Genomic DNA, 1,148,980 nt, shown 5'->3' with positions numbered 1-1,148,980 from the left:
ACAAGCTTTTTTAACACGTAACTTTAAGAAGTATATAAGTATCTTTTTTTCAATACTAATGAAGCGGTACTGGACTTTAGAGAAAGATGGAGTGGGTCATGAAAGGCTTTGCTAAAATCACAATTTTCCTGGAGGACTATATAGGATGGCAATGGGGGAGGGCTAGGAAACGTAGCCTTCCTTCAAGACCTTGCCCTTAAACACAATCTCCGTAGGCCTCAAGTGAGAGGTTCTTCTACTTAATCACAAGACATTCAACGGCTCTTCCCGCCCCCCACCCCCATTGGTTCCTGTTTAAGCTTGGGGTTTTTTGTTTTTTTGCCTGGAAGTAGCTCTTAAACCTTAGTTTGCATAAGAATAACTTGAGAAGCTTAATGAAAAGCAGGTGCTTGGGCCTCTTCTGTATTCAGTTATTCAATTTTGATAGCATCTCAAGTGATTCTGACCTGGGTGGGTCCAGAAACAGAAGTCTGTCCCACATGTCTTCACCCACTTACAAATCCCTCCATGATTTCGTCCCTATATGCCTCTCAAGCTGCAGTCGCCGCGACTCTCATGCTTCATGCTGCAGCAATTGTAAGGCCACCCTGCTTTGTACACGCTGTTCCTTTTAGTTCCTTCAAAATTCTGACTTATCTGTTATCCCCTAAAGCCACCCCAAAGTTGAACACTCCTTCCCCAGAATTCAAACCGTATTGTATACTTTTGAAGCTGCACCTTGAAAACATTCACATAACAGGAATGGAATTTTGTATTCAAAAATCAACTCCCTTAATATGCTCAAAATTCATTACATAGGTGGTATACAGGATTCAAGCCTACTAAAGACAAGTCCCTCTTATTCCCCAGATGATGGTGGTAGAGAAGGAAAACTGAGAGGTAAAATTGAGTAGACTGGTTTTGAAAGAATTCCATGTAATTTGATCAAACCCACTAGCTTAAAGTTTTTCAAATCACCATGGTTTTACAGAAAATTATCTTCCGTCATTTTAGCCTTCCTAATTTCACATGAGTGAAACAATCGTACATTGCACTTTGTTCACATATATGGGACTTCAAGTCCAGAAAATGAATTTACTGTTTGTTTTTCTAATCATGTGATTTCTTTATTTGGATATTGTTGCCCTACAAAGTGTGTTCAAATATATTTCACAAATATCCACACTACCAATAGATTACTCTTCCGTAATTACAGTTCTCATCCTATGTCCCTCCCTTGTCCCATAATTTTCTGTGGCTCTCCACTGCATCGAAAGCTCTCCACAATTTTATTCCCATCTGATCTTCCTGCCTGATGTTACTGCTTTGCCATATCCATCCTATGCTTCCGCCTAATTGGATGACGCGCTGTTTCTTAACTGCACCACTACCACCACCTATGAGAGAGGAGATCAAAGCCGTCTGAACTGGAAGAGAAGGGCATCGGCAAGGAGAATAAGTGCATTAGATGCTGGCCGGGCGCGGTGGCTCACACCTGTAATCCCAGCACTTTGGGAGGCCAAGGCAGGCGAATCAGCTGAGGTCGGGAGTTCAAGACCAGCTTGACCAACATGGAGAAACCCTGTCTCTACTAAAAACGTTAAATTAGCCAGGCATGGTGTTGCATGCCTGTGATCCCAGCTACTCGGGAGACTGAGGCAGGAGAATTGCTTGAACCTAGGAGGCAGAGGTTGCAGTGAGCCAAGATCGTGCCATTGCACTCCAGCCTGGGCAACAAGAGCTAAACTCCGTCTCAAAAAAAAAGCATTAGATGCTAGTAAGATTTCTCATCCCACCCCTCAAAAGGTGCTAGTGGGTGGAAATTCTAGAACTTCCAGAGACACTTAAGAAAATCATTTTTCGGCCGGGCACAGTGGCTCAGGCCTGTGATCCCAGCACTTTGGGAGGCTGAGGTGGGTGGATCACGAGGTCAGGAGATCGAGATCATCCTGGCTAACATGGTGAAACCCCCTCTCCACTAAAAAGACAAAAAAATTAGCAGGGTGTGGTGGCGGGCGCCTGTAGTCCCAGCTACTCGGGAGGCTGAGGCAAGAGAATGGCGTGAACCCGGGAGATGGAGCTTGCAGTGAGCCGAAATCGTGCCACTGCACTCCAGCCTGGGTGACAGAGCAAGACTCCATCTCAAAAAAAAAAAGAAAAAGAAAATCACTTTTTCAGGACTGGGTGCCATGGCTCACGCCTGTAATCCCAGTACTTTGGAATGCCAAGGTGAGTAGATCACCTGAAGTCGGGAGTTCGAGACCAGCCTGACCAACATACAGAAACCCCATCTCTACTAAAAATACAAAATTATCCAGGCTTGGTGGTGCATGCCTGTAATCCCAGCTACTCAGGAGGCTGAGGCAAGATAATCACTTGAACCCGGGAGGTAGAGGTTGCAGTGAGCTGAGATCGCGTCATTGCACTCCAGCCTGGGCAACAAGAGTGAAACTTCATCCCCCCCCCGCCAAAAAAAAAGAAAGAAAAAAGAAAATCATTTTTCAGTAGAACTCTGATTGTGAGGCGTGTTTAGACATACAGGGTCTGAACTAACCCCTTCACCCAATTTCTTATAGATTTAGAGGAAGAAGGAAAAGATCCTCAGACTTTCAGAAGTAGCTGAGAGGCCTGGATGACTTGAGTCAGGATAAGGAGAATGCAATGACTAGGCACCAAAGGCCATCTCAGACTATCTCAGTGGGGTCCATGGGGAGGCCCACAGTCAAAAGCCAATGGAAGCCAAGCACAGGGGTGCACTGCTGTAATCCTCACTTCTCAGGAAGCTGAGGTGGGAGGATCACTTGAGACCAGGAGTCTCAGGCCACAGTGCACTATAACCATGCCTGTGAATAGTCACTGCACTCCAGCCTGGGCAACATAGCAAGATTCAGTCTTTAAAAAAAACAAAAACAAAACCTGTATTGTTAGCCGGGTAGGGTGACCTGTGCCTGCAATACCCCCTACTCCGGAGGCAGAGGAGGGATGATCACTCAATCTCAGGAGTTTGAGGTCTGCCTTGGCCACATAGCAAGACTCAGTTTCTTAAAAACAACAAAAAATATTTGCAGATGTTTTATTGTGGGAGGCGGGGAAATGGAGGCAAGTCACACTCTACATAAGCCATGGTAAACCAAGAATGCCTCCCAAAATCTGATGTGTTTCCCCACATATGCCATGGCCCTCTTAAACCCTTGGACCTTCAAATCAGCGATAGATAAAAGGGAGAATGAATATGGTATTGATTGAGTTTAAAACTTAAATGACCAAAAGCAAAACAAACAAAAGCAAATTATCTCAAATATGACTACATCAAATTTTCTACCATCAGGAAGATAAAAAATTTAGATAATTTTTAAAAAATTTTGTAGTCAAGGCTGGGCGCGGTGGCTCATGCCTGTAATCCCAGCACTTTGGGAGGCCGAGGCGGGCAGATCACAAGGTCAGGAGATCGAGACCATCCTGGCTAACACGGTGAAACCCCATCTCTACTGAAGAATACAAAAAAATTAGCCGGGCATGGTGGCGGGTGCCTGTAGTCCCAGCTACTCGGGAGGCTGAGGCAGGAGAATGGCGTGAACCAGGGAGGCGGAGCTTGCAGTGAGCCGAGATCGCGCCACTGCACTCCAGCCTGGGCGACAGAGCGAGACTCTGTCTCAAAAAAACAAACAAACAAAAAAAACTGTAGTCAACATAACACACTTCTTGGGTGTGCAATAAAGGGTTAACTTAGCAAGCTTAGGTCACTCAAATTGTGCACATTCCAAAGAGAGGATTGACCCTTGACTCGCTCCTGGGGGGTTACCTCTGCCCTTTTGGAATATCCTGCCTGATAAGAGGAGAGCTTGAGAGTTTGGGCCATGCTGTATCAATTTAACCAGAGAGTTTATGCTTGGGATGTGACCTATGGCTCACACCTGTTTTATATACCTGAGGCCCTTGGCCACTATATGTCAGTTTGATCTCTGGGAAGCTGGAAAGTGAGTAGCCAAGACCAGTCACATAGGTGCTGCATGCCTACAGGACCTCCAATAAAAAACCTGGAATCCAAGGCTTGGGTGCATTTCCCTGGTTGGCAAGACTTCATATGTCTTGTTATACATTATTGCTGGGAGAATGAAGCACTATCTGTGGGACTGTGCTGGAGCGAGCAACTGGAAGCTTGCTCATGGCTTCTCCTGGAATGGTCTGTGCACCTTTTCCCTTTGCTAATTCTATCCTGTATCCTGTTTTTTTTTTTTTTTTTGAGACGGAGTCTTGCTCTGTTGCCCAGGCTTTAGTGCGGTGGTGTGATCTTGGCTCGCTGCAACCTCCCCCTCCTGAGTTCAAGCAATACTCCTGCCTCAGCCTCTGGAATAGCTGGGACTACAGGTGTGCACCACCACACCCGGCTAATTTTTGTATTTTTAATGGAGACAGGGTTTCTGCCATGTTGGCCAGGCTGGTCCTGAACTACTGGCCTCAAGTGATTCACCTGCCTCAACCTCCCAAAGTGCTGGGATTATAGGCATAAGCCACCGTGCGTGGCTTCAGGTACAGTTTATTACAGCAAAAGGATACAGATTAGGCCTGGTGCAGTGGTTCATGCCTGTAATCCCAGCACTTTGGGAGGCCGAAGAGGATGGATTACCTGAAGTCAGGAGTCCAAGACCAGCTTGGCCAATATGGTAGAAACCTCATTTCTACTAAAAATACAAAAATTAGCCAGGTGTGGTGGCAGGCGCCTGTAATCACAGCTACATAGGAGGCTGAGGCAGGAGTATCACTTGAACCCAGGGGGTGGGGTTTGCAGTAAGCTGAGACCTTGCCATTGCACTGCAGCCTGGGTGATGAGCAAAACTCCATCTTAAAAAAAAAAAAACGAAAACAACAACAACAACAACAACAACAAAAAATTGTACCTTAGAGTATAGCAACTTTTCCTGAATCTTTTGAGTCCTTTTAGCAAATTGTGGAAACTAAGGATGATCCTGGGAACCCCCTACATAAAGGGCATGTAGTTTCTCCTACTAGATTGCAATTCATTTAGACTAAGAACCATTTATGCTCCTATTTCTTTTTTCTTTTTCTTTTTTTTTTTTTTTGAGACGAAGTCTCGCTCTGTCACCCAGGCTGGAGTGCAGTGGCGCGATCTCGGCTCACTGCAAACTCCGCCTCCCTGGTTCGCGCCATTCTCCTGCCTCAGCCTCCCTCGTAGCTGGGACTACAGGTGCCTGCCACCGCGCCCAGCTAATTTTTTGTATTTTTTTAGTAGAGACGGGGTTTCACCATGTTAGCCAGCATGGTCTCGATCTCCTGACCTCGTGATCCACCCACCTCAGCCTCCCAAAGTGCTGGGATTACAGGCGTGAGCCACTGCACCCGGCCTATTTCTTTTTTTTTTTTTTTTGAGATGGAGTCTCACTCTGTCACCCAGGCTGGAGTGCAGTGACACGATCTCGGCTCACTGCAAGCTCCGCCTCCTGGGTTCACGCCATTCTCCTGCCTCAGCCTCTCCGAGTAGCTGGGACTACAGGCGCCCGCCACCACGCCTGGCTAATTTTTTTGTATTTTTAGTAGAGACGGGGTTTCACCGTGGTCTCGATCTCCTGACCTCGTGATCCACCCGCCTCAGCCTCCCAAAGTGCTGGGATTACAAGCGTGAGCCACCGCGCCCGGCCCGGCCTGGCCTATTTCTTTAATGTCTCAGAAATATCATGGAAACCAAACAGCTATAACTTTCTTCCTCATGCTTTGGTCCTCTCACCCTCTGTGGTATTCTCAGTATTCGCCTCAATTATATCTTCTTTCCTCAAGTATTTAGCTCTTTTGAACCTTCTACTGAGATGGAAGAGCCAGGTGCGGTGGCTCACGCCTGTAATCCCAACACTTTGGGAGGCTGAGGCAGGCAGATCACTTGAGGTCAGGAATTCAAGACCAGCCTGGCCAACATGGTGAAACCCGATCTCTACTAAAAATACAAAAATTAGCTGGACGTGGTGGTGGGTGCCTGTAATCCCAGCTACTCGGGAGGCTGAGGCACGAGAATCGCTTGAACCTGGGAGGCAGAGGTTGCAGTGAGCCGAGATCGTGCCATTGCGCTCCAATTTGGGCGACAGGGCAAGACTCTGTCTCAAAAAAAAAAAAAGAGAGAGAGAGAGAGAGAGATAGAAGGCTCAGGACAGATAATTATAGGAGATATTTCTTTCCCTCACTGCTTCCCCTACCCAGTCTTCCCCTCCCCAGGTAAATAATGTCTTCTGAACATTTAGTGTGGAGGAAAAGAGCCAGGGAGTGGCAGTGGGGGGTGGGGGTGGGAGTGGAGGTAGGGCAAGAGAGGGGCATAGCTATTCCCCTCTCTGAAGAACAGAAGTAATGGAGTGGGCTGTAACTGAATATTGACTAATGGGATTCTGGTCAACTTACCGACTCTATGGATGGGCAATCACCAGAAGGGCTGGGGCTAGACTCAAGCACCACTGTTCTGGGAATATCGGGGCAGAGTGAACCCCTACATGTTAACGTTCTGCCTTTCCTGTGGAAGCACTTTTTACCAGGTTTTATTATGAGGATAGGGATTGCAGAGATGAAAAAGAGGAAAAAGACAATGGAAAACTCAATAAAGAGTAAGCCGATAAGAGGATCAAGAGAAGGAAAAGAGGGTGAGAATGAGGAAGACAATGAGAACAAATGAAGGAAAACAAATGGAGTAAAATAATGGTTGCAGATAACATAAGAAGAAAAGAAAAGGAAAAACAGAGCAACTAGGAGCTGGAAAATGAGGACATGCATCACACTCTATAAGGGACAAATAGTGAAGAGAGCCAGGAGGTGAGATGGATGAGTGGACCAAAGTGGGAGATTGAAAGGACTCAATGAAAATGATGACATGGTTTATTCACAAGAAATAATTTCTAAGCCAAGTATCCTAGCACAACTCAACATAAAGTGCAGCAATAGCAGAAGCAATTTCTCCTTTTAAAGAAATATTTTCCTTGGAGGTAGAATTCATTGTATGCATTTGTACTTTTGAAAGTGACACTCTTGGCCAGGCAGGGTGGCTCACACCTGTAATCCCAGCACTTTGGAAGGCCAAGGCGGGTGGATCATCTGAGGTCAGGTGTTCGAAACCAGCCCGGCCAACATGATGAAACCCCGTCTCTACTAAAAATTCAAAAAAAATTAGCCAGGCTTAGTGGTGGGTGCCTGTAATCCCAGCTGCTCAGGAGGCTGAGGCAGGAGAATTGCTTGAGCCCAGAAGGGGGTGGTGGTGGGAGTGGGACAGAGGTTGCAGTGAGCCGAGATCACACCACTGCACTGCAGCCTGGATGACAGAGCAAGACTCCATCTCAAAAAAAAAAAAAAAGGAAATGACATTCTTTTGCATTTTTGAAACATATAAGTTTACTTATATGAGACAAATCTTCATTTGTTACATAACTTTTGTTTGTTTTCATGGTGGTGATATATAGCAACTTTTATTTTATTTTTATTTTTTATTTATTTATTTTTTTAGATGGAGTCTTGCTGCGTCACCCAGGCTGGAGTGTAGTGGGCATGATCTCGGCTCACTGCAACCTCCGACTCCTGGGTTCAAGCGATTCTCGAGCCTCAGCCTCCTGAGTAGCTGGGATTACAGGCGTCCGCCACCACGCCCAACTAATTTTTGTATTTTTAGTAGAGATGGGGTTTCACCATGTTGGCCAGGCTAGTCTTGAACTCCTGAGCTCTAGCAATTTGCCCAAACACTGCCTCCCAAAGTGCTGGGATTACAGGCGTGAGCCACCACGCCTGGCCTATGAACTTTTATTTATGCCTGCTTTTCTACTTCTCTGTTCTATAATTTGTTCTTTTCTATTTTGAGACAGGGTCTTGCTCTGTTGCCCAGGATAGAGTGCAGTGACACAATCACACTCACTGTAGCCTTGACTTCCCTGGTTAAGTGATCCTATTACCTCAGCCTCCCAAGTATCTGGGACTACATGCATTTGCCACCACACATAGCTATTTTTATTTTTTGTAGAGACAGGGTTTTGCTATGTTGCCCAGACTTGTCTTGAGCTCCTGGCCTCAAGCCATCCTCCCACCTCGGCCTCTGACAGTGGTGGGATTACAGGTGTGAGCCACCTCACCGGCCTATAACTTATTCTTAATATAGACAACCAAGAGTCCCAAAGACGCCTGTCACTGCATCCCTAAATCTTACTACCACAGTTCATTTTCACTTGGGGAGCATCTTTTTAGAATCTATGTAACTATACTCTATACATATACACCTGCAATACATCATTGGAATTACAATACATATAATTTTAGTAAGCTTTTAACCCAAAGGTTTGGACCAAATTGTGCCCATTCCCCCTCCCACCCACCACCACCAACACCACCACCAAATTTATATATAGAAGCCCTAATCCCCAATGCAACTGTATTTAGGTCTTTAGGGGTAAAGTTAAATGAGGTCATCAGAGTGGGGCTGTAAAAGGAAACCACTTTTCTTCTATATTCACAACAGTTCTGGGCACCAGATGTGTGGGTTTTACACACCAAGGAATTCTCCAATTTTCTGCAAACACCAACTGGGTGTCTAAAGATTCAATTCAATTCTGGCATTAACTAGCCAGAGTTAATGTCAGAATCCACAGGCTAAAGGTTCAGTATGAAAAGACTGCCCCTCACTTTATTTTTTCTTTCTTTTTTTTATTTTTAGTAGAGATAGGCTCTCACTGTTTCCTAGGCTGGTCTCAAACTCCTGGCCTCAAGCCATCCTCCTGCTTCAGCTGCCCAAAGAACTGGGATTACAGGCCACTGCACCCAGCCTGCCTCCCACTTTAGATGCCAAATGCAAGTCCCTGGCGTCTAGTGCTTCCAATCAACTTGGTTACAAATTGAGGGCTCTCACAGCCCCTTACTCAGGTTCGATAAATTGCTAGAACAGCTCACGGAACTCAGGAATGTACTTTACTTATGTTTATTGGTTTATTATAAAGGATAAAACTCAGGAACAGCCAAATGGGAGAGATGTGCTGTGTAGGGCAAGGGATGGGGGTGGGGAGGAGATGCAGAGAGTTTCCGTGTCCTTCTGGGGGCACCACATTCCCAGGACCTCCATGTGTTCATCAACCTGGAAGCCCTCCAAATCCCATCGTTTAGGGTTTTTATGGATGCCTCATTTCACAGGCATAACTGATAAAATCATTGATTAGTGGTGATTAGGTCAATCTCCAGCCCCTCTCCATTTCTCAGAGGTCGGGGTGTGGGGCTGCAAGTTCCATCTGTCCAGTCAAGTTGTTAAATATGAGTTATAAATTTCTCTTCAAAGAATTAATATGTCAGTATGTTCAATTCTTTGCCTTCTACTTTTAAACTTAACTTCCTGGTAAAGCAATCTTTCTGATTACCTACTCCACCCTGACTCATTCCGATTACCTACTCTGTCAAAACCATTTTTCCCACCAAACCACTCACCCCGTCACTCTCTTTAAATTAGCCAATCAGGGCCGGGCGCAGTGGCTCACGCCTGTAATCCCAGCACTTTGGGAGGCCGAGGCAGGCGGATCACCAGGTCAGGAGATCGAGACCATCCTGGCTAACACGGTGAAACCCCGTCCCTACTAAAAACACAAAAAATTAGCCGGGCTGGTCGCCTGTAGTCCCAGCTACTCGGGAGGCTGAGGCAGGAGAATGGCATGAACCCAGGAGACGGAGCTTGCAGTGAGCCGAGATTGCACCACTGCACTCCAGCCTGGGCAACAGAGCAAGACTCCATCTCAAAAAAAAAAAAAAAAAAAAAATCCAATCGGAATTAGTTTAGCCTGTGCAGTCTAACCCTAGCCAATAAGGGAAGGACACCACGGCAGGGGCCATGTGCGTCAGGGATAAAAAACCCTTCCCCTCCCTTGTCCAAGTGTGCGCTCACCGTTGCTCCATCTGTAAGGGTGAACCCTTCTATAGACGTAACTTGCCTTGCTGAGAATTAAAAAGAAAATTTTACATTTGAGTTATATTTCTTTTGTGGCACCGAAACTTTATTTATAACAATTTGGGGGCTTGCCCGTGATTACATTCTCCTCTGTGGGTGGTCTCTGGTTCTCTCTTGTGAGGAGGCATGCCCCACCCTCTTGTGGCAGCCTGGGGGGTGAGAAATCAAGACCCACTCAGTGTGAGGAATAACTCCAGCTCTCAGCAACGCGGAAAGAAACTGGCCAGCAACCTATCTTAAAGGATCTTCCATAATGACCATGCAAGTCTGTGCATGGACCAAGGAAAAGACACCATGGGAGCTGGTAAAGTATTTCCTTGGTCAGGACCAAGGTAAGAAAGCTGCAAGGGGGCGGTGAAGTACTCCTTGGTCAGGGTGGCTTAGAGGTTAAAAAGAGGCAAGACATCCCCAGTTGGGGGGATTGAACCTCACACAAACCTCCAGTAGTAGAAAAGGCAAGATATTTCCGGTGGAGGAAATTGAGCCTCACCCAAAAGGCAAGAAATTTCCAATGGGGGAAATTGAGCCTCGCCCAAAAGGCAAGATAGATATTTCCAGTGGGGGAAATTGAGCCTCACTCAAAAGGCAAGAAATTTCCAGTGTGGAAAATTGAGCCTCACCCAAAAGGCAAGAAATTTCCAGTAAGGGAAATCGAACCTTGAACTTTACCCCCAAACCATCAAGATGGGAAATACCCCAAGCAAGACAGGGAGCAAGGGGGATAAAGATGGTAACAAAGATATCCCCACCGGATAGCCCCCTAGGTCTCATGCTAAAACACTGGAAGGATAATGAAAGGACTAAACATAGGAAAAAGCCACAAACGATAAAATATCGCTGTTTTATTTGGACTCAGGGACCCATCCTCAAACCCTCAATCTTCTGGCCAAAGTTTGGGTCAAATGAGGATGTAATGTGTCAGCTGTTAATACAATATGTTAATGCTAAAAGTCCAATGTCTCAAGAAGAACTAGGCTATGCCCTTTGTTGGAGGCAAGGACCTGCCCTCCTCTTTCCCTTAAAAACAAATAGAGAAGAACCCAATCTGGCACCTCAAAATGAAAAGTCAGAGGAGCCAGCTCTCATGCCTAAAGACTACAGCACATGGGATCCCCTAGACTATCTTTCCCCGTTCAGTGTCCCCAGTCTTTCCCCTCAGACAGCCACTGCCGCCTCAGATCCTGTTCCAAATCCCCACTCTACTCACGTTATCCCTCCTCCTTATAACCCTGATTCTTGGGAATTACCATTCCACCAGCCTATTTCCTCCCAACTTAAATACCCCTCTCTAAAAGGACTTCAGCATGAGGTAGAACAATGTAAAAAAGATATTCAGAATTTCCCGTTTCCCTCTGTACCTAAGAGGTTGACCCCAACCCTCTTCCCTTTGAAAGAGGTACCACAAGGAGTAGGGGGCCATTAGTTTTGTAAATGCTCCCTTAACCAGTTCAGAAGGCTGGAATTTTAAAAAGGAGCTTAAACTGCTACTAGATGACCCTTACGGAGTGGCAGACCAAATTGACCATTTCTTAGGACCTCAGTTATACACTTGGGTCCAGTTAATGTCCATCATGGGCATCCTGTTTTCAGGGGAAGAAAGGAGTATGATTTGTAGGGCTGCTATGGTAGTTTAGGAACGTGAGCATCCTCCCTGTGAAAACGTTCCTACGACGGACCAGAAATTCAGTACCTGAGACCCCCAGTGGGGCAATAACAATGCAGATTACCGGGAAAATATGCAGGACCTAAGGGAGATGATAATTAAAGGAATTTGGGGATCAGTACCCCAAACCCAAAATCTTTCTAAAGCATTTGATATACAACTGGAAAAGGAGGAAGGGCCTATGAGATTCCTAGACAGACTGAGGGAGCAAATGAGGCAATATGCAGGCCTCAATTTGGATGATCCCCTTGGGCAAGGAATGTTGAAACTCCAATTTGTCACTAAAATTTGGCCAGACATTTCAAAAAAGTTACAAAAGATAGACAATTGGGAAGACCGTCCCCTAAGTGAGCTTCTCGAGGAAGTTCAGAAATTATACATGAAAAGGGACAAAGAAAAACAGAAACAAAAGACAAAACTTATGTTTTCCACCTTCCAACAGATGGCTCCAAACCCAGGTACTTCTAGACAAAGTTTCCAGGGAGCCAGAAACTATAAAGGGTCCGAACCCTGTTTTGAAGGACCCCAGCCTCCATCTGGAGGACCAAGGTCCTCGTCTACCATGCCCCCTAAAGAGTATGGGGGAGCAGGGTTAAAGAATCCCAGAACTAAGAGGGAGGAAGGACAAAATAGGTGCTATAGATGTGGAAGAACAGGCCACTTCAAGAGAGGATGTCCTGAACTAAGAAAGGAGAAAGAAGCCCTTCCACTCATGACTTTCGAGGAAGAATAGGGGGGTCAGGGGCTCTGTCTCTTTTATCTTGAGTCTCACCAGGAGCCCTTGATAAATTTGGAGGTGGGGCCTAAACATGAGCTTATCACCTTCTTAGTCGATTCAGGGGCTGTTCGCTCCTCTGTTTTTTTCCCCCATCTAATCTTGTCTCCTCCTCAGAGGAACTTTTAGTCTCCAGGGTAAAAGGGGAAGGATTTACAGCAAAAATTTTAGAAAGCACAGAAATTAGATACCAGGATTGCTCAGCTCATATTCAGTTCTTGTTAATCCCTGAAGCAGGAACTAATTTACTGGGGAGAGATTTAATGTTAAAGTTGGCCATAGGTCTACAAGTCAGCCCAAAAGGATTCCTCACCTCATTAAACTTACTCACCACCGCAGATGAAAAATATATTAATCCTAATGTCTTGTCCAAAGATGGAAACTGAGGGAAACTCCAAGTCCCTCTAATCCACATCAAGCTAAAAACCCCGGGAGAAGCAGTAAGAAGGAAGCAATACCCTATTCCCCTAGAAGGTAGGATAGGGTTGAAACCTATAATCAAAGGCCTCATTAAGGATGGGCTTCTTGAGCCCTGTATGTCCCCCTTATAACACCCCAATACTGCCAGTCAAGAAATCAGATGGGTCATACTGGCTAGTACAGACCTTAGAGCTATCAACCAAATAGTCCAGACTACCCACCCTATTGTCCCCGATCCTTTCACTATTCTTAGCAAGATTCCATATAATCATCAGTGGTTTATGCTTTTTGGGCATGTGCCCTGGCTGAAGATAGCCGAGATATATTTGCTTTTGAGTGGGAAGATCCCCACTCAGGGCAGAAACAACAATATCGATGGACAGTCTTGCCCCAAGGGTTCACAGACTCCCCTAATCTTTTTGGCTAAATTTTAGAACAAGTACTAGAAAAAGTTGTCATCCCAGAGCAAATATGCCTTCTTCAGTACATGGACGACATTCTTATATCTGGTGAAGATATAGAGAAGGGCAAGTGACTGCCCTACACATATTCCTAAACATCTGCAGTTTGAGGGGCTACAGTCTCAAAAAGAAAGCTTCAGTATGTAGAGCCCAAAGTTAAATATTTAGGCCACTTAATAAGTGCAGGCAAGTGAAGAATAGGGCCCGAATGAATCGAGGGAATCGTGTCCCTACCCTTGCCTCAAACTAAACAATAAGTCAGGAAATGTTTAGGGTTAGTCGGATACTGCCACTTATGGATTGACTCATATGCACTACACAGTAAACTGTTATATCAAAAACTTGCTCAGGAGAAGCCTAACCATCTCCTGTGGACTTCTGAAGAAGTTGATCAAGTCAAGAAGCTGAAGGAAAGGCTCATAACTGCCCCTGTTTTAGCCTTACCCTCCCTAGAAAAGCCATTCCACCTTTTTGTTAATGTGGACAGTGGGGTAACTTTAGGAGTACTGACTCAAGAACACAGAGGCTGCAGGCACCCCGTAGCCTTCCTATCAAAGGTCTTAGACCCAGTCACTTGTGGATGGCCCCAGTGCATCCAGTCCATCATGGCTACGGCAATACTAGTCGAGGAGAGCAGGAAGTTAACCTTTGGAGGAAAATTAACAGTAAGCACTCCTCACCAAGTTAGAACTATCTTAAACCAGAGAGCAGGGAGATGGCTTACTGACTCGAGAATCTTAAAGTACGAGGCCATTCTGTTAGAAAAGGATGATTTAACATTGACCACTGATAATTCACTCAACCCAGCAGGTTTCCTAACAGGGAATCCAAATCTAAGGAAGGAACATACATGTTTAGATTTAATTGATTACCATACAAAGGTTCGACCAGACCTAGGAGAAACCCCCTTCCGGACTGGATGGTACTTATTCATAGATGGTTCCTCCTGGGTGATTGAGGAAAAAAGACACGATGTGTATTCAGTGACTGATGGAGAAACTCTTGTAGAAATAGAGTCAGGAAAATTGCCCAACAGTTGGTCTGTTCAAATGTATGAGCTGTTGGCACTCAGCCAAGCCTTAAAGTACTTGCAGAACCAGGAAGGAACCATCTATAGTGATTCCAGGTATGCCTTTGGAGTGGCCCATACGTTTGGGAAAATTTGTGCCGAACGAGGTCTCATTCATAGTAAAGGTCAAGACCTTGTTCGCAAGGAGCTGATCACCCAACTATTGAATAATCTTCAGTTGCCAGAAGAAATAGCTATTGTCCATGTTCCTGGACACCAGAAAAGCCTTTCTTTTGAAAGTCGAGGAAATAACCTAGAAGATCAGGTAGCCAAGCAGGCTGCTGTGTCTTCTGAAATGTGTATTTTTCACTTAACTCCCTGCCTCCCTCCTCCTACCATAATCCCCATTTTCTCTTCTACTGAAAAAGAAAAACTAATAAAAATAGGCGCTAAAGAGAATTCAGAAGGAAAATGGATACTGCCAGACTAGAGAGCAGTTCTCAGAGTTTATGATTGTATAGGAATTTATACCCTGGCCAAACAGGTTACAGGTAGTTGCTTGGTATTTAAGAAAACGAATAAACATACTATAAAAAGATTACCTCTCGGGGGAAGGAATCCAGGCTTAAGGCCATTCCAAAGTATCCAAGTTGATTACACAGAAATGCTTCCAATAGGTCATCTAAAATATTTACTAGTGATAGTAGACTACCTCACTCACTGGGTCGAAGCTACCCCCTTTTCAAATGCAACAGCCAATAATGTAGTTAAGGTCCTAATTGAAAATATAGTACCCAGGTTTGGACTAATAGAAAATATTGACTCAGACAATGGAACTCATTTCACCACACACGTTATTAAAAAGCTATCCTAAACATTAGACATTAGATGGGAACACCATACTCCCTGGCACACCCCCTCATCAGGGAGAGTAGAAAGGATGAATCAGACTCTAAAGAACCACTTAACCAAATTAGTCTTAGAGACTCGATTGCCATGGACCAAGTGTCTTCCTATCGCCCTGCTGAGAATTCAAACTGTACCACGGAAAGATATTGGTCTTTCTCCATATGAGTTGCTCTACGGATTACCTTATTTGCACTCCACTGCTGATATTCCTACCTTTGAAACAGAAGATCAATTCCTTACAAATTATATACTTGGTCTATCTTCTATTTTCTCTTATCTTAAAACTAAAGGTCTATTAGCACAGGTGCCGCCCTTGCAGTTCCCGGTGCATCAGCATCAGCCTGGGGGTCACGTCCTCATCAAGAACTGGAAAGAGGAGAAGCTCGAGCCAGCCTGGGAAGGTCCTTACTTAGTGCTCCTAACTACTGAAACCGCAGTCCGCACAGCAGAGAGAGGATGACTCACCACACCAGTCAAGAAAGCACCGCCTGGGACTATGGTCATGGGCCATAGTCCCAGGGGAAAACCCTACCAAACCAAAGCTAAGAAACACTTAACTCTCTTTCATTTATTCTATTACTCTTTCTTCTTTCCTCGCTCTATTGCTGACCATCTAGTTATTAACATAACCAAGTCCATTTTGCCTCAAACTATTGCATTTGATGCTTGCCTTATTATACCCTGTGGGGACTTGTTAAGTCAAAGACAGCCCTCTACTTTAGAAAAGTACCTCTGTGCCTCCTGGCTCTTCTCAGACTGGGCATTAGTGAATTGGACCATTTAATCCGGGGAGATTTCGATAAAGACCCCAGTGGCAACCAGGAGTCTTGCCGCCTCGATGTAGAGCTTTTGTGCTGTAGTTGGTCCAACGTTCTGTGGACCACAAGAGAGCAAGGATGGACTGCCCCAACCAGTTTTTGTAGTTTCCTAAAACCATACATTCATTTTACTAAAGGGACAGCGCCCCCAACTGTCAGCTAAACCAGTGCAATCCTATACAGGTTATTATCTCAAGCTCCCAAAGTTCTTCCCCTTTTCTAAATCGGTTCCCTTCTTTTTTTTTTTTTTTTTGAGACGGAGTCTTGCTCTGTCGCCCAGGCTGGAGTGCAGTGGCGCAATCTCGGCTCACTGCAAGCTCCGCCTCCCGGGTTCACGCCATTCTCCTGCCTCAGCCTCTCCGAGTAGCTGAGACTACAGGCGCCCGCCACCACGCCCGGCTAATTTTTTGTATTTTTAGTAGAGACGGGGTTTCACCGTGGTCTCGATCTCCTGACCTCGTGATTCGCCTGCCTCAGCCTCCAAAAGTGCTGGTATTACAAGCTTGAGCCACCGCGCCCGGCCTAAATTGGTTCCCTTCTATAAGCCGGTTTTACTGTATGGAGGCTGAGGTTTCAGGGACAGACCCTATTGGATTGTTTGAAATGCATTTCTTTGGGCCGGGCGTGGTGGCTCACGCTTGTAATCCCAGCACTTTGGGAGGCCGAGGCGGGCGGATCAGGAGGTCAGGAGATAGAGATCACGGTGAAACCCCGTCTCTACTAAAAATACAAAAAATTAGCCGGGCGTGGTGGTGGGCACCTGTAGTCCCAGCTACTCGGAGAGGCTGAGGCAGGAGAATGGCGTGAACCCGGGAGGCGGAGCTTGCAGTGAGCCGAGATCGCACCACTGCACTCCAGCCTGGGCAACACAGCGAGACTCTGTCTCAAAAAAAAAAAAAAAAAAAAGAAATGCATTTCTTTGATCCCCCACTGCCTGCACCTTCCTCTAAGCCTTTTTCCAAAACCTCACAGTGGAACCATTGTTCTTCTATCTAACAACAAGGCCAAGATAGTGATGGTAGAAGTTAAAGACGTAAAACAAGCTTTGGCAATTGAGACAGGATACCAAGACATAAATGCCTGGTTGTAATGGATCAAATATTCCGTCCACACGTTAAACAAAAGCAACTGTTATGCTTGTGCGCACGGCAGGCCAGAAGCCTAGATTGTCCCCTTTCCACTAGGGTGGTCCTCCAGTCGACCGGGCATGGGTTGCATGGTAGCTCTTTTCCAGGATTCTACAGCCTGGGGTAACAAGTCGTGCCAAGCTCTCTCTCTGCTATATCCTGAAGTCTGATACCCTGCAGGACAGCCCCTGAGGGCCATCCAGCTTCTGTTTCCCAACACTAAGTTCACTTCATGTCTCTCACGACAGGGAGGAAACTTAGTGTTCCTTGGAGACCTGAAGGGATGCAGTGAGCTTAAGAATTTTCTTTCTTTCTTTCTTTGTTTTTTTTGAGAGCTGCTTGATTTATTCTGATTATTTAATACACAATGACGCAACTGTGATCCCAGAGTGTGCAAAGTTAAAGCCTTCAACTGCAGCTGAGGAGAGGGCAGAAACGGTACACCCAGGGACGGTGGTGAGTCAGGAATGACAGGCAGGTGGCCATGACCAGGGCAGCCTCCTCCCCAGGAGCAGGGAAGTGGCCTGAGGAGCAAGACCCAAGGGTAGTCCAGGGCCGGGGAAGGGGGCAGAGACCCCCCCTTGGCCTAGGTCAGGAGCTCAGAAGTGCCACATGGCTGAGGGGGCAGCGGCCTGGGAAGGGCCAGAGGCAGGGCCAGGAGAGCACCATTTCCTGGGGGGCTGGGGGCAGGGAGGTGCCCTTCAGGAGAAGCCAGGAGGGGCCACCAGCCCCTAGGGCTGGGGCCAGGCTGGAGCAGGCTGCAGCAAGAAAGGCCTGAGTGCCCTGGCTCCCCAGCGAGGGGCCACGGACCCCTCTGGACCCCTCCTCTCTCCCTGGAAAGGAGCTGGGGAACCCATACTGCAAATCTGTGGACCACTCAGTTATGGAGGGAGGCTGTGCCCAAAGGTGGACACTGGAGTGCGCCTCCTCCACCACCTCAGCCTCCACCCCTGTCCTCAGTTTAGCCACTTCTTATAAGAGAGCAGGCCTTGGACGCCACCTCTGATCTGGGCCAACATGGTCCACTTCTCAAACTTTGAGCTCTCCTGAGTACAAAATGGACTAAAGGACAGACAGGCTGCGGGCCCCGGTATCCTGACAGCCATGCTGGATGCCTGCTATGAGGTAGGGCACAAACTACTGAACGGACCCTTTGTCCTGGATGGAGCTGGAGACACCGTTCGCAATCTTCACCTTATACCCCTCGATGAAGTATTGTTTCTGGCTGCTGCTGCTCTTCTCCAGGGCATCCAGTGAGCCCATGCCCTGGTACTTCTTGAGCCACACCCCGTCTGAGAAGAAGTACTCACTGGGGACCTCTGTGGTGGCGGCCAGCAGGGAGCCCATCATCACTGTGGAGGCTCCAAGGGCCAGGGCCTTGACCACGTGCCCCATAGCCTGGATGCCGCCATCGGCTATGATAGGCACACCAAAGCGCCGGGCATACTCGGCCACTTTGTACACAGCAGTGCCCTGGGGCCGACCATAGGCCATCACTTCCTGGGTGATGCAGATGGAGCTGCAGCCCATGCCCACATGCAGCCCTTCCACACAAGGGTCAGTCAGGTTCTTGGCCTGGGCTGGTGTCACCTTGTTGCCCCCAATCACCTGGAGGTGGGGGTACTTCTGTTTGATGTAATGCACCATGGCGATCTGATACGATGAGTTCCCTTGGGACAAGCCCAAGACTATGATGTTGACACCCACCTGGGTGAGCAGGTCCAGGTGGTATTTGTCATCCTCACACATGCCCACAGCTGCCCTGCATAGCAGCTGCCTGTGGGAATCCTTGGAGGCCAGAGGGTAGTCTCAGTTCTTCTTCGTGTTGGTGTGGGCGATGATGGCCACCAGCTCATTGCGATCACTGATGATAGGCAGTTTCCCTTTCTTGCTACGGCTGCAGGATCTCATTTGACACTTTCAACATCACACCCGCTGGAGCCACCACCAGCTCAATCCTTGGTGTCATCAACTCACTGAGGAGGGTGATGTGGTCCTTCTCAGCAAGAAAGTTGACGTCTCGGGAGGTGACAATGTCCACCAGCTTGCTGCCCATGGTGCCTCTCTCAGTGATGGGGATGCCAGAGAAGCCATGCTGCATCTTGGCCTCCAGCACATCACCCACAGTGTGCGAGGGGCTCAGTACCACGGGGTCCATGATGAAGCTCCGTTAAACTTCTTGACCTTCCACACCTCCTTGGCCTGGAACTCTGGGGTGCAGTTGTGGTGAATGAAACCAATACCTCCCATCAGAGCCATCGCGATGCCCATGTCAGCTTCTGTCACAGTGTCCATGGGGGAGGAGATCAGTGGCATCTCCAGCGTGATCTTCCAGTTTAGGGCTGAGGTCAGGTCCACCTCATCAGCTATGAAGTCTATGAATCCTGGGAGAATCAGGAAGTTGTTGTAGGTGAGGCCGTCGCGAGCTGCTGCACCAGCAAAGAGCTGCTGCGCCATGAGCCCGTCCTCGGGCATGTAGCCGGTGCCGCCTCTGATCAGGTAGTCCACCATGCCGCCGTGAGACCCCGCAACCTGACATAAACACCTGCGTGGCTGCCAGCCGCTGCTGCTGCCGCTGCTGCTGATGCCATGCCGTGGCCATGCTGTCACCGCAGGCTGGGCAGGCTCGAGCTTAAGAATTTTCAAGAGCTTACCAATCAGTCAGCCCTTGTTCATCCCCAAATGGATGTGTGGTATTGTGGTGGACCTTTACTGGACACTGCCAAATAACTGGAGTGGCACTTGTGCTTTAGTCCAATTGGCTATCCCTTTCACCCTGGCATTTCATCAACCAGAGGAAGGAAAAATAAGACATCATAAAGTGAGAGAAGCCCCTTATGGGTCTTTCGACTCCACATCTATTTAGACGCAATTGGAGTCCCACGGGGAATACCAGATCGATTTAAAGCCCGAAATGAAATAACTGCAGGATTTGAGTCAATATTTTGGTGGGTGACAATTAATAAAAATGTAGATTGGATAAACTACATCTATTACAACAAACAGCGATTTATTAAGTACACTAGAGATGCTGTAAAAGGAATAGCTAAGCAGTTAGAGGCTACTAGCCAGATGGCTTGAGAAAATAGGATAGGCTTAGACATATTAGCAGAAAGAGGAGGAGTTTGCGTCATGATTAAAACTCAATGTTGCACCTTCAACACCGCCCCTGATGGAAGTATAACAAAGGCATTGCAAGGACTGACTGCTCTATCCAATGAGTTAGCCAGCAGCTCGTGGGTAAATGATCCCTTTACAGGATGGCTAGAAAAGTGGTTCGGTAAATGGAAAGGAGTAATAATAGCCTCGATTCTTACCTCCCTCGTAGCCGTAATAGGGGTACCTAATCTTGTCGGGTGCTGTGTCATATCATGCATCTGTGGGTTGGTGCCGAGGCTCATAGAAATGATACTTGCTAAGACCTCCCTTAACTATTCTCCACCTTAACCAGAGAAGCTCCTTCTTTTGGAAAATCAAGCAGAACAATTAAGCCAAGACATGTTAAAGGAGTTTGAAGAAAAAGCTGAAAGGAAAAATGCAAGAAGAGGAAGTTGTTAAATATGAGTTATAAATTTATCTTCTTCTTTTTCTTTTTTTTTTTTTTTTTGAGGCAGAGTCTCACTCTGTCACCCAGGCTGGAGTGTAGTGGCGTGATCTTGGCTCACTGCAACCTCCACCTCCCAGGTTCTTGCCATTCTCCTGCCTCAGCCTCCCGAGTAGCTGAGACTACAGGCGCCCGCCAGCACGCCCGGCTAATTTTTTGTATTTTTAGTAGAGATGAGGTTTCACCGTGTTAGCCAGGATGGTCTCGATCTCCTGACCTCGTGATCCGCCCGCCTCGGCCTCCCAAAGTGCTGGGATTACAGGTGTGAACCACCACGCCCAGCTATAAATTTCTCTTCAAAGAATTAATATGTCAGTATGTTCAATTCTTTGCCTTCTACTTTTAAACTTAACTTCCACGTAAAGCAACCTTTTCCGATTACCTACTCCACCGTGACTCATTCTCTGCCCTGACTCATTCTGATTTCCTACTCCACCCTGACTCATTCCTATTACCTGCTCTGTCATAATCATTTTTCCTGCCAAACCACTCTCCCCATCACTCTCTTTAAATTAGCCAATCGGAATTCGTTTAGCCTGTGTGGTCTAACAACAGCCAATAGCAGAACGATACAGCAGCAAGGGCCACATGTGTCAGGGATAACAACCCCTTCCCCTCCCTTGTCCAAGTGTGTGCTCACCATTGCTCCATCTATAAGGGCGCACCCTTCTATAGAAGTAACTTGCCTTGCTGAGAATTAAAAAGAAAATTTTATATTCGAGTGCTATTTCTTTTGCAGCAACAAAATTTTATTTATAACAAAGTGTTGGGTTTTTTTGTTTGTTTGTTTTGTTTTTTGAGATGGAGTCTCGCTCTGTCACCCAGGCTAGAGTGCAGTGGCATGATCTCAGCTCATTGCAACCTCTGCTTCCCGGGTTCAAGCAATTCTATGCCTCAGGTTCCCAAGTAGATGGGATTACAGGTGCCCACCACCATACCTGGCTCATTTTTGTATTTTTAGTAGAGACAGTTTCACCATCTTGGTCAGGCTGGTCTTGAACTCCTGACCTCCACCCGCCTCGGCCTCCCATAGTGCTGGGTTTATAGGTGTGAGCCACTGTGCCCGGCCAAGTGTTGGTCTTTCTGGTTACCAGATTCCACCTTGCAAGAGTCACATCCTTACCACAAATCTTCTATGGTTAAAAGGTGCTTATTATGAATAACAAAAGACACTGCCCTTCCCCATTCCCCATCCCTGAGGAAATTCCAAGAGTTTTAGAAGTTCTTGTGTCTGCAAGCAGGGTCAAAGACCAAATATTGGAACAAAAGGTACTCCTAGCACCCTTATCACTCAGGAAATTACAAGAACTTTAGGGGTTCTGTGTCAGAAACTGGGACAAAGATCAAATATATATTTATTTTATCACAAGCCCCGATCCGATAGAATTGGTATCCTCACAAGAACAGAAAGAGCTATGGTCTGTCTTCCACAGGCACACACTAAATAAATAAATAAATAAATAATAAGGCCATGTAACAGCCTAGGGAGAAGACAGCTGTCCGCAAGCCAGGAAGTGTCTTCCCCAGGAATGGAATTGGCTAGAACCTGGGACTTCCCAGCCTTCAGAACAGAGAAATTTCTGTTGTTTAAGTCCCCCAGTCTATGGTACTTTGTTATAGCACCTCAAGTAGATAAAGGCGCCCAGTAATACATATGGACATCTGTAGATTCATAAAATCTATTTGAATGCTTGTTTATTATTCTATAACATAATTGGTTGGAGAGGAGCTGTATTAAGAGACATTCAGCTGGTGCAGTGGCTCATGCCTCCAATCCCAGCAGTTTGGGAGGCCAAGGCAAGTGGATCACCTGAGGCCAGGAGTTCGAGACCAGCCTGGCCAACATGGTGAAACCTTTTCTCTACTAAAACTACAAAAATTAGCCAGGTGTGGTGGCATACACCTGTAGTCCAGGCTACACGGGAGGCTGAGTCATGAGCATCACTTGAACTAAGGAGTTGGAGGTTGCAATGAGCTGAGATTGCGCCACTGCACTCCAACATGGGCCCCAGAGTAAGACCCTCTCTCAAAAAAAAAAAAAAAAAAAAAAAAAAAAGAAGAAGAAGAAGAGACATTTAAGCCTCTATTAGTTTAGTTATGAGTTAGGCTGATATGACAATTTCAGTGGCTCAAATAAAGTTTATTTCTCTGTCATATAACATAGACCTGAGTGGGGCCACAGCTCCACTTCTCCATTATTCAAGGCAACCGGAACACCTCGCATACCCAGAGATTATACAAGTATTCATCTTTAAGATTTTCTAATGTATATATTTTAATAGTTAACACATTCTTATGGTTTAAAAATTAAAATACAACAAGAAAGCTAGACAGTGAAGAATCTTGCTACTTCCCGTAGTCCCATCTATCTCATTAACTTCCTGACCCTCTTTCTCTCCTGGAAAGTTTACTGTAAACTCATTAAAGAATGGGAGGAAAATACAGATAACATATCAGTATTATTTTAAAAATAGTTTTGACCTCACAGACCCCCTGAAATGGCATCAGGGACCATTAGAGTTTCTCACACCACATTTTGAGAACCACTGCCCCAGCCCAAGACTAGCAGGTAGAAAACTTTTCCAAAAAGCTAGTCGAGAGCCAGGCAGGGTGACAGGTACCTGTTTGTTGATGTGGGAGGATCCCTTGAGCCCAGTAGTCCTTGACCAGTCTAGGCAACATAGCAAAACCTGCATCTTTAAGAAAAAACATTTTTTATCATGCAATTCTAAGACTTCTAGAAAATAAAAAGAAAAAAAGGAAAAACATTTTTTAATTAAAAAAAGCCAATTGAACTGATTGATTTATTAAATAACCACATATTTGTTTAGAGATTTACAATTTCTATAATACTTTCCGTGTGACTGTTCACAGTATTATTTATTTTTAAATTTAACCATGGCCGGGCACGGTGGCTCACGCTTGTAATCCCAGCACTTTGGGAGGCTGAGGCGGGCGGATCACGAGGTCAGGAGATCGAGACCACGGTGAAACCCCGTCTCTACCAAAAATACAAAAAATTAGCCGGGCGTGGTGGCGGGCGCCTGTAGTCCCAGCTACTCGGGAGGCTGAGGCAGGAGAATGGCGTGAACCCAGGAGGTGGAGCTTGCAGTGAGCCGAGATCGCGCCACTGCACTCCAGCCTGGGTGACAGAGCAAGACTCTGTCTCAAAAAAAAGAAAAAAAAAATTAACTGCTATGGAAGCTTGGAATAAAGAATAGTGGCTCCCAGCCAGGTGCAGTGGCTCACACCTGTAATCCCAACACTTTGGGAGGCTGAGATGGGTGCATCTCCTGAAATCAGGTGTTCGAGACCATCCTGGCTAACACAGTGAAATCCCGTTTCTACTAAAAATATAAAAAATTAGCCAGGCATGGTAGCACGTGCCTGTAATCCCAGCTACTGGAGAGTCTGAGGCAGGAGAATCGCTTGAACCAGGGAGGCGGAGGCTGTAGTGAGCCGAGATCATGCTATTGTACTCCAGCCTGGGCAACAAGAGCAAAACTCTGTCTAAAATAAAATTTAATAATAATAATAATAATAATAATAATAATAATGGCTCCCACAGCTCTACCTAGCTCTTACTCTCCTCCTCATGGTAACCATGGTAACAGTTGTTGTACATACTTCCAGGGTATTTTTCTCTGCATATGTATTCATATACACATGTGCACTTGGGGCCTGGGGTTTGTCTTCCCCAAGCCAACACACACACGTAGAATTGTGCTATATATATTTTTTCTGTGACTTACCCCTTTTACTTTACAGTCTGAAGATCTCTTCATATTTTTACACATAAATATACCTTATTCTTTTGCACAATCATGTAATATAGTAACAACTCTGTGACATGAACATTTTATTATTTCTGAAGGTGGGGAAGGGAAGGAAAACCAAATTCGTTCTTACTTTCATATAGATGACCAGTGGCACCAACCACATTCATTAAATGGCTCATCTGTTTCTCTCTAATTTGAAATGACACCTGTAGCTTATATCAGATTTCCATATATGCATGTGTCTCCCTTTTATTTATTGATTTGTCTGTTCTTAAATATACTTCTAATTTATGCATCTTTATTATATAGTATTTCAGTCTAACAGGCTACATCTACTCTGTTGTATTTCTCTTTTCAGATTATTTAGACTAGACTTGAATGTTTACTATTCCAAATACACTTTGCAATTAGTTTATCAAGTTCTATTAAAAAAACCTAATTGTGATTTTTAAAAATGAAATTATATATTTTTGAATAGAGATACATAGACTTAATGCAAAATTCCAAGTGTATACAGCATACCATTGTTAGATATGAGTTCTAAATTTCTCTTTAAAGAATCAATGTCAGTATGTTCAATTCTTTGCCTTCTACTTTTAAACTAACTTCCTTGTAAAGCAACCTTTTTCCATCACCTGCTCCACCCTGACTCATTGCAATTACCTGCTTCACCCTGACTCATTCCGATTACCTGCTTATCCTCCACCCCAACTCATTTCTATTTCCTGCTCTGCCATAACCATTTTTCCTGCCATACCACTCACCCTGTCACCCTCTTTAAATTAGCCAATCGGAATTAGTTTAGCCTGTGCAGTCTAACCCTAGCCAATAGGGGAACAACACAGCAGCAGGGGCCATGTGCATCAGGAATAAGACCCCCTTCCCCTCCCTTGTCCAGGTGTGCGCTCACCATTGCTCCATCTGTGAGGGCACACCCTTCTATAGAAGTACATTGCCTTGCTGAGCAGAAAAATTTTATATTTGAGTGCTATTTCTTTTGCGGCACAGAAACTTTATTTATAACACCTGTTTACTGAATATGTGCATACTATTGAGAAAGCAGTCATGGCAGGTGGCATGCAGATGCCAATGGTTGTTAAAAAATTAACTCATGATTTGATGTCACTAGTCTGGGTCATTACCATTAATTCTACCTTTGAGGACCTATAGAATTAGGTTGTAACTGTATTTTGGCTCATTCTTATTTTTATTATAGTTAATTGTATATACAGTTGTATCTGTCTCCCCAACACAAGTATGCGCTTCCCAGAGACAGCATTTGTGTTGCTTTCTCTTTGTATTCTAGTGCCAAGGATGTAGACCAGAGCCTTGGGATGGTATTAAGGAGAGAAAAAGAGTTGGTTTTGATGTGTTGAGAGGGTGAACTGTATTAAGACTGGGCTCCGCCAAGAGTAGACACTGAAAATAGAAAACAATTGTCATTTAAAATATGCAAACAAGTCTCAGCCTCCTAGAGGGAAAGCCTTGATTTACATGGAGGTCAACCATCTCTGAATTCTAAGAAAACCATTCTCATTTTGCTTTAGTTGTGCAAATGTGAATGAAGACACTTTCTAAAGTGAAGGTGTGGTCTAAGGGCTAAAGTGCTCTTCAGGGTTCTATAACTTTTGTCTTAATGCAGACAGAATTGTGTATCTAAATATTCTTCCGTTGAGACTCTCATGTAGAGAAACGCTTATTTCCTAGACTCAGATTCCCCATGCAATTGCTTCTGCTTACTCTTGGGCGTTGTCCATAGTTAAATCCTTTATTGTGTTGGTTACTCACAGAAAATCAGTGACACCGAACATTGCTGAAATGATGTTCAGGCCTGGTCATCCCTTCATGCTGGAGGAAAAACTGCCAGAAAAGCACTACACTTGTCACCGGTGGCAGGTGTCCAGGTTCTCGGTGTCTTGAACAAAGAATTGGACAAAACACACAAACGAAGCAAGGAAGAAATGAAGGGATTTAATGAATATGAAAGTACACTCCACAGTGTGGGAGTGGGCCAAGCACAGGGGCTCAAGGGTCTTGTTACAGAATTTTTGGCGTTTAAATACCCTGTACTTGGAGTATGCCTTATGTAAATGAAGAGAATGACAAAGTTATTTACTCAGCCTACACCCTATGGAGAGGATATTTCCTGTCATAGCTGAAGTGGGAATTGGCCTTATATTTCCTGCCTCCAGACGCTATTTTCCTGCCTCACACTGATCGTCCTACATGACATACACTGGATTGTTGACAGCACATTATTTAATTCAACACTGACTATCCCATACTTTGATAACAACAACAACAAAAAGATTAGCGTCAAGTGAACTTGGTAATAATTTCTTCTTTCTTTAGATTGAAACTAGAGGAAGCTCTTTTTGGGGATATGATCAATTTCCCACAATATATAACCAATTCAGAATCAATCCATCCTTCCCTTCCTCCGTCCTTCTCTCCCTCCTTCCCTTCTTCCCTTCCTCCCTCCCTCCCTTTCTCCCTTCCTCCCTTTCTTCTTTCTTTCCTCCCTCCCTCCCTTCCTCCCTTCTTTCCTTCCTTTCTTTTTTTGAAATAGTGTCTCACTCTGTTGCCCAGGCTGGGGTGCAATGGTTGAATAACGACTCACTGTAGCCTTGCGTTCCCCTGCCCCAGGCGATCCTTCCACCTGAGTAGCTGGGACCACAGGCATGTGCCACCGTGCCCAGCAAATTTTTGGTGTTTTTTTTGTTTGTTTGTTTGTTTGTTTTTTGTAGAGATGGGGTTTCACCATGTTGCCCAGGCTGTTCTCCAACTTTTGGGATCAGGCAATCCTTTTACCTTGGCCTCCCAAAATGCTGGGATTACACGCTCATTGTGAGCCACTGTGCCGGTCCCAGAATTTTTCTTTCTCTTCTTGTAATTTTCAAAAACTATCATACACAATACAGTGAGCTCTCCTTAAAAACATTCAGTATACTCTATTCTTATTCCCTTTTCATTTTCTTTATCTCATTCCTCTTAGTTTAATGGTTAGTTTTCTTCCCTCTGGACCTGTTTTTTTTTTTTTTTTTTTTTTTCCTCGCCAGTACTTCTACCTTTTGGACATTCATAGCTATTTTGCATTTGAACTGCTTTTTAAATAAAACTATAACACAAAAAAAACTTTGGGACAAATGAAGGCTAAACACAAGAAGACCTTAAAACAACTTGAAGAATCTCTATCACTTAATGCACGTAGAAACATTGACAAAACAAAAGTCAAATATAGCATACAATTCAAATGTACTGCAGGCAATATTCTCTAACTAGAAACTGTCATGCCAAGGTCATCAGTGAGTGGGTCTTCGAAACCATAAGGTCAAAATATTCTCATAGGATATTTAGTTAGTATATTTTTGAGTGAAAAGTCATTGTTTTTAAGGAGTTAGAAAAGGAGCATTTTGGCCATTATGGTAAAAAGTTAGTCGAATAGTTGCTGTGGGTTAAGAATGATAAAAACCAAAAAAATGAAGTCCGATGTCTTAAAATTTTATTCTGAAATCATCAAGTATTTATTAAAGTCTTGTTAAATGTTTCAGTGAGGCTTAGTGCTGTGGCTCACGCCTCTAATCCTAGCACTTTGGGGGGCTGAGGAAAGAGGGTCACTTGAACCTGGGAGGTGGAAGCCACAGTGATCTGTGATCCTGCTACTTCACCCCAGTTGGGGTGACAGAGGAGCACCTGTCTCTAAAAAAAAGAAAAAAAAGATAAAGAAAAACAAAGCGTTTCCACCAAGTCTTAGCTATCATTGGGAAAGGAAGGAAATGTGCACACCTGCAGTTGGGACTAGGCAGCAAGAGAGAAGGGAAAGCTGTTAAGAACCCATGGAATAAGAAGGCACCCTAAAACCTTCTGCTTCTTTTTTTTTTTTTTTTTTTTTGATACAGGGTCTCACTCTGTTGCCTAAGGGTGTGATCTCAGCAGTGATCAGCTCACTGCAACCTTCACTTCCTGGACTCAAGCCATCCCACCTCAGCCTCCTAAGTAGTTGGGACCACAAGAGCATGACACCGTGCCTGTTTTTTTTGTTTTGTTTTGTTTTTTATAGACAAGATAGACAGGGTCTTGCTCTGTCACACAGGCTGGAGTGCAGTGGCATGATCATAGCTCACTGCAGCCTCAAACTCCAGGGTTCAAGCACTCCTCTTGCCTCCGCCTCCCAAAAGTACCAAGATTACAGGCACAAACCACCATGCTGGGCCAATTCTAAAAGCTTCTAAAGGAAGGAAAAACAAACAAACAAACCAGGTCATAGATATAGAACTAAGAATCAGAATGCAATCAGACTTCTGAACAGCCACACAGAAAGCTAGAGACAATGGGGAAAAGCCTTCAGAATTAGGAGAAAAAATCATTACCAACCCTGAACATTTTTCTGTGTTATTCAAATGATTTTTAAAGAGCTAATACCAGTGCATAGCTCTATGATCATATTGAGAGACGAGAAAGGAATAAACCGGTCAGGTAGGCAGTTAGGGTGGGTCCTCAGCTGAATTCTTTCAAACAAAAGAACAGCCTGAAAAATCAAGCAGCAGGCACAGATAAGGGAACTTGCACGGGGTGGGGGCGGCGGGGGGGCTTGCCTAAGACATGCCCACAGCCACACAGATAAGAAAGACTACACAGCTGACTTGCCTAGACATGTCTGCAATGGAAAATTCTGTCTGCTGACACATGCACAGTAAGGGGAACAAAGCAATATGGAGCAACTCAAGCTAAGGGCCCACATGGGCATTAGGAGGATGGGGTGGAGCTACCAGAAATTCGCATCTTATGCAAATGAGATGCCCCTCCCTCATCAGTTTCTGATAAAAGCCTTTGCATTCAACTGTAAAAATGGCAACCCTCTTTTGGGCTCCCTCTCCACTGCAGAGAGGCTTCTTCTTTTGCTTATTAAACTTTTGCTCCAACCTCACCCTTTGTGTTCAAGCTCCTTAATTCTCTTGCTTGTGAGACAAAGAACTCCAGGTGATACCTCTCCAGGAGAGACTGCTCCATTGCAGTGCATTGGCAAGACTCTAACAATATGTATTTCTATTTCTTTTTGCTACATTGTGGTGTATTGGCAAGACTGTAACAATATGTATTTCTACTCTTCTTTAGCCTGAAAAGTGATCTTGTGAGAATACTGTCTCTTTGCTATATAAATGTATAAATATATATTTTTTTTGAGGGGGAGGGGTCTCACTATGTTGCCCAGACTGGTCTCAAGCTCCCGGATCAAGTGATCCTCTTGTTTCAGTCTTCCAAGTAGCCAAGATTACAGGTGCACGCCACTGCACCCTGCTTCTCTGCTACCACTCGCTCTCTGTCTTTCCATATATATATATATTTGTTTGTTTTTGAGACAGCATCTCACTCTGTTGCCCGGGCTGGAGTGCAGTGGTGCTATATAACAGCTCACTACAGCATGGATCTTTCAGGCTCAAGCAATCCTCCCACCTTGGCTTCCTGAGGAGCTGAGACTACAAGCATGGGCCATCACATCGGGCTAATTTTGTTTATTTTTTGTAGAGATGTAGAGACTGAGGTCTCACTATGTTTCCCAGTCTGGTCTTGAGCTCCTAGGTTCAAGTGATCCTCCTGTGTCAGCCTCCCAAAGTGTTGGGATTACAGGCATGAGCCACTGTGCCCAACTGCCATATTTTTAACATTATAATCATAGTAAAGCATTACCTGTTACAGACTTTAATAACTAGATGTACTAGAAGTTTGTATTAGTCCATTCTCCTGCTGCTAATAAAGACATACCTGATACTGGGTAATTTATAAAGGAAAGAAGTTTATTTGACTCACAGTGCAGCATGACTTGGAGGCCTCAGGAAACTTATGATCATGGTGGAAGGGGAAGCAAACATGTCCTTCTTCACATGGCATCAGGGAGAAGAAGAATGAGTGCCCAGTGAAGGAGAAAGCCCTTTATAAAAACATCAGATCTCTTGTGAACTCACTATCACGAGAACAGGATGGGGGAAACTGCCCCCTTGGTTCAATTATCTACAGCTGGTGCCTTCCACAACATGTGGGGATTATAGGAACTACAATTCAAGATGAGATTTGGGTGAGGACACACAGTCAAACCATATCAAAGTTGTAGGGTGTTTCTGAAGTAGCCTCACCACCTCTCCTAACTTGACTTCCCAAAAGAATTGGAATCCTCCTTATTAGGTACAGTGAGTTCCTCCTCAAAGAATCAGCTTGTTCAGCTTCCTTCTTCTTTGTTCTCTATTTTCAGAGCCTAACTTCCTCATTCTTTGTGCCTCCTTGTCCCTAGTTATGGTAAACAACATTCCTGCCAGTCCTAATCTGATTCACACCTGTTCCCTTGGTTACCCGCCCTGTAACTGTCCTTGCCACCAAAAGTATTCTTCCCACAAAACTGCTCACCCCACCGCTGTAACCCACACCCCTGCTCCATTTAAAATAGCCAGCCGGGATTAGTTTAGATTGTTCAGTCGAGCCCCAGCCAATGAGAGCAGGACACAGCAACAGGGACTAACTGCATTAGAGATAACAATCCCTTCCCTTCTTTGTTCGGTGTGCTCTTGGGCTTGTGACTGATGCAGGCAGCATCCTTCTGCAGAAGTAAATTTGCCTTGCTGAGAAATCCTTGGTCTGAGTGTTCATTCTCTCTGTGGCTCCAAGCTCTTATTTCCAACATCCTTTTCAGAATTCCAATGTAACTTACATTGTATTATGATCAATGGTCTCCTCATTAGACTGTTAGGGTGACCATCTCAGTCTCCTCAGCTTACTACACCCACTAGCCTCTCGCAGGGCCTTGAATATGGTAGGAGCTCCATGGCCTCATGCTGATAGTTGCTATACTTTGCAGAATCTCCTATCTTTGGAAATCTTTTCAAAAATGTCTTCATAGGGTAGGCACAGTGGCTCAGGCCTATAATCCTAGCACTTTGGGAGGCTGAGGTGGGAGGATGACTTGAGCCCAGGAGTTCAAGACCAGCCTGGGCAACACGGCAAGACTCTGTTTTTTTTTTTTTGTTTGTTTGTTTTGAGATGGAATCTCACTCTGTCAGCCAGGCTGGAGTGCAGTGGGGTATCTTGGCTCACTGCAACCTCCGCCCCCACCCCAGGTTCAAGCAATTCTCCTGCCTCAGCCTCCCAAGTAGCTGGGATTATAGGCACCTGCCACCACTCCTGGCTTATTTTTGTATTTTTAGTAGAGGTGGGGTTTCACCATCTTGGCCAGGCTGGTCTTGGACTCCTAACCTCATGATCTACCTGCCTCAACCTCCCAAAGTGCTGGTATTACAGGTGTGGGCCACTGCGCCCAGCCAAGACTCTGTTTTATTAAAATAAAATAAAATAAAATAAATGTTTTTATTACTTCAAACTCCTTCCCCAACACCAGTTCTACCTCAAAGTAAAAAGATAAGTTATTTTATTTTATTTATTTATTTTTTTAACTTTCAGGTTCAGGTGTGCATGTGCAGTTTTGTTATATAGGTAAACTCGTGTCAGGGGTTTGGTGCACAGGTTATTTCATCACCCAGGTACTAAACATAGTACCCGATAGGTATGTTTTCTGATCCTCTCTCTCTCCTTCCACCTTGAAGTTATTTTAAAACCATGATTTTCCACAACTTATTCCATAAGGGTCAAAATTCATATTGAGATCATGAGATCCAATCACACTTTACCTCTTGAACATTTTTCTTCTTTCATATAAGTATCAATCATTGAGAGAAATAACTAGTTATTACACTCAATTCATTATTCATTGCTCATAAATATTTGAGTTGAATCACTCCAGATGAGATTTGACAGTAAAATATGCAATTTGAAGCCTTGCTTTCTACTGGAATAATGGATTTCAGAACTTTTTAGAGCTTCAGGTATATATATATTTTCTAAATTATACAATGAATGAATCCAGTTTGTCTCTTACACTGGTGAGCACCCATTCCTTGGAAATGGAAAATGATATCCACTTAGCCTTAGCCTCTCTAGAAGCCATTAGCTGTATGACTGGTAGTTTCTGCCTCTAATTACTTTTTTTTTTTTTTTTTTTTTTTAGAGAGAGTCTTGCTCTGTTGCTCAGGCTGGAGAACAGTGGTGCAATCTAGGCTCACTGAAACCTCTGCCTTCTGGGCTCAAGAGATTCTCCCACTTCAGCCTCCCTAGTACCTTGGATTACAGGTGTGCACCACCATGCCTGGCTAATTCTTGTATTTTTGTAGAGACAGGGTCTCATCATGTTGACTAGGCTAGTTTTGAACTCCTGGCCTCAAGTGATCTGCCCAACTTGGCCTCCCAAAGTACTGGGATTATAAGTGTGAGCCACTATGCCTGGCCCTTGTATTACTTTTTATAAAAGCATAGTGTTACAAAAGTATTAGTGCACAAGTATAAGTCAGTTCAGTTTGAAAGGTATAACAAAGCTCTAAATTACTTTCATATATTTGACCCAAAATTCTGCTGTAAGGATTTTGTTTTTGGGAAAAAGTATGCACCAATGTATAGGAGGGTTTGTTTGTTTGTTTGTTTGTTTGTTTGTTTTTTGAGATGAAGTCTTGCTCTGTCGCCCAGGCTGGAGTGCAGTGGCATGATCTCGGCTCACTGCAAGCTCCACCTTCCGGGTTCACACCATTCTCCTGCCTCAGCCTCCCGAGTAGCTGGGACTACAGGCACCTGCCACTGTGCCCAGCTAATTTTTTGTACTTTTAGTAGAGATGGAGTTTCACTGTGGTCTCCATCTCCTGACCTTGTGATCTGCCCACCTCAGCCTCCCAAAGTGCTGGGATTACAGGCGTGAGCCACCCCGCCCAGCCCCGTTTGTTTGTTTTTTGAGATGGAGTGTTGCTCTGTGGCCAGGCTGGAGTGAGTGGTGCAATCTTGACTCACTGCAACCTCCACCTCCCAGGTTCAAACGATTCTCCTGCCTCAGCCTCCTGAGTAGCTGGGATTACAGGCGTGTGCCACCACGCTCAGCTAATTTTTGTATTTTTAGTAGAGACAGGGTTTCACCATGTTGGCCAGGATGGTCTGGATCTCTTGACCTCGTGATCCATCCACCTTGGCCTTCCAAAGTTCTGGGACTACAGGTGTGAGCCACTGCACCTGGCCAGCATGTATAGAGGGTTTTTAAAAAATTACAGCAATAGTCTTAATAGCCAAAAAGCTAGAAACAATCAATAAATCACTACTGAGAGTTTGCTTAAATAGTTACATCTATGAATTGAAATGCTACATAGCCTTTAAGAACTCTCCTGTTGGAACACAATATAGGATATATAGGACACAATATAGGACAATATAGGATATGTCCCAGATAAAGAGGTGAAGAACTAACTTATGAAAAAAAAAAAAAGAAGCAAGGAGGGAAGCAAGGAAGGAAGCAAGGATGGAAAGAAAGACCTAGAAGTGTATATATGAAAATGTTTCTGTGGTTTTTCCCTTAGTGATATACAGGTGATTTTGTTTTCTTCTATGCATTTTTCTGCTTTTCCAATAAACAGCTCTTTTTTTTAATTAAGCAAAATACTTTAATAAATAAAATGTCAAAGCAACCAAGAATGAACTGTAATATAAACTATGAACTTTGGGTGATAATAACATGTCAACGTAAGTTCATCAAATGTACCATGATGGTGTGGGATGTTGATATAGGGGAAGCTATACATGTGTAGGGGTAGGGAGTATATGGGAAATCTCTGAAATTTTCACCAATTTTGCTGTGAATCTAAAACTGCCCTTAAAAACTGAAGTATTTTAAAATCAATCAATAAAAAAGAAGGAAGTGGGGAGCCAAAGCATTAGTCCAGATGCTGGGCAAAAAAATGGGTTCTGTATCTAATCCCCAAAATGTGTTAATAAGCTCTGTCCTGCTTCTCACTCCTTACTTTAGGACTATTTCTAAATATAATAAGCATAAATTTTGTACAGCTCTTTAATTAATTTGTAAAATAGCTTACTCCATGAGAAGTAACATTGTCTCAAGTTTGAGAAAAAAAGGGTTTAGAGCAGAACTGTTGCTTATTTATTTATTTATTTTTATAGAGACAAGGTCTTGCCACATTGCCCAGGCTGGTCTCAAACTCCTGGGCTCAAGTAATGTGCCCACTTTGGCCTCCAAAGTGCTTGGGTTACAGGTGTGACCTTTTCTTTTCTTTTTTTTTTGGAGATGGAGTCTCACTCTGTCACCCGGCTGGAGTACTGTGGCACGATCTTGGCTCACTACAACCTTTGCCTCCCAGGTTCAAGTGATTCTCCTGCCTCAGCCTCCTGAGTAGCTGGGACTACAGGCATGTGCCACCACGCCCGACTAATTTTTGTAGTTTTTTTTAATAGAGACGGGGTTTCGCCATGTTGGCCAGGCCGGTCTTGAACTCCTGACCTCAGGTGATCCACCCGTCTCAGCCTCCCAAAGTGCTGGGATTACAGGTGTGAGCCACCATGCCTGGCCTTGAGCTTTTCTTTTTTTCTTTTTTTTTTTGAGACGGAGTCTCACTCTGTCACCCAGGCTGGAGTGCAGTGGCTCGATCTCAGCTCACTGCAAGCTCTGCCTCCCAGGTTCACACCTTTCTCCTGCCTCAGCCTCCTGAGTAGCTGAGACTACAGGCACCTACCACCACGCTTGGCTAATTTTTTGTATTTTTAGTGGAGATCGGGTTTCACCATGTTAGCCAGGATGGTCTCAATCTCCTGACCTCATGATCTGCCTGCCTTGGCCTCCCAAAGTGCTGGGATCACAGGTGTAAGCCACCATGCCCAGCCCCAAGCTTTTCTTATGTGGTGTAATTAAACCTTCTTCTGTGAAGTATCCAGCATTTCTAAGAAAATGTTTTGAGCAATTTTCAGATAGACTTTTATTCTGACATAGGAAAAACCAGTGCTTTTCCTATTCTTTTGTTAGCGTAGACAGCTAGGCAGACATGAGCAAGGCAGAGAGGAATGTTGGGCAACCATCAGGTGATGGTCAGGTGGTTGTTAAACCAGCTAGCTAAAATAATAATTGGTTACAGCTGGTGCCAGGGAAAGATGGTCTCCCAGTAGATAGAAAACACCTGAAGCTGGTGACCAGCAGCTTCCTGATAAGATCTCAGGAGCTGGATGAGCAGGCTCAAGCATGAGCACTAAGAGGCAAAATGGCAGAGTTTTACCAGTATGCGACCTTCCTCAAGGAATGCTCCACTGATAAGGGAAAAAAAGTCCCAAGTGAGCACACACACATCTTCAGTAAACATACTGAGCATGCGGCCCTTCCCAAGTGCTGGCAGGCCACCACACATGCGGACAGCCCACCCTAAGGGAAGAATCAAGGGAGAAGAAATGCAAACCCCAGAAGCCAGGCCAATGTATAAAACCCCAAGTCAAAGGCCAAACAGGGCAGTTGGGTCTTTCAAGTCGCCAGCTTGGCCCTCTTGCAAGTGTACTTTGCTTCCTTTCGTTCCTGCTCTAAAACTTTTAAATAAACGTTCACTCCTGCTCTAAAATTTGTCTCAGTCTCTCTCTCTGCCTTCTGCCCCTTGGCTGAATTCTTTCCTCCAAGGAGGCAACAACTGAGTTTGCTGCAGACCTGTAAGATTTGCTGCTGGTAACACTTTCACTCAACAATCAACAAAGAATGCTTCTGTGACCCCTGACATGTGTGGGGTTTTACTCCCCATGCAACAAGCAAGCAATCAGTTCTCCCGATTCTGCTGTGGATACAAACTGGGTTTCCCTAATTCAACTCAACCCTGACACTGTTTTTTGTTTTTTTTGTTGTTGTTGTTTTCTTTTTTGAGACAGAATCTCGCTCTGTCGCCCAGGCTAGAGTGCAGTGGCGCGATCTCGGCTCACTGCAAGCTCCGCCTCCCGGGTTCATGCCATTCTCCTGCCTCAGCCTCCCAAGTAGCTGGGACTACAGGCGCCCACCACCACGCCCGGCTAATTTTTTGTATTTTTAGTGGAGACGGGGTTTCACCGTGTTAGCCAGGATGGTCTTGATCTCCTGACCTTGTGATCCGTCTGCCTCGGCCTCCCAAAGTGCTGGGATTACAGGCATGAGCCACCGCGCCCAGCCTGACACTGTCTTTTTGTTTTTTCTTTCTTACAATCCATAGACCTTATTCAGATTTCAGAGTCTGATACCATCTATCTATCTGGAGAGAGCTTCAGATCCCAAAGGTTGAGGGCTCAGCCCTACAAGGCTGTTCCCACTTCAGATGCCAGTAGCAAGCACAGTTTGTGGCCTGAGTTTCTGGCTGACTAGCTATAAATTTGGGCTCCTACAATCCTCTCCTTGGGTTTAATTAATTTGCTAGATGAGGCCAGGCATGGTGGCTCATGCCTGTAATCCTAGCACTTTGTGGGGCCAAGGCAGGCTGATCACTTGAGGCCAGGAGTTTGAGACCAACCTGGCCAACATGGTGAAATGCTGTCTCTACTAAAAATACAAAAATTAGCTGGGTGTGGTGATGTGCACCTGTAATCTTAGCTATCCAGGAGGCTGAGGTGTGAGAATTGCTTGAACCTGGGAGGTGGAGGTTTCAGTAAGCCAAGATCGCACCACTGCACTCTAGCCTGGGTAATAGAGTGAGACTCCATCTCAAAAAATAATAATAAATAATAATAATAATAATACGACCAGGTGTGGTGGCTCACGCCTGTAATCCCAGCACTTTGGGAGGCCAAGGTGGGTGGATCACCTGAGGTCAGGAGTTTGAGACGAGTGTGACCAACATGATGAAACCCCGTCTCTATTAAAAGATACAAAAATTAGCCAGGCATGGTGGCGGGCACATGTAATCCCAGCTACTTGGGAGGCTGAGGCAGGAGAATTGCTTGAACCCAGGAGGTGGAGGTTGCGGTGAGCCGAGATCGCACCATTGCACTCCAGCCTGGGCAACAGAGCAAGACTCTGTCTCAATAATAATAATAACAATAAATTTGCTTGAGCAATTCACAGTACTCAGGGAAATACTTCATTTACTCTTACCTTTTTATACTAGAAGATATTACAAAGAATACAGATGAACAGGGAGATGGGAGAGATGCACAGGGCAAAGTATGTGGGAAGGGGCACGGAGCGCCCATGCCCTCTTCAGGAGCACCATTCTCCAGAAATCTTCATGTGTTCAGTTATTTGAAGCCCTCAGAACTCAGTCTTTTTAGGTTTTTATGGATGCTTCATTACACAGGCATGATTGATTCAATCGTTAACCATTCATGAGCAATTCAGTCTTCAGCCCCACTCCTTTCCCTGGAGGTTGGGAGGTGGTACTGAAAGTTTCAACCCTCTGATCACGCCTTGGTTTTTCTGGTGACCAGCTCCCATCCTGAAGCTATGTAGGGGTCACATGAGCATACAAAAGATAATTCTTTGTTTTATTTATTTATTTATTTTACACTTTTCAACAGTGTCACTTCTCAAACAAAAGAGTCTTTTTTTTTTTTTTTTTTTTTTTTTGAGAGGGAGTCTCGCTCTGTCACCAGGCTGGAGTGCAGTGGCATGATCTCGGCTCACTGCAACCTCCGCCTCCCGGGTTCAAGCAATTCTCCTGCCTCAGCCTCCTGAGTAGCTGGGACTACAGGCACATGCCACCATGCCTGGCTAATTTTTGTATTTTTAGTAGAGATGGAATTTTGCCATGTTGGCCAGGCTGGTCTTGAACTCCTGACCTCAAGTGATCCACCTGCCTCGGCCTCCCAAAGTGCTGGGATTATAGATGCAAACCACCATGCTGGTCTGTTAGTGTTTTTTTGTTATGTTAAAGAGAGAGGGAGAGAACATCTTAGAAGTATAAACTCAAGTATCTGTTGGGAAAGAAAATTTTCCTCTATCTTCTTAGGTCTCTGGCTTAATTTTCAAAATAAACTTACAAGAGAAAGATCAACAGGAGAAAAGTCACACAAATGGATTTGATGTTAAAAGTTTTCCATGGTGGCCGGGTGCCGTGTCTCATGCTTGTAATCCGAGCACTTAGGGAGGCCTAGGTGGGCAGATCACAAGGTCAGGAGTTCAAGACCAGCCTGGCCAGCATGGGGAAACCCTGTCTCTACTAAAGATACAAAAAGTTAGCCAGGTGTGGTGGCGCGTGCCTATAATCCCAGCTACTCAGGAGGCTGAGGGAGGAGAATCGAATGAACCCAGGAGGTGGAGGTTGCAGTGAGCCGAGATCGTGCCATTGCACTCCAGCCTTGGCGACAGGGCGAGACTCCATCTCAAAAAAAAAAAAAAAAAAGAAGTTTTCTATGGTGGGGGTGGGAAGTGCTTCATGGAGAGAAGAGTAAAAACCTCCAAAGAAAAAACTAAGCTTGGAGGCTTTTATATCATTCAGGCAAAAGAGAATACATTTGAAGAGAAGTGATAAAATGAAAGAAAGGGTCTTTGCATTTCAAGAGGTGGCAAATTATAGGAAGGCAAATACATGGGGAAACTGATGGAAGGTAAGGGTTAGTGAGGTTTGTGTAGGCCCTTTCTTGGTGACTTCTTGTCTCATGTGTTAAGGTGCTTATTCCCTCCCTGGTATGGGAAGTTGCCGAGGGTGCCCTTCACAGGGGGATTTTATGATCTGCTTTCAGGCATACAGGGGCTGGCAGAGAGCTCTTCCTATGTTTGCTCTTCCTCAATTGCTGTCAGCTCAAAATAATCTTTATCCCAGAGTGGCATATTTGGAGGTGGTGTGTTCTAATCTCCTACATATCTATAGGTGAAATTTGCAATTTGCTTTAAAATAATCCATTTGGGGTGGTGGAATAGATAGGAGTATACATCAATAAGATTGGTTATGTGTTGATAACCTTTGAAGAAAGGTGACAGGTACAGGCTATTATGTTGCTGGATGCCAGGGGTTTGGTGTAGGTCTGGTTGTTCACCTTACAGAAAGCCAATCCCTGTGACAACAAACATTGATGGGGAGAAAGGCTTTATTTTGGGTGACATCAGCCTAAAGATAGGAGACAAGTCTCAAATCTATCTCCTAACCAACTAAAGTTTGGGGTTTATGTAGTGAGGAAGGAAAATAGGAATTAGGAAGGGATGAGGAAGAGGAGTTGGCCAGCAGGTAGCAGGTGTGTCTCATTGTCTTGGTATGATGATCTGGAACGCTTCAGTTCCTTGATCCTATCTGAAAGCCCTGACAGTTTCCTGAGAAAGGAACTCAGTTAAGACAAATGTAAGTTTCTCAAGCTTTAGTTCTATGGGAAAACTGGGCCAGGTTTTTTTTTGTTTTTTTTTTTGAGACGGAGTCTTGCTGTGTCGCCCAAACTGGAATGCAGTGGTGCAATCTTGGCTCACTGCAAGCTCCGCCTCCCAGTTCAAGCGATTCTCCTACCTCAGCCTCCTGAGTAGCTGGGATTACAGGCACCCGCCATCACACCTGGCTAATTTTTGTGTTTTTACCAGAGACAGGGTTTCACCACTTTGGCCAGGCTAGTCTTGAACTCCTGATCTCGTGATCCACCTGCCTTGGCCTCCCAAAGTGCTGGGATTACAGGTGTGAGCCACCGCACCCGGCCTGTGGCTTAATTTTATACAAAATTAGAAAGGTAGTGTAATTGAAACTGGCCCGGGCCAGGCGTGGTGGCTCATGCCTGTAATCCCAGCACTTTGGGAGGCCGAGGCAGGCGGATCACAAGGTCAGGAGTTCAAGACCAGCCTGGCCAATTGGGTGAAACCCCGTCTCTAGTAAAAATACAAAAATTAGCCGGAGATGGAGACTCCATCTCAACAACAACAAAAAATTGAACCACAATACAATGTCTTATAATAGGTTCTTCATAGGTTGTTAGATCTCCACACACAGTTTTGTAAAGAGTAACTTGCTGGAATACTATGCAGCCATAAAAAAGGATGAATTCATGTCCTTTTTAGGGACATGGATGAAGCTGGAAACCATCACTCTGAGCAAACTATCGCAAGGACAGAAAACCAAACACCACATATTCTCACTCATAGGTGGGAACTGAACAATGAGAACACCTGGACACAGGGTGGGGAAGATCACACACCGGGGCCTGTCGTGGAGTGGGGAGAGGGGGAGGGATAGCATTAGGAGGAATACCTAATGTAAATGACGAGTTAATGGGTGCAGCACAGCAACATGGCACATGTATACATATGTAACAAACCCGCACATTGTGCACATGTACCCCAGAACTTGAAGTATAATGATAAAAAAACAGTAACTTGCACATGAAGAGCCCAATAACCAAGATAGTTTTCCTTGTACTTAGTCTAAAAATGTTATCTAGCTACCCATGAGTATCAGACAAAGTGTCTATGAAAGAAATCTATGAACTTTCTTCAAGTTCCCTCGAGCAAGATTGAAGTAAACTTTGACTCTGCTTATAATAAATTGTTACCTTAACAATTATTTGAACAACACTGAGAGATAAGTAATGTAAATATTGGTATGCTCACTCTTTAGATAAGGAAACTGAGATTCAGAAAAGTTCACTTTTCCAAGGACAAAGAGCTCTAGTTGAATAATTGGAAGAACATTAGTAGAATCTAGATCATGTAATGCTAAGCTGTGTTCTGTTTGCTCTGCACCAGCTGCTTCTCCACAACCTTTGTTTCCTTACTAGGTGATAGAAATGTCAATGATTTCAACCCCACAGAAACCAAAGTCTCTGTGCATTGTGTAGTAGACACTGTCTTACCTTGATATTGTTCTTTTAACTTGAGATATGCACAGTGAAGGAAAAACTATTTGTTCCTCACTCTTACCCTTTGTGGGTCATTCTAGTATACGGTTATTGTATTAGAATATCACACTACTGGAGGCTTACTATGGGCAAACTCAGTTCACGTATGAGAAGCTATTTTAAGACCACTTAATGGTATTCACTTAGGGGGAAGGAAATTTATCAGACTGGATACAAAAGGCATATGAAACCCTGGCTTGCAAGATAGGATAGCTCTTCTTTGTGAGCCAGACCACTGATATGTCTCGTATTCTATGTACATTTCTGTTTTACCATTCAATAAAGTATTTTTAAAATTTTTGGTCTGTTTCAACTCCATCTGAGGGAAGCCAGAAAAAGGCTTTTGTGCATTCTTGCTCTAGAGAGTTAACCTGGAAGCAGGTTAACCCTGTAGTCAGGATGGTGATAGGTGTAATGAAAGTCACAAGCAGAGTGTAACCCAAAGGGAAGTTGACATGCCGGTTAATTTGGTGACATCAAGTTATTAACTAGCACATGAGATGACATGTGGGTTGAGAGCTGGCTTTCTCAGTGAGCTCTAGCTTGGTAAGACTCATACCATTAATGTAAAACAACAGTAAAAGAGCTTTTGATTCATTAAGAAAAATTTGGGTCAGGTGCGGTGGCGCGTGCCTGTAATCCCAGCACTTTGGGAGGCCGAGACAGGTGGATCACTTGAGGCTGGGAGTTTGAGACCAGCCTGGCCAACATGGCAAAACCTTGTTTCTGCTAAAAATACAAAAATTAGCCAGGCATAGTGGTGCATGCCTGTAATCCCCGCTACTTAGGAGGCTGAGGGAGGCTGAGGCATGAGAATTACTTGAACCCAGGAGACAGAGGTTGCAGTGAGCAGAGATGGTGCCACTGCACTCCAGCCTGGGTGAAAGAGTGAGACTGCATCTCCAATAAATAAATAAATAAATAAAATAATTAATTAATTTATTGGAAGAGTGACAGTATTAGTTAGGTCAGCACTCTGAAACTGGACCTCTAGAAACTGGAGAGAAGCATATTAGATGAGAAGCACAGTAATACGCCAGATTGCAATGGGCTGATTGACAAAAGGAAAGGCCAAGAAAGATAATCAAGAAAGGGGCCACTTCAGCAAGAAATTAAAAATCACTTCTCCACGATCAATGCAACCAGATTCTCTTCCAAATTTCAGTGCAGCAATTCTGACAAGATTCATTTGGTTAGATACTGATGAGTTTGAAGCTGAAACAATGGGAGAATTAGAACAACTCAGGAGACCTCCAAATGAGTTAAAGAGTAGTTGAAAAGACTAATGAATTGAGAAGGTGAGAGAGAGGAGAGAGTGGTAACAGAGCCCCAAATCCTCAGTTATCACTGCTGAAATCAATAGGTAATTGACTAAAATTGATAGATGACAAAATAATAATATAATGAAAATAGTAATAACCAATCTATATTAAGTATTAATGTGTCAAGAGCAGTTCTAAGTTCTTGACAGGTATTGGCTCGTTCTCTCTTTTTTTTTTTTTTTGAGACAGAGTCTCACTCTGTTGCCCAGGCTGGAGTGCAGTGGTGCGATCTCAGCTCACTGCAACCCCTGCCTCCCGGGTTCAAGCGATTCACCTGCCTCAGCCTCCCAAATAGCTGGGATCACAGTCATGTGCCACCACGCCCTGCTAATTTTTGTATTTTTAGTAGAGATGGGGTTTTGACATATTGGCCAGGCTGGTCTTGAACTCCTGGCCTCAAGTGATCCACCTGCCTCGGCCTTCCAAATTGCTGGGATTACGGGCGTGAGCCACTGTGCTTGGCTTAGTTCATTTACTTCTCTCAATAAGTCCTAGGAGTTGGGTATTATTATTATCTCCTTAAGTATGTTATTTAGATTGATGGAGATAACTACTAAGAGTTAAAAACTGGCTCCCAGTTGGACATGGTGGCATGCACCTGCTGTCCCAGCTACTTGGGGGAGGCTGAAGTAGAGGATGCCTTGAGTTTAGCAGTTTGAACCTAGACTGGGCAACATAATGAGACTTCTCTAAAAACTTTTTTTTTAAGTGATTTCCTCTGGAAATGGAACTAAGAGGTCAAGAAGTGTAGGGAAGCATTCTACTGTTTTTAATTAACATGTTTCTGGATTGTATGATTTTTATTTTTATTTATTTAGCCAGTCAAATTTAGCAGGGGGGATTATCTACCAACTTTAGTTACACTAATGTTAATAAGTTCTGATAACCCACTATCATTGGACCAGCCATGATTTTTGAAAAATCACTCTGGTAATTCATTATCTTGTAAAAATGTGAACATTGCCAACAAAGCTAAGGGCTAAAATACTAAAATCCACCAATATGATCTTCTACCGCCAGCAATAGTAACTATTTTATCAGTTAGGTGTATTTTTTGTTGTTGTTGTTGTTTGTTTTTGGAGACAGGGTCTTGCTCTGCCACCATGCGGGAGTGCAGTGGCACAATCATAGCTTACTGTAGCCTCTAACTCCTGGGCTCAAGCGGTGCTCCCACTGTGAGCCACTGAGCCTGGTTAGCTGTGTATTTTTCTAAATATTTCCATCTGTCTTTATATATGTACATACAAACTCTTGAAAATATGTGAGGCTGGGCATGGTGGCTTATGCCCATAATCCCAGCACTTTGGGAGACCAAGGCAGGTGGATTGCTTGAGCCCAGGAGTTTGAGACCAACCTGGGCAACAGAGTGAAACCCCATCTCTATACACACACACACACACACACACACACACACAAATTTAGCTAGCACACACACAAATCCAAAAATTTCAGCTAGCGCGCACACACACACACACAAATACAAAAACTTTAGCTAGACAAAGTAGCGCACACCTGTAGTCCCAGGTACTTGGGAGAACGAGGTGGCCAAATTGCTTGAGCCTAGAGGTAGAGGTTGCAGCAGGCCAAGATTGAGCCATTGCACTCCAGCCTGGGTGACAGAGACCTTGCCTTAAAAAAAAAGAAAAGATATGGTATTTTTTTTCCATATATGGTATACCATTTGTTATGGGATGAATTGTGTCTCTCCCAAAAAAGATACGTTGAAGTCCTAATCCCCAGTACATCAGAATGTGACTTTATTTGGAAATAGGGTCTTTACAGATAATGAAGGTTGTTAGGATGGGCCCTAATCCAGTATGACTGGTGTCCTTTTTTTTTTTTTTTTTTTTTTTTTGAGACAGAGTCTCGCTCTGTTGCCCAGTTTGGTGTACAGTGGTGTGATCTTGGCTCACGGCAACCTCCACCTCCCAGGTTAAAGCAATTCTCTTGCCTCAGCCTCCCAAGTAGCTGAAATTATAGGCACCTGCCACTACGCTGGGCTAATTTTTGTATTTTTAGTAGAGACAAGTTTTCGCTATGTTGGCCAGGCTGGTCTCGAACTCTTGACCTCAAGTGATCTGCCCACCTTGGCCTCCCAAAGTGCTGGGATTACAGGCATGAGCCACTGTGCCCGGCCAGTGGTGTCCTTTTAGAAAGGAGGAATCTGGACACAGAAACAGACATGCACAGAGGAAAGGTGATGAGAAGACACAGAGGGAGAATGCCACGTGAAAAAGGAGCATTGGAGTTGTGCTGTCACAAGCCAAGGAACACCCAGGGCCACCAAAAGCCAGGAAGATTCAGCTCCGACTTTTAGCCTCTAGAACAGTGAGATCATATATAAGTTTATGTTAGCCAGCCATGTCCAACTCTTTGAATGAAAAGACTTTTTTGCTTACCTATAGTGGCAGATATCACGAAAATTATGTGCGGACCTTTTTGATTTTCTTTAGCTCATCAGCTATTGTTAGTGTATTTTATGTGTGGCCCAAGACAATTCTTCTTCCAAAGTGGCCCAGGGAAGCCAAAGGTCAGGCACCCATGTCTAGTTTGTGGTGGCTTGTTAAGGAAGCCCTAGGAGACTGATACACTAGTCTATGTATCTTTAGGTTTCCTGCTTTATTTTTCTTTCCTTTTTTTTTTTTTTTTTTTTTTTGAGACAGTCTTGCTCCACCACCCAGGCTGGAGTGCAGTAGCGCAATCTCAGCTCACTACAACCTCTGCCTCCCGGGTTCAAGCAATTCTCCTGTGTCAGCCTCCTGAGTAACTGGGATTACAGGTGCCTGCCACCACACCTGGCTAATTTTTGTATTTTTAGTAGACACAGGGTTTCCCATCTTGGCCAGACTGGTCTTGAACTCCAGACCTCAGGTGATCTGCCTGCCTCGGCCTCCCAAAGTGCTGGGATTACAGGCATGAACCACCGTGCCCAGCACTACCTCCTTTATTTATTTATTTATTTAAGGCACAGTTTCACTCTTGTTGCCCAGGCTAGAGTGCAATGGCGTGATCTTGGCTAACTGCAAACTCCACCTCCTGGTTTCAAGTGATTCTCCTGCCTCATCCTCACAGGTAGCTGGGATTACAGGCGTACACCATCAAGCCTGGCTAATTTTGTATTTTTAATAGAGACGGGGTTTCACTGTGTTGGCCAGGCTGGTCTTGAACCCCTGAACTCAGGCGATCTGCCTGCCTTGGCCTCCCAAAGTGCTGGGATTACAGACATGAGCCACGGCACCTAGCACTACCTCCTTTTTAAATGTTGCATAATATTGCGTAATATAGCTACAGTTTATGTAGCCATTCCTCTTCTCCGGATGCTGGTTGTTTCTAATGTTTCATGATAAAAATGAGTCAATGAGCCTTTGCATGAGTTTTCTTGCATGTATCTGTTAGTGCCTCTTTAGCATAGATACAAAGATGGGGAACTGCTGGTTCATAAGGTATATGCATTTTGAAAAGTACTAGATATTGCCAAATTGCCCCCAAAGTGGTTTTACTAATTATACTCTTACCAGCACTGTAAGAGACCATCATTTTCTTATAACCTCACCAATATGGATATTAGCAAACTTTTAAATCTTTACCAATATATTGGTTGACAGGTGGCATTTCATTCTTGTTTCAGCATTCATTTCGCTGATTACCAGTGAGGGTTGTTATCTTCTCATATGTTTATTGACTGTTTATATTTTTCCTCCTATAAATTGCTCATTCATACAATTTGCTTTTCTATTGAGTTATTTGTCTTTTTCTTATTGATATAAAGGAGGCTTAAATATAGATTATCTACAAATAAAAGTACATAAACATTCTGGCTTATAACCCTTTGCCTGTTATATGTATTGCAAATATTTACTATCATCTATGCGTTTTCTTTAATTTTGTTCATGGCATATTTCTGTCGTACAGAAATTTTAAAGTTTTCATGTAGTCAAATTTATCAATATTTTAACCTTTTTGTCCTTTGCTTTCGGTATCTTATCAAAGAAGATCTTCCTTGCAGGGTGCAGTAGCTCACACCTGTAATCCTAGCACTTTGGGAGGCCAAGGAGGGAGGATTGCTTGAAGCCAGGAGTTGGAGACCAGCCTGGGCAACATAGCAAGACTCTGCCTCTACAAAAAAATTAGCCAGGCATGATGGCACACATGTAGTTCCTGCTACTTGGGAGGCTGAGGCAGGAGGACCGCTGGAGCCCAGGAGGCCAAGGCTGCAGTGAACCATTATCATGCTACTGCACTCCATCCTGGGTCACAGAGTGAGACCCTGTCTCAAAAAATAAATAATAAAATAAATAAGAATTAAAAAAAAAAACAGAAAGTTGCATGATTTAAAAAGAAACAATGACATAAAAAAACTTAGATTTTGAAATACTATGATAAAAAAGGAATATTTGGAATAAGAAAGAGAGGAAAAATGTACAAATATTTAATATAAATTAATTTTTAGTTTTCACTTGCTGTGTTGCCCAGACTGGTCTTGAACTCCTGGGCTCAAGTGAGCCTCCCACCTCAGCCTCCTCCCTAAGTGCTGGGATTATAGGCATGAGCCACTGTGCCCAACCAATATAAACTGATGGACACAAAATTTAACTGGTAAAAAAGTCCTATAGTTAGTAAATATATTTGGAGGAAAAGATAGTTTATAAATAATATAAATATAAAATAAAATTATAAAATTCTACAGCTTACTTTAAGGCCATTATAACAAAAGTTTGTCCATTTTAAACATGGATAAAATTCTAATGGAAGACAGCTGGATGCTTATCTTACACCATACACAAAAGTCAGCTCAAAATGGGTTAATTGAGCTGGGAGCGATGGCTCACGCTTGCAATCCCAGCACTTTGGGAGGCCCAGGCGGGTGGATGACCTAAGGTCAGGAGTTCCAGACCAGCCTGGCCAACATGGCAAAACCCTGTCTCTATTAAAAATACAAAAATTAGCCAGGCCTGGCGGCACATGCCTGTAATCCCAGCTACTTGGGAGGCTGAGGCAGAAGAATTGCTTGAACCCAGGAGGTGGAGGTTACAGTGAGCTGAGATCGCACCACTGCACTCCAGCCTGGGTGGCAGAGGAAGACTCTATCTCAAAAAAAAAAAAAAAAAAAAAGGGTTAGTGACTTAAATATAAGAACTGAAAACATAAAATTCCTTAGAAGAAAATGCAGGAAAAAGAATCTTGACATTGACTTTGGTGATGATTTTTGATATGACACCAAAAGTACAGGTTAAAAGAAAGTAAAAATAGACTAGTGGGAAGTGGGAATACAACAAACTAAAAACTTTCTGCACAGCAAAGGAAACAACACAATGAAAAGGAAACATGCAGAATGGGTGAAAATGTTTGCAAAACCATAGATCTGATAGGGATTAAGATCCAAAATACATAAGAAGCTCCTACAACTCAATAGCAAACAAATTAACAAACAAGAAACCCCAAAGAAATATCCTGATTTAAAAATAAGCAAACAGAATGGACACTTCTCCAAAAAAGACATACAAATGGCCGGCAGGTATATGAGAAGGTGCTCAACATGGCTTACCATTAGGGAAACGCAAATCAAAACTGCTGAGATATCACTTCACATCTGTTAGGATGGCTATTATCAAAAAAAGACAAAAGATAACAAGTATTGGTGATGACATGGAGAAAAGGGAACCCTTGCACACTGTTGTTGGGAAAATATATTGGTGCACCCATTCATATGGCAATTCCTCCCAAAAAAAGTGCTAATGGAAGACAGACACAGTTGTGCCATATGTATGTATGTATGTATGTATGTATGTATTTATTTATTTATTTTTGAGACAGAGTCTCACTCTGTCACCCAGGCTGGAGTGCAGTGGCACAATCTCGGCTCACTGCAACCTCTGCAAACTCATCTACAAGGGATAGCATCTTTATTCACATAGACATACAATTTACTTGAGAGTGTATTTTTTTTAATTGTATGTGTTTGAAGGAATTTAGTTGCCTCCTGGGTTCAAGGGATTCTCCTGCCTCAGCTTCCCGACTAGCTGGGACTCCAGGTGTGGGCCACCATGCCTGGCTAATCTTTGTATTTTTAGTAGAAATGGGGTTTCACCATGTTGGCCAGGCTGGTCTCGAACCCCTGACCTCAAGTGATCTGCCTGCCTTGGTCTCCCAAAGTGTTGGGATTACATGCATGAGCCACCATGCCTGGCCAGTTGTGCCTTATGATGGCAATGTGAACACATGGAAGGGAGCCACAGCATAAGCCTTTTGGGAAAAGCCTACGCATTGAACATGGCAAGAAATCCTTGTAGCCACCAACACTGAGGAGCACAAAGACTTTATACTATAAGCGTTCTTTCTACAGAAAGTAGAAATTTTATTTGCAAAGGATTCCACAAGAGAATTTGTGATCCAATACATATGTAACAAACCTGCACATTGTGCACATGTACCCTAAAACCTAAAGTATAATAATAAAAATAAAAATAAAAATAAAAAAAGAATTTGTGATCCAAGAAAAAAATTAAGGTATCCAGGGGGCCTAATTGAACAAGAATAATGAAGAGATGAAACTAAGGTAAAATAGGCTGGGCATGGTGGCTCACACCTATAATCCCAGCACTTTGGGAAGCTGAGGTGGGCAGATCACCTGAGGTCAGGAGTTTGAGACGAGTCTGACCAACGTGGAGAAATCCTGTCTCTACTAAAAATACAAAATTAGCTGGGCGTGGTGTCATATGCCTGTAATCCCAGGTACTCGTAAAGCTGAGGCAGGAGAATCGCTTGAGCCTGAGATGCAGAGGTTGCAGTGAGCCAAGACTGTACCATTGCACCCCAGTCTGGGCAAAAGAGCGAAACTCCATCTCAAAAAAAAAAAAAAAAAAAAGAAAGAAAGAAAAGAAAAGAAAAAGAAAATAAGGTAAAATGTAGCCAGGAGAACATCTCTAAGTATTTCAGTCTCACAAACATTACAGAAGCACCCTAGGTAGGAACGTTATAGTCAGGAGTAATAAAATTCATTCACTGTGAAGTTTTTCTACCAGCCTTCGTGAAGACTTTGAAAACCATCAGTGGTTCGTTGGCATCACAACATGGTTAAATTTAAATTTAAATTTATATTCGGTTTGGAGCTCCAGCTTTCCATAGTTTAACTTGAAAAATGGACTTGCCCCCAAAGAAAAGCCTATCTTTTATTACAAGAATAAATTAAGGATTTAAAATATTCATCTGGAATAGTACTACAGAATAAAATCCTAGATAACTAAAGAATCAAAAAAAGCAATGCCCAGTGGTCATGTTATAAGAGATATACAAACATCTGTCTGAGCACTAATAAATTGAATAAATTTAGAATCAATTCCCTGTGAGAATCATGAAGAGAAAAATCTGCATGTTATAGAAAGAGCATGAACGCTTAAGGGTCTGAAAAAATGGTTTTAATGCACTTCTAGCTGGGCAGATCTTGTGGGAATATGATTCTTAGGCAATCACTGAGACTGAGTTTTTTTATTTACCTTGAGAAAATGAAATATTGTTCAGCTCTCAAAATCAATGATTCTAGTTGTTTTGAAAAGATTGCATTTGATGTTTAATTTAGAGTATGAAAAAAAGAGGTACTCTATCTTTATTAAAGCAGTTAGATGAATAGACTATTAAAATAAGGGTTAGATTATGTGCACAAATTCTTCAAAATATTGAACAATTATAAAGTCTTTATAGCTGATGAATAATTAGTGAGGGCTTTACTTCAATAAGAAATAAAAAAAAGCCTAAATCTTTTCATTTGTAGCTGCAAAGGAATGCAGAGTACAGAGTATATAATTTATGATACATAATAATCTCATGGACAGCTGGGAAACAAAACTCATCTACAAGGGATTGCATTTTTATTCACATAGACATGCAATTTACTTGAGAGTGGATTATTTTTTAATTGTATGTGTTTGAAGGAATTTAGTTGTATCAAAAGAGATGAAACAATAACATATGCTTTACTCTGCAAGCTTTTAAAAAATACAGCAGACAATAGGATGCTGGATTGTAGGCTTAACAGTTCTCTTTTTGTAATGCCCCATAACCATCTGTCCTATATTTTCTGGGATAGACCTGGTTTCAATATCCTTTTCAATCACCCCCATAAACTTTCACAGTTCTCTAGAAATTCAAATATTTAGGAAATGAATTAATCAAGTTAGTATCCATTCAAATAAAAACATACATATATTTTTCAAAAGACAGGAAGTTACAAGTGACAGAGAATTATAGGTTTAAGAAATAGCTTGATCGTTTACAGGAGCTCATGCATGCCAGTTCAGTATCCACATATAGCATCATTATAGATCCAGGAGCTGTGGGGAATAAGCACAGATTCTGTTCAACCCCCAAATCTCAGAATACACTTTCTCAAATAAACATGGCTCCACCTCTGTCAGTTGCTCAGTTTCCGCCCATCTGTTCTGAGAATTGCTTTTCCTTCCTCGTTATAGTTTCCTGTGTCTGGACAGGCTTATCCTGTTTCCTCTGGATGATGTTTTTGTTTGGAATGAGTTCCTGATTCCTCTTCCTTTTCCGTTTTATCCACTCCGTTTAGTCTCTCATTTGCACAATAGACTCCTTACATGGTACATTCTAAACATGATTCCAGTAATAATCTCTAACATTTATGTATGATGGCTGGAATACCCTGGCATTTGAGTTTAATATCATATTTTTTGTAGCATTATACACACAGAGCTTTAAGAATTTGGGAAGAACGTGGTGAATGGTCGGGGGGAGGAAATGGCTAAGTGCTTTAAACATATTGTGATACCTAAGTTGTATGGCTACATATAGACAAAAATAATTGATAAAATTCTACTAGAAAAGTCGCAAAACATGAGAGACCATTTAGTTATATGTTGGTTTGGGGGCAATGCAATGGGTAGGGTATATTTCTCTAAAGTGCCCAGTATAAATCTGCAAATTAGAAAAGAAGGAATCAAACCTGGGAGAAGATCATTAGCAAACATCCAGCTTGCTCACAGGAAAAAAAGGGGCTCATTTATAGCTATAGGAGTGAGAGGGAAGAGTCACCATAAAGGACCAAGTCCATATGGAGGCTGTTGAGAGACAATTCTCCAAGAATTTCTTGGATTTCTGCACATTCTGCAACCAGGGCACTGACTGCCTTTTGTTCTAATCTATCTTTAGAGGACATTTATACAGCAAACTGTCTTGAAGGATAGAGACAGTGTCCCCCTTCATAGCAAAAGAACAAGTTTGCTTACTATCCGGTGTAGTAAAATAATCTTTCCTTCTAGGGCTAAGGACAAATGTGCTATATAGCCCATTATAATAGGATTCTTTTTCCAAGCTCAGGGTGCTTTTCCTGTAACAGAACTCACTGCCTGTGCAGACATCAACTGGCGCTTGTGTCACCCTGTGGAAACTGAGGCTTGGGGAACTGGTGCCGAAATGCTGTTACTTTGGCTATTGCTATTGTTGTGAGTAATAAACTATTACTGAACTCTCGCTTCTTTTTAATCCCCTGCATTGGATCATCCGCGTGCCCCCCTATGTCAGAGGCAGCCGTAGACACCAGCTCCGAAATCACCACCAAGGACTTACAGGAGAAGAAGGAAGTTGTGGAAGAGGCAGAAAATGGAAGAGAAGCCCCTGCTAACGGGAATGCTAATGAGGAAAACGGGAAGCGGAGGCTGACAATGAGGTAGATGAACAAGAGGAAGAAGGTGGGGAGGAAGAGGAGGAGGAAGAAGAAGGTGATGGTGAGGAAGAGGACGGAGGCGAAGACGAGGAAGCTGAGTCAGCTACAGGCAAGCGGGCAGCTGAAGATGATGAGGATGACGATGTTGATACCAAGAAGCAGAAGACCCACAAGGATGACTAGACAGCAAAAAAGCAAAAGTTAAACTAAAAAAAAAAAAGACCGCCGTCACCTATTCACCCTCCACTTCCCGTCTCAGAATCTAAACATGGTCACCTTTGAGTAGAGAGGCTCCCCCCACTGCCCACTGCCCACCACCCACTGCGGGCAGTGCCACCCGCGGATGACACACGCGCTCCACCACCCAACCCAAACCATGAGAATTTGCAACAGGGGACGAAAAAGGAACCAAAACTTCCAAGGCCCTGCTTTTCTTCTTAAATGTACTTTAAAAAGGAAATTTGTTTGTATTTTTAATTTACATTTTATATTTTTGTACATATTGTTAGGGTCAGCTATTTTTAATGATCTTGGATGACCAAACCAGCCTTCAGAGCGTTCTCTGTCCTACTTCTGACTTTACTTGTGGTGTGACCATGTTCATTATAATCTCAAAGGAGAAAAAAAAAAAAAACTCGTAAAAAAAGCAAAAACGGCCGGGCGCGATGACTCACGCTTGTAATCCCAGCACTTTGGGAGGCCGAGGCGGGCGGATCACGAGGTCAGAAGATCGAGACCACGGTGAAACCCCGTCTCTACTAAAAATACAAAAAATTAGCCGGGCGTGGTGGCGGGCGCCTGCAGTCCCAGCTACTCGGAGAGGCTGAGACAGGAGAATGGCGTGAACCCGGGAGGCGGAGCTTTCAGTGAGCCGAGATCGCGCCGCTGCACTCCAGCCTGGGTGACAGAGTGAGACTCCGTCTCAAAAAAAAAAAACAAAAAAAACCCGACAACAGAAAAACAATCTTATTCCAAGTGTTATAAAGTTTCAGTGTCGCAAAAGGAATAGCACTGAAATATAAAATTTTCTTTTTAATTCTCAGCAAGGCAAGTTACTTCTATATAGAAGGGTGTGCCCTTACAGATGGAGCAATGGTGAGCGCACACTTGGACAAGGGAGGGGAAGGGGTTGTTATCCCTGACACATGTGACCCCTGCTGCTGTGTCGTTCCCCTATTGGCTAGGGTTGGACCGCACAGGCTAAACTAATTCCGATTGGCTAATTCAAAGAGAATGACGGGGTGAGTGCTTTGGCGGGAGTCAGGGCAGAGCAGGTAGCAGGTAATTGAAATGAGTTAGGGTGGAGCAGGTGGTTGGAATGTAGGGTGGAGCAGGTGATCACAATGAGTCAGGGCGGAGTAGGTAATTGGAATGAGTTAGGATGGAGTAGGCAATCGAAAAAAGGTTGCTTTACCAGGAAGTTAAGTTTAAAAGTAGAAGGCAAAGAATTGAACATACTGATATAGTAATTATTTGAAAAGAAATTTAGAACCCATATCTAACACGAGCATTCCAGTAACTTTTTTGTGTATGTACTTAGCTGTACCACAAGTAGTTGGTTTGTATGAGATGGTTAAAAAGGCCAAAGATAAAAGGTTTCTTTTTTTTCCCTTTTTTGTCTATGAAGTTGCTGTTTATTATTTTTTTTTGGCCTGTTTGATGTATGTATAAAACAATGTTGTCCAAAAAGAAACAGGAATTTTATTTTGCGGAGTTGCTCTAATAACAAAAATTCTTCCTTTCCTTTCTTTTCCCCTCCCCTCCCCTCTCCCTCCCCTCCCCTCCATTCCCCTCCATTCCCCTCCCCTCCTCTCCATTCCCCTCCCCTCCCCTCCATTCCCCTCCCCTCCCCTTTGAGAGAGTCTTGCCATGTTACCCAGGCTGACCTCCTCGAACTGGGCTCAAGCGGTAGTCCCACCTTGGCCTCTCAAAGTGCTGGTATTTCAGGCATGAGCCACCATGCCTGGCCAAATTTCTTATTGTAGCTAAATGCATTGGTGTTTGTCTTAGTCTGTTCAGGCTGGTATAACAAAATACCTTAAAACTCGGTGGCTTATAAACAATGAAATTTATTACTCACAGTTCCAGAGCCTGGGAAGTCTGAGATCAAGGCAGTGGCAGGCTCTGTGTGTGATGAAGGCCAGCTTTCTCACGGATGTTATCTTTATGCTGCATCCTCACATGGTAGAAGGGACTGAGCTTCCTGAGTCCTATTTTATATAAGGGCATTAATTCCATCCATGAGGGCTCTGCCCTCCTGACTTAATCACTCCTAAATGGCCCTTCCTCTTAATAACATCACCTTGAGGGTTAGGTTTCAACACATGAGTTTTGGGAAACACAAATATTCAGACCATAGCAGTATTGTTGTTTACATGTCAGTCTTCTGTTACTTTAGTGAGAGCCTGTGCTCTTCGCAAATTGACAAACGTAATTCAAATGAAGACCTACCACAAAAATGATGACTTCAACAAGGCAAATGTCACCTTGACAAGCCAGACAATAGTCAATATTCTTCACCGTGTGTCTCCTTTTAGTATTGACATTAGGCTTTATTCAGGCAATGGATGAACCACTAAAACCTTGTATGCAGGAAGTTTATATGATTGACTCTTAATCTGGAGATAGTTTGAAAGAAGAGATGACTGGGGATAGACTGGTGGGGGTGGGGAAAGGAAGGAAAGTAAGGAAAGAAACGACAAAGGAGATGATTAAAAAATTCCATCTTATTTGGTTCTGATATTTACATGAAACACGAAAGAGTCTTTCAACTCAGTCTAGTGATAGAGAACGTAGGACTACTTCACATGTATGTACCCTTCGACTCATCCAATTGTCAAGGAGTGTGAAGACAGAATGAAAGGTAATCTTTTTCATATGTGGTGAGATTGCCCAAGAACAGATAAGATTTAGAAGGGCATACTTTAATTATGAGGAACATTTGCTTACAGATATTTGATTACTATTAAATACATTCCATAAGATCAATGTTTAATTTCAAACTGAAAGTTTGCTTTTTAATTTTAATAGCTGCAAAATTCTGCTAAAAAAGAAATCGTAAGAATCTACTCAAATGCAAGCTTGAGTAAATATGATATGGAAATATAAGATGCAAGAAAGACTTTTCATAAATTAAAACACATTTGTAACTCAAACATAAGTCATTTTTGTTTTTAGAATATAGGATGACTTTTATAAAAGACCAAAATTTTAAAGGCAACTGTAAAATAGGCTATAAAAACCAAAGGATGATTTGTAAACATGGTGATATGCCATAGAATAAAATGAGCTATAAATATGTGGATTAGTAGCTAAGCAAAAAGTAGTTGTTGGAGACATTTATGTAAAGCAACCAACAATGCATGCTTTTTTGTTGCTAAAAAATGTTTTATAACAGAGAGATCTAAAAACTGCTTATTGATTACCTTCACTATGTAAAGGACTATTTTATTTTATTTTATTTTTCCCATTTCCTCAAAAGGTCTATTTTAGGGGAATTTGAACACTCATTACATTAGGACATAGTCTTTCACTCAAGCTTGGATTCCAGTTGAGGAAGAAAAGGAATACATAAAAACCTAATAAGTTTTACACAATACTTGACAAATAAAAGCAATAAAAACAATATTAATAAATTTTTAGTTCTTAAAACATTTGTATGTAAAGAAGATTATTTAACAATTTTTAAAAATCAAGAAATGTCAGGGAGAAAAAAGCTTTGCCTCCGTCTTCTTAATTTCTGTAACTGGAGGTATGTGAGTTAAACTGACAAAAGACAGATTAACAGGAGAAAGTACCCAATCCACGTTAGTATTTATGTGTACACGAGTTCAGAGGAAAGAAGTGAAACTCAAAGAAGAGATTAGACTCAGGGATTCATATATCCTGTTAATAATGGAAAGAGGGTTTGGACTTAAAGGATGATCATTTGTGGGGAAAAGACTAGGAAATATCTGGGGGAACTAACGGAAGATAAGGGCTACTTGAGTAAGACCTGTTTATGCAAACTCATCTTGGCGTCAACTCCCCGTCTTGAGGATGAGTGGCTCTTCTCTCCCTGGTCTGGTTGAGGGGTTAGGGGGAATGTGTGTGTGTCTGTGTGTGTGTGTGTGTGTGTGTGTGTGTCTGTGACACTTTCATTAAAGAAAAATTTATGGCCTGCTTTCAGGCAGATGGTGAGAACAAAACTCTTCCTGAATTTGTTGATTCTCAATTGCCTTTAGCACAAAACAATCCTTATGCCAGAGTGGCACGTGGCATATTCTGCATTGCTTCAGCCCAATATAGCCTACCCTGATGGCCATGTTCAACAGTTGTGATAGCAATGTTGAGAAAGAAGATTGCTCTGTGGTTTGGGTGTGATGGCCCATGCCTATAATCCCAGCGCTTTGGGAGGCTGAGGCAGGAAGCCTGCTTTAGGCCAAGAGCTCTAGAGCAGCCTGGGCAACATAGTGAAACCCTGCCTCCACAAAAAACTTTTAAAAAATTAGCTAGGCATGGTGGTATGTGCCTGTAGTCCTAGCTACTCAGGAGGCTGAGGTGGGAGGATCACTTGAAGCCAGGAGTCCAAGGCTGCAGTGAGCTATGATCACGCCACTGCACTCCAGCCTTGGTGACAGTGAGATGCTGTCTGAAAGAAAAAAAAAAGATTGCTCTGTGGACTTCACAGATACCTAACACTGTTTCTCAGAAAGCGATGACAAATTCTGCTATCTCCTATTATAAAATTTTGAAATTTTTTTTTTTTATGTTTTTTTTTTCTTTTTTTTTTTTTTTATTATACTTTAGGGTTTTAGGGTACATGTGCACAATGTGCAGGTTTGTTACATATGTATCCATGTGCCATGTTGATTTCCTGCACCCATCAACTCGTCATTTAGCATTAGGTGTATCTCCTAATGCTGTCCCTCCCCCCTCCCCCCACCCCACAACAGTCCCCGGAGTGTGATGTTCCCCTTCCTGTGTCCATGAGTTCTCATTGTTCAATTCCCACCTATGAGTGAGAACATTTTGTCCTTGCGATAGTTTACTGAGAATGATGGTTTCCAGTTTCATCCATGTCCCTACAAAGGACACGAACTCATCATTTTTTATGGCTGCATAGTATTCCATGGTGTATATGTGCCACATTTTCTTAATCCAGTCTATTGTTGTTGGACATTTGGGTTGGTTCCAACTCTTTGCTATTGTGAATAGTGCCACAATAAACATACGTGTGCATGTGTCTTTATAGCAGCATGATTTATAGTCCTTTGGGTATATACCCAGTAATGGGATGGCTGGGTCAAATGGTATTTCTAGTTCTAGATCCCTGAGGAATCGCCACACTGACTTCCACAATGGTTGAACTAGTTTACAGTCCCACCAACAGTGTAAAAGTGTTCCTATTTCTCCACATCCTCTCCAGCACCTGTTGTTTCCTGATTTTTTAATGATGGCCATTCTAACTGGTGTGAGATGGTATCTCACTGTGGTTTTGATGCATTTCTCTGATGGCCAGTGATGATGAGCATTTCTTCATGTGTTTTTTGGCTGCATAAATGTCTTCTTTTGAGAAGTGTCTGTTCATGTCCTTTGCCCACTTTTTGATGGGATTGTTTGTTTTTTTCTTGTAAATTTGTTTGAGTTCATTGTAGATTCTGGATATTAGCCCTTTGTCAGATGAGTAGGTTGCAAAAATTTTCTCCCATTCTGTAGGTTGCCTGTTCACTCTGATGGTAGTTTCTTTTGCTGTGCAGAAGCTCTTTAGTTTAATGAGATCCCATTTGTCAATTTTGGCTTTTGTTGCCATTGCTTTTGGTGTTTTAGACATGAAGTCCTTGCCCACGCCTATGTCCTGAATGGTATTGCCTAGGTTTTCTTGTAGGATTTTAATGGTTTTAGGTCTAACATATAAGTCTTTAATCCATCTTGAATTAATTTTTGTATAAGGTGTAAGGAAGGGATCCAGTTGCAGCTTTCTACATATGGCTAGCCAGTTTTCCCAGCACCACTTATCAAATAGGGAATCCTTTCCCCATTTCTTGTTTTTGTCAGGTTTGTCAAAGATCAGATAGTTGTAGATATGCGGCATCATTTCTGAGGGCTCTGTTGTGTTCCATTGATCTATGTCTCTGTTGTGGTACCAGTACCATGCTGTTTTGGTTACTGTAGCCTTGTAGTATAGTTTGAAGTCAGGTAGCGTGATGCCTCCAGCTTTGTTCTTTTGGCTTAGGATTGACTTGGCGATGCGGGCTCTTTTTTGGTTCCATATGAACTTTAAAGTAGTTTTTTCCAATTCTGGGAAGAAAGTCATTGGTAGCTTGATGGGGATGGCATTGAATCTATAAATTACCTTGGGCAGTATGGCCATTTTCACGATATTGATTCTTCCAACTCATAAGCATGGAATGTTCTTCCATTTGTTTGTATCCTCTTTTATTTCATTGAGCAGTGGTTTGTAGTTCTCCTTGAAGAGGTCCTTCACATCCCTTGTAAGTTGGATTCCTAGGTATTTTATTCTCCTTGAAGCAATTGTGAATGGGATTTCACTCATGATTTGGCTCTCTGTTTGTCTGTTATTGGTGTACAAGAATGCTTGTGATTTTTGTACATTAATTTTGTATCCTGAGACTTTGCTGAAGTTGCTAATCAGCTTAAGGAGATTTTGGGCTGAGACAATGGGGTTTTCTAGATATACAATCATGTCATCTGCAAACAGGGACAATTTGACTTCCTCTTTTCCTAATTGAATACCCTTTATTTCCTTCTCCTGCCTGATTGCTCTGGCCAGAACTTCCAGCACTATGTTGAATAGGAGCGGTGAGAGAGGGCATCCCTGTCTTGTGCCAGTTTTCAGAGGGAATGCTTCCAGTTTTTGCCCATTCAGTATGATATTGGCTGTGGGTTTGTCGTAGATAGCTCTTATTATTTTGAGATACGTCCCATCAATACCTAATTTATTGAGAGTTTTTAGCATGAAGGGTTGTTGAATTTTGTCAAAGGCCTTTTCTGCATCTATTGAGATAATCATGTGGTTTTTGTCTTTGGTTCTGTTTATATGCTGGATTACATTTATTGATTTGCGTATGTTGAACCAGCCTTGCATCCCAGGGATGAAGCCCACTTGATCATGGTGGATAAGCTTTTTGATGTGCTGCTGGATTCGGTTTGCCAGTATTTTATTGAGGATTTTTGCATCAATGTTCATCAAGGATATTGGTCTGAAATTCTCTTTTTTGGTTATGTCTCTGCCAGGCTTTGGTATCAGGACGACGCTGGCTTCGTAAAATGTGTTAGGGAGGATTCCCTCTTTTTCTATCGATTGGAATAGTTTCAGAAGGAATGGTACCAGTTCCTCCTTGTACCTCTGGTAGAATTCAGCTGTGAATCCATCAGGTCCTGGACTCTTTTTGGTTGGTAAGCTATTGATTATTGCCACAATTTCAGAACCTGTTATTGGTCTATTCAGAGATTCAACTTCTTCCTGGTTTAGTCTTGGGAGGGTGTATTTGTCGAGGAATTTATCCATTTCTTCTAGATTTTCTAGTTTATTTGCATAGAGGTGTTTGTAGTATTCTCTGATGGTAGATTGTATTTCTGTGGGATCGGTGGTGATATCCCCTTTTTCGTTTTTTATTGCATCTGTTTGATTCTTCTCTCTTTTCTTCTTTATTAGTCTTGCTAGCGGTCTATCAATTTTGTTGATCTTTTCAAAAAACCAGCTCCTGGATTCATTAATTTTTTGAAAGGTTTTTTGTGTCTCTATTTCCTTCAGTTCTGCTCTGATTTTAGTTATTTCTAGCCTTCTGCTAGCTTTTGAATGTGTTTGCTCTTGCTTTTCTAGTTCTTTTAATTGTGATGTTAGGGTGTCAATTTTGGATCTTTCCTGCTTTCTCTTGTGGGCATTTAGTGCTATAAATTTCCCTCTACACACTGCTTTGAACGTGTCCCAGAGATTCTGGTATGTTGTGTCTTTGTTCTCGTTGGTTTCAAAGAACATCTTTATTTCTGCTTTCATTTCATTATGTACCCAATAGTCATTCAGGAGCAGGTTGTTCAGTTTCCATGTAGTTGAGCGGTTTTGAGTGAGTTTCTTAATCCTGAGTTCTAGTTTGATTGCACTGTGGTCTGAGAGACAGTTTGTTATAATTTCTGTTCTTTTACATTTGCTGAGGAGAGCTTTACTTCCAACTATGTGGTCAATTTTGGAATAGGTGTGGTGTGGTGCTGAAAAAAATGTATATTCTGTTGATTTGGGGTGGAGAGTTCTGTAGATGTCTATTAGGTCCACTTTATGTAGAGCTGAGTTCAATTCCTGGATATCCTTGTTAACTTTCTGTCTCGTTGATCTGTCTAATGTTGACAGTGGGGTGTTAAAATCTCCCATTATTATTGTGTGGGAGTTTAAGTCCCTTTGTAGGTCACTGAGGACTTGCTTTATGAATCTGGGTGCTCCTGTGTTGGGTGCATATATATTTAGGATAGTTAGCTCTTCTTGTTGAATTGATCCCTTTACCATTATGTAATGGCCTTCTTTGTCTCTTTTGATCTTTGTTGGTTTAAAGTCTATTTTATCAGAGACTAGGATTGCAACCCCTGCCTTTTTTTGTTTTCCAGTTGCTTGATAGATCTTCCTCCATCCCTTTATTTGGAGTCTATGTGTGTCTCTGCACGTGAGATGGGTTTCCTGAATACAGCACACTGATGGGTCCTGACTCCTTATCCAGTTTGCCAGTCTGTATCTTTCGATTGGAGCATTTAGCCCATTTACATTTAACGTGAATATTGTTATGTTTGAATCTGATCCTGTCATTATGATGTTAGTTGGTTATTTTGTTCGTTAGTTGCTATAGTTTCTTCCTAGCCTCGATGGTCTTTACAATTTGGCATGTTTTTGCAGGGGCTGGTACCGGTTGTTCCTTTCCATGTTTAGTGCTTCCTTCAGGAGCTCTTTTAGGGCAGGCCTGGTGGTGACAAAATCACTCAGCATTTGCTTGTCTGTAAAGTATTTTATTTCTCCTTCACTTATGAAGCTTAGTTTGGCGGGATAGGAAATTCTGGGTTGAAAATTCTTTTCTTTAAGAATGTTGAATATCGGCCCCCACTCTCTTCTGGCTTGTAGAGTTTCTGCTGAGAGATCAGCTGTTAGTCTGATGGGCTTCCCTTTGTGGGTAACCCGACCTTTCTCTCTGGCTGCCCTTAACATTTTTTCCTTCATTTCAAGTTTGGTGAATCTGACAATTATGTGTCTTGGAGTTGCTCTTCTCGAGGAGTATCTTTGTGGCGTTCTCTGTATTTCCTGAATCTGAATGCTGGCCTGCCTTGCTAGATTGGGGAAGTTCTCCTGGATAATATCTTGCAGAGTGTTTTCCAACTTGGTTCCATTCTCCCCATCATTTTCAGGTACACCAATCAGACGTAGGTTTGGTCTTTTCACATAGTCCCAAATTTCTTGGAGGCTTTGTTCATTTCTTTTTATTCTTTTTTCTCTAAACTTCCCTTCTCTCTTCATTTCATTCATTTCATCTTCCATCAGCGATACCCTTTCTTCCAGTTGATCGCATCTGCTACTGAGGCTTCTGCAATCTTCGCGTAGTTCTCGAAACTTGGCTTTCAGCTCCATCAGCTCCTTTAAGCCCTTCTCTCCATTGGTTATTCTAGTTATCCATTCTTCTAATTTTTTTTCAAAGTTTTTAACTTCTTTGCTATTGTTTTGAATTTCCTCTCGTAGCTCAGAGTAGTTTGATCATCTGAAGCCTTCTTCTCTCAACTCGTCAAAGTCATCCTCCATCCAGCTTTGTTCCGTTGCTGGTGAGGAACTGCATTCCTTTGGAGGAGGAGAGGTGCTCTGTTTTTTAGAGTTTCCAGTTTTTTTGGTCTGTTTTTTCCCCATCTTTGTGGTTTTATCTACTTTTTGTCTTTGATGATGGTGATGTACAGATGGGTTTTTGGTGTGGATGTCCTTTCTGTTTGTTAGTTTTCCTTCTACCAGACAAGACCCTCAGCTGCAGGTCTGTTGGAGTTTACTAGAGGTCCACTCCAGACCCTGTTTGGCTGGGTGTCAGCAGCGGTGGCTGCAGAACAGTGGATTTTCGTGAGACAACAAATTCAGCTGACTGATAGTTCCTCTGAAAGTTTTGTCTCAGAGGAGTACCCGGCTGAATGAGGTGTCAGTCTGTCCCTACTGGGGGGGTGCCTCCCAGTTAGGCTGCTCAGGGGTGAGGGACCCACTTTAGGAGGCAGTCTGTCCGTTCTCAGATCTCCAGCTGCGTGCTTGGGAGAACCACTACTCTCTTCAAAGCTGTCAGTCAGACAGGGACATTTAAGTCTGTGGAGGTTCTTGCTGAGTTTTTGTTTGTCTGTGCCCTGCCCCCAGAGGTGGAGCCTACAGAGGCAGGCAGGCCTCCTTGAGCTGTGGTGGGCTCCACCCAGTTCGAGCTTCCTGGCTGCTTTGTTTACCTAAGCAAGCCTGGGCAATGGCGGGTGCCCCTCCCCCAGCCTCGCTGCCGCCTTGCAGCGTGATCTCAGACTGCTGTGCTAGCAGTCAGCAAGACTCGGTGGGCATACGACCCTCCGAGCCAGATGCGGGACACAATCTCCTAGTGTGCCGTTTTCCAGGCCCGTTGGAAAAGCGCAGTATTAGGATGGGACTGACCCGATATTCCAGGTGCCGTCTGTTTCCCCTTTCTTTGACCAAGAAAGGGAACTCCCTGACCCCTTGTGCTTCCCGAGTGAGGCAATGCCTCGCCCTGCTTTGGCTCGCACACAGTGCGCTTCACCGACTGTCCTGCACCCACTGTTAGGCACTCCCTAGTGAGATGAAACCGGTACCTCAAGCAGAAATGCAGAAATCACCAGTCTTCTGTGTCGCTGGGGCTGGGAGCTGGAGACCGGAGCTGTTCCTATTCAGCCATCTTCAAAATTTTGAAATTTTATAATAATTTTATTGAAGGCTTAAAAATATTCATTAGATTATATTTACTTGTTTTAGGCCCCCAGGACCCAAGGGATAATACATTATGAATATTAATTAATCACTGCTACCACACTGCTCCCCAGTAAACAGGAGTATACCTTTTTATTTTAAAGATAATTTTTTTTACTGATTATAAACTAATACACGCTGTTCAAAGTTAGGAAAGTTCAGGATAAAAGTCCCACCATCCAGAGAGACTATCACTGTGAATATTTTTCCATATTACTTTCTAATCATTTTTTATTTTTTAGCATATTTAAGAACATGTAGCTGGAATGGCAAAACAATATATCTTGAATGCCAAGTCTGATTAGTATGTAGTGAAGCATGGAATGGAGAAGGCTCCTAAAGCTCCATCTAGTTTGTGCATTTTGGTATCGAAAAATGCATAAAATTTGTCAATTTGCCAAGTCCCTGTTTGCTATGGTTTGAATGTGTCCTGCAAAATTCATGTGGGCTGGGAGCAGTGGCTCCACACCTGTAATCCCAGCACTTTGGGAGGCTAAGGCAGGAGGATCGCTTGAAGCCAAGCATTGGAGAGCAGCCTAGGCAACACGGAGAGACCCCATCTCTACAAAAAAAAAATTAAAAATTAGCCAGGTGTGGTTTCATGTGCCTGTATCAGCTACTTGAGGGGCTGAAGCAGGAGGATCACTTGAGCTCAGGAGTTGGAGGCTGCAATGAGCTATAATCATGCCATTGTACTCTAACCTCGTCAAGATAGTGAGATACTGTCTCAAAAAAAAAAAAAAAATTCACATATTGTAACTTAATCTCCAATGCAATAGCATTAAGAGATAATGCCTTTTGGAAGTGACTAAGTCCTGGGGAATAAGTCATCCAGGCTGGAGTGCAGTAGCATGATCATAGCTCACTGCAGCCTTGGACTCCTGGGTTCAAACAATCCTCCCACCTCAGCCTCCTGAGTAGTTAGGACTAGAAACACATGCCAACATGCCTGGCTAATTTTTTTTTTTTTTTAATTTTTGTAGAGATGGGGTTTCACTATGTTGCCCAGTCTGTTCTCAAGCCCCATAAGTGGGATTAACAACCTTTAAAAGGACTGGAGGGAACAACATAGGCCTTTGCCTCACCCTCCTTTCTGCCATATGAGGACACAGCATTTAAGGTGCCATCTTGGAAACAGAGACAGAGCCATCACCAGACACTGAACCTGCCAGTGCCCTGATCTTGGACTTCTCAGCCTCTGAAACTGTAAGGAATAAATTTATTCCTTAAATTTATTTAATTAAATAAATTACCCAGTCACAGGTATTTTGTTATTGCAGCACAAATGGACTAAGACAGTGTTTTAGATGATTGCTGAGAACAGAGTGGCAGTTGGCTTTCACTCTTTATTAGAAATACCTCGATTACATTTTAACAACTTTATTCAGATGAAATTGACATACCATACAATTTACCCATTTAAAATAAACAATTCAAAATTTTTAGTGTATTTACAGAGTTGTGCAACCAACACTACAATCTAAGTTTAGAACCTTTTTATCAAACCCAAAAGAAACCCCCCACACCCTTCCACAGCCATTCCGTTTGTCTCTAGTCCCACCAACCCTAGACTGTCATGAATCTATTTTTTGTCCCTATAGATTTGCCTATTCTAGACATTTCATATAAATGGAATCTTACAATATGTAATCTTATATGATTTGCTTCTTTTACTTAGCATTTGATGTTTTCAAGGTTCAATGTAGCACATATCAGTAGTATTTAATTTATTTTTATTGTGAAATAATTTTTTTATTATATGGATAGACCATATTTTACTTATCTGTTCATCAGCTAATGCACATTTAGGTTGTTTCATTTTCTGCTATCATTCATATTGCTGCTATAAACATTTGTGTACAAGCTTTGTGTGGGTATACACTCTTAGTTCTCCTGGGTCTCTACTTAACAGTAAAATTGTGTGGTCCTATGGTAAGTTTATGTTTATGGCTTTGAGGAATTGCCAGACTATTTTCCAAAACACATCCCACCAGCAATGTATTAGGGTTCCGGTTTCTTATATCCTCTCCAACACTTGTTACTATTTGTCTTTTTTATTATAGGCCATCTTTCCTAGTGGATGTGAAGTAGCATCTCATTGTGGTTTTCATGTGCATTTTCCTGATAGCTAATGATGTTGAATATCTTTTCATGTGCTTATTGGCCATTTCTTTAGAAAAATGTCTTTTAGATCCTTTGCCCATTTTTAAATTTGATTGTCTTTTGATTATCAAATCATAAAGTTTCTTGTATATAGTCTGTATATGAGGTCCTTATCAGATATGTGATTTACAAATATATTCTCCCAATCTGTGGATGAACTTTTTCTTTCTTTTCTTTTCTTTTTTTCTTTCTTTTTTTTTAGATGGAGTCTCACTCTCACCCAGGCTGGAGTGCAGTGGCACAATCTTGGTTCGCTGCAACCTCCGTGTTCTGGGTTCAAGTGATTCTCCTGCTCTTAGCTGGGATTACACGCACCTGCCACTACGCCTGGCTAATTTTTGTATTTTTAGTAGAGACAGGGTGTCTCCATGTGGCCAGGCTAGTCTCGAACTCCTGATCTCAAGCGATCCACTCACCTTGGCCTCTCGAAGTACTGGGATTACAGGTGTAAATCACCACACCCCGCTGATAGGGTCTCACTCCTACTCAGGCTGGAATGCAGTAGCATGATCATAGCTCACTGCAGCCTTAAACTCCTAGACTCAAATAAGCTTCCTGCCTTAATCTCCTGAGCAGCTGGAACTACAGCTATGCACAACCATGCCCTGCTAAGTTTTTTTTATTATTAATTTTTTTGTAGACATGGGGTTCACTATGTTGCCCAGGCTGATCTCCAACTCCTGGCACCAATCAATCCTCCTTCCTCAGCCTCCCCAGTATCTTGGACTACAGATGCATCCGACTGCACCTGGCTACAATGAATATTTTTCATTATGATACATTTCACTTTGGACCGGTCACATTTGAAATTCTTGATGGTCATGTATGGCCATGGCTATTACCTTGGAGAGTGCAGGTTAGAGGATTAGATGGCATAGATTGAAACTATGGAGGTCAGACACTGGATTTCACTCTTATATTTGTAGAACCCATCAGAGTGCCCAGGATATAGGAAATGTTCAAGAAATATTAGTTGGTTAATAAGTTATTAATAATTACACTAGCAGGTTGGGCTGTAATCACATGAAGCCCTGTGCCTGTGCTGTGCCTTTGGCTCAAGAAAATGCCCCAGGTGTTTCTGGGGTGATCAAAATCTGCTAGGCCAGTTAATAGGTAATCTTTAGTATTCTATTCAGAATCACTTCAAAGGCTGGGAAGGAGGAGGGGCTCACTTCAAAGGCTTTAGGAGAGAGAGATAGAGCAAGTTAGTAAAGCCGGTTGCCAGGACAACCTTCTCAGCGATGAAAGCGGACAAGCGGACAATCACAGGTTGTAGACCTAGGCTGGGTATAGCTGTGATCTCTGCTTTTGTAATATACTCTCCTTTTGCTTGGCTCTAAGAAAGAGCAGTTTTTAAATGGCAATTTAAGAGTGTAATTTGGAGCCAGGAAGCTATATGGTGCTAAAAGTGTTTAAGTGCAAAGGGAAGGAAAATGGGCAGAACATTGATTGGAAGGGAACCACCTGAGGTGAAGCACAATCACTTATAAGGTTCTAGTTCAAGAGGAACTTTTAACCTTCCCTTGCAGATAGACCTCACTTAATGGGAACCCAAGAATCGGGAGCAAAATCAGTTTTTTCTTTGGCCTTAGAATGTCATTAGATTAGGCAGTTTAAGAGTTAAGAAAGTAATTATTTGATACTTAGTTTTTTCTTAAGTTTTATTCTCAATTTGTTATTTAAATATTTATACAGATGTTAGTCTGTAATTAATTTTTTTTTTTGAGACAAGGTCTTGCTCTGTTGCCCAGGCTGGAGTGCAGTGGTGTGATAATGGCTCACTGCAGCTTCAATCTCCTGAGTTCAAGTGATTCTCCCACTTCAGCCTCCCAAGTAGCTAGGACCACAGGCATGTGCCTCCATGCCCGGCTAATTATTTTTATTTTTTGTAGAAAGGGGTCTAAATTTTTAAATAAATAAAATTAAATAAACTTTTGTGGGGACTATTACTGTATGCCTGGCACTTTACTAAATGCTTTTTATGTATTTAATTTTCAGAAAAAAAAATTTGCCTACATTTTATAGATTTTTGTTTGTTTGATTTTTTAGCAACTCTTCTATGACTTGAATCAGACTTTTTAAAAATTGAAGTTTTGGCCAGGCGCAGTGGCCCATACCTGTAATCCCAGCATTTTGGCAGGCTGAGGTGGGAGGCTCACTGGAGTTTCAGAGCAGCCTAGGCAACATACGAAGACCATGTCTCTAAAGAAATAAGAAATTTATTTATTTTTTTTAAATTTAAGTTTTGAGAGATTAAGTGCCTTGTTCGAGAATTGTTATGGCTGGGCATGGTGGTTCACACCTGTAATCCCAGCACTGATTCAGGAGGCTGAGGTGGGTGGATTGCTTGAGCTCAGGAGTTCAAGACCAGCCTGGGCAACATGGTGAAACCCTATCTCTAGGAAACAAACAAACAAAAAATTAGCCAGGTGCGGTGGTGGGCACCTGGGGTCCCAGCTACTTGAGAGACTGAGGTGGGAGGATCATTTGAGCCTGGGAAGTCCAGGCAGTGCACGCCATTCTGGGTGACAGAGTGAGACCCTGTCTCAAAAAAAAAAAAAAAAAGAAGAAGAAGAAAAACAATTGTTTCTATAGAAATAGTATAACTGTGGATAACTTCTATATTTCCATTATTTTTTATTTAAAAACTTTTAAATTTACATATAGCTGTACATATCTGTTTAGTACACTGTGATGCTTTGTTTTATATATACACACGCATACGTTGTGTGATGATTACATCAGAGTAATTAAGCATATCTCTCCCCTCTGACATTATCATTTCTTTATAGTGAGAACATTCAAAATTTTCTCTTCCAGCTGTTTTGAAATATGCAATACATTATCGGTAACTATAGTCACTCTATGTGCAGGACACCACAACTTTTTCTTCCTAATCACAACTTCCTACTTGTTGACCATTCTCTTCCTGTTACTGAACCGAACTGGGGTCTGTTTGCTGGGTGTGCTAAGGCCAAACATCCACACTGAAATTTTGCAGTGGGAGAAAGGAGGGCGTTTATTTGCAGAGCGCCAAAGAGAATCAGGCAGCTCAGGCTTAAGGCCTGACCTCTCCAAAGGCTTACAAACAAGGGTTTTGCTTGTTTGTTCGAGACATAGTCTCGCTCTGTCATCCAGTCTGGAGTACAGTGGTGCCATCTCGGTTCACTGCAACCTCTGCCTCCCAGGTTCAAGCGATTCTCCTGCCTCAGCCTCCCAAGTAGCTGGAATTACAAGCATGCGCCACCACGCCCGGCTAATTTTTGTATTTTTAGTAGAGATGGGGTTTCGCAATGTTGGCCAGCCTGGTCTCGAACTCCTGACCTCAGGTGATCCACCCACCTCAGCCTCCCAAAGTGCCAGGATTACAGGGATGAGCCACCGCGCCATAGGTACACGCAAGGGTTTTTAATGGTGGGGTACAGATCAGGAAAGCAGAAGTTACAGGCAAAATTGTAAATCAATGCATGGAGGTTATATTTTGGCCTAAAGTGGTGGGATATCTTAAAGGCGGGTGTATTAGTCCATTGTTGCACTGCTATAAAGAAGTACCTGGGACTGGGTAATTTATAAAGAAAAGAGGATTAATTGGTTCACAGCCTGCAGGCTGTACAGGAAGCATGGCTGGGGAGGCCTCAGGAAACTTAGAATCATGGCAAAGGCAAAGGGGAAGCAGGCAGCACGTCTTCACATGGCCAGAGCTGGGGGAAGTGGGTGGAGGAGGTGCTGTACGCTTTTAAACAACCAGATCTCATGATAATTCACTATCATAAGAACAGCACCAAAAGGGAAATCTGCCCCCACGATCCAATCACCTCCCACCAGGCCCCATCTCCAACATTGGGATTACAATTTGACATGAGATTTAGTTGGGGACACAGACCCAAACCATATGGCAGGGGTGGGGTGGGGAGGCTACTTATAGGTCATAGGGAGATTCAAAGATTGTTCCATTTGCAACTGGTTAACGAAGGAAGGAAGGAAAGGAAGCTTTGTTTAAAGCCTTGGGGTCCTCAGAAAAGAATCTTAGATGTAGCCTGTGGGTTTGACTTCCTCCAGGTCACTCAGGAAGAAGTTCAGAAAGAACTTCTGTACTTCTGGTGAGGGTCTGGGTTTCTGAAAAACAACTCAATGACAAATGTTAAGATGTTGTCTTTAAATTTTATTTGGAATCAATCATTTCGTGACTTGAACTTTCTTGGCTATTGCTTTAAGCTACTATTACGTTCTTGCTTATCCAGTTCATTTACTTCTCAAGGCTAGCTGGGTGCCTGGAATTTCCCTTGAAGAAACTCAAGATTTTCCTTTATTTCCATGCTTGGGGGGTGTCCAACAGGCCCCTAAGAGGAGTCCCTGCTTCATCTCATTCTTACTCTCCCCAGCCCCTCCCTTCCCCAGTCTTTGGCAAACACTGTTGTATTCTCTACTTCTACAAGAACAAATTTTTAGATTTCACATATGAGTGAGATCATATGGTATTTATCTTTCTGTGCCTGGCTTATTTTAGTTAACATAAGCTCTCTAGGCTCATCCATGTCATCTAAGATGACAGGATTTCATTCCTTTTCATAGCTGAATTGTACTCCATCATGTATAGATACCACATTTTCTTTATTAATTTATCTGTTGATGGAAACTTAGGTTGATTATTTATCTTGGCTATTGTGAATTGTGCTGCAACAAACCTGAGAGTCAGATATCTCTTCGACATACTGATTTCATTTCCTTTGGATATATACCCAGTATTGGGATTGGTAGATCATATGGTAGTTTTATTTCTAATTTTTGGAAGAGCCTCCATACTGATTTCCATAATGGCTGTACTAATTTACATTCCCACCAACAGTGTGTAAGGGCTCCCTTTTCTCCACATCCTCTTCAACACTTGTTATCTTTTGTTTTTTCGATGATAGCCATTATTCCCCTCCATTTAAAACAATTGGCACTAATTGTACGTATTCATGGGATACATAGTGATGTTTTGATACATATAATGTATAGTGACCAGATCAGGATAATTAGCATATTCATCATCTCAAATATGTATCATTTCTGTGTTGGGAACATTCAATAGCCTCCTTATAGCTATTTGAAATGATATGATACAAATGTATCAATAGTTATTGTTAACTATACATATTGATACATATTGTTAACTATACATATTGATACATATTGTTAACTATATGGATGTTTCCAACACAGAAATGATACATATTGTTAACAAATAGCTATAAGGAGGCTATTGAATGTTCCCAACACAGAAATGATACATATTGTTTGTTGTTGTTTTTGAGACACCCACACCCAGCTAATTTGTGTATTTTTAGTAGAGATGGGGTTTCCCCATGTTGGCCAGGATGGTCTGCATCTCTTGACCTTGTGATCCACCCGCCTTGGCCTCCCAAAGTGCTGGGATTACAAACGTGAGCCACCATGCCTGGCCGCATATTGTTAACTATATATCATTTCTGTGTTAGGAACATTCAATAGCCACCTTATAGCTATTTGAAACTATATGATACATTATTGTTAACTATAGTCATTCTACAGTGATTTAGAACACTTACTATCTAGACTTTTTTTTGTTTTTTTTTTTTAGTGATAGGTTCTCACTTTGCTGCCCAGGCTGGAGTGCAGTGGTGCAATCATACTCACTGTCACCTCAACCTCCTGGACTCAAGCAATCCTCCCACCTCTGCCCCCTGCACAGCTAGGACTACAGGAGTGTGCCACCATGCCTGGCTGTTTTAAAAGAAAATTTTGTAGAAACGGAGTCTCACTAAGTTCCCTGGGCTGGTCTAGAACTCCTGAGCTCAAGCAATCCTCCTGCCTTGGCCTCCCAAAGTGCTGGGATTATAGGAGTGAGCCATGGTGCTCAGCTTGGCTAATTAAAAAAATTTTGGTGGGAGGCTGGCTGCAGTGGCTCACATCTGTAATCCCAGCACTTTGGGAGGCCAAGGCAGGCAGGTCACCTGAGATCAGGAGTTCGAGACCAGACTGGCCAACGTGGTGAAACCCTGTCTCTATTAAAAATACAAAACACTAGCCAGGCGTGGTGGTGCATGCCTGTGATCCCAGCTACTTGGGAGGCTGAGGCAGGAGAATTGCTGGAACCCAGAAGGCAGAGGTTGCACTGACCTGAGATTGTACCACCGTACTCCAGCCTGGGAAACAGAGTGAGATTCCATCTGAAAACAAAACAAAAAGAATTATTTTTATTTTTATTTTATTTTATTTTATTTTATTTTTAGAAACAGAGTTCTGCTATGCTGCCCAGGCTGGTCTTTTTTTTTTTTTTTTTTTTTTGAAACATAGTCTTGCTTTGTTGCCTAGGCTGGAGTGCAGTGGTGTGATCTCGGCCCACTGCAACCTCCGCCTCCCAGGTTCAAGCTATTCTCATGCCTCAGCCTCCCCAATAGCTGGGATTACAGGCATGCACCACCACACCTAGGTAATTTTTGTGTTTTTAGTAGAGATGGTGTTTCGCCATGTTGGCCAGGCTGATCTCGAACTCCTGACCTCAAGTGATCCACCCACTTCAGCCTCCCAAAGTGCTGGGAATACAGGCGTGAGCCACTGCGCCTGGCGCTATGCTGCCCAGGCTGGTCTTGAACTCATGGCCTCAATCGATCCTTCTGCCTTTGCCTGTCAAAATGCTGGGGTTAAAGACATGAGCCAACATATCCAGCCTATTTCTACTTTCAGAAAATACTTGTGAATATTATCCCTCATAATAGCCTTAACTAACTTGTAAAATTCCAAGTAAATGATAATATGATGCTAAATGGATAGGGCCTTCAAGAGACTGAAGGGATGAACATAGATTACAATTGCAGATTCATATAATGAAAGTGACATTTGAGGAACACATTGCCCTAAAAATTAGAAAACATTTAAAGAAGCAGATTGGAGGCAAATGCAATGTCTAGAAATATTTTGTGATAATCCCAGGAGGAGGTGAAAGGGGCCTAGAATAAAATGTTATACACAAGAAAGGAAGGCACTGGTGATGCTCCTTGGTGACTGATCTCAATCAATCTAACTTTCTCTTGCCTTTATTTCCTACAGGGTCTTCTATTCTAACCAGCCCAGTATGAGTATTAGTTCTATACCATTCATTGACTCATGGATTTTTTTTTTTTTGAGACCGAGTCTCACTCTGTCGCCTAGGCTGGAGTGCAGTGGCGCAATCTCAGTTGAGCAACCTCCGGCTCCTGGGTTCAAGCAATTCTCCTGCCTTGGCCTCCCGAGTAGCTAGGACTACAGGCGCATATCACCGTGCCCAGCTAATTTTTGTATTTTTAGTGGAGACAGGGTTTCACCATGTTGGCCAGGCTGATCTCGAACCCCTGACCTCAAGTGATGCACCCACCTTGGCCTCCCAAAGTGCTGGGGTTACAGGGAAATGAGCCACTATGCCCAGACTGACTCATTGATACTAAATAATGCATTTCTGTGCCTGATATGCCTTCCTTGCACTCTTTGTTGAGAAGGAATTCTTGACCAAAGAACAAATTGATTCTTTTTTTTTTTTTTTTGAGATGGAGTTTCACTCTGGTTGCTCAGGCTGGAGTGCAATGGCACGATCTCAGCTCACCACAACCTCCGCCTTCTGGGTTCAAGTGATTCTCCTGCCTCAGCCTCCCAAGTAGCTGGGATTACAGGCATGCACCACCACACCCGGCTGATTTTTTTGTATTTTAGAGATGGGGTTTCTCCATGTTGGTCGGGCTAGTCTCAAACTCCTGACCTCAGGTGATCCACCCGCCTTGGCCTCCCAAAGTGCTGGGATTATAGGCATGAGCCACCGCATCCAGCCCAGATTGATGCTACTCCCTTGCCAAGCACTACATTAATTGGTTCATTTGAGAAAATAATGCAAAAAACATTTAGAATTCATGGAAGTATAAAGTGTCACAAAGATTTTTCAATATTATTTGTAAACTTAATATGAATCCATTATCCCAAGTTGACTGCACTTGTTCCTCAACCCTCTTTGAGGTTGAGGTCTGTTCTTTTTATTCAAAAATTCTAATAGCAAAGTCAATCATTACTACCTTTCCTCCCTGGTCCCCCACCCCCATATAAGGAGAAGCAGATAAATAAAACTACACAGATAAGACACTGAATTCTCTAACTCCCTTTTCTAGCCTAAATGATTGGCAGTGATGCTGAAACTGCCTTTGCAAAATTATGACAGCAAGACATCTGACCCAGTTGACTCCATTTTGCTTCTGACCTCCAAGCTGTCTTTGATCATTTTTGGGTATAGGCCAAGCTAACTTTGGGAGGAATTTAGTTTATAGTTTAACCTTAAAGCAAACATCTTTGCTTTAACAGCTCTTCCCAAAATCAAACTGCCTTTGTAAAACTAATGAAAGGCCACAAGATTAGGATTATGAGAGGTGCCTGAATTCTGATAAGATAGGCATAGTTTCTATAATTTTTACTAGCTCAGGAGTCATGGGGCTGGAGGTCACAAGATTTTTGACTTGCCCAATTGCTCCTGTAGATAACATCAGGATTGGATAACCTAAGATTGGTCTTTCGAAATGTTTTTTCAGACTTTTGCATTCTGGCCACTGACTAACCCCACCTAGACCCATGACTCATGATGGACTCAGCTCACAAGGACTTCTTCCACACCTGCATAATTTCTTTTTTTTTTTTTTTTGAGATGGAGTCTAGCTCTGTTGCCCAGGCTGGAGTGCAGTGGCTCGATCTCAGCTCACCGCAACCTCCGCCTCCTGGGTTCAAGCAATTCTCCTACCTCAGCCTCCCAAGTGGCTGGGATTACAGGCACCCGTTGCCATGCCCAGCTAATTTTTGTATTTTTAGTAGAGACAGGGTTTCACTGTGTTGGCCAGGTTGGTCTTGAACTCCTAACCTCGTGATCCACCTGCCTCGGCCTATCGAAGTGCTGGGATTACAAGCGTGAGCCACTGCTCCCGACCTCACACCTGAATAATTTCACCTCCAACCTATCAGCAGCACCCATTCCCTAGCTCTCTGCCTGCCAAATTATCCAGAAAAACCCCAGCCTCTGAGTTCTCCAGAAAGCTGATTTGAGTAATAATAAAACTCCCATCCTACTGTTTGGCTGGCCTTGCCTTAATTACATTCTTTCTTTACTGCAATACTGTAGTTGTATCGGTGAATTGGTTTTGTCTGCGCAGCAGGCAGGACGAACCCATCAGACAATGATAGGTATCCTGTGGTAGTCACTACTGCCATTCAGTATATGTTTTGTTAAGCCCTTTCAGGCATATAAAATTGTGCTTGCTGGCCCCTTGTGTTTGTGTGGGGTCTAGCTGCTAGTCCTGACAAATGAGTTGTGAGCAGAAGTGACCCGTAATTGCTGATGTGAGAACCTCAAAGGCTTTGTTTCATTTTTGCACAGATTGGCATTATTCCAGGTAATGACTGCTCTATCATTATGGGTTCTGAGTGACACAGCAGAGCCCCATAAACTCTCAGTAGAAGTGTAGCATCAGTGGCTGGGTGTGGTGGCTCACGCCTGTAATTCCAGCACTTTGGGAGGCTGAGGCAGGCAGATCCCCTGAGGTCAAGAGTTTGAGACCAACTTGGCCAACATGGTGAAACCCCATCTCTACTAAAAATACAAAAATTAGCCAGGCGTGGTGGTACACGTCTGTAGTCCCAGCTACTTGGGAGTCTGAGGCAGGAGAATCGTTTGAACCCAGGAGGCGGAGGTTGCAGTGAACCAAGATCCTGCCACTGCACTCCAGCCTGGGTGACAGAGTGAGACTCTGTTTCAAAAAAATAAATAAAATTGGGAAAAAAATAAGTATAGCGTTAATGAGGAATAAATTTTTGTTGTATTAAGCTCACTACCATTCTGTAGTGGGTGGTGAGGACTTCTTTCTCATTGATTTGTGGATTTGATGTCTGCATGTGCAACAGCTAGGTTAGTATTCTTCCGGTGTATGTTAGTATATTAAAACTGGTTTTGTTACAGCCCATTCACATTCTGCTTGTTCAATGTCTATGCACTGCTGCTTATTAAAATATGTTGAATATCATCCCTCTGGCTGGACAAAAATACTAGAAAGTATACAGCACAATATTGTAATAAATACTTTGAATATGGAGAATATTTCTTTATTCATTTGAACAAATTTAACTCATGGATTACATCATTGGTGTAAAATCCCAAAAGAAGGTACATTATCTCGCATTACCACAATTAAGTGATTTAGATAAAACCTGGGCTGAGAGTATGGACATCCTAGGACTCTATAATATGAGGGATATTTAAGGCTGTTTTGTTATTTTATTTTTATAATTACTGTTTCTTTTTTTCTCTGTAAAAATAAACGACTAAAACATACTTTTTTTTTTTTTAAAGGAACATTTGAGGCTTTTGATGTGAGAATTGCAATCCAAGTTTTTCCCTGTCCCTTTATTAAACAGTACTGGGAGCAGGAATATTTTCTTTTCCCCAAGTTAAACAATTCTGGGACCAAACATACTTCCTGTCCCAGAGCTAAATAATTCTAGGGTGAAGCATGCACGCTTCTCCCTGCTAAACAATATTGAGGCCAAGCATGGTGGCTCATGCCTGTAATCCCAGCACTTTGGGAGGTTGAGGCAAGCTGGTCACTTGAGGTCAGGAGTTCGAGACCAGCCTGGCCAACATGGTGAAACTGAAAACAAAATTAGCTGGGCGTGGTAGCAGGTGCCTATAATCTCAGCTACTTTGGAGGCAGAGGCAGCAGAATCGCTTGAACCTGGGAGGTAGAGGTTACAGTGAGCCGAGATCACGCTGCTGCACTCTGGGCTGGGTGACAGAGCAAAACTCTGTCTCAAAATGAGTAAATAAATAAATAAATAATTGAGAACAGTAGGCCAGGGGCTGTGGCTCATACCTGAAATCCCAGGAGGATCACTTGAGCCCAGGAGTTTGACACCAGCCTCAGCAATATAGTGAGACCTCATTTCTTTTTCTTTTTTTTTTTTTTGGAGATGAAGTTTCGCTCTTGTCCAGCCTGGAATGCAATGGTGCCATCTCGTCTCACTGCAGCCTTTGCCTCCCGGGTTCAAGAGATTCTCCTGCTGCAGCCTTCCGAGTAGCTGGGATTACAGGCATGCGCCACCATGCCTGGCTAATTTTGTATTTTTAGTAGAGATGGGGTTTCACCATGTTGGCCAGGCTGGTCTTGAACTCTTGACCTCAGGGGAGATACCCATCTCAGCCTCCCAAAGTGCTGAGATTACAGGCCAGAGCCACCGTGCCCAGCCTCATTTCTTAAAGAAAAAAAAAAAAAGCAGGGCAGGTGGTACACATCTGTGGTCCCAGATACTCAGGAGGCTGAGGTTGGGGAATTGCTCGAGCTCAGGCAGTTGAGGCTGTAGTGAGCCCTGATCCCACCACTGCACTTCAACCTGGTGGACAGAGCAAGACCCTGTGTCAAAAACAAAACAAAACTGAGAACAAGTAAAAGCAAGTCAGGTGCTCACTGCAGGAAATATCTTATGAATCAAGAAATTAGTTTACTTATTAAGACTCATACCTGCAAATCAAGACTCTGCTGCCACACTGTACTCACCAATTCAAAGTTATGCCATAAACTATACTCAATCCCCAACAGTCCTCCATTTTGTAAGGCTTCTTTAAACATCACCCAACCCAGGCAATGAAACCCTAAAAACATTCTGTCCTAATTTCCCATTCTGAGAAACGACTGGATTCTGGCAAGATCATGTTCTTCCTTACCGCAGTACATCTAATAAACTTGCCTTTCCTTGATCAACAGGCTTTTCTAATTCATTTTAAAGGAAATCAATTCGCCAAATTGCTTTTTTTTTTCTTGAGACAGAATCTTGCTCTGTTGCCCAGGCTGGAGTGCAATGGTGTGTTCTCTGCTCACTGCAACGTCCACCTCCCGGGTTCAAGCGATTCTCCTGCCACAGCTTCCCAAGTAGCTGGGATTACAGGCAGGTGCCACCACGCCCAGCTAATTTTTTTGTATTTTTAGTAGAGACGGGGTTTCACTGTGTTGGCCAGGCTGGTCTTGAACTCCTGACCTCAGGTGATCCACCCGCCTTGGCCTCCCAAAGTGCTGGGATTACAGGTGTGAGCCACTGCACCCAGCACCAAGTTGCTTTCTTAAATGTGAAATTTTCACCAGCATGCATGAGGGGGATGGTATCCCTTTATCTATGCTAGCATTAAATGTGATTGTGTTAGGAAACCTTTGCTTATTTGAGAGAAAAAAAGTAGTACTTTATTGTGTTAATTTTATCTTCGATTATTATTTTCCCCCTTTTTAAATAGAGACAGGGTCTTTCCTGCCTTGTTGCCCAGGCTGGAGTACAGTGGCTATTCGTAGGTGCATTTATCACACACTACAGCCTTGAACTCCTGGGCTCAAGTGATCCTCCTGCCTTAGCCTCCCAAGTAGCTGAGCCTATAGGCCTGTGTCACTGTGCTAGCTTAGATATTTTATTTTATTTTTTGTTTGTTTGTTTTTGAGACAAGATCTGGCTCTGTCACCCAGGTTGGAGTGCAGTGGCACGATCTTGGCTCACTACAACCTCCACCTCCCATACTCAAGCCATTCTCCAGCCTCAGCCTCCTGAGTATCTGGGACTATAGGCAGGTGCCATCATGCCCAGCTAATTTTTATATTTTTTGTAGAAACAGGGTTTTGCCATGTTGCCCAGGCTGATCTCCAACTCCTGAGATCAAGCAGTCTACCTCCATGGCCTCACAAAGTGCTGGGATTACAGACGTGAACCACCATGCCTGGCCACATATTTATTTAGTTAATTTAATTAATTAATTTATTTATTTTTTGTGACAGGGTCTCACTCTGTTGGCCAAGCTGGAGTGCAGTGGTGTGATTATAGCTCACTGTAACATCGATCTCCTGGGTTCAAGTGATCCTCCCATCTTAGCCTCCTGAGTAGCTAGAACTATCAGTGCACACCACCATGCCCAGCTAATTAAAAAAAAAAATCTGTAGAGATGGAATCTCCCTATGTTGCCCAGGCTAGTCTTGAATTCACTCCTAGGTTCAAGCGATCCTCCTGCCTTGGCCTCCCAAAGTGTTGAGATTACAAGTGTGAGCCACTGCACCTGGCCTAGGTGTCTTAATTTTATGTTGTCAAATTGATAAAATCTTTTCCCTCCTGATTGTTTCTGTTGCCTTTACTCTTATAATTCTTCCCCTTTAGAAATTTGGTAAGTATTAAGTTATTTTTGTATATAAGTTATTTTTTATTTGAACAGAAATACATGCACATATGTTACATGTTTATGAAAAAAAAGTCAAATTGTACTTCTTCCCAACCCAGATCTCCAGAAATTCTAACGGGTCTGTTCTTTCATCAATTCATACCCACACATATAGCCTTTAAGCAATGATAACCTGTTTCAAACTCTCTTCTGCTCTTTTTCTCTTTTACTTACTGGTATACCTGTGATATCTTTCTAGATTAGTATGTGTATATATATCCCATTTAAAAAAAATAGCTGCACAATTTTCTACTGAATAGCTCAGGAAGATAAACAGCGATGGCTCTTAGTCTACTATGCTTCATATAATGCTGCAATGAACCGTTTTGTAAATATGTCTGTGTACATAGGCAGAAATATCAACGGTTGAATTTTCAAAACTGGCATTGCTGAGTCAAAGCAATTGTTTACTAAGACTCTCCAATTTCAAGAAAATTAGTACTATGCCTATATGTTTTATTTTTTCCCCTATTTTGTTATTTAAGTTTGTTTGTGGTACTTTTGGCCATACAGAAAATTTTAAATATTTATGTAGTCCATTTACGAATCTTTTCCTTTATAGTTTCTGGGATTTGCATCTTATTTAGACACATACCATAATTAATTTATGTTTTTGTCTACTACTTTTAAGATTTCAGTTTTACATTTAAAATTTTGAGTCATGTGAAGTTTATTTTGGCAAAAGGAATGAGGAAGGGAGCCAAGTTCATTTCTTTCCAGATGGCTTCCCAGCATCCCAACACCACTGATCACAAATCTGCTTTTTCCCTACAGTTTTTATATGTTGCCTTTATCCTCTACTAACTTTCCATGTACATTTGGATCTCTTTCTATAGTTTATATTTTGTTCCACTGATCTGTTTGTTTATTCATGCATCAGAACCAAGGCTTTTAAATTATTATTATTTTTTTCTTTTTTTTTTTTCTTGAGACGGGGTCTCACTCTCTCACCCAGCCTCCAGGGCAGTGGTGCGATCTTGGCTCACTGCAACCTCTGCCTCCCAGGCTCAAGCGATCCTCCCATCTCAGCCTCCCAAGTAGCTGGGATTACAGGCACACACCACCATGCCCAGCTAATTTTTTGTATTTTTGGTAGAGATGGGGTTTCGCCATGTTGCTCAGGCTGGTCTCAAACTCCTGAGCTTGAGCGATCTGCCCTCCTTGGCCTTCCAGAGTGTTGGGATTACAGGCATGAGCCACCACAACTGACCTAAATTACTATTCTTTATAACACATTCTATACATTAATTTTTATTTTACCTGGAATTGATTTTGTTATGCAATGTCATGTGAGAATCTAAATGCCAGATAAAGTCACACTGTAGACAAAAACAAGAAAGTTAAAGAAAATGGAAGTGGTGGATACTGAGCTCTCAGAGCTTGTTTGTATAATTAGTTCGTGAAAGGTGGGAAGAGAGAAAGAATATCTTATGGTGATGGTATTTTTGTTATGTTATTACTAAAAAGAGATTATGGTATTCATTATTATTAAAAATATAATAAATGAATATTGGTCTTAAATACATTACTTTGATCACAGATTCCCATCTCTATAGTTCTTCTTTAAAATTATTAACAAATTTTACTATCTGAATTAATTATGGGAAGCTATATCTTGTTATCACACTATCCTAACCTTCTATCTTTATAGTTTAGTCTTTCTTGTTTTTATAATTTTTATTTAAGAAACTATGAATTACAAAACATAACATTTGAATTTTGTCACAGGGCTCCAAAGAGGAGTCGTTTCATGATGTGACAGAAATATGTGGTGCTGAACCCAGAATCTTTGTCCAACAGATTAAACTTGCCTATAATTGTATTAGCTTCCTTCTAGTAAAATTTATTTTAGTATTATTATTTTTTGAGATGGAGTCTCACTCTGTCACCCAGGCTGAAGTGCAGTGGTGTGATCTTGGCTCACTGCAACCTCCACCTCCCAGGTTTAAGCGCTTCTCTAGCCTCAGCCTCCTGAGTAGGTGGGATTACAGGCGCCTTCCACTATGCCTGGCTAATTTTTGTAATTTTAGTAGAGACGGGTTTCACCATGTTGGCCAGGCTGGTCTCAAACTCCTAACTTAAAGTGATCCACCCGCCTTTGCCTCCCAATGTGCTGGGATTACAGGTGTGAGCCACCACATCTGACCTCCTTCTAGTAAAACTTAAAATGAACTACATCTCTAAAGAAATCAGGCCAGGCAAGGTGGCTAGCACCTGTAATTCCAGCAGTTTGGGAGGCCAAGGTGAGAGGATCGCTTGAGGTTAGGAGTTTGAGACCACCCTGGGCAACATATCGAGACCCCATCTCTCAAAAAAAAAGTAGGCCGGGTGAAGCGGCTCCTAACTGTAATCCAACCACTTTGGAAGGCTGAGACAGGAATATTGCTTAAGCTCAGGAGTTCAAGACCAGCCTGCTGATCAACATACTGAGACCTCATCTCTACAAAAAATAAACAAAAATGGCCGGGCGCGGTGGCTCACGCTTGTAATCCCAGCACTTTGGGAGGCCGAGGCGGGCGGATCACGAGTTCAGGAGATCGAGACCACGGTGAAACCCCGTCTCTACTAAAAATACAAAAAAATTAGCCGGGCGTGGTGGCGGGCGCTTGTAGTCCCAGCTACTCGGAGAGGCTGAGACAGGAGAATGGTGCAAACCCGGGAGGCGGAGCTTGCAGTGAGCCGAGATCGCGCCACTGCACTCCAGCCTGGGCGACAGAGCGAGACTCCGTCTCAAAAAAAAAAAAAAAAAATTAGCTGGGTATGGGTACATGCCTGTAGTCCTAGCTACTTGGCGGGCTTAAGTGGGAGGATCTTTGAGCCCAGGAGGTCAAGGCTGCAGTGAACCGAGATCTTGCCACGGTACTCCAGCTTGGGCGGCAGAATGAGGGTTTGTTTCAAAAACAAAAAACAAAACAAAATAAAAAGACAAAAAAAGTATACAAATAAAATAAAATAAAAAGTGAACAGATGCTTTCAGTACTAGGAGAGTTTAAGCATAAGATTACAAAATAAAATGATGCCAGATTGCTTCCTCCTCTATGTGTGTTCCAGAAAGACCTTAATTCTCCAAGGAACACAACGGTTTAGGGTTGATTTCACCTGCAATTTTGTGGTAGACACAGTTCGTGGTGATCTCTACCACAAAGACTGGGAAAGCCTAGAATACTGACCATTTCTTTTTTTGAGATGAGTCTCGCTCTGTCTCCCAGGCTGGAGTGTAGTAGCGAGATCTCGGCTTGCTGCAAACTCTGCCTCCCGAGTTCCAGTGATTCTCCTGCCTCAGCCTCCAGAGTAGCTGGGATTATAGGCATGTGACACCACTCCTGGCTAATTTTTGTATTTTTAGTAGAGATGGGGTTTCACCATGTTGGCCAGGCCAGTCTTGAACTCTTGACCTCAAATGATCCACCGCCTCAGCCTCCCAAATACTGACCTTCTTAATCTTATTTGTAGGCAATTCTGGCTGCTGGTACATAAACAGAAGACTGTTGGTGCATAGTGGGAAAGACTTTTATTTCCTCATGAAAGAGGCAGATGTGGCCAACACCATCTCTTCTGTTTTTTCTTTTTCCTCTCTTGAAAACAGACTTAATGTCCAGAGCTCTGGCAGCTATTTTTAGTCATGAAGTATATGCAAAGAGCATCTCAGAACCTTTGGCCTGGACCTTGATGCCAGTATTCCCTATCTACAAACTCCTTGTATGAATAAAAACAAAACAAAACTTCATTTTTCTGAGTCACTGCTAGTTAAGTTTTCTATAACGTGCAGACAAGAGTTGTGGACAGTATAGCAATATATATGCACCAATTATAAAAATACAGATCAAATAATTAAAGAGTTTCTTGCCTATATAATTTTTTATCATTTATTTATGTATTTATTTTTGAGATGGAGTCTTGCTCTGACACCCAGGCTGGAGTGCAGTGGGGTGATCTTGGCTCACTGCAACCTCCATCTCCCAGGTTTAAGCGATTCTCCTGCCTCAGCCTCCCGAATAGCTGGGATTACAGGCACCTGCAACCATGCCCAGCTAATTTTGTTCTTCTAGTAGAGACAGGATTTATTCATGTTGGCCAGGCTGGTCTCAAACTACTGATCTCAGGTGATCCACCTGCCGCGGCCTCCCAAAGTGCTGGGATTACAGGTGTGAGCCATTGCGTTCAGCCAGAGATGGGGCTCTTAAGAGGTGATTAGGCCATAAAGCCATTCCTCCCTCGTGATTGGAATTAAGGCCCTTATAAAATCAGCTTCAGGCGGCTTTCTGCTCTTTAGTCCTTCCGCCTTCTGCCTTGTGAGGGGGCACAGCACTTCTTCCCTCCTCTGGATGGAGCAACATGGCACCGTGTTGGAAGCAGAGAGCAGCCCTCACCAGACACTAAACTTGCTGGTGCCTTCACCTTGAACTTCCCCGCCTCCAGAACTGTGAGACAGTAACTTTCTATTCTTTATAAATTACCCAGTCTCATGTATTTTGTTGTAGCAGCACAAAATGGGCTACAGTTTGCAGATTCGGATTATACGTGAGGGGCAGTAACTGGAGCAATTTTCTCTATTGGCTTGCTCTCTGCAGATGAGCCTGTATGTAAAAGTCACTGTGAAAAACGGGAAGAAGATCTGAATAGAGAAGTTCCCCGTGTATTTTCTGAGCCCACTTGAGGTTAGAGACCATAAATCCAGAAAGTGAACATTCAGCAGTTTTGGTATTGAGAAGGCAGCTAGTCTGGTTGATCCAGTGGTTGGGGTTTTGCCAGGTGGATGGGACGGAAGAAAAATGTTGCAAAGAAGTTGCTGATATCCTACATGAGTGATTGATGCACTTGATATTATCTGGATCGAGAGGAAAGTGACAACAGCTGAGACGTATGAGGAGAAAGTAGTGTTTGAAGAATGGAGGAGATTAGTCAGGTAAAAATATAGTTGATGTGGGAGTGAGTGAGCTAGCATAGTGGACTGATAAAAGATTGGGTCAGAAAATTTTAGATTTAAAGAGAAAATTCAACTTTACATTTTTTTCCATAAATATTTTAATTAAAGAATCATCTGATGGGCCAGGTGCAGTTGCTCACACTGTGATCCCAGCACTTTAGGAGGCTGAGGCTGGTGGATCACCTGAGGTCAGGAGTTTGAGACCAGCCTGGCCAACATGATGAAACATCGTCTCTACCAAAATACAAAATAATAAAATACTAAAAATACAAAGATTAGCTGCGCGTGGTGGTGCATGCCTGTAATCCCAGCTACTCAGGAGGCTGAGGCTGGAGAATCATCTTGAACCCGGGAGGCGGAGGTTATAGTGAGCTGAGATCGCGCCATTGCACTCTGGCCTGGGCAACAGAGCAAGACTCTGTCTCAAAAAAAAAAAAAAAAAAAGTCATCTAATTCAGGCACACAAAAGTTAAAGAAGTAGATAATTCCCAATCTCACCACATAGAGATAACTTGTAAATATGCTGCTGAATTTTTTCCAATTATTTATATATTTAATAAAACTTCTTATTATGGAAATCTTAAGTATATTTTAAAGTGGAGGGGATAACATAGCACAGAACTATGTAGCCATCACGTATTTGCAAAAATTATCAATTTTGAGAAATCTTTTGATGTATGCTCCTTGATATGGTTTGGCTGTGTCCCCACCCAGATATCATCTTGTATGGTAATTCCTGCATTCCCACGTGTCATGGGAGGAACCTGGTGGAATGTAATTGAATTTGGGGGGCGGGTCTTTCCCATGCTGTTCTTGTGATAGTGAATAAATCTCACCAGATTTGATGGTTTTTTAAAAAAGGAGTTTCCCTGCATAAGCTCTCTTCTCTTGTCTGCTGCCATGTGAGACGTGCCTTTTACCTTCTGTCATGATTGTGAGGCCTCTTCAGCCATGTGGAACTGTAAATCCAATAAACCTTTCTCACTTACAAATTGCCCGGTCTCAGGTATGTGTTCATCAGCAGCATGAAAATGGACTAATACACTCCTCTACTTTCTTTATTTGCTTATTATTTCATATTAAATTGTAGCATTTCACCTATAAATACTTCTGTATATATCCCCAATGGATAAAGACATTAAAAAAATATATATCATCACACCTGACCAAAAAAAAGTGTTAATTTCTTAACATCTTCTAATACCCAGCTTGTGTTCCAACATTTTTGTTTGTTTGGTTGGTTGGTTTTAAGATGGATTTCACTCTTGTTGCCCAGGCTGGAGTGCAGTGGCATGATCTCAGCTCACTGCAACCTCTGCCTTCTGGGTTCAAGCAATTCTCCTGACTCAGCCTTCCAAGTAACTAGGACTACAGGCATGCACCATCACGCCCAGCTAATTTTGTATTTTTATTAGAGATGGGGTTTCACCATGTTGGTCAGGCTGGTCTCAAACTCCTGACCTCAGGTGATTCACCTGCCTCAGCCTCCCAAAGTGCTGGGATTACAGGCATGAGCCACTGCACCAGACCTGTGTTCCAATGTTTGAATCACAATCCAAACAGGTCTGCACATTGCATTTGTTTGATTTATCTCACAAATTTAATAAAAAAACAGATCTTTCCTCCCTTTTATAACAATTCCATTTAGTTATTGAATTTTCTACACTCTGAATTTAGATAGTATCATTTATCGTGCTCCTCTTGTCCTTAAATTTCTGGTAAAACTGGAAGTTAGATCTAGTGGTTTGATTGGGTTCAGGTTTAATTTTTTTTTTGCTAGAATATTTTATAGATTTAATGTAGATTGTCATATTTTTCTAGCTATAGGACATATATGCACATATATAAAAAATGCTTATTTGTATACTATATACTAGTGTGATATATTGTATCCTGCATTTTAACCTAACAATACTACATAGAGCTCTGTTCATATCAATAGTACAGATATGTATCCTTATTTTAAAAATGGCTGGTCAAGTATTTAGTTTTAGAATGAACAATAGTTCTACTGATTTCCTATTGATGGACAATTGGGCTTTAAAAATGATCTAAAATTATAATTAGCACTATGATAAAGTTCCTTATAAATAAATCTTTATATCTTGTTTGATTTCTTCTTTATTTTCTTCTTCTTTTTTTTTTTTTTTGAGATGAAGTTTTGTTCTTGTTGCCCAGGCTGGAGTGCAATGGTGTGATCTCGGCTCACTGCAATCCCCACCTCCTGGGTTTAAGTGACTCTCCTGCCTAGGCCTCTGGAGTAGCCGGGATTACTGGCATGTGCCACCACACCTGGCTAATTTTGTATTTTTAGTAGAGATGGGGTTTCTCCATGTTGGTCAGGCTGTTCTCGAACTTCCAACCTCAGGTGATCCACCCGCCTCAGCCTCCCAAAGTGCTGGGATTATAGGCGTAAGCCATCATGCCTGGCTCTTTTTTTTTTTTTTTTTTTTTTTTTTGAGACAGAGCCATGCTCTGTTGCCTGGGCTGAAGTGCAGTGGTGCAGACTTGGCTTACTGAGGCCTTGACCTCCATGGCTCAAGTGATCTGCCCATCTCAGCCTCCCAATTAGCTGGAACTACAGGTGTATGCCACCATGCCCAGCTAATATTTTTATTTTTTGTAGAGATGGGGTCTGGTTATATTGCCCATGCTTGTCTTAAACTTCTGGCTCAAGTGATCTTCCTTCCTCAGCCTCCCAAAGTGCTAGGGATTATAGGCATGAGCCACCATGCCCAGCCAATTTTTTTGTTAGGAAAAACTTACAGGAGTGAAATTGCTGGTTCAGAGAACATGCATTTTCAACTTTTTGATAAACATTGGGAATGATAGTAAAAGAAAAAATTTTAATTTTATTTATTTTTTATTAAGATGGAGTCTTGCTCTATCGCCCAGGCTGGAGTGTAGTGGCGTGATATCAGTTCACTGCAACTTCCACATCTCTGGTTCAAGTGATTCTCTTTTCAGCTTCATGAGTAGCTGGGATTATAGGCGCCTGCCACCATGCCTGGCTAATTTTTGTATTTTTAGTAGAGATGGGGTTTCACCATGTTGGCCAGGATGGTTTCAAACTCCTGGCCTCAGATGATCCAACTGCCTTGGCCTCCCAAAGTTCTGAGATTGCAGTCGTGAGCCACTGTGCTTGGTAGAAAAAAAAATTTTTAAATAAAATTGCTAAACTGTTTCGTTCCTGAAACTTTATCTGAAATCACATCAGTGCTTCTTTGTATGCCTATTTTCCATAGCTTCATCAAATATTTGTAGAATATTTTAAATCTCATCCAAACTCATGGATGAGAAATGTTTTGAGAATACTTTACTATATATTTGCTCAAATGTGTGTTCGAGAGAATAAACATTTTTGAACATTTTTGGCTATTTTCATTATTAAAAATTGCCAGTTTAAGTCGTTTTGTAACCAAACTCAGGTCTGGCTGCTGAGCACTTGGAAGTCAAAAAACAAAGTGCCATGTGGTAAAAGGAAAGCAATTTTATTCAAATGCTAGCAGTTGAAGAGAATGGCTGGGCTCAGGTCTCAAAGAATCATATCAAATTTTTAGGCAGAGTGAAGGGGTTTAAGAAGGGAGACCTGGGACAGGTGTGGTGGCTTATGCCTGTAATCCTAGCACTTTGGAAGGTCAAGGTGGGCAGATCACCTGAGGTCAGGAGTTCAAGACCAGCCTAATATGGTGAAATACAAAAAATACAAAAATACAAAAATTATCTAAAAATAAAAAAATTAACTGGGCGTAGTGGCACGTGCCTGTAATCTCAGCTACTCAGGAAGCTGAGACAGGAGAATCACTTGAGCCCAGGAGGTGGAGGTTGCAATGAGCTGAGATTGTGCCATTGCTCTCCAGCCTGGGCAACAGACTGAGACTCTGTCTCAAAAAATAAAAAATAAAATAAATAAGTAAATAAAATTAAAAATTAAAAAAAAAAGGGAGCCTTGGTCTGGGAGATACATGGGAGTGGTATAGGGGTGCAGGGTCTGTGTGTCTTGTTGCAATGGCTGTCTTGAGTTACTGTTCACCTGGAGTGTGGGCTGGTGCCATCCTATCTTGACAATGGCCAGGTTGTAGATTAACTTCCTGAGGTCATCTCTAGGTGGGAGAGAACTGCAAAACTGGGTCTCCGTGCCTGGTTTCTTTCAAGATTAGCCCCTGGAAATTCTAAGGAAGCACATAATTAGATAAATGAGCACAGGCAAGGAAGTGCCTGGTGGGAAAGAGAGGAAAAGAAAGGATTTTAAAGTACATTTCAAGGCTACATTCTGAGATTAAAAAAAAAAATCTAAGATGCATTTTAAAGCTAAGGTACTCGGTTACACTTTGTTAATTTTTTTCTTTGATTTTCTTATCTTTTTATTATTAATTATTTAAATAATTTTGTATCATAAAAGTCACACATACTGGCTGGGTACAGTGGCTCATGCCAGTAATCCTAACACTTTGGGAGGCCAAGGATGGCAGATCACGAGGTTAGGAGTTCGAGATCAGCCTGACCAGCATGGTGATCTCTCGTCTCTACTAAAAATACAAAAAATTAGCCAACCATGGTGGTGTGCGCCCGTAGTCCCAGCCACTCGGGAGGCTGAGGCAGGAGAATTGCTTGAACCTGGCAGGCGGAGGTTGCAGTGAGCTGAGGTCACACCACTGCACTCCAGCCCGGGCTGGAGCAAGACTCTGTCCAAAAAAAAAAAAAGTCTTAGATACTGAAAAATTCATATAGTACAGGAAGTTATAATAAAAAATGGATTTTAGTTCCCTTCCTCGAGTGCCATTCTGTAGCTTTCTGGAGAGAATTATCTTAATAACTTCTAATGTGTCCTTTAAGAAACTGATGAACTTTTAAACTGTAATTATTTGCTTTTTTTACTCGAAAGGGGTCATACTATATAACTCTCTATAACTTTGCTTTTATTTTTTTTTCTCAGTAACATGTCATAGATATCTTTTCATTTAGCACACATAGCTACACTTCATTCTTTACTTTGGTTATATTAAATGCCATCATTTGGATGAACAATGATTTATTCTACCACTCACCTGTGAATGGATATATACAGATATTTGTTATTAAAATGTTCTAATAAATTCTCCATTCTTTTTGGGTGTGGTGGCTCACGCCTGTAATCTCAGCACCTTGGGAGGCTGAGGCAGGCAGATCACCTGAGATCAGGAGTTCGAGACCAGCCTGGCCAACATGGTGAAACCCCGTCTCTACTGAAAAAAACAAAAATTAGCAGAGCATGGTGGCAGGCACCTGTAGTCTCAGCTGCTTGGGAGGCTGAGGCAGGGGAATCACTTGAACCTGGGAGGTGGAGGGTAAACTGAGGTGAGATCACATCCCTGTGCTCTAGCCTGGATGACAAGAGCGATAATTCTGTCTCAAATAAACAAATAAATAAATTCTCCATTCTCAGTGTCTATATGGCTGTATATGATTATATCCATAGGATAAATTCCTAGAAAATAGAATTGCTGAGTCAAAGGTAATGTATTAATACATTAAAAAATTTGATAGACATCCCTGTAATCCCCTCTGAAGAGACTTAACACTCCCACTAATAGTGTAATGGGAACCTGCTTCCCTGGTACTTTTCAAACTGATCTGAGAATAATGATATTTTATAATTTAAACATACAGTTATTTATATAAGTCTATCTATTCATATCATTAGTGGCCATTCTTGTAAAATGTCTGTTCGTGTCCCCTGCACATTTTTTCACCAGGCTGTTTGACTTTTTTTCTTTTTGATTTGTATTCTCTTCTTTATTTTATATTTTAAGGATTTTAGGATTTTAATATATTTTTATATTTAAGGATTTTATATATTACATTTCTATTTTCTTGATTTTGTAGTTTAAGGATATTGACACATTGCTTGTCACATATGTTGCAAATATTTTTCCTTTCTGTAATTTGTTTGTCCACCTTGTTTTGTGATTGATGTCTAGACTTTTTTTTTTCTTTTTGAGACGACGTATCGCTCTGTCACCCAGGCTGGAGTGCAATGGCGTGATCTCGGCTCACTGCAACCTCCGCCTCCCGGTTCAAGCTATTCTCCTGCCTCAGCCTCCCGAGTAGCTGGGATTACAGGCGCCTGCCACCAAGCCCAGCTAATTTTTATATTTTTAATAGAGACGGGGTTTCACCATGTTGGCCAGGATGGTCTCGATCTCTTGAACTCGTGATCCGCCTGCCTCGGCCTTCCAAAGTGCTGGGATTACAGGCGTGAGCCAGTGCACCCAGCCGATATCTAGACATTTTAATTCTTATGTAAGTAACAGATAATTTTCTTCATTGTTTTGAACTGGTTTCAAGTTTTAAAAGTTCTTCATTGCAAGTGCATTTCTTAGATGATATTGGTTTAAAATCCCTCTCAGATAATTCCAATATCTGATTCATCTCATTACTGTGACTGTTGATAGTCTTTTCTCATTTCAATTTGTGATGTTCCTGGTTCTTGGTATAACAAGTGATTCTCTGTTGCATCCTAGACATTTCTGATATTATGTTAGGAGGCTGAAATCTATTTAAATCTTGTTTTAGCAGGTAATTACCCGTATAGGTTTAATGTGTGGGTCTTGGCTTACCTTTTTGGGCTGTGGGCCCCAGGACAATTTCGTTTTCAGAGCTCTCATAGTGCTATTCTGGTCTGCTTGGTTCACCTGGGGCTTTAGGGGCACCTGCTTAGGCAGAATATACTTCTCAGGTCCTGGTGTTGCTAGGTGGGCATGAGAGATATCAGTGCTACAGGGAAGATAGCACAATTATGAGCTTGCCCAGTGCTGGTAGGGCTCCCCTCAATCCCTGCTGGTGCCATGTGTGGTGGTAAAAACACTTGCTGGACCTACTGGTGCTGCTAGGTGGGAGTGGGAGATGCTGGTGACCAAAGGACCAAGACTGTTTCTTAGTTCTTCCAGGTGTCAGTGAGTTTCCAATCTCTGTCGGGAGCCTCAGGTGTGGGAGGAAAGGAGATTGGGAAATGTCAGGCCTGGGCTGCCTCCTGCTGCTGCATGGAAGGCAATGCCAATATATTTAGGGGTGACCTTTCAAAATGTCTGTAACTAACATTCAAGCAAACAAACTCCATAAACCGATATCGTTCATGAATACAAATCTTTAACATATTAGTACATTGGATCCAGCAGAAGGTAAGTTGAAAATGTGAAGTTTGTATAAGGAATGCAGGATTGGTTCAGTATTTGAAAATCAATCAGCATAGTCCATGGTAAAGAGAAATTACATGAGACCAGGCATAGTGGCTCATGCCCTGAATCCCAGCACTTTGGGAGGCCAAGGTGGGTGTATTGCTTGAGCCCAGGGATTCGAGACCAGGTTAGGCAACATGGCAAAACCCCATCTGTATAAAAAATACAAAAATTAGCCAAGCATGGTGATGAATGCCAGTGGTCCCAGCTTTTCAGGAGGATGAAGTGGGAGGATGACCTCACTGAGCTGGGGAGGTCGAGGCTGCAGTGAGCTGTGTTTATGCCACTGCACTCCAGCCTGGGCAACAGAGTGAGTGAGATCCTATCTCAAAAAAGAAAAAGAAGGTTGGGCGTGGTGGCTCATGCCTGTAATCCCAGCACTTTGGGAGGCCAAGGGGGGGGTGGATCACCTGAGGTCAGAGGTTCAAGACCAGCCTGGCCAACATGGTAAAACCTCCATTTCTACAAAAATACGAAAATTAGCCAGGCATGATGGTGGGTGCCTGTAATCCCAGCTACTCAGGAGGCTGAGGTGGGAGAATCGCTTGAACCTGAGAGGCGGAGATTGCAGTGAGCTGAGATTGCGCCATTGCACTCCAGCCCAGCCTGGGTGACAGAACAAGACACTGTCTCAAAAAAAAAAAAGAAAAGAAAAGAAAAAAAGAAAAACTATATGAGCATTACAATAGATACAGAAACAGCATTTGATAAAATTCAACATCCATTCTTAGCAAACTAAGAATAGTGGAGAATTTCCCCAACTTTATAAAGGACATCTGTGAAACACCTAGGATAATATCGGACTTGAAAAATGAAAGACTAAGTACTTTCCTGTTAAGATCAGAGAAAACGATGTTAGCTCTCGTCACTTCTATTTGACATTGTACTGAAGATCTTAGCCAGTGCAATCACCCGATAAAAACATATATTTTGCAAAAGAAAGAAAACTGTCATTATTTGTACACAACATAATTGTCTATTAGAAAAACTTAGAGTCTATTAAAAAAGCTATGACGGGCTGGGCATGGTGGCTCACACCTGTTATCCCAGCACTTTAAGAGGCCAAGGCAGGCAGATTGCTTGAGGTCAGGAGTTTGAGACCAGCCTGGCCAACCTGGCAAAACCCTGTCTCTGCTAAAAATACAAAAATTTGCCAGGCATGGAGGTACACACATATAATCCCAGCTACTCAGGAGGCTGAGGCATGAGAACTGCTTGAACCCGGGAGGTGGAGGTTGCAGTGAGCCAAGATTGTGCCACTGCACTCCAGCCTCTGGATGACAGAGTGAGATTCCATCTCAAAAAAAAAAAAAAAAAAAAGGAAAAAATCTATGAGGACTAATAAGTGAGATTAACAAGGTTGCATGACATAAGATATAAGGTCAGTTGAGAAAAATCAATTGTATTTCTCTATACTAGCAATGACAATTTGAAATAAAAATAAAACAAAACAGGCCGGGCACAGTGGCTCATACCTGTAATCCCAGCACTTTGGGAGGCCGAGGTGGGCTGATCACCTGAGGTCAAGAGTTTGAGACCAGCCTGGTCAACATGGTGAAACCTTTTCTCTACTAAAAATACAAAAATTAGCCAGGCATGGTGGCCTGTAGTCCCTTCTACTTGGGAGGCTGAGGCAAGAGAATTGCTTGAACCCTGGAGGCAGAGGTTGCAGTGAGCCAAGATTGCACCATTGCACTCCTGCCTGGGCGACTACAGCAAAATTCTATCTGGAAAAAAGTTTATAACACTTCTATTTAATAAATGAAGTACAGATCTAAAATGGAGAGGGGGCAGTGAAAAAAAAAAAAGAGACATATGCTGTATTGATGGATTAAAATACTGAGACTTAAGATGTCAATTTTCACAGGGCATGGTGGCTCACACCTATAATCCCAGCACTTTGGGAGGCCAAGGCAGGCAGATCACCTGAGGTCAGTAGTTCAAGACCACCCTGATCAACATGGAGAAACCCTATCTCTACTAAAAATGCAAAATTAGCCAGGTGTGGTGGTGTATGCCTGTAATCCCAGCTACTTGGGAGGCTGAGGCAGGAGAATTGCTTGAATCTGGGAGGCAGAGGTTGTGGTGAGCCAAGATCATGCCATTGCACTCCAGCCTGGGCAACAAGAGCAAAACTCCATCTCAAAAAAAAAAAAAAATCAATTTCTCAGAAATTTATCTGTGAACAAATCCTCATCAAAATCTCATCAGAGGTTTTTGATAAAACCTCACAAACATTATAAAATGTATATGAAAGTGCAACCACCTCACGAGTTCTCCTTGTCTGCTGCCCAGATAAAGCCAATTCATAGAGACAGGGGGATTGCAATAGAGAAAGGGTTTAATATATTCAGAGCTGGTTAAAAAGGAGACCAGAGTTTTATTATTCAAATCAGTCTTCCTAGAAATTTGGAGATTGGGGATTTAAAAAAATTTAGTGGGCAAGGTGGCCAGGGAATGGGGAGTGCTGATTGGTTGGATTTGAGATGAAATCATAGAGGGTCGAAGTGGGTTCTTCTTGCTGTCTTCTGTTCCTGGGTGGGATCACAGAACTGGTTGTACCAGATTACTGGTCTGGGTGGCATCAGCTGGTCCATCAAAAGACAGAGTCTAAGAATATTTCAGGCCAGGCGCAGTGGCTCATGCCTGTAATCCCAGCTCTTTGGGAGGCTGAGACAGGAGGATCACTTGAGGTCAGTAGTTCAAGGTCCACCATTGTACTTCAGCCTAGGTGACAGTGTAAGACCCAGTCTCCAAAAAAAAAAAAGAAAGAAAAATACCTTGAACACCAATCTTAGCTTTTACAATAGTGATGTTATCCATAGGCACAATTGAAGAGGTTAGAAATCTTGTGGCCTCTGGGTGCATGACTTATAAACCATAATTTCTGATCATGCAGCTAAGTTGTCTTTCAAAGGTGGTCTGGTCCCCAGGCAAGAAAGGAGTTTGTTTGGTGAAAGAGCTGTTATCATCTTTGTTTCAAGGTTAAACTGTAAACAAATTTCTCATACAGTTAGCTTGGCCTATGCCTAGGAATGAATGAGAACAGTTTGGAGGTTAATGGCAAGAGGGCAATCAGATCTCTTTCACTGTCATAATTTTCTCACTGTTATAAGTTTTGCAAAGGCAATTTCAAAAAGCAAATGGACTACAATAGCCAAAACAATTTTGCAAAGAAAGACAAAGTTGGTGGATTCATACTACTTGATTTTAAGACTTACTGTAAATGTCCTGTAATCAAGACAGTGTGGTATCAGCAAGAGACCAATGGAACAATAAATAATCCATTAAATAAGGCAATTTAATGGAGGAAGAGTAGTCTTTTCAACAAACAGTGCTGAAACAATTGGCCACCCATATGCAAAAGCAAGAACTCCACCCATAGTTTCTTTTTTTGTTGTTTTGAGATGTGTCTCACTATGTTGCCCGGGCTGGAGTGCTGTGGTGCCATCTCAGCTGACTGCAACCTCCACCTCCCGGGTTCAAGTGATTCTCCTGCCTCAGCCTCCTGAGTAGCTGGGATTACAGGCATATGCCACCATGCCTGGCTAATTTTTGTATTTTTAGTAGAGATGGAATTTTGCCATGTTGGCCAGGCTGGTCTTGAACTCCTGACCTCAAGTGATCCACCTGCCTTGGCCTCCCAAAGTGCTGGGATTATAGGCGTGAGCCACCATGCCCAGCCTCAACCTATAATTTCTAAGAAAAAAAAAAAAAAACAACAGGAGAAAAACTTAATGACATTAGATTAGGCAAAGATTTCTTAGAACCCAAAAGCAGAACTTTAAAAAAAAATTAATAAATTGAACTTTTTTTTTTTTTGATATGGAGTCTCACTCTGTCGCCTAGTCTAGAGTACAGTGGCATGATCTCAGCTGACTGCAACCTCCATCTCTCTGGCTCAAGCGATTCTTCTGCCTCAACCACCTGAGTAGCTGGGATTACAGGCACATGCCACCACATCCAGCTAAGTTTTGTATTTTTAATAGAGATAGGGTTTCACCATATTGGCCAGGCTGGTCTTGAATTCCTGACTGTCTCACATGTCCATGTGAAGAGACCACCAAACAGGCTTTGTGTGGGCAACAAGGCTGTTTATTTCACCTGGGTGCAGGCAGGCTGAGTCCAAAAAGAGAATCAGCAAAGGATGGTGGGTTATCATTAGTTCTTATAGGTTTTGGGATAGGTGGTGGACTTAGGAGGAATGTTTTGCAGGCAGGGGGTGGATCTCACAAAGTACATTCTCAAGGGTGGGGAGAATTACAAAGAACCTTCTTAAGGGTTGGGGAGATTACAAAGTACATTGATCAGTTAGGGTGGGGCAGAAACAAATCACAATGGTGGAATGTCATCAGTTAAGGGTATTTTCACATCTTTTGTGGATCTTCAGTTGCTTCAGGCCATCTGGATGTATATATACATGCAGGTCACAGGGGATATGATGGCTTAGCTTGGGCTCAGAGGCCTGATATTCCTGTCTTCTTATATTAATAAGAAAAATAAAACAAAATAGTGTTGAAGTGTTGGGGTAGTGAAAATTTTTGGGAGTGGTATGGAGAGATAATGGGTGATGTTTCTCAGGGCTGCTTCGAGTGGGATTAGGGGCGGTGTGGGAACCTACAGTGGGAGAGATTAAGCTGAAGGAAGATTTTGTGGTAAGGGGTGATATTGTGGGGTTAGAAGAAACATTTGTCATATAGAATGACTGGTGATGGCCTGGATACAGTTTTGGATGAATTGAGAAACTAAACGGAAGCCACAAGGTCTGAATAAGAGAAGGAGAAAAACAGGTATTAAAGGATTGGGAGGACCCAGGACATCCAATTAGAGAGTGCCTAAGGGGGTTCAGCTTGGTTGGTGAGTTTTGGGGCTCTATCCTTGACAGAGTCCTCTTTTTGAAATTGGAGGCTGAGCTTGGTGAGGTGTGTTTGTAAAAGACCATTAGTCCATTCTACCTTTCCTGAAGATTGAGGACGGTAAGGAGTATGAAGCTTTCACTGAATACCAAGAGCCTGAGAAACTGCTTGGGTGATTTGACTAGTAAAGGCTGGTCTGTTATTGGATGATATAGAGGTGGGAAGGCCAAATTGAGGAATTATGTCTGACAGAAGGGAAGAAATGACCTCAGTGGCCTTCTCAGACCCTGTAGGAAAGGCTTCTATCCATCCAGTGAAACTGTCTACCCAGACCACAAGGTATTTTAGTTTCCTGACTTGAGGCATGTGAGTAAAGTCAATTTGCCAGTCCTGGGTGGGGGCAAATCCCCAAGCTTGATGTGTAGGGAAGGGAGGGGGCCTGAACACTCCCTGAGGAGTAGTAGAATAGCAGATGGGACACTGAGAAGTGATTTCCTTGAGGATAGATTTCCACAATGGAAAGAAAATGAGAGGTTCTAAGAGGCAGGCTAGCAGCTTGTAACTTACGTGGAAGAGGTTATGAAATGACAAAAGAATAGAATGGGTCTGTGAGGCTGGAAGGAGATATTTTCCTCAGTCCAGGAACCATTTGCCTTGGGTGGGAAGAGATTGATAGGTAGAAACTTCAGTAGGAGAGTAAATAGGAGTGACCAATGAGAAAGAGAAAAACTGGCCGTGAGGGACAGAAGTTGGAATGCTAGCTGCTTCTTTAGCTACCTTATCAGCATAAGCATTGCCCCGAGCGATGGGATCTGATGCCTTTTGATGGCCTTTGCAGTGAATGACTCCAGCTTCCTTTGGAAGTAAAGCAGATTTTAGAAGAGTTTTTATTAAAGAGGCATTAATGATGGAGGACCCTTGTGTAGTGAGGAAATTTCTTTCTGCCTATATAACAGCATGGTGGTGCAGGATATTGAAGGCATATTTAGAGTCAGTAAAAATATGACGCATAATTCCTTTGCAAAAGTGAGGGCTCGAGTTAAGGCAATGAGTTTGGCTTGCTGAGAGGTAGTGGAGGGGAGCAGAGCAGTAGCCTCAATGATAGATGTATAAGATACTGTAGCATAGCCTGCCTTTGCTGGTGAGTGGCGATTAGGCCTGGTAGAACTGCCATCAATAAACCAAGTGTGATCAGGGTGAGGAACAAGAAGGAAATATGGGGAAATGGAGTGAATATCAGGTATATCAGAGAGATACAGTCATGGGGGTCAGGTGTGTTATCCGAAATAATGTGGGAGGCGGGATTGAAGTCCGGGCCAGGAACAATGGTAATGGTGGGAGACTCAACAAAGAGTGAGTATAGCTGAAGGATCCAGGGAACAGAAAGTATATGTGTCAGGTATGAGGAAGAAAATAGATTTTAGAAGTTACGAGAACTGTAAAGAGTGAGTTGAGCATAGCTTGTGATTTTGAGGGCCTCTAAAAGTATTAAAGCAGCAGCAGCCGCCACACCCAGACATGACGGCTAGGCTAAAAGTGTAAGGTCAAGTTGTTTGGACAGAAAGGCTACAGGGGTGTGGTCCTGGCTCTTGTGTAAGAATTCCAACCACACAGCCCTGCACTTTGGCTGTGTATAATGAAAAAGGTTGGGATGAGTTAGGGAGAGCTAGTGTGGGAGCAGCTTTTAGGGCTGTTTTTTAAGGAATGGAAAAGGAAGTGGAGAAAGGATTTAGGATCTATGGGGTCAGCTAGGTTTCCTTTTGTGAGTTTATATAATGGTTTTGTTAGGATGGCAAAACGAGATATCCAAAGACAAAAGTATCCAACCATGCCCAGGAAGGAAAGGAGTTGTTTTGTAGAAGGGGTTGGGGTTTGAGAGATCAGTCGGACACGATCAGCAGGGAGAGCATTGTGTTTTCATGAAGAATTATGCCGAGATAGGTAATGGATGAGGAATAAATTTGGGCTTGACTGAAGTAATGGGAGATGTCTTTGAAGCCAGTACAGCCCAGGTAATTTGCTGAGCCTAATGGGTGTCAGGATCAGTCCAAGTGAAAGCGAAGAGAGGCTTTGTGATGAAGGGTGCAAAGGAATAGTAAAGAAAGCATGTTTGAGATTCAGAACAGAATAATGGGTTATGGAGTGGTTTTGGAGGGAGGTATTGAGGATAGGAGAGTATATGGGTTTGGCACCATGGGGTGAATAGGCAAGACAATTGGTTGACAAGGCACAGATCCTGAACTAACCTGTAAGGCTTGTCTGGTTTTTGGACAGGTAAAGTGGGGGAATTGTAAGGAAAGTTTATAGGCTTTAAAAGGCCATGCTGTAACAGGTGAGTGATAACGTGGCAGGGTAAGTGTGATTAGTTTTTAATACGATGGTAAGGGGTGCATGATCGGTCTCCAAGAAGGGAGTAGAGGTGTCCTATACTTGTAGATTAAGGTGGGGAGATACAAGGGGAGGATGTGAACGAGGCTTTGAAGTGGGGAAAAGGGCAGCAATGAGGTGTGGCTGTAGCCTAGGAGTAGTCAGGGAATCAGATAATTTAGTCAAAATGTCTCGACCTAATAAGGCAGCTGGGCAGGTGGGGATAACTAAAAAGGAGTGCATAAAAGAATGTTGTCCAAGTTGGCACCAGAGTTGGGGAGTTTTAAGAGGTTTAGAAGCCTGGCCATCAATACCCACAATAGTTATGGAGGCAAGGGAAACAGGCCCTTGAAAAGAAGGTAATGTGGAGAGGGTAGCCTCCGTATTGACTAAGAAGGGGACGGACTTACCCTCCACTGTAAGAGTTACCGAAAGTATCTGTGATAGTCCAAGAGGCTTCCAAGGCAATCGGGCAGTGTCAGTCTTCAGCTGTTAAGCCGAGAAGATCTGGGAAGGAGTCAATCAGGGAGCCTTGGGCCAGAGTTCCAGGGGCTCTGAGAGTGGCTGCCGGGTGAGTTAGACAGTCTGATTTCCAGTGGGGTCCTGCACAGATGGGACCTGGCTTAGGAGGAATCCTGGGCTGCGGGCATTCCTTGGCCTAGTGGCCAGATTTCTGGCACTTGAAGCAAGATCCTGGGGGAGGCAGTCCTGGAGGAATGCCTGGCCACTGCTGTTCAGACATTTTGAAGTTCTTGTGTGCTGGAGATGTGGCTGGGGTTTCTCTCACGGTGGAGGCAAGTAATTTGCAACTCAGAAATATGTTACTTGGCTGCTTCTACTCTATTATTGTACACCTTGAAGGCAAGGTTAATTAGGTCCTGTTGTGGGGTCTGAGGGCTGGAATCAAATTTTTCGAGCTTTTTCTAATGTCGGGAGTGGATTGGGTAATAAATGCATATTGAGAATAAGACGGCCTTCCTCTGGGGTCTAGGATAGTAAAGCGTCTAAGGGTTGTTGCCAAGCGGGCCATGAACTGGGCTGGGTTTTTATATTTGATGAAAAAGAGCCTCAATGCTAACTGATTTGGGAGAGGTCGGATAAAGAAAAAGGAGCATTAACCTTGACTATGCCTTCAGCTACAGCCACCACTTTAAGAGGAAATTGTTGGGCAGGTGGGGGAGGGCTAGTCACAGGATGAAACTGTAAGCCAGACTGGGTGTGAGGAGGGGAGATGATGGAAAGATTATAGGGTGGGAGAGTAGAGGCTGAGGAAGAATTGGGACCTGGCTCGGCCTGGTAAGGAGCAGCCTGGGGAGAAGGGGAGAGGTCAGATGAGTCTGTAGAAAAGGAGGATTCAAAGGACTTAGAGCTTGGGGTGGAGACTGACAGAATAGACAGGAGACGAAGAAGAAAGATTTGGGATGAGTCTCATTGGGAGCAGAGACTAGGGAGGGACAAATGTGTAAAGAATACCTGGACGTCAGGCACCGCAGACCATTTGCCCATTTTTTGACGAAAATTATCTAGATCTTGTAGGATAGACAAATCAAAAGTGCCATTCTCTGGCCACTTGGAACTACTGTCGAGTTTGTATTGGGGCCAAGTGGTATTGCAGAAGAAAATAAGATGCTTAGATTTTAGGTCAGGCAAGAGTTGAAGAGGTTTTAAGTTCTTGAGAACACAGGCTAAGGGAGAAGGAGGAATGGAGGGTGGAAGGTTGCCCATAGTGAAGGAGGCAAGTTTAAAGAGAAAGGTAGAGACACGGAGAAGGGTGTGGGGAGCAGCCCTGGGCTGCAATGTGGGTGAGCAGCCAAAGCAGGCATCCTTGCAATTGACTTGCCACCAAGGGAATGTGGGTGAATGACCAAGGCAGGTGTCCCTGCAGTGATCAGACACCAATGGACCATGGGTGAATAATCAAACAGGCGTCTCCGCGATGATTAAACACCAAGGGAAGACTGTTTTCCTGAGTCCGTGACTGTCACCGGAGTTTTGGGTCCACGGATAAAACGTGTCTCCTTTGTCTCTACTAGAAAGGAAAAAGAACTGGAATTGGAAGGACAGGGAGATTGAAGGGTAGCGAGAGAGGCTGGAGAAGAGAGTGAAAAGACTACTTACCTGATTTGAAATTGGTGAGATGTTCCTTGGGCTGGTTGGTCTGAGGACCTGAGGTTGTAGGTGGATCTCTTCACGGAGTGAGGGTGAGGACAGGGGACTGGTCTCCCGAAGAAGTCCCTCTGACCTGGGTCTTCGGCACCAAATGTCTCACACATCCGTGTGAAGAGGGGATGGATCTCAAAAAGTACATTCTCAAGGGTGGGGAGAATTACAAAGAACCTTCTTAAGGGTGGGGAGAATTACAAAGAACTTTCTTAAGAGTGGGGGAGATTACAAAGTACATTGATTGGGTAGAGTGGGGCAGAAACAAATCACAATGGTGGAATGTCATCAGTTAAGGCTATTTTCACTTCTTTTGTGGCTCTTTAGTTGCTTTGGGCCATCTGGATGTATACATTCAGGTCACAGGGGATATGATGGCTTAGCTTGGGCTCAGAGGCCTGACACTGACCTCATGATCCACCTGCCTCAGCCTCCCAAAGTGCTGGGATTGCAGTAGTGAGCCACTGCGCCTGACTAATAAATTGAACTTTATTAAAAACAAACAAACTGTTTTCAGCTCTTTGAAAGCCATTGTTAAAAAAGATGAAAGGATAAGTCACTGGCTGGGATAAAGCACATTCCTGATAAAAGATTTATATGTAGGCTATAAAAAGAATGTTCACAACTAGTAATAAAACAATCCAATTACAAAGTAAGCAGCCTGGGCACAGTGGCTCACACCTATCATACCAGCACTTTGGGAGGCTGAGGCAGGAGGATGGCTTAAGTCCAGAAGTTCAAGACCAGCCTAAGCAACATAGTGAGACTCCATCTCTGCAAAAATAGGAAAATTAGCTGGGCATGGTGGCATATGCCTGTAGTCTCAACTACTTGGGAGGCTGAGCCAGGAGGGTTGATTGAGCCTGGGAGGGGATGCTGCAGTGAGTTGTGATCATGCCACTGCACTCCAGTCTGGGAGACAGAGTGAGACTCTGTCTCAAAAAACAGCAACAAAAAAGTGAGCGAAAGATTTAAGTACTTTACCAAAGAAGAAATAAAAATGGCAAAAAAGCACATAAAAATGCTCAACATAGGGCTGGCACAGTGGTTCATGCCTGTAAACCCAGCACTTTGGGAGGCCAAGGCAGGCAGATCACTTGAGGTCAGGAATTTGAGATCAGGTTGGCCAACATGGCAAAACCCAGTGTCTATTAAAAATACAAAAATTAGCTGGGCATGGTGGTGTATGCCTGTAATTCCAGCTAGTTGGGAGGCTGAGGCATGAGAAGTGCTCAAACCCAGGAGTCAGGAGCTGTACTGAGCTGATATCACACCACTGCACTCCAGCCTGTGTTACAGAGCAAGATTCTGTCTCAAAAACAAAAGCAAAAAAACTCAACATTATGAGTCATTAGGGAGATACAAGTTAAAACTGCAATGAGATATCCCTATATACCTATTAGAATGAATAAAACTCCCTAACTCTGACAATACCAAGTACCGCCAAAGATGGGATGAAACTGTGACTCCTTTACATTGCTAGTAGTGTCGACTGAAAGATTAAATAGCAGACCCTATGACTTAAAGATTTTTTGTTTTTGAGAGAGAGAGACTCTGTCTCAATAATAACAATAATAATAACAATAATAGAATTGCTAAACATAAAAAGTACCTGGGCAGCTGTTGGCACTTATGGCCTATGAAAAAAAACATCGGGTATTATACAGATTCAGTTATAGGGGATTAATGAAAAGACTGCTTAGTTAAGCGAGTCGACTCTTTACCTCATTCTTTGAGCTATTCGATTTTAGGTGGTTTGGTTTATGGGAACACTGGGTAAGGCGCATACTCCAAACTCTTGGTATTATCCTCCCGATAGTCATAATAGTAGTCTGGTGTACTGTATTCTCTCAAAGGTTTTAAGCGTTTGCATGCAGCCATCTCTAGAATGTCAAATGGTCTCTCTCCAACTGGAATGACAAAAGCTGAAAGAAGTGTGTGACCCTGAGGACACCTTAACTTATGGATGATATGCTGAGGCCAGAAACCCAAAATGATGGTAACTGAGAGTTACCTAAGCCCCTAAGTTTTGGACACACTCTCACCTAAATGAGAACCTGACTAAAAATTTTAAACAAAATTATGAGAGGCCATTGTTTTGGACTGAGCTCACACAATAGGCCCCAACAGACCAAACTAAACCAAAATGGAGTCAGTCGTGCTAAATGTGACATAATCAAACTAAGACTTTAAGGAAACACATAGGTCCTAGAACAGACCGGGTTTTGTTTTTCTCTTGTAAACAGGATGTTCCAGCATAAGGAGGTACCCTCTGCTCTAGCCCTTGTTCCTACCTTGCAAAACCCACTGTTCTACTGTTTCCCAGTAAGTTTCAAGACCCAGTAAATGCATTTTTGATGGTGACTAAAGTTTTGGTTAATCTCTCAAAATTGAGAAAATGGCCAAAAGGAGGGAGTTGTTAAAACGAATAAAATATGGCCTGAGAAGGACTCCGTACTTCCATATTTGAGTCCATATGGATGAACTGCAACCTAACTTAGTAGGTAGACAAGATTGAAAACCTAACCTAGGAGTATGCGCCTGTAACAGTCGCTGAGTCCTGGCCAAACCCAGCAGCCTTACTTCAACCACTCATACACTGCTGAGTGTTCAAATAAGGCAAATGCCAACCTGTATCCAATCTAGCTGTTTTTGTACCTCACTTACAATTTCTGTACGTCATTTTACTTTTTTGTCTATAAATTTACTCTGACCACGAGGCACCCCTGGAGTCTGTCTGAATTTGCTGTGATTCTGGGGGCTGCCCAATTCGCGAATTGTTCATTGCTCAATTATACTCCTTTAAATTTAATTCAGCGGATGTTTTTCTTTTAACAATGTGTATACAAAGGAGCCGTCAGAATAAAGACCCAACTTCCCAATGAGTTACAGAAATTTATATACCATTTAGAGTTTACAGAAAGAATGGGGGCTTGGATTCCGGCAAAACGGTTTGTGGAAAGGGGGAAAAAAAGTGGCTTGGCTAGCAAAGGTGGTCTTCTTGTTATATAGATGAAGCCTCTCTCAGAGAGAACAGATGGTAAATGTTTCCTTTCAGACTTTTAAAGGTGTCAGACGCTCAGTCTCTACTGGATCTGGGAAAGAGATAGAAATGGAGAGGTCATGGCTGCATTAGCAGGGATTTCTTATAGATCCAAATTTTCTCCACTGAAGACAATTTAGCAAGGCCACTTCTGTTTACTAGCCAAGCAGCAGCCATTTCAAAATATGTCAAAGAAATATATTTTGGGATAAAATATTTTAATTTTTGTTTTTATTTTTTGAGACAGAGTTTTGATCTGTCACCCGGACTGGAGTGCAATGACAAGATCCTGATTCATTGCAACGTCTGCCTCCCAGGTTCAAGTGATTTTCATGCCTCAGCCTCCTGAGTAGCTAGGATTACAGGTGCCCCCCACCATGACCAGCTAGTTTTTTTTTTTTTTTTTTTTTGAGACGTAGTCTCACTCTGTCACCAGGCTGGAGTGCAATGGTACGATCTTGAGTCACTGCAACCTCTGCCTCCTGGGTTCAAGCAATTCCCCTGCTTAGTCCCGAGTAGCTGGGACTAAGGTGCGTGCCACTACACCCGGCTAATTTTTTGTATTTTAGTAGAGATGGGGTTTCAACATGCTGGTCAGGATGGTCTTGATCTCCTGATGCTGTGATCCACCCACCTCAGCCTCCCAAAGTGCTGGGATTACAGGCGTGAGCCACCGTGTATTTGTATTTTAAGTAGAGATGGGGTTTCACCATGTTGCCCAGGCTAGTCTTGAACTCCTGACCTCAGGTGATCCACCTCCCTCAGCCTCCCATAGTACTGGGATTACAGGTGTGATCCACTGCGCCTGGACAAAATATTTTAATTTTCTTCACTGTCAAAAAACAACTCCTGAATTTAGGTAAGGAAATACAGTAGTTCCCCCCGCTTATCTGCATGTGTCCCAGGACCCCTAGTGGATGCCTGAAACTGCAGATATACACAATCTTATGTATAATGTTCTCTCAATCTGATACCCCAGACAGCTACTAAGTGATTTTTGGGTGGGCAGTGTATACAACATGGATCCACTGGACAAATGGCTGATCCACTTCCCAGGTGGAATGGTGTGGGATTTGATCACGCTGCTCAGAACAGTGTGCAATTTAAAACTCATGAATTGTTTATTTATGGACTTTTCCATTTATTAAGATACTACTTTCAGATCGAGATTGACCCCGGGTAACTGGAACCTCGGAAAGCAAAACAGTGTATAAGCCAGGGCAGGGCAACAGTACTTTGAAAGCATAATTGGTAGAGAAGGAGGAAAAGAGACTATTTCTAATGGGAAGAATGCTCTTGCCCTAAGATCTCCAAGTGTCCCAAAGGTTGGGCAGAAAGAGCTTTTCTATTGTAGGGAAAAGTAAACAAGGCTAGAAAGGTGTGGGGAAGTGGGGTGAAAGGATGGAGGTAGTCTGATGGAAAGCAAATGTTTTAGACTGAGGTCAGCTTATTCTTGGGTGGGTTCTGCAAGGAAGGGTTGTATACTGGCTCAGGCTGAGGGTAGATTAAAGTTCAAGAGCCTGGAAAGTAGAAGAGAAACTCAAAGTCTGGTTAAAAGCACTTGCTTTGGCCAGGTGCAATGGCCAAACTTTGGGAGGCCGAGGCAGGAAGGCTGCTTGAGCCGAGGAGTTCAAGACCAGCCTGGGTAAAATGATGAGACCCCAATTCTACCAAAAAAAAAAAAAAAAAGTTTAAAGTTAGCCAGGTGTGGTGAGGCATGCCTATAGTCAGCTACTTGAGAGGTTGAGGTGGAATGATGGCTTAAGCCCAGGAGTTCAAGGCTGCAATGAGCTGTGATGGTGCCACTGCACTCTAGTCTGGGTAATACTTAGGATCCAGCAAACTTCTTATGCAAAAACGAAGCTTAAGCGGAAGCTGAGTCCTTGAACACCCTCTTCCAAATGAATAGCTGTTACTACCATTACCTGTCAACCAGATCCCCAGGGAAAGGTAAATGGCCTCACGCGTCTTCCAAGGGCTGCCCCCACAGATCGTTCATGAGAAATTCTTTGCTAGCCCCCCATAAACCTGGACACGCCAATTGTAAATCAAGTCAACAATCTAAGTCTAGCTCCTAAAACCGATCATGTCTATTAACCAGCTTGTTAAAGTCAAGAATCATTTCCTCCACCTACCCAGCAATATCTTCATAATTGACTTCTTTACTTCCTCTTCCTGTTGAAACTTTCACCTTATCTTACGTAAAATGTAGAATTACTGGGCACTAACTAAAGTCTCACGGGAATGCGATTGCTTGTCTTACTGCCTACCCTATATGTCTCCCCAGCTCTTAAGGAAATATATAAATACTAAACCTCCTCAAAACCTCTTCCAAAAAACAGCCACAAGTGTGTCTATGGCTTATGTTTTTTCCTAGACACACCTTAAAACTGGCTTGATAAACCTTGATGATTGAGACCTATGCCTCAGTCATTCATTTCAGTTGTCCAACTAATCCTTTAGGAGGCAATACATGGGAATTTGGAGGGTGTGTGTCTGGTTTTGTTATGGGTAAACAAGGGAGATATCTGAGTCTCTTGGGGAAGGGTCCTTCTCTGCAATCAGTTGTTTCCTGGAACATAAAAGTTTGGGAGATTTCATCATCACTGTTATCTGAGTTCACAGGGCTTAGGCAAAACTCAACATTGTTATTACACAACTTTTTTGCTTGTCAAAATTCAGATCTATATACCTTAAAAGAATGTATTTTATTCCACCATGATGAGAAAGAAAAGAAACTTTTTCTCTGAGAAATCTGAGCCCCATTTAATGATCAGACCCAGAGAGGCACTGAAATGCAACAGCAGTCACGTCTCACTCCCTGCTTAGGCTAAGTAATTACCCCTTGAAGCCACTTGGTATGTGGGCTCCAGACTGACAGACGCCAAGTAGCCATAAAATGCCACATGCTGGACACCATAACCCATACCCTGTAGTTCAACAACGTATAGCCAATCACAAACCAATGCTATTTCTGTAAACCAGTAAGAATTCCTGTGAGACAAGTTTGGACCAGCCCATTCCTGGTCCCCATTGTCTTTAAAATCCTGCTGTAACAAAGGCTGAATGGTGGACTTTTCAAGGAAACTTGGAAGTGTGTCCTGGGCTGCAGTCCTCAACATTGCCTCAGATTTTGCCTCAGATTCTTATTGAGGTTGATAATAACTATACCTCAATACATCTGATTCTTTTATAATTTTCTTTTTTTTTTTGGTAGAGACAGGGTCTCGTTCTGTTGCCCATGCTGGAGTACAGTGGTGCCATCTTAGTGTTACTGGAAAGAGGTCCTGATCCAGACCCCAAGAAAGGGTTCTTGGGTCACACGCAAGAAAGAATTTGAGGCAAATCCATAGAGCAAAAGTTAAAACAAAAATCAAAACAGAAATGAAATAAAACAAATCCACAGAACAAGGTGAAAGCAAGTTTATTAAGAAAGTAAAGGAATAAAAGAATGGCTACTCCATAGGCAGAGCAGCAGCACAGGCTGTTGGTTGGTTTTTTTGTTCGTTTGTTTGTTTTGAGATGGAGTCTTGCTCTGTCACCCAGGCTGAAGTGCAGTGGCGTGATCTCAGCTCACTACAAACTCTGCCTCCTGGGTTCAACCAATTCTCCTGTCTCAGCCTCCTGAGTAGCTGGGATTACAGGCATGAGCCACCGCATCCGACCTGGTTGGCTATTTTTATGGTCATTTTTTGAGCACATGCTAAACAAGGAGTGAATTATTCATGATTTTTCCAGGAAAGGGGTGGGGATTTCCCAGAACTGAGGGTTCCTTCCCTTTTTAGACTATATAGGGTAACTTCTGGACATTGCCATGGCATTCATACACTGTCATGGTGCTGGTATGAGTGTCTTTTAGCATGCTGATGCATTGTAATTAGCAGATAATGAGCAGTGAGGACTACCAGAGGTCACTCTCACTGCCATCTTGGTTTTGGCCAGCTTCTTTACCCCATCCTGTTTTATCAGCAGGGTCTTTATGACCTGTATCTTGTCCTGCCAACCTCCCATCTCATCAGGTGACTACGAATACCTAACCTATCGGGAATGTGGCCCAGCAGGTCTCAGCCTCATTTTATAGCCCCTGTTTAAGATGGAGTCCTTTTGGTTTGAATCCCTCTAACAATAGCTCACAGAAGCCTTGAATTTCTGAGCTCAAGTGATCCTCCCACCTCAGCCTCCCAAGTAGCTGGAACTACCAGCGCCTGCCACCATGCCTGGCCAATTTTAAAATTTTTTTGTAGAGACAGCATCTTGCTATATTCCCCAGGCTGGTCTTGAACTCCTGGGCTCAAGTGACCCTCCAACCTTGGCTTCTCCAAGTGCTGGGATTACAGGTTGAGCCACCACACCTGGCCTTTTAAAATTAAATTAAATTAAAACTTTTTCTCAAGGCAGGTTAGTTTAATTTTATAGAAGAAATACTTTCAAACAATACAAATGACACAATTAGAGAGAACAGTTACAAAACAAGGAGACGAATACTGATTATAACTTTTTCTCACAACAGAGGGCTGCTTACTTCTGCGATTATTCACCGAAGCTTGACAATTCAGAGATTAGATAAAATGAAAGCCAAATTCCGTTTTACATTTAGTACTGTCTCAAAAGAACACTGATGGCAGAATTCTGATCATTTTGAGACAGAACTGCACCTAAAACTTGGCAGAATTTTCTTTATTGCAAGGCTCAGGAGATGAACGAATTTAAACATCAGGTGAAAACACCCAGCCAGGCATGGTGGCTCACGCCTGTAATCCTAGCACTTTGGCAGGCCGAGGCGGGTGGATCACCTGAGGACAGGAGTTCGAGACCAGCCTGGCCAACATGGTGAAACCCTGTCTCTACTAAAAATACAAAAATTGGCCGGGCGCAGTGGCTCAAGCCTGTAATCCCAGCACTTTGGGAGGCCGAGGCGGGCAGATCACGAGGTCAGGAGATCGAGACCATCCTGGCTAACACGGTGAAACCCCATCTCTACTAAAAATACAAAAAATTAGCCGGGCGTGTTGGCGGGCGCCTGTAGTCCCAGCTACTTGGGAGGCTGAGGCTGGAGAAAGGCGTGAACCCGGGAGGCGGAGGTTGCAGTGAGCCGAGATTGCGCCACTGCACTCCAGCCTGGGGGACAGAGAAAGACTCCGTCTCAGAAAAAAAAAAAAAAAAAAAAAAAAAAAAAAAAAAAAAATTAGCCAGATGTAGTGGCAGGTGCCTGTAGTCCCAGTTACTTGGGAGGCTGAGGCAGGAGAATTGCTTGAACCCAGGAGACAGAGGTTGCAGCGAACCGGGATTGTCCCACTGCACTCCAGCCTGGGTAACACAGCGAGACTCTGTCTCAAAAAAAAAAAACGAAAACACCCTTTAAGCTGATAGGACTTCATTCTTCTGGTATGTGAGACATTTTCTGGGGGTGGCAGTATTAACTAATCAAGAAGCTGCAAAACCACATCATGAATGGCCGGGCGCGGTGGCTCACGCTTGTAATCCCAGCACTTTGGGAGGCCGAGGCGGGCGGATCACGAGGTCAGGAGATCGAGACCACGGTGAAACCCCGTCTCTATTAAAAATACAAAAGATTAGCTGGGCGTGTTGGCGGGCGCCTGTAGTCCCAGCTACTCGGGAGGCTGAGGCAGGAGAATTGCTTGAACCCAGGAGACAGAGGTTGCAGTGAACCAGGATTGTCCCACTGCACTCCAGCCTGGGCGACAGAGCAAGACTCCGTCTCGAAAAAAAAAAACAACACATCATGAATGAGACGCAAAGTAGGGTGTTTCTCGCCCTCCCGCCTGCTCTGGCCAGCCTCTAATGCCTGCATTTGTACAGAGCTGGCGGATCTCCCACCTTTATTTGTCTTGATTTTTTTTTTCCTTGCAAAGGACACAGGTAGGGAGGCAGGGAGGGGCAAAAAGGAGAGGTGGCAAACAGGACCACTCCTTGGACTGGTACTGAAGCAGGCGCTGCGTTTGTTTCTTGTGGGGCATCGGTTGATTCTTTTGTTAAAAAAAAAACCTAGCCGGGCACCCTTGCTCATTCCTGGAATCCTAGCTCTTTGGGAGGCCTAGGTGGGCGGATCACTTGAGCTAAGGAGTTTGAGACCAGCCCGGGCAATATGGTGAAACCCCGTCTCTAAAAAAACTACAAAAATTAGCTGGACTTGGTGGCGAGCACCTATAGTCTCAGCTCTGAGTGAGGCTGAAGTGGGAGGATGGCTTGAGCCTGGGAGATTGAGATCGAGATCGCAGTGAGCTGTGATCACCACAGCCCTCACCCTGGGCAAAAGAGAGACCCTGTCAAAAAAAAAAAAAAAAAAAAAAAAGCCCCAGCCAGGGCTAGGCACAGTGGCTCATGCCTGTAATCCCAGCAATTTGGGAGGCTGAGACTGGAGGATTGCTCAAGCCCAAGATTCCAGACCAGTCTGGGTAGCATAAGAAGACCTCATCTCTCCAAAAATTAGCTGGGCTTGGTGGCGTGCACCTGTAGTCCCAGCTGCTCAGGAGGCTAAGGTGGGAGGATTGCTTGAGCCCAGGAGGTGGAGGCTGAAGTGAACTAGGATCCTGCCACTGCACTCTAGCCTGAGTGACAGAGCAAGACCCTGTCTCTAAAAAAAAAAAAAAAAAAAAGACAAACGACAAAACAAACTCCTTGAGAGTGAGAGTTCAGGTAGGAGTGGGAAAGAAGCACTCCATATGGAAATTCTGATCGATAAACTCGGCAGTGAAATTTATTTGCAAACTCTTGTATGGAGGCTTCCTCTACTGGCACAGTGGGTTTTCCTCACATTAGTTCTTAATAGGGATTGCCAGAAAGCCGTCTGTATTGCCCTTGAAAGTTTCAACAGCTGAGGCCTAGAGACGGGGCCTGCTCAGCAATGCTGTCTGCAGCTGACAGTGCTGCTAAGGACCCGTTGTACTCTTTTAATTAATTAACACATTTAATATTTATTTATGTACTTTTTATTAGCAGACCTGTGTAGTATCCAAATCACACTGTCTCTACTTCTGTTGTGGGCACATATAAAAAACAAATGGAGGTCAGGCGCGGTCGTCCACGCCTGTAATCCCAGCACTTTGGGAGGCCTAGGTGGGTGGATTACCTAAGGCCAGGAGTTCGAGACCAGCCTGGTCAACATGGCAAAACCCCATCTCTACTAAAAATGCAAAAATTAGCTGGGCTTGGTGACACATGCCTCTAATCCCAGCTACTTGGGAGGCTGAGACAGGAGAATTGCTTGAATCCGGAGGCAGAGGTTGCAGTGAGCCGAGATCATGCCACTGCACTCCAGCCTGGGCAGCAGAGTGAGACTCCGTCTCAAAAGAAAAGAAAATGTTCTAAATATAGATTGTGGATAGTTGTACAACTTCTTAGATGTATTAAAAACTCTTGTGCTCTTTAGACAGGTGAGTTTAATGATATGTATGTTATATCTCAAGTTGTTAAAAATGTGACAAAACCCTTTAAATAAAAGAAAAGAAACACACACACATAGATGGGCTGACTTTAAACTTTATAGATCTTCACTTGCATAGGATCTGTCCACATTCCTCTGAGGAGTCCTAGGAAGGTATTGCATTTTTGTAAAAATCACAAAAGTAGAATTTTACACCATTATGTTAAGACTATTTTCTCTTTTCACTGTAGCTTCTCATGGTGGTAGCATTGCAGTGGTTATAGGCATTTTTGAAATTGAGCAAGAGGGAAGACGAATTGGGGCTATATTTAAGCCTGATTTAATGGAATATATTTACATGTTTTGTAGTTAGTTTGATAAATAATAATGATCTGTGATCCTAATGTCTCAAAATGGAGTTACTCATGTTAGGTGGAATTAACACCACCGTAAAATTGCTCTTCTTTACTTTTTTTTTTCTTTGAAATGGGGTCTCACTCTATTGCCCAGCTAGAGTGCAGTGGTGCAATCATGGCTTAGCTCAGTGTAGCCTCGAACTGCTGGGCTCAAGCCATCCTCCTGCCTCAGCCTCCCCAGTAGCTGGGACTACAGGTGCACGCCTCTGCACCCAGCTATTATTTTGATTTTGTTGTTGTTGTTCTGAGATGGAGTTTACTCTTGTTGCCCAGGCTGGAATGCAGTGGTGCAATCTCGGCTCACTGCAACCTCTGCTTCCTGAGTTCAAGTGATTCTCCTGCCTCAGCCTCCCAAGTAGCTGGGATTTTTTTTTTTTTTTTTAAACTGCTTTTTATACAGTAATTGTATTGTGGGCCTGGCGTGGTGGCTTACACCTGTAATTCCAACACTTTGGAGGCTGAGGAGGGAGGATTGCTTGACTAGCCTGGGAAATATAGTAAGACCTCATCTCTACAAAAAATTAGTTGGGCATGGGGGCACACCTGTAGTCCCAGCTACTCAGGAGGCTGAGGAGGATTGCTTGAGCCTCGGATACCAAGGCTGCAGTGATCTATAATCGCACCACTGCACTCTAGCCTGGCAACAGAGTGAGACCTTGTCTTAAAAACAAAAACAAAAACAAACTGGCCAGGTGCGGTGGCTCATGTCTGTAATCCGAGCACTTTAAGAGGCCGAGGTGGGTGGATTACTTAAGGTCAGGAGTTTGAGACCAGCCTGACCAACATGGTAAAACCCCATATCTACTAAAAATACAAAAATTAACCAGGCATGGTGGCATGTGCCTGTAGTCCCAGCTACTTGGGAGGCTGAGATGGGAGAATCACTTGAACCTGGGAGGCGGAGGTTACAGTGAGCCGAGATCGTGCCACTGCCCTCCAGCCTGGGCAACAGAGTGAGACTCCATTTCAAGAATCAATCAATCAATAAATAAATGATTAGCTGGGTGTGGTGGTGTACACCTGTAGTCCCAGCTACTTGAGAAGCCAAGGTGGGAGGATCACTTTAGCCCTGGATTTGAGGTTGCATTAAGCCATGATCACACCACTGTACACCAGCCTGAGTGACAGAGCAAAACCCGTTAGAAAAAAAAAAAAGCTGGCTAGGTGTGGTGACTTAGGCCTGTAATCCCAGCACTTTGGGAGGCTGAGGTGGGTGGATCACTTGTGCTCAGGAGTTCAAGACAACCCTGGGCAACATAGTGAGATACCCATCTCTACAAAAAAATACAACAAATTAGCTGGGCGTAGTGGCAAGTGCCTGTAGTCCGAACTACTTGGGAGGCTGAGGTGGGAGCAAGGTTGCACCTGGGAGGTGGAGGTTGCAGTGAGCTATGATCTTGCCACTGTACTCCAGCCTGGGTGATTGTGTCTCAAAGAAAAACTAAAAAGCGAATGCTACCTGTTTTAGGTTTTGGATACAGCAGCACTTCGTTGTATGGTAACAAAGTTTGTTCTTTGTTATTTTTTGTGTGAAACAATTGTGGACTGCAAAAACTGGCTCACACCCATAATCTTAGCACTTTGGGAGGCCGAGGTGGGAGGATTGCTTGAGTTCAGGAGTTCCTGGGAAACACAGCAAGACCCCATCTCTGCTAAAAATAAAATCAAAAATAAAAATTAGCCAGGCATAGTGGTGCATGCTTGTAGTTCTAGCTACTTCAGAGGCTGAGATGAGAGGATCGCTTGAGCCTAGATGGAGGCTACAGTGAGCCATGGTCATGCCACTGCAATCCAGCCTGAGTGACAGAGCAAGACGCTGCCTCATAACATAAAATAAAATAAAACAAAATAGAGTTGTGAAAAAGTCTCCATAAGAAGAAACACTCAATTCAACCTCCACATTAAGAGACTTAACTAATCTCCAGTAGGGCTTCTAGTGGCCAAAGGCCATGTCCCTGGGATAACCCAGTCCCCCTTACATTTCTGCCTGTAAAAACTTAAGGTTGCCAAAAGAATTTACTGTTTGTTTCAGCCAAAACCTGATGATAGACCCCTGACCTCCTTTGTCTTGGAGCATTTACCTTTGAAATATTGCAATTGTAAATACTTTCTCTGTCTTTTTGAGGTGTATATCTATTTTCTTCAACTGTGGAATATGTTTTTCAAGGACCTGGGAGCCATTCCTTTGAAATATCATTAGGAAGGATAAGGCCCCTGTCTTCCAGTCTCTGTGGAAGCGTAGGAGCCTAACTTTGATAAACACCAGTTGGTGGACAGAGATGGCCTGATCGTGTCCCTTAAGGCCCTTCAGTACTTTTCCTTTAGGACACACCTGGTTTGTGTGGGTGAGGGGGAGGGCTTTGCTGCAAGAGGGCTTGCCTGGGTGGGTCTGTCTTGGGGTCCTTCCTGAGGTTGCTGTCAGAGAATGGCTGGGGCTGCAAGAGCATGGGGCTAGAGCCACTGGGGCTGGCACTCCACTCTCTCACTGTCTGGCCTCTCCAGGTCTCACCATGCGACTGGGTTGGGCTACTCTGGGCCTCAGCGTAGTTGCACTACTTATCTGGCAGTTGCAGATTTCAACAGTGAGTATTCTAGTGAGCAGGGTGGAAGCTGCAATGCCTTGTCTGATCTAGCCTTGAAAGGCAATGAGTCACAAGTCAGCCTGGGGTAAAGGGGAGGAAAGTAGACCCCATTTCATCATAGGAAGAGTGTGAAGGCCACATTGCAGAAGAGTACAAAGGATGGGAGATAACGCTGTGACCATCTTTGGGGAATGCAGCTGGCCACGAGCATCTACTTGGCCAGCATTCAGATTTAATATGTTATATATAGTCTTTTATAGCCATAAATAGAAATACTTCTTTGCCTCTCCATTTTCTTTTGGAATATTAGGTTTTCTCCCTTATTTGTGGGAGTTTACAAAATTTTAGGCATTTGTCCAGGGCCTATAAAGCTGGGAGAAATAGGCTGGGTGTGGTTGCTCACGCCTGTAATCCCAGCACTTTGGGAGGCTGAGGTGCGCAGATCACCTGAGGTTAGGAGTTCTAGACCAGCCTGGCCAATATGGTGAAACCCATCTCTACTAAAAAATACAAAAATTAGCTGGGAGTGGTGAGGGGTGCCTGTAGTCCCAGCTACTTGGGAGGCTGAGGCAGGAGAATCACTTGAACCCGGGAGGCAGAGGTTGCAGTGAGCCAAGATCGAGCCACTGTACTCCAGGCTGGGCAACAGAGTGAGACTCCATCTCAAAAAAAAAAAAAAATGCTGGGAGAAATAGAGAAATAGGCTATCTATATACACTGATATAAATCTGTGTGTTTGAGATCTTTCTTACTGAATTCATGCTCTGGGCCACTATGACTGCCAAATTATCTTCATTATTAGATCTAGCATTTAAGCCCAGGGACTTCATATGACTCTTAGCAGTGAATAAAACAAAACAACAACGACAAAAAAAAAAAAAAAAAAAAATCCAGGGACACCAGCCACTTGAGATTTTTATATTTGCCATTTTAAAAGTAATGTCATTAAAAAATAAATTGTTAATAAGATATGAAAATTAAGAACATCAATTTTTCTCTCTTTGAAAATAATTACATAGAGATTACATTAAAAAAGAGAAGATGACCGGGTGCAGTGGCCCACGCCTGTGATCTTAGCACTTTGGGAGCCTGAAGCAGGTGGATCACTTGAGGCCAGGAGTTTGAGACCAGCCTGGCCATCTTGGTGAAACCCCATCTCTACTAAAAATAGAAAAATTAGTTCGGTGTTGTGGTTCACACCCATAGCCCCAGCTACTTGGGAGGCTGAAGCAGAAGAATCACTTGAACCCGGGAGGCAGAGGTTGCAGTGAGCCAAGATTGTGCCACGGTACTCCAGCCTGGGCAACAGAGCGAGACTGTTTCAAAAAAATAAAAATTTAAAAATTTAAAAATAACATAAAAAGGAGAAGGTGAAATTAGTAGTGTCAAGTTTGAATTTTGAAAACTCTAATAAGAATCTCAATAATTTCTTGATAACAGGCAATATTCACCCCATAAGTCTATTTAGAGAAACATAATCATGCAAAGGTCGGGTTGTTTTCAAAGATTTCAAAATTCACACCCTCTCCCACTTGTAATTATTCAGAGAATATCAATAAGAGAGACAAAGAGATCCACCTCCACCCAGGCAAAATGCCAAATCTGAGTCTAAGAGAGTTTTGGAGACTCCTAAGTCTTACAGGACTGGCAGATTTGTTTGCCTGTGTATAGCAATAGACCATTACACTGAGACAGTGGGGTTTGCAGCAGAGAAGGAGCTTAATAATCCCAAGGTCACTGAGTGAGGAGAAAGATGGAATCCTCAAGTCTCAAATCCATCTCTCCAAGGAGTTCTGGGGAAAGGTTTTTAAGTGGATCATGGATGATGAGGGGCTGGAAAATTGGGGTCATTGATTGGTCAGGGTAAAGAGGATGAGATCATTAGGTAGAAACTGCAATCTTCCATGAGTCACCTCCTTGCTAGGTCCTTCAGAACAGCTGACGTCAGTAGTTTTATCAGTGAGCAGAACTTAAAAGAGAAATTCAAATGGAAAGCTTACTTCACAATGTCTTAGATTTTATCTATAGAACAGAAAAGGAACAGAGTCTTGTGACAAGGGCTACATTATCCTGGGGTAGTAAGCAGCGACGAGCTACAAGGAAGTGGGCCAAAGGGCAAGCTGGCTGAATGATTACTGCTGATTGTGCTGTAAGCCTAGTTGAATTTTATTTTTTTTCCCTTAATCAGTTTTATAAAATTTCCTTGGGGATGGTTTCATGGCAGATGAGTATAGCTGGAAGAGTGTTGCCCAGGCTGGAGTGCAGTGGCACGATCTCAGCTCACTGCAACCTCCACCCACCAAGGTTCAAGCCATTTTCCTGCCTCTGCCTCCCGAGTAGCTTGGATTACAGGTGTGAGCCACTGTGCCCAGCTAATTTTTGTATTTTTAGTTAAGATGAGGTTTCACCATGTTGGCCAGGCTGGTCTTGAACTCATGACCTCAGGTGATGCACCTGCCTCGGCCTCCCAAAGTGCTGGGATTATAAGCCTGAGTCGCTGCTCCTGGCCTTGGAAAAGTGTTCTTATGGAATCCTCAGGAAAATCAGTCTGTGAAGCAGTTCCATTTGATCAGAATCAGAATGTGGGATGCTTGAGGGTTTTTTTTTTTTTTTTTAATCTCCTTGAGTGTGATTTATGTGTACTGCAATGAATGAAAGCCTAGACTATCTGTTGCAGCTATTGGATGCTCACATCGATGGAGGTCCTGTCTTTCCCCATCTCCAATCCATCTGTGCAATTCTCTGGACAGAGAGGGTACACTTGACAGAGGGTTTTCACTTGGCACTATACTCATGTTCTCTTTTGGTGCATTTTCAGTCCTAGACTCAGGCTTATATTTTTTGGCAAGTGTGTTTTTCTCTAATCATTTTAGTGTTGTCTGTCACAGAGCTGAATTTGTACCATATATAATCTCTATATTTTGACTGACAGAGTTTTCTACTCTAATTTTTACACATATCAATCCATATGCATAAATAGTCTCTGTACAGTATTTCTGAGAGTCTTTCTCAAGGTAGAGTCACTGTTGAATATTGAAGGTAAAAACTTTGAGGCCTTCAGAGAATGAATAAAGTTTCTGAAATAATTTTCTACTACAATTCTCAACTCCATCTACAAACATAACTATTGTCAACACTTGGCTCTGTATTTTTCCAGTCATTTATTTCTCAGAAAATAGATGCAATTTTCTTTTTAGATAATTGAGGTTATATTGAATATACTACTTTGTAAGTATCTCTTGCCTATGTTATTATATATGTTTTTATTTTTTTCTCGTAAGAAATTCACAAGGCCGGTCGCGGTGGCTCACGCTTGTAATCCCAGCACTTTGGGAGGCTGAGGTGGGCGGATCACGAGGTCAGGAGATCAAGACCACGGTGAAACCCCGTCTCTACTAAAAATACAAAAAAATTAGCCAGGCGTGGTGGCGGGTGCCTGTAGTCCTAGCTACTCAGAGAGGCTGAGGCAGGAGAATGGCGTGAACCCGGGAGGCGGAGCTTGCAGTGAGCCGAGATCACGCCACTGCACTCCAGCCTGGGTGACAGAGCCAGACTCTGTCTCAAAAAAAAAAAAAAAAAGAAACTCACAGTTCTTTTTTTGTCAATAGCTTATTTATGTCATTTGCCTGTGTAAAAATTTTAAAAATGAATTATTGTTGAGTTGCTTTTGGTATGTTTCATTTGACATACTGTTTTCCTAATCTTTTCTTTTCTTTTTTTTTTTCCTTTTGAGAAGGAGTTTCACTCTTGTTGCCCAGGCTGGAGTGCCATGGCGTGATCTCAGCTCACTGCAACTTCTACCTCTCAAGTTCAAGTGATTCTCCTGTCTCAGCCTCCTGAGTAGCTGGGATTACAGGCATGTGCCACCAAACTCAGCTAATTTTGTATTTTTAGTAGAAAGAGGGTTTCACCATGTTGGCCAGGCTGGTCTTGAACTCCTGACCTGAGGTGATCCAACCACCTCTACCTCCCAAAGTACTGGGATTACAGGCGCCAGCCACCACGCCTGGTGTTGTTTTCCTAATCTGTTTAGATTTTTTGTATCCATTAGCTTTTCCTGCATAACAAATCATCCAAAAACTTAGTGGCTTAAAATAAGGAATATTTGTTATTTCTCAGGGCTCTGTGGGTTTGGCTGGGAAGAGTTCTGGTCTGGACTGGTTTGGCAGATCTTTAAGGTCAGCTGGCAGATCTCTAAAGTCAGCTTTCAGCTCAGCTGGGGCCATGGTCTAGGGTTGGCTGCACACAAAAGAGAAGGCAGGGGCCAGGTGCAGTGGCTCACGCCTGTAATCCCAGCACTTTGGGAGGCCGAAGCGGGTGGATCACCTGAGGTCAGGAGTTGGAGGCCAGTCTGGCCAACATGGTGAAACCCTGTGTCTACTAAAAATAAAATAATATAAAATAAAAAATCAGCCAGGTGTGGTGGCACACGCCTGTAATCCCAGCTACCTGGGAGGCGGAGGTTGCAGTGTGCCAAGATCGTGCCACTGCACTCCAGCCTGGGCGACAGAGCAAGACTCCCCTCAAAAAAAAAAAAAAAAACCAAACAAACAAACACAAAAAAAGTGAAGTCAGGTGTCTGAGGACTCATTATGGCTATTTTGCAAAACATTTTGGAAACGCTGGCATTTTGCAAACGATCTGCCATGCTTTTTTCCTCCCTCTCTTTGTCTTCCTCCATCCCTTTTTTTTTTTTTTTTAAATGGAGATGGAGTTTCACCATGTTGCCCAGGCTGGTCTTGAATTCCTGGGCTCAAACATTCCACCCACCTTGGCATCCCAAAGTGCTGGGATTACAGGCGTGAGCTACCAATACTGATCTTCCTCACCCTCTTCATTCATTGCTTCTGGATATTTCTTACTGAAACTGAGAACTGGAAGATTGACATTGTATTTGCCTTAACATGAAATAGGAGCGGCCTGGCAATACTCTGCTAGTAGGAGGTATAGGGAAAAATTCTTGTCAGAGTTTGCTGAAACAAAGCATCTGAAGTTCTGTGGGACCAAAAAGTTATTTTATAAATTTAGAGAGCCCCTTTTGCCATCTCAGTTTGTTTTGCAGCTTAAATTAGACTTAGAGTAAGGATGAAGCTTACGTGGTCATTTTTGTGTGTGTGTGAAGACCTCAGGTATTCATTTAAATTATGAGAGTAAGAAAAGAATAGCCTTCAGGTAATCTACACATGAATCTCTAGTTAGAAAACATAAAGTTTTCTGTCCATTTGTTCTAAAGGAATCACTTGACAGCATTAGTAAGTTCTGGTGGGTTATGTTTATGGATACATTTGGCTGGAGATTTTTCCATTTTGATGGATTCAGCTATTTCTTTTTATTTGTTTGTTTTTGAAATGGAGTCTCACTCTGTTGCTCAGGCTGGAGTGCAGTGGCGCAATCTCGGCTCACTGCAACCTCTGCCTCCCGGTTCAAGTGATTCTCTTGCCTCAGCCTCCTGAGTAGCTGGGACTACAGGAGCACACCACCACGTCCAGTTAATTTTTGTATTTTTAGTAGAGAGGGGGTTTCACCATGTTGGCCAGGCTGGTCTCAAACTCCTGACCTCAGGTGATCCACCCACCTCAGCCTCCCAAAGTGCTGGGATTACAGGCGTGAGCCACTGCAGCGGGTGGGTTCAGCTATTTCTAACTTGGCATTTCTCAACATGTATTCAGAACAATATTAAGTATATAACAATTCATGCTGCTTGTAATAAAAGTCAATACATTTTGAAAAGTTGTATGAAACAGTCCCCATTTGAAGATTCATGCGTCTTCTTTAATATCCTATATCAAAGTTTTTTTTTGTTTTTTTTTTTTTTTTTTGAGACGGAGTCTTGCTCTCTTGCCCAGGCTGGAGTGCAGTGGCGCAGTCTTTGCTCACTGCAAGCTCTGCCTCCCAGGTTCACACCATTCTCCTGCCTCAGCCTCTCCAAGTAGCTGGGACTACAGGCGCCCGCCACCACGCCTGGCTAATTTTTTGTATTATTTTTTTTTTAGTAGAGACGGGGTTTCACCATGGTCTCAATCTCCTGACCTCGTCATCCACCCGCCTCAGCCTCCCAAAGTGCTGGGATTACAAGCGTGAGCCACCGCGCCTGGCCCATCAAAGTTTTGAGAAGTCTTGATGTAAATATTCCTGCTTAACTCTGCTTTATTTAGTGTTGCACAAACTTGTTTTTCAAGTCACACTTAACAGTGTTCTTCAGAATACAATTTAGCACATATGTCCCTAGAAGAATGGCCCTTGGACAAGCAGTATTTCTTCTAAAATTAAGAATCGAGACCAGTCTGGCCATCACGGTGAAGCTTCATCTCTACTAAAAACACAAACATTAGCTGGGCATGGTGGCGTGTAGCACCTGTAATCTCTGCTACTCGGGAGGCTGAGGCAGGGGAATCGCTTGAGCCTGGAAGGCAGAGGTTGCAGTGAGCCAAGATCGTGCCATTGCACTCCTGCCTGGGCAACAGGGCAAGACTCTGTCAAAAAAAAAAAAAAAAAAAGTAGAGACTTAGTAACATCATTGCCCATGTAAGGATTGAGATCTCCAGAAATATTAGTCATCAGAGTTTAGAACACTTAAAAATGAAGAAAAAATGTCTTAATAATCAGTGCATAGCTTGGCAAGAAGTATTTATTTAACAAGACACACCATATCCTTTACAAACAAACCAAATGAGAATGGAGAGAAATTAGGTCTTGTTGATTAAGCAAGGAAAATTTTTAAAAGTTTTCCCTCAATTAAGAGAGTTAAACATGTCTGGTTCTTGCTTTCTTCTAACATTTTTTTTTTTCTCTACGCAGTTGGCAAATAAAAGAATAAAAGTTTTAGAAATGGGCCAGGCTAAACCTAGGAGGCAGAGGTTTGTGGTGAGCCAAGATTGCGCCATTGCACTCTAGCCTGGGCAAAAAGGGCGAAACTCCGTCTCAAAAAAAAAAGAGAGAGAAAAGAAAAAAAGAAATGGGTCAGGCATGGTGGCTCATGCCTGTCATCCCAGCACGTTGGGAGACTAAGGTGGTAGGATTACTTGAGTCCAGGAATTTGAAACCAGCCTGGGCAATGTAGAAAGATCCTGTCTCTACAAAAAATAAAAATAATTAGCTGGCCATGGTGGCGTGCACCTCAAGTTCCAGCTACTTGCAGGGCTGAAGTGGAAAGATTGCTTAAGCCCAGGAGGCTGAGACTGCAGTGAGCTGTGATCACGCCACTGCACTCCAGCCTGGGTGACAGAACAAGACCCTGTCACACACACACAAAGAAAGCTTTAGAAGTTAGTGAATTAATGTTCTAAAAATCTAGCTCTCTTAAGGCAGAAATGTTTATGTCTCATGAGGTTGAGTTCTTTTCATTTAGAAGCTCCCCTCCCTATGCTATATTTCTGAAAAATATTATAATCTGGAAAAATATAATGTCACATTTTGTAGTTCACTGTTACATGCTGCTTGGGGGTATCAACATGGTTGAACAGGTATCAGAATAAGACAGTCTGTGGGGCATTGGCAGCTTCTGAAATGTTCTTTGGGGATGAAATTGAGAGAGGAAGAAGAGACAATCGTGGAAAAATGTAGTTCATCCAAGGTAGTTTTCTCTGAGGGAGAAGGGGCGGAAGGGACGGGGTAGCAGGCAATAGATAGCTCTCATGGGATAGGATGTTGATGAAAAAAAGAACAATTTCTATACAGTGAGGAAGACATTTAAAGATTTATTTTGTGGTAGTGGTGGTAAGGAATTCTTGTTGGCCTTGTGCAGTTGTAGTCTGTGTATATTTATTGTTTTCTGAATTTTTCCTTTGGCTCACTCTATTATGGTATTGAGATACATGGCTGCAGTTGCTATATTTGGAGCTATCTATTGCATTAGCAACAGCTATTGACATATTCTTCTTCCAGCCCATGAATGATGTGAAAATATACATCAGTTTTTTATTTCTCTACTCTATTTAATATCCATTGACTGCAAAGTGTGGGACCCATCAATTTTAGATGATATGTTCCTCATGGAGGGACGAAATGGTTCATGATGGGAACATCATTCTCTGGTAAAGCTATGTAGTCACTGCACAAGTCTTAAAATACACACACACACACACACACACACACACAAACACATATATTATCGAGACCAGGTCTCTCTCTGTCGCCCAAGCTGGAGTGCAGTGCCATAATCTCAGCTCACTGCAGCCTCAAATTCCTGGGCTCAAGCAATCCTCCCACTTCAGTCTCTCGAGTAGCTGCTATTACAGGCACACACCATCACGCCTGGCTAAGTTTTGTATTTTTTGTAGAGACAAGGTTTCACCACGTTGCCTGGGCATAAAAGTCTCATTGTTACAATAGATGATTCCTTTGGCCATACCTGTGTGTGTGCATGTGAAATGACATCACATTACATTAATAAAAAGGTATTGTTTCTCTGAGTCTCTTCTTATTTGCTGATGATTTCTAAATTCTCTCCCACTGTTCAGGAGTTCTCTAGGGTATGCCTAGTGTGTACATGGGAATGCAATCCTCCCAGCTTCTGTTTCCTCCAGGATGTCCTCAGAGGCACATTCTCTCAGTTCTAATATGGTAGTCTCCATTTGTTGTCTCCTTGCTCTGGCTGCTGCTGTGAGATTCCCTGCTGATGCTTCTCAAGTCAAAACATACACTCTTCTGGCTCATTGCTCAGGTAGAAGTTATGTTCTACATTTCAATATGCACACAGCACTGAATGGGAGCATCGTCAATTAAAGATGGTCATAATTTCTTTGCTTCTTCTCTCGTTGAAAGGTAGAGTCTAAGTCCCCCAATTTTTGAATCTGGCTGGCTCTAGTGGCTTACTTGACCAATAAAATGTGGCAGAAGTGACATTCTAGGACTTACTAGTCTAGGTCATAAGTTTGTACCTTTCAAGTGTGCATCTTGAAATGCTTGCTTTGGGGTAAGCTAGCTACTGCAGAAGTCCATCTTACCTGTGATGACCATGTTGTGAGGAAGCCCAGGCCAGCCTTGTAAGAGGCTGCAAGGAGAGAGAGCTCCTTCCATGCTCTTACTGTTCCATCCACACCAGCATGCTCACCAGATATAAGAGTGAAGGAGCCATCCTGGTCATTCAGTGTTGGGCTGATCAAACCCAACACCAGGTTGTGGGGGTGACAAAGTCTGGCTGAGTCAAAGGAATGAGAAAAAGTTTGAGAGAGGAAGTGGGACCAGGGGGCCTTTGTGAGTGTGGAGGCTGCAAAGGCTCTGAGCTCTGGTAGCCCATGCTATTTATTGGTGCTCAAACAAAGAAACAGGTGGTAAGGATGTGGGGGTTGAAAGGAAACAGTGTATCAAGTGAATGACAAACATATGGCTACTTGAGATAATGGGAGTGCTAGAAGCAAGGAGCCAGCAAGTCTAGCAGACATGCAAGCCCTGCCTCAGCTTCTCTCCCAACACTTAGCTTTTCTCCCAACATGCCCCCCTTCTTTTTTGTAAAAACCACCACGGCTATCATTATTACTGCATAAGGTGGCCTCTTTTTTAAATTAATTGAGCAAGGTGATTGCAGGCTGTGCAGCCCTTAACTGCCGATTGGTGATCCAGCTTCATTTTTCTTAGCCCTTATTCAAAATGGAGTCACTGTGGTTTGAATGCTTCCTACATATCTCCCCTTTCCCTTTTACAAGAGGACCCTTAATCCTAGGGGTTGCAGAAGGATGAAGGTCCGTCTTCTGTAATAGCTGAATAGGGGTGATGATACTCCTGCCTACCTATTACGGTCTCTTGTAAATTCAGGGTAGAGAGGAGTTAAGTCAGAAAGCATTGGTCCGTTAAGCATCTATAAGTAAAACCCTGGTGATCCAGCAGTTTCTCAGCATGGCTTGTACTGGGGGAACCGGGTCCATGGTTGGGATCCATGGGCCCTTCCAGTCTCCTGTTCCATGGTCATACACATATTGAGGGCACCTACACAGTTTGTTCATCTCCAGCAAAACACAAGCATACCCTCACCCCCACGTTAGTAAATCTACTGAAACAGAAGCAAAAACTTTTGTGGCTGTAGCCGGGAGGCATGCCATTGCTGAAGCATTTGTAACTCAGCTTCTGCCTCTTTGATTAATTACTGCAGGGGGCAAAACTTACCATTGATAATGAGAAGCAGGACCCTTCTAACAGAAGGCACAGAGAAAGCAAATTGAGGCTTAAAAGCAATCCTTAAACCTTCCATTTGCACTGTGTAGGTGTGTCCACTAGATGCTGTGGCTCATGATAGATCTTCAGATGTTTGGTGGGCACCCACACAGGCACCTGATTGTCACCTGGAGAGACACAAGCAAATCCTCTTCCCCATAAAATTATCTTTCCTTTTTCCCAGCTCTTTGTATGTGCGTCCCTCCACCATATATCTTGTCCAGCCTTTTTATTTTCCTTTTATCCTGTCAGGTGTTGTTCAGCTGCAGTCATGAGTTGATCTTTTTGTAAATTTTTAAAATCTAATGTTAATAAAGCTAAATGCAATTGCATATGTGGTATCTTATATTCCTGGTCCCCTCCCTTTTGCTTTTGTATTTGAGTTTTTAAAGTACAATTAGCTCTTTCCACTATTGCTTGTCCTTGTAAGTTATATGGAATACCCGTAGTATGGGTAATATTCCATTGTTGAAAAAATGTAGCCATGGCTTTACTACTGTATCCTGGGCCAATATCAGTTTTGATTTTTTTCTGGGATTCCCATAACTGAAAAGCAAGATAAAAGATGGCTTTTAACATGAGCTTCAGCTTCCCCTGTTTGACATATGGCCCAAATAAAATGTGAATATGTATCTACTGAAACATGAACAAACGACAATTTTCCAAAAGCAGGAATATGTGTTACATCCATCAGCCAGATGGAATTTGGAGATAAATCTCTAGGGTTAACTCCTGTTCCTTAATGTGGCAGATGCAGGACTTGCAGGCAGAACAGTGTTGCACAATTTCTTTAGCTTGTTTCCATGATAGACCATATCTTTTTCTAAGGCCTGCGGCATTAAGATGGGTTAAAGAATGAAATGTGGCTGGGTGCAGTGGCTCACGCCTGTAATCCCAGCACTTTGGGAGGCTGAGGTGGGCAAATCATGAGGTCAGGAGATTGAGACCATCCTGGCTAACACAGTGAAACCCCGTCTCTACTAAAAACACAAAAAATATGGGCATGGTGGCAGGCGCCTGTAGTCCCGGCTACTCCGGAGGCTGAGGCAGGAGAATGGTGTGAACCCAGGAGGTGGAGCTTGCAGTGAGCTGAGATCGTGCCACCGCACTCCAGCCTGGGTGACAGAGCAAGACTCTTGTTTCGAAAAAAAAAAAAAAAAGAATGAAATGTTTGTGCATCAGCAAAGACCACAGGCACCAATGCATCCACCCTTTGATTAAGTTTAGTTAAAGGGCCAGGGAGGTTAGTATGTGCTCTCATATGAGTGATATAGAAAGGTGAATGCCTTTGTTGTACTGCTTGCTGTAAAGAATGAAATAAAAAATTAAGTTGTTCATCAGTCACATTTTGAATTAAGGCACATTCAATATTTTGCATGGCTTGATTTTAGACTTAGGATAATGATTATCAAGAATGCCAACAAAACTGGCCAAATTAACTTGCCATTCTTGGGAATTAATATAGGCTTGTTGAATTTGTTGTTTGGTAATGGAACTATAATCTGATTTGGATCATATCCCGTTAACTTTGTTGTGCGCAGCCTCACTTATCCTACTAGCACAGCAATTTGATCTAAGTACAGAGTGAGCATTTTTATTGTATTGTGAGGTAGAAAAAGCCACTCAACCAGATCGTCCTGTTAAACTATAACTCCTGTAGGTGAATGCTTAGTAGGAAAAACTAAAAACTGTAATGGCTGTATTGGATTAACCTGTTCTACTTGTGCTTGCTGAATTTTGTCCTGAATTAATTGACATTCCTCCAATGCTGCTTTTTTTTTTTTTTTTTTTTTTTTTGAGACGGAGTCTCGCTCTGTGGCCCAGGCTGGATTGCAGTGGCGTGATCTCGGCTCACTGCAAGCTCCGCCTCCCGGGTTCATGCCATTCTCCTGCCTCAGCCTCTCTGAGTAGCTGGGACTACAGGTGCCCACCACCACGCCCGGCTAATTTTTTTGTATTTTTTTTAGTAGAGACGGGGTTTCACCGTGGTTTCGATCTCCTGACCTCGTGATCTGCCCACCTCGGCCTCCCAAAGTGCTGGAATTACAAGCGTGAGCCACCGCGCCCGGCCTCCTCCAATGCTTCTTTGGGCAGGGAGCATTTACTGTTAAGGTTAGAATCACCTCATAAGTAGAAAAGAGGTGAGACATAGCATAGGTAGGAATGCCTAAAGTTGGATGAATCCAATTAATGTCTCCTAATAATTTTTGGAAATCACATAAGGTTTCTAAATTATCTCTTCAAATTTGAACCTTTTGAGGCTTAATAGCACTTTGCTCTACCTTCATTCCTAGATATTGAAAGGGAGTAGAAGTTTAGATTTTATCAGGGGCTCTAATTAACCTGCTGCATTTACAGCCTTTTCTGTTTGTAGCACAACATCAATTCTTCCCTAGTTTCAGCTGCACACAGAATATCATCCATGTAATGGATAATATAACATTTTTTGAACTCTTCTCTAACTGGCTTAATAGCTTTCCTGACATAAGCTTGACAAACAGGCTATTTAGCATGTCTTGTGGTAGTACTTTCCAGTGGTATCTGTCTGCTGGTTCTTTACTATTTATGGTGGGAACAGTAAAAGCAAATTTTTCATAATCTTGGGCAGCTAAAGGAATGGTTAAAAAAAAAAAAGCAATACTTTAGATCTATCACTATGAGAGGCCAGTATTTTGGGATCATTGTTGGGGAGGGCAGCCCTGGTTATAGCACGCCCATGGGTTGAATCACAGCATTAACAGCCCTTAAATCTGTTAACATTCTCCATTTCCCTGATTTTTTCTTAATCACAAATACAGGAGAATTCCAAGGGGAGAAAGTAGGCTCTATATGTCCCTTTTGCAATTGTTCCTGCACCAATTTAAAGCCTCCAGTTTTTCCTGTTTCAGTGGCCATTGCTCCACCCAAACCAGTTTGGCAGTTAGCCAAACAAGAGGAATGGGAGCCAGAGGCTCAATAATGGCCACTTCTAAAAATGACACCCCAATCCGGTCCAATCTGTTTGCCCTTTGAATTCTAAAGTTATGATTGGCCATTTTTATCTTTTCCTAGTCCTTTTCCTAGGCAGTATCTCATATTTTTCATCATTTGTCTACTATTATTACTATATTGACCCATAGGAATAGATATTTCAGCATCCCATTGTTGCAATAAGTCTCTACCCCATAAATGGACAGGAATAGGTATAATGATAGGCTGAATTGTCCCTTCCTGACCATGTGGCCCTTGACATGGTAAAATCAAAGAACTTTGAAAAACTTCCGTGGCACATCCTACTCCAGCAATACCAATGGATGCCTTTTGCTTAGGCCAGTGCTGGGGCCATTGATTTATAGCAATAATAGAGACATCAGCTCCAGTATCTACTAGTCCTTCAAAATCTTTTCCCTGAATAGTTACTGTGCAAATAGGTCTTTTGTCAGACACTTGATTAACCTAACACACAGCCTTTCCTGCTGGATTAGTATTACCAAAGCCTGCTGTTCTTTTTACTGTGCTGCTTCCTAGTTTATGTAAGGTAACAGCAACAACTGAGCAATTCTTTCTCCTGGGGAGGCAGACCACGGAGTGAACTAATAACTAATTGAATTTCTCTGGTTATGATCAGAGTCAATTACTCCCGTATGTACAGTAACACCTTTTAAATTTAGATTAGACCTTCCAAGTAATAGACTGACTGTTCCTGAGGGTAAGGGTCCCCTAACTCCCATGGGGGCCTTCTTTGGTGGCTCCCCAGGAAGTAAGAACATGGGATTTGTGCTGTAGAGGTCTTTGGCAGAACTGCCTGCTGATGTGGGGAACAATTGTTATACTTTGTAAGGGCACTGGCTGTGCTGGGTATGCCTTGGTTTGTTGAGGGGCTCAAGGCAGGCCTCTCTTCCCATTTCCCAAAAGAGGTTGTCCAACTTTGATAAATTTAGAATGACACTGACTTGCCCAGTGATTGTCTTTCTTACTCTGGGGACATACACCGGGATTTTTCTGTTGATTGATAGTAGTAGTGTTTGCCTTTTGATTTTCTTTTCTACATTCCTTTCTTGTGTGTCCAAATTGCCCACAATTAAAGCAAGAGCCTGAGAAATGGGGCATATTATTTCCTACTCTTAATCCAGCCATAGCCTGAGCTAAAAGGGTAGCCTTATGTAAGTTACCTCCAATGACATCGTAAGCCTTAATATATTCAGCTAAATGAGCCTTCCCTCTCAGGGGTCTAATAGCAGTTTGACACTCTGCATTAGCATTATGGTATAAAGAAGCTGTATTACAACATCCTGCACCATTTTATCAGTTATGGCTTTATACACAGCCTCTTGGAGCCAAGCAATAAAATCAATATATGATTCTTTAGGTCCTTGTTGGACAGAACTGAAAGAAGGATATTTTTCTCCTGTAACATTGATCCTTTCCCATGCGTGTAAGCACACAAAGCACAGCTGAACAATGGCAACATCCTCCATTACTGCTTGATTCTCTAATCAACCCCAATTAAGGCCAACTCTCATTAACTGTTCAAAGGAAACAGGCACATGTGGCTGTGCATGTGTGTTTTCCTTTGCCTGAATTTGAGCTTTATCAGCCTACCAGGTTTTAAACTGCAAGTACTGAGATGGAGTGAGAAGAGATTTTGTCAAAGCATCCCAATCATATGGTATTAATCTATTATCAACAGCCATATTTTTTAATAAAGTTGGCACAAAAGGAGAGTTTGGCCCATATTGACAAATGGCTTGCTTAAATTCATTTAGTAACTTAAAAGGAAAAGCGGCCCAATTAGCTATATTCTGTCCTCCCTGCTAGATTATAGTAATGAGAAATTGCCATGTTTCAAGGTCTCCCTCAGCTCTAGCTTTTTGAATAGAATTTTGTATAGCACCACCGATTGCCGCAAGTTTTAATGTTGCAACTACAGGAGCAGTAAGTTTTTCAGCTAATTTATTTTCTCATCCTCTAAGGGGAGAGAGAGGAGGTGGCCATTCACTTAATTCAGCAGGTGAAGCCAATGGGCTAGGAAAACATACTTTTTTTTAGTTTTCCTTTCTTTTTTTTAATCTCCTCCGGTAGCTGTTCCTCACATTCAGAATCTGAAGTTAGTTTTTTACACTCGTCCTCCTCTTCTTCATCTGAATCTGCCTCATCATCTGTTTGAAATGGCTCCAGAGCTGCCTTTATTAGCCCCCACATTGACCAAATGGAAACTGGAATTTTTGCTCTATCTTTTACACCTTTTTAAAATCTCTGCCAATTCTCTCCCATTCATTCAACTCCATGATCCCTTGTTCCAGAAATCATGGGCAAAACTGCTTTACTGTACTAAAGAGTGATAACAAATTCTGAGTATTAACTTTCACTCCCCCTCTTCATAATAAATGCCTTCAGAAATTTAAATAAGCAGAATGCCTGCTTTCACTTTGTCCCATTTTTACCCTGGTTCTTCCGAGTGCTCAGCTTTCCTGCCGAACCTCTTTTAGACGTCCTTGGGTGTCCTTTGATGATGTGTCCTCCGCTTTCACACACTCTAGCATTTCTTCACTGGGGCCTTCATCGCCCCATGTTGGGAAGCCAGGAATGTTGGGGTCATCAGACCCAACACTAGGTCATAGGAGCGACAAAGTCCGGTGGAGTCAAAGGAATGAGAAAAAGACAGTTTGAGAGAGAAAGTGGGACCAGGGGGCCATCGCGAGTGTGGAGGCTGCAAAGTCTCCGAGCTCTGGGAGCCCATGCTATTTATTGGCGCTGAAAAAAAGAAACAGGGGTGAGGATACGGGGGTTGAAAGGAAACAGTGTATCAAGTGAATGAGAAACATATGGCTACTTGGATAATGGGAGTGCTAGAAGCAAGGACCCAGCAAGTCTAGCAGACATGCAAGCCCTGCCTCAGCTTCTCTCCCAACAATTCAGTTTCAGCAGGCATTGCATGGAGAAGAATCGAGAAACCAGTTGACAGTCAAAACTGGAGTCCTTGGCTGGGGATGATGGCTTATGCCTGTAATCCTAGCACTTTGGGAGGCCAAGGCTGGCAGATCACCAGAGGTCAGGAGTTTGAGACCAGCCTTGCCAACACGGCAAAAACCTATCTCTACTAAAAATACAAAAAATTATCCAGGTGTGGTGGCCTACACCTATAGTCCTGGATACTTGGGAGGCTGAGGCAGGAGAATCGCTTGAACCTGGGATGTAGAGGTTGCAGTGAACCAAGACCACACCATTGCACTCCAGCCTGGGTGACAGATTGAGACTCAGTCTCAAAAAAAAAAAAAAAAACAAAAAACAAAAAACTGGAGCCCTAGACGTATAACACCACCCTACCCTAGCTCTTCCTGGCCACTTGAGACACCTGAGGTCCCAGTCATATGGAACAGAGGTTAGCTATTCCTACTTGATCTGCTTGCATTACTGATCTGCAAAGTCATGAACATAATAAAAAGATGTTTCCTAATGCCACTAAGTTCTGAGTGGTTTGTTACACAGCAATAGATGACTGGAACAGGGAGAACATTGGCTTCTTTCAACTTATGCCATCCAGCGTTACAGAGGCTAATGAGTGTTCCCTGCACTCTATTGCTGTATAGAGATTTTAGGATAAAAGCTTTCCTCGGACCTCTGGCATGAGTCCCTGGGCTGGAGGCCAAGAAAAATTGGCTGGAGAAGATATGAACAGCACACATCCTGCTTTATTCAAAATTGTTCATCTAGAAAATTATCCCAAACAATGGGGAATAAGAAAATCTCTGGAGAGAATAAACAAGTCAGTTACAAAGAAATGGGAATTAGAATGTCCTCAGTCTTTTCAACAATACTAATGGAAGCTTGAAGATAATACAATGCTTGCAAAATTTTGAGTGAAAATTATTTTCAACCTAGAATTCTATATACCCTCCAGACTATCAGTGAAGCATGAAGATAGAATAAAAACATTTTCAAAATAGAAAGATCAGGGAAAAAAGATATCTATCATGTAAATGTTTTAAGGAAAATGCTAAAAGGTGCTCCGAAAGACAAACAACAAAAAAGATACAGGCTGTAAGAAACAAGAGATTCAGTGCAGAAAAGGCATATGGAAGGTTTTTTTAAGACAGAGTCTCAGTCTGTTGCCTGGGCTGGAGTGCAGTGATGTGATCCCAGCTCACTGCAACCTCTGCCTCATGGGTTTAAGTGATTCTCCTGCCTCAGCCTCCTGAGTAGCTGGGATTACAGGTGTCTGCCACCATGCCCGGCTAATTTTTGTATTTTTACTAGAGACAGGGTTTCGCCATGTTGGCCAGGCTGGTCTCAAACTCCTGACCTCAGGCGATCTGCCTGCATCGGCCTCCCAAAGTGCTGGGATTACAGGCATGAGCCACTGTGACTGGCCCTTTTTTTCTTTTTTGAAAGTATTCTTGAGAAAGGGAAATCTTAAGACGGTGGCTGTGCATCATATCTAGAGTACACTCTTGATTTGAGTTACACCTTTAAAAAAAAAAAACTGATAAACTTTCTGACATGTTTAATCATAGGGGGGACATGGGGGGAATATATTTAAAGTATGTCATAGAACTATTGGAAATTATAGGAAGACTTAAATATTCACAAAAAATGCAGCAGATTAACTCCAGATAAAGTAGTAAATTACACAAGAAAGAAAATATAATCTTAATATATCTCTAACTCACAGGGAACAATATTTACACAGTCACAGTCACAATAAGGAAAAAATGAAATGAGGGTCAAAATTATAAACAGTTAACTTGGGGGAGGAAAAAAATAATTAGAAGTGAGCGACATCTTTATTTACCATAATATGAAGTTATAGATATTGTTAAAAATAGATGACTCAAGAGGTTATATGTACTTTATTTAGAAATATGAATATAAGTATTTGAAGAAAAATCAGTTGAGTTGAGAATGGCTTGTTCTGGGGAATGAGATGAGAGGAGGAAGGCAGTGGGGAAAAAGGAAATGCCTGTTTGTGGTGGAAGCCTTTTAGTGCTGTATGAATTTTTTAACTATTTACATGTAATACTTAAAAAACTATAAAAAATATTATTTGGAGGCCAGGTGCAATGGCTCACCCCTGTAATCACAGCACTTTGGAAGGTGGATTACCTGAAGTCAGGAGTTTGAGACCAGCCTGGCCAACATGGCGAAACCCCGTCTCTACTGAAAATACAAAAATTAGCCAGGCTTGGTGGCACGCACCTGTAGTCCCAGCTCCTCGGGAGGCTGAGGCAGGGGAATCGCTTGAACCCAGGAGGTGAAGGTTGCAGTGAGCTGAGATGGCACCACTGCATGACAGCCTGGGCCACAGAGTCAGCAAGTGTATAGATACTAAAAGTAAAATTAGAGAATCTTAAAAATAAGAAAGTACATTTTGTGTTTGATTATAGAAGAAGTATGTTGCTGAACAAAATACAAAATACAAAAATACCTGATTAAGAAAATAATCTGTATATATGACCCTTGAGCAACGTGGGTGTTAGCAGCACCAACCCCCAATGCAGTAAAAAAAAGCCATAGATAACTTTTGATTCCTCCCCAAATTTAACTATTAACAGCCTACTCTTAACTGGAAGCCTGACCGATTACATAAACAGTTGATTAACACATATTTTATATGTTATATGTATTAAATACTGCATTCTTACAGTCAAGTAAACTAGAGAAAATAAAATGTTGCTAAGAAATTCATAAGGAAGAGAAAGTATATTTACCATTCATTAAGTGGAAGTGAGTTATCATAAAGGTCTTCATCCTTGGTGTGTGCACATTGAGGTGGAGGAAGAGGAGAGGAGAGGGGTTGGTCTTGCTCTCTCAGGGGTGGCAGAGGAGGAAGAGGTGGAAGGCTTAGAAGGGGAGGCAGGGGAGAAGGCACACTTTGTGCAACTTATGGAAATGCATAGTAATTTCTGTCTGACTTTTCTGTTTTTTAATTTCTGTAAAAATATTTCTATATGAGGCCAGGCGTAGTGGCTCATGCCTGTAATCCCAGCACTTTGAGAGGCCAAGGTGGGTGGATCACGAGGTCAGGAGATCAAGACCATCCTGGCTAACACGGTGAAACCCCGTCTCTACTAAAAATACAAAAAAATTGGCTGGGCATGTTTGTGGGCACCTGTAGTCCCAGCTACTGGGGAGGCTGAGGCAGGAGAATGGCGTGAACCTGGGAGGCAGAGCTTGCAATGAGCCAAGATCGCACCACTGCATTCCAGCCTGGGCGACAGAGCGAAACTCCATCTCACAATAAATAAATAAATAAATAAATAATTAATTAATTAATTAATTAATTAATTTCTATATGGTACCAATCCACTCCTTCTTCCACCAGTTGCTTTAGTTTTAGTGTCATAGAAAGGTCTATGTTGTCTGGAGCTGGCTTAGAAGCACTCACTTCCATCAAGTTGTCTGTTCATTCCTCTGGTGTGGTGTCTATTAGCTCTTAAATTTCGTCAAGATCCATATCTTGAAACCCTTCACCCTTCAATCTTTTTTTGTGCCATATCCCTGATCTTCGTCATGGTTTCCATGATTGGCTCTGTCATAACTCCTATGAACTCCAGCCTGGGTGACAGAGTGAGAGCTTGTCTCAAAAAAACAAAACAAAGACCAGTTGTGGTGACTCACGCCTGTAATCCCAGGACTTTGGGAGGCTGAGGCAGGTGGTTCACTCAAGGCCAGGAGTTCAAGACCAGCCTGGCCAACATGGAGAAACCTCATCTCTACAAAATACAAAAATACAAAAACTCCATCTCTACAAAATACAAAAATTAGCTGGGCGTGGTGGCACATACCTGTAGTCCAGCTACTTGGGAGGCTAAAGCATGAGAATTGCTTGAATCCAGGAGGTGGAGGTTGCAGTGAGCCCAGATTGTTCTACTGCACTCCAGCCTGGGTGACAGAGTAAGAGTCTTTCTCATAAAAAAAAAAAGTTTGGTCAGGGCTGGGCAGAATGTCTCATACCTGCAATTCCAGCACTTTGGGAAGCTGAGGAGGAAGGATTGTTTGAGCCAAGAGTTCAAGATCAGCCTGGGCTACAAAGCAAGACCCTATCACTAACAACAACAACAAAAAATTTAGTTGGGCATGGTGGTGTGCACCTGTGGTCCTGCTACTCAGGAGGCTGAGGTGGAAGGATTGCTTGAGCCCAGGAATTTGAGATTGCAGTAAGCTATGATCACACCATTGCACTCCAGTCTGGGTAATAGAAAGAGACCTTGTCTCAAAAACAAAAAACCTGTTCAGGCAGATATCCTTTCTCCTCAATAATTTTCTTAAATGTATCTGAGAACTTGTCTGCTGCTTCTTGGTTAGCAGAATCTGCTTCTCCTGTTATCTTGGCATTTTTAAGCCAAACCTCTTTCTAAAATTATCAAACCGTCCTTTGCTGGCATTAAATTCTGCAGCTTTAGATCCTTTACCTTTTGCTTTAAGTTGTTTTATAATGACTTTGCTTTTTTTCAAATCATATTAAAGTCCATAACTACACCTGCCTTATAGAAATCTTTCACCCACAGAAAAGCTGCATTTTCAATATGAAACAAAAAGGTATTTCAAAAAAGTCCAAGATTTTTTGCACCTGCTGGCTTAGCTGCAGCAATGGCTTGATGAATTTCTTTTTCCTTTTTTATAAAGGTCTTTATTGTTTCACGCGTCTGTGTGAACAGTCTACCAAACAGGCTTTGTGTGAGCAACAAGGCTGTTTATTTCACCTGGGTGCAGGCGGGCTGAGTCCAAAAAGAGAGTCAGCAAAGCGTGGTGGATTATCATTAGTTCTTATAGGTTTTGGGATAAGCGGTGGAGTTAGGAGCAATGTTTTGCGGGCAGGGGATGGATCTCACAAAGTACATTCTCAAGGGTGGGGAGAATTAAGGGTGGGGGAGATTATAAAGAACATTCTTAAGGGTGGGGGAGATTACAAAGTACATTGATCAGTTAGGGTGGGGCAGAAACAAATCACAATGGTGGAATGTCATCAGTTAAGGCTATTTTCCCTTCTTTTGTGGATCTTCAGTTGCTTCAGGCCATCTGGATGTATACGTGCAGGTCACAGGGGATACAATGGTGTAGCTTGGGCTCAGAGGCCTGACACTTATGCTGGATTCATTTATCTTGAAATGGTTGCAACCACAGTTGCGGACCTCAATCTATGGTACATATCAAGCAATTTAGCTGTTTCTTGTAATGTCAAGACTTTGCTTCTTGGGAGCACTTCCAGCATCACTAGTGGCACTTTGTATGGGTCCAATGGTGCTATTCAAGGTTTATGGCATTACACTAAATAAAATGAAAATATACAACAACTTCAAGAGTTTTTTTTTTTTTTTTTTTTTTTGAGACAGAGTTTCACTCTTGTTGCCCAGGCTTGACTACAATGGCGTGATCTTGGCTCATCACAACCTCTGCCTCCTGGGTTCAAGCGATTCTCCTGCCTCAACCTCCCGAGTAGCTGGGATTACAGGCATGTGGCACCATGCCCCACTAATTTTTTTAATTAAAAATTCAAAAAAAAAAGTAAGAAAAATGTTACTATGTTTCTCTTAATTACTAAGTTTACTAATTTTTTTTTTTTTTTTTTTTTTTTTTTTTTTTTTTTTTTTTTGAGATGGAGTCTCACCCTGTTGCCTAGGCTGGAGTGCAGTGGTGTGATCTCGGATCACTGCAACCTCCAGCTCCTGGGTTCAGGTGATTCTCCTGCCTCAGTCTACTGAGTAACTGGGACTACAGGCATGTGCCACCATGCCCAGCTAATTTTTGTATTTTTAGTAGAGACGGGGTTTCACTATATTGGTCAGGCTGGTCTCAAAACTCATGACCTTGTGATCCAGCTGCTTCAGCCTCCCAAAGTGCTGGAATTACAGGCGTGAGCCACCATGCCCAGCCTACTAATTTTTTTTTTTTTTTTTTTTTTTGAGATGGAGTCTGGCTCTGTCGCCCAGGCTGGAGTGCAGTGACACAATCTCGGCTCATGGCAAGCTCTGCCTCCCGGGTTCATGCCATTCTCCTGCCTCAGCCTCTCGAGTAGCTGGGACTACAGGTGCCTGCCACCACGCCTGGCTAATTTTTTGTATTTTTAGTAGAGACAGGGTTTCACCGTGTTATAATAAAGAGTTAATGTCATTGTCATCTCCAGTGGTGCCAAATAAGGTTTTTATGTGTTTGTTTTGTTTTGATTTGATCTGTTTTGGTTTAATCTGCACTTTGGCTCTCTCTTTTTTGAGTATGTTGATCAACTCACAGGTTTTTCACATGCTCTATACATTTCCATCAGTTAGAGTGCAAAAGCAAAGCTGCTCAGAGCAGCCTGAGGAATGTGAGGTATGCAAAACTTATCAGCCCCAGAGAGACATGAGCATGAGACTGCAGTCACATTCCTAGCACCCAGGCCCCGGGCAATTGTTTACAGGTATTTTGTTTCTTCTTTCTTTCCCTGTAGTTTCCGGATAGCTGATAAACTACCTGAAATGTTACTAAAAGTTGCACAATGTGACCCTCACCCATTATTCTGGGATTTGTGATACTGGGACAAGGCACAGCCAGTCAATAGCTTATGTTATTGTAATGAACCAATGTAAATTCTTGGTAAACTTACAAATGTTCTCCTAAGTTCTTTTTATTCTTTAAAAACCCACTTGGAGCATCTATTCAGGGCAACAGTTCTAGGACTCCTGGGCTCTAGCTCTCAATCTTGACCCGAATAAACCCTCTACTTAATTTTGCCTCAGTTTCTTCTTAGGTCAACAAGAGTCATGCAAAAATTGTTTCAGCTTTGACCAGAGACAGCTCTGTTTTGTTTTGTTTTGTTTTTTGTTTGTTTGTTTTTTCTTTTTTTTTTTTTTTTTTTTTGAGATGGAGTCTTGCTCTTTCGCCCAGGCTGGAGTGCAGTGGCGCAATCTCGGCTCACTGCAAGCTCCGCGTCCCGGGTTCATGCCATTCTCCTGCCTCAGCCTCTCCGAGTAGCTGGGACTACAGGCGCCCGCCACCACGCCTGGCTAATTTTTTGTATTTTTTAGTAGAGACGGGGTTTCACCGTGGTCTCGATCTCCTGACCTTGTGATCCGCCCGCCTCGGCCTCCCAAAGTGCTGGGATTACAAGCGTGAGCCACCGCGCCCGGCCTGTTTGTTTTTTCTGAGACAGAGTCTTGCTCTGTCACCTAGGCTGGAGTGCAATGGTGACATCTCAGCTCATTGCAACCTCTGCCTCCCAGTTCAAGTGATTCTCCTGCCCCAGCCTCCCAAATAGCTGCGATTACAGGCGTGTGCCACCACACCCAGCTAACTTTTGTATTTTTAGTGGAGATAGGGTTTCACCTTGTTGGCCAGGTTGGTCTCGATTTCCTGACCTCGTGATCCGCCTGCCTTGGCCTCCCAGAGTGCTGAGATTACAGACATGAGCCACCACACCTGGCTGCCACAAGTGTTTTTCTAAAACACAAACCTTGCTACTCCTTGTTTAAAAGACTCGAACAGGCCGGGCGCGGTGGCTCATGCTTGTAATCCCAGCACTTTGGGAGGCCGAGGCGGGTGGATCACGAGGTCAGGAGATCGAGACCACGGTGAAACCCCATCTCTACTAAAAATACAAAAACTTAGCTGGGCGTGGTGGCGGGCGCCTGTAGTCCCAGCTACTCAGAGAGGCTGAGGCAGGAGAATGGCATGAACCCGGGAGGCGGAGCTTGCAGTGAGCCGAGACTGCGCCACTGCACTCCAGCCTGGGCGACAGAGCAAGACTCCGTCTCAAAAAAAAAAAAAAAAAAAAGACTCGAACAGACTTTCTCTGCCTTCAGGAGAGTCAACTCCTTGTACATATTCCAAGGCCTTTCACATCCAAGACTTCTTTTTTTAGAGATGAATGCCCACCTAACCCCCGAACCACTGCCTTCCAGAATTATGGATTTCATGGAAGAATATATTTTCAAATGGCACCAGATATATTTAGTATACCCAACCCTCCTGGTCTTTAGGCAACAGATCCCCTTTCGGTCCATCCTTATTTTTTCTCAGCCCTAAGGCTCATTTCATGCATGACTCTAAATTAATTATATGTAGAAGACAGACCTAGCTCAGAATCTGACTTGTGCATGAAAAGTTTGTCCCCAAATTTAGACCTATTATTTCACTTCTTACTAAATCTGGAGATGATTAAATAGTTTTCTTGCAGTTAATCTTTTATAGTGTCTCTATCCAATAAGAAAGGAAGTGATGGAAGTGTATGGGACAGGTAAGTGCAGCTTGCAGGTTTGTTGTTTGTGAGTACATCAGTATTTAAAGTTTACAAATTTGGGGCTCATACTCTTGAATGTAAGTCTTTGCCTTCTCATAGAGCCTGTGTATTTGCTCATGCAGTATTAAATTCCAGGAAAACAACCTTCCCTACTCTCCTGGGGAACTCCTGACAGCTTTTTCAAATCCTATTCAATTATAATCTCTTGCATAATCATTCCTTCATAGTGGTCTTCTCCTCCTACTTATTTGCAATTAATAGAACCTCTTCTGCTTTCTCACGCTACTCTGATTGTACCTCTATCATAACATATCACCTTGTATGAGCTGTTCATCTCAGCTTTCACCCACTGCATTAGACATGAGCTTCTTGAAGGCAGGGACTATATCTTTTTCATCTCTTTTCCTCTTCCCCTGAGAATTGTTTTCAAGGGTAGCCTAGTAGGAAACAATGCAGATTGTGAAGTGTTGAAAGTATTTCTAGAGGCTGTAGAAGGAAACCACCCTTGTAGCTCATCTTACACTGCCTGTTACCTATTAAGAATATGTCAGGATGAGCTGAGCACAGTGGCTCACGCCTGTAATCCCAGCAATTTGAAAGGCCGAGGTGGGCGGATCACAAGGTCAGGAGATCAAGACCATCCTGGCTAACAAGGTGAAACCCGGTCTCTACTAAAAATTCAAAAAAGTAGCCGGCATGGTGGCAGGCACCTGTAGTCCCAGCTACTCAGGAGGCTGAGGCAGGAGAATGGCGTGAACCCGGGAGGCAGAGCTTGCAGTGAACCGAGATTGTGCCACTGCACTCTAGCCTGGGCAACAGTGCAAGACTGTCTAAAAAAAAAAAGAAAAAAGAAAGAATATGTCAAGATGGCCAGGTGTGGTGGCTCACGCCTGTAATCCCAGCACTTTGGGAGGCTGAGGCAGGTGGATCACGAGGTCAGGAGTTCGAGACCAGCCTGGCCAACATGGTGAAACCCCATCTCTACTAAAAGTACAAAATTAGCTGGGCATGGTGGTGGGCGCCTGTAATCCTAGCTACTCAGGAGGCTGAGGCAAAAGAATTGCTTGTTGCACTCCAGCCTGGGCAACAAGAGTGAAAGTCTGTCTCAAAAAAAAAAGTCAGGAGAGTACAGTCAAGCGTGGCCTAACGATGGGGATAAGTTCTTGGAAACATGTCCTCAGGTGATTTTGTGGCTGTGGCTGTGCGAACATCGTAGAGTGCCCGTATACAAACCTAGATGGTAGAGCTTACTATTCGAAACCTTGGCTGTGTGGTACGGCCTGTTGCTCCTCGGCTACAAACCTGTACAGCAGTTTACTCTACTGAATACTGTGGCAATTGTAACACAGTGGTAAGTATTTGTGTATCTAAACATATCTAAACATAGAGAAATTACAGTAAAAATATGGTATTACAGAGTTGCCTATATATATATATATATATATATATATATAGTAGTATAATTTCATGGAATCACTGTTGTATATGCGGTCATTACAGTGCATGACTTTATTTTTATTTTTATTTTTGAGATGGAGTCTCGCTCTGTCCCCCAGGCTGGAGTGCAGTGGCGCCATCTCGGCTCACTGCAAGCTCCGCCTCCCGGGTTCACGCCATTCTCCTGCCTCAGCCTCTCTGAGTAGCTGGGACTACAGGCGCACGCCACCACGCCTGGCTAATTTTTTGTATTTTTAGTAGAGAGGGGGTTTCACCATGTTAGCCAGGATGGTCTCGATCTCCTGACCTCGTGATCCGCCCACCTCAGCCTCCCAAAGTGCTGGGATTACAGGCTTGAGCCACCGCGCCCGGCCCATGATTTTATTTACATAAAGCTATCCTGTGCACGTGCCAAGGCTGTCCATGGCTGCACTGCTGACACATGACACCCAGGTTTACTCAGACTTGAGCTAAAATCTCCACTACAGAATGAGCAATGGAACAAATAAATTATGGGTTTTCTGCAACAGCTGGTGTAGCCTGGCCTACATATGCCTCTTGCCAAGAGCTCACTCATGCCCAGGGGAAGAGCTTGGGATCCAGGCAGTTGGCTGTGTGGGGCAGAAAGAGGTAGTGCAGAGTTTGTAGCAGGAGTGGGCCCCTGTCCTTCCTGTCTCCAACAGTTGGATCTGTCAGGTTGTGTGTGGTCACTCTCTTGCTTGGGAAGACAGCATAGTTCTCTGCAGAGATTGACAGAGTAACCATGGCTAATTCCCAGGCATTAGTTAGCATTGGATACACCTGCTTAATAGTTCTCTCTCTGTCACTTATAAGTTCACCTGCTTATAAGTTCTCTCTGCCACTCTATTAATCTTTTAAAGTGTTTATCTATAAAAATGGGATTAAATAAAAATTTCTTGGCACAGAGCTTGTTGTATTTTAAACTGCCATTGTGTTTTAGTTCTCATTCTTGCTATTTCTCTAATTGGTAGATGATAATCACTTAAAATATGTTTGTGGATTGAAGAATTAAAACTTGTTAATAGATATTATCAAGCAAAGTAGAAATATACATCAATTTAAAAGTGGGGGATCTGTTTTCTTTTTTTTTTTTTGATATGGAGTCTTGCTCTGTCACACAGGCTGGAGTACAGTGGTGGGATCTCAGCTCACTCCAACCTCCGCCTCCTGGGTTCAAGTGATTCTTGTGCCTCAGCCTCCCTGAGTAGCTGGGATTACAGGCACATGCCACCACACCCGGCTAATTTTTGTATTTTTAGTAGAGATGGTGTTTCACTATGTTGGCCAGGCTGGTCTCGAACTCCTGACCTCAAGTGATGTGCCTGCTTCAGCCTCCCAAAGTGCTGGGATTACAGGCGTGAGCCACCACACACGGCCAAAGGGGGAGATCTTTGATGAAACATGAGAGGAGATTCAAGCTACCACTTGATAATGAACTAACTGATTATTTTATAACAATGACAAAAATTTAAAAGAAAATTCAGTCTGCCATTAATGGCAAAAATAGTTCATGAAGGATTTGAAATCAATTAGGAATAAATGTGAATGTTTTATATTTATATTTACTTTTATTTGATTGAAACACCCCTTAAACTAATATTACTGTGTTTGTAAAATCTGTAGGAATGAATGCCTCTGCTATAATTACCAAGAGGAAAATTTAGAATGAGAGGGTTTTGTAAAGAAATTTAAAACACTGATTAATTTTATGAAGAGAAAGAAAGGTATTTTGTTAATCTTGTGTTGATACATTCAAATAATACTTCCCTAGAAAGGACAGTTAATGATGGATCTCCCTGTATTTATTTTGCAGCTTCATTGAGGTATGATTGACAAGTAAAATTGTATAAATTTAAGGTGTACAATGTGATGATTCGATATATGTGTATAACGTAAAATAATTAGCATAATTAGGTTAGTTAGCACATCCATCACCTCACACAGCTGTGTGTGTGTGGTAAGAGCGTTTAAGATCTACTCTCAGGAAAGTGCAAGTATGTGATGCAGTATTGTTAACTATAGTCAGAATGCGCTGCATTAGATCCCCAGAACTTACAGCTGAAACTTTGTACCCATTAACCAACATCTCTCCTTTTCTGCTTTCCCACAACCCCGACAACTACCATTCTCCTGTTACTGGAGTTTGAGTTTTTTAGATTCCATATTTAAATGAGATCATACAATATTTGTCTTTCTCTGTCTGATTTATTTCATTTAGCATAATGCCCTTAAGGCTCATCCAGGTTCTCACAAATGACAGGATTTTCTTTCCTTTCCCTCCCTCCCTCCTTCCCTCCCTCCCTCCTTCCCTCCCTTCTTTATTTCTTTCTTTCATTTTATTATTCTTTTTTTGAGATGGAGTATCACTCTGTTGCCCAGGCTGCAGTGCAATGGCGTGATCGCAGTGCACTACAACGTCTGCCTCCCGGGTTCAAGCGATTCTCCTGCCTCAGCCTCCTGAGTAGCTGGGACTACAGGCGTGCACCACCACGCCCGGCTAATTTTTGTATTTTTAGTAGAGATGGGGTTTCACCATATTGGCCAGGCTGGTCTCGAACTCCTGACCTTGTGATCTGCCTGCCTCAGCCTTTCAAAGTGCTGGGATTACAGGTGTGAGCCACCGCACCTGGCCCAATTTTCTTCTTTATTATGGCTGAGTAATAGTCCATTTTGTGTGTGTGTGCATGTGTGTATGTGTGTATCCATTCATCTATTGATAGACACTTAGGTTGTTTCCCTTTCTTGGCTATTATAAATGATGCCACAACAAACAGGAGTTCAGATCTTCCCTTTGAGACATTGATTTTATATCCTTCAGCTATATACCCAGAAGTGGGATTGCTAGATCATAGAATAGCTCTATTTTTTTTTTTTTGAGGAAACTCCATTTTCTATAATAGCTGTACCAATTTACATTTTCACTAACAATGTACAAGGGTTCCCCTTTCTCCACATCCTCAATAATGCTTGTTATCTCTAGTTTTGTTTTGTTTTGTTTTTTTTTTTTTTTTTGATAAGCATCATCTTAACAGGTGTGAGGTGCTATCTTATTGTGGTTTTGGTTGCATTTCCTGATGGCTCGTAATGTTGAGCTCCTTTTCGTGTACCTGTTGGCTATTTGTATGTCTTTTTTGGGAAAATGTCTTTTCTTTGCCCATTGGATTATTTGTGGGTTTTTTTGCTATTGAGTTTATGAGTTCCTTATATATTTTGGATATTCACTCCTTGTCATACATATGGTTTGCAAATATTTTCTCACATTCCATAGGCTGCCTTTTCCTTATGTTGATTGTTTCTTTTGCTGTACAGTAGCTTTTCAGTTTGATATGTTTATTTTTGCTTTAGATGCCTGTGCTTTCGGTGTCATATAAAAAAATTGTTCCAGCTGGGCTTGGTGGCTCACGCCTGTAATCCCAGCACTTGGGGAGGCCAAGGCTGGTGGATTATGAAGTCAGGAGTTCAAGACCAGCCTGGCCAAGATGGTGAAACGCCATCTCTACTAAAAATACAAAAATTAGCCGAGCGTGATGGCAGATGCCTGTAATCCCAGCTACTCAGGAGGCTGAGGCAGAGAATCGTTTGAACCAGGGAGGTGGAGTTTGCAGTGAACCGAGATTGCACCACTGCACCCCAGCCTGGGCGACAGAGCAAGACTGTCTCAAAAAAAAAAAAAAAAAAATTTCCGAGACCAATATCAAGGAATTTTTCTCTTATGTTTTCTTCCAGAAATTTTATGCCTTCCAGACTGATATTTAAGTTTTTCATCCATTTTGAGTTGATATTTGTGAGTGATGTACGATAGGGGTCCAATTTCCTTCTTTTGCATGTAGGTATTCAGTTTTCCCACCACCGTTTTTTGAAGAGGCTATCCTTTCCCCATAGTGCATTATTGGCACCCTTGTCAAATATTAGCTGAAAGTTCTTCTCTGGCCGGGTGCAGTGGCTCACGCTTGTAACCCCAGTACTTTGGGAAGCCCAGGTGGGTGGATCACTTGAGGTCAGGAGTTTGAGTGAGACCCCATCTCTACTAAAAAATATAATGTTGTCTTATTGATAGAACATGGAAATAATTTAGAATAGAATAACAAGTACAACAGATTAGTTGAATCCAAACAACTAATTAGCAACCTTGGTGGAAGCTGCAGACAAACCTGAACTAGTCTTTTTTTCTTTTAACAAAGTTTCACTCTGTTGTCCAAGTTGGAGTGCAGTGGCACCATCTCAGCTCACTGCAACCTCTGCCTCCCAGGTTCAAGTGATCCTCCTGCCTCAACCTCCCAAGTAGCTGGGACTACAGGCATGCGCCACCATGTCTGGCTGGTTTTTGTATTTTTAGTAGAGATGGGGTTTCACCGTGTTGGCCAGGCTGGTCTTGAACTCCTGGCTTCAAGTGATGTACCTGCCTTGGCCTCCCAAAGTGCTGGGATTACAGGTGTGAGCCATCGTGCCCGGCGTGAGCTGATCTTTAAGTAATGTAAGTAAGTGAAGCTGGATCCTGGTGAGACAGCCAGGTGGGAAGGGCTCCCTGGTACAGCCTTCAACTGACCTGCGCACTGTGAGGAATGTACACTGAGAGGCATATGCACTGGGGTGGAGCCACAGAAGTTTGCCACGTGTTTGCAGCAGGGAGGAGCCTGGCCCCTGCTGGGTAGAAGCTGGAATTCAATCTGTGAGGTGAGAAGCCTACACTAGCAGGAAATCTGGCCGTTTAGAGAGTTCCTGTTCCCTGCCCCTCCCCTGCCTTTGTTTGTTTGTTTGTTTGTTACCTTTAAGTTCCAGGATACAAGTGCAGAACGTGTAGGTTTGTTACATAGGTATACGTGTGCCATGGTAGTTTGCTGCACTTATCAACCCATCAGCTAGGTTTTAAGCCCTGCATGCATTAGGTATTTGTCCTAATTCTCCCCCTCCCCTTGGCCCCCACCCCTGACAGGCCCTGGTGTGCGTTGTTCCCCTCCCTGCATCCATATGTTCTCATCATTCAACTCCCACTTATGAGTGAGAACAGGCGGTGGTTGGTTTTATATGCCTGTGTTAATTTGCTGAGGATGATGGCTTGCAGCTTCATCCATATCCCTGCGAAGGATATGATCTCATTCCTTTTTATGGCTGCACAGTATTCCATAGTGTGTATGTACCACGTTTTCTTTATCCAGTCTATCATTGATGGGCATTTGGGTTGGTTCTATGTCTTTGCTATTGTAAATAGTGCTGCAATAAACGTATGTGTGCATGTGTCTTTATAGTAGAATGATTTATATTCCTTTGGATATATACTCAGTAATGGAATTGCTGGGTCAAATGTACTTCTGGTTCTAGATCCTTCAGGAATCACCGCACTGTCTTCCACAATGGTTGAACTAATTTATATTCCCAACAACAGTATAAAAGTATCCTATTTCTCCACAGCTTCACCAGCATCTATTGTTTACTGATTTTTTAATAATTGCCATCCTTTGCCCACTTTTTGATGGGGTTGTTTGTTTCTTGTAAATTTGTTTAAGTTCCGTGTAGATTCTGGATATTAGGCCTTTGTCAGATGAGTAGATTGCAAAAATTTTCTCCCGTTATGTGGGTTGCCTATTCACTCTGATGATAGTTTCTTTTGCTGTACAGAAGCTCTTTAATTTAATTAGATCACATTTGTCAATTTTGGCTTTTTTTTAAATACTTTAAGTTTTAGGGTACATGTGCACAACGTGCAGGTTTGTTACATATGTATACATGTGCCATGTTGGTGTGCTGCACCCATGAACTCGTCATTTAACATTAGGTATATCTCCTAACGCTATCCCTCCCCCCTTCCCCCACCCCACAACAGGCCCTGGTGTGTGATATTCCCCTTCCTGTGTCCATGTGTTCTCATCGTTCAATTCCCACCTATGAGTGAGAACATGCGGTGTTTGGTTTTTTGTCCTTGCAATAGTTTGCTGAGAATGATGGTTTCCAGTTTCATCCATGTCCCTACAAAGGACATGAACTCATCATTTTTATGGCTGCATAGTATTCCATGGTGTATATGTGCCACATTTTCTTAATCCAGTCTATCACTGTTAGACATTTGAGTTGGTTCCAACTCTTTGCTATTGTGAATACTGCTGCAATAAACATACGTGTGCATGTGTCTTTATAACAGCATGATTTATAATCCTTTGGGTATATACTCAGTAATGGGATGGCTGGGTCAAATGGTATTTCTAGTTCTAGATCCTTGAGGAATCACCACACTGACTTCCACAATGGTTGAACTAGTTTACAGTCCCACCAACAGTGTAAAAGTGTTCCTATTTCTCCACATCCTCTCCAGCACCTGTTGTTTCCTGACTTTTTTTTTTTTTTTATTATACTTTAGGGTTTTAGGGTACATGTGCACAATGTGCAGGTTTGTTACATATGTATCCATGTGCCATGTTGATTTCCTGCACCCATTTCAACCATTGTGGAAGTCAGTGTGGCAATTCCTCAGGGATCTAGAACTAGAAATACCGTTTCCTGACTTTTTAATGATGGCCATTCTAACTGGTGTGAGATGGTATCTCATTGTGGTTTTGATTTGCATTTCTCTGATGGCCAGTGATGATGAGCATTTTTTCATGTGTCTTTTGGACACATAAATGTCTTCTTTTGAGAATTGTCTGTTCATATCCTTCGCCCACTCGTTGATGGGGTTGTTTGTTTTTTTCTTGTAAATTTGTTTGAGTTCATTGTAGATTCTGGATATTAGCCCTTTGTCAGATGAGTAGATTGCAAAACTTTTCTCCCATTCTGTAGGTTGCCTGTTCACTCTGATGGTAGTTTCTTTTGCTGTGCAGAAGCTCTTTAGTTTAATTAGATCCCATTTGTCAATTTTGGCTTTTGTTGCCATTGTTTTTGGTGTTTTAGACATGAAGTCCTTGCCCATGCCTATGTCCTGAATGGTATTGCCTAGGTTTTCTTCTAGGGTTTTTATGGTTTTAGGTCTAACATTTAAGTCTTTAATCCATCTTGAATTAATTTTTGTATAAGGTGTAAGGAAGGGATCCAGTTTCAGATTTCCATATATGGCTAGCCAGTTTTCCCAGCACCATTTATTAAATACAGAATCCTTTCCCCATTTCTTGTTTTTGTCAGGTTTGTCAAAGATCAGATAGCTGTAGAATTTTTGGCTTTTGTTGCAATTGCTTTTGGCATTTTCATCATGAAGTCTTTGTCTATGCCTATGTCCTGAATGGTATTGCCTAGGTTTTCTTCTAGGGTTTCTATAGTTTTGGGTTTTACATTTAACTCTTTAATCCATCTTGAGTTAATCTTTGTATAAGGTGTAAGGAAGGGGTCCAGTTTTAGTTTTCTGCATATGGCTAGCCAGTTTTCCCAGCACCATTTATTAAATAGGGAATCCTTTCCCCATTGCTTGTTTTTGTCAGGTTTGTTGAAGATCAGATGGTTGTAGGTGTGTAGTCTTATTTCTGAGGTCTCTGTTTTGTTCATTGGTCTATATGTCTGTTTTGGTACCAGTACCATGCTGTTTTACTATAGCCTCGTAGTATAGTTTGAAGTCAGATAGCATGATGTCTCCAGCTTTGTTCTTTTTGCTTAGGGTTGTCTTAGCTATACGGGCTCTTTTTTTGGTTCCATATGAAATTTAAAGTGTTTTTTTCTAATTCTGTGAAGAATGTCAATGGTAGTTTAATGAGAATAGCACTGAATCTCTAAATTACTTTGGGCAGTATGACCATTTTCAAGATATTGATTCTTCCTATCCACGAGGCTGGAATGTTTTTCCATTTGTGTCCTCTCTTATTTCCTTGAGCAGTGATTTGTAGTTCTCCTTGGAGAGGTCCTTCACGTCCCTTATTATCTGTATTCCTAGGTATCTTATTCTCTTTGTAGCAATTGTGAATGGGAGTTCATTGATGACTTGGCTCTCTGCTTGTCTACTGTTAGTGTATACGAATGCTTGTGATTTTTGCACATTGATTTTGTATCCTGAGACTTTGCTGAAGTTGCTTATCAGCTTAAGGAGTTTTTGGGATGAGATGATGGGGTTTTCTAAATATGGAATTATGTCATCTGCAAAAAGAGGCAATTTGACCTCCTCTCTTCCTACTTGAATGCGCTTTATTTCTTTCTCTTGTCTGATTGCTCTGGCCAGAACTTCCAAAACTATGTTGAATAGGAGTGGTGAGAGAGGGTTTTTTCCCAATAAATCCCATTATTCTCACACTTAAAATCATCTGTGAGGCTAATTTTTCATGGCCGTGTGGTAAGGACCTGCCTCTCAGCTGAACTAAGGAAAAAGTCCCACAACACTGGACTGTGACATTACTCCGTCTAAATGACATGCATTTAAGACTACTGACTCAGAGGCTGTAGAAAAGGACTCAATACTGCATTCTATATTGTGCAAAAATTTGACCTGGTGTTTGCAGCTCTGCATCTCATGTTCAATTAAATCTATAATTGATATACATTCTTAGCCAACCAAGAAGTTAACACCAAATCCAACGAAGAAGTTAACACCAAATGTGTCTTATTAGTGTGTGCTGACTTAATACCATGAAGACTTAGAATTGAATACAGAGAGAAGCAAGTAAGTCGAACCAATACAATTAATATTTTGGCATCAAATTTAGAAATAACCTATGCATGTTTATTTGGCGTTTTAGAAGGTAATTGGACATATCAGCTGTCCATGTTAAATGACAAGATTCAGAAAATATGATTAATTGTAGAGTTTATTCAAGCACAAATCTTGTGGGATAGCCGTCCTGGAAGTACAGATTCCAAAGAATGGAAGTATGTGTTCGGAAGCATAGATGTCTAGGGTTGTTTATATAGACAAGGGAAGTTTAACGGAATTTCACCATCTTTCTATATAAGGCTTAATGCATAGTTACAATGATCCCATTGGTTGAGGTGGTATTTTTCTTTCAGGAAAAGTATATTTAACATTCCATACTGAAGATGTAATAGTCATGGGGTCTTTTGCACCATCTGGTCTAAGTTAACAAAACTCAGATCAAAAAAGGAGGAGGTTAATCTACAACAAAGGTCAGTGATTAGGAGAATAGGTCTGGTCTCTTGTCTCTCCTAGTCATTTACAGAACAAGGAGAAAGAGAGTTAATATATAATCTGAGAAACAGAAGTTGCAACTACGTACTACCTAACTCAGATCACAGTCCCATCTCTTTCAAGACTTAAAGCATTTTGAGTTCCAACAACTTTAATGCTTTCTTCATTTCTACACAGCCTTGGGATTATAATTTAAAATGTGTAACTGAGGCCAGGCGGGGTGGCTCATCTCTGTAATCCTAGCACTTTGGGAGGCTGAGGTGGGAGGAATCCTTGAGCCCAGGAGTTCAAGACCAGCTTGGGAAACATAGTGAACCCAGGAGTTTCGAGACCTGTCTGTCTTTATTTTTGTTTAAGTGTAATTGAGTAACTTCTGCTCGTTATATTTAATGTACTTTAAGATTCACATTCCACACATGTAAAAATTTAACACATTAGGTTTATAAATTATAGAAGTGATTGGGAAAATTTGTTTTTATTAGACAATTGAAATGCTTAAAAAAGAAATTATAGTATATTGACATGATAGTTAAGATTATTACAATATTAATTGCATAAAAAATCCTTAAGTGTTAAATTTTTAAATTCATGAATAGCATAAGATTTACAAATTTAATTTATATCTAAATTTAATTTATATCTAAGAAAGAACAAAGTTTTCACATTTTTAACCTTGCTAAAATAAATACTGAATTGTAAAACAAAAGTGACCCCTGAAATTATCTTTTTTTCTTTTTTTTTTTTTTTTTATTATACTTTAGGGTTTTAGGGTACATGTGCACAACGTGCAGGTTTGTTACATATGTATCCATGTGCCATGTTGATTTCCTGCACCCATTAACTCGTCATTTAGCATTAGGTGTATCTCCTAATGCTGTCCCTCCCCCCTCCCCCCACCCCACAACAGTCCCCGGAGCGTGATGTTCCCCTTCCTGTGTCCATGAGTTCTCATTGTTCAATTCCCACCTATGAGTGAGAACATGCGGTGTTTGGTTTTTTGTCCTTGCGATAGTTTACTGAGAATGATGTTTTCCAGTTTCATCCATGTCCCTACAAAGGACACGAACTCATCATTTTTTATGGCTGCATAGTATTCCATGGTGTATATGTGCCACATTTTCTTAATCCAGTCTATCGTTGTTGGACATTTGGGTTGGTTCCAACTCTTTGCTATTGTGAATAGTGCCGCAATAAACATACGTGTGCATGTGTCTTTATAGCAGCATGATTTATAGTCCTTTGGGTATATACCCAGTAATGGGATGGCTGGGTCAAATGGTATTTCTAGTTCTAGATCCCTGAGGAATCGCCACACTGACTTCCACAATGGTTGAACTAGTTTACAGTCCCACCAACAGTGTAAAAGTGTTCCTATTTCTCCACATCCTCTCCAGCACCTGTTGTTTCCTGATTTTTTAATGATGGCCATTCTAACTGGTGTGAGATGGTATCTCACTGTGGTTTTGATTTGCATTTCTCTGATGGCCAGTGATGATGAGCATTTCTTCATGTGTTTTTTGGCTGCATAAATGTCTTCTTTTGAGAAGTGTCTGTTCATGTCCTCTGCCCACTTTTTGATGGGGTTGTTTGTTTTTTTCTTGTAAATTTGTTTGAGTTCATTGTAGATTCTGGATATTAGCCCTTTGTCAGATGAGTAGGTTGCAAAAATTTTCTCCCATTCTGTAGGTTGCCTGTTCACTCTGATGATAGTTTCTTTTGCTGTGCAGAAGCTCTTTAGTTTAATGAGATCCCATTTGTTGATTTTGGCTTTTGTTGCCATTGCTTTTGGTGTTTTAGACATGAAGTCCTTGCCCACGCCTATGTCCTGAATGGTATTGCCTAGGTTTTCTTGTAGGATTTTAATGGTTTTAGGTCTAACATATAAGTCTTTAATCCATCTTGAATTAATTTTTGTATAAGGTGTAAGGAAGGGATCCAGTTGCAGCTTTCTACATATGGCTAGCCAGTTTTCCCAGCACCATTTATTAAATAGGGAATCCTTTCCCCATTTCTTGTTTTTGTCAGGTTTGTCAAAGATCAGATAGTTGTAGTTATGCGGCATCATTTCTGAGGGCTCTGTTCTGTTCCATTGATCTATGTCTCTGTTGTGGTACCAGTACCATGCTGTTTTGGTTACTGTAGCCTTGTAGTATAGTTTAAAGTCAGGTAGCGTGATGCCTCCAGCTTTGTTCTTTTGGCTTAGGATTGACTTGGCGATGCGGGCTCTTTTTTGGTTCCATATGAACTTTAAAGTAGTTTTTTCCAATTCTGTGAAGAAAGTCATTGGTAGCTTGATGGGGATGGCATTGAATCTATAAATTACCTTGGGCAGTATGGCCATTTTCACGATATTGATTCTTCCAACCCATGAGCACGGAATGTTCTTCCATTTGTTTGTATCCTCTTTTATTTCATTGAGCAGTGGTTTGTAGTTCTCCTTGAAGAGGTCCTTCACATCCCTTGTAAGTTGGATTCCTAGGTATTTGATTCTCTTTGAAGCAATTGTGAATGGGAGTTCACTCATGATTTGGCTCTCTGTTTGTCTGTTATTGGTGTACAAGAATGCTTGTGATTTTTGTACATTAATTTTGTATCCTGAGGCTTTGCTGAAGTTGCTAATCAGCTTAAGGAGATTTTGGGCTGAGACAATGGGGTTTTCTAGATATACAATCATGTCATCTGCAAACAGGGACAATTTGACTTCCTCTTTTCCTAATTGAATACCCTTTATTTCCTTCTCCTGCCTGATTGCTCTGGCCAGAACTTCCAGCACTATGTTGAATAGGAGCGGTGAGAGAGGGCATCCCTGTCTTGTGCCAGTTTTCAGAGGGAATGCTTCCAGTTTTTGCCCATTCAGTATGATATTGGCTGTGGGTTTGTCGTAGATAGCTCTTATTATTTTGAGATACGTCCCATCAATACCTAATTTATTGAGAGTTTTTAGCATGAAGGGTTGTTGAATTTTGTCAAAGGCCTTTTCTGCATCTATTGAGATAATCATGTGGTTTTTGTCTTTGGTTCTGTTTATATGCTGGATTACATTTATTGATTTGCGTATGTTGAACCAGCCTTGCATCCCAGGGATGAAGCCCACTTGATCATGGTGGATAAGCTTTTTGATGTGCTGCTGGATTCGGTTTGCCAGTATTTTATTGAGGATTTTTGCATCAATGTTCATCAAGGATATTGGTCTGAAATTCTCTTTTTTGGTTATGTCTCTGCCAGGTTTTGGTATCAGGACGATGCTGGCTTCGTAAAATGTGTTAGGGAGGATTCCCTCTTTTTCTATCGATTGGAATAGTTTCAGAAGGAATGGTACCAGTTCCTCCTTGTACCTCTGGTAGAATTCAGCTGTGAATCCATCAGGTCCTGGACTCTTTTTGGTTGGTAAGCTATTGATTATTGCCACAATTTCAGAACCTGTTATTGGTCTATTCAGAGATTCAATTTCTTCCTGGTTTAGTCTTGGGAGGGTGTATTTGTCGAGGAATTTATCCATTTCTTCTAGATTTTCTAGTTTATTTGCATAGAGGTGTTTGTAGTATTCTCTGATGGTAGATTGTATTTCTGTGGGATCGGTGGTGATATCCCCTTTTTCGTTTTTTATTGCATCTATTTGATTCTTCTCTCTTTTCTTCTTTATTAGTCTTGCTAGCGGTCCATCAATTTTGTTGATCTTTTCAAAAAACCAGCTTCTGGATTCATTAATTTTTTGAAGGGTTTTTTGTGTCTCTATTTCCTTCAGTTCTGCTCTGATTTTAGTTATTTCTAGCCTTCTGCTAGCTTTTGAATGTGTTTGCTCTTGCTTTTCTAGTTCTTTTAATTGTGATGTTAGGGTGTCAATTTTGGATCTTTCCTGCTTTCTCTTGTGGGCATTTAGTGCTATAAATTTCCCTCTACACACTGCTTTGAACGTGTCCCAGAGATTCTGGTATGTTGTGTCTTTGTTCTCGTTGGTTTCAAAGAACATCTTTATTTCTGCCTTCATTTCATTATGTACCCAATAGTCATTCAGGAGCAGGTTGTTCAGTTTCCATGTAGTTGAGCGGTTTTGACTGAGTTTCTTAATCCTGAGTTCTAGTTTGATTGCACTGTGGTCTGAGAGACAGTTTGTTATAATCTCTGTTCTTTTACATTTGCTGAGAAGAGCTTTACTTCCAACTATGTGGTCAATTTTGGAATAGGTGTGGTGTGGTGCTGAAGAAAATGTATATTCTGTTGATTTGGGGTGGAGAGTTCTGTAGATGTCTATTAGGTCCACTTTATGTAGAGCTGAGTTCAATTCCTGGATATCCTTGTTAACTTTCTGTCTCGTTGATCTGTCTAATGCTGACAGTGGGGTGTTAAAATCTCCCATTATTATTGTGTGGGAGTTTAAGTCCCTTTGTAGGTCACTGAGGACTTGCTTTATGAATCTGGGTGCTCCTGTGTTGGGTGCATATATATTTAGGATAGTTAGCTCTTCTTGTTGAATTGATCCCTTTACCATTATGTAATGGCCTTCTTTGTCTCTTTTGATCTTTGTTGGTTTAAAGTCTATTTTATCAGAGACTAGGATTGCAACCCCTGCCTTTTTTGTTTTCCAGTTGCTTGATAGATCTTCCTCCATCCCTTTATTTGGAGTCTATGTGTGTCTCTGCACGTGAGATGGGTTTCCTGAATACAGCACACTGATGGGTCCTGACTCCTTATCCAGTTTGCCAGTCTGTGTCTTTTGATTGGAGCATTTAGCCCATTCACATTTAACGTGAATATTGTTATGTGTGAATCTGATCCTGTCATTATGATGTTAGTTGGTTATTTTGCTCGTTAGTTGCTATAGTTTCTTCCTAGCCTTGATGGTCTTTACAATTTGGCATGTTTTTGCAGGGGCTGGTACCGGTTGTTCCTTTCCATGTTTAGTGCTTCCTTCAGGAGCTCTTTTAGGGCAGGCCTGGTGGTGACAAAATCACTCAGCGTTTGCTTGTCTGTAAAGTATTTTATTTCTCCTTCACTTATGAAGCTTAGTTTGTCGGGATAGGAAATTCTGGGTTGAAAATTCTTTTCTTTAAGAATGTTGAATATCGGCCCCCACTCTCTTCTGGCTTGTAGAGTTTCTGCTGAGAGATCAGCTGTTAGTCTGATGGGCTTCCCTTTGTGGGTAACCCGACCTTTCTCTCTGGCTGCCCTTACCATTTTTTCCTTCATTTCAACTTTGGTGAATCTGACAATTATGTGTCTTGGAGTTGCTCTTCTCGAGGAGTATCTTTGTGGCGTTCTCTGTATTTCCTGAATCTGAATGCTGGCCTGCCTTGCTAGATTGGGGAAGTTCTCCTGGATAATATCTTGCAGAGTGTTTTCCAACTTGGTTCCATTCTCCCCATCATTTTCAGGTACACCAATCAGACGTAGGTTTGGTCTTTTCACATAGTCCCAAATTTCTTGGAGGCTTTGTTCATTTCTTTTTATTCTTTTTTCTCTAAACTTCCCTTCTCTCTTCATTTCATTCATTTCATCCTCTATCAGCGATACCCTTTCTTCCAGTTGATCGCATCTGCTACTGAGGCTTCTGCATTCTTCGCGTAGTTCTCGAAACTTGGCTTTCAGCTCCATCATCTCCTTTAAGCCCTTCTCTCCATTGGTTATTCTAGTTATCCATTCTTCTAATTTTTTTTCAAAGTTTTTAACTTCTTTGCTATTGTTTTGAATTTCCTCTCGTAGCTCAGAGTAGTTTGATCGTCTGAAGCCTTCTTCTCTCAGCTCATCAAAGTCATCCTCCATCCAGCTTTGTTCCGTTGCTGGTGAGGAACTGCGTTCCTTTGGAGGAGGAAAGGTGCTCTGTTTTTTAGAGTTTCCAGTTTTTTTGGTCTGTTTTCTCCCCATCTTTGTGGTTTTGTCTACTTTTTGTCTTTGATGATGGTGATGTACAGATGGGTTTTTGGTGTGGATGTCCTTTCTGTTTGTTAATTTTCCTTCTACCAGACAAGACCCTCAGCTGCGGGTCTGTTGGAGTTTACTAGAGGTCCACTCCAGACCCTGTTTGGCTGGGTGTCAGCAGTGGTGGCTGCAGAACAGCGGATTTTCGTGAGACCACAAATTCAGCTGTCTGATAGTTCCTCTGAAAGTTTTGTCTCAGAGGAGTACCCGGCTGAATGAGGTGTCAGTCTGTTCCTACTTGGGGGGTGCCTCCCAGTTAGGCTGCTCAGGGGTGAGGGACCCACTTTAGGAGGCAGTCTGTCCGTTCTCAGATCTCCAGCTGCGTGCTAGGAGAACCACTACTCTCTTCAAAGCTGTCAGTCAGACAGGGACATTTAAGGCTGTGGAGGTTCTCGCTGAGTTTTTGGTTGTCTGTGCCCTGCCCCCAGAGGTGGAGCCTACAGAGGCAGGCAGGCCTCCTTGAGCTGTGGTGGGCTCCACCCAGTTCGAGCTTCCTGGCTGCTTTGTTTACCTAAGCAAGTCTGGGCAATGGCGGGCGCCCCTCCCCCAGCCTCGTTGCCACCTTGCAGCGTGATCTCAGACTGCTGTGCTAGGAATCAGCAAGACTCTGTGGGCATAGGACCCTCCGAGCCAGGTGCGGGACACAATCTCCTAGTTGGCCGTTTTCCAGGCCCGTTGGAAAAGCGCAGTATTAGGGTGGGACTGACCTGATATTCCAGGTGCCGTCTGTTTCCCCTTTCTTTGACTAGGAAAGGGAACTCCCTGACCCCTTGCGCTTCCCGAGTGAGGCAATGCCTCGCCCTGCTTCGGCTCGCGCACAGTGCGCTTCACTGACTGTCCTGAACCCACTGTTAGGCACTCCCTAGTGAGATGAAACCGGTACCTCAAGCAGAAATGCAGAAATCACCCGTCTTCTGTGTCGCTGGGGCTGGGAGCTGGAGACTGGAGCTGTTCCTATTCGGCCATCTTGGCTCCACCTCCAATTATCTTTTTTTCGCATAAAAGTTACCTTCAAGGGCACCAAAAGCTCACATTGACTTTTTATTGAAGATATTATCTTATCTTCTTACAGAAATTCTTCTCAGTTTCTCTAACATGTTGTCAGAAAGATGAAGATTAAGATCATTTTATGTTATTCCGTTATCTAGAAGCCCGATCTTTAGTTTCCATCAAAAATCTCAATTTCTGGCTGGGTGCAGTGGCTCACACCTGTGATCCCAGCACTTTGGGAGGCCAAGCTGGGCAAATCACTTGAGATCAGGAGTTCGAGACCAGCCTGACCAACATGGTGATACCCCATCTCTACTAAAACTTACAAAAATTAGCCGGGTGTGGTGGAGCATGCTTGTTGTTTCAGCTGAGGCAGGAGAATTGCTTGAACCTGGGAAGCAGAGATTGTAGTGAGCCTAGATTGTGCCTCTGCACTCTAGCCTGGGTGACAGAGCGAGACTCAGTCTCAAAGAAAAAAAATTTCAATTTCTAGGAGCTTCCAGATAGCTGCACACCTGGAGGTTCTTGGAGGGTGGTACACCTGGGGATGGCATGGAATCTTGGAACCTCTTCCCCTCTACTCTGCTCTGTGCACTTCTTCATCTGTTTCCATGTCAATATCCTTTATAATAAACTTGCAAATGTAAATAAATAGTTCCTTGAGTTCTATGAGCCATTCCAGAAAACTAATGGAGCCCCAGGAGGGGAGCATGGGAATCCCAATTTATAGCCAGTGAGTGAGAAGCACAGGCCACTATCTGTGCTTGCAATTGGCATTGGAAGTATGGGGGCAGTCTTGTGGGACTGAGCCCTCACTCCATCTCCAGGTAGATAGTGTCGGAATTGGACTGAATTGAAGGGCACCCAGCTGGTGTCTACTGCAGAATTGATTGCTTGCTGGTGTGGGGAAAACCCACATATTTGGTTATAGAAGTCTTCTGTGCTGGCTGTTGGGGTGCGAGAATGGTGAAAAAACAATGTGTGTTTTTTTAGTTTTTGAGACGATCTCATTCTGTTGCTCAGGCTGGACTGCAGTACGCTGATCACAGCTCAGTGCAGCCTCTGGGGCTCAAGTGATCCTCCTGCCTCAGCCTCCCAAGTAGCTGGGACTACAGGCATGTGTCTGGCTAATTGTCTTTAATTTTTAATAAAGAAGAGGTCTTGCTATGTTGTCCAGGCTGGTCTCGGAACTTCTAGCCTCAAGCAATCCTCCCACATTGGCCTCCCAAAGCTCTAGGATTATAGGTGTGAGTCACCATCCCTGGCCTTAGCTTGTTTTTTTTTTTTCCTACTCAGAATTGGTATCAGTAAAGTGGCATTTGCTGGAAAAGTCCTGGCTCATGGAAACTTTTGGTTTGGAAAGAGAAAGGATAATAGGGTGGGGGAGAGGAATATTTGATCTCTGGGGAGCTCCCTAGTCACCCATAGTATGAAACTACAGCTGCACTGGGTTCAGTAACTAAAGGTCAAATTTAGCAGTGGAATTTAGAGATTATGGTAGACCTAACTCCTCAGGAGTTGGCCCATTGGATATGTATGGAAATGCAAAATAATAAGAAGAATGATGAACACACAATCCCTTGGTTGTTGTTATCTGTACTAACTAAAACGAAAGTAAAAGAAAGTATTGGGTTGGGCCTTGAGGCTGGACAAAAGGTCGTCTGTCTGATCTCAGGCAACTTAGCCTCAAAGCCACTCTCAAAGGGGAAAATTCTGCCAGGGCAACAGAAGTTATCTCTAAGATTTCTGTTCACCAAGAAGGTAGTCAGTGTGGGGAGACAGCTGGGTGCGGCGGCTCATGCCTGGAATCCCGGCACTTTAGGAGGCTGATGCAGGAGGATCACTTGAGCCTGGGAGTTTGAGACCAGACTGGGCAATATAATGAAATTGCTTTTGCAAAATTGTGACTGAGACAGTGAAAGAGATCTAACCGAACTGACTCCATCCTGCTTCTAACCTTTAAGCTGTCCTTGTTCCTTCCTGGGCACAGGCTGAACTAACTTTGAGAGGAACTTAGTTTATAGTTTATAGTTTATTTTTATTTTTGAGATGGAGGCTCACTGTTGCCAAGGCTGGGATGCAGTGGTGTGATCTCGGGTCACTGCAACCTCTGCCTCTCAGGTTCAAGAGACTCTCCTGCCTCAGCCTCCCGAGTAGCTGGGATTACAGGCGTGTGCCACCACGTCTGGCTAATTTTTGTATTTTTAGTAGAGACGGGGTTTCACCATGTTGGCCAGGGTTGTCTCGAACTCCTGACCTCAGGTGATCCACCCACTTCCACCTTCCAAAGTGCTGGGATTACAAGCATGAGCCACCATGCCCAGTCTATAGTTTATAGTTTAAAACAAAGTTGATAACAGCCCTTTTCCCAAACAAATCTCCTTCTTGTCTGGGGAATAGACTGCCTTTGTAGGACTAACAAATTAGCCACAAGATTAGAAATTATCATTTAGGGGTCATGCAACTGGGGGCTACAAGTTTCTAACCCTCCCTAAAGTGCTCCTAAGATCAGTGCTTGAGATATTTTGCAGACCCAGCACTTGATGGATCAGCTGGCACCACCCAGATCAATAAACTGGCTCATCTGATCTTGTGGTCCTCACCCAGAAACTGACTCAGCATAAGAGAATACCTTCAATTCCCTGTGATCTCATCTGCTACCTAACCAATCCACACTCCTTGGCTCATAGGCTTCCCCCCACCCACCAAGTTGTCCTTAAAAACTCTGATCCCTGCCGGGCGCGGTGGCTCACGCTTGTAGTCTCAGCACTTTGGGAGGCCGAGGAGGGCGGATCACGAGGTCAGGAGATCGAGACCACGGTGAAACCCCGTCTCTATTAAAAATACACAAAATTAGCCGGGCTTGGTGGCGGGCGCCTGTAGTCCCAGCTACTCGGAGAGGCTGAGGCAGGAGAATGGCGTGAACCCGGGAGGCGGAGCTTGCAGTGAGCCGAGATCGCGCCACTGCACTCCAGCCTGGGTGACAGAGTGAGACTCTGTCTCAAAAAAAAAAAAAAAAAAACTCTGATCCCTGAGGCTGGGCATGGTGGCTCACGCCTGTAATCCCAGCACTTTGAGAGGCCAAGGCAGGCGGATCACGAGGTCAGGCACTCCGGCCTGGGTGACAGAGTGAGACTCCATCTCAGAAAAAAAAAAAAAACTCTGATCTCTGAATACTCTGGAAGACTGATTTGAGTAATAATAAAACTCTGGTCTCCCACACAGCCGGCTCTGTGTGAATTATATTTCTCTATTACTATTCCCTTGTCTTGATAAATCAGCTCTATCTAGGTACTGGGCAAGGTGAACCCATTGGGCAGTTACAATAATGAGACCTGGTCTCTACAGAAAATAAAAAATTAGCCAGCTGTGGTGGTGCATGCCTGTAGTCCCAGCTACTCAGTAGGCTGAGGTGTAAGGATTGCTTGAGCCTGGGAGGTTGAGGCTGCAGAAAGCTGTGACTGAGCCATTGAATGCCAGTGAGAACTAAGCTCTGTTTTTTTCTTACCTTGCTCAAATTCCTATCTAAGGAGTCTGGAAAGTCATGCCCTACAAATCAAATTCTCATCAGATGAGTTTTATTTAACCCTATATATCATGACTTACTTTCCAGTGACTCTGGCATAACATTACCTGACAAAGAAGAAAATCAAACTATTTTACCCTAAAACATGTTCCTTTGCCATATGTATTTGAGACGGAGTCTTGCTCTGTCCCTCAGGCTGGAGTGCAGTGGCATGATCTTGGCTCTCTGCAACCTCCATCTCCTGCGTTCAAGTGATTCTCCTGCCTTAGCCTCCCGAGTAGCTGGGATTACAGGCATGTGCCATGATGCCTGGCTAATTTTTGTATTTTTAGTACAAAAATACATGTTGGCCATGACTCTCTCATTTCTCTCTCTCTCTCTTTCCTTGGCTACTTACAAGATTGGGTCAAAACACAGGTGTTAATACAACACTATAAAAGGCTAGGTGGACCAAAGGGAGCCCCTCTTAATAATTAAGGGGTTCCAAATAGGTTTGTTGTATTTACCTCAATTTGGAGAAATTTAGAGTCTGAAGGCAGAGATTACAATGAGAAATTTGGTCTGATATTGCATAGGGCACTAGTTAGGAAAATTAATTAAGATAAAGATTGATAAAAGGGCTCAAGGAAACACAAAGTCTTTTGCATGAGAGAGGGGAAAATGGTCAAGGGACAGAGAAGTTCCTGAGATTAGAACATAAAATGAGAGTGTTGATAGGATTTTTCTTTAATTTGTCTAGGGGAACATTCCTTTAACTAGTATAATAAAGCCAAAACCTGTTGATAACATCCATTGGGAACTACAGTTAGGAAAGTAAGGGTTGATGGATTTAAGATAAAAGTTCATAGGGGAGTTGTAATATTTGAACACACTTCATGTGAAGTGGATGCCTCTCTTTTACCTGATTGTATGATGGGGATGGACATTGTATCTAACTGGGAAATGTCTTGTACTTCCCTCATTGGTTTCTTTTTTTTTTTTTTGGGACGAAGTCTTGCTCTGTCACCCAGGCTGGAGTGCAGTGGCGTGATCTCGGCTCACTGCAATCTCCACCTCCTGGGTTCAAGCAATTCTCCTGCCTCAGCCTCCTGAGTAGCTGGGACTACAGGCACATGCCACCATGCCTGGCTAATTTTTGTGTTTTTAGTAAAGACTGGGTTTTGCCATGTTGGCCAGGCTGGTCTCAAAACTCCTGACCTCAGGTGATCTGCCCGCTTCAGCCTCCCAAAGTGCTAGAATTACAGGCATGAGCCACCGCAAGAGGCCCACTGGTTTCTTATAAAAGCATTTGCATTCAGCTGTAAAAATGGCAACCCTCTTTTGGGCCCCCTCTAACAGCAGAGAGGTTTCTTCTTATGGTTATTAAACTTTTGCTCCAATCTCACCCTTGGTGTCCACGCTCCTTAATTTTCATGGTTGTGAGACAAAGAACTTCCAGCCATACCTCAAACAACGAGAGACTGCTACATTGTAGTGCATTGGCGAGACTGTAACACTAACGGGAACCCCAGTCAGAGTGCCTAAGCCTACACAATGCAGAGTAGAAGCTGGAGTGCTGGTTGGGCAAATTCTCCATTTGTTATCCTGTGTGGAACATTTACTGGGTCTTACAGAAAAAGTCTATGAGTGCCTTCCAATAATAACTACTGGGGCTCTGGACTAGAGAATTTCCATGGGCGTGCCCTTACTTCCTTGTTATGTGACATTAATTGGAACTACCCCTGCCACTGAAGGACATAAAATGACCTCGAAACCTGAAATACCTATAATGTCTAGGATGTCAGAGAAACACTCTGATGGGATGACAGTGCCCAGAAGGCCTCCATAATAAAAACGAGTGTTTTATATAAGATCACGTGATCTAGTGAGTGCAGGTAAGAAACACTCATGATCAGGGAGCCTCTTTCCCCTAGGACTAACTCTGGAACTGTGAGACTGGGTGAGGAGCTGCTGGATTCTACAATGCCTAATAAACAGCTCTTAACCAACTGAGAAAGAGCTGCTTGACTTATGGATGGCAGTTTCAAGGTGAATAGACAACATCCTATTTGGAAGGATGCCACTTTGATTGAAGAAGGTAGCAATGGACCAGCTTGATGGGCTGAATTGCATGCTGAAGAATGGAACAGTGGTAAAAGCTCCTGTATTTGGGTCTGTTGGCTCATGGGCATTGGCCAATGGCTGGGCCACATAGGCAGGAGAGCAATGGAACCGTGGTCTATTAAAAGAATGCTCATGTGGGTCATGGTCCTATGGAAATTTGAGGAGTGCATTTAAGCAGGACCCATTGATGACCATTAGAAGAGCTAATGGTTCCAGGTTTAGAAGGTGACTAGAATTGACAGCACATATCCCTGTCCGCTTCCTTGAGGTGGACACCTGAGTTCATGAAATGAGTAGACATGTTTTATAATAATAATAAAAACAGAACAGAAGATATTGCATGCATTTGGACGACCAAAAATCATTTATTCAGACCAAAGAACATACTGTACATAATGCCCAAGAATGGGCAGAGATATCCTCCTCAGAGTAGCGGTTTGATAGAGAAGTGAAATAGGCAATTAATGCATTGGTTGTCAACACACACCTGATCCTATTGGAGGGTGGAGGGGGAGAAGAGGAAGAGGATCAAGCAAAATAACTAATGGGCACTAGGCTTAATATCTGGGTTTTGAAATAATCTGTACAACAAACCCCTATGACACGTTTATTTATATAACAAACCTGCACATATACGTCTGAACTTAAAAGTTAAATTAAAAAAAAAAAAGACTCTGGACACCATGGCTCACCCCTGTAATCTCAGCATTGTAGGAGGCTGAGGTGGGCAGATTGCTTGAGCCCAGGAGCCTGGACAACATGGCAAAACCTCATCTCTACAAAAAAATACAAAAAATTAGCTAGGCATGGTGGTGTGTACCTATAGTCCCAGTTATTCAGGAGGCTGAGATAGGAGGATAGCTTGAGTCCAAGAGGCAGAGGTTGCAGTAAGATTGCACTACTGCATTCCAACGTGGATGACAGAATGAGACTACATCTCAAAAAAAAAAAAAAAAAGGGAGAGAGATGTGAACACAGCACACTCAGCACCCCTGCCACGTGATGCCCTACAGCACCTCAGAGCTCTGCAGAGAATCTCCACCAGCAGGAAGGCCCTCCCCAGATGCAGCTCCTAGACCTTGGACTTCTCAGCTTCCCAAACTGTAAGAAATAAATTCCTTTTCTTTATTAAAACAACAATAACTAACATTGGTTATCTCTCTGGTGGTCTAGTTGTTAAAAAAAAAACAAAAAACATTGGTTGTCTAAAACAAGGGTGAGGAGTGATAGAAGCCTGAGGGATGGTGTGTGCACCTTCATGAGTCTGTGTTCACATGCACGATGGGTAGGACTAAAGCTGTGTCCCCACTAGATTTTCCTGTGTGTGTGTGTGGTTTTTTTTTTTTTTTGTGTGTGTGTGTGTGTGTGTATGTGTGGATCTGGGAAAGGGGGTCAGTAGGATGCATATGACTATGCAATTCTTGCCGAAGGAGGAGTACGTTGGTATAACAACTATCATTTTTTTTCTTCTCTATATCACTTCAATTTTCTTTTCTTTTTGTACCTGACACAGTGGGTCTAGGACCAGAATTGCAACTGCCACCCTTTGAGACAGGGTCTCGCTCTGTCACCCAGGCTTGAGTGCAGTATTGCAATCTTGGCTCACTGTAGTCTCAACCTCCCAGGCTCAAGTGATCCTCCCACCTCAGCCTCCTGAGTAGCTTCACCACCATGCCCAACTTATTCTTGCATTTTTTTGTAGAGATGGGGTTTTGCCATGATGCCCAAGCTGGTCTTAAAATCCTGGGCTCAAGCAATGCACCCACCTCAGCCTCCGAAAATTTTGGGATTACAGGTGTGAGCTGCCACACCCAACCAGGTATAAGTTCTAAGCAAGAAACTGTAACTATGTTTTAAGATTTTATGTTATAATTCCTAAGGGCCTAATGGGGGTGGGTTGTGCCCTCCCCACCACGCTCCCCCTCCCCTAGCAAAATTAGAGTTTAACAGTTGTCAACCTGAGGTAATCAAAAGGGTCAGAATCCTGTTTGGAAGGTTTATTCAAGTGAAAAGCTGGGATTAACAATTCCAGAACACACACTCCAGAGAAGTGGGCTCAGTGCTCTGAAGTTAAAAGCTAAGCTCTTGTTTTTATAAGAATACAAAGAAATGTAACAGAATTACAACATTTTCTATACAAGGCTGGTTTACAAGTTTTACAGCAAATTAGCTACAGTTTGATTTCTTTTCTGAGTGGCTGGTTTACTTTTATTTATAGCTAGTTTTCATTTCCTTTCCACTTTATTTTTTATTTATTTATTTTGTTGAGACGGAGTTTTGTTCTTGTCGCCCAGGCTGGTGTGCAATGGCATGGTCTCAGCTCCCTGCAACCTCTACCTCCTAGGTTCAAGCGATTCTCCTGCCTCAGCCTCTCAAACAGCCAGGATTACAGGTGCCTGCCACCATGCCTGGCTAAAACACAAACAAACACAGGTACCTACCACCATGCCTGGCTAAAACAAAACAACACAGGTAAGGGAAAAAGCTTAATCTGTAAGTACAGGAACAAAGGCTTACAGCTTCCTAGGTTACAGCTGCCTGTCACGTGACCCAGACCCCATAATTCACATTCAGTTTCAAAATAATTTAAGACTTCCGATGGCTTAGATTGGGATTACTTATTTTCATATAGTTAATGCAGCTATATTGCCTGGTGATAACAATAGCCCGCTAGTTCTGCACCTTACCCTGTATGAATGGAAGTGGACTGAGTGGGAGGTCCTTTTGAGACTAGTGTTGCTGCCTATAAGCTGGTCCAGCACAGCAGCTGGTCTATATTGTAATGTCAGCTTCCAAAGGTGATAACGTTTGGGTATTAATGGAAAGAAAAAAATGGTAGGAACTGAGGGTAAATAAATGAATAAATGGATTAAGAATTGAGGGAGATCCAGTATCACATTAACACCTTGAAAGAGACTCAGAGCAAGAGGTGACATTGTCTCTTAGCTCAGTTATACTAGATGCATGAAAGGGGGATGCTATATGTTTGCTGAGACCACTCCTGCTTTTGGGACTTAACAAAATTAGTGGAAACCTGCAAACCTCAGTGACCTCGCACCAGGCCTGGCTTAGGAGACATATTCATACAATAGGATGGCAAAATGGATTATTATTATTTTTTTTTTTTCGAGACAGGGTCTTACTCTGTCACCTAGGCTGGAGTACAGTGGTGGGATCATAGCTCACTGCAACTTCAAACTCCCAGTCTCAAGCAATCCTCCCACTTCAGCCTCCCAAGTAGCTAGGACTATAGGCACACACCACCACAGCTGGCTAATTATTTTTTTTTTTAATTTTGAGATGAAGTCTCGCTCTGTCACCAGGCTAGAGTGCAGTGGCGTGGTCTTGGCTCACTGCAACCTACGCCCCCCTGGTTCAAGCGATTCTCCTACCTCAGCCTCCTGAGTAGCTGGGATTACAGTTGCCCACCACTATGCTTGGCTAATTTTTGTATTTTTAGTAGAGATGGGGTTTCACCATGTTGGCCAGGATGGTCTCAATCTCTTGACCTCATGATCCACCTGCCTCGGCCTCCCAAAGTGCTGGGATTACAGGAATGAGCCACTGTGCCTGGCCCACCTCTGGCTAATTTTTAAATTTTTAGTAAACGTGAGGTCTTGTTATGTTGCCCAGGCTGGTCTTGAACTCCTGGGCTCAAGTGATCCTCCCACATTTGTGTCCCAAAGTGCTGGGATTGCAGGCATGAGCCACTGCACCTGGCCTGGACTAACTATTAATGACTGAATGGTATTCTAAGAATGTGCCAGTCTCCTTGTGCCGCAAGGGATCTGTGTTTGAAGACTGGGGGTGGACTGTGAGATTGTGAAATATATATTTGGTCTACATACCCATCTCCTAGCCTGCAACTCCTAAAATCCTTGGAATCTGTGATAAGTGTCTTTTTGTATGCCTATGAGTTGACTAATCCTGGCAATTCCTAGGTAGCTTCAGGATGAGGGCTGGTTATCAAAAACACTAAAGCAGGATTAGAGGGTTGGAAGTTTCAGCCCCATCCCCCTATTCTGGGGAGGGAAGGGGGCAGAAAATTAAGTTGATTACCAATGGCCAATGGTTTAATCAATCATGCCTACATAATGAAGCCTTCATAAAAACCCAAAAGGGCAGGGTTCAGGGAGCATCTGAATAGCAGAACACATGATGGTTCCTGGAGGGTGGCACTACTGGGTAGGGCAAGGAAGCTCTGAGGCCTTCCCCTGTACCTTGCCCTATGCATCTCTTCACTCATATCTTTTGTAATATATATATATTTTTGAGATGGAGTCTCACTTTGTCATCCAGGCTGGAGTGCAGTGGTGCAATCTTGGCTCACTGCAACCTCCAGCCCCTGGGTTCAAGCGATTCTCCTGCCTCAGCCTCCCAAGTAGCTGGGACCATAGGCGCGTGCCACCACGTCTGGGTAATTTTTGTATTTTTAGTAGAGATGGGGTTTTGTCATGTTGGCCAGGCTGATCTCAAACTCCTGACCTCAGGTGATCCACCCGCCTCTGCCTCCCAAAGTGCTGGGATTACAGGCATGAGCCACTGTGCCCAGCCATATATATATATTTTTTGAAACAGGGTCTCACTCTGTCTCCCAGGCTGGATTGTGGTGGATCATGGCTCACTGCAGCTTCAACCTGTTAGGCTTAAGTGATCCTCTCACCTCAGCCTCCTGAGTGGCTGGGATCACAGGTGCGTGCCACCACACCTGGCTGTTTTTTTATTTTTCATAGAGACAGAGTCTTACTGTGTTGCCCAGGCTGGTCTCAAACTCCTAGGCTCAAGTGATCCACCCACCAGGCCTCCCAAAGTGCTACGATTATAAGCATAAGTCACTGCACCTGGCTGCCATTGTAATTCTTATCACTGCTGATGGGAGTGTAACTTGGTAAAGCCTTTTGTTAAAACTGGCAGTATATACTAACTTGCACATATGCAAATCTATGCAGTCGCACTTCTAGATATGTACACTCAGAGAAAGGCATACTATGTTCAGCAAATGAAATGTACAAGAAAGTTTATAGCAGCACTGTTCAAACTTCAACCTGGAAACTAAATATTCATGATTCATAGAATGTATAAATGGTGGGTTCATGTAATGGTGCACTATATACAGCAATTAGAATGAGGAAATTACAAAAATATACAATAATTATAAACCTTACAGATATAATACTGGGCCAAGGAAGTCAGACATTAAAAAGTACATATTATATTTTTCTAAAATATAAACATAGGTGAAGTAATTTATGGCCTTAGAAGGATAGCCTTAGCAGAGGTGGGACTGGAAGAGACAAGCCAGGAGTTTCTGTGATATTATTCTCAATATGTTGTCCAGGCTGTAGTACTGTGGCTGTTCATAGGCATGATCAACGCACAGTGCAGCCTTGAATTCCTGGGCTCCAGTGATTCTTTCACCTCAGCCTCTGAAGTATCTGGGATTATAGGCAAGTGCTCTTGTACCCAGCTGGCTTCTGAACTTCTGATTGAATGTTGTGGTTCTTGATCTGGGTGGTAATTACATGGGCATGTTTTCACTTTGTGAAAACTTATTAAGCTGTAGACTCAAGATTTTATTTATTTACTTATTTACTTACTTATTTATTTATTTATTTATTTATTTTGAGACGGAGTTTTGCTCTGTCGCCCAGGCTGGAATGCAGTGGCATGATCTTGGCTCTCTGCAACCTTCGCCTCCTGGGTTCAAGCGATTCTCCAGCCTCAGCCTCCCAAGTAGCTGGGATTACAGGTGCCCACCACTATGCCTGGCTAATTTTTGTATTTTTAGTAGTGATGGGGTTTCACCATGTTGCCCAGGCTGGTCTCGAACTTCTGACCTCAGGTGATCAGCCCACCTTGGCCTCCCAAAGTGCTGGGATTACAGGTGTGAGCCACCGCACCAGGCCAGTAGACTTAAGATTTTGTATTCTTCCATAGGTATTTTATACTTCATAAACAAGTATAAGAACAGCAAAAACATAGAAGGAATTCAATGCAGGCAATTGACTACGTAAATGACGGAAGAGTTGAGAAACCAAACAAAGGCTGGTGAGGCAACGCAGAAATTATGAAGAGCATAAAGCAACTACCAACAGCATAAACAACTCCAGTGCTGGAGGAACAAGGGCAATGTTACTGGGACTCTCCTCTTAACTAGGCCTCAAGCTTGGTTTTACATGTTCTTAGCTTACTGAGCCCAGTTTTTCAAGAATCTTGTTAAGGCAGTTTAGCAAGAATCCTTTCCTCTTTGATATCTGATCAAATTCCTCATCCCTCAATTTCAATATCTAAATGTTTGGTCTGCTTTTAGTAAAAATCCTGTTAAACTGGTTTAACAGAAATCCCCTACTCTTGATGGTGAATTGAGTTCCTGTTAGTAATTTTCCATTTAGTGGCCTCTTCACCCATCTAGTAGGCTAGAAATTCCCAGCTGTCTTTGCCATACTCAGAGTTGAGTTCTGCTCTTTACTGAGATCTCTCTTCCCTACTGTAGTAGCTCGAATAAAATCTATCTTACCGTTTACAAATATTTATTTATTTATTTATTTGTTGAGACAGGGTCTTGCTCTGTTGCCCAGGCTGTAATACAGGGGTGCGGTCATGGCTCACTGCAGCCTCAACCTCCCGGGCTCAAGTGATCACCCCATCTCAGCCTCCTGAGTAGCTGAGATAACAGACCTGCTGCCGTGCCTGGCTATTTTTTTTTTATTTTTGTAGAGACAAAGTCTTGCTATGTTATCAGGGCTGGTCTTGAACTCTTGGGCTCAAGGGATCCTCCTGCCTCAGCCTCCCAAAGTGCTGGAATTACATGCATGAGCCACTGTGCCTGGGCTGTATTTCCATTTTTACAAGTGTCCAGTGTATAATTTTTCTTTTACACTAGGAAATGGGGTCATCCTGCAGAAACTGAAGCCACAGCAGCCATTTTGGAGACACAGAGGAAGTGAATCCACTGCCAGAGTCACTGTGGGAGGCAGAGGGAACACAGGGGAAATACTCTAGCTTCTCCCTCCCTCCCAATTTCTGTCCTCCAGTCTCCTGTCAGTATCTCCTATTGGCAGAACCTGGTTTCAAAGTTCATATCTCTTCTCATGTTTAGTCTATTGTAATTTGTCTGAGATCTGTTACTAATTCTACCATGAAGACTAGTAGTACATGGCTACCGTATGCTGCCTGAGAAATCAAATCATTTCTCCATAGAAGGTTTAAAGCCTAAAGATTTCTGAAGCTTTGATAAATGCTAAGATAAAGAAAATTTTGACTATGAAGGTAGAAATCAATCTCTTCTTTGGTTTTGTTGGTTGATGACAAAAGAGATTAATGACAAAGTGTGTAGATAGGAAGAAATGTGAGTTCAATTTCTGTTTTCTGCAAAGAATATTTATGGATTTTTAAAAGACAGAATAACTTGTAAGAGAAATGTGAAAATGAAGGTGGGTAAAGAGATTGTAAGAGAAAATCTTAATAATCTAAAATGAGTTTTAAGACCCAACTCAGATAAATTATATTTTGAGCTCTTAGGAACTTGTAAATGAAATGGAAAAGAACATCTAAGATGAGAGAATGTTTAAATGTTCATAAGAAAGAGGATGGATCCTGTGCATTGTATATTACTAAGCAGCATATTTCAATTAACCCCAACGAGATTTTCCAACCACTTATTAAAGAAGTTATCAAACAAAAAAAGGTAGTCATTTGGGCCAGACATAAAATGCTTAAAAATATATCAGCCTAATCAAATACTTTACCTTAACCAGCTTACTGACATGGTTATAGAGAAATGAAGAATTTATTTATGGACTTCACCTTGATTACAAGGCATTCCACTTTTCCTTGTGGATGACTTAGAGTAGTACTATCTGAACGCTGATACATTTAGGCAGAATTGAAATTGGTTGATCAACAATACCAATAATTTATTGATTACTGGATATCAATTTAGAGTTTTATTAGGATGAAGCGGGGTCCTTCCCCAGGCCTTGTAATTGGGATTTCCTTTTTAAAATAGATCGTTGTATAAATAAAAGGATGATGAGATTATCGACTATTTGAATGACACCAAACTGAAACAGAAGATGAGTATGTTTTTGGTTTTTTTTTTTTTGGGACGGAGTTTCGCTCTTGTTGCCCAGGCTGGAGTGCAATGGCGCAATCTTGGCTCACCGCAACCTCCACCTCCCAGGTTCAAGCAATTTTCCTGCCTCAGCATCCTGAGTAGCTGATCTACCACCAGGCCCGGCTAATTTTCTATTTTTAGTAGAAACGGGGTTTCTCCATGTTGGTCAGGCTGGTCTCAAACCCCTGACCTCAGGTGATCCTCCCATCTCGGCCTCCCAAAGTGCTGGGATTACAGGTGTGAGGCACTGCGCCTGGCCAGAAGATGAATATGTTGATTCCCAAAATTAGAATTTAAAATATATTCTCAGTGGCTCACGTGTGTAATCTCAACACTTTGGGAGGCCAAGGGGAGAGGGTTGCTTGAGCCCAGGAGTTTGAGACCAGCATGGACAACATAGCAAGACCTTGTCTGTATTAAAAATAAAAAAAATTTAGCTAGGCTTGGTGGTACATGCCTGTAGCTCTGGCTACTTGGGAGTCTGAGGAAGGAGGTTCTTTAGAGCTCAGGAGGTCAAGGCTGCAGTGAGCTGCGATTATGCCACTGAACTTCAGCCTGGGTGATAGAGTGAGCACCTGTCTCATAAATGAATAAATTTAAAAAATTTTTAAAATTTTATTTTCAGAATGACATCAGCAAGATGGGAGAATAGGAGTTTTTGGCCCTGATGCTCCTATAGAAACAGCAATTTAACAACCATCTATAGATGAAAATACCTTCACAAGAGTAACATGAACACATATGCAATAAATTTCACTGACAATAATAAACAAATGGACAAATATAGAATAATGAAATACTGTAATAGTAGTGTATAAGTCACTTTTAGCTGTAGTATTAAAGTTAATAGACAAAAATATGGAGAATAATGATAACCACAAAAATTGGTTAATGGATACACAAAATAAAAAGAAATAAATCCTGACATGAATAACAGAGTTTGAGGGGGAGGAAATAGAAGTATAGGGTTTTTATGTGCACTTGAGGGTAAGTTTTTACTAGCTCGAAATAGACTGGTATAATGATTAGAAGTTTTATGTAAGCCTTATGATCACACACACACACACACCTGTAGTAGATACAAAAAAAGATAAAAAGAATCAAAGTATATTACTACAAGAGAACTACAGAGTAGAAAACAATTAACAAAATAGGAACAGTAAAGTGCTCACCTATCAATAATTACTTAAGGGCAAACAGATTAAATTAACCAATGAGACAATGAGGGCCGGGCACGTGGCTCACTCCTGTAATCTCAGTACTTCGGGAGGTGGAGGCAAGTGGATCACCTGAGGTTGGGAGTTCAAGATCAGCTTGACCAACATGGTAAACCTCATCTCTACTAAATACAAAAAAGTCGCCAGGAGTGCTGGTGTATGCCTGTAATCCCAGCTACTTGGGAGGCTGAGGCAGGAGAATCGCTTGAACCCGGGAGGCAGTGGTTGAAGTGAGCTGAGATTGCACCATTGTACTCCAGCCTGGGCAACAAGAGCGAAACTCCGTCTCGAAAAAAAAAAAAATTAACCAATGAAAAGAGAGAGTGGCTAAGTAAAACAGAAAGTAGGATCCAACTATATGCTGTGTACAGGATCCTCACTTGGGATTTAAGGACACAAAAAGATAAAAGTGAGGGATGAAAAAAGGTATTCCATGACAATGGTAACTGAAAGAGGGCAGAGGTGGCTATACTTATGTGATACAAAATAGACTGTAAGTAAAAAACTGTCACAAGTAATAAAGAAAGTCATATAATTATAATAGGATTAATTCAGTAGAAAGAAGTAACAGTTACAAATACATATTCACCCAACAGCAAGCCATCTAAATATATAAAGCAAAAATTGATAGATCTAAAGGGAAAATAGAAATAAATAATAGCAGGAGACACAAATATTCTACTTACAAAGATAGACAGATCATCCAGACAGAAAATCAATACAGAGGCTGGGCGTGGTGACTCACGCCTGTAATCCCAGCACTTTGGGAGGCTGAGGCGGGCAGATCACCTGAGGTTGGGAGTTTGAGACCAGCCTGACCAACATGGAGAAACGCCATCTCTACTAAAAATACAAAATTAGCCAGGCATGGTGGTGCATGCCTGTAATCCCAGCTACTCAGGAGGCTGAGGCAGGAGAATTGCTTGAACCCGGAAGGCGGAGGTTGTAGTTAGCCAAGATCGTGCCGTTGCACTCCAGCCTGGGCAACAAGAGTGAAATTCTGTCTCAAAAAAAAAAAAAAAAAGAAAGAAAATCAATACAGAAACAGCAGATTTGCATAGCATATAGACCAAATGGACCTAAGAGATATATACACTATTCCACCCAATTTTTGCAGAATATACATTTTTCTAAGTAAAAAAACATAAGGAACTAAAATTACAAATTATATGCCAACAAATTGGATGACCTAGAAGAAATGAATACATTCTACCAAGACTGAATTAAGAAGAAATAGCCTAAACAGACCAATAACAAATAAGAAGATTGTCAGTAATCAAACCCTTCAACAAGAAGCACAGAAACAGATGGCCTCATAGGTGAATTCTACCAAACTTCGAAAGAAAAATTAATATTAATCCTTCTAAAACTCCTTCATAAGCTAGAAGAGGGAACACTTTCAGACTCTCTTTATGAGGCTATAATTATCCTGACACTAAAGCCAGACGAAGACATCACAAGAAAAGAAAACTATAGGCCAATATCCAGATGAACATGGATACAAAAATTTTCAACTAAATATTAGCAAACAAAACTCAAAAGCACAATAAAAGGATTATACACCATGATCAAATAGGGTTTATTGCTGGGAAGCAAGGATGGTTCTACATACACAAATCAATCAATGTGATATGCCACATTAACAGAACAAAGAAGAAACAGCACATAATCATCTCAGCAAATGCAGAAAAAGCACTTGACAAAATTAAATACCTTTCATGACCAAAAAAAACTCTCAACAAATTAGTCATAGAAGGAATTTAACGTAATACAAACCACAAAAGATAAGTCCGTAGCTAACATCATACTCAATGGTGAAAAAGCATTTCCTCTAAGATTTGGAACAAGGCACAGATGCCCATTCTCACAACTTCTATTCAACATGATACTAGAAGTTTTACATAGAGCAGTTAGGCAAATATATAAATAAATAAGACATTCAAATAAAAAGAAATAAGTTAAATTTTCTGTTTGCAGATGACATAATCTTTTATGTAGAAAACCCTATAGACTCCACCAAGAAACTGTTAGAACTAAGAAAAAAATGCAACAAAGTTATAGGATACAAGTTCAATATATTGAAATCAGCTGTGCTTCTATATATGCCAATGAATTATGCAAAAAGAAGATTAAGAGAATCCCATTTATAATAACATAAAAAAGAAAAATACTTTAGAAATAAACTTTCTTTTTTTTTTTTTTTTTTTTTTTTTTTTTTTTTTTTAAGACAGGGTCTCACTCTATCACCCAGGCTGGAGTGCAGTGGCTCAATCGTAGCTCACTGCAGCCTCAGTCTCCTGGGCTCAAGTGATCCTCCCACCTCAGCCTCCTGAGTAGCTGGGACTTTAGTCACATGCCACTATACTGGGCTAATTTTTGTGTTTTTTGTAGAGAGAGGCTTTTGCCATGTTGCCCAGGCTGGTCTCAAACTCCTGGGCTCAAGCTATCTTCCTGCCTCAGCCTCCCCAACTGCTGGGATTACAGTTGTAAGTCACTCCAGCCGACACTTTGTGATTTCAAAATATATTATACTCTTTTACCAAGTACCCGCCAATATGGGCCGCATTTGTACTAAAATCCTGAAGAAGGTGGCCTGGGTCATCATTGAGAAGTACTACATCTACCTGGGCAATGACTTCTACATGAACAAGTATGTGTGCAAGGAGATCACCATTACTTCCAGCAAGGAGCTCTGCAGCAAGATAGCAAGCTATGTCACACATCTGATGAAGGAGATCAGAGGCCCAGGTTCACAGGTCTCCATCAAGCTGCAGGAGGAGGAGGAGAGAGAGAAGTAATTATGTTCCTGAGGTCTCAGTCCCGGATCAGGAAATCACTGAAGTAGATGCTGACACTAAGGAAATGCTGAAGCTTCTGGGTTTTGGTAGTGTGTCCAACTCCAGGTCACCCAGCCTGTAATTGGGATGAATTCTAAAACACCATGTGGAGCCATATGAATCTTTCTGTTGTGCTATTAGGTTGGTGCAAAGTAATTGTGGTTTTTGCCATTACTTTTAATTATGTAAATTGTTAAATTGTTGCCATTACTTTTACACTTGATCTTAGCCAAAAGGCCGAGAAGCAATGCCATTAATTTTAATGGCAAAAACTGTGATCATTTTTGCACCAACACAATATGATATTTTCCTTAAATTTGGAGACTGAGTGCAGTGGCTCATGCCTGTAATACCAGCTACTCAGGAGTCTGAGGCAGGAGGATCTCTTGAGCCAAGGAATGTGACGATATAGTGAGCTATGATCGCACAACTACTCTCTAGCCTAGGCAACAGAGTGAGACCTTGTCTCTAAAATCAATTAATCTGGGACAACGGCCAAATACACACACACATATGTGTGTGCATATGTATATTTGGATTGGAAGAATAAATATTGTTAAAATATCCATGCTACCTAAAATGATGTAACAATTTAATTTAATTCCTAAGTCTCAATGGCATTTTTCACAGAACTAGAAAAAATGCTAAAATTCATATAGAACCACAAAGGACCTTAAATAGCCAAAGCATTTTTGAGCTTGTTCTCTCTCTCTCCACACACACACACACACACACACACACACTGCAAAGTTACAGCAATCGAGTATAATACTGGCATAAAAACAGACATATAGACCAATAGAATAGAATAGATAGTCCAGAAGTAAACTCACACAAATATGGTAATTGATCTTTGATAAAGGTGCCAAGAATGCCAAATGGGGAAAGGATAGTCTCCCTATAAATGGGGCTAGGGAAACTGTATATCCACATGCAAAAGAATGAAAATGGACCCTTATTTTATACCATACACAAAAATTAGGATTAAAGACTTAAACATGGCCAGGTGCAGTGGCTCATGCCTGTAATCTCAGCACTTTGGGAGGCCGACACAGGCAGATTGCTTGAGCCTAAGAGTTCGAGACCAGCCTGGGCAACATGGCGAAACCCTTTCTCTACACAAAATACAAAAATTAGCTGGGCAAGGTGGCATGTGCCTATAGCCCTAGCTATTTGTGAGACTGATGTGGGAGGATCACTTGAACCCAGCAGGCTGAGGTTGCAATGAGCCGTGATCGACCCACCGCACTGCAGCCTGGGCAGCAGAGCAAGACCTTGTCTCATTTAAAAAAAGAAAAAAAAAAAGACTTAAACATAAGACTTGACACCATAAAATTCCTAGAAGAAACATAGGAAAAAATCTTCTTAACATTGACCTTGGCAATCATTTCTTAGTTATAACAACCAAAACACAGGTAACAAAACAAAAGAAAAATTAGACAAGTGGGATTACACTAAACTAAAAAAACTTCCCCACAACAAAAGAAACAGTCAAGATAATGAAAAGGAAACCAACCACTTATCTGATAAAGGGTTATTTTATTTATTTATTTTGAGACAGAGTTTCGCTCTTGTTGCCCAGGCTAGAGTGCAATGGCTTGATCTCGGCTCACTGCAACTTCTGTCTCCTGGATTCAAGTGATTCACCTGCCTAAGCCTCCCGAGTAGCTGTGATTACAGGCTCCCACCACCATGCCTGGCTAATTTTTTGTATTTTTAGTAGAGACAGGGTCTCACCATGTTGGCCAGGGTGGCCTCGAACTCCTGACCTCAGGTGATCCACCTGGCTTGGCCTCCCAAAGTGCTGGGATTATAGGCGTGAGCCACCGCTCCCAGCCTGATAAATGAGTTGTTGACCAGAATATATAAAGAACTCCTAGAACTTAATAGCAAGGAAACAAATACACTGATTTTATTTATTTAGTTAGTTATTGAGACAGGGTCTGGCTCTATCGCCCAAGCTAAAGTGCAATGCTGCCAGCCATCATAACTCACTGCAACCTCTGCCTTCTGGTCTCAAGCTATCCTCAGCCTCCTGAGTAGCTGGGACTATGGGCACATGCCACCTCATCCAGATAATTTTTGTATTTTTTTGTCAGAGACAGAGTTTTGCCATGTTGCTCAGGCTGGTCTTGAACTCTTGGGCTTGAGGGATCCACTAGCCTTGACCTCCCAAAGTGCTGGGATTACAGATGTGAACCACTGCATCCAGCCATAACCTGATTTTATTATTATTATTTGAGATGGAGTCTCACTCTGCCACCCAGGCTGGAGTGCAGTGGTGTGATCTCAGCTCACTACAACCTCTGGCTCCCGGGTTCAAGTGATTTTCCTGCCTCAGCCTCCTGAGTAGCTGGGACTACAGGTGCACGCCACCATGCCCAGCTAATTTTTTTATTTTTAATAGAGTAGTTCCACCATGTTGGCCAGGCCAGTCTTGAACCCCTGACCTCAGGTGATCTGCCTGCCTTGGTCTCCTGAAGTGCTGGCATTACAGGCATGAGCCATCATGCCTGGCCCATAAACTGATTTTAAACGGGCAAAGGATCTGAAGAGACATTTCTCCAAAGAAGACATACAAAATGGCCAGCAGGTGTAAGAAAATGTGCTCAACATCAATATTTATTAGTGATATGCAAATCAAAATCGCAATGATATATAATCTCACACTTGTTAGAATAGCTATTATAAGGAACAAAACCAAACCAAAACCAAAACCAAGATAACAAGCTGTATTAGTTCATTCTCATGCTGCTGTGAAGAAATACCCCATACTGGGTAACTTAAAAAGGAAAGAGATTTAATTGACTCTTTCCTTTTTATAGTTACCAATACAGGCACACCTCATTTTATTGTGCCTTGCTTTATTGAACTTTGCTTGTAATTGTGTTTTTCACAGATTGAAGCTCTGTGGCAACGCTATGTCAAGCAAGTGTATCAGGACCACCTTTCCAACAGCATGTGCTCACAGTTCAGCATGGCTGGGGAGGCCTCAGGAAACTTACAATCACATTGGAAGGCACCTCTTTACAGGGCGGCAGGAGAGACAATGAGAACCGAGCAAAGGGAGAAGCCCCTTATAAGACCATCAGATCTCATGAGAACTCACTATCATGAGAACCGTATGAGGGAACTGCTCCCAGGATTCAATAATCTCCACTTGGCCCCTCCCATGACACGCAGGGATTATGGGAACTACAATTCAAGGTGAGATTTGGATGGAGACACCGCCAAACCATATCACAAGTGTAGCTAAGGAGGTGGAGAAAAGTGAACCCTGTACAATGCTGGTGGGAATGCAAATTGGTGCAGCCAATATAGAAAACAGGAAGTTTCTCAAAAAATTAAAAATAGAACTAAGAGATGGTTCAGCAATCCCACTTCTGGGAATGTATCCAAAATAAATAAAATCAGTATCTGGAAGAGATAGCTGCAGTCCCATGTTTGCTGCAGCATTATTTACAGTAGCAAAAACATTTAAACAACTTAAATGTCCGTGGACAAATGAATGAATAAAGAAAATGTGGGCCAGGCGTGGTGGCTCACGCCTGTAATCCCAGCACTTTGGGAGGCTGAGGCGGGCGGATCACGAGGTCAGGAGATCGAGACCATCCTGGCTAACACAGTGAAACCCCGTCTCTACTAAAAATACAAAAAATTAGCCGGGCGAGGTGGCGGGCGCCTGCAGTCCCAGCTACTCGGGAGGCTGAGGCAGGAGAATGGCATGAACCCCAGGGGGTGGAGCCTGCAGTGAGCCAAGATCGTGCCACTGCACTCCAGCCTGGGCGACAGCGAGACTCTGTCTCAAAAAAAAAAAAAGAAAAAGAAAAAGAAAATGTGGTATATAAAGACAATGAAATGTTATTCAGCCTAAAGAAAGAAATCCTGCATCTGGGACAAGTATGAACCTGCAGGGTATTATGCTAAGTTAAATAAGCCAGACAGAGAAGGACAAATATTGCCAGGTAGGCTTGGTGGCTCATTCCTATAATCCCAGCACTTTGGGAGGCTGGCACAGGAGGATCACTTGAGCTCAGGAGTTTGAGACCAGCCTAAGCAATATAGTGAGACCTCGTCTCTACTAAAAATAAAAGACAATTAGCTGGGCATGGTGGTGCACACCCGTAGTCCCAGCTACTCAGGAGGCTGAGGCAGGAGAATCGCTTGAGTCCAGGAGGTCAAGGTTGCAGTGAGCTATGATCATAGCACTGCACTCCAGCCTGGGTGATAGAGTGAGACCTTGACTCAAAAACAAACAAACAAAAGGCTGAGTGCGGTGGCTCACACCTGTAATTCCAACACTTTGGGAAGCTGAAGCAGGAGGATGGCTTGAGCCCTGGAGTTTGAGATCAGCCTTGAAAACAAAGTGAGACCCTGTCACTATTTAAGAAAAAAAAAGGCGTCTAGGCACGGTGGCTCACACCTGTAATCCCCACACTTTGAGAGGCCGAGGTGGGTGGATAAGCTGAGGTCAGGAGTTCGAGACCAGCCTGACCAACATGGTGAAACTCCATCTCTACTAAAAATACAAAAGTTATCTGGATGTAGTGGCGGGTGCCTGTAATCCCAGCTACTTGGGGGGCTGAGGCGGGAGAATTGCTTGAGCCCAGGAGGCGGAGGTTGCAATGAGACAAGATCGTGCCATTGTACTCCAGCCTGGGCAACAAGAGCGAAGCTCCATCTCAAAAAATAAATAAATAAATAAAAATAAAAAAAATTTAAAGTCACATGACACTTATATGAAAAATTTAAAATAGTCAAACTCATAGAAGCAGAGAGTGAAATGGTGGTTGCCCAGGGCTGGAGTTAGGAGCAGTGGAAACAGGAAAATGTCGGTAAAAGGGTACAAAGTTTTGATTATACAAGATTTGTAAGTCCTACACATCTGTACAACATCATGCTTATAGTTACCAATACAGGCACATCTCATTTTATTGTGCCTTGCTTTATTGAACTTCGCTTGTAATTGTGTTTTTTACAGATTGAAGCTCTGTGGCAACCCTATGTCAAGCAAGTGTATCAGTACCACCTTTCCAGCAGCATGTGCTTACTTTGTGTCTCTGGGTCACATTTTGGTAATTGTCACAATATTTCAAACTTTTTCCTGATTACTGTATGTGTTATGGTGATCTATGATCTTTGATGTTACTACAGTAATTATTTTGGGGCACCACAAAGACAGCAAACTTAAATGATAAATGTTGTGTGTGTTCTGCCTGCTCCAACGACTGGCTGTTGCCCCGTCTCGCTCCATCTCTTTAGGCTTCCCTATTCCCTGAGACACAACAGTATTGAAAAGAGGCCAATTAATAATCCTACAATGGCCTCTTTGTGTTCAGGTAAAAGTAAGAGTCACACATCTCTCATTTTAAATCAAAAGCTAGAAATGATTAAACTTAGGAAGGGACGTTGAAAGCTGAGACAGGCAGAAAGCTAGGCCTCTTGTGCCAAACACTTAGCCACATTGTGAATGTAGAGGAAAAGTTATTGAAAGAAATTAAAATTTCTACTCCAGTGAACACATAAATGATTAGAAAGCATAGCAGCCTTATTGCTGATGTGGAGAAAGTCTGAGTGGTCTGGATAGAAGATCAAACCAGGCACAACATTCCCTTAAGCCAAAGCCTAATCCCGAAGAAGAGAGTGAAAGGACTCCTCTTCAATCCCATGAAGGCTGAGAGAGATGAAGAAGCTGCTGGGGAAAAGTTAGAAGTTAGCAAGGCTGGTTTATGAAGCTTAAGAAAAGACACCAATCTCCACAAAATAAAAATGCAAGGTAAAGCAGCAGGTGCTGATGTAGAAGCTGCAGCAAGTTTTCCAGAAGATGTAGCTAAGATATCTGATGAAGGTGGCTACACTAAACAACAGACGTTCAAGGTAGATAGCACAGCCTTCTATTGGAAGAAGATGCCAGCTAGTACTTTCATAGCTAGAGGGGAGAAGTCAATGCCTGGCTTCAAAGCTTCAAAGGAGAGGCTTGCTCTCTTGTTAGGGACTAATATAGCTAGTGAATTTAAGTTGAAGTCAGTGCTCATTGACCATTCTGAAAATGCTATGGCCCTTAAGATTTACGCTAAATCTACTCTGCCTGTTCTCTATACATGAAACAACACAGCTTGAACGACTGCACACCTGTTTACCTCATGGTTTACTGACTATTTTAAGTCCACGATTGAGACCTACTGCTCAGAAAAAAAAAAGCTTCCTTTCAAAATCTGACTGCTCATTGACAGCGTACCTAGCCCCCCAAGAGCTCTGATGGAGATGTACAAGATTTATGTTTTTATGCCTGCAACACAGTATTCGTTCTGTAGCCCAAGGATTGAGGAGTTATTTTGAGTTGTTTTTGTTTGTTTGTTTGTTTTGTTTTGTTTTTTGGTTTTTTTTTTTTTTGAGATGGAGTCTCACTCTGTTGCCCAGACTGGAGTGCAGTGGCACGGTCTTGACTCACTGCAACCTCCATCTCCCAAGTTCAAGTGATTCTCCTGCCTCAGCCTGCAGAGTAGCTAGGATTAGAGTCGTGCGCCACCATACCTGGGTAATTTTTGTATTTTTAATAGAGACAGGGTTTCACAATGTTGGCTAGGCTGGTCTCAGACTCCTGACCTCAAGTGATCTGCCTGTCTCGGACTCCCAAAGTGCTGGTATTACAGGTGTGAGCCATGTGCCCAGCCTATTTTGAGGATTTTAAGTCTTACTATTTAAGAAATAGTTAAGGCGATAGGTGTCATAAATAGTGATTCCTCTGATGGATCTGGGCAAAGTCAATTGAAAACCTTCTGGAAAGAATTCACCATTCTAGATGGCATTAATAAGATTTGTGATTCATGAGAGGAGATCAGAATATCAATAGTAACAGGAAGAAGTTGATGTCAACCCTCACAGATGACTCTGGGAGGTTCAAGACTTCTGTGGAGCATGTCAGTATAGATGAGGTTGGAAATAGTAAGAGAACTAAATTAGAAGTGGAGCCTGAAGATGTGACTGATTTGCTTCAGTCTCATGATCAGACTTGAAAGGATGAAGAATTGGTTCTTATGGATAAGCAAAAAAAGTAGTGTCTTGAGATGGAATCTACTCTTGGTGAAGATGCCATGAGCATTGTTGAAATGACATCAAAGGATTTAGAATATTACATCACCCTAGTTGATAAAGCAATGGCAGAATATGAGAGGAATGCCTCCAATTTTGAAGGAAGTTCTACTGTGGATAAAATGTTATCAAACATCACTGCATATTACAGAGGAGTCTTTTGTGAAAGGAAGTCAACTGATGCTGCAAACTTTATTGTTGTCTTATTTTAAGGAACTGCCATAGCCACCACAACCTTCAGCAACCACCACCCTGATCAGTCAGCAGTCAACAACATCAAGGCAAGACCCTCCACCGACAAAAAGGTTAAGACTGGCTGAAGGTTTAGATGATAGTTAGCAGTCTTTAGTAATAAAGCATTTTTAGGTTGGGCATGGTGGCTCATGTCTGCAATCCTGGTACTTTGGGAGGCTAAGGAGGATGGATTGCTTGAGCTCAGGATTTCAAAGCCAGCCTGGGTAACATGACAAAACCCTATGCCTACAAAAAATACAAAAATTAGCCAGGTGTGGTGATGTGCACTTGTAATCCCAGCTACTCAGGAGGCTGAGGTGGGAGGATTGCTCAGCTGCAGTGAGCCAAAATCAGGCTTTGAGCCCAGGAGTTCTAGACCAGCCCGGGCAACATGGTGAAACTCTATCTCTACAAAAAATACAAAAAATTAGCCAGGCATGGTGATGTCCCTGTAAGATCACGTGAGCCTGAGAGGCAGAGGTTGTAGTGAACCGAGGTTGCGCCACTGCACTCCAGCCTGAGCCATAGGGTGAGACCCCATCTCAAAAAAAATGTAAAATTAAAATATGTACTTTTTTTTTAGACATAATGCTATTGCACACTTAGGAGACTTCAGTATAGTGTAAACATAACTTTTATATGCACTAGGAAGCTAGGCTGAGGTGGGTGGATTGCTTCAGTCCAGCATGGGCAACATGGAGAAACCCTGTCTCCACTAAAAACACAAAAATTAGCCAAGTATGGTGGTGCACGCCTGTAATCCCAGCTATTTGGTAGGCCAAGGCATGAGAATCACTTGATCTCAGGAGGCAGAGGTTGCAGTGAGCTGAAATTGCACCACTGCCCTCCAGCCTGGGTGACAGAGCGAGACTCAGGGGCTTGGTCTCAAAAAATAAACAGAAAAAATAGAATAGAAAAGGCTTGGAGTTCAGAATGCCCCAGGGGTATGATGTGATCATTAACAATCTATAAAGTTGTTGGAAGTAAATGCTTGGTGTCGCCAAGTGAAAATAATACTCAGGCAAAAGTTTTCTCAGCAAGGCAATTTACTTCTATAGAAGGGTGTGTCTCGTGGATGGAGCAATGGCGAGAGCACACGGGACAAGCGAGGGGAAGGGGGTCTTATTCCTAACACAGCTAGTCCCTACTGCTGTGTCTTTCCCCTATTGGCTAAGGTTGAACCGCACAGTCCAAGCTAATTCTGACTGGCTATTTTAAAGAGAGTGAGGGTACGAACCAGAGTGGTAGGGTGAGTAGTTTTGGCAGGAGGGACAGTTACAAAGTAGGTGACTAAGGATGACTAAGGACAGAGCAGGTGATAGAAGCGAGGAGGGGGTTGTTTACTGAAAGTAGGGGCAAGGAGATGTAAAGAATGAGGAAGTCAAACTTTAAAACAGAGAACAAGGAACAGGGAAGCTGAACATACTGACACATTGGTTCTTTGGAGAGGGACTCAGAACTCATTGTACTTAACAATTTTCTCCCTCTCAAATTTTAAAGGAAGTTAACAGGCTAAACTTTGAAGAGGAATTTACTATATCCTACAAAGTGTTCTTAGTCTTTGGGGAGTCCTCCTAATTAGGGAAAAGGAGTCAGGCTGGCAGGACCTAGGGAAAGCAAAAAGAGAAAGCAGGGAAGTTAAAAGTCGGCCTTTCTTCATGGTCCAGGACACATACCCACCCTGTGCTGACAACTCACAACCTTTCTGTGCCTAGCTATCACCAGATACCTGCAAGTTAGCTCACTGCAGCCTTGGCATTATCGGGACTGCAGGTAGCACTCTTTAGATAAGCACTATTCTATAAAATCCCCAGCAAGCCTTTATTTCCTTGTAGTCAGCTCCTCTCTGGCTGGTCTGCCCATTGCAACTTTGCAATGTATTTTCATACTTTCTCTAATAAATCTGCCTTTCTTTATTTACAACTGTCTTGGTAAATTCTTTTACCTCCATGCCACTGACCCAGATATTCACCGCTCACCTGAGACAGTCTGCAGCAATTAAGGTACAAGATCTCTGTTGGGTGGAAAGTTTTGTTCTGCTCTGTACTGGGTAGGTACAACAGAAATACCATACTTAATTCTCTGTGTTCCATTTGCAGAGATATCTAGGCAAGCATGGAGAATAACTGTGATAGCAAAGGGATTTCCAATTCTTCACAGTGCTAATGGACTGATTAAAATAGATCATTTCTTCATTTGCATCACAAAGAATCTAAATGACAGATATAATTTACTCCTGTTTACTGAGGTTATATCTGCACTATCAGGGTTGTTGAGTCCATTTTGTTTACTTTTACAATTACAGATTTAAATGTATTAGTTGTGCACATAAAGACTTCTTTGAAGGGGCCAGGTGTGGTGGCTCATGCCTGTAATCCCAGCATTTTGGGAGGCCAAGGCGGGTGGATTGCCTGAGCTCGGGAGTTCAAGACCAGCCTGACCAACATGGAGAAACCCCATCTCTACTAAAAATACAAAATTAGCCGGGTGTGGTGGTGTACGCCTGTAATCCCAGCTGCTTGGGAGGCTGAGGCAGGAGAATTACTTGAACCCGGGAGGCGGAGGTTGCGGTGAGCCGAGATTGCACCATTGCACTCCAGCCTGGGCAACAAGAGTGAAACTCTGTCTCAAAAAAAAGAAAAAAAAAGTCTTCTTTGAAGGACCAGATTTGTAATAATTCTAGTTATTTCAGTTAGCAGTTTAAAAAAAATAAAGAAATTATTCTACATGCTTACCTTCTACTTAAGAATTATGTTTGAGATACATTCTGATGTACAAAGTCTTCTTAGAAAAATACACAATATATTGGCAAAACTACATAAATATACTGGTGTGAAAAAACTGGAATTAGACATAATCAGACTTTGGAAATGTGGAAAGAAGTTTTTACCTCAAAGGATACTATGCAGTTTGTCCACCTGGCTTTTTGTATATGTGTAATTGCACCAATATATGTGAACAGAATTTCTTTCTATAATATTGATTGTTATCAAGGATAGTATGAGGTCAAAATGAATGGGGATAGCTTTAATTCAGGCAAAAGATGAATTTGACTGGCTGTAATCTTCAAAAGATCAAGAAAAGATAAAACAGTTCCAGTTTTAAATTTAACCATAATAAACTGTTAATATGTGAATAAAATTTTCATGTTGTTTAAACAAGAAGCATCCTTTCAGATAATTTGCTCCAAGCATGTGTCAAAGCTGTATTTTAAACTTGCACAAATGAAGAAACCTAAGCAGACGAATTAATTGTTTTTTCTCTTGATAGAGGAAATCAGAGAAAGGGAATAGGTGATTAGATAATTAAGAAAAGAATGCCAGCTGGGCACAGTGTAATCCCAACAGTTTGGGAGGCTGACATGAGAGGATTGCTTGAGGCCAGGAGTCTGAGACCAGCCTGGACAACATAGTGAGACCCCATCTCTACAAAAAAATGTTTAGCGAATAGCCATCCTAGCTACTTGGGAGGCTGAGGTGGGAGGATGGTTTCAGTCCAGGAGTTTGAGGCTGCAGTGAAGTATGATCATGCCACTGCACTCCAGCCTGGGTGACACAGCCAGACCCTGTCTTTTCTAAAAATGAGAAAAAAAAAGAAATAGAAAAGAATGTCTGATTATATATTATTAGATCCTTGACTAAGAATAAATTGAAAGGCAGATAGCTAATTTTAAGAACAGTTCTTTTCAGTTCATTAAAATTTACCCGAAAATAGCTTTAGCAATTTATTAATTATAGTAATTTCTGCCAGGTGTGGTGGCTCATCTCTGTAATCTCAGCCATTTGGAAGGCCGAGTTGGGTGGATTGCTCGAGCCCAGGAGTTTGAGACCAGCCTAGGTAGGCAACATAATGAGACCTTGTCTGTGTAAAAAAGAAAAAAGAAATTAGCTGGACATGGTGGCATACACCTGTAATCTCAGCTACTTAGGAGGGTGATTGGGGAGAATTGTTTGAGCCCAGGAGATCAAAGCTGCAGTGAGCCGTGATCACAGCACTGCACTCCAGCAAGAGTGAAAAAGCAAGATGCTGTCTCAAAAACAATAATAATAATAATTTCTTCCCTGAAAGAAATTGCAAATTGCATCATACAAAAAGAGTTCTGTCCCCTGGCTAACACAGTGAAACCCCGTCTCTACTAAAAATACAAAAAAATTAGCCGGGCGTGGTGGCGGGCACCTGTAGTCCCAGCTACTCGGGAGGCTGAGGCAGGAGAATGGCGTGAACCCGGGAGGCGGAGCTTGCAGTGAGCCAAGATCGTGCCACTGCACTCCAACCTGGGCGACAAAGCAAGACTCCGTCTCAAAAACAAACAAACAAACAAAAAAGTTCTGTCCCAAACTCAGTATTTGCCTAAGGCAATCTTTAAATATTGTCTGTCCCATTGTATTTTGTTGTGAAATCATAATGTGAAGGTGATTAGTTAATAGTTTTTGCATTTCTTACATATAGTGAAAATTAAGAATAGACTTAATTTATACAATACATACTACACAAATCATGTTTACTATCAGTATTCGTATATACATTGAAATTGTTCCTTTTAATCAGTTTTCTACTTTAAGGAAGATTTCCACACAAAATCCTATGTTTATTCTATTTAGTACTAGCTATTTCACGACCTTTTATATTGTATATGTTCTATTCCATTTAGCTGGTTTTATTTACATAGCAAAACATGTGATGAATAGTAAACAAAACTATGGCCATAAGACATAAAATTCAAAATGTTGACTTTGTTTGCAGCGTTTGTAAAGAAACTGCTCAATTATCGAACGAATGAATGAATGAATAAATGTCTCCTCATTGTATTCAGTTTTCCAAAGCAAGACTTTGTTTAGGATACTTTCCCTCATGATGGTGGAGAACAGGAAAATATTTGCATTCCTGGATTCTGAAAAAGAGTACACATGTGGATATTATTGTCTGAATTTGATCTCTGCTCCATACTATGAAATACACAATGTTTTGCCTTGGCCTCCCAAAGTGTTGGGATTATAGGCATGAGCCATCATTCTTGGCCTCACAATTCGATTTTTATCATTTTGCTTCTTCCAACTTCTTGTTTTGCTTATCTTAAATTAGTAATATACTTTTACCAAGTCATCTGCTTCTAGACCATAATAGTCCTGGAAATCCTCATGATGGTAATGTCATTAATTAAGATGGTAATGACAATAATGTCAGTTAAATTGACAATTATACCCATCCCTTCAGTTTTTAGCAGTCAAGTCGTTCCCATAAAGCTCTGAAGCTACTTTTTTTTTTAAGATGGAGTCTCGCACTGTCACCAGGCTGGAGTGCAGTGGTATGATCTTGGCTTGCTGCAACCTCCACCTCCCAGATTCAAGAGATTCTCCTGCCTCACCTCCTGAGTAGCTGGGACTACAGGTGTGTGCCACCATGCCCAGCTAATTTTTGTATTTTTAGTAGAGACGGAGTTTCACCATGTTGGCCAGGATGGTCTCGATCTCTTGACCTTGAAGATACTTCTTGATGTTTCTTCAAGAAAACCCAATATCTGGCCTGTGGCTTATACAATGCCATCAGGCAACTCTCAGGTGAGAAACAGACACTACTTGTTGATAACAAGACTTGAGTTAATATTTTAGACTAAATTACAATATCAGAATGGAGAACAGGGGAATCACTGTCAAAGTAAAGTATATATGTACACAGGCTTGCCTAAATGTTTCATAAGTACTTAGGCCTATGATGGCCATGGACAATGAAGATATTCACAAATATCCAGGACATTACCATAAATTCTATAAAGTGTGTATCATGATCTATAATAAATGATAAAGGCATTTAAAATCTAAAAGTGAATCTTTTCCGAAGTAATTTTGTTCATAGTTCTTGAACATAGTAAGCCACTACCATCCTGAAAGGACATACAATTACTAAAACATATTCATGTTAACAACAAATTGCCTTAGTTCATTTGGTCTGCTCTAAACAAACACCATAAACTGCACAGCTTAACAACAGCAGAAATTTATTTCTCCCAGTTCTGGAGCCTAGGAAGTTCAAGGTCAAGGCACTGGCAGATGTAGTATCTGGCAAGGGTTTGCTTTCTGATTCATAGAGCACTTTTTGCTATGTCCTTACAGGGTGGAAGGGATAAGCTAGTTATCTGAAGTCTCTCTTTTAAATTTTTTATTTATTTAGTTTTAAAATTTATTGTTATTTTTTTAGATGAACTCTTGCTGTGTTACCCAGGCTAGAATGCAGTGGCACAATCACAGCTCACTGCAGCGTTGACCTCCTGGGCTCAAATGATCCTCCCATATTAGTCTTTCAAGTAGCTGGGACCACAATTATGTGCCACCACACTTGGCTAATTTTATTTTTTTGTAGAGAGGGGATTTCACTGTGTTCCTCAGGCTGGTCTCGAACTCCTGGGCTCAAGCAATCCTCCTGCTTTGGCCTCCCAAAATGCTGGGATTACAGGCATGAGCCACCAAGTCAAGCCAGTCTCTCTCTCTCAAAAAAAAAGAAAAAAAATTACTTTTGTTATTTAGAGATGGGATCTTGCTTTTGCCCAATCTGGTCTCTAACTTCTGAGCTCAAGTGATGCTCCCAACTGAGGCTCCTGAGTAGCTAGAACTGAAGGCATGTGCCATAGAGCCCAACTTCTGGGGTCTCTTTTATAGGCTCACTAGTCCCAACTATGAGGGCTCTGCCCTTCATAACCTAATCATTTCCTGAAGGCCCCACCTCCTAATACCATCACCGTGGGGGTTAGGATTTCAACATATGAATTTTGGGGGGAACTCAAGATTCAGAGCATAGCACAAATTATCTGTACAAAATTAACCCCTTGAGAACCCCTTTTTTTCTGATAGCTTTCTCCACACTGTGGCCCCCAAAAACAGGATGGCTCTGTTAATCCAGTTGAGCTAATTTAGAAAATATGGACCATACTTGAATCATGTAGGTGGACATTCACATGTGAATGTTTTGTTCACCAGATATTCTTTGTGTGTGTGTGTGTGCAAGCTCAAGTGATCTTCCCACCTCAGCCTCCCAAGTAGTTGGAACTACAGGTGCATGCCATCACATCTGGCTAATTTCTGTATTTTTTGTAGAGACAGGGTCTCACAGTGTTGCCCAGGCTGGCCTTGAGCTGCTGGGTTCAAGCAATCTTCCAGCCTCAGCCTCCCAATGTGTTGAGATTACAAGCATGAACCGCTGAATCTGGCCCCATCAGATATTCTTAACATTGACATTGTTTGGATCTTTTTTTATTTTGTTTTTTTTTTTTTTTGAGATGGAGTCTTGGTCTGTTGTTGCCCTGGCTGGAGTGCAGTGGCGTGATCTCAGCTCACTGCAACCTCCGCCTCCTGGGTTCAAGCGATTCTCCTGCCTCAGCCTCCCAAGTAGCTGGGATTACAGGCATGAGTCACTGTGCCTGGCCTTGTTTGGATCTTTGATTTGAGAAAGTTGGTCATCTTATTTGCTGTATTATTAAACTTCATTATCACATAGATATGATTAAGTGTACTGAAATCATTATCAGAGTCTCTATACCTCACTAAGCTACCAAAGGCTCTGAACTTCTATTTCCAGAGAATATCTATAATAGCCAGATATAGAGAAAATAAAATATGTCATGACAAAAGATACTGAACGCTAGGGTAATGGGGTAAGGTAGAATTTTATATCTTTTTTTTTTTTTTTTCTCCTGAGACAAGGTCTTGTTCTGTTGCCCAGGCTAGAGTGCAGTGGCATGATCCTAGCTCACTGCAGCCTTGAACTCCTGGGCTCAAGCAATCCTCCCATCTCAGCTATATATATGTGTGTGTGTGTGTGTGTGTGTGTGTCTGTGTGTGTGTGTGTGTGTGTGTGTGTGTGTATAGTTTTTGTAAAGATGGGGTTTCACTATGTTGCCTAGGCTGGTCTCAAAATCTTGGCCTCAAGCTATCCTCCCCACCTATAACCTCCCTGCCGCCACCCTCCGGCCTCCCAGAGTGCTGGGATTATAGACATGAGTCACTGTGTCCAGCCAAGTTTGTCTATCTGTGAAATTAAATGCATTATATTTGAAAAATAAACACGCTCAAAATGCCTAGTCTGCTTGTGTATTGTAAGCAGATACTTTAACATTTCCCTGGGGAAGACGTGTGTGGGAGAAAACTATGTCAGCAAAAATTGCAAATAGTTTGGTGTAGTTGAGGATATTCTCTGGATACTTTTTAGATGAGGAAGAGTTGATCCTGGAGAAGAAGGTAAATGCTGGAGCATAATGGGAATGATAAGGTCATACCAAAAATTCTTGAGCACTGGGAACTGTGCTCTCTATTTTCCATTCTTATAGCCCCAGAACTTAGTTCATTGCTTGGTACATACCTCTGTTGGTTTGTTTTTACACTGCTGATAAAGACATACCCAAGACTGGATAATTTATACAGGAAAAATTTTTAATAGACTAAAAGTTCCACATGGCTGGGGAAGCCTCACAATCATGGTGGAAGGCAAGGAGGAACAAGTCACGTCTTACGTGGATAGCAGCAGGTAAAGAGAGAAAGCTTGTGCAGGGGAACTCCTCTTTATAAAACCATCAGATCTCATGAGACTTATTCACTATCTTGAGAATAGCATGGGAAAGACTTACTCCCATGATTTAATTACATCCCACCTGTCCCTCCCATGACACATGAGAATTCAAGATGAGATTTGGGTGGGGACACAGCCAAACCATATCAATACCTAATAAATACTTGTCAAAAGACAATTTTTAAAAGTTAAAAACATGACTCTCATACAAATATAGAACGAACACATGGCAAAGATATGTTAACTTAATGAGAGAACCAGTAAGATGGCAAACTTGGATAAAAGAACACTTTGTGGAACTGGGCACTTACAGGCATTTTGGAAGGACTGTTAGAATAAGATTGCTAGGTAAGATACAAAATTGGTTAACACATACAAGGCAATAAAATGATAACCTAGTCATAATAAATGTAGAACCAAAGACAAAGAGAAAAGTCTTTAGAGAAGCAAGAGAAAATGTACATGCAACTTTCGAAGGAGCAACCACAAGACTGACAGCAGTTTTTGACACACAAGGGAAACCAGCAAGAGCTAGAATGGAGAATATCTTCAAACTATTGTAGAATGTAAGTTCCAAATAGAATTCCACAGGTAGCAAAAATCTACTTAAGCATATAACCAAAACAAAGGCATTTTGAGATAAAGAGAATGAAAGTAGTAAATATATGGATAAATGTAAAGAAAGATTGATTTCACCTGGGTGTAGTGTCTCTTGCCTGTAGTCTCAGCATTTTGGGAGGCTGAGGTGGGTGAATCGCTTGAGCTCAGCAGTTCGAGACCAGCTTTGGCAACATAGTGAGATCCCGTCCCTATTTTTAAAAAAATAAAAATTAAAAAAATTGATTTTTTTTTGTTTTTTTTTTGAGACAGAGTCTTGCTCTGTCACCCAGGCTGGAGTGCAATGGCATGATCTTGGCTCACTGCAACCTCTGTCTCCCAGGTTCAAATGATTCTTCCACCTCAGCCTCCTGAGTAGCTGAGACTACAGGCACCTGCCATCATGCCCGGCTAATTTTTGTATTTTTGTAGAGACTGGGTTTCACTGTGTTGGCCAGGCTGGTCTGGAACTCCTGACCTCAGGTGCCACCTGCCTCTGCCTCCTGAAGTGCTGGGATTAGAGGCGTGAGCCACGGCGCCCGGCCAAAACATTGATTTTTTAAAACACTAATAATAATGTCTTGCGGTATGTTCAAATATAGAATAAAAACATTTGTTAAAGTATGTGTGGCAACTGGCATAAATGAAACGAATGGGATTTGAGAGCTTTATATTGAACAGGAAGAAGATAAAAGTATTGATTAAAACTAGGCTTTGATAATTGAAGAATGCATATTGGCATTCTAGGGAAAACATGAAAATAATAATGGTGTGTAGAGGGAAAAGGGACTTATAAAAATTGGTCAAACCTCAAACCAAAAGAAGTCAAGAAAAAAGAGAAAATAAACATAGAACTAATGGAAAAATAGAACTCGCAGAATAAGAATGTAGGTCTAACCCCAGATATGTTAGTATTATAATTATACTAAAATAAAATGGACTTTTTTGTTTTTAATAAGTTTTTAAGCCATCATACTTTGGAATTAAAAAAATAGTACATATTTGTGTTTTGGGGGAAGGGAGTTAATATTTATTTAATCATTTTATTAGGCTAAATTAATACTGATCCCAAAACTTGAAAATGACAATACAGGAAAGGAAAAAAATTATAACAAATCTTATTTTTCAAAACGTTTAATTTTGAAATAATTAGCATAAGAAGTTTTAAAGGCATATACAGGGAAGTTCTGTGCACCCGTCACCCAGGATCTTCCAGTTATAATATCTGTCATAACTATAGCACAATATCAAAACCAGAAAGTTGACATTGGTACTCTGATGAAAAAATTAATATTTGAGATAAGAAAAAAACAAAGTGGGCTGGGTATGGTGGTTCATGCCTGTAATCCAAGCACTTTGTGAGGCCAAAGTGGGCGGATCACCTGAGGTTGGGAGTTCAAGACCAGCCTGACCAACATGGAGAAACCCTATCTCTACTAAAAACACAAAAAATTAGCCGGGCGCAGTGGCGCATGCCTGTAAACCCAACTACTCGGGAGGCTGAGGAAGGAGAATCACTTGAACCCAGGAAGCAGAGGTTGCCGTGAGCCAAGATCATGCCATTGCACTCCAGCCGGGGCAACAAGAGCAAAACTCTGTTTCAAAAAAAAAAACAAAAACTGTTTTTTCTACTTGTACACTCAGTACAACACTTAACACTGAACACTTCTTATACCGGATACATGGGGGATTTTCCCCACACACCAAGCAATTCTCCAGTGGGCACCAGCTGAACGTCCTACAGTGTAACTCAATTCTGACACTAATTCCCTGGAGTTAGAGTCACAGTCCACAGGTTAAGAAAAACTGCTTCCACTTCACACACCAATTCCAGACCCTAGGTTGTGACCTGTCTGTTCTTCTGACCAACCAGCTAAAATTGGAGGTTCACATGATCCCCTCCTTGGGTTCAGTTAGTTTGTGATAGTGGTTCACAGAACTCAGAGAAGTACTTACATTAATCAGTTTATTATAAATAAATAATATAGTAAAGGACAAGATGAACAGCCAGATGGGAGAGATGCACAAGGCAAAGCAAGTGGGAAGGAACACAGAGGTTCCACACTCTCTCCGGAGGCACCACCCTCCAGGCACTGCCATATGTTCAACAATCTGGAACCTCTTCAGACTCTGTCCTTTTGGGATTTTATGGAGGATTCATGACCTAGGCACGGTTGATTAAATCATTGGCCATTGGTGATCACCTCCATCTTCAGCCCCTCTTTTCTCTTGAGGTCAGGAGGTGAGGCTGAAATTTCCAACCCTCTAATCCTGTGGTTGGTTCCTCTGGCAACCAGCCCCCATCTTGAGGCTGTCCAGGAGCCCACCAGGAGTCATCTCATTAAAACAAAAGATGCTCCTGTCAGCCAAGAAATTCCAAAGGATTTAGAAGCTCTGAGACAGACACTTTTTTTTTTTTTTTTTGAGACAGTCTCTTCTTTGTCACACAGCCTGGAGTGCAATGGCACAATCTCGGCTCACTGCAACCTCTGCCTCCCCGGGTTCAGGCGATTCTCTTGCCTCAGCCTCCAGAATAGCTGGGATTACAGGCGCCTGTCACCACGCCCGGCTAATTTTTGTATTTTTAGTAGAGACGGGGTTTCACCATGTTGGCCAGGCTGGTCTCGAGCTCCTGACCTCAGGTGATCTGCCTGCCTCTGCCTCCAAAGTGCTAGGATTACAGGCGTGAGCCACTGCATCTGGCCTAGACATTTGTAATTTCCTGAGTGATAAAAGTGTCTGTGGCCCAGCGTGGTGGCTCATGCCTGTAATCCCAACACTTTGGGAGGCCGAAGTAGGCGGATCACATGAAGTTGGGAGTTCAAGACCAGCCTGGCCAACATGGTGAAACCCCATCGCTACTAAAAATACAAAAATTAGCCGGGCGTGGTGGCTCTTGCCTGTAATCCCAGCTACTCGGGAGGCTGAGGCAGGGGAATTGCTTGATCCCAGGAGGCGGAGGTTGCAGTAAGCCAAGATTGCAACAGAGCACCACTCCAGCCTCGGTGACAGAGTGAGACTCCATCTCAAAAAAAAATTACAAAGGTCTTAGGAGCTCTGTGTCAGGAACCAGAGTCAAAGACCAAATATTAGAATAAAAGAGTCTCCTAGCATCCCTATCTACAAGGGTGTTTTTTTTGTTTATTTGTGTGTGTGTGTGTTGTTTTTTTTTTTTGAGACAGAGTCTCGCTCTGTCCCCCAGGCTGGAGTGCTGTGCCTGTCTACAAGGGTTTCAGGAGCTCTGTCTGAGGAAAGGGGTCAGAGACCAAATATATCTTTCTTATTTTATCACAATACCACAGGTTGATACCACAGAGCTTATTCAGATTTCCCTCAACATGTATGAACTCATTTGTGTGTATGTATGACTCAATGCAATTTTATTATGTGTCCCTTCCTGTAACAAACATCACAATCAAGATACTTAACTGTGCCATCACAGAGTTCCTTGTGCCAGTCCCTCATAGAGCCACACACCCTCCTTTCCCTGTCCCTGACATTCAGCAACTACTAATCCATTTTTCATTCTATAATTTTATAATTTAAAGAATATTATAGGCCGGGTGTGGTGGCTCATGCCTATAATCCCAGCACTTTGGGAGGCCAAGCGGACAGATCACGAGGTCAGGAGTTCAAGACCAGCCTGGCCAACATAGTGAAACCTCATCTCTACTAAAAATACAAAAATTAGCTGGGCATGGTGGTACACACCTGTAATCCCAGCTACTCGGGAGGCTGAGGCAGGAGAATCGCTTGAACCCAGGAGGCGGAGGTTGCAGTGAGCCCAGATTGCACCACCGCACTCCAGCCTGGGCGACAAAGCGACACTCCATCTAAAAAAAAAAGAATATTATATAGGCCGGGCATGGTGGCTCATGCCTGTAATGTCAGCAGTTTGAGAGGCTGAGGTGGGAGACTACTTTGAGCCTAGGAGTTCAAGACCAGTCTGGGCAACATAGGGAGACCTTGTCTTTACAAAAGTAAAAAAAAGTTAACTGGGCGTGGTGGCATGTGCCTATGGTACCAGCCACCCGGGAGGCTGACGTGGGAGGATTGCTTGAGCCCAGAAGGTTGAGGCTGCAATGAGCCATGATCATGCTACTGCACTCCAGCCTGGGTGACAGAGTAAGACCCTGTCTCAAAGAAAAACCACAAAATAAAAATAAAAAAAGAATGTTATATATCAATGGAATCATAAAGTATACTACCTTTTGGATTTGGCTTCCTTCCTTCCAGATAACTTTAAAATTCATCTAAGTTGTGGGTATCAATAGTTTGTTGCTTTTTGTTGCTGAATAATATTCCATGGTATGGAAGTATCACAGTTGTTTAACCATTCACCAATTGTAGGACATTCCAGTTGTTTTAGTTTTTGACTATTATAAATAAATCTGCTGTGAATAGTTGCATAGAGAATTTAGTGTGAACATAAGCTTTTATTTCTCTGGGATAAATGCCCAGATTACAATTACTGGGTCATTTAGTTTTAAAAGAAAAATCCAAAATTTTTTCAAGAGTTGTGGTATCATTCTGTCTTGCCAGCAATGTATGAATGAATACAACTTTTCTGCATTCGTATCAGCATTTATTATCACTATATTTTTATTTTAGCCATTCTGATAGGTGAATAGCGATTCTCATTGTGATTTTAGTTTATAATTCTCTAATGACTAATGATGTTGAACATCTTTTCATGTATTGATTGCTATCTGTATAGTCTCTTTTTTTTTTTTTTTTTTTTTTTTTTTTTTTGAGACGGAGTCTTGCTTTTTCACCCAGGCTGGAGTGCAGTGGCGCGATCTTGGCTCACTGCAAGCTCCGCCTCCTGGGTTCACGCCATTCTCCTGCCTCAGCCTCTCCCAGTAGCTGGGACTACAGGCGCCCGCCACCACGCCCGGCTAATTTTTTGTGTTTTTAGTAGAGACGGGGTTTCACCGTGGTCTCGATCTCCTGACCTCGTGATCCGCCCGCCTCGGCCTCCCAAAGTGCTGGGATTACAAGCGTGAGCCACCGCGCCCGGCCTAGTCTCTTAAATGAAATATTTGTTCATGTCTTTGTCCATTTTAGATTTCTTTCTTTTGCTTTTTACTGTTAAATTTTGAGAGTTCTTTATATATTAATGATGTTAGTCCTCTGTTGATTACATGATTTGCAAAAATTTTCTTCCAGTCTGTAATTAGTATTTTCGTCATCTTAACAGGGTCTTTTGCAGAGTAAAAGTTTTTATTTTTAATAAGGTCCATGAAAGGCTTGGATTTGTGTCCCTGCCCACATCTCATGTTGAATTATAATCCCTGGTTTTGGAGGAGGGGCCTGGTAGAAAGTAGTTGGATCATGGGGGCAGAGTTCTCCCTTGTTCTCGTGATAGTGAGTGAGTTCTCATGAGATCTGGTTTTCTAAAAGTGTGTAGCACCTCCCCCTTCTCTCTCTTTCTCCTGCTTCCACCATGTAAGATGTGCCTGCTTCCCCTTTGACTTCTACCAAGATTGAAAGTTTCTTGAGGTCTTCTCAGCCATGCTACCTGTACAGCCTGTGGAACTGTGAGCCAATTAAACCTCTTTTCTTCATAAATTACCCAGTCTCAGGTAGTTCTTTATACAATGAGAGAATGGACTAATACAGTACAAGTTATCTTTTTATTTTTTATTGATCGTGATTTTGGTGTTATTCTAAAATCTCTTTGCTTAGGTCCCAAAGATTTTCTTCTATGTTTTCTCATAAAAGGTTTATAGTTTTATTTGTTTGTTTGTTGGTTTGTCTGTTTGAGACGGAGTCTCGCTCTGTTGCCAGGCTGGAGGCAGTGGTGCCATCTCGGCTCACTGCAGCCTCCACCTCCCGGGTTCAAGTGATTCTCCTGCCTCAGCCTCCCAAGTAGCTGGGACTACAGGCATGTGCCAACACACTCAGCTAATTTTTGTATTTTTAGTAGAGATGGAGTTTCACCATGTTGGCCAGGATGGTCTCGATCTCTTGACCTTGTGATCAGCCCACCTCAGCCTCCCAAAGTGCTAGGATTACAGGTGTGAGCCACTGTGCCCAGCCAGGTTTATAGTCTTATATTTTAAATTTATGTCATGATCCATATTGAGTAAACTTTTGTATAATGTGTGAAGTTTAGGTCAAACTTCTTTTTTGTTTTTTCTTTGACTAGGATACCCAGTTGCTCCAACACGATTTGTTGAAAAGAGCATTTCGTCCATTGACTTTCCTTTGCATCTTTTTCAAAAAGCAGTGCACTATACTTGTCTGGGGCTATTTCTGGATTCTTTATTCTGTGTCTCTCCTTCTGCTGATACCACACAGTTTTGACTACTGTAGCTATTGAAGTCTTAAATTGGACAGAGTGGTTCTACCATCTTACTTTTTAAAATACTAATTTAGCTATTCTTGTTTTTCCATATACATTTTACAATAACCTTGTCTTTATCTACAAAAAAAGGTTGCTAGAATTCTTATAGGAGTTGTGACAAGGCTATAGATCAATTTAGGGAGAGTTAATTGCTTTACTTTACTATGATGAGTCTTTGTATTCATGAACATAGTATATGTCTCCAAGTATTTGATTCTTCTTTAATTTTTTTCAATCAGCATTTGTAATTTTTATCATAAATAAATGACACTGCTGGGTGTGGTGGCTCACGCCTGTAATCCCAGCACTTTGGGAGGCCGAGGCAGGTGGATCACAAGGTCAGGAGTTCAAGACCAGCCTGGCCAAGATGGTGAAACCCCGTCTCTACTAAAAATACAAAAATTAGCCAGGCATGGTGGCAGGTGCCTATAATCCCAGCTACTCGGGAGGCTGAGGCAGAGAATCACATGAACCCAGGAGGCAGAAGTTGCAGAGAGCCAAGATTGTGCCACTGCACTCCAGCCTGGGTGACAGAGCAAGACTCCATCTCAAAAATAAATAAATAAATAAATAAGGCCGGGCGCGGTGGCTCACGCCTGTAATCCCAGCACTTTGGGAGGCCGAGGTGGGTGGATCACAAGGTCAGGAGATCGAGACCATCCTGGCTAACACAGTGAAACCCCGTCTCTACTAAAAAATACAAAAAATTAGCCTGGCATTGTGGCGGGCGCCTGTAGTCCCAGCTACGCGGGAGGCTGAGGCAGGAGAATGGCGTGAACCCGGGAGGCGGAGCTTGCAGTGAGCCAAGATCGCGCCACTGCACTCCAGCCTGGGCGACAGAGCGAGACTCCGTCTCAAAAAATAATAATAAAAATAAACAAAAATAAAAAATAAATAAATAAATAAATAAAAATAAATAAATGACAGTTTTTTTATTTCAGTTTCTCCTTGATTCTTTTTTTTCTTTTTTTTTTTTTTTTTTTGAGATGGAGTCTCGCTCTGTTGCCCAGGCTGGAGTGCAGTGGCGCAATCTGGGTTCACTGCAATCTCTGCCTACCGGGTTCAAGCAATTCTCCTGCCTCAGCCACCTGAGTAGCTGGGATTACAGTTACCCACTACCATGCCCAGCTAATTTTTTTTGAATTTTTAGTTGGGGTTTCACCATGTTGGCCAGGCTGGTCTTTAACTCCTAACCACAAGTGATCCACCCACCTTGGCCTCCCAAAGTGTTGGGATTACAGGCATGAGTCACCACAGCCGGCCTGTTTATTTTCAATATAGAGGAGTGCAATTGGGTCAGGTGTGGTGGCTCACACTTGTAATCCCAGCACTTTGGGAGGCTAAGGCAGGAAGATTGCTTGAGGCCAGAAGTTTGACATTGGTCTCGTCAACATAATGAGGCCCCATCTCAACAATTTTTTTTTTTAAAGAAATGCAATTGATTTTTGTGTGTCAATTTTGTATCCTGCAAGCTTACTGAACTCATTTATTAGCTCTAGGAGGCTTTTCTTGTTTTTTTTTTCTTTTTTTTTTTTTTTGAGACGGAGTCTCGCTCTGTTGCCCAGGCTGGAGTGCAGTGGCGCAATCTCGGCTCACTGCAAGCTCCGCCTCCCGGGTTCATGCCATTCTCCTGCCTCAGCCTCTCCGAGTAGCTGGGACTACAGGCTCCCACCACCACGCCCGGCTAATTTTTTGTATTTTTAGTAGAGACGGGGTTTCACCGTGGTCTCGATCTCCTGACCTCGTGATCCGCCCGCCTCAGCCTCCCAAAGTGCTGGGATTACAAGCGTGAGCCACTGCGCCCGGCCTGGCTCCTTGGTATTTTCTACATAGGCAATAATATTGTCTGCAAATAGAGACAGCTTTATTTCCTCCTTCCCAATCTGTATGCTTCTTGTTTCTTTTTCTTCCCTATTGTTATGAAAAAAAAAAAAACTCCAATACTGTTGAATGAGAGTGATGAGAGTGGACCTCTTTTTCTTCTTCCCAATCTTAGGGAAAGAAACCCCCAGTCTTTCACAATTAATTATGTTAACTGTAGGTATTCTGTAAAGGCTCCTTATAATGTTGAGAAAATTTTCCTCTAGTTCTATGTGTTAGGAGTTTTTATCGTGAATGGGTGTTGAGTTTTGTGAAATTTTCCACATCAATTGATATGATATAATGTAATTTTTCTTCTTTAGCCTGTTGATATAATAGATTACATTAATTTCCAAGTATTGAATAAGCCATGCATACCTAGGACAGATCCTCCTTGCTTGTAGTGTATTATTCTTTTTATACACTGTTGTACTTCCTTTGCTAATGTTGAGAATTTTTTCACCTATGCTAATGAGTGATATAGGTCTTTAGTTTTCTTTTTTTGTGCTGTCTTTGTCTGGTGTTATCAGGATAATACAAGCCCATAAAACACTTGAGAAATGTTTCTATCTTTTCTGGTTTTTTTGGACAGTTTGTGCAAAATTGATATTGCTTCTTTTTTGAATGCTTGGTAAAGTTTTCCAGTGAAACTGTCTAGGCATTGAGATTTCTTTTCTAAGAGCTTTTAAATTATAAAATCAATTTCTGTAAGAGCTGTAGGACTACTAAGGTTTTTTTTTTTTATTTTTTCGTAGATTATTGGGGTACAGGTGGTATTTGGTTACACGAGTGAGTTCTTTGGTGGTGATATTTGAGATCCTGGTGCACCCATCACCCAAGCAGTATGCACTGCACCATATTTGTAGTCTTTTATCCCTCGCCCCACTCCCATCCTTCTCCCCAAGTCCCCAAAGTCCATTGTATCATTCTTATGGCTTTGCATTCTCATAATTTACCTCCCACATATCAGTGAGAACATACGATGTTTGGTTTTCCATTCCTGAGTTATTTCACTTAGAGTAATAGTCTCCAATCTCATCCAGGTCACTGCGAATGCCATTAATTCATTTCTTTTTATGGCTGAGTAGTAGTCCGTCATATACATACACACACACACACACACACACACACACACACTTTACAGTTTCTTTATCCATGTGTTGATTGACGGGCATTTGGGATGGTTCTACAATTTTCCAGTTGCCAATTGTGCTGCTATAAACATGCAAGTTCAAGTATATTTTTCGTATAATGACTTATTTTCCTCTACGTAAATACCCAGTAGTGGGATTGCTAGATCAAATGGTAGTTCTATTTTTAGTTCTTTAAGGAATCTCCTCACTGTTTTCCATAGTGGCTGTACTAGTTTACATTCCCACCAGCAGTGCGGAAGTATTCCCTGATTGCTGAATCCACGCCAACATCTACCATTTATTGAATTTTTGATTATGGCCATTCTTGCGGGAGTAAGTTGGTGTGGCACTGTGGTTTTGGTTTGCATTTCTCTGATCATTAGTGTTGTTGAGCATTTTTTCATATATTTCTTGGCCATTTGTATATCTTCTTTTGAGAATTGTCTATTCATGTCCTTGGCCCACTTTTTGATGGGATTGTTTGTCTTTTTCTTGCTGGTTTGTTTGAGTTCGTTGTACATTCTGCATATGAATCCTTGGTCAGATGTATAGATTGTGAAGATTTTCTCCCACTCTGAGGGTTGTCTGTTTACTCTGCTGACTCCTTTTGCTGTGCAAAAGCTCTTTAGTTTAATTAAGTCCCAGTTATTTGTATTTATTTATAGATTGATTTACTTATTGAGACAGAATCTCGCTCTGTCACCCAGGCTGGAGTGCAGTGGTGCGATCTCGGCTCACTGCAACCTCCACTTCCCAGGTTCAGGCAATTCTCCTGTCTCAGCCTCCCAAGTAGCTGGGATTACAGGCATGCGACACCACGCCTGGCTAATTTTTGAATTTTTAGTAGAGACGGCATTTCACTATGTTGGTCAGGCTGGTCTCGAACTCCTGACCTCATGATCCGCCTCCTGCTTCCCAAAGTACTGGGATTACAGTCATGAGCCACAGCGCCCAGCTATTTTTGTTTTTATTGCATTTGCTTTTGGGTTCTTGGTCATGAAATCCTTGCCTAAGCCAATGTCTGTCTAGTAGGGTTTTTCCAATCTTATCTTCTAGAATTTTTATAGTTTCAGGTCTTAGATTTAAGTCCTTAATCCACCTTGAGTTGATTTTTGTGTAAGGTGAGAGATGAGGATCCAGTTTTGTTCTCCTACATGTGGCTAGCCAATTATCTCAGCACAATTTGTTGAAAAGGGTTTAGGACTAGTAAGGTTATCTATTTCAGATAGCTAAGTGATGTGATTTGGATCTGTGTCCCTGCCCAAATCTCATGTTGAATTGTAATCACCAGTGTTGAAGATGGGACCTGGTGGGGGTTTCTCAAGAATGGCTTAATATTATACCCTTGGTGCTGTTCTCATGATGTTGAATGAGTTCTCATGAGATCTGGTTGTTTAAAAATGTGTAGCACCTCTCCACTCTCTTCCTCCTGCTCCAGCCATGGAAAGTGCCTCACTCCCCCTTTGCCTTCTGTCATGATCAGAAGCTTCCTGAGGACTCCCCAGAAGCAGAAGCAACTGTGCTTACTGTACAGCCTGCAGAGCTGTGAGCCAATTAAACCTCTTTTCTTTATAAAGTACCCAAGCTCATGTATTTCTTTATAGCAGTGCAAGGATGAACTAATAGACTAAGTTTTGGCAGTTCATGTTTTTCAAAGTTTGGTCCAGTGTTTTCTAGATTTTCAGATTTATAAGCATAACTTTCTTTTTCTTTTTTCTTTTTTTATTGAGACAGGGTTTTATTCTTTCACATAGGCTGGAGTGCAGCAACACAATCTTGGCTCACTGCAACCTCCGCTTCCTGGGCTCATGTGATCCTCCTACCTAAATCTCCCAAGTAGCTGAGACTACAGGTGCATGCCACCATGCCTGGCTAATTTTTGTGTTTTTGTAGAGATGAGATCTTGCCATGTTGATCAGGCTGGTCTCAAACTCCTGGGCTCAAGTGATCAGCCCACCTCGGCCTCCCAAAGTCCTAAGGTTACAGGTGTGAGCCACTAAGCCTGGCCAAGCATAACTTTCTTCATAGTGTCCCTTATTATTCTTTTAATGGCTGCAGAATCTGTTGTGATAGCATGTTTCATTCCTGATTGCTTCAGTTTATATTTGTCAGTCTTAAGAGAAGTTTATCAACTTTTTTTTTTATTTTTTTTGAAACAGGGTCTCACTGTGTTGCCCAGGCTGGAGTGCAGTGGTGAGATCATAGTTTATTGCAACCTCAAACTCCTGGGCTCAAGCAATTCTCCCACCTCAGCTTCCCAAGTAGCTGGGAGTACAGGCATGCGCCACTGTGCCTGGCTACTTTTTCACAATTTTTTGTAGACATGGAATCTCCCTATGTTTCCTAGACTGGCGTCAAACCCCTGGGCGCAAGATATCCTCCCACTTCATCCTCCCAAAGTATTGAAATTACAGGCAGGGGGAGGGATAGCATTAGGAGATATACCTAATGCTAAATGACGAGTTAATGGGTGCAGCACACCAACATGGCACATGTATACATATGTAACAAACCTGCACGTTGTGCACATGTACGCTAAAACTTAAAGTATAATAATAAAAAAAAAAAAAAATTACAGGCTTGAGCCACTGTACCTGGCCAATCTTATTCATTTTTCAAACAGTTGAGTTTGTGCACCTGTAGTCCCAGCTACTCAGGAGGATGAGGTGGGAGGATTGCTTGAGGCCAGGAGTTCCTGGCTGCAGTGAGCCATTGCACTCCAGATTAGGTGACAGGGCAAAACCCCATCCCTAAAAAAAATTTTAAAATAAAAATAAAAGAACCGTTTTTTCTTTCATTAAATTTCCTGTTGTTTTCCTGGTTTTAATTTCATTGATTAATTTCTACTTATGTCTATATTTCTTTCCTTCTGCTTGCTTTGGGCTTATTTTGCTATTATTTTTCTCAAGCTAGGAAAACTTATATTACTGATCTGAAATCTCTTTTCTGATATGAGCATGTCAGTGCTATAAATTTCCTTCTCAGAACGGCTTTAGCTGCATCTCACAATTTTTTTCCTTTTTGTAATTATTTATTTAATTTTAAAATAAAAATTATTAAATTTTCAGCCATTATTTTTTCAAAAAAAATTTTTTTTTGAGATAGTTTCACTCTATCTCTCAGGCTGGAGTGCCGCGGTGCAATCTCAGCTTACTGCAACCTCTGCCTCCTGGGCTCAAGTGTACCTCCTGCTGGCATGCCCCACCATGCTTGGCTAATTTTGTAAGTTTTTTTTTTTTTTGTGGAGACGAGGTCCCACCATATTGCCCAGGCTGGTCTCGAACTCCCAGGCTCAAGCAGTCCTCCTGCCTCATCCTCTCAAAGTGCTGGGATTATAGGCATAAGGCACTGTGCCCAGCCAAGCATCTCGTGAGTTTTGACATGTATTTTTATTTTCATTCAGTCTATATTTTTTTTATATATTCTTCGAGACTTTCTCTTTTACTGATGGGGTTATTTAGAAGTATGTTGTGGCTGAGCCCAGTGACTCACACCGGTAATCCCAGCATTTTGGGAGGCCAAGGTGGGAGAATTGCTTGAGCCCAGGAGTTCGAGACCAGCCTGGGCAATGTAGAGAGACTGCAAGTCAAGAAAGAAGGAAGGAAGGAAGGAAGGAAGGAAGGAAGGAAGGAAGGAAGATTAGGCAGGGCGGGTGCTGTGGCTCACGCCTGTAATCCCAGCACTTTGGGAGGCTGAGGCAGGCGGATCACGAGGTCAGGAGATCAAGATCATCCTGGCCAACATGGTGAAACCCCGTCTCTACTAAAAATACAAAAAAAATTAGCCAGGTGTGGTGGCGGGCACCTGTAGTCCCAGCCACTCAGGAGGCTGAGGCAGGAGAATGACGTGAACCCAGGAGGTGGAGCTTGCAGTGAGCTGAGATCGCACCACTGTACTCCAGCCTGGGCGACAGAGCAAGACTCCATCTCAAAAAATAAATAAATAAATAAAAATTAGGCAGACATAGTGGCATGTGCCTGTAGTTCCACCTATTCAGGAGGTGGGAGTATTGGTTGAGCCCAGAAAGTTGAGGTTGCAGTGAGCTGAGATCATGCCACTGTACTGTATCCTGGGAGAGGGTGAGACCTTGTCTCAAAAAAAAAAAAAAAAAAAAATGTGTTGTTTAATTTCCAAGTGTTAAAATAATTTCCTGGTTTTTTTTCTTTTGGTTATGATTTCTAGTTTGATTCCTTCATGGTCAGAGGACATATTCTGTATAACTTTAATTCTTATAAATTAGTTCAGGTATGTCTGCTATTTAAAACTTTGTTTTCTGTTTTTCCTTCAGTTTCCCATTCCTTTTTCTGTTTTCTTTCCTTTCTGAGGGTTACTTCAACACATTTTAGTGCCCCATTCTGACTTCTTTATAATTTTTTTTTTGGAGATAGAGTCTCGCTCTGTCACCCAGGGTGGAGTGCAGTGGTGTGATCTCAGTTCACTGCAACCTCTGCCTCCCAGGTGCAAGCAATTATCTTGCGTCAGCCTCCTGAGTAGCTGGGACTACAGGCACAGGCCGCCACACCAAGCTAATGTTTTGTATTTTAGTAGGACGGGGTTTCACCATGTTGCCCAGGCTGCTCTCGAACTCCTGAACTCCGGCAATCCGCCCGCCTCAGCTTCCCAAAGTGCTAGGATTACAGGCGTAAGCCACCGTGCCTGGCCTCTTTATAATAATTTTGAGTTTATCATTATGTATGGTTTTTTTTTTTTCTTCTGATGGAGTCTCACTCTGTCAGCCAGCCTGGAGTGCAATGGCGCAACCTCGGCTCACTGCAACCTCCACCTCCCGGGTTCAATTCAAGCAATTCTCCTACCTCAGCCTCCCAACTGGCTGGGACTACAGTCATGCACCACCACGCCCAGCTAATTTTTGTATTTTTAGTAGAGACGGGGTTTCACCATGTTGGCCAGGCTGGTCTAAATCTTGACCTCGTGATCAGCCCACCTTGGCCTCCCAAAGTGCTGGGGTTACAGGCGTGAGCCACCGTGCCCCGCCTATGTATAGATTTTTTAGTGGCTTCTCTAGGTGTTACCATATGTGGATAAAACTTGTTTCAGCCTACTCATGTTAATGCTCTACCACTTGCAGAGAAATGTAAAAATATTTTTTCCACTTGTGTGCCTTTATCCTCCTTACTTTTAAAATATGGTTGTCCAGTCTTTATTTCTTTCATTCCAGACCCATTTTTATTCTTCTCTCCTTTTGAGATTATGATGATACAAAGATTAGATTTTTTCCCCCATAATTCCCTGAAGCTGTTCACTTTTTCCCCAATCTATTCTCTGTTTGTTGTTCAGATTGAGTAAATTGTATTAATGTATCTTCACACTCACTGATTCTTTCCTCAGTCATCTCTCCTATTGAAACTATCTAAAGAGTTTTTTTCAATTATTGTATTTTTAGTTTTATAATTTACATTTGCTTTTTTTATAACTTCTATTTCTTTGCTGAGTTTTTCTATTTTTTCATATATTTCAAGAGAATTTATAATTAATTGTTGAAGTATTTGTATGATTCTTGCTTGAAAATCTTTATTGGATAATGCCAACAGCTACTTCATCTAGTTGCATGAACTCAAAGTAGAATGATGTCACTTGATTTCCCTTCCATGTTTAAATTGTATGTTTTCTGGTCCTTGGTCTGAAAAGTTGTTGGTTGTATTCTGCATATTTCAGCTATTATATTAGGGGACTCTGGGTCCTATTTAAGTCTTCTGTTTTGGCAGGCAGTTGCTCTGTTAAGGTTTTGCCTGTAGGTTCTGGCCTAGTTTTGTGGGGTTTAGGTTTTTTGTTATTGCTGCTGTTGTTTATTTTTAGACAGGAGGCCTTGCTCTGTCGCCCAGGCTGGAGTGCAGTGGTGGTGTAGCCTCAAACTCCCGGGCTCAAGCAATCCTCCCTCCTCAGCCTCCCAAATTGCTGGGATTACAGGCATAAAGCTACCACGTCCTGCCATGGGTTTTATTTTTAGTGTCAGTTTAATTTTCAGAGCCCTTGCAATGCTATTCTGATCTGCTTCATCTTTCTAGTACTTCTGGGACTCCCACTTAACCCTTGCTGGTGCCATTTGTGGAGGTGAAATCATGTCCTTCCCTAGATGGTTCGGTATTGCTGGGCCACCATTCTGCCCAGGAGTCTGGAGGGAGAGGAAGAATACAGAGCAGACTCAGAGCCACTGGGCTGAGGTTTCTTCTTGCCACTGGATGGAGGGCATGGGGAAGCAGTGCTCTGCCGATGCTGCCCCTGTAGGTGGATTGGCCTGCCTGTCGCGTCACAGGTATGAAGCAGGTATAGAGTCAGTGTGCCTGGGCTTCTCTGCTGCTGCTCTGGGCATGCTGTCTGCCTGCCTGCGCCCAGCTGGATTGGGGACTAAGATGGCCCAGAGCTTCGGTGTTGCTGTTGTTACTGGCTAATTGGACTTTGTGGTGCTCCATTTGTGGGTAAGGGGTTGGGACAGTTGGGGCTTTACTACCACTGTTAAAGACAGATTGGACTACCTGCTGGTGTCTGGTGGTAGAGCTGGGGCTGGCATGACTAGGGGCTTTGTTGCTGTTAGTGCAGGCTAATCGGACCACCCATCAATACCCTCGTAGGGGGAATAGGGGCTGGGACTCTCCACTAGTTCTCTGCTGGGTTTCCCCTTTCCTGGTCTTTGGCCAGAGAGAGCATGCTTTACTCGGACCCTCTCTGGTCAATGCATGTTAAGGGTGGGTTGTAGGTTTGTTTGGTGTCTAGTCCTGAGTGCATGGGGGATTAAGAAAAAATAAAACCTAACCTAGTGAATTTACTGTGTTGTCATTCCGCATGTCCTGAGGTACCCAGCCAATCTACTTTCCTTTTTTTTTTTTTTTTTTTTTGAGACAGGGTCTTGCTCTGTTGCCCAGGCTGGAATGCAGTGGCACAATTACAGCTCACTGTAGCTTAGACCTCCTGGGCTCAAGCGATCCTCCCATCTTAGCCTCCTGAGTAGCTGGGACCACAGGCCAGGTGTGCATGCCCAGCTAGTTTTTTTTTTTTTTTTCTTCATAGAGAGAGGGTTTTGCTATGGTGCCCATGCTGGTCTTGAATTCCTGGACTTAAGTGATCCTCGAGCCTCGGCCTCTCAAAATTTTGGGATTACAGGCAGGAGCCACCACACCCAGCAGATGGAACCAATCTACCTTCTTTTTAGCTTTCAACGTTCTTTTTATCATTGTCTGTTGAATAATTTCCAGGTATTTAAGTTGTATTTAGCAAAGAATAGCAGGGAAAAGTGAGTTTCTACTATCTTGTTCTGGAGCCAGAAACACAAATCTTATTTTGAATGAATATGCGAGTATTCTTTTTTTTTTTTGAGACGGAGTCTCGCTCTGTCGCCCAGGCTGGAGTGCAGTGGCGCAATCTCGGCTCACTGCAAGCTCCGCCTCCCGGGTTCACGCCATTCTCCTGCCTCAGCCTCTCTGAGTAGCTGGGACTACAGGCGCCTGCCACCAAGCCCGGCTATCTTTTTGTATTTTTAGTAGAGACGGGGTTTCACCGTGGTCTCGATCTCCTGACCACGTGATCCACCCGCCTCAGCCTCCCAAAGTGCTGGGATTACAAGCGTGAGCCACCGCGCCCGGCCTCAATGTGAGTATTCTTAACAAAATATTAATAAATCAGATATAGAAATGTGTAAGTTATATGTTGGGTATAATCTCAAGAATGTAGTGTTGTTTTAATGTTAGAAAATTCGTTGATGTAATTCACCATATTAATAAATTCAAAGAGAAAATTCATGATCTCAATCAAAATAGAGAATATGACAAATCTGAGAACATTTACCAATCTTTCTGTTTAAAAACACTTAACAAACCAGGCCAGGCACAGTGGCTCACACCTGTAATCCCAGCACTTCGGGAGGCTGAGGCGGGTGGATCACCTGAGGTCAGGACCAGCTACTTGGGAGGCTGAGGCAGGAGAACTGCTTGAACCTGGGAGGCAGAGGTTGCAGTGAGCCAAGATTGTGCCATTGCACTCCAGCCTGGGAGACAGAGTGAGACTCTGTCTCAAAAAAACAAACAAACAAACAAACAAACAAAAACACTTAACAAACCAGACCATTCTTATTCTGTTAAGGGAATATATCTGCAAAAAAATCTACAACAGTCATACTTTATTTTTCTTTGGAGACAGGGCCTCACTCTGTCACCCAGGCTGGAGTGCAGTGGCTCACAGCTCACTGCAGCCTCAAACTCCTCGGCTGAAGCAATCCTCCCACCTCAGCCTCCTAGGTAGCTGGGACCACAGGTGTGCGTGCAACCATGCCTGGCTAATCTTTATTTTTTTGCAGAAACGAGGTCTCATTATGTTGCCCAGGCTGGTCTCAAGCTCTTGTTTTCAAGCAGTCCTTCAGTCTTGTTCTTCCAAAGTGTTGGGATTACAGGTGTGAGCCACCACACCCCACCAACAGTCTTATTTAATAATTGAATATTGAAAGCTTTCCCTTTGAAATCAGGACAAAAGCCAAAAGCCCATTATCAACCCTTTTATTAAATACTAATAGTTCTAGCCGGTAAAATAAGGCAAGATAAAAAGTAAAAGGCATAACAGGAGAAGATAGTTTTCAAATCTACAGAAAAAAATTACAATTAATAAGAGGGTTTACCAAGACTGCTGAAGACAAAATCATAAACAAATATTAGTTGTATTTATTTTTTTCTTTTTTCTGAGACAGAGTCTTGCTCTGTCACCCAGGCTGGAGTGCAGTGGCACAATCTCAGCTCACTTGTAAATCAGATGTAGAAATATACAAGTTATATGTTGGGTATAATCTTAAGAATGTAACCACGGGAATGACCATGAGAATAAGACTTTTTTTTTTTTTTGAGACGGAGTTTCGATCTTGTTGCCTAGGCTGGAGTACAATGGTGCAATCTTGGCTCACCACAACCTCTGGCTTCCTGGGTTCAAGCGAATCTCCTGCCTCAGCCCCCGCCAGTAGCTGGGATTACAGGCACCTGCCCCCATGCCCAGCTATTTTTTTTTTGTATTTTTTAGTAGAGATGGGGTTTCTCCATGTTGGTCAGGCTGGTCTCAAACTCCTATCTGCCTCGTCCTCCCAAAGTGCTGGGATTACAGGCGTGAGCCACCGCACCCAGGCGTATAAAACTTTATTGAGGGACATTAAATAAACCTATTTGAATGAAGAGCTATGTCATGCTCATGACTTAAAATAATATTACAAAAACCTTAATTTCCCTTAAATTGATCTATAGATTCAATGCAATTTGTGTGTACACTGACAATCTGATTCTAAAATTATTTAAAGGCTGGGCATGGTGGCTCATGCCTGTAATCCCAGCACTTTGGAAAGCCGAGGTGGGTGGATCACCTGAGGTCAGAAATTCAAGACCAGCCTGGCTAACGTGGTGAAACCCCGTGTCTACTAAAAATACAAAAATTAGCTGGGCATGGTGGCGGGCGCCTGTAATCCCAGCTACTTGGGAGGCTGAGGCAGGAGATGCGCTTGAACCGGGATGTGGAGGTTGCAGTGAGCCAAGACTACACCATTGCACTATAGCCTGGGCAACAAGAGCGAAACTCTGTCTCAAAATAAAATAAAATAATCTAAAATGCAAGGACTAAGAACAGCTAAGGCTGTTTTGAAGAACAATGTATAAGTCTTACTTTGCATTTATAATAAGTATTTTGACTTATTAGAAGTCTTATATTAACTGTGGTCCTCATGATAGTGTGATATTGCTGTAATGGTAGAGAACTTGAGAAATGAAGTAGAATAGGAAATCCAGAAACAGACTCCTGCCTATATGGGCACTTGGTTTATGCCACCCAGCATAATAGGTCTGTTTAATAAACAGTGCTGGATCAATTAGATATCTATTTCTTAAAAATAAAAAAAGCCAGCCGGGTGCGGTGGCTCACGCCTGTAATCCCAGGACTTTGGGAGGCTGAGGCAGGCGGATCACAAGGTCAGGAGATCGAGACCATCCTGGCTAACATGGTGAAACCCCGTCTCTACTAAAAATACAAAAAATTAGCCGGGCGTGGTGGCGGGTGCCTGTAGTCCCGGCTACTTGGGAGGCTGAGGCAGGAGAATGGCGCGAACCTGGGAGGCGGAGCTTGCAGTGAGCCAAGATCACACCACTGCACTCCATCCAGCCTGGGCAACAGAGCGAGACTCCATCTCAAAAATAAATAAATAAATAAATAAAAATAAAAAAAGCCCTATATGGCAACATACCGAAATTTAATTCTAGGTTGATTATCGACCCAAATACGACTAACGAAACTGGAAAGCTTTTAGAAGGCAATATAAGAGTAAATCTTGGCCAGGCATGGTGGTTCACGCCTGTAATCCCAGTACTTTGGGAGGCTAAGGCAGGCAGATCACTTGAGCCCAAGATTTCCAGACCAGCCTAGGCAACATGACAAAACCCCATTTCTACAAAAAATACAAAAATCAGCCAGGTGTGGTGGCGTGCACCTGTAGTCCCAGCACTCAGGAGGCTGAGACACAAGACTCGTTTGAACCCAAGAGGCGGAGGTTGCAGTGAGCTGAGATCACACCACTGCACTCCAGCCTGGGTGACAGAGCGAGACCCTATCTAAAAAATAAAAATAAAAAAGAAGTCTCTGGTTCCTGGCTTCTCAATGTCAGAATTAAAAAATAAATAAATAAGTTTTAAAAAATAAATCTTCATGACTGCATTGCGAAAAGTCTCTTAAAAAGAAACACTAACCATAAACAATAAAATTGATAAGCTGCATTAAAATGAACAATTTCTGTTCATCAATCACATTATAAAGACAGTAAAAAAAAAAAAGGCCACAAAATTAAAGAAAATATTTGAAGACTTATAACCGACAAAGGAATGCTATCTAGATGATATAATGGCTTTCTAAACATTGATAAGGAAAAGACAAACCAGATAAAAAATGGGCTATTTCAACAGTCCCTTCACAAAGAAGAAATGCAAATGACCAACAACATGAAAAGATACTCAGACTCATTACTAATCAGGAAAATGCAAATTTAAATCACAAGAAGATATCATTGTATACCTACTAGATTGACAAAAATTAAAAATCTGGGCCGGGTGCAGTGGCTCATGCCTATAATCCCAGCACTGTTGGAGGCCAAGATGGGCGGTTCACCTGAGGTCAGGAATTCCAGACCAGGAGTTTGAGACCAGCCTGACCAACATGGTAAAACTCTGTCTCTACTTAAAATACAAAAATTAGCCAGATGTGGTGGTGCATGCCTGTAATCTCAGCTACTTGGGAGACTGAGGCACAAAAATGGCTTGAACTTGGGAGGCAGAGGTTGCAGTGAGCCAGGATCACACCACTGCACTCCAGCCTGGGTGACAGAGTGAGACTCTGTCTCAAAAAAGCCAAAAAAAAACAAAAAAACAAAAACCAACCAACCAAACAAACACACAAAAAAACAGAAATCCACAGAGGCTGTCTGTGTGGGCAGTTTGCAGGAGGAGAACTTAGAGTTGGAGTCTTGTTTGTCTTCAGAAGGGCAGTTGTATTTCTGTGACAATTGTACTTTTCCAATAATACTCTTAATATGTTCTTGGCCACCGGTTGGAATGTGAATTCAAATTTTTCGAAAAGGCATCCAATATGCAGTCTGGGTCCTCATACTCCTGACCTCAGGTGATCCACCTGCCTTGGCCTCCCAAGGTGCTGGGATTACAGGCGTGAGCCAGCCTCTGGGGATTTCTTTCCCCACATCACACAAGAAGAGGGCTTTAACAAGATTATTTAGAAAGATTAGGGGTGCTTACAAAAAAAAGAAATAGACATTTCTCTCCCCTGCTGAGTGTGTAATGAACTGCAAAAACTCATGGGCCCATCCTAGAGAAGTCACTGGAGTATACCATGGTGAGAGGATTCTTGGGAAAGTTTGGTATGTGTGCTCTGTAGTCTAGGAGTGTCCATGAGTCTAGAAATTGGTGCTGCCTTCTCTGGAAGACAGAAGGTAATGGGGGGCTGGCTGCCTATATATCCGTCATCTTTCACTGCAACTTTATATGTGTTTCTTGTTAGTTAATTGGACAAGGAATGATGTCTGGGTTTTTGGTAATCTTATAAGTAGACTATCCCAGAGGGGAGCCTGCTAGAGTGAGAGGACCTCAGAAATAGGAGATGGTGAGTCACACCATCAGAGGCAGCTGCCAGGGTTGGGGGAAGGGCATTATAAGCATACAGCCAGACAGTACATTGCCCATGCCAGGGTTCAAGCAAGAACTTCTCAAAGAGGCCAGGCACAGTGGCTCATGCCTTTAATCCCAGCACTTTGGGAGGCCGAGGCAAGTGGATCACTTGAGGCCAGGAGTCCGAGACCAGCCTGGCCAACGCGGCAAAACCCCATCTCTGCTAAAAAAAAAAAAAAAAAAAAAAAAAATACAAAAATTAGCCGGGCATGGTGGCATGCGCCTGTAGTGCGGTGACTCAGGAGGCTGGGGGCAGAGGTTGCAGTGAGCCAAGATCGTGCCACTGCACTCCAGCCCAGGCGACAGAGCAAGACTGTCTCAAAAAACAAAAAACAAAAAAGAACCTCTCAGAGAACTTGTAACTTGCATCTCAGTGAGAGAGCCAGTATTTGGAATGCACCACCAACAGGATTATAATGGCACTGATTAAGTAAGTTCTTAGTTCTATCTTCTCTAATTCTTTCCCCTCTACCTAGACCCTGAAGAAAGCGGAGGTAGCAAAGGGAATGCGTGGGTGTATTGATTATCTGTTGCTGCAACTTGCAACAGCAATAAACATTTGTTATCTCACACAGTGTTTGTGAATCAGAAATTTGAGAGTGGCTTAGGTGGGTGCTACAGGCTCAGGATCTCTTGTGACATGACAGTCTAGATTTGGCTGGGATGCAGTCATCTGAAGGCTTGACTGAGGCTGGAGAATCTGCCTCCAAGGAGGCTCACTCATGTGCTTGGTGAGCTGATGCTGGCTACCTGCAGAAGGCTTCAGCTCTTTATCACATGCACATGGAACTCATAAGGCTGCCTGAGTATATCCCAGGTGTGTCTTCTGGTATCGCCAGAGCAAGTGATCCAGGAAACAGCAAGTCAGAAGCCAAAATATCTTTTATGACTTAGTCTTGAAAGACACATTCCTCATATAGGTCATTCTATCATTATCCTTATATAGGTCTCTCTTTGTATAGACAATATCCTTTTATAGGTCAGCCATAGTATGTGTGGGAGAGGATTACAATTACGCAAGGGTGTGAATACTGAGACCTGTCTGCTACGTGATTATTGCCTGGATAGGCAATGTGGAGACTGAGGATGAGAAGGTCCCATGAGAACTGAGAACCAGCTAATGAAAGAAAGGACTATTCAGCAACCACAAGTTGGCAGCAAAGTAGGAAATTAAGAAGTTAATTGTCTAAGCCTAATGTAGATTATAACCTAGCAGCTGGACAATTGCTTAGCCCTCAGCTTGTGCTAGGCCTGCTGGTTATACTTCCATTGGTATCTTGGTGCTCTTTTTCTCCAAGCCTCAGAGACACACAGACTCCAACGAAACAGCCTTCATTATTTAACCTCTCCATCTAAAGAACAAAATGGAGACATTTGCCTTACATTTGCGTAATTACAGCAAATACATCAGCAAATCTATTTGTCTCCACCGTTGAAGTAAATGAAGTTGAAGTAGATGAAGATCCAATAGCTTCACATCTCTTCTCCACTCCCACCCACGATGTGCTACCATCTTCCTGCTAGGACTACAGGAACAGATCTGGCAGCTTGCCCTCTTGCTCCCAGAGTCTCATCTTCACACAAAGCCAGAGAGGTCCTTTTAAAACATTACCCAGATCACCTCACTGCCCTGGTCAAACTCCCCAGTGGCTTTCCTTCTCACTTAGTAAAATCTAAACTTTAAAATACCATTCTCTAGCCAGAAAAAAAGGTATTCTTTCTTACTAAGCATCCCCACTATTCAAGCCTCTGCTGAAATCTTTTAAGAGGCAAACTGTTTAAAAGAAAATAGTTTGTTAACATGTGGTTTCCTATTTTTTTACTTAAAAAAAAAATTTTTTTTAAGAGCCAGGGGTCTGACTCTATTGCCCAGTCTGGACTTGGACTGCAGTGGTGCAATCAACATGTGGCTTATGGCTGGGTGTGGTGGCTCACGCCTGTAATCCCAGCACTTTGGGAGGCTGAGGTGGGTGGATCACTTGGGGTCAGGAGTTTGAGACCAGCCTGGCCAACATGATGAATCCTGGTCTCTACAAAAATCCAAAAAATTAGCTGGGCATGATGGTGGGTGCCCATAATCCCAGCCACTTGGGAGGCTGAGGTGGGAGAATCGCTGGAACCCGGGAGGCAGAGATTGTAGTGAGCTGAGATTGCACCATTGCACTCCAGCCTGGGCAACAAGAGTAAAACTCCATCTCAAAAATAAATAAATAAATAAATAAATAAAAAAAGAAATGCAAAAACCTGAAAAGACACCTCGAAAGGCCAGTCTTAGGTTCTATAATAGCGATGTTATCTGCAAGAGTAATTGGGGAAGTTGCAAATCTTATGACCTCCAGAATAATGGCTGGTAATTATTGAGAATTCAAGCCCCTCTCATTAACTTGGTAGCCTTTCGTTAGTTTCACAAGAACAGTTTAGTTTTTGGTAAGGGCTAATGTTATTTAAACTGTAAACTAAATTTCTCTAAAAGTTAGCTTGACCCACACCCAGGAATGAGCAAAGACAGCCAGCCTGTGAGGCTAGAAGCAAGATGGAGTCAGCCACGTCCGATTTCTCTCACTGTTGTAATTTTGGAAGGGCAGTTTCAAAGGGTCCTCAAGCTCTGAAAATACAACTCAAGTTGATTTAGAGCCAGTTGTTTTATAATGTTGTCAAGTTACAGGCTATCATGTAGAAAATTGGTAAGGTAAAGCATTCTTCTTTTCTGTTTACATCAAAGTTCTGCCTCCCTCCTATAAGGAAAGTTGTGATTCCATTTGGCCCACACCAATAATTCAGGATAATCTTCCTAACTCAAGATCTTTAATCAATGGCATCTGCAACATCCCTTTGCACTATAAGGTGACGCTTAGAGTTTCTGGGGATTAGTATGTAGACACTGTAGGGATGAAAAGGTGTAATACATTTTCTTCACTCATTTCAAGGTCCTGTAGTGTTCTTTCTCTTGGCCAGTTCCCCTTTCCCCATTTCTTTTCCCCTCCCTCTTCATCTACTCCCTTCTACCCTCTTATCAACTTTACACTCTTTGCTCACTCTTTGTTCTCAAAATAAAAACTCGCTTCCCTACTTTTCTTTCATAGTAGCCCTCAGGAAGAGCCTAAATCTTTAACATAAAAAATAGATTGACTTTTCTCCAGGGCAGGGAGAATTCAACCAATTTCTGTAATGCACCTAAAGAGAAAGCGAGGCTGCCTTTCCATCCTGGAAAATAGTCTTCTCCTCTTCTCCGTCCTTCCTCCACGTGGACTCAAAGATTCTGAAACAAAAAAACAAAGCAATGTTTTTCATACTTAAACAAACAAACCAACAGAACAACCTGAAGTGTAATTGTAACCGCCCAACGGGTTCACCTTGCCTGCTTCCTAGACAGAGCCGATTTGTCAAGACAGGTGAATTGTGATAAAGAATAATTCACACAGAGCTGGCTGTGTGGGCACTGAAGTTTTGTTACTATTCAAATCAATCTCCCTGAGAATTTGAGGACAGAAGTTTCTTGTTTTCTTTTGTTTTTGAGATGGAGTTTCGCTCTTGTTGCCCAGGCTGGAGTGCAATGGCGCAATCTTGACTCACCGCAACCTCTGCCTCCCAGATTCAAGCGATTCTCCTGCCTCAGCCTCCTGAGTAGCTGGGATTACAGGCGTGCGCCACCACGCCCGGCTAATTTTGTATTTTTAGTAGCGACGGGGTTTCTCCATGTTGGTCAGGCTGGTCTCAAACTCCCGACCTCAGGTGATCCGCCCGCTTCAGCCTCCCAAAGTGCTGGGATTACAGACATGAGCCACCATGCCCAGCCGAGGATAGGAGTTTTTAATGATAATTTGGTGGGTGGGTGGGTGGGGGGCAGTGAATCCAAGGTTCTGATTACTCAGGTTAGAGATGAAATCGTAGAAGTCGAAGCTGTCCTCTTGCACTGAGTCAGTTCCTGGGAAGGGGCCACAAGACCAGATGAGTGGGTTTATCTGTCTGGGTGGTGCCAGCTGATCCATCAAGTGCAGGGGCTGCAAAATATCTGAAGCACTGATCTTAGGTTTTACAGTAGTGGTGCTATCCCCAGGAGCAATTTTGGTAGGTTTAGAATCTTTCAGCCTCCAGCTGTATGACTCCTAAATCATAATTTCTTCTCTTGTGGCTAATTTGTTCTGCCAAGGCAGTCTAGTCCCCAGACAAGAAGGGAGTTTGTTTTGGGAAACGGCTGTTATCACTTTTGTTTCAAAGCTAAACCATGAACTAAATTCTTCCCAAAGTTAGTTTGGCCTACCCCCAAGAATAGACAAGGACAGCTTGGAGGTTAGGGGCAGGATGGAGTCAGTTAGGTCAGATCTCTTTCACTGTAATCATTGTCTCAGTTACAACATTTTCCGAAGGCAGTTTCATAATCTTGCAAACTCATGCAGGAGGAAGCATGATGAAAGAGTTTTTGATGACTTTTGAGTCATGTTAAACATGGTCATTTTGAGGGAAGGGAGAGAAAGGAACTGGTTAGGCAAATAGTTAGGACAAGTCCCCTGGTAGAAGTCCTTTTATCAAAAGAGCAACCTGGAAGAAATCAAGCTGTAAGTGCAGATAAGGAAGCAAGATCCAACATCTTTATCTCTTGTGCAACCAGCTAGCTCCAGTTATACACGATGGGTTTCATTGAGCACATTCCTTTCCTTTTTGGGCATACTCAGATAAGGGAGCTCGCACAAGGGGGCTTTCCTAAGACAGGCCTGCAGCTATATAGATAAAAATGTTACATAGAACCAGACACTTCCGCGGTGGAAAATTCCATCTCCTGACACGTGCACAGTAAGGGAAATGAAAGAATATGGAGTCACTCAGGCTTAGGACCCACATGCACACTAGAGGGATAGGGTGGAACTAACAAGAATTTATGCCTTATCCAACCAGCCCTAACTAGTTTTTCTTACCCTATGCAGATGAAACACCCTGCCCAATTAACTTGTTTATTTTTTATTTTGTTTTAATTATTTATTTATTTTGAGATGGAGTCTTGCTCTGTCGCCCAGGCTGGAGTGCAGTGGTGCGATCTTGGCTCACTGCAAGCTCTGCCTCCTGGGTTCACGCCATTCTCCTGCCTCAGCCTCCCGGGTAGCTGGGACTATAGGCACTTGCCACCATGCCTAGCTGATTTTTTTTTTTTTTTTTTGTATTTTTTAGTAGAGATGGGGTTTCATCGTGTTAGCCAGGATGGTCTCAATCTCCTGACCTCGTGATCCGCCCTCCTCAGTCTCCCAAAGTGCTGGGATTACAGGCATGAGCCACTGCACCCGACCAACTTGTTTTTTGGTTTTTTTTTTAAATTATTTTATTTGAGAGATGGAGTCTTTCTCTGTCACCCAGGCTGGAGTGCAGTGGTGCAATCTCAGCTCACTGCAACCTCTGCCTCCCAGGTTCAAGTAATTTTCCTGTCTCAGCTTCCCAAGTGCTGGGACTATAGGCATACGCCACCATGACCAGCTAATTTTTGTGTTTTTTAGTAGAGATGGCATTTCACTATATGTTGGCCAGGCTGGTCTCGAACTCCTGGCCTCAGGTGATCCATCTGCCTCCACCTCCCAAAGTGCTGGGATTACAGGTGTGAGCCACAGTGCCTGGCCCCAATTAGCTTGTTTGTAAAAGCATTTACATTCAACTATGAAACGACAACCCTCTTGGGCCACCTCTCTGCTGCAGAGAGCTTTCCTCTTTCGCTTATTAAACTTTTGCTCCAACCTCACCCTTGGTGTCTGTGCTCTTTAATTTTCTTGGTCGTGAGACAAAGAATTCTGGGTAGTACATCAAGCAACAAGACTGCTCCGGTAAGCCCAGACTGCTTCAATTTAGATGAAGGAAATTTTGCCAGTGTGTTTCTGACATTTGAATAGCATAAAATACTGATAATTCTCAATTTTGTCTCCAGAGTTCCAGTCCCACATATCCAACATCTTATTGAACATTTATGCTTTATAAGGATAAGATGCTGAAATTTTCTTTGAGGGGGGAAGTAGTTGTCACCCGATCCTCCTTTCCTTAGTGTGTCTTCTTGAAAACATAATAGACCCAATGTGAGGCCCCACCTTTGGCTTTTATGCTGCTAAGTCATGAGCCATCTGGTCCTTGCAATCATAAACATCTACCTCTGAAATTAATTAAGAAATCCCAGGGACGGGCGTGATGGCTCATGCCTGTAATCCCAGCACTTTGGGAGGCCAAGGCGGGCGGATCACAAGGTCAAGAGATCAAGACCATCCTGGCTAACATGGTGAAACCCCGTCTATACTAAAAATACAAAAAAATTATCCCGGTGTGGTGGCAGGCACCTGTAGCCCCAGCTACTCAGGAGACTGAGGCAGGAGAATGGCATGAACCCGGGAGGCAGAGCTTGCAGTGAGCCAAGATCACACCACTGCACTCCAGCCTGGACAACAGAGCGAGACTCTGCCTCAAAAAAAAAAAAAAAAAAAAGAAATCCCTCAGAAGAGAGAGAGGAGATAATTGGAGATAATTATAAGGCATGTCCATGTATCTGTCAAGGAGCTAAGACACAGGGTCTGTATTAATCAGGGTTGTCTAGAGGGACAGAACTAATGGAATATATATATATGTGTGTATATATATATGAAGGGGAGTTTATTAAGTAGCATTAACTCATATGATCACAAGGTCCCATAATAGGCCATCTGTAAGCTGAAGAGCAAGGAAGCCAGTATGAGTCCCAAAGCTGAAGAACTTGGAGTCCTGTGTTTGAGGGCAGGAAGCATTCAGCATGGGAGAAAGATGTAGGCTTGCAGGCTAAACCAGTCTGGCCTTTTCACGTTTTTCTGCCTGCTTTATATTCTGCCTGCACTGGCAGCTGATTAGATGGTGCCCACCCAGATTAAGGGTGGGTCTGCCTTTCCCAGCCCACTGACTCAAATGTTAATCTCCTTCAGCCACATCCTCACAGACACACCCAGGATCAATACTTTGCATCCTTCAATACAATCAAGTTGACACAATATTAGCCATCACAAGTCCACCCCTTGTCAACTGGAACCCATACACATCTCCTGAGATCGTACATAATCTTCAAATAAAGACAATAATAAGGTCATAATTACACCTAACATAATACAACTGTCCTTCATACAACCAGAAATGCACCAATCCTCAACCCAAATGCTATTACATAAAGTTAACAATACTTAAATACTGATATGAAGTCAATAAATCTTATGTCACATGATAAAGGAAAAAGGAAATAAAATGAAGATATTTTCATAGTACAAGTGTATACATGCACAACCATGTTTTTAACAAAGGAAGAAGGAAATACCCATGACAATTACAGTCCCCCTTTCTGCAACTGGTCACATAGTCATAGCTGGTATTGATGACTACCTTCTTCACTACCCATTCTGTATTCCCTTTGCCTTCAGCAAGCACCTCAGCAGGTTGTGTTTTTTTCCTGGTGGAATGACCAAACTTTCATTCCTGAAGGGTCTGGGCCATTTGCAGTTCTGCCTGGATTGGGCTGTTGTATAGTTTCCCATTGACCTTAATCACAGGGCATGGTAATACTAAGAGATGCGCTAGTGGATCTCCCGTATTCTGTGCATACCCTTCCTTACCTCCACTGTGGAGTAGTAGACGGACTTCATCTTGATAGCTCAGGTCAATCACTCCAGCCAATACTGTAACTCCCTTTTTAGCCTGTTGACTTAAAGATAGGAGGAACCCAAAGTGTCCACGTGGCAATCTTTGTTGTGTCTCTTGGTGGCAGCATTTCTCCCTCTGGAACTGTGACCTCTAGGCTAGTAGATGTAATGTCGCGGGAATAAGAAGCAAAAATTTTGCTAGTGGATCACTAGGGGTGATGGTGAGTGGTGCCACTTCCATTTCCACCCCTTGATTCCTGGACCTGTGAATCCTGGCTATGGGAGAAACAGTACCACGTATTGGATGCTGATTCAGAGCATACATGGCCTTCTAGGGAACTTTGCCCCAGACTTGAAAAATATTGTCACCTAGTTGGCATTGTAATTGTGACTTCAAAAGGCTATTCCACCGTTCTATCAATCCAGCTGCTTCAGGATGATGGGGAACATGGTAAGACCAGGGAATTCCATGAGCATAAGCCCACTGCGGCACTTCCTTAGCCGTAAAGTGAGTGCCTTGATCAGAGGCAATGCTGTGTGGAATACCATGATGATGGATAAGGATGTGAGTCCACGGATGGTAGTCTTGGCAGAAGCATTGCATGCAGGATAGGCAAATCCATATGCAGAGTAAGTGTCTATTCCAGTGAGGACAAACCTCTGCCCGTTCCATGATGGAACAGGTCCAATATAATCAACCTGCCACCAGGTAGCTGGCTGATCCCCCCTAGGAATGGTGCCATATTGAGGGTTCAGTATTGGTCTCTGCTGCTGGCAAATTGGACACTCACCAGTGGCTGTAGCCAGGTCAGTCTTGGTTAGTGGAAGTCCATGTTGCTGAGCCCATGCATAACCTCCATTCCTGCCACCATGGCCACTTTGTTCATGGGCCCATTGGGTGATGACAGGGGTGACTGGGGAAAGAGGCTGGGTGTTGTCCACAGAACGAATCATCCTATCCACTTGATTATTAAAATCCTCCTCTGCTGAAGTCACCCTTCGGTGAGCACTCACATGGGATATAAATAACTTCACAGTTTTTGACCACTCAGAGATGTCCATCCACATACCTCTTCCCCAAACTTCTTTGTCACCAATTTTCCAATCATCCTTCTTCCAAGTCCCTGACCATCCAGCCAAACCCTTGACTGCAGCCTATGAATTAGTATATAATCGCACATCTGGCCATCCTCCTTCTATGCAATGTGCACAACCAGGTGCACTGCTCGAAGTTATGCCCACTGGGAAGATTCTCCTTCACTGTTGTCCTTCAGGGATGTCCTAGAAAGGGACTGTAGTGCTGCAGCTGTCTGCTTTCTGGTGGTGCCTGCATATCGTGCAGAACCATCTGTGAACCAAGCTCTAGTCTTCTTTTCCTCTTTCAACTGATCATAGGGAGCTCTCCATGAGGCCGTTGGTGCAGGCTAGGGGAGAGAAGGCAGGGTGGCAGGAGTGAAGACCATCAGTATTTGAGCCACTTCTTCATGTAACTTACTTGTGCCTTCAGGACGTGCTCGAACCCAATCGTGTATATACCACTTCCATTTGATGTTGGAACGCTGCCGTGCACCATTCACTTTATGGCTAGATGGGTCAGAAAGCACCCAATTCATGATAGGCAGTTCAGGTCGCATGGTGACTTGATGACCCATTGTCAAACGTTCAGTTTCCACCAAAACCCAGTAACAGGCTAAGAGCTGCCTCTCAAAAGGAGAATAGTTATCTGCAGAAGACAGGAGAGCCTTGCTCCAAAATCCTAGAGGCCTCAGCTGTGATTCACCAATGGGGGCCTTCCAAAGGCTCCAAATAGCATCCCTATCTGCCACTGACACCTCAAGCACCATTGGATCTGCTGGGTCATATGGCCCAAATGGCAGAGCAGCTTGCACAGCAGGCTGAACCTGTTGCAGAGCCTTCTTTTGGACCACACTCAAAACTGGCAGCTTTTCAGATTACTCAATAAATGAGCTGGAGTAACACACCCAAATGAGGAATGTGTTGCCTCCAAAATCCAAATAGGCCCACTAGGCATTGTGTCTCTTTCTTGGTTGTAGGAGGGGCCAAATGCAGCAACTTATCGTTCACCTTAGAAGGCCTATCTCCACAGTCCCCACACCATTAAACCCCTGGAAATTTTACTGAGGTAGAAGGTCCCTGAATTTTAGTCAGATTTATTTCCCATCCTCTGGCATGCAAATGTCTTACCATTAAGTCCAATGTGTTTGCTCAATGGATCCAATCAGCATAATGTCATCAATGTAATGGACACTGTGATATCTTGCAGCAGCAAAAAGTAATCAAGGTCTGTCCGAATAAGATTATGACACAAAGCCAGAGAGTTGAAATGCCCTGAGGTAGGACACTAAAGGCATACTGCTGACCTTGCCAGCTGAAGGCAAATGGCTTCTGGTGGGCCTTATGGATGCGAATGGAGAAAAAGGCATTTGCCAAGTCAATGGCTGCATACCAGGTACCAGCAGATGTGTTGATTTGCTCAAGCAATGAACCACATCTGGTACAGCAGCTGCAATTGGAGTCACCACTTGGTTAAGCTTACGTTAATCCACTGTCATTCTCCAAGATCCATCTGTCTTCTGCACAGGCCAAATGGGAGAGTTGAATGGGGATGTGGTGGGAGTCACCGCCCCTGTGTCTTTCAAGTCCTTGATGGTGGCACTAATTTCCACAATCCCTCCAAGGATGTGGTGTTGTTTCTGATTTACTATTTTTCTAGGTAGAGGCAGCTCTAATGGCTTCCATTTGGCCTTTCCCACCATAATAGCCCTCACCCTACCAGTCAGGGAGCCAATGTGGGGGTTCTGCCAGCTGCTAAGTATGTCTATGCCAATTACGCATTCTGGCACTGAGGAAGTGACCACAGGATGAGCCTGGGGACCCACTGGACCCACTGTAAGTTGAACCTGAGCTAAAACTCTATTAATTACCTGACCCCGCCTAAGCCCCTACTTTAACTGGAGGACCACAATGACGTTTTGGGTCCTCTGGAATCAGCGTCAGCTCAGAGCCAGTGTCCAGTAATCCTCAAAATGTCTGATCATTTCCCTTTCCCCAATGCACAGTTACCCTAGTAAAAGGCCAGAGGTCTCCGTGGAGACAGATGGGAGAAAGATTAACAGCATAAATTGGGCTGAGTGTGGTGGCTCATACCTGTAATCCCAGCACTTTGGGAGGCCAAGGTGGGTGGATCACCTGAGGTCAGGTGAATTCAAGACCAGCCTGGCCAACATGGTGAAACCCCATCTCACTAAAAAGACAAAAATTAGCTGGGCATAGTGGCACATGCCTGTAATCCCAGCCACTTGGGAGGCTGAGGCAGGAGAATCAATTGAACCTGGGAGGCAGAGGTTGCAGTGAGCAGAGATCATGCCTCTGCACTACAGCCTGGGCGACAGAGTGAAGCTCCATCTCAAAAAAAAAAAAAAAAAAAAAAAAGATTAGCAGCATAAATTGTCAGTAGTGTAATAATGGGGTCCTTCCTCAAGGGGACCCAGCCTCCCCTTCATTCAAAGGGTTCTGGGTCTGTAAACTGGCTCAAGTCTGGAAATTGATTGAGGGACCATGATTCTGTTTTTATAATTTGAATTAGTCTTTTGTCCATTCGACCTGGAAGTTTTCTGCTTATATAAGTTAAGTAGGAATGCAGATGGCTTCCTATCAATTTCACTTCTAGGAACACCGTGATTAATTAGCCAATGCCAGAGCTCTACGTGAGTCAGACTATTTTGATTGCTGCTTTGTCTCTGCTGTCCGTTACAGTAGCTACGCCCACCTTGCCTTTGATGGTTGAGTGCTGCCACTTGGCCTCTGCCACCTCAGGATTCGATTATTCCCCATTACATTTAAATCTTGTAGTTGAGTAAATGCAGTTCCCACTGTTAGATCTGACATACAGAGAAGAGCAATTACAGAGCTCTTTAAAGATGCAGGTGCTGCCTTCACAAATCTATTTTGCAAGGCGTTGAACAAGGGTGTATCTTCTGGACCCTCTCAGCTGGGATGAGTAGATCTAAAGTCATTAATCCATTCCACCATCCCAATCTCCCTAAGCTTTTGGATCCCTTCCTCTACATTAAACCAGGGAGATCAGGCATTTCCAGCTCACTCACAGTGGACCATCTTTTAATCCATATTTCAACTAACAAAGCAAATAAACTATTAGAACCTTTTTTAACTCTCTGAGCTGCAACATTAAATGCAGAATCCCTACTTAGTGGGTCCAAATCAATAAATTCAGTCTGATCCAACTCTATGTTCCTTCCATTATCATCCCACACCCTTAGTATCCATTCCCATGTCTGTTCTCTGCTTATATAAATTAGAAAACTCAAGCAGTTCTTTTTTGAGTGTAGTGTACCTCCTCATGGGTCACACTCTGAACCTCACCTCTGGCGGCCCACTGGGCCTTTAGTCTAGTTATAGGTCTAGAAGCAAACTGGGGTGTTGGAGGTGGCTCCTGAGGGGAATCAACATTATCTTGCCTGGCAACTGCCTCAGGGGAGGCCATCACTGTTGCCTCAGGCAGCACAGGGTTTATCTTCTCAGACAAAGGTGGAAAGTCTGATGGCAGCATGGGTTGGGGAGGGGATGTTGCCACTACTGAGGATAGGGAAGCTGTTACTTCTAGCAAAAAAAGGTTCATTAGAGTTACAAGCTTAGTGTCCCCTGCTTCATCAGGCTCCTCCCACACAACCCACATATAGTCAAAGGTATTATGTATAGAGTCACTAAACTCCTTGCCTCTCATGAGCAGTGGTAAATCAGGAGTGTCAAATGCATTTATTCTGCATAACTCTCTAAACAGGACTGTCGGTGTTCTCTATAATATTAAAAGTAGAGTCTTTAGCATTTTGTGGTCTAATCATTAAGCAGCCAACTCCAGAAGCCCCAAAATCAATGAAAAAACTCCATCCTTAATATTCTGTTTCTCTAGAACCACTTCTGGTACTAAAATCTGTATTAGTCAAGGTTCTCTAGAGGGACAGAACTAATAGGATATATATATATTATATATTTATATATAATATAAAATATATAGAGATTATAGATATATATTTATATATAATATATAATATAGAGATTATAGATATATGTATATCCTATTAGTTCTGTCCCTCTAGAGAACCCTAATACAGATATAAATAGATAGATATAGATATATATATAAAACAATAGAATAACATGATCTGATACATGTTTTATAAGGGATTCCTGAATCTATTTTCACACTAATCAGAGTTGTCTTTCTTATTTTTGCTCCCTGTTACTCTTTTTGAGACAGAGTCTTGCTCTGTCACCTTGGCTGGAGTGCTGTGGCATAACCATGGCTCACTGCAGCCTCAACCTCCCAGGCTCAGGCAATCCCCCCACCTCAGCCTCCTGAATAGCTGGGACCCCAGCTGTGTACCACCATGCCTGGCTAATTTTCAACCATTTTTTATAGAGATGGGAGTCTCACTATGTTGCCCAGGCTGGTCTTGAGCTCCTAGGCTCAAGCAATCCTCCGGCCTTGACCTCCCAAAGTGCTGTTATTATAGGTGTGAGTCATTGCACCCAGCCCTCCTCTTCTTTTTTTCTCTTCTTCCTGTTTTGTCTTAACGAAAATAGCTTTACTGATTTTTCTGATTGTAAAAATTTTATACACGTTGGGAGAAATCAAAGAGAATAGAAAAGTTATTCTTTTTCTTTCTTTCTTTCTTTCTTAGTAAAAGTTGAGTGAAATTCCTTCAGTAACATTTGGTACATTTAACTAATATTTTGGATTATTGAAGTGAAAATATGCTCAGTCTATTTCTTGAATTTGAAACCATCCTCATGAAATTAATAAAACAAAATTGCTAGATTTTAACAAAATTATAAGCTTGAATAGAAGCATAGCCAAGCATGAACCAGCTAGCTTTTTAGCCCACTTCCTTACAGTTGCTGAATGCTTAGAAGTCACATAGCCCCTGTCATGAGGTCCTAAGTTCCCTTGTTTCTATAGATAACATTTTTAATATTAAGAAAACTCAAGTTTTAAAATTTGAGATGTTTTCCATATCCTGCATTCTGAGGATGCCTGCGAGACTGAAAACCCTTCCGAGGAACTGACTCAGCACAGAATGCAGCTTCTACATTGTTATGACTTCATCCTCCACCCCCTAACTAATCAGTGATCACAGCACCTTATCCCTCTTCCCACCAAAACTCTCTTAAAAACCCATCCAAAACTCTTCAGGCAGGCAGATTTGAGGTTCCTCCCATCACCTGGTTTGGCTGCCCTACGATTATTGAACTCTTTCTCTGCTGTAACCCCTGCTGTTTTGGTATATCGGTCTGTTACCATACAATGGGCTATTGAACCTGGAGTCCTATAACAAATTGAATCCCTTTAATATCTTTCCATTGCTTTTCTGATGAAGTTCACTTGCTCTACTTTTAGCTTTTTCTCTTCTTCATTCTCTACCTTCAGCCTCTTGTTACTTCCCTTTCCTGCCTCTGCATAGATCCAGTACCTCACCTGGAGGCATTCTCCTCTACCTGGCTAACCCTTCTCCTGAAGGTTCTGAGTCCCTCCGCACCAGCCTTTGTCCCGCTATTTAGTAGCGCCTCTCTCTCTCACTGTGGACTGTAGGCTCTTTGAGGGCAGTCAGGGAAATTTTCCCTTGGCCCTGTTGACCTAATGAAAAGAAGTGGAGACAAGATTAATATAAGAGTTCCAATAGCAAAGACTTGGAACCAACCCAAATGTCCAACAACGATAGACTGGATTAAGAAAATGTGGCACATATACACCATGGAATACTATGCAGCCATAAAAAATGATGAGTTCATGTCCTTTGTAGGGACATGGATGAAACTGGAAAACATCATACTAAGTAAACTATCGCAAGGACAAAAAACCAAACACCGCATGTTCTCACTCATAGGTGGGAATTGAACAATGAGAACTCATGGACACAGGAAGGGGAACATCACACTCCGGGGACTGTTGTGGGGTGGGGGGAGGGGGGAGGGACAGCATTAGGAGATATACCTAATGCTAAATGATGAGTTAATGAGTGCAGCAAACCAACATGGCACATGGATACATATGTAACAAACCTGCACATTGTGCACATGTACCCTAAAACCTAAAGTATAATAATAAAATAAATAAAAAATAAATAAATTAATTACTTAAAAAAAAAAAAAGAGTTCCAGGATTGCAACCTGGAACCATAGATTCAAATTGCTCTGATTACACACTCTGATTAACAGCAGTTACAAGTGAATTTTTAAAGGGAAAGAAGAGGCAGTTCCTGAGTTGTTTACCAAGAATTTATATAAAAATAACAAGCTATTGAATGGCTATACATTGTTCTTTGTATCACAAATTCCAGGAACATGAAGACAATGAGTGAGACAGCAAGTCAGGAACAAAAATGACTTTAAACAATTGCCCCCAGGCATGAATGGGAGGGAAAGGGGGCATAACTGAAGGCCCCTATACTCATGTCTCTCTGGGCCTGCATACCTTACATAGCTCAGACCACTCTAAGCTTTTTTTATTTTCTCAGCCCTCTAAAGTGTCACTGAAAAAATCAACTGACAAAAGGCAGATTAATAGAAGAAAAGGCATACAAATTTATTAACGTGCATGGGGGGAGAACCACAGAGTGATTATCCCAACCCCCTAGTGGGGTACAGAAGCCTATTTACCCCTTTTCCAGGGGGAAGGAGGAGATGGGGAATATAGGCAATTCTTTTCAGGGGCAGTACATTATTTTAAGGGAGAATGAATGGACTAGAAAGACATAAATTAACTTGTAAATGATTCTCATGACGCTGAGAGGCAGGTTTATCTTGTGAAAAAAATATAAGATCTCAAAGAAAGGAAAAATGGCTGATGGTTTTTTATACCATCTTGAGGTTACAGAAAGAATAGGAGCTTAGGTCATGGCAAAACGGGTTATGGTGGCAAAACAGATTATGAGAGGCACAGAAGAAGAGGCCCAGCTAGCAAAGGTCATCTTGTTATAAAGATGAAACTGTGCAGGTAGCCACCCTCAGAGAGAATAGATGGTAAATGTTTCTTTGAGACTTGAAGGCGTCAGACTTTCTGTTAATCTTTCCTAGATCTAGACAAGGGAGGGCCGCAGAGAAAGCCTGGCTGCGTCAATGTTGATTCTCTACAGATGCAAATCTCCCTCACAAAAGGCAGCTTTTCAGCTATTCTTGCATTTCCAGCCCCTCTCTCTGGACAGCCATCTTGAAACATGTCAAGAAAATATATTTGGGGATGAAATATTTTGGTTTTATTTGCCTGGGCATCCAGGTACCTAGTCCAGTTCCTGGTAATTTAGAGGCACTCAATGACTATTTTTGAATAAATGCACGAGAGAGCTTTGATTCTAGATAATCCATCAGGAGGTGCTTATTAAATATCTACTGGCTACCAGATTCAACTGGGCTCCCCTCCCTCAAGTTGATCACAGTCTCCTGCTGCTTCTTCAGAGGGAAATATCCTGAACTAGAGACAGATAGTCCTACAGGCTGTGTCAGCTTGGTATCAACATGCTTTAAAGAGACCACCCTTTATCCTTCTGGGATTCCAAGCATTCTTATGATCTGCTGTTTTGTCTATTGTCCATTTAGAAAAGATAAATCAGCGCCCTTTTCCCGCATTTAAAGAAGTGTGATAAAACATACATAAGTTTTGCCTTTTTTTATTTTGTGTACAATTTAGTTGTGCTAAAATACATTCACAATGTTGTGCAATCATCACCACTATCCATTTCCAGAATGTTTTCATCACTCCAAACAGAGACTCTGTACTCATTAAGCAATACTCTCCAGCGCACCTACCCCCAGTCTCTCATGTACTTGCTGCCTCTATATATTTGCCTATCCAGATATTTCATTTAAGTGGAATCATATGATATTTGTCCTTTGGTGTCTGGCTTATTTCACTCAGCATAATGCTTTCAAGGTTGCAATGAGCCTTTTTATTTTCATTTTTATTTTTTAAAAAAAATATGGGAAATAAATGTTTGGTCTACTACCCATTTAGAGATAAATCAGTGCAACAATGTATTTTATTTTCATTTTTTACTTGATTTTTTTTTAATAAAAGGCAATACATGCTTAACATCCTTATTTATTTTTTTCTCCTTTCTTTAGAGAAACTAATTGCTTTTGGCTCACATATTTACGGTGTGTTCTTTCTATAGGAGCTTTATTACAGCTCCCAATCCCACTCCACAATTTCTCCCACTCCACAGTTTCTCCCACTCCTGTGGGTGTTTGCTTACACTAACCATAGTAACAAGAATTCTGACCCTGGATCTGGGCAAACAGATGACATTGCTCGTGAGATATCCTGCTCCTGCCTTCCACAACGGGGGATCTCCAGCAATATCTCCAAGTTAGGACTAGGAGAAAATGTGGAGCTGCCTGCTGTTGACTGACCTCTAGTTTCATTTCACTTTTCCATCACAATTTTTCTATCAACAGTCAAGACTGAGATTGTGATCATCCTTTCAAGGTCTTTAGTTCTTTTGAAGTGTTTTGTTGTGTCAGTTTTCATCAGTTTGGCCACACCTGGCTAGTGTAGCCATGGCTAAGGTTCCTCGGCAACTCCTTCCAATCCTCATCCCGTTTCCCCTCATATCTGCTCTTTTTCTGTCTTTTAGCGACATCAACAAAGTAATAAACCAAAGTTTTATGGTGCTTTATATTTCCACTGTGATTTCCTCTATGCCCATTAAATTTTATCCTCAAAACAATCTTTCCAAGGAGGTAGAGTGGGTTTTATTTTTCTCCCTTTACAAATGAGGAGACCTTAGATATCAAGAATTTCAGTGATTTCACAAATTCATCCAGCTGGTAAGTGGCAGAGCCTGAACTGCAACCAAGATTTGTTATCAGTTGCTAGGCCCAGTCTTGGCTAGACAATGCAAGAACTCAATAAATATTTGTTGAACGAATTAGTGATGTGTTTTGTGTTTGCTCTTGTCTGATTGACCATTCCGCAGGCAGCATTTTTTTGAGTAAGTGGAGCTTTTCTAGGTGTCTTGGTAATGCTGACTGTTGTTTGGACAAACTTTTCTATGGATAGTTGACGTTATCCAAGTAGCAGAATATCTTAAATTTCTAAAAATTGTCAGGAAATTGTAATAAACATGTAAGAAAGTTAAGAGGACTGGCCAGGCGTGGTGGATCACGCCTGTAATCCCAGCACTTTGGGAGGCCAAGGCGGGTGGGTGGATCACCTGAGGTCAGGAGTTTGAGACCAGCCTGGCCAACATGGTGAAACCTCATCTCTACTAAAAATACAAAAGTTAGCCGGGTGTGGTGGCGGGTGCCTGCTATTCGGGAGGCTACTTGGGAAGCTGAGGCAGGAGAATTGCTTGAACCCAGGAGCCGGAGGTTGCAGTGAGCTGAGATTGCACCACTGCACTCTAGCCTGGGCTGCAAAAAAACACTCCATCTCAAAAAAAAAAAAAAAGAAAGAAAAAGAAAAAAGAAAAGAAAGTTAAGAGGACTTAGTTGACTATTCATTCCTAAAACATATGTATATTTAAGAACATTTGCCAGCATGTTAGAATGGGAAGGAGGAAGGGAGTGGGAGTTGACTTTGGGTCTAAAGGAGGAAATATTTTTATAATTAAACAGAAGAAAAGACAGCTTTCATTGGTCTATGGTGATAATAAACTATTAACTGAAGAATCTGATAAACTCTTTGCCCCTTGAGATCCAAAAAGAAAAAGCACATTCTATGTATTTCTTTCACCCCTCTTCTCCATGTGATAACGAAGAAAACCAAACACAAAACACAAAAAACCTAAGCCCACCTAAAGAGATGTAGTTTTTGAATTTCACTTTTATTTGATTTTGTACCATCCTTTTGGAGAAGTGCGATGTCCAAAGAGAGAGAATTCTTTACAGAGCTGCAGTCCTAGAGCGGAAGCCATTTTTGCCGGGTGCCTGCAGATCGCTTCTACCACCTAGAGAGTTGCTCTCAATCCTGTTGACTTTCTGTGACCTTCCTTTCTCATGCAAACCAAGGCAGTCAAACTGACTGAGCTGGGTCCTCCCCAGTCCTCAGCAGATGGTCATTACTCACAGCCAGTGAATGGTAGGATTATGGCAAGGCTTGGCTCCCCCTACAACTCAGTAAACTGGTTCAACGTCCCAAGATTAGACAGACATTTGCAGTGGCTGATATCCTTCCATTCACTCTGGAGTGATTTCCTCATTTCAATGCTTTAAATGTTTCCAAATCACAGGTAAGAACTGGTCTAAAATGTTACTTAGGAATTGATTCAAATTCTTAAATCATTTATAGGTAACAGAAACAAGTAGTAATGCAAACATAGACAAAAATAAAACAAACTTTTTCATTTTGTTTTTTGTTGCTGTTGTTTTCTTTATTTTCCTTTAATCCTCTCCTGTCCAGGAGACAAATTTGTTAATAAAAAGATCCTTATCGTGAAAGCTTTTTTCTTTTAAATGAAAAACCATTTTTAACTTAAAGTTTTCTAATTTCAAAGTATCTTCAAGTTAGAAAAACTGGAAAACAGAAGGTACAAGAAAATAATTTACATCTGAGAATCACATCACCCAGAGATGAGAAAAATAACTGTTGGTTGAATTGTGTTTCTTTCCAATTGCATCTGTATACTTTTATTTTATGTGAGAATGTATTAAATATACATTTTTCATTTTTATCTTATTTCACTGAATATTAGTGATCATTATCATTTTTATGTCACTAATGGCTCTATCAAAGTGTTTTTGAGAGATGCCTTATATTTTATTATTTGGTATGCCATTAAAAAAGAAAGATCACGTTATAGGCCAAGCGCGGTGGCTCACGCTTGTAATCCCAGCACTTTGGGAGGCCGAGGTGGGCTGATCACTTGAGGTCAGGAATTCGAGGCCAGCCTGGCCAACATAGTGAAACCTCTTCTCTACTAAATAGTAAAAAAATTAGCTGGGCATGGTGGTGCAAACTTGTAATCCCAGCTACTCAGGAGCCTGAGGCGGAATTGCTTGAACCCGGGAGGCGGAGTTTGCAGTGAGCCGAGATCACACCATTGCACTCCAGACTAGGCAACAAGAGCAAAACTCCATCTGAAAAAAAAAAAAATCACAGGCCGGGTGCGGTGGCTCACATGTGTAATCGCAGCACTCTGGGAGGCCGAGACGGGTAGATCACAAGGTCAGGAGTTCGAGACCAGCCTGGCCAACATAGTGAAACCCTGTCTCCACTAAAAATACAAAAAATTAGCCGGGTGTAGTGGTGCATGCCTGTAATCCCAGCTACTCAGGAGGCTGAGACAGGAGAATCGCTTGAACCCGGGAGGCAGAGGTTGCAGTGAGCCCAGATCATGCCATTGCACTCCAGCCCGGGTGACAGAGACTCTGTCTCAAAATAAATAAATAAATAAATTTAAAAATCACCTTATAAAGGAAACTTCTGGATCCCTTTAAGGGGTTTGCAGCTTGATGATGTTGCATCTTTATTATGTCTAATTTCAAGAATTATGACTTTATAGCTGGGGCTTTAGTGACACACACCTGTAGTTCCAGCTACTCAGGAGGCTGAGGCAGCAACTTGGGAGCCTGGGAGGAGGAGGTTGCAGTGAGCCAAGATTGCACCACTGTACTCCAGCCTGGGCAACACAGTGAGACTCTGTCTCAAAAAAAAAAAAAAAATGACTTTAGTTATCATTTTTCTTTTTACATTTAAATTAAAATTGTTTTTGGGCTGGGCGCGGTGGCTCACGCTTGTAATCCCAGCACTTTGGGAGGCCGAGGCGGGCGGATCACGAGGTCAGGAAATCGAGACCACGGTGAAACCCCGTCTCTACTAAAAATACAAAAAAATTAGCTGGGCGTGGTGGCGGGCGCCTGTAGTCCCAGCTACTCGGAGAGGCTGAGACAGGAGAATGGCATGAACCCGGGAGGCGGAGCTTGCAGTGAGCCGAGATTGTGCCACTGCACTCCAGCCTGGGCGACAGAGCGAGACTCCGTCTCAAAAAAAAAAAAAAATTGTTTTTGTAGAGATGGGATCTCACTGCATTGAATTCCTGACCCCAAGTGATCCTTCCACTGTGGCTTCCCAAAATGCTGAGATTAGAGGCAGGAGCCACTGTGCCTTGCCAGTTTTCATTCTTCTTTTCTTTTATTTTTTTTCTCAAATAGAGTACAGAAATATAAAATATAAAACAAATATCTTTACATCAAAAATAGAACAAATATCTTTGTATTCATCAGTCAAAATTAACCAATGACACTGTTTTGTTGCTTTTCTCCAAAAGTTTTAATAATAAAAATGGGATATTACATATAAAGTTGAATCCTACTTTATTCTCTCCCACATCACTCCATCATAAATCTGATGTGGATTCAACCCATCTTTTTATACATGTATATACTTTAAATTACATAGGCACTATCATTCTATGGATATGATTCTACAATTTTCTTTTTTTTTGAGACAGAGTCTCGCTCTGTCGCCCAGGCTGGAGTGCAGTGGCGCAATCTCAGCTCACTGCAAGCTCCGCCTCCCGGGTTCACGCCATTCTCCTGCCTCAGCCTCCCGAGTAGCTGGGACTACAGGCTCCTGCCACCACGGCTGGCTAATTTTTTTGTATTTTTTAGTAGAGATGGGGTTTCACCGTGGTCTCGATCTCCTGACCTTGTGATCTGCCCGCCTCGGCCTCCCAATTCTACAATTTTCATACATTGCACAGCACTGCCTTTTTCCAGACCTATTGATACATATAGATTGATTCTTTCATTGAAACTATCACCCACATAGTATTCTACTTTGTAAATATGCCAACATTTATTTATCAATCTCTCAACTGATAATGAGTTGTTTGAGAATATTTTTTCTTGTTACAAACAATTCAGCATATTTGTTATATGTTTCCTTGTATTCTTGTATACAAATGCCACAAAAGTGAAATTTTTGGGTCACAGGGTATGCTAATTTGAACAGTTATAGGATAAACTTAGGCAGATAAAAGCTTTCCAAAAATAAATTTATTTTGTAAAGACCGAGTCTCACCATGTTGCCCAGGCTGGTCTCAAACTCCTAGGCTCAAGCAGTCCTCTCGCCTTGACCTCCGAAAGTGCTGGGATTATAAGTGTGAGTCCCTGTGCCTGGCCTATTTTTTATTATTTTATATATACATATATATTTTATATAAAAATATACATATACATGTATTATCTTTTTATATATGTGTATATAAAAATATATATGTATATTATATACATTTTAATCAGGATGGGGTATTACTTTGTTTTCTGGACTGGTCTTGAATGCCTGGGCTCAAGCGATCCTCCCGCTTTGGCCTTCCAAAGTGCTGGGATTGCATTTGTGGTGTGAGCCACCATGACTGGCCTCTGTTTATATTCCGAATACTAATCATTTTTGGTTTGTCTTTAAACAATAATCATAGCATGGATTTTGTTTGAAAATGTTCATCTTGATGTACCAAAATTTATATATTTTATCTTTATAATTTCTGCTTTTAAAAAATTAGTTTTGTTGTTAAATTCTTCACTACTCCAAAGGTACAAAAATATTATCCTATATTTTTCTTTGAAGTTTTAAATAATTATTTTTGCAATGAAGTTTGTAATCCTTCTGGTATTTTCTCCTCCCCATCATGTGAAATAGAAATAGATTTCTTATTGTTATGGTTCTCATATGGTAATCCAGTGACTCAGCACCATTTATTGATTTGTCCATTATTTTTCTAGTGGTTTGTGTTGACATCTCTCTAGTACATTAAAGTCTCATATGTGGTTGGGTGTGTTTATTGGTTCCTATATTGTACTGTCTTCATTTATATGGTTCCATGATAACTTCGGATATTATCTTTTTTTATTATTTAGTAATGAAATTTCATTTTTATGTAAATTTTTCAAACCATTGATGAGTTTAAAGATGTCTTTTATTCCTACTTGGCTGAGAACATTTATCATAAGTGAATATTGAGTTTTACTGATGCTTTTATCTCAATCTATTGAGAAGATTACATTGATTTTCTCTTTCTAAAATCTGTTAATGAAACTGCCTTTGCAAAGATGATGACAGTGAGAGAAGTCTAGTGTGGCTGACTCCATCTTCCTTCTGGCCGCACAGGCTGGCTGTCATTGCTCATTCCTTGATATGGACCAAGGTAATCATGGGAGGAATTTAATTTATGTTTTAACTTTTTTTTTCTTTTTTTTTTTTTGGAGACAGGGTCTTGTCCTGTCACCCAGGCTGGAGTGCAGTGGTGCAATCTCAGCTCACTGAAACCTCTGCCTCCTGGGTTCAAGCAATTCTGTTGTCTCACTTTACCAAACAGTAGAGACTACAGGCGCACGCCACCACGCCTGGCTAATTTTTTGTATCTTTAGTATAGACAGTGTTTCGCCATGTTGCCTAGGCTGGTCTTGAACTCCTGACCTCAAGTGATCTGCCTGCCTCGGCCTCCCAAAGTGCTGGAATTACAGGCATGAGCCACCATGCCCTGCCCATAGTTTAACTTGAAAGCAAGGATGGTAATAGTCCCTCCCTAAAACTAAGCCCCTCCTTGCTCAAGAATGGAAACCTGACTTTGTAAGACTAATGAAAGGCCACAAGATTAGGATTATGGGAGAGGTCTGAACTCTGCTAAAATTTAACAGTAGCTTCTATAACTGCTCGGGAGTCATGTGGCCAGAGGTCACAAGATTTGTGGCTTTCTCAATTGCTCCTGTAATAACATCACTATTGTGAAATTTAAGATTGATCTTTTGAGATTTTTTTTAGACTTGCATTCTAGCAACTGACATACCACATCCAGCCTCCTGATTCTGACTCAGCTCATTCTGTGGCCCCACCCAGAGGCTGATTTAGCACAGGAGGATAGTTTTCACACTCTTATGATTTCATCTCCAACCAATCAGCAGCAACCATTCCCTAGACCCTCCTGCCTACCAATTGCCCATAAAACTCCTAGCCTCCAAGATTTCAGAGATTTTTTTTTTTTTTTTTTTGAGACAGAGTCTCACTCTGTTACCCAGACTGGAGTGCAGTGGCAATCTTGGCTCACTGCAAGCTCCGCCTCCTGGGTTCATGCCATTCTCCTGCCTCAGCCTCCCAAGTAGCTGGGACTACAGGAGCCTGCCACCACACCCAGCTAATTTTTTCTATTTTTAGTAGAGACGGGGTTTCATCATGTTAGCCAGGATGGCCTTGATCTCCTGACTTCGTGATCTGCCCCCCTCAGCCTCCCAAAGTGCTGGGATTACAGGTGTGAGCCACCGTGCCTGGCCGATTTCAGAGATTTAAGTAACATCTCCAACTCCTGCATGGCCAGTCTCAAGTCAATTAAGCTCTTTCTTTAATATAATGCCACAGTCTCAGTGAATTGATTTTGATTGCTCAGCAAGCAGGGAGAACCTATTGGGCAACTACATTAACATGGTAATTATGTTGAAAGTTTTATGTTGACTATCCTTGCATCCATGAGAGAAGCTTTACTTGACTATGATATATTCTGTATGCACTCACACACACATTTGTACTACACATACAGTCAATTCTCATTATTCACAGTAGTTATGCTGCTTTGAATACTGAATCAGCAAATACTGAACTATTGCTCCCAGAGGAAATACACAGTTAGGTTCCTGAAAGCCTCTGGTCACAACATTTTAGTCAACCAATTAATACATAACTTTGTTTTATTTGGGTTTTCTGTCTAAAGACACCTTATTTTGACCGGGCATGGTGGCTCAAGCCTATAATCCCAGCACTTTGGGAGGCGAAGGCAGGCAGACCATTTGAGGTCAGGAGTTTGAGACCAGCCTTGCTAACATGGTAAAACCCTGTCTCTACTGAAAATACAAAAATTAGCAGGACACGTTGGTGCACACCTATAGTCCAGCTACTCGGGAGGCAGAGGCACAAGATTTGCTTGAACCTGGGAGGCGGAGGTTGCAGTGAGCTGAGATTGCACCACTGCACTCCAGCCTGGGCAACAGAGTGAGACTCTGTCTCAAAAAATAAATAAATAAATAAAGCCACCTTATTTTATATTGCTGATTCATTAGCATGCAGCTCATGGCCAGTACCACTACATAACGCATGCCCGTGCAAAGCTGACCTAATGCACATATTTTCTCTACAGGTCACATCACAGCCTTTTTGTGCTTAGGGGCAGTACACAGCACTTCAGTCCTACACTTGGGGACCATTCCAAACAGTAAATTACCAACAATAAGCACAAAATTGTGAAAAATATGGCGCTAAATAGGCTGCAAAAAGGACACCTTTTACTGAATAGGCACTGAAACAAGAAAGGAGAGTGTCACCATTTTTGACTTCAGCTAGGAATGTGTGAGTTGGGTAACTCAAAGTTTTCGCAACTCTGTGTATGTCTGTAAATAACTGTGAAAGTGCTGTGAGTATTGATTTTGGGGTTACAAAAACATTTAGCAAGTAGGCAAACTCACAGATACAGAATGTGCCCATAATGAGGATTGGCTGTACTATAGAATTTGATTTGTTATTTCTAAAATGTAGCATTTTGGACGTATGTTCGTAAGTAAGGTTATATTGTTTTTGTTCTATTTGACATCAAGGTAAATTGAATTTGGTGGCTTTTCCTCCTTTTATTCTCCGAAATATTTTATATGAAATAGGGATTATGCATTTCCTGGAGGCTTGATAAAACCTATATTTTAACATCTTGAAAAAGTGTCCTTTGGAGCAAGAAAGGGAATTACTATCTTTTAAATTTCTTTAGTGTTTATTAGTTCAGTGAGCTTTTGAAAAAAATCAAATTTGGTAAGGTGTACTTTTTAAAAAGATATGTGGTAGCTAAGCTATGAGGATGCAAAGGCATAAGAATGATGCAATGGACTTTGGGGACTTGGGGGGAAGAGTGAGAGTAGGGTAAGGAATAAAATACTGCAAATATGGTGCAGTGTATACTGCTCAGGTGATGGGTGCACCAAAACCTCACAAATCACCACTAAAAAATTTACTCGTGTAACCAAATACTATCTGTGCCCCAATAACTGATGGAAAAAATATTGTCCATTTTATCTAAGGTTTAAAATTTACTTGATAAATTTTTCCTTTAAAGAACTGTGTTCCCATGTTATATTTATTACTGCAACCTCCTCCTCCCAGGTTCAAGTGAGTCTCCTGCCTCAGCCTCCCAAATAGCTGGGATTACACATGCCCACCACCATGCCTGGCTAATTTTGTTTCTTTGTTTGTTTTTGTTTTTGAGATGGAGTCTCCCTCTTTCACCAGGCTGGAGTGCAGTGGTATGATCTCGGCTCACTGCGACCTCTACCTGCCAGGTTCAATCAATTCTCCTGCCTCAGCCTCCTGAGTAGCTGGGATTACAGGTGCCTGCCACCATGCCTGGCTAATTTTTGTATTTTTAGTAGACACAGGGTTTCTCCATGTTGGTCAGGCTAGTCTTGAACTCCTGATCTCAGGTGATCTGCCTGCCTCAGCCTCCCAAAATGCTGGGATTACAGGTGTGAGCCACCGCACCCAGCCAAAAGTAATTACTTTTAATGGCAAAAACCACAATAGCTTTTGCACCAGCCTAATATAACCCAAGGAATAAAGTAAAAATCTATGAGTTCCTGCTGATACAAATAAACAAAGAAATAGATAAATGGGGGAAAAGGGAAAGGTCTTCCTCACCTAAAAATATCAATGAATACATGTAGAACACATGACTCAATTAAAAAATCAACATTTGGCAACCACCACAGAATAACTGTTTTAGGGAACAATCATTAATGGATACTATATCCAATGAGTGAAAATTCGATGACAAATAGGATATTTACAGTCTCAAAGTATCTCTTTATAAGATACTTACTAATTTCAAGGGAAAGATAGTAACTCTACAGTGGAGAAACTTGGCAAACACCCACTTAACCAAGTGATCCAGCTAAGTTCATCAGAAATAGCATAAATTACTCACACCTGTAATCCCAGCACTTTGGGAGGCCGAGGCAGGTGGATCACGAGGTCAGGAGATTGAGACCATCCTGGCTAACACTGTGAAACCCCATCTCTACTAAAAATACAAAAAATTAGCCGGGCATGGTGGCAGGCGCCTGTAGTCCCAGCTACTCAGGAGGCTGAGGCAGGAGAAAGGCACGAACCCGGGAGGCGGAGGTTGCAGTGAGCAGAGATCCCGCCACTGCACCCCAGCCTGGGCAGCAGAGTGAGACTCCATCTCAAAAAAATAAATAAATAAATAAAATAAAAACAGGATACTTTTTTTTTTTTTTAGAGATAGAATCTTACTATGTTACCCAATCTGGTCTCAAACAAACATCACCAGATATTGCAGTCAAAACATAGGTGGGCAACACCACAGTTTATTCAGTTTCCCTAAGGGAAAAAAGACCTTCCCAACCTCTTCAGCTGCAATATATTTTTTCAGTACATGCCCAGATTCTCCTACACAAGCACACCAGCAAATAGGTGTGATTACACTGTGTCCAGCTCAGAATTTATTTTTAGTAAAGTTTATGCAGCATTTCTACATGTGTTGGGAGCTGAAAAGGCCAAAGGGATTGTGACCAACTCAGCATTCCACTGGAGGCTACATGATCAAACAGCAAACTGTTTATCATGAATGCAGGATGTGGGCAAACTCACACCGCGCCTGCCACCCAAAGGTTTGCTGAGGGCCATCACTCCCTGGCACCAGGCTCCTTGAAGTTATCTACTGGGAAATCTAGCTCCTATTGTTCAAAGGATGCAGTCTCGCAAGCCTGCTGTGAACCAAACGGCCAACTGACAATTACCCAACAACCACCCGCTCCTTCTCACTATCTCTTTTGCCTAATAAATAAGGAGGGCTGTGCAAAGCTCAAGGCCCTTGTCCACTAAACGCAAGATGCCCCCTGACCCCTTCTTCCAAATATACTCTCTGGTCTTTGTCTTTTATTCCCGTGTTTGCCCCCTTTTTTTCAGTCCACCAGGGATCATGGCAGGTTACATACATGTGCAGTCTTTTTTTTTTTTTTTTCTGAGATGGAGTCTCACTCTGTCACCCTAGCTGGAGTCCAGTGGCACGATCTCAGCTCACCACAACCTCCGCCTCCCAGGTTCAAGCGATTCTCATGCCTCAGCCTCCCAAGTAGCTGGGATTACAGGTGTGAGCCACTGTGCCCAGCCCATGTGCAGTCTTGATGACAGGCGGGAGAAACTTTTCACAGAAACCTTACCTTTCATGTTGATTAAGTAATTGTAATTTATTTCCCTTGTAACATTGTAAAGAAAAACCAGGTATATCTGAAAGTAACAAATTTTAGGGGGGGAATTAGCAGAAATATCTACAGAATAATTTTTTTAAGTTTTTGCCTAACGTGATATATGATGAGAAGTTTCCTCAATGTATCCTTCTAAATTGTCAGTAAAATATTCTCTTTTCATCATTGTCTGAACTTGGACAAAGGCTGCTCATAGAATCCACTCAGGTTACAATTTGGTGTTCCAATTCCACTTTTTCCCTTAGTAGCTGTGTGACCTTGGACTAACTATACAACTTCTCAGGGTCTTAGTTTACTCATCTTGTTAATCAGGATAACAAACATGCACCGTGTAACTGTGGTGTTAAATGAGGAAGGTCATGTGCATGCCTTTCTTTTCTCTTCCTCCTGTGGAAAAGCAAAGAGTAAGATGGAAAGATGATAGTGAAGGGCTAAATCATTACTAACTAGCTCTGCAATATGGTGTAAGTTCCTCAGGCTCAATCTACCTCAGTGTTACCATATATGAAATAGTCTCTGAGGTTTCTTCCAGATTAACAATCCCATGTTTCAAGGGTTTGGGACTGAGTTTAAGATAAAAACTTGATAAGGCTCCTGTGCAGTTCAGTTTTTCTTTGCAAATATTTATTTATACAGGTTGAGCATTCCTATTCTGAAAGTCCAAAATCCAAAATGCTCCCAAATCTGAAACTTTTTTTTTTCTGAGACAGGATCTTCCTCTGTTGCCTAGGATGGACTGCAGTGGCACCACCATAGCTCACTGCAACCTTAAACTCCTGAACTCAAGTGGCCCTCCTGCTTGAGCCTCCCAGTAGCTGGGACCACAGGTGTGCACCAACACATCAGGCAAATTTTTATTTTTTCTTTTTCCGAGATGGAGTTTTGCTCCGTCGCCCAGGCTGGAGGGCAGTGGCATGATCCCGGCTCACTGAAACCTCCGCCTCCTGGGTTCAAGTGATTCTCCTTCTTCAGCCTCCTGAGTAGCTGGGATTACAGGCGTGCGCCATCACACCTGGCTAATTTTTGTATTTTCAGTAGAGATGGAGTTTCACCATATTGGCCAACCTGGTCTGGAACTCCTGACCTCAAGTGATCTGCTCACCTTGGCCTCCGAAAGTACTGGAATTACAGGTATGAACCACCACACCTGGCCTCAATAGGCTCATTTAAAAAATTTTTTTATAAAGACAGGGTCTCACCATTTTACCCAGGCTGGTTTCAAACTCCTGGACTCAAGTAATTCTCCTGATTTGGCTTCCGAAAGTGCTGGGATTATAAGCATGAGCCACCACACCCAGCGTCTGAAACTTTTTGAGCACCGACATGACACCGCAAGTGGAAAATCCCACACCTGGTTTTATATGGTGGGTTGCAGTCCAAACATAGGTACACAACATGCAGTTTATTCAGCATACCTACTGGAAAAAAAGACCCTCTCAGTCCTCTTCAGCTTCAATGTATCTTTTCCATACATGCCCAGATTCCACCACGTAGGCACACCGACAACTGACAAACTGTAATAAAATGGAACACGTACAAGCTGAATGCACCAATGGCAGGTTCCCCATGATGCCCCACCTGGGGCCAATACCTATGTGCATTACTCACTGTGTTTTTGTGCTTATTCTCGGCTCTGTTGTGTAAAGATACTCTTGAAAATGTCAAAAAGGCCTGCAGATACCATTATTGGTTAACAGTGATAAGAAAAAGAGTAAGCATGTATGTCTATAGCACAGAAAGTCAAGCTGCTAGAGAAACTGGACAGTGGTGTCAGTGTGAAACATCTTACAGAAGAGTGTGGTGTTGGAATGAACACCATATAAGACCTGAAGAGCTGGGTGCAATGGTTCACCCCTGTAATCCCAGCACTTTGGGAAGCTGAAGCAGGCGGATCACTTGAGGCCAGGAATTCGAGACCAGCCTGGCCAACATAGTGAAACCCCGACTCTACTAAAAATTACAAAAATTAGCCAGATGTGGTAGCGCATGCCTGTGATCCCAGCTACTGGAGTGGCTGAGGCATGAGATTCGCTTGAACCTGGGAGACAGAGGTTGCAGTGAGCTGAGATCATGTCACTGCACTCCAACCTGGGTGACAGAGTGAGACCCTGTTTCAACAAAAGAAACAGGAAAAAATAATTAAAAATTAAAAAAAAAAAAAACACCTGAAGAAATATAAGGGTAAAATGTTGAAGTTGTATTCTGAAAGGGATGAACAGAATTTAATGATACTAAGAAAAACACTGGCCGGGCGCGGTGGCTCATGCTTGTAATCCCGGCACTTTGGGAGGCCGAGGCGGGTGGATCACAAGGTCAGGAGATCGAGACCACGGTGAAACCCCATCTCTACTAAAAATACAAAAAAATTAGCTGGGCGTGGTGGCGGGCGCCTGTAGTCCCAGCTACTCGGAGAGGCTGAGGCAGGAGAATGGCGTGAACCCGAGAGGCGGAGCTAGCAGTGAGCCGAAATCGCGCCACTGCACTCCAGCCTGGGCGACAGAGCGAGACTCTGTCTCAAAAAAAAAAAAAAAAAAAAAAAGAAAAGAAAAACACTGCATGAAGCTAAAAGTGAAGATCTCCATTATGTTTTAAAATAATGGATCTGTCAGTGTCACAGTGAACACATGCCACTTAATGGTAAGCTCATCATGAAACAAGCAAAGATCTATCATGATGAACTGGAAATTGAAGGGAACAGAGATTATTCAACAGGCTGGATGCAGAAATTTAAGAAAAAGCACAGCATTAAATTTTTAAAGATTTGTGGCAATAAAGTGTCTGCTGATCATGAATCAGCAGAGAAATCATTGATGAGTTTGCCAAGGTTGTCAGTGATGAAAATCTGACACCAGCACAAATCCATAATGCTCATGAACCATCACTGTTTTGGCATTATTGCCCCAGAAAGACATTGACTGTAACTGATGAAACAGCCCTACAGGAATTAAAAAGGCCAAGGACAGAATAACTGCTGAGATGTGCTAATGCAGCAGGCACACTTACATGTAAGCTTGCTGTGAAGGCAAAAGCTTGCGTCCTCACTGTTTTAAAGGACTGATTTTCTTACCAGTCCATTATTATGCCAACAAAAAGGCATGGATCACCAAGGACATCTTTTCTGGTTGATTTCACAAAGATTTTATACCAGTGGCTTGTACTCACTGCAGGGAAGCTGGGCTGGATGGCAACTGCAAGATGTGTTATTCCTTGACCAATGTTCTGCTCATCCTCCAGCTGAATTTTTCTTTCTTTCTTTCTTTCTTTCTTTCTTTCTTTCTTTCTTTCTTTCTTTCTTTCTTTCTTTCTTTCTTTTTCTTTCTTTCTTTCTTTCTTTCTTTCTTTCTTTCTTTCTTTCTTTCTTTCTTTCTTTCTTTTTCTTTCTCTCTCTCTCTCTCTCTCTCTCCTTCCTTCCTTCCTTCGAGATGGAGTTTTGTTCTGTCACCAGGCTGGAGTGTAATGGCGTGACCTCAGTTCACCAAAACCTCTGACTCCTGGGTTCAAGTGATTCTCCTGCCTCAGCCTCCTGAGTAGCTGGGATTACAGGCATGCGCCATCACGCCTGGCTAATTTTGTATTTTTAATAGAGAGGGGATTTCTCCATGTTGGTCAGGCTGGTCTACTCCTGACCTCAGGTGATCCACCTGCCTCAGCCTTCCAAAGTGCTGGGATTACAGACGTGAGGCACGGCACCTGGCTGAGCTGAAATTCTTATAAAAAACAATGTCTATGCCATATACTTTCTTCAAAAATGTGACTTCATTAATTCAGTCATGTGATCAGGACATCCTCGGATTAATGAATAGTAAATATAAAAACTCTTTCTTTAGCAGCATGCTAGCAGTAGTGAACAGAAGCATAAGTGTGAAAGATTTTCTTTATTTTTTTTTTTTAGATGAGGTCTCACTCTGTTACTCAGGCTGGAGTGCAGTGGTGCAATCTTGGCTCACTGCAACCTCTGCCTTCCAGGCTCAAGTGATTCTCTCACCTCAGCCCCCCAAGTAGCTGGGACCACAGGTGTTGTCACCATGCCTGGCTAATTTTTTGGATTTTTGGTAGAGATGGGGTTTTACCATGTTGCCCAGACTGGTCTAGAACTCCTGGACTCAGGCAATTTGCCTGCTTTGGCCTCCCAAAATGCTGGGTTTACAAGTGTGAGCCACCATGCCCAGCCCTGAAAGGTTTTTTCTTTCTTTCTTTTTTTTTGAGACAGAGTCTCGCTCTGTCGCCCAGGCTGGAGTGCAGTAGCGTGATCTTGGCTCACTGCAACTTCTGCCTCCCAGGCTCAAGTGATTCTCCTGCCTCAGCCTTCTGAGTAGCTGGGATTTCAGGTGCCCACTACCATGCCTGACTAATTTTTATATTTAGTAGAGATGGGGTTTCACCATGTTGGCCAGCCAGTCTGGAACTCCTCACCTCAAGTGATCTGCCTGCCTCAGCCTCCCAAATTTCTGGGATTACAGGCCTGAGCCACTGCACCTGGCCAGCCCTGAAAGGTTTTCGAAAGGGGTTTAGCATGAAGGATGCTGTTGTGTCAGTGCTTGGAACACAGTAACTAAAGGCACAACTGGCCGGGTGCAGTGGCTCAAGCCTGTAATCCCAGCACTTTGGGAGGCCGAGGCGGGTGGATCATGAGGTCAGGAGATCGAGACCATCCTGGCTAACACGGTGAAACCCTGTCTCTAATAAAAATACAAAAAAAAATTAGCCGGGCGTGTTGGCGGGCGCCTGTAGTCCCAGCTACTCAGGAGGCTGAGGCAGGAGAATGGCGTGAACCTGGGAGGCGGAGCTTGCAGTGAGCCGAGATCGCGCCACTGCACTCCAGCCTGGGGGACAGAGCAAGACTCCGTCTCAAAAAAATAAAAAAAAATAAAAAAAAAATAAAGACACAACTGTACATGTCTGGTACAACCTCCAACCTGAGACTGTTCAATGATGATAACGAAGAAGGCGGTGACTTTGAAGAATTCCATATGTCAAGTGAGAAAAAAATATGATCCCTGACCTCCTTACATATGCAAACAGTATACCTTCAGATTCTGCCAGTATCCTGGAAGAAGTGAATGTCGAAGAAGTTTTTAACATCTATAATGGGACTATAATTGTCATTCATTGACTGATAGTGAAATAGCTGAAATGGTTCTGAATCAAGGAGGTTGTGATAATGGTGATGCTGAAGTATTAACACTGCAGAAAAAGGGCCTATAGACAACGTGGTGAAAATGTGTGATAGGTTTATTGCTGGAATCGAGCAGCGCGTATTCATATAAAATCAAAGAGAGACTTCTGAGACAAAAACTGTAGTTACTGAGGCAGAGGACTCCGGAGGAAATGTTTTTAAAAACCACCCAGGCCAGGCGCGGTGACTCTCGCCTGTAATCCCAGCACTTGGGAAGGCCTAGGCGGGTGGATCACAGAGTCAGGAGATCGAGACCATCCTGGCCAACATGGTGAAATCCCGTCTCTACTAAAAACACGAAAATTAGCCAGGCATGGTGGCATGCCCTGTAGTCCCAGCTACTCAGGCTGCTGAGGCAGGAGAATCACTTGAACCTGGGAGGCGGAAGTTGCAATGAGTGAAGATTGTGCCACTGTACTCCAGCCTGGGTGACAGAGCAAGACTCTGTCTCTAAATAAATAAATTAAATAAATAAAATAAAAAGTAAAAAAAGCCACCAAGCAGAATGCCTCCTCATCTCTAGATGATCCACTTCTTGTTTCCCTCAACTGCTTCAGATGTTTTTTGTCACCTAAAGATTAAAATACTGTGCAACGTAACCCCTTAACCAAAAGCACAATATCGTAGGTAGAGACAGTGCCTGCTGTTGGCTGTTGTTGCAGTTTAGTGGCTGATACAGGTTTTCTGGGGATGCTACTATGCTGCTTAGTTACCCTGAACACATGATTTTTGCACTGTATTAATCATATGTCATTTTTTTTACTGTTAAGTACTTATGTGTGAATAAGTGGAAGAAAATGACAGCTTATTGATATATAAATCAGCATCAGGAATGATGATGTCAAACAACCACAGACAGTCCACATGGGTGGCTGAGATAGTGACAGCTTTGCTTTCTTTTTTTTTTTTTTTTTTTTGAGACGGAGTCTCGCTCTGTCGCCCAGGCTGGAGTGCAGTGGCGCAATCTCGGCTCACTGCAAGCTCCGCCTCCTGGGTTCACGCCATTCTCCTGCCTCAGCCTCTCCTTGTAGCTGGGACTACAGGCGCCCGCCACCACGCCCGGCTAATTTTTTGTATTTTTTAGTAGAGACGGGGTTTCACCGTGGTCTCGATCTCCTGACCTCGTGATCCGCCCACCTCGGCCTCCCAAAGTGCTGGGATTACAAGCGTGAGCCACCGCGCCCGGCCAGCTTTGCTTTCTGATGGTTCAATGTACACCATCTTTGTTTTATGCACAAAATTATTTAAAATATTGTATAAAATTTCCTTCAGGCTATGTGCATAAGATATAGGCAACATAAATACATTTTGTGTTTAGACTTGCATCCCAGCTCTAAGATATCTCATTATGTATAAGCAAACATTCCAAAATCTGAAAAAGTCTTCAATTTGAGACACTTCTGGTCCTAAGCATTTCAGATAAGGGATATTTACCTGTATTCATAAATTTACGAAGTGAAGAAGATAATTTGATTTAGGAGTTAAACATCTCACATGGTAGTAGAGTGTATTGCTTAAGTTCTCTGCTTTATTCCTATACATGGGTGTGTTGTAATCAACTGCAAGAGGTGTGTCAAATGATTTATTTCTAAAATTATGAATTGAAGTGTTAAGTCTGATGGAAGAAAAAAGGAGAGCAGGGAGGAGGTTCAGAAATACTGAAGATACTGGCCAGGTGCAGTGGCTTGCACGTGTAATCCCAGCACTTGGGATTACAGGCCGAGGTGGGCAGATTGCTTGAGCCCAGGAATTTGAGATCAGCCTGGGAAACATGGCAAGACCCCATCTCTACAAAAGATTTAAAAAATTAGCCAGGTATGGTGGTGCGTGCCTGTGGTCCCAGGTACTCGGGAGGCTGAGGCAGTAGTATTGCTTGAGCCCAAGAGTTTGAGGCTGCAGTGAGCTATGCTGGTGCCTCTGCACTCCAGCCTGGGTGACAGAGTGAGACCCTGTCTCACAAAAAAGAAAAAAGAAAAGAACAAGAAATACTGGAGATATGTTGGGGAAGGCACTGACTAAAATCTTCATTGACTTTGTTTGAAAGTGTATTTTTGGCTGGGCGTGGTGGCTCACGCCTATAATCCCAGCACTTTGGGAGGCCGAGGCCGGTGGATCATGAGGTCAGGAGATCGAGACCATCCTGGTTATCATGGTAAAACCCCATCTCTACTAAAAAAATACAAAAAATTAGCCAGGCGTGGCACGCGCCTGCAGTCCCAGCTACTCAGGAGGCTGAGGCAGGCGAATGGCGTGAACCCGGGAGGCGGAGCTTACAGTGAGCCGAGATCGCGCCACTGCACTCCAGCCTCGGCGACAGAGTGAGATTCCGTCTCAGACAAAAAAAAAAAAAAAAAAGTGTATTTAAACACTTGTTTCTAACGAAAAATGTTGAGACTAATTTAAATTTTCTGGTGTGACTTTGCTTAATTCGATGATCTTGTGAAAGTCTAGTTACCAGTAGAAACCAATTTTTCCTTCTAGTTCAAAATGACAAAGAATCAAGAGAAACAGAACTAATAAGGGCTCCCTGTGCTTATATTTTTACTGTTTTACGAGTCATCCATCTTCAATGAAATTTTTTTTCTTACAGGTAATCTAAATTGTTCTATGATAATTGGAAAATAACAGGATATTCTTAGATAACTGTGAGCAGGAGGCTCAAAACTAGTTCCTGTTGGAAACAGTTGCAGAGCGTGCAAGAAATACCCACATGTATACACACAAAGGGGCCTCTCCCTCAACAACGAAGGAGCAGCTAAACCGCATAGCTGCAGAAGGCCATCGATCACATTTATTACATTGCAGACAGCAGCAATTTTAAGTGAGGCTGGGCTTCCCAAATGAATTCCAATAATTCAAGTTATGATTCCTAAACTGTGTGTCAGACCAATTCAATATTACTTTTAGGGAAAAAAAGTTGAAATTATTAGTTCCATTATACAAGTAACAGAACCTGGTTTTGTTACTTTAATCATTAATAAAGACATTACAATCCACTTGGTGATTTTTTTTCAAATAAAAGAATGAGAGAAATTGTGCAAATCCTACTTACTGCATTATAGTTGCATAAATGCATAAATGGTCATGCGTTTTTTTGTTTTGTGTTTTGTTTTCTTACATCAGAAATAGATTTATTTTGGTGTCTATTTTGGATTTTGGAGACTACTTTTTTGGTTTTTGTTTTTTTCCAAAATGGAAATCTTTCTTGTTGTTTTTGCTGATTATAAATGTAATTTGTGATCATGAAAAAGAAAAGAATACCGAAGAATATAAGGTATGTATACAAGAATAAAGTGAAATTGCCCCCAGATAATACCTTTTGGGGATATGTGGTTAAAACAAAACAAAACTAAACTAAAAGTAATTGATGTTATTTTCCAGAGCTTTTTCCATCCATCCATCCATCCATCCATCCATCCATCCATCCATCCATCCATGCCATCTTTCCATATTGAAGAGCAGAAAGTTTGGGAAAGGCAGAAAGGAATGAATTCTTCTGAGAGAGAGGAGGACTCACACACAGTCCGTCATCAGAGCACTGTTCAGGCTGGCCTGGGAGCCGAGGATGGAAGCCCTGTTGTGTGGTGTCTGCAGAGCTGTGTGCTGGGAGTTTGGATCTCCACACTCTCGTTTCAGCCAGGTTTCTAACTCATGTGAGACAATGGGCAAGTCATGCAACCTCATCTATGAAATGTGTGTCCTTTGCATGCTAGTACACATTGAATTTTTGTTTGTTTGTTTTGAGACAGGGTCTCGCTCTGTCACCCAGGCTGGAATGCAGTGGTGCAATCTCAGCCCACTGCAACCTCCACCTCCCGGGCTCAAACAGTGCTCCCACCTCAGCCTCCTGAGTAGCTGAGACTGCAGGTGCACGCCACCATGCCTGGCTAAGAAAGGGATTATTAATTTCTTTCCTTTCCTTTTTTTTTTTTTTGTTTGTTTGTTTGTTTGAGACAGAGTCTTGCTCTGTCTCCCAGGCTGGAGTGCAGCGGCGTGATCTTAGCTCACTGCAACCTCCGCCTCCCGGGTTCAAGCGATTCTGCCTGCCTCAGCCTCCTGAGTAGCTGGCATTATAGGCATGCGCCACCAGGCCCGGCTATTTTTTTTTTTTGTATTTTTAGTAGAGCTGGGGTTTCACCGTGTTGGTCAGGCTGGTCTCGAACTCCTGACCTCAAGTAATCTGCCTGCCTTGGCCTCCCAGGATGCTGGGATTACAGGAGTGAGCCACCTCGCCCAGCCGGGATCATTAATTTTTGATGTTATTTTTATTTACAAGAGCATCCAGTTGGTGCAGTACTACGACCTATGCCCTGAAATACTCTAACCAACATTTGACATGGTGTCTTTTTTCTTTTTTCTTTTTTTCAGTCCCATAATGGCTACTTAACTCGGTTCCTTTAGGCTAAACTTAAAATACTTAATGTTATTGAGGAATAGAGGCAAAACAGATGTCTGTGTTAACTCTGAGAAAATGCTTCAAAAATTGATCATGTCTTGTCATTGATAAAATGATAGTAGCACTGGCATCAGTAACACAGACAAGGGTTTGGGAGTGGTTGTCTATGCACGCTGAATTTCAAATATGTGGTTCTCAGAAATACAGGGGGTTTTGTATGGAGCTGAATGAACCTTCCATAGTCTGAAAGCCCATCTTTGGGAAACAAATATCCGGTTGCCATGGAGACACTCAAGGTGGATGAAGGATGGATTAATCAAAATACAGTAAATCCTTTTTACGAGCTCCCTAAGAAATCTAGTGTGAAGAGAACCCTCTGCTCTGTCTTCAATTTTTCTCCCCTCCATCACACAGGAAATCCACCATGGATGTACAATGAACATATTTATTGTACTGAGTTCTGTGTATGTGCTAGTGAATGATGCTCTCTCTTGCCTGAAAGATACAGTCAGTCATATCAGCACAAGGGTCCCCAAACATTATTTTTACAACCATTTTTGAAATTTAAGAAAAAAAATCATATATTCTTTGCAACGAAAAGAAAAAACAATAGTTAGAAACAACCGCTAAATAAAAATTGTGATTATTTATTAACTGAGCTACATTCTCTGGGGAATAAAGGATATGAAATCATTTTCACTGAGATAGTAGCTGCATTCAGCCTGAGTCTCAATGCACAATGAATCTGATCATTTTAACTGTTCAATTTAGTCAAAAAAACAAGTCATCTCAGTCACAGTATCAATTAAATAAATAAATGAATGCATCTAAATAAATTATTCAGTTGAATAAATTAAGTGAATAAATAAATTAAATGGCTATTCCTCTCCTTCCTAACAAACTGACGGGTCAAATTAATCAAAATAGTTAATCCAGTTGTGGGAGACATTTCCAGAAGCCTCCAGTAAATCATTCTTGGGCAGCCAATTCAATTTTAACTCCTGGTCTTGAATAGCCATGGGCTCAGGCTGCCTGGATGAGCTAGCATACAGAATCAAGCGGATGTAAGTAGGTTTTGGACACCCTCCAAGGACAGATAAAGGTTCACAGTGAGGATGTTGGTTACTGCAGGCGAGGGGCCTACAGGAAGTCCAGGAGGACCAAACAGAGGCCACAGGCAGGAGGTTTTCAGGGCCTACACTCGTGTTCTCACAGACTGAGGGAAACACAGAGGATGGGAATTCCACAGGAGTTCAGCATAGAGTGGAACAGTGGTTCTCAACTGGGGCTGATTTTGTTATCATTGGGGAAAAGTGTGTATGTGGTTGCTACTTGCATCAAGTTAATGGATTCTAAGTAGCACAAAATGCTGCTAAACATCCTACAATGCACAGGCAGCCTCCTGCACAAAAGAAAAATGTCAGTAGCGCTGAGAATGAGAAATCCTGGAGGAAGAGAATAATAGTTATTTTTTATTTATTTTTTTTTGAGACAGTCTCACTCTGTTGCCCAGGCTGGAGTGCAGCGGCACCGTCTCAGCTCACTGAAACCTCTGTCTCCTGGGTTCAAGCAATTCTTCTGCCTCAGCCTCCCGAGTAGCTGGGATTACAGGCGCCCACCACCACACTAGGCTAATTTTTGTATTTTTTAGTAGAGATGTGGTTTCACCATGTTGGCCAGGCTGGTCTCAATCTCCTGACCTCGTGATTCACCCACCTCAGCCTCCCAAAGTGCTGGGATTACAGGCATGAGCCACCGTGCCTGGCCCTAGTTGATTATTTCTAAGTAGCATTTTAGATTGAGCACCAATTCATAGATTTACTAACAGAACAGGGGGTTATAACCTCTGATCTCAGCTATAAGAAATCAGCTCCCGATTTGGAATTTGAAGCCCTGGGTCTCGACCCGAGCCTTGCTTTTTATTATGACTGGCAAGACGGCAGCCTCTTTGAGCTCAGCTGCTTAATTTGTTACATGGTGATAGTAATAGCTGCCTACCTTATAGTAAATGCTATAACAGATATGAAAACATGGAACAGTATCAGTGGTCCTAAAATAATGATTGGAAATTAATAAGCCTGTTTATCTTATCCATATATATATTTTTTTTTCTTGAGGCAAAATGGCTTACTTCTTACCAGTGGTGACATTAAGAAGAGCAAAAATAATTGATTTGGAATTGAGCACTCATTTTGGATCTTCATTTGTAAAATGCCCATTTATTGCTTTGGGTTGGGGGGTACCAGGTGTGAGGATGCAAGCTTGAAGAAGGTATATTTCTTTGCACTAGGAAAAAAAAATAGAATAGGTAGAGAAAGAATTGGGGAGGGCCAAGGGGGAAGCAATGTAGCTAAGACAACAAGCATGATAAGCAAAGGATCTAAGTTTTGCTGTGAGAGATACAGTGTAACTCTCTCTTCTATCTCACTGTAAAGTCTTTAGTAAAATCTTCACTCCACTATGCCTTATGAGTTCAAACTGGTTTTATTTCATTTTGTTTTTTACACAATCAAGTACTGAGTCCTGCTTTGCTATGAATATGCGGGGCTACCACTAGCCCATGTTAAGGAACATTATTGAAAACTTGGACATAAGGCGAAAGGTGATTAATGTCATTCTAAGAACATTTCTAGCAAGCCCACTCAAGGATCATCTGACTCAGGAAATTTAAGCTTGTTGGCATAATTCATTAGAACCCAGAGACTTTGCAATTCTGTAAAGTTGATCTGGTGCAACGACTTTCTTTTTTGTTTAGTGGGAAAGGTAAAGCAGAAGGTTATGATTTTTTAAAATAATTTTTTTCATTGAGGCAGAGTCTGGCTCTGTTACCCAGGTGGGAGTGCAGTGGTGTGACCTCCCGGGCTCAAGTCATCCTCCTGCCCTATTTTTTTATTTTTTTTTCTAGAGACAAGGTCTCACTATGTTGTCCAGGCTGGTTTCAAACTCCTGGCCTCAAGCAAGAAGTGTTATGGTCTTATTATTCCTGTACGATTATTATTTTTTAAAAATTTAGAGACAGGGGCCGGGCGCGGTGGCTCACGCTTGTTGGAAGGCTCCTACCAGTTCCTTCCTCTCTCTTCTCTCAATCCTCCCACCTCAGCCTCCCAAAGTGCTGGGATTATAGGAGTGAATGGCACCTGGCCCCCTTAGGGTTTTAATCATCATATAACTTTATCTAATTTAACAACTTTATTTCAGCATTACTGCCCCCTCTCCATTTATCATAAAAATCTAGTTTCTTAAATTCTCTTTTGAACTGGGCTTTTCATCCTTCTGGGTTCCTTATTAATGAGTTTAATAAATATTTGACATGAACTCGCTATTTGTATTAGAATTATGTTTTTAACATTTTGAGAGCTATGCCTTGGCACCTGTAGCCAGCTTCTGTGAGATTTAGGAAAAAGGTATCCCTTCCTTGAGTATAATTAGTTTTCTTTTCCTTAAGCACAATTTTTAGAAGGTATTATAATTTTTCTTCCTTTATTTATTCTCTTTAAAATAGAGACAAGGTCTCCCTATGTTACGTAGGCTGGTCTTGAATCCTGGGCTCAAGAGATTCTCCTGCCTTGGCTTCCCAAAATGCTAGGATTACAAGCATGAGCCATCATACCTGACTATATTTATTTCTTAATAAAAATTATAGCAAGAATGAAGTCATTCTATACAAATTCTACAAATTGAATGATTAAATAAATAGGAAGCACAAATATTTAATCACACTAAGAACTCACTAGAATAATTAAGAAATCATTAGGAATTAATAATTTGTTAGAAGGTAGTTATATGCATCTTACTTTCAGAGACAAAACATTTTAATGACAGTTTTGAGGCAGGAGAATAAGGTCTCGGAGCAGGAAACCTAAGGCCTTCCTAGAACTAAATCAAACAGAAAAATTCCAACTTTCTTAGACCAAGTAAATAACTTTGTATCTCTACTTCAGCTATGACAGGAAACATCCTCTTAATTTGCATAAGGTGTACACCAAGTAAATAACTTTGTAACATCATTTTATCCTCTTTATTTGCATAGTGTGTAGCCAAGTAAATAACTTTGTAACTTCACTTCAGCCTTTTCATTTACAAAGGGCTTATACCAAGTAATCAATGGGAAACATCTAGAGGGTTTTTCACCCTAGAGAATTCTGTAACTGGGCTAGGCACTTGCTGGAGCCGCTCCCACCCTTTGGAGTGTGCTTTTGCTTCAGTAAATCTGTGCTTTTATTGCTTCATTCCTTTCTTGCTTTGTTCGTGCATTTTGTCTAATTTTTTGTTTAAAATGCTGAGAACCTGGACACCTCAACCGGTAACATATTTTGGCAAGCCAGTCAGGAGGTAAGCCCAAAGTTTGGGGTTTATTTTTCTCATTTTCCTTTCTGTTCCATACAGTGGAATCCGTCTCTCTCTCTCTCTCTCTCTCTCTTTTCCTTTCCAACTGTGGACCCTTGGTGGACAGTGCCTAAACAGGAAGGTAACTGCAGGATTCTGGCTGGGGCCACTCTCCAGTGTTTCCTGAATGCAAGGATTGAATGGGGGTAGTTGCCCTGCCTGGAAAGGGGTAAGATTCTTTTCCGTCTTTTCTGGTTGTGATCTCTGATCCCTACATGTGCACAGCTCCTCTGGGGCAAACTCACATGCCTTTCAGGCAACTTATACCTTCTTTTCTTATGAAAAATTCTTCCCTTCCCCTACTCTTCTGGCTAAGGACAAAAGAAACCTACCCAGCCTCCTATCATTACAGTTTGTATCAGTCTATTTTCACGCTGCTGATAAAGACATACCCAAGAATGGGTAATTTATACAGGAAAAGGGGTTTAATGGACTAACAGTTCCACATGGCTGGGGAGGCCTCACAATCATGGTAGAAGGCAAGGAGGAGCAAGTCATGTCTTACATGGATGGCAGCAGGCAAAGAGAGAGAGCTTGTGCAGGGTAACTCCTCTTTTTAAAGCCATCAGATCTCACGAGACTTATTTTGTATCACAAGAACAACATTGGAAAGGTTTGCCCCCATGATTCAATTACCTCCCACTTAGTCTTGATTAAAGTAAAATAAATATTGTAAAGAAATGCATCAGAAGTTTGGTAATTCTTTTTTAAATGTAGTTAAGCATGAAGCTGGATTTCGTGTGGAGCCAAATTTCACCTACATGCTTGCATTGCTTCACACTATGTTTACTGTTTTGTATGGATAGTGCTGGCACTGGAGTACTTGTTGGTCATGTGCCTACAGTGAATTTCTTCTTTCTTTCTTTCTTTCTTTCTTTCTTTCTTTCTTTCTTTCTTTCTTTCTTTCTTTGGAGATGGTGTTTCACTCTTGTCCCCCAGGCTGGAGTGCAGTGGTGCAATCTCGGCTCACTGCAACCTCCGCCTCCAGAGTTCAAGCGATTCTCCTGCCTCACCCTCCTAAGTAGTTGGGATTACAGGTGTACACCACCATGCCCAGCTAACTTTTGTATTATTAGTAGAAATGAGGTTTTACCATGTTGGCAAGGCTGGTCTCGAACTCCTAACCTCAGGTGATCCACCCGCCTCAGCCTCCCAAAGTGCTGGGATTACAGGCGTGAGCCATTGTGCCCAGCCTAGAGTGAATTTATTGATTGCACAGGATGTATGGTGATATTGGTGGACTTAAGGATATTGAATTGTGTATCAGGAATAAAATATTTATTATGTGGGTTTTTGGGGGCCCTGGGTAACAATGTAGCCTCCAGGGTAGATTGGGTAGAAAAAATTTAGGGTTGGTTTCCTGTTTCTATGTTTTTGCTTTTAATTTTTATTAACTTGCTCTTTATTCTCCTCTGGGCTTTGCTTGTGTATGCATATATATAAAACCATGATTTTTTTTTTTTTAGTTTCTAGTGGAAAGCTTTTATTTGGTTCTGCGAATAGTTATTTCATTTCCTATGACTTTCTAGCAAGTCATCATTTGTTCCATTAATCTGGAATTCCTAGACTACCTTTGTCAGGCCCCCAGGAATTGATGGGGTGCACCAGCTTTTTAAACTTTAACTTTTTGGATGTTAGTCTCCCTGATACTTTAAATGTATTGAGTATACTTTCGTAAATAGAATTTGAGTCATTTTTCTCTCTGTCTGCCTAATTTCTCCAAAATTTGTAAACTATTTGTGAATGTTCTTAATTCATGGCAATGTATTTTTTTTTTTTGCCTACAGTTGAGTAGGGTCGCTAGGGCTGCATAGGGAAGGAGAACCCAGAAACCTGACATGCCAGCAAAAGGGTAAGAATTTCTTACCAGTTGGACTTCTGACCTCTCTCTGTGCAAACCAATTGAATGAATGGTAAAAATCACTGTTTATCTCCTTTGTAAAGTTTTGGTTAATGTGAAAAGAAATTCTGAGGCTACTCATAAGCTGTAGCAAATCTGGGTTATTTTGTGCTATGAATTTTTCTTTCTGTATTGTACTGTCATGAAGAGGTATACCTTAGGATAGAACATGGGCTTAGGACTCCATAAGCTCACTGCTCATGACAACCCAGTAGGCTGGTCAGTAACAAACTTTGCTGCAGGTCCCTGAAACAAACAAAACAACTGGATGAGGTCTCTATCTTGTTTTATGTCCCTAGGAGGTCATAGTTAACTCTAAAAATTGTCTTAAGTAGTTGGAAGTCTTTGCAAGCTCAAAATGAGCTACTCTAGGCTCCTTCTGGAAGGAACAGTGTAGACTGTCCAATGCTGTGGCTCAGCAGCTGGGGTTTTGCCATTTTACAGTGGTGGCCTGCGTTCAGTCCTGGCTTGGGAAATGATTCCTTTCTGGTTTGATATCTGTGTAACCTTTACCATTTGTTGGTTCTCTTCTCCTCTGTGAACCATCTTGAATTTTTCTTCTCTGAGCATTTGGGATGTTACCTTTGGTAAGGCTGAAAAGCCAGAAATATTGGCCACTTGGTGTGGCTAAAATTGGGTAATATGAGATTTTAAAGGATTTTTTTTTTTAAAGAATGTTATGGTTAAGTCAGTTTAATTAAAAGTGGATTCTGGCCGGGCGCGGTGGCTCAAGCCTGTAATCCCAGCACTTTGGGAGGCCGAGGCGGGCGGATCACAAGGTCAAGAGATTGAGACCATCCTGGCTAACACAGTGAAACCCCGTCTCTACTAAAATTACAAAAATTAGCCGGGCGTGGTGGCGGGCGCCTGTAGTCCCAGCTACTTGGGAGGCTGAGGCAGGAGAATGGTGTGAACCCGGGAGGCGGAGCTTGCAGTGAGCCGAGATCGCGCCACTGCACTCCAGCCTGGGCGACAGAGTGAGACTCCGCCTCAAAAAAAAAAAAAAAAAAAAAAAAAAGTGGATTCTAACTATAGGTATATTTAAAAGGCCTTCATGTTGTGTTTTTTTCTCTTCTTGGATCTTGTTTTTCTGGAAGAAGGTTTTTTCTTCTCGGTCGACTGAATGATTTTTATGGGAGTCCTAAAATTCTAGTATATTCTATCAATCTTAATTATTATGTTGTTACTGTAGACCACAGAAATAACCAAACTTCCTTGTCAATAGTGTTTTTAACTACCATTATTTAAAGTCATTTGAACTCCATGGTCTTAAGTCAAATGACCTATTATAACCCAGTAGTTATCAGTGCTATGCCCCTAAGTTGGAGAAACAACTGGTATTCAAGAGGTCATAAGTCCAGTGTTAAGCATGGACTCATGGAGAACTAGGATAGCCACCTTGTCCTTCCTGAGTCCTTAAAGCTTTTGTTATTAAAGGTTATGCATTCTATGACTCATCATGGAAGAGATAAAATGATCCAAATTAAATTTATACTGGAGTGCTGACTTATAAATTGCTAAAGTAGTTTATAACCAATATTTGATTCGTCAAATCCATATTCCTGGGAAGACAATCAAAGCTTCAGATACATTTGGCTACCTGATGGGTCATTTAAACATTTCAATTGTCATTTTCAATGCATGTTTTCTGGCTGTATAAAAACTTTCCCATGCAAGAGGGCTGATGTTATAACAGTAGATTATTATGCTACAGTGTATTTTCACCAGGTAAAGAAAGCTTTTTATGGTTCACTGAGTGAGGACAATCAACCCCTTCACAGTCTAGAACCGGAAGATTGTATCTTCTGAGAACATCAGAGAAAGACTGTCCTTGCTATCCACACTACAGCAAAACTTCGGGACCTTGAACTTTGAGTTCATAATCTCACAGATGAAAAGGGTCCCTCCACACTTTTGGAATTGTACACCCACTGGAACCCTTAAGGTAAAGCTAATCAGGGAAGTTTCTCCCCAGAAAAAGATGGCATCCTTGATGTGAACAACTTTTCCCAACATCGTGGATCAAAACTTCTCCACTATCACGAGACTCTTTGAATATTTTTTCCTTGTTTATGCCTCTATGAACAGTAGAAATGGAAAAGAGGTTCGTTGTGTGTACTTATTGGGCATACTTTTATTTGTGAAGGATTTTGCAGCCAGCCTTATACATGGATAACCTTATACTTTGGTAGATAAAAGATGAAAGCCTGATGTAGGTGAGTAAGTTTTTTGTTTTTTTTTTTTTTTTTTGAGACGGAGTCTTTCTCTGTCCCCCAGGCTGGAGTGCAGTGGCGCGATCTCGGCTCACTGCAAGCTCCGCCTCCTGGGTTCACGCCATTCTCCTGCCTTAGCCTCCCGAGTAGCTGGGACTACAGGCGCCCGCCAACACGCCCGGCTAATTTTTTGTATTTTTAGTAGAGACAGGGTTTCACCGTGTTAGCCAGGATGGTCTCGATCTCCTGACCTCGTGATCCGTCCGCCTCGGCCTCCCAAAGTGCTGGGATTACAGGCTTGAGCCACCGCGCCCGGCCTTTTTTTTTTTTTTTTTTTTGAGATGGAGTCTCGCTTTTTTGCCCAGGCTGGAGTGCACTGGTGCAATCTCGGCTCACTGCAAGCTTCACCTCCCTGGTTCACCCGATTCTCCCCCCTCAGCCTCCCGAGTTGCTGGGACTACAGGCACCCACCATAACGCCCGGCTAATTTTTGTATTTTTAGTAGGGATGGGGTTTTACCATGTTAGCCAGGATGGTCTCGGTCTCCTGACCTCGTGATCTGCCCGCCTCGGCCTCCCAAAGTGCTGGGATTACAGGCATGAACCACCGCGCCTGGCCTGTAGGTAAGAAACTTTAATGGTACATATGTTGCTTCATAATCAGTCAGAAATGGAACATTGTTTCACTCCTTTTAATCCACATCATGGGTTAAAGAGAACATTGCCAGGAGGCCTTCACTCTTCTAGAAGGGCGTCATTTGTTAGGTCCTTTTTCCATAGTTTGGAGTAAAAGCAATGATTAGAAATTTATCCCTCATGATAGGCTCTACAGCGGATTCTACTGTACAGGCTATAGTTACACAACAGACTTTAAAGACTTTAAATTCTTTTGTAAAGGTTATGATAGAATTGGCTGAACAGAAGTATCTGTGCAGCTGCTGGTACTGTGACCTATGGAGAAATACATCAAATGAAGATTATAGAGATTCAATGGTAGGGGATTAATGAAGAGATTGCTTATTTAGGTGAGTAGACTGTTTAGCTCATTCTTTGATCTATTTGATTTTATGTGGTTTGGTTTATGGGAACCCTGGGTAAGGAGTACACTCCAAGGTCTTGGTATTATCCTTCTGATAGTCATAATAATAGTCTCCCTGGTGTGCTGCATTATCTCAAAGGTTTTAAGTGTTTGCATGCAGCCATCTCTAGAATGTCAAATGGTTTCTCTTTAACTTGAATGACAAGAGCTGAAAGAAATATGCCAGGCCGGGCGCGGTGGCTCACGCTTGTAATCCCAGCACTTTGGGAGGCCGAGGCGGGCGGATCACAAGGTCAGGAGATCGAGACCACGGTGAAACCCCGTCTCTACTAAAAATCCAAAAAAAAAAAATTAGCTGGGCGTGGTGACGGGCGCCTGTAGTCCCAGCTACTCAGAGAGGCTGAGGCAGGAGAATGGCATGAACCCGGGAGGCGGAGCTTGCAGTGAGCCGAGATTGCGCCACTGCACTCCAGCCTGGGCGACAGAGCGAGACTCCATCTCAAAAAAAAAAAAAAAAAAAAAAAAAAAGAAAGAAATATGCCACCATGAGGACACCGTAACTTATCAATGATGTGCTGAGACCAGAAACCCAACATTATGGTAACTGAGAGTGGCAGTAACGCCTTAAGTTTTGGTCACACTCTCACCTAAGTGAGAACCTGACCAAAAAGGGGGAATTTTTTAGAACAAAATTATGGGAGGTCATTGTTTTGGACTAAGCTCATGTGCTAGGCCCCAACAGACAAAACCAAACCAAAATGGATTCACTCATGCTAAGGCTTTAAGGAAACATATAGATCTTAGAACAGACCAGGTTTTGTTTTTCTCCTACAAATCTCCATAACAAACATTCCTGACAGCACAGGTATCCACCCCCTGAAGTTCCCATTAAATCTTTTAACCAAATGCATTTCCTGTCACCTAGAGACCATCAAGCTTCAGATGATCATGCAACAAGGTTTCTAGTCAGTTCCAGGTGAAGACACCCCCCACCTCTCTGGCCATCAAGAAGCTACCCCGCCTCCATTAGACAGTTCCATGATCCCCAATAGGTAGAGACTACACCCCAAGCCAGCATGAAGGAGTTGCAGAAGAAAGACCATCAGTCCCTCTGATTCCCATAAAGATTTATGAGGATCATGTCTGTCATGGGGGAGATGAGGCAGGAGAATAGGGTCTGGGGCAGGGAACCTAAGGACTTCCTAGTACTAAATCAAACAGAAAAAACCCAACTTTCTAAGACAAAGTAAATAACTTTGTAACTCTACTTCAGCTATGACAGGAAACATTCTCTTCATTTGCACAAGGTATACACCAAATACATAACTTTGTAGCTCCACTTCATCCCCTTCATCTACATAGGGTGTTCACCAAGTAACATTGTAACTTCACTTCAGACTCTCCATTTAAATAGGGTGTACACCAGGTAACCAATAGAAACCTCTAGAGGGTATTTAAACCCCAGAGAATTCTGTAACTGGGCCCTTGAGCCACTTGCTCAGGCCACTCCCACCCCGTGGAGTGTGCTTTCATTTCAATAAATCTGTGTTTTTGTCACTTCACTCTTTGTTTGTGCGTTTTGTCCAATTATTTGTTCAAAATGCCAAGAACCTGGACACCCTCAACTGGCAACAGTTTCAATGCCTACTTGCTCATGTCTTATTTTCTAAAGAAATACAAAGCTTTTCTTATGCCATCATATACCTTTAATAAACCTTAGTTTGGTGAAGCTATAAAATTTTCCATTGGCAGTTACTGCCACAAAGTTAACTTTATGCTTAGAGCTACCAAAGTTATAGGGCATGTGTACAGCAAATTATTGTGGCAAATATATTACAATACCTTAACTAGAGAAATGGAGGTGTTGATTTTAGAAATCAACTAAAAGTTTTAGTTTCATATACATTGAAGTGAAGTCTTGTCAGTGTCATTTTTCTTACTATGTTCACCAGTCAATTTCAATAGTTAGTGCTTACATAGTTGTAGTAGTTTATATTTCTTAGAATTCTTTAAATTACGTTTGTCATCTAGAACACAGAAAGACCATGATTTTCTTTCAGTATTTTAAAACTTTCCTTTAAAGATGATATTGTTGTATCTAGCATAGAAAAAAAATTGAATTTGAAATTTAGTTTTGGATCATAGATTGGATTTTCAGTTAAATTGAAATATCTTGGTCCTTTTTCAGTCTTGCCTATATCAGTTTGTCAATGCCAAGAGACTTTGCAACTTTTTTAGTATCAATATATTTTTCCTAAGCATTATTGCTCTGTCTTCAAAAAAGTTATTAATTCCTTTAATGCTTTTAAGTGCATTATGTACATTGAATTTTTGCTCCTGCATCATTTTGCATATAACATCAATTTTACTGAAGCTATTACACCAAATTGGTGCTGAGCAAATATATTTAAAATTGGTTATTTTCAAAATTATAACTTTGGCTTGTGTTGCAGAAAAATATAACAATTAAACTCACAATAATGTCTGAGTATTGCATTCTTACTTTGAGTTTCTAGGGTCATGATAGCTTTGACTGGATTTTATCTTTTTTTTTTTTCAAAAATGGCTTCAAAATTTTCTCTTCTAAAATTATTTTCAAGTATCTCCAACTCTGATGCCAAAGACATTGTTGCATGTTTTCTGTAAAGTTTAAAGAATGTGCAAAACAAGGAACACAGGCTGTGTTATATACATTTTTCCAGGGATTTACTGGACTTTTTTTTTTTTTTCTTTTTCTCTGAGACAGAGTCTTACTCTGCCATCCAGGCTGGAGTGCAGTAGCATAATCTCAGCTCACTGCAATCTCTACCTCCCAGGTTCAAGTGATTCTCCTGACTCAGCCTCCCTAGTAGCTGGGACTACAGGTGCCCACCACCAAGCCTGGCTAATTTTTGTATTTGTAGTAGATACAGGGTTTCACCATGTTGGCCAGGCTGCTCTCGAACTCCTGGCCTCAAGTGATCCGCTCACCTCAGCCTCACAAAGTGTTGGGATTACAGGCGTGAGCCACCGCGCCTGGCCAAGGGATTTGTTGTTCTGTCCCTTACGTTTTCCGTGTGTATTTGTAGGATTGTTATATTCCTGGCCATCTAAATTATTTCATCTAGATTCAGTTTTTATAAGCATTCTACTGAGAATTGATATTATCTCTGTCAATATAGCTCAACCATTTTTCCCCCAGCAAATTATAGCCCCAGAAAATAAGACTGCAGACTAATAAGTAAGTAACTTTGTCATTCGCTTTAGGAAATTCCTGCAAACTAATTTATTAAGGCAAACAGTTGCCTGGTTGTGGCAACAACTAGTCTTATCAAGAGTACCTTGTGCTCACCTGGAGAAACAGCTGGTCTTATCAAGACAATAGTTTCGATTCTCCAGGCTTGTTTAAAGACTTGCTGTGACCACTAATCCTGAACTATTATGTCACGAACTTTCTTTCCAAATCCCCACCAGTCCCTGCCTCGGAGGACCTGCCTGCATCACCAGACCCCAAAACCTTCCCCTGCCAAGACACCGCGGAGGCTTTCCGAAGATGCTGCTCTCCCTTGCTGCCGTAAGTCAAATATATTGTCTTTGCTTGAGTAACAGGTTATTCTGGCAGTTTCTGCAGAGGAATCAACAATCAACATTATTAAAAACACATATAGTCATTTTCGTCTTTTTTCTTTTTTTTTTTTTTTTTGAGACGGAGTCTCGCTCTGTCGCCCAGGCTGGAGTGCAGTGGCGCAATCTCGGCTCACTGCAAGCTCCGTCTCCCGGGTTCACGCCATTCTCCTGCCTCAGCCTCCTGATTAGCTGGGACTACAGGCGCCCGCCACCACGCCCGGCTAATTTTTTTTGTATTTTTAGTAGAGACGGGGTTTCACCGTGTTAGCCAGGACGATCTCGATCTCCTGATCTCGTGATCCGCCGGCCTCGGCCTCCCAAAGTGCTGGGATTACAGGCTTGAGCCACGGCGCCCGGCCCATATAGTCATTTTCTAGTCATGTCATTTATGGAACAAACTGCCACAAAATTTTCACCCACAGACATATTTACCTTTTCAACATCCAGAAATCTGGTAATAATTACTATCCATTCTATATAGCTCATATCAGGGGCTATATCTAAAATGGCTAAGTAATATTTAGAACTTCTTGCCCTATCCAAGTTTATATGTGATTTGATGTTAGTGTTTGTAGTCTAAAAAATGGTTCTGTGTTTAACATTAAAATTTGCTGTGGTTTCTGCCAAATGAGGAAAATTTTTCATTATTATGTTTACAAAGTTCTTAGATGGCCTTCTGAATGCTAACATTGTCCACCAAAAATGAATCATCTACATTCTGTCCTTCACAATAGTGCACTTTGTATTTTATCTTATTTTCATATAGTTAATGTTTTGTAGCATTAATAATTATAGCTATACATATAATTATTTTATTTTTAAAATATTTTTCCCTTTTTTCACAGATGAAGTAAGTGTAACTATATTTTAAAATCACATTTCAATTTTAAATGCTTAACACTGTTGTTATCTGTTTAATTTTCTTCATGTTTATTAAGAAAGGGCATGTGATAAATGCTGCCAACATTTGTTCTATTTTCAATTTTTTGTTGATTTTTTTTTTCTATTCTTGAAGATTTTCACATAGAGACAGAATACACATTATTTTGAAGTATAAAAGACTAGTAATTTTTTTTGTGACCTAGGAGAATTTGTGTGTAATGTTTTTAAAAACTTATTACCTGTAGCTTCAGGTAGATAATTACCAACTAGAGTTTCCTTTAAAGATTCAAATTACATGAATGTGTACTAGGATCCACAGAAAGTATACTGGGCTTAATGGAGCCTTGTTTTTTTCTCTTCTGCTTTTTCTGGAAATGTGTCAGTTATAATGAACATGGAGATGAAAAGTAAATTCATATTCTGTCCAAGTAGTGACACGTAAGTGCTATATTGTGCTCACACCAATAACTATTCCTTTTTTCTCCCTGCATTTAATCTATTTCCTCCACAAATGTGTTCAATTATCCAAATATATTTCTGTCATTTACTGTTTTCTTTTTTGTTGTTGTTGCTTTTACTTTTTTGCGGTTGTTTTTTCTTTATATACATATATAAAAATTATATATGCTTTATATATTATATATAATAAAATATGTATACTTTATATATTATATATAATAATATATATATACTTTATATATTATATATAATAAAATGTATATACTTTATATATTATATGTAATAAAATATATATACTTTATATATTAAATGTAATATAATATATATACTTTATATATATTATATATATGATAAAATATTATATTTTTTTATTTAATAGAAACATGATCTTATTATATTGCCCAGGCTGGTCTCTAACTCCTGAGCTCCAGCAATCCTCCCACCTAAGTCTCCCCAAATGCTGGCATTACAGGTGTGAGCCACCACATCCAGCCCATTTCCTGTTTTCTTTTCTTTTGTTTTTGAGACGAAGTCTTGCTCTGTCACCCAGGCTGTAGTGCAGTGGCATGATCTCGGCTCACTGCAACCTCTGCCTTCCAGGTTCAAGTGATTCTCCTGCCTCAGCCTCCTGAATACCTGGGACTACAAGCGTGCACCACCATCCCTGGCTAATTTTTGTATTTTTAGTAGAGATGGGATTTCACCATGTTGGCCAGGCTGGTCTTGAACTCCTGACCTCATGATCTGCCCACCTCGGCCTCCCAAAGTGCTGGGATTACAGGCGTGAGTCACTGTGACTGGCCCATTTTCTGTTTTCTTATACTGGTAGTTAGAAAAAAGTTCTTTTTGATATCAGGAAAAAGTTATGTAATAGCTTAATATTTTAACTTAGAATCTGAAACATTAAAAAATAATAGGTTTGGGGAAGACAGCTTTACAGTGGAGATACCTGGCCAATATCACCTTAGCCAAATGACCGAAGTTAACATACTAGTAATATAACCTATCAACATCATGTGCCTCCTGATATGATGCACTGAGAAGGACTCAAAATCACTTCTGTGGTATTTTTACCAAAAATATATAATCTGAATTTGTCATAAGGAGGCCTCAGTTAAGCCTGTCTGTCATTTTCCAACACTAATGCAATAACATCAGCTGGGTGTCCTACAATTTAATTTAACCTTGATGGTAACTACCTGGAGTTAGCACAGACCCTACCTGTTAAGAGGCTCAAACTGCCTCATTTCAGACACCAGCTGCAATTTTCAGGTGTCCTCAAGGCACCCACATTTCTTCCTACCAACCACATTGATATGGTTTGACTCTGTGTCCCCACCCAAATCTTATCTTAAACTGTAATCCCCATGTGTCGAGGGAGGGAAGTTGATTGGATGATGAGAGCGGTTTCCTCCATGCTGTTCTTGTGGTAGTGAGTGAGTTCTCATGAGATCTGATGGTTTTATAAGTGTTTGGATGTTACTCCTTTTCTCTTCTCTCTCCTGACACCTTGTGAAGAAGGTCCTTGCTTCCCCTTTGCCTTACATCATAATTGTGATAGGGACAGGAGGCAGGGAAATTCTGGGCAGAAGAGGGCATGTCCCCAGTAAGGGTCCCACCCTCAAGCTTGGAACCGCAACCCAAAGTGAGAACATACATTCCTGTTGTCCCGCTTGAATGTTGCCTTTTCTAAAACCATCCGTGGCTGTCCCTGTCCTCTATCCTGTGCCCATAAAAACTCCAGGCTCAACCAGAGTGGAGAAGGAGCTGGACATCAGAGACTATGCTTGGATGTTGGAGAGAAGGCAGCTTAACTTCAGAGGGATGGCTCGATAGTGTAACTTTGGAGAGGAGTCTGGTTGGAGATGGCTAGACTCTGGGGGAAGATCACCTTCCTGCTCCATCCCGTTTCCACTAAGAGCCACTTTCATTGGCAATACAATCCTCTGGATTCACCGCCCTTCAATTTGTTCTTGTGACTTGATTTTTCCTGGACACTGAACAAGGGCTTCAGTACCACGGGTGAGGATGCAAAAGGCTGTCACACTGAACATCTGCCCTTGCTGGCAGAAAGCAGCCACCTCAACTCAAAAGGGCAGAGGGCTCACTGAGCTGTTTAAAACTTAAGCTGTCCATGGACAACAGAGCTAAGAGAGCACTGTAACACACTCCCTCTGGGCTTCAGGGGTTGTGGGCACCCGCTAGACACTGCCATGGGGTTTGCTCTGGCTGGGACCCAAAAGCACTCGCCCCGGCCCCGGCTCCTGCACCTGCTCACCTGCATGCTCCCTCCCACGAAGGGTGAAGCACAGCAGGGCCAAGTGAGTGGAGTTTGCCCCTGCTGGCACTGAAGCAGTCAGCTACATCCAGTGCTCATGTGCTCCAGTTCCTGCCCACGAAGGGGTCAGGGAAATTTCCTGCTTCAATTGTAAGTTTCCCGAGGCCTCCCCAGCCATGTGGAACTGTGAGTCAATTAAACCTATTTCTCTTATTAATTACCCAGTCTTGGGTATTTTTTTTTTATCACCGTGTAAAAATGGACTAATACACACATATTTGGGGGTTCTCCTGACCTGCCTCCTCTGAGGTTTGACAATTCTCTAAAATGAATCACAGAACTCAGTAAAGTGCTGTACTTACAATTGAAGTCTTATAAAGGATACAATACAGGAATGGCCAGATGCAAGCGATGTCTCGAACAAGGTATTGGTGCAGCGTGAGTTCAGAGTTCCCATGCCCTCTCCAGGTATATCACCCTCTCAGCACAGCAATGTGTTCAACTTGGAAGCTCCTAGGGCCTTGTTGTTTAAGGGCTTTTATCAAAGGGCTTTATTATGTAAGCACGGTTGTTTAAATCATTGGCCATTGGTGGTTGGACTAAATCTCCAGCTCTCTGCTTCCCTGGAGGTTAGGGAATAGGGCTGAAACTTCTAACATTCTTCTCACAAGATTAGTTTTTCTGGCAGCTGGCCCCTATTCTAAAGCTACCTAGGGTTAGGATTAACCTCATTAGTATAACAAAGACACTCTCCTCACTCTGGAAATTCCAAGAGTTTTAGGAACTCTGTGCTAGGAACTGTGGACAAAGACCAAAAATATTTTATATTATGCCACAAGCCCAAATTGTGGAACTGAAACTGCCACTGCAAAATTATAGCTGAGACAATAGCTGACCTAGCCGACTCCATCTTGCTTCTAACCTCCAAGCTGTCCTTGTTCATTTCTGGGTGTAGGCTGAACTAACTTTGGGAGGAACCTAGTTTATAGTTTATAGTTCAGAACAAAGATGATGACAGCCCTCTCCCAAGGTGGTCCCCTTCTTTCTTGGGGACTAGATTGCCTTTGTAGGACTAATTAGCCAAAAGATGAGAAATTATGGTTTAGGAGTCATGCAGCTGGAGGCTACAAGATTCTAACCCTCCCCAGATTGCTCCTGGGGATAACATCATTATTGTAAAGCCTAAGATCTGTGCTTGAGATATTTTGCAGACCCTGCACTTAATGGATCAGCTGGCACCACCCAGATTGATAAACTGGCTCATCTGATCTTGTGGCCCCCACCCTAGGAACTGACTCAGTGCAGGACAGCTATGCCTCCTTATGATTTCATCTCCAACCCAAACAATCAGTACTCCCAACTCACTGGCTGCCCCCACCCACCAAATTATCCTTAAAAACTCTGACCTTTGCCGGGCGCGGTGGCTCACGCTTGTAATCCCAGCACTTTGGGAGGCCGAGGCGGGCGGATCACGAGGTCATGAGATCGAGACCACGGTGAAACCCCGTCTCTACTAAAAATACAAAAAAAATTAGCCGGGCGTGGTGGCGGGCGCCTGTAGTCCCAGCTACTCGGAGAGGCTGAGGCAGGAGAATGGCGTGAACCCGGGAGGCGGAGCTTGCAGTGAGCGGAGATCGCGCCACTGCACTCCAGCCTGGGTGACAGAGCGAGACTCCGTCTCAAAAAAAAAAAAAAAAAAAAAAAAAACTCTGACCTTCGAATGCCTGGGGAGACTGATTTGAGTAATAATAAAACTCCAGTCTCCCGCACAGCCAGCTCTGCATGTATTACTCTTTCACTGTTGTGATTCCTCTGTCTTGATAAGTCGGCTCTGTCTAAGCAGCAGGCAAGGTGAACCTGTTGGGCAGTTAAAGAACATTCCACAAAATAACCAGCTAATGCTCTTCAAAATTGTCAAAGTCAGATTGTCAAAGTCAGAAAAAAAGAAAAAAAAAAAACACCCCAAAACCCAAGCTGTCCTAGATTGGAAGAGACTAAGGATACATGAAGATTAAATGCAACACAGAACCCTGGATTGGATTCTGGGTCAGAAAAAGAACATCAGTGGGACAACTGGTAATATTTGAGTAAGGCTTTGAGATTAGTTAATAATATTGTATCAATATTAGTTTGCTGTTTTTGATCATTGTATGATGGTTATATAAGATGTTAAGGCTGGGCATGGTGGCTCACACCTGTAATCCTAGCAGTTTGGGAGGCAGAGGTGGTAGGATTGCTTGAGCCCAGGAGTTTGAGACCAGCCTGGGCAGTATAGTGAGACCCTGCCTCTACCAAAAAAAAAAAAAAAAAAAAGTTAACATTAAGGAAAACTGAGTGAAGTGTATAGTCTACAGAAAATTTTTATGCCATTTTTGCAACTTTGTAATAAGTCTGATATCATTTAAAAATAAAAAATTGAAAACTAAAAATAAATGAAAAATAGTATGCATGTTACTCTAAATATTTATTTTTATTTTTATTTTTATTTTTTAGAGAAGTCTCGCTCTTGTCTCCCAGGCTTGAGTGCAATGGCTTGATCTCGGCTCACTGCAACCTTTGCCTCCTGGGTTCAAACGATTCTCCTGCCTCTGCCTCCCAAGTAGCTGCAATTAAGGTACCTGCCACCACACCCAGCTAATTTTGTTATATTTTAGTAGAGATGGGGTTTCACCATGTTGGCTGGGCTGGTCTCGAATTCCTGACCTCAGGTGATCCACCCGCCTAGGCCTCCCAAAGTGCTGGGATTATAGGTGTGAGCCACCACGCTTGGCTTCTAAATCTTAATAGTAGTTATTTTTATATTGATGAAATTGCCATAATTAAAAAATTGCTATTTTTAAAAGTAGATTAATAGCAATCTCAACTATCGCAGGGACAAAAAACCAAACACCGCATGTTCTCACTCATAGGTGGGAATTGAACAATGAGAACACTTGGACACAGGAAGGGGAACATCACACACTGGGGCCTGTCGTGGGCTGGGGGGAAGGGGGAGGGATAGTATTAGGAGATATACCTAATGTAAATGAGGAGTTGGCCGGGCGCGGTGGCTCACGCTTGTAATCCCAGCACTTTGGGAGGCCGAGGCGGGCGGATCACGAGGTCAGGAGATCGAGACCACGGTGAAACTCCGTCTCTACTAAAAATACAAAAAAATTAGCCGGGCGTGGTGGCGGGCGCCTGTAGTCCCAGCTACTTGGAGAGGCTGAGGCAGGAGAATGGCGTGAACCCGGGAGGCGGAGCTTGCAGTGAGCCGAGATCGCACCACTGCACTCCAACCTGGGTGACACAGACAGACTCCGTCTCAAAAAAAAAAAAAAAAATGAGGAGTTAATGGGTGCAGCACACCAACATGGCACATGTATACATATGTAACAAACCTGCACGTTGTGCACATGTACCCTAGAACTTAAAGTATAATAATAAAAAAATTGTTAAAAATCAAAAAGACAATAATACTACCAAATTTGTAATAAAAAAAATTTAGTAATCTCTATGCAATATTTCTTTGTAAATTTTTAGTGGTAAATAAAGATTAGTTATTATGTAGGGAATCATGTGGAGCCAAGGGGCTTGTCCTCCTAAAGGTTTGCTGAAAAATCACTGAAATGAGGCAGATTGATAAATAGGAGAAAAGACATACAAATGTATTTAATGTATATACATGTGAGCCTTCAGAATGAAGACCCAACCCCTCAGTGAGGTACAAAAACTTGTATAACATCTTGAGGTTACAGAAAGGATGTGGGCTCAGAGTATGGCCAAAAAAAATAATAATCATCAGTTATAGCGGTAAGTCAGGTTTTAGTGGCAAGGCAGATTACAGGAGGGAGAAAGGAAGAGGCTTGGCTAACAAATGCGGTCTTGTTATGGAGATGAAACCTCACAGGTAGGAGCCCTTAGAGAGAATAGATGGTAAATGTTCCTTTTCAGACCTTTAACTCTCAGTTAATCTTTCCTGGATCCAGCGAAGGGCTGGCTGTATTAATGCAGATTCTCTACAGATGGACATATGCAAATTTCTCCCACAAAAAACATCCTTGCGGGTCACTTCAAAGTATGTCAAAGAAATATATTTTGGGGTAAAATGTTTTTATTTCCTTCACATGTTATAATCAAAAGACTCAGAGATACTCGACAGTATCTTTCCAATATAATAAATAAGTAGGTGATAATATGAACTATTATATGATATACTAAGTGCCCTAAGACCAACAAATAATTTTGCTTCAAATGTTACGGTGTTCCCTAAACAGTATTTTAGTTGAAAAGCATTTCCTTGTGTAGAAGGACAGATTTGTTTCAGATGCTTTTGGATCCTCGAGATCTTTATATTATTGTACTTATTCCTCCTGTTTAAATTGAAACCGAATTATTCATATTGAAACAGTTAGATAAACCATTTACTTTCATTATTCAGACAATGGTAATACGCAGATTTTATTAGCAAGAGACATTTTACTGCCATCTGCCAAAAACTGTCATAGCATCAATTTTTAGAGCCAATAAAATTATAAATACAAATATTCACAAAAATAGAAAATTATAACGATGCCTATGAGTTGGGCACAGTGACTCATGCCTGTAATCCTAGCACTTTAGGGTGCCAAGGCAGCAGGATCACTTGAGCCTAGGAGACTGATGCTGCTTGAGTGATCTATGATTGGGCAGAGGGAGATGCTGTCTCTCAAAAAAAAAAAAAAGAAAGATAGGAATGACATCCTTGGCTGGGCACGGTGGCTCATGCCTATAATCCCAGAACTTTGGGAGGCTGAGGAGGGTGGATCACAAGGTCAGGGGTTCGAGACCAGCCTGACCAACATGGTGAAACCCCGTGTCTACTGACAATACAAAAAAATTAGCTGGGCGTGGTGGCAGGCGCTAATCCCAGGCGTGGTGGCAGGTACTGTAATCCCAGCTACTCAGGAGGCTGAGGCAGGAGAATTGCTTGAACCTGGGAGGCAGAGGTTGCAGTGAGCCGAGATCGCGCCACTGCACTCCAGCCTGGGTGACAGAGCAAGACTCTGTCTCAAAAAAAAAAAAAAAAAAAGAATGACATCCTTTAAGCCCTTGTGGTTCACAATCTGAACAGCTTGTCTTGGAGTTACTGAAAATGGAAAAGGTCAGTTTTCCAAGGGAGACCAGCCATATAAAATCTCTAGTCTAGATGTTCTTGGATTCCTTCCAGAAAGAATAATTGAGATGTGCTTCTTTTTCATATTTTCTTTGCTGTGCAAGCCAAGTCATCATAAGGTAATAATCTGCTTAAAGCAAGTGGACATTCAAGCACATATACTTTTTCTTGCTTGTTTCTGTCAATCTGAAATAATCAAAAGGACCAGAATCCAGTTTAGAGTTTATTCAAGCAAAAAGCTGGGAATAGCCATCTGAGGGACAAAGACTCTAGAGAAATGGGGTCAGTGTTCCTAAACTAAAAGCTAAGTTCTTACTTATATAGAAAGATAACAAAGACATTTAGTAGGATTATAACATTGTCTATAAAAGACTGGTTTATGAGTTACAACAATGTAATTTGTTGCAGTTTTGTTTTCTTTTCCATAAGACTTGTTTTCTTTTCTTTATAGCTGGTTTTTATTTCCTTTCCAATTGAAAAGAATGTATTTAACATCCCATCTTAAGACAATGTGATAGCCGTGAAGTTTTTGTGTGAGAAAGGTAAGAGGAATGTTAATCTATAAGTGAAGAGGGAAGGGGTCTTCCTTGGGGCTCTTTAATAATTTGCAACATTTTACAAAACAATATAGGCAACGAAAAAGGCTAATCTAGAAACAGAGAAACAAAGTTTACAGTTGCCTAGGTTACAGCTGTCTTTCACGTGACTCAGGTGCCATCATCACATTCATTTATTTTATTTTATTTTATATTTTATTTTATTTTATTTTTTGCTTGTAAAAATTTACAAGGTACAAGTGCAATTTTGTTACATGCATGGATTGCATAGTGCTCAAGTCAGGGCTTTTAGAGTACCTATCACCTGGATAACATACATTTTGCCCTTTAAGTAATTTATCTTCATGTACCCTTGCAACCCTCTTACCCTTCTGAGTCTGCGTGTTCTGTCATTCCACTCTCTACATTCATATGTATACATTTTTTTGAGTTCCCACTTATGAAAAGATGAGATATTTGTCTTTGTGTGTCTAACTTGCTTTACCTAAGGTTTTTTTTTTGTTTGTTTTTGTTTTTTTTTTTTAAACAGAGTATCACTCTGTCACCCAGGCTGGAGTGCAATGGCATGATCTCCGCTCACTGCAACCTCCACCTCGTGGGTTCAAGCAATTCTCCTGCCTCAGCCCCCTGAGTAGATGGGATTACAAGTGCACGGCACTATACCTGGCTAAGTTTTGTAGTTTTGGTAGAGATGGGGTTTCACCATGTTGGCCAGGCTGGTCTTGAACTCCTGACCTCAGGTGATCCGCCCACGTTGGCCTTCCAAAGAGCTGGGATTATAGGTGTGAGCCACCGTGCCTGGCTTTTACCTAAGATATTGACCTCTAGTTTCATCCATGTTGCTGCTAAAGACATGATTTCGTTCTTTTTTATAGCTGATTATGTGTATATATGCCGCATTTTCTTTATCGAATCATCCATGGATGAACACTTAGGTTGATTCCACATCTTTGCTATTGTAAATAGTGCTTTAATAAACGTACAAGTGCAGGTGTCTTTTTGATATATTGATTTCCTTTGGGTAGGTATTCAGTAGTGAGATTCCTGGATTGAATTGTAGTTCTATTTTTACTTCTTTGAGAAATCTCCAAACTGTTTTCCGTAGAGGGTTTACTAACTTACATTCCCACCAACATTGTGTAAGAGTTCTCTTTTCTCCACATCCTTGCCAATTGTTGTTATTTTTTTGACTTTTAAGTGATAGCTGTTCTGACTGGGATAAAATAATATTTAATTTTTTTTGTTTGTTTGGTTTTGAGACAGGGTCTTACCCTGTTGCCCAGGCTGGAGTGCAGCGGTGCAGTCACAGCTCACTGCAGCCTCGGACTCCTAGGCTCAGGTGATCCTCTCACCTCAGCCTCTCGAGTAGCTGAGACTATGGGTGTGCACCACCATGCCTGGCTAATGTTTGTATTTTTTGACAGGTGGTTTCTCTCTATATTGTCCAGGCTGGTGTCAAACTCCTGGGCTCAGGTGATCTTGCTGTCTTGGCCTCCCAAAGCGCTGGGATTACAGGCATGGGTCACCATGCCTGGCTTAGATGATATTTCATTGTGGTTTTAATTTATGTTTCACTGATAATTAGTGATGTTGAGCATTTTTTCACATAACTGTTGGCCATTTTTATGTCTTCTTTTGACAAATGTTGGGCCAGACGTGGTGGCTCATGCCTGTAATCCCAGCACTTTGGGAGGCTGAGGCGGGCAGATCACCTGAGGTCAGAAGTTTGAGACCAGCCTGGCCAACATGGTGAAGCCCCATCTCTATTAAAAATATAAACAATTGGCAGGGCATGGTGGTGGGTGCCTGTAATCCAGCTACTCAGGAGGCTGAGTCTGGAGAAATGCTTGAACCAGGGAGGTGGAGGTTGCAGTGAGTGAAGATCGCGGCATTACACTCCAGCCTGGCTGACAAGAGCGAAAACTCCATCAAAAAAAAAAAAAAAAAGAAAAAGAAAAATGTCTACTCATGTCCTTTGCCCACGTTTTTTTTTTTTTTTTAACAGATAGATATGACTGTGTCTCAATAAAGGTTTATTCACTAAAATGAAATTTGAATTTCATGATTTTCACATAATGAAATATTGTATTTTTTATTTATTTTTTTTTTTGTTCTGTCGCCCAGGCTGGAATACAATGACATGATCTCAGCTCACTGCAACCTCGGTCTCCCAGGTTCAGGCAATTCTCCTGCCTCAGCCTCCTGAGTAGCTGGGGCTACAGGCATGCACCACTATACCTGGCTAATTTTTTTGTATTTTTAGTAGAGACGGGGTTTCACCTTGTTGGCCAGGCTGGTCTCGAACTCCTGACCTCATGTGATCTCCTGCTTCTGCCTTCCAAAGTGCTGGGATTACAGGCGTGAGCCACTGTGCCTGGCCTGATTTTCACATAATAAAATATTTTTAAAACTTGTCTTCAACCATTAAAAAATGTGAAAATCAGGATGGGTGTGGTGGCTCATGCTTACAATCCCAACACTTTGGGAGGCTGAGCAAGCCAGGAGTATTGCTTGAACTCAAGAGTTTGAGACCAGTCTGGGCAACACAGTGAGACCTCTCCTCTGCTAAAAATAAAAAAAAATTACCCAGATGTGGTGGCACATATCTGCAGTCCCAGCTACTCAGGAGGCTGAGGCGGAAAGTTTGCTTGAGCCCAGGAGTTTGAGGCTGCAGTGAGCTATGATCATGTCACTTCATTCCAGCCTGGGTGACAGAGTAAGACTGTCTAAAAAAATAAAATAATAAAATAAAATAAAATAAGATAAAAATGTAAAAAACAGATACAGACCATATGTTAGTAGGCAGTGGGCAGGATTCAGTCCAGCGGCCAGACTTTGCTGACCCCTGTCTTAAGTGAAGATATTGACAAGACCCAAACCTGAATCTCTCCTAAAATCAAGACTTCAAAGCAGATTATTAATGAGAAATGCCCTGTGCCAGATGCCCCTGTGGTATGAACAAGGTCAGGTTCCTCATACAGGACAATGGACTGGCACTTGCCCACTTTTTAATGGTATTATTATTTTTTTTGTTGAGTTGTTTGAGTTCCTTGTATGTATACTCTGGATATCAGTCCCCTGTCAGATGCATAGTTTGCAAATATTTTCTCCCATTCTGCAGGTTGTCTGTTCCTCTATTGATTATTTATTTTGCTGTGCAGAAGCTTTTAGTTTAATTAAGTCTAATTGGTCTATTTTTGTTTTTTGTTGCCTGTGCTTTTGAGGTCTTAGTCGTAAATTCTTTCCCTAGACCAATGTCCAGAAGAGTTTTTTCCAGATTTTCTTCCAGTTTTTTTTTTTTTTTTTTTTTTTTGAGACGGAGTTTCACTTTTTTTGCCCAGTCTGGAGCGTAGTGGTGTGATCTCGGTGATCTCGGCTCACTGCATCCTTCTCCTCCTGGGTTCAAGCGATTCTCCTGCCTCAGCCTCCCTAGTAGCTGGGATTGCAGGCTTGCACCACCTTGCCCGGCTAATTTTTGTATTTTTAGTAGAGACAGGGTTTCACCATGTTGGTCAGGCTAGTCTCCAACTCCTGACCTCAGGTGATCCACCCACCTCGGCCTCCCAAAGTGCTGGGATTACAGGTGTGAGCCACCACGCCGGGCCTTCTCCCAGTATTTTTATAGCCACAGGTCTTACATGCAAGTCTTTAGTCTATCTTGAGTTGATATTAGTATATGATGAGAGACAGGGGTCCAGATTCATTTTTCTGCATATGGCATTCTAGTTTTCCCAGCAGCATTTATTGAAAAGGGTGTCCCTTTCCCAATGTATGTTCTTATTGACTTCGTCAAAGATCAGTTGGCTATACATATGTGGCTTCATTTCTGGGTTCTCTATTCTGTTTCATTGATCTTTTTGTCTAATTTTATACCAGTATCATTCTGTTTTTGGTTACTATAGATTCAGACTCTAATTTGAAGTCAGGTAATGCAATGTCTCCAGCTTCAATCCTTTGCTTAGAATTGCTTTGGTTATTTGGACCCTTTTTTTGGTTCTGCATGAATTTTAGAATTTTTTTTATAGTTCTGTGAAAAATAATGTTGGCATTTTGATGGGGATAGCACTGAATTTGTACATTGCTTTGGGTAGTATGGTCATTTTAGTAATATTAATTCTTCCAATCCATGAACTGGGAGGTTTTTTTTCATTTGTTTGTAGCATCTCTGATTTCTTTCATCAGTGTTCTGTAGTTTTCCTTGTAGAGATCTTTTACCTCCTTGGTTAAATATAGTCCACGGTACTTCATTATTCTTTAATATTATAACTATTTCAAGTAGGATGTCTTCTTGATTTCACTCTCAGCTATATTGCTAATTGGTGTACAGACACACTCCTGATATTTGTATATTAATTTTGTATCCTGCAACTTTACTAAATTCATTTATCAAATGTAAGAGTTTTTTGGTGGAACCTTTAGATTTTTTCAGATATAAGATCATGTCAGGCCGGGCGCGGTGGCTCACGCTTGTAATCCCAGCACTTTGGGAGGCCAAGGCGGGCGGATCACGAGGTCAGGAGATCGAGACCACGGTGAAACCCCGTCTCTACTAAAAATACAAAAAATTAGCCAGGCGTGGTGGCGGGCACCTGTAGTCCCAGCTACTCGGAGAGGCTGAGGCAGGAGAATGGCGTGAACCCGGGAGGCGGAGGTTGCAGTGAGCTGAGATCGCGCCACTGCACTCCAGCCTGGGTGACAGAGCGAGACTCCGTCTCAAAAAAAAAAAAAAAAAAAGATCCTGTCATCATCAGAGATACTTTGACTTTCTATTTTTCAATTTGGATGCCTTTTTCTTCTTTCTCTTGCTCGATTGCTCTGGCTACGAGTTCCAGTATTTCATTGAATAGTGGTGGTGGATTGCTGTTCATAACACAGGCCAGCAGAAAGATGTAAATGTTATTATTTGGATTGATTATTACAGAATATATTTTTAATATATATATATGTATTGCCCTCTGTAAGTCCCCATTCAGCATCTGGTACAGCATCTGCTACTAATTAGTAAAAGAGACTTAAAGCTTTCAATTCCCATGAAATAGCCTGTTGACCCTCATTAATTGGGCAGTCCTTTTGACATAGTTTGGGGTTCTAGGCACACATGGTTTGTTATTTGTAGAACTATGACTAGTTTGCCTCTTTTCCCAAAATAGGAAGAGAAGCCAGCTTTTGGGAACCTGAGATGACCAAAACATTTTTTACAACAGCCATGCCAGCATTATGTAGACAAGAGTGTGCCGTATGTCTTTCTGAACTAACACTTACCACACAACTGATTAAAGGCCTAGGATTTAGGACTGAAGGATATGTGAAAAAAATTCAGAATCTAAGCTGTTGGGGATCTAAATTATTTTGAGCCTTAAAAGAATGTGACCTAAAAAAGAAAACTATGGACCAATATCCCTGATGAACATACATGCAAAATTCCTCAACAACATACTAGTAAGCCAATTCAAACAGCACATCAGACAGCACACATCATGACCAAGGATGGAATGCAAGGATGGTTCAACATATGCAAATTAATAAATGTAATACATCATATAAAGAGAATTATAGAAAAAAACCATATAATTATCTTAATAGATGTGAAAAAAGCATTTGATAAAATTCAGCATCCCTTTGTGATAAAAACCCTCAACAAACTAAGCATAAAAGTAATATACATACCTCAAGCTAATAAAAGCCATGTATGACAAACCCACAGCCAACATCATACAGAATGGGGAAAGGTTGAAAGCATTCCCCCAACAAACTGGAATAAGACAAGAATATTCTTTTATAATCAACTATATTCATTATGCTTAATATTTTATTTCCTCCATGGCATAATTTAAATCATCACTTCCAAACTATTTGTTTTCCAATTACCAGGTATAATGCAGTTTTTCTGTTATCAGGTCTATGTAGCTTTCCCCAAGGGCAAACCAGCTATTTAAATAAATTTTCCAGTGGCCCTGGGTCACTAAATTATCCAGAATAGAGCTCTTTGGTAAGGCAAATTAAGTGGTGGCAAACTTGGCTGGACACTGAAGCAGTCTCTGAGGATGCAGGATTGTGACGTAACAAACTCCTGGAGGCCCAGTGCAGTGGCTCATGCCTGTAATCCCAGCACTTTGGGAGGCCGAGGCGGGCAGATCACGAGGTCAGGAGATTGAGACCATCCTGGCTAACACGGTGAAATCCTGTCTCTACTAAAAATACAAAAAATTACTGGGCGCGGTGGCAGGTGCCTGTAGTTCCAGCTACTCGGGAGGCTGAGGTGGGAAAACTGCGTGAACCCAGGAGGTGGAGCTGGCAGTGAGCCGAGATCACACCACTGCACTCCAGTCTGGGCAACAGAGCGAGACTCCATCTCAAAAAATATATAAATAAATAAAATAAAAAGAAAAAATAAAAAACTCCTGGAAAGTGTTGGGGACTGAGGTTAAGGGTTAATGCAACCAGGAAATCTGGAGCCTGTCTTCAGAGCTGCTAGGAGAGGTTTATGGCAAGGATTTATTTCTTCCTTTTCCTTTTCCTTCCTTCCTTCCTTCCTTCCTTCCTTCCTTCCTTCCTTCCTCTTTCTTTCTTTCTTTTCTTTCTTTCTCTCTCTTTCCTTCTTTCTTTCTCTCTCTCTTCCTCTCTTTCTCCTCTTTCTTTCTCTCTCTCTCTCTTCCTCTCTTTTTCTTTCTTGCCCTTTCCCATGGTACCAATATGGCAGGGAGTTCCCTAAAAATTGCCAGATGTCTTCTAGCTCCTGCAAAAGCAGCTAGAATGGGCTTGCTCTTCCTCACACCCTAGCCACACTCTGAATCTAAGGGCCCCTGTGTTCAGGGTCACTCCCCAGTGACAAGCTGCCTTCTAGTGTGGTCAGTAGGTGAATGGGAGAGCTTGGGCTGGGGAACAGGACCATCAAGGGGCTCAGTTTCTTCCTCCTCACTGTTTTTGTTGTCCTGGCCTAGTTTGGGTCTTTGGTGCCAGGGATCCTGATAGAGCTCTTTTTAGTTTGTCTGGACAATGTCTGGGGTGAATACCAAGAGCCAGAGTGAAATAAGACTCCACATGTCTTGAGATGAGCTATTGGCTGAAACCCAGAGAGGGGACCAAGGCTTCTTGGAAGTTCTATGAGATCGAATGCCCTATTTAGTAGAAGGCTCAGTGTTAAAATATGAATGTAATAGTGTTGAAATGTAAACTGTGCCCAGCCAAGGAGGAAATGAAAACACTGAGGACTGTAAGTCAAAAACTTTGGTTCTGTCTTTCTGTCTTTACTATTCCACATAGTAGACAAGTGGCAACAGGGATAGTAGACAAGTGGCAACAGGCAGATCACTAAATCTCCCTGTGGCTTGGCTTCCTCTCAGTAATACAGTAAAGGGTTATGGTGAGGGTCACTGAGACAGCATATGTGGAAACAAACAAATACATGCAAAGGTGTTCACCATTATTAGTATTTTCTGTCTCATAGACACTTTAAAGATTGGAAAAAAGAAAAGAGCTTCTCTGAAGAAGTTAGTCCAATACAAACCATTTAAAATCACTGACCAGTAGAGCCTGATTTCCCACATTTTCCAAATTCTAAACTAAGTGGTCAATGTTGGTTTTGGGGGCTGTATTAGTCAGGGTTCTCTGGAGGGACAGAACAAATAGGATAGATGTATATATAAAGGGGAGTTTATCAAGGAGTATCGACTCACACAATCACAAGGTCCCACAATAGGCCATCTGCAAGCTGAGGAGCAAGGAAGCCAGTGCGAGTCCCAAAGCTGAGGAACTTGGAGTCTGATGTTTAAGGGCAGGAAGCATCCAGCATGGGAGAAAGGTGTAGACTGGGAGGCTAAACCAGTCTAATCTTTCCACATTCTTCTGCCTGCTTTTATTCTGGCCACACTGGCAGCTGATTAGATTGTGCTCGCCCAGATTGAGGGTGAGTCTGCCTTTCCCAGACAACCGACCCAAATGTTAATCTCCTTTGGCAACACCCTCACAGACACACCCAGGAGCAGTACTTTGCATCCTTCAATCCAATCGAGTTGACACAATATTAACCATTACGGAGCATTTCAGCAACACCATCAATCCCCATAGATACACCACCAGATTTTATCTCCCCCTTAGTTTTTTGCTATACAGATTGGCATGACTGTTTTTCTTCTTCCTCTTCTTCTTCTTCTTCTTCTTCTTCTTCTTCTTCTTCTTCTTCTTCTTCTTCTTCTTCTTCTTCTTCTTCTTCTTCTTCTTCCTCTTCCTCTTCTTCTTCTTCTTCTTCTTCTTTCTTCTTCTTCTTCTTCCTCCCCCCTGCCCCCAGGCTGGAGTACAGTGGTGCCATCTCACTGCAACCTCCGCCTCCTGAATCCAAACAATTCTCCTGCCTCAGCCTCCCAAGTAGCTGGGATTACAGGTGTGCACCACCACACCCAGCTAATTTTTGTATTTTTAGTAGAGACAGGGTTTCACCATGTTGGCCAGGCTAGTCTCCAACTCCTGACCTCGTGATCCACCCACCTCGGCCTCTCGAAGTGCTGGGATTATAGGCATTATCCACCATGCCCAGCCAGCATGACCATTTTAAACATTTTTAACACTGAGGAATGGAATACATATGTAGAAAAGGGAATAAAACAGCCGAGCGCTGTGGCTCATGCCTGTAATCCCAGCATTCTGGGAGGCCGAGGTGGGTGGATCATCTGAGGTCAGGAGTTCGAGACCAGCCTGACCAAAATGGTGAAACCCCGTCTCTACTAAAAACACAAAAAATTAGCCAGGTGTGGTGGTGAACGCCTGTACCAGCTACTCGGGAGGCTGAGGCAGGAGAATCTCTTGAACCCAGGGAGGTGGAGGTTGTAGTGAGCCAAGATCATGCCATTGCATTCCAGCCTGGGCAACAAGAGCAAAACTCCGTCTCAGAAAAAAAAAAAAAAAAAAAAAAAAAAGGGAATAAAACATAATTTTGCTAGCTTGGGGTCCTTCGAGAAGCAGAGGCCAAGAAGGGATTAAATGTGCAATGATTTTATTAAGATAAATACCTTTGGGAAAGTAAATAGGAAGGGAATCGGAGAGGCTTTGGGGAAAGGCTAGGGCAGCAATTGTTCCCCTGCAAGTCTGACCAGAGTGAAAGAGAGAGAGATAGATTTGTCCTAAATTGACTTGAAGCCTAGGGAAGGTTTGGCAAGGCTGTTGGGGAGCCCCTCAGCGGAAGTTGGTGGTTGCAAGCCTCCTGTATCTCCCAGGATCTGTTCTGCCCTGCTCTACCTGTCAATCTCAGCCATGAGTGGAGCAGCCTCAGGGCCAACCCCATTGTTGTGGGGGTGGGGTTGGCCTGGCCACAATGCTGCAGTGGGGTTCTGAATGCATCTAAGCCTTCAGTCAAGTAATACTCCTTGTAATAGGAGGGCTGGGTGGTGCTTTCTCGTAGCCTCCACAGTAAATGTTTATAAGGCAAACAGTAAATATTTATAAGGCAAACACTTATCTAATTATCAGCTAGATCAAGACAGGAAATTTCAGAATATCCCTGTGTTTTGAAACAACATCCGGCTCAAACCCCTCCTTTTCCATGGAGGAACCACTATTCTGCTTTTTATGAATGTTGGTTACTTCTTTTGGTCACTTGTCATTCTTTGGTGTTTTGCCAATTATGTATGTATTCCTAAACAATAATTTAGTTTTGCTTATTTTTGAACTGCATATAAATGGAATTAGTGTGTATGCTTTTGTGTCTTGCATTTTTGCATGATATTAATTTTAAGATTCATTTATATTATCGTGCATATCTCTAGTCTGTTTACTTTTATTGCCGTGTGTATTTCATTGTACGAACATCTCACAATTTATCTATTCCAGTGTTTTTCCTGAATGGGCTATTGCAAACAATTTTGAGTATATAAGACCATCAGGATACATGTACGATGTCAAATGTTTTTGTGAGAGAAAGGTCCAAAGGCAGCCAGTGTTCCCAAGAAGAACCCTGTGCTTGGTACCGGAGGTGCTGACCAGCTCCCTAAGCACATTGCATGCAAGAGCTCAGAGCACACCAGACTGTACCTGTTCCCTCTGTACTGAGCACAAGTAAACCTTTCTCAAAACTGCTTAACAGGCTGGGCGCGGTGGCTCATGCCTGTAATCCCAGCACTTTCGGAGGCAGAGGAGGGTGGATTACCTGAGGTCAGGAGTTGGAGACCAGCCTGGCCAACATGGTGAAACCCCGTCTCTACTAAAAATACAAAAATTAGCTGGGCACAGTGGTGGGCGCCTGTAATCCCAGCTACTCAGGAAGCAGAGTCAGGAGAATCGCTGGAACCTGGGAGGCAGACGTTGCAGTGAGCCAAGATCATGCCACTGCACTCCAGCCTGGGCGACAGGAATAAAACTCCATCTCAAAAACAAACAAACAAAAAAAACAAATAAAAACCGGACTACTTAGCCATGCATGTGTCGGGCATGCCCCCAGCTTTTTGTATTTCAGACCTCATGGGGCAAGGGTCTGGGCCTAGCAGACCACAGCCCAGAAAGGGCTATATGTGTCCATGCTGCCTGGATTGGATATGAAGTGCGTCTGCTAGTTGTGGGGACCGATGTCTTGCAAGGGACTGGATTTTGTATTCTCACTCGTCTTGCTGTAAATAGATGCTTGACCCTGGTGTGCATGTTGTCTGTTCTCAGTGACCTTGACTCATGCTCTGGTCTTCTCTTCCTTGGGCAGCACTTACCTGCTTCTTGAACTTGGCCACACTCATGTCATATTTTATCCCGTGGCACCATCTGACCACCTGGTAAAACAGTTCCTCTATAAAGATCCTGGTGCAGATGCACATAATTTTCTCAGGGAATATGTCCCTGGGTCACTGCATGAATCTCTGCTATTTACATATTTATTTTTCACTCTAATAGTTAAATGTGAAGAGCTTAGCATGATTTTGGTGGATTTTTGACACAGAATTAAACAAGTAGAAAAAAAATTAATTTTCTTCCTTTAAAACCACGAAGATAAATGAGAGGAAGGATTAAGATTCATAACAGTCGATGAGAGAAAGAGGGAAGGGTAGCGGAGAGTGGTGAACGAGTAGGTTGGAGACCTGTGTGCTTACTCAGGGTGACCCTGCTGTGTCCCTGGACCTCAGTATCTTCATCTTTTAAGTCCCCTTCCAGTTTAAACATTCTAAGATTGAGATAAGATAACTAGCAGCAATTTCTATCCCTTTCAACCTTATTCTAAAGGTATCCTAATCAGTTCTTGAATGTTAAATTTTTTTTTAAGGGAGTCTCACTCTGTCACCCAGTCTGGAGTGCAGTGGTGCGATTTTGGCTTACTGCAACCTCCACCTCCCAGGTTCAAGCAATTCTCCTGCTTCAGCCTCCCGGGTAGCTGTGACTATAGGCGCTCGCCACCATGTCTGGCTGAGTTTTGTATTTTTAGTAGAGACGGGGTTTCACCATGTTGGCCAGGCTGGTCTTGAACTCCTGACCTCAAGTGATCAGCCTGCCTCAGCCTCGCAAAGTACTGGAATTACAAGTGTGAGCTACTGTGCCTGGCCTTACATATTAGAATTTTTAAATGCTTGTCCTGGTGCAGCTCGTGTGCTCCTTGGGTGTGGACGTGGTCTCCCCTTTGTGAATTGACAGCTGAGGAGACTGGTACTCACCCAGCCCCAGGAAAAGCCCAGGGAAGAAGAATGGTGATCCCATTAGTTTGAAGATGGCAGCACAGGACAATTCTTTGGTGCAGTGGGAGATTAAGAAGCACACAAGGATGGTTTGAGCTTAGGAGTTTGCGGCTGCAGTATGCCATGATCACGTCTGTGAATAGCCACTGCACTCTAGCCTGGGCAACATAGCCAGGCCCCTCTGTCTAAAGTAAAAAAAAAAAAAAAAAAACATACACCACGAAGTAAATTAGTTAACATGAGCTGGGGATACACAGTTTATGAGGAGGCTTGGTGGGAGCCATCAATGTATAGGACACACCCATACAGCTGGGAATGGCAGATGGAGAGAAACTGTGTCATGGCAGCAGGTAGGAGGTGCCTACTACAAAGAGAGCCTCTACTCTACTCCAGAGCTCCTCCCTTAGACTACATACGCTCACTTAGCAAATTCAGCATTTCCTACCTGCCCTTTCCATTCTTTTTTTTTTTTTTTTTTTTTTGAGACAGTCTTGCTCTGTAGCCCAGGCTGGAGTGCAATGGCATGATCTCGGCTCACTGCAACCTCCGCCTTCCGGGTTCAAGCGATTCTCCTGCCTCAGCCTCCCGAGTAATTGGGATTACAGGCCCGTGCCACCACACCCGACTAATTTTTGTATTTTTAATAGAGACGGGGTTTCACCAGGTTGGCCAGGCTGGTCTTGAACTCCTGACCTTGTGATCTGCCGGCCTTGGCCTCCCAAAGTGCTGGGATTACAGGCGTGAGCCACTGTGCCTGGCAATTACATTCCTATTACATTCTGACTTCCCCAGACTAATTCTCTTTAGTCTTTCCTTGTGGCACGCTGCATTCTTTCAATATACCTAAGGAAACTGGTGCTCGCCACCATGCCTGGCTAATTTTTGTATTTTTAGTAGAGACGGCGTTTCACCATGTTGGCCTGGAAACTGGGAAAGGCATGGCACCTCCTACCCACTCCCCTTTTTCTTTTTAGTTAAATCAAGATGTTGGACATGTGTGGGAAAAACACCGACCCTTAATAGAACAATACGCTCAGCATCCCGCGTTTTCCATTTATGGTATCTCACTTCACTTTTAACTTTATATGATGAGTTATTTTGTAATCACTGTTTAACAAAACAATGTCAGCCATGTATGGTGGCTCAGGCCTATAATCCCAGCACTTAGGGAGGCACAGATGGGAGGATCACTTGAACCCAGTAGTTCAAGACCAGCCTGGGCAACACAATGAGAAAAAAAATTTTTTTAATTAGCTGGGCATGCTAGAGTGTGCCTACAGTCCCAGCTACTTAAGAGGCTGAGGCTGGAGGATCCCTTGAGCCCAGGAATTCAAGGCTGCAGTGAACTAGGATTGTACCACTGCACTCCAGCCTGGGCAACAGAGTAAGACCCTGTCTCTAAAAAAAAAAAAAAGAAAACAACAAACAACAAAACAATACCAGCAACAATCCTTGTCAACCTTGTTTGATTGGTGAATGCTGTGAAAGGAAATTAAATTTTGAGACCCCCACACTCATTTAGCCAAAGGGAAAAGTCAAGCTGGGAACTGGGTCATGCAAACCTGCCTGCCCTATTTGGTTCTTAAATAAGATGGCTACAAGAGGAAAGGCTACATGCCTCCCCCATGTTTTGTCCATAGGAAATTCCTGTGAGCTGTTAAAACTTTACCATGGCAATGCAAATTGATAGCTTATCTTTTTTTTGAGACGGAGTTTCACTCTTGTTGCCCAGGCTGGAGTGCAATGGTGCGATCTTGGCTCACTGCAACCTTCACCTCCCAGGTTCAAGTGATTCTCCTGCCTCAGCCTCCCAAGTAGCTGGGATTCAGGCATGCGCCACCAAGCCCAGCTAATTTTGTGTTTTTAGTAGACAAGGTTTCTCCATGTTGGTGAGGCTGGTCTCGAACTCCCAACCTCAGGTGATCCACCCACCTCATCCTCCCAAAGTGCTGGGAGGCTCACAAGTGTGAGCCACCTCATCTGATCCAGAGTTTATCTTTATAGGTGCAGTCACCCCGACCTGCCAGTCACAAATGCATATCTGATTGTTCCCCTACCCCATTCTGTCTGTATTATTGTAACTGCCCAAGGAGTTCACCTTGCCCACTGCCTAGACAGAACCGATTCATCAAGACAGGTGAACTGCAATGGAGAAAGAATAATTCATGCAGAGCCAGCTGTGTGGGAGACCGGAGTTTTATTACTCAAATCAGTCTCCCCATGCATTCAGGGAGCAGAGTTTTTAAGGATAACGTGATGGGTAGGGAGGAAGCCAGTGAGCCAAGAGTGCTGATTGGTCAGGGATGAAATCCTACGGAATCATAGCTGTCTTCTTGCACTGAGTCAGTTCCTGGGTGGGGGCCACAGGATCAGATGAGCCAGTTTATTGATCTGGGTGGCGCCAGCTGATCCATCAACTGCAGGGTCTGCAAAATATCTCAAGCACTGACCTTAGGAGCAGTTTAGGGAGGGTCAGAGCCTTGTAGCTTCCAGCCGCATGACTCCTAAACTATAATTTCTAATCTTGTGGCTAATGTTAGCCCTACAAAGGCAATCTAGTCCCTAAGCAAGAAAGAGGTCTGCTTTGAGAAAGGGCTGTTAGCATCTTTGCTTAAACTATAAACTAGGTTTCTCCCTGTCAGGCCCCTGAGCCCAAGCCAAGCCATCGCATCCCCTGTGACTTGCACGTATACATCCAGATGGCCTGAAGTAACTGAAGATCCACAAAAGAAGTAAAAATAGCCTTAACTGATGACATTCCACCATTGTGATTTGTTCCTGCCCCACCCTGACTGTAATCTCCCCCACCCTTAAGAATGTACTTTGTAATCTCCCCCACCCTTAAGAATGTACTTTGTAATCTCCCCCACCCTTAAGAATGTACTTTGTAATCTCCCCCACCCTTAAGAAGGTATTTTGTAATCTCCCCCACCCTTAAGAAGGTTCTTTGTAATTCTCCCTACCCTTGAGAATGTACTTTGAGAGATCCACCCCCTGCCCCCCAAAACATTGCTCCTAACTCCACCGCCTATCCCAAAACCTGTAAAAACTAATGATAATCCACCACCCTTTGCTGACTCTCTTTTCGGACTCAGCCTGCCTGCACCCAGGTGAAATAAACAGCCATGTTGCTCACACAAAGCCTGTTTGGTGGTCTCTTCACACGGACGCGCATGAAACTCCCCAGGTTAGTTCAGCCTATCACCAGGAATGAACAAGGATAGCTTGGAGGTTAGAAGCAAGATGGAGTCGGTTAAGTTAGATCTCTTTCACTCTCTCAGTCATAATTTTGCAAAGGCGGTTTCATTATCTTATGTAAAATGCAGATTCCCACATTTTTCCTCTGCCCTCTTTTGTTGATGCGAAAATTCTGTGCTTCTCAATATCCTGCCCTTTTCTCTTTAAATTTGGAGCCCTCGGCCGGGCGCGGTGGCTCACGCTTGTAATCCCAGCACTCTGGGAGGCCGAGGCGGGCGGATCACGAGGTCAGGAGATCGAGACCACGGTGAAACCCTGTCTCTACTAAAAATACAAAAAAAATTAGCCGGGCGTGGTGGCGGGCACCTGTAGTCCCAGCTACTTGGAGAGGCTGAGGCAGGAGAATGGCGTGAACCCGGGAGGTGGAGCTTGCAGTGAGCCGAGATCGCGCCACTGCACTCCAGCCTGGGTGACAGAGCGAGACTGCGTCTCAAAAAAAAAAATAAATAAAAAATAAATTTGGAGCCCTCAAATCATCTTCGGAGAAAGACATAGACCTGTCTCCCGGGCACGTCCTTAACTTTGGCAAATAAGTCTCCAAAAATGATGGAGACTTTTCTCATCATTTTCTTTGATTGACAATGTAAATACTTTTTATTGATTATTATAAAACGAAAGACGATGTTTTTATTTCTTTTTAACAGGTAGCTGCTGTATGTGGCGCGATCTGCCTTTTGAGGCGGAGACGTTTCCTTAAAAGGAAGGGAACCTGCATAAGTTTCTCTTTAGGGCATTTGCCTTGTAATTTAATTACATTTCTGGTCTAAACAATTTCTTATGAAGAAACAGTTAAAGGCCAGGCGCGATGGCTGACGTCTGTAATCTCAGTACTTTGGGAGGCCAAGGCAGGCGGATCACGAAGTCAGGAGTTTGAGACCAGCCTGGCCAACATGGAGAAACCTTGCCTCTACTAATAATACAAAAATATTAGCCAGGCATGGTGGCGTGAGCCTGTAATCCCAGCTACTTGGGAGGCTGAGGCAGGAGAATCGCTTGAACCCAGGAGGCAGAGATTGCAGTGAGACAAGATCCAGGCTGGGTGACAGAGCAAGACTCAGTCTCCAAAAAAAAAAATGGAAACAATTAAAATATATTAATTGGCTGGGTGCAGTGGTTCATGCTTGTAATCCCAGAACTTTAAGAGGCCCAGGCAGGCAGATCACTTGAGCTTAGGGGTTCAAGCCTGGGCAACATGGTGAAACCTCATCTGTACCAAAAAAATACAAAAATCAGCTGGGCATGGTGGCGTGTGCTTGTAGTCCCAGCTACTCAGGAGGCTGAGGTGGTAGGATGGCTTGAGCTCTGGATGTGGAAGTTTCAGTGAGCTGGGCAACAGAGTGATACCCTGTCACAAAAAAACAAACAATAACAACAAAAACAAAAATGAATTGATATTGTTAAAACTAAATCTTCCTTAAAGTTAAGGTTTATGAGTTTCCAGAAAGATTTCCATTTTTGTAATTTGATATTTGAATGGAAAGAAGCCACAGTTAATCTTATTCAGTGTTAGGTACAGTAAGTTCCTCTTCAAAGAGTTGGCTTGTTCAGCTTCCTTGTTCTTTGTTCTCTATTTTCTTTTTTTTTTTTTTTTCTGAGACAGAATCTCACTCTGTCACTCTGTCACCCAGGCTGGAGTGCAGTGACGTGATCTTGGCTCACTGCAAGCTCCACCTCCCGGGTTCACACCATTCTCCTGCCTCAGGCTCCCAAGTAGCTGGGACTACAGGTGCCCGCCACCACTCCCGTCTAATTTTTTTGTGTTTTTAGTAGAGATGGGGTTTCACCGTGTTAGCCAGGATGGTCTCGGTCTTGATCTCCTGACCTCATGATCCGCCTGCCTCGGCCTCCCAAAGTGCTGGGATTACAGGCGTGAGCCACAGCGCCCAGACTGTTCCTTGTTCTCTATTTTCATGCCTAACTTCCTCGTTCTTTGTACCTCTACTTGCCCCTAGTTACAGTAAATAACCTTCCTGCCAACCTTAATCTGTAACTCACATCTATTTCCCTGATTACTTGCTCTGCAATTGCCCTTCCTGCCGAAACTACCCCCCAGCCTTTGCTGCTCCCTAACATGCCCGGACATGCCTTGTATTGTAACAAACAACCTCTCCCTTCCTGCCTAGTTAGCCCTATTCAATTTTAAACAGTAGCCAATCGAGTCAGCTTAGATTGTGCAGTCGGACTCCAGCCAATGGGGAAAGGACAAAGCTACAGGAGCTGCTGCGTTAGGGATAAAAACCACTGCCCTACCCCACTCAGTGTGCTATCACCATGGCCAGGAGTGTGAGCAGCACCTTCTGCAGAAGTAAATTTGCCTTACTGAGAAATCTTTTGTTCGAGTGCTGGTTTTCTTTATGACTTTGAGCTCTTATTTCTAACATTCAGTAACAACTGCTAAGCAATAACCTAATTGCCCTTTTCTCTTATCCCCAGTCTCTCACCTGAGGTCCCTTGAAGTAAAAAAATCTGAGGAGAAATAATTACCTGTCAAATATGAGTGACAAATTCAAACTGTAACTGGTAGGAACTGAGTCCTTAGCTCAGTGCCAGTTTGGGCCTGGATTGGTTGTTTCAGAAGCTGAAATCTTGTAAGTTTCAGCCTCAAAGATTTGTGGTGTTAGCCTCCTGGTGCTCAGCACAGGATGTGTTCTTACCCCAACCAAATAGAAAGAGTAGGCTGAATTAACCTATCCCATATACACCTCAACCCAGGCCCTGTGACTCCTCTGTATTGTCAATGGAGGGACATGGAGGGGAATTAAAAAAAAAAAAAAGAAAGAAAGGCCGAGCATGATGGCTCATGCCTGTAATCCCAGCACTTTGGGAGGCTGAGGTGGATGGATCACCTGAGGTCAGGAGTTCAACACCAGCCTGGCCAACATGGTGAAACCCTGTCTCTACTAAAAATACGAAAATATTAGCTGGGTGTGGTGGCATGTGCCTATAATCCCAGCTCTTTGGGAGGCTGAGGCAGGAGAATCACTTGAACCTGCGAGGCAGAGGTTCCAGTGAGCCGAGATTGTGCCACTGCACTCCAACCTGGGCGACAGAGCAAGACTCTGTCTCAAAAAAAAAAAAAGAAAGAAAGAAAAAAATGATTGATGGCACCACTCACCGCCTGCAGTGGTTTGATCAGAAAGTATACCACTTGCATGAATAATTTTAGATGCAATTTTTGAAGCCTATGTATTTATTGAATAATTATGACAGATGGAGGAAAAATGACATGTAGTAAGTTAAATTCTTGTCTAAAATTGTTGTTCAAAACATGTGAAGCACAATTAAATTATTCTGAAGCAAGATTTTTTTAAAAAGCAGGATTTTCTTTTGGTGTGATTAGGCTTTGTTAATTACTCTCTTATTCTATGTTTAGAATGAAAAGGTGGGCGTCATTACCCAGTGCAGCTGGATTAACAATAACAGCCCGCCCACAAAAAAAGGGGAGGACTTGTCTTAGACCCTATTAGGATCAGAAGGCCTTTGTAAGTATGCCGATCAGACTTCCTTGAACCTTGGAGACATCTCTGAGAAATACATGTTCTGTCACTCTGAAAGCATTCCTGAGGTGGGTCAAGCATGACCTAATCATAACACAATGGATTCCTTTTATGACCAACAGGAGAAAACACTCTATGGTAAAATGAATGCCTTGCACTATCTACGCCTATTTAAATTTGAAAGCCTGGGAAATTCACTATTCGGCATGGATGACTCACCCACTAACGAAAATAGCATGAAATACACGCTGGTAACTGCCAGTGACTTCTTTCCATTCATCTGTAGGGAAGCTCCAAGAGACAGTTTCCTTTTGGGACTTTTTGTCTGTGTATCTGCTTAAAAATTGTTAAAAGAGATTTTCTGGAAATTGTATTTTGCAATTTCCTCCTGTCTTTCTCCTTTTCCTTCTCCTTCTTTTGCTCCTCCTTTCCTCCTCTTTATTCTCTTCTTTTCCTTCTCCTTGGGTGTTTCCATTTAAATTTAGGTGCAGTATTCGGTGCAATCTAGGACCATTCTTGGTATGGGAATTGAATTTGGGTCACAGGTGGAGCCTTTAGCCTTACGATGATGAAAAGAATATTGTACTAGCATTTAGAAGAACTAGATTGGTTCTGTTTTAAGTATCAGCACCGGAATTGCAACTCAGGTTTTCTGATTTCAAACGCAGTACTCTTTCAAACACACCATTATTTCTTCTGTTCATTTTTGTCCTGAGATCATTATATCATTTGGATATCAAATTTTTAAAATTAATTAATTTTTTTGAGACTGAGTCTCACTGTCACCCAGGCTGGAGTGCAGTGGCATGATCTTGGCTCACTGCAACCTCCGCCTCCCAGGTTCAAGCAATTCTCCTGTCTCAGCCTCCCAAGTAGCTGGGACTACTACCAGGCACATGCTACCACACCCAGCTAATTTTTGTATTTTTAGTAGAGATGGGGTTTCACCATATTGATCAGGCTGGTCTCAAACTTTTGACCTCAGGTAATCCACCCACCTCAGCCTCCTGAAGTGCTGGGATTACAGGTGTGAGCCACTGCATCCATGTCTCCATCCATCTGTAATCCTAGATTACTGGATATCAAATTTAATAGGCAACTACTAAATATTGTGGGGTTTCCTACTTGGAGAAAGTAGATTAGGATAACAGGATATACAATTTTCCTGGGACAGGTGGGTCTGGGTTGGGGTATATTCAGAATAGGTATTCCCTGAATCAGTTTTATTACTCAGAAAAGCCTATTTTGGATTCACAGAAGGAAGGCAAAGGTGAAGTCTGGAGGGAAAGAGAAGAAAAAAATATATTAGAATAAACAAAATGACTAGCTGGGAAGGTGTGTGATTTGAATGTCCCTGAAAGAGGTATGTTGAAGTCCTAACCTCTGGTACCTATGAATGTGATCTTGTTTGGAAATAGGATCTTTGCAGATGTGATCACGATAAAATGAGGTTGTACTGGAGAAGGGTGGACTCTATTCCAATGACTGGTGTTCTTATAAAAAGAAGGAAATTTAGACATGGAGAAACCGCCATGTGATGATGGAGGCTTGGGGTGATGTGTCTACAAGTTAAGGAACAACAAACAAGGAACTACCCAGGCTGGGCGCAGTGGCTCATGCCTGTAATCACAGCACTTTAGGAGGCCAAGGTAAGAGGTTAGCTTGAGGTCAAGAGTTGGAGAACAGCCAGGACAACACAGTGAGACCATGTCTCTATAAAAAATAAAAATAAACTAACTGGACAAGGTGGCACACGTCTGCAGTCCTAGCTACTTGAGAGGCTGAGGTGGGAGGATCGCTTGAGCCCAGGTTGAGGCTGCAGTGAGCCGTGACTGCACCACTGCTCTCCAGCCTGAGTGACAGAGCATGACCCTGTCTCAAACAACAACAACAAAAAAAACAAAACCAAGCAATAAACTATCAAAAGCTAGCAACAGGTGAGGAAGGATGGAAGGATCACAGGATCCTCGCTTAGAGCCTTCAGGGAGAGCATGGCTTGCTGACGCTTTAATTTAAAACTTGTAATTTCCAGAACTGTAAGACAGTGAGTTTCTGTTGTTTTAGGCTACCTAGTTTATGGTACTTAGTTACAGTAGCTCTAGGAAATTAATACAGAGAACTAGAAATGCAAGTTGAAAAAAATCCATGGAATCGGTTGAATGAAGTGACTCAAAACTATGAAAGAATCTTGCTGTTTTTATACTTAGATCTCTCAGATTCATTTCTTTATTGACTTGCATTTTGCAATGCTACAGGAAGAAAACACCCAGATTAGCGTTCTGAGGTTTTTTGATAGCAGGGAAATCTTCCTTCTCAGTAACTATCAGCAAACATAGGAAGAGAATCTTGTATCTAAGAAAATGGAATATGCAAACATTAATTTTTTTTTTTTTTGAGACAGAGTCTTGCTCTGTTGCCCAGGCTGGAGTGTGCAGTGGCGCAGTCTTGGCTCACTGCAAGCTCTGCCTCCTGGGTTCACGCCATTCTCCTGCCTCAGCCTCCCGAGTAGCTGGGACTACAAGTGTCTGCCACCATGCCGGCTAATTTTTTGTATTTTTAGTAGAGACAGGGTTTCACCGTGTTAGCCAGGATGGTCTTGATATCCTGACCTTGTGATCCGCCTGTCTCAGCCTCCCAAAGTGCTGGGATTACAGGTGTGAGGTCCCCCCACCATGCCCAGCCTAATTTTTTTAAAAATACATATTTCTGAGACAAGGTCTCACTCTGTTGCCCATGCTAGAGTGCAGTGGCATGATCATGGCTCACTGCAGCCTTAAACTCCTAAGTTCAAGTGACCTTCTTGTCTCAGCCTCCCAAGTAGCTGGGACTACAGGCATGTGTCACCACTCAGCTATTTAAAATTTTTAAATTTTTTGTAGAGATGGAATCTCACTATGTTCCCCAAGCTAGGCTTGAACTTCAGGCCCCAAGTGATCCTTCCACCTCAGTCTCCTAAAGTGCTGGGATTACAGGCATGAGCCACGGAGTTTGTCTAATGCTATTTCTTGACTTCAGTTTTAGCTATTATTTATTGTCATCCCCCTATTGTGGAAAAAGAGGCTTTGGCTCTTTTAACCATAATACCTTTGTCTTCTTTCTCTATTCTCAATACTATTACTTAGTTTCCAAACTCATAGTCAGAAGTATAGATCTTTTCTCAATACATTTGCGCACACACACATACACACACACAGAAATTGGTGAGAAAAAGTGACCTGATAGAATAAGAGTGGAAGACATGAAAAGACATTTCACAAAAAAGAAATACGAATGTTAAAACATTTATGAAAAGACGTTAAATCCAATTCATAATTAGATGAATGCAAATTAAACTGAATATACCATTTTTCACTTCTCAGATTAGCAAAATCTAAAAGTTTTACAATGCATTCTTGGCAAAGCTGTAGAGAAACAGGCTCTTTCATACACTGCTGTTGTGATTGCACATGTTATAATAGAATCTTTACGTAGGGCAATTTGGCAATATCCCCCAAATTACAAATGCATTTATTCTGTGACCTGAAACTCCTACTGATGAGCATTTATCCTAGAGATATACATATATAATGTCAGGAGTATATCAAATTATTTGTCACATTAAGGAACATTAAAAAGAAAATAGTAGGCCGGGTGCGGTGGCTCACGCCTGTAATCCCAGCACTTTGGGAGGCTGAGGCAGGTGGATCACGAGGTCAGGAGATCGAGACCGTCCTGGCTAACACGGTGAAACCCTTTCTCTACTAAAAATACAAAAAATTAGCCAGGCGTGGTGCTGGTGCCTGTAGTCCCAGCTACTCGGGAGGCTGAGGCAGGAGAATGGCATGAACCCGGGAGGTGGAGCTTGCAGTGAGCCGAGATCGCACCACTGCACTCCAGTCTGGGTGACAGAGTGAGACTCCGTCTCAAAAAACAAACAAACAAACAACAAAGAAAATAGTAAATAATGATGTGTGTGTGTGGAAGATGGTGGTCAGGATGGATGGAGACATGGATGAAAACAGATATTTTATGTTTTTAAAAACTATATGAATGTACTGCCTATTGTAATTCATACATAATGCATTTGTATGCAAATGAAGAGCTTATCTGTTAAAATAAAAGTTGATAAATATCAATTAGTCTTCTCTCTCTCTCTCCATACCCATCCATCCATCCATCCATCCATCCCTCCATCCAGTTTGAGACACTGCTGATATTTGTTCTGGATTTCATGTCCTCCTTCCTCCCTCTCCATTCGGGATGACTTGTCTTCTAGTCTTGTTTTATAGTTGTTGTTTTAAAGAGTCTGTCCAGTTACAGTGTCTCATACCTGTAATCCTAGTGCTTTGGGAGTCCAAGGCAGGAGGATCGCTTGAGGCCAGGAGTTCAAGTATAGTCTGAACAACATAGTGAGTCCCTGTCTCTACAAAAAAAATATAAAAATTAGCTGTTGTGGTGTGTGCCTGTAATCCTAGCTCCTCAGGAGGCTGAGGTGGGAAGATTGCTTGGTCACAGGAGTTTGAGGCTGCAGTGAGCTATGATCACACCATTGCATTCCAGACTCCAGCCTGGGTGACGGAGAAAGTTCTCCTAACCATCATTTTCAGAATTTCCATTATCTCTCCTCTGTGCTAGACTCTCTGTTTATTAAATCCTATGTCTTATTTTCCTTACTATTCTCCCTTGTTTGGGTAGGGGCTGTGTTCCAGTGCTTATAGAGATTTGGCAGGTAAAGAAAAAAGTTTGTATTCTGTCCTCACATTGGATTAATATATATATATATTTTTGTCTGTAGGCTGCAAATGATTTCTGCTATGAATTCTGAAGTCATTGCTTCATCGTTTTCTAGATTTCAGTGTTGCCATTGAAATTTGATGCCAGCCTGATTCCTGATTCTTTGTACTTGCTGTGTTTTTTTTACCCTTCTCTGCAAGTTCTAAGGGTCTTCTTTTTGTCCCTGGTATTCTGAAACGTCATTGCAATGAGCCTTGGTGTAGTTTCCCTCTTATTTGTAGTGCTTGTTTCTGGGGGACTCCTTTTGATCTGGAAATTGGCTTTCCTTAGTTGGAAACAATTGTTGCTGTTACGTCTAGCATCACTTTCTCATGTTAAAACTTAGTTTCCTTTCTCTGGAATTCCTATTACTTGGCTTAAATCCTAAATTGATCTTTTAATATTTGTTATTTGTTCTGTGTTCATATCTTTGCCTTTTGCTCTACAGTATGGGAGATTTCTATGGCATTATGTTTCAACCTTTCTATTGAAGTATTTACTTCCACTTCCATATTTTTAATTTCTTTTTCTTTCTTTTTTTTTTTTTTTTTGAGACGGAGTCTTGCTCTGTCGCCCAGGCTGGAGTGCAGTGGCGCGATCTCGGCTCACTGCAAGCTCTACCCCTGGGTTCACGCCATTCTCCTGCCTCAGCCTCCGGAGTAGCTGGGACTACAGGCGCCCGCCACCACGCCTGGCTAATTTTTTGTATTTGTAGTAGAGACGGAGTTTCACCGTGGTCTCGATCTCCTGACCTCGTGATCCACCCGCCTCGGCCTCCCAAAGTGCTGGGATTACAGGCGTGAGCCACCGCGCCCGGCCCATATTTTTAATTTCTAAGAGCTTTCTGAATGTTTCTTTTTATACCTTCTGGGAAGAAAAGGATTAGCAACTGGTTTGTAACACTCTACTTGACTTGGAAATGCCAGGAAAAAAAAAGTAGAAAGCAATAAGTCAAATCTTGCAAACTAGCTAATGGGATAGCATCTACAAGCAGAAAGAGGTCTCATTTCTGGAATGCTTTTACCAGGATGTACCTGGTCTGGCCAGGTTGCTCTTGTTGTGCAATTCTGGAATCCATGCATACATGGAGGCATGGCCCACTTGAAAATGTCAGTGTCTGCTATGTGACTTTAAGAGTATAAAAAGAAGATTTTTGTCAATAAAATAACTCTACTTGTGTAATAGATGCCTTATATATGCTACTTAGAACCTTACATGTTAACTCTGGGCTAGAGAATGTTATAAAATGGCAAGGAAGGACTGGGGATCCGCGCTGGTCATTTCAGACTTTTCCAGGTTTTGCCTACGTGTCATGATCACCTGTATCCTTTGAATAATTAGGTTTTTTGTTGGTTTATTTGTTTGTTTTGAGACAGAGTCTAGATCTGTTGCCCAGGCTTGAGTGTGTGGCACAAACGTGGCCCATTACAGCCTCCACCTCCCTGGCTCAAGTGACCCTCCCATCTCAGCCTTCTGAGTAGCTGGGACCATAGGCACATGCCACCACACCTGGTAATTTATTTATTTATTTATTTATTTTTTTTTTTTTGAGACGGAGTCTTGCTCTTTCGCCCAGGCTGGAGTGCAGTGGCGCAATCTCGGCTCACTGCAAGCTCCGCGTCCCGGGTTCACGCCATTCTCCTGCCTCAGCCTCTCCGAGTAGCTGGGACTACAGGCGCCCGCCACCACGCCCGGCTAATTTTTTGTATTTTTTAGTAGAGACGGGGTTTCACCGTGGTCTCGATCTCCTGACCTTGTGATCCGCCCGCCTCGGCCTCCCAAAGTGCTGGGATTACAAGCGTGAGCCACCGCGCCCGGCCTATTTTTATTTTTTGTAGAGATGAAATTTCACTATATTGCCCAGACTGGTCTTGAACTCCTGGGCTCAAGTGATCCTCCTGCCTGGGCCTCCTAAAGTCCTGGGATTACAGGCATGAGCCACTGCACCTGGCCCAATTAGTAAATTTTGATACTGGCTAAGATTCTGATTCTTATGAGTTCGATTTGATAATCTCATCCTTGGGGTTACCTCAGCATCCCATTTCATAGATTCAATATCTTCTCTTTTCTCTTTGAGGATATCAATTATGGTTTTTATTCTTTATTTAATTTTTATTGTTTTAGAGATGAGCCTTACTCTGTTTTCCAGGTTGGAGTCCAGTGACATGATCATAACTCACTGTAGCTTCAAACTCTCAGCCTCAGGCCATCCTCCCATCTCAGCTTGCTGATTAGTTGGGATAACAGGCATAAGCCACTACAGCTACCCTCAATTATGTTTTTAAAGTCATTTTTCACCGGCATTGTCTCTTTTTCCATCCAATTCCTTCCCTGTGTTCGCTGGGATCTCTTTGATGTCAAAAGCTTTTTCCAAGTGTTGACTGATCCTTAGGTGTTCATTTATATTTCAGATTTAGACACTGTGTGGCTGAGTGTAGTTTTTAAAAAGGAGATTTCACTATAGGATGATCAGGGAGGGTCATTGGCTATTTTCCAGGAGACTCCAGGTGCCAATATTGATCTGTATGAATTTCCTGTGGACTGGTCAGTGTTGAAGGTGAGGAAGCCTATATTTTCTGGATTGGGGGCTGTGTAAGTTCTCTGTTGCTACTGTAACAAATGACCATAAGTGTATCGCTTAACACAGTAAAAATGTATTATCCTACAGTCCTGAGGTGAGAGGTTGGATGCAAGTCTCACTGGGCTAAAATCAAGGGGTTGCAGGACTGTGTTCCTCCCTGGAGGCTCTAGGAAGCATCTGTTTTCTTGCCTTTTCCAGCTAAAGGTTGCTCCACATTTCTTGTCTGTGGTCCCCTTCCATCTTCAAAGACAGCAATGGCCAGTGGAGTCTTTCTCATGTTCTATACTCCTTCTGTCACTTATTAGGACCTTTGTGATCACATTGGACGCATTCAGATCATCCAGGGTTTATTAGCAACCTTCATTTCACCTTACCATGTAACATAACACGTTCACAGGTCCTGTGGATTAGTATGTGGACATCCTTGTGGGGCCATTATTCTGTCTACTGAAGGGGTATATTCCTGGTTACTATTATTCTGAAAGACAAGTAGGAGAAGGAGGCTGGGAGATGGTACCAAATATGTGGTATGTGGAATATTACTTAGTTCCCCTTATTCAGCTAGCATCCTCAACTCTGCCTGGTGTCTGAGTTCAGAGTGCAAAGCAATGTCTTCAGAGAGTTAATTTTCAGTCTTCTTCAAGGGTAGGGGCAGAGTACTGTCCTAACTTTCTCAGGATGGGAGGACATTTAATGCTGTTTCAGTTTCATTTAATTCAAAATACTTCAAAATTTCTCTTAAGACTTTCTTTGACTCATTTGTTATTTAGAAGTGTGTGCCTTAATATCCAAATATTTCAGGATTTTTCAGCTACCTTTCTGTTATTTTTTTAAGAGAGGGAGTCTTGCTATATTGCCCAGGCTGGGCTTGAATACTTGGGCTTGAGCAATACTCCCACCTCAGCCTCTAGAATAGCTGGTACTACAGGTGCATATCACCATACCTAGCTTTATCTTTCCGTTATGGATTTCTAGTTTAATTCCAGTGTGGTCTCACAGCATACTCTCTCTGTTTTCTATCCTTTTAAGTTTGTTGAGATCTGTTTTATAGCCCAGAATGTGGTCTATATTTGTGAATGTTCCATGTGACCTTGAGAAAATGTGTTTTCTGTTGTTGTTGGATGACATATTTCATACATGTCAATTAGATCCAGTTGATTCGTGGTGCTCTTCACTTCAGGTATATCTTTACTAATTTTCTACCTGCTGGATTTGTCAGTTACTGATAAGGGGGTGTTGAAGTCTCCAATTACAATAGAGGTGGATTTGTCTATTTCTCCTTGCAGTGCTATCAGATTTTGCTTCAAGGATATTGATTCTGTTGTTTGGTGCATACACATTGAGGATTATTATTCTTCTTAAAGAATTGAGTCTTCCATTGTTAGGTAATACTCCTGTTTATTCTTGATAAATTTTCTTATTCTGAAGTCTTTTATCTGAAATTAATATAGTTACTCTACTTTTCTTTTGGTTAGTGTTAGCATGGTATATCTTTCTCTTTTTACTCTTAATCTATGTCTTTATTTTTAAAGTGAGTTTCTTGCACACAACATATAATTGGATCTTGTTTTTTGATCCACTCTGTCTGTCTTTTCATTGATATATTTAGACCATTCACATTTAAAGTGATTATTGAAATATTTGGATTAATATCTACCATATTTATAACTGTTTTATACTTGTTGCACTTTGTCTTTTTCTTCGTCTTCCCTCTTTTACTACCTGCTTGGTTTTAATGGAATATTTTATATGATTCTATTTTCTATTCTCTCTTAGCATAATATTACACTTTTACATTTTTTTCACTGGTTGCCCTAGAATTTACACTGTACATTTACAACTAATCTAAGTCCACCGTTAATTAATACTATGCCACTTCACAGGTAGTGCAGATGCATTATAATAAAGTATTCCTAGTTCCTTTCTTCCTTCCCTTAAAACATTGCTATCACTCATTTCACTTATCCATACATAATAATCAAATTATTATCAAATTGCTATTATTATTTTGAACAATAATTATTAGATCAATAAGAGTATGAAAACTTAAAGATTTTATCTTTCATTTATTCCTTCTCTGATGGCTTTTCCATTCTTTATGTGAACCTGAGTTTCTGTCCTAAATAATTTCCCTTGTCTCTGAAAAACTTTAAAAATATATTTCATATAAGATAGATCTACAGACATCAAATTCTTTTATTGTTTAGCTGAGACAGTGTTTATTTCTCTTTCCATTTTTGAAGGATAATATTACTGGATACAGAATTTTAGATTATTGGTTTTGTGCTTTCACCATTTTATTTATTTTTAAGTTTACATATATATATATATATATACTTTTTTTTTTGAGATGGAGTCTCGCTCTGTTGCCCAGGCTGGAGTACAGTGGCACGATCTTGGCTCACTACAACCTCCACCTTCCGGGTTCAAGTGATTCTCCTGTCTCAGCCTCTCGAGTAGGTGGGCTACAGGTGTCCACCACCATGCCCGGCTAATTTTTGTATTTTTAGTAGAGACCTCAGGTGATCCACCCACCTTGGCCCCCCAAAGTGCTGGGATTACAGCCGTGAGCCACCGCACCCATCCATGTTTTTAAAATTGTAAATGGACAAATTATAGTTGTATCAACACTTTAAATATTTCACTCCACTCCTTCCTTCCTTCCTTCCTTCCTTCCTTCCTTCCTTCCTTCCTTCCTTCCTTCCTTCCTTCCTTCTTCCCTCCCTCCCTCCCTCCTTCCTTCCTTCCTTCTTTTCTCAGAGTCTCGCTCTGTCACCCGGGATGGAGTGAAGTGGCATGATCTCGGCTGACAGCAACTTCTGCCTTGCGGGTTCAACCAATTCTCCTGCCTCACCCTGTTGAGTAGCTGGGATTACAGATGTGTGCCACCATGCCCAGCTACTTTTTGTGTTTTTAGTAGAGATGGGCTTTCGCCATGTTTGCCAGGCTGGTCTCAAACTCCTGACCTCAGGTGATCTGCCCGCCTTGGCCTCCCAAAGTGCTGGGATTACAGGCATGAGCCACCACACCCAGCCATGTGGTTTCTCTTCGCTACTCTTCTCCTCTCCTTTCCTCTCCTCTCCTCTCCTCTCCTCTCCTCTCCTCTCCTCTCCTCTCCTCTCCTCTTCTCTTCTTCTCTTCTCTCTCTTCTCGTCTCTCTCTTCTTCAATTTGGAGACAAGGTTTCATTCTGTTGCCCAGACTGGAGTACAGTGATGCAGTCATAGCTCACTACAGCCTTGAACTCTTGGACTTAAGTGATCCAAACAATCCTCCTGCCTCAGCCTCCAGAGTAGATGGAACTACAGGCATGTGCCACCATACCCAGCCTTGCTTTTGTGGTTTCTGAAAGAAAGTCTAACATAATCTTTATCTTTGTTCCTCTATAGGTAAGGAATTGTTTTCCTTTGGCTTTTTTAGTTGTCTTGTTTCCTGCAGGTACAGATTTTTGCTATTTATCTTGCTTGGTGTTCTCTGTGGCTTGGTGTCTATCATTAATTCCAGACATTTCTCAGCCATTAGTACTTTAAATATTTCTTTTAGGCTAGGTGTGGTGGCTCACGCCTGTAATCCTTGCACTCTGGGAGGCTGAGGCAGGCAGATTGCTTGAGTCCAGGAGTTTGAGACTAGCCTAGACAATGTGGCAAAACCCCATCTCTACAAAAAATACACAAATTGTCAGGGCGTGGTGGCACAGGCCTGTCCAGCTACTTGGGGACTGAGGTGGGAGGATTGCTAAAGCCTGGGAGGTGGAGGCTGCAGTGAGCCATGATCATGCCACTGAACTCCAGCTTGGGCAACAGAGTGAGATCCTGTGTCAAAAAAGAAAAAAAAGAGGCCTCTGTACATATTTTGCTTCTTTCTCTTCTCCTTCTAGTGTTCCCATTTTGCGTGTTACACCTTTTGTAATTGTCCCACAGTTCTTGAATATTTGGGGTTTTATCTATTTATTTATTTTACTCTTTGCATTTCAGTTTTGGAAGGTTGTATCAGTATCTTCAACCTCATTGATTCTTTGGCTGTGTCCGGTCCAACAATGAACCCATCAAAAGCATTCTTCATGTTTGTTACAATGTTTTATATTTATTTTTCCCTTTTCATTTCTGTCAGTTAATGTGCTGACTTTGCAGCGAGGGTTGAGGGAGGCACATCTCACAGATCCAAGTGAAAGCCCAATCATCAAGTGTGAGAGCCAAATCAACCATCATGCTTAGGAATTACAGAAAGATTACCGTGTTTTTTTTATCTCTAACATTTCCTTTTGATTCTTTCTTAGGGGTTTCATCTTTCTGCCTAGTTTATCCATCTATTTTTGTTTGTTTTCCCCAAATTGAATTTTCTTTTTCTTTTTCTTTTCACTCTTGTTGCCCAGGCTGGAGCACAATGGCGCTATCTCGGCTCACTGCAACCTCCACCTCTTGGGTGCAAGTGATTCTTCTGCCTTAGCCTCCCGAGTAGTTGGGATTACAGGCATGTGCCACCACGCCCAGCTAATTTTGTATTTTTTAGTAGAGTCGGGGTTTCTGCATGTGGATCAGGCTGATGGCGAACTCCCGACCTCAGGTGATCCACCCACCTCAGCCTCCAAAAGTGCTGGGATTATAGGCATGAGCCACCGTGCTCAGCTTGAATTTTCTTATTTATTTATTTATTGAGACAGGTCTTACTTTCACCCAGGCTGGAGTGCAGTAGTGCCATCTCAGATCACTATAGCCTTGACCTCCCAAGTTGAAGCAATACTCCTGCCTCAGCCTTCCCCAAGTAGCGGGGACTACAGGCGTGCACCACTACGCCTGGCAAATTTTTTTAAAATTTTTGGTAGAGACGGGGTTTCACCATGTTTCCCAGGCTGACCTCAAACTCCTGAGCCCAAGCCATCCACCTGCCTCCGTCTCCCAAAGCGTTATGATTACAGGTATGAGCCATCTTGCCTGGCCTTGAATTTTCTTTATTTTCTGTCTCCCTTTCTCTCTCTCTTCTTCCTTCCTTTCTCCTTTCCTCCATCTCTTTCTTCCTTCCTTTTTTCTTTTTTACATGAAAAATTTTTGTTTCAATTGTTTGTAGAGACAGTCTCACTCTATTGCTCAGGCTAGTTCTCAAACTGCTGGCCTCAAGTGATCCTCCTGCCTCAACCTCCAAAGTGCTTGGATTACAGGTGTGAGCTACCACACCCAGCTTCCTTTCTTTTCTTCTCATCCATCTTTTTTTTAAATTATTTTTTTTTTTTTTTTTTTTGAGACGGAGTCTCGTTCTTTCACCCAGGCTGGGGTGCAGTGGCGCGATCTCGGCTCACTGCAGGCTCCGCCCCCTGGGGTTCACGCCATTCTCCTGCCTCAGCCTCCTGCGTAGCTGGGACTACAGGCGCCTGCCACCTCGCCTGGCTAATTTTTTTGTATTTTTAGTAGAGACGGGGTTTCACCGTGTTAGCCAGGATGGTCTCGATCTCCTGACCTCGTGATCCGCCCGCCTCGGCCTCCCAAAGTGCTGGGATTACAGGCGTGAGCCACCGCGCCCAGCACAAAGTAGTTTCTTTTGAGAGAAGGCTTTTGTTATGGAGAACAGAAGTTTCTGGGCTTATTTAAAAGTGGTTACTTCTTCTCTCTGCCTGCCCTACACATGTGGAGATTTTTCTGTTTTCTTCATTATAAGAACCTAAAGGGACTTCCGGAGGAAAACTCATGAAAGTATCCAGGGCGGGAGGGCGGCGGGGGGTGGTGGTGCGCCTGAGATTGAGCCCATTATAGTTTTTAACTCGCAGACTGGTCCACACTCAACCTCCAGCACTTAGTTACAGTTTAAATGTTCCCACAGGCTTCATCTCTGTCAGCTTCTGCTCCTAGTAAGCTGTGATTCACCTGTCTCTCCAGCTTTTGATGTGGGAGTTTGCTCTGTGACCTAAGTTCTCTGATGGTTCTGAGAAGAATTGCTGAATTTTAGTCTGTACAGCATCTTTTCTTGTTTTAAGGATGGGAGTGATGACTTCCAAACTCTTTACATATTTGTTTGAAAAACTCAAATCATTTTTCCTCACACCACCACCACCACAACAGAGAAGACTTCTGTGACTAAATGTGTGTGGGTTTTCCCCCATACCCTAAGAAACAGACACCAGCTGAGTGTCTTTTAATTCAAGTCGCTTTTGGTGCTATCTTCCCGGAGATGGTTTCAGATCCCACACGTTGAGGGCTCAGTCCCACAAGACTGTGTGCCCCCACCCTGACTTTCTTCAGACACCAGTTGCAAGTTCAGGCCTCCGGAAAATTCTGACCCATCAGCTTCAAGTTGGGGTTTCTGCAGCCCCCTCTTCGGGTTCATTTAATTTGCTAGAGCAGTTCACAGAACTCAGGGAAACATTTACAGGTACTGGTGTATTATGGAGGTTCTTTTTTTTTTTTTTTTTTTTTTTTTTTTTTTGAGACGGAGTCTCGCTCTTTCACCCAGGCTGGAGTGCAGTGGCGCGATCTCGGCTCACTGCAAGCTCCCCGCCTCCCGGGTTCACGCCATTCTCCTGCCTCAGCCTCTCCGAGTAGCTGGGACTACAGGCGCCCGCCACCACGCCTGGCTAATTTTTTGTATTTTTAGTAGAGACGGGGTTTCACTGTGGTCTCGATCTCCTGACCTCGTGATCCGCCCGCCTCGGCCTCCCAAAGTGCTGGGATTACAAACGTGAGCCACCGCGCCCGGCCATATTATGGAGGTTCTTACAAAGGGTACAGATGGAGAGATGAATAGGGAAAGGCATGTGAGAAGGGGTGCAGAACTTCCAGGCTTCCCTGGGTTCATCACCCTCTAGGAACCTCCATATTTTCAGGTATCTGGAGGTTCTCCGAACACAGTCCTCTTGGGCCTTTTATGAAGACTTCATTGGATACGTATGATTGACAGCCATGTAGAGATGTGATTGAATAACAGGGTATGATCCAAACCCAATAAGGCCTGTCTGTTCAGATTCTTCTTGGCCTCTATGGGCAGTATTCCTTCTTCCAGAGCACAGGGCAGAACCCCTTCTGAAATGAGGGTCTCATGACCCATAGTCACATGAGAGTTCTGCCTTGGGCAGGTGCAAAGAGGTCAGGAGAAGGTCAGAGAGCAAGATTCTGGCTTTTTTTTTTTTTCTTTGGTGAGACACAGGTTTACTCTTGTTGCCAGGCTGGAGTGCAATGGTGCAATCTCGGCTCACCGCATCCTCCGCCTCCCAGGTTCAAGCAATTCTCCTGCCTCAGCCACCCGAGTAGCTGGGATTACAGGCATGTGCCACTACGCCCGGCTAATTTTGTATTTTTAGTAGAGACAGGGTTTCACCGTGTTACCCAGGTTGATCTCAAACTCCTGACCTCAGGTAATCTGCCCGCCTTGGCCTCCCAAAGTGCTGGGATTATAGGCGTGAGCCACTGCGCCCGGCTAGAGAGCAAGATTGTTTACTGAAACAAAGGTTCTGGGAGTTATGAGCCAGGACCTATAGGCAGAAACCTAATATCACACTATCGGAATGAAAATCTGACAGGCCTGCGTGTTTCTGGTCATAATATCTTCCTATTGATTTCATTTTGGGGTCACCCTATGCAGGACTCAGGCTCAGCCGAGGTCTAAGGGTGACTTTCCAAGTTCCACCATCTTCAGGTGACTCAGAATAGGAGTTTGGGGCTCTTTCCATCTCTGAGTCACTCTCTGCCAGGTAGCTCTGAGCCATGGCTATGCAGTGGCTCCCATGCAGGCCAGCTCTGTACACAAGAATCATCGTTGTTTTGGCTCTGGCCTTCCTGCTTCATCCCACTACTTTACAAACAGACTCTAGCAATTCTCCTGTTTTTTTTTGACCCACCTGCACCCCATCTATGGGGTGTCCTGGGGCCTCAAATTCCCAGAATTTCTGAGCTTCAGCATTGTGAATCCGTTGTCATTAACTCCCTCTTGCTTCCACATACCCACCTGGACTCCTTTTAGGCACTTTGATTTCAGAAATGTTAAAAGATAAACTGAGGCAGATTAAAATTTTATTTTATTTTATTTTATTTTATTTTATTTTAGACAGAGTCGCACTCTGTCACCCAGGCTGGAGTGCAGTGGTGCCATCTCGGCTCACTGCAACCTCCTGGGTTCAAGTGATTCTCCTGCCTCAGCCTCCTGAATAGCTGGGATTACAGGCTTGCACCACCATGCCTGGCCAATTTTTGTATTTTTAGTAGAGACGAGGTTTCACCATTTGGCCAGGCTGGTTTCGAACTCCTGACTTCAGGTGATCCACCCTCCTTTGCCTCCCAAAGTGCTGGGATTACAGGCATGAGCCACTGTGCTCGGCTGTCACATTAGAATTTTAAAGAGTTTACTTGAACAAACAGCAGTGCGTGGGTTGGACAGCTCCAGACCACAGCGCTGGACAGAAGATGCAGGAGTGAAAGGCTTTTATAAGGTAAATGTGGAACCAGGGCAAGAAAATATTTGGTAGGTGAAAGTGGAGCAGTAGCCATATTTGGATCATTCCAGTGGAAAGTAGTTCGAGTTTGAGGTTAGATGGCAGTTTCAGAGTGGTTAAGCTTCAGTTTCATTTTCCTTTAAGCTAGTCACTTACAAAAGAGAGCCCAGTGCAGTGGCTTATGCCGGTAGTCCTGGCTACTTGGGAGGCTGAATTGGGAGGATCACTTGAGTCCAGGAGTTCAAGACCAGCTTGGGGAACATACTGAGACTCTGTCTCTATTTAAACAAATAAACACACAGACAAACAAACACACAAACAGATGTATTTGGGTTAGGTTTTGGTTTGCTCATGTAGGAACCTAGGACTTCAGAGCCACCCCTGTCTAACTGCCCCCTATTAAATTATTTTAACAGTGCTCTACTGGTCTGTTACACCAGTTGCCAATCTTTCCTCTTCATTCCAGCTCCCAATTTTGGGTTGATGCCTTTTGTCCTCCGCGCTCCTATTCTCTTTGGCCTTTTGGGCTTATGAGTCTTACTACTTTACTATTATTCTTAGTGAAATTTGTAGATAAGCAGCGGCAAACATATATATTCAATTGGAAACATTTTTGTCTTGCCTGGTTCTTTTTTAATGACATGATTATCACCAGAAGGCAAATGTTCTCTAGCCAACTCTCAATTGCACTGAGAAAGAGAATGGCCAGCCCAGTATTTTGAATTTCATCAAGCTTCTTATTAAATACAAGTGTAACTTACATGTCTATCGGTATTGTCAGCCTGATGAAATCAAAGCTAATACTTCCTGATTTTCACAGAATTCTGTCGTTATCTGGTGTTTCCTGAAGCCTGAAGCTCTCCTTTTATAATGTGTTTGATGGCTGTGCTTGAGGGAGGTAGGATAGTTTTCAGGCAAAGGTGGCACTGTTATTAGGTGCTAGATGAAGGGGCTAAGAGAACCTCATAAATTCTTCAATAGAAAGCTGCTGGCTTATTCACATCTGCAGGGTCCCTGCTGCCTTTGTGTTTGGAATTTAAAACTATTCCCAAGGTATGTGTGAGCACTGTTCTTTGTTCATGTCCCCCTCCCCCACAGTATGGTGATCTTTCACAATCCATTATCTGTTTTCTTTTGATAGGATTTCTTTTTGGCGGGGGTATGATAACTTTGATTTTGCTTCTGTTCCATTTGTTCTGATTTCCTTGGTAATGCTTGCTTTCCTTTCATCTTTGTCATCTCTTCATTTTATCTGTTTTAGTTCAGTTACAGTGAGTTTTGTCATATTATTTCTCTTAGGAAAGTCTATTCTGGTTTAACAAAGAAAAGTAATGCTTTCCTTTACCTCACTGAGAATAAAGCACATATATATTTTGCTACAGAAAAAATCTATGCTTTATGGAGAAACTCTTATTAGGGGTGGGGTGGGCTGAGATTTTCGCTTGAGCCTTTACTACATTGCCCTTCTTTTGTTTGTAATAGGGAGTTAATTTTTAAAATCCTATGTCTTGTTTGTTTATTTTTGTTAAAATTATCTGATTTTTGTTTTTTAAACTGCAGGAGAAGAGTGCTGGTTTTAAGATTGGTGACTTAAAACCTGATTGATTGTAAAGAGAACTATCCAGAGACAATGTTAAAATAAACTTGGCCCTGAAAATGTTGCTTTTTGGTTTCCATTTACGTTGGAGGTTTCCTGGAGTAGAGGAGAGATTACAGAATGGAGCGCCTCCACAGTCTTCTGTGGGAGTGTTAGTCATTCAATATTTCTTAGTTCTCTTTGTAGATGCAAATTATCGGTTCAAATCATCTAAGCAAAGGAGAGAAAAAAAGACCTCTCCAAGTCTAATCTGAGAAGAAAATCTCCTCAGGAATAAAGTCTCAGTTCAGCGAACAAAGGAAGAATAGACCAAAGGCTTATTTACCTTTGACTGCTTCGGGGGATTCGGAGGCCACCAAGCATACAGATGCAAAAGAAAGCTTAGGGCTAGACATTCCTTTCTCTACTCTTTCTTTCTTCTTCTTTTGTGCAATGCAATAGACAGACCTGCCCAGAGGCAAGGGAGCTAAGGAGTTTCTAAACTTGAGGTAGGGGGGCAATGCAGTAGTAGTATTATAAAAGCCTTTGTTACTGATTAAGGTCAACAGGGTGAGAAAATACAGAAGAAATCCTTATGGGAATGCAATCTAAGAATGCTACATTTGGGAAGATGACTAGTAATTTTTCCTCCTAGGAGAAAGAACAGGAGAGGTCTTTCCCTTTAGAAGATTCTGATAAGCCAACAAATAAGCCAAACTGAGAGAGGCAGCTTTCTCAACATCCAGCCTCCCCATGGGAATCACAGACTGTTGAGAAGAGGGTGTTTGTTATTCACAATGGCAGAGGCTAAGACAAAAGTGGATTTATGCTCCTGTAGCAATCCCCAGGCCTTAATCAAATGTTTTTTTTTTTTTTTTGAGATGGAGTCTCGCTCTGTCACCCAGGCTGGAGTGCAGTGGCACGATCTTGGCTCACTGCAACCTCCACCTCCCAGATTCAAGAGATTCTCCTGCCTCAGCCTCCAGAGTAGCTGGGATTACAGACATGCACCACCACACCCGCCTAATTGTTATATTTTTAGTAGAGACAGGGTTTCACAATGTTGGCCAGGCTGTTCTTGAACTCCTGACCTCAGGCGATCCACCCGCCTTGGCCTCCCAAAGCTTTGGGATTACAGGCATGAGCCACCGTGCCCAGCCTCAAATGTTCCTCTTAAAGTCAAGTAGTGAGTCTTACCTTTTATAATTACAGAAATACAGATGTTGCCACAAGTCAGACAGGGAAATATGAAACAATATCCCAGAGAAATCACCATGAGAAAAATGAAGGTGTCTGTACAGTAGATTATCTTTATGTTTACTTTAAAATGCTTCAGCATGGATAGTGTGGTATGATGTGTTCTAGTTACTTTCATTCTTTACTTATGAATAGTTAGTTGGGCATTTGAAGAGCCCTGACTGAAACTGGCTTTGCAAAAGTATGACAGAGAAATCGGACGTGGCTGACTGCATCTTGCTTCTAGCCTCACAGGCTGGCTGTCTTTGCTCATTCGTGGGTGTGGGCCAAGATAACTTTGGGAGAAACTTAGTTTATAGTTTAAATGATAATAACCTTCCCCCAAAACTAAACGATTCTTGTAAAACTAATGAAAGGCCATGAAGTTAGGAGGACGAGAGGGGCTTAAATTCTGAATAATTACCAGCCATTATTATGGAGGTCGTAAGATTTGCAACTTCCGCAATTACTCTTGCAGATAACATCACTATTGTAGAAACTAAGACTGGCCTTTTGAGATGTCTTTTCAGGTTTTTGCATTTCTAACAATGGATGGCCCCACCTGGACCTGCCAACCAGGCCCCAACCCAGGAACTGACCCAGCATAAGGGGGCAGCTTTGATTCCCTATGATTTCATCTCTGACCCAACCAATCAGTATGCCCCTACCCTAGGCCCCTGCTCATCAAAAGATCTTGGGCAAAACCCTAACCTTTGAGTCTTTGGGGAGATAGAGTTGAGTGATAATAGTCTCCTGTGTGGTGTGGCCAGCCTTGTGACAATCAAACTCTTTTCTTTACTGCAATGGCATGGTCTCAGTGAGTTGATTTTGTGTGTGCAGCAGGCAAGGAGAACCCATCAAGGAGTTACATAATTGGGATATATGGGTGAAGGAAGTCCTCTCCTCCATTCTGAAGATTTGAGGCTGAAAGTCTGGTGAAATAAGCTGGCAATAGACAGATTAAAAGGAGAAAAAAAAATATATATATACATTTTATTAACAAGCAGAAAGGCATCACATGGAAGATAAGAAACTACTGAATAACTCAATGAGACCTAAAAGCTTTTATATTCCCTTCATAGGAGAGAGGGAAGGGGAGTATGTAGGCAACCTAGGGAGAGTAAATGATTATGAAAAATACGAATCAGCCTTCAGAAGAATAGGTTATATCCTGTCTGTAGGAGGTGCTAACCTCCAGCTTTTTCTAGGTTTGACTTCTGTTGTGTGTTAATCTTCACGGATAGATAAAAATCCCCAGGAAGCATTTCATGACAATTGGCTTTCTTCTGGAGAATCTGCACTTAGTCAGATAAGGGAAATTCAGGAAAACTCCCTCTGTGCATTTGGCATTTCCCAAATGACTTCAGTTTGAAGTAATCAGCATACCAATACTGCATATTTTGGGGTGATATTTCTGAACTCCCTCAGGAAAAATATACTGCTGGATGGTAGGATAATATTTGAAATTGTCAATTCAGGCTGGGCTTGGTGGCTCACGCAGGTAATCCCAGGACTTTGCGAGGCCAAGGCGGGTGTGGATCACTTGAAGTCAGGAGTTCAAGACCAGCCTGGCCAACATGGCAAAACCTCGTCTCTACTAAAACTTCAAAAAAAAAATTAGCTAGGCATTGGGTTCATGTCTGTAATTTCAGCTACTTGAGGGGCTGAAGCAGGAGAATCGCTTGAAACTGGGAGGCAGAGATTGCAGTGAGCCGGGATCGTGCCACTGCACTCCAGCCCCAGCAACAAAGTGAGGCTTCATCTCACACACACAAAAAGAAGTTCTCAATTCAGAAGCCACATTCCAGAAGGATTACATTATGGCTCCAGTCGTCTTTATCTCATATCAATCCCAGGGGCTTTGTTAATTAGCATAAGGGATGTTAGAAATGATTTTTTACTGGTAAAATGAATTCAATTTTATGTGGATTGGATAAAAATGTCTTATGGATACTCTTACCTTTGCATAAATGAGGTGTAAAAGTCCAGCTAGCCTGTCTATTCATTTTGAATTATGTCTCCAGGCTTGAAATTCTAGACTGTTTGAATTATCTCTCCAGGCTTGAAATTCTAGACTGTAGTGAGATAATTTTTCACCTGACTCTCATTTGAGAGTTAGTTAATCCTGCCCCAAAGCTGGAACATGGTCCTCCTGTCTCTGATGCTCATAAGGTTCTGTGGGAACACTGAAAGGTCAGAGAGCTAAGACTTCATCAAGCTTACAAAACGGGTTGTATGACTATTTGGAGGGCCTGATCGCTAATACATATTTATACCCGTGGCTGAATGAGGTCTGAAATTTGCTTTCATTATAACATACCATCTGGAATTGAAGTCTCTATGGTTGTCACCAACCTCTAACTACTGGAAGCTTTGGATATCTAATCATAAAGCAACTAATAAGTGTGTATGACCAAATTGGCTTAAGTATCTTGAAAACAGCATTGAAGCTACTTTTGTTTTTTTTTGAGATGGAGTTTTGCTGTTTCACCCAGGCTAGAGTGCAGTGGCACGATCTCAGCTCACTGCAACCTCCATCCCCCAGCAATTCTCCTCAGCCTCCCAAGTAGCTGGGATTATAGGCACCCACCACCATGCCCAGCTAATGTTTGCATTTTTAGTAAAGACAGGGTGGCCGGGCGCGGTGGCTCACGCTTGTAATCCCAGCACTTTGGGAGGCCGAGGCGGGCGGATCACGAGGTCAGGAGATCGAGACCATGGTGAAACCCCGTCTCTACTAAAAATACAAAAAAAAAAAAATTAGCCGGGCGTGGTGGCGGGCGCCTGTAGTCCCAGCTACTCGGAGAGGCTGAGGCAGGAGAATGGCGTGAACCTGGGAGGCGGAGCTTGCAGTGAGCCGAGATTGCGCCACTGCACTCCAGCCTGGGCGACAGAGCAAGACTCCGTCTCAAAAAAAAAAAAAAAAAAAAAAAAAAGACAGGGTTTCACCATGTTGGCCAAGCTGGTCTTGAACTCCTGACCTCAGGTAATCCGCCCCCACCTTGGCCTCCAAAGTGCTAGGATTACAGGCATGAGCTACCATGCCTGGCTGCACCTACTTCTTTATATGATTCATGGCTTTTGGCCACAAATGCATGCATGTAACTAGAGGAATACGTATATTATTTGCATGTGTATTAAAATTATTTCTTCTTTTTCAAATTATTCCTTCTTTGCATCAGCTAGAATTTAAATATATCTACCTCATTCAGAGCATTTGGCAGAGATATTAGAGATGGAACAAGATCCAGAGAGGGTCTAATAAAATAATAATTGTGGTGGCACATGCCTGTAGTCCCAGCTACTTGGCAAGCTGAGTTTGGAGGATTACTTGAACCTGGGAGGCGGAGGTTGCAGTGAGCCCAGATTGCACCACTACACTCTAGCCTGGGTGACAGAGTGAGACCCTATCTCAAAAAAGGAAAAAAAAAATAAAAGAAAGGAAAAAGAAAAAACCTTAATAATAATTATCATTATAGTAAAAATAGCAAGTAGCTTTTTCCTTTTTGCAAAATTAATTCTACCTTTCAGCATGTACAAAAGTACATTCTGGAAAAGATTAAAGAAATAGATACACCATAAAAATCATGGAAGAAACAGATAATATTTTAATCTTGGGGATAAGAAAATCATCTCAAGCAAGAAACACTTGAGAAAAAAATACTTTTTGCTCACTAATCTCTAGGTTCATGGCTGAGGCCCCTATAACAAAATACAGATTCACAAGAGAAAATCATACACATATTATTTATATGTGGTATGGAAGCCTTCATAAGGAAAGGAAGATCTCCCCCAAATGCATAAATTTGTATATTCTTTATGCTAGGTTTGATGAAGAAATACAATTGAACAAAGGGAGAATGATGTCATTGAGAGAGGAGGGAGGAAGAAACCAGTCAGGCAGGCAGTTATGGTGGGTCCTTGGTTGAATCCTTTCAAACAAAGGAACAGCCAGAAAAATCAAACTGCAGGCACAGATAAGGGAACTTGCACAGTGGGGCTTGCCTAAGACATGCCCACAGCCACACAGATAAGAAAGGCTACACAGGTGACTTGCCCAGACATGCCCGTAATGGAAAATTCCATCCCCTGACACATGTGCAGTAAGGGCAACAAAGCAATATGGAGTAACTCAAACTAAGGGCCTACATGCACATTAGAAGGATGGGGTGGAGCTACCAGAAATTTGCATCTCATGCAAATGAGATACCCAGCTCTAACTGGTTTCTTATAAAAGCCTTTGCGTTCAACTGTAAAAATGGCAACCCTCTTTTGGGCCCCTTTCTGTGGTGGAGAACTTTCTTATTTTGCTTATTAAACTTCCTAGGAAGGATTTCCTGACCGTCCCCTCAAGTAGGTCTTATGACCCTCATGTGAGAGGTGCCCTCCCTATACCTAGAAGATAGGAACATCCTCATTTCTGAAGATACAGGGACAAAGAGAAGAGTTTGAACAAACAGGGCTTCCTAAGTTCTCCCCAGTTTATTACCATTATGTTACAGTCTCACCAATGCACCACAATGTAGCTCACTCACCCTTGGTGATCATGTTCCTTAATTGTCACGGTTGTGAGACAGAGAACTCAGGGTGATACCTCAAACAATGAGAGACTGCTACATTGTGGTGCATTGGTGAGACTCTAACATAATGGTAATAAACTGGGGAGAACTTAGGAAGCCCTGTTTGTTCAAACTCTTCTCTTTGTCCCTGTATCTTCAGAAATGAGGATGTTCCTATCTTCTGGGTATAGGGAGGGCACCTCTCACATGAGGGTCATAAGACCTACTTGAGGGGACGGTCAGGAAATCCTTCCTAGGTTTTATGATCTGTTTCAGGGGAGTAGAGCATTGTAGGGGAGGTAGTGAGCGTGACCTTCCTGCTTCTGCTGTCTTCTCAAATGCCAAGGTTTCACATTTTGGGGTAGCATGTCGTGAATTCCTTCAACACAAAACTCAGAGTTAGAAAAAGAAAAGATTGAGCAACTTAATTGGATAAAAGCAAAATATTAAGCAATGACAAAAGATATCATTAAAAATGTTGTTAAAAAGGAAAAAAAGAAAACAAACAAAATGTTAAAAAGTCACAATTTGGCTGGGTGCAGTGGCTTGCACCTGTAATCCCAGCGCTTTGAGAAGCCAAGGCGGGAGGATCTCTTGAGTCCAGGAGCTCAAGACCAGCCTGGGCAACACAGTGAGACCCCTATCTCTACAACCCCCCCATCCCACTTCCCAATGCACACAAACAACAACTTGGCAGAAAATATTTGCAATGTGTAAGAAAAAATCAGAAAATACTTACACTTGAGCTAATTAATTGATGACAGAGATGATGGTTCTTAATCATTGAGAACCTCATTGAGGGTTTGTCATCTATCTCAGTATCATAATTTTTCTCACACATAATGACATAATTTGAACATGTTTTCATATTATTAAGTATGTTTCTAGAACATAATTCTTAATAGCCCCACAGAAATTCACTATGCTGAGTGTGGTGTTGAATGCTGGGGTCACCACAGTGGAGCCGCCCTGGAGGAGAGTGAGTAGGGTGCTTTCACCAGTGACCTTCCTCCATCCTTTCCAGTCTGTGACACAGGCTCTTGTCAATCAACAATGGATAATCATTTATAAAGTGTCCCAGATGATTAGCTTGCATGGGTTACCTGTGTCTGCTGTTCCAGAACTGATTCAATTTCCTCAAATCCTTTTCTCCTCCTCCTCCTCCTTCTCTGCTTCCTCCTCCTCCTTTTCCCCTTCCTCCTCCTCCTCCTCTTCTTTCCCTTTTTAAAGCTAAAGATGGAAAAGAGAGGCAGGAGGAAAACATGTGGTAGTACGAAACCAGTAAATGTGTGAAAACTCCATGACTAATTTTCTCAAATTATAAGCAGCTTTCTCAATGGATATATATCTATCAGTATCTATATCTATATATAAAGATATAAAATCCCTCATGTTAATAGATATTTTTATAAAATAACCGGAAACTGGGTTTGACTGGAAGTTAAATATAATACTTCCTTTCTGATACCTTTAAATAATACTTTAATTCACAGGGAATATCAAATAAAAACTGTTTTAATAGTAGTTTCTTATTTATAGATTTTGAAAAAGTTTTCTTCCTATTAGAGCAAGCATATTGCAATTTATTTAACAATTAAATGAATTAAAATATTTTGTTTGAGAAGTTCGTGATTTCAAATGATTCTTTCAAATAAAATGCTAAATGTTTTACATTTGTAACATGATCAGTGAAAAGCAATGAAATTGCTATAGGAAAATTAAAACACAGTCTAAAATACAATATTTTAATGTTTTCATAGTTTATGACCTAGTAATAAGTTCTGATTAAGAATTAGAAAGCCCTTAAATGTGGAAAGAGGAAAAAAAATCCATTCAAAGCCTCACAGTTTTTAATATTCATTGTATTTGTTTTCAGTCATTTTTCCAAGCAGAAGTTCTTCTCTTTCATCTTTCATTATTATTATGTTACATATACAATGTGAATTTTTCATTTTTCATGTGACATAATATAATGGGTTTTTAACAGAATTGTTATTCTATGAGAAAGATCTTTCATCTAAAGAATGCACATTTATGATATAGTCCCTGTAACAGTGAGCAAAAACACCAGGCTTAAATAGATGTGTTTATAAATGAGTCCCGCTTCAAGTCCAAAGACTTTTTGGAATTTAGGGAAGTTTGGATAACATTACTCATTTTAGCTTTCTTCCCAGTAGCAAAGAAAATGGCTTTTGGCAGCTGGGTGTGTGATATAATGCCAATCACCAGGGGCAATGCCTGACGATTAACTTAGAAAATCTCATTACTTTTGACTGATAAAAATGGAAATGGCTAGTTTCCAATTTATAAATATTTGGTTTATTATTGCATGGCAGACACAAAACAGATTTTGTGAGAAGGTACTATTTATGTCAACTACATCTTCCCATTGGGTTGGTGAACAGATATCTTCGTCTATAGATCAGTGATATTTCTAGCAGACATCCCTTAGGGTACAGGCAAATCTCAGGGTCATTGTACCTACAACCAATTCAAGCACTGAGCTGGGCACTCATATTTGTTCTTAATCTTGGTCAGGAGAGGACTCATTCACTCCATCATTCATTTCCCTTCAGTGAAGTATAGCCTCCCTAGAGAAAGCCTGCTGTGAAAGGTGTGGCCTCTCAAGTATCACTTTGCAGATGACTTTATGTAGACACAATAAATAATGCACAGAAAATAAAATGAATGCTACTGACCTGAAGTATTTATCTATCTCTGGCACCTGAATTCCCTGCCCAGAAGTAGGAACCCTGACTGTATGAAGAATGAACAGCACACAGCACCACCATTTCAAAGCAAAACCCCCAGCGTGCACAGAACACTGCTTTGGATAAAAGATGGCAGCTGCGGAGCTGGAAGGGTAGCTGGTTGCCATGGTTACCGAGGCTCTGATTCAGCCACCATATGCCACCTGGTGTTCTCAGCCTGAAAAAGCAGGTCTGGGTGTCCTAGATTGGCGATAGAGCTATGGCCATAGCTCTTTCGAATCAGTACTGGGTTTGAATGTGCCGCAATGTTTGCGTTGTTTTATTCATCTATAGAAGATTTTGGGGCTTACACCCTCATGACTTAAGGTAGAGGTTCATCTGGGGAAAGGAAAGAGAAACACTTTTAAAACAATCATTCTAATTCTTCCATGGAAACACTGCTATATGGATTTTCATTTTCAAAGATCCATCTTTTGTTCTCTTTTCAGGACAAATTTGTTATCCCAATCTGATAGGTCATACAATATTGCAACAGCAACTAACTCAAAATGCTGGGCATGATGATTGCAGAACATGATATATCAATTATCAGCCATCTATGATCTTTAGAACATTTTGTCTTCTTCTAAAAGTGCTGTATGGCAAATAACAGTGGTATGACCTTATTTTAATGTTGAATTGTGTCCAATTTTTTTGCTTATATATAAATAATATGTATATATATATTTAAAGATGTATATATGACATTCTATAAAATTGCTAAATGGAAAGAAAACTGTTATAAATTTGTAATAATAAGGCAGAGATTGAACAGCCATTTGAGACTCCTTGAGAGTATTCCACAGTGAATGGGTAGTTGTTACACAGTAGTGACTAAATATACAATATGCTATATTATGATAATATAAGAATTTTGGCCCTTATTGTATGTTTTGTGAACTTCATGTTTGATTTTTATATTTATGACAAAAATATCAACTAGTGTTGGATATTGCTGGTGATTCAACTCTGAGATAAACATTTCAGGTTATCCTTTTCTCCAATTCCTACAGCTATTAAAAAGCTGATTACTGATTTTTTTTTTTTTTTTTTTTTGAGATGGAGCCTTGCTCTGTTGCCAGGCTGGAGTGCAGTGGCATGATCTCAGCTCACTGCAACCTCCACCTCCCAGGTTGAAGCAATTCTCCTGCTTGAGCCTCCCGAGTAGCTGGGACTACAGGCGCGTGCCACCACACCCAACTAATTTTTGTATTTTTAGTAGAGACAGGGTTTCACCATGTTGGCCAGGATGGTCTTGATCTCTCACCTGGTGTTCTGCCCATCTCAGCCTCCCGAAGTGCTGGGATTACAGGCGTGAGCCACTGTGCTCAGCCTGATTACTGGTTTTATATTAATGATCTGAGCTTGCAAAATTGTTATTTTGATGTCATTTTTACCACTGCTGGGGAAACAATTACCAACATAATAAATAAGTAAAATGGTTTTAAATATAAGAAAAAAATAGCTTTTACTCTTTACAACTGTTCCTGAATATTGTCAGAATTTTTAGTACTGTGCAATTAAAAAAAGAGAAAAAGAAAAAATTTGCCGGGCATGGTGGCATGCACTTGTAGTCCCAGCTACTTGGGGCCTGAAGTGAGAGGGTTACTTGAGCCCAGGAAGTCAAGGCTGCAGTAAGCTGAGATCGTGCCACTGTACTCCAGCCTGGGTGACAGAACAAGACTCTGTCTCTAAAAAATAAAAGGTTAAAAAAAAAAAAATGGCTGGGTGTGGTGACTTACACCAGTAATCCCAGCACTTTGAGAGGCCAACATGGGCTGATCACCTGAGGTCAGAAGTTTGAGACCAGCCTGGCCAACATGGTGAAACCCCATCTCTACTAATAATACAAAACTTAGCCGGGTGTGGTGGTGGGTGCCTGTAATCCCAGCTACTCGGGAGGCTGAGGCAGGAGACTCGCTTGAACCTGAGAGGCGGAGGTTGCAGTGAGCCGAGATCACGCCATTGCTCTCCAGCCTGGGTGACAAGAACAAAACTCCATCTCAAAAAAAAATAAAAATAAAAAAAATAAAAATAAATAAATAAATAAATAAATTTGCTCTAGAGGTTGCTATAACATTCAGTACCATTTTTAATTTTGGCGTTCATCAAAACAGCCTCATTATTCTAATTAACTGACTTTGTGATAAGTTGTAAATATATAAATTTGAATTTAAAATATGCATTATGTCAATTGAGAATAGTTTTTTTTTTCTTTATTATTGGGGTCCCAAATACAATTCTTTTTCTTTCAAAATGGGTTCTGTTGCTATAAAGTCTGAAAATCACTAGACTTGATCATGTCAGGGACGTAGTCAAATAACTCTTTTATTATCTTTTGTCAAGACGAGGTCTCTCTATGTTGCCCAGGGTGGTCTCAAAGTCCTGCGCTCAGGGCATCCTCCTGCCCTGGCCTCCCAAAGTGCTGGGATTATAGGCATGAGCCACTGCACCTGGCCTCAAATACCTTTTTGAAGATAATTGACCCAGTCTCAGTAGACAAATCAGTGCAGGGAATGTCAGGGACTCTGGCCTCCCTCTGTCGAGGTGGAAATACCATTAGCTGCCACTACACACATACAGAATTCACAGAATATGCATGAGATAGAATGAGCTGGCACATATAAAGAAACTTCATCCTTCAAGAACAAAATCCTGTGATAGGCCAGGATCCCTTTAGGCCTTGAGATGAGGATGCTGACTGGCAAGAGAAATCACGTGTGCTGGTGGAAGCAGCCTCAGGTGCAGCTTCGTTCTCCTGGAGAAAGATCGGCTTTGCTTCCTGCACACTTGCCTATTTTTTCTGTTTCTTCATTCCTGAATGCATCCTAGGGACTGTGACCTCCTCTGTCTTATTTTTTATATTTGTTTTGTTTGCTTGGTGATCTCCTGAATACATTCCTAGTTTTGTCCCCTGACCTAACCACTTGACATTTGGCCCTTGTCTCTTTAATGACTAACTCACCCATGATTGCCAAAAATACGATTATTCCCACCACCTGAACCATGGCTGCTCCTCTTCTCACATCTCTACCATTTATTGAGCCTCTATTATGAGGGAGGTACTATGCCAGCTGCTTTGCTCTAATTTTCCCGATTTTTACAGAAACTCTTTGAGGTAGGTATTCTTCCCATTTTACCAGGGGGAAAGCTGAAGCTCAGAGACAGAGAGGTAAATTAAGTAGTGCAAAAGGTCACATGGTTGATGAATTTTAGAACAGATTCAAATCCAAGTTGGCCTGTGTAAAGGACTCCAAATTCTTTTTCTTTTAAGTTAGTTCCTGCAAGCAGAATTTTGTTTTCTCTTTCTGCCTGCCGGACTTGGTCTGCATAGGTGCCAGCTACATTCTGGCATAGGTTGCTTCCAGAATCTACCCAAGCTCTGAATGCCATCCTGTTTTAAGATGGAGTGTTTTTAGCCTGAAAATAACCAGAGACCCTGATATAAAATTTGTATTTACAGCTTTTAAATAGAATGGCTCTGTCTCTCTCTCTCTGTGTGTGTGTGTGTGTATGTATGTATGTTTATATGTATGTATAATCAATGTCAAGTGGAATTTCAATATGTGTAGGATAACTCTTTACAGCATGGTTTCAAATCATTTCATTTGGGGAGCTGAGAAAGAAAGAGTAAGTGCCTAGTATATTTAGGAACTGCAGGTCCTGTGATAACAGAGCAAACACAACAATATTAAACTGCATTCCAGGGAACACTTTAGAATTTGTTGTATAGGTACAATGTTGCAATCAACTTTTTTCACTTAACATTATACTATATGCATCTTTTCCATGTTTTAATTTTTATAGTTTTTGGGTTTTTTTTTTTTGTTTGTTTGTTTGTTTTTTGAGATAGGGTCTAACTCTGTTGCCCAGGCTGGAGTGCAGTGGCACAATCTCGGCTCATGGCAGCCTCCACCTCCTGGGCTCAAACAATCCTCCCACCCCAGCCTCCCAAGTAGCTGGGACTATAGGTGGGCACTACCACATCTGGCAAATTTTTAGTAGAGATGGGGTTTTGCCATGTTGTCCAAGCTGATCTCCAACTCCTGGCCTCAAGTCATCCAGCCACCTCGGTCTCCCAAAGTGCTGGGATTACAGTCATGAACCACTGTGCCTGGCCTTAATCTTTATAGTTATAATTTCTAATGGTAATCATATAATTTCTGTGTTTCACTGAGATGATTTATCGTAATTAATTATTTTTTTTCTTCAGCATTGAATAGCTTCCTAAGATGTTATCTGCCTTCCCTCCCATGAACATTTAAACTAAATGGGCAATAAGATTTTTTAAATGCCAACTTTATCAAGATACAATTCATATGCTATATAAATCACCCATTTAAGGTGTACAATTCAATGATTTTTAGTTGCACAGAGCTGTGTGGCCATCATCATTATACATTTTAGAACATTTTAATCACTTCTCAAACTCATACTAATTAGCAGTCACTCCCTATTTCCCTGAATCTCTCCACACTAGGCTACCACTAATCTACTTTCTGTCTTTATGGATTTGCCTGTTCTGAATATTTCATGTTAATGGAATCATACAATGTGTAGTCTTTGTGACTGGTATCTTAGCATGTTTTCAAGTTTCATCTATATCGTAGTATGTATCCAACTTCATTCCATTTTATGGCTAATTAATATTTTTTTGTATGACTATACCATATTTTGTTTATCCATTTATCCATCTAGGGACACTTGGGTTGTGTTATGGTCACCGTGCACCTGTTCTTCCATTCACACACAGGCAGCAAAGCATGTAGTTGTGTTGCTTCTTTGTCTCCTGGTGATAAACCCACACAATATTCCACAAAAGTGAACAATTGAAATAGGGACTTGGTCAGTAAAGATGAATGCAGAAAAAAAAAACCAAATGAATGATAATGCTAGATGTGAAATTTGGGTCCAACATAAATGGAATATTATAGATGAAATCGTTCACAGAATGTTGAATACCTGACTACACAGGCAGTCAGGGGCATTTGGTGAAGGGGACTTTATTGACATATTGAAGAAAAATATTTGTGAGAAAAGGGATGAAGATCTTCCAGAGGAAGTGACAGCAGCAAAAAAACTTTGCATTAAAGGAATTCTCAGAGAGATTTTTTTTTTTTTTGAGATGGAGTCTCGCTCTGTCGCCCAGGCTGGAGTGCAGTGGCGCGATCTCGGCTCACTGCAAGCTCGGCCTCCCGGGTTCACGCCATTCTCCTGCCTCAGCCTCTCCCAGTAGCTGGGACTACAGGCGCCCGCCACCACGCCCGGCTAATTTTTTGTGTTTTTTGTAGAGACGGGGTTTCACCGTGGTCTCGATCTCCTGACCTCGTGATCCGCCCGCCTTGGCCTCCCAAAGTGCTGGGATTACAAGCGTGAGCCACCACACCCGGCCGGTTCTCAGAGATATTTTATGACATTGAAAGCATGAAGGATAAAATGTTGGTATCTGATTCAAACTTAGAAAAGAGTATGACAGTTCTCCAAAGCATAGAAAAGATGTTTGTATTGTATCATAAATTATATGAGAAAAAGGCAAAAACTTTTCAGACTACTCTTGATATATTTTTTACAAGGAAATAAAGCAGTTTGATTTTCAATGTTTCTAAAATTTTATAGTATGTGGATTAAATATTAGTTGTACTTTTTTCCCATTTCACTATACATTTATAATCAAGAGTAAGAAAGTTTTTAATGTTTCAACAAAAATTTAAACATCACAGACAGTTGTAACTTTCCCCATTGATTATTATGACTGTTTTGCATGGTTTTAGCTTGCGGTCTTTTTTTGCAGTCCCACACTATCATGCAAAGGGATGATTGCCTGTAGTTGATATAATGTTGCTTATTGATATAAATTTATGTACATTTATCTTATTTAACATAATTTAATTTTTTAATTTGTGTGTGTGTGTGTAGAGGTGGGGTCTCACTATGTTACCAGAGCTGGTCTCAAACTCTCGACCTCAAGAGATCCTCCTGCCTTGGCCTCCCAAAGTGCTGGGATTACAAGCATGAGCCACTGTGCCTAGTCAATTTAAAATTATTAACCCTTTTCTTATCAAAAATTTTTTTTTTTTTTTTTTTTTTTGAGACGGAGTCTTGCTCTGTCACCCAGGCTGGAGTGCAGTGGTGCAATCTTGGCTCACTGCAAGCTCCACCTCCTGGGTTCACACCATTCTCCTGCCTCAGCCTCCTGAGTAGCTGGGACTACAGGCGCCCGCCACCACGCCTGGCTAATTTTTTGTATTTTTAGTAGAGACGGGGTTTCACTGTGTTAGCCAAGATAGTCTCGATCTCCTGACCTCGTGATCCACCCATCTCAGCCTCCCAAAGTGCTGGGATTACAGGCAGCAGCCACCGTGCCCGGCCTTTCTTATCAAATTTTAAGCTCCTATGTTGTGCCTGGTCCATAGAACCTGCTTAATTTATATATATATATAATTTTTTCCCTGAATACCTCCTTTCATTGTGTTTATATTTGTTTACATTTGCTTCTGGATACAGCCTTGACCTTATACATCAGTAAAGTAAATTTTTAACATTTTTCCAATTTTTAAACAATACTGTAAACATTCTGCTCACTGTGTGTGTGTGTAAAATAAAATAAGAATAGTTTGAATCTAAATTTCCTTTTTTTCTCTGATAGTCTTGTCAACTAAAGAAAAATCAGACTTTTAAAGAATTAAAGTTACAGTTGTATTTAGAGTTACTGAGCATTGCAACCTGGGAGAGTCTTTCAGACTTTCTGTTAGACTGCTCAAAGCTGTATTTCAGTCCGCAGCTTATATATCAAGTGGTAGAGGTTCTGCATGTGCTCACAAATGAAGTCAAATGTGCTTAGAAGTTACATTACAGCAACATCTCAGCAAAGTTTGGGTGCAAGAGTACATCTGGTTATAGATGACAGAGGCATAATCATTAATCCTGTCAGATGTTATCTTATGAACAGGCTAGTGCTAGGATTATTGAACTTTTCTAAAAATGCAGTGAATTCAGGCAAGAGACCTGGGAACCTGTGCTCTGTCCTGCTTATTGTCTCCAAGGTATTCTTCTGGGGGGCTGCACACAGTCCCGGAGTCAGGGGTTTATGAAATGTTGCAGACAGGCAGGATGAGCAAACATGGGCTGACCTCAGGACAAGGGCTGACTATGTGGCTGGCCAGAGGCAGACATTTCCTTGATTAGTTCTAATTGTTTGGCCTTTTGTTTTTAAATTTAGACCTTTAATTCATCTGAAAATATTTTTGCATCTGCCATACAATATAGTCATAACTATTTTATTTTATTTTATTTTATTTTAATTTAATTTAATTTTATTTTATTTTTATTTTATTTTATGACAGAGTCTTGCTCTGTCACCCAGGCTGGGATGCGATGGCATGATCTCGGCTCACTGCAACCTGCGCCTCCCAGGTTCAAGCCATCCATACCTAAGCCTCCTGAGTAGCTGGGATATAGGTGCGCACCACCACGCCAGGCTATTTTTTTGTGTGTTTTTAGTAGAGACAGGGTTTCACCATGTTGCCAAGGCTGCCCTCAAACTCCTGACCCCAGGTGATCCACCCGCCATGGCCTCCTAAAGTGCTGGGATTGCAGGTGGGAGCCACTGTGCCCAGGGTACTTTATATTTTTTTAAAATGGAGATCCAGTTGTCCCAATGCCATTTTCATTCAAGTGGCCATCCTTTCCTCACTGACTGTAAGTGCCCCAATTATCATACATTTCTCTCCCATTTGTACATGGGTCTATTTCCAACTCTGGAAGGAAAACAATGACGAATCACCTATCACTGTCTGATAATTGAAAATTCAGGATACTCAGATTTAAAAAAAAACTATTACATATAAAAAAGCAATTTAGAATGATCTCTAGCTACAAGGTGAATAGAAAAAGATCAACAGCTTTTCTTTATAATAGCATCCCCGTTAGATATAGAAATTTAAAAAATTTACAGCAGCAACAAATCTATAAATTACCCAAAGCTAAATCAAGCAAGAAAGGCAGAACACTTACGTGAAGAAAACTTTGCAATTTTACTGAAGGACATAAAACAAGAGCTGAACACAGATACATACCATGTTTCTAGATGGAAAGATTTACTATAAAAAATCTGTTAACGTTTCTCAAAATAATGTATTAATTTTATGCAATTCCAAAGAGAATTCCCATGCAGCATTTGGGAGGGGATCTTGAAAAGTTTCCGTTTTCATCTGAAGGGAAAAAAAATGTGGTAATTATACCAACAATGTTTTGAAAAAGAATAGTAGGGAGGGAGGACCTAACAGATACTAAACTATATGCTAAAGCAGCACTAATTAGTATTTTTGGCAGGGGAATGTGTCAAATTTATCAGAGGAATCAAAATAACCCAGAAATAGACCTATGTACAAATGGGAGTGAAATGTATGATAAATGGGCCATTTACAATTAGTGAGGAAAGGATGGCCCCTTGAGTAAAAACGGTATTGGGGCCGGGCACGTGGCTCATGCCTGTGATCCCAGCACTTCGGGAGGGCGAGTTGGGTGGATCACCTGAGGTCAGGAGTTTGAGACCAGCCTGGCCAACATGGTGAAACCCTGTCTGTACTAAAAATACAAAAATTAGCTGGGCATGGTGGCACATGCCTGTAATCCCAGCTACTCGGGAGGCTGAGACAGGAGAATCGCTTGAACCCGGGAGGTGGAGGTTGCAGTGAGCCAAGATCACGCCACTGCACTCCAGCCTGGACAACAAGAGCGAAATTCTGTCTTAAAAGAAAAAAAATGGCATTGGGACAGCTGGATCTCTATTTAAAAAATATAGTTATGACTATATTGCATAGCAGATGCAAAAATATTTTCAGATGAATTAAGGGTCTAAATTTAAAAACAAAAAGCCAAACAATTAGAACTAATCAGAAAAAATAGAGGCCATATATATAATTTTAGAATAGCACAGAAAAGCCAGAATGTCTAAAAAAAGCCTCTAACAGATCTGACTAGATAATATTCTATTATGTATATATATTTCTTGGTTGGACTTCATGTACAGAGGGCTGAGTTAATCATATGCTTTAGTTTGTGTCACATTATTATCGTTATTTTGGTACTTTTGGCATTTTAATTTTATTTTTAGAGACAGTGTCTCACCCTGTTACCCAGGCTGGAATGCAGTGGTGTGATCATATCTCACTGCAGCCTTGAACACTTGGGCTCAAGGAATCCTCCTGTCTTAGCCTCCTGAGTAGCTGGGACTACAGGCGTGTGACTACACCCAGCTAACTTAAAAAAAAATTTTGTTGTTGAGGTTTCACTATATTTTCCTAGCTGGTCTTGAGTTCCTGGCCTCAAGTGATCCTCCTGCCTCAGCCTCCCAAAAGTGCTGGGATTACAAGTGGGATTACTTTTGGGTTAAGTAAATATTTTTGTGATCCCATGTATCTCCACCATTGACTTATTAGCTATACTTGTTTTTTGAAAAAAATGACTGTGGTTAGGTATAATGGCTCACGCCTGTAATCTCAGCTCTTTGGGAGCCAAAGCAGGAAGATTGAGCCCCAGGAGTTTGAGAGCAGCCTGGGAAACATAGTGAGACCTCTTGTCTACCAAAAAAAAAAAAATTAGGTGTGGTAGAACGTGCCTCTAGTCCCAGAAACTCAGGAGATGAGGTGGGAGGATTGTTTGAGCTCAGAGGTCAAGGCTGCAGTGAGTTGTGATCATTCCACTGCACTAAAAGATTGTTCAAGAGTTTCCCCTGTGCATATTTAACTTAAAACAGGCTATCATCAAATAACTTCACATTCAATGTTAAAAATCTTATTACAATATACTTCTACTTCTCCATTTGGAAAGCTAGTTGGCAGCTAGTAGAGGGGTCAGCCTGGACATTCTGTCCTTGAGAAGGCTGACCTGTAGTCAGAATTTCATTAGTTTGTGGCTTTTCCACATGGCTTTGGGAATTTTACTTGTGGTGTGCATGCCATGTGGTCTCTAGTATAACGTCTGTCAGGTCCTTCTGTGAGCACCTCTTCCTCAGCTGGGCCAGGGCTGTACCACTTTCCTCATAGGAATTTCTCAACTCCTGCATTTTGGTCAAACAAGCTCCAAATGGAACAGGTTTGGCCATGAGGAGTCAGCCTCTTCCTTTTTTTTTTTTTTTTTTTTTTGAGATGGAATCTCGCTCTGTCTCCCAGGCTGGAGTGCAGTGGCATGATCTTGCCTCACAGCAAGCTCCATCTCCCAGGTTCAAGTGATTCTCCTACCTCAGCCTCCTGGGTAACTGGGACTACAGGCCCCTGCCACCATGCCCGGCTAATTTTTGTATTCTTAGTAGAGACTGAGTTTTGCCATGTTGGCCAGGCTGGTCTCAAACTCCTGACCTCAAGTGATCTGCCCGCCTTGGCCTCCCAAAGTGCTGAGATTACAGGTGTGAGCCACTGCACCCGGCCTAATCTCTTCTTGACACAGCCTTGACACAGTTTTATCAATTGTCAATTTCATCAATCGTCAATGGTGTGTGTAGCAACATGTTAGCACCTGGCTCTTAGGCAATGGACGAGGGAGCAAATATTATGAGAAACATTGGGAACTTATGGCTTAACAAAGAGAGTAGTTTCCCCAAGTTTAGTTCAATAAGCTGCCGTGTGTGTGTGTGTGTGTGTGTGTCTTAATTGAGTATTTTAACTGTTATTTGTTTGATCAGAGGTAAATGATGGGTCATACATTCTGGTTTTGAAACAGCTCGCCAGAGTAGAATCTTTCTTAGAAACCAGTGAAATCTAGCATCTTAGCTCCCTTTTGACAACCTTTGACATCAGGCTTTATTTTAAATACTTCAAAAGTCTAGAAAACAAATTCAACAGTTGGGAATGGATAGTGGTTCAGATGCCAGAAGTGGTTCAGATGAAAAGAAAAATGGAAAAAAAAAAAAGAAGATGCAATAAATAGTAAGACCTGAGTTCAAGTGTAAATCCCTTATCCTGATCATAAATCTTGATTCAAAGACCTTGGCAGGACTTTGTCTACACTGGATGTCATCTTGAATCACACGATCTTAAATCACAGAATTCACAGGAGGTTGTCTGCATTGGCAGTGGTCTGTTTCTGGGGCTTTTAAGTGGGTTCCAGGGTCAGATTTCCAGCAAGTTTGTATGTGAAAGTTACAGAACTTTTTTCTTTTTATTATTTTTCTTCCAGACTAACCTCTTGGTAGATACAAGGTTGTAGAATCTTAAGTTCTTCTCCTCTTCCTCCTCCCTGCCTGCCTCTTCCTCCTCCTTCTCTTCTTCTTATAAAATATATACAACATGAAATTTATTGTTTGTTTTGTTTTGTTTTGAGACGAAGTCTTGCTCTGTCGCCAGGCTGGAGTGCAGTGATGTGATCTCAGTTCACCGCTACCTCCACCTCCCAGATTCAAGCGATTTTCCTGCCTCAGTCTCCTGAGTAGCTGGGACTACAGACACGCGCCACCATGCCCAGCTACTTTTTGTATTTTTAGTAGAGACGGGTTTCACTATGTTGGCCAGGATGGTCTTGATCTCTTCACCTTGTGATCTGCCCCCCTCAGCCTCCCAAAGTGCTGGGATTACAGGCGTGAGCCACCATACCTGGCCGAAATTTATTGTTTTAACCTTTTATCAGCATAAGTTCAGTGGCATTAAGTACATTCACATTGTTGTGCAACCATATCACCATTCATTTCTAGAACATTTTCATCTTCCCTAACTGAAACATCATACGCATTGAACAATAACTCATTCCTTCTTCCCTCCAGTCCTTGGCAACCAACATTCTACTTCCTGTTTCTATGAATTTGACTGCCCTGGGAACCTCCAATCAGTAGAATCCTATAGTGTTTGCCTTTTGGGGACTGGTTTATTTCACTTAATGTCTTCAAGTTTCATCCAGACTGAAGTCTTCTCACATATAATTAAGTATATATGAGTTAAATAATATGATAACCGATGAGGTCAGAATGTACAAGGCAGAATCTTTCACTACAAGTCTTAAGCCAAATCTTCAGGGAATTTTAGTAACAATTTCATATAGGGAGGGTTTACAGAGATAGGGTAAAGATCTCCTTATCATTCAGGCTCGTGGTAAACACTTTAAGCCAAGGAAAAGTAAGCTCCTTTAGAAGCTGGTAGTATTGACTGTAAAATATCATTAGCTTACCTTTTTCGTAGAGCTTTAAGGATAATGTGGACAAAATGTTTCAAATTAATGTGAATACTTTGCATACATTAAAAAAAAATTTTGCTGGTAAAGTGAGCTTTCATTATTATTGATGATTGAAGATATTTCCAGACAGGAAAATAAAATCTGTATGTTTTTGTATCAGCCTGTTAGTCTTTGGCAAGGGGTTGTTTCAATTTGGCCAGACAATTTTTTTTTTTTTTTTTTTTTTTTGAGACAGAGTCTCGCTCTGTCGCCCAGGCTGGAGTGCAGTGGCGCAATCTCGGCTCACTGCAAGCTCCGCCTTAAGGGTTCACGCCATTCTCCTGCCTCAGCCTCTCCGAGTAGCTGGGACTACAGGCGCCCACTACCACACCCGGCTAATTTTTTGTATTTTTTTTTTTTTAGTAGAGACGGGGTTTCACCGTGGTCTCGATCTCCTGACCTCGTGATCCGCCCGCCTCGGCCTCCCAAAGTGCTGGGATTACAAGCGCGAGCCACCGCGCCCGGCCCAGACTATTTTTTAAAATAAATAATTATTAAGGCTGGGAGTGGTGACTCATGCCTGTAATCCCAGCACTTTAGGAGACGGAGGTGGGAGGATCTCTTGAGGACAGGAGTTTGAGACTAGCCTGGCCAACATGGCAAAACCCCATCTCTACTAAAAATACAAAAATTAGCCAGGCGTAGGAGCACACACCTGTAGTCCCAGCTACTTGGAAGGCTGAGACAGGAGAATCGCTTGAACCTGGGAGGTGGAGGTTGCAGTGAGCCGAGACAGTGCTACTGCACTCTAGCCTGGGCGACAGAGTGAGAGTCTGTCTAAAAGAAACAACAACAACAAAACACCAACAGTTAATACATATTGAGTGCTTACATGCATCGTCTCAGTCCTCTCAAGAGCCTTATGAAGTATTAGACACTGCACCTGGCCTATTCTGTAATTTTTGTAAAAATATGAGACAAATATAAATTAAAATGATGTTCAGTGGCCAATGTTTTATATCTTTATCTTAAAAATTTTCCAGGGGCCGGGTGCAGTGGCTCATGCCTGTAATCCCAGCACTTTGGGAGGCCAAGGGGGATGGATCACTTGAGGCCAAGAGTTCAAGACCAGCCTGGCCAACATGGCAAAAACCCATTTCTACTAAAATACAAAAATTAGCTGGGTGTGGTGGTGCGGGTCTATAGTCCTGGCTACTCGGGAGGCTGAGGCAAGAGAATCGCTTGAACCCAGGAGGCAGAGGTTGCAGTGAGCTGAGATCATGCCACTGCACTCCAGTCTGGGCAACAGCGAGATTCTGTATGAAAAAAAATTCACGTATATGAAGATAATTCACAGTTAATTTAATATCAGCTTAAGGTCTAAAAACTAAGGACTTGGAAATTACAATCTATGCTGACACATTAAATCTGTATGATTTAAAGCCTTGTAATAATCTCTTTGATAAAGAATTATGTATTATAATTTAATTTAGTTTGACACATAATTTTAATATTTTATAATCTCATCTGAATTAGCTTATTTGACAAGCAAAATCAGTAGAGGAAATTCATAAAACTCAAATTAATTAGCCTTTATATTAGAAAATAAACCCAAGACTTGTTAAAATAAGAAATTATGGTAAATAATTTTATACTGGTAAAATCTGAGAAAAGACAGCTATTTCTAAGCTAAAAGTATTAAGCCAGTTTAATTTACTAAGGAATCCTCTTGATTAGGATTATTATATAAAACTTTTCCCATTATAACTATATATATATATATATATATATATATATATTTTTTTTTTTTTTTTTTTTTTTTTTTTTTTGAGACGGAGTCTTGCTCTCTCCCCCAGGCTGGAGTGCAGTGGCGCGATCTCGGCTCACTGCAAGCTCCGCCTCCCGGGTTCACGCCATTCTCCTGCCTCAGCCTCCCGAGTAGCTGGGAATACAGGCACCCGCCACGGCACCCGGCTAATTTTTTGTATTTTTTTAGTAGAGACGGGGTTTCACCGTGTTAGCCAGGATGGTCTCGATCTCCTGACCTTGTGATCCGCCCGCCTCGGCCTCCCAAAGTGCTGGGATTACAGGCTTGAGCCACCACGCCCGGCCTATAACTATATATTAGTTATTACAATTTTTAAGTTGTTTAGACAATTTGGCTCATGCCTGTAGTCCTAGCATTTTGGGAGGCTGAGGCAGGAGAATTTCTTGAGGCCAGGAGTTTGAGGCCAGCCTGGGCAACATAGTGACATCTCTATTAAAAAAAAAATTGTTGCTGTTATCACATTTCCTAGTAACCAAGGCCATTGGTTAAACTTACAGCTAACTTTTTAAAAACATTTTTTTCTGTTACCACCTTAGTAAGATTTTTTTTTCTTAGAGATACCTTTAAAGTACAAAAAGAAAGAAAGAAACTCTAGAAATCTTTGAGTTCCTCTTCATATTTATATTAACATTTGATGTATTAACACCATGTCTATTGGATAATTGGAATAAGAACTTGCTTCATTAAATTTTAAAAAAATCTTACAATCTGGTTTATTAATTTTCGTAGAGGTAGATAAGGTATATATGTTTGCTTAAAAAACTATAAAATGGAACATTTTACCAACTCTTGTGCAAGCTGGAATTGCAATGGCCCTGAAGCAGAGACTAACGTGGCAGCAGAGATGTCAGGATCTATGAGGAATATGGATCAGTTAAAGTAAGGGGTCCCCAGCCCCGGGGCCAAAGACCGGTATTGGTTAGGAGCTGGGCTGCACAGGAGTGAAGCGTCATCTGTATTTAGTTGTTCCCTATCGCTCTCACTACCGCCTGAACTCCGCCTCTTGTCAGATCAGCAGTAGCATTAGATTCTCATAGGAGCACGAACCCTGTTGTGAACTGCACATTCAAGAGATCTCTGTTGCATGCTCCTTATGAGCATCTAATGCCTGAGGATCTGTCACTGCCTCCCATTGTGTCCGGAATTGGTGGGTTCTTGGTCTCACTGACTTAATGAAGCTGCGGACCCTCGCGGCGAGTGTTACAGTTCTTAAAGGCAGCGTGTCCGGAGTTTGTTCCTTCTGATGTTCGGATGTGTTCGGAGTTTATTCCTTCTGGTGGGTTCGTGGTCTCACTGGCTCAGGAGTGAAGCTGTGGACCTTCGCGGTGAGTGTAACAGCTCTTAAGGTGGCGCGTCTGGAGTTGTTCGTTCCTCCCAGTGGGTTTGTGGTCTCCGCTGGCTTCAGGAGTGAAACTGCAGATCTTCGCGGTGAGTGTTACAGCTCATAAAGGCAGTGTGGACCCAAAGAGTGAGCAGCAGCAAGATTTATTGCAAAGAGCGAAAGAACAAAGCTTCCACGGTGTGGAAGGGGACCCAAGCGGGTTGCCACTCCTGGCTCAGGCAGCCTGCTTTTATTCTCTTATCTGGCCCCATCCACATCCTGCTGATTGGTAGAGCCCAGTGGTCTGTTTTGGCAGGGCACTGATTGGTGTGTTTACAATCCCTGAGCTAGACACAAAGGTCCTCCAGGTTCCCACCAGATTAGCTAGATACAGAGTGTGGACACAAAGGTTCTCCAAGTCCCCACCAGAGTAGCTAGATACAGAGTGTTGCATGGTGCACTCACAAATCTTGAGCTAGACACAGGGTGCTGATTGGTGTGTTTACAATCCCTTAGCTAGACATAAAGGTTCTCCAAGTTCCCACTAGACTCAGGAGCCCAGCTGGCTTCACCCAGTGGATCTTGCACTGGGGCTGCAGGTGGAGCTGCCTGCCAGTCCCACGCCATGTGCCCACACTCTTCAGCCCTTGGGTGGTCGATGGGACTGGGCACCGTGGAGCAGGGGGCGACGCTCGTCGGGGAGGCTTGAGCTGCACAAGAGCCCACGGAGGCCGGGGGAGGCTCAGGCAGGGCGGGCTGCAGGTCCCGAGCCCTGCCCCGCGGGAAGGCAGCTAAGGCCCGGCGAGAAATTGAGCACAGCAGCTGCTGGCCCAGGTGCTAAGCCCCTCACTGCCCGGGGCCGGTGGTGCCGGCCAGCCGGCCGCTCCGAGTGTGGGATCCGCCAAGCCCACGCCCACCCGGAACTCACGCTGGCCCGCAAGCGCGGTGCGCAGCCCCGGTTCCCGCCTGCACCTCTCCCTCCACACCTCCCAGCAAGCTGAGGGAGCCGGCTCCGGCCTTGGCCAGCTCAGAAAGGGGCTCCCACAGTGCAACGGCAGGCTAAAGGGCTCTTCAAGTGCCACCAAAGTGGGAGCCCAGGCAGAAGAGGCGCCTAGAGCGAGGGAGGGCTGTGAGGACTGCCAGCATGCTGTCACCTCTCCTCTCACCATCACCCGCCGGATGAAACTGTCTAGTTGCAGGAACACAAGCTCAGGGCTCCCACTGATTCTACATTATGGTGAGTTGTGTAATTATTTCATTATATAGTACAATGTAATAATAGAGATAAAGTGCACAATCCATGTAATGTGCTTGAATCATCCCGAAACCAGCCTCCACGCCCCCCTCCACCAGCCTCCGCTTCACCCCCGTCCATGGAAACATTGTCTTCTAAGAAACCAGTCCCTGGTGCCAAAAAGGTTGCGGGCCACTGAATTAAAGAAACAAAGATGGCCGGCGCGGTGGCTCACACCTGTAATTCCAGCACTTTGGGAGACTGACGCGGGCGGATCCCTTGAGTTCAAGACCAGCCTGGCAACATGGCGAAACCTCGTCTCTACTATAAATACAAAAATTAGCTGGGCATGGTGGTGGGCGCCTATAATTCCAGCTACTCGGGAGGCTGAGGCAGGACAATCGCCTGAACCCGGAAGGCAGAGGTTGCAAGGAGCTGAGATCTCGCCACTGCACTCCAGCCTGGGAGACAGAGTGAGACTCTATCTCCAAAAAAAAAAAAAAGAAAAAAAGACATAATTATGAACCACTAGGACCCTTGGGGGAATCATTATTAACATCTAAGTAATTTATTATTTCCTTCCAAATATAGTAGCATAATCTCTGTTTCTCTCTCTTTTTCTGTTTCCATGCCTCTTATAATAAGACAGTCTCCTGTGTTTACTCCCTTGGGTAGGGCAACACTAAAAGAAAATGGCCCAGATGATTGCAACGTGAATAATGGTATGCTCTGTTGCTGGGGAGCTACTGCTATGCTACTGCTTAGCTATGTTACAGCTCCGCAGCTGTTACCCCATTAGGTAACAGAAAGACTCAAACAAACCTCCTGAGAAACTGGGAGATGAGAAATTGCCTCATTACAGCCTCCTTGGCAAATAGAAAAGTGAGTGAGAATGGCCCCAAGCATCTCCTCAAAAGCCTCCCATGTGCTCAAGGTTCAGAAGGATGCAGAATGTTTGGCCGAGGCTCAGATTAGCTGCAGTTCAAGCTTGGCTCATGTGGTCTATGGATATATGCAAGGTCACCACGAGCCAACAAGGAGCCATTATTTTACATTACGTAAAAGTCTGTCTTCAGGAGCTTACTCCGAAGGATATATGTGTGAGGCATTCCAAAGACTGGTGTCTAACACCAGTCTCCAGTTCAAAGAGCATAGAAATAGAGGTGGAAATTGATGGTGCTAATTATCAGGTACAGCTTTGACCGATGACACCTGTGCATAAGGGTCAGCCTTTCATGCCACACATCTGTGAAGAATGATCCTAGAATTTTTTGGTTGTGATCAGTGATTTTTTTTTTTTAAATGGAGTCTTGCTCTGTTGCCCAGGCTAGAGTGCAGTGGTGTGATCTTGGCTCACTGCAACCTCTGCCTCCCAGGTTCAAGTGATTCTCCTGCCTCAGCCTCCCAAGTAGCTAGGATTATAGGCATGCACCACCACACCTGGCTAATTTTTGTATTTTTAGTAGAGACGGGGTTTCACCATGTTGGCCAGGCTGGTCTTGAACTCCTGACCTCGGGTGATTACACCCCCCTCGACCTCCCAGAGTGCTGGGATTACAGGCATGAGCCACTACGCCTGGCCATGATCAGTGTATTTGGAGCCTTGTTATTTTCTGTTCTGCCTTTTGGACTCTTAGTCGCCCAAGGCCATTTTGGGCAAAACTCTGTTGTGATCTTCTTTGCAGTTGGCTGGTGTAACCTATGTGCTGCAATTGTTTCTCAGCTTTCCACAGTTGACTCTGGTGTTTAACATTTCCTTTCAGAGCCTCCTTGCCCAGAAGGCAGGTGGACTTAGCAAGAGGAAATAACTAGTTTTAGGGTTTCCAGGACAATTGTTGGGCTGTTCATGTCGTTGGCTTCTTTGCCTTACTCAGGGAGATGTTAGGAGGTAATATTTATACATAACACAATCATAATGTATCTGACCTTACATAACCCAAGAGATCCTTTTAATACTGATATGCCTTCCTGTTTCCTCCTTCCATTGTCTCATCTCTCCCCCATCCCCAGCTTCATCCTGGAAGTAAATGCCAGAATCAGCTTTACTCTTTCCTTTTTACCTCCTGCCTTTTGTGTGATGTTTATTATTTATTTATTTATTTATTTATTTATTTATTTATTTATTTACTGGAGACAGAGTCTGACTCTGTCACCCAGGCTGGAAGTGCAGTGGCACGATCACAGCTCCCTGCAGCCTCAAACTCCTCTGCTCAAGTGATCCTCCTGCCTCGGCCTTCCAAAGCCCTGGGATTATAGGTGTGCGCCATTGAGCCTGGCTTGTGTGGTTCTTTGAAGTCACCTCAGGCAGTGTTTTGCTTCTCTCTCTAGTCTCAATACTTGTGTTACCTGCCCTTTTCAGGTACAATATTCACTTTGATTAGAAAGAAGTGGATTCCAACCAGAAGAATAAATGTGGCTATTAGTAGACCCTTGGAACTCTGTGTGTATAGCAAGGAATAGCGCTGGTGGAATGTGAGGTCAATTGGTGTAACTTTTTAAAGTGCAGGTCTTTAATGAATTATCTGCTGATTCCCTAAAAGCTTCTGCTTTTTAAATTTTTAATTGACTCCAAGGTTGGAACATGTCTAAAATTGCTCTTGTCTTTGCAGAAGCTGTTTACTGCAAGTGCTTTGGATTGCAGTTTACTCTTATTTTGTTGTCAATCCAATCTCTTGTGCTTTCTGTTTTTGAGAGTTTTAAGTTCACTGATAGTATGCTTTCTTTATTCTAAAGGTGGTATGAATTTGGTCTTTTAAATTGACTTTCTGCATAGTTATTTTTAAAAATTGGGAACAGGAAGGAAAGTAGATAACCAGCTTAATCTGATGTCTTATTGCTTCCATCTTAATAGCAGTCTGTTATTTATCAGAGCAATTTTCTCTTGGCTTATACTGAAGATGTAATTTATAATTTGTAATTTCTGTTTCCTGCATGAACTCATTTTCATTGGGACTCATTTGTCCATGTTTCAAATGCAAACACTGAAAGCATGAAATCCATTATCAGTTTAATAATCTGAGAACAGATAAAATGCATAAAAATAGGTGAATTATAATGGATGGGCTGTTTACTTTAAGTGCTATAGAAATGAACCTAAAAGGATTAGTTTTCAGTTGTGTGCAATGGGCTGAAAGCATGGCATTAGGAACCAGTACCCTTTAGCATCTATCAAGAAAGACTCTTGTGTTAACAGGCTTCCTCAGCCCCAGTTCTATTGACATTTGAGGCCAGATAATTCTTTGCTATGGGAAGTTATCCTGTGCATTGTAGGATGTTTAACAGTATCCCTGTCCTCTACCTATTAGATACTAATGCCACCTCTGTGTCCCCCACCCTAGTTGTGACAACCAAAAATATGTGTAGACATTGCCAAACGTCCCCTGTGGGATCGTGGGACAAAATTAACCACAGTTAAAAATGTGGCCAGGCGCAGTGGCTCACACCTGTAATCCCAGCACTTTGGGAGGCTGAGGCGGGCAGATCACCTGAGGTCAGGAGTTTGAGACCAGCCTGGCCAACATAGTGAAACTCCATCTCTACTAGAAATACAAAAATTAGCCGGGTGTGGTGGTGCATGCCTGTAATCCCAGCTACCCGGGAGGCTGAGGCAGGAGAATCTCTTGAACCAGGGAGGTGGAGGTTGCAGTGGGCTAAGATTGTACCACTGCACTCCAGCCTGGGTGACGGGGCAAGATTCTGTCTCAAAAAATAATAATAATAATAATAAAACAAAAAAAAATCACTATGGTAAAGGAAAGAAACCACTCACTCGAAACAGCTTTTCCAATATTAGATGATAAAAATCTATAACACATGACTGTATGTCCATTACATCTAACCCAGTACTTTAGAATAATCTTGTCACAATCTTATGAAATATTAAAAACATTGATGATATTATCTGAGCTCAGCATGATTAAAAATAAAATATACAAGATAGAAGATAAAGCTCTACATCAGAAATTAAATAAGAACTCTCGTGAACAACTGTTAATCAAAGAAGAAACCAAAATCAAATTTCAGAATATCTAGAAAATAACAAAATTGAAAACATTACATTCATAAGATCTTAACCAAAACAGTACGTAGAGAAACATTTATTGTATTCAAGTTTATATTACTAAACGAGAAGAAAAACCAAAAAAAGAATGAAATAGGTATTCAACCTAAGAAGTTAGAAATTTATCGACAAGCTAAGAAAAACCAACAAAAGATATCAGTAAAAGAAGACAGAAAACAAACAAACAAAAAACAGTAGAACAAAGGCATCAATACATTTTCTTTTCCTTTGGGAAATTTGCTCTAAGTAAAATCCAGAAAAGAAGCAAAACTAACTTGATACACCACTAATTGATTAGTAGAAAAAGGAACAAAACCATAAATACGTATATCACTCATCTGTCACTTATATCTTCAACACAAAGGTTAAAAGAAAAGAACATTAAAAATAACTATAATGCTGAGCATGGTGGCTCACACCTGTGATCCCAGAGCTTTGGGAGACTGAGGCAGGAGGATCTCTTGAGGCCAGGAGTTCAAGGTTACAGTGAGCTATGATTGAATCACTGCAGTCCAGCCTGAATGACAGCAAGACCCTGTCTCTAAAAAAATAAAAAATAAAGAAAACAAAAAAACTGTAACTACAATAATTTGTTAATAGATTCACAATATAAAAAGATGTATCAAGGCTGGGTGCAGGGGCTCACGCCTGTAATCTCAGCACTTTGGGAGGCCGAGGTGGGCAGATTGCTTGAGCTCAGGAGTTCGAGACCAGCCTGGGAAACATGGCGAAACCCCATCTCTACAAAAAATACAAAAATTAGCTGGGCATGGTGGTGGGTGCCAGTAGTCCCAGCTACTCAGGAGACTGAGGTAGGAGGATGGATTAAGCTCAGGAGGCAAAGGTTGTAGTGAGCCGAGGTCGCACCACTGCACTGCAGACTGGGCGACAGAGCCAGATCCTGTCTCGAAAAAAAAAAAAAGTATCAAAACATCATGTCATGCACTATAAATATATATAATTTTTATTTGTCAATTAAAAATAAATTTAAAAAATTACAGACATATGTATTTATTTTTCATTTGTTCAGGCATTCCACAACCAAGTATTACATTTCTACTCTGTTTACATAAGTGTTGCTGAAAAAAAACACAGAATCTCCATTTTTACAAGTGAAAAATTGGTATATTACTTGCCCTTCGTATTGTGTAATGTGATTAAAAGTGCTCTGTAAAACATGGTCAAACATAATGTAGATTTTTTGAATGGATAAATAGGTATGTTCTGGGTATGGTGGCTCATCCCTGTAATCTCAGCACTTTGAGAGGCCAAAACAGGAAGATCCCTTGAGACCAGGAGTTTGAGACCACCCTGGTCAATAGAGTGAGACTCTATATCTACAAAAAATTTAAAAATTTGCCAGATATTGGCTGGGCACGGTGGCTCAGACTTATAATCCCTGCACTTTGGGAGGCCGAGGAGGGCAGATCGCCTGAGGTCAGGAGTTCAAGACCAGCCTGGCCAACATGGTGAAACCCTGTCTCTACTAAAAAATACAAAAATTAGCAGGGCATGGTAGGAGGCACCTGTAATCCCAGCTATTTGGGAGGCTGAGGCAGGAGAATCACTTGAACCCGGGTGGCGGAGATTGCAGCGAGCCGAGATCATGCCATTGCACTCCAGCCTGGGCAATAAGAGCGAGACTTTGTTCCCGCCCCTCCGCCCTCAAAAAAAAAATTAGCCAGATATTGTGGTGTGTAACTGAAGTCCTGCTATTTGGGCTGCTGAGGCAGGAGGATTGTGTAAGCCCAGGAATTCAAGGCTGCAGTGAGCTGTAATCATGCCACTGCACTCCAGCCTGGGTGACACTGTGAGACCCCTTCTCTAAAATAAATAAATAACCAAAATTTTATATGGATCCTTTTAGTTGAGAAGATGAAAAGTGTTGCAAATTGTGTGTGTATCTGCACCTCTGTGTTCCATATCTTGAATTTATTAGAATGATTAAGGTAGATTATTAGTGTCTTGATATCTAGACACAGATTATATAAATTGAAGAAATCCATCTTCTGTCTCTTATTTTAATACTTCCCTTGTTTATTGTAAATGGCAGGTGTTTATGTAACAGAAGAAAGCTCTCTTAGTATGTACTTTTGATGACTTTGCACCAAGAAAAATGCATTTAATATATATAAACCTGTGCAAAATGTATTCCTTAGAGTTAGAACTCAAAATGAGTTTGAGATGTTGTATTGCCTATTTTAGTATTATTCCCTCGTCTAAATTGCTTCAGTGACTTTCTATATCCTTCTAGGAAAAACAAGACTAAAGTTCTGTCATGTCCTATTTACCTATTTAGGCTTATCTCAAACCATCACTTGTCTGAGTCAGTTCTTAGCATAGATGAATATGCAAATTGTGACATCAAAAATACAGAATGTGGCCAGACAGAGTGGTTCACACCTGTAATCCCAGTACACTGGGAGGCCAACGCAGTCAGATCACTCGAGGCCAGGAGTTCGAGACCAGCCTGGCCAACATGGTGAAACCCCATCTCTACTAAAAATACAAAAATTACCAGGGTGTGGTTCCATGCACCTGTAATCCCAGCTACTCAAGAGGCTGAGGTTGGAGAGCTGCTTGAACCCAGGAGGTGGACATTGTAGTGAGTCAAGATCACGCCATTGCACTCCAGCCTGGGTAACAGAGTAAGACTTTGTGTGTATGTGTGTATGTATGTATGTATGTATATATATATATATAAAAAATATATTTTTTTCAAGTTTCTTCAAATGTCATAATTAAAATATATAGAGAGAATGTTGGGGAGGGGATCAAATTTAAATTACTGTAAGCTTAAAATAGTATAACTATAAGGTGTTATATGTAAGCCTCATGGTAATCACAAAGAAAAGACCTATCATAGACACATAAAAGATAAAGAGAAATGAATGAAAGCATATCTAGTTATAGTTTAAATATGGTTTGTCTACATTAAACCTCATGTTGAATTTTTAAAAAATTTTAAACTTCAGTAGCTTCAGAGGCACTAGTGTTTTTTGGTTACATGGATGAATTGGATAGTGGTGAAGTCTAGGATTTTAGTGCATCTGTCACCTGAGTAGTGCACATTGTACCCAATTGGTAGTTTTTCATCCCTCAGCCACCTCTCACCCTCTTCTCTTCTGAGTCTCTAGTGCCCATTATACCATTCTGTATGCCTTTGTGTGCCCATAGCTTAGCTACCACTTATAAATGAGAACATGTGGTATTTGGACTCATGTGGAAATTTGATTTTCAGTGTTGGAGGGGGGGCGTAATGTGAGATGTTTGGATTATGGGGGCAGATCTCTCATGAGTAAGTTAATGCCCTCCATTGGGGGTGACTGTGTTCTCACTCTGTTAGTTCCCATGAGGGGTAATTGTTAAACAGAGTCTGGCACCTCCCCCTCTGGCTTCTTCTCTTGCCATGAGATCTCTGCATATTCCAGCTCCCCTTCATCTCCTACCATAAATGGAAGCCTTCACCAGATGCCCGATTTTGAACTTTTCCAAACATCAGAATTGTAGCCAAAGAAACCTTTTTTCTTTAAAAATTACTCAGCCTCGGATATCCCTTCATAGCAATACAAAACAGAATAGGACAATACCATTACAGAAAATCATCATATCACAAAGAAAGACAGCAAGAGAGGAAGAAAGAAACAAAGGATCTACCAAACAGCCAGAAAACAATGAACAAAATGGAAATAATCAGTCCTTACTTTCAGTAATTATTTTACATTAAATAAATTAAACTCACTGATCAAAAGACGTGGAATGGCTGAAAGGATAGAAAAAAGACTTAACTCTATGCTGCTTACAAAAGAATCACCAGCTTCAAGAATAAACATGAATTGAAAGTAAAGAGATGTAAAAAGACATCCCATACAAAAGGAAACCAAAAGAGAGGAGGAGCAGGCATACTTATGTCAGACAAATAGACTTTAAGTCAAAAACTGTGAAAAGAGACATATGGTGCCATTATATAGTGATAAAGAGGTCAATTCATCAAGATGATAGAACAATATGTAATATGGAACAATATATAATACACACACACACACACACTATTCTGTACCCAACATTGGAGAACATAAATTAAGAAAATATTAATAGATTTGAAGGGAGAAGTAGACAGCAAGACAGTAATAGTAGGAGACTTCAACATTGCACTTTCAACAATGGATAGATTTTCCAGACAGAAAATCAATAAGAAAACATTGGACTTGAACTATACTTTAGACTAAATGGACCTAACAGACACATACATACAGAACATTCCTTCCAACAGCAGCAGGATACACATTCTTCTGGAGCACACATAAAACATTCTCTAAGATTATATTAGGCCACAAAACAAGTCTTAACAAATTTCAAAAATTGAAACAATGTGGTCAGGAGTGGTGGGTCTTATCTGTAATTCTAGCGCTTTGGGAGGCTGAGATGGGAGGATCGCATGAAGCCAGGAGTTTGAGACCAGCCTGGTCAACGTATCAAGACTCTATTTATGTATATTTTAATATATTTATTATAAAAATCTATTATATGTATCTATGTATATTTTTGCATATTTTATAAAAATTAAAAAAATTGAAACTATGTCAACTATCTTTTCCAACAACAATGGTATGAAACTAGAAATAAATAATAGAAGGAAAACTGGAAACTCACAAATATATGGAAATTAAACATCATGCTCCTGAACAACCAGTGGGGTCAAACAAGAAATTGAAGGAGAAATAAAAAAAAAAACACTGAGAGGAACAAAAATGGAAACCGTACATAACAAAATGTATGGAATGCAGTAAAAACAGTTCCAACAAGGAAGTTTAAAGCAATAAATACCTACATTAAAAAAGAAGAAGTATCTCAAACAAGTAATCTAACATTATTCCTTAAGGAACTCAAAAAAGAAGAACAAACTAAACCCAATGTTAGCAGAAGAAATGAAATAATACGGATCAGAGCAGGAAAAAAAAAAGAAACTAGGAAAAGAATAGAAAAGATCAACAAAACTTTTTTGAAGACATAAACAAAATTGACAAAACTTCAGCTAAACTAAGAACAAAAGAGAGATGACTCAAATAAAATTAGAAACCAAAGAGGAGCCATTACAGCAGATAACACAGAAATACAAAGGATTGGCTGAGCACAGTGGCCCAGGCCGAGGTGGGTGGATCACTTAAGGTCAGGAGTTCGAGATCAGCCTGGCCAACATGGCAAAACTCCGTCTCTGCTAAAAATACAAAAATTATCTGGGCATAGTGGTGTGCGCCTGTTGTCCCAGCTACTCAGGAGGCTAAGGCACGAGAATCATCTGAACTTAAGAGGCGGAGGGTGCAGTGAGCTGAGATCGTGCCACTGCATTCCAGCCTGGGCAACAGGGTAAGACTCTGTCAAAAAAAAAAAAAAAGAAAGAAAGAAATACAAGGATCATAGGAGACTACTATGAATAATTATATAACAACAAATTGGATAACCTAGAATAAACAGATAAATTCCTAGAAATATACAACCTAACAAGACTGAATCATGAAGAAATAGAAAATTCGGACAGATCAGTAAGGAGATTAAATATTAAATCACTAATAAGCCAATGTGGTGGCTCACACCTGTAATCCCAGCACTTGGGAAGCCGAGGGGGGCCGATTGTGAGGTCAGGAGTTTGACAGCAGCCTGACTAACATGGTGAAACCCCGCGTCTACTAAAAATACAAAAATTAGCCAAGTGTGGTGGTGGGCACCTGTAATCCTAGCTACTTGGTATACTGAGGCAGGAGAATTGCTTGAAACTGGAAGGCAGAGGTTGGAGTGAGCCGAGCTCGCATCACTGCACTCCAGCCTGGGTGAAAGAGTGAAACCCCATCTCAAAAAGAAAAAGGAAAAAAAGCCTAAGACCTGATGGCTTCATTGCTGAATTGTACTAACATTTAAGGAAGCATTAGTACTAGTACTTCTCAAACTCCTGAAAAAATTAAAGAGGAAGGAACACTTTCCACCTCAATTTGTGAGGCCAACATTATCCTGACATGAAAGCTAGGCAATAACACTACAAAAAAAAAAAAAAATTACAGCCCAATATTCCTGAGGAACATAGACACAAAAATCTTCAACGATAGACTCGCAAACCAAACTCAATTGTGTATTAAAAGGATCACTCACCATGATCAGCTTGGATTTATGCCTGGGATGCAAGGATGGCTCAACATATGCAAATCAATAAATGTTATACATTGTATTAACAAAGTGAAGGACAAAAATCATCTCATCTCAATAGATGCATAAAAAGCATTTGACAAAATTCAGCATCCTTTAATGATTAAAACTCTGAACAAATTAGGTATAAAAGGAATGTTCCTCAGCACAATAAAGGCCATATATTACCAGCCCACAGCTAACATCATACACAATGGTGAAAAGATGAAAACCTTTTCTCTAAGATTGGGAACAAGAGAAGGATGTCCACTATTAAGAGATGGGAAACACCAAATGTTTTTCCTAATCCCACATACCCCTCAGCATAACACTTCTAATGCAAAATGTGTAGGGGCTCTTCACCAGACTTCCAAGCCATTCTCCAGCAGGCACCAATTGGGTGTCCTACAACTTAACTCAATTCTGATACCACCTACCTAGAGATAGAGTCAGATCCCACAGGTTAAGGACTCATCCCCTTGAGACTGTCCCCCTTTTCAGATGTCAATGGTAAGCCTCAGGTTGTGACCTGTGCTTCTGACCAGTCAGCTCTAAATTGGGGTTCTCAAGACCCCCTCCTTGGGTTCTATTAATTTGCTAGAGTGGCTCACAAAACTCAGGGAAATACTTTACTTACATCTACTTATTTATTACAAAGGATATTTTAAAGAGTACAAATGAACAGCCAGATGAAGAGATACATAGGGTGGAGTCTGGAAGGGTCCTGAGCATAGGAGCTTTCATCCCTATGGAGTTGGAGTACACTACCCTTCCAGTATGTGAATGTGTTCACCAGCCAGAAAGCTCTCCAAAACCTGTCTCTTTAGGTTTTGTTGTTGTTGTTGTTGTTGTTTTAGACAGAGTTCCTTCTCTGTTGCCCAGGCTGGTGTGCAGTGGTGTGATCTCAGCTCACTGCAACCTCCGCCTCTTGGGTTCAAGCAATTCTCCTGCCTCAGCCTCCCAAGTAGCTGGGACTACAGGCATGCACCACAACGCCCAGCTAATTTTTGTATTTTTAGTAGAGATGGGGTTTCACCATGTTGGCCAGGCTGGTCTTAAACTCCTGACCTTAGGTGATCTGCCCGCCTCAGCCCCCCAAAGTGCTGGGATTACAGGCGTGAACCACTGCACCCAGCCATCTTTAGGTTTTTAATGGAGACTTCATTAGGTAGGTCTGATTGGCCTTTGATGACCAAATCAACCTTCAACCCCTCTCCCCTCCCTAGAGGTTGGGGGTGGGGCTGAAAATTTCAACCCTCAAATCACATGGTTGGCACCCCTGGCAACTATCCTGTGGTTATGTAGGAGTACTCAGTGATCAGCCATCTCATTAGCATACAAAAAGACATATCACTTTGCAGATTTCAAGGATTTTAGCAGCTTTATGCCTGGAACCAGGGACAGAGACCAAGTATATATTTTTTATTATATCACAGTATTACACTGACTCTCACCACTTTGTTTTTTCAACATAGTACTGAAGTCCTAGCCAAAGGAATTGGGCAAGATAAAGAAATAAAAGTAATCCAAATCAGAAAAGAAGTTAAAATGTCTCTCTTTGCTGATTACATGATTTTATATATAGAACAACCTACCAGGCATGGTGGCTCATGCCTGTAATCCCAGCACTTTGGGAGGCCGAGGCAGGCAGATCATGAGGTCAGGAGATCGAGACCATCCTGGCTAAAACGGTGAAACCCCGTCTCTACTAAAAATACAAAAAATTAGCCAGGCATGGTGGAGGGCGCCTGTAGTCCCAGCTACTTGGGAGGCTGAGACAGGAGAATGGTGTGAACCCGGGAAGTGGAGCTTGTGGTGAGCCCAGATAGTGCCACTGCACTCTGGCCTGGTCGAAAGAGTGAGACTCCGTCTCAAAAAAAAAAGAACAACCTAAAGATTCTACCCAAAAGTGTTAGAATTAATAAATGAATTCAGTTGAGTTTTAGGATGCAGCATCTACATATAAAAATCACTTGTGTTTCTATACTTTAGCAATAAACTATCTGAACAAGAAATTTTTTAAAAAGTCACATTTATAATAGCATCAATGGGAATAAAATAATTAGGAATAAATGTAACCAAAAAGGTGAAATATCTGTATACTGAAAACTATGAAACATTAATGAATTAATGAATAAAATTGAAGAAGACACAAATAGATATTTCATGTTTATGGATCAGAAGAATCAATATTGGAAACTTGTCTATATTACTGAAAGTGATCAATATATTTAATGCAATTCCTATGAAAATGCCAATGTCATTTTTCATGGAAATAGAAAAAAAACATAACATTTATATGGCACCTCAAGAGACCCTGAATAGATAAAGCAATCTTGATCAAGAAGAACAAAGCTGGAGGCTTTGTGTTCTGATTTCAAATTTCATTACAAAGTGATAGTAACCAAAGCAATATGATACTAGCATAAAAACAAATACACATAAACCAATGGGATGTAATAAGAAACCAATAAATAAACTAATACATATATGATCAAGTGATCTTCAACAAAGATGCCAAGAATATACAATGCAGAGAGAATAGTCTCTTCAGTGAATGATGTTGGGAAAATTGGATATCCACGTTCAAAAGCAAACAAAAAAATGAAATTGGATTCTTATCTTACACCATGCACAAAAATCAACTCAAACTTGATTAAAGATTTAAATGTAAGATCTGAAACCGTAAAATTCCTTAAAGAAAATATAGGAGAAAAGCTCTATGACAGAGGTCTTGTCAATGACACCAAAAGCACAAGCAACAAAAGCAAAAATAAGCAGGCAGGATTATATCAAAGTAAAAAGTTTCTGCAAAGCAAAGGAAGCAATCAGCAAAACGAAAAGTCAGCCCACAGAATGAGAGATAATATGCACAAACCATAGATCCTATAAGGAGTTTATATCCAAAATATATAAGGAACTCTTACAACTCAGTAGTAGAAAAACAGCCTGGTTTTAAAATGAGCAAAGAACCTGAACAGACATTTTTCCAAGGAAGACATACAAATACTCAACAGAAAAAGGCAATAAATGGCAATTATCAAAACCATGAAAGATGTCAAGTATTGGCAAGAATGTGGAGAAACTGGAACTCTTGTACACTATTGGTGGGAATGTGAAATGGTGCAGCCACTATGGGAAACTGTATAAAGGGTGCTCAAAAAATTAAAAATAAAACTACCACATGATGCAGCAATCCCACTTTTGGGTATATCCAAAAGAACCGAAATCAGGATCTTGAAAAGGTGGATATCTGGACTCCCATGTTCATTGCAGCAGCATTATTCACACTAGCCAAGATACAGAAACAATTTAAGTGTCTGTCAGTGGGTGAATGGACAAGGAAATTATACATATATATGTATAATACACACATACTTCATTAGGTAGGTATGATTGGTCTTTGATGACCAAATCAAACTTCAACCCCTCTCCCCTTCCTAGAGGTGGGGGTGGGGCTGAAAGTTTCAACCCTCCAATCACATGGTTGGCACCCCTGGCAACTATCCTGTGGTTATCCAGGAGTACTCAGTGATCAGCCATCTCATTAGCATATAAAAACACATATCACTTTGTAGATTCCAAGCATTTTAGCAGCTGTGTGCCAGGAACCAGGGACAGAGACCAAATATATATTTATACTTGATACATATATCAAGTATACATACACACATATTATAACAAACTGTTATTCAGCCTGAACAAAGAAAGAAATCCTACCTTTTGCAACAACATGGATGAATCCGGAGGAGATTTGCTAATTAAATGTCAGATATAAGAAAATGAATACTTCCATGTGGAATCTAAAATAGTTGAACCCATAGAATCAAAGAATAGAAGGGTAGTAACAGGGTTGAGGTAGGGGAGAAATGAGGAGATGTTGGTCAAAGGACACAACCTTGCAGTTAGAAGATGAATAAGTTCTGGAGACCTAATGTATGGCATGGTGACTGTGGTCAATAATACTGTATTGTATACTTGAAATTTGCTAAGATAGATCTTGAGTATTCTCACCACACACACACACACACACACAAAAGAAAAATCAAAGGAAAAGGTAACTATGTGAGATGATGGATATGTTAATTAGCTTAATTGTGTAAATCATTTCACAATGTATAGGTATATCAAAATATCACATTGTATACCTTGAGCATATACAATTTTTATATGTCAGTTATACCTGAAGAAAGCTAAAAATATAGGAAAAAAAGCCACCTATGGATTCTAAGCCACACATGAATAATGCTAGGCAGAGATTTCTGAAACGGAGAAAATCTCCAATAGGAACTGAAGAAAAAAAAAAAATACTTAAAAAATTATTTGAGATATAGCCAAGTTTAGTGATGAAATCAAGGTTAGATGAACAAAAAGATTACATAACTGTACCTAGGGAATTGTATGTCTGTAGTTTCCAGTTTTTGTTTATTATTTATAAACATAGTAATTATGAATTTTGGTCTAAATCTTTAGTAAATAAGTTTTTAGACAAAAGGCAACAAAGAAACAAAACATCCAAACAAAGTCTCAGATTCTTCTTCTTTTGTGTAGGTGAGATCTTACAATGTTGTGCTGGCCTTGAACTCCTGGCCTCACGTGGTGCTCCTGCCTCGGCCTCCCAAAGTGTTGGGATTACAGGCATGAACATCATGTCTGGCCCTTTTCTTCTGATATATATTATAAAAATAAAACAAAAATACGTTACTTGTATAAAAGCATGACTAAGCTCAAATTATTTTTGCATAAAGAAGTCTACAAATAACAGAATCTAGCCCTCATGTTGTTTGTTTTCCAATAATCTTCAGTGTATGCAACTTTGCAATCACTAGGAACTAAACAAAGCTGAAGTTTCTTTGCTAAGAAAGTTAGTAAATGCCACAAATAAGAGAGGTCATAATACTGGTTTCTCTGGAAGGAGGATATGAATTGAGAAGCAGTTGAGAACCTCCTGGAGTGCTGGAAATATTTTATCTCTTGATATGGGTGTCAGTGGCATGGGTGTTGGTACAGTTTGGATCTGTGTCCCCCTGCAAATCTCATGTCTAATTGTAATCCCCAATGTTAAAGGGGAGACCTGGTAAGAGGTGATTGGATCATGAAGGGGTGGATCCTTCATGAATGGCTTAGTACCACCCCCATGGTGCTGTTTTAGTGATAGAGTTCTCATGAAATCTTGTTGTTTAAAAGTATGTAGCACCTCTCTCCTGCCCTCTCTTGTTCCTGCTCTGGCTGTATAAGATGAGCCTGTTTCTCCTTTGTGTTTTGCCATGATTGTAAGTCTCCTGAGGCCTCCCTAGAAGCCGAGCAGATAGCCTGCATCATGTTTCCTGTACAGCATCTGGAACCATGAGCCAATTAAACCTCTTTTCTTTAAAAATTAACAGTCTCAGGTATTTCTTCATAAGAGTGCAGGAATGAACTAATACAAAAATTGGTACTGAAGAGTGGGGCATTGCTATAAAGATACCTGAAAATGTGGAAGTGACTTTGGAACTGGGTAGTGGGCAGAGGTTGGAAGAGTGTGGAGGGCTTAGAAGAAGACAGGAAGATGAGGAAAGATTTGGCATTTCCTAGAGACTTGTTAAATTTTTGTGACCAAAAGGCTGATAGTGATATGAACAATGAAGTCCAGGCTGAGGAGGTCTCATATGGAACTGAAGAATGTACTGGGAAGTGGGGTAATGGTCACTTTTGCTAAGCAAAAAGTCTGGCTGCATTGTGTCCCTGCTCTAGGGGTCTGTGGAACTTTGAACTTGAGAGTGATGATTTAGGGTATCTGCTGGAAGAAATTTCTAAGCAGCAAAGTATTCAAGATGTGGTTTGGCTGTGTGTGTATTTATATATACTCATATATATGTATAACAACATAAATAAATTACAAATAGTTTAATATGAAGGCAAAATTCTTTATCAAGGGATGTGAATTCAGTATTGCTCAGTGTGCACAGTCATCTGTTTTCTGTGGGCATCAGGGTGATTCATACAGTTTTCAATATACTTTGTTACCACAAATTTGTAGAGTAGGTAAGGGCCTATCATGACATTAAAGGTATTATTGTATTCCTGCCACAACTCATTAAAGTATCAAACTTTGTATTTTCTCTAACATACATTAAGAAAAATTATCTAAAATTTGAAAGTGGATGAAAAAAATGAGTGTCGACTTTCAGTGTTGTTGTGGGGATTGTCTAGCAGGCTTCCTCAAGGACTGATTTCCCCCAGGGGAAACTTTGTAACTTTTTTTGATTTGCTGTTAATTATTTGTGGTATGAGGTTCCTAAGACCACCCTCAGGTTCAATAATTTGTTAGAAGGAACCACAGAACTCAGAAAAGCTGTTCTACTCATAGTTACGGTTTATTAGAGAAAAAGAATTTAGATTTATTATCCAAGGTAAAAGGAGAATATGGCAGAGTCCGAGAGAGACCAGGCACAAATTTCTACTTGTTCTCTCTCAGTGGAGTTGTATGGATAGTGCTTAACTTTTCCAGCAGTGATGTGTGACAACACATAAGTAGTATTGTCAACCAGGGAAACTTATCTAAACTTTGAGATCCAGGGATTTTTGTTGTTGTTGTTGTTTTTTTTTTTTTTTTGAGACGGAGTCTCGCTGTGTCGCCCAGACTGGAGTGCAGTGGCGCGATCTCGGCTCACTGAAAGCTCTGCCTCCCAGGTTCACACCATTCTCCTGCTTCAGACTCCTGAGTAGCTGGGACTACAGGCGCCCACCACCACACCTGGCTAATTTTTTGTATTTTTAGTAGAGACAGGGTTTCACCGTGTTAGCCGGGATGGTCTCGATCTCCTGACCTCATGATCTGCCCGCCTCAGCCTCCCAAAGTGCTGGGATTACTGGTGGGAGCCACCGTGCCCGGCCCTAGATCCAGGGTTTTTATTGGGGGTCAGTCATATAGGCTTGGAGTGCCCACATAGCTGACCTTAGTTACTCAGTCTCCAGCCCTTTGGAGTCAAACTGACATCGTGTAGCCACCTCCCTCCCCACCCCCCTTAATAAATCACATTGTTAGCATAAACTGTCTAGTGTGGCCCAAAGCCCCAGATAAGCAAAGACATTCTTCTCAGGAATGACATTCCAAGGGCTTAGAGGTTATCTCCCAATAAGTGGTTAATGGCCAGACCTTTCCTTGGAAGGTGCAGGGTTTGGATTTCCCAGATCAGCTGAGTGAATGGTTTAATAGGGTAATTTACAATTTTGTAAGAGTAGTTGTTAACTAATAGAAACCTGGTAGTGATGAAAATGATTCTTGTCCAATAACAATGCAAATGGATCTTTTATTGTAGAGACGTAAATTATTAAATCCAGTAGAAAAGATAAACTCAAAAGTTATATAGTTGTATTGCCTTTCAGAAGGCTAAACTGGTTTGGAGCTAAATGAGCAATTTGATCCAAGCATCCTTTCTTTCAGCTGCTGAAATATTTTACTTTCTCCAATTATCTTGGTAGTTCTCTTACCATTTTTCTGTTTCCATCATTAATGAGATAATTAAATCACTGGTATGTACTCATTTTGTATTTACATAAGAATCATATTTTTGTTTTTCTGTTTTTTTTTTTGAGATGGAGCTTCGTGCTTGTTGCCCAGGCTAGAGTGCAATGGCACAATCTCGGCTCACCACAACCTCCGCCTCCCAGGTTGAAGTAATTCTCCTGCCTCAGCCTTCCTGAGTAGCTGGGATTATAGGCATGCGCCACCACACCTGGATAATTTTGTATTTTTAGTAGAAACGAGGTTTCTCCATGTTGGTCAGGCTGGTCTCAAACTCCCAACCTCAGGTGATCTGCCCGCCTTGGCCTCCCAAAGTGCTGGGATTACAGGCGTGAGCCACTGTGCCCGGCCTGATTTTTAAAAAATTATGCTTTGACAGTTTCTCATTTACACCCTCTGATCGGCAGCAACCTTCTTAATTTTCAGTGCTGATGGAGATTTCTACTATATCATTTTTTTTGGAATCTGAAGTGAGGGAAGCAGGAAGCTAAAACCTAGTACTCCAAAACTCCTATCAACCTAAAATAATCAAAAGGTTCAGAATCTAATTTAAAGAGAGTTCATTCAAGCTCAAAGAGTGAGGATGGACCACCCAGAAACACCAGTTCCAAAGGAATGGAGTCAGCAGTTTGAAGTAGGGAATTAAGATTTCATTTATTTAGACAGAAACAGAGATTTTAGTGGGATTACAACACTATTTACACAAGGTTGGTGCATAGTTACAGCAATTTGATTGGTTATAGGCAGTGTTTCCTTTTGGGAAGGGGACATTTAACATTTTTTACAGAGGGTGTAATAGGCATGCGTTTTTTGTCATCTGGTTTAAGCAAAGTGAGGCAGCAAAGGGGAAGTGAATCTATGACCAGGGCCATTAATGAAGAAGGCAGGAGGCATTTATCTGTGGTGTAGTTGAATTCTCTCTAGTCATTGTGCAGAACAAGAAAAATAAGAAAGTGAGTTAATCTATCTGAGAACAGAAGTTGTAACCATGTGTGACTCAGATCATAGTCACATCTCACTCAGGGCTTAATGTGTTCTGGGGGGTTCCAGTAGCTTTTAAATTTTATTTATCTCCACGCCCTGAAAGTCCCTGTTGTAGACATCTCTTATTTTTTCTGCTTCTTGGGGCAACCTATTCCTGGTGATTCAGGCAGGATTGTAGTTCCTTATGATTCCTTTCTCCTTAGTGCTCCTCTTGTTCCACTCGCTCCTACTCTCTTGCCTTTCCTTCCCCCTTCCACTGTCTCTCTGATTCCTCTTTCTTCTTCTCTGCACAGGGATGAGTTTATGTCTCAGGCCCTTCCATTCAGTCTGCCCCAGGCCATCACCATTGGTTCCAGCATGATGCATGTTGGCCAATCAGAGTTCTTCCCAGGATTACTTCCTTGACAGAGCTATTACCAAAGACTCGCACCCTCTTTTGGGTTCCTGATCTGGTTGAAGGAGAGTGTTGCTGAGAGCTATCATGTCTGCCGTCTGGAGACAGCTAGTCCAAGCGAGGGGGAAAAACAGTCACAAGTTGTAAACACACTGTTTGAGCCCTAGTTCTAGCTGCTTACAGCCACTTTACCCCTGCACTTCTTTGTTTCCAGTTCTGTGACAAAGTGAATTCACTATTTTTGCTTAAACTAGTCTGAACTGCATTTCTGTTACTAGGAACTAATAACATCCTGATGGAAAAATCGCTATATGGAAGTGGGGCATAACAAGTGAATACTCCTGAAAGTTAGAATCGACTGAGTTAATTTGGGTGAAGCATAATGGGAAACACAGTCCTCACTGGGAGTCTGGATATCTTTTCCACTGTTTTATAAGAGCTCATATTTTTTAAATATGAGGTTCAACTCATTTTTTTCCAAATATGAGCAAATATTTTAATTAAACATGAAGAGAAAAAAACAGACTTTTAAAAGTATGCAGAAAAGGATAATTAACATTGGATCCCTTGTAAAAATGGAACCTCAGGGAGTCTAACAAAAATGCACCTTTGGCTAACTTTTGCTTTTTAAAATTCCTTGTTTGACTTCACCTCCCAGTGCACAGGAAATGACAGCTTCTGGGAGATGCATGGAGTTGCAGGAGTCCCCAGGAGCATCAAAGGGTTCAGGGGTTGTATTCTAGCAGTTTCTTTCTTTTCTTTTTTCTTTTTTTTTTTTTGGAGTTGGAGTTTCACTCTTATTGCCCAAACTGGAGTGCAATGGCATGATCTCGGCTCACCGCAACCTCCACCTCCCGGGTTCAAGTGATTCTCCTGCCTCAGCCTCCCGATTAGCTGGGATTACAGGCATGTGCCACCACAGCCCAGCTATTTGTTTGTATTTTTAGTAGAAATGGGGTTTCACCATGTTAGCCAGGCTGGTCTCGAACTCCTGACCTCAGATGATCCACCTGCCTCGGCCTCCCAAAGTGTTGGGATTACAGGTGAGCCACCGCAACCGGCTCTAGCAGTTTCTTGATCTTCTCTTTCCTGGTCTCACTTTCATCTTGCGCTATCACCAAGGAGTGTGAGTAGCTTATGGAGACCTGCTTTGAAAAGATGCCATCCAGAGTCTTCACCTCTTGGGCTGCAGTAGAAGACTTGGGCTCATGGTCCCTGTATCCCAATTACCTAAAGGTTGGTTATGGCCCCCAGCTGATGGTGCTCTCATTGGCGGCCACAATGATGCTGCTCTTCCCACAAGCCAGGCTCCGGATTCTAAAGCTGCAGAGGTCCTGCACGGCTTTCAGGTACATGGAAGATTCACGGGAGATATTGGGATCCCCAGAAAAAGAGACTACCAACTTCACAGACAGCAAAGGAACAGGTGTAACCAACATGGAGCTGGGATGCCCCACACCCAAGGAAGTCAGACTCCAACTTCACCAAGTGGGGACCATCTCATCGTTCTGCTCCGAGTGGCCCAGCCAACTATAGCCACCAAAGCCCCAGGAGAAGACTCATTTCTTGGAGTCCAGAATCAATGTGTGGTTAGCATCACAGGCCACGTCTTACACAACTGTTACTGGCTGATGGGTTCTTGACCCTTAGTAAATAGAAATAGACCAAGAATCTGAGATGCACCCCCCAGCACTCCCCACCAGACCAAGGCTCCAGCCCATTCACCAGATTCACTTAAAGTGTAACTTATATTTTGGAACTTGGACCATGTGTCTGCCAAGGCTCAGGCTTTGGTGCTGGTTTAGAAGATTGTGCTGGATGCTTCCTGTGGCCTTCGATGGAGTCCTTCATAAAGGAACCAAGTTTTGGTTCAAGCCTGGAGTGCAGAAGGCAACAAAGGAAGAGAATGTGGCCTTATTAAGAAAGTTTGATCTGCTTTGAGCTGAATCAGGCAAGCACGTGCTGTGCAAAAGGAGAATTTTGCCTCAAGCTAGGCAATTAGTACATCCAGGGAGGGCAGCCGGAGCTCAAGCTGAGATTCCGAAGAATCCAAACAGGGAAGCCAGGGGGACAGTTCCTGCCAGAGGAGATATGACCCACCAGAAAAAGCCTTTTACGAAAATGCCCCTTAGATGAGAGAGTAAGCCTATTAGTTGGACATCACCCTCTCATCCTGTTTCTCATGAATGGGAGGCAGAGACTAGGGTGGAAGAAGCTAAAGTGAGAATTTGAGGATTTCGTGTGTAGAGACAGAAACATTAAGGCTACTATTCAGGTTCAGGGAGGATTCTGATTCAAGAAGAAGGCATTGAAGTTAGCAGAAGCCTGAAATTTTGAGAGTTCCGAGAAATATCAAGTCTTAGAAATATGAGTTTGTTCATCTTTGTCAGTCCCTATGACTGTGGCCTCAGAGTGCACACACCTCAAAGTGTTGAAGGCTGAAGACAGGGGATCATTGCCTATGCCCCTCTAATGGCCTCTCCTGGTGCTGTGTCATTACTGTGGACAGAATGACAGTGCCTGAAGGAGGCCCTCTTGGAGAACTGTCAGGGATAAGAAACATTTTTTTCATGTCATATGGGTAATGTGCTGATGTTATAACAAGGTTTAAGGGTGGCACATCTCACACATGCACATGAACACTCAGTCATCACGCTCATGAACTACAAAAAGATCAAGAAACATTCCTTTTTTTTTTTGAGGTGGAGTTTCACTGTGTTGCCCAGGCTGGAGTGCAATGGCACAATATCGGCTCACTGCAACCTCCACCTCCCAGGTTCAAATGATTCTTCTGCCTCAGCCTCCCAAGTAGCTAGGATTACAGGGATGTGCCACCATGCCTGGCTGATTTTTTTTTTTTTGTACTTAGTAGAGACAGGGTTTCACCATGTTGGTCAGGCTGGTCTCGAACTCCTGACCTCACATGATCCACAGCTTCAGCCTCCCAAAGTGCTGGGATTAAAGGTGTGAGCCATCGCACCCGGCCAAGAAACATTGTTATCAAGAAACACTGCAGATCCAGAAACATTCTGTGCACTGGGGCAGGATGTCCTTGCCGCTCCAGCCCGGTATGTTTCTGTGGACCAGTGAGCATGGCATGCCATGGGTCTCCTCTCATTTTTCAGGCAGGTTGCATCACTATTGATGGATCTTTCTACATAGCTGATCAGAGGCCATTGATAAGAAAAATTGATTTGGGTTAACAAACATCTCTTTGGGGTTGCTTACGTCCCTAAAAGATCAAGATTATTGGTTGTCAATACTTGGGCTCAGCAAAGCATTGATTTGGCAAGGCCATTTTTATAGCCGATGTTAACTGGAGAGACAGGAAATCTTTACTGAGGTGAGGGATGGTGTGTTCGTTTGTAAAACTGCTATAACTAAGTACCACAAACTGGGTGGCTTAAAGGACAGAACTGTAGTGTTTCACAGTCCTGAAGGCTAGAGTCTGAGATAGAGGTGTTGGCAATGTTGATTCTCTCTGAGGGCTGAGGTGAAACTGTTCCATGCCTTTTGCCTAGTTTCTTATAGCTGTTGGCAATCTTTGTCATTTCTTACCTTGTAGAAGCATCACCCTGAACTCTGTTTTCGTCTTCACATGACATTCACCCTGTGTGTTGTCTGTGTCCAAATTTCCCTTTTTTATGAAGACACAGTCTCATTGGTTTAGGGTTCACCTTACTCCACCCTACCCCAGTATGATCTCATCTTAATTAATTACGTATGCAGTGACCCTATTTTATTTATTTTTAAGAGATGAGGTCTTGCTTTGTCACCCACGCTAGAGTGCAGTAGCATGATCATAGCTCACTTCAGCCTCAAACTTCTGGGCTCATGCAGTCCTCCTGCCTCAGCCACCCAAGTAGCTGGGTGCTATGTGTGTGCACAACCAGCCATGTGTACACAACTATATCCAGCTAATTTTAAAATTTTTGTAGAGATAAGGTCTCACCCTGTTGACCAGGGTTGTCTCGAACTCCTGGCCTCAAGTGATCCTTCCACCTTAGCCTCTCAAATAGCTGACATTACAGGCATGAGCCACCACACCTGGCCCTATTTTTATAAGATCACATTCTGAGGTACTGGGGTCTGGGCTTTAACATATGAATTTTGAGAGGATACAGTTCGACCCATAACAGATGGGAAGCTTGAGAGTGGTGACAGTGGAGGGAGAAGGAACATGCAGAAGCTTCATTCAGACTGTTGTTCTTTCCTGACCTTCCTACTTTCTGTCTCCAGATCTTTTTCCTCCATCTCTGTTATGACTAAGAGAGGATTTCTCTCCCCCAATTTTTAGAAATACCTTTTCACTGACAAATGATGGGACTCTTTTCCAATGCCTGTCTTAAAAATGCTTTGGTAGGTGTTGTTTCCATTCTCACCTCTACACTAATACCCTCAAAGTGTTTTGAAGGACTTTGACAACAGGGACCAGGACTCAAGTTTCTGCTCTTTCATAATGGTACCCCCTTTTTCTTCTTCCTTCCTTCCTTCTTTCTTTCCCTCCTTCTTTTTCTTTTTTGTTGAGACAGAGTCTCGCTCTGTCGCCCAGGATGGAGTGCAGTGGCACGATCTCGGCTCACTGCAATCTCCGCCTCCTGAGTTCGCGCCATTCTCCTGCCTCAGCTTCCCGAGTAGCTGGGACTATAGGCGCCTGCTACTATGCCCGGCTAATTTTTTGTATTTTTAGTAGAGACGGGGTTTCACCGTGTTAGCCAGGATGGCCTCGATCTCCTGACCTCGTGATCTACCCGCCTCAGCCTCCCAAAGTGCTGGGATTACAGGCGTGAGCCACCGTGCCCGGCTCCCTCCTTCTTTTTCTTTCCCCTTCTTTCCTTCCTTCCTTCCTTCCTTTCTTCCCTCCCTCCCTCCCTCCCTCCCTCCCTCCCTCCTTCCTTCCTTCCTTCCTTCCTTCCTCCCTTCCTTTCCTCCCTCCCTCCCTCCCTCCCTCCCTCCCTCCTTCCTTCCTTCCTTCCTTCCTTCCTTCCTTCCTTCCTTCCTTCCCTTTTTCTTTTCCCTCCCTCCCTCCCTTCCTTCCTTCTTTCCTTTTCCCGTTCCTTCCTTCCTTCTTTCCTTTTTTTTTGAGACAGAATCTCACTCTGTCACCCAGGCTCCAGTGCAGTGGCACAATCTTGGCTTACTGCAACCTCTGCCTCCCTAACCCAAGTGATCCTCCCACAGCAGCCTCCTGAGTAGCTGGGACTACAGGTGTGTGCCACCATTCCTGGCTAATTTTTGTATTTTTTTTTTTTTGGCAGAGATGGGGTTTCGTGATGTTGTTCCAGGCTGGTCTTGAACTCCTGGGCTCACTCCATCCACCCGCCTTGGCCTCTCAAATTGCTAGGATTATAGGCATGAGCCACCACACCCCCTTTTCTTTCCTCTCTTCCCAGTGCTAAATGTACAGCAAGAATTAAATCAAAGGCCTTTTAATTTAACTGGCTTCAGATGATTCTTCCCCTGCCCCAACCTTAGAAAACAGAATGGAGATTCATGTGATGCAACAAGTCATTATACTTTATTATTTCTTGTAAACAAAATATTTTCCAGAGGTCAGTGTTGTAAGTAATAACATTGGAATCAGTGAAAACAATCAGTATAGACCAAAAATTTTTTTTTTTTTTTGAGATGGAGTTTCACTCTTGTTGTCCAGGCTGGAGTGCAATGGTGAGATCTCGGCTCACTGCAACCTCTGACTCCCAGGTTCAAGCGATTCTCCTGCCTCAACCTCCCTAGTAGCTGGGATTACAGGCATGTGCCATCATGCCCGGCTAATTTTGTATTTTTAGTAGAGCTGGGGTTTCTCCATATTGGTCAGGCTGGTCTCAAACTCCCGACCTCATGTGATCTGCCCGCCTCGGCCTCCCAAAGTGCTGGGATTACAGACATGAGCCACCGCGCCTGGCCTCCAAATTTTTTAAAATGATAATTTCTCAAAAATATATGTCTTGAGGTCATTGAACATTATCTATAAGCAACTGATCTTGGGAAAACATAATTTTTGAAGAACTCTCTCCTATGACAGTGACCTAATGTGAATGAATAAAATATATTTCTTTTTTTTTTTGAGATGGAGTCTCGCTCTTTCTCCCAGGCCGGACTGCAGTGGCGCTATCTCGGCTCACTGCAAGCTCTGCCTCCCGGGTTCATGCCATTCTCCTGCCTCAGCCTCCTGAGTAGCTGGGATGACAGGCACCCGCCACCGTGCCCGGCTAATTTTTTGTATTTTTAGTAGAGACAGGGTTTCACCGTGTTAGCCAAGATGGTCTCGATCTCCTGACCTCCTGATCCGCCCGCCTCGGCCTCCCAAAGTGCTAGGATTACAGGCGTGAGCCACCGCGCCCGGCCAATAAAATATATTTCTGTAGTTGAATTGAAAATAGATATATCTCTATTGCTGAATTCTAATAATCTTATTCACTCTTTAAATTGTACATACGGGAAAATTACCAGAGTTCTTTTGAACTTGCTTTCTCAAAATTCATACAAAATTCTCAAAATTCATATAAGCTATCCAAGTAACACTATTAAAGTCTTAAGTACAATAATCTTACAAAGCACCTTATTTCAATTTATCTCCCAAGTTAAGAAGAGAAGCCAATATATGGTTTCTCTTTTACTATTTTACAAGGCAGGGTTTTTATTTGTGTATGTTGGTTGTTTCAAGCCTTTTTACATAATAGTGGTTCTATAATCAATGTAGGCAAGATTGATGGTAAGATGTGTAAGTATGGATCAGCAGCCATGTTGAGACTCAGGCCCTTTAAGGATGCAAGAGAGATCCAGTTAACTTTTCATTCTTCAAGTTGGATAAAAACTAAACAAACATACATTGGATGAAAACAAACACCAACATCGTGATGGCTTTGTTGACCACTGTGGTGTTTAGCTCTATTTTAAGACTTTTCTACATGTAGCCCTCTCAACTCAAGGTGCAGCAAATCACTTCCTTGTTAATAATGTGTGTGTGGATCTTATCTTGGCTATGTCTGTTTTATAACCAATGGTCCAAAGCCTCAAGGCCACTGCCAGCACACTGCCATACGTACTTTGTTGTCCTGTTGACACTTAAAGAACTCAGATTACCAATGCTACTACCCAGATTCATGAATTACTTGTTGTCATATGTTGCCTTTGATGTCTTTTCCAAAGTCTAATTTTTTTCTGCTTGGAACCTAGAAGATACTGATATGAAAAAATTAGTCGATAATTTCCTAAGAGTTATTTCAACAGATTTTAATAGTTTTACTTCAATGTGACTAAGTCAAAGTCACTTACACTACACAAACATTAAACACATTTCCATCATTATTTCTTCTCAGGATGGTAAAACCCTCTTCATTTTCACATCCAGGGGACTACCCATCGCACCGTCTTGGCACTCATGGGAGTGAAAAATCTGTTCAGGAACTCCCTGCAGTCAGTATTCATCATGAAATGGGTATTCAGGATGATCGCGCCACCTGCCAAAACAATTCCCCCACAGAAAAAAGTTCACTTAAAAATTGCACAGCTGTATGTTTCAATAGCATCCTTTGAGAATTTCACTGACCACTACCCCTCTCTCCTATTCATTCCTCTGCTGTTTCTTACCTACTCTCCTATTCTGTTTTCTCTCAAGCCAGCACCTTTTCCTGAAGCTCTGGACAGCCTCCTGAATGTGAGTGTGTTGAGGGAAGGTTGGTGGCCACCTTATCAACATTTTACTCAGAACAGAGTCCCCCAGAGGTGAATCATGGCTTAGGCATGTCATGGGCGCATGCCTCTTCCCTACTCCTTCCCCCTTTCTGTTCCCTTGATGCTGGCTGCCTCCTTCTCCAATCCACTACATGGGCATTTCTCTTCAAAACTCTTATTACAAGTGTCACCCTCTGCTGATCAGCATTTTTTTCTTCTTTTTTTTTACAGATGGAATCTCGCTCTGTCACTCAGGTTGGAGTGCAGTGGCATGATCATAGCTCACTGCAGCCTCAAACTCCTGGGCTCCCAAGCAAGCCTCCTGCCTCAGCCTCCCAAGTAGCTGGGATTATAGGTATGTGCCACCACGGTTGCCCAAGCTGAACTCCTGGGCTGAAGCAGTCCCTCTGTCTCGGCCTCCCAAAGTGCTGGGACTACAGGTGTGAGCCACCACACCCAGTCTCATTAGCATTTTTACTTGCCCCTCTCACTAGACCTCCTGCGTGTTGACAGTTTGAGATCTAGAAAGGTGATGAGTAGCAAAATAAGTTTCCTGGATGGTTATGAGGATGATGATGATGGCAGTGAATTTAGCTCTTAAATAACAATGATGAAATGGTCTGTAAAATGTCTGGAATGTGTGTGTTCCTGATTTAGTTTTCTGCATGTACTGTAAATTAAAATGGAAAATATTAAGATTTTCAAATGTGAAAACTCAACTTGATAAAAGCCGAAAAAAATCATGGTCCAGTATCTCTAAATGATACAGTATTTGTGATTAATGGGGCCTAATTCTTGTTTCACCTTGCTGATTTGTCTAGTTATTTCTGGTAAGAGTTATTTTTTTCCCCTAAGTTGCTAGAATTGCTTTTAAATATGTCAGATGTCAAACTGAATAATGTCACCAGCTATCTGTAAAACAATTAGCACATGGGTGGATTGATTATACTGTTTTTGTTTGTTTGTTTTTTGTTTTGCTTTCAGACAGGGCCTCACTCTGTCTACCAGGCTGGAGTGTAGTCATAGCTCACTCAAAGTCTTGGGTTCAAGTGATCCTCCCACCTCAGCCTCCTGAGTAGTTAGTACTACAGGTGCGTGCCACCACAATGGCTTATTTTTAAATTTTTTGTAGAGATGAGGTCTTGCTATGTTGTCCAGGCTGGTGTCGAACTCCTGGCCCCAAGTGATTCTCCTATCTTAGGCTCCCAGAGTGCTGGAATTACAAGTGTGAGATACTGCACCTGGCTTCTCTTCTTAACTTAATGATACACTCTCGATTCAATAGAAGTCATTTATCTTCAAGAGCTATTAATTAACCTATAACTGTTAGTTCTGGGAAAGTGTTATTTATGTGTTTATGTTTACTCTTTTGTTACTCTTTTGTTCTTGAGGCTGGGTGGTGGTGCCTTTTGATGTCAAACAATTTTCCCCCTGACAAATTTCCATTAGGAAGCTGTTTTATTAATTCAGAAATTCAATATTAATCCAGTCAGTGTACTTTCTGACCCATGAAAAACAGTGGGATCAATAAAGTAAGCGTCCAAACTATGTGAATCATCTTAGCATTTTCTGAATGTTCACTTAAAGATTCAAGACAAAGATGACTATTCAGGTGATTTGAAGAACTGGAAAGATTAATAGAGAATGATTAAGAAGAAAAAAATGCATGTGTGTGTATATGAGTATATATGTGTATATGTGTGTGTATATTTATACACACACATATAGAAACTATATTCTTTTTTTTTTGAGATGGAGTTTTGCTTTCGTTGCCCAGGCTGGAGTGCAGTGGCGTGATCTCGGCTCACTGCAACCTCTGCCTCCTGGGTTCAAGTGATTCTCCTGCATCAGCCTCCTGAGTAGCTGGGATTACAGGCATGTGCCACCACACCCAGCTAATTTTTGTATTTTTAGTAGAGACGGATTTTCTCCATGTTGGCCAGGCTGGTCTCTAAACTCCCAACCTCAGGTGATCCGCCCACCTCGGCCTCCCAAAGTGTTGGGATTACAGGCGTGAGCCACCACACCTGGCCAAAACTATATTCTTTTTTAAAGGGCCTGTAATATTTAGAGAATAAAGAGCTACTTCAGTTGGTTAGCTGGACTTGACATTTTGAAGGAGTATATGGAATTTTGCTTGTAGGAAGTCAGCTAATAGGTAGAGGTAGAAACTAAAATCTTATAGGCAAGAAAGTATCTAAAAGTCTAAGTTCTTGGTTTTCAATCTAGTGCTCTTTCTTCAACATTATCATGCCTCTCAGAAATTTTTTTTTATAACTTTGCTTTAATTTGTGCATCACTTTGATTTTTAGGAATAAATAAATAAGTTGTTTCAACATTTGTGCTGCTGTTGTTTTAGCATATGTACATGGTGAATTAATTCTCCTCACGTTCCTTAGCCTGCATGCCTTCACCTGAGTCACGGAATGTCACAGATGTCAGGACTCTTCTTTTCAGCGAGAGTGTAGGGTTGTGGAAGGCCATGTAGTGGATGTATTTCCCTCAGGCATGTTAACATTCAGAATATGCGGCCCACCATGCTTTGCCCTGGTGCTATGGACATAGGTCAGGGTTCATATGAGCCTTGTTGCTTGACACATGACCATTCAATACCACTGGCCAGTACCCATTAATGATCCCCAGAACTTACATGAGCAATTGTACAAAGCGGACATTTTTATTCAAGGCTTCAATGTCCTTCATTTCTTCTTCAGTGAGAGAAAAGTCAAAGATCTGAAATAATGGAAATAATAGAACATTTTTGAAGGTCAAACTTGGGATCAGAAAGTGGGGCCACCAATGGGAGCCTTTCAAAGATACATGAATATCTCTGCAAATGTCTAAGAGGAGTCAGGCTGGTGTTGGGGGGCTACCCACTGAGGTGGAGCTGGATACTCTGTTCTGCCCTTTGTTTTTGAGACAGTCTTTCTGGGGATATCTTACAAGAAATTCCAAATGCTCTGAAACCACAAATGTTAATAAAATCCCCTACAATTTCAAATGTGAAGAATTCTTATTTCTGTATGAAATGCTGGGCTTTTGATTCTGAACTATGGTCTTACACTTAAAAAATTCTGAGTCTCTAAATATGATTTTTTTTTTTTTTTTGAGACAGGGTCTTACTCTGTCACCCAGGCTGGAGTGCTGTGGCATCATCTTGGCTTACTGCAACCTCCACCTCCTGGGTTCAAGCTATTCTCATGCCTCAGTTTCCCAAGCAGCTGGGACTACAGACACATTTCACCATGCCTGGCTAATTTTTGCATTTTTTTGTAGAGATGGGGTTTCACCATGCTGCCCAGGCTGGTCTCAAACTCCTGAACTCAAGCGATCCTCCCACCTTGGCCTCCCAAAGTGCTGCAATTACAGGCATGAGCCTCACCACGCCCGGCCTAAATTTGCTTTTTTAAAAAACTTTTAATTTGCTTTGTTTTTAACTTTTAATTTGCTATGTTGAAATCCTTTCTCTCATCATTTTTGATGTCTCTTCCACCTTTCTATTCTAATTACATTTTCAGTGTTTTATTTTTCTTAGATTTTATACTTTATTTATATTCTGGTTTTATAATTGTCCCTTATTAACATTTATATATTTTATTTTCACTTCCTTTTATTTTTAACATTTGGGTTATCTGTATATAACCTATCTTCTCTTTATTGTTTTATCTTTCTATCCTTTAACTTTGATTTTAATATATTTAATGATTAATAGATTTTAATTATATAAGTAGTACATAAATATATGCTCTTTGCAAAGAAATGAAACACTGTAGAAGTACATAGACCTATACAGAATAAATAATGAAAATCTTGTCACTCATCACCCCATTCTTATTTCCCTTCCCAGATATTCCTCCCAAATACTACACACATTAAGAGGAAAATGCAGTAATTGGACCATATCTTTATGATTCTACAACTTTCCTTTATTCACATAATATCTTAGTGACCCCGGTGATAGTTCTATCAGAATACGCAACCCGACTTTATTCATTTAGCCGTGGTATTCATTGTGTAGATGGAACACGATTTACTTAATTATCCCTCCATGGATTCTTTCCAAGTACTCTTTTCAGGGGACCATTTTCTTTTATGATTTATTATCCAATTATTGGCCTTTATGAGATTACATGAGGAATCAAAAATTTGCACAGTATAAAAATGAATGAATTGCCTATAAAATGAATCCTTACCCACATTTCTTTTTTGCTAAACACTAGTCCTGTCCTTTAAGTCTTGGTGGGTCAGCCTCTTATCCAGTAAATATATGGCATAATCTAATGGCAAAGTGAGGCTGCAAATCTTGCAAAGATGCAGGATTTTATGAAATCGAAGAAAGTGATCTTGGAGATTTGTTCTAATTATAGGTATGATCTTTTTCAAAGAAGAATCCTGCACAGTTAAAAATCTACTTTGATAGATACGTCAAAAGAGTGTGACTTGAAAAAAAAATTAAAGAATTAAAAGTCTCCTTCAGATAAAGCCCTCCAAAATTTTTATGAGAATTATTCTCTTTATGAACATTCTGCAAAACTTTTGTGAAATAGAAGATGTCATGTTGTGTTATGTAATTTTGTCAAGCATATTTTAAAAAAATCAACACTGATTCACTGTTTCTTCTGAGTTAATAAACATGCAATTGTAACCTACATTGTGTTGAGAATAAAAGTAAACTTACTTTCATAAACTTTGGTTTCGATCTTAATATAAGCTTTCAAATTCACCCTCTTTACATTATTTCTATGTCATGTTTTTTCTTGTTGTATGCAGATTGACTTTCGGTGGTCTTTTTTTTTCTCCCATGGCACAAATTATCCTAAGTGAATGAGGATCTCATATTATAAAACTGAGCTCCTGATAGTTCCTCTCAAACTGCCTCCCTTACAGTTTTCCCTCTCAGTAAATGTTTGAAGAAGGAGATATTGTTAACTGTATCAGATGTGGTCGAAAGACCAACTGGGACAAGGATTGAGAATTACTGGATCTAGCAGTGTGGAGGTAATTTTGACAAGGGCTGTTCCAGTGGGATGGTCAGGGTAAAAGTTTGGTTTGAATGGCTTCAGGAGATAGTGGGGGAAGGGAATGGGAAGCAGCAAGAACAACTTCTCTTTCAAGATGTTTGAAACAGAAAGAGAGAAGTGGATAATACTTGTAGCACAAAGTGAGTCTAGATTGGATTTTATTTTTTAAGATAGGAGGTTACTACATATGTGATTGTTGGTGGGAGTTAGTAGAGAGGAACAGTTGCTAGTGTAGGAAAGAGAGGGGGATGTTTGAAATTGAGGCTATGGAGGATTTATTAGGAAGTTGTTATTGCAATTTCCAAGGGATAGCCATGGGAATTAGTGGCTGAAATATATAGGACAAGATTCTTATGGGAGAGGAAGTCGAAGAGCTGTCAGGTAAGGGCGGAGAACGACTGGTGTGGATGTTGAATTCACTAAGAATTATGAGAGGAAGAGTATTGGAGAAAGTGAAAGTGAGCCCAGAGGTAACATCTTCAAAGAATGGAGGCCAATGGATGATGGCAACAAAGCTGGACCACACCTGGTATAATTTCATTTTTTTATTTTATTAACTTTTAAAATATCCTGGCTCCATATTAGCTTTCTTCATTTTTACCTTTAATTTTATCTAGTTTTTAAACTCATGGTTTTTTGTTTGTTTGTTCTGAGACAAAGTTTCGCCCTTGTCATCCAGGCTGGAGTGCTATGGTGCGATCTCAGCTTACTGCAACTTCCGCCTCCCTGGTTCAAGCGATTCTCCTGCCTCAGCCTCTTGAGTAGCTGGGATTACAGGCGCCCATGACCGTGCCCGGCTAATTTTTATATTTTTAGTAGAGATGGGGTTTTGCCATGTTGGCCAAGCTGGTCTCAAACTCCAGACCTCAGGTGATCCACCTGCCTCAGCCTCCCAAGGTGCTAAGATTAGAGGAGTGAGCCACCGTGCCCAGTTTAAACTGATCGTTTAACTTAACTTTTTTTATTTTAAAGCAATGGGATCTTGCTTTGTTGCCCAGGCTGCTCTCAAACTCCTGGCCTCAAGCAATCTTCCTGCCTCGGCCTCCCCAAGTGCTGGGATTACAGGCGTGAACCACTGTGCCCAGTCTTAACTTTTTATTACATAATTTTTATTTTCTTTTGCTCTTCTTTTTTCATCAAAATATTTATTTTTCCCTTTATTCTGTATGTTTTATTGATCTTTGCCAGTCTTTTAAAATATTTCTAACAGTTTATTTTACCTTCATTCTAAGAGAGCATAATTTTTTATTTTGATGCTTCTTGCTTTCATACCCAGCAAAATTCATGGTTATTGGGTGAGTCTGTTGCCTAAAGAGTGAGAATTGGCTGTGATTTTCATTCTCATTTTCCTTCTAAATCTATATCCGTTTTATATTTTCTTGGAGTATGTGACCTCTGAGTTCCATTCTTTTATTATCAAGGCTATGGAAACATATGGAATGTAACACAATTAGTTACAATGAAAATTTCAAGGAGAGTGGCATTTTCTCTGGTAAAAGATTGCGATTTGCTAGATGCTATAAAGTCCAAATGCTTTCCATTGCAAAGGTCACTTGTAACACTCTCATAATTTTTGAACAGCAAAATTTTCAGTCCTCAAAAAGTCCATCAAAATGTGTTTTAATCTTCAACGAACCTACACATTAGTCATGCAGTTGATCTCTTTCTAAGATTGTGGAAAAGAGTGTCAACCACTTTTTAGCATGAGGCATTTTGGCAAATGTTATTGTCAGGAGCTGATGTAACTATTTAGCATCTTTGCGCCTTTTTTCTTTTTATGAACTTTCCTTCCCCCTTCTAGTGGAGCTGCCTGTTAACTTCTTCAGCACAGGAATAGGGATATAGCCCTGGGGGCCAATCAGGGTATCCTACTCAGTGGCCACAGTGGGTAATATGAGGGTGACCTACAAGAGCTAATCAGGGATTGACAGAGACCCTGATAGAAGACTTTGTTTCTGATCATCTTCACTCTTCACTGAGTATGAGTAATTGATTATCCTGGAGCTGTTAGGAATTGTCTGTGCCGCCATGTGGGTGGAGAGAAAGGAGGAAGAGAGAGAGAGAGAGAACTAAATCTCTTTATAAATCATTTGAGTACCTATGTCTAGCCATTTCTGATCTACTCATGGACTTTCCAGTTATGCAAGCCAATAAATTATCTTTTATTTTTTGCTAAAGTTTGAGTTGCATTCTATCATGTAGCAAAAAACTCTGAAGATGTAATTGTCTAATATTGTGGATATCCTCCTTTGTCAGTACTTGTATTTTTTAAATGGCTATATGATATTTCAATGTACAAATATGTCATAGCTTGTTTTATAAAATCCTGTTGAAGATTGTTTTGAGTTTTTAAAAAATTACAAAGAATTCTATAATAAACATCTGTCTGTGTGTGTGTGCATCCATGTATATATGTGCAAATACATCTATAGGATAAGATTGCTGAGTCAATGGATATGTGTATTTGAATTTATTCAATCTGACAGATAACATTGTATGTTTTTATCATATACAACATGATGTTTTGACATACATATAAATTGTGGAGTGGTTAAATCTAGCTAATTAACAAATGCATTACCTCATATAGTTATCATTTTTGTGGTAAGAGCACATAAGATGCACTCTCTTTATGTTTTTCAAGAATACACTATATCATCATCAACTATAGACACCTTTTTGTACAGTAGATCTCTTGACATTTATTCCTCCTAACTGTAATCATGCATTTTTTGACCAACATCTCCTCATAGCACCCTGCCTTCAATAATCTCAGCCTCCGGTAACCACTATTCTACTCCCTACTTTTATGTGATTAACTTTTTTAGGTTCCACATATAAATAAATCATGTAATATGTGCATTTGAATTTTGATGGACATGAAATAATTTAACCTACTCTTCCATGTCTCATATAAATTAATGTTTCTGACAATAGTGTGTCAAAGTGCCTGTTTCCCCAAATATTACCAAATATTTTGATTATTTTCTGATATGAAGGGACAACTAGTATCTTTTTATTTATCTTTAATTATGAGTAGGGCTAAACAGGCAATTTACTTTTGAAATGTAAATTAACTAATGGGTAATTAATTAATTTTATATGGCACTTTTCTATGGTTGTATTTACCTAACAGTTTAGTCTTTAGTAGTAGTGGAATAAATGAATTACCCCTTGGACTAGTTCTTTTTTCACCTGGAAGTTACAATGTAAGTCATAGATTACTTATAGAGGGAAATAAAGGCAATTAGCATTCATGAAGTCTAAATGGTCCTCTTCAATAATTTTCACATTTGTCCTCAACTTTTACCAGAGCCATTAGGAAGGTGGAAAGTTGACTGTTATGAATTCCAAATTTTGTTCACTCAATTTTTGTTGTGCTGGTAGAGAAGTGAGTAGGTAGTGTCAAGAGTCAATAGATAAGGGAAGAGGTTGGGTACAGTGGCTCACGCCTGTAATCCCAGAACTTTGGGAGGTCAAGGTGGAAGGATCGCTTGAAGACAGGAGTTCCAGACTAGCCTGGGCAATATAGCAAGACCCTGTCTCTATAAAAAAAAAAATTAAAAAAAGAAATAAAAAATAGATAAGGAAAGAGAAAATGTAAGGGATCTGGATAGTGTACAAGTAGCAAAGCAATGTCTGAAGTACTAGCAATTGTCTCAAATTGAGTGAAAATTAAACCTAGATATGGGCTACGGGTCAAGGAGCTGGTATAAAATAAAATATGAGAGCGTTACAGGTTTCCTATTAAGCTGAACACATTCTATAAAAGCTAAAACAGCAAACATGCCCATCTTTTCACATTTCCAAAAGCAGTTCTCTTACCTGAAAATTTTCTTTGATCCTTTCAAGATTAAAGCTTTTAGGAATGACAACCACCCCTCGCTGGATGTTGAAACGCAAAACAATTTGAGCTGCTGTCTTATTGTACCTTTTCCCCAATGAGTTTAGAAGTGCATCCTTTAACAAAGGTGGAGAAGAAATATTCACCCTTAAAAATATCAAAACATGCATCATAATTAGTTTGCATAATGGGAACCAAGGTTAATAAACCATCCTCCTCCTCTGTCTTCCCATTCACCCAGTCACCTACCAGGACACTGCAGGTCACCTGTAACCAGTTTCTCTGAGTGCAGAGTATGCACTGAGTGGAGAGTTACTCTTAGTATGGGAAGATAAAGCAAGGCAAGTTTTATGGAGCTGCCTCCTTCAGAGGGTAAATAATATTTTTTGATGAGTCTTATAGAGAGAGCTGGCATGTAGGGAAAGGCAGGAGGACTGAAGTGGAAGAAATAGAGACACAACTTCTGGAATCATCTTAAAGTAGAAAAATTTCTAAAGTTTGTGGAACACATCATAGTAGAAGTATCACTATTGAATACAGAGATCAAAAAATTTAAAATTTGCAAAACATGGCCATAGAAACTCCTTTGTCAAATAATCATTAAATTAACTTTTACTGAGCATTCCTATATATCGGCACTGATAGGCAATTTCATACCTATAATGTAATCAATTTTACAACAGCTCAGTCAGGAAAGTATGAAAAGTTCTAATTCATATATACAGATAATGACTTGAAGAGGCTGCACAGGCAAACCAAAAGGCATATCAATCAAATACAGTAGTTCACATGAGCCTCACGCTACACACCAAAGGAAATACTTCCTAAAGTTTTACTTACCAGGTTGGATTCCTACTGGTCCCCAAAGGGCTATATGCAATAATGACAATGTCATGTTGTTGGCAAAATTTCAAGAGTTTTGGCTGGGTGAAATACGGATGGCATTCAACCTATGTGGTTGCATTGGAGAGCAGAGCACAAAATCAAGACTACGTTGTTGAATACAATTTTACAGTTAAAAAAATTCTTCAATAAAATCCATTTCATTAATAGAATCTCCTTCATACTGTATATATTTTGTGTCCTAGTCCGTCCCTTCATATCTTGTTCATTTTGCTTCCTTAAAATGGATTCAAGAACATCTTTTGTTAAGATTTTACATAATATGAATGTCTTGTAACTTATTTAATCATCCCCTTAATTTTTTGTATTATGTCGCTTCCATTTTTTTCCATTATGAACAATGTTGTAGTAAACACACATCAGTCTATTTAGGCATTCTGATTTTTTTTATTTTTTTTATTATAGATTACTAGAAATAAAAGACTGTGAACATTTTTTAAGGCCCTTGATACATATTGACAAATTGTTTTTTTAGTAAGGCTGAACCAATTTGCACTCACTAGCATTTAATCACTTGCCTACATGGGGGCATTATATTTAAAAATATTAATAAGACAAAAACTTTGCTAATTTGATGTGCAATAGAAAAATCACACTTCAATTTAAGTTTCTCTAATTAATTGTGAGTTTAACATTTTTCATATGTACCAGTCTTGCAATTTGTCTTTTGTGAATTTCTGTTCATTTCTTTTACTCCTTTTTCTGTTGAGCCTTAGTGTTTTTTCTCATTTTTTTTTTAATGATTTTCATTAGATTCTTTTTTTTTTTTTTTGAGATGGAGTCTCGCTCTGTCGCCCAGGCTGGAGTGCAGTGGTGCAATCTCGGCTCACTGCAACCTCCGCCTCCCGGGTTCAAGCAATTCTCCTGCCTCAGCCTTTGAGTAGCTAGGATTACAGGCATGTGCCACCATGCCCAGCTAATTTTTGTATTTTTAGTAGAGACGGGGTTTCACCATGTTGGTCAGGCTGGTCTCAAACTCCCGACCTCGTGATCACCCACCTTGGCCTCCCAAAGTGCTGGGATTACAAGCGTGAGCCACCGCGCCCGGCCCCGTTTTTTTAAGTGACACTAATAGAAAGAAGTCTAAAGACTTGCACAGGGTTCCATGATGAGATTTAGGTGGAGCAATCACGAGCCTTCCCAACTCCCAGCTGAGGCTTCTTCGTGTCGTGTAAATCCTGCCCCCATTCCCCACACCCCAGTGGAAACTATTAGGCTGTACCTGGTTGCTGACCGGCTTGTGTTTGAGTCCTGGCTTGTTCAGGATGAGCTCCAGCTGCCTGCGGTTAAAATTGGACACTCCCAGGGATTTCACCAAGCCAGCATCTTTGCAAGCTTCCATCGCCTGTAGAGTAAATGTCAAAAGGTCAACGAACAAGCCTCACAAGAAGCAAGAATGAATGTTTATAAGGGTGACTGTGAATTCTTTAAAAAGGAAAGTTCCTGGGTATGTTAATAAGCATCTTGCAAAAAAAAATAAAAGAAGGATGGTGGGAAAAGGCAGTAATTCTGTGATTGAATTTGGAAAATATGTGTATGCCATATCTTCCGCTTGTATTTTCTCAGGGTATTTACCACACTTTAGTGATCCCAGGTAGGGTGCGATGGCTCACACCTGTAATCCCAGCACTTTGGGAGGCCAAGGCAGGAGGATCACTTGAGGTCAGGAGTTCAAGACCAGCCTCGGCAACAGAGTGAGACTTCATCTCTAATAAAAATCAAGAATTAACTAGGCATGGTGGCGCATGCCTGTAGTCACAGTTACTTAGGAGGCTGCAGTAGGAGGATCCACTTGAGCTGGGGAAATTGAGGCTGCAGTGAGTTATAACTGTGACACTACACTCCAGCCTGAGCAACAGAGTGAGACCCTATCTCAATTAAAAACATGTTTTTTAAATGATCCTACTTCTTGAAATTTTTGGATACTTTCTTTATGGCATAGTACCTGGGTACTTTTTTTTTTTTTTCCTAGATGGAGTTTTGCTTTTGTTGCCCAGGCTAGAGTGCAATGGCGTGATCTCGGCTCACTGCAAACTCCTCCTTGCGGCTTCAAGCAGCCCGAGTAGCTGGGATTACAGGCATGCACCATCATGCCCAGCTAATTTTGTATTTTTTGTAGAGATGGGGTTTCACCATGTTGGTCAGGCTGGTCTTGAACTCCTGACCTCAGGTGATCCACCTGCCTCAGTCTCCCAAAGTGCTGGGATTATAGGCATGAGCCACTGCACCCGGCTGGCAATTTTTATAAACATTCTGGTATATGTGAAATAGATTACGTTCTCCCACTTTTGGATGTAACACTCTGTCTCTCCTCTCTCTCTCAAACATATATGTATTTAAATATACATACACACATGTTGTATATAAAATTAGGTCTAGCTCTTCTTGGCTTCTCAGTAACTGAAATTAATATGTCAAAATTAACAGAAGGAATATGTCAAAAAACTGAAAGGAAAATGTCAAAAATCTCTTACTATACTGGTGATTTATTAATGTTCTTTTGTATTTTTTTTTTTTTGAAACAGTATCTTGCTCTGTCACCTAGGCTGGAGTGCTGTGATGGGATCTTTGCTCACTGCAGCCTTGACTTCTGGGCTCAAGAGATCCTCCCTCTTTAGCCTCTTGAGTAGCTGGACTACAAGCATGTGCAACCACACTGGCTAAATTTTGTTTTTAAAATATTTTTTGGAGATGAGGGGGTCTCACTATGTTGCCCAGGTTGATTTCAAACTCCTGGCCTCAAGCGATCCTCCTACCTTGGCCTCCCAAAGTGCTGGGATTATTGGCATGAGCCAATGTCCTCCTGTATTCTGTCAATTTTTTGTTTTATATATTTTGAAGATACTTTATTTGGTATATATGTGCTTAAAATTAGTATATCTTTTTGGTAAATTCAATCTTTCATCTTTATGTACAACTCTTTTTATCCCTAATAATGCTTTTAATTTTTAAGTCTGTCTTATATGATATTAATATAGTAATACCAACTTTTTCTGGTATTTGACTGGTGCGTGTATGTGTTTTTTTTTAACTGTAAAGTTTTAACTTTCACATTTCTTTTGGCTTAGGTGTCTCCTTTTAAATTGTCAATCTGTCTAGGTGAGTTTATTTTATCTACATTTATTGCAACCATACATATATTTGAACTGTTTCTGCCATCTTGATTTATTTCAGTTTATCCCACTTATCCTGTTTCTTCTTAACTCTTTATTACTTTTAAGAAGTTTGCTAATAAAGACAATAACTTAGCATGTTTACACGGTATTTATCTACCCTCAACATCTGTGATGCTAATAGTATGTATATCAACTTTAATTGTAGCGTATTATGGGTTCATTTTCCTTTTATTATTTGATATTAATATTTTTATAGATAATACACACTTTAAGTTTAATCTGATCACTTTTGCTTTATGCATTTTTTTTGGAGCATCTGTTAGATTTTTGTTCCTTTTACTTAGTACATCAATCAGACCTAATGATTACCAGTGTGGGTCTTTACCTGGCAAAATTTCTGAGCATGTGTAGATGTGGAACTTTTTATCATGCATCATTTTTGCCTTATAGTTTGGTGAGTTATAACTGATGTACAATAAACTACACATTTTTGAAGTGTACATTTTGAGGAATTTTAATGTATGCATACACCTGTAAAATCATCATCACAATCAAGATCATGAACACCTCCAGTGGAATACTGATAAATGTTTAACAACCAGCTATCCAGGAAGAAAAAAGCTCTCCAGTTTGTAGTATTTGTCAATGTCTGTGATGTGACTATTCACACCGGGCTATTCAAGCTAACCACCTGACATCACTGAATGTGGAGTTAGGAAGAGGTTTGCACAACAGGTTCCTGCAAGCTGGTAGGGGCCAGTTTTAGTACAAGATTACCCTTCCCCATTGAATTGCGTTGGCATTTCTGTTGAAAATCAACTGACCATATATGTGTATGGGTCTATTTTAACATTCTCTATTATGTTTTATTGATCTATATGTTCCTCTTTATGCTAATTTGGCACTGTCATGATTATAATAGTTGCATAATAATTCTTGAAATTAGTATAAGCCTTCCAAACTATTGCTTTTTATTTTTGAGATGGAGTCTTGCTCTGTCACTGAGGCTGGGTTGCAGTGGTATAGCTCACTGCAGCCTCAACCTACCAGGTCAAGTGATCCTCCTACCTCAGCCTCCTGAGTAGCTGGGACTACAGGCACATGCAACCCCCGTGCACGGCTAATTGTTTTATGTTTTTGTAGAGACAGGGTCTCACTGTTCCCCATGCTGGTCTCGAACTCCTAGGCTCAAGTAATTCTCCCCGCTCAGCCTCTCAAAGTGCTGGGATTATGGGTATGAGCCACCGTGCTTGGCTATTGCTCTTTTTCAAAAAGTTGTTGTGGCTATTATAGGTTATATGTACTTCCATATACATTTTATTTTGTTTATTTTTTTTGAGACAGAATCTCACTCTGTCACCCAGGCTGGAGTGCAGTGGTGGGATCTCGGCTCACTGCAACTTCCGCCTCTCAGGTTCGAGCAATTCTCATGCCTCAGCCTTCCAAGTAGCTGGGATTATAGATGGGCACCACCATGCCTGGCTAATTTTTGTGTTTTTAGTAGAGACAAGGTTTTGCCATGTTGCCCAGGCTGGTCTCGAACTCCTGGCCTCATGTGATCCACCTGCCTTGGCCTCCCAAGGTGCTGGAATTTATAGGCATAAGCCACTGCTCTGGGCCCCATATAAATTTTAGAAGTAGGTTTTCCATTTGTATTGAGATTTTGACTGGGATTACATTGAATCTACAGATGAATTTGGGGAGAATTAACATCTTGATATTCAGATCAAGGAACATGGTTTATGTCTCCATTGAATTTTGGATCATCTTTTATTTCTTTCAGTAATAAGTTGTTTTTACTGTATAGCTCTTGCACAGATTTTTTTAGATCTCTAAATATTTAATGTTTAGTACTGTTTTAAAAAATAATTTCCAATCGTGTGTTGCTAATATATAAATTACACCTAGATAAAGATTTTAATTTTTTTAGATCTTATGGGTTATTTACATGTGTGCCTCTCGTTTGGTCAGACAGCATACCTTGCATAATTAAAATACTTGAAGAATTACTGAGATTTATGTTATGGCTCAAAGAATGGCCTATGTTGCCAGGCGCGGTGGCTCACATCTGTAATCCCAGCACTTTGAAAGGCCAAGGCGTGTGGATCACGAGGTCAGGAGTTCGAGACAAGCCTGACCAACATGGTGAAACCGCATCTCTACTAAAAATACAAAAATTATCTGGGCATGGTGGTGCGAGCCTGTAATCGCAGCTGCTTAGGAGGCTGAGGCAGGAGAATCGCTTGAACCCGAGAGGTGGAGGTTGCAGTGAGCCGAGATTGTGCCACTGCATTCCAGCCTGGGCGACAGAGCAAGACTCGAGGAAGGAAGGAAGGAAGGGAGGGAGGGAGGGAGGGAGGGAAAGAAAGAAAGCACTCTGTTATATTTTGGTGAAGTGTTCTATAAATGTCAGGTTAATCTCCTATATCCTATAGATCTTTCTGTATACTTATCATTTTAGTATGATATCATTTTAATAGAATCTCTGACTATAGGCCAGGCGCGGTGGCTCACGCCTGTAATCCCAGCACTTTGAGAGGCTGAGGCAGGTGGATCACGAAGTCTGGAGATCGAGACCATCCTGGGTAACACAGTGAAACCCCGTCTCTACTAAAAATACAAAAAATTAGCCAGGCATGGTGGTGGGCGCCTGTAGTCCCAGCTACTTGGGAGGCTGAGGCAAGAGAATGGCATGAACCTGGGCGGTGGAGCTTGCAGTGAGCCGAGATCGTGCCACTGCACTCCAGCCTGGGCGACAGAGCGAGATCCATCTCAAAAAAAAAAAAAAAAATCTCTGACTATAAATGTGGATTATTCTCTTTCTCTGTTCGGTTCTCTTAGATTATGCTTCATGTATTTTGAAGCCCTGTTATTAGGGGCATAGATGTTTAGGATTGACTCTTTTATCATTATATAATAATCTTCTTAATCCCATGTAATACTCGTTGCTCTGAAGTATTTGTTGATATTAAAATAGCAACTGCAGCTTTATTTTTACTAGTGTTAGCCTAATATATCTTTTTCTATCCTTTTGCTTTTTGAAAGACTTTTGCTTTTAACCTGTTGGTGACTTTTTACTTAGGATGGATTTCTTGTGTATAATATATAGTGGGATTTGGTTTATATCCATTCTGATAATCTATGCCTTTTAATTGGGGTACTTAGACCATTTATATATACTGCAATTATTGATATTACTGAGTTTAAATCTCCCATCTTGCCCTTTGCTATTTTTCTCATCTGTTTATTGCCCCTCTTCTTTCTTTTTCTGCTTTGTCTTGGATTGGTTATTTTTATTATTCCATTTTCCTTCTTTATTGGATTATTTATTATGCTCTGGAGGTTTTAACATTTTCTCTTTATGTTTGATTTTTTTTTTTTTTTTTTTTTGAGATGAAATCTCGCTATACTGCCCAGGTTAGAGTTCAGTGGCTATTCAAAGGCACGACTATAGCACACTGTGGCCTTGAACTCTTGGCCTCAAGTGGTCCTCCCACCTCAGAATTCCAAGTAGCTGGGATTACAGGTGTATGTCACTTCACGCATGATGTTCCTCATCTTTCCTCTTTTGTGCTCCATGGTCCCTTTAAGATCTTCGTGTTTTTTTTTCTTTAACTATTACCCCCCCTTTTTTTTCTTTTTTGTAGAGATGGGGGGGTCTCACTATGTTTGCCAGGATGGTCTTGAACTCCTGTGCTCAAGTGATCCTCCAGCCTCGGCCTCCCAAAGCATTGGGATTACAGGCATGAGCCACTATGCCCACCTTCTTGTTTCCTTTTATTTTTTCTTCTTTCTTTTTTCTTAGAGTCCAGTTGTGTGCATATTGGAATTTCTAATTTTATTCTTTGAATTCCTTAGCTTTTCTTTCATATTTTAAAAAATTCTTGTCCTTTTCATCTTCATATTGAGAGATTTCCTCATTCTGATTATCTCAATTTGACCATTTTCTTCTATTTATCCCAACCTATTACAGTTTTTATTTTTTAATTTTTATTTTAGCTTGTTTTTTAAAATGTTGTTTGTTCACGTTTCATATTGCTAATATCTTTTCTTATGTTCTCTAATATATTAATTGGTTAATTTAGGAGTTCCTGGTTCTCTGTTCTGTTTACATTGGGATCAGTATTTGAGATGTATTGTCTTCTTGTGAAATAAAAGCCTTATTACTTTGGGCTGTGAAATCATTTTTTGCTGGGGATGCTGGCTGTCCTGTTAGGCAGTCCTTTAGAAGAGAATGTTCAAAATGTCCAACTGTCCGAACCTGATTCACTCCAATGAGGTCGGGAGTGACTGTGTGTTCTTTTGGACAGAGCCCCGGGCACTGGGAAATAAATCATTCCTCCTCACCCCTCTAAACAACTTCACAGCTCAGACCTTCAGCTGTTGCCTCAGAGGCAAGTATATAGAAAAAGGTACTTACCAGAGTGTAATTTCCAAACTTTTGGAGTTTGGAATCACATCGGTGGGAAAAAAAGATGCCAGAGGTCAGTGGGCAACTTACGTTTTTCTTCAGTTTTTCACAAGTTTAGAATTTCAAGGCTGCTCTACAGCTGAGTCCTGAGTTTCCGCCTGTGTGGCAATATTTGTTCCCAGGCTATGGCAGGGGTGAAGGAAGTGCAAAAGGACCAACCGTTCCTCTCCTGTATTATCTTCTTCCTGCTTGTTGGGTTGACTTCTACTCTAGGTTGGAGCTGCCACACCACCTCTAAGCAAACAAGTTCAAAATATCCCTCCCCACCATGAATCCATAAGGGTTTATTTATTATTTTCCTACAGTTGTGTACTCTTGTGATCTTGGGAAAGAGCCAGCAGCTTGCCCAGAAATGAAAAACAGAATTGCTTTTCAGGTTTTTCTTGTTGTTGTTTTTGAGATGGCATCTTGCTCTGTCGCCCAGGCTGGAGTGCAGTGGCATGATCTCGGCTCACTGCAACCTCTGCCTCCCAGGTTCAAGCAATTCTCCTGCCTCAGCCTCCTGAGTAGCCAGGATTATAGGCGCCCACCACCACGCCTGGCTAATTTTTGTATTTTTAATAGAGACAAGAGTTTCACCATGTTAGCCAGGCTGGTTTCGAACTCCTAACCTCAGATGATCCGCCCACCTTGACCTTCCAAAGTGCTGGGATTACAAGTGTGATCCACTGCAACTGGCCTGTTTTTCAGTATTTTTATGTATCATTTTAAGTTTGTTTCTTGTAGGCATCATATTAACAACTTAATATATATTTTTTTAATTTGTGAATTTATCTTATTCATATATTTTAATTACTTTTATATTAGAATATATTTTGTTTACACTGTTTTTCCTTCCACCCCTCTCTCTTTTCTTTGGCATTCCAGCAAAACAAAAGTAAGAATTATTTAGTACCCAGAAGTGGAGATTTCATATACCTGTACTTACGGTTAGGAATGCCTGTTCTGACTGTTGCTGTTCATTGGAAGTAAAGGGTGCATCTCTCTCCATAAATATGACAGGAATAATCAGATCACAGTTTAAAAAATATTGTCTTTTAAAATAAGAAGCATATTTGAACTTACCTCCCAAGTGGCACACAGATTTGACTTGTGATATAACCATTTGCCATTCTCATCTCTAGGGTATATTTCATCTCCTGGCTGAAAAAAAAAAAAGAATAAATGTAATTCATTTTATTTATATCTGGGAATTAAAATAATAGAATTTAGACTTCCCAGTCTTCATAATAGTGAGCAATATCAATGTCTATTGTTTCTAAATCACCCAGTCTAAAGTATTTTGTCGTAGTGGCCCAGCTGGATTAAGACACCTGCCCATGCTCCCTGGGATGCCAGTACCCGTCTTGTGTGCACTGTCCTTTCACTCTGTACAGCTGACACCTGCGTCTGTTAGAGGACAGACCTCAGGCTACCGGGACTTGTGTATCTTTCTACTCACTTATATGTGCCCAGGAATTTACACCCTGCTCCCCCTGCTGGGACAGCCTTTGAACTAAAGTTACAAGTATCAATATTTGTTTCTTTGCCCTGTGACTGTGTAATTCTGAGATGTGAACAACTTTGTCTCCAGAGCTTTCTGTGACATTTAGCCTAAGTTGCTCTCTGTAGGACTCTGCTTTCTACCTCACATCTGCTTAACCTCTTATTTTTCAGCCACATTTCCCCACTCCCTTAACAGTACTTCAAAATAAATCACTCTTGTATGCATTCTCTTCATCTCAGGGTCTGCTTCTGCGGAACTCAACCTAACGGGCTATATGCAATAGGGGAGAGCTGATGGTGCCTGGGACTGGGGCAACTGCAGTAGAGAGGAAAAGAAGGGAACAGATTAGCACATGAACGAGTAGTAGAGCCAGCATGCCTTAATGTTGACTTGGAAATGAGGTGGGGTGGTGGGAATGAGGGAGAGGGAGAAATCAAAGATGATTCCCAGATGCCTTGGGTGGTTGGTGGTAACCATTTCTTGAGGTTGGGGCTAGGAATCCGGAATATCATTTTGGATATTTTGACTTTGAAATGGTCACTAGATATTCAAGTGGATATTGAGGGACGCGGTTGAACAGAGAAGTCAGGAGCTTAGAGAGAGGTCATGGCTACAGATAAAATTTGGAGTCATTAGCATGTAAAATGGTATTAAATCCATATGATTGGATTAAGTCACCTATAGAGAGAGTGTAGCTAGTAAGACAAGAATATTGAGGGTAGACAACTGGGCATAACAATATTTGGAAGCTGGCAGAGAAGCAGCTGCCAAAGACCATGAGAGGGTCATGAGATGTCATGAACACCATGAGAAGAAAATGTTTACAGAAGGAGGTGATAGTCAACTGTATTGAAAGAGATCAAATAATAGGAGGACAAAATGTCTATTGAATTTGGCAGGATGAAAGTCTTTGTTGACTTTGGTAATAGGGATTTTCTTATTGGGAATTGCTGTGGTTTAAATGTGTCCCCCCGAATTCATGTGTTGGAAACTTAATCTCCAATGCAACTGTGTTGGGAGGTGGGGCCTAATGGGAGTTGTTCAGTCGTGGATTAATGCCATTGTAAAAAGGGCTCAGATGAGGAAGGGTGCTTTCTTATGCTCTTTGCCCTTCCTTGTTCCAGCATGTGATGACATAGCAAGAAGGCTCTAGTGAGGTGCTGGTACTTTGGTCTTGAACTCTCCACCTTCTAGAACTCTGAGCCAATACATTTCTGTTTATTATCTATTAGCCAGTGTCAGGCATTCTTTTTTTTTCTTTTAAAGGAAATGTTTCTGAATCATAACATTCTTTTTCCGTTGTTGTTTTTTGTTTGTTTGTTTTTGAGACAAGGTCTTACTCTGCTGCCCAGGCTGGAGTGCGGTGGCATGATTATGGCTCACTGCAGCCTCAGTGTCCCCAGGCTCAGGTGATCCTCCCATCTCAACCTCCTGAGCAGCTGGGACTATAAGTGTGCACCACCATGCCTAGCTAATTCTTTTGTATATTTTTTTGTAGAGACGGGGTTTCACCATGCTGTCCAGGCTGGTCTCGAACTCCTAGGCTCAAGTGATCCACCTGCCTCGGCCTCCCAAATTGCTGGGAATACAGGTATGAGCCACTGCACCCAGCCTCAGGTATGCTTTTATAGCAGCACAAAACAGACTGAGAAGGGAATCAAGCAACTGGACAAAACCCATTATGCTCTTAAATTTGTCCCTAATTTGGCCAGGCGCAGTGGCTCACACCTATAATCCCAGTATTTTGGGAGGCTGAGGTGGGCCGATCAGCTGAGGTCAGGAGTTCGAGACCAGCCTGGCCAACATGGCAAAACCCTGTCTCTACTAAAAATACAAAAATTAGTCAGGCGTGGTGGCGGGTGCCTGTAATCCCAGCTACTCAGCAGGCTGAGGCAAGAGAATCGCTTGAACCTGGGAGGTGGAGGTGGCAGTAAGCCAAGATCATGCCACTGCACTCCAGTCTGGGCAACAAGAGCAAGACTCCATCTCAAAAAAAAAAAAAAAAATTATTTTTCCCTCTAGCATTTCACCTTTGTGAAACTCAGCTTTCCTTTCGTGAAAACATTTTCCCCATTGTCTGCTTTAGGGAAAGACAATGTCTTTTCAACTTCCTCCCATCTCCCTGAGAGCAGAGAACAGTCCCTTTTCTCTTTGATGCCACATTATTACTCATGTTAATTAGCCATTCTGTCTCTGGTTTCTAAGCACTTTGACTTTCTCAACACTTATGACTCACATTTCTGCTCCATATTTCTTGCCTTGTGTTTCCTAATTTTACTTACCTTCTGAATGGCCTTATGCCTCCATCATGAATTCTGTTACATGATTTTTACTTTCTCAGATTCTAATCAAGTTGTTATCAAGCCTGAACCCACATTAGATACCTCTAGGTGTTTCCCTTGACCTTCCATTGTGCCTATTTTACTCATCCTTTCATCCTGATAAGCCTCTTTGTCTCTTTCCTTCATTCCTCTTCCTCACAGTCAGGTATTATTGGAAGAATAACCCAACCCTCTAAAAATCTATGCTATTGACTCTCATTCTTGTTCATTTATCTTTTAAACATGTCATGATTTTTAATATTTTGTTGGCTAAAATTCTGCTTGACACTTAAAAAATAATAAAGTGCTAAAAATATTTTAGCAAGAAAGGTTTTTTGTTTAAAAAAACTTAAGATTCAAAAAGCATGTGAAGTCAGGTATGGTGGCTCATGCCTGTAATCCCAGCACTTTGGGAGGCTGAAGTGGGAGGATGGCTTGAGGCCAGGAGTTCCAGACCAGCATGGTCAACATAGCGAGACCCTGTCTCTACAAAAGAAAAATTGAAAAATTAGGTGAGTGTGGTGGCACACACCTGTAGTCTCAGCTACTTGGGAGGCTAAGGCAGGAGGATTGCTTGAGCCTAGGAGCTCAAGGCTACAGTGAGCCACACACCACTGCAGTCCAGCCTGGGTGACAGAGCAAGACCCTCTCTCTCTTTCTCTTTCTCTGTCTCTTTTTTCTTTTTTTTCCAAGACAGGGTCTTGCTCTGTCACCCAGGCTGGAGTGCAGTGGTGCAATCTCGGCTCACTGCACCCTCCACCTCCCCAGCTCAAGTGATCCTCCCACCTTAGTCTCCCAAGTAGCTGAGACCACAGGCACATGCCACCAAGCCTGGCTAATTTTTGTATTTTTTGTAGAGATGGGGTTTTGTCATGTTGCCCAGGCTTGTCTCAAACTCCTGGACTCAAGTGATCTGCCAGCCTTAGCCTCCCAAATTACTGGGACTACGGGTGTGAGCCACTGTGCCCGGCTGACCCTACCTTAAGCAAATAAACAAACAAACACCAAAAAGCATGTCATACTTAAGCTTCAAATATTGATTTCCCAATTATAGGTTCAGTTGGGAGGTAATGTCACTATATTGTGTCATTTCTCACTGTTAAAATTTTACCTTTTGTGCCCATGAACCCATCAAAAGTAAGAATAGAAATTATCTATCGTCTCCAAAAAGATGTAAATGTCTTTAGTTAGTCACAGAGAAGTACATTTTATTTTCTCACTTTTAAATAGAGTCATGTGCTGCATAATCACATTTTGGTCAATGGTGGACTGCATGTATGATGGTGGCCCATAAGATTATAATAGAGTTTAAAATTCCTATCACCTAGTGACATCATGTTTGTGGTGTTGCTGGTGTAAAAAACCAACTGTACTGCCAGGTATATAAAAGTAGAACACACATAATCATGTACAGTATATAATACTTGATAATGATAGTAAACAATTTCTGTTTTTACTATGGCTACAACTTCTGTATTTGCTCTACTATACTTTATCATGATTTAAAATATTCTCCTTCTACTTTTAAAAAATGTTAACTGTAAAAAAGCCCCAGGCAGGTCTTTCAGGAGGGATTCCAGAAGAAGACACTGTTGTCACAGGAGATGGCAGCTCCATGCGTGTTATTGCTCCGGAAGAACCTCCAGTGGGACAAGATGTGGACGTGGAAGACACTGATATTGATGATGCTGACTCTGTGTAGGCCTAGACTAATGTGTGTGCTTGTGTCTTAGTTTTTAACAAAAAAGTTAAAAAAAAATTTAATAGACAAGAGCTTATACAATAAGAATACAAAGAAAGAATATTTTTATAGAGCTGTACAACATGTTTGTGTTTTATTCATGTTATTAAAAAAGTAATTAATCCCAATACTTTGGGAGGCCGAGGTGGGTGGATCACGAGGTCAGGAGATGGAGACCATCCTGGCCAACATGGTGAAACCCTGTCTCTACTAAAAATACAAAACTTGGCTGGGCGTGGTGGCACGTGCCTGTAGTCCCAGCTACTCGGGAGGCTGAGGCAGGAGAATTGCTTGAACCTGGGAGGCGGAGGTTGCAGTGAGCCGAGATCACACCACTGCACTCCAGCCTGGCAACAGAGCGAGACTCTGTCTCAAAAAAAAAAAAAAAAAAAAGTAGTTAGTACTAGTGTTATTACTAAGTATTATTACAAAGAATCAAAAAGTTTAAAAATTAAAACATTTATAAGGTTAAAAACAGTTACAATAAGCTAATGTTAATTTATTATTGAAGAAAAAATATTATTTGATTCATTGTGTACTCTAAGTGTGCAGTGTTTATAAAGTCTCCAGTCATGTGCAGTAATGACCTAGGCCTTCACATTCACTCACTACTCACCCCCTGACTCACCCAATTTTTATCCTGCAAGCTCCATTCATGGTGAGTGCCAGGTATAGGTGTATCTTATCTTTTATGCCATACTTTTACTGTACCTTTTCTATGTTATGTTTATATACACAAATATTTACCATTGTGTTACCATTGTCTACAGTATTCGGAATAGTAACATGCTGTGCAGGTTTATAGCCTAGGAGCAATCAGCTGGGCTATCTAGCCTAAGTCTGTAATAGGCTATACCGTCTAGGCACAACGTGTTTGTGTTTTATGCATGTTATTACAAAAGTAATGCCGCCTACCATGGTAAGTAAAACCTTACCACCTCGGTTTGTGTAAGTACACTCTATATGATGTTTGCAGAACAACAAAGTCGCCTCATGACACATTTCTCAGAATGTACCCCATTGCTAAGCAACACATAATCGTACACTGGGTCTTTCCAAATTTTTAAGACTTAGGTTAGAAATCTGACAAGAGTCAACATTAACAAAGTGAGGATGAGGGTGGAGATTGTGACTGTGTGAGTAGGAAGAAGGGTGTGCGTCTCAATGCTGGGCTACAGTTAGGGGACTACGTGTTGGTTTGATGCAGAGAGCTTAAACTATAGTTGTAAAAACATGGTATAATAGAAATTGCATTGAATTAAAAAATCAAGAAACTTGGAAACCAAGCCTGAGTCTGCTAACATAATCTTCTTGGGTATTTGTCAGACTAGGTCAGTACTCTCTGATCTGTGGTAACAAAACACCACAATATTCTGTGGTGCTAAGTAATTAGCTAGCTTCATGCACATAGCTATTGGCTCATGGTTGCCAGGGTGCAGAGACCTGACCTTTAGGCATCTGAACTCACCTTAAAGGCCATGGGTACTTCAATGATGTAAAGATCCACATAATCTAGCTGGAGGACCCTGAGTGTCCTCTCCAGGGTTGGGCGGACCATATCTGGGACATGATTTGTAGCCCACAGCTGAAAGAATCAAAGAGGGATAATTAATTAACGTCCACACACTATTTACGATAATGCAGCCCCCTTTTCTTTGTAAAGCACTCATACACACTTCTTTTTTTTTTTTGAGATGGGGGTCTCACTATGTTGCCCAGGCTGGTCTTTAACTCCTGGGCTCAAACGATCTGCCCACTTCAGCCTCCCAAAGTGCTGGGATTATAAGCATCAGCCACTGTGCCTGGCCCCTTGTACACATTTTATTCACACATTTCATTTCACAAAAATATGTTTATGATGCAGTGTCATCTGAGTATAGGATGAGCTGATAAAACTCTTGACACTCAGAGCCTAGCTTGAGAGCTTGTTTGGAGGTTCTAGTAGGGGAGTGCAGCTACTCATATACCCTTGACCTAAAAACCCTCCTCCTTCATCGGGGAAAGCCGTCCTCTTCCACTGAAAGTGCAGCTTCAAGAGGTACAACTGCCTAGACAGCCAGATCAGCTGAATTAGCCCTGGTGACCAATGGGGTGACATATGTTGCAGCCAGATCACCCTCACATCTCCAGACATCATTTTATGCAAATCTACCACAAGAGACTTACAGATCCTCCTTGACCACAGAGTATCTAATTTGATGGCAGTCTTCCCCATTTCCGGGCGAATTTCCTGATGCTTAGTTCTTGCATTTTTCCTCATTGTATAACTAGGGTTACACAATGTTCTAGATGTCCTGACCTAGCCTGATACTTTATTGTCATGCCACTCTGATAAAATGAGCAAGGAATATGGTTATGTGTGTGGCTTCACTGGGTCCTTCACATTGTGACAGGTGGTGTGAAAGCCTGGTGAAATTTTAAATTAGTGCATAGATTTAGATTTGCTTTCACTGATGTTTTGTTCTTGTTTGGCCCTACTTAGACCCCAGAGCAATTAAATTACTCTTTCACTAAGGCATTACATAATGAAGGATCAAGGTTTGGTTGATCCTACTGGAGCATATGTACCCTTAGGTGTCTGAGACATACAGTGCCAAGGTTGCTATATCCACAGGACAAATTAGTACATCTTTTGGAATATCAGTTTTGCTCACAGATTTTTGGGGGGGATATAAGTTTATAATCATACTTTCCTTTTTTCTTTCTTTTTTTTTGAGACGGGGTCTTGATGTGTTGCTGAGACTGGAGTGCAGTGGCTTGATCTTGGCTTACTGCAACCTCTGCCTCCCGGGTTCAAGATTTCTCCTGCCTCAGCCTCCCAAGTAGCTGGGATTACAGGCACCTGCTACCACGCCTGGCTAATTTTTGTATTTTTAGTAGAGACGGGGTTTCGCCATGTTGGCCAGTCTGATCTCGAACTTCTGACCTCAAGTGATCCTTCCTCCTCTGCCTGCCAAAGTGCTGGGATTACAGGCTTGAGCCACTGCACCCGGCCTGAATCATACTTTTTTTGCTTACAAGAAAGAGCAAGCAAAATTGGTAAAATCTGATTTTTTCCTCTGTTGGACAATGATTTTTTTCTTTCCTTAAAAACACAGAGAAAATTTAACATGAAGAGAGTAGTGGAAAAATGTGTTACGTGTGTTTTGATTGCTACTTTGGGTCCCTTTGGTGTTACTATTGCAATCCCATCTAAGTGGAAATTCTGTTCGATATTTATTTTATTTTCTTTTTCATTCCTGGGCATAGGCTGATGATATTTTAATTTACTTTTATTCAACAAACATACATAGTATTAGCTTTGTGCCAGGTTCTGTGTGAGTGCTTTGTAAATGTGAACTCATAACAACTTTATGAAATAGTTGACATTATTATCCCCATTTTATAGAGAAAAAAAACTGAGGTCCAGAAATGCTAGGCAACTCAGCCAATAGTGACAGATCTGGGCCTCTGACCTGGGCAACTTTGCCCCAGTCTAGGCACTTAATCACCCCCACATTGCCTCTCAGGTGCTGCTGAGCTGCAGTGAAGACAGTCCTGATGAGGCAATAGCAATGGCACATTACATGAACTCAGCTGCACACACTGTTTCTGTTTACTTAAGTAAACACCAATATTTTGCCCAAGTATGCTTTATTACATACAGCCCATATTGACATTGTATATGTATGAATATTGCTTTCTATTCACAACTGCACTTTTTGGACAATTTAAAGGATTAAAGTTAAAGGACAATTTAAAGCATGTTTTGACCACCTTTTCCTTGTATGCTAACTTTAGCCCCTATCATAGTAAGAAATGACTCCTATAATATGAGTCATTAAGCAAAAGGCTTGCATAATGTGCCTGCCCAGGAAGCTCACATAGCTGGCTTTTGGACTGGTGACCTTATGAGCTTGTTTTTTTTTTTTTTAAATTTACGTTTGTTTGCTTTTATTAAACAAAATCTGAATACCATTTCTGAGTTAATTACATTTGCTCAAATGCTTTTTTTTTTTTTTTTTGAGAGAGGGTCTCGCTGTTTCACTCAGGTTGGAGTGCAGTGATGTGAACGTGACTCATTGCAGCTTCAACCTCCTTGGCTCAAGCCATCCTCCTGCCTCAGCCTCCCAAGTAGCTGGGACTACAGGTGCAAGCTACCATGCCTGGCTAATTTTTGTATTTTTTTTTGTAGAGACAAGGTTTTGCCATGTTACCCAGGTTGGTCTTGAACACCTAAGCTCAAGCAAAACACCTGCCTCAGCCTCCCAAAGTGCGGATTAGAGGCGTGAGTCACCACACCCAGCCAAATACTTTTTTAAAACCTTCTTTCTCTCCCCCAAATTCTACTCTGCTTACTTCTCCCAAACAAATAATTCGTTAATATGATACAAGAATGTTGAAAATCCTATTTTGCATGATTTTGGTCTCATTTGAACATTTATCTTTTAAACAAACAAACCCAAACTGTTATTAAGTACTGCATACTCATGAGTGCAATTACACACACACACACACGGAAGATGAATAATAAAATGAACACCTGAAACCTTCTCACTGCCCCCAGTGGAGGCTGAAGGCAAGATCTCACCTTTCCACAGTAGAAGATATCTTCCCTCCGCACCTTTCCTTCTGCTATCTTCTCCCTGATGGCCTCCCCAACTTCGTGTTCGTTTTGGTAGATGTAGGCCCCATCAATATGTCGGTACCCTGTGTCAATAGCAACCTTCACTGATGTTGCACAGGCTCCCTTAGGGGTCTGAAGTGACAAAGAGGTTGGGTTTGGGGAAAAGAGAAATGGACTTTCCTTTAATCATCATTAATCAGGACATTTTGCGTGTACATACCTTTACAGCTAAAACGACACATTCCCGATTCCTCGCTATTGTGATTGGAAAATGGTGTTCAGCAGCAGAAGAAACTGACCTCCCAGGGGCCTCTCCCCTCCCTCAGTGGGAGAGAACATCTGTCCCAGGTCTGCCCTCAGCTTTGTGGCATCAAAAATGTGATTTGATCAATATTTCCTGTGACAAGGGAATTCATGGAAGCCTTTTTATAGTAGGGCACAAGCTGATTGAAGAAGGCTAAATTATAAATCAAAAGGTTGGGTAAGCAAATTGAGATGTATCCACAGAATGGAATACTCCTCAGTAATAAAAAGGAATGAGGTGGGCCTGGTGCGGTGGCTCACACCTGTAATCCCAGGACTTTGGGAGGCTGAGGCAGGAGGATTGCTTGAGGCCAGGAGTTTGAGACCAGCCTGGGCAACATAGGGAGACCCCATCTGTACAAAAAGTAAAGTAATTAGCTGGGTGTGGTGGCATGCACCTGTGGTCCCAGTTACTCAGGAGGGTAAGGTAGGGGGATTGCTTGAGCCTGGGAGTTCAAGGCTGCAGTGAGCCATGATCATGCCACTGCACTCCAGCCTAGGCAACAGAGACAGACCCTGTCTCAAAAAAAAAAGAAAGAAAAAGAAATGTAGCATTGATGACAACACATAGTATGGATGAATCTCAAAATAATTATACTGAGTGAAAGAGGACAGACCAAAAAGAATAAATACTTTAGTTTTTCTCTTCTAGCATTTTATATAAATGGAATCATAGTCTGTGGTGACAGACATAGATGAGTGATTGCCTGGGGTCGGGAGTGGAAGGAAGTATGGGTGGAAGGAGGGATTACAAAGTGGTATGAGGAAGCTTACAGAGTTGATAGATATGTTCATTATTTTGGTTGTACTGATGGCCTCACAGATGTATATATGTCAAACTCTTCAAATTGTATACTTTAAATATGGGCAGTTTATTTATTTATTTATTTATTTATTTATTTATTTATTTATTTTTTGTTTTGAGACAGAGTCTCGCTGTCGCCCAGGCTGGAGTGCAGTGGCGTGATCTCGGCTCACTGCAGGCTCCACCCCCCAGGGTTCACGCCATTCTCCTGCCTCAGCCTCCCGAGTAGCTGGGACTACAGGCGCCCGCCACCTCGCCTGGCTAATTTTTTTTGTATTTTTAGTAGAGACGGGGTTTCACCATGTTAGCCAGGATGGTCTCCATCTCCTGACCTCGTGATCCGCCCTTCTCAGCCTCCCAAAGTGCTGGGATTACAGGCGTGAGCCACCGTGCCCGGCCTGGGCAGTTTATTATATGTCAGTTATATCTCAATAAAACTGAGGAAAAAATATTGTTGAGGAAGATTTTATGTTTTAGGATATATTTTAATAAAATTTGGTAGCTACATCTTTGTTCATTTTATTAACTCACATTAAACAGAAGAATGAGCATATCCTGTCCCCTGAACCTGATTTTTCATTTGCTATGGTTTGATTATTTTTGTCCCCTCCAAAACTCATGTTGAAACTTAATCTCCAATGTAACAAACAGTGTTGGGAGGTAGGGCCTAATGGGAGGTGTTTAGGATTAATGCCACCATAAAAAGTGCTGTGAGAGTGGGTTCTCCCTCTTCTGTCATGTGAGAAATAGTGTTTCTCCTCTCCAGAGAATGCAGCATTCAAGGTACACCCTTGGAAGCGAGAGACTGGGCCCTAACCTGCTGGCATCTTAATCTTGGACTTTCCAGCCTCTAGAACTGTAAGAGAATAAACTTCTGTTCTTTATCAGTTACCCAGTCTCAGGCATTCTGTTACAGCAGCACAAAATAGAGTAAGACACCATTTTTCAGATTCCACATAAATCTCTATGCCTCAATTATGATGGCATTTAAATATACAAATGTATTTCATTTTAGTTACATTTTTTCTTAATGAGAAACAGCAATGAGATTTCCCTGAAGACAAACATCTAGTCTCATCAAATATAATTTTCAAAGCATCTTTTAGAGAGTGTGTGTGTGTGAGAGGGTTAATTCTATTTTCTGATTTGTGCTGACTTCATATCGAAGGGTGATTGTTCTGATCTTGCTCAACAAATGTTGGTTAACTACTTTTGCTTTCTTTAGTGTTCTAACCAAATGCTGAACAAATCACATCAGACATGTGAACTCTGGTCCACACCTATTGATTTTTGTAGGCTGAGCGAGAGAATAAATCTGAAATGTATTTCTAGTGATTTTATAGTCCTGGGCAGGAAATAGAAAGCCTTGGGGACATATATTGTATTTTTTTCCCCCTGCTACAGTTGAAAGTCATCACTATAGAAAAGATAAGAGGATACAAAAAATGAACAAACTGGCTACATAGATGATATTATAAGATTCATAGTCACAAATATCAAATAGCTGGGAAAAGGAGACACACGTTTCAGCAACATTAGAAATATTTGTTTGGTTAATTAATTAACAACATGATTAATAGGACTTGGACAGTAATTGAGTCAAAAGGCCAGAAAAAGCCTGTAAAATGAGATGTTATGAATGACAAGTGTGACAACCAAAGTACAATGGGAAGGGGAGGTGAGGCGTGGTGTCCAGAAATTTACAGGGAAGAAAAGAAACATCTACTTTCATTCTCAAGTATCTACATTATTATCATCATTATTATTATTATTATTAGAGATAGGGTCTCCGTCACCCAGGCTGGAGTGCAATGGCACGATTATGGCTCACTGTAGCCTCGGCCTCCTAGGTTCAAGCGATTCTTCCACCTCAGCCTCCCGAGTAAGTGGGACTACAGGCGTGTGCTACCATGCCTGGCAAACATTTTTGTAGAGATGGGGTTTTGCCATGTTGCCCTTGCTGGTCTCAAACTCTTGGGCTCAAGTGATCCTCCTTCCTTGACCTCCCTCTACATATTATTAATATATGAAGCTTAATACTAGATGGTAAATAGAATCTCAGAAACATCACTGAGATTTTATGGGCTGGAACTGATCATTTAAATGAAGAGCTAAAGTACACAATGAAGGGAGCCCCAGACAAATGCATATTGAAGTAGGTGCTTGTATTTTCAAAGATTAACCCAAAAAATGAAGTACAGAGGAGAGCATTTAGGATAAAGAAAGTACGGCCAGGGATGGTGGCTCACGCCTATAATCCCAGCACTTTGAGAGGCCCAGGCGGGCAGATCACCTGAGGTCAGGAGTTCAAGACCAGCCTGGCCAACATGGTGAAACCCTGTTTCTACTAAAAAGTACAAAATGTAGCCAGGCGTGGTGGCAGACACCTGTAATCCCAGCTACTTGGGAGGCTGAGGCAGGGGAATCTCTTGAACCTGGGAGGCAGAGGTTGCAGTGAGCTGAGATCATGCCACTGCACTCCAGCCTGGGTGACTGACAGAGTGAGACTCTGTCTCAAAAAAAAAAAAAAGAAAGAAAGAAAAGAAAAGAAAAAGAAAGTGGTAAAGGCAAGGGCTAAGGTAGGAGTGTAGTCCACTGCTGCATATTTGGATGATGACTCATTTAACAAGGATTATGGCACAGAAGCAAGTTATAGTAGTGAAAATCTTCAATTATTCAGCTATCACCAGGGAGTGTCTTCTAAAAGCTGGGTATTTACTTACTGGATATTTTACTATTTACTTATTTATTTATATGTTTATATTTATATACTTGCTGAAAAATATTGTCCCTCAGAAGGCAGAAGCAGCAGTGAGATGTCTTACTGTTTTGTACTTAATTCTCATCAATATGGAAGAACTAGTTGGGACTGTGGACATGAGGACCACACTTTGAAATTCTTTTTTTTTTTGAGACGAAGTCTCACTTTGTCACCAGGCTGGAGTGCAGTGGTGTGATCTTGGCTTGCTGCAACCTCCGCCTCCCGGGTTCAAGCTATTCTCCTGCCTCAGCCTCCCGAGCAGCTGGGACTACAGGTGTGCGCCACCACGCCCAGCTAATTTTTGTATTTTCAGTAGAGACAGGGTTTCACCATGTTGGGCAGGATGGTCTCAATCTCTTGACCTTGTGATCTGCCCGCCTCGGCCTCCCAAAGTGCTGGGATTACAGGCATGAGCCACTGCACCCGGCCCACACTTTGTAATTCTTAAATGTGGCACAAAGAAATTCTACATAAATTCTGACACATTTTTTAGGAAAACCAGTTTTGAAAAAAATCAGAAAGATCAAATAGGATACCACATAAATGATATGATAGGAGAATCTAAAATATAAAAATTTGATTCCACAATTAAGGACGATCTCACTGAACGGTAAAACAAAAAATCTGTTTTCCTAAAGTGGCTGACAGCATCTCCTTCTACTTAAGAAAATTAAAAATGCTGGATTATGCTGGCATGGTGGCACACGTCTGTAATCCCAGCGCTTTGGGAGGCTGAGGTGGGAGGATCGCTTGAGCCCAGGAGTTTGAGAACAGCCTGGGCAACATGGAAAAACACCATCTCTATAAAAAATACAGAAATTAGCTGGGTCTTGTGACTCGCTTGACCCTGGGAGGCAGAATTTGCAGGGAGCTGTGATCATGCCACTGAGCCTCAGCCTGGGTGATGGAGCAAGACCCAGTCTCAAAAAAAAAAAAAAAAAACAAAGCTAGATTAAAACTTTTAAAAAGATTACCATAAAAGTGCTGAAAAGACAGTAGGCATTTATTAATTCAAACTAAATTTTATGGGAAAGTCTGAATGCAGAAATGAGAGGTGTAGGAGATGAAAAAGGAAAGTAAAAACACTCCCTAAAAGGCTGTGGCCACCTCCAGTCCCTGGGAGAATTCATAACCTCTGTAGCCGGAGTCTGCTGACCAGTTTAATGTGGTCACTGGGTAGCAGTGCCTCCAGGGAACCTGGAGCAAACACACACAAATGCTGTCTGAAAGAAAATACTTGTTTTTCACCCTTGATGCTCGCTCACAAATACTTTTTTAAAAGTAGTATTAGCCTGCACACAGTTGAAGAATTCAGGTACCCCAGAAAACAAAGTTCCATAAAGGAAGACTGGCAGAAACAACCAAGAGCCTAAACAGAACCATAGATCCTAATATTGGAACTATCATCAGAGTGAAATTGGACCTGTATCTTACACCATACACAAAAAGTCAACTCAAAATGGATCAAAGATTTTTAAGACCAGAAACTGTAAAGCTCCTAGAAGAAAACATAAGGGAAAAAGCGTCACAACATTGGAGTAGGTGATGATTTCTTGGATATGACACCAAAAGCACAAGAAACAAAAGCAAAAATAGGTTGTTGGTACTAAATCAAGGTAAAAAGCCTCTGCACAGAAAAGGAAACACTTAACAGAGTTAAAAGGCAACCTATGGAATAGGAGAAAATATTTGCAAACCGTATATCTCACAAGGGGTTAATATCCAAGATATAATTAAAAAGAACTTCTACAACTCAATAGCAAAGAAACAAAAACAAAAAACAAAACAAAACAAAAAACCCCAAAGAAAAACCTAACCTGATTAAAAAGTGGCAAAGAACTTGAGTAGACATTTCTCCAAAGAAGACATACAAATGGCCAATAGGTATATAAATATCAGTATCGCTATCCATCTGGGAAATGCAGATCAAAACTACAATGAAATAACACCTCACACCCATTAGGATGACTATTATCAAAAAACTGAAAGGTAACAATTATTGGTGAGGATGTAGAGAAATTAGAACTCTTGTACACTGCTGGTGAAAATGTAAAATGGTGCAACTACTGTGGAAAACAGTATGGAGGTTCCTAAAAAAATTAAAGATATATTAGAACATGTTGGTCAAGAAAAACAATTAAAAATAGAACTACCATATGATCCAGCAATCCTACTTCAGGGTATATATCCAAAGGAAATAAAATCACTATCTTGAGGAAATATTTGCACTTCCATGTTCACTGTAGCATTATTCACAATAGCTAACATATGGAAACAACCTAAATATTCACTGACAGATGAGCAGGTAAAGAAAATGTGGTACATAAACAATGTAATATTATTCAGCCTCAAAAAAGAAGGAAATTCTGCAGTACACAACAATATGGATGAACCTGGAGGACATTATACTAAGTGAAATAATTCAGTCACAGAGTAATACCACAATAAAAAATTGGAATTATTAGTCAAAATTTAAAATAACTATGATTGTTTTGATTAAAGAAATAAGCTGGAGGCTGGGCATGGTGGCTCATGCCTATAATCTCAGCACTTTGGAAGGCTGATGCAGAATTGCTTGATGCTAGGGGTTTGAGACTGGCCTGGGCAACATAGTAAGACCCTGTCTTACAATAAAATCATAAAATAAAATAAAAACAAAAATTAAAAAATTATCCAGGCATGGTGATGTACACCTGTCTGTAGTCCTGGCTACTTGAGAGGCAGAGGCAGGAGGATTGCTTGAGCCCAGGAGTTGAGATCTTCAGTGAGCTACGATTGCACCACTGCAGTCCAGCCTGGGTGACAGAAGAAGACCCCCATCTTTATTAAAAAAAAAAAAAGAAAAGAAAATTAAATTTAAAAACAAAGAAATAAACTTGAAAATCTCTATAGAGGACAGGAAACTATGAAAAATGCCCTAGAAGATTTAGGAAAGAACCAAACACAGCAATTCTGTAAACAAAACAAACAAACAAAAATCTGATAAGACATCTGAAATTAAATGGACGCATCAGTAGCATATCGGACATAGCAAGAAGGAATTAGGTAGAAGGAAGAAGGTAAATCAGCAGAAATGATCCAGCACTGCTCCTCCATGTTAATGTCCAGCATTCCCTGTGTCCTTTGAAAACGACGCAGAAGCGGCTGCCTTGGAACACGTGCTCCAGGCAGGATCTACCTGCATATTGCCTCCTAGTCACCAGACCAATAATTAGTTGTTCCAAGAGGGGGCTTCCAGTGAATATCACTTGGTAGGGAGACTAATTTCACAGCCGTGGAGTCTCATTAGAATATATGCTTCTAAATATAAAAGGTAGGAGTTCTTGGCTGGGCTTGTTGGCTCATGCCTGTAATCCCAGCACTTTGGGAGGCTGAGGCAGGTGAATTACCTGAGGTTGGCAGTTCGAGACCAGCCTGATCAACAGGGAGAAACCCCGTCTCTACTAAAAATACAGAATTAGCTGGGCATGGCCATCTTGGTGAAACCCCATCTCTACTAAAAATACAAAAATTAGCTGGGTGTTGTGGTGCACATCTGTAGTCCCAGCTACTCAGGAGGCTGAGGCAGGAGAATTGCTTGAACCCGAGAGGTGGAGGTTTTGGTGAGCGGAGATCGATCGTGCCATTGCACTCCAGCCTGGGCAACAAGAGCGAAAGTCTGTCTCAAAAAAAAGGTAGGAGTTCCTTTTATATTTTGGATATTATCCCTTATGAGATCTCCTGGCTGGATAAAAGAAGAAAGAGACTGATACACTGAGGGAGCTGCACACTGCGACACCATGCGATGGAGGTGCAGAGCATGTGTGAGAGTGGATCTTGGGGTGCAGCATCAAGAGGAAGGTGGAATTTCAAGTTGGATAAAGGAGAGTTTATTGGTATGGAAACACCATCTTCTGATACGTGACTTAACACCTCAGGAAACAGTGCTAACACACTGCCAGCATAACTCTTGAAATCTTGGAAAAAGTGAGATCCACATACATGAAGTAGACATTCCAGAAATACCACGGCAGACGGTCAAAAGAGGGCTCAGGAAGCTCAGAGAAGGGAGCCCACTATAGTAGATACACTACGTAAGGCCGGAAACCCACGGATGATCTATGTTTTACAGCAGGGCCCAGAGAACACTCCTTTTATCAAAGAGACAGCAATGCTTTAGCAACAAAAACGCCAGAGTTGGTGAGCTCAATTACAGCTGTCCTCTGTAGACTGTGGGAGATGTTGAAAAACTAGGTTTACTAAAAAATCAGGGGCCAGGTGTGGTGGCTCAGACCTCTAACATCAGCACTTCAGGAGACCAAGACAGGAGGATTGCTTGAGCCTAGGAGTTCAAGACCAGCCTGGGCAACATAGTGAGATCCTGTCCTTATTTTAAAAACTAAGAATGATGGAATTTTAAAATAATAGAGGCTACATGGCAGTACTAACTTCAGAAGTGAAGTGAGCACCGTTATCAAAATGAGTGGTATCCAAAGAGCATGACCCGCAGAGATGCTTTGCAGAGATGGTTAATTAGACATGAAATCCCTGGAGTTTTCAGGCAACATACAGGATGCTCGGTTACATTTGAAATTCAAATGGGCAAGACTTTTTGTATATGCATATTCCAAATATTAAGTGGGATGGAACATACTTATATTTAAAAATTATTCATTGTTCATCTGAAGTTCAAATTTACCTGGACATCTTATATTTTTACTTGCTAAATCTGGCAACCCTACCCTAAAGGCAAGTTAGATAGGCAGCCAACAAGTGCATTGTGTAATTTAAAGAAACCAAAGCAGTCAGCATGGATTATTGGGCTGGGCATGGTGGCTCATGCCTATAATCCCAGCAATTTTGAAGGCCAAGGTGGTAGAGTTGCTTGAGTCCAGGAGTTTCAGACCATCCTGGACAACATAGAGATACCTTGTCTCTATTAAGAATTAAAAAAAAAATGGATTATTGGAAGGCTGATGGAAGTTCTTTCAAGATAAAGTCATAGGTATGGCTGTATACTAGGAAAAGCATTAAGAAGAAAGCACACTACCCAAAAGGCACCCTGAGGCTCCAGAGGCAGCATATTCCATACTTGCAGTACTATTCCTACCCATTTACTGTGTGACATGAATACACCAGGTTTCAGTAGGCCCAGAATGGGGAGGGGCTCAGCAGAACTCCAGACTTTACCACAAGCATCCCTGCCACTTGGGCCATATGACCCAGCAGGCCCTATTGTTTACATGTGGCATGGAGTTTATGGCAAGCCCCAGTTGGAGAATTACAAGGTAAGCCTGTAGGGTTCTGGAGCAAGTCACGCCATCTACATTGTTGACATTGCTGCTGAGTCCTGTAGAGATAGTATCTCTGACCATGGGACATGATGTGACTGTGTGGCCAGAGCTGCCCATTATGAGCTGGCTTATATAAAATCCACTACAACATAAGTTTGGGTGGGTCAGTGGAAATCCATTGTAAGATGTAATTGGCACATTTGTGATTGGACACAAGTTGGACAAGACAGCATGCCATCCAGATGTCATCCAAAATCTGAATGAGTTGTTGTTGCTTACAAATTAATAATTACAGCATTCTCCAAAAAGTGTTAGAAGACTGGCCAACAACTGGATTATTATTCATGATGATTGGCTGTACTGGAGGACAAGCTGCCACCCTCTTGTAGTGTGATGTCTATTATATCCTCAATAATAGTCCCCCAAGTGTTAGTTGCTTGTGTTTTTTCTTTTTTCTTGTAGAAATAAAGAGGAAAATAAGGCATTGCTTGCACTCATGTCTAGTATCAGAATGGGGAAGTAGGACAAAATGAAGAAATAGACTTAACTCTCTGAAACCACTCATTTATGTTTTCTGCCTAGCCCCTGGTCCCCTTAGGTAGAGCTTATGAGACCTTCACCCTGTCCTCAGCTTAAAACTAGATCTGAAAAAATTACTTGGTATAAGAGCAAGGCTTTGCTGTCCCCAGGTGAGAGAAAGTTCCCTGGGTGATCAAAAAAAAGGGGAATTAAATGGGCATTGGAGAGAAGGTAAGGAATGTTTAGGGCCGGGTGTCATGGCTCATGCGTGTAATCTGAGCATTTTGGGAGGCTGGAGCAGGTGGATCACTTGAGCCCAGGAGTTCGAGACCAGCCTGGGCAACACGGTAAAAACCTGCCTCTAATAAAAATAAAATAAATAAAATAAAAGGAATGTTTAAAGGATGGCACATTCCTGAGAAATGGGTTCTGAGCCCTGCACCCCCACCTCCCTCTGCTCAGGAGCAAAATGTAGTGGGTGTTTTAGGCTTCTCCTGGGTACTCACTAAGAGCTTGGACTGCACTTCTCCTTTGCCCCATGGGTCATTCAGATTCTGAAAACTTGCTGCAACTACAGCAGTCTCAACCAGAGCCAGTCAGGAAGGAATATTCCCCCATCTAACTTTCTAGGCCATGCCTTCTCCATAGCTTGTACCCCATAATTAGACTTGCTCATCATTTCTTTTATCTTTGAACAATAGTTATCTCCTGTAAGGGACTTACATGGGGGAGATATAACAAACAATAGAGAATATAGCTTCGAGAATCTCTTCATATATGTGGTTGGAGCCAAGATTATGAATGAGATCATAAAGAAACATTGTGCAAAGAAAGAAGAGAAAGGGGCCAAGGATCAAACTCATATAATTGTTCCAAGAGTAATTTTCAATTGCATTACCAAAAACAAGGGAGGTGGGCAATTGAAGTGGAATGTGGGATTGTGATCCAAGTCTTAACTACTCTTGCTATGGGTAGTTTATTTCTCCTCATCCGCCTTCCGTTCTCCATGCTACAACCTGAGTTTTATCTTTCAAAAATACAGATCCAGTGATGCTCTTTCTTCGCTTCTAAACTTTAGATGATGTCTCATTACTATAGAATGAAGTTCCAACTCCTGGCTGAGCATAGTGGCTCATGCCTATAGTTTCAGCACTTTGGGAGGCTGAGGCGGGCGGATCGCTTGAACCCAGGAGTTCAAGACCAGCCTGGGCAATATGATGAAACCCCTTCTCTACAAAAAATACAAAAATTAGCTGGGCATGGTGGCGCCTGCCTGTGGTCCCTGCTACTCAGGAGGTTGAGTCAGGATGATTGCTTGAGTCTGGGAGCAGAGGTTGCAGTGAGCCAAGATTGCATCATTGCACTCCAGCCTGGGTGACAGAGTAAGACCCTGCCTCAAACAAACAAGCAAAGTTCCAACTCCTTAGCATGGTGTTCAAGGTCCTTGGTAATCCCTGTCTTAATCTGCATTTTCAGATTCAGCTGCCATCACCATTAACTCCTTGTGCCAGGCACTATGGGCTTGGCATTCACTGGATATATCATATATCCTTCTCTGTCTAACTAAAATGTCTCTATACTTCTTATTGCCAAAATGTCCTGCTTTAGCTGTGCTTCTCTGTCTGGTACATTCATGCTCAGCTTCAAATAGTTCATTCATACATGACCACTCAAATTTCAGTAGCATTTCTACACATGTCACTGTTTGTTCTCGTAATCAGCATTAAATGTTGAACTGCAACAAGGAACAGATATTCTCATAAGCTGAAACTTTACTATGTTTTAAAGGAAGCCCATTTCAATCTTCATGGTCAAATTTAATTATTTCCATTTCTATGCTGATATGGTTTGGCTGTGTCCCCTCCCAAATCTCATCTTGAATTGTAGTTCCCATTATCCCCACATGTTGTGGGAGGGACCCAGGGAGAGGTAATTGAATCATGGGAGAGGTTACTTCCATGCTGTTCTCAGGATAGTGAGTGAGTTCTCATGACATTTGATGGTTTTATAAGGGGCTTTTCCCCTTTGGCTCAGCATTTCTCCTTGCTGCCATCTTATGAAGAAGGATGTGTTTTCTTTCCCTTCTGCCATGATTGTAAGTTTCTTGAGGCATCCCCAGCCATGTGAACTCTGAGTCAAACCTCTTTCCTTTATAAATTAACCAGTCTCTAGGGTATGTCTTTAATAGCAGCATGAGAATGGACCAATACATATGTTTTCAGAGACTATTTACAGAGAGTTCTAGAATAGCATTGATCCTTATCTTTGTCATTCTACAATTAGTTGTCAAGAATCTGCCCCCTCTATTTGATTTTTAATCCCTAGATAACAGAGACATTGTTTTCCTCATATATGACACTTCTATCACCTAGTGCTTAGTGCATGGCAAGTATTCACTATGTGTTTTTTAGACTGAACTAAAAATTATCTAATATAAAAAAAAGTCATAAACATATGAATTTCATGTGGCTCAGTTCACTCTAGGAATCAACATTTAGCTAAATTTCAGTAAAGGCAGCAGAAAGCTCTCCTTCTCTAATCCAAACTAATTTTTAATCATGAATTGATTTAATGTAACCTTTGGCTCAATACCTATTCAGTAAATAGTAGTCCTTTCATTATTACAAATTGAGGTTGCTTCCATTACTACAAACAGTAAGTCAATGAGATCTGCTTAAAATAAATTGCATATTATGCTATAGGCAAATGTTAAAAGAAACAAGCAAGCAAAGAGAGAAAAGATAAGCTTACCGATTTAGGTTCTGAGTAGGTACCAAGTCCGATGATGGGAATGCTGTTTCCATCACTTAGAGGTATGCGGTGACTTGCAGCACTGAGATCCATTGTGGAGAATCTGATTGTAGGAGTGATTCTGAACACCACAGGGAATCTTTTTAAAAAGGTGTCCTAGGGCCTATTCAATCAAAGAAAGGAAGGCCAGAGGGAGGAGCAGAGGGAAGGGAGATTAACACACCTATTTCTCAACCTGTTTTTTTTCCAGGTTGTCCTGGAAATCCTAAGCATGGTTGTCCTTTGAACTTCATCAGAGGCTTGTAAAACATAACCTATTGAGAGCTTATGCTTACTTCTTCGCAACAAAAGATTGAAAAAACAAAAAGAAACAAATTTATCTGACCTCTATCAGTTAGTATGCTTTTGTTGGCAAATAAGAGACTGACACAGTTTGGCTGCATCCCCAACCAAATCTTATCTTGAATTGTAGCTCCCATAATCCCCAACATCATGGGAGGGACTTAGTGGGAGGTAATTGAATCATGGGGGTGTTTTTTTTCCCATGCTGCTCTTGTGATAGTGAATAAGTCTCACAAGATCTGATGGTTTTATGAAGGATAGTTCCCCTGCACATGCTCTCTTACCTCCTGCCATGTAAGACATGCCTTTGCTCCTCTTTCACCTTCTGCCATGATTGTGAGGCCTCCCCAGCCATGTGGAACTGTGAGTCCATTAAATCTCTTTTTCTTTATTAATTACCCAGTCTCGGTTGTCTCTATTAGCAGTGTGAGAATGAACTAATACACAGTTCTATCTTAAATTCTCTTAAACTATAATGGAAATTTATTGGTTCATATTCCTCAAATTCTGGCAGTAGGGCTAGCTTCAGGGGAGACTAGACATTTTCTAGGACTTCCCGGGAGATATGGATGTAGCAGAACTGGAAAGGGATCTAGGATCTTTATCACAAGTTAAGCTTATCACCAGTTACACTGGACTAGAGGAACAATAACATGGCCAGGACCAATTTCTCACTTCTCATTCATCTCTCTGCCTTCTTGTTCTCTCAGGAAACTCTCTCTCTCTCAGTTCCCTTAACATTGAAAAGTATTTACTGACTGTCCTTGGAGTGACAAGGTTTCAAGCTCAAACAACAAAAAAGAGATTTTACTTTTTCAATAGCTCAAACAGTAGTCCTGAAATTGAAACTTGTTGGCCTTGATTGCCTTTCTTGGTTCATGGATCCATCATGAAATCAATCACAGTGGCCAAAGGAAATAAAAGACATTTCCTTAAAAAAATTAGAAGACATTTCTAAATTTGGAGCTGGGGGTTGAAGGAGGCAGGAAATTCCACCCCAACATATGGCTCCCTGGTATAATGAAGATTTTGAAGTAAAGACCCTTAGAGATCAACGGGCTCTGGAAAAGACTTTCCCCTGTCTACGTAAGGATAGGATGGACCCACCAAGGAGGACAATTGTTCTTTTTCCCCTCCCTGTTATCTCATGATCCTTTACAAAAAAAGAAGACCAAGAATGTGTTGGGAGTCAGAAACTGATACCCCAAAATATGGCACTTTGACATACTGAACTGGAAAAGCCTCAAGGTCTCTCTGACCTCTACTCCCTACCACCTCTCCCAAAGTGAAGTTCCTTTATCTGCCTAAGATCCAGACCCACCAAAAGGAACAATTCTTTTTTCTTCCTCTCCCTGTAAGACTAAGAATGTAACCCCTCCTGAACAAACCCTTTCACAAGGTAATGTACAAGGTAATCTCTACTCCCTGATCCATTCATTCTCCCTAGTGATCCCCCCAACAGAATTCCTCTTTTCCCCTCTCCCATAACCTGATTTGCCAGTAAATAAGCTTCTAAACCCCGTTGTGGGTGGGTAATCACTCTGTGGTTCTCCCTGTGTAAACATATAGTTAAATAAAATTGAATACCTTTTCTCCAATTAATCTGCCTTTTGTGAGTTGATTTTTCAGTGAAACTACAGAAGGCAAAGAGGAAGTTTCCCCAGCCTGTACACTTCACAGGTCACTGAGTCCACAATGGTTAAAATGTCCTGAAGTTGAAACTGGCCAAATTGTCCCATATTTATGGATTTTTGAATAAACATAGAAATGGGCCCTCTGTTTTAAAACTTGAAACTTATGTCTTAACTGAGTTTTTTCCTCAGGAAACTGACCCTCAGGCAAGGGACTGAAACTCACTAGATCACCACATCCAGATATTGAGATACCAAATACCTGATTCATCAGGATTGCTTCTTTATCCCTCCCTAATTTCTTTTCACACCTTTCCTGCTATGTAAACAGACCAATTTTGGTCAGTCAGGGAGATAGATTTGAGACTGAACTCCCACTTTCCTTGGCTGCAGGACTAGATTAAAGCCTTCTTCTCTGGCAATCCTTGTTGACTTAGTGATTGCCATTCTGTGCAGGGAGCATCACAATCTTGACTGAACTCCAAGTATTTCAGCAATAAAGTTTGTCTATAATTGACCTGCCCTCCCTCCAACAGTCATTCTTGCTTATGTACACATTAACACATAACGTATATATAACATGTTCAGTATTCAACTAGACACAGTAATTTAAACTAGGCTGTGGCAATGTGGAACACGGCAATAATGGTCTTCAATATCATTTTTAAATTGATACAACAAATGCTTACTGTGCACCTTTGTGTGCTAAAATGTTGATTAGCATGTGTTTGTTATTTTTATTATTACTGATTTTTTGCTATTTAGTTCTATGTATTTTAACACATATATAGATTTTTGTAACCACCACCACAATTGGGATACTGAAAAGTGCTATAACCCAAAGAACTCTATCCTATCACACCCCCAACCCTTAATCCATAGAAATTACTGTTTTCAACCACCATAGTTTTATTTTTTGAAATTATCATAAAAATTGAATTACACAATATAAACTTTTTTGAGATTGGCTTCTTTCACTCAGCATAATGCCTTTGAAATTCATCCAGATTGTTGCTGGTGTCAACAGTTTATTATTTTTTTTAGTGCTGAGTAGTAATCTATTACATATGTGCACTGTAGTTTGTTTCTCTATTCTCCAACTGAAGGATGTTTAGTTTGTTTTCAGTTTTTGGTGATTTTGAATAGGGCTGCTCTAAACACTTATGTACAGGGTTTTGTATGAACATTAAATGTTCATTTCTGTATGGTAAATACCCAGGAGTAAGATTATCGGGTAATGTGGCAAATGTATGTTTTGCTTTGTAAGAAACCACCAAATGGCCATTCAGAATGACTACCATTTTGCCTCTCCAGTAGCAATGCACATGAGTTGCAGTTGTTCTGTATCCTGACAGCACTTAGTATTTTTTATTTTAGCCTTCTAGTAAATTTGTTGTGTTATTTCATTGTTATTTTAATTTGCATTTCCCATGTAGCTGATGATGTTGAACACATTTTTCTTTTTTCCTTTTTTTTTGGTTTTTAGAGAGAAAGGGTTTCGCTCCATCCCCCAGGCTGGGGTACAGTGGCATGATTATAGCTAGCTCACTGTAGCCTCTACCTCCTGGGCTCAAGTGATTCCTCCTGCTTTACCCACTTGAGCAGCTGGGACTATCAGTGTGTACCACCATGCATGGCTGGTTTTTAAAAATTTTTTTGTAGAGACAGGGGTCTTACTATGTTGCTCAGGCTGGTCTTGAACTCCTGGGCTCAAGTGATCCTCTTCCCATCTCAGCCTCCCAAATTGCTGGGATTACAAGCATGAGTCACCACGCCTGGCCTACCTTTTCTTATGCTTATTTGCCATCTGTATATCCTCTTGGTGAAGTGCCTATTTAAATCTCCTGCTCATTTTTAAAATTGAATTGTCTTCTTAGTGTTGAAATTTTAGATTTCTTGGTAAATTCCTGACGTGTGTTTTTTACTGGATATGTGGTTTGCAAATATTTTTTCTCAGTCTGTAGCTTGTCTTTTCATTCTCTTAACTGTATATTTCATAGAACAAAATATTTTAATTTTGGTAATGTTCATTTGTCATTTTCTTTGTATTGTGCTTTAAGTATCTAACTCCAGGTCACAAAAATTTAATTCTGTGTTTTTTTCTGAAAGTTATATAGTTTAATATTTTCTGTTTAGACGTATGGTTCATTGTGAATAAATTTTTGTATAATTGAAGAGATTTAGTTGTTTTGTTTTGAGTAAGGATGGCTTATTGTTTCAATTACATCTGTTGAAATATCTATGCTTTCTTCACTGAATTTGTTTTGCACCATTGTTAAAAATAAAAGGCCATATATTGGTGGGTCTATGACTTTCTACTTTGTTTCATTGATTTTTTTTTTTTTGCTTTATTTCTGTGAACTCCACATAGAAATAGGTTTCACTGATCTATTTGTCTCTTCTTTCTTTGATACCACACTGTCTTGATTTTTGTAGCTTTATAATAAACCTTAAAACCATATAGTATAATTTTCAGACTTTAGTTTTCTTGCACAAAATTATTTTAGCTATTCTTTTTCTTTTACTTTCGATATATGTTTTAGAATCAGTTTGTGTGTTTAAAATTCCTGCAGGATTACTTTGTATATTTAAATTGTTTTCTGGGTGTCTTAGTTTGGGCTGCCATAATAAAATATGATAGATCGGGTGGTTTAAACAACAGCCATTTATTTCGCACAGTTCTGGAAGCTGTGAAGTCCAAGATCAAGGGGCCAGCCAATTCAGTTTCTGTTAAGAGCTCTCTTCCTGGCTTGCTGATGACTGTCTTGCTGTGTTCTCACAGTGTGTTGGGGGCTGGGGAGGTGGGGAAGAGGAGAAACAGAGAGGAAGCGAGCTCTGTGGTCTCTTTTTAAAAGGACACCAAGCCCATCATGAGGAACCCACCCTCATGACCTGATCTAAACCTAATTACCTCTCAAAGTCCCCATCTCAAGATACCATCACACTGGGAATTCAAGTTTCAGCCTATGAAATCTAGGGGGACACTATTCAGTCCATAGCACTGGAGTTACCCTGGGGATTACGATTAGCATCTTAACTTTGTAACAATCAAGTTTGAATTAATACTAACCCAGTTTTAATAGTATTCAAACATTTTGATCCTTTAAAAACTCCATCAACCTACTCCTTTATGTTATTATTGTTACATAGATTTTGTTTTCAGGTTTTGACAATTTGACAGTAATGTGTCTTTCAGTGGATCTCTGGCTGTGTCCTTCTTGAAGTTCACTGAGCTTCTTGGATGTGTAGTGTCATGATTTGCACCTAATTTGGAAAGTTTCTTGGCCATTATTTCTTCAAAAAATAGTGTTGTTTTTTTTCTCTCCTCTTTCTTGTACTGCTATTATGTATATGTTTGTATGACTGATGGTGTCCTACAGGTCTCTTAGGCTTAGTCATCTTTCCACTCTGGTGAGTTTTAAATGTCAGATATTATGTTTTTCATTTGTGAAATTTCCATTTAGTTATTTCAAGTATGCTTTATTTCTTTCCTTAGACTCTCTACATTTGCACTGGCTTCAAGAGTGTTCTTGATTGTTTCCTGGGGAACTTCTGTAATAGCTGCCTTAAAGTTTTCACCATGTAAGTATGTACAACATCTATGACATCTTGGCTTTGGTGTCTTTTGGTTTTTGAGAACTTTTTGAATGTTAGGTTATGAGATCCTGGGTCCTGATTTTGTTTGTTTGTTTCTTGTTATTGTTTGTTTGCTTTTGAGACAGGATCTTGGTCTGTTTTCCAGGATGGAGTGCAGTAGTGCAGTCACAGCTCACTGCAGCCTCAATCTCCCTGGGTGCTGTTTAAATGGCATAGAATATTAATGTTCTCATTGTGGAAAGCAGGTTTAGAGTTGTATTCAGTGGGAGACTCCATCTTATTTGGAACTAGAATCCTCACATGTTTCTTAATTTTTAATGTATTATACATCCTTACTAAATTGATGGGAATCTAAATATTACATTTGCTTTTCTCATCAGAAATGTTTCAAGTTACTCTTTATATATTAATATTTTCTAAATAAATTGACCGAAAACAACTCCTATTTTCATTCACAAAAAAATTGCTTGTGAATTATACTTTCTTTGTGGCCATAAATCCATAAAAATTATATTGACAGAAATAATAAGATTAAGTTTGGTATTTACTATGTACTTTACATGGCTTCTTTAATTTTCACAACAATCTTATGCGGTGAATATACTGGGTCATTTAGTGTCTCCCCAAACTCAGGTCTACCTGAAACCTCAGAATGTGACCTTATTTAGAAATAGGATCTTTGCAGATATAATTAGATAAGTTACTATTGGATTTCGGTAAACCCAAATCCAATGACTGGTGTTCTTATAAGATGAGAAAACAGAGACATAGAGGCTTAGGGAAGAATGACATGTGATGATGGAGACAGAAATTGAAGTAATGCATATACAAGCCGAAGAATGCCAATGATCGCTGGCAACCACTAGAAGAAAGGAAGAGGCAAAGAAGCATTCTTCCTTAGAAACTTCAGAGGGAGCATGGCCTTGCTGATGTCTTCATTTCAAACTCCTAGCGTCCAGAAATGTGCTAGAATAATTTTTGTTTGTTTGTTTTAAGCCACCTAGTTTGTGGTAATTTGTTATGGCAGCCCTTAGAAAGGAATGCAGTGGGTAATATTATTATTCCTGTTTTATAGGAAGAGTCTTGAGGTCCAAAAGTTTTTTGTCAAAAATTGCTTAGTAACTGGAACAACTGCCAGGCTGTCTGACTCCAGAGCCCATGCTCTTAGTCACTACACTCTACTCCCTCCAATAAAGTGATAACAGAGCAGATACATTGATCAATGACAACATATTTAAAGGGACTGCAAAAATGACTAATCCAAACTAGTCATAATTAAATGAAAATAAATTGAAACCTTCATATATAATATGCTCACAGTATTAAATACTCTTATCTCTGTAGATCTGATGGTAGAAAAATGTTTGCGTTACTGTATCAGAGAGGAAAATTGATTTGACATGTTTACTGGAGAGCTATTATCAATAATAAATTTTACTACATTATTAGTATTATTTATTATTACTATTAGCATAATTAATTATTACCATTAATAAAAAGGATAATAAAAATGTCTAGAGTATATCTTAAGTCAGATACTTTAGATGACATTTTAGCGCCATTTAGTCAATCACGTGTTGAAGCCATCAGTCCAGGACCATTAGAAAAATACATGTAACCAGTGAAGTTAGTTTTATAAACTCCCTGCAGCAAGAAAGACTGCACTCTACGTAGAAGCATGGAGTCTTACTAAGAGGGAGATGGGAAGAGCTCATTGTAGAAACTGGGCTTATCTTAGGTGATTTGGGGAAAGATTCCAGGACACAGGTATATTTTGTGTGTGTACGTGTGCCCTCTTATCACTGGGCCAATGACAGTGATTGGATATCTTAATAATTTATTTCTAGAAGGTTGAATAAATAGAGCATAGCTAGCATTGCCATTGGAGAAAAAGTAGCAGTCACCCATGTTGGCTGAAGATGGGATATTTGGTTATTCTTGTGGTTGCATAGTATCTCTGCTCAGGTATAATTACAGAATGGACTTAATTTTTTCTCATTCCATCATGGTCATGAAGAGTCCTCATGTAATATTGATATTCTATGAAATTATTTATGTTTAGCAGGGAAGGAACATCATAGCCTAGTGGTAGAAATTAGGCCACTGTCCACTGACAGATATCAGGAAAGACGAAGTCAGACTGTAGGACAATAATCTTTGATGTTCAAGACCTTCGCATTGTCAGGATCCTGCTGATCAGATTATCTGGGAAAGGTTGCCTCTAGACTGGACAAGTGTCAGTTCCTTCTGAGCCTTCTAAGGTTGGTGCAAAAGTAACTGTGGTTTTTGCCATTACTTTTATATGGGGAAAACCACAACTACTTTTGCACCAACCAAATATTATAGAATGAGTGTTTGCATCATGTAATGTAAAAGTGGTTACACAGTAACACTTAAGAATCTAGACAGGATGCGTTGAACAACTGTGATACAGGCACTTGCCAGAAAAAGAAATTATTATGACTTTGGTAAAAGACTGTTCATCCAGTGGACTAGATAACCAAACCCAGATCTCAAAAATGCGCTAAAAAATCCAGCGGAGTCTATTCTTGTACATGTGTATTTGCACCAAGATATGCAAATACATATATACATATGTATGTTTGTTCTGGCATAAACCTCCTCTTGGATAGTGAAGAGGAAATCAAGATGAAATATGTTATTATCCATTCAGACCCTGCGTAATGAATTTAAACTGTTTGATGGGTTTCCAGTGGTAGTGTACACATAAGAAATGGTATTTTGGTACGGCATGGACTCAAAGGACAGTACAAACATTACATATCTTCAAAACAGAACTAATCATTGGTCCCTAATGCTGGACATATTTTCTGAGTGAAGTTAAATAATTCCTGCAGGATACAGTGACTCTGAAGAGAGCAACTGACCATTGCAGAGAGCGGAGCGGAGTTCCTGGGTTTAGTTAATGATCTAATAAGACATATTTTGTAATGTGGAGGTAAAGTCCAATTTTTACAAGGTTGAAGGTTGAGACTCATAATGTGAGAGACATTTCAGTACTAGAAGAAATTTGTATAAGAACATCTATCTTGACAATATTTAAAGAAACATCTATGACATATGTTTCCCCCAGTGGGGTCAAATGGATATTGATCCACCAATCAGATTTACAGCAGTAACTAAGGTCTGAGAAAAATGTATAAGAATGTTTTCTTTCTCTTGAAATGCCACAAAAAAAAAAGACCATAGAGGCTTAGAAATTTAAAAAAAAATGTATAGGAGAACAGACTGAGAACTCTTGACCCAGTCACTGGAGAGCTTCAACATAAGCTATTAGGCAAGATCCATAGTAAAAAAAAAATCAAAAGGAAAAGTGTATTAAATTATCTTAAAATTAATCTTGTTCCAGAGATTTTAGTAAAAGCTATCTAGTTTACATAATCATTAGCTTCAGTGGAGGGTTTTGAATCAACTGTTACTTTAAGGGATTGTCTGCTTCTGGTAGAGTTCAAAGAATTCTCAGCTTGAGGTCTACCAGTGAAATGGAAGTCCCCTGATCTAGGAAAAAGGACGTATGTCTTTTGAACTGAAAATATGAATGCAGGGATTACTATCTCAGAGTTTCACCACAGTGTTAATTAGTAACAGTACCTGATACAGTCCTGTTAGTCGAAGCTCAAGGCAAATCTTCCTTTGCTTTCTCTTCCAGAAGACAAAATCTCCAGGTTTCAGGCTCAAAGATTGTGTAAATGGTTACTTTGAAAAGGCAGCTTGTATCCGTTTAATGATAAGATGTAGTATTTAGTTATGTCAACTTGCAGTGGGGCAAAGACTAGGATCAGAGCAGAATTCTGAAATGCATGGCATGGTCTGTTATTAACTCTTAAGGGGAGAGCCTATGTCATGAAGGTAAATGGAATACTGTAGGAACTTACATGTAAGTTCCAGTGACTCTTAGAACTTTGACAATTTTTAGTTTTAGTAATCCTTTATTTTCTCTACATTTTCCTGAAGACTGGGTATAAGAACAATAAAGTTTTTGAGTAAAAGGAAAAGCATTCAAAGTCTTTAATGATGGTCTGGCAAGAAAAAGTCTCAATCCATCCTAAAAATAAGTAAAGAATGACCAAAGCTTACTGGGAAATATTGATTGGACCAATAATTGCTCCTTCATTTTATGCTAACTGGCAGATCCAGTTGAGGTTAGTTAACTCAGTTATCTGAATCAACTGACTTTTGAGAAAGGCTCATATGCCAAGAGTGAATTCGAATCAGTAATAGCATAGCTTGCTTGACAATCTCCAGCTTTTATGTTTAAGTATGAACTACTAGTGAACATCATTCAGTTAGGGTTATCAAAAGGTGCATTAATTATTTTGATCAAGTGTTTGATTCCTGAAGGGATCCATAGGACCCAGTTTGTACTTTATTACAGGCAACAAATACAGCAATAGCAGGAGAAGAAAATGCATTGGGAGTGTCTAGAGATCTCAGGTGAAGACTTCCTTACTTTCACACCACATGGTTGTTCTGATTATGCTTTGTCTTCAGGTATTAAAACACCAGTGACCTGTGTGAGCACCTTGGCACCAGAAAGCCCAGAGCCTGCTCAAGGAGGGTGTCTCTTACAGTGAGCTAGTTGCATAGACATATTCCAATATGTGACCAGACTTAGTCCTTCAAGCTCCACCAAAACCAGTGGAAATTATAAATGCAATTATTAATACTAAATATTGCTGACAGGCTGGTACATGCTACCCTGAAAACAACTCACAGATCCATGGTTATATAACATCATTTACCTTTAATTAATACATATTTAGTTAATACATTCCCTAGTATGGACAAGAGTCGAAGTCATTCTCTAGGCAGTTCTGGAGATAAGCATTTGTCCTTATCTCCAAATAAGAAGGTCAATAGAGGTTAACTCATGCCATACAAAGGGAATATACAAAGGTCTGTATAGGACACTGATAATTTCCTAATACAGGTTAAATAATCAAGGCATTTTTCTTGCTTGAGTAGGGAAGGAGAGTTGTTGAGTCCAAGGTATTAAAGCTGTGGATAGTTATATATGAAGGAGAGACAAACAATGATGCCATAATCTATCTCCAAGGCATTTAATTTATCCCATAAAGTGCATTGTAATTGTTTACAAGTGACAAGAATATTTACATCTAAAATACTGGGAAAAAAGTCTTTTAATAGTTATTTTGGCAGTTATTATTATATAACTATTATTAATAACTATTATTATATAACCATTATATACCTATTTAAACATAGGTATATTTCTTTTAACCTGAAAAGTACAAAACTGATGGGTACATATTTGTATTAATGTATTTTACTTATACATAATTAATCTGGAAAGATAAACTGTTGCTGTGATTTATCAAGCTACCCCTCTTTCATCTTAAATTTTGCACCATAGTTTCAAATTGGTGAAAATTTGGAGGATGACAAATCTGATTATTTTTACTTATTTTTAAAATAAATCTTTGTGGTACCTAGTGAACCCTTCGAGAAATTTAATGATAGCTTAGTCATAAAAAGACATCTTGACTGAAAAGATTTTCCAGGCTGAGACATCTATGAGTACTCACCAGTCTCCAGCGTATGGTGATGCAATGCTGTGATTTACAGAGGAGAGACAGAGTACAGCAGAAGAGTTCAGCCAAGCATTAGGGGTCAGAGAGATGGCATCCCAGGCTAAGCTTCCCAGCATCTGTATTCACATGCAGCACACCGAGTTTCCAGGTTGAACCGCCAAGATCTGTGTGAGGAATACATTAGCTTAGGCTAGAACTCAAAACCAAGCTTCCCAGCAGGAATTTTTCTCTCTTGAACCACATAATCAAGCCTAGCTAACTCAGCTGGTTTGACCTGTTGCACATCATCAGTAAAGAAACTGACCTTGGGGGTGCGGGATCACCAGGGGGAGCTTTACCCTTTAACCAGCATATCATAAAACTGCCCTTATCTTGTCTGAGTGTCAAAATGTCATCCAGGAGACCTAGAGACAAATAGTTTACAGGTGGAAAGTCCAGCTGTAAATTAACTCCATTGTCCATATCCTCTTATTTTTCTGAATTTGGGGCCTAAATTTGGGGAATGCAAAATGAAGAGTTTTCAGAGAAGAGATATAAAACATAAGACAGTCTCTGGAGGCAGGTAATAGTTACCCAAATGTTTGTTCTCTCCAGGCAATATTTGAAAACACACCATAACAAGAAACAATAATTAGTAGAAACTTTTAATTCTTTTAAGCTGTGAGGTTTTTTTTGTTTTGTTTTGTTAAAATAATTTAAAAGCATGTCCAAAGGAATGAGGGCTAATAGAATATTATAGTGCTAAAAAAGGTACATCTGTGACCAAAAAAACTGAGTAATTTTACAGAAAAACACAAATTATAATTTTTTCCTTTTGGTTCACTATTCACGTAACAAATTGTAGTAAATAATTTACTAATATTGCTCTATGTGTAAGAATTTAGACATAGAGAGATACATAAATATACAAATAGATGATAAACATAAAGGTCTTAACTTTAGTCTTAATATATAATTTTATAAATATATTAAATAAAATAATGCTTATGATATTGAATTTACCATTTTAATCTTCTACAACAATTTCCTGAATAGAGAAATCATTTTTTATATCATCTATGTATTTATATATTTTACATATTTTTGTATCTATTATACCATTTACATTAATTGCCATATTTAACAAAAATAATTCTATTGCCTTCAGATAGAAAAGAAAATTAAAGAACATGAAGCCAAGAATTGTCTTATCTTTTTTTTCCAGTGAATACACATGTTAGATTATTAACTCAAATATAAAGTGGCAAAAATAAATATATGACATTATTCTAAAAGCATTTACACAAACTTTTAATTTAGCCATTTTAAGAAGTAATGGCAAATTAAAACTATGTTTAGTGATTAAATTTCTGTATCTTTTTCTTACTAATATACTTTTTGGGCATTCAATGATAACTTATTAATGAGCTAAATTTAACTTTTATCTAAGGTATCAAAGCTAATTAAGGATCTGGAAATTACAATTTTAGCCAGCACATTAAGCCTTTATGATTTGTAGCAGTATAAAAATTTCACAATATTAAACCCTTTAAAAAGACATCTGCTATTACCATTTCAATTAATTGAATACAATTTTATATTTTTGTCAACTTATATTTACTTGACCAACGAAAGGAACTTCAAAAATTTTAATCCTGAGAAACTTCAGTCTTGCGCAAACTAAAATATTGTGCTAACGAAATTCTCATATGACAAAACTTGGGGAAAGACAGTGTTATCTCCCAATCAATATTATTTGTCTCTAAACCAATATTAACTCTAATTTGTTGGAGTTAATATTGACTCAGTCTGAGATTTACCTTTTTAACCAAGAATATTACATAAACCTTTAAAATATAATTTATAAACATCTGCATTAATAACTGAAGTTGAAAGACTCTTTAAATTATGCCAAAAGTTCTGTATAGTCAACTTGTTAAATCTCGTAACCCTAAGCAATGACATTAGCTTAAATCACAATTAAATCTCTCATTATTTCCTTTAAACTCCGAGCTTTTAGCAAGATGAAATTGTAAAAGACAACACATTTTACAAGTTTAATGTTTTTGCTTTTCCTTTTAGTTAGGATAGGACTGTTAATTTTCCCATAACGTCTTTGTTTAAAATATTGACAGGTCTCTTTGTTGAAAAAAATTATTAAATTTCCCTTAAAAATTCATTAATTTGTAAATCCTTCTCATGATTAAGCTAATTATTTTTTTCACCAAGTTTTTGTATCTTCTGATCTTATCAAAATATAATTGCTAGTGGTCATGAACAGGTCTGAATTCTTCAATATACCTTTTCCTGTCCATTCTGGGGTTTGAGAAGTCTTCTATTGATATTCATATATGGCATAGGGATATGAATATGATCAAGGTTTAAAATGCACACACCGGTCAAAATCTGGAGAGAAAAAGGAAAGATACAAACAAGAACGAGGGGAATAGGATTCAGATGGAGACACACGTGAACCTGCTTTAAGTTCTCAAACTTTTCAGTGGACTTAAAGGGTGTTTTAGAGAGGTAGTTTTAAAGGGCAAATTGCACTTGGAAGCCTCCTCATCTTAATTAAAGAAAGCAGACCAGTTGGCGCTGGGAGCAAAAAAGAAGAAAAAAAGAAAGCAGACCATTGGACAGTTAAAATTGTGTTTTGCTTTCCTAAAGGGCATCTCAAATGAACAATCTTATTTATACCAAAGATTTCTAAAAGTGGCCACTATAATCCCGGGTTGTCTTTGTAAATTGTGCCAGTTGGAAGAATAGGTGCGTGAACATCATGCTGTATACTATAAATAATACCATTTTTATTTGTCACTTAAAATCGATAAATAAAGATCCATTTTACCCTTGCCCTAAAAAAAAGAAAGAAAAGAAAAAGAAGGAATGATAGTTGTATGAATTGACTCTGAAGCAAGACAGCATTAAGAAAGGTAGGTAGTTGGCCTAGAGGAGGCAGAATTTTAGAGTCAGGAGACTTCTGAGACTGATTAGAGTGGTGCTCGTGAAACTACATGTCTCCCAAACCTGGCCAAAGACAAGTCATCACCAGTGAAGCCTCTGGGGAAATGAAACAAAATAAAGACATTTTCAGAGATACAAAGACAAGATTGAGGAAACAATCCTTGAAGAGTTTTGGAAAAGAGATCTGAGGCAAAGTTTATGTAAAGGGCACTGGTCTAATGAGACCCTTGGAACTCTTCAGCCACCTGGAAGATGGACTCACTGGGCCTATGCTCATCCTCTCTCCATAGACTGTTCTTGTTACAGAAAAATGAGACTCAAGATACTGGATAATCACCCAGAAAAACAGAAGCGAGTTTTAGAAGACTGGACATCTTTATATCAAAGAACAATAAACTTATGACCAGACAACCCAAAACTTTCTGGAGATATTATTTCTAGGAACACAAGAAAAATCTTACATTGAATGGCTTCAATCAAATAATCTGAGTTCAGACTCAGATTCAACTCAACACACACATTGCAGTGTCAGGCGGGTGGTGGGGGGGTACTAGCAGATAAAGACAAAAAGGATCTCAGATAATGCATGTACATTCTTACTGGGTTAAAGATCTGTTTATAGCAGAGAGAGTCTCAGGTTTATCTTGATAAGGTCTTCCACATCTATTAATACTCACACACCATCAAAGACTACCATGAATACATCTTGTAGTTAAGGTTACGTTTGTTGAGCTTGGTGCAGCCAGGGAGACCGTACTCTGAGGAAATAGGGAGTGTCTTGGCAAGAGGGAGTGAAAAGATGCTCCTTGTAAAATTTAGTCTTTACGTTAATGTTATTTTTATTTTATATTTTTTAAAAATTTAAGACAGGGTCTCACTCTGTCACCCAGGCTGGAGTGGTCACTGCAGCCTTGACTTCTCTGGGTTCCAGTGATCCTCCCACCTCAGCCTCCCAAGTAGCCGGTACTACAGGCACATGCCGCTATGCCTGGCTAATATTTGAGGTCTTTTTTGTAGAGATGAGATCACACTACGTTGCCCGGGCTAGTCTCAAACTCCTGGGCTCAAGTGATCTTCCTGCCTCGGCTTCCCAAAGTGCTGGATTACAGGCATGAGCCACCAGGCCTGGCCTAAGGTTATTTTTGAGAGAGTTCAAGAATCAGAGGTTTGATCAGGATTGAGCACTGTCAGAAAGTAGGGACAATCCAATGATTTAGTATCATAATTTTTATCGATGAAACAAGAGGAATGGAAAGGGGTTAAAACTGTCAGTGGAGATGCAGCAGCAACTCATTTATACCAGGTGTGGGGTATGTTTTGTTTGTGTGTGTGTGTGTGTGTGTGTGTGTAGTTGCATAGTGCCTTAGTTTCTTTTTTTCTTTTTTCCAATTGAATTAGTCTCTTTTTATTTTCTTGGCAATCTCTTCCAGAGTTACTACTTTTGTTTTAGGCGATAAAATGGATAAGGCTCCATTTCCAATGCTGTCACTGCTATGAGCATGGTCTTTCTCTTTACTGCAACTAGGAATTAAAACTTTTGATTCTTGTTTTTTAGACCAGGCCATGGTGGCTCATGCCTGTAATCCCAACACTTTGGGAAGCCAAAGCAGGAGGATCACTTGAGTCTAAGAGTTCAAGACCAGCCTTGGCAACATAGGGAGACCCCTGTCTCTACAATAAATAAAAAAAGATTCTTGTTTTTTATATTCTAGCCCCAGAAGTAGTTTCCACTGTAGAAGTTATCTGATGACAGTATTATGCTTTCTTGTAGTGGCCTACAGCCAGGTGTCTTCAGGAAGAAGCAGCTACAGGATGGATTTAGTTTAAATATTAACGTGTTAAACTAAGAGGTATTCTCTCAAATGAGTTTAAATGCATTCTATTTTTAGACAACCTACATAACGTGTAATTTCCTTAAAAACAATACCTGTACTTCAAATACATGAAAATAAATGAAAAGCTCAAGATGACTTCAGTTCCGTTTGTCTTAAGTCCTGGTGTTGTGTGGATGACAAGCACCAACCAATTATGATGACAGGTGATAGATCCAAAATAATTGCCAAATTAGTTAACATTTTTCCATCTCTAAACCATCCCTAAAGAAAATCATATATAGGGGTCATACCACCCTCAGGGTAATCCAGTAGAGCAACCATGTCATCTGGAATCATGTGTCACCAATAAAGAACTGGTAGTTTTTGAAATTAGCAAGGATATGTTTGATTTGTTCTGCAGCCCCTGCCATAAAAGTTTTACTTTATCTGGCCTCTGTTCAAGTTTGCCTTTGATTAATTTCATGTACTTTTTTTTTTTTTTTTTGTCTTGAGATGGAATCTCACTTTGTCACCCAGGCTGGAGTGCAGTGGAACCATCTCAGCTCACTGTAACCTCTGCCTCCCAGGTTCAAGCGATTCTCCTGCCTCAGCCTCCCAAGTAGCTGGGACTACAGGCCCCACCACCACATCTGGCTAATTTTTGTATTTTTAGTAGAGATGGGGTTTCACCATATTGGCCAGGCTGGTCTTGAACTCTTGACCTTGTGATCCACCCACCTCAGCCTCCCAAAGTGCTGGGATTACAGGCATGAGCCACTGTGCCCAGCCTATAGTTTCTTTCTTTCTTTTTTTTTTTTTTTTAGAGATAGGGTCTCGCCGTGTCACCCAGGCTAGAGTGCAGTGGTGCAATCATAGCCCACTACAGCCTTGGACTCCTGGGCTCAAGTGATCCTCCTGCCTCAGCCTGTTGAGTAGCTGGGACCACAGGTGCACACCACCATGCTGGATAAAATTTTAAAGGGTCTTGCTTTGTTGCCCAGGGTGGTCTTGAACTCCTGGGCTTGAGCAATCCTCCTGCCTCAGTCTCCCAAATTGCTAGGATTATAGGAACAAGCTGCTGTGTCTGACCCAGGATTATTTAATTCTTTAGTATCCTTTACTAGTTGATAAAAATCTTCTTTTTGAATTTACGTGTAAACTTGTAGATTTTGTCTGGTAGCAAAGATAACCCCAAAATTATATTGTATTACCCTATGGGGCAATAATCAGTTTTATATCCAACCCAGCAATTTTTTCTCTAAATTTTTGAGAGGCCATTCCTGATGGATTACTTAAACCCTTGTTACTAGAATCCTCTTGGAACTAGCTTTACCCTCTCTTCTTTTCTCTCCTTATTAATAAGTTAAATAGACCTTTGGCATCTTTTCATATTATATATATACTTTTGGAGACAGGGTCTTGCTCTGTTGCCCAGGCTGGTGTGCAGTGGCACAAGCATGGCTCGCTGCAGCCTTGACCTTCTGGGCTCAAGTGATCGTCCCACCTCAACCTTCTGAGTAGCAGAGACTATAGGTGTGCACCACTATATCTGGCTAATTTTTGTTTTTGTTTTTTTTTTCCTGGTAGAGTTGAGGTTTTATCATGTTGCCCAGGTCTCAAATTCCTGGGCTGAAGAGATCCTCCTGCCTTGACTTCCCAAAGTACTTGGATTGAAGGTGTGAGCCACTGGGCCTGGCCTCTTTGACCATTCATATTTTCAATCCTTTGAAAATTATAGTTTGACAGAGGAGGGGTGCCAAGGCGTAAGTTCCCCTTGGTCCTCCGAAGGTTTGCTGAAAAAAATCACTGGCAATATGCATATTCATAGGAGAAAAGGCACACAAATTTATTTAATGCACATACATGGGCAGAATCAGAGTGATTACCCATCCCCCAATGGGGTGCAGAAGCTTATACACCATCCTGGCAAAACAAATTATGGGAGGGCAGAGAAGAGGAATTCTGTTGATAAAATTACTAGGGAGAATGAATGGATCGGGGAGCAGAGATTAACTTGTACATTATCTTGTGAAAGTGTCTGTTCAGGTGGGGTTACTCTATTGGTTTTATGCAGAGAAGAGGAAAAAGTGGTGGGTCTGGATGTCAGACAGATGAAGGCCTTGGGAGAGACGGCAGGGGCCGTAGTGGGTAGGGGGGCAGGTCAGAGAAATCTTGAGGCCTCTCCAGTTCAGCATGTCAAAGAACCATATCTTGGGTTACTGGTTTGTGAGCCCCAACAACAGGATAATTGTGGAGAGTAGCCTTGTCCTTAAATAAGGTACCAAACTTTCAGGGTGAGGATGAATTCATTGTCAGCAATGCAGCCCAGGTGATGACTCATTATGTAACTCAGGTCTCTGAACATTGGAAGGACTCCCTTAGCCACTTTGCTTAAGATTTTATAAGAGATCTCTAGAAACACCATGATTATGGTGGCAGAAGAGTTTCTGAATTTCCCCAAATGTCTTTATATAAGAGAGAGGGGAACGAGGAGGGCAGAAGAAAAAAGATGGCAGACATCTTCAACACAACTGGGAACAAAGAAACCTTCATGAAACCCTAAACACCAACAGGTAGGGCTAAATGGCCTCAGAAAAAGCAGGATCCTATAGAACTCACTTACATTTAAATCTATGTAAATCTATGCAGAAGTAGTGGATGGAAGGGACAGAGGAATTCTGATCTCCAGAGAAACCTGGAACACAGACATTCCCCCCAAACTTACTTTCCTTCCTTCCTTCCTTCCTTCCTTCCTTCCTTCCTTCCTTCCTTCCTCCCTCCCTCCCTCCCTCCCTCCCTCCCTTCCTTCCTTCCTTCCTTCCTTCCTTCTTCTCTTTTGAGACAGAGTCCAGCTCTGTTGACCACGCTGGAGTGTAGTGGCGCAATCTTCGCTCACTGCAACCTCCACCTCCTGGGTTCGAGTGATTCTCCTGATTCAGCCTCCCAAGTAGCTGGGATTACAGGTACATGCCATGATGCGCAGATAATTTTTGTGTTGTTGTTGTTTTATATATATATATATATATATATATATATATATATATATAGAGAGAGAGAGAGAGAGAGAGAGAGAGAGAGAGAGAGAGAGATGGGATTTGGCCATCCTGGCCAGGCTGGTCTCGAACTCCTGGCCTCATGTGATTTGCCTGCCTCTGTGAGCTGGGATTACATGTGTGTGCCATTGTACCTGCCCCTACCCCCCACCCCAAACTCTTGAGTCATCAAAGAGAAGAAATATGTCTGAGTGGAATCCTCGGACAGCAGATGTGAATGAAAGTATCAGTGAGCAAAATCAACGTGCAAAAATCACAAGCATTCCTATACACCAATAACAGACAAACAGAGAGCCAAATCATGAGTGAACGCCCATTCACAATTGCTACAAAGAGAATAAAATACCTAGGAACCCAACTTACAAGGGATGTGAAGGACCTCTTCAAGGAGAAGTACAAACCACTGCTCAACAAAATAAAAGAGGACACAAACAAATGGAAGAATATTCTGTGCTCATGGATAGGAAGAATCAATATCGTGAAAATGGCCATACTGCCCATGGTAATTTATAGATTCAATGCCATCCCCATCAAGCTACCAATGACTTTCTTCACAGAATTGGAAAAAACTACTTTAAACTTCATATGGAACCAAAAAAGAGCCCACATTGCCAAGTCAATCCTAAGCCAAAAGAACAAAGCTGGAGGCATCACGCTACCTGACTTCAAACTATACTACAAGGCTACAGTAACCAAAACAGCATGGTACTGGTACAAAAACAGAGAGATAGACCTTTGGAACAGAATAGAGCCCTCAGAAATAATACTACACATCTACAACCATCTGATCTTTGACAAACCTGACAAAAACAAGAAATGGGGAAAGGATTCCCTATTTAATAAATGGTGCTGGGAACACTGGCTAGCCATATGTAGAAACCTGAAACTGGATCCCTTCCTTATACCTTATACAAAAATTAATTCAAGATGGATTAAAGACCTAAATGTTAGACCTAAAACCATAAAAACCCTAGAAGAAAACCTAGGCAATACCATTCAGGACATAAGTTTGGGCAAGGACTTCATGACTGAAACACCAAAAGCAATGGCAACAAAAGCCAAAATAGACAAATGGGATCTAATTAAAGAGATTCTGCACAGCAAAAGAAACTGCCATCAGAGTGAACAGGCAACCTACAGAATGGGAGAAAATTTTTACAGTCTACCCATCTGACAAAGGGCTAATATCTAGAATCTACAAAGAACTTAAACAAATTTACAAGAAAAAAACAACCCCATCAAAACGTGGGTGAAGGATATGAACAGACATTTCTCAAAAGAAGACATTTATGCAGCCAACAGACACATGAAAAAATGCTCATCATCACTGGCCATCAGAGAAATGCAAATCAAAACCACAATGAGATACCATCTCACACCAGTTAGAATGGTGATCATTAAAAAGTCAGGAAACAACAGGTGCTGGAGAGGATGTGGAGAAATAGGAACACTTTTACACTGTTGGTGGGACTGTAAACGAGTTCAACCGTTGTGGAAGACAGTGTGGTGATTCCTCAGAGATCTAGAACTAGAAATACCATTTGACCCAGCCATCCCATTACTGGGTATATACCCAAAGGATTATAAATCATGCTGCTATAAAGACACATGCACACGTATGTTTATTGCAGCACTATTCACAATAGCAAAGACTTGGAACCAACCCAAATGTCCATCAGTGATAGACTGGATTAAGAAAATGTGGCACATATACACCATGGAATACTATGCAGCCATAAAAAGGATGAGTTCATGTCCTTTGTAGGGAGATGGATGAAGCTGGAAACCATCATTCTGAGCAAACTATCACAAGGACAGAAAACCAAACACCGCGTGTTCTCACTCATAGGTGGGAATTGAACAATGAGAACACTTGGACACAGGGCTAGGAACATCACACACCGGGGCCTGTCATGGGGTGGGTGGCGGGGGGAGGGATAGCATTAGGAGATACCTAATGTAAATGACAAGTTAATGGGTGCAGCACACCAACATGGCACATGTATACATATGTAACAAACCTGCATGTTGTGCACATGTACCCTAGAACTTAAAGTATAATTAAAAAAAAATCAGCAAATAATAACAGGCAATTTATAGAAAGTAACTGCAAATGGCTCCTTAAACCTATTTAAACATGACCAAGTTCACTCATAAGAGAAAAGCAAATTAAACTAAATGGGTTACTGTTTTTCTACCTCTCAGCTAACAAGAACACATTGTACTAGTGGAATTGTGAATTGGCAGAACTTTCTAGGGAGTACAGTTTGGCAATATGTAACCAAAATTTAAAGTGCATATACCCTTTGATCTAATGACTCTAATTTCAGAAACCTATCCTATAAAAATATTCACGTTCGAAATGACACAATTGCATGGTTATTTATTGAGACTTTGCTTACAATCCCAAACTATGGAAAATAATTTAAATGTCTATCAATAGGTGAAATAAATTAATGTGCAGCCTGCAAGATACCATGCATCTCTAGAAAAAAAAGAGGCAGCTTTTCATGTATAGATATGGAAGGATCTCCAACATATGTCAAGTATGAAAAAGTAGAATAAGCATAGAATACATGCTCACTTTGTTGCCCAGGCTGCCTTGCTCCTTCAACAAATGATCACAAGATCATTTGACTATATATTGTGCGTCTATTTTGGGGCTGTGCATTTTGTTTCATTGAATTATTGAACTATTTGCCTGTTATTTTCACCAATATCACATTGTCACTGTAGTGATTACCCATAGACTTTTTTTTTTTTTTTTTTGAGACAGAGTCTCACTCTGTTGCCCAGGCTGCAGTGTGGTGGTGCAATCTCAGCTCACTGCAACCTCCACCTCCCAGGTTCAAGTGATTCTCATGCCTCAGCCTCATAAGTAGCTGGGATTACGAGCATGTGCCACCACACCCACCTAATTTTTGTATTTTTTTAGTAGAGACGGGGTTTCACCATGTTGGCCAGGCTGGTCTCGAACTCCTAACCTCAAATAATACCATTTTTTTTAAAAAAGATCTATATGGAGTTCTTTGCATAGACTATCTTTAGAAAAAATACAGAGGAAACTGGTAGTAGTGGTTGCCTTTGAGAACGGTAACTTTCACAAATATAATTAATATTGAAATATGAGCTTATGAATTCAATTTAGAGAAAAATGAGTATACATAGAAAAATCTGAAAGAATATAAACAACATTACAGGGATTTTTCACTTTTAAGTTATATATTTCTGTAATGTTTAATAGTAGATAGATGGTAATTTTAAAAAAATATGATGGAGATAAAAGAGAGCAAAAGTTGGCCGGGTGCAGTGGCTCACACCTGTAATCCCAGCACTTTGGGAGGCTGAAGCAGGTGGATCACCTGAGGTCAGGAGTTCAAGACCAGCCTGGACAACATGGTGAAACCCTGTCTCTACTAAAAATACAAAAATTAGCCAGATGTGGAGGCAGGCACCTGTAATCCCAGCTACTCAGGAGGCTGAGGCAGGAGAATCCCTTGAATCCAGGAGGCGAAGGTTGCAGTGAGCACAACTGCACTCCAACCTGGGTGACAGAGCAAGACTCCATCTCGAAAAAACAAAAACAAAAACAAAAACAAAAGTTAGCATGAGCTTTCATTCAGAGATATGGGTAATAGAACTTACTATGACAGCTACTAAAACTATCAAATCATCTAACAAATGTAATCTGGCTTCATGTGTGACATTATTCTATGCAAATGGTACTCTCTGATGTACTCTGTTTTACCTTATAGGAATTCAAAAGCACGTGGCCATACATAAGTTCCATTAAAGTGGATAAAAGTTTATTTCACCTGATGCTGCTATTATCTAAATCTTTGGCACAACAAAAATGCAATGAGGTCCTAATGAGTTATTTCAGCTATCGTTTTGATTACATTTATTAACAGGTGTTTTACGAAATTTAAAAATATCCTTTCTGTTTAAGAAAAGTTGTCCAACTTCTTTCTCTGTCTATCAAAACACAAAAGTGGCTCCTAAGGACGCTAGAGGAAGACCATGACACTCTGAGTAATGGTAGCTGTTTTCTTAAGCACAGGACAGCCACCCAGTTTCCCTGTAAATAAATGCCAGGCATTTCTTGATTTTGAGTTGGGTCTGTTGTTTTGCATCCTCAAGTTAACATCAGTCCACAGATCAAGACATAAATCCTATATAGTGGCCTGTCTTTGTATTTTCCAGAATCCAGTTGGGTTTGGTGCCAGCCCAGAAGGTTTTGTGTATTTGAAGTCATTTCTCATATGAAAGACCAGGGTTCCGAGGCAATATTGGGATTGGAGTGAGGGCTTTGAGGGCTCATCAAGTGTGCTGGCAATACCCGGAACAGATATTTCTTGGCATGGATCCATCTATGTTATCCAATACAATAGCCACTGGCCATGAAATGTGGCAAGACAAATTGAGATGTGCTGCAAGAATAAAATACAGACTGGATTTTGAAGATTGGGGGAATAAAAGGTAAAATATCTCACTAACAATGTTTTATATTGACTACATGTTGAAAATAATTTTGTGATGTATTGGGTTAAACAAAATATATTAATAAAATTAATTTCATCTGTTTCAAAAAAAAAAAAGAAAGTATCAGTGAGTTGGAAGGAGGATCCAATATGTAGGTGAGCACTAAAAGTCCATGAGTACTCTCTAAGAGGCTGTAGGAGATCAGCAAGTCCTGAGGCAGCCTCATTCAAGGAACTCGGAAATATCCAGGAAAAACTCATTTAAATTGCACAGAAACATATTTTATGGAAAAGGCTGCCTAGAGCACAACAGAAAATAAGGGAGTACTTAGGAGCAGAAAGGGAGAGTGAGAGAGAAAAATGTTTCAACTGCTGGTGGAATGAGTCCAGAGGAAGCAGATCTCAAAATTGTGGAAATGGCTTTATGGGGAGCCCACATTTTTGGATTCTTGGTGGTAACAACAGAGGAGGAGCCTCCAGCATCGGAGTTAAGGCAGCTATTCTGGCTTATTTCCATCCCTTGCAGAAATACTAAATACAAAAATACTTCTCTGATTAACAATACAGGAAGACACATCTCATTTAAAGATGAACAACAGAAAAGAATTACATTCAAGTCCCATATAAATATGCTGAAAGGAAAACAAGGCAAGATGAAAAGGAAGTGAATCACATACAACATATGGAAAAGTCTCATTAGAAAAAAATTTAGAAAATTAGCACAGAGCCAAGCACGGTGGCTCACGCCTGTAATCTCAGCACTTTTGAGAGGTGACCCAGGGGTTCGAGACCAGCCTGGGCAACATGGTGAAACTTGGTCTCTACAAAAGATACAGAAATTAGCCAGGTGTGGTGATGGGCACCTGTAGTTCCAGCTATTTGGGAGGCTGAGGTGGGAGAATTGCTTGAGCCCAGTAGGTCGAGGTTGCAGTGAGCTGTGATTGTGCCACTGCCCTCATCCTAGGCAACAGAGTGAGAAACTGTCTCTAAGTAAATAAATGAATAAATGAACTAAAAGATTGTGTTTCAAATTTTGTGTCTTTTAAAACTTGTGTTTGATTATTTGTAGTTTTTCTCTGTGAACCACCTGCTCACCAAAATGTATTGAGAGGTGAAGCCAGCTGGACTTCCTGGGTCGAGTGGGGACTTGGAGAACTTTTCTGTCTAGCTAGAGGGTTGTAAATGCACCAATCAGCACTCTGTAAAAATGCACCAATCAGCACTCTGTGTCTAGCTAGAGGATTGTAAATGAACCAATCAGCAGTCTGTAAAAACACACCAATCAGTGCTCTGTGTCTAGCTGAAGGATTGTAAATGCACCAATCAGTACTCTGTAAAAATGCACCAATCAGCACTCTGTGTCTAGCTAAAGGATTGTAAACACACCAATCAGTACTCTATAAAAAACTCACCAGTCAGCACTCTGTGTCTAGCTAAAGGCTTGTAAATGCACCAATCAGCACTCTGTAAAATGGACCAATCGGCACTCTGTAAAATGGACCAATCAGCAGGACATGGGCAAGGCCAAATAAGGGAATAAAAGCTGGCCACCCGAGCCAGCAGCAGCAATCCACTCGGGTCCCCTTCCACGCTGTGGAAGCTTTGTTCTTTTGCTCCTCACAATAAATCTCGCTGCTGCTTACTCTTTGGGTCTGCACTACCTTTATGAGCTGTAACACTCACCATGAGGGTCTGTGGCTTCATTCCTGAAGTCAGCAAGACCATGAACCCACTGGAAGGAAGAAACTCTGGACACATCTGAACATCTGAAGGAACAAACTCTGGACACACCATCTTTAAGAACTGTAACACTCACCGCGAGGGTCCGCGGCTTCATTCTTGAAGTCAGCGAGACCAAGAACCTACCAGAAGGAACCAATTCCAGACGCAGTATGTCCACACAACGATTTGTACACTGATGTTTGTAACAGATTTCTTTGTGAGTCCCAAACTGGAAGCAACACAAAAGTCCATCAACAGGTCAATGGAGAAACAAACCGTGGCATATACAAACAAGCAAATGCTACCAGGGAGTAAGAAGGAGTATAAACTACTTGTATGTGCAACAACATGGAGGAATCTCAAAATCATTAGGCTGAGTGAGAAAGACAGGCACAAAACATACATAAATTGAAATTCCATTTATTTATTTATTTAAAGTCGAGGTCTCACTTTGTTGCCCAGGCTGCCTTGCTCCTTCAACAAAGATCACTATATTTGTGGGTCTATTTTTGGGTTATGCATTTTGTTTTATTGAACTATTTGCCTGTGATTTTCACCAATATCACATTGTCACTGTACTGATTACCTATGGACTTTTTTTTTTTTTTTTTTTGAGACAGACTCTCACTCTATTGCCCTGGCTGCAGTGCGGTGGTGCAATCTCAGCTCACTGCAACCTCCACCTCCCAGGTTCAAGTGATTCTCATGCCTCAGCCTCACAAGTAGCTGGGATTACGAGCATGTGCCACCACACCCACCTAATTTTTGTATTTTTTTAGTAGAGATGGGGTTTCACCATGTTGGCCAGGCTGATCTCAGACTCCTGACCTCAAGTGATCCACCCACCTCAGCTTCCCAAAGTGCTGGGAGTACAGGCGTGAGCCACCAAGCCCAGCCTCCATGCACTTTTGATATGTAGCAATCTCTTCAGTTTTGGCTTACCAAAGGATTGCTACAATCCTTACGAAAGAGGATTGAATTAACCCTCTGCCTTTGATTTTTCTAAGGTACAGTTAGTTTAGAGATCAGACAAAAATTGTTAGATTTTATATCATATATCACATGAATTAGTGATTTTAGTAGGTATGTACTGGTATCTCAATGTTTTAATTTGAAATTCTTTAATGATATATGATATTGAGCATCTTTTCATATGCTTATTTACCATCTGTGTATCTTTTTTGGTGAGGTGTCTGTTCAGATCTTTTGCCCATTTTAAAATTGGGTTGTTTTCTTATTGTTTAGTTTAAGAGTTCTGCATATATTTTAGATACCAGTCCTTTATCAGATATGTTTTGCAAATATTTTATGCCAGTTTGTGTTTTTTCAGTCTCTTAACAGTATCTTTCTTGAAGCAGAAGTTTTAAATTTTACTGAAGTTCTACTTATTAATTTTTTCATTTCATGGGCCATGCTTTTGGTGTTGTATCAAAAAATTCACTGCCAAACCCAAGGTCACCTAGATTTTCTCTTATTTTATAATCTAGAAGTTTTATAATTTTGTGTTTTACATTTACAGTTCTATGATCCATTTTGAGTTAATTTTTATGAAAGGTGTAAAGTCCATGTGCAGATCCAGTTTTGTTTTGTTTTGTTTGTTTTGTTTTAAGAGATAAGGTTTCACCCTGTTACCCAGGCTAGAGTTCAGTGGCATGAACATAGTTCGCTGCAGCTTCCAACTCCTGGGCTCAAGTGATCCTTCCATCTCAGGCTCTTGAGTAACTAGGGCTATAGTACTTTTTGTTTGTTTGTTTTTGGATTAGTACTTTTGGTTTGTTTGTTTGTTTTTGGATGTCTGGTTGTTCTAGCACCAATAATCGAAAAGACTGTCTTTTCCCCATTGAAATGCCTTTGCTCCCTTATCAAAGATCAGTTGACTATATTTATATAGATCTGTTCCTGGTCTGTTGATTCTGTTCTACTGATCTATTTGTTTTTTCACCAATACCACACTGTCTTCTTTACAATAGCTTTATAGTAAATCCTGAAGTTAGATAATGTCAGTTGGCTATTCTAGGTCTTCAGCTTTTTATATAAACTTTAGGATTAGTTTGTCAATTTTCACAAAATGTGTTGAGATTTTGATTGAGATTGTGTTGAATGTATAAAGTTGGGAAGAACTTACATCTTGACATTATTGAGTTCCTATTCATGTGCATGGAATATATCTCCATTTATTTAAATCTCCTTCAATTTTTCTTTATCGAGTTTAGGAAATTTTGAAACTGACCCAATTGTCCCACAGAACTGATGTTCATGCTTTCTTTTGAATAAATGCAGAAACTGTACCTCTCAGTTTTGAAACTTGAGAAAGTTACATTTGTCTTATCTGAGCTCCCTTCTCAGGAAATTAATCATCAGGCCTCCCATATAATATCAAGGAACTGAAACTCACCAGGTCACTGCATTTGGACAATGAATTGTCAGACCCCTAACCCATCATGATTGTCCAACCAACCACCAGCTTCCCATCGACTAACTTCTCTTCCTCACCCCTCCATAATTCTTGTTTTCCTGCATGTAGTTATATTTCTACTATATAAACCCCTAATTTTCGTTGGTCAGGAAGATAGATTTGAGACTGATCCTCCATCTCCTTGGCTGCAGAGCCAAAATAAAGGCTTCATCTCTGGCAATACTTGTTGTTTCAGTGATTGACTTTCTGTGCAGCAAGCAGCAGGAGTACACCCAACCCCTAGGTCATTTTGGTAACGGTTTTCCCTATTCCTAGTTTGCAGAGTTGTTTTTGTTGTTCTTACCATGAGTAGGTGTCATAGTTTGTTTGTCAAATGCTTTTTCTGCATCTATTCATATGACTGACCATATGCCTTTTCTTCTTTAGCCTGTTGATGTGATGGATTACATTAAATGATTTTCAAATATTGAATCAGCCTTGCATACCTGGAATAAATCTCACTTATTTGTGGTGTATTTTTTTAATACATTGTTGGATTTGATTTGCTAATGTTTTACTGAGGATATTTGCATTTATGTTCATGAGACATATTGGTCTGTAGTTCTTACTTGTAGTGTCACTCTCTGGTATTAGGGTAATGTGACTTCATAGAATGAATCAGGAAGTTTTCTCTCTGGTTCTATTTACTGCAAGAAATTGTAGATAACCAATACAATTTTTTTTTTTAATATTTGGTAGAATCCACCAGTGAAATCATCTTGGTCTGTATTTCCTGTTTTGGAAGGTTAATTACTGATTCAATTTTTAAAATAAATATAGGCCTTTTCAGATTATCTACTTTATATATGTTAGTTTGGGTTGTGTCCTTTTTTTTCTTTCTTTCTTTTTTTTTTTTTGCAGTGAGAGAAAAGTGGAATTCAGTTTTATTTTGTCCTCTCTGAAACTTCCATTTATACCATGTCCTCATCTATCAAAGAAGAGGAAGAAAAAGCCCTGCCTTATACCATAGAATGCAGGTACTCATATACTTGTTAGAGGTGGCAGGATGTTTGTTGCTCCAGTTTTTTGGCTTCAAGACATTACACTTTCAGTACCAGTGTGGTGAGAAACCACTGACAAACTGCTAGAAATGTCTTCTGGATTTGTCAGTGTATCATTTCATAAAGTGCTCCTGGAATTAAAATCTGCCAGGCTGTCAAAAGTGTCCACACTTTTGCAACAAAGGATAAAAGAATCCCAATAGGTATCACTGGGTCCTTCTCAGCTGGGTCTCATTATTGGCACTGCTGCTTTAACCTTTGAGGCGCGGGCCCTCACCCCAGGTGAAACCTTCTGGCCGTTCTTCAGGTGTGGATTGTAATTTGGATCCTCATCTGGTGTATCAAAAATCACTTTCAAAATAGATGGTGTTTTCAGAATTCTTATCCACCAGACTGACCAGGAAACAGATCTTCCAAGAAAAAATATATGTATCCAATTGCAATGCCTGGTTAAAAGTTCCTCTGACATGCTCATCCTGTTCAACCTCTAGGCTTGGAAAGTTGTCACAGAAAATGTGCTGTAAAATAAATGACAATGCCCTGAAGTGAAAATCTGGAGGTCTACTTTCACCTGTTCGGACTATCTAGCGAATCGTGGGAGACAGATGAACAGCTTTAGGAAGAGACAGGGTGTTCTTTAACATTTTCCTGTATGTGTTCTATTTGTTGAAGGATACCGTCATTAAGAATCCACCAGAAAGGACAGTCTGCTGTCCAACCTTGGAAACAGCCTTCTAGCATTTGACAGTAACGATAGAAAAATTATGTTAAATAAAAAACGGAATCCAACTGCCCCTCAAAATAGGAACTTTGTTATTAATCTCCATATTCGAAAGTGTTTAAAGATTAATTAAGGAATTGAAGTATAACTGAAAAGGTGTGATCACTTCCAACTGCTGACCCCTCATGAAACAGCACTCCCTTCTCGGGTCATTGGAGAAGCATTCTTGATGCCAGCTCGAACCCTAGAGTAATTTATTTATTTATTTGTTTTATTTATTTATTTATTTTTGAGATGGAGTTTCACTCTTGTTGCTCAGGCTGGGGTGCAATGGCATGATCTTGGCTCACCGCAACCTCTGCCTCCCGGGTTCCAGCAATTCTCCTGCCTCAGCCTCCCAAGTAGCTGGGATTACAGGTATGCACCACTGTGCCTGGCTAATTTTGTATTTTTAGTAGAGACGGGGTTTCTCCACGTTGGTCAGGCTGGTCTCAAACTCTCAACCTCAGGTGATCCACCCACCTTGGCCTCCCAAAGTGCTGGGATTACAGGCGTGAGCTACTGCACCCGGCCACCCCAGAGTAATCTTCGTATGCCCCCACCAACCCTGTGACCAGGGCCTCTGGGCATCCCCGAGGCTCAATCCCCAGTTTCCTGAAGACTCAATTATATCCAGCCAGGATAATGAGAAGGTGGCACTGCAGCTGCTCACCACAGCAGTGGTGGTGAGAACTCGGGCGGTTGTGTAGGCATGGCTGACTGGCAGGATCTAGGTTGTGCCATTCAAGGAACTGGTCTATTTTATCTAGGTTTTCAAATAGATGGACATAGATTATTCATTGATTTTTTTTTAATGTCCGTGGAATTAGTAGTGATGGCCCCTCTTTAATTTCTGATATTGGTAACTGTTGTGAGAAAGCTGGTTGACCACCTCAATCTCACTTTTTCTAGTGTAGAAACTGTCGGTTGAGGAAAGATTTTTCACATGTAGGTTGCTGGGCGGAATGAGGAGATGCAGCATCAGGTATATGAAAGTCTGATTCTCCTACTATCAGTTTGGAATTTTTTACTTTTTTGTGGATCTGGTATCTCTCTCATCTTCATGTTTGAGTTCTGAATTGTTGCTGGTAAAAATCTCAATGCTCTCTCTATATATTTTGGTTTTCTGTAGGAGGGCAGTGAAGCCAGCTTGCTTCTACACTGCCATTTTAAAATCAGAAGTCTTGCTTCTTTTCTGGTGTACACATTCAATGCTATCAATGCCATACATTCCTGTAAAAGTATTGCTTTCACTGTATCCTACGCATTTTGATGTTGTATTTTCATTTTAATTTATTTCAAAATACTTTAAAATTTATCTAGAGATTTCTTTAACCTATGTTTATTTAAAATTGGATTGTTTAAACTCAAGTATTTTGAGGGTTTTGGGGGTTTTCCAGCTATCTTTCTGATTTGATTTCTGGTTTAATTCCATTGTAATCTGAGAGGATTGTATAATTTCTGATTGCTAAGGTGTGTTTTGTGGCCCAAAATGTGGTCTTAATCATAGTGAATGTTGTGTGTGAACTTGAGAAGAATATGGATTCCTCTGTTGCTAGATGACGTATTCTATAGATGTCAATTAGATCCCGTTGTTTGGTGGTGCTGTTCAGCTCAACTATGTCCTTACTGATTTTCAGCCCACAGGATCCATTAGTTACTCCAAAGGGGCATGGAAGTATTCACATATAATAGTGGATTCATCTGTTTCTCTTTGCAGTTTATCAGTTTTTGCCTTGTATATTTTGACGCTTTGTTGCTAGGTGCACACAACTTAGAAACTGTCTTCTTGAAGAACTGACTCCTCTATTACTCTGTAATGTCCTTCTTTATTCTGGGTCATTTTCCTTGTTCTGAGGTTGGCTTTGTCTGAAATTAATAACTACTTGACACATCTCATTTAAAGATGAACAACAACAACAACAACAAATAAAATAAAGATGAACAACAGAAAAGAATTACATCAAGCCCCATATAAAGATGCTGAAAGGAAAACAAGGCAAGATGAAAAGGAAGTGAATCACATACAACATATGGAAAAGTCTCATTAGAAAAAAATTTAGAAAATTAGCACAGGGCCAAGCACGGTGGCTCACGCCTGTAATCCCAGCACTTTTGGGAGGCCACTCAGGAGTTCAAGACCAGCCAGTACAAAAAATAAAGTAATTAGCTGGGTGTGGTAGTGCATACCTGTAACCCAGCTACTTGGGAGACTGAGGTAGGAGGATTGCTTGAGACCAGGAGTTTGAGTTTACAGTGGCCTATGATCATGACACTGCACTCCAGCCTGGGGGACAGAGGAAGATAAGTGACTTGTAGTATATTTTACACAATGGAATAGTACACCTCAGTGAAAATGAGTAAACAACAGTTTCACAGAACAACATGCACAAATCACAGGAATGCAATATAGAGTTTAAAAAATGGAGTCCAGAAAAGAACAAGTAGTAAGATATCCTTTCTCTGAAGTTCAAAGCCATTAGAACTGAAAGGTTTGAGAGGCTGAGTTGGGAGGATTGCTTGCAGCCAGGCTGGGTAACATAGCAAGATCTCATCTTTACAAAAAGTAAAACAATTAGCCTGGTGTGGTGGTGAGTGCCTATAGTGATATTGGTACTGTAATTTTGAAACTTTTTTTTTTTTTCTCAACCTAAGATCATCAGGGCAGAATTTTGAAAATGTTTTATCTTTGTTGTAAGATAAAGCAAGTAAATAAATAAATAAATAAATACCTTAAAGTTATTAGGAATCAAGATTTAAAGTGTCAAAGAGCTATAAACATAAAATCATGCCATGTCATATCAAATTTGAGTTGGATATATCAATATAAAATCAAGTTAAGAAGATATTCATATATTCTTCACACTGAAGCCACCTAAAAATAATGATAGCTTAGTAGTGAGCCCTCCTAGAGCTCAGATCTCAGTGTTTAAATACCTTTCTCTATTCCAGGAAATTAAGTCTCTTTAGATATATCACTGGATATGGACTGGGACAGAGAAAGGGTAGGGTGAACTTGCCTTTCTGGATGTACCAAAGGGAAGAAAGTGCTCAAAGACTACTGAAATGACATCAAAAGGACACAGAGGTCAGTTTGCTGGAGCTCTTGCTAGTCCAATTTGGGACAATTTAATTATTTTAAAACTAGTGATTATAAAACTTTGAGTAAATAAAATTCATGAGTCTAGAATTATTGTTTATTTATTTATAGACAGGTTCTCATTCTGTTGCCCAGGCTGGAGCGCAGTGGTGTGATCATAGTTCACTGTAGCTTCGAACTCCTAGGCTCAAGTGATCCTCCTGCCTCAGCCTCTTGAGTAGCTAGGTCTGCAGGTACATGCCCACCACGCCCAGCTAATACAATTATTTTTTAAAAATTAAGAACTGAAAGAAAAAAGAAAAAAAAACCCTTCACAGACTACCACTGCAGGCAATTATTACGTCTACTCCCATTCCAAAAACTGATAGTTAAGTACGAATGATTACATCTTCATCCTGAGTTTTGTAACACAGTTTATTTACACTTGGTGAGGAAAGACTCTTATTTTCTGAAGAATGCAACTGATAAATGTAAGAATTATGATATCACCATTTTGCAATTACCAATAGATAAATTAAGGTAAATATCATAGTCGTTGTGAAAATGTCTATTTTCAAGTATATTGGGCAACAAGATTTGCACTCTGCTAGAATATCACTGAAACGAGAAAAACACACCTGGAAATGAAAATATCTACTTAAAAAAAAAATAAATTCAGGTCAACAACAAGAAAACTGATATAATTCTAATATTTTTAAAAATCAGTTTTTATTCAAAAGAAAAATACAGGATTTCATACTATTCTCTCTGGGATCACTGTCTTTCATTGTCTAATATTCAGCATCTTAAAAAAATGTTTTTATATATTTTGTCTGGTTTGTTAGATTGTTACAGGGAGAAGGTTAACTATAGTCCGTTATTATATCTTGGCCAGAAGCGGAAGTCCAAGCATTAGTTCAGTAGGACCAACTTATTTGTAAAGTAAGTTTTAGTCCTGTTACATTTGGCTTAATTATTTGCATAAAGTAGGTCGGGCGCAGTGGCTCACGCCTGTAATCTCAGCACTTTGGGAGGCCGAGGCGGGCGGATCACGAGGTCAGGAGATCGAGACCATCCTGGTTAACACAGGGAAACCCCGTCTCTACTAAAAATACAAAAAATTAGCCGGGCGCAGTGGCGGGCGCCTGTAGTCCCAGCTACTCGGGAGGCTGAGGCAGGAGAATGGTGTGAACCCGGGAGGCGGAGCTTGCAGTGAGCCGAGATCACGCCACTGCACTCCGGGCTGGGCGAAAGAGCGAGACTCCGTCTCAAAAAAAAAAAAAAAAAAAAAAATTATTTGCATAAAGTGCAGCAAGAATAATCATTTGCCATATAGGCCCTCTGTCTCTCTTTTTTACATTTCTTTTTTTAACCTTAAAGACTTTTGTCCCTAATCCTTTTTAAACAATTTGCTTTGCTAGAACCTTTTTCAAGAGGAATCTAAGATTAGACCTTTTTAAAAGCCTGGAGCCTAGCCAAGGATTTACCTGTGCCTGCAAATGCCTGTGTGAATTGGGTGAATTCCTCTTTTTAAGGTCCCAAGAAAACTTAGGGTTCCTGGGCCTTTCAGAAAGTGTCATTCTTTTTTTTTCTTTAATCGGCTTCAGAAAAGGAAGAAAGTGACATTCTTTGCATATCCACAGGTCAGGACCCTGTAAAGGACAAAATATCAGGCCAATTTTTCCGAGGGTGTTTTATTGGCTCTATAGATCAGCCTCATTTTCTCAAGGCAATCTGAAAATGTCATCCCAGTCAAAGCCTTGGTAAAATAATCAGTGACTCAAATTATGCCCTGTTATAAAAGAAAACAGACTGTTATTAAAATTATGCAAATAACTATATTACCACATATTAAGAATATTAACTTAATAGTTCCAAAATTTGTAGAAATTCAGTGAGAGAAAGGAATTATGTTTTAAATTTTGCTCATAAGAGTATACTTTACTCAATTGTTAAGAGCTGTAAATAGCTTAAAAGAAGAAAAATTTCTCTTAACTGAAAAACAAGAGAATAAGCAAATGTTTTAAACAAAAAAATCAAAAAACATTATTTTAGTTTTCTATTAGTTCAGCCCATGCAATTAACTCCTGTTCTTCCTGATATTGGATTAGCAAACCTCATGAATTCATCAGCTCTCCATGAAAGTCCTGTAAGTTTTCCTCTTTATTTCAATGGAACAATCTAAAGTTATCAGAAATCTATATTTAAGAGTACTCCTCAGAGTTCTATAGCTGATTATAAACTGCCTTATGAAAGTAGCAGAGTAAAACAACAATTATGAATGACAAAAATCTTAGAACAGCTATGGTTAAAGATACAATTGACAAAGAAATTTGGTTACTTCTGTGGCATACAACAATTTTACATAATAATCATAATTAGTACTAATACATACACTAAGACATATCAGAATCACAGGAATATCACACAAAAGTACATATTTTGGAACACATACTTTTTTTTTAAATTATACTTTAAGTTCTAGGGTACATGTGCACAACGCGCAGGTTTGTTACATAGATATACATGTGCCATGTTGGTTTGCTGCACCCATTAACTTGTCATTGACATTAGGTATTTCTCTTAATGCTATCCCTCCCCCTGTCCCCCAACCCATGACAGGCCCCAGTATGTGATGTTCCCTGCCCTGTGTCCAAGTGTTCTCATTGTTCCATTCCCACCTATAAGTGAGAACATGCGGTGTTTGGTTTTCTGTCCTTGTGATAGCTTGCTCAGAATGATGGTTTCCAGCTTCATCCATGTCCCTACAAAGGACATGAACTCATCCTTTTTTATGGCTGCGTAGTATTCCATGGTGTATATGTGCCACATTTTCTTAATACAGTCTATCATTGATGGACATTTGGTTGGTTCCAAGTCTTTACTATTGTGAATAGTGCTGCAATAAACATACGTGTGCATGTATCTTTGTAGCAGCATGATTTATAATCCTTTGGGTATATACCCAGTAATGGGATGGCTGGGTCAAATGGTATTTCGAGTTCTAGATCCTTGAGGAATCGCCACACTGTCTTCCACAATGGTTGAACTAGTTTACAGTCCCACCAACAGTGTAAAAGTGTTCCTATTTCTCCACATCCTCTCCAGCACCTGTTGTTTCCTGACTTTTTAATGATCACCATTCTAACTGGTGTGAGATGGTATCTCATTGTGGTTTTGATTTGCATTTCTCTGATGGCCAGTGATGATGAGCATTTTTTCATGTGTTTTTTGGCTGCATAAATGTCTTCTTTTGAGAAGCATCTGTTCATATCCTTTGCCCAGTTCTTGATGGGTTGTTTGTTTTTCTCTTGTAAATTTGTTTAAGTTCTTTATAGATTCTAGATATTAGCCCTTTGTCAGATGGGTAGATTGTAAAAATTTTCTCCCATTCTGTAGGTTGCCTGTTCACTCTGATGGCAGTTTCTTTTGCTATGCAGAAGCTCTTCAGTTTAATTAGATCCCATTTGTCTATTTTGGCTTTTGTTGCCATTGCTTTTGGTGTTTTAGTCATGAAGTCCTTGCCATGCCTGTGTCCTGAATGGTATTGCCTAGGTTTTCTTCTAGGGTTTTTATGGTTTTAGGTCTAACATTTAAGTCTTTAATCCATCTTGAATTAATTTTTGTATAAGGTATAAGGAAGGGATCCAGTTTCAGGTTTCTACATATGGCTAGCCAGTGTTCCCAGCACCATTTATTAAATAGGGAATCCTTTCCTCATTTCTTGTTTTTGTCAGGTTTGTCAAAGATCAGATGGTTGTAGATGTGTCGTGTTATTTCTGACACCTCTATTCTGTTCCATTGGTCTATCTCTCTGTTTTTGTACCAGTACCATGCTGTTTTGGTTACTATAGTCTTGTAGTATAGTTTGAAGTCAGGTAGAGTGATGCCTCCAGCTTTGTTGTTTTTGCTTAGGATTGTCTTGGCAATGTGGGCTCTTTTTTGGTTCCATATGAAGTTTAAAGTAGTTTTTTCCAATTCTGTGAAGAAAGTCATTGGTAGCTTGATGGGGATGGCATTGAATCTATAAATTACCATGGGCAGTATGACCATTTTCACGATATTGATTCTTCACATCCATGAGCGTGGAGTGTTCTTGCATTTGTCTGTGTCCTCTTTTATTTCGTTGAGCAGTGGTTTGTACTTCTCCTTGAAGAGGTCCTTCACATCCCTTGTAAGTTGGGTTCCTAGGTATTTTATTCTCTTTGTAGCAATTGTGAATGGGCGTTCACTCATGATTTGGCTCTCTGTTTGTCTGTTATTGGTGTATAGGAATGCTTGTGATTTTTGCACATTGATTTTGTATCCTGAGACTTTGCTGAAGTTGCTTATCAGCTTAAGGAGATTTGGGGCTGAGACAATGGGGTTTTCTAAATATACAATCATGTCATCTGCAAACAGAGACAATTTGACTTCCTCTTTTCCTAATTGAATACCCTTTATTTCTTTCTCTTGCCTGATTGCCTTGGCCAGAACTTCCAACACTATGTTGAATAGGAGTGGTGAGAGAGGGCATCATTGTCTTGTGCCAGTTTTCAAAGGGAATGCTTCCCGTTTTTGCCCATTCAGTATGATATTGGCTGTGGGTTTGTCATAAACAGCCCTTATTATTTTGAGATATGTTCTATCAATACCCAGCTTATTGAGAGTTTTTAGCATGAAGAGCTGTTGAATTTTGTCGAAGGCCTTTTCTGCATCTATTGAGATAATCATGTGGTTTTTTTGTAATCCCAGCACTTTGGGTGGCCGAGGCAGGCGGATCACGAGGTCAGGAGATCGAGACCACGGTGAAACCCCGTCTCTACTAAAAACACAAAAAAATTAGCCAGGTGTAGTGGCGGGTGCCTGTAGTCCCAGCTACTCAGAGAGGCTGAGGCAGGAGAATGGCGTGAACCCGGGAGGCGGAGCTTGCAGTGAGCCGAGATTGTGCCACTGCACTCCAGCCTGGGTGACAGAGCGAGACTCCGTCTCAAAAAAAAAAAAATCATGTGGTTTTTGTCATTGGTTCTGTTTATGCGATGGATTATATTTATTGATTTGCATATGTTGAACCAGCCTTGCATCCCAGGGATGAAGCCGACTTGATCGTGATGGATAAGCTTTTTGATGTGCTGCAGGATTCGGTTTGCCAGTATTTTATTGAGGACATTTGCGTTGATGTTCATCAGGGATATTGGTCTAAAATTCTCTTTTTTTGTTGTGTCTCTGCCAGGCTTTGGTATCAAGATGATGCCGGCCTCATAAAATGAGTTAGGGAGGATTCCCTCTTTTTCTATTGATTGGAATAGTTTCAGAAGGAATGGTACCAGTTCCTCGTTGTACCTCTGGTAGAATTTGTCTGTGAATCCATCTGGTCCTGGATTTTTTTTGGTTGGTAGGCTATTAACTATTGCCTCAATTTCAGAGCCTGTTATTGGTCTATTCAGAGATTCAACTTCTTCCTGGTTTAGTCTTGGAAGGGTTGATTTGTCCAGGAACTTATCCATTTCTTCTAGATTTTCTAGTTTATTTGCATAGAGGTGTTTATAGTATTTTCTGATGGTAGTATGTATTTCTGTGGGATCAGTGGTGATATCCCCTTTATCATTTTTTATTGCATCTATTTGATTCTTCTCTCTTTTCTTCTTTATTAGTCTTGCTAGCGGTCTATCAATTTTGTTGATCTTTTCAAAAAACCAGCTCCTGGATTCACTGATTTTTTTGAAGGGTTTTTTATGTCTCTATCTCCTTCAGTTCTGCTCTGATCTTAGTTATTTCTTGCCTTCTGCTAGCTTTTGAATGTGTTTGCTCTTGCTTCTCTAGTTCTTTTAATTGTGGTGTTAGGGTGTCAGTTTTAGATCTTTCCTGCTTCCTCTTGTGGGCATTTAGTGCTATAAATTTCCTTCTACACACTGCTTTAAATGTGCCCCAGAGATTCTGGTACGTTGTGTTCTTGTTCTCATTGGTTTCAGAGAACATCTTTATTTTTGCCTTTGTTTCATTATTTACCCAGTAGTCATTCAGGAGCAGGTTGTTCAGTTTCCATGTAGTTGTGTGGTTTTGAGTAAGTTTCTTAATCCTGAGTTCTAATTTGATTGCACTGTGGTCTGAGAGACAGTTTGTTGTGATTTCTGTTCTTTTACATTTGCTGAGGAGTGCTTTACTTCCAACAATGTGGTCAATTTTGGAATAAGTGCGATGTGGTGCTGAGAAGAATGTATATTCTATTGATTTGGAGTGGAGAGTTCTGTAGATGTCTTTTAGGTCTGCTTGGTGCAGAGTTGAGTTCAAGTCCTGGATATCCCTATTAATCTTGTGTCTCATTGATCTGGCTAATATTGACAGTGGGGGGAACACATACTTTTAACACATTTATATAAATATAATCCAAAGAAGGTTAAACGTCAATTCATATTTGACAATGCTTCCTGTATGATTTTATTATACCAAGTAAGCCAAATATGTCTCTTTTGGACTTCGGGGGACTTAATATCAAACAAATTAAATGAGGTCAAAAGGACTGAATTTAGAATATGATTTTGGAAACTTTGACAAATATCAAAAGTTTGAAACTCTTGATATCACTAAATAGGATCACAGGTCATTGTAAAATAAGTCATTCATTTGACCAAAGTGATAACTCAAATATTTTTTTAAAGCAAAAACCTTTATTCTTTCAGAGAGGAGACTTAATTTCCCAAACAGTAAGCAAGTCCTAATAAAGATGGCATGAAGCCAGTCAAGTCTGTCTTTCTTATGTTATAAACAAATCTATTAAATTGTAATTATCTTGATCATAAGATATAAATTCCATAAACCTTTTTTTTTTTTTTTTTTTTTTTTAGACAAAGTCTCGCTCTGTTGCCCAGGCTGGAGTGCAGTGGCACAATCTTGGCATACTGTAAGCTCTGCCTCCCAGGTTCATACCATTCTCCTGCCTCAGCCTCCCAAGTAGCTGGGACTATAGGCGCCCACCACCACACCAGGCTAATTTTTTATATTTTTAGTAGAGACGGGGGGTTTCACTGTGTTAGCCACGATGGTCTCGATTTCCTGACCTCGTGATCCGCCCACCTCGGCCTCCCAAAGTGCTGGGATTACAGGCATGAGCCACCACGCCTGGGCTCCATAAACCTTTTTTATAACATTTTATAATTTATTTAAATTAAAAAGTGGGTTAATGCTCCAAGAAAACCTTGTTAATTTGACAAGGTCTAGTAGAATCAATGTGCCTTTGATATTAATGTTTAATTTACAGAGAAAATCTGAGTTAATTTTATCTCTCAGGAAGTGTCTCACCTTTACAATCTCATATATCCACCTCTTCCATGATAGTCCCTGGGCTTAGAGGGGTTGAATAGTTTTAATTTCTGGCCCTGGGTCTCATGAACACAGTTTATTTTGATTGTCATCTTTTCCCAGGTTTGAAGATGAGGCTTTAACTGCCATCAGTGTTTAAGATTTAGCAGGACTTGGTATCCTTTTTAGACCCAAGAGATGCAGCCCTGTAACTTAATGGCATAAGGACTATAAAAGCAATACAGAAAGTTACATGGGTGTAATGATCTTAAATTTTAAAAGTTTAATTTCAGGTTTCCTAAGCAAATCAAAACTGAATAACAATGTCATAGGAATTATTTTGAAAAAACAAAAATCTGTTTGTGAGACCAGTTACCAAAAGGCAAAAAAAATAGAATGCATTTGCAGTGTGATTGTTTTTCCCTATGGGGAGTCCATTTAGATAACCTGGAAGTCAAAACTCACGAAAAGTGTACTTGAATTAGTTAGACATAGGAATAGTGTGTCCTGGGTCATAAGTGAACATTTTAAGTTTCATAGAAGAATTTAAAGCTAAGAGCACAGAATCTTGTCTTAGAAGACAACATTTCCTTTAAACTGTTAAAGAAAAACATTTTTACCATCAGGCCACAACAGCAGTTAGTACCTGAGGAAAAAAGTTACAAGAGCTGATGAAAAACTTGGAGAAGAGAGAGTAATTATCTAAAGCCTTCTCAAAATGAAGAGAAAGCTAAAAACAGTGAGATGCAGTAAAAGTTGAAGTTTTGGGTTAAAGAAATAAAAATCTCAGCTGGGCGTGGTGGCTCACACCTGTAATCCCAGTACTTTGGGAAGCTGAGGCAGGCAGATCATGGGGTCAGGAGTTCGAGACCAGGCTAGCTAACATGATGAAACCCCGTCTCTATCAAAAATACAAAAAATTAGCTGAGTGTGGTGGCACACACCTGTCATCCCAACTACTTGGGAGACTGAGGCAGGAGAATTGCTTGAACTCGGGAGGCAGAGGTTGCGGTGAGCAGAAGTCACACCACTGCACTCCAGCCTGGGCAACAGAGTGAGACTCTGTCTCAAAAAAATAAATAAAAATAAAAATAAAAAATCTCTTGTAATTTTATTAGGAGAAAATTAATACTTTAAGAAAATGTTGTTCTAACTAATTCTTTAGTGTATTCGTGGATTTTTTCATATTAAAGCCCTATTTTTAGAAACACTATCATAAATAATTTTCTTTTAATTCTAGCCAACTTGATTACATGAAGTTTTTTTTCTCATAAATCCTCTTTTTACAAACCTTATTACTAGTTACACAAAACATTTATGACATGCTTGGGCTTCCTGTTTTGTCCTAAACATAGCTCTTTCTTAAATAACTAGTCATTGTAGGACAGAAAATTTACCATACAAGATTTTTTCTCATATAAAATTATTTTCCTTTTAAGCTTTCTTACCAAAAAGTGTCTCTTTATAACTATAACTGTCTTTACATCTCTCTTATTTTCACCATGTTGGCCAGACTTCTCTTGAACTCCTGACCTCATGTGATCCTCCTGCCTTGGCCTCCCAAAGTGCTGGGATTACAAGCATGAGCCACTGTACCCAGCCTTACCTGATTTTTTTTTTTTTTTTTTTTTTTTTGCTAAAATAGTTATTACAACAGGGATACTCTTGGGTCTTTAACATGAGAAAGGGTATGTTAGTCTGTTTTCATGATGCTCATAAAGACATACCAGAGACTGGGAAGAAAAAGTAGTTTAATTGGACTTAAAGTTCCATATGGCTGGAGAGGCCTCAGAATCACGGCAGGAGGTGAAAGGCCCCTCTTACATGGTGGTGGCAAGAGATAATGAGGAAGATGCAACAGTGGAAATCCCTGATAAAACCATCAGATTTTGTGAGGCTTATTCACTACCACGAAAACAGTATGGGAGAAACCATCCCCATGATTCAAGTTCCTTTTACCTTGTTTCATAAATAACCTTTGAATTAGACAAAAATTATTTTCCTTTAAATAAGAACACATTTGGTGTGTATGTGTGTGTGAGTGAGTGTCTGTGTGTATGACAGCCAGACCCTGTCTGTCCTCCACAGGCTGGAGTGCACTAGTACCATCTCAGATCACTGCAACCTCCACCTCCTAGGTTTGACTGGTCCTCCCGCCTAGGCCTCCTGTATAGCTGGGACTACAGGTTCATGCCACCACACCTGGCTAATTTTTGCATTTTTCGTAGAGACAGGGTTTCACCAACTTGGCCAGACTGGTCTTGAACTCCTAAGCCTAAGTGATCCCCCATCTTGGCTTCCCAAAATGCTGGGATTGTAGGCATGAGCCACCAAACCCAGCCAAGAGCACAATTTTTTAGAAAAATATTTTCCTATAATTTTTCTAAAAAAAATTGGAAATGACTCAGACATGTAATGAATATTATTTAATCCAATGTAATTTTAGATTCTAAATGCTATGACAAGTTTATTTATAAGAATTTACTCCATTTGCCTAATTATTATTATTATTATTATTTGAGATGGAGTTTTGCTCTCATTGCCCAGGCTGGAGTGCAGTGGCGCGATCTCGGCTCACTGCAACTTCCGCCTCCTGTGTGCAAGTGATTTTCCTGTCTCAGCCTCCTCCATTTTGGAGCTTTAGAATTTGACTGCCCCACTGGATTTTGGACCTGCATGGGCCCTGTAACCCCTATGTTTTGGCCAATTTCTCCCATTTGGAATGGCTGTATTTACCAAATACCTGTACCCCCATTGTATGTAGAAAGTAACTAGCTTGCTTTTGATCTTACAGACTCATAGGTAGGAGGGACTTGCCTTGTCTCAGATGAGACTTTGGACTGTGGACTTTTGGGTTAATGTTGAAATGAGACAAGACATTGGGGGACTGCTAGGAAGGCGTGATTGAAATGTGAGGACAAGAGATTTGGAGGGCCCAGGGGTGGAATGACATAGTTTGGCTCTGTGTCTCCACCCAAATCTCATCTTGAATTGTGCTCCTATAATTCCTACATGTTATGGGAGAGACCCAGTGGGAGATAACTTGAATCATGGGGATGGTTTCTCCCATACTGTTTTCGTGGTAGTGAATAAGCCTCACAAAATCTGATGGTTTTATCAGGGATTTCCACTGTTGCATCTTCCTCATTATCTCTTGCCACCACCACGTAAGAAGGGGCTTTCACCTCCTGCCGTGATTCTGAGGCCTCTCCAGCCATATGGAACTTTAAGTCCAATTAAACTACTTTTTCTTCCCAGTCTCTGGTATGTCTTTATGAGCATCATGAAAACAGACTAACATACCCTTTCTCATGTTAAAGACCCAAGAGTATCCCTGTTGTAATAACTATTTTAGCAAAAAAAAAAAAAAAAAAAAAAAAAATCAGGTAAGGCTGGGTACAGTGGCTCATGCTTGTAATCCCAGCACTTTGGGAGGCCAAGGCAGGAGGATCACATGAGGTCAGGAGTTCAAGAGAAGTCTGGCCAACATGGTGAAACCCTGTCTCTATTTAAAAAATACAAAAATTAGCTGGGTGTACTGGCTGGGCGCGGTGGCTCACGCTTGTAATCCCAGCACTTTGGGAGGCCGAGGCGGATGGATCACAAGGTCAGGAGATCGAGACCACGGTGAAACCCCGTCTCTACTAAAAATACAAAAAAATTAGCCGGGAGTGGTGGCGGGGCCTGTAGTCCCAGCTACTCGGAGAGGCTGAGGCAGGAGAATGGCGTGAACCCGGGAGGCGGAGCTTGCAGTGAGCCGAGATTGCGCCACTGCACTCCAGCCTGGGCAACAGAGCGAGACTCCATCTCAAAAAAAAAAAAAAAAATTAGCTGGGTGTGGCAGTGCATGCCTGTAATCCTTGCTATTCAGGAGGGTGAGGTGGGAGAATTTCTTGAACCCGGAAGGAGGAGGAGGTTGCAGTGAGCCAAGATCGTGCCGTTGCACTCCATCCTAAGCAACAGAGTGAGACTCTGTCTCAAAAAAAAGAAAAAAAAATTCAGGTAACACAATACAAAAGCAAGCAGATTATGATATGAGAGGACTTTGTCTGTTTAAACTCTTAGGGTCATAAAAAAAACAGAGGTTTTGCCCCAAAAAGGAGTCTAGCACCTTCTGTTTTCTTCAAGGAAGCCCAGGCTATTAGAAATTATTTTAGTTCGGCTGGGCACGGTGGCTAACGCCTGTAATCCCAACACTTTGGGAGGCCAAGGCAGTCAGGAGTTCGAGACCAGCCTGGCCAACGTGGTGAAACCCTGTTTCTACTAAAAATACAAAGAAATTGGCCAGGTGTGGTGGCAGGCACTTGTAATCCCAGCTACTTGGGAGGCTGAGTCAGGAGAACTGCTTGAACCCAGGAAGCAGAGGTTGCAGTGAGCTGAGATCGCACCATTGCACTCCAGCCTGGGCAACTATAGCAAGACTCCATCTCGAAAAAAAAAGAAATTATTTTAGTTCCCTCATGCAGCAGAGGGAGGCAAGAGGAAGGACAGACAGGTAGAAGTAAATGGAGAAAACATAATTCAGTCAACTAAGAAGAAAAAAACCTTTTTCTCAAAAAACAAGATCCTAGAGAGAAAGAAAACATAAAGGCCTTTTAAATGTATATATACATTATACATATTCTATTATGAATTTTATATTATAGATAATATATAAATATGAATTACATATTATATAGGTAATATATAAATATGAAAATGCACACAGAGACACATTTACATCTTGAATATTAGCTTTTAATTTAGCTGACTTTTAACCTTTGAGCTCTTAAAAAATCCTTTTAAATCTCAATACCATTTTTTAGCTGGGACAAACTACTAATATTTCAAAAGTAACAGAAATGTCAAGCCAGAGAGGACCTGATTTAGGAACCAACCCAGGCTGCCATGGTGAAAAAAAGGGTAGAATCTTAGCTACTGATTACAATGTGAAGTCATTGCTCTATCAGTTTGGCTTGGCTAGCAAAAGGTGACCTAGTTATGCAAATACAGTCCCTCAAGTAGTAAGAATCTTTTTTTTTTTTTTTTGCTGGCCGTTCCCCCCGCCGCCCCACCCGGCTATGGGAATTTAGCCAATTCAGAGGCTTTGTTCCCCATAATTTGGAACTTTTTTTCGGACTTGATCAAGTTGGGTAGAGTTGGTCAAACCCAATGGAAAAAGATCAAAACAACAACAAAAACAGAAACAAACAAAAAACAGTTAGCAAAACAAGCAATTGCATAATTTATACAATAACTGAATGCTTGAATGGTAAGGAAAAATTAAGATAGCTGGTTGTTAATGTTAACTTTGGTCATTAAGGAGAATTTCCAAGACAAAACCCAAATTCAGCTACTTAACTAGGAATGGGGCCCAGGCTGAAGACTGCTCTCTACCATCTTAGAAGCAGGAAAAATCTCAAACATTCATTCCCTGTTGGAAGTGAGCTGAAACTCCAGGAATGAGTTGCCTGCTCTCCATCGTCATGGAAGCAAAAAAGCTGGCCTTCTTGTTGGAAGTGAGTAACACTCCAGAAAAAGGAGTTGTACTGCGAAATAAACCTTAGATCGCAACCAAATTTGGGGAGATCAAGGATCCTCTGGAAGGGAGTAGCTCCCAGACCTCAGCAAAATGTCCTATTGGTTTGAGCAATAAAGATATTCATTCAAGCTGGTACCAAGCACCAATAGGAGATTTGTCAAAGGTAAGGGACACCTCCACTCAGAGCCCCTTACCTGGGTTGCCAATTTATAAACCAAAAAGTATTCAAGAGAGGTCTCAATTGATTAGAAGTTTATTTTGCCAAAGTGAAGGATATGTGCCTGGGAGAGAGGCCTGTTTCTTTCTCCAAAGATCATTTTTGAGGGCTTCAGTACTTAAAGGGGAAAAGCAGGCTGGAGGAGAAAGAGGGAGGATATGGTCACAGTACTGAATCCACATGTTGTAAGAGAAAAAAAGTACGTAGGGGAGTAGTCAATTATGTATTCATCCTGTGCTCACTATACCATAAGGCGACCACAGAATGGCTAATTGTGGAGATATTTAACTTATCTGTAGCTTGCTGCTTAGTAGCAAAATGGAAAGTAGCTTCTTGCATGACTCAGTTTTCAGGTTAATTTTTTTTTCTTTTGGAAGAGTGAGCTGGGGTCCCAACTTTCTACTTTCCTTTCACAGATCATATATTTAAAAGTGAACAGTAAAAATATGAAGCTGTTTGGGGCTCAGAAACCAATACCTCCAAGTATGGCATTTTGACTGGCTGAACTGAAAAAGCCTCAAGGTCTCTTTGACCTTCCGCTATCCTCCACTACCTCTCCCAAAGAAGCTGAAGTTGCTTTATCTGCCCAGGATCCGGACCCAGCAAGGAGGACAGTTGTTCTTTCTTCCGCTCCCTATTATCTCATTATCAATTGCAGAAAAGAATACCCAGACGTGACCATACCTGAGAAGACGGTATAATGACTCTCTCCAAGCATCATCTAAATTCCAAAGAAAATGATTTGCAAGTTGATCTGTGCTCTCCAATCTAATCATTCTCCTTATCAATTATTTATTGCCCCTCAATGGAATTCCTCTTCTACCTGCTGCCATAATCTATATTACCAGGGTACAAGCCCCTATTCTTTGTATAACTTCAAGATAATATATAAGTTTCTATAACTCAAAAAGTTTCTGTTACTCACTGGGAAGTTGGGTCTTCATTCTGAAGGCTCCTGTGTAACACATTGAATTAATTTGTATGTCTTTTCTCCTCTTAATCAGTCTGCTTCATGCCAGTGATTTTTCAATGAACCTTTAGTGGGTGAATGGCCATAGCCTCCACAATACGGCAGTGTGAGCAGGATGGTCAAAGCTATGCTTCTGTCCTGGAAGCTGCATTGAAGAGAACCCAGGAACCTGGGTAAAGGGTTCCTTTACCCGGAACCCGGAAGCAAAGGGGTAATAATTTCTTAGTGGCCAGGGGGCCTCTCTCCCTCTGTGCACTCCAGCTGATGAGATGGTACAAATCACTGGTTGTCTCCTCTACACGGTTTTGATCAATGGGAAAAAAGAATTTGTGTGACGAGTCTTGGGTTGTAGTGACTCTGGTGTACACTTGGTACTTGTGTTATGAATATTCATACTGTTTGACCCACTTCCCTCTCAAAAATAGTTTTTTTTGTTGCTTTTTTCCTTTGTCTTTTTCTTTCTGTGTTGTTCTGTCATAAAGAGGGGTACCATAGGGGAGAACATGAACCTAGAACCCCTTTAAACCCACTGTTCAAGGCCCTGCAGACTGATCAGTTTTCACAGTTCTATGTTGGCATCTGTAAAGACAAACTTTGCTGTAGGTCCCAGAAATAAAAATCAGATGAGAGTCCCCTCTCATCTTGTTTTATGGCCTTGAGAGCTTGACCTTGTGACTAGATGGGGGTACCCTCTCTTGGTCTCTGCCATCTGGACTGCATGAATTTTTTAAAAAATTTTAACTTTTATTTCTGACACAAGATCTCATTCTGTCATCCAGGCTGGAGTGCATTGGTATGATCATGACTCCCTACAGCTTTGATCTCATCAGCTCCAGTGATCCTTCCACCTCAGCTCCCCAAGTAGTTTGGACTATGGGCACGTGCCACAATGCCTGGCTAATTTTTTTGATTTTGTGTAGAGATGGTATCTCATTATGTTGCCCAGGCTGGTCTCAAACTCCTGGGCTCAATGTTGGAGGTGGGGCCTGATGGGAGGTGACTGGATCCTGCCTCAGCCTCCCAAAGTGCTGGGATTATAGGCATTACACTGTGTCCAGGAAGAGGGCATGAATTTTTGGGTTCATATCAGGGGACCAGTCTGAAAGGACAGGGAGTCCAAGATGTAATATTTTAAGCAGCACACTCTTCATCTCAAGTGTGTCAAGCTCTTAGGGGAGTTTTGTCTTAAAAGGTCCCGTCTCTATGGGGCTTCTGTTGTGTAAACCAAAAAGTATCTGAGACAGGTCTCAATCAATTTAGAAGTTTATTTTGCCAAGGTTAAGGACATCCTTGGAAGAAATAAACATGGAATCACAGAAACAGTCTGTGGTCTGTGCCTTTCTCTAGCTGTGATTTTGAGGGCTTCAGTTTTTAAAGGGGAAAAGTGGGCTGGAGGGGAAAGAGGGAGGGTACGGTAATCCACATGTTGCAAGAGAAAAGCAGCAGGTAGGGGAATTTATGTTTTCAATTTATGTATACAATTATGTATTTATCTCATGATCAGTAAATCAGCACTTTACATAAGATAAGGTGAACATAGAGTAGCTGCCTGTGGAGATGATTAACCTTTTATCTGCAGCTATCTGCTTAGGAACAAAAGGCAAGGCAACATCTTACATGACTCAGCTTTCAGGATAGTTTTTTTTCTTTTGGCATAATGAATTAGGGCCCCAAGTATTTATTCTCCTTTCACATTGTCTTTTGTTATTTTAAGTCTATTTCTGAGAGTAAGTTTTTTTTTTTTTTGAGACAGAGTCTCGCTCTGTCACCCAGGCTGGAGTGCAGTGGCGCGATCTCGGCTCACTGCAAGCTCCGCCTCCCAGGTTCACGCCATTCTGCCTCAGCCTCTCCGAGTAGCTGGGACTACAGGCGCCCACCACCACGCCCGGCTAATTTTTTGTATTTTTAGTAGAGACGGGGTTTCACCATGGTCTCGATCTCCTGACCTCGTGATCCGCCTGCCTCGGCCTCCCAAAGTGCTGGGATTACAAGCGTGAGCCACCGTGCCCGGCCTCTGAGAGTGAGTTTTTAATGATCATGGGGATTGCCTCCTCGATGCCCTCCCCAGGAATACCTCTTGCTTATGCAGAAAAAAACCTGGAAAATTACTACCTGGGCTTTCAAGAGGCTTTTGCATTGAGTTACTATTGGAACTAAGTACACCACTGAAAATAAAAAAGATTTTATACATTTCTTATTCTAAATAATTAATGGGAAAATCAAAAATTTTAAAAGGACATAGACTAGTATCATGGCTAGCCTTAGAAATTCTCTTGATAGGCCGGGCGCGGTGGCTCACGCTTGTAATCCCAGCACTTTGGGAGGCCGAGGCGGGCGGATCACGAGGTCAGGAGATCGAGACCACGGTGAAACCCCATCTCTACTGAAAAAAAATACAAAAAATTAGCCGGGCGTGGTGGCGGGCGCCTGTAGTCCCAGCTACTCGGAGAGGCTGAGGCAGGAGAATGGCGTGAACCTGGGAGGCGGGGCTTGCAGTGAGCCGAGATCACGCCACTGCACTCCAGCCTGGGTGACAGAGCGAGACTCCATCTCAAAAAAAAAAAAAAAAAGAATTCTCTTGATAAAATTAAAAGAAAAAGTTTTGACCTGAAAGTTAAAATCTTTTGCAAGTTCAAAACTGCCTGCTCTAGATTCCTTCCGGGAAGATCAGTGGAGACCACCTGATATGGTTTGGATGTTTGTCCCCTCCAAGTCTCACCTTGAATGTGATTCTCAGTGTTGGAGGTGGGACCTGCGCGGGTGGTGATTGGATTATAGGAGCAGATCCCTCATGAAGAGTTTAGCACCATTCTCTTGGTGATAAGTGAGTTCTTAGTTCATGCAAGATCTGGTTGTTTAAAAGAGTCTAGGATCTCTCTTCTTTCTCTCTCTCTCTCACTCACTCTTGGCATGTGACATGCTGGCTCCCTATCACCTTCTATCATCATTGTAAGTTTCTTGAGGCCTCACCAGAAATAGATGCCAGCAGCATGCTTCCTTTAAAGCCCGCAGAGCCATGAGCCAATCAAACCTCTTTTCTTCATAAATGACCCAGCCTCAGGTATTTCTTTACAGCAATGCAAATACAGGTTAACACACCACCCCATGCCGTAGTACAGTAGCTAAGGTTCTCCCATTTGACTAATGCTGCATGGGTTCAATACCCAGCCAGGGAATTAGTCTTTTCTGGTTTGATATTTGTGTGACTTTTGCCATTTATTGACCCTTTTTCCTTCCATGGACAGTTTCCGATTTCTTGTCCTGCGTTTTCCTTTCTCTGAGCTATCTCTAGGATGATTCTGGATCGTGTAAAAATTGTTTGCCACCTCTTTGGAGAAAACTCGTGTACCCATGATTAAGTCGTAATTTTGAATTGAGACCCTTAGAAAGATACCTTTGGTAAAGAAACTCAAAAGCCAAAAATATCAGCTGTTGTCCTGGCTAAAAATCAGCTTAATAAAAAGCTGATATTCAGGTGTTCTCTCTCTCTGTCTCATTCTCTCTATATAAATATAGACACACACGTATATATATATATACACGTGTGTGTGTGTGTGTGTGTGTGTGTGTATGTATTTAAAAGGCCTTATAGTTTTCTTCCCTTTTTTTGATTCTATTTTTGGGAATTTTTTTTTTTCAGATGACTGAAACCTTTTTAAAGAACTCATGTGTTTGGTTTCTATGTTCACTTCCTTTTCTTAAAAATTGTTCTTCAAGTTAGTTTTATTTCACCCTATTCTTCATATACTGTAAATTCTAATAGCCCGAGAACCCTTAAGAAAAACAGGAAAAGGTGCCACAGACTCCTTTTTGGGAGCAACTGCTTTTTTTCCTCATGGAATCCCAAGTTGTAAATGGACATAGTCCTTTCAGATCTAAAACTGTTCTTTCTGTATAGTGTTATGTGGTCTTTTTGGCTTTTTGGGGTACCAGAAATTACTTTGCATTGTGCAAAAATAACCTTGGTGTGTGTGATAGTTAAGTAAGAGATACACTCTTAGAGATGGCTAGTGGTAGTTACTTATAGTGAGTGGTTATTACTCCAAGGTGCTACTTATTTTGTGGCACATTTGGAGGGGAAAAGGTGCTTTTGGGTATTTAAAAGCTATGTAAATACCCCCACTCCCCAGTAAGGGATAAGACTCCTATGGGGGATGTGCTGATCACACAGTGGGCTGATTAGTGTTGAGTTGTCCACCAATCTTGGGAGAATGTTGCTGCAGCGGAGTATATTGTAAAAGCTTTGCACTGTCACATTCCATTGTATTCCCCTCTTTTTGGGGACCCAAGATTCAATGTAAAATGGGATCCTTGATTTTGGGGCATCTGTGTTCTGCCTTCCAGCTTTGCCTACTTGTTGCATATTTAAATATTAAAGGTGCATGCTTTCCTGGCCCTTTCCTTACCGAAAACCAGTTATCTACATAGGGAATAAGTTAAGTTAAAAAGCCAAAATAGAGGCAGAGCCCAGTGGCTCACATCTGTAATCCCAGCACTTTGGGAGGTCAAGGTGGGAGAGTCACATGAAGCCAGGTGTTTGAGACCACCCTGGGCAACATAGTGAGACCCCACCTCTACCAAAAAAATTTAAAAATTAGCTGGGCATGGTGGCATGCCCTGTAGTCTTATAACCAAAATGGAGGCTCAGCTGCTCACTGCCAACAGAGTCCATTTAATAAGAGTGAGATCTGGTATAAAGAAAGTGATATTTTATTCCAAAGCTAGCTTAGGGGAAGAAGTTATAACGCTTCCTGCCTAAGGGTACCACTTTTCTTTTGGATCAGAAAGGAAGCACTTTTAAAGGGGGCTTAGCATTAATGGCACAAGGGGTGGGGGGAAGTGAGCAGGTGAGGGGTTGGCATGTTAGCTTAGTGCCATATCTACCAGGTGATCAAGCTGGTGACTGCTGGTGTCTCCATGGGCAGGCATACTTTGGGTTGTAAATGGACTGTTATCTCTGGAGGCAACCTCCTGGTGGGTGAGATTTCCTTTCTGGAGCTCCTAAGCATATAGTTAGGTGAATTTGCTCTGTAGGGAATGTCTGGTGAAGGGGAGGTAAAAGGCTATTAAAATTTAGAAATCTGCATTTCTAAAGGACTAAGTAAAAAGTGGGGAAAGGAGGAAAAAGAAAAGAAGAGAGAGAGAGAAAAAAATAAACTATTGCTTAGGAAAATGGGAGTATTTGGTTACAATTCCCCACTACCAAGTTCCCTTCCATCTCTGTGAAATTGGGGTACTGTATTTATTCTGGCTACTTCCTGCTGAAAGACGGTGTAGTTACTGGGTGTTGGTATGGAATTGATCTGTTTGGATTTGGAAATATTCACGAATACCTGGACTTTACAGATGATATTTGTTGGACCATTATGGTGCAAGGTCTGGAAAGTCTCTGGGGAAAGCCCGTCTTGCATTCCCATATATATGGAGAGTGCAGCAGCAGTAAACTCCACAACAGAGGGATATGCCTATCCTTGAAATCAGGGCCAATATTACAGCCAGCTTTTGCTACCAGGATGGTACTGACCTGAGTCAGGACAATAATCATTGGTCTAGTGACAATGTGGAGTCAGACAAAGCTTTGATTTGTTGGTATGTATCTTGCAGGGCTATCTGAGACATTTCCCAAATTTACTGGGATGTATACACAGCAGTTAGTCTTAATTATCATACAGGTTGCCCACTGCCCATCATAACTGGATATAATGACAGGTTGGCTAAATATGTATTTAACAGGTTACAGGAAGGGCTATGAATACTCATGAACATTGTCACAAGTACTATCTAGTTCTTGAGAATGGATCAGTTTAGTTAAATATCTGCGTCCCATCCAGGAAGTGGCATTGCGGATGGGCTAGGCCTCTACATGTGATGAAGGCAAACAGATTATTAATAAGAGGCATTTCTGTGGAGACAGTAGAAAAACAAAGGTTAACACTGAGCACAATTTATTCAGATGTTAGACTCAAAGCATCTTCAGTTACAGAGGAGGAAGGCTGTGGTAGTCTGACACGTCTTTCTCATCTATATTACAAGGAATGATGTAGTAGTAATTTCACTGATTCCAAGTCAGAAAAATTTGCAAGCAATAATTTGGGGCTTGAAGCTGGGATGGAATTCAGGGTTCAGTCCTAATAGCTGAAAATAAAAACTCACAAACAGTGAACACAACTAAACTCTAACAACAGGTGTACTATGGTTTTTTTCTAAAACATATTTTTTCTCTCTAGTTATTTTTACTAAAGACAAGTCATTGTAGAACCAATTTATTTGCATAATAAATTTCAGTCTTATGTGTGGCCTGAACATTTGCATAAAGTATAGCAAAGAATAATTACTTGCCACATAGACTCTTTCTAAAATTGACTTTGCTGGTAGTGTTTGATTCCTTTATTCCATAAGGAATCTCAGATTAGATTTTTAAAGCCTTGAGCCCAGTCATGGATTTATCTGTACGTGCAAATACCTGTACGAGTTGGGGGAATTCCTCTCCTTAAGGCCCCAAGATAATCTGGGGCTCCTGGACCTGTCAGGTGACATTCTTTACTTACCACAGGTGAGGAACTCTATACAAGGACCGTGTAGACAAGGTATGAGGCCAGTTTTCCCAAGGGGCTTTTATTGGCTCTGTAAGTCAAATGTGATTCCTTAAAGCAGTCTGTTTATACCTGAAAGTATGCCACTCTAGTCAAACCTTGGTAAAATAACCAGGGTCTCCAATGGTGTCTCGTTACAAAAGAAAAAAGATTCTTACTGAACTTGTACAAACAACTATACTGCCATAAATTAAGTACACTTACAAATAGTTTTCAAATTCTGAGGAAACAAGGTGGACAGAAAGAAATACCCTCTAAATTTTGCTCTCAAGAGTGTACTTTACCCAGTTGCTAAAAGCTGCAAACAGTACAAAAGATGAAAGGTTTTCTGAACTCTGTAAAACAAAAGAATTAGCAATGTTTCAAACAAAAAGTCCTAAAAAGACTATTTTGGTCTTCCATTAGTTCAGTCTATGTAATTAACTCCTGTCCTGCTTGACATTTATGAACACATTAACTCTCTATGGGAGTCTTGGAAGTTTTTTTTTTTTTTTTTGAAACGGAGTCTTGCTCTGTCACCCAGGCTGGAGTGCAGTGGCGCTATCTCGGCTCACTGCTAGCTCCGCCTCCCGGGTTCACGCCATTCTCCTGCCTCAGCCTCTCCGAGTAGCTGGGACTACAGGCGCCCGCCACCACGCCCGGCTAATTTTTTGTATTTTTAGTAGAGACGGGGTTTCACCGTGGTCTCAATCTCCTGACCTCGTGATCCGCCCGCCTCGGCCTCCCAAAGTGCTGGGATTACAAGCGTGAGCCACCGCGCCCGGCCCTGGAAGTTTTTCCCTCTATTCTAATGTCACAATTTTCAAAGTTATCAGAAACCTAGATTCCAGGGCAACTTTCAGAGTCCTATAGCTGATTATAAAGCTGCCTATGAAAAGAATCAGAGTGAAATAACAATTGGCAACTGCATACAGAGGGGTTTGAGGCTCCCTTTCCTCTGGGGATTGCCAACTCTCTCCCCCAGCCTAACAAATAACTCCGCTCACCGCCACTCAGGCCTGCAAAGTGAACGCCAGGCCACCGGGGCATGAAGAGTACTAGGGCAAGGGGGCTGCTCATGGCAGGATCAGGGGAGGGGCTGCCCAGGCTGAGTGAGGGGCTAAAGTCTCAGAATAGCTATGGTTAAAGTCTGATCACCTTATGGAACAAAACAATTTAACATAATTATAATTGTTACTGATAATATATAGACATATCAGAATTATAGGACATAACAGAATTATGGGAATCCTATACAATTTTGGAACACATGCTAATAATATATTTATATGAATATAACCCAAAGAAAGTTTAAACACCATTTTATATTTGGCAATATCTTTCGTATGGTTTTAGTATGCCAAATAAGCCAAATATGTCTCTTTTGGACTTTAGGGCACCTAATATCTAAAAGGGTTAGCCAGATCAAAGAAAAAGCTTAATTTAGAATTTGACTTTGGAAAGTTTGTCAGATATCAAAGGTTTAAACACTTGCTATTACAAAATAGAATCCCAGGTCACTATAAGTCATTTATTTAGCCAAAATGATATCCCTCCTTCTCAGGATGAAGATATATTCCTATCTTATGAAAACATTCAAGTAACACCCTGGACATTTTCATGTTACTCTCTTTTTTAGTACCTGGTGATTGGCTTTGGTTAGATTTTCTATTTTAACCAATGCTTCTTCCTGTTCTTTCATTTTTAGCTTCTCTTTCAGTTTCTCTGCTTTGAACAGTTAGGTACAGTCATTAAATAGCTTTTGTGTCATCTGCATGAAGAGCTTCAGTGTGTTGGATATCAAGCCATGTATTGTCCTGTTCCAATGGGTCTTTGAATTGCAGTACAAGTATGGAAACATGATCAGCAGAATCTTTGCTGTGCTATTACTGATCAAGCTCATAATGTATTCATTATTCCAGTAACAGAGTGCCTGCTCTGCCACCTGGAAGTGTGAGCCGGAGACACATTTGGCTAGCTGCCAGAAGAGAGGCTCCGTGATCTTCCAAATTCCAATGGTTCAATTATATCTAAAATTTCTTCTAATTTGTTTAAGAAAATTACTTCTTTTGGACTGTAAAACTCTGGCCCATATTTGAGAAGTGCCATCACCATTGATACAGTGAGGGTGCTATCCTTTTCTAAAAACTGTACTACACAATATGCCAGCTGGGGATGGTAGACACTCAGAGATTTCACTTTGTGCAAAGGTATAGCACCTTGAATAAGAAAATCTTCTTTTAGTGGTAAAACAAATCCATTAATCATATTTCCCAACATATCTAGTAACTCGGCTATGCCATCATGATGCTCTGTTTCATAAATAAACCTATAAAATATATTATTTATCTGTTTTCTGATATAAGCTCTCAAGCCTAAGAATTTCCCATAGATTCTGCAAAGGCTGATTTTAGGAAAAGCTCTCTCCCAGGCCAGGTATCTGGCTTACACCTGTAATCTCAGCACTTTGGGAGAGTGAGGTGGGTGGATCACTTGAGGCCAAGTGTTCAAGACCAGCCTGAGCAACATGGCGAAACCCCGTCTCTATAAAAAAATACAAAAATTAGCCAGGTGTGGTGGCACGTGCCTGTAGTCCCAGTTACTCAGGAGGCTGAGGTGGGAGAATTGCTTTAACCTGGGAAGCGGAGGTTGCAGTCAGTGAACCATAATTGTGCCACTGCACTCCAGCCTGGGTGAGAGAGCAAAACTCTGTCTCAAAACAAACAAACAAAAAACTAAACAACAACAAAAAACTCTTCCCTGAGGATCTTCACTGTCAAAGCACTCTAAAAGCTGCAATACAAACTTCTGATCAATATATTTCTTTGCTGTATTAGGTTGGAAATCTGGAGACTCTAAAAATCTATTTTTTTTTTTTTTTTTTTGAGATGGAGTCTTGCTCTGTCGCCCAGGCTGGATTGCAGTGGCGTGATCTCGGCTCACTGCAAGCTCCGCCTCCCAGGTTCACGCCATTCTCCTGCCTCAGCCTCCTGAGTAGCTGGGACTACAGGTGCCCACCACCATGCCCGGCTAATTTTTTGTATTTTTAGTAGAGACAGGGTTTCACCGTGTTAGCCAGGATGGTCTCAACCTCCTGATCTTGTGATCCATCCACATTGGCCTCCCAAAGTGCTGGGATTACAGGTGTGAGCCACTGTGCCCGACCTCTAAAAATCTGAAGAAAAATTCATAAACAAGCTGTAAATGGGGCCAGGTTGCTTCTAACATTGGTTTGTTTTTCTCTGGGCCAAATTCAGCTCCTGGACGATAGAAGGTGGTAATGTTTGAAACATGTCAACTTCAAACATATGGACTACTTCTGGGTAAACAGGCTCTGTGATCCTATTCCAATGATGGGTGATAAATTCTTCCATTTCACTTAAAGTAGCTCATTGTTCTTCCTTCCACTTTAGGTCATTTTGTGGATCAGAAGCAAAGTCAAAGAGGACACAACACTGATGTAACTTCCAAATAAAAAGTGTCTCTTGATCAGCAGGAAGAACATCATTTGAAGATGGTAGTGTTTGAAGTTCTTTGTTATTGCCTGTGCTAAACCTTGACGAATTTTGCTGTTTTTGTCTTTCTTCATTATGGGCTGAGAGATTGGTACATTTATTTTAGCAGATACTGTAGATAGGACTGCAACAAGGCTATTTTTTCTGAAAGAAATTTGCTCTGATCTTACTGTGTCTTGTCCTTCTTTTAAACTTTTTCCACTTTTCCCTGCTTTTGGTGATTCTTTTTCTTTTTATTCACGTGCCACCCCCCAAAACCCTGCCCTGTCCCCACCCCCACCGCCACCCCTACCACGCCACCCCACCATTGCCTGCTCCTCGCAGCAGCAGCGCCCCCACCTTGTCATCATGTCTCCCTGGCCACAACCACCACTGCCATCAGGGGACTGAGTCATTCACTGTTCTCCTTCCCCTTTTCTAGGCTCCCAAAGGCTGCGGTAGCTGTGGTGGAAGCTCAGAAATTTTTAAAAAGCAAAAATGTTACTTGTTGATAGAGGGTAAACTCAACTTTCCACACGAGACCCAATAAAGACAGCATGAGGCCAACCCAAATCTGACTTTTCTCTTTCTCCCTTCTCTCTCTTTTTTTTTGGTTGTTTATTTAAAAGGCAAAACAAACAAACGAAAAAACCAAAAAAAAACTTTCATTATCTTTTAGTAATTACATGAAAATCTTGTTCAAAAGAGAAAGCCAAATTGCATCTTTGCATTAGTGTACTATTCTTAATAAAAGGCCAGGGGTGGTGGCTCACACCTGTAATCTCAGCACTTTGGGAGGCTGAGGTGTGGATTGCTTGAACCCAGGAGTTCAAGACCAGCCTGGGCAACATGATGAAATACAAAAAAATACAAAAAAAGTAGCCAACCATGGTAGTGCATGCCTGTGGTCCCAGCTACTTGGGAGGCTGAGGTGGGAGGATCACCTAAGCCCGGGTGGTTGAAGTTGCAGTGAGCTGTGATTTCACCACTTCACTTAGCCTAGGCAACAGAGGAAGACCCTGTCTCAAAGAAAAAAAAAAGGAGGCCCAGTGTGGTGGCTCATGTCTGTAATCCCAGCACTTTGGGAGATTGAGGTGGGTGGATTTCTTGAGCTCAGGAGTTTGAGACCAGTCTGGGCAAACATGGTGAAGTCCTATCTCCACCAAAAAATACGAAAATTAGGTGGGTGTGGTGATTTGTGCCTTTAGTTCCAGCTACTCAGGAGGCTGAGGTGCGAGGATTGCTTGAGCTCAGGAGGTGGAGATTGCAGTGATCCAAGATTGTACCACTGCACTGCAGCCTGGGTGACAGAGGGAGACACTGTCAAAAAAAAAAAAAAAAGCTTCATTAAACCTTATAAAAAAATCTATCCAATTTTAATTAGCTGACCATAAGGTAAAATTCCCATAAACCTTTTATAATCCTTTACAATATTTTGTTAAAGAACAAATCAATGCTCCAGGAATACCCTGTTATCCAGACCCATGGGCCCAGATTCTGGCCCTGAATTAGGTGTGGCTTTATTTTAATATTGAATTTACAGAAGAATTGAAAAATATCCTTCAAATTTTAGCCAACTTGCTCATACCCACAGAACTTCCTTTATAAGATCAATCTTTCACAATTTACAGCTTATTTAAACCTTCAGTTTTTCCCCGTTACTCTTTTAGGTTAGGACAATCCTTAAAAACTTCTGAATTAGACAAAATTACATTGGCCAGGTACAGTGGCTCACACCTGTAATCCCAGCAATTTGGGAGGCCAAGGTGGGAGGATTGCTTGAGGCTAGGAGTTCCAGACAAGCCTGGGCAACATAGGGAGACCTCATCTCTACAAAAAATTTTAAAAAATTAGCCAGATGTGGTGGCACACGTCTGTAGTCCTAGTTGCACATGGAGCTGAGGTTGGAGGATGGCTTGAGCCAGGGAGATCGAGACTGCAGTGAGCCGTGATCATGCCACTGCACTCCAGCCTGGGTAACAAAGTGAGATCCTGTCTCAAGAAAAATAAAACCAATAAAACCCCTAACCGTTCCCTTTAACAAAGGCCATACTTCCATGCCTTCTTATAACCTCTTACCAAAAGTACGCTCTACTTTCCTTATACACCTTGTGTGTTAAACTCTTTCTCTAGTAGTTTCAAGTACATGTCATAGTGTTAACTCTTTGCAACTTTTATTTTTGGCAAAAGACCTGGTAAGTAAGTAAGTAAGTAACTGTGTAAGGGATTGTAGAGCTCAGGAGTAAGACAGAGCTGCAGACAGTGTCTGACTCTTCCCAGCCTAAATCCTTTCTAAAATCTGTTACCTGTAAAGCGGACAAGTCAAATGATTATCAAAAATGTCGGCCGGGCGTGGTGGCTCACGCCTGTAATCCCAGCACTTTGGGAGGCTGAGGCAGGCAGATCACCTGAGGTCAGAGTTCGAGGCCAGCCTGACCAAGATGGAGAAACCCTGTCTTCACTAAAACTACAAAATTAGCCAGGCGTGGTGGCACATGCCTGTAATCCCAGCTACTTGGGAGGCTGAGGCAGGAGATTCACTCGAAGCCGGGAGGTGGAGGCTGTGGTGAGCCAAGATCATGCCCATTGCACTCCATCCTGGGCAACAAGAGTGAAACTCTGTCACAAAAGAAAAAAAAAATGTCATAGAAGCAGTTTATGACATTAAAGCATCTAACAGACAGTATCTGATCTGCCTAATTTAGACCAAATGTATAAATTTTGAAGACATCTTTCATTTTACCAATAATCTTGAAAACTATATTTATTTACCAAAGACTACTAAAGTCACGTGAACTAAAAGGCATTAAAGTGCCTATTCTACTGACAAAATATTTGATTAAAGCACTTGTTTTTCTTTAAGTCAAATAATTAGAGCTCTTTTATATTAACTTCATATACACAATACATATAAATACACAGACAGACAGAAGATGATCTGGTAGTTTGAAGACTTTTCATTTGCCAGATTTTAAGTTTCTTCATTGGATTACTGGCTTCAGGGTGGAGCCCTTTGAGGAACAGGGCCGAGAAAGCATGGAGTTTCTAGGGCCTAACATTTAATCGTGTGAAAAACAGGCATCACTGGAAAGCAGAACAGATTTCCAAAAACCAAGGATTCCATTTTTACACCGAATCCTGAGTCCCCCAAAATTGAAGGAAATCATACAGGAAAAGACAGTACAATGGTTTCACTGGTGCATTTCACTTCGAGGACATTCTCCAGAGGCTGACGGGCAAACGAAAGCCAATCAGCCCATTTTATAATCTGCCCATCCCCCATTCCATGCCTTTTAGCTGCCAATAGAGCATGTTTTTCTTCTCATTTAAATGCAAGAAGAAAGAAGTACCAGCCTGTAATAATGCCCACTCACTGTAAGCAACTGCCATTAGCCATCCCTAAAAATATATTTGTTACCTAGCTATTACACACCAAGGCTAAAAGTTCTACTGTAATGCAGAGTAATTTCTGATGCCCCTAAAAGTCAAAAAGTTCAGGTAACATAATGCAAAACAGAACAGAGCCTTAAGATTTTGATAGGGATCTTTCTACTAACAATTCTTGGAGTTCCATGAGGAAAACAGAGGTTTCCCCTGAAACGGTGTCTGTAGTGCCTTCTCTGTTTCTCCCAAGGAGTCCCAGGGTATCAGAAATTACCTTAGGCCCTCTCATGTGAGCATTGAGGGTAGCATGAAGGCAGACAGAGTTCAGTTGACTGAATATATGAATATATCATATATAAATTATTATATCATATAAAAATATAAAAATTATATATGTTATATTATATGATTGTATATTATATATACTTATATAATATGTATATAATATATATCAGCATTTAGTTAGGCTGACTTTTAATGATAGAGCTTTTTTTTCTAAAAAAAAAAAAACAAACGAAAATCTTTTAAAATCTCTTATTACCAGATTCCAGGTGGGAAAAACAGCTGACACCTCTGGCCTTTAGGTTTTTGTTTGTTTGTTTGTTTTTTGTTTTCCAAAGATATTCTCCCAAGTGAAACCAATAAGCTTTAATTAAGGTTACAACTTAACCATGGATGTATGAGGTATCTCCAAAAAGATGGCAAGCAGTTTTCACAAGATCTAGAATTCCCAGTAGGGTAGCTCAGAGAAAAGATAATTCAAGACAGGAAACCAGAAGCTGTCCTTGGAGGGGGAAAAGAATCAACAAATGGTAAGTCCCATGACTATCAACTAGAAAGGACTTACTTCAAAGGCAAGAGTTGAACCTAGACTGCCAATGTGAAAGAGCAAAGCCTTAGCTGCTGAGTTAGCACAAGGTGATTGCTATTGCTTTTTCCAGGAGTCTAGAGCAGTTACTGTTGAGCTTGCAAAGGATTTTAACTATTCAAGAGAATTAAGGCTAGACATGACCTTATCATGTGTCCTTTTTAGAGCTAAGGAGTCAAAGCCCTATAACTTAACAGCAGAAGTACTTTAAAGGTAATACAGAAAGTTACATGGATGTAATAACCTTTTCAAATCCATAATTTGAATTAGCTTTTAGATAACTTTTGAATTAGATGAAAGTATTCTTTTTCTCAATAAGAACACATCTTCTTTGGCACATTTTATATAAACCTGGGAAGCAATAAATCCTGAACTGCCTATCAGATATTAGAATTTCATAGATGCAATATTAGCATTTTATAGTTCACAATTCTGGAACATATTTCCCATATAATAAAACTTTCTTAAGTGGAAATGATCCAAATATTCAACAAGCATCCAAAAAGGGGTAGGCGTGGTGGCTCACGCCTGTCATCCCAGCACTTTGGGAGGCCAAGGCAGACAGATTGCTTGAGCTCAGGAGTTTGAGACCAGACTGGGCAACATGGCAAGACCTTGTCTCTTCCAAAAATACAAAAAAAAGCGGGGTATGGTGGTATGCGCCTGTAGTCTCAGTTACTCGGGAGGCTGAGGCAGAAGAATCACTTGAGCTTGGGAAACAGATGTTGCAGTGAACAGAGATCACACCACTGCACCCCAGCCTGGGTGACAGAGCAAGGCCCTGTCTCAAAAAAAAAAAAGATTTAAGATTTTAAATTATACAAAAAGTTTATTTTTTCTAAGCATTTGTCTCATTTATAGGTACTCCATTTTCTCATTTTTAACCATTTATTTAGATTACTTCTGAAAACTAGGTTATGACACAAAGGTGGTCATTATTTAAAGTTATTTCTCTATTAACCACTTTTAAAGCTTGTGAACATCAGGTGTTTATTTAAGAACCTTATAGTCAAACACATGGACGTTTTGTTGACAACTTAGAACAGGGGTCCCCAACCCTTAGGCCATGGACCAGTCCATAGCCTGTTAGGAGCCAGACTGCACACCAGGAGGTAAGCAGCAGGCAAGCGAGTGAAACTTCATCTGTATTTATAGCCACTCTCCATTGCTTGCATTACTGCCTGAGCTCCGCCTCCTGTCAGATCAGCAGTGGCATTAGATTCTCATAGGAGTATGTACCCTATTGTGAACTGTGCATGCGAGGGATCTAGGGTGTGTGCTTCTTATAAGACTCTAATGCCTAATGATCTGTCACTATCTTCCATCATCCCCAGATGGGACAGTCTAGTTACAGGAAAACAAGCTCAGGGCTCCCACTGAATCTATATTGTGGTGTGTTATAGAATTATTTCATTATATATACAATGTAATAATAATAGAAATAAAGTGCACAATGTATGCAATGTGCTTGAATCATCCCCAAACCATTACCCTCTTCCCAGGGTCCATGGAAAAATTGTCTTCCACGAAACCGGTCCCCGGTGCCAAAAATGTTGGGGACTGCTGACTTAGAAGATTTAGCTGTTTCTATTAAACAACAATTAAATGTCCTATTTATCAAAAATTACACAAAGATCATTCTTTTTGGGGCTAGGTTTATAGTTTTTTAACTTTTCTGCCAAATTTTGATGCCTTATAATATCTGGCAGAGATAAATATGAAACCACTTCATCAATAAATCTGAACAAAAATGTATATTGACAATTCGTAAGGTATTTCTAATATTATTTTACCAATAATTTTAAAGCCAGCTTATTTATTCAAGATTTTTCTTAAGTCTCATGAGTACTCCTTAACTTTAAGTCAACTTGGTACCTTGTAGCAGCAACATATAACAAAATACATGTGTGTACACATAAACACACATATACACACTCATATAAACAAAGATCCTATAGCTTTTATTTTTGAACTCTAGCCGAGAGATATCAATGTAAACTCATCAGTTTATTAAAAAACAGTTGAATCCAAATGGTGGTTTTTATCTTAACACCAGTAAAGTAACAGCAGATTTAAAGCAGGCAGGCAGAAAAGAAAATAGAGGAAGATATAGTCTGGCCAGCCTCTGCATAGGAACCAGGTTTTACAAGCAGGGCATGAGAAACAGGAAAAGGAAATAAAAAGAAGAAACAGTAAGGCTGGGCACGGTGGCTCACGCTTGTAATCCCAGCACTTTGGGAGGCCGAGGCGGGCGGATCACGAGGTCAGGAGATCGAGACCACGGTGAAACCCGGTCTCTACTAAAAATAAAAAAAATTAGCCGGGCGTGGTGGCAGGCGCCTGTAGTCCCAGCTACTCGGAGAGGCTGAGGCAGGAGAATGGCGTGAACCCGGGAGGCGGAGCTTGCAGTGAGCCGAGATCGCGCCACTGCACTCCAGCCTGGGTGACAGAGCGAGACTCTGACTAAAGTGATAGAAAGGGAGCTCGCAAGCTTCCAGCTACTACACGGCACAGGGTTGATACTCCCATCACCCTTGTTTATCTCCCATTCAGGAGAGCCTCAGCATCCCAGGTCCACATGATATGGGATGGGACCCTCCCACCTTCACAAGTCACTGGTCAAGATGAGCTGTTTCCAGTCATAGGGAGCTAGGGGAGCCTGCAGTTGAGGGGACTAAGGCTGTAGGTGGCTCTCTGAAGATAGTTAGAAGAGTGAGATTGGAGGTAGAGAGTGAAGAAAGAAATCAGGGCCCATTCACAAAGTACATGCAAACAAACAGCATACTTCCAAATGAGTCTCCAATCAAGGAGGCTGAATCTGCAATCAAGGAGATCCTGAATGCCCCTCCCCAGGTCCAAATGGTTCCATAGGCCCAGCAAAGCTCCCATGGTGCTGCACTTACAAAGAGAAACACCTAAAATACTCAAATGATGTCACGAGCAGCCAAGTCTTAGGTAGAACAAGGCCCCAGTGACACCCCAAAAGAAGCAGAGGGTGATTAGGTGCACTTCCAGCTAACTCAGCCACTTCCAAAGTTTGCTGGGTTTTACAGAGGTCACTTTCTTTGTACCAGCGGAGAGTTGAAGGCAGCAGATGTGCTGTGAGGCGAAAGGGAGGCTCCCCCAAAACAAAAGCAGTTTTGGCAGCTGCTGAGAAGTTCCCTAATGTTCCTGTCATGAGAAGTTCCCTAATGTTCCTGTCATGAGATGTTCCCGAATGTTCCTGTCATGAGATCTGCTAGCGATGAGCAGCTGGTGCTCACAGGTGACCCCAAACCTTGCCCGGTAGCAAAACCCAGCTGTCAGGCACAGACTCACCCAGAGCATGCAGCACTTCCCCTATATGGGCCACCAAAATTGTAACTGAAATGCAGGTTCAGCTATTTGCTGCTTGCAGAGTCCAATTAACAAGAGTGAGTTCTGGTATAAAGAAAGTTGTTTTTTTGTTTTTTTTTTTTTAATTATTCCAAAGCTAGCTGAAGGGAACAAGTACAGGCTTCCTGCCTAAGGGTATCACTTTGCTTTTGGAGCAGAAAGTGAGCACTTTTAAAGGGGGCTTAACATGAACGGCACATGGGGTCGGGAGAAGTAAGCCAGTGCGGCATCTACATGTTAGCTTGGTATCTTATCTACTAGGTGGTCAAGGTGGTGACTGCCTGTGTCTTTGTGGGCGTGTGTACTTTGGGTTGTAAATTGACTGTTATCTCTCAAGGCAACCTCCTGGTGGGTGAGATTTCCTTTCTGGAGCTCCTAAGCAGATAGTTAAATGAACTTACCCTGTAGGGAATGTCTGGTGAAGGGGAGGTTAAAGGCTATATTTGCATTTCTAAAGGACTAACTAGAAAGTGGGAAAAGGAGGAGAGAAGAAAGAAGATAGAAAAAATAAATTATCTCTTAGAAAAATGGGGATAGTTGGTTACAGTTCCAGCTACTTGGGAAGCTGAAGCAGGAGGATTGCTTGAGCCTGGGAGGTCAAGGCTGCAGTGAACCATGATCACACCACTGCATTCCAGCCTGGGTGACACAGTGAGACCCTGTCTCAAAAATGAAAAGTGATACGGTTTTGCTCTGTGTCCCCACCCAAATCTCATCTCGAATTGTAATTTCCATGTGCTGAGGAAGGGACCGGTAGTCCCCATGTGTCGAGAAAGGGAGATGATTGGATGATGGGGGCAGTTTCCTACATGCTGTTCTCGTGATAGTGAGTGAGTTTTCATGAGATCTGATGGTTTTATAAGTGTTTGGAAGTTCTTCCTTCTCTTTTCTGTCCCTCTCACCTGCTGCCATGTGAGACCTGCCTGCTTCCCTTTCCGCCATAATTGTAAGTTTCCTGAGGCCTGCCAACCATGAAGAACTGTGAGTCAATTAAACTTCTTTCCTGGGCCGGGCGCGGTGGCTCACGCTTGTAATCCCAGCACTTTGGGAGGCTGAGGTGGGCGGATCACGAAGTCAGGAGATCGAGACCACGGTGAAACCCCGTCCCTACTAAAAATACAAAAAATTAGCCGGGCGTGGTGGCGGGCGCCTGTAGTCCCAGCTACTCGGAGAGGCTGAGGCAGGAGAATGGCGTGAACCCGGGAGGCGGAGCTTGCAGTGAGCCGAGATTGCGCCACTGCACTCCAGCCTGGGTGACAGAGCAAGACTCCGTCTCAAAAAAAAAAAAAAAAAAAAACTTCTTTCCTTTATAAATTACCCAGTCTCAGGTATTTCTTTACAGCAGTGTGAAAACAGACTAATACAAAAAGAAAGAGAGGGAGAGAGAGACAGAGAAGCAGAGAGAAAGAAAGAGCAAGCAAGCAGGCAAGCTTTTCCTGGCCATCTTAACTGAACTTATGCCATTTTTTCCTTGGTTTGAGCAAATGATGGTACAATATATAGGACTAATATCTTAGCTCTGTGCTTTTGAAATATACATTTTCTATCTCATTTCACCTAAGAATGTTCCTTTATAAAGACAAATATAGGGTTATCTAGATAATAATTTCCTAGGGCAATAAAATAGGCAGTTGGAAGAGTGTATGGGGAAAAAAAAACTATTTAAAAACTGGCTAATGAGACTTGTATAAACCTGTAAGATCTGCTTCTATCTGTGTATCTGTGTCATGTGTATGATGTTTCACTACCAAAATATATAATAGAGCTCCAATTAATTGACTTAAAAAAAAAGTAAGTGCTTAAATCAAATACTTTATCAAAAAAACAGAAACTTTAACTCAAATGTCTTTTCGTTCACATGACCTTAATAATCTTTAGTAAAAGATAATTTTATAATTATTGGTGAAATAAAATAGAAACGTCTTCAGGATTTAATGTAGACATTTGATCTGAATTAGGTAGGTCAGATGCTATCTTTGCTAGAGGTTTTAAGGTTATAAACTGCTTCTGGAATATTTTTGATGCTTGTTTGACTTGCCAGTCTTAGCACCTTTAGATTCTAGGCTCTAAAAAATAGCATGATAAGGCCTGGGGACATGTGGAGTTCTCTCTGGCCCAACTATGCCTCCTCGCTGTGGTGGGAAGGGTCATGTATTATCTGCAGCTCTCTCCATTTGTCCTGGGCTACACATCTGATACATAACTTAAATTGCTTACCTCCTAGGTTTTTCATTTAAAAATTATGAAGAGTTAACATTGTAATTAATATATGTAATTAAAACCACTAGATAGAAGAGAAAAATTCTATATGTAAAGTATATAAGGAAAGTAGGATGTGTTTTTGGTAAAAGGTCAGAGAAATGTAGTGTTTTTTTTTTAAGGGAAAGTGATTTTTCCTAGCTTGGAGGTTTTTAAGTTGTTTTAAATGGAAGGAAAAATGATAGATAAAATGAAATGGATATAGAAAATTGGGAAAGTAAATTTTTGTCCTAAGATAAAATGATAAGATAAAACTGAAGATTTAAGTAAGATTGTAGTGAATTGATCTTATGAAAGGAATTTTTTGTGTGATCAAGTTGGCTACAATTTAAAGGGTATTATTTAGTTTTTCTGCAAATTAAACATTAATATCAAGAGCACACCATGCAGGGCCAGAGTCAGAAACCCTGTGTTGGAATAAAAGGGTTTTCTTAGAGCTCTGATCTGTTCTTTACTAGAAAATTCTAAATGGTCAGAGTGACTGAGATTGAATGGATTTGTTTATAAGGTTTTATTAAAAATTAACTTCAGTGTTAATATACTATGCAAAGGCAAAATTTGGTTTTCTCTTTTAAACAAGATTTTCATGTAATAATTAAGAGACAATAAAATATGTTTGCTTACTTTTTGAGTAAACTGCCAAAAAAAAAAAAAAAAAAGAGGAAAGAAAAGAGACAGATTCAGTTGGCTGCAGGCTGTTTTTATTAGGTCTTATTGTTTGGGAAACTGAATCTCCTCTCTATCAAAGAGTAAGGATTTTTTTTTTTTCTTTTTGGAAATATTTGAGTTATCACTCTTGGCTAAATGAATAACCTGTGATCCTATTTTGTGATCTCAAGTGTTTTAAACTTTTGATATTTGACAAACTTTCCAAAATCAAAATTTCAGGTTTGAAATTTAGTCCTTTTGACCTTATTAACTTTTTTAGATATTAGGTCCCCTGAAGTCCAAAAGAGATTTTGGACTTATTTGCCTTACTTGGTGTGTTAAAATCATAAAGGAAGCATTGTCAAATATCAAATTAACTTTGAGTTAAATAAATATTAGTATGTGTTCCAAAATCATATGAGATTCCTGTAATCCTGATATGTCTTAGTATATATTTTATTATCAGTAATAATTATGATTCTGATGTAAATTGCATGTCACAGAAATAAGCAAATTTTCTTGTCAGTTGTATCTTTAACCATGACTGTTGGTTTTTTTTTTTTTTTAGATAGGAGTCTCACTCTGTCACCCAGGCTGAAGTGCAGTGGCATGGTCTCGGCTCGCTGAGCAACCTCTGCTTCCCAGGCTCAAGTGATCCATCCACCTCAGCACCCCCGTAGTTGGGACTACAGGCTCATGCCACCACACCCAGCTAATTTACTTTACTTTTTGTACAGATAGGGTCTCCCTGTGTTGTCCAGGCTGGTCTTGAGCTCCTGGACTCAAGTGATCCACCTGCTCAGCCTCCTAAAATGCTGCGATTACAGGTATGAGCCACTGCACCTGGCCTGTCCTAAGACTTCTATCATCCATGCACAGTTCTTGTTTTACTTTGATTCTTCTCAGAAAGTAGTTTATGATCAGCTACAGTTCAAAAGTTACTTCTTCTTTAGGGAAGTTCATGGAAAGGACTCTGATGGGTGCTCTTGAATACAGGTTTCTAAGTTTGGAGGCTGTGTCATTGGACGAGAGAGAAAATTGCCAGATCTTTCATTGAAGAGCTGACATGTTCATGAGGATTGCTGGCCCAATCTTGGACGGAACAAAGGTTAATTACATGGGACCGAACTAATATATAACTGAAATAATTTTTTATACCTTTTTTGTTTGAAACATTGCTGATACTTTTTTGTTTTGTTTTTCAGAGTTAAGAAAACTTTTTTTCTTTTCCTTTTTTGGGGGATGGGTTCTTGCTCTGTTGCCCAGGCTGGAGTGCAGTGGCATGATCTCAGCTCACAGAAACCTTGACTGCACAGGTTCAAGCAATCCTCCTACCTCAGCCTCTTGAGTAGCTGGGACTACAGGTGTGCACCACCACACTAAGATAATTTTTTGTATTATTATTTGTAGAGATGAGGTCTCACTATGTTTCCCTGGCTGGTCTTGAACTCCTAGGCTCAAGCTACTCTCCCACCTTAACCTCCCAAAGTACTAGGATTACAGGCATGAACGACTGTGCCCAGCTGAAAACTTTTTTTGAGTTATTTATAGCTTTTAACAATTGAGTATACTCTTGTGAGTAAAATTTCTCTGTACCTGATTTCTCCAGGATTTGGAAACTATTTGAGTATTTTTAATTTATGGCAACACAGTTATTGGGCATAGGTTCAATAAGAATCTGTTTTTGTTTTTGTTTAGTAACAGGTCACAAGTGGAGACACTGGGTATTTTACCAAGGCTTTGACTAGAATGGCATATTTTCAGATATGAGAAGACTGCTTTGAGGAATTGAGATTGACTTTATAGAGCTCATAGCCCATCGGAAAAACTGGCATGGTGGTGTGTGCCTGTAGTCCCACCTACTTGGGAGGCTGAAATGGGAGGATTGCTTGAGCCGGGGAGGTTGAGGCTGCAGTGAGCCATGATCCTGCCACTGCACTCCAGTCTCGGTGACACAGTGACAGCCTGTCACAACAACAACAACAACAACAAACTCCACAGACCAAAGTACAGATACAGTTGATCTTTATTTATGGATTCTGTATTTGAGACTTTGTCTACTTGCTAATATTTATTTGTAACCCTAAAATACTCATGGTATTCTTATGATCCATATTTTGGACCTGCATAGAACAGTGAGAAATTTGAATCTCCTGGTGTGCCCCACTGCACCCAAAATTTGAGTTATCCCAGTGAGGTCAAACAAGACCAAGTTCTGCCTTCTTGTTCTGGCTGTAATACGGTAAAACAGGTGTCATTTTTGTGGTCAATTTAGTGCTAAACATAGCATTAAATTCATTTTTGTGGTGCTTTGTTGGTGATTTCGCTGTTTAAAATGGCCCCAAGCAGCCGGGCGCGGTGGCTCACGCCTGTAATCCCAGCACTTTGAGAGGCTGAGGCGGGCAGATCACGAGGTTAGGAGATGGAGACCATCCTGGCTAACACAGTGAAACCCCGTCTCTACTAAAAATACAAAAAAATCAGCCGGGTATGGTGGTGGGTGCCTGTAGTCCCAGCTACTCAGGAGGCTGAGGCAGGAGAATGGTGTGAACCCGGGAGGCGGAGCTTGCAGTGAGCTGAGATTGTGCCACTGCATTGCAGCCTGGGTGACAGAGTGAGACTCTATCTCAAAAAAAAAAAAAAAAAAAAAAAAAAAGAAATGGCCCCAAGCATAAGGGTAAAGTGCTGTCTAATGTTCCTAAGTGCAAGAAGGCTGTGATGTGTTTTTTATGTAAAATACACATGGATAAGTTTTGTTCAGTCATGAATTACAGTGCCGTTGGCCATGAGTTCAATGTTAATGAATCACCAATATTTATTTAACAAGGTGTCTTTAAACAGAAACACACATAAAACCAGGTTGCTTCTATTTTGTTTCTGCATATTTATCAGTTGATACACGTTAAACATAGATTGATACATTTGTTTCTTTATATGTACTGATTGCTTGATGAAATTGTCGTGAGCAGAGTCTCCCAGGAACCTAACCCCTATTTTCCCTATGAGCAATGGTTCTGTGATGATTTTATAGAACAGAGCTACTGCAAATAATGAGAATAGGCTGTACATGCAACAGCATGGACCCATCTCACAGACGCGTGAGTCAGACAAGGAGTATATGCAGTAAAATTCTATTTGCATCATGCTCAAGACCAGGCAAATCTGATCTATGGAAGCCAGAAAGGCAATGACCTCTGGAGGAGCACTGACTAGCAGACAGCATGAGGGCACTCTTTGGGTTGATGGAAATGTTCTCTCTCTCCACCTGAGGGTTGCAAATTAATCTGGAACGTGAGATGTGGTTTTATTTTACCACTGCTGGGGCCAGGAGTGGCGGCTCACACCTGTAATCCAGTACTTTGGGAGTCTGAGGCTGGAGGTTCGCTTGAGCCCAGGAGCTCGAAACCAGCCTGGGCAACATAATGAGATTCTGTCTCCACTAAAAATACAAAAAATTAGCCAGCCATGGTGGTTTTATTTTACGACTGCCCAGCTCTTGCAATCTTTCCCTTTGGGTTTGCTAGTTGCATTGTTCCTCTATAGCCACTTGGTGGCACTGTTGGAGAAGTGACCAAAACGGCTGAAATTGAAGTTCCCGTCCTTTCTAGTTCAACTAAAGGGCTGTGTCCTCCGTCCTCCTTTAAGGAACCTCTTGTCTCCACCAACCTCTCTTGTGACACGATGCCAACAATGTTAGCCAGGCCTGGTGGCATACGCCTGTAATCCCAGCTACTCAGGAGGCTGAGGCAGGAGAATTGCTTGAATCCAGTAGGTGGAGGTTGCAGTGAGCTGAAATGGCACCACTGCACTCCAGCCTGGACAACACAGCCAGACTCTGTCTCAAAAAAAAAAAAAAAAATTCAACACCCTGAGCCTGATCTTCTATCACTGGGAGAAGGTCACATACCAGGAAATTCAGACGTGCAAAGCATATGATCCCCGTGTCATACAATTGATGTTTCTAGAAGTAAAACCTGTTTATCAACATGAAAAATGCTTCATCCTTTTCCAGTCAGCTGCTAACAAGAATGCATTAAATCCACACTGGAGGACGGGGGATTTTCAAGATATCTTATTAAGTGATAAGAGCAAACTGCAGAGAAATGTGCATAATAAAACAATGACCGAACTTCTCTCTGTCTCTGTGTATTTGTATATGATTATATGAGCATAAAGGAAGTATGGAACAATATGTACGAGGCTGTTACCACTGTGTTCTTGGGATAGGATGGCCATGAGCAGATAAACAATGGAAAAAAAAAACCTTCACTGCAAAATGACTCATGTGAACAGCAACATGTATAACATTTTAATCTTATTTATTTAATTACAGGTTAGATGTATATCTCTGTATGGCTATGTGGGTGCATACATAGACACACAGACATATATACTTATGTATAAATTAATTTTTTCCTATATATTTTCTGCCTTTTACATTATGCCTAGACCTTGGTCACACCAAAATTATACAAGTATTTTATCTCTGGTTTCTCTGGATGGCTTTGTTTTATTTTACGCTAATATCCTTAGTCCATCTGAAGCTTTTTTTCATATAAGTTGTAAGGTAGGGGTTTAATATAATAAAGTTTTATTTTCAAATTTTCTACAATCTTTAAAGAAGCTGTAGTGTATTAGCAGCCTCCACACAGTGGCAAGTTAGTACAAGTATAAATTCAGCATGTAATTGTGAAGCCGAGGGGTGGCCCTGGGACGGTGGAGTTCAAGATCTCCTGAGGTCAGCAGAGGTGGAGAAGGAACAACGTATGTGATTCTGGCTGCTCGTACCTGTAGCTGTTCCTGTTGTCCTGGGGACTTTGGCCATTTCTGAATTTGCCAAGATGGGAAGAGGTCTGTTTCCAAGGGTAACCTGCTTTCTAGGTTTTCAGAGTCCCCCCCTGCTCCCCCCTTTCAGAAACCGAGAGGCAGAGAGACGTGTTTCCTTGGCTTCAGGCAGAATGGTTCCATCCAGCACCCCCATCAGGGGCTATTCTCTATCAATAAGCAATCTGCAGCCAACTGAAGTCAAGGCACCTGTGCCATCCCTTTTCAGCTCATTTTCTACCCCAGGTGGACTTCTCAGCGGTGGGGAGCAGCTCTCCTTCTCCCCTCCTCTGTCTGACTCTTTATCCCAGTACTCAAGAGTTCTCATTACCAATTTATTTCACATTCCTGAGGCTTATCCTGATTTCCTGGATTCCCTAGGAAGGTATTAGATTCTTGCAGACATCTTCTCTCCTGTTTGTTCTATATACACTAAAGAGGCCAGGTGCAATGGCTCATGCCTGTAATCCCAGCACTTTGGGAAGCTGAGGTGGGAGGACAGCTTGAGCCCAGGAGTTCGAGACCAGCCTGGGCAATGAAGCAGAAAACCCGTCTCTATACAAAATAAAAAATTAGCTGGACATGGTGGCATACACCTGTAGTCCCAGCTACTCAGGAGGCTGAGGTGGGAGGTTCACTTGAGCCTGGGAGGTTGAGGCTGCAGTGAGCCATGATCACACCACTGCACACCAGCCTGGGTTGTAGAGCGAGACCTTGTCTCCAAATAAATAAATAAATAAGAAATAGACATTGAAAGAAAATCCTCAAAGCTGGGAAATTTCTATTATACTGAATACTGTTAGAACAGGAAGAATTAAACAAAGGAAGTCCAGAGGGTAGTAAAAGTTTGCTCCCATTCCAAACTGGAATAGAATGATAGAACATGTTAAAATAAAAAGAAAAATCTCAACAGATGGTAGAAAGTCAAGAGCATGAAGGAGTAAAATAAATACATCTTCAGAATTTATTAAAACAATGTCAGGCCGGGTGCAGTGGCTCACGCCTGTAATCCCAGCACTTTGGGAGGCCGAGGGGGGTGGATCAGGAGGTCAGGAGATCGAGACCACGGTGAAACCCCGTCTCTACTAAAAATAGAAAAAATTAGCCAGGCGCGGTGGCGGGCGCCTGTAGTCCCAGCTACTTGGGAGGCTGAGGCAGGAGAATGGCGTGAACCCGGGAGGCGGAGCTTGCAGTGAGCCGCGATCATGCCACTGCGCTCCAGCCTGGGCGACAGAGCGAGACTTCGTCTCAAAACAAAACAAAAAAAACAATGTCAGAGATGAAATGGGCAGGATTCCATAGTTTGTGGTATTATTAAAAAAAAAAAAAACTGCCCGAGAGGAATGAGATGATCTGAGAAATGCAACTCTGACTGAGTAATCCCAAATGGTTTCAGTAACGACGGCAAGGGGGCTGTACTTGGAGAACTCAGTGTGTTGGTTGGGGAAGGGCTGAGATTAGCTCTTGAATGGACAGGTACAAAGGAAAGAGAGGAGGCAGAGAACATTAGAGGGTGACATACACCTTGGAGAGTCATTGCTGTTGTTTAGAGCCTCCCAGGCTGTTGTACTTTGTGATGGCAGCCTTGGGAAACCAATAGAGTATGTCTTCCTCTCCCCTTCACATAATCCTCACCATTCGGTGAGGGAGACCTTGATAAGCCAACTGCTGTCTACCCCACACACATTCTTTGGCCAACAATTTCACTTGAGAAGCCCAAGTCTTCACAGCTTGTGTCATGTGCAGGTGTCAGGATGTGGCACCATGGATGCCTTTGCACAGCCTTTTCACGTTGGCTTAGTCAGACTTTCTCAGGCTGGAGTGCAGTGGGGTAATTATAGCTTGCTGCAACTTTGACCTCCTCGGCTCAAACCATCCTCCTGCCTCAGCCTCCCAAATAACCAGGACTACAAGCGTGTGCCACCACATCCAGCTAAGTTTTAAAACTTTTTGTAGAGATAGCTTGCTATAGTGTCCAGGCTGGTCTCAAACTCCTGACATCAAAGAGTCCTCCCAACTCGGCCTCCCAAAGTGCTGGGATTACAGGAATGAGACACCGTGCCCGGCCCCATTTCTTTTTTTAACAGAGTTTTAAACCTGGAAAAATGTATACACAATGGTGTCTAGAATTTAGCAGGTACTTAACAGTTTTCCCTGTGGATAAACTGAAAAAGTACAAGACACAAAAAAGGAAAATTCAATAGATTAATTTTTATTGAGTAGTCAAATAAAAAGCATGCTGATGAGTGGGGCCATGAGAACTTGGAAGGTGGATTCTATTTTCATGATGTGAGGGATCTGTCAAGTGCCCAATTCTAGATACGATTTATCTTAATAATTGAGATGAAGGTATAGAAAGCACATAGAACAAATTTGTAAATAGACTGACACATGGAAACATAGCAAATAATATCAGAAAAAAATCAGAGAAATGTCTTGTTGGCTAATGTATCTGATTTTCATTTTGGGAAAGTATGACTTCCAGTCATGCAAGTGCCATGAATCTATTAATAACAGACAGCAGAACAAGGATGCCAGCGAGCAGCTGGAAGGAGAGTCAACTACATTGCTAAGTTCTAAGAAGGAGATGAAAAGGGAAAGAATTTCATTTTCAAAATGCAAAACAGGAAGACAGGCTGGTAAGAAGTTGTGTGTACATTTAACAGAGAAGTATACGCGAAACAAAGGAGGCTGGAGAAACCCACCACGAGGGATTGTGATGCTATTATTAGAGTACAGGTAAGTTTAACCAAACCATTTAGGGTGCCAATGATCATAATACATATTTCACAAAGGAAAAACCTAGTGGCTTAAAACAGCATACATTTATTACCTGACAGGTCAGGAAGTTGAGTGTGGCTTAGCTGGGTCCTCTGGCTTAGGGGATCTCACAAGGCTGCAGTCAAAGTCTTGACTGGGTCTGTGGACATATGAAGGCTCGCCTGGGGAAGGATCCACTTCTGTGTTCACTTACATGGTTATTAGCAAAATTCAGTTGCTCATGGGCTGTTGGTCTGAGGGCCTCAGATCCTCACTGGCTGTTGGCTGGCCACATCCTTGCTACATTGGCCTATTCACATTGCAGTTCATGGCACGGCAGCTGGCTTCTCTTAAAGCAGGCAAGCAAGAGAGGAAGAGGAAACAAGCAAGTCAGGAGCCATGATCTTTTTGACATCTTTTCGCTTTTGGCATATTCTTTCTGTTAGAAGAAAGTCCTCAGGTCTAGCCCAGACTCAAGAGGAGGGAATTACACAAGAGCGTGAGCACCAGGAAGTGGGATCACTAGATGCCATCTTGGAAACTGGCTACTACGTGGGGTATAAGCAGGATTAGACTTTGTCAAAAGCAGAAATGCTTCACAGATAAATGTTTGTATTCCTACATTAAGGAAGATGTACAGATGGTTCCTGACTTATGACTTATGATTTCCTGACTTTATGATGGTGTGAAAGAGATATGCATTCAGTAGAAGCTGTACTTTGAGTTTTGAATTTTGATCTTTTCCCAGGCTAGCAATACGCGATATTGTATTCTCTCCAGGTGCAAGGGAGCCATAGCTCCCAGTCAGCCACACAATCATGACAGTAAACAACCAGTACTGTGTTGCCAGATGATTTGGTCCAACTGTAGGCTCATATAGGTGTTCTGAGCACATCTAGGGTAGGCTAGGCTAAGCTCTAATGTTTGATAGGTTAGGTATATTAGATGCATTTTTGACTTATGATATTTTCAATTTATGATGGGTTTATGTGGATGTAATCCCATTGTACATGGAGTGCCAGATTAAAAAAATAAGAAAGGCCTTTAAACATGGAAAGAGCGATCTATGGAAAGAATGTGGTGAAGTGGATACCAGGCTGGAAAAGAAAAACCAAGAACCTAAGAGAAAAATGAGAAAACTATTATATAAGGAAGGTGTGTGCCCATAAACTAGAGCTTCTATTTAAGCATTAAAATAATCTCAAAAGCTGGGCGTGGTGGCTCATGCCTTAAATCTCAGCACTCTGAGAGACTCAGGAGAGAGGATTGCTTGAGCCCAGAAGTTTGAGGCCAGCCTGGGCAACAAAGTGAGATCTTGCCTCTACAAAAAATTTAAAAATTAGCCGAGTGTGGTGGTGCACATCTGTGGTCCAAGCTACACGGGAGGCTGAGGCAGGAGAACTGCTTGAGCTCAAGAGGTGGAGGCTGCAGTGAACTGAGATCGTGCCACTGCACTCTAGCCTGGGTGACTGAGTGAGACTCTGACTCAAAAAAAAAAAAAAAAATCTCAAAAGTCCCCCAGAAGATAGGACCAGACAAATGGAATAGTTAATATGATAAACTGCTGCTTTAAAGACAACATAGAGTTCAAAGACATTTGTCCCCACCCGCCAAAAAATACTTGCCAAGGAGACAACACAATAGCTAATACCTGAATGTGCCATTGTAAGAAACTTCTAGAGCTAACTGGCAAAGACCTACTTTTATATTTAAGATAGGTAAACTATATTTTTAAGGGCTTCTTTTTTTTTTTTGGAATTAAAAAGGAGGAAGAAGAATCACAGTGTTGGGGGAATTCCTTTAGAACAGGCTATTCTAGGAGGCAGGCCTGGTGCTCTGCTCCTGGCTCACCTTTCCGGCCTTTCTCACCCCTCCCTGCCAAGCACCGCTGCTGCAGCCACACTGGCCCCTCCCAGCAGTCACGGGAACACCAGCTTCTCCCGAAATCTCATTTCCTTTAGGAAGAACTTCCCTGATCAACACGTAAAATAGCATCGATCTTGACGCATCCTGTTTTCCTGCGTTTATTTTTCTTTATAGCAATTTCCACTTTCTGAATTTAAATGTTTATTTCTTTGTTTATTGCCTGACTCCTCTGAGATAAAAGCTCTATGAATTCAAGGACTGGGCTCACTTCTGTAGGACCTGGAAAAGCATGCCATTGACTCTTATCAAGCAGATGAAAGAAAAAAATACAATAAGTGAAGTCCATAAAAAATACAAGAACCCAACAGAAAATGGGCGAAAAAGGTGAAGAACAATGACAATTTGCTAGGGCTGCACTAATATAAATGCATGTGCATGAGGAATGTTTGTATTTTTGTATAATATGTAATCCATTAAAAAAATTCCGAGAGATTCAAATGAACTAAAGTACTTGAAAATGTTTAAGTCCCCCGCGCAACAACTCTCGCGCCCCCTGTCGGCGCGCTGGCTAATTTCTGAGGATTCTCTGCAAGAGGCCTGAGCTCACCCTCCCTCTTTTACAAAATGTATTCTTGTCGCTATTTCATTGGCTGTACCTTTCAGACGTCCCTTTCACATTAGTCAAGCCTCCAGTCCATCACTTCCGGACCCAAGTCTTCTATTGGTCCGCTGTAGGCGACAGCCGTCAGCGAGCCGCGCTCAGACAGGAGGAGTTCCTCGGTGACGTCACAGATTCTCGCCGGCTACATTCCAAGGCGTGGGCGGAGACTTCCCGAGGCCTCTGCCTTTGGGGGCGGGACAAGACCGAGAGTGAGACTCCTGATTGGGTCTTCTGGGCAAGGCGGATATCCGATTGGTCAAGCCTTGGAGGGAGGTGGGGCCGCAGCTGGGTCCTGGAGCAGAGCCGAGGAGCCCTGGGGTGTCTCAAAGTTTGTGTCTGGAGCGGTAGTGGCAAGTGGACTTGCGGCTAAGAGATTTTCCTGGGATGAGAGCGGGTCCTCTGCCTTCATTTTGGATGCACATCCCGCTTTAGCCCCGGCAGCCTTTGGTCCGGCTCGTGCCCCTGGGGATTCTCGGATCTCCGAGGACACCGGACGGGAGCGCTTGGCCATCCTCTCTCCGGCAGAGGAGCAGACTTTTGCTTTCCAAGTGCAAAACTACACACACGCGCGCGCACACACGCACGCACACGCGGAGAGAGAGGAACCTCGCCGGTCCGAGGCAGCTCTGCGCGTCCCCTCCTGCGCTTAGCATCCTCGGCCCAGCGCGGCCCGCACCGCCATGGAGGTGCTGGAGAGCGGGGAGCAGGGCGTGCTGCAGTGGGACCGCAAGCTGAGCGAGCTGTCAGAGCCCGGGGACGGCGAGGCCCTCATGTACCACACGGTGAGGACCCGGCGGGCGGGGCAGGAGGGCTTTCAAAGCGGGGAAGTGTTGTCACGCGAGGAGCAGCTGGAGTCCTGGGACCCGGGAAGGCAGAGTTTGGGGCAGGGCATGGTCAGAATCAAGAGGTCCTGGGCGAGGTGTACTTTAATGTCTGAGCAGATGAAGGCGGGCAGCTGGCCCCTTTGCATTTCTCATGAGAGTAATGCCGCTTTGTATTCCTGTAACAATTCATGCTTTTTTTCCCTGAGGCTTTTTCCATCTGTAATATCATTTGCTGTTGTTAACAGTACTGTAATGCGGGAGAGGGAGTGTGTATTTTGAGAATAGCATGTCTCCGCCTAGTTTGCTATTGATTTTTTTTTTGAGGTTTTCAAAAACTGGACAAGATTAAGTAGAATTTCCTTTTCATCCGTCTCGTATTCTGTCTTCCTCTCTCCCTCCCTTCCTCTTCCTTCATATTTATATTTTAAAAAGTACACGTGTGTGTGTGTGTGTGTGTGTGTGTGTGTGTGTGTGTGTGTTGAAAGGGGTCCTCTACGTTAAGGAGAAAGGCGGCTTTATTTGCCTTCTTAAACTGTACGACCAAGAAGTCTCCTTCCTCCCTCTTCAGAGGAAAAACCAGCAGAGGCGTATGGAAAATCTGAGACAGTTGCATATTTAAGAAAGGCTCTGGGGAAGGTGGGACAGCTCACCAGTTGCTTGTTCAGTCTTATACTAATGCCTCAGAGATCTCTTTGGGGATTCAACTGTCCCAGAGTACGCACATTTCTTTTAAAGTTTTTAATGTCAACTTTTTGGTATTAAGTTTGCAAAATGAAATTTTGTTTTCAATAGCCAGCACTGATCATAGGACTTTATGCAAGATCTCTTTGTTTGATTCTTATCCATGCAGATGTTTGTAATGGGGGTGGGGCTGGGGTGAGGGGGGACACTAATGAGAAAACCACTGGAGGCTTGGCTGCTTCCCCTTCAGGCTTTTTTAATGGGGTCAGTACCAAGATATTTGAAACTTTTGCAAAATGGCCTGCAGGCTCCACCTCTTTGGCCTTTGCCTCTGGCTGACGTTATTTTGGGACAAGGAATGAGGGCCTCCCTGCTGATTCCCACCGAAGTATTTGTGGTGGCTGAGAGTGGCTTGTTTAAAAAAAACGCAGAGTGCAGGGCTGAGAGGGAGTGGTAGTTCATGCTGGGGCAAAAGCCAGATGTTCAGTGTGATCTTCTGGGCTTTGCTTGCTGAGCCTGTCCTGGGGACACCGTGTGGGCAGCACGGGGGTTGGGGTCCCAGATGTGCTTCCTGTCGTCAGTAAAGAACTTGGAGTATGTTGGTCCTCAAATATCTTTTGATGATTGGGTGCTCCAGGAGTTTCTACTGACAGGCTACGTTTTACCCATATGCAGAGGGGCAGCCCTTCTCTTTTGTTCTTGAAGTATTCTTTGGCCGTAACAGTGTCTCATCCAGCAGCTGCAATGCCACAGCTAGGGGATTGTCTTTCAGCTGGGATGAATGTCTTTCAGGTGGGATGAATTACGCACAGGCATCTATCTACCTTGCTGTTCCTTGGCCCTGTGGCTTGCATTTGTGAGTTCACAGGGAAGGGTGCGAGATGCTACCTGTGACTGTGGCATTCACTCAGGGAAGAACTGCTTGGACTGGCTCTAACTAACACCTTATGCACAGTTTCAGGGAGTAGAGGCCTTACATTTGCTTTGATATTAACAGCCCAGTTTTTCTGTCATTGTGATAAAATAGGAATGTGTGATTATTTTTCTTTTAATTCTATTTTTAAAAAATGCTTATTATGTCCTCTACTTAAGTACATGTCTGTTGTGAACAGCACATTCCTATAAAATGCTGCTCATCATTGCTGCAAGTCAGTGCAACAAACTGTGCATATGAATTACTGTTGAAAGAGGTATTGGTTTAGCAGCACAGATGATTGGGTTATATTTCTCTCAAACTAAGGGACATTTGGGAGAGGTGGGGAGATAACTTTCCCATCTGTTTCCTGAACTCTGTTAGATATCCAGGGGCAGAGCTGTTTGTTACTCTAGCTGAATCTTTATGTAGAAAAAGGATGGCCTGAGATTATTCATTGAGTCAGAGAGATATTCGTTCTTTCGATTAATATTTGTGGAATATATAAAGCACTTGGAAACATGAGTGAACAAAAGCAGACAAAAATCCCTGACCTCGAGAAGCTCATATTCGTGTGTGTGTGTGTGTATGTGTGTGTGAGTGTGTGTAGGGGAACATAATAAACATAATAAAGAAGTGATTATGTTGGATGAAATAAGTGCTATGGAAAACGTGTAAGTAGAACAAGGTGAGGGGGATAGACAATACAAGGTGGAAGAAGAGCAAACTATGGGATTGAACTGAGTGATCAGAGCAAGCTTCCCACAGAAAATGGATCTGAACAAAGACTGGAAGGAGGTAAGAGTGTTAGCTCAGCAGGATGAAAAACTAGAGCAAAGGCCTAAGGTAGGTGTGCATTTTCATGAGCCAGTGTTAATATCATGTATTTCAGATTACCCATTTTGGTGAGTTATTTGTCTTATAAACTCTGGGTGCTTCTGAGACACCAGTGCCTGTTTTGGGAATGATTTAGTAAAACTTTCCAAGTTGAAGAGAGCCTGAGGGGAGGGTAAGGTGCAAATATGAGTTGTGAGGGTGGTAAGAGATGATGACAGCTACCATCTATTGAGTGTTTATCATCCGAAAGGCAGGGCTGACCACATGGCCTGCCACCCATGCAGGGCCGCGGGGTCCACACTTGGTTTGATGCTGTGCTGTCACCATCTTGAAAATCTTAATTCTTTTTGAACAGGGGACCTTACATTTTCATTTTGCACTGGGTTTCACAAATCACATAGCTGGTCCTGCAGAAAGACATTGTGTCTAGTGCTTTACAAAAATTATGCCATTTAACCCTTGTAATGACCCAATGAAATGAGCCGTTTTTATTACTTTTATTTTACATATAAGAAAAATGAGGCTTAGTGAGTTTAAGCCACTTGGCTCAGTTCCCACAGCTATTTAGTGATAGAACCAGGATTCAAACCCATGTCTGCCTGCCTACAAGTACTTGCCTATCAGGCTGTCTGGGTGAAGAATCCTGACTTAAAGAAAAGGAACTGTCATAGAGGTTGGGAGAGAATGATTGGAATATAGGAACTGCTGAGCCTGAAAGCAGCTAATGTTTAAATGAGGCTGACAGTGGCAGCCACCAAGCCTTCCTAGTGAGATCACTTTTGTTGCTCTTACTAGGGATTTAGTTACTACATGCATGATTGCCAATGCTTTGTTTTAGCAAACCTGTCACATACTTGATTTAAACAATTTAGAATGTTCAAGTTACCCAAGGCTGAGATTATAATGTTTCTCAGGAGCCTTCTGTTAACCATTAGGAGCAATGTTTTTTTTTCATTTGGTTAGTTATGAACACATCTTGGTCTACAAGGACAAAGGCAGACAGATTCAAAGTCTACAAAATAATGAAGCATATGGATAGGGCAAAGATGGATTGATCATTAGATCCTGAATTGCTAAAGCTCTGGGCTTCCTCTTGAAGCTTAAAAAATTGTTTCCATACAGATGATGAAATGTTATTTTAATTCAGTGAGTACTGGTTTTAGGAAAGCTGTTGCTTCAAGATGGAATACAGGCTAAAATTGGTTCAGAAAAGGTGGCAGATCTAAAAATCAGGAGAATATCTCTTGGGGTTCGGTACCACCATGAGAAGAAACCTTGCCTCTTTCCCCAAACCTGCCTGTATGTTGGACATTTCTGCCATTTGTATTGTATTCCTGTAAGATTCTCTGAAAATTACTTTCTGGGAATTATCTGTGCTTTTGTAATTTATATTTCATTTTATTCTAGTCTGCACCCAGACTAGAGTGCAGTTGCGCAGTCATGGCTCACTGCAGGCTTAACCTTCCAGGCTCAAGTGATCCTCCCACCTCAGCCTCTAGAGTAGCTGGGAGTATCAGTGTGTGCCACCATGCCTGGCTATTTTTTTTTTTTTTCTTTTTTTTGGTAGAAACAAGATCTCAGTATGTTGCCCAGGCTGGTCTCCCAACTCCTGGGTTTAAGGGACCCTCTTGCCTTGGCCTCCCAAAGTGCTGGGATTACAGGTGTGAGCCACTGTGCTCAGCCCTCTTTTGCAATTTAAAGAGCAAAATAATCTATAAAATTTAAAATGTATTTTATATATATATAAACTGTATCTGGAAGGATGCTCAAGAAATGGATAATTTTTGGGAAAGCGGCTTGGGGAAGTGGAAGTCAAGAGATGAAGGGAAGCATGTCTACACACTATACCTGTTGGTACTATTCAGATTTTTACCTCTTGACTATGTCTAGAAAATGGAAGAAATACAACTTATAGGCACCATGTAAAACTGGACTAGAGGTAATTTTCAACCAAGTGTTCTTGGGGGAAAAAGGGAGCTTCAGTACTATATAGAAACTCAACATCACTCAAGGTCAGTGGAGGCCTTGGATGAAGAACAGGGGAAGTGGGAAGGCCCTGTGGAAAGAGACTTTAGGGGGAGAGGTTGGCAGGGCGTTTGCCTATGATAAACATCAAGATCTTGATAATGTTCTCCTTTCTTCTATTTCAGTTTAGCCATCTGGAAAATAAAACAATTTTTGCAATTTTCGCCATGATTATATCCTTTTAAAAAAGTGTATAATAAAAACTAAGTCTTTGTGAAAGTAACAACAGAAGTTCTGCTTCTTTAAAATGCAGAATTCCTATAAAGCCAAGTTATTTGTAAAATCAGTTGGTGGTTATGCTACTACAGTTTTATATCTGGTTGGTTCTTCAAGTGAAACTACTGGTCCCAGACAGTGGTAGGTAGGGAGTTGGGGGAATATTTGACCTGCCTGGTGTCCAGATGGAAAGGCCATCTGGCTTCCATGTCTTACTGAGTGCTGAAAAGGAGTTGGCGGATCTCACAGACGGTGTGGTTTCCTCTTCCTCCTGCCTGGCCCGGAGAGTGATATGATTTCAATGCGATATTGAAGCTTTTGGTTTGATGTTCCACTTTGGAGTCAACTCCTAGGGTTGGCCCCAGGCCAGGTTCTGAAGGGGGACCCGGGTCCTCACTGGCTGAGAATGTTATTACTTATGGTCACATGACCTCCACAAGCTGAATAAATGTAATGAGTTCTAATGGGAGACAGAATTGGGAAGTAAGTATAATTTTTGCAGACCCTTGTAGTACCTTTCAACATTCTCACCCCTTTTGTGTTCCCCTCCTTTCTCAGACATCAAATGTTTACTGTAATGTTCTCTTTCCAATTTCTTCTCTTCAAATTTTGCCGTCAGGAAAGATTTGATAAGCTTACACTAGAAATTTCAGTGTTAGTAAGATTTAACATGTTACCCCTAAATGGGCATTTATATTTAACAATAATTACTTCAGGTCAAAAGGATGAATCTCTACTTGGAGAACCTAGGGCGAAAGCCAGGTAGTAGTGGGGGAATATTTGGGGAATGGGAGAGGAACCCTCACTGCCCCTCTATTATTTCATAATGTGGCTCTTATTCATAAGGCAGCCTTGTTCATATGTTGCTAATTTGTCTATGATCTAAAGGATTTCCCTTGGCTTAGCAAAAAATCTTTGACAGATTATTTTATTGTGTCTGAAATTGTTCTCATGATAGTAACATTGGTTGGGAGGTGGTAGACATAGGCACAGTCCTGAAAGATGAGAGGGCAGTACAGAGTTTTATATTTGCCCTTCTTCTCGAATGATCCCTGAGTTATAGTGTTCATGGGAAACAGGGATATGTGATGTGACATTGCTTTGGAAGGAGTTATAAGGTATAGCATCTAGATTAATAATTGAATTAATTACAGTGCTTGCAGCTAGAAGTAACTGAAAATGAATTCAGATCGGCTCATACGGTAAGTAAATTATCTCATGTTGCAAGAGGTTTTGAAATTGAGCCCCTGGCCGGGCGCAGTGGCTGACGCCTGTAATCCCAGCACTTTGGGAGGCCAAGGCAGGTGGATCACAAGGTCAGGAGTTCAAGAGCAGCCTGGCCAAGATGGTGAAACCCTGTCTCTACTAAAAATACAAAAATTAGCCGGGCGTGGTGGCGGGCGCCTGTAATCCCAGCTACTCGGGAGGTTGAGGCAGGAGAATCGCTTGAACCTGGGGGGTGGAGGTTGCAGTGAGCCGAGATCATGCCACTGCACTCCAGCCTCGGTGACGGACTGAGATTCTGTCTCAAAAATAAAAAATAAAAAAAGAGAAAAAAAAGAAATAGAGCTCCTTGTTTGGCTGATTCAGCAGTTCCTCAGTGTCCCCATGGACCTTGGTTCTGCCCATGTGCAGCTTTCATCCTCAGGCTGGATGTGTGATGGACATAGGAGTTACAGGTGTTACATTCAAAATGACAACATCCACAGGAAGAAGAGAAGTTGTCTCTTTCTCGTGTCCCTTTTTTAGAATGGAAGAAAGTTTTCTTAGTAGCCCACTAGCCCATTTTTCTTAAAGCTTTATTGGTAAGGATTGGGCCATATGACCATTCTTAAGCCAGTGGCTGGAAAGGAGAATGGGATTTATATTATCAGTTTAGATTAATCATATGGGGATGGAGATCAACCAGCATGACCATTGGGATCATTAGTAAAATAGTCTGAGTTAACAATTCTTTCCTTAGTCAAAAGGTATGTTTCTTTTCTCATGAACATGGGCTAGCAACTAGAAAATTTAAAATTCACAGTAATTTGCCCTGGGCGCAAAACAGTAAACCCAAGTACTGTGCCACTCGCAGAGTTCTTTTGTTTTTCGTTTTTAAATAGAGACAGAGTCTCCTTATGTTGCCTAGGCTGGTCTTGAACTTCTGGGCTCAAGGGATCCTCTGCCTCGGCCTCCCAAAGTGCTAGGATTACAGGCATGAGCTATCACGTCCGGCCCAGCAAAGTTCTAAGAACATTATTTAGCTGTGCTACCAATGCCCAGTGAAAGAAGACTATAGATGTAGAAATAGCCTCTTGAAAGTGCAGGGAAAGGCTAGGGAGGGGTGGGAGCCAGGAGGAGATTATGGCTTTGTCTTGACTCACTAACTGGGAGATGGAGAATTAACTGTATTATCTGGACTCTTGGCATCAGAGTAGAATAGCAGGGCTGGAGGTAGCTGGCTGAGCCTGTAATCATGCTTACCATGCAGGACAAGAATGATTTGTTCTGTTTGGGATCGACAGCAGGTGGAAAGCTAAATGCCATTTTTCAAAGAAGCTATTTTTCCAGTTGCATATGGCTGTTCAAATATTGATGAGGCCACATGTGCCTGTCTGCAGCTAAAACTGCCGGCCTCAGCCTGACATGGCTCTACGCTGTCTGGTGACTCTCTTGGGGCAAGCCTTAAGCCTTAGCTGGGCATTTGGTAGGGTTGAGGCCTATGGTTGCAGGGCATCTGAATTGTCCCAAGTGAGTGATCTTACGAATGAGGGAGTGCTGCCCTTGTTTTCTGCCCCTGTGGAATCAGGATGGAAAGGAAATGATGAGACCCACTGTCTCTGGATCAACCTTGAGCCTATTTCTCCTTTTCCCTGCTCAGTAGATGCTCTCTGGCCCTTCTAAATGAAGTGCTAAGGGATCTTGATTTTTCCTTGAATCGAATTGTGTAGGTTATTCATGAGGCACATGGGAGAAGATGGGCCATTTTATCTATGGGGAATGTGAGACATAGACCAGTAGAGAGATTTGCTCAGCACAAGTTCCTTGAGGACAGGAGACATGACTGTCTCTTCTGTACCCTCAGGTCCTTAGTCAAGTGCAGGATGCCCAGAGAATCGTAAGTGCTTGATGCATAGTTAAGTAGAGTGAGGCAGTCCTGGAAAATGGATAAGCTGGGTGGCTTTGGCCTGTTTTTATATATTTTTAAAACTCTGGGCAGTACGTGGTGGCCCATGCTTGTAATCCCAGCACTTTCAGAGGCTGAGGCAGGAGGATCGCTTGAGCCCAGGAGGTTGAGTTTACAGTGAGCTGTGATTACGCCACTACACTCCGGACTGGGCAACAGAGTGAGACCCTGTCTCAAAATAAATAAATAAATGAGCAAACAAACAAATAAACTCTGGATTCTTGTAAATGGTTTTGCAAATGTGAAAATTCAGTATAATAGTGACTTGGGTAATTCAGTGTCAGTATCTTTTCTTGTTTTGATTAGAGAACAAGATGGGCGTGGGGTGATTGAGTGACAGTCCCTGTTTCCAGTGGGAGTGGAGTTGATGGCGTGGTGGAAAGGGTGGGCTCTCAAGGCAGGCCATTTTGCTGTTGAGGGACACAGGCTCTCTGGTGACCTTGGGTACATTACTTCACCTATTTGGATTTCAGTTTCTTTGCATGTCACTGCCTGACCCGTAATAGAAGTACTTTTCCAACCTATCCCCTAAGTCAAATGTCTTCTCTTTGAGAACGAGGTGTTCCAACCTTAGGAGTCTGACATCATTCAGAAAGTGGAGAGAGCCTGTCATTATTCTCTCTCATGCATCTTTATTTCCTCTCCTCTCCAGCTCTTACCTTCTGCTGTAAACACAAGCCTCTGCCTTGAACACATGTTTGCCAGATGCTCCCTCTTACTCATTCCATTTCTCTTGTTTACTGCCAGGTTTTCTCAAGTGCGTGGTCACCAGCCATGGCCTCCATTTCCTTAGTCTCTACCCTGTATCTTCTGCCCCCTGGGTCCTACTGCTCAACCTCTCCCTGGCTGCTAAATCCAATAGTCTTTTCTCTGTCCTTACCTGCAGGGCCTCATGGGAATATTTGGCAATACTGACCACAGGATTGTCTCATAACTTGTTTTTGCTTTGGCTTCCATGACACGCTGGCAAGCTTAGTTCTTCCTCCTTTTCTGGCTTCCATACCACCTGTTAAATGTGAGTATTTGGTACTTGGCCTTCTCTTCTCTCTGTATGTTCCCCTGGGCTGCACTGTAAACTTCAGTGCAGCTGGTTCTCAGTTTTTTATACTTGTCATTTGTCTTTTGATGAAAAGCAGATCTTTGGAGTTTGACTCAAGCCTGCTAGGTCCACCTGAGCCGCGGAACAGCTCTGGCTGGGTAACCCTTGAATTTTCATGTGTTTCTTGATGTGTTTCAAAGAAGAGCTGGGACGTTGATCCCTCTTATCACTGCTCCCATTTATCTCAGGGAATGTTTAGTGACTCAGCTCTCTTGCAGTATAAACCCAAGAGGAGCTCATGGGTCATTCCTGGGATTCAGCTGCTTCTACAGTCCGTGTCACTCATTAGAGGCAGGCTGTGTTTTGCCTAGACTTTTGCTTGTACTTTGGCTTGGGAAACCCTCTGTGGCATCCTGTGGGGATAGGTCTAATCTTTTCGACTGTGTGGAGGGTCATTTCAAAAGTGAGACATAACTTCTTAGATCATGTACCATATTTTCCTCTTGTATGTACAGCTGCTGTGGGTTGTATTGCCTGCTTTTGAGTTGCTCTGTTCTGATGTAGGTGTAATCTATTTACGTGAACTTTACTGATATTATGAAGAGCTTTGGGGATTTTTTTTTAAAGAATTGAGATGGGTTATTCTGAACCATCCATATTTTAATGCCTGATTCTTGTTAGAATTATTAACGGTAGTTCTTGGAAGAGGGTTTTTCTTTGGAGGATAAAGCTTTTTTTTTTTTTTGAGGCAGAGTCTCGCTCTGTTGCCCAGGCTGGAGGGCAATGGCGTGATCTTGGCTCACTGTAACCTTTATGTCCCGGGATCAAGTGATTCTTGTGCCTCAGCCTCCCGAGTAGCTGGGATTATAGGTGCCCACCACCTGGCTAATTTTTTGTATTTTTAGTAGAGACAAAGAGTTTCGCTGTGTTGGCCAGGCTGGTCTCAAACTCCTAGCCTCAAGTGATCCACCTGCCTTGGCCTCCTAAAATGCTGGGATTACAGGCATGAGCCACTGTGCTCAGCCGTGCCTTCTGATCTGTGAACTCATCACGGTACAATTTACTTCACATTTTTAGTGATCACTTTGTAAATTCTACATTTTTATTACATGATATCAAAATCCCAATGGCATTACATGTGTTACGCCCCTACCACTGAAGAATCTTTAAAAAATAAGCTATTTAAGGCCGGGCACAGTGGCTTACGCCTGTAATCCCAGCAGTTTGGGAGGCTGAGGTGGGTGGATCATGAGGTCAGGAGATTGAGACCATCTTGGCTAACACGGTGAAATCCCGTCTCTACTAAAAATACAAAAAAATTAGCCAGGTGTGGTGGCGGGCGCCTGTAGTTCCAGCTACTCAGGAGGCTGAGGCAGGAGAATGGCATGAACCCGGGAGGCAAAGCTTGCAGTGAGCCGAGATCATGCCACTGCACTCTAGCCTGGCCAACAGAGTGAGACTCCGTCTCCAAAAAAAAAAAAAAACTAAAAAACTATTTAAAACAACAACAGCCACGATGACAGTAGCACCAGCAGCATTCAGTCGATTGTGTATTTCATTTGGGCAATTCAATTGGCAGGTGTAGTTTTGCATTTTGTAGTCTGTTTTCTGACTTAAAACTTTGGTTAAGTGAAACCCAGACAAAATAAAGAATGGAAAAACAGAGAGACCCAGAGGTAGGAAACTTTTTTTAACATTAGAAAAAAAAGTCCCTTCAGACTCCTTGGCAAATAAAAGGAGTCTGGGGCAAAAAAATCTGCAAACAGTTTCCTAGTTGTCTGAGTGGAAAATCCTGGTTTTTCACATTTCATATCTTGGAAATGTCTGAATAGTTTTTGTTTAAAGGGAAATTCCTTTTGGCTGAGAAAGAGCTTGCAGGATTCAAACTGATAGGGTGAGGTTTTTAGAAAACTTGGAGGAAATAGGATTTGTGATGAAAATGCTTTCTCAGTGGCCAATTGTGTTAAACCAAAATTTAAATCCAAGGTTACCAATCATAGAGTTTTAAAGGTTCAGCCATCAACTCCTTCCTTCCCCTCGCATCCTGTCTGCATGCATCCTGGGGAAACCTCTCACATAGCTGGTCCTTCCTCCAATTCGAGGAACTTAACAAGCTGCTTGTCTAAGCATGTGCCTGTTCTAGGCAGGAGATAAACATTCTTGACCTGTGGCTTTCCAAGTAGAGTAGGAAGGAAGATGTGTCATTAAATTATAAGTCATTAAATGCCTGATACATGTTTTGCAGGAGAGCTGTGTTCAAAGTATTTCTGTAGCAAAGTGGATGGAATGACAAATCTGAAAGGGGTAAAGAGTTGGGGAACACTTCATGGAGGAGCAAGTGATATTTGCAATGGGTGCTGAAGTATACATAGGAGTTCACCAGGCAGTGGGAACAGCAGGTACAGAATAGGAACGTGTAAAAAGTCATGACTGATCCTGGGAATCCCAAGTCATTTTATGTAGTTTGAGAGTAGAGTGCTCTGTGGGGAGTCTTGGGAGATACCACAAGATCATGAGAGGTTTGTGTGCTTGGCAAATGACTTGGACATTCTTTTGTAAGCAGGAAGGTGGGAGGCTTTTAACGAGAGACCGGACAGGAGCAGACATGTATTTTAGAAAGGATGGACTGGATGGCAGAATTGACAGTGGCAAGTTGATCTTCTGGCTGGCTATTTCATCCATGAAGTAGAACAAGATGCCATGAGGGCCTGAACCCAACAGTGAGGAGTAGATGAATTCAAGAGAGGATAGGGGAGGCTAGACTAGAGATGTGATTACAGGGCATGAGGGCTATGGGAGACTTCTTGTTTTCTGGCTTGGCAGGCTGAGTTGACGGTGTTGCCATTGACCTTGAATGGGAATATTTGGAGGAGGATGAGTTTGGCGGGGAAGATAATGAGTTCACTTTCAGGCACAGTAATTCCGATTTACTTGCAGAACATTCACAGGAGCGACACCTAAAGGGCATTTGGAAACTTGGGTCTGGAGTTCTGGAGAAAGATCTGGACTGGAGATGTAGATTTGGGTGTTAGGATCCTGGTGAGGGATTAGTGAAGCCAATAATCCATATAAGATAGTCCAGAAAGGTTAGAGTGAGAGGGAAGAGTGTGAGAGAAGGGCTGAGTGTGGAGCCCTGGGGGCACCGGAAGGATTGGCCAGGGAGAAGCCCCTACAGATAGAACCCAGAAAGAATCATCAAAAAAAAAAAAAAAAAAAAATGTGGAGAAAAGCCAGGAAAATTCCATCATAGGCTCCAAAATCGGGGAGAGTCACTACAGAGTGGTCAGTACGAATAAGGGTTGAGTGTGCTATTCAGCTGACCGCCGAGTCCCCCGAGGACTTACTAGCATGTTAGCTCAGGGTGGTGTCTGTGTCTCTGCAGCCTCAGGTCTTCTCTGTAGCAGACCTGTGTGCATGGGATGTGGCATTCTGCTGGGAAGGAGAGGCCTGGTTTCCAGGCGAGAGCACGAACTGCAGAAGGCCAGGAACTCAGAGTAAATGGACAAAGTGTAGAACACAGCGCTGCCTCTTTTGATTTTTTTTGGAAAAAGATTAATATCAGTCCTCAAAATTGGCATTGGAGACCATCACTGGCTCATTGGTGCTTGTGTAGTTTCATGAGGGTCCTTTCTTTCTTTTCTTTTTTCTTTCTTTCTTTTCCGTCCTTCCTTCCTTCCTTCCTTCCTTCCTTCCTTCCTTCCTTACTTCCTTCCTTCCTTCCTTCTGTCTCTCTTTCTCTTGCTTTCTTGCTATGTTGCCCAGGCTGATCTTGAACTCCTGATCTCAAGCCATCCTGCCCTCTCCACCTCTCAAAGTGCTGGGATTGCAGGCGTGAGCCACTGAGCCTGGCCTCTGAGGGTCCTTTTGTCATTCTTCTCTCCAGATAAGTCCATCTGTCTCTGGATGTCCTTCCTATTGGCTGGATGGAGTTTGTGCACGTGTCTGTTTTGTGACTGTGTCATTTGCAATTCTTAGTTTTGGGGCTTTGCAAAAGGATAGGCTTTGTACTCATTATACCTGTTCAAGAGTGTTGGGATTCACCACATGACTCCAAGGTGAGTCTTTTCCTCTCTTTATTCTTCTGACTCTTCCACTAAGGAAGTATCAGGTGGATCCACTGAATGCCGAAAATGAGTTTGATCACAGAGGCATCAACAATATTCAAGTGGTAGAAACATAGAAACAAGCCCTAATTGGTTCCATTTTTGTATGACATAATAATAAGGACAGGTGAGGACAAATCGCTTTGTAATAAGAATATGAGCCTGCAGAAGGAACATTAAGTAAATAATTGTAGCTTCAAAGAAAATGAGCAGCTGCTAGCAATGCCCAGGTTTCAGGACCTGCAAAGGTGCTCTGGCCAGACACATCCCTGCTCCCCTCTTGTGCCTCCCATGTGCCTTGGCTGGATTCTGGGTTCTGCCCTTGCTCTCTGTTTCACTGAATCTCTGTTCCTGTCATGGCCCTCAGGCCTCCCAGGGGCATGAGGAACAGGGGTGGGAGGAGGAAGCCCTTCAGCTGGGCCTGAGGTCTGGCACGTGAGTACTGAGGACAGAGGTGGGTGCAGAGGAAGGAGAATTCTGCCTCAGACTGCACAGGGAGGAAAGGGCCACCCTCCACAGCCCAGAGCAGAGCAGGCTCTTTGAAGGAGACACAGAGTTTAGGATTCACTCCACAGTTTAGCTGTGTGGTGAATTAAATGGGTTTCTGAGGCCTGACTGGGAAACAGATGACTTTTTATCACATTATGTCAATAACAAAATGTCTTGTGAGTTTGAACCACCCGTGTTACAGACCTTTAAAAAAGGTAGCGAAAGGTGTGGTGGCTTATGCCTATAGTCCCAGCTACTTGCAGGAGGCCGGGGTGGGAGGATCGCCTGAGCCCAGGAGGTTGAGGCTGCAGTGAGCCATGATTGTGCCACTGTACACCACCCTGGGCAACAGAGCCAGATCCTGTCTCTCCAAAAACAGAAAGCATTTTAGAGCAGTTTTATGTTCACAGCAAAATTGAGCAGAAATACAAAAAGTTCCCATATACCTCTTGTCCCCCCAGCACACAAAACCTGTCCCACCATCAACATCCTGCTATTACAGACTTTTGGCATATGGATTCATAAGCTGGGGTCACCTGTGGCAGCTTTTGATTTAAACTTAATTTTTAGAGATTAGTCACAGATAAGCCTCCCTTTGTAGTCCAGCAAAGAAGCCAGATTGGCCACAAAAGCCTTGAACACCGAAGACGGTATCCTGTTTTTTGTTTTTTTGCTACTAAAAACTTATTCAAACGACTAGGCACAGACCTGTAGATTTCAGTACCATTAAAAAGTCATTTCCCTCCCTCTTTCCATTTACAGATGACTTAGGCAGTAGATGTTATCCTTTGGAAAGTGATGGGATCTAGTGAGGAAACAGTATATATTTTTTTGTAACCAAAGAACCTGACTCCGATCTTTGTAGTTTTGACTTTTTACTTCCTACCCCCAAATGGTATTCATTTCTGAGGCACTGCCAGGAATTGTTTTTCTGGTTCCACTCTGGGTTTGCAAGCTTTCTCTCCAGGCTCTCCTGCAGCCCAAGACCCACGTTGGAGCCGCTGGGAGAGCTGGGGCAGTGGGCTGAGGAGGCCAAGGCCCAAACCAGCTGCAGGCGAACAGCTGCAGCACAGCTATGATGTTATCTGCATGGTGCAGTGGGGCCGCCCTTGGGTTTGGAGCATCATGTTCTAAGGCAGTCTTCACAGACACGTTTTCTTGTGTGGTAAGAGAGGGGCAGAAACATAGCTGCCAAAAAACCATTTGGTTTCTCAGCTGTGTTTACAAGCTGAGGAACATGAGGCACATTGAAACCCAGTGTTTCCTTTTGACTGAAATACAGACTTGTAGGAGGACACTGAAATGAGGGTGGGATGGCTGGGTAGATGGAGCATGAGGAAGTTTCAGCTTCTTATTCCTACCTTCTCAGTTTCAGTGGTGGGATTCGGAATGTCCTCTTGTCTGCAGATTGCTCAACCACTGGAAAAGGCAGTTGGTAGGAGGAGCAGGGATTTTGCAGTCAGCACGACTTCATAGCCCTTATCACCACTGGCAAATGATTTCTTTAGTGTCCCCGAGCCCTGCTGTCATGGCACTCATGGAAAATGATGATATCCACATGGTGCTGTGTGTCAAAGTAACAGATGAGGCTAATCATAGTGGGTGGAATCCATCTCAGGGGTGCAGTCGCTCCAGCCTCTGCTGCCAACTTGCCCTCCTTCCCAGTCCCATGGAGCTGGGGCACTCCCTGGCATACCTGTTGGGAAGCCCTGATAAGTGTGCTTGTCTGTTTTCTCCTCTAATAAAGTGGAAACACCATGAAAACAGAGAGACTTTGTTTTATTCGCTGCTGTTTATCCCCAGCTAACAGAACAGTGCTGAGCGCATGGTAGGCGCCCAGTAAAATGTTTGGTGAATGACTGGATGAACAAATGAATGAGTCTAGGCTTACAGTCTGGTTCTGGCTGTCCCTACTGTGAGCACCTTTCTGAGACTGTTTCACAATGCCGTGGTGGAAGAAGATAAATGACACGACATAAGTAAAGTGTCACCATGTCTGATATGTGGCCATTAGATGGGTGATATTAGGTTCCTTTCCTTTATTTATTTATTTTTTGCTCCAATAATTCCTGAGAGGCCTAGGAAGAAAACTTTTGCTGCATTCTGAACTCATGGAGAAAATGAGTAAATAGAATAAGACCTCTGAATTGTGGCCTGATTGTGAAAAGGTATTTAGGGAAAAAGACCCGAAATATTTCTTCAATTCTTACCTGAATCCTCTTAGGTTCGATGCCTGGTATTGATTTGCATGACTGAATTAACACTTCAAATTTTCAGGCACCTGCTTCTGAGGAACTGAAATGTTTGTGTCAGTTTTGAGGGGGTTGGCTGGTAGCAGGTGTTAGCACTCTTTAAGTTACAAGAGGGAAGACAAGAAGGGGACGGCTTGTTCCGTGCGCCTGCCATTTCCTGAAACACCATCTATCACTGGACATTGAGGTCACTTACGTTATTTTTTCCTAATGAAAATAATTTTTCTGGGGCTGACTGTGACCTGTTTAGGGGTCTGTTAACAGCAGGAAAGTGAGTAAGGGACAGCAGGATGCCACTGAGCAGCCCTGGTAGGGCTGCTGCCTGCAGTGTCAGGGACAAGCTGAAGGGCTTTCCATCCGTGAGGCCTGGGGCTTCCTGGCAGAGCACCTTTGGAGTGCTGTTGATACGCTGCAGCAAAGGCGTTTAAGCCACATCCTCCCTCCGACCCCTGGCCTGAACTGTATCTAGCCTTGGCTGTTCCCAAGCAGTTGATGTACATATTGTTGAGCGAGAGAAACTCTCTGAGTCCTGCTTTCTTGAGAATCAGGTTCTAAGTTGCTCTCCTGTGCCTTCCTTTTATCTGGGCCAACCAGCATTTTATCAAACAGAGCTTATATGAAGATTCTGGCGTGTGAAGGGCCCCCTTCCGCCTTTCCATAATGTCTTACTATTGCTTTGGCAATTTCAGTAGGTCTTTGAAGAGGGAGCTGACTGAAAACTGTGCCCAAATCTCAATCTCTCTTGGAAGTTAAGTTGCACATTTTTATTTTAAGTAAAAGCAAAAGAAAACAAACAAAACCCCCAACTCTCCACAAAACTCATTGCTGATAATGGAGTTCAATGAGAAAGAAAGAAAATCTTAGCTATTGAGGCTGACAAGCTTTAATGAGCTACCTGATGATTCTTCTCTATTGGGCTACGTTACTGTAAAAGAGTTTGCAATTTGGGAGACTTTGAGACCTTTGATCTTTCATGAAACGCAGACTCCTTTCATGGAGAAGTTTATTATTTGGTATTTGCCAACTGAAAGAAAAATATCCTGGTAGGTAGATTTTTTTTTCCCCATAGCGTTTTTTGAGGAACTATTAGTTGACCCAAGTTTGCTTTTAGAAAAACCAAATAAAAAGCTGCAGCAGCAACAAAATAACAAGAATAAAAGTGTGAAGATGACAAGCTTATCTGTCACTTGGCTTGAGCATTTGGTAATTTAAACATGTAAGGGCCTATTTATCTCGTGAACCAAGCAGTCCTGAGCTAGGCCCTCCAGGGCTAATGTAGTGCTTGATCAGGGCCAACGGGGCCCCTCCTGTGAGGCTGTTTGTCACCTTTGTCCTCATGACTACAAGATGACTGCTTCACTTCCAGCCTAACATCAGCCTCACTGGTGGAAGAAAGTGGCAGGGCAAAGCAGAAAGGGTGGTACCTATATTAGGACAAGCCAGGGCTTTCTCTGAGGCCTCCAGCAGAATTCCCCTTAGGTTTCACTGGCCATCCCTAGCTGCAAAAGAGGGCAGGAAGGTGTGAGTGTGTTAGCTTAATACTTGCCACCCTGAATAAAATTGGTGTCTGATAGTAAGGAGGACAGGTAGGATGGTTACTGAGTGGTCAAGCAGCAGTGTCCACCACATCCCAAAATAACATTTTCCCAAATTTATAGAATCCAAGGTCTGGTTGGGACCTGTGAGATGGCTGAGAATGGCGCCTGCATCTCACAGATAAAGGAGCTACTTTATTTCCTTCTACTTCTATTCAGCGTGCCAAAAACCTCAGTGGCACTTTTTGGCACTTCTGGGTGTGGCTGCTCATCACCTAATCCCCAAACTGTGCCTGGAATGTGAGTGGGCCGAGAAGTTCCTTCACTGGAGAGCAGAGTGGCAGGGAGCAGGCAGTGTGTGGATGGGAATCAAAAGGCCTGATTGTGCTTTCTCAGGAAAAGCAGCTGGCCAACAATAATGACTGGGCCGCCCCTGAGTGCAGAACCTGGAATCCAGCCTTCTGGAATGAAAAAGCCATACAAGACTCAGTCCCTGCCCATAAGGAGTGAAGGCCTAGTAGGGCGGATGGAACAACCATAGGGGAGAGGTAAAGCAGAGAGGTATGTGAACAATGAAGAAAGGCCATAGCAAACGGAGTGGCCAGGCCGGGAAGGTGGCTTGGAGGAGTTGGCTTTGATCAGGGATTTGTAAAGATCTGTTATTTGGTGGCTCACAATGGTGTGTAAAAATACTAATTGAGAGTCAGCAGCTTTGCCTGGTTGGAGCAATTTAACAACACCTGCCTGAAGCCTGCTGTGTTTTCTTTAGAAGAACAGCCTGAGTCAACAGTGCTTATGGACTCCTTGATGGATGCAGAGGGAGTATTAAGTTAGCCAGATTTATTGGAACATGTCTAAAAGACCACTAGCTCTGTACCAACGTTTCCTCTGAAGTTTCAGTCTCCATCCTCTCTTCCCTTCCCCACTGCCTGGTAGCTCTGATGTTGCATTTCTGCCCTTGCTTCTCCTGTTTAAGATTCCTTCTTCGAGGGCCCAGCCAGTCTCCCCAGTCCTGGGGCTGTGTGGTAGATAGTCCTCTGGAAGGCATTCACCGCCTTGTCATAGGGCCATGTGGTTGGTGGAGGAAGCAGAAATGAGGGGACTAGTGTTTCAGAGGCTCTTATGGCACACATGGGAACAGGTAGACTGTATTTTGGCATTGAGAGTATCTGGGTGTATTAGTCTGCTCAGGCTGCTATAACAAAATACTACAGATGGGTGATTTAAACAACAGGTATTTATTTCTTATAGTTCTGGAGACTGGGAAGTTCAGGATCAAGGTGCTGGCTAATTCTGTTCCTGGTTAGGGCTCTCTTCCTGGCTTGCAGATGGCCACCTTCTCACTATGTCCTCCTGTGGTAGAGATAGCATCTTTCTTCCTTTTTGCTGTGTCCTCTTCCAGTGAAGTTGCTAATCCCACCATGAGGGCAACATCCTTTCAGCCCGTTTAACCCTCAGGCCCAGTCTCCAGATACTGTCACATTGGAGGTTAGGGCTTCAGCATATGAATTTGCAGGTGTATTAGTCCGTTCTCATGCTGCTAATAAAGACATACCTAGGACTGGGTAATTTATAAAGGAAAGAGGTTTAATTGACTCACAGTTCCACATGGCTGGGGAGGCCTCACGATCTTGGTGGAAGGCGAAAGGCACATCTTACATGGTGGCAGGCAAGAGAGAGCTTGTGCAAGGGAACTCCTTTTTATAAAACCATCAGATCTTGTGAGACTTACTCACTATCATGAGAACGATACAGGAAAGACCCACCCCCATGATTCAATGACTTCCCACCGGGTCCCTCCCATGACACGTGGGAACTGTGGGAGCTACAATTCAAGATGAGATTTGGGTGGGGACACAGCCAAATCACATCAGCAGGGAACACAATTCAACCCATAGCACTGAGGGTTCACCAGAGTTTCATAAGTTTCCCAAGGACTCATGGCGGTGACCAGAGCAGTGTGTTTTCTACTGAAAGAAACCTGTGGAAGTTGAAAACCTACAGACTGAAGGTTCTTAAGCTGAGTTTATGGCCTCAAGTGGGTCTGGGAACTTCTGGAAATGCTCTTCAGGATATCGTATGTGCAGCACATATGTGCATCTTTCATCGCGTTTTCAAAAGGTTTGCTGACCTAACAGTGGTAAAAGCTACTGTCCCAGAGACTGTACCTCTAAAGTAGAGGCTGAGAAGGAACAGGTCTGTGCACAGTGGTGTCCACCACCAGCATCGCGTGTGCACGGGCCAGGACCCCCCACCTCATTGTGCAGCCCCATCCCCCTGGAGCATTCCAGAGAAGCTCTGCTCCCTCTCGCTGCTGGGCACTAATTAGACCCTGACTGCTGGCAGGTGAGCTTACTGCCCAAGAACTAAAGAGAGAGAGCTCTTCCCCCAAAAGCTGCCCAGTGCCTCTGTACTCGGAACCTAACCCTTTGTTGAGTTCTTTTACTTTTTATTTTTGGAGCAAACTTTATTTTTGGAGAATACATGAAACGAGTGGCTGTCTTACATCATAAACCAGAAAAACCACTGTGCTTATTAAAGACATTTCAGAGTATTCTCAAGATTTGGACTCAAAGCAGACAACAGTAGAAGCTGGCTTTTCTGCCTCTAAATGGAGGGCTCTGGCCCCCACATTCATTCATCCCTCCTTGAGCTAAACCACTGCCTGCCCGGCTAATTGATCTCAAGAGCAGGGCTGGGACTCATGGGTATATATTTTTTGTCTGTGACTTTTTTCCTAGTTAATTTCTGTGGAGTCTGGACTGTTTTCTAGCCCTATACTTATTATTTTTTCTCGTTCTCTACTTCCTGGTTCTCCCACATGACTAATCCTTCTCTACACCCATGCTGAATTTTATTTGACCTCATTTGATATGTTTTCTCTAAGTCACTTCAGTCCTTTTTAAAACCTGGTAAACATGAATCCATTTTAAAAGCACGGGCCCTCATAGAATCTGGGTTTATCCTCAGGCTAGGTCACTGCTACCCCTGGCCAGTCCCCAAAGAATGCAGGAGGCCTTTGCCATGCTCCACCTTCCTCTTCTCCACCCAGGCTCCCTTTTCCTCCTCTCCTTTCTCTCCTTCTCTTTCCCTTTTTGTCTCCTTTGCTCTCCTCTTTCTTTCATTCATGCAGGCCATCCCCTCCTCCTCTGGGCTTTAACTCTGCCAGTGTTTCTAGAGCTTTGCTCAGTCCTGACAGGTGTGAGGACCTGAACTCAGGGCTTGGGATCTTGTCTCAGGTTCTCCTGCTTTATTGCAAGGATTTGGGGTCCTCAGCAGATCTTGGCATTCTGGAGGGTGTCGCATTATTGGTGTGCATCGTTAAGGGTCTTTGGAGGGGATTTCTGTCTGGCATTTGGAAATTGCAGAATTGACTTTCTAAATGTATGGAGTAGCTGGCGACAAAGGGGGGTCACATTGTGGTGGAATAGGGGCCGGTGCATCAATAAAGAGCAGGAGAGGCAAAGAGAGGAGCTGGTCACTCTTAGAAATTAATGAGGAATTTTGTTGATGGCCAGTGGAAAATTGTTTCCTAGTTTACCTTTCCCACCTCCTCCCTCTCAGTTGAAATCCTGAGGACCTTCAGCCTATAGCTCTATCAGCTTTGGAGCCTGTATGGAGAAATCCCATGTCATGTATTTTAGGAGCCTGGGCCACTGGTTGGGGAAGTCTGAAAGTAGGCCTGCTTTTTACAGGTGTCTGCAATGCTTGGGGTAAGCCCTGGGCACCAGCAAGTCTTCTCTTCCCCTTTCTCTGGTTGTGTTTGTCCAGGCCTGGGGTTGCCCCCCACCAGTTTGGAACCTTTTTAACTGAGCCTGTGGTCACTCGCGCAACTCAGCCTGGGTGACCACTCCCCTGAGCTGCCCCAGGCCAGGTGAACCCACTGGAACGATGAAGCTCCTGCTCTGCCCATCCCCACGGTCTAGAGCAAAGAGTCTCAGTCTTGGCTGCACATCACACTTACCTGGGAGCTTAAACAACTTTGATGCCTGGGTCCCAGCCCAAGAGATTCTGATTTAATTGGTTCTGGGATGAGGCCTGGGCATCAGGCATTTTAAAAGCTCTCCTAGTGCTTCCAAAGTGAAACCAAGGTGAGAACTGCTGGCTTGGAGTATGACTACTCAAAGCATGGTCCATGATCTGGCAACATTCATCTCCTGGGAGTTTGTCACAAATTCAGAATCTGAGGCCCTACTCTAGACTTTCTGAATTATAATCTGAAGATCCCCAGATGATCCATGTGCATGTAAAATTTGAGAACTGCTGGCTAGAATATTCTGCTGCCCCTCCCATGAGGCTGATTGGACTCACCCATCATCCGCACGCACCAGGTACTGATGCCAGATCAAGCTAGATGGAGCCCAAGAAACTGATGTGGCCTCCCCAGGATCCCTTCTTGGGGATCCGTTCTACATCTGAGTTAGGCTCCCTGCTGTCTCCATTTCTGACTGATCCCTTTTATACCTGTCCACTCAGAAGTCCCAGCATGTCTCAAGGCCAGAGATCGAAAGAGCCAGGCAGTGTTCTTTGTTGTTGTTGTTGTTGTTTTTGAGACGGAGTCTCACTCTGTCGCCCAGGCCGGAGTGCAATGGCGCGATCTCGGCTCACTGCAAGCTCTGCCTCTCGGGTTCATGCCATTCTCCTGCCTCAGCCTCCCGAGTAGCTGGGACTACAGGCGCCCACCACCATGCCTGGCTAATTTTTTTGTATTTTTAGTAGAGATGGGGTTTCACCATGTTAGCCAGGATGGTCTCGATCTCCTGACCTCGTGATCCGCCCGCCTCGGCCTCCCAAAGTGCTGGGATTAAGGTGTAAGCCACTGCGCCCGGCCGGCAGCATTCTTATATTAAAATAAGGGCTGGTAGGACCAGTTGCAGCCTGTGCTTTTTGATGTCTTGGCCTGATGACCCGCCCTTGCTGTGCTTTATTTGGTCAGCCTGGCAGAGCCTGCCATCCTGACCCTGGAGGGTAGGAACAGGAAAATCAGGCTAAAAGGAAAAGTTTCATGAAAGAAAATGGGTACAATATGCTAGAGCTGGGATCAATTAGAACAGAGATGACAGACACAAAGCACTCATGTTCTTCCCTCCCTGTGTGTCCTGAACATGCTTGTTTTTCAACACAGATCTTTCCCCTACTGAGCTCAGACTTGACACTAGTTCCTCTGTCAGTAGGGCACACCAGGCAGATATGGTCAATTACTTAAGATGCAACTATTTTGAAATTTCTTTTTCCCAGAGTAGCATCATTTACCGCTCTCGTTGTGAGTCTTGAGTTTTGTCCCACAGCTTCCAAGTTCTCAGATCACATCTCTGAGATGCCATCAGACCTTCGCCTCATCCCACCATGCATGGGGCCACTCTCTAGGCCCTCACAGGCAGTTGGTGAAATGAGTATGTGTTTCTCCTTGAGGTTTTCATCCACGGCTGTCTTCCACAGATGTTTCCTGAGCAGCACTCTGTGCCCAGTGCTGCAGTGGGCTAGGAGTTGGAAGAACACAAACTTAGTGGGGACTCAGCTGCCTGCCTCAGCTGCGTCACTTACTGCCCTAGTCAGGACAGCCCCCCTTCTTCTCATTCACCCAAGGGGAATGACAGCACACTGAGTCACTCAACTTCTTGACCCCTGTGTCACTGCCTGACCAGTGTCTTACGTTCTTTTCCCACTCACCATTATTTGAAAACACTATGACATGACTTCCTAACCTTTACATCGTACCAGGCCTGCCATTGCCACCTTCCAGAACCACCTGCCGTCTCGGTTGATTTGAGCTCAGGAGTCAGGCACGTGAAGGAGTGAAGCTGGTCAGAGACATCATAGGGAGGAGGAGGGACTGAGGGAATAGGAAAGTTCAGGACCTGCTTAAAGGAAGCAGCTGCCACTCAGCTCCAAAAGACCCTTAGCATATAGGAATTTGGACCCAGTGTTTGCAGATGATCTGACTTCAAAAGATGTTAGAAATACAGATTTTATATGTGTGTAAAATCTCTTGCTTTATATATGACAGATAATCTCTAGAGATATATATAGAGAGTTATCTCTGTATATCTCTGTATAGAGAGTATATCTCCGTAAAGTTGTCCAGAAGTCAGGATACTTGCATTTTTGGGCTCCTTGTGCGCCATGGTCTCTGATTTGTTTTTATTTATCTTGGTCTCTTCTGCTTCATTTGTAAGGTGAAATGATAACACCTATTGATTTCACAAAGCTGATATCATGACTAAGATTGTGAGGAATCTCTTTGGAAAAGGCTAATTGTAAGGCATCAAGTTTGAACTGTAAGGCACTGTTGGAAACTGCTTCTACCTTCCTTCCCTTCCCTCCCCTCCCCTCCCCTCCCCTCCCCTCCCCTCCCTTTCCTTTCCTTTTCTTTCTTAGTCTCACTTTCTTGCCCAGGCTGAAGTGCAGTGGCATGATCTTGGTTCACTGCAACCTCTACCTCCCAGGTTCAAGCGATTCTCATGCCTCAGCCTCCCGAGTAACTGGGACTACAGGTGTGCGCCACCACACCCAGCCAATTTTTCTATTTTTAGTAGAGTCAAGGTTTCACCATGTTGACCAGGCTGGCCTCGAACTCCTGACTTCAAGGGATCTGCCTGCCTCAGCCTCCCAGAGTGCTGGGCTTACAGGCATGAGCCACCATGCCCAGCCCTACATTTCTTTTTAAACAAAACAAGATTTGTGGTTACATATGGTTATCTGTCTGTCTGTCTGTCTGTCTATCTATCTATCTATCTATCTATCTATCTATCTATCTATCATTTATTGCCTTCAAAATGAAATTAATTTTCAAGGTTTGTTGGAAATGGCTACTAATGATGTAGTTAGATGCCCAGTGGATTATACCAAGATTCTTTCCTGAGTCACTATTTGTCATTCCTTTTTCCAAACCCTTGTAAGTATTAACTGTCCCCACAGTCTTATTTTATAATCGTTCTGTTGTTGCATAACCATTTCACTCGTGTGCTTTGGGTCTCTTAGAGGACAGACATGGAGATACTGCTAACCGGTAGTTGCTGCCACCTCGGCACTTTGGTTTTGGACTGTCTGGACTAGAAAATCTAGGCAGGGTTTATTGCTAATCCCACTTTCTTCCTTTTGCTGGATTTTGAGAAGCCCTACAACCCTATTTCCATGCAGACTTCCACTGTGGTTGGGAGGCAGAATAACGGGGGAGGAACCTGGGAAGGATGGTGGGAGGTACAGGGGCAGGGGCCGTGTTTAAGTGTGGAAGCTCAGGGGGTGTCTGTCTTTAGACCTGAATTTCGCCTTCTGCAGCCTCATTTCTAAAGGAATAAAGGGAATTTTCTCTTTCCACCTCCCACCCCATTCCTTGGCCTTTGCTTCATTTGTCAATGGTTGGTGTTGTGTGTGAGTGTGTACGTGCAAGAAGATGGCAGGCTGCTGGCTGCATAGCCTGTATAGCTTATGGTGTTCCTCAGGCTCCACCCACTGGCCTCTCACACTCTCTCTGGGCAGGGCTCAAGGGAGGCAGAAGCATTCTCCCCTATCCCTTTGGTTGCACATTTGAATTACTTGGGGAGATTTTAAAAAAATACTAATGCCTTAACCCCCCCTCAAAACTGACTAAATTAAAATTTCTGGAGATGGGACATAAGATTTTTAAAAATAGTCTCCAGATTGGATTTGTATTTATACTGAGGTCTGCAATTTACTCTGCAATGCATAAAAAATAGGCCGGGCGCGGTGGCTCAAGCTTGTAATCCCAGCACTTTGGGAGGCCGAGGCGGGCGGATCACGAGGTCAGGAGATCGAGACCACGGTGAAACCCCGTCTCTACTAAAAATACAAAAAATTAGCTGGGCGTGGTGGCGGGCGCCTGTAGTCCCAGCTACTCGGAGAGGCTGAGGCAGGAGAATGGCGTGAACCCGGGAGGCGGAGCTTGCAGTGAGCCGAGATTGCGCCACTGCACTCCAGCCTGGGCGACAGAGCGAGACTCTGTCTCAAAAAAAAAAAATAAAAATAAAAATAAATAAAAATAAAGTGGGGTGATGGATGAATATATATCAACAGGTAGGTTTGTGATAAGCAGGAACAATGAAATATTAATGGTGTTATTTAGGCAGTAGGCATATGGTATTCATTATAAAATTCTTTCAACTTTGCTCTGATTTGCATGTTTTAAATTAGAATGCTGGGAAAAAACAAACATAACCACTTCTCCAGATGATTGTAATATGCAGCCAGGTTTGAGGATCACTGGACTAAAGGATAAATTAGCGAGTGGCCACTGCATTGAGGTGCTTAGGGCAGGAAATTTGGGGCTGATGCCACCCAAGGCTTGAGTGTGGAGGTCAGTGGAGAGGGACTACATTAGTTCTCTGGGTAAAGGGTGTTGAGTAAGCAGATTTTGGCACATGCCTGGTGGCTGGGTGGCCATATATTTAGGAAAGGGACCCCAAGGAGGTCCAACTGAGAAGGTAAGTAAGAGCAGACTCCTGGCTGATAAAATATCCATGTTGAACCCAATACTTGGTTTATCAGAGTTCTGAGGGCCATTGGGCCACATTATTAGCAAAGAGAAAGAGCTGTTTTTGAAAGATGCTGATTCCCTAATTGGAGATGATGTCTGTGGAACATCTGGTTCTTACTTACGGGATCAGACTCTTGGAGCAGAGAAACACTGAGGGTCATCTGGCTCAGCCTCCCACTCAGTGTCTTTCCCAGTGGCCTGAGCTGAATTGTATTGGATTTATGCAGCTGGATGGAATGATTCTAAGGTCAACCTTTTAAGGGCGAATCTACTTTGAATTCCAGAGAATGAATATAGTTTAAAACCGTTTTCCTAAAAGAAAAATAAAAGCTGTTTTATGCTTTTTTGTCTCTCTCTTTCCTGTTGTTTAATTAATTTATTGACTTCTTTTCTTTTTTAATTTTTAAATTTAGTTTTGGGCTCTAACTGAATCTTTCTTGCTATTTTACAATTGGATGTTGAGGTGCTGGAAGATGCAGAGAGCGTCTAGGAGAAGTATGTCGTGTGCTACTTGTGTTTTACTTCCCATGGAGTCATGGGTCCTGGTCCTCCCCGAAGTGTGCAGAATGAAGTCCCTTTCTAATGCTTTTAAGAAGTACAGAAGCAAAGGCTGTTCTGTCCTGCCTGTGAGGCTGGGGAACAAAGGACAAAGGCCCTTTAAAAAAGAGAGAAGGGGCGAGAGTCCTGCAGATGTGAGGTTGCAGTGTGTGTCAGCCTGCCTGGGAGCTGCAGCCAACTGATTGCAGAGGCCCAAATATGGGACTCATCTGTGGGTTCTGCAAGAAGAAATAGCCTGCTGGTTATGAGTAACCCTAAGTCCCCTTCTGAGAGCCTCTTGGGCTCACAGCAAATTCAATCTGTTCTCCTGGACTTTTGGAGCTTTGTTATGGATTAAACTCCTCCTGAGTTCTATACAACTGATGGCCTTGTTGAGTTTGATCTATAGCTTTTAATGTCAGAGAAATATTAATTTCCATGCCCTTTCATCTTTTAGAGTAACTAATATTTTTATAATGCTTTATGGTTTATAAAAGATATTCATATGCCTTATCTTCCTTGATTCATGGAACTTTCTAAAAGGTCTAAGTATTTCAAGGCTTGATGCTGAAATGTCATCTCTTCTCATTCTGTAACTTTTTCTTGGGCAACACTCCAGTTGGCATCTCTATCATGATGGGCCCATAATTTATATCTTTAGCCTGGATCTGTCTCTAAGACCTGATTATTCAGTTGCCAGCTTGTCTCTCCACTGGACTATCTCAAAGGTTCCTCAGCTTTCACAGGCTCTACCCCAAACCTGTTCCCTATCTCCAGCAAATGGTGCAGTCAAACATTCACTGGGGCAGGCCAGGCACCTAGGAGCTATCCTTGATGTCGTTCTTTCTCTCCTAACTTGTATCCCATCTGTCATTCAGTCCTGTGGCTCTTCCCTCTTGAATAGCTTGACTCCATTCACTTCTTTCCATCTCCTTGGTCACCTCATTAGAACTGAGCTCTCCCTGTCTTTTGCCAGGACTATTGCAGTAGCCTATTAACAACTTTTCTCATATCTGTTCTCCCTTCTCTCTCTTTCCTATCATCCCCAAGTTTAAGAGAAATCTTTTCAAAATGCAAATCTGATTATGTCACTGTCATTCCTTAAACCCATCAATGGCTTTATATTGCTGTTATGATAAAACCACAATTCCTAATAAGGCCTACACCTCCCTCTATGGTGTGACCCTTATAGCTCTTCCCTGACAATCCGTGCTCCATCGATGAGTCCCCTTCCCCTTTTTAAGATCTTTAAATACATTTCTTCCTGCCATGGGGCCTTTGTACATGCCGGTTGGTCCTGGTTGGAACACTCTTTTCACCCTTTTCCCTTTGCCTGGTGCTTAGCTTTCAGATGGTGCTCAAACCTTAAGGAAACTCTTCCTGCTTTTAGAGATCTGTATTCCTTTATTTCAGAGGGATTATAGTATTTCATATTTTTGATTCATTATTTTGATTGTTTCACCTTTTCTCTCCCATTATTGTAAGTTCCAATAGAGCAAGGGTCTATTTGCTTTTCATCACCATTGTACCTCAGTACCCAGCTCTCAGGAATATTTGTTCAATGAATGAGACCAATGGGGTAGGTAGGACAAGTATTTTTATTCATTTTCTTTTTACACAAGGAGGTTGATTTTTTTTTAAAGAGCAGATTCTTAGCATTATTTTATTCCTAATTTTATAATATGGATATTTCTGCTTCTGATAGTTTCCCTGTGTCATCATTTCTCAGTCTTGGCTCTTTCCAGATTCACTTCAGCAGAGACAATGATGAGCAGTTATTGGTTTGGAAATACTCCCCAGAACATGCAATGCCAGCTCATAAAATGTTTTCAGGTTGTTGGAAATCTTGTGAAAACGTGCATAGTTAACTATTGGAGAATTTAACTGTGAATGTGAATGGGGGAGCCATTCATCAGAAGCCCTGTCTGAATAATTGATTAAACAATGCCAGGAGGTTTGTAAGAGGAGGATTTGAAGACTGAATTGTAAAGCTGTGGCTGACTAAGGTCCCTCTTGGCAGTCTCACTTTTTTGCCTCGTGGCATCAGGCATTAGTGTCTCAGATCCATCATATTAAGTCTCTGGGCTTACTAACTGATCTCGTGTCAGATGGGCCCTATGCTGCTACCTTCTTGACTTTAGGACATCTCTTGTTACCTTTTTGCTGCTTGCTCCCACCGAGGAACACAGTAGACTCCAACTCACTCTAGGTGAGCTTTCCTCTAGCTCCCGAGGGTCATGTGCCTCTCCATTGTGTTCAAAGAGAATAGGCACTGGTGGGCCATTGTCTGGGAAACTGTGTTCCTTGGTGCAGTACTAAACCTATTTAGTTAAATTTGATCAACTTTAGCACACCCTCACCATGAGTATATGGATTCCCCTTAGGACCCAAGTCTTCCATACAAGGCAAACAAGTTGGAATAGGGATTTCTATGATTAAGGTCATCGTTAGTTGAAGAATTTCAAACCATTTTAGTTTTTCATGATACGCTATTTCTTCAATTTCTCATGTGGATTTGGGGTGTGTGTGTGTGTGTGTCCTCTCATGTGTAAATATTTTCATAGAGGCCCTGAAGCTTCTTTCCTATATAGGGATTTGGGGACATTCCCCCAAGCAAGAGGACTTTGTTACCAGGGTGTCCATCTGGGGCCTTGCTGGTATGAAAATGATCCCTGGGTTGATCCACAATGTATTTATTCATGAATGTTAGAGATGCCTTAGAGTTTAGTTCCCTTAGGTGACTGTGGAATTTAAAATAAGAAATCAACCTTTATCCTAGGTTTATTCTTTTTCTTTTATATATATATATATATATATTTTTTTTTTTTTTAGAGACAGGGATCTCACTGTGTTGCTCAGGCTGGTCTCAAACTCCTGTCCTCAAACTATCCTCCCACCTAGGCCTTCTAATTAGCTGGGATTATAGATGTGAGCCACCAAACCTGGCTTCCTTTTACTTATCAAGAAAAAGATACTGTTCTTATTGTTCATTACAAAAGGAGTATTACCTCATTAAAGAAACTAAAAAACAAGCAAAAAAGACATCTCTCTCTCTTTTTTTTTTTGTTTTGTTTGAGATGGAGTCTTGCTCTGTCACCCAGGCTGGAATGCAGTGGCATGATCTTGGCTCACTGCAACCTCCGCCTCCTGAGTTCAAGCAATTCTCCTGCCTCAGCCTCCCAAGTAGCTGGGATTATAGGTGTGCACCCCACTCCCGGCTAATTTTTGTATTTTTAGTAAAGACAGGGTTTCACCGTGTTAGCCAGGCTGGTCTCGAACTCCTGACCTTGTGATCTGCCCGCCTCAGCTTCCTAAAGTGCTGGGATTACAGGCCTCCCAAAGTGTTGGGATTACAGGCATGAGCCACTGTGCCCAGCCAAGACATCTTTCAAAAGCTCATTATGCACTCCCCAAACTGCTGTTCATTTCTCTTGTGTTAGAGTTCGGATTTTTTTTTATGAATACTTCTTTTACATAGCTATTAATAAAACATATTCATGTAACTATTGTGCCATGCTCTTTTGTATTTAATAATGGACATTTTCCTATTTTAATACTTAGCCATTACTTTTTTTTTTAAGGAAGTGAATAAATGAAAGAATGGCTACTCCATAGACAGAGCAGCCTATCTATCACTTTTTAATGGCCGTGTATTATTCATTGAGTGTATGTTTTGTAGGTTCTTAAGTGACATCCAGTTATTAGGATTTTAGGTTATTTCCCATTTTTGCCTCTTTTAAATAGGTTGGCTTAATGTTTAACTAATAGTTTTAGAAAAATGGAAAGAGCAAGAATATACATTAGAAACAGTCCATGGCTTTTTTTTTTTTTTTTTTTGGGCCATCCAGAGAAGTTAATAATTAGAACTTATGATAAGGTTCTTTACAATGGGGAAAGAGATTCAGGGGATTAGGGTTGCAGAGAGTAAGGACCAGTGTTTTGTATGCAGTCACACATCACAGCATAGCCGCAAAAAGATTGAGTTCTGCGGTGTCTGCAGTGTGCCTTAGTGTCCTTCATAACAACTTGTATGTCTCCCCTGATCCATTTTTTTTTTTTTTTTTTTTTTTTGAGATGGAGTCTTGCTCTGTCTCCCAGGCTGGAGTGCAGTGGCGGGATCTCGGTTCACTGCAAGCTCCGCCTCCTGGGTTCACGCCATTCTCCTGCCTCAGCCTCCCGAGCAGCTGGGACTACAGGCACCCACCACCACACCTGGCTAATTTTTTGTATTTTTAGTAGAGACGGGGTTTCACCGTGTTAGTCAGGATGGTCTCCATCTCCTGACCTCCTGGTCTGCCCTTCTCGGCCTCCCAAAGTGCTGGAATTACAGGCGTGAGCCACTGCGCCCGGCCCCAATTTTTTTTTAAACATAATTCTGACTCTGGAAATAAATAGGTACCTTTAAACTCTGTGTAGACTTGATTTTGTTTTTTCTTTAAGTTTGTGTATATCTCTTAATATGTGTGCTAACTTAATTTAGGGACTAGGTTCATACTGATGTTGGAAGCATGCCATTCTCCAAGCTTTTTAAAAATATGGATATTCTTAAGTATCTCACACTGAGGCACCCAGCTATAAAGTAACTGTAGTGTAGGTAGGTGTACACTGCATAAACACTTCTTCTATAAGCTGGAGAAATAGCTGGAGGAGAAATCTGTTCTTAGAACAAGGCACATGCTGTTGGTTCCAGACATTCTTTTTACTGGAGGATACAAAAGTGTGTTTAACGGTTGCTGGCCCCATGCCCATTCTCCAGCCCTATGGAATGTGCTCTGTCTGGGCCACACTCCCAGTCATCAAGGCAGTTACTGTGGGGAAGGAAGAAGCCAGCTCTTCAGTTCCTTGACCTGAGCTTTTCCTGCCAAAAGAAGGAATCTGTTTTGAAGATTAGGTTTCCCACCTGGACCCTGCCCACCCCACCCACCCCCTTCTGTGAACTGTCCGGCTTATTGAAGAAGACCCATTTCTCCTTCTTACAGTTGCTGTTTCTTCATTGCAAGTGATTTACCCTGAACGTAAAGTTAAGAAACAGAGTTTATAAGGAACTTTATTTGGTAGAGAAATGTCACCCCATTCTCTCATTAAAAGATATGATATCTGGATTGATTCCAATATCAGTGGTTTTTGGCACACGCCATCTTTCTGAAATTGCTTCTCTGTGTTTTATGTAAGAGGAAGAAAGAAAAAGAGGCCGGGCCCGGGAGGCTGAGGCAGGAGAATGGCGTGAACCCCGGGGGGCGGAGCCTGCAGTGAGCCGAGGTCGCGCCACTGCACTCCAGCCTGGGCGACAGCGACAATCTGTCTCAAAAAAAAAAAAAAAAAAGAAAAAGAAAGTTCTAAAACAAACTGGTCAGCTTATTCTTTGGAATTCTATTTGGGCAGTTTAAGTGAGGATAGTACTATACATCCTGTCTTTTCTCATATCAATAATAATAATAACTTCTGTGACTTATTACATTTAACTCTCATAATCAACCCTTTGTATTCAATACCGTTTTGGGCGCCATTTTACAGATGAGGAGACTGAGGCTTGAAGAGGTTAAGAAACTTTCTCTTTAGATGGTATTCCAGTGTAGGCAGCCTGACTCCAGAGCTGGATGATCTTCTAACCCCCCATAACAGTGCTTTCAAGTCAGCTGGAAGAACTTATTATGCAAATTAAAATACCCTGGGCATCTGGGAAACATTTGTTTCTTAGGTTGTGGCTATTTTATAATTTCTTTTCTTTTTTATTTTGAAAAAGTTCAAATCTGAGAAAAGTTGTAAAAATAATAGTCAAGACATATATCATTTGACTAAGTCCATCAGTTGCTAATATTTTACCATATTAACTTATTTTTCTGTCTTTCTGCGTATGTGTATGTTGTGTGTGTGTGTATGTGTGTGTGTATGTGTGTGTGTGTTTGATGACCCTTGAAAGTTAGTTGAGACATTATGACATTTCATCTCTAAATATTTTAGCTGGTATCTTTGGGAAAAAAAAACCATTCTGCTAAACAACCTCAATGAAAATCACAGGCTGGGTGCGGTGGCTCACGCCTGCAATCCCAGCACTTTGGGAGGCCGAAGCGGGCGGATCATGAGGTCAGGAGATCGAGACCACCCTGGCTAACATGGTGAAATCCCGTCTCTACTAAAAAATATTAAAAAAATTAGCCAGGCCTGATGGTGGGCGCCTGTAGTCCCAGCTACTCAGGAGGCTGAGGCAGGAGAATGGCGTGAACCCAGGAGGTGGAGCTTGCAGTGAGCCGAGTTCATGCCACTGCACTCCAGCCTGGGTGACAGAGCAAGACTCTGTCTCAAAAAAAAAAAAAAAAAGAAAATCATAATGCTCAAAAAAATTTTACATTAATACACTGCTATTATCTAAGGCATTCATGTTCAAATTGCCCTAGTTTTCCCCAAAATGTCCTTTATAGCCACCTCTTTTTCTGATCCAGTTTATCAAAAAGCAAACTTTGCTTTTGTGATTTGTAATCTTGATATCATCATGCACATTCTCTTCTCAGACTAGGAACAGTTTTCTTTGGCTTAACTAGGAGACCAGGGATCTTGCTGGAGTTCCAGATTTGAGCTCTCTGCCTCTCCTGACTAAGCAGCCCCACAGTGTCCTCACTTGACACATGCTGTTTTACGGGGCGCCACGTCTTCTTTGTTCCTACTCTCTTCTCTGATCCACTTTTCTCCTTGACCCTATTCTTCTCCTTCCTTTCTCTTTTTTCTCTCTCAATTTCTTTTTGCCCCTTCTCACCTTTCTTCCTTCTTTTCTCTGACCCCCCAGGACATACACAAGACTTGTTCTTATGTGCTGTAATTGGAAGTTGGAAATCAATGTGGTTGCAGGTAGGAGCCACCAAATTGGATTCATTTATGGGTTGGGATACAGACTTGGTGGCGGGCCTGAGCTGGTGGTATACTGGGGACTGATCCAGCTGTACCGCCCCCGTTGGAGGAGGTTCAGCTGGCTTGAAACAGTGTGAGGCTGAGAGGATACAAGAGTGGCCAGCTCCACTATTCACAGTAGCAAAGACTTGGAACCAACCCAAATGTCCATCAGTGATAGACTGGATTAAGAAAATGTGGCACATATACACCATGGAATACTATGCAGCCATAAAGAAGGATGAGTTCATGTCCTTTGCAGGGACATGCATGAAGCTGGAAACCATCATTCTCAGTAAAATATCACAAGGACAGAAAACCAAACACTGCATGTTCTCACTCGTAAGTGAGTTGAACATTGAGAACACATGGACAAAGGGAGGGGAACATCACATACTGGGGCCTGTTGGGGAGTCTGGGGCTGGGGGAGGGATAGCATTAGGAGAAATACCTAATGTAAATGACAAGTTGATGGGTGCAGCAAACCCACATGGCACATGTATACCTATGTAACAAACCTGCACGTTGTGCACATGTACCCTAGAACTTAAAGTATAATTAAAAAAAAAAAAAAGAGTAGCCAGCTCCAGTCCAGGGCAACATCAGCTGTGGAGGACAAGGAAGGGATGGGGTATGCCAAAATGGGGTAGAAACGACAGTGTGTTCTATTGGAAAGAAAATAGACTTTAAAGTCAGACAGAAAGGTGAAAATAGCAAGCTTTTACTGACTGGCTGTGTGATCTTGGGAAAGTTATTTAACTCTCTAAGTCTTGTGTGCTTCAACCACAAATGGGAAGAGTATAACCTACCTTGCAGCATTGTGTTGAGGATTAGGGATAATGCGTATTAAAGCAGAGATCCTGGCACACGGTGGTGCTCAGTCAACAGTAGCTGTTAGGTATTTACATGGTGTCCCAGCAAGTGGATGGGGCGTCAAAGCGAGGGGAGGTGATGGTTGGAAGTTCATGCAGGTGGCCAACATGAGGCTGAGCTGCCAGTGGTTAGAAGGATCTTAGGAATGCAGTGTAAGGCAGGCTTCCTGTTCCTGGGAAGGAAACTCGTGAGTCAGTTTCCAGTCATCAGGAGCAGGGGCCACAGGAACACTCCAGTTCAAAGGCATGGGGCTTGGTGTCTGGGAGAGAATCGAAGAGCCAGAACCAAACTGTCCGATCAAGTTCAAATCAATAGCAAGGGCACTTGTGGCTGAGTCATCTGGAGTATCTCTTGTTTTGGGTTAGCATTAGGGAGAAGCTAGGGTTGGGGATTGACTGTGGGAGGAGGGCTAGGACTCAAGCTAAGCCTAGTGTTTGTTCTCCTTTTACATCTGCTAGTAGTGTGGTCACCATGATAACATTCCAGAGGCTCTTTTCTTCCTGAGTCCTTGGCCCAAAGTTAGGTAAATTGTCTCTAGGTAGATAATGATGTCCTGATTACGAGCTCAGAGTCCAAACTGCTGGGCTGATCGAGATTCACTCCCCTTTTGCCTTGGTCTGCTCAGGCTGCCTTAACAAAGTACCATAGACTGGGTGGCTTAAACAGCAGACGTTTATTTCTTACAGCTCTGGAGACTGAAAGTCTGAGATCAGTGTGCCAGCATAGTTGAGCTCTGGTGAGCGCCCGCTTCCTGACTTGCAGACAGCTGCCTTCTTTCTGTGTCCTCACAGGGCAAAGAGGAGAGGGAAGGAGAGGAAGGGAGAAAGAGAGAAGACGGAGAGAGAGAAGAAAGGGAGAAGAGAGCAAGCTCTCTGGGCTGTTCTTATAAGGGCACTAATCCCTTCATGGGAACCCGACCTCATGTAAACCTCCCAGAGGCCCATCTCCAAATACTGTCACATTGGGGGTTAGGGATTCAATATATGAATTTTAGGGAGACACACTTTCAGTTCATAAAACCCTCCTTCCATGCCCTCATTCCCAGACACTTGAGAATCCATATGTAATGAGAGTGTTACCTTGAGGAGTATACGGCTCCTGCGTATTATATGGAGACAGAGACAGGATTCAGAAGCACAGTTCTAGCAGCTTGTCAGTAAGCCACTGTGGGGGAGCTTTGATGGACTCTCATATGGCATAGGTCCTTCCTTTCTACCTACAATTTTTATTTTTGTAATTTCCTTATTATTTTTATTTGAGAGGCATGAAAATGAGGCAAAATATGTTATTTCCTGTTCTCTGTAAAATCTCCAAATTGAGCTATCTGTAGTCAAAAGTGAGGTAGTCTTCTTCTTTTATCCAAAAGATTAACTTATTCTGAGCTTTCCTTCTATCTGAGTCATGGCTAGGATCAACATACACTTCTTAAATATTCCAATTCCATATCAAGGATAGCGCTCCTCCTTCTCCCTGAGCCACTGGAGGGAGCACCAATGTATTAACAGTTTTCTTTGTTGACTGAATTTGCTTTTTTTAACCTGCTTTCTGAAAGTGCATCACATTATCATCCAAACTTATTGGACATAATTTTTTAAAGTATGTAAGCAAGTAACATATACTCTATTTTACAAATTATGCAGTAAGACATAGTAGGATATAACTTAAGAAGATGCAACTAGCCCTTATTTTTCCACTTTCTGGAAGAATTTCATGACTTTTCACATGTTTGCACCTCCTGTCTCTGATCTGTATCTTCTTTGGCTCCTCTGTCTTGATGCCCCTCCCAACTTCTGTTCCCCTAAGTCCTTGATGCCATCAGTGAACATCAGATTCCTTCCTTGGAGACCAGTGGTTCTCAGAGTGTGCAAAGCATACGAGAACTTGTTAGAAAGACATATTCTTGGGCTCCACTGCAGACCCACTGAATTAGAAACTCTAGGGTGAGATGCACCCATCTGTGTTTTAATAAACTCTCCAGGTGATTGTGATACACCCTCAGGTTTAAGCATTCCTGCCCTAGACGAGGCTAGATTCAGTAGGTGTTTCTCCCAGTTGCCCATTTTAGCATAAATAATAGCACTTTGTTTTGCTCCTCCTCAGGCATAGAATCCCATAGTTTTAAGTGGAGTGGGATTTTGAGTGGACATCACCCTGGTCAACTCACTTTACCATAGAAGAGAGAGCTTTGCAGATAGTTGCAGTGTTTGGCTGGAGAACCCAGGGCTTTCTATCTCCTTGCTTATAACATGGGCTGTGTCACTTCCCTGAAACTTTAATCAGTGCTTCCTGAGACCAGGGTTCTTTGTGAAATAACTTGAGGAAATATTCCAGAAGAACCAATAGCATTGGTCTACTCACCTGTGGGTTCTCTTAACATTTTAATATTAACAATATTCTGATATTTCAGATGTAGATTGCAAAGCCTCACAATCAAGGGGCTTTTGTCATTGATTTGATTTAATTATCCTAAGGGAAAAAATGGAATGCTTAAACTAGCAAAAGTTCTCGTTTCTGTCTTTTTGGCCACGTTTTCCTCAACAAGTGTAAATATATTTGTGCTCATGTGTGTTGATACTGCATGTTTGAAGGACAGAAGGAGACAGATTAAATTTTTGTTTATAGAAAAATTGTAAGTAATCTGAGGAAGCAGTAATTACTGGAGTTGGCAACAGTTTGAGCACTATCCTGTCCCTTGCTCTAACTCTGGCTTTAGAGATAGCTGAATCTAGAATGTTACCTTATGGGCAGTTTCTTTATCTATTTTGTTTCCTCTATTGGACAATCTCTGTAGTATAACTAGAGTTTAGTCACTACTTGTATTAGTCTGTTCTCACGCTGCTGATAAAGACATACCTGAGTCTGGGTAATTTATAGAGAAAAAGAGGTTTCATGGACTCACAATTCCACGTGGTTGGCAGAAGGCAAAAGGCACGTCTTACGTGGTGGCAGACAAGAGATAATTGAGAGCCAAGCAAAAGAGATTTCCCCTTATAAAACCGTCAGATCTCGTGAGACGTATTCACTACCATGAGAACAGTATGGGGGAAACCACCTCCATCATTCAATTATCTCCTTCCAGGTCCCTCCCACAACATGTGGGAATTATGGGAGCTACAATTCAAGGTGAGATTTGGGTGGGACACAGCCGAACCATATCACTACTGGATTATGACTCTCTATAATTTGAAAAGAATGGTAGAAATTGAAGAATTTGAAAGCAGTCTATCTAGATAGTTCAATATCAGTTTACCTTGCATATCACGCTTGTCCCCTCCCCATCTTTGTGGGAGTGCAGGGTGCACAAAGAAAGCCTTTAACTGAATGATATGGTTTTTCTAGATGGATTAACATTTTTGTATTTGATGGGTCAATAGCGTTGGGTGCTTTAGTCTAGATGCTGAGTGCTCAAAAGGCTAAACACTGAGGAAAACATTCCCCTGTCGAAACACATAATTGATTTGGTAGTGACAAGTGTTTTGGGAGCCAGAGACATGCTGGTGGGTTAAGCATGGGTTTTCTTTGTTTGTTTGTTTGTTTGTTTTGTTTTGTTTGTTTTGAGACGAAGTCTTGCTCTTGTCCCCCAGGCTGGAGTGCGATGGCATGATCTTGGCTCATTGCAACCTCCGTCTCCCAGGTTCAAGTGATTCTCCTGCCTTAGCCTCCCAAGTAGCTGGGATTGCAGGCTCCTGCCACCACACCTGGCTAATTTTTGTATATTTAGTAGAGACAGGGTTTCATCATGTTGGCCAGGCTGGTCTACGAACTCCTCACCTCAGGTGATCCACCCGCCTCGACCTCCCAAAGTGCTGGGATTACAGGCGTGAGCCATCGCGCCTGGCCACAAGGGTTTCTTAAACATGGCCATCTTAAAAGGGATAAAGGATCTTCTAGGAATTTATTTCAGCTGAAAACAGATTGTGATACATTCTTACTTTGGTGTTGTCATCATTTGTTCATTTCTATTTTTTCTTTCTTTCTTCAACAGATATGTCAAATACTATCCTAACATTGAACAAAATAAGTCGTTTTTTTAATCACCAAAATAAAAAGGGCAATAACTATTATTATTATTATTTTTTTGAGATGGAGTCTCGCTCTGTCACCCAGGCTGGAGTGCAGTGGCGCGATCTCGGCTCACTGCAAGCTCCACCTCCCGGGTTCACGCCATTCTCCTGCCTCAGCCTCTCTGAGTAGCTGGGACTACAGGCGCCCGCCACCACACCCAGCTAATTTTTTTGTATTTTTAGTTGAGACGGGGTTTCACCATGGTCTCGATCTCCTGACCTCGTGATCCGCCCGCCTCGGCCTCCCAAAGTGCTGGGATTACAAGCGTGAGCCACCGCGCCCGGCCGGCAATAGCTATTTTTAAGCTTATAAAAACAAATCAAGTTTGGCTTGACATAATTATCCCTGGACATAATTATTGCTGCTTCGGCAATTTAGGGAGGAGGATTTCAAGATTTCAAAAGATCCTGGGGGAAAATTAGGTAAACTCCATGGCCAGAGACTCTAATATAAATACAGTTCGTGAAGGAGGAAGTTAGAAAAACATTTAAATTTGATCCAGTAAAAATGAACAATAAAAACAAAGATGGGAGGGGTAGATCATGATAGCACAGAGTAACTAGAGACATTTCACTCAGAATTTAAAATAATGTATCCAGAAGATAGAAAGATTGATGTTTACCTTAGGATAAATATAAAATGGCATGAATTAGAAATCAGTTTAAGGACTAACAAAGTCAAGTATGAGGTGCCTGAAAACTAGAAAGAAGTGAATACCTTACTAGTTTTTGAAAAGGGAAAAGCTTGACATTAATACCTGGAAAACTGGTAGAGCTGGTTATTAAACAGATCCTTTGTGAATAGGAAGAAAGCAGTGCTGACTAAGTGGGAACATGGATTTGCCAAGAGGTCCTGAAGAGCAGGTAAATTCTGGCTTAGAGCCTCTGGAGAGGGGGATCTTTAAATGTGCTCTGTTTGCTCAGCCTTTTTATCAGCATATCTGAGGATGACATAGACCATAACCCTTATCTAGACTTTCCGGGCGTTACGTTGCAGGCTTGGGATCCGGAAGGAACGTGAAGGAGGGGGGCTGGTGTGAGTGAGATGAAGAAGAAGGGAGACATCTTTATGAAGATCCAAGGGCCCCAAAACTGAGAGGGACTGCTGGGATGTCAGATGTCAGATCAGTATCCAAAATCACCTTGCTGTTTAGGAAAGCTGGATATGCAAGCCAGTGAATGCAGAGAGAAAGCAAAGAGGTTTGTGTGTGCTGGGGGATGAGTACGAGGATGGAAAGGAGTGGGAATTCATTTATTGATGTATGTGTACAGAGCACTGCACCCACTTTGTGCCAGGTACTGTGTTCTGGGTGCTGTTGTAGCAGTGAATCAAGTAGAAAAACGCTCGGCCCCCATGGAACTCATGTAGTGCAAGAGATCGGAAACAAACATACATGTAATTTCTTAGGGAGTGATTCATGTTATGGAGAACAATAAACCACAATGGGGTAAGAGAATGCTGGTGGGAGGTGGGAGGCTGTGACTGGCTTACACAGGGTGGTGGGGAGTCCTGCCTGATGTTGTGGTATTTGAGTCTGAGGGCAGTGAAGGTGCAATCAGCCCAGATGGCTGGGAAAAGTGGTTCCCCAGGGTGTGTGCTAGAGCTGGGAGAGCCAAGTGTGTCTGCAGCAGAGAGCCCTCAGGGAAGGGAAAAGAGGATGGTGCAGGAAGAAGCTCAAGGTGAGAGGGCAGAGAAAGGGGGCCTAGAAACCCGCTGTTCATCCTGATGTGATTCAGGACTTGAGTAGAGGAGGGACAAGATCTGGGAATACATACTCAGGGTCCTTCTTGATGACAGCCTTCCAATGCTTAAAGGGAACAGTTCCAAAGTCAGAGCCATGGCCATCTAGTGAAGGGTACCAAGAGAGAGCTTTCAGTTCAGTGTATGGCAGCTTTAGAATTCAAGTCGCCAAAGCAATAGTCTGTGCTGCTTCATGAGTTTAGTGTCCCTGGGTTTGAGCTTAAAAACCACCAGGGTCCATTTCAATGTGAACATTCACTGAGTCTTCCCCCTTGTTCTACAAGTGTTTCCTGACATTGGTCCTGACTTTGGTGGGGTCGCAGATGGGGAAGAGCAGAGCAGGCGCGTGGAGGTGCAGGGGATGCTAGGAGAGGAAGTGGAGGCTGGGTTCATGGAGACACGGGGGAGCAGTGTGAGTTCCTAGAAGAACTTCCTAGAAGTTCCCATGGTTCAGAAAAGTGAGGGGGCCTGCCACGGAGAGACTGAACATTGGACATGAAGAGGGCATGGGTCATGAGATCGTGGAGGAGAGGCCTGGGGTAGGCTAGAGGTCTTTCAGGAAGCAGCAAAGGATGAATGGAAGAATTGCCAAGGACAGAGCTTAGAGCGGAGTGACCAAGGTGACGATCAGAGTTTTGTGAGGTGTGCCCCCGGGTGGGAAAAGGAAAGCTTTTGTTTCCTAGGGACCACAGGTACCTGAGAGAAAGATAGAGGACTGTCTGGCATAGAAATGGGGAGGGGAGGACAAGAGATGCCACAGGGGAGGGACCCCCAAAATGACAGGAAGAGTTGAGGCCTAGAGATTGGATCCACAGAAGACGCATTCTGTCTGTATCCTGTGATGAAACAAAGGTGGGATAAAGGGCCTCTGCCTGAGAGGGTGAAGTAGGAGAAAGCCTGAGATTCTTCCACGTTTGGGTTGCCTGGGTGTGGGGAGCAACAGCTGACTCAAGGAAAGACAGCCTGACTCAGCTCGTGCTTTGACTGTGCAGGGGGAGGGCCCACATGATGTTCCTTCCCCAATTTCAATTCAGAGACATACACACTTTCCTCCAAACTGCCACTTAATTATATGCTGGATTGATTGCAAAGACACTGAGCAAATTCATTTACATTGAGAAAATTGGGGACAAATGAAAAATTTTAATGTTCTCATCTCCCCCACCCCCCACCCCCCAGTTTATAATTTGGAGGAAGGAAGTAAATTTAATGCAGAATATAAACATTTAACAATTTAAGCTTCTTCCTAAAATAATAGATTGGCTTTTTAAGCCCACATTTCTTTCTGAGTGAAAGAAATAATTATTGGGAGGCCAAGGTGGGTGGATCGCCTGAGGTCAGGAGTTCAAGACCAGCCTGGCCAACGTAGTGAAACCCCGTCTCTACTAACAATACAAAAAATTAGCTGGGTGTGGTGGCATGCACCTCTAATCCCAGCTACTCGGGAGGCTGAGGTAGGAGAATCGCTTGAACCCGGGAGGTGGAGGTTGCAGTGAGCTGAGATCGTGCCATTGCACTCCAGCCTGGGCAACAAGAGTGAAACTCCGTCTCAAAAAAAAAAAAAAAAGGAAATAATTTAGTTTTAAGTTTAAAATAATTGGTAAATAAGATTATGTTTATTTGTTAATTTAAATGAAATAAAACACATGCTTCTGTAGTGGTTGTATTATGGCAAAACTATTCAAAATATGCACAATTAATTAATTGAATTTCAGATGGTTCCCCTGTGGATGTCTTTACAGGTGTATGCTTTAGAGCCAGAGGTAATTGATCCAATGCTGTCTTTTATTAGATACTTCCAGGCTAATATGCCACTGACCGTAACTGTTATATATTCCTGATTCTCTCTCTAAGCCTTGGAAAGGCTTTGGACAAAATCACTAATATTCTAACTCTTTTGATGGAATTTCAGTTTTCACCATTACTTCTTTCTGTCTTTCATTTTCTCTCTCCACCCCCACCCCCGTGTGTGTGTGCATGTGTATATGTGTAAACACACACATATGTATTTATTTTGCATTTACTTATAGTCACTGTATTTTAAGCTTGCATTCTCATGGGCAGTCTATGTTATGAACTTAGCACTTATTCCTCAGAGGCAGTGTTAGATAATGGAAAATTCATGAGCTACGTAACCAGACAGATGGTGGTTTAAATTTTGGCTCCAGCACATGCAAACCACATGTTCTTGGCAAGTTACTTAACCTCTCTGAGCCTTGGTTTACTGCCCTATAAAATGGGTCTAATTACTACTTATCTAATGGTTTAGTTATGATAATTCACTATGTAATGATAATTATATATTTTTTGCTAGATGTTAAAAGCATCTAGTAAAGTGCCTCCATTAGTGGAAGCTACTGCTGCTTCTGTTTTTGCTAGAGGACTACAATGGGGATATGAAGCAATGAAAATTCTAAAAACTAGGGAATGGGAACATGGAAAGTAGACCTCTGAGAAATAAAGAGAAGAGAGTGAAAGTGAAAAGTTACTGAGGTAAATAAGTATTTTATCCCTCAACTTTCTGTTGTACTGGTGAACCAGTAATTACGTTACCTTACATTTTCTAAATATTGCACGTACTTTCCTTGCCGGATGGCAAAGGATGCAGTTTACTTAGGATAATTTAATTTGGTTATTATACTTTGATTCTCATCATGCTTTCTTTTTTTTTGTTGTTCTTATTTTTAATTTTTTGCACACAAAACAATAAACATTTTCTAAAAGTACATACAAACAAAAAGATGCATATCAAACATATTAGGAAGGTTGCACATGGGAAGGCAGGGAATAGAAATGGGGGGTGGGAATTAAAGAAAATAAATGAGAGAGGGACTTTGTATGGGTCAATGATAATAACTCAATCCTCTATTTGACAAAAAAGAAGGAGAAGGAAGAGGAAGAAAAAGAAAGTGGGACAAAGGATCAGAAAGGGAGGAAAATAGAAAAAATTAGAGTATGACTCCAGGGTAGACTTGTTTTGTTGTCGCTTGGTTGGTTGGTTGGTTTGTCAGTTGTATTTTTCATATGTTTCGCCATGTTGGCCAGGCTGGTCTCGAACTCCTAGCCTCAAGTGATCAACCCGCCTCGGCCTTCCAGAGTACTGGGACGACAGGTGTGAGCCACCATGTCCAGCCCCCACATTGCTTCTGGCCTCTGTGGTAGACCTCCCAGACAAGGCGGCCGGGCAGAGGCGCTCCCCACGTCCCAGACGGGGCGGCCGGGCAGAGGCGCTCCTCACTTCCCAGACGGGGCGGCCGGGCAGAGGCATCTTGCTTTCTTTCACCCTAGTTTGTAGAATATTTGAGAAATCATTGATCGGGCTCCCTGTCTTCACAGAGTTGAATGTCTTTTCAACATATGGTCATGTCTTCCCTCCCAAAACGTTTTTGGGAATGGTGTTTGAGGTTTTGCTGCATAACAAATCACCATACAACTTAGTGGCTTAAAACCACCATCATTTATTTAGCCTGCAATTCTGTGAATCAGCAATTTGGACTGGGCTCAGATGGACTTTTCTTCTGCTGGTCTCAGCTGGGTTCACCTATGAGTCTGTGGTCAGGTGCTGGTCAGCCAGCTCTGCTTCTAGGGGATGGGTGGTGATCAGCTGGGGTGACAGAAAAAGGGAATGGTGGGGAATATGGACCTTGGGGGTCACTCATTACCCAGAGACTAGTCCTGTCTCGTTCAGATGGCAGCTCAAGGTTCCAGGAGGGAGACTGGAAGTGCCAAAGACTCTTGCGGCCCAGTTTCAGAACTTGGACAGTTATACTTTACTTCATTGTGTTGGCCAAAGCAACTCGAAATGCCATTGCAGAATCAAAGAGCAGAGAAATAGACATCACCTCTTCATGGGAGGACCTGCCAAGCATTGAGGCCATTTTCACAATCCTCCTTAGGTGGGGACCCTACAGTCCTCATTAACAAGTCAATTCTGGTCTCTTGGAGTCAATAGGTTCCTTCTCAGACATGAGGCAGACATATGCACATACTGTAGTAACTTCTGCTTTAATGTTAGTCTCTTAAAAAATGACTTGCCATTTTGAGGACTGAAAAGAAGTACTTAAGTTTTTACATCCCTTATGTTGCAGACAGATCTCAAGTGTGTAAAGTGTTGGCGCCAGAGGATTGACCCTGACTGCACTGAACCTTCCTTGGATTTAATCCTGACCAGATCCACTCACCTGTGTCTAAGCAGTGGTCAGGCAGAATGAGGAAGTGTCAGCTGGTGACCTCACTAGAGGCTCTTCAGGTGGCCCTGGATCAAGAGCACTTATTCATTGTCTTTGATGCAGAAAGTGAGACATGGGAGAAAGGGCCTGCCCTTAACTCACTGGATTTCTTAAAACATTTAAACATTGCATTGTACCAAATGCCAAGCAGATAAGTGAGTTCCTCAAATACAGCTTTTTAAAACTCTTATCACCCATCAGATATCTCAAGCTGTTTGGCTTGTTTGAAGCAGCCAAGGATTTCTTTTCTTTCTTTCTTCTTTTTTTTTTTTTTAAACAGGCAGGGTCTCACTATGTTGCCCAGTCTGGTCTCGAACTCCTGAGCTCAAGTGATCCTCCTGCCCTGGCCTCCCAGGGTGTTGGGATTATAGGTGTGAACCACTGTGCCTGGCCAAAGGTTTATTTTCTGATCATTTTGAGGGAAAATAAATTCTAATATTTCTCCCAAGACAGTAGACTTAGGATCTCTGTGGTTTGTCTCCAAGTCACAAACTTAAGGGGTTCTTTTTTAACATGAATTTTACCTGAGTTCTAACTTGTGTTAGGCCATCAAGTTTGTTATGCATAGCCTTGGGCTTGTGTGCCTTGGTAATGTGAACTGTTTGAATTGACTTCTGGCCTGTAAACTCTACTCTCTTCCCACTGAGGACTGACCCCAGGGAATTGCATGAGTCAGGGAGCTGCCTGTTTCCCTTGGCGACCATGGAAATTAGGAACAGTGATGACCTGGATTTAGGAGAAAACTAGAAAGTGACTGATTCAGTTGAACAGCTCCTGGGACTTCAGTGGGCCAAGCCTAGGACAGAACACGCCAGACACAATGTTCCTGCCTTCTGGGAGGAGGTCCTATATTGTAGCCTTTATTCCCTTGGGACCAAACAGTCTTCCATTCTGTGATACAGCAAAAATTAGTAAGAAGGCATCTGAAGTGTTTTTGCTTATTGATGAATTAATACTTAGGCAGAGGAAAGAGATAAATGTCATTGCATTTACCACTCTTCTTATACAGCCAGTCTTCTTTCTTACAGGTGCGTTCTTTGAAGAAAACTTGTGAAGCCTGTGAATTGTATGGAAGGAGTAGGAATTATCTGGGTTATTAAAATATTCTTCACTTTCTAAAAATCAAAAAAAATTATCCATCTTCTCAAGTGTAAGAGTTCTTTACTAGTTGAGGGGCTGGGCCTAGTTGTTGAGTTTGGAGTTACTGTATTTTTTTCTGATGCGAAGTAGTCTGGGCCCAGTGGAGATTCCAGGGTGAAGGAAGACTTGGGGTTGTATAATTAGGCACCCCTGTGGACAGTCAGGATGCTATACAGACGGTGGGGAAAGGAATGAGGTTGTGACGTTAATGGATTTCTCAAGTGTTTATTTAGCTTCTGTTATGTCTAGGCATTGTAGATTCCTGTAGTCACATCCTTGAAGAGAGAGAAATAGGTTAAAAAAAAAAAAAGGCAAAAAGTAAGTGGTAAATGTGTTAAGAGAAGGAAATATATGAGTCTTTGGGTGCACTTTGGGTGCCTAGTGACATGATTTCCTGGGTGAGTGGAAAAAGGCTAGATCGTGGAAGTAGCAGTTTTCCAGGTGGAGAAGGGAGGGAAGTGGAATTCCAGGCTGTAGGAACCTGTGTTCAAGATGGGGAGGAGTGATGAGCGCTGTGTTCAGGGAACTCCACATCATCATTACATCTGACCAGACCAGAGTGGGAACCGAGTGGAGTGGAGAGGAAGAAGAAGAAAAGACAAAACATTTTATGAATTTCAATGTACACTGGGGGGTGGGGGGCATTGGATTAAATCCACACACACTGCTTTTCTAAAAGGCCTCTGTTTGACAAAAGGAAATGCCGTTCGGCTCTAAAAGTAGCTCTTCACTACTGGGTTAATTGAATTTGCCTACTTTCCTGTAAGTGACAAATCCCTTTTTCTAGAAAAAGGTGAACAGATCCACCTAGCTCTGTGCGGAATGTTGTTTCACCTGTCTGAATGGTCTAACTCTTTTAGGTGGGGCCTTATGCTGTATGCTAGCAATCGCAAATCTTTGCCCAACTCAAAGAATTCAGAACCTGGATTGTGAAATACAAGTTAAAGTAAAATAACTATCATTGTTAAATTGTGCTGTTTCAATATGGCTTACCTGGGCTGCTGGCTTCTCGAGAAATATTCGGCATGGCTGTCCGTGTGAAGGATTGCCAGGACCCAAAAGATGGAAGGTAGAGAGCGCAATGGCAATTTGAAAGCAGCTCAGGTGGGCTTAGGAGCTTTTTTGAATAAGAGAGAGCTCAGATTTGATTTAGAGGAAATTGACTTCAAAATTAATTCTGTTACTGGAAACTTGCACTGGGGAGGAAACCTGGGTATTACTGTCCACTGTTAACACTGCGAAACGATTTTCTTCTGGCAAGGGTGGTAGTTGGAATTTAAACCAGACACTGACCTGAGATGCTCTCTAAAGTAAATTGACTAAACACTTATTTGAAAATGGTCTGTAATGAAAATGTTCAATTAGATTGAAATTGTATTCTACTCCTTATAGCTTATTCATCTCACTCAGTTTGTGCTTTTTAATTTTATTTCCACTTGTAAGTGGGAAACAACTGTTTATAAATAATTAGAAGGCCTTTGGGTCTTCTCTGATTCAAAGTCTTACATTCCTGAGGCAAACTGATGGTTCCGTCTTGCCACCAAATACCTGGTGCCTAGTAACACAAGTGGCAGCAAAATCTGAGACCTGAAATTAAGTGCCTTAGCTAGTGTTTTAAACATCAAAGTATGAGTGATTGCAAGTGGACTGAAAGGTACCCAGTGAGAGAAATTTTACTTGCAGCAAGGAAGACTAGGACTTGAATGTGTCCAATGACTGTCCCCATACATCCTGGGGGAAGTTATTTAACCCATTTATGCCTTAGGTTGTAATTTTTTGAATTTTTGCATGAATGAAACATCAGACCTTGGCGATGACCTTGAGCAGTAGGATATAAATAACTCCTGCATGTGTAGTGTTCCAATAATGGAACACGAGGCATATTAATCTTTCCGAGCTTCTGTTTCTGCCTTTATAAAAAGGAGATGATGGTGCTCAGATCTGCCTCTTTGAGGTGGGTTTTAGTTTTATTGGTAATATTTCAGTTCTTTTTCAAAAATTTGAGGGCAAGATCGCTGATTTACATTTGAAAAGTCTAGGTGGTGGATTTCAGGGGTACCTGTTAAATTATTTTCTGAGTTATGTTTGTTTCAGATTATTTTCCAATTAGAATAGAAATTTAATCACAAATTAGAAGTGAAAATGCCAGGTGCCCTCACACATATTTCTAGACTCCATGAGTATTTTTGAACCGGACATGTATGTTTGGCTTGTGGGGATTAAGGGGAGAGGAGTGAGGTGGCCGTGCTGAAGAACTAATCCTAAGACTGCCATCTTCACCCTCCCCCATCCTGTGGTGCTTACCAAACCAGGATGCGACCAGCTTCAATCCACCAGGGCTTTGCTGCTTGCTCCTTAGAGAAGCTCTCTGTGAACACGTGCTTTTCCTATACCTGTTGGATGGGTTCTTACTGTACTCATTGAAGATGGAATTGGGCAAGGATTTCCAGGAGTTTCTAATGATGGAGTAGTAGCGTATCTGTAACCACTTACGAAAGGTCAGCCTGGTGAGAATTAGGGGTCAGGAGAGTGATTGGTTTATCATGGCCATTCATTATTTACTTTTAAATGTAGGTTAACGTGGTGGGGGAATGGTGTCTCTACCAGTGGCTCTGTCCAGGGAACTTTAGAGTTTTATGTTAAATAAGAACCCAGACTCTGGCAGTTATAGGGCCTGGTTTCTTGGGTCTGGGTTCTCAGTCACTGGGAGTCTTGAGTGACTAATTACACTTGTGCTTAGGCAACGTTTGTAGTCTTCTTTCTATTCCTTTGTAGGTTGGGCAGTTGTTCCGGCTTCTCTGGGACTGAGAGGTATCCCAGGATGTGGAACTTTACAACCAGAAAAGTCTGAGGCAACTGGGGCAGCTGGACTTCTTACTTTCTAGCCTCCATGCCTTCCTCTTCTCCTCTTGCCTCCTCTCTCATGGCCAGACAATTCCATGAGCATTCCAAACTCTTTAGGTTGCTGTTACAGATAAACTTGACATGTGGTGGACCTGGGGAGTTTGGCAACACAAAGTTATTCATTTTAAAAAGTAGGAGTGCTCTTAGGGTAGTTTGGACGCAAGCATGAGCTGCCTTTATAGAGCTTAAATGTGTGCTGCCTGCAGTGCTCCTGATGATTTCTTTGCGGTTCTTTCCTTTTTGCTGAAAGTTTTCTGAAAATAGAAAGCTGTGGCCATTACAGTTAGAACAGGGAGCAAACAGACACCTCTGAGATGGCCCCTAGCCCCCTGCCCCCTGCCTGGGTCCACCCCTACTTCTGGGTAGCTATCTGCTGTTGCCACCTGCAAGAGCAGAAGTATTTGTAAGCTGTGGACTATGTCCCTAGGATTACTAGTCTTTCTTTTTCAGGAAAAATAATACACAATTCAAGCCAAATGTAAACAAGCACTAAGATCCTACACTTTTGTTCCCAGTGATCATTAAATGCTGTGGGTCATTTCACAATTTCAGTTGTCATTTCAGTTATCCCTCATGCACAGACAGGACAGGTACAACTTGTATCTCAAGGTCAAAGGGCAGGACTCTACTTATGTTTGTGGAACTTCAGAATACCAGACAGAAACCCATGCAGAGAGGTAGCCTCTCAAGATTTTGATCTTGTCTCCTCTGTGAAGAATGACACGAAGAATTTCTCTTTCCTTATGATTCATCAGGAGAGTGCTGTTTATTCTTCCAGGTTTACAGCTCACATACCCCTGCTGCTTTTTCCTCCTGGAGAGCTTACAGGACCTTGTGATCTTACTGGGCTGTGTGAAAAACCCATGATGATGCCTTTCCCTTCTGCAGATCTTTGTTTGACCGTCTGTTTTAAGTGCCCCTTTTTCTCTTGGTTATCTAGCTGCCAGCTATTTACAAACTAGTTTGCATCAAGTGGTTGCCTAGAAACCATCATGAAAACAGGATTAGGTAAAGCATTTTTCTATATTACAGCTGCTTTCTGATGAAGGCTTGGTGTTAGAAAGAGCTCAGTTTCTACCCCTTCCCAGCCTTAAAACACAATGCAAATGAAACAAGGACTTTCCAACAGAGATGAAATGATTTCTCTATAGTCACATTCTGAGGCGGTCATCACCCACCCAACTCTCCCCTCCTCTGCAAACCCGCATACCTTTCCCTTTCAGGAGAGCCGTGTGTTGGGGATGGTTGACACTTTTTAAAGAACATTTAACATAAACCAACAGCAGGTCTCAGATACTGTTATTTATCCATCCATTCCTCGGGCCTCAGCTAGACGGGAGTGGGTGCAGAGAAGTTAGAAGGCTCTGGCACTAATTTGGTCATAAAGAAGGAATGTGTTATATGGAGTAGCAGTTAATCAACTAAGCGGTAAGCAGGTTTTCAGTGAAACACCACCAGGAGCTAATCCCGCTTAACATCAACTACAGTGACTTAGAGGGAACAGACTCTCTAACCCTGAGCTCTCTTTTCTCCCAGGAAATAAATCAGGATGAAGTCAAGAGACATCAAGGAGTTTACATTAAAAGGTCTTACCAGGTGATTGAAATATTCTTAAACTGGCTGGGCAGAGTGGCTCATGCCTGTCATCCCAGTACTTTGGGAGGTCGAGGCAGGCAGATCACTTGAGGTCACGAGATCGAGACCAGCCTGGCCAACATGGTGAAACCCTGTTTCTACAAAAAATACAAAAATTAGCCAGGCGTGGTGGCAGGCGCCTGTAATCCCAGCTATGTTAGAGGCTGAGGCAGGAGAATCGCTGGAACCCGGGAGGCGGAGGTTGTAGTGAGCCAAGATCACGCCACTGTACTCCAGCCTGGTTGTCAAGAGTGAGAGAGTGAGACCCCGTCTTAAAAAACAAAAACAAAAACAGTTATTCTTAAACTCCTCCTGGAATAGGATAGATAGGTAAATAAGTGATTATATCTGGATTTGGGGTCAAAGGAGAAAGAGGAATCAGGAAAAACTTAGAGTTAGTAAATCAGCAAATACCGAGCACTTCCTTCCAGGTGTGGTAGAGTGGGGGTGGGGTAGGTAGGGTGGCTGTCAAACACTGATCAAGACAGACAGTCCCTGTATATTCCAGTGCAAAGGCGGGAAAGCAGGGGCCAGATAATAAAAACTGGAACAGATAAATCAATAAGCTAATTTCACATACTGGCAAATGCAGTGAAGATGACAAAATGGGACCTGTGGCTACGGTAGGGGTCATGGACACTGCTTTTCTAAGGTGACATTTGAGTTGAAAGGCTGAGAGCCTGAGGGCTGGGCGGGGATATCCTCTCAGCCATGGGGAGGCTGGGAAGGAGGCTGAGTATGTGGAAGAGATAGTTAATAGGAATCAAACACAACGAGAACCTTCAAAGTCAGATGATAAATCAGGTCCATACTAGGAAGATCTTTTCCAAGTTTCCCAGAAAAGTAAATCAAACCTCACCAGGCCTCCAGATGGTTTTAATTACCGTTTTTTAGGGCTGCGGAACAGGGTATGAGTCATATACTTGACAATAAGGACTTGTGGATTTTTCTCAGAGATATTAATGGATGGGAGTAAATTTGCATTTGAAATTTTATTTTTAAATTACAAAAATAACATATTACTGAAGTTAGAGAAATAAGAAAAGAAAAATCTCTTATGTTCCCACTATCCTAACAGCCCTATTATCTATTTTGTATATTTCTTTTTCTTTTTCTTTCTTTTTTTTTTTTTTTTTCGAAGACTAGGTCTCACTCTGTCACCCAGGTTATAGTGCAGTGGCGTGATCCTGACTCATTAGAGCCTCCACCTCCTGGGCTTAAGTGATCCTCCCACCTCAGCCTCCTAAGTAGCTGGGACTGCAGCTGTGCGCCACTACGCCTAGCTAATTAAAACATTTTTTTTGGTAGAGACAGAGTCTCCCTATGTTGCCCAGACTGGTCTCAAACTCCTGGATTCAAGCAGTCCTTCTGCCTCACCTCCCAGAGTGCAGGGGTTACAGGCATGAGCCACCATGTGTGGCCTGTTTTGTGTGTTTCTTACAGTCTTTTTCATGTATATGATTTTAGATCGTTAATACATTGCCCTTTGAATGCATGACAGACATTTCCCCAATCCTTAATAAGTACAGTCAATTCTTGTTATTTGCAGTGGTTACGGTCTGTTAAGTCATTGTGAACAATGAACTAGCAAATACTAAACCTTTGCTGCCAAGGGAAATAGAGGATTAGGTTCCTGCGGGTGTCTGATTACATTTTTATCACTAATCAGTATATAACCTTGTTTTATGTGTGCTTCTATTTAAAGACACCGTACTTAATGTATTAATATATTGTTGGCTTATTAACATTGAACTACAACCAAGAGTGCTATCACCCATACCTGAACAAAGCTTATCGAACACGTGGTTTTTTTCCTGTGAGGCACATCACAGCCGTCTTGTACTTAGGACAATAGATAGCACTTCAGCACTGTGCTTGGGAGGTGTTTTAGACAGCAACGTCACCAACAAAAAGCACAAAGATATGAAAAACATGGCACTAAATAGACCATGAAAAGGAACCTGAGTAATAGCCTGAGAGCTAGAGGAAGAAGGCAGAGTGTGACCTTTTTCAACCTTAGATGGGCACGTGCATGTCAGTGACTCAAATTTTTTGCCACTCTACACGGATTCTCAAATGACCATGAAAGTGCCACAAGTATTGATTTTTGAGGTTACAAATACATTTTATCAATTAGACGCAATTCTTAAATATGTAATCTGTGAATAGTGAGGATCAGTGTATTATTCTTCACACTGTACCATGGCTGTACCATGAAACTAGGGATCTTGAAACTAGGGAAAGCCTCCCCAAGCCTTTGAATTACTGGAGTGGAGAAATAAAAAGGTTCCCTTTCTCCTGATAATATTGCAATTAAATGAGAATATGTGAGTCCTTTATAAAGTGTGTTTTGAGATTTAGCTTACACCTTACAATGACACAGTTTCTGATATGTCCTTTTTTTTTGTTTTACTATGAAACTAAATCATAAATGGCTCACCTTCGGATGCATACACAGACACACTGCTATACTCTGGTGTTTGTGGAGCCTTTGTAATACCTCCTCACTCCCCACCCCAAATGAACCAAATCCTGAAAAAAGCACTACTACGGAGTAGCTCAGAAGCATGGGGTAGGGGAGAAACAGCCCTTTGTGTCTCAGTAGGGAACAGTGGTGATAATATCACCTTACATTTATGAGGGGCTTTAGCATTTGTGAGCTTCTTTGATGTAGTCCAGTTTCCCCAAAAAAAGACAAATGTGAACTGATGGTAATCATACCTGACCTTACCTGAAATGACTATCAGACGTTTTGCCCTCTGGAGAAATCCAGGGTGTGAGTCTTGATCCTTTCTTTGACCATTGCCTGTTTGGTGAGAATAGCTATCCCATTGGAAAACACTGTACCCCTCATCCACTGTACCCACCAATCCACGGCAAAACCATCCACATTTTCACCATCGAAGATCAAGAAGCATATGGTGTATTGGAAAGAGTGTGGCTTTTCTAGTCAGAGGAACTGCTTTTGATTTCCTAGTTCTACCCCTTCCTCAGCTGTGCAACTTTGGGTAAGTTGTAAAGCCTCTCTGAGCTTGCATTTTCTCATTGGTCTAATGGGGATAATTATGACCCCACTCATATGTCTGTTGTGAAGATTAAATAAAATAATATACTTAGCCACTTTCCTTATTATACTTCTGACCGTTCCTCTGTTGACAAGGAGCTTATCAATAGATCCTTAGAGAAAATCAGTGAGTCATCTTGACAGTGACCTTTGCTTCCCAGCAACTCGGCCTGGAGGTGATCACTTTCAATAACACTATTATCAAATAACCAGTGTGGATTGGGTTTTGCATCCATGAGTGTCTAAGCAAATGTCACTATTTAATTTTATTCTTCCAAAACATGTTATTTTTCCCTGGTGTGAGAAACACAAATGTTCCAAAGTAAACATTCATGAAATATCCCTTAGATTTTTTTTCTAACCTTGATTGGGGTGTTGACAAGCTTTATGTCTGTGTTAGCTGTTGAATAAAGCCATAGAAGAGGTTTGCTGAATATAACAGACCCAGGACAAAGGGGTGTGGGAAGAGGCTAGTGCAACACTGGTGTCCATTTAATCCATGGGAAAAGCAAAATACAAGGAAGTAACTTGCACAGAAGGATCTTGAAACTAAGGAAGTCTTCCCCAAGCCTTTGAATTACTGGAGAAACAAAAAGATTCCCTGTCTCCTGATAATTTTGCAATTAAATGAGAATATGTGAGTCCTTTATAAAGTGTGTTTTGAGATCTGGCTTACACCTTACAACGACACAGTTTCTGACATGTCCTTTTTTAAACGTCTGTGGGAAGTTAGCAAGTGAATCCCAACTGCTAGATTGCCCATCACAGGTCAGTATCAGCCTCACTATGGCAGAGATAATGGGGTCAGCAGTTTGAATGCCGAACTCCAGGTCCAAGTGGCTATTTCCTTTTGCACTTTGATAGCTGGCATTTGCCTAAGAGAAAACGATACTTCTTTGGGCTGACTTGGCCTTTGAGATTGCCGTGAGACCAGTGATCTCTGTACCCTGATGTGAGGTATAGACTTATTTCTCAACTAGGAAGAGGGACAACTTCATGTAAACATGTTTGGAACTTTGTTCCATTCTTGTGTGAATGTCTTTTATATTTCTGATGACTCCTGTGGTGTAAGTTGGTAACAGACAGCCATCCTTAAGCCCGGGATAGTCACAAAACTGATGATCCTGCTGGTTTTCATCGTCATCACTGAAACTCATTTGAATGGCCAGTTATTCATTATGTTGTGCAGGTCACAGAACAAGGACAACAAAATTTGTCCGATATACCTTCTTGGAGCTTGCAGTCTATAACAGATAACTGGATAGGAATGGTCAATTCGTTTTCATGAGGCTGTTCTTCAGTTATGTACTAATACTCATGCTGTGGATTCAGTAGGAAAATTGAAACTAGAGAAGTCTTATGGTGAGCCCAGCACACTTTTGAATAGCCAAGATGATCCTCTTAAATGCTAATATTTACCTTGGCCAAGGTAAATCAGTATCCTGTTTCCTTCTGTTAACTTGCAGTGGCTTTCTGCAAATAAGTAAACAGTCTAATAGTGAGAAATTTAGTAGGGACATGGAACTGAGACACCAAAATTCCAATACATTTGTTTTATTCCAACTTTATAGAGTTGGAGAGTTGGAGGAAATGGAGAAGCTACGGGTAAGTTTTGGTTCCTACCATAATGTCCCCCTGGCTACTAGCAAGATGAAGCTTAGGCACTAGTTGAGAAAAAGTTTAATCGTGAATTGAGTTTCAGCATGGTGTAATACCAGCTTCAATAATGAACTAGTGAGCATGTTTTAGGTAGTCCTAGTAGGCTTTGAGCTGCAAGACAGCATGTGTGCATCTCCAGAATTTAGCACAATTGACTGACACATTATAAATTCTGAATATATCTTAGCTGAATAGAAGCCAAGGTGGTAGACACAAGAGCAAAGAGGCCTGGAGACAGGGAGTCATGGGAAAGCACTGTCTTGTGAGGTCCTCAGTATTAGATCCAGGTGAGGAATTGTTGAGGTCAGGTATGGAAGTACCTTGTTCAACCAGGGAGCCAGACAGAGCAGGAGGACTTGGTGGGGTAGCTGCAGAGTGGCAGGGCCCGAGGCTCCAGGCTAGTGAGGGAGCCAACTCAAATGAAGGTCAGGCCGGAGGAGGCCTGGCACAGTTATAAACCTCCTGCAAAGACAGGACAGGGGAAGGAAGTGGATGTAGAGGTGGATATTCCAGGCATGACACCAGCCAAGCCAGGCTGTGACTGGTCTTCAGTTAAGAAATGTGTCTTATATAAATGTGTCTACTTTGAGCATTTCAAAAATTCTTCTTCCTCCCTCCCCTCAGTTTTCCTGTAAAAGTTTCTTTAAAAAACTCAACTTGGTCTTGGCTAGACCATCAGGAATAAAGAGATTTACCTAAACTTAGGCCAAGGCAGAACAACTGACCTGTGATCTGGGAGCCCAGGTATGAAGTCACAGGCGCCATCTTAGTCTGACTTCCTTTTCTAAAGGAGTGAGCCAAGAGGGGCAAATGGCGGGATCAAGACACAGGTGTGGAGAGGCTCAGGGGAGCCCAGGAGGGCACAAGCCAGGGCCACACTCCCAGTTTGAGGCTGACTGAAAGTGTCACAGGTTCTCCAGCTCTCGTGTTTCTCTTCAGGATTCATTTTTCCTCCTCATGAATGTCTTCAGATAGTAGACACAGAGAAGCGAGGGTGTAGGTGAGGGAGTGGACAGAGATGTAGCCAGTCAGTGGGTATATTAATTTTCTCTTGCTACGGGTATTGATCGGGTGTGGCTGCCATAACAAAATACCGCAACTGGGTGCAGAAATGTATGTCTCATTATTCTGGAGGCTGGGAAGTCTGAGATCAGGGTGCCAGCATGGTTGGTTTCTGGTGAGGGCTCTCTTCCTGGCTTGTAAACAGCCACCTTCTTGCTATGTCCTTACTGGGTAGAGTGGAGGGAAGAGAGAGAGAGAGAGAGAGCGCTAGGGCTTCAACAGTTGGATTTTGGCAGGACTCAGTTCAATCCATAGCACTACACCTAACAAATTACCACAAACATAGTGGCTTAAAACAACCACATTTATTATCTCACATTTTCCATGGGTCAGGAGTCTGGGCATGGCTTAGCTTGGTCCTGTCCTCAGTGGCTCACCAACCTGCAGTTAGGTGTCAGCTGGAGCTGCAGTCTCATTTGAGGCTCAAGGTCCTCTTTCGGGATCATATGGTTGTAGACAGAATTCAGGGTTTTTTTTGTTGTTTTTTGTTTTTTCTGTGTTTGTACATCTTTAGTGGTTTGCCTCTTCCAGGCCAGCAGGAGGAAAATTTTTCTCATTTCTAGACCTTCTTTTAAAGGGGATCACCTTATTAGATCAGACCCACTCAGGATAATCTCCGTTTTGATGAACTCAGAGTCAACTGAATTGGGACCTTCATGACACCTACAAAATTGCCTTCACCATTGTAACCCGGCACTCACAGGACTGCCATCTGTCATAATCACATGTTGCACAGGCCACACTCAAGGGAAGGGGGTTATACCGAGCATGTTACAGCAGGGAGCAGGAATCTTGGGAGTCATCTTAGAATTTCAGCCTATTACAGTGGGCAGGAGGGAGTGTGTGGCCAGTGCCTGTTTATTCTTTCCATAAAAGCAGAGGGATTTAACAGACTGTAATTTGGGGGAGGGTGCATTTGGAGAGCAGGATCAAAAATATTATTTTAAGTATTTGTGGCTGGTGGCTCAAGTCATGAGAGAACAGAAACGGCCACTAAATACAATCTAAAGATAAAAGCTTAATTGTAGCGGCTCAGGGTGGAAATTTGGATTTATGAAAGAAAAAGCATTTCGATAGGGCAATGTGTTAGGAGTCATTTCGGAGCCCACCCTCATGAGGAGGCCGGTGAATAAAGAGGAGCTCCTTTTCAGCGTTTGAAGTTCTAATACAAAACCTGCGTGTTCACCTGTAGGTAGCCATGCTTGTTGGAGAAAGGCCCAGTTCTTCTTAGTCCAGATGGCTGTCAACACGGAGGGCAAAAATTAGAGAGCAGATTTCTGTCTATGTAACATTTAAAGTGTCAGAGGAAAAAGTATCTGTGATTTGGGTTATTATTGTCCTACAGAAGAGTCTGTCTTTTAGGTCTGTGCCTGCCAATGGGTTTGTTTGTTTGTTTTTTAACATGCATAAAATATAGAATATCTATCTTTTGGGCAGAAAATGCTGTCTCTAGTCAGTTGTCCTCCCTGGTTTTTGTTCCTTGAGGACTATTGAAATCAGTTCTCACTTAATTCAGTTAAACAGAGTCTGTTTTGAAAAAGCAAATGCTTTTTTCCTCCCATTGTAAACTAGAGGTCTTCGTTGTCAGAAATATAGATAAGAAGAATTAAAAAACCCTGTTAACACTACACAGAAGTGCATCAACATTTTGCTATAAGGCTGTGCATATATTTTTGTATTCTAGCACTTATAGATAATTTCTACTTTCAATTAAAGGTTATAAATTCGGCTGGGTGTGGTGGCTCACGCCTGTAATCCCAGCACTTTGGGAAGCCAAGGAGGGCGGATTACCTGAGGTCAGAAGCTCGAGACCAGCCTGGCCGACATGGTGAAACCCCATCTCTACTAAAAATACAAAAATTAGCCAGGCATGGTGGCACATGCCCATAAGCCCAGCTACTCAGGAGGCTGAGGCAGGAGAATTGCTTGAGCCCGAGGAACAGGTTGCAGTGAGTCGAGATCATGCCACTGCACTCCAGCCTGGCCGACAGAGCAAGACTCTGTCTCAAAAAAAAATAATAATAATAAAAAAATAAAAGTTATGAATTCTAAAATTATAAATTTGATTATACATTTATGAAATAGATAAAAATACATTGATATATAAAGTATGTAACAAATATATAAAGACAATTATAAATTAAGGAATTCAGTTTTCACAATATATTTTTCATTTAGATATATGATGTGGACATTTCTGTATATTAACAGATAGTTTTCTACAGTAGCAGTTTGTTTTCACAGCCACTTAGATATACCTTAATTTATTTAAATACTCTTATGTGGGCTATTTTAAATTTCACAGATTGATGGATCACAATTCAGGGATATCTACCTTTGATCAGTAAGCTGTTCTTTCTGATTGTGATCTTGTTGCCTTTACTCATTTGACCATTTGGTCTAATGTTCGTTGATTCAGTGCTTGCTGCTTGCAAAGGCAAAACTTGTGCTTTAGGTTTACTTTTTCCATGGTCGGTTCCCAAGGCTACACGCAGAGTTTAAAATACCTCTTTTGTGAACTAGAAGACCTAATAAACAAACCACTTTGTTGAGACTGGGAATATTAGCATTGGCACAATTTCTTAATTTTACTGCGCGTTTGCAGACATCATGAGGCAGAGAGGTGGTTCAGCTGCACCTTCGTTCCACACACGGACTCTGTGTACAGCTTTGTGAATTGCTATTTTTCTTTCCCTTTCCCTTCTAAATGGGCTCCTGGTGGCAAAAATCTGTTTAAACAAAGGTAAGCAAAAGATCAGTTTAAAGCCCAAACTTCAAAAGTTAGAGGTTTAACCTATTAGACACCCAGACTTTGCAAATGTGCAGAGTATTCAGATTAATGGGGAAAGGGGCGCTTGGATATTGGTGGGTCTTTAGACAGTGAAGCGAATACAATTTCATGCCAGAGACAGTCACAAAGAGAAGTTTTTGACACAGTGCTGCATTTTGCATGAATGCTGAAAACAGACCCATGGAAAGAACCTAAATCAACGTTATGGATCCCTCTTAGTTGTGTCTACATTTTGAAAGCTCCTTTTTTGACTTTTGGAAATACATGGCGGCATTTTGGGTTGTTGTTATAATGGGAAAGGGGGATGTTACCAGCACTGAGTGCCCAGGGGCCCTGGAATGTACAGGAAAATCCTGATTAATGAAGAATCATCTTATCGACAATATCAGCATGGCCTGGCTGAACCTCTCTAACCACTTCAGAAATTGTTAGTTTCTTCTGAGGAATAGGGCAGAAAACATGAAGCTATGACCCTGAATTTTTTTCCAGGCTTCCTAGAAATGGTCTAGTGCCATTTCCCTCCCCCGTTTCTCATGGAGGTTCTGCATAACTGAGGCTGGAAGATATGGGTAGATGGAAAGAGGTTTGGTTCAGGGGAAAGTAGTACAGTAGTTTTAAGTCTGATACTGCTCTCCATCTCTGCTTGGCCTCCACAAGTTGAGTCATTTTTTCTGATAAAGCCTGTCTGGTTGTTTGTCTCAGAGACCAGCTGTTGAAAGGGCAGAAATCACCCAGTACTGCCCAGCTGTTAGCTCAGCCATCCTCAAGGGAACCCATTCTTTGCCAAAGGAGTCTCAGAAAAGGCCAGAGAGGGGGAGTTGCAGGGAACATTGACTCAGGCTGAAGATTTATTTTCAGGCTGTTTTACTCCTTTAGGTGTGAGTGGAAGCAGAAGCTACCTACGTCATAGTTGGTCTCAGAATACCAGAGCTGCAGGGGGCCTGGGAGACTGCCTGGTCCCACCTCTTATTTTATTTCCTAAGAAAAGAGACCCAGAGCAGTTCAGTGACTTGTCCAAGGTCACAGAACCAAGTAGTGACAGAGCTAGGTCTAAAACCCAAGCGTTTTGATTCCAAACAAGGCATTCTTTCTGCTATGCCAGCAACTACCCCTTTGACTTCTTACTTCTGAATGAAGCTGTGCTGACTTTCTTTCTAGAATATCTCCCCCACCCCCGAGGCATTGCATCATTATTACATTCAAACCTTGTGTACTTTCTGATACCATTGACTTTATAGGTAACAGAAAATAAAACAATCTTTTGTGACTAGAAGGCAAATGTGTCCTATTCATGATCCAATAAGCAACTATCCACCATTGTTCAACCACGAACAAATATTCAGAAGCATTGCTCTACCTCGTCTTTTGGGAGAAAAATCCTCAAACTGTTTGGGAATAACTTTTAACATATGGTGGTTGCATGTGTTTTCCAGTAGGACTGCAGAATATCTCTGTTTGTTTGTTCTCATAATAACCTGCTGAGATCACTAGATTCTATTTATGGTCTTTCTTAGAAAGAGAATATTATGGCCTCATGTTTTGTTTTGTTTTGTTTTTCCTTCTTAGAAATTCTTCAACTCTACCAAGTTGAAGAACTGAAGCAAACCCCGTCTCTACTAAAAATACAAAAAATTAGCCAGGCGAGGTGGCGGGTGCCTGTAGTCCCAGCTACGTGGGAGGCTGAGGCAGGAGAATGGTGTGAACCTGGGAGGTGGAGCCTGCAGTGAGCCCAGATTGCGCCACTGCACTCCAGCCTGGGTGAAAGAGCAAGACTCCGTCCGTCTCAAAAAAAAAAAAAAAAAAAAAAAAAAAGAACCTGAACCTGAAGTTAAGGTACACTAAACCACTACCACTATCCCAAAAGAAGCAGAGTTTGATGTTTCCCTTTTCTATTCCAAAAGGTATGACAGGACTGTGGCTCAATGACAGGGGAGATCCGCCTGAGGGCAGAAGGATGTAGAGGGATACTTTTAGGAGAACCTGGACCCCATTTCCAGAGAAAGATTTGAGAACCTGAAAATATTCATCTGGTTTTCGTCAGTGCCACCAAAGCGGGGAACTTGATAGTGCAGTTCAGCTTTAAACAGTTCCTTCATAAAAGTTTGAATGAGAGGTTTGCCTAAAAATTATAATTGCTGGTTAAGATGGAAGGACACTAAAGAAGCTTATGGATGTGAGCACAGTGTGGCTGGTTATCTGTGGAGAAATTGCAGGGAATGAGAGAGATGCTTTGAGACTGGAGATATGGGCCTAGTTTTCCAAAAGGGGAAAGGAAGATCAATCAATCAATTATGAATTGATGAACTGAAAATGAGCCCCCTGGTAAGCAAATGGGCAAACTAGAATCTACCGAGTTCACTAAAGAAAAATGATGTTTTATGACCCTCATCATTTTTTATGGTGTTAATAGACTGATTAAGTCAGAGAAATACTTAATAATTTTGTCCCAGTTTTAGCGAGGCACGTAATACAAACAACAATAAAACAGCTAACATTTATTAAGCTCTTATTATTCAAAAGTAACTCTTGTAAATGAATAGAGAGACATCAAACTCTGCTTCTTTGGGGTAGTGGTTTAGTGTACCTTAACTTCAGGTTCTTCATTTAAAATACTGGAACTTGCCTTTCTGATCCCTCTTGTTTCTAGAAATGTGATTGGAATGAATAACCTGGCTGGGGCAAGCAATGTGGGATAACAGAAAGCCAACTGGGGCCCGTTACTTCCCACTGCTCCAGGATAGTCTGTCCTGAGCAGGCCTCAAAGCTCTTGGATTCTGGTAGCACTTAGAGATAGAAGAGGGTTCATTGCCTCAGCTGGTTGAGGTTCATGAGAGGAAGGAACATGCAGGAGCAGACAGCCAATGGCTGCTGCGCTCCCAGTAACTGCGGTTGCTAACTGGCTGGCCACGATGGAGATAAGAACTCTGTGGATGTCTGGGAAGTCACTTTCGTGTTCATAGCCTGCACCTGGTTTTCTTAGCCAGTTTTCACTTACCATAGCACCATCTTGTATCTGGATTAGACTTGTATCGATGAATTCATTTTTATCTTCACTACAGTTTTGAAAGGCAGATTGGATTTCTCATTTTCTAGTGGTGTAGAGAGAACGAGTGATTTGACCCAAGGTTATTGCTAGGATCTACAGAGCTGATGTAGACTATATGCCTTCTGTCTCATGAGTCCAGTGCATAACACAAGGGTTCCAAAGGCTAAGATCCCCTGGTATGTCTCAACACGTGTCATTCCAGAGAGGTGGGGCATACATGTGAGGTCTCACAGAGCAGGAGCCAAAGTGGCTAGAAGCCAGAACCTTCCTGGTCTCCCATTTGCTGACCTGTGGGATACCCTTAGCTCTTATCTTGGGGTGGAGGGGTACCTCCTGGCAGAGTCATGCCTGAGTATTTAAACAACACAAACAGTACTTTGTACCTCTCAAGCACTTTCCCTTTTCCCCAATGTGGCCCTCTAGGGATGAGATTATCTCAGTAATGCTTATGACATATTTGGCTCATAAATAAAGCATAGGTTTCTAGGAAGCATGCATACCATTCATTTTTTCCCACAAACTTCATCGCCTGTTAGTGTTTCATACCTGATGTTTTTGGCATTGGATCTTGACTTGGAGACGGAATTGTTCCATTGCAACATGCACGTTCTGTTCAGAGAATTCTGTGGGGGTCGTCTGTGGAACCCTTTTCAGTCACCCATTTGGTGATCTTTATGTCTGGTCATCGTTTCTCTTGTTAAAGAGTCTGTAGTATAGATTTCAGTTCTCAACTCTTTGATTTCATGTGCCATTTTGGACCTCAGTTTTCTCAAATTAGAGTGACCAGGTCAGGCCAGATGACATCCAGTGTTTTCTCAAGCTTCACTAGTCTGTGATTTGGAGCCTGCTGTAATCCAAATTTTTTCTGGAATGAATGGCAAAGTACCAGATTGTATTCTTTTAGGGTAAGATGCAAGAGTGTAGGAATAATAAATACCTTAGCTTGTGCCTTCACTGAAGGATATGAGGGAATGCCCTGGGTGTCCCCTGGTGAGGTAAAGACTGAAATGTTGGAGATGGAAAGTGTGTACTATGGGAGAGGGAATGGGGATGCCTTCTGTTTAAGAGAGTGGAAGATACCAGAGAGGAGAAGCTTATGACTGCAGAGAGGGCAAGAGACCTCATTAGAACAGTCTGACCAAAAAACCCTCCAAATTTCCATATATAATGAGCATGTAAAAGGGTTGAAAACTGCAAGTTGAAGGATAAGGGACAGAAGGAGGGATATCAACAACACCAATTAGGAAGAGTATCTAGAGAATTTAACTGGGTAGTAAGAAATTTAAATCTACTTTAACTCTCACTGTGGGGAATTTGGACATAGATTGAGTTATGTAGGAGGCTCTTAAGTGTGGGAGGGTTAAAAGCAAACATTTTTTGGCCTTGGCATGTGGGATAGATGAGGTGAAAAGCCCTGCTGGGCCTCCAGCACTGCCGTCCAATATTGCTGGGGTAGAGTCTAGACTCGGGGATAGAAGTGGAGAAAAGGGAGAGGGAAGAATTGGTGGTCCTGATGGTAGCTGCTCTCAGCATCCCAGTCTCTGTGGCTTCCCCACTATGGATGACGAGAACAGAATCACAGGTTCTATACTGCCTCAGCCTTGAACAGTTGACTTGATCATGGCTTTGATGGTCTTTCACTTGTTGGTGAGATTCAGCTTTCTGTTGTGGCAGAAGGAAGGGGCAAGAGGACTCGGGAATGGTTTGAGTTTCTTGAAGCATATCAGAGGACTTCTCTACCTGATACGGGTATTTCTGGAACAGCTCTGTCTGCTCTAAAAGGATCCTGAGGATTTCCTCCATTGACATGAGGAGATTGCCCTTCTCTCAGGCCCAAGTTACAATTCAAAAAGCATTTTTGGGGAACAATTAGAAATCTGAGCTCCAAGTTCTCTGTGTTAGTGATTGAGAGGCAGCAGGGACTATGCCGAATGTGCCTGGGAAGAGGGGAGCAAAAAAGGGTCCTGCCCTACTCCAGGCTGCCCCACTGTCTCCACCCTCGGGATAATTCTCCATCTTGTGAGGATCAGATACAGTCATGGTGTGCAAGTGTTTTGTCATATGTAAATACTATGCATTGAACATGGAAGGTGCTATTATTATTAAATTTTCTTCACATTATTTTTATTCCTGTTGGTACTTGTTGGATATTCTTGGGCCATGGAAGGACAGGCCCTACTAGGCTACAGGCTAATTTGGGTTCAGAAAGAATGAAGAAGTGCATTTTGGGAGTATTTGCAGCTATATGTGTAAATAAGCCAAGAAGTAGGCAGATTGAATTTTTGTGTGCTAGCTAATTCTGAATCTCGCAGCTCTCCTTTGTTATCAGGAGCCACCTGTGGGGTATTTCTCCCTTCATCTCATTAATTGATTTATTTGTAATGTGGGCAGATGCTCTTAAAATGAAACAGTGGATTTTTTTTTTCCACATCAAATTCTAATAACTGCTATAGGCCATTCAGGATTGGCATGCATTTGGGAAAGTGGATCATTACTTGTTTTAATAATGAAAAATTATGTAGTTTGAAAGGAATTAGTATGGTGCATGACCCTTGAAGCAAATATCATATGTAAAAATTCATTTTTACTTAATATATACATTAGGAATTAGTTTTAAAAAATAAACCATTTCTGGCTGGGCGCAGTGGCTCACACCTGTAATCCCAGCACTTTGGGTGGCCGAGGTGGGCGGATCACAAGGTCAGGAGTTTGAGACCAGCCTGACCAACATGGTGAAACCCCGTCTCTACTAAAAATACAAAAATTAGCCGGGCGTGGTGGCAGGAACCTGTAATCCCAGCTACTCAGGAGACTGAGGCAAGAGAATCGCTTGAACCCGGGAGGTGGAGGTTGCAGTGGGCTGAGCTCGCGCCACTGTATCCCAGCCTGGGCGACAGAGCGAGACTCTGTCTCAAAAAACAAACAAACAAAAAGCCCATTTCTGAGAGCAGTTTGAGGTTCAGAGCAAAATCGAACAGAAGGTACAAAGATTTCCCATATGCCCTCTGCCCCACACATTCATAGCCTCCCCCATTGTCAACATCTGCCATCATATTGGTAGACATGACGGTAGATACATTGACACATTGTTATCACTCAAAGTCCATAGTTCACATTAGGGTTCACTCTTGTACATTCTATAGATTTGGACAAATGTGTAAAGACGTGTCTCCACCATTATAGTATCCATGTCAGAATTCCACTGCCCTAAAAATCATCTGTGGTCCACCTGTTTATTCCTCCTTCTCCCAGGGTGACTCCTTTTACAAAATATTGAATATGCCCTACCAATGGATTTATCGTAGGTTTCCTTTAAATATCATCTCTCAATGCCTTTATTGCTTAATCTATTTCACATACTTCATTTACAAAAAAAAAGGTTCATCTGGATACCACCAAGCAAGGTGTATATATATTTATTTATTTTTTTTTTTATTTTGTTTTTGGTAATAAGGCTCTTTAAAATACAGCTTTTGTTACTGCTAGTGAAATTTCAGTAAAGCAAATATCATTTCAGAACAAAACACCCTCCCCAAAATAACCCCCACCGCAAACCTCCAAACCTCTGGTGTAATAAAGAGTTCCAAGCTCAGCCCCCATTTTTTAAAAATTAAATATGTAATGTACCTATATTTTTGTACTAGAAAAGAATTGGGTATCCTTGAAATTTCACTGTAATGGGGTTTGATTTGTGAGCCATTTTTTTTCTTGGGACTTTGACAAGGTCACCTTTTTCCTCCTGGTTGGCATCTGGCCCTTTTCTGTGTGTTGTGTGCAGGGTACTTGTGTGAGAGCCACTCAAGGTGCACTGGTTTTGAAGGCAGGTCCCTTCTCTCCCTGCAAGGGGAGGAGAGAGGGTGGCCTAGGGGATGCCAGGAGCCCAGGGCAGCTCCTCCCTGCCTGAGCAATACGGTCCAACTATGTTTTGCTGGAAGGAGGCCTTGGTTTCTAATGTGAATTTGAGGTGTGTCCTCTGAATCATTTATGGAGAGGATTGGCTTGCTCCTGCCACACTCCCTACTTCCATGGCTCCAGTCTTTGGGAGGCATTCTGTGCTCTAGGTAAGGCTCCTAGCCACGATTTTTAAGTACAAAGGCTTCTTTTCCTGCCTGCGGGAGAACTATCTTTTCAGCCAGAGACTGGCTGCAAGGCATCCCTGTTTCCCAGAGGGCAGGGCTGGGAATTGGATGCTTGGGGAGCTCAGATGGACCCAGGCAGGCCTTGGGCCTCTTGCTGCCAGCCCAGGTTCTGCTTTCTGAATCCTATTACCTGCCTTGCCCACCTGCTTCACTGCCCATGGGCTGGCATTACAGGGGCAAATCTAAACAAACCTGTGAGGCAGAAAGAGAGTGTTCTCTGTCCTCCTTTTCCCAAGTTGAAAAACCTTCTTAGCTCCATTTTATGTTGCCTGCAACATTTTAGAAAATGATAGGGTAGTAGAGCTGAATAGGTTGTTAGCAATGACTTATAAATATCCCTGTGTTATTACTACTTTCTCTGCTGGGAGGGTTTAACCCGGGATCCATGGAATCCCCCTGCCATCTGCAGACAGACTTCAGGGGCGGGTCAGCCTCCTGAAATGCTGGGCTGTGTTTGTGTGTATGTGGCTGTGAGCATTTCTCAGGCAAGACTGTCATTAGATTCCCAAAAGGAGCATTAGATTCTCAGGCAGGAGCATTCATTAGATTCCCAAAAGGGTCCAAGAGTTAAAAAAAGGTGACAAACTACTGATCAGGTTTAAGGCCCACCGCCATCCCCAGTACACATAACGCTCACACTCACACGCACACACACACAGAGGTTTACAGGTAAGGTAACTGAGTCTAGAAGAGGCAGACTGACCACCATTGAAGTGCAAGGCTGGGACTAGAACTCCTGTCCCTAACTGGCCCGGTGCAGCGCTCTTCTGTTATCCTGTGCACAAAAGAGGCCTGTTGGGCTGACTATGGGATGACAAAACTGCTTTAGAACACGCTCTACAAGTTATCTGGACAGTGGGGCACAGGACATACATTCTGGCTAACTCATTTTGCACCTTGGGACAATCGTGTCTTTATAAGACTGACCTTTATTCATCTTTCTGCCCATGCTCCCACTGTATTTGTTGAGTGGGCGAACCTCAGTGGAGAGTACTGTACAGAAGACAAGTTGGTAGCTTTATGCAGCCAGTTGTTTGAACTAAAGAATTATGAATCCTTCCTTTTCCTTCCACTTTGTTCCCCTTTCCTCACCCTCGTGACCTCCGATCTTAGGGCAGTTGTTAGTAGCAGGAGGTGGCCCAGATCATAAACCACTCCTTCCTTGCAAGCTACTTTGGCAGTTCATTAGTGACCTGAAAACTCAAAGCGTAAATGCTTCAGAGCCAAGGTAATTTTTTATAAAATAAGTAATTCTTATAAGGATAAAAATTTCTCCTAATTTATCTGATTTGTAAATTTGAATATACATTTTAAATGTTTGAAGGCACTTATTTATAACTGTTGGGAGATCTAGCCCTAATTTGGATTTATCTTCTATTTCGTTAGGATGTTATAGAATGATAGTAGATGCAAATGAGATAGTTGTTGAATGCAGCAACTATCTACGATCTATGATCTCTGATCTGGGCTAGGTCCAGAGAGAGGGGTGGGTAAACGGTTTACATCTGGGCGGTAGAGTTTGGAAGGCCTAGTGATAAGATATTTAAGTAACTTGGCAATGAAAGGAACATCAAAGAAAAGGAAAAATGTGTCAAATTAAGAGATACTTAAAGGGCGTTACTTGTTTAGGGAAATGAAAGATCAATTCAAGGTGTATCTGTCTAGGGATGACTTTCTAAAAGAAGTACATTTGTTCCCTCTTAGGTAGTTTCCTGATTGGTAAAGATGAAAATGAAAGCATATTCTAGGAAGAACAATGTGAGAAGCTGGTGTGTGCAAGTAGAAAATGCTAACATTTTATTATTTTAATTATGTTAGTTTTTTAAAAGAGCTTTTTAAAAGATTGCTATGCAGTGGAGTGTTAGGTGTATTACATGCATTATTTAGTTTAATTCTCATGACACCAGGCCGGAACTATTGTTAATTTCACTTTACCGGCATTATTGTTAACCTCATAAACCAAGGTTTGGAGTATGGAAATATCTGGCTCAGGCTTGCACAGCCAGGATGCAAATTTAGGGCTGACTGACTCCAAAGCTATATTGCCACAGTGCCATACTGTGACTATTAGGATTGGAATGAAGGTGTTGTGTTTATAAGAATAAAGGGAGACAAAACTTTATGGGATAGTTAGAGGATGTTTAATGCAGAATATTTAGATAATGGGGAGATAAAACCTGAAACAAATGGAGGAGATAAAACTTGACACAAATTTTTAAGAGAAGTTGTCATGTGTATTCTCTGAGCTGGGTGAAGAACATTTATATTGTGAGGCAGGGGTTCGATCCTGTTAGGATATTTCTTCCAACTCAGAGATTCTGTGATGTTGCTTGAACCCTTTGGCAGAAACATGCATTAAAGTCGAATAACCATCTCCATCCTTATTGCTGATGTATCATAGCAAGTGATACCAGGGGCCTCTCCTTCTAACAAACTCTTGGCATGTTTCTACAGGTTTAGTGCAGGAGACCATGTGTTCATAGCGGATGACCGTCTGTGAGCCTATCTTTATCTAGCTTTAGAGGCAGACGCAAATGAGGAAGCATGCTGTAGTAGAAAGTGCCTGGGATTTGGAACTGGCTGAACATGGGATGGAATGTCAGTTTTACCTTTCATCAGCTGTGCATCTCAAGGCAAAATAGCTAATTATCCTGAGCCCCAGTTTTCTCATCTGTAAATGGGGACATGTTTTCATTTTCTGAAAATCGAATATGTCAAGTACTGAGTCCATCAGACAAGTCTAGCACCTAATCCTGACATCATCATCCATGATCATCACCATCATGGTTTTACTCTTGTTAGAACCTCTCCATACAGTTGTATTGTGAGGCTCAAATATCTCTTTCCTAGGAGAAACAATAAGGAAAAAATTCAGTCAATTTGACTTGAGTACCCTAGTTCAAGGTCTCTCAGTAGGGGACAGAGATCTTGGACAGTGGACTAAAAGCCAACTTACAGGATTGTCATGAGTATTGAGTGAGGAAAAGGCTATGAAATTACAAATAAAGTTTGATTCAAATATTAGACAGAATGGTAAAATGTTATTATGCCATTGCCTTTGAAGGAATTAAACTAAAATCCTATAACCCTTGGGTTCACAGGGGTAGTACTTTGCTAAAGCGTTTGCAGGATCCAGAAAGTCTTCCTCTTTGAGGCTCACTTTGCTCCTTTCTCTGGTTTTTGGCCTTCGGGACCATAAGGCCCCTCTCCAACTGGCTGGCATTAAAGATGGGCCCACTCTGGCCCGATCCCGGCACCAGCAATGGGATGTTGACCTGTCTGCTCAGTCTTGGAGCCCACCGCTGCCACGGAGACCCAGCTGGAGCTAATTTGCTGGGCTGAGTCATAGCATCTGGTTGGAACCGGTTTCTTTTCCATCACAAGGATCTCCCTGAACCTACTGAGAGCTCACCACTTTGCTAAATTCCTGGGTGTGGGTGGGTGTTTAGGCACAGTTAGACTTCTGAGGAGGATCCTTTTCTAGAGGGGAGGTTATGATAATACACTTGATAACAACTGTGAATGCTTCAAAACTGTCTATCATTAGTGCTAAATGGTTTGTAACATGAGAATTACTGCATAATCCAAAGTAGGGGGAGTTCAGGGAAAGTTAGCAGAGTTAGAGAATGTTTATTATTGGTTATCCAGGGGATGTTCATGAAAACATTCATTAGTGCTGCTCAGAAGAAAGAAAACAGAGTGTCAGCAGAGCGCGCCAACCTGGGCAACTTCCATGGGAAAGCCTGGCCAATCAAAGACAGCCTTGCCTCGGGATAGAATGGGATTCCAGAGCTTTAGTGGCCAGCACAGCAGATCAGGACTTGACCTTGTAGTTCAGGGAACAAAACTGTGGCTTGGAAATGCAGGGACTGTGGGTTTACCTCTTGCATTTGCGTGTTACATTCTGTTATTTATTTTCTCTTTTTGTTACCTTAGTTTTGTCTTGAAAGGATCTCTGTCAAACAGTTGCAGAATAATCACCATCAGGCAACCAGGAGATTTGTCCTTGGGGAGCTACTTAGGCAATCAGATGCTGACTTAGATTATTGTATAATCAGGAAGTCTGGTTCTAATCTTAGCCTTGCCACTGTTCTGCTCCTTGCTGCCCAGAGTGTGGTCTGTGGAGTCACAGCATTACCTGGGTGCTGATTAAAAATGCAGAATCTCTGGCCTGCTTAGACCTGTGAATCAGAAGCGATGGCTTAGGAGCCCCAGGTAATTTATCTGCGCATAAAACTTTGAGCACTGACCTAAGTGGTAAACTCTGGTAGGGCATGGGCATTTTCTAGTTTCTTACTTATTATTTTGTATCCCCAGTGTCTGTCTGAAGTTTAACACACAGTAGCTGCAAAATCCTTGAATCTTCCTCTTACCTTGGGCATATTTGAACTAGGAGCTTTGTAAGCTTCTAGGGACTTAACTGTAAAGTGGCGTAGGGAGAGGACTGTTGAGTGGAAATGAAGCCAGTGATTGAGAAACTGAGGTGAGCGTAGAAGGACTGGTGGTGTGTTTTTGTTGTTGTTGTTTATTTTTTGTAGAGATGGGGTCTTGCCATGTTGCCCAGGCTGGCCCTGAACTCCTAGGCTCAAGCCATTTGCCTACCTCTGCCTCCCAAAGTGTGGGGATCACAGGTGTGAGCCACCGCACCTGGCCTAAGTGGTAGTTTTAATACAGATGTGTTTAACCTACTAGGTCAAAGTCTGTGAGGGTGGATCATCAAACTTGTATGTTTTTATTTATTTATGCCTTTTAACCACATTCTGAAAACAAAACTTATGTGTTTTTTAAAGTTCCCTTCATGTTAAGGAATATTTTTTACAATATTACATACAATAAAAATGTAAGAGTTCCTCAAGAGGAAATGGAGAAATACAATAGAATAGAATTCAGATGTTTAAATCAATGAAATAGGGCTACATGTATAAACATGAATAAACCTAAAAAAATTTTTTTGATAAAAGAAAATTGCAGAGGATATGTGAGATATGGTACCATTTACTTAACATTTTAAAGAATCCTATGTGTAATGGATACATGCATATGTAGTAAAAGGATAAAGACCTGGATGGGAAAGATAAACACTAAGTCTGGCTAATGGTTAACTTTGAGAGAGATGAAGGGAATGGATGGGAGCTTTAACAGTCCTTCATGTTTTATTTCTTGAGGAAAAGAAAGAAAAAGCAAAAAAAGATTACAGCAGCAACCATGTAAAAGTAAGATTTTTAAATTTTGTATTTAAATTTTTTAATTGTATTTATTTATTTATTTATTTATTTATTTATTTATTTATTTATTTTTAAGACAGAGTCTCACTCTGTTACCCAGGCTGGAGTGCAGTAGCATGATCTTGGCTCACTGCAACCTCTGCCTTCTAGGTTCTAGTGATTCTCCTGCCTCAGCCTCCTGAGTAGCTCGGACTATAGGTGTGCAGCACCATCCCCAGCTAAGTTTTGTATTTTTAGTAGAGATGGAGTTTCACCATGTTGGCCAGGCCAGCCTCGAACTCCTGACCTCAAGTGATCTGCCTTCCTCGGCCTCCCAAAGTTCTGGGATTACAGACATGAGCCACCAAGCAAGCCTGGCCAATTTTTTTTTTTTTTTTTTTTTTTTTTGAGACGGAGTCTCGCTCTGTCACCCAAGCTGGAGTGCAGCGTCGTGATCCTGGCTCACTGCAAGCTCCGCCTCCCAGGTTCACCCCATTCTGCTGCCTCAGCCTCCTGAGTAGCTGGGACTACAGGCGCCTGCCACCACACCTGGCTAATTTTTTGTATTTTTAGCAGAGATAGGGTTTCACCATGTTAGCCAGGATGGTCTCGATCTCCTGACCTCATGATCCACCCGTCTCAGCCTCCCAAAGTGCTGGGATTACAGGCGAGAGCCACCGCGCTTGGCCTTTTCTTTAAAGACAGGTTCTCACTCCATCGCCTGGGCTGGAGTGCAGTGGTACAATCATGGTTCACTATAGTCTTGACCTCCTGGGCTCAAGGAGTCCTCCTGCCTCACCCTCCTGAGTAGCTAGGACTAGAGGCGTGCACTACCATGCCTGGCTAATTTTTGTATTTTTTGTAGAGACTGTGTCTCACTATGTTGCCCAGGCTGGTTTAGAATTCCTGGGCTCAATGAGCCACCTTGCCCAGCCCAGTTTTTTGTTGTTGTTTTTTTAAAGGAATGACTACATAATTGTTCATGATATGTATAATCTTTCTGAATACTTACAATATTTCATTATGAAATGACTAACCCAAACTTCCCTGGTAATTGTGATTCTGGCAGTTGGCATGTGGCCTTAAATACTCCTAAGGACCTTCCAGTTTGAAATGTATTTGTACTCAGAGAGCTCTCTCCCTGACCCTCTCTCTTGTTCTCGTAGACAATCATGCCTGTTCGGATATGCCCAAGTTCTGTAGCTTCCCTGCATTCTGTCCTGATGAAATGCCGTGTCCCGTGTTTGTGATGTCAGTGAATTTCACTGTTCTAACTCTTTAGGGACCAAGCCTGCAGAGGCTTCCTCTCTGCTGTTCGCTTTTCTTCTTTATTAAAGGAAGCATCTTGTTCTACAACTACCCTGATCTTAGAGCTCCAGCTCTAGGGACTTCTCCCACCTTCCCTTCTGGTGTTCATTTTCGTAACGCCTTCATTGACACTTCAGTTTAGTGGTGAGACTTAGGTGTCCGTGTGAATCCCAAGAATTGTATTGCCTACCCCAAGCCTCATTATTTGCAATCATTCTCTTATTGCTGTGTCTGCTTTCTTAACTTCCTTTCTATACTAGAAGTGTCCCTAAAGTTTAATCAGTAAGGATGACACCCATTGGTCTATGATTCAGAGAATGTTAAGAAGGCAGAAATCTCTAATAGCTGGTGCCAAAGTGGGCTTTAAAATTTCATTTTATTGGCCGGGCACGGTGGCTCATGCCTGTAATCCCAGCACTTTGGGAGGCCAAGACAGGCGGATCACAAGGTCAGGAGATTGAGACCATCCTGGCTAACATGGTGAAAGCCTGTCTGTACTAAAAATACAAAAAAAATTAGCCAGGCATGGTGGTGGGTGCCTGTAGTCCCAGCTACTCGGGAGGCTGAGGCAGGAGAATGGTGTGAACCCCGGGGGGTGGAGCCTGCAGTGAGCCGAGATCGCGCCACTGCATTCCAGGCTGGGCGACAGCCAGACTCCGTCTCAAAAAAAAAAAAAAGGGAGAGTGGACGGAGCTGCAGCTCCTTTAGAGTGGGACAGTGTGACAGGGGATATGGGAATCCCAGGGAATTTATATGGGCTAGTCCTATATTATGTCCAAACGTGGTGGGGGCTGGAAAATTCATGGTAATAGAGATGAAGGCTGGGAGCATATTAAGGAAAAACCAGAGAGGAACAAAGTCCAGCCCATGGGGAGACTGGAGAGAAGCCACCTCTATTGTTTTTGAGCATGGGATGTTAGTGTGAACTGCACCTGTATGCTATAGAAATAGAGGATCGCTTATTTAAACAGACTGATATTATCAATGCAGAATGTGGTAGGCCACGACAGCAAGGACCCCCAGTGAATCATGCCCCCCGCACCATCCACACTCGTCTGCATTGTGACTCTGCCCTTCCTCTCATCAAGCAGTGGGAGTCTGTTTTCCTGCCCCACGGGTGTGAGCTGGCCTTGTCCTTTGCCTTGACCAAAAGAATGTGGAGGGTGTAATGGTACGTGATGTCTGGGGCCACTCAGCTTTGGTTTTTCTCCTTCATGGAAGATTTCTGCCATCATGGGAGGAAGCCCAGCCTGATCTTTCCTTTCCAGAAAGAGGCCCAGGTGTCCAGGGGTCCCAACCCAGCGCACTCCCAGCCAGCCTTCCCACTAATGTGCTGTGTCAGGGAACCCAGATGAAATCAGCCCACCCACCCAGCCCAACCCACTGAGGAGCGAGAAGTAATATATTAATATTATGGTTACCTTCAGCCACTAAACACTGGGGTGGTTTGCTACACAGCACGAGCTAACTGGACACTGTGTGTGAAGAAGGGACTTCGTATCAAGCAGTGGATGAGGTATTTGGTATGTGCGTAGGGTAACTATCACATCATGGTTAAGAGAAACTGAGTTCTTCCTCCTTTGTTTCTTGTAGCACTTCTCAGAACTTCTGGATGAGTTTTCCCAGAACGTCTTGGGTCAGCTCCTGAATGACCCTTTCCTCTCAGAGAAGAGTGTGTCAATGGAGGTGGAACCTTCCCCGACGTCCCCGGCGCCTCTCATCCAGGCTGAGCACAGCTACTCCCTGTGCGAGGAGCCTCGGGCCCAGTCGCCCTTCACCCACATTACCACCAGTGACAGCTTCAATGACGGTAAACTCAGAGGAGGAGGAAGACCTGGACCTTAGTGCCTTTGGTTCTGAGCTCTTGAGGGTGTGGAGTGTGTATTACATTAAAGAGGGTGTCAGCACCCTCGTTAGTGAGATACCTACAGTGTGTAAGGCCTTGTGCTTGGGCTGTGGGGAAAAGCAAAGAGGCACAGGACCCATTTCTCTGGGAACTTGCTGTAACTGAAGGATGGTCATTACTCTCTTTCACCCTGTGGCTTCAGCAGCAGAGCAGCCTTTTGCAAATCAGGCCAGCCTATCTGGCTGGTCATTCCTGCCAGTACAGTAAGTCCATTGTTTCAAGAGGTCATGCCATTTTTTTTTTTTTTTTTTCTGAGAAAGAACCATTCCTCTATAGAAGCTTCTTGGGCTTCCTCTTAACCCAATTCCATCATGTTCTATTGACCTCATGTCCCCCACCCCAGATCTTAGTGGACATTCCTAGACTTTCTTGTTGATTACCCTTTCATGCCCGTCATCAGTGCCATGAGTGTGGTATTTGTTGAAGGTCTAGTTTTTCTGGCCTTGGAGATGTTAAGATGTTTTGACCATTACTCTACAGCCCTTAATTGGTAAAAGCTGTATCTTGTTCCAAACTCTCCAAGGCATATATATCTTTTAAGTGTAATTTTCTTTTCTTTTCTTTCTTCTTCCTTTTCTCTCTCCCTTCCTCCTTCCCTTCCTCCCCTTCCTTTCCCTCCCTTCCTTCCTCCTTCCTTCCTTCTCTCTTTCTTTTCTTTCTTCTTTTTCTCTCTCCCTTCCTCCTTCCCTCCCTCTCGCTCCCTCCCTGCCTCCCTTCCCCTCCCACCCTTCCTTCCTTCCTTCCGTCCTTCCTTCCTTCCTCTTTCCTGTCCTGTCCTGTCCTCTCCTCTCCTCTCCTTTCCATTCCCTCCCTTCCTTCCTTCTTTCTTTATTTTCTCTCCTTCCTCCCTTTCCTTCCTTCTTCACTTCCTTCTTTCCTTCTTTCTTTTTTAGACAGGGTCTCGCTGTGTCATCCAGGCTAGAGTGCAGTGGTATGGTCTCAGCTCACTGTAGCCTTGACCTCCTGGGCTCTCATGTAGTCATTCAGCCTCAGCCTCCCAAGTAGCTGGGACTACAGGCATGTGCCACCATACCTGGCTAATTTTTTTATTTTTATTTTTTTGTAGAAATGGGGATCTTACTATGTTGCCTAGGCTGGTTTCGAACTCCTGGGCTGAAGTGGTCTTTCCTCCACAGCCTCCCCAAGTGCTAGGATGATAGGCATGAGCCACCATGTCCAGCTTTAAATTTAATTTTCTATGTTTTGTTTTCCTAGAGGGATAGCCAGCTATTTTAGTTCTTTAAATTTTAAAAACTCGATTTCCTATTCCCAGTCCAGCATATGCCTTCTTCTTTACAGGAGGATGACATGGTGAGGAATACTCACTAACTTGACCTTCTTGATGTTAGTGTTCACCTCTTGTTCTTATACCACTGTACATATGGCAGCATCTTTTGAAGGTGGCTGCACCTGTCAACCCATAATTTAGGGATTTGTCCTAACGCTGTCCCTCCCCTTGCCCCTCACCCCCCGACAAGCCCTGATGTGTGATGTTCCCCTCCCTGTGTCCATGTGTTCTCATTGTTCAACTCCCACTTATGAGTGAGAGCATGCGGGTCCTTTTCTGTTCCTGTGTTAGTTTGCTGAGGATGGTAGTTTCCAGCGTCATCCATGTCCCTGCAAAGGACGTGACCTCATTCTTTTTTTATGGCTGTATAGTATTCCATGGTGTACATTTGTTACATTTCCTTATTCCAGTCTATCATTGGTGGGCATTTGGGTTGGTTCCAAGTCTTTGCTATTGTAAATAGTGCTGCAATAAACATACATGTGCATGTGTCTTTATAGTAGAATGATTTATAATCCTTTGGGTATATACCCAGTAATGGGATTGCTGGGTCAAATGGTATTTCTGGTTCTAGATCCTTAAGGAATTGCCACTCTGTCTTCCACAATGGTTGAACTAATTTACACTCCCACCAACAGTGTAAAAATGTTCCTGTTTCTCTGCATCCTCACCAGCATCTGTTGTTTCCAGACTTTTTAATTATCGCCATTCTAAATGGCATGAGATGCCCTTTAATTGTGAGGCCAAAGCATTCACCATTCAGTTCCCCCAGCTGGGGCTTTGTTCTATTTATAGCTCTTAGGCTGTGACAGGCCATGCTGGTAATTTGCTGAGAACAGGTACAGTGGGTCAGATATATTTTGCAAAGGGTTTCAGATCCACAGTTCAGCTTTTTTGAAGTACCAGTGTCTCATCTGAGTAAAAGTCACTTTCCTAGGCCAGCAAAAGCACTTTTCTGAGACAACAAACACGGGATACTAGTCATTTAAGATGTGTGAAATCAGAGTGAGGCAGTGTGGGTGAGTGGATGGGGAACTTGTTCAGCAAAGCTTTGTCTGGATCTATTTTTCTGAGTTGTGTGGATGGGCAGATGTTTGGGAACAGAATTATTTTATTCATGTGAACCCCAGTTTGCATCCCCCTTAAGGTGGCAATCTGTAGGGTGGGGGAATCAATCCACAAGTATTCCTTCCAAATCCAAGTGCTCTGTTAGAGCAGATAACCACCCTGATGGAGAAGGATGGTTATTTTTAGGCAACATGTAAATATGTAGCATGTATAGACAGCTATATACATTACATTTTATATTCTTTATCTGCTCCATGGTGATAATAGCTTAAGCAAAACTAGGAGTCCTTTTGTTCAGTGATGGATGGGAAATTAATGTTTCATTATACCTGGGAAAGCCAGTGAGTCAGCTCTCCCTGTCCAATTGTACTTACATTAAATACAGTTCTTCTGCAGTTGCTTCTAAGTCTGGAAAAAGAGTGATGACACACAGTTAAGTGGAAACTCCCTCCTAATTTATTAGAGTTTTTCTTATTTTTTCTCCCTCTGCCTCCTGCTTCCTCTCTCTCCTTCTCCTTCCCACTAGAACTCTTATTTTTCCCTCTTCCTCCTTTGCCCTTTTCCTCCTAACTTTCCCTTCCTCCCTCCATCCTCCACCTGAACCCCAGGGCAACTAAAAAGGGCACATGCAGATGTTCTTATCCTATCATTCTATCACGGACTTCAGATGGACAGTGGACCCCTAAAACTGTATACAAAAATGTGGGCTATCTACATTTGTTAATTTTTTGAGAGTTATTAGATCATTTCTTAGATTCTCAAAAGAGTTTGTGACCAAAAAAAGTTAAAAATAACTGTTCTAAGATTCCACAGGAATCATCTGTCTCAGGGGGACTTTGTAGACTTCTGAAACACTAGAGCTAAGGAACTTCACGTGGCCCAGCAACCACAGGAGCCAACCCTAGAAATGTAGGTGCAGCCTTCAAAACCATCAGAAAGACATCCTACATCCGGCTCAGCCATTTCTCCCTGTGATTAAGGCTGTGAACCAGATGCTAAGGAGGGTTTTCTGTTCTACAAAAAAGGCAACAACAACAAGAAAACACCAAAAAAAAAGGAAGAAGGAGAAAGAAAAAAAACATGTAATGAGGTTAAGAGAGAAAAGCAGAAGCATCCCAGCAAAATATTTGTGATACTTTTATGCTTTGAGAAACAAAAGCTTATATTTGAATGACCAAGTCTTGTACCTCACCACATGGAGGTTGTCTTTATGAGTTACTATATTTCAGTCATGTTCCTTTGTGTAATTCAGTTGGGATGCTAGGTATGCATTTGCATTGTCCTTTAATTTTGGTGTTCTTCCTAAAGAAGAAAGTGTAATGCTGGATGAGGGCTGTTCAGAGAGAACCAGAGATGGCCCCTATCCTCTAAGGTGATACAAGAACAGAGCTAAAGATTATATAGACTATCAACAGACCTTAGCATAAAATAGGCTAATACGGAAGTGGTCTAATACTACCTTTGCATCACAAATGTAGTCAAGGGTGGAACAAAGCACCGTAACTATGGCTGTCCCAGGTCTACAGAGGGTGGGCCAGGAGCATGGATAAGAATGATCTTCCTCCTGATGAATTTAGTAGGGCTCTCGGTGTCAAGGGATGTCTGGGTAGGCTGGTTCACTATGGATACCTTAAATTTATGGAGCTGTGTTCTCAGGTGGGAATGAACACAGTAGTCTGTGAGGTAAAGGTGAGCAGATATTGCTGGAGCAAAGTCACATGGGGTTAAGTGGGACAGCCCGCAGGAGGAGGAGGGCAAGGACTAGGGTTTTATCTCTGCCTGATGGGAAGCAGGGACTGAGAAACATAGGATGACGTTTTTTGGAGCTTAGACGAAACACAGAAGATCTTATGGCTGCCATGTGAGAACAGGGAAGGTGTGCACAGATATAGTTATCCAGGGAGAAGTGGAAAGATATATAACATGATGGCAAAGAAAAAATGGGTTTTGAAATGATTTGATGAAACCTGCAGCAGGAAAAGCACAGGATCGAATATGCTGAGGAAGGGGCAGAGGTGAGTCAGAGATGACTTAGGTTTTTGCTTTGCAGTGTTGAAGAGATCTTGATGTTGATGACATGGTCCATAGAAGTGAGACTTGAAAATCACAGAAATGAGTTGCATTGTGGTGTCTTCATCACATGTAGTGTGAGCTGATGACAAGAACATCAGTGAATCATCGTAGAGTAGCTAGACTCAGGGGTAGAAGAGGAAGGTGTGTGTATCTACTGAGAGAGTCACCGGGTCCTCCGTCATGCACGGCCAAAGAGAGAACCTGACGGTGATTGGGGAGGACAGGCAGAGGAACAGTTGACCTCTTCCATCTGAAGCTTGGGTTTGTAATACACGCTATTTTGCTATTCCTCCGCTTTTTTGGTGTTACCTTTTACTTTTTTCTAAACAGATAAAAACAATAATGATGTTTCCCCTTTTTATTTTTTGAAAAAAGTAAAATAATGACTTCTCTGCCTAGCCATTGCAGTGCTAGATTAGTGTAAGAAAGCAATGTTCCCATTAATCCAGAGATTACAGTTACTTTGGATATTCATACATGAGAGTCATAACTTCTTCACGGAAGAAAAAAGATGTAGTAAATATTTTCTGTTCTTACTATTATCACCACCTCTTCATGCCGTTCAATACTGCAAGTTATTTCAGGGTTAAGTTACTCAGGACCGGGGCCAGGGGGAGATAGGCCTCTAACTTCCATTGGAGCATGTAGTGGGCTGTAGTTTAATATGATTCTGACACATTTAACTGAATTCTTGCCCCTTTCCCCAGCTTCCAGAGCCCAGCCATTATATTTTTCCTTCAAGAGATTTTTACATAAAAAAAATTGGTCAGGATTTGCCAACTCCTTTGAAAAATTTCAAAGGGCAAACAAATGAAATGCTAAAGGCTTTAGACGAGGCATATTTATTTAATTTATAAAATTTTCTTTTCACTTTAGATATGTTACATAAATAGTAAATGGATGTATGGTCAGCCCTCCCCGTACTTGGGTTTTGCATCCTATGAACACTGTATTTTCAATCCATGTTTATTTGAAAAAAATCTGCTTGTGAGTGGACCCGCATGGTTCAAACCTGTGTTGTTCAAGGGCCAACTGCGTATGTGTTTTTCTCATGTAAGTGGTAGTACGTCATCTGATTTCTCTTTTTAAGAATAAATGCCCATTCTCTCTATGTTCACATGTATATATATATATATATATATATATATATATAGTGTGTGTGTGTATATATATAGTGTGTGTGTATATATATATATTGTAAACCAAAAAGTATCTGATACAGGTCTCAATCAATTTAGGAGTTTATTTTGCCAAGGTTAAAGACATAGCCAGAACAAATAAACACAGAATCACAGAAAAAATCTGTGGTCTGTGCCTGTCTTCAAAGATGACTTTGAGGACTTCAGTATTTAAAGGAAAAGTGGCTGAATGGAAAAGAGGGAGGGTATGGTAATCCATATGTTGCAAGAGAGAAAAGGAGCAGGTAGGGGAACAGTCCATTATGCATTCATCCCATGCTCAGTAAATCAACACTTTTCATAAGATAAGATGAATGTTGAGCTGGGTGCTCATGACTGTGATTCCAGCACTTCGGGTCGCTGAGGCAGGAGGATTACTGGAGCCCAGGAGTTTGAGACCAGCCTGGGCAGCAACACAGTGAGACCTCATCTCTACAGAAAAAAAAAAAAAAAAGAAAAATTAGCTGGGTGGGGTGATGCATGCCTGTAGTCCCAACTTCTTGGGAGGCTGAGGCGGCAGGATTGCTTGGGCCTGGGAGGTCAAGGCCGCAGTGACAGAGCAAGAAAAGAAAAGCCGGGCGCGGTGGCTCACGCTTGTAATCCCAGCACTTTGGGAGGCCGAGGCGGGCGGATCATGAGGTCAGGAGATCAAGACCATGGTGAAACCCTGTCTCTACTAAAAAATAGAAAAAATTAGCCGGGCGTGGTGGCGGGCGCCTGTAGTCCCAGCTACTCGGAGAGGCTGAGGCAGGAGAATGGCGTGAACCCGGGAGGGGGAGCTTGCAGTGAGCTGAGATTGCGCCACTGCACTCCAGCCTGGGCGACAGAGCGAGACTCCGTCTCAAAAAAAAAGAAAAGAAAAAGGTGAACATAGAGTGCCTACCTGTGGAGATCTTTCATATATAACTGTGCTTAGGAATAAAAGGAAAGGCAGTTTCTTGGATGACTCGGCTTTCAGATTGATTTTTCCCTTCGGCATGGTGGATTGGGGTCGTGAATGTTTATTTTCCTTTCATTATATATCAAGATAATGCCAACTCCCAATTTAGGGTTTTTTTTTTTCTTTCCTAGGAATCAGTATCCATTCAATGCGCTTGTCTACGTGGCACATATGGAAATGATGGAAGATCTGCATTTTGATGTTGCTATTACCTTGGCTTTGAGTTCATGTTTTTTTCAGTCTCTTTGATGATTTGCCTATCTTGATGATTTGACAACTTGGCATCTAGCCCCGTTGCTCATGGCTGCTCCATTTTGTCTTTGTATGTAAAGGACTTGCTTCTCACCACGATCAGTGGTTTGTTTTTATTTTCTTGCTGATAGCTAAGTGGTGAAGCTGAGGAAATGTGCCAGTTTGACCTTTGACAGGAAGCTGTTTAAATCAGCTGATACGGAGTTTGTTCTTCTTACTCTCCACACTGTGGACTGCTAAACTTTACCAGGGATGTTTTTCGTCTGAAATGACACTTAAAAGACGTATAAACACAGTGCAGAAAGAACATTTTTATTTTTTCCACTCGGTATCTCAGCTTCAAGTTTTAGAAATTAGAGGGTGTGGAGTGTCTACTGACTCTTATGTTTGTAGTTTAGCCAATAACTAAGACATCCAAGGATAATTCCAGTTCTAAGCCAGGGTGGTCCTACTGATCTTTTTGCCAATAAAGTAAAACTACAAAAATAAGGACATGGAGAAACATTATGATACACATTCTGCTCCTTCTCCTCTACTCTGTCCTTCCTTAACCCTCACTTCATAGATTACATTTGTCATTTTGTTTTCTGTGATTTGATATTTATTTCCATTGAGTAAGAGAGTACAAGCCAACCTCCAGTAGTTCAGAATGAAAGCTGTTTTCTTTCATTTCAGCTACCACTGGAATGCTGTTCTCACCAAACTACTTACTGGCTGACTTTCTTCATGTGAAGTCATTTCATATTTTATGATGTAACTAGTAGGTCTGATCAGCCAATCTACAAACATTTATTGATATGATCCATAGTTGATGGTTTAGAGGAATTCTTTTGGAAATGAATTTAGTAATTTCATTGTAATAGATTCTAATGGGTTTAATTTATTTTTCATACATTCGGCTATATTGTATCAGCTAGCTCTGTTGCGGCATAACAGACCACCCCCAAACTCAGTCACTCAGTCATTTATTATCATAATCCACCTGTCTGTTTCTGTGTGGGGGCCAGCAGAGCGGTTCTGCTAGTTTCAGCTAGATTCACTGGCATCTCTAAGGTCAGCTGATAGTTGGCTGGTCTTGACTAAGCTCCTCTGGGGGTGACTGTTCTATGTGGCTGTCATCCTTCTGAGATCACTAGATTATCCTAGCTCATTCTTCTCACGCTGATGGCAAAACTACAGCAACATTAGTTCCATCCTGCAAGCACATTCCAAAACTCCGCTTGTATTAAAAAGCTCACATACCAGTGGTACATCAAGCCACAGGTCCAAGCTGTGGGTGGGGATCAGCCCACGGTGGGAGGTCACTGCAAAATTCTAAGGCAAAAGACATGGATGGAGGGAGGAGGAAGACCTGGAGCCAGGAATGCAACTTATTTACATAATAAGGGACTCATTGACTCTTACTGAGTCAAGGGCTTTTAAATGGCCCCATGGGCAGTTACAGCCTCTACCCAATAATTACCATCCTAAGCCATGAAGTGGAGCAGGCCATGTCCCTGTGTGTTCATCCAAAGACAATAGTGTCCCAAGATTGGAAATCTAGAAGTACTATAAAATTTAAAGAAAAAGTCATGCATGTTCTGAACGATTATCCAGAGACGCTTACTATTTGGCGTATTTCTTTTGATTCTTTTCTATAACTTTCTTCTTTAATAGTATATAAATTTATATCTAGAGTTTTTGTCTTAATATTTCCTTATAAGTGTTTTCTTTGTAATTAAAAAGGCTGTATACATGTAATATTAATGTCTGCATAAATATTCCATTGTATGGATGCACCATAATTGACTTAACCTTTCTCTTGCTTTTTAATGTTTTGGTGATTTTCAGTGTTTTGTCATCATAAACAATGCCCTAGTGAGCATTATTTATGCATAATCTTTATCCACATAGAAAGTTTTCTTGTTAATGGGAAGATTACTGGCCAGAGTGCAGAGATCTGGGTTATGCCACTAATTTGCCATGCAACCTAGGCCCAGGTGTCATTTTCCTCATCTAGAAATGATAGGCTGGGCTTGGTGGCTTACACCTGTAATTCCAGCACTTTGGGAGGCTGAGGTGGATGGGTCACCTGAGGTCAGGAGTTCGAGACCAGCATAGCCAACATGGTGAAACCCCATCTCTACTGAAAATACAAAACTTAGTCAGGTTTGGTGGCACACGCCTGTACTCTCAGCTACTTGGGAGGCTGAGGCAGGAGAATCGCTTGAACCCAGGAGGCGGAGTTTGCAGTGAGCCAAGATTGTGCCACTGCACTCCAGCCTGGGTGACGGAACAAGACTCCATCTCAAAAAAAAAAAAAAAAAAAAGATATCTTTGAGCTTGATGGCCTTAAAACTCTTTATAACTCCGAAGCATCTTTCAGGATCAAGGACTAAATTGCTGTATTGGAGTGGAAGCATGAAAGCAACGCCAGTTGTTTGTCCTCAAAAAAGCTCAGGGGAGGAGAGGCTGCTTCCTTGGGCTTCTCTCTCTTGGAAATGTACATTTGTCCTTGAGAGAGAAGGTTTCCTTTTATAGTTCAAGTACCATCGCTTGCCCTGTGGTTTCCATTCCCTGAGGCAGCACTGATGATATCTGTACGTTTGTAAAGAGGGCTATAGGACACTGGGCATTAAGAATATAAATGGTCTTGGCTTGTTTTACGAATGTGCACACTTTGAGAATGGCCTCGCTAGATTGGAAGAACTGATTCTATCACCCATCTTCATTTTGTCTTATAACTTTTTGCATTCACTTTTTTTTTTTCTCTACTTTTGCCTCTTCTTTTGTTCGCCTTGTGAATTAAGTTTCATCACAGTTGCCTTCACTGCACAGTCAAGGGATCTGGCCTTATCTCACAATGTCCTGGTAATTGTGTGTGACCTTTTTCTCAGGGATGCCTCCTTACCGTCCATTTCGGCCTGTACTGAGGCTATATTTCATCTTACCTTCTTTCTTCCAGCCTCTGCCAGGGATAAATATTGCTCAGTGTGGGCAGGCTTTAAGTGTTGACTTCAAAAAGCAAAAGCATGGCTGTGCATGGTGGCTCACGCCTGTAATCCCAGTACTTTGGGAGGCCCATCACCTGAGGTCAGGAGTTCAAGACCAGCCTGGCCAACATGGCAAAACCCCGTCCCTACTAAAAACACAAAAATTAGCTGGGCGTCATGGCGTGCTCCTGTAATTCCAGCTACTCAGAAGGCTGACAGGAGAGTCGCTTGAATCCGGGAGGTGGAGTTTGCAGCGAGCTGAGATGGCGCCACTGCACTCTAGCCTGGGTGACAGAGCAAGAATTTCTCAAAACAAAACAAAACAAAACAAAGCAAAAAGCAAAAGCATCACCATGTCATTGCTGAATGGAAAAAATGGGATCTATGCTGTCTCTGTCTCTCCAACCCTTCCCTGACTGTCCTACGTGGGTATTCTTTGCAGCGGACAGTGTCTTCTAGCTCCTAAGCTCCTTTGGGGAGAGTCAACGGAATCTTTTGGCTGGTGGTCCGGTTGCTTCATCTCTGGGCTGAGCTGGGGCACAGTCTGAGTCCAGTACAGAGTGGTCTCCCTCCTCTGGCCGCCATCAGAGGGCCCTTTGTTCCCCCGCCCTCCCCTTCCACCAGGATGTGGCCTACACCCCACGAAGGATGGAAATCCCCGTCACACCATAGCACTCAGCAGCCCCACTCTGAAAGCAAAACATCTTCCACCACCAGAAGGCCTGCCCATCCTGTCTTTATTTCACCTTGGGAAATAAATTGAGGCTGGGATAATTCATCAATTATAAACTGGATTTAGGGGGGAGATTATTTTCCTCAAATATGAACCTAACTTTTTTTGTGCTTTAAAGAAGTTGCTTATGAAACATAATTTTAATAATTGTAGATTTTTAGTTCTTAGCTTCTGTGTCTGCCCTTCCCTTCTTCTTAGTAGTTCTAAATGATTGTACCTTTTCATAAGAAAACTGGAGTCACATTCTTGAATATAAAATAAATTTATAATGTGAATGACTTTGCTCTCCTGACGGTAATGGGTCACTGAGTATGTGAAATGTGCTGTATGTGTGTAAGCATTTTGAGAAAGCAAAGGAGCATGTGTTTGCTTTATTTTAGCCTCATTTTAGTAAAACTGGTATCAGCTAAGGAATGTGGCCTTTGGCTTGCTTTGTCTTGTCTGTTTCCAGCCCTCTGGTCTTTTCCTTTCCTTCCCTCCTCCCTGCTTTTCCAGGCAGTGCTGAGGCGCTAGCTCCAAAGTAACTTGTTAAGAAATACAAATTCTTATTCTCTTAGGCTCTGAGAAGAATGTGCATTAAGTGGCAGAAGCACTCTGTCTTGTCTCTCGGTTGTTAGCTATCTCCAGGCCTGGTGATAATCAGGAAAGACAAGACAAGACCCAGACTCACCAAGATGCAGCCGTTTTCTCAGGAAGAGTATTTAGTCCATTTCAGCAAAGGGCAGATGGTTATTACAAACCAAAGTCTCCCAAAGGGCTGAGCAGAGTCTCTGGAAGTCTAAGTTAGGTTTAAGGCCTAGATGGGATCACAGTGAAAACAGAAGAGAACAAAAACAAACAAAAAAATGGAGTGAGAAGAAAAAAATATCAAAAAACCAAATAACTTTCCTTTGGAGAGAAGGAGAGAGACCTACTCACCATGTTCTCTCATCTTCTCCCATTGGTTACCAACCATTTGCTTGCTTCTCTCTCTCTCTCTCTAGCTCTCGCTCTCACTGTCACTCTCACTCTTGCTCTCTCTCGCTCCCCCTCCCCCTCCCTTCCCTTTCTCTCTCTTTCTTTCTTGACAGGGTCTCACTCTGTTGCCCAGGCTCTGGAGTACAATGACGTGATCATAGCTCACTGAAGCCTCGACTTCCTGGTTTAAGCAATCCTCCTGCCTCAGCCTCCCAAGTAGCTGGGACCACAGATGCTCACCATCACACCTATCTAGTTAAAATTTTTTTTTTTGTCGAGACAGAGTCTTGCATTGTAGCCCAGGCTGGTGTTGAACTCATGGGCTCAAGCAATTCTCTTGCCTCGGCATCCCAAAGTGCTGGGATTACTTGCGTGAGCCACTGTGCCTGGCTGCTTCTTTCTTTCGTGTTTTTAAATGTGCTTATTTATCTGTTTTTTTTTTTTTGGAGACGAAGTCTTGCTCTGTCACCCAGGCTAGAGTGCAGTGGCGCGATCTCGGCTCACTGCAAGCTCTGCCTCTTGGGTTCACGCCATTCTCCTGCCTCAGCCTCCTGAGTAGCTGGGACTACAGGCGTCCACCACCACGCCCAGCTATTTTTTTTGTATTTTTGTTAGAGAGGGGGTTTCACTGTGTTAGCCAGGATGGTCTCGATCTCCTGACTTTGTGATCCGCCTGCCTCGGCCTCCCAAAGTGCTGGGATTACAGGCATGAGCCACCGTGCCCGGCCTTCTGTTTTTGTATAGATAACACATTTACATGATTTGACAACCAAAAAGAGTAGCTCATTACATACTCAAAATTCTCCCTCCTATTCTATTCCCCATCAACCCAGGTTTCTTCCTGCCTTTCTCAGGAAACCAAGTTTCTTTCTTTTCTATGGATTCCTTCCAGAGTTTCTTTAGGCATACTCACATGCAAGCGAATACAAGTATAGATTCTTTCTTTTCTGTTCATATCTATCCATCTTTTCTCTCACATATTTCATTTTCTGTTATTCCACTTTCCATCATCCTTCACTGAGCTTTTTTGGGGAGAAAGACCAGTGGTTGCTTGTTTTGCTTATGCCTGATGCTCTGAACAAGTTCACATGTGTGCTTGTCTTTTTCCTGCAGATGAGGTGGAAAGTGAGAAATGGTACCTGTCTGCAGACTTCCCTTCAACAACCATCAAGACAGAGCCAATTACAGACGAACCACCCCCAGGACTCGTTCCATCTGTCACTCTGACCATCACAGCCATCTCCACCCCGTTTGAAAAGGAGGAACCTCCTCTGGAAATGAATACTGGGGTATGCTCAGTTTTCTTCTGTGTAAACAGGTTGGATTAAAAGATACAGATAGATCCTCATTCTCCAATAGGGTGTTTAATCTTTTTGGAGTTAGTGGCTGTGTACATTTAAGGACATGCAACTTTTTATGTGTGTATATACATATGTATACATTTAATAAGAGTATGTTGATTTGGTGCCAACTTCTTTTAAAGCCATTGTTCGGAAAAAATTAGTAGCTAAGCTGATTTCATTCTCTCTTTGATTACTGTTAAAAAATAAAAAACACAGAAAATATCTATGGTAACAAAAAATTCTCTATGGCACTGGTTTTTAAGCAGTGGAAAGGGAGTGACTGAGGTGGTGACGTAATCCATGGCTTACAGTGCATGGCTACTGGGAATGTGAGCTCCTGTGTAATATTTCACTTTCCTAGTGGGACGCTGAGTTGTCCTTACTCAAGTCAGGAATGTCTCACGTATCGATAATATGAATAATATTAACAATATTAATAACATAATAATAGTAATAGTAATAATAACACCTATTATTGTGTTACCCGTGGAAAGCATAAGAAATCAGGATTTTTTTCCTTACTAGATTCCATGCCTACCGCAAATATAATTTAATTCTACTCTACCTTTTTTCTGGATATTTCCAGTGTCTGGCCATGGACCAGCATCGTATTTGTACATCTTCTTGCAAGTGTTGGAAGCCTGTCTTAGCTTCCCTTAAGTTCAAAGCCTCAGGTTATAAGCAACAACTTCATTAACATTCCTTAAGTCAGATTTCTTGTGAGCAAGATAGAGTGTCTATCTGCAGCTGGGCACGGTGGCTCACACCTATAATCCCAGCACTGTGGGAGGCGGAAGCTGCAGAGAGCTGAGAGGAGCCACTGCTCTCCAGCTTGGGTGACAGAGCAAGACTCCGTCTCAAAAAAAAAAAAAAAAAAAAAAAAAAGAAGCAAAGAAAAAATATATAGCGTTTACCTGTTCGGAATAAGGTAACACAGAATCAGTAGACTCATCAAAGTGTCACTGCATACTCCCTTGTCAGTCCATCTGTGTGATGTGAAGGGTTGTAGATAGAGGCCTCTGCAAGTGTGCTAGGATTCCTTTCTCAGTAGCTACCTGAGTCTCTTTAGTAGGCTGGGCTCTCTGGGTCTATATTAGTCTCCTTGATCCACAGAATTTTAGTTACTTTATTTTATGTATTACTTTTTTTTTTTTTTGAGACAGAAGTCTCACTCTGTCGCCCAAGCTGGAGTGCAGTGGCTTGATCTCAGCTCACTGCAACCCCTGCCTCCCAGGTTCAGTGATTCTTGTGCCTCAGCCTCCCGGGTAGCTGGGATTACAGGCGCCAGCCACCATGCCTGGCTAATTTTTGTATTTTTAGTAGAGATGGGGTTTTACCATGTTGGCCACGCTGGTCTCGAACTCCTGACCTCAAGTGATCCACCCACCTCAGCCTCCCAAAGTGTTGGGATTACAGGCGTGAGCCACACGCCCGGTCTAGTTGACTTATTGTAAAGTATGTAACTAGCAAAGCTCAGAGGCATGGCCTTGCTCCTGTGTATGGGCCAGATAACTTTTCTCCTTTCCCTACCAGGCATTTCATGATTAGATACCATCAGTCATTAGGAAGCCTTAATAATAACATCATTAATATTAATTATTAATAATTATATTAATTGTATTATAACATTAATTATTAATATTAATAAAGTTATATATAAGAGAAAGGATGTGGCTTGGTGCACAGTCCCTACCCCAGGGCAAGCTGGTGGAGGCCTGTGACTCTTTAAAATTTAGTTCCCATTTTCCATGGTGATTGACTCAATTTAAGTGCATTGTGGCTATATGTAATTTACAGGCTGCTTTACATTGCAGGCAGGGAAAACTCCCAGGCTGGTGTGAGGCTGAACTGGGATAAGAGACCCCCTGGCCCCTCCTCATTCTGCTAAGGTCACCACCTCTTAGAAGGCCTCTTATTTTCTTTCAGCGATCAAATGTATGGTTACGCTCTACAAGTAAATTCTGCAGTCTTGGGAATCCTTACCAATATAAGTTGCTTTTTAAAGCCTCCAAAGTGGCGTGAGGATAGGGGGAGTGGAAGCATTGTTTGGTTCTTACTTTACCCAAACTGTGTATTAAGAATAAAGTTAGCAGAATGATGCCACCCAAAAAAAGTACCAGAATATTTTGTAATAAAATGCCTTTATAGTACTATAAAAAAATAGAAAAGAATATTAATACAGTCTTGGGCTTGAGCCTTTGGCTTTCAACTTTAGAGTTCTGAGTGTTTTTTCTTTTTCTTTTTTTTTTTTTTTTTTTGAGATAGAGTCTCACTCTGTTACCTAGGCTGGAGTGCAATGGTATGATCACAGCTCGCTGCAGCCTCAAATTCCTGGGCTCAAGTGATTCTCCTGCCTCAGCCTCCCAAGTAGCTGGGACTACTTAGGTGCACGCCATCACAACTTGCTAATTTTTGTATTTTTGGGGGAGATGGTGTCTCACTGTGTTACCCAGGGTGGTCTCAAGTAAGTTTGGAGGGTCCTGTCAGCTGTAATGCCAAGTTTGGCGATGAGAAAAAGGTTAAGAACTAAAATGACTCCCTGTCAGGGAAGCTGCCTACACTCAGCTATTCTCCAGGATAGGCAAGGCTGTCCCGAGAGGAAGACACAGGTGACAAATAGCTCTCCTGCGTGTGTCTTCAAGGCTGTGATTGGTTTTTAAAAATTGTGTTTGAAATTCTTCCTCCAGGTTGATTCCTCGTGCCAGACCATTATTCCTAAAATTAAGCTGGAGCCTCATGAAGTGGATCAGTTTCTAAACTTCTCTCCTAAAGAAGGTCTGTCTGCCCTCCCTGTGTCCCTTTGGGTTATACATATGGTCTCTGAGTCTACAGAGAGGGAATATGGCGAGAGAGCTGGGATGAGTTTGTACCACAGATGTAGCTGGCTTTATGAAATAGCTCTGTTCTTAAAAAATACAAATTTTGCTTCCAAATAAAAATTTTGCAAGCTAATTATTATTTTCCCATGTATGCACATGATTAAGTTTCAGCTAAGTGTTACCATACTTTTACTTCTAGCCAGGGTGATATTTTTCAAAACTTTTATGGACTGCTACTACAAACACTATCGAACAAGAGAACTGCAGCCTTTATTCATCCAGGTGTGAACCCTATATAGCCCCGCAAATCAACAACCATCTACAAAGGCACCTTGCTTATTTCAAACAACTCTAGTTTCAACTCTTTGTGAAGTAAATTCACAGTTAATTATGTGGCCAATTCATTGTTTGTAAACATTGACTTTGGATGACAACTATTGCAAGGAGCCCCCTCTCTATTTGATCGTGTTCATGGTTCACAATTGTGCATATTTTTGGGCTTCTTGGCATCCATCCATTTAGAATTAACACATGCTTGAGGTGGTAATAGTTTTGTTTTGTTTTGTTTTGTTTTGTTTTGTTTTGTTTTTTGAGACAGAGTCTCACTCTGTTACCGTGCTGGAGTGCAGTGGCACCATCTTGGCTCACTGCAACCTCTGCCTCCCAGGTTCAAGCGATTCTTGTGCCTCAGCCTCCTGAGAAGTTGGGATTACAGGCGTGCGCCACCACACCCAGCTGATTTTGGTATTTTTAGTAGAGATGAGGTTTCGCCACATTGGTCAGGCTAGTCTTGAACTCCCAGCCTTAGGCAATCTGCCCGCTTCAGCCTCCTGAAGTCCTGGGATTACAGGCATAAGCCACCTCGCCTGGCCCAGGTTGTTATATTTCTATATTTATCTTTCTCTATGTCAGTTTCTTTCTGAGTTTCTCCCTCTTTGTTCTCCTGTGAAGCCCATAGTTAGGAATCCTGGATGCAGACCCCTGAGCCTCGCCTCATAAGGTCTAATGAAGCTCTCTCTGCCTTGCATGTGCAGATTCTCCTGCATACATCCTGCTCTTCTCACTTCTGTGCTTTCAGTCATGCCATCACTTCCCTTTTCATTCATACTTTTTATTTATTTATTTTTTGTGTGTGAAACAGGGTCTTACTCTGTTGCTCAGGCTGGAGTGTAGTAGTGCCATCATGGCTCATGGCAACCTCAACCTCATGTGTTCAAGCGATTCTCCCACCTCAGCCTCCCAAGTAGTGGGGACTACAGGCATGCACCACCATGCCCAGCTAAATCGTGTATTTTTTGTAGAGATAGGGTTTCACCATGTTGCCCAGGCTGGTCTGAAACTCCTGAGCTCAAGTGATCCTCCAATTGTGGCCTCCCAAAGTGTTAGGATTAAAGGCATGTGCCACCTCACCCAGTCCCATTCATACTTTCAGTACAAATTTCAAAGTACAGTTCATTACTGTGGTCAACAATAAGAAATTGGCTTATACAGTTGTCACCGAAAAGGTATATTTGCTACGGTATATAAATGTGAGGATGTTTACATATGAGCACTTCTCATGAAAATATCATCTATCTTCATTCCGTTAGAAACTAACTCAGGATTTGGTTTGTAACAATGTAATCAGGGTTGGCCCTTTATTTGCCTTTATTATCAATAAAGAAAGGATTACATTTTTAAAGTTAATAATACTGAGTAGAATCCATATTGAGACACTATGTCTTTGCACTGAGTGACAGACAGTAGTGCCTTTCAGCTTTATATACTGCTTCAAAGTAATTGCTTTCATTTGTATAACACCAGTTATTACTATCAAATAAATCTTACTCTTTTAATTTATGCTGTGATGTGGTTCAGAAGTGTCATCACCATAACAATGAATCCCATAGTGGCTTCTGAATCCAGGGTTATTGGAGGAGAAATGTTTCAAGAATGAAGTTAAGGACAACCCTTCCTCATTATCCTGGATAAACTGAGATAAGGAAATTCAATATCCTTGACTGCATCAGTTTCTACGCAAAGTAGCTTGTTGTCCCCCAGACCTTGCAGTAACCCAAAAGCGGCATTTCAAATGATATTTAGAAATCTGATCCTGAGGTGCCTCTGGCCAGCTCTGTAGCTCTTAATAGGTAGGAAGGACAAGATTTTACTTGCTTCACTTGCTTTTCTTGTCATTCTCTTTCTGTCTTTTGTGGGGTGCCCTCTGCTTGGACGGGAAAACAGTATTAGAATAATTTGGCCCCTACCAAGTGAAAGGGACAGGGTGGCTCTAGGTACTCCAGGCTGGTTCTTGGGAATGTAACAGCACAGAAGCCCCTATTAGGTTCGTCTGCTTCCCGTTTATTTATTTATTTTTTTAAACCATGAAGTGCCATAATATTCATGGCTTTTGAGAAACCTTAGGACTCCTCCCTCTTAGCCAAGCACCTGCATATTTTCTCTTCCTGGGCTGCCTGCACCTGTGGCAGGAGTAGTGGGAATAGTGCAACTAGGATTATTTTAGCATATTCTTTAGCTTTAAGAGTGCCCACAGAGACTAAAAAGCCCAGGGACCTCTTTGGCAAGACTGGCAGAGAAAAAGGGAAAGAGGAAACATCTAGAGAAAAGCTGTATGTGGCAGAAAGAGAAAGAAAGGATGGGAGAGAGGGAATCGCAATGAGAGAGAGAGAAGAAAAAAAGTATGCCAGGGCCGGGGGGACCAGGGTTGGCTGAGGGGGCATTGCCTGTTGTGGCCTCGGCTATTCAGGTATTCCTGCAGGAGAGAGATGCTGATTGCTGCTCATCCTCTCTGAGGGCAGTGTATTAGTCTGTTTTCATGCTGCTGATAAAGTACGCGAGACTGGGCAATTTATGAAGAAAAAGGTTTAATGGACTCACAGTTCCACGTGGATAGGGGGGCCTCACAATCATGGCAGAAAGCAAAAGGCACATTTTACAAGGTGGCAGGCAAGAGAGAAAAGGAGAACCAAGCAAAAAGGGGTTTCCCTTATAAAACCATCAGATCTCATGAGGCTTATTCACTACCACAGGAACAGTATGGGGGAAACTATATGGGGGAAACCATGATTCAGTGATCTCCCACTGGGTCCCTCCCACCACACGTGAGAATTATGGGAGCTATGATTCAAGATGAGATTTGGGTGGGGACAAAGCCAAACCATATCAGACAGCTATGGGTAAGGTCATCTTTTTTGGGTCAGTTGTTGTGTCTCAGGAGGGCCCTTCCCATCCATAGCATGTTGGGTGGTCTCCATTGGAAGAAGGGACGAGGAGGTGATGTGCTGAGGCTTCCCATGGCCTTCAGCAGTTAGTTCTCTGGCCGAGCAGAACCAGCTGTGTGGGCCATGCCCACTGTGGGCTGCCATACAGAGGACTCCATTGTCCTGGGGGCTCCAGGAGTTAAGTGTTTACCTGCAGTTACCTCCCTTGGCTCAGTAGCAGTGGCTGGTACAACAGAAATGTGCACTGTTTAGAAAGAACAGTGAGACCCAAGAGTGCTTTCATTCACGTTGAAGCCTGGTTGGATTCCTCCTTCAGAAGCCCATCTCTGCTGCCCTGGAGATGCCTGATGGATGCTAACCAAGGCTCCATAGGCCCTGGCAGAGAGGGTGTCGTGCCTCCCTGAGGAAGGGCGAAGGAGACTTTGGAGGAGAAAGTCCCCCCACTGCACTCTCACTTATTTTTCCTGTGCTCACTCCCGTATCTGAAGATGGATTTCATGTTTTCTGAATGAAGAATGCCTGGCGTCTTGCCTACGGGCATGACCACGCACATTGCTCCAGAAACAAACCTGCTTTTCTCAAAGCAGCCACTCTGGCTTTTCGAGATGGATTCTCGCTCTGTCACCCAGGCTGGAGGGCAGTGGTGTGATCTTGGCTCACTGCAACCTCCGCCTCCTGGGTTCAAGCAATTCTCCTGCCTCAGCCTCCCAAGTAGCTGGGACTACAGGCGTGCGCCACCACACCCGGCTAATTTTTTTTGTATTTTAGCGTGATCTCGGCTCACTGCAATCTCTGCCTCTCGGGTTCAAGTGATTCTCCTGCCTCAGCCTCCTGAGTAGCTGGGATTATGGGCATGTGCCACCACACCAGGCTAATTTTGTATTTTTAGTAGAGACAGGGTTTCGCCATGTTGGTCAGGCTGGTCACAAACTCCTGACCTCAGGTGATCTGCCCACCTCAGCCTCTCAAAGTGCTGAGATTACAGCCATGCGCCACCTTGCCTGGTCCCTGGTCGCACGTTTATTGGTTTCTTGTATACACTTCCAGTGTTTCTTTTTGCCAATATAAGCAAATGTGGGTCTATATCCTCTTTCTCTCCTTTTTCATACGAAAGGAGGACTCCCGTATCCACCCTCTGCACCTTGGAGATCTGTCCGGGTCAGCTCATGGAGGCCCCTTGCACTTTAGTTCGCTCTGCCACAAATCAGTTGTGTCCTTATTTGTGGCTCTGGGATGGATGAGATGTGCTTCCTTTTTTGCAGCCCCAGTGGACCACCTGCATTTGCCGCCCACCCCCCCGAGCAGTCACGGCAGTGACTCAGAGGGCAGCCTGAGTCCCAACCCACGCCTGCACCCCTTCGGCCTGCCTCAGACCCACAGCCCCTCCAGAGCTGCACCCCGGGCCCCCTCCGCCCTCTCCAGCTCCCCTCTCCTCACGGCTCCTCATGTAAGTATGCAGCCGGCATTCCTGGACCAAAGGGAACCCTCTCCATTCATTCCCATGGGGCTGTATCCAGAGCAGGACCACTCAAGGCTGTTTGGTTTTTCCTTTTGTCAAGAAGTTTCTGTTTAATGGCGAAAGCAGAGTGATGTCAACCCGAAAGAACACTTTCTAAGAACTGCCCGCACATCTCACCTTTTACTACCACAATTCTCATCTTTTTCACATGCACACTTCCAGTTTTCATTCATATGTTTATTTTACAGAGCTATAGGCATGAGGAATAAAAATTTGGGGTTTTTCTCTTCAAAGTTCTATCATAAATATTTGCATTAATTTAATGGTCCTTGTGACCTATGTCGTAGGAAATACCTTTTATATTTTAAATAAGCAATTTTTGGTGAACTTAAAAATTACTCTGAGATTAATTTCTTTGATGCTTAAAGGTCAAAAACAGTTTAAGCCTTTTCTGTGTGTCGTATGACTTTTAACCCAGAAACTCAGATCAGACATCAAGACCCTCGTTCATCCCTCACATACATGAGGACGCCATAATAAAGAAGAATAGATCATTAACTTCTTATTGTTCTAGGAGTGAATTGATTTCTATGAAATTATAAAAATTATAATCAGCTATTTTGAATTTACAATATCACAACTAGAAAATTTAAATGAAATGAGATGTTTTAAAATTCTGTAAGTACCATCCGTCCATTAATTAACATAACTTTGAAAATTTGTGTTGATTCTGTCCCTGAAAGTTCTGGATCTGTAACCACATTCTTATATTTCACTGTTACTGAGGACAAGGGAATTCACCCTTCCACTCTTTCTTCACCTTTTCAACTTGAACCTGACTTCACTCCTTGGATTACTAGAATAGCTTGTATCCTATAAACCTGTGTGTACTACTATGATCTGTCCATTCTACATGTTTATGGAGGAACTATTCCCCATGTCAGATGCTTGCCCAACAACTACGTTGTGTTTCCCTATTACCTGTTGGCACCAAGCCCTGACACTTTTACCCATTATCAGGTATCCAGCCTTCTGCTGCTTCAAGAACTCCTTACCCACACTAGGCAGAATGGCTTCTTCAGTGACTTTTCAAAATACTGCCTTTTGCTTAGAATGCACTCCTCTCTCTTATGTAAATCATCCCCTTTCTTTCAGGAGGCCCAATTCAAATCTCATCTCCTGCCCTAAATGTTTCCTGATCACACAACTCATAGCAGTGTTCTCTTACTTCAAATTTTTAGTACACCTTTAGCTAATGTATTAGTCCATTTTCACGCTGCTGATAAAGACATACCCAAGATTGGGCAATTTGCAAGAGAAAGAGGTTTAATTGGACTTACAGTTCCATGTGGCTAGGGAAGCCTCACAATCATGGTGGAAGGCAAGGAGGAGCAAGTCATGTCTTACATGGATGGCAGCAGGCAAAGAGAGAGCTTGTGCAGTGCAACTCCTGTTTTTTAAAACCATCAGATCTTGTGAGATTCATTCACTCTCACAAGAGCAGCACAGGAAAGACTCACTCCATAATTCAGTCATCTCCCACTGGGTCCCTCCCACAACATGTGGGAGTTATGGGAGCTATAAATGAGATTTGGGTGGGGACACAGAGCCAAACCATATCACCTAAGATTACAGTTTAGCATTTAATTAATCTTATCCTTTCATGGGTATCAATTCAGTCTCACAGTCTTGATCACAAGCTACTTGAGAGATAGGGTTTGTTTTGAGTCCTTCATGGCATTTAGTATGGAGCTAAAATGCAATAGGGACTCTGATTAATTATAAACATGCCATTCTACTGTGGGTTCCATGAGATGGGCTGCTATTCTTGTCTTCATTGCTGATGGACGTTCTGAGACTGCTGAAGCCAGAGGCTTCTGTGGAAAGAGTCTGCAGGTGTGTCCCTGGGTGCTCTGCACCCTTAGCTAAAAGTGGAGGAGAGAAGTGACTCCTGGTGTGTAGAGAGCACCTTATAAAATTGCATTTTCAGAAGGAGAACAACAAAACTCTTGCACAAAGCAGGGCTGCGAATGAATCCTTCATCACTCCAAGGCCAGGAAATCTCTAGGGATGTGGGAAATGACTCCTCTGCTTTTTCTTTTCATGTTTTAGCAAGTGGGGTGCTTCCCGGGAAATAATGGGTGGAGGCTTCTGTATTCTTTCCCTTGAATTATAATCCCTAGGTTATAACACTCACATGGGGGTGTCTTCCCCATCTTCCCATGCCCTTCAAAATACCCATCTTATCACCCAAAGCAGATGGGGCATCCTTGTGTCAGAGCCTTCTGTAAGACATTGTAACAGATTCTCATCACCCCATCGGGAGGTGATTCTTCAGTGGTCCCAGTTCTTTTTCTTTGACCCTTTTCTGCTCCTTGGTCTGCACAGAAACTGCAGGGATCAGGCCCTCTGGTCCTGACAGAGGAGGAGAAGAGGACCCTGATCGCTGAGGGCTATCCCATCCCCACCAAATTGCCCCTGTCAAAATCAGAGGAGAAGGCCCTGAAGAAAATTCGGAGGAAGATCAAGAATAAGGTGAGCCCTTCAAACCTAGGCACTTCTAGAGCAGAGACACGAGCAGAATCGAGTCAGCATTCCCTTCCCTGCCTTCCCAATGGCCAGTACTACCCGATCCCATGGTGAAGACCAAGGCCCAGCCCTTCCCTTCCCTAAGCCCTGGGAGGAGCACCCTCACCACGTGCCCCTCTCTTCCTCCAGCCCATCCCATCCCTCTTGAGGCCAGCAGACTTCCAAATCAGTATCTACCTCCTTGGTGCCCACGATAATACATTCAGGGGTGGGAGGAAGCTATTAGAATTTCCATCTAGTTTTTTGTTTTTTTTTTTAAACTCAGCCTTTTAAATTTTGGGTGTATGATATATACAGTAGTTTCCTCTAGTAGACATATATATGTACTATATGTATCTATATAAAATACAGCATATATATGTATTATATATATATAAGGTACAAATACATTGCGAATGCTTGGTTTATTTTTTTTTCTTGGTAGGGTTTTGTGATTACAAAACTTCTGCAGTTTGCTGGTCTATATTTGGACTCAGTAGTCTCCTACCCCTGGGCCCCTCAGTGCTGAGCAGGCCTGATGAAAACCAGGAGGATGGATGAGGCACAGGCCTACCAGGAGGGAGGGGGCAAAGAGGGAAGGAAGACAAGAGCTTAGTGTCACTCTATCCATGTGCGGAACCAGCAGCAAGTTGATGTATGACCAAGCCAGCTGTCTTATTTTATAGATGTAGTTCAGCCAGCAGAGGTCCAGGAGTTAAACTCATTTATCTGAGACCACACTGATGGTTTGTGAGCCACATGTTCTGGCCTGGCTCTTCACTCAGTGTCCATTTTTTTCTTTTTCTTTTTTTTGATATAGAGTCTCACTCTGTCACCAGGCTGGAGTGTAGTGGCATGATCTCGGCTCACTGCAACCTCTGCCTCCCAGGTTCAAGTGATTCTCCTACCCCAGCCTCCCGAGCAGCTGGAACCACAGATGTGCGCCACCATGCCCGGCTAATTTTTTTGGTTTTTGTTTTTTGTTTTGAGATGGAATCTCTCTCTGTCACCTAGGCTGGAGTGCAATGGCACAATCTCAGCTCACTGCAACCTCTGCCTCCCGGGCTCAAGCGATTCTCTTGCCTCAGCCTCCCAAGTAGCTAGGATTACAAGCACACACCACCGCACCCAGCTAATTTTTGTATTTTTAGTAGAGACGGGGTTTTACCATGTTGCCCAGGCTGGTCTCGAACTCCTGACCTCAGGTGATCTACCCGCCTTGGCCTCCCAAAGTGCTGGGATTACAGGCGTGAGCCACTGCGCCCGGCCATTTTTTTGTATTTTTAATGGAGACGGTGTTTCACCATGTTGGCCAGGCTGGTCTCGAACTCCTGACCTCAAGTGATCCGCCCACCTCAGCCTCCTAAAGTGTTGGGATTACAGGCGTGAGCCACCGCTCCTGGCCATTCAGTGTCCATTTTACTGGTGGCCTGGTTTGTAGGAAAGTAGGTGTGAGTTTGGCAGCTGGAAACCCGGGAGGAAAGACTAGTTGATGAACCAGCAGCTTAAACAAATGGCAAGCAGCTTGCAGAAGTGAGCAGGGCTTTGGTGACTTCTACGCTAACCACCTCCCGTCTTAACTGGTTTACTTACGGAGCTGGAAATTAATCATTCTCCTCCCACCCCTCTCTCTCAGATTTCTGCCCAGGAAAGTAGGAGAAAGAAGAAAGAATACATGGACAGCCTGGAGAAAAAGTAAGCCTGCTGGCAAACTGTTGTGTTCATCGGGCAGTATGCACAGAGAAATGTGGGTGTGTGGAGAATCGGGGAGAAGCAGTTCAATTCCTCTTTCTGGCCACCTTGGAAACCCGGTGGTTTATCAGCTGTGGTTTGCCTGCCACCTAGTGGTTATTTGGAGGAGACGTCTATAATAAAGCAGGAAAGAAGTACCTTACTTAGTAGGCGTTTGAATCATACCACTGCCAGCCAAGGACCCCGGAGTCCTCAGAGACTTCCTTTCAAACACATACAAATATTAACATTCCTGCACATTCCTGGAACTTCTAGCAGGAGAAGCCCTGTTTTAGCCAAAAGGAGCAGTGCTACTTAATCAGCCCCCATTGGCCACACTCCCTCATGCTCTAGGGAGGGCACACAGGGAAAGAAAGATGTCAGGTTGGTGGCCTTTATTTTCCAGCCACTACAATTCATGTTTTTTTTTTTTTTTGCAAAAACACTGGAAGACAATCTTTGTTCTTTTGAAAAGTCTGTAATATCAGGCGGGCTGTTAGAAAAAGATGAATTAAATACAGTTTTGTCTTAGCCCTAGAAGTTAGTTCTTTAGCTAACAAACCAAGATATTTTTAAGATGGGCATGAGGCCCCAGACCCAGAAATGAACTTCATGTGGATCTGGGGAAAGGAGCGGCTGGTGGTTCCTGGCTGTTTCTCAAAGTTACTATTGAAAGTTTAGTGCTTCTATCACCTGACTTAAGTACTGGTAATACAGCATTAAGTATAGTCGGCTCTCCATATCTGGGGATTCAGCGTCCTCAGATTCAACCAACCGTGGGTCTAAAATATTCAGAAAAAAACCTCAATAGGCTGGGTGTCATAGCTCACTCTTGTAATCCCAGTGCTTTGGGAGGCCAAGGTGAGAGGATTGCTGGAGCTGAGGAGTTCAAGATCAGCCTGGTCAACGTAGCCAGACCCCCTAAAAAATAAAAAAAAATTAGCCAGGCATGGTGGTGCACATCTGTGGTCCCAGCTACTCAGGAGGCTGAGAGGGGAGAATCACTTGAGCCCAGGAAGTTGAGGCTGCAGTGAGCTGTGATTGTGCCACTGCACTCTAGCCTTGATGATAGAGTGAGACTCTGTCTCAAAAAACCAAAACCAAACAACTCAATAAAAAAAAACTATAACAATAAAAAATAATACAACTGTAAATACAAGATAACACATATTTACAGAGTATTTACATTGTATTTGGTATTGTGAGTAACCTAGAGATGATTAACATATACTGGAGGATATGTAAAGGTTATTTACAAATACTACACCATTTCGTATCAGGAACTCGAGCATCTGGAGATTTTGGTATCTGTGGGGAGTTCTGGAACTAATCCCCCCTGAATACCATGGGAAGACTGTAGTCCCATGCTGTCCCACCATTTTCTACGGGCATTCGGGTCAAGATGTTTCTATGAAAATCTCTTCACTGTCTCTTTTGGGCGTGCATGCCCCAGCATCGGGATTCCTAGTCCTGGGCTCTCGTCCTGTTTGTTTAAGTCTCTTCACTTCTTATCAGTCCTGGTAAGAGTGTAGCCGGGAGTATCCAGATTACTGTAGTATAGAGGGAGAAGTATGATGGGTATTGAGAACACTAGGGAGGAGGTGAGAAGAAAGAGGGTTGTAACACCCTAAAAGAGGGTCATATTTTGTACTGTCCCTATTCATCTTTCATTATTCAGGCACTCGTCACTCAGCTCCCTCTTTTTTTTTTTTTTTTTTTTGGAGACAGAGTCTCGCTCTGTGGCCCAGGCTGGGGTGCTGTGGCATGATCTTGGCTCGCTGCAACCTCTGCCTCCCAGGTTCAAGTGATTCTTCTGTCTCAGCCTCCCAAGTAGCTTGGATTATAGGCACACACCACCATGCCCAGCTAATTTTTGCATTTTTAGTAGAGATGGGGTTTCACCATGTTGGCCAGGCTAGTCTTGAGCTCCTGACCTCAAGTGATCTTCCTGCCTCAGCCTCCAAAAGTACTGGGATTATAGACATGAGCCACTACGCCCGGCCTCAGCTCCTTCTATTTTTCTTTTTTTCTTTTTTTGAGACAGATCTTGCTCTGTCACCAGGCTGGAGTGCAGTGGTGATCTTGGCTCACTGCAACGTCTGACTCCTGGGTTCAAGCGATTCTCCTGCCTCAGCCTCCCGAGTAGCTGGGATTATAGGCACGTGCCACCACGCCCAGCTAATTTTTGTATTTTTAGTAGAGACAGGGTTTCACCATGTGGGCCAGGATGGTCTCTATCTCCTGACCTTGTGATCCTCCCGCTTCGGCCTCCCAAAGTGCTGAGATTACAGGCGTGAGCCACCGTGCCCAGCCTATTTTTTTTTTTTTCCTAAGTGTCTTCATCCTTCTTTCCATACTTTCCCACAATTCCATGGAGTGGCAGATCCCCCCAACCCTCCTTTTCCTCATCCCCACCTACCTCCACCCTAACTCCTAGCTTAGTGTTTGCTCTATGGATAGTAATTTTCTTCTTTCTCCTTCCTTTGTAGAGTGGAGTCTTGTTCAACTGAGAACTTGGAGCTTCGGAAGAAGGTAGAGGTTCTAGAAAACACTAATAGGTAAGTGTCACTGGACTGAGAGCTGATTGCGCTGCCGGTGGAAGGTGGGGAAGGAAGAGGATAGAATCCAGAACCAGGGATGGCAGAAAAGTGGAGGAGGTCACAGTGAAAGTGCAGTTGTGCTGAGATGCTCAGCATGGCCAAACTCCACCCACCCGCTCTTGCTACACACACACATATGCACACACGCATGCACACGTGCTACTCTTGCACACATACAAACACATATGCACACATGCTGTCATGTTCACATCCACAATACACATATGTACGCACTCATATGCACATACATGTACACATACCTGCATATGCTTTACTTTTTCTAAATGATATAGGATTGAAGAAGAAGCTGATCATGACAACTAGAGGGTTAAAAAAGAGGCTTGGAGGAGAGTAAGATCAACAAGCCTGATTCTCCTGAAAACGACATCACAATTTAGAGGTGAACAAGGAGGCACTAGCCACTTCATTATAATCTAATTTTAGTAGCAAATGATACTTATTAGTTTAAAAAAAAGAGAAAATCATTGGTATTTTTTTTCTTTCTTTTTTTTGAGACAGAGTCTTGCTCTGTCGCCCAGGCTGGAGTGCAGTGGCATGATATCGGCTCACTGCAAGCTCTGCCTCCCGGGTTCAAGTGATTCTCCTGCCTCAGCCTCCTGAGCAGCTGGGACTACAGGCACGCGCCACCACGCCCGGCTAATTTTTGTATTTTTTTTTAGTAGAGTTGGGGTTTCACATGTTGGCCAGGATGGTCTCAATCTCCTGACCTCATGATCCGCCCCCCGCTTGGCCTCCCAAAATGCTGGGATTACAGGTCTGAGGCACTGCGCCCGGCTGAAAATCATTGTTTTTTAAATTAGTTTTTTAAAATTAGCTAGTTTATTAGTTAATTGCATTTCAAACCCATTTCACAAAAATTATAACAGTACCAAGTTGATAAATTCCTCTAGCACTTGCTGTGCCAAGTGCTATTTTAAGCACTTCACAGCTGTGAACTCATTTAGCCCTATGAGGTGCCATTACTATCATCCTCACTATATGGGGAGGTAACTGAAACTCGGAAAGTTTAGGTGATTTGTCCAAGGTCACACAGTAAGTGCTAAAGCTGCATTTGAACCCAGGCGGTCTGGCTCTGGAGCCTCGATGTGGGAGGAGTATATGGAGGTTTATGCCTGGGTCATATGCAAGAGAAAGGGGTGAAAGTTCAGGGTTAAGAAACTGGCTTTTGGGGAGTTTCATCCAGAATATATGTGTTCATGTGCACACATGATACGTACCTGTGCTGTGACAATTATTTCTTAGTCAGAGAGTCCTGTCACCCTGAGTGTTGGAGATCCAACAAATTAAGCAGAGAAAAATGGACTTACTGAGTAAACAAAAATGTAATCAGATTAAGGGTCAGCGTTAATGCCCAATAACAATTGTGCAAATATTAAGGGATCAGTTTAAATCTCTTTGCATGTTATTTGATAATAACAAATGAATTTAATTCCCATTTCCTGATTCTTCATGGTTAGTTGCTCAAAAAACCAGCTAATAGAGACATAAGCTAAAACTACCGTCAGTGGGATCACCCTGAAGTTTTCTCTGCATTTCTGGGAATGTGTGCTCAGATAGCAGTCAGGGGCAGTTCACCGCAAGTGCTCTGTAAGACAGACTGCCCAAAGGGGGGAAGCGCCACCAACTTAGCGTGGCATTACCTTGATCTCATGAGGCAAGGGAGCTGGTTTCACTGCTTGCCTTTGGCCCTTAGTTTCCTGGGGCTTCCTCTGTTTTTATCTCCACTTCCTCTCCCCTGGGGGGATTGCCTGAGGCGGCTCTGGTTCTCTGGATCCTGCTCCCCCAGCCAGCATCTGCATCCATGTTTTTAGCATCCTGAGCAGATAGGCGTTCCCGGCACCCATCCTGGCACTTGCTCCCGCAGCAGCCCCATGTTCATGGGTGGGTGGGACAAATCCTGGCCAAGAATTGGCGAAAAAGGGAAGAGCAAAGACCTCCTTGGAGTTTGTGTTAAGGTTTCGTCCTCTACAGGCTCAGTGTCAGGCCTTCTCTCGGCCACATGGGGGCAGCAGAGGCACAGCAGGGATGCGCTGGGGTGAAGTCGGGGTGTGTGAGGGAGAAGGACCGACCACACTACCTTGCCTGGGAAGTCTCTCCTCTCCTCTGCAGGTGGACTGTGGTGCTTGTTCTTTCCTTCCTTCCTTCCTTGCTTGCTTGCTTGCTTGCTTGCTTCCTTCCTTCCTTCCTTCCTTCCTTCCTTCCTTCCTTCCCTGTCTTTCCTTTTCTTCTCTTCTTTCTTCTCTTCTTTCTTTCTTTCTTTCTCTCTTTCTCTCTTTTTCCTTCTTTCTTTGCTTCTTTCTTTTTTCTTCCTTTCTTCCTTCCCTTCCTTCCTTTCCGCTTCTCCTTCCTTTCTCCCTCCCTCCCTGCCTCCCTCCCTCCCTCCCTCCCTGCCTCCCTCCCTTCCTCCCTGCCTCCCTCCCTTCCTTCCTTCCTTTCTTTCCTTCTTTCCTTTGTCCCTCCCTCCCTCCCTTCCTTCCTCCCTCCGTCCCTTCCTCCCTCCCTCCCTCCTTCCACATTTTTATTTTTGTTTGCTTGTTTGAATCAGATATCCAAATAAGGTCCATGTGATCAAACTGTTTGATATGTCCATTACATATCTTTTTGTCTGTAAGTTCTCTTGCATGTCTTTGCTGTTATTTAGTAAAGGCCAAGTTAGTTGTCCTATAGAGTCTTTTGTGGTCTTAGTTTACCTGTAATGTCCTTGTGGTGTCCGTTAGCACAGTCCTTCGCCCACTACACACTCTACTTTGTTTGGTTTCGGTTTTTGGTAAGAATTCTTCATAGGTTCCATGACATGCCTCCATCAGAAGGAACATATTCTCCACAATGTATACTTATTGGCTAGAGAGATCAATACATTAGGGGTTTGAAAGTAGCCTTATAGAATTCTATCATTTCTCCTCCAGTTATTAGCAGAATATTTTTCTAAAACAAGACTCTTCATCATTAAGGAACATGGGTGCACACGTAACTCTATGAGATGCCGATTTCATTGTCTTTGGGTGTATACCAGCAGAGGGATTGCTGGGTTATATGCTAGTTCTATTTTTAGTATTTTGAGGAACCTCTACACTGTTTTACATAATGGTTTTACTAATTTACATTCCCACCAACAGTGTGGAAGGGTTCCCTTTTCTCCACACCCTTGCCAACACTTTTCACGGCTTGTCTTTTTTATAATGATCGTACTAACAGATGTGAAGTGATATCACGTAGGGTTTTGATTTACGTTTCTCTGGTGACTAGTGTCAGCGAGCACTTATTCATATACCAGTTGACCATCTTTATGTTTTCTTTAGAGACGTGTCTATTCAGGTTCTTTGCCCATTTTTTAATTTTTTTTTTTTTTTTTTTGCTATTGAGTTGTATGAGTTCCTTATATATATTTAATATTAACCCCTCATGGACGGTTTGCAAACATTTTCTCCCAATCCGTGGACTGCCTTTTCATTTTGTTAATTTTTGTTGTTGTTGTTGTGCAGAAACTTTATTTAGTTTGATATAGTTTTACTTGTTTATCATATGTTTCAGACTTAAGGAAGATGCATACATAATATGTGCTCCTTTTAAAATAATTTAGGAAAAAAAAGAATCCTTTCACTCAGAGGTATCTTTATGTTTTGGAATATCTTACGTGTACGTATTTATATTGTGCATACTTCTTTGTTAAGAACTATTTCCACATAACAAAACTCTGGACATATTCTCATACATTTCTACAGGATCTTTGACTCACCATTAAAAATAATCTACTTGATCAGGCGCAGTGGCTCATGACTGTAATCCTAGCACTTTGGGAGGCCGAGGCGGGTGGGTCACCTGTTGGTCAGAGATCACTTGACCAGCATGGTAAAACCCCATCTCTACTAAAAATACACAAATTATCTGGGCGTGGTGGCAGACGCCTGTAATCCCAGCTACTCGAGAGGCTGAGGCAGGAGAATCGCTTGAACCCAGGAGGCAGAGGTTGCAGTGAGCCGAGATTGTGCCATTGCACTCCAGCCTGGGTGACAGAGTGAGACTCCGTCTCAAATAATAATAATAATAACCTACTTCATGCTATTGGGATCTGAGCCTTCCCTGACAGTCTGCTGTTACTGAATGTGACCAGGGCTAGCTTAGCCACCTGTTAAAGCGGGGAAAGTTTTTTGTTTCTGTGTTTTGTTGTCAGCGTTATTAAGGTATAATTGACAAAATTGCATATTTTTACAGTATACAGTGTAACGATTTGATGTATGTGTATATTGTGAAATGTTTATCACCATCAGGCTAATTAACACACTCATCACTCCACATAATTACCTTCTTTTTTCTTTTTCTTTTTGGGGCCAATGCTTAGTTACTACTCTCTTAGCACGTTTCTGGTATATATTATGGCATTTTTAATTACAGTCACCATGCTGTACAGTAGATCCTCAGAATGTATGTACCTTATGACTGAAAGTTTGTATTCTTTGACCAGTTCTCCCACTCTCAGCAGCCGGTGACCACCTTTCTATTCTCTTATTTCTGTGAGTTTGACTTAAATTTTTCTTTAGATGTAAGTGATACCATACATATTTGTCTTTGTCTGGCTTATTTTACTTACAAAGCAGGGCAAGTTTGCTGATGTTCCTCTTCCCCTTGGCCTCCTTCCCTGGACTCTGTGCCTTCCCTCGAGTCTCAGGAGCACAGTGGCTGTGTGTGTCTTCTTCTCCCATTTCTTCTCCCTTTTCAAGACTCACCTCTCCTCATGGACAACACTTTTATGGTAGTAATGGCTGGCAATGGATTCATCTGTGATCTTCCCACAGATAATTGTAGCGGAGACCTCCTAAGGTCATGATATTTAAGACCAGTAGCTTTTAAGACCTGGTGCGGTGGCTCACGCCTGTAATCCCAGCATTTTGGGAGGCCGTGGCTGGTGAATCACCTGAGGTTGGGAGTTCAAGACCAGCCCGATCAACATGGAGAAACCCTGTATGTACTAAAAATACAAAATTAGCTGGGCGTGGTGATGTGTACCTGTAATCCCAGCTACTCAGGAGGCTGAGGCGGGAGAATCACTTGAACCTGGGAGGCGGAGGTTACAGTAAGCTGAGATCACGCCATTGCACTCTAGCCTGGGCAACAAGAGGAAAACTCCATCTCAAAACAAATAAAACCAGTAGCTTTTCATGTATTTTGGCTTGAGAGGGAAATAGATAAAAGCAGGGCTGCTTTGCTCAAACAGGGGGAATGGACCTAGAGTTCCTCTAACTGCTCTTCCCCCTTTCTCTTTGTTTTCTGCCAAGGGCCTCTGTGGTACTCAGAGAACACCACAGTAACCAAAATGACTGATGTAAGCATTGGCAATGCCCTGCCCTAGAGCCAGCGTGGGGAGCTGGTGACTGGGGTGCTGGGCAAGGGAAGACGTTGGGACCCTTTACTCACATCACCCCATGCAGGTGACCAGTGTTTGAGCGGTGTGCAGGCCTGGGCTGGGGAATGCACACCTGTGTGTGTGTTCCTGTTGATGCTTCTCATTTTATCATCCTTCAGAGGCAGCTAGATGGAAGTAGAACAACTTTGATAAGTGAACAGGATCCTGGGTCACCAGAAATGGGGGGTGGAGAGGCCTTGGGGGCCATTGTTCGTATGCATGGCATGGCAGGGAGGGGAGTGGCTGTTTCATCATTGACCAAATGAAAGAAAATGATACCTCTTTACTTTTTTCTGCTCCTATACAATACCCCACAGGAGACTTTCCCATCTACCCAGATGAAAATTTATGCTGGGATTATGAGTCAATCCTGAGTATGGTTTTCTTTCTTTTTTTTTTTTTTGTACTGGACTCAGCAGCAGCCATCTAGCCTATTACTGATTTCTAGATGAAAAGATATTTTATCTGAGCTATGGAAAGTGGAAGAGCACAGGGCTGGGAAAGGAGATGAGGAAGTCCTCTTCATCTTTCTTCAGTTTTTCTCTGGGAGCCTCTGGGAGCAGAGCTGAAGTGGTGTGAAAGCACCTTCACACTTCCTTTGCTGAGGTGATCCGCTAATTGCATGCTATCAGGAAATGTGTAAGATGGGAGTGAGATGGTTCCCCAGGGGGCCCTTCTTCCTGTGCTCCATCAAGAAATACATTTTCACTTGCCAGTGTCTGAGCAGTGCCCGTGTGTGGCTGCTAGCAAATCCTTCCGGCTTTTCTAAGTGAATGCACCTCTCTAAGCTGCAAGCTCTCTGGATGGCCCCACCCTGGTCTCATCCCTGAGAAATCTTGTCATTTTTTCCCACTGGTATAGTTTTCTTCTGCACGAGTGATACACATACCCTGCCTGGCCCATTAGTTGTAGGCACTTGTGGCTCAGTTTGCTCCATTTATTACTTATTTTGTTCTCAGGCTTCTTTAGGGGCTGTGAGCTACAGCCTTTCTCCTTGAGCATGGATTTGTAGAATCATAGGGGCTTAGACTTGAGATACACCTTAGATATCATTGTATTGAACTGCTAATCACCTTATTTTACAGAAGGAGAAACTGAGGCCTGGTGGGGTTAAAATCATCTAAACATTTAGAGGTAGAATGGGGACGAGAACTTGGTCGCTTAATTTTTGATCTGGTCCTTACTTTGGTTTGTCTTGCTGCTGTGCCTCTTGCTCCTTCAAGGAGCTTGCCCCAGCAAGAGCCGACTTTAGACCCGGACACAGGGCCCTTGATTTGGACTCAGTGTTTTAGAGGGCCCTGTGCTGGCTCTCCTTTAGCCTTGTCCCCCTCCATGGGATGTGTAGTTGGCAGGACCAAGGAGATGTGTCCATCTGGAGCTCTCCCCCTAGCCCTCTAGAACTTACCCCGGTACCTAGGATCCTGAAATTCCCTGTCCAAAGGTCTTAGCTCATTTGCAGGGCCTATGTGGACTTCTACCCCAAATCTGTTCTCTGAAGGGCAAACCTGGTGACCAGTGGGCACCCCTGAAGCCAATGGGGTAGACAGAGACAGCTCTTTGTGAGGGCTGCATGTGGAGTTTGAACCAGGGCTGGTGTGTGCATGACATCCTTCACAATATATCAGGTCTGGGATTCAATTTAGCCTTATTTATAGAAGATATGAGATTCCTGGGTCAGAGACAAAGGATTCTATTGCTCAGCAGGCAGTGTGAGCAGCAGCATATATGTATCAGTTCTCCTTGCCCCCAGGTGCCAGGACAGATCTGGGTGGATGCTGTGCTCTCAGTGGGGATTGTGTCACAGCTAAGGAAGCCTGAGCTTGGAGAATCCACTGCTTTTATAGCAAGCAATCAGTAAGCCTGCTTCTTGCCCAGGGAGAGACATTACCTCATCTGTCCAGGTTACTAGCTTCATAACAACCTTGAGAGGTGGCCCATCATAAAAGAGCAGTGAGAGCCTTTCCATTTTGGCATCCACAGCAGAATGTGTAGGAACACGAGAAGACCCAAGAGACTGCCTCTCTCCAACGGTGTGGAGCAGGCTGAGGCCTGGAGTAATTCTGCTTATACTACCACATTTTGGCAAGCAGCCCTGGAAGTCCAAGAACTCTAGTTCAAACCTGGCCACAGAGGAAGCCGGAAGGAGCAGGTGTTGGGCTGCTTGGTTTGGAGAAACCTTAAGATGTGTGGCCTGTGGACTTCATTTGTACACTTTCCTCAGACCTCACAGAAGTAAGGGACATGCTTGCCTCTATTGATATCAGAAATAGGAATTCCTTAACCTTTCTCTTTGATCTCCCTCTTAGCTGTAGTCTCTCTCTCTAACTCTACTTTTCTTGTTCTTGAAAATCTCTATATGATTCCTATTAAAGGTCTTTCCAGCCAAGTCTACTGGGTTTTGACTGGATTCTGGCTCTCCTGGTCTGTTTGTTTAGCCCACACAGCTGTGTCTGTTTGCACTAATTTTGTGTATTTGTTCCCTACACACTATTGCGGTTTTCTGTGTGTGGGTTCATCTCTTCTCTCTTAGACTGACAATAACTGGCTGAACCCACTCCCAGCTGCACACAAAGAAGCTATTTGAGGACTGATAAATGACCCAAGTTACTCTACTGTACACGTTTACCTTGGTTTTAAGTCACTTTTCATTTCTCCATTATCTCTAACTTCTGGTTGCATGAAGAGTATGAACTTTCTTTTCATGTGGAAATATTTCGAACTTCAAAGGATTATTGGGTACTAAACTAAGTTCCCCAGAGAGATTAGAAAGGCATTTTAGTGTAATTTAGTGTAAAGTTCAAAATTCCACAGCCTCAGTTTTTGTTCCTGGGCCAGTAGGTAATAGAGCATTTCAGAAATGCCCTCTGGTTCCTACAAAATGAAGAAGCCTCTTGTAATGTAACAATTAACACAGGAAGAAAAAGGAGAAAATTATACGCTTTTTTTTTTTTTTTTTTTTCATTTAGGCCAGAGCCCCATGAACAACCTTCAGAACTTAAGTAAAAGGCCATAAACATATAGGTATTTAGTCAAGATTTAGGAGTTTGAGCTGATGTGGTTATCTTTTGTGTATGACACACTTTAGTATTTAAATGTCTTTGAGATTGTTCATGATTTTCCTTAAATATCCTTATGAAATGTGTAGAACTTACAATTATTAACATTGTATCCCACCACCTCCCTGCCCTCGATCCCAGGACTTTGAGGTAGGGATTTCAGCTGTTGGACACCCCCTCCTCACCTCAGAACCTCCCAGGCACTAACTCTAGATGTGACTCAGGTGGGGTGGGAAGGGATTCAGGGGGATTTTGCCTCAGAAGGACATGGATGCTCATCTCTTCCATCATGAGGCCACCTGATCGTCACTTGAGTTTTGTTTTTTTTGAGATGGAGTCTCACTCTGTCACCCAGGCTGGAGTGCAGTGGTGTGATCTTGGCCCACTGCAACCTCTGCCTTCCAGATTCAGGCAATTCTTGTTCCTCAGACTCCCAGGTAGCTGGGATTACAGGCACACACCACCACACCTGGCTAATTTTTGTATTTTAGTAGAGACAAGGTTTTGCCATGTTGGCCAGGCTGGTCTCGAACTCCTGACCTCAAGTGATCTGCTCACATCAGCCTCCCAAAGTACTGGGATTACAGGCATGAGCTACTGTGCCTGGCCAAGTTTTCTTTTCTTTTTTCTTTTTTTTTTTTTTTAATTGTGTGCACTAGATAAGTAACACTCATGCTTTTTTGATTGTACAATTATTTTACATTTTATGCAGTATAAATGGCACACCAGACATACCACATGAACTTGTACGTATACATCATACATCTCACTAATATGAATGCTTCACAAATCGATAGTTCTTTACGGTTTACAATGCCCTCTGATGTTGTGTATTCTATTTGATTCCATTTCATTAAAAACATATACCAGTCACAACCCAATTGATTTCACAAACCTACAAATGGTTCATGATTTGGAATTTGGAAATGACTGCTCTAGGTGCTTCTATAAGGCTGTGAAAAAGTTCCTTCATCTCTGAAGGAGGCTGATTTACCCAGGGAATAGTTTACACACATACATATGTGCACACACACATATGTGCACCTGCACACACCACTTCCTGGAGAGTTCCATTTCTAAGATGTGTTATAAGATTTGATGAAAGTATGTCTGGCTGGGCGCGGTGGCTCACACCTGTAATCCCAGCACTTTGGGAGGCCGAGGCGGGTGGATCACCTGAGGTCAGGAGTTCAAGACCAGCCTGACCAACATGGTGAAACCCCATCTCTACTAAAAATACAAAAAAAATTAGCCAGGCGTGGTGGCACATGCCTGTAATCCCAGCTACTCGGGAGACTGAGGCAGGAGAATTGCTTGAACCTGGGAGGCGGAGGTTGCAGTGAGCCAGGATCACACCACTGCACTCCAGCCTGGGCAACAAGAGCGAAACTCTGTCTCAAAAAAAAATAAAGAAAGTATGTCTACAGAGAGGGCCTAAGTTGAAGCTCCCAACACACCAAATAATTGGGAACCACCACTTTTGTTTTCCTGGTCCTGGTTTCTGACTCCAGTGGGAAATTAGGTTCCTGAATGTTCAAAGTCCAACATTCAATAACTGTATGACTGTTCTCATTCTTTCTTTTGTAAATAAGGAAACACACACAAAAAGCAAAATTAAACCAAAGACAAAGAAAACATGAGACTGTTGATGCATTTCCCAGTTATTGTAAGATTGTGTCTCCCACTCTTGGATTCTTTTGAATGTTTTGCCCAATTTCCTTTGATATGCCTCCCAAGATACAGGGTGATGGTTTATTTTGGGCAAGGCTGGCAGCTGCTTTCCACTGCTCTTTTGCAAGGAACTGCATGAGGATAGCCACTGAGTTTATTTTTACATCTCACCACAGGACAAAATCCACATTTTCAATCAAGTGTTGGACACTCCAATTTAACAAATTGTGAAAAATCTGTTGGCCCAGATAAACGTATGCTAAGAGTATTCCTTTCTCTAAATTAAGATTTTGTTCCCGGAAGCCCAAGAATTCATTAAGACCATAATTAGCCATGATCGCTGATGATTTAAAATACAATAATAAAGAGGAAGTTTATACTGAGCTTCATCGGCACCATTGGCTCTGTCCTGCGGTTGACTTTTTATAGCTGTAGTTTAAAAATAACTTTTCCATTTCATCTGCTGGCTGCCTTTTCTCCACCCAGCCCTTCACACGAGTAGGGTGGGGGCTGTCATCCAACCTCCCATTGCTGCAGGCAGTGACATCTGTCTCAGTGACATCAGAGAAAGTGCCACATCATCTCAAACCAATGTATCAGTTATGAGGTCACAGGCTTTCCCATAAAAAGGACTGGCCTCATCTGTCATCAGTGACATCAGAGAAAGTGCCACATCATCTCAAACCAACATATCAGTTATGAGGTCAGAGGCTTTCCCGTAAAAAGGACTGGCCTCATCTGTCATCAGTGAAAAGAGACAGCAGGCACTCTTCAAAGATGTATTTGCTTCAGCAAACCCAGAGTTACCCTGGGAGGGAGCATTGTCTCATTATTCCATTAGCTGATGTGGTCAAGGGAATTCATCTGAGTAGCTGCCTAAACTCAGAACTTAACTTGATTAAAGGTACATAGCAGTCATCCTCTGATTGAAACTCAGGTGTCTTTGCCTTTAGAGCCAATCCTCCTGATATATATGCATCAGCTTAGCAATTCTAAAGCCATCTCATCAGCTTTTTTGGTATTTCACAGAGGGACACGTTTTATAGTTTCCATTTTTCTAAATAAAGCCCAGGCTTGACTTCCTGACACCTTAACTAGGCAAGGAGTACCCTTGATTCTTTTATCTATTATCTGCATTTTATCTTTGATGTATCCAGAGAAAATACCACACAATATTTATTTGCCCTGATGGTTTTTGTGTCACTGTTACTGAAATTTTGTTAGTATGCATCTCCTTGCCATCGGAATGGGTTTTATTGTGGCTCTTCCATCTATGGTTTAGTCTCTTTTAATAGTAATATTTTCATATTTAATGGTGGACATATCTCAGTTGGGCTGGTGTCAATATAATATTAATGTTACTGGAGTTAAGAAAAATCTACTTAACTAAGACATGCTTTATTATTAATTTTAGTAGGTTATTGATTAGGGTACCATGCTGTACCATGTTGGAATGTACACAAGCTATGGGGTCAGATAGGTTTTGGTTTACATCTTAGGTCCTCTACTTATTAGCTACGTGACTTTGAGATGATTGAATAGTGTTTTAGTGTATGTAGTTCTTGGAACTCAAGTAGTAGGCACTCAGTACTCTGTCATTGTTCATTTTCTTTTTTTATGATGAAAAGGAGTGTTTCTGTTGTATGGATGTGTATGAATTTCCCAAACTTTATTGGATCATAGAAGTCTGTTTGGATTCTGGGGATGACTGCGTGAAATGCCTCAGTGTTGCTGATTGATGGGGCCTTGCACATGTTGTCATTTCTACCATCAGTTCCGTTTACTTTCTCCAGCACCAGTAGGAGAAGCAATGGCAAACAGCATATTATTAGTCACTGTCGCGCTTTCCACCAACATTTCGAACTAAAAATGTGTGTTTTAAACTACATGTTTGCTCATCTTAAAGAGTTAGATTATAAACTGTTAGAAATCAGGGACTATTAAACAACCATTTTCATTTGCAGTGGATTCAGAATATAGTCATCTTGAGTTGGGAAAGGATGTGTCCGTGAATGCCAAGCAAAGTGCTGTGCAGTCAGGAAACACCAGCCCTCCCTGCTCTCTCCAGCCCTTCTTAAAGGGTCCTTCTTCCCAACTTGTAGCACTTTACACCTGTAACTGGGGAAAGGGGATTCCAATTTGAGCCTAAGATATTCTTTCAGTGGACTTTAGATATATCTGGCCTGCTGAAAGTCTGTTTTCAGGAGGCACTGGGGAGCCTCCTAGGAAACTGTTCATCCTAGGGAAAGGGGTACAGGGCCCAGAGATCTCAACCAGAAATTGGAAGGGAGGACTGATTCCAAGTATTGTGTGGATTTTTTTTTTTTTTAAGCTATTCATGCCCTAAGGACCAGGCAAGGGGTAGGGGATGGGCAAGGAGGAAGTACGGGCTGGCTGCTGGTCAATAGGGATTGTTGGTAAAAAAATGGAAGTGGTCATTCCCCTTTCAAAACAGCTTAAGACTTTGGAGCAAAAGTAACATGCCTTGGTACCATCTGGAAAGGTACTAACTGAAGCCTGGATGGAGAAACGTTACCCCCTCATGCCCAGAGCATAGCTAAACTTCAGCACCTTGCGGCCACCAGCTTACAGGCTGCAGGAGTGCCCAGTGGAAAACTGAGGTGCCCAGGAAAAGTGGCAGTCGTCACTTACAGAAGTAGCTCTTGAGCAGGCCAGGGGAACAGGAGACCACTTTTCATAGCTTAGCAGGAAGGAGAGACCCATTCCTACCATAGAGAGTGGTCGGCAATAAGAGGAAAGGGTTTGAGCCATGTGGTCTTATCTGTGGGCTTACCTGTAAATTTGCCCAAGGACTTGAAGAAATCTCAGCAGGGAGAACCCAGCAAGGGCTCTGGGGCTGGCATTACAGGTGGTAGACAGTCAAATATATGCTACGGCCAGTGAAATCTCGCTGTGAGAATGAATGCACACTCAGGAAGTGGCTGTGCAGAAGGAAAAGGCAGCTGTGCTGTTGGGTAGGAAGGGAATTTTCTGGGGAAGTCCTGGGAGAACAGAGAAAAAGTTTCATGAGGAAGGAAAGGCGCTGCATCATAGAACCATTTAGTTGCAAACTTTCTTTAAGTGGAATTTAAAGTCATTATGCTGTTGAGTATTTCTCAGCATTAAGTAAACATACAAAATGCTTTTAAAGAAAATGGTGCTGGGCGCAAGTGGCTCATGCCTTTAATTCCAGCACTTTGGGAGGCAGAGGTGAGAGGATCCTTTGAGCTCAGAAGTTCCAGACGAGCTGGGCAACAAAGTGAGAGACCCTGTCTCTACAAAACATAAAGAAAACTTAGCTGGGCGTGATGACTCACACTTGTATTCCCTCCTAGCTACTCAGGAGGCTGAGGCAGGAGGATTGCTCAAGCCCAGGAGGTTGAGGCTGCAGTGAGCTGTGATCACACCACTGCACTCCAGCCTGTGCGACAGAGCAAGACTTTATCTCCAGAAAAAAAAAAGAAAAATAAACAAAAATTGTACCTGAAAACATTTAAATATAAACCAGGTCTACACTACATTCAATCATACTTCTATATAACCAGAAACAAACAAAAATGTACGATTAAGTACAAAAAAAGATCTTCACATTAAATAGAACTTAAATTAGTGATATTAACTAATAGAATGAATGATTTCGTGTTGCTTAAATTAAAATCACTATACATGGGGAAAATGGCACGTAGATGGAACTGCATAGAAGTTTTTTTTTTTTTTTTTGAGATAGAGTCTCGCACTGTTGCCTGGGCTGGAGTGCAATGGTGCAATCCCAGCTCACTACAATCTCTGCCTCCTGGGTTCAAGCGATTCTCCTGCCTCAGCCTCCCAAGTAACTGGGATTACAGACGCCCGCCACCATGCCCAGTTAATTTTTTGTATGTTTAGTAGAGATAGGGGGGGGTTTCACTATGTTGGCCAGGCTGGTCTCGAACTCCTGACCTCGTGATCTGGCCACCTCAGCCTCCCAAAGTGTTGGGATTACAGGCATGAGCCACTGCGCCTGGCCCACAAAGGAGTTTTGAGTCCAGAAAGCATCTACTCCGTGTGCTGAGGGCTGCTTCAATTCACCCACCACTCCTAGCCATTTAAACTGCTGAAAGCAAAACCATTCTTGTGACCAACCTGTCCTTAATTTGCTTAAATTGGGAGAACTTGTTTCATTGGTACTAGCTGGGGGCGAAGTGTAAGCCCAGGAAAAATCTGCTTGTCCTTCTAGCACCTGAATGCTATTTGGGGGTAGACTGTGATGAGAAGCAAGTTATCTGCGAAAGCCCACAGCATTCTGTGAACAAATGATTTGATGATGTTTTCCAGTGAACTTATGTGGCTGTCTAACATTGTTACATCACAGCACACATTTTCTGAGAATCCTTGAGACCCAAGAGAAAGCATCTGCTCATAAAATCTTTCCACTTTGCCATATGCACTGGGTTTGGGGGTGGGGGATGAGGATGAGGAGGAGCCTCAACTCTTTACACCACTCACAGGGAACTCTTCCCGGGTGCTCTAACTCAGGAGGGTGTGTTGTCAGATCCTTTTCTACGCCTTGCAGTGTTCAGAATTTGCAAAGAATTTTACCATCTGCTCTTTCTGTGTGCTGATGTCACACAGAGCAGAGTATATAAGACTGTTCTTATCCCTCAAACTTTGCCTTGTAAGGAGAGGCACAGTTGTCCAATTTTAGGGATAAAACGTCTCCTTTTTTTTTTCTGCTCTTGCTCTCTTGTCTCTTTCCTGGAGAAAGGCTAGAATCTGTTTCAAAGGATGGTTTTGAAGACCTCTGACTCTGGGCATGAGGGTCCAGTTGAGCAGGCATCTTTGTTCTTTCATATGTTGGCTTCGTTTCTGACTCTGGAGGTGCTGTGAGCCTTTAAGAACCACAGGCTTGAGCTGCAGGTGGCTGTTTGCCTCTCTGCCTTAAACAGAGCCGTTCTTGCTTTTCCTCTCCTTCTTTCTCTCTCTCTTCTAACCTGCCTGTGAATGCCTGTTACTCTGTGTTGGCATTTCCAGTCACAGCCCCCCACCTCTGGCCACTCCTTCTGTTGTTCTCTACTGGTCATTTTTTATTTTTCCTTCTCTTTGCCTTTGTCCCTTTTTTTATGTTTTTGTCAATGTTTCTCATCTCTTGGTTAAATGAGTTCTTCTTTTAATCAACATTTTCTTAGTCTGTTCAGGTTGCTATAACAAAATGTCATAAACGAGGTCACTTATAAACAACAGAAATTGATCTCTTATAGTTCTGGAGGCTGGGAAGTCCAAGATAAAAGTGTTGGGAGATTCAGTGTTGGGCGAGGGCCTGCTTTCTGGTTCACAGAAAGCAGCTTCTTGCTGTGTCCTCTCATAGTGGAAGGGAAGCACTCTAGTCTTTTCAGCTCCTTATAAGGGCACGAATCCCACCAATGAGGGCTCCATTTATGACTTAATCATCTCCCAAAGGTGCTGCATCCTAATACCATCACATAGAGGACTGGGTTTCAGCATAGGAATTTAGGAAAGACACAACCATTGTGACTTTAGCTACCATCCAATCAGTGTTCCTTTTCCTTTGTTCTCAATCGCTGAGAAACAAGCCATAGCCTGTCAGGGGTAATGTGGAGGCAGCTACCTCTAAGTCAGGGCAGTGCAAGAACAGGACTTTCAAGTGTGAAGGCTGATTCTGAGCCCCAGTGAGCTCTGTGACGATGGTGCTGGGAGGTACTGGTGTTTGTATCTTCTTCCAGAGGAAACCGTCCCTTGGGGCTCTGTTGAAATGCAGGCACAAAGGCACGGCGACCTTCCTGGGTCACATGGAGAGATCAAGAAGCATCTCTTCTCTGTCAGACTCCCCTCACGGCTGTTGTTATCATTGGCAGGACTCTCCTTCAGCAACTCCAGAAGCTTCAGACTTTGGTGATGGGCAAGGTTTCTCGAACCTGCAAGTTAGCCGGCACGCAGACTGGCACCTGCCTCATGGTGAGCTTCCCAGCAGGGTAGCACAGTGACCACCCCTGGCCTGGGCCGTGTCTCCCCTCTCCCTCCGCTTGGCAAGGCCCAGTGCCGTGCTGTAGGAGAAACCACGTGGAGGAACTCCACTCTGAGGCTGTTCCTCGGTGAGGCACCCTGGTGATGTGACCCGTGGGTGCAGTCCACTGGCCTGAAGAGGAGAGTCTGTGTCCCTGGGTTTAAAGCTGTGCTGTCCAGAGCCCGGAGTCCACAGCCCCTCATGTTCTCTCTCCCCTCTTTCTCTCCCACAGGTTGTGGTGCTGTGCTTTGCCGTTGCATTCGGCAGCTTCTTTCAAGGCTACGGGCCCTATCCTTCTGCCACCAAGATGGCTCTGCCCAGCCAGCATTCCCTGCAGGAGCCCTACACAGCCTCCGTGGGTAAGACAGCACGTGGCAACTTGGGCAGGGTCTTGTTTGATTTCCCTAGAGCTGGGTTTCTCAGCCTTCCAAAAAGAATCTTCTGTGAAAGTCCAGTGTTTAAAAAGTGGTAAAAGTGGAGCTTCTCCCTTTGAAGAGGCAAGTGGGGGTTCCCCTGGGTTCCCTCATCCACTGGACTGAGGCGTCACTGGGAATTCTCCAGAGCTTGACAGAGCACAGTTTGCAAACTGCTGTTCTGGACTGCGTTCCCTGATCCATTCTGACATCTAATTTTTGAATTCTGATAAGGGAGAGGGAAGTAGATGAGGGAAAGTCTGTCGCTTTCTGTGACGTTTTTAGAGAACTGCTGTGTTTCTGCCTTCACTGAGTGGAATTGTATGAGTAATGTAATGTATATAGTAAGGGCTTGTAAAGTGAAATTAAATAAACAGCAAGGTCAGGGCCAGGTGCGGTGGCTCACGCCTGTAACCCCAGCACTTTGGGAGGCCGAGGTGGGCAGATCATGAGGTCAGGAGATTGAGACTATCCTGGCTAACACGGTGAAACCCCGTCGCTACTAAAAAATACAAAAAAATTAGCCAGGCGTGGTGGCAGGCACCTGTAGTCCCAGCTACTGGGGAGGCTGAGGCAGGAGAATGGTGTGAACCTGGGAGGTGGAGCTTGCAGTGAGCCGAGATTGCACCACTGCACTCCAGCCTGGACAACAGAGTGAGACTCCATCTAGACAAAAAAAAAAAAAGAATCAGCAAGGTGAGGAGTTCAAGACCAGCCTGGCCAATATGCTGAAACCCCATCTCTACTAAAAATACAAAAATTAGCTGGGCATGGTGGTGCCTGCACCTATAGTCCCAGCTACTTGGGAGGCTGAGGCAGGCGAGTGGCGTGAACCCGGGAGGAGGAGGTTGCGGTGAGCCGAGATTGTGCCACTGCACCCCAGCCTGGGCGACAGAGCAAGACTCCATCTCAAACAAACAAAAAGAATCAGCTTGCCTTCCAAAACCTTATGCCCAAGATCTAGAGAATATGGGGACTCAGGTGTCAGATAAGAAGCGTATGGTATTCTCACCTAGAAATAAAGGGATGGTGAGTAAGGAACACACACACAAATTCACACCTACACCTATAGGAACGAGCGTGGGGTTAGGCGGTACAGTAGTCCCCCTTTTCTGAGGTTTTGCATTCTAAGGTTTCAGTTACCTGTAGCCAGTGCACATACCTGCAGTTACCTTAAAATAGCTGAATACACTATAATAAGAAACGCTACCTGTAGCCAATAAAAATACCTGCAGTTACCTTAAAATAGCTGAATACGCTATAAGAAACATTACCTGCAGTCAATGAAAATACCTGCAGTTATCTGAAAATAGCTGAGTACACCACCATAAGAAATTTTGAGAGAGGCCACATTCATGTGACTTTTATTAGAAGATATGGTTAGAATTGTTCTATTTTATTATTATTGTTTATTTCTTACTGGGCCTAATTTCTAAATCAAACTTTATCATAAGTACATATGTATAGGAAAAGGCATATGAACCCTACATGCTATATGCCCATATATAAACCCTATATGGTTTTTCCTATACATATATACCTTATACCATATATATAAGGTTCAGTTCTATCTTCGGTTTCAGCCATCCACTGGGGGTCTTGAAACGTATTCCCCATGGACAAGGGAGGACTACTGTATTGGATTTGGGATAGGGAAAATTTTGCCATTTTGAAACATCCGTGGTCTTCACCAGGCAGGTGTATCTCTGCCAGGTATGACAGAAGTGCTAGCATTCCAATTAAATAATTTCAGTGGCCTGTTGAGAATTTTTCCCCCCAAGGAACTGTCTCTCTAAATTTAATTAGAAGCATAGTTTCTATGTCATGGAAAATTGCTACAGAGCCATCTAGCTGTGTGACTGTCCTATAAAACAAAGGAGATTGTCTCTATCCTTTGATTTATGGCTTTGGCTTTGTGTCTTCTCTTCACTTTCTAAATGAAATGCCCTGTACCTCATCCCCCTGCCAGACCTACTCACTGGGAATGCTGCTTCTTTTATCTGGGTCTGGACATCTCCAAATATTCCACTCCCATTCTCCATGAATCATTTTCCCTAGATGCTTATGGGTGGTAAGGGAGGGAGTTTTATATTTTCAAAGCAGTGGGGGTGGTAGTTTGCCTTGTGTTTATTTGCTTTTCTATTGTTCTTCCAGCCCTGTATAATTGGTATAATTTTTCAGTGCACAAACTCCGAAGCTCTAAAGTCTTTATAGAAAGCCAAATCCTGTTGGCACCCATGGTTCTGGGCAACGAGAACTCACACATTGTCATCTGCTACCAGCGCTGAGCACCTGGAGTGAGGGGATGTGTTGGACCCGTGTGGTCTTTTGCTAACACCTTGTTATTCTGCTCTGTCCTCAGTGAGATCCAGAAACCTGCTGATCTACGAGGAACATTCTCCCCCAGAGGAGCCGTCTAGCCCGGGCTCGGCTGGGGAGCTGGGGGGCTGGGATAGAGGTTCCTCCCTGCTCAGGGTGTCAGGGCTGGAGTCCAGGCCGGATGTGGATCTTCCCCATTTCATTATCTCAAATGAGACCAGCCTGGAGAAGTCAGTGCTTTTGGAGCTGCAGCAGCACCTGTGAGTCATAGAGACACAGAGCCAACTCCTCTAGTGCACTGATGGTGGGTTATGAGTCAGCAACCTGGGATGTGAGGTTGAGACTCTCCATAGGCCTGGTTCAGTCCCTCAGCTCTCTCAGGACCTATTTCCAGGACCTGGGACTGCAGAGAGTCTGTTGCTGGCCAACAGTTGCCCTGAGCAGATATGGGGAAAAAAGCCAGCATGAGCTCCCGTATGTCTGCTGCATCAGCGGGGAGCTGGTGTGGTGGCACCAAGAAGTGGGGGAAGGGATTCAAGCCCTTCCCCCACTGTCTCCATCCTCCCTTCCAAGCCACATGAGTGAATGCACAGCCCAGGAAACCACAGTGTGTTTACTGTGCAAATCCAACTTTGAGACATGTTCTATGGCTTCAGCTGGGGAGTAGATATTGTGCTATATGTCAATATATGTTTATGATTCATATGTAAATACACATGTTAATTAAAACTATACATATTATAGTTTTATACTTATAGATGTATGTTGAGGGGTACGATTTAAGAGGCAATGGGCACGCATTTCCATGTTGAAAACAACCTCTGTTTGGCTCCAATTCTACATGAGTTGTTTCTCAGTTTCTGGGAAAAATCCCTTTGTAAACATAAAGGCTTATGTGACTGCAAGGTATTGTTACTGTGATAGGGGAGGTCCCTGGGCCTGCATGCATGCTCCTGGTTACGTGTGACATGGTTGGTGATTTAGCTGAACTCTGCTCCTGTGCCTCCCAGAAATGAGGCCATTCCGATGTAAATGGGAAAGATTTTGTTTCAGATTCTTCAGCTTTCATCCCCTAATTCTGCAGGGGAAGGTTTATAATGAAGTACTTTTATGTGTGTACATCATACATACATATTTAACATTTACTAGCACTTACTATTTTAAGCACTTTACAGATGTGAGGCAGGTTGAGTATCCCTTATCTGAATCGTCTGGGACCAGAAGTGTTATAGATTTCCGATGTTGGAATATTTGCATTATACTTAACAGTTAAGCATCCCTAATCCAAAAATCCAAAATGCTTCAGTGAGCATTTCCTTTGAGCGTCATGTCAATGCTCAAACATTTCTAGATTTTGGAGCATTTTAGATTTTAGATTTTTGGATGAGGACCACTGAAACAGTATCATACAAATCCTTTTAACTGTCCCAGGTGGTAAGGCATCATTATTATTCCTGTCATAGAGAAACTTCCCAATGTAGTCACCGCTGGGATCTCTAGAAGACCCAGCTGCCTGCTGACTTGGCTCTGGACAGTTTATCTCCTCTCAGCTAAGCTGTTCAGGGCCCCCTTCAAATCCCATTTGTTCTGTGATGTCTCCTAGATAACAAAGCCTCCTAGCCCTCCTCTGAATGCCTAGAGATTTTCCAGGGTGTTACACAGTTTAATAATGTATTTATTTTCTGTTATGGATTTATTATTTCAAATTAGCTCATTGTTAAAAATCTTTATCTGGATTATTAGCTCTTCTAGGCCAAGGATCAGCTCTTATCATTTTATTTTCTCCTTCCCTGAGTTTAGCATAGGGCTAAACATCCTGAGTAAATAGAATAATTTAGTGCATCTCATGACAGATCAATATCAAGCCACCACGATTATCCTTAGTAGGGTTGAGATGCCTTGGGTGTAGACAAAGGTAAGAATGTGGACTAGTGGAGAGGCTGGTAGCAGGGGACTTTGGAAACAGAGAATTGCTACCAGGAGAGAAAAAGACAAGAAACATGCCCAGGCCGTCTCACCAAGTTGCAACCCCTGAATGACTGTATCACGCTACAAAGCATGAGAATTGTAGCTAACAGCTGGTGACTAATACTTCTTTTTCCTTTTAATGCCTTCACAGGGTCAGCACCAAACTGGAGGGGAATGAAACACTAAAAGTTGTAGAACTCGACAGAAGAGTGAACACCACTTTCTAAAGAGGCTGCCTGCACCCCCTGCCTTTCCCTTAACTCTACTTTTACATCCCCAAACCACCTTTGTCATCAGCTTTTCCTCTTTGCCACTGGATCTTCGTGAAGACATGGGCAAGCATTAGTGGCTTCAGATGGGAGGCCAGCCTGGGACTTCCCTGCAGTGAGAGAGCATCTCCCCCTGGTCCATGTTCCTCCTGTGCGGAAGGGAGCCTGCATCCCTCCCTTCCTTTCTCTTACTGCCATAGGAAATTATTTTAGGGGTTGGAGGTGGGACAAGCAGGCTGTTTCCACCAATAGTGCCAAAAAGATACTGCCTAATATGCACCTGTGAAGTGTAACCCCCCACTTTGGAGATGAGATGGCTCTTGTTCAGTCAAGACCCCAGACTCTGGCCACAAAAATGCCATGATGCCTGTTGGTATTTGGCAAAGCACTGACCCATGTCCTCCCTTGCTCGCACTGGGGTCTCTGGTGTGAACACCCCGACAGCAGCCCTCCGCCCACTCTGCCCCCTGGGAGCCCTCGCTGGATCGTCTCGTCTCCTGCACCAGCACTGGCAGGCGAGGGCTCTCGTTCATATTCTCAGGCCGCAAGTGCAATGCCTGAGGGGATCAGGCTTTTCTACTCCAGGCAAACCTGCCCCATCTTGTCGCTTTTAGGACCTCCCACAACCTGGTTCCCCACACATCCATAGTTCTGCCTCCCCGGCTTCTCCTCCCCACTTGTAAATAGTATTTATTAGCTTGCCCAGGCTTCCTGCTAGCAACCACACTGAAGAGATCAATGCCTCCTTTCAAGCTAGCCAAGTTTTCTGCGAGCCTTCAGAGCTAGGAGGGCACCCCAGGCTCTAGGATCCCCTGTCTTTCCAGACAATGTTTTGCTTCCTTTCCTTTGTTTTTTCTTTTAACTGGAATAATTACCATTGAAAAAGAAGTTCCCTTGAGCATGTATGTGTCTGCCTCTAGGATGAGCTCAGAGCGAGAGATGGCACAATGCCTCACTCAGGCCCGGGGCTCCCTGGCCACAAGCTTTTTCTATCCTGTTTTCATGACAGAGAAGGGAAGCCCTGTTCCTGACAACAGACATTTCAGACAACCTTGCTGGCTTTCCACACCTGCCTGGCCCCCTCCTCCCTCCACACTTCCACTTTGTCCTCCTCGTCCCCTGCCTCAACAAAGCTCAGTGGGGTAGGTGACATTTGTGTATCCACATTCTCGCCTTTGATAGTCAGGTTTGGCTACTTTGCAGCTCGCCCAAAGAGATACAACCTAACCCCCAACCTACTTTTAGTTTTTTAGTTTTTTTTTTTTATGGTTAAAAGTAACTTTTGTAGTTTAAAAAAATCTTTCCTCTTTCATATAAATAAGAAGTGGAAATTGCCTTTTTATTGTGTAATGTAGAAAACCCTCAAGTGTTTTTTCCGAGCTTGGGAAAGATTTTGTGTAGGAAATATGCATAGAGTTTGTATTTTATTTTTATTAGCAGCTGAAATGCTTTTGGTTTTGGCTTCTCTCTCTCTCTCTATTTCTCTCTCCCTCTCTGTCTCTCCTTCTCTCCCCCCCCCCCCACACACGTCATCTGCATTGTTATTGGAGCCTGTACTTAGAGGGATTAAGCCCACACCCTGGCTTCCATTCCATATCAGGTACAGGATTGGATGTTATTAACATTTGTCGTCATACCTCATGAGCCGGTCCCTGCCTTGTCTGTCTAGGCCCATTTGGGGCTCCCTGTGAGTGATTCCCCTCTCTTTGCTATGCTGGAGACGGTTCCAGCCTGGAAAGCGGCCAAGTTCATCTTCTCACTGTGAGTGGAAGCTGGATCCGGCCCCTGTAGTCCTGGCAGCCCTGTTGTCTGGAGGGTTCTTGTTGTCCCTCACTTTAGCCAGGGCGGAGACTGTCTGGGCTGTACAGGAGGAGGGTTGCTAGCAGGTTCTGCTTCTGCTTCCCTCTGCTCCACTGTCTGCAGCCCAGATCCTGTTGGGCCTGGCTGGTGTCTGGTAACCATGGGCCTCCACTGACCCATCCCTCTCTTTTAAACTGTCAGGTCGTTATCAGGCATAGGCAGCCTATAGGGCCCAAAGAAGGCAAAAAGATAAGATTTACTCAAGTAGCATTTGGGCAATGAGGAAGGAAAGGTTTCAAATTTAAGGGCAGAAGTGAGAGAATGAGCCAGCCCATGTACCTGCTGCAACTGAACCAGACTGGGTTTTCAAGGCTCCCAGATGTAGAGTAGAAAACATGCTCTTCTAAATGAGGGAGAAGATAAAGGAAACTTCTAGCCCCTGTCCTTAGTGCTTTGAGGATTTTATTTTCTCCCTTACTACCCTTGCTTGACATCACTCTTTCTAGACCTCCAAACAGCAGGACTCTTTCTCTGGGAAACTGTCCTTCCAAAACGGAATCTATATAGAAAATGGGACATTAGGCAGAGAGCTCAGATGAGCTCAGATGGCTCTTTTAAGGGGGCTCCAAGAACCAACATCACTGCTCTTTTAGATAAACCTCTGCCCTCCACTCCTTGCGTGAGTGGGTTAAAGGAACTAACAGTTGTCCCTTTAGGAGGACAAAATGGGGTCAAGAGGACACAGAAGAGTTGTATAGCACTAGATTGGTTCCAAATAATTAATGGATGTGTGCACATTTTCTGTTCAGGGATTAAGACCAGAATATCAGTGGATTTGTTTTCCCCACCAAGTGGCCTCTTAGACTAGTCATTAACTTATGGTTAGCTCTAAAGATTTCAAATAGTGGCAGACATTGTCTTCCGAATGTAAATTTTGAGAAATACGAGTCTGTCAGAGCGGCCGTAAGCCATAAAGAGTCAATCTCTTAATTATATTTTTCATCATGTAAACAGGTTTCCCATTTCCCTTTCTTAGATTGCACCAGTGAAGGAGATGTTTCGCAAAGATTCAGAGAACTAATTTTTTCACTGGATAAGACCTGAGTAACCCAGACCCCCCACTGTGGTTCTTTTCACAGCTCTCGACTTTGCACTTAAAAAGGGATATTGTAAATGAAAGGCTGCACTGCCAGTTTTAAGAAAGAATTTCTGTGAAGTGTGAGGACTCTGGAGTCTAGCTCACATAAAGAGAGTGTTATATAAAAATCCGACAGCTGAACTAGGTTGCTCTTTTTTGGCAGGGAGTGGGGATGAGATTTGACACCAATATGGGCAAAATTAGATAACCTTTTGGTTAATATAAATGATTTTGATTTGGAGGCCTAATTTGTAGATTGTGAAAGCGGCCTTTAGTTCAACTTATTCACAGACCCCTTACAATTACCATGTTTTTTTTTTTTCTTTCTAAATCTCTCAGTCCAGCTTATGACTCTTACATGCCCATAAAGTTGGGATGTTGAATTGGCTCTTCTTTGTTCTGGCAGTGAGTCAGTGTCCAGCATTTTTTCATAAGTGTTTTATTAAAATTGTTCTCCAGCATTTTATGGCTCCTCCCTCCCATGTCCTCAGACCCAGCCAAAGCGTAGAGGCAGAATCAGAGGCCTCTCCAGGCCAGCTCCTCTGCACACATGTCACATGAGGTGTGAATTTGAGCACAGTCCAGAAATGGAGACATCCCACCCCCAGTTGAATAATGGCCCATTCATGCCGACCTTGCCAACACGGAGAGGGCAGAGATGCACTAGAAGACCTTCATCCTCCCTGTCGTCTGCCCCAAGTCACTACAGTTGGTTCTGTTGAAGCCAGTCTTTAAGAAACCTGGATTAAAGACACCAGCACTTCTGCTTGCTGGGCTGGCTGGACCTGTGAAGCCATGGGCAGGTAGTGCCTCTTGAGAGTCATTTTATTTGGCCACCTTCAGCTGAGACTATCCATAGACACATGCTGGGATAGGCCCTGCTGGGAGGGCAGTTACAGGAGAGTAGGTGGTGGTGACGTGAGGGCTGTGAAGGATCCGGAGACAAGACTTAGATGTTTCGTTCATTCACTCATTCATTCAGTTACTCCTAAGACTTCTCAGTTTCATAAGGAAGAGTGTTGCCTGAGGCCCTAGGGAATATTGGGGAATAGAAGGGATTGAGGAAACATTAATAGTAGTTATTCAAAAGACCCAAATGCTTATACTTCTTTCTCCCTTCTTTCTCTGACACACACACACACACACACACACACACACACGCACATTCCTCCCTTACATGCTCATTTGTGCCTTAAATGTGCCTTATATATAACTTCAGGATGACTGAGGAATCCCTCGTCACTGAGAGATTTTGTATATATTCTTTTATTATTAGATTGAGGTGGATGTGGGGGACAGAATTTTTTTCTAAAGGCTCAAAAGTGGTTTCCTAAAAGCCACTATCAGATTTGCACATCAGGAGAAAAGAAATAGGGTTACGTCCATTAGGAAAATCCCAGTTTGCAGGAGTGCAATCACATCAAAAAAACAACCAGCCAGGATTAAAGGTATTATAAATCCTCATAGCGGAACATTTCTCAGTGCAAAGGAAACTGGCCCATTTGAAGATTAATGTTCCATGCCTTTGTGGTCAAAGGGTCAGCACTTACCACAGGAAAAAACTAGGTGTTGTTTTGTTTTGTTATTTTGGACAACATAAAATTCAGGAATGTTTTATTTAGCCTTGGTTTCTAGAAGGAAGGGGAATAATATTTCTTGAGCATTTACTAAGGTGTTGGGTGCTGTGCTAAGTAAGTTTTAAGTCTTTCAGTTTTATAGATACAGAAAACAAGGGTGACTCTTTACCATAGGATGAATAAAGAAATAAGTAATATGGGAAATGCAACAATTTCTGGACTAGCTGAGCCGATTCCTTCCCGTGAGCACACTGTAAGCTTTCAAGTTCTCTGGGCAGGAATTACAGCACCTGTCCCCTGCAATGGCCCTGCTGTGCGATGCTCATCGCTTCCCTTCGGGCTGGAGCAGTCCCCCAGGTGTCCATCTCCTATCTTTTTGTTCCAATCTTCTGTGAGTTCCAGCTAGCAGGCTTTACATCTGGGGAAAGGAAAACCAGGGGTTTTAGCTCTGTTCTCTGCTCCCATCCTTTGCTCACCAGCTGAGTGAGAACATGAACTTTTTGCACCATGTACCCATGGCTTACACTACTTAGAAAATCGCCTTTTCAGATAAAACACTTTATGAGTTCATAGAGAACACCAGCACTCTTTGACAAAACTGTGAGTGACCCTTTTTAAACAATGCTGAGCAGACCGTGGGCTATAATCAACGGTGAGCTTTAATGTCTATGCTGACAGTTAGGTTTTGCTCTCTTTTATAACAGGTTACGTAGACCAGCAGTGTTTAAATCTAAATACGTTGTGAGTCTGTCATCTGTTCTATCGCGTTTTTTAAATGACTTTTTATTCTTTATCATAGCTAAGTAAATACCAAAAAAAAAAAAAAAAAAAAAAAAAGCTTTGTAGGACACTTGTACTTAGTTTGGGAAAAAAAAATAAATTGAAATTGTTATGCTTTTGTATTTCCATTTCTTGCAAATAAATATTTTTTCTTAAATAGTAAGATGTTGACCAGTCTTTACAATCTTGGTACTAATTTGAAAAGCATGGTTTTTTTTATGAGCATGGGTTTGTGTATGTGTGCCGAACCATTCTTTCCTGGATATCTACTTGGCCTGAAAGAAGAGCCTCAAACCAGCAATCGGTATGTTATATAGGACTGAATCCAAGCCTTAGTTGGAGGAATGTTGAGAATGTAGTTGTTTTTTCAGGCAGCCACGGGAAGAAAAACAGTATCCTCTAGAGACTTCTGCAGCATGACTGTTATTTTTGTTGTCTCCTCTAACTATTCCCTAACTAGATTTTAAATGTCTGTGGATTTGATTTTGCTTTCCCCAGCTCTGGTTGCTTGAGAAAGATCCTTTGGACTTGAGCCAGAAAGGAATGATCCTTCTTCCTACGAACAGTTGCAGAGGATGGCTAACAGATTCAAGCTCCAGAAATTCTGATGAAATGGTTGATAAAGGTCAATGCACTCAAGCAGAGTAATCTTCATTCCATTTCAATGTCTGAATCCAAACGTAGCTTTCTTCACTCAGAGAGTGGGGGCTTCGTTTAGTCTCAGACTGACTTGGGATGTTTGTTAGAGACTAAGGCCAGGGACTGTGCTTACTTGGAAAAAAAAAAACAACATGGGATTTTTTTGTTTGTTTTGTGTTTTTTTTCCTTAGCAGCATGCCCAACCCTGCCCTGGCCTTGAGGGTACATTAATCTGCTCTATCTTGTCCTCTTTAGAGCACCTTGACCTTCTGTTGTTACACAAGGGGGACTTTCCCTTCAGAGGCTTTGATTATCATTCCCCACTCTTTCTTTTATGGGGAGCCTATTTCTGAAGCCCTCCTGCCCCCAATATGCTGATGTCTTTTCAGTGGTGTGTGGAGAGGGCAAATACTCACTGATTTGAGAATGTTCTGTATTAATCATGCCTTTCCATTTTCTGAATTTCTTTTTTTTTTTTTTTGAGATGGAGTCTCACTCTATCGCCCAGGCTGGAGCGCAGTGGCGCAATCTCGGCTCACTGCAAGCTCCACCTCCCGGGTTCACGCCATTCTCCTGCCTCAGCCTCCTGAGTAGCTGGGACTACAGGCGCCCACCACCACACCTGGCTAATTTTTTGTATTTTTAGTAGAGACAGGGTTTCACCGTGGTCTTGATCTCCTGACCTCGTGATCCACCCACCTCGGCCTCCTAAAGTGCTGGGATTACAGGCGTGAGCCACTGCGCCCGGCCCTGAATTTCTAATGCTTTGACATCTAGGGCCTTGCTGACCCTGGAGGGACCGCCCGTGCCAGGGCTAGCCCATTCCTAGCTTAGGAGCATGCCTTTCATATACAAACCGACCTGTAGCCCATAGCCCAGCCACCTCCTCTGTGGCCTCTCATACTCTGGGCCACTCTCCCCCTGCCCTAGGTACCCTAGGGCCAGGTACCAGACAACTAGAGACAGTCTGTAACCCTGCAGCCTACTGAAATTATTCGAACTAGCCAATCCAAAACCTGTGTACCCTGTGTTGCCTGTCTTTTCCTGCATAAACCACAATAAAAGCCCTTGCTCACATTTCCCCTTCATTCCTCCTGCTTCTTGAGCCGCCCTGGTGCTTCCCCAGGTGGTCTTGCATGACATCCCCTCTTCTCTTGGGAACTGTGAGTAACAAGCTGTCTTTTCTTTTCGATGACCTCACCATCCACAAATAATCATGCCATAAAAATCTGCTGGCCTCACCATACCCGAATAATCATACCATAAAACCTACATTTTTAAATGAATATCACATGAGAGGCTGATCCCAGACTCATGGGCATCTGGGGTTTCACAGATGGGCCGCTGTGATTTAGTTGGAGGGACTACAGATCTATTATCTCTTTGCACACTGGTTGCCACTTTTGTTCTGGAGATGAAAAGTGAGATCTCTAGGGAGTAGTGTGGCTTGTTCATGGGAAGAGAAAGCATTGTCTAAAAGCCTAGTCCTATGCTCAGGTTCCAAGTTAAGTCATACTAGATATCTCTGAGAATGAGTGCCATAGAGGCAAGGGAACACCTGGATACAGTGGGGGGAAGAAACAAGTGGGACTCAGAAGATAGAGGTGTATGGGTTCTTGCACTAGTTATACCATTAACTTGCTGGCCTGGAAAAGGAGACACTTATTGAGTGCCTACCATGTACCAGGAAGTTCTCATGAATTACCTCGAACTCTTGGGTTCAAGTGATCTTCCCACCTCAGCCTGCCGAAGTGTTGGGATTATAGGCATGAGGCACTGCACCAGGCCAGTTTTCATGAATTATCTATGATATTTAATTCCTCCAAAATCTTTGTGGGGATACACATACCACCTTTTACAGTTGAGGAAGAAACTGGAGTTCAAAAAGAGTAAGAAACTTACTCAAGACCATCCAACAAATCAGCTGCGGATGAGAGGTTGAGTCCTGGGTTGACACCAAGTCCACATTCTTCGAACTACATTCCACAAGGTTGTAGGGCATTTAGAAATTATAGGTTAACTTTTCCACATTCAAAGGATTTTCATAAAACTCCAGATTTCCATCTTCTCTTGAAAGACTGAGAGACACAGCAACTTCAAGAGCTGAAAGGTGTCGGCCCCCAGGATGGCATTTTCATTTCTGGTGGCCACATTTTCCCCACACCCAAGCTGCTTCACTCATTCATGGTACTTCCCTGGTCCTTCTGTCATCTGAATTCACTGCCTCTTGTTTAGGTGGTGGCTAAATTTTGGGGAGCAGTGAGAAGGAATAAAAGCAAGGATCCTGTGTCAGTGATGGAACTAAGAGGTGGGGAGGATGGTTAGTTTCACCCTCAGAGGCCCAAGGGGGAAGGCAGCTCAGCTATGAGCTGTGGGGTAATCTGCACGTTGGAGACCTCTCTTCTCACTACCTGAAAGAAAAATTGAAGTTTGTGGTCTGGTGTGGTCTTCCTATTCTCAAAGATGAATATTCATTAATCTCAAAAATGACATCAAATATGCATAAAACAATTCCTTCACCCATAGATAACTCACATGTATACATTGGTGCGTATTTCCAGACTCCCAATAAAAATGTGAATATGAATATAAATGAGTATTTACATATTTAGTTTTTTTATAAAAACAAAATCGTTTTGGACCCATTGGTTTTATGACTTTTCTCCACCAAACAGTGTATCATAAAATCATTCTATGAGAATCAGTATTAATCTACAGCAACATTTGTATTGTCTGAATGCTATATTATTTTATATAAATTATTATAATTTATTATATAACACTGGGAATTCAGGGTTGCTGTTTCCTTTTTTTATTATAAACATGCTGAAAAGAGAAACACAAGTATACTAAAAAAATCCTAATGATGTCACTTGTCTAGGACCTTGTGCCTTACAGCAAGTCTGTCTACATGTTCTCTGCTGGACTGGCTGATCTTCCGTGGGGAGGGTGGAGCAGTCACTGTTGTCCCTGTTGCTCAGCTGAGAAATAGAGGCCATAGAGATGTGACTGGCTCCACATTAGGTCACACAGTGAACGAGTGCAGAGCAGATCAGGAATCAGCTGCCCTGACTTCCATCCTTGTGCCATTTCCATTAGCCATGCCTCATCTGGGCAGGGAACACTCGCTGTCCAAGTCATCCATGACCTTCCCATGGAGTTTCATTTATCCATGAAGTGAACCTACTTTGCAAGGTGCCAGTGCCATGCTCTTTTTTCTTAGCATCCTCAGGACTGAGTTGTAACCCCGGATTTGAGATGCACCCGGAGGTGTCTGTCTCTACAGAGAGGGAAGAAGAAGGAAAGTGGTTCATCTCAGTCATTTCCTGCAAACTAGTCCACGTCACCATCTTGAGAGTCTGATTCCACGTGATCCCTCATCACTTGACGGGGCTGAGCAGGTTGCACAAGTTGATGTTGTGTTCCATTGGTCACAGCTGTTGCTAGATAGTTTGGCAATTTTAAAGACGAGTTCTGGCCCCATGAGGAGCCCATGTGTTCTCCTCCTCCCTCTATGCTGTTGTTTTTAGATGGAGGGACAAAAATATCCATTGAGGAATACCATAAAAGCTGCCAGAGAGGCTGTTGTACTGTTCTCTGAGAAGTCTGTTTCAAAATGTTTAATGTTTCTTAAGTGAAAAGAATTTGGGAATTGAGGCTGCCAGTTCATAACTAATGTCCTCCCCAGTATCACTGCAAAACAGATGGCAAGTTCAGCTTCCTAATGGGTACATGAGAGCTTCTATGTGCCTGGGCTAGTTCAAAGACAATATCTCCTTGAAAAGGAAAATTCTAAATATAAAGCAACCCACACAGTATTTAGAGATCTCTGGGACAGGAAAGGGATCCTCAATCCCCATAGTGTTTACTTTCTTTGGTTATTTATTGTTTAAATTAAGCTTTCAGTGGTTGATACAGCTTTTTATCATGGGTTGAGATAGTAACTGAACACAGAAAATACAGTTTAGATGGTATTTTTGCTATTGCACAAATAATTTCATGCAACCGCACTCCAGGGGCAAGACTTGATTGGGGGATGTATGGTGAATTAGGACAGATGCTGTAGAGATAGTCAGCATTAGAGAGTGCCATTTATGGAATAATCAGGGAAAATACTGAGTAGAAACAATGCTATTGGGACCAATGACAAAATTTTCCTGTAATACAACTAAATGAAAAACATTATTGTGGTGATATTGTACATAGCTTAAAATATTAGAGAATTAAAAAGCTCTTATTGAAAAATAGAGGTACACTGTTTTATCTCTTTTCCATCCACAAGTCCTACTGCTTGGAAGTAACCAATTTCAATTTCTTTTCACATTGATCTCTATATTTCTAAGTAATGTGTTTATGCTGCTAACAGTTGATATATCAATTTTAGACATTTACTATTAGCTTCTTATCATGGTACATAAAAATTTGACACCCCACCCCCACACACACACACATTTCTCTGTCCTCATTTTCCCAATAGTGTGTTTACATTAATATAATGACATAAATGTTGTTTTCTGCTGAGCGATGTATTATTTTACTAGAATTAAGTTGCCTCCCTTGTATAAATTTGCATCTTTCCTGGGATTAATAGTTGCCTCATTTTTCCATTTGGTTAGTGTGTATATGGCTCATATTTAATATATAGAAATGATTATTTTTGAAAACTCACATATATTTATTATATTATATAAATAATATAGTAAATATATACCAGCTATGTCAAAAGTTTTAGTGCTTATTATTATATGTTCTTGATAGTTAAATGAATTAGATAATCAACATTCTTTTTTTTTTCTTTTCTTTTTGAGACAGAAACTCCTCCAAGAGGCCTCTAATCACCTGGTTTAATCCATTTGCTTTGTAGTCTGATTTTACAACTGTTAATTCTAGGATTCCCCTTCACAATGGTAGTGGGAAAACCCTTTCCCATTTTGCTCTGTTGGAGTCCCTGTGTCCTGGATCACATGTCTTGTCTTTTCTTGGTTGCTTCCCTTGTTTAGCTGGAGTACATTCTGTATTAGCTGTCTACAAAAAGCTTCATTGGTGGTAAATTACTTGATTCTTGCAAGGCTCATAATATCTTATTCTTTCTTACATAGTTGATAGTTTGGCTGGGTCTAGCATATTTGGCTGAGAAAAATCTTCCTTCAGAATTTTAAAGGAATTGCCCTATAATTTTCTATCTTGCAATGCTGTCATGGAGAAGTACAATGCTATTTTGATCCTTGTTTATTATTTTTTTCTCTATTTCTGTTGTCGCAAAATGATGATCTACCTTCTGGAGGGTCTTTTTCGTTTGCTGTATTGGATCTCTCATTCTGAAGACTTGTGTCTTTTCTGGGAACATTTTCAAATAATTTCTTTGATTAATTTCCTTACCTTATTTTTAGAATGACTGAATTGAGCCCTTATATTTCTTATATTTTCTCCTGATTTTCTGTCTATTCTTTTTCTTTTTTAGGTTATAATTTCTTCTACTTTAACTTCCAGTTTTTTAATTAAAATTTTGTTCTTCATTTGTTTTTAATTTCAAGGCTTTTTTTCTTTCTACAGTTTTTCCTGTTTCTAGCCCTCTGTTCTGAATTTTAGAAGCAATGTCTTTTACCTAAGTGTATTAATTATGCTATATTAAGACTTTTCTGATTCCTGCTTTGTTTTGTTTTTGTTTTTGTTTTTGTTTTTTGAGACAGAGTCTTGCTCTGTCAACTGGGCTGGAGTGCAGTGGTATGATCTCGGCTCACTACAAGCTTCGCCTCTCAGGTTCATGCCATTCTTCCACCTCAGGATCCCAAGTAGCTGGGACTACAGGCCCCCGCCACCACGCCTGGATAACTTTTTTGTATTTTCAGTAGAGATGGGGTTTCACCATGTTAGCCAGGATGATCTCTATCTCCTGACTTAGTGATCCTCCCGCCTCGGCCTCCCAAAGTGCCGAGACTACAGGCGTGAGCCACCGCGCCCGCCGATTCCTGCTTTGTTTTAATTTTATTTCCCTATTTGCTTGTTTGTTTTGGTCTCTTTATTTTGTATTATCAGCCTTCCTCAAAGATCTGGATAGATGGATATTGCTGTCCATTCACATGCATCAAATAACATTAATGATGCACAATGACTAATTGTCTTAAATTTGTGTCAGGGTAAGTGGATTTTTTTATTCTTTTAGCTTAGTATTTTTTAAATTGAGGGTCAAAAGGTTGAGAAATCAATTTAGTATGTTTGAACAACAATTTGAAAAAGAGAAACAAAATGAAATGAGATGGAATGGGATGGGATGGGATGGCCTGGAATTACACAGAATAGATAGAAATACCAGAATGCATCTAAAAGAGGTTAATGCTGTTTCATGTAACTTTCATTTCAGTCCTGTATGTGTATGTGTGAGTGGTGTTCTGGGTCACAGTGTAAAATTTATATCTTTCTGATGGTCACAATAAAAAGGCTCAAAATTCTCAAAAAAAAAAAAGCATTAATGAACTGATTGAACTCTCCGTAAGGGGATAGGATGATAAGTTAACTTTTTTTAGGGTTCTCAAAGGGTAGTATATGAGTACCTGGGGCCATTTAGTTTTTCAAGAGGAGAATGTTTCATGTCTTAACTGGGGAAGTTGCAGGTATTCTGGGATCACAGTGAGCAATAGAGCCAGGGGGAGTCAGTCTAATCATTCAGCATGTAATTTATTTAATCCTATCTTTGTCCCATACTTCACTTTTGCTCTTTTTTGTCTCTGGTGGCCTAAACTCTGTTCTATTTTGATTGCCTCCATTAAAGAATCTCCAAGAATTTTCAAGATGATTCAACACTGGCTTTTACCATTGCCTAGTTGATGTAATCAATGTGGAACACCAAGGACAAGCAGTGATTGAGTATCCCCTGCTCAAACTCCATCTCCCTTGGACATTACTAAGCCAGCAGTAGTCCCCGATGCTGTTTTCATTGCTCTAGAGGTAACTGAGTTTTTGCACAAATGAGAGTAAAGTAGCTCTGCATGTCTAAAAGAGCAAATGTTACTAACAATTAAGAGCTAAAACTTTTGTTAAAATTTTAAAAAACAATTTTCAAGCTGGGATCAAAAATGGATGAGAAGCTGAACATATCCTGGGGTAAATGGGAGAAATGATAACATGGCAGAAAGAGCCCTTCCATTAGGACTCCCTGGCACATCTCACATTCCCTCATCCTTTCCTGGATGCCTGATTACAGCAGCTATGCAGCCAAAACTGGGGGTAAAGTGGATGGTAGCAGATAGACGCAGAGTGTGGGGAATCTCTATATTTAGGTCCAAAACCTTACCTTCCCAATAATAGATTGAGGAAGCTCTGGCTTGGTAATGTATCTGGAAGTCTGTGTTGACATGTTGGAATGTGACTGCCCTCAAGTGACAGCAAAGTTAGAATCTGTCTCAAGTCATTGGAAGCAAGAATGTGGCCCCACCTTGAATTAATCGATTCCCATATGTGGTATTTCATCCTGTTCTGCGTACCACATTTTAAAATGCACATAATGAACTTTCTTAGGTGTTGACAAACTCTTATCAAAATGGTTGTATCCATTTACACGTTCACCAGCAATATGGGTTCCTATTTCCTAAAACGCACACCAACGTTTGTTGTTGGATTTTAATTCTTGCCAGTTTGATGGGCATAAAATGACATCTGGTGGTTGTCATTTTTATTTGAAGTAAAACCCACTCTTTTTGTTCTTTTGAAAAACATGATTTTTGTCATTTTAATGCATGTTCTACTTAAACATCTAGAATTAATCAGTATATCTCCTCTCCCTGAATAGCTTAAGGGTCTTAGAATGCTTTAATACTGAGCAGCTCTCCCATTTTCATGCAATTTCTGTGCAATATTTTAGTTATACAGTTGACCCTCATTATTCACAGATACCTTATTTGTGATCTCGTATAGTCATTAAAACATATTTATAACCCTAAAATCAATACTGGCAGTGCCATCATTGAAACTCATGGGCATGAACAGAGTGGCAAAAAAAATCGAGTTGCCTGACACACATGTTCCCAGCTGAGATTAAACAAGGTGATACCTTGGCTTTTTGTTTTAGCTCTTATAATTGTAAGCAAGTATCCTTTTCATAGTTTATTTAGTTGCCACATTTTCCCCAATTTTGTGCCTTTTGTTGGAGATTTTGTTATTTCAAATGGTTTCCAGGCATAGTGCTGAAGTGTTGTCTAGTGTTTCTAAGTGCAAAATGGCTACAGTGTACCTTATGGAGAAAATACGTCTGTTAGAGAAGCTTCCCTCAGGCATGAGTTAGCATGCTGCTGGCCATGAGTTCAATGCTAATGAATCAAGAGTATGATACATCCAGAAAAAGGTATAGGAAATGCCAATCTACTTGTGAGGCCACTCTGGAAAGTGTTAAAATATCATCTATAGTGAGTGATGAAGCTACAGAAAAAAAGTTTTAAAAGTGCCTGTATTTGTGGATTCATGAGATGAAGACTGAATTTTTAAAAAATCATAATGGACAATATTGTTGTGACACTGAAAGCCAAAATAAAATGTACAGTTGCATTACCCAGGGTATGGAAAATGTCAAAGTCTTCTCAGCTAGCTGGCTGCCTCACAGATTTCAAAAGGTGATAAGGCAGGAAAAATGTTAAACTTGCAGGCAAATAAGCTACTTATAGATCAGGAGGCAGCAGAAGAATTTTTAAAATATGTGCCAAGTGTTATATAGGAAAAGGGTGATGTGAGGGTCTTGTTCTAAGCCTTAATTTGTCTATAATTGTCTTTTATTCTTCCCAGTTCGTGAAAGATAGTTTTGCTGGGTATACAACTGTAAGTTGACAGGTATTCTCATTCAATGCTTTGATTGCATTGCCTTCAGAGTTTCAATTTTGCTGTTGAAAAGTCAGTTTTTCTAGTTCTTGATGATCTGAAGTTAATCTGGCATTTTCTCTGGCTTCCTTATAATCTTTTCTTTGTCTAATAATGGACTCAATGATGTGTTCATTAACCTATTAAACTTGAGATTCATTGCATTTCCTTAATCTGAGGATTGGTATATTTCATCAATTTTGGAAGTCCTCTGCCATTCTCTTTTTCTAATATGATGCTTTACCTTTCCTTCTGTTACACTTATATAACTCTGATTGTTCTTATTACAGACCTCATTCTGTCAGTAATATCTCTTAACTTTCATATTTGTTTCCCTGGGAGCTATTGCTTTAAATCTATTGAACTGCAAGGAGTACAGTCGGTCAACTGACAGGCTGTCAGTTTCTTCAGGATCTTCTTTAGAAGACACAAGTTGCCTTTCTAAAGGTCACTGGAAAAGCTAATATCCTGTTTCTGAGCAATGAGAGGATATAAAGATCCTGACTGTTTCTTCCCTGTGCAGAACAAGGTGTCTGCTAGGAAATATTCACTTCAGATGTCTCTACTGGATTGGCCAAGGTTTGTTAGGACTCTATTTCAGTCTGACTCTCTGCCAAATCTTGCTTCTTTCTCTTTCCTTCCATAGATTTGAATCCTCAATCAACTTTTTATACCCCAGACTCAAATTCAGCATCTTATTCCAGAGACTGCAACCTGTATCACAGCAGACTAGACACAATCATAAGGAGGCTGAGTAAACTGGAAACACTCCTAAAAGGGAGAGGTAATGCTGGTTGATTTATGAAGCCTTTTCTAGCCCTAACATTCTAAAATCCTAGATATATGAGTCCTTCTTTAGAAGGAACAGATTTGTCTTCAAAAGCAAGAGTAGAAGTCATAGATAGAGATGGAAAAGAGAAAATGTTTAGATCAGAGTAAGGAATCATAAATGAATGAAGTGGTTCCACAGTGGAATTCTGACCTAGAGACATACTACTATTCTAGAGTTTTTAAAGCACAGATCCTGGAGCCAGATGCCTAAAGTTCAAAATTCTGACTTTGCAATGTACTACCTTTATGATCTTAGGAAAGTCTTATCATTTCTCTGCTTCAGTTCCTTCATGTGTAAAATAGTAATAAAAATGATACCTACTTTACAGGGTTATTGTGAGTTTAGAGTAAGTGAATATAAGTAATATATTAATAATTGGCACATAGTATTCATGACATAAGTGTTATAATTATTATTGTGTGTGTAAGATTTCTAGATAGAAATTATTCATGGATTTACCTATAATTTAAAACTTTTATGAATCCCACTAATACCACAAAACTTTTACAAATGACCCAACCCACTGCACAGAAATCTCTCCCCTCTGGAAACTAACACCCATCATTTATACTGCAAGGGCCTTGGGGAACCATGCTACTTTATTATTTGTTCAATTATTTATTTATTTTTATTTTTTTAAGTCAGAGTCTCACTCTATCACCCAGGCTGGGGTGCAGAGACACGATCACGGCTCACTGTAACCTCCGCCTCCTGGGTTCAAGTGATTCTCCCATCTCAGCCTCCCTAGTAGCTAGGACTACAGGAGCACACCACCATGCTTGGCTAATTTTTGCATTTTTTGTAGAGGTGAGGTTTCAACATGTTGGCCAGGCTGATCTCGAACTCCTGACCTCAAGTGATCCACCTGTTTTGGCCTCCTAAAGTGCTGGGATTACAGGCATGAGCCACTGAGCCAGGCCCAGTGCTATTTTATCAGGTACCCAACACTTCGTGACTAATGCCCAGAGTGTTGGGGCCAGAAGAAACCAACAAGCTTTCATATCAAAGGTTTTCAGACCTGGCTATACGTTAGAATTATCCGGAATGTTTTTACCAAAACGTTGATGCCTGGGCCCCATTCCAAGAGATTCTAAATAATTTGTTCTGGGGTAAAGTTCAGGCATCAGTATTTATGACATGCTTCTGCTGAGACATTCACTCACATTTTGACTCATGTAAGCATTCCCATCCAGCTTAATGGATATGCATGTGCAAAAAAAATTAGGCAGGTAGGAAGGAGGAAATGAATTTGTGGATTTTTTTGACATGTAAAAATGGTTAGTTGAATAGACAGGTATGTGGCAGAAGACAAGTACCAGGAAATAAAAATGGGTCAGTAAAATTGTGGGTGGAACAGAAAATGAGAGAGAAACCAGTGAATTCACTAGAGGTTCCAAGAATTCCTCAAAACCAATTTTGATTTTTTTTTCTGATTTTAGTTTCAATTAATGCCCTGAATGATTTGGGGACCTCATAAGTTGAGCACAGATTTTAGGCCCCCCAATTTTTCTACTTTTTGCATGAGCCACTGGACCACTGAAATACCTGTGGCCAAACCTTGGAACTTGGTGGACAGTTAATATAAGATGATACCCAGACTAGGAACTTGGTGGACAGTCCAGATAGCCACACCAGAAAGGATGATCCTGGTACTGAAAGCTGCAAAGGAGGCATGCGTTTTAGTCAAGGCCCTGAGACAAACACCACCATCTGTGTGGGTGCCTTCAGCAATCAGCTAGCTGAGCTAGTGGACCTTTTCAGAGCAGGGGCTGAAGAGCTTTGCCAACTGGAAGAGAGGCTGCTTGTCTGTGCTTAATCTGGCAGGAACTCTTAGCAGCAGAGGGATATTTGGAGGTCTCCCCTCTTGACCAGACTTTTTGCTGCAGACCCACTGAAGAGAGGAATGACACCTTCCTTACCTTCACTTCTTGACTATCCACATCTGCCTGGGAAGCCCAACAGTCTGACTGCACTGGTACTTAGGATATCACAGGCTGGTTGGCCCACGCAGGCAAAGAAACATCACAAGCTATATTAGGAGGCAGAGATATTAGAAAAGGGGAGCTCAGGTGAAACAATCAGATTAGGTGCTTTCTATGGAAGCAGAACTAATGAAAGAACTGAACACAATGTTATTAAAAATGTAATTGGGGATCAAAAAAAGATGTTTGCTTGAAGAACAAATTAGAGTTTCTGGAATCAAAAGAAAGTCTGAATTAAAAAATTTCTTAGAGGATACAGAAAGTTTATTTTCTTTTGCTTTGTCCCATAACACATCTACTGACATTCCCATAAGATAGTAATTAAGTCAGCCATTAGCTTTTTACTTTTCAAACTCAAAAAATGTCTCTCATTCCTTTCCTTTTCCCCATTTTAATTTTTTTCAGTAATCTTCATTACTTGTCTCTGAACTCTCTTAAATCTCTCCATATCCTTTTTAAAAAAGTAATAATGATTTGAGCAGCTCAGGGAAGCCACTGTGTTCCACGTGATTACATGTTCCTACAAGAGGTCAGAGGCTTCCACATCAGCAAATGTCAGAGTAGCATTCAAAACTCAGTCAGCATTCACAGATACGAAGCAAAACGCAAAGTCATTTTGGCAGCTCCAGTGCTGTGAGGAACAAACACATCTCCTTTTATGTGAGTTACAACTTTCTGCGTAATGTCTTCCCTCCTCTTCCTTCCTACTTTCTTCCCTCTCAACGAATTCAGACAGAACTATTTTAATAGTGTCTTTTCTGTTATTGTTATTTAATGTTTATTGAGTGATGGAGCAGGAAATACATCAATGAGCTCTTGACTATCAGACTACAGTTATCCATTAGCTTTGATGAAGCAATCATTTGGAAGTAGTTCAATGTTCAGATTGGCAAGCACACTCGTGAATTTACTTTCTGTGATGGAAAAGCATCAGAAGGATCCATATCTATTCCTGAGAGCAAGGGAACACAATGGTATCTTTAAGAAGTCCTGCTGTTACTCCCTGTGAAAGTGCTCCTGATACCATTGCCTTTCTTCCTTTTTGGTAGTCACAACCTGGAGAGAAAAGGGAGGAATAAGAGAAGGAGGGAGAACATAGAGAAAGAGAGAGACTTTTGTTTGTTTCTCAGGAGGAAAAAACGGAGCAGTTTAGTAGTAAGGGCCTCTCTCAGGATGTTTAGGGCAACAAAATACACGATAAGGTGGAGTCGCCTCTAGTCTCCAGTTCCCTCATTCATATTTATTAGATTCTTGGAGCAAGAAAGAATCTTGGAGAACCTCTCTTTCAACTTTCATTTTATAAATAAAAGAACTAAATATTAGAAAAGTTAGATGACCCGCTTGAAGCCACACAACTTCTTGTTGATGAAGATAGAGCAGCCAGGGCTCTAAATTCTCATCAGCATCCTTTCCACGACCAAGTCCTTCTGAAACAGGTCGTTGACTACGGCACGTTTGGTTTAGGTTTTCCTGTACTTGCTTTGTTTTATTCTAATTTTTAAAATTTAATTTAATTTAATTTAATTTATTTATTTTGAGATGGAGTCTCACTCTGTCACTCCGGCTGGAGTGCAATGGCGCAATCTCAGCTCACTGCGACCTCTGCCTCCCAGGTTCAAGTGATTCTCATGCCTCAGCCTCCCCAGAAGCTGGGATTATAGGCGTGCACCACCACACCTGGCCATCTCCATTCTCTAGCTCAGGGCTCCAGTAGGAGGTGTGAGTGCTCAGGGGTTATGATCTGAATGCAGGTGGCAGGCAAATGGAACACTACTTGTGGTGAGCCGGGAGAACCTCCCTTCATGTCTCAAAATGGCCCATATTTGGCCTGAACCCATTTTCTGTAATCTACGATAATAATGTCTTCTCTAAACCAATGAACTGACTGGTACAGACTCCGAAGTATTAACACTCAGGAAGCCTTAATCAGTCATTGAATTCAGCAACCTCTGAAGCAAGCAATCAATTGATTACTGATAATTTACTATCCTGGGCAGAGCGTTATTGGGTGCTGTCGGGGAAGCAATAGAACCATAAGGCTTCTTGCTCTCAAGGAGCTGACACTCTAACTGGCAGAGACGAATAGAAAATAATGAAATGCTGTATTTAAGTATTAAATAGATAGTAAGGGCAGTGTGGTATAGAGTAGTGTTCCTCAACCAATCCCAAGAACCTCTGCTATTTCTCTTCAAAATTAAAATTTTTGTTTTAATTTGTATGGTCATTTAAAAATTAATACAGTAGAGATGTATTCTGTATCACTTAGACTTTCCTTCGATAAAAATTGCTCTCTGATTTCAGGGGCCCCATTTGCACTGATCACCAAATAGCACTGTTTTGTGACTGTGGGCTAATGAGTAAAGGATAGAAATGGAATTATTATGTAAATTCTGCCTTTGTGCTAAGAAAGGCCAAATGGCATCATGACAGCCTGTGTGAGCAGAGGCTCCACTGTAATTGCAGCATAGAAATATGACCGGACAATTGAGTGTTCTCACAGCACGTATCTAAAAAGAACCTGCTCTGGTGCAAACAGGTGAAGGTGGTGATACAATTCAAGGAAAAACAACACTATCATACAACATTAATGTTCGGCTTTTGAGTGTTTGGGTTATATACTCACATTGTATTTGAATATTATTTGGTTTTCATTATTGTATAATTAGCATTGTGACTTTTAGGCTTATTTTTGTAAAACATACTTGATTAAAATTACCATTAAAAGAATTTAAATGGGCCAGGTGCGGTGGCTCATGCCTGTAATCCCAGCACTTTGGGAGGCCGAGGCGGGCGGATCATGAGGTCAGGAGATCGAGACCATCCTGGCTAACACAGTGAAACCCTGTCGCTACTAAAAATGCAAAAAATTAGCCGGGCGTGGTGGTGGGCGCCTGTAGTCCCAGCTACTCGGCAGGCTGAGGCAGGAGAATGGCGTGAACCCGGGAGGGGGAGTTTGCAGTGAGCCGAGATCGTGCCACTGCACTCCAGCCTGGACAACAGAGCGAGACTCTGTCTCAAAAAAATAAATAAATAAAATAAACAAAACAAAACAAAAAAAGAATTTAAATGAATTTCTGAGAGTCTGTAAGAATTTCTTTTTCCTTTTCTAGAGTTCGCTATAGGACTGAAGATTGAGAACCAGAGGTATAAAGTATGAATGAAATAAAAGTTCAAATAAATGTAACGAGAGCTGCTTTTGAGTCCGTTGGGCAGCAGAAGCAGTGTTGTAACAGGAAGGTTCAATTACCACAATCCAGTTAAAGACCTGACTCGCTTGAAACAAAATGGGAAATGTAAATGTTTTCATGTGGGGCTCCCTAATGGTGAATTGGCCTGGACGAGTATCGCTGATTGCACTGGGCTCACCAGAGCCACTGAGAATAATAATAACAAAAGCACACCTCTAAGCATTCTGCTTTTGCTACAAGCAAACTCTGGTCCTAAGAGCATGAGCATTTGTCCTCAGAAAACTTTTCTCACTCCAATCAGCATCATCTCAGGGACAGAAAATGGAAAACTCTTTGGCAAGTAATTCCATCCTGTAATTCTGTATTACCTTTGATTAATGAAGAGGGGAGGGCAAGCTCCAACGAAAAGTGGTGCAGGGATTGGCATCGCAGTGTAGATGACTCCATCAAGCAATTATTTCTTTCCTTGCTTTGCAAATTGCTTCTACATGACTCTTAGTCATTTGGGCCTATCTTCTTAAGAGAATTTATTTTCCTTGCTCATGGTCTGAGACTTAAAGTCAGAGATGAATTTCAATAATTTGTGGCCTCAGCGTAAATTTATTTTCATTGTTGCCCATAACATAGTCTTTTACCCTTCTTTCAGAGGTTTTCCACCACTAGTATTCTTTTTTCAAAAATTCTATTGTGGTTAAGAAAATATATAAAATTTTCCATTGTAACAATTTCTAATTATATAATTCAGGAGTATTAAGTATATGCACATTGCTGTACAACCAATCTCCAGAACTTTTTCATTTGCAAAACAGAAACTCTGTACCCATTAAATAACAACTGTTTGTTTCACCTTTCCCTGGTGCCTGGCAATCACCATTCCACTTTCCATTTCTAAGAATCTGACAACCCTAGATATCTAAGTGGAATCATACAGTATTTGTCTCTTTGTGACTGGCTTATTTCACTTAGCATAATGTTTTCAAAATTCATCCAAGTTGTAGAATGTGTCAGAGTTTTCTTCCTTTGTAGGCCAATTAATATTGCATTGTATGAATAGATCGCATTTTGCTTATCTGTTCATCCATTAACCGACACTTGGGTTGGTTTTACCTCTTGGCTATTGTGAATAGTGCTGCTATGAATATGAGTATGTAACTATCTCTTTGAAATCTTGCTTTCAATTATTTTGCATATATATGCAACAGTGGAATTGTCGGATCATATAGAAACTGCCACACTCTTTTCCTTGTGTCTGCACCATTTTACATTCCCAACCGTGCACTAAAGTTCCAATTTCTCCTTATCTTTATCAACTCTTCTTTCCCTTTCTTTCTTTCCTTCTTTCTTTCTTTTTTTTCCCTTTTTTCCCTTCCTTCCTTGCTTCCTTCCTTCCTTCCGTCTTTTTTTTCTTTCTTCTTCATTCTAATGGGTGTGAGTGATATCTCATTGTTGGTTTTGATTTGCATTTCCCTAATGATTAACAATGTTGAATATCTTTTCATATGCTTGTTGGCCATTTATATCCATTTATATGTCACTTTTGAGAAATGTCTGTTCAGATTTTTTTCCATTTTTAAATCAGGTTTTTTTTTTGTTGTTCAGTTGTAGGAGTTCTTAATATATTCTGGATATTAATTCCTTATCAGATGTATTTACAAATATTCTCTTTAATTCCATAGTTTGCCTTTTTACTCTGTTGCTTGTGTCCTCTGATGCACAGAAGTTTTAAATTTTGATATATTTCAATTTGTCTACTTTTCTTGCCTGTGTTTTTGGTGTCATGTCCAGGAAATCTTTGCCAAATTCAATATCATACAGCTTTTCCTCTATATTTTCTGGTAAGCATTGTATAGTTTTAGGTCTTCAGTTTAGATCTTTGATCCATTTTGACTTAATTTTTGTATATGGTGTAAGATAGAGGTCCAAATTCATTCTTTTGCATATGGATGTCCAATTTTCCCAGCATCATTTGTTGAGGAGACACTGTTTCCCCATTGAACAGTCTTGACACTCTTGCCGAAAATCATTTGACCCTATGTATGAGAGCTAATTTCTGAGCTCTCTTATTCTATTCCATTGGTCTATATGCATGTCTTTATGCCAGTACCACATAGTTTTGATTAATATAGCATTTTAATAAGTATTGAAATCAGGAAATGGAAAACCTCCATCTTTGTTCTTTTTTTTGAAGATTATTTTGGCTATTCAGGGTCCCCTGTGATTTCATATGAATCTGAAAATGGATTTTTCTATTTCTGCAAAAAATGCCACCGATATTTTGATAGGAATTGCATAAATCTGTAGATTGCTTTGGGTAGTATTGACATCTTAACAATATTAAGTCTTTTGGCCGGGTGCGGTGGCTCACGCTTGTAATCCCAGCACTTTGGGAGGCCGAGACGGGCGGATCACGAGGTCAGGAGATCAAGACCACGGTGAAACCCCGTCTCTACTAAAAATACAAAAAATTAGCCGGGCGTGGTCGCGGGCGCCTGTAGTCCCAGCTACTCGGAGAGGCTGAGGCAGGAGAATGGCGTGAACCCGGGAGGCGGAGCTTGCAATGAGCCGAGATTGCGCCACTGCACTCCAGCCTGGGCGACAGAGCGAGACTCCGTCTCAAAAAAAAAAAAAAAAAAACAATATTAAGTCTTTTAACTAATAAGCAAGAATATATTTCCATTTATTTGTGTCTTCTTTTATTTCCTTAAACATTGTTTTGTAGTTTTCAATATACAATTTTTTGACCACCTTGGTTAAGTTACCCCTAAGTATTTTATTCTTTTTGATGCTACTGTAAATGGAATTGGCTTATTATTATTTTTTTGGATTGTTCATTGTTAGTGTATAGAAACACACCTGATTTTTTCGTGTTGAGTTTGTATCCTGCAACTTTGCTGAATTTGTTAGTTCTAGTAGTTTTTTAAAAAAATAATTGGTGAAATCTTCAAAGCGTTCTACACTTAAGATTATGTCTGCAGACAGAGATAATTTTACCTCTTTCTTTCAGCGTGTAGCCTTTTACTGATTTTTCTTGCCTAATATTGCTGGCTTGAGCTTCTAGGACTGTGTTGAATAGAAATGGCAAAAGTGGGCATCATTGTTTTGTTTCTGATATTAGAGGAAGAGCTTTCAGTCTTTCACCATTGAGTATGATGTGAGCTGTGAATTTTTCATATATGGCTTTTATTATGTTAGGGTAGTTTCCATCTATCCTTAGTTTATTGAGTTATTTTATTGTATTATTCAAGGTTGTTGAATTTTGTCAGGTTCTTTTTTATATCAGTTGAGACGACCAAGTTTTTTTCCCCCTTCATTTTGTTAATGTGATATACTACATTGATTGGTTTGTTAATGTGATATATTACATTGATTGATTTTCATGTGTTGAATCATCCTTGCATTCCAGAAATAAATCTCACATAGTCATTGTGTAGAATCTTTTTAATATGCTGTTGAATTCTGTTTGGTAGCATTTTGTTGAGGATTTTGTGTCAATATTCATCAGGGATATTAGTTTATAGTTTTCTTGAAGTGTTTTTGTCTGGGTTTGGTATAAGATTAATGCTGGCCTTATAGAATGAGTTTGGAACTCTTTAATTTTCTGGAAGAGTCTGAGGATAATTAGTGTTAATTCTTCTTTAAATGTTTAGCAGAATCCACCAGTGAAACCGATTTGGTCCTGGGCTTTCCTTTGTTTGACAGTTGATTAATAATCCAGTCTCATTACTAGTTATAGATCTGATTCATATTTCTATGTGTTCCTGATTCAGTCTTGGTAAGTGTGATATATATTCTTAATTCAAGATCTCCCTTGCAAAACTTGCCTTTGATTACCAAGAGATTTGATGTGCTAGTTACGGAAGTTTTGAGCATCACTTTATGACATACAGATAGGAACAAATTAAATTCTATTAGGGTTTTTGTGTTATTTAAATTTGCCTAAAATTTCTAGAGCTACTTATTGATTAAACTACTTCAGGATGGTTGGATTTAACTCTTATTCCACCATTTCCCTATTTACAACCAATTTGTTAACATTTTAGAAGTTATACCTCAGAAATATCTTTCAAATATTTATTCCCTTTCCTAGCCCACTGTCACTTCCTTATATCAGGTCCTTAGTATATCTCGCACAGACTACCTCAATAGCCTCATAACTTGTCTTCCTGCTTCTTCCTGTCCAGCTTTGTCCTCCACATCTTGATACATTTCTGAAACTTATATTATATGATTATACCACTTTTCCTGCCTAGGAATAATCCATGTATTTTATCTTCCTAGTCCACAAAGTTCAGAATCCTCAGAATAGGAGAATCTCTCCAAGTGTCTGTAACTTGCCCCGCTCTAGCCTTATCTACCTCCCCTTCTTCCTTGCCACCTACTCCCATTCCAAATTTGTGCCCTATCAATGTATTCCACATTCTATAGAACACCTGAGTTTTTCATTTTTCTGTGCTTTTGCAATGTGCTGTTTCTGGGTGGTAAAATTTCACTCAAACCTTTCGAGATAAGGCAAAAGTCATTTCTTTCCTGAGACTTCTCAGACACCAAATGTTATGTCCTTCAAGGTCATGCCCCAAGGCACTTGGAACTTAGTAGAATGCAAGTACTTATATCAATATGTCTTATAATTATTACCCTAATGTTCACCCCACAAAACTCTGATCCTTTAAGGGTAGGATATGTCCCCAACTTATCTTTGTGTAGAGTGCCAAACACAGTGTCCCATATATCCACAGTGTCCAAATACAGCTAGCATAGAATAGCTAGCTACTTAATGAATGCTTATTTAATGAGTGTTTATTCTGGGGGATGAATAACATTGAAAAAGACCTGAACTTTATTGCTCCTTCTCCACTGACTACTTATGTGACCTTGGGTGAGTCATTTATCTTCTCAAGGTCTGTTTCTTCATTTGTGAGTGAAAGGTGATGACAGATAATCTCCAACATCCCTTACAGCTCTGGCTCTGACATCTTATTATTGTCATTTTTATTTGTGCAAAAGACAACCTTAATTATTAAAATAACTTCATTGTCCATGACACTCAAGGAAAACAAAACCATAACCAAATTTCTTTACCTTATTTGACTTTACATTTCATGTTCATTCTTGAGTGGAACCATTCTAATCTTTATGAGTGTTCCCAATTTTACATCTATATACTGAATTAAAATGTTTTATGTCGTTTGCTTAAATCTACAGCTCTGTTTAGATTTTTCCAGTGTTCTAAACCATAGGTTTATAATACCTCTGTCCCAGGTAGAGGCACAAGAGAAGATATATTTTAAAATAATACAGTATTTAATAAAATAATATTTATCATTTAAAATGTCTTACAACACTATAAATAATTTAAAAATTAAGAGTTATCTTTAAAGTCAACTCATTTCCTGTTTTGTGTTCCTTTTCTTTGTTTATTCATATTCTATATAGTTTCAAGGATGGTATCACTTAATTTTATACCCTAGTGTTTTCATTTAGCACATCATCAGCAATTTGTATTATTTCTACTTAGACCCATAACTATCATTTTGGAGGTCTGCATAAGGTTCCTTCACTGGACATTGAAAAATTTACTTAATTATTTTCCTATTGTTGACCAGTTAAGTCACTTTCTTTTATTTAACATTATAAACAATTCTATAACAAATATCTTTCTTTACTCGGAATCTTCTTTATTTGGGTTTTCTTTCTTAAGATTCATTTCTAGAAGTGAGATTATTTGATTAAAGAGTAATATTGCTAATTTTATAGTTAAGTTCGGAAATTATCCATAAAAGTATAATTTTAGGGACAATGTAGTCCAAATATCTTATTTTATATAGATTATTATGAATATTTCCATCAATATATTAAATATTTTTCTGAATTTATTTGTGCCATGTTATAAGAATGCATTTGGCTGCAAGTAAAGAAAAAAATAAATCCACTCAACAGTGGCTTATACAGATCAGAGTTTAATTTCCTTACGTAATAAAAAGTCTAGAAGTAGGTGGACTATAGTCAGCTGGCAACTGCTCAAAGAAGTCATCAAGGACTAAGGCCTATTACATTTTCTGACTCTTCCATGCTTAGTGAATGGTTTTCATCTTCATGGTTGCAAGATGGTTATTATACTTGTGGGCATTGAGCTCCTCTCTAAGCATGAAGAAAGAAAAGGGCAAAGGACTGAGAGGGCATATTATTTTTCTGTACTAATAAAACACATCTCCAGAAGAAGCTCCATTTGATTATGTTGGCTTTGATCTCCTTGTTCAGAACCAGGTCACATAGTCACACTTCACTTAAGGGCAGTGGAAAAGAAAGCATTTCATCTTGTACATCTCTATATTCTAGGAAGATGGAGAAAGGGAATGTGAATGGCTTTTAAGTTAAAAGGTCAAGGTGTTTGCCACTTGACTTTCATTACTCTACGTAAAAAGAAGTGAAGACGAAAGGAAATGGTTTTCATTTATTACAATTAAATGGTAATCTCTTTCAGGGAAGTTATCTAATTGTATCCATCTTTGAATCCTTAGCATTAGCAGAAGGTTCATATAGAAGGGGCTCAAAAAGTGTTTGTAATATGCTGAAACAGCAAATATATGTTCCCTGCAAATCTAAACGGATTAATTAAAAAGTCATATTAGATTAGCATCATTTTCCTTGATAGCATTTCTTGTTTGATACCTTAGGGAAATGCAATAAAAAGAATATTAGGCATAGTTTGCCAACCAAACTTTGCCCACAAATACAGGAATGCAGATTCAATGAGAGTCCAGCTGAATGTTTTAATATGGATTTTAATAACTATACACAAAAGTTATTAATTAGTGGAACATTGGAATGTTTAGCACCAAAAGAGCAGGGTCTTTAGTTTTTCCTCACTGAATTACTGGTACCTTGAACAGTATATTACAATTACAAGTAGACGTTTACTAACTGCCTGTAAAACAAATGACTGTCAGAATGAATTAAGGTTTCTAGGAGTGCATTGCACACTCTGATGCCAACCTTATCCTTTTTGGGAGGAAATTTATTGGTGACTTCATTGAGTCTGCTGCAGATCAGGCCTGCTCTTGATAAATAACCAAGAAAAATAGTGAATGCAATGAGCGACAGACTCTGGATCCCGAAGACTTTTGCATGAGCGAGTGAGAGTCAGAACACAGCAAGAGGAAATTTAGTGGGAATGCAAGCTAATTCCTCAGTTTGCCCCCCACAAACCAGCTGCTCAAATACAGAATCATTGTAAATTATATATGTGTTTTTTGGTACGCCAGCAGTTTGAATGAGGAATAATGATAAAAAAAATGGAATGCACTTTATGACAGAGCCTATTGAAAATGACTAGGTTGTCTTAGAAAGTAGTGAGTCTTCTGTAACTTCAACTGTTTAAGTCTAAAAAAAAATCACATGAAGAGATGCTGTGGGAGCACCATGCATGAGAGGGGGCTGGACTGGGTAATCTAAAGACCTCTTCCCTCCTAGCAATATAATAGTTCTATTTTTAGTTAAATCTAGCTTAGACACTGCCTGTTGAAATCAATTCCTATCAATAGAACCTAAAATATTTTTCTCCATACTAATTCAGCAAGCTCCCACTGTAGCTTCATATTTTTTATGGCCATGATATAAGTCTGAAAATCTTCAGCTCTAGGTTTAATACAGGAACAGTTTAACACAGACACAGTTATATGTCAGCTAATGGCTGAGAAGGGCAGTTTAGCGAGCGAGAGGCTTCTCTGATGAGATAACATGAGAAGTAAGACCTGAATGGTAAGAAGAATCGGAGTATATAAGACACAACTGATGTCCCCAGAATGGCTGGCCTCCATCTATTCTCTCACACCCTTGTGTCTTTGCTTGCTCAATGGCCAGCCCAAGCCACCGTTGCCATTGCCAGTGCCTCATATCCCAACTGTGCCAGTGACCTCAGCCTCCCCCAGTGGCTGGATTCCACTGAGATTGCATTAGAAGGAGACTCACAAGTTTGGTGCTCAGGTGCAATCAGTGAATCCTCAGAGGTTCCTCCAATCACTGGGGGATCTGGGTTGCCTAGCAGTTGCCATAAAGAGCCAGTAACAGAACCTGGAGGTGAGAGTGAATTAATTACTTCTCTAAGGGACAAACTTCAGCCAGTTTCAACAGGAGACAGGAAGACATTGGCAGAGAATCTCCACTCTCTCCTGTGGACAGAATGTTTCTGGATATAATGACGTAGGTCCTGTCTGGAAGAAGTGCTGGTGACCAAGAAAGCAGGTATGTTGTTTTGTGATGCTGTAGTCATTCATAACTCACCGCCTTGAATTTACTTTCCCCTCCTTTTCAGCCTTGATTCTCTTTTTCCTTCATTCTTGAGTCCTGGAATTACAACTTCACATAAAGTCTTGGCTTGTAAGTTTTGCCTCAGGATCTGTTTTCTAGGAAACTCGGACAAAAACTAACACAATGCAAAAATATGAACCATAGTTCAGGAACTGTGCTTAGGTTCATGGAGGTGCTCAGGTTTCTGCAGTACATTCACAGGGGCATCACAGGATATATTAAAATTTTGAAAGAAACTCAGAGATACTTGACATTTGTTAGACACCATGCATACTACTGACTCAATGTAGTTGACAGTTTCAACACTAGATTACACTACATTCTTTCAGTGACATCATTATGTTTGCAAAGCTGGGTTTTGGTGGTTGCAATTTCATGTGGTATTAAGGAGCAATACCACATGAAAATTAGTGTGGAACAGGAAATGAAGGTGGAGGTGTCTAATATGATACTAAGATTTGAGAGGTTGTGTCATGCCCATTACTATCCCATTGGTAAGTGATTGTGGCTGCTTACAAATGAAGTACAAACATTTTTTCTTTCAATTTGTGTTTTTTTTCAAATAGCTACTAATGTTGTCAAGAAGTAAATGTTTATTGAATTGCTAGCACCTGAATACTTAATAAACATAAGCGTTAGGTTCGTCTTCATAAATCTCAGCCTAGAAGTGCCAGGAAAAAGAATTACTGAGACATTCAGTAAGGGTGGTGTGAACTGAGAAAGTTTGGGAACCTCTGAGGTAGAGCTTTATGGGCAGGCAGGAAAAAGCTTAGCATGTGATATGGTTTGGTTCTGTGTCCCCACCCAAATCTCATCTCGAACCGTAATCCCCATATGTCGAAGGAGGGACCTGGTGGGAGGTGATTAGATCATGGAGGTGGTTCCCCATGCTGTTTTCATGATAGTGAGTGAGTTCTCCCGAGATCTGATGGTTTTATGAGGGGCTCTTCCCCCTTCACTCTCTGCTCTCTCTCTCCTACGGCCATGTGAAGAAGGTCTTTGCTTTCCCTTCACCTTCCGCCACGATTGTAAGTTTCCTAAGGGTTCCCCAGCCATGCAGAACTATAAGTCAATTATGCCTCTTTCCTTTGTAAATTACCCCGTCTCGGGGAGTTCTTTATAGCAGTGTGAAAATGGACTAATACAGCATGTATGAGAAATGGGATGTTAGGAGAGCTGAGTGAGAAGGTGAGGGACTGCAGGGATGGAGGAGGCACAGGAGAGACCAAGTAGGACCTTGTAGGCTTTGACAAGGGAGCTCAGTTATCATTTCTGTGCAACATGATACATGCAAGCTTAATCCTGGAAACTTCTTTTTCTTTTGTTCCTCAGTGACGACATTTTCAAAAGCTCTATTATCTTTCCCTGGTTTTGTACATAACTGAGGTCTCCAATGTGTGCATATGCATATTTAAATGTGTCACTTGCTTTTTAAAAAAACATGATTTTGTGTTATTTCTGGGAAATTCCTGAAATTCCTGAAAACTACATACATTTAAAAATGTTAAATATAATGTTCTCATTATTATCTGGTCTTGCAGTCTTATCTAGACTTAAATTTTTTTTCTTCTTTCTTTCAAACTTCACATTGAAGCCCTTTTATCAAGCTTAACAGTTAGGAGACTCAAGTTTGATATTTAAGACTAGGATGATACCTGTTTTAGGTTGAACAGTAATTAATAATAGAAAGGTGAATTAAGAAGCTCACCAAATGGGGCACGGCTTTGGGCCCAGTCATGGAAATATTGTCCATCTGAGGTCTGAGATTATATTTCCAGGTCCAGACACTGAGGTTTCAATATACCCAGAGATGCTCATTTTCTTGGTTATGTACTTATGTTACTCAAAATCACATGCAATGCGGTTTCAAAGCAGAATGTCAATTTATTTTTGTGATTAGAATGCTTTTGACCCATTTTCAAGGATTCCACTTTTTAGTGTCAAGGAAACTAAGAAGCAGGATGAATAATTACAAGGTTACTTGGCGATCATTGAAAAATAGAAAGGAAAATAAATTGTCTAAGAGAATGACTAATATTTTAAGTAACTTCTCAGGAGGCCACCCCACAACAGAATTCATTTGTCTTTTGCTGGAATTATTTGTGCTTCCCAAATGTCGCTCTGTCTTAAGTTAGAGTTAAAGTTCAATGGCTGTTTTTTAAAAAACCCAATATTCCTCTGATTAGCAACCCATTAATACACTATTTAAACATACAAATACCCACGTGACAGGTCCAGCTGGCTTTTCTGATAGGCTGGGAGACATTCTGTTGGTATGTACTTATTGAATCAGGCAAAACCTCAAGACTCTAGCTAGAGCCATTCAACTCCGCTTCACTGTGACCATTTTCTTATGTATCTTTCTTATGTATCTTTCCAGAAATATTATATCTCTATAGATCTTTTCTCCATAAATGATAGCATACTACTAAATACTCTGAGCATTGTTTTTCTTTTTTTGTTAACATTATATATTTGAGATTGTTTTATATTACTGAATATTAACTTGCCTTATGTATCTTGACAGTTCCAGAGAATTCCATTGTTTGGATGAATAACAATTTTGGTTGTTTTCACTCTTAAATTCTTTGTGTATACCTACAAGCGTATCAGAGGAAGAATTTTTAGAAGTGAAATTGCTTGATTAATTAGGTCATGCATTTCAAAAATGGGTAGATACTGTAAAATTTACCATCAGAGAGATTTTACTAGTTAAAATACATCAACAATTGGAGGAAGCATTTGTTTTCACACCCCCCTCATCAATACCATCTATTATCAAACTGTTTGTTCTGAAAAATGACGTCTTTTCATTATGTTCACAATGATGTATATTTCTTTTCTCAGTCAATAAACACTTCATGATGGTCTATGATATACACACTTACGCAATTATGTTACCTGCTTATTATTACTGAAGATATAGTGATAAACAACATATAGCCTTTATATACATGTGGGATAAATAGACACATGACAGTTGCAGTGGTCCAAGTTTAGTACAATGGTGCAATGGGAGCTATGGGAGGTACGTCCATCACAGTCTAGAAAGGGATCATCAGTGGAGGCTTCTAGTGGGGAGAAACATGGGGAGAGACATGTAAACTAAAATCCGATGGAGGTGTAGAGTAGTTGGCTTGGCAAATCTTAGGAATAGGAGAAGCAAAGAAGAGGGGACAGCAGACTCACACGTGCAAAAATGGGAATGGAGAGAGCAGAGAGCGTGTGGGGTTTGCACAAAGAACAGTTCAGAACCTCACTGTCATGACAGTATGAAGGGAAAGTGGGCAGTACTCCACCACCCACCAATGTAGCCCTCAAAATCAGTTGAGTTGTTTGAACTTTACCCTAATGGCAATATGACATAATCAAAAGATTTTTAAGTGGAGGCGTGAAAAAGCAGAAGTATCTTGGGGCTCACACTTGAGATTGGATTGGGGAAGATACGGCTGAAAGTAAGTGGGAGTAGTGAGGGGGCTGTCCCAGTAATTGGGTTCAGATGACATTTGCTTGATTTTAGGGATGTACGAGATATTCATGGATCTTTTGTTGAAGCACCTAATACACGATGTCCCTTCTGAAGACGGGTGCATTAAACCGGGGTGAAGCACAAAGGCCACTGAGCAGCCTAGCTTGACTCCTGGCTTTGCCAGTTTGTACTCGCACTCGCACGCGTCCAAATCCTTGAGAGGTGCTGTGAAAACATAGAGGTGGATGAGGTAAGTGCTTATACAGCACTTACCGTATAAAAAGGAGGGCTTCGTACTTGCTAGCTGTTTTAATTTTTATTAATACTTTCCCTCGCTGCACACGGAAATGTCTTTACCTTTGTCTTATTATAAGGTACATACGAGGAGAATTACAGAACATGGGTGTTAGAAAAGATTTGACATATCTGTTCATTTTCCTAATTTTAGTAACGAGAAAATAAAGGGAAAGAAAGCAATTTAGATTTTTACCAGTATTACAATTCTTTGTCCACGGGCACACCACGCCAACCTGAAACTGTTCATTGGTCTGGTTCTCTTACCACCACGTATATGTAGATTTATAGTTTGGTTACGAACGCCACCTTGTCTTAACCACAGATAGTTCCTGTGTTTGCCGACAGCAGCGATTTCTTGTGTGGAAACCCCTAATTTGGGAAACAATCTGTTTTAAACACTTTGTAGCACATCACTCAAACCGCACAGTTTTCGATAATCTTAGAAACAAAAACTGGGGTTGAGGCGGACAGTTAAATTCTACAGACACCAAAAGCTTGGATTCGTTTCAGCAGTCGGTCCTAAGTGGTTTGAAGCCCCTTCCGGGATGCCTCTTCTCCTTATCCGAACACCGCAGCGGCGCCAGGCGCTCGGGTCCTCACTTCTGCCCCCTGGATTTCCTCCGCCTTTCTGCTTCACCGAGGGCCCTGTGATGCGATTCCATCGAATTAACCGCTGTTTAGCGAAGGTCTGCTGCGCCTAAGGAAGGCACCGGGCGAGGAGCAAGGCGGGGACACAGTTCGGGGACGCAGGGGTCCCGGCCCCAGTCCTGAGACAGGAGGTCGGCGCTTCGACTTGGCACCCGCAGACGAATTCACTCCAAGGTTCCCACCGGCGGCGCTCCTGCTACCTCCCGCCTCCCCTAAATGCAGCTCCCGCTACCTTCCCGCGCCCAGGGTCTGCTGCCTGGCCCCAGCTCTGCTCACTGAAGGGCGGCGGTGGAGAGGGTGCTGGCCCAGCGTCGGCAGCTGGGCTCAGGACCAAGGTGGGCGCCCGCCGGTCCTGGTCCCAGCCTAGCGGTGCGGGACCCAGGGCGCGGCCACTCGAGTTCCCCGGACGCTCTCCTTACTGATGCTCGCTGTCCCTGCCCTGGCGTCCCCAGCCCGGGGGCGCAGCCTGTCCCCCTCTCCCTCCCCCTCCGCTGCAGCCCGTCGCCTCCGGGCAGAGTTTAGGTTCAGCTCGGGCTTTCGCTTGGGATTTAGGAAGAGGCCAGCGGGGCTGGAGGGCGCGGGCCGGCGCGGGAGGGCGCTGGAGGCGGGGAGCGGCGGCCTCTGATTGGCCGGGGCGGGGGAGTGAGCGGAGTTTCCCACAATGCCCCGGTGCGGTGCAGCCGCGGATGGATGCTGCGGGAAGGGGCTGCCATTTGCTGCCCCTGCCAGCGGCGCGCGGACCTGCCCGCGCTCCTGCAGCCGCCGCCGCCGCCGCCAGCGCCGCCAGCCCGCCCGGCCTCTGCAGCGGCGCCGCCTGCGCTCCCTCCGCGGCAGCCGGAGCGGGCGCCATGAACCCCAGCTCCTCGGCGGGAGAGGAGAAAGCGGCGACGGGCGGCAGCAGCAGCAGCGGAAGCGGCGCCGGGAGCTGCTGCCTGGGCGCCGAGGGCGGCGCGGACCCGCGGGGCGCAGGGGCAGCCGCGGCGGCTGGGGCCGCTGCCCTGGACGAGCCCGCGGCCGCCGGCCAGAAGGAGAAGGACGAGGCGCTGGAGGAGAAGCTGAGGAACTTAACTTTCCGGAAGCAGGTCTCGTACAGGTAGGCGCGGGGAGCCGGCAGCCGAGACAGGTGCGCCGCGGCGGGAGACCCACTCTTCCCCCAGCAAGGGGTGCTTCCGCGGAGTTGGGCACTTCTCTATTTCCACGCCTCTCCTTCCCCCTTTCCCCCTCTCCTCCTGGGGATGTCTGTCTTCTCCCCATCCTATCATTCCAGGCTGGAGGGCATCAACGCCTGCTTTCCCCTGTGGCAGGAGAGAAGCACTGAGTCCCTAAGGTCAGAACAACAGAAATTTTGTCTCTCTGTGTGTGGGTTTGTGTGTGTGTGTGTGTGAAAGAGAGAGAGAGAGAGAGAAAGGGTTGCAGACTCAGTGACGCTTAGTTTTCTTAAGAGAAGTCGTCAAAGTTGCCCCTAAGCAGGTGTCATCTTCAACCACCCTTCCCCCACCTTCCAGATTTCGCTGGATGAACCTTTGGCACTAACTTGATAGCTGAGATCACTCCGACAGGCAGAAAAGGATAGCACTATACTGAAGAGAAAACCTTATGGAAGTTGGACCTGCCTCGAAATCCCCCATGAAGGAAGAGTGGGTTTATGTCTGTAGATGCGCCACTGGTTATGGGGGTTCCATGCCTGCGTGCTCCTTGCCTCTGTCCTGGCTGCAGGAGGGTGTGGGGAGCCCGCTGGCAAGCTAGGGGTGAAGGTGAGAGTTGGGGCCATATTTGCACCTGAGGATGAGTGTATGTGTAAGACAAGGACAGTGTGGGATCAATGGCCTTTAAATTAGGATAAAAGATACCTCCACATTGTATTAGAATCCAACAACGAGGAATTAGGATTTATTAAGGTCTCTCTCCCCACTCGCTTCCGCAGGCAAGAATAAAGATATTGACAGGTTTGGAGAGTTGTTGACACTAACCCTACTGCTTGTCGATGTTAAAGGTCGAGGTGATATGCAAGCATAGGCTTACAAAGATGTACACTTGCTGGAGCTCAGAGGGTTTCTGGAAAAGGGGGTCAGTGAAAACATTCTTGTAACCCTACTCTTTCTAAGTTAGTGTTCCCTTCCCAAAACCCATAGAAAGTATTAAGCCTGTCACACCATGTGCTGTTATGTAAGCAAACGCAGATGACAGAGGTGTGTGGGTTTGGGAGGGTGTGTTTTATTTATGGGGGCAGGTGTGTGAATCATTGGGATCCCCACAGGCATCGCCTGGCCTGGAGGCCACAGTCACTAGGGCATGTGCTCTGTGTCTAAGTGTTGACTTCTGTTAACTCCTAAAACGCCTTCCTGGTGAGGCTGCTGCTTCTGCGTTCCTCGCATGCATTTTGTTCGCTGCGCTGAGGGAGTTCCCCACCTGAGCTGTTCTCTTAGTTACTCACACAGATCAGGTCCAAATGGATCTTTCTTTTTATACTTTGGTTTCTCAAAATAGATGGTGGGGAGGGGGTAGCTCTAGGGAGGTAGAACTGACTGGCAGTTCTACTTCCTAGTTATGATGGCCTGTCTGGCCCCTGGGGGAACAGGGACTACATTCAGCCTAATTTAGGAGCTGTGAGTTGGAAGGGGGTGGTGATTACATGAAGCACAGTGTAGGCTGCTCCTGGCTTATTGGTATTCATCAGAGTCCTCATTGGGTAGGAAGACAAAGCCAGAGTTTGCAAGGGAAATCATTTCAGCTTGCCTCTTGGCGGGGGTCATTCTCTGAACCTCGTTTTTCAAAATGTATGTTGTGTGGGGTTTTGGCTTTCTGAGTTGCATGCTCACACATGCACGTGTGAGTGTGTACACACACAAGCATAGACATGGACATAGACGCAGCATGATTCTATAGAAGAATAATAACATTGCGTCTGCTTTGCAATCCTTACATAGAGGTGGATTCTACTTCATGAACATTATTTCCTTTTAAATAAGGCTTTACAGTCTCCAATTCCTGCATCAGTGTCACCTCAGGTGGCTGGTTAAAAGTGCTCACCACCCTAGACTTACAGAATCAAACTGTCTGTGGGTGAGAATTTTTAACATGCTCCTCAGGCCATGTTTATGCAGACTAATATATGGGGATTGCCACCCTATTTTGCCCCCAAGACTAAACAATTTCTCTTTGAACTCATAAACCCTCCACATCCAAACCAGGCCAGTCAGTCTCAAAGTCAGAGGAAAGATGGTGAAAAGGAGGTGCTTCCATCTGAGCATGTTTGCCCCTGGGTGACAGGAAAGTGTCTCCATTTTGATCACTGTTACTTATTTGTTTTGGAGTCATGGTGAATGGCCTGCCCACTCATCATGGCAGCCATTGGTGCTGGACTCCTGCAGCTGGGCTGGCTGTTTTACTGTGGGATGGATGAAGGCTGTGTAAAAAAAGAGCAGGTTGGTCAGGAGCTAAGGGTTGGCTCCTCGGTGAGGACCACACCACCTCCCTTCTGGGGGCACCTGAGGACAGTGTCTGGTGGGAGCTTATGGAGAGGAGGCAGGAAGACCTCACAGAATGGAGTCTGAGTGAAAGGACTCAGTTAGGGTATGGAGCATGGCTGCTTGTGTAAGGGGGATCATTTGAGGTGGAGGAGTGGAGATTTGCAGGTAGGCAAAAAATATCTTTTGAAGAACATGGATATTTTTGGAATGAAACTTGACAGGCAAAAAGAAGGGGGCTTTGGGAGAGAGGGTGTGTGTGTGTGTGTAGGGGGGTCTCATCTGCTCCTTCTGTTGCTAAGGAACATATAAGCTAGGGTTTAAAAATAAATGAGGAGTGGGTGGGCATATGCAGTGACTCCTGTCTTTTTAGGAACCAGAGCCCTTTACAAAAAGCCTTTAAATAACCATTTCTGGAGGCAGATTATTCATTTTGCTTGACTTTTACTTTGTTAAGTAAAATAAACTCCTTTCTATACTCTAGATTTCCCCTCATTATCTATTCTTTGTTGGCTTTTTTTGAGAACGATTTTTCCCATGAGAATTTTTTCCTTTATTTCAGAATCTGCACCCCTAGAGCAAATAGTCTCTGTCGACTGTAAAGCTGAACGTTTGAAAAGGCAGTGCAAGTGAGCTGGTACTTTTCTTTTAAAATTACTACTTCGTTTTTCTTTGCAAATTATGGTGCTGCAACAGATACATATGTGTAAATGACTATATAATGTGTAGGAACTGTTTTTTTTTAAACTGCTGTAAGAATTCCCATATAAGTCAGTACAATAAAAAAAAGACTTCAGAAACAGATAAGGGAGGGGAAGGAGAAGGTAGCTGATGTTTACTGTCTTCTATGCAACAGGCACTGGGCTAAGCCTTTTTGTATATTCTGTCTTAATTAATCTTCGTGACAGTCCTATGATGTGACTATGACTATTTCCATTTTATTGAAAATGAACTTGAGGCATAGAGCTTGGGCAGGAGGCAGAATTTAAAACACAGATGACTCCAAAGGACTTTCTCTTTAGACCGCATCACGCTGCTTCCCTAAACATTTATTTTAGGTTTGAGCTCTCTCTCCATGTGTGCATATGTGTGTTATGCATGCGTGTGTGCAGTGTGAGTTATCTTCCCCCTCATCTGTAATACACGACAGGTCATTACATATTATTATTATTATATATTATTGCATACCTTTTTTTGGATTGTGGCCCTTTGCCTATATAATTTTAGGGAACTCTTCTACTATCTCAGAAATATAAATGAATATAAATTCATGATTGCAAATATATCAGTTTTGCTTCTGAGAACAAAACCACCTACATGCACCTGCTGTGTAGATATCCATGTTAGAGGTTTATATGCCTTTAAAAAAAATTTACACACGGTTGTGTAGGCGAACCTAGGTCCAATGAAGAGCTGGCCCATCGGTACCTCTTTGGGCAGCACAGAATGAGTGATAAAGTACAATTTTGCTTGTCAGTAGGTCTGGGCAGATGATTACTTATGAGATGTTGATGCCTATGATTTAGTTTCTCTACTCATAAGCCATGCTGGTAATACTAAACCTTTCTTAAAGGAAGTTTTTGGTATGAGATAGAAACAGGAGCAAGGAGTATTAAACACCTTAGTTTGGGCAACCATGTAAAAAAATGATCTATTATTCTTTATAGGTTGATGATTAGAATGTAATTTTTGTGTGTGTTTTGTCCCACAGAGTAAGGTTGTGTTATTACAAGAAAGATATTTGAGGAGTCGGAAGCCATGTAGGATAAAATGGATATTGGTCTTCCTTGCATTGTAATCAATAGTGTATGGGGGAACTTTTCTTCTCCTGAATATCAGTATGTAGCATCCTGTTTTGTAAATCCATTTTATTTTGTTTTTATCCGTGTTTTGCACATCTGTTAGATTTTTAAAGACTTTAGGATCAGATTAAGATCTTGGTTCTAATTTAATTCCTTTCTCAGTAATTACTTACGTACTGACTGTTACTTCCTCAGGATACACACTGGGCAAGATTTCAATTCAACCACTGTCCAGAGTACTTATTCTGCTCTAAGTGATCTTTTAGAGGCTTGATTTTTACCTGGGAGATTGACACTATTGGGTCCTGTGGAATCCAGGGATAGGGAAGTTGAAGAGAGGTCTTTGCTGGTGTTCAATTCTGCTGTGGCAACAAACAACAGCATTGCCTCATGGGGCCAAATTAAATTAGATTAGAGCTAGCTCTTTCCAACACTGCACTTTCTAATCTGAGGAAATGAGGGTTCCCAGTGAGAGCCCAGGCTGTCTACACCCTGTATGTTCATCTGGACTGGGATCTGAGAACGTGTTCCCTACACAACCCCAAGGTATCCTTGAAGTTGAGTGCACTGTGAGACCAGAAGCATCTGGAAGAATTATTGCCTACACGTTGGGCTGTGACATTTGCTTTCTTCCATGGGTATGCGTTGGTAACACTGATCCTGTGGAGACTAATTCTTTTTCCTAAGGCCCTGTAACTGTAGTATTGGGACAGTAGTTACTGCAAATAATGATGGCATGTGAGCTTTTCTTACAGTGGATAACTTTGAAAGAAAGGTCAGAAGTAAAATGAAATCTAAGCCATAAAACTTTTCTTCATTAAAATTTAATTTGCTCAAAATACCTATAAAAATGGGCTAATTTCTAATTGTTGGAACTGATTGAAACCTATTTCAAGGCACAACAAACAGTGCAGATAATTGGAGAAATAAAAATACCAAGCTAAGTCTGTTTGCCCATAATGCTTCCACAACTCATTGCTGGCTTGTTCACCAGGAAAACTCCTCGATTGGCAGGAGCTCAAGAGCGTCCACTTGGGGTGATGGGTGGCTGGTCCTCCCCTGTCCTCACATGGCACTTTCAAATAACTTCGTTAGGACTGAAGTGTCATTTTCTGGTCTGGGACTTAGACTAGGGTTTGAACTTGGCATCTTTCTGCTAATCTCAGACAAGCTATGTAACTCTTTGGAGGCTCAGCCAATGTGTTTCTAAAATGAGATAGTAGTAATACCTAACTTACAGGTTTGTTAGGAAGATTAAATGAGTTACTTTATTTAAAGGACATGGCATAGTGTCCTGCACAGAGTTAACCTGTGTACTTATTACCATTCCCCAAACTACGTTGTTAGCTCCTTTGAAGACAGAACTTGCACCTGATCATTTGAATCGATGACTCTGATTCTTCTTGCTTGGTAGGTGTTGGATAAGTATTTATTGAATAAATACATTTCATTGGCATTTTAAAATAAATTACTACTGTTATTCATTCTTGGTTCATCTCAATTGCGAGTTTCTTTTCTACTAAAGGAACCTCTGCCTTTTTCTTATTTACACTTTGTCCAGCAGCCCAGGACTGTGTTACTGTTTACAGCTTCCTGTTTGTGTACCTGCATCAGCCATTTAGGCAGCTGTTGGAGGCTGGAGAGGGGTGGCAGAAACTCTTACTTAACCAGCTATTTGCAGCTTGTCAAAGAAAAGGCCTTAATTTGCCTTCTGAGTAGCACTAATTAGCTCTCCGGTTCTCTTTCTGTCTGTCTCATCCCTTTCCAAGGGGCAGCATTGATTTTCTCCTCAGGGAAATTTCTGTTGACTTTTCCTTCAGTGATTAAAATGTAAAAATGCAGAAAAAGGGCTACCCAGCATTACTGGAGTCCTGACCATTGTCCAGCCAGCCGGAGGTCACTCCAGCCACCTCTGTTCTGTATTACTTCACTCCCTCTTTCCTTCCAGCTCATCTGATTGACTTTGGTGAAAAAGTTATTTTAGGAAGAATGCATTAGTCCGCTTAGTGACTCTAAGCTTTTGCTTTGTTTTTAACCCACTTAATAAAATCTTCAGAAAAGCACCAGCTACTTTTGATTCATGTACCATACAGAGCACTTGAAGAATGGCTCACGAGTGTCCTGACACCCACAGTGTTTAGGGAGAGGAGGGATGAGCACTGCTTGGGTTACTTTAGAGAAAATTAAATCATCTTGTGTGTGCGTATTAGCTGAAGAAGGGGGCTGTGATTGGGTAGAGGTGGGAAGAAAGATCTTTGCATATGAATGTTAATATTCTTCCCTTCCAGCCCTGAGTTTTGTGAGCCTTTGAAATAAAGCAAACAGCATTTTTTTTTTTAAAGGCAACAGCTTTCTAACAGGGGCTTCTGTCATTCTTGCATCCAACCTGAGTTTTGCTGAAATGGAAATTTGCCTTTAGATTTCCAGACTCATAAATAATGTTCTGATAAAAGAACCAATTCTGGTTTAAGCTGTAATATTTATAGCCTGGCTTTTGTTTGATGTTGGGAACAACATTCAAAACAGTAAGATTTAAACCACAATTAAATTTCATTTTTCTTAACTTTCAATTACTTGAGAGGTGGAGGAGAGTAGTGGTGAAGAGCCCTGCTACCTGGGTCCAAAGCTCCACCTCTGCCTGCTGCGTGCCTGCACAAGTTACTTAACCTCTCTGTGTCTTAATTTCCCTATCTACAAAAACGGTAATGATAGTAGTACTCATCCTGTAGAATTATTTGACATTTAAATGAGTCACAAAGTACATGCTATATGTGTGTTTGTTAAAGTGGTATTATCTATACTTAAGTCCAGTTAAGGAACAGATTTGTATATTATTCTTCAAAATACAGAACATCATCAAATGTCAGCAGCTGGTGATAAAATTATTCAGGTAATATGAAAATGAGATAGACATAGACTTAAGAAATTTAACTGACAGGTTTTGGCATTCTTTAAAGTATAGAATATGTGCTTTTGCTTTCGTAACTTATTAAAACACAACTCATTGTTACTAGGGGATGTGAAGGGGAGAAAGCTGCTTCTTAGTGCTTTGGAAATTGGAGCAGACAGAAGGCAGAGGTCGGAGGAGACAGACACAGTCAGTGTGCAGAGGAATCAGGTAGCAGCAACCCAAACTCCCAGCTGGTCATCTGAGAGCAGGAAGCCAGCCGTGGAGGGTTGGGTGAGAGGGGTCTCAGAGCTTCACAGTGTCAGGAATGGATAAGCTGATAAAGACCGAGGTACTAGAAATAGAGTTGTCCCCTGTGATTCCAGGACAGAGGTTATTTCTCTTCTGGCCTGTCTTGATGATGTCTGCTTTGTACATACAGACAATGGCCGGCTGGCATGCCCTGGCAATCACAGAAAGAAGCTTCGCAGATGTACCTGCCCTGGATTATTTCAGAAATGGAAGGTGCAGCCTTCTGGGATGGTCCATCAGTTATCTGAACCAGGCCAAACAGCAGAATATATTTTAAAAGATGTAGATGGTTATTAAATATTTGTTGGACAAATAAAACTGCTCAGGACTGTGAAATAAATGTTGAGGAGGTGAATTCATTTTTTTTTTTCCCTTAAAAAAGGCAAAGATAAGACAGTTGGACTGCTTTTGTGTATCATGTAGTCTTTCAGGAAATAGCCAGAAAATAGATTCCTTGAAAGGACCAAAGTACATTTTAAAAATGTGTCATTCCTTTGTACATGAGAAAGATGTCAGTCTTGTAAGGAAAATACATTTTTGCTTTTTTTAAAAAAAAAACTTGAAAGCAATTTGTTGAAAGATAAAAAGAGCTTTACATAAGCTTATGTGGAAGCGGTCAGAAAGGGCTCCATGTATCATTTAGAGACAAACTTCTGGAACATTCCTCAGTCTGAAAGGCCTGAGATCTCATCATTGTCCTTATGGATGTGTCAGAGTTTGAGATGATCTCTTTCAGACTGAAAGCATTCTCTTTAAGAGTTTTGAAGGAAGAGCCTGTAATCTCAGCACTTTGGGAGACTGAGGCGGGCAGATCACAAGGTCAGGAGATCAAGACCATCCTGGCCAACATGGCGAAACCCCGTCTTTACTAAAATACGAGAAAAATTAGCTGGGTGACCATGGTGGTGCACACTTGTAGTCCCAGCTACTTGGGAGGCTGAGGCAGGGGAATTGCTTGAACCCGGGAGGCAGAGGTTGCAGTGAGCCGAGATCAAGCCACTGCACTCCAGCCTGGCGACAGAGTGAGACTCCATCTAAAAAAAAAAAAAAGTTTCTCCCTTTTAAATTGGCTCCCTCTCAATGCAAAGACTAAGGTGTGGCATGTTTCTTTTCCTCTGCAATTGAAGCACCGTCCTCAGCATCTGAAGTTACATAGGAAGCCGCCAAGCATGGGCTTCCCTGACAGCGCACAACCTCGGGGCGCCTTGGTTTTCATGGCCGTCTTCATCAGCTTGGGCTGCTGTAAAAAAGTCCCATAGACTGGGCGGCTTCTAAACAACAGACATTTCTTTCTCATCGTTCTGGAGGTTGGAAGTCTGAGATCAGGGCACCAACATGGTCAGGTTCTGGGGAGGACCCTCTTTGGGGCTGCAGACAGCTCTCTTCTCATGGTGTCCTCACAGGGTGGAGGTAGTGAGGCTCCTGGGGGCCTCTTTCTAGAGGGGCACTCATCCCATTCATTAGCGCCCCACCCTCGTGACTGAATCACCTCCAGTGGCCCCACCTTCTAGAACCATCACATTGGGGGTGATAATTTCAACATGTGACTTTTGGGAGGACATAAACACCAGCCCACCCTGCCTTTTCTCACAGTATCTCAGGAAGCCACAGACATCACTCCTCTTGTCCTTCCCAGTGGCCTCTGAAGGCCATTCCCAGAGGCAGCAAAGGCAATCCATGCACTTCCAAGCTTTTTGTAAGTGCAGCTCAGAGAAGGAAAAAGCTTTTCTTGGTTCGAATACTGACTGCAATGATTAACTTACCTCCCTACCTATGAATATTAATCATTATAAGTTACTGATTTTGCCAAATGCTTACACTGTGTCAAGAGCTGCTAAATATTTTACATTTGGGATTTCACTGGACTGTCAATTAAGTAGGGACTATTATTATTTCCATTTTACAGAGAAGGACATTGAGGCTTAGAGTTTAAGCAGCTTGCCTGCAAGTCACATAGCTGAGTGGCAGAGTTAAGATCTGTGCCCATATTTGCATATTGCTTATTACTTCCCGATTGCAGCTTTTCTTGTCCTCTTTTCACCCTTTCCCATTACCCTCTCTGTGTGCAAATAGCCATATTTTCACAATCTAGTGGTTTATTAGACCGAACTGTCTTGAGGAGAGAGACCCATGTGTTTCATCTTCATGGGCCCAGCCAGACCTCACACAAGACATAGAGAAAGGCCTTGACAAAGGTTGATTGGCTGAGTGGATGAACATTCTTTTTATGTCTAAGCATAAAACTTAGCTCTGAATAATCATGTGCTACTGTCAATTGTAGGGAGGCCAAGATTGAGCTTTCCATGGTGTTTTTTTGTAAAAACTATATGAATTTTCCATTGCACAAGACAGGGGAATAAATCCAGTTTCCTGGGGCCAAGAAATGATTGCAGGGATTATAGACTGGTACTGCTCCTTTTACATTCTACAGTACAAGACCTTGTGATTTGTTGTAATCACAGTGGAACTTGAAGGAAAGTGATGGTACCATGGATTGGGGTCCAGTGAAGAAGCTAGGGTTAACTTCTGTGCACTTTACATGTCTGAAATGGCGTAGTCAGCCCCATTTGATTTTTACAAAAGATATTCTTAGAAGAGTCTAATCTTTTACCTTTAGCTTGAGGACCTGTTTGAGCTGCAAGTCTTTGCAATATGAGTTTTTCCATAACAACATCTTTCAGAATTCATAAGTATGTTCACGAGTGCAGTTAGAAACACCTAGAAAGTTCCAAAGGAACATTTTGAAAACCTGAGTCATTCTTTCTCATTTGAAGAAAACTTTCAGAATTTCTTAGGAAAATAAACCTCTACTTCAAAAATAAGTGCCCAAGCTATTTAAAGATTAAAACAGAAGCTTTCTATGAGCCAGCATTGAATTACTTATAACAAAGTCTACGGGATTTTTTTTAAAGACAAATTTCTGGAGATTTCTTAAACTGTTATACTGACTAAATTTAGGTCCTTAATAATAATAAAAATGTGTGTGGTGCTTTCACAGCTTACCATTTATAAACTCCTTTCACATAATTAATCTAACTTTACTCACAAAACAATCTTAGGCAACCCTGTATTGTTTTCATAGCCATTGTACATTTAAGGAAACAGTCAGAGTAGCTAAGCGACTTTCCCAAGGCCACGTGCCATAAGGGACATTGCCAGGTTCAGGTTGGTTTTCGGATCTGAAGTCTCATACTCTTTTCACTGCAGGATGCTGTTTCCACACATGAATCTATGGAAAGATAGCACCATTTCCCTCTCATTAATTTTACTTACTTGAATTAATCTCACTGGTTAATCACAATGGACAAAGTTGGAATCAATCACTAGCTGGCATTCTAAATCCATATTGCATTGACGACGAGGATGACCTCATTGCCATTGTCATTACCCTTCCTGTACACATGAAAACATGAAGCTGCAAGTGTGATGGTATATGTTTAACACTCCTCTTACTGGGGAAAAAGAAAAAAAAAAAGGTAGAGATAGAGTCAGGCTCTTTCTTTGCATTAGTTGCTAAGCAGCAGCCATTTCATTGTAAAGGAGACCCAGTTCAAGTAATGGCATAGGTATTCCAAGAATAGTATTTCATTTTTATAGCAATTGCACTTCAGGTCTCCAGAAAGCATATGCTTCTGTGGCTCAGTGACTTTTAGGGGAAGAAATAGCCACCTCAACATATTTGTTGAACATATGGAGAAAATTCAGTATAGCTGATTACCTAATAACCAGACTTCCGTGAGCCACACGTGGTTCACAGGGGCAGCAGGTTCAGGCTACCTGCAGTTTGAAGGATTTGGAAGTCTCCAGAAAATACTGCTGACAAACAGGTACGTTTTGAGGCTGTATTTGACATTCACCAATACCATCTCAATGGAATAGTCTGGGTAATTTAGAATTCTAAGGGTATTGAAATAATATGGTATAGAACAAAATTTTGTTGTTGCAGCCAAGGGGTTGGATGGTGCCAGGATTTCATTGTATTGAGCTTTTACTGGCAGCTGAAAGCTCTTCAAAATGAAGATAGAAAATACGGTACAAGACAAGCATAATTCATGGAGCTCAGTTTATCAGAAGGATCTGAGTGCAGAGGAGGACGTATACTTAATGTCCCAATGGGTATGTGTGTGAAGGGGTGATGTCAATATATAAAGCTGTCAGGTGCTATATTTTTTGATTGCACTATCACTATTAATTTTGAAGGTGGATTGATCTGTGTGTGGAAGCCTGGAAGCCCTTGGCCCTGCCTTTTAAGGCATTTCTGCCATCTCTGTTGTAATTTGCCAAACTATTGTGGAACTTATGTGTATCTATACAAATGTATTTTCTTCAGAGAATTGCTTCATGGAGTTGTTAAGGGAGCAAACTTTGTTGTTTTCTAAGAGTGTGCTGCATAATACCACTCCTCACCATTTCACTCCTCAAGATATTTGAGAGAAAATGCCCCTTTCCAGGAGCAGCTGGTATGCTTGGAAGCTTGTCTTTAATTTCCAGTAAGTTGCCCTTCCATTTAAGGCAAAGTACCTTTTCCAGGAACTAAAATTCAGACTCAGAAGAAGTAATACATGGATGAATTCACAAATGGTGAATGGTTATTCCCACTGCGGTGCTGGGTTCATTAGTATGGTTGGTTTTAGCATCTCTCGAACAATTAATGCCTCTTGTATATGTTTCATCATGTACTTTTACAATGACTCAAAACAGCTTTAGCAAAAGCACCTGTGTTATATGAACCCAATATATAGATGGTGAAATCAAGACAAGAAAGGCTGGGGAGGAGAGATCTAAAACATTGACTTCCTGGCCTGGCCTAAAACCCATAGAAGGGCAAGATCCTAAGTGTCTCTCAGAAAAAGCATATCTGGGAGGTGCTTGATGATATACCTTCAACATTAATATGAGGTCCTACTTGCCAAGAACTGTGAAGTGCTTTACATATATGGTTTCAGTTAATTCTTATCACAACTTTATAAGGTAGATGCTTTTACTATACATAGCTTTACAGAAAAGGAAACTGAGGCACAGGATAATGAAATAATATGTCAGGGCCTCACCATCAGCCAACGGTGGAGCCAGGGTTTGAATTTGAGAACCCCCTGTCTAGTGCACTTAAGCATTATTCTGCGCTATATTCCTATATGCATCCAAAACCCTGTTTTTCCTTTTAGGAATGACCTTTGTCCTCTTGTGTGTAGCCTTGGGGGGCTGTACATCAAGGTGCCTGGCTCTCCACCATGGTAACCAATGAGGCCTTTGGAAGCTGTTGTAGGGGGGCTTCCTCTCACCACCCTGATAGCATCTTAGGGCAAGTGTATGACTTGAGCTTGGATGACCAGACTCTCTTGGACTTGGACTTTTAAAGGATTGTCAAAGGGATTACCAATTTGTTCATATCCACTGACAGTGCCCTGGTAGGACAATTCCTGCTGCTCTGGTTCTTGTCTTTATTCCAAGCATGGGTTGTGATATGGTTTGGCTTTGTGTCCCCACCCAAATCTCATCTTGAATTGTACTGTCATAATTCCCATGTGTTGTAGGAGGGACCCAGTGGGAGGTAACTGAAGTGTGAGGATGTGTCTTTCCCCTGATGATCTCATGATAGTGAATAAGTCTCATGAGATCTGATGGTTTTATCAGGGTGAGTTTCCCTCCACAAGCCGTCTCTTTGCCTGCTGCCATCCACGTAAGACGTGATCTGTTCCTCCTTGACTTCGCCATGATTGTGAGGTCTCCCCAGCCACGGGGAACTGTCAGTCCAATAAACCTCTTCTGTAAATTGCCCAGTCTCGGGTATGTCTTTATCAGCAGCATGAAAACAGGCTAATACAGTAAATTGGTACCAGGAGTGGGGTGCTGCTGAAAAGATACCTGAAAATGTGGAATCAACTTTGGAACTGGGTAACAGGCAGAGGTTGAAACAGTTTGGAGGGCTCAGAGAAGACAGGAAAATGTGGGAAAGTTTGGAACTTCCTAGAGACTTGTTGAATGGCTTTGACAAAAATACTGATAGTGATATGAACAATAAGATCCAGGCTGAGGTGGAGATGAGGAACTTGTTGGAAACTGGAGCAAAGGTGACTCTTGCTTTGTTTTAGCAAAGACTGGTGGCATTTTGCCCCTGCCCTAGAGATTTGTGGAACTTTGAACTTGAGAGAGATGATTTATGGTATCTGGTAAAAGAAATTTGTAAGCAGCAAAGCAATCAAGAGGTAACTTGGATGCTGTTAAAGGCATTCAGTTTTATAGGGGAAGCTGAGCATAAAAGGTCAGAAAATTTGCAGCCTGACAATGCAATGGAAAAGAAAATCCCATTATTCAAGCTGGCTGCAGAAATTTGCATAAGTAATGAAGAGCTGAATGTTAATCACCAAGACAATGGTGAAAATGTCTCCAGGGCTTGTCAGAGGTCTTTATGGCTGTCCCTCCCATCACAGGCCCAGAGGCCTAGGAGGAAAAAATGGTTTCATGGGCTGAGCCCAGGGACCTCTTGCTCTGTGCAGCCTATGGACTTGGTGCCTTGTGTCCCAGCCACTCCAGCCACGGCTAAAAGGGGCCAAGGTATAGCTCGAGTTATTGCTTCAGAGGGTTCAAGCCTTAAGCCTTGGAAACTTCCACATGGTGTTGAGCCTGCAGGTACATGGAAGTCAAGAATTGAAGTTTGGGAACCTCCACCTTGATTTCGGAGGACGTACGGAAATGGCTGGATGCCCAGGCAGAAGTTCACTACAGGGGCAGGGCCCTTGTGGAGAACCTCTGCTAGGGCAGTGCAGAAGGGAAATGTGAGGTTAGAGCCCCCAAACAGAGTCCTCCTGGGGCACCACCTAGTGGAGCTGTGAGAAGAGGGCCACTGTTCTCCAGATCCCAGAATGGTAGTTCCACCGACAGCTTGCACCGTGCACCTGGAAAAGCCACAGACACTCAATGCCAGCCTGTGGAAGCAGCCAGGAGGGGGGCTATACCCTGCGAAGCCGCAAGGGTAGAGCTGCCCAAGACCATGGGAACCCATCTCTTGTATCAGCATGACCTGAATGTGAGACATGGAGTCAAAGGTGATCATTTTGAGCTTTAAGATTTGACTGCCCAGTTGAATTTCAGACTTGCATGGGGCCTGTTGCCCCTCTGTTTTGGCCAGTCTCTCCCATTTGGAATGGCTGTATTTACCCAACGTCTGTATCCCCATTGTACCTAGGAAGTAACTAGCTTACTTTTGATTTTACAGGCTCATAGGCAGAAGGGACTTGCTTTGTTTCAGATGAGACTTTGGACTGTGGACTTTTGAGTTAATGCTGAAATGAGTTCGGACTTTGGAGGGACTCTTGGGAAGGCACAGTTGGTTTTGAAATGTGAGGACATGAGATTTGGCAGGGGCCAGTGGTGGAATGATATGGTTTGGCTCTGTGTCCCCACCCAGATCTCATCTTGAATTGTACGCTCATAACTCCCACATGTTGTGGAATGAGCCCATGGGAGGTAATTGAATTATGGGACGGGTCTTTCCTATGCTTTTCTCATAATAGTAAATAAGTCTCACGAGATCTGATGGTCTTATAAGGGGGAGTTTCCCTACACAAGCTCTCTTTTTGCCTGCTACCATCCATGTAAGTTGTGACTAGTTCCTCCTTGCCTTCTGCCATGATTGTGAGGCATCCCCAATCACTTGGAACTGTAAGTCCAGTAAACCTGTTTTTCTTCCCAGTCCTGGGTATGTTTTATCAGCAGCATGAAAACAGACTAATACAGATCATCAGTCTTTCTATTCATTGTGAACTATCCAACATCTTCCCGATAAAATTCCTTTTTGGTTAAGTTAACTAGGTGGTTTACAAAAGGTCTAACAGATAAAATGTCATTGGCGAATGGCCCACCAGCCTCTGCTTGTGAATGTCCTCAGTGCCAGAGAGCTCTTGGATACATTAGGGGGATAGTTACACCATTGGTCAATTCTAATTGTTAGAGAGTTTTTGTTATAGGAAAAATGAATATATTATCATTTAGTGAATACTTAGTATGTGTTAGGAAATTTGTTGCCTCCTTTTTGTCATTTTCTTGTTTAATTCTCACAACAACTCTGAGTAATCATTATTGTACAGATGAGAAAACTGTGTCTCACAGAGGGGAAATAATTTAAGTCAAAGTGCTATTAATTGATGGAGTCAATTAATTGGATTCAGACTCAGTTCTAAGTCACCTAAAGCCCCTATTTTTTCCCATTACATTCTGCTGTCTTCGTGTTGAGTCTGAAACTCACTCCTGAATTTTTTTACCTACTTAATATTACATTGTACTTCTGGAGGACATTCAGGATAATACCCTTTCCTTTTCTGTATAACAGGTCTTCGAATATTTGAAGTCAAATACCACATGCCTCTTTAGCTCTTGTTTCTTTAGACTGCACCATCTCCACTTTCATTCTATCCCTTATCCAAAAGTGGTTTTCAATCAACTTCACTTTTCTGGCTCTTTCTAATTTGACAGCATACTGGGTTATCCATGGCTTTCTTCATAAAAATGCAGCACTAAACTAAAAATGTGGTTCAACCAAGGTCACCATTAGCACATATGGTGCCTTTGTTCAAATTAGAAACAGGTTTCAAGTCTGGGATGCATGAATTTACAAAAGTTCTCTTGCACTCCAGAGCACAGTCAGCTCCAGCTAGGACCTCTCCTGTGGTGGGGGGCACTGAGGCTGGATTTCTGTCCCCATCTGCTCCTCCTTTGGATCCTCTGGTGCAGGATACACCTACATACCATAGGCATAGCTTTGGGGACTTCATTAGCTTGCTGTGGCTGTTGGTTGTGGATATGGATTAGTATGGGTGTGGACCAATTGCTGTGAAACTCATTCCAAAAGTCCAAAAGTTGAATATCCAGACTGCCAATTTAACAAATTGCTGATAATATTTCCAAAGTTTTGCTTATGTTGCAGCCATTTCACTTAAGACTGGCCATTTTAGCTTGGCTAAGTGTTTACTTGGCTTGTTTCCTACTTATTTCAGATGCCAAGCCCTTCTAGAATGTTCCACATTCATCCCTTCCTCTGTCCATCCATCTGTCCCTCCTTCCCTCTCTTTCTCTCATTTTTCCTAAATAGGAAGGGGCGAGCTCTCTCTTAAGTTCTATTTACTATTATCTCTATTTTTCAGACTTATGCCTGCATCGTCCTCCTTTTGACCCTGCTGCTAGTGGAGAAATGCCTGTGACCAACTCTTCCAAAAACTGGCTTAAGCTATTTGAGAGGTTTTGGCGAACTTTCTTTCAGTGAGTTGACACAGAGCCAATGAAGAAATCCACGTGGACTTTGGCTAAAACTATATTTGGTGGCCAAGAAAATTACTTATTTTATCCAGAGAACAGCATTTTACTATTTTAAGTACAAAGGCTATGCCGTTCAATACAGTGGGCACTAATCCCGTGGACCTACCAAAACTAATTAAGTTAACTAAATTTGAAATCCGGTTCCTCCTTCACACTAATCACACATTGAGTAAATAAGGGCCATATGTAGCTAGTAGCTGCCGTGCTGGACAGCACAGACACAGAACATTTTTGTCATTGTGGAAAGTTCTGTTAAATAGCACAGCGTTGTGGGATTAGGGTCAAGATACTAATTTATCAAAATTACAGAAGCCTCTAGACAGCCATCCTTGAATGATAACCTTGAATGATGAAGTTCTTGAATTACGAAGTCTAGTTCCCCAAGTTAACAAGTGGTACTTTCAGGGCGTAACTAGGAAGGAGAGAGAACTGTAGACAGGAAACGTGGGGAGAGTCCTCTTTGGTGTTCCGCATCATCCTGCCTGTCCTGTGTTCCTCTCCTCACCACAGTGGTGACTGAAGATAAGGGTAAAGACAGAGAGTTTGTCTTCTCTTTCCTTTGCAAACTGCATCTTCCTCTGCTTTGCCAGACATATTGAGCATTAGATGTAAGAGAATGTGTTCTATAGCTTTTGGGCGGCCTGGCTGTTTTGCCATCTAAAATAGTTTAGCTTGTGGTAGCTGCACTTGGAGGTAGAATAAAGGTTATGGGAAGAGCATTATTGCTTCTCCAGCAATTAATTCCTAAAATTTGGGTAAGAGGATCATTCAGGATGAAGGATACGAACTTAGAATGTGGATGTGTAGCTTCAGGTTATGTCTGTGTCACAGAAATTGTTTTTTATGCCCTTATATTCTTAACATCAGTTCCCATCATGTTCAATAAATATTTATTGTAAATTCACTAGGGAGGCATAGAAGTAAATGCATGGACTTATACTTTTACTGTGGCTCCCCTGATTCCTAGGGGAGAGACCTTAGGAAGCTGTGAAAAGAGCTTCAAGGACAGAGCAAAAGCCCCAGGAGAATCTGTGTGTGTTTGTGTGGATTCTATCTGGTGCTTTGAACTGCCAATATTGCACACAAGGGTGTTCTAAAAATAACTCAAGTAATGTGCATTCTCTGCTGAAGGGACTGAGATAATTCGTGAGGATGATGAGAAATGAAAAAGGAGAGAAGCTTTAGAAGATGAGAAATGAAATACATGCATCTCAATGGTCTCTGAGGCTCTTCCACGCACTGAGTGCTTTCTTTGAAGTCTTGGTATTGAAAGCTGGGAAAAAGTACTTTAAAAAAAGCATCACTGGGAGAACATTGGGGTTTTCTCACCTGTTTTATAGCATGAGGAGTCCTCTCGATAAAAACTTACCTATGTTGTAAGAATAGATATGGAATACTAATTTGTTATGTGTGCAAGACACTATTTCAAGCCCTTGGTGAGGAATCAAAATTGAATAATAAATGATTTTTACCTTAAAGTTGTTTCAAGTTGCTTATAACTTATTGGAGAAAGAAATAAAAAAAAAAGTCCACTATGTGCCAAATGCTATATGAACTGCTAGAAATAAAAGAGAAATAAGAATCTCTGTTATCAAGAATTTATGGCTTGGTGATAGAGAGAAGCAAGACATTGACCTGTCTACAGGGTGATAAATACAAAGATAGCAGGCGGTCAGCGGGCAGGATGGGGGAGCCCTGAGAGAGGGCACTTATGTCTGAGTGGAGAGTGGAGGATCTGCAGCAAGTGATGGTTAAATGTGCCTTGAAGGAGGAAGAGAAGATAACCAGGTGGAGAGAGGAATTAAAGGACTTGTTCATGTCATTGATTGAATGGAGAAAACATACTCAGGGTTCTAAATGGCAAACTAGAAACAGAATTTTAGAACACAGTCCATTTGCTTCTAATCTCTCCTGAAAAGCTCTCAAAGTAGATTATTTGAATATTTGAAGGAATGAAGGGCTTTAACAGGTTCCACTAAACTAGAATTCCACACATAAATGACCTTTACTAGAAGTTATATCTATTCTGTGCTTCTTAGACATCAGCAGCTTGAACAAAGGTAAAGCAGCAGGCATAGCGTGATGCACATGATTGTATCTGGATCTGGGTGATAGGAACACAAAAGTGGGAGAGGTTAGTTCTGTTTGGGAGAAGTTTTCTTGGAGCACTGACTTTAAAGGGTTGGTAGGATTTCAATAGGAGGAGATGGGGACACAAGGAGGGAGAGTATGGAAAGTGTTCCGGGCAGCAGGAATTGTATGAGAAAGGACACAGTGGTAGAAATGTATGACGTATTTGTGCAGCAGTGTGAATGGTGATGAAGTAGTTTGGGTTGCGCATAAGGATAGAGTGGAAGATAAGGCAGGGAAGGTTAGTTAAATGCTCATTATGGAGGACTTTGAATGCCATCAGAAGAATTTGGATTTTGTAGTTAATAGGGAGCCATTGGAGGTTTTTGAGCCTATAAGTGATGCTCTGTACTCAGCTGTGGGGAGGTCCTTGTTCTCTCTGAAGCCATTGCTGGTTACCCTGCATCCAGAGTTGCTGTTATAGCTGCAGGTCATTCCTGTGCAAGTGACACCTCCACCCTGCCCTGCCTCCAGACACTCCAGTATGGACAATAACTTTTCTTCCTCCTCTAGCACATGAAGAAGGAAGGGGGACCCCTGTTCTCTCTGCAGGGGCCATGGTGGCTGAGAACCAGGCTTTTCTCATGCCTTAGGAATAATAGGAAGTAGGGTGAGTTTCTAGTCTCAGATTGAGACTAGATATCTAGTCTCCAGACTGAGACTAGATATCTAGTCTCCAGATTTGTGAAAGATTGAGTAAGGAGAATTTGAGATGTCCACAGAGTTTGAACGTGAAACTCATTTTTACATAAAGGAATACAATAAATGATGTTCAGATTTGATGCCATTCATTATTACTTTAGCAAAATAACATTGTCCTAAGTTCTATACAGGTAAATACACAGAAAATTCTGGAACGTGGCTTGCCTCTGAGCTAGGCACTTTCCCTCTAAACTGTTTGGATAAACTCGCCTGTGCCTGCCGCCCCCCTCCCCCTGCCAAATCACATCATTGGACTTTAAAAAACAAAAATGAAGTGGATAGGTTTTTTCCCCCAGATTCCAATACCTAGAAATCATTGAACAAAGTAATAGGAGAAATGTGTGTTCTGAATTTATTAGAAAATAGTAGTCAAGCAGCTTAAACATTGTTCACTGTCAGAGGCCTGTGTTACTGTCTAACAGTGTTACATGAATAGAGATTGGCTGGACCAGTTAATAGAAATACAGATAATTTTGCAGCTAAGAAAGATTTGCCTTTAGCCGCAAACCACACACTCTTTTCAGACATAATCTTCAGTAAATGGAGTGCAACATTGTGGAGGAAAGTCAGTGTGACCAATTCTGACTGCTGGCTTTCAGGCCTGTTCCAGAAGGATTAGGACAATGGCCGGCTTATTCTCTGCATTCTGTACATGCATTGCGATGCCTGAGAGCTGGCTCACACTCTGCATTTTGGAGAAATCGTCTTTTTTCTCATATACATGGAAAATAGAGAAACATAGAAAAGAGAGCAACTTTGAGATCAAAGTATTATTAACAGGCAGGAAAAAATAGAGTCTTGGTTTAAGGCCACCCAGAGTGATGAAGAGTCTTGGGCCCACAGGCCCACATGACCTGCCTGACTTGGAGATACAACCTACAAACTGACTTCATGATTAAGAAGTTAAAAACTTGATTTTTCAACTAAATCCAATTGTTAATAATGTGGAGACTACTAAGCAGGGTCATAATTCTAGTCAATAATACTAAATTCAAAGATGTAAAACTTCGTATTTTTTTCTTGTTACTTAATAGAGGCAGTTTTATTTTAAATGAAAAAAAGCGTGTCCCACAATTTTCTTTCTTGATAGCCTTCATTCGAAAAGGTTTACTTTTCACTGCCCTAGACTGACAAAGACATAAACAAATTCAGAAAACAAGTCTGTTAATGTGTCACTGTCCATCCATGTTAGAAAATACTACTGCCTACCACTGAGTGTGTGTGTATGTGTGTGTGTATGTGCACGTGAGTGTGTATGTGCGTGTGAGTGTGTGTGTATGTGCGTGTGTGTGTGTATGTGTGTGTGTGTAAATGTGTGTGTGTGTATGTGTGTTGGGGGGTGCATGCCTGTGTAAATGGGCGTTGTTCATGTCACTTGCTAATCTTCAGATAGGTCTCATTCTCTGAGCCCCAGTGTCCTCATCTGAAAAATGAGGCTAATGATACCTATTTCCCAGCATGGCTATTGGTGCTGATTGGAATAATGTGTGCACATTGTAAATTTTATAGCCTTATAGCCATGTAAGATATTGCTGTCACCACCACCATGCTTCATCACATGTATGCCATCTGCCATGGGATAATGTGAAGACATTACAAACTTCTTAGGGTAATGAAATTTCTTAACACCAGCTCTGGAGCCTAGGTTTATAAATGGTACAGATTGTTTTGGAGATGTGCAAATGCAGTTATTTGAGGGTTGGCCAGCTTTTGGGTTTCATTGTTAAATATAATATTTATTTAACCAAAGTAATATATAAGCAAGACTTAAGGCATAGCTCATAGTTAGAACTACAGAGCTTTATTGTGGAAGACAGTGTGGCAATCCCTCAAAGAAATACCATTCAATCCAGCAATCCCATTACTGGGCATATACTTAGAGAAATAGAAATCATTCTATGATGAAGACACATGCATGCATATGTTCACTGAAGCACTGTTCACAATAGCAAAGACATGGAATCAACCTAAATCTCCATAAATGATAGACTGGATAAAGAAAATGTGGTGCATATATACCATGGAGTACTATGCAGCCATAAAAAGGGATGAGATCATGTTCTTTGCAGGCATATGGATGAAGCTGGAGGCCATTATCCTTAGCAAACTAACACAGGAACAGAAAACCAAATACTGCATGTTCTCACTTATAACTGGGAGCTAAATGATGAAAACACACGGACATATAGAGGGGAATAACACACACTGGGGCCTTTTGGAGGGTGGAGGCAGGGAGGAGGGAGAGGATCAGGAAAAATAGTGGGCACTAGGGTTAATACCTGGGTGAGAAAATAATCTGTACAACAAACCGCCTGTGTAACAAACCTGCACATGTACCCCTGAACTTAAAAGTAAAAAAGAACGACAGGGCTTTAAATAAAACCCAATAGTTCCATTTTCTTTTTTTCTTTTTTTTTTTTTTTTGAGATGGAATCTCACTCTGTCCCCCAGGCTGGAGTGCAGTGGCACAGTCTTGGCTCACTGCAACCTCTGTCTCCCAGGTTCAAGCGATTCTCCTGCCTCAGCCTCCCAAGTAGTTGGGATTACAGGCATGTGCCACCATGCCCAGCTAATTTTGTATTTTTAGTAGAGACGGGGTTTCTCCATGTTGGTCAGGCTGGTCTCGAACTCCTGACCTCAGGTTATCCACCTGCCTCGGCCTCCCAAAGTGCTGGGATTATAGGTGTGAGCCGACGCACCTGGTCAATAGTTCCATTTTCAAGGTCTCTCCCATACTCTCATTTCTTCAGTGTTGTTATGATATATTAACTGTTTCTTCTGGATTCTGCATTTGTATTTATATATCACATACTACTGGCCACTGAGTGCTGTTTGGTAATATTTCTTAACTGTCCCTTCTGAGGTGAGGATTTAGTAGTTCTCTTTTTATCTCACCCTTATGTGTCTCTTCTTCCATCCTTCTGATACACTCATTTAACAATTTTATTTAAATCATTAATAAATGCTTATATTATCATGACTTTGTAAATCTTATCCATAGCCGAGTCACCCAGTGTGCTATGAAAACCTTTTCTTTCTTTTTTTTTCTTTTTTTTTATTAATTTTTTTTGCACACAAAAACAATAAACATTTTCTAAAAATACATACAAACAAAAAGATGCGTATCAAACATATTAGGAAGGTTGCACATGGGAAGACGGGGAATAGAAATGGGGAGTGGGAATCAAAATAAATGAGAGAGGGACTTTATATGGATCAGTGATAATAACTCAATCCTCTATTTGACGAAGAAGGAGAAGGAAGAGGAAGAAAAAGAAAGTGGGGTAAAGGATCAGAAAGGGAGGAAAATAGAAAAAATTAGAGTAGAGTATGACTCCAGGATAGACCTGTTTTGTTGTCACTGAGTTGGTTGGTTGGTTTGTCTGTTGTATTTTTCATGTTTCGCCATGTTGGCCAGACTGGTCTCAAACTCCTAGCCCGAAGTGATCAACCCGCCTTGGCCCCCCAGAGTGCCAGGACCACAGGCGTGAGCCACCACGTCCAGCCCCCAGATTGCTTCTGGCCTCCGTGGTATACCTCCCAGACGGGGCGGTCAGGCAGAGGCGCTCCTCACTTCTTCCCAGATGGGGTGGCTGGGCAGAGGTGCTCCTCATTTCTTCCCAGACGGGGCGGCCGGACAGAGGCACTCCTCACTTCCCAGATGGGGCGACCGGGTAGACGCGTTGCTTATTTCTTCCCGGAAGGGGCGGCCGGGCAGAGACGCTCCTCACTTCTTCCCAGACGATGGGTGGCCGGGCAGAGGCGCGCCTCACTTCCCAGACGATGGGTGGCCGGGCAGAGGCGCTCCTCACTTCCCAGACGATGGGTGGCCGGGCAGAGGCGCTCCTCACTTCCCAGACGGTGGGTGGCCGGGCAGAGGCGCTCCTCACTTCTTCCCGGACGGGGCGGCCGGGCAGAGGCGCTCCTCACTTCTTCCCGGACGGGGCGGCCGGGCAGAGGCGCTCCTCACTTCTTCCCGGACGGGGCGGCCGGGCAGAGGCGCTCCTCACTTCTTCCCGGACGGGGCGGCCGGCCAGAGGCGCTCCTCACTTCTTCCCGGACGGGGCGGCCGGGCAGAGGCGCTCCTCACTTCCCAGATGATGGGTGGCCGGGCAGAGGCACTCCTCACTTCCCAGACGGGGCGGCCGGGCAGAGGCGCTCCTCACTTCCCAGACGGGGCGACCGGGCAGAGGCGCTCCTCACTTCCCAGACAGGGCGGCCAGGCAGAGGCGCTCCTCACCTCCCAGACGATGGGTGGCCGGGCAGGGGCGCTCCTCACCTCCCAGACGGGGCGGCGGCCGGGCAGGGGCTGCAATCCCAGCACCCTGGTAGGCCAAGGCAGGCGGCTGGGAGGCGGAGGCTGCCGCGAGCCAAGACCACGCCACCGCACTCCAGCCCGGGCCACACGGAGCACCGAGTGAGCGAGACTCCGCCCGCAGTCCCAGCACTTCGGGAGGCCTAGGCGGGCAGAGCACTCGGGGTCAGGAGCCGGAGAGCAGCGTGGCCAACATGGCGAACCCGCGCCTGCAGCCAAAGGAGGAAAAGCAGGCTGGCGAGCGCTGGCAGTCCCAGGCAGTCCGCGGTGCGGGGCAGCAGCGAGCCGAGTAGATTACATGCAGCCTGGGGCACAGAGGGAAAAAGAAAGAAAGAAAGAAAGAGGGGGGGGGGGGGGGGAGGGAGGGAGGAAGGAAGGAAGGAAGGAAGGAAGAAAACCTTTTCTTTCTTGTATTATTGGTCTTATTTTAAAACTTATTTTCATATGGACTTACTCATGATTCTTCCACAAAGTTCTTAACAGGACAATAAATGTTTTATTGCATTTAATCGTATCAAATAATGAGTCAGTTTCGTGGTTTTTCTTGTAGACAGCCCTTCTGGTTCCTTCCATCATCTTGCCCTGTCTGAACTGGTTTTTACATAGCTTCCGTCCTTCTCCAATACCTTGACATCCTTCTGCCATTTTCCTCAGGCGGATCCTCTGACTTCCAGATTTCTTAAGCGTCGCACCTCCTTTTCTGACTTATGCCTTGTTTGATGGAACAAACAATTTTAAGAAGGAGAAGAACAACACCAGCCTCCTCAATGAGGTTTTTTCCCCAGGAACTCTCTTCCTATTTTTAGATGACCAACTTGAAAAAGTTTTTCAGGATGTAAAACATCCGCAGGAGCTTCTTTGCAGAGGGTACATGGGAGTTAGATATTTAGAGTCCTTTTATGGCTGAGAATATATATACATTTTACCTTCACACTTGACTGAGAGTTTTTCAGGTTATGGAGTTCTAGATGGGAAATAATTTTACCTCAGAATTGTGAAGGCATTTCTCTGTTGCTGCTGTGCTTACAGAGTCACAGCTGAGAAAAATTCCATTCTAATTCTCAATAACTTTACATCTTTTTCTTTCTTTCTGGTTTATTTTTTAACATTTTTCCCTTTATATATATTGTTTAGGAATTTCAAAACTGGTGTACTTTATACAGGTACATATATTCATGGGTTTTGGGACCTTTTCAGATCTCTTCGCTCTAAAAACTCTTAATGCCAAGAAATTTTCTGGTATTATTTTTTTGGGTTGGGGGAGAATATTTTCCTCCTCCGCAATTTACCAGTTGCTTTTTTCCTGGAATTTATATTAAATAGCTAATGTATCTACTGAACTAGTCCTCTGATTTTTTTTTTTTCCGTTAAAGTTCTCCTTTACCTTTTATTCTTCTTTCTGGGAGATTTCCTCATTTGTTTGCCATCCTTTCACTGGATTTTTAAATTTTTTGTGATCATACTTTTTATTTCTATGAGCTCTTTCTTGTTTTCTGAGGTTCCTTTTTGTTTTATTTTCGTTACATAGCCTTAATATCTTCTTTTATTCATTGAGGGTATTAATAATAATTTTTGGATGTTGTATTCACCCTACATTAACTCTGTTTTCTTCAAAAATTTTCTTCTCTTCATGCTGATAGCTTCTTTTTACATTGGAGGCTATTCAAATGTCTGATGATCCAGTAATAATTAAGAGAGAGGCCCCAAAAGGCTGAATGGAAGCTCGGTGTGCATGTCTGTGACTTATGCTTCACTGTGGGGTCCTGGTTTGTTTTATTGAAAAAACCCTAAACTTTAGCATTTTCTGTTTAGTTTTCTCAGAGAAGAATCCTCCACTTTCCTTAAGAGTTCTACGTCTTTTTTCTGAGGCTGAATAATAATAATAATTATTATTATTTTGGAGACAGAGTCTTGCTCTGTCCCCCAGGCTGGAGTGCAGGGGAGTGATCTCGGCTCACTGCAACCTTCACCTCCTGGGTTCAAGTGATTCTCCTGCCTCAGCCTCCCGAGTAGCTGGGATTACAGGCATGTGCCACCATGCCTGACTAATTTTTGTATTTTTAGTAGAGACAGGGTTTCGCCATGTTGGCCAGGCTGGTCTCGAACTCCTGACCTCAGGTGATCCATCCGCCTCAGCCTCCCAAAGTGCTGGGATTACAGGTGTCAGCCACCGTGCCCTGAGGCTGAATTACTATTATTCAGTGGATAGACTTTCATTTGCTCTCTGCTTTTAGTAGAGGGTCTCACACTCAAACCCAGCTGTGATTGTATTTTCTAGTTCTCTCTGGTGTAGCTTTTTTAGAAACTAAATCTCCAGTCTCATAGCTGTGTGTGGCACATGGGAGTAGTCAGAGGTCCTCAGAATGGGGGTCTAATTACTCTCTAGAAAGGATTCTTCCTGTTTTTGGCTCCTCCTCACACCCTCACCTTCAGCAGTACCTGATGCCTCCAGTTCCTGAGCTTTTCTGGAACTCTGTGGGGTGAACCCACCTCTTTTTGTTTGCTGCTTCCTCCTTAACACATTTAATTTCCAGATTTCTCTACTCTGCCTGCATTCAGCTCACTTCGCAGCTTCCAAAGAGGTTGTCAACTGTCTCTTTGATTGTCATCTCCTGTTTTCTTTCTTTTTTTTTTTTTTTTTCTGATGTATGTCTTTTATTTCCTTGACTTTGATCTTAGTGGGAGTTTCTGGAGAGAGCTGGGCTAAAAGTATGTGTCCAGCTCACCATTAGTGACCTGGAAGTTGCTTATTTTGTTTTGCTTTACAACAATAGAAAAGTTAATGTATTCATGTATTTCTTCAGAATTTTTAAACAATGTTGTTCTTAGTTCCTCTTACTTCCAAAGGACTTTTAAGGGTTTTTTAGATATTTCATCTTTCCCAATTATCTGTCTGCGACCAGGGGCGAATTGGTAATTTTGCATCTTTTTTTCAAGCATTCCAAGTAGAGGAGGCACCCCTGTGACTTCCGTGGCATTCTGCAGCAATTAAGTTGCATTCATTCAGCTCATCATTTACCTCGCAGCCATCAACTCCTTTCAAAATACCTCTTTGATTGTCAGTAACTACTGACGTGGAGCCATCGGCTTCTTCCAGGAACAATGCTCTTCTCTGTAGCCTGCGTTCTCCCAGTTTTCTGGGAAGCCCTGAGACTTGTCATTCTCCTAGCAGCTCAGATGTCATTCTCCTCAAACACCCAGAGTTCATTTAGCACCAGCGAGGTGCTCAGTCTGGGATTTCTGAGGGACCGTCATTGGGGAGAGGCTGTTGCTAATGAGGTGCAAATTGGCGGCAGCTGGGGAGGAGCTGCTCTCTCCTTCTAGGGCTGGGCCCCAGGGGAGGAGGGGAGGGTTGCTCTGACGTTTTCAGAGGAGGTTGGTGAGGGGCCGACTGGAGACTCCTCACCCTTCAGCAAGGCCTGATGCCTGGCTGGGGGAGGCCCTTGCGTCTTGCTGGGAGGCTGGTCTGGTCTCACACAGCCCCACCTCCAGAGTTGCTGCCAGCTGGCTAATTTCTTGGCTGGCTTTTCTGGCTGGATTTACTTGGAAGCAGGAGAGGCCATGATCAGACACGGGATTTTCCCAGACACTGGAGAGAGAGCCAGGAAGACCCACAGTCCCCAGAGACACTGTCCTTGGGATTGGTATGCTAGAAGGTGATGAGGTTGGGGTTTGGTGGTGGAAGAGGGGTTACTGTAGCAACTGTTGAAACAAGAGAGCCCATCCATCTCCCCCCAGCATTTGCCCACCTGTTCTACATGGAAGAGCCTCTTATGCATTAAACTGTTCACCTGAGTGCCCCCACCAGCTGCGCTTCTCTGCTTCTGCAAGGTGCAGCGCTCTCACAATCATTTTCATCTGCAAGGGTCTCTGCCAGAGCTGTGGCAGAGTTGTCTGTGGGATGAATCAGAAACTATGTTCTAATGGAGAGAAAATGGAGGGCCGTGGGTGGATGTGGAATGTTCAGTAGGTAGTTAAATGGCTTTATGTCTCCTGGTCTGTCTGACAAAGTGTGCTGATTGGGGCCTCCTCCTGTGAGATTCGTTTGCGTGATCTTGAGCAAATCTCTTAATTTCTCTGACTTTAGCATCCTTCATCTTTTTTCGCTTTATCTCATTTTTTCTTTTTAAGGAGCACACTGAGTGCTAGCCTAGATGCAAGGATGAGCGAAATGAATAAAATGCAGTCCCCGTCCTCACAGAACTCACCTTCTGGTGGAAGAAGGTGGACATATAAATAACATAGACTTACACATGATGAGAAATGCACTATGTCAAAGGCATGCAGAAAGTGTCATGGGATGATGAAGGAAGGGGCAACGATGCTCTCTGAGAGGGTCAGAGAATGCCCTACAGCGGTAGTGACATTTGAACTAGTTGTTGAAGACTGATTCTGTAGGGGGACAAGGAATAGTAATGGAGGTTTGAAAAAACATGGTGTATTCTAGAAAAGGCGAGTTGTTTGTTGACACTAGCATGCATGTGCAGGATGAACTGGCAGGCTGTAGGGCTGGCAGTGGACTAGGTCAGATGATGAAGAGTGCTTGCCATACAATGAGTTTGGATCTCACCTTCTTGGGGATGGGGCGTTGTGCTGGGTTGTGCAGAAGAGAACCATGATCATTTGCTAAATGAGTAGGCTGGGCCATATGATCATTTAAGATCCCTTGTAGTTTGGCCGGGTGCGGTGGCTCATGCCTGTAATCCCAGCACTTTGGGAGGCCAAGACGGGCGGATCACAAGGTCAGGAGATCAAGACCATCCTGGCTAACACAGTGAAACCTTGTCTCTACTAAAAATACAAAAAATTAGCCGGGCGTGGTGGCGGGTGCCTGTAGTCCCAGCTACTCAGGAGGATGAGGCAGGAGAGTGGCATGAACCTGGGAGGTGGAGCTTGCAGTGAGCTGAGATGGCGCCACTGCACTCCAGCCTGGGTGACAGAGCGAGACTCTGTCTCAAAAAAAAAAAAAAAAAACCCTTGTAGTCTGAAGTTCTTGGATTTTCTGTGTGGGTACAAAGCTGTGGGTCTGGGAACACAGCTTCGTTGAGGAGTGTTATCTGGTGTAACGTCTGTGAGTAGGTGTTTAAATGTGGGCTGTACTCAATAGCTATATTTAAGAGGTAGCATCAAGCAGAGAGTGGAGCACCAGGTTCCCAGTTAAGCTGGAGTTTAAATATGCAAGTCTTGTTTTAGCCTTTGATCATGGTTTTGACCATGGCTAAAGCACTTAATCTGTCGAAGAGCCTTAGGATCATCACCTGTAAAATGGAAATTTCCACTTCTGTGCAGTTGGGAGGGCTTTCTGTAGAAGCTTTATTTGATAATGATTTTTCAGTTGCTTAGGTCATTTGAGGGGAAAAACATTATTTTAAAGTTTAACGTTGTTTCTAATGGTCTTATGAACTATCAACATACATGGAAATAGAAGTTATCTGTGTATTGATTTGTGTGTAATACACTTATGCTGAGTTTTCCCTGAGTTTTTGATCCATAGATGGAGTAAGAATCTGGTGGGAGTTGGAAATACGGGCAAAAAATGGTGGGAGGGCCAGGTGTGGTGGCTCACACCTGTAATCCCAGCACTTTGGGAGGCTGAGTCAGGTGGATCACCTGAGGTCTGGAGTTCGAGACCAGCTGACCAACATGGTGAAACCCTGTCACTACCAAAAACACAAAAAATTAGCTGGGCCTGGTGGCGCATGCCTGTAATCCCAGCTACTTGGGAGGCTGAGGTAGGAGAATCCCAGCTACTTGGGAGGCTTGAACCTGGGAGGCAGAGGTTGCAGTGAGCTGAGATTGCGCCATGCACTCCAGCCTGGGCAGAAATAGCAAAACTCCGTCTCAAAAAACAAAACAAAAAAAATTGTGGGAGTTGGGAATATGTGCAAAAAACGGTGTCACAGGAGCTCAGTTCATGAATGTACAGATACACAAAGCTTAATGGTCCACTTGAGCCATCTGAGGAGTGCACTTGTATGGTTGATGACACGTTTCTGGACTCTTAAGTGTTAGTTTATGCTTATTGAACTTTTGACCTAGAGAATTATTATGGAATGGAATCACATGATGAGCAGTTTGGACCAACTTCAGAGCAATTCTAAATCTCTGATTTGCTTGTTTGCTTTTGGGTTGGGTATATTTTCTTCAATTTTGTCTTAGAAGGTTTTTAGCTTGGTAGCCTGCCATCTTCTCAAAATATTCCCAGTTAGCTCATCTTTGTAACCAAATGGAATAAACGGTTTCTATATGATTCTCATGCTGTAAGACAATGTCATTTGATAGTGTGTAGCCAAGTAATGGTGAAGCCAATAAGAATATTCAAAATCTGGAGCAACTGATAAGGTGTGAGCATGGACACTGGTTGTGGATGACTGATAAGTTCGTACTAGTACATAGTGTCTGATGTTAGCCCCTGCTGTGGCTAAGAAGGCCTGGGACACACATGCATAGGAATAAAACAGATGTGACATATTAAAGACTGGGTAAGAAAGGGTAAGAAAGGCGTGGGAAGGTACCTTTTAGCATTGGCCTCACTCAGATACAGTTTGCATTCTCTACATTCGTAGGACTCTTATCATTGAAATAATCCACTGGTATCTGCAGATTGGTTTTCCAGCAGGAGTGATGATCAGTGTGACCCTCCAAATATCCTCACATCTGGTCTGCAAGGGCTTTATTAATCACTAGTGAAATTATGACCATGGTCTATGACTATAGGACTGTATTGGGGGAAGGTGAGTCACAATTCGACGGCAACAGTCTTTACTTTGTTCTATACACGTAAGAAAAGTACTCATTGAAGAGTATTTTTTCCTGATTCTGAACTCAAATAAACACTTTGTTGTTATTGAATGTACATCACTTGTCACCTTTAGTATTATTTGAGAGTTATAGGTGTATATATTTTGTGGCCTCTAAACAATTGTAAAATCCTGAGGGCAAAGTAGTTAATTCATTCAATAAATATTTATTAAGCACCGAGTATGTGTCAAGCACCTACTGTGTGTTATAGGCACTGAATACAAATGAATTAGACAATAAGACACTTTGAATTGATGGCACTTTGAATTGAATTGATGAAAGGATGATGGGGAATTGTTCAGTTGAAGAGGGATGGGAAGGGTCTTCTACAAAGGTCAAGAGGTCAGCATAAGCAAAGGTATGGCCATGGGAAATGACTTGGCTGATTAGGAAATGAAAAGCAAGTTGGTAACCCAGAAATATAACATGATCAGTTGGGTCAAGAAGTGAGATGAGGCCAGGCGCGGTGGCTCACGCTTGTAATCCCAGCACTTTGGGAGGCCGAGGCGGGCGGATCACGAGGTCAGGAGATCGAGACCACGGTGAAACCCCGTCTCTACTAAAAATACAAAAAAAAAATTAGCCGGGTGTGGTGGCAGGCGCCTGTAGTCCCAGCTACTCGGAGAGGCTGAGGCAGGAGAATGGCGTGAACCTGGGAGGCGGAGCTTGCAGTGAGCCGAGATTGCGCCACTGCACTCCAGCCTGGGCAACAGAGCGAGACTCCGTCTCAAAAAAAAAAAAAAAAAAGAAGTGAGACGAGAATGATAACAGTCTTTGCCACTTAAATTATCATTTTAGTGTTGCTATTCAGTGAAGGAGATTTCGTCATAACTCCCGGGACACTACTGGCATCTAGTGGTTAGAGGTCAGGCTGCTGATAAACATCCTACAATGCACAGGATGGTCCCTCACAACAAAGAACCCTCTGGTTCAAAGTGTCAGTAGTGCCAAGGTTGAGACTCCCATCTTCGGATCTTTTTACATTTGGATTGCATCATTCAGGTCTTAACTCAAAAGTTCCTTCTTTAACAGCTTCCTTACTCACCCCCAATTGTCATATAAAAATTTACCTCTCCTTCTCTGTCACTATTACAAAACCATGTTTTTTGTCTTTATACCTTTTGATACCATCTAATGTTATATTACGCATTTGTTTATTTTTATTATCTGTCTCTCCTCTTTTAAAATATAAGCACCACAAGGTCTTTGATTGGTTCACTGCTGTATCTCTAGAACTTAGAATAGTGTGAGGCACATTAGAAAATGCATGGAAAAGTTCAATATATGGGTGTTCTGAGTGGAAGAATGTGGTAAGTGGGACATAGATTCTGAGTTGCTGGAATAATAATAATAGTTAACATTCATTTTTACCATTGATACTAGGCCCTGTTCCAAGCATTTTGCATGTATTAACTCAATCCCCAAAACAACCTCAGGGGATAGGCATATGATTATTTCCATTCTACATATGAACCAACTGAGAAAGAGAGTTATTTTCCCAAGATGTACATCTAGCAAGGGGCAGTGTTCAAGAGGTAAATTGCCCAAGGTGATCTTGTGTGTTTATTCACACATGCTTTTTGTGGCTATTAGTCTGAGAATGCTATGGGGAGTTGGGGATTAAGTGACTTGAGAATTGGATTTGAGGGGTTTCAAGCAATGCATCCAAAACATAGATGAATGTGAAATATAATGCACTCAATGTTGGTCATATTGCACTCAAGGGACCTGTGAGCCATCAAGGTGAAGGCTAACATGAAAAGGATTCTCTCATTCAAGAGAATGGTCTCAGATGAAGTGTGGAATTTGTAATGGGAACTGAAATCAGGAGAGCAGACTTGATTATTTAGGGACAGGTTGATGATGGGAAGAGACCCAGGGAACACCCTGACATCACATCAATATATAGGGCCCATAACATAATATATAAGGGTACCCATACTGAAAATAGAGCAGTAGAGTCACATTTCAAGTTCTGCTTTGGGCACAAGCTTCTGTCTAAAGTCTGTTTTCTCCCTTGTAGAACTAATCTTTTCTCTCTGTTCTACCTACAGTATTTTATATTTTCAATGTATTAAGTGACATAAGAGAGGTGTTAGATAATAGCTAATACTATGAGTGTCACCTAAACCCGTAAACTTCCACAGGCCTAGATCTTCATCTTTGTTCATATCCATGTCCCTAGCATGAACATCCATGGCTGACATCTAGTAGGCTTTCAATATTAATAAATATATTATGTTGAATATGTGAATTAGGAAATGTTTATTGGGAGAATAAATGTATCATTTCATTAGAAAATGTGTTTGTAACCCACATCAAAAGAAGAAGAAGAAATGTGTAGACCAGTGAACTTTTCTGTTGTTTTTTCTATTTCAAAATAAACTCAACCCCCGACTTCTTAGGCAAGCCATTTAGCTAATTTCTGAAAGGGACAGCTAATCCAGCACCAAAGCCTGTGCAGAAGCTGGGCCAGCAACTCAAATAAGATGATTTTCTGAGAATGACCAGACGTGTTGGCTTCACATATGGAAGACAAAGCTCTTGAATTCTCCCCGCTCTCGGGTGGCACATGGTGTCTTCTCTTTCTAGCTGCTCCAGGTCGAAGAAGGGGGGATGAATTTTTAAAAGAGTCAGAGGAAAGAATCCAGATTCTAGAAATATCCAGGAAAAGTAATAATAAAACCAGTAATTCTACTTTTATGAACCAAAGGTCAATATTATTTAGTTTTTTTTTTTATTTTTTCTTGGGAAGCAAAAAGAGAGCCGATCTTTTGGGTAATTATTGATATTTCCATGTTTTCAGCAGGATTCAAGTTAGCCAAGGAGAAGCATAATCTTTCATTATCCAAACTGGAGATGTCTTGAGTAATCCAGTGGCAGGAATTGCTGCTGAAGGAGTGTGTTTTCTTTTAGTTCATCTGCCTTTTGACCTAAAACCAGTGTACCATTTTTTTGTTTTAAAATATACGTGATATACATACATGGTTTGTCTACCTCTGGAATATTTATAGGCTCATATTCCTTTCTATCCTTGTTCTCTAGCAGGGGTGCTTATAGCATTTAATAATACTTACAGAGTCTGGAGTATTTCTTAGTCTCATTTCAAACCTCAATGTTTGTGCCAGGTTGCTTGGAGCAGCTCAAGTCTCTGAGGTTATTTTCCCAAGATGTACATCTAGCAAGGGGCAGTGTTCAAGAGGTATAATACCCAAGGTGATCTTGTGTATTTATTCACACATGCCCTTTGTGGCTATTAGTCTGAGAATGCTATGGGGAGTGGGGGGTTAGGGGCCTTGGGAATTGGATTTGAGGGGTTTCAAACAATGCACCCCAAAACATAGATGGGTGGGAAAAATAATGAACTAAATGTTGGTCATTTAGTTCATTATTAGCCTCAGAGAAGCTAGAAGCTGTAAAATACTCGAGTATGAGAAATTCACCCCTTCGAAGAGAAGGGGAATTGATGATGGAATATGAATCCTTTTTTGGCATTTCTCTACTTTATAAGAACACATGACGGTGTTCCATTCCAGTAGAGAGGAGCTGTTCTTAACTCTTAAACAGAGAGCCCTGCTGTTAGAGAAAAGACTTCGTGAAGGCTCCTGTGAGTGGGGTCATCCTGCTCTCCGGGTGGCTTCCTCCCCCCATTCCTCACCTTCACCCGTCACTGTACTTGCACATCTATCCCTTCATTCTGCTCTGGAGATCCTTTGGAAAGGGAGAATAGAAAGGGCAAACCATTGATCGATAGAGGCAGTAAAGCTGTCCTTTGGGGTTTCACAATATGTCCTGTACTATTTTTGTGTTTAGCAAAAATCCATTTTGCCTCATTATGAGCCTGTTTTCCCTTGGGCTCTCACTTCGGAGATTATTTCAAGGGAAGTTATGTCTATATATTAGTCTCATTTGCCCACATCTCACTCAGTCACTATTAGCATTATTAGATATCCTGAACCAGGAAGTTGCATTTTGCCAGCACTAAATGCAGCTTGAAATTCTAAGATTCAATTTGGAGAAAAATCACTACATTTGAGTGGGTTAAAATCTTGCCAAAAATGCATTTTTCCATCTGTCTCATGGCAAAAGCTCTTTTAGGATTTGAAATTTATAGCTAAGGACTTCCAGTCATCTTTGCAAAGTGGTCTAGAACTAGAGAATATGATAAGACTGGAGGTACTTGGGAGCATTCCTCTGAGGTGGAGGAAGGAGTTGACATCAGTTTCTTTCTGTTTTAAGTTTATTGAATGGTAGACATCCTCAATATCAAATGCCGTGAAGTCAGCACCAGCACACTCAACACCCAAGGGGGTGGTTCACAAAGTGCATCCATAGCCCTGCCACGCCCAGTGTGACATGACTGAAAGTGATGATCATGGTCACTTTCATTCTTTCTTTCTGACCTGAATCTGCCTGGGAATATGAACATTGGGTTCATCCTTACTGACCTACTCTAATACATACAAAGAAGGCTGTTGGCTTGCCAAACCCAAACAAGAAATCAGAGGCCAAGTCAGGAGTTGGTTTTCAGCCTCTTCGCTGATGTGACCTAGGAGAAGTGATGCTCCTGAGAGTGACTGTCTGCACTTTGTCTTAGCAGTGCCGATGAGACCAGTGAGCACTAGCGCCATCACCAGTGAGCACTGTACCTGGTCCCCCTAAGTCTGTTCCTGTGTGGGTGGACCCTGCCTCTTAGGGTTGTTCCTGGTCTATTTACTTTCTTTAAACAAAGGAGCTCCCTTCCTTCTGGTTGCATATCAACTTGTGTCCCTGGCATGCTTTCTCAGGGTCATTGTTTGGGGCTCTGCTCTATTGACTTCTTGACCATTTCTGCTGTTCTCACAACTGATGCTTTCTGTACTTCAGTGCATTGTGCAGCAATGATTTGAGAGGTTTAGTCTTCTCTTTTACACATATAAGACATCCTGTATTGTTATTGCCTCAAATATGACTATATACCTAATTAGTATGACACAAAGGCACAACATAGCTTAGTGGGTAGAGCACAGGCTTTAAAAGTCAACCTTCTTGGGTTTAAATATTTACCACTTTCCAGGTCTGTGGAGTCAGGCAAGTGATTTAAAATCTCTTGGCCTCAACTTCCTTCTTTGTAAAATAGAGATATTAGTATAATCTGTCACGTAGGGTTATTGTGAATGATGATTAAATGAATTAGTTTATAGAAAGGGCTTGGAATACTGCCATTTATGCATTAAGATATCAAATTTTAGTTATGGTGATGATGCTAGGGGCTCAGCATAAGGACCTCAAAATTGCTCCTGAAAGAGCAGGGTTTCTTCATCAGTCATCCTGCCCTGGCACCTTACTGTCCACTAAGACTTTAGAGAAATATAAAACAAAACTAATTAAGGGGTTGAGTGTAAGCTTTGCTACAGTTAAATGCCTCCTGTCTTTATAGGATATAGAGCCTAGATGATGATGATGATGATAGTCAACAGTTATTGAGCAATTACCATGTACCAGGCCTGTCCTAAGCCAAATATGTAATCATATTTATTCCTCATAAAAACCATATGATGAGAAGCTTATCTCTGTTTTTTAGTTGAGGAAACTGCAACTCAAAGACTTGGAGCTAGATTTACACCCAGGTCTAAAGATGAATAATCATTATGAACTTTCTCCTTTACAATAGACTGGTTCTCCTCAAAACAGGAAGCCTGAGGGAATGGAAAGTGAAGGGCATCTCCCTGGGATCTAGTCCTTTGAGATGTTGGACTTTGAGCAAGCTACGCAACTTCCCCAAAGTTCAGAATTTTAATCTGTAAACTAAGATAACAGCTACTTCACAGGTTGTTGTGAGGGAGACAAAACAAGCTAAAATATATAACAAAGCAGGCAAAGATGTATACTTCAAGAGTCACTACCTACCTAGGCTGGGGCAATTAGAAATTCTAAATATATGTACATAAGTATTTAGCATAGATGATAAAGGATGGGCAATTCATTCTGAGATTAGGCTGTAGTTCTTCTTCAGTATGGAATCAGAGCTCAATTATCTTTAGCCATTGTGATTTGGGGAATAGTTTTGGTCCTAACTGGGTGTACATGATGCCTTTGCCTTCAGAAGCCTGATCAATCAGGGGATGCTGCATCACAACCCTTATACTACGTTTTAGTGTTTCTCAATGTCAGGAGACTTCTGTAACAGATTTCAGTTCTTTCTGATGGCTTTGAAAAATGCTAGTAATTCTCTGTCTTTCTAACGGAGTATTTTGTGTTTGTTTTCTCCTGAGGTCAGAAAATTACTTTGGGGAAGTTGACTTTTGTGAGCTGTGAGTATGGTGTGTGTGTGTGTGTGTGTGTGTGAGAGAGAGAGAGAGAGAGAGAAAGGGGGAGAGAGAGAGAGAAAGAGAGAGAGAGAGAGAGAATTAAATCTGTATTGTTAGTTCTTGGTTAGAATAGAGCTTAATGGATCTTCCCATTTGTGAAAATCCCATAACTCTTCCTGTGTAATACCATTAAAGAGCCTCCTGACAGCAGTAGGTAAGGAGTAGCTCTGGGGTGTTACTTTTTAATCACTTTAAGCCCATTTTCGTGTGTTATTACAGAACCATCCCTCTTCTTTATCACTGCGTCTTCCAATAGCACACCATTGCTCCAGGACCAGAATTCAGCAACAATTTTAGTTTTTCTGTTGACAATAAATATGTTAGCCTGTCTGATCAAGGCTGATGCATGAGCTTGATCTTTGGGATTATTTCCATTCTACCTCCGAGTACATATGTAGAATGTACTACATAAGATACAGCCAGCTCTGCCAACTGTCTGTGGTTGTCATAGGTAATGCTTCATCATATATTCTGGTGCATGGTAGGTATACTTCCTGGCTTTGTATATTTGAGTGGGGCCACCTAACCAGTTCTGGACAATATGTTGTGATTGGAAGTGATGTGTATCACTTGTGGGATGGAATGTTTATTTGCCACAAATAAATAACTAAAAAAAAAAAAAAAATTCTCCAGGGATCTCCTTTCCTTCTGCCACAGTTACATCCTATTGTCAACCTGGGTCCAGAAAGCCCCAGCCAATTCTTTATAGACAGGCAGTGCTAGATAGACATAAACTGCTGTTATTTTAACAAGTGAGATATGTCTTCTGTTCCTACAGTGTAACCTACTTCATCTCGACTAACAGAATGATCCATAGTCAGGGACACGTGCTTTTTGGTGAGCAGTCAAGGTGTGACCTTGATGTCCCTTGTTTTCTCTGCTTTGCCTTTACTGTGAAGTCTGTCTAGCAGTCTGAGAAAATTTAAGACCCTAATAATAGATGTCTTGGGGCAATGAAACTTAGTACCTTTCACAGTTTCGTTTTCTTTTCCTTAATTTTTTTTTCTGCATTTCCTTGTACCAGCCATTAATGTTTTGCCTGTCACACAGCAGCCACTCAATAAGTGAGTGATGAATGAATTTGTACAGAAATCCATTGATTGGTAGGGAACAATTAGCATTAGCATTATAGAAGTGTTTTGATTCTCCCTGAACTTATTGTTGTCAGTTACTCTTTTACCCAATTCAACCCTAAGTCATACTATTTTCTGTTTCCAGGGCTGCCCTGATGAGAGGTAGCTTTGGCCTGTCAGTAGGTGCATTGGCCTCTCTGAGATAGCAGCACAGGAGACCTCAGCCTTCTACTGCCTACACTCAGCAAACAGAAATATATGAGGCTCTTGGCTGTGAAAGCAGAAGAACCTCTTACTCCTGCACCATTTTATGGCCAAGGCCATAGCAGTCAAACTGCTGCTGACTCCGGAGAATTTTTTCACCTTTTTTTTAAACTTATGTGGATTTTTTTTTTTTTTCCAACTGGGTTTTGCGCTGTTGCTCAGGCTAGAGTGCAGTGGTGCGATCATGGCTCACTGCAGCCTCGACCACCTCAGCTCAAGTTATCTTCTCACCTCAGCCTCTCGAGTAGCTGGAACCACAGGCACACGTCCTCATGCCTGGCTAATTTTTGTATTTTTTATGGAGACAGGGTTTTGCCATGTTGCCCAGGCTGGTCTTGAACTGAGCTTAAGCAATCTGCCTTCCTTGGCCTCCAAGAATGCTGGGATTACAGGCATGAGCCACAGCACCTGGCTTGTAGTTTTAACTAAACTAAAACTTCTCTGACCCTGGAGAATTTCCCTGTCTCTAAACGTACGCATATCAGGACATGCTTAAAGTGTCTATTTTATGATAAAGTGATGAGAAGGAAAGAGACAAGGGTTAGGACAGCCCGAGACTGCAGGCTGATACCCGGTGGCAAAATACTAGTCTCTTAAATACTAGGCACATATCCTGCCCAATTAGAGATCTCCCTGGAATCAATTCCTTCTCTCCATTCCTCCTGTCATTGCTTCAGATCAGGCTTCCAAATCTGTTGATTACACTATTAAATTAGAACTGTGCCTGAGACATCAATAAGTATGAGCTATTATTATCTTTATTATTGCTATTCTGTAGCCTCCTGTTCCCGTCTCCAGTTTTTCTTCATTCCAATCCATACTGTGTATCTTTTAAAAATAGATCAGATTCTGTCATTTCCCTGTTTATAAAGCTCTCTTGCCTCCACTGCCTAGAGGATAAAGGCCCAGAGTCTGAGCTCATTGTACCTCTTCAGCTGTTAACTCATGTTAACTGATGTTCAGCTAACTCATGTTAGCTGTATTTGAATCATCAAGGAAGCTTTCAAACTCTCTATGCCCCAATTCTTTTCTCCAAGAGATTCTGGGAAGCTTTTGGGTGATGGGGAAGGGAGATATGACACATTCCTGGGGGGTGTGGAGTTTGAGAAAGCTTCCCCGGTGATTCTGAGGCCACTTCTTCCTTACTTAGCCATCCCCACGTCCACAGCTGGAACCTCTAATGTTGCCATGTGTAATGTTGGTTCCAGCCAAGCCAGGCTTCTGGAGCTCCATAGTCTCACCATGATCTTTGAAATCCTCATGGTTTGCAGGTGTATTCTCATCACTTTTTGTGTTCTTCTTCCTTTTTCTGCTCGGGTCTCTCCCATGGTTTTTTAAGATTTCATTTAAATGTTAGTTCTTAGGCCTTTCCTGATATTCCCAGATGACTGTCTCTCTCCTCTCGTGGCATGTTGCATTGACCTATGTTATTATCCTTGTTATATTGCAGCCTCATTATTTGTGCCTGCCACTGCCTGGACAGTGGGGGCTAGGGGAGGCAGGTGCTTGGTTCTGTAATCTTCTGCCAGATTTGAACCGAGTTTGGTGCATAGTAGGCACTTAATGAGAAGCACACTTTATGAGGCAGCACCTTGTGATGGTTGAGTCTGGGCTTTGGAGTCTCCCCTCCTGGAGTCTTTGTGACAAGTAAATGAAATACTGTAAACAAGGCACTTAGCCTAGTGTCTGGCTCTTAATAAATGCACAATAAATGGCACCTACCATTTTTGTGAAATAAATATTTGATGATTAATAAGTCTGTATAATTCTCTCATTTATATACTGTATTAATTACACTAATTTCAAGGATGCATAGATTTTTTTTCATCCAGACAGTTTATATACCATCAAAATGGGAAATAACAACACCTGACTTATTTACTGGAAAAATATCGGTTGCTGTGGAGATTATCTGCTACGTTGTCCTTACTCTCAAAGAGATTGCAGTTAAAACACACCAATATCAACACGAACAACTAGGAAATAGCAATGAGCCAATCACAGCAGAGATCTTAATTGGCTTCGTAACAAAGTATGGTCTGTAAGCCAATGGGAATGAAAGGAGAATCAATGAATCCCAAGAGACGAGAGTTGCCTTTTTGGGGGACACAGTCGTACACACACCTATATTCGCTCTGGAGGAAAAATGGTGGCAAGAGGGTGTATGACTTGATGAGTGGGGGAGACATGGTCAAGGGGACAGGCAGGCGGGTGAGAGTCTGGGCTGACTCTGGGTTGGTCATAGCGTTAGGGCCATGCCACTCAAAGTGTGTTTATGGACAGTGGCAGCAGCAGCGGCACCTGGGAGCCTGCTGGAAATGCAGAATCTCAGGCTGGCCCCATTATTTTTTCCAGTTTCTAGTTTCAGGGCTTGCCTGATGGGAGACAGCCTTGGCCTATCAATAGCTGCAGTGGCTTCTCTGAAACAGCAGCACAGAGAACACTGATGGACTATAATCTGCATTTTAACAGGGTCCCCAGATGATTTGTGAGCACATGAAAGTTTGAGAAGTGCTGGCCCAGGGATGTGCAGTGACTTAGATGGGCCCTATTTAGGGCTCTCCTGTGAGCTGCTGGAACAAAATAGAGGGTCCTTAAAAGCATATGCACTTCCACTGTAGGCTTAAAACTGCAGAAACGAGGTAGCTCATGAATAAATGTAATAATTCTTTGTTCCAAATGTACCTAGATGTCATTATGACAAAACATAAAATCCATTTGGAACTGTTACTGATTCCTAGCAGCTTTTTGCCATTAGACATTTTCCAGGCATCCAAACCTAAAATAACATGGATCTTGGGTGAAGGTTTTTGAAATGCCTTATATTAAAAAGTCCTTGTATTTGAAAACCAGTAAAGAAGTATTTGGGAACCGGTGTACGTTCTTTCAGTACTGCATATGCAGAATATTTTAGGTCTTCACAGATAGACTTGTGACTCAAAAGTAAAATAAACTATCTCGTAATCACACAGAACAGATCACTGACATATATGGCAAGATGTTGCAGTGACCCAGGATTGAAAGTTTAGCATAGTTCTTAAATGTGTGCCTCATACTGCATCAGCTCCTTATTTCTAGGGCTCATAGTGGATGAAGCAATTACCTGGATGGTCCTGTTTCTTGCTCTTTCCCTGGTCTTCTGCCATTTAGGTTGGTGGTGATGGTTGGGAAATGGGGGTGGCAAAAGGGCCCTTTATGGATTTTATACAGTTCTTATTCCACTTCTTGGTGGGTTACTGGCCTGGTTGCTGTCATGCATGGTGGGGAGGTGGGCAGATGAGAAGCCCAGCTCTATTGCCAATCTCAGTCCTGAGCATAGAAGCAAAGGTTCAGGCTGGGCACGGTGGCTCACGCCTGTAATCCCAGCACTTTGGGAGGCCGAGGCGGGCGGATCACGAGGTCAGGAGGTTGAGACCATCCTGGCTAACATGGTGAAACCCCGTATCTACTAAAAATACAAAAAATTAGCCAGGAGTGTTGGCAGGCGCCTGTAGTCCCAGCTACTCGGGAGGATGAGGCAGGAGAATGGTGTCAACCTGGGAGGCAGAGCTTGCAGTGAGCCGAGATCGCACCACTGCACTTCAGCCTGGGTGACAGAGCGAGACTCTGTCTCAGAAAAAAAAAAAAAAAAAAAGAAGCAAAGGTTCAGTTTCTGATATTTTGTTTCCAATCATGTAGCATTGACACTGGAATCAGCTAGACCTGCATTCAAATCCTGACTCCATCACTTAAGCTGTTGTGTAACTTTGGGCTGGTTACCTCACTAACCTCTCTCAGACCTCTCTCAGTTTCTTCATTTGCAAAGTGGAGAATAACAACACCTGACTTAGATGCAACGCAAGTTGCAAGTCATTCAGCATTTACTCATGATCAGTGAGAGTCACTGATATCTCCGTTGTTCTCGTTTTCCCTGCCTTCTAAAGCCATCAGGAGGGGACCTTCATCTACCAAACAGATGCTAAAGAAGGATGGGAATGTTGAGTAGAAGAAGGAGGTTGAACAGTTGTTTTTGCTCCCAAGTGTTTCATAATAAATGAGGTTGAGAAGAGAAAATAAAATACCCTGTCCTCTTGCTCTTATCTGGCTCAAATGCAGCCTGTATTATTTAGCGTCAAAGAAATTATCTTCTCATGCTTTGTTCAGGCCATTCCAACTCATGGCCACAGTTCTGACACTGGCTTAGCCTTGGCTGACCTGTATGAAGTCAAATAAGTTCCTTCACCTTTCTTAACCTCAGTTTCTTTATCTTGAAAATGAGAGCATGAACCTTTGTGATCTCTAAGGTATTTCCAATTATTCAGTTCTAAGAGATTATGCCCATCTGAGAACAAGTGGAATTAATGTTATGAAGGGAGCCTTCAAAGGAGAAATGCTTGAGATGGGAGCAAGAATAGATGCAAATCATGCCTGTTTTTGAGCTCGGGAAAGCTTTCATATGGCAGGGTTTTATATTCATCTGCCTAGTTGCATGCTTATGCACTGCCCTTGTTTGGCCTTGAAGAACATGGTTTTTTCCATTGTTTCTGGTGGAGATAATCACAATGACTGTGTCACGTCTGCTTGGGAAACCAACCACGGCTGCTGATCTTTGGATCCTTGTCTGGGAAGCTCTCAAGCCAGTAGTAGTTTGCCTCAACCGTTCAGGGGTAGCTCCTCTCTGGACAGGACCTTGTTATGCCCTCCCCGCAGACAGAGTAAGGGATGGTAGGCATTCTTTCTCCATTCGCTCCCTCGCCAGAATCAGCACTGGTGATTGTCAGGCAGGTAAGGGTGAACACTGTCATGCTCAATAGAGATGTCAGACTAATGTTAGTCAGCTCTAGCTTCCCTCAAGCACAGCTGGAAGACAAAGAAACGGATTTACTGGAGATGTGCACGAACTAGTGCCTATTATGTTAAAAAACATAAATAAAACGAGGGAGAAGGCATACAGAGAGAAATTATCTTTTAAAAACATCTTGGCAAAATAGCACTCAATACACATCAGTACAATAGTGGAGTCATCCATGTGTGTCAACCTGTAGTTCTTAATGACAGGGATGTATAAACAAGTAGGTAATAAGCAGCCCAGCTGCTTCTGGGGTTTCTCTTAACTTACTTTCTTTGATAATGAGTTGGTGGAAATACAGCTGAAAACACAGACTCAGAAAATGAATGAGTCATTTGAGTTGAACATAAAAAAGGAGACCTGGATGAGGATTTAGAGAGAAGATCCATTCAACTCCGTAAGCTACAAAGTAAGATTAGACTAAATAGATAGAAATTTTACTCTACTCCCAAAGGATAAACATCATTTTCCATTTCTTTTTGTAGACAGGCAAAGCTCTGCCGTGAATCATGGTTTTAATGCAGACTTCTTTACAGAAAAAGAAATATATCTATTTCCTTTCCTTTCCTGTGCCCATCCAAGCTTGTTATCGAAAGGAGTGCCTCTGTACCCTCTGTCAGCTAGAATCAATGTTAAACACTGAGTACACAAACACCAAAAAAGTTTGCATCTTTTTATTTTTCTTCAAAGACTTCAAAACTACCTTGCCTTTGTTCTTACAGATAATTTTTAATAGCTGATCTAGTTGTATTTATGTTAAATGGAGGTACGGGGTCAAAGAGACTTATTAAAAGGATAGAATGAGTGAAGGACTTCTGAAGAAGAAACAAGGCATTGAGGTAATAATTAAATCTTATCGAAGCAGAGAAAACTAGCCTATATTTATACACCTAGAATGTTCTGAGTGCTTTCCTGTAGGATCTCTTTACAATAACTGTAAAGTGGTAATTTTCTTCATTTTCCTGAAGAGAAAACTGGTGCTCAGAGAGGCTAAATAACTCTGCCCAAGCTCACATACCCAGTAGAGAGTGGGGAAGAGATGGAAGTCCAAAGTCAATGCCACACTGCTTGCTATTTAACAATATCAAACTCAGGCATTAAGCTCCTGCTCTGTGCCAGGCATTTGCTGGGTACTGGAGATGTGGAGAGAGAATGGGCCAAGCGCTTACTGTTGAGAGCTTCCCAAAGCATGTGCTTAGTGTTTGCTGGTTGTCACTTACTCTCACAAAGGAGCTCCCTCAGTCTAGCCTCGGAGAAGATAATTGTGCAAAGTGGGCATGCTTGTTAGCTTATTTTTTCAAATAATGAAAAACGCATGCCCGGACTATTTACCTCACAAATCTATGATGATATAGTGAGCCAGTGTTAGGGTTGGGACCTGGGCCGAATCCAAATAGGTTATGCATTTAGCCTTCAAATCCTTGCTGTGTCCCAATGTCCGTTTAAAGCTTGTTAAATTCTCCAGGATATTTGATACACACTTACTTAATATGTTACGTCTGCAGAAACAGTTGTATATCCTGGAAGTGAAACTGCATTTTTGTGAGAAATTCTTAAGTGGAGGACAACATTGTGCTCAGGAAGAGTTTTCCAGAGACTTCAAAATGACATTATATGTTAAGGCTGTGTCCAGTCAAGATGCCTGTATATAAATGTGAAAGGTGCATTATCTTAGTAGACAACATAAAGAAAAATAACATCAAAAAGAAAGAAAATATCATACAGGTAAACAGGTGATATAAATAATATACATAACTTAAAAAATGTGAAATCAGTGGATAGGATTCATATGAAGATCTTTTAACATGCTTCCTGATATCAGAATCATAAAATACAGCTCCAGTCTCATTACTTTCTTGTTTGAAAACCTATTTTGGCTCTTTGTTACTGATTTTGTAATTTGTCTAAACTGTATATTGGAATGTAAGGCCTCTGAAGAGTGATCACAGCCCCCCTTTTCAAACTTACCTCCATCTTCTCTACAACCCAGCAAAACTGGTGTCTTCACTGTGTCCTGAATTTCCTTGTTTTGTCTCACCTGCGTTCTTATCTCAGCTTGCACTCCTCCATCCCTTTTCTCCAAATGTAGAAACATTTAATTGCTCACTTACTTCTCTAGGATGCATTTATGGATCTTTCCTTAATGCAAGCGACCTGCCCTGGCCTTTCCTCTGGATTCCCTTTTGTAGTGTTAATATTGGCATAGTGATTCTTATTTTGCTTTGCTTTGTATTCATTATTTTTAGTGCTTGTCTTATTTTACCTCCTAAACTATAATTTTCTTGAGAGTTTTTCTCATCTTTTTTTTTGTCTTTGTAGCATTTGGCATAGTGCTTCATGAATTGTATTAATGAACAACAGTAGGTATTAGTTAAATAAAATTCAATTAAATAAAGGCCAGAGTAAGATGTGCAGTTGGAACAGCCAGGTGTTAGATTTTCTCTGACTCAGAGATGAACAGCTTCACAGCAAGGGAAGAAGTTGGAGGAGACAGGCCGGTAGGAGAGGAAGCCACTTCTATAATTTGGCACTAATAAGAAATTTACTCTGGAAAATCTCAGTTTTTCACAAACCGTCTTTCACTTTTCTCATGATGGAGAATATCCCTTTATTAGTCAGGACCTTCTGCAAATTAATGGGCAAATCTCATGTCCTCATTAAGCCATAACCCTATTTATGACATCACAATTGGTTACTTAGTGATAATTATAATGTCACAAATAGAGGATTATTATGATTTGAGGTGCAAAACAGCTGTAACAAAGAAAGTCAGCAACAAGTGGACATGATGTAGTAAATTTGCAGCCGGAAAAGAATAATTCCCAGAAAGACATTAAAAATTATTTTAATAGTTTTGGGGGAACAGGTGGTTATAGGTTACATGGATACATTCTTTAGTGGGGATTTCTGAGATTTTGGTGCTCCTGTCACCCAAGCAGTGTACACTGTACCCATTGTGTAGTCTTTTATCCCTCATCCCCCTCCCACCCTTCCGTCTGAGTCCCCAAAGTTCATTGTATTATTCTTATGTCTTTGCCTCCTCATAGCTTAGCTTCCGCTTAAAGAATAGACGATATTTGGTTTTCCAATCCTGAGTTACTTCACATAGAATAATGGCCTCCAACTCCATCCAGGTTGCTGCAAATGCCATTATTTCATTCCTTTTTGTGGCTGAGTAGTATTCCATGCTGCAATTATACCACATTTTCTTTATTCACTCATTGGTTGATGGGCATTTAGGCCCATTTTATATTTTTGCAATTGCGAATTGTGCTGCTATAAACGTGTGTGTGCTCGTGTCTTCCAAAAATGCACTTTTTTTGCATAAAGTTTTCCACTAAGTGATGGGGGCGGGGGGGCACTTGCTAAAGTTGAAGCTTTTGCCATGGAGAGAGAGTTGAGGGCTGCAGTTCTTTTGGAGGATGCTTTTCCCACCCACAAACCCATATTGATTTCTTCCAGAACATTTACTAATCCTCTCTCCCCTGCTCTCACCCCCAGTGGGTGCAAGCCTGTGCATATAAACACACTCCCTTGTTTCCCCTTCAGGATGTGGAATCTTATACATCATAAAAGAGACTGATCTCCGTCCTGATTCATAGGACTGTCAGCAGATGGCAGAGAGAGTGATAATGCCACTCACTATCAGGTCACTCAGAATTATTTATTCTGTGGAGAGTGAGACTGAGGACTGAAACCTAAGTTTAACTTTTCAAAATCACATGGTTAGAAACTGGAGGGTCCCAAGCTTTCTGGTCCTACATCTAATGAACTAATGCTTTTGTTGTTTATTTTTGCACTATACTTTATAGCTATGTAATGATGTAAAGGACACTGTTGTTTTATGAAATCCATTTCCCCTTGCTCCTTCCTTTCGAAACCTTTATCTTTTTTTTCTCTTTCTAGCAGCTTATGAGATTCAGGAAAGCTGATCCCATTTCCAACTCCAGGGAGCAAGAAAGTGTAATATTTGACCTTCCAGCCTCTTAGCATCAGCTGGTACTTCCTTCTCTTCTCTTCCTGAGCCGTGAGTCATGCTTCATCAAAAGTTTCCCAGGCTCCTGAAGTGAAAATGACAAATCAGTGCATAAGAGTGATAGGAAGAGAAGTACAAGATTGTATTAGACAGTATAGAACAAAACACTTTGCAGAATGAAAAATTGCAGAGTGCTGACACTTGTTCTACAGAAAGGGCATCAGCACTTAGATCACTGTCGAACAACATTCATTTTGGGATGAATATTGTCTAAGGTGAAGCTGAAATTCTTTGCTTCAAATTCTACAAAATTCTTACTCTACAGAATGATGGATTATTTAACTACCAAACTTTACTGAGTATATAGTTATTGAGGATCAACTGGGAGATGCGTAATTGGGCATCATGAGCATTGGATGGAGCATTGGGTGGGAGCAGAAAATGTTAAAGTCATACGTGAAATATCAAAGTGCACAACCCAGGAATAGACTTCAATATCAACAAGACTTGACTCAGCTGAACCTCTGTTTTGCCAGTCTTTTCTAGGTCTAGTTTTATACCTGTTAAACGTGAACATTAAAACATTTCACTCTGTGTTAGTCGGTTCTTGCATTGCTGTAAAGAAAACCTGAGACTAGGTAATTTGTAAGAAAAGAGGTTTAATGGGCTCATGGTTCTGTAGCCTGTACAGAAAGCATAGCACTGGCATCTGCTTCTGGTGAGGCCTGAGGAAGCTTCCAATCATGACAGAAATCGAAGAGGGAGCAGGCGTCTCACATGGCAGGAGAAGGAGCAAAACTGAGAGTTGGGGGGAGGTAGCACACACTTTTAAACAACCAGATCTCTTGAGAACTCACTCACTGTCCTGAGGACAGCACCAAGCCATGAGGGATCTGCCCCCATGACCCAAATGCCTCCCACCAGGCCCCACCTCCAACACTGGGGATTACATTTCAACAGGATATTTGGGTGGGAACAAACATCCAAACCATATTACACTCCTTGCCTGTAACCAGTGAGAACCCACTTGGCTGGTATATCACTCCAGTTTGTTCTAAGGATGTAGTAGGTATTTGCCAATTCTGTTGAGCAACAATCTCAACTCCAACCTTGCCATATTCTATACGGGGGAAACTGGAATCCCCAAATCTCTTGGGTACCTGAGATTTCTCATTCTCCTTAAAAGGTCCTGGTTGGCCTAAAGCAACCATGCCTCCTATCCCTGCTACCTCTGGTATTTTCTTCCTGTTTTATTTTTAACAGTTGTCTAGAGAGAACCATACTGAAAAACTGAATCAGGTGATTTCTAATGCCATTAAATACTTGAAATTAGCATAGAACTAATCATTATAGAGGAATATTTCAAAAGCTTCAAATACATGGTTCATAATCTCATTGAATTAAAAAGCTGGCTAAAGATTCAAAATGGATGCACCTAATGGGACAGCAAACAATATCTAAGTTGTATGGGAGATGTTGTAACTAATCTGTCATTTAATCATCCTTTCATTCAAGCATTTCTTTGATTGGTAGGTGAGGCTGGCTGGCTTATGTCAGATGCAGATTTTGATCAGTTTTCCTTAGGAAAGCATGTGATTGACTTCTTAACCAATCCAGCCCAAAATGGATGAACCATAATATCAAAATAATCACTTTTAAAGGAGTAAATTCTAGGCAGAATAACTGTACTCAGTATGTTCTTATGAGGAGTTGGACTGATTTTGTTAATAATGGCATTATGAGATACAATTTATATACCATAAAATTCATCCTTTTAAAGTGTACACTTTTGTATATTTTGGTGTGTTCACAGAGTTTGACTATCATCACTACTTTCTTGGCAATCTTTTAATCATCCTCAGAAGAAATTGTGTACCCATTAATAGTCACTTCCCCGTTCCCCACAGTCCCTGGCAAACACTAATCTACTTTCTATCTATATATTGGCCTGTTCTGGGCATTTCAAGTAAGTGGAGTTATGCAAATGTGAGTTTTTGTGACTGTCTTCTTTCACTTAACATAATAATTTCGAGATTCATCTATGTTATCGGATGTATCAGGCCTTCCTTCCTTGTAATTGCTGGATATTATTCAATTGTATGAATATACCAGTACTGTGTCGAATAGAAGTGATGAAAGAAGACATCTTTTTTTCCTTATCTAAGAGAGAAAACATTCAGTCTTTTACTATTAAGTGTGATGTTGGCAGTGAGTTTTTTTTTGTAAAAATAGATGTCCTTTATTAGGTTGAGGAAGTTGCCTTATATTCCTAGTTTTGTTGAGTGTTTTTTAATCATTGACAGATGTTGGGTTTTTAGAAAAATGCTATTTCTATGTCTATTGAGATGATCATGTGGGTTTTGTCACTTAGTCTATTAATATGGTATATTATATTGATTGATTCTATTGTGCTAAACTAACCTTGCACTCCTAGGGTAAAATCTCCTTGATCATAGGTATAATCCTTTTTGTATGTTGCTGGGTTGGGTTTGATAATATTTTGTTGAGGATTTTTGCATTGATATATTTTAAAGAGTCTGGACACAGTGGCTCATGCCTGTAATCACAGCACTTTGGGAGGCTGAAGTGGGTGGATTGCTTGAGCTCAGGAGTTCGAGATTAGCCTGAGCAACATGATAAAATACCCTCGCTACAAAAAATACCAAAATTAGCTAGGCGTGATGGTGCACACCTGTGGCCAGCTCCTCAGGAGGCTGAGGTGGGAAGATCACAGGAGCCCAGGAAGTTGAGGCTGTAGTGAGCCATGATTGTGCCACTGCACTCCAGCCTGGGTGATGGACTGAGATCCTAACTCAAAAATAAAAAATAAAAATAAAAAAAGCAGATATCGGCTTGCTTTTTTCTTGTTTGTGATGCTTTTTTTTTTTGTTTTGAGACGGAGTCTCGCTGTCGCCTAGGCTAGAGTGCAGTGGCGCGATTTCGGCTCACTGCAGGCTCCACCCTCTGGGGTTCACGCCATTCTCCTGCCTCAGCCTCCCGAGTAGCTGGGACTACAGGCACCTGCCACCTCGCCTGGCTAATTTTTTGTATTTTTAGTAGAGACGGGGTTTCACTGTGTTAGCCAGGATGGTCTCGATCTCCTGACCTCGTGATCCGCCCGCCTCGGCCTCCCAGAGTGCTGGGATTACAGGCGTGAGCCACAGCGCCCGGCCTTTGCGATGCTTTTGTTTGGTTTTAAGATCATGATAATACTGGCCACATAGAGTAGGTTGAAAGGTTTTCCTTCCTCTTTCAGTTCTCACAAGACTTTGTGAATGATTGGTACGAATTCTTTAAATCGTTGGTAGAATTCCCTAGTGGAGCCATCTGGGTCTGGGCTTTCCATTGTGAGAACTTTTAAAATTACTAATTCAATCTCTTTGGTTATTATAGGTCTCTTGAAATTTTCTATTTTTTTCTTTAGTCAGTCTCAGTAGTTTATGTCTTTATAGGAATTTTTAAATTTAATCTAGGTTATCTAATTAGTTGGCATATAGTTGTTTATAGTATTCCCTTATATTTCAGTAAGATCAGTACTGATGTTCTCCCATTTAGTAATTTGAGTCTTCCTTCTTTTTTTCTTGGTCAGCTTAGCTGAGTTTTTCAATTTTACTTATTACACTTTTCAAAGAATCAACTTTTGATTTTACTGATTTTCTCTATTGTTTGACTCCTCTCTATTTCATTTATTTAGGCTCTAAGTTTTATTATTTTCTTCCTTCTGTTTGCTTTGGGTTTAGTTTTTCTTCTTCTAGTTTCTTAAGGTGTGAGGATTTATTATTTGCTTGAAATCTTTCTTTTTCTTTTTTCTTCATTCTTTCATTACTGTCTTCTTTTGTGTTAAACATGTATTTCCTAATGTATCATTTTAATGATCTCTTCCACTTATTTTTGAGTTACTTTATTAATGCTTTTTTCTGAGGATTACATTTGAAATCCCAAAACAATCTAGTTCAGGTTAATATCAACTTAATTTTAATAGTATTCAAAAACTTTGTTCATATATAGCTCTGTTTCCTTCTCTTTTGTGTAATTATTGTCATACCAATGACCTCTTTACACATTATAACTATATCAACATTATCTTATAATTATTGGTTTGTGCTGTTTCCATTTAAATCTGATAGAAGAGTTACAAACAAAACTTATTAATACTGTCCTTCATATTTACCTATGTGGTTACCTTTATTGGTTGTCTTTATTTCTCCATGGATATTCAAGTAACTGTAAAGCGTTCCTTCATTTTAGCAGAAGGGCTCTTTTTAGTATTTCTTGTAGGATGGATCTTCTTATGATGGGTTCTCTCAGTGTTTGATTATCTGGGAATGTCTTAATTTCTCATAAAATTTGAAGAATAGTTTTGCTAGATTTGGTCTTCTTGCTGACAGTCCCTTTCTACCAGCCTTTTAAATATGTCATTCCTACTTTTCTTTTAAATATGTCATTCCAACTCTGGCTTCCGTGTTTTAGGATAAGTCAGCTGTTAGTGTTACTGAAGGTTGCTTGCATGTCATTTTTCTCTTGCTGATCTCAAGATTCTGTCTGGTTTGGTTTTTGACAGTTTAACTATGTTAAATATATAGGTATGAATTTCTGAGTTTATCCTACTTGTAATTCATTGAGCTTCTTAGATGTATAGACTAATACTTTTTATTATTTAGGAAATTTTCAGAACTTATTTTGTCAAATACACTCTCCGCTCCTTTCTTTCTTTTCTCTCCTTCTGGAACTCTCCTTGCATGTATATTGGTATGCTGGTTTATGTCCCACAAGTCTCTGAGGCTTTGTTTATTTTTCTTCATTCTTTTCTGTTTCTCTAACTGGATGATCTCAATTGCCCTATCTCCAAATTTGTTAATTCTTTCTTCTGTCTGCACAGTTGTGCTGTTGACCTCCTCCAGTGAATTTTTCATTTATGTTATTGCACTTTTGAACTCTAGAATTTCTATTTGGCTCTTTTATAAGTGATTTCTATTTCGTTGAAATTGTCTATTTGGTGAGACATCATTCTCATATTTTCCTTTAACTCTCTAGGCAAGATGTACTTTAGTTCTTTGAACATACGTAAAGCTTTTTTTCTTTTTTTGAAATGGAGTTTTGCTCTGTCACCCAGGCTGGAGTGCAGTAGTGCAATCTTGGCTCACTGCAATCTCCGCCTCCTGGGTTCAAGTGATTCTCCTGCCTCAGCCTCCTGAGTAGCTGGGATTACAGGCATCCACCACCACGCTCAGCTAATTTTTTGTATCTTTTAGTAGAGATGGGGTTTTGCCGTGTTGGCCAGGCTGGTCTTGAACTCCTGACCTCAGGTGGCCTACCTGCCTTGGCCTCCCAAAGTGCTGGGATTACAGGCGTGAGCCACCGCACCTGGCCTTAAGGCTTTTTATTTAAAACTTTGTGTAAGCCCAATATCTAGGCTTTCTCAGGGACAGTTTTTTATTGGCTGTTTTTCCTCCATGTGTATGGACCATGCTTTCCTATTTTATTATGTATCTTATTGTTTGTTGTTGTTGAAAACTGGACTTTTAAAGTAATATAATAGAGCATCCTTGGAAATCATATCCTTACCTTTTGTTTTTGTTGCTACTACTACTAGTAGTAGTTGTTGTTAATGCTGTGTGTTCGTGTGTTTTTTATAGACTTTTAAAATTCTGTAAAGTCTGTGTTCTTTGTTGTGTGCAGCATCTAAAATCTCTACTTGGTTAGCTTAGTGGTCAGCTAATAATTGGACAGACATTTCCTTAAATTTATTCAACCAATAACTTTCCCACTACTTTTTTGTGGATCTATATGTGTGAGTTAGAGTATGCAATAAATACTTTGGTAAGTTGATAACTCTACTGTAGCCTTTACTTCCTGCTTTGTCAGCCAAAAGTGAGAGATTGGGATCTTCTCAGATCCTTCCTGGGAATACACACAGCTTAGGCATAGGCATGGCTTTCCAGATTCCCAAGAATATGTCAGAACTTTCCAAAGCTCCTGTGGACCTCTCATTTCCCATATTTTGATTTTTAAGTTTTTCTATCAGCTTCTTATTTGCCCCAACAGAGGACCACCTCAGGCAGCTATGATGTTAAACAATTCCTGATTCTTTTGGAAAAATCTCCTGGGTACAGGGATTTCCTCACTGAGTAATAGCAACTTAGGTCAAATAAAGATAATCCCATGTGAATGAGAATTTCCCAGGGAGCTTCCAAACAAGTACAATAGTGATAATTCTCTGAGGATGGGCCTTTTGTGGGAGATCCAAACCTATTCTCTTCTCTCCAATAGCTATTAGGCCACTGGTTTTCACAGCTACCATGTTTCTAAAGCTGCTGGTTTTCAAGGGTACTGCAGAGATAGGGAAAGGGAGATGGGAATAGGAATAGGGTAGGTTTAAGTATCACAGAGCTCACTGTTCTGTAGAATAAGCCATTTTTATTTCAACCTTTTGGTTAATTTTTAGAATTCTGAAAATGTTGATTTTGACCATTTTTGCAACTGCTCTCATACTTTTAGGGAGCACCATTCTGTCTGGGGTGCTTCTTTTTCCTAGGTGATTTTCGTATCAGGACTGACTTCTTTTGAGACACAAATATCAGACTTGAAAGTTGTTTTGTGAGTACAGAATCAGAAAAAGGGAAATAGATGTGTTAAAAAGGATGTAGCTGGACGATGAAGTCTGATGCTTGTCTCCTCTTTAGGAAGATTGATATCTGTGTCTCCAAGGGGAATGGTATATCTAATATTTCTGTGAACAATAACCACCACTAAATATTTATCTTAAGTCTTGAGATCATTAAATGAGCATGTTGGTGGTATTTGCTGCTGATAAAACTTGAGTAGATATCTGTCTCAACTTAGAAACCTGATAAAGCCAGCAGAACACAACTGAGGCAGTAAAGCTTTGGGATTGACTGGGGACTCTTGAGATACACTCGCTATCCACTTGCTACTTGAAGTATGGCTCAAAAAGTACAGCATCAGCATCACCTGAGAACTTGTCAGAAATGTAGAATGTCAGGTCCCACTCCAGACTTTAGTGAGTTAGAATCTTCATTTCAACAAGGTGATTTATGCACACATTAAAGTTTGATAAATACATGCCTGTAGCATATTTACATCTTTATGTGGTTGTCCTGGGAGGATTCCTGCAATTTGCTAGCTTCATCTATTTAATGTTCATTTGTATCAACTTAAATTTCAGAAGTATCTGCTCCTAAAGTCTTGGAGAATATTAATCTTTGTACAGTCTTGTCTTTCTTGTAACTCTTTATGGTAAAAATAAATAGTTGAGCTTCAAGAATATCAGAGAGGGAGAAAATCTGTGCAGGCTGGAATGGTCCAAAAGGCATTATTTGAGTTGGGCTTTGAGGAAAGGGTGGGGAGAAAGTGAATGCGTGTCATGCAGATGAAAGAATATGGGCCAACCTACAGAGGTGGGAATTATTTATTATGTGCAGTAGAGGTCTAAACTGTAACATTTTTGAGGACATGCATTATGTATTGCTTATATATGTATCCTCAGTGACTGGCATTTCATAGGTGCTCTATAAATTATTTTCAAACTGAATAGTAGGAAGATTAGTTTAACTCAAGGTGAGGGTTTATATAAGAATTATGGGAATTGATGCAAATTTATTAGCATATGGCCAGATGATGGTGACCTTGAAAACTTGGTAGGAGTTTGTATTTAAGTTTGCTGGGTAATCTCCAGTAAGGTACGTGGGAATGGGAGGGGACTAATTTGTGATTATTAGAAAATTATTAACAGATTAAATAACTTTACTCAAACTCCAGAAAATAAGCCCTTCAAAATCTTCTTGGCTCTTCCAGATATGTGGATCTTTGAATGAGAACATATTGTAGGAATCACATTAAGGAGAAAAAAAGTTGAAGAAATATGGTAAACATTAGTAGCCCATTTTAATGTTTTATATAAGTTCTTAAGCAGGGGAATGACATGTGAAAATGGTGTTTGTAAGTGATTAAAATGTAGGCCGGGCGTGGTGGCTCATGCCTGTAATCCCAGCACGTTGGGAGGCCAAGGTGGGTGGATAACCTGAGGTCAGGAGTTCAAGATCAGCCTGGCCAACATGGTGAAACCCCGTTTCTACTAAAAATACAAAAATTAGCTGGGCATGGTGGTGTGTGCCTGTGATCCTAGCTACTCAGGAGGCTGAGGCAGGAGACTCGCTTGAACCCGGGAGGTGGAGGTTGCAGTGAGCTGAGATCACACCACTGCACTCCAGCCTGGGCGACAGAGTGAGACTCTGTCTCAAAAAAAAAAAAAAAAAAAAAAAAAAAAAAGGAGCAAAATGCTAGATGGATTGGCAGGGCAAGAGAATGGGTGAGGTAGACTAACTAGGGCTTTTTTTCATTATCTAGAGATGAAGGCAGATGGACAGAGACCAAGGTAATGTCAGGACAGAGAAACAAACGTTACTCCTTGAAGTCCCTGGTATTATAAAGTAGAGACATCTAATTAAGCAGTTTAGCTTTTACACAAAAAGAAAAAAGAAAGGAGGAAAGAGATAAACTATCTGATGCAATAACAATAATAGCACCTATTCTTTACCATCCTCATAAGACAATGGTGAGAATTAAATGAGTGAATGCTTGTAAGTTGCTGTATTAATCTGTTTTGCATTGCTGTATTAATCTGTTTTGCATTGCTGTAGGCATACCTGAGACTGGGTAATTTATAATGAAAAGAGGTTTACTTGGTTCATGGTTCTGCAGGCCATACGAGCATGGCACCAGCCTCTGCTACGCTTCTGGTGAGGCCCTCAGGGAGCTCTTACTCATGGCAGAAGCAAAGGGAGATCAGACATGTCACATGGTCAAAGAGGGAGATGCCAATTTCCTTTAAACAACCAGCTCCCATGTGAACTAATAGTGAGAAGTAACTCATCACCAAAGGGATGGCACCAAGCCATTCATGAGGGATCCAGCACCATGACCCGAACACCTCCTGCCAGGCCCCACCTCCAACAATGTGGATCACATTTCAACATGAGATTTGGAAGGAACAAATACCCAAATCATACTGGTTGCCTAGAAAAATGCCTGGCACATGGCAAGCACTCATAAATGTTAGTGATAAGCTATTGTTAACTGGAAGAAAGAACCTTCTCGTGCTATCGAGTAGCACTTCTGTTTCTCAAAATCAGCACCCAACACAGTGCTTATCTGTAATAGATGCTTAATAAATGTTTAATGAATGTATGAAGGGGAAATAAAATATCCCTCAATGTAGGAATGAAATATTTTGGGGTCACATTTTGCTGTCGATTTCTATTATACATATAATTCCCCAATGGAGGATTGGGGGAAAGTAGTTATTGATTTCTCATATTCTGTTCTCCAAACTAACTTTATCTCTATCTCATTCGCTTTCTCTCTTTGTCCACACCCATCCTAAGGGATTTCCATCTCTATGCTCGTGATTCCTGGAAGCCACTGCCCCTGTCTGTTTCACAGCAGGTGCTCAGTCAATATTTGTGTTCATTGTTAAACCAATATATTCTAGACCTATGGCTCATGCCTCTCAGAGCAGTGCTCTCAGGGAAAAAGACACTCTCTTTTCTCTGCTGTATTTAATTCAGTCCTTTTCAATAGTTCATCCTTTCTGAATGGCCACTGAGATGTTTGATACAGCCAACTTAATGAGTTGTGACTAAACTGCTTTATTTTATGTGGCTGAAATATGTTCAACTGCACATGTGTACAGAAGACTTAATCTCTAGACATTTCGTGATAATTTGACAGCATAATTGAAGTGAGGGGGAAAGGATTGAATGGTTTGTTTTGCTTACATTTTTTCACCCACCCCTAAAATAAAATATTCTCTGAAGCAAATGTCAGGAACTTCTTCCACCACTGTCACCATGTGACAATGAGTTAGGGAGTGGAATTAAATTCATTATCTAGCATCTCTTTCCAAAGAGCTAAAAGGTTTTTTTGTTCATTACCAGAGCATCTCTCCAACAGAACAGAGACTTTCCCGTATACAGCTGCAGCTGAATTTCATACTTAAGACATCTTTGCCGGGCGCGGTGGCTCACGCCTGTAATCCCAGCACTTTGGGAGGCCGAGGCGGGTGGATCACGAGGTCAGGAGATCGAGACCATCCTGACTAACAGTGAAACCCCGTCTCTACTAAAAATACAAAAAATTAGCCGGGCGAGGTGGCGGGCGCCTGTAGTCCCAGCTACTCGGGAGGCTGAGGCAGAATGGCGTGAAACCCGGAGGGCGGAGCCTGCAGTGAGCCGAGATTGCGCCATTGCACTCCAGCCTGGGCAACAGTGAGACTCTGTCTCGAAAAAAAAAAAATCTTATAGGATCTTCTAAATTTTAAGGGACATAGTTCTACTTGAAAAAGTCTGTAGAAACCTAAAGTCCAGCTCTTCGGATTGCCTTGGGTCCTTTTATTTAAAGTTGGCTTGCCTTTTGTAATGAAACAAGCCTTTTCTTTAGTGTTTAATAGCAATGAATCTTTTGGAGAAGATATGTTACAAAGATTTTGAGCAGGGGTAGAGAATCTTCCTATGTCAGGACCACTGACCCACCAAAATAATTTATCAGGTACATTTAAGAAAGGACAACCTAACTTAGGTCACTTGCAAGAGAATGCAAAACCATTAAATAAATATTCTTCTAGTTCATATTATGGCCAATTGAGGAAGATGAGAGAAGAGATATAGAGGGAGAAATAGAGTGGATAAGCAGGAAAGAGAAAAAAACAGGAGAGGTAGATACATACACATAGAAATCAAGAGGGATAGAGAGGAGGAGGTTTGTGAGTACTGAGGTGAGAGTTACTGAGGTGTGGTGCTTGTCACATGCCATTGCTCACTTGGGCTGGTTTCCTTGCTAATGAGTTGCTTAAGCCTTGCTCACAGCTCCTGTACAGCAGTTTTTCAGGTGAAAAAAATTATCCTTTGGACTGTAGCAACACTGACCCCAGGGGTGCCTCTCTGAGAGAACGGAGAAAATTAAGCCAAGCACTGAAGGTTGCCTAATCCTTTGAGGGGAATGCAACTAACATTAATTGAATTCTTATTCTGTAGGAAGTGCTTTATATAGGTTATCTAATTTAATCTTTAACAAATCTAACAACAGGCACTGTTATACCCATTTTCCAGGTGATAATACAGTCACTAAGTGCTTTGTCAGGTAACACCACCAGTTAGCAGGGAGAGAACGGGATTCATGCACCAGCCATCTTCTGAGTCCTGCTCTTTCTGTTTCACCAGCTGCATCCACGTCTCTTTCTAGAACTTAAAGAAATTTCAGAAAATCATCCAAGTTTGCAAATTGGTAGAAATTGCTCCACGCCTCAGACTGATAATAATTTGCTTTATTGATTAGTGTGTCACTGGGCCCCATGCCAGGCATCTGAGCTTTTTATCTATTTAAAGTAGAGCAGCAGCCAGTTGGTTGGAAGTATTGTACCTACCCTTCTTTGACAGATGGCTTTCTATTTGGCTTTTGAAATTCCATAAGAAAGAATTTCACAGTTTGTCACAGTAGCTTATTGCAGTCATATCCAGAGTCAGTCTTCGGATCATGAGTACATTGATCCCTTTTCTCTGGCTTTGAATGCAGCATACTGTCATAGGCCTGGGCGAAAGAATGGTTCCAGTGTGTGTGTGTGTGTGTGTGTGTGTGTGTGTTGGTAATACACAATCTGTGACATAGTCGAAGAAGACTATGAATAAAGAGTTGGCAAACTGGCCCATGGACCAGATCTCGCTGGCTGTTTTTGTAAATAAAGTTTTACTGGAACACAGCCATGCTTATTCATTTATGTATTATCTGTGGCTACTTTTGTGCTACAATGACAGAGTGGAGTAGTTGTGATTGAGATTGTGTGGTCTTCAAAGGCTAAAATATTTTCTTGTTCTTTACTGAAGAAGTTTGCAATCCGTGCTATAGATTAACGTATCAACTAGAGAATTCTTGAAAAGAACAGAGCATGAATATAGCAAAACTATGGTGTTACCTAGGTAATAGTACTATGAGGATCTACTACAGATAATATTTTCCAAGTGCCCCTTGTTGTGTTTGGGAGAATACAAAGAGAAGGTTCTCTTACTTATATGTTGAAAGAACTCCCTAGAATAAGGTCGGAGAGTTTCTGATAGGAATGTTGCTTGTGTATCAAAATACAGAATTGTGCCTCTCTGTTCTGACTGTGGTTCTTGTCCAGGCAAGTTTGGAAATTGTGACTCCTTGAAACCATGCAGGCAGCCAAGTGTTCCAGCTGATGTTTTGTGTGTGTGTTTTTTTTTCTCCTTCATTTAAAAATACACTTTGTAGAATTTTTTTTTCACAGCTCTCTAAATATTCTGTTTTGAAACATTTAATTACTCAGGTTATTTATATGGAAAGGTTTGATAATGTTTCTATGGGAGTCTGTTATTTATTTCTTTTGCTAAATTTCATCTTATATTAGGGGAAGGGCTGAGGTTGGTTACTATGGCAACATTCTCAAAACCGCAACAATCTCATTACGGATGCTAAAACTATAGTCATTCCAGTGGGAGGGTAGCATGGGGAGTGGGTGGTAATCTTTTTATTTTTATTTTATTTTTTTTTTAAAAACCTCTCCCACTTCCAAATCTTTTGCATTCATTTATTTTAAGCTTTGCAGCTTAGGGTACAAAAAATAAAAAAGAGTGTCATGTCTCTCTCCATTAAATTTCTGTAGTCCTTTATCAGCTCCTTTTGTGGGGATACCCAGTTTTCTACCTACTCTTTTATTCATTTATGCATTCATTTATTCCCCAGACTTTCATTGAGACCTGTATTATAGATGAATAAGAGAATCCTTGTTCTTGTTTCTCCTTTTAAATTATAAATTCTTTGAAGCCATTATTCACTTCACTGTAATTCATTTAAACAAATACTTATTGAACAATTTGCTTTGTATCAAGAATCATACTTGCATAAGAAGACAAAAAAGAAAAAAGGGATTCTGTTGAAGATTAACGTTTTGTTTTGTTGGGCAGCACAGGGAAGGGCACATAGTGAAGCACAGAGGTGATTGAAATAAAATGTGATAAATGCTTACACAGAGGCACTTAATCCACTTAACTCCCCAGCCTAGAAAGCATAGAAATGACTGCAGGGAGGTGACATTTGGGTTACCAGATAGGCATTTTCTGGTTAGGGCCTAGATGTGTGTGTGTATAGCAGGGGGATGGAGGTCTGTGTGTGTGTGTGTGTGTGTGTGTATTTGTGGGTTTGGGTAGGTAGGGCATTCCAACCAATCTAGACCAACAAGAATAGAGATTTAGAGGCGAGGAGTCCTTGGCCATGAGCAGGAGAACTTAGAAAACACATGGATGATTGGTAGAAGAACAGTCTGGAGACATAGCCATCAAGAGAAGTCATGTCTGGGAGGTTGGATTTGGACATTGGGAACCATTGAAAAGTTCAGAAGGAGGAGCAATTGACTGTTCCAGTTTAGAAGTGGAAGACAGTGAAGGGAAGGGAAGGGGGAAGATGGGATTGGGAAGAGATATGGAGACTTGTAAAAATGGCAAGATTCACCTTGGGACATGATGAGTTGTAAGTGAACCCCATCAAGTTGGACTGTCCAATAGGCAGCTGGAAATATGGCTCCAGAACTGACAAGAAGTGTGGACGGGACCCAGAGATCTGGATATGATCAGAGAAGGCTTTGAAGGAGGAACAGGAACCTCAAGAGAAATTACACATTATTGTATCCCTAATACGCTGTCTCACTTTTAGTGAAATATTAAGTGTTTCTAAAAAGTAGATTTTTAAGTATTGATGTGACCAAAATATTTTTATAATTTTTAATTTTTTATTTCAATAGATTTTTAGGGAACAGGTGGTGTTTGGTTACATGAATAAGTTCTTTAGGGGTGATTTCTGAGATTTTGATGCACCATCACTTGAGCAGTGTACACTATACCCAATGTGTAGTCTTTTATCCCTTGCTACCCCTGACAGTTTCCCCCGAGTTCCCAAAGTCCAATGTGTCATTCTTATGCTTTTGCATCCTCATAGCATAATAGTGTCCAGTTTCATCCAGGTTGCTGCAAATGCCATTATTTCATTCCTTTTCATGGCTGAGTAGTATTCCATCTGTATATATGCCAAATTTTCTTTATCCACTCATTGATTGATGGGCATTTGGGCTGGTTCCATATTTTTGCTATTGCAAATTGTGCTGCTTAAACATGTGTGTGCAAGTATCTTTTTCATATAATGACCTCCTCTGAGTAGATACATAGTAGTGGGATTGCTGGATCAAATGGTAGATCTACTTTTAGTTCCTTAAGGAATCTCCACACTGTTTTCTGTAGTGGAACTATGTACTAGTTTACATTCCCACCAACAGTGTAAAAGTGTTTTCACCGCATCCATGCCAACATCTATTACTTTTTGGTTTTTTGATTATGGGCATTCTTGCAGGAGTAAGGTGGTATCAAAATGCAATTTTGATTTGCATTTCCCTGAGAATTAGTGATGTTGAACATTTTTCCATATGCTTGTTGGTCATTTGTATATCTTTTTTTGAAAATTGTCTATTCATGTCCTTAGCCCACTTTTTGATGGGATTGTGTTTTTCTTGCTGATTTGTTTGAGTTCTTTGTAGATTCTGGATATTAGTCATTTGTCAGATGCATAGATTGTGAAGATTTTTGCCCACTCTGTGGGTTGTCTGTTAATTCTGCTAATTATTTCTTTTGCTGTGCAGAAGCTTTTTAGTTTAAGTGCCATCTGTTTATCTTTGTTTTAGTTGCATTTGCTTTTGGGTTCTTGGTCATGAAGTCTTTGGCTAAGCCAATGTCTAGAAGGGTTTTTCCAATGTTGTCTTCTATAATCTTTATGGTTTCAGGACTTAGATTTAAGTATTTGACCTATCTTGAGTTGATTTTTGTATAAGGTGAGAGATGAGGATCAAGTTTCATTCTGCTACATGTGGCTTGCCAATTATCCCAGCATCATTTGTTGAATAGGGTGTCCTCTCCCCTCTTTATGTTTTTGTTTGTTTCGTTGAAGATCAGTTGGCTATAACTATTTGGCTTTATTTCTGGGTTCTCTATTCTGCTTCACTGGTCTATGTGCTGATTTTTATACCAGTACCATGCTGTTTTCCTAACTATGGCCTTATAGTATAGTTTAGAATTGGGTAATGTGATGCCTCCAGATTTTTTTTTTTTTTTTTTTTGCTTGGTCTTGCTTTGGCTATGCAGGCTCTTTTTTGGTTCCATATGAATTTTAGGATTGTTTTTTCTAGTTCTGTGAAGAATGATGGTGGTATTTTTATGGGAATTGCATTAAATTTGTAGATTGCTTTTGGCAGTGTGGTCATTTTCGCAATATTGATTCTACCCACTCATGAGCATGGGATGTGTTTCCATTTGCTGTGGCATCTATGATTTCTTTCAGCAGTGTTTTGTAGTTTTCCTTGTAGAGGTCTTTCACCTCCTTGATTAGGTATATTCCTAAGCATTTCATTTTTTTGCAGCTATTACAAAAGGGATTGAGTTCTTGATTTGATTCTCAACTTGGTCACTGTTGGTGTATAGCAGAGCTACTGATTTGTGTACATTAATTTTGTATCCTGAAACATTGCTGAATTCATTTACCAGTTCTAGGAGCTTTCTGGATGAGTCTTTAGGGTTTTCTAGGTATACAATGATATCATCAACACACAGCAACAGTTTGACTTCCTCTTTACCAATTTGGATACCCTTTATTTCTTTCTCTTGTCTGATTGCTCTAGCTAGGACTTCTAGTACTGTGTTTAATACAAGTGGTGAAAGTGGGCATTCTTATTTTGTTCCAGTTCTCAGGGGGAATGCTTTCAATTTTTCCCCATTGAGCATAATGTAGGTGGTGAGTTTGTCTTGGATGGCTCTTATTCCCTTAAGTTTTGTCCCTTCTATACCAATTTTGCTGAGGGTTTTAATCATAAAGCGATGCTGGATTTTGCCCAATGCTTTTTCTGCATCTATTGAGATGATCATGTGATTTTTGTTTTCAATTCTGTTAGTGGTGTATCACACTTGCTGACTCATATATGTTAAACCATCCCTGCATCCCTGGTATGAAACACACTTGATCATGTGGATTATCTTTTTGATATGCTGTTGGATTTGGTTCACTAGTATTTTGTTGGGGATTTTTCATCTATGTTGATCAAAGGTATTGGTCTGTAGTTTTCTGTTTTTTTAATGTCCTTCCCTGGTTTTGGTATTAGGGTTATGCTGGCTTCATAAAATGATTTAGGGACGATTCCTTCTTTCTCTAGCTTGTGGAATAGTGTCAATAGGATTGGTACTAGTTTTCTTTGCATGTCTGATAGAATTCAGCTGTGAACTTGTCTGGTCTTGGACTTTTTTTTTGTTGGCAATTTTTAAATTACTATTTCAATCATGCTGCTTGTTATTGGTCTGTTCAGAGATTCTCTGTCTTCCTGGTTTAATCTAGGAGGGTTGTATATTTTCAGGAATTTATCCTGAAATTTATCTCCTTCAGGTTTTCTAGTTTATGCACGTGAAGGTGTTCATAGTAGCCTTGTATTTCTATGGTATCTCCCATTTTGTTTCTAATTGAGCTTATTTGGATATTCTTTCTTCTTTTCTTGGTTAATCTCACAAATGGTCCATCAATTTTATTTATATTTTCAAAGAACCAGCTTTTTGTTTAATTTATCTTTTGTATTTTTTGTTGTTGTTGTTTCAATTTCATTTAGTTCTGTTCTGATCTTTGTTATTTCTTTTCTTCTGCTTGGTTTAAGTTTGGATTGTTCTTATTTCTCCAGTTCCACGAGGTGTGACCTTAGATCGTCTATTTGTGCTCTTTCAGACTTTTTGATACAGGCATTTAATGCTATGAACTTTCCTCTTAGCACTGCTTTTGCTGTATCTCAGAGATTTTGATAGGTTGTGTCACTATTATCATTCAGTTCAAAAAATTTTTTAATTTCCATCTTGATTTGTTTACCCAGTGATCATTCAGGAACAAGTTATTTAATTTCCATGTGCTTACATGGTTTCGAGGGATTCTTTTGGAGTTGATTTCCAGTTTTATTCCACTGTGGTCTGGGAGGGTACTTGATATAATTTCTGTTTTCTTAAATTTACTGAGACTTGTTTTGTGGCCTATCATATGGTCTATCTTGGAGAATGCACCATGTGCTGATGAATAGAATGTATATTCTACAGTTGTTGGGTAGAATATTCTATAAATATTTCTTAAGTTCATTTGTTATAGGATATAGTTTAAGTCCATTGTTTCTTTGTTCACTTTCAGTCTTGATGACCTGTCTAGTGCTGTCAGTGGAGTATTAAAGTCCCCCACTATTATTGTATTGCCATCTATCTCATTTCTTAGGTCTAGTAGTAATTGTTTTATAAATTTGGGAGCTCCAGTGTTAGGTGCATACGTATTTAAAATTGTGATATTTTCCTGTTGGACTTGTCTTTTTATCATTCTATAATGTCGCTCTTTGTCTTTTTTAACTGCTGTTGCTTTAAAGTTTGTTTTGCCTGATATAAGAATGGTTACTACAGCTGGATGTTAGTGTTCAGTTGCATGGAATATCTTTTTCTATCCCTTTACCTTAAATTTATGTGAGTCCTTATGTGTCAGGTGAGTTTCCTGAAGACAGCAGAAACTTGGTTGGTGAATTCTTTATCCATTCTGCCATTCTGTATCTTTTAAGTGGAGCATTTAGGCCATTTACATTCAATGTCAGTATTGAGATGTGAAATACTATTCTATTCATCATGCTATTTGTTGCCTGAGTACCTTGTGTTTTTTACACTGTGTTATTGTTACATAGGTCCTGTGAGATTTATGATTTAAGAAGGCTCTATTTTGAGGATTTGTTTCAAGATTTAGAGCTCCTTTTAGCAGTTCTTGTAGTGTTGACTTGGGAGTGGCAAATTCTCTCAGCATTTGTTTGTCTGGAAAAGACTGTATCTATCCCTCATTTATGAAGCTTAGTTTCACTGGATACAGAATTCTTGGCTGGTAACTGTTTTGCTTAAGGAGGCCAAAAATAGGACCCCAATCCCTTCTAGTTTATATGGCTTCTGCTGAGAAATCTGCTGTTAATCTGATAAGTTTTTCTTTATAGGTTACCTGCTGCTTTTGCCCCACAGCTCTTAAGACTCTTTCCTTTGTCTGGACTTTGGATAACCTGACGACTATATGCCTAGGCAACGATCTTTTCACAATAGATTTCCCAGGTGTTCTTTGAGCTTCTTTTATTTGGATGTCTAGATCTCTAGCAAGGCCAGGACGTTTTCCTCCATTATTCCCTCAAATATGTTTTCCAAACTTTTAGATTTCTTCTTCAGGAACACCAATTATTCTTAGTTTGGACATTTAACATAGTCTCAAACTTCTTGGAGGCTTTGTTCATTTTTTAAAATTCTTTTTTCTTTGTCTTTGACAGATTGCGTTAATTTGAAAGCCTTGTCTTTGAGCTTTGAAATTCTTTCTTCTGCTTGTTTGATTCTATTGCTGAGACTTTCTAGTGCATTTTGCATTTCTCTGTGTGTCCTTGATTTCCAGAAGTTGTGATTGTTTCTTATTTATGCAGTCTATTTCACTGAAGAACTTTCCTTTCATATCCCATATCACGTTTTTGATTTCTTTAAGTTGGACTACGCCTTTCTCTGATGCCTTCTTGATTAGCTTAATAATCGGCCTTCTGAATTCTTTTTTTGTCAATTCAGAGATTTCATCTTGGTTTGGATCCATTGCTCGTGAGCTGGTATGATTTTTCGGGGTGTTAAATAATCTTGTTTTGTCATATTACCAGAATTGTTTCTCTGGTTTCTTCTCATTTGGGTAGACTATGTCAGAGGAAAGATCTGGGCTTCAAGGGCTGCTGTTTAGATTCATTTGTCCCACAGGGTGCTCCCTTGATGTGGTGTTCTCCCCTTTCCCCTAGGAATGGGGCTTCCTGAGAGCCAAACTATAGTGATTGTTTTGCTAGCCACCCAGTGGGGCTACAGAGCTCTGAGCTGGTACTGGAGAGTGTCTGCAACGAGTCCTGTGATGTGATCCATCTTCAGGTCTTTCAGCTGTGGATACCAGCACCTGCTCTGGTGGAAGTGACAGGGGAGTAAAGTGGACTCTGTGAGGGTCTTGGTTGTTTTTGTTTAGTGCACTGGTTTTGTGTTGGTTGGCCTCAAGCCAGGAGGTGGTGCTTTCAAGAGTGCATCAGCTGCGGTCCTATAGGGAGGATGCAAACCTCCCCCAGGGATACCTGGTTAGTATTCAGGTTTCTCAGGTGGCAGACAGGGCCATAGAGCTCCCAAGAGACTATGACCTTTGTCTTTGGCTACCAGGCTAGGTAGAGAAAGACCACTAGGTGAGGGCAGGGCTAGGTGTGTCTTAGCTCAGCCTCTCCTTGGGCAGGGCTTGCTGTGGCTGCTGTGGGGGATGGGGATGTGGTTCCCAGGCCAATGGAGTTATGTTCCCAGGGGGATTATGGCTGCCTCTGCTGAGTCATACAGGTTGTCAGGGATATGGGGGAAAGCCGGGAGTCACAGGCCTCACCCAGCATCCATGCAGCCTGCAGTCCTAATGGCTGGTCTCACTCCCATCATGCCCCCACAACAGCACTGAGTCTATTTCCAGACAGCCAGTGACCAGGGCTGAGAACTTGTCCCAGACCATGAGACTCCCCATTGAGAAAGCAAGCAGACTCACAGTTTTACGGTGTCTCAGGGAGCCTGCAGAGGTGATCTAGTTCATTACTTCAAAGGGTCTGTGGATTCTCTCAGCTTTCCTGGTATGTTCCTACAGTAGTTCTTGGAGCAAAAGCTCATGATGTGAGTCTCCACACGGTGCTCTGTCTGTCTGAGCAGGAGCTGCAAGCTAGTCCTGCCTCCTATCCACCATCTTAATTGACAGTGGTAACCAAAATGTTTAGAGCCATTTTGACAGATTGAGGAATCATTGCTATGATTAAAATATAGCACTTGAGATGACCATGCTCAACTCATAGGATGCCATCATCAAACAGCTTTGCTTTCTCCCTGCATTTATTCTTTAAACCTGCACAGTGGGGCATGTCCTTCCCTGGCAATTCCGGTCACTCTTAGGCAATTAAAAAACAAAACAAAACAAAACATTCAGGTTAAAAACACCAGATAATTCAATACCTGAAACGTCCAGCATTATGTAATAGCAAAAACACTGGAGTTGATTTAGAATTGAGCTTTCTTCCCTCCTCCAACAGGGTCCTGCCCCAGCCCTGCAGTCATGGAAGAAGAGTGGTCAGCTTCCCTTTCTCCTCAGTATTCCTTCACCCCTTTTCTTCTCTAGGCTAGCCTCAGTCTCAGACCACATTACATTGGGTTGAGAGAGAGGAGGAGGAAGGAAATATAAGGGAAACAGTAAAGCGCTTACTTGACTGCTGATGAATTGTTAGTCTAGTTTCAGTGTTTTCTGAATCTAGCAGATATGTAAGTTGAGTTCTCTGTGGAGTTCTTTTGTGTATTCTTTGCACAAAAAGAACATACTCTGCCCCCATTGCTGAGGGTCTCATATCTGTAGTTCTCTGAGACAAAAACAATGTATTGCTACTGGGCTACACCTTCCCGACCCTTAGGCTCCTGGCCACACCTGCAGCTAATTTCTGCTATGCCTTTTGAGTAGTACCTGAACAGTCCTGATATGGCTGTCTCAGATGCACAGCTTACACCTTGTTCATGGGAGACACTCAAGCATCCTTTGCTTCTGCAAACTCTGGGAGTGCAACCACCTCTCCTAGATCCACCAACAAAACAGCCAGCAAGCCTAGATGCTCTCACATCTAGATGTCAGATGTGGTTCAGACACAAATCTATTTGTTCCCCAAACTGCACAGACTGCTGAGGACAGATGTGAAGCCCTCTGTCTGCCTCTTTAAAGTCCCTCTTTCTTGACTTGAAGTGAAGCGACAAGTCCCACTAACCACTGGCTCTCCTTGGTTGAAGGGTTGTGGACTCTCAACACATCAATGGCTTCCTTGAACAATCCCTCCAAAAATGTCCAATTCTTGATCCTTTTAAGGAATTATGAGATTTATAAACAGTTTATAGCACCTTTTTTGGTAAATTTTGCAAAAGGTCTAGCTCTTTTTAAAAAATTATTTATTGATGCTTCAAAGAAAATATTCACTGAAACATCATCTTATGTGAGCATCATTTTTCTACCTTCATTAAAAAAAAACTTTTCCAACTAATTGCAGAAAGAGTTTTGTTACATGGATATAGAATTGGCTGTATCTAGGGATAGATTGAATTGATGACAAAGTGAAACCATGCTTTCTTTCTGAAGGTTGTATTTTCACCTTCCTTGTAGACACCTGTCCTTTTCCAGGGTGCCCTTAGATGAGCAGCTGTGCATCTTACAGGAATTGCTTACAGTGATAGATTTCCCCTATGCTCATGACTGCCAAATCTGTCTTTGTAGCCCAGACGTCTTTCTGAGATGCAGATCCATATATCTGATAGCTTACTCTACTTCTTTGATCAAAGTATTACAAGTTTAGCTCCCATCATCATTACTCTAAATACCATTCCTCATTCTGAATATCTATTTGCCTTCATGTAATTTATCTTTAGTCTTAAGAAATGGTACTTAGAAACCCCTAGTTGTTTAAATCGGAAACTTGGGAGTCATCAACAGATTCTTAAGTTCCTGTCAACCATGCCACTTTAGCAATCTGGTGATGTCTCTGACCGCCTTTCAAAATAGTGTTTGTAAGATACAGGACTACTATGGAAACCAATGATGTGGAAACACAGTTCTGTTATGAATGACTTGGAATTCATGAATTGTTTTCTTTCTCATCTCTCACATTGATTCAGTATATCATTCACAGATCATCTCCTGAATAGCAGTCAGACTCATTTTATTTTCTCTATCTTCACTGATACTTTCTTACTTCACTCCTTCATCATCTCTCACTGAATGACTGCAGTTTCATTTAAAAAACAACTTATACTGATAAATTTCAAATATAGACAAAGGACACAAAATAATATAATGTACCCCATGTTGCTGTTACCTAGTTTTGCATTCCCACTCCCCAGTCTATGATAATGATGAATTTATAGACTTTATTTTAAGTAAAACTTATAAACTGTCTTAGTCTGTTTTGTGCGGCTATAACAGAATACCACAGACTGGGTAATTATTTTATCAAATGTCTGTTCAAGTTTTTATTTTTGACTGTTTTTAATTGTTTAAAAATGTTTATAAGTAGTTGCAGGAGTTAAAAAAATCCGGATACAAATCGTTTGTCAGATTCATGGTTGGTAAATATGTTTTTCCAATCTGAAGCATACCTATTAATTTTCTTAATGTAATTTTTATAAGCAAAAACTTTTAATTTTTGAAAATGATATTATGTTCTATGTCCTTCTGAGAAATCTTTACTTATCTGCAAGTCATGAAGATCTTCTGTTTTCTTCTAAAAATTTTATGTCTTAGCTTTCACACTTAGGTCTATGATTCATCTTGAATAAATTTTTATGCTTGCTATAAGATAGGGGTTGAGGTTCATTCTTTTTTTTCAATATGGACATCTAGCTGTTCCAGCATAATTTGTTGAAATTATTGCTTGCTTTATTGAATTTCTTTGGTAACTTTTTCAAAAATCAATTGACTATAGACTTGTACTATTTCTGGACTCTGTATTCTGTTCTGTTAATCTATTTTTCTATCTTTATGCCAATAACACCCTGTAGGTTTAAAGTAAATTTCAAGTCATGTTGTATAAATTCTCCATCTTTTTTCTGTTTTCAAGATTAATGTATTCTGGATCCTTTACATTTCCAAATAAATTTTAGAATTAACATGTCAATTTTTATTTTCAAAAGCCATGCTGGAGTTATGATTGGGATTTCATTGACTTAGAAGATTAACTTGTATGTATAGTTTATTTTTTAGCCAGTGATTTGGGAGAGAGATTTATTTGCAGATTTTAGGGCTCACTGCCTTTGTGACTTCTCCCTATTTAACATATACCCCTAACTTTCTGCAGTTTTGCCTTCCCCTAAGTTATCTGATACCTTGATTAAGTGAGGAAACTGAGGCTTTCTGCAACTCCAGCTATGTGCAAATTGGGAGTGCTAACAGGCAAATATTTGCAAACTTGCAAATTTCATTCATTGCAGTTTGTCTTTTAATGGTGGTCCCTGCTCCAGATTTTGCCTAACCATGTTCACGTTGTAGTGACTTTGAGTAGTTTTTTTTTTAATTGTCCAGATCTAAAAATTGTTATCTGTGGAACAATTGTTTTGACCTAGCTACTTTGCTATTAACAGAAGACAGAGCACCTCCTTCTTGCCTCCTCTTTCATCTCCCTCTAACACACCTGCCCCTTGTCCCCTAAGTAATCTTTCAAAAAAGCAAACCCAAGCAAACCATTTTCTGGTTGAAAGCCCATCAATGACTCTTCATTGCTTTCTCTCTGCTTTCTTATCTTCCTTTTTTAGATTCCTCCTCACTTACCCTATGCACTCTCTGGCTTTATTGAACCATTTGGCGTTTCCTAGACACGCGCTTCCCTTAAAAGTCTCCCCTTCTTGGGCTTATATCATGATCCTGACTAAAATGCCTCTACGTTCTTTGTAGCCAAGTGTACTCCTAGTTCTTCAAAAGTCAGCTCAAAGCACCAACTCATTGGACAAAACTTCTGGGCTTTATTGAAGTGGGCTACTCATACTTTCATATTTTCCTAATGTTTTTGTTATGTTTTAGTATCACAAAACTCATCAACTTGTATTTAATTGTTTAATCACTTATTACACTGTGAGCTGTGTGCACCTTGATAGGGTCCATGTCTTACCTGTGATTGCCAATCGCCTAGTATTCTTGTTGAGGAAATAAGGGAAGGTGAACGGACTGAATAGTCATATGATGGTTGCATTTTAGGTGTATTTATGACTAAATTTTAGGTATCTGGTCATTCCCAAATATTTTCCCTTTGTCTTCTCACTCATGGCACTGGATATTTAAATACCAATATGCGATTAACAAAGTAAAGTTAGAACTACAGAAATGCCTCAGTTATCCAGAGGAAAGCTTTCCAGGAGCCTCAGAAAGTGAACCAGATGAAGACTTAAAAACATATTTATATAAATAGAATAATTCTTTAAAGAGAATAAAAGACATTGATGAGTCGAAAGCAGTGACATAGTAAATATCTAAAGAGCCAATTATGCAAATATTTCACCTGTTGAGATATGACTTAAAGTTTTATGAGCACAAAAGAAAAGGCTGATTCTGATTTCAAAAATTAAGCAGCTCTTGAAGCTTTAATTGGCGTGGCTACAGTATGACGCAGAGGAAGACTGAGGGAGCTAGACCATAGTCGTCGCTGCTGTGAGACACAGGGAGCCAGAATCCTTTCACATTTTCCTGGACATGTCAACCTTTCTTTGTTTCTTTTTTGACTGCTACATAATCATATAGGCATTGCATACTTTTTATGGAGATTCTTTCTTGGTGGAATCCCAGTTTTAATTACTGTTTCCATGTAAGTTATTTTTGGTGAGCAGACAATGCCTTTTCCACTTTTTAAAATAATACCATAGAATTCCATATTACTACCATGCATATACACTAAAGTTTCTCCTGCCTCACCCTTCTTTTCAGAGACGGAGGTCTCACTCTGTTGCCTGGGCTGAAGTGCAGTGGCATGATCATAATTCACTGCAGCCTCAAACTCCTGGGCTTAAGCAATCATCTGCTGTAGCCTCCTGGTTAGCTGGGACTATAGGCATGTGCCACCATGCCCAGCTGGTTAAATTTTTTTTTTTTGGTAGAAATAGGGTCTTGCTGTGTTGCCTAGGCTGGTCTTGAACTCCTGGCCTCAAGCATTTCTCTTGCCTCAGCCTCCCTAACTGCTGGGATTATAGGCATCAGCTATCATGCCTGGCGTTTTTAAAAGGCCTTTTCTTACAATTGATTATTATCTCATTACTCCTCCTTTTCTCTTGTATTTTTCTTCTCTTCTCCAGTCCATTTTTGCTTTGAGCCTCTCCCACATACACCTGCCCCCTCAAATATCTGTCATTTATCACAAGGGCTTTCTCCTACTGTCATGCTTTAAGACACTGATAATCCACTTCTTCCATTAAGTTGCCCTGTACCAATCATAGATGGTCGATTTTGTGGTTGTATGAAATAGATAATACAAAGTGAAAAACGAAAGTTTCTTCTTTAAGTACACCTTCCTCAGATACACCTCTTCTCCTACCCTCAGAGGTAACCACACTTAACCATTTTCTGTGTTGTGTAATCCTTCTATATTTTTTCTAAGCATCTATGAGTAAACACACACACGTAAAGTAAGATGATGGTCAAAATGTTTAACCATTGCATGGTAATATAAAACTTAGCACTTAGAAATATGTTCTATTCTTTAGGCAGACCAAACTGTATATAATTGCCTACCAGGTGATCTATGTTAGAGGTTAAATCATTCATCAAACTATTCCAATAATTTTCAAAGCATTTATTGATTTTTAATGGGTATGATCTTTCGTTTGATGCAGCTGTCGGTAGCTAAGTGATGGCCCTGTATCAACCATGATTTGAAACAGGGAAACACATCAATCTATTCCAATGATTCACTCATTGCATTATACTGCCACTTGCTTCTTTCATTTAAGAATATACTTTTAGCTGGGCGTGGTGGCTCACACCTGTAATCCTAGCACTTTGGGAGGCCGAGGCAGGTGGATCACCTAAGGTCAGGAGTTTGAGACCAGCCTGACCAACATGGAGAAACCCCATCCCTACTAAAAATACAAAATTAGCCAAGCATGGTGGCACATGCTTATAATCCCAGCTACTCGGGAGGCTGAAGCAGGAGAATCGCTTGAACCCAGGAGGCAGAGGTTGCAGTGAGCCGAGATCACACCATTGCACTCCAGCCTGGGCAAAAAGAGTGAAAAACTCTGCCAAAAAAAAGAAAAAAAAAGAATATACTTTCGATATCTTTCCCTGTGAGAATATAATAAATCTACTTTATTGTATCTAATGATAGGATGATATCCCATAATATGGATATAAGTTTATTTATCAAGTTCTCTACTGTTTAAATGTTTCCAGTATTTTGCTATTACACATAACGTTGCTAAAACATTCTCTTACATCTTTGTCTGCTTTGGTGAATACTTGTAAGATAGACTTGTAGACGAAGAATTGTCGGTTCAAAGTAGATGTGCCAATCAAGAATGTGCCCACTTATAAGTAACTACACACATCCTGTGTGCACATTGCACTGACATACATATTATCACCTGAAAATACAAACCCAGATGCAAACACAGGTGAGCACTAAATTAATTCTAAAATTCATTTGAGGATTTGGCACCATGAAGTTGCATAGCCACATACCCTCAGGTAGACAAGACGGGAATGGCAGAGGTACCTTGGTAGAAAGTGAAAGAGAAGAAGAAAGGTTGGTGGTCCAGAGAAGTCAGTATTTCCTTGCCTGGAATGAGTGCCTGCCTATCGAATTTTGAAAAAACTTCTTGATTGTCATCCTTGTTTCATTACGGTCCTCCCAGGAATATTTTGTATTTTTCTAAGCATTAAAGATCATAGCTTCATGACTTAATCTTTGGACTGGTTTTCCCCACTTATATGAGAAGAACTAATAATGCCACATGGAGCACACCTTTTCAGGACTCAAGGAGTCTAAAAAAAAGAAAAGAAAAATGAGTCAGAACTTCTGCCTGTGAGTCTGAGTCAGCTTAGTGTGTTAAAAAAAAAAAAAAAAAAAAAACTGTGTGAGGAGACCTGCCTGGAAAAACTGCTGAATGGAAAGACTTGAGAACAGCTTATAGATATTGATGGCAGATGAAGAATTTTCATGTCTTTTCAGAAATGGTTAGCAGCCACTCATAACAGTCCTGTGACGTCACAGAAATCTTGACTCCTGCTTGTCCTTCTCGTTCTCCTTTAAGCCCTTCCCTCCTCCTTTTCATATAGGACCTTAACACAAGAGGGTCAGGAAGAGAAGAGAAGGGTTGCTCACAGGAGGAAAGAAGGCAAGGGGTAGCTGTTACTTTACCTGGTGGGCCATGTGTCGCTACAAATCAGGTAGTCTCTTTGGAGGAGATGCCACTCGGTAAGGGAGGCTTCTTGAGCACTGGACTACTACTAGCAACTCAGAATGTGGGACCGCTGGAAGGAAAAACACCCCTGGATGGGGCGAAGGTTGAGTTCAATTTTATTTTTTGCTCTGTGTGTGTGTTGGGGGAGGGTAATGGGAAATGTGTGTTTTGCAGACACATTAACATAAGGAGAATAGCGGATGCGACTTTATTATCCTCATTCACATAAAGGTGGACATTTTAATTTTTTTTTACAGTAGGGAAAAAGAACCTTCTGAGTTGATTTGGTATAGTGGAAATTGCATGGAAATGTTTAGCTTCCTCTGTTTTCACAAACATGTAACCTTCTAAGAAAATCTGTCTTTGACTGACCTATTTCAAAGTTTGATTTTTTTTTTTTTAAAGCCAGTTTGGAAAATAGGAGCTAACATGAATTGCCCCTTTTCCAACAGTGAAAATGTTTGTAATGTACCTTTTCATGTTGCTGTAATTATGACCGTAACTTCTTTTTTATTCAATCCTGAATCTGTTAGATTTTAAAATTATAAAACACTGGCCAAAATTAGTCACCCAGGAAATAGTATAAGGGACCCAGTTAAGAAAGTAGGTTTAAGTGACTGAAAAAGTTTGGTGACTTCTCACTGAGACAAACTTGCTTATTTGTTTGTTAACCTTAGAAGTATTACCATACATAATGTCTATGGATTTAGATATATGATTTTTCTCACCTCCTAGACATCCACCTTGTTGTGATAGAAGGAACATGGATTTAGAGTCAGGCTGCCTTGGATCTGAATGACTTCACTACTTCTGTGGCCCTCAGCAGGCTATATAGCCTCTGTGAGCCTCAGTTTCCTCATCCATAAAATGAAAATAAAGTCTCCAGCTTAGTATTGTAACAAGGGATCATTCAGATTAACTTTGGAAAACCTTTCTCCTATTAAGCATTTGGAAAACATGAGTTTCTATTTTTTTGTATTTTGGTTATTATTATTGGCTTGGTTTTCTTTCTAGGCCTTGGGTTCTCCTTCACTTTATGTAGAATATGATCTTCTCGTAGTAGATAGATTTGAGTCCTGCCAACAGAATTTTTCTGAATTGGCTTCTTGTCTTTTCTTTACCAATAGCTGCCTATTCAGTTCAGCTGCCTGATAACATCTTGTCTCTCAATTCCTGTGTTCCCTCACAGATCTATTAAAGCACCCTGAGAGGAGGGTCCCTCAGGGTCACCGGGTTTCAAGGCTCCAGCTTTTCCTGGGGATCAGAATACCCCTTCAGGGGCCAGCACTCTAAGGCAGTAATGTGTTTCTCTGGCCAAACGCCTGATAGTATCTTCTTGGCAAGTTCATTATTTATTCCCCCTTACTGGTGTGAGGGTTTTCCCAAAGTGTCGTGTCTTTGCAGAGTTTTTCCTACCATTCTGTGCTATACGTGTGGTACCATTTTATGCATTTGTTTTTGCTAATATGAAATAAATCCCATTATAAATAATTCCAAGGGATTTTGCAGATGATTTTACTGTTCAGAATAAGAGGAGTGTTCCGTGAATCATGGAGCTGCTTTGGTACACAGTTTGTAGAAGTACAATGTGGTATAATGTAATTGACCCAAGGGTCCCTTCTTGTACAGAGTGTCACTTGCTGAGAAGTAAGCAAAAAAGGGAGTGGATTCCTGCATCTGGCAATTCACCCCCATCCTGCAAGAGTAACTCATAGAGCAGCTTATTCCATTGTGACACTGACTCACCCTTCCTCTCTCCACCCCCATTGTCTAGTTCTGATGTGTTCTGTCCCCACTAATTCTAGGGTCACACTGACTTATACCTTCCTCATCCTAAGTGGGGAAGAAAGCTTGTCTGTGTTGATGAAAGTACGAAAATAGAAATGCCATAACTTTTAATGCAAACAATATATGTTTGTTGAATGTATGAATACAACAACTTGGAATAACTGCTGACAGTGTTTCCAAATATTTTGGGTCTATTTAAGTAAAGAGACATGAATAATTTGAAACTGGCATTCTTTTTCTTCTTCTTTTTTTTTTTTTGAATTAGCAATACATGTGATGAAACCTTAAAAACAAATTCTCATAGTTAAGAGTGGTTGCCTTTAGTGAGCAGGATGGGGAACAGATCTAGGGGCTTAGGTCATTCATTATAAACCATTCTGCAGGCTTTCTTTTTTCTAACCAGATGTGTGTGTTACTTTAATGTTTTTTTGATACCTCCCTTAAGTAGGCCCAGTCCAGTTTAAGTGCAATCTCTTGAGTGCCTCGTGTCAGACACTGTGCCGGTCACCCAGGGTTCCAGGGTGAATCAGGAATAGCTCTTACATGTGAATTCACAGTCTAGTTGGGGAGACAGCACAGACCAAAAGCAGATAATGTTGAAATAACATGATGCTGGCTGAGAGAGAGGTAGCCATGGAGTTAAGCATCTTCTTCTCCATTTTATTCAGCCTTTTGTTTTAAAATTCTGCCTTTATGATGTGTGTTATTTCAATAGAGTTCTGTGTCATAATTTTGGATTTAGTGGAAAAAGAACAGATGAGATTTTCTTGTTACCTTAATTTTCCCAACATGGAAGATTCGGGAATGAAGAAGGACACTGCAAAGAGTGAGGCCTAAAAGCCACTCATGATTTTTATTTTGCTACTTTCTTTACGGACACGAATGCACAGTGTAGAGCAGCCTTAACTCTGAATTGGAACAAGGTCGTCTAAGGGCCAGGACGTTATTTCCAGAAGCCTACAGCTGCCAATTCCTGCACCCAGCGATTTCCACTGCCTTTTCATGATTCTGGAATTCCCAAGAACAATGTCATCTTATTAGAAGGTATTTCCCAGTTCGAACTGGAGACAAACCAACTATCCCTCACAGGCTGAGTCCTTCTGGTTTTACTGCCGAAGCTTCCAGACTCATCCAGGGTCTGTTAGACATATTTGAATGAATCTGTCAGATTGTTCAGTAGTTAATAAGGCCACACTTTCCATGAAGACCGTAGCGGCATCATTTTGTGTACCAACAATTGTATCAAGTCATGATGATTTTTTAAATATCATTGAAATATATCATTAAAATATTATTGAGATAAAGATGCATGTTTATCAGTATCTGTTTATTCCTTTCTCCTGTTTAAGAGAGAATTTACTTAGGTGTGTACAAAACTGCTTTCTGGCATGCTTAATTTTATGGGTTTGTGATTTCCACATCACTAAAAGTATCTGGAATACCTATGATGCAATGTGAATCTTGTTTCCACTAACTAGTAGGTAAATGCTTTGTTAGAGATTTAAGAAAGTTGGCCGGGCACGGTGGCTCACACTTGTAGTCCCAGCACTTTGGGAGGCTGAAGCGGGTGGATCACCTGAGGTCAGGAATTTGAGACCAGCCTGGCCAACATGGCAAAACCCCATCTCTACTAAAAATACAAAGATTAGCTGGGCATGGTGGCATGCACCTGTGATCCTAGCTACTCAGAAGGCTGAGGCAGGAGAATCACTTGAACCCGCGAGGCGGAGGTTGTAGTGAACTGAGATCACACCACTGCACTCCAGACAGAGGTGAGACTCCATCTCAAAAATAAATAAATAAATAAAAATAAAGAATGAATATAATTGCAAAGATAAAATGTAAACCCAGATTGGGAATAAGAAGCAGAATTATACCAAAATGGAAGCTGACGATCACACAGATTCACTCTTTATTTACTCATTCAAGGCTTGCCTCACATACCATAGGTAAAGTAGGTAACTCTTTCTGATTTTTTTGGTTCACTTCAAGACTATATGATATTGAAATTTTAAATAAGTAAGCTAAAAAGGCCCTAAAATATTTTATTAAAACCCACTGAGTATAATTTGATTTTTATAAAGCTAATTATTTTTTTCTATTTTACTTGTAAGTTTTGGGATATGTGTGTAGAATGTGTAGGTTTGTTACATAGATATACATGTGCCATGGTGGTTTGCTGCACCTATCAACCTGTCATCTAGGTTTTAAGCCCCTCATGCATTAGGTATTTGTCCTAATGCTCTCCCTCCCCTGCCCCCATCCCCAGACAGGCCCTGATGTGTGTTGTTCCCTTCCCTGGGTCCATGTGTTCTCATTGTTTCACTCCAACTTATGAGAGAGAACATGCAGTGTTTGGTTTTCTGTTCCTGTGTTAGTTTGCTGAGAATGATGGCTTCCAGCTTCATCCATGTCCCTGCAAAGGACATTTCGTTCTTTTTTATGGCTGCATAGTATTCCATGGTGTATATGTGCCACATTTTCTTTATCCAGTCTATCATTGATGGGCATTTGGGTAGGTTCTAAGTCTTTGCTATTGTAAGTAGTGCTGCGGTAAACATACATGTGCATGTGTCTTTATAGAACAATGATTTATAATCCTTTGGGTATATACCCAGTAATGGGATTGCTGGGTCCAATGGTATTTCTGGTTCGAGATCCTTGAGGAATCGCCACACTGGCTTCCACAACAGTTGAACTAATTTACACTCCCACCAACAGTGTAAAAGCGTTCCCATTTCTCCACAGCCTTGCCAGCACCTATTGTTTCCTGACTTTTTAACAATTGCCATTCTGACTGGCATGTGATAGTATCTCATTGTGGTTTTGATTTGCATTTCTCTAGTGATCAGTGATGATGAGCTTTTTTTCATGTTTGTTGGCCACATAAATGTCTTCTTTTGAGAAGTGTCTGTTCATATCCTTTGCCCACTTTTTGATGGGGTTGTTTGTTTTTTTTCTTGTAAATTAGTTTAAGTTCCTTGTAGATTCTGGATATTAGACCTTTGTCAAATGAGTAGATGCAAAAATTTTCTCCCATTCTGTAGGTTGCCTGTTCACTCTGATGGTAGTTTCTTTTGCTGTGCAGAAGCTCTTTAGTTTAATTAGATCTCATTTGTCAATTTTGGCTTTTGTTGCAATTGCTTTTGGTGATAAAACTAATTCTTAATTGTTATCACTCAGTGAATGGTACTAGTTTGATCTTTCCTTGCTGATTAATCCAGTTCTTTCCGGTTTACTTGAAACCCATTTCTTTGACTCAGATAGCTTTCACTTTAGTTCGAAATTTTCAGGGACATTTGGTACTGAACTCTTCTTACAGAACTTTACCCTCGACTGCCATTGCTGGATCTGCCACAGTCAGAGTTGATCTACTGGGTCTAACACGTCCTGGCTTCTTTTGCATTTTCTCCCATGTCTCCCTTGGGTGTCGCAGAAGCGGCAAGAGATTATTATCATGTAGTAGGGTTCCGTAATCAGAATGCGAAATCCCTATGCATAAATGCTGTCTTTTCTCAGAATTTCCTGACCCACTTTCTATTTTTTGAGAAGACAAAATTGACTTTTTTTTCTGACTTCTTCAGAAATCTCTTATAGTGACTGGTATTTTCATCTGCTGGCACCTCTAACAATGACTATTACAATGTGCCCCAGAATACAGAGTGCTAACACCTCATCTTCTAAAAGAAATGCTTCCTCTGTAAAAGTGTGTTTCTCTGATGAAGCCGCCATATAGACCATTGAATAGGAACTGCAGAAGACTCCAGAACACAATTTGATAGCCGTTCAGCCATGAGGCCACAATTTCTTTTGTCCCCGCGTGTGAAGGAGGCAGCCCAAAGAAGGTTGGCTCTGGAGGAGGAAGGCAAGGATACGGGAAAGAGGGGCCAGAGAAGGGCGGGATGGGGCAAAGATTCAGGGCACCTTATGTAATGAGGCACAGCGTGATTCTGCCCGGGACCTGTGCGTGCATGCAGTCGGGTTGCCTCCCTTTCCCCTGGAAATGTGCCCTTTGCTTACTTTTTGTTTGGTTTTAAAGCAGCTGGAAAGGATATTTTTTGCTCAGAATTGGTGCTTAGCTTTTGCAGAAGCTGCTTCTTGAGAGTCGTCTCTTGTCATCCCTCTGGGTTTTAGCTCAGTGTGATGAAGCTATTTAAAATATGTGTGTTTTGAAATGATTCTAAAAATAAGTATTCACATTGTTATGCCTCACTCCCTCCCCAGTATTGAGTCCTGCTCCCCTGACAGCAACTTTCCATTTCTCTAGCTTATCCTTCTGGTATTTATTTATATCTGTGTTTTTAACTACTATGTTTATACTATGATCATTTGGTTTGCCAATTGTAGACATTATCTATTAGGTTGGTGCAAAAGTAATTTTGGTTTTGCCAAGATGATAGTATTAGGTTCCGACCTAATACTATCATCTTTCTATGAGATGGTACCATTTTAGATGAACATGAACATCTTGTGTTCACTTAATATCCTCCCTCTTTCTGTAGCTTCCTCATATATGTACATCAAAGTTTTTGGTTAGATTCATGATCAGATTATTTGTTTTTTGTTTGTTTGTGTTTGTTTTGTAGGGACAGGGTCTTGCTGTGTTGCCCAGTCTGGTCTTGGAGTCCTGGCTTCAGGTGATCCTTCTGCCTCTCATACTGGAATATTATATAATATTTTAAACAATAGCTCACCTTTATTATGTATTTTCTGGGTGCAAGACACTGTTGAAGAGCTTTAGACATGTATTAACTAATCTTCATAGCAACCATGTAAAGCAGATACTGTTATTCTTTCCATTTTGCAGATATGGACATTGAGACCTGGGTTAACTAACTTTCCAAAGTCATATAGGTAGTAGTTGGTGGAGCCAGATTTCAAACCAAAGTAAATCAGGCTCCAGAGTCTACTTTTAACCACTATACTTTTTAAATGATTAAGATTTTATAAATACTATTCATAGTGGAGCTACATGTATACTATTACCTCTTCGCCTTCTCGTCTCTTCTCTTCTCTTCTCTTTCCTTTTGGAACTCTTATTAGATGGAAGTTGTATGTCCTGAATTTATCCTCTAATTTTCTTACCTTTATCTCTTCATTACCTTTGACCTACATTCTGGGAGATTGCTTTAACTTTATCTTTTAACTCTTACCAAAGAGTTTTTTTTCCCCTGTTACACTTAAAAAGCCCAGTAGCTCTTTCTTATTTTTGTCCTGTTCTTTTATTTTTCAGTTTTTTCCTCCTAATTGAGTACTTTGGCCCGGTCTTTCATATTGGTAGCTTTCCTGCAATGGCAGGAGATCTGCAGCCATCAGGTCACATACGTGAACAAGGCTCTGAAGAGCTGACAGGGCACCTTCTGTGGGTGGCCCAGGCTCGTCTGGTAGTGGCCCCCCCATTGCAGAGTGGTCTAGAATCACAGATCTGTTCAGTTGGAGGATCCTCAGATGTCAGCATCTGGAAGCTTTTCCCTTGGGCTGGCCAGAATCTCCATAATAGAACCACCCAGACTTGTTCCTGGGGCTGTACACCTGCTGCAGGTTTTGTGGGAGCCAAGTTTGGAGCAGGAAACAGAAAGATCTCATTGTGGGTGTTGACTTTCACTCAATTCTCCCTTTTCAGACTCACGTTTACCCATGCACCACCCTCACCACCCTGCAAGCCCTCCCTATTTGAGTCCCTAGTTCCTGAGGATCCCTTTTTCAATTTCTCTAGAAAATAAATTCCTCCTGTCCTGCCCTGGGTGTGCTGAGTGGGAAAGAGGGGATAAGGAAGATTCTCTTTGCCCTGGAGGAAGTCCATGACACTTCCAATTCCTCCTCCAATTCCTCAGCTTTTCTGAGGGGCTCCGTGCAAATTGGCTTGCCTTTTCTTGGTTTTGCTCTTTGAGATTTGTAGCTTTCTTTGTGCTAATAGGTTAGTAATAACTTGTTAATTCACTTTCCATCTTCCAGAAGACTGTTAACATTTATTTCTACCTCTCCATTTCTCTGTGTCCTTGTGGAACTTTACTTTTTAAAAAACTTAATTACTTTCATTATGTTGGAGGTTGGGAAGAGAGTAGAGATGAACATCATGTTGACACAACCATACTTGATGGAAGTCTGATTAGATCACCATTGGAAATATTTGTTTCTTAGAGTTTGCTTCATTTTCCTGTTAGTCTGGAGGATCCCATAATATTTGTCTCAGAATAACGGGAGGGTTCAATTTTCATTCTATTTGAGCTTTCCTGGTGTATACCTTTCTTCCTTTCCTCTCAGGATCGCAAGTCCTGAATAATCTTGTTCTAGCTGTTTTCTCCTCTTATCTTCATCTGTAAATGAAAGGGGCTGAGAGCTGGTTTCAGGCAGGAACTAGATCTGACATTTAGGAACTCTCCTGTTCAGGTAGCTTCTCTTGGCCTTTTCCTTTCAGTGATATTTTCTGAAAACCTGACTTGCCATACTGATTTAAATGCCTGATACCAGTGTAAGGTATAGATGTGACTTCTCCTAGGAACATAGATAAAGCTTTGGGGGTGAAATTGACAATAGAGTGTGTCTCCTTTCTCTCTTTAGCCAGTGGGAAGGTTGGGTGACTTGGGGCTGCAGGCTTCCGGGAGGACTCCATATCGTATGCTGCCTGTCCTTAGAGTCCATCCAGACCTGAGAGCTACTTAGCTGAATTGTTTAGTAAATGATGTGGGATTTAGCTGCATCATCTCTACGAAGACTCTCATGTTGACTTATCATCACAAAGGGCTGATGGTGGCAGTGGTTTTTTTTTTTTTTTTTTTTTTTTTGGAGATGGAGTCTCGCTGTCGCCCAGGCTGGAGTGCAGTGGCGCGATCTCGGCTCACTGCAAGCTCCGCCTCCCGGGTTCACGCCATTCTCCTGCCTCAGCCTCCCGAGTAGCTGGGACTACAGGCGCCCGCCACCTTGCCCAGCTAATTTTTTGTATTTTTTAGTAGAGATGGGGTTTCACCATGGTCTCGATCTCCTGACCTCGTGATCCACCCGCCTCGGCCTCCCAAAGTGCTGGGATTATAGGCGTGAGCCACCGCGCCCGGCTCAGTGGCAGTGGTTCTAAACCTTGACAAGTGAACGGTTTCTGCAGGAAGGCTCTTTGGAAGACTGACGTCACAGACAAGACAAGGAATATCATTAGTGAGGTCATTTTAAAATTCTCAGATCTTGGACTTGCTCTGGGCAGTGACTTTGCCAGCAAGTTGGAAGAGGGCACAAGAAGTGTGCTCATCAAATTTGTGGCAGACACAAAACTGGAAAGGATGGCCAATGTAATCAATGACAAAAATATGTCTCAAAATGATGTGGATATGCTGGAATGCTGGGTTAAAAATAACACAATGACATTTCAAAGGGATAAATGTAAAATCTTATTTTGTAATAAAAAAATCAATGATACATAATGGTAGGAGAAAAAATCTACTGGCAGTGGTTCTGGTAGAGAAAGACACTGAAGTTTTATTCGACTAAAAGCTCAATATAAGCCACTAAATCTGACTGAGGCAACTAAAAAGCTGCATTAATGGAACGTTAATGTATTGAACTCAGGAAGTAACACCCTTCTTCAATGGTTGGACTGCACCTGGCGCCTCATGTTTGCCCAGAGAAGGGCAATTAGCAGGTGCCTGAGGGTCTGGAAGCATGTCTCAGGAGAAACCATGGAAGGAACTGAGTATACTCAGATGGAAAAGAAAACTGTCTTCTCCTTATTAGCTGTGAAACTTTAGGCAAGTTACCCTGGAAGCCCCTGTAGCCTCTTGGGTAAAATGTGGAAGGGGACCATTTCTCTGTGGTATAGGTAGGGGGTAGAAAGCAAGAAGTACTGGAGGAAGAGATTGGAGAGGTAGGAGGTGGGGATGGGATTGAGAACATATTCATAGCTCAGGATAAGGCATTCGCAGTTTATCCTGAGTGCAGGAAAATAATATGGGCACTGTATTATCTTTCAAGCCAGGATATTCAGAGTGAAAGCCAGGCTTATTCAATACAACAGGACAAAAGGTACCAACTAGGGCTGTTGCAGGTACCCTAGACAAACCAGGAGGAAAGGCCATACTGCTGAAGAGCACTGTCAGTAGAGGACATCTGCCTTTTGGGGTGGTGAGTGGCCTGCCTTTGGAGGCATCTAAGCAGGGCTTGAATGAACTTCTCTTGTGGACCAGCACAAGAGAAGTTGGGTGGAAATGAATGAAATGAACTTTCAGATCCTTATTAAGTACTGCTACAAGGGATGCTATGTTAGAGAATATATGAAATAAGTTAAACAGGAGCCATCCTGGCTCTCTGCAAATTCTTTTAGATGTGTATATTTGGCAAAAAGAGGGCAGAAAAAGGAACTCTGACCCTTCCTCAATGTAAAAGTTCCTTCTGAAGGATGAAATTAACTTAAAGGTTCAGAATCTGTTCACCTGGAACAATAATTCTGGTGTGCTCAGGAAGCTTTTTTTTTTTTTTGAGACGGAGTCTTGCTCTGTCACCCAGGCTGGAGTGCAGTGGCACAATCTCGGCTCACTGCAAGCTCTGCTTCCTGGGTTCACGCCATTCTCCTGCCTCAGCCTCTCCGAGTAGCTGGGACTACAGGCGCCCGCCACCACGCCCGGCTAATTGTCTTTGTATTTTTAGTAGAGACGGGGTTTCACCGTGGTCTCAATCTCCTGACCTCATGATGCGCCCGCCTCGGCCTCCCAAAGTGCTGGGTTTACAAGTGTGAGCCACTGCACCCGGCCTAGGAAGCTTTTTAATAACACAGCTTCCCAGGGTGCCACCCTGGACTTAAAGAGCTAGAGGAGGGGAGGGGCACTTTAAGGAATATGATCTGTCCTAGGGCAACACCGTTCACATCTAGGGTGAGCATGTACCTACTGCATATTTATTAAATATTCGCGGGCTTTGTGCCTAGATCTGTGACAGCATCTGATCAAAGTTGATGTAGGAGCCATCAACTTTTAGGGGCTTAAAATAAATGTTGTGACAATATGCAAACACTGAACAAATGCCAAAGCAGGTAGACGACCTGTCCCTTATTTAGCGATCTGTTTTTCAGTCCTAGACTACCCTATCCTTACCGGTTAGAAGTACAGCATGCTTTGCTAGTTATTACAAGAGACTGAAAATTGCTCTATGTGGAGGGTGAGGCCTTATGGGAGACTTGGAGCAGACAAGCATGGCCTGAAATTCTCTCTGGATGAGGAAGGTGTAAGGAAACACTGGCCTGAGCTACATGAGTCAAACCTTTTTAGCCCAGATGAATTACATTCTAGATACAGAGAGAAGCTATTGAATTACTATTTAGAATCTTTGGAGAATCATGGATAATAAATGGGACAGGAGCTGGAAAGCTGAGATGGGCAAACATTTTCTAAGTTTTCAAAAATAAAAATACTTTGGATTTCACACACTGTAGATGAGAGAATCTGACATCATTTCCATAAAACATTCTTGAACAGGTTATGAAACAGGCAGTTTGGGAGTCGTTGGACAGGAGATGAGTGATCCCTAAATGCAAATACTGGTCCACTGAGAATGTTAAGCCAAAGCAGCATGATTTCTTTTTGGGAAAATTAAAGTTGCAAAGCCTTAAATAGAGCAAATACAGTAGATGTGGCATATCTAGGATCCTGCGAGACACTTGAGGTGCACGTCAGTTCACACTCATAGCTTCCTGGACAAGACTGGTGCATATAAACTGTGTAATAGGACAGCCAGATAGTCAGATAGCATCATTCTTGTTTGAATGGCCTCTCCAGTATTTCACAGGCAGGCAGGCATTTGACGGTAGTCATTCTTTTGCCTATAAAAGTATAAAAGCTTCCAGTCCTTTGCATTCCTTACCATACCACTTGAGTGAATGAGTACCTAACCAGAGAGAATTCTCATATGGACTCTGTACCTTGGCCCCTGATTTGACACTTTTCTTCAGCAATTTAGATGAGAATAAAGAGAACATGGAAATCAAAATGCTAAGTGATATGAAATTGGGAGGGAAAATGAATACTTTGGATGAGGCTGTAAGGTTTTGAACAGATATGAATAGCTGGGCAATGGAGCTAAAGCCTACTGGAATCATTCTTTGTCACTCTCTCTGCAATATTAAATTCCCTATTTGTCTGGAACAGGCTAGGTGCTGAGATCAGGAGATGCACATGCCATAGCAGGGAGAGCAGGAGGCAGACGTATCCTGTAATACTTTGGTGGAGGTCAGCCCAGGATGCTATAGGAGCACACATGAACTGGATCTCATGAAAGCTTGAGGTGGGTGAGGGCTTGGGGAGAGCTATTGAACTGAGCAAGGAGATCAGATATCTGGAGAAGGTGATATTTGAATGGTTTAGAAAAAAAGGAGTTAGCTGTGATCCATGCTGGGGTGAGGGTGTTCCACATTCAGGCATCAAGTATAATGGTGTCATAACCAGGACCTGGGTGTGAGACAACATGGAAAACCAATTTGCAATGCTCATCAATGGCAGAGAACTGGAAGAGAGAGAGGTGTTACATATTTTTCTCACTTTAGTGTTCCCTGCTGCTGGAGTATAGAATGTGAGAAAGACTCTAGGGATACTCTAAAAAGGAGCAGCTGTAACATAAAGGGCATGCTCTTTTACCTTAGAGGCCAGCATTTTCCAAACTTACCTGATCATTAGAATCACTTGGTCCTTGTTACAAATGTTCTCAGGCCACTTTCTTGGCAAATCTGATTTCAGGTGTGTCAGAGTGTTTCCCAGGAATCTATTAAGAACATCACTAGTTAAGTTTGGGATATACTGTTATAGACCATGGGGAACTATTGGAGATTTAATATCGGGAATGAACTGGTCGTATTGGCATTAAAGTGGGCTGTTCTGGCTACCGTATACGGAATGATTTGAGAGGGGTAAATACTTTTGATACTCTAGGCCAGAAATAATGAGAAATAATTAAGAAAATCAGTAATAGTAGACAGCTATTGGCTTGAGAGAGACTGAAGTGGAACCAAGTGGGTTTAATTACTACCTGGAGTTAGAAAATGAGGGATGAGGATGAGGTGATTCACGGCACCAGTTTTCAGGCTTGGGCTTCTAGGTGGTGCCATTTATTGGGATAGAATCTTGCTTTGGTCAAGATGAGTTTAGGCTGCCTGTGAGACACTGAGGTGGAGATATCCAGTAGGCAGATATATAGGTCTGGAGTCTGGGAGAGAAGTCTGGAGGAACATAGAGATTTGCCGGCCCACCATCTACTATGGTAGTTAAAGTCTTGGATATAACTCAGATTGCTTAGTGAGAATGTTTAGTTGAGAGGAACAGATGGTCCAGAACAGGAATCTGTGGACTATTCTATGAAATAAAGCTAATGAGACTTTCAAATGGGAGCCCGAGGGGGAAAATACAGGGAAAGAAGAAGAAAGAGGAGAACATGGTGAAGAGTATCAAGAAGAAGAGATCGCTGAGTGCTGCTGAGGGATTCAGGTAAGAAAATAGTCATTAATGATTTCTGTGTACTTTCTTTGAGTGAGCACTGCTGTGGTTGTTTTACAAGTGTTGTCTTATTTAATCACCACAATAACCAGGTGAGGTAGCCCCTGCTATTTACATCAAGGAAATATGGGGAAACTGAGGCAACAGAAAGGGTAAATAACTTGACTAAAGGCACACAGTTGATAAATGCCAGGGCCAAGATTTGAGCATAAATGAAAGGATGCCGAAGTCCTGTGTGTTGACCGCCACAATCACTTGTTAGGAAACACAGTGGCAAAAAGGCTACAAAGGGCCTGCAGAATTTAACAACAGGGAAATTCTTCATAACCTTGGCTCTGGCATGGTCCTGAAGCAAACCACTGTGCAGTGGGTTGAAGGCAAAACAAAGAAACAGACAGAAAGGGGAGATGACTTTCCAAAAGGGTGAGTGGCCGGTTATCAGAGGGTAATATGGACCAACTAGGGATGTTGTTTTAAGATGGGAAATTGTGTTTCAATGCTGAGAGGAAAGAGTAGGTAGAGAGAAATTGGTTTAAGATTCAAGAGAGGAAATTTTGGTTGAATTAAGATCTCTAAGGAGGCATGAGATAACAGAATCCAGAACAGCCTAAAGGGAATTGCCTGGACTAGAGGCAGAAATGTCATCCTTCTGGACCAGAAGGAAGGAGGGATATAACATAAGGATGCAAGAGGAGGGGAAGGATTATCTCTTTGAAGCAGGATGTAAGGTCTTATTCTGAGGGGTGGCTTGTTGGATGAAGTGGTATTAGTGGACCTCAGCAGGCCCATCAAATAACTTTAGCCATCAGCTTCTTTTTGCCAACCGAGATGGTTCCTATTGGACTTCCCCCTTCTGGCTCTCCTTTCTCCTTTTCTCCTCCATTTCTGGAGCCTGTGTAGAACCTTCGTTTTCAATTACTGCTTGTTGCTGTCATGAGTGGTGCTTTTCCATTTGGGAACAGAAAAGAAACCCTCCTGATAAAATCCAGTAGACTAGAGTGGGGTGGGGGCAAGGAACAGTGATTACTGTTCTTTCCTTTTATCCCTCAGGGAAGGAAGGGGACGCGGATGGGGCGGGAGGGAAGTAGTGAAGGCCACAGAGGTGGGAAGAACCAGGAGGTGGGCTGGAGCGGAGCCAGCTTGTTTAGCAAGCAAAGCAGATAAAGATTAGAGTAACCATGACAACAGGCTACTGGCAAAGGCGCTCAGCATTTGGGGAGGAGAGAGGGAGGTGGAATGGCTTGGCTGGGTATAAGCCCAGAGTTTTGGAAAATGCCGTTTCTTCCCGCAGGGCTCTTGGCTGTTAGAGAAATCACCGTAGTCACCAACAGTGAGTGCAAGGGAAAGAAAGGAGAGGGCCCGCAGGAAAGATTAGTAGGTGAGGTGGGCTCTGCCGATTCAAGGAAAGAGGGAGTAACTCCTCTGTGATTGGAGGCACAGAAGAGGATTAAGAGGATTCCGTGTCGATTGCCTCAGTCTATCTGTGTGTCTTCAGGGTACATATATTTTTCTGTTTAGCTCTATTTTCTCACACACGCTATGGTAGCAAAGGCGCCACAACTAGTATGCCTTTTTGTTTCTAGTTTTTCAGGATACCACATTTTTTACTTCTGGACAATGAGGCATGAGAATATCAAGACTTTTTAAAATTTTTTTCTGAGGGTGCTCAAAGTGTGTGTGAGGGAGGGACGAAAGGGAGGAGAGAGAAACAGAGAAAGAAAGGGAGAATGAGTTCATATTGGTATAAACTCTTCACCCAGCCTGGGCCTGTAATTAGTTAAGAATTTCTTGGAAATCTTTTACCCTTGTTCTATTGCCAACCACTTCTATAGCTGCTTGAGAATCTCTATCAGTAAGAATGTAGAGGGGCTGGGTGTGGTGGCTCACGCCTGTAATCCCAGCACTTTGGGAGACTAAGGTGGGCAGATCACCTGAGGTCAGGAGTTCAAGACGAGCCTGGCCAACATGGTGAAACTCTGTCTCTACTAAAAATACAAAAATTTGTCAGGCGTGGTGGCAGGCGCCTGTAATCCCAGCTACTTGGGAGGCTGAGGCAAAAGAATTGCTTGAACCTGGGAGGCAGAGGTTGCAGTGAGCTGAGATGGTGCCATCGCACTCCAGCCTGGGGGACAAGAGTGAGACTTCGTCTCAAAAATATAAAGAAAAGAAAATGTAGAACAGCCATAGAAAAGAATGAAATTATGTCATTTGCAGCAAAATGGATGGAGCTGGAGGCCATTGTCTCAGTGAACTAAGATAACTAAGTGAACTAAGAAACAGGAAATCAAATATTGTGTGTTGTCACTTATAAGTAGGAGCTAAACAGTGGGTACGCATGGACATAAACATGAAAGTAATAGATACTGAGAGCTCCAAAAGCTGAGGGAGTAGGAGAGGGAGGGGGTTGAAAAATTACCTATTGGGTACAATGTTCACTGTTTGGGTAATGAGTATACTAGAAGCCCAATCCCCACCATTATGCCATGTACCTGTGTAACAAGCATGCACATGTATCCCCTGAATCTAAAATAAAATTTAAAAAATTTGAGAAGAATATAGATACTTTTAACATCTGTGAATATAGTTGTTCCTTTGTGAGTAACCCCGAAGCACCTATATGGGAAAAGTAAAAAAATGGTATGATTACAAACAAATGGTGCTTTAGGTTTGAGTATCTATCTCCTGATAACCCAGTGTGATCTTGCCCAAAAAAGCACCAGCACTGTTGGGGAAGGACATATCAGACTTTTCTTTAGTCTGATATGTCAGACTGAGATATATATAAATAAATATATATATATAATAAATAAATATATAATTTATTTATTATTATTATTTTTGAGACAGAGTCTTGCTCTGTCACTTAGACTTGAGTGCAGTGGTGCAGTCTTGGCTCACTGCAGCCTCCGCTTCCCAGGTTCAAGTGCTTCTTCTACCTCAGCCTCCCGAGTAGCTGGGATTACAGGCACCCACCATCATGCCCGGCTAATTTTTGTATTTTTAGTAGAGATGGCGTTTCATCGTGTTGGCCAAGCTAGTCTCAAACTCCTGACCTCAAGTGATCCATCCACCTCGGCTTCCCAAAATGCTGGGATTACAGGTGTAAGCCACCGCACATGGCCTCTGAGATATGTTTTTAATATAAAGTGTATCACAAACATGGCTTTGAGAGGAGAGTCCACTCCCTTTTCTACCAGACTACTACTTCATTGCCTACAGAAATGGATGCTGGAGCTACCACTTGGGCCAGGTCCTGAGTCCCAGAATGAGCCCATATCTCACCCAGGGGCTCATAGAACCCCACTGGTTCCATAGGTGTGGGTGTCACAGATATCATTTCTGAGATTTCTACATTTTGATCGAGGAGGAGGTAGTAAAGTGGATTCATTTCCATTTCCAAATCTCTTTCCTTCCAAGTAAGCATGTATAGCCCAAGATATTGGAAAAAGAAGGTTCTTTTGCACAAAGGAAACTTAAACCAGGAGATACAGGACTTGAGCTTTGTTCTAAACTGTCATAAGTAGCTGTGAAAAGAGAAAACATAAAGAAGACTGATTTCCCCAGGGTGCAGAGGAGAAGAAGCTCTCTCAAAGTTGGAAAGAGTGTGTACAATTCTCCAATTTCGCTATATGCCTTAAGCTACTTTTTAAAGAAATACCTACTTCTGCCAGGTGGATATAGTTATCTTGTTCTTCTCAGCTACATTCTAATTCATGAACACATAGATTTGGCCAGCAGTGATGTCAAGTGCCCAGTGCCTTGGGGAACCGGCTTGGCATTGAGACTTTATTGGTTAAGAGAGATTTCCTGAACCAATATTGAGCTGTTTGCCAGGTTCTGGCTTGAGTAATTTTTTTTCTAATAGGAAGTAGAGGTGGAGGGACAGGTGTTGAGGGTCAGATAATGGGTACGGTTTTAGACATTTTGAATATTAGCCATTCCCTTCTAGTGGGTCAGGAGAACGGTCTCTGACAGGGAGAGAATGTTGGGACTCCTTACCATATGGGAGTAGCGGGGGCATGAAAGTGGATGACTTCTAGGGAAGTCACATGGAGAGGAAGAGGGGCTGAACACAGAATCCCAGCTGACACCAACGGTTAAGAAATGGGAAAATGAGAAGCCTGGGAAGGAGAGGGTATAGGAAAACTGGGAATGAATCATATACAAAAGTTAGATTAAGAAACAGTGGTAAAGAGAAGGAAGTGGTTACCAGTGTCTGTGGCTGAAGAGCAGGACTGAGAAATGCTAAGGGGTTCTGTCTCCATGGGGATGGTATTGCTGACTCTGGGGAGAGATTTTTCCTGAAGTGGGGTGGGGGAAGCCCGATGACCCAGGTTTAAGAAGTGGATGCAGCGTTAAGTGGAGCAGAACATAGAGTTGGTACCCAGGGCACCAGTGGTGCTTTGAAAAGTCAGGGGTGGCTTTCATGCCTTTATTTTGGAGAGGATTAAAAAAAAAAAAAAATCCTGGAGAATGTTTACTGAGAAATTCCAGAGAAGAAACAAATACAAAAAGGAAATATTAAAAAATATAACCAAACAGTTATATACCCCAAACACATCCAAAATATATGGAACCCACATAGTTGAGAGAAGAAGGCAGATAAATATATCTGGGTGAGAAATTGAAAACTAAATTGTGGGTAGGTATTAGTGGTCCTTGTGTGGTTAGGAGAGGGCTTTGGAATGGAAGGACAAGGGAAATGTGTTGGGCAGTTAGCCTTAGGAACGTAGTACTAATCAACTCTTAAATCTACACAATGTAGTCTCTGAGGCAAGTTCATTTTAAAATTGGAACTAAATTTTTTTTTTTAAACCCGCAAGTCAAAATACTTAGTCTTTTAGATCGTAGAGATGGATGAAGTTAAATAGCTCTTTAAGAACAGCACTGCATGGAAAATAACTGGGTTTACTAGCTAAGTTTAGCATATAAAGCTCTTTACTGAATGGCTTCTTTGTCAACCCCAGGCTGGAGGAGTTCAATTCCTTTTTATTTGGTGAATTCCTTAATTGGATTTTGTTTGCCGATCTTACTTTCTCACATTGTAAGATTTTAATAAATCATTATAATCATTCCCTCATGTCTTGCAAAAATAACCTTTCTGACGGTTCCCGAATGACTTTTTTTCCTCTGTGTTTGCATCATGGGATTATTAGTGTAGCTTACAAATGAATCAGAAAAGGGCTGTGCAGCCAAGGGTATATTTCCATCATTTTCTAGGCATGAACTTGGAGCCTGATAACCAGGAACCTGTGAGGTCACGCTCGGCTGGGAGGGCACAGCAGGTCTTGGCATATTATCTCTTGTCTGGATTATTGATGAGATCTACTGCTTGGAAACAGGAGAGAGATCTCCTATCTGCTTGGTTATTAAAGCCTCTGCAGGAAACAGGTTTATTGGTGATATATGTACACTGAGGCTTCTGTTGCATTCTCAGCTCAGATTCTTCTGTGTCTGTTACTGTTGATGACTGCGTAAGGAAGAACTTATTTTGTTCAACTGACGTGTTTGGTGAATGTCTGGCTCAAAATATACCTCTCCTAAGAACCTTCCATGACTGACCTTTTGCAAGGCTGAAGGACATGCTTGGTTACCCATTAGGAACTGGACCAGACACCCAAGTCTTTTTCTTTCAATTTTCAGAGTTTTGCAGTTTGCTCTTTGGCTTGTAGATGCCAACACTTAGAGTTTATATAGTCAGTTTCTGCGATCCTGAGAGGTATTTTTTTTTTTTTTTTTTTTTTTTACAATTGCAGGTGGTTGTTTATCCTCTTACAGTTTGTTTAGCCTCTTCCTCATCCATTATCCTCCAGGCTGTATCTGAAGTGGGCATAGGAGAGAGGGCCCTTCCCATGACCTGCACAATGTTCACAGCCCCTTTCCTGTTGGTGGGGCTTTTGGAGAAGTTGGGGTTCCCTTGGGGGATTGGCAGTTACAAGACTTTTCAGATGAGGCCTGTGGTTTATTTGGCAATTCGGTGCCCTAAGAGACTTAAGAGCATTCAGGTCGATTTGTTTCCACTTTGTTCCATGTGTGAGTGACCAAGGCAAAGTTCTCAATCTAGACATAGAAGCAATTTTTAAGCCTGAAAAGCTCACTTGTCTCGATTCTCTGTTTCTCCCTCCTCCCTCTGCCCTTAAACTAAAGGCAACCATCTTGAGGCCATGTGGAAAAATAGGCTTGGATGGAAAGGTGCACCCTTAATCTAATTTTTGCCATGGATTGGCCCCCTCGTTTGGTGGGGAACTCTTCATGGGACATGTTGAAAAAGAGCTCGCATCTTTATCATTTTTTAATTTATATTTCTTTCCATATTAAATTGGTTTTTGCTACTTGTAACAAAAGGATTCCTGATGAATGCCTCCTGTGTTTGGAGTCCTATTTTATTCTTCCTCTCTGTAGCTGCAGGGTCTAATATATACCTAATGTATAATCTGTGTAGGTGCCAATTACATATGTAATTGTGTGAGCATATGTATATAAAAACTTAGAAGCAGATATGCCCCTGAAAGCAAAATAAAGAATAAAGTTCCTAAAACATACAGAGAAAAAGATAATGTAGGAGAAAGAAAGCAGACGTTTTAAAGTATGCATTGTTTGAGCTTTTATGCATCTGTCAAACAACCCTGAAAGTTCCATCACGTATGATATTTTAAATTTTGCTCCCAAATGGAGAAAGGCATCTTCCCATCCCTCTGCTGTGAGTCAAACCACTCAAGCAGGGCTGTGGCTGTCAGTGTGAAGCCAGCTCTTCCAAGGACCCAGGGGAAGCTGCCATCGCTGCCGTTTCTGCCTCTGCCTTTCTTTGCTCAAAAGTTGGCAAATGCTGGTCATGTCGTGGATCTATTTATAGTAGGCACACGTCTACCCACCTTGTTCTTTTCTTAGCATCAACTTGACATGCTATCAATTATCCATGAGGTGAATGACAACACAAGGGAAGTTATTTGAGGCAGGTGCCCTGAGGTGAGAGATGAGGGGGTGGCAGAGGTCGCACAGTGACAGCTCCGAATGAAAAGGGTAAAACAAACGTCCCTTGCTGCATCTGGCTGCTGAATGATTGCAGACAGGTTGGTGGGAAACCCTGAGCTGGTCGCACAGCAGTCTCCCACTGCCCTTCTTCCCTGTGCCTGCTGATGTTTGAAAAGCCGATTTGAAACAGACAAGGGGCAAGACTTGAAGATGTGATCTCCCTCCAGTGGAGGTCATTTTTGTTATTCTCTTAAGCCACAGGAGGGGAGGACACAAGGACCTCCTGGGGACAGGGGGTGGATGTGGCAGAGGCTGATACTCTTCTTCCACGTAGGAGCATTTCTGGTGGGAGTGAAGCAGCCACTGGGGGATGAAAACAGGGTGCCCCATTCCTCACTGCCTTTGAACCAGCAGGGAGGCTATTCCTGGCAGCAGCAGTGCACCTGCCCCTGGCCCACAGTGCCTCCCACCTTCCTTGCATAAGTCCCCATGACCCTCTTGGATTCTAGACTACCCTGTTTTTGCTCCTCCTCACTGACAACTTAGTTCCCCTTTGGGGGAACTACTTCTTCTCCTTTTCCTCCCCCTCCACCCTCCTCTTCCTCCTCCTCCTCCTCTTTTTTAATGTTGTAATAGAAACATTGATTGCCTATTTCAGTGGGACTGGCTACCCTGGTGTCCTTTTCTGATTTATATGCCATTAATTTGGGGCTGCTCTGTAGGAGCTGGTGGCATTTACTCTCAAAGCGGCTCTAACGATGATGCTGATGTTATTGTTTTAGCTCCAGGAATTGAATTACTCATGGCAATAGAGGCGACTTCTGCTTTGTCTGTAGCCTCAGAGATCACCCCTCCTGTCTATGTCCTCTGTCCACCTTGGATTTTGAATGTGAAGAGAGAGGGAAAGATTGAATTATGGTCAAAGAAAGTGGAAAGCAAATTAATTCAACCTCTATCAGCCTTGCCTTCAGATATAAACTGACTCAGACTTTACAACCCGTTCCTCTCTGAGTTTGCTCAACTCCCCTGTACTCCTGCTCCTACTCTGTTCCATTCCTTTGGCCAATGAGGTACTAAACTGCCTCTGTGATATGTGTGTGTGCTGATTCCTTGGGGATAGAGCGGCTGTGCCCTGAAAGGCCTTGGAACCCTCGCAAAGTTCCTAAATACATGTGGTGGGCACTCCAGCAGTCGCTGGCAGACTCTCCCAGGGATCCCGGCTGAGTTGAATACTGTCTGCCAGGCTAATCCACTTTCCAGGGCAGTGTCTAGCACCAGAGACTCTCTGTCTGGAAGTATCCTGGCCATTCAAATGACTCTGGGTTCCTGGGGATCAGTTTGCAGCCTTTGTTATCTTTTGGCAGAGCCACCTTGCTTTTCCTTTCTCATCTTCTCTGTAGTCAGACCACTCAAGTGTAACTTTGTTTATTATTTAGGGACCTCATGGGGAGAAGTTGAGATGATTATCCTGAATACAGAATAACCAACTTCCAAGTGGGTATTGTGGGTGTGCGTGTTTGTGTGTGTATGTACATTCGTATGTACTAGCATGCACTAGTAACACGTGTATGTTTGTGAGTGATACTGGCTGTCTAGGAAGGATGAGTAGGGTTTGGATGAATCTCTTCTGCAGGAACCAAAACAGGTGCAAAATACCCGTGTCAGAGTCCTCAGATGGCTGGTGAGTGGAGGTGTAGCAGGACAAGTCGCAGACAAAACCCCTCAGACAGAGTTAAAGAAGGAAGGGCTTTATTCAGCTGGGAGCTTTGGCAAGACTCACATCTCCAAAAACCGAGCTCCCCAAGTGAGCAATTCCTGTCCCTTTTAAGGGCTTACAACTCTAAGGGGGTCCACATGAGAGGATCGTGATCCATTGAGCAAGCAGGGGGTGTGTGACTGGGGGTGGCATGCACTGGTAATTAGAATGGAACAGAACAGGACAGGGATTTTCACAATGCTTTTCTATACAATGTCTGGAATCTATAGATAACATAACCAGTTAGGTCGGGGGTTGATCTTTAACCAGGCCCAAGGTGCGGCGCTGGGCTATCTGCCTGTGGATTTCATTTCTGCCTTTTAGTCTTTACTTCTTCCTTCTTTGGAGGTGGAAATTGGGCACAAGACAATACGAGGGGTGTTCTCCTCCCTTAGTGGAATTCCCTACATTTTGTTCTAAGTTATAACCAAAAAACTGAAGTTTATAAATATGAGGCCTTCCTTTTCCCTCTTTGTAGACTAAAGTTTGTGAACCAGGACCCCCTATTGATACCTTTTTGGGGTTTGTGGGATCTGACTTTGTTTTTTTTGTATTGTTGATTTTGCGTTTCTGAGGGACGGGAGTTCACCACCCACACTTTTGTGCTGTTACTATTTGACCACCTCTTCCTCTTTGCTTCCCCCACAACTTTTATTATCCAGGGAGAAGTCTTTTGGAATAGGATAGAAGAGGTTTCTGGGGATAAGTTTTGGAAATAGGCAAATTTTTAGTCTGAAGGACATTGTAGTAGGATTTATGATTCTGAAATGTAGTGACTGTATGTAGTTATGTATTTGGGTACACAGCCTTATGTACATTGCATTAAATACATTTAAATAATTGGATAATGCCTAGACATAATTAATAAAGTGATGCTGCTTTCTTTTGTTATTATCATGTTGTTATTATTTTATATTATCTTATGCTTGCTTTTTGTTCTGAGGTTGATTGCAAGGGTTAGAAAATGACAGTGTACAAGTCAATTTTTGTAAATAAAGTTTTATTGGAATGCAGGCTGGCTTATTTGTTTATATATTGTCTATAGTTGCTTTTGTGTTACAATAGCACAGGTAAGTAGTTGTGACACAGATTACATGGCCAATAAAGCTTAAAATATTTAGTATTTGACCTTTTGATACAGGTTTCCACCCTCAGGTTTAATTTAGTCTTTTCCTTTACATACTTTCAAAAGTGCTAGAACAATACTTTAGAAAGTGCTAGTGTCTTTAATGGAAGAATGAGTCATTATCTGTACTCAAGCATATTCTAAACCAATCAGAAGAGCTTGAGAGATACATCTGAAACGTGTGTAGGAACACATATAATAAAAATATATGAAAAGAAAAAAAATATATGAAAAGATACTCAGCAGATGTTTGTCAGATGCCACCAAGTACAAGGTAGCTTCTCAGGTGCTATGAGAGATACTCGATGAATGGAATACCATCTTATTCTCAGAGAATTAACTGCCCAGTAGGAGAAATCTGCTAAAATAATAGAGATGTCTGATAGTGGCTATAGACAGTATACATTTTTATAAAACTGAAAGGAGGTAGAATGGCTTTTGTAGCCAAGTCTATGTGTAGCAAATTTGGAATGGAAATTAAGAAACTGTAGTGATGACTGCTGCTTCTAACAGTAAACGAAATCTTTACATGTATCTTCCAGATGTTTACTGAAGTAGAACCTTAGTAAGTTATTTGACATGAAGCCCAAAGTTATAATAGACACAAAGATGCTTCATTTCAAGCCTTAGATAGGAACTAAAATATGATTGAAACCAAAATTAGCCTAGAACTAGAAGTGGCCTTTACAGATCATCGACTAATATCCTGCTCATTTTGCAGCTGAAAAGACTGGGGCTGAGAGATCTAGTTGTATAAAATTGTCTCTGAAACCTAGGACTTCTGACTTCCTGGTCTTTACTAAATTCCAGTGTAATTTAAAAAATTTTCAAGCTAGATTCTCCGTGGATGTGGAGAATATCAGCATGAAGTCTTGCGCTGCCTTAAAGATCTTCATTAGCGTGCTATTCCTTTCCTTTATCCTCCTGAGTCCCCAAGGTCACAGATGTGGGAGTAAAGTATGGAAAAGTCATCCAGGACTCTGTCTTCTCCCCGTTGCCTTGTTGAACTTCTTATGGGGGTGATGTTCAGGGGCTGGGCTAGGGCATTCTACTAGAGTGCCCAATATCCTTATACAAATGCTGATTGCTGCCCTGAATACTCACAGCAGGAAATTTTTTGAGAGAGGGAGATGAGTGTGGGCAATTGGGAAAACGGCCCACAGGTAATGGAGGGAGGGAACCTTGAGTTTCCTTTTCACTGCCCATCAGTAATTCTTTGTTCATTTATTCAAGTATTTATTAAGCATCTACTATGTGCCAGGCTTTGTTCTAGGCACTTGTGATACAACAGTGATCTACACAGGATCCTCCCCTTGAGGGCTTTGCATTTTGGTGTGCTTCATGGTGGAGGAGTGTGTTTTTCATGGTGAAGCCATTTGGAATCTGCCAGGTTGAAGCACTGGACCTGGAGTAGGAAGACCTGCATCTAGGCCTCAGCACCACCTCCTCACCAGCTCTACAGCCCTGTGCATCTCATTTCTCTGCAGCCGAGTCCTTTCTTGTTAGAATCTTCACCCCGGCTCCTCTAGGACAAGGGTATCTTCTTTATTCTGGTGCTTGCCTCCTTATCTGGTTTCCCCACTTCTTCTTGGCCTTAGTTTCTCCTGATATGTTCTTCTGTCCAGTTGCCTCTGACTGGGTCTCCCTGATGCCAGTTGCGTGTCCCTGTGCAGGTCTCTGCTCTCCTGTGACAGTATGTTCTGCCTGTTTGCACTTTCCCAGTCTTTGCAGCCACTTCTGCTCCTACCCAACCCCACTGAGCAGGACTAGCTCCATATCCTGGATCCCGCCCATAGGCTTATCCACACCGGGGAGAGTTCCATCCCTGGCTATGTCTAGAATCAGGACTTGCTGCATGTTGATTCACTCATTCAGCAGTATTTATTGAGCACCATTTAGGGATGTGATTGGAAGAAGATCTAGTCTCGGCGCTCATAGATCTCATGTGAACCAATGAGGAATCAGAATTGAATTTTGATTAAACTCAGGGACCCTGATTCCTCAAACAAAATGATAAATTTGGAGTAAACTTCAACAACCCTTTAAGCTCAAACACTCAGTCCACAAAATTTCTCCATTTCAGACATTTCTCCCTAGCCCTTAAATCCTCTGTCTACAAGCTGATTGACTAATGTATTCAGCTAAGGTTATAAAAGCAACCAGGGTTTCTCAGCCAGCCAAAAAGAAGTCAGAGAGCGAAGAGGAGAGAAAAAGCCAAGAATGCCGTAGATCCTGGATCAGGTGGGCCAGCTAGGGGAGCAAGGTGGGAAGTGAAAGCTTTTTGATGCCTGAGACCAGTGGTTTGAATGGGGAGCTTGCTTGGGAAAAATCAGCAGGGTCCACAGAAATGAAAGGGGATGTCTACTAGGAGCAGCTAAGAAGAGCGGGGAGGGAGGGCTGGGGGAGCTCCTTGTCCTCACCTTGTTTTAGGGTGCTGCCCTTGTGCCTTTTTCAATTAAAGAAACAGAAACAGCAGCTATTTGGGGTTTTGAGCATGGAAAGGTGGAGGACAGAGGAGCTGTCTGAATTATCTTAAGAATCTGGTTTTACTATTTATTGAAATAAAATGGCCAGAGCTTGAAGGAAAAAGTAATTTAATTTATAAATAGTTGCTGATCACTCTTGTGAATAGTATATTCTGTTGTCTCCACAAATAATCCTGTGGACATCACCTGTATGTCAATATTTGGTTCAGAAAATATAATCACCGGTTGCTGTTATTGTCTACAAGGCATGATACTAAATTATCTTGTCATCCAACTCAGTTTTTATCATTATCTCTTAGTAATTTTATTGGAAGAAACCAGTAACTTGTAAATCATAAGAAGATGAATAATCCCAGTTATAAATTCCTTCCCTTAACAGATGTCTTTAAGACAATCTGACTTAAATTCTCAATTCTGACTAATTTTTTTCTAATGGTTTTTAGAGAGCTGCATCATGATTTGTGTGATGGGATATGTTTGGGAATGGTGGATTTAAAGTGGATTTCTGATAGTATATGAAGAGTATGTATCTTTGAAAAAATTGAAAGCAGAAAAATATACAGAAGAAAATAAAAGTTCCCATGGCTTCCCCTTTTCCAAGAACTAATACTAGACTGTAAGAGGACTGTCAGGGCAGATACATTGTCTGTTTTATGTTCTGTGCCTGTGTCGAAAAGTGCTTGGCAAATAGAAGGGACTTAATAAATAGTTGTAGGATGACCAAATGAATATTTTGTGCATTTCCTTCAAGCCTTTTTTCTATCGATATATGTATGAATGCTATATAATAATGATTACTTTTATATCTTTAAATAATATTCTGTATTTCAGTTTTATATTCTGCCCCCGTTCTTTTTTTTTTCTTTAACCACAGTAGATGTGTTTATATACATCAGTTTTTTGGGGGATCAGAAGAAAGTATAATACAGATAGTATTATATGTGGAGTGATTTAAAATGTTTTGTTTATATTTTAATAGTTAGTGACTAAGAAATTTGAAGTCAGCCTTCCTCCTTTGCCTTAGTTCCTCATCTACAAAACTGTATTTGTAGAATTAGCACTTAGGTACAGATAGCCAATGTTCAGGGATGATGATGATAAAATGATGATATATAGATAGGATTGAGAACTTATTTACTAGAGTCAGAAGAGCCTGAATTTGAATCTTTTCCCTCTCACAGTATTAGATTATGTGACCTTGGGCAAGTGACTTTGGACAAGTGTCAACCTTTATAAATCTTATTTCCTTGTCGTAAAATGTGTTTGCATTTGTTAGGATTGGCTAGCTAGAGTGTGCTGCCATAACAAGTCCTGGAATCTGATCAATTTAGCACAACAAAAGAGTGTTTCTTGCTCACACAAAGTCTGAGGAGAGCCTGGATAGTGGGTGGCAGTAGGGGTTTAGGTTGCCTACTCCTTGTGGTGCTGCCATCCCATCTAAACAGATCTTTACTGTCTCTGCAGCAAAAGAAAAGGAAGCTTGGTGATGGTGTTACCGGTAGAAGGTGTCCAGGTTCTTGGTGTCTTGAACAAATAATTGGACAAAACGCATATACAAAGCAAGGAGGGAATGAAGCGTTTTGTTGAAAATAAAAGTACACTCCACAATGTGGGAGCCAGCCTGAGTATAGGGGCTCAAAGACTCCATTACAGAATTTTTGGGAGTTTACATACCCCCTAGAGGATTCCACTGGTTACTTCGGTTATGCCTTATGTAAATGGAGAGGATGAAGTAAAGTTACAAAGTCATTTACGGATTATGGCCTATGGAGAGGGTATTTTCTGTTATAGCTAAAGTGTGAATCGGCCTCATGTTCCCTGCCTCCGGACCCTATTTTCCTGCCTCAATGGCACACTAGCTCTTGCTGCCTTGACAGTGAAGTTACACATTACATATTACTTCTGCTCACATTTTGTTGTGCAGATCTAGTCATATGGCCACACTTGAGTACAAGGGCTGAAAGTAAACTTTTTAGGTGCTTAGGAAGAAGAGGAGACCCAGAAATAGGTAAGCTCTAGTAGTTTTTACAACAGAGGTGAATAATAGTAACTTCAATCAAAATTGGTGTGATCTAATCCCCTACCAGCCTGTGATTTAAAAAAATAGGATTACACTTTTTAAAAAAAAAAACCTAAATTATTAGGCCAAGGAGCTTCCCACTAGCAAATTGCTAGAAATAAATTCCCCTCAAAATTCCTTTTAATGATTTTGAGGAATTCTCAGGGTCCTGACTCCTAGGTATTTTCAAAGAGATCTTTTAGGTTTCCCCATTCTAGTCCCTTCATCTTGCCCCAGGCTAACTCTGATGTTTTGAGAGGACTTCTGTGTTGTGCCTATCTGTCCCCCATTGGTGGCCAGTGCTCTCCCTAGTTCTTTTCAGGACATGATAAGTCTCAGTTGATGAGAACATATTAAAGTCTTGAGGATAAAGCCAGCCAAACCCAAGGAACAGCTTACACCTGATACCGGATGGGTTTGGACTTACAACCTCAGATCTACACCTAAGCTTCAGAGTCTCCTTTTCTGCTAGTTCTTAGCTCAGTTCCATCTTTTCCCTGCCATAGGGAATAATTCAAGCCTGTGCATGCTTGAGCACCTAGACCCAAATGGTTTGCCCTATTTCTAGGCTTAAAAAACAAACAAACAAACAAACAAACATCTCTGGATTACTTCTTCCCAGGATGGCTGCCAGTGGGAAATTCATTTTCCTCCAGGGGAGATTTCACAGTGTGGCTTGGCCTCCCTGTCTCTGAATATGTAATGCAACACTTGACAGCACTTTACTCTAAATCTAGATTATTCATGCGCAAATCATGCCACCTTGGGGACCAATAGCCTATTCAGATTGTGCTTTGTCAAGTTTGTATCACCTTCATGTGACCTTTCTTCCGGAAGTTGATGAGGGAAAATAGGGCTTTACCTCTCTCTTGATATTCTAGGTCCAGCTCCATCGCCCAAAAGCAGATGCCTGGACAACTTAAGCACAGTCTTTCAAGAACAATCCAGAATGTCAAGCATTGATCAATTTTAATTTAAACCTTGGGAACCAAACCAAACTAAAAAAACCTCCAAAACAAAAACAAGAAACAACCCATACAGTTCTGTTAGTGCAGCCAATTCCATCATTGAATAGATACAGTAGCCCCTCTTGGGAAACCCCCCAGTAGATGCCTGAAACTGTGAATTGAACCAAACTTGATTCCCGTCAATTGTGGCACATTTCTGTTTGTGTCTTCCACCCACAAATTTATTGCCTTTTCCGTCTTAACTAAGCACTTGTCACACACTGTGGCCATCATTTTTGCAATTTGAGGTGCAACAGTAAATCTAGAACTAATTTATTTTTCCTTCTTCATGTTTTCACCAGTGAAATTGGTCTTACTGTAGATCTTAGTAACCTCAGCATATGATTTTTTTTCTATCCTTTTTAAGCTGAGAACTCTCATCTGTTCACTGAAAGAAAGCACTTTATGGCTTCTCTTTGGCATATCTGAATTGCCATCATCACCACTCTTGCGTTTTGGAACCATTATTAAGTAAAAGAAGGGTTACTTGAACACAAGCACTGGGATATTGTGGTAGTTGATCTGATAATTGAGCCCACTACTGAGTGACTAAGGAGCAGGTAGCACTGACAGCGTGGATACCGTGGACGAAGGGAAGATTCACTGTCTGAGCAGAATGGAGCGGGACAGTGTGAAATTTTATCATGCTACTCATAATGACACATAATTGAAAACTTGCTGTTTATTTCCGGAATTTTCCATTTAATATTTTTGGACTGCAGTTGACCGGGTGTAGTAACTAAAACCTTGGAAAACATGTCTGAATAAGGGGGGACTACTGTATTTAATGTGTTTGTCTGAAGGTTTTATACTGGGTTATTTCTTTGGATGTAGCCTTCCCCAAGGAGGAGAGAGAGGTACTCACTACCTTCCATCTACATAAACAAAGGGGTCATCAAAGGAATCCTTTCATAACACCAGCTAGTTTGTATCTAACAACAAAACAAATACATTCTTCACTTTACAAGGCAGAAACCCACAAACGGATGTTTTTACAGCTGCACTACATTTTTTTTATTTTTACTTTTAAAATGTTATTTTAGATTCAGGGGGCATGTGTACAGGTTTGTTACATGGGTATATTGTGTGATGCTGAGATTTGGGCTTCTAATGATCCTGTCATCCAAGTAGTGAACATAGTACCCTTATCTTGTTCCAGTTATTAGGGGGAATGCTTCCAACTTTTGTGCATTCAACATGATGTTGGCTGTGAGTTTGTCATATAGGGCTCTTATTATTTTCAGATATTTTTCTTGATATCTAATTTGTTGAGGGTTTATATCATAAATGGATGTTGGATTTTATTGAATGCTTTTTCTGCATCTACTGAGATGATCACATGGTTTTATTTTTAATTCTATTTATGTGGTAAATCACACTTATTAATTTTCATATATTGAACCATCCTTGCATCCCAGGATTAAAGCTGACTTTATCATGGTGAATTCACTTTTTGATATGCTGCTGGATTCAGTTTGCTAGTGTTTTATTGAGGATTTTTGCTTCTATGTTCATCAGGGATGTTGGCCTGTAGTTTTATTTTCTTGTTGTGTCTTTACAAGATTTTGATATCAGGATGATACTGGTTTTGTAGAATGGGTTAGGAGGAGACCCTCCTTGATTTTTTGGAATAGTTTTAGTAGGATTGGTAGCAGCTCTCCTTTGTACATCTGGTAGAATTTGGTTGTAAATCCATGTGGTCCCAGGCTTTTTTTGGATGGTATATGTATATATTTTTTTAATTACTGATTCAGTTTCTTTACATGTTATTGGTCTGTTCAGGATCTCTGTTTCTGCCTGGTTCAATCTTCAGAGGTTGTATGCTTTTAGGAATTTATTCATTCTTAAGATTTTCTAGTCTGTGTGCATAGAGATATTCATAGTAATTTCTGATAATCTTTTGTATTTCTGTGGGATCAGTTGTGATATCTTTGTCATTTCTGATTGTGCTTATTTGGATCTTCTCTTTTTCTTTGTTAATCTAGGTAGCAGTCCATTAATTTTATTTATCCTTTTAAAGAACCAATTTTCTGTTTTGTTGACCCTTTGTATGGTTTTTGGGTCTGAATATCATTTAGTTCTACTGTGCTTTTAGTTATTTCTCTTCTTCTGCTAGTTTTGAGATTAGTTTTTTTGTCTTTTTTTTTTTTTTTTGAGATGGAGTCTTGCTCTGTCACCCAGGCTGGAGTGCAGTGGCACTATCTCAGCTCACTGCAACCTCTGCCTCCCGAGTTCACCCCATTCTCCTGCCTCAGCCTCCCGAGTAGCTGGGACTACAGGCGCGCACCACCATGCCCAGCTAATTTTTTGTATTTTTAGTAGAGATGGGGTTTCACCCTTGTTAGCCAGGATGGTCTTGGTCCGCCCGCCCCGGCTTCCCAAATTGCTAGGATTACATGTGTGAGCCACCGCGCCCAGCCGGGATTAGTTTGTTCTTGTTTTCCTAGTTCCTTTATGTGTGAAGTTTAGATTGTTAATTTAGGACTTTTCTATCTTCTTGATGTAGACGTTTTGGTATGTTGTGTCTCTGTTTTCATTTGTTTCAAATAATTTTTTGATTTTTGCCTTAATTTTTTGTTGTTTACCCAAAAGTCATTCATTGCAAGTTGTTTGGTTTACATATATTTTTATGGTTTTGGAGGTTGCTCTTAGTATTGATTTCTATTTTTAATCCCTCTATGGTCCAAGAAGATGCTTTGTATAATTTCTATTTTTTAAAATTTATTGAGACTTGTTTTATGATCAAGCATGTGGTACCTTTTAGAGTATGTTCCATGTGCAGATGAGAAGAATGTATTTTCTTTGGCTGCTGGATGAAGTATCCTGTAGATGTCAATTAGATCCAGTTGGTTCAGTGTCCAATTTAAGTCCAGAATTTCTGTGCTAGTTTTCTGCCTCAGTGATCTGTCTAATACTGTCAATGTATTAGAGGTCCCCTAATGTTATTGTGTGTCTGTCAAAGTCTTTTCTTAGCTCTAAAAGTAATTGTTGTATAAATCTGGGTCCTCCAATGTTGGGTACGTATATATTTAGGATATTTAAGTCTTCTTGTTGAATTGAATTCTTTATCATTATGTGGTGTCCTTCTTTGTCCTTTTTTACTCTTGTTGGTTTGAAGTCTATTTTATGTGATTCAAGATTAGTGACCCCTGCTGTTTTGTTTTCTATTTGTGACTTCACTATAATTTTAAAGTCCGGTTCTCGCTAGAACTTCATTTTGTTAGATGCTTTGATTGTAATAAAACAGCCTTAGATTTTTCCATTTTTATCTTTTTATTCATTATCTTTTGTAATAAATTCCATTATGCATAAAATTTTAGTGGTTACTTTTGGGATCAAGCCTGTTAACTCACTCACACAATTAATTTTTCCTTTCTGACTTTATTTTTTTCCCCCGTTAGCTGAGTACCTTTCTTGCTGTAACATTGAGTAAAACATTGACGATTTATACATCTGGGCTTTCATTCTCATAAGTGTGTGTTTTAAGCGTGGGTATTAATTTCATTATGTGGGTCCAAACCTGTCTCTGACTTGGAAATGACTTATGGGTGCACATGGGTCTGCATATTAAGGTCTTTTGTGGCTATGGGAGTGAGTGGGAGTGACGGGAGCTACTGTGGGCATTCTTGTGTACATCTGGCCATAGCAGTGAGTCCCAGGCTAGATCACTGGCACTTCTTTAATTAGGGCTCTGTTTCTGCCCAGAGCAAATTTGAAGTTCTCTACTCCTTTTCCTATTGCAGAGGGGGCCCTACCTAGGAAGGATTTTGAAGTTCTGTTTCTTCCTTTATTTTTTTTTGTATCCTTTTGGATGTAACAGCTCACCACCACTGCCAGAGCTGACAGAATTGGAATGGCAGTAGGTGGGTGGAGGGTGGGGGTGGAAGGAGGGATGGCAGTCATCAGTTTGGGAACAACCTCTGAGCCAAAGAAATACCTTTGGCATGTGAGAACAGTGTGAGTTTATCTCTTTTCCTGTTTGGAAGAAGGTATACTATAAATCCGACTCTACCCAGGAACTGTTTATGGGAGATCGTTATTAAAGAATAGATATTTGATTTTTCCATTGGTTTGGAGAGACTAGGAGTCAGGCACTAAGGACATGCTGTGTACTGATAACTTCTCTCCAGCTATCCATGAGGCTAATATACATTTTTGACAGGAATTTTTTTAAGTAAGAATTTTTTTTACCTTGTATTTATAGATGTAAAAGCACTAACAAACAGAGAGCTTTATTATTAGAAAGTAGCCCCTATGGTTTTCGGCATTGCTAGAATCAAGAGATTATATTCCTGTTGACTACTGACCATGCTTTTCCAAATCACCCACTGTTGCACATTCATGAAATTGGAGTGAGGATACAAATTTGTTGAGAGAATTATCTTAACTAGATTCAACCTCTGTGCCCATGAGGGACTGTCATTCTCAGTGATTCAAATAGATATTTGGGTACAGGTGGTCATGTTTGGCTAGCTGGTTTCTGTGCAGATTCAGCACCTGTGGTTTGTTTCATCTTATCATTCAGACACAGATGCTCTTAGAGCACCGCATCATGCATTCCAATGAAATCTTTCCACCGAAACCATAACTTCTGTGATCCTAACAGGAAGGAGTCAGTGTACAGAGGGACATGACATATTCAGAATCAAGCTGGGATAAGGCAGAAGGAACCTTGTGGGATTAATTTTCTTCTTTAAGTGTGGATAATGTTTTTCACATGCCCTCTTTTCAAACCTCAGCACTTCACTTGTCCATCCGCATTTTCTCCAAGTATTGCAAATGTCAGGTTTGTGTGAAGAGGCATCTGTAAAACTGCTGGCATGAATAATGACTCTGATGTTTATGTACAGAAGAGCGCACCTGACTTTAGCACTCTTATTATCTTTTACTAATTGAAATCAAGAAGATGTTTCAGCAAGACCTTGCCTGTGCATAGCACCTGCTGGATTGCTTTTCTCCTTTTGGTGTTTCTGGTTTGGTGGAAAGGCAAGAAAGGTGAGCTGAATGACTTGGAGCAAGGAACAGTGGTGATGTCCCACCACTCTAGGACAAGCACTCCTTAGCCTATTTAAATTTGTTTTTCTAGTTCTCAAAATAATCCAAAAAAAATTAAGATTTAGCCACCCTTTTTTTTTTTTTTTGAGACAGAGTCTCGCTCTGTCACCCAGGCTGGAGTGCAGTGGCGCAATCTCGGCTCACTGCAAGCTCCGCCTCCTGGGTTCACGCCATTCTCCTGCCTCAGCCTCTCCGAGTAGCTGGGACTACAGGCGCCCGCCACCACACCCAGCTAATTTTTTGTATTTTTAGTAGAGACGGGGTTTCACCGTGGTCTCGATCTCCTGACCTCGTGATCTGCCCGCCTTGGCCTCCCAAAGTGCTGGGATTACAAGCGTGAGCCACTGCGCCCAGCTAGCCACCCTTTTTATCAGTGAGGAAATTCAGGCTTAGAGAGGTGAACTCATTTACCTAGTTACTCAGCGTGTAACAGGATTAGGATTTGGACCCAGGTCACTTCTGAAGCTTATTCTACTTCCAATCTTATAATTACCTTAAAAATAGGGTGTGGCTGTATAGACCAGCTTTTGCATGAGAAAAGCCTCATTGTTATGAATTTAGTTTGTATTGGATGGTTATTTTAAATTATAGTCATGTGCTGAGCATTATGTCACCAGCAAATCATAGCCATTTTCCAGAGTTATTTCCCTGGTTAAATATTCACAAACATTTGAACATACTGAACAGCCAAGCATGTTGCTAGTTGTTATTGTTGTTTTTGTGCGGGGATAGCAGGGAGGGGAGGGGATTAAAAGTATTGGGCTGGTCTGGCTAATTTCTAGTCTCCATTTCTTGCAGACAGCCTTGATTCTCTGGCTTTGAGGTAGGGAAGTGTGATTGTGGTGAATCCCAAGAAGACAGCTTGATAGCTTTACACCATACACCTGCCATTGCTGACATACTTTGGAGGGGACTGAAGTGGAGATGCAAAGCAGTCAGGCTGTAGGCCCCAGGGAGCTTCTTATGAATCTGACCTCAGGGGTCCTCCCTGTAGAAATTCCTCACACCAAACACCTGAACTCATGCCAGGCAGTACTGTTTTAACCTCACTTTTTGTCCAGAATGATGGGAATAAAATCAAAATTGACAGACAGAGGAAGCTGGTCTTTCCTCCAGAATTGATAAACCAAGATACTTTAAACATTCCCAAGAATGTGGATTTCTGCATGTATCTCTTCAGGTTGCATAAATGGAATTTGTGCTTCAATTTGTCAGAATCCTGAATTTCCAAATCCTGATGTAGGGGTTTAAGTAGGAGAGATACCTGGATTTGAATTGCTGTGAAATACAGTGGTAGGTTGACTAGCTTTGTTCCAAGAGAGTGAGGTTGGTAGTCTTTGTTGCCATGAGATGCTTCACCTTTTCCCCTACCAACCTTCAAAGACATGGTGGAGCGGAATCACTGGGCAACACCAGTGGGAATAATTCAACCAACAGTAGTTCTCACTTAACAGAGACAGACCTCACGTTCAACCTTTTCTTGACTGCCAGTTAAATTCTGCAAGTGGCAAAAATAAACTGGAAAGTGGGTGATCACTCTCATATGCTCTATTGACAAATAAGAAAAACAGGGACCAAAAACAACTTTCTCTGGGCAGTCTGGGGGATAAAAACTGCTGGGAGGATCTAGTGTACACATATGTGTAGCACTTTTTACATTTGCTAAACCCTTTTATAGTTACTCTCTCATTGGCCATTCTGACTTTGTTGTGTGCAGGGCAAATGAGTTCTGTTCTTCCCATTGGTGAAGGGCTATCTAAGGAAGACCCATGGGAAATTAGCAAGTAAGCCAGGGCTGGAGTTCCCGGAGAGGCCCTGCATGAGGTCCCATAGGAATCCTCTAGGATCTCAAGGTCTAGTCGTTATTTTTCCTCTTTGGCAGATTACACTGTAACTCCGAAAGAGCCAGGGAAGCCTAGGTTGTTTGTTCTTTAGAGTTTTCAACATGGGAGGAGGCTTAGAATTTATTTTGTCCATCTCTTCATTTTAGAGATGAGGAAAATGAGACCCAGGGAGATGTGATTTCACAGGTCAAATAGTCCTATGGCACTGGGTAGACAATAGGATACCTGATGTGAATGTTGAAAAATGTGCCGTAGGAAAAAACAGCCCTTTAGGCACTTGACTTGGCAAGCTGAGGTTGCTTGGTGCAAAGGAAGAGATGCCCTTCTTTCAGGTGGATATAGATCCATGCTGAGACACGTGGCTCAGAGTGCTGAGCATGGGCTGGATTTCGGCTCCTGATCCCTCTATTTTCAGTCCACAAACTGCATACTCTGTGAAGTGGCTCTGCGTGGTTTTGCTGGTTCACTTAAAACACATTTGGATAAAAAACATTACTGAATGAGGGAGTCAGCTTTTCATTAGGTAGAGGAGGTGTCCATGTGTCTAGTAATTGCCCTCATTTGGCACAAATCAATGAGACCTGAGGGATGTGGGATGAATCTGTGTCTTCTTTTTTATGGTTATGGGCATGAACAGTTAGGATGAAATCAGACCTGCGTGTACTGGTTTGGCTGATGACGGATACTTTCAAAATTGTGTCAAAGAAAATAGACAATGAAAGTCTGGCAGACTTTACAATGAGTATCTAGTAAATTGGATATGAAAAGGGAAGGGGGGGAAAAACCTCATCTTCTCTGTGAATTTCTAAAAAAGTGTTCACATAAGACAGGGCTAGATAGTTTGAAGGATATTTTCCAAGCCCAAAACAGTAAAAGAGGAAGTTTTCTCTGGGAGCTGGAATTTGAATGGACAAAGTCAGGTTGGTCTCAGTGGTTAATGCTTAAAGTTTATAAACACATCTTTTTGTTTTTAGCACATCCTACAAATGCAGTTTATTAATATGGCATTTTATATTGAAAGGTAAATATCACCATACCATTGTGAATAATTCTTTAGTAGTGAAAATAGCCCTATCTTACAGTGACTAGATCCTTCTTATAAATGCTCTTCAGGTAGCCCAAAGTTCTCCTTTGTATAACCCATTTTAATTAGATTATAAATACAATTATGTAGAGGTATGTATTTAATATGTGTCTCTCCTAGTAGCTTGGAGTCAGTATAGCACAGCAGCTAAGGGTCCAGCCCTTGAGATCTGCTTTCAAATTCTACTTTTGTCACTTAGTATCTACATTACACCGATTAACTTAATCAGTGTCATGTGGTCCTGCTAACTGCATTAATTTGTCTGTATTTCATTCTGCATCTACAAAATGGTAATAAACATAGGACATATTTTATAGGGCTATATATTGAATGTATTAAATGAGAAAATCCTTGAGTATTGCTTAGCACTGTGCCTTGAACACGAAAACTCTTAATAAACCTTGGCTATTAGTCTTGCTAAACGGTAAGGACTGTTTCTGTCTTATCCCTTGTATTATCCCCAGTTCTTTGCACAGAACTTGTGGCACACAGACTAATCATAGATATTATTGACTAAATTAATGGTCCCATTTTTTTCCTAGCTCCATTGTGGTGAAGTCTCAGATTCCCAAGGATGTGGTTGTGTGCAGTTAGGTTCCATGTGGCCAGGGCTCTTGTTCAGATTAGTGTATTTATTCTGCCACACTTTGCTTAATTCCAGATTGATTTGCTTTTACATGAAGATAGTAATATATGGGAGGCATTGATTCTTAGCTTCTTAAAAATTGACAGCTGATGTTTAGAGGCATTTGAAAATACAGTATCCAAATAATATGTAGGGAAACAGGAGATGTAATTTGGGTGGATAGGAAATGACTTGGGCTGAAGTAAGAGGTTCTGGGTTCCATTCCAAAGTCTATCAGAGGTGAGCTTTCATGTCACCTGCTTAAACTTAACTTTTTTTTTTTTTTTAAATAAAACGAAGGGAAAGTCCATTATCATTAAGGTTTTTGCTTGTGTTTGTATTTTATGACAGTAAAATTTTAGTTACTTTTATTAATTCCTTAAATGCATGGAACAGATATGCCTTTATATTATGGATAGAATGCAGATTCAATTTCTGCAAATAATGTTGCTTTGTATTCCAGGGAAACTTGCTGTTGAAAGTTCTCCTTCCATGAGTATTTCTTGTAAATCAAGAATCTTTTCTAATACAAATAGTTATCTCATGCCTCTGCTTTGAAAATTTGTATTTTTTTCTTGTAAAATGAGGCATATTTGAATGTTTTCAAGTAAAACTAATACCATTTGGTGAGTATGCACAGGCCCAGTGTAGGGAACTAAGTATTTCAATGTTTACGATTTTAAAACACTGTCATATTTCATGCTGTCCAATCACATTTAGCTTTAATAGTTTTCCGTCCAATTTTTCGAAACCCACCAGACTTGATTTTTAAGAGTTGGTTCAAAGATTGCTCAAACTTCGATTCAATCTGGCTTATAAGAGATAACAAAGATTATTATTTAAAGCCACCGTCATTAGTGATATGAGGGTAGATATAAAAAAAACTGAACAGACTGCTTATCTCTTCCTGTGATCTGTATGACCTCTGATTAATTTAATCATGGTTCTGTGTCTAATGTTGAGGGCCTGCAACAAGGTCTTGATTGACAAAATCTATTTTCTCTTCATACTCATTCAGGCTTCTTGGAAGCTAGGGGTTTCTGATTAAATTATGCTATTTTTATAACAGAAGATCCCATATGGTCAATTTCAAGTTCCCGTTACTTTCAGTATTTTTCCTAGATGTTATTTCGCTTAGGACAAACAGGATGCAATTTGTGGGGTGGTTGTTTGACCTTCTCATATTAAAAGGTTGTAAGTGTTGTCTCTTTCAGCTGCCCATTTTAGAAGTTAAATTTATTGGTTGCTGAGCACTTTAGTGCATTCTCTCATTTATTCTTCACAGCAACCTGAAGAGGTAAGGTCTACTATTAATCCCATTTTGCCTTTGCAAAATAAGCCATAGAGGAACTAAATAATTTGCCCACTGTCACACAGTAAGAGGTTGAGCCATGTCTGAAATTCAGGTTTATTTGGCTCCAGAACCCCTACATTAGCCTTACAATAAGATGCCTCATGCAACCTAGCTTGATGGAGATTGCATGCTAAATATATTTTAATACTGGAAATGGTTTACTGATGTTTCCAGCATTCATAATGATCAGGTTGAAAAATCTGTTTGGACATTTATTAAGAAATTGGAACCAAATTAATGACATCTTCTTTGAAATTTCTCTTGGCTTATCTTAGGAGAAATTAGAATGAACTGAAGCAGGGAAGGATAGGAAAGAGCTGTGTGGAAAATTAAACAAACACTGTGTTTACCAATGTCGAGTGGCTTTGTGCACAACATGTGTGATCTGCGTGTGGGGCCCTGTGTCCAGTGCTCAGGCTATGGTACTACTGTCATTTTCAGCCACTGTTCATTAATGTACACTCACTGTTCAGGGTAGTAGAGTCGACAAAAGCATGCAGTGTCACTGACATAGCAGATGGTAGCTGGCACAGGCGTTTAGTGTGGCCATTAGCCTCAGCTCTTGCTCCTGTGATTTCATTTCTCAGGAATTGTTGTTCTTCCCTGTTGCTGGGTCTTGGTAGGGTCCGCTCTGGTCTATCCTAATCGGTGTCCTTAACTTTAAATTTGGAGTACTAAGAGTTGAGGTTTTGCTTCATTTCTTCCCAGAATCGCTTTGGAATCCTTATGCAGTTTGCTCTACTTTCTTCGTAGTGACCAATTTTATATACTGGCGCTTCTGAATTCCAAGAAAATGACTTGCTGTTCAACTGACATTTCAAAATCTAAGATGGTACTCTTGCAACCAAGAAAATATAATTTATTTTATAAAAGAAAAAAACCATCTACCTCATCATATGCATCAGATATACAACTAAACTGTGGTAAATGCTTGAACACCAGTATCTTCAGGGTCCTGGAGAGCATAAAAAGGGCTACTTGGCCAAATGTGACAGATGATTCCTGATTTGACTCTGGGGATAAGTAAAATCTAACCAGGTAGAGAAAGGTGGAAAGAGTATTCAAGCAAAAGCACAGGATGAACAAAAGAAGGAAGCAATGAACTGACGGTTAGTAAAGCAAAAGCAAAATAGATTAGTATTACTAAAGCAAAAGTATGAGGCAGAAGGTAGCAAAAGATAAGTTTGAACATCTAGGTAGAAGCCCTAAAATGCAATGCCAAGGAGACTGGGATTTATTTTAGGTTACAGGGTACCCCTAAAGGGTGTTAAGTGGGACAGATGTGTTTTTCACACAGATGAGTCTAATTTTAGCATAAAAGATAGATTTCAGGGCCCGTAGCTAGAGTGGAAACAGGGAAATCAGTGAAGAGATGTTAACATGGTACCAGTGTGAAATGAGAAAGGAGCCACCCAGGGTAATGGTAATAGGGATGCAGAAGATTTTTCAATTATATAGAAGGGCAAATTGACAAGCCATCATGATCAGCGGTGACGTGTAAAGGAGAGGGAGTAGTTGACAAATGTTTATTGATCACGCACTCTGTGCCAGGCACTTTAAAGGTCATGAGGCATAGAAGTCTGGATTTCTAAAAATCTACAGAATGACTGCAAGGTCTCTCGTTGTGAATTCATTCTCTATTGCTGCATTGGAAATTGCCCTAAAGCTTAGTGGCTAGAAATAACATTTATTATCTCACAGATTTGTGGGTCAGGAATATAGGAGTGGCTGAGCTGGGGGTCTCTGGCTCAAGGTTTTTCTTGAGGTAGCAGTCAGTTTGTTGGCTGGGGCTGCCATCATCTCAAAACTTACCTGGGTTTGAGGAATCTACTTCCAAGGTGGATATAGGTCCCTAGTCACAGGGGCCTGTCTGCAGAGCCACTTAACAAGAAGGCAGCTGGTTCTCCCCAGTGGAAGCACTCTAAAAGATATGATGAAGAGCACACACGTCAGAAACTGCAGTCTTTTAAAATCTTCATCTTGGAAATGACATCACCAGCCACTCTAGATTCCTGACCCACAAATCTGTGAGATAATAAACGTTATTTTTAGTCACTAAGCTTTGGGGCAATTTCTAATGCAGCAGTCAATAAAGAATTCACAAGGAGAGACCTTGCAGTCATTCTGTAGATTTTTAGATTTTTATCATCTCTTCCCTGATCTCCCTGTTCCCACTCTAGCTACTGGCCCCCAAATCCATCTTTTATGCTGAAATTAGACTCACCAATACTTCTGTTGTATTCTGTTTATTAGAAAGGAGTCCCAAAGTCCAGCTCACACTTAGAGGAGGGAATTACACAATGGCATAAATGCCAGGAGACAGGGATCTGCAGGGGCCCTTTGAGAGGCTGCCTACAACAACTGTATGACTGAGTAGATGGCAGTGCCTTAATGAAGATTAGGAATGCAGTTGAAAGAGATTTTAGGGGGTTAATGAAGAGACTTGTTTCAGATAGAAACTGTTGCCTGTTCAAATGGATATGTGCAGCAGCATTAGTAACGGAGAAGTAGATTGGAGGGTGGTCATCATCTTGTAGGTAGCATGTGAAACCATCCAAGTGACGACTACCTTACCTCCTTACAAATCATTGCTCAGAGGCCACCCTTTCAATGAGGTCTGTCTTAACCAATCTCTTAAAATTTTAACTCTCTTTTTTCACTCTTAATATCCCATCTCCACTTTTGAGTTATGCATAGCACTTACCATCTTCTGTCACGCCAATGCTTTGCTTATTGTTCATTGTCTGTTTCTTCCACCAGAATGTGAGCTCAATGAAAGCAGAGTTCTTTGTTTTATACACTGATGTACACTTAGTGCTTAGTAGAGTACCTGATGTATAACTGATACGCAATAGTTATGGAAAGAAGGATAAAATTTTCTAAAAGTAGTATACCTAAGCCAAAGGTGGAAGTAATCCAAGTATTCATTGATGGATGGGTGGATAAACCAGATGTGGTACATACATACAATGGAATATTATTTGGCCTTAAAAAGTAAGAGGATTCTGCCACATGTTACAACGTGAGTGAGCCTTGAGGACATTACGCTAAGTGAAATAAACCACTCACAAAAGGACAAATACAGTATGATTTCACTTAAATAAGGTACTTACAGTCATCAAATACATAGAGACAGAAAGTAGAATGGTGGTTACTAGGCATTGAATGGAGGAAGGAATGAGGAGTTACGGTTTAGTGACTGCAGAGTTTCATTTGGGGAAGATGAAAAGTTCTGGAGATGGTTGGTGGTGATGGTTCCACAACAACGTGAATGTAGTTAATGCCACAGAACAGAGCAATTAAAATGGTTTAAATAATACATTTTATGTTATATGTATTTTACCAAAAAAAAAAAAAAAATCCCAAAGGTTGTGGACATAGTAATTAAGATAAGGACTGAGGAATGCCTATTGGAGTTGCTGAAACAGAGACCTCAGTGAGAGCTGTTTCAGTGGGACACTGGGAGCTGAGATTATAGTGACGAATGGTTGAGAAGTGAGGGGGATGCTGCGAGCTAGAGGAGGCTTCTTTATAAAGAATGGGGGGGATCTGAGAATGTTGCAGGCTGGGAGGAGAAGTGGCAGTGGGGTGCATGTGTGTGTATGTGTGTGTGTTGTGGAGACTATGTGGGGCGGGGAGGCCACCTGGAGATACAGCTATTAAACAGTAAGGGAACAACAATACAAAAGCTGGGTTGGGGGAAGGGAGGAAGGGTACTGAAGGAACCTTTCCTGTCTACTTGTATGGAGGAGTAATGTCTGAAATTTTCCAAATAGCCAAAGTTGTGGCACATGAGGAGGTTTGGAGCAAACATTACAACAGCTTGGGATAATTATCACAGTCTGCACCATTCAGACAGTGTCTATCAGAACCCAGGAATAGCCTATAAGACTAAGCTGTGCTGAATTGTGGAAAGAGGTCAAGGTTTAGGGCAGTTAGGACTGCAGGTTCTAGGGCAGTTATCATCATGAAAGGCTGTGATAAGACATTAACTGTTGAACATTCTTGCAGCATATCGTATTTTAATAGACTTTGAATTTGAATATTTTATTATAGCAAGTATGTTGTATGCAAACTACTCAGGCATTGCAAATCAGGCAAAGTTGAAAACACCCCAGTATTATTAGAGCTCTACCACACAGATCCTGCAACATGGAGAAACTCAATTTAATACATTTTCATTGAATACCTATAAGCCTCCATGGTATGAAAGGCATACAAAATGTGTATTTACTATATATATTGAAAAGTGATTATATATACTATTGTGAAACTAGATCACTATTTGGTCTACTAGCTAATATGTATGTAGATGGTATCAGCATAGCTATTGCCATATAGGCAAATAAATCCATGTTACAGGTGACAGAATTGCAGGTTTCCTCAAGAACTGCTAGTGGATTTTAAAGTATTATTGGAAGTGGAAACTTTTGCTCAGACACAAAAGTGTTGTAATGAACTAAAGATGGCTGCATAAACATGCAGAAATTTATTTAAAGTTACATGGTCCTACTAGGGCACGGGCAGTTAGTCTAGAGAAGGGCCTGATCAAGCACAGTGTAGGACAGAGAGCTTGTGTGGGTTTTTTAGGTGGGGACTTGGCAATTCTGGGATTAATTTCAGCAGGTTCCTGAAGGTCAAGTGGGCCAAGCTTCAAACAGAAGGCCTGTGGTTATGTTTATTCAGTGGCGAGGCCAGATTTAGGAAGCCGAGAAATCAAACATTATGAGGAACAGCTAGTTTCAGAAATCAAGGTCAGGCAAGGGCAAGAATGTAAGGAGAAATGTGAGTCAAGATAGTGTCATTTCTGTCAGAATACACATGTGGGCCTGATTTGAGGAGGAAAGGGTTTGTTCTAGGGTTTCTTTCAGAGTGAGAGCTTTACTACATATGGTGGTGCTAAGGCACATAATGATGATGAAGAAGATGATGATGAAGATGCCGTAATGATAAAAGCTGCCATTTGTTAGATCTGTGCTATGTGCCAAGCACTGTTACTTCAACAAATATTTTTAGTACCTAGTATGTGCCTACGTGCTGGGGAAACAACAATAAGCAAAACAGATAAAATTCTTGTTCTCATGAAGCTTATGTTTAGGTGGAGGGAGACAAATAATTAATCTGTAGGCAAAAATGCAATAATCTAGAGAACGATAAGCCCTTTGGAAAACACAGAAGAAGCAGAGTGAATGAAGAGGGCTTGGAAGAAGGTAAATATTTCATGTACGATGCTTAGGAAAGGTCTGAAAATTTGAACAGAGATACAATACTAGCATGGATACAAGTCAAGCAAGTTTGGGGAAGACTTTGAACAGAGTGAGAGCAGGTGTGAAGGCCCCATGGTAGGGAATTGCTTGACAAATAAAAGGAATAGCAGGAGGGCCATTGTGGCTGAGGCAGAATAGTAGGATTCTTTAGAGCTTTTGCTTGTGGCCATCTTACCAGCTTTACCTTTGAACCTAGTGAAATGGGAAGCCATTGGAAGCTTCTCTGAGCATCCTGAAACTTAGGCTATATTATCCTCAAGATACTTGTATGAGATAGGTAAAATTATTATGTACTTTTTACATTAATGAAAAAGCTGAGACACGGAGAGAGTTTAAGTGACTTGCCCAAAACCAGCTCTAAAACTTTGGAATGAGGATTTTAACCTGGGGAGTGATTTTAGGTTGCACAGAAAGGACGGCAGAGGGACACAAGGACATTTTGGGGGGTGATGGATGTGTTCATTATCTTGTCTGGCTGGTTTCATGCATGCATATGTATGTAAAACAGTGTGCTTTAAATATGTGTGGTTTATTGTATGTCACTGATACCTCAGTAAACTCATAAAATATGTTTTAAAAATGAGGGAGAGGCCTTGATGGAGTTTAAAGCAGAGAAATGGCATTCATATTTTGGGAAGGATGGATTAGAGATCAATTAGAAAGCCAGTACAAAGATCCAAAAATAAGCCAGTAAGGAACTGAAGCAAGGTAGGGCAGAGAGGAACAAGAGAGGACTTTGACTGTAGAGATGACAAGACTTGAAAGGTAATAAGAATGAGGCATGAGAGAAAGAAGGAATTGAGCATAATTACCAAGTTGGCTGTGTTCAGAGGTGAACCGTGGTACCATTAACCAAAATGTAAAATCCTGGAAGGGCATCAGGTCCTGGGAAAGGTGATGACAGGTGTAGACAGACTGCGATCTTGTTGTCGTGGGATATCCAGGACAGGAGGTAGTTTAACTTAGGGAGACTTCTGGTTGAGAACTAGAGATGTGGGAGTTGGTGTGTAGGTGGCCTATTAGAGCTATAGGCATGAATGCCATGCCAGAGATAAGAAGGGGTGGAGGAGAAAGCTCGAAAGCTCTGGGGAGCACCAATATTTAAAATGAGACATAGAGAAAAACTTGGTCTGCACTGTGCCCTGTATCTCATTTCATACTCATAGGAAACACTGATCGTCAGTCACAACACTCTTTCCTTCAGACGTCTGTCAACACAGTGTTGGTAGAAACCACTGCATTTGATCAGTGTCAACGAGCAAGATGAATCCTCTTTCCCACCCCTGATTTTAGTAGTGAACATGGAACCATTAAGGAGATGAAGGAGTGTTTGAAAAGATTAGCAGAGGCCCGGGAGATAATCATGTCTTGAAGGCCAAGAAAATTTCAAGAAAAAGAGTAAGGTACAGAGCTTACTCTTATAAGAACTGAAACATATCCATTGTTTTGGGCCATTAGGAGGTTAATAATGACTTTGTGGAGTGTGGTTTCTGTGGCATGAGAGGGCAGAAGTCAAATTATAGTGGATGGAGGGATGAAAGTGAGGACTGTGATTCCTGGAAGCACAACTTAGAAGTGAAGAAGTAGGAATTTTATTGAAGAAGTCTGTGTTCTTTTTATAAATTTCTTTACAAATCAAAGAGTTATGTTAGTTTTTATAGATTGTCACATTTATTTCTTAAATATAGGAAGATCCTTGGAGTCTCTTTGCCAGGAGACTTTTGGGCACAAAGCAGATGCCCTTATTTCTGGGCAGTTTCTTGACCTGAAGTGTGGGACGAGACTACCTGAGCCTTAGAGCCATCCGGGATGGTTTCCCAACTGCTGATCTACCAGCCTTTGCCATCCCAGAGTAAGAGAAGTTGCATATGGTGCAAAGAAAAGTGAGAAAACTGAGTCTTCTATAAAGAGCACTGCTTTATCCTGAGATATCTTTTTTTCTTATATTTGGGTTAAAATGTCTTTGTATTAGTAGGCAGTATTTTTTCTTTTAAATACCCCACTTAGCAAAATAAAAACTTGCCACCTCTCTCTGAGTTAACTCTGTTTTTTCTCAATGATTCTAATGCCTTAATTCCTTATGAACAGCCATCTTTTTGTGTGTGTTTTAAGTTTTTATCTTCTCTAGGCCAGAATTAATTTGGACAACGAGAACTAACTAGAACAATGATATTGTTAGTCCTCAGGAGCTACAGGCAGATGGCCTATCACCCAAGAACTCCAAAATATAGTACATGAGATTATCCTGATAAGGAGATTATTCTTCCTAAAATTAGAGCTCAAAATCAATCATAGTAGATAAGTGTGTAAAGTCACCTTGAAGATATAGAATAGCTCCCCTGCCAGCCAGATTTAACTTTCATGTGATTAAAAATATTACTATGTCTAATGAAAGAATGTGTTAATGAACAATGAGGTTGACTGGCTATGAGAACATGGGAAACCATGGGGGGAAAAGCTGGTGATATCTATCTGAGCAATGGTTAGACAAGAGGAAATGATGGCAAATGGAGGCCTGTGGATAGTTAGGTTTCACTGGCAGAGAGACCAGATGGACCCACCGGATTGGAGAGGCCTGGCTATGTGAGCCTGATGTCACCCTTTACCCTCAATGCATCCAGCTTTCCTTCATCTTTTCCCATGCCTACTCTTTTCATTTGACTTCCCAAGTAGGAGGAGAATGCAGTAGTCCTGGGGCTAAACTATTGCTTCTCATACACACTGAAAATTTAAGTCCCTGTGTGGATCATTTCTCAATAGAATTTTTTAAACCAGCATTCTGGATTTATCCCTCAGTCTCAGCTCTGGAAGAAAAATTCTTTAATGTGCTGACAAAGTCTGGTTTCTGAGCTTATGGTGCTGAGGTCTGATTGAGCCTCTTGTGCCTTCAGCCAGGAGGACCCTGGCTTTCCTTAGATGGGAGCAGACTTTGACGTTACCACTGTGTTGGACCACATTGTGACTTGCTGTAATTTTTCTTTTAAAGTTTCCTCCAAAATTACCATTTTAAAAGAAACACCAAATTAAAAACATATTTATTGACCAGACATTCTGCAGAAAACCATGTTCAGGAATAACTTTTGCGATTTTTCACTAGACAATTTTTAGAATTTTGTCATTTCAACATTTTTTTCTTTGTTTCTCACTCCAAATTTCTGTAAATTTTTTATTCAGTAAATTTTGTTCACACAATTATAGATAGTCTTGTGATGATTGTCTCCAAGTTGGTTCCACTTTCTGTGTTTTTAATTCTGCTCCAATGGATTATTTGTCTTGAAGATCTTGAAAGAAGTTGATAAAGAAGAGCTTAATCTTAGCAAAATTTCTTAGATTCTTAATTTGGACCACAAGCAAAATGGTCTGTTTTAAGCTTCTGCTATGAAAAATTACATGGAGTTCTTCTCATGGTTTGCAAATTATTTTATTCCTAAGGCTCAAGGCTCTTGATGTGATGGTGAACATCTGGGAGAAAAACTTAAGAAAAATGTAGTCATTTGAATGTTTGATGTACAGTTTGAGAAGTTCACAAATTTGTAAACATTCTGATTTTAGTCATTCGAGTTCTTCCCCTACTTCTTTCATTTGCTCTTGTCATTATGTAAATAGAGCCCTACAGAGGGGATGGAGAAAAATTAGTTTTTGTCCAAATATTCCTCTCTTTTGCATTTGATCAGAATGTTCTCTGTTCTTGACGATGGGTGATAAAATTATGGGCAAGGAAAAGCTTTGCAGAAGGGCAGAAGGAGTAAGCTGGGGCTCTGTGAGTATTGCCCAATTGAGTGGCTTTGCTCAAAAATCTTTTTGTTTTTGATGATAACTTTCTCGTGTTGTTGTCATATTACATATTTAGAAATGAAAATAAGATGAAATATTTACTTATTGAACATCTGCTTTTCTCCTAGATGGGGTCACAGTCTCCAAGTTCCCTGTTTATTTAGGAAAGATTGGCTGGTAATTTCTGTCCCCTTTCCTCCCTTTTGTATTACTTTAGATATCTGATTATTCATACCATCTCTGTTAAGGAAAAAAATACTTATTTTCATGGAAATAACATTAGGAAGTGGCTTTGGGAGCTAAAAATTTTCCTTTCATGAGAAAACATTTTTTTTTCTTTTGCAGATCTTGAAAACAACGGCATCCTTAACATACAATATACACAAATAGATGTTTTGATAAAGAAAATAGATCCATATAAGAACTGTTTTATCTGAGTTTACATTAGACCTGCAATAACATAGTAGTAAGTTGATACTAGGAAGCCATAAAGTCATAAAAGTTTTACCAGTATGCTTAAGAGAAGATTCTCTTGAGGAAATTAAAACAGAAGAAGTGATATATCATAATCTTTCACAAATCTGTATAATCAATAGCAGAGATCAATAGTAATATAGCTAAAAATCTTTGAACCCTAAAGATATTTTTTGAAGGGACAACGTTTTAGGAATTCTTAGCTCATTCTTGGCTGACGTCTCCATGAAACCAGGGTTGTTTGCGATTTTGCTTCATAGGAGAATCCTTGATCACTCCGTGGAAGAACTTGTAGTTCCAGAATAAGAAAGCTCATGAGCATAGAATGTGTGATTTATTAAATTAGAATCTGCATTTTGCTCAAATTTTGAAATTCTCAGATCTTTTTAACAACAAACATCATGATCCAGTAGCAGTATATTTTGGTTAATAATTTTGGTCTAACAGAGTTGTGTTTGGTAACTACAGAATTATCTTACCTGATTTTCTCAGAATAGTGACCATGAGAAAAATATTTTGGAATTGGACTTGGATTGGAAGGGAAAAGTGGAGGAGAGGAGAAATCGATCAGAAGCGTTTGCCGCAATCTATGTGGACATGGGTCAGATTGGCCTGTGGGGCAGCGGGGATGCAGTGAATGGAGAGCTTCAAGACATATGGGAGAGAGAGAATTGACTGCATTCATTGATCATTGATTGTGGAGTTGAGAGTGATGAAGTCCGAAAGGAAGATCCCTAGCAACTGAAGTGAGGAAAGGACCATTGCCTGAGAGGGGAGAAGGACCAAAAGTTCAGTTTGGTGCATGGTAGTTATAAAGGATCTTCAGGGTGAGATACAGAGCAGGCAGTGGGAGATAGGAGTTGGGGTTTAAAAGAGTCTCTTGGTCCCCAGACAAGGCATGTTAAAATAGCTGACATTTGATGAGCTTTGAGTATTCTATTTAATAGCTAATTTTAGATACTGTACTATATGACAGCTATAAAAATAGGAGCTGATGTACCTGAAAATATCCAAAAAGAAAAGGAAAGAAATCAGGTTGGGTCTAATAAAAATCAGTCAGTAGATTTAAAGAGAAGAAGAGAGTTAGGCTGGGAGAGAAATATAAAACTCCCAATTTGGTCTCTTTTGGTTTCATTTACATGGAAATCTATGCTTGAAAGGGAAATACAGATGATTATTAGAAGTCAGAAAACAAAGGTACAGGAAAAGAACGGAAAGTCAACTGGATTTCCCACCACTTGTAGTTTTCTAAGGTTAATTAAATCTATTTGCATTTTATAATGAGAAAAATATCACAACCTTTTTTTTTTTTTTTTTTTTAAAAAAAAGCCACCATTTTTTAAAGTGATTTGAAATAGAAATGCCTCTGCTAGGTTCTCTTTTTCATGCTGAGAGGACATTTCCCAGCAAGCCCCAAGGCTTTATTGTCTTGTGATGTCTCCAGGTCACCTCAGGGACATAGTGGTATAATAAGGAAAACCAAAGGGAGAATGGTAGAGGCATAAAAATGTAATGAATTGGGGGAAGGTTGATTGGACCAGGCAAAATCTGGTTATTTTGACCCTTTGTCAAGGCGGTCCCAGGTGTATCTCTGCCCAGAAGAATGTATTTCAAATGTCTTCAGCTGTAGACTTCTGAAGCAACAGATGATTCCACTGATTTATCACTTCTCCCGTAGGCTGACAACATTTTGATACTCAAAATGCAGGGAGGAAAGAAGCATAAGAAGTAGGCATGAAAGAGAAATCACAGGCTTTGGGAGGGAGTGGTATTAAAGAGCCGAAGGGGGATAATACCCACAGAATACCTGGGATGAGTTCCTCAGGGAATCCTTTTCAAACCTTCTCGCCCTCCCCACCTCATCCCCTTCTCACCTCTGTATAAAGAGCTTTGCCCTTTTCTCCTCTGCTTTTCCTCCTCCATCACTGGCTGCTTCTTTTTAGTCTTTTTGCTAGAAACAATCTTACCTTCTCAACTTCTAGTTGTTGGAGAGCCCCCGGGTGCAGTATGAGTATAGCATTTCTTTTCTTGTTTATTCCCAGCTACTCCCTACTTGACTTTCATCTGTCCCTGTAACTTTATATACCATTTATATGCTGCAGATGTTCAAATGTACGTATCTAGTGCTTGCCCTCCTTGAACTCCACACCTCTTACTTGACATCTCTGCTTAGAAGTCTTGTAGGCATCTTAAACTCAATTTGTTCAAAACTAAATGCTTGATTTCCACATCTCCAAACACTTGGTCCTCTGTCAATGTCCCTGTCTCAGTAAATGTACCACCATTTGTCCTGGAACCTTGAGTCATCCTTGGCTTTTCTTTTTTACTAATAATTCATCATTAGTTCATTAATAGTAATCCATTAGCAAGTGGCTCTGCTTTCAAGATCTACCTCGAATCTTACCACTTCTTACCACCAGCACAGTTACCACTCCAATCCAAGCCATCACTTTCTGGACCGTTGTAGTTGTAGTAGCTTGTTAAATGATTTCTCTAGTTATGCCCCTCCCCTTTCAAACACATTCAGATATGTTCTCCACATACCAGTGAATGTGACCCTTGAAAACATAAAGCTGTTCATATCATTTCCTGGCTCAAAAACTTATGTTGGTTTCTTGTTGCCCTTAGAAAATCCAAGGTCCTCACCATGGCCTATAAATGCCCCTGGCCCAGATGCCTCTCCAGCCTTATCTTCTGTCACCTCCTCCCTCCCTTGCTGAGGTCCAACCTCACCCACTTTCTGGCTGTTACCTGAACAAGCTAAAAATCTAAGGGACTTTGCATTTCAAGTTACCTTTGTCTGGAATGTTCTTCTACCAAATATTCAATTGACTGTCTCTCTCTCTCTCTTACCTAATGTAGGGGTCTGCTCAGAGGATGTCATGATACCTTATCAAAAGGAAGTCATGGGCCAGGTGCAGTGGCTCACCCCTATAATCCCAGCACTTTGGGAGGCCGAGGTGGGTGGATCATGAGGTCAGGAGATCGAGACCATCCTGGCCAACATGGTGAAACCCCGTCTTGACTAAAACACAAAAAATTAGTTGGATGTGGTGGTGTGTGCCTGTAATCCCAGCTACTCAGGAGGCTGAGGCAGGGGAATCACTTGAACCCAGGAGGTGGAGTTTGCAGTGAGCCAAGATTGCACCATTGTACTCCAGCCTGGGTGACAGAGCAAGACTCTGTCTCAAAAAAAAAAAAAAAAAGGATATTGTGATACCTTATCAAAAACAGCATCCCTTGCCCTACTCTTGGTCTTGTTCTTCATCACTGGTGCCATGATTTCACTGTACATTAAGAGTGTATTTGTTTGTTGTTTGACTCATCTCCCGGGCAGTAAGCTGTCTCAAGCAGGGGCATTGTTGGGCTTTTTTGTTTTATGCCCACCATCCAGAAGACTTCCTGCACATGAGGCATAACTATTAGCTCCATAAATATTAGCTGACTGGATAGCAACATCAGTAACCAAGGGAATTGGTTTTTGATTTGTGTGGCTTTTTATTTTGACAGCCTTGGAAACAACAGTGAGTCTGCCCAGTTCTCACAAGTGTCTAGCATGGCGCCTGGAGCAGAGTTTGCGCATATAAATGTGTTGGGTAAATTAGTGAATGACCAAATGAATGAATAAAGTCACTTTAGTACATTAATCACCAGTACATCTTCAGCTACCCTTCAGACCCATTCATTACAGCAGAGTTACTATGGCAAAGGAACCTAACCTTGTCTAAGGGTTCCGTGAAGGCCTCCCTGAGGAGGGTACTTAATCATCGTCATCATACCTAACAGGTTCTGAGCACTTACTATGAGCCATCTACTGCTTTATGAACTCTGATTTAATCCTCACAACAAATCTATGAGGTTGATAATATAATTAGTCCCATTTTACAGATGGGGAAAGTGAGGCACAGAGAAGTAGATTCACTTAGGATAGGTAACTAATAAATGGTAGTCTGTTTCCAGAGCCTGTGCACTTCACCACTCACTATGCTATACTTCTAAGCTGAGGACTGAGGATGGAGTATTAGCTGGCTTGATGGAGGATTGGAATTAGGCAGAAGTTAGCATTCTGGGCAAATGGAACCATATGTGCCAAAGGCCAGATCATTGCCAGTTCCATGAAAGACATGACAGGTTTAGTGTGGCCAGGGCACAGAGTGGGCATATAAGAGGGTAAGAGCTGAACCTGATTATTAAGCACTGGCCAGATTGTATAGGTCTGGTAGGCTGTGCTGAGTTTGGACTTATCTTAGGCAAAGGGAAACATTAAGTGGTTTTAAGCAAAAATGTTAGGTGTACAGATTTAACATTTTTAAGCAGTCACATTGGTGACCCTGTAGAGGATGAGAAGATGGGCTGGAAAGCAAGCAGGTGAAGGGCAGGGAGACCATTAGGAAGGTCTCACAATAGTCCAATAAAAGGGTAATGATGACCTGGTCTAGGGTATTGGTAGAGGCAGTGGAGAGGTAGTATAGATTTGAGGTAAAATCAACAGGCCTTGTGACTTGGGGTGAAGAAGTGGGAGGTGTACAGAAATTGAGGATGACTCCCAGATCTCTGGCTTAGGAAGGCAGGTAGAAGATGTTATTTATAGGGACCAATGAATTCATTGATCAATTCGTTTCTAGGATTTTATTCTACAGATAGACTAGTTGCTAGTACAAGCCTTTATTTAGAAAGATACTCATTGTAGGATTGTTTGTAGTAGGATTAGAAACAATATAGTGTAGGGCCTTGCACAACTCCAGGATCTGCCATTCACACAGAATACAATGTGGAGGCCTCCCTGAATTTGCACAACTGATTAATTAATTACCGAATTACAGGATGTCCAAACCATGGGATATAATACAGCAGTTAAAAAGTAGGATGTGAGTGTTTATGGACTGGTAATGGTTGCCAAGATAGGTTGTTATGCAAAAAGGTATCCTATGATTTGTTTTATGTAAGTCTATTCATACACACACATATTTACACTTGTAAACGCATAACATAGTTCTGGAAAGATACATAAAATTTTGTAACAGGGCTGCCTTTAGGGTAGAGGATTGGAAGACAATAGTAAAAAAGCTTTTTTGTCTTGTCTGATTTTAAATTTGTATGCATTACCTGTTAAAATAATAATACGTTAAAAATACATCATGGAGACTTGATAATGCAGTGACAATTAAGTAATTAACCAAATAGGAATAAAGCAAGCGTGATACTAATTTATAACTACCTTTCCATTGAAACACTTCTGAAAGAATAAAAAATTAAACCGTAATAATAAATCCCAGGGCAAAATTAAATATGAAGGTAATAAATGTGGGGCTTTGAAATAGTGTGTGGGGGATGTTATCAAAAATTCCACCTGACAAATTATTATAAAGACTTAAGATTTTTTCGGCTGGGCGCGGTGGCTCATGCCTGTAATCCCAGCACTTTGGGAGGCCGAGGCGGGCGGATCACGAGGTCAGGAGATTGAGACCATCCTGGCTAACACGGTGAAACCCCGTCTCTACTAAAAATACAAAAAATTAGCCGGGTGCGATGGCGGGCGCCTGCAGTCCCAGCTACTCGGGAGGCTGAGGCAGGAGAATGGTGTGAACCCGGGAGGCGGAGCTTGCAGTGAGCCAAGATCGTGCCACTGCTGTCCAGCCTGGGCGAAAGAGCGAGACTCTGTCTCAAAAAAAAAAAAAAAAAAAAGATTTTTTCAAGTGTGAAAAACCTTAAAATTCATGAATTTTAGATTGCACTTCTAGTTATAATATTAGTTGCTCATGAAGTATGGGGACCTCAGTGTCTGTCAGGCAAGCATTGCAGCTCTAGTGTGACTTTAAGGATTTGCTGTGTTCACCAGGGCATGTGAGAATCCTCTGCAAAATGAATGCACACTATAAGCAAGAAGAATAAAGTGAGGCAGGCCCAGAATATTAGATCAAGTTTGCCATACTAGCCTTCTTTAGATCCTTACTCTGCATGTAATCATGCTCTTTTGAGAAGGGTCAGGCTTCACCAGCCCTCACTTATCTGTGCAGCCATGAAAATGCTTCAGGACCAGGTTAGTGCCTTTTTTTATTCAGAACTTCCTTGGATTTTAGGTGAATTTAGAATTGGAATTAGTTTATAGTTGCAATGGTAAAATTTACTATTGGCATTACGTGGGTGGCAGAAAACCTTAAAAAAAAAAAAAAAGTCCTGAGTAACAGGAATGACAAAGTAAAGGTAAATTCCAGCTAGAGAGTACTTATTTCTCCTTATTCCTATCCCATCTGTAGTAAACCAGTAACTCAAACTATTGAAAATATAATACGTGTATATCTTTGTGATTTGCAAGCACCCAGGTGATTCTGATAGCAATAAAGTTCGGGCAGCATGGTGCTGAAGAGTGACACTGCCTTCCCAACCAGCCTCAGATGAATCCCGTTGAGTACTTCATTTGTGAATCCCTTCTTCAATATCATTCTGCTTGGGGGCCTATGGAGGAGCAAAACTCTACTGGAAAACTCTGATGATTCTACCTAGAAAATGATAGGTTTGTGTTCCAGGGGGACATGGAGATATATTACTTCTAAATTCTCTGATCTGTTGACGAAATGCGGCAAGGCTAACCGAGAAAATAATCTGGTTTTAAAAGATATTCCTAAAAAAAGTTGAGACAGTTGCAACTAATTCTTGGCTGCTGCAAAGATTCCTGCTGTGGAGGGGACTTGAAGCAGAACACGCCCCTCACTGCCCTTTGTGGCTGTAATTCACTCAAGGGATTCTGGCAGCATACACCTCAGACACAGAGAATGTTTGACTGCAGAGACTCCTAGGTAGACTGTGAAACATTTTAGGACACGTTCGACATGAACTCCAGCTTTATACCCTGTTTACATTTCAGAGTCATCTATTAAAGGTGGGTATGAGATAATCAGCGGATACAGAAAATCTAGTTCTGCAAGACATTAAAATATTATGTGCCAAGACCTAGATCCTTCTGCTGACCAAAATATCGATGGCGTGAAAGACCATGCCCCTTGTATATTTTACACAGAAGTCCATCATACTGAAAAGTTTGGTCCTTTTTTGCAGTGATCACATTGGCCACTAATGGCAGGCAGCCTTTAATCTTATATCACATGGTCTGATTCTGCCCTTAAGGAGTCACCTGGGCCTTGGAGAGGAGACAGTCTTCTCCTTTGTTGCCCAGGACTGGGAGACCTCCTAGTGTATCCTGACAACTGCTATGCTCACCTCAAGGATGACAAGTCCCTCAGAACTGTGACTTTTCTTATGTTGTCCACATTTCAGAGGCTTCTTTTTCACGTGCCAGCAAATGACTGCCCACAGCAAGTCTCTTGTTCTGTTAAGGCAGTGACACTGAGCCTGGAGCTGTGTGGCTGGAGCCTTGCGTATCCTAGGAGAAAACTCTTGAGTGGACCTGCGTCAGAAAGAGCCTTTGGCGTTGCCTCTCCCTTTTTTGTAACAGTTCCTCTTTCTCCCTGGCTGTGGTTCCCTTCTCAGCCTCCCCTGTTTGGCATGCCCATTACACCCCTGGCAGGGTGGGCATCTCTCCTCTAAGGGGTCACCTTTGGGTTCAAATCCCAGCCCCATTGTTATTTACTTATAATTTGGGACAAGTTACATAACCTCCCTGGGTGTCATTCTCCTCATCCATAAAGCTGATCCAATAACAATAACAACCACAACAGTAATATTACTGCCTAGGGTTTGCTTTTAAAAAACCTCCCATATGCTGTCCGACAGAAAGTGGATGCCCCATTGCTCACTGCTGCTGTTCTCAGGAGGCTCACAAGCCATCCAGCCCACCCGGCTGGTTTTTGTTTTAATCCTCTTGAGATGCCGTGAGTGGGCAGCACCATTTGGGTGAGTCATCACTCCTCATTCTTGGTGGGACGGCACTCTAAGCACATTCTGAGAAAGCAACCTCTGAGCAGTACTCCTCTTGTCCTGGTGGAAGAGAATAGGTCTCATGATAGCTCCTTCCACTGGGTGGGTTGTATAATTTGCAACAAGGATTCTAAAAGGAAGTTTAAATCAATCAGAGGCTGTGTATGTGGAAATAGGGCGATTAATGTGCTGAGATGTTTTTCTACCCAGGAATAGACATTAGGCACGGGCTTTTTACGTAAGAAGCCTTTGTGAGAAGGTAAAGCATGATCTCCTGTTTCAACCCCTTGTTAGAACTTAATGTTTTTCTTCTCCATGCCTCACTTCCCACCCCACATAATATTCCTCTTTTCATTAATTTTTATGGCAATTCAATTTAATATTTCCAAATATGCAAATATTAAAAATAAAAATCAACATAAAAATATTTGTATATGAGTATGTACACACACACACAAAAATATATAGTGTAGGCGTTACTGAGTGGTACCTGCTTTCGGTTGTAAGCGAACAGACAGACATATGTTTATGCCTTGCAAGAAGCTCCACAGCATCTTATAGAATGTTAATATCACTCACAATGTGCTTACTTACTCATAGATTTTATTTCTTTTTCATTTTCCTGAGAACTGTTCCTTGTAGCCAAAATGCCAATTACTCACTTTAAATAGAGTTCTAATTTCTTATAAGTCACAAAGAAAAAAAATATGCAATTTTTCCTCTTCCTTTTCCTTCTTGAGAGCCAAAAAGGCATGTCTGTGCCATTTCTTCTCACAACTGAATAATAGGCCCTCCCACATCCCACCAGCTCTGAACCAGCACACTGAAGAAAGCCACTGTTTTGACATTTTCCTGTGTACAGGGCAACATTTCTTTATGCAGTTTTATTCACATTAACCAGTACTATTGGCCTATTGCCCACCTTCTATGTGCTGGTCACTTTGTGGCCCAAAGTAAGACAGAGTCTCTGTCTTCTGTAATCCCATCAGAAGGGTCAGAAAAGCAAGTTTACCATATAGTACAAGTAGAATAGGATGTGTTCCATAAGAAAAGATAAAAGCCAGTCTGGAAGGAGAGAGTAAGGTTACTGGTGAGTAAAAGGATGTTGATATCAAGTTCTGTAAGAGTCAGGTAGGAATGGAGTAAAAAACATGGGTGGAAAAATTTTCTTAGGCCAGGAGGTAGAGCTGGTTGTTATTTGTTTTTCACAGAAGGAGAGGCGAAGGAATAGGCTAGCTATGGTACTGTGAAATGTTTAAATAGGAGGAGAGAGAGGTAAAGGAGGTGCCTACCTTGATCTTGGGGAATTCGGACAGAAGGTATTTTGCACAGAAGGTGGGAGTGGAGATGAAATTTGGGACTTGAGAGAACCTTTCTTGGTCAGTGATGACATGTTTGCTCTTGGTTTATCTTTCAGTCTTTCAACACACCCTGCATGTGTTCAACAGTCTACATTATTGTTTACTTTTAAAGATCATTAAGAGAATAGTGATTTCATTTTTCATTACCTCCCTGCTGAGTTTTCCTTCACTGGCATCTCTGGCTTTATGTCTGAGTTAACCTATTCTGGATCCGGCTGTCTTCTGGTTACTGGTATAAAGTAGAAGTGAGTGGCAGGTTGTTATAGCAATAGAATTTGATAGCAGTTGGAGATACCTGTGGGGATTGGTCATGAGCTTGAATAGTCAGCAAGCTCTTTCTTAGGAAATTTTTACAGTCATTTAAAGGCCTTTCTTGCAGTTTTTATTCTGACAATGAATCTTTTCATGAATGTTCAGCTTGAAGATGTCGCAAAATTATAATAAGACAGTTGTAAGAATGTTCCGTGATTCCCAGAGAACTATAACATTGAATTTCCTATTAAAGTTGTGAATAAGAAAGATTTTGCAGAGACCAGATTGTGAATGCAATCTCTTACACAAAAGCATTGGGTGGTTCCCTTTTGTCTGTGACCTCCTTGGTAGGTCATTCAGAGCTTCAAACTCTTGCTCTCAGCAATCCAGCTTCATGCCTTCTTTCTTTCCTTCATACTCCCTACATTCTGGCCCCAGTAGGTGACTTTTTGTAACCAGCGCAAGACAGTCACCATCACAGCCCTGGGGCTTCGCTCTGCTTTCCTCTCTTGACAGCACACTTTGAACCTTATTGTTTATCTGGTAAAGTTCTTCTCAGGCTGAGCTCCTCCTCTGTGAAGACTTCCCTACTTCTCTCTTCCAAGCAGAATTCACTCCCTTTCTGAGACAATACCACTAATATAATAGGTTTGGGCTTCTATCAAGGTTGTCTGGTTAGTCATCAGGGAGCACAGAATATTTCTGAGTTATACATGCTTTTCCCTGTTGCTTTGCACACCCTTTGTTCATTTGCATGCTACAGGGCACTGCTGTGTGTGCTCATACTTGCTTATTCTTTTAGGCATATGCCATAGTATTGCCCTAAATGAAGCTGGGACTTTAATAGTGATTCTACAAGACACCATTTAATACCCAGTTGGTGGTCTGGATGATGTTAAAAGGAACAACATTTCTGGACTTTAAGAGACTTTCAAAATAGGAGGGAGAGGGCAGTGGGTCTCATAACTTTCCGCCCTGCTCTACCATCAGACTGACACGTTGTTTTGGCCAGCATTTCTCAATCTAGGTTTGCCAGGAACCTAGATTTTCATAATACAAATGTCTAGGCTTCAGAGCTTCTAATTTTGTAGGTCTGGGGATGACAATTAACATATTTCCCAAACTTGGCTGGTGACTCTCTATACAGTGGACTGAGAAGAGTTGATCTCACTGTGGCTTTAGCCCTGGCTGCACATTTGAATCACCGAGGGAGGTTTTCGAAATATTGAAGCCTAGTTCCTACCCGTACCATTTAGATCAGATTCTCAAAAACCAGACCACTGGTCTTAGGCTTCTCTCTTTCTGCTTTTCACCAAAAAGCAAGACGTAGAAAAGAGCAGTAAACAGAGAGGGGTGATTATATTATGGGAAACCACAGAGAAGATTCAGTGTAGTCCTTTTTATGCGGTTACTTTTGTTTCTGTTTTCTGATTAGGAAGGAGGGATGGAGGATAACAATATGAATGCCTAGAAGCTAAGGACAAAGCCATTTCAGGTGGAAGGATTCATACTTATGAAGGCATAGAAATAAGCAATCTACTTTTCCTGATGGAAAGACCACATATGTGGATTCATGAGGGACGACCTTGCATGAAGGACCACAGGGAGGTGGTGGGGAGGGAAACCCAACATCTAGGTTGAAGATAATGGATTTCATATTGGAGAGAATAGGTAGTTACTTCGTTTCTAAGCAAGGAGTAATTTTAGAGATAATACTGAGTTTCAGTAAGATGTCTTATTATTATGGTTAGGGTGGACTGAAATAAATGGTAACACAGCAGGGTTTTGTTCAGGGCCAACTTGTGTGATAGGTGTGACATGGTGGCTGCCTTCTGTTCTGCATGTCCAATTTGATAAACCAAGATCTACCATGGGATTTGGGTAATCCATACCTTCCTGCCCTCTCTCTAGCCCTGCTTCTCTTGCCCTTCTCCATTTCCCTGTCTCTTTCTCTGCTACGTATGCCATTATCCTCTATTTAGGGTAAACATCTAAAAATAGGTATAAAGAAATAGAAGAAAAATAAAAAAGTAGCAACGATGCACACCCATATTATAAAAGATGTAAATTGTTGTAGGGAAGACAGAATTGTTTAAAATATATATTTAAACACAGATATGTGTTAGATGTTTTTAAACATTTTTTTAACCTTGAAAGGAAAAGAAAATAATGTTAAAATTTTAGATCTATAAGGGATATGAATTTATGCCCAATATTGTTTTAATTCAATTTAGGATAATTATTTTAAAACTGGAGAAAGGAATCAATATTGATAAAAGCAAATAATAAAAAATCAGAAATAATCTATTAAAAAAACTACTTTCTTTGAAGAGTGAAGTTTTCTACATTCAAATAAATTATACCACAGATAGTAAGAGATCCTATAAATTTGGTCATAGAACTATGGGCCAATAATGTCTGAGAAATAGTAGAAATGGGAGAGTTTCTGAAAAATTGGTGGTAAGAAAATATCCCCATTCAAAATTGGGCAAGTGGCCAGGCACGGTGGCTCATGCCTTATAATCTCAGTGCTTTGGGAGGCTGAGGTGGGAGGATAAGTTGAGGCCAGAAGTTTGAGACCAACCTGGGCAACATAGTGAGATCCCATCTCTACAAATAAATAGATAAGTCAGGGATGGTGATGTATGCCTGTAGTCCTAGCTACTTGAGGTGCTGAGGTGGGAGGATTGCTTGAGCCCAAGAGTTTGAGGCTACAGTGAGCTATGATTGCACCACTGCACTCCAGCTTGAGTGACAAAAAGAGACCCTGTTTCTAAAATAAAAATTAAAAAAAATTGGTTAACTTACAGCTTAATAAGTTAATGGCAACCTTTACAAAATTATCCTAACAGTAATTAAACAGATGTTTTATGTAGAATTAGAAAAGAAAATAGTGGTCATATAGAGCCAGCATGAGTTCCTTAAAAATAAATATGTATTATGTGTCTCATTTATTGGATGGGGTTATTATAGTGATAGATTTGGAAAATTCCATAGACAACTTGTGTCTAAATTTCAGCAATGCATCTGATAATATTTTGTGATTTCCCTATGGTTAAGGTAGAAACATATAGATAGGCTAAAATTAGGCCAAATCGCAAATGGTTACATCCCACCCTACTCTACCCTATGTGAATACTATAAATTAATTCCAAGCTGGAGCCAGGTATCTATTTGAGCAGAGATTCTGCAGCTGGTTCTGTCCTGGTTGCTACGTTTATCAATGACAGGTGAATCATACATGAATACTTATCAACTTATCAACTTGCTCTTATTCTCCTCTGGGAAAGACAGTTGATACACATGGTGTTAGAAATCAGATTTAGATATCCATAGACTGGAACGATGGTCCTATATTAACTAATATGAAGATTATAAGTTTAGAAACTGTGGCAATTAGCCTGTCACCACTTGTGCTCTAGGGTGTTTTGTCTAGATCTTTGTTACTTAGAAATTCCAAGCTGAAGCTGGCTGACCATTTTTCAGGATTGTTCACCGAATGAGTTGCTAAGTGGCGAGGAAGCTTGAATTTGATTATTTGCTAACCCTGAAAGTCTATTATTCTTTGGAATTACTTGGAGAAACTGTTTCATGAAACATATCATCATCTCAATTGTTTATCATATAGCTAACTCACCTATCTCATCCATCAAACTTAGTTTCAAATAACTTGTTGCTGTCTGAATAAAATGAAATCTATCCTCAAAAGATGAGGACTGTTAACATTCAGAATCTTCCAAAGAGGCCTGCAGGTTCAGGAGGCATTTCCAAAAGAGGAATCTTCACTGCTTTGAACAAGATACTGGAATCTCAGTAAAATGCCATTTGCTATTGGTAGAGATGTAGTGTATATTTTCTAGGGTGACAACTTTGGACAGCAGCAATTTGACTGTGTAAAGGCTTACATATCTTTCTATTTCTTTTTTTTTTTTTTTTTTTTTTTTTTTTTGAGACGGAGTCTCGCTCTGTCGCCCAGGCTGGACTGCAGTGGCATGATCTCGGCTCACTGCAAGCTCCGCCTCCTGGGTTTTCGCCATTCTCCTGCCTCAGCCTCCCGAGTAGCTGGGACTACAGGCGCCCGCCACCACGCCCGGCTAATTTTTTTGTATTTTTAGTAGAGACGGGGTTTCACCGTGTTAGCCAGGATGGTCTCGATCTCCTGACCTCGTGATCCACCTGCCTCGGCCTCCCAAAGTGCTGGGATTACAAGCGTGAGCCACCGCGCCTGGCCATATCTTTCTATTTCTAATTTTATAACGCTTAAAATATTTTTATTATTGCACATTCTTGAGATCATTACTAAAATTTGTTGTTAATATGGCACACTTTCAATTTTAATTAGAACACAAAACATGAAGTGTTCTAAGTGTATAATTAGAATAAATCTGATGCTCGGTTAAAATATTTTTATTGAGAAGAGAATATATAGTAGGATACAACAAAATACTTGGAAATTATAAAGGATAATAACCCAACAAATATCTGAGTATTCCCTACCCATTTTAATAACAAAGGGTACCATCGTAATAACCTCTGAAGTCTGTTGCTTATTTTCCTTAATCTATTCCTGAGCATCCCCAATAAGCTTGAATTTTTCGCTTATTGTTCCCTTGTTTTTATGAATATTTAACCAAATATTTGTATCTTTACTAATGATAGTAGCATAAAACTTTCATATAGTGATTTCAATGTGCCAAGCACTTAAATGCCATACATTCATTTAACTCAGAAGCAATCCTCAGAACTAGGTATCCCCGGCCAGGCATGGTGGCTCATGCCTGTAATCCCCAGCACTTTGGGAGGCGGAGATGGGCAGATCACGAGATCAAGAGATTGAGACCATCCTGGCCAACGTGGTGAAACCCCATCTCTACTAAAAATACAAAAACTAGCTGGGTTGTTGGTTTGCGCCTGTAATCCCAGCTACTCGGGAGGCTGAGGCAGGACAATCGCTTAAACCCAGTAGGCGTAGGTTGCAGTGAGCCGAGATTGCGCCACTGCACTCCAGCCTGGTGACAGAGTGAGACTCCGTCTTAAAAAAAAAAAAAAAAAAAAAAAAAAAAAAAAAAAAAAAAGTTGGTATCCCCATTTTACAGATGAGGAAATCGAGATATATAGAGATTAACCCGAATTCCAGTTCAGGCAGTCCGACTGCAAATTCTGTACTCTTCCCCTCTGTTCCATGCCCCCTCTCAAGAATACATAGTATAGCTCTATTTGCATTTAAAATGTTATGTAAATGAAATACTACTGTGTGCAATCTGCAATTAACACTTTTAGTCACGACTGTGTTCTTGAGTTTCATCTGTTTTGTTCTATGGAACTGTAGTTCATTTATTTTCATTTGTAAAGAGTATTATTTCATTGTTAGACTATATTGCAATGTATTTGTCTGTTCTGCTTTCATCTAACATTTGAGTTGCCTTTATATTTTTCTGTAATAAATAGTGCTGATATGATATTTTAACTATCATCTTGTGTGTATATACCAGAGATTATCTAGGGTGCATATCCTGGAGTATAATTCCTGTGTTTATGTGCACCTTCAATATTCCTATAGAACACCAAGTTGTTTTCCGTGGTGATGAACCATGTTGTCCTCCTTGTGACAGTATGTAAGCTGTGTATCTTGCCAAGAGGTAGTATTGTCACACTTTAAAATTTGTGTCAGTCTGTTTAGTTTAAAGTGGTAGAGGAATGATGAGGGGGAAAGAAGAAGAGAAGTGGGGAGGAGGAGGACAGGGATGAATTTCCAGTTATCTGATGGATCTGAACATGTTTTTCTTTTTTTACTATTAATATTTGGTTTCTCCTTTTGTAAACTACCTGTTCAAGTCTTTGGTTCACTTTTTGGGGGAAGGTGTTTATCTTTTTCTTATTAGTACCTATTAGTTGTAGAAAACATCTTTTATTTTGTGGCTAATCTTTTTACCTTCTTCATGGTGTTTTTGATGAACAGAATTATTTAATTCAATTGAATTTATAAATATTTTCCTTTTAGGATTTCTGGATTTTTTTTTGTGTGTATTCTATTTATTAACTGCTTCTGTTCACTTTGATCCTAAAAAGATACTTTCCTATATTATCTTCTAAAACTTAACATAGTTTTGTATTTCACATTTCCATTTTTAATCTACCTGAGATCAAATGTATATATGCTTTGAGGTATAAATACAATTTTATTTATTTTTTCTATAAGGATAAGCAATTATTGTGGGAACATTTGTTGTAAAGTGTATTTTTTCTCATTATTCTGAAATGCCAGTTTTGTCATAAATCAGGTTTCTATGTATTTTTTGGTCTGTTTCTGACTCTCTTTGTTTCATTGGTCAGTTTATTTCTGTCTTAATATCACACTGTATTAATTGTTAATGGATTATAACAGGTCTTGATATCTGCTAATGCCTTCCCTACTTCCAAATCTTTTTCATAGGTAGTCTTAACTCCTTTTGTTCTTTGCTCTTCCTTATAAATTTTAGAATTAGCTTGTCAAGTTCACTCAAAAGCCTGTGGGACTTTTGATTGAAATTGTACGGATCCATAAATCATTCAGGGAGAATTGACAGCTTCAAAATATTGAGTCTTCCATGGTATGAACACAGCTTTCCTTTTGTTTGGGTTTTAATGACTTTCTAATATGCCTTTAAATATTGTCTCTACCCAATTCTCTCTTCAATTCTCTCTGTTCTTTTTTTGAATCTCTAATAAACATGTTAGATTTACCTTTTTTCTCTTCTCTATGTTTCTTAATACTTTAATAATTTATTTAGATCTACATTTTAATTTACTATTTTTTTCTGTTTCTGTCTGCTATTATAACCCATTTATTAATTTTAATCATAATTTTCCTTATTAAAATTTATTTTTGTTCTTTTTAAAGTATTTATTCATTTGTTTATTTATGGTCTCTTCTTTAGTCTTAGTTTTAACCCCATCTTTTATTTTTTAGCATTAATTATAATTATTTTATATTCTATTTATGATAATTTCATAGTCTCTTTTTTAGTCTTAGTTTTAACCCCATCTTTTATTTTTCAGCATTAATCATAATTATTTTATATTCTACTTATTATAATTTCAGTTTTCTGGAGTTTTTGCTGGCTTGTACTCATTGATTCTTTTTCATTCTCCTGTGTTTGTGATTTTTGATGAAGATTTCATGTGTCTTGGTCCTTTTTTGGAATTCTTTGAGACCTGGGTCTTCAGAGAGGATTTGCTCTTGGACATGCAGGGAAATTTATCAAGCCATGAGTACTTTATACTAAGTATTTGGATTGCAGTCTGTTGGATAACCTAGAGAACGAAGGCATGTAAGGGCTAGTGTGCGGTCAGATATGTTGGAAAGATGCTTTTCCTTCCATCACTTAGTGCCAATATTCAAGATGAACATTTTTCTCGTAGTCTTTAAGATGAGTGGAGTCTTTCCGATTTAGTCTTTCATTTTTGCTGACATCACTTTAGACAATATGCCAGAAGTGTTTACATATAAATGCTTCTTGACTGTATCTTCTCTCCTCTCCCTACACACGAAACTCTGTGACTCCCAGTACTCAGTGGCCCATAAGAGCAAGAGGCCCTAAAATTTAAGCTTCCTTAGTTTCATAATAAATCCATCTCTGCTTAAAAGTAGATGTTCATTATTTTATCATATCAAGTACATTGAAGCTTTAAAAACAAATATTTTTATTATATAAAGTAGTTTATGGTCTCATATTTCCTGTAAAATGTTGTCTTCTCTTTTACAGTTGAGGAAAAAAAGGGTTGGAGCAGTGAAGTGACCTGCCCAGAGCTGTAAAGTTAATGCGTTGAATCTGGTTTTCTGTCCAGTCCACTTTCCACTTTACAATGCCAGTAGTTATCTATTTAGTTATAACAGATGCCTTTTTCCTGTGTTCTAGGAAAAAGGTACCTTTAATATTCTTACTTAATTGCATCTTCATGGCTTCTACTCGAAGTCACTTCAAATCCTGTTTCTGTCACCTCCTCTTAGTAGCCTTTCCCTATCAACATCATTCCCATTTTCTACCACTTATTCCCATCATTCCCTTCATAGCAGATCTATTAGCAATAATTCATGCATTTGCTTGCTTATGTATTGTCTGTTTTTTCCCCTGAGATCATAAGCTAAGCAAGAAGAGGGACCATGTGCGTTTTGTTTACTTCCATACAAACAGCAATTACTTTGAGCCTAGAACACAGTAGATGCTGAATAAAAATATTGAATGTCTAAAAGTCTGATTCTAAAACCCATTTCTTTTTGCTAAATATATTTATTGAATCAGATGTTTCCTGTTATCTTAGAATTACAGCCAAGTTCCAAAGCTGAACTAAGTATCCTACATTCTAAGTTTTGAGAGCTGCCAGTGGTTAAGGCCAGACATCTACTGGGAGGACCGAGATCAGAAAATTGTTCCTCCAAAGCTGTCACTTCCACTCCTGTAAATTAATATAAAGGGAGAATGGGAGAGAAGATACTGCTTTTTTTGGAGTACAATGTTAATAAAGCAAGTTTAATTGCTTCCTTTACTCTAAATCTGCCACTAAGAGTAGGGAGAGAGGCTCAAAGAGAATATTAATCCAAGTTATGGTTGTCTCAAAGAAGACACTACAGGTATTTTAATCTCCATTAGAACATATGCTTAGCCAGGCTTGGCGACCTGCCTATCTGGCAGAAGAGAAGAATCTGTAAAGAGACATCTTAGTGGGGTACTGCCAGGCAGGAATAGGGCACAAGTTGGGGTTTACTGCAAGTTCTGGTTCCCAGAAAGTTTGGAAGACTGATGCCGTATCTGCTGTCAGGCGCAGATAATTGAAACTTTAGGGATAGGGGTCCAGTCTTGTTAGTATCCTCACAATTTGGGGAGATTTGGAGGCAAAAAAACAAAACAAAACAAAATAATGCCCTGTGTATTAGAAGAATGGATCATAATGCTACCATCCTGGTATTAACTGGAAGATCTGACAAGATCTTGGTCAGGATGGTTGTATTAGTCTGTTCTCACATTGCTATAAAAAAATACCTGAGACTGGGTAATTTATAAAGAAAAGAGGTTCAATTCATTCATGGTTCTGCAGGCTGTACAGGAAGTAAAGTGGCTTCTGCTTCTGAGGAGGCCTCAGGAAACTTATAATCATAGCAGAAGGAGAAAGGGAAACAGGCACATCTTATACGACCAGAGCAGGAGGAAGAAAGAGAGGGTGGGGAGTGCTACGCACTTTTAAACAAGCAGTTCTCAGAAGAACTCACTGTCATGATGACAGCTCCAAGAGGGATGGTATTAACCCATGAGAAACCACCCCTGTGATCCAGTCACTTCCCACCAGGCCCCACGTCCAACATTGGGGATTACAGTTAAACATGAGGTTTGGGTATGAACACAGATTGAGACATATCAATGGTCAGTGCTGGGAGAGCTGTGTGGGTCAATGGAGCACACTAAAGCTACCATCAGTTCAAGACAATACGTTCAATGTGCCCTAATGGCTTGCCAAGGCCAGTGATGCTACCAACATTATCCAATCAGTTGAGGACACTGCCTTTTCCTTCTCTTTCCTTCTTCCAAAATGCTAGAGGAATCTGCACAGGTGAATAGAGGTACTTATGATAAGCAGACCACCCCACTCCCTAATTCAAAGCCATTTGTACCACAGGTCTAAGGGAGGAGTGGTGGCATTTAGAATTAGAAATGAAAAATGAAATGAACAAGATCAAAGTGAACAAGATTGACCAGCGGAAATCAAATGAGACTGTTAGGGGAGACTGTTAGGGAGGATAGATTTAACATGTCATGACTGGGGAAATAGTTGTTGGAAAATAAAGCTCTTTCTCATTCATAATCAGTGAAGTTGAGAGTCCACATTAAACTATTGAAATAGTTCCCTTTGGAAGGTCAATAACCTAGGACTGGTTCTTAGGAGAGAATTATTTAAAATAAGGGTGTTTTGGCTGGGCGTGGTTGCTCACGCCTGTAATCCCAGCACTGTGGGAGGCTGAGGTGGGTGGATCACGAGGTCAGGAGATCGAGACCATTCTGGCTAACATGGTGAAACCCTGTCTCTACTAAAAATACAACAAAGTAGCTGGGTATGGTGGCGTGTGCCTGTAGTCCCAGCTACTGAGGAGGCTGAGGCAGGAGAATCACTTGAACCCGGAAGGTGGAGGTTGCAGTGATCCAAGATTGCGCCATTGCACTCCAGCCTGGGCTACACAGCGAGACTGTGTCTCAAAAATAAATAAATAAATAAAAATAAAAAATAAAAAATAGATAAAATAAAATAAAATAAGGGTGTTCTGGTACTTCAGTATACCACCCAGTCTTTGATTTCTTCTTCAAGGTAAACACTGTGGTATAAGACCTAACATTTTGTTTTAACTGGAACTAAAGGCCAAACTTCATATTTTCCCTTGGTGGTCTGCATATTTCATCTGTGTAGCTATTTTAATGTACCTAGAGAACAAGGAAAAGGAAATACATCAAGAGTTACAGAAAAGAGGAGACCCCAGTGGTTTGTATCTTTGGGTAAAAAGGCCCTATAAGGGGGCACTGATAAATTGTGGTATAAACAAACCTTGATCCTGGCAATATAGTAGATAGCAAATAGGTACTTTTCTTTAAAAAAGATAAATATTTCTGAATATTTGCTAATCTGGGTGGTGATTCCGCTATTAAAATTAGCATAGACCTGAGTTTTAATAGAATAGCATGCTTGGTGCCTAGTAGGAATGCAATAAAAATTAGCTTAAAAAGATGAGTTTCCAAATGATTGTTTTGTGGGCTCATAAATAAAGATGCTTGTAAGTTTTTTATTGTTTTGCTCCTGACCCTCCCTCAGGGTTATATCTTTACTGCATGTTCCATATTTAATTTCATGATCACATTGAACATCATAGAAATAAGAAACAAGTTATGTTCGTGGATAGTGACCTCCATTGTTTAATAATAATAGCTATCATTTCAATAAATATTTATTATTTGTCTGTTAATTTACATGCCTTATTCTATTTTGTAATTTTTATTAAGGTATATTTAAATGCAAGTTATGAGTTTTGCAAATGTGCACAATTGTATAACCTATATCTTTATTAAGATATCAAACATTTGCATCACTCCAGAGAGTTAACTTGTGTGCCTTCCCAATCAGCCACCTCCCCTCCACTCAGCAGCCACTGTTCTGATTTCTACTGCAATAGGATAGTTTTTCCTGTTCTATAACTTTATATATTATAAATACATATACAATATGTTCTTTTTGTGTCCCATTTTTTTTCACTCAGAATAATGTTTCTGAGATTCATTCATGTTGTTGGAAGTATCTGTAGTTCATTCTGTTTTATTGCTGAGTACTATTTCACTTTATAAATATACCATAGTTTCTTTGATCCATTCTCCTATTGATGGACAGTTGAATTGTTTTCTTTTTTCTTTGCTAATATGAATAAAGCTGCTATGAATATTTATATATAATTTTTTATATCTAAGAGTGAAATTGCTGGGTCATATTGCATATTTATGTTTAAGTGCATTAAAAACTGTCTAATAGTTGTCAAAGTGATTTACTATTTTATTCTTCCACCAACAATATATGAGAGTTCTTGTTGTTCCACATTCTTGCCAACATTTAGTGTTCTCTGTCTTTTTATTTTAGTGAAATGAAATCACATTTCATTGTGGATTTACTTTACATTACCCAGATAGCTAAAGTATTGAGCATTTTTTTCTGGGCTTATTGGGCATATTTATAGATCTTTCTTTTGTGAAACATCCACGTAGAATTTCTGTCTTCATTTTTGATTGATAGTCATGCTGGATATAAAATTCTTGGTTGACAGTTACTGTTTTTATTTCCTTTCAGCACGTATAACATATCATCTCACTGCCTTCTTTCTGGTCCCATATTTTCTGAAGAAGCCAGCCATTAGTATGAAGGATGCCTTGCATGTGATGATTTATTTTTCTCTAGCTGCTTTCAAGATACTCTCTTTATCTTTTACTTTTGACATTTTGACTATGATGTTTCTAGATGTGAAGGTCTTTGAGTTTATCTTAGAGTTTGTTGAGACTGTTGAACGTATAGATTAATATTTTTCTCCCCCCTCAAGATTGGGAATTTTCTGTCATTTCTTTAAATATTCTTTTTGCCCCCTTTTCTCTTTCTTTTTCTTCTGGAATATCTATTATGAATATGCTGGTATGCTTGATGGTCTGCCACAGGTCTCTGAAGATCTGTTTTTTTCTTCATCCCCCTTTTTTTCCTGTCTCTTTAATTGAACAATTACAATTCACCTATCTTCAAGCTCACTGATTCCTTCAACTATCAGCTTCAATCTGCTGTCCAGCACCTGTAGTGAATTTTTACTTCAGTTTTGATATTTTTAACTTCAGAATTTCTATTTGGCTCCTTTTCAATATTTTCTATCTCTTTATCGATATTCTCTATTTAATACAACACTGCTCTCATAGTATCCTTTAGCTCCTTAGACATGGTTTATTTTAATTATTTAAATATTTTTAATATAGGCGCTGTTATTTATTTATTTCCCCAGGCTGGAGTGCAGTGGCACAATCTTGGCTCACTGCAACCTCCGCCTGCTGGGTTCAAGTGATTCTCCTGCCTCAGCCTCCTGAGTAGCTGGAACTGCAGGTATGTGCTGCCACACTCGGCTAATTTTTGTACTTTTAGTAGAGACAGGGTTTCAACATGTTGGCCAGGCTGGTCACAAACTCCTGACCTCAAGTGATCTGCCCGCCTTAGCCTCCCAAAGTGCTGGGGTTACAGGTGTGAGCGACTGTGCCTGGCCTGCAATTTTAAAAAAATGTCCGATCTTCTCCAAAAAAATTTTTATTGACTTCCTCATTTCCTGTGTATGTGTGATACTTTCTTGTTTCTTTGCATATCTCATAAAATTTTATTTAAAACAGGACCTTTTAAATAATATAGTGTGACAACTCTGGAAATCAGATCTTCTCTCACTCCTCTCCAGTGTTTGTTTATGTTGCTGATTGTAGTATTGTCATTGCTGCTTGTTTGTTGACTAATTCTGTAAAGTCTATTTTCTATGTTGTGTATGACTACTGAAGTCTCTGGTTAGCTTAGTGGCCATCTAATGATCTAATTATTGGACAGATTCTTTCTTAAATACCTGAGTATAGTAAGTGTCCCCAACTTTTTCAAGTGGCTCTTTATGAATAGTGGGGCATATCTTCAACACTCAGGCATGTGTAAGATGGTTTACAACTTTGCATTGGCCATCACTTCCTGTTTGTGTAATGTCTCCCTTTCAGCCAGAAGTGAGACATTAGGGCCTTCTCAGATTTTTCCTGAGCATGTGTACAGTCTTATACATGGTTTGGATTTGTGTCCCCACCCAAATCTCATGCCACATTGGAGGAGGGGCCTGGTGGAAGGTGATTGGATCATGTGGGTGGATTTCCTCTTTGCTGTTCTCGTGATAGTGAGTGAGTTCTTATGAGATCTGATGGTTTAAAAGTATATCGCACTTCCCCCTTCTCCCTCTCTTTCCTGCTGCTATGTGAAGAAAGTGCTTGTTTTCCCTTCCACCATGGTTGTAAGTTTCCGGAGGCCTTCCAGTCATGCTTCCTGTTAAACCTGCAGAACTGTGAGTCAATTAAACCTCTTTTTTTTTCATAAGTTACCCACTCTCAGGTAGTTCTTTATAGCAGTGTGAGAACAGTCTTCTACCTGTGCATGGTCTTCTAAATTTTTAGGAATATGTTGAAGCTTTCTGAAACAACGTATGTGTACAGCTTAATTCCAGCTTTTCCTTTTAAGATTTTTGCTTAGTTTCTTATTTGCCCCAGTTGTTATCATCATCTTAGGCCACCATGGTGTTAAAAATTCATAACTGATTATTTTCAACAAATGCCACTGGTGAAAGTGCTGAGTGGAGTCTGAGCCAGGTTGAAGAAAAACAAGCCATGGAATGGGGGTTTTCAGAGAATGTCAGACACGTCACATTACGACAGTTGTCTGAGCATAGTTTTTTGGGAAGCTCCAAATGTATTTTGCCCGTTCCAGTGGCTGCTAGGCTGCTGGTTTTTACTGGGATCAAGGAGCTGTTATTTTTCAGTGCTATTGTGGAGCCGGGAGACAAGGATGGGGATAGGGCAACTTAAAATGTCACAAAAATCACTGTTCTTATTGAGGTTTAGTTATTTTTTGTGACCAAATGCTTCTCAGATTGTTGTAGCATTTCTTGAAAAATAATCTCAAGAGTTCTGAGGAAAACGATTTTGCCCATTCTTGCCGTTGTTTTTACTGCTTTTGTGGAGGAGCAGCTTTCCAGGGGTATGGCTCTGCTATTCCTGCTAGAGGCACAGAAATAGGAAGGAGGTGCTGAGTAAGTAGAAGTATTGCTTGACATGTCTTTTACTTCTTTTGATAAGTAGATGTTAATTTTGATGTAGTTGAATTCATGAATTTCTTCTTTTATGGTTAGAAGTTTCTGCATCCTATCTTAAAAAAAATCATTGCGAACTCCGAGGTCATTCAGTTTTTTTTAATGCTTTCTTTTAGAAGCTTTGTAGTTTTAACTTTTAGGTTTCTATTTGTGATCCTTCTTGATGTATTATCTGTATAATGTGAGATATGGTCAATATTATTTTTTCCCATGTAAATAACCTTTTTTTTTCTAGCATCTTGTCTTGAAAAGACCTTCTCTCCATTGGATTGTTTCAATACCTCTGTTGAAGCTGTACATGTGGGGGTCATTTTTGAATCTCTGTTCTTTTCAATTGATCAAATGTCAATTCTGTCTTTAATAGCACATGTTCTGGATTTCTATAGCTTTATAATAAGTCTAGAAATTGGGTAGTGAAAGTCTTCCCTCCAACTTTTTCTTTTTTATCGAGGTTATTTGGCTATTTTATGTTTTTTTTTATTGCTATATACATTTTTTTAAATCAGCTGGATTTGAATAGAGATTGTGTTGATTCTAAGTATCAGTTTGGGAAGATTTGATATCTTAGTATTAGTACTGATCTTTCAATACACAAATATGGTATGTTTATTTACATCTTTAATTTTTGTCAGTGATGTTTTATAGTTTTCAGTGTAAAGTCTTACAAATATTTTATTGTCTCTGTCCTTTAATAATGCATGTTTTTTAGTGCTATTTTTAACAGTATTTTAAAATTTTTATTGTTTAATTTGTAGTTGCATATATACAGAAATACAGTTGACTTTTATATATGGTATCTGTACACTGTGACTCCAAACTTACTCATTCTGTAGAATGAGTTGATTTTTGCAGATTAGTTGGAATTTTATGTAATCATGACATTTGCAAATAAAGACAATTTTACTTTTTCCTTCCCAATATGTATGCCTTTATTATTATTATTAACTTTATTTTCCCTCTCTTTTTATACTGGCTAGAACTTCCATTATGATGTTGAATAAAAGTGGTGAGGGCAGACTCCCAGATTTGTTTGAATGCTAGGGAGATGATACTCAGTTCTGTACCATTATGTATGATGTTACTTATAGATTTTTCATATATATTCTTTATCAGACTGAGGACTTTTTTTTTTCTTACCATTTTTTTTTTTTTTCTGCAAGTAGGCCTGCAGGATACATGTGAAGTATTAGAGTCTAGTTAATGGTGAGTTAGTTGCTAGTGAGGTAGGGGAAATTAAAAGAACAAGTATATCTGCAGGCCAAACTGGATAGGATGAACAAAGGCCATATAATAGGAATATAGACAAGTTGGGCTGTGATGAAGAAACCTGACTTCTCTTTGTGGCTCTGCCACCAACTTCCTATTAAACCTTAAATAAGGCACTTTATTATATTTATTTATTTGTTTATTTATTTATTTATTTTTGAGACGGAGTGTCGCTCTTGTCGCTCAAGCTGGAGTGCAATGGCACGATCTCAGCTCACTCCAACCTCTGCCTCCCGGGTTCAAGCAATTCTCCTGCCTCAGCCTCCCAAGTAGCTGGGATTATAGGCACCCACCACCATGCCTGGCTAATTTTTGTATTTTTAGTAGAGACGGGGTTTCGCCATGTTGGCCAGGCTGGTCTCAAACTCCTGACCTCAGGTGATCCACCCCTACTTGGCCTCCCAAAGTGCTGGGATTACAGGCATAAGCCACTGCGCCCTGCCATGGCAGTTTATTTTTTACTTAGCACTAAAAGATATAGCTGAGAGCCAGGTTGATTTCAGAAAGAATTTGGTAGAGTTGCAAATGTGATTTAAAAATTTGAAAAATAAGAAATGTAAGAAGAGATTGATAAGGCTAGATTTCCTTTATCTGCTATAAAAAAGGCTGAGATTTAAATTTTTTAATACTACTTTCAGTTCACTGCACCAAGACAACCATTCATCTGTCTCTGGGTACCTTCACATTCCTTTTCTCCAAAACCACACGCTCTTGGTTTCTTTAGCTATGTTGCAGGTCTTGAGATCAGGTAATGCTGTGTTCCCCAGCTCTACTTTTAAGTAATTATTTTGCTAAAGTATCTTCACCTGAATCATCTGGGATGAATTCTGTTTTCTTCCAGGACTTTCACCTCACTGATACAAATTGGCAGTGTGTCTCCTCCACACATAGGTGTGCCCTGGGGTCTTTGTAGGCTTAACCATTGTGCCTAGGGCTGACATCAAAATAAGTAGTTAGGTCTTTGCCTCTCACCACAGACCTCCCATATATCTATGACACTCTGAATTACAGCTTAGGAAAATAGTTTTAACTACTTTGAATGTCATTTGACTCCATTCCTTAGGGTCATGCAGGATTTTTTCATTTTTATGAGCCCCTTCTGAGAACACAGATAGCCTTATGAGGGACAGTTGCCTTCAGTTGACAGCCTTGTGTGGGGGTTGTTTAGTCAGCGATACCATCAGTTTTGCAAGACTGTGGTTGTGACAGTATAGGGGTCCAGGTGAAATTGAAGGGCGAAGGGACCAAGTGTGCTAGCATCGAAATGGGGAGTGGGATGCTAATGATACACTTTTCTTGTTGTCAATTTTACTGGGAACAGCCCTGTGGAAATTTAAATCCTTTCCCCTAAAATGTCTTTGAAGTCCCAAAAGGCTTATGTTCTTAAGGTTATTAGTGTTCCCAGCCTAATGCTTTTCCTAAATTTGTTCAATTCTGGATTATCTTTTTATCTCAGTAGGCAAAATCTATTCTGTATTCATTGACCTGGATATAAAATTCAGCCCCTTCTCCAATTTCCATATTCATTAGACCTCACTGCCTTTAAGGCAAAAAGTAGACTTCCCTGAAGGTGTAAGTCCAGGTGGGAAATATGGAGGAGACAAAGGAGGCATTTCCATGACAGTGTGCAACAACTTCCAATTGAGCATTAGACTGTGTTCTTAACATGCTCTTTATTTACCCCATACCAGAGCAGTTGCCTGAATGTTTATGCCCCCTCTCAATCCTAAAATCCTAACCCCCAAGGTGATGGTATCAGGAAGTGGGGCCTTTTGAGAGGTGAATAGGTCATGAGGGTGGAGTCTGCATGAATGGGATTAGTGTCCCTTTAAAAGAGACCTAAGCAAGCACGTTTGCCTCTTCCTCCATGTGAAGATCCAGTGAAATGACACCTTCCATGACCAGGAAGTAGACCGTCACTAGACATTGAATCTGCTGGCACCTTGATCTTGGACTCTCCAACCTCCAGAATTGTGAGAAATAAATGTCTGTTGTTCATAAGCCTCCCAGTCTATGGTATTTTGTTAGAGCAGCCCAAACAGACTAAGAGAGCATTTCATGGACAGCATTTAGTCCATTGCATGCCTGGTCTTATACCATCTTGTGGATCCTTCCCTTCCTTTCTATTCTGTGGCCCTTCTCTCTCCTTTCCTTTCAGAGGGAATACAGCGTGAGAGCCTTTGGAACCAGACATCTGGGCCCCAGTCTTGGTTTTATCACTGATTCACTGTATGGCTTACCTAAATTACTTAAACTTTCTAATATCAATGGTCCCATTCATAAAATGAGTATAACAAAATGATCCATTTCATAAACTTGCTATGCATATTAAAGGTGTGCTGTGGTTTGCTGCCCACAGGGCTTCTCAGAACCAAGGTACTCATTTCCCCGCTGCTGGGAGGGTTGGCTGCTGCTGGTCCACAGCTGAGCCCCTTCCCAGGTATTGTCTCTGGCACAAGAAGATCTCTGCCATGGTTATACTCTCCCCAGGGGCTGCCTGTACTCAAAGACTGGTTGATGTAAAGTTTGAAAGTCTTGTTCTTTTACCTTAAATTGGGGCAATCCAGAAGGGCAATCCAGCTCCAGAACTTCTTGTGAGGCCAACTGAGGCTTCTGTTACAACTATCTCATAGTCCAGCTTCTCACTCTGCTAATCCTGCCTCCTTTAATCCCTGACAAGCATTCTTCAGTAAACCTCTTGAAAACTTTTGTCTGAGAGTCTGTTTCCAATCAGAAAGAAAGTGGGTAAAAGAATTTCCAATGCATACTAGGTACACAATAAATTATTATTATTGCTTTGAAGGTAAGATAATTTATTTCAAGATATTTTCCAGGATATGGATCTATCTATATATCTATCTATCTGGAGATATATATATATTTGGAGTTTTATATATATATATCTGGAGTTATATATATATCTATATATATATCTGGAGTTATATGTATATCTATATATATATCTGGAGTTATATGTATATCTATATATATATCTGGAGTTATATGTATATCTATATATATCTGGAGTTATATGTGTATCTATATATATATCTGGAGTTATATATATATCTATATATATCTGGAGTTATATATATATCTATATATCTGGAGTTATATATATATCTATATATCTGGAGTTATATATATATCTATATATATATATCTGGAGTTATATATATCTCTCTATATAGATATCTATCTATCTGGAGATATAGATAGATATCTATATATATCTGTATCTATCTATCTATCTATCGATCTATCTATAGCTATCTATCTGGAGATCGGGAGAGATATCTATATATATATGGATATCTCCAGATAGATAGATAGATAGCTATATATACATATAGATATAGATATATAAAGCTACATAAGGAATTCTAATTAATAGTTTGAACCATGAATAATGAGAATAAAATTATTCTAAATTTTGACAAGGGAAATGGTTATTGTTTTTTTTTTTAAGATGTTATTTTACTGGAGCATATTCTAATTAGCCTCCTCCAATAAAAGCAGAATCTTTTTATTTAGTAATTGACTCTCATCTGATACTCTTGGGTACTATAATTTTGTTGTTTCTGTATATTTGAGTATTATTAATAATCCAAAACTGATAGAAGTGCTGATAGTTTATATTTCTGGAAGGCTAGAAGTTAACCTGTGAAAAGCTGATGTTTTATGATTTTATAGACTAAAAGAGAAGTTAATGCCACAGAGGTTAAGATATTATGAATTCATAGAGTGTAAACTACTCTTACATCTAATTTAGCAGTCTTTTTAGGCATTTCTTTCCTGACTTTTATAAATCTCAATTTCTTATTTATACTTTGAATTTGCATTTGTCTTCTCTACTTGTTACTTTACTAATGAGTTAAATAAAACTTGGTCAGATGCTCACTACTATGTGTATGAGAATGATGTTTTTCATGGGAATGTGCTTCTGTTTAAGTATTATTAGTTTATAAAGGGTAGCATTATCATGGGAAGGCACCCAAGGTTTCATGGGGGCAACTGGAAAAGAGAAGTCAGCATTTTGAAGTTAGCCAAACCCTATCATGCTAAATTCAAACTTTGGGTGTGGTTTTGAAGTATGTGTATTTGCTAGGGTTGCCATAACAAAGTACCACACATTGAGTGGTTTAAACAACCAAAATGTATTGTCTCACAGTTCTGGAGGCTGGAAGTCTGTGATCAAAATGTCGGCAGGGTTGGTTCCATCTGAGGGCTGTGAGGGAGAATCTCTCCCCTAGCTGCTGGTGGTTGCTGGCAATCTTCAGTGTTCCTTGGCTCATAGAACCATCACCCTGATCTCTGCCTTCATCTTCACATGGCTTTCTCCCTATGTGTGTGTCTGGGTCCAAATCTCCCCTTTTTATAAAGACACAGTCATATTGGGTTAGGGGCCTGTCCTAATGACTTCATCTTAACTTGATGACCTCTGTAAAGACCCTGTCTTAAAATATGGTTACCTTCTGAGGTACTAGGAATTGGGACTTCAACATGGGAACTTTGGGGCAACACAGTTCAGCCCATAACAGCATAATTACTTTTTCTCCATTCTCAAGGATTACTTTTTCCCTCAAGTGATACCATAAGGAGAAGAATGTCATTAACTCTGGAGAGAATCTCAGTTAAGTCATCTTACCATGTTTTAAAATGAGTTTGTTGCCACATCCCACGCCAAGCCCGTACCAGTATTGCCTTATGGATGTGGTTAGGAAAGTTACACTTCGGAAGTAAATCCTGTCTGAGAAATGAGTTCACAAGTTCTCAGGGGCATTTAGCTGCCAGGCCATTTTTACACATTAAGAAAAAAAAAAAGTATTTTGGGCATTGCATTCATTTACATGAATATAATAAATACTTCCAATGGCATTTGGATTGCACATTTGCATGTGTTTAATATGTTGGTAAATCTCTCTGAGGAAAGTGTGCGGTGCTTTCTGATTTTGTATTAGGAAGATGGGTTAGGCAGGGAAGAAGAATGATTCCTTTGGCAACCGTGGAATTATTTACTGACTAGAAGAGGAAATCTTCTGTTTGAATAACCCCTTTGAACTGCCTGACACGTGGTGGAAGCTTGTCAAATGTTTGTTGAATGAACAGAAGTGTCCAGGGAACTTAGACGATTTGAGAGCAATCAAAAAGCACACATTTATTCAGAGATTTACCATGTACCTAGCTTTGGCTGGTGCTGTGGGGGCCCGCTGATGTGTGTACGAACAATAATAGCAGCAACTATTGATTGTGCTTACTCTGTGCCAAGCATTCTGCACAAATTTTTTCCACTATTCTCTGAGTTAGGCACTATTTTGATTTTACATATAAGGAAACTGAGGCTAAAAGACATCAAGCTATCTGACTACGTAACCATTAATTGGTAAGGTAGGGTGTGTGCTTAACTTCTGTACTCCAATGCCTACTAAACATGTCCTCTTGCTGGTAGAAGTTTGCATTCTTGTTCTAGAGATAGGAAATTTATAATTAAGGCAATTAGAAAAGTAATACAGAAAAGGTGAATTTTATAGTACGTCTGGTTTGCTATGTATATGTGTACTGTCAGCATTTTATAAAAGTGTCAGGTTGTGAAATGGTTAAGTATATACCTTCTGGAGTTAGATGTCTGCATTCAAATCTTACTCGGACCTCTTCTTACCTGTGTGTTGTTGGACATGGAGCTTACGTGTTCTCCATAAGCTCCATGGAGAACATTTATTATAAAAAAATGGGAAATTTATTATGAAATAGGGATCATACCTTATTATTGCAAGGGATACATAAAATATGTAAAAAGATCAGTGCCTGGCAAAATGTATTTTCTGTTCAAATGTAAGCTTCTCAAAGGTGGCAGTGATTTGGGTCTGTTTTATTTGTTCTTGTATTCTACACATTTAGAACAGTGCTTGGCATAAAATAGACATTCGGTAAATACATTGTCGAATGGATATATTTCAATATGTAAATACCTGGGCTTAGTCACATTAACAGACATAATGAAGTAGTCGGATGTTTGCACATCTATGTGGAACAGTGGTTCCTAGCCAGGATACACATTAGAAATACCTGGAGGGCTTTGAATGGACTGATTCTTAAACCCCATGGTAGGCAAATGTTGAGTACCAATGTTGAAGAATCACTGTGAAGGTAACAAACATAGAATAATAGTGGTGTATTATGTTGAAGATTCAATATCAAAAGTGATTTTCTGAGTGACTCAATGGGATAAGTTTCTTAGGAAACAAAACACAACCTTTGGTTCAATAGTAATTACATCCTTCAACATTTCAATGTACATTAAAATAATCAAAAAATACTTTGAGTTCATATATAATATGAAGTAGGATTTAGGCTCAAATAATTACGCATGGTTTGTTCCCTGACATAAATCAGAGGTGAAGTTTCTGCGGGGCTTGGGACAATTTTTTTATTGTGTGGACTATCCTTTGCATTGTAGGCAGCTTGTCTAAGTCAACCAAAAAGCACTGTGAGCTGCTTTGAATACAAGCAAAGTTAGTGCCCATATGGTATAAGAAAAAAGACAACAACACACGAGGTGATTAAGAACTCTCTTGGGGAATCAAACCAAGACACAGTAACTTCTTAGACAGCTGGTTCCTTTTCTAGAACAATAGGATGAGTTCACCAGTCTCTAATGTGTCAATCTTTAGGAGGTGTTCTGGGTAAGAGACTTCCTGATTCTCTGGTGCTTTTCTGCTCTGCAAGAAGAATCCTGATTCTGTACTCACGTGCAGCATCACCCAGAGAGGGAGCTGGCAAGATGGGGATAGATGGAAAATGGGAGCCACATAAACCTACAATCAGACTGAAACTGGAACCAGAGGAAATTGAGAGAAATTTGCAAAATGGGTAATTAGAAAAGGGTATCTCTGGCTAAATAACCACTTATTTGCATGTTTTCCATAAAATTTTTTTTTTTTTTTTTTTTTTTTTTGAGACGGAGTCTCGCTGTCGCCCAGGCTGGAGTGCAGTGGCATCATCTCCGCTCACTGCAGGCTCCGCCCCCTGGGGTTCACACCATTCTCTTGCCTCAGCCTCCCGAGTAGCTGGGACTACAGGTGCCCACCACCTCGCCCAGCTAATTTTATGTATTTTTAGTAGAGATGGGGTTTCACCGTGTTAGCCAGGATGGTCTCGATCTCCTGACTTCGTGATCCGCCCGCCTTGGCCTCCCAAAGTGCTGGGATTACAGGCGTGAGCCACTGCACCCGGCCTTCATAAATTTTTAAGTTTATATTTATGAAGAGTATATGCCACATGTTTCATTAAACACATTGTAAAAATATTAACACTACCATATGCCCTTTACGAATGTGGCAAAGGGATTCCATTTTAATGTTGACCACACAAAGCCGTTTTGATGTTTCTTAGGCTTCTTAACACTACACTGGATTCTACCTTATTTGCATTTATTTTTAAAGAGCTGCTATGAAAGATTTCTGACTCTCTCAGGCAAGAATATCACTGAAATGTAAGGCCTGGGATATAATTCAAATCCTCCTAATCAGATTTCTCAACCCTTGATCTAATCAGCAAGCTGTTTTGCTTAGCTTCTTGGTCAAGTTCATTCATTAACTCAGAAAGCATTTCTTGAATATAGACTGTGTCTACCCCAGGGCTGGAATGTAATTAAGATTAGTAGATGGAGGCCGGGCGCGGTGGCTCATGCTTGTAATCCCAGCACTTTGGGAGGCCGAGGCGGGCGGATCACGAGGTCAGGAGATCGAGACCACGGTGAAACCCCGTCTCTACTAAAAATACAAAAAATTAGCCGGGCGTGGTGGCGGGTGCCTGTAGTCGCAGCTACTCGGAGAGGCTGAGGCAGGAGAATGGCGTGAACCCGGGAGGCGGAGCTTGCAGTGAGCCGAGATTGCGCTGCTGCACTCCAGCCTGGGTGACAGAGCGAGACTCCGTCTCAAAAAAAAAAAAAAAAGTTAGTAGATGGATTGAGCCCTGTCCTTTAGGAGTTTATAGTCTTATTGAATCAAGTGAAGAAAATAATGTGATGCTACTTAAAATGTATAATGGCTTTTATATTTTAAATATGTTAGAGGTCTTTCAGGTAATTGATATTAACTGTGATGTATTATTGAAACTGCATTATAGGATATTTTCTTTTCATATCTATTTCACAGTTAATATCACAGTTCTTTTCAAAGAAGCATTTGTGATTATAGCCATCTCCTATGAAGTATTGTTGTGAAATTAATAGAAAGAATCATTGGCATTTTATGGTTTTGCTGACCGTGGGCTTGAGAGGATTCTGAGCAGAAGGAAAGAACAAGTTGAAACCCCATTGATTTTTTTAATAGGAGCAAATTGCAGCATAAAACTACTGCCCCCTCATCCCACTCCCAACCACACACCAAGTTCTACTAGACTCTTAAATTCATCATCTACCACCAAGATAAATTCAAATAGAAAAATAACTTTCACTAACTTATATTTGAGGTCTGAGATATAATAAAACTATTTTCTTATTTTGGAAGAAAATGTGTTTGCCTGTACGAATTATTGGAGAAAAGGATTTTCTCCCATGGTTATTTAAAAGAATGGAAAGTTCTAATCAGAAGTTATTTCGTACACCCTGTTGTACCAAAATATATTTTTTCTATTTGTATGACCTTTTGTGAGGGCAATTAGAGTTACAAACTGGCAGCCACTTTCATGTTTTTTTACTTATTTTTTCTCCTAATTAATGTTTATGTGTGTAGACATAAAACCAACCTTAAATTTGTATCCACAAAGAGAAATAAGTGATCAACAAAAAGGCCTTACTTGTTTCTATTCCCAGGCTAGAAAAGAGTGTGATTTGACTGTAATTTCTTTCAGGGTTAAATGTTTGTATGTCTCTTTATCATATAGCTACATTATCTTTCATAGACACACGTGGCTTGAATCCTTGACTCCTAATTTGATTATTTCAGCAATTGGCTCCTCCTGGCAGTCCTAATTAGGAAGAGTAACCAGGTGTTGGTGGTCAGAATCTACAAGTTCTGATGAGTTAAACTCATTTGTCTTGTGGTTTCTACTGGTGCCTGACAGTAGAATTTTATTTCCTCTCTTAATAAAATTTTTTTTTTATCAAAACTGTCTGGGACAGTTAATGAAAAAATGAAAGATCTGTGTTTTTCTCATTAAACCAAGATTTAGATATTCTTCAGCCATTCTAAGAGTTTGCACTTGGGTATGGTTTGGTATTTTTTGTAAGGACACTTAATTTAGGTTGTGGTGACTGTTAAGGAATCAAATGTAGAACCTGTGTATTCCGACTCTGCAGAGATCTGATTTTCTTATGATGAAAACTGTAGCTCAGAGTCCCCATACAGAGCCATTCAAAGCCAGAGAAAATCCTAATAAAAATGCTAAAGAAGTTCCTTCAACATAGGTGGAGGAAAACTGTTTTGAGATGAAAGATCACTGTATAAGATTCTTCCACTGTTACTTTCTTATTGCTCGATGATATGGAATATGCTTTGGGGTGAGGGGCCAAAATTGATGTTGCTAATTATTTGCCTTGGTGAAAGTGAGGAACAAGAATATTGTGTCACCATTAAAGGCCTCCATCTTCATAATGACCCTTTCGGGGATTATATAAAGCAAGTACATTGTCTGTTACCCAGTGGGAGCTTTTGAAAGTAGGCTACCAGCAAGCTCGATGTGATCGCTTCTAACTACTGAAGACCTACCCACTATATCTGGGACTTCCTGTATAGGAATACAAGAGACTTAAAAAACAAACAAAAAAAAACCAAAACCCAAAGGTCTAGACACTTGCTGAGCTCTCTGACATACTTGGTAATTGATTAATGGTTGCACAATCCTGGATTCTTACTGGCTTCTATTCAGTGTTTCCTTGGGCTTGGGGGCTACTATTCATCTTGCTCAACTTTACAAATTATTTTTTGGAGGGAGTTTGCAGAGGTCACTGAGCAGGATGAAAAGATTACCTGCCCTTCAGGGTTCAAGAAAGCTTTTAAATTCTGCTTCTATTCCTTCCCCTTTATATGGGGCAAGTTTCTTTTCCTTTGGGGACTCATTTGTGATGGGATTCACCACAGATCTGGCCATCACCGCTTTCCTTTTCTCCATTCCACTGTCTGGAGCCTTGTTCCTCTGTATAGTCCAAGGGGTTGAGAAGTCTGAGGATCTGGGCCTTTCTGGGGATCCAGGGTATCTGCAGGCCTCATCTCAGAGATGGCAGATTCTTACTGCAGTGTTCAGGTCATACAAGACTAGCTGAAGAGAGCCAAATGAAGATAAAGTAAATAATGAAATTGCTGATGTTTTCTTTAGAACTCCCCTTGATGGGCTTTGGAAAGTTGTGGTCCCAGCTGCCTAAATGTACATGCTCCCACAGAGCAAAGTCTAAGAACTTTAGTGCACAGAAGACAACCTTACGAGTGTGTGTAAATGCAGCTTTCCATGCCTCACCCTCCAACTGATTCAGGACTCAGAGTTGCAGCATCACAAGACCCTCCTGATTCTATTTCAGGTACTTCTCAGACCACACTTAGATACTATTATAGGGGAAAAGCCCCTCTCCCTTCTAGGGAGCGACTTAGTTAAATCACAAATCAGCACTTATGTTTAAGCTCTAGACCCTTGTGAGACATTTTTTGTGAGGCTGTTCAGAAATTGAACTTCCATGATTCCTGGTAATCCCACAGATCTCCCTAGGTGATCTCTGCTTTTTTTTTTTTCTTCTTCTTGCTGTTCTTATTCTCACCACTATGCTCTAACTGTTCCTCCCTTCCCTTTGCTCAGCAATGATCATATTGGCTTTGCTAAAGTAGCCCCTCTTGTTTCATTTCTTTGCAGACCAAGATCAGGGCTGACTATCTCAACCTCTCCCAGTTCATACCCTCCTTTCTGACCTGAATTCTGTTATGTTCCACTCAACAAATCTAAAATCTAATTAGTGTTTAGGCTTTATCTTACTGTGGGTCTTGGTAAGATATTGGATGTGCAATTTCTTGGCAGATGCATAGCAGTCTTTTCCCATTTAGAACCTCAAACTCAGGTAGTCCTCTGCAGGGATAAGGAGGATAGGGAAAGGATGATATTCTTGAGAGGAAAGCAAAATAACAGTGAACTTTCAGCTGTAACCAGCTTGGAGAGTGCTTTGTTGGCAAATGGAGGAATTTCAGTAGGAGACCTCATGAACCCATTTTTCTTGCTTTTAGTCTCTGGCAATCTTAAAGTTGTTCAAGTATGGTGGCTGCCCAAACCCTAGGTCTTTTTCCATAAATGAACAGTCAAGACCTTTGTTCTTTCCCTCTACTCTGAATAGAGGATTATATTTTAATTTTTGGTTCTGAAGCACTATTTCCCCACAGTGGTCCCCTTGACACCTCCCTGTCTTTTGGGACCTGCCACCCTCTTGACACCATGCACTTTAGAGAGGTATATTCCAATACGTTGGTAAAGATTTTCAGATGTGGAAGAGGCTAATTCAGGCATTGTTTCTACCCCATGGGAAATTTTGAGCTCTGTATGAGATTCTGATGTTGGTTTTTCTTTGTTTTTGTTTTTGTTTTTCTTCTTGCTGCAGGAAAGCAATCTCCCGGGCAGGCCTCCAGCATCTGGCTCCTGCACATCCCCTCAGCCTTCCTGTGGCAAATGGTCCAGCCAAGGAGCCCAGAGCGACTTTGGACTGGAGTGTAGGTGTTGGCTTTTTCATTTAAACATCACTTCAGTGCATGTTTTGTGTCTCTCATTCTCAGGATTCCTCTAGCTACAAGGAAGACTTGCTTAATAATTTTCAACATTGCCTGCTGACCTGTCCTCAGATACCTTAGCTGTAGCTCCACTTTCAAACTCCTAGGAACATCGCTCCTTTATATGAAGTCAGATGTGTTCAAGACTAAGATAAAAGCTTCCTGAATCATTTGAAGTATTACTGCAGCTGTAAGATTAAAAAGTACCTCGTGCGCAGTCTTTATTGGTTTCTGCCAAGTTGACGATGAATTGAGCTTACCCTTAGTGCAACATCACGCAATCTAAGTTTTGATTTCCTCAGCTTGAGCTGAGTTTTTCTGGGTGCTTTTTTTCCCAGAGGATTACAGGCACTTCGTGTCATTCTATTGCTTTTCCTTCCTCCCTTAACCAAAGGCAGATGGGTCTGGCATCAGTAGGTTGGGTATATGAGCTTATGTTAACATTTTAACCATAACACACTCACAAAAACTATTAACTTGACTTGAAGATTATAGTCTGAAACTCTTTAGTTGATTAAACACATTTATTGAGAGTCTTCAATGAGTCAAGTTCTTGGCCGAGTAACTGTTTCTAACTGTAGACCCAAAGGCTTTGTCCCTTCCTGAAGCAATATGAGGAAAAGGTATCAAGGGAGAGAAGGGCTTCCCTGAAGTCCTGCCAGCCTTCCCTGATGATGAACCTTGTTTAGCACTTTTAGTTGAGTCTGAATAGAAGGGATAATCCACGTTCTTTTTCTCCATATGAAAGAGAAAGGTGGGGTGGGGGAAAGGAAACCCATGCCATGATGTGATATCCTCTGTATTACAGCATTTCTTCCTCTCCTCTCAGCACACACTTATTAATATCCTTATTTTACATCTTGGATGCATACCAATGTAAATGCTGCCCACATTTATGAAGTGCCTGGCAAAAGACTGGATGTGCTTGAACTACAGCTTCTCCCTTGGTGGAGATATTGTTACCCTGAGAGTGTTCACATGCTGCCTGAGCCTGTTGAATTGGTGTATAGAAAGAATATTCCTTTCCTGGAGTTTTCTTCTTTATTCCAGGACAGCTATTTAATAAACTCTTAACCTACAATAGAATATATTTGCACCAGTGTTTACATAATTAAAAACAATTAAATGCATAAACATAAATAAAACCTAAGGGGGTATGCATGGAACAATGATGAGAGTGTGTTATGTATCAAGGAACCGAAAGAGTTGGTTTAATATTCACGATGTTCCAAACAATCCTGTAGACTGCAGCCGTAGGGCCTTCTTTGAGGTGAGACATTCCAGGGGTAGTTTAATCATTTAGAGGCGAACATTCATTAAATCCCTTCTCTGCCCTTTTGTGTGACATTAGGTAAGTCACTGATTTCTTGCAGCTTCAACGTCCTCATCTGTAGATGGGGATAATTGTGGCCGTATTTCATGGACGTTGTTAGGATCAAATGTGACAATAAGTGAAAAAGTTTTTTTTTGTAAACTGTGCAGCCAGCAGATTTGTTAAAGTAATTGATGAATTCATTAATTCATCAAACATTTGGTGAGTTCCTGCTTTGTACTAGAATCTATGTTGGTTACTTGGGATTCTGAGGTGAAGAAGATATGGTTTCTGCCTTCAAGGGGCTTAGAATCCCGTGGGCAGAAAGGAAATCAACATGAAAATACAAGGAAATGATGCCTAGAACACAGGGGTCAGAGGACGTCACTGGAATGCAACAAAAGGACATTCCGTTCCCATTTGATGTTGGAAATAGTTATCAGAAAATGCGTTTTGAAAGAAGTGTCCTGCCTGAGCCAGAGCTTGGCACAAGGTATTATTTTCTGATTCCTATAGAGAGGTATGTACTCTAATATTTCATCAAAATGGTATTTTTGGCCAGTGGTGGGAGGCGGCAGTACAGGATGAGGGAAAAACAAATAGGAATGAAGGCTGGGTTTGTGCCTAGTGATCTTTTATCCCTCCCTCTTCTCCCCTTTTCTTTGATTGTGGGTACCCCATCTTGGAGGTCTGTTGAAAGTATGGCATGACATGAAACACTTAGCTAACATTTAACAATGGTGGGAAAACCGAAAGCCCTTCCTTGAGACAGTCCATCTGAGGGCTTAGAGATCTGATGTGTAAGGAGTTATGAGATGTTACTCTGGAAAAAAACCAACATCTTTGTGGGCTGACTTTGGTGTCAGCAAACAGAAACCAAACCGTGACCAACACACTACACTCATTTATTACAATCGTGTAAAGCATTTGTTTCAGAAAAGAGGAAAAAGCAGATCGTTAAAAATATTTCAGTGACTTTTTCTTTGGCTAAAACTTTAGATTACTTGTATTATTTTAGTATGCTCCTCTGTTCAAGGAGCCAGCCAGGGATTTCTTTGTTCTGTTTAAGGTGCAAAAACAGTCACCTCTCTGTGCCATTCCTTCTCCTCCACTCTCTTGTTTGATTCCCTCATCTTCTACCATTAGTCTACTCTCCTGGACTCAATGTATGGAAATGAGCAATCTTTATTTAATTCAGTATTACTATTTATTGAGCAATGAAAAGGGTTGGAGCCTCTTTGATTCTTTCAAATAAAAAGGAAGGGGGCAGGAGCTTATAAAAAAGGTGGGGGGAACTCCAGTCTCTTGCCTTTGATAAGGTAGAGGGCCCCAATAGTGCCAAGTTGTGCTTCTGAAGGTCTTGACCACAGTGGCAGACGGGGTCCAGCAGGGACGACGAGGGTCCTATTGTTCCCTTTCTCCGCTTGACTCTTGGGTGGAAATTCTCTCTGCTCTGTAACGCTTTGGCTCAGGGGAATGAATGGGGGTCACCTCAAAGGCCTCTACTACTATGATTCTCTGGCTTATGTTACTCTATTCTTCTTCCTTCATCTGTAAGGAAAAAGATTAAAAAACTGTTCATGGTGTGTCTGAAGTTGCAAAGTCAGAGTGAACCTGGAGTTAGGATCTTTGTTCCCAAGTTTCTACTTATTGTGGAATCCCAAAAGGGCCATGTTCTGACACTAGCCTATGTGCCAAAGTCATCTGAAGGGACACAAGTATTTCCTAAATATACTTTGGCAAAAGGCTTTGAGGAGAAGTCTGTTTGTGGGGTGCCTGAGACACAGGTGAGCACTGATTTAGTGCACATAGACTCTAGGCACCTGCACTTCTTGGCCAGGAGGGTGCTATTGTAGCAGACAGTTTTTATGCTTTGGGTACATGAACTTAATACTTTTCTTTAAGCATTCCATTTTTATGGTCTCATTTCCCTGTTTGTGATATATACAGTGTCTCTCTCTTAGTTTTAGCTTGTTTCTCAAAATCCCAAACATTCTCTCCTGCTGTGTTTTACTCAAATGGCTTATTATGACTTTTAGGATTCTCAGTCCCACATGGGCTCATTCTTTGAAGATTTTTTGGCAATAGATATTTACTGAGGCTGCCTGTGCACACAGTCATTTTCCTCCATGCATGTCAGGGATAGAACCTGCAATGGTGTGTGGAGATTATCTGGATCAGTCTTCAGTATGACACCCGAGTCTTCTATTGACAGCAGTGGACACTGGGCTCAACCCAGTATGAAAATTGCTGTTTCCTCTAGAGATTTTCTCTTTTGCTGTCTGCCAAGCCATGCTCATCTTTTCAATCAAACCGATGCTATTTATCTGATGTAGTCTTTGCTTTGTATCCTCACAACACCTCTCTGTTCGTAGTGCGTTGTCTTACAAACCTTAGAACCAATTTAGTGCTTTTTGTTTGACTTTCTTATTTGTGGCTGTCAGATTTCAGGCTGCTTAAAAGGAGGGGCAATGTTTTCTGCTTGTTTTCTCTTCACAGTGGAGAGCGCAGCATCATAGACCTAGTAGCTGCTTGGTTACTGATGTCAGGGGATGAACTGATTACAGTTTTTCTGCTCAATCAGTGAGAAGGGGATATTTCGCTGGGAGTTGACAGGCACTCAGATAATCTCTAGTTCTTGAAAAGCTTGGTAGGCATGACTCCAAAGTCTGCTTGAAAAATAAATGGATTTATGCCCTTTTAATCCCAAGCAACTATCTTTACATTTCCTTCCTAATTCAACGCATTGTGTTAGATCTTAAGGTGCACACAGTACTTTGGCCTTCCTACTCTTCACCAAGACATCATCTTTTCACCTCCACAGTGACAGCCTGCAGCAGCTGCCCCCTCTGACACTGGATGACGCCTGTCAGCCAAGCCAGTTGGGGTAAAACAAGTTAAATTACTAGAAAGGAAGGAAGTAATGCCTAAAAAGGAAAAAATATTCTCATCTCCTGGGATGGATTCCAAGTTCCCAGTTTAGAGTGAATTAGTCCATTTAGAAGCATGTCTGTTCCACAGATAATGTGTATCTTCTTTTAAATGTCACGTCTCCCTTCCAATGGAGACTTCATTTGGACTTCCAGCACTCTTCCCTGTTTGTAGTATTGCAGCAGAGAGCCCAGGAAATGTGTTTCCCATCTGTCCCCACCATTTCATAATTTGTTTTTGCCCATTACACTGCCTAAAACAACCCCCTGAACAGTGGTGGAAAAGCCACCAAGATCTTTCTTAAAGGGCACATTGGTTTTAAACCCAGCACGCTTGATTTTATTTTGTTTTCCTTCCTCATTGGCAAACTTTCTTCAGTCCCAAGAGCTGTGGAAAACAGAGCCTCAACACAAACAAAGCCAGATCTTCAGTCCAAACCACCTTTCCTTTCCTTTAGCTGACGATGCTAAGAAAAGAAACACTTTCTCTGAGGCAGATAGAAACATCACACAGTTGGTGCCCTGCCTCACAGTTTGGTTCAGGGACAAGATTAAGGAACCAGAGTCTTCATGTGGGATTGGTTTAAACTGGGTTATGAAACTAGGTCATCTTATCTTTAGAAACCTTGAATGAAAAGCCAGAAGGAGGCAGGGGTGTGTGTGTGCATGCGTGTTTGTGCGTGCGTGCTCGTTTTTGTGCGTGCGCGCTCGTGTTTGTGCGTGCGCGCTCGTGTGTGTGCATGTTCTCATTTCAGTCCTGTTTCCTGTGAGTCCTTGGAGACCTGGACCTTAATTTTGGGCGTCAGGCCCCTCTCTTCATCAGGTCCGAGTGTCATCACCCATAGCTCCACATCTTTCTCCACTCCCAGCCCCATTTCGAAAAACTGAAGTCAGATTAATCGATAAATGAGACTGTTTGTTGAGCAGAGCATAAGGAACTACTCATTGTAAATCAGTGAAGATCCCGGTCCTGGTCAGCCACGTAAATAAAGGGACAGATCGACCTTAATTTCAGGGACTCTCACCATTCCTTTATTTTCTGAGAATGGGGGAGTTTTTAAGTCAAATCACCCTGGCTGCCGAGGGAAATCATGGAATCCTGTAACTTCACAGACCTGTGAGAAGTGTCTGTGTCTAATCTTCTGCCTCTAGGCAAGTGATTATCTAAACAAATGCTGTCCAATAGAAATAGATATGAGCTGTAATGATAAATTTTCTAGTAGTCACACTTTAAAAAGTGAGAAGAAACAGGTAAGATTATTTTTAATTCCATATTTTGTTTAAGCAAATATATTCAAAATATTATTTCAACATGTAATCAACATAAAAATTATTAGGGAGGTGTTTTACATTCTTTTTTCACCCTAAATCTTCAAAATCTGCTGTGAATTGTTCAAAGAGAAGCACATCTCAATTAGTGCTAACCACATTTTAAGTCCTCAATAGCCATGTGCATATTGTACAGCACAATTCTAAAACATCCAACATGGTGTGTTATCAATTCTTGTCTTGAAGATTTTCAGGGGGAGGCAATCCACTCTTTTTCCTTTTTGATTTTGTAAGGACATTTACATAGGATACATATTTATAATTCTCATTGTTTCAAAACATTTTTATAAGCAAGCGTCTTCATTTTGTGGGGAGTATTTGCTTCTTGTGTGAGCATACTCTTTATCTGTATTAGTCAGTCTCAAACACTTACCTCACCTTTGTCTTTTTACCTATAGCCATTACTAGAATTTCGGTAGCACTTGAGCAAGAAAACGTGCCTATATCTAGAAATCTGTATTTATGTCTATTTAGGTGAATCTCCACTCTTAGATGGATAGATCTATCGATGTAAATCTATCAATGTAAATATATATATAGCTATACAGACTTGTCTCAGCACTCACAAGTACAGAAGAAGTGTTATCTTTGTTTAGAAATAGGAGAGTTATTTTTCTGTCTGGCACAGATGGATACTCTTTGAGTTGTATACTATTTGAGATGGTATTCCAAGAGGCATGTGTAGAGAAGAGAGAAAGATGTTTCCAGGTAGGGACAGTAGAATGAACAAAAACGTGGCACCAAAAATGGAAACGCGAGGTATGTTTAAAGAAGAGTGACAGGGAGCCCAGTGTGTTGGCATACGCCTATAATCCAGCTACTCAGGAGGCTGCGGTGGGAGGATTGCTTGAATCCAGCAGTTTGAGGCTGCAGTGAGCTGTGGTGATGCCACTGCACTCCAGCCTGGGCAACAGAGCAAGGCCCTGTCTCAAAAACAAACAAACAAAAACAAACAAAAAGAGTGACAAGGATAAAAGAGTGATTGATGCTGTTATTGGAGTCTAGTATGCCAGGTTGAATTTGGATTTTATTTTATAAATAGGGAAACATCTAAGCATTCTGAACAAGGGAGAGGCACAATCATGGCTCTCTTTTGGGGGAAACTAAATTTATACTAACGTTAAATAAATCAGAGAGGGTGTCAGAGTTCAGAGCAGAAGAAACTGACTCCGAAATTAGATGCACTGTCCAGTGTATAGTAAGTAATTGGGGGTATATTCAGATAATGAAAAGAAACCTAGACAAAAATAAAAGCAAAGGGAAGAGGCCTGCATTTGCTGGGGTAAATGAGGCTCTGCAGCAAATGAAAGACTCAAATATATAATGGCCTAATACAAGAGAGTGTCTCACCTATGTCATAGACCAAGACTATTCCAGGTGGTTGGCTGGGTAGTCAGGTTCTTTCTCACATAGCTGTTCAGTGACCCATGCTGAAGATTGCTCTGACATCTCACCAAGAGGATTCCAAAAGGCTGACTTCCCAACTGACCAGTAAGACAAAAGATCATGGAGGAATGCATGTGGGAGGATTTAATGGAACAAGTCTGGAATTTCTGCTCTGTTTCACTGTTCAGAATTTGGCCACACCTAATTGCAAGAGAGACTGGGGAAATAAAGTCTAACTGTGTGTCCAGGAAAAGGAGAAATAATTATTTTGGGGAATGTCTAGCAGTCTTGGCCACAAAGACCAAGGAGAGAAACATAGTTGATGCTAACATCTGTGGATTAGGAGGAAGAAGGGAAACTAGAGAGTAACAGCAACAATAATAAATATAATGAACATCTATTAACTTCTTGTTTTATGCAGAACATTGGGCTTTATGCATTTTTATGTTTAAACATCCTTGTAGTCCTGTAAGGGAGGTACAGTGATTTTTATGTGACTGATGAGTAAAATAGGGTTTAGGAAGGTGAGAAGGGCCCTAAGTCATACAGCTATTAGGCAACAAGTCTGACTCCAAAGCTCATGTTAATTAATATGGAGCTGGAGAAGGGTTCATGAGAATTGCAGGAAGAAAACAAAAATAGTTCATTTGTCTACTGCATTGTGCTAATGCCACCCAGTCTAGACAACTTTATGCAGGATTCGAGAGTCCCCGAGATTACCCTCTCTTCTGACATTAGTTGCAAGTTCGGGAACCCCCAAGACCACACAGCTTCAGTAAGTCACTAGAAACACTCATAGAACTCCCTGAAAGCTGTTAATACTCACATTTATGGTTTATTACAGTCCTTTCCAAGTAGAATCATGGTTCACTAGCTAACTTCTCCCAGCAACCATGTGCTATAATATACATGGCATAGTGCCAAGCAGGAAAGCTCATTCGAACCTTGATGTCCAGAGTTTTAAGTGGGGGCTGGTCCTGTAGACAGGGTTGACTGCCCATTTGGTTGACATTAGCCTCTAGCTCCTCTGGGGGTCAAGCTGATACCTTATGGCCCAAGGCTGCCAGACAAACAACACTTTTATCAGGCAGGACGTTCTGTGGGCTTAGAGATTGCTTTCTTGGAGCTGAAAGCTCATTGCTTTATCAGTAGGTTTTGACATTTTACCCACTGCTACATTTTAGACTTCACTTTCTAAAGTAGTTAGTGGGATTTTGCTGTGGTTTCCCTCATATTGGCCGCTGTTATTACGCATTTAGTTCCATCTTCTCAGGTAGATTTTTCTCCATTGATTAACACAGAATCTCAGTGCCTGGCACCAGTGTTAATAAAGAATTGTTGAATACATTAAAGAATAACAAAATGAAAAGGCATTATTCTGTATAAATGGTTATAACTTAGAGTTGGAGAAAAGTTCCCAGTAGTAGAATATCTTACTGGATATTCTGGATTGATTTCTTCAGGATACCTTGTGAAGAAGTGCCTTTCTACTTTTCTTAAAATGTTGTCATCATCTATCATTATCTGAAAACTTTTAGGGTCTGAACCCATAGCTATGCTTCTCTTTCCTCTGCTGTTGTCCCACAAGATTGACTGTGAGGTGAAGCCTATTTTCCCGTTGACTTCCTTGAAAAAAATTGAACTTGCAACAGGGAAAAATTACCAGTAGAGAAGAAAAAGTTTTGGTGAACAGGTGTCCACCGTTTGATGTAGAGGGCAATGATCCCGGTCAGTGTTGCTCTCCCTTTAGGAATGATTTTGAGGCACTGGGAAATGTGGATGGTGCACTCCTACCCCCGGGGTCTCCCTGTACGTTGTCCTGGAGCCCTTGACACCTATATCCCTAGTGACTTTCACCTTCTCTTGTCCCTTACTGCCTCACTTCTGCGGTCCAGGACTTGGACCCACCTTTCTTGGATCCTGAAACGCCGAGGTCACGTCACAATACAAATTTTGGTTGTTCTTACCCAAGAATTATTTGAGTCACTAGGCCCTGAAAGGAAAATGGGTTCTATCTGAATCTGAAGAAATACATTTATTTTAAAAGATGGGTGACACTTGGTATTTTTTCCCAGCAAATATCATTTAGAGTATATTCGTTTTTTTTTTTCTTTTGAGTCAGAATATTGATCCATTGCCCAGACTGGAGTGCAATGGCACAATCTCAGCTCACTGCAACCTCTGCCTCCTGGGTTTCAAGCAATTCTCATGCCTCAGGCTCCTGGGTAGCTGGGATTACAGGTGCCCGCCACCATGCCTGGCTAATTTTTGTAAGTTTAGTAGAGATGGGGTTTCACCATGCTGTCCAGGCTGGTCTCAAGCTCCTGGCCTCAAGTGATTTGCCTGCCTCAGCCTCCTGAAGTGCTGGGATTATAGGCATGAGCCACTGCTCCTGGCCATTTGGTATATATTTCTGCTTTGCTGTACTAAGCTTTGAGATTCAAAGGGCCATCGTGTGGACACTGCTGGAGTAGGTTATAATAAAAGTGCCTCATGTATAAGATGAGTTTCTATTACATGATTATTCTATAGAATTTCTTATTGAAGTCTTCTGCTCAGGCTGCTATAACAAAATGGCATAGACTTGTTAGCTTAAACAACAGACTTCATTTCCCACAGTTCTGGTGGCTGGGAAGTCCAAGGTCAAGGTGCTGGCAGATTCCAGTCCTGGGTAGAGTTCTCTTCCTCACTTGCAGACAGCCGCTTTCTTGCTGTGTGCTCACGTGGCCTTTCCTTGGAGTGTGCATGTGGAGAATCTCCCATGTGTATCTTCTATAAGGACACTAATCCCGTTATGAGGTCTCCACCCCCATGAACTCATTACTTCCCAAAGTCTCATCTCCACATTCTATCACATTGAGGGTGAGGGATTCAACATAGGAATTTTTTTTTTTTTTTTTTTTTTTGAGATGTAGTCTCACTCTGTCACCCAGGCTGGAGTGCAGTGGCATGATCTTGGCTCATTGCAGCCTCCACCTCACAGGTTCAAGCGATTCTCCTGCCTCAGCCCCCTGAATAGCTGGGCTTAACAGGTGCCCACCACCATGCCCAGCTAATTTTTGTATTTTTTTATTTGAGATGGGGTTTCACCATGTTGGCCAGGTTGGTCTCAAACTCCTGACTTCAAGTGATCTGCCCACCTCGGCCTCCCAAAGTGCTGGAATTACAGGTGTGAGCCACTGTGTCTGGTCAACATATGATTTTTGAGGGGACACAGTTCAGTCCATAGTATCCCCCATAAAAAATAATTGTATGCCCATGTACATCTGATGAATAAGATAAAAACAAGAGTAATTTTCCTGTAAGCCATGGAGACTTAGTCTTGTTTCTTTATGGTTAATCTAATACAATACTTTCCCTAACAGCTCAGAGCCCCTTTTAAGCAAATGAGCAAAATATACAATTAATATATAAATCTATAATTTCCAAGGTAGTGTCCCATAAGAAGGAATATGGAATTCTATTCATCATACTATTAAAAGAAAAACAGTTTGCTTCCCCCTTTCCCCAATACCACACTACACATTTCTGGAAAATAGGATTGTTGCTCATCAGGTCATACATTCTAGCAGCTCTGCACCCCGTCCAAAGTATATGAATATTTTTAGAAGCAATAACATTTAGTTTGAAAAATTGAGAAGTAATTGGGTGAAGACCTTACTGAATTAGTAAGATGTGAATTAGTGGAAACATATTATGCTTTGAGTACACAGGGACTTAGTTTTAAGAAGCCTCTGCCCTTAGAAATATAATTTACTTATTGCTGGTATAACTGTATTTTCAAACTGTCTTTACTTAAAATACTTTAATGCTACCGTCCTCCTTTTTAGCTAATTTGTTAAGCTTATTCACTAAGCAAAGTCAAATTTTAATATAATTTTAGTCTCAGTTGTCATGACATTTGCAGTGGTGGGCCTGGTGAATAAGGTTTGACATCAAACTGTTTAGAGGTGTTGTTTCCTCATTTGTTGAATATGTTTCAAAAATGACCACCTCCATGGATAAAGCAGCTATAAACCTAATGTTTATTTTAGTTATAGCTCAAAGTTTTTCCAAACACCTTTCTCCCTTTTTAGAATTTCGGTAGAATCAACTCTAGCAGTACTTTGAGTGGTCAAATGAGAAATGTTTAGACTCCTACGTTTCACTAACTTTCTTGTATCCCAAATCTAAATTTGAAATAGTCTTCCTTATCCCTGGAAAAAAAAATTGATGTCAGGTGGGTCTTTTCCTTGCAGGAGAATGCCGTGAATGGAGAACACCTGTGGCTGGAGACCAATGTCTCGGGAGACCTCTGTTACCTTGGAGAGGAGAACTGCCAAGTCAGATTTGCAGTGAGTGTGGGCTCTGTCTTGCTGGGGGAAGGCCTGTGGATCTGAATGAATAGAGGGGTCTCCTTGCCTACATTTCCAAGGGGAGGTTTGAACGAGCCTGTCCTTGTGAGATGGAAAACTTGCCGGATGTTTTCAAGGTTTGCAGAGAGTTTCTCAAGTTAACATGGCTTTCAGGTTATCACTTGTAATGGTTTTAGGCTTCAGTTATGCAGGCCAGGCCTTGGTGTCATGTGTTACTTTATAATGATGCCCAGGGTAGGTTTTTGTGTGTTGGTGGGGGGGCAGAGGGTAAATGTGTACGAGGTAGTGTCTGCTTATGGAGGGGTTGTTGGGGTGGGGCCAAGGCCTGTGTGTGGAGGAAGGGGCTCTGTCTGTAGGGAAGTGGCCACAGTGGGGGCTTTACTGGGGTGAAGGTGGAAAGAGAGGGAAACACCTGTGCTGGGAATGGGTGTAGGCTAACAAATAATCCAGACTAAGTTCTGGAGGATTCAATTCTAGAAATAATATAAACAATCAACAGTCAGGTCGGTTGGAGTTAACTTTTATTGTTTAAAATTTGCTTTGTGTCCCTATTTAGAACAATCTATTTAGAGGGTTAAAATTCTCTTTATGTTGTGAGGTAAGTGTGGTTGCCAGGTGGTGCATTGTGGAGATATCAAAACGATAGTGTTGAGAAATTGAACTTAAAGTTTGTGTGTAGTTTTAAATGATTGGTCCAAACAGAGAGTAATGGGAAGCTTAGGATAGTAAAGAAGAAAGAAAAGATGTATTCCTTCTTATTTGGGGAAATGAGCACCAGAATTTATAGAATGCTTTTTTTTTTTTTTTAAAAAATATTTGTTTATTATGTGAAAGAAATATTTGCAGCAAGATGTAGGGCCTTGAAATTGCAAATGAATATGTGTTTGTTAATAACTAACATGGAATAAATCGAGTTTCCATCAAAGCTTATAGAAGGATGTGTATAGCCCACCAACGATTTTAACCAGGCTGCCTAAAAGCCCAAAGTCCCAGAACCAAGACCTTTTTTGTTGCTTTAGCTGTTTTAACTCCTCGTTTATAAGTTTCATTTGGAGAGTTTTGAGAGTTCTGGGGAGAACAGGGCCTGTTTAAGTGAAGTTGGGAATCAATGTCAGGGAAAGACCCAGATGAACAGGCTCTGGATTGGAAGTGGGGAAACCTGGAGCTGAATCTCAATGTTACTGCTCAGTGTGTGACACTGAGAACTCGTGACCTTTGGGCCTTGGCTACCTTCTAAAACAGAGAGTAGGGTTAAATTTTTTTTATTAATTTATTTTTGTTTCTAGACCTGTAATTAATCATTTGCTTCTCTTCTAATTTTGTTGTAAATTGTATTGACTTAAATATCAGGATTTCAACTTTATGCGTATATATTTTTAATTAAAGTATAATTGCATGGAATTGGATTAAATTAACCAAACCCACGAGAAGCTCAGCTGTTTGGACTAAAATGCTGTAAATAATGAATTAACATTAGCGTCTTGGTTAATTGCGTAAACACTGGTCTTGGGATGTAAGATAATATAAAATGGAAAAAATGAAAGCCAGTATTACTTACGTGTATACTTTTGAACAATTTCTACTGATGGACTATGATTTTTTACAGAGTCATCCCTTATTTCCAAATTGCTCCCTTTAATCCCTTTCTGTTACTTTTTAGGGGATGGCTACCTCTCTTGACAAATATATGAACAAAGACACATATCCTCCTTAAACCTTCTATCAGTAAATAGCATTGCTATCCACTAAATGATTATTGCTTGTTCACTAATACCTTTAGGCCAGGAAAAGCAACAAAGAGAATAAAGGAAATTTTAGGTAGAAGTAGGAAGAAACAGAGTTGAGAACATTCCCAGTTTCCTTCTGAAGCTTCCTCATAATTTCGTACCAGGTACTTGGCCCTATTAACTCATATTACAAAACATCTGAAAGATGAAGAACTCTCCTCCAAAAAAAAGTTGATTAAATGGAGGAATAAATCAGTGAGGAAGCTGAAGACCTAACTGCTGTAAGTTTCCTGAAGCTCAGTTTCTTTACCTATAAAACACTGTTTTGAGGGTTTGGTGAGATGATACATAGAAAGGGCTTACTTAGCTCAGCAACTGACCTAATGAATTAAAGGCAAAAAACCAAAAAACCCAGGAAGGACAAGGACAGGAAATTTACAAAAGAACTACCAATTGCCAGTAGATATCTGAAGAATACAAAGGCATCCCAGTTGAAACAACTCAGGAGTCAACTTCATGTGCCTATTAAATTAGCAAAGATTTATAAAATGGTAATAGTTACTGCTGGTTGGTTTAGGCTGAAATGGGCAGGCTCATCATCAGCTGCCAGGAGTGTAAGTAGATACACTGTCCTTCACAAAATTGGCAGTGTGCACTGAAAGCACTGAAAATCCTCTCGGTCTCTCTCCCCACCTCGCACTGTGAGGCGCATGTCATCTCTGGGCATCCCAATTTGAGAGAGACATTAGCAAGCAGCAGAGGACCCAGAGTGGGGTGCACAAGTTGGTTTAGGGGATGGAAGATTGTTGTTAAAAAATGTTAGATTACATGGGCTACAACTGAGTATTAGGAGCGAAGGCAGAGAGATGTCTTCCAGTATATTAAGAGTTAATTTGAAGAAAAGAGAAGTGACTTGCTGTCTGTTGTTAGAAATGGAAAAGTCATAGAGGTAGAATCCACCGACTCTAACTTTATAACAATAAACAAACATTACCTGGGAAACCTAACAATGCACACTCCTGTTTCCCTCTTTGCTCCAAATGCTGATTCAGTATGCTTGGAGTTGGACTTGGGAGCCTCCGATTTTTTTTTTTTGGATGTAGTCTTGCTCAGCTGCCCAGGCTGGAGTGCAGTGGTGTGATCTCGGCTCACTGCAACCTCCGCCCCCCGGGTTCAAGAAATTCTCCTGCCTCGGCCTCCTGAGTAGCTGGGGTTACAGGTGCAAGCTGCCACACCCAGCTGATTTTTGTATTTTTAGTAGAGATGGGGTTTCACCAGGTTGACCAGGCTGGTCTCAAACTCCTGACCTCAGGGGATCCACTCGCCTCGGCCTCCCAAATTGCTGGGATTACAGGCGTGAGCTACCACACCTGGTTGGGAGTCTGTGATTTTAACAAGCACCTCAAATAATTCTGATGCAGATGGTCCGCAAACCTAACTTTGAGAAATACCGTGTGATAAGAAAGAACTTTGTCAGCCTGAGCTTCCCAGCAAGGGAACAAGGTGCCTGGAGAGACTGACTGGTGGGATGTGTATTTGTGGATAATGTGGGTGGCCATCTTTCAAGGATGCTGTAGTTGGGGACTCTCAGCTGCTTTGGGCAAGAGGTCAGACACAGAGATCTCCGGGTGAGTCCTTAGTTTAAATGCTCTGTTTGCAGTTTTCTTAGAACAACAGTCTTTTTTGGGAAAAAAGTATGCATAAGCAGATTGTGTATTTATATTCCAATTTCTTTTAATGAACCACCTTTGAAGAAAGCCTACCTGTTGGGGCTGGGACTAAATTACCATAACCAGGTACTACCTGCAGGCTCCTGAATAAAGTACAGGCAGAGTGCTCAGGGGAGGAGTGAATCCATCATCTACGATGTGCCTTTCACTCCTTCCCTATTTTAGCAAAGCAAATGTCACAAGTAGAAGTTAAGGAAGAAGTCAGTGTGGGTTGAAGCAGAAAGAGGCAGCTTCGTGGAAATGGGGTTCAAGCTCAGTTTTGAAAGATGGTTAAGATTTACATAAGTGAGTTTGAAGAAGGAGAACATTTCGGGCAGGGAAGAGGAACATGAGCAAACTCAGAGGTGGGGCAAGCTCTGTAAAAAGGAGGTGGCAATCATGAGCTGTGCATGAGCATGTGTCAGAGAAAAATGGAAATAAGAATGGAGTTAGGTTTTTTGAAACAAAACTTGGAGTGCATATTATAAATACTGGTGGGCTTAGGAGGTGTGACTATATAATACATTGTCTAAACCAAGACACTTTTGAAGGTGAAAGTGGCTGCTGTTAATAATGATGCCGTAGGCCGGGCGCGGTGGCTCACGCTTGTAATCCCAGCATTTTGGGAGGCCGAGGCGGGCGGATCACGAGGTCAGGAGATCGAGACCACGGTGAAACCCCCTCTCTACTAAAAATACAAAAAATTAGCCGGGCGTGGTGGCGGGCGCCTGTAGTCCCAGCTAATCAGGAGGCTGAGGCAGGAGAATGGCGTGAACCCGGGAGGCGGAGCTTGCAGTGAGCCGAGATTGCGCCACTGCACTCCAGCCTGGGCGACAGAGCGAGACTCCGTCTCAAAAAAAAAAATAATGATGCCGTAACATTAGGGATAAACCAGAACTGCATCACCCTAGCTTGTGGGACATTAGGGCATCTATGTAAAACTAAAACTGTCCTGCAAAGCTGGGACCTCCTGCTGCCATGTGGATTGGTATTTGGGGACTGATATTGGAGGGTACTGAAAGCAAGGCAGTGACTTCCAAAACCCTAGAACAGCTGTAGGAGAGTTTGTTCCCAAACTTCGGGGGGGCTAAACCTAAACCACGTGACCTTTCCTGTTCTACAGTTCTCTGGTGGCAACATTTAATACTGTAGAATACCTGTGAGCAGATAGAGCAGATACGTAATAGAATTAAATTTGTTCCCAAATTGGCAACAGTTCCCAAATTAGCAACTGTTTCTTTTTCTGATCTAGATAAAATAAAAGGATGCAAAAGTAATGAAATTGAAGCAGAAAGATCACTGTTTCCCAACCTGATTATGGGCACGGGAAACCTGAAATAAAATTCCAGCCAGAATCACTGTCGTTTGGTGACATTTATTTTTATGTACATTTATTCATTTATTGATTCCTTTATTCTGTCGGTATTTGTGAGCTGGGTTGAGTACCCAGTGTCTCACCGTTCAGCGGGCACAGCCAGATAGAAACTGTTCTCATGCTCTGGGGCTAGGCTATACAAACATGTTGAGCCAAATATTTGTACCAAAAGGAGCTCATTCCTCCAGTAGTAATCCCTGGAGTCCATACCAGTGTGCACCTACTCAGACTTGAAAGAAACCTGCCTACATTGATATGCAAATTGTACACCCACCATGGTCACACAGACCTGAATAGGCACAGATGGGTAGCATGGGTGGTCAGAAGGAAACAGACTTTGTGTGGACTGACCTGGGTTTGAAAACCTGCTGTTCCATTTATGTACTGAGTAAAGTTGGGACATATCACTTTGCCTCTTTTTGCCTCAGTTTCCTGATTTTAAGTATTGCTACTGAGATAGACCACAGTGATTCTTGTTTCTGGATGAGCATTATACTCAATTATGCCATTTTACCTTTTAATCTTACCTTTAAAGTGTTGGTTCCCATTCTGGATGTACCACATCAGGATCTCTAGGGAGTGGGACTCAGTCTGATGTCAAAAACAAACAACCAGATCTACAGATGATTCTGTTCACTGTCAGGGTAGAGAGACAGTGATCCACTTCAGAAACAGAGTGTCAGGACCAAAAACCGTTGCCTGGTTCTCACACCTGGTGTGTAGTGGCTGTGATGGGCTAAATAGTGTACTCCAAAAGATATGTTGAAGTCCTGATGCCTCGGGACTTCAGTACCTCAGAATGTAACTTGATTTGGACATAGGGTTGTTGCAGATGTAATTAATTAGGATGAGTTCATACTGGAGTAGAGTGGGCCCTAATCCAGCATGACATGTGCCCTTATAAGAGAGGACACATGCTGGGTGCGGTGGCTCACGCCTGTAATCCCAGCACTTTGGGAGGCCAAGGCAGGTGGATCACCTGAGGTTGGGAGTTCAAGACCAGCCTGACCAACATGGAAAAACCCCATCTCTACTAAAAATACAAAATTAGCCAGGGTAGTGACGCATGCCTGTAATCCCGGAGGCATTACAGGAGGCTGAGGCAGGAGAATCGCTTGAACCCAGGAGGCGGAGGTTGCGGTGAGCCGAGATTGCGCCATTGCACTCCAGCCTGGGCAAAAAGAGCAAAACTCCATCTCAAAAAAAAAAAAAAAAAAAAAGACACACAGAGATATACACACAGAGAAGAAGGCCATGTGGTGATGGGTGCGGGAATTAGATTGATGCAGCTGCAAGCCGAGGCCCTCTGAGGATTGTGGCTCTCCTCAGAAGCTAAGAGACAGGCGTGAAATTCATTCTCCCTCCAAGCCTTCAAAAGGGTGTTCAACCTTGTCGAAATCTTGATTTGGGACTTCTAGCCTCTAGGAGTGTGAGAGAATTCCTTTCTGTTGTTTTAAGCTGCCCAGTTTGGGTTCCCCACAGAATACCCATTGCCATTGAGTGGGATCTTAGTATTCAGTGGAAAAGTATTTGAGAAATGCTCATACAATGTTTGCAGTTTTCCTAGGACTCATCCTCATCATCTCTGATCTGTTACAACAACCTTTTGGGATGGCCATATTGGGCCATTCACTTCTACCTAAAGATAAAGAAGAGTCAGAGAGGCTTACTCACTATCCAGAGCTTTATGACTTCTTTGCTTTCTTAGGGCAGTGCTAGGAACCTAATATAGTAGCCATTCTATAAGTTGAGTTACCTTATCTGGCCATGCAGATATCACAGTTATATAGGCTCACGGACACGTATGCACACAGGTGCGTCTACAGCAGTCTTGAGTGTTTAGGTTGAGTGGTATGTGGTTGAGGTATAAGTGAGCAGACAGGCAGGTTGGTGTCAGAAGCTGGGAGCCGCAGGGAACAGAGTAGGTAGATGGTGAGGTGAGTGAGCGTGTAGGTTGTGTTAGAAGAAAAATGGAACTGTCAGACTTCAGGATGCTGTTACCAGATATATCTTCTCTATTTTTAAATGTGCTCATGCCACCCTCTTTTCATGGACCAGCTAATAGGTACTGCTTTGCTTTTGTTATTGTTTTGTTCTTTTATTTTGCTTTAGTCTTTTCCTTGTAGATAATGTTTGGTGAAAATGGCTTAACCCCACCTGTGACACCCGGCCTTAATTCTAAGGTTTCATCTAACGTTGCTTGCAATTTTTCAAATACAGTTTTATTGAGAAAGTGAATGAATTGCATTAGAGAGGCTGTGTGATATGAGAGTTGGAGGATTGGAGGCCAAGAGCTTCACAGATCCAGAGACAAAAAGATCTAGATAAAAATGCAAGTTCCGCTCTGCCTTTGTGAGCCTCAGTTTCCTCTGTAAAATAGTGGTGATTAAATCTACCTCTCAGAATCAGTAGAGGGATAAAATCAGTTAACAAATGTTTGTATTCATTTTCCTCCTCTTCTGTACCTACTGTGGTTCAATGTCATGGAGTTGAACAAGCTAATTAGCAGATTTGGTTGGACTCTGGCTTAACAAGGCCTTACATTTGGGATGATTCTGTCTATCCCAACACTAAGACTCTTACGCCTTCACCTGTCATTTTGCTGCTGTGTGTAGCATCCATATTCTTACCAAGTCATGACTGGGAACAACTGAGTGGGACAAATCAAAGTAACCCATTCTGTGATCTCATCTCACAAGCTGTGTCTTCTTATTGGTGAATCAGAAGCTCATCGTTGTCTGTAATGGGGTATCACAATATTTGCTCACAGGAATGCTGGTCATGTCCTTAGATTCTTGGAAGAAACTTTCAAGAAGAGTACAAGGGTCATAGCTCTCTGCCCTATTTGAAGGAAACTTTCAGCTTTCTGCTGTTCAAAAATGAAAATGACTTTGAGCCCAGTTACACCTTGTCTGTTTCATCTCAGGAAGAATGAGCACCAGGCAGCAGCTGGTGAAAATGCTGGTTCCCATGCATCTGTGTGTGTGGGTGAGAGATGAGAGAATCAGAGCCCGACATGCATTACTGGGGACTTTCTGGCCATCTGTGTATTTGGGTCTAGCTGGTGTGTACCACGGAGCACCAGCGTTGGACTTAGAATGCACCAAGATCTGCCTGCATGTTGCTCCTGCTCTGTCAGCCTCAAATGCCAGCAGACTCATGATCTGCACCCCAGATGGCAGTTTGGCTGAGCTGGGTGCAGGCTGTCAGAGGGAACCACGTGTGTGGCAATAAAGCCCAGGAGGCAAAGCCAGCTCTCTGAGTTGTTTGGGTGCCAGCCATTCTCTGCCAGGGGCCTTTTTCACCGTTAGGATATTGAGGATCTAATGAATCAAGATGACTCATAGAAAGTGTAGCCATCAACAAAAATAAGAAAAGAATTTTCACGGACACACTCTCTGCTGCTGAGTTCCTAGTCAGTGGATACGAGAGAGGGAGAGAGTGGGGTGCTCTCAGCGGTGGAAGTAATGTCACCCTTCAGGTGTCTGGCCTGATAGCTCAGCATTTCCATGAGATCGTTCACGTGCACACTTGGAACAGTGTCTGGCACGTGGTAGACCCTCAGGACATGTTAGCCATTGTTACTATGACAACTGTCATGAGGATTGTTATAATTTGGTAGCAAGTGCTGTCTGTATATTAAAGGAGAATCTAGTGCTGATACTGCTCACTTCATGTAATAGGGATAGTGATAGTATATGTAGGCTATGAAGCCAAGGGATCTTTCGGATTCTGTCACTTCTAGGTGACCCTGGATCAATAGTACCATTGTCTATTTGCACAGCCCATTTTCTTTTTACCCAAAATTTTGTTCTGGAGAACACTAAGCTCAAATGAAGACAATATACGGCCTTATACATTAAAAGGAGCCCATGATCATAAATTTCGAAAACACTGAATGACTTTAATGTACAAATAGGTCCTGTGAAGCTCAACGAAGCATATAAGGTATGCAGGATTTCCTACTTTTTTTGAGTGGATGGGAGGATTGTGGAACCCATAATTTCCCCACGGAACACCCATTGCCATTTTGTAGGATCTTAGGAGTCAGTGAAAAAGTATTTGAGAAATGCTCACACAATGCTTTGCAGTTTTCTGAGGACTCATACTCATCTCTGATCCATAACAACAACCTTTTGAAGTGGTCATATTGGGTTGTTCACTTCTACCTAAAGATAAAGGAAAAAAAGAGTCACAGAGGCTTACTCACTCTCCAGAGCTTTATGGCTTTTTTCTATCTTTGTGCAGTTCTTTTGCCTTTATACTAAACTTTCATTAAGCCAAAATACATGTGTCTTATTTTATTCTTAGAGTTTGAGCCTCTGAGAATAATTGTCATCTCTTCTGTCATGACAATTTTAGATTGAGGCTGCATTTGCGTGTTTGTGTAAGGGTGTGTGTTTCTGTGAAGCAGTTCTGTTGTTATTGGGTATTGTATGGTCCTGTTACCTAGTAATAAAGATAATTTGCGTCTGATTTACCATAAGGCTTACATGTTACCTAGGCAATGCCCAGGTGTACAGAAATGGTTTCTCTTCTTGCAGTGTTTTCCAGGGGCGGGGACCCACTGCACTAGGGTTTAACCAGTATTCCTGTTGCTCAGAGGCACTCAATCTTGATGGAAGCATTATTTGCATTATGAGTTACTCCAAAACCACCACTGGCCCCCAAAGTTGGTATTGTCTCTGTTTGTTAGGAGCTTGTTGTTGTTGTTCCTTGCCACATTGACGAGGTGGATACATATTCAGAAGGTGATGCTTTAAAAACACGAGGAAATGGAAAATCCTGCATTGATGCCTTCATTTAAGGAGGTGCAGGTGATGTGTTGATGAAGCGTGTGAACTTTGGAATCAGATGACCTGGCTTTGAATCCTGATTTCCAGGCTTTGAGTTGTGTGACGCTGGTCCTTGTTTTAACCTCTTTAAGTTTAAGTTTTACATCTGGAAAATGGGATAATACTGCTTCTTGTGGTTGTTGTGAAAATTAAATGAGTTAATGCATATATAACAGCAAGCTGGCAAATTATAGGCACTCAATAAATATTGTCCACTATAATCATTCCTCCTTGAACGAAAGTGGTTCCAAGAAACAGAGCCAAAAGAGACAGCCCAGAGTACTAGGTTTGAAGTGTCTTAGATTCACCTGCTACCTCTGTTTCCTCAAGGAAAGTTGAGGACTGAGCTTGTGAGGTGGAACAACTAGCCCAGCTGGCAGGCAGCCTTTCCCGCCCCTCTGCTCCTTCCCCATTCTGTCAGCCTTTTATAGCACACACCACTTACTAGCTATCATACTTTTAAAAATCGTTCGCTTATTTATCTGCGTCCAACACTAGAGCATAAGCTCCATTTAGCTGAGGAACTCTGCCCTTGTTGTCCTCTGCTGTATTCCCCACACTGAGGATAAGTGACTGCACTGAATAGTTACCCTGTGTTACTTAACATTGAATGAATGAATGAGTTCAATGAGGTGCTCTTTGAGAGAGAGACACATACACACACAGACACCTGTCACCAGATCAACCCTGCCATTTAAGTATTGTTATATTTATAATCCAGGACGTCTGAATTCCTGCCTCATTTTTAAGGCTCTTTAGAGGGAGATTTAACACATGCAGGTAGGTGACTTGTGTAAGGTTTTATGCCCTGTTTAGCCAGTGCTATGCCTTTTGCAGTGCATTTTATTTCATTCTCATGGAGAACAGAGACTGCTTTTTGCCATCTTGGCACGGGGGTCATGTGTGGTTGTCATTAGTCAGTTCCCCTAGGGATCTCATGAGAACAGATCATATGAAGCAATCACATTAAATATCATATTTCTTGTCTATCCTCATCAGTCTTGGTCCCCAGTCTACCACTAGCAAAGAAAAGGGGAAAACAGTAGGCTGTAACACATAGAGATGGCTTTGGGTTAGAAAGACTTTGCTTCCACTCTTAGCTAGTCTTTCTTGGGCAAGTTGCCCAGTCTCATAGGGTCTCAGTTCCCTTAGTTGTAAAGTGGGTAAGCCGTACCTACTTGGCATGGCAGAAGTGAGCTGTGTTTACGGTGTGGGTAATGTGTATATCACACAGCTAGCCTCCTGGCAAATCTCTGTGGGTATGATGTAGTCATTAAAAAAATGATATGGGCGGGTGTGTATGTGTCAGTGAAAACATTACCAACTGGAGGTACAGTGTTGAGTAAACAATGACTGAGATGTCTGTGGGTCTTCCTGGACTAGATTGGCTGGAAGACTGCCTTAATTATGTCACCAAATAGCTTGGAATGTGAAAAATGGCAGTGAAAGGATAACTAACTCACCACAGCTTGATATCGCTTCTGAACTACAAATACAGTATTCCATATCAAAGCAAATATCTCTAAATGTTTGGTTAGAAATATTAAGCTGTGAACTTTAAGAAGATAATTCTATTTCCACAAAGTAAACTGATAATGGAAACACGTCAGGATTCATAATACAAGTAAGATGGTGTTTATGGTACTATCACACCAGCAAGGACTAAAAAAGGCAAAGTGTTTGGGATTTCCTGGTTTATACTAAGGCTCAGATCTCTGCTGTCCCCGTGATATGCTACCTCAGAACTAGAGAAAGCCACCAAGACGTAGAAACACCATTTTCTATTAACTTGTTTTGTTATGACTTGTGTAATATGTCTAGCCCATCTTCACTCAAGTCTGTCTGCTTGAAATTTGTGGATGCACATGGGTGTGTATGTGTGTAGGGCTCTAATGGTATGAATTTCTACTTACTAGTGTCTGTGTACCTGTAATTATATTTATATCCATATTTGCATGCATATCAACCCTTCAATTACTTTACTATAAGACACGTCGCAACTTTGACCTGCTGGCACAAATAATCACCTTGAAGAGCGTGTAAAAATATGACAAGGAACAGCCACAAAACCACCTGTAAAGAGCCAAAACCAGGAAGATTGCATCTGATGAGTTGAAACTAGTGACCGGCCATGGTTGCATACTGACTTCCAAGCTGAGAAGCATGGAAAAACAAATGGGGAAAAAGAAATAAGAGAAAAGAGAAGCAGGCAAATTTTAAAGAAGCAGAAACAAGAAACGAGGGCAGCAAAGTACAGAGAACTTCAGTAATAAGCATGATGACATATGAAGTGTCCTTGGGTAAAATGAGAGCCAGGGTGGGAATAGAATTATGGATTTTTAAGGATTTCTTCAAGTTCATTAGGCTGGAACCCTTTTTAATGTATCATGACTATGAGGGAGGAGGCAGAAGGAATACCTGAGCCGCACGGTAATCTAGATGGAGGGGCACACTGAATATCATTCCCCATGACTCTCCGCCTGGCATCTCTGAGGCCATCAGTTTGTTAGTATCATTTCTTTAGACTTGTGCAAACCCATTCAAACTTATTAGGCCCTTCGCCATGCTTGTTATAAAGACTGGCTGCAATATTCATTTTATATCTCAATAACTGTGCCTGAATTGTAAGAAGATTTCCAAAAGATGGTGGCAGTATGCGATAGTCACCCAAATGAATTCCAAGGTGTAGACTTCTCCTAAGATTCACGTCATAGCTTTCTGTTTTTTAGTTTGTTTGTATGTTTGTTTTAGAGACAGAATTCTGCCGTGTCACCCAGGTTGGAATGCAGTGATGTGATCCTGGCTCACTGCAGCCTCAAACTCCTGGGCTCAAGTGATCCTACTGCCTCAGCCTCCTGAGTATCAGGGACCACAGGCTTGCTGTAGCTTTCTGTTGAAGCCTATCAGAGAAACTTTGTGCCTATCACTTTCTTCTCATTAAAAAGAAGTATTAAATCCACTAACATAAGTCACATTTAACCATTTAAGAGTGTGATTTGGTACAAATTTTAGTATAAGGGTAAACTGTTGAAATACAGACATGTACCTTTTCCCTCCCTTAAAAAGAATCCTGTACTGTTCTGACTGTAGTTTTTACCAAACTTAATCCAGTGCTCAAAACATGATGGATGTATCATTCTTTATAACCAGTCATCAACTTTAGCTTTGAATTAACGCAATCCTAGCAATTTGGTTCTTACCAAATTGTTTCTCTTGTGAGCCCTGATTGGCCGCTTCTCAGGAAGAGGAAAGGTTTTTGGGTGTCTTTCTAGTTCTTATATTCAGCTCACGAAGTCTTTTTTTCCCCCTTGGCTTTCTGCTGTAAGATTTTGGTTTTCTTTCTCTACAGATGAAAAATATAAACTACACTGGCTCTCTGGGAAACAGACAACTTTTTATGTCAGTTTCAAACAAAAACACACAGGCACTGCTCTTCTTTCTCCCTGTAGGTCTCTCGGGAGGTCGTGGAATTGACCCTGCCTAGGTGGGGTTCAGCCTAGTATCTAGAACCTACCTGCACATCTGAGGTTACTCAGGGGAGGTGCTAGGAGCATCAACATAAACACTTCATATGCAGAATGCCTCTGATAATGTGTTTCTCAGAACAGAACAAAACACGCTGTTCGAAGAGCATCAAGTGAGTTTTCCTGCTGTACTTGAGAGGCAATTCCAACCATAACACAGCATGAGACTGTCAGGTGTGCTGTCAGCCCAGCATACACATGAACAGCAGAGCTGACCAAGGGGTAGGACTGAAGCCCTCCTGAGCTGCTGATGATTCTACTGAAAGACTTAAGGACAAAGTATGAGGAATTCACGCTGACCTTAGCGGAGGCCGGTGTGGGGCTGGGAAAAGGGCTGTGTGCTCTCAGTCACTCTTGCGGCTTCCTTTTTGTTCCATTCTTGTCACTCCAGTTCAGGCCCCCATCGCCTTATCTAGGAAATTATCACTGTGACCTTTGAATTTCTTATTCTCTTTCAGGAAAAAAAGCCAGTGTCTTAACCACGACCTGCAACACAGCGTGATTTGGCCTGCTGTTATCATCTGACCTCATCTCTACTCCCCCACACTGGCCCCTGGCCACTCCTTAGCATCTGACATCCTCATGCCTCTGAGCTTTGCACTGGCTGTGCCCTTTGCCTAGAATGTTTTTCCCTCAGATATCCACGTGGTAAACTCTCTCACTTCCTTTGGGTGTTTGTCAAAATGTTCAGTGAAACCTTCCCCGGCTCACCTGTCTACAACTTCAATCATCTCCTGCTCTTGATGTTTCTTATCTCCCTTTCTCTCTTTGATTTTCTTTTTAGTACTTATTTCTATCAATATTTTATATACTAATCTCTCTTGTTTGTTGTCTGTCTCTCACAGGAGAATATAAGTTCTATGAGATCAAAACAATTTTTCAGGGCTGGGCACGGTGGCTCATGCCTGTAATCCCTGGTTCTGTGTGTTTTCTCTCCACTCCTGCAACTGTTCCCAAATAAATATTCCAAGGTTTAACCAACTTGTAGACACAGGTGGCATCACATGAGCCACACTAATACAGATGCAACTGTTTTTTAACTCTATGCAGTCTACGTAAGACCTCAGTCTTCTGCAAAATAGCCCTTCCGTCAGATAGTCCTGTGAGTCCCCAGAAGATATCTGATGTGTGCTCACAAAAATATTATAGTTGTTCAGCTATAATTGTCATGCAGCCTCTATGCTTTCTTTTTCTTTTTCCTTTTTTTTTTTTTTTTTTTTTTGAGACAGAGTCTTGCTCTGTCACCCAGCCTGGAGTGCAGTGGCACAGTCTCAGTTCACTGCAACCTCCACCTCCTAGGTTCAAGTGATTCTCATGCCTCAGCCTCCTGGGTAGCTGGGATTACAGGCGCCCGCCACCATGCCCAGCTAATTTTTTGTATTTTTAGTAGAGACAGGCTTTTGACACGTTGGCCAGGCTGGAGTTGAACTCCCGGCCTCATGTTCTGGGCCTCGGCCTCCCAAAGTTCTGGGATTGCAGGCGTGAGTCACCGCACCCAGCCGCACTATTTTTTCCCTATTGTGGGCAGAGAGCTTCCGTTCCTCAAACAGTCTGAGGGCGCCTCATTACTGTTGCTTTTGGGATTGCTTATTGCAAGAATGTCTATGTCCCGGTGGGGGTTTTGTCTCCTAATGTTTCCGAAGCCACCAATTCTCCAGACTGGGGCTGGTTGAGGGGTTAAGTGGGGAGAGAGTCCTACCTCAGAAGCCCTTTCTCCTTTCTTCCCTCCCGTTTTCCTTTCAGAATAACTGTGTTAGGCGGTGTTCTTGGTTCTCGGTGCTGGAGTATAGCAGCATGGAAACACACAGAGAAATCTCTACCTCTCTGTAACTCTGTAATTTTGAAACCCATGGCTTCTGGGGAATAGTTCTGTTTCCCCTTCTCTTGCAGCTCCTCATGAGACAGCTCCTCTGGCTTCTTAACACAGCCAGTGTACCTACTTCCCAGGTTTGAGGGCATCCTACTCTACCTGCCAGCAACCCCCAGACACACTGTTCAAACCTCCACACTCAACCACCAGCTTTGAGCCCAGTGACTTCTGTACATAGACACCCAGGAGCCCGGAATTGTCCCGCAGTGGACATGCCAAAGCAGGTCTCCATGCCTTTTCAGAGGCATGGGTGCCTACTACATAAAGAGACTTCAGATCTTTTTCCTGCTTGAATGCCTTTGATTTTTTTGAATATCCATATTTTAAGCCCAAATTTAAGACTTTGCTTTCTCTGCTAGACCCTTTTGACTGGCTCGGCCTCAGATTTTGCCCTCCTCTAGATGATAGCTTTTCTTGTCTGGGCTGTTGTTGAGCGTGTAGCCATGTGTGGCTCTCTCCTGTGAATGGCCTCTTCTACCAAGTCCCTCTTGTCTCCTGAAGTAGCTTGCCAGCTCTTGCAAGGACAGAAGCTTCCTCCTGTTTATATCCTGTATAGCACTCTCATAGTCTTATACACATAGTGATGGTTAAAATAATTGGTGGACTAAATTTCCATAAATATATTCTGGAAAAGTCAGCAGTAACAGATTGTTTCAGCCATATGGAATCTTCTCTTATGTAGGATACCTCAAACCATCATGATTCCAGATCCCTGGCATCTACAGATTCAGGAGTATTGGTGTATATCTGAGCATTGCATGAGTATTTTGGTGTATCCTTTGTAAGAGTCTTCAACCCAACTTCTAGTTGTTCCTACTGCTTTTCTTTCAGATATTCTGAGATATTTTTGGCATCATCCCTTATCAACGGTGTTGGTTGTTGGGGGCTATCGCAGAAGGTTTCAGCCCTTACCAAATCCTTGTCTGTCCACAGATCACGTTGCACAAACACATGGGATCTTTACAAATGAACGCCTGCCCTCCAACGTGGGCCAGCACTACTCAGGGTCTGGGCTGGGACCTTTTAACATGGAGTGAGGTCTCTCTGCAATTGAACCTCTGAGGAGAGGTCTGAGTTTCCACTCGGGTCACAGACTCCTCCGGACATGTGGCATCTTTGCTTTTTGGTCTGGAATCATGAGATCCTATTGTCATAGACAAAATGAGTGATATACTGAGGATAAAAGGAGTGTGCTGGGCCAGGCACGGTGGCTCACGCCTGTAATCCCAGCACTTTGGCAGGCCGAGGGGGGTGAATCACGAGGTCAGGAGATCCAGACCATCCTGGCTAATGTAGTGAAACCCCGTCTCTACTAAGCATACAAAAAAATTAGCCAGGCATGGTGGCGGGCGCCTGTAGTCCCAGCTACTTGGGAGGCTGAGGCAGGAGAATGGCATGAACCCAGGAGGCAGAGCTTGCAGTGAGCCAAGATCCCGCCACTGCACTCCAGCCCGGGCTACAAAGCGAGACTCCGTCTCAAAAAAAAAAAAGGAGTGTGCTGGAACTTCAGCTAGCCACCCTCCTGGCTTGTCCAAAATGTTCTATATTCTTTTGAAGAAAAAGAGAAGCCTGCATTAGTGACAGTGGAGGTCAGGCTTTGGCCCTGAAATCATATTAATGGAACTTTCAGATAATGTCATTCTTCATTTTTCCTAATGCCAATTTATAGATTGCATCCCAGACTCCCCAGAGAAGTAGAACTTGCCAAGTATGCTTGTCATTTCTTCTAATTAGGTTTTTAAATAAATCAAAGAACTCTTGTTTTCATTTACCTTGGATTATACAGCAACAATGTTCTTGTGTATGTTGCCAGAGAGACACTGCCTTCTGAAAGGACACCAGATTCCTGACATTCTAAGAGCTTAGGAAGGTTCCTCCCCTCTACTTTCCTAAGCATTCCATTAGCCCCACCATTGAAGAGGAGGAAAGGACAGTGCGGCCAGGGCTGCATGGCCCCTCCTGCCTACCCATCTCCAAAATGCTGCTGTGGACTGGGCTTTGTGGTCTAAAAGGGAAGGAGAAAGGGGAGGAGGAGAGCACTCTCCTGGCCTCTCTTGCAGCCCCTTTGCCTGATTTTCAGCCTTCCCTCTGTTTCTAGTCCTCAGGGTGAATCTTCCCATCTAGGAGGCTAAGGGGTAGAGAAACCATGAGGGAGAAAGCTGGGAGGCAGCTGGGGGTAGGCCTGGCCCAGCAACCTCCTCTGTCCTTCTTCCTGGCTTCTCACCATGTGACCCTCCTCTGGCCCTTTCCCCAGCATGCCCCATCTGCCCCCTTATGCACTCACAGTATTGTTGGTTTCTGCCTGGAGCCCCTTTCCTGGCTGTCATCCCTTTGCTCACTGTGGCCTCATAGCTGGTGATTCTTTGCATTAGGCCTGGGAATTCTGGAGTGAGGTGCCATGAGCTCAGACTTTGCCCTAGTGTTCTTGGTCCTGCAGCAGCCTCTGGCCTCTGAGCTCTTCTGAGATGGGGAGACTAAGAGCGGGTTGCCATGCTGGCTCTTTTCCTACTGCCTTCCCCGTGTCCCATCTCTGGTGATTCTACCTGTCGAGGTGGGCAAGCTCAGTGGGGGCTCTTAGGACCGCAGCAGAAGCTATGTAGTCAGCAGGCAGTGCAGTTGGCCCCATTGCAGGAAGAAATAAGGCTTGCCGTGTCCCTTCTTTAGAAGAGGACAGCCAGGCTTGTTGTACCTGCTTCCTGGGTGTCAAATTTCTGACAATTGGGAATGACAGATATTTAATTTTACTTACCTTGGGCAGCATAAAGGCCCCAATCCTTTTATAAATCAGAGGCCTGTGAAAGTAGGTAACCCCAGGCCCTGAAGGACCCACCCTCTCCTCCTTTCCTCCCCTCTCCTCTCCCTTCTCTCCTACCCTTTCCCGTCTTTTCCCCTTCCCTCTTTTTCATCTTTATTTTTCATCATCATCTTTCCCTTCCTTCCTTTCTTCTTTTTCTCTATCAAACTCTCTCAACTCCCACCAGATATTCATTGTTACTTAGCAGAAATCACATACCTTGCTCAAAGGAAGAAAAAAAATAGCTTTCTTGGTACATATAGATCAGGGACTTAGGCAAGGGAGGTAGTTGGGTGGGATAGGATTCAATATTAATCTCTTTATTAGGGACAATTGTATACTCTCTACCACTGCCTGCCACTGATCCCTCTGTCCTCCTCAATCCCCATTCCCTGCTCCAGTGGTCTAAAGCTGTGACAGTTTTTCTCCCTTGCCTGCTATGAGCGGAAGATTGGTGGAGAGCTGTCACTACTTTGAATGCCAGCAGTGCCTGCAGCATGGGAAATATGTAGGATGTGTTTTCTCTTATAACCACTGTATGGCTTCTGGTGAGATCATGCCCACTATCCTAAAACCTAGCATCTTTATTATTGTGTTGTTATTTAAGTAAATGTTGGTCATGTTTTTATTAGAACAGTGTAATATAATGGAATGCGATCTATACCGTATTCCATATTGTCTTAGTTTAAACAGATATGTTCCCCCCTCTGTCCACCCCATACCATACTCCTACAAATAAGTTTCTTTTGAATACCAACACCAGCAAAATCAGGAAACCCTTAGTCAGGGTGCTTAGGTGCTGTTTGATATTTAAGGCAGTAAGCTGAATTGGCCTTTAAATTCATTGATGAGGCCGGGCGCGGTGGCTCACGCCTGTAATCCCAGCACTTTGGGAGGCCGAGGCGGGCGGATCACGAGGTCAGGAGATCGAGACCATCCTGGCTAACAAGGTGAAACCCCATCTCTACTAAAAATACAAAAATTAGCCGGGCGAGGTGGCAGGCGCCTGTAGTCCCAGCTACGCGGGAGGCTGAGGCAGGAGAATGGCGTGAACCCCGGGGGGCGGAGCCTGCAGTGAGCCGAGATCGCGCCACTGCACTCCAGCCTGGGTGAAAGAGCGAGACTCCGTCTAAAAAAAAAAAAAAAAATAAAAAATAAATTCATTGATGAGAGCAAATTATTGTTTTTTAAATAATTTTAATTTTTAAACATGTTTCATGTTCTAGGCAATATTTGTTTAAATTATGTTTTTGTGCTAGGTTCTATAACAACTATGTCCCAACGTGAGGAATAAGAGCTAACCTACTGAATGCTTCTTTTTTGAGATGGAGTCTCACTCTGTCGCCCAGGCTGGAGTGCAGTGGCACGATCTCGGCTCACTGCAAGCTCTGCCTCCCGGGTTCACGCCGTTCTCCTGCCTCAGCCTCCCGAGTAGCTGGGACTACAGGTGCCCGCCACCATGCCTGGCTAATTTTTTTGTATTTTTAGTACAGACGGGTTTTCACTGTGTTAGCCAGGATGGTCTCGATCTCCTGACCTTGTGATCCACCCGCCTCGGCCTGCCAAAGTGCTGGGATTACAGGCGTGAGCCACTGCTCCTGGCCCCTACTGAATGCTTTTAAGTGACTTTTCTTGGTTTAATTTATCAGCTTTCATAGAGAAGTAAGCATTGGCTCATGTAAGTTATTTGGAAAAAAGTGAATATTTATAGTATTTAGAATGTCCAGATTCCTGCATCTTACCTTTGTATATAGCTGGGAACTTAAAAATGAAAAATTGCAACCTAACTAAGCACAAAATTCTATGTGTTTTGGGCAATTTCTGTCCGGAAGCTTATTATCCAGCTACTTCAAATAACTTTAACCAGTTGAAACGTAGTCATACGCCGTGAAGTCAGTGATTAAAATTTCAGATTTGCTTAAACAGTTTTCCTCAATTAAGGAACTAAAAATCTATTTACTTTTCTACTATGGCAAAAGACCTTGGACCTTTATTCAGAACTTATTTACTTAATTTTACATATGATTGTAAACTGTAATTATCTGATTTCTCAAATTAAAAGCTGTTGAGAAGCTGCCATTTAGGAAATTGAGAGCAACAAAAGACAGCAACGCTGACTCAAAAGGAGCTCTGCCCAAACAGAAGGATAGGAAAGAGAAAAATGACTGTTCTTTGTAGTACAGTGCATCATGTTGTAGTCTTTATGAAGAAAAATTTAGAATATGGTTTATATATTCTGCCTCAAAAGGCACATAAGTTCGTAATACATTTTAAGAGGATCTTTTAAAAATCAATATAGTTCAGTTAAAATCAGTTTCATAACTTACAGCACTCGACTCCATATATTATCATCTGCAGAACGTTGCACTTCAGTTTTTCCATATGAATGATGTTAGTGTATTTACATGACGTTCCAGAAGGCTGAGAGATAGCGTATCTTAACACACCGGTTCTCAAATTCTTCTAGCCCAGATCCCTTGTGCAAAAGATGTTTTGACTCAGAATCTGATTTGTAAAACAAAGAAAGGAGGAGGCATTCCATTTCATTGAATGCATGAGGCTTCCTGAGTTTTCTCCGTGTCTTCCTTCCATCCTCAGTGACTTTCATAGCAGACTAAGAAATCCCTGGAACTCCATAGAACTTAATGCAGACCGTAGTGTCAAGCACGAAGCTAGACTAGGACAGGAGTTATTGGCAAGGAGGGAGGCTTTTCAGGCATCCTTAAATCACAGCCTGTAAGTGGTTGCCTACCTGTGGTAATATTGCTTTGCTTATCCACAATGTAATTTACTAGGAGTTTCATGGGAAATGAATAGATTAAAATCAACTCCAGTTTCCTTTGTGTCACTATAACTCTGATTAGCAATGTGACTCAAATGCCCCATGCATTTTCCACAGGTGCTGCCAAAGCAGTGATTCGCACCAGGATATCCATAGGAAACAGAAGGGAAACCATGATTTGCTTATGGGTGCTCTACCCTGTAGAGCAAAATAGAATTTTTTGATTGTTCTTTTGATTGCTACTGCTGTGCTACTACGATTACGACTTCATGTTTTCTTGTTGTTCCTCCCCCTCCTTCTTTTTCTCTTCTTCTTCTTTTCTTTTTTAGTAGTAGAACAAGACACTGTTCAGTAGTGTAGCTAGATGCTTTGGTTTCTTTTATCATTGTTATGTGCAAAAGCAATTGTAAACGTGTTTCATGTGCTACAGCATGTTCTTCCCTCAGGAAGAGGAAATCCAAGAGTGATAAAAGCATCTGCAAGCAGAGTAAAGGAATTTCAGTCGGTGGATTTCTTCTACAAGTTTCATGGCAGCGGTACTGCAGTGTTTTAGATTCTTTGTAGGTGGCTGATAATGTGTAAATGCCCCATGTTGAATGAATGCAGCTGTCTAAGACCTATGAGGCTGCAGTTTCTTTCCTAATCCTACCCCTCCAAAGTGGTGGTTTGCAGCCCTTCCAGTCTCTGGCTGCAGCAATGCTTTATTTCTTCTCACCTACCTGACACAATTGACTCAAAAATTATACCTCAGCAGGGGAAACCACTCCTCGGAAGGGGAAGGTTGCCAGCAATCTCTAAGAGGACAGGAACTCAGGACCTTTCACACTTGGATGCTTTGATAGACCATCTGACAGATAGGCTTAGTTATAGTACATTTCTTTCAGGCTCAAACACAGAAATTATTCATACAAATCCTCCTTCCAGTCTGTCCTTTATAGAGAGGGCTGAACTTTCCTATCTTAGATCCTGCATGACACTGGCAGTCATGAAATGTAGATTGTGCTCATTCATCTCTCTCCATGCAGTCCATTTTTTATCGTTAGAGAAAAAGATAAACTTTAAAAAGTTTTATTTCATTATAATTTTAAACTAGTACTGACTGTCAGAGAGGCCGAATTGTGTAATGCTTATAAGCACGAGCTCTGAAGCCAGACCACCTGGCCCTGCTGTGCCTTAATTTGCTGACCTTGGGCAGTTTTCTCATCAGTAAAATTGAATTAAGAATAGGACCTGTTTCATAGGGTTGTGAGGGTTAAGTGAACTACCATTTGTGAAGTGCTTATGAGAGCACATAGCAAATACTATATTCCTATTAGCAGCTTTTCCTGCTTTTGTTGCTATTCTTATTGTTTCCTGGGCGTAAAAGCTGAACTTGCCTTCTTTTACTTCTGGAAGATTTGGGCAGAAACCGAAGTAACTTAGTCTAGACTCATGCCTGGGATAGAAGCCTAAAATGACTGGCCCCTGGAAATCTAGACTCTTTGGCAATAGGGACAGAATGCCTGTTTTCAACTTAGATCTAAGTTTGGATGTTGGTCTTGTCCCTTAGCTACTTGAGTGATAATGTAGAAAATATTTTAAAATGGAAGAGAATAATGCCTGTATTGTAAGGTTCTGAAAGTGAGAACGAAGAGCCAGTTCTTATTATATGCTCAAAATATTGGAGCTATTATTATTATTATTATTTGAAGAGACAATCTAGCCCACCCTAAGTCATGCAGATATGGAGCTACTTGGTGAGTGGAGAGACTGTTGATAAAGTTTGTCAGTTTATTTAATATTTAAGATGAAGTTTTAAATTTGCTTTGTAATAGAAATAATTACAATATTTGCTGTATTTATGTATATATTATATATGCCCACTTTAATATTAGGGAAATCTTCAGAATAGACTGTTAACATTTCTTTCTTGTCTTTTGAATTGAATGTTGTAGAAATCAGCTCTCAGGAGGAAGTGTGCAGTCTGTAAAATCGTCGTCCACACCGCCTGCATTGAGCAGCTAGAAAAGGTAAGAGCGCGCCCCCTGCTGCGGTTTTGTTACATTGCAAGTATTTGGTCTTCAGAGGCCCGGTGTAAATTTCTAGTTCCAACTATTTGAAAACAATGCCCTTAAAAAAAAAAAAAAGCTGGAATTCCAACATTATTATCAGATTAATAACGAAAAGACAATGTTTAAGGGTCATTCACTCTCTTGTTTGCTGAAGTGTAATTTGATATCATTTTACGTTGACTCTCGGGAAAAGGAATAACACAGTTAGATGGAAAAGCCTGGTGTGCACTGATTCTCTTATTATATCATCTCAGTTCAAGCATTACTATTCACCCATAGGCTCTTCCATAAGCTGTTTAAGAAGGAAGAAATTCCATAAGCTCTTTATAATTGTTGTTCACATATATCTGACTTGTGTGGTTTACTTCTTCCCAAAGTGCCTGCAAGGGAGTGAGCCACGCTGGAAGCCGGCTCTCACTCTGCTGGGGCCGTACTCCTTTTGTTGCTGCTCAAATGTGTGGGTGGGACTGGAAGTGACATCCCGGTGGTGGTGTGCCTCCAGAATAAGTGGATTCGGCAAAGTCCATTTATTTGTCATTTAGGGGATGGGAAAGGCTCCAATAGTGAGTTGCCTGCCATCCTCTTTCCTTTCACACTTCCTACTCCATTTTAATGTGTGTGTTTCTCTGTGTATTATCTATGTTCTTGAGCTGTCAGGGGTAAATGCATTGAAATATTTTAGTCCCCCATGACATTCATTTAGTTTCACTGACATGACCAGTTGATCCTAGCTGATACCTTGTGGCAATGACTACCAACATGTTGTCTTAATATTTTTTTTCTGCCCCAGCTTCACTTACTCATCTCTGCCTTCATTCTTTTGCTCCTTTCACTTTATCGAGTAGCTAACCAAGATGTCAATGTGCCTACTAGGAGACCTCCACATCTAAAAGAAAAGCAGTGCTGAATCTTTTTATAAAGAGTAACTCTGGGCTGGGCGTGGTGGCTCATGCCTGTAATCCCAGCACTTTGGGAGGCCAAGGCAGGCGGATCACGAGATCAGGAGATGGAGACCATCCTGGCTAACATGGTGAAACCCCGTCTCTACTAAAAATACAAAAAATTAACCAGATGTGGTGGCACACACCTGTAGTCCTAGCTACTCGGGAGGCTGAGGCAGGAGAATTGCTTGAATCCAGGAGGCGGAGGTTGCAGTGAGCTGAGATCACACCACTGCACTCCAGCCTGGGTGACAGAACCAGACTCCGTCTCAAAAAAAAAAAAAAAAAAAAAGAATAACTCTGTTGTCTTTGAATAATCATCATAATACTAAAAAAACTCAAGTTTATATTTTCTACTTTTACAATCGGAAACCTAGCTGGGTAGTTTCAGCTGCCAATATCTTTCCTCTGGCTCTTTCTTATCTCAGTTTCTCAAATTTGTGGTGTAAGAGCATTATCGTTTAAAGATACTTAGATTTCATTTGTGAGAATGAAGGAAAGGGGTTGGAGATATAGAATCACCTGGGATCTCTGTTGATTATCTAATGTGATGATTTCAAAAGACTAAGAAGAGTATTATTCCCTGTTCTTTGGAGGTTTTGCTTTTCAGTCTTGATATCTGTCACTGTTTTTTTTTTTTTTCCTCGGGTAATTCAGTCCAGTCTGATGCTTATCTCTAATATAATATACTTTTCTTTTTGATTGACAGATTAATTTCAGATGTAAACCAACATTTCGAGAAGGAGGCTCAAGGTCACCAAGAGAAGTGAGTATTTCAGAGCTTGATTTCAAGTATCACCTTTGATTTCTTGTTGATTCAGTGGATTCATAGATATTCACCAGGGAATAAAAAATAAATTACATCTCTGTTGCACACCAATTTTTTGTTAATGCATCAATAGATACAATCAATAAAATCTTCAAGTCTTTTCAACATGTGCACACTGGACTTTATTCTCACAAATGTACTGGGGAGTTAAGGTCTTACCAAATGAACCAGAGACTAGAGGAAGGTGGTAGTGATAGAATTGAAGGGGTAAGAAAGAAATAGACTTTTATTATTTATTTATTTAGAGACAGAGTCTCGCTCTGTTGCCACCTCTTCTGGTTGATTTTAAGTGCATTTTTCAATTTTGAGTGGGTATAAGCCATTCATGGGGCAGCACAGTAACTGGTTATCCCTGTAAGCCCTGGAGTCAGATGGTCTGCTTTCAAAACCAGCCTTGATGCTGTGTGGTCTTGGGCGTCTCACCTAAGTTCTCTAAATCTCGTGTTTTCATTTGTTAAGTAAATAAATAAATACATCATAAGCTAGAACTCTATTCAGTTCTCAGTCCCTGACCCTCCAGTCTGGTCATGAAGATAAACAGGTAAAGAGGAAATTAGAATGAAGAGTTGTTACTGATGTGTTAGTGGGAAGCAGAGGTATGACAAGAGGAGACAGCACTTATTTGTTCATGTTTTATTTAGCAGAGATAGCAAGCACAGTTCAGGCAAAGATGGAGAAGGCAGGGAGGGTTCTCAGCCTTCCGGTGTTATTCTGGACAGTTTAGCTCCAGGCCCAAAGTTGCACTCCCCAATCAGTGAAACAAATCCTGCAATGAACAGAACCTGTCCTCCTAGAATGTAGTTCAGCCTGCCCAGCAGTCACTCACAGCCTCCCAAACATTACCGTCTTGTACGGTATCCTCCTTAAGACAAAGTCTGGTAAAAATGATTTCTGATAAGCATACTTTCTCAGGGAGGCAAGGTTCAGTTCCACTTACAAATTTACCCCTTGGAAACCTCCCCAGCTGGTCTACTCCTCAAATCAGCTCTGTGTAGTAACAAATACGAAAGAGAGGAAAGGGGTCAGAGAAGGGGCTTCCTGGAAGAGGCGGCAATTAAGCTGAGACCTTAAGGAGCTAACTAAGTTAAGTGAGAGGAGGGTGGTTAGGAGGTGAGTGGCGAGAGCCTTCTGGATAGAAAGAAGAGCACACAAGTCCAAGTGAGAGAGGGTGTGCTGAGTAAGACATGAGATCTGAGATAGCAAGAGCTGGACCGTGAAGGTCCTTGTAAGCCATGCTGCAAGTTGAGTGTTTTATCATCAGGATAGTTGGGAGGCGAGCATTAAACTACTTTAAGCCAAATATTGTTCAGGCTGCAGTGTGGAGGAAATACCATGCAGTTCAAGAGTTGGAGGCATAGAGACAACTTTCAGAAGTCATGCTAGTAATCTAGGCAAGAAATAATGGTGACATGAACTAAGAATAATGTTGGTAGATATGAGTTTGAAGGAAACAAAATTGACAGGATGTAGTAATTGATTGGATTTTGGACATGAGAGGAGCCCAGACTAAACCAAGCTACTGCTAAGCGCACGCACACGCGTGCGCACACACACACACGCACACACATGCACACACACACACACACCTGAAAAACTGATTAGATGTTGGAAAATGAGTTGATTTGAGGATGGGGTGGGGAGGTAATGAGTTTTGTTGTAGAACTGTGAAGTGTGAGGGATCCATGTTGTCCTCAACTGGAGATGCCCAATAGAAGGTTGAGTGGGTATATGAGTTTGGAGCTTATGAGGAAGACTGGGCTGGAGGTCAGGCATTGTGAGTTATAAGCGTATTTACACAGCAATGAAAGCTGTGGGAATAGATGAACGTGGAGAGTGAGAATAGGAGATATCTGAGAACGATAAACATTTAAAGAGAGTTGATGGAAAAAAGACAACATAAATATGAATGCTATAATTGTTAGTGACAATGCAAAAGGATTGGGAGAACATGTGGAAAGAGAGTAGTTTGGGACGGAGGTTATAGAAAAAGAAAAATATAGTTGTTCCCATCAGTTGTCTTTTCCCACTGTGTTTGTGCAGCATGGCAGCAATAGGAAGGTTGTGGGCCATGTGCAGGGTGAGGAAAGCAGGAGAAGAATGATAGCGCTGTGGTGCCTCAGTGCCACCCAGAGTGCAGACAGTGTGGGCCAGAAAATAACTCAGCGGTGACTCAATTGAAGGAGGTGCTTTATTTAGGAAACTAGAAGGGATAGTTTCATGTTTAGATGGAGTTTATGACTTTCCAACCAGGGGATTCATATACCCACCTTTAGCTTCCTGACCTCCAATATGTATCTCTCTCAATTGATAGGTCAGTGTGGAGGCAGGGGAAGAGAGAGAGAGAGAGACAATTTTAATCGTGCGATTTTTCTAATACAAGATGCTTTTGGTTTTCATTAGTCTGTACCACTTCTCTGAAGCTAGACCTTCCATAAGGGTTTTGGATATTCTCCCTTGTCTTCTTATCAAGGACTTGAAATTCCTTCCTTGTATATATTTTCATCCCCTCATTTCTAGATAATGTCTATCAGCATAAACACGCTCTAATAATTTCTATCAAAAAAAAAAAAACAAAAACATTCCTTAGCCACCAACTGTGTCTTACCTACTGCTCTAATTCGCAGTTTTGTGTCACTGCTGAACTTCCAGAAAGTGTTAACTACATAAATTATTTTCAGTATGTCACTTTCTAGTCATTGTAACCTGTTCTGATCTGATACCTACTCTACCCATTTACTGAAATTGCTTCTTTTTTCAGTGTTGCCTATGATGTCCCATATGCTAAATGTATTAGATATTATTTATTTTTCTGTTCTTTCCTTATCCAGTCTCTCAAAAATATTCATGATATACATATTCCATCCTTCTTGGAATGCTCTCCTCTCTTGGCTTCTCACATCACCCTTTCCTAATTTTCTTCTTCTTTCATCAGATGGCCCTTCCTATCCTTTTTCATTGCTTGCTCCCCCAACCTCTGCAAATCCCTCTGAGCTTAGTTCTTTTCTATGTTCTCTTCTCTCTGCCCACTCCTGTTAGAAGAGCTCATCCAGTCTCATGGCTTTAAATACCATGTGGGCTGACAACTCCTAACTTTACATTTCCAGTCTGCCTTTCTTGGAGTTCCACTTGGCATGTCTTTTGAATGTATCACAGTCATCTCAAATGTAATACATCAAACACTAGACTATTTCCATCGCCATAAAAATGATTTAAAAAAAATCTTAACACACCTCAGGAAATGAGATGGCTGTTGATCTGACTTCTCAACTGAGAAAACTGGGGGGTCATGTTTATTCCTTCTCTCATAGACTCCCCACATCTAATTCATTTGCCCATCCTTTCAATTCTATTTATAAAATATATTTCAAATCCATCCAGTTGTCTCCAATTCTGTTATCAGCACCTTAAACTAAGGTACTGTGACCTCTCCCCTTTGACCAAATCAATAGCTTCATGATTCTTCAGTTTTCACTTTCAATCCGCCCTTGATTTAGAGGATTGATCTTTGAAAATGAAAATCAGATTATTAGGTTGGTGCAAAAGTAATTGAAAGTAATGACAAAAACTGCAATTACTTTTGAACCAACCTAATATAATTTTCCCTGGCTTAAAACTCTCCATTGGTTTCCATAACTCTTAGAGCAAAAGCGAACCCTCTGTCTTGGCACGAAAAGGTCCACATCGTCTGGTCCCTGCCTGCCTTTCCAGCCTCCTCCATCTCCCACATGGACTTTCTTTCCATTTATGAGGCATATACCAAGATATTCCGCACCTTTGGATATTTGTGTATTTCATTACTGTACTGAAAATCTCTTTGCGTGACTGTTTCTTACAGTTAGGCCTCAGTTCAAATATCCCCTTCAGCCATTGTCTTAGTCTGTTTAGGCTGTTGTAATGAAATACCATGGACTGGGTGGCTTATAAGCAACAAAAACTATTTCTCACAGTTCTGCAAGCTGGAAGTCCAAGATCAATGTGCCAGCGTGGTCTAATTCTAATGAGGGCCCTCTTTGCGGTTGCAGACTGCCACCTTCTCATTGTATTCTCATGTGGAGGAAAGAGGATGAGAGAGCTTCCTGGGGTCTCTTTTATAAGGACCCTGATTGCATCCATGAAGAGTCTACCCTCATTACTTGATCACCTTTTAAACACCTCACCTCCTATTACCATTGCATTGGGGTTTAGGGTTTCAACATACAAATTTTGAGGGAACACAAACCCCAGTGCTTTGCAGAGGTCTTCCTTTACAACCACCTTTAAATACATAGCATATTGTTCTTTATCAAAGTATCTTGTTCTTTCTTTTCAGGGCACTTTGTATACCATAATAATTTATGCATATTACTGTTTGCTTGTCTAAAGAATATCTCCCTTCTTTAGTGTAAATTTTGGGAGATCACTCATAGATTTTGTCCTAAATTAATTGCACCAAAACACAGAGTATGTGATTGATGGATCTCTGCTGACTGAATGCATTTACAAAGGTATTCATTTCTCCCAAAATGTTTAGGAACTCTTAGTCTAAAAGGACATTTTGAAGATGAAACTTATGACTCACTGACTATGACCCATTTGATATTCTTAATTAAAAATTAAGAATTCTTACTACTACTAATTTAGATGTTTATTTAGTAAATGAAAGAACATTTGCTTTAGAATTCATTTGGCTGTAGTTCAAATTATACCGCTGCTTCTTTTCCACTAAGTGGTAAGAGTCTCTGGAGCACAGACTGTTGGTCACTATGCCCTGGCATTTGCATAGTGCCTGACATGTGACAAGTTTTAAATAAATATTTGTTGGAGTCATCTAAGTTGAATCTTTCCGGATCTCCTTTTTCTTAGTCATAAGCCATAACGGATTGGGTTAAGATTTCTAAGATCCTCTCAAACTCTATGAAATATATGTATATACATATATATATATGTATATAATTTTTTATTTCTATAGATTTTTTGAGGATCAGGTGGTATTTGGTTACGTGAGTAAGTTCTTTAGTGGTGATTTGTGAGATTTTGGTGCATGCATCACCTGAGCAGTATTTACCAAACCCAATTTGTAGTCTTTTATCCCAGTTCAACTGGCTGTTTGAAAATAGCCAAGCAATTGTATTGTGTATTTTTGCTAACAATACTGAATATAAGCCCTGAAATAATGCATTACCAATATTTTAACACCTGTAAGTAATAGCCCTTTCCTTGCCCAGTACCTGAAGTTGTTTATGAATAATTCAGAAGTTATTGATGAGCAATAAAAAGGTTTTATGGTGTCAGAAGCCTTGCTTTGCTATCTTAGCAACAATATATCAACACTCACATTTGCAGTATTAAGGATCCTGAGTCCAGCGTCAGTTCAGCAACTTAGGAGCTCTTGGTCAAATGGTCAGAAGAGAAGAGTGTGAGAAATTAAAGCACTTGGTATATGAGGATTAGAATAAATGATTCTATAGTAACTTTTTTTCCTTATCGATGAAGGCAATTGATGATCCTCCCCTCCTCCATGGTAACTGTGTGATTTAATCGTCAAAGAAATTAGGTGGATAATTACATTCAATTCAACACACATGTATTGGATGTTTACTTTGTTCAAACTATAATTAAGCAGCAGTAGAATAAATTTATATTCGGCCTAAAAAGAACTCTGAACAGAAGGATGCTGGACATCTCAAATCACAGAGCTGTAGTTTGGAGACAATTACTCATTTTCTTCTATGATAGTGATTTTGTATAAGTTAGTTTATCAATCCATGCCTTAGTTTTTGGCTTATTTTCTAGGAAGGATGATATTAAAAATATTTAACAAATGGTAGAGCCATAGAGAGTAATATTTAAATAATAATTTTTAAATGTTCTTTCTTATTCCCCGACTAAACTATATGATATTCTACATCTGCTTACCAAATTATATACAGTAGTCCACTCTTATACATGATTTTGCTTTCCAAGGTTTCAATTACCCAAGGTCAACCACAGTCCAAAAATATTACATGGAAAATCCCAGAAATAAACAATTCGTAAGTTTTAAATTGCATGCTGTTCTGAGTAGCACGACGAAATCTTGTGCCATCCTGCTCTGTCCTGGGATATGAATCACCCCTCTGTCCAGCATATCCACTACCTGCCCATTTGTCACTTAGTAGTTTTCTCAGTTATGAGATTGAAGAATCATTGTACATGTAAAGTTTGGTACTATCCCTAGTTTCAGTCATCCACTGGAAGTCTTAGAACATATCTCCTGGGAAGAAGGGATAACTGTGTGTTGCAGTGCAAATGATGAAGTCAGTGTTAAGATTTCTAAATAATTGTTGATTTATGGAAAGCGTTGGCTGACTCTTTTGAGTAGAGCTGTCACTTGCTAAATGATCCCATGAGTCAGCCATGATTTCACACAGGTAATTGCATCAAATGTTTCCAACATGTTTCTTCTTAAATTGATAGTCATTAGGTGATTTATAATCTCAATAACTACAGATTTTTTCTGAACATCAATGATATTGTTCATTTTCTCTCAGCTTCTGCTACACTAACAGCAATTATATTACATTTTTCTATTCTGTATGATACTGTCTGACATTTTTATATATTCAATATTTCTACTACTGACTGTCATTGAAATCATTTGTTGGTATGTCATGTTGAAGTAGCATGAGCCCTGTCTTGCAGAACAGAGGAAAGGCACAGTGACACAATGGTAAGACCACAGATTCTGCTGCCAGTCTGTCTGGGTTTGGACCCTCACTTTGACCTTTACATTTTGAGTAACCCCTTCTATGCTTTAGTTTCCTTATCTGTAAAATGAGAATGATGTTGACCATTCAAGTCAAACCCTCTGATAATGTGCCCTACTATAGTATGAATTGGGATATGCTGCAGTTGGCAGCTGGCTCCGGTTCTCCCTAACCCTTATTCCTAAGCAGGCAGTGGACTAAGGTTCTCATCTTATCTGTTGAGTAGGCAGATGCTAAAGGTGTCAGCAGTAGCCTCAGCTGCAAAGTAAAGAGGTAGAGGGTCCAGTGCCTTCATCCTCAGTAGAATTTTTGCACTGAACTGATGGGATAGATACTGATAACTGGGCAGGTTATTCTGGAATTGCCGTCACTTTCTTGAAAGCCACAGCCAGCCACAGGACCCAGGATTGTCCATCCATGTGGATATTAAGATTGTACAATCACCACCAGCTGGGCCCAGCCCAACATTCTGAGATTCTTTGGGGGAACCAGTAACATTGCTCAGACAACATGATTTGTTTTTAGAAGAGAGAAATCACTGAAATAGGATCCTGGAGACCTATTATGTCAGAAATTAACATTATAATTGCTTAATAATGAGGAGGTAGAAGTGGTCTCTCATGTTGAGGGGATGCAAGGGAGGAGTCAGAGAGATGGTAGGGGCACTAAACTGCAGTTTCCCAATCAACATATATTTCAGTATTTCAACAACTCATAGGATTTTACTGATACATTCCAACTAAGTGGCATCTCATGAAAATTCTCATGAAGATTAGAAGATTTATTACTTATAAAATATTTTTTTAAGTGTATGGCTCACAGTACTCAACAAGTGTTAGTTATTAGCTTCTTTCTTAGAACAATCTAAGCTTGTGTCTTTGTTTTATTAAACTGTGGTAGTAGGAAAAGTGAGACAAACATTAGACTAAATTGTGGGACCATTGTACTTATTTATATCTGATTATAGTTAAAAGACCATTATTCCTCCAGGGTCTTTGTTTAGTTTTAGTTTAAGTGGATTTGACATTATTAAGAGAAATAGAGGTGGCATTTCAGTATTGATAATGCTAATGCTTATTAGTGGTTTCTTGTCACTCTGAATTTCATGCCTTGATATGTAACTTTTTTTCCCTCTACACTGATCTATTTTCTGTCCATCTGTACTTACTAATAGAACAGTGCCTTGCATGTAGGAAAAATTTGAATAATTGAATATATATTAAAGTGGTTTTTAAGGGCTATGGCTAGGCCCTACAATAGACATGTTAGAATTAGATAAAGTGTGTTTTCCCAGAAAAGGGCAAAAGAAAACAATGAGTACTTGAGGGGTATTGGTGTCAGAGGGCTGAATTGTTTGTAAGTTATTAGGGCTTGCCTGCATTCCTAGTCCTGAGGATGACTTTCTTGTAATGTATCCTGAGAACCAGTGGTGAATGGCGCTACTTGACTCTGCCCCAGGAGTGCTTGTCTACTTGGGAGGAAGAGGACTTTCTGTGTTTCCTACAGTCTGAGACAAAGATAGACCTTGAAAGCTAATCTGTAATAGTTCAAGGTGCCCAAGGATGGTTTAAACACAATACCATTGCAGAAACATCATTGATATGCTTATATCTCTTGTCCTTGACATCTCTTGCCTTCAGCTTTTCTCTTTCTTCACTCTATCTAGTGAATAATTCTCATGTCTATGTCTTGTATTAGGAGATCTCTTTCCGAGAGTTTGATCTACATTATCTCTAGCTAGAATGTTTGGTATAGTGCCTGCCTGCCACAGATAAAGCTCTACATACCTATTTGTTAAACTGAACTGGATGTTGTTGTTTCAGCTTCTCCCCTTCACCTTTCCACTTTTGTTTGGATATTTCTTTCACCTGCCTCAGTTACCTCCCAGCTCAAGGTCCTCTACTGTGTTCACAAGTCTGCAGAGTGTTTGACTAGTAAGACAGTAGAGTAACAGCAATCTGGTGTGGCTACTTGCCACTAGGAAGACACGGAGGGAGGGCATGAGAAGTGGAATCTACAGATATGAAAGATCTTTGGGGTTGGAGAAGTAACTTAATTTGTCCATGTAGATTCATGTTTATTGTTAAACAAGTCATACCCATAAATATTTGTTTCTGGGCTCATCTGGGCTTAGATCATGGTTTATATAAATCAATAGTATTACCACTTTAAAAAATGAATCTTGAGGTTTGCAAATTAAAATATATTCAATCAAGTGCATTAGCTCATGCCTGTAGTCCCCACTATTCAGGAGGCTGAGATGGGAGGATTGCTTGAGCAGAGGAGTTTGAGGCTGCAGTGAACTGTGATTATACCACTGCACTCCAGTGTGGGTGACAGAGCAAGACCCTGTCTATAAAAATAAATTTTAAAAAATATTCATTTAATTTTGTTTTCCCACAGAATTTTGTACGTCATCACTGGGTGCACAGGCGTCGGCAGGAGGGGAAATGTAAGCAGTGTGGTAAGGTAAGAGCCCAGCCACCTCATGGCCTCGCAGGAGGCTCCCCAGGCCTCTGCAAGCACCTGAGGTAGATGAGTCCTGTCCCCGAATCCAGTGTTCACTACATCAGTTTCTTTCTGAAAGCCCTTACTTGTCCAGGTCTCCTTAAGAGGCATTGTAGTTGTTCTAGAACTCACTGCATGAGGCAATGGTGTTAATAAAAAGAATTGGCACATTTTAAGATACATGGATGCATTCTTACAGCGAATTTCGTTGATGATTTTTGAGAATATAACTATTTTGTGAAAATACCTTCATGAAGACAACTGGCTCATCTTACTTTGGCCAGTAGCAGCAAATCAATGGGTTTGAGCAACACTACGTTTGCTAATATAAAATTGTGTTTGGGCGCAACTGTTTAGGACAACATGGTCAGAAGCTAGAAATGTGTTGCTTCCTTGGGACATTATCCAGTTCATGGAAGAGATGCCCTTTTTATTTGTGGTTATTTATATCTACCTCCTCTGTCATCATGACTGGTTATAGGCCCCTTAGGATGCAGTGCCACTTGGAAAAGTGAGCTGGAGCAAGGGGTGGGGGTGTTATGATTGTATACTATTAAATGCCATAGATGCCATGTGTCATTGACCCCAACAGATATGGGTTATAGCTTTTTCCAGTGTACAAAGATCTGCTTTAAGGATGACAGGGTACCCTGGGAGGGTTAAACTGGTGGTGAATATCACTATAAGTATGTATAGTGTGATTCACCACCAATTTAAATGACATTAATAGTAAGCTGATGGTCATCAGTAAAGGGAAGTTTTGATTTGGTGGAGAGCAAGATAATTTGGGGGGAATATATTCCTAAATAATTAATTATTCCTCTGTTTGTTTATTCATGTGAGTCCTTTGGGTCAAGCATTGGTGTGAGCTGCCCAGTGCAGCATTTTTGACAGTAAAGCAATGCAAGGAAATATTGGCTGCCTGAGGTAGGGTTGTGGAGGGTGAGGAAGGGAGACTTGGAAAAAATTACATGAATTTTGCTGTTTTGCCCAATGCCTGGGAAGAAAATATGCTGTAACCATTGGTTACGAAGGTCTTCTCTGGAAGGCTACACACCTTAGCCTCCAGGGCGTAGGCCTCCATTGTAACCAGTATTTTATCCTTCAGTTCAACCAGGTGGCTCTCAGTTGGTTCTCTTTTATCCTGTAAAGAGGATGAACAAAACAGGGTGAAAGCAGGGTGAAATAAAACAAAGTAAACAAGGAGGAAGGGGGAAGTGGAAAGATGTGTACGGATTCTTATTGGCCATCTTACGTGCCCTGGGGAAAAGGAGGTCACACCTCTACTCTCACATGACCTTTCTCTCTTGGGTCCATCAGCCTCTTCCAAGGTGTTGCCTTGGGGCTTATGGATTTTCTTTTGCTTCAAGAATCATTGACTGTAACTTTACCATAAGTGTGCATGTGTGTGTGTGCATGCATGTGAGGGTCAGAGAGATGCTGCAGCCAGGCAGGCATAGGCATTTTTTGGGTCAGAGATGTAAAGAGTAGTAAGAATCTGGATGAATAGGTCCTTCACTTTGGAAAAATATCTTCACTGGAGCCCAGTAGCTGGCACCACCTCAGTAATGTAAGCCATAATGGAGTGGGAGGGATTTTATTAAAAGAAAATCAATAAACATTTTATACTTTGAGACAAGTGTTCCCAAGTGCCATATTGCACTCTCTTCTGGCCTCTTGTTGGCATGGTCAACTGAACAGGAAGAACTGGGCTTCCTCCACCCTGAGTTGCTGTGTCTCCTTTCCTGCCATTGTTCTCAGCCAGCCATCATGCCATGTGCACAGCTCGCTGCACATCCGTGTCAGTGGAGAAGTCAGTGATCCAGCTTGTCACATCATGTTTCAAAAATATTGCACTATTATAGCCATGTCTTGTGTTTATAATCCAGCTTCTCCATGAATTCTTCAAGACACAAACAATTATGGGACGGGTGGGATTGTCTCCTTGCCACATAATAAATTACCCTTCCTTGGATTCCAGCTTCCACCCTGGATGGGAAAGCTATGGCTCTATTTCCATTTTCAGATTAAGTAATGAAAATTCACTCCAAACATTGGTGCTATACATAATTTTCATCAGTGGTGTTGTACATTCTTATTCATATTCATAGACCTCACTCCATCCCCCATGCACATGCACACACACACACACACACACACATTATTCCATAATTTACTCATTGAGATGGAGTGAAAAATAATTGCTTCACTTAGCAAAACTTTTTTTTTTTTTTCCAACTGATGGCTTGCAAACTTTACAGATTTTTTAGGAAGTGTTTATGGTTAAAGAGTGTTTGTGGTTTCCATTTCTACTTTTTTTTTTTTTTTATTATTATACTTTAGGTTTTAGGGTACATGTGCACAACGTGCAGGTTTGTTACATATGTATCCATGTGCCATGTTGATTTCCTGCACCCATTAACTCGTCATTTAGCATTAGGTGTATCTCCTAATGCTGTCCCTCCCCCCTCCCCCCACCCCACAACAGTCCCCGGAGTGTGATGTTCCCCTTGCTGTGTCCATGAGTTCTTATTGTTCAATTCCCACCTATGAGCGAGAACATGCGGTGTTTGGTTTTTTGTCCTTGTGATAGTTTACTGAGAATGATGTTTTCCAGTTTCATCCATGTCCCTACAAAGGACACGAACTCATTTTTTATGGCTGCATAGTATTCCATGGTGTATATGTGCCACATTTTCTTAATCCAGTCTATCATTGTTGGACATTTGGGTTGGTTCCAACTCTTTGCTATTGTGAATAGTGCCGCAATAAACATACGTGTGCATGTGTCTTTATAGCAGCATGATTTATAGTCCTTTGGGTATATACCCAGTAATGGGATGGCTGGGTCAAATGGTATCTCTAGTTCTAGATCCCTGAGGAATCGCCACACTGACTTCCACAATGGTTGAACTAGTTTACAGTCCCACCAACAGTGTAAAAGTGTTCCTATTTCTCCACATCCTCTCCAGCACCTGTTGTTTCCTGATTTTTTAATGATGGCCATTCTAACTGGTGTGAGATGGTATCTCACTGTGGTTTTGATTTGCATTTCTCTGATGGCCAGTGATGATGAGCATTTCTTCATGTGTTTTTTGGCTGCATAAATGTCTTCTTTTGAGAAGTGTCTGTTCATGTCCTCTGCCCACTTTTTGATGGGGTTGTTTGTTGTTTTCTTGTAAATTTGTTTGAGTTCATTGTAGATTCTGGATATTAGCCCTTTGTCAGATGAGTAGGTTGCAAAAACTTTCTCCCATTCTGTAGGTTGCCTGTTCACTCTGATGGTAGTTTCTTTTGCTGTGCAGAAGCTCTTTAGTTTAATGAGATCCCATTTGTCGATTTTGGCTTTTGTTGCCATTGCTTTTGGTGTTTTAGACATGAAGTCTTTGCCCATGCCTATGTCCTGAATGGTATTGCCTAGGTTTTCTTGTAGGATTTTAATGGTTTTAGGTCTAACATATAAGTCTTTAATCCATCTTGAATTAATTTTGGTATAAGGTGTAAGGAAGGGATCCAGTTTCAGCTTTCTACATATGGCTAGCCAATTTTCCCAGCACCATTTATTAAATAGGGAATCCTTTCCCCATTTCTTGTTTTTGTCAGGTTTGTCAAAGATCAGATAGTTGTAGATATGCGGCATCATTTCTGAGGGCTCTGTTCTGTTCCATTGATCTATGTCTCTGTTGTGGTACCAGTACCATGCTGTTTTGGTTACTGTAGCCTTGTAGTATAGTTTAAAGTCAGGTAGCGTGATGCCTCCAGCTTTGTTCTTTTGGCTTAGGATTGACTTGGCGATGCGGGCTCTTTTTTGGTTCCATATGAACTTTAAAGTAGTTTTTTCCAATTCTGTGAGGAAAGTCATTGGTAGCTTGATGGGGATGGCATTGAATCTATAAATTACCTTGGGCAGTATGGCCATTTTCACGATATTGATTCTTCCAACCCATGAGCACGGAATGTTCTTCCATTTGTTTGTATCCTCTTTTATTTCATTGAGCAGTGGTTTGTAGTTCTCCTTGAAGAGGTCCTTCACATCCCTTGTAAGTTGGATTCCTAGGTATTTTATTCTCTTTGAAGCAATTGTGAATGGGAGTTCACTCATGATTTGGCTCTCTGTTTGTCTGTTATTGGTGTACAAGAATGCTTGTGATTTTTGTACATTAATTTTGTATCCTGAGACTTTGCTGAAGTTGCTAATCAGCTTAAGGAGATTTTGGGCTGAGACAATGGGGTTTTCTAGATATACAATCATGTCATCTGCAAACAGGGACAATTTGACTTCCTCTTTTCCTAATTGAATACCCTTTATTTCCTTCTCCTGCCTGATTGCTCTGGCCAGAACTTCCAGCACTATGTTGAATAGGAGCGGTGAGAGAGGGCATCCCTGTCTTGTGCCAGTTTTCAGAGGGAATGCTTCCAGTTTTTGCCCATTCAGTATGATATTGGCTGTGGGTTTGTCATAGATAGCTCTTATTATTTTGAGATACGTCCCATCAATACCTAATTTATTGAGAGTTTTTAGCATGAAGGGTTGTTGAATTTTGTCAAAGGCCTTTTCTGCATCTATTGAGATAATCATGTGGTTTTTGTCTTTGGTTCTGTTTATATGCTGGATTACATTTATTGATTTGCGTATGTTGAACCAGGCTTGCATCCCAGGGATGAAGCCCACTTGATCATGGTGGATAAGCTTTTTGATGTGCTGCTGGATTCGGTTTGCCAGTATTTTATTGAGGATTTTTGCATCAATGTTCATCAAGGATATTGGTCTGAAATTCTCTTTTTTGGTTATGTCTCTGCCAGGCTTTGGTATCAGGACGATGCTGGCTTTGTAAAATGTGTTAGGGAGGATTCCCTCTTTTTCTATCGATTGGAATAGTTTCAGAAGGAATGGTACCAGTTCCTCCTTGTACTTCTGGTAGAATTCAGCTGTGAATCCATCAGGTCCTGGACTCTTTTTGGTTGGTAGGCTATTGATTATTGCCAAAATTTCAGAACCTGTTATTGGTCTATTCAGAGATTCAACTTCTTCCTGGTTTAGTCTTGGGAGGGTGTATTTGTCGAGGAATTTATCCATTTCTTCTAGATTTTCTAGTTTATTTGCATAGAGGTGTTTGTAGTATTCTCTGATGGTAGATTGTATTTCTGTGGGATCGGTGGTGATATCCCCTTTTTCGTTTTTTATTGCATCTATTTGATTCTTCTCTCTTTTCTTCTTTATTAGTCTTGCTAGTGGTCCATCAATTTTGTTGATCTTTTCAAAAAACCAGCTCCTGGATTCATTAATTTTTTGAAGGGTTTTTTGTGTCTCTATTTCCTTCAGTTCTGCTCTGATTTTAGTTATGTCTAGCCTTCTGCTAGCTTTTGAATGTGTTTGCTCTTACTTTTCTAGTTCTTTTAATTGTGATGTTAAGGTGTCAATTTTGGACCTTTCCTGCTTTCTCTTGTGGGCATTTAGTGCTATAAATTTCCCTCTACACACTGCTTTGAACGTGTCCCAGAGATTCTGGTATGTTGTGTCTTTCTTCTCGTTGGTTTCAAAGAACATCTTTATTTCTGCCTTCATTTCAGTATGTACCCAATAGTCATTCAGGAGCAGGTTGTTCAGTTTCCATGTAGTTGAGCCGTTTTGAGTGAGTTTCTTGATCCTGAGTTCTAGTTTGATTGCACTGTGGTCTGAGAGACAGTTTGTTATAATTTCTGTTCTTTTACATTTGCTGAGGAGAGCTTTACTTCCAACTATGTGGTCAATTTTGGAATAGGTGTGGTGTGGTGCTGAAAAAAATGTATATTCTGTTGACTTGGGGTGGAGAGTTCTGTAGATGTCTATTAGGTCCACTTTATGTAGAGCTGAGTTCAATTCCTGGATATCCTTGTTAACTTTCTGTCTCATTGATCTGTCTAATGTTGACAGTGGGGTGTTAAAATCTCCCATTATTATTGTGTGGGAGTTTAAGTCCCTTTGTAGGTCACTCAGGACTTGCTTTATGAATCTGGGTGCTCCTGTGTTGGGTGCATATATATTTAGGATAGTTAGCTCTTCTTGTTGAATTGATCCCTTTACCATTATGTAATGGCCTTCTTTGTCTTTTTTGATCTTTGTTGGTTTAAAGTCTATTTTATCAGAGACTAGGATTGCAACCCCTGCCTTTTTTTGTTTTCCATTTGCTTGATAGATCTTCCTCCATCCCTTTATTTTGAGTCTATGTGTGTGTCTGCACGTGAGATGGGTTTCCTGAATACAGCACACTGATGGGTCCTGACTCCTTATCCAGTTTGCCAGTCTGTGTCTTTTGATTGGAGCATTTAGCCCATTTACATTTAACGTGAATATTGTTATGTGTGAATCTGATCCTGTCATTATGATGTTAGTTGGTTATTTTGCTCGTTAGTTGCTATAGTTTCTTCCTAGCCTCGATGGTCTTTACAATTTGGCATGTTTTTGCAGTGGCTGGTACCGGTTGTTCCTTTCCATGTTTAGTGCTTCCTTCAGGAGCTCTTTTAGGGCAGGCCTGGTGGTGACAAAATCACTCGGCGTTTGCTTGTCTGTAAAGTATTTTATTTCTCCTTCACTTATGAAGCTTAGTTTGGTGGGATAGGAAATTCTGGGTTGAAAATTCTTTTCTTTAAGAATGTTGAATATCGGCCCCCACTCTCTTCTGGCTTGTAGAGTTTCTGCTGAGAGATCAGCTGTTAGTCTGATGGGCTTCCCTTTGTGGGTAACCCGACCTTTCTCTCTGGCTGCCCTTAACATTTTTTCCTTCATTTCAACTTTGGTGAATCTGACAATTATGTGTCTTGGAGTTGCCCTTCTCGAGGAGTATCTTTGTGGCGTTCTCTGTATTTCCTGAATCTGAATGCTGGCCTGCCTTGCTAGATTGGGGAAGTTCTCCTGGATAATATCTTGCAGAGTGTTTTCCAACTTGGTTCCATTCTCCCCATCATTTTCAGGTACACCAATCAGACGTAGGTTTGGTCTTTTCACATAGTCCCAAATTTCTTGGAGGCTTTGTTCATTTCTTTTTATTCTTTTTTCTCTAAACTTCCCTTCTCTCTTCATTTCATTCATTTCATCTTCCATCAGCAATATCCTTTCTTCCAGTTGATCGCATCTGCTACTGAGGCTTCTGCAATCTTCGCGTAGTTCTCGAAACTTGGCTTTCAGCTCCATCAGCTCCTTTAAGCCCTTCTCTCCATTGGTTATTCTAGTTATCCATTCTTCTAATTTTTTTTCAAAGTTTTTAACTTCTTTGCTATTGTTTTGAATTTCCTCTCGTAGCTCAGAGTAGTTTGATCGTCTGAAGCCTTCTTCTCTCAACTCATCAAAGTCATCCTCCATCCAGCTTTGTTCCGTTGCTGGTGAGGAACTGCGTTCCTTTGGAGGAGGAGAGGTGCTCTGTTTTTTGGAGTTTCCAGTTTTTTTGCTCTGTTTTTTCCCCATCTTTGTGGTTTTATCTACTTTTTGTCTTTGATGATGGTGATGTACAGATGGGTTTTTGGTGTGGATGTCCTTTCTGTTTGTTAGTTTTCCTTCTACCAGACAGGACCCTCAGCTGCAGGTCTGTTGGAGTTTACTAGAGGTCCACTCCAGACCCTGTTTGGCTGGGTGTCAGCAGTGGTGGCTGCAGAACAGCGGATTTTCGTGAGACCACAAATTCAGCTGTCTGATAGTTCCTCTGAAAGTTTTGTCTCAGAGGAGTACCCGGTTGAATGAGGTGTCAGTCTGTCCCTACTGGGGGGGTGCCTCCCAGTTAAGCTGCTCAGGGGTGAGGGACCCACTTTAGGAGGCAGTCTGTCCGTTCTCAGATCTCCAGCTGCGTGCTGGGAGAACCACTACTCTCTTCAAAGCTGTCAGTCAGACAGGGACATTTAAGTCTGTGGAGGTTCTTGCTGAGTTTTTGTTTGTCTGTGCCCTGCCCCCAGAGGTGGAGCCTACAGAGGCAGGCAGGCCTCCTTGAGCTGTGGTGGGCTCCACCCAGTTCGAGCTTCCTGGGTGCTTTGTTTACCTAAGCAAGCCTGGGCAATGGCGGGCGCCCCTCCCCCAGCCTCGCTGCCGCCTTGCAGCTTGATCTCAGACTGCTGTGCTAGCAATCAGCGAGACTCAGTGGACATAGGACCCTCCGAGCCAGGTGCGGGACACAATCTCCTGGTGTGCCGTTTTCCAGGCCCGTTGGAAAAGCGCAGTATTAGGATGGGACTGACCCGTATTCCAGGTGCCGTCTGTTTCCCCTTTCTTTGACTAGGAAAGGGAACTCCGTGACCCCTTGCACTTCCCGAGTGAGGCAATGCCTCGCCCTGCTTCGGCTCGCGCACAGTGCGCTTCACCCACTGTCCTGCACCCACTGTTAGGCACTCCCTAGTGAGATAAAACCGGTACCTCAAGCAGAAATGCAGAAATCACCCGTCTTCTGTGTCGCTCACGCTGGGAGCTGGAGACCGGAGCTGTTCCTATTCGGCCATCTTGGCTCCACCCCCCATTTCTACTTTTAAAATAAACAATAAAATGATGTTTGGATTGATTTTCTCTTGCCTTAAATATGTGTTTGGCTGAGTGTGTTTGGCATTTAACAGAGATCAGATGAGATAACTCATGATTTAATTGCTCAGTTCCTTTAATGTTAGCTGAATGCCTCAGGCTGCTAGGTTTATAACCCCTCTGCAGTTTTTCGTTGTCATTCGTAGTCCTTGATTACATAAGAGTCAGGGTCAAGGCAGAAAAGAGGCGAAATGCTCATGTTCAAATTATGTAATTTGATGAGAGTTTAATGAGGAGAATATTTAAAATGTGTGAAAAGCATGGGGGGTGGTGGGTGGAACCACAAGGAAAAGTGGAGAACACTGTGACTAATGTTGGAGAGCTATGGTCAAGCTAAGCATGAAGAGGGGAGGAGATGGAGAGGACCCCTTCCCAGGAGCTGCAACTTTCAGTCACAAGACTCAACCAGCCTGTGGTGACCTACAGGCTGGAGAAATAGATACCCAGCTCCACCTACCTTCATGTTCTAGTGGCCAAACCCAACAGATACCATAGCACAAGGGATTGTTTGATGCAATCCATAAAAGCCAACTCTTTACAATGAGTCATTGAGTAGAGAAGGATGGAGAGTAGAACTTGAGAGGCAGATGGAATTGATCTAGCACATATTGTTTAATGCAAACCTGTAGTCAATCAATGGTTGGAGGCAGAATGCATACTTTTGCTGTGAACATGTCTGATCTTCACTAGATCTACACATTGCCTTCATTCAATCAAAATTTATGAAACACCAAGTTGTCTATAGTGTTTCAAAAAATCTATATTCAAAAAAATATAGTAATGATTATGGCTACTTTGACTCTTCATTTTTTGAGGGAAGCAAACATCCAAACCTAGCATTATGGTAATTGTGAAAATATGTTTGTAAATCACAACTTGAAAGCTTATCTTTTATTTCTTTGTATGTAAAAGTTATAAAAATAAACAAGCTAACTTTTTGAAAATCAAAATTTAAAAATTTCAAACATCAATTCTTGAAACCAGTTTTAAATGCAGTATACACATTGAATATCCCTTATCTGAAATGCCTGGAACCAGAAGTTTTTTAGATTTAGATTTTTTTCGGATTTTGGAACATTTGCGTATATATAAGATATCTTGGGGATGGGACCCAAGTCTAAATATGAAATTCATTTATATTTCATGCTACACTTAAACACAAAGCCTGAAGGTAATTTTATACAATATTTTAAATAATCTTGTGCATGAAACAACGTTTTTACTATGAGCTGTCACATGAGGTCAGGTGTGGCATCATGTTGGCACTCAAAAGATTTTGGATTTTGAAGCTTTTTGGATTTTTGATTTTCAGATTAGGGATGCTCAACCTGTAATACATAGTTAAACTTTGTCTACATTTTTTATACCGTTCAGTTCCTGTATTAGCTGTTTTCATGCTGCTGATAAACACATACCCGAGACTGGGCAATTTACAAAAGAAAGAGGTTTATTGGACTTACAGTTCCACGGGGCTGGGGAGGCTTCACAATCATGGTGGAAGGCAAGGAGGAGTAAGTCACATTTTACGTGGATGGTGGCAGGCGAAGAGAGAGCTTGTACAGAGAAACTCCCGTTTTTAAAACCATCATAGCTCATGAGACTCATTCACTATCACAACAATAGTGCAGGAAAGACCTGCCCCCAAATTCAATCACCTCCCACCATGTTCCTCCCATGACGTGTAGGAATTATGGGAATTACAATTCAAGATGAGATTTGGGTGGGGACACAGCCAAACCATATCAGTTCCCTAACCAAACATGCTACATTAATATGAATTACTTGTCCATAAATATGTATTTTCATATATTGTTTAAATAGCATGCAGTGTTTATTAAATGGGAAAACATCAAAACTACTCTTTATTTGTAGTAAATATTGTTAAAAACTAACCTGAGAATGAACTTAGGGTAGAATATGTAAATTATACACAAAAATGCCAAAGTGTTTAAAACTAGTTCATGGGAGTGCAGTTGGGATATTACATGGGTAGTGAAAGGGATTACAGAGTATAAAAATAATGGAAAATACTGACTTGGGCCTTTCAGGAATGTCCCCTTATCAACTTAAAGCAATGTACTCTACTAATCTGAAAATGTGTACCCTGGGAGTTAAGGATAAGGACAAGGAAGGGAAATTTAAGGGTGAGGATCTTTGCACTGGTTGGGCTGGTTTGATTATTTGCCTGTCTGTGTGTTTGTGCAGCTATAGCAAAGGAAGCCTCTCCCAGTAGCCTCAGGAGGATTATGAGTAGGTAGAGAGGGGGCAGTACAAGGGCAAGGAATCCAGGATGCTCTATAAAGCCCCTGCCCACATGACTGCTGGAAGCCTGGCCCTTCTCTTCTTGGCTATCAAGAAAGGGGGCAAGGACAACCACCGTTCTACTCTCTGCTCCTATGAGTTTTGACTACTTTAGATTTCTCATACTAGTGGTATCATGTAGTGTTTGTCCTTCTGTGTCTGTCTTATTTCACTTAAGCGTAATATCCTATAGATTCATCCTGGGAGGGGGAAATGGGGAATTATTAGGCAAAGGGCACAAAGTTTCAGTTATGCAAGCTGAGTAAGTCCTAGAGATCTACTGTACACCATAGTGCCTGTAATTAACAATACTGTGTTGAATACTTCAAAATTTCCTGAGAGGGTTGTACTGTTAAGTCTTACCACCAAAAAAAAAAAACTAATAATAAATAAACAGGGCAGGAAAACATTTTTGGAGTAATGGATATGCTTTTATCATGGATTGTGGTGATTCATGGGTGAATACTTATCTCCAAACTCATCAGGTTGTATATATGAAGTATGTACAGTTTTTTAATGTAATTATACCCCCAAATAATTTTTTTTTTTAAAGAAAAGAGGATGGGGGCTAAGGGGTCCTTGCTGCAGTCCCCAGTTTTCATCTGTAGAACCATTTTACTACTGTCCCTGCTCCCTGGGTCTTTGGTGTGGTCACTATCCTGGTCATCGCAGCAAATACAGTGCCCTGGTCACTCTGGGGCCCTTTGTTCTTTCTTCAGTAGTTCCCGCCCACCCGTCTACCTGCTTCTGGCTGCTGCTGCTGGGCCTGCTGGTACTTGTGAACCCACATGACCTACATGGGGAGCAGAGGCCCAAACCTCAGGCCAGGGTGGCAATGAGGCCACTTCCTGTCATGGTGTTCAGGTCCCAGGTACACAAGCAAATGACCCCTTTGCCCCCTGATCATGATGGGGGACATGGTCCCAAAAAGTTCCAGGTACACGAGATCCCAGTCCCAAAAGGTTCCAGGTACACAAGCAAATGGCCTCTTTGTCCCCCGATCAGATGGTCCTCAGAGACAAATGGCTTCTGTCCTTCTTCCTCACTTCCTCAGCAGGGCTGATTCTGCTTCTACATATTTACCCTCCTTTTTGGAGAATCTGGCCCAAGTCATGTGTCTCATGATAAATCTCTGGTTTTGATTCCAGTCTTTTTAAGGGACTGATCTCATCGCATATTTCATATGTTCTTGCTCTCTCTTTGTTGCTGAATTTGAAGTATAAACTGGATATTAGCAAGTAAAAACATTTGATCAAAATGACTATTTCAAATATAGTAATTTAGGCATAGATGAACAAACAATCAGAAAAGCAAATCCAAACATTTTTGAAATCTTTGTGTACTTCTCCTATTTAGAATTACTGTCAGATAGATGAGATCATATATGTGAAGCAGTGTATGGTAAATGTGCACCTCATATTTGGATGCCAGTTGAGGAGAGCTAGTTTCTTCATGAAAAGCAAATCAATTATAGGCTGTGTACAAATAATAAAAAATTTAGTATTTTTTAAGAGAGAAATTAGAAACATACAGCTTCTCTGCCTTTTAAATTAATAAGGCATATAAAACAGAAATTATAAAAATATATAAATATAAATATCTGTATAAAATATATAATCAACGTGTTATAGTTATTTACATATATATGTGTATATATGTATATCTGTGTATATATGTGTGTGTACATATGTGTGTGTGTGCATATATACGTGTGTATACACACGTATATATGTGTGTATACACACGTATATATGTGTATATACATATATACACACATATATACACATACATGTGTGTATATATATACACATATACACACATATATACACATATATGTACATATATGTGTATATATGTGTGTATATGTATATGTATATACACATATATATACATATATACACACACATATACACACATATATGTGTGTATATATATACATATACACACACATATACACACATATATATGTGTGTATATATATACATATATACACACATATATATATAACTATATATATATATATAGTTATTCTTGCCAGATAAGAGACTGAAAATTCATAAAAGGGCAAAAGGTATTTACATATGTATGTATGTGTGTATATGTATATATATCTGTGTGTGCACCTATATATCTATCTGTGTACATATATATGTGTGTGTGTGTGTGTGTGTGTGTGTACGTATATATATCGTTATTCTTGCCAGATAACAGACTGAAAATTCATAAAAGGGCAAAAATAGAAAAAAAAGAATTGGGGAAATGAAGAAAATAATGACATTTAAGATAAAAATTGGAGGCAGAATATGAACAAAAATGTATATGGAGAGGAAAGAAGAGACAAAGAGGTGAAAGGTGAGAAGCAAAGGGACAGAAAGGTCCAGAGAGCTGCCAACAAATGAGTAAGAGTATCTGGAGAATGAAAAGGAGGAGTTCTGAAGCCACCAAGCTGACATTTACAAGCTGAGCTGTGCTCATTCCTGGGACACACTGGCATTCCCTAGGTCAGGCATGCTTGGAAAGGGGTAAAGGAAGCAGTTCCCAAATCCTCCTTCACCATTTGTCTCTTTATTAAAACCTGAATCTGACCTGCCTGAGAACACTTTTGTGATTCTCTGTGCTGACCTCCCTTTCCAAATTGCCTTTCTTCAATCCGCTTATGACAGAAATCATTCTTCTCACCCTTTGCTCCAGGTGTAAAAGTCTAGGGATGTCAAACAGACGTATGAAATATCGATGTCAGAAAAAAATCTCCTTTAATTAAAAAAACAAATGAAATATGATTTCAAGGAAGAAAAAGAAGTGATATAAAATTCTCTCTTGTTAAAGAAAAAACATGTTTATGTATTCTTTAAATTGACCACCACGGTGATGAGCAAAGCTAGTGCTTAGTTTATTTATAATCCAGGCAGAGAAATATAAGCTGAATAGTTAGCTGAGAAGCAAAACTCAAGGTTCTGCTGATTAATAATTGGAGCTTTCACTCCCTATAAGGCAGGATTAATCCAAAAGTACATCCACAGTTGATTAAACAAGTCAGGTAAGTCTAAAAGTACCTTCAAGTTGGTTTAACAGTTGGTTAGGAAAGTTTTTTATTTTGATGAAGGTCTAGTAAACAGGTGTAATTCTTGTTTATTAGTTTCAGCTGGTTAAAAGCAATTTTGGTTTAAATACAGCATTCCATTTTCATATCTGCTAGGCAAGTGATATTGTTGAGAGGACAGTTTTCCTTTTACATGGAAAATGTTTCCTTTTTCATGGTCTTGTCCAATAAAAAGATAGGCATATTATTACCTTTTCAGATCTAAACCATTATTTTAGCTCAGGGTTCCCAAGAAACGGACTCTGAGTTGAGATTTATGTGCACGAAGTTTATTGAGTGATCTCAGGAGTGACACTGGTAGGGAAGTAAAAGCACCAGGACTGGGTAGAGGGAGGCGTTGAACTGTGGGGCAGTCACAACAGAGGCCTTAGCCAACTCCACGGGGGACTGGAAGAGCCCTTCGGAGTTGCCCGTCCTTGACCTCGGCCTTGACCCACAACTGGGTGAGGCCTGTCCTTGGCTGATGTCTTCGTTCGTCGCATTGCCATAAAGCAATACCTGAGGCTGGGTAGTTTATAAAGAAAAGAGGATTATTTGGCTCACAGTTCTGCAGGCTGTACAAGAAGCATGGCACCAGCATCTGTTGAGGGCTTCAGGAAACTTCTGCTCATGGTGCAGGAGGAAGGAGGAGCCCTGAGTGTAGAGATCACATGGCAAGAGAGAAAGAAGAGGGGTGCCAGTGTCACCCAACAATCAGATGTCACTGGAACTAATAGAGAATTCACTCATTGCAGTGAATGCAGCACCAAGCCACTCATAGGGGATCTGCCTCCATCACCCAAATATCTCCTAACGGTTCCCACTTCCAACACTGGGGATCAAATTTCAGCAGGAGATCCTAGAGGGGACAGATATCCAAGCTGTATCAGCTCAAGTGACTCTTTTAGGCTCAGGGCAATTCCTGAAGATGGGAGTGTGACTCATTTGAAGACCTTCAGCTTCCAAGACTCCTCTCAGCTGAGGGAATGAGATGAGTGGCTCAGGCCTGAAGCAGAGTTATCTGGGTGGAAAGCTACCGTATTCAATACTGTCCATTCCTGGTGCTACTCAGAATCCCTTGTCTTGTATCATACATTTTTAGAGCAGCTCTTCCAGGGTTCTGATTGGTCACATTTCCTGGGAAACATAGAAGAGGAAGGATATGGGATAAACTGTAGCCCCCGTGGTTGCAGCTGGTCTTACATCTGCTACTGATATTCATCATCATTCTCCTCAACCACTTATCCTGGATTCACCTCACACTCAACTAGTGCTTCTGGTCTAGGTGACCTACCTGGCAGGCGGACCAAGACCCTTATCTCTCAGCAGTCTGATTCCCTGGTCTTGGCTGCTGCAGTTATCCATTTATTATTAAAATTGTTCATAGCATTACAAAGCCTGCCCCAGTGGATTTCCTGGTTACCAGATGTATTCTTCCAACTTCTGTTGTCAGGTAACAGCTAGATCTGTGCCTAACGATCAGGATCAATTACTCCTGTCAGGATGCTGGCTCCTTTCTGTGCCTGCTAGTCTCTTAACACAAAAGTTCCAAAGTAACTGGGCGCAGCGGTAGCTTAAAGTTTAAGAGCTTCCTGTTACCTCCCATGACGAAGAAATTCTCCATCTGGGGTTTAGACCCTCAAAGCCCGGAGCTATGGGGACCAGAACCACAAACTCCCCAAGTGGGCCACAGTAGGCATAGCCACTGCTGCTTCCCCTCACTGGTTTCTGTATTTCTGTATTTTGCCATGGAGAAACAGCACCATGAAATGATCATAGATTTAGTGAGTAAACATATTGAGTCTGGTGGATGGTGCTCATAGGGTATTTTCTCAAAGCTGAAGCCAGTGTTATATTTTCAAAAGATTATTCAATCTCTCTGTCAGGCCTGCATCTTCTGGATGGTGTAGGCCGTGATAGGTCCAGTGGATCTCATGGCCACATGGCCGCTTCTGCACCTCTATGCCATAAAATAATTTCCTTGGTCTGACACAATGTTGTGTAGGATCCTATGTCCTGGGTCACACATTTCGTAAGCCCTTGCATAGTGGTGCTGACTGAGGCCCTGAAGAAGGGAGAGGTAAGCCCATATCCTGAATATGCATTGATTCTGGTCAAGATGAGTTGCTGCCCCTTCTAAAGTGAAGGCAGTTCAGTGTAATCAGTTTGCCTCAAAGTAGCTGGTTGTTCTCTCTGAGGGATGATGCCATATTGGATTCTCAGCTTTGGTGTCTTTTGCTGGCAGGTTAGAAATTCAGCAGTGGCAGGAGCTGGCTCAGTTTTGGTGACTGGCCACCCGTGCTATTGGACCCATATATAGCATCCATCACTCCACCATGGGTACTGCACTTACAAGCCCATTGCACCCTCCATCAATGGGATGGCTCATGACACAGTATGGTACCTGTGTTGTGTCTAAGATTTTAGTTCTTACAAAGGGAATGCTCTCTGGTAGGAATTAATGTGCAATATCAGGATTCTTCACTCTTTGTACTTACTTTCATGTCCTTCCATATACCTCTTCCCCAGACCTCCTGTTTCCCTCCAGGGCCCTGGCCAACCAGCCACGCCATTTATCACTGCCTGTACATCATTATGTATTCTTATGTCAAGCCACCTATCTTTTCACATAAATGGGATGACCAGTTGCTTCACCTGAAGTTATGCCCATGAGGAGGATTTCTTATTATTCCTGTCTCTAGGGCCCACTCCTGAGTAGGCTTCAGTGCAGCAGTAGTTTACTTTTGGCCTGGACATATATACCAAGTTGATCCATGCATGAACCAGTCTCAGCATTTTCTTCCTCTTTGAGCTCGTCATTCACTACTCTCATTTTTCCAGAGATGAGTTGAATGAGAGACCTGGTACTGTAATAATAGTGGATAATGTGGGTGATCTCAGCCACCTACTCATGCATCCCTGCTACTGCTTGTTCCGGATCTCAGATGGTCCCACTTACTGTAACAATGGATTAAGGCTGGGCTTACTCAACCTTATGACGTAGTGATCTGACAGAACTCAGCTCATGACACCTGATGATTCATGGACAGGTATTTCTCCACCACAGCACAATAACCTGCCAGAAAATATTTGTGAAATTGTTCCCTCTTGCAGATAGCACAACCTTGTTTCAGAATCCTAGAGTCTGTGTTGATTTTCCTACTGGTGCTTGTTATAAACATCACAGGGCATCTTTTCTCCTTCTCTAAATTTCTAATCACATGGAGTGACAGGGATTCTTTCATTGCAGGCTTGACCTGCTGCAGCACTGTTTCATGCTCTGGGCCCCATTCTAAGCTGGCAGCATTTAATGTCATCCAATAAATGGATCACATTCCTAAGTGTGGAATATGCTGCCTCCAGAACCCAGAAAGGCCAAATAAAGTGCTGTGCTTCATTCTTGGTGGTTTAAATTATGAAATGCAATAATTTTTTCTTTAGATTGGAGAGGATATTCTAGCATACCTTGGACTACTGACCCCTAGAAGCTTCATTGACATGTGGGACCCCTGACTCTTCATAGGGCTTATCTCCCACCTTCCTTCTCACCAGGACCTCCGATGTACCTCCCACTTCTTGCTCATCTGCTTTAATGTGATGCCACTGATATGGTGGACCAAATGATGTTCTACAGAATGTTCACACAGTTCAGGTTCCTTTACATTATATCTGGATAACATTCAGAAGAGTTGAAAGCCCCGGTACATGACTGTAAAAATGTACTGTTAACCCTGAAAGCACATGCAAACAGTTTTGAATCCTCCTTTCAGAGAGGGATGGAAAAAATTCATTTGCCAAATCAGTGGCCACGTGTCATGTACTTAAGGCTGAAATATTCCAAATTTGGCACAGCAGCTGCAAATAGAGTATACTGGGTTGAATTTGTGATATTCAGGCACCATTCTCCAGTCTTTGGTTTTAAAGGATCTCAGCTGGTGAATTAAATGGGGATAGGCTGGAGTACACCACCTCTGCCCCCTGCCTCCTTTAGTCTTTAAGGGTGGCACTTAGATAATTTTGGAAACGTAAACATCATCAGAGCTTTCAAAATTAATATAAATTTAATGGCTATTACTTCTTAAGAATGTGACATTGATTTTGATTTAGTTATGGCTAGAAGGATGGTTTGAAGCTTTCCCTTGGGCTTCCTCTTACACAACAGACCAAGAAACCAGTCTTGGGGTTGTGCCAGTTTCCAAGTCTGTTCACTCCACTTACACAGTTGAGGACAAGGGAAATTAATACTGATGGATTTGTGGAACCAGTAGACTCTCTGAAAACCAGCCCTGGTCTAGGACTCTTGCTTTTTTTTTTTTTTTTTTGAGAAAGAGTTTCGCTCTTGTTGCCCAGGCTGGAGTGCAATGGCGTGATCTCGGCTCACCGCAACCTCTGCCTCCTGGGTTCAAGCAATTCTCCTGCCTCAGTGGCCCAAGTAGCTGGGATTATGGGCATGCATCACCACGCCCGGCTAATTTTGTATTTTTAGTAGTGACAGGGTTTCTCCATGTTGGTCAGTCTGGTCTTGAACTCCCGGCCTCAGGTGATCTGCTCACCTCGGCCTCCCAAAGTGCTGGGATTACAGACATGAGCCACTGCGCCCAGCTGGACTCCTGCTTTTTGTTTGTTTGTTTAACTGGGCCTCATGTTTGTTTGTTTGTTTATTTATTTATTTGAGACAGAGTCTTGTTCTATCGCCCAGGCTGGAGTGCATTGGCATGATCTCGGCTCACTACAGCCTCTGCTGCCCGGGTTCAAGCAATTCTCCTGCCTCAGCCTCCTGAATAGCTGGGACTACAGGTGTGTGCCACCATGCCCGGCTAATTTTTTTGTATTTTTAGTAGAGACGGGGTTTCACCATGTTGGCCAGGATGGTCTTGATTTCCTGACCTCGTGATCTGCCTGCCTCGGCCTCCCAAAATGCTGGGATTACAGGTGTGAGCCACCACGCCCGGCCTGTATCTTTATTTTAATAGGGGACCATTAGATACCTGGTGCTGCTTCATACCCAGGGTATACATGTCAACTTGTACACTTGTCCATTAGTCTTTAGAATATTTGGACATTTCTCTCTCTCCTCAGCGTACAACTACCCAAGTTAATGGATGTACGTCCTTTTAGTTAAAGACCAGAAAAGTGTTACCATAGACTCTTGCTGTGTTGTTGAAAGATTCTTCTCCTGGGGACTTACCCTCTCCTTCAATTGATGGATTCTGTCTTTGAAAACTGGCTTAGGTCGAGAAACAGCGCAAGAGATTATGACTTTTTATTGCAACATCTGCCTTCATCTCTCTTGATCATCCATTCTTGATGTCTTCTGATTCTATTAATTGAGGAATATCTCTTTTATCTGATAATCTATCTTTCTTGTAGGGATGTCATGCTATGTTAACCATTTCCATAGCTCTCTAGGTCAAGTCCCCTTGGCTGCAACTTCAATCTTACAATAAGTGCACCCACTTTGTTTTGATGGTTTAGTGCTATTATTTTAGAATTCTATATTCCAGTTACTGTCAGAGTGCCCAATCTGTAAGGCGTTTCCTAGCATCAGGGGTAACCTACGAGGAAGAGCCACCTCTGAACTTCCCAACAATGTTGGTGCCCCTCTCACTAGCACATTTCTTATTGCTTTGGTAAATGGAGTGTCCTTTGGGCCTCTGGCAGATCATAGTCAACTGATGGGCTTTTCAGCTGTATCTAATATAGCAGCTTTAGCCTGCCTAGTTCTGAGATTTGGTTTGCTTCTTCCTCTGTCACAGCAATTCAGGCATTTCTACTTTACTTAACATGGATCATTTTTTTTTGTTCAAGTTTTCAAGAGCCACCCTGGTGTTACCATCTTCTAGAGTTCTTGATAATGTGTTAAATCCTCTATTATAGATGAGTCCTCCCACAATGGGAAATTCTCCTTTATCCAACTGTAAGTTCTGCCGTTTTTCATCCTTCACCCTCAGGATCCAGTCCCCCACACTCTCCCATTCCTGCTAGTACATATTGGTTAGGTCCTGCAGCTAGTTCTTTTGAGATGTAGTTTTTTTCACTCTTAGCAGCCTCTTCACCTTCCCTGATCACGCACATTGCTCTGCAAAGATTATTAGATCATTTGAGATACTACTGGGAAGAGTAGATGTAGTAAAGCCCCAAAGTGAAGTCAAAACTATTTTTAGAGAGCAGACTATTTTCTCCCTCTGAGGCATATATTACATGCTAATGTCACCTTGACATAAATTCATGAAGCAAGGAGGGGCACAATCTGAGTAATTCTGGGAAATTTTAAAGTCTCAGTTGTCTGGGAGCTAGTATAGCAAAATAGTCTATGTTTACCCAAAAAGGAAGTGTAGATAATTCTACCGGCAGAAGAGCATTTTCTGCAATCAACGAGCTAAGGGTAAAGAGTAAAGACAATTATTTTCTGTAATGTCACACCATCGGCAAGGTTATATGTTAGGTGGCTTAACTGATTTGTCATTGGTAACTCCATTAACATCAATCCTATCTTTCAAAAATATTTGAACTATTTTAACTAGTCTTTTTTTTTTTCAAAAAAACCCCCTGCTTTGTGAATATTATTAGCATTAAAATAATTTTTATTGGTAAGTTTATTATGAGTTAATCAGAGGCGGAAATTAATTTTCATGGATCAGCATTATCATAATGATAGCTAGTTGCCTCACTAAGATAATACTTTCGTAAAAGAAACCTTCCTGGTGTTCTAGGACAAAGATATAAACCCAACAGGTAAAGGTTCATATATGATTTTGGCCTTATTGAATATAGCACTAACTACCTGAAAAAAATATTTTTGTCCTAATATCAGGATAGTCGTAGCAATATGAAATATAAATATTATAGCTAAAAATAGTTAATGTAAATTAAAATGTACATCAGTTGCCATTGTTATAGGTATCTGTCTCAATTCCAAGGTCTTGGGTTAAGTTGTCTACCTCCACGAAGGCATCTGCTTCTGAAATGAAGATATCGTGGAAGTTATGCCTTAGTTGTTTCATACAGCATGACACATTTGTGGTAAGAGTTGTTAAGTTGTACTGAGAATCTTGTGCCTTAAATTTTTGATGTTTTTCCCCAGAAGACTGAATGATCTATAGCTTGCAGCAAGAGCTTTCAGATAAATGAATGGAAAAAGCAAAACCTTTCTCAGGATGATGGGGGTGATTGGCTTTGATTAATAATATATTGTGATTACCAACAATATTAGAATGGAGGAATTTAAAATACAGAGGGGTAATAAAATGTCAATCTATGGGCATAAATCCTTGATTCCCCTGGAACAGGAAAATATTATAGACAATAAGGGCACTGACAAACTTTCAGGGTCTTTCATTAATGCCATAAAAGATATTGTAATTAAATCCAAGAGACAAGCATTTAGATTTTTCAAAGATGATTCTAATAAAGTAACTATCTAGATTCACCTAATTTGCAGCACTGTCAGAAATTATAAAGACATTGTTTACTATAATCCAATATAGATGAATATGTATGTTTACATTTTGAAGATCTTAAATATTTATAACAATTTTAAGACTAGTAAAATTTGTACAGAGAATTTAGGAAATTTAGATAACTTAGGTTTTCTATGGGTAAATAAACCCTAGTTTTGCAAAGTCTAGAATATTATGCTACCATTTTTACACTATGAGAAAACTATGGAAAGGGCATATTCGCAAACCAGCCTAATTTTCAAGGATTCACATTAGTCACATTACCAGGCAAGGGTACACATATCAGTGGAAAACTGGGCTGAATAATTTGTTGAAGGAAAAAGCCAATAATTTATGTATATATTAGGGAGTTGCTTTATGGTGGGTTTTGCTGGTTAAAAACTGAAGACTACACTCTGGATAAGACAGATATAGTCCGTAAGTCAGTAGATAGTTGGTTAAAACAAATGCCATTTTTTATCACCGAAAAAAGAGTTTTCAGCTAGGTTGGTGTGGGTCTGTACCTGGGTCGCGTGAAGGTCTCAGTTACTTATCTGCTTCCGCTGGTGGAATGCCCAAACATCACAGTTGTTTGTCAACTTCGGGGGGTTGGAAGCGGTTACGTTGAAACACCACAACCAGTTTGAGGTCTTCTAGCAAAGTGAAAATGGAAAAATTTTCTTGACACTAGTGTGTACCAAATCACTATGTTATTGCTATCCCATGGGATGCCTTTATATGTGGTCCAACAGTTTCATTTTAAAATTTTCATCTTATTTTGCTAGAAATTTAACTTTGCCATTAATTAAACATACGATAAACATTTTAGAGATGAAATATAAAATATGTAAAAGTACTTTTTTTTTTCAAAAATCATAGGAAGTATTTGTGTAGAAATGTTTGGAGTTCTGTGTTTTAAGTTGAATATTAATGAAAGCAAATTGAGTCAGTCTTATTTTATAATTCCATGGGTTTGTCCTTTGTAATACTTTATGAGCCTTGGACACGCTAGTGGATATGGAGAGGTTTTTTTTGTTGTTTAAAGTTTTGGAGGCAGGAGGAATATCAACTCTTGTGTTGGATCAAATCAAATCAAATAGGGAATCAGCCTATGGTCATAATATTCTCTCACCCCAAACAAAATTAAATACAGAAATAATGAAATAAATTCAGCTTATTTTAAGTCAAGCCCTTTTTTTCTGGTTTCAGCCAAGGCTGTAAAACTGAGTGCCATTTGGTACCTGCCCTAGATGGCAGAAGAAGTCAGAAGGCAACAAAACTTTAGTACTCAGAATAAATCCGGTTTAAACTTTATTCCAAAGGCTCAATTTGATTGAAAAATCCCAAAGAACAAAAAAAGACCTTATTCCTCAATGTTCTTGGTATTTTTAATCCTGAAGTCGGTTGGATCCAAAGCATCTGGCCTCCCATCCCTATTTTCCTCTTTGACAGTACTGAACTAAACAGCTCTTAAAAATCATAGTCAGTTGATCTTCAGTCAGGGCATCTGTCAGTACCATATTAGAGATTTGGGCCAACATTTAAAAACGAGTAATTTGGAATCTGGTTCATTTTGGCATGCTGAGAGCCTGGCCAGAGTCTTCCTATAGCAGGTGGTTTAATGGGAACTTGGTCCATGAAAGCTCTGGTGTGCTTCTATTTATGTCTCTGTGTTAGATGATAAGCCCGAAGCTATGGTTGCTGTGAGTCTGCCAGACAAGAATCTAAAACAAAGCACAGAGTTGATTACCACCAGGCTCATTGCCAAGGGTCCTGCCACAATACTGCATAAGTGTAGTGCCCAGTGCCCCAATTGCGACTGGCCTTATTGTTTGTTTCTAGTATCGGTCTGGCTGTTAGTACCACAGTGTATTGTATCTATTCTCTCCCAGAAACCAGAGGGCTAATATTTAGTAGCGAGGTGGGGCTAGATACACTCACCCTGTATCATTGAGTAGAGCATCACTTAGTCACATATTAGACACCAGAAAGCTTTCTCAGTGAGATGGTGGAAGAGGTTCTTGTTCATAGATCTTGGCAATAAAAGCACTCCTCAGCTTTTTATAAACACACATTAAATACATAAGTAAGTAAAGTGTTATAAAGAGTTTTAAATGCATGGCCTCATTTGATGCTTATAATCACTTAGTGTTATAGGAGAGGTTTGTATTATTATTCCCATTTTCACGTAAAAGAGAAAGTTAGAAGAGTTAAGTGATTTGCCTAAGATCACTCAGCCAACAAGAAGATCCAAGAATGATTCTGAGCTTTGCCATCTCTCCTCAGCTTTTGTTTGATGCACAGCCATCTGATATCTAAGTGGAGAGAATGGTGGCCTGGTGATTGCATTTAAGACTTACAATGATACATTTAAAACCGTAACATTTAGCAGACCTCTAGTTGTGGCTACTACTGCTGTCTTGCCACGAATTCTACTGTATTGATTTTTATCCACGCCGCATTTTAATATTGTGGATTTAAAAATGAACATTGGAATCCTACCATCTTTGCAGTGTCTGTAGGGGTTAGTTTTTTTGCCTGGAAGGATGCTGTGAGGAAACATATTTTCAGGTGGCTTGGGTAAGGCTTATAATGTTTGGACAGCATGAAGTTTGTAATTGGATCATGATAGAATAGCAGCAACTTTTTGTTCAATTAATCAGAAAATATCATGGCATGCCTATGATGTTCAAAGAACTATGCCAAGTTGCTAAGAACTATACACGGACTGACTGCCTTCGAAGAACTTACAGTTCCATTGGAGAGATAATACATGTGCACACAAAATAACCAGCCACATAGGGCAGGTATTTATAATGGCAAGGGTAGGTACGAGGCAAGGCAAGCCTGTACAAGGAGAGATCACAGTGAGTTGAGGTGATTTTGGAAGACTCATAGATTTTTTAGCGGAAGCAAAATTTAGATACTGTATATGAAATGGGGGTAGGTTTCTAGATGGTATGTTGGGAGTGAAGAAACAGCCAAAAATAAATAAATAAATAAATAGAACTATAAAAGAATAAAACATATTGTGGATATGAGTAGACCTGTCTCACTATGGACAGGAATTTATAATGCAAAGGAGTGGAAGATAGATGTCAGAAAATTGATGGGAAGATTATGGATGGCCCTGAACACCTGCATGAAGAGCTTATTCTGTTAATCTGTAAGGAAAGAAGTGTCGTTCAAGTATTTTGAATGGGAGGCAGAAACTTAGAAAGCATCATTTCACCTGGTGGCAGTGCCTAGGATAGAGTGAGGAATAAAGGGAGAAACAGACTATCAGTGGAGGGACAAGTTAGAAAATGGAGCAAAAATCCAGATGGGAGGTGACCCTCAGCAGAGCATGATACCGGGCTGGACAGAGGCACTCGGGTCTCACCCCAGCTTCTGCTGTTCTTTTCTTTCTTCACACAGTAGCCACAAAGTGTCGCTGTAGCCTTTTTTTGCTCCCTGAAAAACGGATTGGGGGATGATGAGGAACTTTTCAAATGGCTGCAATGTGAAGTCATTTCTGCAGTTTTGGTGCCATCTTATTTCATATTGAACAGTTTACCATCATCTTTGAAAAGACCTGCATACCTATCCCTTTGGCCCACTAGATTCTGTGTCCTCTTGCAAGCTGTTCTGTTTAGGCAGTTGCAACTTTCAGGTGTTGGGGACTGTGGGGGCTATTGCTGGCCCTGTAGTAGTAAACACATGGACATCAAACTGCAGCGCTTAAGTTCGTGTGTGTGTGTGTGTGTGTGTGTGTGTGTCAGAAGCACTTTTTTTTTTCTTGGGAAAAGATACTGTCATTGACAGAAGAAGAAATAGCAAGAGTCCTTATCTGGGAGAAGAGGAGCATATCGGGGTCCTCAAGACCACCCCAGGTTCAGTGATTCACTAGGAGGACTCACAGGACTCAGTGTATAGTGCTAACATCTATAGTTTATTACAACACAAGGATACAAAGTAAAATCAACAAAGGGAAGGGCTCATGGCACAAAGTCTGGAGGAGGCCAGGCACAAGCTTCCAAGAGTCCTCTCCCAGGAGAGTCACACAGGATGTGCCTAATTCCTCCAGCAAAGTACTGTGAAACACATGTGGAAGGAATATTGGACTCAGTGTCCAGGGTTTTTATTGAGGCCTTTTCACATAATCGCATGAGTTGCAACTGCCTAAACAGAACAGCTTACAAGAGGACACAGAGTCTAGTGGGCCAAAGGGTTGGGTATGCAGGTCTCTGCATTGCACATAATAAAATTCCAGACTTCCAGAAGGACAGCAGATATTCAGCAAAAACTATATTGTTTGTGCAAAAAGTTTCTTTTCTTTTTTTTTTTTTTTTTTTTTAAATTTTAATGTAGAGACAAGGTCTTACTGTGTTGCCTAGGCTGGTCACAAACTCCTGGGCTCAAGCAATCTGCCTACCTCAGCATCCCAAATTGCTGGAATTACAGGCGTGAGCCACCATGCCCAGCCTGTGCAAACAGTTTAGGCCCAATGAGACACTCTTAACTGTGCTGTCAACCCTCCTGCAATCCGGGTTCCCAGATGCCAACCAAGGGCCAACCTTCCAAGCAGCCTTTCTTTATTTTTTTAAAATTTTTTATTTTATTATTTTTTTTTTGAGATGGAGTCTTGCTCTGTCCCCCAGGCTGGAGGGCAGTAGCACGATTTCGGCTCACTGCCACTTCAGACTCTTGGGTTCAAGCAATTCTCCTGAGTCAGCCCTCCCAAGTAGCTGGGATTATAGGTGCCTGCCACCAAGCCCAGCTAACTTTTCTATTTTTAGTAGAGATGGGGTTTCCCCATGTTGGTCAGGCTGGTCTTGAACTCCTGACCTCAGGCAATCTGCTTGCCTCAGCCTCCCAAAGTGCTGGGATTACAGGTGTGAGCCACCACACCCAGCTGCAAGCAGCCTTTTTAAGGAGTCTGACTTGCTATGTTAACTCTTTTCTGCACAGGGAGTGAAAATACCGCTTAGGTTTTTGAGAAGGAGGTATTGATGGATACATTTTTCAAAATCCAGGGGAGTCTGACATTAAGGTCGTGTCTCTGGAAGTGGTAGTTGAGGTTGGAGCAAAAGTAGTGAAACCAGTCCTGGTCATCTGTCCACATACTGAAGACTGGAGAGGTAGAAGAGAACTGGGACAGTGTATTAGGAAGTCAAGAGAGGAAAGAAGGCCGGGCGAGGTGGCTCATGCCTGTAATCCCAGCGCTTTGGGAGGCTGAGGCGGACGGATCACGAGGTCAGGAGATTGAGACCATCCTGGCTAACACGGTGAAACCCCGTCTCTACTAAAAATACAAAAAATTAGCCAGGCGTGGTGGCAGGCGCCTGTGGTCCCAGCTACTCGGGAGGCTGAGGCAGGAGAATGGTGTGAACCCGGGAGGTGGAGCTTGCAGTGAGATGAGATTGGGCCACTGCACTCCAGCCTGGGCAACAGAGCAAGACCCCGTCTCAAAAAAAACAAAACAAAAATGAGAGAGGTTCAAAAGGAGGAAACGCTCCGTAGTATATAAAGTACTGCAGATAGGCAGGGATTATGGGCACTGAAAAATGCCATTGGGACATCATTTAATAATGTGGTAATTGATTTTCAACTTAAAATTATCTGTACACATTAAGCTAGACTTAGCCAGTGCTTTGAATAGCTTTCCTGCCTATCACATCTTTCTGTTTTCTTTCGATCAACTTACGAAAACTCTGTTTCAACATTTTTTATTGTGGCTTTGAATTTTTTGTTTGGGTTTAGATTTCACAGGCAGAGGGAAATGGATGAGCTTTGGGAAGGCTAAAAAAATTCTTTGTGCAATACTACATACTTCTCTCTGGCCATTATTTGGGGACAGCAGCAGCCGAAAATCACCTCTTCTGTTCTGGATGGAAAAGTAATTCAGTTTGTTCCTTTAAGAGGATTGGGTTTACCATTTCATTGATTTCATCATTGCTTCCTGGTAAAGAATAAAAATTAAAAGCTGCTTGTTTTGAGTGGAGACATCTCAAGGGGCTTATGAAAGTGTCTGAATTTACTACTAGACCCTTGGACTTCTCCCAGACCCGGAGATCTGGTTATTGTCTCTCTGATACTTCATTTCTTTTTTTTCTGGGTCCTCGGATGCTAAAGTTGTATAGAGCCTCTGAGATGAATTATTGTTACACAGGACCATGTGAACCAATAATGGCTTTTCCTTTGGTTATAATAAAAATATATCAGAACAACATTTATTTTTTCACAAAGCTCTTTTTGTGTGGCTGACTTTGAGTAGTAGGTGGTCTAGGAAATACCAGCACCTCCTCTCTCTCTCACCTGAAATGCTTCGGGATTAGAAAATCATTGCAGGCAGAAAGTGGAGAGTGTGGTGCTCAATGTGGCCTTTGCAATTCTACTTACCTCCAGTGATGGGTGACAGTTCTGGCCTTATTCACGTCATTACACTTCAGGAGGGCAAATGTGTGCTGTGACTGAGGTGGTTTTAAATTATCTGTCTCTTGTCCTAATATCCCAGGGCTTCCAGCAAAAGTTCTCCTTCCACAGTAAAGAGATTGTGGCTATCAGCTGTTCCTGGTGCAAGCAGGCGGTAAGTCTGGGATGAAATAAAGCAACGTGGGCTCATGTTTTGTCGAAATACATTTATGTCATTATTTGAGTTCCTCCCTGGAAGTAGAAGGCATTCCTAATTTAATGTATTGCTTTTCTCATATAGAATCCTTGGAGGAAGAAAGACAGACTGAAACTATAGAACAATAGCATAGATGAGCTGGGATACACTAGAGAGATAAATTAACTTCTATATTTTATATAGATTGAAGCTTGGGATCAAAGACTAGAAAATCCTCCCCTAATTCTAACACTGGGTCTAGAATTGAGGACTTCTCACTCCTAGACCACATTTTCCGCCCGGTGCCTCTATATTGTTGAGAACTCCTCCTATGGTAGGAAGGTGCAAATTAGAAGCAAAGCAACGTATGACATAAGAGGTCCCTCCAACACAGGTGGACAGGAATCCTGGCTCTTCTGGTTTTAATGTTTAATGTGCATGACTTTTTATTTTGGGGCTAAGTGTGAGGATAAGAAGAGTGGTTCTTGTATGCTTTTTTAGGTTTGGATGTTGTCTGTACACTCACTGAAATGTAGCTCTTTCTTACATTTGAACATATGTATTCATTAGGATCTGATGGTAACGTCCCTATTTATTTTTCTTCAATCTACCCTTTTCTCCCACTTTATTTAGAGCGTAATTCCTCTGTCTGTACCAGATGCTACATTTTCTTATTTGTTTGTACATGTGTACCTGTGTACCTGTTCTTTCTTTTACCAGATAACATATAGTCTAACCTAGCTGTTGGCAGACTACAGCTCATAGGTCAAGTCTGGCTGCCATCTATTTTTGTAAATAAAATTTCATTGGAATGCAGCCATGCCCAGTTATTTATATATTGTCTGTGGCTGTTTTTCTCGTTTATGTATTGTCTATAGGTACTTTCATGCTACAATGGCAGAGTCGAGTAATTGCAGCAGAGGTGGATGGTCCCATAAGCCTAAAATATTTACTCCCTGTGCCTTTATAGAAAAAGTTTGCTGATGCCTGCTGTAATTTCTCAATCTCCCTATTCTTTTGAATAAGTTGGAATATATAACCCCTTCATTGCACAGGGTACCTGCAAAGAAAAGGCTGTGGTGTCTTGGTGAGGTTAAAGGTTTGCAGAAAACTCCTGCCACTACATCATGTTAAACTAGCCACACAGGCCATGGGGCTGGAACAGACGCATTTAGTTGAAACATAAGAAATTGACACTTTGTGGGTCAAAACCATTTACATTTTGGCAGTTCCATATAATTCAACTTAATAATATCTCTAGCCCCTACATGTCAGAAGAACCTGCTGTCACTAGATCGAGACTCGGTGGTCTGGAAAGCTCAGTGTTGCTGCATCACAATCCTGTGACATTTTTTATTCCTGGCATTTTCATTTACTTTCAGTTAGTTGTTACACAAATAATCATTTCACATCTGTTCAAGAATGTGCGCACAAATGTAAGGCCATCCTAGTTATTGAATAAAATTGTACCAGCAAGGCAATATCTCCATTTGTGGTCCTGGGGTCCCCAGTGCTGCTATCTTTGCTCCTGGTTCTTCTAATCTGGTGAGACCCCACTGGTGGGGCAGCCTTCTGGACAGCGGTGTGCTCAGATCGGCTGCATCTGCTCCTGCCCTGTGTAGCTACCAGGCTGTGGTGTATAGAATACACCTGGATAGATGGTCTATCCAGATTCAATTAATTTGGAAACTCAATCCCACTTTACAATGAACGTGTGTGCTCTCTTTCTATTAATCTGTAGTCCAACTGAATCACTACAAAGGACAACTTTCACCTGACCATCGTGATAGAGCTTTGATCAGTTCCACCTATCTTTGAATTTCCCAGTTTCGCACATTGTAGAAGGTGATTTTTGTAGGGACAATGGATACAAAAGATTCGAACACAAATTGCAGTGGTTGATATGTTTTCACAGTCCAGGTGAACCCCTTCTAGGATATTTGGTGTCAGACAAGCAAATAAATATGTGACCCTTTATGGTACAGGAGAAAGAATATGGGGTTTGGGACCTGGATTTCCAGGGTTGGGGTTTTGATTCCATCATTTAAAAACTGTGCAATCTTGGACGTACCTCTGAGTCTCTAGAGTAGAGATGACTCAAGTATGCATTGAGAGACTTCACATAGGCAGTCTCTGCGATCCCTAACGTTTTAGAAATGCAGTGGTCATACATTTGAGGGTTTATCTGAATTGCCAAGAAAAAAAAGCAATTTTTAAAGAAGGAATTCAAATGTTAATATTTATCTGGCATATTTGTTTGCAGATCACAAATAACTGGTGGCAGGCAGAATTATTAATTATTTTATCAGTATTTTATACACAATTGCTTGATTAATAATTAGCCACTGGAGCACAGCAGATCTTGAAGACATGTAGGAGTGAAAACAAAAACCTCGGCTGGGCGCAGTGGCTCACGCTTGTAATCCCAGCACTTTGGGAGGCCGACGTGGGCGGATCACGAGGTCAGGAGATCGAGACCACGGTGAAACCACGTCTCTACTAAAAGTACAAAAAAATTAGCCGGGTGTGGTGGCGGGTGCCTGTAGTCCCAGCTACTCGGAGAAGCTGAGGCAGGAGAATGGTGTGAACCCAGGAGGCGGAGCTTGCAGTGAGCCGAGATCGCATCACTGCACTCCAGCCTGGGCGACAGAGCGAGACTCCATCTCAAAAAAAAAAAAAAAAAAAAAAAAGAAAAAAAAACCTCTCTAATGTTATGTAATTAGGGTGGACATATTTGCCAGTTTTTTTTGGAGACGGTCCTAATTTGTGTTTGTGTTTTCAACATAATTATTATCAGTGATACTTTTTACTTTTAACATTGTTCCAGTTAAAATGATAAATTATATAGTTATGTGAAGTATAATCTAAGAAGAAACTGAGGTTAAATTTTTAAAATCACTATGATTAAAATTTAAGGCCTATAATTATTGCATAATGTTGATTTTAATTTTCTTTTTCAGAAAAATAAATGTTAATACACATCACTATCACTTTATAGTCACACAAAAGATGATTGAAAACTTGACTGGCCTAAGGTCACCAGTCTGAGTGTCACTGTTGGGGTATTCAGTTAAGACCCTAATACTGTGGTATTGTTATGATTGTTAGCCTACATTTACTTCCTTACAAAAGCAAAAATCACTTTAGATTTGCCCAGAGTAATAGGGTCATTGTATTTTTTTTAGTAGTCCCAGACAAACCCAACAGAAGCAATCTCTTTGTACTTTGTTACTTCTGGGATTTTCATCTCTGTAGAAGAGACATCATGCTTCTTTTCTGCCTTCTCTAAACCAGAAAGACAACCTGGGAGGATTTATATCTATGATAGAAAAAGGAAAGGCAGGTGGTAGGCATTGCCTTTCTGCCTGTTCATTTCCTTCTTAACGTTATCTTAAATCAACGAAGTCCATGGCCAGCACAGGTCAAGGGAAGTGTATGTGAACATTTTGTGCAAAATCAGGATTAATAGAGCCCTCCAAGACTCTAAAACTTCTAAGTAAATATTCCATGCAACAATTAGAAAGTTTTAGCAGGCTTCATCCTGCTAGACTGATTTCTTGTTATCAATGTTATAAGTTTGTAAACTGTAATAAATTTGAAGTCTGGTCTCTAAGCTCCTGGGGCTGGCTGGGTGGTGATGAGGAAAGCATGTCCTCAGTCCTCAGTGTGTGCCCATGTGTGCATGTGTGCATGCATATTTATTTTTGTGCATGTAATGAGTGTGTGTGAGTGTGTGTGTGTGTGTGTGCGCGTGCGTGTACATATTTATCCCTTCTTGCTGCAGCATTACTCTTTGACCAGAATTGTTTACTGGCTTATTTTTCTCTTCAGTTTCACAATAAGGTGACCTGCTTCATGCTGCATCACATTGAAGAACCCTGCTCCCTGGGGGCTCATGCTGCTGTTATTGTCCCGCCCACTTGGATCATTAAGGTGAAGAAACCTCAGGTAACTGCCAGGACTCTGGTGCTGCTGGGCCAGTGCAGAGAAAAATGAACTGCTGCTTCGTGCTTTTCTCCCCAGACTAGTCTTTGGGTTCCTATGACCTCTGTTCACTCATCCCCAAGGCCCTGTGCTTAGCTTCCACAGTTCATCCCATTGGCCCATCTCTTTCCCACGTTGGGCTCTCTCATGGAACCAGCCTCCCCATCCTAATGAATTCAAAGTTCTAGAGCAGGAATGTTACCTCATCATTCATGTGCTAATGATATTCTCTTTGATAGGTGCTCTTCCAAGTTTCATTGAGTACTAGTGGTGGGTATAGCTGATGCTTATACAACTCTGTTCTCTTCCAGCCTGGGCATTCCCGGAGGGTCAATGTGAGGGCAAACTGTGCAGGCTTCATGGTTTGGTTGATTCCTGCCACTTCCAACCTGGAAGGCAGACCATGAATCGTGACCTTCCTGAATACACAGGCCTGCTTAGAGAGCGACATTTTTTTTCTTAAGGCAAAGTAGAATTTATTCTCTTAATATCTAATCTCATTCTGTGTTCTCCCCAATGCACTTCCTGTCCTTGTGAGTATCCACCTCAGTATTCAGGGAAACCTTAGTGGTTTCTTGACAAGGTTTCTTTATTTCTTTGAAATAAAATGTTTCTGCCTTTTTACTATACATCCTTGACAGTTAGCTTCAAGTTTATGGGATGGCAGATTTTTAATGCTATGGGAAGAGAGACTGTACCTCCCTTAGGGTGCAGGTACTGTAGGAAGACTTATCAAGTGCAACACCTTTAAATGATGTGGTAGTCCTACTTCCTGTGGTCTTCAGACTCATCATGTAATTCATTCTCATTGACTCAGGTTTATTTAAAAACTGGTGGATCAAGGATACTGTTTTGCTTTGTGTGTTTTATATAAAGTTTAGACTCTGTTGATGAGTAATGTTTACGAATAAAATTATAGTCTATGGAAGCCCTTGGGATATTTTTTTCCAGAGGCAAGTATAGTGTCTACATATTAAAAAATGAGGAGCCTAGTGCTTCATTTTATATTTTAGAATCAAATGCCAAGATATGTTAAAAGAGTTACCCAAGGTGATAAAACAAATTATATATAGTATTGCTATTTGAAATTCAAGTGTACTGAATTCCAGTTTTTATTTTTATATCTCTTTAACATTTCTACTTTAAATTTTTTTTTTCTAAAATTTGGTAATCTCTCCAAGGCTTTACATTAAACATTCATTCAGTTAAATCCACATCTTTCCATTGAAAACCTCCATTGTATAAGGAAGGCTAGTAGGCATTGCGGTAAAATACATGATCCTTACTCTTAAGAATCTTGTTATGAAGTGGGAGGGGGCTTCATGAAGAAGATGGGTTTTGTTTTGCTTTGTAAAAATGGGTGAGATTTAGGTCTGTGGAGTAGAGAGAGGGTAGCAGGGAGGAGAATGGCACACAGGCCCGAGTACTGTGTCCAAAATTATATCCGTGGAACTGTGAGTCTAGTTTGACCGAAGTGCAGGGTTTATGCAGAGGGTGTGTGGGAGATGAACACACAATTGCTCAGGCCTGACTGTGGAGGGATTTTTTTTTTTTTTTTTTATAACCGTGACCTTTATCCTGAAGTAGCAGAATTCCTTTAAGCAAAAGAATGATAGAGTTAAAATGATAGAGTTAAATGATAGAGTTAAGCAAAGGAATGATAGAGTTAAAATATATATATAGTATTTTAGAAAGAAACAAGTAGCAAGAGTGTGTAGAATAGCCTAGTGGTATGGAAAGTTGGAAGTCCGCAGACACACTAGTTAGGAAAATCAGGAGATAATACCAGTTCGTAGGGAAATTGCAAAGTTTACTCTTCTAAACCTTAAGAAACCCTTTTTGTTACGGAAATTTTCAAGCAAATGAAGAAAGAGAAAGATTATAATGAATCCTCTAGCCATCAACTTTCCTGCCATTCTTTTTCATGCGTCTCCTGCTACTTCATATTTTCGTTTTATCAATTACTTTTTTCTTTTGAGATTCACATGCAGCTGTGAGAAGCAATACAGAGGAATCACTTGCACCCTTCCAGAATTTCCCCTCATGGTAACATCTTGCGATATTACAGTACAAAATCACAACCAGGACATTGACCTTGATTTAGCCAAGATACGGAACATTCCATCCCCACAAGGATCCCTGGTGGTCCCTTGTCAGGAGTCATATCCATTTCCTCCTGGCCTCACCCCATCTACCCCATCTTCCTGGAAGTGGAATCCCCCTACTTTTTCTTTAACTAGAGTATTTTAAAACAAATATTAGACAGCATACCACTTAGTCTGTAAACACTTCATTATGCTTCTGTAAAAGATAGCATTAAAAAAAACCCAAATGCCATTATCTCAGTCATGTTAATAATCCCTTAAAATTTTTTCCTATTGTCTAAAATATATCTTTTTTTACTGTTTTTCAAGTCAGGATCCAAAGTTCACAACTGCCTTTTGTTGACGTAGTTCTTAAGCTTCCCTTAGTGTAGAACAGTACCCCCTATTATTTGTCAGGCCACTTATCCGTTGATGAAATTGGGTCACTTTACCCATAGGATTTCCCATATTTTGATTTTGGCTGATTCTTACCATGTTTCCAAATTATTTCTCTTATTGCCCGTATTTCTTGTAAACTAATATTTAGACACAGAGACTCAATTATATTTAGGTTTAATTTTTTTTTTTTGGTATAAGGGATACACTGGCAGTACATTGCCATTACAGGAAGAGGATATCAGCCATTTCACTCTCAGTAATGCTAAGATCAATCAGTGGGTTCAGGAACTGTCATCCTAATCCATCTATCATAAAGTTCACCATCAGCTTGTCATCTATTGTTATGTATCAAAGAGTTTTGCCAAAGTCTATTATTGCGTTAGGGGTTGCCAAGAAGTCGTTTTCCAATTTTCACTCTTTTTAGCTATGATTTTTAGAAAAGAGACCTTTCCTTCATCCCAACAAATACATGACAAACGTTTGAGTATTTGCCTTTATTTGTAAGTTTTCAGAATAATAAGCTGATGCCTTAGCAACCCTTATAGGATGTAGTAGTGGTTGTTTTTTGGGAGAGTATCATTATGAAATTACTTACTTATGTTTTTATGTATTATGTGCTTTTCAATACATTGTCATCATTCTTCTTCTTATGTTCATATTGTTTCATCTCCAACCAGTTGGAACCTCTTCTGGTGTCTGTCTCCATTTGTTATGAGCCATGAGGTTTTGAGAGCTTCCTTGGTTTTAGGAACAATACCACGTCCCAGGATCATTTAATGCATTTCCTGTCCGTACTTGGAATCAGCCTTTCTCTAGAGTCTTTGTTACTTTTAATGGGATATGTGATTTATAGCTCACAGTCTGGATGCAAAGTCCAAATTCATTATTCAACATGTACCTTTTTATTGCCGTCTATGATTCAGGACAATGTAATAATAATAGTACTAAGAAGAGCTAACATTTATATGTGTTAGGAAAGTTTTCAGTATTTTACATTCAGTATCTTATTTTATCATCATAGTACCCTATGAGCAGGTATCCTGTGATTCTCACTCTATATCTGAGGCTTGTGAGGCACAGAGAAGTCAAATAAATTACCCAGGGTCATATAGTTGTTAAATAGTTTGAGATGGGACTTGGACCCAGGAATTTTGATTCTGAAAAACAAGCTCTTATTGGTATGCCACACTGCCTCACTATCTTTCTGTAGCCAGCCTTGCTGAATCAGATGTTTTTACAATTTTAGTAGTCTTTCCTTTTGTGGGCTTCAAAGCCATCAAGCAAGTTAGCCAATGAACCATAGTCTATTTAAAAGCTGATGTATGGTGAGCTTGTGGGGACAATGCAGCAGTGGTTAAGAGCTTTCTGACTTTTGAGCCAATACTACCTGGGCTCATAATAACCTTGCTGTAGCCACTTAACTAATTTCTGTAATACTGAACAATTAAACTCTTCTATTGAAACTCTTCTGACACCAATGTTAAATTCTATAGACATAAAAAAACCATGAGGAAGAAAACAAGGAGAAAAGTCATTGTGTCTGTGATCTGTTCAGAGATGACAGTAAAAACTATAGTTTGTAGTGTGTAGATCATGGGTGGCAAGTTTTAGCCATGATTTGGAGGTTGACATATTAGAGAATTCATTTAAGATATTGGGAAGTGACTAACGGAAAATTTGGAAGGTAGGTGGAGAATAGCAGAGAAAAATGATTTTCCAAATTTGAGGATACACACACATACACACACACACACACACACATACACATATATGTATATGTTTCTATATTCTATCATACTGTTTCAAAATAAATAATAGAGAAGATGTTCTTAATTGAATTCAGTTCATGTTTATTTAAGTACATTCAGAGATGCTATTGTATACAGTAGGAGGTCCAAAGATGAATCCACCATGATCCATTTCCACAAAGAGTATACTCAATAGTGGGGAATATAGCTGGAACTATCTAAGTCACTGGGCAGAGTGTTTGTGGATTTTGAAAGAGAAATTCAGCTGTGTGTAAATCCTTAATAAAAGAGTGCCTCCTATTATCTAGGAAGGTTTACTTTTTGGTCAGTATGCATCTTTGGGAGAAACACACAAAGGATGGTGAGAGGAAGGGGCCAAAGAGGTTGGTTGAATCAGCCATGGTCAGCACCCAAGGTGGCCTATCTATCCAAGGTGGAGGTTGGTCAGTGCTACCTAAGACGTATAAACACAGTGTGAATATGAAGCAGTATGGAGCATTTTCGGTCGTGGGTATCACGGTAGGCTAAATGGAAAATATGCCATTTGTAGTTGGCCTTAAAGGATGTAGGCAGTGTCAGTGAAATGAGGGCTGAGAAGGACAGTAAAAGTTGATAGAACTTGCTGAGAACAGTTAAGATGGATCTTTAAATAAAGTCAGCTTTATTTGGGATATTTGTGTCTAAACAAATGACTCTAGAAAGGAGGAGTAAAGGAAATCTATTTGAGCGTATTATGGTCAGGAGACATGGTTTATAAAGAGTTGGAATTAAAACGCATATTTCATTTTTGCTCCACGAGCCACTGTGGAATTGGCATCTGTGTGAAACCTTGATGCTAATGGGGGTGAGGGCTGCTTGGGTGATTTGCTGGGTTTCATCACCTCATTATTTAGAGAGATGAAGAAGTTATTTTGTAGAAATAAAAAGATAATGGAAGATAGATGATTTTAAATAATTCAAATGAAAACCCCAAATTTACGAATCAAGCCTGGATCTGTTGATATATTTGAAGTCCAAGTTATGTTTAAAGTTACAAATGTCAGTGTTTCTCTTTTGGACTGAAAATATTACTAGACAATATTTTGATTGGACGGGCAAGCTAAAGATGTTCAAATACCAGTGCGTATACTTGGAGCTGGTGGATTGAGACTTATGTGAATTTTCTGTGGGGTCAAGTTGTAGAAGACCACAGTTGAGAAAGCTTTCAAAGAACTTATGTATCATGAGATGACACCATTTGAAAAAATATTTTGCACTTGGTCCCCTAAGTTTTCCAAACTGTCACTGTCTTATGAATCTCACTGGGCTTCTCCTATCTTCTAAAAAGAATATAAAATGAGGCCGGGCACGGTGGCTCACGCTTGTAATCCCAGCACTTTGGGAGGCCGAGGCGGGCGGATCATGAGGTCAGGAGATCGAGACCACGATGAAACCCCGTCTCTACTAAAAATACAAAAAAGTAGCCGGGCGTGGTGGCGGGCGCCTGTAGTCCCAGCTACTTGGAGAGGCTGAGGCAGGAGAATGGCGTGAACCTGGGAGGCAGAGCTTGCAGTGAGCCGAGATCGCGCCACTGCACTCCAGCCTGGGCGACAGAGCGAGACTCCGTCTCAAAAAAAAAAAAAAAAAAAAAAAAAAAAAGAATATAAAATGGATCCTCCATTCTCTTTCCTTAATATAGCCTGTTGTGACTTCATAGTACTGAGTGGGAACAAGCTTGTTTCTTTGAAAGAATGATAGTGCTCAATCTTTTATTGTTTAGTTTGTAGTAACATGAGTAATACATAAATATGCTCCCTGTAAAAATTAAACATCTCAGATAAGAGAGTCTCCTTTCACCAACATTTAAAATGATAAGCATCTCCCCTGTCTCTTCCTATGATATATGCAGAGTTTTTACTGTGCATTTCCGTGCATGTAAATGCACCCACAGAACCACTTCAAGTGTAAGGGTGTGTGTTTTTAATAAATCATTCTTCACATAATGCTTTAAAACTTGACTTTCTTAGTAAAAAAAGATTCTGGGGAAAAGTCTGTGTTACTATATGTAGACTTAACTCATTTTTCAAATTGCTGTATGTATCCCATGCTGTGGATATATCCCAGTTTATTGATCCATCTGCCTACTGGTGGATATTTATATTGTTTCTAATGTTCTACCTATAAACAATGCTGCATTCATTTCTTCATAGCCCTGTATGAGCTTTCTTCATAATAGTCCCCCTTTTTTTGGTTTATCTCTTCTGGTTAGATAATCTTCTTAAAATACTGGGAACCCATGAAATGTAATAGCTAATTTTGTGCAAGGACCAATAATGTCCTGTAAATTAGCCTCAAAGTTGCCCGAACCATTTCCTTTGGTGAATTCTAAAGCTTCATTAGTACTTGTGATTTAGTCAAATAGGCCTGGTTGGAGCTGTTGGGACCCTGTCTATAACTTTTGGAATAAGTTTTCTTTATCCTTCTGCCTGCCCATCCTCAGAGCAGCCTTTGTTCCCTGGCACAATGGGAGCACAGCAGAGAAAGAATGCACTTTAATAGACAAAGTCTATTACTCTCTCTCCTACTGTCTACCAGAGTTTTGTCCAGTATATGATGGGGGGGAAGACTTTATTTAGGATGACAAAGAAGAGATAACAGATCTCTTCTCTTGAGATCTGTTATTATAACCAGTCATTTGTGATCTTATAACCTGGAAAAATCCCTGAAGACTAGTAAGAGGTAGTTAAGTTTCAGTCACAGTTGAGTGATTTGCTCATAAGTATTTCTTAATAGCCCAGCAAGGAGTCATAAGTATGATCAGGATTTTATTGATAGGATTATTTCTGTGGCAAGGTAAAATTATCCTAGTGTGAAGTACAGGAAAACAAAAAGCCTTTTTATTTAGGTCTTTAACAAAAGAGCAGGCACAGAATGTCTAGGGGGTGACTGCTATTGGAATCAGAAGAATGCAAAAATCCAAGTGAGGGTACAGCATTTCACTGTGTTTTTAGTGTTGATCTTGCAAAGCGAATGCTTTTATCACTGAGTTAGCTGCCCTTGATATAATAGAGATGCTTTGTTTTGGAACATAGGACAAGTGTTAAAGGTTTCTTGCATATATCCCCAACAATTCTACACAGTAACTTCTTGACATAATTTTAACATTCTCGAAAAGCGTGCTCTTCTGTTTAACTCTCTCAACAACACTGACCCAGGCAGGACAAGCGATCCTGTAGATTATCAAGAGTAGGTGATTTATTTCATCATGGTCAAAACATATACAAAATCTGCCTTCACACCCATCTGTTCCTAGAGATAGAGATAGATACATATTTATACAAAATGGAGATATGTATTTATACGAAAATAGAAGGGAGCCATGGGATTTTGAGGTGTGCTGTGAAATTCCTACTATTTATCTTTTGTGTTTGACTATCCGTAGGGCTGTAAGCTTACTCAGAGCTCACATAGATGCGCCCAGGTACTGTAAGTCAACCACTGTGCTTGGTCTCTGCCCTGTTCTTGTTCTGTGAAGTGAAGAAGGCCTCAGATGCATTTGGTTTGGTGAGGCTAGAAGCACTTGTATTTGCTCCCTCTGTGTTAAAAAAAAAAAAAAAAAGCCCATTTTGTGTGTCTGTTCCCTGTAAGAATTGAGTTCTTTGCCTGCTCTGTTTTCAGACATCAAGCCTTACTTTAATGTGTTTTTCCAACTCTGTGCTCCCCATACGTGTTTGATCATCAAAATCACCTGAAATACTGTGAGTTCTATGATCAGACAAGTTTAGGAAACAATCTTAGTCTGATGTGTTAGATCTGTCTCTTGGAGTTGAATTGCTGATATCCTGTCAAGGACCCAGGTCCATGGCACGTTCCTGCAAGCACTTGGTGTCTGGCATTGCTCTGGGCAGTAAATGAATTAAAACTACAAATAAGTTAGGAGGCAAGCATTCACTTCCCAAGGATCCTTTCCCAAATCAGGAGAGGCTCAGTAAATGCTGTGAATTATAGGAATATGTATTCATTATTTCAACAATGATTCGAGTGTACACTATGTGCCAGGAATTTCTGCTCGGTGCTGGGGACACATAGCTGAGAATGAGGCATTATTTAGAATGAGCTAACATCTACTGAAGTGCTTATGGTGGGATGGATACCCAGCTAACTGCTTCACATACCTTTGCTGGTTATAACTTCATAACTGTCCCGTGAGGTGGGTAGTGTCACCATCATTTTAAAATTAAGAAACTGTTATTTCAGAAGTTTGACTGACTCGGCCAAGGTCACTGATCTCATAACGGGAGATTCAGAGTCCGTAATGGACATACATTCCTGTCTCTCTTCATCTTCTGCTTAACACAATCTATGTGTCTCCTCACTTTCCTGTTTCTACTGCCATCACTCTGTGATAGAGTTGTCTGGTAAACTTTTAGAAAGTATCCTTGCCTGGGCTTTACCCCAAACAGATGAAAGAATAGTTGATGGGGCCCAGGCATGAGCATTTTTCAAAACTCTCTGGGTGATGCCAATGTGTAGAGATGGTTGAGAAGCATTTAGAGCATTGTTAATTGACACCAAATACATACTGCTCCTGCCAGCCTCGTGGTTTCTAGCATTCTTCTTAGATCATTTGGCTGATTAAATGATTAATGATTCCAAATCACTTTTCTTCCCTTTTAAACAAACAGAAATCTATCAAAATATAGCAAATACTTTCATAATGCAAAATATTCCTCAGTGAGGGACATGATAAAAGACCCATTTAACTGAGAGTTTAGAAACTTGAAGATCTATTTTCAGGGGGAAGTATAGTCAACAGTGAGTGATGAGGAATGGCCTGGGGTCTAGAGCACCCATGAGCTCCTCACTCTCTCTTTTCCTGGTGTGACTCTGAGATCCTGAGATCTTTTAATCTGATGGGAAAGAAAACCTTGGGGCAGATGGTAGTTCTTGAAAATTTCCCTCATCCCTGGTGAACACAGGTCATATATCAACTTATTGTTTTTCCCAAATCCAAGTCAAAGGAAAATAAAAGCTAAATAGGAGCTTACTAATTTGGATGACTTAGTATATGTACTTTATACTAAAGATTATTTTGAATGCTCAAAGAAAAAAGAATACATTAAAAAGTAGAAGAATAGACATTTGCATTTCTTGAGGCTGTTTGACAACTTTACTCGAACAATGCATGCATATATATTTATATAAACTTTTAATTGAAGAATTCTGCATTTCTTGCTGTCAACACTTTGTTAAACATCTATTATATGGTCAGTAATATCTTGCCTTTTAAAGATAGCAGTCTAATTAATCATTGACTCTCCACTAATTAAATCTGTTTTTATCTTGTCTTCAATCAGTGGGTTGTGACTGATCCCTATGACAGGTTCTTCTCAAAGCATCTATATCAAATATTAAGAGAAAATGGTTAGTTGAAGTAATCACAATATTGTGGTCTATAAAATTTCTAGAAAGAGAAAGACAAGGAAAGTAAATTTGGGGGTCACTGTATTTCAACAAGTTTAAGGCACTTTTATAAGAAGAAAAAAATCAAGGCTACCAGGGGAGGGAAAACTTTTTAAACCATTAGGTCTTTAGACAGAGAAAGAAAGAACAATGACTTCCATCCCACTGTCATAGTGATTTAAGGTGAGTATTATCTTTGCATTTTACAAGTCAGACAACTGATAGGACAGTTGGATCATAAATTTTGAGTAGGGTCAAGAGTCATTTTATGACTATTACTAGAAAAGATCATTACCAAAAGAGTAAACTAAGAAAAAAAAAAAACAAAAAAGAAAAATAAAAACATGAAAAATGGCCTCCTTTTTTACATTTCCACATAGGTGATCTCCATACGAGGAGATGAACTTGAACTTGGTTGGGCGGGAGACGAACCTGGTTGGGCGGGAGACTGGAGCCCCTCAGAGAATTTGGGATTCTTCCATTTTTACTGGGAGGGTTGGCAGGTATAACATGTGTTGTTATGTGAGTCCATGAGAGCCTCTGGGGTTCTTACTCCCTGCCTCTCCGTGTGGTGGAGAGTCAGTCGCTTACTCTGAAGCACTCGACTGATTTCTGTCTGTGGCTTACCCATGAACAGTGGCTTGGAAGTGTGAAAGCATGAGAAGCATGCAGTGGAACAGCATGCGCTGCCGTCATCTTCTACTTGGTTCTGCATGGGAAGGCTCCTGGGCTGGCTGCCTCTGAGCTCAGGTGTTTCTCTCTCTCCCTACAGAACTCCCTGAAGGCTTCAAATCGGAAGAAGAAGAGAACAAGCTTTAAAAGAAAAGCCAGTAAAAGAGGGATGGAAGTAAGTGTTTCAGAGGAATTTCCACTTTCTTTCTATAGTCAACTCTGTCCTATGAGATCTGGTCCAAGTTGATTTTTCTAATCTATCTTCTACCACTGCTTTCTCCTCACTACACTCTAACCACAACAGAATTCTTTCTGTTCTTTTAAAAAAAACAAATGCTCAAAACTAACCTCTGCGCTTGCCTGGAAATGTTATCCCCAAGATGATGATGATGAAGATCAAAGCTAATATTTCTGGAATATTTGGAGTTTACAGAGTAAAATAAAAAGCCTGGCTTAATTATCTGGAGCAAATGATAACTTGAGATACTTTCTTCCAAGCCTTACGTGGAAGTTGTGTTAAGAGTCAGCCCTGGGAAACAAAATGTATTATTGGGGTGGTAGTGGTGGTGGTGGTTTTCCACCTCCCTTGCCCTGGGGTTGCCTTTCAAGCCATGGATGTGTATCCTAACAGTGCTGATTGCTTCTTTCAGCAGGAAAACAAAGGTCGTCCTTTTGTGATAAAACCCATCTCTTCTCCTCTCATGAAACCCTTGCTTGTATTTGTGAATCCCAAGAGTGGAGGCAACCAGGTGAGTAATTTTTCATGATTTTTAACTTAGAAGTGTTGATAATTTCTTGAAGACACAACTCTCACTGCCAGTTAAAATAGTACCACTAGGATCCCAAGCTTTGGAAGACACTGGTTTTTCAGGAACAAGCTTATTGTTTCTCTGATAGCTTTACACATTACAGGGCTGGGCAAAACCTAGATGTTCTATAATTTATCTGTCTGCTTCCATATAAGACTATAACAGAGGCACTTAAGAAACCTAACTACTGACTTTTTCCTTACAGATTTTCAAGAAAGGATATTCTAGAATTTCTCTTAGTTCATATGTTTCAGGATTCCTCAATTCTTGTAGTTAGGAGGCCCTTAATCAACTTCTTTTTATTTCTTTCTATTGCAATTTAGATACAACTACTTTTGTCCCTATCCTCAGAGAAGAAAAAAGGATGATTCATGAGCCATGATAATCACTACCAAATACCACCAAAATTATAGAAAATATCAACTTCTTAAGGTTTCACTTGGTCCTAGCCCAAATCCAATAGTACAGATACTTATCTCATTTGAGAATGAAGAAATTGACTTAGAAAAGTTAAGTCTAAAGGCATGCCTGAAGTGGCACCGCTCTTTAAAGGACAGAATTTGTTCTTGAATCCTGGTCTTTGTCTCTTCATCCAGTTATCTTCCCACTCTCTGAGGCTTCTTATCAATACTCTTCTATGGGCTGTAAGTTTCTGCTATTTTCTTCTGAGTTTGGATGAGAAAATATTTTCTTTATCCACGAAGTATATATTTTACATTTTGAGACAAGATTCCTCCAAGTTTTACAATAAACAACTGGAGATTTGAAACCCTTTAGTCATCCCGTATAAGGAAGGTAAGTTGTATAATCAGGATTGACCCACTGGTCGAAGATGATGTTCTTAGTACTAAAGACAATGGGCATTGTCCAGAATGTATTAATTAAAATAAAACTTCTCTTAGGGGAGCTTGGGATTTAAATGAAATATTATTCCTCCTTTCATCTCTCTCTTCAAAATTCTCAAAAACTTGTTATGGTAAAAATATGAACATTTTGGAGAACAAGGAAAATAAATTTGTGTAAGCAAAGAAACCATCTGTTTTCAAGTCCTGCAGTTTTGAGTTGCCGAGAGATCTTCATGGAGTAATGATGGCAATTCTGAGACATCATTAGAGGAAGACCTAGACGTGGGTTTCCTTGAAATGAGGTTTAATTTTCCCTGAACCATACCCACTCTCTTGGGCTAGTATCCCTATGTTCTATCAAAGGTTAGAGATGCAGTTGGGAACCCTGAGACATGGAAATGTAATTGGTTCCATGATTTTGGCCACCTGAGCACCACATATTAATTAGTTTCAAATATATTTTGTCATGACAGTCCACATATAGGATGCATTTATTAAATCATTATAAGCTCTCTTTCCTAGGGCACACAGAATCTTGTAAGTTATCTATTTCTTTAAGGAGCTGATGATCCAGTTAAGACATAACCTGTTCCTATTCCAGTCTTTGTGTAAATTATTAATGACGGGGACTTCAGAGATTATCTAATATTGCTTCCTATTTCACTAAATAGAAAAGAGAGGTCAAGGAAGCTTAAAATGAATTTTCTAAAGACATCTCGTAAATGACACAAAAGGAACAAATGGAAAATAATTTAAGCAACATTAACTGCATGTGACTTCTAAATTGAGTGGCTCAGACTGCAGTGCTATGATATTTCAGAGGTAAGCAGTGACTGGGGAGAGATAAGGAAATGGTGTCATGGACGTGGCTGAAATCAAAGATGGGCACGACTTAGTTATGCAGAGGAGAGAAGACTGGAAGGTCTGTCCTTTTCCTGCTCTTTACTGTGGCAGATTCCTGTTCGGCAAATTCTTGTTCATCCTTCAAGGCTCAGTGGTGCCTTTCTGAACCATTTCTCGAGATCAATCATCCTGTCCACTTTGCCCCGATAGCCCTTGGTACACACTTGCATGATATGAACTGCAACATAACTGCTCTGTGTGCATCTTCACTGTTGGGATACAGGTCTACCATTGAATATGTGATTTCTAGAACATGGCATATAGTTAAATAATTGTATAATAGGATTAGAAGAACAGATGTCATGATGCCGATTATTCATTTTGAGGACAATATGATGAGTGGTGCATGCATATTAAGTTATTGGAAATGCGATTAAAGATTAGAATGATCCTATGGAATCACGTCTTCAAGAAACAGGATACTTCAGGTTGAAGACTTTGGATTTATGCAATGGAAACTAGTTTTTTTGCTGTTTAAAATATTTTAGTTTAAAAAATCTTTTGGCTTTTGAACAGAGGAATAATATGGTGGAATTTAATGTGCATATGATTCAGATGGGAATTGTGTTAAAATGCAGATTCTGCTTCACTAAGTCGGGGCGGGCCCTAAGATGCTGCGTTCGTAACAAGCTCGCAGGTGCTGAGATTGCTGCTCAGAGAACCATACTCTGGTTAGCAGGGCCTTGCTGTGATCAATAGAAAAATAGATATTTTTTGTTAAATCTTGAGTTTTGCCTTTTAATAATTTACTTATTCCACTCACCTGCTTTTAGGTATAAAGCATTCCTATCTCCTTCTGTCTTTGAAACTTAGGCTTTAGACTTTTTTTTTTCCTTTTTTTCTTTTTTTTTCATTTTTAACTTGCTAGTCTTCTGTTTTTTAAGTAAATTACTGGACAATATTGCCACCTACTGGCAAGAAAAATAGCTTTTTTTCTTTATATAATCTTTTACTTGTGTAAGAAAAACATTTTGAAGGAATGTATTGGGATGAACTATGTAAGGACTGCTTCTATGTCTCTCTTTTAAGAAATCCCATATTTTAAAACTCTTTAATTTTTTTCTAAATTGATACATTCTTTTTGTACATACTTATGGAGTACATATGCTATTTTGATACATTTATGGCATGTATAGTGATCAAATTAGGGTATTTAGCATATCTATCACCTCAAACATTTATCATTTGTGTTTGAAATATTTCAAATCTTCTAGCTATTTTGAAATGTACAATATACTGTTGTTAAGTATAGTCACCCCACTGTGCAAACACTAGAACCTATTTCTTCTATATAATTGTATGTTTGTACTCACTATCCAACCTTTGGTCATCCCCCACGCCCACCACACCCTTCCCAGCCTCTGGTAACTATCATTCTACTCTCTACCTCTGTCAGATCCACTTTTTTAGCTCTATTACATACGAGTGAGAACATGTCAATTTTTGTCCTTCTGTGCCGGGTTTATTTCACATAAGGACCTCCAGTTCTATCTTTGTTGCTGCAAATGACAGGATTTCATTCCTTTTTATGGTCAAATAGTATTTTATTATGTATATATATATACCACAGTTTCTTTACCCATTCTTCCTTTGGTGAACACCTAGGTTGTTATATCTCTTCTTTTAAACTTAGCAGTAATTGTCTCTTTGTTTTTCCAACACTCTTAAGGTAGCGATGACACTGGGTGTTTTGCAAAGCTGTAGAGCTTGGTAGCGCTGCTGCTATTATTTTATTGGGATTTGAATTATTTGAGGAATCAAGGACCAAAATTTCAACTTTTTAATTTAATTTAATTTAATTTAATTTAATTTTTTTGAGACGGAGTCTTGCTCTGTCATCCAGGCTGGAGTGCAGTGACACGATCTCAGCTCACTGCAACCTCCACCTCCTGGGTTCAAGCAATTCTCTTGGCTCAGCCTCCCAAGTAGCTGAGATTACAGGCATGTGCCACCACACCAGGCTAATTTCTGTATTTTTAGTAGAGACAGGGTTTCACTATGTTGGCCAGGCGGGTCTGGAATGCCTGACCTCGGGTGATCTGCCCGCCTCGGCCTCCCAAAGTGCTGGGATTACAGCACTGTGCCAGCCAAAAATTTCAACTTTGAATACCTCCTTCTGTGGAAAGAGATAGTAAGTGTAAGATAAAGTTTACTCCAATGCAGTCGCCTCCTATGTGTGGAAACTTTAGAGTACTAGAGAAATAGGTCCCTCCCTTACACTTCTGTTTGCCTTAATGTCAAAACTTAGATTTTTCTTTGAGGTCTTGGACTCATTAGCATCTTTCTGAGTTTTATAGAATCCTGTGATACCTCTCAGTGTTTCCTGCTTTCACGCTGTCTCTCCCTCACGTTCTGTCATGACTTTCTCTTCCAGTGACCTAGACTTTAACTTCAGGGTAAAGCAATGTTCTGACCTCTAGGATGATTCTAGCTGGTCATCCCTGAGAGCCAAGGGATCCAGACCCTGGCTTTGCACACTGTTCGATGTGGAATCCTAGGGTAGAGGTATGGCAGGAGTTGGATCCTTGGGTTACAGGTCCCAGGGTCTTTATCAGTAGGGTGATGGAGGAAGAGGTATCCAGTCTGTGGACAGACACATGCCAGCTGAGTTTACACCACCATCTGGGAATAGGCTTTCTCAGACTAGGGCCACCTGTCCTAAGTCAGGGGCCAGTCACATCAAGGTGGGGAGAAGGGGAAGACAGAAAGAGTAAATAACTTCAGATGAGAAATTTGAGTCCCAAAACTGTTTCTAAATAATTGGACAAACAACTTTAATGAAGTGGTTACTTTTTTGCAGTACTGGAAACTTCTCAACCTAGTGATAATTCAAGGATCATTATGTTTAGATAAAAGTTTAGGCTCCTAAGGTTTAGAGTAGGCAGGGAAGAGGGCAGAGGGCAGTCAGTAGATGAGGACACTTGTCAAAATCCAGCCTCAATATCTTCTTGTCCAGCTAGCCTCAACAGATGGAATTAAAACAACCAAATGATGAATCTATGGAAAGTCCTATTTCTGAAATTATAACATTGGTGGGAGGATTGGGCAGCTAAGACCCAAACTAGCTCCTGTGATAGGTCTGGTTCCTTAATCTGTAGCCAGAGTGATGTATATAAAAAAAGTCAGTCTGGGAGAAAAAAAAAGGTGGTCTGAATCTCTTAATTAAGACTTTTGAATGACTCCTTGTTTTCTATAAATTAAAGCCTAAGCTTCTCAGCGTACATTATTTAAACCACAACTCACTTCAGCTGTCTTCTCTCTTGCAACTCCCTATCTCATGGTTCAGAAAAGTGAACAGAATATAGCTTTTTCATGGGATGTCTTGCTGTTTCACACCTTTTGTGCCTTTACCTTGAAGTTTCTTCATCTATTTGAGGTGGAAAGAAACAGTTAACTCTACTCATTTTTCAAGACACATTTCAGATATTTTACTTACAACGCCTTCTAATCTCTCAACTTGGGCTTACGAGTGTTTCCTTTGGGCACTCATCATCCTCAGCAGACATCTGTATCAGAGAAGTTCCCATCTTTAGTGAATTAATTTATTTTGTATTGCTCTCCTTCCAGTAAATTCTGAGATCCTGACGGCACACAAGGACAGAGTAGGGGCCTAATACGTATTTATCGAATAAATGAGGCATTCTGTTTGGATTGTTTGAAGCAGTTTGAAATAATTATTTCTTAAGCCCTTCCTCTCATTAATGTATTTTTCTCAGGCCTTTCTTATTGTCTGGGCAGTTGTTCTTTCTATAATCTAGATAATGCCTGCATGATATAAACCAAGACTTAGTAACATAGCAGAGTTTCAGCCTACACCAGAGTTATGGTGCTTTGATCAAGATTGATGAGCTGTTTGAACCGACCCATTCTTGATTGCTTCTCCACACCCCCTTTCCTTTATGAATAATGCACAGAACTTCCTTCTGAGAGCAAGATCATCTCTGTCTTGTTCATCTCTGTATTCTCCTACCTAAAACTGTGCCTGTCACATAGTAGGTGAATGAATGAATCTTGTTCAATCCAGCCACTTTTTGGGAATTTGTATTCTCCTGTTGCACTCCCTCCCTAGTACTTGCTGCTTGGAAGAATAATGTTCTTTTCACTCCTTAGGAATACCCATTCTTATAAGATCTAAAAAAGTTCTGTGGCCAGTGAGGTATATCTACAACAGCATGCATGGATTGGGATTGGCATATAAGCTGTTTTTTTTCATTTAGAGAAAATTAGACTCTTGCACAAAAGTTGCAGTTTTTGTGTTTGGCATTATAGCATGTGATAACTATGAGTGTGTTGGAGAGTTGTTAGTGAGTGACAGGTGTCTGAGCAGATTTAATCCTACTATTGAGGAAGAAATGAATTACCCTTCTCCTGGTGAATTAATATTTGTCAAACCATTCAGTTACATTTGATAAATTACCTCTATTAAAGCTTTAAAATGACTTAACCTAGAGGTAACAGCAGAGTTAATAGAATTCATTTAAATGTGTGAGTTAGATCTTTGTTTCTCCACCCACTAGGTGGAGCATTTTTTCAATGCTTTCTTTTAGATACTTACCGTTTTTGGTAATAAATACCATATTTTGGAAAGAAGATTACTTTTTAAAAGATGTAATTATATCATGCCTGAATGTCAACTTCAACAGGGTAGCCATGCCTGGCTATGCAAGTTATCTCTACACAATTGCAGGGATGTTATTCCAATAGACTGCAATAGAAATGGCACCTCTGTGGCCACTCAGACCTTTTAGAGAAATTCAAGTTTAAGGAAAACAACCTCTCAATGCTTTTTATTTTTATTTTTTGGAAGATGTTAATTACCTATTAATATTTGCATAATAGAGAGGCTGAAACTGAGATGTGCACTCTACTATAGCAAAGGTGGAAGGGAGTAATTAACATCAACAATTCAAACTACTCTAGCAATCTAAAACTGAACAAAGAATTTTCTAGCAAGTCAGTTGGAAATGTTTTATAAATTAGTTGGTCATTAAAATAACTTCTGCATTACCTATTAAACATGAAAGATTATTCGAGATAATCCCAAGCACACTTTATAGCAAGGCTCAGCATGAGAAGAGGGAAAATGATCCAGTATTTAGTGTGTATATATATCTAAATCTATGTTTGAATTTGATAGGAAGCAAAATATGTCATTTGGTGAAACTGAAGGATTCATTGTAATTATTAGATAGAATGTGATTCCTAAAATTATAGCAAGCACATGATAAGGCAGAACTTCTAAATTATAGGTTTGGCTGGTACATGCAACAAAAGACCTGCATTGGCCTGTGTAACAACAGGAGTAACAATGTGATAATTATAAGCTACACTTTAGAGCTCACATTCTCAAGTGTAATTTAATGAATAGATTAACAGGCTGCAAAAAAGAAAAGGATTAACATTAACAAAGGGCTGTTTTGTGCCATATACTGTGCTAGATACGTGACTGCTACTGATTCATTTAATTCTCATACTCACCCTGGAAGGTGGACATCCTTTCTATTTTATATACTGCATTTCTGCAAGGTTATAAATACTCATGATTACTCAGAACACTAAAGTTAGTTTGACCTCAAATCTCATACTATGTCCACTATACTAGGATGACTCTTAAATGCAGCTTATTAGATATACAAACCTAGGCATATTTTAAAGAGCAATGATGATATCTACTAAAACAACAATATTATGAGCAACAAACTCGGCTCAACTGGTCAAATATTATTTGCTATAGGTGATAAAATGGGGCATCCTACTCATTTTTAAAGCTCTTTTGGTATTGCTTGACAGAAAGATCCTTCTTGATTTTTTGTTTGCTCAATCCACTTTAAAAATGATCTCTAAAGTGACCTTATATCTGCTGTAATGATGATCTCTATAAATGTCACAGTTACTTAAAATGCCCTGAAAATGTTCATGTGAGAGAAAAGTGTTTGGCTTAAACAAACCAGTATAGGCATGGAGATTGAAAATGTCAAAGTAACCTGTGATCTTACTAAGAAAGTTTTATATATGTATAAAATAACTGGGAGCCTGGGATACTTTTGCTTCAGTTAGAAAAAACTATTTCTATAAAATTACATTAATACTTAGCTAATACTGCCCATATGTTATACAGATAGTCTGTACAATAAAGTGAAAATTAATGTCAAATTACATAGACTAATAACTTTTCTATATGGATTTTCATACATTAATGATAGTAAAATAAATAGTATTCATTAAGGGCTTACTGCATTTTAAACACTGTGATGTACTTCTCAAAAATTATGGCTTTTAATCCTTGCAACAAGTCTACAAACTGGGCATTCTTATCTCTGTGTTAAAGAAAAGGTGGGCTGAGCTAAATGAAATGAAGAAACTTGCCCAGAGTTACACCGGTTAGATAAACATCTAACCTGACATTCAACCTATGGATATCCATGACCAAAGCCCGTGATTTTAACTACTCTTCTCTACTGCTTATAATTAGATATTATTTTATTTATTCATCATTCATTCACTCACTTATTTTTACTTTTTGAGACAGGGTTTCACTCCTGTCACTCAGGCTGGAGTGCAATGGTGTGATCTCGGCTCACTGCACACTCTGCCTCCTTGGCTGGGACTAAAGGCATGTGTCACCACACCTGGCTAATGTTTGTATTTTTTGTAGAGACGGGATTTTGTCATGTTGCCCACGCCAGTCTCAAACTCCTGGGCTCAAGCGATCCACCTGCCTCAGCCTTTCAAGGTGCTGGGATTACAGGCGTGAGCCACCGTGCCCTGTGTATTATTTTAAGTAGAAGTATTTATTTTTTAAATGAGCAGTTATTCTTGGGAAATTTCTTCCTATTACTGCCTTTTTGTGTATTTATTTTTTACAGGGAACCAAAGTCCTGCAGATGTTCATGTGGTACCTGAATCCACGGCAAGTCTTTGATCTTTCTCAGGAAGGGCCAAAAGATGCGTAAGTCTGGAAATATTCTCCATGGTCCATATGTATTTTAGGCAAGCGAGAATTTTCTGCTTCATTATCTGATTACCTTGTGAGGTATTTCCTGACCATCTGTCATCTACCTTCTCACCTGTACTCTCCTTCCTTTAAAACTTCATCTAAAGTTCTCTCCTACTCTAGATTGGCTTAGTTCCCTTCAAAACATATCTTCCCAGCTATTAACTCAGGATACGTCTAGTGTGTTTGTTACTTATGTATGTGTAACTGTAGGTTGTTCTCCGCAAATCTGTGAATTGAGAAAGGACTCATTGTTTTTCTATTTCTTCATGTACAACTTTGGAGATGCACATTAATGGAATGTAAATGTATGTCTGTGGAGGGTGGAGCCATGTTTGTTTATGAACATTTGAACTGAAAAGAGAGAGTGTGTGTGTGTGTGTGTGTGTGTGTGCGTGCTTGTGTGCGAGAGAGAGAATCAATTGATTATACCTGAGGACTCTGTACAAATGTGGGGAAGACATATTAATTCCTGCTCAATCCCTTTTCTGAGCTTCTCAGAAATCTCATTCTCTGCTTGTTAGAAGTGTTTAAAATAAAGTCTAGATTGTAGGTGACCCATATCCTGTTTCTCCCCTTTGGTGGAGAGGCACGCAGTGGAAAAGACCAAGGACACTTCTGCTGTTCTCTGGTTCCCTGTTTTAAATTCATGTACTAGGATAGTTCAGATGTTATCTGATAAATGTTAGAACACAAAGATACCATTTATTTTTTAATAAGTAACAATATCAGAGGAAAAGGTGATTTCTAGAGAAATAGTATTCTTGTATAAAATGGATAAATTACTTATTTTAAGCATGCAGATTAGGAAATATGAAAATTAATTTGTTATTTTCTTAATGTATAAATTTCTTTGCCAGTTGAGTTTGCTACAAGATTCTTTCTCTCTCTGTCCCATAACACACACACACACATATATATATATATATTTATTTATTTTTATTTTCTGTACTTGATTATGCTAAGGCAAATCTGCTATCCTGGGATGTGCCATTTTAGGAGCTTATTTTTCTTAAGATTTTATCACTTTAGTTAGACCCTAGAGAGACACTTGAGAGGTCACCATAAAGAACATGGTAGGACAGGAAATATTTTCAGGAAAAAACCATATTTTGTGATTTAAATAGGTGATATTTTCTAGATTACAGCCTCTAGCAGCTTCCCCTAAGCAAAAGATTTAGCAGGGGCAGTGTCAATGCATTTTCCTGAGAGCCAAGAGGAAAGACAAAATGATCTTACTTCAAGCAGAGAAGTTTGAAATAAAGAAAACTCAGTCAATCTTCCCACTTTGGGTTGGAGGTATAAGTGGTGTGTAAGTAACTGAGCTGAGAGAGAGACTAGATGGAATTGTAGATGTGATACCTGTGTTCACATCTGATAGTGGGGAAGCCTCCCCGTCTTGCTGAAAAAGATTTCTTAGGATTAAGAGTAGAAAGTATAAGTTAGAAAAAGTAAATACATCCAGGGAAAGCTAATAAATATAACGAGGGGATATATAAGGACTATTGATTATCAATTAATGATGATTTTCTTGGGGAAAGGAGAAGAGGAAATGATGGGAAAAGAAAAGGAAGTCAAAACTAATGAGGAAAATAATGTTGACATATAATAGAAGTTATGGGAAATAAAGGACATCCTAAAATCCCTTAAATTCCAGCGTTGAATTATTTATTCAAAAATAATGTCTGATGCCTACACCTGTTCCACTTGTGGGAGTCATTCTTCCTGTGGTTACTTGGGACTTATGATAGCATTGTCATCCTCATGATTATACATTTTCTCCAGTGGACACCACCCCTACCCATGTTGTCCTCTGCTTTCTCTCTGCTCTAGCCAGTGAAATGTTCTTTTGTTTACTTTTCCTCTACAGGCTTGAATTGTATAGGAAAGTACCAAATCTGCGAATTCTGGCCTGTGGTGGGGATGGAACGGTAGGTCCCTGAAAGAAAATCCAGTTCTCTGCCAATTCTATCTTTCTTATTGTTTTCTTGTGGCACTTCTTTTTATTCATTGCCCAGTCTTTCTAATCCCCTAACACATGTATATCTGTCATGTGAATCATAGCCCCTAAGAGTAACAAGGGACTTTGTTATTTTCCTTATGACTACATACTTGATCATTCTAATGTGTGTTTCACTCCCTCGACTATGCTGTATTCTTTCCTGTGCCATGAAGTAGGGATGTGGTCAAATCCTTAAAATGAAGATTATAGATAGATAAATTCCTTTTAAAATATAAGCTGAACTGTTTCCATTTATTCTTAATAATTTGGCCACAGTAGGGAGAAATACGTGGGCACAATTGAATTATTACATTTTTTTTTTACTAGTGGGAATAAAACTCAGAATATTGACTATTGTTTTGCCTTAAAGATTATTAATTGGTCCTATTTATATTCTTTTTTGTTGATATATTTTACATGTATTTGGGGTATGTGTGATATTTTGTTTTATGCATAGAATGTATAATGATCAAGTCAAGGTTTGGAGGTATCCATTACCTAGAGTATCATTTCTATGTGTTGGGAACGTTTCAAGTTCTTTTTTCTAGCTACTTTGAAATATATAATACATTGTTGCTAACTGTACTCACCCTACTCTGCCATTGAACATTAGAACTTATTCCTTCTGACTGTATGTTTGTATTCATTTATGAAGAAAGGTGGAATTGGGCTGAAGGTTAATATCATGGATATATTTTCTCCTGTTTATTATGCCTCATCTGTTTTCTCCATTTGGCCTCTACTACTTATGGTGATATAGTTAACAAAGTAAAGAATTGAGAATCATGACATTTAGATTGTGTTGTCTGGTTCTTTTTCTTCCGGATTTGGAATCTGATCTCATAGGATCTACGATTGTATTATGAACTATCTTTAGCTTTTCTCTAATTTCCCTAATTAGAATGTTTTATTCTCAAAGGTAGCAACAAAATCTTCAAATACTGTCTCTCTTAGCAAGTAAGCACTTCATGTAGGGTTGGATACACATTATATACCAATAAATGCAATGAGAATGAAATAGAACTGTGATTTTTATTGGTCTCTCAGATACCGTGTGGAGAGTAAAAACAATGTTCAGTTGGGAAAAATAGTCTTTATCTTTATTCAAGGTTCATATTACACATTATTAGTTTATAAAATTCATTATTATGTCTTACAGCAAAGAAGCCAAACCTATTTAACTTTTTTAAACCCAACGTTTTTCAAAATTGTTTGGCCATGGAATTTTTTTTCCCCACACAATAGCAATTTCAATTGATTTTAGTGTTCTAGGGAGATAAATTTAAGGGATATGCTAGGGCAAAATTTCCCAACTTTCTTTAGTAAGAATTGCATCCAAATGAACCCTCTGAGGATGGATATACTGTGTGCTTCCTAACTCAAGCATCCCCCAGCTTAGTTATCTTTAATGAAAGGGTAAACTCACTGTGACTCTTTACCATACCCAGTTATCTTCCTTATTTTAGCATCTACTTGCTTTCTCATGTGACTTCAGCATCTCACTCACATCTTTTCTCCTTTTCTAAACCTCAGTAACAAAAACAGATAAGTTGAGGATGTCGTCATTCCTCTTTCTTAACTCAAATCCACATAAGCTACGCATAACATCCCCAGATCTTGGACTTCTTTGTTGCCTTGGGTGCTCCATCTCCCAGGTCCCCCTTTCTCCATGGAAACTCCCACTCCACCTCTCCCTGCCTCATTCTCTTTCCTTTCTTCCTCCTTTTCTTTTCTTTTCTTTTTTTTTTTTTTGAGATGGAGTCTCCCTCTGTCGCCGAGGCTGGAGTGCAGTGGCACAATCTCAGCTCACTGCAACCTCTGCCTCCGAGGTTCAAGCAATTCTCTTGCCTCAGCCTCCCGAGTAGTTGGGACTACAGGCACGTGCCACCATAGCGGGCTAATTTTTGTATTTTTAGTAGAGATGACATTTCACCGTGTTAGCCAGGATGGTCTCGATCTCCTGACCTCGTGATCCACCCGCCTTGGCCTCCCAAAGTGCTGGGACTACAGGTGTGAGCCACCGCGCCTGGCCGAAAAAATCTTGACCCCTTATAATAATTTGCCCGTTTTCCTTCTTTACTCAGCAGGTATGTGGAGGAAGCACTGTGCTAGGTCTTGTAGTATTGAGATATTCTCTGTAATTAGATGAATATTTGAAAGTATGGGATTCCAGTGAATAAAGGATAAAGAGGAAAGAGAGCCAAGTCCACACACTTGTGAAACATATAATTATGGGGCCTGAGCCAAAGTCCAAAAGGAAAATAAATGAAAAAACAGAAGAATAGGACAACCACCAGTCTGTTCTGTCAAGTAAACAAACCAAAAAAGGAGTTGCAAGAAAGAGGCCGTAGTTACATTTTTAAGGAGAGACTGAAAAGTTACCATGGAATATGGAATTTCAAGAAAGCAGTTTCAATAGAGTATGTGGGACAAAACCCAGAATGATGAGTAAGTGAAAGTTGGTACAATCTTAATAAATTCCTAATGGCCAGATCCGATTACAGTTTCGAATGTCTGTGATCTCTCTGATGCCATTGTCAGCCTCCTGACATGTAGACTACCTACTTCTCCTACTTTTCATATCCAGTCTTTTCAAGCAACTTCATTAATGATACCATAACTTATGAGTATTCCAGAAGGGTAACTAATTTTTTTTTTAATGTGGTAGGTACGTTTTCCTCTTAGGGACATTATCTATCTTTTAACTTCTGTTTTTACCTCCTCTGATGTAATTCACAAACGTACTAGTCATTTACACTTGGATGCCGCATGGCTATTTGCATTCAGCATGCCTAAAATAAAACTAGTACGTTTACCCTAGAGTTGGTGCATTTAAACTAATTATTTTTGTCAGTGGTAACATCTGTACTTAAAATACTCAGAATCAAAACTTTGCTTATCTTGTACCTTATGTAAACCCAAGTTTTATTTAATTTACCTTGTTAGAATAAGATGTTTTGTGAAAAACATGGGGTATATGAAATGTTTATCATGGTATGTGACTGATATTTTTTTGTTTTGTTAGTTTAGAAAATGAAACTTTTAATTGTGGGTGGAGGCAGAGTTTATATAGAGGAAACAGCCTGAGGAATTCATAAAGAAAACTGCTGGCTTTAGGCAAGTGGAGTATAATTCTGAATTCAGGTATATATTTGACATAAGGTATTCAGCCTTTAGTTAGTGAGCACATCTATCATTGTAGAAGCTGGCAGAATGCTGCCAGTAAAGTGACAAAGCTTAGGGAGAAATCAGAAATCGAGTATTTTTCACTGACTAGGATAAGGCTATATTACCCTATAACCATATTAGTTTAAGAGCATTATTTAAGGTATAGAAAGTATTATTTAAGGTATAGAAAGTTTGCATTACTTTGGAAAAAAGTTCTTAGGCTTCAATATTAGCTACTTTAATTGTATATTATTTAAAAAATACATGAAAGGCCAGGTGTGGTGGCTTACGCCTATAATCCCAGCACTTTGGGAGGCCGAGGTGAGTGCATCACTTGAGGTCAGGAGTTTGAGATCAGCTTGGCCAATCTGATGAAACACCATCTCTATTAAAAATATAAAAATTAGTCAGGCATGGTGGTACACAGCTGTAATCCCAGCTACTTGGGAGGTTGAGGCAGGAGAATCGCTTGAACCCAGGAGGTGGAGGTGGCAGTGAGCTGAGATTGCGCTACTGCACTCCAGCCTGGGTGACACAGTGAGACTCTGTCTCAAAAAAAAAAAAAAATATGAGAAAGCAGAGGGATACATCCCCAATAATGCACTTGGAAGTGGAGGTGAAAGAGGTGATTCTGCCCTCATTTCTGTGACCTTTGGCAGGTTCCTTAACCTCTTTTGAGATCTTCTAAATCTACAAAGAAATGCATTCAGATCTCTAAGGTTCTTACAGCTGTAGCATTATAATAATATAGGCTATTGTTCAAGGGAACTTTAATGCAAGCCAGATTTGTACAATTTTGAATTTTCTAGAAGGTACTTTTGAAAAGGTAAAAAGCAGGTGAAATTATATTTTATTTATCTAAAATAGTATCATTTCAATATATGTTAATTTATAAACGTTAAGATATTTTATGTTCTATTTGTACAGTCTTCAAAATCTATCATATATTTTATACTTACAGCACATCCAATTTGGATTAGCTATATTCGAATGCCGGATCACCACATGTGGCCAATGGCTGCTGCATTGGACAGTGCAGGTGTAGTCTATTTGTTACTGGCTTGCACAGTTCAGAGGCTGTCACATAGTTACAGCTGTCAGATGGTCTGATCCCATTTTCAGATCTCTTGGCTGCAATAAAATTCAGCCAACTCAAGAATGATCTCAAACCTTCATGTTTATAAGTGAGAAATAGCCTGTTTTTGGTCATGTGATTAATTTGTATTTTCTCACTTCCTTGGCCACACTGACACCTATTCAACTCCCAATGGCTGTCACCCTGCTGAAATATTGACGAGCACATGAACTGATCTCCTGAGGCTCATGTACCCTCATTATGGCTCCTTAAGGTGTGTGACCCATAGTCCCTATCTATCTGGCTCCTGACTTTGGTGAACTTGGCTGGATCTGCAAGTCCACCTGTAACCATTTAAATTATTTCCAAAAGGCCTGACATTAAATTGACTCCAGCCATCCAATTCATGCTTATTTCTTGTTCTATTGGCTTCTCTAGATAAAAAGACATCCCAAATGGTAGACATCCCTATGCCCTGACTCACCACAGCCAGTGCAAAGAAGGAAGTATTATTTTCCTTTAATCGATAGGGACAATCCCTCATCCTAAGCCCCTTTCCTCATTCATCCTCAGCCTAGTTATATTTCATCCTCTTTCAATGAGTAAGCACACAGTGTACCTTCAGTGTGGATTCTATATTGTTTCAAGAAAAGGTCATATTCTGACTTTTATCTTGATTTCTTTTGGGCTAATTTTAAGCACATTTCTTTTAACACATGTTGGCTTTATTAAGTGCAAACATACATTAAAATATCAAAAGGAAGAATTATCGTGCACATATTCAAAAGGGTCCCCCAGCCATCCAATACTGTGTGGTCATTTTCTTTCAGAGTTCAGCAAAACTCTTGTTTTCCTTTGATTTCCAAACGTGAGTGTCCTTCGCTCTTTGGCCTGCATGTACTACAAGGCAGTGCAACGTGCATCTGTTCTGTTGGAAGAAAATATCAGTTCGCTGTCATCTCCACCCTTCAGCCACCCCTCATGTTAGTATACTGCAGAATGAAAATATTGTTCAAAATGCACTTGGTAAACATTCAGTGACAACTAATGCTAAAAACAGACAGATGGTGGCAGCATTGACCAGCTGCTGCTGTGCATGGCTGCTCAGGGACAAAGCGGAGGACCTGGTGTTCTCAATCTGTCAGCTCTGCTTTTCCTAGGAAGGAAGGAAAGAACTTTGCAAGCTGGAAAATCATTAGGCCCAATCAGGATAACTTTCTTCAGTTCTGGTGGAAAATACACCAAGTGCAATAAGTTGCAGTTAATTAAATAATGTAATTGAAAGGGTGCTAGGTGAGCTGGTGGAGATGATTTGGGAAAATACGAAAGCCGTGGCAGAGTTCCTGCCCATAGAACCTTTCAATGTGCAGTCTGGACTTCAGGCGGAAACAGGTTCCGGATTACTGTAAAGACAGAGCTTCCAGTAACAGCTTTAAGATCTTTTGTAAAGTTTTTCTCTAAGGACAGAGACACAGATTGTTTCCCAAGATTTTTAACGTCTCCTGCTATTGTGTGTATTTGTTTCCATTTTGTTTTTTATAGCCCCTTTTTACTGCAGGACACCTCTGCTTTTACTGTTCTTTATAGTCTGCAGAAGAAAGGCTTCCTGATTTGATGGCAGCCAAAGGTGGGGCTGATTTGCAAACTCAGGGCTCAACTTTAAGTGGAGAAATGGGAAGAGGACATTTTGCTTCTAGGAAACTGGGCCTTTATTGATGAAGTGAGAAAAGAGGAAGCAAAATCTAGCTGAGTCATAGTAGCTAATGTTAGTTTAGCATTTCCTGTTTGTCAGGCACTAGCTAAGCAACGTCTACACATGAGTTGATGAAGCAACTCTAAAAGACAGGCATTATTATTACTCTTGCTGTACAGATGTGAGGGGAGCTTAGACTAAATGACTTGCCTAAACTCACCCAGCCAGTTTGTGGTGGAGCTGAGCTCCCTGCCGCTCATCTCGCTGCCCCACACTTCTGCGCTGTGCTGTCTTCCGGGGATGCTGGCTGTTGGGGAGTGCTGATAGAGCTGCTGGCTGAGAAATAGTATTCAGGAGCTGTGGAGGGGCGATATAGACCCACCTCAGCCAGAAAACTATTAGCCTAATGTTGGTTGTCTGTGGGAGAATTTCAAGACAAAATCTGTGCTGTGAAAGGCAGGAGGCCTTTGATGACTCCAAGGGTGATGGAATGATGAAATGCAAGATTTTCTGCTTATATTCAGGAGACAATGACATATTTGATCATTTGGCTACAGAAAAAAGAAGACAAAATCTGTTTATCTGGTTCATAAAGCAAATCAATTGATGAGAGGCGAAGCACCTTTACATTCACACCCTGTGTACTTGTCCTTTTCTGCATAGACCAAGGGTAAAAGGAGAAGAGATGGTGAGAAATCCACGCACCCTGTGGACTCTGCCTTTGTGAGGACTCATAGCTCAGTATCATGAGAACTCCTGACAACCTTCTCTGAGGAAACAAATAGGAACACAGCCTAGAAGATTTGAATGAGGGCTATTAGAAGACACAGCATCGGCTGGGTGTGGTGGCTCATGCCTGTAATCCCAGCACTTTGGCAGGCGGATCACTTTGAGCTCAGGAGTTTGAGACCAGCCTGGGCAACGTGGCAAAAGCTCCCCATCTCTACAAAAAATGCAAAAATTAGCCAGGTGTGGTGACTTGCGCTTGTAGTCCCGCTCGGGAGGCTGAGGCTGGAGAGTCGCTTGAGCCCACGAAGTAGAGGCTGCAGTGAGTTGAGATTGCACCACTCCAGACTGGGCAACAGAGTGAAACTGTCTCAAAAAAGACAAAAAAAAAAAAAAAAAAAAAAAAAGACACAGCATTGATTCATAGAAGTTGTGGGACACATCACGTACTTCAAAGTCATTTGGAAATTGTGTTCCATGGGCAGTGAATTAACCCCCTGACGTTCCATCTGTTTTAGTATTAGCATTCCTCCTGCAATGTGGAATTGTTTCTTTGCAAGCTCATCTTCACAGGAAGTTGCTTTATTTAATTTTTACTTTTCTATCTCTGAATCACTTTGGTTTCTAGTGATATTGAATTGTTTTCAGGACTTTCAGATGAGAGCTGGGTTTTTCTATAGATTCCTATGGCTCCATCCTGGGAAGATGGCAGGGGTATGTCATTGGGCTTTTGGGAAGTTGGGTCGAGCACTTACCAGAGAGGCTTTCTGGGCTTCTTTCAGCCCTAGCAAGTCTCAGCTTTCTGTGGGCCCTGACCTCAGACTGGTTTTCACATTCCTCCCTCTTCTCTTCCTCCCTGCTATGGGAGAGCCTTGCTCCTGGACAGCTTGCTCTCGGTAGGGGACGTGCTTTTATTTCTCCATTATCAGGCAAAAGCCAAAATCCCGGCTTCCTCTGCTATTTGCAAGACCAGGAGCCAAGCTGATCCAAGCCTTCACCCCAGCTCTGCCACTGTGTATTTTTTTTCTGGCCCATTGAAGCTGTGTCTTTTTTTTTTTTTTCTTTTTTTCTTTTCTATCATTGTTGTGTCTGAGTGAAATGGGGTATTGAAAGTGTAAACTCGTAACATTTTCTTTACCCAGAAAAGAGAGACATATTTCAAGCGAGCATAAGAAAAATGTCTAATTTAAATCTGCCTGAAAGAAAATGGGCTGACTTGGGAGTACAAATCATAAAGGAGAGGTTGAATGACCGTCTCTTAGAGAAGTTTTAAAGAGAATGCCTTCTTCTTCCTTCTTTGGAAGGGGTGGTGAATTAGATTTCTACTGAGTTCCCTCATGGGTCTCTGAGTCTGGCTCTATTCAGGGCTGTTGTTTCTGCAGTTGGTGATCCCAGATGGGTGGGCTTTTTCTGAGTGTTTATGTCCTTTTTATGGCCTTTAAGACCCCTTCTTGCAGTTTATTAGATCTACTTTTACTGTGTTTAATTTGTGCTTTTAGCGGTGCAGAAACAATGTCAAGCACAAACATCAGAACTAATTTAGCATCAGGCATTTTTGTTTGGACTTCAGTAGCAAGCTTTGTTGGTATTGCACGTAAAAGAAGAAACTAAAGAAGCTCTGGGTCAGAATCTAAGGATCTGTCTGGGAGTAAGTTCCCCAGTTGAGGGAAATGGACAGACTTTTTGACATTTATAGGTCTGGATTTTTAGTTACCACATTGGGTGAACCATGTGGTCTGCCTTTTTAGAAGATAAACACAATTTTAGACATAATTGGTACACGAGCAAGTTTTATATCCTGGGAAGTCATCTTTGTGGAGGAGAAAGAATTTTAGGTGGAAGTCAGGAGAACCAAAGTTACCATGACTCTGACACTTCTAATCATTTAGTCTTGAGAAAATTCCATGGTTTTTTTTGCACCTCAGTTTATCATTCTGCAAGTTCACTGAATTTGATCAAGCAATGTTTAAGGTTTCTTCATCTCCACAGGTTCTGAAAATCACATGCCACTGTTTCCAGGAGGGTCTGGCCATATCCAGAAGGGGATTGAGCTCTTTATTTAGAGACTCCTTACACCTTAGCAGTTTAGGGGTTGGCCACTGGCATTAGGCATTCTCTATGGTGTAAACCATGTGATACTAAGGAGGTCACTTACCCTTCCAATTCTCTGTTTCCTTATCTATAAAGATGGAAATGAAAATTACATTAATATTTATCTTACAGAGAATGTTTTAAAGTTTAATACAATAATTCATTAAAGGACTTTGCTCAGGCATGGCACATAGAAAGGCATCAGTATGGGCCTGGCACAGTAGCTCACGCTTGTAATCCCAGCACTTTGGGAGGCCGAGGTGGGCAGATCACAAGATCAGGAGATCGAGACCATCCTGGCTAACACGGTGAAACCCCGTCTCTACTAAAAATACAAAAAATTAGCCGGGCATGGTGGCACATGCCTGTAGTCCCAGCTACTCAGAGAGGCTGAGGCAGGAGAATGGCGTGAACCCGGGAGGTGGAGCTTGCAGTGAGCTGAGATCGTGCCACTGCACTCCAGCCTGGGCGACAGATCGAGACTCCGTCTCAAAAAAAAAAAAAAAAAAAAAGCATCAGTATGTCCATGTTTGTGTTACTGTGAACTCCTTGAGAGCAATCTTTCTACCTTATCTGTCACAGCCTAACTCATTTATCTCTTTATTTTGGTTTCTTAGTTCAGGGTTTTATATGAAGTAGTGTTCAATAAACGAATGATCTAGTATTTTCAAGAAACATGACTCATACAAATATAGAATGAATACATGTCAAAAAATTTGCTTAGCTCTTTAATGAGGGAACCTGCAAGATAGTAAAGCTGATTTATCAGAACTAGAGAAAAAGAATTATGTACTTCGTATCAAAATAATTTTTCTAAATTTGATGCAAAACTGATCAATGTCCTATGAGAGAATAAAACTATAAACTTTAAAGCAATCATCTCTTCTTGACATTTGTCTCTCTATAGGACAGAAATCTGTGTTAACCTACAGTTACACAATTCTTAGATAGACCTGTGAAACACTATTTTAATATGACATTATAAGGATATTCAAACTCCTTTTTGCCATTTCAAATTTTGGTCAATTTTTCTAATTAGTTACAAGACTAAACCCAAAGTATTATTTATCTTAGAAAAAGATTAAACAGGGATATGATTGTAGTATATAAGTATCAATTTCCTGCCTAAACTTATAATAGGTACTAGATCTGTCCATAATTACATTTTCATAATGTTTCATTAAGGAAAATAGAGGGATATTTAGGAAAACACTATCAATTTCCAAGATGATACTATAGAGGGCAACCATTTAATAAGTACTTACATGGGCCATGTACCATGTTACGTGCTTTATGTACATTTTAGTTTAATTAGTGAACAATCGTGTGAGGTACGTATTATTATCCCCATTTTGAAAATCAAGTAAATGAGTCTCAGTGAGGTTAAATAATTTAGTCAAGGTTATGCAGCCAGCATGAGTCAGATGGAAATTCAGTCTGATTCTGAGTTTTATATTCCCTCCTGTGCCCTGTTATACTACGAAAGTCTTAAACTCTGAGAAATTTACAAGTGTGTTTCTAGTTAAACACACACATGAATGGGTTTAGTTTTGCTTGTGTGATAGAACATGTGCAAAAGGGTCCTCTTTCCTTTAACCATTTTGAAACTGCCTGTGATAAGCGAACTGTCTGTTCCCTACTCACTGAATTAAAACATACATGTTTTAAAGAAAAATAAAACCATTCTGTTTAGCTCTTGAAAGCCTCTGTTTCTCAAACTGTTTTCTTTGTAACTTATTTATCTTTCTTATATCTCTTCTGGCCCCCGATACGCCTGTAGGTGGGCTGGATCCTTTCCATCCTGGACGAACTGCAGCTGAGCCCTCAGCCTCCTGTGGGGGTCCTTCCTCTGGGGACTGGGAATGACCTGGCTCGGACTCTCAACTGGGGAGGGGTAAGAACTGCTCTCGGGGGCTGCCCATATCATCAAACGACAAACCAGATTCCAGATCCACTGATGTTCTAATGGAAGAGGAGGGTACTGCTGCGCTGTCCAAGGCATAAGTTAGAGTTGAGAATCAAAGTGCCCTTGAGCCCTTATTTGATCTGGTACCTTCTTCAGTTTAAACTTATAATTAGCTAGAAGGGAAAGGAAAGCTTGATATGAGAGAAATATAGTGGTTAGTACACAGGCCTGCGGGTTTTTGAGGTATCCACTAAAAAACAGTGGGTGAATTTGGCCTCAAGTCTGCATGTAAAAGGATCATACAGACTTCAGTTAATCCAGGCTCTAATCCCCAGTTAGGACAGCAAATCTGGTTCAACTTTACACACCTTACTTGGGAGAGTTAAGACTTTTTTCGAGCATTTTTTTTGTTTGTTCTGATTAGTGTCATCAGAGCTTTGGCTGTATAGGTACTTACCTGTCCTTTCCACAATGAAGCCAACTTCAGGCAAGCTTGGGGGAAATTGTTCTGTAGTCACTAAACAGCCATTTATTTACTTATGTATGTTATAGTACTATGACAGTAAGAAGGCGCAATATATGTACATACACTGTGTATATATACATATGCGTACATGTATACAGCCCCACCAACTTTTTTTTTTTTCTTTTTTGAGATGGAGTCTTGTTATGTCGCCAGGCTAAAGTGCAGTGGTACGATCTCAGCTCACTGCAACTTCTGCCTCCCAGGTTCAAGCAATTCTCCTGCCTCAACCTCCCGAGTAGCTGGGATTACAGGTGCCTGCCACTCTGTGCAGCTAGTTTTTTTTTTTTTTATGTTTATTAGAGACAGGGTTTTACCATGTTGGCCAGGCTGGTCTCAAACTCCTGACCTCGTGATCCACCAGCCTAAGCCTCCCAAAGTGCTGAGATTACAGGCGTGAGTCACTGCACCTGGTCCCTACCAACTTTTTATCTGCTCATGTGAGAGCATTACCTGGGCTGGGCTCTGTGAAAATTATATTCAGATGTTTAGCAGATGTTTGTTGACCTTTGGGCAAATTAACCTTCTACAGGTCTTTTTTTTAAAGTAGGCAGTGTAGAATTAAAAAATGTATTTACATGGGGCAACTAAGGTTATCATCAGTGTTAACTTCTCCCTTCCAAATCAGTGCCTTAAATATCCTATTGAGGACAGTCTATCATGCTGTCAGTAATGGATCTTCAAGGATTAAGTAGCTCCCTAACAGGGCCATTCCTCAGTGAGACTTCCTGCAGGTCATGGGAAGAATGGTGTCTTCCAAGGAGGTCAGGGAGAGGTGATTGACAAGGAATGTTAATAGACAAGCATTGTCAATCCCATCCCTTCTTGATTCTTTCCCTGCCTCTCCAAACACATTTGTTTTGTGTTTCCCCCAAATTCCTCCAGTGAGAGCCATGGGGAGTCCTGTTTTTTACTCTGATAAAAGTGGCCATCCAGCCTCCAGTATGACCCTTAATGTATACCGGTGACTATTGGTTCTTGCTGCTGACAAAAAATATTCCTCAGCTCTAACCAGCCAGAGCTAGTGTTTCTATGTATCTTACTTGTAGTATTGTCTCAAATTCTAAGTACCTCAAGGTAAAAAATTGCTCTCCAAACCTTGCTAATTTTTTTTTTTTTTTTGAGACAGAGTCTGGCTCTGTCCCCCAGGCTGGAGTGCAGTGGCACCATCTCGGCTCACTGCAAGCTCCGCCTCCCAGGTTCACGCCATTCTCCTGCCTCAGCCTCCCGAGGAGCTGAGACTACAGGCGCCCGCCACCACGCCCTGCTAATTTTTTTGTATTTTTAGTAGAGACAGGGTTTCACTATGTTGGCCAGGATGGTCTCGAACTCCTGACCTCGTGATCCACCCACCTTGGCCTCCCAAAGTGCTAGGATTACAGGCTTGAGCCACCACGCCTGGCCAAACCTTGCTAATTATAAAATAAACAGAATATAGTGGCTTGGCTCTTCCTTGCATAAAATAGCATTGGCTTCACTATTCTCCACTCTGGACAGCAATGGATATGTTCTCTGATTCCTCAGGGCTACACTGATGAACCTGTTTCTAAGATCCTGTGCCAAGTGGAAGATGGGACAATTGTACAGCTAGATCGCTGGAACCTCCATGTGGAAAGAAACCCTGACTTGCCTCCAGAAGAACTTGAAGATGGCGTGTGTAAGGTTAGAGAGTTTTTGTTCTGCAGAAAGGAACCCCGGAGCATCTGCCTGAGCTACAGGAAAAGATTCCTGGCTGGAGAGTCATGTGCTGATGAATTCCTCTGAGATAATGTGACAGTGTTTGAGTGGATGGCTACTAGGGCTATGGGTATAATATTACCACCTAATGATTCTGCCCTATAGACCTCTAAGTACCTAGGTTCCATATCTGCTTCCAAAGCTCAGGGAGCTCTTCTCTGTCTTCAACTTCTACACTAGAAAGGCATGTATTCTGTCTTAATCATTCATGTTAATAGCAAATAACCTATGAGAAGATGAAAAAATACGTATATTTGGAAGCATTGGGCACTTGTTCTTTCAGTAGAAATATAACCTCCTGAGATTTCTGGCCTGATATAAAATATATCTTATGTTGAAGAGGTATTAACTATGCCAATGTTACCACTTGGGTGGGACTTGAAGATACCTCAATAAATGTTTTGACTTCATGTTATTTAAAAAAAATTTTTGACTTTTATTTTATATTCAAGCTGCATGTGTGCAAGTTTGTTTCATGGATATATTATATGATGCTGAGGTTTAGGGTATGATTGATCCCATCACCCAGATAGTGAGCATAGTAACCAACAGGTTTTCAATCCTTGCCGCCTCTCCTTCCCTCCCTACTCTAGTGATCCCCAGTATCTATTGTTGTCATCTTTATGTCCAGACTTCATGTTTTCTTTCAGTGATTGAGCTTTTATTTGGACCGAAAAGCAAACCAAGGGATATATGAATAGTTGTAATTAGTACTGTGAGCCTTCAGTTGGTCCTTCGGTTCTAAATTATGGCCTCAATTTCAGATAAATTTGGTAGGTTTCCCTCACATTACTTTCCATTTTCCTTCTATGATTGAATTTCCAAACTCTGTATGTATAAGAATCTCCAGGTGTGTTTGTTAAAATGCAGATTACAAGGCCCAGTCACCAGAGATTCTGATTAAGTAAATGCAAGTTAAGGCCCAGGCATCTGTACTTTAAATGGTATCCCAATTATAGTGAACCATGCCGTTTATTGAGGCTAAGATTTCATGGATGTTTCCGTCTTATAATAGATTAAGCCCCCTATCATTTTAGATTTAGATCAAATCAACACCCATTTATTAGCATCATGATCCTGATCAATTTAATTACATATATTATAATTTAATAGAGTTTCAAGTTTTTTACTTGGCTAAATTAGATTAAAACATGTTTTACTCTGTCTTTATGGTTTTTTCACCTAAACCATGATCCTGAAATTCTAGTAGATTTCTAGTAGATATCATGATTGCTCAGCTGAATTCAAGTTTATAATGTCACAATGTTGTTTAAACAACAAGTGTCATCTTGAGATACGAAGCTTTTTTATAATGTGTTTGACTTATAGAAATTGGATAGAAAACAGCTAAAGTATAAAGAAGAGTACCATATGGATATTTTAAGTTTCTTTTCCTACTAAACTTGGAATAGTTAGACGTGCAATAGAAATCCATATTTAATTCTCTTTCCAACAGCTTAAGAAATGGAAAGACTTCTTGGTGTAGCCAGGGAACACCAATCCAGATAATTAAAGGGTTTATTTAAAATGGGTTTTTAAAGAGATGTATGGGAAACTGGGGCAAGTTTTCCTGGAAAATATAAATAACTTAAAAACAGACTAAATTGGGATATGATTTAGGTGATGGTGACCAGATGTTCTTCTTAGCTATCAGTAGATGTTAAGACATGGGTTAGAATTGTGGCCAAAAGAACATAAATGGTAGAGGAGATGAACATGTCTGTGCTTTTGGCAGGATCACCAGCCCATGCTGTCATTACTAAGAACTGGTATTTTGTTTAAGTGCAGGAACTGGATATTCTCAAATAAGAAGGCTGAAGAGTAAGACATGATTTTGGCATTGTTCTATGTGTTTAGTTTCTCTCCCGGTCCTTCATTTAGTTGAGACCATTTCTAAGGTCTCACTTGGACTCTGAATCATTACACAGGCTTTGAATCAAGAGCTTCCATGTGGGGTCATTCCTTACTTTCATTAGAGACCAAGCCAATCCAATTTTCTTTTTTCTGCATTTATATCTCTCTTGTTCCCTCTCTTATTTCACTTTTTTCTTAATGAAAGAAAGTTCTCCTTCTAGTGAAACAGAAAACCTTGCTGATCAAGGGGCATATGAAGCACTGTAAAAAACGTACTTTTGAAATCTTGAGGGTTAAAACACTTATCTCTCAGAGAAGACAGGTACAGTTCAATTTGGGACACAAACTGGATATTTAGCTGGAAACATTTCTTGTCTTTAGTTACTTTAATATTTACCTTCCGCTTGAGTTGCAGAAGGAAAAGTGGGAGAACCAGCCATTCCCATTCTCGCATTTTCCACATGCTTTCTTAATTGTTCTAACATTGAACTGAAGCTTAAAATCACATTAGTTTTGCAGTTTTAATGCAGGATTTGAGGCTGCAGAGTTCTCTTCATTCAGCTTGCAGTGATAACAGCCTGAGACCCAAAGGACTCTAGGAAGGAAAGTTAAAGCTTCCATGTGTGTCTGTGTGGCTGTGTTTTCAGATTTCATGGTCATAATAAAGATATAAGGGTTGATAGATTAAATGAGAACTTGAATAATACTAATATGTAGTTTTGTTGTTGTTTTTCTCTCTAGGCTAGCAATAAGCAATGGGTCATATTGCCCTATTTTTTATATGACTTTTGTAGAAAAGACTGTGTGTGTGTGTGTGTGTGTGTGTGTGTGTGTATAGAGAGAGAAAATAGGCGATGGATAAACAAGTTAAATATTCATTTTACATTACAGTATTGGTTTGCTGAATATAAATTCTTGAAAAAAGTGCATCCACTGATTAAGTTGGTTAGACATTGTCTTTACAACTGAATTTACTTTGTAGGTTTGCTTAGTGAATTCTTCTCTGTAACTGTTGCAAATATATATCCCTCAGCTTAACAAGTTCCTATTATTACAGCATCTATGAGAATGGTTCTTATTTAATAATTTGTATTTGTAACTCTTATTTCTTATACTATTTTTAATTCTTGAGAAAATTACTTGATTTTAGCTTTCACTCATGAATTAATCCAATAATTTCCTGTTCTTTCTACATAAGCACCCTCCACTTCGAGTTGTGGCTGATCTGTCTCCCAGGGACTTCTTCAGAGATAGGGGTCCGGCTTTAGGTTTTATTCTTCTTTTTCTGCCTGGACACACACAATTTTGCCTCTGTCTTTGTTTATCATTGCAGCTCCCTCTGAATGTTTTCAATAACTACTTCAGCCTTGGATTTGATGCTCATGTCACACTGGAGTTCCATGAATCCAGAGGTGAGGACAACGTCCCATTTCCATCTCCCAGGGAGGAAGTTTCTAGCAGGTGTTTTGCATGTTCCCTTTTGTTTGTATATCACTTATGCGTTTACAGTGGGCTTCAGTGCTGTTTCATTTTAACCTTTAGGATGACTCTGGGAGCTAGACAGGGCAGGAACTTCTTATAAATGGGACCCTGAGACCTAGTTGTTCAGACAAATGGGACCCTGAGACCTAGCTGTCCAGGGTCTCAAAGACAGTAAAGGGCAGGACTAGATGTGTGTTCCAGGTCTCAGGATTGTTCATCTTTATGTTCTACTGGAAGATTTGAAGTGAGTAAAATACTAAGAAGTGATAGAGACTATTACTGAAGTCACTAGGATATTCTTTAGCTTCACAAAACACTATTAAAGTGCAATACTACACAACCAGAGCCATTGAAATATGGTAGCAAAAATAAAAATGTCCCCTCTGTTTGTATAAAATAAACAACAGGCATCTTAGAACAACAGAGGAGCTATAGGTAGTTTAGGTTGAAAGAATAGGATGTAATGGTGATGGGATTAATTAGGAAGGTACTAGGGATCCCCACTGGATGATACAGAGGTGCGAATGAGACCGTGTAGTGATTTCAGGCACTAAAAGAGATGGAGTCAAGATTAGGGGAACAGAATTTTTGAAAGAGAAGATGAAATAATGATATGCTGTTAAATATTTCATCAACATTTTCTCGTACCATTTAGAACTGATAAAGTTTAGGGTTTTGACTTGTGTTTTGTAGTCCTAATTGATCTTTCTCTCTCTCTCTCTCTCTTTCTGTCTCGTTTTGTCTCTTAAACTCTCTTCTTATTAATATAGCTATACTATATATCCATGTCTATGCCTGTATCTATATCTGTACCTAGTGCCTTCTGAATATATATAACCAGAACCATGCTAGGATGTAGATTGTTAAGAGACTTGTGAGATAAAGTCACAAATGAGAAGTACTTTACTTTTTTCCCTCCAGGTTATGTAAGAAAGGAAGTGGTGTTTAGAATTTTTGCATACTTGGGAATTTGAAATAACAGAGCACTAAAAGCTAGAATTCGGATTTTCAGATTCTGGTAATAACATGAAAATTCTGATCAGGCACTTACGCACTAGAAGTCAAGAGTGATGCTACAGGATTAAAAACCACTAGAGTATAAAATACAAGTAAGGAACAGATCTTTAAAGTCTCTTACTGGATCCAGCAATGTTAGCAGACTTTGGCCTTACTGGTTTCACAAGGTTTTGAGAGGACAGGCTCTGTAAAGGTCAAATTCTGTGCCAAGCAAGAACGATGCTGTTTGAAGAGAAAGCCATAGTTTGGTATTCCTCTCTGATTGGCCAGAAAAATCACAGCTAGAAGGCATGATTGATAGCAGAACCTCAAACATCCCGAGTCAGAAACAGTACCACTTTCCACCTCCCTGCCTTAGACAATTCCTGGATATTAGGTATTCGGAGGGACCTACCTTGGGGCCAACATTTATGACCTGTTACCCTTCTTATATTTAAGGAGAGTTAATTTGGGAAGTACACGGGGGATTTTATTCTTCATTTCTTACCCCATTTTTTGTCTTATATTCTTCAGCAGAATCCCGATCCTGGGCTTCTTAATAAAATACCCCAAACTTCTTAATAATACTTGTAAAGTAACACAATTGTCACAAATACATGGATTTCCAAAAATAGGCATGAAAAGAGGTATAAATGAATACGTGGCCAAAAATGAGCTCATTCAATGAGCTCAATGAGCTCAAGTGAGTCTCATATTTAGTCTAACTAATCCGGAAGTTTTTCTAATGATTCACTTCCTTGAACTATGATGAAGTTTCTATGCATCAGAGTGAGAAGGGAGCAGGGAGAGACCCTTACATGGAAAGACCAGGCTTAGAAGAAAATTCTTTTGGGGAAGGTGATTTTTCTCTTTTATTTTAAGCTGTAGGACTATTGTAGAGTGGGATATGCAAATTGTTGAGTGTATGAACATGTACATTTATATGTATGTGATTATAAGACAATTAGTTAAAAGATGTCAAGCATTAATCTTTGTGTAGTTTATTGCTAAGGCTTATTGTGTTCTGATGTAGTATGAAATGGAATTGTAAACATTTCCCCTGCATGTAAATCAGAGCCTTCGAGGAAAATCAGCCACTGAAGGGCTGATAAGGGAGAATTTATGTTGATTGGAAATAATAGGTACAATATTCATGCAGGTGAGGTAGAGGTGGTAAAAAAATAAATATCTATAAGATATTGGAACCAGATTTTGTTGATACACTTAGGCCAGAGGTATGGACTTTTCAGTAGCTGTTAATCTGCTTTTTTTAAACATTAAATTAAAAAATTATTTGTCTATGAAATATATAATTAAGCAAATAGTCTTTTTTTTTTTTTTACTGTTTCTGTTCATTTGTATTTTCCCCCTATTTTTAACTAGGTACTCAAGAAATCTTAAGCTAAGCTATAGAAGAAAAAACAGGATAAGGAAGACCACATTTTTAATTGTGGCAAGCTTACTTATTTTGTCAGTAGATAGTGAGTGGCTGTTCTCAAACCAAGAAAACTCATAGTGAGACTTTAAACTGTTTTCCAACACAGGCACTGTCTGCGGCTTCATGGATCATTTGCCATAAAATACCTGAAGGGTAACACAAAGGCTCATGAAAGCCATTGTGAAAAAAATAAGCTTGGATAGTAGAATCAATGAGGTATTATTCAAGAAAATATAATACTTTTATGTTGAGAATTATGCCAATATATCTACATAAAAATGGGCAATTAATATAAATCTCATTAAAGGAGAATTTTTAAAAATTTAACTATGGAAATAATTTTTAGCACAGATATAAATATAGCCCATCAAATGGACACTTCTTAGCATAACTACATATATTGTATTTCTTTTAGAAGGAATAATTAAACTGGCATTAATTCCCATTTTTATATCTACTTTATTCCAGACACAAATCAAACTCAAAAACATGTTTAATTACGTTTGGAAGCTGCATACATAGCTTATGGAAGTCATGCCCTATGAAAGTCAAAGTAAATAATTGCTTCTCCACCTCCTTCCACCTTTGTCCTGTTATCTCAGCCCAATATCTCTGGAAACCTCCAATTTCTACAAAGCATCTGGAGTGCCACCATCTTTAATGTGCTTGAGAATCACCTGGGGAGCTCCCCTCCACAGGTGTATAGACTCCACACTCAAGTCATTCTAATTCAGTAGATCTGGCTAGGGCCTAATCATTTGCATTTCTAACAAGCTCTCAGTTAATGTCAGTGATGCTGATTTGGAGCTACACATTTATAGTCCTGGATTACTGTCCCTGTAGCACTGGGCCACTGTACTAACTGGCCTGGAACTGGGGGAAAGATGATAACCAAACCATGAGATCTATTGGATCTATGGGTTAGGAGGGAGTTGGGGAGGAAGTAGGAGTGCTAATCTAAGTTGCTACCTTTTATGAGGTCTCCATAACAAAACTACTTTTCCTCTTTCACAGAAGCAAATCCAGAGAAATTCAACAGTCGTTTTCGAAATAAAATGTTCTATGCAGGGGTAGGTATACATTTTATTTCATAATTACTACATATTGCTTAGTGCCAATTCACTGTGTATCATAAAGTCGCAAACTACATTAGAAATAATCACATATACATCTCATTTATATATGTCTATATGTGGTTACTGTTTGATGTCTGGGCTTAAGAATGAAAGTGAGGTGTATTTCTTAAGTTAGTTGTCAGAAAGAGAGTTGGTGTTCCTCATCTCTGAGCTTTTTTTTTTTTTTTTTTTTTTGACAAGAAAATATAAGTAAATTTAATGTTAACACATTTGAAAAATTAAGTGAAATGAACAAAATACTTTTAAAAGTTACCAAAATTGACTCAAAATTAATCAAGAAATAAAAATCATAAGGTTATCTGTAGTACATAATTCTCCCTTGAGGAAAACAGCAGATCCATACAGTTTTACAGGAGCGTTGAGCCCTGAGGCTTCATGTTGAACAAGAGAGGATGCTATTCAGAGGGATGTGAAAAACAAACATCAAAGCCAGTGTAAGAAATGGGGGCATTGTGTAGACTGATGATGTCTGAAGAATTTTAGGTAAGAACGTAGTTTTCACCAGGGTGCGCACATTGACGTTTGGATTAGAAACTGGCAGAATATGGGGTGTTTTTCATGGACGCATGCGTGAGATTAAAGGGGGTGCCTTCTTTTTCCTTCTTTTGTTTCTCAGGCACGTTCATAGTAGTAAATAGAGAATGAAAAAAAGTCATCCGAAATATCAGTACAGTTTAAATTTATGCCAATGGATAGGAGGAGTTTAAATAAAAGGCATTTAGAAGCTGCATATGTAGTTTATGGAAGTCGAATCCTGTGAAACTCAAAGCAAATAAGGAAATTTTAGTGGAAAGACTGTATCAGCCTTAATGGACAAGGAAAGTGGTCAGAAAAGGTTGTCAAAATAAACCTTCCAATGACCCTCAGAATTGTCTACTTTTTCACTCTCATTCTGTGCTCTTAAATTTTATAGTGAAACTGTAAATTATAGTTTGGAAGCAGAAAAATTTCAACTTGACAACTCCTGCACTGCTTTACTTTGGATTCTGCAGAAAGAGAACGTGTTTAGAATTTTTGCATACTTTGGAATCCTTGGAATCTAGGATATGGAAGCAAGGATTTAGTATAACCATGTAATTACGAGTTTCTTTCTCTTTATTTCCCTGTGGTATAGGCAGCTTTTTCTGACTTCCTACAGAGAAGTTCTAGAGATCTATCCAAACATGTTAAAGTTGTTGTAAGTATTGAATGTGTTGATTTATTTCATTTGAATATGATATGACTGCCACAAAAAGCTCCCAAATAGTTTATATATTTAATCACTGGACTGCATAGAACTTTGGAGATCATTTTGTGTAGTTCATTCAGTCTACACTTATTATGTGTCAGGCACTGTCTTAGTTGCTGAGGATGAAGATAGATGAAAAGACTAGTTTCACTCCTGAAGAAACTCACAGTTCAGTTGTGAAGAAGGTCACATAAGTCACTTCAGAACAATAAAATTGTTATTCAACCATGTATATAATATGGTTGTGGCACAAAGGGAGAAGTGATAACTCTGACTATGGTGGGGTCAGGAAGACCTTTATCAAAAAAAAAAAATGATGTTAGCTGGATCTTGAAGCATAAGTCGGTACTCTCCAAACAAGTATCTTTATTCCAGGATAATCTGAGGAGGATCTTTATTCCAGGATAATCTCCGTTTTAGAACAAAGTGTTGGTTTCATTATTTTGTGGTGATTCACTCTCCCACCTGGTCAAGGTTCCTCACCAGTAGATGGATTCTTTTTGTGTGTGCTGTTTCTTCCTGGGTCTCTATATCAGGTTGCGGAAATATACCGCTTGGGGGCAAGGGAGAGAGAAATTTATCTTTATCAAGGTGACACATTCAAAAATAGAATAAAATTGGTATTAAGACATTAATGTTTCCTTATAGTAACCAAGTTAAAAGAAGGAATGAACATGACTTTGTTGCACATAGTTGTATAAGTAAATGACAGAATGAGAAAGAGAAAAAAATATATAAATGGAAAAGAAGGAATGAGAATATAGCAATGCTTGAATTTATCATATCATAGGTAAAGAATAAGAATAATTTTGATGGGCCGGGTGTGGTGGCTGATGCCTGTAATCCTAGCTCTCTGGGAGGCTGAGGCAGCCGGATTGCCTGAGCTCAGGAGTTCAAGACCAGCCTGGGCAAAATGGTGAAACCCCATCTCTATTACAATACAAAAAATTAGCTGGGTGTGGTGGCATGTGCCTGTGGTCCCAGCTACTCAGGAGGCTGAGGCAGGAGATTGCTTGAACCTGGGAGGCAGAGGTTGCTATGAGCTGAGACCGCACCACTGCACTCCAGCCTGGGCGACAGAGCGACACTCCGTCTAAAAAAAAAGAAAAAAAGAAAAAGAATAATTTTGACAAGAGAGAACAGAACAAAATATATACATGAAAATAGAGAAAAATATATGATCTTAAGCTAAATGAGAATATGAAGAAATATAAGGAGCATGAAAATATAAAAATTAAAATGTGTAATCACCAGTAAAGCATGTATAAGACATGAATCTACTAAATCAGTTGAAACAAGAGAAAAAGGCCTTTATCGCTGCTATTAACAACCATTGGCATCCCTTTCAGATGTTTCAGTTCTCATACAATAAACATATAAAGCAAGTATCTTTTAGTGGTGGAGACTCTTGAGACTGAAATATTGCCTTAAAGCTAGATACAAGAACACATGGCCCATTGAACTATGAGGATTATTATTTCGATAAAATCATGGCTATTAAATTTAAGTAGCAGCAACCTTATATTAAACTTCCCCTGTTTCTTCAGCTGCCTGTAGCCTAGCAAAAATTAAACTTTACTGCCCTTTCCAGTGTGTTTTGCATTTACAGGCACATCCACAGTACCTGCTAGGAGACCCAGTGCATGCTGGGCGGTGGCCATATAGAATGGCAGTGTACTGTACAAGTCACAGGATTGATATCAAACTCTGTACACTTCCTAACTGCTAGGGAGTTTTCTTTCTCATATCTCAGTCCCCTTGATGATACATGTCTCATGCATGAGTGACTTTATAGTAGAGTCTAAAAGATGCTTGCAGAGAGGCCAAAATGGCAGCAAATAACTAGGAAAGATGTGATATCAGCCTATATATGTAATATTAAAGGTGGAATATTTATATAAATTATATCTTATGAGGAGGAAAAAAATCATTATAACTAGGTGTGAACATTTGGGATTTAGCTAGGTCTACCTTTGCTAGGTATATGACTTTGGGGAAATCATTTAACCTTTCAGAGGAGTTTGCTTTCTTCATCTGTCAAATAGGCGTAACAAGACATGTCTTTGAAGCAATGGTTTTTGACCATTGTGCTGTGACATAGAGAGACACAAGGATACTTTTGCAATGACATCATTCTATGTTTTCCTGAGTGTGAGATGAAAAGGATGGAAGGTTAGTGAGAGTGATTAGATGTCTACCCAACAACAGAGCATCTGTTCTTTGTCAGAGGGTGAAGTCAGTGTTTGTAATGCAATAGCTAATAATGTTTCATAGAGATATAAAATATGTATTTGAATATTAGACCGAGAAAATACAAAATGACAGTAAAAACCTACATATAGCCATTATTCGTTCCACTTCCCATATTTTCTTCTTGTTATTTATCAATATATGAGCTTGTACAAAGGAACATATTTTGGATGCAAGTATGTCCCTTCGTGTGTATTTGAATTTGGGAAAAAGTTGAAAACTGCTATTCTAAAGGAATTGTACATTTATATATTATTGCAATAATATATAAAAAAAATCTCTGTAAAGCAGTATACCGTGTAAGGCACACATTTTCATATGATTTGATGAGTTCCCAGAATCACTAACATGTTTCCCAGAAGGAAAAAGTAGAAAGTTAAAAAATGAATTCCGTTCTAAATACGGTAATATTTATTATAATCTTTCTGCAATGCAACCATAAGGCTTTGTACACTATTAATGTATCACATCCTAGGTTTTAAGTTTTAGTTGCTTACAACATGCAATTTTGACATTTACAATGTCTACTTTTTTATTCACTGGCATAGTCATTTATAACTCATTTCAAGTTCTTAAGTAAGTTGGAAGATGTTTGCTTAGTAGTTGAGAGTACTAGAAAAACATCTTTAATGTCTAGAACTTTATTACTAAGTTATATTTGAAAATAATTTATTTAAAATTGTAAGATTTCTTGGAAACAATTCTTTGAGAATACTCATGAAAATTAGGCTGTATGGAGATCAACTGGGAAAAAAAATGCAGGTGCTGGAGACAACTTGACCGCTAGCAAAATCATTATACTTAGATTGAAACTGATCCTAAAGAACTCTTTCAGAATTTGCAGGGAGCTTGGGGATGCTTTGCTTCTCTCTCCAAATGAGAAGGTAATGGGGAAATCCTGTGATAAGGGTATGAGGAAAGCAAATGTGAGAGCAGGCTTTACACCTTTGACATCGGAAAGTCTATAGTCATGACTAGAGTTATTCTCTTTTGACTTTTGTCACCAGTGGGAAATGAGAAAGGAACATGAAAGACTTTTCCTTGATTTATCAAGGGATGATACCCTTGCAGAAAGCACTAGCAGATCAGGGAAGCCATGTTTGAGGGTTGTTGAGGCCAAGCTAGGCTGAGACCCTTGATTCCCAGGTCTAAACTCCAGGAAGACAGTGAATGTTAGAAGTCTAAAGTCTGAATGGCCAGGCACGGTGGCTCACACCTGTAATCCCAGCACTTTGTGAGGCCAAGGCGGGTGGATGACCTGAGGTCAGGAGTACAAGACCAGTCTGGCCAACATGGTGAAACCCCATCTCTACTAAAAATACAAAAATCAGCTGGGCATGGTGGCGGGCACCTGTAATCCCAGCTACTCGGGAGGCTGAGGCAGGAGAATCGCTTAAACCTGGGAGGCGGAGGTTGCAGTGAGCCAAGATCACGCCATTGTACTTCAGCCTGGGCGAGTCTGTACGAGATGAAATTTGTAAGAACAAACCACGAATGAAGATAATACTAGTGTATAATAGATATCTTTTCAAAAGTTTGCGGTACGTAGACTTTTAAAAAAGTCTTCAAAATATTTGACATTTTCAAAGTAAAAATTGTCTCAAAAAGCAAAGAAAATAAATCATTATATTTGGGACTTGTTTGAATCAGATAATGATGGTGGCGAATACTACTGCTTTAACTTGAGGCTTTTTTCTTTTCATTCTTTTAAGTGTTCGTAAATCTTTTAATGTTGACACCATCAGTCTAGATAACTAATAATCATCCATTGTTAAGAATGATAATATTTCCTTTGATTGTGAGACAAGAGAAGAAATCGTTTTAATCAAATGGAGGTTTTGTTCTTACCTTAAGTAGAAACAAAACCAACCTCTGTACCCTGGGTCCAGTAAAGCTATAACCAGAATATATTTTTAATCATTGTGACTGGCATTCACTTAAGCAGAGATAGGGCAAGGAGAAAGAGACCATGGTGTGTACTATTGTCAAACTAGTTATCTTTGATAAGTTTTCAGACTTGTGACTTCTTCAAAACCCCTTTTCTGTTTTGATTGTTTCAGTGTGATGGAACAGATCTCACCCCAAAGATTCAGGAACTGAAGTTCCAGTGTATAGTATTTTTAAATATACCCAGGTAAGCTCTGTTTGTATTGTTTCCTTGGTTTGACATGAGCTCTGACTTGAGGTTATCTGTTTTCATAACAGAAAATTTCAGATGTAAACAATGAAGATCAGTTATCTAAATGGGTAATTAAAGATTTCTAGGTCTGATAATTTATTCTCCGATTTGGTTTATTTAGTTTTGTTTGTGGTTGGTGGTTTTGTGCATCATGTGGCATGCATTGTCTGTACTTACCCATCTTTAAGAAACCCAGGCACCCTCTTGACTGGAACATCTTAATTTATTTCTAAATTACCGTTCTTTCCCTTCTCCTCCCCCTCTAAGAATGAGAGAATTGAAAAACTTTTTTTGTTCTCTGTTTCCTAAAAACTGTTAAAAAAATCATCCAGTCTGATTCGAGTGTGGAATTCATTCAAAATTGTTGCCAGATGATTGCTTTGAAAAATAGGATGAATTAGAGTATTGTTTTCTAGCCAGGATGTCAACTCTCCATGGTGCTATTACGCACTTCAGGAGAAAGAGATATTTAAGATAACTAGACTCAAAATAAACATATTATCTCAGTGGCATAAATTATGTTCTAGGCCCTGAAGCCAAGATTTTGGAAGGGATGGATCTATAACCATTTATTTGCCTGCCAAACAACTCAGACACAAAATCTGCAAATACATTGTATTTAGACTGAATTTAATTGACAGGAGAGTTGTATGTAAGTCTGTGGCTAGGAAAACACATCATAGTCTCCTGATTATTCTTGGCAGTGCTCAATATAGTCAGTTACAATTTTATTCCAGATATATTTGCAGCTTAATTGAAGTACAAGGCCTTGATTCTCAGAAAGCATTGTTTATTACTTTGCTTTATTATTCTTTCTCTTGTCCTTCCTCTCTTCTTCTCTTGTTCTTCTTCGTCTCTTGTCCTTCTTCTCTCTTTTCTTGCTTCTCCCTCTTTCCCATCTGTATTCTTCTTCCTCTATTTCTCCAATTTCTTTTGTTTCCCCTTCTCTTTCTAATCTCTTATCTGTATTTCATCTCTTCTTCACTCTATCTTCCATAGTTACCTTTCCCTTCTCCTGTGAGTACCTCTTATTTTGCTTACATATTAATGGCAAATGCTTCCCACTTCATTTCCCTGTCTCTTTTCTACTGGCACGCATACATCTTCCTTTAAGACCAAATTCTGAAACCACCTATAGACAATTCATGATATATCATAGAAAACAGACATATATGAATCATAGTGAGAAATATAAATAATGAATGAGGAGAAAGTTGGATACCACAGGATACTTTTGTTGCAAAATTATGGCCCATTTTCACAGCTTGGTATTTTGTAGATGATAAGAAGTGCATTTTCTTTTCTATTGGAAGGTGTGTACCAAGAATGGAAAACTGTTTTTATGTTTAATAAACATTGGGTCTAACTACAAACTAACACCTCATGATAGTCATGAGAAGGATGGGACATATTTACTTCTGTCTTTCATCTTCTCTTGCAGATATTGTGCTGGCACAATGCCCTGGGGAAACCCAGGAGATCACCACGATTTCGAACCTCAACGTCATGATGATGGTTATATTGAAGTCATTGGATTTACCATGGCCTCTTTGGTGAGCAACACAACTATTTTATTAAAACGAAATGTGTTTTAGTCACAGAGTTTATTCAATTCACAGGACTTTAGTTAACTTTTTCTCCTGCTTTATCAAGTTGCAAATTTTATGAATTATAGAGTTGCTTAGGAAAAACAAGAAAAAAACATCATTTATGTCACTAAGGAAACTGATGCACATTTGTTTGAACCTCAAGAATAAATGAATATCACTTCTTATTTTTCCTGATTAATTTTCTACCAGAATGAAAAGTTTTTATGCTAATTAAAAACATTACACCGGGCTAGGGGTGGTGGCTCACGCCTGTAATCCCAGCACGTTGGGAGGCTGAGGTGGGTGGATCAACTGAGGTTAAGAGTTCCAGACGAGCCTGACCAACATGGTGAAACCTGCCTCTACTAAAAATACAAACATTAGCTGGATATGATGTACTGCCTGTAATTCCAGCTACTTGGGAGGCTAATGCAGGATAATTGCTTGAACACAGAAGGCAAAGTTTGCAGTGAGCTGAAATTGTGCCATTGTACTCCAGCCTGGGTGATGAGTGAAACTCCATCTCAAATAAAAGAAAAATATTACACCATAGAAACATCCCAGCATTGGCACAGAAGCCATAGCATTTTATACTTTTTTGGTTCACTGAGGACTTTTGTGTTTAGGTAAAAAAGAAGCTGTAGCAACTTGTGGATATCCATTTTACTTATGAATGAAATGATCATCTCCATTATCACAAAATATCTGAATATACAAAGACATCATTATTGTGATACTAGTGAATACTCAGTTGCCACAATATTGAGATCACCTTGTATTTTAATTTTGTTTGCTTGCATTAAGGAAGGAAATTTATAGTGTAAGTATATTTTCAAACAGGTTTTAGCCATTCATTCCTGCTTATTATTAAATGATGTGGGGACCAGTTAAAATTATGCTTATCATTTCTTGTGTAAATCAGGCCATACTGAGTTTGTAATGCAAATAAAAACAAAGCTTCTGCTTGTCATCTTTGGTTGGCACATGATTTGTGCTGTACCTTATGCATAAAAGAAAAAAGGTTGTATTTCTCATTCTAAACAAATCAAAATAGGTCTCTTTTTTACTCATCTTATGAATTCCAAATAACTCTTCCTCAACTACCTCGAATTAGTGAAGTTTAACAGAAAAATCTATTGTGCTTATGGCAAGAATCTTCATCACCTGATTTTGTGATGGCCCTTGTTAACTCATGTCTAGAATAAAATAGTTGTCATGGTAGAAAAGATTGGACTGGGGTTGACTTACTTTCCAGCGTTGTAACACTATATAGCTCCTTATCTCCAGAGCTTTTTATGTTTATTGCAAATGAAGATACAAGCCAAGAGCAAATAGGATTACGTTTAGGAAGAATATATGCAGGGAAGAATTCTTTTTTTTTTTTTTTCTTTTGAGACGGAGTCTTGCTCTGTCGCTCAGGCTGGAGTGCAGTGGAGCGATTTCGGTTCACTGCAAGCTCCGCCTCCTGGGTTCACACCATTCTCCTGCCTCAGCCTCCTGAGTAGCTGGGGCTATAGCCACTCACCACCATGCCTGGCTAAATTTTTTGTATTTTTAGTAGAGATGGGGTTTCACCATGTTTGCCAGGATGGTCTCGATCTCCTGACCTTGTGATCCACCCACCTCAGCCTCCCAAAGTGCTGGGATTACAGGTGTGAGCCACTGCGCCCAGCCAGGGAAGAATTTTTGGAGGTGACAAAATCATGCCCGTATATGATGGAAAAAACTCTCTAAACTGTCCATACGTGGTTTACTTATTCATTATTCACTGATCCCATGAACATTTATTGAGTGGTTATCATGTGCTAGAGCCTCCTAGTTCTGATTATGTGGTAGAAGGCTCTCAGGGATTGTCTGCGAGATGACGATCCCTTACCTAGGCCTGGAAGGCCAAGGGGAATATTCAATATTTCCCCATTGCTTTTAGGATCAAAATCTCTGTCCTTACTTGGCCTGTAAAGTCGAGGTTCTGTCTGGTTCTCTAGCCTTCCCTGCTCTTATCTTTGCTTTCTAGCTCAAGCAGCTGACAAGTGAAGCACAGCATCGACCCTCCCTTGCTTCTTTTGTACCACCACGCCATTGCACGTGTGCTCTCTCTCTCTCTGAAATGTACTTCAACTGTTTCTTCTATGCCTTCTCAGACTATATCTATGTCTTGTTCTTGTTCTTCTTGTAGTCTTTTCTGGTTTGGGTGTTTTTTTTTTTCTAACAATTGTATAATTAGTATAATTTATATTATACTAATTCGTATATTTAGTGTAATAATTAGAATATTACACTAATTATACAGGAGCAATACTGAAACTGGGTAATTAGTGGGGAGTTGAATGGAGGGCTCTTTCACAAAGAGTGCACTAGATTTGTGAGAAACCAATTCTTGAGCTGAAGATAAAAAGGAAAAGAAGCAATCACCAGTACCAGAAAAATAACTGCTTGGAAAGGGTTACCTGATAGGAGTGATATTTGCAAAGAGGAAGCAAGCAACCTGTGCTCACCTGGCAGGGAGCAAGCCAGGGACATAAATACAGTGACTTCCCACTTCACCTTGACCTCTAGATCTTCTGCTGGTGGGTCTATCTGGAGAAGTCTAACTGAAGCCAGAAGACATGGGAGCCACTGATGCAGTCCAAATAGGTCAGCCTCACAGAGCAGAAAAGAGGGCAGGGAAGGCTGGAGAGGCAGCTGGGGCAGCAAATGGTGGATATCCATCACTCCCCGGTGGGTGGCCAGTCCACAACAGGTAGCCTGCAGTATGCAGTTGGCAATGCGTGATGTGACTGACTGAATTTTACCAGGAGAAGAAGAATGGAACTTGGCATTCTGGAAAAGGGAAAATTTACAAACATTTGGAAGTAGGAGGAATTGTAGTGCTTTGTGAGAACTATAAGTAGTTTCATGTAGTTTAAATGTAGGTGAAAAGAGAGAGTGATCACAGGTGGCGCTAAAGACGTGAGTAAGGGCCAGATCATAGAGTGCATCACAGCACTGATCTAGGAGCGTTTACTTTATTCAGCATTCTTGAGGAGTTAGTAAAATTTTTTAAAAAATAAGTATTTATATGGGAAGGTTTCAGTGTAAAAATAAACAAAATAATATAACAAACTCCCAAGTATCATCACTCAGCTTTTATAATTTTCAATTCATGGACAATCTTATATTTGTCCCACCTACAACCTCTTCCATTATACTATTCTGGAGCAAATCCTAGACATTATGTGTATACAATATATGTCATATATACATCATATGCATAGCATATATATCATTTTATCCATCAGTAATTCGAAATGGACTTTTATTTTTTTATTTTTATTTTTTCGGGGAATCAGGTAGGGGCCTTTATTGGCCAGCACACATCTACCTCCTGGCATCTGTCACAAGCATTTGCAGGAGTAGGCGGCCCCTTCCTCTCCATGTCCCCATCCCCAACCTGAGATGCGGGAGGGCCTGGGGGCTCAGAGGGGAGAACTGAGGCAAGAAGCCCCCGGTGATCCAGAGGATTGGGCAGCCTGACCTCGGGGTGAGGAACCCAGCACTGGACAACAAGGAGGGAGGGGCACGAGAGGGCTCCCAGAGGTTTGGTCGGGGAGGGGGAGGAAGACTGCCCCCTGCCCCGTCATCCCTGTATGTGCCGAGCCCCAGCTCCTGACTCCCTCAGTGCCTTTGGGCCTGGATGCTCAGACAGCAGATGAGACGAAGCCTTGTACCTCTAACCCTCCTTGAAGGCCTGCCTCCCCCCACTTCACAGAGGGAAACTGAGGCCCAAGCCTCTCAGCCCTTGCTCAGCCTCAGACATGTGCATGGTGCCAGGACTGAGACCTGCTTACCCCTAAGGCCTGGATGGTAGAAGGGACCCTGAGGACATTAATAAATATGGACGGGTGGTCCCTGGAGGCAGCTGGCCGAGTCCAGGTAGGAGGGGAAGCCTGGCCTGGTCTGCGTCAGGGGCCACCACCGCCCTCAGCCTCTCTCGTCCCGGCTCCTGGGGGCCACGATCCGGTAGTTGGCTGCATGTCCGCCCCTCTTGCCCCGAAGGAGGCTGGGGGTGCCTGTGCCGGCAGGGCCTGCCCCGGACCCCAGCTCTGGTTCATAGAGCCCAATCATTGTTTCCAGATTAAAACCCTGTCAGCTAAAATCTTCAAAGCCTCGCGTAGTTGGTGCAACCCCTCCCCCCAGTGGCTCTTCTCACCAGGGTCTCCCTTAGGGCCAGGTTACCCCCCCCCCGCTGCCCAGCAGAGCCTTGGGGGCCAGGCTCCCCACGCAATCCTCTTTCACCCTTCTCTCCTGGGTGGGCAGAGATTCCTTTGGGTCCAGTGGGGCCTGGGGGTCCTATATGTCCAGGACTCCCAGGGACACCTGTGGCGCCAGGAGGCCAAGGGGGACCCATGGGCCCTGGAGGGCCTGGAGGCCCAGTGGGTCCCTGGGGCCAGTGGTTGTTGGTCTCAGTGAAGGTGTTGGATAGCAGTGGGTCTCCATTCTGGGAGATCCGGGCATGGGGTGGCCCAACAGGGGCTGGGGGCCCAGGGGGCCCAGGAGGCCCCCTCTCTCCAGGGGTGCCCACAGCTCCAGCCCGGCCAGGGCTCCCTGGGGGGCCCTGTGGACCTGGTGGGCCTCTCATCCCCATTGGGCCCCGGCTGCCAGCATCTCCCTTGGGGCCGGCACCGACTTGGTCATTTCGGGGAAGCAGCGGGACCCTCACACTCTCTATGGCTCCTGGCAGCCCCTGGAGGCCTCCGTCGCCAGGGCTGCCCTGGGCAGGAGGGGGGCCCCAGAGGGAGCAGGGTCCTCAGGGGTAGCTGGTGTTGGAGGTACTGGCCGCTCTGTGACAGTCAGCATGGCCACCTTGGCCTCCAGCACCTTCAGCCGCTCTGTCAGCTCTGACACTTTGCTGCAGTTGAGACAACCTGAGAAGGCTGTGGGCCGAAGTGCCATCCGCCGCATGGTACTGCCCGACCACTTGAGCTCCAAGGAGCCAGAGAAACCTGCAACTTCCTCGCAGCTCCCTCCCGAGTGCCCAGGGCAGCACCTTCACTCACGGGCGGTCACTATCTTGTACATCACCTTGTATGTGGGTCTCACCACAGTTCTGTAGCTGCTCCCGGGACAGCTCATGGGCCAGGGGCAGTTCTGCAGCACTCGCTGAAGGTAGGTGCCATTCTGCACATGGCATGAGATGGTGCGGGTCACCACGTAGGAGCACCAGTTCCTGCGTCCGGAGAACGGAGCTGCCCCGATGCTCCATGCAGCGCCGCCTCCCAGGAGCAGGAGCCCGAGGCAGAGCAGCGCTCAAGCCCGCGGGCCGCCCATGCTGCCCCAGGCGCCCTCTGCGCGCGGCCCCTCGCGGTCGCCGCCCCTAGCCTGTCCTCCCCGCGCGCCCGCCCGCGCCGCCAGCCGCCCCGGACGCGCGGAGCCCGATTTCCAGCTCTGCGGCCGGAGGGCGGGCAGGAGGCGGGCGCGGGCGGGGGCCCGAAATGGACTTTTAAAAAATACTTTCTTTTATAAACACAACCACGATAACATTATGTTATTTTAAAAAATGAAAATAATAGTGCCTGAATATCACTAAATATTTACTCAGAGCTTGAATTTCCAGTTGTATCACAAATATCGTTTATTTTCTTATGCAGTTTCTCTGAGTCAGAATCCAGATAAAACTTACACATTGTGGTCGGTTGATACGACTTTAAACTCTCCGTAGTTTCCCCTTCAACTCTTCCTCATTTATTTATTGAAGAAACTGGTCATTTGCCCTGTCAAGTTTCTGAGTCTGAATTTTGCTGATAGGATCCCTGAGGCATTTATTAAAATGTGCTTCTTTCTTTTTTCTGTACTTGATAGATGGATCTACATACGCTACATGTATTTTCCCCCAAATCTACTTTGTAAGCAGCGTTTTCTTTTTCTAAAAAAGAATATATAATGTCTGGCTTTCTTTCTCTTTTTTTAATGTTGGCAGATATTGATGGTCAATGTCTGGATGTAGCAAACATTAAGGGTTGCAAAATAGTGACATTCTAATTCTATTTTTTTTTTTTTGAGATGGAGTTTTGCTCTTGTTGCCCAGGCTGGAGTGCAATGGCGCAATCTCAGCTCACTGTAACCTCTGCCTCCCGGGTTCAAGCTATTCTCCTGCCTTATCCCCCCAAGTAGCTGGGATTACAGGCACCCGCCACCACACCCGGCTAATTTTGTATTTTTAATAGAGATGGGGTTTCACCTGTTGGTCAGGCTGGTCTTGAACTCCTGACCTTAAGTGATCCACCCGCCTCGGCCTCCCAAAATGCTTGAGTTACAGGCATGAGCCACCATGCCTGGCCTGATATTATAATTCCATCCTTCTTCATTTACTACTTGCAATATTTCTATGAAGAGAAATTTCACTTACTGTTTGATTACTTAGTCATATAGTTTGTGTAGGAAGGGCTCAATAAGTGATTCTTTTTCTTTCTTTATACATTTTCAAAATACTGAGTTAGTTCACTAGCATCCTCCAATGATGACTCTGGTTTTAAATGGCCTTCAGTTTTTGAACAATAATCCCATCATAGATGGGGATTTAGCTTCCCCTAGTATTTGGTTGGGCTCGTGACTACTTGGATGAGTTGAATACAGTGAAGTAACACTGTGCATCTTCCTAGTCTGGGTCATAAACGGTCCTTTCAGCATATGGGAAATTTGAATGCTAGTGATGATGTCTAATTAATAGGATTTTTTTTAAATTCAAGGTAATACTTAGTTCAACTGTCTCTCTGCTTTCATTCCTTTAGTATCAATCATACTCATTTATTGAATACTCATTGAATCTATAAATTCTGCATCCCTAAGTGGGATGCTGCTAGGTAAAACTGTTAAGAAGTGAACCAAAAGAAAAGCCCTGTCCTCAGGGTGTTCATAGCTTGGTGTTATCAGGGGGGCAAAGGAGTAAACAAGCAATCATAATCTGAGGCAGCAAATTCTAGGAGAAAGGCCGGGGTGAGAGTGGAAAGAATTGAAATCAGAACAGTGTTTGTAAGATGGGGATGTCAGCAATAATTTCTTAGAGGAGGAAGGAGTCCCTGGGAGTGGAATTGCCAAGTGAACATGACCGTCAGAGAATTAGCCTAAGAGACCGCTGTATCCTAGGAGAGAGTTCCAGCGGTGGCTTCGAGTAATGGCACAGAGCCAATGAAGCCGTCGATGTGGAGAAAGGGCAGAGATAGAGTTCTTTAAACTGTCAACAGGGAGGCTAAAAGAGATGGAGTAAAACAGGGTCAGACTTGTGCTTTAGAAAGATTATGTGGAAGACACTGTAGAAGACAACAGAATTTACAACTGGAGGCAGGTAGACAAGTCAGAATGCTGGCATGTGAGTCCAGGTGCAGAAATGAGAAGGCCTGGCCAGGTGCAGTGGCTCCCGCCTATAATCCCAGCACTTTGGGAGGCTGAGGTGGGCAGATTACCTGAGGTCAGGAGTTGGAGACCAGCCTGGCCAACATGGTGAAACCCCATCTCCACTAAAAATACAAAAAATTAGCCAGGCGTGGTGGTGGTCACTTGTAATCCCAGATATGTGGGAGGCTGAGGCAGGAGAATAACTTGAACCTGGGATGTGGAGGTTGCAGTGAGCCAAGATCAAGCCATTGAACTCTAGCCTGGGCAACAAGAGCGAAACTCCATCTCAAAAAAAAAAAAAAAAAAAAAAAGAGGAAGCCTGCAAGCCTGAAGAAAGAAAGTGCCGATGAAGACAGAGGGGCTGGTGAGTTCAAGAGAGTTGTTTGGACATAGTGACGTATTGTGAAGGGTACAAAGGGAAGAGTATACCCAAATTCCAGGAGGCTAGCATAGATAGCTAGGTAAAGGATAAATGCATTAAATGAGACAGAAAACATAAAAGAATATCTCAAAAGAAATACACTGTGTTTTATCTATTTTAAATTCAAAATCTCTGTAAGACATCTAAGGACATATAGAAATTGGCAATTTGAAATATATGTTTAGAGTTCAGGAGATGTTTTCAGGTTGGAGAGATTGCTTTGGAGAGGGAGGGGTTCTGCCAGATCCTTTTTATTCTTCTTCTATCATTTGTAGGAAAAAGAGAAATAATAGCAGATGGGAGTTGGCAAAAAGGAAATGGAATACTAAAATTAGGTCAATTATTTTTTTCTCTTTACATCATGTGAATAAGGTAATCCATATACATCATCAGCTAGCATCAAATGCACGATTGAATCTCAGATTTCAGTGACTCTAATTGCTTCCAAGAAAGAGAATCCTATCTAAGAAAAGCAGAATTAAATGGAGTTTAAACCGTATGGTTTTGAACATTCTATGCCCTCTAAATGTATACTGGCATATATTTCTCTATTTTCAGACACATTTTATCTTACTGCTTGCTACTCATATAGCAGTACAGCATTGTATTTTTTTTCATTCAGGATGAAGGAATCTAATTTGCAGTCTTCAATTTCACATTTCTTGAACTAGTATATTATATTTCTAAGAAGGTCAATTATTTAAAAACTCAAACATTTGTTTAAGATGATTATGTAAACAGACGAATGTAGTTATTTGGGTATATGTGTATATATTTTTGCACATTTAATATAGCTGCTATATAATTAAAAACATAACCAGTAGGTCAAGCTTTTTAGAAACAAACTATTTTTCTTAGAAATTGATATGTGTGTAGTAATTAAAGGCTATACACTTTTAAAATCATGGAATACACTAATAAATATATTTGTACATTGCTTATGATTTAAGTAAAATCCAAAAAATTGAAAATTCAGAGTGGCACTTTAATAAGAGAGCTTTGAAATAGCATTACTGGAATGGGAAAAAAGACTGTTTCTTTTAGACTCTTTATCTTGTAATTGCAAATTTCAAAGTAGAAGTCTTCAATTCATTTTACTGGTTGAAATGCATTCCTACTAATTAAGATGATTCTTCACTGGGTGCCGGGTAACCTGATTACCTTTTTGGATTTTACACAGACCATAATCAGACATTGTAATTTGTATTTATTTCTGCCACAATTTTCTGCCATTATTGTTTCTAAGGTCCTTTCATGTTGAGTTTGTTTCTAAGTAATTTAAACTTCTCAAGATGTTCAAAGCATTATTCAGTCAGAGGAATTGGGAACCTAATTTGCCATTCAGTATGAAATCCAAAGATTTCAGTCTCGTAAACTTTAAAGAAGGCACGTCCAAGCTTTCTTTTTGTTAACTGAAATAAAACTGTGTAAGTTTCTTTATAGTTATGAATTAGGAAAGCAAGAGGCAATTCAGTGAGCAAAAAGTACATGGAGAAATTCTCAGGGTTGATGTTTTACAATTACCATATATCTTTGTTTTAAGAAAAGTAATATTAAATGTATGCTTATTTTGATGGTATACATAAGAACTAAAGTAAAATATCAGTTACAATTTTATGACTCTTAAATAACTATATTTGATGTGTTTCTAATTGCTTTATTTTTACATTTTTAAAAATACATGAAACCGCATTATAAGGAAAACCCATACTACAAATGACTACCTACTTTTTTATTGTATAAATATATCCTAATTTATGTAATAATTATTTTATGCCAAGTTTCCTTTATGAAGCTTTTAGGTTTCTGATGTTTTATATTGCAGATAATCCTGTAATTAACATAATTGTTTGTAAACCTCTCTTCACATTTCAGATTATTTTCTTATGGCAAATCCTAAGGAAATTACAATGACATAAGCATTTTGAAGCCTCTTAATAAAAATTATAGAATTATTTTTTAGAAATGTCATACTGTTTACTTGCCCAAGAGCGGCATATAGAGTTCCTGGATGAGAAGTGATTTACTAGACAGAGTTCCTGGGGCCGGCCATGACTGTGGTGGTGGGGGTGGTGGGGGCCCTGCAAGGCGTCGAGGGTCGCTGAAGGCCAGCTAGCTGCATTCCAGGTGGCACGAGGGACCGCCCTTGTGCTCAGAGAAGTGATTTAAATACCCAACAGATGTTGAAAATGTGTTAATGGATAGAGACATAAATGATGGTTAAATATTATACTTGATGAAACAGGAAAGAGAATAAACTTCCATCCCTGGAAGGAAATAAAGGAATTATATATGTTTTATACAGATAAAATTCTGGAACAGACAATTATGTCCTTACAAACAACAACATTTGAGAGTAAGGATAAGTTTAATTTTATTGTTACCATTTTGTCTTTTTTTAAAAGAAGTTAAATGTGTTTTTTTGCATATTTTAATGGGCTGCTTATCTTTTATTGTTGAAATAGAAGAGATATATTCTGGATACAAGTCTTCTGACAGATTTATTTATTAAAAATATATTCTTTTTGTTTATACATTTTATGTTTTTAGGGTTTGTTTTGATGAGCATGTTTTAAACATCCAATTTTATGAAAAAGGCTTAATTTGTATTAGAGCTTTTTGTGTGCTTCCTAAGAAATCTTTGATTACTCCCAGAAAGATTGGGAGGCCATTCTTCTATATTTTCTTCTTGAAGATTTATAATTTTGGCTTTTATATGTAAGTATATGATTCAGCTCAAATTAATTTTTGTGTATTGTGTAAGATATGTATTCATTCATAAAAAATGCATTTATCCAGTTTTTTCCAGCACTATTGGTTGAATAAACTTTCCTTTTCTGTAAAATTGCTTTGGTGCTTTTGCTTGGTGCCTAGATTCTATTCTGTTCCATTGATTTGTTTATCCTCATTGCGAATACCACACTGTCTTAATTAGCTGTATTGTAACCCTTGAATCTGGTAATATGAATCACTTTGTTGTTCTAACAGTGTTTTCCTTATTCTAGATCTTTTGGCATTTGCATATAAATTTTAGAATCTGTTATTATCTGCAAAAAATTAGGATTTTAATTGGAATTGCATTTAAGTTTTAGATAATTTTGGGAGGAATTGGAATATTAACAATATGAATGTTCCAATCCATGAACATGGTATATTTGTCCATTTATTTAGGTGTTTAATATCCATCAACAATGTTTTGTAGCTTTAGTGCAATTTTCAGGTTTTTGCACACCTTTTGTTAAATTTATTTCTAAGTATTTTTTAATGCTATTTTAAACAGTAATTTAAGTTTTACATTTAATTATTATTGCTAGTATATAGAAATAACTATATGTGTGTCTACACACATACACATACATATTTGTTTATTGGCCTTGTCTCATAACTTTGCTAAATTCACTTATTAGATCCATTTTTTTTTTTATAGATTCCTTAGGTTTTTCTGCAAGCACAATTATATTGTTTGAAATAGAGTTTTACTGTTTCCTTACATGCCTTTCCTTTTTTATTTTTTATTTAAAAAGTTTTTATGCCACTCTAGAAAATTCTTTGAAATGTTCTTTTCTTGCATGTTCACTAAGGTGTTGAATAAAAATGATAAGAATGCACATGTTTGTATTGTTCCTGATTACATGGGGAAACATTCCATATTTTTCATAAAATATGCTTAATGGTAGTATTTTTTTATTAGTGTCCTTTATATGATTAAGGAATTTCCATTTCATTCCTACTTTCCTGAGAGCTTTTGATCACAAATGAGTGGTGTATTTTATCAAAGGTTTTTTGTATCTGTGAAATTGACATACAATTTTCCCTTTTCTTTTGTTTATATCACTAATTTCATTAATTTTTAAAAATCTTATACTGATCTTGCATTTCTAGGATAAGCCCCTCTTGGTCTTGATTTATTATCATTTTTATATTGCTGGATACAGTTTACTAATATTTATTAAGCATTTTTGTGACTATGATTGTGAGGGAGAGCGATCAATAAATTTCTTTTCTTGCATATTGTGATTGGGTTTTGATATAAAGGTTCTACTGGCCTTGGAATCTGAGACAGGAAATGACATTCTCTTCTATTTCCTGAAAGAATTTGTGAAGACTGGTACTATGATTTTTTTCCTTCTATATTTCATAGAATTTCCTAATATACTATTTGGCTTTGAGATTTCTTTAAGGCAAGTATAGATATAGAATTATTCATATTTTATATTTCTTCTTGAGTCAACTTCATTAAGTTAAATATTTCATGAAACTTGTCCATTATTTCGTCTAAATTGTTGAGTCTATATTTACAATGCTATTAACATTTGACTGTCTGTAGGATCCCCCCTCCATTCTGGATACAAGTAATTTTATCAATTTACCTATCTTTTTCTCATAATCCTTTTTCTCTTTCTTACCTTATGCTCTTTTTTATTTTTTGATATGGAGTTTCACTCTTGTTGCCCAGACTGGAGTGCAGTGGCATGATCTTGGCCACTGCAACCTCTGTCTCCTAGGTTCGAGTGATTTTCCTGCCTCAGCCTCCTGAATAGCTGGGATTATAGGTGCCCGTCACAAGGGCCAGCTAATTTTTGTATTTTTAGGAGAGGCGAGGTTTCACCATGTTGGCCAGGCTGGTCTCAAACTCCTGACCTCAGGTGATCTGCCCACCTTGGCCTCCCAAACTGTTGGGATTACAGGCATGAGCCACTGTGCCCAGCATTACTTTAAACTCTTATTTCCATACATCTTTACATTCCATATGAGCTCCACAAATCAACATTAATATATTTGCTTTGAACAATTGTTACTTTTAAAGAAATTAAGAGGTGAAAGACAGATAGAAAGTTCTTTGTTACCCACCTGTCTCCCTTTCCAGTGCTATTCACTCCTTCCTGTTGATCCGAGTTTCCATCTGGCATCATTTTGCTTTAATTTCAATGATTTCCTCTAACATTTCTTATAGTGAAGTTCTGTTGGCAACAAATAGTTTTAAATTTTATTTTTCTGAAAATGTCTTTATTTTATCCTCATTCTTTGAATTATGTTTTTGTAGATATAGAATTCTGAATTCTGGACTGACAGATTTGTTTTTGTTTGTCTTGCTTTAGCTCTTTAAATAGTTGTTTTGTTTTCTTCTGGCCTCTATATTTTATAATGAAAAGTCAGCTGTCATTTACATCATTATTCCCTTGTATATAGTGTGTCTTTTTTTCTCTCTTCTTGAGATTTTCTCTTTATTTGTTGTTTTTTAAAAATCAAAATTTTAATTTACGAGTAGTAATTGTGCATATTCATGGAATACATAATGATGCTTCAATACATATAATGTACAGTGATGAAATCAGGATAATTAGGATATCAATCATCTCAAACATTTGTCATTTCTTTGTGTTGGGAACATTTAATATCCTCCTTCTAGTTTTTTGAAACTAGATATTACTGTCAACTATAGTCATCCTACAGTGGTATAGAACACTAAAATGTATTTCTTCTATCTTGTTTTAATTTTGTATCCTTTAACAAGTTTCTTCCTATCCCTCCCTTTCCCTTCACCCTTTCTAGCCTCTAGTATCCTCTGTTCTACTTTTTACTTCTATGAGATCAACTTTTTCTAGCTTCCACAAATTAACGAGAATGTGTGGTGGTTTATGTTCTGTTCCTTTCTTATTTTATTTAGCATAATGTTCTCCAGTTTCATCCATGTTGCCACAAGATTTCATTCTTCTTAATGGCTGAATAATATTCCATCGTATATACATGCTACATTTTTAAAAATTTTTTGTTGTTGGACACCTAGGCAGTTTCCATATCTTGGCTATTGGAGCAGTGCTGCAATAAACATGGGGGTACAGATGTCTCTTCAATATACTGGTTTCCTTTCTATTAGATAAATGCCCAGTAGTGCAATTGCTGGATCATATGATACTTCCATTTGTTGTTTTTTGAGGAACCTCCATATTGCTCTCCATGGTGATTGTACTAGTTTATCTTTAGTTTTAAACCTCTTTGCAGCTGTATTACTTTCTTATTGCTGCTGAGAACAAATGACCACAACAGTGGCTTAAGACAACATACATTTAGTATTTTAAATTCGTGGAGATCAGAAGTCTAAAATGGGTTTGTAAGGCTGTGTTCCCTCTGGAGATTCTATGGAAGAATTAGTTTCCTTGTCTTTTTCAGCTACTGGAGGCTGCCCACATTCTTTGGCATACAGTCCTGTATCACTCCAGCCTCTGTTTCTATTCTTGCATTGTCCTCTCTGACTTTCATTCTCTAGACCCTAATTTTTCTTTATAAGGACCACTGAGACTACATTGGGTCCACTAAGATAATCCAGAATGATCCTCCTATCTCAACAACCTTAGTTTACTTACACCTGAAAGGCCCTTTTGCTCCATGAGGTTTGTGTGGTTCCTGGGAGTCAGAACATGGGCATCTTTTTTGGTGGTTGCAGTGGTGAGCACTGTTCTGCCCACCACAGTGGTTTTCTTTGCATTTATCCTGTTTTAGGTTCACTGGTCTCCTTGGACCTAAAGGTTTATTTTTTTTCTCCCCAACAAACTAGGATTATTTTTATTCATGTATTTTCTGCTCCATTCTCCCTATCTCTCCTTCTGGGATTTAAATAAATGTATTTTAGATTGCTTGTTATTGTCTCATAGGGCATGAGATAAAATAAAACATTTCTGTCTCTGTTTTTCAGATCTGGTAATTTCTATTCATCTGTTTTTAACTTCACTGGCCTTTTTTCTGCAGCTTTCAGTTTGCTCTTAAGTTCACCCAGCAATAATTTTGTTTTTTTTTCCCTGTTTATTATGGATGATGTTTTCTTGCTTCTTTGCCTGTCTTGTCCTAGTTGATGATACATCGTATGTGGGTCTGGATTGTGTTTCGTTGTGACTTAGTGTGTACTGTCTTAGCATTACATTCTACTTAGTTCTCCACTTCCTGCTTCACAAGATAAAAAATCAGTCTTATATAAGGGACGAATTCTACTGGACCAGTATTAAAAGATAGATAGGGTATATTTCTTTTGTTCCAGAATTATACAAATATATTTTATTCCATTGCTCCAGTATATTTTGTTGATTCTGTCACTATACTGTTAGGATATTGCAGATTTTAGATGAATGATTGTCCATATAGCTACCTTTAAAGCATACAAATGATTTTTTTTTTCCAAACCGCATCATGAATACGAGTCTAAATCTCACTAACAGCTATAAAACTGGACAGGTCCACAAAAGTGGCTTTATTTTTTCCTGCTTCTCATGAACTCACTTTGGTAGTGACTAGAATCTACTTCCATTAAACAGAAATGAAAAAGACACATGTATACAAGCAATCCCAATGAGAGTGTTGAGATTTTTACAAGACTTTTTCATAGAAAAATTTTTGATTTATAGATAAGTATGCAATAATTGCTACTATTTTTTTAAATTTGCAGAAGGGAGGTTTTTCAAATGCAGTTCTTTCCTTTTTACTCTCTAGCAGTTTAGAGTGGCTGGACAATATCACATCGCTTATACAGTCAAGGAAAGAAACAGGGCTCTAGATGGGAGGAGGTAGAATTTGAGAACATGATTATAGAACTGTAGGTACAACCCAGAATCATAAAATGCTAGTTCTGAAAGTGATTGTAGCAGCATACTGTAATCACTTTACGTATGAGGAAACTGAATTTATGGAATTATTTTTGCTATAAATATTTATTCGTGTGGACAATAATTAATACCACCACTACCAATAGTATTTAGGTTCCCTACAGCATGTTTTTACCATGGAGCTTTAAAACACACCAGTGGGCTGGGCGCAGTGGCTCACGCCTATAATCCCAGCACTTTGGGAGGCCAAGGCGGGTGGATCACCTGAGGTCAGGAGTTTGAGACCAGCCTGGCCAACATGGCTAAACCCTGTCTCTACTGAAAATACAAAACAAAATTAGCTGCACATGGTGGCGTGCACCTGTAGTCCCAGCTACTCAGGAGGCTGAGGCAGGAGAATTGCTTTGGAGGCAGAGGTTGCAGTCAGCTGAGATCGTGCCACTGCACGCCAGCCTGGGCAACAGAGTGATACTCCATCTCAAACATAAATAAATAAATAAATAAATAAAATAAAATAAAAAACACTGCCTAGAAATCTTAATTCTAGAGGTTTGATAAAATGAAACAAATCTTAATGATAGAGGTTCCTGACAGTAAAATAGCTTGTAAAATGTTGTGTCAAAAATTATGAATTAGCTGATATTGGTGCCACTGCACATTATGTAAGTAAAATTTCTCATTTTGGTGACTAGCTGAGTTTATCAAAGAGGAAAATAATTCAATAGGAGATAGATCCATTGAGGCTATTTAGTACAGGAGGCTAGTTATGGGATGTTAGAAGAACTGAAAAGAGGTCAACCCGTAGATTAGCAATTCATAAATCGACAACTACAGGAAGTCTCTGTCACCTCTAGGGCTAGAGGGACAGCGAGAGAAGATGGTGTTATTAGCATCAAGGAGCTCAGGCTATAAAACAGAGTTGGAACCTGGGAGAAGTGGCCACCTGAGAGGCCTGTTGATGGGCATGCTGGGAGGGTCACATGGCAGAACTAGAACTCTGAAGAAGGGAATCGCTCCAGGAGAGTTGGAGCCTCAGTGAGGACTGCCTGTCTGAGTTGGAGCCACAGGGACGGGTTCGCCTGGAGAGAGTGCTTCTCAGTGAGAAATGGAAGCTCAAAGGAATTATTAGCTATTGCTAGACACTGATTGAGAAAAAGAGATGGGAAGAAATACTCTCTCCTCTCTTTCAGCCCACTAATATTTATATTTGTATTTTTATTTCTTGTTCCTTTGTGTATGACGTGAGGTAGAATACTGATTTTATTTTTCTCTATATAGTGAGAAATATTCCCAGCCTCTTTGTCCAAATTATCCATCATTTCTTCAATAATTTATAATGCCATATCACCATAGTTCATGTACTCATATCTTTGAGTCTATTCTGTTCTATTATTCATTTCCACTGGCTTTCACTATTTTAATGACTGCATCTTTAAATATTATATATTTCGGATTCTAACAGGGGCAGTCTGCTATCCATTGCCCCTGTTCTTTCCAACTATCCTTAGTAATTTGTGGATCTTTATCCTTCAAAATTAATTATTGAATCATTTTTACAAGTATATTAGTCAAGATTCTCCAAAGAAACAGAACAAAAGGGAGTGTGTGAGTGGGGGAGAGAGATTGAGATTTATTTTAATCTAACGTGAATTGTGAATTGGAGGCTGGCAAATCCCAATTTGCACCAATTTGCAGGGTAGGCTGACAGGCTGGAGACCCAGGGAGCAGTTGATGTTGAAGCTCAAGTCCAAAGGCAGTCTGATGGTCAAATTCCTCCTGTTCTGGGAAGGTTCTTCTTTTTTCTTTTTAGAGTCTTCAGCAAGTTGGATGAGGCCCACTCATGTTTGCTTTACTCAGAGTCTACTGAGTTAAGTGTTAATCTCATTAAAAAAAAATACTTTCATAGAAGCATCCAGAATATTTGACCAAATATCTGGTTACTGTAGCTTAGATAAGTTGACATGAAATTAACATGACAACAAGATTCCTCAAAATAGTATTTCTTTTATTTTAATTTGAATTACATTGTATTGGTACATTAATTTTGGAAAATTAACATTATTAGATAATTGAATTATTCTATCCATGAATAGAACATGCCTCTCCATTTACTTAAGTCTTCCCTTACATCCTTCAATAAAGTTTTAAAGTTTTCTGCATAAAAGTCTGCATGTATTGTTTTTGTTGATATTGTAAATGGTGTTTTATATCCTGTTGTATTTCTGTTTATTTAATGCTAGAGTAGTAGAATACTATTGATTTTTTAATTCGACAGTATATCAGCCATCTTTCTTATGAGTTTTAACACTTGGCCTGTGAATTTTCTTGGAATTTTTATGTATGGGATGATATCAGTGGAAATATTAGTAAGTTTGCGTTTTTCTTTTACTTCTTTTTTTTCTAATTTTATTTCTTTGGCTCATTGTTTGGTCAGTACTTCCAATATTATGTTGAAAACTTTCGTTGCTAATGGATAACTTTGTTTCTTGAAAGGAATGCTTGTAAATTTTTTTTATTGTGAATAATATTTTTTTATGTATCTTGATAGGTGATCTTTATCAGTTACAAAAGCTACTTTCTATTCTTAGTTTTCTATGAAATTCATTTTTATCATAAAAGGCATTGAACATCATTTTTTTGCTTAATCTTTTGAGATGATAGTGTGGTTTTTCTCATTTAAACCATTAATGTACTGAAATTACAATGATGGATTTTCCGATGTTGAGTAATTCGTAATTTCTTGATTCTTAACAATAAGCCATAATAACTTTAACTTCTATAAAAGAGACCATTGGCAGCAATTAGATTTTTTTAAGTGATTTTGGCATTTATGATTATGAATATAATTTAGGCTAAAATTTTTTGTTGTACTGCTTTTATCTAGTTTTGTTACCTTAAAAGCTATAGTATCATATTTTCTAAAGCAACTTGTGCTAAATAGACACTGTCTTTCCTTAACATTTAGGTAGGACTGACTTGTAAAACATCTAGCCTCTTTGACATTTTTGGGGAGGGGGTAGTGGGGAAGGTAAAATGAGGAACATTTTTTGATAACTCTTTCAATTTTTAAAATAGCCCTAATCTATTTAATTTCTGTATTTGTTACACCAAATTTTGTAAGTTGTATTTTTCCCAGAAATTTCTTTCTTAAGTAGGTTTTTCGATTTATTGTTTTCATAAAATTCTTGCATGATTTTGAAAACTCTCTATTATCTCTTTAGCTCTCTCCTTATTTTATTTATTTAATTTTATTTTTTAGATACAGGGTCTTGCTCTATTGCCAGGCTGGAGTGCAGTGGCATGATCATAGCTCACTGCGGCCTTGAACTCCTGGGCTCAGAAGATCCTCCTCCCTAAGCCTCCCAAGTAGCTGGGACTACAGGCGTGCACCACCATCCTTAGGTGATTTTTAAATTTTTTGTAGAGATGGAGTCTGACTATGTTGCCCTAGCTGGTCTTGAACTTCTGGCCTCATGCAATCCTCCCACTCTGGCCTCCCAAAGTGCTGGGATACAGGTGTGAGACCCTGTACCTGGCCCTTTCTTATTTTTAATAAAGAAAATAATTTTGGCCAGGCACAGTGGCTCACACCTGTAATCCCAGGACTTTGGGAGGCTGAGGCGGGAGGATCATGAGGTCAGAAGATTGAGACTATCCTGGCCGACACGGTGAAACCCGTCTCTACTAAAACACAAAAAATTAGCCAGGTGTGGTGGTGCGTGCCTGTAGTCCCAGCTACTCAGGAGTCTGAGGCAGGGAAATCGCTTGAACCTGGGAGGTGGAGGTTGCAGTGAGCTGAGATTGCACCACTGCATTCCAGCCTGGCAACAGAGTGAGACTCCATCTCAAAAAAAAAAAAAAAAAAAGAAAAAAAGAAAATAGTTTTATGTTTTCTATTCTTTTCTGTTTAGTCTTACAAGAGGTTTGTTTACCTTGTTAGTCTGTAAAACACAAGCAGATGATCTCTTGCGCTTGATCTCCATGTCACAGTTTTTTTTTCCTTTGGGTACTTTGTTCCAGGAATGAGGCTGGGCTGTTAGTGGCGGTGAGGAAGGAAAGGAGAGTAAGGTTTGCTCTTGCTTCACCCCTCCCCCAACCCAGGATTGCCTGTTCTTTCCATCTGACAGCAAGTAGAATGACTTGGGCAGTAAGGAGGAGGATACGCTTTGAGAGGGGTTGAGGGAAAATATTCCAGGGAAGAGCATAGTGTGAAAAGATAGAAAATCTCAAGACATAGCTGCAGTGCAAAGGAGAGCTATGGTCTTGGGGCAATAAATGGCAGCGGATGCATTAGGTCAGGGACTGTCTCAATTTTCCTCTCAAGTCACAGAAAAGCAATATCTGAAGTTCTCACAAGACTAACACGTGCTAGGTTAAATAGCGATTGTCACGAATAAATCAAAGTATTACTAATAGTAAATGATTCATTCTAGAAAGTCTTGGGGCTTCCTATTAGGGCTCTTAAGGCCTATGTCTTATAAGATGCTAAGCCTAGACCAATCTGAGACATGAAAAATATGTATTTCTAATAAGTTTTAAAAAATACTTATACTCTAATTTGTTCCAAAAATAATTTAATATGACTGTGCTAACAATAACGGAAATGTGTCTACCCTGAAAAGCTAATTACAGTAGTTCCTCTTGTGTCTGTGCAATCATCTTGGATTGATTGTGACATGCCAGTAGGGTGGCATTGACAGTTGTTAACTCTACCTGTTTGTAATATTTGCTGTTGTTTTATTTTTGAGTCTGAGAAGACGGCTGAAAAGTGGTCTAGATTACTGTGTATGACTTCCAATACCAAGAGGTTGGAAGGTATTCAAGCCATTTTCAGTCCGGTTAAACTCAGAGGAATACCTTCTTACCAGGCAGGTCTTACATTTTATCTGTCATTAGGCCTACTCAAGACTACAAAATAAAAAGAGTAAAATCATATCAGATAATAAGGCAAAAAGAACTTTAGTAACTTCTCACAGCATTCTCCTCTGCTTTCTTGCTCACCAGTCGGTTGGCAGGAAGAGTGTAATAGACTAGGAAGGGGCATGTAGGAACCTTTTGGGTGTTATACGTTTTCCAAAATTTGGTCTCGATGGAGGTTCACATGTGTGTATAAAATATTTATTAAACTGTATAATAAAATTTGTGTGCTCTATGTATGTTATACAACAAAAATGTATGATTTTTCTTTTATTTCCTAAAAGGATAAATAATAATAAATACATTTCTTTTTTTACTAAGTCAGAAGAGGTTACACAAATGTGTTGCTCCTTAACAACAGACTTTTAATATCGTCTTGAAACTCCATTCTGTGGCTACCATGACGAACTGAATTCTTACTGTCTTTCATTTTGATCCTCAAAGCTGCTTTGCTTTCCAGAATGTTTTAAATTAAGTAATTTAAGTTATTTTGCATTTTGTTGATCTTATACAGGTAGAAATAGCTTGAGGAAGTTTAGTTAAAAAGCAACCACCTATCTAAACTTGAAAAGTAATCAACAATGTGCTGCATATTTAAGTATTAGGTAAATACAATTTAGAGGTTAATAAACTACCTGCTTTGTCTCCTTCATATTGGTTTTGTTCTACTTTCATTGGTTGTTTAATGAGAATAGATAACACAAAAGAAAAACCTTTGTATTAAACTAATATGCTTAAATTTAGATTTGAAACACATAAGAGCAAAAAGTAGTAGTTAATAGGAATTTATGGTAAAGCTCATCAAAATTGTGAATATTCAGTTTATTTGTATTAATGGTTTATCCAGGTTTCCTACTATGGTGGTGGTTAATTTTATAAATTTAATACTAATTTTACTATGTTTATCACAGACTCCTTGGTTATGTACAATGGACTTGGGGTTTCCAGCTTTCTTTTTCTTTTTCTTTTTGAGACAGAGTCTCGCTCTATTGCCCATGCTGGAGTGCAGTGCGTGACCTCGGCTCACTGCAACCTCCGCCTCCCAGGTTCAAGTGATTCTCCAGCCTCAGCCTTCTAAGTAGCTGCGACTAGAGGCGCCTGCCACCATGCCCAGTTATTTTTTTGTATTTTTAGTAGAGACGGGGTCTCACCATGTTGGCCAGGCTTCTCTTGAACTCCTGACCTCAGGTGATCCACCTTCCTCGGCCTCCCAAAGTGCTGGGATTACAGGCATGAGCCACCGCACCTGGCCTCCAGCTTTCTTAAATAATGAGAACTAACTCCTTGCTCCCCTTTGACTCTTGTTTTTATAGGCAGCCCTGCAAGTTGGGGGCCATGGAGAGAGGCTACACCAGTGTCGAGAAGTCATGCTTCTAACTTACAAATCCATCCCCATGCAAGTGGATGGGGAGCCCTGTAGGTTGGCCCCAGCTATGATTCGGATCTCCCTGAGGAATCAGGCCAACATGGTACAGAAGAGCAAGAGGAGAACATCCATGCCTTTACTCAATGAGTGAGTCTGCTCATGGCCTACCTTGCTTAACACGAAGACCTTGGAGAGGAGAGTGCAGAGCATGTGCATGGTCTGGGGACCTCACTGTGTTGGGAAGAGGAAAAAAGTCCAGGGGACTCCGCAGTTCCTTGGTTTCTCTCATGGGAACATATAGATTTTTTTTTCTCCTTGTTTATTGTACAGTTCCATGCCCTTCTTTTAGTAGTTACTACTGTACATGAGATAGATGATTCTTCTTCACTGACCACTTGAGAATATATTTACTAGGACTAGCAGAAAATCATTGAGAGGGATTCTAGGATGAACCATGTTTAGGTAAATGTGTTTTTGTTTGTTTTGTTTTAGGGAAGCACATAGTTAGCCTGCTCTTTACCCAGGTCACTTGGAGAGTGTTGGTTTCTCCAGTCGCGGGTGGTTGGCAGAGCTGGTCAGTGGCTTGCCTCTATCCACATTGCATCTCTTTCTGCCTGTCAGTGAATTGTTCCCTTCCTGATGTTCCCATTTTGGGGTCCTCCATACTCTGGTGCTTCAACTCAGTGTTGGCTTTCTGGGCAGCATCCTATTGTCCAGACATAGCCTAACCCACTCTTTCTACCCCTAAACACATGGTATCCTGCCTGGAGTTTTCCTTTCTTAGGCATTTTAATAAACTGACGAGGTAAGGTGATATTGACTAGATATTTAGAATTCATATTCATTTTATAGTGTGTCTCACTCCAACTAGTGAATAAGTGTCTGTGGGGTTGGAGAAGGGGATGGAAAATGAACAGAATTTTTGGCATCTTTTGAGTATTTCCTCTATATCATGCTATGTGCTTAAGGCCATTTCAGGGCTTAGCCTTTTGTCATTCTCTGTCACAGTGAGGGACTCTCAAAGGTGCTCCTCCCGTTTGTGGCCTGTAATGCATGGTTACCTATTTGCACTGAGTGGCTGGCTTCCTTGTGGTGCCTGTAAAGCAAGGGCGTGCTTTGCCATGCATTTATTGAGTCAGTATAACGGTATGCAGAAGTCCCTAGAATAGCCAGCAACACAGGTGCCCTCACTCACTACCAGCACTTACTGCTCTCTCTCTGTGGTGGCACTTGTTGGTTGAGGAACAGGATTAGACAGTGCTCTCAGAGTGTTCCAGCTTTTGGCATCTGGGTCTCAGTTTGAAGCTGGGGTAAAAAATCCTCTCTGTCCTCTCCTTCCTTCTCTCCCAGAATCCGGACTTCCCCCAGAATTTTTCCTAGATCATTTTCCAGAGGTGTTTTTTAGTTACATGTCTTTCTTTGTTTAGATTTTGCATTTAGTGAAACTCCTCGCTCATTCCTCCTGCCCTCCCTGCCTTTACCTTCTGTTGGGTTAAATACACAATTGCTGAGGTTATACGTTAAAAAACGTGGCATGCCAGTAGTTGCATATGGTTCATCCAATTCCCCCCAGAAATGTTAGAGTTAAATGGACCATGGGTTTGCCGGAAATCTATGAACTACTAAGTGAAAAACCATCTCTGAAACTGTACTGTAGCCTATGTTGTTGGGTCACTTGTAGATAGTTTGTTAAGAAGATACGCAGAAGCTAAAAGTTTTTACTATATATAGGCAGAGAGCTCACAGTCTTAGGCCTGCTGCTTCTGTATTTCATAACCTTATCAGAAATGAACTGGTTTTCAGGTATTTAGTTTTAAACAGCTTTACCTTTGTGTTGAGAATTCGTATTTGCTCAGCAACCATATGTTAAGAGTTCATTTGACTTTCTGCACCTATAGAAGCACATAAAAAGAATTGTTTTCTCTTTGTACTCATGGCACACATGATATGTGATGGCATTTCTTGTAGCACTTAGCTCTGCAGGTGTTCAAGAAGCAGCCTCAACTTAAAAATACTGTTACTGGCTGGGTATGGTGACTCACACCTGTAATCCCAGCACATTGGGAGGCCAAGGTGGCCAGATCACTTGATACCAGGAGTTCAAGATCAGCCTGGTCAACATGGCAAAACCCTTTCTCTCCTATAAATACAAAAATTAGACAGGTGTGGTGGCACGTGCCTGTAATCCCAGCTACTCAGGAGGCTGAGGCACGAGAATCTCTAGGACCACAGGGCAGAGGTTGCATGGAGCCGAGATCACACCACTGCACTCCAGCCTGGGCAACAGAGCGAGACTCTGTCTGGAAAAAAAAAAAAAAACCCAAACAACAACAACAACGACAACAACAACAACAACAACAACAAAACAACCCAAAACTGTTACTTACTTTCTACCAGAGGCAGTGGTGCCTGCATCCAAGCCACCCCATGCCCTCTGAAAGACTTATGAGAAATAGGAATAATAGTATAATTTTCATTTTATTAATGAATATTTATAAGACTTAAAAATAACAAAAATCCTTGTTAGTACTTGTGAAAAATTATCATTCAACACTATATTTTGAGAAAATCAGTACAGATAGCACATTTTCAAAAGAAAGCAAAAAAACCTAGTCATCATGTAGTATTTGCTTACTAAACCTTAATTGCTCTCATTCTGATCTTATTTACCTTCTAACCTTCTAAGATTAAATTTTTCTTTCGATTTTACCAGAAAACCTTGTTTTGAAATCTAAGGTCTTCCACTGGATTTCCAAGTGGAGTTTGAAGTTCAAGGTCAGCCTTTCGTTTAAGACCGTTCTATAAGTATTCTTCCACCTTCTGAGTCCTTCAAGCCTTTGTCTGCTTTGGCCATCAATTGTGTGAAGTGCACCATTCAAACAATGAAGAAAGAGAAACCTGAAAGACGTTTTCTTTATTTCCTGCCTTCCTTTCTTTGCCTGTCTTCTGTTTTCTTTACTTGAGGAGAACTAGTCGAAAATATCTTTAGCATTTTTAGCTTAAAAACCTCTGTGTGTGTATGTGTGTTCCCAGTAAGAAGAAGGTGGTTGTTTAATTCAGCTTTAAAAATTAGGCTTCTTTCACACAGCATGCTGATTGGATATTCGAGACGTAAGTGCTGTGGCTCCCTTAACAACAGTTCCCTTTCCGCTTAGATGCCAGTGCTCCTTGCGGTTCTGCCCTTTCTCTGGGAGACTGTATCTCTGATCTGGGTCTTCAGCCCAGAATTTTCTTCTAAAAATTGAAGACTCATACCCAAATATCTCAGTTGACATTTTTCCCTTATTGTCTCATAGTAACCTCAAACTACATGCTAGAAACTGGACTCATTAACTTTATTTCCTTGGCTTTTCCACCCCACCATCCAGTGAGCCTATTCCGTTCACAGCTGTACTCATGAAACTACCATCCACTCATTTGTCCTGTTCCTGGCCTCTGGGGTTCTCTCAGTCGCTTTTACTTCTATACACCTGTGTTAGTCCATTTTTGCATTGCTGTAAAGAAATACCTGAGGCTGGATAATTTATTTATTTATATATATTTATTTATTGAGACAAGAGTTTCACTCTCTTGCCCAGGCTGGAGTGCCATGGTGCCCTCTCGGCTCACTGCAACCTCCGCCTCCCGGGTTCAAGTGATTCTCCTGCCTCAGCTTCACAAGTAGCTGGGACTACAGGTGTGCGCCATCATGCCCAGATGTATTTTTGGTAGAGACAGGGTTTCCCCGTGTTGCTCAGGCTGGTCTGGAAGTCCTGGGCTCAAGTGATCTGCCCGCCTCAGCCTCCCAAAGTGCTGGGATTACAGGCATGAGTCACTGTGCCCAGCTACGGCTGGGTAATTTATAAAGAAAAGAGTTTTATTTGGCTCACAGTTCTGTAGGCTGTACAAGCATGGGACCAGCATCTGCTCCGCTTCTGGTGAGGCTTCAGGAAGTTTACAGTCAGGACAGAAGGTGAATGGGGAGCTGGCATATCACATGGTGTGAGAGAGAGCAAGAGAGAGGGGGGAGGCACCATACTCATTTAAACAACTGATTCTCACATGAACTCAGAGTGAGAACTCACTCACTATCTCAAGGAGGGCACCAAATGTTTATGAGGGATCTGCACCCATGACCCAAACACCTCTGACCAGGCCCCACATACAACATCAGGGATTCTATTTCAACATGAGATTTGGATGGGACACACATCCAAACCATATCAACATCCATCAGGGTAGCTACCACATTCGTTGAACTCTGTCTTCTATTTATTTCCCAAGTCTTTGACTGTCATCCCCTCTATCCTCTCTACTGGTAAAGCAGCCAGAGTTCAAAGGTCATGCGAGCTACGTCTCAGCAGCATTACTAAAATATCCTTCTGACTATTTTCTTGTTCCTGCCCTTGCTGCCTTCACATAATCTGTCTCTTCTGATATACCAGTTAGATCGATCTAAGAATCCCAAGCCTGTGTTCCTTAGCTTTGCAGACCTTTTCGATCACTCCCCTCTTCATTCTCTTTGTTCTTTGTTCCAGGGAAGATTGCTGTTCCTGGAACAGTAGCCTGTCTCCTACATCATCCTGGTTTTGCTCTCAGGTTCTCTTCTTGCAGTGCCCTCTGCACCTCTTTATCTTCTGCTAGCTCCTCGCTCACAGCTTAGGACCCCACCGAAATGCTACTATTCCTAGTAAGTCTTTTCTGTCTACTTCTAGCTGTTAGATGTACCTTTGCGTGCTTCAGTGGTGCTCTTGGTTATTTCCATTACACCACTTATTAAAAATAGTGTAATCATTGATTTACTCCTCCCTTCTCTGCTCTGTGGGGAGGCCCTAGGATTTTCCTCTTAGGATCCCCAGTGTCTGTCATAGCTCCTGAGACAGTCACATTTTGCATCAGTGACTCACACATGAATCCATTCTATAATGCTATCTCTGCTGTGTTTCTCAGAAATCGCTTTCTAAGATAACATAAATCTAAAATTTTGTGAATATAAAACTAATATCAAATGTGTTTTGATCACATTGTCTTATAAGTGAAAGATACATATTTAATAATTTCAAGCTATGGTCCACATGGATAGAAGGAATTTCCATGAGAAATAGTTAACTAATAGGGCTTCATGATGCCACTAGATCTTCATTTATGCAAAAGGAAAAATTAATGTTTTCTAAAAAATATTTCTTGGCTTATAATCCTATTTGCTATTACTATACACAAACTAAAAAGCTAGGTCCCACAGTGTTCAGAAGCTCCTCATTTATATGGGAACATATGTCATTTATCATAGCATAGGAATCTACACAGAGTATGAACTACAGTAAATACCTTCCACACAAAAAGTAATAAGCAGATTTATCTAGGTTCATATTCATATGCTAGTAACGTGATAGCCAGTATGCTGGATTATGTTCTTTATGTGAAAGGTACCATTGAAGGAGAATAGAAACAAAATTACCCAGGTGTTTTGGGAGATCTTCAATGAACTATTAATAAATAGATAATATTATCCTTAGTTCACTGGTAATTAAGGCTACATTATTAAAGATGATCATTTTATCCAATGACCAGGTTTCTAGTCAGCAAACTTTGAATTGAGCAATCGAATTCCATCATCCTAGGCTGCTGAGAAGTATTATTGGTTGAAAATGATAGTACTTGGAAGATAACACAGACAGAGAGAGGCTTGGGCTGGAGTTAACTCATGGGTGACTTTGTATGAGAAGTTATGTATCCTGCAGAACTGAGAGATCGGGGAACTAGGTCTAATGTAGTTACAATGAAACTCTTTAAATAAGAGAGTGGAGAGAATAATTATGTAAAGTCAACAAAACATTTTGGATTTAGTTTCTTAAGTTCTACATTTTGTCTTTTCTAGCAGCTGCTGTAGACTCCAATATAAAAGAAGGGAGAAAAGGGAGAAATCTGTGGTTTCATTTTTCTACCCAGAATGTGGGTGGAATGATAGCAATACAGTGATACAATTAGACTTTCTTGGTATTACCTTTGGAGTTTTTAAAAAGCCTTTGTGGTTTAGCTGAAGGAAGTTGAAGTTTTGGTTGAGACACTCTTGTTAAGATGATTGTCTTTTGATGAGTGTTCCTATAAAGCCTGGGGAAACCTGATGGCTGTGTGATGAGAGGGTTAAATTGACCTTGAATCTTTTCAAAGATGAGTTTACCATGCCAGCCTACCACTCAATATGTAAGTGTGTGCCTTCTCTCCTTGGGTGTCCTGATGGGCCCGAGCAAGGGAGGCCATGGTCATCCCCCTGCACCCCCCGACCTGCCGTCCTGCATCGACCCCAGCCTGGCCCCGCTCTGGTCTGTGACTTGCCTAGAACCAGCGCCTTCTGTGTGTCCTGTTGGCTTCGTTGCTATCACCGGCTTTTTTTGGATTATTTCCGTGGCTGGCTTGGTTTTCCTTTTCCTTTCCTTCGCTGTTTGGTGATGCGCTCATTTAATTTCTGTTTAAATTTTGTGTGTCTCTCTTTCTCTCCCCTGGCTTGTTCCTTGTCTGTCCACGCTGTCGCTGACTCTGTCTTCGCTGCTCATTCCCTGCTGCCTCTAGTATTCATCAGGTGCAAACTGCGGACCTGCGGCGAGTGTCTGCTCCCCCCGGCTCCTTCACCATGTGAGTACAGTGCCGTTCTGTTTCTACATTTTCTCCCCAGCCTCGTCTCCTCCGGGTTGGACTACCTGTGTCCCTTGCCTTCACAGGTCTGTTCCTCAGATAAGGAAGCCACGTCACCAGAATTGCTTTCTGTTGCCCTCTTTGATTTGAAATGGAGCTGTGAAGTTTTTTATGTTCTATGTGCTTCCATCCTCTAAGTTAACAGTTCAATTTTTGGATGAGATACTTTAGGGCCCATGGTTGCCTGGGGTTGTGTAGAATTCCATACTAAGCATTGGTTTTTATGGAAAGTGCATAATACCATTAGATTATGTCATTACTTACGGCTCAGAGATAAGCTCAAGGAAGCGCCTACAGCCCTCAATTTCTGGATGAAACCTTAGGATTATGCATGGAGTTTTGAGTGTGTGTATGTGTGTATTTCTGTTTTGGAAGATCCATAGTTCCAGTAAAAGTTCAATGACCCCAAACTGTCACTGAGTTAGCAAAATGCATTTTTATGTATATTTAGGAGTTTTTGCTTAATGTAGTCCAGGGTATTATTTTTTTCTAGTGAAAACAAAAAATGTGTTTTTTAGCATTTCAGCTCAGAATTATTTTGTGCTGTGGACTCTGCTTTGTCCTTTGTTTTCTCCGTATCACATATGCTTGTCTAGCATTTATTATGTTTCAGGGACTGTTACAGATACTTTACGTATTAATTAACTTACTCTCCCAACAACCCTTGGTCATATGTGGTATAATTATCTCCCTTCTATGCATGAGGAATCTGATAGACAGAGAGGTTAAGTAACTTGCCCAAGGTCACAGCGTTAATAAATCATAGAGTGGGATTCAAACTCAGGCAGTCTGGCTTCAAAGTTCATGTTCTTAACAATTTGTAGTCTGCTGCCTTTCGTCTGTCAGGATCCTGTATATTTCTCAAGGCCCACTTGAATGATTACCTTTCCAAAGAATTCTTCTTTGATTCTTGCTGTCAGAGTTAATTACACTCTCACTGGAGTTTATCATTCATGTATCTGTTGCCGTTCTCAAGGTTTAATTTGGTGTTAATTAAATTAACTCTGTGTCTGTGTATTTTACACAGTAGACTTAGGCTACTTGAGATGATTGGCAATATCTTAATATGAATCTTGTGTTCCCAGCCATGTTCACAGATTTTAATATGAAGTATTCTGAAGCCAAACAATGATTGATTGGTTGTCTTGGTGGAATGAGTGAATAAAAGAATACATGTCTAAATAGAATTGTACAATATCTAACATCTGGTGATGTGTATGACAAAGCAATTCCTAAAGTTCCGTTATATAATCCTGCTTTCAACCCTCGTCTAATGGATACTAATTTATTTATTCATTAAAATACGTATTTATTCAAAAACCTTTATTTTGCACTTGCTCTGTGCCAGACACTGTTTTATGCTGTGTGTCTAGTGGTAAGCACAACAGAGTACTCCCTTCCTGGAGCTTATACTTGAGCAGTCAAAGAATCAATAAGAAAATGACATTCAGTTGCCAATTTGAATGTTGTGGCTGGAGTAAAATTCTATATTCTATATAGGCCAGTTCAATAAATTTGAGTTTAAGGAGTGGCTGCACGTGATCATTATTTTTAGTGGCTCTGTTGATTGTGACCAAAGAATTGAGAATGTTAACAGCAGAAGCACATGTGCTAGTCATCCTGTTTCTATCATGGGTTAAGTTTTGGTTGTATTTACACTTTAGTTGTGTATCTTAAATTGGACTGTTTATCTCTTATTCCACGAGTGTGTGTGCTACATACAGTAAAGTAAATTGTCCATACTTGTTTCTGTAGAGTGCAGCAGGCACTAAGTTGTGGTTACTTTAAAACTTGAATGTTAATTTGAAAATATTTTATATCTACATAGGATATATATTGAATATTACATGTCATAGATTTTCTACCTATAGATAAAACATCTATATAATAAACATTAAATCAGGATATTATTTAAAAAATCAGATAATAAAACTATATGGAATACAGCAAGGAATGTGGAGAAAAGTTTAAGCACAACATGTGCATTTTGTCTTTTTGTGTCACGGCAGTGAGGATAGCCTTGATTTACTCACACACTAGTGTTTGCTAATTTCAGCAATGTTGAAAAAACCATGGTAACATTGCTTTGGTCCTGTAGAAGTTAGGAGCCTCAGTATCGTGAAGTGAGATTTTATATGTTTTTGGCGGGGAGGGGAAGGGGGTTGCTATCTAATCAGCCATTCTCTGCTCAGAACAACTCTTTTTTACAGATGATCTTTTCTTTGGGTGAACCCTCTCTTTATGCTGCTCTTGAAGCAATTGTTGCTTCCTTGAAGAAGCTTGAAGTAATCTTTTTTTTTCTCTCTAGCTTTCGGAAGACTTTTTCTCCAGGGATGGAGTACATGGTGGTAACATGCAATGTATGAATTATTAGGAATTGCAACATACTACTAATGTCTGTGTATATGCAAAATTTCCAGTTTATTCAAAGAAATGTCATGAAATTTTATGTTTTGATCATATATGACAACATATGAATTGATGAATTTTAATCAATGGTATTTAGTGGTCTCATCCAATAGGACAAAACAAAGCAAATAGAATATTTCTCCATAAATCTGGTACAGTGCAACTTAATGAATTAATAAATTCTTTATAATTGATTGGCTTCATAATGAAGTAAAGTCCTCATTGGAAGACACATGTACACACTACATTTCATAAATCATGACTAGTCATGCTAAATGCTGCAACTGCCAACTCATATTCAGCTAATGCCAAAAAAGTATGAAACCGCAAAATGTGTCTTTCTAGAACTCTCTTAGCCTTTAGTAGCTACCTCTCATTAGGTTCTGTTTCCCTCCTGCTCTTCTCCCATCAAAATGAAATAATGTGTTCCATTTACACCTAATTTATTCATTGCTTTCATCTTTCAACAAACATTGAGTGTTTACTTCAGTTACTCGATACTCTGTGGGATATTGGAGAAGCAGAGACAAGAACACTAAGGTTTCTGCCCTGGAGAAATGAACACTCTAGGAACAGACCCAGTTGTGTTGCCTATGACAGAATTATGAAGCAATGTGACAAGCATCCAAGTAGAGGTTCTGGTTGTTCTTCCATATGAATGACTTTGTATTGAATGTTTATTATATTTGCTTTTATTTTTAATATTTAAAGTTAACATACTGTAAAACTGACTTTTCTGGTGTACAGTTCCATAAAGTTTAAGACATATAAAGATTCATATAACCACCACCATAGTCAGGATATAGATCAGTCTGTCACCCTAAAAGAGCTGCCTCATGATGTATCCCACTGTAGTCAAACCCTCCCATCTCCCAACCTCTAGCAACCACTAATCATTATAGTTTTGTGTTTTCAGGAATGCCATATAAATGAAAGTATACAATGTGTAGTCCATTGTAGATGGCTGCTTTGACTGAACACTACACCTTTGAGATTTATCCAAGTTGTTGCATGTATCAATTATTTGTTCCTTTTTATTGCCCATCTGTATGTCATTGTATGGATGTTTTAGCTAGCTTACCCACTCCTGCATTGAAGGATATCTGGGTTATTCTTCCAGTTTGGGGCAATAATGAGTAGAGTTCCTATAAACATTGATGAGCAGGTTTTATGTAAACATAAGCTTCATGTCTCTAGGTTAAACACGTAGGAATGGGATTGCTGGGTCATATGGTAAGTGTATGTTCACCTTTGTAAGAAACTGACAAACCGTTTTCCAGAGTGGTTGCACCATTTTGCATTTCTACCAGCAATGTATGATCATTCCTGTTGCTCCACATCCCTGTCAGCACTTGGTATTGTTAGCATTTGGGAAGAATATGTCCAAGTCTTTTGATCATTTTTTAATTGGGCTATTTGTCTTCCTGTGAGTTTTGAGAGTTCGTCATGTATTCTGCACCCAAGGCCTTTGTGTGCTTTGCAGACGTTCTCTCCCACTATATATCCTGTCTTTTTATTCTCTTGATGATATCTTTTGTGGAGTAAAACCTTTTGACAGAATCCAGATGATCATTTTTTTTTTCTTCATAGAGTTGTGGTTTTGGTATTATGTTAAAGTACTCTTTGCCTAATTCCAGGTGAATATTTTCTCCTTTCCTTTCTCCCAAAAGCTTTATAGGCTTTCTATTTTGCATGTAGTTCTGTGATCTGTTTTGAGTTTTTTCTATAAGATGTGCTGTTTAGCTTGAGGTTAATGTTTTCGCATATGGATGTCCAATGCTTTCAACATCATTTGTAAAAGGATTGTCTTTTTCTATTGAATTGCCTTTAGAACTCTATCAAAAATCAGTTGGATATACAAAAAGTCATTCCTTAGTATCCATAGGGGATTTTTTCCAGAGTCCCTTTTCTTAGATTCTTAGATGCTCAAGTCCCTCATATAAAACAGATATTTGCATATAACCTATGTACATACTTTCATGTGTTTTAAATCATCTCTAGATTACTTATAACATCCAGTACAGTACAAATGCTATGTAAATAGTTGTTATACTATATTGTTTGGGGAATTGTGATGAGATAAGTAGTCTGTACGTGTTCACTGTAGACAAAACCATCCTTTTTTTCTGAATATTTTCAATCTGTGGTTGGTTGAATCTGCAGATGTAAAATCCACAGAAATGGAGAAATGATTGTACACACACACGTATATACACACACAGACACACAGATCCAACGTAGACTCTATTCTGTGCCATTGACCTATGGTTTATGCCTTTGCCAGTGCCATATTCTTTCTATTATTGTACCTTTATAATAACTCTTAAAATCTGGTTTCATTATTCCTCCAAATTTATTCTTCATTGTCAACACTATCATGGCTATTTGAGTTCCTTTGTCTTCCCATACACATTTTTAGAATCAGCTTGCCTATGTCTCCAAAACTTCTACTAGAAATTGGATGACTGGAATTATATTGAGTCTATAGGGGAATGTTGGGGAATGTTGATATCTTTACTGTGTTGAGACTCTCAGTTCATAAATTCTCTATGTCTCTTCATTTATTTTATTTGTCCATCATTGGTAGTTTTCTGCATAAAGATTTTATACCTATTTTGTTAGATTTGTGCCTAAGTAGTTCATGTTTTTGGAGCCATTGTAAATGGTATTTTTTTTGGTGTGTTTTTAAGATGTTTGTTTCCAATTGCTGATTGCTAGTATACAGAAATACTATGGATTTTTTTTCTTTTGATACAGGATCTCACTCTGTCACCCAGGCTGGAGTGCAGTGGTGCGATTTCAGCTCACTGCAACCTCTGCCTCCTGGGTTCAAGTGATCTTCCCACTTCAGCATCCTGAGTAGCTGGGGGACTACAGGCACATGGTACCATGCCTAGCTAACTTTTGAGGTAGTGTGGATTTTTATATGTTGATTTTGTATCGTATTGGCCTTACTAAATTCATTTTTTTAGTTCGAGGAGTTTGGTAGCATCCTCAGGATTTTCTATATAGTCCAGCATGTCTGTGAATAAGGATAGTTTTATTCCTTTCTCTCTAATCCATATGCCTTTTCTTTCTTTTGCATTGTTGTCCTGGCTAGGATTTAGAGTACAGTGTTGAAAAACAGTGATGAGAGTTTCCCTCCTTGCTTTGCTTCTGATATTAGGGAGAAATCATTCTGTCTTTCACCATCAGATTGATTATTAGTTGTAGAATTTTTGTTGAAGTATTTTGTCAGCATATCTGGGAAAGATTAGGGTATTATTTGTTCTTTATATGTTTGTTAGAATTTACCAATGAAACTTTCTGGGCCGCAAGATTTTTTCCTCTTTCTTAAGCTATAAATTCAATCCCTTTAGGAGTTGTAGACTACTCAGGTTATCTATTTCACCATGAATGAGTTTTAGTTGTCTTATAGTTGCTCCGAGTGTTTGAGGAATTGGTTCATTTCATCTAAATTGTTGACTAATGTATGTAGAGTTGTATTTCCTTCTCTCTTTCATGTCTGTGAGGTCTGCAGTACAAGTCCTCTTTTATTCCTGATATTAGTAACCTGTATCTTTTTTCTTCTTTGTCAATCTTGGTAGAGATCTATCCATTTTATTGGCTTTTTTGAAGAATTGGCTTTTGTTTTACTAACTTTCTTGATTGTTTTTCAATTTGCAATTTTATTGATTTCTGCCCTTTATTATTTCCTTCCTTCTGCTTGATTTGGGTTTATTTTGCTCTTTTTTTCCCCATTTTTTTCTAAAGTGGAATCTTTTTTTTATTTGCTTCAGTATGCAATTGACTCAAGTTCAGGCCACAAGTTTTGACTAATCTTCTAAGGGTTGTGGTTACAATGTTAGTTTTGTTTCCAAAGTCTTTGCATTGCTATTCTCATCTGTCTGGCTTATGAATGACTAAGTTGCCAGTATGGGATCTGGGTGGAGGTCTACCCTATAGCTGAGTTCCCAAAGTCTATGGTCTGGTGTTTAGGGCTGGATCCATGTATTTGCAGCCCAGAGATAAACCCCCGAGAGTTCGTGAACATCTTTATGGAGTTGTTTTCTGAGTTCCTTCCTTTCTGCTGTCATCCCTGGTACTTTCTGGTTTCTTGGGTCTTCCTTTGTTTGGTCCTTGTGCCAGAAAGCTAAGGCTTTAGTTACCTCACTCTACTGCATACTGCCTGCAACTGTGTTAATGTCCAGGGCCAACCAATGATAACAGAAAGAAAAAGAAGCAATGATAGTTTCTGCCACTCTCTTGGCATCATAGCTCTTGTGATTAGAGAGGAAGCCCCACTTCCCTCCTAATTTTAGGTGCCGGAAGGCTTTGTAATTGCTGCTGCCAGAAATAGTGAAATGGCCTGAGTAGTGGTGTAGTGGGAGAAAATTTGAGGGGGGAAAAGATAGGGAGATCCTTTTCCGTTTCTTTCAGGATTCAGAGTCCCTTCCTTTCTTAGAGCTGGAGCACAAGCGTTTTGTTAGAGCTCTTGCTCTCTGCTCCTGGTGTCTCCTTTTGGGCTTTATGCTGCCTGGAGTCCAGGCTAGGGCTTATTGGAGGGAGAGGGATTTGGGGAGTTTACTACCAATTTGATAGTATCTTAAATTCTGATGTTCTTCTTCAATCTACTGCTATCGTTTATTTTTCAAAGTTCTCAAATAGCTGCTTTATGAAACCTCTCCACATCGTATAGCTGCATTCATTGGGGAAGAAATAATGCTGTGTGCTGACCCACCTTCACCAGGATAAGATCTCTCCTGTTTTTTGAAGCAGAGAACTATCTGACTGCTTTCCTTCTTGCCCACTGCAGTGACTCAGCGAGTGCCATAGCTAAACTCAGCAAAACAACTCTGCAGAGAGACCAGTGTATTTTGAATTACAACTAACATATGTTAAGTGTAATACACCATCTTGCACAGCAGTTGCAATTTAAACATAAACAGGATATATCCCACTGCTAAATTGTGTGGAGAAAAGCAAAGTTAGAAACCGATCCACGAAAAAAGTATGAATTGTCATATTTGACCACTGAATATGACTCAGCATTCCAAAATTGTTTGTGATAAATGAAGACTTCTTGGTAAGGATGAAAGTAAATTGATTTTTGTTCCAGGACGAAAGGGAGTTTTATTAAAAGAAAGGGAAATATTTTTGATACGTTAAAATTTTTTACGGTTCTGTTTTAGGTTGAGTTTAAGAATTTTATTTTTATAAAACTACCAAGACAGAGCAAAGAACCTTTGATCTTCACAATTGAAGAAAACATAAATTAGCCATAGGTAGTCAAATGTTTGCATGCCTCTGGCCAGAGAAGTAAACTAGAAGATCCTTTGAAAAGCTTTCTAAAATTCTATAATTCTATTCTACAACTAGTCACAACAAAACTTTTGTTCTAACATTTACTTGAGTTTGTATAATTATATTATGAAAGGTCTCTTTATTCTGTTTACTTAGCTGTGGCCCTTTAATTAGAAAATAAGACTTGATTTGTGTTATTCAGAACACTTTTTCCTTTCCTTTCCTCTCTTTATAAACTCTGCCACACCTTAACTCTTTAAGGAAGTAACAAAAATGATGCCAAAGTGGAAATTTACATGCATGCCTTTGTAAACTATAAGGCTTACCTCTAAAGCAGCTGAGATGATCCATCAGATATGGTTCACCTGAATGAATTAAGCTGCTGGTGGCTAATACACAACCTTCCTGAGAGTCTGAGAATGAATCACACTCATGGGCCAGTGGAGCCTCCAGAAATGTGCTTCATGTCTGGGCCAGAAATCTGTCCAGATTCTGATTCATGGATTATAATTTTTGAGTCGTAGCTCCTGGACCCAAAAACCAATTTTGAGGGTACCAAAACAGCCTAAGTACTTCAACTTGTGTGATTAGGTTTGTTGGTTATGCTTTTGTTATTATTGTATTCCTAGGTGATTATCTCTGAATTGTAGGATTATCCATAATTTTTTTTGGATTTCTGTATTTTCTGATGGATTTCCATGAATGGGTAGTACTTCTAAAAAGGGAAAAAAAGCAAAACACTTCATATTTTTGAAAGAACAGGAGAAAATTGCTATATTCGTAGAATTGAAAGGCATGCCATTTGCTGAATCTTAAGGTCAGATAGTGAAGTGTAAGAGTTAGCTTCGGGCTACCTGGAAAGCAAAGCTATTTTCTCTCTAAACTTCTGAGCAAAGGAAGATGCTAAACTTTGCCCATCGTCACTTCTTCCTTCCTCTGTCTCCCTTGGCTCCTGAATTTCTTGGGTAATCTTACTAGTAATTTCACTTCAGTCTGTGCACAGTTTCTTGACTTTCAGTCATACCATCATGTCATCCCTTCTTTCCTCTTGTTATGCCACTCTTCTCTACTAGTTCCATAAAATAGACATCTGCAATGGACAATTCCAAAGAAAAGAAATTAATGGTTACTTGGACTTCAGCTTATGCCAGTGTCCACACTTTATCTCTCAGTTTCCATGAGATCCCAGGCTGCAACTCAGATAATTTTTTTTTAATTTTTTTTTTTTGAATTTTTTAAATGAATTTCTCCCATGAGTTCCCTCACTCTGCCTGGGCTTCCCTTCCACTCTGAGAGGTCTGGTGACACAAAGAAAAGGGGCAGTGGAAGCAGTCCATGGGTCTGTAGCCAGAGTGTCTTCCTCCTTATTCTGCAACCCCTGTTTTCTTATGGTAACATCCTTCTGATTTGAGTATCTGGTGGAACCCTGCATTTGTCTGTGTAACATCGGCCGTGTATTAACCTTTTGCATTTCAGTTTTTCAGATATTTAAAAACTGCAGTTTGTCCTTCGAATTCCTATCAGCTTTGAAGTTCTGTTATGGTAGAATTCAAAGCATGATCTTAGAATCATAAGAAAATCTGTCCCCCCAAAAATCTGTAGCATGAAGTGGATGAGATTTGCTATGGGACAAGACAGCGTTGTCCTTGGTTCTGAGTACTGGGCAGGGGAGCCAGGCCCTGTTCTGCCTTGGTAAGCATAGTTCATGTCTCACCTTCCTGTCAGCAGGAACCAAAGTGGATTTTTACATTTAGCTAGAGACATAATATGTACCTAAGCACCTTGCTCTGTGATCAAATTTAACACTCTACTAACTTCTAAGGTCACGATTTCTACCAGTCTCATTCCCTAGATGAGAAGACAGAGAACAAGAAATGGTAGGAAACTTACCTATGATTGCATGCTATACGTTGATAAAGTTGACATCATGGCATTTAAGTCATTGACTGTCAATATCACTTCTGGTCATTTTCTTGTATGTGCATATATGTATGTATATTTATCTATATTATTGATATATTTTAATCCAATCATATTATATAAACTTTTAAAGGAAACTTGGTTATGAAGAATAACAATTCAATTCTGTGTGTTGCAAATGTGTGAATCTTTGGTGTCATAGGTTTATAGTTCAAGTGTTGTTATAATAAAATTTCAGAATGACAAATTCCAGGTAAAAATAGCACCGCTAAGTAATTTGAAGTCTTTTAGATTCGTAAGGAGTGACATTTGAACTGAGAAACAGGCTTATCAGGAAACGTCATGCTGACATCCACAGTGGAGGAATCGTTCCTATGTTCTTATATTAGTAACAGTCAACCCAGAGCTTGGCAATCAGTCCACTTACGTAAAGGCACAATACACTTAAGGCCCCTTCCACATTTAACATTCTGTCTTGCTGCTTTCAAATTTATTTTTAGAGATGAATTATTTATGTCCTCATAGGTGTAGAAATAGTCTTACCACTCAGCATTTTTCATATAGTAAAAAGTTACTTCAAAAGTGCAGCGGATATTTACTGCAGGTTTTGTTGCCTTGAGTGTGCAGGGAATAAGGGAGCTCTTGCAGAAGTCAGACTTGGGGGTAAAGGAGAAAGTTTGCAGGAAGGTTTGGGGATAGTACATGTGCCAGGTATGTTTGGCAGGGAAAAGGAGGGGGAAACATTTATGAAATTTTTAAAAAATAAAAATAAATTTCACAAATAGAAATCTGACTTTAGAGATACAATTAGTGCAACAAATACAACACTTGTTTTTTAGATTTTTCTATGTTTTTAATAAGTGAAAATTAGGGTCGGAATAGCCAGGGCAGGGATATCAAACTGGCAGAGATTCCCAAGCCAGATTGGAATTTTTGAAAATTAAAAATTAGATTTCTCTCATTCTTCCATTATATATCTTTTTATAAACACTAGTTGTAGGATTAGAACAAAATGAGTTAGTTCTTTTTGTGCATCTTTTTAGTAGATATCTGTATGAGTTTGCTAGGACTGCCATAACAAAGTACCACAGAATGGGTGGCTAAAACAACAGAAATTTATTTCCTTACAATTCTGGAGGCCGGAAGTCTGAATGAAGGTTTCAGCAGGGTTGGTTTCTTCTGAAGCCTGTCTCCTTGTCTTGTAGATGCTGTCTTCTCATGTCTTCATATGGTCTTCCCTCTTCATATGTCTGTGTCCAAATTCCCTCTTTATATAAAAGACACTAGTCATGTTGGATTAGGCTCCACTCTAACAACTTCATTTAAACTTAATTACTTCTGTAAAGACCCTATTTCCAAATACAGTCACATTCTGAAGAGCTAGGGTTTAGAACTTCAACTTACCAATTTGGGGGACAGATAACTTAGTACATAACAGCATCATACTGGATAAATTTGATTGAATTTTAGTTATATTTCTGTGTCACCCTCTGAAGACTAAACTTTGTGTATATTATTTATATAAATATTTTACTTGTTTAAAATATTTTTTTATCAAAGGGTATAAAGAGAGCTGAAGAACATTACCCTATTATTTATAACAGATTTTCCATATTAATTATATAGATACAATAAGGTGATTGACATCTCTGGACCCAAATTCACTTTCTGTAAAATAAAGTGGTTGAACAATATGTACTTTAAATTTTTGTTCAAATCTGAATTCCTAAAGCATGATTATAATAAAAAAAATCTACAGAAATATGTACAGACTATAAACAGGAAGGAAAAGGAATACTTTTGTTAGTCTTTGTGAGTAAAATATTTATTTAAAAATGGACTCCCCACCCAGAAAACAAAGCAAAACAAAAAACCTAAATATTTTTGGACCGACCATTGTAAGTGCAATGTTATTAATGGATTTACTGCATTCAGGAAGGAAAAAGAGACGTTTCAATTTTTACTCCAGTACTAGAATAAGAACTGACATCATCCTCTGACATATCAACAAAGAAACCTAGATGTTTGTTTTGAGCATTCCAAACAAATAATCCAAATAGTCCAATTATTTTGGATTACTTTGCTGAAGTGGTAATGAAGTGTGAGGTGCATTTCATTTGTAGGAGGCCTTCAACTTAATTATACCAATTTGACTGAGTTTTGCTGGTCTGTCATAACACCCTGAAACACTTACATGAAATGAAAAGATGTACATTTTAAAAGACATAAAAAGAAAGTACTCATTGATGCTACATTTAATTAATCCCTAGAACTCATCACATTTTGTGTCAGAAAATGAAATTCTATAAATGATTCACCAAGTTCCAAAGTTATAGCTCAGGTATTTGAGTGAAATAAAAATACTTTTCATCTTGGGCCATTATAAAAATTAAGAAAACAGGTAAATAAAATAAAATGAAAGTACCATTGGAAGAATTACAAATGGAACGAAAAGGCCAAAGCCTTTCAGCCTTATAATATATTATAAAGACCTATAGTTGTATTTATTTTGAAAAAGTAATCACTTAGACCTTACTGCTCTTAAGAAAGGTGGTTTATGTCCTCTAATTGGGACGTGATTATGTCATTTGGCTTGATGTTATTTTGTTGTCCAGGAAAAGTAAAACAAGCATGTTTTATTGAGTAAAGGCTCTTGTCTTATTAAATACATTGGTTTGCTGCCTTTAATAGAGACTTGACTTACTTTAATGTGGTAAGTGAAAGGAGAGAAAGAAATGGAACAAGCAAAGGCACTCCAAATTATTTTCACATTCTATTATGATATTATCAGTAAAACCATTATTTTCTTTCTTTTTCATTGTTTTCTTTTTAGTATTTGTAGCATCAAAATATGTAACTAGTTATTTTGTGTTTGTTTCTCCTTCATCCAAGTAATTTATTTTATATATTTACTTTCATTATTATTTTTTTCTGAGACAGGGTCTCACTCCCTGGCTAGGCTGAAGTGTAGTGGCACTATTATTGTTGACTGCGATCTTGAACTCCTGAGTTCAAGTCATCCTCCCACCTCAGCCTCCTGAGTAGCTGGGACAACAGGTGCATGCCACTGTGCTTATTTGTTTATTTATTTAAAAAAAAGTTTTTAGAGATGATCTCACTGTGTTTTCAGGCTAGTCTCAAACTCCTGAGTTCAAGTGATCCTCCCAAAATGCTGAAATTACAGGTGCCACTGCACCTGGCCCCAACTGACCCATTAGTCCACCCGTAAAACTATATTCTAGGGAACTCTTTTTCTCAACCTTACTATTGAATTTTGTAAAAGTTATTTTTGGTGATGAATAATTGTTATATTGATATAATTATTGTGTAATTCTTGTAAGTTCTGTTCTAGAAATGTCTTTATTCTGTCATTTTTACAAAGACAAGAAGAATGTTTCCAAGAAATAAGAGCAGTTTGTAAAATCCCTCAGTCATTGGATCAGGAATTAGAGAAGCGTAATGAAAGGTTTTCTCCCAGTTGGCTAAATGGGCTGAATTGGGAAAGAGGGAGGGTCAGGTTTAGAGAACTCTCAATTATTCCTTCTTGGATTTCCGACAAGAAAACTTGGGCTGGTGGGAACACATCTGAGCTACTAATAGGAGCTGAAGTTCCCACCAGCTGTAGATTGATGAATAGAAATATGGGGCCATCTATATCTCTTTCCAGAGCCAAATGTAGCTCCTCACTGAGGATTCAGGAACTTGGCAAGCAATTGTCAACCTGTCCAGGTAAAATATGAATTACCTACTAATGAAGAAAAAAAGGCAATTCTGTAATAACTTTTTCTCTGATACTCAGATTTTAGGAAAGTATATACATTGTTTCATAAAATGTTTTATGTGAAAGGCTAAAACCATTTAAGAAAATGCCTTTTATGTAATGTCGCTTATTGTCAGATCAATCTTTACTTTTTATTTCCTTTATAAAAACAAAACATGCTCTTCCCTTGACTGAGCCTGTTTCCTAGAAATGCCGATCTACTACCACACAATCTGTAGAGTAGCTTTTCAGTAGTAATGCGCCCTGTAGCTCATACATTCCATTCTTTCTATACATAATTGGGTTACGTGATTTCCCCATTTTAATATAGCAATATCTGTTTTCACTTCATCATTGCTTCACGAATTTTGGCTACTGTTTTTTTGGATATTTTTATTTATAACACATTCTGAATCTTTGATTTTTTTTCTATTGGTTTGTAGATGAAATGTGTTCAATATTTAAAGATTATGCGTAGTCTATTTTGGTTAAAATGCTGTTTTAAAGTTACACGTAGACACTCAAATACCACCACTTAATTTGTTAAAGTGCTTAGAGTTACTAGAAGGTTAGCAACTATACCAGTAGTTAGAAGCCTAGTTTCAGTGTTCTTCATGGTTGGTATGAAAGACCACAAGTGTTCTCTTCTGTGAAATGACATTTTTAAAATACACAAATCATAACACTTCATCCACACCCTTTTTTAGCAACGAAAGTGAATTTATGTGTTGCAAATAAGAACAGGAAAATACAACCGTTTGTGATTGCAAATCCCGGGGAAGATTTTTAGCATTTTAAATGACAATTAAGTTTAAGAGATCCCTCTGATTATAGAAACTGAAAGCTGAAGCAGAAAATGTCTGTCTTCCTGAACACATGAGATCTAAATCCATTTTGATGGCTTAGGAGTAACATTGTTCTCTTATGTCTCATTGGTTCAAGCCCAACTGCTCCTTGCTCCATTAAGTATAGTGATGAATGGTCCTCCCTCCAATTGGCAGTAAAAGAATTCTCCATGCTGTGAGAATTCCATTTAGTACCATTGATTGCAGGCTATGGTATTAAAAGTAACTCATGTTAGTGTTTTGTGATAGAATCTTTAATCATTTTTAATAATCAGGAAACCTTCATTACATGGATTTACTTCTTAAAGTGGAAATGATTTTGGTCTGATGTGATGAAAGACAGGGCTTGAGTTTTACTTGTTCTCATTCCAACTGTTCTTAATTTTTCTTCGTCTCAACAGTTGGAATTCGCAGAATTCTTCTGTGAGAATGCACACTACCTCTATGTCTAATTTCCATTTGTTTCTATTTCCTGTGGTACTTCTCCTTTGCCTTTTATTAGGATATTTGTCCAACTTTTATACTCCTTAAGCATGAAAGAATGTAAAAAGAGTATATGTGGGAACTTAAAGTCTAAAACTTCTACCTTAAAAGACTTTTTTAAAGGTTGTCATCTCTAGTTGCCAGCTCACCAAATATCAGGGCAGAAGACACCATCTTCATGAGACTTAAATTTGCAATAATATCTAATAATGAGTAGAAATTCTTCTCTTTTGTATTAAACAGGGGCAAGCCAGAGGCTCAACTCGATACCTGAAGGTGGTACAGCAATAATGTAATGCATAATTAGTGATATTATTTCTTGTTTGTTGGTTTTATTTATGGGAGTAGGTTTTTCCTTTGAACCAAATTCTTTTGAGTGGTCCCCATTCTGGCCAATGATTCTGCCCTAATCACACATGATTAGGTGTGATGAAGAATGTAGTCAGTTGTCAGGAAAAAGATTTTTTTTCTCATTGCAAATTTAGGAAGTCCATATGGGGATCAGCAATTTAACACATATTGAAAGCCTCATATTAAACATATGTAGTGGGAGATTTAAAGATAAATATAGTTGGGCATGCTGTCCTTGAAGAGCTCATGATTTAATGGGGAGAGCAAAATCATCATATCATGATTACATTTATGTTTTAAACAGTGTGCGGTGTGATGAAATTTTTGGATTCAGGGGGCCCAATTAGCCTAGGTGCAAGATGATATTAGCTTGGTCTAAAGGGGTTTTAGTGGAAGGAGCAAAGAAGCATATGTATTTGAAAGATTTAGAGGAGGATAAATTGCAGCAGAGAGAAAGAAGGAGCTTCTGGTAACTTAGTTGGGAAACCAGAAGAGTGTTTTGAACTGAATTCCAAAAGTAAAGAGCTTCAGGAAGCAGGGAGTTAACCACAGTGTGGAAGGCTACTGAAAAGTGAAGTCAGATGAATTTAATATGTATGAATAAAGGAAAAGAGAAAGTAACAATATTGTATAGTCTTATGGAGAGGGAAATTTGAGTTTCTGGGACAATGAGTTGTTCAGTGGCTTAAAAAATAAATCTGTGACTCTGGTAATAAAAAGTTATAACATGGCCTGGTGCAGTGGCTCACACCTGTAATCCCAGCACTTTGGGAGGCCGAGGTGGGTGGATCACCTGAGGAGGTCAGGAGTTTGAGACCAGCCTGATCAACATGGTGAAACCCCATCTCTACTAAAAATACAAAATTAACCAGGTGTAGTAGCACACTCCTGTAATCCAAGCTACTCGGGAGGCTGAGGCAGGATAATCGCTTGAACCCAGCATGCGGAGGTTGCAGTGAGCCGAGATCGTGCCATTGCATTCCAGCCTGGGTGGGCGACAAGAGCAAAAAGTCATAACACAAGTATATAGGGATGGCTCCACATAAAATTCCAGAATTGGATCAATGAGCCAGTAACAGTGATGGCATTGCCTACCACAAAAGGAAACAGGTGGCCAGAAGAATTTGAAATATCATTCAAGGTTGTTAGTCTGCTTATTTTCCTTCAAAACAAAAATGATGAAACTGCTATACTTGTTAACCTGCTCTGCAGTGCCACTGAGGGAAGCCACTGCTTGCTTGTTCTGCAACTTTGCTTCCCTTTAAGTACCATGAACACGACACTGAACAGAAAACACACTCTAGAATAACCACGTGGTAAGTTAGTTATGGGAGTAAGTTTTTCCTTTGAACAAAATTCTTTTGAGTGGTCCCTATTCTGGCCAATGATTCTGGCCTAATCACACATGAAAAATCTATGCTCAAAAGCATAGATTTTTTTTTCATTTTAAAAAATTTTGTAAGTCTGTGGAGTACAAGTGTAATTTTGTTACATGCATAGATTACATAGTGGTGAATCAGGCCTTTTAGGGTATCTATCACCAAAATAGCATATGTTGTACCCATTAAGTAATTTCTCATCATTCACGCCCCCCTAAGCATAGAAATTTATTACAAATTTCCATGGATGCTTTAAAATTTTAATTACAATGTGACTTTGAAGATCTCCAGAAAATTTAAAAAATAATTTCTGTTTCAGCCAATGTCATAAAAATTTATTGACATTTGATTCTTATAGTCTGTTTGCAATATGTTAGCCATCAAGGCAGCAAATATTTCTTTGATATGCATCTAGCTTTGGTGGTTAACGTTTGCACTCTTTTGACATTAGTCCCGTGTGACTGATTATTTTTGTAACTTAAAAGCCAATTCCCTAAAAATGGTGGTAGTTGGGCTAATAAACAGAGACAATGGAGAGGAAGATTTAGACTGCAGGGAGAATTTGCAAATGATTAAGGTAGCCTGAACAAAGACTAAGCCACTTCCATTAGCATCTTACTGCTTGGTGAGGATCAAGCAGAGACTTAGAATAGCCATTTGAAGATGCAGTCATAGGGGCGTGTAGAATTAGATGAAATAGCAAATACCGAATTAGATGAGATCGAAGATTGCTTTTGACTCTATAATGCTTCCATGATGATCTTATAAGAAGGGCTGGAAGAATAGCTGCCTCAAATAATTTGTAAGCTGTAACATATCCTATTACCTCCTCACAAATGGATGTCTTAGAGACCGAGGACTTACTCAACTTCCATCAAAAAAGAATTAATAACCTCTGAAGGTACTTTCTCCAGGAAAACATGCTGGGCAGTGGGAGTGCATGACTGATTGCTGCTAATGTGATTTTGGTTTATGCTTGGTTTAAGAATCAGAAACTTCTCTACAATTTATTTCAGATTTCTGAGGCATTGTTTCCTACTCCAGGCAGAGGACAACTGAATTATTAAGATTCTATCTGAACTTGGCAGGTGTCAGAAATTTATTTTATATGTCTGTTCAGAAGGCTTGATTCAGTTTGGTTTTATTGTTCAATGTAAAGAGGTCTTCTTAGATACATTTTTGGAAAGGTTATTGTCAGTGACACTTCAAAATGTATCAGGATATGTTTCACCATTTTAGCAGCAAGTTGCCAAAGGAAGCCACTGAGTCTAATAATATTTAAATAAGGCTGAGCTTCAAGGATGTGGAGAAAAGGGGACCCTCTTAGACCATTGATGGGAACGTAAGTTAGTACAACCACTATGGAGACCAGTTTAGAGGTTCTTCAAAAAACCAAAAATAGAACTACCATATGTTCCAGCAATCCCACTGCTGAGATATATACCCAAAATAAAGGAAATCAGTATATTGAAGTCAGTATATTGAAGAGATATCTGCACACTCATGTTTGTTGCAGCACCATTTGCAATCACTAAGATTTGGAAGCAACTTAAGTGTCCATCAACAGATGAGTGGATAAAGAAAATGTGGTACAGATGAACAATGGAATACTATTTGGTAATAAAAAGAATGAAATCCTGTCATTTGCAACAGCACAGATAGAACTGGAGATCATTCTATTAAGTGAAATCAGCTAGGCACAAAAAGACAAGCATTGCATGTTACCTATTTGTGGGATCTAAAAATCAAAACGATTAAACTCATGGACATAGAGTATAGAGGGGTGGTTGCCAGAGGCTGGGAAGAGTTGTGGGGGGATATGGGGATGCTTCATGGGTAAAAAAAAAAAATAGAAACAATGAATAAGGTCTACTACTTGATGGCACAACAGGGTGGCTATAGTCAATAACTTAATCGTACATTTTGAAATAACTAAAAAGTGTAATTGGATTGTTTATAACACAAAGGATAGATGCTTGAGGGGATGGATAACTCATTCTCCACGATATGATTATTATGCATTGCATGGCTGTATCAAAACACCTCATCTACCTCATAAATATATACACCTACTATGTACCCAGAAAAATTTAAAGTAAAAAATAAGGCCCATGGGACGTTGAGGCAGGAGAATGGCGTGAACCCGGGAAGTGGAGTTTGCAGTGAGCCGAGATCACACCACTGCACTCCAGCCTGGGCGACAGAGCAAGACTCTGTCTCAAAAACATAAAATAAAATAAAAAAATAAGGCCCAGCTTGATAGCTGATAGAAGAATGTGATGATAGATGTTTGTGGTTCACCATTATTTAATTGAAGAACAGGTAGTTCTGAAATGGTTTACTTACTTTTTTGATGGGGACATCTACCATTTGTAGGTTCTTCTGTCTTTTTATTTGTGTAGATTCTACTGGAGATAAAAAGTGGGAGCATAATTCAACATGGATTTATTTCCTGATCCAGAGATCAAAGGACAGAAATGGATGACCAAATCAGTTATGCCTTTTTCACAAAGGTAAAAGCTGCCAGAAAGCAGCTCAGAAATGCTCCAATGCCAAGCTGTGCTATAGCATCAGAACCATGCATAGTTGCAGAGGAATTTGATTTCCTTGCATTCATTTACTCATTTGTTCAAAAACATTTATTGTAAGCAACATGGACCAGGCATTGTTCTAGGTGCTGGAGCTGCAAAGAGGAGGAAGAGATTCATCGTGTGAATTCATAGCCTTTCATATATGAATATAAATTCATATTTTAATAAAGCTCTATTTATAAAACAAGAGCCAGTTCAAATGAATTCTATTAGATTAGTTAGAAACAAACTTCATTATATCTAGATTATGATCAGGTAGAATTGCTTGAAAGAAATTAAGGCAATTCATTATTACTATTAAATCAGGGCTAAAAGGTGAAAGGCAGACAGAATTATGCTTTTCTGTCTCGTAAAAGAAAAGCAACTCTATATGAGTAGCAAATGCCTGGTTAAATTACAATTATTTATAAAAATCAATGTTTCTACATAGTGAGTGTTACAAGGGGCAAGCGTTACACTGAACTAAGAAATGTTAATGAAAACAGGATATTTATAAGGTACAAAATGTAGAATGATTACATAACTTTAAGGATCTTGTCTCAACGTGAGTTAAGATTTATATTCATAATATCTTTAAAAAGTAAAAAAACTTGCAAACATTCACCATCCCTACTTGCATTATTGTCCAAAAGACCGTGGATAGCGACATTCCACTGAATCTTGTATCCCTACTGATGTTGACGGATGCCCATTCTGCTAAGGTTTCCTATCTACTAAGTGCTAATTAGAGCTGCGATTCTGGCTTCAGCTATGATGTTATTATCTAGGACTGAATACACAGTATAAGGCTTGTGGAAATTGTAGAAGCGCTAGGGCGATAATAATAGTAACAACAACTATTATTATTTCTGACCACTTATTATTTGCCAGGAAGTTGCTAACTGCCTTATATATGTCTCATTTAGTGCTCACTACATTTCTATTATCAGTCCCATTTTCAGGTCACAAAATGGCTTAAAGAAGGTAACTTTAGCGTTCTGATCATTTAGATTGGAACTAAATTTTTTGACCATACATCTTGCTTTATCCACTTGCTATCATGTCTTAATATTAAAGGATATCACTCCTATATAATTCATGTTTCCAGTGACAGAATGAGTTAATGGAGTCTGTGGTTTAAAAGTGACCCTGGAGAACCAAAACACTCATCCCATCCACTTTATCCATAAAGAGATTAGGCTTGGGTGGGAGATTGTATGAGAGGCATCTCTTATCAGTCTGAGAGGAATAGTGTGTACTAAAGAAATTGATCAAAAGGAGGAAGACATTTGAGGGCACTAGGGAGGAATATGACTCTGATGGATTGAAATTCTACATGGGAACAATTGAAAAAGAAGCTATTGGCAACATCTACAGGAGAGCAGATAATAGCAAGATTAAGTGTAAATTGAATAGCAGTGAGTGTTCAGGGAGTTGTCTTGATGGAAAGTCAGTCTACCTCCCTTCCAACATCTCAGGGTAAAAGGTGTGTATAACATGGATAAGGGAAGCTGTGGCATGGAGGTTACTGGAAACCCATCTGAGTGATTCAACAAGTGCTCTTATTATGGTTCTTGAGAAAGTGTTCGTGGGAGACATTTGGGAATTAAGTCTAGAGCCATGAACTTCCATTCTGCATAAGGATCTCAATCACAGTGTTGCAGAGAATTGGGGTAGTGACCTAAACCTGTTGCCTTAGTGAGAAGGCGACAGGTTTAGGTCACTACCCCAATATGAAAGGGAGTTCACAGACTGCTGAATCCCTTCTAGGGAGTTTGAGATGTTCCATGGGAGCCAGGTTTAGAACCCCTGATCCAGAGCCTAATAGTATGGCAGTATCTTGTGGCAGATGTTGGCAGGAAGGCGAATTTATTTTTACCCAGGATGTTTGTCTCTTCTTTGCTCTACTAACTTCCCAGACAAAATTTAAATTTAGCAAACTAATGGCAGTGCTATTCCCCAGACTCCAAAGAACAGCTTTGTCATCCTCTACCTTCAGTCAGCCATTTAATGGGACACTAATATATTTTGACATAAAGGTACTAAATTGAGTTACTTGGCTTTCATTTAATCTCTATGCACTTCCCCTGACTCCCCCATGTTTTAGCTGTCTGTTTTCATGTTTTTAGTTGGCCTTTTAAAATACTAGGTGGGAGAGCACCTAGAAGTGCAAAATGTCATGCCACCAGCCAAGCTAGACAATCTCCCTCCAGAGGTAGCCCAGCACCTTGTCAGAAATATTTAGGGAGGTTCTTTTATGTGCTCTAAACATCTTCCAATATCTGGCAGAAGCAGCAAATGCTGTTGACTATTAGGTAGAACCTTATCTAGGAGAACAATTTGCAGAATAATTATTATAATGATAATAGCTAAAACCTATTGAGCACTGACAATGTGCCAGACATTTTTCTAAGCATATCACATGCATCGGCTCATTTAATTCTCTTAATATGTCTATGAGGTGGATACTGTTATCATCTCCACTTTACCTATGAGGAAACTGAAGCATAGAGTTTCCTGATTAAATAGAAACTGGAAGAACTTTACTTCAAATCTAGGCAATCTGATTTGGAGCCTGAGCTCCCCACCACTTTGCTGTGTTGCCTCCCATACCTGCTGTTTACTCCAGGGTTGCAAATGATTCAAGAAGTTTTTCCATTATTGACCCTAGGGTCTAATACCCTAAAATTTGGTGATGAGTCTCAACTGGGACATCTTTTGATAGCAGTTTAAAAAAGAAAACAGATACCCTGCCCAGAAGACTAGGTTTAAGTAAGCTGCTGCTAGTGGGAAAGTGGGAAGTGTTGTAGGTTGTTGGGAAAAGATGGGAGCTGAGAGCAAGAGAGCGAAAGTGTAGGAAAGTGGATGGGAGAAAGTGTTAAGCGATGGTTAGAGAGAGTCTCTGTTTTCTTCGTCTTGCTTAGCTGATCATTCTGGAGATAAACTGAGATCTGTGAATTCATTTGGGATCTATAAAGTTTGATTCAAATAATAGTGTCTGTTTTATGCCATGGTGTGCCCCCTGGAAGTTAGGGTAGAGTAGTGGGTGGCCAGGGGTTTGGGAGACAATAGTGCATGGGTTGGAATCGGAGGGCATAGATGAGAACCTGGGAGGTAGATGCATGTGGACAGGGAGCAACCACTTTATGGGTTTTGAGAAAGGTGATAGACACTCGTAAGCCCCAAATCGGGGAGCTCCAGGAAGGGGGGTCCAGGAACTGGTCAGCAGTCATTCTCCAAATCTCGTTTCCCATTTGCAACTACTGCTCAAGTGAGGTCTTAGTCCTGATACCTCCAGCCCAGTAGAGAAGAGTGAAGCCCACTGCCATTAGATTTACTGTTATCTCAAAAAATTGCTTAGGTAGAGTTCATTCAACCTCTGCCCCCTCTCAGCTTCTCCTATTAGGGTCTGAAAGGCCACTACATTCTATGGTTCCAGCTTCCTCTTATCTGCTGTGTGTGCAGGAAAATATTTTCTAATTATAATCTTTGCAGATCAGCTGAGTGAACTTGGAAATAAAGGGATTATCAGACCCCTTTAATTTGGGGATAAAAATCTAATGTGAACACTGTGTGGTCACTCTGTTAATTGCATAATTTTTTTCCTCCCTACTTGCGTCTAATTCCTAACACTCTTTGCTATAGGCCTTATTTTTATTCTTGTCCTGCGTTATTGTTTATTTACATGTGGACATGCTTTTAAAATAACTATATTAATTCCTTAAAAATTATACTTGATATAAAATAATGCCCAAGTTTCACCATACAGAGATAACAACTTGCAACAGCTTGTTGGACGTGTCTCCATGCACTTCTCTTGCATATACAAACTCCTGAAGTCCACAATTTATATGAAGGAGCTTATGCCATGTATAATTATTCATGACTTTTTTTCACTTCACAGCATGTTGTAGCCACACTTCCCTCTAAATGAATAAAGATCTACACATTCATTTGTACTCTCTGCCCAGCATTCTCTGGTTTACTTAACCACCCCGCCTGATGATTGTTTTTTGATAAAGAAATAAATCTGAGCAGCACACAGAGACATCAGACTCTGCTAATCCAGAATTTATAGTTTTGCTGTCATATCCATGGGATTCTTGGTATTTATCCATTGACAAGAGAGTCTGAACTCCTCAGAGGAGCAGAGAAAGAACACGAAACTGATGAGCGAAGGGTCCAAGGTTTTGCGTTCAGCACTGCTACTTAGTGGCTATGTGACCTTAAAATCACTTCACCTTTCTGAACCTCAGTTTCCCTACCTGTAAATGATGTTGTGAGTTTTCATTATATTCAAGGTCTGTTCTACTAACTGAAGGTCTGTATCTACAAATATACTGTCAAGCTACATCTCCAATCACAACTTAAATGCTTCGGCTTTATTCATCAATACCCTTTTGATGTCCAGCACGATGGTAATACAAAGTAAATACCCAACAAACACAATTTGAGTGTTGGATCAATATAGCTGTTGAATCTGTCTTTTCAAATTTCCCCCAGAATTATCCATCTCTGTAGTTTTATACTGATTTTTTTAAGCCAGTGAACCTCAGACATTTTTACCTGCCTACCATCTCTCTTTAGATTTGTGCACGTGTATCTACACTTTTAAATAGCCACAGTTTAAATCTCTCTCTCTCAGTCTCTGTATGTGTGTGTGTGTGTGTGTGTGTGTGTGAGAGAGAGAGAGAGAGAGAATGCACCATGTGTGAGTGTGCACATATGTATCTATAGTTTGATATGTATGTGCTATTTTGGGTGAGTAAAGTGGGATTCCATATGGAGGGAGTTACTATACTTTGCACTAAAATGAGGCTTTAGACAAGAGAATGAGATTTTTTTTTTACTCCCTCTTCCAGAGTTTTACTGAAATTAAATGGGTGTGTGTCTGTGTTTCTGTGTGTGTGTGTTTGAAGTGAAGGTAGAGAGGGGTGTCCTAATATTGTAGACACAGTATTCCCTCCTTTCATCTATTCTTTCTTATCTTTCCTGTTTTCCTTGCCTCCCTCATTCTCTCCCTTCCTCTCTCCCTCCCTCTTTCTCTTTCTTTTTTTTGTTTCTTTATTTCTGTTTCCTTCTTTCCTTTTCCTCCTTTACAGGAACAAATTAAAGAATAATGCCATTCTTTCTACTTTAGTCAATCACTTTAGTCAGTGGTGACTTTTATCACCATTTAATATAACAAAAAGAGAAACAAGCCTTGGTATGAGAAAATTCTCTCAACCAATGAAATCTCAGTATAAGGTAGTATTGAAAGACAAGTGGGCATTGTGTTATATTAATATATTGAAGAAATGTATTGATCCATCATGGTGGTGACAAAAACCAAGTTATTCCACTCAACTAATGCCCAAGATTAAACCACTTTCAAAATATTGCTTAAGAAAATCAAGGAGTCAAGTTACAGACATTTGGGGAGTGAATAGATGTTCAGAAAGTTTGGTACTGCCCATTTTATTGCTTAATATGTGTCTGGAGTCAGTATGCATTGAATTCTATCAAAATGAGTTACGCACTTCATTCTGTTCCTAAAGAAAGGACACTGTACATATTTAAACATTTTTCTTCATTTTGGAATGCTCAGAGCCACCATTACAAGCAGTGTTTATTGCAATATGCTTTGACTGAGAGGTGCTGTCAAAAGAGGCCATTGAGCTGTGTAGAGCTACTTCAGTCTCAGCCCTGTGGCTTCTGGACTCTTGGTCTGCTTTTTAAAGATAGTTTTTCCATCTCTCTGAGAGTCAGGCTGCCCCTGACCATGTCTTACTGTGATGTGCCTATCTGCCTGTGGTTCTTAAAGCTCCATTCCACCTCCCACTATTTCAGATTCGCTGAATCTAATTTATTATGTAACAAGCACATGATCTTATTAAATGTTTTTAAAAACCAATAGAAAATACGATATAAAAGTGGGCTCCAAAGGCTCTTTCTGCATATTTCCATATTCTTACCGAAATTCCAGAAACTTTTGGTTTCTGGAGAAGTGTTCTCCAGATCACTGTTCAATTCTGATAAGGAACCCGCCTTTCTGGTTTGAATGTGAACTCTTCCTTCTAAACGTGAAGAGACAATATTGTCCTTGGTCCTTCAGGTGCATGGCTACCAATTCCGCTCTCTCATTTGTATCTGACCACTCGGTTCTTGTTTTGCAGTCCCCAGTCTGTCCCAGATCGTCTGAGGATCCGGGTGAACAAAATCAGTTTACAAGACTATGAAGGATTCCATTATGACAAGGAGAAACTCCGAGAAGCTTGTAAGTTGGAAGTGCCTCACTGATTTCATGCGATCAGCCTATCTTCAGCTTCTTGATCCTCCTTTGTTTGATGGGTAGATTCATTAATCCTTGTGCCTGAAAATCATGGTTAGAGAAGTGAAGTGAAACACAGTAACATGTGAGCTCCAAGTGATAATGTATGGGCTACAGAAAAAGGAACTGGAAAAGGAAAGCAGCTGAATAAAATCATTCTGCTGTGGATGCCAAGTCAGGATCGCTTGGCTTATTCACCACTTTAGTCTCAGATTTGCCTAAAATGAGGAAAGCAAAAGGTTGGTGATACCAATGGTATAGCACCATCCAGAAAACTCTTGAGACAACACAAATCTCTTCTTGGAGGCTGCGTTATCAAACACTGCCGTCATTCGTCACAGAGGTGTAGCAAAGAGGCACATTCAGCACTTCTAGATATTATGCTATTATATAATGTCAGAGAAGGGCCCACGGGAATGTTGTGATATTAAAGTGATTCATTGTTGATGAGGTGCCATTATTTTTGAAACCTGCACTTGAGTCAGTGTATGAATTACTTCTCAAAGTGTGTATTTTCTGTATGCTTCTTTGAATACATAGCTAATTGTTTGTTCATCTCACTAGTCAATCAGTATGTATTGGACACTTCTTACATTCTGGGACATTCTGATCACTGCATTAAATCTCTGTCTATATAATAAATTATGAGGTGATTGGTTAAAATAAGCCAGAAGAAGTTAAGGCCATGAGAGTGTTAGATATTAGGGTTCTCGGCTCCTTCCTAATTGTGGGGGCCAATAGTCAACTGCAATAAAGTCAAAGAAGATAAGGAAAACTGGTGTCCAAGGGAATAGGCAATGATGCTGACATAAAGAAATGACTTTTATATGGAACCAAAGACTTATGAACCCAGTCCCCAAATGGCCTCTAAGTGTAGACCTGGCTACCTGTGTAAAAGAGGAAAATAGTTAGAACTGGCAGGATTAATAGTAGGAAAGCCTTCCTGGGATGGTCTTTTCTGAGCTCTGGTTTCTGAGACTCATCTGAAGTAAGCTTTAGTGGATGGAAATTCTGAGGTCCAAGGATAATCCTAGGGGTGGGTACAGAGGGTTCTACAATCTGGAGTTGGCACGAGGCGAGGAGCCATATCCCTGGTAGCCTAATCACTGAATCTACTAGAGAATTTGCTGTGAATTTTCTTTCTTAGTTTTCTCAGCTGCTTCAGCTTCTTCAACCCTTTATGTCGTTTTCCTTAGACATCAGTATCTTTTAGTTTCTCCCCAGCCTTCTCATTTCCATACTTTACCCTCATTTCCTTTTATAGGAAAGTCTGAGCTGGAGGAGGAGCAATTCCCCAAACCTCTGAATTTCTTCCTTATGTAAACAACATATTACATTTTCTAATATAAATGAGCTTATAAGTGACAGACTAGCATATAATCTATTTGATCCATAAAGTGATAGACATATATTTTTGTGATGGGAAGTGTAGCTACAATGTAAATTAAATTGAGTTCTAAAGGTTACTAATCATAAAGAACAGTGTTTTATGTTCTTTCTTGTTTTAAGCTTCCAAACAAATAGCTAACAATTCTTAAAAGAAGATAACAGGTCTCAAGTAGTATTTTGCAGCTTACCATCAACTCTGAAGAAATTCAATTTGGAGTGGGGACACATTTGAAATTTTTAGCTGAAATGAGATTTGAAGCTTATCTGTAGCTTTCATTTATCTGTTTATCTTTTCTGTGGCATTATCTGTCTACCATTGCTGGAGGTAATTGTGGTTTGAGTTTTTCCAACAAGATGACATTTTCTGGGAAGAGCTTTACTCAGCATATGTGATACAATTTCTATGTGAAGAAACTTCTTAAGTCAAATATGGCATAAATGTAAGCCAAATAAATTGAACAGTGTCTTTGGGACCCCAAAGAACAAATAAACTCTCAAAAAGGGGATAAAGGAGTTATTCTAAAGATTTAAAAACTCATTCCAACGATTTGGATTTGAAGAAAACAATAAAAGAATAGGAAGTAAAAGTGACTAACTCAATCATTTTACTTTTAATATGCGGTGATGGTGCTTCTAATTGTGGTTTTTCAGGAAAGTTTATCCTTTGAGGTTCTGGATTCACTCCTACTAACCTTTGCTCTTTTGCCTGGTTCCAACTTGAAACAGAATACAGATTCATGGGAAGGCTGACAGGGCTCAAACTGAGTATAAAGACAAAAACAAGCTTAAGTCCATATATGAGGTGCATGCCAAAATAAATGTTATTTCAGAAGCATTAAGTGAAATTTGCACAACACATCTAGATAAAAGGGACTCTAGGAATGTACTCTGACCTGCATCCCAGAACAAAGAGAGTGAATCCTCTTAGGTCATTCATTTATTGTCTTCAAAGACTGAACTAGAGCAGTAGCGTGGTACTGTGTTTGAAGTTAGTTCCATTTCTTGATGGTGTGCCAAGTGATATCTTCAGGCAGCATGTGGTTCTTTTCCTTCACTGTTTAGCAGAATCTTGCTCATTGTTCACGTTAGATAATAAGCTCGCATATTTGTCACCTAACAAAGCCCGTCTTCCGTCCGTAATGCAGGGCTCCCTGATAATAATGGATGGCAGCCCTTTAAATTGCTTTGCTTATTTTAGCACAGAGAAAGAGGACTATACTCTTTCAGATTATTTCCCATTCCTCTTCCATTTAACCCCATCTCACTGGGGGGCAATCCTTCTAAAATAATATTCTGGAAAAATTTAGTCCCTGTCAATCTTTCCCTCAGCTCTTGCTGGTAAATTTCAGACTTATGTAAGACACTGAAAGTCTTCCTCACTCTATAGGATTTATCAACCCTCAGATAATAGTTGTGGTTTGCAAGAGGGGACAGTCTATTCAACTTAAGAGGTAGAACATAAAGAGAAAGTGGCCATATTAAAAAAAATTAAAGCAAATCTGTAATAATGATATCAGAAAATCACTCTCATAAACAGAAGTATACAAGTGGGTCCTTAATAAAGCTTATAATCATATAATCTAGGCAAAGGATAATCTGCTTTTAAAAATCTGTTATATTTCTAACCCCAGAAGAGATTCATTGACATATGATATATTTTTTAAAAATCTGAGATAACTTGATATTCCCCAAAACTTAACTCTATTCCCATGCAAACTGGTTAAACTTCACTTTGGGCACCAGTTTATTCTGCACTTTTAAATTGCCATGATAATTTATACAAATCTAGGGTTTAAAACACAAGCAGTAGAAACCAGCTTGAAGCCAATTGAAAACAGATGTAGTCTATAAGGATAGGGAATTAACATTTGTTGCATGTCAAATACAGTGTTTGACAATGCTTTCACATACATGATCTCAGTATAATGCAGTATTATCTAGATGTTTATAACATATAATGCATAATATATCAATAAATAGGGTACAATCCTAGTATCATTAGTGTTAACCAAACTAGGTATTTAGTTAAGCATTTGCCCTAATGGAATTTCCTTGTTTGGTGATTTAGTAGAAAAGTCAGAAATTTTGGTGTTTGAATCTCAGTTGCAACCTTGACAAAGTCATTTAATTTCTCTGATGATCAAATCTCTCATCTGTAAAATGAAAATATAATTATAACCCCATTCAGTGCTGAGGGTTAAATGTAATGCTGTATATGGAACCCATGGTGTGAAGTCTGGCACATTAGCGTGCTCTCCAGCAATGGTAGCTATGATGCCTGTGGTGGTGGTTGTTAGAGAGGCCCTGCTGTCATACTGCTCATCAGTCTTCAAGCCTATAAAACCAGACTCAAAGTAGGTCATAGAGGCTGACTTTCTCTAGGTAGAACTCTTCCTGGCTTGAGGCAGCTCACTTCAAACTGCACACACCACCACCCTCCAACTCACTTTCTTACTTTCAAAAATAGAATTGAAAATACTAGTAAATATCACAGAAAGATTATGGGAAGAAAGTGTAACTAAATCATTCAATTTACTTTTATTGTGTCTACTTGTATAAACATCTGCTGTAATGACAATATACTTAAATCTATGAGGCATGTAAATACTGAATGCCCATATAGGATGATCTGAACGTTTACCTGCAAATTTCCTTCCTTAAGTCCTAATACATTCTCTTAAGTGTGTCATCTGTTATCCACCACTGAATTTTTTGAAACAAATTTTTATTTTGGAATAATTTTAGATTTACAAAAGAGTTACAAAGGTAATATAGGGCATTCCTGTACATTCCTCCCACAGTTTTTCTTATTGTTAAACACTTTACATTGCCATGGTGCGTTTGTCAAGGAAACCAATATTGCTACATTACTATTAACTAAACTTTTGGAATTTCTATCCCAGGATCAAATCTAGGATGCCATATTGCATTGAGTTGTCATAGCTTCCTAGTCTCTTCTGATCTGTAGCCATTTCTCAGCGTTTTCTTTCTTTCTTTCTTTCTTTCTTTCTTTCTTTCTTTCTTTCTTTCTTTCTTTCTTTCTTTTTCTTTCTTTCTCTCTCTCACTCGCTGTCTCTCTCTCTCTCTTTCTTTCTTTTATAACCTTGATGGTTTTGGGGGAATACTGCTTCCTGTAGAATATCTTCCAATTTGGCTTTGTCTGTTGTTTTACTCATAATTACACTGGATTTATGGGTTTTTGGAAAGAATACTATGGATGTGAAGTAGGCTTTTTGTCCCATCATGTCAAGACTTATGTGATATCCACATGACATCCCTGGTGATGTTAACCTGATCATTTGGTAAAGGTGGTATTTGCCAAGTTCCTTCATCGTAGACTTACAATTTTTTTCCCCTTCCCTACTCTATTCTTTAGGAATAAGTCACTAAGTCTAACCCACTTTCAAAATGATCAGAGGAGGTGGATCAAGATTTTTAAAATTGTTTCCAGTTTGCATATTTGAGCTCAACTGAATTTGTTAACTATGCCAAAATGGTAGAGCCATTCAACCATTCATGCATTCATATTTTCAATAATTACATGTTTGCATCAGTTATATGTCAGATACCACACTAGATGTTAGTCATTGAAAGAAGAAATTAGAAAATCCAACATTACAACCTAATTTATTCAATGCACATTTATTGAGTCCTTACTGTGAGCAGGGGTTGGAAGAAAAAAAAACAGAATTCTTTCCTGATTTTCTCGAGCTTTTTTTCTTTTTTTAAAAAATGTGATAATAACTGTGACGGGGCTATGGAAACATTCTGTACCTATTTTTCTAGCAAACGTCATTTAAATAATGAAAGAATGATAAAATATATAAGCAAGAATGAGAAAACCCAGTCTAACCACTAATGAGGTATGTGACCTTGGGCAATGCATTTGTCTTCTTCAGGCTTCTGTTTCCTTATCTGCTAAATGCAGTGGTTAGACATTTCTTAAGAACAGATTATAATATAATGTTTAGTTTTATAGAAATTACATAGGATTAAAAAATTTTTCATCAGCATATTTCCTTAGTAGAGTTTTTAAAGCTTCAACATCATTCATAATGAGTATAGGCATTAGAAACCATGTAAGTACATTGTGCTTCAAGAGTTTGCTAAAAACACTGATTTTTTTTTTCCTATCGATAGCTTCATCTAAAATTGAATCTTTCCCCCTCATTTAACAAGTTGACAACAGGACTGTTCAGTAGAGATTAGGCCTCCATTTGGTGGAGGTAGGCTTTCCAAGTTGAAATCTGTCTGAGGAGTTAAATGATGTCAATTTGTCCTCTGAAGGGCATTGTCCTTCCTTTTTGCAAGTATGTTTATGTTTATTCCTATTTTCATGATTTGACATTTACCCAGAGTTTCGTGCTTAGTTTCTTTTATTGTCTTTTCCTATCTCTTATCTGTATCTTATATTTATCATTTTATTAAAAATATAATAATAATAATGGTTAACATACATTGTACTATTGCTGTGAGCTAGGAAATGCCTTTTCTACATATGTTGTATAATTTAATCTACCCAACATCTCAGTGTGATAGATAGTATTGTTATTCTCATTTCACGTATAAAGCAATAGTGGCACAGAAAACTCAAACTGTCTAAAGGGCTGACATTTTGAGTACTTATTTAATCACTGTGTTCTCTGTTTCCTTCAAATAGTACTTCCTATTTTTCATATAAATATATTTAATAACATAAGTAAAAATTTACATTTCAGTCTTTCACGATTTCATTTCAAATGTCTTCTTCCATTTAAACTGACTTTGACTTAGTTTGTCACCCTCAGGTTTGTTGGACAAGTTTGTTTTTAGATCTTCCTCCAACCTCAAATCAGCCATTTATAAATTCAACAAATATTAATTGACGGCTTACCTTATTTCTAGTACTATTTCAAGTACTTCTAGTACTATTTCAAGATACGGAAAAGTGCTTGCCCTGGAACTTATGTTCCAGTGGAGAGACAGACAAATAAATAAATAATACAATACAGCAGCAAGTGCTATAAAGGAAAGTAAAGCAGAACAGTGACAGAGGATCCTGTTTTTGATAAGGTGGTCAGCAAGAGACTTTCTGAAGAAGTGACATTTAAAGAGAGACCAGAACAAAAAGAGTGCATGTATATGTGGATTTCTAGAAGAATATCCCCGGGCAGAGGACATGGCAAGTTCCAAGGCCAAGCATTCTTTGTATATTTAATGAATGGCAGGGATGTCCATGTGACTGGAACCTGCTTAGTTGAATGGAGATAGTCAGGAAGTTATTTTAAAGGGTCAGCACATGGAGGGGACTTATAGGCCATGGAGAAGGCTTTGGATTTTATTCAGAGTGTGATGAGAAGGTGTTGGAACTACTTGAGGAGTGTATCATGCCTGAATTTATTCTAGATAAATTTGGCTACTAGATAGAACATTTTCAGGTTGCAATGATGGAAATAGGACAGCAGGTACCGGGCTAATGTGATACTCCAGGTGATATGCAATAGGAATGAGGGAGTTAAAGTAGTAGAGTTGGAGAGAATCAGTTGGATTCTGGCTACATTTTGGAGGTAATGCTGGTAGGATGAGATGATGGATTCGCTGTATTGCATAAGAGTGCAGAATTCAGTTGCCTCTGATGTTTTGACCTTGGCAACTTGGTAAATAGAGGTAGGGAAGATGCAGAGGATTCAGCAAAGGAGACCAGGAAGGAGCAAGACCAAGGAGGAGCCTATGGTTAGCTACAAAAACAGCAGGAGAGCTTGTTCATTGGAATCTAAGAGAAGAAAAATATCTCATAAAAGCTGTCTAGCTGTCAGTGTTTCAGAGAGGTTGAGTAAGACGCACACTAAGAATTGGTAGTTGGATTGGGGTAGAGGGTAGTTAGTGGTAGCCTCACGAGATTGTGGAGTGAAAAATGTGAAGGTGCATAGAGAGGATTCATGTGCAAATAGGGTCAAGTGAAGGTCAGATGTGTGCTGCATAACGGCATCTTGATCAATGATGGACTGCATATACAACAGTGGTCCCATAAGATTTTAATACCGTAGTTTTGCTGCACCTTTTCTATGTTTAGGTATTTTAGATACCCAAATGCCATTGTGTTACATATGCCTGCAGTATTCAGTACAGTAACATGCTGTACAGGTTTGTAGCCTAGGAGCTACAGGCTATACCGTATAGCCTAGGTGTGTAGTAGGTGATTCCATCTAGGTTTGTGTAAGTACCCTCTATGATGTTCACACAATGCAGAAATCACCTAACAACACGTTTCTTAAAACACATCCCTTTCGTTAAATGACGTATGACTATAATTCACCACAGATTGCTCTTTTAAGGTATTTAACTGTAAAACGAAGGAAAGAAATGGGATGATGACTGTAAAAGAATATAGTAGAATTAAAGGAGGATTTTTTTTTTTAATTTGTAAGATAGTACAGCAAGTGTGTATGCTGGTGGGACCAATTCACTAGAGAGAGAACTTGATTCAGAAGAGGGCCAACTGCAGGAGCAGTGCCTTTGAGTAGGTGGTAAGATGGAACCTGGTGAGCAGCGGAAGGTTGTGGGCAGGAATGTGGGGCAGATTCTCCCGAGTACAGTGAGAGAAGGTAGAGGAGGGAGTAGAGATACAGATAGCTTGGTGTACTTGGTGCTAGGGAGAAACAGAGGTTCTATTCTGATTGCTTTTATTTTCTCAGTAAAAGAAGCAGCAAGCTTACTAGTTGAAAGTTGGAAATGGATAGTATCAGTGTTCTGGAAAAAAAGAGGAAGGTTTGAAATAGCTTGAGGAGAGAGACAGTGACAGGGTTGGGCAAAATTGCTGACCTTTACTTTGGAAGTGGATCATTGAATTCATTGTTTTTTTGTAAGCACATAGAGCCTGACTTGCCAGTTTCTGGCTGTCTTGGTTTATAGATGAGCCTATTCTGTGTCTTTCTAATTTCAAAGGACTCTGATACCAGGGGAATATTGGGCCGAAATATGATCTTATTATTAATATAAACTTCTTTGCCATCTAATTCTGTTTATGACCTAAAGGCTTTCTTTATTTATAAGAAAATAAAATATGCTCTGGTGCTGTGCTGTATTCGAAGTTAATAATGTTAGATTTCAGACAAAGAACTGGGCGTAAAGTGTTGATGATGATATTTGATCCTTCCTTCACTGTTAAAACTTAGCCTTTGGCAATGAGAGCAATCAATTGCAGGTAGATCCTTAAGTCTCTGCCCAAAAGAATATTTTCCCTTTTCATTGGTTTATTTTATGTAACACATACTCAAAATTATGGCCAACTCTTACTATTTATAGACCAGCCTAGTCCATTTGGTTGCTGTCTTACCAGGTTGACAACTCTGGAATGTAAGCTCAGATGGTAGACTTCCCTTTGAAGACTTTCTTCTAAGATCTTTGTATAAAATTATTACTTTCATTCATCTTGCTAAGGTTTGAGTAGTACAGTGTTGGCCATTGCAGAGTCACAACTATCCTGTTTAATAATAAATGATAGCATCCAATAATTGCATAGGGCTTCATGGTTTACAGAGGGCTGTTGTATACACTGGCCACATGCATCATTACAAGGACACTTAAGATTGCCTCGCACAGGGTTACATTGCTGCGATGGGATTTTAATAAGAAATTATGTATTTTCTCTCTTAATCCAGGGCACTTTCTAGTATACAGCCTACTTCTTTATAGAGACAAATTTAAAAGAATTTGCGGTCATAGTTCTTGTCGTCAGTTGGGTTTCCGGGGAAACAGACTGTGAGACTGAGTTTTGTGTGCAAGGCTTTTCTTGGGGATTTCCCAAGATGGAACCACAGCTGTGCAGGGCAAGAAAAGCGGGACCAGGAAGAGGGAGACGTTGAACTTGCTGTAGTCACAACTGAGGACTCCCGCAGGGTCCTTTGGACCTGGGACAGCCATTTTGAGTTTTCTAAATTGAGGCAAGGGTTATTGGATACAGATCAGGCTCTGCCCTGGAAGGGGATAAACCTTGAGTGAGGTAGCATCCTTTCTGGAGAAGGACTCAGCTGTGCACTATCAGCAAACTTTCAGCCTCTGGGAAAATGAGTGCCTCAATCCTAACATGAATGCAGTGCTTCAGTTCCAAAAGCAGAGTCTTGCTATATATTAATAACTCAGCACCTGATTTTTGAACTAAGGCCAGGAAGGAGCCACCCACATACCAAAATCCTTGAGTTCATTCATTCAACTCTTCATTTAACAACGATCTATTGAACACCTACTATGTATCAAAGACTGTTCTAAGTACTGGAAATTCAGCTTAAATGAGTGCTAGCCCTCAAGTTTTTCTCTTGTTATATCTTTTAACCTGATTTCCCTGCTATCCCAAATTCAGGGAATTGGAATACACGTTGATTATTCAGAAGCGTCTGAATTAGCAAAGTAAAATGGAAACCTAGAAGGTGAATGCTGACCTTTCCTTAAAAGTTCTTTCTGATGAATTATTGCCAAGCCAAATATTCTCCATTTGGAATTTTAGTAATTAAAAGTGGAAACCTGAATATAAAGCCATCTCAATTTCTGGCTGTCACTTCTAGTCTGACGCTATAGTCGGCAGAGGAAACTTCAGAGTTTGATTCTCAATGGGATGTGTATTTTTTATATATTCATTTCTTCCTTCACTGTTAAAATGTAGCCTTTGCTAATAAGAGCAATCCATTGATTGAACTAAACAGAATCAAGGGCGGAAGTGTAAGCTAATCTGAAAATAACATCTTTGCAGATTGACTCAGAACCACAATTTTATGCACTAGTTACATGGATAAAAACTGCAGGCTTTCCCTAGTTCACACTGGTGGAAAACAGTCTTAGTACCGAGTAGGTTTCGTGAATCACTGGTCCACTGCCAGTCTCCTGGAGTTATCTATAAGCAGAATTAGAGATGTCCCCAGGCTGTCAGCTGCCAGGGATGTCTTTGTTTGAGACTGCCCTATTTCACATCTCCTCATAGAAGCTGTCCATGTATAATTTGTTTATTCATTTTGCTTCCCAAAAGAGGCTTTGGGCCCCTTCAGCTGATTTTAGAAAATCTTTCTGTCATGAATTCTCCACATGTATCTAATCAACTCAGAAATTCCAGGCTGCATGACTGAATGTGTCCCCAGCATCTAGTTGTTGGTGACCTTGACCATCACCCTGCAGTGTAACAGACAGCATGATGTAGAAATTATGAAAGAGATTTGGACCAGTGTATCTAATCATCATTTCAAGTGTTGAAGTTTTAGGTATGGTTATGAATCTTTCCTTTCAGACATGTAATATTTCATCTTGATTTTTGGATATATTTGGCTAGCCTGACCATGTAGCCAAGATTCCAATGTCACAGTCAAGCCTTTGTTATCTCCCTCCCAAGTACTTGAGCACTGGTAGTAAACATCAGTAGTGATTCTTTCTGTTCTAAGAATTTTACAAATATTCATTTCCATTGTCAAGGGCATGCTAGGACCTCACAGTTAAAAGCTTATATCACATTTAACACCAGGAATAATTGCCAAGAGATTATATACATCATCTTGTTGTACTAGTACTTTATTGCATGCAACATTAGGAACCTTCCTTGAAATGGAATAATCTTCATCAAAAGTAGGCATTTACATATTCAGTTGGACAAGGATGACATTTCATAGCACTGTTTGGTCTGGACCTTTGGTTCCTACTATGTATTAGAAGAGAGATATTTGGGCCTTCTGCCCATACTTGCTCCTGGATAACCACGGTCAATGCATGAACCGCAGTCATCAGAAGTAGGAAAAAGGCCATTATAAACAGCGTCCGTGATTGGATATCATGTTCCACCTGACAACTTTTGTCTTTGTTCAGAAGACCAGGCTTTAACATCTTTTTTTTTTTTTGCTGGGATTTTCTTTCTCATTTCTGCTTTTCCATTTATCATGTCACGAATGCCAAGGATTTGGAAAGAGAAAAAGAAAAGGATCTGTTACTAACTCCTGAGGGATTGTGGGCTGGGCTTCAATGGGCACCTGGGGAGTGTAGTGTTCCCTTTCATTCTCTTTCTTCTATTCTTTGTTCTCCAGCCTTCAGAATTTTCTTTCCCCAATTCTGTCTATAACACATTCTAACTCAGAAACCATTTTCTTGTATTTTAGGTGTTATCAAACTGCCTTTGAGGCGTTGACAAGTGGTCTTTGTCCTCCATCATCACAGTTTTCACTAATTTTACATTATTTTCACAGTCTCTCTCTGCTGCCTTCTTTGCTCTTTTTCGCTCTCTCCAGCTCAGCAGGCCACAAGTCCATGGTGTTAGGTAAGTGTATCAGAAGGTTGTAACCCCCACAGCTATGCAAAACTACTTCACTGTCACTCTTGCTCCTTTTCCCCCTTCCCATCCAATTGGCCACAGAGGAGTTGCTTCCTTGGCCTTCGTGTCTTTCTCATATGCCCTTTCCTTCTTGTCTTTCTGCCACTCCTCTATTCCAGACCTCACCATTGCTCAGCTCATTGACTGTATTAGCTTCCTCACTCATCCTCCAATCACTCACCTAATTTTTCATCAATTTGTCTTCCATATTACTCCCAATGATTTTTCTAACATTTTGTCCAAGAAAAAGGTGGGAGATTTTTAGGCACTGGGATGAGCGAGTGGAAAAGTACTGGAGGATGTTGTGGGGAGGTTGGTCAATTGCCAACCCATTGTATCTAATTATTATCATCCATCAAGTAAGAATTGTAGTTTTTTGATAACCTTGGCACATTTGAAACTAACAAAATAAAAGGAAAGATTCCACTTGTCTTTACATCCTCCCTTAGGAATTTGTTTCTTTTCTCTAGTCCCCTGCCTCTCCTCCTTGAGTTCCTTATTTCCACCATCCTTTTGACTTCCTGAGTAATGTGAATGCTATGAGTAACGAAATAGGTACTGATAATTGTTCTATGTCAGGATGATCTCATCAGCAAAGTATCTGTCCATAGCAAACTCAGAACAGTTTCTTTTTCTTTTCCCTTTCTCTTGATTTTTCTGTAACTAGGCATCTGTGTTTGCTAATTGTCTCTTATTACCAATAATTATTTAGGCTCTTACCCACCCACAGAGCCTGAGAGAGAGGGACTCTGTCTTTCATGATGTTTACATTTCAAAAAATGACTTCTAGCTCCTGGAGAAAGACATTCCTGGGTTGTAAAATTTGGCATGAGTCTGGGAGCAGATTTACACACATCTCAAAGGGGCAGAGAAAGGATTTACAATGGAAAGTTTGCTAAAGTAAATGATCTAAGAAACAAGCGTTCAGGGCCATATAGTCAAGAAGAAACCTGTCAGCCGGGCGCGGTGGCTCACGCCTGTAATCCCATCACTTTGGGAGGCCGAGGCGGACGGATCACGAGGTCAGGAGATCAAGACCATCCTGGCTAACATGGTGAAACTCCACCTCTTCTAAAAATGCAAAAAATTTGCCGGGCATGGTGGTGGGCGCCTGTAGTCCCAGCTACTCGGGAGGCTGAGGCAGGAGAATGGAGTAACCCGGGAGGCAGAGCTTGCAGTGAGCCGAGATTATGCCACTGCACTCCAGCCTGGGCGACAGAGCGAGACTCTGTCTCAAAAAAAAAAAAAAAAAAAAAAAAAAAAAGAAACCCGTCTAAGGTTCCATCATGCTAAGGGAAACATGAAGGCTGTTTTGGTCAGTATACATCTGGAACCTTCACCTTCTGTTGGAAACCTGTTAGTATCTACCCATCCTTTTGAGAATAAAGTCTCAACTTCTTAGTAGAAAAATCAAACCTCTGGCCTTAGTCTCAACCTACTCTACTCTGTACCTACCTGCCTTCCTAATTCCTGAACGTTTCCTTTACTTGTTTTCATGCTGTGGTTCCTTAGAGCCTAACGGTATTCTGAGATAATTTCCTTTTGTCTCAAAAACTCTTGTTCCTTTTGTCAAACCACCTTATTTTCTTCATAACTCCTCATGGAAGAGTGTTTGGTCTTGGGGAATGTGTAGCTCTTCTAGATTCTAAACATGTGGAGTACATGTCTATCTGATTCCCGTCACAAAGATATCATCAATAGGATGTTTTCATGTACTCCCCTCCTCCTCCAATTCTGTAAACTCCTTGAGGGCAGGTACCATGTCTTACTGAGCATTCTGTGACCAACTCCTACACTAGAGTTGTCCCCAGCACCAGAAAGTCCTTAAAACCCATTTGCTAAAATGATTAAGTGAATGACTTATAGACGTGAAACATATTGTGGCATAATTATTTGTATATACAATATATATTTACCAAATTAATGAAAATAGAAACCATGAGTTACTATTCAAGATTATGACTGCCATAAGCATTTAAGAGGATTTTTTTTAAGTGAGTTGCATGTTCCTTATGTTGCCCACTTAGGTAGTGTACTATCACGATAAAAGCAGAATTGGATCTGTACTTGGAAACCCAAATTTCTAGAGAACCTGTTAGTTTCTGGAAAGCACTCAGAAATCTTACCCTTGAATAGAATCCAATGAAAACTATATAATTTACTTTTATCTTGTGGATGACATTTTTAATGGACTATGGACAGGACCTGGGTTAGCTCAAGCTGGGGAATCCAAACTCTATAATTACTTTTAATTGTAAGGACTAGGGGTTGTGAAACTGCTGACAGGTCCCAGGCATGGCATGGCAAGGTATAAAGTTCTTGGGATGTTATGTTTCCTTTTGAATGCTAATATGCCCATTAGTTGCTCCCCATTGGTTCCAGGTGAGCAGTGGGAAATTAATGATGACCAGGTGGTTGTAAACGGACCTGTGACCCACAGCAGGGAAAAACTGGATTGAAATACTGTATTGCAAACCCATTCTATCTAATTATTATCAGCCATCAAGTAAGAATTGTAGTTCCGTGATAACCTTGGCACATTTGGAACTAATGAGGTGAAAAGAAAGATTCCACTTGTCTTTACATCCTTCCATATTATATTTCCTATAGACAAAGTATCTGTCTATAGGAAACTCAGAACAATTTCTTTTTCTTTTCTCTTGATTTTTCTGTTTCTTTTTAACTAAGACTATTTTTCAGAGCAGTTTTAAGTTTACAGAAAAAGTAAGTAGAAAGTACAGAGAATTCCATATATCCTCTCAACCCTCCCCTACCCCAACCTATCCACACACAGTTCTCCCCTTTATTAACATCTTGCATTAATGTGGTTCATTTGTTACTATTGATGAGCCAATACTGATACATTATTATTACCTGAATCCCATAGTGTACATTAGGATTCACTCTTTTGTCATATAATTCTATGGGCTTTCACAAATGTGTAATGACATGCAGTCATTATTACCGTGTCATACAGAATATTTCACAAGGAATACTTTTGGTATGTCTTTTCATTTCTCCCTTCCTCTCCCAAGCCCTTGGCAACCACTGATTATTTTATTGTCAGCATAATTTTTGCCCTTTCCAGAATTTCACATAATTGGAATTATACATCATGTGGCCTTTCAAATTGGCATCTTTCACTTAGCAATCTTCATTTAAAATACCCCCATGTCTTGTCTTTGCTTTATAGCTCATTTCTTTTTATTGTTGAATAATATTCCATTGTCTGGGCATACCACAATTTATCTGTTCGTCTACCAAAGGACATATTAGTTGCTTACAAGTTTTGGCAATTATGAATAAAGGTGCTATAAACATTCATGTGGAGATATTTATGTGGACATAATTTTCAACACCATTGGGTAAATACCAAGGAGCTGATGCTCGATTGCATGGTAAGAGTATATTTAGTTTTGTGAGAAACTGCCAAGCTGTCTTCCAAAGTGGCTGTGCCGTTTTGTATTTCCACCAGCAATGAATGAATGTTCCTATTGCTCCACATCCCCACCAGCATTTGGTGATGGTAGTTTTTTTAAATTTTAGCCATTCTATTAGGTGTGTAGTGGTATCTTTGTTGTTTAATTTGCAATTCTCTGATGACAGAAGATGTTGACCATCTTTTGATGAGCATATTTGCTATCTGTATTTTCTTTTCGTCAGATTTTGTTTAGATCTTTTGCCCAGTTTTTTATTTGGCTCTCTTACTGTTGGGTTTTAAGAATTCTATGTATTTTTTGGGTACCAGTCTTTTTTTTTTTTTTTTTTTTTGCATCTCTTACGGATTCTTTATTATAGGCTCCTAGATGTGGATTGCAGAGTTACAGAACATTTAGGAATACTAGTACCTACTGTCAAAATGCACAAATTTACACTCTGAAACAATTGATTTCATGGCACCCTGGCCAGCATTGAACATTATTTTTTAATCTTATTTTAAAAGACTAATTTGCATTTATTTACTAAGCTTTCCCCCTGTATTCACTCACAATTTGTATCTAGGGTAATTCTCCTGTTTCAAGACAGAATGAATTAGATATGGCATGAAACAACTACAACAGCATAAATGAGATGGTTTCTCTGAGTGTTTTCCATTGCTCAGATCTGATTATTTATTTGGTGAGCCTTGCTGAGACCAAGGCTGAGCTTCTCAATGCACATTCTCTCCAAGAGGTAGGAGAGTATCATGAGGAGAAGGCATCATTACGTCCACGTGGGACAACCAGCTTCCTTCTGTCCTGTGGCCTCAGTCTTTTTATTTTTTTTTTCCAGAAATTTGTGCAAAATATAAGATCAGTTTTCTTTTTGTTTTTTGTTCTATCCCTCCCCCATCCCCCTACCCCCTGAAAGGCCCCGGTGTGCGATGTTCCCTGCCCTTTGTCTATGTGTTCTCATTGTTCAGCTCCCACCTATGAGTGAGAACATGCGGTGTTTGGTTTTTTTGTCCTTGTGGTAGTTTGCTTAGAATGATGGGATACCAGTCTTTTATCAGATACGTGTTTTGCAAAGATTTTCACCCAGTCTGTGGCTAATTTTTCATTTTCTCAACACTGTCTTTTCAGAGTGGAAGTTTTCATTTTAATGAAGTCTGACTTAACAATTTTTTTATGGATCATGCTTTTGGTGTTGTATCTAAAATGTCATTGCCATACCAAGCTTATCTAGCTTTCCTCCTACGTTATTTCTATGTTATTTTCTAGGGAATGGGTTTTTTTTTTAAGAGGCTGTTGGTTTCTTAATACTATGTATAGGTTGATTAAATGATACCAAGTACTTGCATAAACTCTATTGATTATGTCAGTAAATCTAAAATTGATGCTTAAGGAAGTGTCAAGTTTTTAAAATGTGTATATACATAGTGTTAAAAGTTTATTCTAAGATTACTATCTATATTTTGATGGTTTACCATATTGTTCAATACCTTTTCCTATTTTCTGACTTTTTAATTCTGTGATTATATTTATTGTTCTTTTCAGAAGGTGATAACCTTTTTTGAAAAGCCTCCACAATTCATATATGTATTGAAAACTTAAAGCCCAATCTTTGCAAACACTGTGGTTTCTCAGAAGCTTTTCTCTAAGGTATCACACCTTCTTATAATGATCCTGTTGAAGGTAATTTGTTTGTGCTTTGAATAGGTAAACGGCTTCATATAGCTGCAATTCTATTTTAATAGTAATTGCACTGTAACAGCAATATCACATAATTAAATCTTTTTAAAAAAATGCTGAGCTCTCAGCTCTTTATTTCCACAATGACATCTTGTTGATTACATCACGGTACCTTGCACAGAATGAATTAACTGCTGTGAGTTTTCTCCCTTTTTATAAATCCCATTGTCACTTTCACGTGGACTTGGTGTGAAAGGTGGCTCTTTCTGCTTTGGCTCTTAGGACCTTGGCTTGTGTCATCAAGCAGGTAGCTGTGATTCCCCTCATCTCCTTGTAGGTTTGGTTGATTCTTTTATTTACACACTTTAGTTTAGACTCTACCCTTTAGAGACTTTGGCACAACACATTATATGCTATAAAAAGTTCTCACATATAGTCTGCTGAAATTGGTTTGGGAATTTATGAAAGGGCAGTACATGTTGATAATAGAATTAAGGGTAAAAGTGATGAATTAAATAAGGCTTAGAGGAGTGAATATAGGATGTTTTTTATAGGTAGGATTTCATCTTTACAATAACCCAGTGGGGTAGATAATATGATCTTTCTCAGTACATTGGGCCTTTACATACTATATTGTAAAAGAACCAAGGGGAAGCTAAGCTCATTGAGCAATCAAAATAATCAAAAGTATCTGGAATTGTAATTGTCCTGAATGTAGTTATTTACCAAGGATAATTAAACATTAAAATGAATGGTATGAGAATATGTACTATAGCAAAACTACCAAATTGATAATATCACAGGCCAGCCAGCCTGAAAACTGATACTGTTAAGTAAATACAATATCAAAAATCCTTGGGAAACCCCTTTGAATAGCTTGTGCCTCTGATGTCATGAACTTTTCACACCTCAAGTGAGAACGTGGGTTTTGTTTTCTGTTTAGTTTGTGTTAACTGTCATTGAGGTCTTCAGTTCAGTATTGGAAATTCTATTATAAGGATTTTAATAGCAAAACAAGTCAGTGAATTTCTGTAATAATCTTGATTAAATTCTAGGTACTCTTGTTATCTCTACTGTCCCAATAATAATTAGCATCTGCTCACAATTGTATAGTTGCATTTCTTTGTAAAGTAAGCAATACTTACTTTAATTCTGTGACCCCTAAATTACAGAGAAGGTTATATAGCAAGGCTGTCAACAGTTTTGATAAGCTTGAGTCATGGTCTGTAAGCTCACCTGAATCTGGACTATCGGAAAAGAGGAATGGGGAGCTTTTAAAAATGACCACGTCTCTGCCAAGTATGTTCATGAGAATGTGTCTGACTTCACTGGTAGTTTCTGAGTCTGATGGTTCTGGTCCTTTGTCCAGGCCTGGAGATGTTTCCTCCCTGTTCACAGCCTTTCCCTAGTGCTTGTGAAGCTCTACATGTGGGACTCATGAGTCCATCCTCAGCTGTTGGTCAGCCTGTCACTGGTTTCTGCCTTCACTTCTCTGAGCTCAGTGTTGAAAGCTAGTAGAAACTCCATCCTTCTATGCGGCCCAAGTTCAATGGAAAGTAGGAATAGTTCAGAACAGGGGCTCTTGAGTAAGAGAAACCTAGGATGAAAGCTGTTGTTCCGTTTTAGTGGTTGTAATATTTAGGGCACGTTATCTATCTGAGACTCAGTTTCCTCGTTTTAAAAATAGAAATAATGACATGCACCTCTCAGGATTGTGGCAAAGATTAAATAACACAGTAAAACTGGTACATTATTGATGTGAATGTAGGTAATTTTTTCTCCTTCCTCCATGCCCTCCCTTCCCCTTTCTCCTCCTCTCCTTCCTTGTTGTTCTTCCTCCTCCTCCATCCTCCTTTTCTTTTTCCTCCTTTTTTTCTTCCTTCTCCTCCTTTTTCATATCATGTAATCAGTATTATCATTTTCTTGTTCATCCATATTTATTCCAACCCTCCCTAAATTTATCATATGACACAATGCTATGCAACATGACATGCAATTATGTATCTTTAATATCACGTGGATTTGATCATACTCCCAGATCACAGGCAATGGAAGTCTGTTCTGGCTTATCTGGCTTTTTCAGAAGTGTGGAGTATGATTCACTCATGTAAGAAAATAAATTACTTCAGCTGCTCTGCTCCTTCTCTCAATGCTACTTGATTGGACCCCCAGGCTTAGGCCCTGTATTAGTCCATTTTCACACTGCTGATAAAGACATACCTGAGACTGGGGAATTTACAAAGGAAAGAGGTTTAATGGAGAACCAACAGTTCCACATGGCTGGAAAGCCTCACAATCATGGGGGGAGGCAAGGGGGAGCAAGTCACATCTTATGTGAATGGCGTCAGGCTAAGAGAGAGCTTGTGCAAGCAAACTCCCATTTTTAAAACCATCAGATCTTGTGAGAACCATTCACTATCCTGAGAACAGCATGGGAAAGACCCGCCCCCATGATTCATTTGTGGGGGACCCACAATGATTCAATGATTCATTGTGGGGGTCCCTCCCACAACATGTGGGAATTATGGGAGCTACAATATGAGATTTGGGTGGGGACACAGAGCGAAACCATATCAGGCTCCAAGCAGCTGTGCCTAGTGATCCTAGCTCAGTTTGGCATCTGCGAGCTCATGTAGTTGGCATGTGCATTAACCTCAGATTCCCAACTATTGTGAATTTTCATTGGCCTCTAGGCAATTCAGCACAAAGATACTATGCTGAAGGTTGTGCCAGAATAAAATTTGCTTTAGACATCCCTGGGTAGGGCAGTTTACCTCAGAGTTGGTCTACAAGGGTCTTTTGGCTTTCTTCAACAAATAATTAATTCACTTGAGGAAATTATTTGACTGTCTTTTGCATCATACCAACTGATTCAAGTTTTCTTAAAACTCTACACTGTTGATGGGAGTGTAAATTAGTACAGCCACCATGGACAACATAATGGAGCCTCCTCAAAAAAACCAAAAATAGATTGACCATATGATCCAGCAGTCCCACTGCTGGGTATGTGTTGGTACAAAAGAAAGGAATCAGTATACGGAAGAGATATTTGGATGCCTGAGTTTATTGCAGCTGTATTCATGATAGCCAAGATATGGAAGCAACCTAAGTGTCTGTCAATGGATGAATGGGTAAAGACAATGTGGTATATATACACAATAGGTTATTGTTATGCCATAAAAAGAATAAAATTTTGTCATTTGCAGCAACATGGATGGAACTGGGGGACAGTATGTTAAGTGAAATAATCCAGACACAGAAAAACAAATAGGGCATGTTCTCTCTCATATCTAGGGGCTAAAAAAGTCAGTCTCCTGAAGGTAGAGAGTAGGATAGTGATTACCAGAGACTCAGAAGGGTGAGGGTAAGGGGAAGTGAAGAGAGTTTGGTCAATGGGTGTGCAAATACAGATAGATAGAAGAAATAACCTTTATGGTTCTATAGCACAGTAGGTGATAGTAGTTAATGATAATTTATCGTATATTTCAAAATACTAGAAGAGAAGATTGAGACTGCTTCCAACATAAAGAAGTGATAAATGCTTGAGGTGATAGATTGCTTAATTACCCTGGTTTGATCATTATACATTGTATACATGTATCAAAATATCACATGTACCCAGTAAACATGTAAAATTGTTATGTATCAATAAAAAATTAACTTAAGAAACAACTCTAGACACCTTTCATTGTAACCTTTAACAACATTGGTTTTTAAAGCTTTGGGCAATTCAGTCTCATATATAGGGTACCCGAGCCTGATTTATTACCTGGTTGTTTACAATTTGTGGTGAAATATATATTTTAGAAATTATATTTTGTTATGTTTTATCTTGGTGTATATAGACTTTAAAAGTTTTTTTATGGATATAAGAGTATAATTGTGGATTGGTTGCTAGAAGATTTTGAATTTGCTGAGGATGAATAGTTTTAATTTATGCATTATTTGGCATAAATTTGCATAACAAGTTCAAGTAGTCAAACTTCAAGTATAGAAGACAAAATTAATTAGTAAGACCTGTGGGCATTTTACTTCAAACATAAAATCCAGAGCATGCACATGTAAAATGTATAATGGGTTTGTCAACTAATTAATTTAATCACATTCTGGATTATGAGACATTTAAACAAACAGGAAATAGCGAAAGAGGGCTAATGGAGGTCAGGGTGAAGCCATAGAAGGGTGCTAGGGCAGGACTTATATTTTGGCTGGAAAGGGGTAATTGGTAGTATAATTTTCTCAGGGCTTAGTATCACCAGTAAGTTCCACAGTGTAGTTCCTATTACCTGAATTTGTCAAAGCTTCCTCATTGTTTTAGTCTGCTCTGGCTGCCATAACAAAATACTATACACTGGGTGGCTTAAATAACAGACATTTATTTCTCACAGATCTGGAGGCAGGAAGTCCAAGCTCAGGATGCCGGCATGGTTGGGTCTGGTGCGGGCTCCCTTTCTTGCTTACAGATGGCTGCCTTCTTGCTATGTCCTCAAATTTGTGTGTATTAGTCCAGGTTCTCTGGAGAAATAGAACCAACTGGGTATACAGACATGTAACAGGACATCTATTATGGGAATTGGCTCATGCAATTATAGTGGCCAAGAAGTCCCACAGGATACCATCTGAAAGTTGGAGGACCAGGAAAGCCAGTGGTGTAAATCAGTGCAAGCCCAAAGACCTGAGAACCAAGGGAGCTGGTGGTATATCCTCCAGTCTGAGAGCCTGATAACTGGAGTGCAGGAGTGGGTATCACTAGTGTAAGTCCTGGAAAGAGAACCAGGAGCCGTGATGTCAGAGGGCAGGAGAAGATGGGTGTCCAAGCTCAAGAAGAAAGAATTCACTTTTATTCCACCTTTTTGTTCTATCCAGGCCCCAGACTGGATGACATGATGACACTTGCCCACATTGACAAGGGTGGGTCTTCTTTACTCACTCCACTGATACAAATGCTAATCTCTTCTGGAAACACTCTCACAGACACAGCCAGAAATTGTGTTTTACTAGCTATCTGAGTGTCCCTTAGCCAAGTCAAGTTGACACATAAAATTAGTCATCACAGTGTGTATGTACAATACAGAGGTTTAAAGATTAGTAGTAAAATAGGCACCAGTGTACCTGCCACTTAGATTAAGAAACAGAACAAGTACCACCCCTCACTGTTCTACTGGGATAACTACTTTTCTTGTTGTATTTGCCATTCTCTTGATAGGTATATATTTACCACCAATGTTTGCATCCCTAAACCAGATACTGAGTGGTTTTGAAAAACTAAGTAGCAAATCTAAATCCCCTGTGTAAAGAAAAGATGATGCTTTCACTTTTAGCTTAAGTTTCCCAAGAAAGCTGAAAAGAGTCTCTAGTTCATTGTTGGGCTTCAGTTTTTCTGAGAGTGCACATGGACTCATTCTAAGAGAACTTAGTGGGCAAGGTAATGACTGACTCCTGGGCAGTCCTTGGCAGGTGTTAAGTTGAGTTTTAGCTATCAAATGAATATATCATCACAGGGAATAGACTTCTTTGAATTTTTCTGCTTCACTATGAACCAACTCTTGCTGTCAGGAATAGGTTCAGGCAGAGCATGTCAGGGGGTGATATAGTGTCAATATATTTTATATAACACCCATTCTTATTGCAAATTCAATTTTATTGGGGCAGATAACCCAGTAGCTTCTTGATAGATCATGGGTCCTTCATTCTACTCTTGCACTTGTTTGATTATTTGGGTTATGTGTAAAAGTCTTAGAACTTTGAAGGTCTTGTTTCATTGTCTTCCTTACTGTATGGTTGCCTTTGAGAAGTTCAAAAACATTCCAAATTTTAATCCTTTGTATATAATCTGGTTTTTCCTTTCTATAAGCTTGTAGATTCTTCCGTTTGTCCCCAGTACTCTTCAATTTCAAAACAAGATGATGTTATATTGTTCTGTAGTTATTGTGCTTGGTATTTGGTGAATCATTTCAGTTTGGAAACTAATGTTTTAGGAAATATTCTTCATTTTGTTTTTTATATTCTCTATTTTCTTTTGTCTTTTGAAACTCCTATTATGGGGATGTTTTTTGAAACTCCTATTATTGGGACCTCCTGGACTAGGTTTCTAATTTTTTTTAGTTTTTCCCTCCTACTTTCTATCTCTTTATATTTTTGCTCTACTTTCTTAGAGATTTTCTCAACTTCATCTGTTAACTTTTCTAATGAGGTCCCTATTTATTTTATCAAATTTTTATTTTCAAAGGGTTTTGTACTCTTTTATTCTCTGAATGAGTTTCCTCTTTTTTTCTTCACATTCTTTATATAATTTAATATTATAATTTTTCCATTTCATGTGTGGACCATTTTCTCTCAACTCTCTGAGGATATTAAATATATCATGTTTAAAATGTTTTTCTCTGCACAAGTTCATTTTCTATTTAAAAAAAACTTTTAGATTCAGGGGTATATGTGCAGGTTTATTATATAGGTAAATTTTGTGTCATAGGCGTTTAGTGTGCAGATTATTTCACCACCTAAGTAATAAGCATAGTACCAGATAGGCAGTGTTTTGATCCTCACGTTCCTTCTCTCTACCATCAAGGAGGCCCTGGTGTCTAGTGTTCCCTTCTTTGTGTCCATGGGTACACAAAGGTGGGAAATATTTGTGTCCTACTTATAAGTGATAATATGTGATATTTATTAAATAAATTTCTGTTCCTGAATTAGTTCGCTTAGGGTAATGGCCTCCAGCTCCATCCATGTTGCTGCAAAGGACATGACTGCATTTTTTTTAATGGCTATGTAGTATTGCATGGTGTATATGTACCACATTTTCTTTATCCACTCTACCCATGATGGGCATTTAGACTGATTCCGTGTCTTTGCTATTGTGAATAGTACTGCAGTGAACATACACGTGCCTGTGTCTTTATGTTAGAGTGATTTATGTTCCTTTAGGTATATATTCAATAGTGAGATTGCTGGGTCAAGTGCTAATTCTGTTTGAGTTCTTTGAGTATTTGTCAAACTGCTTTCCACAATGGCTGCAATAATTTACATTCCCACTAGCAGTGTATAAGCACTCCCTTTTCTCCACAACCTCACCAGCATCTGTCATGTTTTGACTTTTTAATAATAGCGATTTGACTGGTGCGATATGGCATCTCATTGTGGTTTTGCCTTGTATTTCTCTAATGATCAGTGATGTTGAACTTTGTTTTCTGTGATTGATTGCTGGATATATGTCTTCTTTTGAAATTGTCTGTTCATGTCTTTTGCCCACTTTTTTTTTGTAAATTTGTTCAAGTTCTTTATAGGTGCTGGATATTACACCTTTGTCAGATGCATTATTTGCAAATATTTTCTTCCATTCTGTAGGTTGTCTGTTTATTTTGTTGATAGTTTCTCTTGCTCTGCAGAAGCTCTTCAGTTTAATAGGTCTTATTTGTCAGTTTTTGTTGTTTTTGTTGTTGTTGCAATGGCATTTGGCATCTTTGTCATGAAAACTTTGCCAAGTCTTATGTCCAGAATGATATTTCCTAGGTCATCATTCAGGGTTTTTATAGGTCCAGGTTTTACATTTAAGTCTTTAATCCATATTGAGATGATTTTTGTATATAGTGTAAGGGAGGGGTCAGTTTCAGTCTGCGTATGGCTAGTCAGTTATTCCAGCACCATTTATTGAATAGGGAGTCCTCTTCCCATTACTTGTTTTTATCGACTTTGTTGAAGATCAGATGGTTGTAGGTGTGTGGCACTATTTCTGGGCTCTCTATTCTGTTTGATTTGTCTGTGTGTCTGTTTTTGTACCAGTATCGTGTTGTTTTGGTTACTGTAGCCTTGTAGTATAGTTTTGAGTATTGTGATGCCTCCAGCTTTTTTTTTTTTTATTATTATAATTGCCTTGGCTATTTGGGTTTTTGTTTTTGGTTCATATGATTTTTAAAATAGTTTGTTCTAATTCTGTGAAGAATATCATTGGTAGTTTGATAGGAATAGCAATGAGTCTGTGAATTGCTTTGGGAGGTATGGCCATTTTGGTGATATTGATTCTTCCTATTCATGAGCATGGAATGTTTTTCTATTTGTTTGTGTCATCTCTAATTTCTTTGAGCAGTGTTTTGTAATTGTCATTATAGAAATCTTTCACCTCCCTGGTTAGCTGTATTCCTGGGTATTTTATTTTGTTTGTGGCTATTGTGAATAGGATTGTGTTTTTTATTTTGTTCTCAGCTTGGATGTTGTTGGTGTATAGGAATGCAACTGATTTTTGTACATTTATTTTGTATCCTGAATCTTTGCTGAAGTTGTTTATCAGAAAAAGGAGATTTTGGGCAGAGACTCTAGGGTTTTTTATGTATAGAATCTTATTGCCTGCAAACAGAGATAGTTTGATTTCCCCTCTTCCTATTTGGGTGCCTTTTATTTCTTTCTCTTGCCTGATTGCTCTGGCTACAAATTCCAGTACTATGTTGAATAGAAGTGGTGAGAGTGAGCATCTTTGTCTTGTTCTGATTTTTAAGGGGAATGCTTCCAGATTTTACTCATTCAGTATGATGTTGGCTATGGGTTTATCATAGATGACTCTTATTATTTTGAAGCATGTTCCTTCAGTGCTTAGTTTGTTGAGGGTTTTTAACATGAAGGGATGTTGAATTTTGTCAAAAGCCCTTTCTACATCTGTTGAGATGATCATGTAGTTTTTATCTTTAGTTCTATTTATATGATGTATCACATTGATTGATTCATGTACGTTGAACCACCTTGCATCCCAGGGATAAAGCCTACTTGACCATGGTGGATTAGCTTTCTGACATGTTGCTGGATTTGGTTTGCTAGTACTTTGTTGAGGATTTTTGCATTTATGTTAATGAAGGATTTTTTTTGTTATTGTGTCTCTGCAAGGTTTTGGTATCAGGATGGTGCTGGCCTCACCGAATGAGTTAGGAATGAGCCCCTCCTCCTCAGGGTTTTCTTTCTTTCTTTTTTTTGTTGAATAGTTTCAGTAGGAGTCATACCAGCTCTTCTTTATACATCTGCTAGAATTTGGCTGTGCGTTTGTCTAGTCCTGGGCTTTTTCTGGTTGGTAGGCTTTTTATTACTGATTCTGTTTTGGAACTCATTATTGGACTATTCAAGGATTTAATTTCTTCCTGGTTCAATCTTGGGAGGATGTATGTTTCCAGGAATTTACCAACTTTTTCCTGTTTTTCTAGCTTGTGTGCAGAGAGATATTCACAGTAGTCTTTAAGGGTGTTTTATATTTCTGTGGGTTCAGAAGTGTCACTTCTGATTGTGTTTATTTGGATCTTCTCTCTGTTTTTCTACCATTATGTAATGCTGTTCTTTGTCTTTTTTGATCTGTGTTGGTTTAAAGTCTATTTTGTCTGAAATTATGGTAGCAACCCTGCTTTTTTCTGTTTTCTATCGGCTTGGTAGATTTTTTGTGTGTCATCGCGTGTGACCTGGGTCTCTTAAAGACAGCATACCATTGGGTCCTGTGTCATTATCTAACTTGCCACTCTGTGCCTTTGAAATGGGGCATTTAACACATTTACATCAAAGTTAGCATTAATATGTGTGAATTTGATCCTGTCATTGTGTTGTTAGCTCATTATTGTGCAGATTTGTTTGTGTGATTGCTTTATAGTATCACTGGTCTATGTATTTAGGTGTGTTTTTGTAGTGGCTGATAATGGCCTTTCCTTTCCATATTTAGCACTCCCTTCAGGACCTCTTATAAGGCAGGTCTGGTGGTAGTGAATTCTCTTAGCATTTGCTTTTCTGAAAAGGATCTTATTTCTCTTTTGCTTTTGAAGTGTAGTTTGGCTAAATGTAGAATTCTTGGTTTGAAATTCTTTTCTTTAAGAATGCTGAATATAGGTCCCTAATCTCTTCTGTCTTGTAGGGTTTCTGTTCTAAGGTCAGCTGTTAGCCTGATGGGGTTTCCTTTGTAGGTGACCTGCCCCTTCTTTCTAGCTTCCTTAAACTTTTTTTTTTTATTATTATACTTTAGATTTTAGTGTACATGTGCACAATGTGCAGGTTTGTTACATATGTATCCATGTGCCATGTTGGTTTGCTGCACCCATTAACTCGTCATTTAGCGTTAGGTATATCTCCTAATGCTGTCCCTCCCCACTCCCCCAACCCCACAATAGTCCCCGGAGTGTGATGTTCCCCTTCCTGTGTCCATGAGTTCTCATTGTTATATTCCCACCTATGAGTGAGAACATGCGGTGTTTGGTTTTTTGTCCTTGCGATAGTTTACTGAGAATGATGGTTTCCAGTTTCATCCATGTCCCTACAAAGGACATGAACTCATCATTTTTTATGGCTGTATAGTATTCCATGGTGTATATGTGCCACATTTTCTTAATCCAGTCTATCATTGTTAGACATTTGGGTTGGTTCCAAGTCTTTGCTATTGTGAATAGTGCCGCAATAAACATACGTGTGCATGTGTCTTTATAGCAGCATGATTTATAGTCCTTTGGGTATATATCCAGTAATGGGATGGCTGGGTCAAATGGTATTTCTAGTTCTAGATCCCTGAGGAATCGCCACACTGACTTCCACAATGGTTGAACTAGTTTACAGTCCCACCAACAGTGTAAAAGTGTTCCTATTTCTCCACATCCTCTCCGGCACCTGTTGTTTCCTAACTTTTTAATGATGGCCGTTCTAACTGGTGTGAGATGGTATCTCATTGTGGTTTTGATTTGCATTTCTCTGATGGCCAGTGATGATGAGCATTTTTTCATGTGTTTTTTGGCTGCATAAATGTCTTCTTTTGAGAAGTGTCTGTTCATGTTCTTTGCCCACTTTTTGATGGGGTTGTTTGTTTTTTTCTTGTAAATTTGTTTGAGTTCATTGTAGATTCTGGATATTAGCCCTTTGTCAGATGAGTAGGTTGCAAAAATTTTCTCCCATTTTGTAGGTTGCCTGTTCACTCTGATTGTAGTTTCTTTTGCTGTGCAGAAGCTCTTTAGTTTAATTAGATGCCATTTGTCAATTTTGGCTTTTGTTGCCATTGCTTTTGCTGTTTTAGACATGAAGTCCTTGCCCACGCCTATGTCCTGAATGGTATTGCCTAGGTTTTCTTCTAGGGTTTTTATGGTTTTAGGTCTAACCTGTAAGTCTTTATTCCATCTTGAATTAATTTTTGTATAAGGTGTAAGGAAGGGATCCAGTTTCAGCTTTCTACATATGGCTAGCCAGTTTTCCCAGAACCATTTATTAAATAGGAATCCTTTCCCCATTTCTGGGTTTTGTCAGGTTTGTCCAAGATCAGATAGTTGTAGATATGTGGCATTATTTCTGAGGGCTCTGTTCTGTTCCATTGATCTATGTCTCTGTTGTGGTACCAGTACCATGCTGTTTTGGTTACTGTAGCCTTGTAGTATAGTTTGAAGTCAGGTAGCGTGATGCCTCCAGCTTTGTTCTTTTGACTTAGGATTGACTTGGCGATGTGGGCTCTTTTTTGGTTCCATATGAACTTTAAAGTAGTTTTTTCCAATTCTGTAAAGAAAGTCATTGGTAGCTTGATGGGGATGGCATTGAATCTATAAATTACCTTGGGCAGTATGGCCATTTTCATGATATTGATTCTTCCAACCCATGAGCATGTAATGTTCTTCCATTTGTTTGTATCCTCTTTTATTTCATTGAGCAGTGGTTTGTAGTTCTCCTTGAGAGGTCCTTCACATCCCTTGTAAGTTGGATTCCTAGGTATTTTATTCTCTTTGAAGCAATTGTGAATGGTAGTTCACTCATGATTTGGCTCTCTGTTTGTCTGTGATTGGTGTACAAGAATGCTTGTGATTTTTGTACATTGATTTTGTATCCTGAGATTTTGCTGAAGTTGCTAATCAGCTTAAGGAGATTTTGGGCTGAGACAATGGGGTTTTCTAGATATACAATCATGTCATCTGCAAACAGGGACAATTTGACTTCCTCTTTTCCTAATTGAATACCCTTTATTTCCTTCTCCTGCCTGATTGCCCTGGCCAGAACTTCCATCACTATGTTGAATAGGAGTGGTGAGAGAGGGCATCCCTGTCTTGTGCCAGTTTTCAGAGGGAATGCTTCCAGTTTTTGCCCATTCAGTATGATATTGGCTGTGGGTTTGTCATAGATAGCTCTTATTATTTTGAGATATGTCCCATCAATATCTAATTTATTGAGAGTTTTTAGCATGAAGGGTTGTTGAATTTTGTCAAAGGCCTTTTCTGCATCTATTGAGATAATCATGTGGTTTTTGTCTTTGGTTCTGTTTATATGCTGGATTACATTTATTGATTTGCGTATGTTGAACCAGCCTTGCATCCCAGGGATGAAGCCCACTCGATTATGGTGGATAAGCTTTTTGATGTGCTGCTGGATTCGGTTTGCCAGTATTTTATTGAGGATTTTTGCATCAATGCTCATCAAGGATGTTGGTCTGAAATTCTCTTTTTTGGTTGTGTCTCTGCCAGGCTTTGGTATCAGGACGATGCTGGCCTCATAAAATGTGTTAGGGAGGATTCCCTCTTTTTCTATCAATTGGAATAGTTTCAGAAGGAATGGTACCGGTTCCTCCTTGTACCTCTGGTAGAATTTGGCTGTGAATCCATCAGGTCCTGGACTCTTTTTGGTTGGTAAGCTATTGATTATTGCCAAAATTTCAGAGCCTGTTGTTGGTCTATTCAGAGATTCAACTTCTTCCTGGTTTAGTCTTGGGAGGGTGTATTTGTCGAGGAATTTATCCATTTCTTCTAGATTTTCTAGTTTATTTGCATAGAGGTGTTTGTAGTATTCTCTGATGGTAGATTGTATTTCTGTGGGATCGGTGGTGATATCCCCTTTTTCATTTTTTATTGCATCTATTTGATTCTTCTCTCTTTTCTTCTTTATTAGTCTTGCTAGCGGTCTATCAATTTTGTTGATCTTTTCAAAAAACCACCTCCTGGATTCATTAATTTTTTGAAGGGTTTTTTTGTGTCTCTATTTCCTTCAGTTCTGCTCTGATTTTAGTTATTTCTAGCCTTCTGCTAGCTTTTGAATGTGTTTGCTCTTGCTTTTCTAGTTCTTTTAATTGTGATGTTAGGGTGTCAATTTTGGATCTTTCCTGCTTTCTCTTGTGGGCATTTAGTGCTATAAATTTCCCCTACACACTGCTTTGAATGTGTCCCAGAGATTCTGATATGTTGTGTCTTTGTTCTCATTGGTTTCAAAGAACATCTTTATTTCTGCCTTCATTTCATTATGTACGCAGTAGTCATTCAGGAGCAGGTTGTTCAGTTTCCACGTAGTTGAGAGCTTTTGAGTGAGTTTCTTAATCCTGAGTTCTAGTTTGATTGCACTGTGGTCTGAGAGACTGTTTGTTATGATTTCTGTTCTTTTACATTTGCTGAGGAGAGCTTTACTTCCAACTATGTGGTCAATTTTGGAATAGGTGTGGTGTGGTGCTGAAAAAAATGTATATTCTGTTGATTTGGGGTGGAGAGTTCTGTAGATGTCTATTAGGTCCACTTTGTGCAGAGCTGAGTTCAATTCCTGGATATCCTTGTTAACTTTCTATCTCATTGATCTGTCTAATGTTGACAGTGGGGTGTTAAAATCTCCCATTATTATTGTGTGGGAGTTTAAGTCCCTTTGTAGGTCACTCAGGACTTGCTTTATGAATCTGGGTGCTCCTGTGTTGGGTGCATATATATTTAGGATAGTTAGCTCTTCTTGTTGAATTGATCCCTTTACCATTATGTAATGGCCTTCTTTGTTTCTTTTGATCTGTGTTGGTTTAAAGTCTATTTTATCAGAGACTAGGATTGCAACCCTGCCTTTTTTTGTTTTCCATTTGCTTGGTAGATCTTCCTCCATCCCTTTATTTGGAGTCTATGTGTGTGTCTGCACGTGAGATGGGTTTCCTGAATACAGCACACTGATGGGTCTTGACTCCTTATCCAATTTGCCAGTCTGTGTCTTTTAATTGGAGCATTTAGCCCATTTACATTTAAAGTTAATATTGTTATGTGTGAATTTGGTCCTGTCATTATGATGTTAGCTGGTTATTTTGCTCGTTAGTTGATGCAGTTTCTTCCTAGCCTCGATGGTCTTTACAATTTAGCATGTTTTTGCAGTGGCTGGTACCAGTTGTTCCTTTCCATGTTTAGTGCTTCCTTCAGGAGCTCTTTTAGGGCAGGCCTGGTGGTGACAAAATCACTCAGCATTTGCTTGTCTGTAAAGTATTTTATTTCTCCTTCACTTATGAAGCTTAGTTTGGCTGGATATGAAATTCTGGGTTGAAAATTCTTTTCTTTAAGAATGTTGAATATCGGCCCGCGCTCTCTTCTGGCTTGTAGAGTTTCTGCCGAGAGATCAGCTGTTAGTCTGATGGGCTTCCCTTTGTGGGTAACCCGACCTTTCTCTCTGGCCGCCCTTAACATTTTTTCCTTCATTTCAACTTTAGTGAATCTGAAAATTATGTGTCTTGGAGTTGCTCTTCTTGAGGAGTGTCTTTGTGGAGTTCTCTGTATTTCCTGAATATGAATGTTGGCCTGCCTTGCTAGATTTGGGAAGTTCTCCTGGGTAATATCTTACAGAGTGTTTTCCAACTTGGTTCCATTCTCTCCGTCACTTTCAGGTACACCAATCAGACGTAGGTTTGGTCTTTTCACATAGTCCCATATTTCTTGGAGGCTTTGTTCATTTCTTTTTATTCTTTTTTCTCTAAACTTCCCTTCTCGCTTCATTTCATTCATTTCATCTTCCATCACTGATACCCTTTCTTCCAGTCGATTGCATCGGCTACAGAGGCTTCTGCAATCTTTGCGTAGTTCTCAAAACTTGGCTTTCAGCTCCATCAGCTCCTTTAAGCCCTTCTCTGCATTGGTTATTCTAGTTATCCATTCGTCTAATTTTTTTTTCAAAGTTTTTAACTTCTTTGTCATTGTTTTGAATTTCCTCCCGTAGCTCAGAGTAGTTTGATCGTCTGAAGCCTTCTTCTCTCAACTCGTCAAAGTCATTCTCCATCCAGCTTTGTTCCATTGCTGGTGAGGAACTGCGTTCCTTTGGAGAAGGAGAGGTACTCTGCTTTTTAGAGTTTCCAGTTTTTCTGCTCTGTTTTTTCCCCATCTTTGTGGTTTTATCTACTTTTGGTCTTTGATGATGATGATGTACAGATGGGTTTTTGGTGTGGATGTCCTTTCTGTTTGTTAGTTTTCCTTCTACCAGACAGGACCCTCAGCTGCAGGTCTGTTGGAGTTTGCTAGAGGTCCACTCCAGAGCCTGTTTGGCTGGGTGTCGGCAGCGGTGGCTGCAGAACAGCGGATTTTCATGAGACCACAAATTCAGCTGTCTGCTCATTCCTCTGGAAGTTTTGTCTCAGAGGAGTACCTGGCCGAGTGAGGTGTCAGTCTGTCCCTACTGGGGGGTGCCTCCCAGTTAGGCTGCTCGGGGGTCAGGGACCCACTTTAGGAGGCAGTCTGCCCATTCTCAGATCTCCAGCTGTGTGCTGGGAGAACCACTACTCTCTTCAAAGCTGTCAGACAGGGACATTTAAGTCTGTAGAGGTTCCTGCTGACTTTTTGTTTGTCTGTGCCCTGCCCCCAGAGGTGGAGCCTACAGAGGCAGGCAGGCCACCTTGAGCTGTGGTGGGCTTCACCCAATTCGAGCTTCCTGGCTGCTTTGTTTACCTAAGCAAGCCTAGGCAATGGCGGGCGCCCCTCCCCCAGCCTGGCTCCCACCTTGCAGTTTGATCTCAGACTGCTGTGCTAGCAATCAGCAAGACTCCGTTGGCATAGGACCCTCCAAGCCAGGTGTGGGACACAATCTCTTGGTGTGCCGTTTTCCAAGCCCGTTGGAAAAGCGCAGTATTAGGGTGGGAGTGACCCGATTTTCCAGGTGCCGTCTGTTACCCCTTTCTTTGACTAGGAAAGGGAACTCCCTGACCCCTTGCGCATCCCAAGTGAGGCAATGCCTTGCCCTGCTTCGGCTCGCGCACAGTGCACTGCACTGACTGTCCTGCACCCACTGTTTGGCACTCCCTAGTGAGATGAACCCGGTACTTCAAATAGAAATGCAGAAATCACCCGTCTTCTGTGTCGCTCACGCTGGGAGCTGTAGACTGGAGCTGTTCCCATTTGGCCATCTTGCTTCCTTAAACTTTCTTCCTTTCATTTTTTCCTTGGAGAATCTGATGACTGTCTGTCTTGGTGATGATCTTCTTGTGTAATATTTCACAGGGTTTCTCTTCATTTCCTGAATTTGAATGTTGGCCTCTCTACCAAGGTTGGGGAAATTTTCATGGATGGTATCCTGAAATGTGTTTTCCAAGTTGCTTGCTTTCTCTTTTTCTCTTTCAGTGATGCTGATAAGTCATAGACTTGATCTCTTTAAATAATCCCATATTTCTCAGACATTTTGTTCATTTTTCTTCATTACTTTTTCTTCATATATGTCTGAGTTATTCTGGAGGACTGGTCTTCATGCTCTGAGATTCTTCAGCTGGTCAATTCTGCTGTTAATAACTTGCAGTTGTATTCTGAAATTCTTCAGTTTTTCTCCTCTAGCATCTCAATTTAGTTATTTCTTAAAATGGTCATTTCATCTTTCATCTGCTGTATCATTTTATTGTATTCTTTAGAATTTTTGGATTGGGTTTTAACTTTCTCCTGAATCTCAATGATCTTCATTTCTGTCCATATTCTGATTCTATTTCTGTCATTTCAGCTATTTCAGACTGGTTAAGAACCATTGCTGGGGAACTAGTGCAGTCATTTGGAGGTAAGAAGACTCTCTGGCTTTTTGAGTTGCCAGAGTTCTTGCGCTGGTTCTTTTTCATCTTTGTGGGCTGATTTTCCTACAGTCTTTGAAGTTGCTATCTTTCAGATGTTTTTTGGTTTTTGTTTGCTTTTATTTTCTTTGGTGGTGTTGGGTGTTTGGTTATCGTATAAGGTGGGTTTGGTCAACTGGCTTCATTTCTGGAATATTTTAGGGAGCCAATGCTCAGCCCAACACTCCTGAGCTGTGTGCTTTAACTCTGGTGGGCTCATTTTGGGTCCCCTGCTTTCTTCTCTGGCTCCTCAGGGTTAGGAACCTGTTGTCCTGATGGGCAGTGACTGCCAAAGAGCTTCACTGGGTGGTGGATGTGAGATCTGTGCTCATTTGTACATGCCAGAAGCAGCAGCAGTGTGATGAGATGCATGCTCATCAGCTGGAGTGGGGCACTGGTGGGCCAGGGGCTTCCAGCCTCCGTGCAGGCTTTTGCAGGTGGCAGTAATAGTGGGTGCGGTGGGGCACTGGTGGGTGTGGGGCTGGTGGTCTCCATGTGTGCATTCACACTGGAGGCAATGGCAGCATAGGGCAGGGAGTGGGGCTACTGATCTTCATTTGTGTACTGGTACTAACATTGGTGGTACAGCTGGGTGAATGGAGGCAGGTTGCTCTCATGCTGGCAGCAGTGACACAGTGGGTTGTAGATACGTTCCAGCAGGGAAGGGTAGGCAAGGTCTGCTGGCACACACACACTGGCAAAATGATATGGGGGTGGCCTTGGATGAGTGCATGCCAGCAAAGCGGTACAAAGGATGCTGCAGTGGTGGGAGGGTGCAGGTGGGCTGATGTGCCTTGGCAGAGGCCACTGTGCTGGAGCTATTTGATTGTCAGGCACAGTCAGCCAGCACAGGAGCTATTATGCATGTCCCTGGGAGACATCCCAGTTGGGCATCTGCGGCTGCACTGCAAGCGGGAGACGCCAGCATACAGGGATCACTCAGGTCAGACTGGCCCTGCTCTGTTCAGGTCTGACAGTTTGCCTAAGGCTAAAGTTTCCTAGGGGAGCATGGGACGCCTTTGGGATGGGTATCCCTGGTCATGCTTCACTGCGGACATTGCTGCACCAAACCCTCTGGGCTCCACACTGGCTGGAGCCCTGCCCCTACCACCTCTCTAAGCAACTGTCCCTTCTAGCTTAAGTTTCTGTGGGGGTCGTGTGGTCTCCTGCTGCCAGGATTCTATAAGTCCATGGTGAGAGTATGTCATTCCTTCCCTGCTCAACTCGCCACTACCCCAGGGGTCACTGAGGGCCAGGAACTGACGTATGGTAGCCCCTGCACAGTTTCCAGCTTCCTCCCCCTTAAGCCCAGCATCTGTGTCCTCCCTCTAGCCATTCTCAATACCTTCCTTCTGAAGATCTGCTTAGAGTGTGCCAGTCTTCCTGATGTCCTGGTCCCTCCATGGCAGATGTTCCTTCTGGCTGTGTCTGTTCAGCTATCTTGCATGGAGGATCCTGTTTATTTTGATCTTTGGCTTCTGCATTAGAAATATTTCTCAATTTTCTGATCACTTTTGCCTTTCTCTTCATTATTAAAAGTGGGAAACATAAAAGCTGCCTGGAAGTTCTGAGCTCATGCATAAAGCTTATTGACTTCAAGCTTCAATGTGGGGGAACTGGGTGTACTGTTTCTTGGGAATGATGAATCAGTGCTGTCTTTAGACCTATGGGAGAGGTGCTTCAGCTTTAGATGTCCCAGATATGTCCCATTTCTGGCTTTGCTCTGCTTCATGGGATGATATGTCTAAAGTGCTAAGGAAAAGGGCTCGTCTAGGGATTTCTCTACCCTTTTCTAGACTGTGCTTTGGATTCTTAGAATTCCTGCCCCAACAGCTCCAGACCTGCTTCTAAGATCTGTGTAGGCCTCTTCTTCTGGCCTAGTCTCACAGGAGTCATGTAGGGTGGGCATAGGACTAAGGAAGGCCCTTTGGGGCAGCAGTTTGCATGGGCTTTGGAGAAAGCTTGGGGGTGTGGTCTGTAATATCTGTATACATATGCACAAGGTCTTTCATGTTTTGAACATCCATGGAGTGGAAAGAGAAGGAGGTCTGACTATGGACCACAAGCACTATGTTTTGTTCTAATACTCCTTAGAGTACAAGAATTATGAGTTTCAGCATCTCATTTAGGTAACTACAAAGGAATATTTATCAGGATAGGAAGATAGAACATATTTCATTTAACAGTTTTGGGAATTCACATTAAACTTATAAATATATAGAAATATGGAATGCAGGTCTTTATGTTCTTGCCTTGAGCCTTAGAAATGTTGGTAGTGGGCCTATTCTCATGTTAATATATTTCCTCATAGTTTTGTCAGATTCCATTGAGATGAGTTTTCCAGTATTTTTCCAAGAAAGTAAGGTTCTGGCTGCCAGCTTTTGGGGAATTCAGTGTGGGAAGAAAGCTGGGGATCACTGCAGTCTTCAGATGATCAATTAATCTTCATTTTTTGTTAAGTAACTGCACCCTTCCACAATGGGTGGTGGATATCTGGTGATCTAACATCCAGTGCTTTTATCTTAACCACCTCCTTTAACCTCAGCTCCTGAGGCACCTGGTACTGCCAGTTTGCAAGCCTTTTGAGGGTTTTGCAGTACAAATTGTTTTGGTTCATGTCTATCCCCACTAGTGGTTTAGGATTTGACTCTCTAAGGGCGCTGAGTCATTTACCGATTTTTCATCTGCTTCATCTGTTATTTTCTCCTTATTTTTGTTCATTTCTTTTAAAAATCTATTTACTGTAAGTTAGTAGTATTTCTGGTGAGAGATTAATATGTGCATTAAATCTGCCATCTTATTCTAGAACACAGCTTGTTCTTTTCACTTAGTTAGAACTTGTGAATTCCATTTGATCCCTGCAATAAAAGTTCCATTATGAAGGTTGAGTATTGACTCATGCTTCCTGGACTTAAAGTCTCTGTTACCAAAATAAGATGAATTGTTGAGCTCAGGGATAGTGACACTAGTGCTCAGGTGGTAAGTGCTCTCAGTACTCATAAGTTAAATAGAGGAAATGTCAAGGAAGCTTGGCAGTTGGTTAACAATAGTGTAGAAGGAAGGTGGTAATTTTTGAAAAGTTTCTGCTCTCTCTTTGCCATGTAAAGGCCCAAATGGAAGTGTCAGATTACAATATTTTTCTACTACAGTTGTTTTTTTACATGGCAGAAAGAGTAGAAGTTAGTTTTTGGAAAACTGGAATATAACTTATGAAACTACTGCTAGCTAATCCTTGTAGTACTATGTTAAAAGATAGATGATTGGGTACCTCTATTTTCTGGCTACAGATGCTGAAAAGATAGTGAAAAGAGTAAGGGAGAATAAAAATTGATGTTTTGATAATTTGTTTTTAAATATAGTGTTGTACTGAATCTTCACAAAATCCTATATGACATCTATTCTAAACACCATAGGCTTTAAACCAAGGCTCAGAAGAATGGACTAAGTAGCTAAGTTGAGTAATTTGCAAGACCAAAGCAATACTGGGATTTGAACCCAGCTGTGGATGACTGCAGATCCTTTCTACTGCATATTGCTACCTTCTTGGAATAGATTTGACAGTTGTTGGTAATCATGCTATAAAATTGTTGTAGAGAATGCCCTTTTTTTCTTTCTTTTTTCCTCGCATTTAACAGCTAAGTATTGCTCAATCAAAAGCAGTTGCTCTTACTTTGCTCCTTGAAGAACAGGCAAAGTTGTTGATTTTATACCCATATTAGAGATGAATGACACGTGTTTGAAAACTTCTTTTTAGCTATTCCTCTTGATTTCATATCTTGAGGAATTCATATCTTGAGGAATTCATATCTCTAATTGTAGTTTGAAATGTCTGCTACCAAGTACATTGAATATATACTTGGACCAGACTAACTCCAAACACTGATAATAGAAGGAAATCAGAGGTGTTGACGGGATTCCTGCGTATCTATAAAATATATCTCCTAACTTAGGCAAATGGATAAACATTGATTAAAATCTCTTTTCTATTTTTGCACATTTAATATTAAAAGGAAATATCATTAAGCAAGATTCCAATGTGGATGCTCATGTTAATGATAGCTATATTCCACTTCCAGATTTATTATCTATGTCAAAATTCCAACTTTTTCTCATCATTCCTCAAATATTAGAAATTCTATTCTGCTATTATCTTGGTGGATCAACTTATTTCAGTCTTTATAGTAGGTCTAGCTGAAGATGATTACTCTAATCAGTATTTTTAAGAGATCTCCTTATTGCATTTCCCTTCCATTTTCTGCAAAGATGCATGATTGCCATGCTGAAAACTTTTTGATGCTTCTGTTTATCTTTTAAATGAAGGAGAAATATTCTTTTAGAATGATTATTACTTCCCCAAAGATATGACACTTACGAGTGCTCCTTATCCTCTACTGACTGCCTCTTGCTTACCTTGCTTCTTGTCTACCCTGGACAGGTGACTTGCACCTGAAAGACTGACTTTCTCTTTTGCATCCAAACAGTTGTTAAGCCCATCTTCCTCCCTCTTTTTATACTCATTTATTGAATATCTACCATTTCTTTACTAGGCGTTGGGAAGTGAAGGTAAACAATCCACACTCACTCACAGGCTTCCATAGTTCCACAAAATCATGGATGCCTTAAAGATTTATGTATGCAGGACTTTAGAAACATAAAGGGATGGGGTGGTAGGATCGATTAGGTCTCCCTAGCAGAAACCAATCTAGGAGGTAACATTGAGATACAAACTCTATTTCTTTTTCTCTAGACCACCTTTGCTCCTCTAGCTAAAACATCACATGAGGCTTCATCTTCTTCAGAGAGCCTAAAATCTACCCCTCCGCCCAGGCAAGAATTAGCCCCTCTTTCCTATAGTTTTCAAATGACAAAGTTCATACATTTAATATGGCCTATGTTATACTTATCATTTTTTTTGTTTACATATATGCCTTCTCTACTACTTGGAGATTCTTCAAGGTTTTTTATGCATTTTAAATGTATCTTCTTCTATGTATTGAGTTTTTAAGGCCCTAGTACTTTGTATTTTCAGACACATTTATTGATGATGGCTTTAAATATACATTCAATGAGTGAATGATTGTAAAAAATTCTTAGAGAATACCACTTTCTTATCATTTGCTTGCTACTTTCCAGTTGGTTAATTCAAAATTTTGAAGGTTTTATGTTAAATCATGGATTTAATAGTGTAACTGTACTTTTAAAATGAGAAATTTGTAGATTTTTTTTTAAGTTTTGGAAACAAGACTATTTTTCAGTATTTCAGGACTCTTGTGATTCTATCTGAAGTAGGTTCTGTATACTAAAGCCGCTGTGTGTGTTTGACACTACCTAAGTAGGATATTTTATAAGGTGCATAACTTAGTCTTGTCTTACTTTCTGAGGTCCTGCTGTTACCACTCTTACATTGGCCATCTTTAAAATTAGTTGGATTTTTAAGCTTTGCCTCTTCTAGAAGCTGTTTTTTGTTCTTTTCTTTCTAACATTTTATGCCTTTAGTTCTGATGTTGGCCACCAGGTAGCAACAGTGCTTTGAGTAGCTCAAGTCTCATAAATAGGAAACTGTTGTAGACAGACAAAAAGATGAAGTTCTCTGCATTCAGGAAGGAAAGGAGTAAATGTCCAGAATCCTCAATTTTTAATTCCTCCCTGGCACTGCATCCTCATGTTGTCTATTGCAAATACAAGCATAAATCTATGCATAAGCATAAAAAATGCAAGCATAATTATCAACTGGCCACGAGCAGCCTCCGTGTTCTGCCAATCCATCGTTACTGTGACAATTCACTTCATCTCAGGGCCAGTGAAATACAATGAGATGAGGGGCAGGTGGCAAGGGGCAACATGGATCATGCTAGGAAAGTGTGTGACAACTGCAAACAAGAAGAGACTGAAATAATAAAAAAGGTATAGAGAGAAAGTACTTCTTTCTTTTTATGGACATATCTAAAAAACCCATAATATTTACGAGATTGTTTTTTAACCATGAGAAACACATTTATGCTGATATAGAAAAATCAAATATGTTATTTTAGATTTTTCTTCTTCCTTCATCCTTAGCGATACCTCTGGGTATTCTAGTTGTGCGTGGAGACTGTGATTTGGAGACTTGCCGTATGTACATAGACCGCCTACAGGAGGTGAGTTTATTTAGCCAATTTTTTATTCTCCTCAACTTTCCATTTTTGTAAACAATTACTAGCCATATATATTTGCTTCTGAAATGATGCATTTGGAGAGGAAATGGAAATGTGGTGGCTTTGTCCTTGAAGCATACGCTGTATGTCACCCTCTCCCACCGTCTCTGTTGTTCACTCCTCAGATGGTTGAAATGGGAAAGCATTGACTGGGTTAACTACAGGGTGCTGTTGCCCTGGTGTGTTCCATAACTATAGCTTGGAACTTGTCATCTTACCAGACACATACCTGTATATTTGAGATGTTCAGAATTTCAACAGGAACTGATAAATAATGAAAGAAAACAGTGATATGTAATGTTTTGTGTCTGACACTTAGAGACAGCTAGATTTTGTAAACAAAAAAAATAAATAAAACTTCTACGGGAAAGAAAAATCCTCTACATTTCATAGGAATTTGTCAGAACACAAAAGAATAATCGATTTTTTTTTCTCAATCTGGTCTTGCTTTAGAGAAACAGAAAGGAAGTGACCCCGTATATGGCACTCCCATAAATGCGAACTGCACCAGCAAAGCCAGGAGACCCAAACTCATCATTACAATTGTTGTTGGTTGTTTTTGCAAAAATTTGAGGGGGAGTCTTAACCGTCTCCATTCCACAAATTGCAAAAAGCATAAATGACGATTTCTTTATCATTTTTTTGATGAAAGATATATATTAGAGTCAGTTTTTTTGGGTGTTGCCTAGACATTTGTATTTTTAAAGCTGTTGGGTGGTCTGATACCCCTTGATAAGCAACTCTGTCCCAGACCACATGTTATACATAGGTAAATATTATAAATAAAGTAGATACATACTGTTTAAAATCCCTCTGAGTTGTAACCACTTAGCCCTGAATATTTGATTCTGTTTCTCTTGGTAGAAATAAATTCAGGTGGGAGGCACATAGTGATGTGAAAAATTACTGATTTTGAGAAATAGAAGACAAATATTGAATGCTGATATGGATGAGAGAAAGACGGTCAACAAATTTTACACTTACGGCTTCATTAAGCTATTTTGACTGAGGATAGCTGCTTAAACAAGTTAAAATATATGAATTTTTAGTGACTCAGGTCCAATTCTGTTAATATGTTCCCAAACTTCTAGTATCTCATTTCCCAAAATAATGTTTGTATTTTGATGCAGAATCTCACTCCAGAAACCTGTAATGAAAAAAATGAATCATAATTGGTACCAAACCTTTTTACCTTTTTTTTTAAATTAACACATGTAGAGCTTTGTTAACAAGACTTCACAGTAGAATAATGTTAATACATGATTGATGAATTGACGTTGTTAAAAACCAACTTAACTAACTTAATAGCATGCTTATTGCACCAATATTCAACTAAAAGCAGGATTTTTAAAAAAGAGGCAACTCAACAGATAAAGAGGAAAAGTTTTTAAAACTAATGGAAAGTAATGTGATGAAACCCTGTGGGAAACAGATGTAAGGACAAAGGTACCCAGGATTGCTGACATCTGTAAATAGAATCACTACACTCATTAGCAAGGAAGCCTAGGAGGCATGACAATGGTGACAAGTTCGTTATAAAACTTTACGAAAGGAGTCAGGCTTTCACAATCTGCCAGTAAAACCTCATTAATTTCAACCCTGTTAATTTGCACTTTGTGATAATGTGGAGGTGGTTGGTGATTTTCTCCTTGTAGTCTATTAAAACCCCTATTTGCTAAGCGACTTATCAGTATAAACAGTTACCATGACAGTACGTATCTGGTCTAAGGTAAAGAAAAGCTTTCTAAGTGTTTAAAGGGATTTCCAAAACCTTCTTCACAAGCCAAAAGTTTATATGCACATTAAATATAATCCCCATTTATTAGAACAAAATTGCCTGTCTTTTACTTCTGGTCTCCTCTATAGGAGATTGAAATAATAATATATCACTTACCTCTAAACGCTACGTAGGACTTATAGGCTTCAACAGCTTAATGACCTTCTCTCAGTCCAACTTGGTTTGCTTTTATTATTTCTGGCATTACCTTCTTTATTTAACCTTTATGAATTTGGGTGTGTTAGATACTTTCCAGATGAGCATAGTAATATTAAATTGGGAGTTCAGCTGAGATCGAGTTGTGGGGCAGCTTGTTCAAACTAATTTTAAGGTATGGATTTTTTTTTTTTTCATTTTCTCATTAGGACCTACAGTCAGTTTCTTCTGGCTCCCAGAGAGTTCATTACCAGGTAACAAATAATTGACTCTCCTTGTTTCTTACCTTCTGGCCAAATGAAGTCCATCTTTCAATTAATGTCTCATTTTGATTTAGAGTTCACATCTTCCCTAGGGATAGAGTTCATTCTAAGAACCTAGTGAAAATGGTATTCTGATTCTTTTGCATTTTCCTGATTTTGGACCACCCTAGTCTAGCACAAATTTAGACTGTGGATTTTCTCCTAGATCATTTAGAAAAGATTATAAAATTGAGTGCTTTCAGTAACAAATACCAGAAAACTCAGCTGAAACTAGCTTAGCAGGGAAAGGGTCTCTTGGTTGACATAAGCAAAAAGTCCAGATCAAGGTGGATTTCTCATCCCATTTGGTCATGGCTCACACTCCACTTTCCTGCTGGTCCTTCTGCTTTGTTCTCCTCATCCTGTCAATTTTACCTCTGGGCTAGATGACTTTGTGGTCCAAGATGACTGCCATTAGCAACCAGGACTGTTTTTTTCCGTCACCTCCAGAAAAAGAGAATTCCCTGCTTCCTACAACCATCAAGCAACAGTTTTAAAATGTAATCTGAGTGGTTCATCTCGGGTCTTTTGGACAATCTAGTAAACCCAGTCTGCCTCTCTCTATGGCCCATATAAAGTCTGTAGGAGAACACTCAGTTATTCTTTATCCCAGCAGAGTTTGGGGGTGCAGTTTCTTTCCAACTTCCTCATCCCGCTTGTGATGCACAGATCTCTTCAGCCATCCTCTTACCCATTAGATTTCTCAGACATGATGTAGACCCTAGTACACAGTATTACTCCTGACTGCAAGGAACCCAAACGAAGCTCTTTGACTGGTCTCATTAAAGCCCTTTTATCTGAGAGGCTCCTTACCCTGCCCTGTTAAGAGGAAAGATACGTGGGAATCACAGCATGCCAATTCTCTCCAAATAAATCTCTTCAAACCCTTTATACTTCCATGTGGGGAGGAATATAACTATGCCTAAATTTATAAATGTGTAAATCCTGGTTTAGCACTTCACTTTGGATTTTTGTGTCTATTTTCCTATGCCTGAAATTTCCAATTTAACATCCTTTAACATAAATAGAAAACACAACAATTTAAAGAAAAACCTATACCTTATAGCCTTCTAGGTATTCCCCCTACCAATGATACCCTCTGCCCTTGGCTGAAGCAGCATATCTTCAGGCTTAATGACAGGAATGGCCTTTGTGTTCTTATTTGTATATTTATTTCTCAGACAACGTATTCCACAATTCCAGAGTTCTTTCTTCCATCTGTCTGGCCTTGAAAGGAAGAAAAGTCACTTAGGATATGTTTACATTAAAAACAAAACAAAGTGAACTTCTTCTAGACTGTTTTTACCAACCACTAGAAGACAAATTTCCACCTAATTTTTTAGATAGAGCACAACTTTCATCAGAGTGACTATTTGCATATTTACCCAGAGCTACTATCTAGGTGTAAATTTTATTTTAAAAAGCATAGTGCTTTCACAATAGCAAAGACATGGAATCAACCCAAATGCCCATCAACGATAGACTGGATAAAGAAAATGTGGTACATATACACCATGGAATACTATGCAGCCATAAAAAGGAATGAGATCATGTTCTTTGCACTGACATGGATGGAGCTGGAAGCCATTATCCTCAACAAACTTATGCAAGAACAGACAACCAAACACCACATGTTGTCACTTATAAGTGGTAGATAAACAATGAGAACACATGGACACAGAGGGGGGAACAACACACACTAGGGCCTGTTGTAAGGGTGGGAGGAAGGAGAGCATTAGGAATAATAGCTAATACATGCTGGGTTTAATACCTACGGTATGGGTTGATGGGTGCAGCAAACCACCATGGCACACGTTTACCTATGTAACAAACCTGCACATCCTGCACATGTACCCAATAACTTAAAATAAAAATTAAAACAAAAAAAGCATAGTGCTTTTAAAGGTAAGAGCTGATCTCTAACAATTGGCAGTAGTAGTTATAAGACTATGAGGATATTGTCTTTAAGAGTTTATACTTTTTCCTCTTGGACATTTTGAACCTTTAGAACTTCATCAAAGTATGTTAGATTTATCCTAGCTAGGTTTACGAAACTACTTTTATTTATTATTCCTGGCTTATATGATGTAGTCATTTTTGGTGTGAGAGTTAAAATTGTGGGCATTTTGTAGCATATTTTTTATGCCCTATCTGTAACTATTCATGGAGATCAATGGATGGATAAGATACTACAATATGAGTGAGTTATGTATTGCGTGTATTGTTTGATAATAACACTCAGAAGGATTAATGATATTTTTCTATGTCAAAATATTACGGCATTATTTTGTTTACTTATAGTCAAGTCAAATCTTGGTGTCAAAACTGCTGCATTATAAATGCCACATCAAAAGGTTTTGTGCGCTGAACATCTAGGATAACGAATGCAGTGATCAGGGATGAGTGTCAGGAGTGTCATCTTTTCCCATATCCTTCCTTAGGACAATGAAGGAGCGAGCAGAGTGATAAAAAGCAGGGGCTTTGAGCATGAAGGAATGGTTGGAACAAAAAAGATCCAAGAAGCCCAGAATTTGCTCATTAAACAGGAAAGAAAAAGAGACTGTGTTAGAATTAACGTGGCCAGAGCATAGGGAGAATCTAATGAGAAATTTCCTGAGCAGGGCAAGGAGAGCTGGTTGAAGCACGAAGCTGGGAGAGATAAACTTTCATGTTTGGGTAAGATCATCAAAGGAGGAATGAGTTGGAGGCATAGGAAATAGAGTTCTGTGTTAGCTGTATTAGTTTTGATATGCCTATTAGATCCAAGAGGGTTGGTGAGTAGGCAGTTGGGTATATGAATAGTAAACCTCATTGAAAAAATTCAGGCCCAGAGATAGAAATTTTGGAGTCATCAGCAAATGGATGGATGGTGCTTAAAACTACAAGGCTGGAGGAGATCACTTAGGGAGGAGTTCACTTAAAGAGGAGGGCCCAATGTTCTATCTATGTTTATTCATGAGTCAGGAAGAGTGCAGGTTCAAGACAGCAATCGGTCAAGAAGAATCATGGAAACTGAGATGAGCAGCAGGGAAGCTGGAAATCAAGGAGAAGGTGGTATCACGAAAGCCAAGAGTGAAATGTATTTCAGAGAGGAAGGAATAATGGACAGTGTCAAATGCCACTGAGAGGCTGAAAAGATATGGATTGATTTCTATATTTTTTTTTCTAGGTGTGTGTATTATAAAACACATGGGATATAGATGCTATTAATTTTTATGTAGAAAGTGACTGGCAGGAAATTTAATACTAAATCTTTCATTTCTTAGTGCAGAAACTGATTATATCGGAATTCCCTAGTTTGTCCTGGTGGGAGTAAGGAGTGTTACAGGTGAAAAAGAAACATGAACGACAAAATGCCTTAAATGCCTTTTAATGAAATTTCTTGTCTATGAGATGGCATTAAATATGCTTGGAGGATTAACTGTGAAGAGAAAAAATTAATACCAGTATGTTTGAAAACTTGAGAAATTCCTGTCAGCTCACTAATTTGCAGCTAGGATTTTAGCTGACTGTTTTCTAAGACCAGAAAAATCTCAAGAGAAAAGTGGCATTTAGAAAGGTGTACACATGCCCAAGACACCTTATTAGTGAGACATATAGCAGTTTCTTGCCACTTAAGCATTTCATTGCTTTGGTTGCTTCCTTGTCCAAATGCGTAGTGAATTGCCAACAAAGCACTGAAGCTCAAAAATGACACCTCATGTTAACCTAACAAGGTATTATGGGTTATACAAGAATGTGTTAGATATTTATAGCCTGCTGAAAATTCCTGCCTACACCATCTCTGAGGTCAAAATTCAAAGGCCCCTCCATCCTAATAGCATCGATGTAACCCAAAACTAATAACGTTTTACAAGCAAAATGTATTGCACTTGCAGATTTAGTATATTCTTGAGGTTGCCAAATGAACAATAATTAACATGAGAATTGGACTCCACCTGCTTATTTGATAAGGATGCTTTCTGAGGCCACCTACTTTGAGATAATTCCTTCTCTGCTTTCTCCCTCGAAATCATGATATCCCTTCTTAACCCGAAATCACAAAGGTACTAAGGAATAGAGGCAGATATGCCTTTCTAGTGATTTCCAGCTGGGAAGAATTTGCTTCCTGTGGGGGACATTTGGCAAGGTCTGAAGACTTTGAAATCTATTGTATAAAGGCCAAGGATGCTGTTAAACATCTTATTGTGTGCACAGAGAAGCCTGCTACCATGAAGAATTATCCAGCCCCAAATGTCAATAGTGTAGAGCTTGAGGAACCCTGAGTCACTCTGACGGTTCTCAGTACATAAATGAGAACCCCAGATAGGTATAAGACCTAGATGAGGAAACGGAAAGGAGAAATAAAGAAGAGGAACAAAAGAAAAAATAGGGATGGAGAATAGAAGGAGGCATTTATAGATGTAGTAGGGTAGAATAAAGAGAGAACTAGGAGCAATTAGAGGGTTTTTTTTGTAGACACCCTGGGTTTCCCCATTTCCCCAGGGTGATGCTTCATGGGGCATTAAATGGTAGGAATTATAACTTGAGATTTTAGTGAATACCATAGGATTCATCTGTAGGTGCAAAAATAGATTCAGCCAGGTGATTACTTTCTCTAAGAATTAATTCATTTAAAAATAGTACCAGAATGGTTGGAATATCTAAAAATAGAGAAAACATTATTGAAAAGCCTTTTCATTCTTCAGGGTGGTACAGATGTCTTTCACTTTCATAAGAAAAAAAAAAAACCTCTTGGTCAGATCGGAGTCTACATTAGTTGTTCCTCCTCTGATCTCCTTTGTTCCTACATGCCTGCTCTTCTGGAGGACCAGTCTGTGTTGTATTCCATCAAAGTTGTGTCTAGTTCTAGGCAAACAGCATTTTCCTATAAATATTTCATTCATCCCCTTTCTCTTTATTCTGGCTGTCCTTATTTATCTCTCTCCTTTCTCTGAAATCTCTTTGTCCTCCATTTGTTTTCTGGAGTCTAGAAGAGTCCTTCAATAGATAGAGTGAAACAAGATTTAGAGAGTCTTCCTGGGAATTGATTTATCTTGTCTGAGAGAGAAGAACAGTACCAGCTAGAAGCTTTGGAGAACGCCATTCCTTTGGACTAGATTGAAGCTATCAGAAATGGGTCAAATGAGGGATTAAATAAGACTTGCCTAGGGTCAGGTCTGTTGTCTGTTATGGGTGAAGACAGTACTGGAGTTGTCATTATTGCTAGTGGAGAACTTTCTCACACAAAGGGACTCTTGAAAACATTAGAATATTGCTTATTTCTATCTTCTACCCCACTGTCACTATTTCTTCATCTTCCAAATCTGGGTTGAAGAATGGCCATGCCATTTCTGTATTCCTCCACTGTAGGAGTCATGGGTGGTAAAATAGGTTCGAGATGAAGGGGTTTTAAGATATTAAAATAAATAGTAGCAAGTCTATTTGGGGCTGTAGTTAGACGGAGACACATACATACATATTTGTATGCAACATTATGTTAAAAAAATGGATAGATGGCTTATGTGTGGGAGATGTTGGGGCAGACAGATGAGAAGTTTGAATGGGTAACGAGAGAAATTTAAAAGTAAGGTAATTATTGATTGGCCATTATTAAATGAAGCAGGGATTTCCAAGCCGTAGAACTTTTGTTTTGTTTCTGTTTATGTCTTTTCTCAATTTTATGAAAGAAAAAGAATTTCATTCATATTGAAGGCGTAGTTCAACACTAGGTGAATATTGCTTAATTGGAAAACTTACTAGTGTGTGATGGGGCTGCTGTGCCTTCATTAAATTATGTGTGCATCAGCTATGAACAATTGCATGTAAATTAAGGGTAACTTTGGCATATGCATGCCAAATAGTGGTTCAGATGATTTTCTCATCAATTTTATATAATTTATGCCAGTTGGCTTTCAGAAATATATATATATGAGGAATGTCAGTTTTGTGTTTGTGCATGTGCCTATATTTTTAGCACAAGAAACATATTTTCCATTAACATATATCATAAGAGAAGATTCACATATCAGGGATTTTTGAAATGAGCAGTTTTTACTAATATTATTCATTTAAGGAGCATGTAATTTTAGAAGATTATTATATTTAAAATAGAAAGGATCATGGTATATCTAAGGTTATATCATTTGGCCTACATTACAGAGCAATGACAGTTGCATTCATCTAAATCACACCATTTATATGAATAAAAATAACAGATCCAAAATGGGCAAGTCAAGTATCTTATCTCTTTGATGAATCATTGATTTGATCATGCAATTTGAGAGGACTGGGGAGACTAGAGACCCTAAATTACCATTGAAAGCTATGGATGTGATGGTTAGAGGCACAGCTCAGGGAAATATAGCTACATTCATACAATCATATTTCTTCAGTATCTACTGTCAGGTGCTTTCGAAAGACTCATATTTTTAAGATTGTATTTTTTTTCTCTCTATTGGAAAATAGGTCACTGTACATTTATTTAATGTGCAGCATTAACAAATCAAACATACTCTGACCATTTGTGTTCTTGTGTAGTGATGAGAACATTGCCAGGTCCAACCTAGAGCTTCCATGAAGCTAAGGTCTGTCCTGGAACCAATATTCACCCCCTTTCAAGGAGCCGTTTGTTTTTCTTACTTCCTGTTTCCTTCAAGTCTAATTCACAGTCCACATTGCACTGCTTTTCACCCTTCTGCAGAGACCAGAGGATGCCCTTGAAACCAGGAATCCTTAACGTCAGGGCTACCCACTCAACCAGTCTTCCAGGCCCTCTGAGAACAGAGAAAGTGTTTACCTGATGTGAGCTGTATGGATTAGTAACGAGAGTTTCTTTAAACACGAATTAGATATAATTCAGTAAAACCTCTCTATTAACATCACTATCACTCACTTACACTCTGATTATTATTATTTTTTTTAGTACGAGAGAGGTGTGTAGATAGGCATGATGCAGGAATTATTTGTACCCTGTGTACGTAAGAACCTATTCATCTGTGTGGTCATGATAGGTTAAGAATGTGTGAGCATAAGAAGTTTACGGACTATTGCAGTAAATTGTGAATTCCTGTCTGATATTCTGCTTCTCTTTATTCCTGCTCCATTTTTAACCCATACAATATGCATTTCTCTCTCATATCAAGGTCCTCATGGTATATCTCTTGACTTTTATAAGCTATGTGTGTTCTTCAATCTGCCAGGTTTTATAATCTTGGTTTACCTTAGTTTTGATATTTGTACATAATTCTAGACTTCTGCTTGGTTTTTAACTGTCCACCCAATGTAGACCTTTATGGTGTGCATTTTTGTTTTCCCACATTTATACAAAGTTACACACATAGACATACATGAATACATATGTGGGGATTGTTGCTTAAAAATACACAAATGTAGCTGGGCACAGTGGCTCATGCCTCTAATCTCAGCACTTTGGGAGGCCATCATGGGCAGATCGCTTGAGCCCAGCAGTTTGAGACCAGCCTGGGTAACATGGCGAAACCCCATCTGTACAAAAAACAACCGCAAAATCAGCCGGGCTCTGTAGCATGTGCCTGTAGTCCCAGCTACTTGGGCAGCTGAGGTGGGAGGATTGTTTGAGTCCAGGAGGCAGAGGTTGCTGTGAGCTGAGATTGCACCACTGCACTCCCACCTGGGTGACAGGGTGGGACCCTGTCTCAATAAAAATAAAAATTATAATAAAAATAAAAATGTATTTACAATTTGCATGTGCACACTATACATATTATATCACAATTTATTTTTAACGGTTATGTACCATGGAAATTACATCTTGCTAATAGGTGAAACTCTATTTCAGTCTTTAAAAATTATTACTCTATTGCATGGTATATATTTAACCCTGTTTCTATGGATAGACATTTTTAGGTTGTGTAGTATTGTTACCATTGTTTGCAAACAATGTTGCAATAAACTTTATGGTACTTCAAAAATAAAATCATAACAGAAATGAAAACCATGTCACATGCTAAAAACATATTAAGATTGGCTGTGTTTGTGTGAAGTTTATAAGTTACATAACGCATACAGCAAAGTTACCCAAAATCTGTAATTGGGTTTTTATTCACATGGTTGTAGTCTTGGTTCCTGTGTCTGGGTTGGGGTTGCCTATCGTTCCCACTGATTACCATATTTCTGTGGAATTCTTAGGCAGCAGGGAACGCAGTGGTGGGAAGTGGGAAGACAGCAAGACTGCAGAATGTGTGGGGGCAGGAACTCTGAGCTACCAGGAGCAAACTGTCTGGTAAGAAAGAGGAAGCTTAGTTTGACATCTGTGGAAGATCCTTGACTAGAGTAGAATGAGGTCTTCATAGCCATTTAGATCATTCTAGGTTTGCTTTCTTCCTGCTTTTGTTTGAGATGAGTCTAGAAAATTCTGAGCTCTCAAACTTGATCTATACCAAACCTCACTCTTCCTACAAAACCTGAAATCATAATTCCTCTAGAAGCTGTAAAACCCTGTGCGTAAGGTCATGAGCTCTGAAGTAAAAGAAGTCTGTACTCTCCACCACTGAATAGCTTGGGGCGTCTGGGTAGTTTACTTAAATTCTCTCCACTGCAGTTCTTTATTGTGGTCAGCTCTTAGATGCAGGAGAAGAGGTTCAGGAAGAATAGTGGGGAGGATTGCAGGAGAGGTAGGTAGGAGCTAGATTATGCAGCCTTCTTAATAACAGAATGAAAAAAGCCTGCACATACATGGATGATTATGGGTTAAAATTAACCTATTATTGAGACTGTAACCTAATATTTCTAAATTATCTCTATGGCAGTGTCCAGGTAACCCTAAAACTAAGGGAGATGATTATGTGAGACTTGAACGCTCCAATTGTGAATTCTGATAGTAACATATATGGCTGAGAGAAATTTTATCAAGTATAAAATATTCAGTAGATGAAATAAAAAATGGAATAGTCTAAGCTTTATTTAATCTATAGCCACCATTAATACAGAAGTAGAGCCATGTTTATGGGAAATTCTCAGAAGCAAAAAATGAGCATACCGTAAAAAGAAAAAAAAAAAGGAAAATTACCATCACCAAAATGTGGTTCAGTGATTTTTTGACAGCTTGTCCAGATTAGTGTTTCTTATCCTTCACTGCCAGACAGTGGAGATGAGTCAGGGCAGAAGCTGTAGGTGGAAGACTAAGAGTAGGAAGGAATGAAGGAGAGCCAGAGTCAAGAGCTACCTGTTCTGCTTGACGTCGTGACAGCTGGTGTCTATGAAACTGGGTTGGATGACTCAGGATTGTATCTACTGGCACTTCTTGGCCATACATCAGTACCAGGACTATTTGAAAACTACTGCTCCAGAACAAAGGTTTTTAGCCCCAAATTTGAGACTTTGAAAGGAAAGGGCTTTCTTAAATGTGAACTGAGCCTTCCATTTGCTTTGCCAACAATGAATTTCTTCTGCTGTCTTCTATTTCTTTTTTTTTTAATTACCAAGCTCTGATTCTTTTGGCAGCTGGCTCAAAATCCTTCTTCCAAAATTGGTGGCTGTTGGCAGCAGCCAGGAAATAAATTGAAATCATAATTAAAATAGTCGTCCCTTGGGAAAAGAAGTTGAAACTTGGTAAATCAGACTTACAGTAACTCCAAGAATTGGAGCCAGAAAGAAAGCATGCAGAGCACCTAAACTGGTTCCTAGTGTAGTGGCCACCCTTTAAAGACATGGTCCATGCTTCGTTTTTTGTGACCTTCCAGTCACATGCCTTGCATTTCATTGGCTTTAATAAATACACATTAAAAAGGCTGATCACAATTGTATCACAGGAAAAAGAATAATGTATAGTTTTGTGACAACTGACAGCCCAAATCAGCAAGTGACAAGTTAATTTTGGTGAAACTAAGGAAATAGCAAGTAGGCAGTTACTATTGAATGGGGAAGGGAGACATCAGTGAAATAAAATGTTCTGAAATGTATGCCTGTTGGTGATAGAAGACATTCAGCCTTGAAGACAATATCCTGTATTTAAGACAATTATATAACATCTAATATTGTGAACAGAGGCCCTGGATTGCTGATTAAGACAAGCCCTATAAGCACCAGACCAACAAATGGCATGATTTCAGCCTTTGTTTAAAGCCACTTTGTTTTGTGTTCACTCATACAAATTTGTCCTATTTCCTTCTTTTCTCTAAAACTCAGAATCTGAGTGCAAATGTATTTATGGATAAATAGTGTTGTGTTAGGGGTAGCACCATCTAAATGATCTGGTCTGAAATGTGGCCTGTGTCCCATGAGACCCTCATGTGACAGGGCAGAATTGTTTTAGGTAAAATAATGTCTCAGCTGCCTAGCATGAGATATAATTATCTCTCGGATAATTATATCTGCACATAAACATGTTTCAGCCAATGGGTTAAGCACTTTATGTGTTATTAATTCCTCAAAAGAACGCTTTATGATAGATATTATTGTAGCCATTTTAAAATGAGGTATTCAAGGAACTGGATAAGAAACTATCCTAAACTCTTACAGCGAGTAGCGGGTAGGGCGCCAGGATTGTCGTGCCTCTCAAAGCTGGTGCGCTTCCTATCAGCCTTCCGCCGCCTCTGGGCTTGCTGCTTAATTGGGACTGGATCCCATACAATCTCTCGCCTTGTTATTCCATCTCATTCATCAGATCTGTCTCCCCTACAATATTTTAACACCTCAAGGACAGGAACATTTTTTGGCATCTCAATTCTTAGCTTGTCTGTGATAATGATGATCACATCCTACAAAAATTTCAGTTTTGCGAAGCAGACTTTCTCACTATCTTTTTGCTCTGTTTTTCAACTCAAGTGAAATCCAGCATCCACCACCGCCACCTCAACCACCACCAACTTTTCTGTCCCTAGCCTGCTCTTTACCTCCTATTCTCTCTCGGATCTTTGAGATATATTTTCAGCACCCATTTATGCTTCGTACCTGGATTTTCTTGTTTCTTATTTTACCGATTATTGGCATATTTTGTGGGTATATTTTGCATCTTGTCAGTCTGCTATGTTGGAATATTATTTTAACATTGACTTAAAAAAAATCTCCAATTTTTTGTGTCCCAATGTAGGTGAAGCATTTTCATCTGCTTAGATATGTACATGGACTAGATTCAAGGGCAATTTTTTTTTTTGAGACTTGACGCTTTTGTACATTTTATATATGTAGAATTTTTAAATAAGTAGTTTAGTTGCATTATGAATCTACCCAGATAGTAATTACAGTTTTTCGTTGGAATTTAAATGACTTTTAACATAGGACCTATTATGTGAGTAGCTGTTTCTTTAAGAACTCACTTTTTTTTTAACTGAACAAGGTGGAAAGAGCTTCACAAAAGTTGGAAGAGGATGCAAATCTATTTCAGGGAAGCATTTCAGAGAAGTTAGAACTCTACTTTTGCTTTTCTAACAACTCCCAAAATTGCAGTTTAATCTTCAGGTCACCAGGAAAGTATCCAATTATTAAAATCAGATTCCTGTGCCTTTAATTAATGATGTATTATTTAACTTCAATTATTAATACCATACAATGGTAAATATAAATACATTTTTCCTTTGTTTATAGAAATGAACATAAGTAGAAGAACTTAAGGCACTGAAAACAAACACTTGGGAGAGACTATGGATGGAAATAAGCAAAAAGTTGAGTCCTTCCATGTAAAAGTTGACCTGGTTTCAGTCTGCTACTAGGAGAATAGCCACAAGCTCAGAGAGCTTTTGTTGTTTAGTGTTTTGGTATTACAATTACCAGTAACTTTGCATCGGTGATTCCTATTCTCATAAGGCATTTTACTGATCAGAATCTTCTTATTTTGTTGAATTCTCTCTGACATAAATTTTTGATTCTTTAAGTTAATAGCTTTTTTAGCATCTTGGAAATCTCAGATCACTTTGATAATCTAGAAAGAAGTGGTTTTTCTGTCTAGGAAAATGAACATACACATAGACGTACCAAATCTAGCATACAATTTTGGAGAGTTCAAGAATTGTTGAACCTACTTGAGGACCCATTAAAGTATTTTAAAGAGCTTTATGGTGACCAGTGTGTTTTCACCAAACAAAATCGTAATGTTATCTTTAGACAAAACCTCTTTAAGAACATGGAGTTATATCAGATGTTTCTGTAGATCAAACATTTTTGCAATTTCCATCCATGGATCAAAATGTAGAGTAAATAAGTGAACAAAAGCAAACTACATTAAAAAAGTCAGGCGTGGGCATAAAACTCTCCAGACACACAGCCACCTGCACATAAAAAGATATATACCATCTATATTTCCTTACCAACCTGTGGTAGTCATGTTGCTGAGGCAGTGCCTCAATCTAGATTTTACTAACCTAGACTAAATAACATCCAATTTTCTGTAATCAGAATAGCCTAGAGATAGTGTGATGGATCCTTAGGTTTTTAAAATGGTAAATCAAGCATTCCTGTGTTCTTTCCCTTGATTTTTACCTACAGAAATTAGGATATGTTTTTATTGTGTCCTCTGCAGCATATTCAACATCAAAAGGCGGAAAGTGTCCTTGATGTTTTAGTCCCTTTATTCATAGAGAAGATAATCCTGTTTCTGTTTAATCTCTTTATTTATTAGCTTTCATAGTTGCCACTAAATATTTTGAATCACTTCCAAATTTCTTGTTCTATAATTACATTTGTCACCCAACTGAGAGATGTCAGTAGCTTTATCTGTTTTTCAAAAATGCATTAAGTACCTTAAGTTCCTTTAAAACAAGTTGTCACATGTGTCAAAATATAATTCTCAAAATGTTACACATAATTCTCGTATAAATAGTTACTAAGCACATGTCAAGATTTCACTTAGCTCAACAATCAGGATGAAAATCTAGTTCAAAAAAGAGGAACATATATACACATGTACAAGTGTATATATATTAGTGTATATATAATATAGAATATATACTTATATATTATATAATATATACATATAATATATGTATATATTCTATATTATATATAGAATATAAAATATATTTATATATATATTTTATATTTTATATATATTTATATACAGAATATATATAAAATATATAATATAATGTATATATGCACACATGTATATATGATATATACGATATATATACAATATATGTATATATAATATATACATGTATATATAATATATATACATATGTAGAGAGAGCAAGAGACTATATGTAACATATTTTTTCTCTATTATATAGTATCTCTGTATCCATAGCTATATGGATATATTTATAAATATAAATTATATACCTATTTTATATTTATAAATATAGATTTTGGTGGCATTCCTGAATGAGACCAGTTTTTCCTCTATCAATTATTTAATTCACAGAATTCATTTAGAGTAAAACTCCATACACTGAAGGTTTCTAGTTTACTAAGATGCATCCCTTTTGTTCGGTAACTTTAGGTTCTTTCACATACATCCTCAGACCTATCTGAAAGGCTTGTTAAAACACATTGCTGGGTTCCACCCATAGTGCTTCTGCAGACCTGGGGTGGGCCCTGGAAATTTGTGTTTCTGACAAGTTTCTAGCTGATGCACACTTTGAGAACAAGTGATTTAAGCCCAGGCTTTATTTGAGGATCAAGTAGGGCAGCAGGGAGTGTTGATTAACTCCCAAGAAAGTCAGTACAACCTCTGATTGGGTCCTTATTACTTCTTCTATGTTATTCCTGTTTTATTCTCCTGTCCCCTCTGTACACACGAGATCATCCACACCTGCGGCTTCAGCCGCCAAGTCTTTATTGCTGTCTGCACAGCCGCGCCCCAGTGCTGCTCCCTACATTTGAACATTTCAAATCCCTAATAAGGGCCAGACTCCCAGTGTCTTCCCCACAGAGACCTGGCCTCCCTCATTTGTCCCATTTCTGTCAGTGATTTCAATTCCACTGCAAACCAGGGCTAGAATGCTCCAAATCACATGTTGTAAACTGGAAAGTGCTCTCCTCCCTCCCCAGTTATCATTGGCCGGCTTCTCTTAGTAGAGAAAATGTTTAATTTTTAAAAGTTTGGAATCTTAAAGAGAAAATCCTTTCAGTTTTCAATCTGCCAGTTCTCTCTTCTGTTTCGTGGATGTAGCCTTAATTCTTTATAATAAATAAAAGCTTCTGAGACTTCAAGGAAGTTTGGGAACTGAGAATTGTGGTAAATCAGGGAAGCAAGCTAGTCCTGGCAATCTCTTGGAAGGGCAGCTTTGGAAGGCTGGGAGGTCAGAGGCCAGACTTCTAGAGGTCATGTCTGAGGTGTGTAAGTGAGACTTGGAGCAGGAGATAATAAACATAAGCTTCAGGAGTTTGGAAGGGCAAGAAAGGAGAGTTTAAGAAGATTATCAAAAGATATATCCACTTCAGTTTCAGCTACTCGGGAGGCTGAGGCTGGAGGATCACCTGGGCCCAGGAAACTGAGGCTGTGGTGAGCCATGATCACACCACTGCACTCCAGCCTGGAAGACAGAGTGAGACCCTGTCTCAAAAAATCAAATATAAATGAAATAAAAATTAACAAAATAGATGTAACAAGATGAGCTGAGGGGAATTTATTTTGGAAGAGAGGGAACTATTGAGAGCAGAAGAATTAATGAGTGGATTTTAATAATGCTACAGAAATAAAGTTCAAAGGAGAAAGAAAGATAGTCCAGAGTCTAAATTAAGTGATTGGCTTTGGAGAGAAGAGAACTATTTTTATCCAAACCCAGAGGAAAGAATGATGGCAGTTATGTCAGGCAGACTTGATGTTAAATAGGAGAGGGGAAATTGGGAGGTCATAGAAGTGAGACGCCTAGAAAATGCTCAGGTGAATGAGCACATTGCTGTCTGGATGAGTGTTGGACAGAGTGATTTTGTCATGGGTTAACCTGGCACTACTTTTCTTCCTTGTCTACTCCTCTGTAATTGGGTTCAGTGGAGAAGGCTGAGGTTAGAGATGACCTCAATATGTGAGGTTGATTTTCGTTGTTTCCATGTATATGAACAGTCCCTGTGTATGGATGGCTGCTGCTTTTTCTCACGTACCATATGTCCCATGTGGCCAGTAGATAACGTTTGATACATTCCCATTCTGTGCCAGTGCCCTAGACCTATGTGTCAATGACAGCCAGCTGTCACTCATTCCTTGGCTTCACAAAGGGAAATAAAGAAATTCTCATAAGGAAGTAAATGTCCTAAATTAGATTATTTATGTTTAATGGAATAATTGAAAATATTTAATGGAATAATTGAAAACCTCCTGGTAATTTTATGAGGGAGTCATTTTCAAAAGTTCTATGTGAAAGAATTTCAAAGCAGAGCCCTTCTATCTGTTCCTAGAGAAAAAAAAATTGTGATTTGCTCTTCTCACCAGTGCTTTGTGTAGGAAAGGATGGCAGAATGCTGAGTGAGGGAAGCCCATCAGGTTATTGAAATGCAGCCACGAGAATGTGTGTGTCTCTTTCCAGGACCACGAAACCTCCTTCCCCAGGGCTCTCTCAGCACAGAGGCTTTCCCCTCGGTGGTGCTTCCTAGATGGTGAGTTCTGCATTTCTTGCGGGTATTGTGGGAGTTGGGGAACTTGAAGAGCAAGGCATCAATTGATAGGGTGGGCTCTAGTTTTCCAAAAGATTATTCAGAAAGCCTTCATGTGACTCCACATGGCTGGTATTGGCCTGCGGAACAATGTGAGCCTGCTGATATTGCACTGTCCTTTCCTGAAGTCATTTCCCTCAATACAGCTTGGTTAACTCTGGCTGAACTCAGCATCAAGTTGCTCACGCTGATGTTTTCATCAGCCCTCTTTTCTTAAAGCTTGACCGCCTTCCTTAAATTAATTCAGACCGGTAGCTGCATTCTATATGCATAGGATGGATACTAATTTCTATGTTATTTGCATCTTATGGGACATTCATATTATTTTTATGAGACCATTATTGCAGTATGATGTATACATTTCTGGAAAAAGGTGGAAAAATTCAGTTGCATTCAAATCTGCTCAGATTAGCATGACATATTGCATGCATAATAGGTTAGTTATCTTACGATTGTTTAATGATTCCATTTTTTATCTCAAATATCTCTCTCCTAGATGCTGCCTAATACTACATTTCTATCCAATTACCCATATTGCAGTACCTTCTCACCTCTGTATATTCATGCTTACATACTACCGAATGTATCTACTACCCATTCTCTCTTTTGTTCATATGGATACATGATTTTCATTGTAGACCCCTTTTTTGTTTATCTAGGTGAGCATCCGAGAGGATATAAACGTGAATATGAGTATGACAGGATTTGTGAGTGTATGAGCAAGCATTAGGATGGCAGCAGCAGAGATCTATTAAGATTTAAGGACTGTCCAGTAGCCTAGCATGACTGGAATGTAAGGGTTTTAACTGGCATAGTGGAAGAGAAGGTTATAACTTTGGTGCCAGATCACAGGACACTTTGAATGCCATATGCATATTTTTCTAGTGTTATGAAGATGGGCACTTGTGTCTATATGAGATCTAACCCACATAAATCATGATGTAGGTTTTTGTTAATGTCTCATCAGTTGCCTCGGAGAACTTTCCTCCAGCTTCTTTATTCCATGGCAATGAGAAACATAATAATTTGTCATTCCTGAATTTGCAGAGGAACAACTTATATTTCAGAAAATTATGAAAGTATTTATGTTGTTATGTTCCATCTAAAGTCTTAGATAAAACTACAACTATTGTGGCTAACAGTCTTAGCCCAGATAGTAGTTTTACTCCATAGTTTTATTAAAAAAACCTTTAAAAGGTAATTGCAGTCATGGTTTAAAAGAACAAAGTAAAGTGAATTTCTCCAAGGCAGATTTTATTCTATTCTTAGGTTTTAGAGAGTAGGGATGATGATTGGCTGGTTTCTTAGTTCTGTCCGCTTTGGAGAGAAACTACTCATTAAATGTTTGTGAATTTTAAATAAGTACTTGCATTTTGAGTTTTTCTTTCTTGTGCTTTTGTTTTGTAGAAAGTCTATTTATAATATTTGGGCTTTGTTAGATGGATTTAAGGGAGAAGCACATAATTCTTTTTTTTTTTTTTTGAGACGGGGTCTTGCTGTGTTGCCCAGGCTGGAGTGCGGTGGCACGATCTCAGCTCACTGCAAACTCCGCCTCCCAGGTTCGCGCCATTCTCCTGCCTCAGCCTCCCCAGTAGCTGGGACTACAGGCGCCCGCCACTGCGCCCTGCTAAGTTTTTGTATTTTTAGTAGAGATGGGGTTTCACTGTGTTAGCCAGGATGGTCTTGATATCCTGACCTCGTGATCCACCCACCTTGGCCTCCCAAAGTGCTGGGATTACAGGCGTGAGCCACCTCGCCCGGCCCATAATCCTTTTTTGGTTTGCTTTTTTTTTTCTCTCTCTCTTTTGAGATGGGAGTCTGACTCTGTTGCCCAGGCTGCAGTGCAGTGGCATGATCATGGTTCACTGCAGCCTTGAATTCCTGGGTTCAGGCAATCCTCCCACCTCAGCCTCCCGAGTAGCTGGGACCACAGGGGCACATCACTATCCCCAGCTAATTAAAAAAATTGTTTTTGTAGAGATGAAGTCTTGCTTTGTTGCCCAGGCTGGTCTCAGACTCCTGGCTTCAAGCAGTTCTCCCACCTGAGCTTCCCAAAATGCAGCTGATAATTCATTCTAATATTAAGAATATTTAAAATAATTTCTAGAAACCCAAAATTTCTAATTTAGGTTTTTTTTTTTCTCATGCCATAGATGCAGCTCAATCTATTTTAGAGAATGCTTAAATAATTTTTTTGCTGTTTTGGCTTCCTTCAGACATGGCTCAAAGGATGCAGGTTGAAAGTGAAATGATTCATTTAAGACCACATATGGTCCCCGGCCTGAATCTTCAAGCCATTTTCCAAAGTGGGAAGTCACTTCCCTGAGAAGTCTGTGTAACTGTAGCTTCCTGTAGCTTTATTTGCTTAATAAATACATAGCAATTCCTGACTTTAAGATCCTGTGCTAATTTCAGGAGGCAAAGAAGATTAAATGAAACAGATTTTTAAAGAGGCAGGTCTCTTAGTCTCATAGTTATCTGTGAAGATAGTCTGTATAAGAAGTTTTAAAAAATGTAAATGTGCATGGAGGCAGGGTCAATACGTTCTGTCTGGGGTTGGGAGGTTGGGACTGAGAAAGGTTTCACAGAAGCAGAAGCACTTGAGCTGGTTCTTTAAAGACAGGTAGGATTTAGATGGCAGAGGCAATGGGAAGGGCTTTCCAAGCCTTAGAATAGCAGTGGCAGAGGCATGGACATGCTGAGGTTTTCTTAATAGATTTAGGGTCTGGCGGCCGGGCGCGGTGGCTCACGCCTGTAATCCCAGCACTTTGGGAGGCTGAGGCGGGGGGATCACAAGGTCAGGAGATCGAGACCACAGTGAAACCCCTTCTCTACTAAAAATACGAAAAAAATTAGCCAGGCATGGTGGCGGGCGCCTGTAGTCCCAGCTATTCAGGAGGCTGAGGCAGGAGAATGGCGTGAACCTGGGAGGTGGAGCTTGCAGCGAGCCGAGACCGCGCCACTGCACTCCAGCCTGGGCGACAGAGCGAGACTCTGTCTCAAAAAAAAAAAAAAAAAAAAGGTTTAAGGTCTGGCCAGGAGACTAGCACGACTGCCATATAGGGGTTTGACCGGCATAGTCGAAGAGAAGGTTATAAATTTGGTGCCAGATTACAGAACATTCTGAATGCCATCTGCATTTTTTTTTTTCCCTTAGCAACTTCTGCTGATCGCTTTTATCGAATAGACAGATCTCAGGTAAGTTTTTTTCCAGCCTGCTTGTGAAAGTGAAAAATTCCCAAGTTAATGTACTTTATTGGTAGCTAATCTCATAAATTTTTCTTAACGAAAAACACTGAGACACAAATTTTGGAATGGTGTTCATAACCTAAGCTATGAACCTTTTATTTATCTTGACATGTTTTATGATTTATGGACTCAAGATGATGTGGCTTGATCTTGCAAATGAGTACAGAAAATAAGTCGACTTGTAGACATTATCCCCAGCCTGTACTCCAAATTTTCATTCACAAATATATTTTTACTCCTTCTTAGCCAAATTTCATGTCTTTTTAAGCTCATTTCTGTTTAGCAAGTTTGAGGCCCCAAGTGTATAACTAGATGTTCGCCGATCCCCAGAGGTCAGTGATGAGAAAAAAAAAATGGTTTTGCCCAAGTTAAGAATTCCTCCCATTATGTGAATTCTCCTAGGAAAAAAATGTACAGTATTGAACCTAATGATAAAGTTGTTAACCAGGCTGCTTAGCTTTGACCAGATGATGGGGTAGAAGTCCACTTATCATACACTCCTGCTGGGCCAATGGTATGTGGGTGTCACTTCTCTAATAGCACTTCTCTAATAGCATTTGGGAAGAAGATGAGGCAAGACCATTTCTAGATATACCTAAAAAAAAAAAAAATGCTGGTTAAGTGGAAATCCTGAACCAAGGGGATTCATCTCTCCCTATCTCCCCCTGCCTGCCATAGTGCAGCTTTCGGGAGGATCACCAACTGATCAAGCTTCTGATGACACAGTGTGATCCTTTGACATGTTGCAGAATTTCATTATTCCTCGAGACCAAGAATAATTGTTTTGTTATTCTTCATGCAACAGACTTCTTGTTCTTCCTTAGGAACATTTGCACTTTGTGATGGAGATTTCCCAAGATGAGATTTTTATTCTGGACCCAGATATGGTGGTGTCACAGCCAGCGGGGACACCTCCGGGCATGCCTGACCTGGTGGTGGAGCAAGCCTCGGGGTGAGTGTGCTTCTCCTTGCCCGTGAGGCTGGCCTCAGGGTGACATCCATGTCTGGTTCGCCTTTGAACTTGACATCGTTCTAATGACATCAAATGATTTTGAAATGTAGATTTTCTTGTTGTGTTTCCTTAGAGTGGTTATTATAAGTCTGTCTTACGAATGGCCCTGTAGAAACACAAAACCAGATTTGCACCATGTCCAAGCCTTCTTTCCCCATCACAGCAACACTTCCTAACAAACCTAGCAAGCACTAGTACTTGTGTTTGTGCTTATACATTTGTAGTAACTCTGTTATCTACATTAACAATTGACACAGGTGATTTGACAAATTTTCTCCTCTTCCTCTTCTTTGCTATTTCCAGGCTGCTGGAGACATGTAGATTATATAATAATAACTATGACATACCAAGCCCTTTTTAAGAGCTCTGTCCTGTGTCTCTCTTCTATTTCTACCACCGCTTCATAGTGACTTAATCATCTTAAGTGCTCTGTGCTTATTTTCTCATCTGTAAAATACAAATAACAATAATCCTCACTCAGAGAATTGTTTGGCGATTAAAAGAATTGATACAGGTAAAGCACTTAAAGTCGTTCCTGGCATTTTTAAAACATGCATTAAATAGAATGTTATTACAATAATAATATCATCATCATCATCATTCTAGTGACCTTGAAAATTTGGTACAATTATCCTTAATTCATAGATGAAAAAATTGAGACCTAAAGGATTATGTTACTTGCCTAATATTTGACAGAAAATAAGTAGAAAAAATGAGATACAGTCCTGGGCTACGTGATGCCAGAGCCCATGCATTTAACTACCACCTTCCACAACCAAAATGTAATTAATATTTCTAAGTTATTTCAATAATTCAAAACTACTTAGAGAATTTTGTGTGCCAGGTCCTAGTGTAAGTACTTGGGGAATAACAGTACAAAAATAAAAACAGATAAGAATCGTTGTCCTTGTGAAATTTAGTGTTTTACTGGTCTGTGGGGCCTGCATTATTGAAATAAGAATTGCTCTAGAAACCATACACAATGTGCCCAAATAGTAAATGCACATCGTGTACACATACTCATACAGTATGAATAAACAGGCCACTGGGCTAGCACAACTGCAATGTCATCTTCATTCCTGTTTTCCCATTGTCACTTGATTTACTTTTTTTCACTTCTTTGGGTCACTGCTGCTATTTGTGAGTGGTTTCCCACTCTGCCAGGGGCAGTTGATGTTCAATATGTACCAAGTCTATGGGGAGACAAGAGAGGACTCAAGTGGCTGCGTGGAACTGATAGAAAGCTGTTCTCAGGAAGCCAGAGCTGCGATGTCAGAGCATGGGGGAAGGCCGACAGGCACAAGGGGTAGCCTGATGCACCCCTGGGAGCCCCAAAAGTGGTGGGGAAGGCCACCTTCGCAGGGCACATCCATGCATCAGACCCATCAGTAGTGGGGAAAGCAGGTAGAATGTTTTGTCCTACTGCAGAAGTAGCAGGTGCTAGAGTCTGGGTGTCCTCCTACCCCACCTAACCTGAGCTCTGACTCTTGATCTAGCAAGGAAAAAGTCCATTCTGCCAAGTTTCCCTGGTCTTTGTTCACTTGGTCATTTTCTTTTTCTTTTCCCTTTTTTTTTTTTTTGGAGATGGAGTCTCGCTCTGTTGCCCAGGCTGGAGTGCAGTGGCTCACTGCAAGCTCCGCCTCCCGGGTTCACACCATTCTCCTGCCTCAGCCTCCCAGGTAGCTGGGACTACAGGTGCCCACCACCACGCCCAGCCAATTTTTTGTATGGTCGTTTTCTTCATGTCAAATAATGGCCAAAACGAATTGCTTTGGCCTGGCTAGACCTCTGTTAGCTCTATCTCCAAAAATAAAGTAGCCTGAAAATCCACCAGGGCTTGAATCAGTGCCTTTCTTATTTCTCACCAGTTGCTTCCCCTGAACTAAACCAGGAACAGGGAAGCAGTGAAACAGGATGGGCTTTGTTATTTTCTAATCTGCACTTCTGCACTAGGTCTGTTACTTCTTATTCATGTCACATTTAAAATGACTTACTCTTGAAAATCAGTTTTCTCATCCGTAAAGGGGACAGAATCATGCAGACAGTTCATGATTGTTGAGATAAATGAATGAAATAATAAATGTGTGGTATCTGGTAAACACTCCGTAAAGATGAATTTTGCTTCTCACATTTACTGGCAAGATTCATCTTCAGAAAGTGGAAACGAAGTCACGTGGCTGACTTTGAATGCTTAACTGTCTGGTGCCCTTCTTTCTCTCAGGATCTCAGACTGGTGGAATCCTGCCCTGCGGAAACGCATGCTGAGTGACAGTGGGCTGGGGATGATAGCTCCCTATTATGAGGACTCAGATCTGAAAGATCTCAGCCACTCCCGCGTGCTACAGTAAGAGTTCTCTTGCTGTTCTTTTCCTCTGCGCTACTGTGATTGCTGGGAGAGGATGTACTGTGGGCTGTGCACCAGTGGGCAGGATTCTCTTTTCAATGGTACTCAGGCTGTCTCATGCAGGTGCTACTCTGTGTTTTTATTCCATGCACCTTGCTCACTTTTATCTACCCCAAACCGTTCATGGAGCTCCACCTTCCATTCTCTTGCTCCTGAGCCACCTTGAGCCCCTTGCACGTGGACCTCCACATGCTTTAAACCTCATCAGTGTCTTCTTTACTGGAGTTTAGTGTTTATCAGACATCTCTGTTTGCCACATCATGAAGACATGCATGACAGTGATCATGAGTAGCTTGAAAGTGACACGTGGTTTTTCATTTGTGAACACGTTATCTTGCTGTTTCATTGGTCCTCGGTCCTGAGCCTGTGCATGTGTGCTCTACCCAATATTGCCACGTGGGTTTGTTGGCTAAAGCTGGGTGCTGCCCATGTTGTGGTTGCAGTCTCTGTGGGTAAGCAGTACAGCATTTGTTTGTAGATCAGAACAGTACGTGTGCTTTCTTCTGAGGTCTGATCATGGTGAGAGTGTAGGATGCATGCTGAAGTTCCACAGCAGTGTTGATACCTTTGTGCTCAGTGAATTCACCTTCCTATCATTTCCTCTGGTGACAGATACACTCACATGCACCTACTCTTTAATTTCAGGCCAATCAATCCATCTCAGAGGTTATGCAAATCCAGTGTGTTCATGAAATTAGGCTGGTTTCCAGTTTACCTGGGGTCTTAATCAAATAGTGACAATGGCCTTGTAACCACACAGTCTTAGCCTTTTGATAGAATAACAAGATTACTAAAGATTCTTAGAAGCCTAGGGTTAACTAAAGAGGCAAAGAAAGTGCTTTGTTTCTGGAGGAAGACCAAAAGCAATTTCAATATTACAAAAGGGAAAAAAATGCGAAATTTGGAGCTAATTATTTCATTGGCAAAGTTTCGAGGCACACACCCTGAGGGCAAAAGGAAACTTCATTTTAATTGCTTCTCTGTATTACCTCTTATTTTCTTGTGTGAAGAGGGGAAAGGAACAAAAATTAATTACTATAGCGTTTTCTTTTTAATTAAACTGTGTTGTTAGTTTCTGATGGCATTTTGATTGCTTACAATTCAGGATGTTTTTCCATTTCCTTTTTATACAGAATTGAGGCTTGCGAACCAGGGTGAGTCAGCCACCCAAGAATAGCTAAAAAAGTGGCCATTTATCTGTGGGCAGACTTATTGGAAAATTAGAGTTTTAATTAGCTACAGAAATAGAAATTAAGCCTAGACAAACCAGATGAGTATTTTAGTTGTACATGTATATAGTCTGTTTCCACAAAGCAGAATATGAGCTCAATCTAGTTTTCTAGGTCCTGATTTTTCTATATATAACATACTGATGTATGTATCATGATAAATAAAATAATTGAATATAAGATAGTAAATATTCTTCCCAAGGATCACAAATAAATTTACCACCTTATGTAATAGCCAAGTTCTTAAAAGCAGATGTGAAAATCAGCTCTTTCTGTTTGTTTGGGTTATATTATCCTTTTAGGGATGTCTCTTAATTTTTGGTTGATCTTCAATTTACAGCTATAAGTTTTTGCAGTCATTTATACTACTTTAGTTCTAAAATGCCCTAGAGTAGTAGACACTTTTAAAAAAAACCTGAAAAATTACTTTGAAAACAAGCAAACATTCACTCCCAACCTGTCAGCTTCTCCAGCTGAATCTCCAGACATCGTGGAACAAAGGCAAGTCATCTCTACTAGGCTCAGTCTGAATTCCTGTCTCATAAAAGACACAGCATAATAAAATTGTTGTGTTAAATCACTTAAAACAAAACTAAACTAGATGCCTTACCTCAACTTTTTAATTAATTCTTTAATTTTCAAAATTATTATGTCCATTTATTTCTTAGAATATCTTTTTATTGCCTTCAGACATCATCTCTGATACAAATAGGTATAATTGCAGTTGTGGAAATGTCTAATAATATTAGTAATAACTACTATTGATGGACTACTTCCCACTTGCTTTGTATCATAATTAAATGATCTTCTTTCAATAATTTTTAAATTTAGCTGTTGCTTAATAGATAAGTAAACTGAGGCTCCTAGAGGGTAAAATATTTCTCTTAGGTCACTTCAAATGGCAGGTGTGGTTTGACCTGAGGTCGGTTTGACTTCTGACTCTATGGTTTTTCCATCGTCCTACACTGTCTTCCCAAAGGGACCATGCAAAGTTAGCGCACCAGAGCCACAGAGGTTTACTTTGGTTTCTATTTCTTTTTTTTTCTTTTTTTTTGAGATGGAGTCTCGCTCTGTCCCCCAGGCTAGAATGCAGTGGCGTGATCTCAGCTCACTGCAAGCTCTGCCTCCCAAGTTCACGCCATTCTCCTGCCTCAGCCTCTCCGAGTAGCTGGGACTACAGGCGCCTGCCACCATGCCCGGCTGATTTTTTGTATTTTTAGTAGAGACAGGGTTTCACCGTGGTCTCGATCTCCTGACCTCGTGATCCGCCCGCCTTGGCCTCCCAAAGTGCTGGGATTACAGGCTTGAGCCACCGCGCCCGGCCTCTATTTCTTTTTTACATTTGTAAAGTGAAAAATCCTACAATATAGGGGTACTATGCATGCACATTAAATATACAACTGCAAACTTACCCAGAAGTAAATATGGCTGAGAATTAATTTTTAAGCATTTTTTCTTTAAAAGAAGAGATTGAAACAAAATATAATGGTGGTAAACTTCAGTTTAAAATTATTAAATATATATAAACTATTCTAATCAAAATAAGCATAAAAATTATATAGAAGGCCATCATGTACCAACCACCTTGATTTATTTATGTCATTGTTTTTCTATATTTGCATTATGTCTTTCTTTCAAGCCATAAACAACATAGAGTAGTGTAAAAAATATAGTTTTATGGTTTTGTTTTGTATCGTACAAGTTGGAGTCTCTCTAATTGGAAAATCTGTAATCTGAAATGTTCCAAAATCCAAAACTTTTAAAGTGCTGACATGATGCTCAAAGGAAGTGCTTATTGGAACATTTTGGATTTCAGATATTTGGATTTGGGATGCTCAGCTGGTAAGTATAATGCAAATATTCCAAAATCTTAAGAAAATAAAAAATCTGAGGCACTTCTGGTCCCAAGCATTTTGGCTAAGGGATACTCAACTTGTATTTTTGTTTTTGCCTGTGTTGTATAATGCATATATTTTGGAACTTGCCATTTCACCCAGCATTGTATTTTTGAAATTCATTCATATTGATATATGGGTTTTAAATAATTTTTGGTATAGAATATTGCATCATACATATACTATAAATTATTTCTCTATTTCGATATTGATTTCTAATATTCTATTATTTTTTAAAATGCCACAAACATCCTGTGCCCTTCTGTGTTGCAGAATATATATGCAGTTTCAGCTTACTCGATATTGCAGAATTTACCTTCCCAGTTAGAGTATTGATGAATCAGTAACTGAAAAGGCCCTGAACACTTATTGTAATAATCTAGGTATGATCAGCATCTGTTTCTTTAAGCTTTAAAGCCCCAGTCAACTTGGGGGATAGGAAATGTTCAATTTTAAAATCCTATTGACAGTGCTAAATAACTCACTGTATAAAAAGAAATCAAAAGAGAAAGTTTCAATTCTTAGAACTGAAAATACTACTTACCAGAGTTTTTGAGACACTGCTAACATGGTATTCATAGAACGATTTAGGACTGCAAACTCATTTATCAAGGGAAAAATGAGTGCGTGCAAATAAGCAAAGCATTCAATTTGATAAATTGGAAAAAGAATCCCAGTGTAAAGAAATGAGAGGGGAGAAAAATAATAAAGATAACAAGAGAAATCAATGACAGGGAGAATAAAACAGACAGATGATGAACAGAAAATAAAATTTTTGGCTGGGCCCGGTGTCTCACGCCTGTAATCCCAGCACATTGGGAGGCTGAGGCGGGTGGATCACGAGGTCAGGAGATCGAGACCATCCTGGCTAACACGGTGAAACCCCATCTCTACTAAAAACGCAAAAAATTAGCCGGGTGTGGTGGCGGGCGCCTGTAGTCCTGGCTACTCGGGATGCTGAGGCGGGAGAATGGCATGAATCCGGGAGGCGGAGCTTGCAGTGAGCCGAGATCGGGCCACTGCACTCCAGCCTGGGTGACAGAGTGAGACTCCATCTCAAAAAAATAAAAAACAAAAAAAAAATAAAAAATTCTTTGAAAAGATAAATAAGACAAAATTCTGAGAAGTCTGATTTAAAAGAAAAAAGTACTGAAAATAGAAAGAAATATACCCCCAAGGCTTTCCCCATATCCCTCTTCCTGCAAGGCACCCAGGGCATTTTTGTGCCAAGCGGCCCTTTCCCCTCCAAATTGCAACTGACCCGGCTCTGTTGGATCTTCTCAGCATTTTCCCATGGTTTTAAACTTTGAAGTAGTCCCTTAGATCCATCAACCTCCCTTTTTCTCAGGCAGCGTGAGAGGCAATTAATATAAAGAGGATGAATTAGATTTCTATCATTACTGGAACTGGTTGCAATTATATTAAATGTTTCCATTTAGAAACATTATAATTTTAAAGGAAGATATACACATGCCTACTTATATGCAGGTCCTATAGGAAGGACTATAATTCCAAAGTAGGATGCACAACGTGTATAGTGTTCAAAACCTGTGAACATAATAACAAATATTTAAGAACCAATTTTGAAATGAATTGGTGAGAAGTGGTTGACTGACATTTTTACTGCTGGGACCATAATGATTTTGTCTTTAAGTTAAAAAAAAAAGGTTTTCAATGCCCAAGGAAGTTCTATTTAAAATGACATGATTCTGGAAATGTATTTGCTCTTATCATTAATTGTACCACCATGATTAGTGACAAGACTATATTTCATCTGGCAGAAGATTAATAAGGAGGGAATTTACTTAAATTTTAGCAGACCAAATCTATTTGAGTTGTAAGGAAGAATTTTGCCACTTAAGGATCTATGAGATAAGAAAATAGGCATGGAATGAAAACTCTGATATATTCTTCTTAAGTTTTCTTTGAGAAAAGGACTGACTCACCTCTGAGTCAGATGGGTTAAGAGCAAGCAGGTAAAGGGGCTAGGAGACACTGCTTTTGTTTCTGAATCAGAGTAACCTTTTTCCGGCTCTTAGATTTTGTAGTTCGTAAGAAACCCCCAAATGACTGAAAGAGGTGTTCTTTTTCTCAATGTCCCCAAGTCCTAGGCCTGAAAGAACTAAAATGGACTGTCACACAAATAGTATCTTGCCACTAGACTAAGACACAGGGGAAACAGTGTAGTGAACCACACTGAGGGCAGATATTCAATCCAGATAACTGTGTCTAGGCAGGTATCTGGTACCCGATCAGCTACACAGGGCTAATGGGTTTTTATGATTGGCAGAGGATTTCTGTCGACAAGGAAAGATAATGCTATCAAATGCTTAACTACAATGTGTGAGGTCTGATTTGTGATTTCATTTGAATCCTAAGAAATAGGGTAAACGATTCAGTCAATCATGTATTGAACAAATCAATATTGGGCACCTTCAGTGACTGAAGTCAGGCACTGAAGATATACAACTAAAGAAGAAATAATTATCGCCCTTGAAGAGCTTATATTTAAAGGGGGAAATATTAGACCAATTATTACAGTTCCTACTAATAAGTGCTGTGCAGCATAAGAGTGTTCTGGAAACAAGAGGAAATATAATTTGCTGCTTTTTTTTAGATTTAACTTTTTTGATCCTAGAAAGGATGAATATTTAAAGAATTAACGAAAATGTCAGCCTCACAGAAAAAAAATAGGCTTATTAAGCGTTCTATGTGTATTTTCTTCATCTTTTACATATGAATAAGTATTTGTCCTTCCTGATTGTGTAAACCAGAAATGTCTCTCAAATAATGGAAAACACTCAATGGTAGTTCAACATCTCCATATGCTATGTGTGCTTAAGGAAATTTGGACAACTGAGAAATTATTTGGAGATATCAAGACATCTAATAATACTTTAAACTGAAAAACTGGCCTTTTTAGTATAGTCTGCAATTGCAATTCTGAATCACTATATCGAGAAGATAAAGCCCAGAGACCTCCTGTGTTCTGAAAACTCAGATGTTCTAGGCTGATTATGGGAGAAATAACTTCATTCCCCTCTGGTCCTCAACTATTTTCTTTATTCAGTTTCTTCTGGGAACATTAGGTTATGGCCTGAGCCTAATAAAAAGGGTAATTGTGCTTATTGTGAAAGCTTCAGGTTCTCAACAGGAAGACAGACTATTGGACAGCGATTTTGATTTTGGAAATATTCTTTGAGCTTCACAATCAGATAAGTGGAGGAAAATTAATCTTCTTAGTGGGGCGCAGGTTTTGCTGAAATATATCTTAGAGATGAAATCAGTGCTGTCAGGATAAAGATGGCTCCTGGCATCTGTTTCACTGAGATAGTTGGGTCCCGTTTCTACCTACCTTTGACATCCCTGATTACCTTCGTCTGGTCTCAATCTTGCTCACCCCGGATACTCATTCCAGCTGGAAAAATACAGGATAGCTGACATATGTCTTCCTTCTTCTTTTTCTTCTTGACTTATCTCGAGTTTGAAATGAATTGGTGAATTACTGTATTTGGCAAGCACATAATAACACTCTATTCCTATGGGTGTGTGAAATATTTAATAAGAGATTTTCCTTTGTTATTTTTAGAATTGTTCCTCAATCATTTATGCATATGGAGGCCCTAAACCACTCGGAGGAAATGGATTTAAATTTACCTTTCCAAGTTCAGTTAGTGGAAGAGTTAGAACAGAATTCCCTGTGTACCACATCTTATTTTGACTGACATTGAAAGAAAAACAAACAAACAAACTTACTTTAATGTTAAATATCCATTTTATTTGAAATAATCCCAGGAAATTCTTGCCTTTCATTGCCATGAGTTCCAAGTTTTGCCAATGATTACAGCATGAGGAAGTATTAGTGTTAAGTGGCTCTCTTTTTACATTTGTGAAAGCTGGCAGCCATATTTATTCACACTTCAGGAATACTGTGAATGTGAGGCAGTATTGATTGGATCCCTCTTTAAAGCATGTGAGTTCCTTGGATGACCAAACTGTGCATTTCTCCCTCTGTCTCCATAGCACTTTGCACCATACCTAGAATGGTAGGCATTCAACAAGGCAGGCTTTTAGGATGAATAGAAGGATGTTCCATTCATAGAACATCCCGTGATAGAAAAGGTGCTCTGTCAAACCAAAATAGATACATGTCTATTTATATTGCTATACTAAACCCAGTACTTATCAAATTATAACCAAATAATAATGATAACAAAATAATATGTAAAATGTTGACCATTTTTGTTAGGCTGTGGATTCCATTTATATATTTCAAATTTGAATATAAGTATGCTTGATCCAGGGAATTCACAGATCAAAATAATAAAGACGCACTTGAATGCCTGACTTGGAGAAATGTTGGTATTTCACAAGCGAGAAAGTAAAAGGTAAGTGTGGGTGGGTATAGGAAGTTGTAGGCACTGTTGGTGAGCACAGTGGTAGGTAGAGTGGCAAGGAAGAATTGTTTCCCAGGCATTCACCTCCAAAATAAACTGTTAGTCCATTTTCTGCATTCTCCAACTTCCACCAACGCTCTTGTTTTCTCAATGTATCTGCCTTAGGTGAATAATTTGATTAAACAGATCTAGAGTATGAAAGAGTGATCATTTTGAAATATTTTCAAAAAACTACTTGCCTGCGAATCTCAAGTTGCTGGGATGTGGAGCAATAGTCACTTACCATATTCAGCGTGGAGCTGAGGAATGTGAGAGGGATGTCATATTATCACTGGAAATGGTGGTGGTTAGGGAGTTATATCGGGCATGGGACTTCTCTGTGGTACTTCTGGGGCCCTCCGAACCCCCAACTCTAAGAAGATGAGAACAAGAGATATCTCAACACCATGCTAGCACTACTTATTTGGAATTCGGGGAGATAAAGACCACATTCTCGCCCCCCCCCTTTTTTTTTTTAACTTTTCTGGATGATTGTGCCAGGCATCACCCATAAAAACAACAGTCCTCTAACAGTTTTCTCCAATACTCTGTGAGATGCTGGTCTTACTCCATGACTGCCTTAGAATCTCCTTAAAGGTGGGAATGAAATGTTATAAGTTAAGTACCTTCCACAGCTCTTGGAATAGAGTTAAGTACATAGCAGTTCTTAATATCTAACACTGGAGTCATCGAATTATTCTCACAGTCTGTCGAGCCCATTTTAATTTCTTGCTTTCAATATTACTATGATTTATCTGCATTCATTATATTTTTTTCACGGAGCTCCTTGAACTGATCTATAACTGAGAAACTCTCTTGTCCTTAGACACATTAGAGTCAGGAGGAAGCAGACACTGTTTAGATTCTGTTCCCACCCTCTCCTGAGAAGGGTGGGGTGGGAGGAGATGTTGTCGGAAAGCTTCTGGGGTATGTTACAGTTATCTTCAGAGGTGCCAAATCAGCTTCCAACCCCGCCTAGTTTTGTCTTCCATTTTCTAAAACTGGGATCAGAAGTCCTTATTTGGATTTCCTAAAAATAAGTAGCTGTGGCTGAGCCCTTACTCAGTTACCACAGGGAGATATTGCATATCCGGGATCACGAGAGAAGTGAGGTGCCTTGCTTATAAGCCCCACGTGCTAAGACTAAACGTGGCTCTCTTGTGACTTGCCTTCACAATCCAGAGCTCCCTCATGTTTCAACTTATGCTTAAAAAGAAAAAAAAGAAGTCCACATTCACAAAATCCAGATGGATTATGTCTCAACAGAAGCTGTTGCCCAGGGTTCCCAGAGTCACTAGGATAAAGCCGGCAGCTCGGCTTTTTCTAAAGGGTCCTTCCTCCTGGCTCCCTGGGTATGTCTCCATTGGCTAGATTTTAGAATAATGTGCCTTTTCTATTTCTTCACGCTTTTTTTTAGAAAGTGGGCTGGCAACTATATTGCAGAGACTGATTTCTAAAGGCAAGCCGCCCATCCTTTATTGCTTCGCAACTGTGCTGGGTTTAATTATTTCTTTTTTCATTTTGTCTACAGAATGCTAAAATGTGATGGCTACATCGTCAGGATGAATAAGCTTGTGAAGTATTATTTTCTCCAACTTCATCTCTTTATTTTATCTATTTCTTTTCTGTGTCCACTGTCCACTTTTGCCCATTCTTCCTCAGTCTCTCTACTCGTAGATTTCAAACTCCTTTGCCCTCATTTTGTTGCAGTTCTTGAAAGTTAACAGTAGGTGGCAGTAAAATTTTAAACTCGAAAGACATTCAGGCGACTCAGCAAACTGAGGAGGGTATACAGAAAGTATGGAATTGTAAATGCTGAAGGTAAAACTGTTTTTTTTAATTAGTTTTTAAACTTTTTAATTGACTAATTGCATGTATTTATTGTGTACAACATGATTTTTTGAAGTACATATACATTGCTGAATGGCTAAACCTGGCTAATCAATGAATGCATTACATCACACAGTTATTTTTGTGGTGAGGACACTTAATATGCATTCTCTGTGCATTTTTGAAGAATATGTTATATCATCATTAACCAAAGTCACCATGTTGTACAATGGATCTCTTGAACTTAGTCTGCTGAACTGTAATTGTATGGCCTTTGACCAATATCTCCCCAACCTCAACAGTGCTATTTTCTAAAAGACAAATATATCTAAATATAGGAATCTGTTTAAAAAAAAAACAAGATATTTCAAGCACAGCTCACATGGGGGTCATCAAGGCATATATTTGGGTAGGCGAGTCTTAAAGACTGGGAAATTATGATAATAAAGGGAATTGGTAGAAATTTGTATCAAATGAGGAACTCACCAAGCAGCCTTTATTATTTACATGCTGGAAATTATTTCCTTCCCTCCACACAAATGCTCATCTCTGTCTTCTTCCATTTTGCTCTTTCTGCACCCCTTCCCTCTGTTGGTCGTGAATGTTACCTTTGAGGCTGCTTGGCATTCCCTGAATGGGTTTGTGACCACTTGAATAGAGAATGTGTTTGTCTTTCTCTCATTTCAATGCCACTCTGTGTGTTTGCTGTAACTTTCATCTCTCACTCTCATTCTCGCCTGCTCTCTTTTACTGTATGTGCTTTGTTCACTGTTTTAAGAGAAATATTCATAATTAGAAGGACCAAAAGCAAACAAAAAAAGGATTATGTAGTCGATGGAGATTTGCAGTGCTGTGGGATTTCTGGTCCTATTTTACCTAATTAGAGATGCTTCGGGGCTAGAGTGATAATGGTGAAGATGTCACATAGATCCATGGTCTCGTTCTTTCTCCTTTGGGTCCTCCAAATGATGTCATAGGCCTGGCAAACTAGTTCTCCAGGATAGGCAATGCACCCTTGAGAGCTGCTCAAGGGAAGAAAGCTATTGCCCAGAGATGATAATCTGCAGCCATGCTTTCACAGCACAGTAAATCATACCTTTGCTCACTTGATTTGAATGAAGATTCTTGTCTACCAACAGTTTTAGGAAATAGATGGAATTTGTGTAGCATCACCACTTCACGGTAAAACAGAAGAAAAACAAAGATGATGATTCTGCAGTTGTGATGCAGACCCTTGAAATGTGCCTGGAGAGAATGCCCAACTGGGAAATCAGTTTTCATTTGGGACGACATAGGAGTATAACAGAGGACAAGCATCATGGCTCAAGAAGCAGGGAGGAAAGTCGAGCCTGGGGAATGCTGACCAGGCATGAACATTCTTACATGTTCACCATAGGAAAAAGATGTGAGCACATGATGGGAGGCTGTTCTATCCAGGAAAGGCTGGATTCCACCCAACTGTGACAAAGGTAAATGAGAAAGTCCAGGAAACTCTCAGGGCTGTGGTCAGGAGGGGGGAAAAGAAATACAAGTAAATGACTGAAACGAGAGAGACAGAACATTCAGAGCTGATATAAAGAGCTTCTCTTTCTCTTCCTGAGTAGGATGGATGATCACCTGATGTTTATAGAAAGTGGTCTTTTTGCTGTGGTTCTCATCCCCAAAGCTAGATAGTAAAGAGGAAAGACAGGCATGAAAGGGAAATCGAATGAAATATGCATATAGTGAGTTGTTTTCAGTGTGTGGACATATGTGTGCTGCTTTGTTCCCCAACAAGAACTTCACAATAAGGAGTGGTGTACTTATTTGTAGTGTGCTGTGTAGGGTGTAGAAGGAGCACGATGTCTAGCTTGCCCAGCATTCCCGCTTTGTTTCCTATCGTTACTGCAGGATGGTAACCGGAAAATGAACAGGCCTTGGCTATTTCAGTCAGGCCTGTGAATTGGATGAGTATATCCCACCTCTTCTACTCCATCCACAGTCTGTGGTCCTGGGGAATCCCACTGCTGAGTGTTTTCAGAATATGAATCTATGCTCTTGTGCCTATTTAAACTCCGCTGTCACACCTGTCCTGCATGTTTGTCTTAAGCCCATCTCTATGTGGTGGACCCATCCCTTGGCCAACTCCCTACCAGGTGATGTTTAGCAGCGCTGAGTAGAAGATATATATGTTGGGGACACTGGGAATAGAGATAGACATTCATTTGTAGATGTTTCTTTACAGAAAGTAAGAGTTCCATGTAGATACATCCCCAATATTTATCTAATCTATCCTCTGTTCTTTAGGTAAGACTAATGGATAATCTATTGACATCCTATCTCCAAAGAAGGAAATGATGTAGCCATTCTGAGGAAGGGCCAAGTAGGAAGGCCATGGGTGCTTTTGAGTTAAAGCCATGAGATGGAAAAAAAAAAACAAAAAACAAAATATGCATAGAGTCTAAAAAAAAATAAAAAGAAAGAAAACTGGGCAGTGTTATTCAAACAAAAAGGATATTGTGTTAGGATCAGCTTGTAAGTTTTGATCATTTCATGGAGCTTACCAAGAAAATGCATATATCTAAAACCTATTGTAAAGTATATTATACCAGATATAAAGACTGAAATAGTCATGACACCCATTATTTCATTTCCAGGTTTATTGACTAAAAACGATAAAACATCATAAGAGGTGCAATACTTTATAAAGACCTTTGCCTTCCCAAATATAATACTCATTTGCTTTTATGTATTGCTCTTTGCTGGTAGAAAACTGGGCACATTTTTCAGTGCCCTTAAGCCTTGTAATCGATATACTAGAAAGATAAAAGGCTTTGAAGGAAAATTTTTGGATTGAAGGCAATCTAAAAAAAGTATCTTTGAGTTTCTTAGAGATGCTTGAGTTTAGATAGAGTGCTGTCTATAATGCAGCAGCCACTAGCCAATATGTGCTGAATGTCTTGTTCCCTGATTTGTGATATCTCTATATATTAATCTAATAAAATGATTCATTCCAAGATAGTGTAGCTGTGTTTAGTTGGGTAATTTCATATATTCAGACTGCCATGACAACACCCCTTTCCAGAGAAACAAACTTACTTCTTTGGGAACCTGGAGACTTGTCTGAAGCTGACTGCCTCAACACAGATTTCTGTTTTGTCTTGTTTTGTTTTTTGTTTGTTTGTTTGTTTTTTTGAAGTTTGTGACTTTAAAAATTCAAGGGACTTTTGCTTTTGGATCCACAATATGACTGTGCTGGTTTCAGTATGAAAATATTTTAATTTTTACCAGTTAAATTACATAATATTCTATCTAAAATAGCATTTTGTTTTCCCAGAGCTTCCCTTTTTTTCAAGTTTCTCTGTGTATCCTAGTTTGAAAAGTTGTCTTTATTTTAGAGACAATATGGATATTCTCATAAGTAGGGTTAATATTAGGAAGGGTACTTTCACCAGCAAATATTCAGATCAAGATTCATGGGGCCGGGCGCGGTGGCTCACGCTTGTAATCCCAGCACTTTGGGAGGCCGAGGTGGGCGGATCACGAGGTCAGGAGATCGAGACCACGGTGAAACCCCGTCTCTACTAAAAATACAAAAAATTAGCCGGGCGTGGTGGTGGGCGCCTGTAGTCCCAGCTACTCGGAGAGGCTGAGGCAGGAGAATGGCGTGAACTCGGGAGGCGGAGCTTGCAGTGAGCTGAGATTGCGCCACTGCACTCCTGCCTGGGCGACAGAGCGAGACTCCGTCTCAAAAAAAAAAAAAAAAAAAAAAAAAGATTCATGGAAGAGTAAATTCAAAGTAAAAATATATATATGCATATATATAAAGATATGTATATAATTAAAAATATGTAACTATATATTATTTTAATTTTTGATTTTTTCGAGACAGAGTTTCACTCTTGTCCAGGCAGGAGTGCAATGGTGCAATCTTGGCTTACTGCAACCTCCGCCTCCTGGGTTCAAGTGATTCTCCTGCCTTAGCCTCCAAGTAGCTGGGATTACAGGTGTGTGCCACCATGCCCAGCTAATTTTTGTATTTTTTTTTTAGTAGAGACAGGGTTTCACCATGTTGGCCAGGCTAGTGTCAAACTCCTGATCTCAGGTGATCCGCCCGCCTTGGCCTGCCAAAGTGCTGGGATTACAGGGGTGAGCCAACATGCCCAGGTATTATTCTAGTTCTTTAAAAATAATTTTAAAATTGACATAAAATTATTATGTATTGTATACAACATGATGTTGCAAAGTATATATAACCGTTACTTATGTAGCCAATTAACATGTGCATTACCATACATAGTTATAAATTTTGTTGTGAGAGTACTTAGCATCTACTCTCTTAGCATTTTTTAAGAATGGAGTGTATCATCCTTAACTATAGTCAGCATGCTATACAATAAATCTCCTGAACTTATTCTTCCTAACTGTAACTTTGTCTACTTTGATGAGCATCTCTCCCATCTCCCTCACCCCCAAATGCCCCAGCCTCTGGTAACCTCTGTTCTACTCCCTACTTCTGTGAAATCAACATTTTAGATTCCACATAAGTGAGATCATGCAGTATTTGTCTTTCTCTACCTGGCTTATTTAGCTTAACATAATATCCTTCAGGTTCATTCATGTTATTGCAAATGACAGGATTTCCTTTTTTTATGGCTGACTAGTATTTCATTGTGTATATATACCACATTTTCTTTATCCATTTGTACGTTGATGGACACTTAGGTTGATTCCATATCTTGGCTATTGGTAATTGTGCCGTAATAAATGTGGGAATGCAGCTATCTTTTCAGCATGCTGGTTTCACATTCTTTTAATACTTACTTTTAATATTTACCTTATGATTGTTGAATCATATGGTAGTTCTATTATTGTTTTGTTTTTTGAGGAAACTTCATATTATGTAGGTTGTTTCTTTGCTCTGGTGATTGTTTCCATTGCTGTGTAGAAGCTTTTGAATTTGAGGCAATCCCTTTCTCTATTTTTGCTTTCGTTGCCTGTACTTTTGAGGTCGTGTCCAAAATAATCATTGCCCAGACCGATGTCTTGGAGCTTTTCTGTTTTCTTCTAGCAGTTTCATGGTTTGGGGACTTATATTTTATAAGTATTTAATCCACTTTGAGTTGATTTTTGCACATGGTGTGTGGTAAGAGTCCAATTATATTCTTCTGCGTTTAGATATCTGCTTTTCCCAACACTATTTATTGAAAAGACTGTCCTTTCCTTATTATGTATTCTTGGAGCTTTTGTTGAAAATCTGTTGGCTGTAAACATGTAGATTTATTTTCTGGCTCTCTGTCCCGTTCCATTGTTTTATTTGTCTGTTTTTATGCCAGTGTCGTGCTGATTTGGTTACTATAGCTTTGTAAAATATTTTGAAGTTAGGTAGTGTGATGGCTCCAGCTTTGTTCTTTTGCTCTAGATTGCTTTGGCTATTCAGGGTCTTTTGTGGTTTCATACACATTTTAGGATTGTTTCTACTAATCTGTGAAGAATGTCTTTGGTATTTTGATAGGAATTACATAGAATCTCTAAATTGCTTAAAATATGAATATTTTAGCAATATTAATTATTTTAATTCATGAGAAAGAGATGCCTTTCCATTTATTTGTATCTTTTTCATTTATTTGTATCTTTCCATTTATTTGTATCTCTCTTCCTCCCTCCCTTCCTCCCTCCCTCCCTCCCTTCCTTCCCTCCCTCCCTCCTCCTTCTCTCCCTCCCTTCTTCCTTTCCCCTTCCCTCCCTCCCTCACTCCTTCCCTCCCTCCTTCTCTCCTTCCCTCCATTTCTAAATTACACGAAGATTTATTAATCATTTTTATCTGCTTTATGCCATCATCTTTTTAAGTGTGTTCTTTGCCTATGTTTTGTGTTCTCCTCTGGTATTTTTGCATAGATGTCATGCTGGTTCTTTTCCATTATTACTCGTAATATTTGCATTGGGTGAGTTTTTTTTTTCTTTTTTTGGAGCTTCTGGTTTGGGATGGATAATTGGGCTTAGTGATTTGGTGTGCTGCTCTTAAGTTTGACTTTGTCTATGTTGTCTTCAAACTTTTGCTTAGCAGCACCCTCTTCTAGGTTTGGGTCTGCTTCTGGCTAGCAGAACACCCTGCCTCAAAGTGGAAGGCTTTCTGCCGTAGGTTTTGTTGTGTATAAAGTAGTTTGTATCTCTTTAGCTGACTAAAATCAAAATTATCTATTTCCCTAAAACTTAGCTCTATTTTACTGTACTTGGTAGCTCTTCTTCATGTATGATGGTTTGGGCTTATAAATGTCTAGTTTAATCAAAGAGGGTATTTCCTTTACTGTTTCTCATCCTCCCTGTCATTTTCCATGGGTTTCAAAAAAATTGAAGGACAGAGGAATTTTTTTTTCTGTGTTACTAACATGAAAGTTTTTCAGTCATAGTCTTTTACTTGACCTCTGCCTTTTAATTTGTCTTCTTGTTCGTTTATGGTTCACTCTCCACTGCCTGAGCATTCCAGAATGTGTGACTTCACTGCCTCACAATCTTGCTCCATTTAGCTTAGAAGGTAAATTGCAAGCACTTCATAGGGGCCCCACACGCCATGTATGAAATGGCCCCTGCCACTTGTTTCTCAAGTCCTTGCTTTTGTTACTCCTTTACATTGTAGCAATACTGAGTTACTTGTATATCTGATAGGGTTCTATGCAATTTCATATCTGTACTCCTTTTCACACACCTGTTGCTATTCTGCCTGGAGTTCTTCTCCTTCCTAACTTACCTAATAAGCTCCTCTTTATTCTTCAAAGCCAAGTTCAGATGATTCTTGCTTTTCTAAGCCTTCTTTCACACTTTTCATACTGAATCAATCTCTCTGTCTTCTGTGCAACCTCTTTGCCTCATATATATTTTGATCATTATATATTTTTTACATTATAATCATTTGTTTACGTATTTTTCTTTTTCACTGGATTATGAGTTCCCTGAAATTGTTCTTTGTGTCTCCTTCCCTTGGCACATGGCCTGGTAATAATAGGGTCTCAAGTAATAAATTGAATCAACATGAATGGAGAGAGTCAAACCTGAATAATAATGATTTAGGCTTAATAGGAGAAATATTTTTAAATGCATGGCCTTGAATTTTTGTTTTGTATTATTTTGCTGCATTTAAGCAAAATAAAGTGTAAAAAGTACCAAAATAAATGAAAACAAAGCAGAAACAAATATGAATATTGTGTAGCTAAAGGATCAGGAAAGAAATGAAGAGGACAGCTATAAGAATGCTAGTAATAGTTTACACTGTAAGGGCAGGTGCTTGCTCCAAGATAAAGTATACATGGAGGAAAAATAAACAGTCTGGGATACAACCACATGTCTTTCAGGTGTGGTGAAAAGAATAACCAGGGGGCTTTCCTGCATGCCTTAGTTGTCAGGTTTAAGATAATTATCTGTTTCTGGGATTCAACCTCTGTTGTTAAAATAACTACTTATATTGCTGATTTCAGAATATTTCTTCTCTCCTGAGCTAACTTCTTTCCCCTCCCTCTCTCTCTCTCTCTCTCTCTCTTTCTTTCTTTTTTGAGACAGAGTTTTACTCTTGTCACCCAGGCTGGAGTGCAATGGTGCGGTCTCGGCTCACTGCAACCTCTGCCTCCCGGGTTCAAGTGATTCTCCTGCCTCAGTCTCCTGAGTAGCTGGGATTACAGGCACCTGCCACCATGCCCAGCTACTTTTTGTATTTTCAGTAGAGACGGGGTTTCACCATGTTGGCCAGGCTGGTCTCAAAATCCTGACCTCAGGTGATCCACACGTGAGCTAACTTTTTATGCCGATTTCCAGCAATAATGGATGATGTGCATGTCTCAGTAGTACAATGCAGTAACTTGTTTTAGTGAAAGGTGAAATACTGAGTGAGGATGGAAATACTCCATATGTCTTAAAATTCCACAAAGCCAGGCATATGGGAGACATTCAACATGGAAACTCAACATGACTAATTTTCACAAAACACTCTGAAATTGATATTTTATCCACTGCCTGGACATACTGCAGAATGCATCCCCTTAGGACTCTAACAGGGCCATCTGGAATTTTTCAGATTTAATATCAGGGCTTTGCTTTTGCAGAAAGCCAGCAAAGACCTTGCTTCATAAGCTCTCCACCTGAGACATTCAGTTGTCCTTTGGCATGAATTTTGCTTTGTTCCTGTAGCTCTGTGACAAATTAATTGCAAACAATCCAAGACACATTTTTACTTACTTCTCATCAGCAAACACCAGGAGGAAAGATATATCCTTGTGGCTGACTGTGTTATGACCTAAACACTTGAGGAAATTAGCTCATCTTATTTAAAATATAGGTTCTCTTTTAGATTCAACTTCTAATTTCATTTCACTTCTCATTCAATACTCCCCCCGAACGTTATTTTTTGTAATAATAAAGGCAGAATATGGGTGCCTCTGTTTCTGGGTGCTTTTGATGTCCTTTGGCTCTGAGAGTGTCCACATTATAACCAATTGGAGCTTCAGGCACTTCAAGTCTCTAGGACTTTCCTTGCAGCTGGCCTAGGAGCAGGCAAACTTGTCATAAAGGTGGTTTGACAGTAACATGATGACTTTTTGGGAAGCTCCAGAATGTGTCAGTCTGAATATCAGTGTGACAGAACTGAGATTAATTCAACTCAACACATTTTAATTAAGGGCTCATTTGTTCTAAATAAGATACAGCCTTAGTTTTCAAGGGGGTTACAACCCGGTGAGAAAGGCTGGTATGTGGATGATAAAAAATAAGGGAATCCAATGGGAGGATGAATCAGCCCTACCCAGGGAGGCCAAGTAGTGTTTCTCGGGCAGCGTTGACTTAGGGATTGTGGCAGGTTTCTGCTCACCACTCCCCATGTCCGTCTCCCAGAAGCTAATTTTCTTCCCACCAAATCTTGGGACTCTGTAGTTTTCATGAAAAAGTCTACTTTAAGAGATTTGCACAGTTGAAATAAATTGATACTTTGCCACTCATTGAGGTTCAAGGCCTTTTCTCCATTACCACTGTGTCTTTATTCTTTACTGTTCACACATATAATAAACAATAATCTTACTAACCAGTAGATAAAATCATATCAAGCATCCCAAAGTAGCTAAAAATTATTTTCAACCATTTTTGTATCAACTGAATGATTCTTGCCCTGAGGTTTATCTTCATGTCTCATAAATATTAGTTATAGTAATTGGCAGCTTTATTGCCAAACTCCTGAGTTTGTCTTTGGTCATTTCCCTGCTATGGACTTGAGTGAGCCAGTCATTCAGAGAAGATGACTTCTTCAAAATAGGGGAAGTATGTGATGTCTTGCCTTTCCCTTCAAAATTTCAGCAACTCTGAATATAATGTTATATGTCTCTCTCTTTCTCCCCAGAAAAGAATAAGCGTGAGTCAAAGTCATAGTCTTCAAGCTGGAGGTGAATTCATCTCCAAACTTAGGTCTATACTACTCAAAGTATTTCAACTAGTAGTCACCTGAGGGGAAGCAAGCCTTTTAGGGTTGATATGATTTTTCATTTGAGATCTGATTACCATAATTAGAGCAGAACTCACATATAGTTTGCAAAAGTTGTTGATAAAGTTCTGAGGAACCTCAGTGATTGCCTTCTTGCCTCATGCTGTTTCTCCCGGGTTCTGAGACATAATGCAGCAAGTAGAGGGTCAGCTCACTCAAACATCAAATTCCATGAAGAGTGAAAACAAAAACTGGTCATGATAAGGGTGCATGCTATTTCTTGTACCTCTATCTCAATTTATACTGTTCAAGTAGATCTCTTTGTATCTACAGACACCCAATCTAGTGCTTTTTTTATATCCCTGGCTGGAGCCCTGTCCTTGGGCAATACACATTACAGGATTTCATCTGTACTACATTTCTATGAGTTCTCTTTTTTTGTGTGGTAAATCTAGACTTAGCTAAGTTTTTTGCAGTCCTAGGACACCATGCATAGACTGACATTTTAGTAACCTGTAACATCCAACCAATCCAGGTAAGAGTTGGGAATTGTTGATTGAAATATACCATGCAATCAACACATTAATTACACAGTCTACTATATTGACTTTCCATTTAATTCAATTTGAGGGTATAATTACTATGAAATTATTCTTGATTATTGTTATAATTGTCATATAAAATATTGACCATGCTTATTATTTCCTTTTAGGTCACCAGTCTCTTCAGAAGATCACGGTAAGAATCATCTGTCTTATTTATACCAATTCAGGATTGATACTTGACCCCTGGTCTTTGCAGTTCACTGTAAGAGCAAATAATTTTTTAAGCAAATGTCTCTTAAGATGTTGGCTTTGTGGTTTTTGAATGTAAGATGTCAAACACTTTTAAAAACTTAAATCACCCTAGCTGAATTTGATATCTTTCAAATCTGTTCCAACCTGTCTGGTTGACAAATATTGTGAAGGCTTAATTTATTCTGCCTGATTTCAGTCCCATCAGCAGAAACTTTTTGTGGTTTTGGGCTATTCCTGTAATTTTTATGACTCAGATTTTTATCCTTAAAAATGAGAGTTTATGGTAGATATTCCCTACAGCCCCTTCCAGACTGGACATTGGGATAATCTTCCAATCACTCATTTGCGAAGAGCACTCTAAGTCTGAAAGGAAGGCAAGCAGTCAGTGGTATTTGTTGTTACCCAATTGAGATGAATTGTTTGAATTTTAAGAGACAGCTAATTCACTCAAAAGAGAAAATATCTCATTTTGTTCCATCTCACCTTTGGAGTTGTTCATTTATCCAATCAGTCACAAAACTGTTAAGTGGCTACAATGAGTCAGTTATGCTATATAGTTATGTTTTACAAATATGCTATATGGAACTTTGGTTTGGGGCCCCTTTGTATCTTACCTGGACTTTGGAAATTCTCTCATAATTGGTATCCATACCTCTAGATTTCTTTTCCCTAGTTCACTGTATACTGGGCTAGCACCAAAATGATTGTTCTATAGTAAAAATCTACTCCTATTGCATCTAGAATGAAATCTTTCCAGCCGACCAATAATTGTGTTCAGCTTTTCAATATTGTATTTTAACATGGACTAGTAAGCACTAAATGATGGAATCTTTGTCTTCCTTCACTGCTTATTGCTTCATTTACCATCTTTTCCCTTCTCCTACCCATGATCTGTTTTCCAGCCGTGTGACAATACATCTAATTCTACATCTAATTTCTGGAGCTCACCATCTTTTCCGCACCTCCCTGCTTTTATCCATTCTGTTCTGTCTGACAGGAGGCTACTTCTTTTGCCATATAGACGGTTTCTACACACCTCACCTCATCCTCTGTGAGGGCTTGCTGATCTGCTTATCATTGTGCCAAATATTTTTCTGCACTCTAGGGCTTAATGCACAAATTTCATGCTTTATTTACCCGTTTTCCCTATTAGACTATGAGTTCTTTGATATAGTTTCCAACGAAGAGCAAACAAGGAAAAAGTGTTTGTTAAATGAGTGAATTAAGAAAAGAGAGAAGGAGTTTTAGGCTGGCCTCTTCTACTGCTACATTGTGAAATCTGACTTAGTACTGGAATGAAGTTGTATTATTCTCTATGAAGAATCATAGGGAAAATTATGTTCAGGCCCATTAAGTCAGAATTAGGCAATTGACCACCTAATGGTAGCCTGCTGTTATGTGCTATTTTGCTGATTGCTGTTGGTATTACTAGGTGTTTGCCCATTTATATAGGCCCTTGGGCTTCCATGTTCACATTATAAACTAGAAGCTTGTGTTTGGTTTTTATTTTGAACTAGGATTTCCTTTAATGACTTTTGGTTGTCTTTGCCTTCCTGTCTATAAGAATTTATTCCCCATTCAGACAAAAATGGTGGGTGAGGGAAACTTGTGAATTATAATTCGATAATCCACTAGGACTTCTTAAGTGGTTATGAAATAATAGGGGGCATATGTCAGGGTCCTTCGAAGTCCTAAAGGGTGACTACTGCCAGAAAGACTTGCTTGGAAGATTAAGAGCACTTCAGAATTGATTATTTTAAGAACCTTATATGTGATTAGTTGAAGAAACATTATTGAAATTAGAAGGCCATTATAATTTCATGGCTTCAAAAAATTTCCTACATGTTCATACCTGTTAGTTTGTTTCTGTGACTTCCAAAAATAGTTCAAGTACATAATGCAAAATTATAGTGATGATTTACCTAATCTTATGTAATTGTTCATCATTTTCTAGCCCATATATTCTTGAAAAAAAACTTTTTATTACCAGAATTTTCTATCCACCACTCGAAATATATTTCCTTCTGTTTGTACATTTTTAAGAGCTCATATGTACTATGGCTAGTATAAAACCTCTTGAATGTCATAGCATCAATCTTACATAATATTTGTACACAATAATGGCATTGCAATACACTTGTAGGAGAGGTGAGAAGTAGCAATTTTTCTTTCTCAAATTTATTGGTAGAAAATTTAAGGCATGTTGGGCACATGGATTGTGAAATTGGAATATAAAACCTTATGTCTCTTGATTTTCTATTTTGTTTGCTTTCCTCAAATAGTCCTCCCTCTGTAATAACTAGTCACTTTGGCTCTAAGACAAGAACTTATTCTTGGAAAAATCTAATTTTGCAATGTCCAATAACTGTGGTATTTTTCATTCCCATGATACTCTTGCATAGAGAGCTTGAATACAGTGGCTTTGTCCTTTACCTTATCTTATTTGTTTTCTTTTCCTTGTCTGTAAAATGCAGCTAATCGTAAACTGCGTACCTCATGGGATCGTAGCAAGTTCAACTGAGAAATCATTTGTGAAATCACTTTCTGATTTTTTTTTTTTTTTGAGATGGAGTCTTGCTCTGTCACCCAGGCTGGAGTGCAGTGGCGTGATCTCAGCTCACTGCAAGCTCTGCCTCCTGGGTTCATGCCATTCTCCTGCCTCAGCCTCCCAAGTAGCTAGGACTACAGGCGGCCGCCACCACGCCTGGCTAATTTTTTTGTATTTTTTAGTAGAGATGGGGTTTCACCATGTTAGCCAGGATGGTCTCGATCTCCTGACCTTGTGATTCTCCCGCCTCGGCCTCCCAAAGTGCTGGGATTACAGGCGTGAGCCACCATGCCTGGCCCACTTTCTGATTTGTTAAAAGCACCCCAAACATAGTATTATTCGCTAGCATCCAGGCAGTAGAAGAGGAAGCACAGGTTTATCTGTGATGTTTGCTTGGGATTATGTTCCGCCCTTGAAAAGTTAAAAGAGGACGGGAGAGAATAACCGTTTTTTTCATTATCATTAAATTTTCTCCAGAAACCTTTTATTACATCAGGGTGAGGAGGAGTAAAATGTTTAATACACCATTTAGCTTATAGTGCCAGAGTAAAGGCTCAGTTGATGATTAGATGTGTGGTCATATAGAATTGGCAACACAAGGTCTAAATGACACATAAACTGTTTCTATATTTATATAATAGCACATCAGGGTCACTAAGAATAAAGGCTAAATTGTATTGAGTGCTTATTATGCAGAAGCACTGTGCTTGCGTGCTCCAACCGCCTTATGGCCTTTCATCTTTCACAAATAACACTCTGTAGTCGATGCATCACCCCCAGTTTCACAGCTGCAAAAGCAGGCTCAGAGTACTTAAATAACTTGCTTAAGGTCACATAGCTAGTAGGTGAGAGAGTTAATTTTCAGACCCAGTTCTAACAACCAAACTCTTAACTCTCTTTATTGGCCATGTCCCTGAAAACCAAAGACATGATCGAATGGTTAGAACTATGGAGATAATTCTTCCCCCCTCTAACAAGAGTATATTTACTACCGTGTAAGTTAATTTCTTTTTAATGACAAAACAAAGCAGAACAAAAATAACAACTTCTCCCTCCTGCTGGGAATGATTTGTCCCTGTAGAAAAAGTAAATACCAATGTCACATTTTCTCATAATTAGTTAACTGAGTAAAACTGAAGTTTCAGGGAAACCTGCCATGCGAAACCCCAGTGGAAACATTGTTTTAATGTTACATCTGGAAGCTGGAGCCCTACTCCTTGTCAGAAGATAAGCTTGGCAGTGATTGATTGCACTGTCCTCTGCGTTTCCTCTGTATTGAATGCCTATCACTTCATCATTTAAATTGCTCCTGGAGCCATCTCCTGGGCCCAGGCTGCTTCCCTGGCTCTGAGAACTCATCTTCCGTTGTCACCTTAGCCTGCTTATTTTACAGGCTCCTTGGAATGCTGCACTTACCACTGCTACCTGTGCCAGCACAGTCAGGGCAGGTCATCTTCCAACTAATGTCCATTCATTTACAAAATAAAAGGCATTAGTTGCCTCTCAAAAGAAAGTGCCAACAATCTGCCGCATGCCCCACTGGAACATCTGAGGCAGGCATCCCTCTCCTGTCCTACCTCTTTTGTCAACTATGGCTGTCACATTCTAAGGCAGCTTTTTTGTTGCAACAGTAACATAGTGGACATGAATTGCAGTAATGGCTATTTGGAAATAAAATCGGCACAACCACAATCACTAGTGTAAAGTGTTTAAGAATGAATCCACTGTCAGGCTTGGAGACGGCTGTACTTGGCAGTAGGTTACTGATATGGCTTGGCTGTGTCCCCACCTAAATCTCACCTTGAATTGTAATAATCCCCGTGTGTCAAGGATGGGGCCAGGTGGAGATAATTGAATCATGGGGCAGTTTCCCCCATACCGTTTTCCTGATAGTGAATAAGTCTCATGAGATCTGATGGTTTTGTAAATGGGAGTTCCCCTGCACAAGCTCTCTCTTGCCTGCCACCATGTAAGATGTCCCTGTGTTCTTCCTTCATCTTCCACCGTGATTGTGAGGCCTCCCCAGCCATATGGAACTGTGAGTCCATTAAACCTCTTTCCTTTATAAAATTATGCAGTCTTGAGTATGTCTTTATTATCGACATGAGAATGGATTAATACAGTTATGCAGTGAAACACACTGTGGCGTGGCCCAAACTCTTTGAGGCATCAATGGCTATACCTCATCAATTCACTTTTCTTTCATGTATATTACTGAAATGTATACTATTCATAAAATATATAAAATGTTATCTGCTCAGTTTAAATAATAAGCAAAAGGAACTACTGTGTACTTGGCCCTCAGACTAAGAAGTAAAACATTTGTAGGAATTTGGGAGCTTCATGTCATTTGCTTTCCTAATTATGTCCCCTTCCCTCTCCTTCAGAAATAACTACTATTCTGCCTTTTGTTAATCATGTCCTTGTTTATTCTTATTGTTATACTACATATATGCACATCCTACATATGAATGTATACGTGGATATATAACTCATATATGTATTCCTATATGTGTGTATGTATAGTTTTACATATTTCGAATTTGTACAAATTCAATCATGTTGTGATTTGTTTCTTTTGTTCAAAAGAATATTTTTTGTGATTCATCCTTATAGATGAGTGCCATATGCATTTCATCAATAGTTCATGTTGTATACTACTCTATTGTATGAGTATATAACAATGTATCCAATCTGCTAATGAATATTTACATAAATAACAGGTTTCTTGGGGGTTTGTTTTTGTTTTGCTGTTGCAAACAATATTACTATGAACATTGTCTTTTTGGTAACTCTTTCTGGTATCCATGTGCTTAAACCTGGGAATAGCTTAAGTTAGGTGGCAGATTATACACATATTTAACTTATAGCATTATAACACATTGTTTTCCAAAGTGATCATTTTAATATACACTCCCAACTCCAGTGGATAGGAGTTCCCATTGATCTACATCCTAACCAACACTTGATATTAACTAATTTAAAAATGTTTGCTGGTCTTGTGAAGGTATGAAATGGCATCTCAATGTGATTTTAATTTGTAATCAATGATTACACATGAGATCAAGCATCTTTTCGTTTACTTATGGGCCATTTGTGTTTACTCTTCTATGAAAGTTCTTTTTATTTCTTTTACTCACTTTTCCCCACCTGATTGGTTGTGTTCTTCTTAATGATTTATGAAATTTTTAATGTATTCTAGGTAAAAATTGTTTTGTTGCCTATGTGTGTTGCAAATTTTCTCCAGTTTGTGGTTTATCTGCAAGCTCCTTTTGATGTCATCTGATGAATAGATGGATATTCTTTATTTTACTGTAGTAAAATTATTAATGTTTTCTCTATGGTTTATGCCTTTGGTATTTTTTAAAGAAATCTTTCAAAGCATAATCATAAAGATATTGTCTCATAAAATTTTTAGGGTGCTTTCTTTAATATTTGATAACTTGGAATTGATTTTTGTGGTTTGGCAAGAGGTGAAGGTCAAATTTAATTTTGATTGTGTTCATATACATAACCAGCTATTTCATTTTCATTTATTTTCTTCACTGACTTGCAAAGTCTATTGTCTCCCTGTAAATGTGAGTCTCTAGGTTCTGTTTTCTGTTATATTGATGAATATATCTATCCCTGTACTATTGTTTTAGTTGTTATAACTTTGGTAAGAGTCCAGATATCTGTTGGAGGATATATCCTGTAATTTGTTCTTTGGGAGTGACTTGGTTATAATTGAGTTTTTCCTGTTTCATATAAATTATAAAATTAGTGTATCTAGTTTTGTGTTGAAATTTTTTATGAAAATTGCATGAATCTATAAATTAGTATAAAGAAAATTGATATTTTTATGATAATGCATCATTCTATTCCAAGCCACATCTCTTGACATTTAATTGGCTTTTTAAAATGGCTATGAATAGAGTTTTATAATTTCCTTCATGAAGGATTTGGTCATTTTTGTGTTAAATATATTCCTAGGTACTTTATATTTTTAGTGACAATTTGTATGTTGTATTTTTAAAATTATGTTTTCTAAGTGGTTTTTGCTGGCATATTGAAATGCAGTTGAATTTTAAAATCTTGTTTCTTTATCAATATTCCTGCTAAAGTTTTAAATTCATAAATCTTATCTGAAGGGTCTTTTTGTGGGAAGAGAATTCTATATAGGCAATCTCATCTACAAAGAATTTTGTTTTGTCCTTTCCAATCATTATGCTTTGTATACAAATTTCTGGTGCTTTCTGCACTGGTTAAAACCTTCAGTGCGGTATTGACTAGTAATTGAGATAGTCAGCATCATTGACTTGTTCCTGATCCCAAAGTGAGTGCCATCCACAAGTCACAATTAAGTAAGAAGTTCACTGCCAGTTGGTCATGATGCAGGAGGCAGTACTTGTTTTGTGGATATTTCTTATAAGGATCTTTTCCTTCACTCTAATTTGTTAAATTCAACAGATATTGAATTTTATTTAATACTCTTTTCTTCATCTTTAGAGATGACAATTTTTTCCCCTTGGTCTGTTAATATGGTGCATTTTACTAATTGATTTTTAAATAGAAATCAATATCATATTTATGAGAAGAACTCAAATTGGTTATTATATTTACCACCTTTATACATTGCTAGATTTGATTTGCTAATATTTTGTTTAGATATTTACATCCATGTTCATAAGTGTGATTAATCTTTAATTTTGCTTTCTATTACGTAGTATGTATATGATATTCATAGCTTAAAATGAATTAGGAAGGGTTTCCTCTTTTTATAATCTCTGGAAGACTTTGTACAATACTTGAGTTACCTATTTCCGGAATGTCTCGTATATACTACTATTATTCTCATTTTACAGATGAGAAAACTAGGACACAAACCGATTAAATGACTTGTCCAAGGCCACATGCCTATTGAGTAAAAGGTCGAACTAGGATGTGAACTCAGGTGATCTGGATCCAGATCCTTTTCCTAACCATTTCTCTGTACTGTCTGTCAAGAGCATTGCTGAAATTTGAGCTCATGTAATAGGAAATCATGATTCTATTTGTTAAATAAAGACCTCATAATTGTATGAGATCTTTTTATTGGGTGGAAAGTGATTCTTAAAGATGGGAATTTTTTATTCATATAAGTGAGAAAAACCCTTGACACAGAAAAACATTCAAAGATATTTTGGATCCACTTCTTGTAGCCCCATACTTCATAATCAAGAAAATAGGGATCCAGTCTCCTGTCAATAACATTCATTTTTTTAAATAGTAGAATTCTCAAAAGGTAGCTATTCCCTTAAAGAGATATCACAAGTAGGAAGATAATTATTATGACTGTGATGACTAAGAGTAAAGAAGACTAAGAAAGTTAGATACTGGCTTGGTGCTGTGGCCTACACCTGTAATCCTAGCACTTTGGGAGGCCAAGGCGGGCGGATCACCTCAAGTGAGGAGTTTGAGACCAGCCTAGCCAACATGGTGAAACCCCGCCTCTGCTAAAAATACAAAAATAAGCCCAACATGGTGGTGCATGCCTGTAATCCCAGCTGCTTGGAAGGCTGATGGAAGAAAAGCATTTGAACCCAGGAGGCAGAGTTTGCAGACAGCCGAGATCGTGCCACTGTACTCTAGCCTGGGCTACAGAGCAAGACTCCGTCTCAAAAAAGTAAACTTGACTGATGTTATAGATGGAAATATGTGCAGATCTTTAATTGCATTGCTAGGTATAGCTTACTATATTGACCGTCACAGTACGTCACTTTGCAATGACTTTGGGCTATCATTAATGTAAAGTTGCTGGAGTGTCCTTTTTTTTGCCCCATATCAGATTTTTCCTATAGAATCCCCCTTGGCTTTCTAATTAGATTCAAACTTTTTAGTGCTCATTTTTGAGGCTCTTTCTCTTCCTGGTTTAGCTCATGTTGCTTTAGAGCTTTAGAGAGTTACTTCTACTCTGCTTGTGGGACCCTCTCTAGACCTCGCCTTTCTTGTCTTTATTTAGCCATAAGCTCTCTATCACCTCCTACCATCTCTCTGGCAGGCACCTTCATTGTCCTTCATTCAGGTCTCACCTCAATGCTCATTAATTTCCGTGTCTTGGAACCACCTCCATAGATGCTAAGGACAAAGAAAGATGAATTTTCCTGACAACTTAAATGCCCATGATTTGTCCTTCCTTGTTGCCTACTGTTTTGTTTTTTGAGTGTGTTCCAGTTTTCTTTCCTCATGGGTAATGTTGCTCTTCTTATTTGACTATAAACTCAGTGAATAGAGACATTGCCCTCTTCTGTTCTGTGCCTTGGCACAGAACTGATTCTCTCTATATAAGTCTTACTGTTAAATTTGCTGCAGTATGTGGTGTTGGCAAACAGAAACTTTCATTACACATCTTTGAATCCCATTGCAGCCTCATTAATATTGTTCCCTGTTGTAGAAGATAGGTCACTCCTGGTCTTTTTCCAAAGAGATTCAGTTACTATGTGCTGAAAAGATGGCCTTTTGTGGTAGTCTCACTGGGTGTTCCCTATAGACTGTGTTTTGAAAGGAAAAGAATAAAAATGATAGCGTATTTTTTCTTAGTCTTCTTTCACAAATCCTAGGAAAATAGATAATTCACTGCTGATTAAAAAGCAAAACAAAACAAAACAAACCCCCCTGGGCTTTCCAAAATCTGGTTATATTGCTTTCTATGTGTCCTGACCTTACTATTATCTGTCATTTCCCTTTACTAAATCTCACTTTCCATTGTAGCCATATAATCCTTTTGATTGTTTTGGTTTTTTTGGAATGCTAGTTGTCTTTTGAAGGTTGATTGTAAGTGGTCGGAGGAGATGAGGGAATACTCTTTTTTGTTTGTTTTTGTTTTGTTTTGAGATGAAGTCTTGCTCTGTCGCCCAGGCTGGAGTGCAGTGGCACAATCTCGGCTCACTGCAACCTCCGTCTCCCAGGTTCAAGGGATTCTCCTGTCTCAGCCTTCCGAGTAGCTGGGATTACAGGCGTGCACCACCATGCCCAGGTAATATTTTGTCTTTTTAGTGGAGTCAGGCTTTCACCATGTTGATCAGCCTGGTCTCAAACTCCTGACCTCAAGCAATCCGCCTGCCTTGGCCTCCCAAAGTGCTGGGATTACAGGCATGAGCCACCATGCCAAGCTGAGGGAATACTCTTTATTAAAATTTACCTACAACATTGCATTGGGTTGCTTTTGGGGTTATAGAATACTTAAGTTGAAATATTAACACATTGTAAAATAAAAAAGTAATGGGAAAGAAAGGAGTTAGAAAAAGGAAGAAAGCTGGTGTCCTAGTCCTAGTTTACTTTTTTTTTTTTTTTTTTTGAGATGGAGTTTCACTGTGCCACCCAAGCTGGAGTGCAGTGGCATGATCTCAGCTCACTGCAACCTCTGCCTCCCAGGTTCAAGCGCTTCTCTTGCCTCAGCCTACAGAGCAGCTGGAATTACAGGCGTGTGCTACCACGCCTGGCTAATTTTTGTATTTTTTTTTTTTTACCAGAGATGAGGTTTCACCATGTTGGCCAGGCTGGTCTCGAACTCCTGACCTCATGTGATCTACCCACCTCAGCCTCCCAAAGTTCTGGCATTACAGGCGTGAGCCACCACGCCTGGCCCCTAGTTTGCTTTTAAGTGGAAAGACGAGAAGGGGCCATCAGACAAGGTGATATGTCTGGCAACAAGTGAAGCTATCATAGATTTTGTTTCCACAGATAAGTCAATACAGTATTTAGGAATTGAGAAATCTCTCACTCTGGTCTTTGTGTAATATTCTGTGATAGCAGAAACAAAAAATTGAATTGTGCCTATTGTTAAAAGTTTACTGTGTTTATGATTTCTACTGTATGAACTTATATGATCTGAGTTATATTAACACCCAGTGAAACCAAGGGGCTGGGTTGGTACACTGAAACTTATCGTAATATAATTCTCATGTGAGGCTGTTACTATATTTGTTTTTAATTTGACTAGAAATCCCAATATTTAATCAAAAGTCTTCTCCTCTACCTAGAGCTTGTTTTATCATTTTGGTGGCCTCCTCTTGCAAAGAACTGGTGGGTGACTGGTTTCCCTGAATTACGGACTTAGCCTAAACATATCTTACCATCATTACCAGTTGCAAAATATTAGAATGTGTTGTCACTGTTTCAGTTGGTTCCTAGAAGGTTAGTCTTAGATATGTTACTTTAACCTGTATGCTGTAGTACTTTGAATGTATTTTTTGTTTGCATTTTTGTTTGCCCAACCTGTCAATTACAGCTGCTTAGGCCTGGACTGTCCTGGATAAAGCTGTTAAAATATTCACCAGTCCAGCCATCTTATAAGCTAATTAAGTCAACTAAATGCTTCCTTGTTTTGCCAGACTTGTTATGTTGATCCTCAGTTTCTGGGTTCACTTTGGGTGCCCTAAATCTTAGGGTGTGACTTTCTTAGCATCCTGTAACATCCATTCCCCAGCAAGCACAACTTCACATAATACTTACCAGAAGTTCATTGCTGAAGCCTTTTCTTCGTCCAGCAGAGCAACTTGATTTTCTACAACTTCCCTCTTCAGAGCCAGAAAAGTATGGGATATGGAGACCACTAAAACTACATCCCTTTGGCCTGACCAGGCAAATATTGGGAAGGAAGGACCTCGTATTACTACCTAATGACCCCATAGTATTGTTTGATAAGCAGGCAATGTAGTACCCTGCTAAAGAGACAGGCTTTCTCATATCTCATAAATATTTCACTTCCTGGGTCTACATGCTGGTTTTATTCCATATTAGCCATGTGGTCTTCAGCAAATTACTTAATGTCATTAAACCTCAATTTCTTCATCCTGAAAATGAGGATGATAATAATAAGAGTATGTATCTAATAGGCTTATTGTGAGGATTAAATTAGATAATATAGACAAAGACGTAGCATACAGTTTGCTTAGAAACATCAACAAATGAAAGAGACGGGGAGAGGAAGTGTGCAAGAGAAAGTGAGAGCAACCATGAATGTCAGACAGCCAAAAAATGGGCATATAGATTTTTTTATAAATAGACCACATATGTCTCATTTGCATGGGCTTTTGGGATGATTAAAGCCTATTGTTCTCTAGGATTACCTGAAATACACATTTCCTGCAGGTTACAGCCCAATGGACACAGAATGACTTGTGTATTAGTCCATCCATTCTCACATTGCTATATAGAATTACCTGAGACTGGGTAATTTATAAAGAAAAGATGTTTCATTGGCTCATGGTTCCACAGGCTATACAGGACGCATCGATGGGGAGGCCTCAGGAAACGTACAATCATGGCAGAAGGTGAAGGGGAAGCAGGCACATCCTACATGGCTGGAGCAAGAGGAAGAGAAAGCAAAGGGGGAGGTGCCCCACATACTTTTAAACAACCAGATCTTGTGAAGACTCACTCACTATCATGAGAACACTGAGGGGGAAATCCACACCCATGGTCCAATCACCTCCCATCAGAACCCTCCTCCAACACTGGGGATTACAATTCAACATGAGATTTGGTGGGGACACGGATGCAAACCGTATCAACTTGTATCATTCTAAGTAATTGCCACTTTTGAATGGGTGGTAGGGTTGGCAATTGCAAAAGCCATGGTTTGGAGTCGCTTGCATCAGGCGGGGGTTTCCCCCTGGAGCAGGCTGAGCTTGGCTGCCTTCTAAGGCCTCTTCTGCTCTGGAGACACTTACAGGCTTCTGAGTCAGGACAGAACACTGAGCAATGAAACACAGGAGGAAAAATTAAAAACATCACCTTTAATTTTTCGAAAGTATTTTGGAGATACCTGTGCCCTGCTCTCTAAGGAGTTCCTGTAGGGATTTCTGCTTATGAATTCCAGTATATTGTTTCTGTTTGGGATGACAAGTGGGGTTTCTATTGACACACCTTGCCACAGACCCACTTTTTGAAAAACACTAAAATCCACTTTGCAAGTGTATAAATATTGCAGGCAGGCAGCTTCTACATTCTTTGGCAAGGGAACAAAATACTATTTAATAATGCAGGTTCCAGCTTCTCTCCTGACAATGCAAAGTCCCAATGATTATTGAAAAGGGAATTTGAAATCTGCCAGAATCCACTCAGTTTTCCTTGTCTGGTGACATTTCCATCCTGTCACCCTCGCTAGTGAAGACAATTGTTTCAGCCATTGAGAAAAAAAAAAAAAGGTATTTTATAAGACTGCAAGAAAGCGATTTAAACCATAACTATTTCTGTTAACTGTTTGCTTTGTTTCTCTGACCGTGTGCCTCTCTAGTCACCCTATCTTCTTTAACTATCTTGTGGGCTTTTTCCTGTTGTCAAAAAGCAAAGGGCTAATATCCAGAATCTACAATGAACTCAAACAAATTTACAAGAAAAAAACAAACAACCCCATCAAAAAGTGGGCAAAGAACATGAACAGACACTTCTCAAAAGAAGACATATATGCAGCCAAAAAACACATGAAAAAATGCTCATCATCACTGGCCATCAGAGAAATGCAAATCAAAACCACAATGAGATACCATCTCACACCAGTTAGAATGGCGATCATTAAAAAGTCAGGAAACAACAGGTGCTGGAGAGGATGTGGAGAAATAGGAACACTTTTACACTGTTGGTGGGACTGTAAACTCGTTCAACCATTGTGGAAGTCAGTGTGGCAATTCCTCAGGGATCTCAAACTAGAAATACCATTTGACCCAGCCATCCCATTACTGGGTATATACCCAAAGGACTATAAATCATGCTGCTATAAAGACACATGCACACGTATGTTTATTGCGGCACTATTCACAATAGCAAAGACTTGGAACCAACCCAAATGTCCAACAACGATAGACTGGATGAAGGAAATGTGGCACATATACACCATGGAATACTATGCAGCCGTAAAAAATGATGAGTTCATGTCCTTTGTAGGGTCACGGATGAAACTGGAAAACATCATTCTCAGTAAACTATCGCAAGGACAAAAAACCAAACACCGCACGTTCTCACTCGTAGGTGGGAACTGAACAATGAGAACTCATGGACACAGGAAGGGGAACATAGCACTCTGGGGACTGTGGTGGGGTGGGGGGAGGGGGGAGGGGGGAGGGGGGAGGGACAGCATTAGGAGATATACCTAATGCTAAATGACTAGTTAATGGGTGCAGCAAACCAACATGGCACATGGATACATATGTAACAAACCTGCACATTGTGCACATGTACACTAAAACCTAAAGTACAAAAAAAAAAAAAAAAAAAAAAACATGGTCTACCCAAAGCCATTCTTCAAGCATCTGATTTCCCAGCTGTCTTTCTGCTATATATTTAAACTCCTAGTTCTCTTTGGGGAAGAGGGTGGTGGACTTGTGTGAGGATATAGTCTGAATGAAGTCTCCGAGTGATTTTTGTTGATGTTATGGGGTGGGAGTTAGGGGAGAGGAGGGAGAGTCTTTGGCGTCACACTACCCTCTGAGTCCTGAATGGGGTTCTCTCAGCATCTCGTTTCCACACTATTCCTGACACACTCCTCCCTGACCCTATTTCAGAGGTCGCTGTTATCAAATGGAAGTGCTTCTTATGTCTTCCTTCATTCTGCTAAGCTGCCTGTTCTCTATAGAAATCTCTACCCCCAGCTTTTCTATCAGTGCAAATCTTCGTTTTTGGAAAATTTCTTATACCTCCTCGAGGAAATCATTCTCTACATCACTCTATTTCTTTAGCAATCAGGGACTACATTTGGTTGTATAAATATATACATATTAAGTTTCTGGATATTCTTTCTTTTTCTTAAGAATACATGAATTCCTATGAAGAATGAAGGTTTAGTCTTGATTTCATTTCCCTTCCTATCAACTGGACAATAAAAATCTGATTTTTAATAAATATAATTGAAGACTTACTGATACGCTGAAGCCTATTCTATTTCAAATTAATATTTTATGTCTTGAGCATGCTTCAGAGGTAACCATTTACATAATAATTCTTCTAAGGCATAATGTTGCTTAATCAATTTAGCATGATATAGTGAAAGTTAAGATTTATTTTTACTTTTCTGAAATAAAATGCTTAATTTTTATATTCTTCCAAGTAATAACTGTCATATGCTTATATGGGGAAGATTCAAAATTAGTGTTTTATTATAACCTGGTAGGGGTGGGTCTAGGGGAGGGATAGCATTAGGAGAAATACCTAATGTAGATGATGGGTTGGTGGGTGCAGCAAACCACCACGGCACGTGTATACCTGTGTAAATCTGCACATTCTGCACGTGTATCCCAGAACTTAAAGTATAATAAAAAATTAATAAATAAATAATGCAAATCTATATTTACAATAATAAGTGAGGGTATGCTCTTGACATTTTTTTTATTTTTTCATTGTACACTTTTGCCATATGTGCATTTTGCTGGTATGTCTCTGAACATGACCTTTGCTAAATTAACTCCTTCCTGACTTTACTTTTGTTCCAATGAGGGATGTTTAGCTATTCTTCTTTTTGGTTTAAAAGGCCTTTATATTACAGAGTGGTCAGTTTGCTGCTAGTCACTGAGAAGAAATGTAATGTGCATCCTGATGACTGGATGCCTTATAAGCTTCTAATCTTTCTGAGCTCTAGTATGTACTCAACTGTACTTGGCTTCTGACCTTAAACATCATTTTCCAAGCAGTCTTGATGTTTGGTAAAACCAGTAACCATCCATTACTCTCAGGCCGCATCAGACCTGCTTACAGATATCACTGGGTGAAACATGAGTACACTTGTTCACCCTAAGTTCCTTTCAGAGGCCTTGAAGGACACTGCTAAAACACATCCAGTGAATTCAGGGACCCTGATCTCAGGAAGAATGCCTGCCTGATGTTGGAGGAAGGGGTAAACCAAGGCCTGAAGCTATCTCTGTGCTTCTCTGTAAAAGTCACCAGAGCTACCAGCAGCACTTCTGTTTTACGTGGCACCTTCCTCTCATCTGTGGGGATAATAAGGACTTTATTAGTTCTTCCATTTCTCTTATCCTCTCAGGATTATAGCTTTATCATCCAAATGCCAGGAAAGTAAAACAAAACAAAGTTAGACAATCTAAATTAAACTCTCTCAACATTATAGGGATGAAGGACCTTCAGAGTACTAGAGCTTCTTAAAAAAAATCTCTTGCATTGCTACATCAGCTTCCAACACACATATTATTTCATTCAAATGTTAAGAAGGGGAAAAGAGTGTTACTGTGTACTGTAATTATTTTAGGTTCATGATGAAAATGCTTTACAAGGGTGGGCGTGGTGGCTCACGCCTGTAATCCCAGCACTTTGGGAGGCCGAGGCGGGCGGATCACTAGGTCAGGAGATAGAGACTCTCCTGGTTAACATGGTGAAATCCCGTCTCTACTAAAAATACAAAAAATTAGCCGGATGTGGTGGCGGGTGCCTGTAGTCCCAGCTACTCGGGAGGCTGAGGCAGGAGAATGGCGTGAACCTGGAAGGCAGAGCTTGCAGTGAGCTGAGATGACGCCACTGCACTCCAGCCTGGGTGAGAATGCGAGACTCCATCTTAAAAAAAAAAAAAAAAAGAAAAGGAAAGAAAATGCTTTACAAATATGAAAACTCCTCCCTGGATTTTTTTGCAAGCTTAATGTTTGCCTAACAAAATAGTTAATAGGATTCTATAATATTGATGTTAGAAATAGATTTATATTTTTCTAGTTTTAAGGTAATAGCTGTATATTACTTTAGATGGTGGTACTATATAAAAATATGTTTTCCCATTACATACAAAGATGATGATATTAATTTATTGCTAGAGAAAGAATTGATATTGAGTTATAGAGATTTTCCAGAAGGTATTTTAAGACCCTTTGCTGGTCCTTTGTGACTAGCAGCATGTATGTTACACGGCAGGCTGAAAGTGACATGCTGTGATTCTGGAAGAGTGTGAGCCTATTGGCCCTGTAACCCATGAGCTTGTTTTCACTAACCCAGTGCTCAAAACAAATTAATTCACCCACGAAGTTTGTTTTAACACTTATCTAAGGGTTACTATCAATGTTCCAGGAAGTAACAAGTATCATTGCTAATATACAGCTCTGATTTGACTCATAAACATTTCTGATCTCATGAGATAGTTGCAGTGGTGTTTTGCTGTGTTTACTAGATGCATCTAATAAACACCATGAGATTTACGAAGAGATTTGAAGATATTTGTGACTCCAAAACTGATTGCAAGGTATAGCAGGGGCCAGTAAAGTGAGCTTTCTTCCACTCCCTAGAATGTCTTCCTCAATCCAGAGTTTAAAGTGTATTGAAATGATAGCTGGCTGATTCACCAGGTCGAAAAGATCAACCAACTATTTATTAAGCACTTCATGTATTTTCTGTCCCATGGAGATTTCAGTGAAAGATAACAGTGTGGATAAAACAAAGAGAAAAAAATGTCCTCATGCTTATGACTTAATTGCAGAAGTGGAACTTAGACATGTGAAACAATTAAACAGTTCCACAACAGATAAGCAAATGGGATACTTCGGAGAGACATCTGGTCCCTGTGCTGTTTATAGCCAATTCCAGTGGTGAATAAAAGAAGTGGAACGGACTGCTTTTGAAGGGAGCGCATCCTGATCCTCTGGCAGTAAGGTAGAGGTTTTCTGCCAGGAGGGAACACTAGACAGAGGCTGTTTGTTTTTTCTCCAAACAGAAATCTCTTCCATGCTAATAGGAGCTTCAAAAGGATTGCCACAGCAGATGGAAAGAATCAATATATATTAATGCATTTAATTAGCAGGAATTAATGGAATTGGGGGATTAATTCTGTCATTAGAGAGAAACAAAACCTATTTTTGTCTCCTATCTGTGGTTACACACTCTAAGATGGATTTGGCACAGGTGGTGTTTGAATATAAGGCCACTGTAGTATCTAATGGCCTTTTGATGCCACTGTTGGATTAATCCCAGGGATAATGAGAAGGTAGCCCTGTGAGATTTGTGCTCTGCACCATGTTTCAGCGATGGAGGAGAAGCTGGTAGGTGGAGTGTGAGGGGTATAAACCTAGAATTCAGTGAGTGTTTGAAGGAGGAAAAAGGGGAGGAGATTGAGAGAGTCTCTCCTCTCGCATCTGTTTTTTTTTTTTCTTTTTCTTTTTCTTTTTTATTGAGACGGAGTCTCACTGCGTCACTCAGGCTGGAGTGCAGTGGTGTGATCTCGGCTCACTGCAACCTCCGCTTCCTGGGTTCAAGCAATTCTCTTGTCTTAGCCTCCGAAGTAGCTGGGACTACAGGCGTCCGCAGTCACGCCCAGCTAATTTTTGTATTTTTAGCAGAGACAGGGTTGTACCATGTTGGCCAGGCTGGTCTCAAACTCCTGACCTCAGGTGATTCACCCGCCTTGGCCTCCCAAAGTGCTGGGATTACAGGCGTGGGCTACAGTGCCTGGCCACATCTGATTATTAATGAGAGATTAGGGACAGACTTACCTAAGACAGAATTTTTAATTCAATCTAGCAAGCACCTATTGCCTAGTCTTCCCCCTGCTTTTTTTTTCTTCTCCAAAAAGCTGTTCCTCCAGAAAAGCAGTTTTCAGTGTTTTTAATTTTTAGGCCAAGATACTCATGACATAAACCAGATGACATTGTATGCATAACACATTCCCATAAGTGACATAGGTAAAAAGACTGTTGATTATACCCCTTTCCCAACACTGACAAGTCAACACCAGCCCTCCGACTCAAAGCACATCACAATTCAAGTATATGATGTGACAGTTTGTACTTTTCAAAAATAGCCATGGCATTTTCTCCCACCTACACACTCATCTTGCAATGTGACTTTGATGCTCTTTCCATTGAAATGTGGGATCTACGCTCTCTTTCCTTGTATATGCGCAAACGTGGACTTCAGCAGGAATGATACCTTGGGATTTCCAAGGCGAGGTGAGTTGATCACTGGGCTCTCTTGGGATTGTTGCTTTTGGAACCCAGCCACCATCTTATAAGAAAGCCCAAGAAGCACACGGGAAGCCCAGGAATCCCACGTGAGAGGATCTAAGGCTCCTAGCCTTGAGCCGCTTCCCATTTATGCCTCATTAGCATAATTCACAGTGGTCATCCATACCAGTGAATGCGTGTTAGATTACCTTTGCTGTGTTTGATGATTATACTAAATTTCATTTTTTTGTGAGCTAAACCTTCACAGTTTGTTGCTCATGTACCATGGCTGGCTGCTCACAAAGCAGAAAAATTGGATAGAATGTTTCTGATAAGGTAAATACAGGAAAGGCTATGCAGAAATATGTATCTCAGAGAGTGAGCTATTGGGCAACTATGGTATAAGTTATCTGGTAGCCACGCAAGAAGTAACAGATTGAATAAAGGCAAACTATGAAGACTTCAGTCATGATAAGATCAAGAGAATTATTTGTGTCACATTTGCCATGGATTGTGTCTCTGTTGGCACACACAAAAAGTTGGGACTTAAAACTGCAAATTTACTTTAACTTCATTTTGTATGTCATGCATTCATGAAACTTTTTCTGGGGGTTATTTATTTTCATTTTTGGCTGCCCTGTTCCAAGTTAAACAAAGGAGAAACAGCATCATATAGTGGAAGAAACTCAGACCTGGGGAAGGGAGGCAGCAAGTAAATGAAACAAGAGTCCTTTGTCTCTCAGCTGGATTGCTAACTAATCTGTGTGATCCTGCAAAGGTCAGTGCAGATCTCAAGCCCTACTTTCCTCATCTATGAAATGAAAGGTTAGACTAAGACCAAATGCAGTTCTAGAAAGTAGAGTATTATTACTCCTCAAGAAATAGTTTAGGGTTGTGCCTGTTGCTTTGCACATGAAAATATTTAGGAGTAGAAGTTCACAGAACTTGGCAAAGCTAGATGCATTTATGATTCCCAGTGAATCAACTGATGTTTTTCCCTACATCTCTACAAGCCATTCTTTGTTTAGCAGTTTTTATATTTACTTTTATTTTTTTCTTCTATAATTTTGGAAAAAAAGAGTTAGCTGACTGCTACTATGGGCAGGCAACAATTTGGTAATAGGATATTATTTTTAAAACTAAAAAATAACTGAATATGAAAGATTAAACTTTTAAAAAATAGACATAAGTGCTCAGAGTTGTGATTCTATTTTGCATGTAACAATGTAGTTATTTCAGTTACTTTATTGAGAATCACAAATATATATATGGCTTTGCCAGGTTCTCTATACTTTTTATTCCCCAATATTGTCTTCTGCACAGCAATAATTACAACCTTAAGCCGTCCCTTCAGAAGTAGTCATATGCCAAATTCTACCTTAGTCTAAAATAATTCTTTTTCTGTGTGATGGGGCTAAAGACATCAGTTCTCCCTGCTGCTCTCCGCAGATGTCCAGGTACCTTAATGGTTAGGTTCTCTGTACCTTGAGCTTATTTGCAAGGCAGAGCTTCGAAAGAACTGCTTTTTAAATTTTTCCACTGATAGAACTGGAGCTTGGTAAACTAACTTGCCCAAGGTCATAGCAGTTAGTGATACTCACAGGACTTAAACCCAGGAGGTCTGAATGTAGACTCAATTATGGCATATCCCTTCCTAATAATAAGCCAGATTTTGTTTTGTACTTCTTGCCAAAATGTAACTCCATGATGACATTTGTTTTGTACATTGCTGCCTTCTTACTGCCTCAAACAGGGCCTGGCATGGTGGGAACAGGTGGGGATCTTAGTCTGTTCCTGCTGCTAGGACAAAATATCTTAGACTGGATCATGTTAAATAATAGAAATATATTTCTCATGGTTCTGGATTCTGGGAAGACCAAGATCAAGGTGCTAGCAAATTGCTCTCTGCTTCAAAGGTGGCAAGCTCTTGCTGCATCCTCACATAATGGGAAGGCAAAAAGAAATGAAAACTGTGTCCTCACATGGTGGAAAAGATAGAAAGGACAGGCAGCTTTCTCAAGGCTCTTTTAGAAGGGCATTGATTTCCTTCATGAGGGTGGAGCCTTCATGACTTAATCACTTCCTAAAAGGCCCTACCTCTTAAAACCATACTGGGGATTAAGTTTCAACATGAATTTTGGAGGGATACAAACATTCAAATCACAGCAGCTGTCTTCTCCCTTTCCTGATTCCACATGACAGAAGCCATCTCTTCCTTCCGCACATGGATGTCTGAGCACATCCAGACTCTTGAGAGCCCAGGCTTAAGAGACAGAGGCTGTGAGAAGGAAGATGGCAGTTCCCTCCTGGAAGTCTTGACTTCTCAGTCCCAGCTTTCTGTCTTGGTATGTGTACTGAACAACAATGTATTTGAAGATACAGCATAGAAGGAAAAATAAACCATTTCCTATGAAGTAATGATTCAACTTCTAACCTGTAAAAATGAAAAATTTCTCAGTTCCCTACCCCCTTGCATTCCTGTCTTCATAAGTTTCTGTGATTTAATTTTCCAAGAAACTTAATATTCATATACTTAACAACTTTTATATCCATTAACAACTTGACTTTCCCTGCTTCTTTGAATTTTGGAGCATTCTTTCCTTAGTATGAAGGAGTTTTGAGAAAGGCAAGAAGACAAGCTCAGAGCTCAAGAAACTATGAAGAATAATATTGTAATCATAACACCTCATTATTTGTTTTTAAGCTCAATCCTTCAGAAGGTTATTATCTGGAGTTGAATAATAATAGATTCAGGCTCTTTTTATGTGGAGGAAATCTTAAACAACAGTGTTCATAGGGAAGGACATTAATCAGGAGAGAGAAGTGAGCCTTGTTTCTAATAATGTTTGCATAATAGCTACCCTTGGGTGTATTGCTTGACTTAAAATAAATATTCATGTTTTCCACATCCAGTACAATTGGAAATTATTCATGGTTATGATTCTGTCGTATGATCTTCTACCTATTCAAGGGGACTTCAAACTGAGAGCCTGTTGGAAACCAACAAACATAAATAACAATGCTTGTGAGTGATACGGGGTAGAAGTTGGAAGAGGCTGTGATGTTGGCTATGGGGAGAAAAGGAGCAAAGAGTAGGAACTTAACTGTTTCCAGAGGGGGAGAAGCAGACTCACGCTGACATGCTTAAGGACATTTATATGCTCTCCTGGTTTGCTTTTAGCTCTTCAATAGCTTCTCATCACCAGGAGAATAAAATTTAAATGCCTTATCTTGGTGTCAGACTCACTCCCCGGAGTGGTTCCTGTGAAACTTTGGATCACATTACCTGAGACTACTCTCCACCTCAGATGTGACAACACAAAGCTCTTTGCAGATTCCCTCAGACACCATGACTTACCTTTATCTCTTTGTTCACATCCTTCCTTCATCTTGCTAGGATTTTTCAAAGCTTCTTTGTTAATTAATCTATGTATCATAGAAGAGTCAGCTTAAACTTCACCTGCTTCAGGAAGCCTTCTATGAACTCCACACCTAGTCAAGAGTTTTACCCAGACTGTCCTATTTTTATTAACTTATATATTTAGTGGTCCTTAAATAGCCTTTGTCCTGGGGAGTTTTTTCATCATCTTGCTTTATTGCTTACATGTACTGAATTTTATTACATAAATGCTTTCAGTTAATTAATTCATTTTTCTTTCCTTTTCTGTCTCCTTTCTCCTTTCTCTGTTTCTCTCTCTCTTTTTATTAACTTTTAAATTCTGAGAAATGTTTCAATACAGTCTTGAGAACATAGGCTATTTTGTTGTTTCTTTTGTTTGTTGGTTGGTTTTGAGATGGAGTCTCGCTCTGTGGCGCAGGCTGGAGTGCAGTGGCATGATCTCGGCTCACTGCAACCTCTGCCTCCCGAGGGTTCAAGCAATTTTCTGCCTCAGCCTCCTGAGTAGCTGGGATTACTGGCGCCCACCACCACACCTGGCCAATTTATTTTATTTTTTTTATTTTTAGTAGAGACAGGGTTTCACCATCTTGGCCAGGCTGGTCTTGAACTCCTGACCTCGTGATCCACCCGCCTTGGCCTCCCAAAGTGCTGGGATTACAGATGTGAGCCACCATGCCTGACAGAGAACACAGGCTATGTTTTGAACTTCTGTGTGTGTTACAAGGCTTTGCATTAACTGCTTCCTCATGCAACTTTCCTAACCTTGTTTCTTTCCTATTAGGAACATTCTGCTTCAGTCAGGAGAACATCTTAGAGTCCAAACTGATTTGTTCTCTTGGATCTGTGATTGCTAATACAGCTGTTACTCGATATCTGTGGAGGATTAGTTCCAGGACCCCTTGCAGTTACCAAAATCTACAGATGTTCAAGTCCCTGATCTAAAATAGCTCAGTATTTGCATATAACCTTTGCACATCCTCCTGTACACTTCAAGTCATCTTCAGATTACTTATAATACCCAATATAATGCAAATGCTATATAAATAGTTGTTATGCTATATTTTTACAATTTATAGTATTTTTTACTGTTGTATCATTATTATTATTTTTTGAATGTTTTCGATGTGAGGTTGGTTGAATCTGCAGATGTGGAACCTACAGACATGGAGGGCTGGCTTTACTTTCTCCAGCCTCTCCTTCCTTGTCCTTCAATGCAGGGTTTTTGTTAAACACCATATCCTTGGCTCATTTATCTGTGCTTCTAATCTGATGGGTTCTATATTAACAGAGATATGTCTGCCCAGCTTCACATGCCAATTTTACCCTTATTGGTAGGCTCCTTCCGAAGGTCCATATGTCTTTTTCAGGTACTTATGTGCAGTCACAAAATACTGAAAACTGTGCCTTCTGTTTGTATAACATATCTATTTCTAAAACACTTTAAAAAATTTATCCTAACTACTGAGAGGTGAGCAGTGCAGCTGTTAACCTCATTTGCAAGTGGAGAATTGGTTCAAAATGATTGAATAACCTCCAAAATTTATGTGTCCAATAAATTGTAGCGATTAGAATTAGACTCCAGTTGAGAGCCTTTTTCACATTACAAACCTGACAACAGTGGTTTTTTCACTGTCTATAGGCCTTGCAGAGCCTAGTAGAGTTCTGTGCATGATGAACTCAATGAGGGCACTGGACACAGGCTCACACAGGGTCTGTATTATGGTGCTGATTTGGGCCACTATACCTCGAGAGAATTAACTTACTTTAAACTCCACTATGGACATTTATAAAATGAAGAGTGAGACACCATATTTTCATAGGGTTTTTTTTTTACACGTAACACTTTATCAATTCCCTTTTTCTTATTTTCATCTCTCTTTTCTTCTCCTTTTCTCCCTTTGTTTTCTTTTCAGTCAGTTCAACAATTAATTGGTGTGCACCTACAATGTGCAAAGCATTATGCTAGGGTTCACAGGGGAATGCAAAGAGGATGCTGCTCGTAGCTTGTTATGGCGAGGACCTTTTCTTCTCTCTTTTACGTTCTCCGTTTTTCTCCATTCTTCTCTTCTTCGTACCTTCTTTTTCCTCTGATGTTCAAGTAGCCCTCATCATTTCTATAAATTTCCAAGGCTTCAGCTTTGGTCAAAGGGAAGGCACTCAGCCCAGGGCCAGTGAGTGAGTTTAACATTCTTACGGTCCTTTGCATCTGCTCACCCAGGAATCATACATACTCAATATAAAAGCTTTGGGGGTTTTGCTCAGTGACAGCTGGGGACTCCCTGTAATTTAATGCATGATACAGCACTTTTGGCTAACTCTGTATGAGAGACTACTCAAATAGGAATAAAATATCACTTTGCAAAATACATTTAAATTATTTTTCTTCCAAAACTTTGTGACTTTAAAGCCTTAAAATCTATTTTTTGAAAGTCAAAAAATAACAGATGTTGGTTAGGCTGTGGAGAAAAGGGAATGCTTATACACTGTTGTTAGAAATTTAAATTAGTTTAGCCACTGTGGAAAGCAGTTTGGAGATTTCTCAAAGAACTTAAAGCAGAACTACCATTCTAACCAGCAATCCCATTACTGGGCATATACCTAAAGGAAAAGTAATCATCCTACCAAAAACACATATGTACTCACTGTTTATCTTAGTACTATTTACAATAGTAAAGACATGGAATCAACATAGGTGCCTATCAGCAGTGGAGCAGATAAACAAAATGTGGTATATATACACCATGGAATACTACAGTCATAAAAAAGAATGAAATCATGTCCTTTGAAACAACGTGGGTGCAGCTGAAGACCATTATCCTAAGTGAATTAATGCAGAAACAGAAAACCAAATATTGCATGTTCTTACTTGTAAGTGGGAGCTAAATCTTAGATACTCATGGACACAAAGATGGGAACAATAGACACTGGGAACTCTAGAAGGAGACAGGGAGGGGGACAAAGGCTGAAAAACCTCTTGTTGAGTACTATGTTCACCGTCTGGGTGACAGGATCAATAGAAGCTCTAACCTCAGCTTCTTGCAATATATCCTTGTAACAAACCTGCACATGCATCCCCTGAATCTAAAATAAAAATGATTTTTTTTTTTTTTTTTGAGATGGAGTCTCACTCTGTCGCCTGGGCAGGAGGGCAGTGGTGCGATCTCGCCTCACTGCAACTCCACCTCTCAAATTCAAGCAATTCTCCTGCCTCAGCCTCCCGAGTAGCTGGGATTACAGGTGTGCCACTACGCCGGCTAATTTTTGTATTTTTGGTAGAGACGGGGTCTCACCGTGTTGGCCAAGCTGGTCTTGAACTCCTGACCTCAAATGATCCACCCACCTTGGCTTCCCAAAGTACTGGGATTACAGGCATGAGCCACCATGCTTAGCCTCTCATTCCTCTTTTACACCCCACGTAAGGTGCCTGAATCATTAGACACATCTATTTTTTTTCCCTAAGGCTACATATTCTTAAAAGTAGTTTAAGTTACCTGTTATCTCTAGGCTTTTTTTTTCCGTAAGAATCATCAATAAATTAAATGCCAAACACATGGTTGTTTTCTCAAGCACACAATTAAAATAGACTTGATTCCTCTTTACTGTCTTCAGTCCTCTTAATATTCATAGCAATAGGTATTTATCTATCATCACAAAACACGCAAAAAGACTGGTGATTGCTTAAACCCCAAGAGGGCAAAGTAGAAGGAACTAGAAAGAAGGAAGCAAGTGCAATCATGATAAGGCACTTACTCTGCATCCATGGCTGCGTTAGGAACATTCATAGGACTTCATGAACCCTACTAAGTTTCAACCTGCTCTTTTACAAATGTGGAAACTGAGGCTCAGCGGGGTTAAATGATTTGCCCAGTGTCCTACTGCTTAAAGTATCAGAGTTGAGATTTGAACCCAATTTGTGTGACTCCAGTTTTTAAAATATTTACTGTACCAAGGCTGGAGGGGGCACGCATGGGCCCTAGAAGGGTGCGTGGAATGGGTACCTGGGTGGGGAAGGGTTAAAGAAGGGGCCTCGGTCTGCTTGACCAAGATATTTTCCTTCCCTGATTCCTGCCCCAAATGTAGACTACTTATCCAAAATATGGAACCAACTTTGTGTAATATTTTAATAAGAGGGTCTTCTACTAATGGGACATCTCTCTTTTGTCTTTCACAGCAATTTTGCAGGCAGTAATAGCTGGTGATCTTATGAAGGTAAGGTATCTTCCTACCAAATCTTTGGCGATGCTTTAAGAACTTTAAATCAACATCATTCCTCATCAAATTTCTATGTTCCCATCTACCATTTATCATCCCCTGCTTGCACTGGCTGAGTAGAAGAGTCAGGATGTTCTTTTGAGAACTGAGCAGAGATGGTGTTCAGGAGCACCGGGGTACTTGTCTCAGTTACTTAAAATGAACTGCATGTCCCCAGGATGCAATGTGCACAGTGTGCCTGCCCTCTAAAAGCTGACATTTGAAGAATTTAAAGATTCCCTTTCAGGCAGGTATTGAAATGAAGGTATCTGTAAGAATTACCTGGACAACACTCAGAAATGCATCCTTCAGGACAGAGATTAATCTTCCCTCGTCATGGTTTTATACTTTGGGGATCATAGTTAGTCAAGCAAGGACCCTCCTAGTTAGTCAAACAAGAACGCTGATCCACTTGGAATAGTGTAATTTGTGCTTCCTTGTGTTTTCTGGTGAGTTTTGTTCAGAAGGAAGGAAGCAGTCACCACTGCCCTGAGGGTGAATGTAAAATCTGAAGTCAGACTTTCTGAGTTTGGATCTTGGCTCTGCCATTCACTGTCTGTGTGATTTCGTGTAATTATCTAATTCTCTCTGTGCCTTAGTTTTTTCATCAGTAAAATGGAATAATATTACCTCTGTCTTTGGCTTGTCATGAGGAATTAATGTAATAATACATATAAAGCTCTCAAGACTGTTCCTATTACATGGAAGGGGCTCTAAAATGTTAGCTATTTTATTAATATTCTGATAGTGTAGATCTGTGTTTTTTAATAGCTAAACATGGTGGAAATACAAATATTGTTATATAATACAACATCATCTATGAATATTCTAAAGCTATATTTGGTCCCACGTCATTTTCAGGCATCAGGCTCATGACTGCCCATATGCCCCTGCAAACCCCCTGCTGGAACTGATCTGCTCTGTATTAATGACAGCAGCCTGAAGGCAGAGGCTACGCCTGACTCCTCAGCCTGAGGAGTAAGGTGCCATTACAGATCAAGGAACCAATAGCTCTAAGAGAAAGCTGAAAAGTCCTACCCTCAGACATAACTTTTTAGGCACATCTGTTGGACAAACTGAAGGACACCTGTGCTACATTTTGAACAGCTTACTAGAATAAAACAAATGGTGAAAATGTTGCAAACATCTTGATCAACTGCTCCCTTTAGGCACATAATCCTGAAAATGGTGCCTGTGCCACTGCACAGATCACAGGGTCAATAGAAATTGTTACCCAGAAGAGAAGAGTGCTCTCCAAGCAGTATATTGATGAGTTCAGGGCCGTTTCTTACCAGTGGATTAAGCCCATACCATCCTATACTCTGTGCAAGGCCTTCCATTGGGTTTTGTGGGAAACAAAGGCATGAATAAAATTGATTCCTGCCCTTGGTGGAGTTCTACAACAGAAAATTTTGCAAAGCACTGTACATTTGAAACCCTTCCATTTTATTTTCTATATGCTTTTAGTTTAGGCAACTGATTTCCCAAGATCCTGAGTTTATTATCACATTTTTTTTTGTACTTTTAAATACAGAATCATTTGCAATGTGGGAAATCACTATATCCAGCTGGTTGTCTTATTATAGGTTGGTGCAAAAGTAATTCGGTTTTTGTCATTTCAGTGACAAAACCTGCAATTATTTTTGCACCAACCTAATGCATTCTCTGTTATAATTCTTTCCTAAATGACTAAAACATGACTTAATAACACCTTATTTTGTTTTTGTTTTTGTTTTTGGAGACGGAGTCTCGCTCTGTCACCCAGGCTGGAGTGCAGTGGTGCGATCTTGGCTCACTGCAAGCTCCGCCTCCCGGGTTCATGCCATTCTCCTGCCTTAGCCTCCTGAGTAGCTGGGACTACAGGCACCCACTACCATGCCTGGCTGATTTTTTGTATTTTTAGTTGAGATGGGGTTTTACCGTGTTAGCCAGGATGATCTCGATCTTCTGACCTCGTGATCCGCTTGCCTAGGTCTTCCAAAGTGCTGGGATTACAGACCTGAGCCACTGCGCCCGGCCAATAACACCTTATTTACTGAGAGGTGGAATATTTACTGAGGGCTTAAGGTTTTGCTTTTTCTCTCTTACATATTTTCTTTATTTTCCTTCTCAAATATTCATGCCCTCTTTCTCTTCTCTGATTTCTTTTGTTCCTTTCCTCTGAGCAGAAAGTGCAATATATATAAAATATTAAATTGGGTACATGTGTATGTGTTTGTATGAGAGAGAGGGAGAGAAAGAGAGAGAGAGACAAAGAGAGTGAGAGATAGAGACTAGTGAACAGAACATCTCTGGAGCCACCCCCGTGTGAAGGCTGTCACAAATAGCTCCTGGACAACTGGGCTGCAGAAAGTGCCCATGGACTAACTGAATATTCATGGTGTCTAGAAACAGCACAGGAAGGCAGGATCAAGGCAGTTGACCCTGAACAGGTCTGGTTGGGTCCATGCTGCTATCTTTTGTCAATCTCCCCACAAAGAAGGGGAGTGTCATTTTAAGACAACGCAGTTGAACAGAACAGGATATCCTTTTAGACTTTTGTGGAAAATTCCTAGCTACTCCTTCCTGCCCTCTTGCCCCCCAGTTTAGGGATGGAGGTCCCATATATTCCTTACCTCCTTTCAGCTACTGCTTTTGATCCATGTCCTGGGAGGTCTTCTGTGGCTCTTTCCATCCCCTGCTTCATGCTTCCCTAGTGCTTCTCTGAGACATTTGTGATGTTCCTGTCCATTACTGTGTGATTCTTTACCTATCCGTCTCCCCCATGGGCTGTGAGGGCTTTGAGCACAGTGACTGAATTGTATTCACATTTATCTTCCTGGCATCTAGCACATGACAATTCTATGGATGTATTTGAGTGAAGACGTGAACTCTGAATTTAGGTTCTTTTTTTAAGAAAGTATTTTTAATTGACAAATGATGATACATATTAATGGAGTACATAGTGATGTTTTGATACATATACAGTGATCAGATCAGGGTAATTAGCTTATCCACCCCCTCACACATTTATCATTTCTTTATGTTGGGAATGTTCAACATCCTCCTTCTAGCTATTTAAAACTATTTAATGTAGTGTTAACTATAGTCATCCTACAATGGTATAGAACACTAGGACTTATTCTTTGCATTTATGTCATTTATGCTCTTTCACCTTATGGGATGTTTGATTATCTATAATGTGTGCCATTTAACTTCTTGAAAGATAGTATGTTCCTTTTGCTTATTACCTGCTGGGTTATTTAATTCTTATTTGTCCTAAAATTACCTATTAGAAGCTTCATGCAGGCACTCTTGTCCTGAAATACTGTAGTTTGGAGATGAGGGACTCATTCACATTTTCTGTAATGTTCAATATTTTATAAACTTAGACCATATCCTCATGTAGCCACCTTATCCTCAGGCTACAAAATCCTGTTTGTTTGTTTTTTTCCAGTCTTCTCTCATATAGAAACTACTACATTTTCTGAATCATTTTGGGTCTCACTCTGTAGATCATCTCTAGCCTATTAGGTATGTGTTGGATGATTAACAGAAGGTTTGCAGGCTGGGCTGCATATCTGGATGAAGAAGGAAGCCAGACGTGTGTTTGAGTGTGTGCATGCATGCATGCGTGTGTATGTGTCTATACTTGTATTCAGTGATCTTACACGGGAGAAACAGAAGCAGCTTTGATATTTGGTATATAGGTTCATAAGACTGAAGAAAAACTGAAGGACACAGGCAAGAAGCTTAGCTACAGTCACCAAGCTATTCTTGCTTATAGCCATCATTACTCTTTCACTCAAGAGAATGCTAAGCCAACATAGAGATGCTTTTGTTCTCCACTCTACCCCTCACTACTCCTTTGAGAGACCATAGAGACCAGTGCTCAGAAAATAAATGAAAAAAGTAATTCAGCGTGATTCAGTTTCTCTAGCCTGTTCAATACCCACAGGCTCTCTCCAGAGTTAGAAGAGACACTGGTCATCTCTGTGAGTGATAACACAGTCCAGGAATGTTACTTCATCTTTTTGACTTTTCTCTATGTCCTCTAAGGCTGGAAACATTGTGGTTTGCTACATGACTCTTATTTTATTACCAGTTAGCTGTTATCCTTGTTCCGGCTTCTGCCTGAGCTTCTTTTTGTATGTCTCTCTTGCAGCTAATAGAAAGCTATAAAAATGGAGGCAGTCTGCTAATTCAGGGACCAGACCACTGTTCACTCCTTCACTACGCAGCTAAAACCGGCAACGGGGAGATTGTGAAGTACATCCTTGACCACGGTGAGTAGGCATAGTGAACTTACCAAGGATCACTTATCTGTGAAATCCATTGCATTTTGCATTTTCTAAGATACCCTTCATCCAGGCAGTCTTCAGAATGGCAGAAATACTCTCGAACTTTTAGCAGACTCTGCCCCTGCTTATTTGAGGCAGTCGTGGTTGCAGGCCACTGACACATATGGGCCATCCTAACCAAGCAATTAATAGAAACAGTGTTCATACCAAGCTCTTTACAGGCTATTTTTCAGACTAATTAGTTTTTTTTAAATATAGGACAAAAATAAATGCAGCCTGGCATCGTGCACTTTATTATTTTCTAGAGCTCTTCTGTAAATTAATGGGTTGGGATCCCCTACCTAATCCATATTTGTGGTTCATCATTGTGAAGGTTCATGAGGATAATTCTTTTACATCTTTCTAGTTTCTCATTTTTTTTTCTGTTTGATCTCATTTATCTTTTCCACCCAAGTTATGCTTTATTCTCTTTGAAAATGTCTGATACTATTGTGTTGTCTGTGGCAGATCATACTAACCTTCCAGACTGCTTTCTAACTGGATTTCTAATTTGGTGCCAGATCATTTGCAGGAAGTAGCATGCACTATAGAATCTGCCTCTAAAAACCCTTTGGAAGCATAAACATATTTAATGAATACCAAATCTAAACTGTTACATTCAATTTATCATGTTTCGTAGTATTTCTAGGAATAAAGAACAGGAATAAAGGGGAAAAAATACTGCCTAGCTAGTCTGTTTTAAATGAGAAGGAATGAAATAGTCTAATTCTGCTAGATCTTGGTATACAGAGAGATTGGAAAAGTTTCTTTGAGCCCTGACAGTCAGCCTGTGGCTGACTCCTTTTGTACCCAAATTCAGCCTGTAGATAGTAAGCATACTCGTAAACTCGTAAACATTCACATCCTTTTTGCTCCTTTTTTTTTTTTTTTTTTTTGCAATTCAGCAAGTATGTCTTATTCCATTCATTGATTCATTCATTTAACAAATATTTGTGTAGTGCCTGACAGGAGCTGCCTGTTATAGATGGTACACAGACAAAAATAAAATACAGTCACTGTTTTCAAGCAATTGCAGGCTAAAGAAAAAAATAAGATCGTGTGTATAATTAAATTTAAAACAGATATATGGAGCTGTTTTAAGTCCTACGGTCAAGCCACAAATAGATAACATAGCTACCATTTATCAAGCACATATTTGCCAATTGTTTATAGTAAACGCATCCCATCATTTGACAAGGTCCTTGCAAGGTAGGTACTAAACTATCAATCACGTTAGACACCCCTTGCTTTGTCTTCAGCACCTTCTCACTGTGAAGATTCTGCTTGAACCCTTGGTCTGAAATATGGTAGAAAGGGTGGGTTAGAAAAAGGAAAGACCATGAAAACAGGAGGGCTGTGATGACAGGATTTCTTTACTCCTTGTAGGCTGGGTTGGATAATCCCAAACCTGTCTGCCCTGGAAAGCCTAGGTAGGTAGGATGCATTTTTGGTGCTAAGTCTGGGGCTTGTATCATTCCATCTCCTATTTCCCTGGCTATTCAGTCTCTTTCAGTTAAAAGCGTTCCTTTCTGGGCAAGAGTGAAGCCACACTAATATCTCAGGATTTCTACTGCACAAAGCTCAGGTGAGGGTTAGATGTATACTGTCACTGTATTTTTCTTTAGCTCAGGTTTAAAGTTCTCCTATTTGCTGTCTTCTTGATCACTTCCAATCTACTCTCTTTAGTTTACCCTTTACCCAAGAGATTGAATGCTTGCTTGGATACTTTAAGCCATTTGGTGCCCACCTACCCTCTCTCTGGAGTTAGGTGAGACACTGGCCATCTATTTGAGTGACAACACAATCCAGGAATCTCTCTCTCCACAGTCCCCCACCCATCTTTTCACCTTTCCTGGAGAAGCAGTATTTCCTCCCCTAGACCTAGGATCCTCTCTGTATCCACCGTCTCACTTGGTCTCATTTAGGAGGCTGCAGTCAGCTCCTTTTTTTGATGAGGCTTTGTTGAAGGTGGACTCTCACATGTTTGGGGCTTTCAGGTGGGAGGGCTGTGGAAGGCCAGGACACCTAAGCCTTTCTCAACACCTGGTCTTTTTTTCCCAAGATCCTTTACAGCATGGTAGTGCTGGGGTTCCCAGGGGTGAGAGTGGAAGCTGCCAGATGTTCTGAAGCTAAGCTGGGAAGTCCTGGATGATCTCTACTGCATTCTATTGGCTAAAACAAGTCACAGGGCCAGCCCAGAGTTAAAAGGTTGGGAAACGGATTCCACTGTTTGGTGGCATGAGCCATGAATAATTCATGGAGATATTTAATCTACCACACTCCCTTATGTCCCGGTCTCGGCAGTTTAAAGTGAGCAATGTCCTGAGCTTCTGACTCACTTGGAATCCCTTAGAGCTTCGTTTTTCTATTTGACTTTGGTTCTGGGTCCTAAGAACCCAAGTTTCACAAATAAAAATACAAGATGGCCAGGCATGGTGGGCCCATAGTCCCAGCTACTTGATGCTGAGGCAGAAAGATTGCTTGAGCCCAGGAGGTGGACGCTGAGTGAGCTAGAATTGCACCACTGCACTCCAGCCTGGGTAGCTGAGCCAGACCCTGTCTCTTGAAGAGAAAAAAATGATAACAATAATGAAGGTTTTAACATAAGTATAGCCCATGCAATATTTGAAATGTGATTATACTAAAAATGAAAACAGCAGAACTCCTCATCTGAGCTGCCCCAGGGACATGAATGATGAGTCCTGGGATGATATCACCCTAACACAGTAGCTTTTCACTTCCTCTACTTCCTCTCTTTCCCCTGCCTCCGAAAATAGGGCCTTTAAAAGCACCGTTCATCCAAGCTCACAGGCCTTGGAGTTTCTATCCCCAAATGTAGATCAGTACACACCTACTTTGCCTGGCATCAATTCATCCCGCACATTAGTCTCTGAGGGCTTTGATCGAAACCTAACATTCCAATACAAATCAGTTTCTCATCAACCCGCAGTGACTCTTGCAAAGACTGAGTCACATAACACCACTCCGCCCAAATGGAAGGACACAAAGGAATTCAATCTTTTTTAGGGGGGTGGGGGTGCTTATTTTTCCAGTGCTTTGGTTAGATGTTATAAATTAATCAGCTTAATATTTATGCTCACGAGAAGAAACCCAATGTTCACAGTAATCATCCTAACTTCGCTTCCAGGCAAACAATTTCTGAGGTCTCAGAAGGCATCCTATGCCTTTCCTGCCTCACCAGGATCTCTAATAGCACAGGAAGAAAGACTGTGGAGATGGGAGAGCACAATCCATCTTTTTTGTTTGTAAATAAAATGTTATTATGATGTTCAGTCCAAGGATCACTGCATTTTTGATGGATGGCAATTTTTAACACTTTACTACTATAGCTGAATATGGAGACTCAAACGCAATTGATTCCTATTGAAATTAGTTTTTATCAACCTTGATAGACATTGTCAATTTCATTCTTGATGTCTATCTTATCTTTTTTATTTATTCAGAAATATGGATGTAAAATCATTTGATATAGCCTAATTCACCTCATTCCACAAGAGCTAAACACTTCAGCTCAACTGTCGTTTTGTTTGTTTTTTAATATCTTTAGTTGCTGATTCAGTTTATATTAACCTTTGCATTTTATTGAAAACTATCATAGCAAAACCATTCCTCTCTTTTAGATGATAGAAACTCCTTTAAATTACCGTGTTCTTGAAGTCAGGGACAAGTACACAGAAACCATGACCCTTTTTCAATACTGTAATCACCTTCTTAAGGTGATCTCTGTTGATTGAAATGGTCTCTCCTAACTTAGTAATGATGATAACTCTGGAATACCCTGACCTGACAAAGAAAATAGCCTTTCCAAGAGGCCTCAGTAAGTCTGGGATTTAGGGATGTATACCAGACTATGGCATTGTATTTTTAAATTAGCATCCGATTTGCAGTAGGTAGGTCTGATCAGTTTGAATTCACATAAATGAAAACAAAAAATAACAAATAAAAATTTTACGCTATGCCAAAGATCAAGAAAGACATTCCTCCTGGTTATTGAATATTGCAAATATCTTAAAGCCTTTGTTGTTTATTTACTTATTTTTTACAATTTGGTTTATGTCTGTCCCATGGTTTCATATGACGTAAATCTGAAAAATTGTTCAAACACCTGACTGTAATGATGCCTTTAGTAATAGCAGTTCTGAAGGATTCACAGGCTCTTTTCCAGGTGCACAGCTGATGTTGTTTGTGGCTCTTGAGTTGACACTTCGTTTGCTTCCTGCAGCCTTACTCCTGAGCCCCTCTCCCCTCTGCTCTGCCCTCTTCTTCATTGGCTCTGGTCAGGAGTGTGGGCCACCACCATCAAGAGGACACCTGAACAAGAGTCCTGAGATTAGTTATTCTCCCAGACACAACAAGCAGCAACTGATTTCTCTTCTATGGGCTCTTTTAAAGCAGGCTGGGGGCTGTGCCACATGAGATGTGCGGTATGTTCTGAAAGCGCCATGGGAGGCTTGAATTTTTTTCAGCTTGCATCTTCTTCCTTTGGATGTCTTCTCTCATCTATACAGCATGCTGCTTTCCTTTATGAAAAACTGGAATTTGGACATTTAGAGAGTTGAAAAGAGACTCGGGGAGGAAGAGTTAACAATTCCACAGAGACTGGGAGAGAGACTAAGGATGCAGGGATTCCAGCTGAGATTCCTCTCAGTGCTTCCCGCTTTTCAGCTCCTTTCAACCATATTTTCTGCCCGCTCACTCCCCCCTTGTTTGCCCCTCCAAGGGACTTTTGTGTTGTTTCTTTCCTTCACCACCCTGCACACTCTGCTCTTTTGTTTTTATTCTCCCCACGCCTACCCCATTGCCTCCTACTGGTTTTCCTGATAGAAATCTCACTCATGCATTTCCTTTTTGATTTCAATGGGTTATTTTGTCTTCCCTCTTTTTCTGTCTTCAGTCTTTCTTTTCTCTTTTTTTAACCCCCCTTTTTCTGCCTCTGGTCCCAGAGAGAACAGACCACCATCCTGCTGGGACAGGATGACAGTACTGTTAGCATTCCCAGTGCCAGCTCTCCCCACATCTGTGCAGCTTTTGTCCTGTGGCAGGGGAGGATTTGGAATGGTCTGCTGGCAGCGTCAGGGAGACTAATGGGAAATGAGGGCCCAGAGAGAGGCCATGGGAAGTGGAAGGAATAGCAAAGGGGATTTGGAGGCATTGGTGTGGGAAGCAAATTAAAGGATGCATGTGACAAAAGGCACGTAATATATAATACAAATATAATATTGATGACAAAGTCACATCAGCGGGAGCTGGGGTATCCAACAGAAGAGCCTATGGAATGAGTACTGGGCAGCAACATTGTAATTTGGAAGGCCTGGCTACTTAACACGATGTTCACTTTCTCATTTTGAAAGATTTGTGAAGTTTTGCTTCCTTTCGCATTCCCTGGGCGTCTCCTGAATACTGATGTGTATGTCCACTTAACAGAATTTTCTTTCCCTTAATTTTCAGACCATTTCCCATATAGCACAGTCTTTTGAATCCATGTTTCAATTGTGAATCTTTCTCTTAAAGTGATATTGGCTGGGATCCAAAATGATTTTAAAATGTCTTTTATTCATTCATTCATTAAAACATTTTAATTCAGTCCCAGGCACTTTTGAGGAAAAAAAGTTTCTGTAACAATCACTGCTAACCTCTATTGTTCTAAATGTTCTAAATGCATTATCATATTTAATTTTTACAGCCCTATACAGTAAGCTCTCATCTCCATTTGACAGGTGTTGAAAACTGAAGTATGGTAAAGTTAGGTTACTTGCCAAAACTCATCCATACGTGAGAGATGGTCTGTGTCCTCCATATTCCTAATACCAGCAAGGGAAATGAAACATGGATAAATAACCACAATGCAGGGTAGCACCATGTGAATGTCATAAGCAGAGTTCAAATGACAACTGATCTAGGGTTCTGGAAGAGCAGACGCCGTTTTCATCTGAAATTTTCATGGAGAAATCTGCACCCATATCTCCTCAATAGGGATTTTACAGTATTTTTTCTGGTTCAAGTCAGCCAAAGGATGAAGGGTGGACATTTCAATAAACCCTGGAAGAGACAGAGACCTGAGATTTCCTTTTCTATTGAGGAAACAACAGTGAATTCTCTGCTGACAATTTGATGATCTCCCTTGAAATTCCTTAGGGGAGATGGCATAGTGTCCGCAATCAGAATGTATGTGTATATAAAACAAGCCTCAAACTCAAATGTTACCCATCCATATACGTTGAAGGAATTCAATTGTCTTTATTTTTATTTTTTTGAGACAGAATCTCACTCTGTCACCCAGGCTGGAATGCAATCATGGCTCACTGTAACTTTGATCTCCTGGGCTCAAGCAATCTTCCCTCCTTAGCCTCCCAAGTAGCTGGGACTACAGGCATGTACTACCACGCCCAGCTAATTTTTTTTTTTTTTTTTTTTTTTTTTTTTTTTTTGTAGAGTTGGGGTCTCGTTATGTTACCCAGGCTGGTCTTGAATTCCTGGGCTCAAACAGTCCTCCCACCTGGCTGTCCCAAAGTGCTGGGATTACAGACATGAACTACCGTGCCTGACTAGTCTTTATTTTTTTTGTCTCTTGTTTTTCTCCTTTTGTCTCCTTTCCTTTATTAGTGAGACTCAAATTAACTTTTCAAGAATCACAGGTGTTATTGTTTCTGCACTAACAGTCACAGGGTACAGTTAAACTCCACAGTGTACAGTTAAAGCATAGCTCCCCATTGGGCAGTGCAGGTTCAAATAAGGAGAAGAACAGCCTTGTCTTAGGCTTCTCCTGGCATCCACTCTCTGTAACTCCTTCCTTGCTAGCATTATGCAAACAGTTATCTTAAAGCAAGCCAAAAATGATTAGAAAATGTACCTGCGCTGTTAAAAATAGCTGCCCATTCCCATCTGTAGTCAGGTGGCTGCTACTTTTGCCTCTTCTTGGCCAGTGTTCAAAATGTTCTGCTATTTTGTGATTATCTATGTTGATGGGAGAATAAGGAAAGTTGAAGTTAATTAAATTGATTATTTCAGAGCCATTCCCCAAACCTTTTAATGGGCATTTTTTTTAGATATTAATTATGAGCAAAAGTTTCTTGCCTTGTTATTACTGCCTCTGCCTCTCACCTCTGTCAGCTGCAGATGATGAAAGGGCACGGAGGGAGAGAGAGTGATGGGTAGCCGCGGGCATGCCTGACTCACAGACTGGATAATCAGCTCTGGAATAATTCTGGGTTGGCTGCATTTGTAGTGATTCTGGTCAGAAATTGTGAAGGACAGCTTTTTTCCTTGTCCCCACCTTCATATTGTCAAATTATTGCTATGCTAGCCCAATTAAAAGGCTTGAGGATCCCGTCACTTGCATAGAGGCTTAGACCCTGGATGACTGTGGACTCACCGTGGCATGGCTCTGAGAGCACTGAATGACAGTGCTGAATGAAGGAGAAAAGTAAACGAGGCCTCTGTTGCCTAAATAGTTGTGCAATTAGCAGTACCAATGGGAACAGAGCTACTAATGAGTCTGGGCTGCTCATATTCATGGAATTTGTTTCGAAAGGAGTGGCTTAGAATGTTCGCTGAAGGTGACAGGCACTCTTTAAGAGGACCATTGGGTGCTTAAGCCCCTTGCTGACGTTGTGAAGAGTGCCCTGTTGACAGCTAAATAGGCCTCAGGTGCTTGGTTCTCAGGACATAGAATTTGAGTCAACAAGTGGCTTCACATGTAAGTGGAAGTAAAGCGACCCTTCCATACCACATTCCTTCACTGATGATCCCATATCTTGATGTAGTGTGACCTGCTGTGTCAGGACAGAGAATAGGACACTTCATGATATCTAAAGTTGAAGCAGTGTGGTGTGCCAGGCACTGTTTTAAGCACACTATGTGTATTGACTCTTTTCTTTCTTTCTTTTTTTTTTTTTTTTTTTTTTGAGATGAAGTCTTGCTCTGTCACCCAGGCTGGAGTGCAGTGGTACGATCTCAGCTCACTGCAATCTCCGCCTCCTGGATTCAAGCGATTTTCCTGCCTCAGCCTCCTGAGTAGCTGGGATTATAGGCGCGCACCATCACGCCGGGCTAATTATTGTATTTTTAGTAGAGACGGGGCTCCACTATGTTGGTCAGGCTGGTCTCGAACTCCTGACCTCAAATGATCCACTCGCCTTGGCCTCCCAAAGTGCTGGGATAACAGGCATGAGCCAACATGCCCAGCCTTCTTGAACTCTCACAACAACCCTGTGAGATAAATATTATTATTAATTTGACTTTACATGTGTGATAACCAAGGGGTTGAGAGATTGATTAGACTTGGCCAAGACCTAGTCTGTAGCAGAGCTGGGATTTTTAATCAAGAAGGGATGGCTTCAGAAACCTCACCCCTGATCACTGTCCTGTGCTGCTCTGCAGTTTTGGTATGTGTGTGGGAGGATGAGGATCATTATTCATGTTTTCAAGGAACAAAGAGGTATGTGTTAAATCTTTGTTGTTTCCTTAATATAGGGTAGGTGCTAGAAGGATACAAAAAATAACTGAGGTGTTCTTGTATTCAACAAATATAGAATAATTTATTTATGGAAGGCATGCATTCAAAAAGTGAATACATAGTATGAGGGTAGAACCAAATAAGTGCTTTGAGAGTTGAGAGAAAGAATACATTCCTTCTGTCAAAGGTCATCTTTTGAGAGGACCTTGTCACAGACTAACCTTTGAAGAGCATGTCAGATTTACATAGGTGGCGGTTCTGGATAGGGAGAGCTGGGAAAGCCTGAGAAATAAATGGTTGAGTGTGCAGTTACCACTTTAGCTTTTGTGAAAAAAAAAAAAAAAAAAAAAAAAAAAAAATGGAACCCTGGGAACAAATTGAGGAAATGTAGTTCCAGATGAGAGACTGTGAGCTCCAGTGTTTAAATACTTGGAAGTAAGCAGTAGATATAATGTATTGGAAACCTAGAAATCTAGATGATATAAGACCTTCTTATCTTTCTTGATAACTACTTCTGCATGCTAATAATGTTCCAGGCAGATACCAGTTAGGAAGTCTATTTGTCAAATAGGACAAACAGAAAAGACAAATAGGAGAGACTTTGCAAGAGAAGATTCACCTGGTCCCAGTGAATGGCGGGTGTGAAAGAGAAAAGGTCAAGATGATTTGGATTACCAGGAGAATTATGAAATCCCATAACATCTCTGTTATGTTGTCCTTGGCCAATGACTTTCATGGTAAGAGTGATAACCTCTTCCACCCCTTCTTACTATGCACAATAAGTTAATTTTTAATAATAATGATATCTACCAATAAGGAGAGCAAATCCCCAGGATCATCTTTCTAAAGACTAAAATACTCAATACCTTGACTGTGTTTGGCACTTAAAAGCATATTTATTCATCCATTCAAGCAAATATTTAAGCATCTACTTATCTCCAGGCTCTATACTAGGCACCAACGAATGACACAATGCTAGACAAAGCATGGGCCAAAACTTTCAGGGGTTTTCTGGAGTCTAGTTATAGGGAAAGATAAATCAGTAGGTTATTTTAAAACAGTTTGTTAAGTGTCATGATCAGTATCATGATCATATATCCCCCCTTGCCTGGGGTGGTCCCAACTTGGATGATAAATCCCATTACCCATTCAACTATAGGAAACAGGGTCAGTACATAAAGTGAGGGATTGTATAGGCAGGTGTTTAATAAGCTGTTTGATGTGGGATAATAAAGGGTTTTATGGGGAAAAAAAAGTCTCAGCTGATACCCACAGGCTGAAGAGGGCAAGAGATGGCAGGGAGAGAAGCAGTGGTACAGAGCTAGAAAGGTGGACATTCCAAGCAGTGTTTGTAGACTGAATGGATTAATTCGTGAACACATGAAACATTGTGAAAGGGAAAATACACAGAATATTTCCGTTCCTAAGGATGCATCTATAGTCATTTGATGTATATGCATAGTATTTCTTTCTGGTCTGAGGAGGGAAATTTTATAAAAAGTGGAATTGTACCCTAGATGATACGTATAGTATCTTACAGCCTTAATATTATGCTTCATAAGACACCATCCCAAGCAACTCGTTTGAGAATGAGAAATTGCCCTGATTCCTAAAGCCCACCTGATCTGCCCCTTTCTCCCTAGTTAGCCACTTAATTATTTTTCAGTTATTTTATTCCAGTTTTATTTCATAAACTTGATTGAAAGCTTCTTGACAGCAGAGACCATACCATTCTTTTGTATCTACCATTCTGTACATATTGGTTCATGGACATTGGGAGTTTGGTGATGAGGAGGTAGAGGGATCCTTTTATTTTTCTTTTTGTCTTATTATTCCTATCCCCAAATTTAGCTTTCCAAGGCATTTTAATTCTGTGACTATAGATTTTCTGTTAATGTTTAGTTTTTGAGCTTATTTTTGATTGTCATCTTGCTTTCTTCTTATTTAGGACCTTCCGAGTTATTGGATATGGCAGACAGTGAAACGTGAGTGTTGCCTTTTATTACATAGTCTGGGTTATTTTCTTCAGAACATATCTGGGAGAAGAATGTAATCTATAGAGCATATCATAGGTAATTTTAACTTAATTAATTCAAAGTCCACTTTCAACTTTGTTCATAACTGCAGGGCTAATAGCCTAAATAAAAAATTACACAATAGAAATTGATGACCATTGCCATAATGCTTGCCTCCATAGTCAGTGCTAATCATCATTTAGAGCTTGCTTCAAGCAATGTACTTCTGCACTGGTGCATCTTGGAATGCTGAGAAGTCTAAATAATTACACTTACCTTTTAATATACCCATCACATTTATTCTCTCTCAACTGGAGTTTCTGAGAAAATGGGGCCCTACTGCCCTAAGGCATTATTCACATGTAATGACCTAACTTCTCTCGGTTAGTCTAGAACAGGACAAGTTATGTACCACCACTGAAGAACTAAGAACATAGTCACTCTATTTTCTGTCTTCTGTGGTTCAGAGAAGGGATCCTAATTGAAAAAGTCATCAGCTCTGGGATGGTGCCTAAACTGATGATAATGTTTGTTTTCAACCTTATTTCTAAAGTAGCAAAATAGCTACTGCTCCCCAAACAGGAACAAAGATAGGCTGTACAACTAATCCTGAAAGCCATATTTGAAAAGGTATAAAGATGAGTTGGTGTGGAGAGGAATGAGGTGGTGAGTAGCTAAGCATGTAGGGAGGAGGAGAAGTAGAAATGAATAGAATGGAGGATGAAGAGAAGCAGTAGAGCTGTGGAAGAAGCTGTCTATTGCTCCATAGAGCTGGTCCACATGCCAGCACATCCTATTGGCAAGATTATAAGTGGTGCCATCACTTACCCCATTTTGCCTTCTCTAAAGGTTGCTATTGATTTTTCCTGAAACACTTTGGCATTAAGCATCTTGGTGCCTTTGGGCTCAGGATAGGAATACCCTCCTCCTTATAGAGCCTGTCAGTGATGGGGAAATGGCCAGTTTCCCTTGCCACTTCCCACACTGAGTGGCTGGCCTCAAGCCTGCTGCCTCCTGGGGAGAGCCCTGGCTCTCAAACTCTCCCAGAGTCTCACTGTGCCTCTCAGATATCCTCTGTGGCTGCCCCCTCCTTCCACCTGCCACTCACACAGAATCTAAAGTGGATAGAGCAGAGTGGGTGTTGGCCTGGCTCTTTGAACTTGGGTTCTCAGGAGATACTCCACTGCAGGCTGAGTGGCCATCAACCAAGGGCTGCGTGCTGTGCCTGAAGGGCCAGAGGCACTCTACGCTGCTCCCTGTTCTTTCACCCAGTGCCTTTCTCGCTCTGCTCAAATGTATGCACAGAGAGAATGGCTTCAGTGTTCAGATGTATCTAAACAATTAGTCTGTTTAATACTGCATTGACTATCACCTAAATCAGATAGTAGTAGTTTTTTTAAAAAAATTACTAAACCTAGTTAATCAACACTGTTTGGAAAAGGGGCTGGAGTCAGATATTATGATCAGGTGGTGACTAGCTCAAAGAATTTTTAGAAATCCCCTTCCCTACCTCCCCAGAATGTACCCTACAGTCAAGGTCTCAAAAGCCTATAGGGAAGGAGACTGAGGAGCACCCAACATCAGCTCCCCTCACCCCATTCCCTGCTGCCTCCAACCCCTTTATGGGTGGTTTCCCATTTCGTCTTTGATTTAGGGGTGAGACTGCACTGCACAAGGCTGCCTGCCAGCGGAACCGGGCTGTGTGCCAGCTTCTGGTGGATGCAGGAGCATCTCTGAGAAAGACGGACTCCAAGGTAACTCGATGAGTGAGTGCAAACATCCTCCTGCTGGGCGAGATCGCAGGCACTGTTGCCTTTGCTTGTGACCATAGCATGGACATCCTTTCTGTGCTTATGGAAGTGCCTGGGGCTTTGGAAAAAGGAGGAAAAAATAGAGTGCTTCATTTAGAGAAACTGTGATTTAAATGTATAAGCACAAAGGGAGGGCGTGTGCTTGCCTATGGGGCTTTATACACCTCTGAACACATTGACCTTGGGACCTTGGGGTTGTTCTGCTGAACGCTAGCAGCCAAGTCATGGGAGTTGAGGTCCGAAGCCCAAGGAGAGGGGTCAGGACCATGTTCAAAGACTTTGGCCTGACTACTGAGAAGCCCCTTTGGGATTTTCCTTCAGTACTTACTCCAATGTGGTTTAAATTCTGTGATTTATATGGCCCCTTATATGGATGCCAGAGGGATTCTTTCCCAGCTCCCAGGATGGTAGGATCTGGCTTTGAGATGGTTACAGTCTTAAATCTGGTGTGTTTATGTAGTTCCTCATTTTTAAAAAATTCTTTCTATTTATTTTCTAATATTATTCTCTAAAAGTTAACCTCAGATACTAGGTAGCATGGGAATTACTGTCATTTGTAGGTATAGGAGCTAAAAGCCTAGAGAAGGTTATACATACCCTTGGACCAGTAGCTGAGCCTTAAATTAAATTGAGCTCTTTTGACGTCCAGCCCAGTGTTGTATCAGCAGGTTGGTGGTTCCCATTTGGTGCCAGAACACCCCAGCCACATAACAAAATTGGTTTGTTTATGGAATCTGTTTTGTTGAGGTACAGTGATACCTGTGGCATGTGGCTTGAAATGTGGTTGGTTTCTCCACAGAAAAAGTTATGTAAATCTGAACTTAAAGTGTCCACTTTCTTAGAACTATCTTAATAAGAGGGCAGTGAGGCCAGAAATTGTAGTGTGACATGTGCGCCAACCTTGATAGCATCAGCTGGCAGAGGTGAGGCCTTGGGGAAACTGTTTAGGAGAGCTGAGAACAAGCTGCACCATGAGTTGTTTAAGTTTACAGAGAGCACCCAAGAGAAAGGGTTGAAAGATAGAGGGAAGGAGGAGTTGTAGATTAGTAGAGTTGACCCAGGGCTCAGCCTATAAGAAAGAAGAGAAAGAAAGAGGAGTTAGTTTACATAGAAAATCAACACCATAGAGCAGGGGTGTCCAATCTTTTGGCTTCCCTGGGCCACACTGGAAGAAGAAGAATTGTCTTGGGCCACAGATGAAATATACTAACACTAACAACAGCTGATGAACTGAAAAAATAAAAATCACACACACACACAAATCTTACGATGTTTTAAGAAAGCTTACGAGTTTGTGTTGAGCCTCATTTGCAGCCATCCTTAGTCGCGTGTGGCTTGCGGGCTGTGGGTTGGACAAGCTTGCCATAGAGGATTCTGATAAGCTCTGAGAGTTTTAGAACACTCTTGGTAGACTCCAGGAAAGAATGAACCACTTAACTGTAGACATTTACATAGAAGGATCTTAATATACAGTTGAGGCCTTCATTAAGCTGGTACCGAGTAGCTCAGGTTTTGGGCCAATGGTTGTAACCATGACACCCAGTAGATAGATTACTTAGAAGCCTAATTAATGGCTTAAGCTCCATTAGATTTATTTAAGTGATAAGAATCTGCCTATGTGCAATTTTTTCCCTGGGGCCTCCTCAAACTGCAGTCCACTTTATGAAATAACTTTGCCTTCCAAGTGAACTTCTTTCCTTTCTGAGCCAGTTGTATTACAAAGAACTCTCCACTTCCCTGGCAACCCATGAGCACCCTTGCTCTCTGAAGTCCCTGGCTGCCTAGGTATATCAAACACACTTGAGCTGTGTCCTGATTTCTAGTGGTCTGTTACCTGTCTGGCTAGCTAATTGGGTACACTATTTCAAATGGCAGATGGTTAGGTTAATGTAAAAGTAATTGTGGTTTTTGCCATTAAAAGTAATAATTTCTCAATGCGATGTTCTTCCCGGATGTTATTTGCACTCAGATGTTTTGATGTTTAGCCTGATCGAGAAACACACAACTTATAGTCAGGATTAATGGAGCCAGGTTGTGGGGTAGGGTTGGTCTTGCCAGGGCCACTCGGACCACAGCAGTGCAACTGTCTCTTTACCACACAAAGGCTGGTCCTACACTCAACTCAGATCATTTTAAAAACAGAGAGAAGCCATGAAGAAGAGGGACAAACCAAACAGGAATCAGGAGACCTGGCTCTTGAGCAGGTCTGCGTTTTTATCTTTCCACGTTTCTGAATCAGATAAAGGGCTCAATGTTCATGGACACTTCTTTCTATTTTGTGTTGTGTATGTGTCTGCTTTTTTTTAAAAAAAATGGAAATAGCTTGTTCTTATAAACCCCTCACATAGAAAACTAGTAATGTAGGAAGATATGCTCCAAAAAGCAAAAAATTGCTGGAAACCTCACAAGCTAGACCTAGATATCATTAAACTTTTAATGATCCCCCTTCACATGTAGATATGCCTGTTTTTCTTCCATTGTTTTTAACTAGATAAAGTCATACATACATGATATCATATAACTTTTCACTCAGTGTTATATTCTAGAGATCTTACCACATGAAATAATATAGCTATATTTCATTACGTTTTAAGGATTTTTAAATTTTGCCGTTCTGTAACTTGATGCTAGTTTAAAGTTGAATGTGATAATTACAACTGAATCTTCTCCTGGAATTTTTTGGAGAGAAGCAGCATCCTGAGAATTTCTCCTATTAGAGATCAGTTCCTCAGAAATCAACTCAAAGGCCCACCTCAGCAAACTCTCTGAATATTTGGAACCTGGAAATTCCAACCTCATTATTATGGAAGTAAAGACACAATTATCTACTAAGGCTGCAAACAAGTTGAATAAAAATTATTATAGGAACTTGAAACTGGTGGTTAATGGCTAAATCCCAAGTAAATAAGTAAAATTTTAGAAAGACTCTAGAGCCGTGGTTACTTCCCTTTTGTCCTCTCCTCAGTAGGCTATGTAGAGCAGGTTGGATTGAGGTCGCCAGTATCTGTTGGGATAGCCGAGACGAAAGCTGAGAAGTCTCTGATAATATTTATAAAACTTGTGTGCATTTGTACATGGAGCTATTTGTTTGGTACAATGATCATGTCTCTACCCTTCCTTTGGAACTTAACATAACTTTTTAAACAGTTAAAACTTTATCATTGAACAAAAATTAGAAATTTTGAGCGATATCAAGTAATATCTACAGGCATTCAAAAGAATGGACACTCTTTCTCCCTTTACTGCTGACTTCTTGTTCAATGGCCTCATTTAAAAAATAGAAATATATATACAAATATATGTGTATATGTGTGTATGCAAATGTACAAAAGGCATTATAGTAGTCTGTAAGAAATTGTATGATCATTTAAAATGTTGATGTAAAAGATTAATGACACAACTTTATGATATATTACTAAGAAAGGTAGAACAGTATGTAAATGAATTGTGGTTTTGTTTTTATAAAAATATGTATAGAGGCATATAAAAGACAAAATCTAGTTATCAGTGGAAGGTTAGTAGTGGTTATCTTAGTTTGGTGGAATGATTAGGGATATTCCTTTTCTTCTTTCTGCTTTTCAAGCTTTCCAAGATTTCTTTAATCAATATCTACCACTTTTGTATTGAGAAACTAGCTTAGTTTTTAGAGGATGAAATAGCTATAAATTGGGGAGAACTTAACTGAAGTCTGAAACCAATAAAGAAAACCTTTCAATTTTTTTATGACTATCCCTTCCTTTTAGTTTCTGTATGTTGATTTCCCAAGTTTAGAATAATAGAGTCCTAAACTAGAAATCTAAATGCCTGCCTCCCTATTTTTTAAATTCAGTAATTTCTACCTCCCCATCTTCCAGAAAGGCTCTGGGTTTCAAAACTCACTTTATCCCACTGTTTCCTCCTGTATACTGTTAACCTCTGTGAACTTCTGTTTCCCTAGTATAAACCCCACCCGTCAAAAGTGATAAACTCTTTCCCTTTCATTCACCAATCGCACATGTTCAATTTAACGCTCATATGAGACAGTAGATTTGAAAGTGTCTTGTAAACTCTAAAACACCAAATGTGAAAGGATCCTTACTAGCAAGTATCTTTGGGTAGTTCTGTTTCTGTGATTTTTGTTTTGTTTTGTTTTGTTTTTTTGTTTTTGTATTTCACAACTAGCGCTTTTGTCTCTCTCTCTCTCTCTCTCTCTCTTTTTTTCTTTTTCACGATTTTCATATAGGGTAAGACACCTCAAGAAAGAGCACAGCAGGCTGGGGACCCAGACTTGGCTGCTTACCTAGAAAGCCGTCAGAACTATAAGGTCATTGGCCATGAGGACCTGGAAACTGCTGTTTGACCCTGGTATTCGGGCAAAGAGAACGTGAGCAAGCATATCACATCTGCCCTCCCTGCGATTGGGCAGCTCCCCTGGAAGAAGCTGATGGAATTCATATATCTGTCTCTCTCCTGCAAGAATCTACCTGAGACCATGCCACTAGCTTTTAAGGGCTACCAAGATGTAAAACAGAACATGATAGCCCATTGAGAAGGGGGCAGGATACCTGGAGATTTGTGGAATACAGTGCGAGTTCCACAAAATTTGATCCTTATTGCTTCCAGCAAGTAGCATGAACTTCTGTGTTCACCTGTATAATTAATTTTAAAGATTCAAAGGATGTTTGTATAAATGGCACTGCTCCATCCTGCCCCTATGCATTGATTTTTTTTCCCTGTACCATACAATTCTACTGTAACTACCCATCAACTTAAAAAAAAAATACTATCTCTTCTCTTTACATTCAGTCTTGGAAGACCACAAGATTGTCTGAAGGCCTTCTAAAACCCTCTGAATGTCCTGCAGAAATATAACTGTAAAACCACTTCCATTTCTAAGACTAAATATATCAAGACTATTTAGTGACTCTCTCTGCATGTCCCCCCTACCCCTCAACCCTCCGTTTCATTATATAGGAGCTGGGAAGTGCCACATGGATAATGTCAACTTGTGTGCTATATCTCTGAGGAATGGTGAGGTGGCATGGGAGATGTCTGTGCTTGGAGGTACCTCAGAGAGGTAACCCAGGGGTCAGCCCAGGCTGCTGGGCTGTAGCCAATAGCCATGCAGGACTGGTTCAGCTTGGGCTGTCTGTACAGCTCCGTACTGCCTATGTGTAGCCATCTTTGCCTTTTGCTGCAATAGAAGATGAGCAAAGGATTAAACAGAGGCCCACAGCTAGTTTGCAGAACCACTCAATTTTAAGTGCTGTTTAAATTGCAGAGCAAATAATCCTGTGTGGGAACTGTGGTTACAGGAAATGGAGCACTCTAACAATGTTTACTTCTAAACTTTGTTGAGTGATAATAGAAAGCACCCTAATTGACTTGAAAAAAAAAAAAAAACAGCAAAAGCAAAAGTAGCAACATATGTCAACATATGTCACTGAAGTAGAAAACAGTCATTGGAATGTTGCACAGAGGCTAATAACTATAGACTATTGGATACAGTGGTGAGAGGGGCCCCATTTTAGGTCTTTCTTTTAGGTTTTTGGTTTTCATTACTCCAAGTAATCCTTGACCCAAGGCCAAGGCTTGTTGTATGAGTTCCACTGCCAGATTTATGGGATGCCCAGATCATTCAGAAGGATGCTTCAACTATTATTTGTCAGGTCCAAAGGTTGTACTTGATAACCCCATTTTCTGTGTATGGGGTAGTCTACTATATTATTTTATCTACTTTATTTTCCCCTTTCAGAAAGTCCTTAGTGCAAACCACCATAGGAATCTAGCCAGAAATGTCTGTTGGATAGTTAGAATTGTAACATCTAAACCTGCCACGGATCGAATGGTACTTACAGGTACCTCTCTTAGGGACTCTGTGATATCAGAAGAAAATGTCTGTCTTTCTGTCCAAATATCTACTTGACTTGGGGGTAAGTCAAAAATAAAAGTGGGTGTCCAAGGATTTTTCTTTTGGCGAAATCTGACGTCTCCTGAGCTTATTTTCATTTTTTCCTTGGACACAGCATAGTGCTTCCCTAATGTTTCTACATATGACCATGAATGATAGTGTCTCCACATTTAATTTAAAAGTCTAATGGTGACATTTTGCTTATCTGAGTCACATTTCGGTAACGTATCATCATTTTGAAAGTGCGGCTATGACGTGCTGTATTGAACAGGAGCAGCCTTTCAGTGGATGGGGATTTTATTACCACAGTCTCTCCATAGTCATTTCAAAATCCAATTGTTGGTGGGAGGATGGATTGGGTTGTGAGTAATCTACTTCCATATATCAGCCTCAGAAATGGAACTATCCTTTGGATATTACAGGAGACAGTACAGCAGATTGTTTCCAGAAGCTGGAAAAATATGCTCCAGGAGAATTTAATCACTGGGCTTTTGCTGGGGGATTTTTAGTTGGTGGGACTGTCAAGGAAATGTGATGGCAGAAATATAATCCTTAACACAAACTGGAATCTGGCTTTGAATGGCATCTTCCATTCCCTGGATTGAGCCAAATGTTTGGCCAAGCAGTCAGTTATCTAGCTGTTACTGCTGGGATGAAGAGCTCTGTTTTCATCAACTACCGTCTCACATTTCTCTGTAAATACTTCCAAGCAGCCCAGAGAAAATTTAGGGTACAGGTGGCTATGGACCAATTTCTAAATCGCTCCAATTGAGGACATAAATCTGTGGTATGAAAAATGATGAGTTGGTACTATAAGATTCCTGATGCATGTGGAAATTGTTTCAAACCAAAAAAAAGGCATTAGAGTCCTATGTTATTCATGGAGACCAATATTTGATATACTGCCTTGAAAAAAGCAAGTACCACTAGGACTTGGGATTTCCAAAATAAAGTGAGCAGAATAACCACATGTTTAATGGCTTCAACATTAAACCACCTCCTGCAGCATGTTTTAAAAATTGGTTCTGGGCTTTGGAAAGAGCTAAGGCCTTATGGTCTAGGAGTTTCCATCTCAGCTTAACTATATCGTATCCCTACTATTAGGCCATCAGGAAAGCAAGTGATCTAGTCATGGTCTGAAGAGCCACATAACTTTAACAGACATAAAAATATGTACCTATAGAAATATCATTTCTACAAAGCCTACTGAGACAGCACTGAACAGGCAGCTAGCTTGGCTGACTCCTCTGTGTTTGTTTCTTTGTGTCATGGCACTGACTGCTTTGCGATTCCATTTTTAGATGAGGTTGATGGAGGAATGCAAAATGAAGAGTTATTAAAAGACAACATTCTGTAACCTGAAAGGTAGCCATTTTTGCAAGCTTGTATTTTAATATTGTGCATTTAACAAAATAGAACACAGTTAAACTGTGCTTTATCATATTCAAGGACTTCATAAATAATAAGAGAGAAGATTAGTAAGCCAAGAATGGAATAAATACCATGATTAGGAATTTTGCTTTCAGAGTTTATGTTTCCTCTGTAGATGTGATAACCAAAAACCAATGCAAGTTTGGAAACATAATTTAGCTGGCAAATGCACAGTGATGGAAATTAGTAATGACTGATGGAAAGCCGTATATACCTGTTGCTCCTTATCCTTTCAGAATGGCTGCTTTGGCAGATCTGCCTGTGCTAGGAGCTACTCAGCATCACTTCATTTTCATTTGGACCTATTGAGAGTCCCTTTGCCTAATGAATTTCTGAAATTTATTTATTTACTAGAACCCTCATAATATTCCGTAATATTCATGGCTTAAAAAATGACACAGCATCTTTATTTTATTACATGTCAATTTTATTAATAATATTGAGGGTTTTTTTAGTTATAAAAATGGCACATGCTTTTTATAAAATGTTTTAATACCACGGATGAGTATCACATCCACAGTCAAGGCATCCCTTTGTTCTGGTGTTGTGTCCCACTTCCCAAAATAAATACTATTAACACTGATGAACACTGTTGCTTGTATGTGATGTCAGAAATACTCCATCCATTCATACACAAGTATGTATGTATATACGCGTATACATTTACACACATATATAGACATTTATTTATATACACATACAAGTATGTATACTATATTCATGTATATTGCATAGGTTTAGAAAACAGCAAACATTTTAAAAGCATGCTGATCATTTGTATATGTGTAGTGAACACCAATAGGCAAAGACAGGTTAAACAGAGAATTTCCATTTTTTTTTTGTTTCCACCATTGCTAGGCTTAGATCTGTCATGGCATTACTACAATTGCACTTGCCATTTTCTATTACCTGTGTCATAAAATTCATGACCAAGAGTTCCTGTAATTGTTTATGTTGCCTTCCACGAAGCATGAAACCTGCCATAGCCCCAAGACTTATCTATGCTATGTTTGTATTTCAAGTAAGGGAGAGTTCTTTCCTCTGTGATGCTTACACCACTTTACAAGGCTGTTTGTAACGCTAACACTCAGTAGGTTGCCTAATGATATTTAATTAGGGCAGGCTACTGCTGGGAAGGGGTAGTAACTTCAGTGTAGTATGGGGTCTGAGCAGCTTGTCTTCCTTCCAGAAGGAGTAGCTAATGAAATCACTGAGAACAGCATGATATTTTATTCAATTATGCTATTTAAAAATGGGACTTTGTTAAAATGGCTCATCGTAACCGTCAAATAAAACTACTGATTGCTCTATTTAAATGAATTATATTCATTTTAGGAAAAAAAGTAGAAAAACCTCTAATAAATTAGCTTTCTGATTAATCTTTAACACTTATTTAATATAAAATGGCTTCTGCCTGCATCTTAATTGAACCACCTTTGAATCTCTCAACTCCTTTCACTCTGAATCTCATACTCAGCTGATTAGAAGTCCTACAGGCCCTTCTCTGCCAGGTCTGTCAGATCGACTTGGACCCTACCCTTTTCTGTGTCCCAGTCATCCTTCATCTCCTGTCTCTCTAATTTTTGGGCCATAGCAACAGTCCTGTCCCTGGACTTTCTGCCTCCTACTGTCAGTAATTTTGTCACACAGCTGCAAAAATCTTCCCCAGATATTATGCTCAATCTAGATGAAAATGAAATTACCCTCTGGGACAAGTATACCTTTTACTCAAAGGACACATGGATGTCCACTGACCTTGATCATCTTATAGAATTATGGCAAGCATGATTCTGAAAATTGACCAGGTTTAGCAAATATCTGTCTTAGTCCCATGAGGGTACGCAATCATGGCTGCTGCTTCCACATTCAGCAGTGTAAGCCACATGCCTCTTTGACGACACCTGGAGGAATAGGTTATAGATTTTACACTCCTGAGGGCCATCTTTGGTTTTACATTGTCTCCTCACAGCTTAATGAGAAACCTGAAAATAAGAATCACGAAAAGAGTCATGCCCTTGGACAACCTCCTCTCCCAGGACACTGAGATTTACTGACCAGGTCCCAGGAAGAAAGCAGAAAAAAATAATTCTTAGGCTCTTGTAGCATAGATTTTAAAGTAGAAACGTGAAAATTGGATGGTATCTTCATAATGCATAGACTCCAGAGTCTATTTACATATGTATTCAGTTATGCGTGTAATCATATGTCCATGAATCAATCATGCGTGCATGTATTTAATCATTATCTGAAAAATATTTGTCATTCTGAGGCAGGCATCATACTAAGGATATAACAATGAATGTAATAGACAAAACTCTTGATTTCATGAAGCTGGCGTCTAGAAGAAAAGACAAATTCCAATGTGATAAGTGCAGTGCAGGAGAACCCCAGGGTGTCCAGCATGGGCTGGAAATTCAACCAAGGCTTTATCATACCAGCCACTCATTAGCCAGCAATGTTTTAGTTCAATGAAAACATAAGTAGGAAGAGAATAATATTTTGTATTTCCATTTTACTGGAGTCATAGTAGATTTCTAAAAATGTATCTGAAACTAAGATTTTAAAACGACTTAGAAACACTATTAAAATGAAAGCTAAGACTCATTTATTCTAGCTCTCAGGATAGAACTAGGAAAAATAAGCAAATTTTTCAGTGGGTTTTGACTAAATATAAAGAAGATGAAGTATAAATAATATGTAATAGTGGAGTGGATATCACAGAGTTATAAACTTTCAGCCTCTGGTAGCATTTAAACAGAGGATACCTGACCACTCTGAAGGGTGTTGTGATAAGGAATATGTGATTTGAGGGGGCTGAAATTAGATGCTGTGATTTTTCAAAAGATATTTTTTAATGGCTTTGTTGAATGGCAGGATTTTATTTTTAAAACTCATGAAAATCTTGAATTTTGATTTGTTAAACTTTGCTTTATAACTGAGAATTTTAAAAATATCTAGGGGAATGGCCATTAGTTATCATTTTAAAAATTTTAAACTAGGCATGAATTTAAGAGCTAGTGAAAAGAAAACATACTAAAAGGTGTAATTTAATTAAAAATACTTCTGGAAGCTTATAAATTTTGATCAGTATTCTTCGTCATTGTCAAGTAAAATTCTATTAGAAATCTGTCTTACTGTCCATCCAATATGAAAAAGTGCTGTGGTTTGATATTCTAAGAGTTAAGTGTAATCTAATATAACCACAGAAGAAAATTCTGCCTGTAAGATATTTGCGAGCCAAGTAAATGTACATGAAAGGCAATCATGGAAAACTCCTTGACTTCTGCCACCAGCGTGGCAACCACAAGGGAGGTCCTACCCATGGACATAAGAAAATAGTGATCCAAGTTTTCACCTAACTAACTTTTGAAATTTCAGTATTTTGAGCCAAATGCCTTCTGAAATGGGAGGCTTTGATAGTGGGAAATACTGAAATTATCTTTTCCCTCAGTCCTTTAGTGAAACACACATATAGTTTTCACTCTATGACAGTTTAAACAACTCAAATCTATACTGTTAAGAACAATTTCAAGAATTAAAAAGTGCTTTAGCATTATGATGTATTGGCATGTTTGAGCTTCAATTGGGGTTCAAAACAACCCCAACGAGGTGAATAATGCATATAATACATTTTAGATGAATACACTGAATCTCAGAGCAGTGAATTCAGCCTGTGCAGCTTCATATAGCAAATGATAGTGCTGCAGCCAGAACTGGGTCTTTAGAAATTACATATTAACATGTTTTCTAAGTAAGTCATTTTCCGTCATTGCCTTCAAGGATGTTTTACATCAATTGTTCAGATTTCCATAATATAGAAGATGCCTCCATGAAAAAAAAAATGTTTACCTAAGTTTCCACGGAAAGAATGAGTTAGAAATAAGGGAGAATGTGAAATAAAAAAGTCAGAGTTTTTGCTATCGGAGAGAGGCTTGTCAGCTTGTACCTAGTTCAAGGAAAGAAAAGTCTGATGTTTGCATACCAGGGTGGATTTCAAGAGAAGAAATTAACAGTGAGCGTTAATGGCTTCTTTAACTTATTTGTGATTCTCAGCATTTACAAAATGTTAGTCCTATTTTTCTTCCTTGGAAGTTACTATTAGGATGATACAATTTCAGAATGCTGCAACAAAAAATGTTAAAAATGGCCCCGACGTCCAAGACTCTATTGCTCTAAGTTTATGGGTGGGTATGCAGTTCAGAATCTCATAGTTTACAAGGGACATTTATGGGCAGATTGGTGAATATGTAGAAGGAGGATGTTTAATCTGGAAAGAAGACAAAATTGGATTAGGAATAAGAATATGTAGAGGAGATGGGTCAAGTAGGACTGTTAGTTTCAAGTTCTGCAGGGAAGATGATTTGTAGAATAAAATAAGGAAAGAAAGGAGCAATAACACATGAAAAGGAGTTAGCTTTATTACTTATAAGGATTTATTTTTCGTAAAAATTGCATCCAGATAAACAGTTTGGGCTTTCTGAAAAACACTGAAGTTGTTATCACTGTTTCTTCTAGTAGTTAAGTGAAGATTGAACAACTAACTCAGAGATCAAAAGCAAATCTTTAATTGTGAGAGATCTTGGACTAGAAAAACTCTGTGAGATTTTCTTGGTTTAAATGTCTATAATTTTAGACTGGAACAGAACTCAATTTGAGCCTATTTTTTCCCCCAGGTTCCTGCCAAATAGATAGCAATGAAGGCATTTTTTAAAAAAGCTTCCATCATTGCAAATATATCCCAAATCATTTAGGAGCAGGGATTTCATGACTCTAAAAAGTTGCCTTGCTTACACAGACACACCTTGCTTTAGTAGAAACATAATCTTTTTTAGGAGATTTGGGAATTGGCTAGCATTTTTGCCAATTGTTAGCCAATTTAGGAGATTTGGGAATTGGCTAGCAATTTTGCCAATTGTTAGCCAGTTCCCAAATCTCCTAAAAAAGATATGTTTCTACCAAAGCAAAAAGGTCACAGATTCAGGAGTTAAAGTGAAAATAAAGGATTTAGTATTCTTTCCCCTACTTACTACCCATTTGTTGTTTGGGATGTAGAGTCAGGACTGGAGAAGAGGGTGGGAAAGTCTATATCCTCTACTAATACAGAGGCATGGAGGCACTTTCTATAACTTTTTGTCATGAGACAAGACTTAACCCCATATCAGTAGACTAATGTTTCTGTCATATTTCTGTCTAGGTGGATTACAGTTTTAATTGCCCATCATCCCTTAATTCTGTAATACAGCTTGAGTTCCTAGATTTCAGGTTGACTGGGTGAGGGAGGAAGTCACTTGAGATAATTTTAAGAAACGAGTCCATATCCAGAGTCTTGCAGAAAAGACCTGCTTCTACTCCACCTTCTTTCTTGTTCTACTTCTTGCCTCTGGTTTGGGGGCATAAAAGAGGGGCAGAGTTATGAGGAAAGGAAAAAAGATTCTCAAAAGTAGTACAATAAGAAGACTCTAGTAGTAACACAAATTCTCATGGTAATCTCAAACAACTGATAGTGTTAGCAGATATTGAAAATCAAACTCAGGAAACATACAGAAAGATTAAACTTGTTCAAAGTGGCTTCAAGGGGTATTAGTTGTGAAAATTTCAGTTTATGCAGCATAGAAGAATTAGATTGTGTGTGGAACTTGGGGAAAGTAGGGTCAGCTAATCGAAGAACTTTTTAATGGAGCTTTCCAAAGGACAAAGTGGTTTTTGGAAGGAGTTTGTCCAACCTCTTATAATACGTTATACCTGTCCACAAACTTGTTCTGGTCCCTGATAAAGTTTGAAAAAAATAAGGAATATTTAGGGTTTTTTTCCCACAAATCTAAATATATTCACTTAAAAATTCAGAGACTGTGACCTTGTTATTTGGGATTTAAATATACATTTTCCTCTTAAAAATGGTAGATATATGTTTACAAATTGTCTTTACTCTTATAAAACATACACATACAGATAGTCCTGTCAGTTTACCATATTTTTTGTTTCAAATTTATGGGTAATTCTCACAAATGCGTTGGTGAGATTTATCATTTTTAAGATACCATCTAGCCTTGATATTTATTGTACCTTCTATGTACAATCAAATGGTTCCTGATCTCCTGATCTTCTGGAGATCAAAGAATTTTTATTTGCCACTCTCCCCACCCATCATTGGTTGGATTGAGACTCTAATTACATACAAGCATAATTTCCAATGCAAGAGAACTTTGATGCTCTCCCTGACTTACCGATTATAAGTTGGGAAAGTTTGGATTCTTGCCATCCTGGGGAAGGAGATTTAGAACTCTCATAGACAAAATATTCTAACACAACAGAATATTTTGCAAAACACATCTTTGAAAAGTTAGGGGCCAAAATAGTTTCAGCAAAGGTTAGCTTGGCTGTTTTTTTTTTTAAATTACCAATAGTTAAGTGGGCAACCATGAATCTGAATATTATACAGACCACAACTGATTGAAAGTGAGGAAAACCATTCTTGTGAAAAATTAAGGAATAGGGGACAATCTCAGTTCTAAAAGAATGAATATATTTGATTTAATTTGATTTCTGAGTGGGAAAACGGTCCCAGGCATCCAAGGTAACCTTGGCTGTGGGTGTTCCACTCGCAAAGGCTACATCTGTATGAAGAGTTGCAGTCACATTATAAAGGGCTTTTTCATGATTTCTGATTCTGCCCTATCACATCCCAGAGCCATGCTTTTGCAAAGCTGCCAGCTGGCGGGTGGAATCCATAAACAAGTAGCAGCTGTGGCAGTAGAAAGATGAAGTTTTATTTCCAGGTAAAGTAGGATTCAGATAATATGAAATGGAGGGAGGGTGGGTGGGTGGGGGGGGGGGTGGGGGGGTGGGATGGGAAAGGGAAGAATGAAGTTTTTTGTAACAAAGTCATAAAGTATTTTTCCCTAATTTTCTTGCATTTCCTATTTATATAAAGTATCTTGATCACTGTGTTGCTCTACAGAGATTTTCAATGGAGTTAATTTGGGAGACTGAACTAATCTCTGAAAAAGAAATTGACTAGTTACAGTTACTTTTTGGACACTTTTTCTGTATTGTGAATTGTGTGGAAATGTACAGAATAAAAATGAAGAAATATAGTTCATTTGTTTATTTTTTCTGGATCCTATAAGTAGTTGGTGCAAATGCTATTTTTAACTATGGTTAAGTTAGACTTTCAAAATCAGGAGGTAAAGAAAGAGTTGACTATTAGAGCAGGCAGAGACTAAATGGGGTCCCTGATAAGGCAGGAATTTTTTTTTTTTTTTAATTAAGACTTCTGCTTCCAAAATGGACTAACAGGCCAGATTTGCCCTCCCACCAGATTTTTTTTTAAAAAACCTGTGGGGAAAAGAAAAAGAGATCAGACCATTACTGTGTCTGTGTAGAAAGAAGTAGCCATAAGAGACTCCATTTTGTTCTGTACTAAGAAAAATTCTTCTGCCTTGAGATGCTGTTAATCTGTAACCCTACCCCCAACCCCGTGCTCGCAGAAACATGTGCTGTGTAGACTCAAGGTTTAATGGATTTAGGGCTATGCAGGATGTACTTTGTTAAACAAATGCTTGAAGGCAGTATGCTTGTTAAAAGTCATCACCACTTCCTAATCTCAAGTACCCAGGGACACAAAACACTGCGGAAGTCCGCAGGGATCTCTGCCTAGGAAAGCTAGGTATTGTCCAAGGTTTCTCCCCATGTGATACTCTGAAATATGGCCTGGTAGGAAGGGAAAGACTTGACCATCCCCCAGCCGGACACCCGTAAGTGGTCTGTACTGAGGAGGATTAGTAAAAGAGGAAGGCCTCTTTGCAGTTGAGATAAGAGGAAGGCATCTGTCTCCTGCTAGTCCCTGGGCAATAGAATGTCTCAGTGTAAAACCCGATTATATGTTCTATCTACTGAGATAGGAGAAAACCACCTTAAGGCTGGAGGTGAGACATGCTGGCGGCAATACTGCTCTTTAATGCACCAGATATGTTTATGTATGTGCACATCAAAGCACAGCACATTTCTAACCTTGTTTATGACACAGAGACATTTGTTCACATGTTTTCCTGCTGACCCTCTCCCCACTATTAGGACCCTGTTGTCCTGCCACATCTGCCTCTCTGAGATGGTAGAAATAATGATCAATAAATACTGAGGGAACTCAGAGATTGGTGCTGGCGTGGGTCCTCCGTATGCTGAGCGTTGTTCCCCTGGGCTCACTTTTCTTTCTCTATACTTTGTCTCTGTGTCTTTTTCTTTTCTCAGTCTCTTGTCCCACCCGATGAGAAACACCCACAGGTGTGGAGTGGTAGGCCACCCCTTCAAAACCCAAAATATGTATATATAAAACGATGATTGTTGAGACACAGGACCTCGGGGGAAAAAAAAGGCAGTGATTCCTGAGAGATGGAAAGCAAATGACATAAGCCCTTTGATCACCTCATTTTATAGACTTCAGAGAGTTTCCAGATAGTGATTCAGGGAGTGCTAATTTAGGAATTCCTAAGAAGTTCCTGAGTTGAGACAGAGCTGAAAGTTTGGAAAATAGAGGCAGCTCGAGCTTGTAAGAGATGAGTATCACAGAGGGGAGAACCATACAGAAAAGTAACCCCACAGATCTGCAGCTACTTCCTCTTAAGTATTCAGTAAAGTGCTGATCAGTTTATGTATGTGAAGAAACTACTTGAGACTGGAGAAAGAGCCATCCAAAATGATCTAAGGGACAATGTCCAGTGCTCACAAAGGACTGAGAATTGTGCCTGTTACCACTCGTCACACTGGAAAACCTCATAATTCATGAGGCACTGAATTGGGTCTTGACTCACCAATGAGAAATAATTAACCGTAGACTAAATGTTGCCCTAAGACTGCCTAATCACAAAAGCAAGAGCTGAAAAGGCAAAATTGTTTCCAAATAATTGAATCTTATCTCTAAACAAAGCCCAAGGACATAGAGGAGTATAAATTCACCTAGCATGCAAAAAGAAACATTCACAACATTTGACATCCAATGTATAGGCATCCAAAGAAGCAGGAAAATATGACAAGAGGAGAAAATTAGCCAACTGAAACTAACCCGGAATTGACATAGATGTTTGCATTAGCAAAAATGTTCAAATAGTTATGTTCCAGATGTTCAAAGAGTTAAAGACATGAAAAATATAAAAGAGACCCAAATGAAATTTCTAGACATAATTAACGATATCTGAGATTTAAAATACACTCCTAAAGATTAAGAGCAGATTTGGACACTACAGAAGAAAAGATCAGTGAACAAAGATGTACCAATAGAAAATATCCAAAATGAAACATGGAAAAGGAAAGGGTTTTTAACTATGAAAAAAATGCATTCATAGAATGCGGGACAACTTCAATTATTTTAATATACAAGTAATGGGAGTCCTAAAAGGAAAGAAGAGAGAGGGAGGATATAAAAACAATTTGAAAAAATAATTTCTGGGAATTTTAGCACTTTTACTTTTAAAAAGCTATACAAATTGAATAAGCTCAACAAACTCAAAACACAAGAAACATGAAGAAAACTAGATAAAAATACCCTGTAATTGGCCAAAACCACTGCAAAAAAAAAATCTTATTAAAAACCAGAGAAAAAAACACATAAATAAAAATAAGAATACCAGTAGATTCCTTATCACAAATAACGAAAGCAAAAAGAAAACGGGGCAACATCTTTAAGGTACTAAAAGAAAAAAAATACCATAAAGCTATAATTCTTTAGCAACAAAACTATCTAGAAAAATAAATTGGAAATAAAAACCTTTATAGATATATAAAAGCTGAAAAAGTTTAACATCCACAGACCTGAACTATAAGAAATGTTAATGAAAGTCCTTCAGACAGAAGAAAACTGTTACCATATGAAAATACATATCTACATAAAGGAATGAGGAGCAATGAACATTGTAAGTATTTGAATAAATATATATATATTTTCTTATTATATTTTTAATAAATGACTTAAAATATTGATGATATGTGGAATTTTAAAGTAAAATATATGACAATAGTAGCATAAGAGAATGGAGGGGAGAAATAGAAGTATGTAACTGTAAGATTCTTATACTATTCATGAAGTGGCATAATATTACTTGAAGGTAGACTATGATAAGTTGAAGATATATCCTATAGCTCTGCAAGTGGAGCAGCTGAGAGGTCCCATTGATTAAGGGACAGTTCCCAAGAAAAATCCAGCCACCAGTGCAAAGGTTGTTAAAAAAAACACTGACTGATGGAATGTGTCTTCATGGAAAATGGCCAAGTGGAATCCTTCAGGGTTTCATTTCTCTACTGAAACAACCTGTAACCTGGGGGACAAATTACAAGAATTAGCTATTCCAAAACTCTGGGACCTAATCAGACACAGCAACTAGGGGAGTGATTGAGGAAGAGAGAGCCTACCAAAATTTGGGATATGCAGGAACCTCTTTCAGACCACAGGCTGATTGCAGAGACAAAGGACAATGGGACTTCAGTTACCACACACTAAGGAATACAGACTTTGCAAAAATAGTTTGGAAAGTTCATCATACAAACAGATTAATATAGCTTGCAACAAGCAAAAAATTAGCTTCTGAGGATGAGGAAAATCTGATTTCCGGAGTTACCACTTTACATTACTGAAAATGTCCAGTTTTCAACAACAATAAAATTGAAAAGCATAAAAAGAAACAAACTTTCACTTCTTCACTTAATTAGCCTTAAAAAGAAGAGAAAATGGTAAATTTTAAAAAATAAGAAAATGTGGATTATTCACAGGGAAAAAAAGAATTTGACACTATCCCTGAGGAAGTTCAGATATTAAAATTTATTAGTGATAGATGTCAGCTGTCTTAAATATGCTCAATGACTAAAGAAAACCATCAACAAAAGAAGTAAAGGAAATTGTCAGAACAATGTATGAACAATTAAGGGATGTCAATAAAGAAAAATAAATTTTAAAAAGGAACCAAGTAGAAATTCTGAAGCAGAAAAGCACAATAGCTGAAATGAAAATTTCACTAGAGGGGTGCAATGGAAGATTTCGGCAGGAAGGTAGAGGAAGTAATCAGCAAACTTGAAGATGAGACAATGGAAGTTATCCAGTCTGAGCAGCAGAAAGAGAAAAGTGAACAAAATCTGAGGAACCAGTGAGATGGCATCAAACTTACCAAAATTTGCATCGTGAGAGTCCCAGAAGGAGAATAGAGGGAGAGAAAAGAGCAGAAAAATATATTTGAAGATGTAATGGCTCAAAGCTCCTCAAATTTGATGAAAGACATGAACATATACATCAAAATAGCTCAACAAACATCAAGCAAGATTAACTCAAAGAGATTGACACCAAGGCATATTATAGTCAAATTGTGTCGACAGTCTTGAAAACAACAACAAAAATGACTTGTCATATACAAAGGATCTTTAATGAGATTAACAGCTGATTTCTCATCAGAAATCATGGAGTCCAGAAGGCAGCAGGATGATAAAGTGCTGGGGAAACAACAACCAAAAGCCTGTCAACCAAGAAATTTATATCTGGCAAAATTACTGTATCCTTTAAGAATGAGGGAGATATTAAGACAGTACCAGATGCACAAAAGCTAAGAGGTTTTGTTACCAGTACACTTACCCTACAAGAAATCCTAAAGGCAGTCCTACAGGCTGAACCAACAGTAATTCAAAGCTGTATGAAGAAACAAAGAACACTAGTAAAAGTAAATACATAGATACGTACAAAAGCTAATATCATTGAACTTTGGGTTTATAACTCTTCTTTTTTTCTATATGATTTAAAAGGCAAAGGCATAAAACAATAATTATAAATCTGTAATGACCACACAATGTATAAGTATGTAATATGTGACAATAACAGTATAAAGGGAGAAGGACACAGATGATAGAAGCAGAGTGTTTGAATACTATTTAAATTAAGTTGTTATTACTCATTATGCTAATTTTGATGATAGTTTCATGGGTTATAAATATATGCAAACTAATTAATTTTACCTTTATTATGTGCAGAGTTTTTGAATGTCAATTATACCTCCATAAACTTGTTTTAAAAAATCAATAGACTTTGTATTAAAACACAATAAATTTATTGCCATTACCCACTTTAGAGATGGCTTTGGTTTATGAAATGGAAACATCTTTTCTTGATAAGATTGTAAACCACAGTCTGCCTTAACAGCAATCCTAGAACAGGTTGTCAACCCTCATACAAGCAAGCAGCAAAGTTCAAATAAGGAATAAGTGTTATCCCACATCAAACCATAATGCAACTCAGATTTGAGAAGAACACCTGGCCATCACATTTCTAGATTTAAATACCAGAAAATAAATAAAACTGTCCATTTATGAAGAGTACAGAGAAGTTTGGGATCTGTTTCTTCATTTAAAAATAACTCATGAAAAGTTTAATTCTAGGATCAAAATCAAAGGACAAAATCATCTTTAAAAAACTCTTACGAGAAGAAGAATGTTTCTCTTTAAATGGACCTTCATATAGTTAAGGATTTTTCTTGGATTATAGCAAAATTCATGCTTCGTGAGATTTTCCTTTGTATCCATATGGTCAGGATTTGAAATCAGTGATGCACTATTATCCTCAAAAATCATACAGAAAGTCTTATTCAGGTATCTTCAAGGATTCTGTTAGGGAAATGAGAATGTAAAATATGCAATAAATTACCTCTCTCAAAATGCAGACCCAAACTCCGGATTGTGGGTGCTTAGAGAAAGAACAGTAATTTTAGGGCCCCCACCTAAAATTAAAAAGTATATGTCCTTAGCTAAAGTTTCTAAAGCTACCAAAAGGAAGTAAAAATTATTTAGGTAGAATAATGACTTTTCTCATATTTTCTTCTCAAGAACATTTAGATCACATTTTTACAAAGTCTTGAGCTTTTTAAGTTGCAAAGGAATAAAGAATAGATCAGCAAAAACAAACGTATATTTATATAGTGTATGTGTGCACATACACATTTATACGTTATTTATGTTCATGTATCTATAAGTATATACCCATATGGGCACATACGTACATGCACACACACACACACACACACATATACACACACAGAGAAATGCAACCAAATATGAAAGGTCATCAACTGTACTCAGTGCTACTGGATTTCTCCATGAAACCTGACTGCCCAACAGTTATTGAAGGGCTATGGAAACTTGAAGCTTGAAGAATTTTTCTCTCTTAAATGTCAGAGTCATATCAGGATTTAAATTTTAAACTGGTTTATTTTAGGTTAATGTAGCCCAGTCTTTTAGAGACAAGAATCATCCAGAAACTTCCATTTAGCAGAATGTGATTAAGCCACCCAGGCATTCCCTGGGTCAGAGATTTTAAAATGGGGTCCTGGGAGCAGCAATATCAGCATCTTCTGGGAATTATTAGAAATGTAGATTCTCTGGTCCTATTCTAGACCTGCTGAATTAGATACTCTGGAAGTGCGCCCCAGCAATCTGTGTTTTAACAAGTCTTCCAGGTGATTCTGATGCTCTCTGAAGTTTGAGAACCACTGCCCTAAAACAAAGAAATGCAAATGAAATGGTTCAGTAGATCATTTAAAAGTGTTAGCCTACTTCTAGTAAAAAAAAAAAAAAAAAAAAATCGGATTTTATGATCAGTATAATTCAAAATATTTTTGGTAAAGACTCGGAAAAAAAAAAGAGGGAAGAGAAACCTATGAATGAAGCCTTGCACATACTCACGTCTCCCTACTTTGATATTATGTGATGCCGGCTTACTCCTGTTTGTTTCTTCATTATTTAATTCCTTTTGTGCTACTTCGTTTACAGCCCTACAATCTGCAAGCACTCACAGACTTTTACTTATTAAGCAGTCATTACAATTTCTGCGTCACACTTCCTCCCGACTCTGTTCACAGAAGCAATCACTACAAAGGTTTTATGTGAATCTTACTCTTAGAGTTAAAAAAAAGTAGGGCTGGGTGCAGTGGCTCACACCTGTAATCCCAGTACTTTGGGAGGCCAAGGCAGGTGGATCACCTGAGGTCAGGAGTTGGAGAGCAGCCTGGCCAACATGGTGAAAACCCGTGTCTACTAAAAATACAAAAATTAGCCGGGCGTGGTGGTGGGCGCCTGTAATCCCAGCTACTCGGGAGGCTTAGGCAGGAGAATCACTTGAACCCAGGAGGCGTAGGTTGCAGTGAGCCAAGTTTGTGCCACTGCCCTCCAGCCTGGGCAAAAACAATGAAACTCTGTCAAAAAAAAAAAAAAAAAAAGTGACAACATGTAGAACTTTTAATATTGCTACCAAATAGATTAAAATTTTACAACTGTAACAAATAATATAGTTAATAGAAACTGCAGAAGGGAGAAGATGAGGAAATGCTAAGAGTTGAAAATCAAGAACATGAAATTTCATTAGCATGGTATGTTAATAATATATGCTGCAGAGCTAAGTAATGTGCTAAGATTACATCTTTTTTTCCTGAAATATTTAAAGGCCATGATCCCAATGCAAAGGATATGCAACGTTCCTGTCTTCCAGGTCAAATAATTTCTCTTACATTTTTTTAATTGCTCTAAGTTATACCACATTTTAGTTTGCTTTATATTTGAACTCTTTGATAATGTTTTTATGAATTTTTTCCTCTGGGTATTTGTTATTGTCTCTTTGTTCTTGTTAAATGATAAAAAACCATATATGCAAACTTTTTTTCAACATGCGACTAGTATCATTTAGCTTCCTGTTTATTTTTGGAATTGATTCCATTCTTCTGAAAGCACTGGCTTGTTCTAATTTTGATGAATTGTTTCATAGACTTGCTATATACTTATCACCCTAGGATTTTCTTATCAATTCTTGACTCACATATTTCTTAGCTTCTTGATTTGCTGGAGTATAGCCATAAATTACTTCTTAAAACTAGGCACTAGGGAAATAAATTTTCTGAGTTCTTACATGTCTGAAAATGTCTATTTTGTCCTTAGAGTTTGTCTGGTTTCAACATCGTTTTTATTAGCAATCCAGAGAATGTTAATGAAGGAAAAGAGGGCCCATGTGCTTTGTGAAAAGTAGAAGTTAACTCACAAATACAACAGATTAAAATCAAAGAGTCACATGTTATGAAGCAAAATGATTATAAAAATCATGTTGAACAACTTCACTTTACAGAGGAGAAGACTGTGATTTAAAAAGATTAAAACATTTCCCAAGACTACTCAGCCAGCTAGTAATAGGGAGACTTTACCAAAGCCCAGGGACTCTTCGTCTGCAACTTGTATCATAATGCCATTTTCAAATGCTTTGCAAAGCCCAGGGACTCCTCATCTGCAACTTCTATCATAATGCCATGTTCAAATGCTTTGAATTCCACCCAAAGGCACTATTAAGATAAATGAAAGAGATATTTCTGGTAAAAGAGAATACGCTGAGCCAGAGGAGACCTGAATTCCAATCCCAGCTCTGCTTCTGAGAAGCTGGACCTGCTTCTTCCTTTGCTTGGGCCCAAATTGCCTTATGTGCACAATAAGAATGTAGGATTAATTGTCTCAGGAACTCTCCCTTCTCTCAAGTGGTGGAATTCTTTGAAGGGGATCTTTTAATAGACGACTCATTATAAAGAAGGAAAAAGCTTCAAAATTATCTATATTCAAGGACCTCACATTGGAAATCTCCACTAACACCACCCCTCAAAGTGTATTGTTTGAATGATATTTGTCATAGCATTCATAATTGGTTGGTATTAAAAAATGCAAAATTAAAAAATAATATATCCACAGTCTACAAGGGTTAAAGCCCACAGCCCTTGTAGACTGCAATCTTCTTGAGAATTTTTTTGTGTGTGCTCATTTCCAGAGATCATCAGAGTCAGCCCCGTGTTGCTAGTTCATTGATTCTATAGGTGATCACTTCAAAGGCTTAAGAATAATGAGCTCAGTTTCATACAGATGGAAAGGACCAGAATTTACATGGAACACAGATGCTTAATAACTGTTATGTGTTACAACTACATTGAGGATATGATAATGATAGGAGGAAAGGGGTTTCCCCTTCTCTGATCATTCTAATTAGGTAGTGGGGTTTCTTTTCTGCTTGGCATTTTCTGAATCAGTTTGGACCGACCTACACTGCTATTACAAACTGGGTGACCTTGGTCTTGAAACATTCTTTTTCTTTCTGAGCTTCAGTTTCCTCATCTGGAATAGAGAAAACAATAAAACCAACCAAATGAAGTTGTTGTGGACATGAAATGAAATATTAGCTGGAAAAATACTGAGAACAAAGCTGAGCTCATAGTAAATGTCTGATAAATTGTGGCTGTGGAAATATGCTGGAGATGACTACATTGTTGAAAGCCTTATGATATTTCTAGAGCACTGTTCTTTATGCTGTGGAAGCGGACGGGTGAAAGAAGAGGAGCCTGAATGCTTTTGTCTTGGATGTCTTTGTCAGTTTACCTAATTCTTTTCATTCTGAAATCCTAACCTACAGTTTGCCTCAATCCTTTCTTTCCCCTCTATCTTGTAAAATGCCTTCAAAATGAAAGATATATATATTTTGACAGTAATAAATAAGGTACAATCCTGAAAACTTACATTGAGAGAAAATGTGGAATAAATATACCCAAAAGTTTGAAATGAAAATAGAAGAAAAAAACATCAGCTTGTCCTAAACCTAGTTTCATATTATGCCAGTCTGTGGACTTCATTGCTTTAAAAAGAAACCACTGTGCTGTCTCTTTCAAAATGCAGGGACACACATCCCATATTGACTATTTAGTTTTCAAGTCTTTGAATAGCTTTCTTATTCTAAATTTGCCTGTTTTAAAACTATCTTCATTCTTCTGAGAATCATCAGATTTCCAAACCCAGATGGCCTAGAGCCAAACTTCTGAAGATTGTTTTATAACATTAAATCCTCTGACAATATTCAAGTTGTAGTGATATTCTATAGGTACTCCAGATATCCCATAGGGCTCAGTTTCAGTTTCTGTCTTGTCACAGTACTGGAAACCTATCTTTCCATTTCCTCTATCCATAACTTTTCATCTCAGCTCTGGAATTGCATTTGGCTCATCTCATCTGAATTTAGTTTCCTTGTACTTCTGCAAAAAGAAAAATGCCTCCTTAGCTCCAAGGTGAAGTTTTAAATGAAGACTATAATATATTTACATGGACTAAGGCCTTTCCATTGTCACAGATGATGGGTATGAAATACAGGCTCTTATGGCAGTTTTCAATTACCTGTACAGAAAAATCAATGGCAGCAGCTTTTGCTGGCTCAGTGAGCTGTTGGCTGACTGTAGGGGGAGGTTTCAGCTGTTCTGTCTGCCAATGACATCATCATTCCTCCAACAGAGGCCATTGAGAGTGAGATTCTCAACTCCTTTGGCAGTTGCCCCGTTAAAAAGTACACAATCGCCAAATGTGAAATGATTGTTTAGGTTGTCAAGAGAATGCTTATACTGAAAGAATGAAATCCTCTAACCATAAACCAAACTCAACTCATATCTTTCATTCTATTTATCTTGTATAAAAAGAAGTAGGGAGTTAAGGTTGAATGAACAATACTAAATTTCATCAGAGTGTTCCACAGTAGTGCTAGTCATTTGATTTAAGAAGTCCACTCAAGAAAAATTGATTTCTCAGAGATTTATTAGCTGTATTGTAATTTTTATTTTCAAAGGACTAAACAGGCTGTAGTTGCCTGGGTCATAAGCTGGTTTGGTGTACTCAATGATGTAAATTGTTTGAATTAGAAACCCCAAACGGGTGTCTCTGGTTGACGCTTATTTTATGCCTCCAGTGAATTCTGCCCCTTGATATTAATGTCCTATATAGTCCCCTCACACTGACTTTAGTTTGTCCCTTTTGCTAGTCATTGGGGCCTGTCCTTTGGGTATGCGCCTTCTTATAACCCAGCACCATGATGAGAAAGCCCAAGCTAGCCACAAGGGGAGACATGCAGGAAAAGATGCCCAGCTAGCCCTCATCTGTTTTAGCCATCCTAGTGATGACATCATCAGATAGGTGGTTGAGGAAGCCATCTTGAATATCCCAGTCCTAGCATGTAGTAGAGTAGAACTGCCCTGACAAGCCCTGTCTGAACTGCAGAATCATGAACAAATAAATACTGAATTCTAAAGCCACCAAATTTCGGGTGATTTGTAATAGCCATAGATAATTGAATCAGATTCTCAATATCTGAAAAGAGACAGCCCAATAGACTTGACTACTTGTGATGCCTTCATTTATGTTAGTCGGTCAATTTATTCTGCATTGCCAAAGTCCCCATTTTGAAAATTAAAAGAAAAAAACAAACAAAAGAAAACAACTAGAGTCCAGAAAAGTTAAGGTAGAAATAGAATTTAAGTCTAATAGTTCCTCCCAGTATCTGCTTTATGTTGAGTCTAGCGGTCTCTAACACTTTCATGGAAGTAGATCATGATGAACAACGTCTGGAACATAGTAAATGCTAAGTTAGTATGAATTAATTTATTATCATTATTGTACTTTTTCTTCTAATGTTCATCTAAAGCCATCAGATCCATGATTATATCCACATCAGAGCAGATAGTATATGCTGATAATAAAGTCTTTGAGAGGAAAAGGGTGAGGGGAAGGACTTAAAATATATCAGTAGGATAATGGCTCCATCTACTTTCTCTCCTCATCAAAGCAACAACTGTATCAGTAGCTTCTCCCTAAAACAGAGTATTTCATTGGAATATTTTCATATTCAAGGGTTCTGCTTCAAGTCTTGATGATGACTTAGGGAGCTGTAGTCTCATTTTTTTAGAGCACTTAGATTCCAGGTTATGTTTTTTCTTCTGCCTTTATCTTTCTCTCTCCTCTACCCTTCTTTCTTCCCTGATTATCTTCCTTCCTTCCTCCCTCTTTCTTTCTGTTTTGATAGAAAATCACTTAATGACTTGAAGGAGTTTTAGGCTCCTAATGGAGAGCTACTTTAGACTCCTGGGAAGGAGGGACCACAGGGGTTATTTGTGAGTTTCTAAATCCCAGGTATGTCAGTCTGAAAAGCCTCTAACTGTGGGGGTCAAAAAAAATCACAAAATTTGAGGTTAAACTACTAAAAGTTATTTTATATTCTAGGTCCTTTATTATGATATAGCTTTGAGGTTAAAAAACAGTTTATGACATATTTTGTCAAATTTACTATTTACTTAACGTAGCTAACCAGTAATATTCTAGTTACTGAAGTCATCATTATCCAAATCTCTGTAGTTGAAAAGATGCATAAAATCAAGAATCAAAAGTTGCCATGACCTAGCACCATTCACTTTTGAGCACATGGCTAATAAAATTAGTTTCCTTTCAAAGAGCCTTCTATTCTTGGCACAAACTTCCATCCTCAACCAATCAAGACCTTATTGATCAGTCTCTAGTTAATTTTTTGAATGCTCTAATGCCCTAACAACCCAATATAATACAAGAAAAGTCAGCTATAGAGACAAATCATGGACTTTTAAAAAGATAGAGGACAATGATGGGTAGTCTCTGGATATGAGAATAATCTGAATAGCAAAGAATATGAGGAAATTTTGAAAAATTAATGAAAGATTTACATATAATTAGAAATATAACCATGCTGCAGAATTAAAATGTGAAATGAGGCATAATGTCTTATATAATTTTGATGGATAAACAGAAATGCAAATGTAAAAAATTAATGCTTGATTTATTCTTTGTGTTAATGATCAATGTTTATTTATAGTTAAAATCTAAATTTGATAAATTATAAGATATTTTAGTTTTGCTCCTCAATAGAAATCCTCAACTTACAATGCAATTTTGGCCCCTTATATAAACAGATATTTTATAGGTTCCAATTATTGTCAGATAATGACACCCTCTTGTTTATACTAATGGTATGACATTTAAAATTCAACTTGTGATACAAAGAACAGAAAAAGATGACCACTTATCGAGTGTCTTTTATATTTTGTGATGTTCACTAACTACATATTATACGTATTTTCTCATTATTAATCTTCACAGCGACCTTCCGTGGTAAGAAGCTATCAAAACCTCTACTTTATAGATGAAGAAACCAAAGCTTAAAATTTAAGTAGCTTGTATAAAGTCAAATAGTTATGGTGTGAAAGAGAAGGAATTATGTTTGTAAGTTGTTTATTAATGGTGTTCAAGAAGGACCAAGTAAATAACCCATCACCTTACTGCTCAATTTCTCTGCCAGTTGAGAAATTAAAAATGAATGAATGAATAAATGAATAAAAACAAAACAAAACAAAGCAAATAAGAACCCAAAATATTACCTTTATTACTGATAAATCTTATGTTGGAAATTGTGGTGCCTATGGAAGTCCAAGTGGCCTTCCTCTTGGAGACTTCTAGAATGATGCAGTCCACAGGATGACGTTACATGTGGTTCACTAAATCTCCCCAACTGATATGATTTGGCCGTGTCTCCATCCTAATCTCACCTTAGATTGTAGTTCTCATAATCCCCACGTGTCATGGGAGGGACCTGGTGGGAGGTAATAGAATCATGGGGGCGGTTACCCCAATGCTGTTCTTGTGATAGTGAGTTCTCATGAGATCTGATGGTTTTAAAAGGGGCTTTTCCCCTTTTGCTCAGCAGGTCTCCTTCCTGCCACCTTGTGAAGAAGTTGCCTTTCTTCCCTTTGCCTTCCAGCATGATTGTAAGCTTCCTGAGGCCTCCCCAGCCATGCTGAACTGTGAGTCAATTAAACCTCATTATAAATTATCCAGTCTCAAGTATGTCTTTATTAATAGCATGAGAAATGACTAATACACCAACCTTGAGGTCCAAAAGAAATGTGAATTAGTATAATTGGGGGTTTTAAAAATTTATCAACAAGAGATATGGCATTGGCTGTTCAGGAAAAATGAAGCCTTTAAAATGTACATCCCATCTTTAATATTTCCTCACACACACAGCTCATGTGCCATTATCAGAGATAAAATATTTGGCTGAATGAGACATTGATATGACTTATTCGGAATACATCTTGTGCTCTTAATAAGTTCCTCTTCTAAACATTATGATGAAAAAGTGCTTGAAATAGCATATTTCTCACCTACTAATTTTACCTTATTGAGCCAAAGATATAAAAACGTTATTATCTAAAACAGTGGTCCCTGACTGTTTGGGCACCAGAGACTGGTATTGTGGAGAACAATTTTTCTATGGACTGGTGAGGTGCAGGAGATGGTTTGGGGATGAAACTGTTTCACCTCAGATCATCGGACATTAGATTCTCATAAGGAGTGCACAACCTAGATCCCTTGCATGTGCAGTTCAAAAAAGGGTTTGCATTCCTATGAGAATGGAATGCCACCACTAATCTTACAGGAGGCAGAGCTCAGGCAGTAATCTCGCTAGCTGCTCACCTCCTGCTCTGCGGCCTGATTCCTAACAGGCCATGGACCAGTACCCGGGCCATCGATGGCCTAGGGGTTGGGGATCCCTGACCAAAATACATAGTAAAGTTCAGTGTACATGAATTAGTGATCCATAGATCTTGAGAAGAAATTCTGAATTTATATGGGAACATCAACCCAAAAACTCTAAAGGAAGAGACTGGAATAGAAAATAAAATGGAAAGAATAGGACTGTTTTAAGAATGTCAGCACAGGCAGAAGCAATGAATTGATCTGATGGAAATGAATAGTAAAATAACAACTTTTCCATCACAGCAGCTTTTTATTAAAAAATGAAATTGCTGAAACTCAATACAGAGGAAGTACTGAAATTCAGCATTAAGTAAAAAAAAACCAAAAACCAAAAGTTGGTACCAAAGACTGTTTGGTTTTTTGGGAAGAGATCATCATGTAATTACAATTTGTTCATCCTATTAAAGGCAGGAAATTCTGTATGTGCCATGCAATCACTGTAGCAGATGTGTTCGTTGGCTGCCCCAAAGCCTTGTCTTCTCCAGTCCCATTTCATTTGCCTGGCTCTCATTACAGAGACTGAAAAAAATTCTATCTTCAGTTTATTCAACTTTCCTTCCAGGTCAGGCCAAATATGGAAAGAGGGTCTCCTAGGAGCTTTTGGGAGGATTTCTCCTTTTTTCATTAGAAAGAGGTAGTCAAGAAGGAGCACTCTTAATACTATCTCCTGAGATGCAGCCGTCATGAAACCGTAAGGACAAGAACAGCAAGGAACCGACACCAAATAGGCTGTGAAATCTTTAAGACACTGAACCAATGCAGTGACCACTTATTTCCAAAAGTCTTGCTGTGTGAGGCATCATTGTTAGCTAGGTTTTCCTTTTATTTGAAGCTGAAAGTGTTTCTAACTATATCTAAAAGTGGAGGTCACATTTTAAAATGAAACTTATCATCTGAATTCCTTCATGACTTTTTTCTGTTTCAAAAGGCAAGTAAACACAATGATTTATTTCCCACAGATCAAAATGTTATATGATGTGGCAAACATGTAATAAAAAATTTGGGAAGACCACTAAAAAGAACTGGAGTACATTCTGGGTCTATCGGGCTCAAACTCCAGCTTGACTGCTTCTAGCTGTTTGACCTCATCTGAAAGTTAGTAATAATCAGAGTCATTTACATCATAGGATTATTGTAAGAATTACATGTGATATTTTTAAATTGCTAACCCCCATGCCTGGGAGATTACAATGATTGTACCCTGTTGTTATTATATACCTTGAATTAATTTGCAAAATAAATGTTCAATTTTTATAGTCATTTTCTTTATATCAAGTTGTATTTTTTCCCAGTTTTCTAGGAAGCCTTTATTTGCTTCTTAAATGTACTAATTTTCCCTTTCTTGACAAAATTCCCATTAGTGCCACATTTTTTTCTGAGTAGTTTTCAAATGCTTTAGAAGCAATCATTGCAGTCTTTTTACCTCTCTCTCACTCACCTACTTAGGATGAGACCAAATTAGTATAAGGGAAGTGGGGAGAAGGGTCCATGATGGGGGTATAAATTAGCTGGAGGCAGGTATCCAGCCTTACATATGTAAAAACAATTCCAGAGAAATTTCAAGTAGCTAGGTAGGGGAGATTTCAGTGAGGGTGTGAAAATGGAGCAGAAGTTAGGGCACCATTGATCTTCTCACACATATGAACACAGGGCCAAAACAAAACAAAACAAAACAAAAAACAGCACTGAAAAGAAATTGACAGAAGTATGTAAAACAAATAACAATAACTTCCCCTCTCCACAAAAAAAAAAAAAAGCAGATTTTTGAGACATTGAAATTACTGGCCTTGGGCAATAGAAAAAATCTGCTTGCATGCTAACTAAATATTCATTAGGAAAATTATTAAAATGGTTTAGAGAGGGCATGGACAGTGTGAGTGGTAAGAGTGGAGAGTGACTGGGGTGGGAGCAAGGATTAGTTAAGCTATCAGCTTCATCACTTAAGTAAAGAAGATTTTTTGGTTAACAAAGACATGGCTTCCCTTTTCTCTAGTACACTTTGATGTAAGAAACTACCAAAATTTGGTTACTTCTCAGAGTGGGGGAGAAATTAAAGAATTAGCCATTAGTAAAGTTTCTCTTTTTCACTTTGGATATAGAATAGAAGCATCAAAAGGCACCCCATTTAATATGGCAAATTCTAGTTTGGAAAGATTTTTATTATGGTGTTTGGAGCTTCTAGTATAAATTAATTTAGATAGGCATTATAAATTGGCTGATTAAATAAATTGGTTCATAGTTTTGGATTATTCATTGAAAACACACATAAAAGTTGAATATAAAATTGTCAATATGTGTCATGGTATATACTTCTAAATTTTTCTAAAATACTACATTCTCAACTTGGATCTCATGCAAACATCTGAACTCAACATTTCTAAAAGTAGACTCATTTCTAATATTTCATTTCTGTTTCCTGGCTCAAAGGTTGGCACCATCAATCACAAAGCTGGAGTCATAGGAGTTATTCTTGAGAATTTTGCTCTTTCAGCACTCATAGACAATCATTCACTGTTTCTTATCAGTTCTTTTCTCTCTCCTCTGTTGTCCCTCCATCAGCATTTCTGGTTTACTTATTTAGATCCCCATCATTTCCCACCTGGATTATTTCAGCTGGCACCCATGAGATAGGAGGCTGGCGGGACTTGTTTCCTGGTCATGACCCCACTGATTGAAGCAAGATCTGGTCAAAACAGATACAGTAAAGAAGTTGAGGCCTGGTGCAGTGGCTCACACCTGTAATCCCAGCACTTTGGGAGGCTGAGGCGGGTGGATCACTTGAGGTCAGGTGTTTGAGACCAGCCTGGCCAATATGGTGAAACCCCATCTCTACTAAAAGTACAAAAATTAGCTGGGTGTGGTGGCATGCACCTGTAGTCCCAGCTACTCAGGAGGATGAGGCAGGAGAATTGCTTGAACCTGGGAGGCAGCAGTTGCAGTGAGCCAAGATTGCGACATTGCACTCCAGCTTGGGCAACAGAATGAGACTCTGTTTCAAAAAAAACAGAAGTCAGTCCAAACCAGCAGATGGCAGTGACCTCTAGTTGCCCTCACTGCTCATTAGGATAAAGACACTCCCACTGGTACCATGACAGTTTGCTAATGCCATGGCACTGGGCCATGGCAATGGCCTGGAAGTTACCTTACATGGTTCTGGAAACTCCCTGTCCCTTTTCCAGAAAGTTGTGAATAACCTGCCTCTTAATTAGCATATGATTAAAAGTGGGTATAAATATAGTGGCCAACAACCCATACACTGACAATGCAGGCCACACTCCCTATGGGTTAGCTTTGCTCCACAAGGAGCAGTACTGGTACAATAAGAGTTGCTTTCTCTCACCACTGGCTGGCCCTTGAATTCTTTCCTCAGTGAAGCCAAGAACCCTTCCAGGCTAAGCCCCATTGCCTGCCCTGCATCATTGTGGTGACAATGAAGGGATGAGACAAGATGGCAAGGTGGCAAGACAGCTATTGGTGATTGGTGAGATGGTGAGACAGCAATCAGCCATTGGCAATAAGGAAGGAGACAAGATGGTAAGACCAGTGATCTGTGAGGCGATGAGTAGCCCGCAACAGATGATGAGATAGTGAGTGGCTGGCAAAAGATGGCAAGGCAGATGATCAAAGCTGCAGAGCTCTAACACAGAAGCTGTAGATGCAGAGCTGTAATGCTAGCCAAAGGCTTCTCTCAGAGCCATTGTCTTTCCTGGCAGGTGGTGGCAGCAGAGCAGAGTGAACAGGCAAGTGGCCACAGTGCTGCCTCATATCATACTCAACACTCTAGCCAGCTGATCACAGGACCATGCCCCAATCCCCTCACAGCAGCCAAGCCTGTCCAAGCCAAGGAAACCTGAGGAGGAGACTTTCACCTGAGCTCCACATTGGAGACTGGTTAGAGCCATTTTGGCTCATGTAGATTAGTGAGTGACCCCTCTGCCCCTCCTTCAATATTGGGTGAGCAGGAAATAAGGCCTTTGACTAGGTAATCACTTTGAAGTCACCTGCCATTTCAGGGCCCTGGACAGAAGCACAACTAATCAGCTATGACAATTGGTCATTTCTCCTCTAAAGCCATTTTACTTTTTTATCAGCTATTTTATTTTCTACCCTGAAATATGTGTTTTGTTTCCAGTTTTTGGTTTGGCTCCCTGCTCCTGTGTTTGGACAGTTGTTTAAGACGGGATACTTGATTGTGAGAGTGTTCACTCTAGGATTGTGGGTTAGAAGCCCACTTCAGGATTGTGGGTTAAAGGCCTACCTTCACTGTCGGCCACCTTGTACATGCTCTGGAGTTTTTGGCATTTTGAGTTGGAGACCTACTCTAGGGAGGCATTGTGGGTTTGAGGATACCCACTCTAGGATAATTTTTATTCTTGCTTTTTTCTGTTTCCTGCCCTAAAATCCAAAATGCTTAATCCTGTCACTGCATTTTCCCTTTTCCTTCTATGTTTTGGTTAATGAAAATACTTATTTTGCCATATTTCATGGAGAACACAGTAGTATCCTACTTCCCACTCATATTTCATAATCCACTTTCTTAATGTTTTGTTATCTATATTTACACCTTCTCTGCAGGAAGTGGGAATTTGAAATGAAAAATGATGAGGGCTCATTTATTTTTCCTCTCATTAGGCTTAAAAACTTCTGTGTCTAGTAGAGATGCTTGTCAGACAAAGAAACAACAGTGAACATCCTGAAGGACCCACCACTAGGGTGCCTTATAGACAACTGGAGCAAATTTAAATTAGAAGGTGATATGGTTTGCTCTTTGTCCCCACCAAAATTTCACCTTGAATTATAATAATCCTCAGGTGTCAAGGGCAAGACCAGGTGGAGATAATTGAATCACGGGGGCAGCTTCCCACATACTGTTCTCAAGATAGTGAGTGAGTTCTCATGACATCTGATGGTTTTATAAGGGTTTTCCCCTTTTGCTTAGCTTTCATTCCTCTCTTGCCTGCTGCCGTGTAAGATGTGCCTTCGTTCCTCCTTTGCCTTCAACCATAATTGTGAGGCCTCCCCAGCCATGTGGAACTGTGAGTCCTTTAAACCTCCTTTTCTTTATAAATTACTCAGTCTCAGATATGTCTTCATTAGCAGCCTGAAAACAGACTAATGCATCACCCATATCTCATCTTGAATTGTAGTTCCCATAATCCCCACCTGTCATGGAAGGGACCTGGTGGGAAGTAATTGAATCATGGGGGTGGTTACCTCCATGCTGTTCTCATGATAGTGAGAGAGTTCTCATGAGATCCGATGGTTTTATAAGGGGCTTTTCCCCTTCTGTTCAACACTTCTCCTTCCTGCCATCATGTGAAGAAGGACGTGTTTCCTTCTTTTTTTGCCATGATTGTAAGTTTCCTGAGGCCTCCTTAGCAATGTGGAATTGTAAGTCAATTAAAGCTCTTTCCTTTATAAATTACCCAGTCTCAGACATTTCTTTATAGCAACATGAGAATGGACCAATACAGAAGGATTAAAAGAAAACAAACTCATTTTCTACTGTGACACCATTTGGGTCCAATACACATTGGGAAACTGAGAAATTAGATCCAAAAATAGCTCTTTATGTCATAACACTATTTTACAATTGGACTTATTATATAAAAAGGAAGGAAAATGGGGAGGGATCCCTTATGTAATGGCTTTTATGGCCCTTTACCAGACAACTGTAGGATGTGTTTGACTCATGTTACTTTCAGACACCAAGAAGCTGCACCTAGGTGACCCTTCCTAGTTATTCCCCCTAGATGTCCCATGCTTCCCTGGAGCCTCCTTAGTCTCCGAATTCTAAGGGGAGGCCCACCAGTTCTCCAGTGCAGGATTCCACCACAAGGTCATCAGGCACCTCTCCCCCTTATCCATCTAGCCCCAGCCTATACCTCTCACTGCCTGAGGAAGTAAGCCCTACCAGTACCATCAGGAGGGGACCCCTATATCAGCCCCTAAAATCAAACCTGTGTCCATTGTGGGAGGTAGCTGATGGGGATGGGAGGGACAATCAATCAGAGTACATGTGTCTTTTTCTATGTGTCATTTGGCTTTATGCAAGGAGAAATTTGGCCAGTTTTTGGAGGATCCAGGCAAGTTCATTGAGGAGTTTGTTGAGTTGACTATGTCTTCTGACTTAATTTCACATGATTTGCAAAAATTATTGTGCATCTGCTGTACTACAGATAAGAAACAGATGGATCTGAGTACTGTCCAAAAATATGCAGATGGAGTGGCCACACATAACCTAGACCATGCTAGTTATCATGTGGAAGGAGATTCAGTTCCAGATATGGACCCTCAGTGGAATTACCAGAGGACTTTCCAAGATCTCAAATGCAAAAATCACATGGTAACTTGCTTAATAAAAGATGTGAAAAAGCATGTAGTTAAGCCAGTTAATCATGACAAGATGAAAGAAGTATCTCAGAGAAAGGCTAAAATTCCTGCTATATTTCAAGGCCATTTGGTTGAGGCATTCAGGAAACATACTAATACAGAAACAGACTCCCAAAAATGGCAAACTCTCCTGTGTATGCATTTTCTACTCAATCTGCCTCTGACATTAGGAAGAAGACATAAAAGGCAAAAATGGGACCTCAAATTCCTATAAGCCAACTCTTAAACATGGGCATTAGAATTTACAATAAGAACAGAGCAGAGGAAGAGGAGAAAATCAAAAGAAATAGCCAAAAGCACAGTTGTCAGTGACTGTTTTAGGCCTCCTGACAGCTCAAGATTACTCAATCCAAGTAAATGTCCCAAGATAGATGTCTAGAATGTTCAGATAAGAACCCCTAATCCATCAGCCCTTGAGCCAGAGTCAATATGTCTTCAGTAAACAAGAGGGCCATTGGAAAAGGGACTGCCCCTGTTTCCAAAGGGAGCCTTGGCTACCCAAACCCATCATTTGCAAGACAGCAGAGGATTTAAACAGCCCAATATTCCCCATGACTCCCATTAGACACCTTACCATCTCTACAGAGGAATCTTGGGCAACCCTTAATGTGGCAGGTAAAAATACTAAGTTACAATGTGCTTTTTTTTTTTTGTGAAAGACTGTTTTTTCCCAATTTAAAAGTACTTAAAGGTTAATTAAAATTATGGACATAAGAAGGTGACTTATGAAATAAGGTAGGAATTAACTAGTAAGTAGGCAAGAGAGATATATGAAGAAAGATAAGGACATGAAGGTGTATTTTTGGTAAAGGATGATATAAATGTAAAAGAATTTTGTATGAGAAAGGATCTTGTAAGATAAATTATTGTCCTGCAATAAAGTGACTGGTTATTTATAAAAGAGGTGGTATAGGACTAGTCAGAAAGTTCAAGCATGTTGTAGATAGTCTGTGTAAGTCATGATGAGGTTCATGAAGGGGGATTTATGAAGGAATTTTGTGTATGATTAAGTTGGCTGTCATTTAAAGACAATTGTTTAAAATAATCTTTCTAGAAGATGGTCTCCTATGTTAAAATAAGATTTTCTTAAGGTATAGATTTGCTGTTAATAAAATTTCAAGAAATTTTGCTTTTCAATAGTATAACCTATTCTTTTTTCACATTTCTCAGATTCATATCTCAGAAATTCAACTGTCGTGTCTCACTATTTTTAGCATTTTTTCCTTTTGTGAAGGCCTAAAACAACTGTCTTCAGCTTTTTCATCAGCCTTTGTCATTTATTCTTCTCCAGTTCCAATGGTTGTTATGGCCTGATGCTAAAATATTTTGTTTTGGAGGTCTATAAAAGCAAAGTTTTTCTCCAGTATAAATTGATTCTGTACTCTTGTTTTTTCATAATGTGTAACTTTAGTTTTGGCTGTTGGTTTTTTACTTATATTGCTTAAAACTGTTTTAAGGGTAAATTAGTGCCTGCATGCCTCCATTCCTGTCTGGCCTAAAACATTTAATTGGCTATAAGAAACCAGAAAAATTAATTCGGGCTATGGCAGGAAACAGGGTTGGACATTCCTAACTATGCCTCCCATTGGAATTTAGGCCAAGTTCAAAAGGCCTTCCAAGAGTATGGAAATTGAGGTGCCCTTTGCCACAAAGGAAAAGATTAGCTCCCCTGCTCAAACAGAAGATCTAGTCCCAATAAAAACCTGGAAAGAAAAGAAGGATTTCCTGAGGATCAATTACAACTAAAATGGAATAGCCTATGTTAGGTATTGTTAAACACCCCTAATGCTGTTAAACTTCAGAGAATCACTAGCTAGGTACACCTGTTCAGGATTAAGCCTGTTTCTTATGAGTCCCCCCAAATTCAAGAGAAGGACCATGACCTATATTAATAACTCTGAACAAATGGAGATTAACATTCAAAAATGATGAACAAGCTACCTGGATACATAGATATAACCAGGGCACTGATCCCAACTGTATCTGGTCAACTATCAAAATTGCCTTTCCAAGTCTTACCTGGTTTTGACCTTTCCTAGGACCTTTGTTATCTGTTGTGTTGCCACTAATTTTTGGCCCTTGCTTGTTTAACCTCTTTGTAAAGTTGGTGTCTTCCAGGTTACAACAATTCCATGTAAAGACAAAGCTGGCAAAATATTCCGAACCCATCCCATCTTCTGACCTGGAAAATGAAAACATTATGCTTTTGGACCCCTTAGATCAGGTATCCAGGAATTGTTGCTCCTCCAACCTAGGAGGGCCTATGCCCATGAAATCAGCGAGAAGCAGTTACAGAAGATGGACCTCTGTCCTTCTGAAACCTCCTAAAGATTAAGGAAGAGTGTGTAATTTCTAAGGGGAGGGAGGAGATAGAAGGCTAGCAGGACTTGTTTTCTAGTCAATACCCTGCTGATTGAAGCAAATTCTGGTCAAAACAGATGCAGTGAAGAACCCAGCCAAAACCAGCAAATGGCAATGAAAGCAACCTCTAGTTGCCCCACTGGTTGTTAGCATAAAGATACTCTTACAGGCACCATGACAGTTTACAAATGCCATGGCTGTGGACCATGGCAATGGCCTGGAAGTTATCTTATATGGTTCTGGAAACTCTCTGTCCCTTTTCCAGAAAGTTCTGAATAATCTGCACCTTAATTAACATTTGATTAAAAGTGGGGATACTATAGCCAATATCATACTGAATGGGCAAAAGCTGGAAGAATTCCGCTTTGAAACGGGCACAAGACAAGCATGCCCTCTCTCACCACTCCTATTCAACATAGTATTGGAACTTCTGGCAGAGGCAATCAGACAAGAGAAAGAAAGAAAGGTATTCAAACAAGAAGAGAGGAAATCAAACTGTCTCTGCTTGCAGATGACATGATCCTATATCTAGAAAACCACATTGTCTCAGCCCAAAAGCTCCTTAAGCTGATAAGTAACTTCAGCAAAGTAATCAATGTGCAAAAATCACATGCATTCCTATACACCAACAATTGATGAGCAGAGAGCCAAATCACGAATAAACTCCTAATCACAATTGCTACAAAAAGAAAATACCTAGGAATACAGCTAACAAGGGATGCGAAGGACCTCTTCAAGAACTACAAACCACTGCTCAAAGAAGTAAGAGAGGACAAAAACAAATGGAAAAATGTAACATGCTCATGGATAGGAAGAATTAATATCATGGAAATGGCCATACTGCCAAAGTAATTTATGGAATCAATACTATTCCCATTAAACTACCATTGTTATTCTTCACAGAATTAGAAAAAAAAAACTACTTTAAAATTAATATGGAACCAAAAAAGAGCCTGTATAGCCAAGACAATCCTAAGCAAAAAGATCAAAGCTGGGGGCATCACGCTGCCTGACTTCAAACTATACTACAAGTCTTCAGTAACCAAAACAACAAGGTACTGGTACTAAAACAGACACATAGACCAATGGAACAGAATAGAGATCTCAGAAATAAGACCAAACATCTACACCATCTGATATTTGACAAACCTGACCAAAGCAAGTAATGGAGAAATGATTCCCTATTTAATAAATGATGCTGTGAAAACTGGCTAGCCATATGCAGAAAATTGAATTCCTTACACCTTATACAAAAATTAACTCAAGATGCATTAAAGACTTAAATGTAAAACCCCAAACAACAAAAACCCTAGAAGAAAATCTAGGCAATACCATTCAGTACATAGGCATGGGCGAAGATTTCATGACAAAAACATCAAAAGCAATTACAATGAAAGCAAAGATTGAGAAATGGGATCTAAGTAAACTAAAGAGCTTCTGCACAGCAAAACAAACTATCATCAGAGTCAACAAACAACCTATGGAATGGGAGTCAACAAACAACCTTTGCAATCTATACATCTGACAAAGGTCTAATATCCAGAATCTACAAGAAACTTAAACAAATTTAGAAGAAAAACCCAAACAACCAAAGTGAGCAAAGAACATGAACAGACACTTCTCAAAAGAAGACGTTTATGCGGCCAACAAACATGAAAAAATCCTCAACATCACTGATCATTAGAGAAATGCAAATCAAAACCACAATGAGAAACCATCTCACACCAGTCAGAATGGTGACTATTAAAATGTCAAGAAATAAAACATGCTGGTGAGGCTGTGGAGAAATAGGAATGCTTTTACACTGTTAGTGGGAATGAAAATTAGCTCAACCATTGCAGAAGAGAGTGTGGTAATTCCTCAAAGATCTAGAAACAGAAATACCATTTGACCCAGCAATCCTATTACTGGGTATATGCCCAAAGAAATATAAATCATTCAATTATAAAGATACACGCACACATATGTTCACTGCAGCACTATTCACAATAGCAAAGACATGGAATCAACCCAAATGGCCATCAATGATAGACTGAATAAAGAAAATATGGTACATATATACCATGTAATACTAAGCAGCCATAAAAAGGAATGAGATTATGTCCTTTGGAGAGAAATGGATGGAGCTGAAAGCCATTATCCTCAGCAAACTAACACAGGAACAGAAAACCAAGCACCACATGTTCTCACTTATAAGTGGGAACTGAACAATGAGAACACCTGGATGCGGGGAGGGAAACAACACACACTGGGGGCCTGTCCAGGTGGTGGGGGCAGGGGGAGCATCAAGATAAATAGCTAATGCATGTGGGGCTTAATACCTAGGTGATGGGTTGATAGGTGTGACAAACCACCATGGCACACACTTACCTATGTAACAAACCTGCATGTCCCGCACATGTATCCTGAAACAAAATAAAATAATAAAATAAAATAAAGTACAATAAAATAAAGTGGGTATAAATAGAGCCACCAATGGCCCATGTGCTGTAGACTCTGGGCACCCTGCCTGTGGGTTATCCCTGCTCCACAAGGAGCATCACTGGTTCAATAGGAGTTGCTTTCTCTCACCACTGGCTAGCCCCTGAGTTTTTTCCTGGGTGAAGCCAAGAACCCTCTCAGGCTAAGCCCCAATTTTGGGGCTCACTTGCTCTGCTTCATCCAGGCTTCATCTTTTCCTTCTACTCTATCTATGCAATGCAGCCAGAATGCGACATTTTACAAATGCAAATCTGATATATAGTATTCTCTGGCTTAAAGATATCAAAGCATTCCTATAAACATAAAATTAAGTCAGCTACTGGCAAGGTTGTCCATACTTATCTTTTCAGATTCATCCCCTACAATGTCTTGCTATGCATGTTATATAATGAAAAAAATGGCAAATCTATAAGAAGGACTTAGTTGTCTTGTTTCAGTTTTGATTACTTTTTCACACATACGCTAAGATAGAAAGGAACATATATGCATATATATATTATATATATATATATATAGACTTCTTTTAATTCATCCTTTCATTTTCTTATCTAGATTTCCACTGTAATCTCTATCAGTGTCAGTTGAAGATGTCAATCCATTCAATATAAACCAATTAGTCAGCAAGGTAATAAGAGTGCTAAGAATTTAACTTCTTATAACAATTATTATTCATTTGCAGTTTGAAAAAAATGCAAAAATCTGAAAATTATATGCCAGAATATATTATGACAAGATTTAGACATGAGAACAGGTTGTAATTAAATGACGTATTTACAATACTTTTAATTTTCAATATACTAAGCCTCACATTGCATATTGGATATGTACTATATTCACCTCAATTCTTGGAAAGCTTTTTTCAAACTATTCAGAATTAAAATAAACAAGTTGCAAATTGTGCATTCTCTGTTTTCAAGAGAAGAAAGCCTCAATACAAACTGAATGTGAATGGACACTGAAAGGTAACCACTCAGAAAGCAGCTGATTGGGGCACTCAATTACCACTAAATAATTCAGCATCTCTAATGGAAATCAGATCCAATGTTTCCCCAGTGAAGGAACAGCCTTTCTTGGTTACCCAATACTCAGCTAGCTACTCAAGAGCTTTAGAGAAAAACAATAAAGTAAAAGGTAAGAAATATTTTAATGGTGTTCACGTTCTCTTGGGTGCTTTCCTGGCATGAAATTCCCAACTTCCTAGCAGCTGCTGCCATTATGGGGAGACGTGGAGAGTGAGATGAAGAAATCAATATTTAAATCTGAAACAGCCAGAAAGTTCAGGGAGGGGTGCCAGTATTAACTGATTTGTGTATGTGTTTGGCCTTTCAAAAAAACCCAGTCTTAAGAGGAGAGAAGACATTTTAAGTAAACAACTCATTAGGAATCACACAGCAAGGTTTGGTTAGCTCATTACAAACACATTTAATTTAAGGAAGAATATTCATGTGAGACTTTTGTCTAGAAACTTCAATAATAGAATGAACTGTTGCATAAAGTAATGTGCTTTTTTTTCTCTCTCTCTCAAAACAGGAAGAGAATATTGATTTCCCAGTCTTGGCCACCAGCCCCACCTCGTCTCACTATAAGTATTGAGATGAATGAATTTATGTCTCTAAAAGCACTAAGCAATCTTCAAGAGAATACCGCTTTATAAATAAAAAAGCTTTATTATTATCGGGTAGAAATGTTAGTGAGAAAGTTGGAACTCTTATCAAAGGGTGTTGGTGCCCTGACATTTGCTGTCAGCTCTGAAAAGGTGGCTGTGAAACTCATTGTATCCAATTCTGGTTGGCTTGGGGCCCAGCATACAGTGGGATTTCTGTCCAATGGCCCCGTACAGTGGGATGGCTGGCGCCTGGCCCAAGGATTAGAGTGCTTTCATTTCTTTGTCTCATTGATATTAGTCACAGAATCTCCCTTTTCATTTACAACCCAACACCCACCCCCACCCTGCACTGCCCCATGCAGGCGGGGGACAAGGGGGTGCAGAAGCAGAAGTTGCTGCAAATTCTGAGCTCTTGTACCCCAAGAGAAAGAAGAAAATGTCCATTTCCAACTCAGCTATGGAACATCTGTATGTATTTTGTTATGCACATTTACCAGGAAGTGGATAGTCTGTTATGTCCTTGAAAAGAGAAGTGCCCTAAAGATATAAGATACTGCAAGTTAACCTTGGATAAACAAGGTATTCAGTATCTTACGGCTTCTTTTTATTTCTCCCTCTCTCTTCCTTTCTCCTCTTTCACCCTCCCTAATGAACTAGTGACTATTTTGAAATTTCATCTCAAAGAACAATTTGGTGAACGTAATTTGTGGGCACATTTTCTTCAATTCCTAGATATGTGTGTGTGTGTTTATGTGTGTGGGGGTGTGTGTGTGTATGTACTCTTTGGAAAAAGCCATATATATCATTTGTTGATAACTTTCCTTCGTGTCTTTCCTTTACATGTGCATGTGTAATTGTGTATTTGTGTGCATGTATGTGGTGTATGCTTTGCAAAATTCATCAGTAATAATATGCCCTAGAGCCACATTCTGCTTGAGTCTTAGAAAATGCTCTGCTGAGTTCCATAGGGTAAACTTTGGTCTTGAATAATAATAATCTTGTCTGAGATATTTATGCTCAGAAACTGAAAGTAATTTCCAAAATAAAACCAAGAACATGAATTTCTAAATAGCAACTGATCTAAAAATAAACCACAGAGCTCCAATGCATCATAACACAGTGACCAAGCTTTCATCTCTTTGCCTAATTCCCTTAAAAATCAATTTATATAAAATAGAAATATGAATGCCTTAAATAAGATCTAAATTGAATACATGTAGATAAACTTGCTCCTTTTCACTATATTACAGAATTGCCATTAGTGAGAATTGCCATTAGAAATCAGTTAATTCCAGGTACAAAATACTCCCATTTTCTGGAACCAGCTGAGAGGTAGCAGGAAAGAGGGAGAGAAGAACTCTTAGGTAACGCATAAATGCCCTGATGAAAAGTTGTCACCCTCTTCATTATAGGATTAAACTTCAGCTTCAATATCTAACCTTACAGCGTTCATGATATGCATTAAATGATAAAATGCATGTGAAAGACTTTGTAAAATTTACATTATTCAGAGAAGGCAGTGTTGTTGTAGTACTTGAAGATGTCAATATTTAAGGGGGTGTGTTCCTGCGACTATATCTTTAAGGGCTTCTACGTTCCTAAAATTGTAATAAAATATCTAGTTTCATATTTAGAACAGCAGGAATTTTAAATATTGCCAGTCTTATATTTTAGAGGTAAGAAAATGAAGGTCAAGAGCCATTAGTGATTTATCCAAAGTCAGAAAACAACTCAACAGCAGATGAAGGGAATCCTACTTCAGCTCAAGTTTGACTCCAGATTCTTGTATCTGCATGCCTTTCAAAGGACAACTCACTGTTTGTTTTTTTAAATAAAGAGTGAGCTCTGAGACAGGTAGTGCCATACCGGGCAGCTCAGTGTGGCCAAGTAATCCTAGAAAGGCTTTATAGTTTAGGGAGAACTTGACTAAAGGGTAGCGTTTAGGTACATGTAGCAGACCAGGAAAACCCTTATAGGTATGGAAAATAGTAAGAACCTATGAGGCCTGAAAAAGCATGTTGTGTACAGAGGCCACTGGGGAGAGTTACCTAGCTATGAGAAATAATGCACTGGAGATTGTACAAAAAACATGTGCATTAGTAAAGGCCAAATTTTAGATAATGCCTTTCAAGTACATTTTGCCTAATGCTATAAATATTTATATTTTTGAAAGAAAGACTGACAGGTTCTTAATAGATTTCTTTTCTTTTAGGCTGACTCCATGCTTTATACATCTGCCAAATTAATCTTCCTAAATAGAACCTGCATTGTGTCAGTCTATATTGGAACACTCCCAAGTCACTGTAATGTCTATAATAAAAGAAAACTCAAGATCTGCCGCAAGGTAAACTTCACCCCACCTCAGGTTTGCTTCTTGATCTTTTCTGTTTGCTTCAGCCAAAATGTTCTATGAACCATTTCTAGAACTCCTCCTGGACTTCTGGGGCTTCCTAGTCTAGAATAATAGACATCCCTGACTCCACTCATCACATTTTTTCTAAACCCATTTTTCAAAACCCAGTATAAACTCTTCCATTTCTATTGAGTCTTCTTTCATTTTCCTTAATCTTTACTTGGAAGCTTTTTCTTCTGGACCAAGAAAGCAACCTATCACTGTAAACTCATATGCATATGTCAGTAGAACCACGTATGTAATCTCTTTGAGGACAGAGCACATGCTGTCCTGAATGAGCTAGTCCTGAAGCAGAATCTCAGAGCGCTGACTGGCCAGGCACTTACACACTGCAGACATCCCTCCTGATTGATACCAATAGAATATCTGTTAATAATAGGAGTTCAGAATCTACTTTGAGAAACAAACAAATAAAATCGATTTCTTAAAATGAAGAAACTACTTTTGAAAGTCTCTTTCGAAAGGATACAAACTACTTTTGAAAGGATACAACTTTTCCTTAACAGAATGTATGTTTAAAGGATTTGTTACTTCACAGCATACTTTTTTTTTTTTTTTCTCACATGAATGAAGTTCCAACTTAATGCAGTATCTGGCCCAGAATTTAATGTGGTATTTTTAAAGATTCTTTTTAATTTGATAAGTGATAATACAGTGTTTATTAATTACCAAACAGCATTATAAACATGTTAAATGTTTAATTTTTAGCAAACTTATGGGACAAGGAATGTTATTATCCTTACATTACAAATGTTAACCCAAGGCACAGAGGGGTTAAGTAACATACCAAAAGTCACACAGATAGTGTGGGTAAAAGGCATAGGCTTTGGAATCAGCCAATCTGACTACACAGTCAATTTTATTTTATTTTTTTTTAGAGACAGGGTCTTGCTATGTTGCCCAGGCTGGCCTTGAACACCCGGACTCAAGCAATCCTACCTCAGCATCCCCAGTGGCTGGGACTATAGTCTCGGGCCATAGTGCCCAGCTTATTTTATTTCTTAAATTAATTTTATTGAGATACAGTCAGGAATTTTAGTTATACATAATAAAATGCACCCATTTTAAGTGTACAGTTTGATGACTTTTGACAAGTGTATATTCCATGTAGTCACCACATTAGTAGAATATTTAGTAGTTCTATCAATTTCTCTCCGCCTTCCCAGCTTACAGTCCCAGCCAACCACTGATCTATGTTTTACCAGTGCAAACCCTTAGGTTTGCTTTCTCTAGAAATTCATATAATGAAATCAGCATATACAATATATGCTCATAAGTGTCTGGCTTGTTTTTCTCTGTGCAGTGTTTTTGAAGTTAATCCATATTTTTTCACTTATCAGTAGGTTATTCTTTTATTGATGAATAATATCTCATTGAATGGCTCTAAATTTTAATATTATATTCATCAATTGATGGATTTCTAATTTGGAACTATTATGAATAAAGATGCTATGGGCATCTATGTACAAACTTTTGTTTGGGACACATATTTCTCTAGAGCAAATACCTAAGAGTGAATAGTCTAATATGTCTAGGGAAGTCTAATCATATGGTAGGTGCATGTTTAATTTATGAGAAGCTGTCAAATGGTTTTCCAAAGTGGTTGTACTATTTTACATTCCTACCAACACTTGGGATTTCCAGTCCTTTTAATTTTAGCTCTTTGAGTAGGTGTGTAGGTGGCAGCTCACTGAGGTTTTAGTTTGCTTTTCTTTGACAGGGCAAATGAAGGAATGCATTTCTCATATGCTTATTGGCATTTACATATTTTCTTTTGCAAAGTGTCTATTGAAATCTTTTGCCTATTTTTTGTTGGATTGATTGGTTTCTGATTGTTGGGTTATCTTTGTCAGACATGTATTATGAGAATATTTGCATTCTCTGGATTGCCTTATTATGGTTATTAATTAATTAATGTATTTCTTTCTTCCTTTTTTTTTTTGACACGAGATTTTGCTTTGTCCCTCAGATTGGAGTGCAGCGGTGTGATCATAGCTCACTACAGCTTCGAACTCATTGGCTCAACTGACCCTCCCACCTCACCCTGCCTAGCAGCTTGGACTACAGGCATGTACCACAACACCCAGCTAATTTTTTCAAAAAATTATTTTTTTGTAGAGATGAGGTCTTACTGTGTTGCCCAGGCTGGTCTCCAATTCTCAGCCTCAAGTGATCTTCCCACCTTGGACTCCCAGAGTGCTGGGATTACAGGTGTGAACCATTGTGCCTGGCCTATTATGTTTAATGATGGCTTTCAAAGAGCAAAATTTTAATTTATCAATATTTTACTAACAGTTTGTACTTTTTACATGCTAGCTAAGAAATCTTTGCCTACCCCCAAAAATAACAAAGATTTTCTCTTATTATATTGTAGAAATGTTATAGCATTTGCTTTTATGTTTAGGCCTTTAATTCATTTTGAGTTAATTTTTTCTATGATCTCAGAGTTTGTCTTTCCATATGGATATCCAGTTCTTTCAGCATCATTTGCTGGACAACCTGTCCTTTCCCCATTGAAAAATGTTTGATTCTATTTGTGAACTGACCATTGTTTCCTATTGTTCTATAAGTCTATCTTTATGCCAGTACTGTACAATAATCTTGATTATTGTAGGTTTATAGGGAGACCAAGTAGAGTACTCTGGCTTTTTTATTTCAAAAATGGTTTGTCTAGTCTATGTCCTTTGCACTTCCATATAAATTTTGGTTTCAGGTTGTCAATTTCTATAAAGGCACTTATTGGAATTTGGCTTTAATGATATTTATCTATAGATAAATATACAAAGAATGTACGTCATAACAATCTTAAATTTTCAAATTGCTGAACATGACGAATCTCTCTATTTAGGTGTTCTATAAGTTATCTCAGAAATGTTCTGTGGCTTTCAATGGATAAGGCTTGAAAATATTTTGCTAAAGTTATCTCTAAGTATTTCTTTCTTTCTTTTCTTTGTTTTTTTTCTTTTTTTTTTGAGACAGAGCCTCACTCTGTCACCAGGCTGGAGTGCAGTGTCACGATCTCGGCTCACTGCAACCTCCACCTCCCAGGTTCAACCGATTCTCCTGCCTCAGCTGCCCGAGTAGCTGGGACTACAGGCAGGTGCCACCACGCCCAGCTAATTTTTGTATTTTTAGTAGATATGGGGTTTCACCATGTTGGCCAGGCTGGTCTCGATCTCTTGATCTCGTGATCTGCCCACCTCGGCCTCCCAAAGTGCTGGGATTACAGGCATAAGCCACCAAATATTTCATATTTTTGATAATTGTTCATCGTTAGAAATAGAAATAAAATTGATCTTTATAATATTAACTTGTATCCACGTAGAGTCATAAATTAGTTCTAGAAGCTTTTCTGTGCATTTTTGATCAATGTCTATGTATATACTCAAGTTATCTGAAAATAAAGCCAACTGTGCCCCTCCTCTTCATTTTTTTCTTTTTTCTGGACTTATTTTATTGGCTAAGATTTCTCATGCAATATAATGCAATATAGAATACAAGTGGTAAGAGTGGCCATTCTTGGGTTTTCTTGATTTTAGGTGGAAGGTATTCACTTTTCCTATTAAGCATCCTTTAGCTTTCTGTGGATATCTCTTATCGGAACAAGAGTAGTCATTCATATTCTTAAGTTGATGAGTTTTAAATTATGAATGGATGTTGAATTCTGTCAGATGCTTTTCCTATATATATTAATGTATTCCCTTTTTCCCCTGCTTAATCTGTAAATATGAATTTTATTTTTTACATGTAAAACCTAACTTGCATTTCTGAAATAAATATTTAATATGATGCACAGCATTATACTTTTTATACATTAATCTCATTGATACGATATTTGTTAAAGACTTTTGCATCCGTGTTCATTTTATATTTTGCTCTGTATATTTTGTTTTCTTGTAATGTGTGATCAAACTTCTTTTGATATTTCAGGTCTAATTTTCTGTGTAAGTCTGAGTGAGGTCATTGTCCAAGACCTGCTCTTTCAGAACCTTGATTTTAGCAGTTCTTGACAAAAAATACAAGATTGAGGGTCTTAAGTCAAGCTGCTTAGATGCATAAGACACTGATAAAGTCAAAATTTGTAACTTTTTAGGGAGAAATTGTAGCAGGCATTGTTTGCTTCCCAAATTCTGTTTGCCTCTTCCTCGTGCTGACATAGTCTGTATGGCTATGTGACTAGAGAAGCTGACCTATTCTGCGCTAGAATTTGGGTCTATTTTAAACCTTTAAAGCCAAGTATGATTGGAGCTCCTTGAAACCAAATTGAAGAGCATTGGGCTGCAAATTTGAAAATGCAGAGTCAAAAGATAGAAAGACTTCAGTTGTTGAAGACTTGGAAGCATTGACTTTATCAACTTGTGTTGTTTGTGAGATAAATTCCTAAAATTTCTAAGCCATTTTTATTTGCTTTATGTTTTTTAATAAAAAATCATAATTATTATAAAATATATCTAATATAGAAGTAAATTTTGTAATCTTGTCACAGCAGTAAAAAACAAAGTAGAAGGTTTGTTTTTATTACCTTTCAAATATTTCATAGAGAGGGAGAGAGATGTATGGGGATTCTAGAACGCTGTGAAAGTTTGATGAATTGTCCTTTTACATTCTAGGGATATTGAAGAACCTGGAGTGGTAATCAAGACTCTAAACATCCTGTCAGGTAGGCAGTCCAAGAGACAAGCTGACGAATTTTTCATCAGATTCCTTCACCTTTTTAAACTTCATGCTGATCACATTTCTCCTTGCATTTGCCACTGCAAAATCAGCAGCCTCATTTTCAAAATACCCTTAGGAGATGTTATAATTTCTGTGATTTCAAATCACCTTGCATTAGTTATATTTTGGCCTGGTAACACTCATGCAAGGGGCATGTTCATTACACCTGGAGAAGCTGAGAACTGACATTAGCAAGCCAAAGTCACTGCTGACAGGAGCTTGGGTGGGCAGAGAAAGTGCTAAAGGGCAAGTTTGAAGTTAATTACTTTGCACAAGAAACAGGAACAAGGGGAAGACTTTTGGGGAGTGGGTTAGTGCAGTAGCCTCCTACTGGGCTCTCTGCTTCCACCCTCATCCTCCTGTGCTCTATTCAACACAGCAGAGAGGACGTTTTAAACCAGAGTCAGGTTTAGTCATTCTTCATGGCTTCCCACTTCATTCAGACCTAAAATGAAATTCCTTACAGTGGACTTAGGTGATCCGGTCCATTATTTCCCTTAATGCCTGCCTCCTCTCACTGAGTTCCTGCCACGGTGACCTCCTTTTCTTCCCCAAAAAACTTGGGGCAAGGTCAGACCTCAGAGTCTTTGCCTTTGTTGATGCCTTTGCCTACAGGCTCTTCCCCCAAATATTTACTTGGCCAGTATCCTCAATTCTTTTAAGTCTTCTGTCAACTATCATCCCAAGGAGACTTTTCTCTCCCAGATTGACACTTTATCTTCCATCATTGCCTTATTTTTTCATGTTACTTATCACATCTATTAAAAAATTTTAATGGACTCATTAAGAACAACAACTTAGGGCTGGACGTGGCGGCTCACGCCTGTAATCCCAGCAGTTTGCGAGGCCGAGGTGGGTGGATCACCTGAGGTCGGGAGTTTGAGACCAGCCAAACTAACATGGAGAAACCCCATCTCTACTAAAAATACAAAACTAGCCAGGCGTGGCAGTGCATGCCTGTAATCCCAGCTACTCGGGAGGCTGTAGCAGGAAAATTGCTTGAACCTGGGTGAGCTGAGATAGCGCCGTTGCACTCTAGCCTGGGCAACAAGAGTGAAACTCCATCTCAAAAAAAAGAAAGAAAGAACAACAACATAGGGTATCTGAGAGTAGGGATTGTCAACAGTTTTTCTTCATGGCTCTATTAAGCTAAAGACTTAAGTGCTTAAAGAATATTAGCCTAATGAATGAAATAACTTGGACTCTGGAATCAACAGACCCTTGACTATGCCCTAGGATGAAGTTTGGATTTGAAATTGCATATTTCACTGTGTATTAGAAAACATATTCTACTTCAACTTTGATGAAAATGCTGGATTGAATTAAATTATGACTAATCTCAATCTCATAAATTTCTATTGATTAAAAAAAAACTCTCTTTAATCTGTCTTTTCATTTTTAAAATACCATGGTGAGTAACATTAGGTTTTCTTAACCTCAGCCCTGTTAACATTTTGGGCCAAATAATTCTTTGTTGTGGAGGTGTCAGAGGCAGTTAAACCAGAGTGACTCCATCTTG

General features: G+C 40.8%; 3 protein-coding genes, 1 long non-coding RNA gene, 2 other non-coding genes and 7 pseudogenes across 12 annotated transcripts; 5 read left to right on the top strand and 8 right to left on the bottom strand.

Annotated features, from left to right (window-relative positions):
• Positions 1-18,075: 18,075 nt before the first annotated feature.
• Positions 18,076-19,630, bottom strand: LOC129485431 (inosine-5'-monophosphate dehydrogenase 1-like; annotated as a pseudogene).
• Positions 19,631-52,025: 32,395 nt separating this feature from the next.
• On the top strand, positions 52,026-52,444 carry LOC129485072 (prothymosin alpha-like; annotated as a pseudogene).
• Positions 52,445-172,795: 120,351 nt separating this feature from the next.
• LOC129485070 (small ribosomal subunit protein eS17-like) lies at positions 172,796-173,197 on the top strand (annotated as a pseudogene).
• Positions 173,198-288,556: 115,359 nt separating this feature from the next.
• Positions 288,557-288,688, top strand: LOC129485585 (small nucleolar RNA SNORA51). The gene has a single exon (XR_008658723.1). It is a non-coding gene; the product is annotated as a small nucleolar RNA SNORA51 (small nucleolar RNA).
• Positions 288,689-300,866: 12,178 nt separating this feature from the next.
• Positions 300,867-300,995, bottom strand: LOC129485610 (uncharacterized; annotated as a pseudogene).
• Positions 300,996-351,983: 50,988 nt separating this feature from the next.
• On the bottom strand, positions 351,984-354,517 carry LOC129485430 (protein RCC2-like; annotated as a pseudogene). Its single transcript, XR_008658647.1, has 2 exons — positions 354,505-354,517; positions 351,984-352,591 (listed from the first exon to the last, which is right to left on the bottom strand). The product of XR_008658647.1 is annotated as a protein RCC2-like (transcript).
• On the bottom strand, positions 353,518-353,621 carry LOC129485596 (small nucleolar RNA U13). The gene has a single exon (XR_008658733.1). It is a non-coding gene; the product is annotated as a small nucleolar RNA U13 (small nucleolar RNA).
• A 3,650-nt stretch (positions 354,518-358,167) lies between the features above and the next one.
• AKR1D1 (aldo-keto reductase family 1 member D1) lies at positions 358,168-475,902 on the bottom strand. 2 transcript variants are annotated; one of them, XM_055284150.2, is made up of 12 exons: positions 475,688-475,902; positions 473,239-473,514; positions 409,682-409,851; positions 398,545-398,707; positions 386,097-386,264; positions 382,995-383,111; positions 377,044-377,121; positions 369,614-369,736; positions 368,329-368,438; positions 367,470-367,635; positions 361,274-361,356; positions 358,168-358,409 (listed from the first exon to the last, which is right to left on the bottom strand). In XM_055284150.2, the coding sequence occupies exons 4-12, from the start codon at positions 398,635-398,637 to the stop codon at positions 358,367-358,369; spliced, it is 981 nt and encodes a 326-aa protein (XP_055140125.1). In that variant the 5' UTR covers positions 398,638-398,707; positions 409,682-409,851; positions 473,239-473,514; positions 475,688-475,902; the 3' UTR covers positions 358,168-358,366. The 2 variants fall into 2 exon arrangements, with proteins under 2 accessions (XP_055140125.1, XP_063498378.1); XM_063642308.1 differs by lacking the exons at positions 473,239-473,514; positions 475,688-475,902 and adding exons at positions 411,968-412,072; positions 423,795-423,891.
• LOC129485429 (serine/threonine-protein phosphatase 2A 56 kDa regulatory subunit gamma isoform-like) lies at positions 453,172-454,955 on the bottom strand (annotated as a pseudogene).
• Positions 475,903-475,960: 58 nt separating the features above from the next.
• On the top strand, positions 475,961-604,232 carry CREB3L2 (cAMP responsive element binding protein 3 like 2). The gene is made up of 12 exons (XM_055284149.2): positions 475,961-476,474; positions 550,141-550,357; positions 563,028-563,203; positions 565,945-566,032; positions 570,560-570,744; positions 573,145-573,291; positions 574,961-575,019; positions 577,545-577,613; positions 593,657-593,756; positions 594,038-594,164; positions 596,581-596,797; positions 598,657-604,232. The coding sequence occupies exons 1-12, from the start codon at positions 476,373-476,375 to the stop codon at positions 598,730-598,732; spliced, it is 1,563 nt and encodes a 520-aa protein (XP_055140124.1). The 5' UTR covers positions 475,961-476,372; the 3' UTR covers positions 598,733-604,232.
• A 28,682-nt stretch (positions 604,233-632,914) lies between these two features.
• Positions 632,915-1,136,044, top strand: DGKI (diacylglycerol kinase iota). Of its 4 annotated transcripts, XM_063642297.1 has the most exons (35): positions 632,915-633,368; positions 792,483-792,591; positions 803,844-803,939; positions 826,511-826,585; positions 828,278-828,334; positions 837,526-837,591; positions 865,482-865,553; positions 869,406-869,522; positions 880,004-880,078; positions 880,554-880,652; positions 889,327-889,409; positions 891,325-891,385; positions 901,990-902,103; positions 904,163-904,300; positions 907,563-907,641; positions 911,160-911,215; positions 912,396-912,458; positions 916,820-916,893; positions 918,380-918,491; positions 940,145-940,344; positions 946,747-946,809; positions 972,025-972,125; positions 1,011,838-1,011,917; positions 1,014,117-1,014,161; positions 1,029,632-1,029,701; positions 1,032,916-1,032,956; positions 1,033,832-1,033,959; positions 1,036,241-1,036,363; positions 1,055,962-1,055,987; positions 1,082,050-1,082,087; positions 1,086,274-1,086,394; positions 1,096,873-1,096,909; positions 1,098,594-1,098,693; positions 1,126,656-1,126,752; positions 1,136,003-1,136,044. In XM_063642297.1, exons 1-35 carry the CDS (start codon positions 632,962-632,964, stop codon positions 1,136,020-1,136,022), a joined length of 3,243 nt encoding a protein of 1,080 aa, XP_063498367.1. In that variant the 5' UTR covers positions 632,915-632,961; the 3' UTR covers positions 1,136,023-1,136,044. The 4 variants fall into 4 exon arrangements, with proteins under 4 accessions (XP_063498367.1, XP_055140122.1, XP_055140121.1 ...); XM_055284147.2 differs by lacking the exons at positions 946,747-946,809; positions 1,126,656-1,126,752; positions 1,136,003-1,136,044 and adding exons at positions 1,005,678-1,005,731; positions 1,102,973-1,111,914 and having other exon boundaries at positions 632,916-633,368; positions 1,032,946-1,032,956; XM_055284146.2 differs by lacking the exons at positions 1,126,656-1,126,752; positions 1,136,003-1,136,044 and adding an exon at positions 1,102,973-1,103,675 and having other exon boundaries at positions 632,917-633,368.
• Positions 812,696-821,019, bottom strand: LOC134736960 (uncharacterized). Of its 2 annotated transcripts, XR_010121464.1 has the most exons (4): positions 820,773-821,019; positions 817,431-817,616; positions 816,807-816,949; positions 812,696-812,940 (listed from the first exon to the last, which is right to left on the bottom strand). It is a non-coding gene; the product is annotated as an uncharacterized lncRNA (long non-coding RNA). The 2 variants fall into 2 exon arrangements; XR_010121463.1 differs by lacking the exon at positions 820,773-821,019 and having other exon boundaries at positions 817,431-818,285.
• LOC129485052 (EMI domain-containing protein 1-like) lies at positions 922,477-923,834 on the bottom strand (annotated as a pseudogene).
• Positions 1,136,045-1,148,980: the final 12,936 nt, after the last annotated feature.

This window comes from Symphalangus syndactylus, chromosome 6 (genome assembly GCF_028878055.3).
Source record: "Symphalangus syndactylus isolate Jambi chromosome 6, NHGRI_mSymSyn1-v2.1_pri, whole genome shotgun sequence".
In the NCBI taxonomy this organism is placed as follows: domain Eukaryota; kingdom Metazoa; phylum Chordata; class Mammalia; order Primates; family Hylobatidae; genus Symphalangus; species Symphalangus syndactylus.
The sequence above is the reverse complement of the archived record's forward strand: the minus strand, read 5'-3'. Positions and strand labels throughout refer to the sequence as shown.

Excerpts from the sequence above, each read along its gene's own strand:
- AKR1D1 (XM_055284150.2), bottom strand. The coding sequence starts at position 398,637 with ATGGATCTCAGTGCTGCAAGTCACCGCATACCTCTAAGTGATGGAAAC. Across the intron at positions 377,122-382,994 it reads AAGTACCCATGGCCTTTAAG|CCAGGAGATGAAATATACCC; the intron begins GTGAGTTCAGAT and ends TTTTTTTTTCAG. Across the intron at positions 361,357-367,469 it reads GGATCAAAGAAAATTTTCAG|ATCTTTGACTTTTCTCTCAC; the intron begins GTAAGAGAACTG and ends CCATTATTTCAG.
- CREB3L2 (XM_055284149.2), top strand. The coding sequence starts at position 476,373 with ATGGAGGTGCTGGAGAGCGGGGAGCAGGGCGTGCTGCAGTGGGACCGC. Across the intron at positions 566,033-570,559 it reads AAACTTCTCTCCTAAAGAAG|CCCCAGTGGACCACCTGCAT; the intron begins GTCTGTCTGCCC and ends CCTTTTTTGCAG. Across the intron at positions 570,745-573,144 it reads CTCTCCTCACGGCTCCTCAT|AAACTGCAGGGATCAGGCCC; the intron begins GTAAGTATGCAG and ends TGGTCTGCACAG.
- DGKI (XM_063642297.1), top strand. The coding sequence starts at position 632,962 with ATGGATGCTGCGGGAAGGGGCTGCCATTTGCTGCCCCTGCCAGCGGCG. Across the intron at positions 1,055,988-1,082,049 it reads AGTCTCTTCAGAAGATCACG|CAATTTTGCAGGCAGTAATA; the intron begins GTAAGAATCATC and ends TGTCTTTCACAG. Across the intron at positions 1,126,753-1,136,002 it reads CTCCCCAGCCATGCTGAACT|GTTACAACAATTCCATGTAA; the intron begins GTGAGTCAATTA and ends GGTGTCTTCCAG.